Source organism: Microcebus murinus, chromosome 24 (genome assembly GCF_040939455.1).
Source record: "Microcebus murinus isolate Inina chromosome 24, M.murinus_Inina_mat1.0, whole genome shotgun sequence".
NCBI lineage: Eukaryota > Metazoa > Chordata > Mammalia > Primates > Cheirogaleidae > Microcebus > Microcebus murinus.
The window spans coordinates 5895229-6997500 of record NC_134127.1 but is presented as its reverse complement, the minus strand read 5'-3'; the positions used below and the strand labels follow the sequence as shown (position 1 = coordinate 6997500).

The window sequence follows — 1102272 nt, the reverse complement described above, 5'->3', positions numbered from 1 at the left end:
GAAGATATTAAAGTTTAAACAATGTGAAGTGGGCCAAGGAACAGAAGATGAGGACCATTCAATTATACTTTCTGAAGGTCTCCATTTTTTTAATCACTTCTCACTTCTAAAGGTACCATTTTTCTTTTACTTTTTCTATCTCTCTAAATGGGAATATATGTATATTCACTTTTTAATTCTATGATTTTTTAAGTTTATTTAAAACATGTTGAACTTATTTTTTTTTTCTCTAATTATCAATGGCAAAGCTGGCCATGGTGTTTATCTAGCTTTTCCTGTTTCCTCTACTGTGGTCCCTTCTTTTTCACTTTTGTTGTTATGAACTGGAACTGTAGATTCAGATTTTTATGAAGAATAGTGTATTTTTCACCATATATCTTCAATTTGCTATATTTTATAAACATTTTAATAACCATGAACTCTGATGTTATGCCCTCCTGCACGCTCACCCCTTAGCCAAATAAGCAGTTAGGAATGGAGGTGACCCAGTAATTTACGTTCTCATATAAGGACTCACAGCTGTGACCCTCAGGAAACATGACATTCCACAGAAACTCCATCACAATGCCCAAATACAGAAGCCAAAGAGCACAAGTTTTAATAGTGGAATTTGAGGCAACAGAAGAGATTGGAGGAGCATTTGGGAACACGAAGAGATTTTCAAGTGCTCTGAAATCAGGCCACAGGTGTAGCTGCCAGCTCTGCCTCCTGTTGTGGGTGGCTCTTGAGTGGCTGGTTTTACTTCCACCCCTGTGTTAGCATTCTGGGCACCATTAACGGTAGTGTTTCTCCAAGGAGCTCTTCTTGCCTAACCTGGGTAACTAAAGGGCACTTTTATATTTAGTTTGATTTTTATCTTCTCCTCTGTGGTCCCCTACCCTGCAAATTATTTGGAAGATGTTTAAGGGCAGTGCTATGGGGAAAGGGACACGTTCAAACACAGTTGTTTCTCAGTATCCAAAGGGAATTTGCTCCAGAACCTTTTGCAGATACCAAAATGCAGGGATGCTCAAGTCCCTGATATAAAAACAATGTAGCATTTGCAAACTGCACATAGCCTCTGCATACTTTAAGTCATTTCTAGATTACTTATAATACCTAATGGAATGTAAATACTATTTAAGTAGTTGTTATACTGCATTGGTTTTTTTTATTTGTGTTGTTTTTATTGCTGTATTATTTCTTATTGCTTTCTGTTTTTCAAATATTTTTAATCCATGATTGGTTGACCCTAAGGATGCAGAACCCACAGACACGTAAGGCCGACTGTAATTCCTTTTTCATTTATGTTACTTTATTGAAACATTTTTGAACTTTGGCAATTTTTCTTGTCTTTGTCTAAAAGAGTGCTAAAAATGCTTAAAATTTCAGACAAGACATTTACGAAGACTTAGAAATGTCAACAGAAAAGAAGCCAAACTCTGCAAAATAATTTAAAGAGGTTTATTCTGAACCAAATTTGAGGACCATGGCCTGGAGCCATGCCCAAGAAGCCTTGAGCAAGTGGACTCACTGTGGCTGGGTAACAGTTTGGTTTTATACATTTCAGGGAGACAAAAATTACAGGTAAAGTCATAAATTAGTACATGGAAGGCATACATTGGTTTGGCCCAAAAGGTGGGAGTGCTCAAAATGGGGTCTTACAAGTCATAGGTGGGTTTAGGGAATCTTTAGTTGACAATTGGCTGAAAGAATTAGGCTTTGTCTAAAAGACCAGGAGTCAGAGGAAAGAAGTTAGGATAAGGGTCTTCTATCTTTCATGTGATGCTATGCCAGAATCAGGTTGGGAAGTAAATCACATTATATTGGATTAACAGAACCTTTTTAGTGAGATTTTTATCATTTGTAGGCTTGACTCACCAGGCCCCCCCTTAGAAAGGAACTTGGGCAAAAGAAAAAGATCTGAGTTTAGTTCTCAGAAAAATAAGAAAAATAAAACCAGAGAAAGCATGCTTTTGTTGGGAGAAGGGAAAACTTCTTCTTTGCCCCTGGAAGGTTTGCCGAATAATCAACTCACAACAAGACTGATTAATGAGAGAAAGAAATTACAAATGTTTTTACCCTGTGCTTAAGGAGAATCACAGAGTGGTTACCCAATATCCCAAAGGGGTCCAGAAGTTTATATTCCCTCATTTTACAGGGAGGAGGAGATGCAGAACGTAGGTAATTCTGTTGAGAGGCACTGAATGGTTTCTAGGAACGATGAGTAGATACTTGGGAGAATGAATTGGATGGGGGGGGGACAGATTGACTTTAAAATGATGCTCTTTGGAAATTAAGTCAACGTGAGAGACAGATATTATCTTCCAAAAATGGGTTGGGCCAGGTCTAGTTGCATTCTTGATCTTCTTTCCTGTAATATACTGAGATGACAGAGATGGGAAGGAAAGGCGATTGTGCTCTCTGATGGGTCTGATTTTATGCACATATAGGGAAAGCCCCTCCCAAGGCCTGTTGATCTCTAAGGGCCTTTAATTCAAAATACTCTTTATACCAAGGAGTCATATTTTGGGGTGAAATTTCCTGAGCTCCTTCACTTTGTTAGAAGATTACCAGTATTCTTCTGGAAACTTCTCTTAGTAACTAGAGGAAGAAGGACAAAAAGCTATACTTCCGACCTAACTCAGCACCAGTCTATAGCATCTAGAGGTTTGTGGAAATGAAACCAACGAGGATAACACCTCTCAGTGAGCATCAGCCAAAAAAGGAAGTTCTGCTTCCGGGGGAGCTGAAAAAAATGAAAGTGGACTCTAACTAAGGCTTCGGGAGACCCTTCCAGGGCCCTACCATTTATCGTGGATATTGTACTCGAAATCCAATAATTAGGGCTGTATCAGTGCATGCCCTTGTGCTTAATCATCAAAGCATTCTTTGGGAGACAACCATGCTTTCCCCCCTGCTAAGCTGCCGCTGTTTAACCAAACTAAACATTTAATCTTTAGCCATTTGGGGTCTACCCTAGCAATCTTTTGCATCCGCCTGGGCCCAGTTCTCTCTCTTCCACATGCAGTGGAAACGAATGGTTATAGTCCTGTTCTGGGTTTCCATGCCATTTACTCTGGTTTTTCGGGTTAAATAATGTATCTTTTTTTGCTCCCTGTATCCTCTTTGTCATTTTGTTTTTCCAGGCGGCTCATCACAAACTTCCTTAAGAATTGCACTTCTGGCCGGGCGTGGTGGCTCACACCTGTAATCCCGGCACTCTGGGAAGCCCAGGCGGGCAGATTGCTCGAGGTCAGGAGTTCGAAACCAGCTCTGAGCAAGAGCGAGACCCCGTCTCTACTATAAATAGAAAGAAATTATTTGGTCAACTAATATATACAGAAAAATGAGCCGGACTGTGGTGGTGCATGCCTGTAGTCCCAGCTACTCTGGAGGCTGAGGCAGGAGGATCGCTTGAGCCCAGTTTGAGTTTGAGGTTGCTGTGAGCTAGGCTGACACCTTGGCACTCACTGTAGCCTGTGCAACAAAGTGAGACTGTCTCAAAAAAAAGAAAAAAGGAATTGCACTTCTAACTCAAGGTTATATATATCTAAACTATGCATTCACCCCTACCCCCTAGTGCCGACCATGGGGACAAGCTTGCACCCAAGGGGCGCGCAGTCTGGGATGGCATCTCCGCACCTCTGGCATGCACAAGCTAAGGGTCCCCCACGCCCCCGCAGCCTGTCCCCCTCTCGTCTGCACGCATCTCCTCCCGGATTGGCAACGTTCGGTTTGCCTCCAAAAGAACTTATTTGTGTGTGTGTGTGTGTGTGTGTGTGTGTGTGTGTGTGTGTGTGTGTGTATTTCCTGTGCCCCTTTGCAGCTTTTCGGGGAGGCGCAAGTGTCAGCTGTCCAGGCAGTGTTTGATTAATTATTGACTCATCAAGCTTGGCCTTGGAGGGTTGGGGGTGGTGGAAAGGGACTCTGCTTTCCCGCATTTGTGCCACCCAGGGCAAGGTCTAAGCAATGATAAGTAAGCCACAGCGCTCGAGGGGCGGCTGACCCTCTGTGGGCCACCAGAGAAGACGGCTGTCAGAGGCAGCTATGTGTCTTCGTCCTTTTTGGCAAGGCCCTGTCGTGGAGCGATGAGCAGGTGCTCACAGCACCCTTTTTGTCCCACGCTTGAAAAAAAGAGGGTGGCAGCCCTAATAAATCCTAAGTCGTGGGGCTTGTCTCTTTCCATCCTTCCGCTGGCCTGCTTTAAAGGAAGGAGAACAGAAGTGAGATTTTCTCTCTCTCTGCAGACCTAGATGCATGACCTTGCTTCATCATTGGGGGACTCTCAGCAATGCACCGTCTCTCAGTGGTTCAGTTTCCTTTCAGGTATGAAATAGAGAGATGACTTCTCCCTGCCTATACTGCACCATTGCTTCCAGGCCCTGGTGAAATCACATGCATAAAAAAATATTAAAACATACAGGTTTATTACATCATTATTAGCTGGTGTTTTCTCTTTCCCTCGTTCTTTCATTTGACTTTTTTTTTTTTTTTGAAAGCTTTATGAAACCTGGGGCTTTGTTTTTTCTCTCTGCTGTACCTGTGGCACCTAAAACAGTGCCTAGCACATGGTGAGCACTCATTAAATATTTGAGAAATAAATGAAGGAAGGAATGAAGAAATGAATTAAGCATCTACTGTGCAGGTACTCTGTCTGCTACCGGGTGCTACAAAGGTGAATAAAATAGTCGTAACTTTTGCCTCTGTGAGATTTATAGTTTCAAAGGAAATATAGAAAGAGTCCAAGTTTCCCTTAGATTAGAAAGGACTGGAAGAAATAAGGAAAAAAAGAAAAAAAACACACAACAAAATCTAAGTCTAAAATTAAGTGAAATTTTGAAGCTGGCAATTTTATCTTTTAAGTTCTACACACTCCTTATTTATTGCCTTTCCTCTTGCTCAACTCCTCCAGTGCTGTTTTCACCTATTTGCAAACTCTTCTTATGACAATATATCAGTTATTTTCATAATATTAATGCATATCTCTTTGGTATTTTCTATGTAGATGGTCATGTCATCTGAGAATAAAGAAAAGTTATTTCCTCCTTTTTAATAAATATGCCTTTTCCCCCCTAGCTTGCCTTATTCCATTGGCTCAAAAGCCAGTGTGAGGGCTTCCTTCTACTCCTAGTGTTGCTGAGAGTTTTTACTGGAATAAGTGTTGGAGTTGTGCCAACTGCTACTCTGCATCTAATAAGATGACTACATGATTTTTCTTTGTTCTGTTAATATGTCAAATCATATCGATTGTCTTTTGAATGTTAAACCAACTTTGCTTTTCTGAAATAAGCCCCACTTACTCATAATGTATTATCATCTTTTTACATATATATATATATATATATATATATATATATATATGGATTCAATTTGCAATTAAAAAAATTTTGGTATCTATGTTCATGAGGGATATTTGTGTGTAATATATTTATTTGGGGAAGATCTTTGTCAGGCTTTGATGTCAGTATTTTAGATGGCCCAATAATACAGCTTGTTAAGAGTTTCCTACTCTATTTTCTCAAAGTATTTGTGTAAGGTAGTATTACTTTCTTAAATGTTTGGTAAAATCCATCACTGAAGCAATCTGGATGTGGAATTTTCTTTGGGGAAGCATTTTTGATAACTAATAGAATTATTTTAATGGATATATGAATCTTAAGATTCGAGTTAATCATTTGTCGATTTTTGTAAGTTTCAAATGTCAAGGAATTTATCCATTTTGTCTGAGTTGTCAAATGTAGTGGCATGTAATTGTTCATAGTGTTTCCTTAGTACCTTTTAATATCTCTACATCTATTCTAATATAACATACTTCAAGAAGATTCAGTATTGGTAATTTATGTATTCTCTCTCTCTCTCTCTCTCTCTCTCTCTCTCTCTCTCACACACACACACACACACACACACACATACACACACACATCTAGCTAGAGGTATACCAATTCTGTTAATACTTTCAAAAACATAACTTTTAGCACTGTGATTTTCTCTATTATTTTTTGTTTTCCATTTCATGGCTATTTGCTCTAATCTTTATTACTTCCTTATTTCTAATTAGTTTGTATCTACTTTGCTCTTTTTCTAGCTTCTTAAAATGTACCTACGCATCATCGATATTAGGCCTTTTCTGTTTTCAAATATAAATATTTAATGCCATGACGTTTCCTCTAAGTTTCATTCCATTCATTTTGATTTTTACCTTTTCATTATAATTTAGTAAATCTAATTTTAAATATCCCTTGCGATTTATTCTTCAGCCCACTGGGGACTTACGGATATCTTATTGTTACTAATTTGTAATTTAATTCTATTGTGATTGGTGGACATGATCTATACAATTTCAATCTTTTAGCATATTGAGACATTAAACCTTTTTGCCATGTTGAATCTTCTTTTATAGTCCACAATATGGTTTATTCTGGTAAACATTCTAAGTGCACTTGAATAGAACATGTACTGATTGTCTGTCCGGTTCTATCAATTGCTGAGAGATGGGTGTTAAAATTTCCAACTACATATATGGCCATTTCTATTTCTCCTTTTAGTTTCATCGATATTCACAGAAGGTATTTTGAAGCTCTGTTATTAGCCATCTACATATTTATGATTGATACATCTTCCTGAAGAATTGGCATGGTCATCATTGTTAAATGTCCTTTTCATCTCTTATAATACTCTTTATCTTACATCTGCCTCATCTGATGTTAATATAGCTTTCTTATGGTTATTGCTAACGCTGCACGTGTCTTCCATTCTTTTTTTTAACCTCTCATTCTCCTCACATTTAAGAGTATTGTGTGTCACTTGGAGATTATGAAATGAGTCATGATTATTTTTCAACTTTGACATCATTGTCCTGTAACTGGAATGTTTAGGCCATCTCCATAAAGCATAATTACTGGTATTATTGAGATATGTCTACCATTTTCTATTTTTTAATCTGTTTTTTTTTTTCCATTTTTGGTTTCTTTTTTTTTTTTTACCTCCAAGGTTCTGCTTGATATTTTTGGTTTCTTTATTCCTATTTCCTGTCTTTTCTGGATAATTCAATATATTTTTGAATTCTACTTATCTAATGACTTTTAATCTATACTTTTTCTACTATATTTTAGTAATAATGATGTAGAGATTACAATCCAAATCATGAATTTTTCACACTACTTGGTGTTGCAATTGTACTTCATATAAAATAAAAGAATCTTGCAATTGTACTCCTGTGCTTTATAATTTTCATATGAATTATCTCTGTGTATTATAGACGCCCAAATAAAACTTACAAATTTGCTTTAAGTAGTCATTTAAATTATATAAAATAATGTAGAGAAAAAATGTTATATAATTTTACATAAAAAATAGAGAGAAAAACTAAGCTCTTATTTACACACATATTTATCATTGCCATATGTTTCATTTTGTTCTTAAGTTCCCACCTAGAATTACTTCCCTCAGTTGAAAAAATTGCTTTTACATTTCTTATAGTGCAGGTCAGTTTAGAAACAAGCCTCTTCATTTTTCTTTATCTTAAAATATCTTTTTTAATCTACATTCTTGACATATACTTTCAAAATATAGAATTCAGAATTTACATATCTGGATTTTCTTCTTTCAGCACTTTAAAGATCTTGTCCCACTAGCTTCTGGATTCCATTGTTTCTGATGAGAAGTTGGTATCATTCTTATCACAGAAGGTGCCATTTTTCTCTGACTGCTTTCAAAATTTTTCTTTGTCTTTGATCCACAGCACTTTTACTATGCTGTATTTAGGTGTGATTTCCTTTGTATTTATTCTGTGTGGAGCTCATTATGCTTCTTAAATCTATAAAATTATGTCTTTCATGTACTTATGGATTTTTTTTAGACATCATTTTTGCAAATGTCTTTTCCGCATGATCTTTTCCTTCTCTCCTTTTAGAATTATTATTTTTTAATTAATTTAAAGATTATTACATTTTTAAAATACACTTTTGTAGATCACTTAGTATTGCCTAATATGTTTCTGTCTTCATTGTTTTTTTCTTCCTCATCTTCACATTAGATATTTATATTAATCAATTTTAAATTTCCTTGGATATTTTTTTCTCTCATCTCTAGTCTTTTTTTTTTTAGTTCATTCAATGAAATATTCTTTATTTCAGACATTGCATTTTTCAGTTTTAAGATATCCATTTGGTTCTTCTTTACAGTATTTATTTTTCTGTGGATATTTTTCCACCTGTCTATGTATTACAAGCACATATTTCTTTAATACTTTAATGCAGTTATAGCAGCTGCTTTAAAATAACTTGTATGCTAATCCCAATATCCAGATCACCTTGAGGTGGTTTTTTATTGATTGTTTTTTCTCTTGACTATGGTTCAAATATACCAGTTTCTTAACATGCCTAAATTTTTTATTGCATACTTGACTTTGTTAATAATACATTGTAGAGAATCTGAATTCAGTTATCCTCCTTTAAAAGTAGTGATTTTTAGTCTAGTAGCCAGAAAAATTCCTGTTGACCATTCACCTTTGCCATCTTGCTTTATACTTTAAGTAAGCAGTTCATTTCAGCTTTGCCTTTTATCTTGGGTATATCCTTAGCCCTGGGATGTAGTGTTTACTCTTAAGGCAAGACCTGGTGGGTTTCCCTAAAGCCAAAAGGTCTTTAACATGACCCTCTGACTTGGCAGGATTCAAACTTCAAACTCTCTCTGTCAAGCAGAGGATATCAGCTGAACCCTCTCTTTAGCCTTCCAGCCATTGCTCATTGCTGGGCTATTTGGAGCCTCACACATTCATTCAGAGTTGGTGGGTCAAGAAAATACTTGGGTAGAGTTTAGATACAAATTTGGGGATTTGTCTCCCTGTAGATCCATTTCTTCCAGAATCTCCACCCCCAATTTTCAGTTGCTTTGACAGCTTTAAATTCGGTCCTTTCACAACTCAAGGCAATAATATTGCAGCTTCCCAGCTTTTGTCTAGTTGTCCTACACTACTCCTTCTGCAGAATGATAAGTACCTCAGGTTAGAAATAATATGAACGTAGCTATCACCCACTGTGTTTCTCCCCTTTCAAGGGTTGAATCTCCTCCTGTTCTGCTGGCTTTTGATCATTCTCCAGTATGATCAAATAACTGTGTGTCATGGTGTGAGCATACATGCATATGTGTGTATGAGTGTGTGTAGATATACCTACATATGCATACATATATATATATGTATAGTTACTTGTAATTTCATAATTGTTATAAACTATTCCACTATTTCTAAAACTGGAATCGGAAGATCTTTCTTGCAGTTTCTATCTACTGCTTTAAAATACTTGTATGTTATTTTCAATATCTAGGTCACCTCAAGGTAATTTTCTATTGATTATTTTTCCCTTGACTATGGTTCAAATGCATCAGTTTCTTAATATGTCTAAATTTTTATTGCATACTTGGCTTCATTAATAATACATTGTAGAGACTCTGAATTCCGTTATTCCCCTCTGAAAAGTTGGGATTTTTATTCTATCACTAAGTTTTTCTTCATCTCTTCAGAAATCACCTCATCCTCATATCACAACCTGCAGCCCTCTTTCACTTGACTTTGAAACTGGACCTTTTTGTATAAATGAGGAGAAATATATTAAGATAATAAATTCAGCAAATGTAAACTATAAGTCTGATTGCATATGACTTTGTATCTCATTGTTTTCAAAGACTGAGCATAATAGTAAAATAGACATGCTTTCAAAGTACAGATAATTGTATCCTCCTTAACTTTTAGGAATACACAGGGGTTTTGGATATATTAATCAAATATTAATATCAATGCAAATATTAAAACAATCTCCTCTCTGTATTGTTTCAAATTTTTCTCCCTTCTGTGAATTAATTCAGTCAACAAAGTTTTACTGAACACATATATTTAGGTACTGGAGACGAAGCAATTTTTATAAAAATCGTGTTAGAGGTCATAATATAGCAGAACGGAAATATCATTCTTTTTCTAGTTGTGTTTTGCCTTCTAACATCCATTTAATTTTTGTCTTGTCTAATGAAGTGTTTCAGAATGGTTTTGGGGCCAGCTGGAGTAATTTACAAATAGCCTATTTAATTCTGGTAGAGCACAAGTACATGATTCAGCCCAATTAAGTACTCTTAACACAAGACACTTAAGAAATAAGTTAAAGGGAGGGAAAAAAAAAAAAACACCTTATTGGGGACATTAGAATAAAGGAACAGTTGAAAGTAATGCTAATTATCCCCTAATTTCTCACTCTTGTATCAAGTGTAGAATGATCTCATGGTGTGGACATTCTGCTCTTGGGAATTATGTATCTTATAGCAGATGTGATACTTTTTGAAAGCTCCTTCTGAATTTTGCATGGTTTGGCCACGTGCAGAGTTTGGTCTTCAGAGAAGCTTTTGAACAGGATGGAATTAATGATAATACACAAACTCTAGTGTGTAGCTTCGGCTTCACTGTTGTATACGCCCCTTGGCAGCCCCCACATATATACACACATAAAGGGCTTGTTTGTTAAAACAGGGTCAGCTTTTTCCTCCCCTCTAAGTAAGAACTTATCTTCTCACTGGCTTAAGTCCTCTCAAATAAAGACCTAATTTCACTGGAGATTAAACAAGTTTAATAAATCAAATTATTTTTCCTGGATAAGTCTAGTTAGCTGGTAGCAATTTACTCTCAGAGCAATCAACACGCCATTTTGACTTTGCCTTGTATTCCCACGGAAAATTCCATGTTAGATATTTTGCCATGATTATTATAAGTTGCCCCTGTTTTTATCTTTTGCACCTCAAGACTTGAGGTCAAAAAATCAAATAGGACTTTAAATTTTTACCTGATATTTCTTAATTACTATGTCATTGTTTACCAGATCTTAATAAAGCTGTGAATTGCTTATAGACATTTTGGGGGGGGTTCACCCCGAAGCCTAATCAAATTTTAACATCTAATAAATGCTTAATAAGTATTTGCTGTTTAATTAATCTCAGAACAAATTACTACAATAAAATTTTATGGCTAACTAAAGGTAAAACATTCACCATTTTTCTCTATTTCTCTTCCTAAAAGGCCACAGCACCTTGCAGGGAGTTTTTTGTACAAGTGAGGTGCCCAGTTCATGATGGAGCTGATCTCAGGCCTCATTCTTTGAGATGAATTTGAGAAAGAACCTTTTTGGCTTCGAGACAAGGAGAAACCAATGAATTGGGGCAGGAGGGGAGGGATCAGTTACATCTCAGTGTGAGTCTGAACATGACATGTTGAGGAAGAAATAAGGCATTTAGGTGGAAACAGGGCCACTGCACTTTGAAAGGAGCCCAGAGTCCCTGTTCTGCCTGGATCTTTGAAAACAGACTGGCTCTATTTGCTGAGTGTCACTTTAGAAATGAAAACAAACCAAGCCTGCCCGCCCTTTCTGATTCCAGCTCCTCAGCCAGGAGTGGGCCTTCCTTGGCCTCTGCCTCAAGACCAGGATGTCACTGGTCCACTTTCTCATCAGAAGTCAACAGTCCTCTAAACGGCATCCCGCTTAATCTAGTTCATTAAGCATTCAAGGCAATCAGAAGGTTAAATTACACAGAACAAACACCAGTGACTGGTGTACATGTATTAGGAGGAGGAGGTGTCCCTAGCGGGTAGAGAATGGCAGGACTGGTAATTTTGTGAATTGTATCATTAATAAAATATATTTTATTCTATTTGATGCTGACTTTAGGAAGATTCCTGTGTGATGATTACATTTTTAAGCAGGCAGGTTTTTTTTATGGCTTTACCCAAGGCTAAAGGGAAATCTAATACAAAATTCAAAAAGACTTAGCTGAAATACCCATTAAATTTTTAGTTGTGTCCTTTTAGGAGTTTTTAAGAGCTATAAATTCAAAGCTACCCAAGACAGGAAAAAAAAAAGAAAGAAAAGGTAACTTTAACTATTGTGTAACTCATAATGGGAAACCTCCCTTTAAAAAATAGGATGGTTCTATACTTTTAATTCAAAAACATTTTAGAAATTTTTATTTACCTGATTAGTAATATTTAAAGAAAGCTTGTGTTTAGAGAAAACCATCTTACTATTGACAACTGGAATTTTTTCAAGTTAATTAAAAGACAAGCTAATATCATCTTTTTATATCAAACAGACTTAGAGTGCTTTGCCATAAATTAATTAATTATGAAGTTCTTAATCTGCATAATTATAGCTTTGTTGATACCAGTACCTGCTATTTTTTTAAAGTGATGCAGAAAACCGTCTACTAAACAACATTTGGAAGAGGAGGAACTTGGCATTGTTCTGGGAAAGTATTGCCTCTAACTCCAAGCATGCAATAGATTCTCAGGATGAATTGAAAGGAACAGGATGGAAATTGGACAGCTTCCCTGCTTTTCTAGAATTAAAGCTCTAATATGCAAAATTACTATTTTAATTCCAATCAATTATCAAATCGTCACACATTTGTCTTTGTCCTTCTCTGGGACACTGATGTATATTTAAAGACAACTACAGTGGGGCGTCTCTCTCAGAGAGTTGGTCATCCGTAGGGGCGATAAATTGCATTTGTTCAAAAATATATATTATCATTCAAGGAATGGAATGTGGCACAGACAGGTGGCGAATTCAGGAGTTGTTCCTGGTAGAAAGACAGATCTATGTCAAATGTTAGTGTTATGGCTAAGAGTGGAAGCTCTGGAGTCAAAATGCCTGGGTTCAAATACTCACTCTGCCAACATGTCGTTTGACTTTGGGAATATTATTTATCCTCTCTGTTTCCTCACCCATAAAATTTGGAAAGAATAGTTTTACTTCAATCCATTGTTGTGAAGATTAAAAGAGATGGTGCATATAGAATTCTCCATGTAGAGAGCCTGGCATGTTCTAAACCCTCAATAAATAATGGCTATTTTAATTATTAAACATCTAAAATTGTCTTATTGCTCACACTTCAGATCCATCTTCCATTAGTTGGAAAAATTAATATGCGGCCATAATATATAGATTCCTTCTAAATGTGGGGACAGAACAAGCAAAAATCTCTCCACAAATGAAACTTAGTGAAGGGAGACAGAAAATAGCTAGAGAGATTAGACAGCGCTCTACGGTGGGAACAAGCTCCTCCAAGGGTCCTGAGTGTGTCTAAAATGTTGAAAAACAGCAAGAAGGCAAGTGAGGCCAGGGCATAATTAGTTTGGAGGAAGGTAGTAGGAGATGAGATTGGAGGTGGTCTCAAGGCCACAGGTGGCCCTCCAGATCCCCAGGTGTGTCCCCTTGACCAAATCCAAACTTCGCAGAAAAAAATCCCTTCATTAAAAGGATTCGTTCTGTAAAATTTGGACTCAGTCAAAAATGTACACTCAAGAATCCGGAAGGCCACATGTTTCCCATTCCTTTGATTTTGCTTTGAATTTGATGGAAGCCACTAGAAAGTTTGGAGAGAGAATTGACAGGATCAGACTTACTGATATAATGGGACCACTCTGGTTGCATGTTGAGAATCAATTCAGGTTTTGCAAAGACAGAAAGAGAGATACAAGTTATGAGAAAATAGCTCCTTGAGCAGAGAGTTTATGGTGAAGACTGTGATAATGGAGGATTCTGAATATATTTTGTAGCAGAAGCAACAGACTTAGTGCTAAAAGATTTCCTGACAGATTTTCCTAAGCCACTGGATGCATGCAATTGTCACTAACCAAGATGGAGAAGACCATGAGTGGAGCATGTTGAGGGGAGGAAAAATCATGCTTTGGGCTTGGGGCACATTAAATCTGAAATGTCTACTTCCAAACAGAGATGCTGGGTACAGTGGAATTGCAGGGGAAGTCAGAATTCATAGGAGAGTACCAGTCTTGACACACCAATCTGGGAGACATCCGCAGATAGATGCTGTTTAAGTCAGGTTACTAGACAATATCGTCAAATGATAAGAGTAAATACAAAAGATTACAGTTCCAAAGCTGAGTCCTAGACTGTCCAGAGGGCAAAGAGATGAGGAAGGACCAGATGAGGAAACTGACAAGACACAAAAGAGAGTGATACTTTGGAAGTCAGAAAAGGAAACATTTCGAAGAGAAAGAGGTGATTGATTATGTTAAATATTATTGTTATTTCAAGCAAGATAATTAAGAATTGATCTTTAGCAACACGTAGGTCTTCTGTGAATTTGGTAAGAGCAATTTCAATTAAGCATTATAGGAAAAGGAGCGGATCTAAGGAAAAACGGAAGGGACCTCACCGAAGGCAGAGTATAAGCCTCTTCAAGAAATTTTCTTATAAACGGGAACAGAGAATTGATTGATAGCTGAAAGCGATGTTGAGTTAAGAGAATGAGAGCATGTGTATATACGTGTGGGAATTGTGCATTGAAAAGAAAATTATTAATGACTTGTGGTGGAGTCAATTACTTCGGTGATGTCTTGGGGGAGATGTGGTGAATTCTAATCCCAGGAGCACAGTGGGTAGTAAATGAGGTGGAAGGACACTGTGGAAGTTTTATTCCGATTGTGTCTATTTTCTTAATGCCATAAACCGAGAGTATTTAAGAAAGCAGAAATGTTTTGAAACATTCTCTAGGAGGGTGCTACTTTTACCTAATCCTTTAGCAATGACAATGAGCTGTCTGGTGTGTAAGGGCCATCTGCCAAGCAAGCTCGTTGTCTGGTGAACTCAAGTTGACATTTCTTCTCTGTCGCTCAGATGACTCAGAGACTCAGTCGCCACTGCGCTTCATGTCGAGAAGATCGTGTCTTCACACCCCTGCCACCTAGCTCGGTGTCTAATACACAACGGACGTTTAATCAATGTTTACCAAATCAATAAATATTTTAGGACCATATTGTATTTGTATATGTACATTTTTATGATTTTTTAGGATATATATGTTTTAGGGGTATGTGTATCGTGTTAGTCCCTGAACCCTCCCCAGCCCCGATTATCCAACGATAGCCAGAATACTCAGTCTTTCTCCTGAAATTGCAAAAGAAGTACGTTGCCTTTTGAAGAGTGTTTTAACAGTCCACACCTTGTGGATATTCAGATTGAGAGATGTTCTTCTCACTGACTCGTCCCCAAGGGCAAAGATTCCAACTGCTTCCAGGGCGCTCTCAGTATGAAGGATCCCGACACGGAGAAAGACCGTATTGTTGGAAGACAGAGAGACTGTAATTGTCTTATTTGCAAAGTTACTTTACCCCTCATGAGGCCTGTGTCTATAGATGGGATTATGTATTCAATGAGATATTATGGTCCAGATTAAGGTGAGCACATAGTGGGCATTCAATACATTGCTGCTAAGTGACCTAGTGCTTGGACGTGATATTTCTATTCTGAAGACAAATTGTCATTGAAAGTTGTGTAATTGGAGACGACCACGAGTTACTCTGAACTATATTTTTATCAAGGAAGGATCACAGGAGTGGAACACCATTGTTACAGAAATGTAAGACTCATAGGCATCCAAGGACCGAGGGGAGAAAGACTGTGTTAGAACTTTTATACATGGGCAGGGCAACCACATTCAGTGGATGAGTTTCAGACATGGAGGCAAACTAAAGAACAATGAATGAGGAAATGGTCTTCACCATGCGAAATCCACAGAGGCTTCTGCAAGTGTTTGGCACAGAAAGAGCATCACATCGGTGAATGAGATAGCTTTCGACTGGTTGGACCAGCATGTTATTGATTGACAAGACCACGAGAAGCAAGCAGCAGAAGCAGCCCTCTAGTGCCATCATCCCATTCTCAGTTCCCTTGCCACCGTGGCACTTGGTCAGAGACAAGCCTTCCTTGTTTCATAGACAATTTTGCTAAATTGTCAAGTGGAGATTCAAGTCAGTTTTAGTTTAAAATTTTTTAAATGATGTAAAACTATTTGATATTATGTAGTGAATTAGGTCATAATATTTACCTTTCTGTTGCTAATATTATAATGGTTATAATATTAGATGGTCAAAATATTAGATAATATTAGGTTTTTCCCTGCACAAAAGAATGCCAATGGAAAAACAGAACGGCTCGTCATTTCTCACTTGCCTGATTCCCTTGAGTGCCAAATGTTCCTCTGAAGTTCTTTTATCCCAGGCAGCCAACTAGGACTCCAGTTCTAGTCAACTTAGATTCAGCTTCTAAACCCAGGTTCTCATTCTCACCAATTCTCAGTTCACACTTCTACCTTCCTTATTTTCCAGCATACTCTATGGACCACACACAAAAAAAAAAACCAAGCCAGGTACTTTTACTCTCTCTTTGGAGAAAATGCCAGCATAGCTTGCCTTCCTAAAAAAGCCGTAAGATTTTAGTACGTATTAATAAGTACTATCTTATGCTTGATTTTTGGTTCTCTGTGACACTCAACACAGGAAGTAAATTTCTTTTTTTTTTTATTAGAACATGATTTTTATTTCATCATATTATGGAGGTACAAAGGAAGTAAATTTCTAATTGATGTATCCGTTAGTTGTGAAAACACTTTTTGTAGCGGGTAGTGAACCCAGAAATGAAGAAAGTTCTCTGCTACAGATGCAATTTCCAATATCCCTGCAGTACTAATCATGACTTTTTGCTGTACTTATTTGATGTATCTATTTCTCATCAGTCTTCACCAAGTGCTATTGTTGATGTTTCATTGTTCTTTATATTGACACATTGACTTTCTTTTGCCCTCCACCCATACACTCTGGAGATAATATTTGTGTTGCTTTTTGGTGGAAAATGCCAAGTCTGTGAAAATTTAAAGTTTATAAAAAGACCAAAAAAAAAAAAAAAGCAGTTGGTATAAAAACTTAAAAACTTTGACATCTCCTTTCCCCCACCACCTCTTTTGAGCCTTTTCCTCTTGCTTTTGTTATTCTGTTCTCTGACAGCAACTATATTTAGTACATCGGGCTATCTCCGAAAAGCAAAGAAAATGGTATTTAATAATTGTGCCAAAGGCTAAGCGTCATTTAATTACACTTTTTGAAGAACATTAAAGGCATTGAAAATATTTAACCACCAGGTGAACTCAGTAAAGTAGCAAGATTAGGCAGTACAGTGGTCCCATTCAGTGAGCAGCAGCCTGGATTTAAAGAATATAAGTGAATGGAAGAGAAAATGTGATTAAAATGTCAGTCCTGCCAATGGTCAATTACTTTTCCCAAAAATACACTAATAGACTTCCTCAAGCAGTTTATTGTGTCTCTTATCTCCACAATCACCTTTCCTTTTAGGCTGGTAAGGTCTGTAATATGGTTTCCCAAATAGTTTCTCATTATGGAAGCAGAAGTAAGCCTTCCAAAATTATGTAATTATTCTTTGACAACCAAGAACTTAAACTTGCCACTCCGGTTTATCTTCCTAATAGGAACCTCAGCCCTAAGACTCACGGCCGTGCTATTCTCTGCCTCAGACTCTTAACAGACTAAAAATATTGGTGCGGCGATGGGTTAAATGGAGCAGAAGTAAGTCAAAAGTGTTGGGAACATGGCTGGGTAAGGTAGAAATTGAGACATTGATTAAGGCCAAGCTCCCAAGAGCAGGCGCCCCCTACTCACTGTGTCCTTTACTCTGGAGAAGCTCGCTGACGACAAGCTCCCTGGCATCACCCACCACCTTCATCTGCTCTGTTCCAATTCACTGTCTACAAGTTAGCATTTTCAAGGCTTTATTTTGTTGTCTATTCAGTTCAACCGTCAAAAGTATACATACTTATTACCCCCTCTGAGCCAGTCATCATGTCACGGAAAAGAGACAGAAAATGAAATAGCATATGGTGCTTTTTCTAAAAGGACCACACAGTCTTCCTGGGGCACATTCATAGAAACAGACAAAAGCCTGCACCAAGTGAAAGAGAGTGTAGGAGAAAGAATATTCAAACTCCACCTGGGGAAAGCAGCAAAAGCATCACAGAGGCATAGCACGTGAGATTTGACATGAAAAAGTGATTGGTAGGGAAGACGTCCCGTTAGAGAAAACAGCAGGGACAAGAGCACAGTGGCATTAAAAAAAAAAAAAAAAAAAAAAGATAGTATGTCCAAGGAAATGCATTTGTGGGAATGGCAGCCACACAGGGTGCATAGGGAAAGGGAAGGGCTTACAGTAATTGAAGCCAAAAAATGTGGGCTGGGCACAATCTGTGACAGCAGTGATGGGAAGCCTGGAGAACAATTTTGTGAAGAAAATGATGCGATCGTTTATCCTTATGGGCAAGCGAGCTAAGCCTAGAGTCAAGGAGACTAGTTAGAAGGCCATCAGTATTTCCAAAAAGAGGTCATACGGGCCTTTGTGATGGCGACAGCAATGGTGATGGAGAAAAGGAACGAGATTGAAGACATATTTAGTAGTTTAAATTCACAGAGTTGGAGATAAAAATAAAAAAAGGAGACTAGAGGAGCTCCCTGTTTTCTGGCTCAGATTTCTGGTTGGTTTAGAAAGCCTTTAATAAAATTGAGAACATAGGAGGAAGAGCAAGCTTGAGTAAAAAGATATTGTTCAGACTTGAGCATGTTTGCTTTATTTGTGAAATCTCTCAGGCATCGATGCCTCACAAGCACTTAAATACGTACACCTGTAATTGAGGAACGCTTCGGTCTGGAACCTTGGCTGTGGGGGTCAACACCACACAGGTGCTCATAGATGCTGTGTCTTTATATGAGAATACATCCAAGATCCTTATCAATACCCATTCAACTTACAGTTCTAGCACTGCCTATGATTATTTTTCCAATCAATTTCTTTCCTGCAGAGACCATGTCCTTTTTACTATCTCAACGCAACCTCATGCACTGTTATCCCCAGGCCTTTGTTCATGCTACTGCCACCTCCTGAAAAGTCCTCTTCCTCCATTTTGACTCTAAACATGCTATCCTTTCTTTAAAATAAATCTGTGTCCCTCTTAGTTTGGGAACCCTTTCATGGCTAGTTCCATCACGCTAATACTCAGAGATCATACAGTATGTTTTTCATTGACATAAAAATTCTAGAAAAAGAAAACTAATCTAGAGAGACAGAAAGCAAACCAGGTGTTGTTTAAGACCAGGAGAAGGGAGGAGGAGTAGGAAGAGGAAGAAAGGGTTTATGAAGAGGCAGAAGACAATTTTAGAAGGTGACAGATATGTTCATTATCTTGATTACAATGTGTACACAGAGGTCAAAACTCATCACAGTGTACCCTTTAAATAACAGGCATTTTGTCATCAAGTATACCTCCATAAAACTATAAAAAATGTACTAAAGGCTAAATATCCACCTCCAACAAAAGACACAAATGCCTATTTGTATACATTCTTGAGAAAGTCACCAGAAGAACTTCTGCTATGTTTACCAAATTGCCCATTTTGCTTCATCTTCGTATTTTCTCTTATTGAGCCTCCCAAGATTAACACTTTCATGTTCCATAATGTGTTGGGTCGGCGGTGGAGGAAAGCCAATAATATAGCTAGAGACCAGGCAGAACATGAATCTGTGTCTCCAGCCTCGTGCCCTGCTCACCAGGGCCCAGTAGGGCACTGTTTGGGTGAGGACCCAAGAATGTTGCTAAGTCAATAAAGCAAAAAGCATTTTTACCAGTATCGATCATGTGATTTCACTTATAAACTCCTTTTGTTTGGCACCATACTTTTACTGTTATGTTTCAGAAGTCACATGGGACCACAGGGCTTGTATGAGACGCTTTCGGCACCCCCTTTGCAAAGTGAATCATGAACCTTTCCCTGCCATCTGCAAGTTCATTTCCCGATATGTGTTGTATTTCCAGGTGCATCAAAAGATTATAGAGATGTACCATATAGACCACAATAAAAGTCACAGCAGTAAGTTACAAAGATAATCTGGGATGTCTAAGAAATAAGCATTATCAGTTGAATTCAGTTGAAGATAGAATTCTTATCCAAGAATAAGTAAACTCAGTTGTTTGTGGAGGAAAAGGAGTTTACCAAATGGGAGTGAGCACTGGCCCCTTGCCTTCACCGTGTACTGAGAAAGCTTCCCTTGCAGTCTCAGCTATGAGTCAGTCCTGACCAGGAGTAGCAGTAGAACAGGAGAAACCAACCCACCAGCAAGCATCAGTGACTGGAATTTGTCTTTCGACATTAAAGTTGGTGTTAACTTGGAGCGCCTGTGTAGCCACTGAGTTTTTGAGTACTGAGATTTGACTTTGGATGACCTTATTATATTTCAACTGACTTCAGTGACTATTCATTAAGCTTTACTCTATACCTCAACTTAAACGACTGCAAGGATAAGTACTGACCAAAATTTTACCAGTTCATAATAATACAAATCTAGGAGATACATGGACCTTGACCTCAGTGAACTCATAACTAAAATGGGAGACCAATCACCATCCATCCCACTAATGCTGGTCACATGTCTAGCTATGGTTTTCTTCCAGGCATCTCCTCTTGGGGCCAGTGTCTGCTACCACACCAGAGACCTTCTTGGACTTCCCTGGGTACTGATCCACAATGTACATGTTTTCCAAAAGTTTGGACGCTGTAGTATGGATGATTGGTGGCCCATCCTGGGGCCATCCCTTCAGTTAATTATTAGCCCTCCCTATTCCTGCTTTCTTTATCTTATCCTATCAGTTTGCTATAAATGTTCAATACATTTTTACACCCAATCATCTACAGGTTTTGAAACTCTAGTCAATATTAGCTCTGAAAATCATTATGGCTCATTTGATAGTCAAATATTATCCTTGACTTACTACAAATTCAGGGAGGGCATCCAAAGTAAGTATAAATATCAAGGATCAAGAGGCTGAATGCCAGGCAGAGGTTAAAAAAAGAGAGATATAATTTTGAATATAATTTTATTCAAAAGTTAAAATAGAAAGAAATGATGTGGTCATTGTAGGAAGAGAATAACCAAGAAAAAATTCATTTCTCTAGAATTGTAGAATATGGATTTGCTGGTTGATACAGGGAAAGGGAGATTATAGTTAGGGAGATGTTAAAAATGTTGAAGGACAGTGTTAGTCTATGGGAGATGTCCCTAAAGAAAGAGGAGGGGTTATATTCAGGTGCCTGGGAAAAAAACACTGGCAAAGATGAGGGATGCAATTTTATGTGATGCCAGAGTGGGCACAGAGGAGGACAGAAAGACCTGACATATTTCAAGATGTGGAAGAAAGTAAAGAAACTGAAGTCCAAAGTTCTTCATTATGCCAGTATAATAGGTGTGCTTAGGACCTTCAGATGACACACGTAGGAGTGGGGACATGAGGAAGTTAATAAGGTGGAATAACGTGGCATAGTTGCTATGGGGAAGGCTTTCTTGCATCCCCCATAGATACACAAATAGATGAATCAAAGGACTGCCGAGCAGCAGGGAAGATCTAAGTGTGTTTACTTAGCATGAAATTGCAGTGGACCCAATTATCTTAGTTTTCTGACTCTCTTTGCCCACTGCTAACAGTCCAGCAGAAAGAGTAGGGGCATTGCTTGATGGGGTTATCCAGGGTTAGGAATCTATAAAGTAGACTTGGCAGAAGGTTGGGAGTGTCAGTGGAGGATTGTGAGATGTTAATGAGATGTCACTGAATTATCTGGCCAGGGTTCCAGGCTTTGTAGTAAGGCAAGTGGATTCAGACAGAGTTGGTGGGGTATAAGAACTGGGAGAGTCTCAGGGAATTAGAGGTTCACCGAAGACAATGAAAGATATGTCAGCAAGCATAAGGGATTAGGATAAGGACTTCATAAAAAAGTGATTAACAAAAAATCAAATAAAAAGCATCACAGATGCCAAACTGAATGATAATAAGGTCTCTTGGCCATCCTCACTACTACATGGCTGAAGTGGAAAGTACGGAAAGGTCACAGCAATGGCAGAAACAGAATAGAAAGCAAATTTGTAAGCAAGGTACTATATTCATTGAGGAAGATGGAGAAATGCATTGGGTACAGATAGGTGAATGTGGCGAATGTGGTTACCTAAAGGATGCTAAAATGAATACCATCAACTGCAAAGGTAAACAAGGTATTGAGTGAAACCACAGTGTAGAAGCAGCCATGGCATGAGAGAGGTTAATTTTTTATTCTTTTCATTCATTAATTCACTTATTTTTTTTTGGTATCCATTATTTCTTTTTTATTATTATTTTAGCATATTATGGGGGTACAAGTGTTAAGGTTACATATATTGCCCATGTCCCCCTCCCCCTCGAGTAAGAGCTTCAAGTGTGTCCATCCCCCAAACGTTGCACATCTTACTCATTGTGGTTGTATATACCCATCCCCGCCTCCCCCCACCCACCCTCCCAACACCTGATAAATGTTACTCCACTTAGGTGTTGATCCGTTAAGACCAATTTGCTGGTGAGTACATGTGGTGCTTGTTTTTCCATTCTTGCGATACTTCACTTAGTAGAATGGGTTCCAGCTCTATCCAGGAATATACAAGAGGTACTATATCACCATTGTTTCTCAAAGCTTAATAGTACTCCATGGTATACATATACCACATTTTATTATTCCACTCATGAATTGATGGGCACTTGGGTTGTTTCCATAGCTTTGCAAATGTGAATTGTGCTGCTATAAACATTCGAGTGTAGGTGTCTTTTTCATAAAGTGACTTTTGATCTTTTGGGTAGATGCCCAGTAGTGGAATTGCTGGATCAAATGGTAGATCTACTTGTATCGCTTTGAGGTATCTCCGTATTGCTTTCCACAGAGGTTGAACTAGTTTGCAGTAATTAAAATTATGACTTCATCAGCTTGCCTCAAGAGTTGTCAAGGAAAGGTAATAGAGAAGGCTTTATTGGTAAGGAATTCAGGGAAAGGAATGCCATTGGGCAAAGCCAGCGTTTAAGTAAAGCCAGAAGATGGAAGGAATATCCATGGAATCATTTCAAACCATGAGGAAATTTCCTTGCTTAAAGTATTGGAAGTTTCCATATAGAACAATGGGAAGAGCTCGCAGAAGGAATGGAAAATATGGACAGCTGCTAAGGCACAGAGTCTAAAGTGAAAAGAGTGGTAGTGAAGAAGTCAGGAAGGAAAGGCTTTGCTCCTGAAAGAGTAAGTATTGACAAATTCCACGAAGGAAGTAAGCAAAAAGTACCCTGGAAAATGTGTACTAAAGATGTTTAAACATTATATAACCTAGCTCCACTCAACTCTTCTTTGCTGAATTCTTACACTTTCACATTACTACTTACAAATAATGAGATTTTACTGTTGAAAAATCAAAGAAATCATTAAGGGTTGGTTGAGGGAAAAAGTAGTTAAAAGTAGAGTGAGAAAGAAATTTAGAATTCAATCAATTCTTACAATAAGGATACAGAATCTAATAAAGTTAAATAACTTGTCCAATCTTCCTCAGTTTGGGAATAGAATTCATGTCTTTGAACCACATTGCCCCTAATAGCTGTCAATCAAAAGACTCCTATTTTAGCCACATCTCTGCTATTCTCAATCACCGTTTGCTTCTTTTCTTTTATTAATATTTTTTTGTATAAGTCACACCAAAAGGCAAAAAGCTTGAATCTCCCTGTGTACCTTGGTGGTAGGATAAACCCAATCTGGGATTATGTGCTAGCAATACTGAATTTAGGATTCTCACATTTCCACTGGCAATTTTGATCAAACTCTTATTTTATTAAAATTGCAAATGGCTATGGGGTTTTCTTTCTACCCTGCTCTTTTCCCTGTATTTCTGATATTCTGTCCCTATGGGATAGTATATAAAACATTAATTAACAGACTTTGCAACTGACAAAATGTTTGAACTTGATCAAGTCAGTTGCTCTTTCTGGGTCGCTAATTCAGACGTTCGTGAATGGTGTCATGCCACACTATTCCTCAAGTCATAGAAGAAGGTATGAGAGTTTGCTATGAAATTCGTCATCTCTCCTAATCTGTCTTCCTCTTTCTCCATAAAAGTTCAAAGCGTCAGAATTTCCCTAACCTCCATGGATTCAGAAGTTTATTTATTCCTGAAATGTGTGGCAGACAAAATCTACTCTAAGGACATGCTGCAGTAACAAACAATCTGAAAATTGCGATTTATACCCAATAAAAGTGACTTATTCATGCAAAGCCCACTGTGAGTCTGAATGAATCTCAGGGTGCTTTATTCCATGTGAAAGCTCAGCATTCCAGGCTGCTGTGATCTCATGATGCCTCCGTATTAGCAGATTTTACCAAGATCTCTGGGTAGGCTAGAGAGTCAAAAACTGAAAATAAAACGCCCTGCAAAAAAGTGACATACAGGACTGTTTGCCCACATTATATAAGCTTGAACAATTCCTACAGCCCCACAGAATTTCATGGAGTAGATAAGTGAAAGAAACCCTCCTATATTTCCTGATGAAAGAACTGGTTAATAAGAAACTGTTAAAATACTCGATATGGATGGAAACATAGCATTTAAATTCCATTTTTCCTACTTTAAGTGCTTATAATCACCAGTAATAATTCAATCATCTAGGCATTCTTGTATTAACATGATATTAAAATGTTTACAATAATACACAGTTGCTCTTATTTGGGCTTAAGGAGAATCTGTAGCTTTTTAAGTAATTGTGAAGACTAATGATTCATGAACCTTAAGATTCATGAACTCTAATGAATATCAACAGGTTTAATTCTCTCTATATGCTTTCAAATTCTGGGGGTTTTATTCTTTGTGGAGTTGAGTTTTTCTCTTGTTTTTTGTATGTTTTGTTCGTTTCTCTCTTTCTCTGGTCTGAAAACATATGTAAAGTCTAAAAGTCACTTATCCAACATGGAAATCTATTATATTAAATTATATATTACAATAATATAAAAATATAATGCTCATCCAATCTGTTGCTCCGTGCTATATTTAGGAAAAGGCTCCTAGCAGTGTTATTTTAAAAAGCGAACTAGGAAAGAACTGCAAGAATAAAAATCAGACGCAAAAAGTTTGAATTTCTCATCACCTATGTGAAAAAATTACCCCCAATTTACTCAAAACTAGTAAAGCTGAGATAGAATGTTTGGATCTCTGCTTTAAGATTTTCCTAAAGATGCATCTTACCATTTGCCACTTCTTTTTCCTTCTTTGCATTTTATCTATGGGTAAATAAAGACACATACCGGTGGGCTGCCAAGGTATAATGGGAATTTTCCCAACATGCTTCATGCCAAGGTTAGTAAACAAAATAATGAATCTATATTTCTTCTGCAGGCCTTTTCTCATCTTTCTCATACACTATGATCCCACCCACAATAGTTATGAAGTTAACATATGGGATCCATGATTCTGGACTTTGGGCCATAGTTGATTGGACCAGGTGCAAGGAACTATGTGACCCCACCCCCCACCCCAAAGAAAGTAAGAGACAGAGTATCTGCCTTGAAAACCCTCAGGACTATCCAAATTCTGGAAATTTTAGGGATACCCTGAAAAACAGCTGCACCTCCCTTCCTGGGTTCTATAAGATACTGTTTTAACTTTGAAAAAAAGGATAATTTTTCACTTGTTTGTTTTGCTTATGGTATTTCCCGTGACTTTATATCCCTTTATAGCCAAATATCCCTGAAGAAGTCACTAGAAAGATCCTTGGATGATAATAATTACAATGGTAAGAAACAATGTTGAGCACTTAACTATGTTTCAGGCACTATTTCAAACGCTCTCTCTCTCTCTCTCTCTATATATATATATATATATATATATTTTTTTTTTCAATTATCACAACTGTTTAAGATATTATTGCTAATTTACAAATAAATAAACCAAGGTACGCAAAGGTTAGAATCGTTTGCCAAAAATCACAGAGCTAGTAAATAGCAGAGCCAGGTGACAAACCTGTGAAGTCTGACTCTAGAGCAAGTGCTTTAGCCGCGGTGGTCCACAAAGCCCAGATAGGCAACGGTAGGGTCTCTCTGTCTGGATTCATATTCAAGAACATGATACGTCTGAGAAGTTCCAAAGTAGATGACAGCCAGGGTAAGAAGTCTGAGAAAGCGCTGGGATTATGAAAGAGCAACAAAGTCTGGAAATACCAGAGACTAGAACATAGAAATCAGAATTCTCCATTTATTGCCTAAGAAGTTTGATGAAATCTATGCTTGGAGCCATGGCATGCACAAGGAGTGTGGAAGATAAGTACAGCAGAGGTAAGAGAAGTACTTTTGATTTTGCCTTTTGGCCCCTTAAGTAAGAGTTTATAAATTAAGGCAGCAGTTTATAGGCATTGATCATTTGCTGAGCGACTAGGTTTAGCAAGTTTCTATTTTCCTTGAAAGATAATAGATTTAAACTTTTTGAACTATATCCTTTCTATTCTTAATAAACTGTGAGTGCTATAGTGACTGGCAAAGATTAAATAATAAATAAATGGATGGGTTATTATCATTTTATAATCCGCTAACTCCAACAATTGAATTAGGCACTATCCCTTCATGACCAGAAACGGCGCAGGTTAAGCGTTCCGCTACCTGAACAGATTTCTGCAAAGATATCACCGCAAGTCATGCCTCTAATTTCCTCCCCCTTGACAAGAGACATCGGATATGTTGTGAAGTGTGGCTGATTTTTATCCACCACATTAAACAAAGCACTTTTTGTTACCTCCATCCTACTTTGTTCCTTTGCGGGAGACACTTAGCATGACTCATGGTACCTGCTGGTACTTATTACCTTGGGCTGTGTAACTGGTAAAATAAAAATGATAAGATTTAAAGAGCCAGAAGTAATAAGGATGTAGGAAAAAAAATCATCTGGAATAAATAGCTACATGAGGATATGGCAAGTGCCCAGTAGCTCCGTGTCGAGGCTTGGCAGTGCTTTCCAGAGCCCGTTCGACATAAAGGTGAGACGAAACGTCCTACCGTTCTAGGATGCAGGAAACCGATCAGTGACCCTGCAGGCAGAAATGATTGCAATTGCTCTTGTACTTAGGTCTAGCAGTGATAGGTAGATGAGTCTAAATCATTGCAGATGTGGAGTGCACCTTACTATTAACAGGCGAACGTAAAGTCTGGCCTCAGGTTGAGCTGCAGGGAACAAGTTAAAGAATATGTCTGTACAAAATCTTCACAGATGGAGGCGACAAAGAAATGCTATTCGTTCTCCCTTTTACCAGCGAAGCCAATGTGATTATGGGCAAGCTACTTGTGCAACAATACCGTCACTCTCTTTGTACCGCGGAGGCCCTGCTCCAGGACTCCATACACCTTGTGCTCTAAATCTGGGGACTTTCCAAGTGCCGTGGCCCCTGTTGTGAGGCTTTAACAACTGCAGTAATGGCCCCTATTCATCACCTTGACATTTTTTTTTTTTTCCTGGCGATTTTAGAAAATTGTCGATTTCACGGGAAGGGGAGCAGGTATATTATACCAAGTAATTTCATAATTTACAATTTCCTTATCTACTAGGCACTTCTGTCATTGACTTGGGTAAGGCATTCCCAAATATTAGTGAATAAAGAATAGAACTTGCATATAAATTCCCAGGATTGTTCCAGTAGTTCTGGGTGGGGTCTGGAAATATAATTTTTTTTTTAACAATGACTCAGCTGTAGGTGTTCCAAGGACCACACTTTGGGAAACCCTCCCTAAGAGTCATTAGTCTCCAGGGCCCTTTGCTTAGGAATAACCCCAGCCTGGGCTCGGCTTTGTAGCAATTCGGATTTAGGTTCAGAGAAGAGCTGGAGAGAAAAGGATGGATCAGTAGGTTTGTGGTGGATCATCACAGACCCATGAGGCGGGCATCACGCATGGCCAGCTGTCCCTACAATGAGAGGCAAGTCTCATTTCAATGACTAGAGAGAAAGTTAAGAACAAGTTCCTAGAAAAATGGAGTTTCCTAACACCTTAGATATATCCGTTCTAGCGGTCGGAATATCAGTCATTTCCAATTAGAAAATGAATATTATTTAGGAAGGTAAGGTGATTAATAACCTGATTGAGATCTGTAGTCTCAAAACAGAAACCTTGATCTTCTCTCTGTGTTATGGCCTATAACTCCCAGAGAAGAGGGTCTTTCACTGCTGCTATTCTTTATTTAAGGTTGCTAGGCACAGCAACACATTTTGATATAGTTTTGTTGTTGTTCCTATTAAGTCTCCTACAGTTCCACTTTTGAGGAGCACATAGTCCAAGTCCCAAGAGGAAACCTGTGACAGTTCAACCAATTCCCAAACAACTGTGTATCATATGGCTGAATTTGCCCTCATCCCTCTTACCCTATTTGAGATCGGAATTTGCACCTCAGCGCATTTGAAAAAAAATAGACATACTGCAAAAAAATCAAACACAAATGAGTATTTTATGTTTCACAGTAAAATGGATGAGAAGAACTATTACATTATGTACAGCATTTCAGTTAGGAGAACTTCTCTATCTTCCAAAAGAGTTCAATAAGACCCTCACTTTACATAACCCACTAAATGAAGCCCCCTAATATTGACAATTTAGGGAAGCCAAACCATGTATGAAACTCACAACTACCCTAGTCAAGTAAGAATGATTTCTTTTAAAAAGTGGACCTTGTATTTTGTTAAGCTTTCAAATCCTGACCACCTCTGTGAATTAAGAGAGATTTTTTTTTCCCCTCTTCATTAACCATTAGCTCCTATATGTTTTTTCCTTTGGAATCTTGAATAAATCACATGGGGAACTATTTTTGGCTCTTGAGTTGATTAACTGTTCAGCCAACATTTACAGAAGGTATTTGTTATGACCTATGGGAGCAATTTCTTAAAATAAGTACTTACAAGTTGCCTTCTATTTGCCTAAAGTGATCCTTCACCTTAAAGCATAGTGGGGTGACTGAATGTCAGTGCTATTTCTTTGATGGCCAACAATGATCCCTTCTCTAAGGGCAGTAGCTTCATCCATTTCAGATGACATTTGCTAGTGATATATCATGTCTGACATTTAACCCCTTTAAAGCTCGATGGAAATACCGGCCCCTGTTGGTTTAATGCCTATAGGAGATCCAAGCATGTTCAGGGATGCAATTGCTCCTTGGTGAGGGAGGTCTTAGCCTTCAAACAGCCTGATTTTTAATGTCTTTCAAAAGTTCACAGATCAGAGTGGATAAGCCTGTCAGTCAATCACCCCTATTAAAGTTTAACTGTGTTATTTTTGCAGAATAGCGGGCTACCTCATGCAATTGACTTTCCTTTATACCAAATGTGGAATATTAGAAAACAGAAGTCAAAGGAGACAGCAACAGAATTTTGGAATATGAAAGCATAATAGTTGATATAGATGAATAGCACAATTTAGAGATGATGTCTAATCTCATTTTACAGATGAGGAAATTGGGACCAGGGAGGAGTTTCACTGCTCTCCAGATATATATCGTACCTTTTAATCACTGTGCTTCCTATCTCTACATGAAACTTTCAGCTCTCTTTGTTTCACTTGAGTAGCTTCTGTACACACTAAAGCACCAACCCACATGCTGAAAATCTGTAGCACTTTGTTCTGATGACATCATTCTATAGAAGACTAATGATGTTTTATTAAATAATTGGTTGCATATTCATCTCTTTAGGAATAAAGGAAAATCATTCTAAGTGACTTGCCCAACAACACACAAGTAGCCAAGAGAACCATTGACTTTTTCAACTCTCTAGAGCTGGTACTATTTATAGTTCATTGGTGTTTACTCAGAGATTGTTGAAGAATTGACTTTGTCTTGTTTCTCTTCTCTTTTTAACAGAATATATTGGGGAAAGGTATAATCTGCTGAAATTATTTAGCCAGATACATACTTTTTTTTTTTTTAATGACAATGAATCTCATCTTTATGTAAAAGATAACAAGGCCTTCAGATTTAAATAGCATAGTGTTAAAATGCTGGTTCTGCCACTGTCTGCTTGGGAAATAATTCAGCTAATCTGAACTGTCTACTTAAGAAATTACTCAGGTTACCTGAATCTCCTTTCCTAAAAGGGTTACAATAAAATTAAATAAGATTATGTTTGTAAAGCATGGGCAAACAGTAGGTGTTCTATAGGGGTTACTTCCCTCTTGTCTTCTCCTGTAATTTGACACTTTATAAGTTCCAAGTTTTTTTTTTTTTAACACACATTATCTCATTGGAGTCTTATTACAGCTCTGTGAGGTGGGCAGGAGCGATATTATCCTCTAATTATAGACAAAGGAAATGACAGGCTTGAGATATGGTTCAGAGAAAACAAAATCAGACATTCCGTGCATTATCAACACAGTATCTATCCAGTGCCAAGAACCAAAGCTAGTTCTTTCCATGTTCTAAAGTATAAATTAAACACAAGCTCACCCTTCCACGGATGCCCTAGCAAATTCCAAGGGAATCCAAGGTGCACTGTGGCAGGAGTCTCAGAGATAACCACCATCCTGTCTGAAAGGATCAGTTTGAGTCAAGTGTACCATCAATGCGATAAGGTTATAAAGAAATGCAACTGATTCATGTAAATCAAGCAGGGAGGTTGTTGTTCTTAATTTGCAAATGAAATATACAAGCAGATCTTTCCACATGCCACTGAGACACCTCAGTTCACAGATGGTCAATATTTTCTCTGGGTGGTCAATCTATTTATTTATACCCTTCATCTTACCAATGATCCCAAGCACATTTGGTTAGTTGATGTAGCCATGGAGCTCTAGTCATCCCTCATGCAATAGAAAAAATGGAAGTCACACTGCTGAGATGCAATGTTACTATGATTCTTTTAAACTAGGGTGGTTGGAGGGAAGAAATTACATTCCCCTTTAAACAAGACACGAAGTTAGTAAGTGGCTGTGGGTGTTTAACTGAATGGGGGTGGAAAATGTATGTGAATAAATACATGCATGGCAAACGCTGAGATAGGACAGTGACAGCAATTCTATAACCCAATTGTGATGCCTTTATACCATACTCACATAGAAGAGGTGAGTGAACCCCTTTGTCCACACCTGTCACTGTGTGTAGCTCCAGTTTCCAGGCACTCTGTGTTTCACCCAGGTGTGGTCAGTAAACCCATGAAGGTGACTCCAGAGTTGACCAATAATGGTGGCACTCTGTCAGCCAACCAGGGTATCATTCGATGCCTCTGAATCCTCATTTTCTCTGTTGATGTGCTAACTCTGACTTTCCCTGGGAACTGCCAAAAGGAAAAGTGGCCTAGTAGAATCCCTCTTCTCTTTTAAGGACATAAGCATGGTTTTTCTCATATCTCCTTGTTATCATTTCTCCTCCTCACCTTCACCTGGCTTTGGACAATGTCCTATGATTCTCCTTTCCAAGTCCTGGAACAAAATACACTTGACATTGAAGAATATATTTAGACTTAGAGTTGGGAAGATGTGGTAACATTCCACAGGATCCTGGAAACCTAAGGTCTTCGCAATATTCTAAGTTTCATGGGAGCCTCCTCCATACCATTGTTCTCTCATTGCTGCTCTCCCACTTATTTCCTGCATACAGGCATTTCAGATACCTGGAGTCAAGAAGAAAGGCCATGGCCAAAGTAGGAGGATCACTTGAGGCCAGGGGTTCGAGACCAGCCTGAGCAATGTAGTGAGACCACATCTCTACAACATTTTTTTGAATTACCCAGGCATGGTATAGTGATTAGTGTGTTATGTTTTCCATAATTAATGCACCAATATTGATACAGTACTATTAAATAGACATTCATAGAAATGCATTAAATAAATAAAAATTTATATGAATATTAAATGAATATTCTTATTAAAGTCCAAGCTTTAGTCAAATCTCCTGAGTTTTTCCCTAATATCTTTTTTCTCTTCCAGTATTCCATCTACAATACCACGTTTCATTTAGTAGTCATGTCTCTTTAGACTTTTTTTTGGCTGGCAAAAATTTTTCAGATTTTTCTCTTGTTTTTGGTGACCTTGATCATTTTGAGGAGTATTGGTCAGGTATTTTGCAGAATGTCCTTCAGTTGGGATTTGTCTCATGCTTTTCTTATGAAGTTATGGGTTTGGGGGAAAAAAGACCAGTGAGGTAAATAGACATTTTCATCACATTCAATCAAGGATAATACTATATCAGTAGGACTTATCATTATTGATTGTGCCTCTGATCACCTGGCTGTAGTAGTGTTTGTCAGGTTTTCTGCTGTAAAATTACTCTTTTCACCCTTTCCATACTATGCTTTTTGGAAGGAAGTCATTTGTGCAGCCCACACTTAAGGAAGGGGAGTTACACTCCACTTCCTGAGAAAGTATATACATAATTTATTTGAAGCTTTGCATGGGATATTTTGTCTATTCTTTCCCTTTCATTTATTTTTTAATTGTTTCTTTATAGTAGTATGGAATTCCATGAATATTTTATGGGCCTCTGTGATATAATCTAATATTGCTTTATTTATTTTGTTGACCAAATTGTTCCAGCCTTAGACATTCTTCATATTTTTATCACTCCTTGGCCTTTTGGCTAAGATCAAGTGTAGACATTCCTCATATTTTTAAGATAAAGTTTTATGTAAATATTTATTAAACATCTTCTATGAATAAAAATTATGTTAGGACTAAGGATATATAAATTGAAGTATTAATATCATCTTCAAGGAACCCCCTGAGTCAAGGAATTACCATCTGTGGGAGACAGAATCTCATATAAATAACCTTCCTGCCAGCAAGATAGAAGTCGTCCCAGACTTGGATCCAGATCTACAAATTGATAGCTTTGTGATACTGGGCGGGTCACTCAACCTTTCCGAGATTAAAAATTCTGAAAACACAAAACCTTTACTTCATATGGTTATTTACAAGATCAAATTAAAATCAATTTAAATTGAAAAGGGAGCAGTAGATCACTGTGGTTAAGAACCCATTCTTGAGACTTCATCGGTTCACACCTTTCCCACTACTACCTCTGTGACAAGTTAGAGAACTGCTCTAATGGGGTGAGTTAATTACCCTCTCAAGACTTAGTTCTCATTGCCTATAAAATAAAAAAATTAAAAAAAATGGGAAAATCAGAAGATGGGACAGGCTTGTGGGATTATCAAGAGCTCTGATTTGTTTACTCCTTCTAAGTTTATTATTAGAGTCTTAAAAGGCATGCGGGCTATTCCAGTGAGCATGTGCAGCTAGAAATATAGAGAGAGGAGTCACTGTCCTGTGAGTGACATTCAAAGTCACCATTAGAGATAAAGCAAAGGTCTGACAAAGAAGATGGAACTTAAAAGGAGAATATATTTGTAAGACTCTATAACAATTTCCAACTGTCTAGTAATTATCTGAGCCTGCGAAGTGTAGATTCTGCTTGTAGCATGAAAACTTTCATTGAGACTCCAGATGTGAAAGCACAAAAAAAGAAAACAGGTTGTAGGAAACTGTTCTGTCTCAGCTACCAGAGCGTACAGAGCTAGCACGACATGGCTATTGATTTAAATGTCCATCTCTCCATTAGAATCTAGGCTCTTGAGGGCAGGGTCTGAATGATCATGGCCATAACTCCTAGCACCGAGCAAAGTAGACACTAAATAAATGTGTGCTTAAAAAGAATGATACATAACAGATTTCTTAGTGTTTGCTGGAATTTAACTTCCAATGCATAACATTCTTAACAATGAAATGATCACCGTTGACATCAAATGATTTTCATTCATTATTGAAGAGTCGGAGGTGCAACATGGAATAGTTAAAAAGCAAGTTGGCTTACAAAGGAGACATCATGCCTGTTTCTCTGGATTCCAGTTTCATCAGCTTCTTGTCTTGCCATAGTTAAAGCTATTTGATCCTTAATCAAGGATAGTCCTATCTGAGGCACTGGATGAGACCAATGAGGTCCTTTACTGAAGGGAATTTAAGACACCAGGAGTTACTCTTTCACCTGACTGTTAGACCTTCTCTGAACTTGAAGCCTAATGTTAACAATAGAATTTCTGCCTTGTTCTGGAAGCCCAAACCAAGTCTTCTTCTCTATTTTGGACGCCGGGCCCCTGCTTTGTTGGCTACCTCCTTACCCAGTAGTATAGTTACTGTCAGACCAGGACTGCTTCAAGCCTGTCAACCTTTAGAATAGAATGTCACTCTTGAAATGTAGACCTGAGTCTGAGACACCCATTTCACACTCTTTGATAATGACCAATAACAATCTATCAGCCTACAGCCACTCATACAAACTACCTCACAATTCCTGGACACCAATTTTGACTCTCAGTCCACAAGTGCTACCTGCCCATTGTCTCTGATTATAGTGTCCCACCTGGATGGGCTTCCTTAGACCTCTTGCAGCCAGAGAAGCTAATATGCATGCCCCATTATGGAACTGCATGTACTTTTCTGTCCCTCTACCTGCAAATCCGCTGTAGTCTTCAGTGGTCTCCACTTCTACACAGCACCATAGTGCAAACTCCAGGACCCCACGATCCTGCATCTGATACTACCTGGTTTTGAGACCTTGGACCTATTCTCTCTCTCCCCTTTCTAGGCCTCCTTTTACTCATCTCTAAAATTAGGCGATATCCTTGTTTATCTTGAGTTTATCAGTCTGTAACCTTCTTGGACATGTTGGTTGCACGGCACTAAAACTGTATTGATTCAATTGGTCATATTGATCTTAATCTAAGCTTTTCTTGTGCTGTAAAACTACTTCCTATGCATATCAGAGGATCCAGAAAGACCCTAAGTAGTTCAATTGGAAAAAAACCAAAACTCTTTCCTTTCAAAAAGTCATTGTTTACGAGGCACTCTGGTATCAAATAGGAATGTCTCCTCAAAATAGAAATTTGGCTGCCAAAGTGGCTTCCTTTCACTTCTCATCTCCATTTAAAAGTGATAACTTCTCTACTTCTTCACTAGGGAAAAATATTCTTTCCTATTTAAATGTAATTTGTGTCCTACTACTAACTTCAAACAAGTTCTTTGTATCCACTAGGAGCCAAATGTAGAGACTCTTTCCATTTCAGAGATTTCCCTTCTTTGCAATAGGCTTACTTTATTTAACTGAAGTCATCCAAAGGCCTAATGGGAAGTTAAAGTAGTAGTAGATACCATTCAATTTGGAGAATATTAATGATCAATCTTGACCAAATAAATCGCTTTAAAATGCTAAAAAATGAACTCAGAAATTTGTTACTGAAAACCCTCTGTTCAAAATTTGGACACCATTCACATGGACTTCTAGATCAATTCTCTTTTGGACTGTGTGGTTTCTGCTTTTCTATTAAGATTTACATATATAAATTATTAGGAAGCCCAGGTAGAGGATATATCAAAAGGAAACGGAACTTGGTAACCTCACAACCAGGCCCTGGTTTCTCAGAGGTTGAGTGCACGTGGCAATTGTGCCAGTGGGGAACGATAAGACATGGTGATTTCCTTTGTTGTTTTTTTATAAACCTCCTTTTCTTTTTCTCTTCCTCTTCCTTCCTTTTATTTATTTCTCCTGTAGAAATAAATATACATTAAACAAATGAGAAAAGCAAAGGCTATTTATCCAGAGTCTGCTCTACCAAGGGAGTCAGCTGCCATCACGTGCGCTTGGGCAGAGACTCAAAGGAGGCAGAGGGGTGGGAAGGGTTTATAGGAGGGCAGAAAGGGAGGGCAGCAGGTGTGCCCCGGTTGGAGGCTATCAGTGTGGGGGAGTGTGAGTGGGCTGGCTGGAAGCAGGGCATCCTTTGTCATTGGTTCAGGGTGCATACTTGGTCTGAGGTTGGAGACAGAGACAGGAATTAAGGAAGCTGTCAGTCATCAATCAGCCCCTGGCTAACGGGGGTGGATTGCTACGGGAGTTATTGTCTAACTTCCCGGATTGTTACGAGAGATAGCAACCTGGCTTCCCACAAGTCTGACCAGCAGGCTGGCTTTCTGGGCTGTTCATTAGCGATGAGGAAGTTGGCTTCCTGAGCAGGTTGCTACATGTTGTAGGTCAGAATTATATTTTTATATATGATCTGATCATTGTCCATTTATATATTCAGTCTCTTTCTCTCCTCATCAATTTTTCATCTCCTCTTCTCAAAATCGTTTTCTCATTTTTTTCTATATCTCTTCTTTATATTTATGTATTTTCTCAGAGCCCAATAGATTAGGAAAGGAAAATATGAAATGTGGCCAAGATTCAATAAGTAAGAAAACAGATTTTGTTCATTCCCATCAAACTCTGAAAAGCTCTTGTCTTAAAGGATAGAGATTAGGGCCATTTTAGTGATCCAAAATATGCAATAACATTTATTTTTATGGATGAGTATTAAAGGTTATGTTGTTATTTGGCTGTATTCAAACATAACATTGAAATGCTTTTCTGTATACATTTCCCAGAAAATAGAAACTTAATGGTTCAGTATCTTCTGGAGGTTTGCTTGAACTAAACACATTTCAGATTCTCTTCTCTGGACTTGCCAAGACTTGGAACTATTTTTGGATGAGACAACATAAAAAATTAACATAGCTTCTGATATGTACTTCTAAGATATTAATCTTTTTCATTCTAAGGACTATGAATGTAGCTTAAATGTGGCCATTTGACCTAGTAACGCTTCTTGTTTAAAGATGCATTCAGATCCAAAAATTAGGCTTTAAAGAAAGTGGATGTTTTCTGTCTTCTTGAAATGTTAGCAATCGGATCAGTCAACCTAAGTGACTCAGTGAAGGAGCTCTGGAAATTTCACCCTAAAATATGACTCTTTGGTATAAAGAGTATTTTGAATTAAAGGTCCTTAGAGATCAGCAGGATTTGGAACGGGCTTTCCCTCTTTCTTCATAAAAAACCAGGCCCATGAAAAAGAGCAATTGACTTCCCTTCCCCTCCCTGTTATCTCAATACAGTACAGGAAAGAAATCAAGAATGCAACCAGACCTGGCCCAAATCATTTTAAATATAACACCTGTCTCGCAGGTTAACTTAATTTTCAAACAGAATCATTTACAAAGTCAATCTGTTTCCCCCTTCCATTCCTTCTCCCAAGGATCTATTCATCCTCTCTAGTAGTATTTATTGCCCTCAACAGGATTACTTGCATTCCTCATCTCTTCCTCCCCTCTAAAGGAGGTTATATAAACTTCTGGACCCCATTGGAATATTAAGTAACCACTGTGTGATTCCCCCATGCTCATGGTAGATAGATCTCTTTCTCTTATTAATTTGTCTTCCTGTGAGTTGATCTTTCAGTGAAACTTCTGGGGCAAAGGGGAAGTTTTCCCTCCCCCCCCCCACATTAGCAAGCACCAAGAAAGAGAAACATTTCAATTAACAGCAAGAACCAATATATTGTTATATGACACCTGATCCTGTGTGCCGGAGATATGTAATAAAAGTGCTAGAAATATAGCAATATTTCATATGCATTGTAGGTTTACTAAGTTTGTGGACCATGCTTTATTAGGTAAAATTTATTTTTAAAGGGATTCTTTCTCTCTTTTAGAATCTTTAAAGCCGATTAGGCATTGATACCTTTAGTTGCGAACACCTGCAGCATCTTTTTGATCCACCCTTTACCCAGCCTAACACAGGGATTTTTCTAACGTAAGTGAATGTTGTTGTGGGTCTCCAAACCCACGGATAAGGAGATTGGTCAGGCCCCAGATCACAACCACCTGCTACTGAACAAATGTGCTCTCAGAAACAGAACTTTTGAAGGTGATCCAGCTGTGCAAGCTGAATCATTGTTCCCTGTAATTTTACTAATGCTTTCCATCCTGAATTTTAAAAGCCTGATGAGTCACCCCAAATGGCCAACTGCTTACATTATCAAGCAGAACAGAACACAAGCCATGGTTAGCTCAACCAAATTAACTCCTACTTTTATGACCCTTCAAACTTCACAGGGACAAAATAAATGGTCATGCAACTGATTAGAATGTGCTGGTTAATATAAAATTAAAATGTTGATTGTTTTATACCATCTCATATTTTGTCTCTCTGTTGTTCTTCCATGAAAGTAGTTAACCAATAATCAATACTCATGAATCTGAAAATGAACAAAAGACTAGGTTAAGTTGCCTAATGTGCACACATATACCCATGTAAGGATATGAGACATTTTCCTGGAATGTGGCTTACCAAGAAAGTATCCCTCCATTAATTTAGGACAGGCAGGGAGTGGACTAAATTCCCTCTGGATAATGCAATGACTCTAGACATTTTTCAATGTCATGAAAACCAGATGTAGATGAGGCCACTTAAAGCCCTGTATAAGAGATAACAACGTACTATGTGGCGAACAAGATGTTATAGGTGCTTGAAAGGAAGAAGAATCTTTTTCCAGGTAACAATAGTGTCTCTGTTCCTGTGGCCAATCTATGCCGTCATGATCATCACTCATCATTTACGGTACATGGTACTTTTTATCTTCAGAACATTTGGTGCGTTTTATCAAATTTTCCACACATCACTAGGAGGCACAGTGGCCTATAACATCTTGTTTGTCACATAGTGCTTTTGAAAAGTGCCTTGGGTTTTTATTTATTGGGTCATCAATGAAAGGAACAGAACATCTATATTTATCACCTCTTAAAAGAACAGGGTTATTTGACCAAGACTTGAAAGTATTTGCTTCCAATCTTCTCCAAGGAAAAGATGTGAGTGTCTCCCATATTCTACTTTTTTTTTTTTAGCATGCAATGCTTCCTCCCTGTGCTTTTTATGTGTTCGTCTGAACCCACGTCATGTTATGTACTGTGTCATCAGACAGTTAGGGCGGTGTCTGAACACCTCACACTCAGTGTTCATGAGATAATGAGACCGTCGCATAAATAGCACAAATGAAATGAAATGTTAGATAATACCCTTGCAGTATAAGATAATTTTAGAATTGGAGGGACCTTGAAGAATCACATATTCTAATGGTATATTCCTTTCACAGATGCTTGAACAAATCCAGCAGTAGGTAGCTCACCACTTTGCGTAGCTTGAGGAGTTCTCACTTTCTGAAGCGGTTCAGGAACTAGAATATTAACATACATTAGAGGGAAAGAGACAAGGCTTGGCCCTTTCAAGATAGAGATGTGAAGCTTAAATCGCCACATAAAATGAGAACCTCTGAACGCTCATACACTGAGGGTGGGAAGGTAAATTCTCAAGTACTCTGTGGAAAACAGTATGGAGATTTCTCAAAGAACTAAAAGTAGATCTACCATTCAGCCCAGGAATCCTACTACTTGGTATCTACCCAAAGGAAAAGAAGCCATTATATCCAAAAGATACCTGAACTCATATGTTTGCCACAGCACAACTCACAATAGCAGAGATACAGAATCAACCTAAATGTTCATCACCCAATGAGTGGATAAAGAAAATGCTACACACACACACACACACACATATATACACTCACAGAGAGACATATATACACCATGGAATACTACTCAGTCACAAACATGAATGAAACAATGTTTTCTGCAGCAACTTGGGTGGAACTGGAGGCCATAATCCTAAGTGAAGTAACTCAGGAATGCAAAATCAAACAGTGCATGTTCTCATGTATAAGTGGGAGCTAAGCTATGGGTACACATGATTGCACAGAGTGTAAAAATAGACATAGGAGACTCAAAAGACAGAAGAGTGGAATGGGGGTGAGGGAGGGAACATTACCTATTGGGTACAACATACACTATTTGGGTGATGTGTATGCTGGGCACCCAGGCTTCAGCAGTATACAATATATCCACGTAACAAAACTGCACTTGTAACCCCTAAATCCATAAAAATTTTAAAAAGGAAAAAAATGAGAATCCCTGTAGAACTACAGGCTTAGAAAATGGGTATATTCGAAAACAAGATACTAGAATAGGAAAAAAATCACAGAAGTTTGCTTATTTGGGGGTATAATTGTTTGTGGTCTTCTATGGTTTGTTTATTTTGGTTTAGTTTCTGTGTTTGGAAAAAAAGCACCACCATGCCTGGCTAATGTTTTTAAGTTTTTGTAGAGATGAGGTCTCACTATGTTGCCCAGGCTGGCCTCAAATTCCTGGCCTCAAGCAAAACTCCCTCCTCAGCCTCCCAAATTGCTGGCATTACAGACGTGAGCCATCTCACCTGCCCTCTTTATAATTTTTAGAGAATATTTATGCACACATATATTATATTTAAATAACATAGTCTACTAATGTTGATATTTTGCTAGTTTGAGTAGAGTGTAGAAATCATATGTCAATCTACCTTTCCCCTTTTATAATTGTCAAATATTTCCTCTATGTCCATTTAGATCCACATCAGATAGTGCTGAATTGTTTACTTCAGTCATCAAACATAATTTAGGATACTCAACATGACAAGGGAAACTTACCATGTAAAAATACTTATTTTTGGCCGGGCGCGGTGGCTCACGCCTGTAATCCTAGCTCTCTGGGAGGCCGAGGCGGGCGGATTGCTCCAGGTCAGGAGTTCGAAACCAACCTGAGCAAGAGCGAGACCCCGCCTCTACTAAAAATAGAAAGAAATTAATTGGCCAACTAATATATATAGAAAAACATAGCCGGGTGTGGTGGTGCATGCCTGTAGTCCCAGCTACTCGGGAGGCTGAGGCAGAAGGATTGCTTGAGCCCAGGAGTTTGAGGTTGCTGTGAGCTACGCTGACGCCACGGCACTCACTCTAGCCTGGGCAGCAAAGCGAGACTCTGTCTCAAAAAAAAAAAAAAATACTTATTTTTAACACATTTTTACTTTTTATTGTTCTTTCTTCTAGTTGTCAATGTCTTTCTTTTGTCATTTCCTTTCTGTTGAGAAGACTCCCTTTAGTATTTTTTTAAGAGTAAGTGTGCTGGCAAAGAGTTCTCTTGATTTTTCCTCATCTGAGAATGTCTTGATTCCTAATTCATTCCTCAAAAATACGTGTAGTGACCGTAGAAGTTTGGGTTAAAATTTCTTTTCACACTTGAAAATGTCGTGCCACTTCCTTCTGACACAACATGTCATTGACCACTCCCCCACCTCCCTGGGCAGCAGATGTATTTGGGGTTTTTTTGGTCTTCTGGTTCCTAATACAATTTTAAATACATGTACTTATCGTTGTTAGCATTTTTAGCAGCTTTGTGTATTTCTGAATCCTACCTGGTGCTATTTTTAATTTTTAAAAATAATTTAAAATTGTACAGTATCGTTTACTTAGTGTCCATTTATGTCTTACCGGGTGAAGTGTTTTTACCAAATCACTATACCATTATGAATTTAAAATGATGCGAACACGTGTTTTGGAGTTATTTATTCATTAAAGATTTGTTCATAAAATATAGTGACTACACAGAAAGCAAAACAAACCTGGGTGGCCTTCTTGGATTTTGCAGTCTAGTAGGAGAGAGAGATGATACACAAATAAGCAAAGAAAAATAATCTGTGGTTGCATATGTGGGTGACTGGTATGAATGACTTAAACACAGTGTAGTGGAGAATTGTACGGTGAATCCAACTGGGAGATTATCAAGGAAGGCTGCACTGAAGGGACATTTGAGCTAAGACCTCAAAGAGCAAATACAAAGTCAGCCTTACAAAGTGTAAATTAAAGAGTGTTCTGGGCAATGAAAAGCCAGAGAAAAAGTAGAACCCATCATAAACTGACACAGAGGGGCAGTGAGAAGCTCCACAACATCCCGAAACTCCCTTCCAGGGTCCATTTCCATCTGGCTTTCTTCGGTTTTCTAAGACATGGCCTCATGTTCACCATCCGCTCAAGCAGAAGGTCGCCACACTTCCAGGACTTGGCAATGCCAGTTTCTCGGCTTCTATAGAAGCCTCTGGTCACTAGATGACTACCCATGCCTTCGGAATTCAAAAATCTGAAAACAGTCACATTTTCAGTTTGTCCAGTCTCCAAAACACAAGGCACAAGGTAAGAAACTAAATGAAAAGATGTGTTTCGATGGGACAGTCACATACAGTTCCCATCCTAATTCCACCACACCTAAACTTTTTACATGTATAGGCTATTGTCTTTACTTGAGAAATCTTTACCCCTCCCCCACCTTTTGGGAAGATAAAAATCTTAGGAAGTAGGGAAAAAAAAACAACAACATAAAGAGTCAGTAGTGCAGTTCTCTTGGGATAACCAGGTATACACCAATTTCCAGCTTCCGTGCTCGGTAAGTTGCTGAACCTCACAGCTGTTACATATAATACCTGCCTGGTTTTAGCTCCCAAGAATTTAAACCAGAATAAATACTAAGTAATCAGTCTGTGTGTGTGTGTGTGTGCGTGCTTGTGTATGTGTGGTATTTGTAAACATAATCTCCATGCACTTTTTAAAAATACAAGTATAGAATAGTGGTACAAGTGCTTTGCTATCCTCAGAACAGCTACACATACCCAAGCACCCTAACCCTAAGATGAACCCATGTAGTTACAGTTTTCCTATCTCAACGTAATTCCCTCCTTGCTAAAGGCAGGCAGTTAAGCAGTGATTGCCTCAGGAAAATGAGACACATCGGACTTTTTCTTTTTTCAGATAATGCTACTCACCCTTCCAGAAAAGCGTAAGACTGGACAAGAGGGACAAACACCAACCGTCAGCCCGAAAGAAAAATAATATGCAAGACCAAAATAAAAGTAAATGGAGACTTCATCGGGACATTATTAGAAAGGTCGCTGAGAATTTTAATTATACCACTTATCATTATTTCTTCTTCTTTCCAAAATCAAGGCATAATCTATGGCCAAATATGTGAATCTAGCAAAATTCCTGATAGAACTCATGTGTCTGAGATTTTTTTTTTAATTCTTCTACTTTGAGCAGAAATAATTTAAATAAACATAACTTGACTTAAAAGTGACTTAACTCCAGTGACATAGCCCATCTCAGTTGCCTAAAGAGCTCATTTGACACCTCTCTCCCCTCGCTAACTCAACCAACATATTTCAAAGCATGTTGTGAGTTCCATTAAAAGGTAGATGTCTCAGATTCCACGTTAAGTTAAATTTGAGAAATTTTGAGTGAAACAAAGCTACGTGTATACCTTTCTTCTGAGCTTTTCTAACAAAATGAGCTGCATTCCCCATCCCACACCCTCACACCCCCAGACCCCCACACACTTGACACCTTTAGGCATCAAGAGGGACACTAGTGTTCTTGGATCAACACAACTCAAGAACCAAAGCTGCAATATTAAGTCATAATTCATGGAACTCCTTGTGTGAAATAAAAATATATATTAATTTCATTTCTCCTTTCATATTGCAAAGTTGCCCACAGGATGTGAGTCTGATATCATCTACCAGCTACAGTGCACAGCCTTGTGCTCTTGCAACTTTCAGAAGCAAGGATCACCTTTCCTTTCCCTCTTTATCTGCCTCAAAGCTTGTATCCTATGATTATCTAAGCTAGCTTTTGCATAGCTTGGAGTAGACACTAGGGACCTCATCCTCAATATCCTTCCCCTTAATTTTCTTCTTTTTTTTTTTTTTAAATAAAAAAGGTATCTTTCCCTAGTTGTAAGTAACAAAGTCATGTCTATTGTGGAAAATTCACCAGAATATAAAATGAAAATTAAAATCTTCTAACTTGGTATTATATGAAATTATCTTAAAGTTTATATTAAGTAATAAATGCTTAGTAATAGTCAAGAAAATTATACCAGTGTCATTAGAGGTTATTTGCCACTGAGGGATGTTCTGGAAAATCGCTTGAACATGAGATTTTCCACAATCGTTCATACAAGGAAGGACTGGGCTGCCATGGGTCGAAGGGACGAGAAGGCTGAGAAAACCCCACACTTGCAGCTCAGGCAGGGGACTGAGGCTGCACCAGGGCCACCACCACCAGCTTGGCGAAGAACTGAGTAATAAAGCACAATAGTTGCCGTGCAGGAGAGGAAAGAACTGGAAGACTGACACCCTCTGTGCGTGCACGTGTGCACGGGCATGAAGGCTAGAAGGTAAGAGAGGCGCACAGACACTAGGAAAGCCCTCTGGCACTGCTGCTCCTCCCTGAGCACAAGGCAACAACAGATTAGCACTGGAGGATTTTGTGGCTGCAGCTCGATTGAGTTATGGCTCACACAACACGTAATTCACCAATTCAAAGTACGCTATCCAGCGATCTTTAATACATTTACAGAGTTGCGCAACCATCACCACAACCAATTTTATTAGTGATCTTTTTATCACCCCCGAAAGAACCTCTGCACCATTTAGATATCACCTTCACTCTTTTCACTCCCTCCCCCCACCAGCTCTTGACAATCATTAATCTACTTCCTGTCTCTCTAGCCTTGCCTATACTATATATTTCATATAAATTGAATTATATACTATATGGCCTTATGTAACTGACTTCTTTCACTTAGCATATTGTTTTCAAGGTTCATACCTATCATAGTATGTATCAGTATTTTATTGCCATTTAGGGCTGAATAATGGACCAGTTTAGTTTATCTACCTATTCGTTAGCAGACATGGAAGTTGATTCCACTTCGAGGCTATTATGAATAATGGCGCTATGAATATTGATGTACAGTCTCTGTGTGGACATACATTTTATTTTGTGGGGGAGATATACTTAGGCTTGAAATTGCTAGATCAAGTGATAACTTGATGTTTAACTTTTTGAAGAACTGCCAAATGGTTTTCCAAAGTGGCTGCATCATTTCCACTCCCACCAGCATCGAACGATGGTTCTAATTTATCCACAACCTGGCCAACACTTGGATCTTTTGGACCACAGCCATCCCAGTGAATGAGAAATGGTATCTCACTGAGGTTTTCATTTGCATTTCTCAAATGACTAATGATGTTGACATCTTTTCATATGCTTATTGCCCATTTTGTGTATCTTCATTGGAAAAATGTCTGTGGAGGTACTTTGACCAATGTTAATTTGGCTGTCCTTTTCTTATTGAGTTGTAAGAGTATTTTATACTTGTATATACTTGCATGTAGAGTATTTGATATGTTCTATGTACAAGTCCCTTACCAGATATGCAATTTGCATATATTTTCTCCCATTCTGTGGGTCATCTTTTCATTTTCCCAATGTTGCCCTTTGGAGCACAAAGTCTTTAATTTTGATGAAGTCCAATGTATCTATTTTTTTTCTTTCATTGATTGTGCTTTGGGTGTCATCTCTAAGGAGGCAATGTCCAATGTTATGATATATCCACAATGATATCTGTGAAATATCCAATGTCATGAAGATTTGCTCAAATGTTTTCTTCTGCATCTTATAGTATTAGCTTTTACATTTAGGTCTTTGATGCATTTGAGTTAACTTTTGTGCATGGTATGAAAAAGGGATCTACCTGTGTTTTTGGTGCTTGGATATCTGGCTTTCTCAGCACTATTTGCTGAAAAAACAAAAATGTTTTCCCCATTGAATTGTTTACCACACTTGTTGAAAATCAATTGACCGTCAATGAGAGGGTTTGTTTCTGGACTCTCAATGTAATTTCATTGATCATATTCTCTTCATAGGCAAGTATTACATTGTCTAGATACATGTAATTTTCTAGTGAGTTTTAAAATTGAGAAGTTTGAGTCCTTATATTAGGTAGATAGGTAGGATCTCTGGCTCTTCTATAAGGGTTGCCTGCTTTGATGCTGTTTTGAGCAATTACTCCACCTGAAGAAGAAAAAGGACAGGCACTCCATTTGGGGGTTGACCCACCCTTAATCCTATCCCAAGTAACTGCTACACCTGGGGAAAGAGGGAATATTTTATCAATCTAGGAATTCTCCAGCTAACCATACTAACATTTAGAAAGTGACCTAGAGTAACCTACGGTAATTAAGATGCCATTAGCTTGAATCTCCATTATGGTTCACCACCCCCAGGTGGGCTTTCTGAGAAGGAGCTTGTATATGTGGATGGAATTTTAAGGACACCTGTTGATCATTTGATAACATCCTACACCTTCCAATAGCCCTTCTCCAGACTGGGCTCATTAAAGGAAACAATCCCAGAATTCCGAGAGAGGGAGAGGAGAGGGTAGGTCTATCTGTTTCTCTCTTTCCCTCCCTCTCTTCTCTTTTCCTGCCTCTCTTCTCTTTCCCTGTCTCCCTCACAGAAACAGACCCATTTTATTCTACAGTAATGAGCTGCTCTCATGAAACTACTGCCTGCCGGAGGTTATTCCACCAAATTGGCCTCGCTGGTGATTTTTCCAAGAAAGGAGTCGGAGGACTGACCAGGATTATACTCTGGACGCTTTTTCGTGTATCTGGTCATTCTTCGGCCAAGAGAACCCAAGAACTGAGGGCAGACTCCCACCCTGACACCTTTGGTGCCGTGACTCAGATTCTGACACTGAACTTTGTTCTTTTTTCAAAATTGTTTCGGCTATTCTGAATCCTTGAATTTCCATCTGGAATTCTCAAAGGTATTGTGTTAAATCTATAAATCACTTTGGGTAGTCTTGCCATCTTAACAATACTAAGTCTCTGAATTTATGAACATAGGGTTTTTTAAAAATTTATTTAGATCTTCTTTAATTTCTTTCAACAATGTTGTTCAGAGTTGATCTTTTGCATTTATTTTATGAAGCTTATTCTTGAATATTTTTATTGTTTTATGCTACTATAAATAGAATTATTTTCTTAACTTTATTTTCGTATTGTTCATTGCAAGTGCAAAAATTGAGAATTTGTTTTGTATATTGATTTTATATTCTGCAGGCTTGCTGATATTGTTTATTAGTTTCCTCATTTGGATACTTTTCTACAGTTGTAAAAAATGCTGACATTGGGGAAACCTGGGTGAAGGATACACAGGACTGTACTATTTCTACTATTTCCTCTGGGTCTATAATTACAGGGGGGATTAGAAATGACAAGGTATTCCTTATCTAAAGTGGCAAAAAAGAAAAAGAAATTAAAATACACAAAATATGCAATGATATAACAGAAATAACAGATTCAGGAAAAAATCTCACATTTGAAAGTGGTTTTCTCAATCACAGCAAAGTGATTTTTGGATGAGATTGGTAATTGGATCTGGGGTATAACTGACTGATTCACATCTCAAATTTGGGCATTTCCTTTCCATCAGAAGCAGCTACCATCATACATGGCACCATCATTTCTCATCTGTACCTTGCAATAGCCTTCCAACTCATCCCTGATTCCATCTTGTGCTCCTCAATCATTCTTCACACAATAGCCAGAGTAACCTTTTTAAAATGTCAATCCTATCTCATCACTTAAAAAACTCCCTTTCCTATATTAAAACATACAAAATAATTCTCTTGGATTATCTTCTATTTTTTTTTAGCTTTTTTCTCATGTAATTCTTCTCTAAAGTTCATTTCGATGTAAGTTATGTAGTTTATTTTTTCCCAAACTGTTAATTATTTAACCTAAATTCAGTTATTAAAATAAGACTTTCTCAACATACTTATTTGGGATGCCAGTTTCATTATACAAGACTTTCAATATACCATCATCTATTTCCGAATTACTTACTCTGTTAAATTGGTCTCTCTGTTAATTTGTGGGCCATTGTCACATTATTTTATTTTATTATTTTTATTATAATTTATATATTACAATACCTGATCATATAAACCCTCCTTTATAACTTCTAATATATAAAATTTTTGAATATTTGTTTTTTAATATTGAAATCAAAATTTTTTTTCAAATAATACAACATTATTAGTCTACATTATTTGCAGAACAGTATACTAGGAACATGAGGGATTTTGATTTCTTTTAATTAATAAACTACAATCTATACCAGCAAAGAGCCCATAATCTGGCAAGAAAGAGATGAAACAAAGATAAATACCTTAAAACAGAGAATCCTGAGTGCTCTGATAAATATATCCTTTCAGTTGGAATAAGAGGCTATGAAACTTGAATAGGAAAATTGTTCTACATTTAGAGATAGGTAACACAGATGAAAGGTCAGGGAGGAGTAACAGTACCGAACAGGTTTGGGGAAATATGCAAGTTGTCCAACGAAGTACAAGAGGACTTTTTGCAAGATTCTTAGTCATTTTATTTTCACAGAAAAATCATTTATTCATGCTTGCAAGTTCCAAAAAAAAAAAAAAAAAAAAACCTCTTGAAACTTTCAGCATGTTTGCATTTAAGCATGTAAAGTAAGTTAGCATCCTGAAAATATTCAGTCATCTTACCCTAGAATGAAATGAACCTGCTGGATTAATTCCTAATCATTTCAGCATCTATATAGCTGGTACTTCCAATACAGCGGCTCTCAGTCCCTTGACCTTTTCTGTTCCGATGACTGTATCTTCCTCCCTCCCTCCCTCAGTCACTCTCCCTCATCGTCATATCCTGGGCTTCATAGACCAATAATTACATTTCTTGTATATCCTCAGCTTCAAGCACTACCTCTTATCTTTCCTGTTCACTGCCTTGAGTACCCCAACTCCAAAGTTCTTAGATCCTTAGTCCTATCATCTTTTATTTTCCTCTCACCCTCCTTCCATCGTTGCTGTTTTCCTTACACAGGTTAGGTACTGTGTCCCATTATATTTAATTCTCCTGTGTGGATACACTCAACTCAGTTGCTGCTGCTCTCTGCATTCACCCTCTTCGCCTGATTAGTTTCAATTCTCTATTCACACCTGCACCCACGCAGCAGAATGTATTTGGAAGAAAATCATTATCCTCCCTTTACATTCATGATCATCATCCTCAAAGGACCCTGAGTGCCACCCAGCAATCCTACACCTTTTCCTAGCCCATTCGATCGCCAAATCACCTAGTGATTGTTTCATACATTCCTTGCAGTCAGCGATACATCTTTCTCTTCCTCCTTACTTTCAAATGATGATCTTGCTTTTGCCGTCAGTAAGGAATCAGAAACAAGTAGCAAAGGACTTCCGCATGCTCCTGTGAGTACAACATCCAGCCGCCCTGCATTTGTGCCCATGTGGTTCATCTTCTATTCTGTTGCTAGAGTTGAATGGTTTGTGCAGAATCTAAGACCTGCCCTTCTAACTGTAAACCGAGTTCCATTCCCTCTTGCCTACCCAAGGACATTGACCCAGCAATTAATTGTTCCCTGTCTTTCCTGCATCCTAAAATTTCCCATCTCTAGGTTCATTCTAATAAGTACAAAAACTTTTCTCCATGTTAAAAAAAATATAGATGTTATGTTGATCTCATATCCTCTTTCACCAAACACCTCATTTATCTGATCCTCTGTATGACAAAAATTTTTATAATAAAAGGGTTGTTCATATGGGTGATCTTCAATACTCCTCCCACCATATTGTTTGGAATTACTACAATTATGGTTTAACTGCCAAATTTCACTGGAAAAAAATCTTATCAAGGTCATGAATGATCTCCATATTGTTAGATTTAACAATCGCTCTTCATTTAACAATCACTCTTCACAATCTATCACAGCATCTGACTCAAGAATTACATCCTCCACTTTGATTCATTTTTTAACAGTTGGCTTCTTAGGCAACACGCATTTTCTTCCTCAATCTGTCCTCCAATATCCTCATGAAGGGCTGTCTCCGGTCCCATCCTTGGTACTTTTGTCTGTCTAACTCCCAACCTTGGTAACCTGTTCCAGTTCCAAAGCTTTTCATAAGATTGAATCCTACGAAATTGTTGTGATTGGCAGTCAAAAATCATCAAGTGTTGCCAATTGTATATTATTTAACCTATATTCTATCTACATGGTGCCAACTCCCAGCTCAGAAGTATCTTCTGAATCCCAACCTGTGTAGTCACGTGCCCACTCTGCACCTCCCTTGGCTATCTGACAGATAATCTCTACTGCTGCTGCCCATAACTGAGCTCCTGCTCATTTCCACTGAGCCAGTCCTCCTTCAGCCTCACCCAAATGAATTGCTGGCAGTTCTGTCCTACCAGTTGCCCAAACCAAAAATCCTTGTGTCATCCCTGACTCTTCTTTTTCTCTTGCACCCCATATCTAGGCTGCCAAAACTTCCTATTGGTTCTACCTTCAAACTGTACCCAGGCTCCAGCCAGATTCTCTCCTCCTCCCTGCCTCACCTTCCACAGTCTGTTCACAACACAGCAGCCGGAGTCATCTTTTTAGAACATGAGTCAGATTATCTCACTTTCCTTCTCCAACACACTGATGGCTCCTCATGTCACTCAGAGTAAAAGTCAGATTCATCACATCAATCTTTAGGACTTTCCTTGCTTGGCTTCCTCTGACTTCGTCTACTCACACTATCCCCCCTTCTTTTTGGGCTTCATCCTTGATGTTCCTTCTGCCTGGAGGAACAACCCAGTTAATCAGGTCATGAACTCCAGCACCTGTATTAAATCCTTTATCAAATAACACTTTATCCATGAAGCCTAGATGAGCAACCAACCCTTCCCTCGCAACCCTATCAAAGCACACCCGACCTCTGCAATCCTACTGAATTTTCCATTATTCCATAGTGCGAATCACCTTCTGGTACATGATATAATTTATTTCTTTCTTTATATTTATGGCTCATTTTTTTATCCACTCCTACACAAATGCAGGCTCCAATATTTTCTTCTTTGTTGATTATATTCTAAGTACTTGAGATAGTGTCTGGTATGTAGTAGGTAATGTCGGGTTAATATTATAAATGTATTTATTCTTTTATTTTAAAATATTAGACAGAAATTATTGCAGATTGTTCAATTAATGATACTCAGGATATTCCTGCCTTAAACTACAGACAATCCTCACTTCAATCCATCACTTTCCATTCGTGTTTCCTTGGTGTTTTCTTTGGACTCCAAAATGGCTGTCCAAAATCTGATCCTCCAAGGATGCTGCCATCCAAATTTAAACTGAAATATCACCCTACTTACAGACTTTAAAAGCTCTATGACAATTTATAATACAAAGACTCTTTACTAACCATAGGTCCCCTAAACTCAGTTTTACCAGAGATAAAATTTCTTTAACTGATATTTTTCCCCTCTCCTTAAACTTTTTTAGCTGACACGCTAAATGGATGCGAGTCATACGTGCACTGGAATATGAATCCACTATCCATCTTGATACATCCCGGTTCAGTGTGTCAGCTGAATTCATTTTCACAAGCCCTGCAGCGCCACAGAAATGCAGCTTTTTGAAAGTCACATAAAAATAATAAAAGATTGCAGGTTGGATGTTGACTTCCTAAAACACCACAAGTGATGAAAGGGACTCCCCAACCGGAAGTGCTCCATCCCCGTCCCTCGGGATAGCACACATCGCTCTACAGTGATACTCAGAATACGACTTACCCCTCCTGGGTCTCTTCCGGGTTTGGTTTCTGCAGCAACCAAAATGACATGTATTGTAAAGTGATCTCATGTAGTCAGCAATGACGCACAGAGACCTCAAGGCTGCCGTTCGAGTATAACAGGAAACTGTTGTTCTCTCCAACTTTGAGCAACAATATTCTCTCTAGATCCCCAAAGTGAGAGGTGTGTAACTGACAGATGTACTTTTCTACGTGTAATAGAAATAAATTGTAGAGTCAGATATTGCTTCTTACATGTTCATCTACTGGCTCTGGATTTAGGAGGTCAGTGTCTCCTTGCAAAATATATACATATATTATATTTATATATATATTTTATATTTATATTTTATATATATATATTTTTTTGCAAAATATATACATATATTATATTTATATATATATTTTATATTTATATTTTATATATATATATATATATTTTTTTTTTTTTGCAAGGAGACACTGACCTAAATCCAGAGTGTCAACTTGGCTAGGCCATGGTACTCAGATATTCAGTCAAGCACTAGATGTTGCAGGAAGATATTTTTTAGATATTAACATTTAAATCAGCAGATTTTGAGTACACAGATTACTCTCCATAATATAAGTGGGCCTCATCCAATTCGTTGAAGACCTTAAAAAAGAATGACTGAAGTCCCCAAGAAGGAATTCTACCTTTGGACTCAAACTGCAACAGCAACCCTTCCCTGGGTCTCCAGCCTGCTAGCCTATTCTTGCAGATTTGGGATTTTACAAGCCTGCCAGTTTCTGCAATCATATGCGCCAATCCTAAACTCAATCAATCTCTCTCTCTTTTTCTCTCTCACTCCGCTCCCTCCCCTCAAGATATATATCTTATCTATTCTGTTTCTTTGGAGAACCCTTACTAATGTACATGGTATTTAATACCACTAAGAAAAAAGCTTCAAATTAATATGAAGGAAAGTTACATTTTATTATTATTTTCAATTCTCTTCTTTTCTTAGAATGAAATAAATTAGGTATCACTGAACCAAAAAAACCTATTTATTTGGTTAGTTTTAATAATCACTGCTTCTAAGAAGGAAAATAGCTCCTAATTTTGAACCTACAAAAGAACAGAATATAACACTTCCCACCTAATTATATTTCATAGATTTAAAAATTCCTCTTTGCTAATGTAGGTTATTAAGTATCCTTTTCAGAATAGAGAGAGCACAACCTGTGGTTGACATTTGAAAATTGTTTTCTTAATCAAAATATTTGAAATGTTAGGCTTAAGGTTTATTCTCAAAAGGGATTTGTTTCGTTTTTCAAAATAACAAAAGTAGGAAAAAACAAAGTCTTATTTCAGAACATGTTTCCTCTGCCTGGTCCTTAGGAATGGGGGAGAAATACATTACATATTTGGGTGAATTATAGTCTCTTTTATCATGAGGGGCTAAAATTTTGTCATCTCCTGCTTTGCTCTTAGCAAAACTATAAGAAAAATACGTATTAAAATGCTTTAAATTTCTTTTTGAACCATAGTTGAATGCAAATCTACAAGCCATCAGTACAGCATTGTGGTTATGAGTGTGGCTGAGTTGGAATCCTAATTCTACCACCTAATCATTGCAAAAATGTGTGGTGGCTTTTAATCTCTCTGAGCCTGTTTCTTATTCATACAGAGGGAAAAATAATCATACCTTTTCTCATGTTATTGTGCTGCTTAAATTAGTTTAATGCTTCTAAAATCCTTAGAATGTGAACACTTAATTCATTTGATGTGCATAATTATTAGAGAGGTTCTAGTTTGTCTTTCTGATTGTGTCTATACATAAAACCGGTTAAGTAAAACATGAAGAGGTACACCTTCCTATTTTATTATAGATAGGAACAAGTTCCTAAGTATTTGGTTTCAAAAGTTTTGTTAGTTCCATATACTTGAACATTTGGGCCCATTGATCAGACTGAAGCTGGTTTTCAGCCAAGAACACATTCCTGAAATATGATCTCTGCACATCCATGTAACAAAGTTATCCATGGTACTACCTTATTTATGAGAGCTCGGATTTCTGATGATGGTGGTGAATGATCAGTTCTGCTAGAAATGCTCCACTTTAGTTCCCTTTTCTGCCATTTTTAGCAGCAAATTGTAGGCAAGTAACTTATCATTTCTCCAAATTCATTTTGTAGAACTTTATCACAGAACACTTGGCTACTTTTCTTTGTTCTTCCACCTTCCAATTCCTTCCACCGTGCCACATTCTTCATGGGTTCCATTCTTTCCTTGCTTTTAGATTGCATCTCTCTTTTTGTCCATGCTTCTATATAATTTCCTTTCTTTGAAGAATGGGCATTGAATGCTTTACTCTCATTTTACTTTGGATTCTCTTTAATTTTCCATTTTGCTGTGCTGTTTTCTTGTTTTTCCTTTTGCCCGATCAGAGAAGGTAAAACTAAAATCCACATTCAGGTACTGTAATAAAAACATTACAAAACATAAAACATCTATTAAACAATTTCCTTCTAAATAAATTCACTGAATCTCAGTTTTTCAGCCTATATTTTCTCTATTGTCTCCTCAATGCATAAAATTAAAGAATACACAAAATTTTATCCTCCCCCAACTACAAGGGAGAAATAAATCTTTACCTTTTCCCCCCACTGTTTCATTTTTATGTAAGGTAGTTGCCATATGGACATGTTAAAAATCACATCCAAAATTATATGCATGCAGATGTTCTGAAAATACTGGTTTTAGAGAAAAATATTTTTTTTTCTGAAAATCTGGAACATCAGACATGTTCCATCTTTATTTAATGGAACAGTCTAAACCTTGCTAAAATTATAACTTTCATGATTGATTACATCATTGATCAAACCAAAGCTATTCTGGCATTAACATCTGTTAATCAACCAGATGTTCTCTGTAGTCTCACTGACTGAAGAAGACTCTTTCCCTGCTGGTTACAGACTAACGGAGAAGGGTTTTGGTTTTGATTGTTTTTATTTTTGCAAGTGACTCTTCTCAGTACTGAAGGAAGGGGAGCAACATAAATGCTAATAAAAAAGCAAAAAAAAAAAATGTATGATAACTCTTTAGACTTGAACTCTGCTCTACTGGAGTTGAACACACACAATCTGCGTCCTTCTTTGGGTTAATAAGTCTGAGTCACTTTGTGACATCAATTCCAGTCTTATTTTAAGGGAGCACATTTTGACTTTCTTTCAGCGACACATCTGCAATCCATAAAAAAATATACTGCTTATAAATCACAGCTCTTTACCTATTTTGCAACTCAATTTCTTACTAACCCTTGGTTGGTCCAAGTAAAATGACAATTTATTTACCTACTAGCAATAATGCCAAACTCTTGGTGAATGATTCACAATTAAAATCTCTTTAGTTACCTCCAAGCAGAATTTTTTTTTTAATACTCCAACAAACTTAGCCTTATGCACTTGATATAAAAGAGAAAAAAGGGAGGGGGAGAAGAAAGGAAAGAGGGGAAGGGAGGGAGGGAGGAGGAAGGGAGGGAGGGAGGAGAGAGAAAGATCACAGTCTTTGGTTTCTCACTATCTCCAAGGATGTCTTAAATTAATGTGGACCTGAAGTTACCCCTAGAAAGTATGAAATCAGATTAAAATTTTAATTTTTGCAATCTTCCCTCACACCTCATTCCATCCCTAATATTTACATATGTTCTGCCTTAAATAAAGCTAAAAGAGCATTAGATGTTATAAATAGAAGTTACAAAGCATTTTAGCCTTAGCCATTCAAAGGGAAAAGGGTAATGGCCAATGTCAAGCTTGGCCTTGGGGTCATGAGGCAGCTGAGGAGACACCTGGACATCGCAGGGCCTGGTCTCGGGTTAGCAGCAGTTAGCAGGCCAGCCTCTACTCACCCAGCTCCCTCCGTCCCTAGCTCACCTCCTGCATCTGCATCCCCGTCTAGGTAAAAGGCCAAGGCAAGAGACAAGCACAGCACTGCTCGTGCCTCCCTGAAGACAGTGCTGTCGCCACCACACTGGAGCTGCACTGTGCACTTTATGACAGTGTCGTTCCCGTCCCTACGTCATCTCATCCTCATCCTCCCAACAAACCTGTAAGGTAAGCATTATATTATTACCACTGATTTCGTAGCCAAGGTCACTAAGGCTCAGCATTGTCAAGTGCCCACCTAGGGAACACAGGTTGCATGGTAGACTATAATTCTAACCTAGGTCTGACCACCTAGGGAACACAGGTTGCATGGTGGACTGTAATTCTCACCTAGGTCTTTCAGATCTCACGATAGAAGAGCTTTTTCCCCCTATTCTCCAGAGTAAAGGAGGAGGTTCACAGTGAAAGGTCAGAAAACATCAGGGCTGAGAACGCTGACATTTCTTCTTTGTCCGTATCACACACTCTCAGAATAACATACACAGACTCACAAACATCCATTACACTCACAAATCCGAGATACTGGATTCATAATTTGGGGTTGGGGGAGGGGCAGGAGGGTGGATGTCTCTAGAGACGGTAGCCTGGCCATGTGACAGTTGTTTGTCTCTTGTATCCATGGAGAACGAAGGAACAGTGATGAATTTTTGCTCACAAACAACCGTTAAAAAAAAAACAAAGAGCCAAAACAATTTATATTTCTGAGTGATCTCTGCCAGGTGGGACAATCACTGACCTTTTCTAAAGCCACTTGCAGTGCTGAGCTGTGCGCGTTTGTATTTCACCGTAGGGAATCACAATGAGAATTAATAACAGATTTTTTGACGGTGGGAGGGCTGGAAGGACTTTGATTTTGCCGCAGGGATCTGGCAGGCTGTTCCCAAGATTCTGAGCTTCTCATGCCTTGTGCAAATGACACAATATTTTGAGGTCAGGAAAAGATGGACTTTCAGGTGGAGTTCCCCCAGGGAAAATTCATTCTTTTCCCAACTAAGTTAGTGTCCAGCTGCAGCCAAACCTGGCCACATCTCTCTTTTTCTTTTTACACGAGTTGACTCTAGACTCAGTCAGAAGGGAGAAAGACACCTAGCTCATCAAGTCACCTGTCTCAGTCCCTCCAAGATTAATAATTTTTTGGCCTTTTTTAAAAATATGCTAATATGTGGTCACTGGTTTGTTGTGTAGCCTTGTAATTATAAAGCATCTTGGCTCAGGATATGAGAGTTTCCGTTCAAATACAAGCTCTACCACTTATTAACCACACTTTCTTCATCTGTTTGATGGGGACGACAATAACTAGCTTTTAAGGTGATTGCGAAGATTACAAGAGCAGTGTATGTAAAGCACCTAACACATTGGCTAGCACATAAAAAAGTATTTGATAGCTAGTAACTCTACAGATAGCATAGGAATGTATGTATGTCACAAAGAAAATTAAGGAATAAATCTCACATACCAAAAAAAACAAAGAAAGAAAGGAAAACCCTACTAAAAAAAAGAATGTTACAACTCAACTCTAATTCTTCTTTTAAAGTCCTTCTGAAAAACTGTAATCATGTTAGAAATACTAAATATAGCCCCAATATTATATTCCTAGTCCTAATTACATCTCTTCGATCTGCTAAACCACCATCCCTGGACTGATGTTAGCTCTTGTAATTTAGCTTGTTAATGCCATTGGCTGGAAGGAATAAGGTAGAAGCCAATCAGGACATGGAAGGCAAAGTTCCCTTCACACTACCCTTTGCAATGTAAAGAACTTGAATGTTTTGTACACTCCATGGGCAATTCAGAGCAATGTCAAGTTGATCTCCCAAGCGGTGGAACTCAATGTTACAAGCCTCACATATATGGAATACAGACTTGGGTACTTGAAGAAGACAGCACAGCTAGAATGTATTCCTTGTTTGAAGTCAATTAAAGTTGTAGTGAAACGGCACATAAAACACTATCTGCAGCCAACTAATTCTTCTACAGCAAGGATGTTGATTTATCTTGCTTCTGGTGCATATATATTTCAAGGGTATTTTTTTTTCCCTTGGGTTAAGAGAGAAAACAGTTCTGCTACTCAAACAACAGTGACTTTTTTGTATGTGTGAAAACTTAGCAGGGATACTTAAAATTGAAAGTTGCAAGTGTTCACTGCTGGCCTTTTACAGGGTGCTTGCTTCAGGCTACAGATAAAGGAAACAGAACGTTTTCCCCTGTTTCATTTGCCCTCTGATTTTTAATAAATCTTTGGCCATTAAACACTCCCTGCATCGAGAACAGAGTCCGGATGGCGATAAGTCCTCATGAATGTTTGTTGAATAAATACATAAAGTTCCATTTTTGTTTTCTAAACTGTTTATGCCCAGATATGTTCTCTTGGTATAATCAGTAAGAATCAAGCAACAGTTGGATGATCTAAGCTGACTTATATATATATATATATAAAATATATACACACATACATTATATGTGTGTTATATATCACATATATAACATGTACATATACATGTATGACACATATATGATATATATATATGTATGTATGGGTAAAGTCATTGCTCCAGTTGAAATTCTCTAGTATGGCATTCAAGGTTCTTTGACAATTTTCTTCTCTATACATTTGCTGCTCCCAAAACATTAGCATTTTACTCAATATATTTATTTACTTTGCTTCTTCCATTGCCTTATTTATTCTATTTACAAGTATATAATTATAATTATGGAGAATTATGGATTTTTTTCTCTGCTGTCAAAAGTCTACCTATTTTTCAAGCCCCAAAGTGATATATTCCTGTATGGTACTTTTCCTAATTCTAAGTTCAGAATTGATTATTATACTCATTGGGTACCTATTTATTAGGTCATATTGTTAACCTTAGCTCTGAATATACTCCTCTTCCCATTGTTTTGAAAGATCCTTGAAACCAAGTGTCAATGTCTTTTTCCAATGTTTATTCCCTAGCTCTTGAGCCTAGGCTTTGTACTTAAAGGAAGTACCCAACAGGTACTTGGCAAATGATCCAGGCAATGAATGCATGTGCAAAAGCAGTGTCAAACGTGTTTCATATGTGAAGCATGTTGCCAGGCACCGGTGTTTATAAAAATGGCTCATCATCTAGTCTCTGTTTCAAAACAAAGCCTAATGGTTTCTCTCTGTGTAGTCCACCTCATCAAAGGTTTGTTATTTCCTTTACAGTTGTTCATTTATCTCAACTCTTTGAAGAGGTTGGAGTTCAAAGCTGTCTTTTACCTTTTCTTCATATTTTATAACATATTTTAGGCTCTCTTGAATTAAGATGCATAAAACCACTTACCCTAGAAAAAGCATAAGAGATCAAAGTAAGATACCTCTGCAGAGTACACTTAAGAATTAGGGAAGAGTAGCAATATTACCAATATAATCAGTTCAATTGTAACTACCTTTCAAAGCAGAAAAGTCTTTCTTTGCTTTACCAAACCATCGATGTCCACTTCTTCTTATAAATTCATAGAACATGGTGTTCTACTCGTTTGCTAATCACTGCCTTGTATAATGTTCTGTCTTACTGCCTACTACTATTACTTATTCTTCTGTTATTTAATTTCACTATGCACAGAGCTTTATCTCCCTACCACATTTTAAACTCTTCAAGCATAAAATCTCCTTTAGAAAAAAACAGCAGTCTTCCCTATATATTATTCAAATAATTAACTCAATTTTTTTGTTTAGTTTTAATCTTCAGAAAACACAATGAAATATTCATGCTCGTTGGTTTTATTTGGAAACCAATTTTATTTATTCTTTTGCTTAGTTTGGTTAATTTCACTCTAGGTTACATGTGTGGCCTTTGCCATCCTTTACTTCTGCAATAGTGATCAGGTCATTTAATGCCAGCAAGCTTCACGTGATCTATTTTCATTGAGCAAGAAAGCTCTGGTCGAATGATGTTAAAGGGAAATCATTTTGTGATTTATTATGTTGCTCAGGACCTGAATGATGGTTCTAGAATTGGTTCTGAGAAGCAACAGGAGGGAAAAGAAAAGATTCACTCTGCGTTAATAATGATGGCGTTTAAGTGCCAAGTCTGATTTCAGCTCACAACTTTCGCCACTCTGTACCCTGAGGTAGTCTGCTATTATTTTACCCTTCTCACTGTTTCAGTTACTATATATGCTACAAGGAAGGATTGGCTTCCTTCATGTCTCTCTGCTTGCCTCATACTTTTAGCTTCATATATGATTGCAATGAGAAGGAACTGAAAGCAAATGAGGGGTTCCTGTGGGATTTTTGAGACTATTTAGCTATGAATAAATAAACGATTATGAGAGTCATGTTTAAATTAGTAGCATTAAACCAGCCCCAATCTGAACAGTGAAAACATGTAAACAAAAAGCAAAACTAGCCTCCCTGCAACTCACCACCACCCCTGACTGCATCCGACTTGGAACGCCAAAATGACCCATCCGTATTCCTTCCCCACTCAGTTTGAATTTGGGGGGAAGTGGTCGGTCAGAAGCAGCAGGTAGAATTAAAGCTACCCCTAAGAAAATTAGAACACCCATGGTGCTAAGGATCTCTCTTTCTCTTCACCACAAAAGGATCGCATACAATTCCAATTGCATTTGGAATGAAATGTTAAGGAAATGCCGTTGTTCCATGTTTTTATTGTCCTGAATTTTCTGCAAAGCAGCTCTATTTTAACATCAACAATGCCATAATGCCTTGCCAAGCATCCACTAAAGAAACCATCTATCCAATTGGCATCACCCTGCCTAAGACGTGGTGGGTGGACAGTTTTGTATTTTGGAATGTCAGCGTGCAACCTGCTCAGCAAAGGCCTCTGAAATCCCGAAGCCAGAAAGCCTGCTTGCAGAATAGAACTCCTCAATGGAAGGCTCAGAGCCTATCACCTTTAAGGAGGTCCGAACTTCCCTTCCCCACACCCACCTGACAGATGGAAAAACGAGAAGGGTACTCATGGCAGGGCTTCAAAGGGATGAAAACCTTTGTTAATATTTCTTGGTACCATGACTCCGGGAATCCTCAGACTGCATTTCACCTGCAAACTCATTTAACCTGCAAAAAATCCTCTCCCTGTCGTTTGGTGTGTAACCGAGTTAATTCCCTGAGCCAGCACGAAACTAACACGATGACAACTTCTCCCTCAGCTCGGCTTGGGGAAGATGCAGTGTCAAGTTCAAAGTGACGACCCGCATGTCCCAAAGCCTTCTAGCAGTGAGGAACAATACACCAAACTTCTGAAATCTGCCTTGAAGCCCATTTGCATGGGTCCGGCCCCTGCCGCTTGGTACCGATAGGTGGCGCTGCTGCAAAGCAGATCGATACACGCGCAGCGCCTGCCCGGCTGTGTTCGACAGCCCGGGGAAACAGGTGCGCACCTTGACTCCTATCACAGGGGCCAGCCCCAGTTCTGCCACCAAAACATTTATTCACGAAGCAGGGGATTTATCCACAAATTAAAACACCATATTTGCACAGGAACTAAATGTTGACCTATATTTAAATAAATTTAGGCTTTTGTTTGATCATTTGGGGATTTTTTTTTTCCTTAAATGAGCTTGACTATAGTTACCTTCATTAAAATATTTTTAAAATACTCACTACATTAGGATTTCTTCAGCAAGTCCTACCTTTAGAGCACTGTTGTTGTCCGTTTGAATAAATGAGAAACCAGATTTTTTTTTTTTCCTCTTACCTGGCATTGCGCTTCTTGACTTTAAGAACAAAACTATCTAACAGTACCACAGGCCAGGAGCAAGAACAGGTGTTCTGACTTCAGTAGTCTGTCCAACAGAGAGAAAAAAAAAATCAAAACTAGATCAAAGTGTGTGTGTGTGTATACCCACACATATACATATGCATACATATATATACACATATATATACACACATACATATATACATACATATATAATGTATGTGTATATTTGTGATATATACATATATATGTATGTACTTATCTTCCATACAAAATCCACCCCTATGTTATTCATGTATTCCTTTGTATCTTGATAGGGGAAATGTAGTCATTTTATTGAAATTATGTTCATAAAGTGAGGTTAAAATAGCAACAAGTTGAAAATCACTCCCATTCATCTGAATTGAGTTGTTGATCAGCTCAAAAGAAGCTGTGTGAAAGGAAATGCTAAATAAAGCCAATTGTCCTGCCCTACCTATGGCTGCCTATTTTTCTTCTACAATTGTGGGGATTATTAGCCAGTAGCAATATTGGAGCTAATTAATTCCTGGAATTAAGATTCCCCAGAGAAAATAATATGGGCTTGTACAAACTTCCAAACTCACAAGACATCTCTGAATTTTTTTTCCTTCATAGAAAAATGACTCAAAGCCTTCCAAAATTGGTCCTGCATATTTTTTTCATAATTCCAATGGCAGCCATTTCCAATGACACCCAACATAACTTTCACCAAAATCATCCCTTTCCCCCAAAAAGCTACTAAACTGAACTATCTCCAGAAGCTATCTGTATACTTTCTACAAGATTAAGTGGGATCAGGAAAATGTTAGTTTTATAAGCTTGGAAGAATCAGAAAGAACAATAATAACCATAGTGCATAGCAGATATCAGTAGCAATACTGCATATTAATGGTATGGGACCTCAGTTGGTCTCAACTCTAGTTTCATCACCAGTGCAGTTTGTTTAGTCCTGCCAAGCCCAGTCTTTCTAAGGACCATCTCCACAGAAGCAGGTTTAACACATTCAGCTCAGTGTTTACTGTGTCTAAAACCCAAACTGAGCATCATCATAGGTTTCTGGGCATTCTTAAGGTATCCCATTAACCAAGGTTCCATGATAATATTTTTAAATATCTAGTTTTAGGAAGTCTGCCTTTTAATATGTTAAGTAAATAATACATTTCCACATAAGAGAAATGTGATAGCATCAGAGAAACGGTTCTGAACTCATGACCTTCATCCCAACTGAAAATTATTGAACCATAAATTCAATATTGTAAAAATCAATTGCTACACCTCCTAAAGCTAAACTTTAAGTTCCATCCTGTCTCATGCATGCTACTTTATGTCTTTCCAAATAATGTCTTTTCAACTAATTCATAGTTTTCTTTTTTTTAGAAAAAAAATTGTTTTCCATTTCTAAAGACAGAGAATACTTGAAACCCCACCAAATTATTTTTTCTTAAGGGTACAAACATTTTTTAAAGTAACCTTTCAGTCAATGCAGGGTCTACCTTAGATAGGTGTAGAGAAATTCGGTCTATTTCTTATCTCTCTCTTTTTTTTCCTCTCCTCTTTTGCTTCCCACCTCTTCATTCTCCACATTAAATTTAAAAACAAAAACAAAGAAACAGATGCTTGAGCCCACCCCAAGAGATTCTTGTTCACTTGCTGTGCAGGCAAGAGATTTTAGAACCAGATATCCACTGAAAGGGTACAGTTTATTGAATTTTTTTTTAACAACACATTTCCAAATCATCATTTCAGAAAACCCATGACACATTCATTGGTCTCATGAATTTTTATTAAGTTCTTAGTCAGTGGGGCAAATTAAATTTTAAGGTAGTGGTTATCAAAGCTATAATTCTTCCAAGTGCTTCATCTCAATCATAGAAGAATATTCTTAATAGTACTCAACACTCTCTAAAATGATCTAATTATTTGTATCATGTTTATTCTCTGTCTCCAATTGAATGGAATCTTCATTGAAAAAAATACTAGACTAGTGCTTGGTACATAGTAGGGACTCAAAATTAATTATGATGAATAAATTAATTAAACAATATCCCACACATTCTCGTATCACAGATAGATATCATATAAAAACGTAATCCTCATGCATTGTTTGTGAGAATGAACAGTGTGGTATACCTACTTTTGAAACCAGTTTTCCAGTTTCTTATGAAGTTAAAAGTACACTCACTATGTGACCCAGCATAGTGGGACCCAGCAATCCCACTTTCTAATATTTACCAAGTGAACTGAAAGCTTATGCATACAAAAATATCTACACGAACGTTTATCGCAGCTTTATTCATGATTACCACGTGCTGGAAACAACCAATACGTCCTTCAATAGGTGAATGAATGAGCAACCTGTGGTACACTGCTACAATGGAATATTACTCAGTAATAAAAAGGAATGAGCTATTGATGAAACTTAAACTCATTTTGCTAAATAAAAGAAACTGGACCCGAAAGATTACATATGGTATACTCTATTTAAGGAAAAGTCTTGAGGAGGCAAAACATTGGGAGTAAGAAACAAATAAGCATTTGCTTGACAGATTTAAGGAGGGGGAGAAGTTGACTACAAGGAGGCTATCAGGGAATATTTAGGGTGATAGACAGTTCCATATGGTTCTGTGGAGGTATATACACGACTCTATGCATTTGTCAAAAACCATAGAACTGTACACACGTAGAGTGAGCTGTACTACATGCTAATTAAAACAAATAAACAAAAACATCGGGTTAATGCCAGGTGGAATGCAGATTCTGACACGTGAATTTAACCATATTACAAATATGTAAGAAAACCATATTGATGAGAGTGGGGCAACTAAGAAAATGAATTGTAAACCATGGGAGCCGAGTTTCTCACTGTCAGAGAAAGGAGTTTCAAATAATCAAATGGAAGGTGGATTATAGCAGGAGATGTAGTATGAACTCATGTTCATTTAGATAGACAGAGGTGTGTATACATGGGGTAGTATTCCTATAAATATATTTCCTAGTTCTGTGCACTAACAAAGCCTAAATGCAGTGACAGTCTAGTAGCAACAAGCACAATTAGCACACAGAACTTTGGAACTCTAAATGCCATTCTTTAGTAATAGGAACCAGGGATCCTTGCAGAAATAGCTGACTTTAGAGTAGGGTCCAGGAAAATACAAGATGATTCTAGAACATCTCTAAGTGCCAGAAATTAAAGAAATGCTAATAAAAAGAGAAGAGTCTATCAAAACAGACATAAGAGCTCCCAACAGACATTGGAATAAAATAAAGTATTGGATTATAACAAATAATAAAATACATGTCCGTGACATATTGACATAAAAAAGTGATTGAGTAAATAAATGGGAAAATATTACCTAACCGAAGAATCCTTATTTAGAATTAATAAGGTGAGCACAGAGGAAATTAAAGAGATTTAAAAAACACCATTAGACCCCACAGTAATAATTTATTTCTTACAAAATCTACTGACAGATGCTAAAATTAATGAGCAAACCATTGACAGACTGTATGTTTGAGTAGCCTCAAAGTAGTCTCTTCTGTAACACACACTAATTGCCACCACGGTTTTTAATAAATGCTCACAAATTCTTTGGTACTCCTTTCTGCAGACAGTGGACTTTAATTCCCCTCCCCTGAAATGTGAGCTGGATTTAGGAACTCACTTCTAATGAACAGGACATAAAAAGGGAAATGCAATAATTTAGTGGTGAAACCCGGCAGACGCTGGCTTAATGAAGTATTTAAGGTCAACATCACCAGTAATAAGTCGCAATGATGTCATGTACTGTCTGCTATGATGTGGTGACCAGGGCATTTTCTCTCTCCAATATTTTTCCCCAAAATCTCTAAGCTCCACCTAATCATGAAAAAAAATCTAAGACAAATTGACGCTGAGGGACATTCTGCAGAAAATCTGTCCAGTACTCTTAAATGTGTCAAGGCCACACATATACACACAAAAAAAGATAAAACTTGAAAAACTATCAGAGATTGGTGGAGACTAAGATGACAAGAGGACTAAATGCAAAGTCATATCTTGGAAAAAGATCATGTTTGAAAAACCAGGAGGAAAAAAAAAAAAAAACAAACCTGTTGTCTAGCTAATAGTATTGTACCAATTCTAATTGCTTAGTTTGGATAAATAAACAATATATGATGTTAACATTAGGGAAAACTGGATGAAAGGAACATAGGGACTCTCTGTACTATCTTTACGATGCTTCTGAAAATCTAAAATCATGTCCAAATAAAAACTTTTTTTTTTTTTTTGAGACAGAGTCTCGCTTTGTTGTCCAGGCTAGAGTGAGTGCCGTGGCGTCAGCCTAGCTCACAGCAACCTCAAACTCCTGGGCTCAAGCGATCCTCCTGCCTCAGCCTCCAGAGTAGATAGGACTACAGGCATGTGCCACCATGCCTGGCTAATTTTATATATATATATATCAGTTGGCCAATTAATTTCTTTCTATTTATAGTAGAGACGGGGTCTCGCTCTTGCTCAGGCTGGTTTTGAACTCCTGACCTTGAGCAATCTGCCTGCCTCGGCCTCCCAGAGAGCTAGGATTACAGGTGTGAGCCACCGCGCCCGGCCCAAATAAAAACTTTTAAAAGAAAAACAAGTTAATAATCCACGCCAAATGGGTAGGGAAGACCAAAGCTATGTGAGGATACCACTGTGAGCCTGTTATCAACAAGCGAGAAAATTTGAAACTGAGTATTGACAGGTGGTTAGGATTTGGAGATCTCAGAACCAAGAGAAAGGTGCGACAGGAACAAGTTATAGCAGCAGAAGTGCACAAACTGGGTTAAGAGAGCAGTGAGTGACTCTTGGGCTAGGGACTAATAGGAGGCAGGGTTAATAGGAGTTTTTTATGGTATATGTAATGGTATTTCGATGTAGGCATTTGATTTAATTACTTGCAACGTTTATTTTTCTAAATAAAAAATATCTTTACCCTTATTCTGAGATGAAAGGCTGAGTCCCTTACTATACTGCAGACACTACATCATCAAACTGTGTAACTGGTAAAGATACAGGGTTGGGTTTGGTTTGGGGTGTATTTTTCAGCTATCAATGAATCCATTAGTGGCCAAAATGGTTGATAAAACATGTACTGAAGCCAATGTATTAGCAAGTGGTTAGGTAAAGAAGTGAAGGTCATTGAGTATGATTGGACTCTTTTTAATGGGTTAGAACACCAAGAAATGATGCAAGATTCCATGTATCAGTATATTGGGTTTTTTGTTTGTTTGTTTTTTAAATAATTGTCCATCAAAGATATTCCCAAGCACTCTAGAGTCACTGTCTTCAGATATTGGCTATATCTCCTCACAAGATGTTTCCTACCCGAGGGTCTCTCTTTTCTCTTGTCGCCTTCGTGCATGAAGGATTTGAGCCATCTTGACTGGAGCTTTTGCTAGTCATTTCTGTGTGGCTTAGCGTTCATTTTGGTGAAGGAGTCTGCCTGGAATGACCGTGGCAAGGTGCATTTTCGCGTCCCCTTTTATCCCCGTCTAGAAAACTTCCTAGGGCACTCCAGAGCCCTCCGTGGTGTTCTTTACTGTGCAACATTTTTTCCACTTCAACATTTTATGGGAGAAACACAAAGCTAGTCCCCTGGTGGCTCACATGCGACTGAGTTGAAGTTAGACTATTGATAGGAACTGCAGGCGAAGCATGGAAGCGAATTCCCCTTCACCATCTTTGCTTCATTGGCAATCATTAAATGCTCCTGGCAGGGTGTTTCCAAGTATCGATCCCTCCAATGAAAGGCAAACACACATTTCACCCTCTTCATCACCACCATCATCACACACACACACACACACACACACACACACAATTACACTTCGCCTTCATTACTGGAGAAACAGTTGTCTGCTTTTGGAAAGGGAAATGATTTCTTTCCTGCTGGTAATGAAATGTGTAAAAAAATATGCCCAGGAAACCTGCGTCTCCTAGGAATTCACTGCTGCTCAAGCTAAGATTTCTCTGGTGACAAATTCCTGGGTAAACAGGGGTGGTGGGTACGTCCCGAAGATTCAGGTGGGCCCCAAAGGTGTCCCCATCAAGCTCCATGCTACCATCTGGACGGTGGGGTGGGGTGACAAAGTAACCCTGGAAAGCTTTTATTTTGTCCCCTCACTCCCACAGTGTGATCAGACGTGGATAATCTTCATAATTCTATTTTTGTTCTTAAAATTAATTATGGGCTAGTCCAGAGAGCACTGAAGATCAGCTCCTCCCTGACAAGAGTGTCTTGTTGTAGAGGTTAGCAGGGAAACGTTTCCTAGAATATGGACTTCATTAAACTGAAAATGCTAGAATGTTAAGGTTCAGACCTTAGACTCACGGTGTGGTTTGATCCAAGGGGGGGGGGGGAATGCATTTTCGTCCATGCAGAAGTGAATGGCATATTAAGAATGTGAATCTGGTGCCAATGAAAGATCCCACCAGCCAGAGTCCCGGGGTTACTGCAAAGCCAAGGTCATTGTCCACCAAGAACTCCCCCCCATCTCCTCTGACCCCCTGCCTGGTACCAGGGCGCCGTCCCAGAGGTGCCCACTCTCTCTACTGAGTAGCACCAAGCTTCACTCAGACCTTGGCATTCTGTAGAAACTCAAACAGAGGCTTGTTTATTATGGAAGTGGTTTTCCTCCTGTGGAAAACCACTCAGACTCCGAGGGAGAAAGGACTGTGGGTCCGGATTTTTCCTCGCTTTGGTGTGCTGATCAGTTTGCCCCTAGGAATCCTCTTAGCTTTGCCCATGCCCCCAAAGCCTTTCTCCACGGTGCGCATGTGCACGCATACACACACTAGAAATTCGTTGGAACTGAGTCCCTAAGGAAGAAGAAGAAAAAAAAAACTGAGACACGGGCCTCTTTCTCATGTGCAGTGCCAAGCAGGAGCAAAAACTGTCTGCTCCTGTTCATAAATTCCGTTTCATTTCAACAAGAAAGCATGCTCTTTCTCTGCCTCCCTCTTTCTCTCGCACGCACTTAACGCACCTCCACTCCCAAAAATGTTCTTAACTCTCAGCACATGATCAATGGAAAGCTGCACTCCTTAGCAGAGCTGCAGAAGCGGGCCTCCTGGATCTCGCAGGCAATGGGAACTCGGGCAGAGATTTTGCTGGAAGAACTGGCAAGACGATCAGCATGGAGCCTGGTCAGAGATGCCGAGAGAGAGAGAGAGAGAGAGAGAGAGAGAGAGAGAGAGAGAGAGAGAGAGAGAGAGAGAGAGGCATGGCCAGTGGATGCAGGGACACGCACCAGCACCTTGCCAGCTGCACCTGTCACAGGGCGCCCTGACACGGTGGCTTGTTGGCGTTAGACAAATAGATAACCAGGACGCAAAATTGCTGGGGAAAATAATCGCGCCTGACAAGAGAGGGATAGTTTGACATTTCTGGCTTCCCCTACCCACCCACCGCCCCCACCAACTTCCTTTCCTAAGAAATCACTCTTTGCCATCAAAAGAGTCTCAGAGTTTTAAAAAAAAAAAAAAGTCCGATAAGGTTAAGGGGTTTTATTCCTTTCCTGAAGAAAAAGAGACACAATAGTCAAACAGAAATGTTTAATAGGAAAACAATACCTCGGCTTCTTTCACACCTCAGATGAGAAACTCAAAATTCAATTTACAAAGAAAATCTTGCCATTCTTGTGAATTAGGAGCTGTGCAGATGAAAAAAATTCCCTTCTTTGACTTCAATTTCTGCTGTAAATCTGAGAAACAGCTGGGCGGATGTTCTTGAAAGCTCCACCTGTTGAACATGTATGATGGCCAATTTTTTTTTTTTGATAAAATTATTTTTTTTTCCTTTCTTATGTGTACCCCTTCCATTTTATCCTTTTATATGCCCCAGCAAATATAAACAATACTCTGCATTCAAGCAGACTTTGTCACCCCCTAGCTCTTCTTAGACATCATGGGCAGGTCTAAGCTGAACAATTTTGTATACTACTTAATGAAATAATTTTCTTCACTTAAAAAAAAGAGGAATATCAAGCTTTGAAACGTGATCATTCAATATCTATTCATTGCAATCACCTTTAAAATAATCATTAGTTATCCTCTTTTAACCTTTAGTTCTTTCTTGGACTGTAGCTAAAGGATTCACCAAAGTCAGAAGAATGGGTATACTCTGGGTGGGTTTTTTTTTGGGGGGAGGGAGGGGCTGGTTTTGTTGGATTTTTTGTTCGTTTGGTTGGTTGGTTTTCAAGACAGGATCTTGCTCTGTCACCAAGGCTAGAGTGCCATGGCATCATCATAGCTCACTGTAACCTCAAACTCCTGGACTCAAGCAATCCTCCTGCTTCAGCCTCCCAAGTAGCTGGAACTACAGGCATGTGCCACCATGCCCGGATAATTTTTGTATTTTTTTTTTTTTTTTTGTAGAGATGTGAGGGGGGCGGTGGGCAGGACTCACTCTTGCTCAGACTGGTCTTGAACTGGCCTCAAGCGATCCTTCCCCCCAACCCCACCGCCCCCCCCCCAGCACTAGGATTCCAGGTGTGAGCCTCCACACCCGACTGCAATCTGTTTTAAAGGTTTCTTCTGACATGAACCCCGCATCCTTTCCACTTTGTGTTCTTTACTTGGGTGGCTGTCTCTTCACTAGTGCTCTTGTGTTTAAAGAGTGGTGTTTGGCCAAAAATGAAAAAGTGATTTCCAGAATCAGGAAGACATTACCTCTTAAAAGGAAGAGAAGAGACAGGCACTGCATTTGCACTCTGTAATACAGTATTTGAGTTTTGCTCATAATAAGGATACGCCAGGCCTCATGGATCTCAGGTCACAAGGAAGGAAATTGGAGAACACAGAGTTTGTGCAGCTTATGCACAGCTGAGCCAGGAGGGGGGATCCCAATTTAAGCCTCTGTTACCACTGAGCCTGCCTTCCATCTGTAGCCCTGCGCCAGCTCCCAAGCTCACTAAATGGGTGGGTAAGATCTAAGAAATCTGAAACTGGGGATGTTTTTTATTTACTTCCCTTTTAAATGAAATATTAAATCCTTAAAAGCAACATTTGTATACTTTAAGCTTCAGTATTTCATATTGGCATTGTAAGATTATTCAATGACCACTAGTGGAAATCAGTTCATGTAAAATAATCTTTCAACACTATTAATAATAAATGTACATTTTTAATTCCAAGAAAAATAGAATGAACTTTACTACTCTTTAAGCATCATCTGAATCTTTTTTTATTAAATGCCAAGAAAAGAAAAATGGCAGTACTGAAAGCCAGAAATTTACTAAAACGAAACATGAATCTGATCCTTTAATTACCCAAGCTGAATGGAATTTTAAAAGCACATCATGAATGATGAAAAATCTTCCTTTTCCTGTTGGGAAAAGAAATCTGTTATATATTAATAAGAAGAGCAAAAAAAACCAGTTCTGGAGTCTTAATGCTACCTTTGTGTAAGGCATCTACAAATATACATAGATTAGAAGGCAAAGAATCATTTACCACCTACACATGTAAGTATGATCTCAGCATCTTACCTTTAAAAATTCAACTCATCTCAGCCATCTTACCCTTAAAACATAATCTCAGTATCTTACCCTTAAAAATCCAACTCGTGCAACTCAATTTATTCATAGTGTGAATTAAATTTATGTCTGTGGAGGAGGAAACTTAGGAATCATATATGATAAAATCTATATAGTAATCAATACATAACATTAAACAAAATTATGTGTTATTTTTTCATTTTAACATTTTTCATAGATAAATATCAGAGTACTATTACAACAACCAGCTGAACATCATACCGATATTATAAATAAACTATATAAAAAGTAGAAAGGAAATAGCTATATATTACATATACATGATTTTGAAGTATAATGTGTATGTGTGTTTGTGTTTGTGTACTGCTTCTTCTCCAGGGATTGGCCAAGTACTCATAAGGTCAAAATCCTGTGCACTGCCTATTTTTGTAAATAAAGTTTTATTGGAACACAGCCATAGTCATTTGTTTATATATTGTCTATAATTGCTTTCATGCACACACAATGGCAAAGTTGAGTAATTGCAACAGAGACTATCTGGCCTGCAAAGCCTAAAATACTTATTATCTGGCCTTTTATAGGAAATGTTTGCAAACCCCTGATATATATGCTATATATATATATATATATATATATATATATATATATATATATATATATCACACATAACTACCAGTTTTTGTAGGACTCAGTGTCATTAAGAATCTTTCCTAAATTTATTGCAGCAACAAATTCTGTAGTTAATTCTGTAGGTTGACAGGTAGGTAAATTCATATACTTGAATAAACTCTGTGACTATTTCTGTTCAACATGACACAACTGAGAAATTAGTATATTCCTCTATATAAATCCTGTGAGTTTATACCTGTGTCCATCTCTGAGAGAAGGTCCAATGCTCTTTTAAATAGGGAAACCTAAAATCAATTTTAAAATATTAGCTTTGCCACTTAGACAACCAGTATGTACAGCAAATGGATGTTGCCTTATCAATGTGCCAATAATCTGAACTGCAGATTCTTGTCAGAGCTTGGTCTAGATGATCGCTTCTTCAACGCATATGAAAAAGAAAAAAAAAAACAACAAAAAACTCAGATTAGAATCTGCCACAGGTAGTATAAGTCACATGCTAATCATCCATTCTTACGGGCTTTCTCCAATTTATTTTGCATCAAGTTTGTTCACAAAGAGAACAAAAAATCTAGGTTGTATTTCCTTTGCTTCCCATCAATTTGACAGGTGACAGGGAACACTTTTAGGGCATCATGAACACTAGCCTGGCCTTGTAGAATATTGCTGCAGATTGGAGGTATTGTTCATCCAGTGACACTTAGGGTCTACTTCTTCCTCATACCTCTTTCTCTCTCCATCTCAACCTGGTTTTCAAGTTACTGATCCCGGGTGATGGTTTCTTGGCTCTCACTCTGGTTTCTCTTATACAGCTTTTGTCTTCTTCTATATAATTCATTATCTCAGCACTCAACTCTTTTTTTTTTTACCTCACCACAGGGACTGAATAAGATTAATTCTCTATGCTTCTCCAGAAAAGCAGCTCACCACCGCTCCCGCTGAGCAAAACCCCTCTGCCAGTACCGTACCAGACATAGTAAAATACTTTTGCTGAATTAAAATTTAACATTATGTCCTTAGTTTTACTTAGGATCACTATAAGAAATGTCCTCATGAAGCAAGTTTTTGAATCTTCTTGCAAAGTTGCTTTTGAAGGAATTGTTCATTATGAATCGGCATGCTTAATGAAAGAATGTATGTTAGATTGTGTTCACAAAATTGAGTGCCAGAAATTTTGTCTCTTCCAAATGACTGATACATATCTTTTTCAGACTAGAAAGTGAATATAACCTTTCTTATTTATTTCTTTGTTTTTGCTTTAGCATATGGAAGCGTAAGACTAAATATAACATTTAAGTGCAATTACTGCCTAGGCCAAATTTCTATGAGAATTTTCCTTCTGATTTCCTGTGAAATCACAGAGCTCTCTTTGGGACCCAAGAGAAATATGAAAACAACCAAATAATACCTATTTTTTATTATAAAATTTTCTGATATCTTTTGTTCTTATGATTTATAAACAAATTGGACATAGTATTGATATACCATATGCTCTCAATAAATAATCACTATTTTTATAAGTATATGAGTATACCTCTATACATGTTTGCAGAAAGAGAACCTATTTGTGAAAATGCATGGAGAGAAAATCAAGTGCTTTGAGATCCATGTGTTTTTGCAGAGATTTCCTGATGTAGTATATTGGTATTTTAGTTTAATAAAGATATAAAAGTGACAAAGCAGTCAGTCTACCTGTTAACAGTGATTGCTGCAGAAGGTAGGAAGCTAGATCTTGGGAAATACAAAACATGCAATGAGTAACACTTGCTTAAAGGAAATAGCAAAGTCTTCTGCACACAACAATGCGTTTGTATCCCTCATGGCTGTGGGAGTTGAGTGGGCCCCCCTAGTTGGTTTTGCCTGGGGTCTCTCAAGTGATTGCAGTCACCTGGTGATTGGGCTGGAGTTGTCTGGGGCCTTTTTCCCTCTGAGGTGGTGCCCAGGCTGGGGTGGCTGGAATACCTGGGGCTGTTTGGGGGTGTCTTTTTGCTTTCACTGTCTCCCCACATCCTTTCCTTCACAGCTTGGCAGTCTCAGAGTAGTTGAACTTCTCACATGGCAACTGGCTTCCCCCAAGCAAATGTGAAATAAGAGCTTAAAAATCACTTCCAAGCAATAAAAGAAGTAGTAACAGTTTAATGAGCACCTATTTCCCTGACAGGTAATATGAATATGCATTATTTCATTCTCATACTAACCCTGCAAAATGCATTATTTCATTCTCATACTAACCCTGCACCATTCCTAGTTTAAAGGGGGAGAAACCAAGGCTTAGAATCGGTACCTAATCGCACCAACACACATAGCTATAAGATGGGCAATCCAGGTTCTTCTCTCAATAAAATCCATATCCTTTCTCCTATGCTGAGCCACGTCTCATAAAATCATGAAAAGTTAAATGGCAATACAATGGAATGGACATATAATAGCTCAATACATAATGCAAGGGATGTTATGAATCCTGTGTGATTAATAGCCAAATTAAAATACAGACAAAAATTACTCTAGGAGTAGAGAGAAAATTCTCTATGAACTAGTATTTCTGAGGAGCCTTCTTAGAAGAGGATAAGTGATCTAAATTTTGTTCACAAAAATTGAAAATAATCCAGTAAGGCACAGATTTCATTATTTGTTCATCAGAAATTTTTGCTTACCTCAAAATTCTGTGAGTATGTAGTCTCTTATACAGCTATTAAAATCCCAGATCTGTGAAAGGCAGAGCAGATAAAATTTTCTTTAAGTGGCTCGGATAATAATTCTTGGCCATGTAGATATTTTTGCTGATTTCCTTTTATTGTATTAGATTATATGACCATTATTATCTAATCCTCAAAGAGAGTCCAATCAGCTGATTAAAGCAGGGAGAAATGACTATTTCATTAGGAGAGGCAGTCGTACGTTCCCTTATGGGGAGAAAGATGAGCACGATGCTGAATTAACTGAGTATTTTCTCTGCTGGTTACAGACAGAGAGAGATGGGACTTGTGCAACCCTAAAATGCACTTCAAACTTTTCCTTATGCCTGCCAGACGTGCAACTACCAAGTTGAGAGCCTGGCGTTTGTGTCAACTCCTGTCTCGTACTGCACCCTGTCCCTGGTGAGAGTTCCGATGAGGCGTGGGGCATGCAGAGATCGTCTCCATGCTGGTTAAATTGCACAGATCAAGCCAAGTAGTTCCATGACAAATTAGGCAGTGGAGGCATGTGGCGGGTTTGCAAGCTGGAGTTTCACTGAACACTCCATTGTTTCGAAAACGAGAGCTGGCATCATTCGCTAGAGCTCAGGGGAATACAGTTGCCTGGGTACAGTGTACATCCAAAGATTGCCCAGATCATGACTTTGTTTCATTATGCTTTCTATTCCTAGGACTTCAATTTTCTTAAGATGTCTGTGAAACCAACCAAAGTCTTTCGGCTTGGTACAAAGAGTAATTCAATGTTACCATCAGGCACCAAAGTTCTAAGCTCCTGGGGGCAGGGATGTAGTCAAGACAACAGCATCCTTCCAGACTTCTAGGCTAGTGCTTGCCCACACTGGATTTGCTTCATAAATAATACATTTTGCATGCCCTCCTGCTGCACACTGTACTCTCTAGTAATATCAAACTCATGCAGCTGGCTGCACACCCAAGCCATGCTCTGTAACTTGCTTATGTTTTTTTTGTTTTTTTTTGCTATCTTTCTTCACTTGCCCTACTCCTAGCCGGCTTCACGTTTCAGCTCAGGTATTTTCTCCTCCAGGAAACTTTCCTAAATCCCTCTTCCACCCCATGTACACTTCTATCATGTCACTGAAATAGTCTTTTGAAGACATCTGTATATTATACCTGGCTCCATACGCTCATGGAGAATAAAGACTATTTCTTACTTATCTTTGGATTTCAGTGCTTCACTCAGTGTCTGTGACTGGTAGTTTCAGCTCAGTAGTATTTGTTGAATTGAACTGCAGGATATGGGTGGAGACGGGAAACTCATGAGGAACATAAGGGACCTGGATGTCCCAGGAGACAGTAGTGTCTTTTGCACCCCATACAAGGATTCCTTGTATGGGGATTTTGTTCAGATTACCTTCATGTTGCCTCAAAGAACCATCACTGCATTTATTTTAACTTTTCAAGGTCCAATAAGCTATAGAAAAGACAATTGGTGGATTCTAATAAATAATTGGATCTGTTCCACTTCCTTTAGGAGTTGTGGGAAGAGCAAGAGGAAAGAGGTCGAAGCTAATGCAGCCAGAGGGCTTCCACAGGTCTCAGGGCTGAAGTGGGAGTTTCTTCTTTTCTTTTCTTTTCTTTTCTTTTCTTTTCTTTTCTTTTCTTTTCTTTTCTTTTCTTTTCTTTTCTTTTCTTTTCTTTTCTTTTCTTTTCTTTTCTTTTCTTTTCTTTTCTTTCTTCTTTTTTCTTTCTTGTTTTTTGAGGCAGAGTCTCACTCTGTTGCCCGTGCTAGAGTGCCATGGCATCAGCCTAGTTCACTGCAACCTCAAACTCCTAGACTCAAGCGATCCTCCTGCCTCAGCCTCCCGAGTAGCTGGGACTACAGCCATGCATCACCATGCCTGGCTAATTTTTTCTATATATTTTTAGTTGCCCAGCTAATTTCTTTCTATTTTTAGTAGAGTCGGGGTCTCACTCTTGCTCAGGCTGGTCTCGAACTCCTGGCCTTGAGTGATCCTCCTGCCTCGGCCTCCCAGAGTGCTAGGATTACAGGCGTGAGCCACCGCGCCCAGCCAGGTTGTTTCTTCTTAACAGCAGAGAAGCACGAACTCCAGGAACGGAGACATAATGGAGTGATATCCAACTAGAGGAGTGTGTTATCCTGCCACAGGATAAAAGAAAGCAAGCCAAAGAAGTTAAACATAAATGGAGATGAATCCAAGTTAATTTCCTAGAAGAGCAGACAGTATTTGAGATTTGCTCAGATGTGCCAGTCTTGAAACACCCACAGGCTGAGCAGGTAGCAATGGTAGGTGCCTTGGAGAGCTTTCTTAGGATGGGCGGCATAACCAGGCCTGCTCCATGGCAGGTCAGAAAGGAGGAAGCCCAAGATGCCAGCTGCTCCTGTGAATAATCCCAGCACCGATCAGCACATCACAAATTTATTTAAGGCCAGCAGGAAACGAAGTGAGTATCAAAGCCCCCCTAAGGTTGCCTGATCAGCTCAGAAGGCAGGGAGGCAACAGGGTGCAGGAGACAGTCCTCCAAAATCAGTGAACCGTTATTTGCATCTCCTTGGGGAAGGCGAGATGGTGCCAACATGAAAGGGCAGGCAGGCATTTCCTTCACCATCACGCTGTGAAGCTGCTGGGAGCTCCCACCCAGCCTCGCTGCTCCAATGCTATTAGAATCAGATCTTCTGCAAATCGCTGCTTCTGCAAATGATGGGACTAATGCTTCCCATTGAGCTTAAAGAAAAAATAGTCAGAGAATTGCATCATCTTCCTTAGCTTTGACAGCAGTGAATAGGAGTCACAACCCTGGACTAAGTGAGGTTTTGGTTTCTTCGGGTTAAATACTGTCCATGAGAGGCACGTGAGTTGCTTGCCCTGAGCTATATTGAGGGATGCTCCTGAACAGAGAAGAACAATGAATTGCAGTTCCCAACTGCATAGTGAATGTCTCCTATTAGCTCACCATCCTTTGCAGTAAATCAACGTACTCTCCATTACAATAGATGGCAATAGTGCATTACGTGTCAGCAACATGCAGAAATAATAAGACTCTTTCAGACAACCCCTCAAATACAGATAGTGATGTCTGTGGAGGAATAGAAGTGCTTTTAAAAAGAGTATGAGCAGTAGCACCATAATAAGGCCAGATCCAGGTTTTTTTTTGTTGTTGTTTTTTTTTTACAGGAGGTTTCCTAAATTGTCTTGACAAGAAATGTATTGCAAACAGCATGATGAGAATTTATTATTTAATTGAAAACTCTTTAAGAAATTGAGGTCCTATTAATTCAGCAACAGAAATATAGCCTCGAAAATGTTTGAAGCCTACAGAAACTACAAATTGTTTGATGGATTCTGGAATCAGCTAAAATGCCTGAATTAAAGCAGGTGTCTGCAGATCACTAGCAGTGTGACCATAGGTGGGTAACTTAACCCTCACTCCCTCCCAGTGCCTTGTATGTGTAATGGAAGTAATAAAAAAATTCCTTCCATACAGGATTGTAGGTTAAATGAGACAAAATCTATAATTTTCTTACAACCATGCCTATAGCACAAGTGTCTGATAAATGTTATTTATCACATTATTTACTATTATCTTATGCCCATTGTTTAAAGTTTCGAACATTGTAGGGCCAGAAGCTTCATTTAATTCAGGGGGCCCATGGGAATGCCCGTTCCTTATCGCTTGCCCTTCCCATAATGCCGACATAGATTTCAATTCTCAGAAAACATTTCAAGGGGATTGAATGTTGAGCTTCCCAAAGGAAGAAATAAAGAGACCAAAGTTAGCTTGTCCCCACCGGGTTGGCATATGACAAAGATCTGAAGTGGCTCTGAGGCATCACAGAGAACAGCTGAAAATCACATTGTCAGCCTGAAATGCATCAAAGCTATTTGCTGGTTGGAGCCACTCTAGGGAGAATCCCCATTCAGCTCAATCCGTGCACAATCATGCTTTGGCCCTGGCAGGATGGGAGCTAACTTACCATCCCATATGGCACCTAGTTTGTAGTTAGTCCTGATGAGTATGAAACAATGACAGCAATAGCCCCTCTTCACCCACAAATAATACTCAGTAAGGGACATCTGTCACTATGTTGCCACTGAGACAAATTCTGATATTATTTTGTGCCGTGGAAAACCTGAAAAAGCTCCTCACTTTGTAGCTAATAGGAGGATATCTTGCCTAAGCTGTGAACACTAAGGAAGTCCACTAACATTAACAAGCACCCCGTCCCTGGTCTCTGTGGGCGTGTTGCTAAGCACAGAGAAAGAACCGATATATCCTCTTCAAGTTATTTTTCTTGTGTTTAATTCTACTTGATCAGCCAGAATTTTCCCTGTACCTTGCTACAATCTAGATTCAGTGACACCTTTATTTTTTTTCTCTGGATGGCTGATGAATGTGTCCCTTCTACCGAAAAAGGACTCTGCAACCATCAGGAGGAAGTTCCAACTGCAAGAACTACGCCTGGCCTCTCCTTGTTCAAAGACTGCTTCAAGCCACCCTCGCCCCGCACATCACATGAACCTTGAATAATTCAAGTCTTGGTACCCAGGCTGTACAGTGTTCTGGTGACAGTGAGTTGTGAAAGGTGGCCTTACTAACAACCTGTCTAACAGAGAAAAATAAACTATCAAACAGAAAGTCAGGGAAATAACACTCACAGCACCACTATGCACTTTGTTTTGTTTAATTGAAACCCCTGTGGTCCAACTCGTTCTAAGACTTCATTTTCATGGCCTTGAAGAGCCCCAAGTGGGCGGTAGGGGTGCAAACTCACCACTCGAACTCTCCAATTCAACTCTTGCAGGACAGATTCCAAGGACTCAGAGAAGCTGGCTTCACAGAGAAAAGGGAAAAAAAAAATACAAAAAGCAAACGCCACTCTGCAGCTGTTCTTGTTTCAGCCTGCTAAAGTAGGGAGAAAAAATTTTTTTTTTACCCTTTAAAAACACCAAGCAGCTTTCCTCAGCTATCCGGCACTTTCTTCCTTCTTCTGTGTGCTGTGGTCATTCCCTCCTTCTCTCTGTCTTTTTCTATTTAGCTCTTTCTTTCTTTCTGGAGAAAGAAAAATAAGCTTTCTTTCCTAAAGCTATCCTACTCCTGATGTGAGAATTCTTTCTCCAACCCGCCATGAGTCCCTAGTAAGTTTCTGCCCTTTTAAGTTGTAGGAAATATGAAATCGCTTACAGTTTCCTCATAGATTTAAGGCTGTGTTCCAATGCAGGCTATTTCTACACAAAAGAAAGCAGGTTAATGACAGAAGGAGGCAGGTTTTCAAATTTGACCTTCAGAATTTGACAAAGGTCAAGCCAAAATGGAACCTTTTTTTTTTTTTTTTTTTTTGTTCGTGATTTCTTAGCGGGTCTCAACATTCTGGCTACCTAGGAGGAAATAAATTTCCATGCCTGATTTCTTCAAAGCAAAACTAGTAAGTCAAAGTCAACTGAAATTTCTTCCATCAAGGCAAATGCAACCCACAATGCAATTGATAAGTGCCAGCCCCCTGCCTCTAGTTACTGTCATATTTATGTCTGTCGGCGTGAATTGATGACTGCCACTCATTCGACATTCATATACTTTTCCTAATGAAAAGATTGGGCTCGTGGTAAAATGTTCTGAATCACAAAACCCAGGCAGAACATTTTCAAATTAGATTTTTCTGTTTGTCACTTAAAATTGTCAAAACGTGTGAACCCAATTCCCTAATAATCTGCCTAATGTGCGGATAATGTATTATGTATTACATATGTTCTAAAGAGGTCTAAAAGTAGATGTTCTGAAGGCCTGAAAATAATAACTGAGACTCAGATGAGTAAGTCATGCTGCTAACTAGCGAGACTGAGTCCTGTGCTCTGTGCTCTGCCTGCCTGCTCTGCCAAGTCCCTGCCCCCTCCCCTCAAATGACCTGTCCTCTCTAGGTCTCTGTGTTTCCTCTTAAATGAGAATTATACTACTCCCATCTCGTGGGGTTTCCATATGACTAAATGAGATTGTCCACAAATGACATTTACCCCAGTGCCTACAACATAGTAAGCCCTTAGTGAGAATTTCCCATGATGATGATGAGGGTTCCTATCTTACTTTGCATTTTACTGAACATTCCCATATATGTGAGTACATGGGATTTTATTTCCCATTTCACTCCTCCTATTCCTCATCTTTAAAAGGAGGAGGGTGCTTGAGAGTTGGGCATATCAGCAAGGGCAAGTTTCCACCCCTTTCTAAGTGCCCCACTTTACAGAGGGTGGGTATCCAGGGCAAGAGATGTGATTTCTCCCAGAGCAGATTTTAAAAAGGGATGAAATGAGAACCTTGTGCAAAGGAAGGTACAGTCTCAACTGGGAGCAAGAGCAGGTGCACAGAGTAGACTTTGTGTGGGAGGCGGACTTGTCGTTGAATTGAATGGAGATTCAAGGGAACTGGTAACTGATAAAGATATTTACACAATTTCCTGGGCACAGAGTCTATTCCTAATTGGCTGCCAGGAAGAACAGATTCTTTGGGTAATGAAACAATGCAATACTTTTTGGATCTTAAGAACACAAAGGCAGAGTTAAACTGTCTCAGCTGATCACCATCATCACCTTTTGGGGTTGGTAACATTATCCACATTTAATAGGTGAGGTGGTGGTTTGTTCATTACTTTTTGGGTTCACATTCACTTTTGAGACTGGAATGAAAGCTCTGGTCTCTTCCCTGTGAAAGTGCTCATGCATGTGAAATGTTGCAAACAATTTCTAGGAGTCCATCCATCACATGAGGCCCATTCATAAAATTCTTTTAGGATTCATGCAAGATAAGATCACACAGCTTAAAAACTATAAACTCAGAATTTGAACTCAGGTCTGTGTGCTCACTCCTTGTCTTAGTCGGCTCAGATTGCCATAGCAAAAGACCACAGACTGTGTCTTAAACAACAAAAATGTATTTCCCACAGTTCTGGAGACTGGAAAGTCCAAATTCAAAACGCTGATTGATTCAGCTCCTGGCGAGGACTCTCTTCCTGGCTTTCAAAGAGCGTGCTTACATGATGGAGAGAGAGCAAACTCTGGTGTCTCTCTCTCTACTTATAAGAGAACTGGCCCTATTGGATCGGGGTCCCTCCCTTAGGATCTCATTTAACCTTTAGCACCTCCTCTCAGGCCCTCTCTCTCCAAACACAGTCGTATTGGGGACTTCAACATACGAATTTTGAACTTTCAGTCCATAACGTGTACCTTTCTGCATCTAGAATGAGGTAATGAGGTGGAAACACTTGGTCTCTCGTTGCACCAAAATATCAAAGGCTGTACATTTTTTATGCTGTTCGACTGCTGAGAGGCATTTTTGTCTGAGTAACTTTTGCAAGCTTAAATGGTTGATTTCCCATGGAAAGGAACCCCATGCGAAGTCAGTGGCATGCTCTGGACCTGGAAGAGTGATTCGCATGCGTCAAGTCAGCATGTGGTTTCCATAGGATGGGGCTCCTCACATACCGCTAATCTTATGTCAACATCAACATCCCATTGGAGGTTCAATGTCTGGATCTGATAAGATAAGCGAAGTCTCGCATTTCTGTTCCAACTGGGCCGACTAGATCACCGGCTGCTGGTTGAAAGTCTATGCTCACAGGACTTTAAAGTAACTTTTGATTGTAATAAGAACAAACTGAATCAGAGGTAGAGTCAGCTGGACCCAAACCTGTTTTATATCCACCCTCCCACCTTCATTCCTCCAACGAGGCTTCAGTTGACTAAAGAAAAGAAGCGATTTTTCCCTTTCTCTTTTCATTTAATGTCTCCTGACTTGTGTTCTCAGCCGTCACAAATGCTTCAAAAGATTCTCTTTAGAAGTTCAAAGAGCCACTTTCATGAGAACCAACGGGCCTCCTGTTCAACAGCCCAACTCCCAGGTTTGCTTTACTGTAAGGGGCCCCCGAATCACCTCTGCTTCACAAATTTTTTTAAAAAAAATATAGAACATGTAAATGAACATATATTTTTATTTATGTTGCTAACATTTTTATTATTTATTCCCAGGTGGAGGTACAAATTGTTAAGATATTCCAGGATTTAAGTGATTTTGAAACAATGAGCTTTGAGCTGATTCACCCCATGCATGACAGCTTATTCCACAAAAATATTTTGTTAATAACCTAATAATGATGATGGCTAACATTTATTGTGTCCTTACTATTTGTCAGTATTATGCTAAGTACTTAACATGGCTTATGACGTTTAATCCTGATAACAGCTGGGTAAGGTAGATGCTATAGTTATCTCCGTAATGTAGATGAGGAAGTTAAGGTAAAGAAAGTTTTAATGACTTTCCTGGCAACAGACAGCAAGAGGTGATAAAATCAGGATTTGAACCTCGGTGGGTCCAAACTCCAGAGTCTACACTGGCAACCACCATGTTCAGATGATAGGCTGATCTAACATGTCCTTTGTCGCACTTCTCTTTTTCCACTTGCTTTTTTCATCTTCTTTCTTTACATTGTAGTAGTGCGAGTGGTTGTGATTAATTGTGGTACTATGGCATTCATTTATTGGACAAATATTTATTATGGTTTATGTACGTGCACAAGCCATTTTAAATGGAGAGAACAAAGAAGAAAGTGGATACATGAGTAATTATTTTCTAAACTATCCCAGATTATTTCTTTCTGCACATCTTATGTGTTACGTATAATTTCTCTACCTTGCTTTCTCCTATAGAGATTCTGTAGCCTTTTGTACTTAACAACTCCTATTTTAAACTATGCGGTGCTGTGCAAAATAGTGTATAAGATGTTTTAAAGACTACCTTGGGTAACTTTCCTGTAATGTTTGAATCTGAAATATTTCCCCCTAAACCCACAATTTCCCATATAGTCAAGCTGCTAAATTGCCTCTCTGAGAGGCAGAAATTACTCTGTTGATTTGATTTCCTTTGTTTTCTTAAGCAAGTATAAAATATTACTGATTTCTTTTTAATCCTACCACTATTGCCACATCTCCCTCTTTACTTCTAAAACTCTAGACAATTTTTAATAATAAATGCTTGCAGAAAGATTAACTTTTAAAGAATGGAAAAAATGTATTTGCTCCAATATTGAAATCAGCATTCTTTACCTTCTTTAAGAGTTTTCTAGCCAGGGTTTAAAACAAAACAGCAGCAACAAACATGCAATTGCAACAGCCAGGAGTCAGCATTTTGTCTTCTTTCTGTGCTTATAAGTCTATTATTTGTTAAGCAGCTATTATTATAAGGTTGCCTTAAATGTCTCCCTTAAAAACCAGAGGATGGTTTTGAAAACTTTTCTATGCATTAATACGTTAATATGAGAAGAGGCAGAACTTTATGTTATGAAAATTTGTCATAGAAGTGACACTCATTTGGGAAAAGATGGATTCAAACTCTTGCTTTCCATATGTCAGAGCTACTTAAAATTAGAAGTGAGCAAGTAGTTAATGACTAGAGTTTCTTCCCCTGAACCTGGATCACGACACAATTAAGTCAAGGGAATCTCAAGTAGGGATAATTTCTCTAAGTTACAGACAAGTTAAGTATTACAAGGATTTATGCCACTTTTAAAAATACCTGACTCTGATGATCCAACACCTTCAATTTGATCAGATCCTATGACCAGAATCCCAGCTTTTTACCTACCAAAAGTGCGGCACCTTCTAATATTTTCTGCTTTGGTTAGAAGTTTCTCTGTGGAATTTGGTATGTTTTGAATGACTGTTCAGCTTTGTGTTTGAATATTCTGCTCATTCACTCTGAGAGTTGGTTTGTGATTTAGGCATATGTTGGCATAGCTTTGTTCTAATTTGGGTTATTTTAGGACTGCAAAGCTAAAGATTTCATCACAGTTTACATAAGATATACATTACTGAATGAAAGCTTGTGCACTTCTGTGAATGAGGAAAAAAGTCTACTTAGAAAATTCTGATATAAACACACATGCACGTTCACATAAAACTCACACATTCACAACACAACCTAAACTCAAAATATAAGCAAAATTTACTGACACAAGAAAACTTTGGCTTTATTCGATTAAATGACATTAATTTACTTAAAATAGAAAGGACTAGAATGCACTTTTCAAATGAAGTGATTCTTTTGATACAAAATGTTTTGACTATGGCCGGGCGCTGTGGCTCACGCCTGTAATCCTAGCTCTTGGGAGGCCGAGGCGGGCGGATTGCTCAAGGTCAGGAGTTCAAAACCAGCCTGAGCAAGAGCGAGACCCCGTCTCTACTATAAATAGAAAGAAATTAATTGGCCAACTGATATATATATAAAAAAATTAGCCAGGCATGGTGGCGCATGCCTGTAGTCCCAGCTACTCGGGAGGCTGAGGCAGAAGGATCACTCAAGCCCAGGAGATTGAGGTTGCTGTGAGCTAGGCTGACGCCACGGCACTCACTCTAGCCTGGACAACAAAGTGAGACTCTGTCTCAAAAAAAAAAAAAACAAACAAAAAAAAAAAATGTTTTGACTAGGTTTTATTATATACCTGAAAATATATTTTTTCCTTTTTTTGATTTAAGCATATTATGGGGGTACAAATATTCAGGTTACATGTGTTGCCTTTCTCCCACTTCCCCCCCAGATTCAGAGCTTCAAGCGTGTACATTCCCCAGATGGTGTGCATCACACTCATTATGTATGTATACACCCATCCCCTCTGCCCCCCTCCCACCTGCCCGACACCCGATAAATGTTATTCCTATATGCCCACTTAGGTGTTGATCAGTGAAACCAATTTGCTGGTGAGTACATGTGGTGCTTATTTTTCCATTCTTGGGATACTTCATTAGTAGAATGGGTTCCAGCTCTATTCAAGAAAATACAAGAGGTGCTATATCACCATTGTTTCTTATAGATGAATAGTACTCCATGGTATACATATACCACATTTTATTAATCCACTCATGTATTGATAAGCACTTGGGTTGTTTCTACGTCTCTGCAATTATGAATTGTGCTGCTATAAACATTCAAGTGCAAGTATCTTTTTTATAGAATGAGTTTTGTTCTTTTGAGTAGATGCCCAGTAATGGGATTGCTGGATCAAATGGTAGATCTACTTGTATCTCTTTAAGGCATCTCCATATTGCTTTCCACAGAGGTTGCACTAGTTTGTAGTCCCACCAGTAGTGTATGAGTGTTCCTATCTCTCCACATCCGTGCCAACATTTATTGTTTCGGGACATTTTGATAAAGGCCATTCTTACTGGAGATAAGTGATATCTCATTTTGGTTTTGATTTGCATTTCTCTGATGATTAGAGATGTTGAGCATATATACCTGAAATTATTTTTATATTGAGATATATCAGAGCACTTGACTAAGTAATAAATTGAATATTGTTGTTAGGTCTGGAGGAGGGCAAACAGGTAGCAAGGCAGGCAAGGAAGTGGCTAAGGGCAGACAGTGGGAACAGAATTGTAGCTAGGAACCAAATTGCAGCTAGGAACTGTTACCCCAGTGGGAACATACACAGTAAGGGGTTCCCTGGTAACTTTTAACTGACTTGGGGCTCATTACCATCTAATTAGCATAACACAGGTGCAGTTTTCATGAAGGATTCTGGGGAAGACACATAAGCAGAAAGGGAAACTGTTACATAACCCACCTGTTATGTAATCTGTTATATAACCCCAAACTGTCAATCACCCCAAAAGGTGGGAAAAAACAACCAATCCTGCCAGGAGAAAGGCGGGACAAACTAGTGAGCTTATAAAAGGCTGCGTGTGCTCAGACTTCAGAGTCTTTCTCTGCTCTTGAAGACTGACCCGTTCCAGTCTTTCTGGAACGTATTTTCACTTTGTGTAGCTTTCTTCTTTACTTTCATTCTCTCCTTTATGGGATAAACTGTATAAAATTGCTCTGTGTCTGTGATCACTCTATCATCAGCTCAACTCGGTGTCAGTACCCATTCTTGACACTGGGAACTGGGGGACCAATGAGCATCCACCCAGATGAACCTAACATTGTGGTCCATGATATTTGATGAAGAATTTTATACTTTAGATAATATATTTATGTGGATGCTTATAACTATGAAAACTAGCCAGACAAGTCCACTTGTTCTTACACTTGATGAAGCCTTGTTCTTTATAATTCTGTAGGTGTGGTTGAACAGAATCGTGAATGCCCTGTGGTTGATGGAGAGTGATTTAGGTTAAAGCTGAAGTTCTAAGACCATCGCAGACCTCACAGTTACCATTTCAGCATGAGCTCCTTAAGCATTGTAGAATCTCTCCTCACCCCATGAACTCCTGGAATTCCCATTATACCAGTATTAATCCTGACCCTTTCATCCTTTTTTTCCCCCAGATTTGTTAACTCCCAGCTGCTGAGTATGAAGAGAAAACTCAGGAAAACTTGTGTCTTGTTATCTCCTAAATCATCTATGTAAGCTCAATTAAACTGCCCAGAGAAACATTTATTTATCATTTGTTAACTCCTTCTTTAATACCCTACAGCAAGTGATTCTGGATTCATCTTTTAACAACCAGCATTACTTCCATATGCCTAACTCTCAAGGAGTGATTTTTTTTTTTTTACCTTGTAGAGAAATTCCAGTTCATCTTGCATTAATTCCTAATCTCATTTCCTCTTCACCTGAAAACAAATATTTCCCATCATCTTAGTACATCTTGCATGTTAACCTAGTCTTTCTTCCCACCTGTCTTGGAATGTGTGTGTTATTAACACTACAGTCTTTTGCATCTCTCAAGAACTTGATCCTTTATTTTTTCCCATCTTTATTGAAGCATAATTCACCCCCCAAAATGTATATATTTATTGTGTATAGCCTAATATTTTGATATACATGTAATTGTGAAATGATTATCATAATCAAGCTGAATAACATGACCATCACCTCCCATAGTTCTTTTTCATTGTGTGTATAGTGAGAATATGTAAGATCCATTTTCTTAGCAAATTTCAAGTATGTAATAACAGTATTATCAATTATAGTCACTATGCTGTACATTAGGCTTCCAGAACTTACTCATCCTGCATAACTGAAACTTTGTACCCTTTGACCAACATCCCTTCATTACCCTCATCTCCCATCCTACCATTCTACTCTCTGCTTCTATGAGTTCGACTGTTTTAGATTTCACATATTAGTGAGATCATGCACTGTTTGTCTTTTTGTGTCTGGCTTATTTCACTTAGCATAATATCATCCAGGTTCATCCATTGTTGTTGCAAATGACAAGATTTCCTTCTTTTTTAAAGGCTAAAAGATATCCCATTGTGTGTGTGTGTGTGGGGGGGGGTGTATATGGCATTTTCTTTATCAATCACCTGCCAATGGATATTTGGGTTGATTCCATGTATTGGTAATTATGAATAATGCTGTAATGAACATAAGAGTGCAAATATTTCTTCAAGGTATTGGTTGAATTTCTTTTACATATATACCCAGTAGTGGGAATGCTGCCTCATATGGTAGTTCTATTTCAAATTTTTGAGGAAATTTCATACTGTTTTCCATAATGGCTGTACCAATTTACATTCCCACCCACAGTGTACAAGGGCTTCCTTTGTTCCACATCCTTGCCAACACTTGTTATCTTTTGTCTTTATGATAATAGCCATTTTAAGGAGAATGTGGTGATTCTCATCGTGGTTTCAATTTGCATTTCCCCAATGACTAGTGGTGTTGAGCATCTTTTCATGTACCTGTTGGCATTTGTATATTTTATTTGTGGAAATATCTATTCACATGGCCATTTCTTTAGTCAGGCTATTTGTTTGTATTATAATTATATTATACTAGTATATTTTAATCAGGCTATTAACCATTTATAAGATTATGATTTGCAACATTTTGTCCCATTCTATAGATTGTCTCCTCATCCTGTTAATAATTTCCTTTGCTATGCAGAAGCATTTAGTTTTATGTAATTCTAGTTGTACATTTTTGCTTTTATTGTCTGAGCTTTGGGGATCTAGAAAATCATTGTCCAGACCAATGTCAAGAAGATTTGTCCCTATGTTTTCTTCTAGTAGTTTTACAGGTTCAGGTCTTACATTAAAGTCTTTAATCCATTTTTAAGTTAATTTTTGTATGTGGTGTGTCATAAAGATTCAATTTCATTCCTCTGCATGTGGATATCCAGTTTTTTCAAAACCATTTATTGAAGAGATTTCTTTTCTCCATCTTATATTTCTGGCACCTTTGTCAAAGAATAAATTGACCATAAATGGATGTATTTATTTCTAGACTCTGCTCTACTCCATATGTCTGTTTTTATGTCAGTACCATGCTGTTTTGACTACTTTGTGATATATTCTGAAATCAGATAACATGATGCCTCAGCTTTATTCTTTTTGCTCAAGATTGCTCTGGTAGGCCGGGCGCTGTGGCTCACGCCTGTAATCCTAGCTGTTGGGAGGCCGAGGCGGGCGGATTGCTCAAGGTCAGGAGTTCAAAACCAGCCTGAGCAAGAGCGAGACCCCGTCTCTACTATAAATAGAAAGAAATTAATTGGCCAACTGATATATATATAAAAAATGAGCCGGGCATGGTGGTGCATGCCTGTAGTCCCAGCTACTTGGGAGGCTGAGGCAGGAGGATCACTGGAGCCCAGGAGATTGAGGTTGCTGTGAGCTAGGATGACGCCACGGCACTCACTCTAGCCTGGACAACAAAGCGAGACTCTGTCTCAAAAAAAAAAAAAAAGATTGCTCTGGTGATTTTGAGTCTTTTGTGGCTCCATATGAATATTAGGACTTTTTTTCTATTTCTGTGGAAAATATTAGAATTTTTAATAGAGATTACATTGGATCTATAGATTGCTTTGGTAGTATGGATATTTTAACAATATTCTTTCAATCCATGAACATGGGATATCTTACCATTTATTTGCATCATTTTCAATTTTTTTATGTTTTATAGTTTTCACTGCGAAGATCTTTCACCTCATTGATTAAATTTATTCCTAAGAATTTTACTTTTTTTATGCCATTGTAAGTGGAATTGTTTTATTAATTTCTTTTTTCTTTTTCTTTGGGGGACAGTTTATTATTATCATATAGAAATGCAATTATTTTTGTATGTTGATTTTGCATCCTACAACTTTACTGAATTTGTTCACTATAGAGTTCTAATGGCTTTTTGTTGGAGACTTCACAGTTTTCTGTATATAAAATGATGTCATCTGCAAGCAGAGACAATTTTACTTCTTTCTTTCAATTTGAATTTCTTTTATTTCTTTCTCTTACTTAATTGCTCTAGCTAAGACTTCCAGTTCTATGTTGAATAAAAGTGGGTAGAGTGGGCACCTTTGTCTTACTCCTGACCTTGGAGGAAAAGACATTGAATAAGATGTCACCTGTGTGCTTGTCCTATATGGTTTTTATTATGTTGAGGTTCATTCCTTCTATACCTAATTTGTTGGGAGTTTTTAATCACACAAGGATGTTGAATTTTGTCCAATGCTTTTTCTGCATTTATTGAGAAGATTATATAATTTTCCTTCATTTTGTTAATATGCTATATCACATTTATTGGTTTATGACTGTTGAGCCATAACTGTATTTCCAGGGATAAATTCCACTTGATAATGGTGTGTTTTTAATGTGCTGTTGAATTCAGTTTGCTGGTATTTTATTGAGGATTTTTTCATTTATGTAAATCAGGGATATTCGCCTATAATTTCCTTTTCTTGTAGTATCCTTGTCTGGCTTTACTATTAGAGTAATGCTGGCCTCATAAAAAATAATGCTGGAAGCGTTTCCTCCTCTTTGGCTTTTTAAAGATATTGAGAAGGATTGGTGTTAATTCTTCTTTAAATATTTGGTAAAATTTATCAGTGAAGCCATTAGGTCTGGGACTTTCCTTTGATGGGAGACTTTTTGTACTGTTCAATCTCATTATTGTTATTAGTCTGTTCAGATTTTATATTTCTTCCTGACTCAGTCATGGTAGGGTATATGTTTCTAGGAATTCATACAGTTTTCTATTTTATCCAATGTGTTGGCGTATAGTTATTATAAAAATTTTTTTCTTTATATTTCCTTATCACAATTTTGGTTTCTGGCATTCCATTCTATTTTTGCCTTTGATTTTTTTTTTTTTACTGTATTCAATTATCACTTTTAAAAATAACAACAATCTAACAAAAAAGGTACTAGTATGTAATGGCAAGACTTTAAACCAGAATATCCCCTTTTCCTCTAGGAAGACTTAGAAAGAAATAATTGGGGGACTGCACACAAAAAGGCACAAACACGCCATTTAAAGTGAAACAAGAAGACATAGAGCTTCCGGGACTAGGGAAGAGCTGTAAAGGCCTCAGTCAGAGTAGCAGTGAGCAGTAGACAAATTCTAAGGCATCTTAGTGTAGGACACTCCAGGTAGCACTGACACAAATATATTTTCTAAAGATAAAAGTCATATCCTAAAGTAAAAAAAAACAAAAAACAAAAATGGGAGCTACAGATAACAGATCTGGGATTATCTGGAAGAAGCAGTGAATAAAGATGCCGTGAAAAGCAACAAGAGGGATTGGGGACTGTGGCTAATGTGAAAAAGCATTTTGTGAAATATCCATGAAATAAGTTCGATGGAAATAGCCACCCACGAGCCCAGAGCTGGTATGCAGAAACCCTCCTGGACCAGGTTAATTTTGGAAGAAGGAGGAGGCCTATTGAGAAGCCATGGGGAGAAGTATGACATGGAAGTGTCATACTTGGAATAAATCATCTATTTCTCTGGCAGCAGAAGATAGAGCCCTTGAGTTGCAAGACCTTTGCCCCACCCCCATACAACCTGAGCCCCAACCATGGAAACCTCCTGCAAATACCTGGTCTAGAAAAATCTAATCCATTTAATCTTGAGTTATAAAAGAATAGTGGCACAGAATATATACAAAAGTACCCCTGAGAATGTATTTTTAAAAAACTGTAAAACTTTCTAATAGGAGAAAAGCACCAGAAAAATCTTTCCAAGTTTCAGCTGAAGATTTAGCTAAAGGTCCCATCATTACAATGAGTTATGAAGGAATCACTACAAGAAGGAAGACCACAAAGCAAAACACTAAGAGTTCTGGGGGGAAATGGCCACACATTATAGAGAAGGGAAGCACTAGCTGATAAAAACCAGAGAAAGAAAAGGAGGAAGGCAAAAGGATTCCAGAAATGTAGATGATGGGAAAGAGTACAAGGAGAATAGCTGCTGTGGCTATCGGTAACCACATGAAGGAACAAAGTAGATAGAAATGAGAAAAACAAATAACTAAAATAGAAATAAAGAGTTAGAAGACGTGTAGAGAAGATAGTAAAGAGTAGTCAACATATTCATTATTCATAATCCAGTATTATTATTATTATATTTTTTTAGAGATGAGGTCTCTCTATGTTGCCCAGGCTAGAGTGCAGTGGCTATTCACAGGCATGATCATTGCACTCCATAGCTTGGAACTTCTGGGCTCATGCAATCCTCCCAGCTCAGCCTCCCTAGTAGCTGAGACTACAGGTATGTGCCACCACATCCGGCTCATATTTGGAAATCTTAAAAGCCAGCAACAAACACAAAGGCTTTAAATGTAATTCAAGAAATTTTTCTGAATATAGCAAGGCTATGAACCTATGTTTTGTCCCTGGGAAAACTGACCAGAACATTCAACTCCATAGTATATACTAATAAAGTGATTGATGTTAAAGATAATGAAAGATGACTCCAGATATCATATAGAAAGTGAAGTTACTTCTATAGAAAAAGATCTCCATGTGATCAGGCTAACATCAGACTTCTTCCTGTGTCATGGTACCAATGCCAGAGGACAGTGAAGCAACGCCTAAGAAACACTAAAGGTAGGCAGAGTCCACAAGATTATTTTAGCCAAAGATGGGATTATGGTATTAATCAGAACCTTTAAAAGCTTTGTACTTCTGCTCAGAGGCAGGACATTGGTACTTTGAGATGGGAGTTTACCAACCTCCTCATTTGCTGGCAAATTAATAAACTCTCTTTCCTTCTCCTCAGAAAAAGAAAAGAAAAGAAAGAAATACTAAAGGCAAAGAGAATGTAAGTCAAGGATCTTATATCTAGCCCAGCTATCCTTTAAGCATATAAAATATAAACAGCTGTATACAAAAGCTACAAATGGTTTTAAATATTCATAGAAAAACTCAGAGAATACTTTTTCTATAAATTCTGCTTGAAGGAATGGTTATGTAATTTTGCCCAAGCAAGAAATAACTGGAGAAAGTTTGGTAAAACACTGGTGGTGAGCAATGAATGTATTTTGCTGCAACTAAAATTAAAAAAAAAAAAACAAAAAAGTGGGGATAAGGGTTCCAAAATAGTGTGTAAATACAAGATGGCTTGATAAAATTGAAATAAGACACCTAACAAAAGGAAGAGTGGGAGAGGGTGTGAGAAATTGTATGTAAGGTAAATTTGCTGATATCTCTTCCTTAGCAGCTAAGAGTCAAAAGAGCCTTTAAAGCTGGCAAATTAAATAGGAGAAATATAAGCATATTTTAAGAGAACAGTGATAAACACTAAGGAAAAATACCATTGAGTAAATTTGGGGGGCTATAGAAAAAGGAAGATGGATAAAGAACATGAGAATATATAAGTTAATTTTCCAATGCTCATAATGGAGAAGTAATAAACACTAGATTACGACTATAGTAGTATTATAGTAGTAGTATTATACTATAGTATACTATATATAATATACTATTATACTATAGTATATACTAGTAATAACATATAGTAGTATATTATACTATATATGTATATATAGTATTACAGTAGTATAACTACTATAGCAGTAATCTGAAAATGCAAAATATCAGGCATATACAATTTTTCAAAAGTAAATAATAAACACAGATGATATATAGTCATATATTATGCATATATTTACTTAAAAGTCAGGAAAAATATATAAAAAATGAATAAACATGGTTGCCTGCTTACAACCAACAGGCAAAAACTAGAGGAAATGGGACTTGCTTTAGAGGGAAACATTCCAATTTTATCTTGTTTTGTTTTGTTACAGAAATGAATATGTTATCTGTAAAAATTTGTTTTTATTATTAAAAATTTAAATACTTAGAAATAAAATAAATTACATTCTACTTAAAAAACTTTCACCAGAAAATTGTCCTTTGATCTTGTTGTATTCTCGCATTGCCATTCTACTTCATTTCCACATACACCTAGACTTCTTAAAAGAGTAATAAATATTATTTTATAACAAAGGTGTGAGTAAACTACATCAGTTTTCTCCACTTCCTCACCATCTTCTACTTACTACATAAATATTTGCAATTGATTTCTCAAAGTCACCGATAGTCTCACGTGCACAAATCTATAAAAATTATCATCATTAAAATACCTACTTTTACTTAACAGCTATGTATAAAGCTGTAGCTAAATCAAATGTTAAACTGACTTAATGTTTGACAATGTTAGGGAAGTTTGTTACAGGCATGTGCCAAATAACATTTTGGCCAACGATAGACTAAGGATACAATGGTGGTCCCGTAAGATCACAGTGGAGCTGAAAAATTCCTATCATCTGTGTCATAGCTGTAGTAGCGCAATGCATTACCTTTTGTTTGTTAGATGTGTTTAGATACACAAATTCTTACCATTGTGTTACAGTTGCATGCCATATTCAGTAGAGTAACACGCTGTACAGGTTTGTAGCCTTGGAGCAGTGGGCTGTGCCATTTAGCCTAGGTATGTACTAAGTAGGCAATACCATCTAGGTTTGTAGAAGTACACTCTGTGATGTTCACGTGACAAAAGGACACATTTCTCAGACCATATCAGCATCAAGTGACCCATGACTGTATTTAAAGGAAGCCAGAAATAAATCTATTTTTAGTAAATGATATTTGCCTCCTAATTTTTTTGTTTCTCAGTTTCAATTTTTTGGTAGTTTGTTAATGTTAAATGATTTTGAGTTTTGAAACAAGATTTCAGCAAGAATATTACTTTTTTTATTCTATTATATTTAAAAGATTTAAGTATATAATTAGGTGTGTGCTTGCACAGGCTTCATAAAGTATCTAGGCTCCAATTCAAGTGGGGCGATTCACACACGGCAATTCAGCCGCCTGACTTCCACACCACATAGTGTCCACTCATGGAAGTTCCCTTAATCCTCCAAACCAGGTTCTCTTCTTATATCCTTGCCACCCAAACACCCACCAGTTTGAAAACATCCATTGTTGGATCAACACGTAAAATTCATTGGTGCGTGCAAGCTTCCTCCGGTTAAAGCCAGCTCCATTTCCCAGACCTTAGTGTGATCAAAAGGAACCTGAAATTCTATTTTGTTTGAAGCAATAAGGGAGCACTAATTTTCATGATAGAATTGAAACATAATGTGTTTTAAAAATTAAAAAAAAAAACACAACATTTAACCTAGAAAATGGCCTTTGTTTTCCTTTCAGTGCCAGATCTTTCTTCATTATGTTAATTCCAGAGCACAGGCAACAGAAAACTGACTTAAATTGGACAGTAATCCATAGTGAAATTGACTAATCCAGTTTTACTTATTACTGACTCTGCTAAATGCAAAAGGCAGTACATTAAATTGAAAATAACAAAAGAAGAAACTGTGCTTCTAAATTGCTAATACATTGGAAAGCCAAAGTCTTCTCACACCAGGTGGCCATGTAGCACAAGGGCTGTGTATGCAAATGGAAACTGTTCAGGCTGCTCTTATAACAACCTGTATGAAACTCTATCAGAATTCAAGAGGAATCTTTAACCTGGGCAAATCAAAGAACCATTTTTATCTAGCAAGACCAGCCACAAACAAAAAAAGCAAGTAAATAGCAATTAAGAATTTCATTTTAAAAAGCCATAAAACAACATAAATGTTCACTACACTATGTAATGAACTTCAGCTTTGTATTTACCAGATGTATCACATCCATACGTCCCAGATTCTTATTTTACAGTAGTTTCTGGCATGACAGGTTGTCTCCTAAGATTCTGTGCCAATGTCAATGAGAAAAAGCATTCTCAAAAGTACTATCACTTATTTAAGGAGAAGGGGAATACAAATACGTGTGTGTGACTGTATATGGATGTATGCACATATTTGCATGTGTATGTGTATTTGTGTGTGTATATACATATATATACACATACATACATATATATGTATGTGTACATACATATATGTACACATACATATATATACATACATATATACACACACACACACACATTGTTAAGGTTGCCTGGGTGGGACCAAGGTAAAAAGAACAATAATTCAAGCTGAACTTCTTTGAATATACCTTGTTTTATAAATTAGATTTTGTATTTAGGTGCATATATAATTATAAAATAATATTAAATTTTACAAAATGATCCTAGAAACAAGAATAAAACAAAATAAATAATAACAATGTTTGACATAACCACTCAGACCGGAAATATTTCAAAGAACTTTAAAACCCAGTCATTTGGTTGCACATTCAGAGTGGAAAAGATCCTAAGGGGGACAAACTGTAAAACAAAAACTGTAGCTGTTTTAGTAACCACATCATTGATGGCAATGTGGTACTATCATCATGAGGTTGTTGTGTGAGATGGTTGCGTGAGGCAGAGTGAATGAGTAATTACGCTGGTGTTATTAAGAGCTAAGATTAGGGGCATAGGAAAAAAGAAATACGTCAGATCAATGCTGTTAAATAAAATTTCTGTAGTCCTGATTTCCAAGTAGAAGTGTCAGTATAAACTCATAATGCTATTATTTTTAAAAAACTGTATATTGTTTAGCTCTGTCCATTGGAAAGACCTAAAAACAAAGGGAGATCAAGTAACGAATAATCACCCTAGAGCCCAGTTGTGGTCCTCATGTGCCAACACAAGTGGAAAAGAAGCAGGACTCCTTGAAAAAGTAGTTGTTATTAGGCTAAAAACCATGTCTTAGATGATTTTCAGAACAACCAGGGAGAGGGAACCTGGGAAAGTTGGTGGGTTCATAAAGGAAACAAGATGAGCATTTCTACACCAGAAATCTAGGAAGCTCCCTGAGATGAGAACACTGTGTCCAAAGGACTTGGGTGCCAACTGGAGCAGGTACCTGGCGATTGAAAAATGACACAATGGGAGTATCAGTAAAGATCATAGCTACAGTGGATTGAAAAATATTAAACTATTTCAATCCAGGAGTTCATAATGATACCAAAAAAGTCATCACTTTTAGAAGATATTAAAAGTAACTTATTATTTTGAATATTCACAGATAAAGATAAAAGAATATAATCAAACAATCAAACTCTAAGAACTATACCTTAGAGGAATACTTGATGAAGACAAGTTTCTTTTCATGGAAGTATTCCTAGTAACAATTGAAGAAAGAATGACAAAGTCAGACAATTACCCTTCTGTATCTGCTAATGAATTAATGTATCTGATTAGTAATCCATAATCACGATTACTGTAACAGAGGTAAAAGCCTGAAAAGGGGCAGAATGTTTTAGGAGTTGTCTCTTTACAACACTCCCCACTCTTTTTGGGAATCAAAACCTGAATCTCTGCCTGAGACTAGTAATCAGAGGGGCAGAGGAGTGTTCTTTGTCTTCCAGTATCTCAAACCACAGAAGATGGCTCGAAGGAACAAAGGTCATGAGATAAGGTTGACCAAAACCACCAACCATAGTTAAATGGCAATAGCCCCAAACTGGAAAACCCCCTTGAAAAACCCCATATTTCTGCTTAGGACAATGGTTCTTTAAGATGAGAATCTGACATCCTCCTCATTTGCCAGCAAATTAATAAACTACTCTTTCCTTTTACTCAAACCCTTGTTCTTGTTCTTTGGCCTCGGGGACAAATACTAAACTTCCAGTAACAGCACTGTCACAACAAGAGAGGAAACTGGAAATTATGTGCTTCCTAATGGAAGAAGATACCACCACCTATAAAGTCATCTAGCAAAAAAAAAAAAAAAGAAAAAAAATTAATTTAAATGTAATAATTACCAGTATATATGAAATATAGAGACCAACAAAAAATGTTAAGCAGCATTACGGAGATGAACTCTGCAATACGGTTTGTGACAAATTCTACAGAAAAAAGGACTTGATTTTAGAACAACAATATTTTTAGAAATGCACTTAAAAGACATACTAACCAATCATAATTCGTGGACCTTGTGTGAATCCCAGTTCAATAAACAAAGAGAGAAAATCATAACAGACTATGTGGAAAGTGAGTGGTATGTCAGATGCTGACGGTACCCCAAGAATATCCCCTCAGCCTATGCCAGAGGTCAGAGGCAGACAGTTCTTGGACCTGCCAGTCTCCTGCATCTTTCTGTCTGAGGACGCTTGCTGGCCCTGGGAACAGACTATATGTCCCGGGGAGCTAGCTCCCAACCCATGAGGAGCAATAGTCTGAGGACATGCTCCGGTTCCTTGACCTTAAGATATGTCCAGGGAGCCCCAGTGGCATTAAGTCTCACTTTCCCACAACAAAACCTCTCCCTTAGCACACTCTGTTGACTTTTATTTCTTTACCTAAAGTGCTTCCTGGTGTCACCTCCCAAGGTAGAAGATAATGGCATCCTCTAATTCCGACTCTTTGTCAAAGAGTCTGCTTTATGGGGAGTCCAGAATAAATCACTGGGAATTTTATGACAATAAACTTTTATTTTCTGGAGTGTGATTATGGTGCTGATGTTATATCTAAAAAGGGGCTCCCTTGAGAGATGCCTTTTAAGTTTACAGATAAAATATATGGTGTCTCAGATTTATTTCCAGGTAATTTATGAGAGGGTTGCTGAAAAGGTGAGTGGAGTGATAGAAGTACAAGATTGGCTCTGATCTGGTTATTGGCGAAGTTATGTGACGGGCACATGGAGGTTCATTATACTGTTATTGTTACTTTTATATATGTTAATAAAATTTTTTTATGTTAATAAAGTAAAGTCCACAAAAAGGTATCTCTAGAAGGATGCTAAGACAGTGGTAATATTGGCTTCGTTCAGGAAGGGGCAGTAAGGGCTTGGAGATTACGGTGGAAGGGAAATTTTTCACTGTACAATATTTTAAAATTCTTTTAAAGTTTGACTAAGAGAAAGTGTTACATTTCCAAAAAATAGAAAAAAAAATTATGTAATAATAAAATTACAGAGTTTAGAAGACAAAGTGAAAAGCAGGGCAATTGATCACGTCAGTTTCCTGCTTAAAATGATTTAAATATAACCTGTTGGTCTATGGATAAAGATCAAAATCTTTAACATAGTCCAAAAGTCCCCATGGGATTTGATCCACATCCATCTCTCGAGCCTAAATTCTATAACTTGGCTCAATATACTCCGAACACAGTGAATTTTTTGTTTGTGTTTATTTTTGTTTATTTGTTTATGTTTTCATTTTTGTCGATCTCTTTCTCCCTTCCAAAGCCTTTGCACAAGAAATTCCCTCTTCCTTGGAGAAGTATTCTCTAATCTCAGACTAAGTTCTCATTTCGCATACATTCACAGGATCCTATAACACTGATTATCACAATTGTGATTTCATTATTTTCATAGAAAAATATGTACAGCAGCTATAATTGTAGTCTACAAATGTAAGTGCATAAAAAATATATCTTGATGTAATGCCTCTTTCCACTCTACTAGGACTGCATCTTCATAAGAACAAGTATAGGATCTACCATGTTCGCTTTGGAAATGCCAGTACATGGTAGGCACTCATTCAATGTCTATTAGATGGAGAACAGTGCATGGATGGATGGATGGATGGACGGACGGACGGACGGACGGACGGACGGACGGACGGATGGATGGATGGATGGATGGATGGATAAATTAAAGAATAAACAAACCAATGAATGGATGAGCAGAATCTTTCAAATTCTGGCCATTGTCTTTGTTGCCCAAAGATTTCAATCAACATGTAGCAGCTCTTTACATTTCAGTGCTTATGAAATGGAATGAAAGCCTTGGTTTTATAGTATTAAAAAGGAGAAAGGGGAACACTCTTAATACTCAGCTAAACTGAGGACACCACTTTAATGTGTCTTAGTAAAAAATGGTTTGCACTCCCTGTGAACATTTCGATACAGCAGTCAGTGTTGAGGAAACTATCTCCTCCATCACAACAGAGGAATGTTAAAACTTCTTTGCCACATTATTATGAGTGCTGATAAGAAATCACATTTGTATAAATGGTTTGTAAATGTCAAGGGTATTTAAAATCTAAGTTAGTTTGTACTTTAAATGAGATTAAAATTAAAATAAATATGGAGAACATTCTTGGGCGGGAAAATGTGTCCAGGCTATGGAAGATACAGAGGAGGATCGTGTCAATTGTGGTCTTCCAGTGGACATCATTTAGCCAATCAGTTCTTCTAGCTCATTCTAACTTATCTGTTCAGGGCCAGGCTCAGTGCCTCACACCTGTAATCCTAGCACTCTGGGAGGCCGAGGTGGGAGGATCGCTTTAGCCCAGGAGTTTGACGCCAGCCTGAGCAAGAGCCAGACTCCGTCTCTATTTTAAAATAAAATAATTCAAAATTTTTAAAAAGTTCAAAATAATAATAAAAAAAAATCTTATCTCTTCAGGATCAGTCTATGCACTGGGCATGTAGCCTTCTCTGAGTTTAAGACGAGATCGTCATTGAATTGCCCTCCTGTCTCATGTTTGCAGTGCGTTTGCGCTGTAGTCATTCAACATCATGTCACAGTGCCAGGAAGCTACTGGGCCATCCCAGTAGCTTCTTCTCACCAGTCCAGCTTTCAGAGGGAATCTGTGTGCCTACGAGGAAGAGACTCTGCTTATACCTGGAAGGAAGCAATTTTAGAACAAATAAAAATAGGTACCTATAGGCATCAGATCTGTGGTTTTTTTGTGATCACACACACCCACATTGCATATGTGCATCATTTCTTTTTCAAACTGTCCCTCAAGATCTGGCCCATCTCACCAGACAGGGGTAATTAAGAGAAGAAAGGTGGCACGGGCTGCTCAGCCTCATTATGCCACAATCAAGCTTTGTGGGCACAGACGCTCACTGTGGGTTGGTGTCCCTGAAGAGCGTCTCCCTCCTCTGCCACGTCCCTCTTTACAGAAAAAGCAACGTTATTAGTGAGACAACACACAAACATCTCGGACCCCGGGCAGTTTAGATCTGGGTTGCAAAAGTATATAAGAATTTCCTGGAAATGCCTGCTGCCCAGAACCTGGGACTCTTGTAAAGTTGCAGTGTGCCAGAATCCTTGGATGCAGCCCCTTGAGCCTGGAGCAGGACTCCCCATTGCAACCTGGGTCCAGGCTGGGTCCTTGTCCAGACCACCTGGAGGAGACCCCCAGGGTCATTTTAAAATAATCTTCTCATATCACACAAAGCAACACTTAATACATCTGCTCAAATCCACTCTGAGCCAGCAGGGACATTGGGCATAAAACCCAAAGCGGGCCCACCTATACCAACCAACCGAAAAATAGAAATGGACTGAAAAATACACTTTTATACAGTCAGACTCTCTCCAGGCTCTTCCTGCCTTCAGGTTCAGTTAAAGAAACACCTTGAAATTCTCAGGTTTTTCTCATGCTTATGTAACCCAAGGCCATCTTTTCTCAATTCAAAAACAGTCATATTTGTCTGGCTATGAAATATCCCCTCATTTCTATATAGAAAAGAGGAACAGCGTGCTGAGAAATCAAGGAAGATCTTGAAATAAAGAACGCCAGAGTGCAAGAATAAAGAGAAACTGTTATATTTGCTGCAAGCAGGAGGGCCTCAGTCTGCAAATGAGACTGTCCTACCTCCAGATAGTTTGCAGGAGTTTTATATGATACAGACAGGCCAGGTAAAAGGTGGAACTTGGAACAAGCATGTGATTTGTGAAACACGATAAATGTGTCATTATTAATTTGAAATAGATGGCATAAGGACTTGCAGTTTAGGGTCAGCAAGGTAAACAAGTGCTCTACCTTGGGAGGTCGCCATGCTTTGTCCTCTTGGTGTTGCAAAAAGAGCAGTTCTTGGTCATGTAGGAGTTTGAGACAAAAATGTTAAGTCTTTACAGAAGCAAACTTGTCACAGGAATCACAGAAGAAGCATGAGCATTTTGAGTATTACCTATAATACTATTTATACTGAAGGGAGGGTTGGCATGTCTTTTAACTTCTGGACAAAAGTATTCGTGGAAAGTTCTTGATGGTATAAGATATAATACATGCTCGTGAAAGCTATTTTCTTGTAATAGGCACTTAATATAATTTTTTTTTACTAGTACAGCAGGTGCAAATTGATTCTCATATACCAGCTGTATTTTAAGTCTATTTAAAAAAAGAAAAAAAAACTTTTCTGATGATACTGAATATGTTAATTCCCTTCTTAGCTAGTTGCAATGATTCACAGAATCATTCTTTCTCCTTTTCGTGTGGCACTAAACCATATACCTGACTCAGCTACCAAAATCAGTTGATTCATCAAGCTGAACTCCACTTTAAGAGATGATCTGTAAGGGCTATAAGCAGTTATTCATTTTATAATGTATCTTTGGAGTACCTAACCCCATACTCTGTGTTTATGGATTTACTAATATTTTAACTCTTATAGTCAACTACTTTTACTTATTTATTCAAATGAGAATCTTAATCTTGTAGTAAAATGAATCTTTTAAAAAATCATAAAAACTTCAAGTTATCCAATGCTTAATTATTCAAGTTTCTGCTAAGATTAAAACATACCTTCTTTGATAGAAGGATGTCAGATTATGTGTGGTTTAACGCCTTGACATTTATTCAATTGTTCAGAAAGCACAAGTAGCGTGAGGTTGGTGTTTGAAAATTAAGAGTTGCACAATGTCTGTTGTTATTCCATGCTATTCACCTCCATTAGGTAATGGAGTAAGCGTAGTTGTTACTGTATTTGAGAGTCTTCAACATGACACCACCCAAACATATAGGAAATATTTTTATGGGTCTAACCCATAACCAAAGTATTAACAAGGAGCTGTTAACTAAATTCAAACAAGGCTCAGTCAGTCCCATATAAACACCAGCTGGAGGAAAAAAAAAAAAAAAAAAAAAAATCCACAGTAGCCAAACAGCAGATCTTTTCAGCAGTGATACTACCATTCAGCTGGCTTCAACTCTACATGGATCTTTTATCATTTTGATGAGTTTTGCACCAGCGATTGTGACTGTTCACCAGAGAGTCATGCATGCTCAAAAATTACAGTATTTTGTCAGAGCTTTGCCCTCTTGTCTTATTTGGGTCATGATAGTGAGATCATGAAGGGAAATATAGCAAACATATCAGTTGATGCCAATGCAGAAAGGCCATGCTAAACAATGGTATGGCTCAGTGTGGGTGGACATCTTATACCCGTTGTTACTCTGAGGTCCTAACTCAAGATTTCACACCAGGATGGCAAAGCTTGTCCCTTTTCTGTATGTCTAAAAGGTGAGGATAAAAGAAAGAGTCTAGATACAATTTTCTGTCTATATCTCTCATATATAAATATATATATATATCATATATAAGAGTATATATAAATGCCTACAAATATGCACATATATTCTTTCAAATGTGTGTGTGTGTATATATATATATATCATGAATTTCAGACAGCCAAAACCAATAGACTTGCATTTTTATTGGATTGTTTAATTCCATAACTGAGCACCTTGGAGTGTTTTGCATCATTTAATTACATGTTGGTAATTAAATAACTACGTTCAGAGAGAGAAAAAAACAAAAACAGCACCAAGCAGATGTCATATACTCAGGGAATGTCATATTTGTTCTATAGATAAAAACAACTGTATTAATTTACAGTAGAAGATGTATGTTTTGCATAATCTTTCCCATGCTTTTTCTCATACACTATGCCAGAAGCGTTTTTCTATTCCAATCCTAAAAGCCTCTTCCAAGTTGTCAATAAGTAATCGTCTTCTCCTCAGAGGTAGCATGGTAACCAAAGACTTGAAACGAGCAGGTCACTTCGTCACCCTTCCCTCTTGTTTTGCGATTTGCAGTTCACACTTCTCAAAAACCAGAATCCTCTTACACAAATACTCATACATAATAGAATTCATTTACATTATTTTTAGCAAGTGGCTTTGCTCTGACTTGTTTCTCTGTATTTGAAATTCTGCCTTGTTTATATTTATTTTTGTGAGTATGTCTGATTCGTGCCATGGTTATCATGAGAACCCCGAGATGATGGAGGCGCCACCTGCCTTGTATTAAAAAAAAAAATCAGTTAGATTTTCAAAAGCGTTTTTCCATACTATAGCAACAGTAATGTTGGTACCAAGGAGAGGCTGTGGCCAAGCAAGGGCTGTGATGGCCAATTGTGTTTATTCTTTGAAGAATACTCGAGCAATTAACAATCCAGTCGCTTTAAGTTGTGAGGTTGATAACCACACTGACCTAACATAGGAAGCAAGATCATATAAGTAGTTCATTGTGAAAGTAAAATTAAGTATACCATTGTATTGATATATCGTGTTTTGGTACAAACCTACTTGTACTTTACTTGATGTACATAACCGATGCAGGGATATTTTTATATACAGTAATGGAGTGGCCTTAACGCTGTATAAAAGCAATCCATGTCCCCACTTGGGAATTTAGTTGCAAAGTTGAAAACTATTCTATCCTAACATTTTATCACAAAAGAGTCCACATGTATTTTTATTAGCCATTATAAGAGATCTTTAACAAGGAAGTAGTTCCAACTGTGGTTGAGGAGATTTGGGGCATCTTCAAAATCATTTTATATGTACTTTGTTTGGTAGTGTCGTAACGCTAGAATTTTTGATGAATCAGACAACAGCAAAGAAAAGAAATCTATGAATTAAAGGATTTACCAATATGTTTTCATGTCCCAAAATATACAGGGTAGAGGATGATCCTGATGATTAACCCTGATTATGTGGAGGAAACATCCTGGAATGAGGAGTGAACATCATTTATGATGTTAGGATAATGTGTTAGATGTGTCCCCCAAGTCTCCCTCACCTTCAATTCTCTGCCTTCAAAACAACCACTGCCTACAGAATGGGGCCTAATAATCAGAACTCTAATACACACACCACAATCTCACAGTACCAGGCAAGATTATTTATTTAGCTATCCCTATTCTTTCCTTGTAATAATTGAGTATTCTTGTCTGTCAGTTGCATATGGGCTTAGTATTACAAAGCAGCCAATTCATTCAGCCAAACTGCTGAGAATAAATTCTTTAACACACCAAGGTAAGACAAGACTTTGATTAGCAGTGACAAAAATAAAAAGTACAGATTATCCTTGTAGCCAAGACTTAAATTGAATGGCAACTTCTTTCTGTTTAACTTAGAAAAATTATCTTTTGTCAAATGTGAGTCACTAAGAAGCTAATAGAAATGCTTATACATAACATTGTTTCTACAAAAGCAAAACAGATTTTAGTTTCTCTATCCTTAATTCATTTGTTCTACACTTCAGTCAATATTCAGAAATTTCTCTAACACCATATATTGCATTATGATCATAATCATTGTCAAAATAATCATCATCCCATTTGTACAGAAAACAGGGCCAACATGATTACATAGGCAAAGAGAAGGGCCAAATCATGATTACATAGGCAAAGAGAAGACATCTCTGCAAAAGAGTAAATCCCTTTACAGGAATGGAATCAGGGCATTGTTTCATCACTGATAGAATAACTATAGATCTAATGACTAGGATAATTTGCCCAATGATACAGCCTCAAACTTTATTTTATTTTATTTTCTGATAGCAACAGAATGTTACTTGTATTAAAAAATCATTTTGCAAATAGTTTTAGCCAAAGCATAAATTATTCATTGGATATATTTTTTATTATTTTGCTCAAGAGGGATGACCTCCACAGTTCAAGATTCCTTGCCATGTAACTATTGTCATGTGACATGTTCTGTGAATATTCATAGTTTTAAAATTTCTCGATAATTGGCTACACCAAAGCATGAAGGACCTTTCTGTCTTGTTAGGAAAGATATAGTTGTTTCTTAGGCCTTGTGAGGAATATACTAGCTGTTATATTAAAGATTTAAAAAACTAGACAAGGCCCACTGGCTCATGCCTGTAATCCTAGTACTTTGGGATACCGAAGTGGGTGGATCTCTTAAGGTCATCAATTCGAGACCAGCCTGTGTAAGAGGGAGACCCTGTCCCTACAAAAAACAAAAAAATTATCTGGGCATGGCAACATGCACCTGTAGTCCAAGCTATTTGGAATCACTTGAGCTCAGGAGTTTGAAGTTGCAGTGAGTTAAGATCACACCACTTCACTAGTGCCCAGGGTGATAGAGCGAGACCCTGTCTCAAATAAATAAATAAGGTTTCACCTCAATGTATTGATCCATGGGAAAGAAATTTAGACAGGTGGCCTTTAAAAGAAAAAGGAAATGTGTCTATTATTCAAATTTATTAAGTCATAGGTTTGGGGAGCTAGAATTTAGTAAATCTTTTCTATTATTTGATATATAGTAATATCTTATCGTTTATCTTTGAGAACCTGGAACATTGCACATGTTATTAAAATAAAAACCTGAATTATTTTCACTGGAAAAGATGCAAGAAGCCATTGTATATTCAGAGACCAGAAAGTAAGATCGTAATTGAGACTTAAGAAAGATTTATTAGCCAAAGAGTAGGATACAAGAGAGCAGGGAGAGACTGTGGGAAAATCATTAGAGTTCTCTGTGAAAACAAGAATAAAGGATATATCCACACCCTCTTTTATTTAAAATTAAAAAGGAAATCTTTATTCATGGCATAAAATACAGAAAATTTAGAGATGAATAAAATTAAAGCATATGCAAGATAATTATTAAGTATTTGAGCTCTGAAGTGAAAGAAATCACTATTTAAACTGTAATTGGGTTTTTAATTTTTAGTACTAAGTTTAAATTTCTAGAAATTTAATTTAGTCCTTTTTAATTTATAATTTACATGACACAATATACACTTATTTTAAGTATACAATTTGGTGATTTTGAGAAAATGTGTGGGGTGATGCAACCATCATCACAATCCAGTTCTAGAACAATTCTATGACCCCAAGGTGTGACTGCATGCAGGGCTACAGGCAATCCTCACTCCTACCCCTAGAAAGAAAACACTGAGAAATATCTTGGAAGGTAGTATGTTAAGCATATGCTAAACTTTTGAGAAAACTGCCACACTGTTTTTCAAAATTGCTGTATTCCCTGCTGTGTATGAGGGTTCCAGTTCCTCCACACGGTCACCAACATTTCGACAGTATCAGTCTTCTTTTTTATTTTATGTTAGCCATGCTAACGGTTAAGTAATGGTATCTCATTGTGATTTTAACTTGTGTTAACCTAATAATTAGTAACATTTGATACATTTCCACATGCTTATTCGTTTTTTGTTGTTGTTGTTGTGGGGGTTTTTTGGTGAAAGACTGAACATAAAAATGGACAATGGAGCTGACCATAAACGACAATGCACTCTGACTCACAACCTCCATGGTAATGAGTCCAGGAAGCCAAACTTTTGCAAGACTTCTGCAACAATGGGCCAAGAAAGGCCAGGAATTGGTCAGTAATTATCAGCTTTCCTCATTCATGCCTCTGCTCTCAACTCAGAATCAGAGAAAGCCCAAAATGTCCCTAAACCAATCACATTGGATGTTTTGTATCTAGTTAGCCTACCTACATCCAGGTTCTGCAGGCCAATAAGCTCTCTTCAAGGCACACCTGAAACCTTTTCCTTTTTTCATTATAAGGATTTCCTGCTACTCTGCCTGTCAATGAGTCTCTGCCAAACTAACATGATGGTGGTTCCCTCTTTGCTACAGATAGCTCTGAATAAATAATCTCCATCTGTTCTATTTTAGGTTGTCTTCATTTATTTTTGAGTTGGTAAAGTGACTATTCAAATTTTTGTAGGGTTTGTTTTTTTTTTTTGCCTTATTATTTGTTCTTTATTTTGGATATCAGTCTATAATCAAATACGTAATTTGGAAATATTTTATCATAGTCTGTAAATTGTTATTTTAATTCTCTAATGGTATCTTTTGAAAAATGAAAGTTTTAAATGTTGATGAAAATTAACTTGGCAGTTTATTCATTTATGAATCATGCTTTTGGTGTCATATTATATAAATAATTGCCTAACCCAAGGTCACAAAATTTTTCTCTATTTTAGACATTTTAGATTATCAGCTTTTATATTTTGAGTTAATTTTTATGTATGTTGTAAGGTGATGAACCAAGTTGTGGAGGTTTTTGTGTGGGAAGGCATATGGATCTTCAATTATTATAGCAATATTTGTTGAATTATCTTTTGCCTATTGAAATTCCTTAGCATTTTTTGTCAAAATAAAATTGACCATAAATGTGTGGGTCTATTTCTAGTCTCTCTTTTCTGTCCCACTGGTCTACAAATGTGCACTTATGTGAATACCATTTGGTTTTGATTATTGTAACTTTATAGTATGCTCTGAAATCTGGTAGGATAAATTCTCCAAATTTGTTCTTTTTTTCAAAATTGATTGGTTTTGATAGGTCCTTTAACTTGCCATATACATTCCCTAGTACATTGTAGGATTAGTGTGTTAATTTTTTACATTTTTTTTTTTGCATACAGGATCATTACATCTGAATGATCCATCCATTCTAATCAGTGTACTTTCAATTATTTTCTTTTTATTTTACTGACTATTGTAAACTTAATTACAATGTTGACTAGAAGTGGTGGGAGTGGATATCCTTGCATTTTTCCTTATGTTAAGGGAAAACACTTTGGTCTTTCACTGTTGAGTGTGATATATATATATATATGTTTTTTTCTAGCTGTCCTCTAACAGGTTGAGAAAGTTTCCTTCTATTCCTAAAATGTTCAGATGTTTCATCATGAATAGATGTTGGACTTTGGGAAATGCTTTCTTTTTATTGAGGTAAAAGACACAAAACATAAAATTTACCATTCCAGCCATTTTCACGGGTACACTTTAGTGACATTGAGTACATTCATGTTGTTGGGCAACCATCACCACCATTAATCTCCAGACCTGTTTTCATCTTCCCAAAATGAAACTCTGTGCTAATTTAAAAATAGCTCCCAATTTATTCCTTGTTTCAGCCCGTGACAACTGGCATTCTGTTTTCTGCTTCTATGAATTTGACCGTTGTAGGTATCTCATATAAATGGAATTAAGCAATATTTGTGTCTCTTGTGTCTGGCTGGTTTTCACTTAGCAAAATGTCTTCAAGGTTCATCCATGTTGTAGCATCTGTCAGAATTTCTTTCCTATTTAATACCAAATAATATTTCATTTTATGTACGTACCACATTTTGTTTACCCCTTTATCTGTCAACAGACATTTGGATTGCTTCCACTTTTTGGCTTCTATGAATAATCTTGATATGAGCATGGGTATACACATGTATCTGTCTCAGTCTCTATTTTTAATTCTTTGGTATATACTCAGAAATAGAATTTCTGGATCATATGAGAGTTCTGTTTTGCATATTTTGAAGAATCACTATATTGATTTTCATAGCAGCTGCACCATGTCACATTTCCACTAGTAATGCACAAGGGTTCCAGTCACTCTGTGTCCTCACCAACAATTGTTACTTTCTGGTTTATGCATGTATTTGTTGTTGTTGTCTTGTAGACTTTTTTAATAATTGCCACCCTAATGTGTGTGAAGTGGTATCATCCCATTATGGTTTTGATTTGCATTTCTCTGATAACTAGTGATATTCATCATTTTTTCATGTACTTATTAGCCATCTGTAATGGGTAATAAGACCTTCTTTGGAGAAATGTCTCTTCAAGTCATTTGTCCTTTTAAAATTGAGTTATTCATTTTTTTATTTGTCAGCTGTAAGAACTCTTTACATATTGCAAATATTTATCCCTTATGAGATGTATAATTTGGAAATCTTTTCTCCCATTCTGTGGGTTGCCTTTTCATTTTGTTGATAGTATCCTTTGATGAATGAAAGTATTTAATTTTGATTAAGTCCAGTTTTTCTATTTTTTTTTTTTGTTATTGCCTGTACTTGTGATATAATATAAAATGAATCATTGACACACTGAGTGCCTTGAAGCTTTCCTCTTATGTTTTCTAGTTGTACAGTTTTGGTTCGTGTTTAGGTATTTGATCCTTTTTGAGTTGATTTTGGCATGTGGTATGAGATAAGGTCCAATTTCATTCTGTTGCACGTATCCAGTTTTCCTAGAACCATTTGTTAATAACTGTCCTTTCCCCACTGAATGGTCTTAACAATTTTTTTTTTTTAAAGAAATAGAGTCTTGCCTATAATCCTAGCACTCTGGGAGGCCGAGGTGGGAGGATGGCTTGAGATCAGGAGTTTGAGACCAGCCTAACAAGAGCAAGACCTCGTCTCTACTGCAAATAGAAAATATTAGCCAAGGATAGTGTGCCTGTAGTCCCAGCTACTGGGGAGGCTGAGGCAGGAGGATCACTCTAGCCCTGGCAACAGAGTGAGACTCTGTCAAAAAAAAAAAAAAAAAAAAAAAGAACCCAGAAATAACCCTCCCTCCCCTTTTTTTTTTGACAGAGTCTCACTCTGTTGCCGTGGTGTCAGCCTAGCTCACAGCAACCTCAAACTCCTGGGCTCAAGCAATCCTCCTGCCTCAGCCTCCTGAGTACCTGGGACTACAGGCATGTGCCACCATACCTAGCTATTTTTTTATATATATTTTTAGTTGGCCAATTAATTTCTTTCTATTATTAGTAGAGATAGGGTCTCACTCTTGCTCAGGCTGGTTTCAAACTCCTGACCTTGAGTGATCCTCCCACCTCAGCCTACCAGAGTGCTAGGATTACAGGCCGTGAGTCACCATGCCAGGCCATATATCTGGGTTATTTATTCTACTTCCTTGCTCTATATTCTTTGTCCTTGTGCCAGTACCACACTTTATTAATTAATGTAACTTTGTAGTAATTTTTGCAATCAGCAAGTACGAGTGTTTCTTTTATTAAAATCATTTTCATTCTTTAGGGGTCTCTTGGGAGTACATATGAATTTTAGGATGGATTTTTCTACTTTTGCCAAAAATGTCAATGTGGATTTGTGTAGAGATTACATTGATTCTGTAGATCACTTTGAGTAGTATTGACATATTAACAATATTAAGTCTCCAAATACATGAACATGAGATGTCTTTCCATTTATCTGTGTATTCTTTGATATTTTTCAGTAATGTTTTATAATTTCAACTGTATAAATCTTTCACCTTTTTAGTTCACTATATTCCTAAGTATTTTATTCTTTTTGATGCTATTCTAAATTGAATTGTTTCATTAATTTCCCTTTCTGATTTTTCATTTCTATTGTATAGAGAAACACAACTGATTTTATGTGATTTTTCTTCTCTTGCAACTTTGCAGGATTATTAGTTTTATCAGGATTTTGTAGAATATTTAGGATTTTCCACATATAAGATCATGTCATGTATGCAGTGATAATTTTATTTCTTCCTTTCCAATGTGGCTATATTTTTCCCTTTTCTTGCCTAGTTGCCCTAGGTAGAAATTCTAACACTGTGTTATTGGTAAGAGTTAACATCGTCATCTCATTCCTGATCTTAGAGGGAAAGCTGTTAGTCTCTCACTACTGCATGTGTTGTTAGCTGTGAGTTTTCCATTTATGGGCTTTATTATAGTGAGGCCTTTATTATATTCTCTCTATCATTAGTTTCAGTTTCAGTGTTCTTATCATGAAAAGGTGTTGAATTTTGTTAGATGATTTTTATGCATCAATTGAGATGATCATGTGTCTTTCCCCCCGACTTGATTCTGTTAATGCAGTATATAACATTAATTTTTTAAAAAAATAATGAACCATCCTTGCATGCCAGGAATAAATACCACTTGGTAAAGCTGTATAATCTATTTGAAACACTGTTGAATTCAAGTTGGTAGTATTTTGTTGAGGATTTTGGCATCAATATTCCTAAGGGACAATGATCTGTAATTTTCTTTTCTTGTAGTGTCTTTGTGTAGCTTTGATATCAGGTTAATGTTGGCCTCAGAGAATGAGTTAGGAAGTATTCCCTCCTTTTCAAATTCTTGAATGTGTTGGAAAAGATTAGAGATGATTCTTTAAATATTTGATAGAATGTACCAGCGAAGCTATATTGTCCTGGAGTTTCCTTTGTTGGGAGGTTTTAGATTACTGATTCAATCTCCTTGCTAGTTATAGGTCTATTCAGATTTTCTATTTCCTTATAATTCATAAGAGGTCATGTGTTTCTAGGAATTTTTCCTTTTCACCTAGATTATTTAATTTGTTGGCATCCAATCATTCATAGCACTTTCATAATATTTTTTTTTTATTTCTGTAAAATCAATAATAATGTCTTCATATTCACTTCTAAGTTTAGTTCAGTCTTCTTACTTTTTTTCATTTGTCAATCCAGGTACAGATTTGTCAATTTTGTTGATCTTTGGAAAGAACTAATTCTTGGTTTCACTGATTTTTTTTTTCCTATTCTTTATAATTTATTTTGGTTATCTCTAATCTAATCTTTATTAATGTTACAACTATAAATTTCCCTTTTAGCACTGTTTTTGCTTTTCCCCTTAAGTTTTGGTATATTGTGTCTTTAATTATCTCAGGATACTTTCTAAATTTGCTTATAATTTCTTATTTGGCATATTAACGTGTTCTATTATTGTAAAGCTGTCTATTTCTCCCTTCAATTTTGTCAATGTTGGCTTCACATATTTTTTAACTCTGATATTTAATACATATATGCTTATAATTATCACATATTCTTAGCAAGTTGACCCTTTTATCAACATATAGTGTTCTTTGTTTCTGGTGATAATTTTGGACATCAATGTCTATTTGGTGTAGTATAAGTATAGCCACTCCTGCTCTTTTTTGGTTGATATTTGCATGAAATATCTTCTATTTTTGCACTTTCAAGATATATATGTCCTTGTATCTAAAGTGAGTCTCCATAGACCATGTAAAATTGGATTCTGTTTTTCTATCCATTCTGCCAATCTATGTCTTTTGACTGAGGAATTTAATCCATTTACATTTAAAGTGATTACCAACTGGGGACTGACATTTGCCAATTTTTTTAGTATCTTACATGTTTATTGTCTCAACTATATTTCCAGTGGGTTCTTTTTTTTAATATAGTGTCTAATTCTCTTTTAGCACTCAATTTTCTCTTTATTGAGTCAATTATCATATTTTCATTAAATTTTTAAACATGCCTTTATTTCTTTTAATAAATTTATAAAATGGTTTGAAAGCTTAATCTGCTAAATCCAACCTCTGGGCCAATCAGAGTCAGTTTCTATTGCCTATCATTTTTCTGAGTATAGTTCATACTTTTTTGTATGCTGTTTCATAATTCATAATGCTGTTTCTGAGTATAGTTCATACCTTTCTATTATGCTGTTTCATAATTCTTGGCTAAAAATTGGACATTTAAAATAATATAGTAGCAACATCCCTGGATTTTCTTCTATTTTTGTGGAGGTTTTTAAATTTTGTTTTGTTTTAAATATCTTGCCTTGAATTAGGGTATGAAATATGTCTTCCGCTCTTTACAAGTCATATTTCTGCTCAGTTTATTTTTCATTCTGGTTCTCTAGGGTTTGCCCTTGTGCCTGCATAGCTGAGTTATTATTAGTCAGTGATCTGAAAAGAGGCTATAATCAAACACGGGAAGCCCACAAGGCCTTTATCCTATGCAATTTGCTCTGCTTGTGGTTTGGGGAGCACATTCAGATTTGGAGGCAGTTTGTACATTTCCCTTGGCTTTTACTTTTTACTGGGTTCTTGCAAGTCTCTTTTGCTCCTGTATGTAGATTCCCAGTCACCCAGTTATACGTAAAAAACTTATCTCAACACTTCTATGGTTCTCACCTCTCCAGGAATTCCCATTAATTTCTGTCTGGTTGTCTGCCACGACTGGGACCTCAGTCTCAGGACACCATAGTTTGCAAGAGTGTACCACTTAAAGCTGACAAAGCTGTAAGATTTCACCCCTGCCCAAACACTGCCAGGACCTTTGGGCAGTTCTGTGATGGTAAAGCTACCAGTCCAGCATTCCCAGGCAAGGCAACCACAACTCCTACTGCTCTTACCTTCAAAATTTTCATTTTGTCGTCTTGCTTTGCCTCATTTTCCCCCATTTTCAGAGCCCTGAAATTGCTCTTTTTATCTAATTTCAACTTTTCTTTCTTTTTTTTTTTTGGATAGGATTCATAGAGACTTAATGCTTCTGTGGGCAGAGGTTTGTCTTTTATGTATATCAACTGTTGAATACTATGAAATTCTCGTTGGATTTTATAGCCCACTAAAGTAAGTTAGATAAAACAATATTTCTATGGATTATATTGTCTGGTTTCTTAATTTTATTTTCAGAAATTTTGCCATACAAGCTTCTATTCACATCTGTTTTGGGGAAGCTATGTCAACTACAAACACTTACCAAATAACCTCTATGTACTAATTTTGTCCTGAGTTATGATCATATGGAAAAGAAAATGACACATTTCTGGAAACAGAATACCCCTCAACCTTCCAGAGGAAAATGATCTATTCTGTCTTTTTTTATATCCATTTAGTCTCTTTTTTTTGTATAATATCTTGTTTCTTCTTCTGTATTTTTAATTATTTCATTTTTTAAAAGATTATAAAATAGGCTTATTTAAATTGTATAAACAAAAATTGCAATATCTGAAGTTCTCAGTAATGTCATTCTTTAGCTTACTGATATTGTGGCTATTTGCTGGTATTTGTTATACTAGATTATAAGCTCATGTTTGTCTGAGTTTTATGTAGAAAATCCCAGAATTCAAGTGTTACCACTCCAGCGAGGACATCATTTTCCTTCTGCTATATATCTGGGGACACTACCCATCTAGCACAAGTTATTAAGCATTTCATTGCTTGGATTTTTTGTAACCAAATAAGTAATAAAATTTCGACCCCTTCCCAATCTATATTTAGAAATTCCTGTTTTAAAATTCTTAGAAGTTATTATTATTTTTTTTCACATCTAGATCTCAGGCTAAGAAAGATGAGCCTTTGTGTGGTGCTTTTCTATCAATAAGCAAAAATTTGGGGTCCACATTTTCAGTCACATAGTAGTACTTCATGGGTCCCAGGTTTATATGTAGATCTGAAGACGACCAATTTATCTTTTTCTAAAGACCCAAAAAATTTGTCTTAGGTCCCCAGATTAGCATGAAAATGCAAGTCTGTAGGTTTTACAATTTATTAAATTCCTTAGGACAACCACAGCTTCAAAGTAAGCTTATCGTTCTAATTTCCACATTTTTATTTTTGGCCTCAGCATTTTCCCCTTAATTTGAAGGTGCTATAGTTTTTGAAGGTGCTAAAGTTCATATGTTGGAAATTTAATTGCCATTCTAACAGTATTTAGAGGTGTGGCCTTTAAGAGGTAACTGGGTTTTGAGGGCTCTACCTCATCGACAGATGAATGCCTTTATCTTGGGAGTGAGTTAGTGACCATGGCAGTGGCCTCCTGACAAAAGGAAAAGTTCAGCCCCTATTTCCTCTATATCTCGCATGCTCACCTGATCACCTGCTCTTCTGCCACGGGATGACTGTCACCAAATGCCAGCTCCACGCACTTGGATTTCCAGCCTCCAGAACCATAAGCCAAATAAACTTGTGTTCTTTAAAAATTACCCAGTCTGTGGTATTCTGCTATAGCAGCAGAAAACAGACTAAGACAGATGGGAACTTGACTATCCACTAAAAACAAGTTGGCAATATATTATCTGGCATTTATAATGTTTCTTCTTTAGGTGCTATTAAATGAAGTCTTCATATTGGATTTAATAACTTTTGGAGTTCAGTATTAGGATTTTCTAAGTAGAACATTATACATGTACAAACAATGTTTGTTCACTGATTTCCTTTCTGATGAGTATAATTTTTTAAAATAATATATTGCCATGGCTGAATCACGGAATATCATTAAATAATTAGAGTGATAACATTCTGCCTTATTCACAGTTTTAATGAGGATGACGTGCATTTTGCATTATAACTTTGGCTCTGGATTTGGAATAGTTATTAATCACAAGAATGTCCTACTTTTTATAGTTTAGTAATTTTTAGTCACAAATGAATGCCTGATGTGCAACTAACTGTCTTTTTAGCACCTATTGATATGACTGCAAGATTTCAGCTCTCTCAGTGCAATGATATTTTTGTTAAACAAGTGACACCTGTTTAACAATGCTAATCTGCCACTGCTGCATGGGAGCAGACCATTCCTCCAGAAGCAGCAGTCCCAGAGTGTCAACAAACTCTCTGGTTCGGGGTCACCCAAACCTCACCCATCACTCACACAGACATTGGATGGAACAAGGCTTTCCTCGTGTAGAGAAGAAACTGAGCAAGATTACCTTCACTAGTGAGCATACAGTCCTAATAGCCTGCAAAGGCTTGTCCTGCAGCTGACATAGGAAGATGGTCTGTGTGCATCCCTCTCCCATTGTTAGCAAAGGAGCCTGACCCTCCACTCTGGGGTGTAAAATACAGAAACCTGGGGGTGTGCCTGAGGGCAATATAATGAACACCTTTAAGCAGAACAAAGAAGCATGCATCAAGCCTGTAACAGGGAAAGACACCCCAAACAAGGCAATATGCCTATCACAGGTGTGAGGGCTCCTTATTTCCTGCTTCTCACCAGGAAGTGTTCTAGGATAAAGGCCATGCAGGGGTCAAAATACTGCATGCACAAATCTGCATTTCCCAACCATTTTCTAGTATTGAGCCCATTTGCTCTCCTGAAGAATTCTAACTTGGTCATGATATATACTGATTACGTATTTTGGACTGGATGCATGTGTCTTCATCAACCCCCAATTTCATGTATTGAAATTCTACTCCCCCAATAGGATAATATTAGGAAATGGGGTGTCTGAAAGGTAATTAGGTTAGATGAGATAATGAGGGTGGACCTTTTATGAATGAAATTAGCATCCTTAAAAGATTCCTGAGACAGTTTTCTTCCCGTCCTACCATGTAAGTGCACAACAAGAAGATAACATCTATGAACCAGAAAATGGGCCTTTATCAGACACTAAATCTTCCAGGCCCTTGATCTTGGACTTCTCAGCCTTTAGAACTCTGAGAAATAAATTTCTATTGTTTATAAGCTGTCCAGTCTGTGGTATTTTGTTATAGTAGACTGAACAGAATAACACACACCCTATATATGCATATATACACACATACATATACATATACAATGCATTTGTTTTAATTTAGAGCTGTGTATCTATATTCATATAGGATATATTTGGTATGTATAGTGTACATTTAAGTGTCTGAATTATGCTAGTTTTATAATTGACAACAGTATTTTTGTTAAATTTTCTTTATGGATTTTGAAGTTAAGAAATACATACTTATTTTGTCTACTAGAATAATGTAAAGATGCATAAAATTAAGTTGGTAATCTCTTTCACCCAAAAACTTCATTTAGAAGAGTATTTTTACAGTGTGTAGAATTTAAGCTGGAATTTCTTTGATTTTTTTTTTTATGATAGTGTTCCATTGCCTCATAACATCCATCATTTTCTTAGCTTGTCAGCAGTTATTATTAATCTTTCATTCCTTTGTTTTACTGCTTCCTTAAATTTTTTTCTGTTCTTTTTTGTTTCGGTGATTTTACTTGATGAACTAAGTGTGGTTTTCTTTTATATTCTGCTGCATCTTTGTAGCAGTTTTTGAATCTTTGTCTTAATGAGTTTCAGTGATTTTAAACATTTTCAGACATTTTCTCTTCACATATTGAACTTGCCCTTTCTTCTTTTTCTTCGATGTTGAAATTCCAAATTCAGACCTTTCCAACCTATAATACATCTCTTGTGCTCTTTTCTCTATTTATTTCTTTTTGTTGGCTTGTTTATGAATGCTTCATTCTGGATATTTTTTCTAACCTACCATTAATATCATCAATTATCTCTTCATCTGTCTGTTATCATTTTCAACCATAATTTCTATTGTTGTATTATGTTTTAAATATAGATCTAGGATTATTTTGATTTTTTCAGTTAATTGCTGAAATTTTCATGTAATTCCTTAAAATATTATTTACATTAAGAACATATCTATCTGTGCTTAGAAAGCATCTCAGTTTTTGATGTGTGAGAAATAATTTAAAAATTTTAACTATATATTTAATTAACTATGTTTTACATTGATGCTATTTCACTTGAATATGCTGATGATATTATGCCATAATTTTTCACTATCTACAATGACTTGTAAAACTTGTTATGTTTCTTTCTCAGTAATATGTTCTTTTAAAATAGCTAATCATTTTTAATAGTATTTTAATCCTTGATATTCTGTCATATTGCTATGATGTGTCACTATGTGGCTTTATTTTTATGTACCGTACTTAGAAATTTGAGTATACTATCAGATGACTCTTGGAAATTTTTCATCTTCTATTCATTAAGAAGTTATTTCTCCACTGTTCCCATTATGATACTTCCCTTTAACTCTTATTAGAGGTTTATCTGAGTATCTTAATATAACCTCAATGTTTCTAAACTTCTCTTACATGTTTGAAGTTGTACTAGCATTATTTTTGTATTTTGATGTCTTCCTCACTATTGTTTTCAAATTAATTCTTTCTTCACCTTTTCCAACTTTGAGCCTTGTGTTTATTACTTTTCAATGACCATAATGTCCACTTCTAAGATTTCTACTTGTTTCTTATTGACAAATACTTGTTTCATTTCAGTTTGTTTGTCTTCAATTTTTATTTACTTTTTATAATTATGCAATAACATACTTCTTCTGTTTATACTTAGAACATTGCAATCAGATTTAAAATTTAAATAAATGTATTTTAAAATTTGCGATCTTTTTTGTGAAGAGTGAATTGACACTCAAATTTTGATTTTGATTTTTCTGTGTTTTTTAACATTATATTCTATTCAAATGTTTTAGGATACTGATTACTATGGTCACTTTAAGGCATAGAATTGTTTTCCTGTTCTCCTCCCCATCCCCCATCATCTCTTTCCTTTTTGTGATCATCTTTTTATGAACTGCAGATGTGTGGCTGTCTCCTCCTAAACCCAAGGCTCCAAATCTAAAACTAGGTATTATAAAAGTCATTTGCAAGTTCTGGGTTGTAGTAGTATTATGAGATATCTCACTCCTTGAACCAGCGAATTATTAGTTTCAGTTCCCAGTAAGGAAGTTGTGTCTTTGTATTTTCTGAATCCCTAAATAGCAGTTATAGACTGGCTGAATTTGTTTCAGGCTGCCCTCTTGAGTTGGGTAATTGCCCCCCAGTCTCTACTTCAAGCTGTGCAATTGGCTGGGGTATCTCATCTGGTATGGAGCAATTTGTTCCCTACTGCACTGCATTATTCAGACCCCCAAATACCACCACCTGCTTCAAAAGCCAAATCCCAGAAAGCCCCTGGATTTAGCTCTAGTCTCCATTTAGCAGCTCCGTTCAACTGATATCCATCCAGATATTTATCTTGGTTCTGAACCAGGCTATGTGTGTTCATTTTTTTTCACATGTTAACTATTGTTCCTATAGGCATAAAGCATAAAATGATTAAAGTGTAAACTCTTAGGCCATTTTGGTCAGAAGTTATCTCCTTATTTTCAGAATCTTAAAGAATACCTTCAAAAATCTCACTTCTCTTGTTTCTGTTTTTCTCTCTCTCTCCCTCCTTCCCTCCTTCCCTTCCCTCCTCTCTCTCTTTTTTTGGGTAGATGTGCCAGTTTATTCATACACATATGCATGATATTCTATATATATATTAATATATGAATGAACTGATGCATTTACCCAGAGAGTGTGTGTATTTGTGTGTGCCTGTGTGTGTGTGTGTGTGTGTGTGTGTGTGTGTGTGTATTTCCTTTCTATTCTCAGTCTAGAGATATTTTGTCAGTAGTTTGAGTACAGAAGAATCAAAGGATTCTACCAGTATTTTATGTTTTGATTAGTTTCTTAGCAAAGCACTACTAATGATCATGGTCTTCTAAGTGATCCCCACTGTCTACTCTAGAACTAAATTGTTGGTCTCTAGGGAAGCAAGTGCTTGAGTTCAGATGAAGTCATCCTTATACCTGACAAGATGAGTGGAATATGTGGTTGAATTAAATTGCAAATGGTACTCTTAAATTTTATTTTCAGTAAAATACTACTTAACATGTAAAGCAGATCTTTTCTCCTTCAAAATGCATGATAGCCATTTACTAATGAATGCTTTTAAATCTGCTTCCTGAGCCTCGAGATATAACAAATTATAATCTTTTTTCTGCTCTAAAGATAGGTAAAAGGACACAGGTATAAGATTTGGGGCAGGGAAGTCACAGGCTCATTTGAAAACTGGAACAGATTCTGTTAAGCTCGCACCTTCTCTTTGCACATCTTCAATTGGAATCATTTACTAGCTACTTAAGTCTGCTTTAAAGGATCTACTAAAGGTGTCATCCTTCTCTGAGTCACAGGGATTAATTTACAATATCTTAATCCAGAAGAAAAGTCAACTGAAGAAAAGAAAAAAGGGAAAAGAAAGAAGAAAATAAAATCTAAGTGGAAAGACATCTTATATTGCTTACTGCTTTTGTTTTACCTTCCAGAGAAACCAATCTTTCCTTTGCTTAGTGATTTCTGGATGATGCTTGTACAAGTGGCTTTTTAGAGTTAAAGTCTGTTAGATAAATTCTCATAACTATATAGGCTACTTCCTACATGTGTATACTACTATTCTATTTGTCACATTTTGTTCCCCGAGACCAGATATTTTGTTTTTCTTTTAGTTCTATTACTCCACACAAGCAGTATATTCCTTTCTGGTCTTCTGTTGTGACATTCAGATATTCTTCAAATGCACCCATGCAACCCTTAGCCCTTGGTCTCATGTAAGAATGTGTAGCTTTAGTGTAAAAAAATATTTGCTGGCCACATTCCCATCTGCATATATAGCAAACTCTCCATCCAACTCTACTTTTCCCCCCAACAATTAATTTGCTCCGGGTGCATTTGCCAGTTCCAGAGAAATCATACCCTATGCCAGAAGTGTTTTTGTATTCCAATCCTAAAAGCCTCTTTCAAGTTGTCAATAAATAATAAATAAATGGATCTCATAATATTCATGAGGGGATGGGGTCATTGGAAATTGAGTTTGTTCCACTTGTCACATTTTGGACCCTTTATTCTATTCCTGAACCTGCAGGGCAATCATCTCTTCAGGCCTTCAGCCTTCTTCTAATTGCAGAGAGAGCTGTGTGTTATATCTTGTGAATGGCTACCTGGCATTCGTATGATATTGAACCCTTCAAGAGCTACAAATTCATTATCTTTGGATGTCTCTTCTCTTTCCTTACCAGCAGGCACAGAGCCTGCCAGAGTAGATAAAGATTGGGCAAATGAATGAATGAATGAATGAATGATATTCTAAGGTGGGATGTGGAAGAAGCAAATACAGACAAAGCTTTGCAATAAAAACATGACACAAATACACACTCCACAAAGCTTGGGCAGCATCTTCCATTTGACAATAGGAATTGTACTATTTTCTCCCAATATGGAAAGATATCAAGCTTTTCCTGAGCTCCTGCAAGCACTAAGTGCTGGGATGTGTGGACTGTCAATTGTCACATTTGTGATGCTAAATGCCAAGGTCAGGTAACTCAGGGGTCACGTGTTATGCTGTCATCAGAGGCTACATCTTTTACGAGTTAACATATCTCATCTTTTCTCATCCCAGTTTATTATTTTTTAAAGCACCAGCACATTAATTTTACTGCCAAAGAATTGTGTTCCTTGTTATTATTTTTAAGTTCTTTCATTCGTCTGTGTCAGCAGCTGCAGCTGAAACTCCAAGATGCCCGATTCTAGGAAGAATTCCCAGGGTACGAAATGGGCAAGGTACATTTGCGGTGTCAGGAAAACCTGTTTAGTGAGAGTCTTATCTTGGTGCCCTGCTGCCCTTTTTAAACAAATGTATTGGATTTTTGCACTTTATTGCTGCTTCATAGCCCCATCTCTAAAATAGACTTCTCTAATTTTGTGTGCGCCAGAGAGTTTACTTAACAAACGATCCCGCATTGCCTTTAACAGGGAAGGTTGTTAACCCGGATTATTGTACACAGATAGAACATCACATGTGAAGCACTTGCAGCTTTCTAGCTTTCAACATGCTTTTTCCCCCCCTATTTCCAACAGGTTCATGAATCTTGAGCTGGGCTGTGAGCCGAGTGGTGAATAAAATTCAGCATGCTCTCTGGAAGCCTCATGCACTTCTGAAATGGGCCACTCTTGAACAAGATGGTCCTGGGAAAATGACTGACACAGAGTATTCCCAATGCAAATATCACTCATAGAATATCTCTTTTAATTGTATTGCCAAGTTCACCAATTGACGTTGCCAGCTGTTGTCCTATTGTCCAGTTGATTTTTTTTTTTTTTTTTTTTTGAGACAGAGTCTCACTTTGTCGCCCAGGCTAGAGTGAGTGCCGTGGCGTCAGCCTGGCTCACAGCAACCTCTATCTCCGGGACTCAGAGATCCTACTGCCTCAGCCTCCGAGTAGTTGGGACTACAGGCATGCGCCACCATGCCCGGCTAATTTTTTTTTTTTTTTTTTGGTATATATATTTTTAGTTGGTCAATTAATTTATTTCTATTTTTGGTAGAGATGGGGTCTCGCTCAGGCTGGTTTCGAACTCCTGACCTTGAGCAATCCACCCGCCTCGGCCTCCCAAAGTGCTAGGATTACAGGCATGAGCCACCACGCCCGGCCTGTCCAGTTGAATTTTGATTTTTCTCCTATTATCATGATTGTATGATTCATAGAGACAGTAAGCTTCCATCAGAATCACTGGGCAGTCACAGAACCACAAATAGTTAGTTGGGTCTTCAAAAATAGTTCTCAGTTTCAAGGAAGAAGAAAGTTACAATGTTAGCATTTCGAATACAGGAAGATTGCCTCTATGTTACCCATGCCCAAGAGAGGAATCATATGCAACTTTAAAAATCCCTAGAAACATTAAGAAAGATTCTTACAGCAGTTGTAACTATAACTGCCCATTCAGTTGAGAACGTGAGGTAAATTATGATGCAGAAATGAATTGTGGCATTAATTAATAATATTTTCAGCTCTTCTTCCCCTATGTCTTTCTTCAATGTTTTTATGTCCATCTCTTCTCCCTTTGGCTATGTTCTATTCCCAAGGGTCTTGATGTCACTGAATTCTGACCTTTTGCTTTGGTTCGTATTTTAAAGGAGGCACTTCCCCAAATTTTAAATGAGGTACTTCCTGCTCCTAAAAGAACCCAGTGTATGGTTTAGGGAAGTCAAAAGATTTCTCCGTACTTTTTGAATGCTTCCATATCTATGGTCTTTTTCTTTGAGTGTCTGTTTTATCTTCAATAATCTAGATTCGAAATGCAGGGATACCTCAAATATATTTCAGGTTCAATTCCAGACCACTGTGATAAAGCAAATATTGCAATAGAGTGAGCCACACAAAATTTTTGGTTTCCCAGTGCATAAGAAGTTATGTTTACACTATACTATGGACTAGTAAATGTGTAGTAGCATTATGTCTATAAATACGATGTAAACACCTTAATTATAAAATACTTTATTATGAAAATATGCTAATGATCATTTGAGCCTTCACTGAGTCCTAATCTTTTTTGCTGGTGGAGGGTCTTGCCTTGATTTTGGTGGCTGCTTACTGATCAGGGTGGTGGTTCCTGAAGATTGGGGTGACCGCGGCAATTTCTTTAAATACTTTAAATTTATTTAAATGCCATGTTGATTGGCTCCTTTTTCCATGAAAGATTTCTCTGTAGCATGCATTGCTATTGGATAGCATTTTACCCACAGAACTTCTTTCAGAATTGGAGTTAATCTTCTCAAGCCCTACCACTGCTTTCTCAGCTAAGATTATGGAATATTCTAAATCTTTCATGGTCATTTCCATAAGGTCCACAGCATCTTCACCAAGAATAGATTCCATCTCCAGAAACCACTTTCTTTGCTCATTTAGAGGAAGCAGCTCCTAATCCGTTCAAATTGTGTCATGAAATTGCAGCAATTCAGTCCTACCTTTGGGCTCCAGTTCTAATTCTACTCTAGTTTTCTCACTATTTCCACCACATCTGCAGTTACTTTCTCCACTGACTTCTTGAACCCCTTAATATCATCCCTGAGGATTGGAATCAACTTCTTCCAAACTCCTGTTAATGATGATGTTTTACCCTCCTCCCATGAATCGTGAATTTTCTTAATGGCACCTAGAATAGTGAATCCCTTCTAGAAGGTTTTCAATATACTTTGCCCAGATCCCTCAGTAGAACCACTATCTATGGCAGTGACAGCCATACAAAATGTATTTCTTAAATAAGAAGATTGAAAATCAAAATTACCTCTTGATCCGTGGGCTGCAGAATGGATGTTGTGTTAGCAAGCGTGAAAATAACTTTGTTCTCCTTGCACATGTCCATCAGAGCTCTTGGGTGATCAGGTGCATTCCATGAGCAGTAATATTTTGAAAGCAATCTTTTATCTGAGCAGTAGTTCTCAACAGTGAGCTTAAGATATTCAGTAAACCACACTGTAAACACATGTGTTGCCATCCAGGCTTTGTAGTGCCATTGATAAAGCACAGGCAGAATAGACTTAGCATCATTCTTAAGGGCCCTAGGATGATTTTTAGAATGGTAAATGAGCATTGGTTTCAACTTAAAGTCACCAGCTGTGTTAGCCCCTAATAAGAGAATCAGCTTTTCCTTTGAAGTTTTGAAATCAGGCATTGGCGGCATCTTCTTCTAGCATAAAGCTGTTTCATCTACATCGAAAAATCTGTTGTTTAGTGTGGCCATTTTTATCAATGCTCTTAGCTAGATCCTCTGGATAACTTGCACTTTCTACATGAGCACTTGCTGCTTCAACTTCCATTTTTAAATTAGGGAGATGGCTTTTTTCCTAAAACATCATGAATCAACCTCTGCTAGCTTCCACTTTTTCTTCTGCAGCTTCAACTTTCTCGGCCTTCATAGAATTGAAGAGAGTCAAGGCCTTTATCCATAGAAGGCTTTGATTTAAGGGAATATTGTAGCTGGTTTGATTTCCTACCCAGACCACTCAAACTTTCTCCATATCAGCAATAAGGCTGCTTTGCTTTCTTATTATTAGTGTGTTCACTGTAGTAGCACTTTTAACTTTCTTAAAGGACTTTTCCTTTGCATTCACAACTTGGCTAACTGTTTGGCATAAGAAGCCTCATTTTGGGCTTTTCAACTTGCCTTCCTCATTAAGCTTAATCACTCCTAGTTTTTGAATTAAAGTGAGAGATGTGCAACTCCTCCTTTCACTTAAACACTTGGAGGCCATTGTAGGGTTATTCATTGGCCTAACTTCACATTTTGGTGTCTCAGAGAGCAGAGAAGCTGGAGGAGAGGGAGGGAAGTGGGAGAATGGCTGGTCAAGTGAGAACACGCACAACATGGATCAAGTTCACACGGGTCACATATGGGTGTGATTTGTGGTGCTCCAACACAATTACAACAGTAACTTTAAAGGTCACTGATCGCAAATCATCACGACAGATATCATAATAAAAGTTTGAAATACCTTGAGAATTACCAAAATGTGACACAGAAGCACTAAGTGAGCCTAAGCCTATGTTGCTGGAAAAATGGTACCCATAGACTTGTTCAATGCAAAATTGTCACAAACCTTCAATTTGTAAACAAACAAACAAAAAAAAAGCAATGAAAAAGAAAAAAGCACCAATCTGTGAAGTGCATTGAAGTGAAGCGTAATAAAATGAGGTATGCCTGTACAATCCCTTGGCCATTTCTTGTAAATAACTCACTGCCCTCCATAACCTCAGTGATGATCTGCAACTCCAAGGGAAAAGGCCACTTCTTTGCAGGGTTGTCTTCTCACTAACTCCTTATCGCCCTTCTTCTTCTTCCATCTCCTAGAACTACAAATTCTTTCCTTTTCTACCATGTTTAACTTCCCTTGGAGTTTTACTGCTTACACTAAGCAGGTTGGCTAAAGAATTTTTTTTTTCCAGACAAATACAGAGCTCTTCCTTAGGAATGATAGCAAACCACTTTTTCACACACACACAAAAAAATACTCATTATATATGAAAGAGCTTCTCTCTCCACTCTCAATCTCTATGTCCCCTCCTCCAAGTTTGATTCAAACGTTTTCTATTTTTCAAGACTAGGTGGGTTAGAGATGATCAAAAGGCAACGCAAGTAGAAACTGTCTACCTCTTTACCTTTATGGATAAAGTGTTAGAAAATGGGCATAGTCGATCCATACAACAAAGTATTGAGAAAAACACTTTATCAAGTCTGTTCATTGAATTAATATCACCTGGTGCCGTGTGTTCCCTACCAAAATTCATAGGTTGAAATCTAATCACCGGTGTGATGATCTTAGGAAGGTGGGGCCTTTGGAAGGTGATGAGGTTATGAGGGCAGAGTCCTTATGAGTTGAATATGTGTAGTATTCAAAATCACAACATCTAGCGTTAAAAATGATGGCTCTTAAATAGGATTGATCCTAAAATCACCTAGTAGAACACTGTAATTTTACAGATGAGGAACTAGAAGACTTGACTTGCCTCAGGTCATCTTGCCATTCTCTGACAGTGCCAGGGTCTACTCCTGTGTGTCCTCACTCTCAGGCTAGTTCTTCTTTTCTCTGCTGTTGTTCCTTGGCTAGAGGTAGTGAGCCCAGGTAGCAATTACTCAATTTATGTCTCCAAATGGATATGGATCTCTCTCTAGATGGAATAGAGTGCAATTCATAGATGTTTAAAAATAGCCAAATAGCCAGAATTAGAGTAATAGAGGGTGTGTTAATATGTGGAACATAATTAATATGTCACATGTATTTAATACAGTATGTATAACATGTGGGGTGATAATTAAGATCCAACTTCTGCCATCCTAATAGCTAAATAGTTCGGAGGAGGATGAGGTGGAAAATCTATCTCTGGAAAAACCTGATGGAATGGACACCACCTCAGTCTTCATCTTGGGTTTAGAATTACACAAATTGGTGTATCATTCTTGATGTTCAGCCACTTACTTATGTCACCTTGGGCAACATTACTGCTAAACTCAATCTGACTGTTCTCACCTGCTAAATATTTCATAGGAATAATAGTGCCTGTCTTGTAGGGTTTGGTTCTGATTTTTTTAAAAAAATAGTATATATGAAAGACCCATTTCTTGAGCACCGTATGCACTCAAAGGATACTAGTTTCTCATTTGTCATTGCAATTTCACTTGCATTATTAAAATTAAATACCTAAAATTAGTTCATCTAAGTCTCAGATCCCATTTCAAAATAAAACTGATTTTACTTTTACTCCCTGTGGGTCCGTAGTAAGACTTAAATACTATCTTGGACACGTAGTAATTTTTTTCTCTCTCTCTTTTTTAGAAAATACTCATTTGTGACAGAACTGCCACATAGTCTTGAAGAATAAGGAAAGTCGGGCGATGAATGACTATTTTCCAGAAGACAGGTAAAGCATATTTGGTAGATTAATTCTCAATTCACCTTCTCAGAGGGAAAAGGACAAAACCCTCATTTACCAAGATTCTAAAGAGATTTCCAGGCAAGTCCCAGGCCAGCCCGGCATCAGTCTTCCGCTTTGAAGCATTCGTTCCCCAGAGCTTGGCTTTCTCGACTGGGTTCCAGACCTTTGATTGAGCTGCACCGAAGGAGAGGCTGGAGGAAGCAGTCCCCTCCTCGTGCTGACATTCACCTGTCTGGTGGCACTCAAGAGAGGGATGGTGCCTGTGCTTATCAGGAAATCAATCTTTCCAGCATCCTCTTTTTCCGTCAGAAGAAAGCGAGTTAGCACAATTACCTCATCCAGAACAATTACCTCACCTTACACTTTCTATTTTCCAGAGAAAGCTGTTTGGGAGCAGGTAGCACTTTGGCAAGAGAGATGGATTTTTAAAAAGTACCGTGTCCATATTGAGCATGAGCAACTGGGAGCTGTTGGGAAGGTTGTCTTTCAAATGGAGGCTTCCTTTTCTAATGGGGTTCACCAGGCGACATGCATTCTGACCAGCTGAGTTCTGGCGCCCTTTTTGAGGGCCCCACCCTTCCAGAGATATTGGGGTGGCTGCCTCAGGGGCCTGGGCCTCAGAGCGGCTCCCCTGGGCCTGTTCTTTGCTCCGAAACTGAGTGGCCTGGGAAAATGTCTCTAAAGCTACTCTTTCAGCAGACGGAAGTTATGAGGCAGCTGAGAGGCACTTTCAAAAGCCCTCAAGTAATGATTTGACAATTTATTAAAAACAAATTACAGAGAGACCCTGTCTCAAAACAAACAAAATAAAACAAACCACACTATTTTTAAAAAGTCTTATTTCCTTCCGGTTATAAAGGCCCAGCACGTCTCTCCTTTCCCTAAAATTTACCTGAAAGACAACTTCCTGGGCACAGATCAAAACTAGCAAAATTAGGAGCCATCAGAAATGAGGGAGCTTCTGAAAAGTTTGGGGCCCCCGGAAGCGGCGCAGCGGCTCAGGCCTGTGGGCCTAGCACTTTGGGAGGCCGAGGCAGGAGGATAGCTTGTGGCCAGGAGTTCAAGGTTGCAGGGAGCCACGACTGTGCCACTCACTGCACTCCAGCCTGGGCGACAGAGTGAGACCCTGCCTCCAAACAAAACAAAAAGCCACAAGCAACAACGAGAAGATGAAAAGTTGAAAAGTCGGGAGATTCCGGAGTCATGAGGACAAGGGAAAAGGGAATCAGAGAGGGAGAGAAAAAAAAAAAAAAGTAAAATAAAAATCGATCACATACTCCTTAATGAATCCTTAATTGTAATTTCCCATCTCTTCATTTACATGCATGCGCAGTTAGCATAGTTGCAATCATGGATTTATTTCATGACTTTTTTTCCCCCCCCCTCTGTTCTGCATTGAATTTAAGTCTCTCTTGTTCTTAGGAGTGATGTCTGATCGGATGCTAAAAAGTGGAAGCAGGAGAGGCAGGACTTTGAAAGTTGATGAGCAAGACCGAGGTCTCCTGGAAGCAGCCCACAGCGAGTGAGAAAGCAAGCTAGAAGCCCACGGATCCTCCTGCGCTGCGTTCGCCTCCCACAGGCCCGCCGGCCGCGCCCCGCATCCCGGGGCATGGGCCTGTCCCCCGCCGCCGCCGCCGCCGCAGCGCTCCGGTCCCCGCGAACAGGGGCTGCGGGCGCGGCCGGGAGCACCGGGAGCACGGGGAGCCGCCGCGCGCACCTGCGCCCCCGCCCGCCGGCGCCGCCCCGCCCCGCGCGCCGCCCGCCCCGCCCCGCCGCGCCTCATTGGCTGCCGCGCGGAGGGGCGGGGCGCGCGGCCGCGGGCCTCATTAGCGATGCGCACTCGCTCCTCCGCTCCGTAGTCCGCGGCCCGGCGGCGGCGCGGCGGGGACGGCGGGGACGGCTCCGGCGGTCGCCGCGCCGAGGGAGCCTATGGGGGCGCGCGCTTTCTCGGGGTGCCCCTCCAGCGGCGGCTCGGAGCGCCCTGCCCCGCTGCCGTAGGGAGCGGCGGTGCGGCAGAGTCACTCGCAGAAGACCCCCGGGACCCTCTTGCCGCGGGCCCCCCGCGTCGCCGAGCCTCTCTCCCGGGATCCGGAGCGTGGACGAGGAGCCGAGCCCCGGCGCGGGGCGAGGACCATGGGGACAGCGGCGGCCGCGGGAGGCGGCGGCGGCGGAGGGGCGCGCCGGTGGCTGCGGTGGCTGGGGCTGTGCCTCTGGGCGGCGGGGGCTGCGGCTGCCCGAGGTAAGTGCCGGGCGGCGCGGGCGCGGGCAGCGGGGCGCCGGCCACACCGCGCGGGACCCGCACCTTTGGCGTCGGCTCCCAAGTTGCGCCCCGCACCTCTCCGCGCGCCGGGTCCGACTGGGTGGGAGTCGGGCGGAGGACTCCGCGGGGACCACCGCCTTCCCAGCCAAGTTTGCAATCTGCGGCAATCCTACAGGTTGCTGTGACCCGGGCCCTTACCCTTTAGTCGCATCACCTGCTCCATTTTCCAAGCCCTCCCTGATTGTTGCAGATTGGGGTAACCGGGTCTTCGCCCCGGTCCCGCTTCTCCCCGGTCCTCTCCACTTCCTCGGAAGGCGCGATCAGTCGTGGGTGGGTGGGCGCCCTTAGCGGTGTCCGAGAGTTTCTGGGGAGAGGGGCGGGGGATGGCAGTATCGGTAGGGTGGTCTTGAACCGAGCGGGCGCCTTTTCCCTTCTGGGAGCACTGTCACCCCAGCTGGAGACCCCAGCTCTGCGCCGAGCTTGGCACCCCTCGGGCTGCCCCGGCCGGGGGTCCCAGCTGGAACCGGCTTGCCCTGGCGGAGGCCCGGGTGCGCCGCGCGGGGGTGACCGCGCCTGCAGCGCCGAGCCCGGCGGGCGCTTGGCCGGAGGCTGCTCGCCAGGCGCCCCCTCTCCCCGCCGCCGCTACCCGGGCCCCGCGCGCAGCAGGGAAACCTCTGCCTCGTCCCTCCCCGCAAGCTTGGCCCCTATTGGCTTGCTTCCTCCGGACTCCAGCAGGGTGAAATTTTGCAACTGGTTTCAGCTCCACCTTGAGCGAGGACAGGAAGCATCAACTTAAAGATAAATCCCAAGGACTTGTTTTGAAGATGATCAGAGGCAAATTCAGACATAGCTGGAGTACCGTGGCTTTACCTTTGGAAAAAAAAAAATCGGAAGCTTCTCCTTCCTGCCCGTCTTTACCTTTCTCCTTCCCTGCGTGCCGTGCATTAGGTTTAGAATATGCGGTTGCATTAAATGATCTACCTACCGCTTGTCTGGCGAGAGGTGTAACTGAGCTGACCGCCTCGTCACCTTGCGCCCTGCTCACTCTCCTGTCGTATTTTGGCCAGCCGGGAGACGGAAAGGGTTGAGCATGGTGACAAGAGAACTAATCTCATTTTTACGAAAGCTTACGGTGTGTTAAAACCAGTCGTGCTGCCTGGAAAAAAAATTAAAAAAAAAAAAAAGGTGGCTGGAGGCTTTCTGTTTTATGATCTTGTTCTGTGACTATTTGCGTTTTATTTCCTGAAAAGTTTTTTGTGTTTTGTTTTGTTTTTTTTTTTTTATCAGAGCAGGCTTTTTCAGAAAGGAAAGGTTTAAAAATGAGCCTCAGCGATTGCACGCTGGCGATGGTGAAGCATAGTTCCTTTCTCGTGCTGGAGAAAGCACAAGCTTCAGCCATTTAATTTACAACCGCGAATGCCTCGTTGCAAAGTCAGCCGAGTTGTTTTTTAATGCACTCTTGCGGGGGGAGACGTGAACCTCTTGTTTTCTGCGCGTTGATCTGAATGTCCGAGTTTCCAGTTGCCCTTTGGTGTGGAATACCTAACAGCGGCTGACTCCAGGTGCTGACCCTTGGAATTTGGTCGGTGAAGTTGTCTTGCAGCCGGCTCCACACACGAGGTGGGGACATGCCCAAAGCCTCTTGGATGGAGTTTTGATGGCTGTGAAACTAAGGCTAGCACCTCTTGTCTGCAAGCTGTTCGTTAGAGGTCTCTTGGAAAACATACTGTACACTGCACAGGCTTATTTACAGCAAATGTCTTGCACAGATCATAGTAATATGCAAGACACATGGAGTGGAGTGGTAAATCTGACTGCTAGTTTCCCATGTATTTCACTTTCACTTTCTGGGGCAGGAAGCCCATTCTTCTTAGCGTCTGTCAAGAGATTCCTCAAGAAATGAGCGCTAATCAGGCAATTGAAGGCTGCGAAGCCATGTGCACCTGGCTCTGGATTGGCTCTGGACAGGTGGCCACAATTAGAGTTTTCAGAACAAAGGGTGTGTTTCAATGTTAAGGTCTCCCATCCCAGACAGGTGCCCCCCATTCATTAACATCAAGATGAGGCGCTCTCCCGTGGCGTCTTGCCTGAGCAGTAGTTAGTTAACCATACTGTAAGACCTGGGTTGGTCTTATTTATCCAAGTACTAGTATTTGTTCTGCAAGACTTTTCTTGTCGACTTGAACCAAGACATTTCTACCTTTCTTAACCAACGGGAGATACAGAACTATGCCGTCTGCTTTGGTGTCCTGAGCATATTTAACCATTCAGTAGCGTTTTCTTTGCAATATAAATGATTACACCGAATTCTTTTTCTTTCCCTCTGTACTTTACGTAAGACCCTCTGAAAATCAGAGGGAGATTTCAGATTGGCTTTGGATATGCTCAAAGAGGAAGAAGCTTGGGCCAAGAGACTGCTTGCAAAAACTACTAGTAGCCCGAGGAGGAGCAATGTTTTTCTCTTCTGTAAGCAAGAACTTAGCTCTTCAGATTTCTATTTCTGCCTGTCAGAGTACTGTAAGGAAGGCACTCTGTTGCCATGATTACTGTATGTTTTAACACTTTCCAACTTAAAAGAAGGTTGTTTAAAAGTTATTCATGACCTGCCAAGTGCTAATTGAATCCACATCATGTTGTCATACTGATTTGTTTTTGTTCTTTGGGGGGAAAAAAGAGTACTGCTGCTGTTCTGGTTGTGATTCCTGTATTAGATACTGTACATGAGGCATTCTACTCATTAAAGGCAGAGAGGAAGATAATCTTAGAATGAGCTTTCACACAAGTCTTTGCTTTGAAAAAATTCCCGGGCAATGGAATCTTTCTTACAATTACTGGTGTAGTGCATTAATGGCAAGAGCAACACACATTTGTTTTATAGGCATAATAGAGTCATGTGATTTACGTGTACTTAAATCCACTTATCTGTCTAGTTTATACAGTTTTAAATCTATAGTTTAAATCTATAGTTTATACAGTTTTAAATCTATAGTTTCCTCCTTAATATTATAAGGCCACCTTCTTTCCTCCTCTTCTCATTCTGTTCCTTTTCCTCGAAAGTCTGTCCTTTCCCAGGACTGTGAGAAAAGAGCCTCTCTCCCCATTTCCTGCCACACTTGTCTCTTCTGATTCTTGGGTTGTGTTTTTATTAAATAGTTTGAGCAACCTGGTGGCGCCTTCTTTCCTACCCGACGAAGTGTTCCGCTCAAGAGGTCTCTTAAGCATGTTAGGTTTTTTAGAAGAGACAAATTGTTTTGACCTGGTCCTGCAGTGACAGCACTTGTCACCCTCTACATACTTCTTCACTCTTGAAATGGTCCCTCTGTGGGTCTGGAGGTCTTTAAGTGGTACCCCATGGGGTAGGAAAACCTCTGGAGCCCTGTGGATGTCAATGAGCTCTCCCAGGACTGGATGCCTGCACCTGCCAGGTAGTTCTAGACCCATGCAGTCTTCCTGATTTAGGGAAGCACTTTTCTGTTTATAGCCTCAGTCATTTGGAAACTTGTTTTTTATTGTCCTCTTCCTACCAAATATGGTACCCAACTTAAAACATTGCCAACGTTAAAGGTTTATCGAGGAATTGGTTTTTCAGGAGATAACGAGTATTTGAGACTCTTCTCTTGTTTTGTCCTTTTTTTTTTTTTTTGAAATATGTAGGCTGGAGACCCCAGACCACAGGTATTGAAATCTAATTTCAAGGACAGGTGTATGAGGAATGGTTTGTTCTCTGGCATTCTCTTAAGGTGGCAGTGATGGTGGGTTGTCCTCTTAGTGGACGGGTACATGTGTTCACAGGGGGCCCGGAGGTGCCTGCCTTCTTGATTACACCTTTGCGGTCAATCCTGATTGTCCGTTGCTCCAGGAAGTGGCACTTGGTCAGGAATGTCATTGTCATCTCTTCCTTCTGATGCCTTCATGAACAGCACCACGGAATAACCAATGGAAATATTTCCTGTTTTATTCTAAGCTACATATTCTATGTAAAGCCACTTATCTGCTCTCCCCTTCATTTCTAAGTGGCCACCGTTGACATGAGACATACCATCATGTTAGCACTCTTTTTATACAGGGTGTCTCAAAAGTCGCCCTACACAAATTTTATAATGAATATTTTGTAAATGTACATTTAGCTACAATTTCCCGTTTTCCCTGTTTGGCAACTTTTGGGACACCCTGTATCAATCATATTATGCCTATTCCTTAAAAGAAGATACTTCTACAGCTTTGTTCGAAAATGAAATAATAATCATAATTGTATTTAATGTGTGCCATTACTCTAAGTGCTCTACGCACATTAACTCATTTAATTTTTAAAATAACTCTATTAGGCAAGTACTATTATACATCTGATTTGTAAGATAGGAAAAGAGGGGACATAGAAAGGTTAAAAACTTGCCCAAGGCCCATGGAGTTAGTATGTGGTAGGGGCTGGATTTGAACCTACTTCCTCTGATTCCAGAGCCCACAAAAAGACAATTTTCCGAACTATGCCCAAAACAGAATGACCCTTGTGTTTTGGTGGCAAAAGTACTAAAATGGTATCTCTATGACTGTCAAGAGTTGTGGAGGAATCTAGAGTGGCTTAAATAAACCTATAAATACATTCCGATAAATCTAAGAGGTTTATGTTGTATGAAAATAACCACCCTCTCACTATTCAGCTTAATATACTTTGGGATTGGAACTTAAAATTCACACTTAAAATTCCAAATAACAGTTTCCAATACGATAGCTTGCCTCTTTTTTTTTTCCTTTTCAATTTTAAACTTCAACAGAAAATATTACTCTGATGGAATACACCATCCTTGGAATGGCAGATCCTAAGAGACTATTTGTTGCATGTCTTGTATTTTTAGCCTTGTTTGCCAGGGAAATGTGGAGCATGAGATTTGAGAATAGATTGTTAACACCAGAGGCTGCTGTTTCTGCTGTTTTGGGTCCTCCTGCTGCTGCTCTTGCAAGGCAGATGGCTAGATTCATTTATAGAAAATAGATATTCGTTCTATTTTGCATTTCCACTTTGAAAAGAACTTTTAATTGTTTGTGCCACATTGCATCGTATGGGCTTATTGTGTGCATACACATGCTGTGCAGAGATAATTTTCAGAATTAGGCGGATGTTAATGGATTCAGTTTGGACTGACTGTGCTCTCTGCAATCCACTGCAAACTCCGTTGTGCTTTTGGAATTTTCTTCTGAACGTGGTTATGTTTGCAGTATGGCGCCTACCAAGTATTTTGTGCTCAGCTCACTGCCACTCCCCCGACCCCATTTCACTAGGATTCGGTGATAGGGATATTAGGGTTGTGTTTTTGGTGCTAAAGCAGAAACAACAGGCAAGACTTATACTTTTCAGACATTGGGCCCCGGCAGGACATGAAATATTTCCTAATATTATTTCTAACAGGATGAGAATAAGGTGAGACCTTTATTCTTCTTATATGACTGGTTCGTTCCTTTTTTTTTTTTTTTTCTTCTCCAGACTTAAGAGTAGCTTTTATTTTTTTAAAAAATTTTAACAATTTTTTATTGATGGATGATGTATGTACATAGTTTCCGGGTACAAATGATAACTTAATACATTCATATAATTTGTAAAGATCAAATCAGTATACTTGGAATATCCATCACCTTAAATATTTGGATTTTTTTTTTCCCATTTATACTAGACATACTCAAATTATTCTCTTCCCGCTGTTTTGGAATGTACAACAGATTATCGTAAACTATGGTCACCCTATTGATCTACCAAACACCACGCCTTGTTTCTTCTATCTAATTGTAGATTCATACTCATTTATTAGCTTCCCTTCTTCTGATAGTTTCTTTCATAAACAACAGCACTGGGAAACCAAAAGCTCTCTTCCAAGTAAGGTCAATAATGGATTTATTAAATTCAGATATTGACTCTGTACCCCCAAATTTCTGGTTTGTACAGTGCAAAAAGTTCTTATTCCCAGAAAGTTTGGCACGTGTACTCCCCCCCACTCCTACCCACATTGTAAGGGAAATACCACTGTGACTGTGTGGAAATTGGAATAAGGAGAGACTTTATAGATGCTTTGTTGTTACCTAAATCGAATGCTATAATTTCTCAGGTAAGTCAGAGGGAAAATGACATCACGGACATTCTAGAAGGTGGGTGATCGGCAGGCAGACAGAGGAAACAGGAGCTGCAAAATGCCCAAGTGAAGAAAAAATGGTCTTGACTGCTTTGGGGTGCCCGCCACCACTGGGATGACTGTTCTGCGTGATATCATTCACAGATTTTGGCAACATGCTGTGAAAAGCATCTTTACTTCCTAAATATTGCATGAGAAGATTTGCCTCTAAATACATTTGTGGTAGTTATTTAGAGTTGCTTGGAAGTCACTGGTGGCTTCTGCTAGCAACAGTACTTATTTAGTAGTTACCACCTTGATTTGAATTTAATTTAATAAACCTACTCTCGGGGAGGAAGGGAAGCCAAATGATCATGGGTTAGGGAAGCTAAGCTGGTAATATTTGAAACTCACAATCAGTGCTTTTCAAATGTTAATGTGCTTTTGAATCACTGTAGATCTTGTTAAAATGCACATTCTGATTTAGTAAATGGGGGGGGGGAGAGCTGAGGATCTGCATTTCTGATGAGCTCAAAGATGACGCTATCCATGGGCCATAGATGACAGTCATTCATGGTTTTTTGTTTTAGAGATGGAGTCTTACTCTGTCACCCAGGCTGGAGTGCAGTGGTGCCATCCTGGTCTCCAGCCATGCTTTTATGTCACCTCTGGAGTAGCTGGGACTTAAAGGCACACACCACCACCCCTAGCTATTTTTTTTTTTTTTCCTTCCTAGAGAAGGGAGGTCTCTCTCTCTCTGTTACCCAGGCTGCTCTCAAACTCCTGGCCTCACGCAATCCTCCTGCCTCAGCCTCCTGAAGTTGCTGGGGTTACAGGCGTGACCTACTGCACCCGGCCAGTAATTTCAAGTTTTTGATTTCCAATATTGTATTTTCACATGCAAGCCAATATGAAGTAGAATTCAATGTAAGACTATTTAAAAAATGCCAGTAGAAGAATAGGCAAACACAATGTCAATTTTAACTCAAACAAAAAGCTGCTTATAAAACTAATATTCGGGGGCACTGTTCTGATGCAATATAAAACATTTATAGAGATGGATGCAGTATTCGCTCCAGTTTAACAATATTTTAAAAGTCTTGAATTTTCTTATGAGATAATTGGCGTCTTATGCCTGCATCTAGTTAATTTCTTGTATTGCAGAAGCAACTGACTCCCCCAGAATTTTAAGGGTTTGCTCAAAGTTAGCTTTTTGTTATTATAAATAAGAGGCTTTCTAATACTCCTGAGTGCTCCTTCACTTTATTGTACTTTTTCCACCTGAGCTGTATATGCTCAAGAATGATCCAGAGTTTGGAATAATGAGAGAATGAGGGTATGATTAAGTAAGAGGGTAGAACAAACTCAGTTGGCTTTACAAAAAATTACAAAAAATAGCATGGCTGGGCATGGTGCCTCGCATGTATAGTCCCGGCACTTTGGGGGGCCAAGGCAAGAGGATTAGAGAGTTGAGGCTAGGAGTTCGAGACCAGCCTGGACAATATAACAAGACCCCATCTCTAAATTAAAAAATTAGCCAGGTGTGGTGCCTTGCATCTGTAGTCCCAGCTACTTGGGAGCCTGAGGCAGGAGGATCACTTGAGTCTAGGAGTCCAGAGCTGCTGCAGTGAGCTATGATCATGCCACTGCATTCCAGCCTGGGTGACAAAGTGAGACCCTGTCTCTCAAATCAACAAAAACTAGAGCACTGTCTGTATGGGGTATAGACGCTCCTCAAGCAGTTGGATTATTGCTGTCGCAACACGATATGGAAGCTAGTGTCTGGGTCTGTTTGCCTCTGCCACAAGCCTCTTCTTGTTCACTATGGCTTACCCTCTACCTGGTAGCTCTTGTCCAGTAGCACATGCCTAAGAATAATAAAATTGTCCTTCTAATTTACATTAAGGTATACATGATAGTTAGACTAAAAATTCTAAAAAACTACTCAAATAGTATGATAAAACTCTCAGGAAAATTTAGTTTCCCAGAGAAAAATGAAATAACTGTAAGAGGATTTTACATTTCTTTTCCCCTCAACAGATTGTAAAGCCTACCTTCCTAGACAGACTCTTCAAGGATGATGATGAAGGGACGCCTATCATGTGACCCTATCCTGAATGGCTGTTTTGAATAATAATTCATTTGCATGCAACTTGACATTTTCAGGGGACTTTCACAGTTTTGATCACTTTGCATCTTCACATTCACCCAGATACTGAATGGACGATGAAATCAAGGTTGAGAGATTTTTTTTCAAACAAAGCCAGGCAGGTGGCAACGAACAGCAGTGGGACTGGAAGCCAAGTCCGCGCGTGGTTTCAGGACGTTTTTGACGACATTGTCATGTCATTCTGTTGTATTACCACATTGATGATCCTAAAGTCGGATGATGTGGCACTTCGGCTCATATTCCATTTCACCAGGAGGTGTGGATATGTGAGCATGTGAGAGAAAAGGAGAAATAAATGAATAAAAATTCATTCCAACGCCCCTCTTGCCTTCTCGGTCTGCGTAGTGTTGTGTTTCTCCGGGTTGCAAACAGAAATGGCCCTGTCTGGGACAAGGGGCAGTAAGAAATGTGTCAGGAGTGATTGCAAAGGAAGCAAAACTGTGAATATATTTTAAAAATTAATATACTGTAGTATGGAATAAGTGGTGTGTAAAATATTTTGGGGAACTTGCTAAGCCAGAACATTTTCTTAAAAAACAAGGGCATTAACGTAGCTCGTTAAGTAATATCACAAATGACAGTATTTCTGTGATTGTATTTTTAAGGATGCCATTACAGATACCATAGTTTTTTTTTTTTTAGAAATATAACACTAGCCCCTCAATCTGCATGGCTTTGTGAATACCTCGTCACTATTGATTTTGAATATATATGCTTTATGTTTACTTTCTGGGTCTAGGTGTAAAACAAGAGTAAAGTCTTCTAATTTGTGTTTGAAAGTAGTCTAGTGACACAATGCAATTGGACCTATAATAACAATTTTCATCAATTTTCACCGCAAAGACCGAGAAGGCAAGACAGGTGCTGGAATGAGTTTTTTTTTTTTTTTTTTCATTTATTTCTCCCTCTCTCACATCCTTACAAATCCACACCTCCCAGTCAAATGGAATATGGGCAGAAGTGCTGCATTATCCGACTTTAGGATAACCAATGTGATAATAAAACAGAATTACATGACAGATGTCATTAAAAAAGTCCTGAAACTGGCCGGGTGTAGTGGCTCACGCCTGTGATCCTAGCACTCTGGGAGGCCGAGGCGGGCGGATGGCTCAAGGTCAGGTGTTCGAAACCAGCCTGAGCAAGAGCGAGACCCCGTCTCTACTAAAAATAGAAAGAAATTAATTGGCCAACTAAAAATACACAGAAAAAATTAGCCGGGCATGGTGGCGCATGCCTGTAGTTCCAACTACATGGGGAGGCTGAGGCAGGAGGATCGCTTGAGCCCAGGAGTTTGAGGTTGCTGTGAGCTAGGCTGACGCCACAGCACTCTAAGCTGGGCAACAGAGTGAGACTCTGTCTCAAAAAAAAAAAAGTCCTGAAACCATGTGCAGACTTGGTTTCCAGTCCCACTGCTGTTTGTTGCACCTGCCTGGCTTTAGTTGAAAAATCTCTCAACCTTAATTTTATCATTGGTTCAGTATTTGGGTGAATGTGAAGATGCAAAGTGGTCAATAATAATTAAGCTTTAATAATTGAGCTATTTTTTTTTAAAAAAAGGGAAAAAATAGACAGCAAAAAAAAAATTCTTTTCCAGAAAAATGTAAATGTGTTATAAGGAGCTATGAAAAGTATCTGCCTTTCATCTGAACAGACAACCCTTCTGTCTCCTTCAGTGTTGGGACCCGAAGCTACTGCAGTTACTATCAGGTTACATCATGAGATTTCCAAAATTGTTTCTCTTAAAAAAAAAAAAAAGCAACAAGCGATCAGAAGGTTCACAGCTTTTGTTGGTATGAGGTGTGTGGGTGGGCTGTAATGTTTGGGGGTTTGCTTTAAAAGGAACAAAGTTGAATAAATTTTTTTTTTTTTTGCCTTAGAGGGAAAACAAAACAAAAAAATCCATCTGATGTTTTCTGAAGTTTAGCAGCTAGCTTTCAATAAACATCAGTGTTTGAGATATCCTTGTGAAAAGGGCTCTAACATCATGTGAAGTAGAGAAGACGGTTGTGGAGCCAATTATTAATAATTGTCAGGTGATAAGTGCCGCAATGCGTGGATATCTGTGTGTCTTATATATTACTATGTGATATATCATCGTCATATCAAACTTATTAAAGTTCTATGCCATTAATTTAAATGGCATTAGTAACACTTAAACTTGAGATGCAGTCACAGTTTTGACTTGAAAGTCAGCTGCCTGATTATGGTATTCCAATTTCTCTCTCCATGGTATCTCCTGTGTAACCCCGTCCCGTAGTCTTCTCTTGTTCTCTTTCTTCTCCCCAAGTCCAAACTTCCTTTCCATGCAGGCAACGTGAAGGGCTGGAAGGTTCAAGACTGTGTGTCTTCCAAAAGCATCACTTTTTTTTTCTGGTTCTTTTCATTTGTAGAATGAGAAGAAGTGACTCAGTTACCTTTAAAGCTTCCTCTTGCTTTAAGTCTGATGCTACCCTTTGTTTTTGGAACTGTTTATTCTCAGTTTTTTTTTTATTATTATTTCAGGGAGCTGTTATTTGGAATTTCAAATATGTGTCAAACCTTCAATAAAGGGATAATACTCTGGAAGTAGCATTTGTAAGCCCCTAAGTTACTGGGGCTTCGGAATGATGCCTGTAATCCTTGGCTTAAAGCATTTTCAAGAATGTACCAGCAATAAATTTCGTTTCATGTTTTGATTTCTTTTGAATCAGTGGATGTAAACTAACTCGCGAGTGTCACTCTGGCATGGAAGTGGGGTGACCGGACAATAGCTGAAGGACTCAGGCACCCCCTGCCCTCAGCCATAGCTTAGTTGGGTATGGGGACCCATTCTTGCTAGATTGGATTTTTCTGCCTTTTTTTTTATTTGACTTTTTCTTTTTTAATAGAAACAAGATCTGTGAAACTTCATGTTAAATTTCCAGATGTGAGGTCTTCGCAAATTATTTTAGTAAGACACCTTGGCTCAACAAAACAAGATACAGCCCTCAGCCTTCTAATTCGTCCCACATCAATGACTTTGTCACATTTTGTTAGGAGATTTCAAGGATCAGGAAGCTAGTCGGTCCTGATTTTCAGTAATTGTCTTTGAGCTGTGGGCATGTGAGCTCTTTCTAGGTTTGTAGAATAGTGTTACCTAGTAGAAGAAGATCTGAACTACTGAAGTGGCCTTTTATCGAACAATTGATACACACTAGTTCGATTAGAGTTTCTATGCACCTGTATTTCCCATTTGCAAAGCAAAATCATAAAATTATATTGCCGAAAAGGATCCTGAAATCTCTAGGCCAGAGCTGAAATCTATAAGGCGAGAAAACAAGATGTAGAGAACTGAAGTAGCTTGCTTGGCTGTTAGAAGTCATTTTTGTCAGCACTAGCCTGTGGATCCAGATCTTCATTTTCTCACTGTTACCCTTGCTGCTTTTTCTTTCCAGGCTTAGAATAACAAAAGTAATCAATAGAAGCACAAAGGAATCCAAAAGAATGATACTGGAAGACTAAAGACTATTGATCATCTTACCCTTCTGCTAAAGGATGTTTTCCTGTTCTTTAAAATGTTTATATTTTTCTAAAATATTCTTTGAGATAAGATAGATTTTTCTTCTTTGGCCGAATACTGGGGCTATGATTTGAGAGGCTCAAGCTAGTTCAGTGTAGCAGAGTTAATTAATATGGCAAAAGGGGTTTTCGTTATAGATTTGGGCGAAATTGACGGTGAGTCCTAAGTTTTTGTTCCAGTTACTTAATTTTCTGCATCCTTGATGATAAATTTGTTCAGTGTGAATCTACTTGGGGATCCTAAATACCTTCTAAATAATTTTTTAAAAATCTGCTCACAGGAAAGAGTATATTCACTTCCTTTCTACCAATACTGTGTGATGGTAGTGCCATGAGTTACAATAGGGAACCTTATAGTTTACCCAAAGGAAATAATTTTACAATGGTATGTGCCACACAGTTTCTTAGCAGAATAAGTAAATTGCTTCCAACGTCCATTTTAGCCTGTGTAAATCTGGGTTTTCATTTGTGATGAGAACTAAGACTTCCTGGTTTGAATGGCTTAGCTGAGCCTGTTGTTATATAAGAGATGATATTCAAATGGATACAGCGGTTGGTCATTCTGAGGTGGCGCAGATTTTTTTTTTTTCACGTGCAGCCAGATTTGTGCTTCTTTGAAGAAAGCTTTTGATATTGGCAGTGTTCTGCCAGTGACATCCTCAAGAAAACATAAATCTGCATCCAAAGAGTGATTGGATATGATTTTTAAAAGCTTTAATCGCTGCTTCTCATGCAGTTCCTATATTGTTTTACTTTCAAGTGTTTTCTGCATCCCTGACAGCCATGATAACTTGCAAGAGGCAGTCCCTGCCAGTGAGGTGGAGCTTACAAACTCTGATGTCTCTATCATGATTATTCATGTCGGAGCCACCTTGTTGGGAAGGTGTTAGACACACGGGGTTGTTGAAAACTTCTGATTCTTGAAGATCAGGTGTCAAAATATTCAGGGTTGGGTTTATTTTTAGCAATTTATCGGGGCAGCATCTTCCTGCTGAAAATGGTGTTCAGGCTTTAAAGCTACACATCCCTGCTCATGACCCAAGGCCATTTTTTTTCAAACTCGTAAAACAGAAAACATCTGTGGTATTGTTACCCAGGGTTAGATGAGAAAATCATAGACAGGTGCTTTGAATGTGTGTGGGCATTAACTTTGTTTCTAAGCTTAAAAATAATAATATTTAATAGTTTGAACAGCTTTATTAAAGCATATTAGATTGCAAGATGAGCACCAAATGTTTAATGTAACCGTTGTTTATATAATAGAAATAAATGTGTGTCATTTAAATTCTGAATCGAAGGAGTTTAATTGTGAAGTTCTCAGTTGGGTGATGTCATGGCCTTGCTCTCTGAGCAAATACATCAGAATCTCAGTGGAAAGGACCCAGCAGTATTTTTTTTTCTTTTTTTTTTTTTTAAGTTTTTCAGTTGATTCTCAGTTTGGGATCTCAAGATGGAGGGTCACTGTCTTCATGGGTGCATTGATTATGTATAAATGTTGAAACTGATCTTTTTGGGGGATTTCAGGAAGATAATTGAAGATCCCTGTCACAGCAAAAATGTAATGCATGGGGGTGTCTGCTCATAATTCACCTCCTCTTCCCCGTTAGGCCTTATCTGTGGACGTAGCATCTTGGATGGCTCAGATGAGTGAAATTGGATGCTGGCATGAAACAGCCTTTGGGAACTAGACTACTCTTGCTAGGATAAAAGAATCGATGTATCAGGAAAAAGGATGAGATTATATGAGAGATACTGTATATAAGGGAGATTTTTAAGAACAGAAACATAGGGTTGGAGATGGTCTCTTAATTTCCTTTCTAGTCAAGAGCATAGGGCTCACAAACAAAGATTGCTTATTTCCTTTAACCCTCATCTGGTGTGTCTTAGACAACTACATCTCACGATGCATATGGTTAAGTGACCACATTTGAGTGGATTAATATGTTTGTACTGGTCTAAGTGTCTGAAGGATATAGGCACTGTAGTTCTTCCTACCATGTTAGGGCAGGTCCTAGTCATCAGCCATCATGGACCCAAGGAAGTAGGAGGGGGAGCCTTGGCATGCACTTTGCCATTGATGGAAACATAACATAGCAGTTCACCCTAAAGCAAGCTTTTCCAATATTTACTGCCCCTGCTCACAACTTCCAGAGGTTCCTTAGTTATGAAATCAGATACAAACTCTGTATAACCTTTTATGATCTATTAATGTTTGCATATGAATAGTTTTTTTGAAAGTATCAAATTAAAATGCACATCTGTGAACTTATCACCATACTTTAAAAGTAGACCATCATCAAGACCTTTGACTCATCTGCGTTTCTCCTTTAACCCATCCCTCTGGTTCTCCTTAGAAGTTAATCACTCTTGAATTTTGTGCTCATTCCCTTGTTCTAAAAAACAGTGCAAATATGTATGTACTCCTAAACGTAGTTAACTTTTGCTGCTTTTTGAGATCTGTTGAAATTATGATGTAGTCCTGTGATTTCCAACCACCAGGCTGCAGAACTCCCCAACTCCCATCCATAGACAAATTGTCTTTCATTAAGCTTAGGAACCAGGAGCTCCACAGCAGGAAGTGAGGTATTTAGAGCCACTCCCCATCACTGGCATCACCACCTGAGATCCACACACCCTCCGCCCCCACCTCCACCCTGCTCTGTCCATCCATGGAAAAATCATCTTCCATGAAACCGGTCTCTGGTGCCAAAAAGGTTGGGCACTGCTGATGTAGTCTACATGTTCTTTAGCAGTTAGTTTTTCACCCAGTGTTATATTTCAACTGTGTCATTGCGTGTATGAGGCATAGTTGATTCACTTCCCTGCAGTTCAGTCTTCAATTGTGTGACTTTACCCTAATTTACTTACTCATTTTGCTGTCAGTGAAATTTGAGTGGTTATCAGATTTTTTCTATTGTTAAAAAAAAAAAATGCAACTGGGAACATTTATATATGTAACTAATGGCATACATTTTCAAGTGTTTCTTATATATCTGAAAGTAGATTACTTGGACCTAGAGGATGAACATGTTAACAGATAACGTCAATGATTTTTTGACAATGTATGAGTTTTATCGTTTCTCGTCGGCTGACATTTGATATCTCCAGGCTTAGATATTTCTGTTAATGTACTGAGCATAATATGATTATCTCTGTATGGACTTAATTTCCATCTCTGCGATTACGAATAAAGCTAAAATTCATTTCATATATTTTATTGCCATTTATTTCTTCTGTAAAGTATACCCACTCAAGATTTTGGCTCATATTTTCTGTTTGTCTTCATCGAATTGTAGAAGTTTTAACTGTGTGTCTGTCTGCTTAACGTGTTTCATGTGATTGGAATTTCTAGTCCAAGTTGAGTCTTCCTTTCCCTTCCCCCCTTTGTTTTAGGTATCTTCTAATGAAGTGGAATTATTTATGGTATCTTCTCATGAACTAAGATTTTTAATTTCAAAGTAATCAGTGTTGTTAATCATTTTATGTTCCACTCTTCCGCGTCATGCTTAGGAAATCATTCCTACATTTCATTAAATACGCTATCCTGTGTTTTCTTCCAAAATCTTACATTTGGTCTTTCATATTCGTGCCTTTAAAAGGGTTTTTTTTTTTCTCTGTAGAGTTCGAGTTCAAGATTTAATTATTATTTCCTGTGAATGAGTGATTGTCCCAGAACCATGTATTGAGGAGTCAGTCCGCTTCTTTCTCTAGTGATCTGCAATGTCATCTTTGTAATTTAGGAAGGTTTCATGTGTGCATGGGAATGTTGTAAGCTGGCATTAAATGTTCTCAAAGTAGGTCCAACGAACCCTTTTGGTTTCATTTTCTGGTGCCCCCTTCATGGTCCCTGTACTGAACTGTACTCTGTGATGTGCCTCAAAACTGTCCCACAATTTCCTTTGTCATATGCATTTTGCACTTTCATGTCCTTCTCATGTTCTGTCTTGTGCTCTTGTTTTAGGTATATCTGTTTCTCTCTTGCTCCCCATTATATTGTAAATTTTTGAAAGCAAGAACGGTGTTTTGTTTTTCTTTGATACCATCAAACAGAATATAGAGTCTTTTACTCAATAGATATTTGGGAAATCATTGAACTAAATTGAAATTTGGAATTGAAGGTCTTAGGAATCATCCAACCAAAATCTTACTACATCTCCCCCCCCCATGGTGGCTGAGATTTATGGAGATTAAATGCAATGCTCAGTTTCACACAAGTTGGTGGGTTCTTGACTTTTTTCTTTTTTTCTTTTTGAGCTTATTCCAGAACACCTCTCATTATCTGTTCCATGGGCCAATGGCTAATTGTTAAAACACTGTCCAGAAGTAAGAACCAATATGAAGACACTGGAAAATGGGTGAAGAACATATGTGGCAGGTCCAAGGCCCTTAGACTTACTGAGTCCATTACTAAAAAATGATGCTCAGTTAACATCCAGACACTTGATGTTTCCATTTCCCAAGCACAACCTATGGACTCACAACTCTGTCCCTTAGTTCGTGACTTTTGTTCAACATAACGATTGTCATGTACCACTGTCTCTGGGTCTTCTCTGTTCTTACAGATTAATGTCTTCCTGTTGAATGTTGTGTTTATACCCTGACATCACTTCTGTTACTGAGCCACTCAGACCATATTTTAGTTCTTTTTAATGGTCTCTCTGTCTTGATTCCTACCTCCTGTCAAAGACAGGAAGTCAAAGACAATTTTCTATTCTGTGTCTATTCAATTTCTGTTCAATTTTCTATTCTGTGTCTCCTCGACACCCAGTGCAGGGCTGTGTTTGCTGTAAGTTAGGCTTCCAAGATGTTCTAAAAACCAAACAAGCAAAAGATTGCAAACTTCAAATGAGCTTGTAAGTAAGTTCTGTCATGCACTTATTGTAAAAAGTTTGAAAATATAGGAAAGTATTTAAAAGAACAGAAATCTCCAATGGATAATCCAAAAATAATCATCTTCAGGTAGATGCCACACCCTTCTTGGTGGCTCTTTTGGTCTGCAGATCTCTTACTCCGAATTTTGGAAAGAGGAACATTTAATTACCCAAGTTCTGAACCAAATACTGTACTTTAGTATTACTGGTTTTCTCAGAATGTTCACTCCTTGTTAACAGGTGCTAAGTATTTTGTATGTCCTGTTATATATCTTCAGTGCTTTGGATGATGTGAAAATATCGCATACTTGTTATTTTCCGTCACTGGCCAGACTGAGTGACATGCCCATTGTGCTTCAGGACCCTGGCTGCAAGCTCTTCTGACCAGTTGTAGAGAAGTGCTTTGTGTTAAGTGAGCTAATACAACAAGAAACACAAACCAAAATCATTTCTTGTCTCTCAGGATGAGGATAAGTGATTGGATTACTACTATCGTATCCAGAACAAGTTTTTTTTTTTTTCCTTTTTCAATTATATATTTACTCTCTCAGAACAACTTTGAAGGATGATTTTCCTGTTCCTGGGATGTTAGTGCATACTACTTTTGTATCAGCATCAGAACAAATCACACCTTGTCTAATATGAGCTCTTCTGACTATTGTAGATTAAGATAAATTGGGAAATGTTTGTTTAGAACATTTATTGTTCTTATGTGTGTGGAGGCTGTCTCAGTTATGGTCAAGCCTCACCTCTGGCTGGCCAAGAGCAATGACATCAGTACATACATTCAAATTATATTCTGCATTTTTTTCCCTGGATTTGGATAGAGGTGAACAATTATATAGAATTGCAATAGGCAAAGTTAATTAAGATTAGAGCAATCAGTCTTTGCCTAGTCTTGTTCCCGCCTTCTTCTTAAACTGATTTATTAAAAAATGCATCTAAAGTAATTAAGATATAGAAAATAAAAATCTCAAGACCATATTTCTTGGCAAACCATGACTTAATATCAAGGTCTCAATTCCCAGCCAAAGTACTCTCCTCTAAATTGACAATTTCTGTAGTTCCTAATCTACAAACGTGTTTTCCTCTCTGTTTGTGCACATATATACACAATGGTGCTAGAGTTTTGCATCCGACAGTCATTTTTGTAACAAGGTGAATGTGTGTTTGCTTCCTCATAAAGCACCTTGACGACAGGGGTTTGTTGCCTTCTGAATCTTTGGGTACTTGTTTGGGACACTTGAGTCATCCAAGGCATGAATGGATAGATGAGTGGATGAATAGGTACCAACTACAATGAATATTTGTCTGTTAACTGAGCTCTGATTTGCTAGTTATATGTGATAAATGTGAGTGTCTGCTATGTGCTGCTCATTGTGCTAGATGCTTAACATAAAAATGGTTTAATTCTTAGAGTAACCTTATGAAGTGGACAATATGTATTTTATGAAAAGGGAAATTAAAACTCAAATATACTTTCCCAAGTCCATACTTTAATAAGTGGAGGGAGTAGGGTTTTGAACACAGGGCAGCCTAACTCCAATACCTGGGTTCTTCCCTGGTACCATATTTTCTTCTACATCTCCTAACTCTATAAAGGAGAAGATAAACAAAAAGCCTAGGATTCCTTTAGAGCCAGCTATAGTTACTTTTCCAAAGGAGCTTTTCCCAGCTACTTCTTAGCCACTAGGTATGATAGAGAGTTCTCAGAGCAGATATGTGTTGACATCCATCTTTTTGGTTCTGTCTTTGGCAGTTTATAGATTATACCTATTTCTAATATATAATTATCCATGAGCACAGGTTCTGTTTTCTGCTTTGGTGTTTAGATGACACAGAAATGATAGTGTCTGGGGCGCTGGTCTGTTGGCAGACCCCCTGTTGGTCTTAGGCTGGCTGGTGACCAGACCCTGTCTCTCACAGTCCTTGCTGTTTCAGGGCCTGCTGCTTCCTGCACATCCAGATGACTAAGTTTAAAATTGCAGTAGTAAGCCCTCTTGCACGAAGTCAGAGTTATGTATGACATGACCTTGCTTTGGGCAAAGATTGTGCGTGTGTTGATACACTAATAATAGTTGGTAGGATGAATTATAGGCCAAATAATCACCTCAGGTAAAATTAGTAACCTGCATTTCTAACTGGCTTTTTTTCACTGCCTAAGACTCGCTAAGAGTATTAAATAACGTTGTTGGGTATTAGAGCAGGAGAATTAATGTGTATGTAACACACTTGTGCGCCATGGTAGGTGGGTTGCAGACCCCATTTTACTTAGAACTCAAGTGGAGGAAACTGAAATTCAGAGAAGAAAATAAAATTGTAAGACATTAACTGTCTTTCTCCTGAGTCATAACAGATCGTAAGTGATGGATCTAAATTTACTTTTAATTCACCCAAAAAACATTTATTGAGTACATTTATTGTGCATGTTATCTTAGTTCAGGCTGCTATAATAATATGCCTTAGACTGGGTCATTTGTACGTAGTAGAGATTTATTTCTCAGAGTTTTGGAGTCTAGAAGTCCAAGTTCAAGGTTCTGGCAGATTGGGGGTGTAGGGGGGGCTGCTCTCTGCTTCCTAGGTGCCTTCTTGCTGCATCCTCACGTGGAGGAAGGGTTGAACACTGTGTCCCCACATGGCCGAAGGGCAAACCAAAGGACTGACTCGTTCCCTCAAGCCATTTTAGAAGGGCACTAATCCCATTCCTGAGAGGAGAGCCCTCATGGCCTAATGACCTCCTAAAGGCTGCTGTACTTCTTCATACTGTTGCACTGGGGACTAAATTTTAATGTGAATTTTAGAGGGACACAAACATTTAAATCATAGCAATATGTTATTTTTGAAAGAGACAGTGAAAGTGGTAGTCAGGCCCACAGTGTGGGGGAATCAGCCTACTTGAGTTAAAATTCAGTTTTTAGTACTTATTTTTTTTTATATGTCTTTGTTTTTTATTTTAGCGTATTATGGGGGTAAAAGTGTTTAGGTTACATATTTTGCCCATGCCCCCCCCTCCCCTCGAGTAAGAGCTTCAAGAGTGTGTCTTTAGCACCTCTTGTATATTCCTGGATAGAGCTGGAACCCATTCTACTAAGTGAAGTATCTCAGGAATGGAAAAACAAGCACCACATGTACTCACCAGCAAATTGGTATTAATGGATCAACACCTAAGTGAACATAGAGGAGTAACATCTATCGGGTGTCGGGAGGGGGGAGGAAGGAATGGGTATATACAACCACAACGAGTAAGATGTGCAACATTTGGGAGATGGACACTCTTGAAGTTTTCAGTACTTATATTAGCTGTGTGGCCATAGGAGATTTACTTAACCTCTCTGTTTCAGTCTCCTGTAAAATGGGGATAAATAATAGCACCTACGACATCAGCGTATTGCGAAGATTAAGCAAATTGATATGTGCTAGGTATTTAAAGCAACTCTCAGACACAGTCTTTTATCTGTATTTATTAATACTGTTTGAAGACGTGTGCTAGAATCTGGGATCTAGGGAAAAGAGCTACTGTAACTGCCATCAGAGAACCTTTCCAGTGAGGGAGCTGCCAGAATAAACTTCACAGGACATTGCTGGAAATGGAGGGAGTAGTGAAACATCTCAGGGTGCCACGGCCGGACAGCCAGGAGCCCCCCAAAGTCATGGAAGTGGGAGTTGATTTTACCCGGAAGAAGTGATGACTGAGCTTGGTGATGAACTTTGAGCAGGAATGGTGCAGGGGAGGTTTGGGAGACAGAGGACATTCAAGGCAGCAGAAAGAAGGGCAGGGCCCTCTTATCCCAAGAAGCTCCCTCCCCTGCATGGCCAATTGGATCTGGGGGTGTGCATTTGTTACGAGACAAAGCCTTCTATCCCACCGAGAAGAGAAAAACATAAATGTCCTTGGGAGAGGTGACTGTCTGTCCGCTCTCAAGTGCTAAGGTCTGAAATCCAGTCCTTCTTGAAGAACTAATTCCTAATAGTGGGGTGCACGTGGCAGAGGGAAGAAAAGCCAATGGTGGGTTAAAGGAATGGCTGTGGGCTTCTGGAAGGAAAGGAATGCATACCGAGATGAAATCTTCAGGGAGGGGAGGCTGGCTGTGGCTTGGGTGGGGGGAGGTCAGGGTGGGAGGGGAGCCAGAGGTGGGCGCAGATTCTACTACCCGCATTGCAACGCTGTCTGGGGTGGAAGTGTATGCTGTCTTCATTGTCATTATCACGATGGTCATTTGAAAGAGAGTTTGGTTCCATCCAAAGCAGACAACTGCGCAGGTTTGAGCTGAGGCTGGTGCCTGGCCTGTCACGTGCCGGCCGTGGACTCCAGGGTGCTGTGTATAAATAAATAGGCGCAGTAACTACTTCCCATCACGTCGGTAGTTCATTTTTACCTTTTCCGACTGAACACTTTAGGCAGCCTGATTTACTTTCTCCCTCCTCTCTGAAACAGAGGAGTGCTCTTTAGCACTTTTACCCTTTGAAAATATAAAATCACTCAAGGGCTTTCATATTTTCAAAGGGCAGAAGCAACTTTAGCGAGAGAGAGGAGTGCAAAAAGCTGACTGATCTATCTTTCTTTTTTTTTTTTCTTAAGTGCTGTAATGAAAACATGTATAAGACGTATCCTCTGGGCTTGTGTGTGTGGACGCTAGTAAAAAAAAAAGGCAGATGAAGGAGGGAGAGGTGAGAGGGCAGGGAGAAGGGTACACGTTCAAAAATCGAGACAGTTCCTCTGTTGTCCAGATTTTATATTTTTTCCTTTTTTTTTTTTTTAAGTCGCTGGAGGAGAAACAGTCCTTATCCTTTTTCCCCAGGCCCGTGCTAGGATACAAATAAAAGGGCGTGTCCCTCCAGATTTTAATTGAGAAAAGGAGTGCTCCCTTCTTTGGCATTCGTTTGCCAAATCTCTGAGCCCTGAGCGTGAAATCCTCACCACTGGGAACTTGCCAGTGTTATTCTGGAGTGAATTTTGCCTTGGGAGTGACAGGGATAGTTATGTCTCCTGGAAAATGCAGGGAGAGTGGCTCACCTGTCAGGTGCGAAACAAATAACTGAGCCACCACCCAGGCCCATTATCCTAGCCCTGCACCACGGCTGCCAAACAGCAGACACTTCTGGAGTGGTCCATCATTCCAGAGGACCGTATTTTACCCAATGAGGTGCTTACTACAAGCAGCCATAGAGATGATCTACTAACTCAGGCTTCACTGACAGCTCTAGAGGGTGGCATTCCGGGGTGGATGGGCTGTCTGCTGCCTCTGCAAAGCACATGCACCAAAGCGTTATCTGCAGGAAGGGTTTTACTGATTTATGTTTATTAAATATAAACTTGAGCAGTGGCGTATGGAGTTTGTGGCAGCTGCAATTCTTAAATGCCATTTGCCAGAAACATTTTTTTTTTTTGTAGGGGTGGGGGGTAAGGGAGGGGTGGAAAGATCCCAGTGGATACAGCATTAATTAATCTGTAGGCTGAGGAGTAGCCCCAGACTCTTGTTCTAGGGAGATACCCACTTCTGGCTGTTTCCAGAAAGAGTTGGGTTGAAGTTTGCTTAGAGTCTAATCTGTTAAATAACATGCTTTGCCATTTCATTGACTCAAGGGTACCATAGTCTATATAATCTCTCTCTCTCCTCTTCTCTCTCTGTTTTTGTCTCTTTTATGAAAGCAGCCTGCACTGCTACGGTCAGGAACCAGGCAGAATCTTTTGAGCGGTGGAGTTGCACTCTTCCTTGGGTTTACTGCAGAGAAGCGATTAATTGTGAAACTGTTTCTGGGGCTGCTTCAGACGGGCTTGCCCATCAGACGGCCGCTTAAAATTCATGCACTGTAGCAACCGTGAAGGCATACCTAAGACTCATAAATAAGGCAAACCTATCTTAATTTATTGCCAGTACCTCCTATACCCATTGAGCTGTTCAGAACCCTGCACAATTGATGTTTCTATCCCCCAGTTATTTCAGTAAAAAATGAACTCTATTTTATGCCACACAAGCATACTAATAAACCAGTGTTTTGGTGCTTATAAAGGCAAACTGTCACCTGTTAAAATATGTAACTGTCATAGAAAGATAAAAAAGGATCATTTAATAATGATGAACAATGTGCATGTGGCATAAATAGAATCTAAAAGGTAAACAGCAGTTTATTATGCTAGAGCCAGCCAGGGCCGCTGCTCAGTGGAAGGCTCTTGGTGCTCATCTTCGTGCTCAGTACAACCTGGCTTAGAAATGATTCCTGTGTGTGTGTGTGTGTGTGTGTGTGTGTGTTTGCGTGTTTTCACAGAGGCTCATTACGGGTTCAGACTATGGACTGTTGCTCGTTGCTCTTATAATGGAAGGAAAAAATGGTTTTCAGGCATATGTTCTTGACTCTGAATCAGAGAACAGTCCTAAGTGCTCTGTGCTATTGTTTTTCTGCAGTCTTATAATAGGGAGCGTTTAGAAGTTTCATTGTGCTGGTAGGTTTGGGGAGGAGGTTGTTTTTAATTAAGCTCTTCAGCTGCTTTTTCCACCGTTTGAAGCCAGATATATATCTGCAGCAAGACTCTGTCTGATGCTGCTAAATACAGCCAGTGCTAGCAAAGAAAATAAAAGTGGGTTATTGTAGTTGTCTGGCTTTCTTGTTCTCTTTTTTATTGACTTGTGCAAATAATACTTCTAAGGTACAGCATTGAAAACCGTCCGGATTTAAAGGGGCAATTCTAGGCAGTGGGACCAGTGTATCTGCACACTGAATTTTAACAGTCACGTGTGGGATTCCTTGCTTCTGGTACAATTAGGAGATTCAAATGAAACTTTTTTATTCTTAAGTACATTAGTTGTAGTATATTAAACTTCAGGGAGTTAAAAACCGGGACAGTTCCCACGATAAGAGCTTCTTCTCTTCTAGAGTCATTTCTCCCCCTGTTTGCAGTTAGTGTGTGTTTACATTGACTAATGTACTGGAAACTCCAGTTTTGGTCGGCTGAATAAATATTGAACGTTTTAGAGACTGTGTAAATATTTGCCTAGTAGACAGGCCTGGCTTCTTAAATATTTGGGCTTTGATAGCAGGTTCCGTTTGAAGTGATTTAAAAGCTTGCTTAACTATTGGACACACACTAAATTAAACAAACAAACACACAAAAAGCCTTTCCAAGCATAGGTACATTGACAGCATTGTACTCAGTAGGAAGCAGACCTTCACCCAAAGCAGAGGAACTAAGATCAAATGGAGAGAATTAAGAAGGGCTTTACTGGGAAGCCAGTGTGAGTTAGTTTTGGGGACTGGGAATGATAATAGGTTGGATACCAGCCCCATTCCACACCAAGATGCCCTCTCCCAGCGACCTCTCTTCATCTGGATACTTCATTTCTCAGCAAGATGCTGAAACTAATTGTATTGTTTGTTACAGTGATTTTTATAGACAAAAAGACATTCACTTCATAAAACTCAAGATGGAATCTTGTAACACTAAGTACTAGGGTAAGATTTGGATACCTTCCCATATCAGTTCATCTTCAGTACCAGAAATCTGTTTCTAAAACCCTCATGTTATATTTTATTATTCCCCACAAATCAGCAGTAATTCCCCGTTACCTCTAAGACAGAGCACAAACTCTTTTTGATGATGTGAGTTGGCCTCAGTCTACCATTCCAGTTTCATCCCTCACCTGTACTTCACACCAACCACAAAAACCTATCATGAACTTTTTTCACAGCTCTGCACCTTGGCATAGGTTCGGACTGATGAACTCCTACTTAACCCTCTAAGCCCATTTCAAAGGTGAGCACCACTGTAAATTCCTCTAAAAATTTCACTGAGCAGAATGAATCACCCCCCCCCCTTTATAAAGCCAGTTCTTACATTTTGACATTTATTGTATTAAGTTACAACAGATAAAGGGCCCATTTCTATAGACTTGTGTTAAATTTTAAGGGACAGTGTTTTATTCATCCATGTATATAGCACATCCTACTTAATAAATGGTTATTTTTGTTTTTAACTAATAACAGACTTTTCCCTACCACCTAGTGGTCATGAAGCTCTACAATTTGTAGCTTTGTATCCAAGCATTAAGATGTTAGGCTTTTAAAAGAATATTGGAATTTTAAGCCTTGGATAATGATAGAGTAGATGTAAGAGTACAAACTGAATGAGTGACCTGACTTTAGGAATTAGGTGGTTGATTTTTTATTAATTTTTTATTTTTTTTGGTCGGTTCTTAAAATCCCCCTAGATATGATCCTCATTTGACCACTGACTTGCCTTGTAGTTATAGGCAAATTTCCTACCCTGTAACTGTCTCATTTGACAATAAGAGTAAATAGTATCATCTTCTCATCCTGTACTGGATCTAACTGCAACAAATTTATCAGAAAATAATGTTCGCATGATTTTTTTTTGATGTAATTAATATTCATTTTAATAAACTTCCCAGGGGGAAAAAAAGCACTTTTATGCTTTGAGACTAAGCTTACATGGGCCACCTTTTGTTTAATCCAGGCCGAAACATAATCGAGCAAAGTCATGTGACTTATAAAATACAGTAGCATTTTGAGGGGTGAAAACATGGGATGGTTTATATCTAGCCATGGAATGTAAAGACCAAATTTACAGCACATACTGTAGCTTAACACTTCATTGATCCATTTGCTCAGGCACTGCAGATGTTGTCCGTGCAAACAAATAGAGAGGTAAAATTCCTCCACCAGCCTTCAAAGTGGGGTTTGCAGCACAATCTCTCTGAGTGCAGGAGCAAAATGCCTTTTTTACGTGAATTGTTTCAAGTATATATAGAAAGGCATAGAATACTTTATAATGAACATCTGTGTTCCTGCACGAAGCTTGGTCAAATATCTAATTTTAATCTAGAAAGTAGTCAAAGGTATTAAGCTTTTTAAAAAATGTATATAAAATACAAATGGGCCCTCGTGCCCACTCAGGCTTGTTGGCAGGACTGTTCTTTGGTACTCGAGATGTGTTGAGAGTAGGGAGGGGTTGGTACCACTCAGAGGGCTTGCAGGAGACAGCCGAATGATGCTCTCATCTTCACTGATATGGGAAAACCGGGCAGATGGTTCATAAATATTCTTGCAAACAAATAGTACGCTGAAAACCCGTTCTAATAAGGCAAACACAGATGAAACCAGAAGAAAATGGAAGTGTTGTGCTTCTCCAGGTCTTTTTCTTCCGTATTGTGAGCAAAAACAACAAAGCAGGTTTGATAAGCAGTCGGCCAAATTGTTTTAGTGTCTGTAATTAACAGTACATTCTACCCTTAGTTTATATTAAGACTATTACCTAATCATAGTCTGAAGCTAATTATGTTCTCCAATCTAAGTATCAAGCTATATAACTGTGTCTTCCAACCTAAGTGTAGACCTATAATGATTAGTAAGGTGTGTTATGATGCTTTTTTGCCCCCCTAAAGAGTCTTTATCTTCATAGCAGGGATTGGCAAGCTTTTTCTGTAATAGTATGGATAGATAGTAAAAATATTAGGCTTTGTAGTAAGTTCTCTGTTACCAGCTACTCAGTTCTGCTAGAGAAGGCAGCTATAGACAAGCCATTAATGAATGAGTGTCAGTGTGTTGCAATAAAACTTTATTTATAAAAGCAGGCAGCAAGGCTGGATTTGACCTGCAGGCTGTAGTTTACTGACCCCTGTGTTAGACAGACATGCAGAAATGCTTATGGAAATGACATGATACCATCAAAATACCCCGGGAGTATTTGGCAGGGAGCAGGGGTGATGTTGGGGAAAGATTTAGGTGAGAAAAAATGGGCCATGTGTTGATCATTGCTGAAGTTAGGTGATATGTATAAGGCTAATTATATATATAATTATATTTTTCTAATTATATATGTTTAAATTTTCCATAATGAAAAGAATACTCCCGAACATTAGGACAAATCTGATTTTTTTCTTTTTCCCAGAATGTTTAAAATCAGCATTTACTTCAGTAGTTTACAAAATTTTGCTAAATTTGATAGTACATGCTTAGAAGATTATTTTAGGGTTCCTTATGTCAAAAGATAACTGCATACCATTGGAAGAAACGTTTGTTCCTCTTTCTTTGGTAAAAATGGCTGAAATAATATGCGGCAACCATTATGGTATTCGATTGAAATATGTTCCTTTGCTGACAAATACTATCGGACAATATATGGTAAATATTAGAACCCAACTGCATTGCATGGGAAGTTTGTGGAATGGTTAGATAAAAGTATAAAAGTTTGAACATTTCAGAGCTTATGCAGTTTGTTAGATCCTATTCTAGTAGTGAAATACATACTAACGGTCTATTCCAATTTCTATTGTATAAAACCATCCCGAATTTAATGGTATAAGATATCTATTTCATTATGCTCTTGGATTCTATGGGTCAGGAATTCAGCAGGATGCAATGGGCATGGTTTGTCTGTGCCCCATAATGTCTCAGCACGGAGGACATGAATTGCCTGGAAGCAACTAGAATAGTTGGGGCTCAAATTGGCTGGAAGTGTCTTCTCTTGCATATCTGGTTTCTCAGTGAGGCCTCGGCTCAGCCAGGGCAGTCATAAGAACACCTTCAGGTGAGCTGTTGGTGTAGTTTGAGCTTCTTATAGCATGGCAGCTAGGTTCCAAGATGTAGCATCCTGAAATGGAACCTGTGGAGAGCAGGTGTTCCAAGAGAACCAGACAGAAGACAGCATTTAGGACTCAGCCTCAGAAGTCACTTCTGCCAGACTGTATAGATTGAAGTTACCCTAAGCCCACGCAGATCGAAATGGAGGAGAGAGAGAATTCACCTCTATCCAGGAAGAATGTCAGTGTATTGAGGGCTATGTATAAAAACTACCACAAGGACTAAATTTCTCTTTCTTTCTTGTTTTGTTTGTTTTGTTTTGAGACAAGGTTTTGCTTTGTTGCCCAGCCTGGAGTATGATGGTGTCATTATAGCTCATGGCAACCTGAAATTTCTAGGCTCAAGTGATCTTCCTGCCCCAGCCTCCTGAGTAGCTGGGACTACAGATGCACACCACCATGCCTGGCTAACTTTTTATTTTTTGTAGAATTGGGGTCTCACTGCTGCTCAGGCTGGTCTTGAACTCCCTGCCTCGAGCGATCCTCCCGCCTAGGCCTCCCAAAGTGCTAGAATTACCAGCATGAGCCACCATATCCAGCTTTAATTTTTCTTTTGATGAGCCATTAAGGGAAAATTATGTCAAAGAAGATGTATACCAAACCATAAATAAATCTTTGCAAGTGCGATCACTGATGGAGTAGCCATTTTGATGGAGATAAAAATAATTTTTCCAGGGTAAGGTTAATGAGAAACCACCCACATGAAGTTTATTTTTCCATCATTCATGATCAAGCTCTTTTAAAGGTTAAGAAGCTTAAACCAGGAAGGCACAAAGGGTAGAGTGTTGCATCGTTGTAGCTAATTTTAGGAAAGAACAAGACTTTTGAATTGTAGAATCTTGACAGTATTTTGTGTGGCATTGGGAAATGACCATGAACATTTTTGAACCACATATCGGTTCTTTGGTTGTCTTAGGCAAAATAATGTAAAGAATTATCCATCTTCAAGATGAATAACATGTATTTCTTCCCCCAAGGAAAATTGTTCTTTTGTTAACCTTTTTTGGGGGTGACAAGCGAGTATTAATACTGTATTTCCTACTAGGAAAGTTTTTGAAAAATTACATTTGATTGTTTATCATTATAAAAATGAGTGAAAGCATAAGTGTCTTAAAAATAAACTTCTACAATATAGAGAACGTTTAACAATGAGAGATTGGAAATGACTATGTTAATTTGTGGTTTTGTTGCCAGAAACTATTTGTGTTTCCTATAAATTCTCATACCTATTCACTTAGAAAACTTAGAATTTTATAAACCTGCTTGACTATCTTCCAAATAATAGAATTTTCTGTGGCTTTCAACCTATTTACAAACTGTAAAACTTCAGTATCTTCTGATTACTTTTAAGAAAAACTGAATGACATCAGTGAAAATGAAAATTTACTAGATGAAACTAACAAAAATTTCTGAAAAACGTAGCTAGAACTGAACACCGATTAAACTGCTTGATGTGTCTCCAGAAATGTAATTCTTTTTGGTCTTGTATTTTCCTGGGGTATCTTTTGCAGCTTTAATAGCTTTTATAACTTAGTACTATAGTGATAAACAAAACTTAGAAACAGAATCTTGAAATCTTTCATTAAGTAAACCAAGATTATAAAAATACTAATACACATTCAGTCACATTTCTTATGCTAAAGTTACTTTTTAAAAAATATTTTGAGCAAACAGTATGCTTCCTGCCCAACTAAAGTTATTAATAACGTTTTAGTGATATCAAAACTTTTTGTGCCCTTGATAAAATAAAACATTTTAAAGATATTCATGTTTTGTCACTTATTAAAATTTTCTGTTTTGGGATATATTTTATAATATAATAAACAGGGGACTTTTATTTAGAGTTTGTTAGACTCTGGGCACTGTTTTAAATTTATTTTCATTTAATTTTCATAACATGATGCTGTTATCCTATATCTTATGGATGAGGAATATAGGAATAGAGAAGTATTCTAAGTGAGGTCCCACAACTAAACTGTGCAAATAATATATTAGTAAAACGTCACTGCATATATTTAATATTGATGATCCAATAAAAAATGATAACTGAGCAAAATGTGCAGTGATAAAAGTTTGGCTACCGGCTGGGTGCGGTGGCTCACGCCTGTAATCCTAGCACTCTGGGAGGCTGAGGTGGGCGGATTGCTCAAGGTCAGGTGTTGGAAACCAGCCTGAGCAAGAGCCAGACCCCGTCTCTACTAAAAATAGAAGATTAATTGGCCAACTAAAAATATATAGAAAAAAATTAGCCAGGTATGGTGGTGCATACCTGTAGTCCCAGCTACCCGGGAGGCTGAGGCAGGAGGATCGCTTGAGCCCAGGAGTTTGAGGTTGCTGTGAGCTAGGCTGACACCATGGCACTCTAGCCCAGGCTACAAAGTGAGACTGTCTCAAAAAAAAAAAAAAAAAAAAAAAAAAAAGTTTGGCTACCACTAACATAGAGGATGAAGCACAAACTCACAAAACAATTATCTGGGGGTGACTATAGTTTATCTAGTCTATACTTCAAAATAGCTGGAAGAGAATAATTTGAATGTTGCTAGCATAAAGAAAAGACACAGTTAAGGCAATGAATATATTACACTGATTTGATCTTTACAAATTATATGACTGTATTAAATGATCACAAGCACTCTGAAAGCATGTACATCTATTTTTTTTTTATCAAAGGATAAAAAATAAAACAAAAAACTTAACAAAATGATATTTGGGCCCTTCACCGCCTGGCCCCAGTCCACAAGGGTCCCATCTCCCACCTCCCTCTGGGGGATCCTCTCCCTGAACACCTGTCGTCTTTCCTGTCTCTGTCTCTGAGGTGTGCGTCGTCCTCTCCTCTGCTGGCCGTGCCAGCCTCCTCTGTCTTGCAAGTGCCCCCTCATTCTTTGAGGTGCAGCTCATGTGCCCCCTCCTCCAAGCTGCCCTCCCTGAGTTACCGCTGAAGAATTGACAGCCCCCACTGCTCCCCTTTTTCCCCTTCTTTTACGGTCAGCGTCCATGTTTCCCTGTATTCATTCATTATTTCATTTTCTTATTTATCTTTCTCAGTAGAGCGTAAGCTTGCACAGGCCACGAGCCACGCCTGTTTCATCTCTTTTAATCTCCGCCGGCTGGCACAATGCCAGGCTCACCCTATTACTATTTCTGCTTCTGCTGTGCTACATTTCCTCCTCCTGTTGCTGGTTTTATGTATGAGGGCTGTACTTTAGTAGGTTGTTTCATTTAATCCGAACAGTGACCCAGTGAGGCAGGTCCTGTAGGACTGTGGCCCCTAAACCCCAGGATGCAGGCTGGGACCGGCCTCTTAGGAACCGGGCTGCACAGCAGGAGGTGAGCGGCGGGCCAGCCAGGGGGAAGCTTCCTCTGAATGTACAGCCACTCTCTGTCCCTCGCATCACTGCCTGGGCTCCGCCTCCTGTCAGATCAGTGGTGGCGTCAGATGCTCCTAGGAGCATGAACCCTACTGTAAACTGCGCTTGCGAGGTAATGCCTGGTGACTTGGGTCGGAGATGAGATGGTGATAGTAGCGCTGGGGAGCGGCTGCCAATACAGATCGTCACTAGCAGACAGGTTTGAGTGCACAATAAATGTAATGCACTTGAATCATCCCCAAACCAGCACCCTCACTGCCACCCCAGTCCATGGAAAAAAACGGTCTCTCCCGGTGGTCCCTTGTGCCAAAAAGGTTAAGGACCGCTGCTTGTAGGAGACATGAGTTTGCAGGGGCTAGGCAATGAGTCCAAGGTCACATAGGTGGGGGGAGGACATTCAAGCTGAGGTCATGACCCTGAAGGGCAGGCCAAGTAAAATCCCATGGTCATTACAGCTCAGACGGCACCTCCCAACTGCTAATGCTTGGGAGGTCGTTAGTGGCCTGGAATAATAGGATTTTAAAGTTTGGAGTAAGTTGAGAAGAGAGATTTATTCTGCTGCTTGACTTTGAACAGTTTCTCCTGTGGATAAAACAGAAGAAAATTGCGGGGGGACGGGCAAGAAATAAAACTGAGGCAACTCGAGACGTGAACTTTTCTTTCCACCAGCCCTGGGATTTAGCCTGGTATCGACCCATAAGAAATGCTTATTTTTTCCTCCTGTACTTTTCCTGTTTCATTTTAAGCAGATACCCAGTGGATGCTTGAGTGTGGCCAGGTGAACTCATTACGCGGTGAACAGTCCATTTCTCAGGCTTTCCATGTAAGATTGCATGTGCTTGGTAGCCAGTGGTTGTAGAATTCGGTGCAAGATAATGTCGCACCCAGACTCAAATCACTGATTTAATTCAAGCTGTGGCCATCCACCTTTAAATCGAATCATTCCCTACTGCTTGTCCCAAGAGATGAGCTTCATGAGAAACTGTTTTCTGACTCTGATTATATTGAGTTAATTTTTAAGCCTATCCACCCAGCTTTTGCCTTTTTCTTCGAATAACCCTGAGAACAACAGTAGTAATACTACAAGCTGTCTCTTTTCATTAGTGATGATTATGACAAATGGATAGACTGTGTGTAATTATCTTTATAGTCGTGGCTGGCACAGTTTAGTATATTCTTCACATTAAAACCTTGTGCCCTGTCAGATCTTAAATTATAAGAGCTAAGACAGTGTTGCTGTGTGTTTATATTTTTATGAACCTCTTAGTTCTGCACAAGTATCTAACAGATACCTGCTTCATGGCCATTTAAAACAGTGGCTTGTAGCATACAGCAAATTTATAGGCAGTCATTTCTTCCAGTTGCCAACGTGTGGCACTGTACTTGTGGCTGCAGTAAAAAAAAAAAAAAAAAAATTACTATTTATTTCTTTAACTTTTAACATTGAAATGTACCCCTAAGGAACATTATGGACGTATTACTGCATTACTGAGGTTGGTCTTCTGACATTTCTCATCAGCAGAACACATCTGTTTTGGGTGAGCCATGTTTTTTAAAATATATACATCACAATAATCACAACTGATGTTTTAAGAGAGACTGATGACTTTGTCCTGTAGTTGCATGGCAGGAAAATGGCCATCCTTAAAGACGATACAAAAACTGGATTTAGGAGAGAGTTTTTAGATTTAACAAATATATATACACAGTGCCAACAATTTGCTGGGCGTTGCTTATTGTCGGCACTCAGGAAAGATGGAACGGGATTTCTCCCCTCATTGGACTTCCACTTGAATAGATATGCTCGAAATAAATTGTGACTGCAAGATTAGCTTTCTGGAAGCCTCCATGTCACCTCTGTGGATGAGAATATCATGTCAAACACAGGAAGGGTGGGAGCTCTTTTAACCCACACGTGCAGTGCAGCCTTGGTTAGGTGTAACATATGGTCAGTCTACCCACCACCAAAACAAAACTCCGGGAGAATGCAGCAGCAGCTGTGGAATGGAATTAATGCTATGCTGTTTCTGAAACTGTTGGATTTTCATGGAAAAAAAAAACAAAAAAACAAAAAATGTAAAGTTGAATTGCTGAGTTTATGCAGCCCCAAACAAAACTGCAAAAATGATGTTTAAAAAAATAAATATTAAAGTATATTCTCAGCAGACTAGCTGGAGAAATGGAGTGTTTTCTTCCATTTTTTTTTTTTTTCAACTTTCCAATTTAAGTGACCATCCTTGGTTGGGTTGCCTGGGATGTGGGCTCCAAGATGCCAGCCAGCACGTGGGAAGGTCTCTGGGCATGCCCTGGGCGGCTCCAGCTCTGTGTGTCTGGGGTTCCTCAGTGGATCAGGGCTGCCGCAGGACTCTGCAGGAACGACTAGCTCAAATTGTAGTTCATGGTTTCCACACTGGATCGCTATTTTCCATCCCAGCAGTCACTGTAGTAAACGATAATCAAGTACCGTGTGAAACTCAATGTGAAACAGAAAATGAGGGAGGTGATGTCCAGTCTTCCAGGGTTTGAGAAGTTGTGTAGTGGCCTATGGGTGCTACATTGTTAGGACTTGAGGTAGGTGCCATTTTTAATGTAAGGAAAGCTGTAAATGGCTCCCAGAACTGATAAAGTTTAAGAAACTCTGGCCTAGAGTGATTGTGGGGGAGGGAGGACTCATGACTTGGGAGGGAGGATAGTCGAAACTGCCATCTGCCAGGACTCTAGGTGGGGGAGCGAGTGCTTCTCTCCTAAAGACTAAGGGTGGAATCTGGACTTCAGTTGTCTAACTATGGAGTATCTCTTCCTGCTAGACGTGAGTTTCACTAGTCCCCAGCCACAAAACCAGACAAAATATTAATAGCACTTCCTAAGTTAACCAACTATAGCCAGTTAAAAATGGTTGTGAGTGTGGCAGGTGCATGTCTTACGGTCATTCTGTTGCTCTCTGTCATGTTGTTAACACACACATGCATAATAGTGAGGACATTGTGGATGTTTCCAGATGGAAATCAGATGGTGTAATTTTAAGTACTGAAGCTTCTTGCCCCAAAGTGATCCAATTTCACTTTGGATCTTCCCATTGGATCTTGTTAGGATGAAAAACCTTCTAAGAAGCTCTCTTTTGGGTTAATGTAATCAAACATCCCTCCGTGTACATCCGTCTGAATTCTACCAGGAAACACAGCGTTAAAGAGGTTCCTATATGTTTTGAAAGCGCCCCAGAAGGTTGATTTCGGAAATATTTCCCCCCAAGGAAGTTAGAGAAAATTAATAGCAGAGACTCAGCAAAAACGTACTTATTTTAATTTCACTGTTTTACTTTCATATCATAACCTCTGCAGGATGATAATATTTGAAAAATTCTTGCCACTTCACTGATGGGTGTTTATTGGCTTACATAAATCCAATTGCTTTTCCATTGTAAGCTTGGGTCAGAAAACTCTTAAGTGTCCACAGAGTCTGGAAAAGTTTGTTAAATGTAAATTTAACATCCTCCCCCATAAATTTTATTTATAACCCTGGGAGAAATACAGGCTTAACAACCCAAAACATTTCATTTTCTCATAGACTTCCCTAGTACCATTTTTATGCCTTTTTATGGAATTTTTATATTAATATCAATTCATCGTTGTTTTTTTTTTTTCTTTAAACTTTCTCAGGAATGAAGACTCATTTGTCTACTTCAACTGACTGAGCATAATTATGGTTTGAATGGAGCTCATTTTAACCTTTGAGAATCTCAGATCTCGTCTCTGTAAAGTTCAAAAGAGCTTACTGGTACCAGGTGGCATTTAGAGAGTAAGATCTTTTCTTAGTCATCGGAATATATAGGTTCCCTCCTACTTCGGTGTGAATGGGAGTTTTTAAAGATGCCACGGTGCAGAAGGACTGCCAGGGTGAAAAGCCAAGAGCAAAATGGTTTCTTCAGATGATTTAGCAAATCACCAGAGAAGGATTTGTGTTAAGAACCTGTTGCATAAGTTTAGCATAGCGGCAATCACATCCCAAGACACTAAACTGTCTCAAAAGGGGGAGAGAGTGATTCTCTATAGCCGGACTGCATCTGTAACCTGTGTTCCCAGCAGAGACCGGAGAAGGTTCGGCACCTCTGGTTTGCAGCGTGGGAGCTTGTTTGTGTGCACACGTCTGTATACACACGTGCCTGTGTCCCGTTTAGAAAATAATGACCTGTAGATTCATGATGAGTGTTTGTACCAGCCTGAAGAGAGACCTCCAAATCTCACTGCTGTTGATACACTGCATTTTGTGCTTCGGTGGTAGAGTGAATGAATTTAATAGCAACGTTAATTCATTACTTCATTAGTCCCCTAGCTCAGGTGGGCTGCACAGCTTTTACCAGTTATTTTGTATTTGTATCTGAAACATTGTTTGAAAATGTATTTAAATCACAGGCAGTTGCAGCCAAAGGGCATTTTAGTAGGCAGAGTGATTTAATATGCTTTTAAAAGTATTCTAAAATTTTATTAATTCGGAAAAGTCTATTTTTGATTAAAATATAATGAAATAGGAAGACGAAGCTATGCTGGTCCGTTTTCACGGTGCTGTCTCATTTTTGTCCTTCCTATTTTGACTATATTTCTCTTCATCCTGCTCCTGTTTCTTTCTACTACCCCTCTTCCCAAAGACCTATGGTAGAAGAAATCTAATATTTTGGATCAAAAGTTCGTAACAAGTGTCACCATCTGTTATAAATACATTAGTGTGTCCTAATTTCAGGCAAAGTGTGTTGGAAGAAATAATTTCATAAATGCAGATCAATATCATTGTGACAAATCAATGTGGCAAAACGTGTCTTTCATACAGAGGAACGTGACCTGCTTTGCTTTTCCTGGGGGCAGTATAACTGGAAATTGGTATTTGTTTTCTTAGATATGTTTTTTTTTTCCTTTGTGTGCATTTCAGCTCCATGAAATTATGCTTATTTGATTTGTTTTCATTATTTGTGGAAGCCAAGGTGGTATTTTGACAAGAAGCGTTGGGGGCTTTCCAGTCTGGCAAATGTGGACTCTAATCTTGTTTTCACCATTTACTTTCTGTGCGACCTGGAGGAAGTCACTGTGCCATTATTTTCCCATCTGTAAAATGGGTATCTTAAGGCTTGATCTATGTTATGTAAAGTGCTACTGGTTTGTCTCTAATTGCAGTTTTGTTTGTATGCCTAACTTCTATGTATCTATATTCTAAGTAGTTTTCATTTCTAGTTTTTAGTTGTTTTTTTTTTTTTCCTCATCACATCAAGCCCTTTTGGAAACAAAATGGTTTGAAATTTCTAAGGGAATAAGGGGGTATGGCCAGAGAAATGGGGTATGTCCCATGTTCTGATTTCATTTTCTTCAAGATGAAGGTGGATTGAGATATAAGATGATTTCCTTTGTGGTTTAATATATGATTGATTTTTTAAAAATTAATGATTCATGGAAATTGAAGGTAAAAATGTGTTTTTCTTTTTTATTGGCAGGTTATAAAGGTTTCAGTGTACATCTGTGTAATCATTCCTCTTAAAAAAAAGTTCAGGCCGGGCGAGGTGGCTCACGCCTGTAATCCTAGCACTCTGGGAGGCTGAGGAGGGCGGATTGCTCGAGGTTGGGAGTTCGAAACCAGCCTGAGCGAGACCCCGTCTCTACTAAAAATAGAAAGAAATTAATTGACCAACTAAAATATATATATACAAAAAATTAGCCGGGCATGGTGGTGCATGCCTGTAGTCCCAGCTACTTGGGAGGCTGAGGCAGGAGGATCGCTTGAGTCCAGGAGTTTGAGGTTGCTGTGAGCTAGGCTGACACCACGGCACTCACTCTAGCCAGGGCAACAAAAGTGAGACTCTGTCTCAAAAAAAAAAAAAAAAAAAAAATTTCAGACCCTCTGAATGAGTTGTCAGCACAGGAGGGTTTTACTGCTTTGCCCCCAAATAGCACAATAACAGTAGTAAGCTTGTTCTCTGCGTTTAAATTGAATATTGACACATAATAGATCAAAGCTGAGATGTGGATATTTTCTTTTTCTTTTTTTTTTTTTTTCTGAAGTCAGTATTGCTTCTGGGCCAACAAGAGTTGACCGGAAGCTGACTGATTGAATGAGGATAGCTAATAAATAACGCATCAGAGGATCAGTTAGATGGACTAGACAGTGGGTGTCAAGAAGTCCCATCTGTGCTTTGCAAATTAGGGTCAGCTTTTTTTCCAGCAGACTTAAGGCATTTTTGAGTCGTTAGTGTGGCTATATGCATTTTGAGATGGCTGTATCCGGCTACCTTAAGCTGATACCATTAAAGTTTTCACTTGTCCATCTCTTTCCACTTATTTTGATTCCACATTGACTAAACAATTTTCTGAGATGTGATACAGTTTTCTACGTAGGTCTGGGTACAAAGAGAGGTCAGGTGAATCTTGTGTGAGACTGTGCTTGGGACAGTTTTCTAGTGCTGTAAATTAATTAGCATTGGAACCATTAGTTTGTCAGTTAACGGGACTATATCCTTAGGACAATTTTTAAAGACAGGTAAATGGATTGTGTATTTCCAGAGGTTTTGCTTTTAGTTAAGGAGAATTTTTGATTCACATTTCCTTGATAATTCTTTTTCCATGTCATTATCTGTACAATGCTCCTGAAATGCACATTGCTTGTCCCGTAACTTTAATGTTCACTCTTTTTTTTTTTTTTTTAAAATGAGATTTATTCTGAGCCAAATTTGAGTGCCATGACCTGGAGCCACACGGAAGAAGCCTTGAGCAAGTGGACTCGCTGTGGCTGGGTTACAGTTTGATATTTTTCTCTTTATGTAATCTTCACCTCTTTATCCTTCTTGAGTCTTGGGAGAGTCTTCTTGAGTTTTTACTTAACTGATTTGATTTTTTTCCCCAAATCCTGAGACTGCCCCTCCCTGCCTTCCTTGCGGTCTGTGATTACATGGGCTGGGCTTGTTGTGTCTTTCCTTTGCTCTAGACTGCTTTACATGACACACTGCTCTCCCTTTAGAGATGCAGTGATCCATTTGAGTTACTTAAAAGAGTAAGTTTACAGTAAGTTCTTCCATCTCTTGTCTGTCTTCTGTGGTTTGCTTCTTCAAAATCTTGCTTTTCAAGGAGTGGCAATTGCAGCATGTTCGTTCAGAGATGGTATTGGATGTGCTTCACATTGCTTGGTCTTTAATGAAGAAGGGGAGGGGAAATTCGAGGGTCAGAAGCTTGTTACAGGGGTGACCCGGACCAGAGGAAGTCCCCAAGGCTGCTTGACCCATTTGCCAGTTTCCTGCAGTATTTAGTGTGGTGCACAGGAGTTAGTCTAATCTTTGCTCCCCTGCCTGATCTGGTTCTCCTGGTCAGCACCCAGCCGGGACTGTGTTCCATCTCTCATGCCCGGTGAAAGCCGGGCTGAATCTAGTCGTGATTCTGATGTCCGTGCCTGCCCGCTCGTGGGCCCTCCAGCTCCTCTTGTGCCCCCAAAGGCACCAGAAAAGCCACATGTGCTGCTGGCTGTCCCCAGGCCACGCTTGTCCCATGCCCTGCCGCTGTTACCTAATGGCCAATAGCAAAACAAATCTTCTAGGATCATTTCCACAACCTTCCTAGGTAGACAGGCCCTTCTTATTTACGGTGTCTTCATTAGGATGTGCTTTCCTTGGTCTGATCCCATCTGCATTGTATGAAGCAAAAAAATCCTTTTTTGGTCTGAAACATATACGCAGATTATTCCTTATTAAAAAAATTAGTTCACGCCTGTAATCCTGGCACTCTGGGAGGCTGAGGCGGGCGGATTGCTCAAGGTCAGGAGTTCAAAACCAGCATGAGCGAGACCCCATCTCTACTAAAAATAGAAATTAATTGACCAACTAAAAATATACATACAAAAAATTAGCCGGGCATGGTGGCACATGCCTGTAGTCCCAGCTACTCGGGAGGCTGAGGCAGGAGGATCGCTTGAACCCAGAAGATTGAGGTTGCTGTGAGCTAGGCTGACTCCCGGGCAACAAAGTGAGACTCTGTCTTCAAAAAAAAAAAAAAAAAAAAAAAAAATTAGTTATTGGTCATTTCAGTGGATATCTGAATTCAGGGGATGGAATTTCATATGTTTATGAGCCTAGAGAAGCAGATATCTTTTTGTTGTTGGGGGAATCTAAATTTATTTGTTAATTATCATTTTTAAAAATGTATATATTTAAGGTGTATACCATGTTTTGGTGTAAATATACACAGTGAAATGATTACTGCAGTTAAGCAAATTAGCATATCCATCTTCTCACAGTTAACTTTTTTTGTGTGTGTGTGTGTGGTGTTAAAACCTGAAGTCCAGCCAGGCGCGGTGGCTCACGCCTGTAATCCTAGCACTTTGGGAGGCCGAGGCGGGCGGATTGCTCAAGGTCAGGAGTTCGAAACCAGCCTGAGCGAGACCCCGTCTCTACCAAAAATAGAAATAAATTAATTGACCAACTAAAAATATATATATACAAAAAAAATTAGCCGGGCATGGTGGCACATGCCTGTAGTCCCAGCTACTCGGGAGGCTGAGGCAGAAGGATCGCTGAGCCCCGGAGATTGAGGTTGCTGTGAGCCAGGCTGACGCCACGGCACTCACTCTAGCCTGGGCAACAAAGTGAGACTCTGTCTCAAAAACAAAACAAACAAACAAAAAAAAACCTGAAGTCCACTCTCTTAGCAGATTTCTGGTATACAACACAGTATTATCATCTGTAGTTACCATGCTATACATTAGATTTCTAGACTTACGCATCCTGTATTCATTCTATAAAACTTGGGACCCTTTGACAAACATCTCCCCATTTCCCCAAGCTCTTTGCCCATGGTAACCACGTTTTAAAAATAATCCACTGAATGTTAAGTTTTGTTTATTATGGTGGGTGCCAGTTATTGTCACCATCAGTGAGTGATTATCCGCCCTATGAAAGATCCAGGACTTACAGCCTCTGAGAAATCTGATTTTTGCCCTGTCCCAGGCTCCCTGCTCAATCGCCAGCCCAGGAGACTCTGCAGAGCGCTAGCAGGATCTCTCTGGCCCTGCTGAGATACTCCGAGGATGCCAAGGAGCGTTATACCCTGAATTCTAATGATGCCGGGTGGACTTGGCGCCTTGTGTACTCAGTCGTTTTGTAAATAGTGTCTGATGCTTACAGAGTTGAGTTAAGACATCATTCCCCGGTGTTTCTGAAAGGAGAAGGTAAATAAAACAAGCACTCACAAGGAATATTTGGGGCTTCCCTCAGTCGTCCTCCTGTAACTTGCTGTATTTGTATTGACGATGGGGAGATAGAACGTTGGGAGTAAGAGGCAGCTGCTTCTGAGATGTAGTGATGAACTTGTACAATATTCGGAGGGTACAAAAATAATATCATATAAATTCTGTGTGGGTGGCAAATGGCTCCCAAGCCGACTGACCCTTAGCAATGGAGAGAAAACTTGTCAGCATTGTGGTTATGTTGTAGGTCACAGCGGTAATTAATGAACACAGATTCCAAAAGTAAACCGCGGAGGAATCACTTCCCCGGGGCCAGTTAATAACCAGATCTATTGTCACAGTAAATCTCAGGGGACGATGGTGGCTCTTCCCTTTCATCTTTGTCCCAAATACCTCCAACACGTGTGTAATGCTGTGGTGATGAACGGATGTGGAATGACCTAGCTTTGCTTCAGAGAGTCATTGGGGTACAGAAAGGTTCAGGCAAAAAAAAAAAAAAAAAGGATTGTCACCTTCCAATTGGCTAGGGCAAATTCGAACCAAAACAGAAAATGGAATCTGGAGACTTGGCCTTGTACGATCAAGAAGAATTGAGAACTCTGGGTACCGTTATGGTGGAAATAGAACATGATCTCTTCAACTGTGGTGCTAATACGTATAACAAAATGCTACCTTTTCTTTGTAGAGGTTGATCTCTAACGTCTCCACTCTGCAAAATACCTGTGATATCAGGGGGGAGGACCTTTTCAAGAAGACAGTAGGGAAGTCCTGGTATTTAATTACTTGATGTTTAGTGGCAGAGTCCATCGTGGCCTGTGTTATGCATTAGATCCAGAGATGAGCTTGCTAATGTTTTTCCTGAGTTTGCATTGATGTGTAAAATTCTCTGTGGGGGTGCTCGAGTGCCATTGTTTGTGTGTGTTTGTTGTAATTGTTGGTGGGTTTTTTTTTTCATTTCCGCATATTATAGGGGTACAAATTTTAAGGTTTCAAAAAATGCCCTTTCTCCTCCTCCCCCCACAAGTCTGAGTTTCCAGCGTGACCATCCCCCAGATGGTGCACATCTCACTCATCATGTAAGTATCCACCCGCCCCCCTCCCCCCTGCCCAATACCCTATTACTGTAGTTCCTATGTGTCCACTTAGGTGCTGCTCAGTTAATACCAGTTTGCTGGTGAGTGCATGTGGTGCTTGTTTTTCCATTCTTGGGATACTTCACTTTGTTAATGGGAGGATGCAGGGCAGAGTGATGGGGGGGGTACTACATCCTCTGTTTGGTGACTCTCTTAACCCACTGTCACCTGGAGTGGAGTTTATATAGGCGTGGCAATCCTGGGAACACACTCTGATACCTCTTATAACAGATTATGTCTTTAGAAAAATGCAAATTCGAATTTAGTACTGCCTCCTCTTTTCATTCCTATTGCCACCAGTTTATCCCTCGTTTTCTCTTGCCCGAAAGACGACACTTAAGCGGACTTCTGTGTCACACCGGTGCCTTTCCCTGTGGATTCATTCCATCCTTAGTTGCCAGATTTTTCTGATGCTCAACCCTAATGTCTCTCCCCTTTCCAAATCCCCTCTGCGTCTCCCCGTTGCCTAACAAATAGAGTTCCAAAATGATATTTATTTAAAGCACATCGTGTGCCTGTCTCCCAGCTCATTACATCTCTCAGCTTGATTCCGTCTCCCCGTCACTCCGGGCACGGAGCTGTCTCTCTCTGCCTCCCTTGCCAGGTCCCAGCCAGTCCTTTGACACTTCGCCAGGCCATCTCGGTGACTCAGATCTTCCTTCTGCGATCGCGGTTCTGTGTATCCTTCTCCCTGTGGGCAAACTCCTCTTTAGACTGAAGCCCCCCACTTTTTGTTTTTTTGAATCTTATAACTTTGCACTGTTGAAAAGTCACCTCTTTCCTTGCAATGCTACGTTTTTCTCTTTGCTGTCACGTCTCTGTCCTAAGGGGAGGAGAGGCATGTTGGTGGCCGTCCCCATAAGCTATGTGGGCTGCAGGAGGCGACCGTTTATCGAAGATCCATGCCCATGTCACTGAGTATGAATGCTTCCTGCACCAAATGAGGAGGAATTGCAACTCTTTCTGACACATTTTGGCCAAACCCCTCTTTTTAAAAGGCTAACCACTGCTCTTCCATCTTCCCTGAAGAGACTCCTAAGGGCCGTGTAAAGGATTCTTGTAGAATATTCCCCTGGGAGCATGCCTTATAGCTGAGGCCCAGGACAGCCTCATTCCACTGTCCCTTGCGGCTTGTGTCTTCATCCCAATGGGAAACCAGTCCTGCCGTGCCTTTTGACACGTCTTGGTGTGGGTCTAATTCTCTCATTCCTGGCCTACTTCCCATATTGAGTTTGGCGAATGGTGTTCTGATAGTATCCTAAATCTAGGGAGCCTTCTCCCTTTTACACTCTCTGTTTTATGAATTACTTTTATAACACTTTCCGAATATCCACATTTGACGACCTGTTCCTTCACATGTACTCAGTTATTCTTTTAGGTACTAAAATATTGTATTATTTTCTATCACTTAATATCCATCTAAGCTGGATTCCGTTGTCAGGAGTAGTTCTAAATCTCCAAAGGCTCAGAGCAATTTGCAGAGGCAGGAATGGGTTTCAAAAAATTCTTTTTCTTGAAAAGTACAAGAAAAACCCTACTCATAGTTAGTGTCTTTTTAAAATGTGTCTCTAAACAGCAGCCACTGTCTGAATTCTTCTGTTGACGGTATGGCAGTATCTGTGACTACAGGTCAAGTACGCTTTTGGCTTGCTGCTGGCTACCAGCCCTCGTGAACTACTTACTTCTTTACATGGTTTTCCTTTCTTTATACCTGTTTACTAGTAAATTTGATTGCAGATTGTGTAAATGTAATATAGTAGCCTGCACTTCTCTTACAGGGAGCAGCACACCAAACTTACACTAAAGCACCCCATGATTTTCCTTAATACCAATTGTAATCACTTCTGTTATTGGATTATCAGAAATTTTTGTCCCATGTGAAGTCACTTCAACAGGGAGGGAGGGGCTCGTCAGGGAAGAGTGTAAGATTTCTGTATTTTTGTCCCATGTATATGACTTTGCATAAACAACTCTGTTGTTGAAGTTGATATAGAAGAGAGTTTATGAAACTTGGCACCATAATCTCTTAAATATTATAAAAATGCTCACCATGCTCTTTAAAATGTATTATTTCTGAACCGAACTTTATTTTGATTCTCTAACAAGTCTTTAAAAAGCAATGCAAACTCTGGCCAGGAGTGGTGGCTCACGCCTGTAAACCCAGCACTTTGGGAGTCTGAGGTGGGAGGATTGCTTGATACCAGAAGTTCGAAATCAACCTGAGCAACATAATGAGACCCTGTCTCTACAAAAAAAAAAAAAAAAAATTAAAAAATAAAAGTTAACATACCTTTCTTTTGTCCTATCCTGGAATAACAAGCTAACACAAAGCCAACTACTTGAAAAAATACTAATGGAATTTTATAAATATACTGATTAGGGCTTTTTATTTTTTTTTAATTTATAGTGAAGCGCCTTATACATATTCCTTCTTTTTTTTTTTTTTTTTTTTTTTTTTTGGCAAATGATTTACTATATGGAAGCATCAGTGTATCCTAATGGACTTTTGGCCTTGACTAATGCTTTTTCAATGTTGTATGAACTCCCAGGTTGGCTAAAACTAATAATACCATTTGACCTGTGATCCACAAGGACACTATTTATTTGATGATTTAATACTCTTGGGAGGTTTTTTGGGATAGTTCTCATTCTTGAGGTTGTCAGTGGTAGAGAAGAAAAGCAATTTTTAATTGGAGATTTTGTTTTCTTTTTAATAGGACATTGTCTATTGTGATATTTTGGGCTCATTTAGTCCCCAATATATAAATATGTTGATTTATACTATTCATAGTCGAGTCAGTGACTGCAGCATCAGTGCTTAGCAGTCCCCTTCTTTGTAATGATGTCTGTGATGGAAGGTGACGCTAAAAGTCTGTTAGTCATGACATGCGTCATGTCTGAGGTCCTTAAATGTGGGTTGGAGTCACCTGTGGAGTTTGAAAAATGCTCATGCCCAGGTCCTGACTGCAGAGATCCTGATTTAATTGTACTAGAATTGGGCCAAGCCATCAGTATTTGTTAGAAGTCCCCCTACGTAATTCTAAATAGCCAAGGTCAAGGTCTACTTACATCAAGACTCATTCAAGTACCTAGACTCTTAAACTAAATCTCAGAAACTTTAACAGGAGTAATTTGTATAGGGAGTCTTTTTGGGGATGAATTCATTTTAAATTGAGAAAAGATTTAGTGAGACTACCAATAGAAAATCTTGGTCTTGGCCAGTTCCGTGAATAAATAGAGAAAGATAAGGGCTGCATGAGACTATATTAAACTGTGTGTGCTAGTGTGCATTTGTAGCTGAAATAATCATACTGACTTTAGAAATTATGCATGTAAAATAATTACAGACTCAGAGAGGGCATTTTTATTAAACTAATAGGAAGTGTTTATTTCTTTAACACAACAGGTTACAAAACCTTCCTTTAGTTAAATGTTTAAACAATTTACTTCTGGCGACAGATTTTATTTGCACAAGAATGGCAAAAAAAAAAAAATCACCTTCCTGCCCTACCTGAAGCACTGTCCATCTGAATCCCAAGGTTAATGCAATGAATTGAAGGTATATTACCTCCTGACAGTCTCACAGTTATCCATATCAGTTATCACTGGCAAATAAACCACATCTATTTTCTGATTTAGCAATAGGAAAAATCTGGGAAAAATTATTTAAAAATACATATTTTCTAGAAGTCAAATGTTTCTTTGAGATACATACTATATAGTAAAATTAATCAATACACACTTAATATCATTAGAAACAAATATTAGAATTAATATAAGTCAATTTAGTGAATGTCATTTTTAAGGGGAAAAAAATAATACTGATTTATGGGGACCCAAAGTTTTATATAAAAGTGAAAAAGCTTTTTAGGAGTTATGAATTACTGTAGCCTTCTGTTAAATCAGTTTTGACAACTGTTAAAAGACATTATCATCACAAATAGGGCTGCATTTCACTCTGTCTGTCAAATGTAATCAACATATATGATTTTAAGAAAGTGTGACCATTTTCCCAGAGTTGATGGCAGAAAGGTGGCCCAGTAGGAGTTCTCTGGCTTTAGTCCCTTCACAGAAATCCAGCAGCTCCTAGCCACAGGCAAGAATACCTCCTGCATGGTCCAGAACTTGAGAGTGAGGCTGAGACACCCACTTGGACCACAGAACTGAGAAGAGCCACAATTGAACTGTAAGAGGAATGATTCTTTCACCGCTCTTCCCTTAAACCAGCACTGCGACACACACAGAGAATTCCCTTGGAACCATGGTTTCTACAGTGGGAAAAGTGAGTTGGAGGTGGGCATTCAGCTTCCCCACCGTTCTAAGACCCTTTGCAGGAGCCCCACTCCTGTCTCATTCCATGGTAAACGTTGGGAATACCAGCAGGACTAGACCTCCTAGAATCAATGAGAAACAAAGGTTGGGGGGTGGCACTCACAGTGACCAGTGCACAGATCTGGGTGGTTGCCCTGCAGTTTGTCCAGTAGACACGCCACACCAGAGAAACTAGCCAACAACGTTACTCTGCAGGAAACATAGTCCATGAGTCTCCCAAGTTGGATTTTTAGCAAGCTTCCCCATGCAGCTCAGGTGTTCTCATTGTCTTCCCCAGGTCAAGACACAGTTGTAGGGCAGTGATTATCTGTGAGGGGTGGCATCTGGACCCACCGAACGCTAGTCGTGGAGCGGTGATCTAAATAAGCCCTGGTGCTCTCTTTCAGTCTTCCCCAGACTGAGGGGAAGCAACAGCAGGACAGTGATTACCTGTGGAGGGAACATTTGGCTCTGGCCAACCAGATAGAGAAGTGATCCAGTTAAGCTCTGTTTCTCCTCTTAAGTCTTCCCCAAGCCAAGAGGCAGCTGCAGGTCAGCCATGACCCATGGAAGAAGCATCTGGCCCCACCCAACCCCAGCTGCAGGGCAGTGAGTCCACTAAATCTCAGAACTCTGCTTAAGCCCCATCATGGACTGGGAGGCAAACCCAGTCCACACATCGTTGTAGCCTCTGCCACTGCCCACCCTGTATGGCTGAGCAGCAACCCTGGAGATCTCACCTAGCTTCGGAGCCCATGACAGGGCCTGGCCCAGCTTACAGATTCCAGACAACAGTACCACTCAGCTAGGGAAGACAACCAGCAGCTCTGCCTGATAAGAGATGATTACGTAGCCCAGCCAGTAGCCCCAACTGATGGCAGAATCCACTTTAGGAGTCTCACTGGACTATGGAGCGCAGCCAGCAATACCATTCAACCTCAGAACACAAGATACAACCCAGCCCAATTTTAGAACTAAACACCAAGCTGGGTCTGCTTGTCCAGTTTTGCTGCCAGCCACCCATCCACAATCTCAGTCTAGATTAAATAGTAATGGTCTGTAACCACCGAAGAACACCTGGAAAGGCAGGAAGAGGTGGCTGTCTTCTCACATGCATAGGCATTGATGTAAGGACGCAGAGATCATGACAAGTTAGGGAAATATGACACCACCAAAAGAAACTAATAAAGCTCCAGCAATGGACCCAGAAGAAATGGAGATCTAGGAAATAACTGAGAAAGAATTCAGAATCATTCTCTTAAAGAAGTTAGAGAACTACCAGAAAGCATGGATAGGAAATGAAACAAAATTTGGAAAACAATTTAGGAACAAAATGAGAAGTTTGTCAAAGAAATAGAAACAATAAAAAAACCCAAACAAGAAATCCTATAATATCATAACTGAATGGAAAAATTCAATAGAAAACTTCAAAGCAGACATAAGCAAGAAGGAAGAATCAGTGAGTTCAAAGGCTATTTGAAATTATCCAATCAGTGGAGCAAAAAGAAAAAATGAAAAAGAATGAAGGCCTATGAAAATTATGGGACACCTTCAAGAAAACTAACCTTTGCGTAATAAGAATTTTTGAGGGAAAAATTGAAAAGAGAATAAAAGAAAAGAGCAAAAAAGAAAACCTAGAAATCATAATCAATGAAATAGTAGCTGAAAAATTCCCCAATCTTGGGAGAGAGGAGATTGGTCAGATACAGGAAGCTCAGTGGTCACCAACTAAATTCAACCCAAAGAGGAGTTTACTAAGACGCCTCATAATCAAATTATCAAAAATCAAAGAAGAAAGAATACTGAAAGTGACAAGGGAAAAGAAACAGATCACATTCAAGGGAGCTTAATTATGGCTTTCAGTGGATTTCTTAGCAGAAACCCTGCAAGTCATGAGACAGTGGGATGATATAGTCAAAGGGCCTGGGGGTGGGGGGGAGGCTGTTAATCAAGAATACTTTACCTGGCAGAACTGTAATTCAGAAAAGGGGGAGAGAGAAAAACTGTTCCATACAAACAAAAGCTAAGGAAGTTCATCACTACTGGGCATGTTTTATAGGAATTATTATAGAGTTCTTTAAGCTGAGAGAAAAGGCTGTTAATTAATAACATAAAACGTATGAAAGTAAACAATCTCAATGGCATAAGTAACATACTGAGAATTCTGTAATGTAAGGGCAGTGTATAAAAATTTTATCTCCAGTAGGAGGATTAATATACAAAAAACTATTAAGAACAACTATAATAAATAGTTCAGATATCCAAATTATAAACACATGTTAATTTTTAATATCAAGAACATAAAAGGTTGGGGGAGACAGTGAAAGTGTATCGTTTTTGTGTGTGATTAAAGCAAAGTTGTTGCCAGCTTCAAATAGCCTCTTAAGAGCCTAAAATATTTTATGTAAACCTGACCATAATCACAAAGCAAAACCTGTAGTAGTTGTACAAAACATAAAAAGAAAGGATTCAAAGCATTGCCACCACAGACAACCATTAAACCACAATGGAAGACAGCGAGAGAGAGGGAGAAGGAAAGAAGGGAACCGCAAAACAATCAGAAAACAAATTATGAAATGGCAGTAGCCAGTCTTTACCTATTGAAAGTGAAGGGAGAGCAAAAGGTATTCCTTGCAAATGGAAACTGAAAGAGAACAGGGGTAGCTGTACTCACATCGGACAAAATAGACTTTAAGTCAAAACTATACAAAGAGATAAAGAAGGTTATTATGTAATGATAAAAGGGGTTAATTCAACAAGAACACATAGCAATTGTAAATACGTATGTACCCAACACAGAGCACCTGCACACATAAAGCAATTAAGTGATTTGAAGGGAGAGACAGACTGCAAGACTTTAATAATAGTGGGCTTAAACACCCAACAATGGACAGATAATGCAAACAGACAATAAATGAATTTGAATTACACTTTAGACCAAATGGACCTAACAGACTCGTACGCAGAACATTGTATCCAGTAGCAGCAGAACACACATTCTTCTCAAATGTACATGGATCATTCTCTAGGATAGATCATATGTTAAGCCACAAAACAAATCTTAACAAATTTAAAAGGATTGAAATTAAATATCTGATAAGAGATTAATATCCAAAATATATAAAGAATTCAATGGCAAGAAAACAACGCAATTAAAAAATTGGAAAGCGCCTGAATAGTCGTTTCTCTAAAGAAGACATATAAATGGCCAATCAGTACATGAGAAAATGCTCAGCATCGCTGATCATTACAGAAATGCAGACACCCTGAGTGTCCAGTAGATGGATGAAGAAAATGTGGTGTATATACACAATAGAAATTCAACCTAACAAACAGGGAAAATCCTGTCATTTGTGACACCATAGTTGAATCCGGAGGACGTTATGCAAAGTGAATTAAGCCAGGCACGGAAAGACAAATACTATGCGATCTTATATATATGTGAATTCTAATAAAGTTGAACTCAAAGTAGAGCGGTGGTTATCAGAGGTGAGGGGTGGGGTAGTATGGAAAAGGATGGAGCGGGAAGTTGTTGATCAAAGGATACAAAGTTTCTAATAAGGGGGAGTAGTAGGTTTTGAGAGCTGTAGCACAGCATGGCGACTCATGTCAGTAATACTGTCTTATATATTTCAAAATCATAGTAAATTTCTAACCACAAAAAATGATAGGTAAGTGAGATGGTATGTTAATTGGCTTGATTTTATGCTACATTGTATATCAAAACATCACATTATGCCCCATAAGTATTTGCAATTATGATTTGTCAAAAATAATAGTAATATAGTGTTAAACATTTAAAAAGTGTGATTAGAAAGTATGTAAGAGCAATTGGTAGAGATAACAAAATTCAGCTATTTCTAGCCACCTTGGAAAAGGGGGAGGGCTTTAGAATAAAACCCAAAACCAATGCCCAATACCCCAAATGAAAACTGAGCTGCTCCAGAATTACCATTCACAAACTGGGAGCAAATAGAGCGGAGGAATTTGAAATCATTTCTTTATTGTTGTACAAGTCAACCACCAAACAGTTCTAAGTACCAGAAAGGAAACCTCTCCACCAAATTCACACAACAGCCTTGCTAGTCTGAGGATCTTTTACAGGGTAATTCAGCATATTTAGGAACCTTTGGAGCTGCTTATGGGAAAACAGGCCTGATTTTGCAGTGGAAGAAATATTGATCTTGGAAACTGAAGCTTTGGTTCTGGACCCAACTTGACCTGCACATAATGATTGGCTCATAGACATGGGGGTTACTTCTTGGGGCTCTTGTTTCTTTATGCCTCCATAGAATTGGGTGGTGGATTGTGGGACCTTGAAGGACATTCTACCTCTGATAGTCCTTGATCCTAAACTCCATGGCTTCCATTCCATTCTTTCATTTCTAGCTCTTGTTGTTGAATTTCAGCTAACTAGTTACAGAGGTAGCTCAGAATGACATATTTGCTATCAAGATGAGGTTCAGTTTGAAGTCTCACTGGGTACTTATTGTGATATAAAACCAAGTGTATTCTTCATATACTGATGATAAATGCATACTGCTTTGAAATGATTGCTGTTATGAAAAGAGATTTGTGCATTTATGTCAGAAACGATGCATTCTCCATAAAACATTCATTCCTTGGTTTTCTTTTAGTTGTCTCCCCCCACCCCCACCCCTTTGGCAACCTAACTGAATTTAGACTATTTCTAAATGGAGACAGTCACTAATTGTAAGTTGGCCAGTTTCTTGGGAGATTTTGGAAAGTCAAAATAGCTAGAAAGAATCCTAACAACTCTCAAGCCCAGAATCCCTCTGTGATTGACACAGTTTGATTTTCCCCTATTCTTCCCTTGTTTGTTTCATTTCTTCCCTTCACCAGTTTCCCATTTCTGAAGAAGGAACTGAAGTGTCCAAATTGCATGCAGGGCATTTAAACATTTGATCTGCATCTCTAATTACCTTTATCTATTATGTGAGGATTTTACTCACTTTGCCAAATTGTGTTGCTACAAAGCCCATTAGGGATTTTTAAAGCCAGGATTAGTGTGTGCTGCATATTCAGAACTTCAGTTATTAATTCATTTCTAGCAGAAAAATTTTGCTCTAATTATTGTGGCATTGCAATCTGGGATGTTGGTCAGAGCTTTTGAAGATGGTGATAAAGCAACTTGAATTTACACTTGACCCTTGAACAACGTGGGGGTTAGGGGTCCTGACCTCCAGTGCTCTGAAAACATGCATGTAATTTTTGATTCCCCCAAAGCTTAACTAATAGCCTACTGCTCACCAGAAGCCTTGTTGATAACATAAATAGTTGATTTACACATATTTTGAATGTTATAAGAGTATATATATACACACAGTAAGGTAGAGAAGAGAAAATGTTATTAAGAAAAACATAAGGAAGAGAAAATGTTTATTAAGTGGAAGTGGATCATCATTCTAAAGGCTTTTATCCTCATCTTCACATTGAGTTAGGGGGAGGAAGAGGAAGGGTTGGTCTTGCTGTCTCAGGGGCTGCAGAGGTGGAGGAGAGGCAGGTGCACTCAGTGTAACTTCATGGAAGTACATCACAATTCCTGTCTGAATTTTTTGCTTTTTAATTTCCCTAAAAATGTTTGTATATGGTAACGATGCTTCTTCCACCACATGGTTTTAGTTTTAGTGCCCCATCATAGAAGGGTTGACATCATGAAAGAAGTCAAAAGCAGTCTTGAATAATTGGAACCCTTTTGCCAGATTATCTAGTGTCAGTTTGTTTCCTCCTGCAGTTGCTTCTGCATCTTCTTCCTCATCTTCTTCCTCATCTTCCGGGTGCTGGTTTGGAAACATTAGTCTCCACCAAGTTAACTCTGTTAATTCCCCTAAGGTGGTGTCTGTTAGCTATTGAATTTCTTGAAGGTCCACTCGTGAGTAGTGATGTTAAGTATCTTTTCACGTACCTGTTAGCCATTTCTATATCTTCTTTGAATTTATTTAAAAATATGTCACTTGATATATTTTAAAATAGTCTAGTGGCAAAACTAAATATACCACTCCATTCCCTTATATGCCACACATTATACTGTAATACCCATATTTGTATCATGTATTCTAAAGGCATTCAACAAAAAATGTCATGCCAATTTGTGATATTCAAAGTGAACCATATAATAATATTGATATTAATAGATCCCTTAGATTCGAAACTCCTAATATAAAATCAGTTTGGTTTTGAACACTTACACTAAAACAGTTTTATAAGTCATGGGAGAAATAGATATCTAGATAATGGTCCTCAGTGGGAAACTTAGGTTTGTCTCCATTCAGTTGAATAAACAGCGTTTACTGAGCCAAAGTGGTGAATTGTAATCACAACCACTTCTGTTTGAGGAATTTTTTTCTGATCCCTGACCTCACTGTTTTAGATCTCACTTTCCTTTTCTCCTTAGGAAAAAATCCTTATAAGCTAGTCATATAACTACTTCCTGGTCATTGGATTAATGTTCAAAGAAAACACTTTATTCTGAATTGTAGCCTCACACAACTTTCTGTTTTCCAATAAATTATAGTCATCTAGATATCAGAAAATATTTGAGTAGGCAGTGGAGAGGTCTCTGAAGTGATGTGTCCAATTACTGGGACCTTTATTTCTGATTATTTGAAAATCAGAGGATAGAAGTATTTAAATGATGGAATCACATTCTTTTAGGAGAATTTTTTTTCCTTTTATAGTTTGGCAGAGGCAGTTCAAGAGCCAGAGGAAAGTAGAATTGACTTCAGTAGGTCTCTGGTCTTCTTTAGGACACGGGCCTAGCCTGCCCTCAAGTACCCCAAATCTGAAATCCCTTCTTAACTACATTAGAGGACTTACTGGTGAGGGTGCATAGATAAAGTTCAATCCTTCTTGCTTTGGCATTTTAATAGATTATAACTGTGACAGGTGTGAGTTGTATTCACTAATACTTGGCTGTGTAAGACGTCATGATTTAAAAAAACTGGCAAGTTCACAATATCTGCACTCAGCAGGATGTCATGGTGGATAACAGACTTAAGGCATGAAAATATAAGAATTCTAGAAGAAAATGTAGGAAAAACTCTTACATTGGCCTAGGGAAAGAATTTATGAAGAAGACCTCAAAGGCAATCTTGGCAACAACAAAAATAAATTAATGGGATCTGATAAAATTAAAAAAGCTCCTGCACAGCCAAGGAAACTATCATAGGAGCAAACAGACAACCTACAGAATGGGAGAAAATATTCACATGTTATACATCTGATAAAGGGCTGATAACTAGAATCTATACAAAACTCAGGAAAATCAGCAAGAAAAAAATCAAACAACCCTATCAATAAATGGGCAAAGCATATGAAGAGAAACTTTTCAAAAGAAGATAGAGTAATGATTGAAAAACATGTGAAAAAATGCTCAACATCTCTAATCATCAGGGAAATGCAAATCAAAACCACAATGAGATATCACTTATCTCCAATGAGAGTGGTCTTTATCAAAAAGTCCTAAAATAATAAATGTTGACATGGATGGGGAGAGATAGGAACACTCATACGCTGCTGGTGGGACTGCAAACTAGTACAACCTCTGTAGAAAGCAATATGGAGACACCTCAAAGAGATGCAAGTATAATTACCATTTGATCCAGCAATCCCATTACTGGGCATCCACCCGAAAGAACAAAAGACATTCTATAAAAAAGACATCTGCACTTGAATGTTTATAGCAGGACAATTCACAATTGCAGAGATGTGGAAACAACCCAAGTGCCCATCAAAACATGAGTGGATTAATAAAATGTGGTATGTGTATACCGTGGAGTTCTACTCAACCACCAAAAACAATGGTGATCTAGCACCTCTTGTATTATCCTGGATAGAGCTGGAACCCCTTCTACTAAGTGAAGTATCAAAATAAGCACCACATGTACTCACCAGCAAATTGGTTTTAACTGATCAACACTTACGTGCCCATATAGTAATAACATTAATTGGATGTCAGGCAGGTGGGAGGGGGAGGAGGGGATGGGTATATTCTCACGATTAATGGGTGCAGTGAGCATCCTCTGGGGGGTGGACATACTTGAAGCTATGACTTGGGTGGGGCAAAGGCAATATACGTAACCTAAACATTTGTACCCCCATAATATGCTAAAATAAAAAAATCCAAAGATCTCAGACTCATTCAAATTTGGCATGATCCCACAACTTCCACTGGATGTGGTCACAAGTTGGGAGGCTGCTTTGGTGTCTGGAACAGAGAACAGGAGCCTGGACTCTAATCAGTGGGGTTCCCCTTGTCCTCACAGGCAGTGCTGGGGTCTTTCTGGTCAGTCTCAGAGATGCTCGCAGGGCTTCTGGACATGGGAGTTCTTTCTGCAGACTATGAGCTCAGCCACAGTAACCTCCTCTGCTGCTCAGAACAGTGCAGCTCTTGGGAGCAGCATCTGCTGACTGTCTTAGAGCCCTTTTTCCATGATCTGGCTCTGCATACCAGCAGGATGCAGGACTCTTGTTACTCGGAGAAACACTCCCACATTCCCAGGCTCCTTCGTAGTCACAGGTAGAGGCCAGCCTCTTCTCCACAGTTGACCCACTCTGGTCTCCTCCCACCTTGGACATTCCCTACCCACTCATCCCTAAATGTTGGCTCTGGGCCTCTTTGTATGTTTATACACAGCTGTCTGTTACTTCTACTTGGGAAAAGCAAATGTCCATTTCTTTTAAATTCAAATGCTTGAGTACTCTCTTGAATGTGTGTGTTAGAGACAGAGGGAGGGGCAGGGCTCCTTTGGCACGAGAACACAAACACAAACACTAATATATCAGTAGATGATCCTATCCTCTCTTTGTCAGAATAAAGATTGATTAGACTTTTACTGCTTTTGATTGTCCTAGTTTCTTTGGATATTACAAAGAGGAGAGGCGTGCTGACTTACGGATGTGTATGTACAGTAGGGCTCAGTCACGTGTGTTCAGTAGCAGCAAGGAGGGTATAATATCCTAAGAAAGTACAGCAAAAAAAAAAAAAATAGAACAAAGTTCCACATAATGTCAAGAGCCAAGGTGTTGGAGGGATATATATTTGGCAGTACTAGATATAAGTATTGACGTCTGCTCTCTCAAAATGTGTTTATTAGAAGTGGTACTTGAACATCAAAAAACCCTTGGACTAGAAGAAATATGAGAAAGAGAAGTAAACTTTTGAATAAAGGGCAATGTTATTTTCATGTAGTTTTTGTTTTTTATCTATTTGAAAACTAGTACTCCTGCAGTACTGGAGCTTCAAAGTTGAGCAAGATAATGTCTCTATTGTCAAGGACTCTGAACACTTGTGCAAAGGAACCAGATCTGCCTAGAGCGAACAGTCCCTGTAGTGAGCTCAGTGCAGTCAAGGTGGTGTGATTGGAGAACTTCTAGAGTGCTGAGGAGTGCTTAAAATGTAAGCTTGTTCTGAGGAAGTAGGGTTGACATTTGAGTTTGAGGGACCAATGAGACTAAGGTATATCAAGTAAGTAATGATGGGCGGGGGTGTGGGATTGCAAGCGAAAGGAAGAGTGGGAGCAAAGCAGTAATGGGAACTGACCATGTGATGTTTGGGAAATGACAAGCCCCCCTGATAAAAGCAATGTCAGAAGAAAAATGCTAAACATGAGGCTATTCTCAAAGCTACCTGGAAAGAGCCTTGCAGGAACTGTCAAAGGCATAAGAGCTCAATTTCACAAGCAGTAAGGAATTATCCGTTATACGTAAGATGGATGGTGATGTGTTCAGACAACTGGGTCAATTTCTTCCTTCTTCCAAAATTTCTTTCTTTCTTTCCTTCCTTTCCTTCCTTCCTTCCTTCCTTTCTTCCTTCTAGATGATTTATTTCTGTGTTTTGTGGATGATGAGTTGGAACAAAACTTAAAAAAATAGCCCCTGGCACTGTCCCCCCTTGCTGCTGGGAGTACAAACTGGTACAGCCCTTCTGGAGGAAAAGTTGGCCATGCGTAGCAAAACTACCTTTCAGCTCTTATCCCCTTCCAGAAATTTATGCAAAAGATCCACCTCTAACAACATGAAAATACATGTGAATAAGATGATTTACTGCAGTATTGTTGGTAATTGCCAAATATTGGAAACAATCTAAATATTCATGCATAGGAGAGTAGTTTTATAAATGATAGTACATCCATGCAATGGAGAACTCTACAGCTATATAAAAAAAAAAAAAGAGTGAAGAAGATTACTGTGAATTGATTACTGTTGAATAATTCCCAGGATATATACTGTTTAATGTAAAAGCAGAGAGTAATAGAGTATCTATGGGTTGCTTTTTATATAATAAAAGAAAAAAGATATATGTAAACAAGCATGCATTTGCAAATTGTTGTATAAAAGAAATACAGGAAGGATAAATCAGAAACTAATGAGATAAATTACTTGTGGGAAATGGTTGAAGAAGGAGGAGAGAGAAGGAAGAGGGGAACAGGACTGAAGTAGGAGAGGTTGAGATCAGAACGGCACTTACTGTACCTTTAGTTTAGCTTGGCTCTTTAAATAAATGCAATTAACCAGAAGGTAGGTGGAACCCAAAGGGAATATAAGCAGTAATAAATGAACCTGACTGTATCATAAATGACTTAAATAACCTCCCAAAGGAAGAAAAGAACTAACCTAAGTAACTTAGAACAGTATTTTTGACTGGATACTGTGAGACTAAAGGCAAAAAGAAGTGTAAACAAATATCCAATACTGTACTCAAGTTGGTAACTCTGTTTCCCACACAGGTATGGGTTAGGAATTGTGAAGCTGCTTTGAGTGATCCAGGATTGAACAACTGCTAAATATTTTCCAGATAATGAGAGATGGATTTTTCACTTTGGGAAAAAGAAGTTACAAGTAAGGAAAGAGAGAAACACAGAATAAAACCCTGTGGTATTGGATTAAAATTGGAGTTGTCACTATGAATTTATGGTTCTTAATGTACATACAGATGCCAGTAGAACTATAGATGTGTATGTTTGTGTTGGCGTGTGCACATACATGTATTTCCTAGCACTGTCAAGAGGTGCTAGAAGTGATAACTCTTCTAGCAGCAAGCACACCTTGCACCTAGATAGTGGTTTCTAAATACCATATTCCAATAAAAGAAACTCTGTTTTTAGAAAAATTGCTAATTCCAGACATGGAACAGGAAAAATATAAGATCAGCTTTAGATGTCATACAGGTGCCAGAAAGTAAGTTTTGCAAAATGGTAAGGATTTGTTGAAAGAACAGAGGAGCCAACTGAAAACAGCTCCTAGTAGCAAAAGGTGGAACAATTTGAGCAAATAAATGAATAAATAATGACAGTATTACATTATAACCCATATGATAAATATTTATGAGTCCATACTGATATAAATGTTAAAAGAAAAACTTTAGGCAAATTTAACAGTTTGTTTGTGCAAGAATGATTTATGAATTGGGCAGCATCATAAACAGAAGAGGTTCATAGAGCTCCACCCAGCATCTTGAGCAATCACGTTTTATAGGCTGATCTTAGAAGCAAACTAGAGAAGCCATTGGATTAGCAACAACTCAGTGTTTGTCTTATCTGTGCATGGTATGATGAAACATTTCCCTTATTTAGCAGGTTTGGTGACTTGGCTGCCTGTGATTGGCTGAAACATGGCTGTTTGTTATAGGAAAAAAAAAAAACAACTCTACCAAATTAGGTTTTGGTTTGTTTACATTCTAAGTTAGGTTCGAGTTTGTTGCATAAGAACTCAGCACAGAGAGCCTCAGGCCAATGGCCTTCTGCTTATTTAATTTAACATAAATAAATACTTGAGTAAATAAATGGAGAGAAGGGACTGTCTTTAGATAATTCCATTTAATAAATGGAGAAAGAAGGAGGGTAATAGAAAATCACTAGCGGTTAAACAATACAGTTTGCCCAATTGATGCAGGCAGGATGGATGCTAACATGAATATTTGAGTAGAAACAGGATATTTGCAAAGTCTTAAAGTAGCTCCTCCTAAGTATTTATTACAGAGGGGAAAACAGAAAACGTTCAGGGGAAAAAGTCCTGCAGATTCCAGTTTCAGAGAGTGACCAAAGTTGACATCAGCCATAGCAGGACACAGTGGCATTGTGTGCCTCCTAATAGGATACACTGAGAACAGCCCGGCATCACTTTTGTGATATTCTTGCCTAAAACTAATAACCTCAACTCTGATCTTCAGAAAACATCAGAGGAAACCAAGTTGAGGGACGTTCTATAAAAACACTGAGCAGTTTTTTTTTTTTTTTTGTAAAGTGTCAAGGTCATGAAATACAAGGAAAGATGCAGGAATTGACATAGGCTGGGGGGGGAGGGCAGGGAAATATGATCACTCAGTGCAGAGCGGGACTCTGGATTGGATCTTAGATCAGAAAAGAAATACAGATGTGGAAACTGTGATATTCAAATAAGATCTAATTCTAATAAGGTTAAGCATTAGTCTCGCTGGCAGATGAACATAGGGCCAATGTTGACTTCCTGGTTTTCATAATTATATAATGGTTTTAAAAATATTAATATTAGGGGAAGATGGATCAAGGATGTACAGAAACTCTTGGTACCACGTAAGCCTGAAATTATTAGGGGGCGGGGAGCTCGCGTAAGTGCTTACATGGGAGGAGAGTTGGGAGATTCAGCGATGGTGACAAGGATGGGTTTGAGAGACATATAATTTCGTGCCCAATAAAATGGAGTGAGAGGCACCAGGGGACGGCGTGAGGGAGAAAGGGAAGCATTTGACTCTTGTTAATCCACTTTGGATAAGTTCAACAGCTTACTCTTCTGTTTGAAATCTTTGTTTAGCATATTACATGGTTCAGTGCAGCCAGTGGGTTTCCAAGAAAGAGAAGAGCTCTGAATCTCTCAGAATGAAGATGAGCTAAGAGCCAAGTCTTGGAAGATCTTTTCCCAGGAGAAATTCGGTCTCTCCACTATTTCCTTTTCTTAGGATTCAGGACGTTCCCTTTGTCATATGAGGGGAAGGCTAAATCAAATGCACCTGGAAAGTGATGTAACAAAATGACCTTGTTACCAGTTGAGTGCATTGCTGGGCACTCCACACATATCCTGTCTCTCAGATGCTGGGCTCCATCAGGGCTTTTAGAGGATTTTTCCAAAGCTGCTTTAAAGAACCCCTTTTTTCTTTTTTTTTTTTTTTCCGTAATCAGATACAATAATAGTAGGTGTGTAAGTGCATAGAAGAGCACGTGGCAGAACAGAGAGTAGAGTTTTGACAGAATGCTATCTGAAGGCAGGATGCAGGGTGAGTTAATTTATAAAAAATTACTACTTTGGTGACTGCATATAAATCATGAAATCTTATGTTGCAGAGTATTAAGGAGAAAAGAAAAACTAATGGTCTAGGAGATGTGGATAGTTTATTAGGATTTTAAGGTATTAAATGTTTCTGTGGATAAGCAAGCCATCTTTGCATTATATAATACACTATTAATAAATGTGACCACATATGCTTTGTATCTGTTCATTTTGATTTTTACAAAACCCTGCAGGATGTAGTTATTGTCGTTCTGCTTTGCAGATAAGGAATCTTAGATTCGTAACAATAGCATTTTAGCATTCTCTGATAGAAACATGCAAGCCTCGAATGCAAGCTATGTATATAATTTTAAATTTTCTAGTAACATAAAAAAAGATGAAAGAAACAGGTGAAAATAATTAAAAATATATATATTAACTCACTTTATTCAAAATCATGTCAACATAATCAATATAAAGCAGTTTTAACAAGGTATTTTACATTTTTTTAAATTGTAGGTCTTTGAAATCAATACCTATTTCTACATAGAGCACATCTCAATTTAGATGCTAAATTTTCATTGGAAATACTTATTTGATCTGTATTTAGATTTCATAAAATGTTTAGTCGAAACAGATTTACAAACCCAATTTGTTCCAACATGCTTCAGTTTTTCCAATAATTGAATAGAAGATCTACTTTTAAATTTAAATTTTAGTTCATTAAAATGGAATAAAATTTAAAATTCAGCTCCCTGGTCCCACTCCCCACATCTCCGGCGCTCCGGTAGCCATCCATGAGTAATGTTGGACAGTGTGAATTTAGAGAATTAGAATTAATCACCCAAGGCCTCAGAGCCCATTAGTGCTGGAATTGACATTTAAATCTGAGTTAACACAACTCATAATTTCATGATCTTAATCTCTAGCTTCTAGTATAAAAATTCTGTTGCTTAGCAGAAGTTGAGCAGTAATGAGAGTTTACTGAGTTGTATGTGTTCTTTCTTTCCTCTGCTTTTTGATAATTGTGCTTGATTTGATGGGCTTGAATGCTTTAAAATCAGTTGTCCACTGTGGGGCAGCTTGTTTAGGCCTTCAGAGAGCTGCAGGCAGGCACACTTCACAGGCAAAAATGCTAATGTAGTTCTTAGTTAATCTTAGTCATTACCACAGTGAAATGAGAACAAAAATGCAAATGGTCAGCTAAAACCATCTCACTCTGGAGGCTTGTTCTGTTTTATCAGGGCTCTCTAGTTGTGCTTTATTAACAGTCTGAGTTGTTCATCCTTGTCGTGGTGCTTTTAATTTTGTTTTGTACTTTTTGGGGCTCTTTCATGTTAAAAAAAAAAAAAAGCAAAGGCTATTAGACTGCATTTCTCAAGAGACTCAAATTGATCTCTCTATGTAGAGATTTGACTTCTAAAACAAGAGAAGTCTAGACAGAAGCCTTTGATTGGCAGGCGAAGGTGCCATGGACTTGACTTTTTTTTTTTTTTTCCTTTACCATAATTTAGAGAATCATTTTGATGTTTCGTATTTTTCACTAATAATAATAATAATTTAAGAACCACAAATACACCGGTTTCATTTCCTAATAGTGGCCTCTCTGATACAGACATAGTTCCTAGGGAAGATACTTACTTATTATGAATTGATTTGCATTTTTGACAGCAAGCTTTTCTGTACTTAGGGAAAAAAATGTGCTTTGCAGTATCTGCTGATGAAAGCAGAGAACCCTGTTTGTTGACTTTGACCATCTTTCAGATGGTGGAAAATTGTTTTCGTACTTGGGGGGGGAGAGATTGGAAAACAGAAAAAGAAGAAAAATTGAATGACACGCCAGCAATTTTAGTTAATTTCATAATAACTTAATCTGTGTCAGACAAAGTGAAATGAATCACAACGTAAAAGGAAATGACTTTTTAATGAAAATCGTTCAGGCATGTCATGTACATTGTGAGCATGCACGTGTGTGTGTGTGTGTGTGTGTGTGTGTGTGTGTGTGTGTGCACTTTCCTGTTTCAGACAGAAAAGCTGCTAAACGGGGAAAAAAGTGAATATTAAAAGGCTGTAGTAATTTCATAAGCCAGTGTTATGCTTTTCTCTTTAGTTTTCTATATGAAATGCTGGATGCAAATTATATGGGATAAAATAATTGTTCTCTCCCTGAACTATAGTCACAGTGTGACCTATTGGGTTTGCTCTATTTACTGTGTCTGCAGCATAATTATTAAGACTTAGCTGCGCTCCCAAATAGTTACAGATGTGGGAGAAAAATAAATTACTTTTGCATGCTAGCTCTGGAAGTCGTGCTGTTGTAATATAATGTAATCGGCCGTGAACAAAAGGAAGTTATTATATTCATTTATATTAGTTTGAAAGCCACAGAAATGTATTATATTATTTTAGGCTGGAGAATTGAAGCAGCATCCATTGGCGAGTCTTTTTTTCCGTGATCATCTGGCTTTACTCTGAAGGTCATCGTCATGAAATGGGCATAATTTCAGCCTTTTCATTTTACTTGAGATGTAAGCAAATATGATGGCTGTCATCAAATATTTGAAGACATGTGGCAGAGAGGTTAGATGCGTTCTGTATGACTCCAGGTGAGAAGAAATAGAATGGACGGGTGTAAGCGACAGGACATATTTTAATTGAATATAATGAAGAAATGATTATTGTCAGAACTGTCTACAGATGGCATGGAATTCCTTGAGAGCTGGTGAGTTCTCAGTGACTTATGTCCTGCCTGAAGGTCCCTTTAGGTCCAGACATTCTCCAAAATTAGATGTACGAGTTAAAAAAAAAAAAAAAAAGCATCGAAAGTCCTTTCTCTTCCAACCTAGAAACCTATGAAATCAACCCTCTGGAGGGAGCCTGGGTTTTTAGCAAAATATAATAGAATTGTGAGCGAGCCACTTAGATATCGTGACTTTGGGAAAATTCCTCCTGCCACTGTTTTCCAGTTTACATAAATGTATAAATGTATATAATTTATATATAAGATATAGATTATGTGTAACTATATATATAAAATTATATAAAATATATATCATATATTTATACATTTATGCACCATAAAAATTCATGTATAAATATATATGTACACTTATATAAGTTATTTATATAAATTGGGAAGTAGTGGCAAGAGGAAAATATATTTTAAAAGAGGATAATGATACTCTTTCCTTTTAATATGCAGAAATACGATTAAGGTAATATGGGTTTCTGTGAGATGTCAATCCATTTGCTAAACCTTATATAAGTAAACAATACTTCAGTATAAAGGTAGTGTTAAGTATTTTGTTCTTCTCCTAAAATGTGAAAAAAATAGGATGGTGATTTAAGCTACACAGAGGAGCAACTAAATGATTTAAGATCGATGAAAAATGTAAAATTGTGAACTTTTTGTGTAATAGGTGACCAGTTTTTGTTGGCATTTGTGTCCCCTAGCTTAAATATGTTCTCACCTAATGGAAATTGTTTAAAAATTTTCACTGAATTTTTTCACAGTTTCTCAGGGTTACCAATTATATTTTCAGGTTTAAAATACAACTTTATAAGCATAATTTTAGTCATTTTCAAAGGGGAGAGATGCTATTAATATAAATCCTAACATGTTAAAATGTTCTATGGGTTTGCTTGAACACTATGAAAAATATTCATTGAGAGAAAAAGAATGAAGGAGAAGAGAGCAAGCTATATTTTCTAAACGTGAGTGTTTTGAGTAGACTTTCCTAATTATTGAGGTTTTTAGGTCTTTTGTGAAATTCTCACAACTGTTGGGTTCTAACCAGTTTTAGTAGCTCTTCCTAACTAGACATTTTTCTAAGTCTAAATTTCCATTTTATGTTTGAAACAGTTCAAAACTGGAACTCTGAAACAACATTAATAGATCAGATTCATGCTGCTCTGTTATTCTTGTTGTATTTAAAAGTTTGTCCTTCGAGATTTCCATTTGAAAGACAATTTGGCAAACCTCAAAATTTTTTAGTATGAATGTGTAGTCGCAGTTGGGAAAATAAAAATGATAGTCTATCCCATAAGATAGCTTGGAATTCAAGCACAGGTCTTACATTGAGGCAAATAGCGTCCTTTGCGGTGACTTGGTACTACTTTTAAGTGACTGTAGGTCATCTGGACAAAAGGGTCTGTATCTGCCTGATTTTCTCTGACCTAGATTTTGTGCATTCCCAAGGGGCTCAGGTGAGGATGCATCGTTCATCTAAGCAGCCGGTATTCTTCAGCATTCCTTGAAATGCTCGTGACACCACCATTGGACTGGTACTAGTTACAAATGGGGCAACGAGGAGACCTAAAATGTATTCTTTGGTTAATTGAGGAAAGGGACAAGTAGGGGAAAGGGAAGCCTGTGTTAGGGTAAAATCATTTAAATTGCCTTAGATTTAAATGATAGAGTTTGAAATAGAAAGGAAAGGCAAGCAATGCATCATCATTCGCAGTGAACCTGGTTTAATTAACCTTGCATTTCCACTTGTGTAGTGTTTTTGGGCAGGTGAGGAGAAAGTGCTGTGGGATAGAATTGACCTTGCCTTCCTACCTACCCATGCATATGGAAATGCCACGCAGGGACTTTGCAATTAATATTGATTCAATGTCAGAAGCACAACATTGATTGCAATGGAAAAGACTGTGGGTCGTGGTGGGGGGGAGGGGACCTCCTGAAATTTTCATTTGGAGTATGTGAAAGTGCAAGTCGTAATTATTGACTTCCTTGGAGATACTGAGGGGTCTGTTCTTGGGGCCTGGGGTAGTTGACTTCTCATTGCTATAAAGACAGCTTTTTCATGCCACTTTGATTATGCCTAATGTATTTCTTGCTTACAAAGAAGGGTTTGTGACGTAAGCGACAGGTAACCTATTTTAAGTCTTATCCCCATAACGGTGTACGTGCATCTATAAATATAAGCTTATTTTATTTTAGCACATGATTTTTTATGTATCACAGGTCTCTGTCAAAAGTGGGTTCTGTCAGCATGTAATTAATAGAGCCTTCCACCTGGTAGGTGCGACCAGATTCTTGTTGGTTAATACAATACCGCGTCTCGCCTGCGATGCCATTTGGTGACATGAATCCAAGGACACTCTCACAGTGGAACTGTAGACATGCGAACATGTTTTATGACCAGACAGTCCTGGGCTAACAACCACCACAGGGAAGTGCAATTAACAAACCCATTCATTCGGGCCCTATTTATACTTCTGCTGTCAACTCTAATTACTTATTTTTGAAATAAAAACTTTGGCCGTCACAGTTGTCTCCAGTTGCCTGTCGGTGAATGATAATCTGTTTGAATCTCTTCAGCTGTGTTAGAATTTCTCAGGTCTGCCATCTGGTCGTGGGAACCGAAGCTCAATCAATATTTATACGTACAGAACGATAGTTCCTGAGAAGGGATGGTTCATGGTTTTACTAGAATCGCAAACACAGCCATGATTTGTGTGTGGTTCAGAAACATTTATACCATGCCATGGGTGTTTTGCTCTTTAACGGGAAAAGAGTTATTATGCTCCAAAACCTACTGGACGTGAAACCTGTGTTTCCACCGGTGAAAGGGAGGAGTGGACCAGGTTGGGCAGATAGGGGTGTAGCAATGCAAAGACCACTGCTTACCCCTTGCTCACTTGTACCTGGTGTCTTCTAGAAAGACAGTTTTCCACGAAAACACTGGCTTAGAGCTTGATACCCTGCCTGAAAACAGGTCCTCCCTCCGCCACATGAGCAGTTCTGGGACTTTCAAATGCTTATGAAATTCCCCCATGTTTTTTTGTGGCATCAACAAGCAATAATGTTGGTGATGAACAGAGCTCCTCTTCAACCTATAGATTAAGAGAGCGAAGCGCGACTCAAATTAATGACAGTGTCTTCAATTTGCAGAGGGGAAGGAGCTGCAGTGATTGCTAGCCCTGCACCTCGTATTGCAGATGCAGCGCTGCAGAGCAGAGGCGTGAAGCGTGGTGTGAGTTGACATGGTCAGGGCATCATTTATTTGCTCAGGGACAGTGTCCGGAATCGTTGCATATTTCTTCTCTCTGTCATAGCTCTTGCAGGTGGTTCTTACTTAGCTTTTGTGGGTCTTGGACTATGTTAATGGGGAAATATGTGTCTCGAAAAATAACTCTTCTTGCTCAATATGAATGTTGACTATGTGTGAATCTCATTCAAAACAAACCAAGAACACTAGCAATAAATATCCAAAAGGTTAACTGTGGGCTGGGTGTGGTGGCTCACATCTGTTATCCCGGCACTTTCGGAGGCCAGGGAGGGAGGATCGTTTGAGGCCAAGAGTTCGAGACCAGCCTGGGCAGCACAGTGATACCCTGTCTCTACAAAAGAAAAAACATTAGCCAGGCATGGTGGTGGTGATGGGCGCCTATAGTATCAGCTACTAGGGAAGCTGAGGCAGGGGGAATTGCTTGAGCCTGGGAGTTTGAGGTTGCTGTGAGCTATGATGACAACATTGTACTCTAGCCTGGGTGACAACAAGACCCTGTCTCAAAAAAAAAAAAAGGTTAATTGTCATTGGTTATTATTAGTTTTCAAAAATTATTTGTTCTAGACCAAAATACCAGAATTCCTATGAATCATTTCTTTCACATTTTTGTCATTACACATTACTAGTTTTTACGTAGTAACTTAGAATGTTCTCAAATTTTCAAAGACATAAACTTCTCCTAGGGAGCTTATTTAAGGTGCAGATTCCAAGGTTCTATCTCCCAGGGTTTGCTATTCAGTTGTTCTGGGCTGGGGCCCAAGAAATTGAATGTTAAACGAGCACTCCGGGAGGTTCCGTTATAGGTAATCAAAAGTTATTTTGAGGATCTTCAACCTAGTGTGCTGATTTTGAATTTTGATTAATTTTAAATTTTAGTCGTCGTTTTCACTGAGAAATGAATTATAATACTGTCTTTGAATGAAATATGCATTAGTGCTTCTATGGTTTGTTTTGGTGCTATTCTTCATGTCTGAGCCTATAGTCTGATAACCTGATTTTTATATTAATACTTAGATTCTTTATTGAAACAGTCCTTGAAAGTTACTAGTGTCTGTTTTAGAAAGACCACAATGTCAAAGAAATTAATACTTTATTATTTTGCATATGTGTTTGTGTATAATCCATTGTGGAAGTGAGGTTCTGTCTGATTTTGTATCTGTTTAAAGAAATCTCCCAATAAATAAATAAATGAAAGAGGGTGATCAAGGAAGGAGCTAGGCAGAAATTAGTAGGCTTTCAGAAATTTACAGGTAATTTATGAAGCTCAAGGCAAAAAACATTGTGTACCTAGTGCCTCTTCCTCTTCCTATTAGGACACTAATCCTATTGGGTTAGGACCCCACCCTTATGCTTCTGTTTAACTTCAGTTATCTCCTTAAAGGCTATATCTCTGAATATAGTCATACCTGAGGGTTAGGTATTCAACATATGAATTTTGGGGAGAGAATATTGAGCCTATGAGGATGAATAAACAGGTAAGACACAGTTATTCTTCTTCAAATACACAATTGATGGGCAAGCAGAACTAAAGACAGTGTCTACTCTAATACAGCAAATAATATCATGAATATAAACAGGGCCCAGGAGAGCCCAGACAAGGACACAGTTGTCACAGGACCCAATGGGGAAAGCCTCATGGAGTAGACTGTATTTGAAGCAGGTCTTGGAACTGAGTATTTCGGAAAAGGAGGGGGATTGAGACGGGGTGCGTGGCATAGGGCTTACATGTTTGGGTGTGTACAAAGAGATGCGGTAGAAGTGGGAACATGTATAGGGAGAATAGTGGGTCGTGAAGCTAAAAAGATTATTTCGGGGAGTATTAGAATGGTGTTGGACGCTGTGTCAAGGAGTTTGGACCACGGAGGATGGCAGCCCTTTTGTGCACAGGAGTGATGCGGTCTCTGAATTGTACACTATGAAGTAACAGAAGTTCAGACTCATAGACGCTGGACAGGCCTGGGTTTTTATATGATCTTGATTGAACAAATTGCTTAACCTCTGAAACCCTTTGATTCTTCATCTCTGGTTAAGGATCATGATATTCCCTCCTCCTTAGGTCTGTTGTGAGGACTAAATGAGATAATGCATGGACAGTGCTCGCCACAGAGCAAACTCTCAATGTATGCTCAGTGGAGATCACTGGTTTCACACGTAATGCTCAGCAAATACATATGCCGGGCATGGTGCTCGAGCTCTGGTTCGACGATATTAAAAGGACTAAAAACTGTGCAGAATTGGAAATGCATAAAGTCGCATCCTCGGTACCAACCTGTAAGGCAAATAGTATGAGAAGTCTAGTTGGAGGAAGGGGTAGAGGGAAGAACCTAGCGACAAAGATCATAGATCAAAGCTGTTTTAAATAATAAGTATAAGAAGATAGCCTTATGTCAGGATCTCCAGGAGAATTGGTGAGATGTGTTTTAACCCGTCATGTCTGGAGTCCTTGTATCAACACCCCTGGACTCCACATTGGCATAATATATTTCCATCTGTTTCGTAGAGTAATGGAAAATAAAAATAAAAAATTCCAACTTTTTTTTAAATACCTTCATTCTTTTTAACTCTGGCCTTTTATGCTAGTGCTATACTCCACTCAATCAGTATTTCATCCTCGGAGGTAAAGTCATGTTTCCCAAACTAACATTGTTTTTCTGTTAATTAACATCAGTTGAGAACAATTAATTGAATGCTGTCACAAGCACCATAAATCATCATGATGCCTGGCTGTCATCGCCCAGCTTCTGAAAACACCTCTTGTGGCAGGATCCGACACAGCTTATAGTAACATCCAAAAATGTCTAACCAGGGTGACATAATTGTCAAATACGTAATTGTGCTTTTACCGCCTGTAGCATTCACTACCATTTGAAAATGTCAGAAATTACTGTAGTCAGGTCAAACATTTAAATACACGTGCAGAATATATCCTCTGCCGAGATTATAAAGCAGGGGTCCTCAAACTACGGCCCGCTGAGGACATTTATCCGGCCTGCCAGGTGTTTTTGCCGCTGCTGCCTGTCCTGCTTAGCAGAGCCGACTTGTCCCGGGCCCACAGTGCGCATGTGTGGAATGTGCACCGCACTCTCCAACGGTCTGAGGGACAGTGAACCGGCCCCCTGTTTAAAAAGTTTGAGGATCCCTGTTATAAAGCATCACTTCTCCTTGGTGAGTCTACAGTTTAATACCCTGTGTATCAGTGTCTTCTGTATGTTCATACTGCCTTTCACGATTGGGAAGAATGTGAGGTAGTCGTGGCCCTGTCTATGTGACTAAGAATTATTAGGGGTGGAAATTGAATACAAGGATCTTTTTGAAGAGAATAAGGATGGGTTTGTCACGCTGGGTAATATTTTTAAATGAATGTTGACATGTTCAATAGGCTTCATAACAACTGATTAGCATCTCAGAATACTTATGAACCCTGGTTGACACCGGCTGTCTTATAAGGGGTGTCAGATCATAGCACAGATTCACTGTAGTCAAAGGAAGTGTTGCATTTGTGTTGAATTTCCACCTCTATTTTAGCACTTAGTGTTTCAACATAGGATAGTATTCCACAATATAAACTCTCGCTGAAATGTCACTGTTGCATAACATTTATTTACTCTTTTGCTTTTATAACCTAAATTGTCGAATTAGTCTGTCTTTGCCAACTTCCTCTCCCAGTGGTAGAATACCTGGCTGTGTCAATATGTGCTCCTTTGATAGTTTTCTATCAGATGGCAGGATAGTTTTGTCAAACAGCTGGGTAACCACATTACAATAATTCAACAGGTTGTTTGAAAGGAACAATCAGTTAAAATTCAATGAACATTTCTACTTACTGGGAGCTAAAGTAGGTATTAGTCTACATTTATTTTCTTAGGTCATTAGTATGGAGTGTGCTTTCCTTAAAATGCAAGGAGTGCAAGGGTATGTAAATTGCAAATACAATGCATCCATCCAAATATTTGTCTTGAAGGATATAGTTCATGGAAATCTTTTGTCATTTAGTGTAGCATGTAATAATGTTCTTTAATATCATGGTGCTTTGTTCTTTTGATGCTGCATTTGACCATTCAACTGCAGTATGCAAAGCATTTGGACATACCGTAGGCTACTCATCAAATTTTCTCTTCCTTGAAATGAAATAGAACCATATTCCAAGTAATGGAAAATTACTGTAATTATCTCATTCCACATGCAAGTTTGTGATTACTTGGGAAAAGAAAACCAACCACCTTGCAACCCAGAGATAGGCAGATTCTCAATGGTCACCCACGGACAATTCTTCTAAATGGGATGACACAGATGGGAGGCCTGATTGATTTCACTGGTTATGTGAGAGTTATTAGAGTTGTTTCTTTGTTGCTCCCAGAGTAGTTAAGACAATAGATGCAGGATAGGTTGGTCCAAGTTCAAATCCTGGCTCTACCACTTAGGAGTTTTGTGACTTTGATGAGTTACAGCCTGTTTCTACCCTAGTGTCTTCATCTGTTACAGGGACATAATGGTACAATCCTCGGGATTATTCTGAAGATCGAATGAGTTTATTTACCTAATAAGCTGAAAGCAGTGTCTGACACATAGTAAGAACTCCATACATTTAGCCCATCATTATTATTTTAACTTAGTTAATACGAATTGATGTGCTGAAGTTAAGTACTGTTAAATTTTCTGATGCTTCATTGAGCACAAGAAAGGTATCAGGAGAATGGAAGTGTTGTTCTAATTTTCTAAATTGATAGAACATTTGGATTCTGAAAATAATGGATTGTTACAATTTCTCTTTCAAAAAACTCTAGTCAAAATTACTGAACAGATGGCTTTTGAGCTTTCAGAAAAAAATGTGGTGGTCACTAACCGTCTTAATGTGTTAATTAAAAACAAGTCGTTTCAAACTAGCCTAATCTCCTTTTTGGAAGGCGTTATTAGATTTTTGGAATGAGAGACGCCCTCCTTGAGTGTATGGGTTCTTTCATGTCACATTTTGATTGAAATGAGGAAACATGAGCTTGACCAAATGGAGTTCTTGTGTCATGGGGGGCATCCCACAGAATGACTATTATTCTCAAGGACAGACTTTCATACTCTAAAAATGTATAGTTAGTTTGTCCACTTCCATCCAACATTTGTATTACTGATTTCTGCACTAGGACCTAGAAAACATGCGTAGCTTGGGAGTTACACACATTTTAGAGTGAGAGCTGATAACAGATGTGTATTTTCAAAAAAGCAATTAGTAGGAACAGTGGTTGGAGCAACGGAAGTAACATTGAATAGGAACAAACACAAAGTTGTCTTACTGTTATGTTTAAAGTCTCACAAGAGTGAAGTAGTCTAGGCTTAGCAGAAGTTTAAGCCATTTTGAACCTGGAAACATAATTTTCTTTTGGATGGTCAAGTCTGGTTGGTTCCATAAGGTTGACGTTAACATCCCAATAAAGAGGAGCTGAAAGTAAAACAGCAACTGATACCCAAGAGTGGCATAGTCTCTACCCTTAAGGAGCTTGTAAAATGGAGTCAGTAGCAAACCTACAGACTTCATAACCGTACAGTATGGAAATACTACAATGGGGTAAGCGTGGAGTTCTCAGGAATTCACAGAAGGGGCATTTCATACCACATCATGGTGTTAGGAAATGAGCACGCCATAGATTCTAGGATTGTTACGTACCAGCGCTCAAAGTTAAAACAGGATGTGATGTAGAGACTACTGAGTTTTATAATAGCTTATGTTCATAGATGCCTGGTACTTCTAAAAGTGATTTACCTATTTTAACGTATTTGTGTTGTATCTTTTGGCTTTTCCTGAATAACAAATAAACTGATAACTTAGTGACTTGATACAATCATTTACCGTTGCTCGAGTGGAGGAATCAGCAGGGTGATTTCTTCTTGTGTGGCCTGCGTTTGTTCATTCATCTAGAATGAATGAGCTATCAACAGGATGGCCCCACTACGTGTCTGGTAATTGTTTTGCTGCTGGCTGGGACGGGGGACATGATTAGGCTGTGTGTCTGTGGTCCTATGGCAGGTGAGCCCAGGCCTGTTCACAGGACAGTCAAGGGTTCCAAGATTAACACCAGGACAAATCTCAGTGCTCAGGCACGTTCCAAGCCTCTGCCGGTGTCTCTCTGACCAGGCCAAGTCCCATGGCCAACCCGGATCGAAGGACATGAGAAATGACTCCCATCTGGAGGATAGCAGATATAGGGATGGCCAGCTTTGGAATCTGTTACAACTTTAGCAATCTCAGTGAGGTAGGTGGTATTGTTGTGAATCCCCGTTAACCTCTGAGGAACAGGGAGATTTGATAACTTGTTCAAGGTCATGTAGCTAGGAAGTCGCATGGCCTGGAATTTTATGACTCTGGAGTCTGATTCTTGCCCTCCGTGGTTTGTGGGCTTCTCAGGGGAGAGGTAAAAACAGGTACAGACTATGAAGAACAGTGTATACTGTTATAAGAAGATAGGATTTTATTAATAGGATTTTTAAAGTTAATATTTTATTAATATCAATTATATTTTATTAATGTCATTGGTTCTCCAATGTCCTCAAGATGTTAATTTCGGGAGGGGAGGATTAGAAATAGGCTACCTAACCAACTGGTCGGTATATTAACCTAGCAGTATTGAAGGAAGCCTGACCCTAAGGTAGTGGCGGTCGAATAGCTGTATAGTTTTATTTAGAATAAGGAAATCTCATGTTAAAAACTTTCCTATAAATGTGACAGCATTGGCTGGGTGTAAGTTGCTTGGGAAAACTAGAATCGTGTGTATTTAACACATGTAGGGAAGCACAGTCACCTTATCATTTGCTAGTCAATAATGAGTTAGGAAGGCAGAAGATTTTAGTTGGTATAAATAAATTATTGGAGTTGACAATGGAGGTGTGAAAGGGGCTTTAATGAATCTATTTGCTAATTGGTCCTGTAAAGATGCCAGTCCTCATTCTGTCTCTGTAAGAGAAATGTATAGATGGGACTTGTTTGGTGAACACAAAACTCCTGTGTGATCGTCCATCTGCCAAACGAACTCAGCAAGGTGTGAAAATATATTCTTACAGAATACTGAGTTTGTAAAGCATCCTAGGAGAATCAGATCCATTGCCCTAACTATCCAAAATGGAAAGGGAGATTTTGTTATCTTATTTTGACTTAGCAATTCCTAAGACTCTTGATTTCTGGGATGGTTCATGTGAGCCTGAATGAAAATGATTACAGATTTAATCAGGAGTATAATTATTTAGGCTAAATTTTTATCGAGCCTGCATTTCTGTGTGATGAGCGAGTTAAGGTCACGGGAAATGCAGAAACTGTGGAGATCGGTTTTCTTCATTGCTTCTGTTACTTTGCATTTTCAGGAAATAGACTGTCGGAAGGGTTGGCGATATTAGAGACCACCAGAGGACATTCATTTAATCACTGAGAGCAACCATGACAGCAGAGAGCCAATATTCGAAAGAAATGAAATCATTTCAGCACAAAATAAATGTTCTGACTTTTAGAGATAAGCTAACATCTCAACTTAAAGTGAGAGAATGTTAGCACTTTGGAAGGGCCTCAGCGTATATTTCAATTTCTCCATTTTATGCATAACGATGTTGAAGCTCAAAACAGTTAAATGATTTTTTTTTTCAAGGTTAGGCAGCTGCCATGTTTCCCCGAAAATAAGACCTACCCATACAATAAGCCCTAGCAGGATTTCTAAGCATTTGTGCAATAGAAGCCCTACCCCGAAAATAAGACCTAGTGATGGGCGTGGCTAAGGAGCATTTCTGCACAACCCTTGCATTTCATGGCGGAGTGGTAAAGAAGATGAGCAGCCCTTCTCATCTGCCCCATGAGAGCTCTGTTGCTTGACATGAGAGATTGGGGCCAATGGTTCTAAAGGAAATAGAGTCGCAAGACATTCAGAATGGAATTCGGGGTTTGGAGAGTTATGATGATGTTCCAGAAGAAGATGACTTAACTATATTTCAATAAATGTAGATTGTTGTACTGTACTTAAAAAAAGAATAACATATCTCCGGGAAATAAGCCCTAGGGTGTCTTCTTGAGGAAAAAATAAATACAAGACTGTCTTATTTTCGGGGAAACATGGTAATTAGCAGTAGAGTTATGGAAATAACACAACTTTCTAGATCCTGTCCACTGCACCTTTCATCATCTTGTGGTATTTTGGTGGCCCAAACAGTTATTAATTTAGCCCTAAATAGTGTAGGTCATAAGGAGATTGGTAAAATAAAGAAATCTGTCCATTTGCCGATAGGTAACATCTCCTCTCGAAGAGTTAAAGTGGATTTTGTAAACGTTTAGAAGAAGGCAGTTTGGGTCATTTGGATCACCAGCGACTAATGAACTGACTTGACTGGCCACAAAGGCTATTATGACAATATCTTGGTAAATTTGTCATGGATAAAGTTATAATTTTTAGCTTACCAGTCTAAAAACTAAATTATAATAATTTATCAGGATATATTCAATGTTAGGTTTGCTCTGGTGGAACCTGAAAAGTATGTATAGGACAGAATGCAGTTAATGGAAACTTAGACTTATAAAACAATAGCTACAGTAGTCTGGAGAGTTGGGGGTTTATAAATCTTAATAGACAGCTGCAGTGGCATTCCTATGCCCCCTGGTAAGGATGAAGCCACCCCCGTCCCCTTATCTCTGCAGGTGTTGCTCACTCCCCCCTGGAAAAACCCTCTAGAAAACCTCTGGCTGTCCCCTCCCTTGGGGTGGACACTCTTTGGTCTCCACCCATCTGCACCGAGATGCTCAAAATAAAACAGCGTTTTGGTACACATGAGGCTTCCCGTGTCCCTCTCTTGGCTCTGGACCTTAATACTCAACTAAGGATGCTGAATCACTTCAAGCTTGAAGGAAACTGACAGAAAGCAGAATGCTCATCATTTTCCAGTCAGAAATGTAACCGTCAGTCAAAGCAGACATTGCTATCCACCTGTTGGGGATCCTCCCTCCCACCTCTGCTGACCTGGGAAGCTGGGTTGGTTGCTTGGTGGACTGCAACTGAGGGTAGATATTGACAGTTGTCACGTATTTTATAATTCCGGGCTTATATTGACCATTATGCCCATTTTCACTGTGGGACTACCTTCTGCTGGAACAAGGCGGCTTACGTCCTTGGTTGTGTGTGATATCCCTTTCGGGTCAGTATGAGGACAGGCACTGCCAACCCTTATTCTTGTGACTGTTTTTTTTCTTACACTCTAGTTCTGTCCTTTCTTCTGGTTGACACCCTTCCACCCCCTTCACCTATGCCAGGTGTTAATACTTTCTAAAGTCTCGTTGGGTATAAGAGATGCTTTCTCTCTGAAAGGGAATGTACATATCTCTGTCCTGATTTTACTATTTAACTCTCAGCAGGCAACCTGATACCCTTTACTTCCCAGTTCTTGGGAGAGACTGCGTCACCTCACTGTCATGTCCGTATGTTGCCTCCAGCCCTACCTGGATTGAACTCCAAATTCTATGTAAATGTCATTTAGATGGACTAATACAGAAAGCACCGTTGTCTTCTTGGTGCACAGTTAAGCTCTGCAATGCTATTGCTCATTCACCTACCCTTAGTATTCAAACTGGCAGATTCTGTCTTATGTGAGCAGCATAGAAAGTAAGTGTATGATAACGACATCAATTCCTATGACAAAAAAGTATAAGCTTGGAGGTCAGACACAGCTGGGTTTGAAGTAGACCCCTCTTCTTGCCATCTGTATGACCCGGGACAGGCATCTTTGCATTTGGTCCTGTTTCATGATCCATAACATTGTTAACAATACATGCCTTTTTAGGGTTGCTTTGGGATTAAAAACAGTTCTATATATGTGCTACCTATCAATGCAACCTACACATAGTAGGTTTTTGTTTTTTCTCTTCTGCAAGAGAACTGGAGATCGATGACATTTAAGCATGGAGAAATAACCTCCCATCGGAAAAGACTTTCTTTGCTATCTGAAACGCAGTCAAAACAGCCCGAACGCATATTGGGCCATGTCCCAGGGTAGCACGTGCTCGGTGAGAATACGGATTTTGACCAGGGAGACCTTTGGAGAGTGAAGCTACAAATATGTGGTTTCTGGAATTAGCTGTGATCTATTCATTTAGAGTGTATCTGAGTATGTATCTTTATAATATGGAGAAATTAAGACTAAAGAGTTTCATATAACTGAAGATCTGCCCAACTGCATGGAACCTTAGAGAAGGACCTTACCCATGTTCCCTAAACAGTCCTCTATTTTTCCCTCGGGTCTTGAGAAAAAGAAAGGACTCTGTCGTAGAATCCCTCGTGGTAGCCTTTCACAAGGTCACAAGGCATCTTTGAGCTCAGCTGAGTATGGTGATGAAGTCTGGGTTTTTGCCTTTCGTAAGAAATGTACAACCATGTTGTAATTTCATGTTAAAATGCACCCTTCAGGCTAACTTAATCTCATTTATGGAAGCCCGAGCCTATCTTCCTTCCACCGCTCACAGGCCTCGACCTTGTTGACTTGCTACAGTCTCGAGACTGCATTTTTAATTTGTGCCTCCACTTCTTAGTAATAGCTCACGTTTTGTTTTTGTTGTCGCCTGAGCAGCTGCCAAGAACCTTTAAGGGCTGCACGTGAGGCTTTCTGAATCTTCGATCCAGCATGCACTTGGGTAAAGGTCAGATTAATCTGTGTTCCTTAATGAGATCGTCTGTTTTCCTACAATATAATAGGCTCTCGTCTCCCCGGGTATATATTTCAGGTAAGACTACTCCTTTATCACTTACTTTCTGTGATTCTTTTCCTCTTAAAATGGTGGTTAGGTAAGAGGATCGCTAAACTGAGATAAATGTATTTCAATTTATGCATCAAGCAAGCCAGAAAGGAGCAAGACTATGTTAGTTTGGACATTGGCTTCGGATATGGTTGAAACTTTGGAAAATGGCCAATTACGATATGGTCCTTCACAATTGTCATGTTGTTTTTGGAAATATCGGTAGCATCTGGGGACCAAAAGGGAGTTGGGGGTTGAGAAAAGAAAAAAAAAAACAACAAAAACCCCCCAAACCAACCCTTTTATTTGAGGAATGTGAGCCCTTTAAATTATCAGGTCCAGGGAGGCATTTAAAGTGTAATAGCCATCCTGGCTCACTCCTCCTTGAACCTAGAAAGTTACCACTTGAAGACACTTGCTATGTGGGATCCAGACTAAGGCCAAGTAGCAACAATTGACAATGTGTAGCCAATCACCACCCAATGTTTTTTCTGTAAACCAATGAGAGTCCCTGGTGAACAGCTTTTGTAATCTCCCTCTCTCCTGATTTGTCCTTTTTTGCTTTAAAAACCCGAGCCTCTCCCTTGTTTCCTGGAGCACTCCCCAAGGCAAGTTGGAAGTCTGTTCCAGGCAGCAGTCTTCCAGTTTGGCCCAAATAAACTCAATGTGAATTTTTCCCCCAGCTCTTTTTTTTTTTTTTCTTTAGGTCTATAGAACTATATATCCCTTGCACCACAACTTGCTTTTTAGGCCATGGGGCTGTAATGATAGTAGATCTTCCACAGAATTCTATCAAGCGCACACACATTGTTTGTTAGCAAGCAGTCCCAAACTATTAATACCATATTCTGTAAGTGCACTTAGGACCAGATTGTGTCCTCACGACTGTAGCAAACACTGGGCGTGGGACATTAACTGTAGCAGATTCAGTGATGTGTTGGAAACAAGACCAGCAAACTATATAGGCTGATTAGGGGGCCAGTCTTTCTTGAGAGCCCTGGGCCCCCAGGGCTGCCTATTCCCAGATTGCCTACAAGGCATGAAGAGACTCCTGGCTTTCTTCTAAGTCTTGCTCACCTCTCATTTCACCATCCTTATGCTGATTAACAAACGCTATGGTGCAAATTTTAAGAAGCTCTTTGAAACACATAGGTGGATATCTATGTCCCCATTTTTGTAGGCAGGAAACTAAAACCTAAGGTTTGTGAAACAGGAGTACTCCTGTTTCACAGGTTTGCTCTGAGGAATGCATTTTGAATTTGTATGTGAAATGTTCAGCCTTGTGCTTTGAACATAGTAGATGTTCGCTTTTATTTCTACCTACATAATCAAGAATTGGTCCTAGGAGGGGAAAATATTTTTAATAGCTACTGTGAAAGAAGTATGCAATATTATGTAAGCAGATTCTGCTGTTAAGAGTTAGTCTTGTTTACTTGGTCAAGGATTTCTTTCTTTCTTTTTTTTTTTTTTAAAGGTGCCCATATTTATTACGTGCATTTCTTGGATATGCTAAATTCTAAATATTTAATGATTCTTATTCCTTAAACAAAGAATTGAAACCAAATTAGGGGATTTTCTTTCCTCGTTTTTTTTGTCCTTTGATGTAGTAAATAGTGTTTCTTCTGCAAGAGGATTTTCTAAGCTGACAAAGACAAAACACAGGTACATCTTAATTTTACAGACTCACCTTTTTAGCTTTTCCTGTGATTAACATCTGCTTTGGGTGCATCCCTTTTACTTGTGGTCTCACATTCGCTGTGTCAGTCTCTTGCTTTCATATAATGCATTTTTTGATTCCCTGAAAGGGCTAAAGGAAACAGTGTGCTTTAAAATCCCCTCTTTGACCCTGCCTTCTCAAGAGGACTTGGTGTTGTGACTAGGGAATAAATGTATGTGAATGTCCCTCATTTGCAATGCATGTTGTGTCTGCCTCTTTAAATAAAGTAAAGGTTAATATGTTGATTTCCTATTTATAGGTAACTTAATGCTTCTAATTTTTTCTAATCATTGCACAAGGTTTTGGCTCAGTACCTACGATTTCTTAAATGATCTTTCTAAATCGTTATAATGATTTGATGAGTTTACTACTTTCCGAAGAGGTTGGATTGACAGGTTTAAAGAGACAAATCATACAGTACTTTTTTTTTTTTTTTTTTTGCCACATAATGTCTAGTTACAGCAGCAAGCCCTTCCATTAAGCAAGCTGTATTTCTAGATGATATATCTGCAGGCTTTTTTATTTTAGCCCAGGCATTTGTGTTCCATCAATCTAGTCTTAACGATAGGGCTAATACAACCTTCACCTATATCAGAATGGAATCAGACAGTTTTTAGAATATTTAGGTTAAAAAGGTGAACTTAGTACTACCTATCAGAGAAGATAGATATTCATTTATTATGTCATTTCCATTTCTGAAATAGGAAAAAAAGACCCTTGATATTTTGCTGTTTTTTTCTTCCTACTTTCTTTTTTTCATGTGAATTAAACTTGAAAAAAAGCCTTTCTTCAACCATTAGGAGACCTGGGACCATCTTGAAATATCAGGACACTAAGCCTTGTCTCTGGAGACCGTATGTTTTCTGAAAAGGAGTGGGGACCTAACTGGTCTGGCATCTTATGTTTTTGCTGTGTTTACTTGGCACACCCTTTCCTGAGTCACTTGCCTTCTAAGGAAATGCAGTGTACCATCTTTAATGAGTTGTAAAATTGCCCGTTGGCCCACCTTATTTATGGGCTGCCCTTTACTATTTTTGAGCAGTTCTAGAGAATATAAACTATGAAAAATGTACCTTTCTTCCAAGTAGAAACAAGTCTGAAGGTCCGTTCATTTATTCATTAAATATCATGTTAGCAGCTCTTAGTGCCAAATATTGTGTTAGGCAGTGGAAATATTACCACTGCTAACTCCATACATAAATGGTACTTACAGGGTATGGATTAATAGTTTCACATATGTTAATCCAGTCTTCCTTAGAACAACCACATGAGGCAGATACACTTACTATGTCCATTTTAGTGATAAATTATTGAATAGAAAGTTACTTTTCCAAGGTGTTGCTAAATGGTAGAATGGAATCTGCACCCAAGCAGTATTTTCCATAATTTTTTCTGTTATGACGAATAGCAAAGTCATTGCCTTCATCGGGCTTGCAGGTTATCCATTTTTTAGGAAATGCCTGGTCAGTGCTCTTGAGAGCGTGGCATACGTACAGTTTCTTGCAAACATAACAATGATGAGTCATTCCATATTTAGTCATTAAATGGGCATTTGAGTGCTTCCTGTGTGCTATCCTGCAAGACACTCGGAGACCAAAAAAAGGAATATTAAAAATCCTTTCTCATTTCATTTGCAATTTGTTATTCTGTCATTTCCATCTTTTGTTTTTATGCTGTTATGAATTATTGGAAGTAGGTTAATGTAGGCATTAAAAACATTTTATGAATTCTAAAATGCCGTGCAAACATTTGGTTTTGTTGTTGTTTACTGCTTATTTTATTGAACAGTTTCTATGTGCATTTCCAATAGATAACTGTAGCCATTTGTGAATTTCATTTATCTTACACCTTAATGATTAAACTTAGTGTTTGTGGTTAGTGAGTAAAAGCCATATAGTCAATTAAAATTTCAAAACTAATAGTCAGCATGAGATGACCATGTTGCTAAAGGAAAAATGAAGATTACATGATGAAGGAAAGCTGCAAATTTACTTGGATTTTTTTTTTTTTATCAAATTAGCAACTTGCTTGTTACAGAAAATGAATGCTCATTAGTTTTCTGTGCTGAAAAAGACTTTTCCTGCACCTGTCCTAGGACAGGATTTGTGGAGCAGGATCATTTCTCTAAGGGATATTCTTGGCCCCTTTTTTTCTGGCAGTGACATGGAAAAAGGAGGGAGGGAGGACTGGCACCATTTGGCTTGTGCCAGGAGCTGTGCTGAATGATATTATGCCACTCAACACTGATTTGTCAGTATAGCTGAATCTGAGATAGGCATAGTGCTCAAAGTAGAAGCAAACCTTGGAAAGCCTGAAGGTTCCAAATTAGAAATGGGTTGTTCTCAGCCAACGAAAACCTGGAATTTCGTTAATGGCCTCAGAGGTGGGAGACCCTTGGAATCAGGGCTAAGCAGGTGAGTAGAATCCAGTGGAGAAATGGCCAAGCAGTCTTTATCCATAAATTAAGAATTTAAGGCTTTGGGGTTAATGGTTAACCAGTAAGTTTCAAAACTTATTCTTAAAGCACCATATATTAAGAGACTAAGGGTTAGGGCTAAAAAATTTTTTTCGGATGATATTTTTGAAATGACTTAACTTGATAATGCTCCTTAAGTGCTTCTGGTTGACGATCATGAGACCATCTGGATTTACGAGGATCATTAATGGTTTCAAAATAGCAGTGCATAGATATAAGCTTCAAGGACAAGGAATACAGGCAGAAAAGTAACATTGAGAAACCTAAAGAATAACGTGGCAGGGTGTGAGAAGCCAGAGGGAGGTGGGCAGGAGTCTGTGTTAATTGGGCGGGTATTGGCAGTGTGTGTGTCAGCAACGGGAATGTGGAGTGTGTTATTAGAAATACAGTATTAGTGTCAGCAGAAGTAATAGTTCCACTGTACAGTGACCTGAACACACGTGAGGCAGTACATTCCTGGGTGCCATGTTAACCCTTTGCACTCAGATGTCAAGTGTGACTCGACACGGTTGGCATCGGCAGCAGCTCACACCATGAAAAATTAAAGAGATTAAAACAACTCTTTGAATGTATCAGTAATTTGAAATATAAAAAAATCCAAATAAGTTCGTGTGCAAAGAAACTCCAGTTTTTGTAAAATCTGGGGTATTTAAAAAATCAAATCCCGAGTAGAATAAAGGAATCGAGAAAAAAGCAAGCGAGTGCAAAGGGTTAAGAATAGAAGCAACTAGAATATCTTCTAGGGAGAGTCACCAGTGCCTTTAAGGAATTTGAAACGAAGACACTTTAAGGAAGGCTTGCTGACTCCTCACACATCTACTGCTGGTCCTCATGTGGAAGAAGGGGAAAACAGAAAAGGAGGGAACATGTACTCAATACTCAATGTCCCATGTGTTCTAGGTCCTGTACTGGGTACTCAAATACCACAATCTTTACCAAAAAAAAAAAAAAAAAAAATTCATATCGTGGTACTTAGTTATATAGTTGAGAAAATGAGACATGTAGTGGCTTGATCTCATGCACAAGGTTCCATAACTAATATCATGGTGTTGTTATGATGCTAACTGGGGTCTCTTGGTCTTCAAAGTCCATATTCCTTAAATTCTTGACTTTGTTCTGTCCTAAAGTGTCAGAAAAGTGGGTAGAAACTTAAACGATGAGTTACACTCAATGTAAAGAATATTTTCTGCTATGGAATTCTCCTACCGTAGAATACTAGGCTTTTGTATGAGGAAGGGAACATCTCATTATGCAGTTACCCAGGGCTAAGCAGGATGTAAGATGTCCCCTCGACTGGAACATTTAAGGGCAGTTGCAGATGACCTTCAAGTTTCCTTTCAACCCCGAAGGTGTGCGTCTCCCTGACTTTGTGAATAAGCCTAGAGTGAGATCACAGCTCAGTAGCACGTCAGAAGCTGAACAGGGGTATTGAAAACAGGCAGAGAAGAGAGAGAGGTCAAAGCAGGTGGTCAGAAACCACAGGACGTATTCTAAAAGGGAAGGTAGGGGGAGGCCTAGCTGGTAGTGAAGAAGCACAAGATCCCCAGGGGCTCTAAGAGTTGGGCTTTTCAGTGGAAAGGGGATACAAAATCCAAGGCATCAGCACCGTGAGAGCACTGACCAGAGGCACAATCCTTCGGTGATGAGTCCCCAGCAGGGTAGGGACCACGCTAAGGTATGTGCAGTATGGAGCCTTCAGATGATGGCAAACACATATGTGCACGTGTTGGATTCCAAAGGAAAAGGGAAGGGTAAACCCCAGAAGTAGCATCATCATTAATTTGTTTTTCTAAGGTTCTGCTGCGATGGAGTTGTAATGAACATTGCCCCCAACTGGATTGACTTGTTGGGGAGAAATTTGTCTGAATTAGTGGAAATGGCCAGGTAAGTCTTTCTAAGAAAAGCAAAGCACCAAGGATGCATCACCTTAGCGTCTCGGCAGAAAGATGAACAGCAGGAATCCCCTGTTCAAATCAGATGCCCACTGAGTTCTGCAGCGTATAGCTGTAATGGTATTTTCTTTTTTTTTTTTTTTTTTTTTTTTTAATTATTTTTTTTATTTTGGTATATTATGGGGGTACAGATTTTAAGGTTTCAATAAATGCCCATTTCCCCCCCTCCCCCCAAAAGTCTGAGTCTCCATCATGACCATCCCCCAGATGGTGCACATCTCACTCACTATGTATGTATATACCCGCCCCCCTCCCCCCTCCCACCTGCCCAATACCCTATTACTGTAGCACCTATGTGTCCACTTAGGTGCTACTCAGTTAATACCAGTTTGCTGGAGAATATATCTGGTGCTTGTTTTTCCATTCTTGTGATACTTCACTTAGTAGTATGGGTTCCAGCTCTAACCAGGACAATATAAGGTGTGCTATATCACCATTGTTTCTTAGAGCTGAATAGTACTCCATGGTATACATATACCACATTTTATTAATCCATTCTTTGATTGATGGGCACTTGGGCTGTTTCCACAGCCTTGCAATTATGAATTGTGCTGCTATAAACATTCGAGTGCAGGTGTCTTTTTTGTAGAGTGTCACTGGATCATTTGGGTAGATGCCCAGCAATGGGATTGCTGGATCAAATGGTAGATTCACTTGTATCGCTTTAAGGTATCTCCATATTGCTTTCCACAGAGGTTGAACTAGTTTGCAGTCCCACCAGCAGTGTAGGAGTGTTCCTCTCTCTCCGCAACCACGCCAGCATTTATTGTTTGGAGATTTTTTGATAAAGGCCATTCTCACTGGGGTTAAGTGATATCTCATTGTGGTTTTGATTTGCATTTCCCTGATGATTAGAGATGTTGAGCATTTCTTCATATGTTTGTTGGCCATTCTTCTGTCTTCTTTAGAAAAATTTCTGTTTAAGTCCTTTGCCCACTTTTTAATGGGGTTATTTGATTTTTTCTTCCTAATTTTCGTGAGTTCTAAGTATATTCTAGTTATCAGTCCCTTATCGGATGCATAGGATGCAATAATTTTCTCCCATTCTGTAGGTTGTCTGTTTACTTTCATGACTATTTCTTTGGCTGTGCAGAAGCTTTGTAGTTTGATCATGTCCCATTTATTTATTTTTGTTGCTGCTGTGATTGCCTTTGGGGACTTCTTCATAAACTCTTTGCCCAGGCCGATGTCTAGGAGAGTGTTTCCAACTTTTTCCTCTAGAGTTCTAATAGTTTCATATCTTAGGTTTAAGTCTGTTATCCAGCGTGAGTTGGTTTTTGTGAGAGGTGAAAGGTGTGGGTCCTGTTTTAGCCTTCTACAGGTGGCTATCCAGTTTTCCCAGCACCATTTATTGAAGAGGGATTCTTTTCCCCAGCGTATGTTTTTGTCTGCTTTGTCAAAGATGAGATGGCTATATGAGGATGGTTTTATATCAGGATTCTCACATCTGTTCCACTGGTCAATATTCCTGTTTTTGTGCCAGTACCATATTGTTTTAATTACTACAGCTTTGTAGTATAGTTTGATATCTGGCATATTAATGCCTCCCATTTTGTTTTTGTTGCCTAGAATTGCTCTTGATATTCGGGGTCTTCTTTGGTTCCATACGAAGCGTAAAATTATTTTTTCTATATCTGTGAAGAATGCTGATGGGATTTTAATAGGTATTGCATTGAATCTGTAGATCAGTTTGGGTAGTATAGACATTTTGATGATATTGAGTCTGCCGATCCACGAGCATGGTATGGATTTCCATCTGTTTACATCCTCTGCTATTTCCTTCCTCAGTGTTTCATAGTTCTCCCTGTAGAGGTCTTTTACCTCTTTGGTTAAATATATTCCTAGGTACTTTAATTTCTTTGTTGCTATTGTGAAGGGAATTGAGTCTTTGATTTGATTCTCAATTAGATTGTTGTTGGCGTATATGAATGCCTCTGATTTCTGTGTATTAATTTTGTATCCTGAGACTTTACTAAATTCATTGATCAGTTCCAGGAGTTTCTTGGTTGAATCCTTGGGGTTTTCTAGATACAATATCATATCATCAGCAAACAGTGAAAGTTTGATCTCTTCTGCCCCTATTTGGATACCTTTGATTCCATTTTCCTGTCTGATTGCTGTAGCCAAGACTTCCAGCACTATGTTGAACAGAAGTGGAGATAGTGGGCAGCCTTGTCTGGTTCCAGTTCTAAGTGGGAATGATTTCAATCTTTCCCCATTCAGTATGATGTTGGCTATGGGTCTGTCATATATGGCTTGTATCATTTTTAGGTATGTCCCTTCTATGCCTATTTTCTTAAGTGTTCGTATCATGAAAGGGTGTTGAATTTTGTCAAAAGCTTTTTCTGCATCTATTGAAAGAATCATGTGGTCTTTGTTTTTGCTTCTGTTGATGTGGTGAATTGCATTTATAGATTTACGTATGTTGAACCATCCCTGCATCCCTGGGATGAAGCCCACTTGGTCGTGGTGGATTATTTTTTTGATAAGTGTCTGGATTCGGTTAGCTAAGATTTTATTGAAAATTTTTGCATCTATATTCATTAGGGATATTGGTCTGTAGTTTTCTTTTTTTGTTGCATCCTTTCCTGGTTTTGGTATCAGAGTAATATTCGCTTCATAAAAGGTGTCGGGGAGGTTTCCGTTCTTCTCGATGTTGTGGAATAGTTTCTGCAAGATAGGTACTAGTTCTTCTTTATAGGTATGGTAAAATTCAGGTGTGAAGCCATCTGGACCGGGACTTTTCTTTTTAGGGAGATTTTTAATTGCTGTTTCTATTTCAGCTGTTGAGATTGGTCTGTTCAGGGAATCTATTTCTTCCTGGTTGAGCCTAGGGAGGCTGTGTGTTTCTAGAAATTTGTCCATTTCCTCCACATTTTCCAGTTTGTGTGCATAAAGATTTTTGTAGTATTCATAAATTATATCTTGTATCTCTTTGGGATCAGTTGTGATATCTCCTTTTTTATTCCTGATGGAGCTTATTAGAGATTTCTCTTTTCTGCTTTTCGTTAGCTTAGACAATGGCGTGTCAATCTTGTTTATTTTTTCAAAGAACCAACTTTTTGTTTTATTAATCTCCTGAATAGCTTTCCTGTTTTCAATTTCATTTAGTTCTGATTTGATCTTGTTGATTTCACTTCTTCTGCTGGGTTTGGGGTTGGTCTGTTCTTCTTTTTCCAGCTCTTTGAGTCGTTTCATTAGATTGTCTATTTGTGATCTTCTTGCCTTTTGGTTGTAGGCATTTATGGAGATAAACTTTCCTCTTAGAACTGCTTTAGCTGTGTCCCAGAGGAGTTGATAACTTGTCTCTCCATTGTCGTTTTCTTCATAGAAGTTTTTTATTTCCGTCTTGATTTCTTCATTTACAAAGTAATCATTTAGTAGGAGGTTGTTTAATTTCCACGTTTTTGTGTAGAAATGTGAGTTTCTGCTAGGGTTGATTTCTAGTTTTATTCCACTGTGATCTGAGAAGGTACATGGTATGATTTCTATTTTTTTAAATTTCTTGAGATTTTCTTTGTGTCCTAGGATATGGTCAATCTTAGAGAATGTCCCGTGAGCTGATGAGAAGAACGTATATTCAGTGGATTTTGGGTAGAATGTTCTGTAGATGTCTGTCAGACCCAACTGTTCTAGAGTTTTGTTTAAGTCCATTATTTCTTTATTAATTTTCTGTTTGGAGGATCTGTCTCGTGCCGTCAGTGGGGTGTTGAAATCCCCGGCTATTATGGAGTTGCTATTAATCCATTTGCTTAGCTCCAGTAAGGTTTGCTTTATGAATCTGGGTGCACCTAAGTTGGGTGCATATATATTTAAAATTGTTATCTCTTCTTGTTGGACTGTGCCCTTCACCATTATATAATGACCCTCTTTGTCTTTTACTACTTTTGTTGGTTTAAAAACTAAATCGTCTGAAATTAGAACTGCCACACCAGCCTTCTTTTGGCTTCTATTTGCTTGGAATATTGATCTCCACCCTTTTATTTTTAGTCTATGTGCATCCTTGCAGGTTAAATGTGTTTCCTGAAGACAGCATATACTTGGCCTGTATTTTCTTATCCATTCACCCAGCCTATGTCTCTTGAGTGGAGAGTTTAAGCCATTCACATTTATTGAGAGAACTGATAGGTAAGGTAGATTACTGATCATTCTGTTGGGTTGGATGGTGTTGCTATGATTTCTGTCTTGAGCCATTGTAATATCTGGCCTTTAATATCTTTGGGTTTTGGTTGTTTTTATATCCGTGGGTTATTATTATGATGTTCCGTGCATAACGCTGTTTTAAGTACTTCTTGTAGGGCTGGTCTTGTCTTGGTGAATTCTCTGAGCCTTTGTTTGTCTGAGAATGTTTTTATTTCTCCTTCATATATGAAGCTTAGTTTTGCAGGGAATAATATTCTAGGCTGGGCATTGTTTTGTTTCAAAAGAGTGAGAATGGGGCCCCAGTCTCTCCTTGCTTGTAAAGTCTCATTAGAGAAGTCTGATGTTATTCGAATTGGCTTTCCCTTGTATGTCACTTGCTTCTTTTGTCTTACAGCTCTTAGAAGGGCCTCTTTAGTTGATACTTTGGTCAGTCTAATGACTGCATGACGTGACGTCTTCCTGTTTGCATTGAATCTCCCAGGGGTCCTCTGGGCTTCTTGAACTTGTATATCGAGCTTTTGAGCAAGGCCTGGGAAATTTTCCTCTACTATATCTTCAAACAGCTTGTCCAACCCTTGAGTGTTGTCTTCTTCCCCTTCTTGTAACCCTATGACCCTCACATTAGGTTTCTTCACATAATCCCACAGCTCTTGTAAGCTTTGCTCTTTTCTCTTGTTTTTCTGCTCTATTTCTGTGACTGATTTATTTAATTGGAGGGTGTTATCTTCAAGCTCTGAGATTCTTTCTTCCGCTTCATCTACCCTGTTCTTGAGACTTTCCACTGTATTTTGTAGTTCCTTGAATTGATTCTTCATTTCCAGGAGTTCAGCTACACTTTTCTTCAATGTGTCTATTTCTTTTCTCATATCCTGGAGATTTTTTGTGGTTTCTTGGTGTTGGTTATTGAGTTGTTGTTGCAGCTGGGTGAGTGTTCTTATGTTCCACATACGAAATTCCTCTTCTGTCATATTGGTTGCCTGATTTTGGTCGGTGTCCGTTTCTAGGGGGCTGGTGCTCCTCTTTGGGGGTGTGTTTTCCATTTGGTTCTTCATATTTCCTGAGTTCTTTCTCTGATTTCTTCCCATGTCGATCAGTTGTTGTTTCTTTCCTTAGGTTATTGTTTGGGTATTCACACACCTTGTTTAGTTTCTAAGACGTTAGGTGGTGCCTGTGGGTGAAATTGGACCACTCCCTGTATATTGAGTCAGTGGGTGCCGTGGAAAGGCTGTGCAAGATGCCGTCCCTGTCAGTAGGTGGCGTTTGCTTGGAGGAACAGGCTATGGTGTCGATTTTGAGTCCTGTTATCAGCTCTTGTTCTGGGCGGAGCTGGGTTGGGTAAGCCTGCCCTCAGGCCGTTAGCAGGGGTCAAAGTTCTGTTCTCTGCTTCCAGGGAGAGCTGTCAGGGCAGGGCTGGAATGATCCTGCTCAGCCAGAAAGTCTGGGTGTGGGGGTGGGGCTGTCTGAGACCCGCAGTCTGCAGCAGGCCTCGCTTCTTTCCACCCTCCCCAACTCCGCAGCTACTCCTGGGCCTCTGCCAGCAGGCCAGACCACAAGCCACCAGGCCTCCCCGGACTGTGATGCCGGCGGGGAGATTCCCTGCACAGGAACGCCACCTGGGTAGGGCGCACGGCCTCCTCCTGGGAGGAGGGTTGCCCTCTAGGACCTGATCCGCCCCTGGAGGCACACAGACCTCAGTAGGCTGTTCACGTATAACCCTTCTGTGCCCTGGGCAATGCTAGCCCTCGGTGCAGGGGATCTGGTCTGCAGGTCTGACCTCTGGGTCCCAGAGTTCAAACTGTATTCCCACCAGGGAGAGGATTTCCGGTCCTAATTCACCCACAGGGAGCCCAAGCTTGGTCTATGTCTCTCAGCCTCTGAGTCGGCACCGTTTTCCTGGGAACACGGTGCCAGCAGCACCTGGGAGGGCGGGCGGGGTCCCAAACGGGAAGGTCCCGTTCCCCAGAGGTGCCTCTGGCTGGTGGCTGTATTGTCTCTCTGGGCAGCCGCGGGTAGGGTCGGCGGAGGGGAGGAGAAGGCAATATGGCGCCTGCCGCGCGGCTCGGGTCCGTGCACACGGAGGTGCCCGGAGGAAGTTGGGAACCTGGTGCCACGTCTGCTACAGGCTCACCGTTGGCAGGCGGCGGCAGTCTCTGGGCTGATGTCCGCAGGTCTCTCCACCCGCTGGGGAGCCCACCAGCAGTCCCGAATGCAGGGGAGGGGAACAGCAGATCCACCTACCCTTGCCGCTGGTCTCCGGGCTGCTCCGGTGGTCTCAGCCTCCAGTTCTCCTCCGCAGCCTCCTCCCGTGGAGTCTCCCGGGGTCTCAGGTACCCCTCCTTCCGGCCCTTGTCCGCTGTATGCTCGTCTTCTTGCTTCTTTCCTCTAGTTTGTGCTAGAATCGGTCTTTTCTGCAGAGACCCTCTGTCTGGCGGTGTTATTCGTCCGCCATCTTGCTCCGCCCCCCTCCTGTAATGGTATTTTCTAAACCGTGTTTCCCAAAGGATATTTCAACGATGAGCATACATACAGCTCACTCACTTGCAACTATGTAAATCTTTTTTTTTTCTTCCCCATTTTTCATTGCTTTTATTTCCTATCTTTTTTTTTATTTCAGCATATTATGGGGGTACAAATTTTAAGGTTTCAATAAATGCCCTTCCCCCCTTCCCCCACAAGTCTGAGTTTCCAGCATGACCATCCCCCAGATGGTGCACATCTCACTCATTATGTATGTATATACCTGCCCCCCTCCCCCTCCCACCTGCCCAATACCCTATTACTGTAGTACCTATGTTAATTTTTTTACACCGGGCTAAATGGCCTTTCCAAACGATTATAGCGGTGCTGTTTTTTCTGGAATGCTTTTCCTGCCTGTCTGCTTCCCACATTATGTGTTTGTCGATCCATCTCCTCCTCCTGGATTGTATGAATTCTGCATACGGCTGGTGTCCGTTCACCCCAACACCCTAAAGTGGAACCGAGAATCCTCGACTGACGGAACAGGTCACCTAGTATTTGGCGGGAAAGCCATTTCCCTTAGTCCAGACCTCTGTGACCACCCAGGAGGCTTGGGAGGGCTCCCTCTGCCCGGACAAGTGTGTGACCTCTCTCTTTTGCATTTACTGCATAAATATCCCCTTTCAGCAAGATGCTTATCTGTTGTTGGGAGAACCTAGAAAGCTGATCCCTAAACTGTTTAATTGATTGCAAGTGCTCTTTCTGCTGGCCCTGGTACAGCCTGCAGTTGCAGAGCTATGACCCTCTTCCGATCTGCAGTGATGGATTGAAGGCGACAGGCTGAGTTAAAGTTCTGAGCTCCCAGCTGGTCAGTTGATTTCACAAGTACAGTGTTGCAAGAGTCATTTATCAGAAGTGTGAACCCAGAGATTTGGATGTTCGAGGGTGATAGCTCTTGGATACACTGCTTAGAGAAATAACTCACAGAAGATTAGGATAAGAAGATTCTTGATAGATGGCAGTTGGTGGGATCATTTGTGTGACTGGGAAATTGGGGCAAGGGAAGGTCTCCTTGTACATTTCTATTATGTGAATGCCACCATGATTTCTTCGATTTGACTGGAATAATACCAGCAAAGATTGGGTGAGCCTTGCACCTCCAAAACTCAGCTGATGCAACCCTTATGCAAAGTAGATGTATGTATTTGTAAACAATTTAAAACCCTCAAGAAAAGATATTCTAGAAATGTCTTTAACAGAAATTTACTTTTTTTTTGACTAAATGCTCTATTAGTGGCGTTCGGTAATCCCTTTGAAAACTCACAGATGGTATTGGGTTAAATCCTTTTAATCACAGACTATAAAGTCAGTGACAGTTGTGCCCTTTAGACAATAAACACTTCTCTCCTCCACAGGGAAGTGAAATTAAGTCATTATTTGCAGTTCTATTTCTGTTTTTATGAAGTCTAAACATTGGCATTGAAGGAAGACTTTTGACATTCGTTTCCTGGCAGGGACTCGGGCTCAGTTTATGCTTCATGGACTAATAACTCCTCTCTCAGCACAGGCTCCCACTCTTTTCTTTCTTCTTCCCTCCGTAATAATTACCCAGATGACATTTCACAAATGTTTCTGTGGATCTCCTTTCTTACCCAGTTGAGCAGGTCTTGGGTCTCCTGGTGGAACATAGCTGTCCCCAACACAGGTATGGCTTGGGCGTGGGAGAAAATTTTAATACACCAGCTCAGACGTCACGTAGGATCTTAATAAAGTTAGACTGGCCCACTGTGTAGACTCCTACTTGGAAGCCTGTCATCCTGTATCAGGAGCTGCATTTACTCTTGGAGGCCACGGGAGTATCGTTCCTCGGATTGCCGTTGAGGTGAACTGTTTCTTTCATAACCCATTTTGGAAGCATTCTATTTTTGTTTCTTCCCCAATCTCTCACACACATTCATTGCTCTTTCAGTGTGTCTTTCTCGCATCTACTCACCTCGATTCCCTGCTTTTAAAACACACACACTCCCGGGAGACTTTTCTATGGCGATTGCATTTTCTGAGATACTGATGGGGGGGGGGAGTCTTGTAGAATTCCTTTACTCTTAAAAATTGTCCTCTTCAGTTAGAAAAAAAAAATTTTTTTTTTTTAGTCTGTTTCATCTTTTACAAGTCTGACTTCCTCTCATCTGCATTGGCACCCATGAAATGGATGTTGATTCTCTCTCGTGCGGGAAATTATTCTCTGAGAGGTTAAATAACTTGCTCGAAGTCAGAGCCAAAATTTTATTTTGGGGTTGTCCACTTTCCAAGTCGTCTTTTTGGCCTGCCAGACTATTGTCTCCAGAGCTTCTGTTCTTTTTCTGTCATAGAAGAAAAGATTACATGTTTCTGATTTAAATAAAAATGTATCTTTCAGCATATAAAAATAATGTAGGGAGAGAATATTCCCATTTTTCTAGTTTTTATTGGGCTTAACTTATATCTGGGGTGGGGGGAAGATAGGAAAATTACACATCCTGAAAATTTCAATCCTGAAAGCAGGATATTGGACTGGATTATTCTAATGTGATCAGAGGCTAGACAGGTGGCAGAGAAATGCTTAGTGCTGCCATTCACTTCGTTCCTAGGGTCTCACTCATCATCTTGGTTGTGTGTATTTACTTTGTCCTCTCTGACTCTTTTCCATGTGTTACTGGGCCATGACTGGGTTTGCTAGAAAGCTAAACCAGTAAGAAAAAAAAAAAAAGAAAAAATTAAGCCTGTATAACTGGGGGCCCAGTCCAGTTGACCCTAGGATGTCTCCACTGTAACTAGAACCTTCCTCTGCTCCCCCAGCGCTTTGCACTTGCCTCTTTCTTATACTGGACCAATTCCATCGTTATTCATTGCTTCTCTGCTTGTGTCTGCACATGGATCTTCTAGCCCTTGAGCAGGCATGGGCAGTGCTTTTACTCAACTTGTGATGATAATACTCGTGAAATTTAACACATCCTCGATAAACCTACTCCACTACATTACAGCAGAACGGTAAACCCTCCGAAATATTCTCAGACTGAACACATTCACTGAAAGCTAAGCCTATATCAAACATTATTAATTTTATAAAACTCCTAGGTGAGTATACTCCTAACATCATGTTCACACTTACAAAGGGGAAAACTAAATGATATTTGGAAATACAGTAACTTTTTTCAGGTTTCACGGCAGCGAAGTAGTCTGTCCAAAGTCATGGAGAATAGTAAGTCATAAAGCTGAATTCAAACTCTCTATTTCTCTGACTTCCTAGCCCAAGTCCTTAATCCTAGTTCATGCTATATTTCTATTATCCAGTGCAGTGTTTGTCATTTATTAATTGCCCAACAAGTACCTCCTACATTGAAAATAAGAACGAGACTGTATCCTTTTAAAACAGACACTAGACTCATAATTAGAAGACAAAGCTTTGATTTAAATTCATGCCACGTTTTAATCACCCCTAATTCACATCACCCTCTGGACTCCATTTTCTTGGCCTGTAACATGAGGGAAATGAGCAGGAAGGGGTTAAACGAGCTCCCGGCTCTCTTCTCAACTCTGGAGAATAAAGTCAGAAGTGGTGACTAGAAAAATAATTCAAAACTGCTAGCTGATACACCACAGTTATTGGGCAAATAGCTATTGCATTATTCCAGCTGATCTTCGATGGAGCCGTGGTGGTATAATTCCATTTAGATCCAATCTAGATACGTTTTCGCAGGGCCTCTATCATTTTTCAGAATGTTTGAAAAACAAAATACATTTAGGCTTCTAACCCTGAGTCTGGAAGTCTGAAATATACATAAGATGATATGAACGAGCCTGGCTTTGATTACCATATAGTGGCGTCGCTGGGGGCTGCAATAAAAAAAATATATATAAAATTGAACTCGATATGAACCATGACAGGCCTCCTTAATGTGCGGATGCTTTGGCTTTCAAGAGTATTTTTTTTGACTGTATTATACAAAATGTGGATAAAAGTGATAAGTGAGTTTAGAAATGATTGTATAAGTGAAGTGCACTGTCGCACGGTAAAGCATCTTGCCCCGGGGAAAAGCAAAGATGTGATGCGGCCTCATTTGCTTTGAGTGCTTTCTGGGGCTGCTTAGAGGTTGCCATTGATGGGTGGGTTGGTTTGTCGTTTGCTAAATTCAGATAATCGTCGTCTTGATATTTTCTGGGAGAAATCGTTAGCCAAAAGAGGGAACTTCTTGAGACACAGGAATAAAAGGTAGAGAGGTTGAGAAAGAGAAGGGAGAGGGGGGGAAAAAAAAAAGGAAGGGACAGATAGAGGAAGATGAGAGAGAGAGAGAGAGAGACAGACAGAGAGGAGAGATGATGAATTCATAAGCCTCTGTAGATATTTGAAAAGGCTCAAAGTCACAGGACAGTGTGGGGTCCATTTGGGCTTGCTTTAAATCCAGTGATCCAATAAAAATTAAAACGCAGGGAGCCGATGACGGTGGCAGCTGCCTTCTCTAGTAGTTTTTAGATCCCTGAGCACTGATGTTCTTCCTCTATGCTCAGTGAGATGAGTATCTGGCACAGGTTCCTTTGCTCCCTGAATGTCGTGGACTGCTCAAACCATGCAGGCGTGATGCCCCAGAGCCATCAAGAGGGACCCCTGAAGACCGAGGGTGGAGACCCGGCTGTGTCCACTTGTACCTTCATCGCCTCTGTCATTTGCCTTGCTTGCCTGCTGGCTTGATGCTTAATCAGAGAGGAGCAACTTCAGCTTACGGGACCCGTCAGTCAGTCTAGCCAGTCTGAATATGGGCCAGCTTTGCAGGGCTGCTCTAACTCTTAAACATGAAATCTTTTCACTGTTTCCTCTTCACTGTGAACCAGTTTTCCCGAAGAAGAATAGAAGTGGAACAGTCGAACGACCTGACACTACAATAAGAATGGAATTTGGAGCCAGCCTTGCAATCCTGCCTCTGTCACTACTAACTGGGAGGGCATTTGCCAGAATCTTCTCCCTCTCCCCGGTGTTGCATCTGCAAAGAGGGAAAACGACGTGTTCTTTGCCCAGATCTTGGGGGAGAGGCGGCAGCAATACCTATAAGGCATAGTTCCGAGCGCATAGCACCTGTTCGGTATTTGGTAGTCGTCATTATGATTTTCGTTGCACTTGTTTTCTCTTTTGCCTGAAGGTAGTAAACTTGTCTAATGTGTAACGATGCCTTATATCGAATTGTTTAATATGGGGTCAGGCTTCAGGATGGCTTGCCCCAGAGGATCTGTTGAGGGATAAAACCGTAAACGTTCTGGTTCAGGCCTAAAACATGCTAAAATCAAGGTTGACATGATGCTAGGAGTATACTCACTTAGAAGTTTTTTTTGTTGTTGTTTTTTGAGACAGAGTCTTGCTTTGTTGCCCAGGCTAGAGTGAGTGCCGTGGCGTCAGCCTAGCTCACAGCAACCTCAAACTCCTGTGCTCGAGCGATCCTCCTGCCTCAGCCTCCCGAGTAGCTGGGACTACAGGCATGCACCACCATGCCCGGCTAATTTTTTCTGTATATATTAGTTGGCCAATTAATTTCTTTCTATTTTTAGTAGAGACGGGGTCTTGCTCTTTCTCAGGCTGGTTTCCAACTCCTGACCTTGAACGATCCACCCACCTCGGCCTCCCAGATGCTAGGATTACAGGTGTGAGCCACCGTGCCTGACTCACTTAGCAGTTTTTTTTAAAAAAACTAATCATGTTTGATAGAGGTTTAGCTTTCAGTTAGCGTGTTCAGTCTGCTAACAGTTTTGGAGGCTTTTACTATTCCACTGTAATGCAGTCGCGTAGGTTTCTTAAAAGCTCACTTTCAAAGTTCTTGGCCTAATATTCTCAAATACAAATCTTCCAGGCTCCAGGGAGCATAGTGGCAATAATAGCAATCACAGCTGCAGCTGCAACAAGCAAATATCTTTCCTTTATGTTTTAGTAATATCTTGTGAGGTATTGTTCGAAATGAAAAGGTTTCATCTGAACTCTTGCCGAATTCAGACGGCTCTTTTGTTTCTATTCTGGTGGTCAGAGAATTATTATTAAGGGTTGCATTTGGTTTTAAGACATAAAATATTGGCAATTGAACAATTTGATTATGTGCAACCCACTGTCAATTATGGGGGGGGGGATAGACCAGTCGTGGTTAAGACAGAGCAGAGTTCTAGACACTTCTTTTTTGGGCCAAGCAACTTGGTAATTAGGCCACAGATGATTAGTGTTAATGCTCACCTCTCCTTGTCACACATGAACGAAAGGGACCATGGGTCTACTTTGACCATGGGTCTGGGAAGCTGGGTGCTGGGGACAAGGAAGAGAAAGCCTAAGTCCTCAGCCCAGCTTTAACTGTAGGCATACGTGCCTCTCAGTATGCACCCCAAGTCTTGATTACTCTTCTAAGTGGGGTGAACATGCAGCTCTAATAGAATACTTTATAATTTTTCAGCCAACTTGGGGAGAAGAGCATGCCTCGGACCTCTCACACTCTTACGAACAGGCTGCTCTGACATCAGAGGTACACCTAAGTGGACACACAGGAATAACATTTGTTGGGTGTTGTGCTGGTGGGAGGGGGGAAGGAGGGTTGGGTACATACAAACATAATAAGTGACATGTGCAACGTTTGGGGGATGGTCACGCTTGCAGCTCTGACTTGAGGGTGGAGGGGGGCCATGGGCAATATACATAACCGTAACATTTGTACCCCCATAATATGCTGAAATAATAAAAAAAATGGAAAAAAAAGATACTTAAGATTTAAACCCCTTAGTTAACATGGACCTCTTCCAAATTCTGATTTAATTTTGCATTTGTTATTTTGTAGTCTTTTTCTTATCATGTGCCCCAACCCAAATTGTACAACCTGTAGGTTTTTCAGAAGTTGGAAAATCAGTCTTTGTTTTAACCATGATTTGTGGGGTCAGTCTGTTGCTACAGATTAAGTTTACAATGTAGAGTGCTTTACTATATTTTAAAAATGTTAAATTACTACTGTAACTCCTATCAGTATGTTAACTATTACCCAATGTTTTAGATATTGGAGTTTTAAGAGAGCTTCAGATTCAGCCTAAAGTGAAGTGAGTTAAACATCAATATCAATAAAAATGATTCCGGCAAGAGCATTTTACTCTGTAGGAAATATGGCAGAAAGCCTCCTTTGGTGCAGAACCTTTTTGATAATTTTTTTTTTTTTAACTGAACTTCATATGCAGTATATGCTTATCATTTTTATATAACTTCACAACCCAATGGATTGAGAGAGCAGATAGTAAAGAAAACAGATTAAAAGACTAGTTAGGAAACAGACCTACCTGGACAGGCAAAAAGTAATTACAGTGATCAGCAGAGAAAGGGAAGAAGTAGCTTCAGGGAGAACAGTGCAGCAGTTTGGGGCTGTTCAGTTCGGGGGCAAACTGATTAAAGCTAAAATCATCCATAACGATTTCACTTGTACAGAGGTAACAAAATCCCTAATTAGAACAATGTCAATTGGCCCTTTAAATCTTACAAAATAACATAAATGATCTTGCACTAATAACATTATGTGTCAATATGCTGCTTTTTCTTTTCTTTTTTTTTTTGAGACAGAGTCTCGCTTTGTTGCCCAGGCTAGAGTGAGTGCTGTGGCGTCAGCCTAGCTCACAGCAACCTCAAACTCCTGGGCTCAAGCCATCCTCCTGCCTCAGCCTCCCGAGTAGCTGGGACGACAGGCATGCACCACCATGCCTGGCTAATTTTTGCTATATATATTAGTTGGCCAATTAATTTCTTTCTATTTATAGTAGAGACGGGGGTCTCGATCTTGCTCAGGCTGGTTTCGAACTCCTGACCTCGAGCAGTCTGCCCACCTTGGCCTCCCAGAGTGCTGGGATTACAGGCGTGAGCCACCGCGCCCGGCCTAATATGCTGCTTTTTCTAAGTAAGACTTTTTGTAATATCTGAGACCATTGACTCTGGTGGTTAAGGGCCCAAGTTTTGGAGTTGGATTGCTTAGATATTTAAATTTAGGTATAATTAATGTACAATGAACTGGATAATTTAAAGGGCCTGGTTTGATGAATTTTGACCAATATACTCACTTGCGAAGCCAGCAGCATAATTAAGATAATGAACATATCCATCATTCCAGCAGTTTCCCCAATCCATCCCTCCCTCCTCTGTAATCCTTTCCTGGCAATCAGTGATATGGTTTGTATTACTATAGATCAGTTTACATATTCTAGAAATTCAAATAAGTGGAATCATACTATATGTGCCTTTTTTTTTTTTTTTTGGGTCAAAATTCTTTCACTTAAGTTTTATGGGTTTTTTGTTTGTTTTTTTGAGACTCGCTGCTGTTGTCTGAGCCAGAGTGCCGTGGCGTCAGCGTAACTCACAGCAACCTCAAACTCCTGGGCTCCAAGCAATCCTCCTGCCTCAGCCTCCCAAGTAGCTGGGACTATAGCCACATGTTGACCATGCCTGGCTAATTTTTCTATTTATTGTAGAGATGTGTAGGGCTCACTCTTGCTCGAGCTGGTCTGAAACTCCTGACCTCAGGCGAATCCCCCTGCCTCAGCCTCCCAGCGTGCTAGGATTACAGGCATGAGCCACGAAGCCTGGCCTCCCTTTGTTTTCAGATGCATCCATGTATCAGTAATTTGCTGGTTTTTATTGCTGAGTAGTATTCCATTGTATGTATGTGTGATAGCCTTTGTCCATTCACTAACTGATGGGCATTTGGATTGTTTTCACTTTTTTGGCTATTGCAGATAAAACTGCTGTGAACCTTCATGTGCAGATCTGTTTGGGTGGGATATGCTTTCAGTCTCTTGGGCATGTACATAGGAGTGGGATATCTGGGCCGTGTGCTAGGTGCATGTTGACTGCCTGAGTGTAAATCTCTGTTGTAGTAAATATTACCTACTATAATAGTTTATGACATTGCATTATTTCCTTAACCTGTTAGGTAATATTTAAAGCACAGATAATTTTAGAAGGATTATATGATATGATTCATATAAAAAAAACACTTAACACTATGCCTAGCTCATAGTAAGCATTCAAAATCTTAACACTTTTTGAACAAGTTTAACCATTTTAAAAGCTCAAAAATTTGAGTGTTCCAGTTTCTAAGCTTTGCTTAAATCTCAGGAAAATCCATTCATGTAAAAAAAAATTATCTCATTGTGCTGCTTAAGAGTGGTCCTAATAAATACTCTGTATTTATAAGATATGTTTTCTTGTAACATGAGATATATGCATGATGATTAAGCTAATGGAAAACACAGAATGCTAAGCAGTCAGATTTGGAAGGATAGATTGAAGTGAGATTTCAATTTCTAAAAAAACTCTTCAAATACTAAAATGCACAGGATATGTAATCAATTGAATAAGGTTAGTAATAAATATCTGCGTATATATGTATGTTGAAGGTCAGTGATAGAAGAGATAGGAAAATGTGATCCTGCAATTCTTTAGATCAGTGGTCTCCAACCTTTTGGCACCAGGGACCAGTTTCATGGAAGACAGTTTTTCCATGGACTGGGTCAGGGAGGTGGGGGAGATGGTTTTGGGATGGTTCAAGCACATTACGTTGATTGTGCACTTTATTCCTATTGTTATTACATTGTAATATAGAATGAAATAATTATGCAACTCACCATAATGCGGAAGCAGTGGGAGCCCTGAGCTGTTTTCCTGCAACTAATGGCACCGTTGATCTGGCAGGAGGCGGAGGTATGGGGAGCGGCTGTAAACAGAGGTGAAGCATCTCATCCTGGCCACTCACCTCCTGCCGTGTGACCTGATTCCTAGCAGGCCATATGACCCATACTGGTCCTCAGCCCTGGGACTGGGCATGGTAGCTTTAGATGATGGGTGGTAATTAATGAGTGATCTCTAGATTGAAAGCTAAAACCACTTTCCTTATTGGCTTTGTTGCTTTGGGGGCATCACTTAACCTCTCTGCCACTTGGAGCATTTGGCCTCCAGCTCAAAAGTTCTATGATTCTGTGACAAATTACGTGACAAGACACTCCCTTACCACTCCGGCACTCCCTAAAATCTAAACATTGAGTTGAAATCATCGTTCATTGTGCCCATGCAGAATTGTATGGTTGCTCACGGAGAGGTGTAGATTTTTTTTTTTTTTTTTTTTTGAGTCAGAGTCTCACTCTGTTACCCAGACACTAGAGTGCCCGTGGCATTAGCCTAGCTCACAGCAATATCAAACTCCTGGGCTTAAGCGATCCTACTGCCTCAGCCTCCCGAGTAGCTAGGACTACAGGCATGCATCACCATGCCCGGCTAATTTTTTCTATATATATTTTTAGTTGGTCAATTAATTTCTTTCTATTTTTAGTAGAGATGGGGTCTCACTCTTGCTCAGGCTGGTCTCGAAATCCTGACCTTGAGCGATCCACCCGCCTCGGCCTCCCAGAATGCTAAGATTACAGGCGTGAGCCACTGTACCTGGCCGAGGTGTAGTTTTTTATTGCATTTGTGCAGGTATCTCGCTGGGTGTCTAGATTCGATGCTGCTACCTTCTGGGACTGAATCCTAAAAAACAGCCTGGTGTTGTACTATAGGAGAAACAGCTGAGCTCTCAGGCCGTCACCAGTGACAGGGTCAGGGCTGAGCCGCCACCTTCCCCTGTGTCTGTCGAAACTGGTCTGGACACGGATAGTGAGCAGATGTATTTTTATGTCCCAACTGTGGAATAGCACCTGGACAAAGGACTCTCTCTCTGGAAGAGATGGTTTTCCAAACACAAAGCCCAGATAGACACAGGAAGTGATTTGTTTTTCTACTTGAGTTTTACTGTTTTAGATTTTCTTTTTTGTCTCAGCACTGCTTTACACAAAGTTAACTATAATGCTGCACTTAAGCTGTCACTTGCTCTCTGTCCTTTCAACTAGCAGCTGGATGAACAGATGTGGGTGAGCCATTGCTACCCAGTCACCCCCGAACTGTGTTGTCAGGTCCGTCTTTTGCATTTTCCGTATTTATTTATTTATATGTTTAGCTGCCTCTCCCTGAGTAATACTCAAAATGCTTTGACCCCGTCATAGGAGAGCGGTGATTTAGAAATACTGCAGTGGTTATAAATTCAGATATAATACATCATAGACTTCCACTGCGGAGTGATCTTAATTTTGTCTTTTTCTGATGTACACTTGAAGAGACATTAGTGTCTTCAATAAATTTGTGACCCCTCCTATCACTACCTACTAGTGTGCAGGGGATTATTTTTGATAGGAGTTTCCAAGGGTGTTACTCATATCTTTTGAATTAAAAATTGGTTGTTTTCTTTGAGGGTTCTCAGAGCAAACTTGTTTGGGTAGTGCCTTATTTAGATCTTGCTTTTGAACAAAACGTTTTCATTCTGACATAAGAAAGTCACGTTGGGTCAGTACTGACATTTTTAGTATTTTAGGCTATTCAGTGGGTCTGCCGAGATGGTGCGTGGGTTATTGACTTCAGTTTGCGGTCATCATGAAAGCAGTCAATTTTCTCTACTGGGTGAAGAGAATATGGTCCAAAGCGTGGGTAGTTCTCCTTAGTGTTTTCCTGTGGGACACGGCAGAGGTTGAATTTTGCTTTCTTTCAGTAAGTTGCTATTAGTAGAATGTTTTCTCTCAAACTCAACTTCTGATCATTTTTGTCGGAAAAACTATTAAATCCTCATTCTGTGCAAATATAGAAACTGTTATTTTTCCTTTTCTCAAAAAAACAAAACCCCAAATTAGAGAGCCAAGAAGAAAGTCAATTGTTGGTTTAATCTCAACATTTCTGAAGTGGTAATCGTATTTCTAGTTATTAATGTCACAGTTATAAATTATTAAGGTTTGTGTTTGGGATATTATTTCATTTCTGCATTATCCGAATTGATTGGCATACAGTAAAAATTTAATTTGCCTTTTGTTTTTTCATTGCTTTAAAGTGTTTGCAGAATGCAAATGATTATATTAAAATTATTGTACAGTGTTCATAATGAGAGTGCTATTTCAAGGTTGAAAAGGAAATGCAAAATGAAGCCTCCCAATTTTCATTCCTTTGGTCTGCTTGAATGTCTGTCTTTTTTTCTACCTAATATCTGGAGAGGTAAGTGACCATTTAACAGAAAAGTAATAAATTCTCCCTTGGGATGTAGAAATTTCACTAGAGATTTCTCACATGATAGGGTATTAAATGCCAGTCTCCCTGAAGGGAAATTTATTGAGATTGTCAAATTTGCTATTCTTTAGGGAGTTTTTTGGTTCTTTCCTTTTATGCTGAACAACTAATAAATAATAGACAAGTATGATTGTGTATTTAAAATTCAGTGACACCTTCAGCAATGTTCGTTTAAACCAATTTTTGTGTGTGTGCATATGTTAAACAAAAGAGACCCAAGAGATCATTTGCCTTAAAAACAGTGTTTGATTCCCTAGGAGAGATTCGAAAACCAGATCATCAGATCATATTGAGATTTTCCAGTGCCCCTAGAGATTTTCTGCTGGAGACCAGAGTACTGAAGACCCATTGCGGGGCTGGCACTGGGCCTGTGGGCAGAGGGAGGGAGGCTTCTGAAGGGGAAGTGATCCAGCTCCCAACTTTCACTCCTAGTATGCTTTTCCTCCCAGCTCACGTTTTAACACATTCCAGTGTGTTCACAGCTTTCCTCTCTGCTGGTTTCCTTCCTCCTGGCCTTCTGGCTTGTGGCTGAGTCCGTTTTTCCCTTGCACCTGCCCTGCTGGGCCTTGCTTAAGGGCACCTGTCCTCCTTCGGCCCTCAGTCCCATTGTCCTCCTTTCAAGGGGTCAGGCCCTTGAAAACTGCCAGGTAGTTGATCCCACTCCCTGTTCCCTCAGTGTGCATCTGTCTGTACCTTGGGCTGCTGCTTTCTCTCTTTGGGGCATTTTACCGAGTACCACTTTGTACGAGATATCTGAACAGTAACTTTTTCTATACCTTTCTTTTATGCCTAAAATGGCTTTCTGATAGCTTAGCTGGAAGAGGAAAAGAAAGAGAGCTTAGAAAAGAGATGAGATCCATCTAATAGTTTGACGTAGCAAAAAGTATATTGCCTTGGGGCCCTAACTCTACCTTTGAACTAGTAATACAAGGTGCTATGAAAATATATAAGGGGATCCATCCATTTCTCCCCTTCCCTCCTTCCTTCCCCCTTCCTTCCCTCTTTCCCTTCCTTCTATTCCCTTTTTCCTTCACTTCTTTCTTCCTTTCCCTTCCCTTGTTCCTTCCCTCCCTTTTTTCCTAGCCTCCTTCCTTCCCTCCCTCCCTCCTTCCCCCCTCCCTCCCTTCCCCTCCCCCCTCCCTCCCTTCCCCTCCCCCTCCCTCCCTTCCCCTCCCGCCTCCATACTTACTGAGAGTCAACTTTCTGCTTAATGGTTGTCTTGATCAAAGAGTAAAGAGAAGACACTTTCTCAATACTCACCACCTCTGTGAGTTCATAAAATAGTAGAAAAGATAGAGAAATAAGCAAATAATTACGGTATGATGTGCCCAATTTTAATATTACGAGGCTGGGCACATGGTAGTCCTTCGAATAACACAGTGTGGGTGGGGCTCCTTAATTCCTCTGCTGTTTTTTTTTATCCATGCTTATAGCAAAGCCTTTGCAGACAAACTGATGTTTGATTTGATGTGTGAAGGATGACTAGGAGTTCTCCTGGGCATCCAGAGGTGAAAGGGAATTCCAGGCAGAAGGAGCAGACCACGCTGGGAGCATGGAAATGTGGGGAGAGGTGTGGAGTGTTTAGGAGCAGTTGTGTGCTGCTGCGTGGACAGCGTATCAGAGTAGAAGAATGTGCCTATACTGGAAGACAAGGAAGAGGGGGCAGACGATGGGAAGAGGATTTTTCCAAAGAACCCTAGCCTGGTGCCATTCCCACAAAAATAGACAAAGTCACTTTGTCACAGTAGTTGAGAAAACTTCTGAGTCTGATTGTAAATAGAAATGTATTTGAGAATGCCTTGGTACTGGACTCCCTGTGCAGAATCATGGACCGAGACTGTAGACTGTTGAGTACCAGATGAGCTGCATAGCAAATGGTTGTGTGTGGAACAGACTTGTTCTTACTCTGGGTTTTTGTTTAGCAATTCTTGCCTTGCTTGCGATGTGGTCACTAGTTTGGTATGTCTGAGGGTTCACATTGGAAGTTATAAAGTGTGGATGGAAACAATAAGGTCGCAGATGAGGTTAGAGAAAGTATCTCTCTGGTTTAAAGGGATCATTTGGAATCTTCCATTTGCAACTTACAGAGAATTTGTCTCTTCTTTGTCTCTGGTCCCCAGGTCCAGAATTCCATGGCCACCTCTTTGCAATGTGTGTTTGGTCATTTGGGACATAAAATTGGCAGAAAAAAGTGATAATGTCTCCATTAGTGTTCAGAGAATGGAGAACTACGAGGTCTCTGATTTGATAACCTTTGAGTTGAGATTCATATAATAGCTGCAGAAAGGGCATAAAGATTTGTTGATTTATTAGCAGCTTTGAAGATCAGAGGCCAAAACTTTCAAATCTACTGTTAGGTGGGTGAAAAGTATTTTGGTCTAAGATCTAGTCTTTTAACATCCACCTACCTGAGAGTGAAAGATATTTTCAGAAACCTAATTCGGATCGAATCTTCCATACTTTAAAAGTGGCTGATTTCAGAACCTAGGAATATACCCTGGCCTACTACCAGTTGTCTGTGATAGTCGTCACCTACTATATTCTATGTTTATATGACTACATCACGAACATATCTTTCAGTTTTCAGGAACTATAACACTCAGCAAAATCTCTGAATTTTTCTATTCATATTGTTATAATTTAGAGTTTATCCATTATAATCTAGAAATAAATTTTATATATTCTCAAAACTATGTCAAATTTAAGACAGCCAATACCCAATTTTTGATATATATTATTATAGCTGCAGGAAAAAAAAAAGTCAGGAGTTACTTAAATAAAAATTGTCTGAGTAGAGTTGCATGTTACATGGATTTTAATTCTTACCTGTCACTCAAGATATCTTTCAGGTAGCAAGGTAATGAACAGAACAGCCAAAACCAGAAAGAGGGATTTTTGTTTTTAGTGGGGACAAATTTAAAGTTGATTGAACTGATGATTGGATATGCTATCAGCTTTTGACTCTACTTCTTCCTGTCTTATTTTGCTATTTTAAAACAATTTTTAGCCTGTTACCTTGATAAAACCTATACACAAGTACTCAGAAGAAAGTGGAGATGCTTAATAATCATGTAAATTAGGCAAAAAAGACACATCTTTGATAGGAGAAATAACTAATAGCAAGACATCTTATTAACAAGTGGCTAGAGATGTGACACATTTTGTGTAAATGGAATTAATAGTGAGACATGCAGCAGCTGGCTAATATTTTTAAAATGAGACAATCATAATTAATTCAGCTTTATGAGACCAAAGAAAGTTTAAAGAAAAAAAAAAGAATGTTGCATAGATGGTTTATGAAATAACCATGTGTTTTTCCTTTTTTTCAACGTTACTATATTTGGGAAGAATAGGGCAAAATGTCAGATATTACAATTTAGCAGTAGTCTAAATGGCATGTTTTGCAGTATCAATTCTGTAGAATGTAGGTTTTCTATTTTACCCCCTTTGTTTAGGGCTCTTTGCTATCAATCTTGTAATCTTCTGAAAAAGGTAACTTGCCATTAATGCAATGAAGTGATTCTCAACCCCACCCCTCAGATTATTGGCTGTCTGAACAAAGCCCTTCATGGAATTTTTAGGGCCCGGTAGAGCTCAAAGATAGGAATCTTGCAAATAATATAAAATTCAGCGATCCAGGTCTGTTGAGTTCTGACCTTTCTCTCCCTGTGACCTCAGCGACCCAGGTAGGTCAGAACTTGCCTTGTGGACAGACAGACAGAAGGAGAGACAGATGCTTTCGGCACTTAAATGCTCCCTCTCATTCATTGCGTGGGGCTTGATCCTCTATGGGGCGACCACATAATAATTTTGTAAAAATCGCTTGCCTCGTTGCTTTCTGATTTCAAAGGTGTTGGGTACGGTCTTCTGTGATACGTATAGAAAAACAGGGGTCATTAGGCACGCTCTTGGGAATCCATTGTCCACGGAGACTGGGAGAGACCCCAGGGTTGGTCTGGCGAATCTAATCAGCTGCATACACTTTTTGGGTTAGCGATCCTCCTGCCTCAGCCTCCTGAGTAGCTGGGACTACAGGTGTGTGCCAACAATGTCTGGCTAATTTTTTCTATTTTTAGTAGTGACAGTGTCTAGCCCTTGCTCAGGCTGGTCTAGAATTCCTGAGCTCAAGGGATCCTCCTGCCACGGCGTCCCAGAGTACTAGGATTATGTAGACATGAGCCACCGCACCTGGCTAGATTTCAGAAGCATTTTTAACAGGTACCTCTGGCCGCATTTTATACAAGCTACAGTGTGAAACGTTGTGGTCTTCTGAGCAGCGGTTCCAAACTTTGGTGTGCGTAAGAGTCACCTAAAAGTCTTGTTTGAACACAGATTCTGGTCCCCATCCCTAGCGTTTCTGATTCAGTATGCCTGGAGTGAGCCCTAAAAATTTGTGGTTCTGACCAGCCTGTAGGTGACATTGATGCTGCCAGTCTGGAAGAATCACTGTTGTAGTGTATTAAGATGACAATTGTTTTTAGTGAGGAGTCAAAAAATACTGTTTCTCCTTTGGTCTGTCAAGTTTCCCTCTTTTTCTTTCCTGCCTCAAATCTCTGATAAATGAAAAAGAGAGTCCTCCTCTAATTTACACCCATCTGTGTTTTTATTTCCATCACGTGTTCTTTTTCTTGTTGCTTAGCAAGAAGCGTTAGAGGTTGTCATTTCACTTTGATGCTTGTTAACCTGATAGATAAATAATAAATACCCTGGGAAACATCTGATCTCATCAATCTCTGTTAATATTGGATACTTTGTATGATGCAGTTTTTTCTTTTAATTTGGTGAATTACTGATAGCTTGTTGTTTTGTTTTTTGTGTTTTTTTTTTTTCATTGAGGTTTTTAGTCTTGATGTTTTGTAAGAGAGCTGAATGGGTGGAAGAAGTTATCCATTTACCTGGGAAATATTTCCAAGTTTGGCATTTTATTTTTAATGCACTTAGCTTTTCTATTTGCTATTTGAAGGATTGCAGTTGTAACAAACAAATTAAAAATCTTTGCTAAGTGATTCCCTTTTACCTTGTGGCTGCCACACAGTGCTTGTGGTGTCATCTCCTCTGTAGTGGCCGTCGCTTGTTTTTCAGAGCCTCAAAAACAAGGAGACGCAGTATACAACACTCTGGAGCACTGTGGTTTTGAACATAAATTAATTTGATTTCAAATTCCATTTACAGAGTACTTTTATCATCCTCACAGCTTAAAGCTACGAACCTATGCAAGGATTTCATGAAGGATTCATCCTAAGGTTACATAACCGTTGCCTATCAAAATTGATGCCTCCCGTACTGAGCAAGGCCGGAGAATTTCAGAGAAGGCTGTGACCGGTGTCAGATGGAGCAGTCCCTTCTTGTGGGAGGCAGAGACTCGAAAGGGCTCTGTTGGGATTCCAATAGGAAGGGAGATAGGAAAAAATGATTGTTAGGTTCTGTTTTCTTAAAAGCAGGAAGGGCCTCTTCCAACACAAAAGCAAATCAGAATAAACGACAGTGCCAGGACATGGGCCACCTGCTCATCCCAAATTGAGTTTCCTAGTAGCAAGATGCTGCTGCACACATCTGGCCCAGCTGACCTTCTGGGCGACTCTCCACACACGAACACGATGGCCTTGGGGTCCTGGGTCACACATGACAGTGAAATTCCATGGTCTCCCTGATCCTGCCTGGGGAGAATGTGGCCTTCCCCTGTGTCTTCATTTCAGGCCCTCCTGCTCTGGCGCAGGTGATCCTACTGTGTCACTGTAGACGACTGTCAATGATCACCCCTGAGATGCTGCAGGGCTGTGCCGGAATCTAAATGATATTTATGAGGAAGTTGGGAGTGCTTTAAATATTGTGAAAATGCTGACTTTGACACATCGAGGATAATGATGCAGAGACACTAGGCTCTTTGTAAACTGTTTAATGGCAACGATTTTCTAAATCAAAGCAATCTACACTTCCCCATTTACAATTTCATCTCCAACCACCACAGTCTCGTAAAGAGGTTCACTGCACTGAATCTTTTGCTTTTCTGAGTGGTTATCTAGTACTTTGATGCTTCAAATCACTTACAGTTTATCAAGGTGAAAGGGGTATGTCATTTTGGCCAAAAAATGGTAGCATTAACAGATACAGAATTTATTTAAGAAGCACAAGCTTTAAAAGTCTGAAATGATGTCCTTGTGATGTTACTGTTTAATGCCCTACAAAAGTACTAATACTTACATAAGTGTGTTTATGTGCTCATATATAGAAATGATATATTGGTAACCTACACAAACCTGTAGCCTATTGGGTAATGGGTTTGCTGTAAGTAAATGCCAAAAGGATTATACAGTGCAAGTCAAATACATTTAATGTTTCAACTATGGCAAAGTTTAATCTATGTATTAACTTTTTTGTGTTTGCTAAAATCATAGGCGTTTACCTAAACATGTACGTTTTTCTCCCTGTGTGAGCTGAAAAGAATACTTGTAGTTATATTACTATTTGACTGCGGTTCTGTTTATATTTTATAATGCCTGCGTTTATTCCTGACCCGCTGTGTCTTCCTTTAATGAGCTTCTTCTAGAATTTTCCATGATCCCCCTTTGCTTGCATCAGAAGAGAAAATAAGCTAACACCAAATAGCGGAAGTATGAGGGAAGAAGTACCTGCTAGAAAATACTGCACCCTTCCAAGGGAACCTGTAAAGGCAAGTTTCCTACTGTGTGGTTCTAGGAATAAAAATTCTTCTCTCTGTTCTGAATACATTTGAATAACGGGTCTTAGTCTTAGTAAATTCCCTCTGATTCCGCTTTCATTTTAATTTAAAGAGAGGGATTCTTTTATTCGGGGAAAGTAATTTTCATCATCTGTGACAGCGTAAGGCTTTGAGAGAAGAGTAAACCTTGCTGTGTGCTCAGAAACACAATATGCCAACTTTATATCTCTGGGACTTTGCTATAAACTTTTATTTTAAATGTTCTGTGTGCTCACAAAAATTTAGAGGATATGAAACACATATTAGATTTTTTTTTTTTTTTTACCTCAAACACTGAATAAAAAAACTCATGCATGAAAGTGCCTAATAAAATGGATAATGTCCAAAGTAAGGAACCAGGGATTTTATGATTCTAATACAGACCTGACAGGAAAAAAATTAAGTGAAAAAGCAGAGTCATCTCTTTGGGAAGAGCATCACCAGCCAGCAGAGAGAGAAGGAAGATTTGCATGTTTTATTTCTGGAGTGGCCTTTCGTGTTTGCAAAGAGGCCATCCTGACCTCTCAGGTCGTGGCACCTGCGTTGTCTGGAGGAATCTCAAGTGATTTTTTTTTTTTTTAACATGCTGAAATTCTTAAAAGAGGAACAAAAAAAAAATTCTCCGACTTCAAAAACCCTTTGCTTTCTCTGCTGCTGTGTTTCCAGTCTATGTATTCCCCTGGGGAAAGGTAAGAGAACGTTAGCTTTTGGGGTAACAGGCAAAGACTGTGAGTCTAGTAGAATCTAACAGAGGAACTCTGTGGAAATAATCATTTTTCTTCCTGTAGGATTGCATATCAGGTGAGAGACTATTTAAATGATAATGGCTAATTAAATATATATTTATGTAGGAAGTAATGAAAACCGATAGGACTGCAGAGGTTTGTGTTTTGTTTTTTTTCCCCCCCTCCCATGAATATGTTTGAAAAGTCAATGTGAAAACACTGGTGTGATTTATGGGATTTCAAGGTTTATTTTCATCTTCGAGTGGATAGGCTGTTTCTCTTCCCTTTTCTAGTGCGTGATTTCTTAGTTTGTATGTGGACTTCAGTTGGAGCAGGCTTAATTGTCAAAAGAAAATGAAGCGATAATATTGCAGAGGAATATTCAATGAACAACTTACCTTCAAGAAAAATAGAAAGCCATGACACTGAATTATTTCTATGCTAATATGTTTTATTATAACATATATTAAATATTACAGCTCTATATAATCCAGAACTTTAAAGCTCAAATGTATGGTATTTGATACAACTAAAAGTTAGATAGAAAAATCTGTATCCGTGGCCTTGAATATTAAATGGAATCAGTTACTCATTTTGGCTGTAGAAAATAGTGTCACTATTCCAAATATTAATCTTTTCACTAGAATTAATACTGTGACCATTCTGATAGGACATTAAGCCTTCACTACTCTTTAATATATACATCTTAGTTATTTTTCATTCTAATGTCTGCGTGTGCCAGATATTGGCGTTCACCATGGTGTGATACTCTCCTTTCGTTTGTGTCTGTTTCTTTTTCTTTCTTTCTTTTTTTTTTTTTTAAATATGGAATGCTTCACGAATTTGCGTGTCATCCTTGCGCAGGGCCCATTCTAATCTTCTCTGTATTGTTCCAATTTTAGTATATGTGCTGCTCTGAGAAGCCACATAGGAGCTGTTCAGAGTTACACAGTACATCAGCCCAGACAAGACAGTTTACACATTTAGGGGCACGGTAACCACTGTTCTTTAGGTTAATTGAAGCCTGGCAGAGGTTGAACTAAAATTAAATATAAAAGAGAGGTGCTCACCGCCATTAGAAGGAGAATGAAGAACAACTTAATGCTTTGGAAAATTGCCTTTGAGTCTTGTAATGCGAATGTGGCCAACAGATCACATCGATCGGCAAGTTAAAACAATTGGTTCATTTGGAGCAGAATTAGGTTCTTGGTGGCAGAGAGCCAGAGCAGAGGCTGGTCCTGTGAGTAGCAGCCACGCGTGATAGCTTTTGTGAGCCAGCAGTCTACACGTGCAGTGGTTTTTGTAGGGGTGTGTTGTGTGTGTGTAGACATTCTCTTTTTTAGAGGCTTTGTAACCAGGCTCGGCCTTTGTCATATTTTGAAAAGCATGTTGCCTAGACGAGTGACGGACACACGGCATTCACCCTCATCTTCAATCCATGCTCAGTCTGCGAGACATGTATGTCTTTGATTTCATCGCAGCTGACGTGTGTTCTCTGGGATGAAGTGAGGTGTCTTCCGAATATCAATGTGAAGTTTTTGTTAAAATTGTCATAATCCGTTTCATCCTCCCCCTCCCCCCCAGTATACTTCGAGCACATTCTCTTGTACTTGTGATGAGATTCTTTTAGGATTTGGGTGGAGGATATTTGAGTGACATCAGATGTTATTGCTCGAACTCAAACGTGTCCCCTCTTGCTAAGCCCCACTCCTAGGAGTCTTTGGTGTGCTCGCAGGTGGCAAAGAGAGAAAGTGACCAGGTCTCAAGATTGTTGCTCCTTGACACTTGATGGCTGCATTTGTCATTTGTGATTTTTGCGCGAGGAGTTTAACGCTGTTGAACTCTCTAGGATTCCGTTGGGATTCCAGTTGAAACTTACGCTCCGTAGCCCAAGAGGTCACGTTGGAGAAGTTTACTAAAGAGCAGTGGAAGTCTAACAGAAGCAGAGTTGAGAATAACCTGTGATGGGGAACTAAGTGCAAAGGGAAACGTGTTCAGTTTTATTTCATATTTCTTTGTTTGGAGTCCTTCAGATTCTTTGTTTTATCGAGTGAGACAAGGCAACACCAAGGTGTATGAAGGCTGATCTCAGCCCTGGCTCTCCAACTGGTTGCAGACAGTATGGACAGCTTGGTGTCCATCTTCCCACATTTTTTTATTGCTTATACAAATATATTAAAGTATATATTTAAATCCTCATGTCATTGGGGGTGGTGGTGTACCAAAATAAAATCAGTTTATACACACCAGTCTGTAATTTGTTCTTTTCACTTAAAAGCATATCATGGATTGTGAGTTCAAGACATGGAACCAAGGGAGCAGGAGTGGAGGAGGGTGGCTGGGGTGTTGTCAGGCACAAGTGGGAAAGAATTTTTTATTCAATGATTATTGGGTAGCACAGGATAAGATGGATGATGCCAAATGTTAATCTTTACATACCAGTTTGCTTCCTTACTTCCTAGTAATCAAAGATGTAGAAATACTGTTTGGAGACTTAGATCAACCTGGGAATATCAGTGTAGACTACACTGACAGCCGTTAAAAACTCTGATAATTCCAAAATTAGAGAGGATGTAGAGAAGAGAAGTGTTTTCACCTACTTCTACAAGGAAATTGGAAAACATTTTTCCATTATCTAATACATTTGAAATTGCGTATTTGCTGAACCACTTTCATACTATTAAGGTACCTTGGGAAGCAAGTTCTCAAATTGTATTATCTGAGGACCCCTTTAGAGTTTTGAAAATTGAGAACCCTAAAGACATTTTGCTTATGTAGATTTTTAGCTAGTGAGATTTACCAGGATAAAACATTAAATTTTAAATAATTTTAAGGTATTATTACATTTAGAAACAATAAAAATGATCCAATTGCATATTAACATAAGCAATATATTCTTATGAAAAATAGGTATTTTTTTTCAAAACAAAAATTTGCTAAAAAACATTACTTTAAACTTTTGTTAATCTCTTTAATGTCTGGCTTAATAGAAAGACTGCTGATTGTCAGGTCTGCTTCTGCCTTCAGTTGGTTTGACACTTGTTTTGATTCCAGTGTATGAAGACAATCTAACCCCCCACTGATGTGTAGTTCATGGAGGAAGGAGTATTTTCATAGCCTTTTCAGCTATTTATGGCATTCTTTTCGGCGCTATTCCGAAACTTCACAAGTAGTGATTTCTTAAAAGTTCAGCACCAATGTGTGGAATCTTAAACCATATCAAAGAACGTCTACACTCTTTTTATTCTGTTCTTCTGCATTTTGAATGGATCTTTACTCTCATGTGTTATTTTGTCACATCAAGCAATGATAAATTAGAAAATACTGGTTCACTGAGTTATTCATATCTTGCAAATGTTAAAACGTTTTCATGGCATAATATAAAAATCACTTTCATTAATATTACTACTGATTTCTTCTGAAAAAATTTTGCATTTGAGGAAGCTGTAAGGTTCATGGTGGCAGATAAAAGTTTTCTAGAATTCTAGTTTTCAATGGAAAGCACAAACTTTGTTATCGGCAATGAAGACTGTCAGTTTTTGAAAAATATTTCATTAAGAATTTTTGCATCTGTGTTCATGAAGGATATTGGGCTGTAGCTCTCTTTTTTTGTTGTTGTTGAATCCTTTCCTGGCTTTGGTATTAAAGTGATGTTGGCTTCTTAGAATGAGTTGGGAAGGATACCTTCCTTCTCAGTGGTGTGGAATAGTTTCTGTAAAAGTGATCGTCTCGTTGTTTATCTTTGACAAAGTTCCTGCTAAATACTAATGTCCGAATACTTATTTTTTTCAGCCATTCTTTCAGGTAAAACATGATGTCCCACGAAAAGAAAAGCTAGTTTAGATTATAACTCAGTGACACATGAGATTTGTCTTAAGATTACCATTTTAGTATGTAGTAGAACAGCATTATGCATAAGTTTTGCTATTAAAATGACATGTCCTCCAGGGTAAAGACCTAATAAAATTAATGATTTTTAATGTCATCAATTAATGATTGAAACTGGTACTTTCTTTCCTGCTGCACCTGTGTGACAGGCAAGGACATAGGGATTAGTAGAGTTGGTCCCACTGTTCCCTTCCTGGCAAAGTGCCAGCAGTTTTACCTACCATTGATTTGTGCACGAGCAGTGCAGGTCACTGCAGTGGAAACAGTATTATTAATCAATTAGTTTTTTTACTGCTTGGACCCCCCCCCAACGTCTTGGGAACCCCAGGGTTCCGGAAACTGTATTTTTTTTCTTTGAGAACAATTGCCTTAGAAAAACTTGTGCTTTTCCAACAAATTATATGTATGAGAATGTTTACAGTATAATTGTGTGTCACAGAAAAATATTTGAAAATAACTCAAATGTCCATTAACTTGAGGATGGATAAATAAATCGTAGCGTAGTCCTATAATGGAGTTCTATCTCAAGAACATAATGTTAAGTAAAAATAGACAAGTGCAGACAATAACAGCATTCTGATGCCTCTATTGGAGTGAGTCTCTGTCTAGGAGGGTGGGTGTCTTTGTCTATTTTATTTATGTTTGTATCCTAAATAAAAGTGTCTTGCATGTAGCAGGCACTCAGTACAATTTGTTTTATGAGTAAATAATTTCCATTAATAACATTTAAAAATATGCAAAACCCAATGATATGTTGAGAGATCACAGAAGGAATAATAAACTCCTTTTAACTCTTACTACTTTTGATGTCAAAACTTTTAGTTTTGAAATTGACATCAAAAGTGAGTTCATACTTGTCCAAATGATTATTTTGGGCATAATTGTTTAGAAACAGTTAAATTTCCTATTCTGTCCTTTGTGTAAGTCTCAGTCGAAGTAATGTTTACAGTTTTCATTTAATAAACTGGGGGAATGGGAAGCATTATGTTTAGAGAAATGTGTAAGAACATGCTGTCTTAATGTTTTTGGAATTGTTTTGATTTCCAATCTGTGCACACTCTTCTTTCATGACCATCAAATGCTTGCAGATTGTTGCAGTTTTTATTTTCAGCACAACCCCTTATGGTCATTAAGTAGACAGTGTTTATATTAATATTCATTTAGCAAGAAAGGAAAGATTCTGAAAAATCAATCTAAAAAGTTGTTTCAGAAAGACTTATGTTTTGAGACTCTGTGCTGTTCTAGTGAGGATATTTCTTCTGACTTTAAACAGGGGTGTGTGTGTGTGTGTGTGTGTTTGTAATTAAACTTTATAAGCAGCCAAGTTGAAAACAGTAGCATAAACCTACTTAAGCCTTTGGTGGCTGACAGTTACTTGCCGGAATCCACATGCTTGCAAGTACTTTTAGTAGAGGCCCCATTTCCAGAGCCTTGAGACTCTTTATTTCCAAAATACCATTGAAAATCCTTTTTCCTGTCTACCTGGTCCCCCATGTGACTCATGAACCTTTAAGACACAGTTTTTTAAAGCTAGGGGTGATCTTACACAGGGATTTCTGTTAATATTCCTGACAGTGGTATTTAAAACAACTGAATTCAAAATATGAAATGTATCTATGCATTTTGATAGCATTTACAAAGCAGACAGGTTAAACAGTGCAGTGTAAATATTTTTAAGTCTCCAATGTTGTGGAAAGTGACACTGTCAGGGTAGTATATTCATTGCTACTAAATTACAGCCGGTGCCATCCTACTCATGGTGTTCTTGAAGATTATAGAGCCAAAACAGCGGTTCTTGCACACATACAGACTGAAGATTTCATCCTCCAGGAAGGAAAGGTTTCGTAGCATTAAACAATTCCCACCTAACAAAAAATAAATGTATTGATTTTACTGTGCACAGCCTTAGGGATAGTTATTAGGCCATTGACTACTGTAAGAAATGATTTGTATTAGTGGAATTATAAATGATAAAGGCTTACTTTTGTTTTTAAAATTATTGATAATAAAACAAGCTAAAATATGGAAGTACTATTTTTTTTTCCACTTTTAAGATTAACAAAGCATTTGAAGGTTTGAGCATACCTAGTGCTGGTATTGGCATGAATGTAGAAGGTAGAAAGATACACACATTGATAAAGTGATATGAATTTTCCTAGAGGGCAGTTTATCATTGTGCATCAAAATCCTTCCAAAGTGACTCACATATTTTAATTTTCTAAATTTCTCTAAGAAATAGAAGAGGATAAATGGAAGATATAAGGACACATACAAATACATATTTTTGTTTTTACGAAAACTAAAACAGCAGCCTAAGTATCCAGCATTAGGAGATTAGAAAAACATCTAAGCATAGAAGATGTTATCTAACTGTTAAAATAAAGGTGTAGCTCTATAGTTATTGACACAGATGGCTGTTACTGATATAATGTCAACATGAACCAATCAGGTTGAATTTTTTTTATGAAAAGTTACATATACGTGTGCATTTAGACAAAACAGGAAAGATACACATAAGTAATAGTTGAGATCCTGTATGGAGGAATTTCCAGTAATTTTGACTTGATTGATCCTTATTCTCTTTTCATGCTGTTCCTGACACTTGATTGCATGTGTGATTTTAAAAGTAAGGAAAAAGCTACCAACATCAAAAATTATAAGTCAAATTACATTGTATAGTGAAAAGCATGAAATTGTCTTCTCTTCTTTTATTGCACTGTAAGTATATTGATCCAAATGATACTGGAAATAAATTATTCATTAATAAGGTCTTAGAAGACATTTTTAATTCTATAAAGATTTTCTCAATGATGGTGTTTTCATAATAATGACACTTGACTAATATTTTTTGCTCTTTTTTTGGCAGCACACATTAAAACAAAATAAATCCAAAGTAATCTTCACAATTATAATCCTAAATGTAGGAGAAAAGTTTGATAAATTCAGCTACACTTAAAAAACTCTCCTTGGCAAAAGCCACCGTAAGTAAATTCAAAAGAACAATTTGGGAAAATAATTTTTTAAACTTTTATTATAGACAAAGAACTAAATCTTTAAAAATCATTTCTAGAAATCAATAGGGAAGAGACCAACAACTCAGTAGAAAAGTGGACAAAGAATATGAACCAACCAGTCACAGAATAGAAAGCACAAATGGCTCTTAAACAACATCTAAAGAGAATTACAAAATCACTGAACTACCAATTTCTCGCCTATGAATTGGCAGAAGTCTAAACACTGGATAATACTGTTGTCATGTCTATGGATAAAATTAACCATTGTCTTTGGGATTGTAACATTATGGAGTCTCTATATAGGCAATACTGACAGTGATTTTTTTAGATTATGAATACATATAACTTTTGACCCCAAACTTTCACATTTTGGAAATGCTAGATATATCACAAACTAGCCAACAATGTATGTGAGAAATAATTCATCACAGCATTGTTGGTAAGGAACAAAGACTGTAGGCACGCTAATTTCCATCCATAGGGTTCTGGTTACATATGGAGTAATATACTATGTATTATTATTCTACAAAAGAATAAGATGCCTCTATATGTATTAATTTGGGAAAATATCCAAAAATATTGGGGGGGGGGAAGTTCTGGGCATTGTGTAATGTTTGTTTAGAGAAGGGGGACATTTACACACATAGAAATTTATAAAGTATGTATACATATTTAAATATCATTATATAAAAGCATATGTGCTTTTATTAAACAAAATATTCCTAGAAATCCAGGATACTGATAATATTTGTTTCCTTCGGGGAAGAATATTGAGTGGCCAGAGACAGGGTTAAGTTTGAATAAAGTAAACAAATTACTTAGCCTGAAAAGTTTATGAAATTTATATTTAAGATACAATATGAAAAGCATATGACTGCCCACAGTAGTTTAGTTTGGGTATATTCAGTAATATTTTTGCAAGGAAGGTGGTATTGAACACAGGATAATTTATTGGAATCCCAGAGAATTACTATTTTTTTTTCCCCTCTTTCCCTCAAGTCCTCATCTAGTGTTATGTTGGAAATAAGATAAACAGGTCTCTTTGCTTTTGTGTTCTTTTTTCTTTTCCCTTCTCTTTATTCTTCTGATACATCAGGCAAAGCGGAGACAAATATGAATGACAGGCTGTCATTGAAAAAGTTCATGTGAGAATTTTTATGAGTTTACGACATCTTTGTTAATAAGCACTTAAAATTTTAACGTCTCGCAAGATGTTAACAGACATGTTGTGAACTTCGGCGCAACTTGAGCTATTTCATATACATGTTTTCAAGGTAACTGAGTTTTCCCTTTTCATTATGCATAATGTATTTTATTTTGCTTAGTCTACATAGTACCTACTGTCACGGATCTGGTTAAGAAAGAGGTTCTTTAATACAAAAAAAAAATAGCAGTTCTTAGGACTCTAAAAACATGGCCTTGTTTTCTTAGTTCACTTAGAATTTCATCCTGATTGTGTTTTGCTACATAATAGACCATCTCAATATTTAGTGGCTCAAAACAACGATTTTACATAGCTCCCAATTTTCTGGGCGAGGATGTTGGGAAGGCCTTGGCTGGGGGGTTTGTTTTTAGTCTGTACCTGGGGCTGGAAGATCCACTTCTAAGATGGCTTCTTCACTCCCACGTGCGGCACCTCAATTCTCTGTGGCCTGTCTCTCCAGGTCGCATATTGTCCTACCTGGCCTTTCCAGGTGGCTTGGGTTGTCACAGCATGGTGGCATCAGGGTAATCACACTTCTTCTGTGTCAGCTGATTAAGAGCGAGTGTCACGGAGACAGGAAGTGAGTGCTGCCGGTGGCTCTATGACCAGAGTGGGAAACTGGCATGGAGTCACTGCTGCCATATCCTCTGGTAGGTTCAGTGACATTCACTGCTCAGGTTCAAAGAGAGAGGGCTGTAGACCTCATCTCTCGATGGGAGGTGTGCCAAATAATTTGTAGCCAATTTTAATCCTCTACAACTCCTTTCTTTTGAACAACTTGAAAAAGATCATAAAGACTGGATTGGGAAGGTTTTGAAAGCCATCATTCAGGTCAAACCCCAACATGTACCTTTCATCCTTGTTAGCAATTAACCTGTGCTTCTGTACCAAGGCCAAGCAACTTAATTTTCCTTGCCTTGTTAGGAAATACTTGCCCAGGAGGGAATTCCCTGAATATTGGGTACAGCTTCCGTCCACCCTGTTCATCCTAGCCAGCTATAACCAGACCTTCAGTCCCAGAGCTCTTACTCTTTCTTCTATAAAGTTTTTTAAAAGTAGCTCTCCATCTTAGTATGTCAAGCAGGTTGAAGTATGCCCCTAGAACCTTGTTATACCACTGTTAACAAGACACTGTGACTTATTTCCAATTCCTTAGCCCTCTTTCTACTATGGTCAGGATGTATCCCTAAAAATTCATATGCTGGGCCTGGGCCTGATAGTTCATGCCTGTAATTACCAGCACTTTGGAAGGCTGAGACAGAGGAGGATTGCTTGAGGCCAGGAGTTCAAGACTAGCCTAGGTGACATGTGGAGACCTCGTCTCTGCAGAATCAAAAAAGTTGGCCAGGTACGGTGGTGTGCGCCTGTAGTCCCCGGGTATTTGGGAGGTTGAGGCAGGGAGAATTGCTTCAGCTCAGGAATTCATGGTTCGAGTGAGGTGTGATCTCACTGCTACACTCCAGCCTGGGTGACACAGCAAGACCCTGTCTCAAAAAAAATTTATAAAATAAAAAAATCATATGTTGAAATATAATTGCCGATGTGCTGGTATTAACAAGTAGGGCTTTTAGGAGGCGACGCAGTCCTAAAGACAGACTGATAAAGGGCTGGAGGGAAGTAGGCAGGCCCCTTTGCCCTTGGGTCCCCTACACCGTGTGGGGACACCTACACCGTGTGGGGACACCCTGTGTGTCCCTTCTAGAACATGCAGCTTTCAAGGTGGAAGCTAAGGTTTGAACCCTCATCAGGTGCCAACTCTTTGGCATCTTGATCTTGGACTTCCCAGCCTTCAGAACTATGAGAAATAAATTTTTTTTAATGTATGCATTTCATTAGAGAATTAGGTAAACCTCAGATTACAAAGCCAAGGCCAAAATAATTTTGCATTCAAATGTGTTCAACAAATCAGTCACAATTTAACTGAGTGAGACGTCAACTCGGACATGATATGTTCTTCCAAATAACCTTCACTTAGGAAGACTGCATTCCTCCAACATGTGGAAAGATGATAAATACAATTTCTTTTCCCTGTCACTGAGGGAGAAATTTTCTTTCTCGATGAGTCAATATTATTTCTTTTTTGCTGCTCTTTTCCCTTCTCCTTTCCTTGGTTTCCCCTTTCCACGAAGCTTCTTTAGACGAGTTTGCTCATCCCTAAAATCCTGATGCTCATCTCTATAGAGGCCAAGAAATCTGAGCGTTCCCATGAGTGCAAAATAAGTGTTGTGATTTGGATACCAGTCGTAAGTCTCCTTTCTCTTGGCCAAAGGCTGTTCACTAAACAGTTTCACCACTTTCATGGGCTTGGAATCAGTGGGCCTGCCAACTTCACCAAATAGCCGGGCACTCAGACGAGACATGCCCAAGGCATATTCTGAAAGCGAAGACATTTCTTGAACAGCAAGGAGAAAGAGTCCTGGACCTGACCTTCCGCACCCCTGTTTTTTTATAAGATATCCAGTCTCATGTATTTTGTTATAGCAGCACAAATAAACTAAGACACTTGCCATTGAATCAATTAGTGAGAGCAGGCCAAGAAGCTGTAGGAATACGATCCAGTGCTCCAGTGTATTTGCTATGCAAATGAATGACGACAAAAAATTTTCTCTTTAAACTCTTAAGAACTGATCCACTTTTTAAATTCTATTCCCTACGGTATTATTGCTACGGTATTCTCCCCTTATCTGTGGGGGTTGTGTTCCACGGCCCCCAGTGGATGCCTGAAACCGGGGATAGTACTGAACCCCATAGTCATCGGTTGAACCATGTTTCTGTTTACGTCTTTCACCCACAGATTGAATGCCTTTTCCATCTTAACTAAGCACTTATTATGCTCTGTGACCACAAGCTTTGCAGTTTGAGGTGTGACAGCAAAGTGAACGAGAATTTATTTTTCCTTTTTTGTGATTTCATGGGTAGAAGATTTACTCTTAGATCTTACTGTAGCAATCTCAACATACAATTTTTTTTCTTACATCGAGAACTTTGACCTTTTCACTTAAAGGAAGCAACTTAAAGACTTCTCTTTGGCAGGTCCGAATTACTGGCATCTGGCAACTCTTGCACTTTGGGGCCATTATTAAGTTAAATAAGGGTGACTTGAACATAAGCACTGTGATACGGCCATAGTCAATCTGACAACTGAGGTGGCTGCTAAAGTGACTTAAGTGTAGACAGTGTAGACCCACTGGACAAAGGGGAGATTCACGTCCCAGACAGGATGGACCAGGGTGGTGTGAGATTTAATCAAGCTACTCAGAGCATCATGCAATTCAAAACTTACGAGTTTATTTCTGGAATTCTTACTCCTGGAATTTTCCATTTAATATTTTCAGATCGCGGATGACCGTGGTAAGTGAAACTGCAGAAAATGAAACCTCACATAAGGGGAGACCACTTTACCTCTGTTTTTGCTGCTGTCATCTCTTGTTCATCCAAAATCTCCTAATTGATTTCCCTGTTACCGGTTTCATGTCCCTTCTCTCTACATTGCAGCCGAAGTGAGCATCCTAAAAGTGAAAATCTCATGATGTGATTTCTCGGCTTAAATTTTTTTAATTTGACTCTGTTGCCACCAGAATAAAGTCAAATAACTGACCAGCCTCTGAATGATTGGCCGCTGCCTTCCTCTGGCCTTATTCTCCCCTGCTGTAGCCTCTTCCTACTTGATGTTCCAACTGTTGAGACCACTTTTGTTCCCCTGAGAATAAGCGACCTCAGGCCACTGTGCATGAGGGACGCTCTGCTGAGTCACTGTCCCCTGCACCTGTCTAACCCCTCCCTGTCCCTTCCTAGCTCTCGGGTTGGAGGAAATTCCTTCGAGGGGCCTCCCTGACCCACCAAAGCCAGGTTATTCTACTTTTATGTGCTCCTGTTTCACCCTTTCGTTTCCCCTGTGATAGATGTTATTAAATGTTCCTGCGTTGGCTTTGCTTATTTGCTGGTCATCTCTTCTTGGATTGGAAGCTTGAGGGAATACAAACTGGAGTTGAGGGCTCTGTTGTCAAAGCCTAGATTAGTGCCTGGTACATCCCAGGCCCCCAGCTCTCTTGCCAAAAGGGTCAGTTGCATGAATAAGTAGAGCTGATAGTAGATAGGCTTTGGCTAAAACACTTTCACCTATTTCCATTGGTAACATGCTTTTTGGTAACATGCTCACCAGAAGTTACCTATTTAATCTCTCACTCCCTCCATTTTAACCTTGAGATTTCCATATGAATGACTTCCAGCTCAATGGGAAGTTACTATAATTTAAACAATAGCTTCCATATTTTTTCTTTTTTGAGACAGGGTTTTGCTCTGTTGCCTGGGCTAGAGTGCAGTGGTGTCATCCTAGCTCACTGTGACCCCCAATTCCTGGGCTCAGGTGGTCCTCCTGCCTCAGCCCCCTGAGTAGCTGGGACTACAGGTGCACACCACCATGCCTGGCTAAAATTTTTTTTTGGTAGAGATGAGGTCTGTGTCTCTCTTGCCCAGGCTCCATATTTATATCAAATTTGGAGCGCTGGGATTTTTTTCTCCTGCTCCCAGATTTTTGCTTACTACCCAGATTTTAAAGAATAAGTTCCCTGTTCCTCTCTGGTGTTTCATGAATTTAAATCAGAGTCCAGTATCCATCTTTCCCTTCAAGAAGTGCTCTAGCCTTTGAGCCATTCTATTCTTTGTCTTGTGAAACATTCTTAGATTTTGTGATACACGTGATTGTGTCCGTTGACTGCCATTTTTGCTTTTGTCTTTATAAGATTTTAGAAACTGGCACTCTATCTTTTGGTATTCCTATGGAACCGATATCACAGTAGGTTTTTATTGGGTTAAATGGAACACTGGGTTTTTTATACGAGTAAGTTAAGAATTAGTCTATTTAAAATCATGATTGCTATGAATATGTAAGACACAGGTGGAAAATGGCCATAGAGATTATAAGCCTTTTTAAGAAGCAATTGTATTTGTTTTTGAAGGCACCTGTTCTTACTGTGTTTTGCATTCTTGTTTTATCATTTAGCAAAGGTCTGACTTCTGTGCTCTTGTGGTTTCTTTTTCTCCTTGAACATAGATAATCAACTCTTGGAAATCAGATATTCTTTATATAGCTACCAACTTCCATGTGATTGCCAAACCATGGGGTGAGATGACTTCATTACTCCTTTAGAATACAAATCTCTGTGCTTGTTATCTTTGTGGACATTCACAACATCACGGAAGTCTCTGTGTGAAGAGATCTTGGGTCTTGTGCCAGTTGTGTATGTGAGCACTAATATTCTTTGGCATGGGACATTCTGGTTGGTTGAATATCCTGATTATGGAAGTTACTATTTATACTGTACATGGATTACCTACTTCTGAAAGACACAGTGCAGCATTGTTAAATTTCTTTGTTTATTAATGACCCTTATATTTTCTGTGCAACCCTTAGCATGATGTATAGTAGTTTATTCAAACTATATTTTACATCACATTCTTTACATGGATGTATTTCTGAATCCCATCATTACACGAGGATTCAAAGCATGGTACAGCTTCCAAAATTATGCATACCTGTTATCATTATTCCCTAAAAGCTTGGAAGTGAGGGTTAATGGAGAGTTTCTGTACATTGGCTCACTCTATTTCCTTTCTTTTTTCTGAATTAAAGTTATTGTAGTTAGTATACAAGCTCAAATAATAATGCACTGGAAATCTAGGTGATTCTAGAGGTTTTTTTCATGTCCCTGTGCCACTCAGTTTCTTTTCCTATTCGTGGAGGCTCTGTCTGCAGCCCATGTTATCAAACTCGGGTCAGAGGCTGTGCTTGTCTGATCATCTCCAGATAATAGTGTTGCCTTTGGTCTCCTTTTATGTGCATTTGTGAATAGCCTCTCCAGAAGGTTGTAGCTTATTGAATTCCTATAATTCATACCAGAAGCTTTCAATTCTGCAGGGAGTGCTTTAATTAGAGGATCTCCGTACCCTAAATTTTGTCAAATGCTTCCTTCCTTAAAGCAGCTCTTGTGAACTTTATTAGATCGGAGATATGGAAGATGTGATTTCTGATCTTGGGCTTTGCTGAGATGCTCATTGGTTTGATGTGCAGCGTGGCATGTTCTCTGGAATGCTGAGTGTGATCCGGAATTCTCTAATCTGTCTTGTTTAGTGCATTGTCTATAGGTTAGCAGTCACTACCTGGAAAGAGAATTTTCCTCCTTGTACCAAGTGTCTGAATTTCAACTGCAGCTGTGTTATAAGTCAAGCATGTGCATCTTTGAATTCATTCTATTAATTTCTGCACCGTGAGTACATTATTTTAGGAGTATGGAAGACATGTATGGGCATGGTGGTGTAGATACAAACTGCGACTATATCCACATTAATATATGTTCCAAGAACTGATATGAAATCAGCAATATATATTTTTTAAAACTCAAATTACAGCTACTGACAATATGTAGTTTAAAACTCCTACTGTGTTTCCTGCTTGGTTTCCCAAGATGGAAGAACTGTGATTGCAACACTATTGGAAAATTGCTGCTGCTTTAGATACCTTTATTCCCATTCAAGTTGTTTTTTTTTAAAAAGACTTTTTAAAAATATATACCCTCAAACATCAAAAGCACATTTGGGCTCATTTTATAAGAAGGGAAATAAATTTAATGGATGCCAAAATATCTGAAAACTAGCATGCCTGCCGGGATTGTGATAATGGTTTATGGGGGCATGAGGGAGTTTCACGGTGGTTGCAAATATTAAACAAGATTCCATCCTCTGCATAATGAAATGGAAGGAGTTCTGGGTTCTGGTCTGCTCCAGTTTTCCTTCCTTCCTTAATGCAGATATTCTCCCCGCTCTTTGTCTCGAGAAAAGGATGGAAAGGCTACTAGCTAAGATCTAACTATAGAATCTCATGACTGTCTTTGATTTTTAACATGGACAATAAATAAGTAAATAAATGGGGCAGTGTGACCTTACCTTAACTGTGTGCAACCTCTACAGAACAGCAGACATGGCAAAAGTCACAAAAAATTAGCCACGTTTCTCAATGTCTTATCTCAGACACCTTCAGGATGTCAAGTCCTTAGAAATCCCTCACTAATGGACCGATTTCTTTCAAGTGGGGTATTGACTGTCATTGATACCAGCAGCAGAGCGCTGAAGGAGATGCAGAGATGTGTGAGGGGTCGTTAGCATGTAGCCAGCAAAGTTGGTGCAGGACGCAGTTTGGGTACCTAGAATCCTTGTGCATCTTCTTTTTCATTCCTCAGAGCTCAAGTTTTCCAGTCTTGACCAGTATTTCCAAGTGCGAGCCAGAGCAACAGCTTTAATTGGCCATCTGCTTCAGTGTTTGTGTTAAGTCAGTCCCAGAATTTCATTCTACCTAGAACAATCCAAATTAGTAAAATGTCCTTCCAGGTGGGGTGTGGTGGCTCACACCTGTAATCCTAGCACTCTGGGAGTCCGAGGCCAGGAGGATCAGTTGATGTCAGGTGTTCAAGACCAGCCTGGGCAATATAGCAAGACCCCTATCTCCAAAACAACAAATAAAAATTAGCTGGGTGTGGTGGTGCACACCTGTGGTCCCAGCTACTTGGGAGGCTGAGGCAGGAGGATCACTTGCACCCAGGAGTTTGAGGTTATAGTGATCAATGGTCAAGCCACTGCACTCCAGCCTGGGGGATAGGGTGAGACCCTGTCTCAAAAAAGAAAAACAAAACCAAAACCAAAAAACGTCTCGTCCATATTTTGAGTATGTGTTATATAATGCACTTCTTTCAAAGGTGTACTGTTTTGTGTTTTCATATTTCTGAATCTGGAAGTATTTTAATTAATGACATTTTCCAATGAAAACTGGCAAACTTCCCCCTCTTGGAGGCACATAAAATACTGCATCTTACATCCTGCAAAATCTTCAATTTTGATAGGTTTTATTTTATTTATTTATTTATTTTAGCCTATTATGGGGGTACAAGTGTTAAGGTTACATATATTGCCCATGCCCCTTCCCCAGCCCCCCTCGAGTAAGAGCTTTAAGCGTGTCCATCCCCCAAACGTTGCACCTCTTACTCGTTGTGGTTTTATTAATAGCATTAACCCATATCATCAGACATAATCTATGTTCCTGTTTTGGGCAATATTTATCATAGAGACAGAAAACCTGCGTTAACATGGTTGGGATGTTGGACATGGAGGAATTTGCAAAAAAAATAAGTCTTTTACAAGTCGCGGTGCCCAGTTGAGGTGACCATCCCATACCGCTCTTCTGTAGCTCCTGCTTGCTCACTTTACTAGCTAGTAAAAAGTATTTTTATGGAATTAGGACTCTTTAAGTAAATGGATTTTCCTTTTCTACAAATGCACTTCCTTGCAAGAAAATAGGTGTAAAGCACTTAGCCCAGAGCCTGACACAGAATAAATGGTGACCATAAAGAGCCTTCTAGGTAGAGCACATTATCTAGCTAAGTGCATGGATTTTGCATTTCCGTATTTAGTTTTCTGTGAGGGTGGCTGTCTCTCACCAGGGGCATGAAGAGACAGACTTCAATGTAGTAAGCAAGATTACTGGACCATTCCGACGATGGAAGTAATTATGCTCTAAGGTATAGATGATTCTAAAATTTTTCATTTTGAAGTATTTTCAGACCTAAAAAACAGTTGCACAAATAGGATTCCTGTAAATCCTTCTCTTAGATTCCCCAAACTAACAATTTCAAGAACCACAGTGCAATTATCCAAATCATGAAATTCCCCTTGATGCAAAACTACTTTCTAGTTCTGAGAATACTAGTCCACTTTTTTTCTGTAAAGGGCCAGAGAATAAATATTTTTGGCTTTGTTGACTGTAAGGTCTTGGTGGCTACTACTCACCTCTGTCGTCATAGCAGCTCTAGAAGATGTTTAGAAGGATGGTAATGGCAGTACTCCAGGAACCTGAGTCATAAAAGCAGGTGACCGACCAGTCTTAGTTGCCAGTTGAAATCTACAAACATTATCATTTGACAGTTTTCCCACTAATGTCCTTTCTCTTGTCGAGAGTCCATTCTCAGACCATGTGCTGCATGGAGTTGTCATGGCATCTTAGTCTCTAATTTGGAGCAGTTTTTCAGTCTATTTTGATATTTAATGACTTCAAAACTTTTGAAGCATTTTGGCTGGATACTTTATAGGCTGTGTGTCAATTTGGGCTCTTCTGAAAATTCTTCATAGGTATATTTAGATTGTGCATTTTCATATGCACAACACAGAGATGTTGTGGCCTGCTGTGTGCCTTATATCAGGAGGGACAGTAACAGTTTGTCCCATGACTTGTGATGCTATTAGGAGTATCGTTTGGTTATTGTGTTACCTGCCAGGTTTCGCCACTGTAAGGTTATTCTTTTTTTAATCTGTAATTCCAAATTTCCAATTTTTTCCTTTGTGATTATTACATGGTGAGATACTTTGAGAATACATAAATATTGTTTCTCTTCCTACTTTTGCCTATTAATTTTAGAGTCCAGTGATGATTTTTTTTTCCTTGAACAGTTAATACTGTGTTGTTTGCCAAATAGTAGTTTTTTATTTCATTATGTTTTCTATGTTCATTAGTTGGAATTCTATGAGGATATACTTTATCTTTTGTTTGCATCAGTATGAGTTCATGGATTACTGTTTTATACTTTTGGTTAGGTTTCCATTGCTGTCATTATGTATTTTGTTTCTCAAAAAAAAAAAAAAAAACAAAAAACCAAAAACAACTATATTTGGCTGGTGAGAGGCCTGTACAGATAGCTGATGTATCCTTTTGACTGTTCCCATCATGATTTAAAACACTTTGCCTATTTTTCTTGCTACCGCAAGATATTCTAGACTGACTTTGTGCTTTGCTTGACCTAACCCTGGAATCAGGGTATTTTACAAAGGATTCCTGGTTCCTTTTTATTACAGATTAGTATTTAGAGACCATGATCAGGGGAGTTAGGCATTTTATTTTTACTGGGTGTACCACTGGTTCCAGGCCCTCTTAGTGAACAGAGCTAGAAAATACATGTACATACATGTTCATACACACACATATATATGTCTATTATATGTATTGCTATTAATATATATACATACCAGTGTATATATGAAAATCCACAAGTTCATACTAATGCCTCTAATTTTAGTTCAGCATAACAGGAATCTCCCCTTTCCCTCTTCCTTTATTTCTAAGTCTTTTCCTTTAAGAAATTGAGCTTCCATTATCCATGATATGCTTACTTATTTATCCAGTCAATGAAATAAAAAATGGTAGTGTGGAAATTTCTAGCCCATACTTCTGTGAAAGGAGACTTACTATTTGTGAGCATTTCTTCTTGGCCTTAGATCATGTCAGTGTACTATTTCCAAGGTCAAATAGGTTACCTCCCCACTTCAGTGTGGTCATGCTATTCATTTATGATAGAGTTAGTTTCATTCTCTAGTGGTTGTGTGTCATCCTTCCATCTTTATTTTAACTGTTTATTATCTAATATGTGAAACAGAACCGTAGTTCCAAAGTCAGAAAATCTTCCTGTGTTTCATTTTGCACAAGTGAGCAGATACATGGATATTTTCTCTGGACTCTTCTGTCTCCACCAGTAGGAAATGATTATGCTTGAAGTTTCTTATCGCGGCATTGTTTGCAATTGTGAGATATTAGAAGCAACCTTAAATGCTCACACTTAGGAGACAGGTTAAGTATTGTACATCCATGCAGTAGAGTGCTATGTAGCTGTAACAAAGAATGAGGATCTCTGTAAAATGATATGGACATAATTCCAGGCTCTATTCTTATCCAAATAAAAAAGTATGTATGGAATAGTTTTAAGGAAAGGTCCCACCTAAAAGCCCTTATGACACGTGCCTCCCTGCTACTTTTTAACCCCAAATTCTCTTACCTTCTTAGGCTTGCAGTTTTTATACCTTCACCTCTGCCCCAGCCTAAAAAAATACATATGTGAGCGATAACATAGTTACCAGTTAGTTACTTTACAGTCAGGGGAGATGAAGGGTCTGAGGACTTCCTTGCTTAAAGAATAATTCCTGCAGACACCAGGCACTGGGAGAAAAGGAGTGGGGCATCTCTGAATGGGAGTGGAATCTTGAAACTAAGTTAGATTCATAGTTTTTCTTTCTAGAAGCCAAGCTAGGTTTAGGTCTAATAAATGCTTTGAGTGTACTGTACTGGGACAAAAATGAGACGTTCACAAGTAACAGTGCAGGAGAAGCTCTGACTTGAAACTTGAAAAGTTTCCACTGCAGTTCATATTAATCAGGCAATAAAAGAAGTGCCCATGTCTTTTGGGGGAAAGAAACAGAAGAGTCAATCAGACATAACAAATAAGAATTAAATCTCTAGCTATAGTAAGCCACTGAAGCAAAAAATTTTAAGATATTTCCACGCTCTACTCCCTACCCCCCCAAAATGTTGTAAATTTGGGTAGAATGGGGAGCCGCAAGAAGGAAAGAAGAGGTGATGTCCAGTGCTCTCCCGAGGCACTTGGCCAGAATCTGGGCATGCTTGGAATTAAATCTAATACTGTTTAAATGAATTGATTGTATAGTTTCTCCCCCTAAATCAGACATCTTGGAGAGTCTGAAGACACGTGGGTTCATGTTCTTTTTCTCACTCTTTTTCCTTTGTTCTTCCTCCAGGAGAGATATTCATGACCTTCTTCCATTTGTCCTGCTGTTCCAGCCACGTGTTCTCGTGCCTGTGCTGTACTTGGGTACCAGCTCCCCCCGCCCAATATAACCCCCCCCCCTTATGTGGCTAATTACACTTAGGTTTTAGCTTTGATGTAACTTCTCAGGCAGTTTTTCCTTGACCCTCCAGAATTGGCGAGAATTTTGTTTTGTATTTATTTTGTCCGTGCCCCTAATAAACTGTCCTGTATTTGCTTATGTCATTGTCCGCTTACTCTTCCTCTAAAGTCTTCTAGAGCAACTAGTGCAAAGGCTGTGCCTGTCGTATACATTATTATATTCACCTGGACAGTGTTCACCACCTACAACCTGTTCCTAAGTGAGTGAATTCACCAACTGCCCGGCGATTTAGGGTGCTAGATAATGCAAATCCTGGGTATTCCTCCCCTGAGTAATTTAGAGGCCATGGATATAATTGGAAACATATTGGAAAAAAGTAAAAGAAAACAGGGCATAATTACCATCGTTTAAGATATTTTACGTATTCTTTGTCACATGGTAGACAGCTTGATAAAAAGGCTAATCACCTAAGATTAATGGAAATTATTTTCTTAGCTCATGTCATAATACAGATCAGCGGTCTAGTGCAATCTTCGTTTCTACAACTCCAAGTGGAATAAGATTAATAAAATAATTTGAAATGTGTAGCTATTTGACGTGCCTGCAGTGGTTATAATTTAGTTAACGGAAGTAACAACAGGCTGCAGATCTCTTGACTTAAAATGCTACTGGTAATTTTTACTGCAGGCAGAACTTTCTAGAATCTGTCATATGCTGCTCTTCATTGTGGCTCTCTCAGAGGATAGAGGGGGTACAGCATTTCCAAAATGATTGTGGGGGGCTCTTTTCCTTCTCCCCACAACTGAGATGCTTCTAGAACTAGTGCTTAGTACTATCTATCTGCCTGCATGTCTACTACTCTGCCTGCCTATCTATTGAGAGAATGCTTCGTAAGTTTTTCCCTCCTTTTCCCCTTTCTCTTGCTTTCATGCCTTTCTATAATTCCTGCCACTAAACTTTCTTCTTTTTTTTATTTTTTATTTTTTTTCAATTTCTTATTTCCTCCCTACAGAAAGGAAGAAAGAAGGATTTCAGATATACTTTGTTTTTATAGCAGGAACCTTGATCCTGCTCAGATCAATGCCATAACAAACCGTGATTCCTGATCACAAAGGAATCATGTTGGGGACCCGTGTGCTAGTGGCGGATGTGGGACTGTGCCCTCACAATTTCCCGGAAGGGAGAAAACATTTCGATTATTGGGAACATAATAGAACTACTGAGCGTATGTATCTCAACTAAGTAAAATCTAACGTGCTTCAGTTCTGTTTCAGTAATACAAAATAGCAAATGCAAAAAGAGAAAAGTTAAAAAATTAAAACGTGGCTGGCATTTGTCACAGACATCCATAAAACAAAAGAGACAGGCAGAGTGACTTTATAATGACAGTCTGGGAGCTCTGGAGTTGGCTGCTTCTAGCTCTGCGTGGTCTCCTTTAGCTTGTTTTGCCCAGTGAGCCAACCTGGTTAATCATTCTGTCCTGGGACAGAACAGAGGGGCTACCCATACATAAGTCACTTACAGTGCCCTTTGCTCCTCTCCTTCTCTCCGACTCATTTGTGTCTTCCCTTTCTCGCCCCACTCCTCTGTACTTGCCTCTATTTTGAATTTATTAGCAAACAGGTTTCTTGTAAAGTACGCCCGTGCACGCAGGCATGGAAACCTTTGTTTTTATACCACAAGTAGTGGTTTAATAATGTAGTAGAGCTCAGAGCAGAACAGATCAGTTTTGTGCATTAAGTGACATATTTCCAAATGCTTCTGAAAGAAAGAGACTTTGAAGTTGGGGCAACAAAAACAAGAGTATTATTTAGATTAAAAACATCATTTTGGTTAATTTGCTGTTTTTCCCGGGTTTTGTTTTGAAAAATTTCAAACAATAGAGAAATTGAAAGAATAGAACAGACACTTGTATTAGAGCTTCTCATCTGGATTCACTGATTACTAACATTTTGCAATATTTGCTATTTTTCTCTCTCATCCATGTGCACGTGCATCTCTCTCTCTCTCTCTCTCTCTCTCTCTCTCTCTCCCCTGTCTCTCTCTCCTGTCTCTCTCTCTCTCTACTGTCTCTCTCTCTCCTGTCTCTCTCTCTCCTGTCTCTCTCTCTCTCTCTCTCCTGTCTCTCTCTCTCACCTATCTCTCTCTCTCCTGTCTCTCTCTCTCCTGTCTCTCTCTCTCTCTCCTGTCTCTCTCTCTCTCCTGTCTCTCTCTCTCTCCTGTCTCTCTCTCTCTCCTGTCTCTCTGTCTCTCGTCTCTCTCTCTCCTGTCTCTTTCTCTCCTGTCTCTCTCTCTCCTGTCTCTCTCTCTCCTGTCTCTCTCTCCTGTCTCTCTCTGTCTCTCTCTCTCTCTCTCCTGTCTGTCTCTCTCTCTCTCCTGTCTCTCTCTCTCTCTCTCCTGTCTCTCTCTCTCTCTCCTGTCTCTCTCTCCTGTCTTTCTCTCTCTCTCTCCTCTCTCTCTCTCTCCTGTCTCTCTCTCTCCTGTCTCTCTCTCTCCTGTCTCTCTCTCTCTCTCTCCTGTCTCTCTCTCTCCTGTCTTTCTCTCTCTCTCCTGTCTCTCTCTCTCTCTCTCTCCTGTCTCTCTCTCTCTCTCTCTCTCTCTCTCTCTCTCTCTCTCTCTCTCTCTCCTGTCTCTCTCTCTCTCTCTCCTGTCTCTCTCTCTCTCCTGTCTCTCCCCTGTCTCTCTCTATCATACTCTTGATTGTTTCAAACTATAGAAACCTAAAGTGGAGATAATTATTTTAGAGAAAGTTGAGGATCAGCTAATTTTTACTACCACCGGATGCTTCAGTCTATGTTCCCTGCTAAAAACAAGGGCATTCTATTGTAAAACCCGTCATATCACATCACACTGAAGAAATTTAATATAAATAAATATATGTAATACACATTAAAAATTATATAAATTTTAAATTATACAGGCAACATATTTATAATTATATAATATATAATGTACACATAATTGTTACATATGTAGTATATTTCTTGTGGACTGAATGTTTGTGTCTCCCCAGCATGCATCTATTGAAGCCCTAATAACCCTCAATGCGGTGGTGTTTGGAGATGGTGCCTTTTGGGAAGTAATTCGGGTTAGATGAGGTCATGTGGGTGAGGCCCTCGTGGTACTCCTGCCCTTACATAAAGAGACACCACAGAGCTTGCACTCACTCTCTCATGCTTCCTCCGAGGAAGGTCATGCAGTGAGAGGGTGGCCATTTGCAAGCTAGAAAGAGAGCCCTCACCAGCCCCAGACCCTGCTGGGCACTCTAATCTTGGACTTTAGCTTTCTGAGCTGTGGGAAAATACATTTTTGTTGTCTAAGACACCCACGCTATCATATTTTGTTATGGAATTTGTGCTAAGACACTATTACGTAATGTAATTATGCAATACATAATATAATATATCTCTATCTTTCTTTTGGTCATTAGAATACTGTAATGAAATGACCTGTCTCTCAGATTGTCTCTCTCCTTAGAGGGTAAGCTCCTTGGTATCAAGAATCCCATGGAAGTCAGGGTTCCTAGGCTGTCTGTATTCTCTCTCAACATCTGGGTGATGCTGAGAGGATTGAAGAAAAAAACGATAAGTTGATTTAATTTTTTTTTTTTGCAACGAACAGGTAGGATGATACTCTTTTAAACAATCTGATTTTAGGGCTTGCGCCTAAAATAGGAATAGTACTTTTATGATTAAGCAACAAACTTTAATGGAGACTATTTATGAAGAGGGGTTGGACAGGTGCTCTTATTTCCTGGGATGTTCTTGCTTCTGTCAAGAGAGGCCTTAATCCACATGAGGTATATGAATCTTGTGTCTCAGCAATTTCTCCCTCTTGACTTGGTCCAGTAGCACTGAGAGTTTGCCTTGGCCATGTCTATCCATAGATGTATCCTGTGAGGTTGTTTTTTTTTTTTTTTTTTTTTTCCTCTTTCAGTTTATTTTCTTTGTCTACAACTTCCCTAGCGATAGGCATGATGGTGGTGGTTGTGAATGGATCTATAGACAACGCTAGTTTGTCTCTTTATTTTTGTCTTATTTTCCCTTAGAATAGATTATAATGAGCAGATCTCTGTCTCCTGAGCTTCTGTTTGGCAGGGATTTCAGTAGATGTTTTTCTGTCCTGCTTTCCCTGTATGTTCGATATTATCTGTGGCATAGGGAATGGAGAATTAAACCCGTGTACTTGTTTTCCAGGTTGCAATTTTATCTTTTTGCTGTACCTACATGTTTTTCTTTCCCACTCTTGGGGGTATTATATATGAGTGTCCACTTCTTCTTTTCTTCATATTTCTTACAACTTGAGGACACTTTGGGGGAAGACTTTTTCTACAGAATTTCTAAGGAGCTAATTAGACCTTTGGTGGGGGAAGGTTTCTCCAATTAAATTATATCTGTGGTCTACTCTAACTTGAATCTAGTGAAATATAGTTCTGTGATCTGTAGTGTGGAATAAATGCCATGTGTTAACCACGGCTATTCATTTTGAAAGGAGGGTTTTCAAATGGAAAACCGGAAGGAGCTTGGGTGCTCTGCCATGGCATATCATGAGGCTAAGACAAAGAAAAAATAGAGTTTCTAATAACAGATGGGTTTGAACCACACTTGGATCCGTTGAATGCTCTTTAATATTTAATTTACAATGAATCTTTAATATAACATTTAACTAAGTGTTCTGTCATATTCTTTTGAAATGTATAAAGCCTTGTCAATGTAATTGCTTCTAGGAGATTTCACGTGAATATTAAGTGTTTAGAATTAAAACCGTTGTTGGCAAAAAAAAAAAATGGTAATTCTTCTTGAGATTTTATGGTTCACTTGTATTTGTGCTGTTTAGAATGTTGTATTTTTTTTAACAGGCTGTCAGCTCCTTTATTTCCTGTTAGCTGGGGGTGGCAGGGAGAAAGGAACCAACTCAGACTTGTGGGGGGAGGGAGGAAAGGGCATATATTGAAACCTTAAAATCTGTACCCCCATCATATGCCGCAATAAAAAAAATAAATAAATAAAAAAATAAAAAAACACAAAACTTCCTGCAATTTTACCATGAACAAATCAGTATTTTAATAAAACCATTTTTCTAACATAAAAAAAAAAAAAATGAAAGTAACTTTTTTTAGCCAGGGAAATGAAGCTCACATGGAAGTCGTACGGAGAGGATTGAATCCGTTTTGTTTGTTGGTGTGGAGCTAAGTGCTGCAATAGTTTTCTAACAATGTAAGAAATTATGGTTGTGGCGTCATCATAGTTACCATCTTTCATGAAAATGGGCTGAATTTTCCTTCATGAAAATGGGCTGAAGTCACTTAAGTCAGTAGTAAAAACGGCCAACTCAGTCACATCTGAAGAAAAACCCATGGATGATTTGTATCGAATTACCTGCAATGTACTTGTTAAAATATTTCACATGAAAGTTATTTTTAAATTTTTAAATTTATTTTAGAGACAGAGTCTCATTCTGTTGCTATGATTATAGTGGAGTGGCGTGATCGTAGCTCACTGCAGCCCCGAACACCTGGCCTCAAGCAGTCTACCCACCTCAGCCTCTCTGGTAAAGGTGGGGTTACAGGTGTGTGCTACCACACCTGGCTCATTTTTTTTGTAGAGAGGAAGTCTTGCTATGTTCCCCAGTCTGATCTCAAACTCCTGGCATCAAGTGATCCTCCTGCCTCAGCCTCCCAAGGTGCTGGGATTACAGGTGTGAGCCAAAATGCCTGGCCCCATTTCTAATGTCTTAAAAAATGCATGAGATAGTAAAGTCGGAGAACATAGCCATTAAGATGTGTCCTGATTTATACCTTGTGCTGCTCTGCCATTGGCTTGCTACATCTTAATCACGACTGTAACACCTGGTTCCATTAATGTGGAAGAGAAAAATGTAAAACAAGGTTTCTACTTCCAGGCCAAGACTTATGATAACAGTTCCTTGCATTTGATGATATTGTATATTTTGGCACATGCTGGGCTGACATTATAATTTTTAAAAAATATAGGGAGTTGAGCGGGTGTTAAAGACATGCAAAAACTCTGCTAGAATTATGGCTGAAAATCAAGCTTTTGTCCAGTGAACACCTGCTATAGGAGGGGATAACATTAACATTGACTGAACATCTATTTTTTCTTGGTTTGGTAAGAGGAGCTTGAACCAAGTTATGGTTTATCATGAATGCATAGCTGTCAACACTTCTCAGTAGACTTTCTGGGGAAAACAAATAGGTCCAGGTCATAATTCTTATAGTTTGTATCTCTGGCCATTTCTTTTGCATCCATTTATAATAATTCTGGGTCCTAGAGGTTTTTTGTTTGATTGTGTCTGGTTTTATTTTGCCTCATGCGTATTATGGTATTTCCACATGGTGTCCCATTAGGGAGTAGAAGTTTAGAGTTAGAGACAGTTCTGTACTCCTCCTACTTAGTTAGGACCTGTGAGTATATGGCCCTTTTGCACAAAACCAAACAAACAAGTGTCTACAGTGAACAGTTGCCTAATTGGATGGGTTATGGTGGAACTGTGGTGCATCTACGTTTGAATCTTTGATCTTAGCCTCTGATCTGAGTCTAGCCACTCTTTTAGTGGCCATATGGTCATGACATGGGAAGATGTATTATTTGATTCATCTCATCACTAATTTTTTTCTCTTTGATACTGGCTTGACTTTGTACATTTTTAGGGGTGGTTATACCTTCACAGAGAAGCAGGTGGACTTTTCCTCCCATAGCCATTGTTTGATATTTGAAACTGAAGCTTCAGAATGAAAACAAATCAGCACCCACTTTCATCTTGGGTCAAACTGTCTGAATATTTCAGCTCACCCAGTGCTCTCATAGTTCCTTAGAGTGGATAGCGTGTTTGCCCAACCCAATGATTGCCAAAAGACTCTTGAGTCTCGGAGCTAATGGTTTGCTTTGTTTTGGGGGTGGTGTAAATAGAATCTCAGTCCCCTCTGCCTGGTCTAGTCTGTTCTCATGCAACGACTAACTTAGACATCCTCTCCCGAACGATGTCTTTTCCTCGTGTGTTTCTTCTCTGGCTTCCTTTGTAGAAGTGAATAACTTCACCGGTGCTCAGCCTGTCCCGATTCTGAAGGACAACAAACGGTAGTGTCGCGTCTCAGAATACTTTTGCTTTTTCGACAAATAAGAGTGCAAAGGGAAACGAATCGGGAGTTATTTGTGCCCCACCGTTCGGTGACATTACCATGCCATATGGTGCTCACTGAATGATTTCAAACACGCTGGGAAACGCTACCTACTCCACAGTACGATGGACATTTTTTTTTTAAAAAACACATGTGGCGATAAAGCATGGTCTTATTTAGCCTTCTCCTCTCCCGACAGGCATATTCTTTTAACACAGCTTTTATTTTCTACTTAATAAGCTTCACGTCGTATGAGGCTGCGTGCTCGTTCTCCTTGCACAGGGACATAAGTGTGAGCTGGTAAAGGTTTAATTACTATCTCTGGTGCAATAAAGCTGACAATTTGTGCAGCTGAGGGGCCCCCTGATAAGGTAGATGATGTTGTTATTTTGAATTGACCCTGTCTCGAGAACATATCAGCAATGCATTTAGGATTGTTTACACTGGAAGGAGAGAGAGAGAGAGATGAGAATCAGAGCCATCTCTCTGCCCATTGTACACAATTTGAAAGTTTAAACCCCAGAGTTAACTCAAAATCCATGTGTCCAAACTCATCTTCACTTTTTATCATCATAGAAAAATAATGTTGATGAATATACCTCGGTACAGACATTTCCTTATCTCATTTGAGCACCAGGGTTCCAAAGATGAAACTGATCTTTCTTTCTCTGGCATGCTTTATTTTCCAAAATAGGTTGGGAATTATTTTGTCTTAAGAGCAGGGATAAGCAAGGGAGTGAATAATGTAGATCTAAATGGATCTACATTGGAGATGTATTTGCTTCAAAATACATGTATGTATTTGCTTCACGATGGATTTGCTTCAAAAAATACTATCAACTTTGCAGAGAAATCATGTGGGGTTTTTTTTGGTTGACATACTAGTAGTTTAATGTTTGTCCTAAATGTGTATAGATGATATTACATTTCAGTTGGAGAAATAACCACCGTGTGTTTGCTTTGTTTTGACCAGAAACTGTTCCTTTGCCATTTAGTGCAGGAAGTAACTCACTTAAATGATGACAGGAAGTGCGTGTTTTAAATAGGCTTTGTCTGGTGCTCCCAGCCAGGTGTCTAAAGATGATGATAGGATGTTAGGGGTTTAAAGTTGTACTGGTCAAAAGAAGTTGGAGGAAAGGAATGTTAGTAAGAATGATTTTTCAAAGAGTATTCAGCTGTTTCTGGTGAGGATGAAAAGTTACTGTGAAAACAGTCTCCTGACAGGGTTCCAAGAAGGAAATGTACAGTTTAGAAGATGCACAAAGCTTTTTTTTTGAATAAAAAATGGACTAAGTATGGTAGAGCCAGGTTGGGCAGATAAAGAGAGGAGATCAAAGGGAGGTTATTAGAAATTAGCATCTTTCCCCCCATCCACATTCCTATCCCACATCATGTATGTATCCTTGAGCTCCCAAATGCTTATTTGTTATGGTCTAAACTCCCATTTCATTTGTACTTAATCCTCCTCTGCCTTTTTCTTTCTTTTTTTTTGGTGACAGAGTCTCCTTCTGTCACCCAGGCTAGAATAACAGTGGCATCAGCCTGGCTCACAGCAACCTCAAACTCTTGGGCTCAAGTGATCCTCCTGCCTCAGCCTCCTGAATAACTGGGACTACAGGCACACACCACCATACCCGGCTAATTTTTCTAGTTCTTGGTAGAGATGGGGTCTTGCTATGTTGCCCAGGCTGGTCTTCAACTCCTGGCCTCAAGCGATCCTCCTGCCTCAGCCTCCTGGAGTGCCAGGGTTACAGGTGTGACCAACAGCGCCCAGCCCTCCTCTGCCTTCTAACAGAGATGGTGAACATTCATCCAAGATCTTCCTTGATTCAGGCCCTTTGTGAGGGAAGTGGAACTGGTGCCAATTTGGGATTATAGAATTTTTAAATAATGAAACACATTTTATGATACGTTGAGAATTCTCACGGTTTTCCCTGAGATTCTTTGAGGCTCTGCTTTAATTTGGAGGTAAGACTAGTTTTAATTAGCAGATCAAATTTTCATACATAAATGAATCTTCCATGAAGAATGAGAAAATTAGTTTTATTAATATTATAAGGCACTAAATGTTCTTTTTACAACCTTTTCTGTATTATTAATTTGCATAGTTGATTTTTTTTTTCCAATCATGTATAGTGTAAAGGTGGACTCCAGCTAAGGCTTGTATCCACATTATTAAAGCCTGGGATGAACAGATGAAATCAGTGAGGTTGTCTTAGAAGGGAAAAATCTTTTATTTACATGTAGATTTATTCCATCTCTCCCCCATTGAAAGGTGAAGGAATAAAACTCTGAGTTTGCTATCAGTGTAAGCATGTCCACAGTGTAGACCAAGGTAATCTGCATGGATCGCTGTGCCTTCCTAATGTTCCACACTTTGCTAATTACCACACTTGGTTCTGCTGGGCAAGGAGCTAGAGGAAACAGAAAGTGTGTGTAATGCATTTCACATACGGAAATCAGAGATGGTTAAGAGACCTTCGTCTCACGGTGGAGCTTTTTATCTAATACAAAAAGACAACGTGCACACACGAAAGAAACGTGAATTCCAGTTCCAACCATGCTCAGTGATGGCAAACCAATCCTCATACAATAACAATGGTAGTGAATAAGATTAATGGTGTTGGCTTTACAATCTATATTTAATTTTACCAGTGGAATTCCATTTGTTACAAATCGTGAACGTTTTAGAGAAAGCAATAGAATAAATAAAGGTCATTGAGAATTTTCTTCTCTAATCCAAACTATTGATTCAGCTGAATTTCATGGAGTCTGCAGTTCCTAAAGCTATAGAGGAATTGCTGGGCGATTGAATTTGTCCCATTAGTCCAATTGCATTTTTGAAAAGAGGAATTATGTGTTTAATCCCTTTAGAGTCGGGAGCCCAGGGCGGTATTTGGAATCCTAAATGCTGATCATTTTTATGTTTTCAAAATAATATGATTTTCAATATGAAAATTCCAGGTACAACCGCCTCTTTGTACTCTCCCACCTCCTGAATCTCGGAAGAAATCTGAGACATTCCGAGAAGTTTCTTTGGGCCAACTACAGTCTGTAATTCATGGTGTTGAAAAAGTTCTTGTATTGTTCCTTTTTTGATCACACACACCGGAAGTTGTACCATTTTTCTATTAGGTAAAATAGAAGTTATAAAAATGAATTAAAGTGTGCTTTGGTGGAGATCTGTACAGCATAAGCTGAGTATACTGGATATCACCTTCTTGGGAGAGCCCTTTGATTTGGTGCAATGGTTTGTATCATGAACTTTCTCTTTGCACTCGTAGGCACATAGACACCGGCGACAGAAGTGGAGGACCCTGTGTGACTTCTCAGCCTGTCTTTGAAAGACTTTTACCTAAGAGGAGGGGTTATCACAACTTGTGACACAGGTCAGAGAGAGCTGGTATAGAAAGAAGTATTTGGTGAAGGAATATGGTGTTGGCTTGTGTGTTGTGGGGCAGTATGTAGAGCCCAGTGGTGGGTGAGTAGAACCACTTGGATGGTGGCTGGCTAGCTTGGTTGGGAGGAACTCTGTGCTGAAAAGCTCAGATTATATGTATGTGAGTAAGCGTGACTCATTGGAGGGAGTAGCAGGGAGCAGGTGGCTTTTGGCAAGTTAATGCTATTGATGAAAAGACAGAGTGGATGGGAATTTGTGGGAAGGCATGTCCTACAAACCCACGATGCCTTTGATGCTCTTTGGAAGTCATTCCCAACTCCAGCATTCTCAGTAGCTCCTCTTGCCTGCAGTATTGGAGTCTATTCAAGCCGTCTACACTTGGTGCTAGCCTTCCTCTGCAACACCACTTGGGGTCCACGGTGATGTACCTGTGCTCTAGCCAGCAGCCCTCTTCTTCGCACCCCCGTTCATGCTGTCCTGTCGGCCAAGAACAATCATGTCCATGCCCCCATCAGTCCACGTGCTTACCATTCTCTACAGACCAGCAAAAGTCGTATCTTTTTGATTAAAAGATGTCCTTGGGCCGGGTGCGCTGGCTCACGCTTATAATCCTAGCTCTCTGGGAGGCCGAGGCGGGCGGATTGCTCGAGGTCAGGAGTTCGAAACCAGCCTGAGCAAGAGCAAGACCCTGTCTCTACTATAAATAGAAAGAAATTAATTGGCCAACTAATATATATAGAAGAAAAAAATTAGCCGGGCATGGTGGCGCATGCCTGTAGTCCCAGCTACTCGGGAGGCTGAGGCAGGAGGATGGCTTGAGCCCCAGGAGTTTGAGGTTGCTGTGAGCTAGGTTGATGCCACGGCACTCACTCTAGCCTGGGCAACAAAGCGAGACTCTGTCTCAAAAAAAAAAAAAAAAAATTAAAAAAAAAATGTCCTTGACCAACTCATCTCATTTTCTACTTGCCCATGGTAGACTTGGATTGTCATTGAGTGCTAACCTCTCCTTGTGCATTTATCTTGTGTAAGTTTTGCCTTCTTCAGTGGGAGATGAGGCTTTTGCAGAAAAACACCAGGTGGTATATCGCTGTCTCCTCTTAGGTCATGCTCTGCATAGTGCCTTGTCACCAAGCCAATGCTCCCTGTGTGACTGCAGCGATCACTGTAGTCCTTCAGGACAATGCTATTTTTGGACAGCTCAACCCAATCTGGGGCATAGTAGTCCTCCCACCTGTGTACCAGCGTTAGGCTATCTGGTAGGAGCTTATCCTGGCTTGGGTTTGGAGTGACAGTTGTCCTGTGCTATGGCACCATGGGTGTCCAATCTGCATTTTAAATCTTCAGGGAGCCTCTGAACCAGCCCCTGCAGAGCACGGCCTCCTGCAGAGCACGGCAGGCAGCGCTGGGGCTGAGAGCTCATTGCCTGGTGTGTCTCAGCAGGTACCGGGCTTGGGTGATTAAAGGGGAGTGTTTCTGTAATCGCAGCTCAGTGGGGAAACTCGCCTTGCCACCTTCCAGTCTGCTGACCCCAGCTTCCAGCTGAGCAGCTTGGGCATGTATTCATACACCTAGACAGGACAGCGGGGACAGCCCGCGCGCTCCTTTGATGCATCGGCCCTTGTTCCCTGGCTTATCTGTGTTGACATAGAAAGGCGAAGGTCTGAATCAGAGGCATCCCCAGGTGGGGCGAGAGGATGACATTCACATACATGGATACTGCTGGCCCCTGTGACATCTTGGGTCACTTTTCTGAAGGATTAAACAAAACAGACATAGCTGATTTTTTTTTTTTTTTTTTTTTAATGAGACAAGTCTGGCTCTGTTGCCTGGCCTAGAGTTACAGTGGCATCATCATAGCTCACTGCAACCTCCAACTCCGGGGCTCAACCAATCCTCCTGTTGTAGCCTCCCAGGTAGCTGGGACTACAGGCCCATGCTACCATGCCTGGCTTTTTTTTTTTTGGAGGGGGGAGAGGATAGAGATGGGGTCTCACTGTTGCACACGCTGGTCTCAGAATCCTGGCCTCAAGTGATCCTCCCATCTCAGCCTCCCAAATTGCTAGGATTACAGGTGTGAGCAATTGTACCTGGCCTGAACTTTTTTTTTTTAAATGTACTCATTTAAGTGCTTACAGTTGGTTTGCTTCCTGAGATGAGTTGTCCATTTGTATCATGTGTGCTTTATTTCTGTTTTCCCTTTTGAGGAGGTCCATCCTTTATTGTCTCCCCATAGTGCAAGAATTCCAGTGTCAGCCAGGGCTTCTGATACCTTCGTGCTAACCGTCCTCATAACTCTTTGCATAGCGTTTGGCTCCCAGTGATTGGGCAATGGCGAGTCACTCTGGCTGCTGCTATCTGGTCACTCCCGACCTGTCCGTCCATGCCACCTACCTTTAGTGTTTTTAAAGATGAGTCTAAGAGGAGATAAGCACTCCGACTTCCTAACCCCTGGGCCCCATCTCTTTGCCTGTGATGCCTGCGACAGCCCTTGCTAGCAAGCGTTATGTACACGTGGCCCTAAAATACTGCTCCTTTCAGACACAGACACCAGTATGAGTGTCATTTTCTGCCCAAACAGGGAATTTTCCCTTGTGCGTCCTTTTTTTTTTTTTTTATTATTTGGTCTCAAACACCCTTTGTTGTGTCTCATAGTATTTCTCTGGGGCATCTAGTTTCCTGTGTGGGCCCCAGGCAGGGCAAAAGGACACGAAGAGCCCACTTTTGGAGGGTGAGGTGAGCCTGCCTTGTCATCTCCCAGCTCAGAAAGTTTCCTTCAAGCATCCTGGTAAGACTGCAAGACTAGGTTGGTGTCCAGAGGTTTGTCCCCTCCAGTCTGGGTACGAGACCCCTGTCCTACTCTGTGGGTTTGCCACATCCAAATGTCTCCTGCTAGAAGTGCCACTCATCTCTCCCGCAGCAGCCAGCCTTCGTAGTTTTGGCCACCTCTGCCTGATCCCGGCCCCGGCTCTGTTTCTCATCCCTCCTGGAAAGGCCATATGGCCACCCAGCACACAGTGCCCACGCCATCCGTCCCTTAGTTTTCGAGTTCATTTTACCATGTTGGCCCGAGGAAGTTCTGGAGAGAGCTGGAAAATCGGAGCGTTTGTGTCGAGCGCCTGGATTGTAAAGGCGGCGTGGGGGAGCAGGTTGCTCTGCAGGAAGGGTGAGTGATGGAACAGGGGTAGCCTGGAATTAGGACAATGGCCTGGGGAATTAGAACGGTGGCCTGGTCCCAGTCTTAGCTGCCTTCTCGTGTCTCATCTCTGTTACTAACGAGTGAACGGCTGAGACGCTGTTGGTGTCGTGTGCAGGTGTGGCGGTGATTCAGCAGGGGTTCTTGACAACTGGGAGCCCTAGAAAGGAGGATAGCAGAAAATTATCTAGTTGTATATTTGGAAATATTATATATTTCCAGGTTGGGAAGAATAGAATCTTCTCTGGATTTCCTATCCCGCTGCTTGGGGAAATGGGAGTAGTGGGCTCTAGAAGTGAAGAAAGAGTCAAAGTCATCTCCTTCAACCCACTCATCTGGCAGGAGGTAACAGAAGCCCAGAGTGGTCTATGCGTCCTGCCGAGGTCACCCAGCTGCTCAGCGAGGACGCCTGACTCCCACACTAGTGTTCTGTGGCATCGTGCACATTGCTGTGTTACATGTTAGCCCATTTCCCTGCAACGCCACGAAACAGTCCACCTTTGTCTTTTCCCTCTTGGTGTCAGGGACGTAGCACCTGCTCCTCAGTCCCCCACATTGGAGATATATATATATATTTTTGGAGACAGAGTCTCGCTTTGTTGTCCAGGCTAGAGTGAGTGCCGTGGCGTCAGCCTAGCTCAGAGCAACCTCCAACTCCTGGGCTCAAGCGATCCTCCTGCCTCAGCCTCCCAAGTAGCTGGGACTACAGGCATGCGCCACCATGCCCAGCTAATTTTTGCTATATGTATTAGTTAGCCAATTAATTTCTTTCTATTTATAGTAGAGACGGGGGTCTCACTCTTGCTCAGGCTGGTTTCGAACTCCTAACCTGGAGCAATCCACCCGCCTCGGCCTCCGAGAGTGCTAGGATTACAGGCATGAGCCACCACACCCGGCCCACATTGGAGATCTTAACATCATCTTTGGCCTTCTCTTCCTGCCCTGGGAGACCAGGTCACCAAGCCAACTTGATTCCACCATATTTAGAACTGTTGTCCGTTGCCTCTCTTCCGACATCTTTGTGTCCTTTGTACTTGGCACGTATGTCTGTGTGACACTTCCCTAGAACAACTGCAGTCACATTCCCAGGAGCAAGAGTCCTGCCCTGGAATCCCACTGCCAGATCCCACCCGCCCAGTGCAGCTCTGTGTTCTTACGCTCCTGTCTCCCAAGTCTCCCAGGACTCTCTCTTGCCTTAGAATATCCACCTGAGAACCCAGGTTAGGAAGACTGGTGATGCAGTGACGGGGAAGCGAAAACCACAGATCATAGTTACACAAAAGCATATTTGAGGAGAGACCAAAGGAGTAGTGAGACATCATGAAGTTGAGCTTTCTCTTGGCTTGTAGCCTGAGCAAAGTGTGCTTTGTAAGGCTGCCATCTTTATGTAAATTTATATTATATACATCTTTATGTATTAGTCTGCTCAGGCTTCCATAATGAAATAACAAAGACTAGGTGGCTTAAACAGTAGAAGTATGTATGTGTAGACAGCAAACTCGCGTGCAAATGCTCTCTGGTCTCTTCTTATTAGGGTGCTAATCCCATTGTGACCGCACAGAGATCAAGAACCTCTGGCCTTCTGATTTCAGTATTTTTCTTTTCTAAGCATCCAATGTGGCAAGGAAAGCTTCATCTTTCTCTACTGCGCTCCTTTTAATAAAAGGATCTGTTCTGTGAAATTTGGATTCAGTCAAAAGGCTACACTTAAGGACCCAGAAGGCCACAGGTTCCCCAGCCCTGCTTAGGGGTTAGGGCTTCCACATATGAATTTTGGTGAGGGGACACAAACATTAAGTCCATTTTATTTATGTACACACATACAGATATATATATATATATAAATGTGCATGCAGTAATATATGAATATATTATTATATGGGGCACATGAACTTTTCATCATGTTTTGAAAGAATCATGTACCTTCTAAGGCATGATCTTTTATTTAGGGAAGTGTTGAAATCTTTTCATAAGAGAAACCTTTTAGGGAAGGATTTTTATTAATGTTGATTATTCTTTTTATTATAACTTCATGCTGTGTTAAGATTCTGGCTTCCAGATTAGAAAAGTGAAAGTAACTAAAGCTTATTTGAAACTGATCTCTTTGAGCAGATGAAACAAAAGGTTTCCTCTGGAACCACAAATCAGAGGAAGGTGATGGATCTTATGCAATTAGGAATGGCATTCACTGACAATTAAAGGAATGTGTCAGAGACACTGGGTGAATTGTGCGCAAACTGAAACTTTGTGCATTGGGGGCATAGCTCTTAAGCCTACAGCAGTTTTTACTCCCACTTTGGAGAGAAATAAAGAAGGCCTGAAGAAAAAAGTGGTTTGTCTGACGTCACATCTCCCAGGGCCCTGCTTGCTGTCCTCTTGCTCAAGACTCTAAATGTTGTCTTCTAATCAACCAGAAAGTCGACTGAGTAGTGAGTAGTAGTAGGAAGGTATTTTGTTAAACACCATGGATGGATGCAAAGGAGCAAGAGGGAGAGCACGTGCCTGTGTGTGTGAAATATATTCTTGAATTATTGATCGAGTTAAATATACAAGGCGGTCAAATGGGTATGATAGCCAGCATTAAAAACCAGCTTCTTCAAACATTCCAAATGAGTGGAAGAGACAGCGCCCGGGAATTTGAATGAGATCTGTGTGGATCGACTGGGGTGGTCATGAAAGATTTTACGGAGCAAGTGACACTTAAATTTTGCCTTTAGAGTCCAAATAATTTATCTTGTTCTTTTTACCTCTGCCTCTTCCAGGGCCTCGAATCCTGGGTGATTTATAACCACAGCCTCTCTCACGTTGGAAAGGAGCCAGGCCGGCCACGCTGGCTGTGTTAACAGATCCCTTCCAGCGGTGGCCTCACACATGTCCCCAACTCAGTGACTCAGCTTTCGTGAGAGCCCGGCATAATAGCCAGCCCCAATGCAGAACCTTCCACAAGATCCAGCCATGGGCTGTGATGATGTGTCCTAACTATCCTTACTTTAGCGTGAGTCATTTAATTCAAGGGAAGGTGATTTATATTCTTTAAAGTTTTATTAAGTAGTCATGAGATTGCTTAATCTCATGCATCTCCCCCCCCCCCCCAGTCTGAAGCACTGCCATTAGTTTGGATAGCACTTATTAAATTTTTAGCCCTGCCAAGCCGCCATGGTAACATATGAAATATTGAAGCATCGCCCCTTTGCTTCGAAGTATAAAGTCTTCATCAGAAATCATGCAGTCACCCTGCTTTTTGCACACGTGCATGGGCTGGGCTTAGCAGAGCTGGCGTTTGTTGCCGCCTCCTGCTTTCTTGTCACAGATTTCTGTTGCTTTTGTTTTGTGCCAGAGTTTTCATTTCCTATTAAATCTCCATTAACTTAAAAGGTGAGCACGTGTAGTGCAGCAACAACGGCAGGGAGAAACCCGTTTGAAGGTTGGATGTAGTATCACAAGCGAGTGTTGCAGCATTTTGAAAGCACTCATTTTTTGCCTGTTGGGATTTTAAAATAACTTTGTAATTGCGGATCATTTCAGTGCAGACGCATTTTTAAGTTAACAAGGGGCCTGAAAATCTTGACACAGGTAGACTCGGTACAAAGCAGTCTCAAATGACCTTGAGGAGTTCACAGTTTTGCACAGATGAAGATAAAATTTGTCAAGGTGAATTGAAAGGCATGTGGAAGGCTGGTTCTATGCGGTTCTGTGCGGTTCTATGCGGTTCTATGCTGGTTCTATGCTGGTTCTGCAGTTCTATGTTGTCCCCTATGGCAGTTGATGCCATTGTTTGATCTGTAACTCAGGCCAGACAGCTGTATTTCTTATCCTGCTTTAGGTGTTGTAATGTCCTTTAACCAAAACCAGAAAAGAACGTTTGCAGAAACGCCTCCAGTCCCTTCCTCTAAGAGAAAACTGAACTCACTCAGGGTCCTTAACTTACACATTTGTGAACAGAGATGCCCCTTCTTTTCTTTTCTTTTCTTTTCTTTTATTTTTTGATTTAAAAAATGTAATGCTTGCTTTTGCTGATTTGGGGCTTTCAGGATGTATTATTTATAAAAAATACAATTTCTCATTCACCTTAAAGTTTACTGGCTAAAGTGCTTTATCTTTCGCATTGTCTTGAGACCGAGCTTTAATATTTCATTGGTAATAAATTCCAGAAGATGAGTAAGAATTGCAAAGGAGGTTTTTGCTTTGTAGATTGATGGTGGCTCTGCCTAGTCTTGGCTCCTGCTGTCACATCCAGGGAGGGCGTTGACACTGGCCGGCTTACACACCGCGTGTTTGTGGAGCCTGGCGGGCTGGCGGAGTTCCGGCTGCCTCTGGACTTGTGACCCTGGCTTTGATGTTTCTGTGAAAGTTTGTGTTTCACTTTGACGCCCTTGATCATAATTACTTCTCCGGTTTATAGACATGACTGACATTTTGTTAACACTGTCGCCAGTTACTTTTAAGTGAAAGTCCGAGGAATTCCGTGCCGTGAGACGGCAAGGGCTCAGTCAGCTTCAAGTGTGGGGTGAAACCTCGCTTAAAACACTCCCTAATGTGAAATATCAGAGAAGGATGTGCATTTACTGATGGTTTGACAGCCCTTTACAGTTTAACCCTATGCGCTTGGATGTCGAGTGTGACTCGACACGGTTAGCATTGGCTGCAGCTCACACCATGAAAACTTTATAGAGATTAAAATGACTCTTTGAATGTCTCAATAACTTGAAATATAAAAAAAAATCCAAATAAATAAGTTTGTATGAAAAGAAACATCCAGTATTTATTATTCTGGGGTATTTAAAAAATTAAATACCGAGTAGAATAGAGGAATGGAGAAAAAAGCAAGCTGGTGCAAAGGGTTAAAGGACATTGTCATATCAATGATCACATGTAAGCAATTAATAAGAGGGTAATTTACTATCGTCCTGATTTTGTAGACAAGGAAACTTCATCACAATGGCATTCAAGGGTCCCCCCCCCACACACACACACACAGCTGAGCACAGGTGAAACCAGAGGTCGGGCTAGAACTCGCATCTTTTTATCTCAGGCCAGAGTTGCTTTCACCAAGCGGTGCCATTTCCTACCTGCCTGTCACAGACGGGTGTTCCAGATACAAATCCTCGTTAAGAGTTAGGAAAATCTGTATGCGTAACATGGTACTTGGATCATGACCTTGAGGATCCGACAGTCATATGGAGGGAATGAAAATTACCAGGTGACTTGAGAAGTGTTGTTACAATTATGTAATTATGTACCCAATCCTTTGATTTTCATAGAGGGAGAACTGACCGAAGTTACATGAGAGGTTTCCAGATGGAACCCTCCAGGTAAAGACCCTCTAAGTAGGAGAGAGAGGATGGGTACTGCAAGAAGTGGGAGAAAATGAGGCAGAGCAAGCGGGCTTTACAATAAGTTGCAGGCAAAAGCTTAGCTCCCAGTGGATGCCATTGTTTTGTAGTTGGAATATCCTTAATTTTTTTTTTTTTCTCTTTGAGAAGACTGAAGTGCAGTGGTGTCATGATAACTCACTGCAACCATCAGCCCCTGGGCTCAAGAGATCCTCCCACGTCAGCCCCCTCAGTAGCTGGGACTACAGGCATGCACTACCATGCCTGGCTAATTTTTCAAGTTCTTTTGTAGAGGCAGGGTCTCATTATGTTGTCCAAACTAGTCACAAACTCCTGGGCTCAAGCGATTCTCTTCCCTCAGCCTCCCAAAGTACTGGGTTTACAGGTGTGAGCCACCATTGCCTGTCTGTCCTTATTTCTTTCTTAATAAAGCCAATTCCGTCTCATACATATATATGTGTGATAGTGGTAAAAAAAATGCAATAAGGTCTCGGGAAATTATGGGCATAGGTATTAATTAACCGTTTCCCACAGTGTTTAGAACAGGTTGTGCACATAAAATAGGGGTCAGTGAATACATGATTTGACACATGATCTGCACTGTAAATGTGTGCATTCACATTTGTGCATTCAAATGGGCCTTGTCATGTGCCACAGTTTCTCTCCCCTCCTTCCCCATTTAAACTGCGAGTAGTTTGTATCTTTGCAGTTCATGTGGAACCTTCTAGAAGGGCCTTTTGCCTGGGTATGTGGGGAGCTTTGCTGCTTGCTCCCCTAAGCACTTCTGGCTGCCTTAATGAAATGCAGGACGTTTAATCAAAGTTACAGATGGTGGCAGTTGCACAAACCCAAACTGGGACACAGAAAAAAAAAAAAAGGTAAAGAGGTGAGCCAGTTACCCACATTTATAGATTGTGCTGATTAATTAGCAGGTAAAAGTTTCAGTTTCTTCCTTTCTCATTTTTTTTAGCTTGACAGGCTGAGTGAAGATTCTTACTCTCCAAAAGGAAGGTTTATCTTCCTACCATAAATGTATCTCCCTGGCCTTTGGCGTGATTAAAGGTTTATATTCTTAGGTCTGTGAGTTGCCAGCTGTCTGGCAACAGTGTGGGAGGGTCTGGGGGACCCCGGGGGACATGGGACTGAACTATGGAATCAAAAGGGCAGGCAACTACGTGGGAGCCCTTTGGGACAGGATCTCAAACTGAAGGGGTGAACCAAGTCTAGATCCCCCATGGCACGTGTTGGAAACTCACTCCACGTAGTATTCTGAGGATGCCTGTGGGAAGTCCAAGGAGCCCTTGGGAGGAAGCTACTGCGACAGCACACTGTTCCCTTAGCAAAATTGTCTCTTGGCTTTGCTAGTGCCGTGTAATCATAGAAATTGAAGATGGGCAAAGATCTATTGGATCTGAGGCTCTCACCCAACCCTTCCTTCTCTGGCAGACGTGGGAATTGCTTCTTACGTTGAGTCTCTAGTTCTTGGTCCAGTCTACTTTTTAATGATGCGCGTGATAAGGTATCGATCTTCCCCAGGGTCGGATTTCTTTTGATTTGTTCGAGCTGTCCTTCTGCACACAAACTCTGGTAGCACCTTGTTAAGATTCTTGTACCAGCTAAATCCTACATGCCACCACTCTCTCTGTGGGGATGGTCACTGTATTAGACAGGGTCACACCTGTTGCTGTGTCCTCACATCCCTCTGCCAACCTCTTCTCAACGATGACAGTAGGTACCGTCTTCAGGACATTTAGCTAATATAAAGAGGGGCAGGTTCTTTCTAGCTGAAGTCAGTTCTCGTGGTTCACAGTCATTTCAGACATCTCTAATCCTATCCAGCCAACAATTTTATATTTGGTTATACTATAATAAGTTTTCTCCATTCCACTTCTGACTGTGAGTCCATACTATCTATGATTGGCTTATTGCATTAATTCACATCTCCAGCGTGTCCCCATAGCAGAGAGTAATTGTTGTATGTACTCAAAATTTAAGGGAGACCATTTTCCATTGGAAAGGTCAATATGCATGCCTAATTGAATTTTTTTTACTTTTTCTCCAATTTCTTGTTTTCAATAAAATTTCTAGGTATCACTGATTTTTTTTTTTGAGACATTTAACCCAAACTCTGTGAGAGCATCATGTGCTGAAATTTTTTTTTTTTTTTAAGACAGAGTCTTGCTCTGTCACCCTGGCTAGAGTACAGTGGTGTTGTCATAGCTCACTACAACCCAAAACTCCTGGGCTCAAGTGATCCTCCTGCCTCAGCCTCTCCAGTAGCTGGGACGACAGGCACACACCGCCATGCCTGGCTAATTTTTCTATTTTTTGTAGAGTGAGGGGTCTCACTCTTGCTCAGGCTGGTCTCAAACTCCTGACTGTTAGGCCCAGAGCCGAGAGAGAGAGACATGCAGGAAGAAGCCTCATGTGTAGCAAAATGCTGTTTATTTTGAGCATCTGAGTACAGATGGGTGGAGGCCAAAGAGTGTCCACCCCCGGGGAAGGGAAAACCTTGGGTTTTATATAGGGTTTCTCCGTGGGGAGTGAGTACCTGGGCTAGAACAACTACTGTAGTAAAAATTTTTTAAATGACCAATTTCTAGGACCCCTGTGTCAGTTTCATCCTGCAAAGTTAAGGAAGGGAGGTTGCTTTGTTCTTATCTGGGAGGGTAGGAATGCCAAATGCAGCTGTCTGTTAGATTTACAATGTCTGGGGACTCTCCGTACATGTGTGGCTATTGTTTTGCAAGCCTCAGTTTTCCATTGGCTGCATTCTGTCCTACACATACTTTTCAGTTCCCACCTGGAGCAAACCTAACGCTGACCTCAAGCGATCCTCCTGCCTCGGCCTCCCAGAGTGCTGGGACTACAGGTGTGAGCCACAGCGCCCAGCCTATGTGCTCAAATTTAAAGATGACCTTTCTGATAAGGAATAATTAAAATTGTTAGTTAAGTGTGTCAATACCATATATTTTTCTATAGGGCCAGACACCCCCCTCCCCAATTTAAATAAGGAAGTCACTCAGCTCTGAGAGCCTGTAGATCAATCGCTTGCCTTTCTAACAACAGTTACCTCATTGTTTTTCTAACTGGAAGATTGAATGATTTCTTCTGTTAATTATTTTTTTTTTGTAAAGGGAGGCTCAGTGCTGTGAAAGGGAAATCGACTAAAAAGCCTGAGGAGAGGAGGAAAAAAAAAAAAAAACTGTCTAGGTTGTAATTTTGGAAGAGCTATCGCTGTTATTGTTAACCAAACTCTGCCTGCGCCAGGTGCCCTGAATCTCTGACCTATGAAAAATTGTTTGGATTCTCCTCATTTATCTTGTTTGAGCAGTAAAGAAAATATAATTGAAGAAATGGCATTGAAGAGTATCCTGAGTTATTTGTTATCAAAAGTCGCACGCGGGAGGCTTTGCACATTAAATTTAAACATAAGAAATGGCTAAATCTGTGACTACAGGAAAAGGCCTATTGGAGCTTACCTTTCCCTTGAAAGCTATGGTAGAAAATGGTATAGATGGGACTGACTTTGCTCTCTTCTCTCCTTTTTTTCCCACTCTATTTTCTGAGGGTGATAGGGGAGAGTTGAAGACGGAAAATGAGAAGTGACTTACGTGCATTGAGTAATGAAATGTGATTATTGCAATTTGCACACGATGGATGATAAGGCATTCCCCCTCTACCATAATAATGTCAGCATCCGATCCCCTATGTACTTGTAAGAAATGCAAATTCTTGGACCCTCTAGATCCATCTGATGAGCACTGGAGTATGAGAAGCCCTGGGCTATATAGTTTCCATGGATAAGTCCTTCCTTTCCTAATCTCTAAAGTATTTACACCTGTTCAAAATGCTTTCTCTCTTCCTGCTAATCTAATGTGAGAAAGTTCTTTAACATTGAACAAATACTTTCAGGAAAATAGGATAATAGAGAGACATACAGTTGGGAATCATGATGAAGACCCTTGAGTTCACCACTTGGTGGCTGTGCAACATTGAAGAAGTTCCTTAACCTCTCTGATCTTTTGTTCTTCACTGTAGGGTAGGGATGGTGCAGTGATTATCATAGTATCCATCTCAGTAGGTTTTGTGAGTACATGTGTCTAGAGACAGTGCCTGGGACCCAGTGAGTCTGCAATAAGAATTAGGTATTGTCATTATGACTAACAAAATAATTTTGGAAGAGTTGATCTACGTATTTAGTATTATAATAGTGTGTCCATGAATGCTATTTGCTGCTTTTTCTTAAAGAAGACTTTGATAGGCTAAGCAGTTAAGAAGGGAAATAGTACCAGTTTCCCCAAAGATCAGAACACAAAAGTGTGAGGAGAAAAGGCCACCGATATAGGTAAGAAATAATACTGAAGAGGAATTTCCTTAAGTCCCATTCAGGAATCAGTTTTTCAATCAGGAAGGAAGACTTGAGAATGACTCCTTTTCCCTAAATTGCTGAGTGCTGTATCTTTAGTCCACCATACTTTGAGCATGTTTAACACGTGGTTAGTTATATAAAGGCAGCGTGTTTCCTTGTTTGCACAGATTCAGGGGTTTAGATTAAAATGTTCAACCATCTTGCAACAGTGGCTAGATAAACAGGCTGCAAAATCAAGTAGATCATGGGCAAGTGAGTGGCGTGACTGTAGATTTTTATGGAGTTTGGTGCTAATACCCACCTATAGACACATGTTCAGTCAATTCAGTTAAATTTAAACTTTTTTTTTCTATGTGTAATCTCTATGTGCATTGCTTTGGCTATGCAATAAGAATTAGGTATTATTGTCATTATGACTGAGAACAAAAATAATTTTGGAAGAGTTGATCTACGTATCAACTACATCAAGATACATGAAAGGTAGTCCATGCTATAAAGATTCTAACATGTTATTTTCCTAAATAGTTATTATCTTTTGCTTATTTGTCTGATTTATGGAATTGAGAGGGGCTGATTTTTTTTTCCAGAATGCATTTGAACAAACTATATTTTGAAATAAAATTTGGACATTGATAAGGGAGTTATTTTTTTTTTAGAAGTAAAGAAGTATAGCTCTCATATTGAAAGCCTAAGGCTTCCTGTCTTGATAAAAATGAATAAGGCTTTTTTTTTTCTTTTTTATTTTTTCCAAGGGACTTCAGAGTCTCTTTAGAGTGGATGGAGTGGTTCTTCCCCCTGAATCCATTCCGAGTTCACTGTGGTTCCTTTTTATGTTTCTTTCATGAACTTCAGAGTTGACAGGTGAACTCAGGAATCATTCCAGGTGTGTGTGTGCATAGTTATTTCTTAACTGAGTGGATACAAGATTCTTCACACTTTTACCTATGGTTTTCTTCACTGACAACACATCAGAACCACTTGTGGAATTTCAAAAAAAAAAAAACAGAGGTTTGGGGTTCATTTTTGGAGATTATGACTTTGCAGTTTATGTTCTGCCTTGGTATCTAATGAGCATCTAGGATTGAGAAGCCCTGTGTTATTGTCGATTCCTGCTACTTACGGCCTTCTAAAACTGTAAGAGAAAAAACTAGGTCATGACTCTCAAATCGTGACGTGCATGTGCATTGCCTGAGCAGCCTGTTAACATGGGCCTGGGGCTCTGCATTTCTAAGACATTTGTAATGATATGCATGCTGCAGATTCTCTAGAGCCTAGATCATGATTTGTCTTTTGTTTGGAAAGCAATACCATACCGGGCCTTTAATTAGGAAAATCCCGGTGCTTGCTGTTTAACCTGTTTCTCCCACATTTTTCTCTCCTATTTTATAACCAGCAGAAAAGAATATTATGACTTGCTAAATAACTTGCTCTTTCTTTCTTTGCATGATTAAATATATATTACCAAGGCCGAAAACTACTTTGCAGTATAGAAAGGATTTTGCAACCATGGTTCACCTCCTTAATGGAATTCTAGAAGTTAATGTTCTGACTGATATAAAAAAAGTCAGTCTTGTGGGACAATGTGTAGAAGCAATGAGAAGTTAAAAAAGGAATGAGGAAGAATGTGTGTGTAACTATCCAGGTACAATTATTAATATATCTATATAATCATCATCATCATTACCTATTAATAGAAGATACCTGTTATATCTACCTGTTAAGAGAATTAATTAAAATAGGTTTGAAAAACTCTGTATACATAGTAGGTTATCAGTAAATAATACTTATTATCATCCTTATTATTGTCAGCATTACATAAATGATGTCAATGTTCATTTTTTTCTAAGATCCTTTTAAAGAGATTTCTCAATATTGATTATACTATGAGAAAAAAAATTCTGGAGATAAATTTCCAAGAGAAAGCAAAATCTGTTAGGAATACAATGGAATGAAATATCCTTAAGACTTATTTTTTTTTTTTTTAACAAAAGCAAAATTGCTCTTTTTGTTAAGTAAACACGTCCAAAAGACTTTTCGTATTTATTGATAATTCTCTGGCATTTCATTAATCCTAGCAAAGTCTCTCTAAATTTACTGATGCATATATTCCATTTTCAAATATCTCATTAGTTCCTCTTTATGGATTAAATGCTCATGTTCACTGGTAAAAACCCAGTTCCGACTGACATGTAATTTGGATGTAATGGATTATAACTCTTCTTCCTTGTCTTCCGAACTTGTTAAACGCATGCATCAGTGTACTCTCTGATTCTTCGGGGAGAGTTAAAAAACAATAAAAACAAGAACAAATGCAGAAAGGCAATTGGCTTTTAGTGGCAGTGTCCAAATGCTTTAAGGCAGGCATTCCACGAGCCTTTGTTTTGTGTGATTTGGTGCTTGCCTTGGGTGGAGTTTCTGTCCTTTGAGGCTGTAACCAGGCAATTTTGGAGGGAATACAGTCTGGGGGAGAGGGATACAAAGGATGTTGTATGCTTACGTATAGGTGGAACAGTCTTGACAAAGGCATTGGTGGAGAGACTGGACCTGGTCCTTTGCCTGGCGAGATTCACAGGCCGCTACTTCTCTGTTCCTCAGCTCCAGACTGAGTCCTTCACCTTTGTGTAGCTTAAGCAGATCACATTATTTTTTGGAATTAGCTTTATCCCAGCATCACAAAGCAAATACCTCTAAAAATTCTGGGTGTACAATTTTGTTTTTAAGAAAGAAACAAGCACAATGGAAAACCATATGGTGTTAATGTGCATTTTTATTTCTATGATTCCATTGTTATATTTTCTCGCTTTAGAGTCTAGAGCAGGCGTCCTCAAACTACGGCCCCTGGGCCACATGCGGCCCTCCGAGGACATTTATCCGGCCCGCGGGGTGTTTTTGCCGCCGCTGCCTGTCCTGCTTAGCAGCTGACTGGTCCTGGGCCCACAGTGCACATGTGTGGAATGTGCACTGCACTCTCCAACGGTCTGAGGGACAGTGAACTGGCCCCCTGTTTAAAAAGTTTGAGGACCCCTGGTCTAGAGTATGCTCTAGGTCCATGTTCCTTGGCCTTTACAGCTATATGAAGAAATTTCCACTTATGCCAATGGAAGAAATGCCTCTCGTTGTATGTAACCTCCCTTGAAATAGGAAAAACTATTGATCAAGCAAAGCTGAGTTGATTAGACTCACTGTACTATGGGAGAACACCAACTTGGGCAGACTTAGGAGCCTCTCAAAAGGAGAAAAAAATGAAGGAGGATATTTATAAAGTGAAAAGTGTGAGGTGAGTGATTTTGGGGGGCAGGTCTTGCAAAGTGAGGGAGCTGGTTAGGATTGGGATTTTTTGGTGTAAAAACTTTGGCCTGGGAGGGGGCAGAGTGAGGCACAGGTATGGATGTGAGCACTGGTGAACGAGCTATTAGTTTGGCTGCTATGTGACCTATTATACTTGATTTATAGTCTCATCTTCCAGAAATTAAAAAAAAAAAAAAGGAAAACCAATTAAATATTTCCTTTTTGCCTGGTCCCAGTATTCTTTAGCACAGGGACTGGAGAGTGTGATGGTTTCAATTCTCAAACTTAATGATGGGAAAATGATATGTATCAGTGTCCTATTGCTGCCATAACAAATTACCAGAATCTTAGTGGCTTAAAGCGACAGATTTCCTTTATAGTGCTGTAGGGAAGACGTGCAACATGGGTTACACCTAGATTATATTGTCCCCCCTAGAAAATCTAAGATATTCTTCCTGTTACAAGGTCACATCTGCAGTTTCCTTTCTGCCATGTGGAGCGAACCATTTACAGGTTCTAGGGATTGGCATAAAGACATCTTGGGGCCATGGAGGAAAGGTGGTATTATTTCACCTACCACATAGAAGATGGATTCCACAGAAATCGGGAAAACATCCTTTGGCTATCAAATAACCTCATGGTGTACATGATTCTCGGTATCAGTTAGCATTTATTGATAGTCATAAAAAACAAGAATTGTAGAGTTTCTCTTTCTTGGAATAAGGATGGTTCTCAGTGGGATATTTTTGATAACATTCATATATTTTGTTCTTTTTTTAAACAGTCTCTTCTACGGTGGGATTTAGGGAGCCACTATTCTATTCATGGTATGCTAGTTAGCCCCAGAGGACATGGGAATCCTACTTTAGATGATTATGCAAATGTAGCTAAATATCTGAATACCTGCTTCAACTTTTTATCCTCTGTAATCGAATGCCTCCCTTGTCACAATACTATTTCAAATGATCTTCAGTGAGCAATGCCTGGCATTCAGCTTTTAATATCTCACTGTCATATAGATCATTGTGGGCAATGTTTTACGTAAATTAGGGATCCTCTAGCTCATCCAATTAAAGAAGTCAGCAGTGAACTCCGTCTTGCGTCCTTTGAAAAGCCCCAATGACAAGCATAGATAGATGAGTGTCTTGCTGCAGTTACTGGGAATGAAAAGCACTTGTGATGCAGGGGGACAGTCCTTCTCCCCGTCACAATCGTAAGGTCTTTCGGTCATGGAAGATGCTCTCACTAAGCCACAAGCCACCTCGTCACTACTTTCTGGCTCCTTGGTGGAGGCATGTTTTAAGGACAGGGGAAAGCACTTGCTTTGTAACTGTCAAAAGAGGTGTTTTTCTATGGTATTTTTGAATTAGATTTGAATAACCCACCGCAGATCTTAAAGATTGTATTAGTTTTAAACTTCTGTGCGGCAGAAAGGAAAAGAAAAAGAATCAATATATCCCGGGTGTAGGAATCTCTTTCCCTTCAGTTTTTTTTTTTTTCTTTCCCTGTCTTCTCCTCCTTTCTGTCCCCTCCTCTTTTTCCTCTGCCTCATCCTCCTCCTCTTCTTCTCCCTCCTCTTTTTCTCCCCCTCTTTCTTTCTCCTCTTGGCCCTAGGAGGTTACATGACATGTATTTCAAACAAACCACCTAACTACTCCATGATGGAATCAGTAAGGTTCCAGACTTAGCAGTAGTTCTTCCAAAGCATAAGAAAATTACATGTGCGAGGATATTTGTCGTACAATTCTTTATGTGATGAAAAATTGGAAATTACCTAAATGCCAGTCAATAGGGTTAAGCTAAATAATTTACGAGAGCATTGCAATGCTGGCGAATATATGCTGACGTGGGAAGTTGCAGAGTGGGTAAAATTCAATGCCTGGTCTATTTGTAATGTTTCTTGACCTAGGAACTGGTTACAAAGGTATGAAAATATAAAGAGTTGTACACTAATGATGTGCACTTTTGTGTATAGATATTTTAAATAATGTTCAAAAAATTATGTCTCTGTATTTATGCTGAGAAGAAGAATGTAGAAAGATACATTAAACAAAAAAAATAATGCCAGGATTGGATTAGTGCTGGGGCTTTTGCTTCCTACTTTATATACAACTAAATAATTTGAAATTTATGATCAGCCTTTTTTATCTAAAGAAAGAAAAATTAGAAAGCCTGCTGAATTTATGGCATATAAAATAGACCTCAGTAAAGCTGTTTAAAGCACACACAAAAGCAAAAACTGCAATGAGATACCACTACAAAAAAAAATGGGTTAAACTAATTCTAGCTACAGTGTCATCCAGATAGCATGAACATTAAGGAAATCAGAGAAAAGTTTCTATGTAAATATGGAGAGGTGTAATAATATTTCTCCTACTGCCAGAAATCTTGTCATGATAATGTCAGGTCGTGTTACTAAGGGGAAAAAAGCACAAGGGACAATATTTAGAGCAAGGGTAATGTAAATTGTATTTCATACTCTTGGTATCGCCAGAATCTAGCGGAGCAGCTGAGCGTGTCACCTAATATGTTTTTTTGAATAAAGAGACACGCGGAACAGTGGGCATATCTCAGCTTTCTTTGGCAAATATTTGTTTTCCCTTTATAAGTGTTGTAGATAGTTATGTTTGTAAAAATAAGAAATGTAGGGCTATTTTATTTTATTTTTTAATCAGTGAACTAGTGGGAAATTACATGGAAAATGTATGTTGAATGCTTTGGGAATCTCAGGTCTGAAGCAGTGTTTATTTATTTTTAGCTTAAATCTTGAAGGATAAGGACTGTTTCTAATTTTAGTGCTTTTAGCTAATATCTAGCAAATATCTTGAATATTTGGACAGTTAATGATGCAATGTGATCATTAAAATGAAGGTGAGATTAAGTATTGGTTTCCACCGAAGATGTAGCTCTCAGAAAAGAGGATTTAACCAAATAAGGTATTTGCAAATCTGATAGCATAAAACACAGTACCATTTGAACAACTTTTTCAACAACATATATATATACATATATGTATATATATATATATACACACACGTGTATGTGTGTGTGTGTGTGTGTGTGTGTGTGTATAAAACCCTAACCAGGAGATAGTGGGGTAGAGTCAGTGTTAAAATTATCGTAAAGCTGGTTTGAATTTCCTTTTGCCTATATTGCTAGAGATGTTTCCTAGTCAAAGAAGGTCTTCTCTGAAGAACTTATTTTTAGCTTTAGTCCTAGAGATCTAATCATTTGAAATGCTGGAGAGATCATGAGGCGTCAACATGCCATCACCCCACACTGCTCACATTTCCCCTCTCTGTGTTTACTGCCAGCTCAGTCGTATGCAGAAGTAGACAGTGGCCATAACACTGCATTTATCACAAGATAACAAAAGCACCTTTTGTGCAGCAAAAAAAATCGGCACGCATTGGCTCAGCCTCTGACATTCTTCTCCTCAGATGTCAGCAAGTCCTCATGTCCTGTTCGTTCTCTCCCGGTCCCCAGGTGTTCTGGGTGTCACGCGATTGCCAGATTCACGCTTGATTCTTTGGTGCGGTGTGGAGCCGGGTCACTGGAACGCGGGGGGAATCTGACCTCGGTGTCAAGAAACTACTTTTGTCAGTAATTTATTTTCCTGGTATGGTGACTTTAATCTCCGTGGGGAAAGGAAGTTGAAAAGCCCTAGTGTATAAGCCAGCTAGATATCCATTTGGAGACGATTTAATAATATTTCTTGGACCAAGTAGCCCCTTAAGGCATAAGCCAGGTTTTAGCCCCGAAAATCTACATGTTGGAATTGGATCGTTGTTTCAGGGGTCCCCACGAGCAGCACCCTTGGGTTCGATGAGCCACCAGCAGGATCACAGGACCCAGCGGATGGTTGTGTTCAGTGCACGAGAGCAGAGGGTCACAGAGCAAAACCAGCAAAGGGCAAAGGCACAGTCAGTCAAAGGTCCTCTCCCAGTGGGGCCACGGGACACACTTAATCCTTCCAGCAACAAACCGTGACAGCACATGTGACGTGATGCCAACAAGGGGAGCTTGTTAGAGACTCAGACACCCTCTGCCTGGCACCTGCCAAAATTCCAGGCTCCCATAGGGAAGGCAGGTGTTCGACACAAACAGTAGTGGTTATGCAAACAGGTTGGGCACAGTGAACCGCTCCTAGCAGTTCCTGGAATGGTGGAAACACTCACTAAGTATTAATACGAGTTGACACTAGACAAGGGCCAGCCTTGGAAACAGTCCTTTTGAAGCACATCAGTCTGGGCTAGCCTAACCTCATGCACAATCATAGATTATTAATTAACAACCTTCTCGGCTTGTTCATCAGATACGTTGTAATTACAACTATAGTAAGACACGTCTCAGAAACTCTACTTGTACCTAACGGCCTGTGGAGCACTTAGTAGGTGCTCTTCATTGCTTTTTCTCCCTGCTTCCTCATCTCAATATAATCCTGTGCCAAGTTCTACTTCATCTATATCTAAAGTAAGTTCTGAGTCTGTCCAGTTTTTTTTTTTTGTTTTTTTTTTTCTCTCTCCTGCCACCTCCTAATTCAAGCCACTGTCATTTCTGGTCTGGTTTGCCATAGCAGTGTCTTAACAGGTTTCTCTGTTCAACGTTGCCTTCCTCTAATCCATACTGCACAAAGCAGCCTGAGACTTTTCTCTTAAGATTTAAAATCTTTCTTAAGGTTAAAACTTAAAATTCTTCCATGATTTCACATTGCTCTTCGGATGAACTCCAAAGTCCTTAATATGACATTAGGTGGTCCTGACCCATCATTTCTGGCCAGAACGATCCATTCTCTTTGCTCCTGTGCAGCTCTGCTGTTCTTCTGTTGTCTCTCCAAATTCACCAGGCTCTGTCTACCCTTGGGCTTTGAACACCTCCGTACAACAGGTGTGCTGTTGTCTCTTTCTGATTGCTAAGCTAATGTTTATTAATTCTTCAGAGTTTGCTTTAAAGGTAGGGGATCACATAATTTACCATCCAAACCAGGACACTATTGAGAGGCAAAGGGGATGTTATTTATAATTAATCTAGGTCAACAGGTGTAACCTGGGATTAGTAAAATGCGGTCATTTTACTAATAGGTTACTTTTCTTTGCATGTCAATACTCTCTGCTTAGTGTAGTGCCAAGTATATGGTAGGCATTCAGGGAGTATTTTTTTTTTTGAATGAATGAATAAATGAAAACTGCAAATCTAGTGACTAATGACATTGTTAATAACCAATCAGTGGGAGTGGTTTTTCGTTACTGCTATTGTTTTGGTGTTATTTTGTGTTGAGGGTTTTTAGAAATAGATTACAAATATCTCCACCTTGCAGAGGCTTTCTTTTTGACCCTTTGCTTTTAAATTGAGTCTCTCTCTTTGCTCGCTCTCTGTATGAAAGCTATCCTTTTCCTTCACACTATATATCTCATAATTTTTAATTATATATAGTAAGTTGGGTGATTATTTGTTTAACATCTTTTACCCCCACTATGCCGTGAAGCTTCACAACTTCACAGGCTATATAGCCAGCACCCAACAGTGCTAGTTGGTATTTTACAAATGTTCCTCAATTCATAATTGGATAATAGTGGTACTTCCAAACAGACGTTCTTTTTGATGTGTTCCTTCTTTATCCCACTTGCTTTATTCTGCCCCTCACTAAAGTTGTTTTTGAGAATCTCTTCATTAAATCCCTGGGCTTATCTTTCAGTTATCTTACTGAATACGTAGGAACTAATTTGGTTTTCTGTTGAAAATTTAGTGGTGAAATGTTTCCCCTCTACAAAAAGTCTTAGGCATATTGTTTTGCTAGTAATTTGGATGCATTTTAGGTAAAATGAGCATGCTCTACATTTCATTTCATTCTTTTGTTTTTTAAATAGTAGTTTAAATTGTTTTTAAACTATTCAGTAAAAAAAAAAAAGTTCTTCGGCTATCAACTTACCATCTCACCATTGTAGGTATGAATTTGCTCTGACCTCCCGGAAGTGGTCAAATGCAAAATAGATTTCTAGCAGCAAACCAGTGGACTCGGAAATGCTAGGAAGGGCCTCTGGCATTTCCCTTTCCTTTGGGTGATGATCGAGACATTGTTTCCCCCTCCTTCAAAGGCCTAAGCAAGTCAACAAGTAATGGGTAGAGCTAAAATTTGCCGCGTCTTCTGTCCTCCTGCTGTTCTGATATGACATTCTGTGCAGATAAAGAGCTTTTATTTTGTTCTAGACTCAACTCCAAGTGAAGAGTCTGCATGTCAACTTTCAAGCCACATATTTTCTGCTGTCTTTAGCAACTTGTTTATAAGCCAATTTGTACATCTGGGCATCACAAATTTACATACGTGCATATGTCAAAAGTTAGTACACTTAACATCTGTGTCTCTTTAAAGGATAAGGAAAAAACTGAGAATTGGAATTGAGACTGTTTTAATTACAGAATAAAAGCTTTTCATTGCTCTTCGTTCAGTATAACGATTTAAATTTTAATCGTGAAAGCTGGGGCTGGACATAGCCGATCGCCCACCTACTAGGTCCCTCTTTGCCAGTGGAGTCAGCAGCAGCTACAACACCCACTTTCTCTGAAGCCTCTGCAGCTGGGGATTAGGCACATGATGACACAGTGAGACCCGAAGGGAAGTCTGAGAATGTGGTCTGAGTGCAGTTAGCCTGGGGACTTCTGGAGATGTTTTCCCTCGAGATTGAAAAAAAAAAAAAAAAAACAGCTGTGTAGCAGAAACTACTATATTTTTCTGCCTTTCGGGAAGATTAATAAGGATGCGATGCCTGGAGCAATGGGAGCCCTATTTTGATGCAGAAAAGACAAGCCTGGTGATGGCTGAGTGCAAAGACAGAAAGAACTGGGTCTTTCATGACATCACTGGGCAGTTGCACCAGCTTTGGAAGAACCTGCCCCCTGGCGCTTGTGTGAGATAATATAAGTCCTCAGAATTTAAGCCACTTTTGGTTGAGACCCTGTTTTTTTTTTTTTTTTTTTTTTTTTTTAACAGAAAAAATGCTGATACACTGGGAAAACTAATTTAAAAATCTAAATACATTTTTAATTTATCTTTTTAAAGATGCCCATTGTGAATGTGTATGTGTGTGTGCGCTGCATGTTCAGGTGATATAGTATTGAGTCAGTATCTGAAAGTGGAAAGCAGATATTTCCCCCCATCCTTAGCCATCAAGCTCTTCCTTATCCTAGATTATACTAAACAAAGATTAGGGATAATTTTGTCAGCCAAGAACACTTCCTCCTCCTTTGGCCTTTTCTCTTCCTTGTAGGCTTAACCACAGATAGAGATTTCATTTTTTGGCTAATAAAACAAAATCCTGCACTCACCCCTGTAGCTGTGTTTTGCCTTTGAGCCGATAGAGAAACACGGATACCAGCATGTTGCGTTGGTTTTTATCAGACTGACGCAGAGGCATCGTCTGAGTAGTTGATTAAATAAATTTTTGCAGAGTTTCGTAGATACTCGACTGCCACCCCCATCTCCTCGGCACTCAAAATTGACCGCTTACAATCATTTACAGCCCCTCTCATTTGGTTCCACTGGTGGGGAAAAGTGGGATGAGAAAGTCCCCAGTTGCTCCTATTTGCCTCTTAACAGAGTCCAGTGTGCATGTGCAGGGGAGGGGACTCATGGATAGCCGATGTGATGCCTTCATGTGCACTTCAAGTGTCCCCAGGGAGCAGCCAGTCCCAGTGACACATTGGCACCAATAATACAACGTACATGCACACTATTCCCTAAAACTACCAGAAGTAATCACCAGGATTATATAATTTTAGGAATGTGCCAGTGTAGGCCAGCAACAGCCCTTTTAGAAGATAAAATACACATAATGAAAATGGAAACAGAGTCTACTTAACCATGGCAGGTGAAGATATTGCTAACAAAGTCAGGGAAAGAAGCTGGGGGAGAAGTATTTGACAGGTGAGCTAGGTGAGTCTGGGATGGGAAGGACACCTCATTTCTCCTTGCATGTGTCTCCCATTTAAGCCTTGCTCATATCATCTGTTTTGAAGAAAAAAACTTGGAAGAGGAGAGTGGACACTCCTTGTCCCAACCTTATTCTTCTCTTCACCTAAACTGAAAGTTTGTACAGTAGACATTGGGCTGGAAGAAAGAGATGTCTTAGTAAATCCGGGCAAAAGCCAAGATCACGAGGGTCCATATTCTAGGACAAATTAAAGAGAAAGCATGTCTAATGTTTGGGAGTTTTCTAGAGTACTGTCTTCAATGAAGATATATAGCAAAGACCCCTTTAGAAGCCATCAGAAGAAACTAGCAAAGTTGGCGTTATGCTGTGCACCTACTGCCATCCTTCATGCTTGCTTCCACTCCTGGACTGTGCTCGTAGTGAAATGCGAGAAATATTGATCTTAATTTTGCCTCGTAAATAACGGGTGCAACCTGGGAAGCTTTCACTCACCTGCGTGGCGATGAACTCTGTGATCAGTCATCATGTGATTGCTTTTCTGCGCCATCATTCTTGCTCCTGGTGGGTCATGGAAAGGCCTCCAACTTCTGAATGTTAAAACCTAAACTGCCAGGAGTTTGGTCTGTTTATGCTATGTTGAGTGGCTTATAGAAAATTTAATATTTATCTATTGTTATCCCTTTTCCACCTAAGTCAGAATTTGAAATCTATAGAAAGTCTGTGTGCTCATGAGACACTAGAAGATTGGTTTTCTTGGGCTGTCCACCAACTCGCGGACCAGTTTAGCTATAGGATGATGGCATCTCATCTTGACCTCCAAGTGCTGGGGCATTAGGATTCTGCAGTAGGAGCTGTACTTTCTTGCTACTATTTAACTCTTCTGGTCATCCTTGCTAACACCTTACCCCTTCTTCCTTATCTTCCTCAAAATAATTGTGAGAGGTTCTGTGGCCCTCACAGGATTGGGGACGGGTTGATGTGCCTCAAATCATTCCATCCTGTATCTAGTTCACCAGTTTGCCTATATTTATGGCCCCCTTGGATTCTGATGGGCCAGTTTTCATTCCTAGTGCTGCACTAGCCTTATAAAGCCACGTCTGCATAAACAAATCATTTTGCCTTACTGACCTGTTCTTTCTTTCCCATGTCATAGTCAGATTCTTTTAGGTCATCGCAAGACAGCGCACTGTCTGGTTCTGGGAGTCAGGGAATAATACATGAGCTAACACTGACTTGTTTTTGCTCCTTGTCACCTGTATGTATTAATCAGGCCAGGCCATTACATTACACTGTACAAATCAGTGAAATGAAAGCATACAGTGTTTATGATGTTCTTGCCTTTCGCTGCAGCTTGTTGGGCCAGCAATCCCATGTCACAGTGTCACCGTTTTAGAAGCTGCATTCAGGGTACCTCCTCTGCACAGTTGCTTTGTGTTAAAACCTCTGTGTTGCTGCCTTCTCTGGGCAGTCAGGACAGCTAGAGGAAGGTGCTTCTGGGTCAGCCCAGTGTCTGCTCCTTAGAGACCTGGTCACCATCTACTATGATGAGTAGCATCTACTATGTGTAGGACACTGGGGATATAGAGAGTCTTCCGAAGTATCTCAAGTAGAAAAAGGTGCAAACACAGGTTGAGTGTCCCATATCTACAATACTTGAGGCCAGAAGTATTTCGGCTCTTGGATTTTTTTCAGATTTTGGAATGTTTGCAGAATACCTGTCAGCCAAGCATCCTAACCCTAAAATCTAAGCTCCAAAATGCTCCAGTGACCATTTCCTTTGAATGTCATGTTGGTGCTTGGAAAGATTCTGATTTGGGAACCATTTTTGGATTTTTGGATTATGGATGCACAACCTGGACATCAGTGCTCTTATGTCATCTACGATAAGAAAATTTTGCGGGAGGTGGATAATTTTCAAAAGAAGGAGAAATCATCATTATCTTCTCCAACTGGCCTCTGAACAATTAGACCAGAGTTAAATCTAGATAGTCTCTCTGTGGGGAGGCATGGTGCGGAATCTCCTGTCCCCTGGACTGTATTCCCTCTGTTTCCCCTCTGTCCCTTCCACTGCAGACTCTGTTCCTCCCAATGGATGTTATCTCATGCCAGCTCTCTGGCTTGCCTGTGTCGAGATTACAGTGTGGGTGTTGACATGTACTGCCTACACTTGTTGTTCTAGGCTGAGGTCCTGCAGATGGTGTTCCCTGCTTCAGCCATAATTCCCTAGTGTCCTGACACAGCCTGTTAGAGGACATGAAGTCCCTATAGCCCACTTTGTGTTGAGAACAAAAGACAGATCATACTGATAAATGGTAACTTCTGGTAGGTCTGTTAGAAAAGACGTGAGTATGTGGATGTGGGCTGGAAAGAAAGGATTTGCCCAGTGTGGTTAGAAATTTCTAGAGGATTGGGCCTTTTAATGGTTTGGCAGGCGACCAAGAAAGCTCATGGAGATTGAGGCCCGTATGTGAGATGCACACTCCCATCCTGACACCCAGCTGGTGGGTGGGGGGGCGTTGGGAAGGAAGAGAAGAAATAGATACTTACAAAGCAAGCTGGATTTTGTGGTGCAAGGACTTTGGAAGAAGACTTGGGTTCAAATGTTTTCTATGCTTCTACTACTCAGAATTTCACCTCGGGCCAGTAGAACTGATGTCACCCAGGAGATTATTAGAAATGCATATTTTCAGGCCCTACCCCACAACTATACTAAAGTAGAGCCTGCATTTTAATAAGATTTCCCATGTAAAGTGTATGCACATTCAAGTTTGATAATGTGGGTCTGTATTAATAGTGACCAAAGTGACTTTATAAGTTAGGCTCTTTGTGCTTGATAATCCTTATCTTAAAAAAATGGGATTTTTTGTAGCTACTTTGCTCTTGTTGCACATATTTAAAAAATAATGATGTATTTGGAAGCACTTAAGAAAACATAAAGGATTTTAAAAAGCAGTATGTGAATGAAGAGTTCAGAGACTTCCTACAAGGAATCTCATTTTCATCCCCAGCAGTAACCCTAGCCCAAGTAATAGTAGCTGCATTCACGCAGACAATAGGGAAAGGGGGAACAACCAGAGAGCTTCAACTTTGTTAGTGGGGGGAGGACAGTGATGGGGTGTATCATAGGAATCAGGTAGTATATAATAAGAGCATACTGGGTCCCAGTGAGAATGACCCCTAATCCTTAGTTAACATGTTGCGTTGGTCTGAAACTCCATAGATCCAATAGATAATAAAATCTCAGAGATACTTGTGGATCCTGAATCTGTAGTTTACACATTAACCTTGTGTCAGATTTGACCAAAATGGCTTTAAATTACACAGAACTCTGACCTGGTGATGGCGATATAGATTTGATTATAATTGGAAGTATTTAACCAAATGGTAAATGTAAGAGACGTGCAAGGAAAAAATTGCCCTCCCGTTTTTTATTTCCATCAAAATGGGTGTTTCTTTGATAATGAAGTTTCCACTAATGTTAAACTGTTTTCAGGAGTTGACATTCTCTATTCACAACTTTTTTTTTTTTTACAAGCTCTGAAATCACATTATCACAGTAGATTCATTTTCTAATTTTCATCTTCATTTCTAGTTACAACTCTGACCAGCTTTTAGCACTTCCTTCCTGCAGGAAAATATTATTACATGCAACTATGTATTTCCTTTTGGTGTGCTGAACTGTAGTATGTAAAAATAATATTGATATGAATGTAATCCGCTGAATTTAGAATCCTGACATATGCAACTCAAAGATTTAGCTGTATTCTAGTTTTGCAGCTTTAGATGGAAAAAGGAAGGGAAATGCAAAATTAAATGTTTTTGAGAATTCTAAATTTACTAATGTAGCATTAATTTAAATTAATTAGAGTACCAATAATTCAATATGTGTAATGAGATTATATCACTTCTTCCATTTTATCATATTTCAGGCTTAATGGTAAAATAGTGCCTCAAACAGGATACACTAGAAATAATAAACTTTGATCTTCCAGATTATAATTATTTAAAAAATAAAAAAAAAAATAACTGTCTTTAATGATATATGTTGAATGCTGAACCAAAACATGGCAATAATTGGTAAATCTTAATTGTTTTCATGATTTGCATGCTGATGTATTGACAAAATACATATATTCTTAGGAATTATAAGTAGTTTATTACTTTGTAAGGAGCCCTTTTTCTAGAAGGTCTTTTTGATGAAAATGAATTTTTCCATGACTTACCAGGTTTCTTAGCGGTAGGAAATATTGCCACTTTCTTCAGACAGTGATAAATCCTAGCTACTTTAATTTTCCAAGACTTATATTATTCTATTCATACTGTGCTGGTCCTGAAAGATTGGTATAGAGTTATTCTAAAGAAGTCTCTGGGAATGAAAGCTAGTACTAGCCTCAGCTCCAGGAAGTACATTCCCCAGAGAGACTCCGGCACTGAGTAACACGTGGGAGTGGGAGGGGCGGGAAGGGTTAAGAAGCAGGAAGTGCTTAGGTTCCTTTTAAGGGCTTCCTCCGGACGTTGATGCAATTTTAGAACTCGAAATGACATTCTAGATTTAGCAAACTGAAAATTAAAGAATGCAAAAGCCTCATCCTAGGTCCCGTAGCTAGTTGGTGGCAGAGTTAGGGTTATAATCTCTCAGTTTATTAATTTTATGTTATAATATTTTCATTACGTCACAAACTTGCGCATATAGAATTACATATATATGGCGCATGCATATATGCACATATGTGTATATGTATGTATACATACGAATTACCATGTACATACACCATGTAATGATGCTTCGGTCACCAGTGGAGCACATAGACAATTATCCCGTAAGATTATAATACTGCATTTTACTTACCATTGTGTTATAGTTGCCTACAGTATTGAATACATTAATGTGCTGTCCAGGTTTGTAGCCTAGGATCAGTAGGCTTTACTGTATGACGTAGGTATGGAATTACAATTTATGATGTTCGCACAAGGACAAAATCACCTAAGGGTGCATTTCTCAAAGTATCACCATTGTTAAGACTCAAATGACTGTATATATACATATATTAATATAAATAAAAAACAGTAATGTTTTTAAGCATATAAACTAATAAACTATTTTTGATCAGTAATACACTTTCAGACAGACACACCATTCAATAATCACTTTCTCAGAAGAGTCCCAGAGCCACACCTGTGGAACTACATGATTAGTGTCACTAAAGTTGATATTCAAGCCCCCACCGCTAAAATTTGACTGGCTTAAAAAAAATGTTTTAAAATGGAAGGCTAACCTGTAATTATTCCACTTCTAGATCAGTTAGAAGCAGCTCTCTCTCTAGGAAAATTAGTGATCATTCACATCATTTTCAGATAAGTACTTTTTGTAAAAATATTAAAAAATTAATGTTGGAAAAAAGCCAATAGGGTCTGTTTTAAACATGTTCATGTGTAATGATTTGTTTTTTATGTTTATTTTTAGTTCACTCATCAGTAAAACATTAAAGAGCTATTGTATTCTCCTCATTTGTAATCACTGTGCTCCTGAAAATTCTTGCCTTTTTTTTTTTTTTTTTTTTGAGATAGGGTTGTGTTCTGTTTCCTGGGCTAGAATGCAGTGATGTCATCATATCTCAATGCAACCTCAGCCTCCTGGGCTCAAGTGATCCTCCTGCTTCAGCCTCCCTAGTAGCTGTGATTACAGGTGTGTGCCACCGCACCCAGCTAAATTTTTCTATTTTTCATAGAAATGGGGTCTCGCTCTTGCTCAGGGTGGTCTCGAACTCCTGACCTCAAGTAATCCTCCTGCTTTGGCTTCTGAAAGTACTAGGATTACAGGCGTGAGCCACCACGCCCAGCCTTGGCTTAATATTGTGACGTAGAAATGACAACCCAGGAATAAACATGCTTATTTAACAATGATAGTCTTACATCGGACAAGATGCAAAGAATAGAATGTGAAAGCCCATTAGAGGACCCACCTCTGTGTGTGTGTGTGTGTGTGTGTGTGTGTGTGTGTGTACAGCATTTTGTCACATTTTGTCAAGTTACAGGCAGAACCATATCGTGGGACAGTTGGCCTCTCCAATAATGCTTTCTGCTGATGTTTGGCTGATTTTTTTACAAGACTGTCAAAGCATGGCTAAAATGTTCTATTTAGCAGGATATAGAGATGGTGGTGAAAACCAGGAGGAGTATTTCCTTTATTAAATTGTAGTGTGTGGTTAATTGTCGAATCCTTTAATGCTGTCACCATTGAAAACCCACATTCACCCATGAAACTTTAGAAAAACCACACAGTGTAAGCAAAGCTAGGTAAGTAGACAGGGATTAAAAAATTACCTGTTACAACAAGTCCATGGATTTAAGTTTTTTGAAATACATTTTAATTTAAAAACAGTAAAGGGTACAGTTATGAATTTTGGCAGATGCATAGAGTTGTATTATCACCATCATATTTAAGATACAAAGAAGTTCTAACACTCCCCCCCAAATCTCTCTCATGCCACTATTTTGTGGTAAAGTACTTCCTCCTCCTGCTCTTAGACACTGGCAACCGCTGATCCCTATAGTTTTTAATTTTCCAAAATTTCTTGTAAATAGAATCATGTAGTGTGTAGCCTTAAGTTTAGCGTCTTTCACTTAATATCGTTGTGTTTCATCCATGTTGTTGCTTATGTCAATAATTTGTTCGTTTTTATCTGAGTAGTAGTCCATTGTATGGACGGTTCTACAGTTTAATCACCAGCTGAAAGATATTTGATTTCTTTCCAGTTTGGGGCAGTTGTGTATTTATTATGACTAGTTTTAACATTCTCACTGAGGTTTCCTCGTGGACGTAACTTTTCATTTTTTTCTTGGATTAATGTCTTGGGGGTGTAAATGCTGGTTCACGTGGTAAGTTTCCGTTCACTTTTTAAAACATTTAGAAACTGTTTTCCGGAGTGGTGGTGGCCTATTTCATTTTGCATTTCCATCACCAGTGTAGGCAAGTTCCAGAGCTCCATATGCTCGGTGGTGTCAGCTTTTGCTGCTGCTGCTGCTGTTTTAATTTTAGCTTTCTGATTGGTGGATACTGGTGTCCCATTGTGGTTTTTATCTTATGTTTCCCAGTAACTCATGATGTTGACGATCTTTTAATGCGCTTGTTTGATGTTATATACCGTCTGTGGTAGTGTATCTGTTCAAATATTTTGCCCATTTATAAACTGAGATTTTTTTGCTTTCTTATAGTTGAGTTTTAGAAGTTCTTTTTATATTCTGAGTACAAGTTCTTTTAAAATTGAACACATGGTTTGGAAACATTTTCTCCCAGTCTGTGGCTTGCCCTCTCATTCTCTTAGCATCGTGTTTTGCTGAGCAAACATTCTTAATTTGGGTTTATCAAGTTTTCTTCTTATGATCATGCTTTTGATGTCACACCTAAACCCATCATCACCAACCCAGTATCACACAGGTTTTCTCCTTTTTTTCCCCCCAAAAATGTTGTAGTTTTACATTTAAGTCTATAATCCATTTTGAGTTAACTTTTGTATAAAGTATAATTTATGGATCTAGGTTCTTTTTTTTTTTTTAACATAGAATACCCAGTTGTTAAAGCACCATTTGTTGAAAAACTGTCCTTTCTCCATTGAATTGCCTTTGCACGTTATTAAAAATCTGTTGGTTGTATATGTGTGGTTCTATTTCTTGGTTCTCTTTTGTGTTCCATTGGTCTATTCCTCTTTCATTTCACATTCTTTTGATTATTGTTTAATAGTAAGTCCTGAAACTGTGTTGTGTGTATGTCCTCCAACTTTGTTCTTCTTCAGAGAATTGTTGGCTACCTAACACCTTTTGCTTTCCATATACATTTTGGAACCAGCTTGTCAATATCTATAAAAATGTTGCTGGGATTGTGTTTGGATTTTCGTTGAATCTATAAATAAAATTGGGGAGAATTGACATTTTAGCAACAACAAATCTTCCAATCCTTGAGCAGGATAACTCTCCATTTGTTTAGGTCTTGGATTTTTACTGTGTATTATTCTCTAACATGAGAAAAATCTAGTAACTACTATGAGCAACTATTATCTCGTATGTAGTAAGCATTCAATAAATATTGTTTGGATAAAGTAGCAGCTTAGCAAAGAGACTATTGATTTTTGCCTTTTCTCCTTATATACGTTCAGCTAGGGAAACATTCAGAAGGAAAGGAATCTGCACATTTCTTTTTAAAAAGACAAAAGAAGCCTTTATGGGATTCCGTGCAATAGTTATTCAGGTCAGTTGTCACAATGAAGTTGTAGGAGTGCCAGGAAGGGTTTCTTTCTCCTTTAAATAGGGGGAGGTAGCAAGTGGTTATGTGAGGCTGGATACAGAGTTTATCTGTCAAAAAGGTCCCCTCATTCCTGTCTTCACCGGCTCCCCTTCCACCATTTGAGTCTGAGAGTTTCTTATTCTTATTAGGAATCTTGGTATATTGTGGAGTAGCAAGAGGATTCAGAGAACATCTCTTCCAGTGATGATTATATATTTTTCCCCACCATTAGGGTACTTATTTTTCAAATGTAATCTTACCTAGAAACAGTTGGAACAGATGAATCTAGAGCTGCTCAGGTTGAACTGAGCTTTGCAGAGACGTTTGAAAGCCTCATATCATTATTGGAATGATGAGAAAACGCAGCCTCAGTGAGCTCGTGTAACTTGCCCACGGTTGCACAACAAGCTGGTGTAGAAACCTCATGTCCCCATCTTCTGATTCTTGGGACAAAGCTCCAAGTGACCGTCCTTGTAGATTTTCCTCCAGCTGGATTATGTGTTTCTATGGGAACTGTTTTTTTTTTTTTAATTGACTTTATACATTATGGTGAGAAATGTAAGGGATGTACCTGGACGTGATCTCAGCTTCAGTATTTGACGTGAGGGGAGGGTATTTTGAAGCCCCTTCCTTGTAAGAAGCTCTCATTGATGCTAAGTCTCCACTTTCCAGTATTTTATTTTATGTTATTGCTGTCATCCAGGTAGGAAGTCCTCCTTGGGAGACTTGAGAGACAGAAAATCACCGGAAACTAGACAGCAGGTTAGTTTTACGAAGGCCCCTGGTATCGGATGGTGCTATTCCCCTTAGTGGGCATCACAGAGGTGCTTCTGAGCTTCAAAAGTTTGTTTTTATCTCTGAGTAAAATGTCTCCTGACGTCTCAGAGTGGTTGGATGACATCCTGAGATTGACGGGTCAAGTTGTTTACAATTGTTACTTTTGCAATTCTTTAAATGTATCGATTAAACATGCAAAGAAATAAGAAAACCGCAAACATGAATTGGGTGAGTCCTCATATAAGACTACAATCACCATTCTTAATTTCGGAGTAGCAGTGTTATCTCTTTCCTGCTTCTAAATATGTTTTCATGGAGCAGGGACTTTGTGAAGGTCATTTACTAATGTTTGCTGCGTGCCCAGAACAGTGCCAGACACATAGTAGACACTGATCAGATTTTTTGTGAATTGAGTGAATGAATGAAGGAAATCATTCTTACTGAGATTTCAGCCTGACTGTCACCTATTTAGAGATGTTTACCTTGGCCATCCTACCTGTAAACACAGTCTCATCTGTCCTGATCCCTTTAGCCTACTTTATTATTTTTTTAATGTCATCACTAGGTCTGCATTACCTATAAATACTTATTTTCTCTCTTCCCCTCTAGAATATAATCTCCAGGAAGGCAAGGAGTTTTTTTTTTGTTGTGCATCAACATATATTTGCAGTACCTAGAGTTGTCCTTGGCAGATTATATCATATTAAATATATATAAAATATTTTATATATATAAAAAAATTATATTAAAAAGATTATATTAAATATCTATTGAATATATTCAATAGATATTCCTTGAATGAATGGAATAATTTGTATTTTGCCTGGAATGATTGTATTCACAATGAAAGAAAGGAAGGCTATGTCACCTTATGTGTTCTATCTCAGTGACACAGGGAAATTATTAGGGGAGGAGATGGTCTTTCACAGTGAGCAGAAGGTCTTATCTGAAAAAAGTTTATGCGCTGTTGTTCACCTCCTTGTTTTTCCAGACTTTTTTTTTTTTATCACGCTGTTACTTTATTGGTGTCTAAGCTGCCTCTGGTAAGTGTCTGGTGTTCTATTTTACATTTCCTTCAGTGTAAATTCTCCAGGTATATCTTGAATGAGGTATTGGCTGTTATGTTTGTTCCCTGAGCTCCCTCTACTTGTCCTATTTTTGGAACCCTCTATTGGGTACCAGTTAAGAATATACTTAAATTGTCCACACTGACAGTACTGGGAAGAAAATGTTCTGCTTAGATGGGTGATATGGCTCTTCTGATCTGATCTTATGCTAAAAATATAAGCACTATTGCATTGAGCAAAAACAAATGATTTGACAGAGGTTTCAGAGATATTCTCTTGGGCCATTGGATGCTCACTGTTTTTGTTGCCCGGGCCCTTGGCTTTTTGTATGTAACGATGACAGAAGACACGCTGGTCACAAAGAGCTCACTTCTCTTCCTAAATATCACAAGTTCTTCATGACCTCAGGCAGAATATTTAACTTCCCCCTGCCATAGATTTATCATCTTGAACAAGACTCAAATGTTGTCTTCCTTTTAGGGATGGATATCTTGATAAAATGAATCAACATGTAAATAAAGCGCTGTGAACCTTTTTAGACAAGAAGTTCTCTCAGTGAGATAATACATTGGTAGTCTTGCCATTCTGCTGCCTGTTCTAATGAGTATTTTCTAGGGAGTAGACTGCTTATTATCAGGTATGGGAACATGCTCTGGCAATCTTCTATTTATTATGCACAACAGATGTTTGTTCTAACTCCCAAGTCTAGCAATCTAGAAGCTGAACCAAACTCTGATTCCACGGAGGGCTGCAGAAAACTCTTTTGAGAGGAAGGCAGGTCTGCAGTCTACTGAGAGAGAGAGCTTCTTAACACACCGGTGGGTCTACCTGGATTCCTTTTTCAGCAAATAAAATGACCTGGTTCTATCGAATTTCGCTGCTGAGGTAGTTTCTTATTTACAATGAGTGGCCACGAATTCACCATGTAGTGGGTTAATGCTAGGAGCTGCATACAAAGTTTGCCAGGGCTGGTTTGTTTACTTCAAGGTGCAACTGTGAATTTCACTGTCCAGTCAGTGCAAAATGATCTACATTAGTTATCTTCTGTGCTCCTGCATCTTACCTTTCTGAAGACTCCCCCTCTCAGATTTTCTGATTAGATTGTGTGTGTGCGTCCATGTGTACGTGTGTGTGTGTGTGTGCACGTGAGTGTCTGTGTGTTCCTTCTTCTTCTTTGCAGTCTTGGGCAAATTGGAGAAGGGCATCTGGAAACCAGGGTTTTAACAGACTTTGCGACAACAAAAAAGCCATGCAGCTGTTCTCTCCTCTCTTAAACTCATTAAGAATATAACCAGAAGCCTGATGCTGCTGAGAGCCTTCTTACTGCACAGATCTGCATGTAAAAATAGCACTTACTACTGTGCTGCTCACAGACCCTTGTTAAATGGGCCGATGATGATGGTGGTGGTGGTGATAATGGTGACAATGATTGCGCTTTGGCTTTCTGCGACCATCTAAGTCACACGACAATATGTAAAAGTAGGCAGCTTGATCTTGATGAAAGGATCTCTCTGTCCAGGGATCTTGTACTAGTGTATAAAGCCCAAAATACCCCCAATTTTTTTATATCATCCATTTAACTAAAAAGATGATTATGATCTTTATGAATGCCATGTGATAGTAGTCAGACTGGCTTTAGAAATTACAAAAAGTAGAGCAAAGGGGAGCTACTTTAATCCATCTCTTAAGTTGGCAGCAGAAAGGGTTATTGTTATTTTTTGCCTAGTACAATAGGTCTACAAATTTTCTGTACTGCAGAATTTTGCAGAGACTCTCCATCAGTGGATCTTAATGCTGGCTACACATTTAGGATCATCTTGAGAGATTCTAAAAAATACTTCCATCCTAGAGCCACTGGCGCCATCCTCAAGATTCTTGATTAGAAAGGGGATCCTGCTGTCAGCATGTTTGTGGTTTTTTTGTAAGGCTCTTCAGGTTGTTTTAAAGTGCTGCTAGGGTTTGAGAACCACCTGTTGTAGCATGGGTTGATCCTACTCGATCCGTTTCTCCCTGACTCAGTTAATCTTACTGGAGTCTGCAGTCAGGGTGGGTCCCAGTGATGTCCAAAGTAGATCGAGGAGCCTTCGATGACATCGTGATTGTAAGTGACTCAAAAGCAGACACTATGTCTTACGTCGTCTTTGTGTCCTCTTGAATATTTTTGTCGTGCCTTAGTTAGCAGGCCTTTTAGTTGTCATGAAGTTTAAAATTTATGGTGTTTGTTTTGTTGTCATGTAGTTATAACAGGGTATCTTATTGGTCTAGTATAGGTTTTATAGCTCCTTATTTACTAACCTAAAACTCTAGAAGGAAAACCAAAACATAAGATCTTCTATAATTATTTGCTTTTTAAAGAGAGATATTTCAGAACCAAAACATTTTAAAAGGCCATCATTTCAGAGGAATTTGAGGAAAATTTCTGAGGAAATTGAGCTTCCTGAAAAATAATACATTATTTTTTTTTTTCATCTTATTTTACCATGGAATGATGCAAACTCTGATGGACTCAGGTTTCAGAACTTTGGAAAGAAATTCTCTTGCCTATCACACTGGTTGCCTTATTTATTACTATTTTGCCTTCAACTCTTTAAGGGTTAGTTTTCCAAATCATAATAAACTTGGTCTTTTTTTCCAATCCCAGTAGTGAACATGGAAATATGCACGGGGTCCTGAACATGAAAACTCATTTTTTTTTCTCTATTTCTTATAATTTAATAGAAAATAGTCTCCAGTAACTGTTTCAGTGCTTAAGGGAACACAACTAGGAGTGTGACATCAAATTATCCAGGGAACTTCCTCAAGGTACCTGTGCCTAGGTCTCATCTAAGACCCACTAAATCAGAATTTTGTTTGGAGGAAGGGACATTGAGTTCTGACGCGAATGTATTAAACCAGAATGAGCTAGAAATTCTGCTTGGAAAATTTTACCTCTTCCTAGATTATTACAAAAATTATTACAGGTTTCCTTTCAATATTTTGTAGCTTGTTTCTAAAACTTCTATCGTTCAAGACATAATTATGTGTTTATGGTCTAACAAACATCAGGATGTAGCTTTATTTTTGTCTATATGGATAGTCAAGTAACTTCCTGAATAGGTGATTTTGATGTGACGTTGGGGTTGAAAATTAAATTTCTAGACCCTCTTTGATGATAGATTCCATTTGGCTTATTTTCACTTTAGAATTTTATTTATATATTGAATAAACAATAAATACATATCATGTGTTTTCTAAAATCTGTTCAAGGTTAGACGGGGAAGAGAAAGTCTCCCTCTCTCTCTGTTCCGTGGTTATTTGGTCTTGCCGTACTTCCTAAAGCCACCACTCTTTGGTTTCTTTTTTTTTTTTTTTTGAGACACAGTCTCACTTTGTTGCCCAGGCTAGAGTGAGTGACGTGGCGTCAGCCTAGCTCACAGCAACCTCAAACTCCTGGGCTCAAGCAATCCTCCTGCCTCAGCCTCCCGAGTAGCTGGGACTACAGGCATGCGCCACCATGCCCGGCTAATTTTTTGTATATATATTAGTTGGCCAATTAATTTCTTTCTATTTATAGTAGAGACGGGGTCTCGCTCTTGCTCAGGCTGGTTTTGAACTCCTGACCTCGAACAATCCGCCCGCCTTGGCCTCCCAGAGTGCTAGGATTACAGGCGTGAGCCACCTCGCCTGGCCTTTTGGTTTCTTGAATATTGTCTACCTGGCTCCTTTTCATTAAGGTGGGTGTGTCTCTCTCTTCCACACTGACCATGGAGGGTGCAAGCAATGCCACCTGACTTGCTAGTGGGGAATTATCCAAGTAACTATTTCCAATTTTCAGTCATCTGTTTTTGCTACTTCCTTGATTTTTTGTGTCCATTTTTAGTTACACCGTTTTGAACACTAAATTATTTCCGAAGATACAGCACTTAGAAAGGTCGTGATATTTTCCCTTCTATTCTTCCTGTTTTGTTATTCTCAACAATGTAAGCCACATAAAACTTGGAATCATTTTAGGGATCATAAAAGTGAACTGCATCCGGGCACAGTGGCATACACCTGTAGTCCCAGCTACCTGGGAGGCTCAGGTGGGAGGATCGCACGAGCCCAGGAGTTTTAAGTCCAGCCTAGGCAACATAGCGAGACCCTGTCTCTAAAACAAAATAATAAAAAAAGTGAACTGCAGCAGAGTATGAAGATAACTGAGCTTGTATCCAAAAGACTTGAGTTGGATTTTGTTCTGGAAGTGCACCTTGCAAACTGTAAAGAGCTGTGCAAAATAAAGTTTTGTTAGTGATGATGCTGTTTGTGTAACCCTTATAGGATACAAGATTCCCAGGTGTTAAGAAGGGTCAGGCATAACCATAGGAATGCTGACTAGGTCTTGTGATTGCACCTGCTGGCTATATTGTTGGATTAATTACTAACTAGAAAAGGAAACTGTATTTCAGGCATAGAAAGATGTAAGGAACAAGGTAAAGAGAAGCAGAGAGCCCAGCAAAATAAGATAAGTTAGAGTCATATGGTCATGCACTAATTTTTTTTTTTACACTTAAAAGTGACTAATTGAGAACACATTTAAATATGGTGTGTGTTTTACTTAGTATTTTAAAAACAAGTGATCTGTAAATACCTGGAGAGTGTAAATATCAAAAGTGGTTGTTCAATTATAAGAGATAAAGTTGAGATTGACCCTAAAAATATCTGACTGGTTAAATGTGTGAAGAAAATGCAGGTGGCCTCATTGACTTTACCTTTTTGTGTTTTAGCAACTATTTCACTTTATGACATTTCTTTTCTCATAATAAGAGTAGAGTCAGGAAGAACCGTTGAGAATTTTCCAACTGGAAAAGAAGAAACTGCTGCATGACCTTTGTTTACTAACGATCAGGATCACATTTCACGTACAGTTTTGTGTCAGTTGCAGACAAACTTAATCTGAAAGGCACCGGATAAATATATGATGATGATGGTGTAGTTTTTAACACCTGTGATTCAACAGCAAGCTCAGTTATCCTTGAGGGTGGTGTATGGCGATTTGAGAGTTCTTTAAAATGGGCCTTTTGGATGTGGGATCTGCAGTTACAAGGTCACATCCAGGATTATTCGTGGTCGAGGAAGGATGTGTGGAGTGATTTTCACATCAGATTCCATAGGGCAAGATGAGTTGGGGTACTTGGATTAGGTTTGGATATGCATTTTAAATAGGATTGATGTAGCTAAGGAGTAAGCCGTACTGATGATTTATTTTCTGCAGCAGAGCCATTTGAAAAAAGTTAGTGTGCAGAAAAGCAATATAACATGCAATAAATCAGCCAGTGCCACGTTCCATTCTTACTTTCTTTGAACTAACAGGTCAAGTGTATAGATTTTTAAAAAAAAACACAAACAAACAACAACAACATGAGTCTAGGTGTTATGCCAACAAATTTTATCTTTTAAACATGCTCATGTCTTTTCATTTGCTTATTTACTGTGACATGTATTGTTCACCTTCCAGTTATTAAATTTCCCTGTTGAAATGGAAACTGTCTCTTCATTTTTAAAGTGATTGCCAGAGAGACACCCTGGGCATGTTCTATTTCTGCGTCCATATTTCTAATCAAATCAACAAAAAGATCATTATCTCAGACTCACAGATGCTAAGGTATCAAAGGCACAACCTTTGTGTCACACGGTAAAATCGGTAGAGTGAAGACCATAGGACTTTTGTCTCCATTTTCCGCATTTTAACTGTGTGCATTTTCACCTGTGCCGAGCAGTGCTTAGGGGAGCTAGTTTAAATCAGATGAGTTCATTCATTCTGAGTTGAAAGCCAGGAGCTAACCTCTCTCTAGACCCCAAGCCGGCTGCAGAGTGAGTAAGCTTTGAAAATAGAGCTGGAGGATGGACCCCCTTGGAGCTAATTGGTTTTAAATATTGTTTTTATTTAATTAAAAGCAAATCCCGTCCTGTTCCTTTTTGCCTCTTACTGCCCAGGGCTCCTGTCAGTCGTGTTCGGAAATAATCTCGGTGGTTTGTTACTACTGTCGCCCCTGCCTCCCTTGGTTTGCAAACAACAGTCTCCCTCCCGGCCTCTGGGGAGCCGTTGGTATCAGAGACTCAACCTGTTCCCTCGCGGGTCTATACTGTGGAGTTGCAGCCAGCATTTCATTTCGTTTCAGTTCCATCTGCAGGTGCCCGAAGCCTGCTTCCTACCTGACACTCGTAAAGGCATTTTGAGCATATTGTTGCAATACAAATGGACGTTAATGGTGATTTGAAAGCCCCTGTTGCAGCCCCTCATTTGCATATAATTTAGACCCCTGTTACAGGCTGATAGAACAAGGAAGTGTGTCCGTTGAACTGGACTTTAGCATTTTGCTTTCCAGTCTTCAACATATATGTCAGAATGCCATTTAAGGTCTAGTGTGGGTTCCCGGTGGTGATACAAAAGCAAGAAAAGGTGGAAATGCATTGGGCAGGAGCTCAGCCAGGAAAGAAAGCCCTTGTCCTGTGTCTACTCTATATCTCATCAGCAGTAGCAGCTTCTACACCAAACTAACGTGGTGGAATGGCATTGCTCTCACCTATGGTGTCTTTGAAGAGTTGTGTCAAAAACCGTTTAGCACAAATTCCTAGAACCTTTATTGTGGAGTCAGGGAAGGGTGTTGAAGGTTGGAAGGAAGCAGTGCAGAGGTGGGCGTTATAATAGTATTTGAACGCTTGCTTTATATAAGTGTGGGGACAACCTAGTAGCCCATAGGATGGTCACTCACTTCTGCTAGGCGTTGGAGTGCTGAGAACCTGAACAGACTGCTAGGGTCCAATAATGGAGCCAGAATTCTTCAAGAATCACTTATTAGAAGAATTCACAGCTCTATAGGGTTTCTGAAATACAGTATGGAGTATCACAACAAACTGGCTCATTAGTACCCACTTTTAAACCACTGCACTTGTTAGGTTGTCTCAATGCCTTACCGTAAGTACGATGCCAATTGCATGTGAGTTTCCATGTAGTACAAAGGCTCTAGTGTCACAAGTCCTACCATCTAGACAGCTGAATAGACACCCCCTAGGAGGAACTTTTTGCATCTTTGTGGCCAGCTAATGAAGAATAATCATGTGAGTGACTATTTTTCCTCTTCGTTTTTTTTTTTTTTTAAAGAATGTGGAATTAAAGAAGCTCCTTCTTGAAGCTGCAGAGGTTTTATTAATATGTATGTAATTTAACAGCATTCACAAACCTGGAGAATAATTCATAGACACTCTCTTGATGAGAGACTTAAGAACAAAAACTGACGACCTAGGAAAGTTCTCATTAGAATCAACTCACACAGCGTTTCCTCTTTCTATTTCTCTCCCCTCCACGGATGCCTTTCTGGCTGTTCCTAAAGGTAGTTGCCCATGTGCTGTGTATTGTGAGCTGTCTTATGTGTGTCTTGTAGTAAGATCTGAAAATGGAACTCAGGATATAAAGTGCCTGTTACCTCCATTCATTTGAATACAATTAGCCTGATGTCTGGGAAGTCAGGACTCAAGAACTTGGGAGCAGATGCATTTGCAGAGATACCAGTTCCCTCTTAGGAGCCAGATGTACCTCCTGTCCTTCCCTTCCTCCCTTTAATAGCCTACGGTTTAGGATGTAAATGAGTGGAAAAATCATACTGATGCCTTATTAATTAAATGGCATTAATACCGTGTTTTTTTTTCTTTCTTCCCCACAGGGAGACCACTATATTGGTATGTTGGAAGGGAGTGTGTATGTTCCTCTCATGCCTTAGTATAGAAAAGGTAGACACAGGAGGCCTACAAAAAAAAGTCATCATTATATAAAGGATCTGACAAGTCAGGTAGGATACAGGTCGGAAGTGATGTGTGACTGTTTTGTTCTGGCATGACCGGAGACTTAGACTTAAGTTACAGGTTGGTTGTTGCTATCTTTCTTTGCAAGGCTGGCCCCAGCTACGTCGCGAAGGTAGAAAGTTTCCCTTTTTCCTACTCTCTTCTGTATCCCTCTCTACCCTCCCCCCACACCCCTATTTAGGGACTCTTGCCACAAAGTGGTTAATTAAAGCATAATTAATTATCTATTTTACCTATCCAGGTTTGCACTCAGGGAAGGTTATGACATTAATCTTAATCTGAACGTGCTTCAATGGTTTATTCTCTCAAGAGCACAGTTAGGAGTAAGTGACAGCGCTGTGCCCCTTGGGGGCCAAACGTGGCTTCTCTGAACATCTGAGATGGCACAGGCTGAGGTGCAGTCTCTGTGCTTGCAGGAGGGACAGCCTTGCCTGGAGGTCCAGCCGGGGGTGTTGGCCTCAAGACCACACCTAATGGCTGTATCTGGGAAGGGGGAGGAGAATTCTTAGTGTCGGAGAATAAACACAATTGACACGAACACAATAAGGAAGGGCCTTATGTTATTGGCAACTGTATCTCAGATCCCTGCTGAAGAGATTCAGGGGAGGAGTTCAGCTCCCGTTTTTAGAGAATTTTAAATTATGCTTTAATAATGGGAATTGTTTGCAATACATCCAGTTTTGTGTAAAGGCTAGTTTCATGATGCATAGAATTGAGTATTGGTTGCATTCTTTTCTTACCATGAGCATGCATTTTTGTAGCCATAAAATATTTACATTTCATATACACACATGATATGTGTATATATCAAATATAAACATATGTGTGCATGTATGTCCATACATCCCTATATAAAATTTATATAAATGAAATTATAAAATAAAATAACATTATAAAATTTATAAAATAAAATTTTATAAATATAAAATTTTATATAAATATGAAATAGTATATAAATTTTATATAAAATTTTATATAAATATAAAATTTCCAAGAAAACAGAAATGGTAAGCTCAAATAACCCACCCTTCAGGTTTAGATTACTCTTGACTAGTCTAAATGTAAACTCAGCCTATACACGTTATGCCGCAGGCCTTTGTGAATAAATACACATTTTTCGTTGATCTACCTCTGAAAAACCACAAGATAAAAACCAAACTTGGGACAGGATTGATCGATCGTATGGCGTCTTCTTTTTTCATGTTCATTAAGAAAACATGCTTTTCAGCAACTACTTTTTGGCTTTTTAAACTCTGAAATGATATTTTTGTTTAATGGATGGTGGACCGAATGCACAGGTGCACTGGGCTCGCTGCAGCTGTTTGCAGTGCAGAGGTGCTCGCAGCCCGCGAGCTCTCTAAGTTGCTGCCTGTGGCAGCAGGTTGCAACGTGGCCCCTTTCCTGTGACTTACGGTGACACAGCGATGGCAGCAGTCGGACCGCTGTTAACGGAACTCCGTGGAAACAGCGGAACAGAAGAATGTGCTAATAAAAATGTGTCGTGCTTAGGAAGAGGTTGGAGAGGACCGGGTTTTGTTGGGGAGACCGTTTTCTCAGTTACTCTTTGTTTTGCTGAGTCAGGGATGTTTGAATCCAGCCTGGCGTGAGGGAGGGGGAGGGTTTGGCTGTTCTCTAAAGGAATCATATTCTTCCACGTCAGTGAAGATCTAGAAACTTAGTTTTCATGCCCAGTAGGAGACACTCATTGGATTCAATCACTAATAAGCTAAGAATTGGCCTCCACAATATGAAATGACAGAAAATGGCATGTCTTCCCATGAATGCTAAAGTTCCATTTCTCTAACAATTTCAGTATCTATGTGCATAGAGAATTATTTTTTTCATGCTTAACCAAAATCAATGTTGATTTTTGTTTGCATGAAAATTTGCATGTGGTTTGATATCACTTGAAATAATAATGGCGAAAGGGCCCTGTTAATTATTGAAAACCTACTATGTGCCAGGTGCTTTATAGGAAGAAAAAAAAAACATTTAATTTTCATAACAACCATATGGGGGTATATAGTATTTTCTCGTCTACAACTTGGAAACTGGGATAGAAAAAAATATTAATTTAATAGCCTATCTCCAAAGTCCGTGTTCCTTCTAGTCTGCCATTCGTGGTCATAGTAATTAAAGTGACAACGTGGGCACATGCTGTACTTGACACTGTCCGATATCCCACAGCGGAGGAATGTTTTAGTGACTTGCTCGGGTCCTGTAGTTCCTACATGGGGAGCTGGCACTGGAATCCAGGTTGTGTACTTGTCCTCCAGGACTGACCGCCACCGAGCGACAATGACCCGTTTGGTTTTGAGAAGCAGCTCAGCTGTGATGCAGCTTGGCCCGTGGGCTAGTGGTCAGCTACGTGTCGCATGCGTGGAGAACGGTGCTCAGAGTCCAGTCGAGAATGCGGAAGGTGGTTGTATGGCAATAGCACCTGCTTGTGGGTAAGACACACATGCACAGCCCCTGTCACTACACGCGTGTCCTTGAGCACCGTCACAGAGTGGCCGGCCTGTGCCCCGCAGAGCCACGCTTGCCGCCCCTAAAGCTTCACTCCCCTGCTACTTCCCCTCTGAACTGTATCCTCTTTCTTGTCCCAAGTCAGCTGCTGCTGCCCCAGATGATAGTAAATTGTCTCTCTCACACACATAAGCTATCATCTTTTTCCCCGAGGAAACTAACTTCCTTCAGATTATAAACCATATAACTTTATTTTTCACCATAGCGTAGCTTCATCGACACCTGGACGTAGACATTTACCCAGATTTTCGGTCATTGAGTGAAATAAACAGGAAAGTGGCAACTGCTGTTCAGGCAGGTACCACTCGATTGTTAAATTTGTCGTCATTATGATTATAATTTTTAGCAGGTACCATGTTTGGAAGATAAAGTAAATGGAACGCACCTCCCCTGTAGAACAGAAAAGTTGAGGTGGCATTTCTACAGAAGTATGGCGGGTGACTGCTCTCGACTTAAATGGAAACTAAAGAGTTTAAAATGAAGTTGGAATGAGTTAAGATGTAAGAAACAGAAAGGGGCTCATAAGCTGTGGAGTATTAATGAGAAGAACTTAATTCTCAGGGAGCTTTGAGGGATTTCCTTCTGAGATTTTTATATGGATAAGGAGAGGATGTATGGAAAACCATACATTTCAAAGATATAAAATTCCATAGGAATGGAAGTGGCACTTAATACAATATCTGTGGGCCACATATGTAATTTTTAATTTCCTTATTACCACATTAACACAAAGAAGAGAAGTTAATTTTAAGGGTGCATTTATTCAATATGGTATATCCAAAATATCATTTTGAGGTGCCAATAATTTACATTTTTTTAGTACTAGTCTTGGAAATGGAGTGTGTATTTTAACACCTGTAGCACATGTCAGCTTGGACTAGATGCATTTCAGGTGCTCAGTAGCCCCAGGGACTGGTGGCTCCCATAGGGGACAAGGCAGATCCAGGCTGTTCATGTAGCAATGAACTACTAAGTATGCAAGTCCTGTGTGAGCTGCAGAATCATCTAGAAAGCTTTAGGAAGTAAAGTTTCCTAGACCCCCTTTCTAGAGGTTTTGACTTGGTAAGTCTGGGTCAAGGCCTGAGTATCTGTGTTTATGAAATTCTCTTGGTGATTTTGAGGTGACTGTGAGATTCCCCTCCTCCCACTGGGATGGGCTTAGGATTATGTCCCTAGAAGCTGGGACAGAGCACCGGGACCCCTGGAGGCCACCTCTGATCCTAACCGACTGCCGTGGAAAATGCCCTGCTTTTCAGGTGGGACCTCAGCGCATAACCAATTTATATAATCAAGGAATTGGCCCGTTAGAAGCTGACGCTTGAGTGGTTCTACAGTCCTACTCGCTGGTTGTCTCTGTTCAGCCTGTCATCGCGGGAGAGCGGTGGGGGTCCTTGTCACGGTGCTGGTGGCCAGGAAATCCTGCCCCTCCTAGCAAAGGTGGGTGCCGGGGAGGTTGTCTTCACTCTGTTTTTTTTGCCTCCCTCAAATACCCATTACTTGCTAACTCCCTGGGTGTCGAAAGAGCCAGCAAGAAAGGCAGGAATCCGGGAAGGTTCTGTTTCAGCCCCTGGCTAAATGTGCTCTTCTCTCCACTGTCCTTTTAGCGTCTTAGTGCTTCTGTTTATCCAGCCACAAAATGTGGTAAATGCTGATGTCCATGCCTTCTGGGACCCCCAGGTGAAAGCTCGGCTGTGCTCAGCGTTCTGTGTCGCTTTAGGATTGTGGTGAGCTCCCAGCACGCCTGTAAGTTAAGCATGTGTTCACAGAAATGAGAACAAAGCTGTACTTTAGAAGGTCACATTGACTTGCTCAAGGACAATGTGTTTCTCAAGGGCTGGGATTCTCTCCCTCAGAACCAATTGACTTTCTCCCGTTCACTCTTTAGTCTTCCAGCTCCTTCTAGCCCTGCCCTGCCCTGCCCTTTGGTGGGAACATATTGGCAGCCTTTGAACTAGAAAAGATTTATTTTTTGGTTAAGTAACAGTGACCTTTTTTATAACCCTCTTAGAGTTAGAAGAAACCTGAAAACCAACTAGCTTAAGCCCTAATGTGAACATCCTTTTAAATAGTCTGACATGTAACTCTACAGAGTTTAGTCTTTTTGGTTTGGGGGTTTTTTGCCTTTTTTTTTTTTTTTTTTTTTTTAAGAAGAGTCTTGCTTTGTCAACTGGCCTAGAGTGCAGGGGTGTCATCATAGCTCACTGGAACCTCTAACTACTGAGCTAAAGCAGTCATTCTGCTTAGCCTCCCAAGCCCCAAGTCGTTGGGACTATAGTACCAAGCCACCACACCCAGCTATTTTTCCGTTTTTTGTAAAGATGAGGTCTTGCTGTTACTCAGGCTCATCTCGAATTCCTGGCCTCAAGCCATTCACCTGCCTCAGCCTCCCAGTTGCCTCAGCCTCCCAGAGTGCTGGGATTAAACTGCACCCTGCCCCCCAAAATTTTTTTTTTTTAGTTTTTAATGCTGCTAATGACAGGAATTACACTAACTTTTAAGGCAGTCCATTTTACTTTTAAACAGCTTGGTTTTCCTTTTAGTTTAACCGACATGTGTACTCTTGTGACTCCTACTCTCTGCTGCTGTGCAGGACTTCTAAACATAACAACCCTTCAAATATTTGAAAATAGGAATCTCAGTTACAATTCATCTCACCTCCATTAATATATTGCGTCTAACTTTTGTTCAGGCTTAGTTCTTCCAACTGTTCCTTATAAGACATGGTGTAAGTTTTCTTACTGTCCATTGAATGGAATTCATAGATGATTTATTACATGGACTACTTTAAATATAATCTGATCAGCATAAATTCATTAAAAATGAAAGAAGTGGGGAAAATTAAAGGTGTAAAAGAAACTTCTGTAAAGATTTTCTTCAGTCTGCTGAATAATTGTGGCATTGATGATTTAGAATAATTTAGAAAAGAATCACCATGACACCTTTTTGGGTTACTAGGGTAAAACCAAGTAAGAGGAAAGTGGGTATCTTCCCTTTGCTAAATATTACCTTTCTATTATTACACTGGAAGAGTTACTTTTAGGCTAACTTAATATGACCAGGAAGATATCTTAATGGTTGTTGCATGGAGACATCTTTATACTTGTGATTCTTAACTTGAAGGCATGTATCTCTTATTTATATAATTAGCAGGATGCAACTGTTAAAAAGGTGATATTTTTAACTTCAGATTATCGTTGCCCCCCATGTGTCCCTTTTTACTATTTGAAATTAAACAGCAGGGAGATTTAGGCTGAACGGTCCAGGGCCATTATAGTCAACTAGACCTCTGAGATGCATTCGGCTTTGCAGAGCTAACAGGGTACTTAATCCACGTCATTGCCTGGACTCCAGGGTGGGCGCCCAGTGGAAGGCATTTATTTACAAAATTAAAAGCACAGCAAGCAGAAGCCAACGTATTACTTAAGCCCATTTATTGACTCCTATTCTGTTACTATTTGCTAAATTTCTCAGTGATGGAAGATGATGAACGAGTTGATTCTTGCAATCATTCAGCTCCACTAAAGGTAAAAATACATCTTCCTTGATTTATTCCTTGTGCATTGACCAAACAGCTTTTGGTATCTGATGCTAGCTGGATTCAGTATGCAGAATTCATTTCCCCCTCCCCTTTTGAATTAGCCTGTCAAGCCTGATGGGTGAAATTGCCTAGTAAAGAGATGCTGGCGTGTTTGGGATTCAGGCCGGTTTTCACGTCTGCTCACCTAATTCCCTTCTTTCTCTTTCTCTCGCCTGTGCAGAGGTGAGTGCTGGTCCTCCAACCCCTGCCTCTGGCTGCCTTGAGCAGCATCACCCCAGATAGGAAAACAGAATTACAGATCCAGGGATTCTACTCACTGAACTGCTTTCATTATCAAAGAATTCCCCGTGTGTTTTAGCAGGATGGATGCCAAACATCTTTGTGCACCATCAGCCCTGAGATACAGAGGAGTTGATGCTGTCTTTTGAAGAATGAGCAGGGATTTTAGATATAGTGATGACGAAATGTGGGTGTACAGTAGGAAGAAATTGTTTATCAAAGGCTGTTTCAGTTAGGTTCTTTCCTGCTCTGTGATCCAGAGAAGAGTCTTCTAAAATCCCTGCCTGTTTTTTGTGCACTGACCAGGTTGAAGTAATGTATCCTTGGTTTCCTGTAACATTTTTGGCCTCACTGATAATCTTCAGTGTGAAGTCAAATGTAGTCAAACCTAAGTTTACAAGCTTCTGCTTCGTATTTGTCTTTTCCTGCTGATACACAGCATAGCATAATTTTGCAGTTTTATCAGAGCACCTTGGAGTAGTCACTAAAACTCACTGATGCAGTAGGTCTCGTGAGTCTATCATAGGATGGTGGTTTATGAACACTTTTCAGTAATATTCTTTTTGCAGTCAGTTTTTTTGGAAGCCAAATATTTGACATAGATAAAGGAAGTGCCTCTCAAATTGAACGGCAGGTGGATAGTCTTAAAATCCTAAGGTGTTGGTAGGCTAAGAACTTTACTCCTTAAGAACCTGGCTTTTTCCCCATTCACTGACACCAGTCTAAGGGATTCAAACGTACATCAGATCATATTTTTAACCCTGTTTTCTTGCAGAATAAATGGCTCCTTCTTGGCTCTCCTCTGCCTTACTTAGGATGCATTTTCTCTTGTGCAACGTAAGGACCCTATGCTGGTGTTTGGAGACTGTAATGCATGTGCACACCCACCACCTATAAACTGTTGATGGCTATCCATGTGTCTGAATGAGTACCTGTGATTAATGAACAAGTTAGTGTTGAACCCTTGACCAGCAAGGACTTACCTATCAGGCTTTTTAGAAGTGAAAACCACCAGGTAACCCACACTGGGGAGATGATGGCTACTCTCCTGATGTTTACACTGTCTGTGAAAGGCTTTACTGCTTTCAAATAAACAGTAAATGATCAATGGAAAAGAAGTAGGCAGCTTACAAAGAAACTTAACACATTAACTGATTAATAAATGAGAAAATGGGAGGTGTTGCTAGGCTGGGGCAAATCCATCTCTTAAAAAGCCTTTGCCCCAGTCTGCTGTTTAAATGGAAAATGTGGTAGCAATGAAAGTGAGGCCTGTTGGCTATTTTATGCTTCATTTGCATTGTGTAAAACACACATCGTAGTTGATTGACAGCTTGAAAATGGACTGTTTTCCCAAAGCTGCATTAATCCCCTGTTTGTCCCTTTCTTCTTTGATGAGGAAGAACTGTGGGCGGTGGGGGTTAGTGTCTTTAAGAGGTCAGGTGGTGTCACACCTGCTATTCTGAGCTATAGGTTTTTTTCATACGGATATCAATGGACTGAGATTATAAATGAATCAGTTAGGTTTTTCTCCATGAAACCTGTTTTTTTTTTTTTTAATATGGATATTTCAGTAAATAGAGCAGCACTGACTTAGTGTTTTCTCTGTCTAGTTGAGATCAACGTGGGTTTGTTCAATGCTGATTGTTACTGACAATGTCAGCCTCTACATTTTAGATACTTACGCCAGAACATTTCTAATGTCTTAAATCCAGATTCATCTTGAATTGATTATATCATCGTTAATTTTATTTTTTAGCCTTTGAGGTTGAAAATATTCCTTGGTGAAATGAGTTTAATAAGCTTTTTCTACAAGGCATAAAATAACACCCTTTCCCCCCCCCCCCCCATTTTATCAATCTTAGCACAGTGTAATTTATTGGTAATCTACATGCAATTATTTTCGTCACTTCCAAAAGTTTCTCAGAATCCCTTGTATCTCTTCCTGCCCCAGCACCCAGCCTATGACGACCACTGATCATTCATTGTTTTGTCACTGTAGACTCTAATATTTTGTTTTCATTTGCCGTAAAAACATTTTCCCCCCAAATTGCAAGACTCAGTGTTTTTGCCTTTGACAAACGATGATATTTCCTCTCTGTATCCTTAGTGGTTCTTTAGATTTTGATGAATGTGATAACTGTGAGGTATATATTTGGTCTTTGTCCCCATTTCCTGAAATATAACTCCTAAAATCCTTGGCATCTCCGAACAGATGTATTTTTGCATGCCAGTGAGTCGACTGGGGGCTGGCAGCCCCTCAGTAGCTTCAAGAAGGGGGCCAGTCACAAGAAAGATGAAGGCAAGATTGGAGGGTTGGAACTTCAGTGCCCCCAAAAAAAACTTTCAAGGAGGGGAGAGAAGCTGAGGGTTAAGTCGATCATCAGCGGGCAATGATTTAATCAGTCATGCCTGTGCAATGAAATTGCTCTGAAAATCCAAAAGGACTGGATTCAGAGAAATTCCAGATAGAGAACATGTGGAGGTTTCTAGAGAGTGGTGTACCCTGAGAATGCATGGGAGCTCCATGCCCCTTCCCCCCACCTTGCCCTATGCATCTCTTCATCTGTAGCCTTTCAAATAAACCAATAAACATGTTTCCCTGAGTTGTGTGAACTGATCTAGTATGCTAATTGATCCCATGGAGGGGGTCATGGTACCCCCAGTTTATAGCCATTTGATTGGAAGCACAGGCAAAATAACCCTGGGGCTTGTGATTGGCATCTGAAGTGGGGGACAGTCTTGTGGGACTGAGTCCTTTACATTGTCGGATCAAGTAGGTAGCGTTGGGATTGAATAGAATTAGAGGACACCTAGCTGGTGTCTGCCACAGAATTCATTGCTTGCTTGTTGGGTCGGTGGGGACAACATCCACACATTGGGTCTTGGAAGTATTCTTTGTTGTGTGAGAACACAGGAAAAAAAGTTTGGTTTTTCTAAATGGATCAAATAATCTCAGAGATTTAAGATCTACTTCAAAACCTAGTATAAGCAGAGTGACAGATGATGGAAGTAGAACATGGGCACAAATATTAAATTATGTAGGCATGTATTTAAAAACCACTTCAGTGCTCTCATAGAACGTTGAATATTGTGATGGGCTCATGGTATGGAAAAGCTTGAGAAAGTGTGTTATTGTTATTAATTACTTCTGTGATTTTGGACCTGCCATATAACCTCTTTAGGCAACTATATCTCTGTACATAAAATGAAAGATTTACAATAAATAATTATCTGCTAGCCAATTGCTTATAAACTGTTGTCTAATAAGATAAATCAGGAATGTGTATTGACATCTGCTTCAGTTTCTGTTTTCAGAAATCAATAAGTAAAATAGTTATTTAAATATTTCTTTGTGAAAGCAAGGCTATGAGTGTAAAAAGAGCAGTTATCCGTGATGGTTAGTAAAGTGCATTTGAGGATGCCCATGACTTAGTTATTCAGTCAGTTTATTACTCATCTGAACACCACCACCTGCCTTGGTGGTTTTGAATAATGCATAATTATATATTGAATGTTATGCTTCGTCATTTGTTATTTAATTTTTGTCCATTGTGTGCCTAGAATAAGAAATTAGGAACATAACAGAGATCATAATTCTAAAAATGTATCTCAAGATTATCTTTACCATATTTCAAAGGCCATTAAGTAAACACAATAAAAAATGTTTCTAGGACTTCAAAAAAATGCAAGAAAGAAAAGTATAGTAAAAACTCTATTTGGCTCTTCATTGGGGAAGGTATAAGGATTCTGTAAATACAGTGGATTATTCATGAGGAAGAGCTTGAAAATATCATCCTAACACCTCTCTTCTGTCATCCAGAAATAAAATACATAAATATATACCAAAAGATATTTTTTATGGAAAAAGTACAATAATTTAACCATCAGATAGTGAAAACAGTGTTGTGGGTTGTTTGTTTTTGATGCAGAGAGTCTTTCTGTCACTCCTGGTAGAGTGCAGTGGTACGATCATAGCTCACAGCAACCTCAAACTCCTGGGCTCAAGCGATCCTCCTGCCTTAGCCTCCCAAGCAGCTGGGACTACAGGGGAGGCCTGGCTAATTTTTCTATTTTTTGTAGAGAATGGGGTCTTACTCTTGGTTAGGCTGGTCTCGAACTCCAGTTTTGTATTATGTTTGACACATCATTAAGTTTTAGCCTGTATTTTGATTGTGTTTGGTTTCTAAATCTGTTACAATGTTAATATTTAATTTAAACATGATTTATAAATGGTGCTTTACCTCAAATAATAATAGTGATAATTTATTATTCTTGAAATAAATTAAGCAGCAGGGGCCATTTGTTAAATGGAAGAAAGTAAACAGTTTTCTTTGTAAATTACAATTAACTTTAAACAGAGCATTAAAATGAATTTTATGACACAGTCCTTAAGAGCATATTGATTTTAATTTAAACTTCCTTCTTTGTAAAGCCACAGAGAGAGGGCCCTGCTGTTCCGTATACCTGGCCTGGAATTCTGGCTGTGTAATAAACCAGCCGTGTGACCATAGGCAAGTTACTGGATCTCAGTTTACTTATCTATAAAAGAGGGAAAGTAATGCCACCTGCATCATAGTAATACTGTGACTACTAAACAACTTTAATCGTGGAAGATATTTCAAATAGCATCAAGCACGATCTCAATTATTATTCCCCCACTGTGAAATGTTCTTTTTTTTTTAATTTTCCCAGTTTTGATGAGATGATACATTATTATGACAGAGTTTTATAAACCAGAAAGTGTAGGGAAGTGTCCAGCTGAAGATCTCTAATTTTCATCCTTTAGTTTTGTGAAATGCCTGTCTTTTCCCTGCCAGGCTCCATGGCGCTGTCCAGCGTGCTGAAAATGCCCAGACCTACTTCACTGTACTATTACTCTTTATACAAAATGTTTTAATTCTTAACTAGAATTGCTTGGGCTAGGGCATCTTAGGGTTAGTTCTTAATTATATGAAATTAATTTCTGCTTGGTGGGGGAAAGGGAGCAGGAAAGTGTTGTTGGAAAGATCTTAAAAAGCGGGTCACTCATTGGTTAAATAACGAGCCACCCCTTACCTCGCTTGCATGGAAATTACATTTTGTGTATTTTTCATATTTGCTTGAGAATGAAGGATCCAATCTCTCAATTCAGTTCGTCAAATACTTGGCCGTCCTGCCTGAGCACTCTGATCTGCAGTCACTTTCAAGGCCAAGGCAGCTTTGTCTAGTGCCAGGAACAATTAGTTCCTTAAGACTCTAATAAAGAATGTTTCACTTTGTTAGACAGGTAAAGAGCGAGTTGGTGGTTCAATGAACAAACAAATAATCACAGAGCATTTTCACACATTATCTGTGAGATTTTTGGAGGTCAGGGACCGTGTCTTAAACATCATTATATCCTTGATAACTAATAAAGTATTGGCATGAAATAGGCACATACATTCTTACGTAATTGAATTGAATACTCACCCGATTTTTGATGCTCAGTGTGAAAGCCAGCACATTTGTCTTCATTGGTTATCTACTTTGCATGAAAACTTAGATGATGAATTTCTATTTGTTTGCCAGATTTCTGTAAAAAGAACGAGATATTGAATTATAACTTGGGTACTCTAATGCAATGATGAGGGCCTAAGATGAAACGAATCCACCTGGTCAGTAACACTTACCCAACTACCTTGGGATCTCTTCTTTCATCTCAAAATATTTATGTTCTTGATCCATTTGTTAAGGATGTAATATTGAGCCCCAAATCATGAAAAGTATTCCATTTCTGATTTTTTAAAAATTTCTTTCTTTATGATCAGAATCATGTATGAGAAGAAGAACCCAATAATGAACTCCTAAAGAAATAAATGATAATTTATGCAAGTTTAAGGGGACTAATTTCTATCAACCTACCCCAACAAAAACATAATCTTAAAAGTTTACTCAATTCTGTTGTGAAACGACTATTAAAAATAGTTGCATACTTTATTAGTGCAGACTGTGAACATAAATGGAATATTCATGAACATGAAATTTATATTTAATTCTTATATCTTTTTAATTGGTTTATAAGCCATCAGTACTCACAAGCCATATGAATAAAGAAAACATTATTGTAAAGTACGGTAATATAAAATAATTCTTGGCTTCATGTTAATGAAGTGGCAGATTTTCCCTGGCAGTAAACCCATGTTCTAATTTATGTCAGTGATACTTTGTCATTCAAATGATGATCTTTGTTAATTTTTTTTCTGATTTCTAGTCTACTTTGTGACATAGGCTTGCAGTGTTTTTACTCTCATCTTATTTAAAACATAATTTACTTTTAAAAACAGCATTTTTAAAGATACTAAATAGTTAGAATATATAACATAATGATGAGTCTTGGCATAAAAAACTAAAATTTATTTTATTATTTGACTTGTGAAAGTAGGAATTTTGATCTTTATTGGAAAACCTGATGAAATTTAGGAAGTCTTAGCGCAGAATTGATGGCAAATTAAATCTAAACAATTTCACATGGATTTTATATACTAGGTGATCCATAAGACTAAAATATGAAAATAAATTTGATAACATTTTAGTGAAAAATATATCAAGTTCCATTAAAAATCAAACTTCAATTTTAGATTTTCATAAACATCAGTTATTTGTTAGAATTGCTCCCAAATGAAAATATTTTTACTAGAAATTAAAGGAAATAATTTAAAATTTTAAAAAAATTTTAAGTAGTAAGTAAATACCAACAGAAGTAATCTCCTTTTTAATTTCTGACCTGGAAAAGTAGAAGGCTTGCTTTTAACTTTTAAATACAGTGTTGGCTTCTTTTGGTAAGGAACTGTTTCCCAGAATAAGTTATTTTTTGTTCTTCAACTTCCCTTCCTCTTCCTCCTTATGTATTTGTGAATTCTCTTATTGTAAGTGAAGATATAAACCTTGCACTAATACAGTGCCACAGATTAATTTAGTCGTGGCTCATATACCATTCATTAGGAGGCATGTATTTTTAATTATATACAAAAACAACAGTATCAAACATTCTCTGCCTTCTAAATCCTGGCCATTTCTTTCATATGTTTCTTGGGGAAACTAGAAAAAGAAATACGCTGATTAAAATGTGATAAACTCGATAATACAGAAGTACTCCAATTTCTAAGATACAGAGATTATAAGTAGAATGACAGTGGCAATTGTATCCAGGTAGTACAACAGAGCTATGTATTTGAAAGACATAATCCAATTGGATATATCATTATATGTTTAAGCATATGAAACAATGTCAGAATTCATATAAGAAAAAAAATTTTAAGTAACCTTTTATTGGAAGTGAAAATATAAGGGCCAGAGAAATTTGAAATCAAATCAATTGATATATGTAAATTCGTTGTGGGTGGGGAGAATTAGGTGTAAAACATGTATTTCAAGTGTTGGACACCACTTTCTTTGGGTTATAGTCATTGACATGGAAACTATAAATAGTGTTCAGAGTTTCCTCTAAGGGTATCTGTCAAGAATGCAGTCAGCCTGTTAGCTTGAGTTCTGGCCATTTTGTGAGCTGTAGAACACTGAAAAATCAACACTAAAATTATATTGAAAAGTTACATTGTGGGACCTGAAATAATGATTTTTCTGGGAGTCAGCCTCTTAGAGAGTTTTAGCATCAAGTTTAAAAGGCATTGATTCTGTTGTATTAATATTTACATAAAAGAGGATTCTTAAGTGCTTGTACTTGAAATGTTTAAGAATATTTGGAGTAGTAGAAAAATAGATTATTCTGTGACTCTCATTTGAAATTTGTAATTTGAATAATTCAGTTAGAACTGCGATGATAGTAAGTTGAATCTTTGTGGGCTTGTAAACATTATTGGAGCACTTAATTTATAAATTTATTTCTTCATGTTATAGTCTAAATGTATTTGATTGCAACAGAATTTGATTATTCACTAAGATCTAACACTGAGACCATGGAAGTCTTCAAAAATATTAAATATAAGCCGGGCGCGGTGGCTCACGCCTGTAATCCTAGCTCTCTGGGAGGCTGAGGCGGGTGATTGCTCAAGGTCAGGAGTTCAAAACCAGGCTGAGCAAGACCCCGTCTCTACTATAAATAGAAAGAAATTAATTGGTCAACTGATTTATATATGTAAAAAATTAGCCGGGCATGGTGGCACATGCCTGTAGTCCCAGCTACTCGGGAGGCTGAGGCAGTAGGATCGCTTGAGCCCAGGAGTTTGAGGTTGCTGTGAGCTAGGCTGATGCCACGGCACTCACTCTAGCCTGGGCAACAAAGTGAGACTCTGTCTCAAAAAAAAAAAAAAAAAATTAAATATAAAAATGCTGTTTTAAGTGTTGGAAGATATTTAAATTTCTAATGAAAAGTCAAAGCACCCTTCAAATAAGTTTATTAGATTTATAAATAGGATAATAAGATTCATTTAGCTGCTTAAGAATTTAAGAAAGAGATGTATTTTAGGGCTTATACATTTTTTTTAAAAAAAATGAATATTATTATAGAGACTAAAGGAAAGCTCTGAATAGCCTTCTCTGCATTGAAAAAAATTACTCTTCAGGGCACCAAAACTGTATAATTAGCAGAGAAAGTTCCTGGTTTTTTTAACAATTGGCATTCGATTGGGTTGACTGATGGTGTTATTCAGAAGCCTTTAGTATTAAGGTTATATCTCTGTGTAAATACTAATCAAAAATTCTGTATTCAGTCACAATAGGAGAGAATCAGAATACGTGGATTGGAAGGCAGAAGTTCCTTATAACCTTCAAACTCTTAAGGAAAGTAATGACTACTGAGATTTAGAACCCCTACTGTGTTTCAGTTAAGAGACAAAACAAACAGCAAAGCACACTTGGAAACACAAAGCCTAGAGCTTCTTTCTCCATGAAATATGTAGTGCCAATTTGGTCTATGAGTCTACATCGGAGGAAAAAAAAAAAAAAAAGGAAAGTACCTAGAAACTATTTTAAATGTATGTGTAATAGCAATACTTGAATGTCATTCAATTTATTACTGTCATTTAGCAGAACTTCATTAAAAACATCTCATTTTCATACCTAGGTATTCTAAGAGATGGATAGTGTATATATTATTCTTACTATAAAAATCTAAACATATGCCATAACTGTAGGTGTTCTGAAAATCATCATATTTTGGCCATATCATTGACTTCTTGATTTATCAATATTACATTTCCCCTCCACCATGACATGCATAGATGGTACATCTATAACATAAAGATACAACAAGGAAAAAAATAAAGTAATCCTTTTCATTTATGTGGAATAGACAGCAAAGTTCTTTTCTGGGAGTAGAGAGACAGTTCTTCCCAGTGTCTATCAGTGTTCGGCTGGATGGAACAACATCTGTGGATGGTTGCCTAACAAATACCCGTTAAGTACTCTAAACCAGGGGTCCTCAAACTTTTTAAACAAGGGGCCAGTTCACTGTTCCTCAGACCATTGGAGGGCCGGACTATAGTTTTAAAAAAAAAACTATGAATAAATTCCTATGCACACTGCACATATCTTATTTTGAAGTGAAAAAGAAACAGACAAAAACACCTGCATGTGGCCCACGGGCCATAGTTTGAGGACGCCTGCTCTAGACCATTAAATGTGCTAATATCTATCCCAGGATTAAGCCCAACCAATATTCATACACCTGAATGGTATTTTATTGGCATCCTGTAAGCTCAGTCGCTCTTCCTGTCCCAACCCTCACCAGCTCCGTGTTCTGTGTTACTGTTGGAATGATGCCATTCACCGATGTCTAAGGATGCTGTGCGAAGGAAACATGAAACAGTTTTTGGATCTTCTGTTAACATGCTGTTGTGATCTTTACTCATCTGATTACAGTGTCCCTTTTGTGAATGCCTTTAAGGGAGAAGTGGTTTGCTGCTTTCTGAACTTACCATTGGGAGCAATTGGGTTCAGTTTGAGCAGTTGATTTTTTTTCCGTCTTAGTGATAATTGGTTTGTAAACTGATTAGTTTTCTCTCATAGGAAGTCAGAATATTGAATCGTACGGTAAATAATGTGATAATACTGTTGCATCTGGCTCAGTTTTGACTTTGTTTTATTTTTCTGTATCTTTATTCTCCTTTAAAATCTAATTGGAATCCACCTTACATCTATGTTGACAAAGGCCAAAGGTGAAAAAATGCATTAATTGTTGGACAGGCAGATGTCCAGGGAAGCTTGAGAAAACCTTGTGGAAGGTGCAATGGTAGAGGAAGAAGGTGCATGGGGCCTGGCTCTAGGATGACCCGACTTTGAATTTTGTCTGCATCAAGCACGCATGGGGCTTTGAATCAACTATTTTGACTTCTCCGAGCCTTTCTTTAACTCGCTTGCATAATGGGAATATGGTTAGCTACATTTTCAAACTGCTATGAAAATGTTAAAAAGATGAAGGGAAGTATGTAGAGTGTCTTCACGGTACTTAGGGAGTACACAGGATTAGGGTAACCTTAAAATTGATCCTTCAAACTCAGACAGTTCTGAGAGTTTAACGGGGCACTATTAATAATTATGCTAGGACAATTGGCTTAAAATGAGATCTGTTCTAAGAAGTGTGGTCACCTTGTCTATAGAAAACTATAAATGCCTTTACATTCACATAATGTTATCAAGAATCACCCTGTGTGTGTATTTTTTTCCTCCATAGAGAATAGTATGGGACAAACTACCTTTAGTGAGAGGTTTATGTTGATTTTTGCTTTTGCATAAATTTGCTTTGACAGAGTCTGCAGCAGGAAGCCAGGGGTCAAGTATAAGGTTGCAGTTGAGGTTAAAACTCCAGTTAATGGCTGGCACGGTGGCTCACACCTGTAACTGTAGCACTCTGGGAGGCCAAGGTGGGAGGATTGCTCGAGGTCAGGAGTTCGAAACCAGCCTGAGCAAGAGCGAGACCCCGTCTCTACTATAAATAATTAAAAAAAAAGAAATTGGCCAACTGATATATTCAGAAAAAATCAGCCGGGCATGGTGGCGCATGCCTGTAATCCCAGCTATTCGGGAGGCTGAGGCAGCAGGATTGCTTGAGCCCAGAAGTTTGAGGTTGCTGTGAGCTAGGCTGACGCCACGGCACTCACTCTAGCCTGGGCAACAAAGCGAGACTCTGTCTCTCAAAAAACAAACAAACAACAACAAAAAACTCTAGTTAATGATGAAGAACATGCAGGGCAGAGACCCAGAGATAGAGAATTTGGGACATCAGCTTATCCAAGAGCAGAGAACATTTATCAGAAGCCCATTTAAGGGAATTAGGGCAGGAGGGCATTGTCCAATGTCAGATAATTCTGTGGTCAAGTCTGGCTTTAGAGACAGAAATTTTAAACTTACAAGTAGAGAGGAGAGGACCCCTGTCCTTGGAGACATAGGTGCTTAGGCTGAAAATCCAGCTTGATAAATTGTACAGTTCTGGCCCAAATATTTATTTTGCCAAGCTGAGTGATCCTAGGCAAATCACTTAAACTGAGTCATTCTTTCTTGATCTCATAATGCAGATAACATAATCATACCTACCTCACAGATTGCATTAACGATTTGAAAAGTACTTTAAAATAGTGCCTGGTGTCCAGTATAGGCAGATAGTGACACTCTTTGAGTTCCAGCATACCCTCTCTGCATTCTGCAAGCTGGTCCAGTGTGGGCCACTGCTAAGAAAATCACGTTGATAGTGGCCTCTTCCTAATTTGCAGGAAACCTAAATTTGGCTGGATAGTCGCAATTGAGAGTTTCTCTGAGATCATCGACGTTTCCCTGTTGGTATTTTCTGCTCTGTGTCTGCCAGTGGGCCAGTGGGCAGCAACAGATGATAACGCAAATGAATGAACACTATTGATATTTCCTGCCCTCCTTCCCAAATCAACACATTCTGAGTTTTTAACTACTGGGGCAAGTTTAAGAACCAGCGTCTGGTTTAGAACGCTTTGTGATCCAATGAATTCTTATGTTAGCAGAAGTCTCTTGAGGCCATGGGAAAGCCAAGTCCTCATTCCTCAGGCTATATTATTCTCTCTACCTGCCAAAGGAGTGAGTAGACAGAAGAGTGTCTGAGTTCCCAGGAAGGGTGTCATTTCTAGATATGGAAAGTATCTTTTCCTAAGACGCTTGGGTACATCTTTACTGAATTTGTGACTGAACCGAAGTATCCAAAACATCTCTCGGGGCCGGACGCATGGTGGCTCACGCCTGTAATCCTAGAACTCTGGGAGGCCGAGGTGGGAGGATTGCTTGAGCTCAGGAGTTCAAGACTCTGCTCTTGAGCGTTTGGTTTTCTCGTAGCAGTAGTCCTCCATCTAAAATTCTGTAAAGCCTGATTCAAGGCGTATTGTATTTGCTTTTCACTATTGTGGTTTCAAATGTAGCCACAAAGCAGAGAAACTCAGAACACAGTGAGAGTTCACAACCCCCCATTATCCAGGGTTTCACTTTAGCTAGTTTCAGTTACCAGCATTCAACTGCAGTCCGAAAATAGGTGAGTATACTGCAGTAAGATTTTGAGAAAGAAAGACTGTACTCATGTAACCTCTATTATAGTATATCATTATAATTATTATATAATTATTGGTTATCATTAGCCTCTTACTGTGCCTAATTTATAAATTAGCCCGAGGAAAGGCGAGACCCTGTCTCTACTATAAGTAGAAATAAATTAGCCAAACAACTAAAAATAGAAAAAAAAAATTAGCCTGGCATGGTGGCACATGCCTATAGTCAGGAGGCTGAGGCAGGAGGATCGTTTGAGCCCAGCAGTTTGAGGTTGCTGTGAGCTGGGCTGGCACCACTGTACTCTAGCCCGGCAACAGAGTGAGACTTTGTCTCATAAAAGAAAAAAAAAACAAAAAAACAAATCTCTCAGGCTGGTGTAATTCACTTTTAAAGGCAAACAAAAAGAGCTAGGGAAATTATTTTCAGTTGTAAGAAGGTATTATATATCCAGTGACACTATATAGAGATCTAAAGGTCATACTCGAGTGTTTTCAGATTTAGAACACCCCGTCCCCGCCCCCAGCCCACTCTCTGATCCTCAGTGCTTTCTTACCACAGCTGTCCGAGAGTTCAACTCTCACTCTGGTGACCTGTATTGCTAAGCAGTAGCGATAGGCCTCCGGGGACCCTAACTAACTGCATCCTTTCGCTGTGGAGAAATGTTTCTTCATAGGCAAGAAACTAAGCATCTCCACCCGAGCTTATCTGAGATCCTAAAAGCCCTGTGAGTGCTTGCTGATGGTCTCATTTTAAAGTCCCCAGTGTGTCATTGTAGGACGTGACAGGCCCACAGATCACTGTCAGTGAGTGCATTCTTCCAGACTCGGTCAGCCCGCGTCTCTCGGAAAATTCATCCCCTTTTGGCAGCTTTGCATGAAGCCCACTTTAGGAGTGGGGAAAAAAAAAATTAAACATGAACTTGAAGTTTTTTGTGTTCTCTGTTGTGAGTTCTTTGAAACTTTGAGCTTCTGTCCAGCCAGACGAATAGTCCGGTGCCTGCTTCTTCTGATGGTGCCTTGCTGATGTCTTTGGTTCCTTCGTTAAACCAGCACCACTCCTAATTTAGAACAAGCCCTTTGCATCTCCCCTCCTCCCCAAAACCTTCATTGTTTACCATTGCTCTTGCTCTTGTAGATGGAATTGATATTAATGCATGTGGAAATGCAATGCAAATGTTCATTGCTCTCGTTAATTTTTAACTTCCCCATTTAACTCTGCCACATAAAACATTTTGCCACAAGTTCATTTGTATATGTTCATTAATTACTGAGTGCAATTTTTGTCTTCCTAATATTGTTCCAGATTCATATGTTTTCTTGTGTGTGTGTGTGTGTGTGTGTATGACTATATCAGTAATTCATACACTGTGATCTTACCGTCATGACGAGACTATGAATGTTCTGAGTTAGGGGTAGGGACCAGATTGTATCTACTCCCTTGAGAAATGTTTAATAAGTGTCAGCTTTTTATATGTTTTCTAAAACTTTGGCTGGTGGAAAATTTTGCAGGTCTTAGGGGCCTCTACAGTCTCTTGTTGGTGTGACCCTTCCGTTCTTGGTCATGAGCTTTTGGTTTTCTTGTAGCAGTAGTCCTCCATCTAAAATTCTGTAAAGCCTGATCCAAGGCGTATTGTATTTGCTTTTCACTATTGTGGTTTCAAATGTAGCCACAAAGCAGAGAAACTCAGAACACAGTGAGAGTTCACAACCTCCCATTATCCAGGGTTTCACTTTAGCTAGTTTCAGTTACCAGCATTCAACTGCAGTCAGAAAATAGGTGAGTATAGTAAGATTTTGAGAGAGAAAGACTGTACTCATGTAACTTTTATTATAGTGTATCATTATAATTATTTTATTATTGGTTATCATTAGCCTCTTACTGTGCCTAATTTATAAATGATACTTTATTCATAAGTGTATCTATGTAAAAACATATTTAGGGTTTGGTACTATCCATGGTTTCAGGCATTCATTGAGGTCTTCGACTGTATCCTCTGTAGATAAGGGGAGAATACAGTACTTTAGTCTTTCCTCCCACCCCCACCCCTTCCATGTAGTGCCTTGAATTGTGAACTTTGTGATATCCTAGAGCAGAAGTAGGTCAGGATGTTAGTTGAGAAACTGAGCATGTTGGACATGGATCAATGGCTTTCCAAGGCAGTTCCTAGCAATGGACATCTCTTTGATTTTTGGCTTAATGAAACTGAGATATGAGATAAGGTGCCCATTTGGGCCATCTTTAGACATGAGACAGGAAGTGGGTTAATGAGAAGAATCTGAAGCGTCTATACTAGATCTTAGTAGGGATGAACACAGGAGAATCAGTGCCTTATGCAGTGGAATCCATCATCTATTCATTATTCATCTAACAAGGAGAAGGAGTAAACAGCAATGGGCAGAAATTCTTCAAAGGGTTTGGTCAGGGACCCTGTCATGTGCCAGTGAAGCTCTGATTCCAGGACCTGTTTGATTTACATAATGATAGACTAATGTGTTAGTATCATCCATGCACCAGGAAATCCTATATATCCTGTATGTCCTATATATCTTTGCAAAATATAAAGTTACTTTTAATTTTATTTTTCTTCCTATTGATTGCAAACTGACTTCACAAACTTTGGCTATTCATGGCAATTAGTTTTTTGGTGGTGCCTTTTGTTCTATTTTTTAATAAGGGTCTGGGATTATTGGCAGTAGGTTATCTGTGTCTTCCTTCATAACTTGCTGCCATTTACAGAAGTATATTTTTGGACCAAATCTTGGAACAGATGCAAATATTTATTAGAAGAAAAGTATGAAATTAGTCACATGCTAGCTAAACAATTCCATCCAGCACTCTGTTCTTTAAGGTTTCTGCCCACAACTTGTTTGACAGATTGTAGCACACGCAATAGTTGTTCTAAAGACAAGAGTAACTTAATTTTGTAATCAGCATTGGTAACCAAAGTCTTCTGGATTCAAGATTCCTTAAAAACCAAAGCTCAAGTCCCATTTCAGAGGTACAGCCTTTATGTATAACTTGTTCATGCAAGAGTATGTACAGTAGTGTGAATATTTCTAGCCAATTCAAGGCATTTGAGCATGACAGAATTCACCAATGAAAATCCATTTCAAAAATCTGCTTTGTCAATAATTTTTTTTTTTTTTTTGCTGATCAGGGACAAAAATAGCCAAAGTGTTTGCTGCACCTTCTATATCCTTTAGGTTATATGAGAACTCACTTAATTCAGGCAGGTAACTACTTTGGGTTGTAAATTAAAACTACTTCTCATACATCCTGCATATACACACTTGCACACATACCTGAGTATGCTTAAGTATTTGAAAGTAAATTATAGACATCATAATACCACTTTATAGATGAGGACCATTAATTAAGCTCAGGGAGGTTAAGTAGTTGCCTGAGTTTAACAACTAGTAATTGGGAGATTAGAGAATTAATCTCATGGCTTTAGACTCCATCGGTACATATCTGTACCTGTTGTGTATACTAAACTGTGCATCTTCAGTATATCTCTGGGTGTTGAAACCCAAGTAATCCTGTTTATTAAGACAATGTACCCCTTTTTACCAAGAAGGTTATTTGAGGAACACCTGTAAAATACGTGCCTACTGTGTTTGCTGTCTTGGGGCACGTAGAGTCTGTGATAGCCAGTTTGCTTTGGACGGCAGTGTGAGGTACAGTATCTAGGGGAGGAGCATAGAGATAATTCAGCAGGAATCATAATCCCAATTGATTGCTAAATCACTGCACGCAGGGGGAAGCCAGCCACCGAAGCTGGCATGCTCAGACTGGAAAAAAATGGGAAACGGTACAACAAGATGAGCACACCCAGCTAGATGTTGTTGAACTTACTGTATCTTGATGCAGCTTGGTGTAAATGATGTTGGTGGGGCTAGTTCTTTGGTGATTCTCAAAAGATAGATTATGGATTCCAGTGGGGAATCTGGTAAATATTTAGTTCTAGTCTGGAAGGAGGAGGGCATTGTGCTATTTCTGCTTCACATCTTTGCCTACCGATGGCGATAGCTTTGCACTTAAAATAATTCCCTTTTTTAAAACAATTGTGGTTACAAGTATGAGATGATTTTTTTTTTAATGAACTGTGAAATAAAATAAAATCTTAAGACCCCCCTCCCACCAGCAGACTGAATGGGACCCCATCTTGGCCAAAGAGATACCCTAAAACTGAGTTGCTTGCCATGAGAAGGGAGGTCAGACATGCCTCATCATGCCCCCTCCCTTCTTGGAGATGTCTCCTGTAACTCATTAAGAGGCCTAAGGCCATGTAAGACAAAGCTTTAAACCACAGTGCCTGGTCCTCAATTTATATAACAAATCATTTGAGTCTAGGTATATGGCCGGTGGCTTGTCTCTGACTAACAGACTCCCTTATCTTAACTCAAGGGATCCTCTCGTCTTATCCTACCTGAGTGGTCCAGACCCTTACTTTAACTCAAGCATTCCTTTCCACTGCCTGGGATCTTTTAACTCTTTCAGCCAGTTGTCAACTAAAGAATCCCTAAATCCTGGCTTCGAGATGTCGTGCCTTTTGGGGCCAAACCAATGTATGCCTTCCATGTATTGATTCATGACTTTCCATGTAATTCCTGTCTCTCTGAAATATATAAGGCCAAACTGTAACCCAACCACAGCTAGCCCACTTGTCTAAGGCTTCTTGGATGTGGCTCCTGGCCGTGGTCTTCAAACTAGGCTCAGAATAAACCTCTTTAAATTATTTTTCAGAGTGTGGTGTGGCTTCTTTCCCATTGACAGAATTCCCTAACTTATTCCCTTGAGGTCTGCTTGTTGTCATAAATTAGATGCCTAGGATGTAATATAGAATTAGATTTGCATATACAACTCTATAGGTAAACATATCAGAAGGTCATCTATTAGAAGTAGCTGATCATCTTTTGTAATGAGAATAGCATCAGGAAATCGTGTGCTATAATGTAAATGCTCTTAGAGGAGATTAATAAGAAAGGGTCAATTTCTTCACTGCTTCTAACATAGAAATTGGTGATATTGTTGTATGTATTTTCCTCACTCATTCTTTAAACATATATTTTTGTTGAAAAATAGCTTATTGGATATAGCATAATAAAATAATTTGATTTTGTATTATTTATTATCTAATGTTCAAAGGCATTTGAGGAGGCCTTGGCTTCACTCATCTCTGAATGTTCACCCTCCAGACAGAAAGTGACTGAGTTTGCAAGTGACTGCTGGAAGAAACATCAATTTCCCTATTCTCTTTTTTGCCCTACTGAAGTGTTGGATGTATTGCAATCCTTGGTTTCATACCCTTTGTACATTCCGTTAGCTCTTCCTGCTGAACTGAGTGATAAGCTCTTTGGAAGACTTGGCTAATTTCAGTTTGGAAGCACATCCAATCTAAAATTACTCTACACGTTTAGAGAATGTCTACCTCCTAGAAAGTCATCAGTGTGTTGCAGGTATTTTTTTTTTTCCTGGTCTTTATGGAAGGGCCTGATTGATTTTTTTTTTTTTTTTCCTTCTTTCAAGTGACACAGAATGAGTGTCCAGGTCTGTATGACTGCATACACTGTACACGTATGGCCACACACACATGTTCTTTTCTCAGATTCATTCATCTTCTGAAATCAAATCAAAAGAAGAGAAGCTCTTGGATTAAGTCATTTTAGGATTAGGAAGATCAGTGGCAATAGAAGTTAGCGGGTATGTGGATACAGGATGGGAATTTCTGGCCTGGTCCACTGGCCTGTCCACCCTACACTGGGGACCCTTTGACTCAAGGGTTTCTAATCTTTCAACTGTACTGACGCTTCTTCCTTGAGACTTTCAGAATCTTAAGGCCCCATAGTAACACATTCCTCATAAGAATTATCCACGTTGACTACAGGAGGAGCAAGAGCATAAGAAATTTTTACTTGGTAATTTTGACATTAAAAAGGAGTAGCTAGAGATAGACAAAACAGTGTTATTTATGCTTTTTGACCCACTGTAATTATTAATAGCACCTCCCTCCATTCACTTTTAAAGTGTCTCGGTTTGGATGATAGATTACAGCATCACTCTAGTTATGGATCTTGACATTTTTCATCCTAGCATCAAATTTTACCATTTGAATATGAATTCTCTGACTTGACCAAGTGGTGTACGTCACCCTCCTGCATTTCTTCTCCTGGCTTCAGAGTGTGGTCCCTCGACTCTGTGCCTTCTGCCAGCCCCACTACTTGTCCCGCGCTGGCCTTTCCTCCCACTCTGTCAGCTTCTTGTCCCTCGGTAAATGTAGAATGTTTTGGAGGGTTCTGAAAGACTCCATGGCAAGTAATTACCAAAGAATTGCAAAAGGCGTTAACAAATTAACAAATGTGACTCCAGTTTCAAAATGTGGTAGAAATCTTAAAACTGTTGCTTTCTTTTTTTTTTTTTTTTTTTTTTTTTTGACATCTTTAGGAAAATAGGAACCATGCTAGATTTTCATTCTTACTAAAATGGCACATACAGCCTTTACTATAGTAGTAAGTGCTGTTCTGAGTTACTTGTAAATGTTAATTCATTTAAATCACTAATAGTATTAGGGGTAGGTAATGTTATGCACCCTTATTATTTTTCATTTTATAGATGAAGAAACTAAAGGTTAGAGATTAATTTACACATTTTTTAAATTTTTTTTTTATTTTTTGAGACAGAGTCTCACTTTGTTGCCCAGGCTAGAGTGAGTGCAATGGCGTCAGCCTAACTCACAGCAACCTCCAACTCCTGGGCTCAAGCAATCCTTCTGTCTCAGCCTCCCGAGTAGCTGGGACTATAGGCATGTGCCACCATGCCCGGCTAATTTTTTTTTTTCTATATATATTAGTTGGCCAATTAATTTGTTTCTATTTATAGTAGAGACGGGGTCTTGCTCTTGCTCAGGCTGGTTTCGAACTCCTGACCTTGAGCGATCCTCCCGCTTCGGCCTCCAGAGTGCTAGGATTCCAGGCGTGAACCACCATGTGTCCGGCCTACACATTTTAAGTAAGTGTCAAAGCTGGGGTTTAACCCAGATTATTTGGCTCAGCAGTCGAGGATCCTATTTATGACCCAGTAAAGTGTGATACCTGGCTATTAGGTTACACCTGTGACCCCACTGCTTTGGAAGGCCAAGATGGGAGGTTCTTGAGGTCAGGAGTTGGAGACCAAAGTAGGCAACGTAATGAGAACCTGTCTCTATGCAAAAAAAAAAAAAAATAGGCAGGCGTGGTGCACACCTGTAATCCCAGTTACTTGGGAGGATCGCTTGAGCCCGGGAGTTGGAGGCTGCAGTGAGCTATGATTGCTCTCCTGCACTCCAGCCTAGGCGATAGAGCAAGGCCTTGTCCCCGAAAAATAAATAAGTAAAGACAGTGTGATCACCCCAATATGGAAACATCAGTGTCACCTGCAAACCTGTTGAGTCAGACCCGGCAGCAAACTCTGCAGGTGATCTGATGCTCACTCATGTGTGAGAACCACACCCTGCCTCCTTGTAGGTTTTTTCAGTAATTCATCTTTTATTTCTTTTTATCTTTAGTCTTTAAAAAGTGTTTTATACATATGCAGCATTTATTTGCTAATAATCAAGAGTTTAGAAAATTTGGAAAATTCATAAAAGTGTAAAAACCAAAATCTAATTGGTAACAATTATGATGATTGCCATTTTCTAATTTGTATTTACTTAACATATTTTAAGCATTTTTTCAGCCATTGACAATTTAAAAATATTATTTCAAGTGACTCCTTACATTTCCAATATGCAAAAGTTTTTATTTGTATGTGGAGTTTATTTTTTAAAGATCTTAAGTTTTTGAGATTTTATTGAGATGTAACTCACACATCATATTACATGTCTCTACACTAAAAGGAATCTGCAACTGAAGATGAGCTAAAAATTCACTTCTTATAGGTACTTTGTGAATGTGATCTTTGCATTGAATTCTTTAGCCTCTATAGAACTGGTTTTGATATTAGATGTCTACCTAATTTTTCCAAACTAAAAATAAATAGCCCAGTAATTATATTCACCCAAGGTCATTAATTGACTAAATCTTTCATTCCTTTAAATTTTTTAAAAGAGCCTAGCAAAGTAACTGGATGTGGTTCAATAAATATTTGTTAAATGAATGAGTGAATGAATCAGTCTAATTAGATGTCTCTAAAACTCAGAAATTTCTGGTCTTTTTTATGAAGGTTTCTATTTTTATCTCCTTTCCTTTTCCTTCTCCTTCTTTTCCTTTTCTTTCCTTTTTTTATTTCTTTTCCTTTTCTTTTCCCTTCCCTTCCCTCCCCCCTTCCCCCTTCCCCCTTTCCTTCTTTTTTTGTTTTTTGTTTTTTGGGGGGACACAGAGTCTCACTTTGTTGCCCAGGTTAGAGTGAGTGCCGTGGCGTCAGCCTAGCTCACAGCAACCTCAATCTCCTGGGCTCAAGCAATCCTCCTGCCTCAGCCTCCCGAGTAGCTGGGACTACAGGCATGTGCCACCATGCCCGGCTAATTTTTTGTATATATATTTTTTAGTTGGTCAATTAATTTCTTTCTATTTTTAGTAGAGACGGGGGTCTCGCTCAGGGTGGTTTCAAACTCCTGACCTTGAGTAATCTGCCCGCCTTGGCCTCCCAGAGTGCTAGGATTATAGGCATGAGCCACGCCCAGTTTCTTTCAACAGAGTCTCACTGTCACCCCAGCTAGAGTGCAGTAGCATCAGCCTAGCTCACAGCAACCTCAAACTCCTGGGCTCAGATGATCCTCCTGCCTCAGCCTCCTGAGTAGCTGGGACTACAGGTACAAGTCACTGTGCCTGGCTAATTTTTCTATTTTTTGTAGTGCTGGCGTCTTGCTCAGGCTGGTCTCAAACTCCTGACCCCAAGAGATCCTCCTGCCTCAGCGTGAGCCACCGCCCCCAGCTGGTTTCTATTTCTTGACTGGTTTCCTAACTTTGTAAATTCTCAAGTGGGGTGTTTGTTGCCATTGGGTTCTGTAAACCCATTACCTTGTAGGGGAAACCCAGTTTGTTCTCCATAGCTCTCGCCTTCTGGCCTAAGACAGTGGCACAGTGACATTCATCATCACCATCTTCATCATTGCCATTATCCTCAGACCTGAGGGTGAATGTTAAGGTGCGATTACTTAGCGCCACATGCTCCTATGTGTTCTCTGGTTCATCCTTTTAGTGATCTGTGTACCACAGTATTATAACTCAAAGCTTCCTTCTTTCCAGCGTGGTGCTTACTGAGTTGAGCTGCTCACCATTCCTCCCCCAAACCCTGTGTTTCTCCTCCTTTGTTTTGTTCCCCCGCCATTGAAACTTTCCCTGGCATGGTCTGTCCACTGTGTTCTGCCACTGAACTCCTGCCCGTTGTCCCCGACTCAGCTCATTCAGGACACATCTCTTGAGTCTCAAACTCCCCCTCCCCCCTAGTGGCCTCTCGTCCACCACACATCTAGAATCTTCCATATCGCTTTGGGGGTTCATTCATTAAATATTTATTGAGTCCCTACTTTGCCAAAACCATAAGCAAAACAGCCTTGGTTCCTGCCCTTGTGCAGCTTATATTTTATGTGCTTGGGAACTGGAATTTCTTATGTAGCTTAACTTGTAATATGTCCTCATGTTGTCATCATTCTTGTTTCGTGTTCCCTACTGTATCGGAAGTGCCACGAGATCATCATACCCTCTCCTTCAGCCTGCCATCTCTGGTAGCTGTTTTTTGTGTTTGTTGGTGTTTGTCCCTGGTAGTTGTATAATATGTTTTGGTCCCATCAGGAGCCTCTCGCATTATAACTAAAGTGATCTAATTCGCTGTTAATACTACACATTACATTCTGGTCTTTGATCTGTTCCCTCCAACGTTGATCTATTTAGCATGACCTACCCTTTCTTTGCAACCAATCTAGGCATTCCTGTCCTTTAAGAATCCATGTCTGATTATCATCCTCGTATTTCAAAGCCTTTGCTGACCATTTTGACCCACACCGATCTCCAGCGTCTTGCTCTCGTTCCGTTCTGTGACTCTTGTTCCGTTCTGTGACTACGCTGCATAGCAGGCAGCCGTGCTGTCCAGTGATCCCCAAAACAACCGACCCCCAGTGTACCCTGGAGCTGGTCAACCCGCAGAGCTTCACAGGGCCTTGGTGTTGGTCTTCTGAGGACATTCCATGCTGGACATTACTTTGTCCTATTTTGGAACCTTTTAGTGACACATTTTTGTTACGTTTATATTACACTAGTCGTGGTGCCTCTGCTAAATTGTCATCTCCTTAAGGACAGAAAATGCAAATGGGACTTGTTTAGCTCTTAGTAAGGTGTCTCATCTGAAAGTGCTGAGTTAATCTGGATTGAGGAAATGCACAGTAACGCACACGCTGACTCACTGTAATCCTGTCTTTGTCACTTCTGGAGACCATGATTCATCTGTCTTGGGGCTTGCGCAGTACCAAGTTAGTTCTATCTTCTACCAGTGCAGAGAATCGTCCTCAGTAGGATAGACAGTCATAGGCTTATGTGGGTTTTCCTATTCTGGGCACCACGGCTTTTATCTGTTCAAATTATTGATATCTATTTACAATAATATTTAGATTAGCTGTTTTAGCTTACAACTTTAGGAAGCCAAAATGCTTTTGAGTTTGTTTTGAATATAACTAACAATAAAATAATTTCTGTGTACCTTAGGGCGTAGGTGCTATTATTCTCCACTTTCTCTAGAGGGAGCTGTATGTTGTTTATAAGAATACACTTACAAACAATGAAGGTGAACTACAGTAGCTTCTCAGAGTAATCTGTATTTTCTTCAGTGAGAAACTACAAATGGTCCCCAATTTATGATGGTTCAACAAAGGCTTTTTCAACTTGACCATGGTGAGAAAGCCATACCCATGCAGCTGAAACCGTGCTTGGAGCACCCATGCGACCATTCTGTGTTTTGCTTTCAGTACAGTATTCAATAGATTACATGTGATCATCAACACTTTATTATAAAATAGGCTTTTTGCTAGATGATTTAGCCCAACTGCAGGTTAACGTAAGTGTTCTGAGCGTATTTAAGCTAGGCTGGGCTAAGGTGTGATGTTTGATAGGATAGGTGCATTAAGTGCGTTTTCAGCTTACGATATTCTCAGTTTAGGAAGGGTTTATCAGGATGCAACTCCGTCATAAACCGAAGAGCATCTGTAGTGATACCCTTTTATAAAGACTGACTAGATGCCTAAGTGAATACTCAATTTACTAGCAAATCCTTATACTATGTACCAGGCATGATTTTAAACTCATTATACGTATGAAGACATTTAGTCTGTACAGTGGTTCAGTGTGTTGGGCACTATTATCTCAGTTGTATAGATGAAGAAACAGGCACAGAGAGGTTAGGTATGTTGCCTAAAGTCACCCAGAAAGGAGGTGATCAAACTAAGATTCTAAACTTACAAGAATTGCTTTGGAGTTTTAATCTCTTTACACTCTTAGCAGCACACTGTGTTGTAGCTCTGGTCTTTTGTATTCTTTTCTGCGTGCCCTAAAGGGTCTGAGCCCTGCTGCAATGTATCTTTCCTGTAATTACTGAATGTAGATACTTCTGATTGTGTTGCTAAAATCTCTGTCTCTATCACATTAGGGTTTTGTGCCATTGGTCTTTCTTGTCATTGAGTTTTCTCCTCCCAATTCATGTTGTTCTGCGCGTGGAACATTGGAGAACAAATTTGAAGTTCAAATTTGATGGGAAAGCCTCATTCTGCTTGGAGGCAAACTTATAGTAGATTTTTCTTTTGTGAAGCCCCTAACCTGTGAACCTTCCTCCCCTCGTTCCTACTCCTAGGCAATGAGCGGTAGTTTAGTTCAGTAAAAGGTGATACGCATTACTTTTCCCAGTATGCAAAGTTATTTATGGGTAAGGTAGTACTTATCCAGTTCTCAGTTCCTGGCGCATAGTAACCACTTAATAAATATTTGACGAATTAATATGTGAATTAATATTGTGAGTCACAAATGACCCATGCACATTTGTTAATTGCTTAGCGTTTCAGTGAGCTCGTATGTATGTGTGTGCAGGAAAGAAAATTCTTATTTTTATCATTAACAAACTCTTATCAAATGCCTAATCACACATGTTGCTTTCCTAGTTAACCACCCAAAGGTAGGTAAAAAGACATAGCATAATAGTAGCTTTCCATGAGTTCCGCAAGATCGAGAGCACAAAAACAGTGTTGCTGATGAATTTGCACAAGACACGCAGAGAAAGAAGGGCATTGCATGGAAAAATAAATGGGTATTACTGACTACTGTTCTGTGAGCCACAGGTATTTATTGTCCAAATGGACTTATGTGAAAGGTTTCTAATGGAAAGATAACAGACTTACAGCCTCTTCAGATGGAGGCATTAGTATTCTGATCCAAGAGCTTCAGGAGGCATTAGTTTACTTAGAATATTTTCATATCTTTTTACTACTGGGGCCTTTAGTATTGGAACAAATTGATGTCTAGAGTCCAAAAAAGCTGTTTAGTGTGTGATAGTGGAAAATTAACTAATGCATTTGTCCTGCAGGCTTCTGGCTCTTACACTTATGCAAAATCAGTAGAATACCCACAGCCTCTATCTTTTTTTTTTTTTTTTTTCAATGCCCAATATCTTCATGGGAAGGTGAGGAAATCTATGGAATTACTGACCTCAAATGAATGGCATAAGGATGCATTTACATTTTTGCATGTGAATTTCTGTTCCTGTCTCCAGTAGCATTTTCTAGCCCTGCGAATAGTGAAATATCATCCCAGAATTCCAGACTTCTTTTTTAGTTCCGACCAACGTGCCCATCTGTGCGCCAACTCCCATCAAAATGGAGAGTTAAGATTTATGAAGCCAGTGTATTTTGAGGGCCTTGGAAAAATGGGTGCGCTAAAAAGGAAATCCAAGGCGGCGTTAACTTGCGAGTCTGTGGCGTCGCCTATGAGAGCTCAAATTTCTGGCAGTCCCTGGTCACACCAATCTAAAGGATTATATTTTCAGACACGCACTGGGGGCCGGCCACCTTGACCACAAGCTCTTAAAGTAGATGGGAGAGGAGCACATCAGATAATAGAATAATTTTGTTCCTTTAACATTTAGTTTTAAATCTGTATCAAGGGAACAGGGGAAAGAGAAGATAAAGTCCTCTGGCATTTTCTCAGTTAATTTCTTCTCCTAATTGCTGTTTGGCCTAGTTCTTTTTTCGTCTGCGTTCGCTCCTCTCTTGTAGGCCTCTTTGCTGCTTTGCATCTCAAGGGGGTAGTTTATTCAGGTCTCCACTTCCAAATGTGTGTTTCTAAAAGGCAGAGTGAGACATCTGCCAGCCTCCCACTCTCCTGCCCACCAGGACATTCCTTATCTTCCTTTAGCTGGAGTGTAAAATTAACCTCCTGCCCACGCTCAGTAGAAGGGGTGGCTTTGTTTTTTCTAAGCTGTCTTTTTCTTTCCTTTTTCTTTCTTTCTTTTTTTTTTTTTTCTCCCTCCCAACTTCTCCGAATGGGAGAAAAAATACAGAATCAGAAAGAGAGAGAGAGAGAGAGATGATGGTATAAAAGAAAAATATTAACATGGGGCCTGTTTTCTTTTACTTGCATAGCACATTTAATTGCATGTCAGACTAGGTTCTTGGAGTCCTGGTTTTGTTGATCGCCCAAGTGATGTTCAAACCTAACTCACCTTCCCTCTTTTGCCTCAGTTACTTCATGTTGTGTGGAATAGGAGTGGAGCACGGGGTAAGATAACCTGTGGCCATGGTGGCTCCAGTAGCGATTCTCGAACCTCTCTACTTAGGGGGAGGGGGGCATCAAGATCTGAGAAGAGGGTCACACACAGGGACCCCAGCAAAGGGAACCACCAGATGGAGGCTTTATGTTCACCTCGCTCAGAGACGCAGGAGTTACTGGGGAAGTGGATCAGAATATGCCACCCCCAAATATGCCACTTTGGCATAAGGATTATTTTGAGCTGAAGGCAATCGAGAACAAGCAAACACAGGTAGGGCTCTCTGCCGTTTTCCTACATGCCTAAAAACAGGGCGTAAGTCTCCCTTTGTGAAGCTGTCTATCCTCCTCTCATATCAGCAGGAAGAAGACAACCCTCATCACCAGAGACAAAGAGTAGGCACTAAGATGAGTCTGCGCAAACCTTTTTAAAAATAATTCTTATTTCCCGTTTTCCCCTATATATTTTTCTTCCCATATTTTACTGTCCCTAGAAGCCCAAACCTCTTTTCCTTTCTTCTACTCAATTTATCGCCTGTTGTTAAAGTGGTATATAAGTTCTCAAACATAACCACCCATGTGGGCTTTCGCTCCTTTTCTGTGAAGCTCCTGTGCCTATAAAAGTTTAAGACATTGGTAAAATTTGCGTGCCTTTCTCCGGGTAATTTTTGTCAATTTTATTCCTAGACCTCATTCACAGAACCTGAGAATAGAGGAAAAAATGTTCTTACCTGTCCTGTGCAGGTGAGGAATTTTGTTTGTCGTTTGGCAACTTCCCTTTCCTGAGTCAGGCAGAATTCTCTAGAAATCATTTATAAACCTTTATCTCAGATGAAATTTACTCCTTGCCACGGGTTTTATTCTTTTATCTATCAAATATTTGTTGGGTTTCCTCATGAATAAGCATTACTTCTTGTACTTATTCAGTTGACAGTCTAGTAGAAGCAAATTTTTAAGCTCCATAGAGATTTTAAATTTGTTCTAGTAAAAATTACTATAGGTGTCATGCTTATGTATCAACCTATCATCTGTCTATCTGCTTATGTAATGCTTTCAGATATAAAGTGATCATTATTTTATGAAATATTAATGACCTTTCTGACTTAATATTCTTCTATAAAATAAAATTTCTAAAATAGAAATGGATATTCTAATATCATATAAAAAGTAGAGTGTGGCAGCTATGAGACCAATACACAAAGCAAGCAAGAGACTGTACTTCCTAGCAGTTAAGCTAGACCTAATTGGTCTTCCTAATTCAGACACCTTTTATTTTAAGGGAAAAATCCATTTATCAAAAGAGGCAAACGTATTTCTGATTGACTGGAGAGAGTTTCATTAGAACATCCTATAGCATAATGATTCAGTGGAGTTTTCTGCTTCTTCCCATTATATTTACAATCTACTTTACTAGACTATTGTTCTTTTGGGGCCAATGGTTGTCCAACTTGAATGTTTCTGAAAATCACCTGGAGGGTTTGTTAGAACACAGGTTTCTGGGTCCCATCCCCCCAGAATTTTTGGTTCTGTAGGCCGGGCATGGATCAACAGTTTGCATTTCTGGGTGTCACTGAGGCTGCTGGTTAAGGGAACACCCTTTGAGATCCACAGCTCAAGGACAAAAAGAAGCCTTCACAGTTGGATAACTTTGGGTAGAGTTTGTTCCTGTTTATGGATGGCCAAGCAGTTCAGTCTTTATTTGCAGATCTTCACTTCTGTCCAAGCTTTGGTATTGCGTCCTTAAAGCACTGTGAACATTTAGGGGTATGGCTCTCCCAGAAGGATTTTATTTCAGCGTGCCTTGCCCCAGCATTGCTTTGCCTAAAAGTCCAAACGTGTTAGGTGAGGAAGGCCCTGCCTGACCGCAGTGGGCTGTGGGAGAAGTTATTGATGTAATTGGCCTCGTCTGTCAGACTATTTGTGAAAAGTCAAGAGTTGTGAAATGAGGTAGTGGCTCACTGCATCGCAGGGGCGGTCTGGGCCTTCATGCTCCACTCCCTAGTGACATTTTCTGGCTGTTAGTAAAGGACAATGGGAAACATGCTGTGTGGAGCAAGCATTGGAACACTTTTGGAGGAGCTGCAAGACCACACCCACTAAACATGTATCTCTCCTTTAATTATTAGGAGAGCTATAACCTATATAATGCATGAAATACCGCTCCATGTGTTACTTTTAGTGCATTTACATGAGGTTTTGGGTCTCGGCTCAGGAATGTATTCATGTATGTCCTTGAGCAGGTTTCCTGTTGGACTCTGACAGGGTCCCATTTTCCTCATCTCTGGAGGGGAAAATAATACCTACTGCTAATTAGGGTTGATTTGCAATTTAAATTAGATAACCCTGTAAAATGACTGGTATATAATAGATACTTAATTCTTCCCTTTCTCTTTTTATGATATTTGCTTAACATTTACAGAATTAAAAATTAATTGACATTTCCCGATTCTAAACATATAATTGGAAAGATTTCTTTTTTTTTTTTTTTTTTTAATTTTTTTTTTTTTTGAGACAGAGTCTCACTTTGCTGCCTGGGCTAGAGTGCCGTGGCATCAGCCTAGCTCACAGAGCAACCTCAGACTCCCAGGCTCAAGCGATCCTCCTGCCTCAGCCTCCCGAGTAGCTGGGACTACAGGCATGCGCCACCATGCCCGGCCAATTTTTTCTATATTTGTTAGTTGGCCAATTAATTTCTTTCTATTTATAGGAGAGATGGTGTCTTGCTCTTGCTCAGGCTGGTTTCGAACTCCTGACCTTGAGCGATCCTCCACCTTGGCCTCCCAGAGTGCTAGGATTACAGGCATGAGCCACCACACCCAGCCTGGAAAGATTTCTTGGTGTCATGATCTTTCAGAGTTTTCTTTGAGGGTCAGAGTTTAAAGATGGAGGCTGTCCCAGTTTAAAGATGGCAAACTTCAGATTCTGACCACTTACCCTCTGTGTCATCCTTCACCCTCCATCTCAATGGGGTAGGAAGGTTCTGGGTCTGACTCTCTGCAGCTACCATGGGTTCATATGACAGCACTTACCATTCCCCAGGTCGCAAGTTTGAATATGAATTTGCAATTCTGATAGGCACTGGTAACTTAACAAATTCCATTGTGATAGAACCAAGTGTTTCCTTTTGCCACACGTCATTCAAGCTGTCTGGAATATGTCCATCCTTTTGGTTTGGCTACTCCCTGGGGCCAGGGATGTGGAGTCTGATCCTAAGTGGGTGAGTTGGAGAAGGATTGGAATAGTGCCCGAGTGTTCCAAATCTGTAGCAAAAGGACACGATGGAGGCCACTTCTCTGCTGTTTTTATGTTCCCAGGGCACTTACTCTGTGAGTCCCTTCGGACCCATTTCCCCTCCATTTCCGGTGGTTAGCCCAACGTCCACACAGTGAGGCCTCAGTGGTTATTTTTGAATGAAAGTGCAAATAGCACAGTGTTCTTGGATTTCTACACAATCCCAAATGGTCCAAGAACTTTGCGAAAGGTTGGCAAGCAGTTTTTCTGAAGACCTCCTTGAATTGGTGGTGTAAAGCATGGGACATCCTCTGAAGACCAAGACCTTGTGGAACTCTGCTAGAGTTCCACAGAGCGAGAAACTCACTTCCCTCCTTGGCAGAAATGTGTCTTCTGGCCCAGAAATGCCTCTCAGTAACCTTTCCCTGCCTTGTAATGAACCCAGCAACCAGTTCTGTAATTTAGCACAAATGACCGCTAGGATATGCTCCACAGAGGGGCACTGCTAATGGTGATTCTTGACCCTGTCAGTTGCTTGCTGCTGACAGTTCCCCCCGATTGGTGGTTGGAATCGTGCTGCCGTCATTTCCTGAGGCCACCAGCCACTGACCTGTTGGCCATGGTACCCAGTCCCTTTTCCCTCCACGGCGCAATCTTTAATTAATAGCATCTAAAGGAAAACGAGAGAGCAAGGCTGGCGTGGAAAACTCTCACTCGTGCCATTAAGGGAAACCAAGAAGCCCATCTTAAATAACGAGATCCTTCTATTTGGATGGAAACAGGTGCACCAAGAGCAGAGCCCGGGGACGCTGAAAATGGTTGGGACACATCCAGGGTCAGAGAGGTGCGCCAGAGGAAAGCAGCGAAATAAAACAGTGCAAGTCATTTTTTTTTTAAGGCCAAGGAGGTGCCTTATGCAAGCTTCAGATATTATAGTTTCCTGTTGTTTCTTAAGTGGCATTTTTATCATCAAAACTTAAAAACTACTTCTCTTCTTTCTTCTTTTTTGTGCCCTCTTGGGTTCTACTTCTGTACGCATGTGGGGAAAACATTTCAGAAGGTCCATGAGCTGGAAGATTATCTCAGTTGAAGTCATTGATTAATGTATGAATCACTCATTTTTGCACCCGTTTCTTAGGGTGTGTGGCTTGAGGAGAGGGGGAGGGTGGTTTGGGTAGGCTAATTCATCTCATTTCACAAGGAATTTGGGGTTACCTAGGGATGGCGACCTTTGGTTCCTTGGTGCAGACAGGGGACTGTTGCCCTCGTTCATCTGGGGTGTCTTGATCATTTAGATGAGAACTGGGGGATTTTAAGCAGCGATCCTAAGCCTCTAGACAGAAATGATAGTGTTACCAGTGACAAGGAAAAGCAGGCTGATACCATTTCAATTTTTAAATTCTTGGCCCCATTTTTCTTTCATGTTGAAATGTTATTGAAGTATAGCTGCTTGTTGAACGCACATTAATTCTGGAATTTGTGGTGAATCCAATCACACACAGCTGAATTGGCTGGGCTGACTGCACAGGCCTTTTGACATTTGAGGCCGAATGTTCAAATCACAAAGCTGAAGGTCGTGGCGTGTATTAGACAGGGAAGAATTAAGAAGATGCATAGCCCCCGCAATTTCTAGAACCGTCTTTACAAATCCGTCACCATCACCAATGCATTATTCATCAGATTAGGTGAAGGAAATGTTTGTTTGTTTTTGAAAAGGGGGGCTTAGTTTTAGGGGGTGGCGGAGTCAATGTGTGCTGTCAAATGGGAAAGCATCTTATTTGAAATCTAGGTCCTTCCTGTTGCACTAATGAGCCTTGTGTTTTGATTTCTACCATGTTGTTGCGTACATTTTTAGCTTGAATTTTATGCCATTGGACGGTCCTTGTATAACGGAAAAACATTTGCATGAACATGGCTCATTAGGTATTTTTAGATCTGCCGTGGCCTTTAAGACGAGCGTAACTAAACCGGAGGGTTCTGTCCTACAGGATTCAGCTCCATGATTCGTCATCTTTGGAAGTGACTAGAGACTCAGCCAGCTCATCTAAGCTAAAGAGCTAAGTCTCTAAATGATGTGGAAGTTTGGCATGAAGGGACGGGAAAACTAACCTCACTTTTTACATGCATAAACCCCAAACATACTCACTTGGACTATTGCCTTTTATTTACTCTCAGAAAAATTAAGACTCTCGATTGGGCGGTGAGATGCTACATACTGGCTCTGCTGCTTGCTTGCTGGGCAGTGGGGGTAGTGAGGGGGGAGTTGCATTTTTCAAAACATTGCTGAGGCTTGCTTTCCCTAGAAGAGGTTTTAAACTCCCTGGGGACACTCTCTCCACAGCTGGGGAGAGATCAGAGCTGAGGCACTCAGGATTCCTCATGGAAATGTAGGTTAAAACAATCTGCACATCAGGAAATATTCCAGATGCTGCAACAAGACATGCAAAACCTGAACTTGTTAACTCGAAATGACACCGGGACCACAAAAGCCCCGAAATACACAATGGCTTCATCAAATGACTCAAAATCCCCTGGGTCGGTAAAGTTTAAAACCCAGGAAATGGCAGTGGCTACGGTGCTGAACCGCAATGCCAATTAATTTTTATTCATTGATTTTTGAGGGTATGTTTTATTTATCACTCCTGCGTCTTTTCCCCCCCGTTTTGTTTAGAGCATGATGCCAAGTTCTCTAAAGATTTGCAAGCCGCTTCAAGCCTTTGCACGCCTATTGGAGACAATTTTCCTTATCTGCTGGCTGTTTCTCTGTTTTTCTTGCTCTGTTCTGGGCATATGCCTTCCAGGCTAATTTGAATCACCCTGCCCTTTACTTCGATGCATTTAGAAGGCTCATTTGTCCTCCCCACCGGCTACAGTGAATCACTCTGTTTATATTTTTCTAACTTTCTCCGTCCAGAGGTGTGTTTATTTGGAAAGCAAAAGAGGAAATTTGGGCCGGGCGCGGTGGCTCACGCCTGTAATCCTAGCTCTCTGGGAGGCCGAGGCGGGCGGATTGCTCGAGGTCGGGAGTTCAAAACCAGCCTGAGCAAGAGCGAGACCCCGTCTCTACTATAAATAGAAAGAAACTAATTGGCCAACTAATATATATAGAAAAAATTAGCCGGGCATGGTGGCGCATGCCTGTAGTCCCAGCTACTCGGGAGGCTGAGGCAGGAGGATCGCTTGAGCCCAGGAGTTTGAGGTTGCTGTGAGCTAGGCTGACGCCACGGCACTCACTCTAGCCTAGGCAACAAAGTGAGACTCTGTCTCAAAAAAAAAAAAAAAAAAAAAGAGGAAATTTGGTCCGCATGCTTTTCCTCATTGGCTCATGAACAGATCTTTGTGTCATTTCGCGTTTGCATTTAGTCAAATGGAGAAGATGAGTTTGTTCTAGGGATTGATTGCTGTGCCTGACACTGTGGGCATGAGATTTTTGTGGTTCTTAGAACACAGAGCCCTAAATGAAGTCAGCAGTATTACCAATGTGGTGAGTTCACTTACCTGGGCAGGTAGCGGAAAGTTAGAGCGGGTTATAATCTTTGCCACGAGTGGTGATGGTTGAGTTTCTCAGAAAGTGGTGGACCCTTTTAAAAAAATCTCATACCAATTGTTTCTGTAGATGAGCCTTTTTATTCCAAAGTTCCCCGTCTGGATTTATATCTCACACTTTCACATTGCTTATGTTTGGAATCTCGTGCTTCTCTGCTGTACTTGGGTGAAAGCAGTAATGCTCAGGGTTGCACCTGGAAAGGTCCCTTGATCAGAAGCAAAGCTGGGGAGCTCTGTGCAGCGGTAGACAGAGCTCATTCATCACCTGGCAGAGGTGAAAGCATCCAATTATTACAGGACCCGTGAATGGATCGTAACACATAACAAATGCAATTCCATTCCAGCTAGAGAGGAGGTCCCTCTTTCCCATCCTTTGAACATTGCTCACACATAGCTTTTAGCACCGGAGGAGCTCACAGGAGAACACAAGTTGGTACGAGCACATCTTGCGGATATGCAGTTTACAAACACTGCGTCATCAGTGCTTCCAGCACCCCAGCGAGCCACGGCTGGGGAGTTGCTTATCTGGGGGAGGGCAGATGACAGCACTCAGGACAAACTTGCTTAGAGTCATAGCCTTGGAGAAGACTGAAGACATGACTAGCAATGCAGAAACTAATGAACCACTTCTTAGCAGGCAATATGCAGCCTTCGATGTTTAGAGCTGGAAGGGTTTTTTTTTTTTTTTTTTTTTTTTTGAGACAGAGTCTCGCTTTGTTGCCCAGGCTAGAGTGAGTGCCGTGGCGTCAGCCTAGCTCACAGCAACCTCAAACTCCTGGGCTCAAGTAATCCTTCTGCCTCAGCCTCCCGGGTAGCTGGGACTACAGGCATGTGCCACCATGCCCGGCTAATTTTTTATATATATATCAGTTGGCCAATTAATTTCTTTCTATTTTATAGTAGAGACGGGGTCTCGCTCTTGCTCAGGCTGGTTTCGAACCCCTGACCTTGAGCAATCCGCCCGCCTCGGCCTCCCAAGAGCTAGGATTACAGGCGTGAGCCACAGCGCCCGGCCTGGAAGGGGTTTTAAAGGTTCTTTAATCCAGGCCTGTCTTAATAGATGAAGAAACAGATGTCCTGGGTAGTTGCATGAAATCTGGGTGAGCTTTTGGGTGTCCTTAAAAGTGGCTTTACTGCTTAGCAAAGATTATTTAAGGGCTATTTTCGGTTTGAATATTAATATTCGATTTATTAAAATTGCAAATTCAAAAACCCAGTTTTTTTCTTAAGCCTTTAAATTCAATTTACAAATCCAATTATTCTTTTACTAAACCCAGCAAATTTAGAATCCCTTTTAAAGGGCTTTTTTTTTACAACCTAGTTAATTAAATCGCTTAAATATTTTAAACTGCACTTATAAATTTAATATAGTCTATTTTCTTTTTAACTACTTAAATTGTCTAACAAATAGACTTACCCATGTGCTTAAATAATACTTGTAAATCTCGTAAATTAAAGTTATAAATACGGTAGATCTTAATTCTTATGCATGTTATAATATTATTTACAAATTTGGGAAAAAATTTCCCACAGCTAGCAACTTGAAATTATAATGTTAAAAGTTACTCAATTATGCATCGTTTTAAACTTGAATCATAATGGTTATGTTTTAGATATTCTATGTTGAGCTCTCTTAATACAATACATTTAAAATACCAATTATAATTAGAATATTCTTAAATCTATTAATAACAAAAATAATAATGTGCTCGGGCTGGTTTATTTCATTATTTCTGTACGTTATTCTGAATTACCCTGGGATTAAATGACATTTTCACCCAATAAGAGAAAGGAAATGCCATGCCAAGGGAAATAGGGTCCCTTTCCTAGCATAGATAAAGACCCAAAAGAGTTAGGATGGAACAAATGGCTTGATTCCCGCCAAAGACATCACCTTCATGTTGAGTACAATAAAGTAGAGACTCTAGAATTTAGAAAGGGATTTGGTCTCCTATCTCCAGCCCCAGATTTGAGTAATGCAGAAACTTAGTTTGTTGGTCTCTCATTACAAAGTTGTAACCATCTCTAGGCATGTGGCTAATTCAAGTGAATTTTCTTAAGACATATGATCTTCCCTTCGGGAACACTGCACTCTTCTATAATACTTCTTATACCTCTTGGGATTGGCCAGAGGTTGGATCTGTCCTTTGGCCAAATGCTTCCTTTCTGGCAAGACCTGAGCTTGCACGCTTATTAAAAGCATTTCCGGTTGCATTTGGGTCTGCCACAGCATTGCCCGCATGGGGTCCCACACCCTGAAACTGTGTCCCATTTCTGCCACCCAGAACGAGCCCTGTCCTGTCTCTGCCGCTGCTTGCTGAATCCCAAGATGTGCTTCCTTTGTTTGGTACAACTGTCAGACTTTTGAAAAATCAGTTACAAGTGAAAAAGTAAGAAGGCGAGTAGCATTTACACAAATCCAAAGTCTCTAAGGCTAATATGGGAATAAGACTGTCTAAAAGAGTGTGTTGTGTGTCACTTCTTCAAACTGGGCAGTGATCATCTGGCGAGAGGCAGGACCTGCAGTAGTTACTTGGAAGCCAGACTACCTGGCTTTGCCACCTGCCCCACCTCTCAGGGCTGTGTGACCTTACGGACATCAGTAATACCAGCTTCGTCTGCAAATTAATACTGATAAGATCTGCTTTATAGCACTGTTGTCTGCATTAAGTGGACTAGAATGGAAACATCGTAAAGACAGTAATTTTGTCTGCTTGGTTATTGCTGTATCCACAGCTCCTAGAATAGGGCCTCGATATTGCATATGCTCTGAAAACGTTTGCTGATTTAACTAAATGTACAGTATTCAAACAGTGACTGGATGGTAGAAAATGTCCAGTAAAAGTTGTTTATTATTATGCTTTGGTGACAACTTGTCCACAGTCTCTTACAGATTCCTAATCTTAAACAGGTGCTAATTCATTAGAAAATAATTGAGTAATGACTCCTATGGCAATAGTTTCATACCTGTATACTTGGCTGTCATACGTCATATTACTGCCACTTAGACAACAACCTTGGTAGAGCCAAATTGTGCCAGCACTTGGGTGCCCAGGTGATGCACAGTTTTCTGGGATTGTAGGTCATCTTTCTTATCCTTCTCCTACCTGCAGATTTCATTTTTCCTATTTTTTTTCTTTTTTTCCCCTTCCTTTCTTTAAGCCATCTTGTTTCTGCTTTTCTTTCATTCTCTCTTAGTCTTTTTCCTTAATGTCCTTCCTTTGCCAAATGTTTAAATAGAGGCAGTCTAAGGAGGTCAGTCCTTGACTGTTTATGTTCATTTTTCATCTAACCTTCCAGCAGATAGCACTGGCCCTTGGAGCTTTAAGTTCACCTACCTTGATTCCTGACCATCTCCCAAGTCATGGGCCTTGCATGGGTATAGTGTCTACTGTGTTCCCAAACTCTGAGGATAGCAGTGTGTGTTGCTCACACATTGGAAATCGAGTGATCCTAAAATCCTCTCCTCCCACCTCCGGAACCCTGATGGTAGTCAGAGTCCTGCCTGTTCTGCTTTTACAGTGTTTCTTGTATCTGACTTTTCCTTCACACAGTGACCATGCGAGTTCAGACACTTACCACTAACCACCTGGATGCAGATGGTCTTCTGCTTGGTCTCTCAGCTTGAGTAGACACTGCCTCCAGTCTACCATACATAATGCTGCCAGGGTTATGCTCTTCCTAACAAGATGAAATGATGATTCTTCATGCTCAGAAGCCACAGAGGATCCTCAGTTCTCTTGTTTCCCATTGAATCTCTCCTTACATCTCTCCCATGTGCCTTTGTTTCTGGGTGTGAAATCCAGTGGGTTCATCATTCTCTTAGTGGGGCTTTCTCCATGGCCTCCCCAAAATGTCTTAATCCCTGGAACCTGTAAATATGTTAGGTCCCATGGAAAAGAGTGAATGAAGTTTGCAGATGGAAATTGAAGATGGTACTCAGCTGATCTTAAATGAGTGTATCCTGGACTACGTAGTTGAGCCCAATGGAATCACAGGGATGTTTAAGAGTGGAAGAGAAAGGCAGAGGAAAGGAGTTAGAGGTGGATGTTACTTTGGAGACAGTCATTGTGACACAACATAAGAAGGACTTGATCTGCTGTTGCTCATTTTGAAGATAGAGGAAGGAACCATGAGCTGAGGAGTATTAGCTAATGGAAACTGGGAAAGGCAAGGAAACATTTTTCTCTAGAGCCTCTAGAAAGGAACACAGCTTGTTGACACCTTGATTTAGCCCAGCGATACCCATGTGAGATTTCTACAGAACTATAAGATAATGAACTTGTGTTTTAAGAGACCAAGCTTGTAGTAGGTGATTTGTTACAGCAGCAATAAGAAACTAATACACCCACCTTTATGCTTTTCCTAAAACTGATCATGATGTTAGGAATTATCTTGCACTTCACACTGACTTACTGTGGTCTGATAAAGACTTCAAGGTTCAGCATTAATCTCACCTGCTCCAAGATTTTCCAGATTCTTGTAGATAGAATTCATCCTGCTCACACACTCCCAGGCTTAACTAAAACCTTATATTCTATATCACCACTCACTCTCTCTTTTATTAGATACCTATTTATGTATCTGTGTGTCTAACCTTGGATTTGAGTGCCTAGGAGATAGAATTTATATATAATTTATCTTTGAATTCCACAACAATATCTAACACAAAAGCTTTGCATTCAAGCCAATGCTTTTTGAATCAAATTGTAAAAATGCAACACATTGGAAATGGTACTAAACTTAAGAGTCCTAAATGCCCACAAGATGGAGATATTTCCTTTAAAAAATAAGTTCTATTGTCCCGTAAGATTATTTCTTATTGACCCCCTTTCAAAAATGGAAACTCGGTTTTTAATTAGAAATGAGAAAGAATTTGGTTTTCAACAACCCTGTATTTGCAATCATAATTTAAATTTTTTAAATATTTTATATAATGAAAATTTCATTGATCATTTAAAAATAAAGGTTGATATGCACATATATTAGAATGAAAACAATACCTTTGCCTTTTGGGACTTCTGTAGACAGTACAACTGCACGTTCCCAAGTGCAGTATAGACTGCATTGTGTTTTGTTGATCAGGGTTGTGTTCTGTAGTAAATTTTCTGAATTCCTTCGTGCAAGAGGTCAGGAGAAAGTAGGGGAAATTATCCAGCTAGCTGCAACTTAATTTCAGCTTTCCTATTGGAATAAAAAATTAAAGTCGAGAGTGCTCTCTCCTTGTCTCTCTTTGACAAGGGGTGAAATTCCAGGTCACGTGAACATGCACAGACATAAAATTAGCTTGCGAAGACATTTATGATGTCTTGGGAAGCTTCCTCATACCAAGCAGGTTTTGAGTATGGAAGTTTAGAAATCCATATTTCCTCATTAACCCTTTTTTAAGATGAGCTACTTAAAAATCGCCTGCAACGCAAGTGCCAGTTGTCTTTACATCAAACACTGGATGGCTAGTTTGCAATTTCTAATGTCCTTTCCTAAGAACTCAGCTGAAATTACCTGTTCTCTTCTCTATACTGAATTAGTCATGGCACCATGTTCTGGGAAGATGAGGGTGTGGGAAGTGTGTGGACACATCCAGTTCATTTCAAAGTGGGTGGATTGACAGTTTGAAAGCACAAATTAAGCTATGAAGACAGGGTGGAAGATAATTTAAATTCAGCTGAAATACATGAGGTTGTTGGAGTCCTCCTCTTAGGCAGGCGGCATTTACATTCGGAGCCATCCAGGACCGTTATTATTTTATATCTGAAAGCATCTGTGCCGTCATGAAACTGTGACAGACAAAAAGATCAAACTTGTTTGAGTAACCCATCAGTAACTGTCTGCAAATATTTAAAGAACTTTCAGAGAAAGAAGAAAATGCTCTCATGTCGTGTGTGCATTGTAGGGCAAAACTAGAACCTTTAGGCAGATGGTGGGGTTAGCTGGGGGTGTGTGGATTTCATTCAAGATCGCAAAGCATTGTCTCACTACAAGAGCTCTGTACTCACGGAGTGTGCTTCTGAGAACCACAAGCTTTCACCAAAAGGCTGGGTGATCACTTTTTAGGAAAAGGTTGGTTGAGAAGTAGTATTGGATAACCACTGTAATTTTTCTTTTCCTACCAAATCTAAAATTCTGTGATGTTATCAAAAGGATATACAGACGCTCTCTTTGTAAATTCTTTAAGTTTCTTTAGAAGAAATCCAGAAATGCGTCGACTTTTTCCTTAAGTTTAACAAGCCAAGTTTAAGTCATTATTAGAGCATGTGTTTACCTGCTATTAACTTTAAATCAGATAAATTCTTCAGAATCAAAACCAGGGTGGCACTCAGAATGCAATAGTTGATGAAACTCTGAACCTGGAAGTGTTGCTTGTGAGGTAAAGATTGCCCAACATTGGAGTGATGAAGAATTAATTATTGAGACATGTGACAGTGAAGACTCACGTGGAGTCTTTGTGGAGATAGAAAAGTGCTCCTGACCAGTCCCAAGACAAAGGCCACCAACTCTATTGACTGGTATCCTTCTTTTTGTTTTGCCTGCACTCTTCAGGGAAATCAAAATCATCTTTCATGTTGGCTCAAATGATTCATGTTGTAAAAGTGGCATTTCAGTAGTCTGTTTTTTTTTTTTTCTTCCTATGAAGAAGAAATGAGTTGTGAGATTTGGATATTGAGTCTCCAGCTATCCCTGGACAGCTGTGATCCTCATGTTGGTCTTGCCATCGCCCTGTGTCCTCCGTCTCCTTGAGTTCTGACATTCATGTGCGAATATTGGAGGTCAAGGTGTGCTCTATTTTTTAAAGTTATGTTACAACTCGAAATGGTGTTCAGCACTAACAGCTTCTTACCTAGCCAGCGGCAGCAAATTGCTCTGGGACTTTTAATCTTGCAAAGTGATTGGAGTCACATTTAGCTGTCATTCCTGACTAGCAACCCATGGTGTCACTGAATACACCTCCTGGCAAAGGAGGTGTGATTTCCCTGGGACAATACTGACGACTTTTTAATTAGGATTCTTCTCTTCAGCAGTGTGCATTAACAGGTGGGTCAGAGGAAAACTGAGAGTAGGGGGGAGTGCTTGGGAGGCAGGCGAGCCCTTGATAATTGGAGTTAGAAATAGGAGAAAAGGGGGCCAGCGAAGGCTCACGATGGAAATAAAGGAAATATCCGTGCCGTATGGAAGGTGGGAGTTGGAGAGGGTGGTAGCTGATAATGTGCAGTAATCTATTATTGCACCTTCCTCTGCAAGCTAACAGTGCTCTCTTGATATGATAGGAGTGATTAACCTATTGCGATCAGAGAGGAAGCAAGTTTCAGGAGCAATATACATATATCAGACCAGCATAGATAAAAGCTAGAACTTTCAGGAGGATGCATACTTACACTGGTTAATATTTGGTGTCAGATATATTGATTTAAGCTCAGCCAATTTGTTCAGGTTCCACGAGTCTCATTTTCTTTATCTTTAAAGAGGGAATAGTAATACCTGCCTAATGGTATTGCCTTCAAGTTAAAGTAAATGGACTAATGCATAGAAAGCACTTAGCCTCGTATCCATCACATTTGGAAAGCTCAATAAATAGAGGTAAATAGGTAAATAGTATCTGCAGAGGCAAAGCTAAGGAGCCTATAGATTACCCAAAACTCTGTCACCCCTTAGCGGAGCAGCCCATATTGAGTGCCTACATTAAGGGGGAAAGGAAGTGTGCAGTCTTGATTTAATAACTTGCTTTGCTTTGGAATGCCTACTTAATACACTGTCTGTGCCTTAAGTTCTCTACCCTCCTGGAACCTGGTAACATTAACTGCTCATTTACCTTGCAGAGAAGCAAGAAAGGCAGATATTAGGAATCTATGGAATATTTCCATTTGACCAAAGAAGGGCACTTCAAGGAAACTACCATGCATTTCCCCAAGAAGACCCGAATGCTCAGTATGAGGTTTTAAGTTCAAAAATCAGATCTCCTGACCCCATTATGACATTTATGCCTAAATATATCACAGTTTTTGCATCTTAAGAGAGGAAGAAATACCAAAGTATGACAGGCGAGCTTTAGGATTATGGGAGAAGCCTTTTCTTGGTTGTTTGGAAATGAAGGAAAGGACACTGGGACTTCTGGCCCTTCTTGGAAATGTGTTACATGATTCAGCAATCCTCTCCTTGTCTTTTGGGCACGATTGATGAAGGATATTGTAACGTAGCACTCAGCAAATCATTTGTCCCGGTATATACCTGTAAATCTTGATTTGTGAATGTCTCTCCAGCAGAATATTAAATAGAATCAGGAACAAAAAGCCAGGGGCTGAGGACAAAAAAAAGTAAATAAATAACAGGTAAGTATTGAGAAGACTATTTAATTATTACATAGCTCACTGAGGCATGTACCAATGTGGGTCTGTGTAAAATGGCTTGGAGGCATATCACAAGATACCGTTGGGGATTTTAGAGAAAGACTCTTCCTTTGCAAGCAGGGTTTTATGGCCAGAAGATGATAAAATTCTGTGCAATTTATTTATTAATATAACAAACATTTCCCGATCATCTTTTCTTCTGGTCATGGCACTTCAATGCCCTGTGGGAAGTTGACGGTGGGTCCCGGTGTTAAGGAGGTCGTGGTCTAGCTCAGGATGGAAGACGTACATGCATCTACGTAGTATAAAGAATTAGCACGGAGTTGGTAAGGCGCTGACTGGCAGAGAACAACTTGACCGCGCCGGGTGGGGACGTTCTTTCTTAGAGATTATTGTCACTCAAGCTCTGCAACAACGGCTTGAGGTTGAGTTCCTATTTCGTAAATTTGAAAACTAACAGAGATTTAAAGGTTAGTCTTAGATTCACGCAGCGTCTTATTAGGGATTATGGCATTTGGAGCCTGATTTCCCGATTCTAGCAGCAAGGGGCCGATTCCTTGATCGCTGCATTTATTTAACTCCTCACCTGCATACTGAGCACCTGTCTGGGAGGTGACATGCTGTGACCTTGCTCTGCAGCTACAGGTGATAGATAACGTCTAAGCACTAACAGCCTTGTCATCTCACATTCAATTCGAACCCCCAGTATCCAAGGAATGACCATTCCAAGAAACTTTGTAGGGAAATAAGTATCTGTGTTGATTTAGTTATGTCACAGAAGGCCTTTTGAAAAGATGTCACAGGAATAGGAAACTGAGGAATTAAAGTATCTCCCCATCCTCTGCATTTGGAAGGCACTGCGGAAAGCTCATAATATTTTAGCTACAAAAGCATTCAGTAAAGTCTCTTATAATTAAAATGAATTACAGCAACATTGTAAACCAACATATATAACCTTGGGTACAAAGCATTAAATAATTTTTACTGTATTAACTCAAGTTCCCCAGTGGACCCTAAAGAAATTAATGCCATTACATCTTTCTCTTGTTAGTGTCTTCCATGGGTTTCTTTCTTCCCTCCTTCATGGGTAAGAAAATTAATATTCCAAGATCTAGCAATGTTATTGTGGTGCAGTGGACCACAACCACTTTTTTATGTTTCTCTTAATGAATTACACAGACGCATACCGGTAGAGACATGTTTTGCCTGATGGCCATTGTAGAGTGTGGTGTTTGGTGAGTATTTAAAGATCCACTGAGTTCTTAGAAGAGGAAGCTGCCATGACCATGAAATATATTAATGCCTCATTGTGGGTTACTGCCAACCCTTTAACGACTATGTAAATGAAAACAAAACAAGCAAACATCTCAGTGTTTTCTTTGGGATTCAGTACTGGACAGGTAAAGCTGTTGAATTTTCTTAGCCCCTACCTTTAAGGAGTTAAGACAACAAGAATAAAATGCAAGATGGTAAGACAGCCCTCAAGGATGTAGTATTTGAATGAAGTCTCTACTGGTGCAGAAACTAGAGATTGAATCTGTCATGAGAAGGCAAAAAGAGTCTTGAGTGTTGTGAATTTAGACAAGATTTTCTTAAAAGAATGCTTCTTATTCCCATAGGTCAGGGGAACTGTCAGAGTGAAGGAAGAGCGTATGTGTGGGCTTGTGGACAAACTCAGGGAGCCCTCACTGCAGGGAGGGGAGAGGGTCCAGGCAATATCAGTGTAGGAGGGCAGCCCACAAACGGGTGTGCGGAGTGATTCCCATAGACACGAGTGAGTTGGCTGGAAGAGCAAGAAATTGATTTAAGTAGTTTGAACCAGAGATGAATGGTGGAGTGGGAATAAGTTAGAAAAAGGTCTGTTCAGAAAGACACTTAGGAAAAGTGCAAAGCGTTTGATTCTTAATGGAGAATGCCTTGGTAAAGCAACCAGGTACACTATAACCTAGCATTTCTAGAGGGAATTAGACACAGTGTGAAAAGAATGATAGCATGTTCATGGGAAGAAATGTAGGAAACAGAGACCCTTCTGAGGACAAAAAGTAGGCATACAGTCTCTATCACCATGAAGTCCCTTGATAAATGAAAGAGGGCGAAAAAATGCCCTTTGCTCAGAAACCCTGAACAAAGAATGCATTTTTTTTTTTTGATGCACAAAAGAGGAAAAATGACTTGCTTAAAGTCACAGAAATATTTAGTTGCCAGGAAGAGTTTAGAACCCAGGCCGCTCACTGCAGAACTTTTCATGATGTTATTGTCCTGACATGAGGAATTGTGAGCAGAGCGTGAGGATGAATGCAAGATGGAAAATAAAGACACTGGGTGAAAGCCGTTGCATAAAGGCAAAGTGTTGGGAGCCGACTTTTCTACAGATGGCACTGGGTGGAAGTAACGAGAGCACATCCCAGGGGCAGACCAGAATTGTGGTCTTACCAGCCTGACCAGGCAGTGAACCGAGTAAAACAGGATGTGAAAGTCATACCCAGGTTGTCAACGGTAGAACGTGGTGTTTCTTTAGATGTGATTGCCCTGACATTGGGTGACAGGACTTCCAAGAAATCAACAAGCTGATGACCTCGATTACAGGGAAGGTGTGAACCTCAGTTGACAATGTGAGAGGAATGAGAGATGGTGTAGTATTTGGAAACAGGCCTATCAAGGTCATCTGGGGGTGACCCAGAGAGAGAAAAAATAAAGTAGGACTAAAGAAAAGAACTGACTAGAAAAGTATATTATAAACCAGGGAACCCAGATTCATTCTGTAAGGTAAGTTCCATAAGGACAGGGATTTTTGTAAGCTTAACTAACTTCTGTATCAACAACATTCAGAATAGAGGCTGGTGTGTGGGAGGAGGCATTCAATAAATATTGGGTGGGTAGGTGGATGGGTGGGTGATGAGCAAATCACTCATGCGCTTGCTTTTTCCCCAACCATTGCATGTTAATTGTTACTCACCCAGAATTCAAAGACACGTCTTAAAAATACTTTTAAGGTGAAAGAATTCCGTTTGCAAGCTAAGGAGCCCGCTTGTAGGTCCAAGAGTGATATGAAGCACATCTAATCTTTCACCATATTAAGTCAGCATTCTCAGCTGAGCGCACTGGTGGAAGGTTGAAACCACCAGGGTGATGATTAGATTCCATTTGTTTTGGAGCATTAAGTAAGAACCTGTCATGTGTGCCAACAGTTGACACTGTAGCAGTAATATTTTGGGAGTACATGTATGTATGTACATGTGTCTTAGTCTGTTGTACACATGTACAACATTATGTACACATGCACATGTGTCTTAGTCTGTTTGTGTTGCTATAACAGAATACCTGAGACTGGGTCATTTATTATGAACAGAAACGTATTGGCTCTCGGTTCTGGAGGCTGGGAAGTCCAAGATCGAGGAGCTGATGTCTGGTGAGGGCTCTCACTGTGTCATCTCATGGCGGAAGGGCAAAAAGAGGGCAAAAGAGAACAAGAGGGGCTGATCTCATTCTTTTCAAAGGAACTCACTCCTTCAGTTAACAATGTTAACACCTTCCTGAAGGCAGTGCCCCCACGACCCAGACCCCTGCCATTACTCTTTGCCTCCCAACACCACTGCATTGGAGATCAAGTTCCAACACATGACCTTTGGGGGACACATCGAAACCATAGCAGTGTGTGTATAAGAACTGTAGGTTGTTTGCATCAGGATGCTTAGCTGTGCAGTGTTTTCATCAGAGATATCACCAACTGTAACTTTTTCCTCTTACATTCTTCTACTCACCCCTATCCTCCTGGTTGTTTAGCACAGTTCGTTCTTAACCCTGTCTGCTTTCTGATCCTTAGTATACGCAAAGGCAAAAGAAGAATTGCTCTTCTTTGTTTGACATTTTGTTTGTTTTTAATGACTTTCAATGTATTCTCAGCGGAACACCAGAAGAGAATATTCCCTCTCACCCAAAATAGGGATAACAACCGTTGAGAAGTGAACTGTAGAAATATGAGAAAAAGGCCCTTCCAGACATCATATGCATGCTAATTATTATATGTAATAATTGCTGCTACCATGGCAGAGTTTGTGCACATTGAATATTCCATGAGCCTCTTTCCCCATTTTTCTAGGTGATCTCTGCTTATGAAGGGTGAGAAGCTGTGGGACGGGTTCTGGCCATTTGCAAGAGTGTGATAGGTTACTTCTGGGCAGAGGTCATTAAAAGCCAGTGTGATGCCTCACGTTCCTATCCCTGTCTTAGCAACCTTGAAGGCTACATGTTGAGATGGTGGTATAACAGGGTGGCAGGATTATGGGTCCCTGAGTCCTGGACAGAGGACGGCCCCCTTTGACCCATTAGGACTTTATGTGAGCAGGGAACGAGGCCACTGAGATTTCGTTGCTTGTTGGAGTAGCTGAGATAAATTCCCCTGACTAATAACTTTTTATGTAAGTCTTTGGCGAACAAAGTACTTACAGTGGTGGAAAGAGAAGCCCATCAGAGGAGCGAATCATAAAATTCCCTTTATGTGGGGGAGTCGATAACCTGAGTCTCGTAGGTGAGGTCATTCATTGTGTGAATCACTTAAGGTGCAGAAGATGAAGTTGTAAGGAGGAAATTTGGACTGGACTCAGTCAGTGGTCCTCCCCAGGGATCTAGAAGGCTTAACCTGGGTCGTTAGTATTGGGGGGAAATAGAAAAGACTACCCAGGAATAAAGTCAAGAGCATTTTGGGGATTTTGGTTTCGCTTTGTGTGCTTTCCTTTTTCCCTAAACTTAAAAAAAAAAAAAAAGTGTTAAATAAACAAATAGAGACTTAATTTAGCAGTCCAGACTTGGTGTTATCAGTGTCATTCAAACTGAGAGGACCCCACTGAGACAGAAGCAGGAGGGCCAAGTCTGGATTTCGTGCACGTCTGCTCTTCTCCCAGCCTGCCATGCAGTCATGCAGGCCCAAGGGTGATGTAAAAGCAGTCACCGCCGCCACCCAGGGCCTTGCCACCCCCTTGCCTTTGCCAGCTTTGTTCTGAAACTCGAACTTGAGGTTTCTCTGTCCTTCTGTTCTCGGGGTGTGCATGAACACCAGCCTTCTAACCTACTCATCTTGTGCCTCCAGCCCTTTCCATTGTGACCCTCCCCGAGGGACCCCAACCACGGCATGGCTGCTTCTGCCAGCCCTGGCCCCTCTGAATGGGTGTGGACAGGAGAAAAAGGGGGTGGAAGGCAGACGTGGACACCCTCTTCCAGGGCCCGAAAACCTGTTTTGCATTTTGTTTTAACAAGGGGATGAGGACAAGTTGCTATGGATCCAATTTTTCTTTCTTTACTTTCAGTTTTCAAAAATCGCAGCATAAATACACGCTGTTGACACTGACCCTAATGACCCACCCCCATACCTATTCTGTGCATGTCAAGGGAGTTTGCAACCCATATTATACTCGGGTGTCATTTTTTTCCTACTGTTGAACATCTGTGAGGCACGGCTGGTGGCAGAGGCTAGCTCTGTCCTTTGCAGCTGTCTCCTGAGTGCCCACTGGGTGCTTGGCCCGAAATAAGCAATGGAGCTACCAGATTGAAAGTTCTTTGAGGACAGTGTTTCTGCCATCATTGGCCTCCCCATCATTTGGTGGGATTTTGCACACAGAAAAACACCTCAAAAAAACATCTCTTGCTTGGGATTTAAGGCAGTTGTGCTGTGTATAAGCTGGAATACTTCTTTCTGGCTCGAGCCTGCTTGCCGTCTTCTGCTATTGGGTTAGGGCAGTTGTTTCTGAAATTGCCTTTTAGCAAGTCTCCAAGCGAGTGTGCCGTAAACAGAAGTTTGAGAACCACTGGGTTGGGCCCTGGACCTTAGTAAGCGTACTGGAATAGGCAAAATCCCAGCCATGACACCTGAGTCCTCGTCCTGGATGAGCTGTGAAATCAACTCAACATTTCCCTTCTCTGGGGATCGGTTTATTCATGCTATAAAGATGTCCTACTAGATGCTTGCTGAGTTCTCTTCTCACTCTAAAATTTGATGACTCTCTACCTTTCCCTTCATCTCGGTATTTTCCCAGGAGAGTGTTTTGTGATCTTGTGCAGGGGTCCTCAAACTTTTTAAACAGGGGGCCAGTTCACTGTCCCTCAGACCGTTGGAGAGTGCGGTGCACATTCCACATACGTGCACCGTGGGCCCGGGACCAGCCGGCTGCTAAGCAGGACAGGCAGCGGTGGCAAAAACACCCGGTGGGCCGGATAAATGTCCTCGGCGGGCCCCATGTGGCTGGCTGGCTCGCGGGGTGTAGTTTGAGGATGCCTCATCTAGAGTTTGAAGGCCAACAAGGAGAAAGAAGATGTGTGCTTTCTGTGATACAGAACATAAACACTCCTTAGCCTTGACCCTGAACCTCCCCACCAGGGTCAGAGCAGTTAGCGTCCATCCTTAACTCTGCCAGTGATGAGTGTCTCCCCGTCATTTATCCCCAAGCCCATTTCCCTTCTCTGTTATCTCCCACCCTGCCTTCTGCAAGGCCAGTGTCCTAGATTAGCCCCGTGTGACATTCACACCTCTCCTGAAAATTAAGGCAGCCACCGTTTTACAGCAGTTCAGTCCTTTTTAATTTTCCTGCAAAGCTCAAGCTGGAAAATAAATGAAGGGTTTTGCATATGTATCTTTTCATTTCTTTCGAGCTTTGTAGCTCGGAGTCTGGACATTAAGTTGGGATGCTTTGATCACCCATTCTGGCATTAATATTGATTTTCATTCTGTTCCCTGTTTTTTTTTTTTTTCCTCTTCCCTTGCTCTTGGATTCTGGCCCCTCTCTGCAATGCTTGCATTTCTGTGCTTCTGTGATCATTACAGCAGGGCATTCATTTGGGTGTTCAGCGAGTCTGTCCACTACACTCATCCAGGCAGCCCCTTTGTGGGTCCTTCTTATTTATCTGATGTGCTGCACTCGAAAAGACACTCCTCATCCTCTTAGCTAATTTTTCTTTGTTCTTTAAAAGGCATTGCTTGCTTTTGTGATTCATTTCACTTAAATTTGAAATGATTCCAAGGTCTAATATATATTTTTTTATTTTAGCATATTATGGGGATACAAGTGTTAAGGTTACTTATATTGCCCATGTCCCTCTCCCCCCTCGAGTAAGAGCTTCAAGCATGTCCATCCCCCAAATGTGGCACATCTTACTCTTTGTGGTTGTATACATCCATCCCCTCCTCCCCCCTCCCACCCTCCCGACACCCGATAAATGTTACTCCTATATGTCCACTTAGGTGTTGATCCGTTAATACCAATTTGCTGGTGAGTACATGTGGTGCTGTTTTTTCCGTTCTTGAGATACTTCACTTAGTAGAATGGGTTCCAGCTGTATCCAGGAATATACAAGAGGTGCTATATCACCATTGTTTCTTAAAGCTGAGTAGTACTCAGTGGTATACATATACCACATTTTTTTTTTTTTTTTTTTTTGAGACAGAGTCTCACTTTGTTGTCCAGGCTAGAGTGAGTGCCGTGGCGTCAGCCTAGCTCACAGCAACCTCAAACTCCTGGGCTCGAGTGATCCTTCTGCCTCAGCCTCCCGAGTAGCTGGGACTACAGGCATGCGCCACTATGCCCGGCTAATTTTTTTTTTATATATATATCAGTTGGCCAATTAATTTCTTTCTGTTTATAGTAGAGACGGGGTCTCGCTCTTGCTCAGGCTGGTTTTGAACTCCTGACCTTGAGCAATCCGCCCGCCTCGGCCTCCCAAGAGCTAGGATTACAGGCGTGAGCCACAGCGCCTGGCCATATACCACATTTTATTAATCCACTCATGAATTGATGGGCACTTGGGTTGTTTCCACAGCTTTGCAATTGTGAATTGTGCTGCTATAAACATTCAAGTGCAGGTGTCTTTTTCATAAAGTGACTTTTGATCTTTTGGGTAGATGCCCAGTAATGGAATTGCTAGATCTAATGGTAGATCCACTTGTATTGCTTTGAGGTATCTCCATATTGCTTTCCACAGAGGTTGAACTAGTTTGCAGTCCCACCAGCAGTGTAGGAGTGTTCCTCTCTCTCCGCATCCACGCCAGCATTTGTTGTTTGGGGACTTTTTGATAGAGGCCATTCTCACTGGAGTTAAGTGATATCTCATTGTGGTTTTGATTTGCATTTCCCTGATGATTAGAGATGTTGAACATTTTTTCGAAAAGACACTCCTCATCCTCTTAGCTAATTTTTCTTTGTGCTTTAAAAGGCATTTGCTTGCTTTTGTGATTCATTTCACTTAATTTTGAAATGATTCCAAGATCTAATATTAATGCATTCAAACCATAGAATGTAGCTTTTTTTCTCTCTCTTGGATTAGTTGAAGAATTTCCTTTTCATTTTTCATAATAATTATTTTTAGTGTACATTATTGCCTGCATAAGGCTGATGACACTCAGTATTTTATCTTTTGTCTTTTATTTATTTGTTTTTTGGTCTTTTCTTTCTCATCCATTACATACCATTCGGATATTTACCTGCATAATTTCAAAGTGTGTATCCTACCATTGAAAATCAACCTCTTTTCTTTTCCTTCACAGAATGATTCTTATGATGCTTGTTGTGTAAAGATACTACTGCTAATGTTATTTTTGGGGGACAGAAAGAATTATTTTTGAGTTTGTGTGTGGAAAAAGTTTGAATAGCATTTCGTATGGACTATTGTGACACCCAATGACAGACAATCACGTGTGGCTTTTAAGCAACATGGAGAGAGAAAAAAATAATAAAAACTAAAAACCCATCTAGAGTCTCGTGGCCCAAAACTTAACATTGCATTTTTATTCTGTAATTTTTACCAAATATTCATTGATTAACACTCCATGGTTATATTTAGATATACAGTGAAACTTTGAAAGATTATGTATTAGTAATTCTATAATATCTTGAATGCTTGCTGGTGATCAGAACATTCACAAGCAATTGCCACTTTTATTCAGTTTCTGTATATATTTTTATTCCCAAAGCTACTGGTTTAAATAGAAAGATAATCTTTGACCATGATTATTGGTGAATAAAAGTAAATACTCAAAGGGATTTTGAATTCCACTAGGGAGCTGACATCACTAATGAAGATGGATGAAAGGCCTTGTATCAACGAACAATTTCATTTTAAGCAAGGAATTGTATGCAAATTCATAATTTACGAGCTTACCAATTATTTTCCTTGCCCTTGCCATTAGATATTAACAGATCTTAGGTGGATATGTAGAATCTCTATTATAAAATTAGATAAAAATCCAAACTAATCATAGATGGGTTACTTCTTTAAAAATTATTGCATTTCTGTTTAGCTTGTTTCTCAATGTGAAAAAACATAGGAGCCCCATGAGGAAAGCACAGTGGCTTTTAGTTTTAATGTTGATATTGTGATTTTGCTTTTTCAGGTTTCTTTCTTTTAGCTTGGTGACTAAGCGATCTATAACTTGATATCAAAAGTTCGTAGGTTAGAAGCACACATATGAAAATCCTTTTTCCTCCAACATCTTATACAAAAAGTGACTTGTCATAAAAAAGTTGTAACATTGTATATGTTAATATTACAGATGAAAGCAGACAAGCAAATGTATCTTCTGATAACTATTCTCACTAGGATTCTTATTTCAAAATCCTATGCTCCCCCCAGTCCTATTGAGTTAGTGCTAAATTTATTTATTCCTATGGGAACCAAATTTCAAATAGAAGACCATGCTTTACTTACAGGAGTATATCTGTCTCTTAAAGGAGAAATCGGCATTGAGTTCTGATCCTTAATTTGGGTTGCTTTTGAATATCAGATCTGATGGTATTGAAATGTGTTAGCAACATTAAACAGCCTCTGCTTTTTGATCAAGTGTGAGGGTATCTGAGGCTGCAAAAAGTCAAGTACAGCATTCTTTAACCTGCTTTTAATTAGATCATTAGGGATTTTAGGCTCTATTGGTTGAATCACACTGCAGCTCCTTACTCTTAGCTGTTGAGTTTATTTGGATTACATTTTAAACCAGGCATCGTAGAAGAGGGTTTCAGAAAAATTTTGAGTGAAAAAAAGGAGCAGATCTCCGGAGAACATGACATCTTTTTAGAATGAAAAACTTCGAGAAATTTTATTTGTCTTTGGAGCTCAGAAATACAACTGTAGTTTATGGAAACATCTTCAGCACTGGATTGCTGCATTTTCCCTGTCCGACCGAGACTATTCGCTCACAGAGGCTTTGGAGAGCTTTATTTCCCTGCCTTTTCGGTGTTGTGGATATACACATAACCTCTAGTGAGCCTGCTTTGCCTTAAACCTGAAGCTGTAAGTCGTTGGAATTTCTAATAAATTGTTAGCCTTTAGGAGGCTTTGACTCTGTATGAAGGCAATTTTCTTTTCCTAGAAAAGGAAGGAATGCAGAGGGATCCGAAATCAGCACGGCTGTTCTCCATATCTGATTACTAGGGTGAAAGTCGATTCTGTGATCGTGGAGCCCTCCATTAACAAAAGGTATTTGAGGATGCGGTGATCCATCACCCTGTCCTTGGGAAGGCACTATTAAGTGACTGTCCTCCGGCGTGTGTTTCTAATGGTGACCCTTAACAGACCAGAATGTTCTCTTCTGAGTTACCAATTTTAGTGTCAGTAATATATTCAAGCTGCTTTTAGTCTCTAGTATTTTATTGTGCTGCATTTTAGTAATAAATGAGTGATGTAGATGTAGAATATTGAACATGTTATCTATAGAGATAATCAATTCCCCTGTGTTTGCTCTTAACGGTATGTGGCTCTGCCACCATAACACTGTTCTTGTGAAGAAAAGTTAACATCATAAACAGCAGTACGTGTATCACCACTTAAATAAATAAATAACTCATCCAAGTTAAAAATAAAGTCTAAACTAAGCAAGAGAACCCCAGGACATAATGGAATATGTAGAAGAAGAAAGACTTCATTGTGTTAGAAGAGTTGTCGCTAAGAATAAGAACTTCTGCTGGATTTGGGGGATTATTTTGTTTTAGTGTTACAGAGATGGGATCGTTTTTCCCTGGTGACATTCCTGAGGTGTTTTTAAGAGGTTTACTGGCAGAACGAGAAAGACAAAATATTTGTCATTGCTCATTCCTAGTTGATGTGATAAAACGGAAATTGTTATTAAACAGTATTTATTGAGGGATCCTCCTGTATGTGAGGGTCTGTTCTAGGTTCCTGGGATACATCAGTGATAAGAATAGACAAAGATCTCTGTTCCTGTAGTGCTTACCTTCTAGCAGGGGTGGGTAGAAAACATATACCGAACCTCATAACTAAGTGGATTATAGAGAAGGTGGTAAGTGCTATGGAACAACAAGTAGAGCAGGATAGAGGCGATCAGGAAAGGTTGCCATTGACATGGAATAAATAGGGTAGGCCTTGTTGAGAAAGTAACCTTTGAAACTAGAAAGAGGAATTGGCAATGTGAATATTGGGTAACAACATTGCAGGCAGAGGGACAAGCCATGGCAGAATCTTGTCCCTGGGAAAGGGGTTGTGTAAGAGCATTCACAGTTGAGAAGGACAGCGCAGGAATAAAGAGTCTTTGGAGGGTTTTGCACAAAGCATGATATGATGTGATTTATCTTTTAAAACCATTACTCAGGCTCCTGTGTCCAGGACAGACTCTCAGAGCCCAAGGGAGACAGCAGGGGGGCTAGTTCTGAGGCTGTTTCGATTACTTGTCCCAGCAAGAAACTTTGATGGCTTGGGTCAGGGTAGTCTCTGTGGGCAGGTAAGTAACCAGTCCAATTTGCATCTGCTTTGAAGGGACAGCCAATGGGATTTCCTGATAAATTGGGTTTGGGATGTGAGAAAAAGAAAGTCCCACCATGACTCCAAACCATCTTGGCCAGGCCACCTGCTAGGGTGACATTTCTCTTCCCTGAGATGAGGAAGAGTTTGGTGGAATTAAGCTTGGGTAGAGATGCAGCATATTGAGTTCAGTTTTGGATCTGTGTGGTTTCAGGTGACGATTAGACTTCCAAGTGGAGATGTGGTGTGTGTCTAAACACCTGCAATTTGTGAACCAAGCGAGCCCCTGAGACGTGGATAGATTCTTGCAAAACATCTCTGCAGCAAAGTCTTTTTTAGTTGATTCTCTGGGTCCAATAATCTCAGTTGAAACCACCTTATTTTATTTGCTTTTTAACAAGTAAATCTCTGCACATATTTTGTTGGGCAAACATATCCTACCCAAAGAGGGGATTGGCCTTTAACACGAAATAAAGTGCTTACAGCTCATCATACGAGACAGAGGATTAGAGAGTAGAAGGCAGAGGGGTAATAATATTCCTGCTCTTACCGGAGCTGAGTTCATGTGTATTGGTGCAATGGAAAATGACCACAAAATGATTCAAATTAAAACAAGAAAGCCCAGTATATACAGGGAGTTTGTGCTAGCCGTCCAACCCCCGCATACTTAACACTTGACATGGCCATTTGCTCCCTGTGTTGAGTAGTATTGAACTTGAGAATAAATACTCTAAAGTCTTTGCTAGCTCTACATCTTTCTTGGTCTTTGAATTTAGGTATAAAGTAGGGATTAGTCTTTTAGAAAGTATAATACTGAAAAAGTAAAAACATGGTTAAGGCTAAAATTCCTCACAATCCCATCATCTCATTCAATCAGTGGTTTCATTAACAAATGTCACCTTCTGATTGTCCATGTGTATATTTTTAATAGTGAGATTTTGCAAATGCTAGTATAGATAGAATTTTATGTTCTATATTTTTATTTAAGTTTATAATATGCTGGAGTTTCTTGCTTGGGCTTTGCTTTTTTTGTTTTGTTTTTAAATATTCCCACTCCAATGTTCTCCTGTTTTCCAAGATAACTAGTGTTAATAGCCTGATGATTTAGCCCTCCAGACATTTATGTATGGTACTGGGTATATATTAAAGGGAGTCAAAAGGATTGCCTGAAAAATTGGATGCGTAGTGTGAGAGAAATACATGGATGATAAATAGTGTGTACCTGTATATGTAATTTGTGGGTTTTTTTTTTTTTTAACTTTCATGAAATGTAGGATCAAGCTATATAAATTTCTCTGTGACTAAGCTGAGTAGTGAACATCTCTTCGGGTCTATAGGTATGGACGTAAGCATTGCTCTTAATACCCACACAATATTTCTTGTTATTAATTAACCATGATATCTTAAGTGTTCCCTTATGGATAGAAAATCCAGATGAATTTTTCCCTCTACTAACTGCATTGCTCTACGGGACACAGTGTCTAGCATGGAGTAAGTGCACAATAAATGCTACCTGTTGTAACTGACAAGCATGGCAAAGTTAGTAAGAGCTAGAGCTAAACTTTGAGCCCATTTCTGTCTCCCAAGTCTGTGCTCTGATACTCATGTTGTAACTCTCCTCCTTCTGTTCTCCCTGCTCCCTCTTCTCTTCCCCCTCCTCCTCTGCCTCCTCCTCCTCCTCTTCTTCTTCCTCCTCTTCCTCCTCCTCTTCCTCCTCCTCTTCCTCCTCCTCTTCCTCCTCCTCTTCCTCCTATTCTTCCTCTTCCTCTTCCTCCTCCTCCTCTTCCTCCTCCTCCTCTTCTTCCTCCTCCTCCTCTTCCTCTTCTTCCTCCTCCTCCTCTTCCTCCTATTCTTCCTCTTCCTCCTCTTCTTCCTCCTCTTCCTCCTCCTCTTCTTCCTCTTCCTCTTCTTCCTCCTCCTCTTCCTCCTCCTCCTCCTCCTCTTCCTCTTCCTCCTCCTCTTCCTCCTCCTCCTTTTCTAACAGTTATAACACTTAAGGAGTCCTAAGCTCACCCTTGAATTTGAGACCAATGGCTCACCCTATGATGAATATTTCCATACACATTATTAATATTTCACACCACACTTTTGATTTTAAAATCAGACTTGAGCTTTTTCCTATAAAGCTGGTCTCTTCCATTTTAAAAAATTCTATCACTGTTACCAACATTCCCTTACTCGTTTGTGCCTGGCATGTGGTTACCGTCCAGTACCTTTTTAACGCCTTCACTCCCACAGCCGGTTAATCAGGAGACTGTATGAATTGGATTATTCCTCCCGTGTCCCTCAAATTCTTTCTTTCTTAGTTATACTCTATTTTATCATCCTCATTAAAATATTTATGACTTTAAACCTAATTACATGCTTTCTGTCTTTATCCCATCAAATATATCCTACCATATGCCAAGTTAAGCTGTTAGAAACATGCTTTGTATATGTCATTCTGTAAAACAAACAAGCCAAAATATATGTTTTTATTCCATAGAATAAAGTCATGGTATTCTGGGAGGAAAGGACCTTAGTCTAGTGCAGGGTGTCCTGTCTCTAGCATTTCAGGGGGCCGTGGATACTGAATTGTCCTTTAGGTATGTCTGTTAGTGGAATCTGTACTTCTTCCCAAAGTAGATGTTTTAATTTTTAGATAATTCAAATTATGAGCATGTTCTTCCTAACCTTGAGTTGAAATGTGTCTTTGCTTTCCATACGTTTTTCGTAATTTTGCCTTTTGAGGATCCAGAATAAGTCTAATTTCTCTAAAACGTAACATTCAAATCCATGAAGAATGTCGCCATATCCTTATACCATGCCTGGACTCAACTGTGGACTTTCACGTTGCTAATATAATCAGACTTTCTGGTCACTTTGCCACCTTAGCCAGTCAGTTCTGGACACACTGAACATCCTCTTCTAATGTGGACCTGAGAATTGAAATCAGTTTCCTCAGTGAGGCCTTGCAAAGACTTACTTATTAATGTGACCAATATTTTTTTAAGTGCCTACTTTACTGTAGATGCACTAGTAGGTGCTAGGAAACAGACACAGAAACCGACATCATGAAACTTAGGAGAGACCACTAATGCAAATATTAACAAATCTAAAACTATAATTTGCAGGGTTACTACAATTATTTCAGTGGGTCATTAAAGAGAGCCTTCCCTTGTATGCCTCTTAGCAGTAGATTAAAAAAAAATTAAAAAAAAAAAAACACACACAGCCTTCCTGTTTTTCAGTGATGCTGTTCAATCTCACGTGAATTGCAAGAGACACGTGATCACAGGAGTTTGGAATCTTGGGGACTGGTCTCCATATCTCACGTGCATGTGTTGACAGCACAAGGCAGTACCGGATCTCCTCTAAGCATTGTGAACAAGTTAGGTTCTGAAAGTCTCTTCCTTCCTAAGCTCAGGGTGACATTAAGACCAACTGCTAGTGCTATTTACTGATCGTGGCCAGATTTTATGAGTGTGTGTATCTGCCTAACTTACCCTGCCACGAAGGATTCCGGACGTTCGATATTTTCACCTCCCCAGTCACCAGCGGGGACGTATGTGTGTATATTTCATACGGTGCTAGCAGGCCGGTCTTCCTGAAGAACGTTCTAGATCGGATCCTTCCCTAGGGTGACTTTTGTTGAGAGAACTTAGCTAGAAAGGTGGGAACTAATCTTAGATCACAGAGCATTTTAATTTGTCTCACTTTTTCTAAACAGCAGTATGGTTCTTCCTACTAATAGAGGGCCCGAGGATTTATATCTTCACATTTATTCTAACAGAGAAATATCAAGGTACAAAGGAAACTAAGGGTTTCTCTCTACCCACTCCCAATCTCCATGAGACCTGGGAGGCATTGACTGCAAACTAGGAGCAGTGGTAGAATCAATGTATCAGCTTAGGATGAGTCTCTAGAACAGATGAAAACATTTTAATTGTTTTTCTTTTCCGTTAGGCAGTCACTTAGACTGCTGTTCTGACACCGGAAGTTCATATGTGGTTAACACGGGGCTGCTGGAATCGAGATTCTAAGCCGGAAATTTGTGCTGCATCCCAGCGTGGGGGACCCAGAGGAAGAGATGCTTGTGCCCTGCCAGATCGAGAGCTGCCTCCAGAGACGGGGCTGCCATTGACGGTGTAATCATATCTGGATGATGACCCTTAAGGGGAGGCTGAGTTCCTCTATCTCTGTAATGAATTAAGCATATTTGTATTCAATCAGCAAGACATCAGTGCCAATCTCCTTGTCAAAAGCCTGTGAAGGCGGCGGGGGTATGGGGGAGGAGGCAAAGAGAGAAAGAAAAGGGAAAATAACAACAGCTGCTGCAACCCCACATAACCTCTCTATTGTATTTTTGCTGGAACCTTCTTCAGGAGCCAAAGCCTGGCGTTGGCTCTGCTCACTGCCCGGGCTTCCCTAGCTCTAGCCAGAATTCCCAGTTTCTTCCGTTTTTCTCTCTGTTTCTCACCCAACAGCCATCTTTTGGGTTGTTTTATTACTTATCTTGCAGTATATCTTTATTCCCTTTTCTCCATTCCCTCATGAGTTCCTTGTGCAAAGCACCAGCCTGTGGGCCCGTTACAGTCGCAGCTGTGTAGCTGACGTCCCTGCCCTCACACCGCACCAGGGAAGGCCGTCTCTCTCCCTCATGTAAAAGAGGTCACCTTAGAAGGTCAGGCAGGTCACACCCCTTCCCCTGCGTGACTCCTCAGTGCCTTTCCACTGGCCTCACCGTGGTGAACATTGTAGGTGGCAGGAGGAAATCACTTTGGTCACACCCAGACAGAACATGGCCGGGAAGGCATAGAGGACGGGGGGAGGCTCATGCTTACCTGTTGGAGGCAAAAACTGTTTCCAGAACTTTCTAGAAGCCCCAACAAGAGGCCCTTTCGTGTTCTACAGGAACTGACTGCTTCGACAGGGTTTCTCAGTAGAGATGCTGCAGGATTGCAGTAATTCAGATGAGATGCTCACAATGGAACCCCTGCCCAGGGAGGGCGTGTCTACTGATGAACTCGCAACAACTCCAGCTCTGAGCCTCTGGAGCCAGTGGACTCTGTTTCTAAGCAGATTCTGTGAACCTTTCCCTTTTTGCTGATAAAAGCTTCCCTTTTTTTCCTTCCCTCACTGGACACACTGGATGGACTGGATTCATTGCCGTTCCATGCATTCTGGATTATAATCCTCATTTTACTTCCTGAGTAAATGCAACGTATTTTGAGATGATTTTCTCTAGTGTCTTTTTTTTTTTTTTTTTTCAGTTGGATGCAGTGAAATATATACCATATCTTTTAAGGCCCCGAGAGACTTAGCTCCAGCCATACTGATGTGACTCTTGTTAAGTCATTCTTCATTGCTGACACTGTAGATTTTCAGTGCCTTGAACACACCCATTTCTCCTGCCCCAGGACCACAGCAAATGCCCTTTCTTATTCGCTAAATTTTCCAATTTTGACTGGTTGTAACTATCTCCTTGTCATCTTTCAGGTCTCGATTGAAATGCCACCTTTTCAGAATGGCGGCCCTGACCCCCCCCCAATTTAAAATAAGCTCCCACCAATCATTCTTTACCTTGTTTGTATCATTATGTTTGTTTCCTTCACATCACTCATTGCAAACTATTTTTTATCTACTTTACTTTTGCTGGTTCTCCCACACTAGAACATATTTGTCATGAGCTCAGGGACCATGTCGGTCTTGTTGGTCATTGTTGTTTTCTCAAGCACCTCACTTAGTGCTGCAGCACTGTTGGTGCTCCATAAATACTTATTGACTGCCTAGTTCAGTGGTAAGAGACTTTCTATGTATTTATCTGCGGGTGGAGCCAGAGAGAAGAATGGATGTAATGGCACGTTATGTTTCCTGCCTCCTCATGGTTGTAGAATCCAAGTACAGCTGTCAGTGCCGATGCACACGTTCTCTGTGTTTGACCATGACCTGTCTTATGGGACAGTATGGTGTGATTTGGGCAAAGGATCTTCCCAGTGCTCTTAAGGACTCTCTTTGACTTAGTGTCACGGATCTTAGCATTCCAGCAATAAGAGCTGAAATGCATTGAGTGCCTACTATGTGCTGCCACTGTACCAAGCGCTTTGCACCCCTCATTTAATGCTTTCAACAACCCTTGGGGATGGCACTGTGACCATCACCATCTTCAATGGGGGGAGCTTAGGTTGGCCGAGATCAGACAACTTTGCTTACTGGTGACTTTGTAAGAAGGCCCTGTACTCTAGCCCAGGCTGTCTGACTGTAGTTCTCAATATCTTAACAGCACACACATAGTTGCCTTAAATAAAGAGCTTCCTCTTATAAGTTGTTTTATTTTTACTGAGATGAGGATGTTGATAGCAACACTCTAAGTCACCAGTGTGATACTTTATGTCATTTCCTTGAGTCACTCTCCTCTACAACAGAAGAAATCCATAAGCCCATGAGAGGCAAACCCCTTAGAAGCAAAACACATAGGAAGCAAGAGAGGGAGAAGGTTAAGTTGGTGCCATCGGGCTTAAAGAGTGATCCCATCTACTTCGTTATTTGGCTTCAAGTTCATTCGGGTGCTGATGAACATGATAATAATTGGTCCTACCTCTGCAGGACTAATCCAGGATTTGCTTTTAGAATACAAGTCCGGGATTTGTTTTCTCCAGCATGCCTTACTGAGAGGTGGACAAAATGACCAGTCTACATTTCTCATAAATATATTCGTATTTTCAGCATTGGAAATGTTAGGAAGAAACCTGGTTTATCCTATCCTGAGTGCTGCATGCTGTGAGTTTCTATACGGAGTATCTCATTTAATCTCCATAACATGAGTAGGTAGGCAGTTTTTATTCTGTTAAATGGTGGTGCAGATTGACCACGGAAAGCTTTACGTAATGTTAGATTATCAGAGCCCATGTGATTATCCAGTGCGTTAACACACATACACACTGCTGCTTGGTGGTGGTACCCACCAAGATACCTCCAGCAGCAGGCGCTGTATGAAGCAGCGAGAATAACATAGGCTTGGACGTCAGACAGACTTTTCCTGTTATTCCCGGCTCCCCCTTTTGCTAGCAGGAAGGCCCCTGGATATGCTGTTAATTTCACCGGGGATTAGTTTCCTGATCTGTAGAATGGGCATGATCAGAAGCCAAGAGTCGTTATAAGAATCAAATGCAGCGACTTGTGTAAAACAGTGGTGTAGACCCAGGGGAGATGACGGAAGAATGCTTCCTCCCGACGGTCCTGGATGTCAAAGTCATGCGTAGCACGTGACCTCTGGACCCTGTCCCTTCATGTGTCTTCGCCTTTGCTTTTCTGCGGCGTGAAGCTTACAGGGAGGACAAGCTGGCTACTTCCCAATGCTTTAAATGTCACACTGCTGTTTTTTTGCTTTTTTTTTTTTTTTTGTATCTAGGCAGCAATTTACCTTTGACAGTGATGGATGATTATTCGGCTTTGATTCATACCAGGATTTCTATATAAGGAGAGAGTGGCATATCATTGAGGAGTGCTGCTGTTTTAACTATGGGAAATATTTTCAGTAATTTCCTAATTAGCATGAGTAGTTATAAAAGCTGTTTCCTGGGCTCTGTGAGGAGCACGTTCTAATTCCTGTTATGCGTACGTGTGGCTGTGTTCCCTCTGCAGTAATCATCCACCCAGCACAGGCCGATAGGACCCCTAAGCCTGTACTCAAGGGGCCAGAGTGCTCACATTGGGCTAAGAGAAGTTCAACGCCAGTCTGATGCTAATTCACAGGGAGCCCGGGGAAACATCTGTTTTCTCAGCCTGGGCTTTACCTTTAGATAAATGCAGAAATGATCTCTGATTTTATTTTTCTACTCCATAGAAAACTTATGATGACTTGAATCTGAAAAAAAAAATCAAACTTGAAGTATAATCTTAAAAGTATTTTTATTGTCATTAAGTAGATTTTATTTAAACCTCACATCTGACTGGATTGCTCCAGGTCACAGTCAGAATGTCTATGATTTGTCACAAGGGAACCAGGTGAGGAAATATGATGAAACAATATGTCTATCTTGAAAACTAGAAAAAATGCAAATGAGCATAGCAGTGAATTAAGTGTCCTTATTGTCCATATGAAAGAATCACACACTTCTAACCTTCAACATAAGGAAGATTCCCTGAGTTATTCGGGCAGGCAGCTCTGAGTTTTAGTGTTGTAGAACTAGAAGAAGACTCATCTCCCAATATGCCCTCTGAGTGGTTAAGGGAACCCAAGCCAAGAGACATGGAGTGACCTTCTTGGGGTCATACAAGTAACTGCTCATGAGGTCAGACCCTCAGTCTTAAGGCTCCCAGGTAGGACCGGACTCAGAACTAGAGAGTGACAGAATCCCAGCCCATACTATTCAACCACAGGTCATAATTTGCATCTGATATTTAGTAGGTGGCTTTTTACTGTGCTCAAAGCCTAAGCAGTGTTAGTCTAGCTACTTCTCTTCTTAGAATGTGAAGGCCCCCAGTCTTTGCAAACTCCCCATGGCTGCTGACTTGAGTGGATCATAGCACTCTGCCCGATGCATGTGCCTTATGAAATGGAGATGATCCTTGGCGTGATGATGAATCTTAAGTGTCAATGTGGCTGGGCCGCAGTGCCCTGGTAGTTGGTCAGACGTTATTCTGGATGTTTCTGTGAAGGTGTGTTTTGGATGAGGTTAACACATAAATCAGTGGTCTTTGATTAAGGCTTACCTTTCATAATATGAGTGTACCTCATCCAATCAGTTGGAACAAAAACTGACCCCATCTGAGCAAGAAGGATTTCTGCCAACAGACTGTCTTTGGGCTCAGACTGCAGCTCTTCCCTGGCTCCTGGCCTGCCTGTCTTCTCTACAGTTTTTGGATTTAACAAGCCTCCACAATTGTAGGAGCCAGATCCTTAAAATCAGTCAATCAATCACTCTTTTTCTTTCTTCTTTCCTCTCTTTGTGCACACACACACACACACGTATATAATACACATATACATACACCTACATGCCCACACACCCCACACACATACACAGCCTGTTAGTTTTGCTTCTCTGGAGAACCCCAACTCCTATAGGTTTTGGTGCCAGAAGTGGGAGTTGTAACAGATACCTAAAAATGTGGAAGTGGCTTTGTAACTGAGTGATGAATAGAAGCTGAGTTTTTAGGGACTTGCTAGATAAATCCTAGATTATGTTAGAGAGACTGTTGGTAGAAATGTGGGTGTGAAAGGTGCTTCTGGTCACAACTTAGATGAAATTAAGAACGTTGTGTTATTAGACACTGGAGGAAAGGTGATCCTTGCTATAAAATAGCAAAGATCTTGGCTGAGTGTTGTTCTTGTGCTTTATGGAAGGTAGAATTTGGAAGTGATAACATATTTACTTGAAGAAATTTGTTTAAATTTGCAAAGCGTTTAAGGTGTGGCGTGGTTTCTTCTTGCTGCTTATGGTAAAGTGTTAAAGGAGAGAGAAACTAAAGGAGGAATTTTTTAAGCAAAAAGAAGAATCAGAATTTGAAGATTTGGAAACTTCTTAGCCTATCTGTATTGCAGAAGTTGAGAAAGTGTGTAATGGGGAGCACACCAGGCATGTGGCTGAGCAGTCATTCGATAAAGAGATTATGGGTGTGACTCATGGATACAATCAGCCATTTCAGCAGAGGGCAGGATAGAGATGGGGTCCCACCAGAACAGACTCTGTGAGGACTAAAGATTACAGAGATGGGAGGAAGGCAGGCTGTTAGGGTTCTGGGATTCTGCAGGATGCCACAGTAGGGCTCTCCAGCTGGGAACGTGGTTATCTTTCCAGAAAACGGAAGAATGACCCTGAAGATGATTCACACCAGTAGGGCTGCCACTGCCTCCATGGGCCAGAGTCTGGGGCAGGGGTGAGGCTGTGTCCTCCTTGGTTTCACAAGGCAGGGCCACCTCCCCAGTGTTAGTGGGCCAAGGTTACCGCTCAGGGCCTGGAAGGCGGGGCTGCCACCCTGGTGGGCCCAGAGGACAGAATTAAACCAAGAAGGCTTATTCCTGAGCCTTAATATCGAATGGAATCTTCTCTTCTAGGGTTCAGACTTGCTTTATGTGATCATGTTCTTCTTTCCTGTTTCTCCCTCTTGAGACAGGAATGTCTGTCTTATGCCTGTCCCACCACTGTATCTGGAAAGCAGATAACTTATCTTGTTTCACAGATTGATAGCTGGAGAAGGATTTTGCCTCATTGTGGTTGAGAAATGAATCCTATCTCATTTCTCCACCACACTTTGATAATTAGGTGATGTATGAGATTTAGAATTGGTGCTGGAATGGGGGTTAAGACTTTGGGCTGTTGGGCTGGAGATGCATGTATTTTGCATGCGAGAGAAGAACATGAATTTGGGCGTGGGGCAGGGGCTGGAATGTCATGGGCTGAAGTTTCTCCCCCAAATTTGTATGTTGAAGTTCTAACAACCAGTGTCTTCAGAATGTGACTGTATTTTGAAATAGTGTCTTTAAAAAGGCGATTAAGTCAACATGAGGCCGTCAGGGTGGGCCCTAATCTAATCTGACAGATGTCTTTATAAGAAGTAGAAATTTGGACACACACAGAAATGCTTGGGATGGGCACACACGGAGGAAAGGCCATGTGAGGACAAAACAAGTAGGTGGCCATCTGTAAGCCACAGAGCTTCAGGAACATCCAAACTTGCCAACATCTTATCTTGGACTTCCAGCCTCCAGTACTGTGAGAAAATAAATTTTTGTTTAAGCTCTCCTGTCTGTGGTGTCTTCTTAAGGTAGCTCTAACAAACTAATACACTTGGCAAAATTTTCCAATTATGTCATTCCGAGTTGTTGACTTATGAGTCAGCTGTGTTGGTTACATCCACTTCTACAAACATGCTGCTTTGGTCTTTTGCAAAAATTTAAACATTGCAGCGTTGGATATTTCACCTAATCTGAAATAATGAGATGTGTTCCAAGACATGTCCATCAAAGATTTATGTTCAGTTACAATAATGTTCGTGTTTGATAGTTTATTTTTCAGAGATGATTTCTTTTTTGTTTTCACATTTAATAAACATTATGCGCTAAAAAGAGAAAGAGGACACTATTCATATGCAAACCTTTACTTCACTTAAATATAATCCATTGGAAAGAATAAGTTATACAGATGTTATAGTATGTTTATGATGTTTCCTTCTTAAAACTGTGAGTTGGTTTTTTGTAACCAGGGATTTCTGTATTTAGCAATTCTATTTTCTCTCATCTGGTAATCACCAGAAACATAAGCACAGAAATGTCTTATTTGTTTTGGTTTATTAAGAATTTTGGAGGCTCATGGAAGAGAAATTTCTATATAACCAAAGTTTCCTTTTTATGTACCAAAACCAAAACAAACACCTGAGTAGTCTTTGATGGAAATATCTTTAAGCACAATATGTGATGGTTTAGCTTGGCATATCAGGTACAGGGATATGTATTAAATGTTTTCAGTGATTCAGGCCCTTCATCATGAACATTTTTGTTCTGTTGGCCTCTGGAAGAGGGAGACTTTGAGATGCTATCAGAGGGTGTAGCATTGATTATCATCTCACCAAATGGCTTCAGGTTGTGTTCTAACTGGAGTTCTCAAAAATAGTTTTATAATATTGATTGATTGATTGAGACAGAGTCTTGCTTTGTTGCCCAGGCTAGAGTGAATGCCATGGCAGCCTAGCTGACAGCAACCTCAAACTCCTGGGCTCAAGCCATCCTCCTGCCTCAGCCTTCTGAGTAGCTGGGGCTACAGGCATGCACCACCATGCCCGGCTAACTTTTTCTATATATATTAGTTGGCCAATTAATTTCTTTCTATTTATAGTAGAGACGAGGTCTCGCTCTTGCTCAGGCTGGTTTCGAACTCCTGACCTCAAGCAATCCGTCCGCCTTGGCCTCCCAGAGTGCTAGGACTACAGGTATGAGCCACCAAGCCCGGCCAATTTTTTTTTTTTTTTTTTTACCAAAATTTTCCTGCACTACTTCTTGCTATTTTTTTTCCTTTTCATCTGCTCACCTATTTTGCATTTTCCTTTACCCCTTCACTATGTGCTTAAATAATTGGCAACAGTTGTTTGCAAAGTAAGCACAAGTTGACTGGGGTTCTACACATGATTTTTAGTATCTGATGCAGTGTTAGTTAGGAAGGAACAACCAGTACTTTACATGTGCTTGTTTGCATTCAGATAATAGAGGCTGCTGAGTGAATTGTAGATAAAGTATTTCTGGAATAGGTATCCTCAAGCAGGACGTTTACCCAGGAGGTGTCTCTTCATGATCTCTGAAGACTTTGCAAATCTGAGATATCAATGCTCTGTTTTAGAGACATTCAAGCATTTATTTGCCATGTATAATTTTTCAAAATAAGCAGTAACTGAATTAGGGAGATATTGACAATTTACGTGACTATTAACATAATGGACTTAGCTTTAAACAATAGGTCTATGTTTGATAAATTAGATGATACTTGACTTACACAGGGGATACCATTATTTAAAGGAACCCCAATACTAGATTATTAATTACATCGCTACTTCCTTCCATTTTAACTAATCATTAAAACCTATATTTTTATATGTCCATTTATGTAAGACTAGGGTCTGCAGCATCATTATCCTTGGTAGCTAGTAGTATATCATACTGAAAAATACAGTCCAGGGAGTAGGAGAGACTTTAGAGATTTTGACATGTGGGAAGAGATCCACAACTCAAAATACTCATTACTGGTTTGTAGCCTCTAGGAGTGCTCTTTAGGGATGAACAAAATGGGATTTGGTGACACACATGTATCCTTTGGTTTGATTTTCTTTTCCCTACCCTGACATGTGTGTCTAGCATTTTAAACTGCATTTTCTCATTTCTTCTCCACTCAGACCTTTATTTGCCGAAAACTGATCATCTGTCATCTATGTATGTTTACTGTCATTAGTTTATATGGCAATTCTTATTCATTGGTCTCTTCCTCATTAGCTTTTCTTTTTACCCATTCTTATGTCATCACCATTGTAACACCATAAAAGGACAAGAGTGGGGTTTGACTCCTTTTTTGGTAGCTGGCTTTGCATGGAGCAAGTACTGGATAAAAAATAAATTCTCCCAAATATTTCACTTGCTGATTTTTTTTTCTTTTTAATCTTTCTTGTTTCTGGAGCACTGCGTTTTTCTTTTCTTTCTTTTTTTTTTTTTTTTTTTTTGGCACCTTTCTTAGGGTCTAAGTGTAAGTCTATATTTTATTGCCATTATTTCCTTAAGCACAGAATGGGCTCCAAGTCTAGGTCAAATGAAACAGATAAGCTATGGTATTACTCTGTCCTCAGAGCTCAGACATTTATCTTTCGTCTGTTTTCTTTTTGTTTTAACGGTGACAAGAGGCAAGTCAGAAGAAATGACTGTCAGTGGGATGTGCTACTTCTGTCAGAGCACTCTGAGAAGGGAAATCTATAAGGAGGGAAATACAAAGTTACTACTAGCATTTTCATTCTTAATCAAGGAAAAGCTGGAGTTGGCCATCAGTGATTGAGAACTTGGGGTCTCCCAAGCTGCTTTGTGCTTAAAGACCCTGTAGGGCCAAAGAGAATTTTCTCTACCCCACTGCGAAGCTTGGAGTCTGCTGAAATGAACTGGTAGTAGACAGATGAACAGGAGAACAGGCATATAAGTTTATGAACATGCATAAGCATGGGAGCCATATGAAATATGACACTCAAGGAAAGGCCAGATGGTTGAGGCTTAAACAGCTCCTTCCCAGTGGAGAGGAGATGGGGGCGATTGTGAGAGGGGTAGCAAATGATTTTCAAGGGAAACAAATGGGCCCAAGAAGCAGACAACAGTTTGTAAATGATTCTGTTAGGAAACCGAACAGGACTGGCAAGTTATGGGAAGGTGAGGGGCGGAACTGCACTATGAACAGAGGTTATCTTCTTATGCAGATAAAGTCTTTTAGGTAATCTCTAGGGGTTTCCCTTAGAAGAATAGATAAAAAGTCTGGGTGTGGTGATGACTTTTATTCTCTTCTCTGGTTAACTCTGGTCACTTGAGATTCCTAGGGAAGGGGGTCTGTCTTCACTTCTATTTCTTTTGGAAGGACTTTTCCTCAGATAAAGGAACTTCTAGAGAGCGCCCCTCCTGTGTTTTGGGGGAGAAAGGAGAGAGTTAGAAAGTTCTTGGTTCTGAGGCTGCTCCCAAGACCTTCAACTTTTTTTAATCCAAAAGTGCTCAGTGTGACAAAGACCATGCTATGGGGTAGCATTCTCTGTACGGCAAACACACTTTAAATTTGCTCTTATCTAGACTTTAATTTCATTAGCAATTAAGATTTGCTTCAGTGAAGCCTGTGACAAAAAGCCAGTATGCTTTGGAGTTAAGCATCTGTTCCTAGTCTTGAAAATAGGAAAGGCGTTAACCATCTCTCTGGGAGGAAGGGCCTAGCTCGTGCATGTTACGAATTCTTGTGTCAAAGTGGGTCTGAAGCTAGTTGCTTTAAAACTTGGTGGCATATCCTTATGTTGTTCATCCTGTATTTATAATTAATAAATTTGCCTTTCTAGTTGGCAAATAATTTAAAGGCGTCTTTAGGTTGTTTGTATCACAAAACAACAACAAAAAGGTAAACCACAAAAACTGATATTTACAAATAGAATTAAATCCAAAAGAGGTGTTGGTGTTAAAAACATGAAATAAAATATCTAATATTGAATATTTGGGCTTTTTTAATTAAACAGACTATTGAGGTTTTTAATACTAAGTTTGGTTTTTAGAATGCTTCATAATGATTTTCAATGGATAGTCTGTTTTCTTTCATTAATTGATACACCATTCTCCATATTTCTTGAACAAAAGACCCTGCATTTCTAGGTTTTACGAGAGCATATCAAAGAAGAAGTCACTGAACTTGATAGGTGAATTTTTCTTTTAAGCAAAGGGAACAAACATGAAAACGTTTAGAAGTTAATTTGGTTTTTAGTTTGTTTCAAGTAACTAACATTTGGATACATCAAGAGACGATTTTTAAGTAACCTTTTAGTGTTAGATGGTTCCATGTAATAAAATAGATGCCAATTATGAAGAGTTATGTTCTCAAAGTTACCTTTCTTATCTTTCCCTATCTCTTTTGTCTCTTCTTCTTCTTTTTTTTTTTTTTGAAGGAGGGGAAAGGAAGGAGGGAACTTTTGTCTATTCTAAGTTTTTGTAGTTTTACTTTAGCTGGATTTTTTTTTCTCCCTTGAACTCTAAACACATATACAAGCTACCTTTTCTGTGAGGTTATTGATACTTAGTCTCATAGTTAAGTATAAAATGATGCTGTTTCTCATAATACAGTACCTAATTAAATCTTTGGTCTCTCTGTTGGGTTGGCAGTCCATTCTTGGTTCTTGGTGTGCTCTTGGCAGAAGAATGGCCAGATCCACTGGTCAGCAAGGCCAGCACCAAAGGAAGTTCATTGGGGAAGAGCAAGATAAGAGTTATACAGCAACAGCAGGATACATCCCCTACAGACAATGAACAACCCCCTGTAGTAACAAGAGGCTCTGCTTATTGTCTGGGGTCCTGTTTTATATTGTATGGATTGGGCCCTCCTGTGGTTTAAACATCACTATTGAACCTTACTTGGATGGATGGTTAGTGACATAATTGACCTTGGGTTAGTCTGGGGTATTTTCTAGATCCTTTTGTGCCTGGGCTCTTTGGCTCCAGGGCTCGGGAATTTCCTGCATTCTTTTGCAGATTGGCAGGACAATCGTCCTTCCCCTGGGTGTGATGGTTGCTCAGGGCAGGATCAAGGTGGGGCTCCTACTTTTGTCCCTAGGGTAGATTTCCATCCCACCACTCTGGAAATGGTCAGAGAACAGAAAGTGCATATCCTTTAGCTCTTTTCTCAGCATCTTATCTTTAGTACCCAGACTGGTGTTATCTATCTAACATCTCCTGAGAACAATTCCTAAGAGTTTCTAAAGGAAATATATTAAACACACTCTTCTCTAATAATAATTTGCATGATAATGAATTTTTATTAGTATTATTTACTTTGACAAATAGAGGTGTGATATTACACCTTGAACACCTTGAATCTTACAGGACAATATTTTTGTTACTCTTCAAAAAAATCCTATGAGATTGCCAAGCAGTATTATATTCATTTTACAGATAGAAGATCAATAAGCTCTAGAAAGAATTGATTTCCTAAGAATTACAAATAGTGACCATGATGAAAAGCAGTACTCTCCATCAGCTACTTGCTATTCAAATCACTTGTACACACTGGCGGAATTCTAATTACGAAAACTGTGCCTTGTATAAGTTGAGTCAAGTGTTCAGAATATTTATTCAGATACAGTTATGAGAATAATTCTGACGGTCCTCATCTATAACATTAAAATTTGTCAGTTATCTTTTTTATAGGAGTGATTTTAGTTTTTTTTGTCTTTCCAAGTGTATTTTAATTTCTATGATTTTAGTTTTTTTTGTCTTTCCAAGTGTATTTTTATTTCTACAAATTTCTAATTTGTACAATGGGACTTTCTTTTGCCCTGTTTTAATTGTGCTTTTGTTCTTTATTTTATTTTAGGAGTCTCTGATAGAAGACTCTTAGGACATGGCTTTAGCACTTTTTCTACCTAATATTTTAGATTTTTTTTTTCTCTCCACTGTGTAGTGTCTAAAGGCTCTGGATTTTGGGTTAGGTAATGGTACCCAGGGGATGGACAGGCTTTCTCCCAGGACTGACCCAGTGAGGCTCAGGGTTCTGCCCAGGGCATGAAAAGGAATGACTGAATTGGGACTGAGAACTTGACAGCTAATCTTGTTGCCAAGGGATGGTTAGAAGCGTATTTTTAATCACAGGGAAAAGAGAGAGACTGCGGACTCTGGACTTGGCCATGGTGCTGTCATACCTCAGAGCTGGAAGTTGTTAGTCTGTGTGGAGATGGGGAGACAATGTCAAAATACCTTTTCCCTGGCAGGATTATGGAGGAGGGGAACATCATTTCTATTTGGCTGGCAAAGTTTCTTTCTATTAACTGGGAAAAGAGTCATGATTTGCAGACAAGCCTTAAGGTAATTTCTGTCTGATTTACAAGAAGGTGGAGCTTCACTGTATTTCTATCCTGGTGCCCCTCTCAGAGACTAGTCCTCAGTTTACCTGGGTTCAATAGGGATAACGAAACTAAAATTATTTCACAGGGGCATGCGCGTGCGCATGTGTGTGAAAATCCCATTGAAATACTAAATAATAGTAGCCAATGCCCTACTTTTTGACCCATCGGGGAAGGAATTTCTTATTAATAAAAGGTGTTGGTATTTAACTACTGCTAGCAGAAAAGTTATAATGTAAACAAGCATTTAAGGTCAAGCACCAGTCTTGCTAAAGATGTGATGTTGAGCAGAAAGGCTAAAGGATATGAACTCCCTGTTCTCAGGCCATTTCCGTGGTGGTGGGATGGGGAGATACTAACCCAAGTCATCACAGTGGGTAATATTTAATTGCAAACTGGAAATCAGTTTCTAGAAGGCAGAAAATCGTGGTTCTCTGAAAGCAAGATCGAACAGGGCTGACTTAGACTGAGAAGCCAGGGTAATTCTTACCCCAAGGTAGTTCCTGTGTCCTTACCTGAAGGGGGCACGGGTGGGAATTGAGCAGGTGAAGCTGGCATGGAAGAGTGCTGCCCAGACAGTTATCCGAGGGGAGAGAAGGGGATGGGAGAGATTGGGGCAATAGTGGCTGGAGTTGTGCTGAGTCTTGGAGGTCAGTTTAAGGAATGTGATCTCCATCTAAGGACTTTTGGAAGCCAATAAAGGGTTTTTTTTAAGCATAAGGAGTCTCTCTGGCTGTCGTGGAGAGAACAGTTTGCTGTGGGTGTCAGGCCTGATGGGACAGACCGTGGAAAAAGCTCTTGCAGTAGTCCGGGAAAAGATGGTGCTGATTTGCATTAAAGTGGAGCAAGATGGAGAGCAATGAGTAATTCCAGAAAGTTGGGGAGTCTACTTGGTGGAACTTAGGGTGAGTTGAAAACTGAGGGTGAGAAGAGAAGGCGGGAGTCAAACTTGACTCCTACCTGTGTCATTTTTAAGAATGGTTTTGTTAAGATACAATTTACATGGCATAAAATCCCCCATTTTTAAGTGTACAACTTAATAAATTTTAGTATATTTTTAGACTTGCACTGCCATCCCCAGAGTCTAATTTTAAAACATTTCCAACACCCTAAAAAGAAACCTCGTGCTCATTCGCCATCACTCCCCCTCCCCATTCCTGGCCCTGGGAAGCAGCTATTCTACAGATTTGCCTTTTCTGGACGTTTCATATAAATGGCATCATGTAATATATGTCCCTTCTGGTCTGGCTTCTTTCAGACTCAGCGTGATGTTTGAGGTGCATTTGTCAGGGAGGAAAAATGTCTTTTCTTTCATCCATCCTACATTCAGGACCGAAGCACCTAAAACAAAAGGCGGATTAACAAGAGGAAAGCATGTGCATTTATTGAATATAAGTTTTACATGATATAGGCGCCTTCATAGGGAAATAAAGACCCAAAGACATGGTTAAACTTGTGTATTTTTATGCTGTAATAGATTTGATGAAGAAGTAGACGGTCATGGAGAAATGGAATGGGCAAGAGTGTGATCTGATGGTGACACACTAGGGGACATTTAGCAAGGCCAATTTGTACAGATTCCTTTATGGGACCATTTGTCTTCAGAGATTAGAATTTTCTTTTCCTCTGGGTATAGGGAGAGTACCTCTTGAATGATGGTCTTATGACCTGTTTCAAGGGAAGTTGAAAAAAATCCATCCTAGGTTTTTTATTGCCTGCTTCAGGGAAGAAGAGTGGGGGAAGTGGAGAGTGACCTTCCTGCTTCTGCTAATTTCTCAATCACCAGGGTGCCATATTTTGGGACAGCGTGTCCTGACCCCCATCACATCCATGCTGCAGCCCACCTGTGCTCTTTGAAACAAGGGGGTTCCTTTATTTTAAAGAGGTAGAACCAGAAAAAGCAGTGTTGGCAATACCAAGGGACAGACAATGAGTTAGATTTTGGGGCACACCAAGTGTGAGGTACCTTTTTTGACATCCAGTGGCAATATCTCATTTACAGATGTTAATGAAAGCTCTGAGCATGGATAAAAAGAAGTGATATAAAAGGGTGGCCTAGGGCCAGACCTTGCAGGACTCCAACATTTTAATGGTTAAGGGTGGATTTGAAGGAAACTAAAAGAAAAGATCCATTGAGATAAAAGGAAAGACAGGAACAAAGTGAAGAGAATATTTCAAGAAAAAGAAAATTGTCATATGCATCAAGTGATACAAATAAGTCTATTCAGTTGGGGGCTGAATTGGGGTTGTTGTCATGGAAGCCATTGGTAACTTTTGTGGGATCCGGGTTGGCTGAATGAGTCTAGATTGAAATAGGTTAAAGATTGGGGGACAAAAGAAACAGGAATTATGAATGCAAGCCGCCCTTCTGCAAAGAAGAAACTGATAATGGAATGTAGATCTGAATGTGGTTTTTCAAAACATGGGATCAATTTGAGCAAAGCTTAAATATTGACCCAAAGAGTCAGTGCAGGAAAACAGGAGAAAGGTATGCATTGGAAAGGGGGTGCAAACTAGGCAGGGTGGGCATCCCGGAGGAGCAGAGGGTCGAAGGCAGGAGCTGAGGAGGAGCATGGATGGATTCTTCTCCAGTGCACTGGGAAGGAAAATGCAGGGCTGCGTGGAGATGTGGGTGGATTCACGTTCAGTTTTGGGACTTGGTTGTGGCCACATTGGTACGTTTGCATTGACATGGCCGGCCTGCTTCTCTAGAGGAGGTTGGCTGGATTTAGCTATCAGACAGCAGCACGAGCAATGGTGAGCTCGCTCAGAGGACGTGCCAGCCGGGCTCCATGAGCTCGAAACTCATGTTCACTAAAGGAAATGTGTAGATCACACCTTGGCTAGCAGAGATTTCACTTTTCGCAAATGAGCCTGTGTATTTTTATAACTTTTGTTCCTGTGCTCTTCTTTCCCCTCAGTAGGTCCACTCACTTCCAAGCATTCAGCAATATCTTGGAACTTTCTTGCTTGCAGCCAGGAACTCCTCCACCAGCTTAGTCTAACTCAGGATGTGAATAACACTGCAGTAAGCACCTCCACCCCTTTGAATCAGCAGTTGGCTCCTTCACATCTTTTAACTTTAATCATGACAATTGATCTGCAAATCAAGTTGAGCAAAGAGCTTGGGGATTGGTGCAGACAAGATAGCTTCAGTAAATGAAACGTTTCTCTAGCTGAGAATAAACACCACACCACAGGTGCAATTATGACCCGGGCAGGATTCAGTTTCATTTTTTACTGTCCTCCTGCCAGTTTGCAAGTCCACGCATTAGCAAACATTTCCGACCTCAGGCCCGGGAAGAGCCTACATTAATTCAGTAATTGCACTTAGGAGGAAAGTTGATTTTACTCATCCTTTGTGGAAGATTGAGTATTAACCTTGCTACCAGTTAGTTCTCCCTCTTGGATATTTATCTTTTTGATTCATCAGAACTTAACTGCCTGAATGGCAGATATTTTTCCCACCCAACAAACCACGTGTGATTCAGTGACTGCGCTGAATTCAGTTGTTGGGGAAACTTGGTTCTCTAGGGTGATGACTTTTAAACAAATGTTGCAGATATATTTTAATTATGTCTGTTGTGGCATCATTTAACCGGAGGAAACTTTTTTTTTTTTTTTTTTGAGGAGCCCATTTAATTTCCCTTTGAAAGTTTTGGTTTGAATGTTGAAAAGCTTTTGAGAAGATTAGCTTAGGGGGATGAATGGGGCGACGAGAGAGAAGCTTCGGGAACACCACAAGCTGTTTATAAGCAGCTCGGAGAAGGCCTTGTCTTCATTCTCAAGCAGGGCATTAATAATATGTAACAGTTAATACCCTATATTGCTTCTCGGCTATTGCTCATTAGTGGAAGCAGTGAATGATACTGAAAAACATCCGTGAATCATGCAGACTCAAACGTTTCATTTTCTCATCCCCCCTCCCCCACAATGTTTTATTAATGCTCACTCTGGAAATGCAAAACATCTGATATTCTAATTGGATTCAGTGCAAGCGAAAATATCAAATTGGGAATAGAAAAACATCTTGCACCGCTCAAACCCTAAACAGTACTGAACAACAATAAAAACAAATGATCACCATCCCCTTTCATTTTAAATAATTTCACTTTTGAATGACGTGAAGCCGTGTATTCTGTTGGTATTAATTACTTTCCAAGGAACTATGTCTCTTACCTGTTGTGTTCGTCTGTTTTATGTTGCTGTAACAGACTAGCATAGACTGGTAGTTTATACAGAAGAGAAATTTGTTTTTTTATAGTTCTGGAGGCTGGAAATCCAAGAGCGTGGCGCCAGCATCTGGTGAGGGCCTTCCTGCTACATCATAATGTTACAGCGAGTGGTCCGGAGGACAAACCACGTGGCACACGGAGAGTCAGAGAATCACAGTTTATTTCGCTGGTGGGCTCAGAGGGGCCTCGCCATCAAATTCTGAGCACCATCTACCCGATTTTTCCCACTTTTATTAAGGTGGGATGGTCCAAGGGCTGGGGTAGCAGGTGTCGGTTAGTTGATGTGTCCTACAATAGGTTAATAGTATGTTGATATGCCAGGCAATAGATTTATTGTTATGTTGATGCCAGGCAATAGACTAGTTGATGGGCCAGCTAGTGGGTTGGTATTATGCTGATGAGGGTCTTCCCTGAGGGGTGGGTCTCTCAGGTGCCTGATGGGCCAAGTAATAGATGGGGGGGTTTCCCTTATCAGTAACACAGTGGAGGGAATCTCATGGCAAGAGGACAAGAACAGGAGAGCCAGAGAGAGCTTGCTTTTATACCAAAGCCAATACCTGCGATAAGGAACCCAGTTTCCTGATAAGGACATCAGTCCATTCATGAAGGCAGAAGGATTAAGTTTTCAACACATTGACTTTTGGAGGATACATTCTACCATCGTGCCTTTTATTGACTATGTTAGGCTGATAAGATAAAGATGTTAAATACTTTTATCAAGTCCCTTACGTTCTTAATCAGGCTTTGTATATGTGTCCCGATGACTTCAATATTTCCTCCTTTGTGCAAGTGTCATCTCTGGCATCTTTTCTGAGCTCCCTGTAGCACTTTGTGAAGACCCTATTTGTGCAAGTCATCATATTTTAACCCTCTGAGGGGTTTTGACCTTGCCCTCCAGGCTCTGAGCATCTTGAAGCCAGTTGTTATACTTAGCTCAGAGCCTTGCATACCGTGCCCGCCCAGTAAATGACTGGCGATCAATTGAATGCATGTGTATGACTTAAAGCAAAAGATCAGGCTGAATTCACTGTGAAATTCACTTGATATATCCCCCTTTTGGAGGGGAGAGAGGATGACAAGTGTGATATTTTAAGAATGGGTTAGTAATAAAACCCCAAACCTCTCTAATAGAGGTTCAGAAAATCTTAAAAAATTATAAAGTAAAAATGGGGGAAAGGCAGTATTTAGAGTCCCCCAAGTCTCAGCAGTGTGCCTCTGGGTGCTTTACCATGAGCTCAGTGACGTCACAGAACATGTCTGACTTGCTTACTCGTGTTTACCGCAGCACTTGGTATATAGTAGTTGCTCAGTAAACATGTGATGTCTGCCTGACCAAAGATTGTCTGCTTAGACCAGGGGTCCTCAAACTTTTTAAACAGGGGGTCAGTCAGTTCACTGTCCCCCAGACCGTTGGAGGGCCGTTGGGGAGTGCGGCATGCATTCCACACATGCGCACTGTGGGCCCGGGACGAGTCGGCCGCTAAGCAGGACGGGCAGCGGTGGCAAAAACACCTGGCGGGCCGGATAAATGTCCTCGTCGGGCCTCATGTGGCCCGTGGACCATAGTTTGAGGACGCCTGGCTTAGACAGACAGCAGAGACATGAAACTGCCCTGTGGAAAACTTTACGCCGTGCAGAAAACGTGATTACCGAGGCAGTGGCAATAAGCCCATCCACACAGAGAGGCTTAGTGTCAGAAATAAATCCTCCTAAGAACTCTGTCACTTGCAGGTGCTGCCTGAGCAAGGTGAAAAGCAAATAGATCCCTGGCTGGCTAGCCTGCAGTTGTGTGTTTGTCCCCTAGGTGTAGCTTTTTTGCTTATGGTGGTTTCCCTTTTATGTCTCTATGCTTGGGAGCTTAAGGGAGGGGAAGACAGCTTCAAATGCAGGTGACAGTGGGCAGGGTCCCCAGTGCAGGAGTGGGCTCTGGGAAGGTCCTTTAGATCCAAAGCTTACCTGGGGCTGTCTTGGTTCTGGATGTCTCTCTGCAAGGGCAGAAGCATAGATGAAAAACCAGTAGGTCAGAAAGCCTCCCTAGTCCTGAATAGTTTGCATCTTTAAAAAAAAAAAAATGAGAAAGGAAGGAATAAACAAAAAATTGTAAATCATGTCTTATCATTCAGAATGGAAATAAATTATTTGGGTTCAATTATCCCATTCTTACCATCATAGAAAGCATTTAAAAAATATAGAATTCTCATGAGACTTAGAGAGTCATTGCTCTGGCATTTTATCTGTGTGCTGTACTTGATGTGTTCGCAAATACAACTTTGTGTGTTGGAGGGGCTGGTTTATGTGGATGAAATGTGCTTTTTCCTTTCTTAACCCCTTGCACTCGGACGTCGAGTCCGTGGGTAATGTCAAGTGGGTAATGAGAAAAAAAGCAAGCGACTGCAAAGGGTTCACTTCAGCATTAAACAGAGGTAGGAGAGATGCTTATTTGTGACAACTCGCACTCGACTTAATATTTAAAATTTGAGTATTTTGTAAATGTATATAAATAAAATATGAATTTGCAATGCAAGAGACTACAAAGGGATGATGCATTCTTTTCGGCTGGCAGGAGAGACTGCTACTAGTGTTTTATGAGCATATTAATCCTCGTTGGTAGATATAAATGTGTTGGTTTCCCATAGCCAATTATGAACATGTTTTATGGGAAGCCATCCCTCCTTAATTTCTGCAGAGCCTCACTGAGGTAAGCATTGCATGGCATAGCCTGCCTAAAGCACTCGGGGGACTGGATAAATAGTCCTAGGGTAGGGGTGGACTTAGCAATGAAAGCTGCCCATACCTTTTATCCTTCCAACAAGCCAAAGTCCTTTTTTATATAAAGAACAGATCTTCCCATAATATGCTGGGGGAAAAAAAAAAAAAGAACAGATCCTATTTAGATCTAAGCAGAATTGTCACACATGTGAGCTCGATCACATTTCAGGACTGCCACTAACCTCCACTCTGCGCTCTCCCTGAGCTTATGGGCCTCCTAATATTTCATAACGAACGTTCTTTTACATAGAGTACCTCCAATGGCAACTGAGTTCTTTCTAAAGCCGTGGACTAAGTGTTTCATAGGGACTGTGTCATTTTTATTCTCCAAAAAAAGGATGACACTGTTGTTTTCATTTTTTTATTTTTTTAACAGACATAGAAGCTGTGCTCAAGCTCCTTGCTACTCTGACTGTGGCCCGTAGGCCATGATCATCAATATCACTTTGGAATTTGTTAGAAATGTCAAATCAGTTGTAGAAATAGGAAATCAGTTGTCCCCAGGATGGCTAATTCGTTTTGACAAGATCCACAGGTGCCTTGAAGCATTGCCTAAATTCCCACGGCCAATAACATGGCAAAGTGGGGAACTCAGACATGTAGCTGGAACCCAGCCCCCCACGTGGGACAGTGAGTTCCCCAAGATCACATAGTTAGCAAGTGTCAGAGACAGGGTTTGACCCTCCTGTGCTCAGGACTATGAATATTTCACTTTGTTTTAATATTTGCATTCAATCATGGAGAAATGAAGAATAATTAGTAGCCTACCATTTTTTGTTAATTAGGATGGTAAAACTCTGTGCTATAAGTTTTTTCTTCCCAGGAAAGGAGTTGGAATTTTGATTCCCACACCTTGTGTTGCTCTCTCTGAATCGTCGTCATTGAGTAGCGGACACTGAAAGTGGCTCCTTGTGTTGTGGCAGTGTGTTACAGGTAGCGTTCAGCTTGTGTTTGTTTGACCAGGGAATCACAGAACAGCCTTTTATTCTTCCACAGCAGGCTCAGCACAGCCAGTGTTACAGCTCTCTTCATGTCTTCCAATCTTCTTACCCTTCCGCCCCTTCTGCTCCTGCTTTTTATACCCTTGGTAGGGCTCCAAAAACATCCAATCAACAACAAGCTTTAACATCCAATCAACAACAAGCTTTAACATCCAATCAACAACAAGCTTTAACATCCAATCAACAATAAGCTTTAACATCCAATCAAAAACAATGGCATTCAAAAATTACCCAATCAGGATCATGCAAGCAGCGTGTTCTCCAACTGGCCACGCCCAGCGCTGGCCCGAGGAGATGTGGAGCTACGGGGAGGCGATCAGTGGCCATGACCCGGCACCTGACATTTTCTGCACCACTTGTGTCTGATACTATCTTAATATCTAAAGGAAGGGCTGCAACAGTAAAAAGAACATTAAATACAGCCACATGCTGTACATGCTAGCTGAGTGCCCTGCTCAGTGCTTATTGCCATTTTATATATATATATGATTTCATATATATATGGTTTCATATATATATGACATATATATGATTTCATATATATATGAAATATATATATATATAAGATTTCAATTTCAGGAAATATTGTCTCCCTTGCTTTATCCTTTGCAATGGTGGCCAGGTTTGGCTGACCTTCCTTAGCTATGCCTCTTGAAAGATAACATAAGAAGCAAAAGAATTGCAAAGATACAGGGGGTATTCCAGGCAGGAAAAGGTATGAGAAAGAGTTCAGAGGGGGAGAGACTGCCACATAATCACAGGGCTTTCTGTCTGGACTCAAACAAAAGCTACTGGTGACTTCTCACTTAGTCTGGCATGACAGCACTGTCGTTTAAAAGAACACCAACTTTGGAACCAGATGATACCTGCTTCCAATCCTGGATCAGCGCTGAGCCCCTGGGTGACCTTGGGCAAGCTATTTGAGCTCTCTGTTTTGATCCAGGGAACAGGGGAGAGTATAACAACAGCACCATCGCTATGTGTGAGGCTCATTAAATGAGTTAATATCTCTAAGTGCGTTGTCATTGCCTTGGACAGGTGCTCCAGTAAGTGTCAGTGCTTAGTTTTCAAGTCGCTTTGGGAATATCGAGAAGTATTAGATGTAGACTCTATAAAACGATGAAGCTAATAACCTGCTTGAGAATGAGGTCCTGAAATAGCATGTGATAAAAGCATTGTGAGAGAGCAGAGGGAGAGAAGATAGGCAAGGAGGCTTCACCACCAGGCTCAAGGTACCATAGGAAGGTGCTTAGACTCCATGTAGCCCTTCTACTCTGTTGGCTCCTTTGTTCTTTCCAGTCGTTATGGTAGCCCCAGATTTTAATGTGCATCAAAATTATTTGTGCAACAGTTTACAATACATATCCCTGGTCTTTTCCTTAAAATTTTAATGCAAGTCTTGGTTCAGGACTAAGGCATCTGAATTCTAGTAAGTCCTTCATCTGCTAATGATGGTGCTATGATGGTTTTCTTCCCTCCCAGCACTGGGCTCTTTGTTTCCACCTTCAAATTCCCTGTGTAGGTGTAGGAACAACCAGGTCAGACACCACGTGTACACAGAAGAAGAAAAAAGAGTAATTGTTCTAGACTGGGTGAAGATATGTGATCATGCAAACTAACTCAGGTTGATGTGGATCAAACTACTTGCAAACAATGGTAAAGACGTCTGAAAATTATGGGAATATTTTGGAGATAAGAAAAAGAAAATGGGCCTGGGCACAGTGGCTCACACCTAGAATCCCTTTGGGAGGCTGGGGTGGGAAGACTGCTTGAGGCTAGGGGTTCGAGTCCAGCCTGGGCAATGTAGGGAGACCCTATCTGTACAAAAATTTTAAAAAATAAGCCAGCCATGGCGGTTCACACCTGTAGCCCCAGCTACTCAAGAGGCTGAGGTAGGAGGATAGTTTGAGGCTGCAGTGAGCTGTGATGATGCTATGGTACTCCATCCTGAGTGACAGAGTGAGACCCTTTCTCCAAAACAAGAAAAAGAAAGAAAATGGATCCCAGTATAATTAAATGGCAAGAAGATGCTCTGCTAGGCTGGCTTGATGAAACTAAATCCCTTCTTCGGAAAATGACTTCAGGATCTGAGGACTGGCGTTGAAGCATCGGAAACTAGCCTTGAGAATCGGGTGTAGGTGGGATTAATTTAGAGACCAGGTCTGTGGTAGGGGTGTCGGGGGTCAAGGCGCCATTGGGAAGTTGGCAGTGAGGGTTAGTGTGAATAATAAACTCAGGGATGTAGACGCTGAGAGGGTGAGCAGAAGCAATTCGAGGGAGTGAGAAGATCCCTGGCACATAGGAAGCAGATGGAAAACATTTCGTTATTGCAAAATTACCAGCATGTTTGAATTCTTCCAGCTTTTCATTAGGGCCTCTCTAGATGGCTTTATTTTTTTTTATTTTTTTTTTTTTGAGACAGAGTCTCACTTAGTTGTCCAGGCTAGAATGAGTGCCGTGGCGTCAGCCTAGCTCACAGCAACCTCAAACTCCTGGGCTCGAGTGATCCTTCTGCCTCAGCCTCCCGAGTAGCTGGGACTACAGGCATGCGCCACCATGCCCGGCTAATTTTTTTATATATATATCAGTTGGCCAATTAATTTCTTTCTATTTATAGTAGAGACGGGGTCTCGCTCTTGCTCAGGCTGGTTTCGAACTCCTGACCTTGAGCAATCCGCCCGCCTCGGCCTCCCAAGAGCTAGGATTATAGGCGTGAGCCACAGCACCCGGCCGATGGCTTTATTTTTTAAACCAAAGCCTCTTACCCTCCCGTGAGATAGTGTATGTAAGTAAGGAAAGTGACTATCCACCGTGGTTGGCTCTGGGTACAGACTGCCTTTGATCAAACTCTGGCTTTACTGCTCCTTACTGGATGAATTGAGCAGGTTGCTTAACCTCTCTGTGCTATTTCCTAACAGCCTTTAAAAAAGATGGTTCTGATATATGGATAGTACTTGACATTGAGAAATTTCCTTGGTACCTGTTAGTTATTGTCATTATTTTTCTTTTGGCTTCAACTGGTAGGAAAAAAAGTCCTCAGATAGCCTAAATGATAAGAATATTCATTAGTTGATGGAACATAGATGATTAATTCAGCAGTTCAGTCAGGATATCAGGAACCCAGGTACTTTTGATCTTTATATATCTGTGATCCTCGGTGTGTTGAGTATATGCTCAAGCTGGCTCCACTCATCGTAGCAAGATAGCTGCAGTGGTTCCTGCCATCACATTCAGATGCAACATTGTCCAGCAGAAGAGAAGAAAGGCCTTTTTCCTTGGGTGTATCTTTTTAGGTCCCCAAGGCCCCCCAGCATACTGTCATTCACATCTCAATGGTCAAAATTGTTTCCTCTTCCTTTTACCTGTATGACAAATGCAACTGGAATTATCCTGATTGGCACATGATGTTGCAGAGCCTCGGAAAGGAATGGACTAGACAGGGGCTCCCTTCGAAAGAAGGAAGAAGTTAGCAAACAGTAGTGTCCGCTAGAGATCCAGGTATAACTGTTCCATGTCAGAGACAAGCAACTTGAGGTTCAAGTATTTAAGCAGTTAGCTAAGGCCACGCAGAAAATGAAGAGCCAGTTTTTGAACGGAAGCATTTGTGACTCTAAGGCTTTAATTTAAAGCCTGCACCTTGCATCATGACTCACAGGCTTATTCGATTTGGGTCAGGACACGCATCTACATGGAAGTCTGGGAGCGCTGGTTGCATTATTTTAGGGAATGTGACGGAAAGAGGGATTCAGAGCAGGGCAGCTGTGTCCTGTATAGGCCAGGTGACACTGTAGGCGCCTTAATGACCGTGCTTGGAAAGGCCCTGTCATCCCGAGTGGACAGCCACGACTTTCTGGGTCATCACTGTCAGCCCCCAGGAGTGGGTGATTGTGGGCCATATTGCTTTCGCTGGTGACTGCTGTCCTGGCTTTCAAAAATGCTATTTGACCGACAAATCTATCCCCTTTGAAGACGTTTGCATAGGGGTGAGTCTTTGGGGCGTTTCTCCATCGGCCTTCCCTCCTTACCAGTTCCTCTCGTCCCAGAGTGTGGGTGAAGTGCCGTGGCTGTTGCTGCCATCGGGGGCAGTCCGTGTTGACTCCGTGAGAAAGAATGGCTTCATGCCAAAGGTCCTAGAATAGGGTGACAGTACAGTCTCTCCGCTGGAGAAATTTTCATGGGTTTTAGTTATTGATAAAAAAAAAAAAAAGAGTCAAGAGTTAAAAAAAAAACAAAACAAAACAAAAACACAGCACGAAACCTTGCTTTTGGAACTGAATAGGTTGCAAGAACTGTGACTCAGTGGAACCGTTTTGGATCTGGTGTCAAGAAGCCCTCGTACTGTCACTCGCTGGTCCTGCGATGGTAGTCGGGGCACTTACATTTTCTTCCTCGGTGAAATGAATTTAATAATGTCAATCCCAAGGCTGTTTTAAGAAGATGGTATAATACACGTGAGAATGCTTTTGAAAGTATAAAAGTCCCATCTAGGAACTTTCTGGCATTCAGATAATCTCCTATCTCGCTGTTTGAGCTACAGTACATTCTGAATACAGTGACCTTGGTTGGGGGTGTGTGTCTTCCTTTTTTCTTAAAGTTAATGATTATTTTTCAGATATAGCTGGGAAGAAAGGTTAAAACTCTCACCTGGGTCTCGATCATTTTAATTTGTTTAATTATCCTCATCTGCTTGAAGGCCTGACCATTTTTTTTGACTTTATCAAGGAGCACCAGGAGTTTGCTGATGAGAAAGATTGTGCATCTCTTCAGAGACTCGTAGGGGACAATGGCAGGAATCACCTGCACCAGGCTACTGCCCCTGAGTGTTCTCTTGTCATTGCTAAACAAGAATGTCAAGAGCAAGCCCTGTGGAAAGACACACTGTACATTTTTTTAAAGTTCCACCGGGAGAAAAACAAAAAAAACTGGCCTCATATCTCTTCCAACTTCCTCTTCACAGAAAGGATGACAGAGAATGGCGGAGGACAAATTCCGATGCATTGCCAGGTGGCACCAGGGCCAGACTCTCCCTCTGGGGCGTGCCACCTAAGCACTAGCCCCTTAATTACACACCCTGGTAATAAGCTTGGCAGGGCTGAGAGAGAGAGAGAATCAGAAATACAGATGTAGAGCTTCATTTGCAGTCCAGAAATGAACGGGAGTTATTGGGGAGACTTCTAGCATCTTCCGAAAATAGCATTGAGCAGCGTGGACACCTCAGGTTTAATTTAGTGAGCATTATGTTCAAAACTTAAATAGTTTGAATGTATTCTTAATAGCAAATGTCTAATAAAAATACAAAATCACTTATTTGATTCTTGCTACAACTCTTCAAGGTTAATGTTATTATAGAAACCCCATCTTAATATATAAGGAGGACCAGAAGGCTCTGGAAGGTTAAGGAACTTAAATTGTGCACATTCAGGTGTGCCTGGCTACTGAGTGTTCCCTTTCCCCCACTGGTTTCAACTGTGTCACAGGATAAAGGTCTATAACTGAGAATCTGTGCCGACACAGGGGAAATAGCGTATGGCAGGGCACGGGGCCAGAGAGGCTGTCAGAATTGAAAAAGGAGCACAAATTCTTCATTTCCTGTGCATTAATCGAGGAAAATAGATTTATTGTTGCATCGGAGTAGTAGAGAGAAGGGCAGGTGGCCTGGCCTCAGCCTTTCATGGGATACAGTACAAAGCCGCAGCTCCAAGAAATAGGAAGGGAAGTCTAAGAAAGGGTACAGCTGATTGCTAGAGTCCTGCAGTCGGGAAGAGAACATAGGGCCAATAGAGATCCCATGTCAAGATTTTAGCTTGTCTGTCTTGCTAGGACAACAAGATTTTATTTTTCTTTCTCTTTTTTTTTTTTTTTTTTTTTTTTGAGACCCTTGAATATACTACATGCCAGACTTCTTCCTTTGCATTCTTTCCCTGTGCGGAGTACCTTGCCCATCCTTTCTCACTGTGGACATAGGAAAAAAACTGTGAGTTTTTTCCCTATTACTTACCATAACACAAGATACTTTTGTGATCCCAGGCGCATGTTTTTTTTTTTTTTTTTCCTGACACCAAGCAATTCTCCACACACCAGCTGGGCGTCCTCTAATTCAATCCTGATGCTAGATAGAGTCCGATCCCACAAGACCACCCCCCTGCAGATGCCAGCTGAAAGTCTGGACTTGTGTCTCTGGCCAACTGGCCACAACGACAATTCCTATGACCCCCTCCTTGGGTTTGATTAACTTGCTGGCTCGCAGAACTCGGGGAAAACCTTACTTATGTTTACTGGTTTATTAGAAAGGATATTGCAAAGGAAGCAGGTGAATACCAGATGGTCAGGTTATTGGGGTGGGAGGGTAGAGCTTTCATGCCCTCTCTGGGTACCACATTCTTCTAGCACCTCCATGTGTCCAGCAACCAGGAAGCTCCCAGAACCCAGTCCTTTGGGTTTTTATGGAAACTTCATTACGTAGGCATGATTGATTACTTGGTTGGCCATTGGTGATCGACTCAGTCTTTAGCCCCTCTCCCCCCTTGGAGGTTGGTGGGGGGGAGGTGGTTCTGAAAAGCACCAACCATCTAGTCATGCCTTCGTCTTTCCTGTGACCAGCCCCCATTCTGGAACTCTCTGGGGGCTGGGAGCCTCTAGCCCCGCTCCTTAGCACACAAAAAGCACTCTCATCAATCGGTAGGTTCCAAGGATATTAGCAGTTGCATGCCAGGAAGAGGGGACAACCCAATATATATTTCACAAGATCATACTTGTCATTTTCTGTGTTGAAATAAGTATGATCAGTTGTGTGCATGTGTATTTTCACACCTGTGACCGCTTATCACCTGCTGGCTCTGACTTTTTTTTTTTTTTTTTTTTTATAGCAAAAATAAGGCTTCATTGCTGGGGTTGTGAAAAATAGCCTCGTATAACCTCTGCCACATGAGGCTGCCCTGAGCCCGAGAAACTTAGCATTCACCATCACTGTGTCCTGACCAGTTAGCTCACGATCCACTGAGAAGTGTAGTGGAAACAGTCACCCTCAGCCTTGCCATTGGCCAGATGAGTTCAGGCTCCCTGTCTAGAAGTGGAGGTCAGTCCACTTGTTTTTCTAACTTTTCACATTTTTTTTCCCTGCGTGGTTCACACTGCTAAAGCGAAACTTCCTCCCCATCGTCCTGCCTACTGTGTTCTCGTGCCACTGTCAAGAACTTCACAGGAAAATTGATGTCACTAAAGATGACACATATAAATCAATGTCTGGTATTTACTTAATGTCACAGCTAAATTATTAATTCATTCTTGACAAGAACAAATGTACAGTGGAATTTACTAATTTGCACTAATTGAGGGAAAGGCCAATTATATATAGCCAGACCTCCATTAACTAGAATCCAACTAACAGGACCCCCCAATTCATCAATTTTTTTAGTCTTCCTTCAAGTGTAAGAGATTTGAGACTCTTGGGAAAATCAAGCTTTCAGAGACTTGCCCTTTCAAAAATGATTTATAGACTGTACCTTATGATCATAGGGACCAGGGCTCTTGGCCTCCTAAAAGTTTGCTGAAAAATATCCCTGACATGAGGCAGGTGGATTAGTAGGAGAAAAGTCGTGCAAATTTATTTTGCGTGTATACGTGGGGGCCTGCAGAATGGAGACCCACAGATACAGAGGAAATTGTGTCCGTTTTTAGTCTCGGGTTCAACAAAGTATGGGCAGCCGTGTAGAGATGTGATTGGACAGAAGGGCATGATCTGGTGCTGACAGACTGAGTGGGGAAATCCAGCCAGGCCTGTCTGTCTAGATTGTTCTTGGCCTCTCTGAGCAGCATCCTTCCTTCTGGGTGTGGGGCAGGACCCTCTCTGGAATGGGGGTCTCATGGCCCACAGTCAAACAAGGCAGGTCAGATAATTTCTTTATGGCCAGTGTTTATATAGGATATTTTTAGGTTTTATGGCTGGCTTTGGGGAAAAGGGATTCTGGTGTCTATGACCCACTCTCTGCTTTCTATGACTGGTCTTGGGGAGGGAGGATTCCAGTTTCTGTGGCCAGCCTTGGGGGAGCGTGGTACTGGGAGACAGGGAAAGCTTTTGCTTCTGAGACCTTCATCTTGGGGGGTTGTTTTCTGAGCCCCAACAGGGTCAGTACAAGTTCAGCTTCTCTTTCACTGCTCTTTCCCATACCTAGCAATAGGATGTGCTGCAAAATCCTGAGACTGCAAGAAAAGCCCCATAACAAATTCTTGTGTAAGTACATGAACGTGATTTAGGACAACCCTGAGTGGCTTAGGGCCAGTGTGTGGAACAGTGTTAACCCTTTGCACTTGATGTCAAGTGTGACTCGACACAGTTAGCATTGGTAGCAGCTCACACTATGACAAATTATAGAGATTAAAATGACTCTTTGAATGTATCAATAATTTGATATATAAAAAATTCCAAATAAATAAGTTTGTATGCAAAGAAACTCCAGTTTTTGTAAAATCTGGGGTATTTAAAGAATTAAATCCCGAGTAGAATAAAGGAATCGAGAAAAAAGCAAGCGAATGCAAGGGGTTAATATAATAATAATAATCCTGTGTGTACAGGGTTCTAAAATAAGCATTTTATGTGATTTTTTTTTTTTTGAGACAGAGTCTCACTTTGTTGCCCAGGCTAGAGCGAGTGCCATGGTGTCAGCCTAGCTCACAGCAACCTCAAACTCCTGGGCTCAAGCAATTCTCCTGCCTCAGCCTCCCCGATAGCTGGGACTACAGGCATGTGCCACCATGCCCGGCTAATTTTTTCTATATATATTAGTTGGCCAATTAATTTCTTTCTATTTATAATAGAGACGGCGTCTCGTTCTTGCTCAGGCTGGTTTCGAACTCCTGACCTCGAGCAATCCGCCCGCCTCGGCCTGCCAGAGTGCTAGGATTACAGGCGTGAGCCACCACGCCCGGCCAGCATTTTATGTGATTTAAGTCTTAATTTTTTGCTGCTATCCTAGAAAGCAAGTGGTATGTTTATTCCTCTTTTGCATGTAAGAAAACAGAGGATGCATGTAAGTAAACTGCTGAAGATGCCACACTAGTAGGTGGTAGAAGGAGGGATCTAAACACAAGTTTTCTGGCTCTGAAGCTCGTTCACTTAACCACTCCCAGAGTCCAGGTATTCGGAGGATGAGGAGATAGTATATGTTGAGAGGCAGTGAGTCCTTCAAAATCAGATGCAATCTTGCAGAAGATGGGTGATAGGTTGGTAGGATGCAAACATCTAAAGGATGTTCAGACATTTCAATTTTATTCCAAATCCGAGATGCTGTGATTCTAACCAGAAAGTGCACCTGACCAAAACACTCCTTCCCTCTTTAGACTATCAACAGAGGCTATACTACTGTAGAACACATTAGAAATATAAAGTGTAAATTCAAGAGTTTACTTTCCCGTTTCATGTATTCATGCAAATAAGGTAAAAAGTTATCTGAGTCGATTACTAAATGGAGATTGGTGGATACCATGTAAAATGGAGGTTTCTGATGTCCTTGAAAAACAGGAGTCATTTAACTAGTTTCAACATTCTGCTCTTCCCCGCAGTCTTGTGTACATTTTTAATTGGCTTGGCTAACTCCCCTTTTTAAGAAAATATAAAGGTATATTAGTCTAAGGTATTATAATGTCTAATTAAGGTATAAATGAAGGAGCTTTTGCCATAAAAATGCATATGTCTGTTAAGTTATCGAGACCAGGTTGCAAATGCTTGTGGGGTTCTGTACTGCAATTTCCCATGAATGCTGAGGACCATTACCCAAAGACACATATTCACATAATAACAATGAATAAGGAAAGAAGGTCTGTCTCTCTACATATTGGACATTAAAAGAGTAATCAGGCCTGTAGTCACTTCATTAGTTACCTGACTGCATTTTTTGTTGGTTCTTAGAAAAATTTAACCATTATCCATAAGAGACTTAATTCGATTTACTAAGAAGCATTTAGATTACATTCCTTCCCTTGGAATTATTAGGTAGGATTCCTTATAATCTGACCAAGAGCAATTTCTTAAACTTTAGACAAGGTTGAAATCTTAAAGAGGGACACTGGCAAATCAATTTTAGTTATGTTCTTGCAGTGGTTCAAGGTGTGGACTTTCAGCCTCACTCACCTTTTGTCTTCTCCTTTCTCGCAAACCTGGACGATAAAGAACTTTGTTTTTGGTACCCACTTCCTCAAAACTTCCCTGTATCATTCATAACACAGAAGCTTTCTGGAACTGTTTTGATATGGCTCTCAGCATTTGTAAGATCTGTTCTAGCGACTCAGTAAGAGCAACTTACAAGGCCCAGAGTCTTCCTGAGCATCTGCTAAGTGCTGGGGACTTGTCTGCAAGCTTGTGATTTGTCAGTGAGGGAGCTGGATGAAAGCCCTGCCTTTGTATACCTAGCACCCCGGTAGAGGGGGGCAGGAAATAAACAGTATATATTAGAAGGATGTACACAGCCTAGACTGTTAGAATGTGAAAAGTGCTAGAAAGAAAAAGTAAATAGATGAGACTGTGAGGAATGGAGAGAGAGGGATACAGATTGCCTTATTGCAAAAGGTTTGTTAGGGGAAGCCTCAATGAAAACGTAACATCTGAGCAGATGGGAAGAAGCTGAGGTCATGAACTCCTCTGTCTGGAGCCCCCAGGGGTTCATGATCTCACTCAGACTCAAAGTCCAAGTCCTGCAAGGCCCTTCTTTAGTCTCACCTGTTCCTCCTCTCTAACCTTCCCACCTTCCCTTGGACCCCACCACACACTCCCCGTGTGAACCCTGCTGCACACTGGCTTCCTTTGGTTTCTCCAGTATTCCAGGTGGGCCCCCACCTCTGGGCTTTTGCACTTGCTATTTCCTGTGCGTGGCATGTTCTTCCCTAAATATCCGTATGCTTTGCTTCCTCATGTTCATGGACCCTTCTTAACCAAACTACCCTAAGGTGGAATTCTTCCTTACCCAACATTGCTACTCCTGTTCCCTTGCTTTATTTTTCCCCACAGCACTTACTTATCCTCTAACATGCTATATACTTGTGAAAAATGTGTGTGCTCACATCTGTTATCTCAGCACTTTTGAGAGGCCGGGGCAGAAGGATCACTTGAGGCCAGGAGTTTGAGACCAGCCTAGAGAAGTAAAACCCCATCAGTACAAAAAGTTTTTAAAAATTAGCTGAGCGTGGTCATGCGTTGTCTATAGTCCTAGCTACTTGGAAGGCTGAGCCCGGGAATTTGAGGGTATAGTAGTGAGCTGTGGGTACAGAGGGAGACCCCATTTCTATTTTTTAAAAATGTGTGTATTGTCTGTCTCCTTCCAAGCGTGTCAGCTACTTGAGCACAGATTTTGTCTCTTTTGATTGCTGATTACTCCCAACATCTATCAAAGTGCCTGACACAGAGGAGGCACCAAAGAAATTATTGAATGTGAGTGGTGTATGTGTGTAATGTACATGTGAATAATGATTGTTTACTTGTTAAACAGGTTCTTGTAAATGTCATGAAGAGTTTGTTTTTTAAAAGCAAATAATGTATTATACTGGTAATTTTGTTTACATCATTTCCGTGTTCAACATTTTTAAGCTATTGCAAACATGCACTTCACTGATTGGGTTTGTAAAATTCCAGCTAAACAAGTTGGAATCAATTGGTTATCATTACACACACATGCCACACAAGGAAACTGTTGGTGAAAAGGAGGGAAAAAAAATCCCCCAAATGTTTGATGTGGTATTTCAAGAGTAGAACCCTCATTCCCTGCCTGTCCCTCCCTCAACTGGATCACACATCTCCATAGTCACGTGAGCGCTGACACGCAGAACCCCCACATGGGAAAGAATGTTTGAGCAGTGCATGTGCAAGATTGCAGACCCAGACTGCTGGTGTGTGATCTTCTCTCATTAACTTGCTGCAAAACCCTTTTAGTCTCCCATGCTGTCAAAGACCCATCTGCCAGACGTTCACAGTTTGGGAGTGAGCGAATGAGGGCTTTTGAGAGAAACCTTTAAAAGAACTATTATCTATCAGGAATGCCAGAGTGATCCATCTCTGCATCAGAGAGCAGATGGAAGTCACTGCAACCAACCAAGAAGAGTCAAAGCCCAACTGCACATTTCCTGGCTGGCTTGTGTATACAGCATTTTAATCGAAGGGTGTAATCTTGCAGTTACTAGGAACGAGCTAATGGTAGAAAATGGTTTGGTCCTTGCAACTTGACCCAAGAGATGCTACCAAAAAAAAAAAAAATACAACTTTTAACCTTGCTTTACTTTGTTTGAATGTAGCATTTCCCTGGCATTTTATGTCCGAAAATATTTTCTCTTTCCTTAGTGGCAATTCAAACACAAAGAGAAATCAACATTTTAAAATTCAGATAAGCAGGAGTTAGTTTACAGTTGGAGATTTTGAGCACACTGCCTTTGTGTGATAATATTTGAAATTTATTTCCACAAGTTATTGCACATTCATTTCTGGAATTTTCATTGCAGAAAATTGCCAGAAGGAATGGATTTTGTCTTCTTCAGCTGGCAGAACAATTTTCCACCTGTCGCCCAAATATTTGATGAGAAGGATTATGTTGCCGGCTCTGAAAGTTTATGCTGTGGATCCTTCGAAAGTGAAAGGGTCTAATGAAACGACTACCCTGATATCAGACTCCAGCTTGCTAAAGTGTCTATGAAGCTGTGGATGGATTTCCGGTCGTTAGGGCAATTTCTGAAAGACTAGCTTCAATGACACAAACACACACACACACATGCACACAGTTCTGAACCCGCGGCAAGGCAAATGATGTTTTTCATCTTTTACGTTGCGACTGTATCCTTGTATTCAGCAAAACTCTTGTGGCCTTGCCAAAGATCTGAATTAATTGCCTGAAATTATTGTTGTTCATCTTCTCAGTAAATGGAACTAAAAAAAAAAAAACAAAAAAACAGGCACTAGTGTATGGGTATAGATGAAATTGTCATTTGATTTCAGGTTCAAGTAATTTATTGTCTCTGTTGAGTTTTATATTTCTCTGTAGTATGTTAGGTACACAGCCAGCAATAGTCAGTATAGTCAACAAAAAAAAGATTTTAAAAATCCATGCATAATGGCAGCAACCTTTTAAACTGTCAAAATAAATATAAAACTGTTTTTTTTTTCTATTTTTCCCTTGTTTCTTTGAATGCTTTGTGGACATCATAAGTAATAATAATATTGCTGCTGTCAAAAGAATTTTTCTGAAGCATAGATTTTACCATGCCACATCCAGATGCATTAGGTGGCTCAGAGAAAGGACTAAAATTCCTGGGCTGGCCGTCATGTCCCTGGATAATGAGACCCTGACTTAGCTTTTCTATCTTATTTTCCACCACCCTGTGACTCCAGCAAGCTGGTAAAACTGAACTACTGTCTCCTGCAGATTCCTTGCAAATTACCTAATTTCCATACTTCTGTTCATGCCATTTCTTCATCCTACTTGTTTATCGAATTTAAATTTTGCCTACCGATCATGACCTAGCTCAAATTCTACTTTGTTGAAAAAGCCTTCTACGTCTTACTTTCTGGACTTGGACTACTTCATAGACATTGTTTATGGACTTTTTCATTTTATGTTTTTTATTCGCATCAGTTGCATACAAATCCGGAATGAGACAGATTCGATCATCACGAAGAGCATTTTGTTGTTAGTGTGGACATAATAGCCTTGCTCCAAACTGAATTGCCTATTTTTCTCCTGAAAATCTGCTCCAGACTTTTGTACTCTCACAGCTCATAAGTGTCACCTGGCTTGTCAATGGCGGTGAGCCACCAGTGGCAGGCAGAGCCATTCCCATATGTTGAGGGCTTCAACAGTCTGGTAGGAGCCACTGGGTGGATCATAATCTTTCCTATGTCATGCCGCCAACGGATGGAAGCAAAAAGCATTTACACAGGTGTGTCCAAGATCTAGAAGGGAAAAGCTGATACAGTAAATCCTTCAACTTTCCTCCTAACTTTCTCTGCTGCCCCTACTAAATGACCCTGCCCAGACCTTCCCCTTCAGGCTCAACCTCTGGGATGGTTCTCCTGCCCTGTGTCCCAGCACAAGCCCTATACGGCTACCTTCATTTGCTTATTTTGTGCTTTCCAAGAAGCTGTACTGTCGTGGGTAAGTGGCATTGGCAGTAGGAGTGGCGGTAAGTAAGTGGCAGTATAGGAGAAATCCCCAGTTTGAGCATGTCATATCTTGTTAATTTTATGTGAGTATTAATATTACTTGCAAATATGGGGCCTTTGTTGTTTTTGTGAACCATATATATATATACCATAAAGCAAAATTCTAAATTTGTTTGAGTTTTAAGATGAAATAGATGATACCAAACAAATATCCTAGTTGTGATCATGCTGTTCTCCTCATTGCCATATTTAAGATACCTGCAATTATTCTTCTTTGCTGTTAGGATTATTTCAGTACAAAAATTTTTTAAATCTAAGATTTTGACATTATTTAGCCTTTTGTAGTTAATAGGTTGGGTTTCCTCTTTTGTCTTCCTTTCAAAGATCTTCCCTTTACTCCTCCCCAAAACCAAATATACTGCCCCATTTTCATGAATGTGCCTCTCTTTGACTTCTCTAAGGCAGCAGGAAGGTTTATATAGTATCTATCTAGACTGTCCTGTAATCCTGTTGAAAGAAATTTGAGAACCAATCATGTGGATGGAAAAGAATAGAAAAGATAAAGTCAATTCTCCTTACTGGTGGGAATGTAATTCTAAAACAAAATGAATCTTAATATGGGGAACAATTGAGAATGGTTAATAGGGGAACAATAGTTTTGTCATTGTTTCTTTTTGCTTTTGAAGGGTGGGAACCAAGTCTGAGAGTGGACGTATAATTAGGAGGTGTCATTTACTTGTTGGTATGTAGACCCATGCTGTTCTAGAGCTAAAAGAGATTTAAGAGAGAGGTTACTATCTCCTTGATTTTAACCTTGGCTGCTCCTAGGAATCCATGGATTTGCAGAGCAGGTAGGGGCATATCCATAATTTTCTGAATTTCGCAAAGCATAGTACAAAAAGTATGCATTCACTCAGGGTGCATTTGCATTTCTTTGATTTTGGCTGGAACTTTTGAAATCCAGCGGGGTTATATTGGTAATGATGAATGCCTTGGTCTGTTTGGACTGCTATAACAAAATATCGTAGACTGGGTATGGTACAGACAACAGGGATTTATTTCTTACAGTTCTGGAGGCTGGGAAGTCTAAGATCAAAGCACCAGCAGGTTCAGTGTCTGGGGAAGGCCCACTTCCTCATGGAGGTGTTCTCACTGTAACCTCAACGTGGTGGAAGGGACAAGTAGCTTTCAGATACCCCTTTGCTAAGAGCACGAATCTCAGTTAAGAGGGGTCTGCCCTCAGGACCTAATTATCTCCCAGAGACCCTACCTCCTAACACCATGACCTTGGGGATTAGGATTCCATCGTATGAACTTCGGGGGGGACAGAAATATCTATTACATTGCAGTAAATTAATCAGAGATTCTGATAATTTGTTGTCAGAATTTTTTAGAGTACGGAAAAAACGAACGCCATGTATCTATCTTTAATCCTGATGATGATTATTTATTAAGTAGCATTATTTTCCATATCTGCTTGATGTATTTTCAACAGGAGAAATAAGCGTTACAGATAACATTAAAGTGCTTTTTCTTCCATACTTCTTCCTGCCTTCTTTCCCTTCCCCATATTCTCAAAATCAGCTCTTTGCAGTAATTTTAATATCTCCCATTTTATTTTCATATTTTAGCATACATTTATGTACTTGTGAGTAATATATATTACATTGCTTTATGACTATGATTTATAAAAATTTACAAAAATAGAACCCTACAGAATATATACTTCTGCAACATTTTTTTTTGAACAACATAAATTGAAATTTATACATGTTGGTGACTAGATTGATGGTGCCTTCTTACTGCAGTATAGTATTCTCTTCTATGAATATATCTTATTTGACTTGTTATTTCTATTAGACAGGTATATTGATTTTAATTTTTCACTGGAAAATATCTAGAACATATTTAAGCATGTTTTCTTTGGCTTGTGTTCTAGTAGAAATTCCTTTATGCCTCCATTTATTAAAAGCACTGGAGAGAGTATTATTTCACAAGTGCTGTTTGGTAGGTAGGATCCTTTCAAACATGGACTCCCCAGGAAGACCTGGTCAAAGGGATCCGATGTCATTGATGTAGTGCACCTGCCTGCCTGTGAACAGGGCTAAATTTAACTCATCTTAGAAATTTTCTCTCTACTCCACCTTTTGAAGAAACCAGAGTAGGAGTCCACAAATCCCTTTGGTTACATATCAGTGTCTCAGAACACTGGAGGTAGGAAATTTTTAACAACATTTGACCTAAAATCCTACTTCTATAATTGAAGCCCCATTCTTTCCCGTTCTCTCCGGGAGTGCTGAAGAACAGCTACTTACTTAACTTCTCTTAAAGTAACCCTTTCTAATCCACTATGCTGATTTGGAGTTCTTTTTTTCCTTTAGGCTTTATGAGAGTAGTCTCTTTAGCCTTTCTTCTAGGGTTTATTCCCTTAGGTCATTTGTGTAGTTCCAATCAAGGCTGTTTTTAGATTTATCCATTTCTTGTTTACGTTTTAGGGCTTAAAGCTAAAAAATATGATCTTATCATGGCCTTGCTTATACAGGGCTGACACAATTACCTCCCAGTTTTTATATATGACTCTGTGTATCTATGCTTGTGCATACATATGTATATATCTCTCCCTTTTCTCAGGAAATATATATTGCATCCCTTCTGTTTTGCAGGCCTCATGCATTTATAGCATGCCCACATGCACGCACAACAGTATTGGGTAGTTGGATTATATTTAGCATGTGGCCTGGTTGTACCTCTTGATATGTTGTACAAAGGTCATTTTTTGCTGTTTAGGTAATCAGCTTAGTTGATAAAAAGAGGCAATTATGATTTCAAGTATACTAGAGGGTATGTAAAGGATGTTCATAGCAGAAATATTCCTAATAGCAAAATAAAACAAAGAGCCTAAATGTCCATTGACAGATTGGATAAGTAAATCATGACATTCACACAGTAGAATACTACAATGAAAATATAATAACTCCAACCAAATGCATCAGCAAGGGTGATTTTTAAAAACAATGTTGCATTCAAAAAAGCAATTGGAAGAATATGAATTGCCAATAAACATATGAAAAGATGTTCAACATCTTTAGCCATTAGGGAAATACAAATCAAAACCATAAGAGATACTATGTCATAACCCACTAGGATGGCTATAATAAAAAAGACATAATAACAAGTGTTTGCAAGGATGTGGAAAAAATTCGAATGCTCATACATTGCTGGTGGGAATGTGGAATGTTGCAGTCACCTTGGAAAAGAGTTTGGCTCTTCTTCAAATTAAACATAGAGCTACCATATGACTGACCAATTTTAGACCCATGCTATACCATATCCAAGAGAGATGAAAACACATGTTCACACAAAATCTTGTTCATGAGTAGTTGTAGCAGCATTGGTCATAATAGTGAAAATGTCCCAAATGTCCATCAACTGATGAATGGAACAAAAACAAAAACAAAACTATGGTGTAGCCACACAACAGAGTATTACTTGGCAATGAAAAGGAATGAAACACCAAGATAGGTTACCACATGCACAAACCTTCAAAATACTATACTAAGTGAAGGAAGCCAGATACAAATGATCACATTTTTTATGATTCCATTTATATAAGATATCCAGGGTAGGCAAATCCATCGAGACAGAACATAATCCATGGCTGGATGAGGGGGAGAGGTGAACGGCTGCTACTGGGCTCAAGGATTATTGCGGGTAGAGAAGAAAACGTTTAAAACTCACATTGTAATAATAGTTGCACAACTTGGTGAATATACTGAAGCCATTGAGTTGTACCCTTTAAATTGGTGAATTTTGAAGTCATTTGAGGTTTTTTTTTTTTTTTTTTTTTTTTTTGAGACAGAGTCTCACTTTGTTGTCCAGGCTAGAGTGAGTGCCGTGGCGTCAGCCTAGCTCACAGCAACCTCAAACTCCTGGGCTTGAGTGATCCTTCTGCCTCAGCCTCCCGAGTAGCTGGGACTACAGGCATGCGCCACCATGCCCGGCTAATTTTTTTATATATATATCAGTTGGCCAATTAATTTCTTTCTATTTATAGTAGAGACGGGGTCTCGCTCTTGCTCAGGCTGGTTTTGAACTCCTGACCTTGAGCAATCCGCCCGCCTCGGCCTCCCAAGAGCTAGGATTACAGGCGTGAGCCACAGCGCCCGGCCATTTTTTTTTTTTTTTGAGACAGAGTCTCACTGTGTTGCCCAGGCTAGAGTGAGTGCCGTGGCGTCAGCCTAGCTCACAGCAACCTCAAACTCCTGGGCTCAAGCGATCGTCCTGCCTCAGCCTCCCAGGTAGCTGGGACTACAGGCATGCACCACCATGCCCGGCTAATTTTTTTTTATATATATATCAGTTGGCCAATTAATTTCTTTCTATTTATAGTAGAGACGGGGTCTCGCTCTTGCTCAGGCTGGTTTTGAACTCCTGACCTTGAGCAATCCGCCCGCCTCGGCCTCCCAAGAGCTAGGATTACAGGCGTGAGCCACAGCGCCCGGCCAAATTGGTGAATTTTGGAATGTGAGTTATATATAAGATTTTTTTTAAGAAGTAATCCAAACAATGTATATATTCTAGTGCAGTTTTTTATAAAATTCGGAACTAATCAACTAAGCAGTATGTTGTATAGGGTTATAGGTACATATCGTAAAGCCATAAACATAAAGGAGGAATGATCTGAAAAAGGGAAGAAGAGAAATCTCGCCTACAGCGGTGGTGGTTACCATTGAGTTTTTCAGTGTAGGATCACACCAGAGTATATTATAGAGTCATAGTGCTGGGAATGTTCCAGTTTCTTAGGCTAAGCAGTGGGTTCCTTTTCTAATGTTTACAATTCATATATTTTTTATCAATGCTTATTACTAAAAGTTCTGTATGCATCAAATGCTCATAATAAAAATCTTGATGCAGTTTTTAAAGGAGGTGGTGCCTTTTGTATTACTGGAACAATGTATGTTTAGGGCATACACAGAGACTGCTAGAGAGAGACAAAGGGTGACCTCACTAAGAGATGGCCCATCACTGAGCCGGTACGGTAACGAGTCTTTGATTGTACAAACACGAATTGTTTTGTATTAGAAAATTGAGGAAATGCAGTTTTTTTTCCATAAATTTTTGGGTTTTTTTAATCTTTTGAGAAGGAATGAGCAGAGGGAGGAATAGACGAAGCTAAGAAGTGAGAGAAAAGACAAAACTTCAGGGTGGAGAGTGGGCGTATTACTTTTATGAAAATGAATACCTGATACCCAATTTAAATTGTTTTCCTACAATTTATTTTTTATTTTATTTTTTTTATTTCAGCATATTATGGGGGAACAAATGTTAAGGTTACATATATTGCCCATGATCCCCCACCCCCCTCGGGTCAGAGCTTTGAGTGTGACCATCCCCCAAACGTTGCACATCTCACTCATTCTGTTTGTATATACCCATCCCCTCCTCCCCCCTCCCACCTGTTGGGCACCCTATACATGTTATTCCTATATGTCCACTTAGGTATTGATCCCTTAATGCCAATTTGCTGGTGTGAGTACATGTGGTGCTTGTTTTTCCATTCTTGAGATATTTCACTTATTGGATTTCAACCAATTCCTGAAATGCCTTTGGATATTTTTTACCCTGTGAGCGGTTTATGCAAAGAGAAGAAGTTTCATCTAGAAGGAAAAGAAATAGTTTAAGGCAACTTTGGGTTTAAATGTCAGGTGTTTTCACCTGAATGTCAGTAGTGTATGGTAGAAAGGACTCTTATTAAATAGAGTCTGTTTCCTGTCTCCTAACCTCCTCTCTGCTATTAACTACTTCCAGCTCTATCCAGGAAGCTATGAGGACGTTAAATTAATTCTGCTGTCCAACAAAGACTTTGTGTAATGAGTGTATCGGAGCATTTTTATTTTTGTTAGGATATCCTGGAAAAAAAATAACAACATGTTTTAGGAGAGATTAATGTGTGACATAAGAAGAATGGCACAAATGGCAGAAAAAGATAATTGAATTTTATTTTTATGATTTAAGCAAATGCTTGATCTTCCAGTTTTCCACCACATACGTGCCCTGTTGAAGTTCTGGGCAGTCAGTGGATCTGAATGCCAGGGTTTCCAGGTTTCCGGTCCCATACTGGTTTGGTTAGTGGGAATTCCATTGAAATCATAGCTGAATCTTCAAAGTTGGTATGCCCTTGGTTACATCCATCCGAAGTGTCCCTGGTGACCTCTTTTATTTGTCTTTTTTGTTTTCATGTTCACTTTCCAAAATGGCATTTACTGAACAAACTCTTTATAAACCAGCCTTCGTCACCACGTTTTCAAAAATTCGAGCAGTGCTCAGCTATCGGGCTTTGTGTGCTTCCCGAAGAAACTCAAGTTGAGACCCCTTGAGGGACAGCCGTGTAATTGAGCATGCGAAGTCTTAGATTTTGTGATACCACGCTCCCCGCACAAGCACCGTGCACAACACCCCCTACTCATCCTATCACCGTCCTATAATATCTGCTAATTCCAAAATTAACCTTTTAAACATGTTTATTTTGCTCGAGCGTTATTCTTGGAATAAATTCCATGGCAAGGCTTTTAGATAACGGGTGTCACACTGGGCTGCCCAAAATCTGATTTTAGGAATCGCTTTTCTAATCAGTCGTGCACCCACTTGGCAGTAATCCGTCTCCAACTCGATTCTCATAGTCTTTGATGAGCTCTCATGTGGAGCCAAATCTAAATTCCCTCAAAGATAGATGCTTCACTTGCCCTTTCTCTGATCACAGGAGCCCCCACAGAACTCCAAGAGCTTGTGAAGATGATTACAATGAGCTGGTGATTTCAACCAATTCCTGAAATGCCTTGGGATATTTTTTTACCCTGTGAGCGGTTTATGCAAAGAAGAGGAAGTTTCATCCAGAAGGAAAAGAAATAGTTTAAGGCAACTTTGGGTTTAAATGTCAGATTTTTTTCACTTGAATGTCAGTAGTATATGGTAGAAAGGACTCTATTATAGAGAGTCTATTTCCTGTCTCCTAACCTCGACTCTGCTATTAACTACTTGAATAAGCCTACACAAGTTACTTAGAGTCTGTGATTGACATTTTCCTTGTCTGTGAAATATGAGCAAAATTGGATGATCTGTGTGGCCTTTTCTAGCCTTAGTGTGCAGTGATTCCAAAGGTAGATTTGGTTCACTCGGCTCCTCTTTGCTTTTTCCATGACAAAGACACCTCAAATATCCACCTAAAATCTTTTTCTTACGCATATGTTTTTTTTTATTCAAAGCACAGCATAATATAGAGTTATATTCTTGTTCTGAAAACTTGCTTAAATAAACCTGATCAACAATAATTACCAATTAACGATTACCTTTGATATCTAACAACTTCACATAATAAAGTATATTAAGTAGTTCTATAGGTGTTTAACTGCTTTCATGATTTAAAACCTATTTTTGTTCATAATGACAATAGTGCTGTTGTGTTGGCTTATCTGGAAAATTAATACACAATCAAAAAGGGCAGCTATGAAAAGATACTTGTTGTATAAGGAGAGGATTTTCGAGAAATGACAGATCTGATTATTCACTGATAGGTCACAAGGATAAAATCTAGTTGGGGGTTTCAGACAAACTTAAAACTTCTTTTGGAACCTCTGAAATTAGGAATGTGCTCTTTTGACTAACCTTTTCGTTTCAGTTGGGCGGAAGAGCAACGTGTGACTTCAAAGGTATTTAGTCATAGTAAAATCCAGTTCAGCCATTAAAAACGAAAATCTTTTCTCTCCCTGCCCTGGAGTGTTCATAAAGAGTCTACAAATACGGTCTGTTATTTTGTGTGTGTCGCAGATAAAACTGGCATAATTATCTTCATATCGGGCTCATTAAACATCACATTCTTCTGTGAATCACTGGCGTGTGACAATGGCCCAGCAGAGAAATAGTTCCCTGTGAAACAAAGGGGAAGGAAAAAAAAAAAAAAAAAGCAAGCTTCTGTTCTAGTAGTTTTACCTGTAAGTCTATTGTTGTCAATTGGGAGCATCGCTTTGATGTGTAATTAATCTAACTGAAAAGTCTAGTGTTTTCCAGTTTCTAATAGAAAACTAGTAATCTGCATTTGCGACAGAACTAGACCTTCAGCCAAACCCGGGGTCCGTGTTCATCTTGAAGGTTTGTGTTGTTCCCTGCAGTCACAGGGAGAGCAGCACATTCTTCAGGAAGTGGCTTCTTGAGACCTTGGACACTGCAGCTGTAACAAGACTGGGAGCTGGGCTCATCCATCTCCCCTGGTTCTGCGCGGGGACACTGCCCCCAAAGCATTGAGTGCCTTGGATGTCACGTGGATCCCCACATCGGTGCCCTTTTCTGCCTGAGTTGTCGGCGTGGTCGTTGTATTTGTTTTATCTGGGATTAATGTGGGGCGCGGGAGGGGAATACATTCGTAAAGTAAGAAGGAAGACCAGTGGATTTTGTTTTTTCACAATGTTAACATTTTAATCTCTGCAGAATTATTTCCAAAAACTTTGAATATTGCGGCATGAAAGATAGTTTTTTCCCCAATAAGAAGAAAATCTCATTTTCTGCCATTTAAGAAAAGGGGGTTAACCAAGAGGGATAAATGCTTATCTTATCTGTAATTTTTCTCTGAGTATTCAGATGCCCACCACATTGTTTTTAAAAGGCACATAAAATGTCCAGTTTGCATCAGGAATTGTTGTATACTGAGACATCTGACCATTCAGTACCTTCCGTGACCCCCTCTGCTCCAGGCACACTGGCTGTCTCCCTGACCCTGTCTATAAATGGGTGCGTAAATGACTGTATTCATCATGGGTCAAAACTCTGTGAGCCTTTGCTTCTATTTTCGTAACATTTTATAATGGGAGTTGTCTCTTTTATAAAGTGTCACCTAGAAAAAAATAATTTTAAAGAAATTAAAAACACCTATACGTTGCATTCTGATATATTCAGTAGTAAACATTGTAGGCTGCTCTTTGATTACATTTTTCCTTTTGCCAAATTAAGATTTTTTTTTTTTCAGGATTTTTTTTCCCCCAATCTCTTTATCACAAGACCCTTCAGAGCTGTTCGCTTATTTTTTCCAGTGCTGTGTGTAGCAGATGAACACGTAGGGATTGTTTTGATTTGAGTCCCTTGTATCTGATGATAATCAGTGTATTCCTGAGGCTCCTTCCCAAAAGGTGGGAAACTCCTGTCTTAGTGAGTTCAGGTTTCTATAAGAAAAATACTACAGACTTGGAGGCTTAAACAACAGGAATTGATTGCTCACGGTTCTGGAGGCCGGGAGACCCAAGAGCAGGGTGCTTAGAAGATCGGGTGTCTGGTAAGGGCCGGCTTCCTGGTTTGCAGATGGCTGTCTTCTCCTTGTGTCCTGACTAGGCAGAAAGCAGAGGGAAAGGAGGCTCTCTGTCCCTTCTGGTGAGGACATGTTCATCCCATTCATAAGGCCGCTACTATCGTGACCCCATTAGCTTCCAAAGGCCCCACCTCCTAAGACCTTCACACCGGCCATTAGACTTCCAACAAATTTATTTGGGGGTGGGGGACACAATATTCAGTTCATAACGATGCCCAGTCAGTTTCCCTGTGACTTCTGGAAGCAACTGGTGATGACATAATATATTACCATCTATCAGTGGGAAAAATAATTTCTAAGCCTCAATTTTCGTTTTTCAGTTTCCATTCTAAGAATAGTACTATAGGGATGAAATGACAATGTATATAGCTAGGTGTTTTGTTCTGTTTTTTTTTTTTTTTCCCCAGTAAGCAACTCGTAATAATGTTCTTTTTGTCAGCTTTGTCCGATACTTGTTCCATTGTCTGTGTCACACTGTCACCTTTAAATACTGTCTAAACGCAGATGCTAGTGTCTTTTAATGACATTATGTTGTCTTCATAGATAGTGGTGTGTTTTATTTCCAATTTGCTGCTGCAGTGTTAATCCAAATCCTAATGTGACGTCAACAATAAGCACCTTTACTGGTCTCCTGCCTGAGAGACCTTGGGTTGATAGTTCTAGATTTACTTAAAGACCAATTAAAAATAAGTATGTTTAATTATTTTTAGATAAAACCATATCTGAAAACTGTGCAGTCCCATTTTAAAGTAAAAGTATCACAGAATATGTCTTTCCTGGGATTTTGCAGTGTCATCATTTCTGTAACTTAATATTTGGGATGGCCACAGAAATTGTATTTGACCAGAAGAGCACGGTAGTCAGACTTGTTTTAAGGTATATTTGGGCTGGACAGAAAAGATTCTAAGAGGAGAAAAAAATAATAGTGTAATGAGACCAATGATACCCATATCTATTCTTTTCTTATGCTCACTTAACCTAACAAGAAAATTTGGGTAGTCTGTGGATTCTCAACGTATTTGTTCTGGAAGTTTCCGCAAAGTGTTAGGGAATGTCTCATTCCTCCTAGGGCACACTGACCATTTGATTGATGGTTTAATATCTTTCCCCAAAGTACCAACTCGTGTTGGTTGTTGCTTTTAATTTCACAACCTTTTCAGTAGTAATACAGGTTATTACCCATGGTCCTGACCCGAGACCCTGGGTGCCAGCAAAATTAAGTGCACGCTGTAAGCCATCGATACCTGCAAGCTCTCAACCTATTGATGATAAATAGCAAACTGTAATGGCCTAGCAACATGCACATGATTGTTCGATTCATATGCACTTGTACATGGAGATAGGGTGCTGAGATAGCTAAATAATTAAATCACATAATGCAATTAAACTTCCTCTATTAGAGTGTTCTTTTCCTCCCCATTCTTCTTGCTGACAATATGCACACCACGCTTCACCCCACTGCAGTTAAGCTGATTAGGTGATACTAAGCCGCTCAAGTATGTTGTAGGCTTTTTTTTTTTTTTTAATTGTTGTTGCTTTCCTTTTTCTTTCTTTTTTTTTTTTTTTTTAAGCTCTATAAGTCAAATGGTAAATTCTCGAGGTACAACTACAGGTCTTCAAAGGACGTGCATAAAGCTCTTTAAAAACACATTGCAGCAGATAAAAGTGGCCTTCAAGAACGTTGGGTCCTCAGAATTGGTCCCTGGGTTAGCTTCATAAATATTATTTCATAAGGGAAAAAAATATGTAAAATTTTCAGGCATTTCCTGGAGTGCTGCTGAGTAAACTGGACTCTTGTTCTAGCAGTTTCTCCCTCACAAACAAACAAACAACTCTGTAGGATCCAGCTCTCTTGAGTTTCATCCTTTACCATCCATCCCTTAATTTTTCCTTAATTAATAATAATGTGCTAACAGTAATTGCTATTATAGGTTGAGTACCTGTTATAAGCCACGTAATGTTGTAGTTCACTCATATTTAGCTATTAGAATGTGTCTAGCAGCCTTGTAGTGCTATATTATTCTCTTTCTACAAGGAATAATATGGAGGCTAAGGTAGGTGAGATACCTTGCCTAAGACCATACAGCTAATTAATAAGAGAGCCTGGATTTGAGTCCAGCTCTGTCTTAACTGCAAAGCCCACATTTGTCCCCCTGTACCAGGATGCCCCTTGCTAAAAGATATCAGAAGGAACAGTACTTTGTGCTTCAAACACAACTTGCTATAAATCTGTTTCTGACACTGTCTCGCGTCTTCTCTTAGGAGGATAAGGAAATTAAGCCCCTTCTATTGTACAAGTCCCACATCCCAATCAGATAACTGTCAGATCGAATCAGGACGCAGCTTCTATTGCTGGACACTGGTGCCATGTGGTGTATTGTCAGCCTTTACTAAATACCACATCCCAGCAGGCTCGACTAAATCTGTGTATTAGGAAAAATAACAAAGGAATTAAAGGATTTCATATGAGCATCAAAACTTTATCCTCATATCAACGTCTTAGGTGATTTCCAGAAGAAGGACTTTGTTGTACAGAGAAGGTCACCTCATTAAGAAATGGAAAACAAATCCTGTTTCCTTTGCCTTTTCTGTATGAATCTTCCACAGAAAACATTGATTTTTTTTTTTTTTAATATGTATGTTCTTCCCTGCGTAAGACTTTCTTTAGTCTACAGCTAACTGTTCTCATCCAAATTCTGTTGCATCTGGGGTAGGGAGTGAAACTGATCTCTTGATTGCTGTAACCCAGAATTCTTTTTAAAAATGTGGTAATGAAGGAATTAATGAATTAGAAAAAATAGCATAAAATGCAAGTTACTATTAATATCATTGAAGCACTTGATGCTAAAACAGTAGAATGTATACATTCAAATTAATGTTTTTCTTATTTTTAGATATTATACAGCTGCAATCTCCTGAAAACTCTTTAAAACACAAAATTTAAATGGTCAAAAATGAATAAGCAATTCAGAAGAAGGTAAATGAAAATATTTGATAAGTATATTTTAATATTTCATTTTAGTAGTTAATAAATGTGTATTAAGCAACTAATATCCCTTTTACCTGTTAATTAACAAAGATCTCCAAAAAGATCATGTTTAAAGCTGGTGAGGATGGGGAAAACTGATAAAAATCTTATAATGGTGGTATCCACATCAATTTGCTTAGTCCTTTTGAAACTAAATTTAGCAGTGCATCATTTGCGCTCAGTACATTTTATTGCAGAGGGCAACAGTCACAAAGTTTTTTCACAGCTTCATTTATTTCTGATTTAAAGAGGATGATTCAACAAGCTCGTGTTGAATCTCAGAGCTATCTAGCCATCTCTATCTACAAGCAATGAACAAGAGTGTCACATCCTTTGCTTTCCTGGAACCTGCAGTCTAGAGCAAGGTGTGCACTGATATACATGAATAACTGTATAGTAGTGCAAGGTTTACAGGGTTGATGGAAGAGGAATGTAAGCAACCTAGAGTTTGGGAGGTTCAGGGAGAGCTTTCACAGGAGATGTGTCAACTAAGCTGAACTTAAAGGTTGAGAAGGGACTATAAGCACAAGGTGGGGTTGGGCAGGAAATCTGCATTATGGGCAGAAGGAAAAGCACTTTGTGTAGGGTCCAGATGGAAAGCACTTACATCCCTCTGGCTTCCAGGAGGTGAAGTGATTACCATGTTTCCCCGAAAATAAAACAGGGTCTTATATTTATTTTTCCTCAAGAAGACACCTTAGGGCTTATTTTCAGGGGATGTGTTATTTTTTAAGTACAGTACAACAATCTACATTTATTCAAATATAGTTAAGTCATCTTCTTCTGGAACATCATCATAACTCTCCAAACCCCAAATTCCATCCTGAATTTCTTGTGACTCTATTTCCTTTATAACCATTGGCCCCAGTCTCTCATGTGGAGCAATGGAGCGCTCATGGGGCAGATGAGAAGGGCTGCTTGTCGTGTTTTACCGCTCCGAGACAAAATGCAAGGGTTGTGCAGATGCGCTGTGTAGCCACGCCCATCACTAGGTCTTATTTTCGGGGTAGGGCTTGTTTTCAGGGAAACACGGTAGGTTTGAAGCTAGAGATATAAGCAGAAACCAGATCATGAAAGGCCTGGTCAGTCATATTAAAAAAAAAAAAAATTAGGAATTTTATCCAAAGGAGTAACGAATTTTAAGACAAAATGGCATGTTTGAGTTTCCAGTTTTGGAAAGCTCCTTCTGCTTTGCAATATATAAGAAGATGGAAGGAGAGCCAGCAAGAATGATAGCAGAAGGCCATTAGGACCAATTGTGAAAATTTAGGGGAATGATGGTGGTGACCAGGACAAGCTTAATAGGAATGGGGTTGAAGAGCGGTTGCTGAACTTGAAGGATATTTAGGAAACAGAGTCAGTAGGGTTTAGTGATGAATTAGACGTAGGAGCTGAACACGCAGGCTCTGGCTTGGGGAACTCAGTGAATGCTGGAGCCATTCTTTGATTTATGGAACCTTCACCAAAACACAGTCTGAGGGGCTGAGCAGTCAGTCTGTTTCAGGCATATGAAGTTTGAAGGGTCTTTGGGGCATTTAGGTGAATATATCTAGAGGCAATTTAATGTACAGATACGAAGCTCCAGAGAAAGAACTGGACTGAAGATATGAATTTTAGTCTAATCAAGATATAGAAGATAAGTAGAGAATTATAATATCAACCTACAGCTAAAATTTGGATATAACTAAATGCTAAATAGCATGGAAATAGCTATATCAGCACTGACATACCTACTCTTATACAATCATTAATAATCAGTTTTAGGGTAAGTAAACAATAACCACCACAAAATGAGATAACATATTACAAGTATATGGGTAGCCTGTATACACAAAGCCAAAGTATGGAGTACATGTCTGAAAAAGGTACGATTAATAGAATGAAACATACTGAATTATTAACAGTATTAACCTTCAGGAATTTTAAAAATACATATTATTGTAATTTTCTATAATTTAGTGTCTTATAATAAGCCCTAATTTTCACCACAAAGTATGTCATAAAATGTTAAAGACTGTATTTTTAGTTGTACTTGATTTTAAAGGAATGTTTGCAAGTTCCAAGGTCATCTGAAAAGAGACTTTACCAGATAGTTTTCTGGGTAAAATTTCTCAATAGATAATAACACAACATTTAGTTGAAAATTTAATGTTTTGTGTCCCACTAAAACAAAAGCAGCATTATGCTAATGAAGGAAAATACTGTTCTAGGTGTCATTAGAGAGAGGTTTTTATCCTAGGCTGTTCCTTATAGAAAGGAACTTAGAAAGACTGTTCTTGACAAGTTGTTTAACCCAAGAACCTGGATGACTGCTAAGATATAAGAGTTGGCCCAGGGTTTATCTAAGGTGATCTCCCAGTCTATTTTGTCTGTGTGTATGTCACATACAAAAAAAGTCTTATCAAGGCGTGTTCCAGTCGAATCAGTCCATATTTAAATTTTAATAGATGCGGCTAAGTGGTCACAGTCTGAGTTTTTAAAATATGACCCGGCATCTAATAGAAGTGTATCTATTTCAAAGGGAATTTAGTGTTTGTTCCTTATACTTCTGCTTTCCCCCTTTGGTTTCTTCTTTTTGTCATGAAAAGATTGAAAGTCCCTGCTGTATTCGTGTGCAGAACATAAAACACAAAGCTCTTCCTGAGAGGTAATTTTCCCGAAATGAAAAATACGAGAATGGTGTTTGATTGTTTGGTTTTCTGTCATTCAGTGTTGCATTAAAACAACCATTTTTCCATAACTATGAATGGCCTCAGTCTTGAAAACTGTCAGTTACAAATGAAAAGCAATAACACTTTGCAAGCAAAACCTTTCCCAAATCCCACTAGGTTTTCAGATGAATTTGAAAATTAGTCAGTGGTACATATTCATATACAAATGTTGGGGGAAAGATTAAACAACTTATAAACTTTATCTCATTCAGTATTCTCAGCAAAATGGTACTCTTTCCTACATTTTAAAGTGAATAATTTTTATAAATTTTATAATCTAGTTCTTTTCCATTTTTTTCTAATGACTTATTTGGTTTTTTTGTTTGTTTTTTATCCTCCAACTCATAGATTTTAATACACTAAAGTTAGACACCTAAATGAAACCTAGGCATTGTCATAATTTTATAGAGCTTTTTATTATATTCTTTCAACAGAACAAAGAAGTGTGGGTGGATGTGTATGTCAATGCACTTTCTAGTTATGTGTTTATTCTAAAAAAAAAAAAAACTAAAAGAAAAAGCAAAAAAAACTTAATACATATTTAAGTTACCAATATCCCTCCATAAAGAGAAAACCATTTGGCTAGATTTGACATCTTATTTCATAGACCTTTTGCGGGAACTGCTATTATAAGAACAGGTGGCTCATGTGAAGTCCTTGTTTGTTTCCATGAAGGGACAAAGTCTATACCTGCCATCATCACTGGTGTAGAATCTCTGCTTCAGACCTAATTTTAGAGACCAATTTTAGAGAAGACCGAAGTGAGAACTTAAAATGGCGGTTACAATTTAAAAATCAAACCAAAACAGAAAACTTTTCCTTGTGGCCACCTTGGGAAATAATTCATCTATGTTAGTTGTGGCTGAGAGAATAACCCTGTCCTGTGTATTGGAACCACCGTGGTTCCTCCCACATTCCAAGAGGAATGCACACAGAGTTCCATGAAACTGGCCTTAGGGTGCATGCTGCAAACCAAGACAGCTTGCTTTATGTGATTTGGTGATGATTACTCTGTGTGTCCACGTCTCTGAAAGTCCCTAGCGCCAGGCACGCGGAAATGAGAGATGTTAGAGCCAAACAGGACGGTGGCTGTAGTGAAATCTCAAGCTCTTTAAAAATGTGCATTCTGATGAAGATGGTATTTAGCTCCACTTAGCCTTTCAGCTTCCTTTCCATTTGCTCAGAGCACCTTGCATTAATATTTCAGCCACCCCACATTCCCTACAATTGCCTCTCTTCTCTCTGCACGTGCCTTGCCTGCCCTTGGAACGTCTTCTCTCACTTGCCCACTTGGTCAACTCACATATCCAGACTGGGCTGAGATGTAATCTTCCCTGTGCTGCCTGCCGCAGGGATCCTCCCAACGAGAGTTGGATCCTCTCTCCTCTGAGTCCCTGTGACACTTTGTGTATATTTTCTAATGTACTGGAAACTTGCTTGTCATTGTTCTGTTATTATTTGTCTCTAGTTTTAGCCTGTGAGCTCCTTAAGGAAAGTGTGTGTTAATCGTCTTTGAATCCCCAATACTTAGAACATTGTCTAATCTTATGCATCCACGTCTGTTCAAAAAAATTGAATTAATTGAATGCATGAAGGTAAATTGTGATAAATTAGGAAATAATGAATGCACTTTAGTAAGCTCTACTGAAAGCTGAAATTCCTCGTTCAAGGAACTAAGAATGGTTCTTTCGATTTCCTTGAATGTGTAGTAAGCATTGTTTACCATCTTTCATTCTGCAGAATTTAAGATCTGCTGAATGAAATAATACCTTTGGCTGGCAGTATATAAGACCGGCACAGGTGAGTTGAACTATGCAAATGCAGTGATATAAAACATTTCCATTTTTATTAGAGGTTAGGAAGAAGGCAGAATAGTATTTGACTTAAAAAAAAAAAAAACACAAAAAAAACTTTTATGGGGGCCTAGGGGGAGGGTCTGTGTTTTATAAATTGCATTAAATATTTGGTATGTAAAATTCTGGCTGCTGTTCCGCATTAAACGGGTACAATGCATCCCCTATCTAATTAAGTAACCATATGGAGACAAGTCACATTTACATAAACGAAAGCAGAGAGCCCGGCTCTATTGTGTTCTCTTTTAGATTATGCAACTGGGTTTCCTTGCTGTGGCTTTCTGCTCTGACTCACATACTGCCATGGACCAATATGCTCGAAAGCAAGTGGTGCCTTGCCTCATTTCAATATTGCAGTGAGAGGGGCTCTGGAATATTATGAAATCTCTTATGTTTAATAACTACATGCCTATTAGAGCCAGTAGTTTTGGGATCTGTCCAACAGGAAACTCTTTGTGTTTTATTACACTGCTTTGCAAGATAGCCATGTGCCTGCTGTAGAGTGTAACCATTTCACTACATTTATTGAGGAAATGCCTCATAGCATGTTTTCAGAATTTTCGACTTCACAAATTTTACTAACATACATATGGGTAGCAAAGAGTAAAAGAAGTGTTATAAGCAGCAGTTCATATCACGAGGGCTCTGAGATAAAAATGGTAATAGTAATCTCAAAATTGAAATATAAATGTTTGGATAAGAAGTTTGGGAATCTGGAAGGCCGAGGCGGGTGGATCGCTCAAGGTCAGGAGTTCAAAACCAGCCTGAGCAAGAGCGAGACCCCGTCTCTACTAAAAATAGAAAGAAATAAATTGGCCAACTAAAAATATATAGAAAAAGTTAGCCAGGCATGGTGGCGCATGCCTGTAGTCCCAGCTACTTAGGAGGCTGGGTCACGAGGATGGCTTGACAAGCCCAGGAGTTTGAGGTCGCTGTGAGCTGGGCTGATGCCACGACACTCTAGCCCGGGCAACAGAGTGAGACGCTGTCTCAAAAAAAAAAAAAAAAAGATGTTTCGGAATGGAAATCATAGGGATCATAATTATAATTCTCTTTTGTTGGTTTTTATTCACACGATGATACATACATACGACATTTATCCATTTACTATATTTTTACATATAGTATTTTAATATCACAAAACATGAAATAGATTTTAATCGTCCATTTTTATGGATGGGAAAATGGAACCTCAGCGTTAAGTTACTCACCTAAGGTCACAGAGTTAACCCAGGCATCACCAGGTTATTTGATTCTAATCTAAAATTCTTTTGTTGCACCGGATTTAGCTTTTGCTTTGTGCCAGGATCGCTGTTTGTACTTTGAAATAAATACCAAGCTAGTGAAAAGACAAGCATACTTTGGAGACAGAAAAAAAAAATGAAATAAATTTGAAATGTATTGAAATCTATTTCTTTCAAGGAGAAAAACACAAAAATAATTTAGAATTTCTCAAAACCTCTTGAAGCTCGACTTCAATTATGCTCGACCCCCGTGGATAATTTGGGATAATTTGAGCACACTGGGCTCCAGTGTGCTCAATTCCATTACAAATTTAACACATCCAATGGTCAAATCTTGGGAGTTTTGTATAGTTAAACCTCATAGAATGGCAATGCCTTTTTCTCAGTCATTTTTCTTGCCGAGGTTTACGATCTCCTTATATTTAAATTGGAATTTTAACTGTTAACTATTTCTGCTTAGAAAGGAATATTTGTTTCCAAATGAAATGTTGAAAAATCCTTCTCATTATTTTATTTCTCAAGGAATTATTCTTTGGCTTCCTTATTTCTGTCCATGGTGAGGATGCCTAGTCAGTTAGATTAGAGTTGGTTGAGTACTTACTTGCTGTTCTCTCAAAAATATTTATTTTTTTGGTCTCAACACCATGTCTGGGTGTGTCCATAATACCCTCATCCCTACCTGGAATCCCAGGCCAGCTGATTAGGTAACACTGGATGATCTTTACCATAAATGTCATATTTCTTGCAAGTGGTGAGGTGCAACACACATAATGTGTCATTTTCTGTCACAGTTTTATGAGCTGGCCCTAGGGCAGGCACTCACTAAATCACAGTACCAGACTTCTCAGGGTCCACCCATGGGAAACTGAGATGGAACAGGGAGGTAGTTGGAGTCAGAGATCTGTGTTCAGATCCTGAGTCCACTAGCCCTGTGACCCCAGACAAGACACATGAATGACTGAAGCATTTCCAAAGATGCAAAATGAGGATCTTCGTCGCAGCCACCTTGGAGAGCTGTCGTGATGCTCAGATGACCGACTCTATATAGAAGGCGTTATTGCCATAACCTGTCATTACTCGGGAGATGGCAGCTCTTCAGTTTTCACATGGGCTAGCGTCGTTCCCACGTTTCTTAGCTTACCAAAACTCTTAACTTAGCAGCTGATGGCATTAGTATTTAATTAAGCGAAGCCAGGAGCTCTGGCTTTAAGAAGGAAGGTGCAGCTGTATTGATGAGGAATGTTTTCTGCCACAAGTAACAGAAAATCTATCACTGGCTTTAAATAAGCTGAGATTGTTAAACAGCCATACCACGTTATCTGGGGGGGCAGATGTCTGAGGCTCTCAGCGATGTCACTGCTTGGGGCCTCTGTATTCTTATTGCACTTGTCCTCACGGTCTCCCCCCAGCTAAAGCAGGAACAAATGGTACCAAGCACACCTGTCCCTTTTATCAGGAAAATAAAAGCTAGCTTGGAAGCTTCTGTTTGTGACTCATGTGCTAGATCCGTGTCCCCTGACTGTGGCGACCTGCACGGAGTTCTGTCGAATGCGTGACTGTCTCAGCATCTGCTTGGGGCAGTGGCGCGGGGGAAGGCAGTCGGCAAGGTCTGTCACCAGCATTTGTGCCACCCGATCTTAAAATTTTCCCCTGGATTCTAAAGTGGAGTGGTGGCAAATGTATTGAGATTATAAGGAAATTTACCTTGAGGCAAGAAAGCATTCATGCGCTCTCTCATGAAGCTGTTTGTTGAAGTAAGTGACCCCCTTCCACCCAATTCTAAAGAACTGAGTCTGTCAGCAACTTAACAACCCCTTGGAAATTTATACTTGGGTTCCTGTTCCTCTTTCTTCCCTTCCTTTTTATTTGAGGAATTGAGAATTTCCTAAAGAATTCAATCCCAAAGCACCAGGCAGAGCTGAGCACGATAGCATCCCTGGGGGGAGGAAGGTGACACGTGGTCCTATGAGATACGGAAGGGGTGTCCTCCTGTGGTTGGAGGGGGGAGGAGCCCACTGCTGGGCAGAGCTTTGCTGCACCTGGAATTAGGGTGTGGGCCCAGTGGTGTTTGGGATCGGCAGAGCAGGACATGGATATATGGATAAACACCACTCCCAACACTTTGCTACACCTACAGAGCCCCCCCCAAATTTAAGAAGAGGTGTTCCCATTGGTAAGGAGCAATTTTACACTTACCTCATTTGTTGGAAGGATGCAAATAAGCAGTTACACATATATAATTATATACCTGCAATCTGTCACCTTCCCACGCCACCCTAATAAATCAGTTGTTTTCCTTTGTTTCTTGTTCTCTTGGATCCCTTCTCCAAGTGCACACCTGATTGTGATTGTTGCTTCAATAATGGTTAAGACATAACGTCACATTCTACCTTTTTATCTTCTAATCATTACAACCGATTCTTGGCTGGGCGCAGTGGCTCGTGTCTGTAATCCCCCTACATTGGGAGGCTGAGGCAGGAGGATGGATTGCTTGAGGCCAGGAGTTCAAAACCAGCCTGGGCAATATATGAGACCCTGTGTCTATGAAAAATAGAAAAATTAGCCAGGTGTTACGGTGCACGCCTGTAGTCCCAGCTACTCATGAGGCTGAGCCGGGAGAATCGCTTGAGGCCAGGAGTTCGAGGCTGCAGTGAGCTATGATGATGCCACTGCACTCCAGCCTGGGTGACAGGCAAGACCCTGTCTCTATTAAAACAAACTGAGATTTTTAAGGGAGGTCCCTGGATAGCCAGGACACTTAGTCTCAGACATTTCCATTCCTCTCTCCTGCTCTGTTTCAGATGTAGGCTGAACTTGTTACTTTCTCTAAAGAACATTCATTGAAATGGCAGGAGGGGCAATCTAATTGCTTTTTGATCTGTTTTGTGAGTTGGATGGTTAAAACTTGATTTATCTTACCTCGTGCTTTTATTCTTTTATTTGGCATTTTATTTATGCTGGGTAGATGTGGTTTCATTCTTAGAGATCATTATTTACAGCCCCTTCCCCATCCCCTCGCCCACGCAGATAGTTACTGCAAACACATTCACGCATTCTTACTAGTTAAGCAAAAATGCATCATTCAGAATGTGGGTCTGTGCCTGTCTACTCAGGCTGCCACTAGAGGTTTGGGGATATATTTTTTGCCAGGTGACCCTTTTATGCAAAACTGGACAGTACTAAAACCCCTGATGGGAGTGTGAGTGTCCGATACCTGTATAAAATCTTTTAATACCTTTGTCATTTTCTGTAATGCATGGGCTTACAAAAGCCTACAGGAACTTGGTGTTTGTTGAAGACAGAAATTGGCATGAGCAGTCAGGAACAAAATAAATTGATATGTGATATATTTTATGAACTCCATTGCACATACAATTTAAAACATTAACCGCCCCCCCCAAGATTCTATCTGCAAACCCCTCTTACTCCTTGTAATATATACACATTTTATTTTCCAAGTGACTTTATTGTACTTTCATGACATAAACTGTTTGCTCTTACTGTTTTAGAGTATTTGCTTTATAATTTTTGATACTTCCTATTACTTACATATGAGTTAACCTTTTCATTGCAAATACATTTCAGGGTTTATAGGTATTTTAAATTATTTGTTATATGAGGCTGTTTTTTTTTTTTAAGTTGATGTATTCGATGGGAAAAACATCTTATTTGGGAGAATCAAGCTATTGCTATGTTGAATCATGCATGGGTGTTTCTAGTGGTAAAGACCATTTTTACAGTTCAATGTCTCTTATTTTCTTTGTTATATAAAATAACTCTTAATGTCCAGGTTCCCAACCTTCTTTTATATATTTGAGAATTCTCCTTTAGGTTCTTAGAACATTAGCCCCACTCTTAATGAATTAGGTTTACCTTTGACAGTGCTTATTGATTTGGGTTGTTGACTTATGAGTGAGTAGTAAGAGGCACTGGTCAACATTGCACTGATAGCATACGAAAGCCAGATTAGGGCTCAGGCTGCACCCCCGTACCCCCAGACTCTCTCCGGAGATTTGGATCTGATAGGTGAGATTGTTCTTCCAGGAGTTCACTAGGTTGCTTTCATCAGCTTAGTCCCAGAGACTGGTTTGGTCTTCGTGGGAACAACCGTCTCCAGGGGATAGTTGGTCTGGGTATTGAAATTTTTGCCACCTTTGTTCTTTCTGTGGAATGGCCTTTGGAAGGAACAAGATACCACTCCTCCTGGGCATCTATCTCCACTGTGCTTGGCAGTCAGACTCCTCTGCCCTGGATTTTGTGGTCATTTCCTAACACTTGAGTTTTTTTCCTAACTGTACTGAAAAGGCAAGAAAGCAAAGACTTGGCTCCAGCTTTTTCCTTGTTCTATTATTTTATCAGTTCCCTACGGCTATGGGAGAACCATATCCATTCCTCTCCCACCTTTTTTTTTTTTTTTTTTTTTTTTATGAGACATGGTCTTGCTCTAATTCCCAGACTGGAGTGCAATGGTGTGATCATGGTTTACTACAGGTTAAAACTCTTGAGCTGAAGTGATCCTCCTGCCTCAGCCTCCCAAGTAGCTGGAGCTACAGGTGCACATCACCATGCCTGGCTAATTTTTTATTCTTTTGTAGAGACGAGGTCTCACTATGTTGCCCAGCCAGGTTTTGAACTCCTGGCTTTAAGTGATCCCCTGGTCTAAGCCTCTCAGAATGCTAGGATTACAGGCGTGAGCCACTATTCCCAGCCTGTACCTTTCCTTTGAACAGCTATGATTAAAGCTTCAAGCTCAAAGCCATTTTAACAATTAGCTTTAGTTCTCACCCTTGTGGTGCAACCCATAGTATATGGTGAAGGAGCATGGGTCTCAGGCAAACAGAATGTACTCACATTCCTTTTGAAGGGCAGTAAGTTGTTGCTAAGTTATCCAAGGCAGAATGTCATTACTAACTCCAGAGTTTCATAGCTAAAGAAAGTGGACAATTTAGAATGTTTTCGATGTATCTTATGACTGAGAATCCTCAACCATCATTACTATGATTCACACATATTTGTGAGAGAACAACATCTATTCTCACCATTTTTTTTCAAAGTGTTGAGGCAGCTTACGGTCTTCATTGAACTCTTTGTGACTCACTAGAGTGAATCTTGAGTTTCAGCCTCTTACCCCACAGATATTTATCTCATTTTTTCTGCAGAGAAGCTCAGGTTCAAAACTTAAGTTTGAGGAGTCCCCCACTTATTATTATAATTTGTCCAGTAACACTGAAGGTACATCTAGCTGGAGGCTCCCCTATCCTGTTAGTTCAGCGTCTAGATCATTTAACTACTCAAGTCTTACAAGCATGCTGTGTTAAAATGATACGGTTTTCCAGCACAGATTCTTAGCGCTGGTGTGGGGTTAGCATTGTGTTGTGATTTATGTGCTGTCTGTAGAGACTGTGTTCTGATGTCCTCTTCAATTTTGCAGGAACTGACAACGGTGAAGCCCTTCCAGAGTCCATCCCTTCAGCTCCTGGGACACTGCCTCATTTCATAGAGGAGCCGGATGATGCTTACATTATCAAGAGCAACCCTATTGCACTCAGGTGCAAAGCGAGGCCGGCCATGCAGATTTTCTTCAAGTGCAATGGCGAGTGGGTCCATCAGAATGAGCACGTCTCTGAGGAGAGTCTGGACGAGAGCTCAGGTGAGCGTGTGGAGCTGCCGGAAGCTGTGGTAGCTCTTGAGATTCATGTTCTACATATGGGAAAGACTGTGGGACCCCTCCCCCCGCCATATTTGAATGAGGTCATATTTATATCACTCCAGACTTAGAAAACAAATCCTATCTTTAAGTGACCCTGTACCATGTTTCCCCGAAAATAAGACAGGGTCTTATATTTATTTTTCCTCAAGAAGACACCCTAGGTCTTATTTTCAGGGGAAGTGTTATTTTTTTTTTTTTAAATATGGTACAACAATCTACATTTATTCAAATATAGTGAAGTCGTCATCTTCTGGAACATCATCATAACTCTCCAAACCCTGAATTCCATCCTGAATTTCTTGCGACTCTATTTCCTTTAGAACCATTGGCCCCAATCTCTCATGTGGAGGAACAGAGCTCTCATGGGGCAGATGAGAAGGGCTGCTCGTCGTCTTTACAGCTCTGCGATGAAATGCATGGGTTGTGCAGATGCGCTGCGTAGCCACGCCCATCACTAGGTCTTATTTTCAGGGTAGGGCTTCTATTGTTCAAATGTTTAGAAATCCTGCTAGGGCTTATTTTATAGGTAGGTCTAATTTCTGGGAAACACGGTAGCTGCCTTGGTAGCCTATTCCAATATGGTACTGAGATTTTTTTTCTTGCTCTATATAACTTTAAAAACCTTACTCTGTATGGAAGTTAATATTCTCATTGGAAATAAAATCAGGCAGTCACTGTTTTCGTTTGCTGATTTCTAAACATTTTTGAAGACAAATATGAAATCTTTCATCAAACCCTTTTTTAAAGCAGTATATTTTCAGTTTCTTTAATCTTCCCTCCTAGATATTATTCTTGTGTACTTTATTCTCCAAAGTTGCTCATTTCTGAGTCTCGTGTAAGTTGTTTTTTTTTTTTTTTCTGCTGTGTAGTGGCAGATCCCAAATTAGATTACCATATTCTAGCAGGATCTTCAATATGAAAGAATTTGGGGACCATCTTTACATTATTAGTAAAGAAAAATATTAGTAAAAAACAAAAATTATTACTAATTGGGCTGAGAAGCGGTGTTGATGAAAACAATGACCATACCATTAATAGCTGATGTTTGTGGAGCACTAATTATAAACAAGGCCTCATTTCAGCATTTGACAGGCATTATCTTGGTCTGTACAATAGCCCTACAGGGTAGTTAATGCTATTATTACCTTCATATGAGGAAACTGAGGCTCAAAGAGATACAGTGAACTAAATGCTTGTGCTGGATTTATATGGAAAATAATTGGACTCCAAACTTTCAAAATGTATAACATTTTATATTTCAGTATATAAAAGAACAGTATATGCTTTTGAATTTTGGTGGCTCAGACTAGATCCAATCTGGTCACACTCTAGATTATTGATTTTATTAGTCCTGACCTGGCAGGACCACTAGATGTTGGATTTTGAGTAAATCAGAAAACCTTAATATAATCAGGAATTTTCAACTGTAGGCATTTACTAACCATATGAACCAATGTTTTTCAGTATAATAGGGTAGGCCTTTAAGAGTATTCAAAGATAGGGAAGACACAGCCCATATAGGTGGGCTTTACACTGACTTACAGGAATAAGACAGATACACCCGTGCAGTACAAATGACATTAGGATAAATGTCTAAAGAGAGGTATAAGGTGTTATGGGGAATTTTAGAAAAGAAGATCACATCTACCTAGGTCTGTCTGAAAAGGTTTTATGGAATCGATAGCATTTGAAAGGGACATTGATGAATATGTAAATCAAATAGGCATAATCAGTGCTACATTATATGAGGGAAAGACGAGTTTCAGTGATCTGAAGGCCACAAACATTAGCAAATGAAGAAAAGTTAGTATATATGTTCAGCAAGAAGTTTAGTTTGGTCGAAATATAAAATTAGGAGCTGGACACGGTGGCACATGGCACACGCCAATTGTGCCAGCTACTCAGAAGGGTGAGGCAGGAGGGATCGCTTGAGCCCAGGAGTTCAAGACCAGCCTGGGCAACATAATGAGAGACCCCTGTCTCTTAACAAAAAAAAAAAATAAAATGTGAAAGTAATGTAAGATATTAGCAGATGATAGCTAGAAAGCTTAGTTTCATCAATGGCATGGAGGGCCCTAAATGCCAGTGTGTGGAGTTCTTTACTTAATTTTGTGCATATTTTGGTGGTGGTGGCGATTGTTTACATTGATGTTTGGGAGGGCAGTGGCTGGAGCTCTGCTTCAAAGGGTGTAGCAGTGTTGATTAAGGAGAAACAAGAATGAGAGAGCTGGCCGGGCGCGGTGGCTCAGGCCTGTAATCCTAGCACTCTGGGAGGCCGAGGCGGGCGGATTGCTCGAGGTCGGGAGTTCGAAACCAGCCTGAGCAAGAGCGAGACCCCGTCTCTACTATAAATAGAAAGAAACTAATTGGCCAACTAATATATATATAGAAAAAATTAGCCGGGCATTGTGGCACATGCCTGTAGTCCCAGCTACTTGGGAGGCTGAGACAGAAGGATCGCTCGAGCCCAGGAGTTTGAGGTTGCTGTGAGCTAGGCTGACGCCACGGCACTCACTCTAGCCTAGGCAACAAAGCGAGACTCTGTCTCAAAAAAAAAAAAAAAAAAAAAAAAGAATGAGAGAGCTGGGAGATTTGCTTGGGTAATTCAGGTGACAAGAATGTAAAGATCTGGTCCTAGCATGGAGGGGCCACAGAAATAAGAACTAGAATACAAATAATTGTGTTAACAAGTAGAAAAATCTGAGATCATAGTTTGGACAAGCTGAAGTTAAGGTGCTTATGAGATATGATGAACAGATACAGAGATCGGGAACTTGGTAGAATTCAAAGATAGAAGAGTACATTTGGTAATCATTAGTAAGGAGTGAAGCCATGGAGATGGAGAAGTTGAAAAGAGAGAAGAGGTACTATGAAAAGCAAATGGATCTAGAGACATAACCTCTTCCAGAGCCAGGAAGAGAGGAATATCAGTGTCTGATAAAAAAAAAAAAAAAAAAAAGACTATTATGTGTTCCAAATCAAAAGGAGAAAAGTTTTCAAAAAGATCTTTGGGTAATGCTCTATCTCTGCCTAAAAATCAAAAAAGGGCAAAGAACTAAACATTTTATTTATGTATGTATGAGCAGTGCTAATTATTATTCATTTCTGAACCAATTTAGGATTACAGTATAAATACAAAACTTCAAAATGTAGAGAAACACTTAACACAATTTGCTGTTCATTCCAGATTGGAACTACTAGGAGAGAGAAAGATAAAGTACCTGTTTTATAGATGTTGTTCTTCAGACCAAATCTATGCTTAGAATCCTGGAACCCCCTAGGCATGAGGACTAGGAGAGAGCTTAGTGAAAATCTAACAGCCTTATTGTGTACGTTAAAAATCTTAAGATCCAAGAGATACAATTAGTTCATTCAATTAGCTGTTTTCAGAACCCAGATTTCTACTTCAGGTCAATTTCTTCAGCACTACAAGCCACCTTATCCGACAGATTTCTACGCTTTCCTTCCAAATCAAAATATGCACAAGTTCTCTTGCTGACGTAAGGATGGACTATAGCACACAGCTCATCATTTTCCATCATGAATCTGTTTAGGGTGTCACTCGCCCACGTGTATAATCGTACACAAGTCCCATTAGAGTTTCTTTATTCCTGACCGTTTCTGCCATGTCTATAAAGGACAATCCATATTCATGTCATGTTTCTGACACTGTCAGACAAAAAGTTTATCACAATCAAAGATAGACATTTTCAGGATTGCAGGTACGGTTTCCTTTTTGACAGAAGGATTTGGCCTAATCAAGGGAAAAGAAGACACCAGAATTGAATCTTGGTGTCAGAAAAGTTTCTGATTTCATGTCCCCAAGATTGGGACCTAGGACAGACGCAGGTGGATAGATACGGTGTTGCGGAGAGACTGAGTCAGGGACATCAGCAGACTCATGTACCCTGGCATGAAAGACTCAAAGGAAGACTCTAAAACCAGGGAGAGGGCAACGAAGGAACATCTACCGTATAAGCAACAGCCTACAAAACAATGGCAGTCCGTGAAAGGCTTTTATGTATCTTATACTCAATTAGTCCCACTAAAAAGGCCTCAAATACCAGTGGCTCGGTGAGGCTGTATGTGTTATCCTCAGATGCCTGTGTCCTAGATTTTGCCTTAGCAATGGACTCAAAATAGCAGAATCCCATTGGGTAAACTGTTCCAAATGAAATATAAAGAACAGCGAAAGAAGAGGGAGAAATGGCCAGCCAGTTTTTGTACCACTGCTAGGAAAATCTTAATTCCACTCTCATTTAAAGACCTCTTGATAAGTATTGCAAGGCAGTTTAAAAAAGTGCACCCTCTTGTAATTTTTCTCTCTCTCTCTCTGTTTTCTTATTGCTTCTCCTTTTTAATTCCCGTAGCATTGCTAGGCAACTCCGTGGCATGCGGATAGCTTTGTTGATTACTTTCTCCTACCTCCATGTAAAAAATCTTCTCCTTCCACTTCCTTTTTAAGAATAGGCCCTCTCCCCCCCCCCAAAGTCACATATTTCAAAGGAACTGGGCAGAACCAACATCCATAAGTGACAAAATCTGAAGAGATTATATACTAATTTTTTTTAAAAAGCTGTTGAGAAAGAATTTAAATTTTAACAGTTACCTTCTGAAAAGAATTTAATAAGCGCAACCTTTTCTTCCAAGTCATTTTGATTGAATCAATAAGAAAGAAATGTCTCTCCCTAAACAGTTTTCTTCTGTGTAGTTAATGAAAATCGCTGTCTACCACACACTACAATTATGTTTCTCAAGCTCTGGATTAATAGTGGAATAGTGGCAACAAGAGCAAGATGAGTGGGGATATTATACCCCAAACCAATACATAAGTGCAATTAAGGTTGGAAGCGAAATGGCCTCAGGTATTGAAAAATGGATGCATTACCTCCCTTGGGTGCTCCAAGACAGAGCTGGAGAACAGGGCTTGACTACCTTTACAGACTTAATGGCTTTTGATTGGATCTGTAAAATAATTCCTGCCAGTCCAGTAGGGAGTGAATGACACCTGGAAGCCAAGGACAGTGGGACCACATTTAACCAGAGGGAGAGAGAGAGAGAACTGTCCATGTTATTTGAAGTCCTGTTGGAAGTAACTCCTTATATGTCTTTGGAAAATGCGCTCTCCATTTCTGAAATTCCAGAAGATTTTGATATCCTTTCCATTCCCAGGCTTGCTTTCTTCGCAGAACTAATGGGAAATGCACAGGACCTGGGAGAGCTCGCAGTAGACACAGAATCTTGTGTGTCCTAAATTGGAAGCAATAAGTCCTTTCAGTTGTTAAAGACTGCAAACTGCCTTTGGTCTTTCTGGTAATTTGGCCCTGTCATCTAACAGTTCAAATAAGAAGAAAAAGGATTCTATGTTTTCGTGCAATTTAGCTTGGAAAACCCAGAGCCAGAGTCCTTTCCTGCAAAAAGTACAATTTATTTGACATGAGTTACTGTGCTCACACAGACGTGGCCATACCTCTTCGTAATGTACACTTGCAGTTCTCTGCGCAAGCTAAGGGATCCTCTTCCATTTGTTCTGCCTCATTTCATTCGGAAATATGGGAACTCTTTCCTCTGTTAACATCTGGACGCTTAGAGTTGAGAAGTAATCTCAGCCCAGGAATCATGCCCCCGTGAGAAGGATGGGGGAGTGTTCAGTAATGCAGAAATGACGAGCTTTAGTAAAATAGGCCGACAAACACACACACACACACATACACACAACAACAAAACAACAACAAGCCAAACGCATCTAGGCAATTAGGCTTATGTTGCCTGTGGGAAGCTTAAATTATCAATAGGCTAAACCACTTCTTTATGGTTCAATAAAAACGGGAGTTCCCTTAACAAGGCTCTGTGGCTCTTACCTTATTCTACCTCAGAGATATCGAACTTTAATGAGTGAAATAATGTATCTTCCAATGTGTTATGGGAAAAGTCTCAACTCTGGTAAACTAATATTTTTCTTTTTAAAGAATATCTTTTCAGGGACTTCACTTGTGTGCTGGTTTCCTTTTTAAACAACTGGGGTCACTCTCTGGGGAATAAAAGGTTAATGGGTTGTTTTGGGAAAAAGGAGAAGACTTAGACATAAAAAAATGTATTACCTTTTAAAAGTTTGTATCTCAGAACTTTGCTGTGCTGGGGGTGGGGATTTGAATATGGTATCTTCCAGAAAACCATTAATGCGATGTTGCTCTCAGTGATTCACAAATCACCGAGGTGCATTTGGGAAGCATGCATCGTAGACCACAAAACCCAGAAATAATCATTCTCTCAAGTGTCCCATTGACAGTTTGTGGGTTTAAAGCTGACTTTCATAGAAGGACTCTCCTTCCTTCCCATCCTAGATTTCATTTTGTGAATTTCTTATTGTGTTTCTCGGACAGAAAACCAACATACTCTTAAAACAATTTTCAGGAAAATATTACCAATTCTGTCTGTAACCTGTGGCAGAGTATGAAGGTCTCGTCTCTTGTGTCTGATTTAACCTTTACCTACCGAAAATAACAAAAACCAAAAAAAAATTGGAGACCATTTACTCTCATTCTGTCCTTAGCAATGATACAAAGTAGTGAATCACTTTATATAATTTAGTAACAATTCCTGATACTGACCAGAGAGTTGTTCCCAACCCGTAATTTCTTGAGCAGCATCTTTGGACTTTTATGGTCTTTTCTGTTTATACAGCATTAAGAAGTATGTTTATTTATTAGAAGTGGGAATTAAAAGGTCTGGGGAAAAAAAAAACGGAAACACGCACACACAAATCTGATGATAGCATAGCGGTTAAAACACCATGGGTGTTCATGGTAGGTGGCACCACGTTTGAAATCTGGCTCCTCATTTACAAACTGTTCTAGGTACATGTGTTACTTACCTTCCTTACACCTCATTTTCCCCATGTGTAAAATAGCAGTAATAAATGTATCCACCTTCATTGTTGTGAGACTTTTAGCACCTAACATGCATGACACATTAGCCCAGGGGCTCATGCATAGCAAATACTCAAAGTTAGCCCTCAGCTGGGCGCAGTGGCTCACGCCTGTAATCCTAGCACTCTGGGAGGCTGAGATGGGAGGATTGCTTGAGGTCAGGAGTTTGGGACCTGCCAGAGCATGAGCAAGACCCTGTCTCTACAAAAAATAGAAAAATTAGCTGGGTGTGGTTGTGCATGCCTGTAGTCCCAGCTACTTGGGAGGCTGAGACAGGAGGATCACTTGAGCCCAGGAGTTTGAGGTTGCAGCGAGCTATGACGACTCCACTGCACTCTAGCTAGAGCAACAGGGCGAGACTCTGTCTCAAGAACAAACGAAGAAAAAGAAAGCTAGCCACCAAAATGGTGAATATAAAATCGGTACCTTATTACTTTTTTGAATGAGGCAAGTGGCTTGTAATTATGATGCAGACAACTAATACGTAATTATGTGCTTTTACAATTCCAAGAAGATACAATGGCTAATATATCATTAACAGGTGAATATTAAATCTTTGTCCTTCATAGAATAATACCGCGTTACTTGCACGTGAGGCATTCATGCCGGTCTCAGTGTGTCTCCGTGCTGCTGGGTCAGAGCCCATGGCAGTGGCAGTGTGGCCGATACAAGCTCTGACCACAGGTCACAAGCTGCGAGCAGGAGGTGATTTCAGAGGCTGCATGAATGAAAAGTCACTGATGAGCGCAACAGAGTTGGAGATCAGGACTGTGTTCCCCAAAGTGTTGTGCATAGGACGTGGGGGGCTGTCGTTCATGGGGACTGTCCTCTAACCAACCCTGCCGTATCTATTTCTGCCTCGTAAGTTTCCCATCTTGCTATTAGGAGGCAAAGCTATCAAGTTAATTTGCTTTCCTCTGGCAGACACCTCGGAGCTGATTAATTGTAATCTCTGGTGTGGAAGGAACTGGAGAGTCTGGGTGTGTTCTTCGGTTCTGTACTTAAGACTGAACCCGGGGTGCTTCTGAGGAAATTGCGGAGTGCTTATTATCCCGGGGATGCTAACGAGTATTCATTAGGCATGGTGTACATGCACATTCAAAGGGAGACTTTTTTTTTTGTCAAAATACATTTTTATCTTGTTGCTAGGATGAGGTGGTAAAAGATACTTAGCCCTAATTAATCATCTGCCAGCCAAATGAAATATCATTCTGCCTTTTAATTATCTATATTTAATTTACTATTTTTGGTAGCATATCGGCCTGAAGATATCTCAGCTCCTGCAAGATACAGAGACACAGTTCCCTGATATTTCTTCCCTATATCTCAGTTTGGAGACTTCAAGTATTTGTGAGATGCATGTGTTCATACCAGAATCCTAGAGCTGTGTTTTGTAATGAAAACCAAGCTGTATATTGGATGGGCTCAGAGCTTCCATCTTGGGTAGGATGGTAACCACCCCCACAGGCTTTTCCTGATCCTCTGGAGAGATTAGAAGTCCCTCTTGTGTGATCTGGTAGCAGTCTGTGTTTCTGGTGTCTTGGCAGTTGTCAGTCAGCCTTCTTGGGGCAGGTTCAAAAGTCTCCCCCTCCAGCCTGGAAGCTCTTTGAGGGCAGGGGTCTTGGTCACCTGCTCGTCACAATATCCTCAGCACCCAGCACAGTGGCAGGTACATATGGGGCACTCAGCAATTATTTTTTTTCAAATGAATATGTGTTGCAGACCTTATGACATCTTTGATCTGTTTCTTATGGTGTAAGACCTGGGACAAAATAGTAATACCAAAAGTAGAAATAATAGTAACATAGTGTTAAGATGAAATAAGATAATGCATGTGATGGCATTGATAACTATAATATGTAAATATCAATGAATAATAACAGCGATATTCAAAATATGAAGGAGCTTCCCATTGTTGAAGCATGTTTTCTGGGCTCTAGCCCTGAACCAGTAAAAGACAAGTGGAAAACATTGCTTTATATAAAGTGATGGACTTTCTGCTCACTGAATGGGCTATTTTCTGTCTGCTCAGGAATTATAGTAGGAAGGGAAAACTTTGGAGCCAGGGCCAGGTATGAGAGACACTGAAATACTTAGGGAGATGTGTGGTCCATTAGAGAAAGATCTAGAATGCAAGAGATAGTTGGTTTTCATGGGAAGTTAATTTTTTTTTTTCTTTCCCAAGACCCTATGCTACTGAGGAAGTTGCACTGAAATAGTTTTTTTTGAGCTTTGTTTACAAAATGGTGAACGATCCTTCTCTCAGTCATTCTCCCAAATGATCGTGAATCATTACAATGTAGAAAACGGGGGACAGAGCAGGCATGGGGTGCGGTATGGAAAAAAAGGGCCCAAGAAAACAGAGCACAGAGACTGGGATGAGAAAACAGTTCAACTGAGAAATCTAGTTGGGTAGTCATTGACTGCTCCATGTGGTCGGGACAAGAAGAACATCTTAAAGGAGAAGAGGGTTCTCACTTCCTTGTTGGATCTAGGAATTCAGTTTAGCAAGCCCAACGTCCTATTACAAAAGAACGTGAGGTTGAGGGGACAGGTAAGCATCTGAGAACTGTGTCACACTCCTTCCAAGTCCTTCCAAAAGTTGCCAGGCTTATTTGGTAGCTGTTTGGCAACAGTAAGCAGGGCAGCATGCTGTGACAGGCTTTGTGTCACTATGGTAATAAGCAGGTGATAACAGGCTAGGGGCCAGGTGTTAATAATAGTACCAGGTTGGAGCTGGCCTGGTCCTGAATGTTAAATACTGGTCCAGAAGCGTTTATTTTCTCCAGAACAAATTCAGATCTTAGACTAAGACTGTGTAGCCCTTTTATTAAAAGTCAACCAGAAGTAAATTATTTTAACTCTCTTTCTCTCTTTATTTCTTTCCTGCCCTCTTTTATACATTTCCCTTCCTTGAACAGTGAAGTATATACCTTCAATTAGTTTGGAAATTCTCTAACTTCTAGTCTCCCAATAGGATTAGACCTGCTAAGAGTAACTAGTGTTTCCTATCTGATAAATAAGAGGATTATAGCAATAACTGCTGTCAGCATTTTTCTCATTTAAACAAATAAAGCTGACAAATGATGAAGTTCTCTGCTGCTGTGTTATGTTTAGTACATGCAGAGCAATTATTCATCTGCTGCCAACGTTAGTCTGTCTACAGCTAAACCGTCCAACAGTGTAGAAAGCTTATTAGCATATCAGTACCAGAGTCATATTTTTATATTCTCTAAGACTCTACTCTGTAACAAAGGCTGATGGTTATAATTCTCACAGTAATTTAAAGGGCTGGACTTTTCTTTGCTTATTAGAGTTATGCAAGTTATCGGGGACAATGCTGCTTTTATTTATGAGATGCTGTTTTTTTCATTTTGCCTGGAATGTTTGCTGCCCTGTAGTATTTCCTATGAACACATTGGCTGCCATCTCTGGGGATGCAGCAGTAGATGGCTGGGTGCTGTCTCTGCATGCAACACGGTGGGCTGAACTTCAGTGGAGGAGGAGATGGGAGCTGGGGTTTCCTTAAGGAGAGCTGCTCTCCTAGGAGATTTGTCATGTGTGGATATATGTCATATATGTGTACATGTATACGTACACATATACACATACATGTATATGTACACATATGTCATATATGTGTACATGTATATGTACACACACATATTATGTCTATACATATATATTACATATGTAAATGTGTGCATATATGTGTGCATATTTCACTACCGAAGTGAATATTTGAAAAAGAATGTACTATTTTTAAAAAAATATTTCTTATTCATTAGTTATTTCTTACTATGGAAGGGAAAAGCATGATGGATACAAAGTATTCAGTGTCCCAAGATGATTCTGGGGAGGATGGTTTGATAAAACTGAGGACCTCCTGTTAGAAGACAAAGGGCCTAATCCAGAGAGATGATGAACTATCTGTGGGATGGTAATGCCACCTTTGGCCTCTTAAGGAATCCGGCCACCTCGATACAACTGGTAGGGAAAATTACACTGTGTTTGGGAGCAGTTGGTTTATACTCACTTTGCTTCGTTGATCCCGTGAGAAGCCTCTCCTAGGAATTTGAGGCATCCTAATCTTGAAATCTTGATATTTTTCTCCCAACTGGTTAGTTTGAATGATGGGTTGTAAAACCTCCCGACAAGAACAGGGTAAGATCAGTTACGGTCTTCATAGTCAGGCACCCTGGCTTACTTGTTTATGCTTTGCGAAGCACAACATGCAGCTCTTTGTCTATGGGATCATGATTTCTAGCTGGGGTCTTGCTGACCCTACAGGGACTGCCTGCCCTGGGCTGGCTGATTCTTAAGAGATACCAAACTAAAGCCTGCGAGCTTTTCATATCCAGACAAACCAGTCCAGACCCCATAGCCCTAAAAACCTGCTCTGTGAACCTCTCACACTCCAGACTCCCCTTCCCCAGGACCAGATACCAGACAACTAGGGACAGCCACCGTGTCCCAGAGCCCACTGACATTATTGGGTTGTCCCTTCACTTTCTTGATTGTTTCCTTTGCTGTGCAGAAGCTTTTTACCTTGATGTCATCCCATTTGTCCATTATTGTTTTGGTTGCCTGTGCTTTTAAGGTCTTACTCAAAAATCTTTGACCAGACCAATGTCCTGGAGTTTCCCCAATGTTTTCTTCTAGTAGTTTCATAGTTTCAGGTCTTAGGTTTAAGTCTTTAATCCGTTTTTGACTTGATTTTTGTGTATGGTGAGAGATAAGGATCTAGTTTCATTCTGCATATGCATATCCAGTTTTCCCAGCACCATTTACTATCTTTCCCCCAATTTTGTTCTTGGCACCTTTGTCGAAAAAGATCTGGCTGTAAATGCATGGATTTATTTCTGAGTCCTCGATTCTGTTCCATTGGTCTAGGGGTCTGTTTTTATCCCAGTGCCATGCTGTTTTGGTTTTTATGGCTTTGTCGTGTGTTTTGAAGTTGGGTAGTGTGATGCCTCCAGTTTTGTTCTTTTGGCTCAGGATGGCTTTGGCTCTTTGGGGTCTTTTATGGTTCCTTACAAATTTGAGGATTGTGTTTTCTTTTTCTGTGTATGTCATGGGTATTTTGATAGGGGTTGTATTGAATCTGTAAAGTACTTTGAGTAGTGTTGTGTATATTCTGCAGTGGCCAGGTGAAATGCTTGAACTCATTTGTGACCTTTCAAGGTTATTGAATGTTTGTTTGGTGAGACCAAGAAGAGAGGTAGGTGGATTCTGCCTTAGTAGGTCTCTCTGGCTTGCAGCAGGGCAGCTGTGGCCTGTTATAGTTGCCCTACATCCTACCTGTGTGCTTTGCTTTGGTGGTCTCTCTCTTCTCTTTCACTCTTAAAGTATATCATCCACCATTTGCCTCAAATCAAAGAGAAAAATATAAATCAAGCCCTCTTCTCCAGAGCCTACCTCCTTAGTTTTACCTATTCAACTTTACTTTCTAACATGCATGTTTTCTGCCCTAACAAACTTTAAAAAAAATCTTACTATTTCCTCTTTCTGTGATATTTCCCCTTCCTCTCTTTGCCTGCCAACCCTTCCTTCTCCTTGCTTGTGTCCTTCCACTCATATTTCTTGTTTTATTTAAGAAACAAGCAAAAAAAGTAGCAGCAACATCATCATCATCATCATCTCCTCTCAGGTGTCTTTCTTCCTATTCAGTATAGCTTTTAGGACCCTTACGTCTCTGACAGGGAAAACACAGTATTTTTGTACTTTCCACTAACAGGGGAAGTGTGAATTATCAACTGTCATCAAGGTGATTTTCTGTATGTGGGTTCCTCCTATAAATTTAAAAAGTATACCTCGAACTGTGCATGGTGATTTATATGCCATAACTGTCTGTCATCACACACTGCACACATTATTGATTGGGTAGAAGGGAACGTTTCCCCAGCCTGAGTAATCTAACACCCCCTTTCTTGTCCCTTAAATCCTGCCCCATGATGTCATCATGTTTCGCCAACTTCACCAAGACTCCTGGGCTCGTTTTGATTCTACTGATGCTTCTGTCCCCTGTTTGCTTTTGAACTTAAAGTAAAAGGCCTAGTTAGGCACTTATTTTTTTTTTCTTTAAATGTTCCATGTGTTAATCTTATTCCTATAAAGATAAGTGCCTAAAAATACAGGCAGAGAATTGAATTCTTGAGAAGCACCTTTATGCCGTGCTGGTTTTGGTGTAAGGTGGCCAGGTTCAAACTCCAGACTCTCCATTTACAAACTCTGTGGACAGACGACTTAGCTTCTCTGTCGTGGCCCGATTACAGGACGGAGGATGGACACAGCACATAAAATAACGACACAGATGCACACGGACACATGAAATGACTCGAGTGTCCAGTGCACCAGTGGCTTTACTTTTATACACTCCAGACCCAAGGTTAGTTCCTTGTACGTGAGCATCTGGGCATAGCAGCGATTACCGTCAGTTCCGGAGTTGTTTCACAGGGGAACAGCTTCCCATGGTCTCAGACCTTGAAACGGTTACTTGAGGCACCAGCACCAGACATGACTCAAAAGCCAAGGCCGAGATAAGCAACATAGAGCAGTGCAGCCATCAGAAGAACTTCTTGTTCTCCTCCCCAGCCAGCTTGTGGCCCCATGGTTGTGCCCGTCTTAGGTCGCCCCTCCCATGGGGAGTCTTACCCATCATTGACTACCAACCATCCAACGGGGGCCAGTCCTTGGGAATGTTCTTCTTGTCTTTATGGCCTCCAGACTCCCACCATGGGGGCCCTCTGTGTGGGAGCTGGGCAACATTTGCTTCCGTGCAGAAACTCAGGCCTCTTATCATGTCACAAGGCAGCAACCGTGTCTGAAGAAAATGCTGACTACCGCTGAATCATGCAGCACACATACGTTACAGGCTATAGTGAATGATTAGTACAAGGCATAACACCAGAATCGGCCCCCAACAATCCTCTAAATCATAGTTCTCATGCCTGCAAGCTGGGGCTGCAATAGCACGCCCTGCCTCAGTGTGTGCGGAAATGTAACGGGTGAATACATTCAAGGCTCATCATAATGGAGGCACTTTCGTGGAGTTCACTAATAAGCATCTCCTCTTCCCCCCCACCCCCCAACACTGCCTAGCCTAGAGCAAGGCACAGCCGCAGAGAAGGTGACAGGTGGAGAGGACACGCTGGCTATAAAGGCTGCTGCCCTGTTTGTGACGCGTTAACTGGCATGGCTGGTGAGGAGAGGGTCCCCTTTCATCCTTGGCACTCCGTGCAAAGTGACTGTTCTTCCCCAAAACAGACAGGCTTTTAATAGTCCTTGGTCAAAGGTGTAGAAGAAGCTCACACTCTCCAGTTATGGGTGCCAAAGTCATTTTCAAACAATTAGAAGGAGAATGCAAAGTAATAATAAAAAAAAAAAAATTAAAAGGTTAAGGCCTTAATAGCTCTATCCCAATTCACCAGCTTAGCCTTAGCCCTTCTTTCTATATATATATAAAAAAAAAAAAAAAAAAAATCTTTCTTCAATTCCTCGTACCATTGCTCTGGGGACCCTCCTGGTTGTCCTGTGAGGGCTCTAAGATTAACTTAATGCATGGGTACAACTATGTTATATCAAAAAAGAAATATAAAAAAAAAATGTTTGAGGTGATGGTTATCCTAATTACCCTGATTTGATCATTACACGCTTTGTGCACTTATCAAAATATCACATGCACGCCAAAACTATGTACAAGTATGATGTAGCCATTTAAAAAAAAAATACCAAAAAGTACAAAAAGAGAGACTAATTTAGCTCAGCCTGTCTGCTTCCCACTTGTGTTCGTCTTTCCTTTGGGTCTCATTGGCTTTGCTGTCCTGGACCTTTGAAGTCGATGCTTTGGCCCTTCCTTAGCCTGGTCACCCGTGTGCCCATGTCCACCATCCCTTCTTTCTCCTCGACCACATTGTTATACTCCAGTGACCCTCCCTGTCTCCCAAACCCAGGGGTGGGGGCACATGGAACAGCCTGGGACTGTGTCTCTGCGGTTGGTGTCCTGAGGCCTCCTCCAGCATCTGCAGTCCCAGCAGTGAACTTAGGTGCTACGTTCCTCATCGTGGATTTTGCCCAAAGAAAGACACAGAAAAAGCATCCAGTCATGTTACTGTGCAAACTGTGATATTACAGGGGAGGCACAATGGCTTGCTAATACTTTACACTTGCGCTTGCCAGCCTACTCAGCTGTTGGAATTTAATTAGCGGTAATATGTTATTGTCAAAGTAATTAAAACCTTGCCTTGATTAAAAACAGAATTGTTTAATTAAAAAGAAAAGGTTTGGCTAACCTTAACTTTCTCTTCGAGGACAGCCTCAGCTGATTCTCCGTATCTTCTCCCATCAGGTCTGAAGGTCCGTGAGGTGTTCATTAATGTCACCAGGCAGCAGGTGGAGGACTTCCACGGGCCAGAGGACTACTGGTGCCAGTGTGTGGCGTGGAGCCACCTGGGGACCTCCAAGAGCAGGAAGGCCTCTGTGCGCATAGCCTGTAAGTACACTCCAGGTGACCTTGTCCCGCGGGACACCATTCTGGGTGACCTTGTCCCCCGGGGTAACACAGACAGGCATTGCATAGAGTTGCAGAGGGGCTCTGTAGGCATCAGATGCTTCTGCATAATATAGATGACAACAGGAACAGCAAGAAACCATCAGAACTCTCCCTGTACTGAATCTGTATTATACTCTTTTTAAATGGTATCTGAAATGTTTGATAATTTCCTCCGGAGTACAATCAGCAAATCAGTTTGGCTGAGAGATTCTGCCTAGATCGGCAGAGTGCAGGTGTCTCAACAATGCCGGGAAAAGAATGTTCCTGAGCGAGAGGAACCCACGCAAATGGATTCTGGTGCTCGCCGTCAATGACAGAGTTCAGGGGGCCATTGACGGGAAAAGTTGAGCAATGACTGTTTACTGTACTTTCCAGCAAATCTGCAAAAATAAGACGTTAAAGACATGAAGTGATGTTTATAGCCTCCTGGTAAATCTCTTCTCTCTGAATCTTAAAACATGGAAATGGGTTTTTAAACTGCATTTGTTTGACCCAGGTAGGATTCGTGTACAGCATGCTTCATCCTTCCAAATGCTTTAAAAAAAAAAAAAAAAAAAGATACACACTCAGAAAATAATAAGAAGGAAAGAAGATTGCTTTTCAGGAGAGTCTAAGATTTCTTTATCATATGTCAGTATCAGTGCTTTTATAATCTAAAAAAAAAAAAAATGTGTAAATACCCAGACTTCTTTTCTCCTCCTTGAAAATGTCATCAGCCCACCCACTCCCATTACCCCACCTCCGTGGAGCCCCATAAAACCTCCTTGGTTGTGCCCAGGAGCATACAAACCTCCCCCCCAGAATGAAATTGGGAGATGGAGGCAGAGATGGTTATTGTTGTTTTATTCAAATACTGTCTTTTGAGAGTGTCATAAAGAATAGGGGACAAGGGAGATTTATTTGAGGACTCAAGTAATTCTTCATAGCAGATGTTGATGGTTTAGGGATTGAGAATAGGAGTGAATTGCTATTTGCAGAGACATTTATGCTTCTTGGGAAATTAAATCTTCCTCTTAAAGTATGCATTTCACCTTCACTCCACCGGCGATTTAGGAAGCCTTCTCCTGGGTGGAGCTTGGGCCCTAGTAGGCCGGGGAGAAGAGGGGTCACATCAAGAGGTCACCTCGTAAGCTGTGCTCTTGACGTGAGAGCCGTAGGAAATATTAGCAATTTTCCTATGGCTATTTAGTCAATTAATTTTAGCCAACAAGTATCTTATGAGTCTGTAATAGCAGGTCAGCTGAGAGGGGGAATATGTTTGCCTTTACTCTTCCCTTAATAAGCTCACGTCTGTGTTCCCAGGATGGCCTTGGCCTTGACCTTGACCTTGACCTTGCCATTCTGGGCATTTGACCCAAGTCAAGACAAAGCCCAGGGCTCTTTCTGCACAAAGAGCAGAAGCAATAGAACACGAGGGGTTTCAACACAGGTTCCCTCTATTTCTTTATTTTCAACCCCTCTTTTTTCCATCCTCTCCTTCCTTCCCTCCCCAAAGGCCCACATGACCTGTTCTATGCACTACTATAAATTCCATCTCCCTGACCTGTCCACGTCCCACCTCTCCCACTTCCACCCTTGCTCACTTAATTTCTGATTGCCACTTGCCTGCTAGAAACCTCCAGGGATTTTTTTTTTTGCAGGGAAAAGTTTTGTTTTTGCTCCCAAAGTTTGGCAACAAATGGCTCATACCCACCTTCATTAATTTCTGGTAAGCTTGGGTCACGTACAGTGTATGTGACCCTTCCAAACACATCACCGTCACCTCTCTGGCGTAGCACCAGCATCTTGCACTCGTAAGTGTGTTAAACCTTATCAGAACTAAATGAATTAAAATTTTGTGCTTCAGTAATTTTTCTGTAGATTATGGATGTATGGACTCCTTATAGAATTTTATTTTAGGTCAGCCTTAAGTGTGCAACTCTCCCAGGTATGATAGAATCAAAGAATGTTAAAAATGGAAAATGCTTTTCTAGTCTATCACTTCCCACCTTTTTAGAGTCACAGAATAATTTCCCCATGATAATCTCTCAAATCTCTTTAGAGATTAAAAACATATGTTGTCATTCTTGTATATGATGTGCACATGTATATGAGATAAAGATATCATATTTAAATTAAAAAATATCTGAACATCATTAATGCCTATATTATGAAACTCAATATAATCTCTAGTAATGTTTGCAACATATTTTTAATTTCTTCCCATGTAGCAAGTGAGAGGTGGTTTAATTTATCTAAAATTATTTATGCAAGCCAAGGCATGATTTGTTATTAAATATTGCATTTGACTTGAGGACCAGTGTACATTAAAATGTAAATTGGAATTTAACTAGTCTAATAGCATCAAGAGTGGGAAGGGGATTGCCTTTAGGACCTTGCTTGGAATTCTTTTGATATGCTTGCAGAAAAAAAAAAAAAGCTTTAAAAAAAAATAGCTTTCATCTTATACTGGGATAAGAAGGAAGATTTCTGACAGCTGTTGGTAAGCACTTCCTAGCAAATAACATTTTGCCTGTGATGAGGGTATCTTTATTCCCAGTAAATGAAAAGCCCAATTGGATATAATTGTCACTACATATCTTCTTGTTAAGATTGGCTTTTGAGGTATAGAGACATCTCAATGTGCCAAGAAAGGATTTAATAGGTCAACGTAGCTTATGAATCCGATGACAGTCATCTTGCGGGGAACTTCACAAAATTAGCATCACTTTTACATCATTCATTAAACTGCTGTAGTTCAACATCGAGAGTCCCTTATGTTTCCTACATTTAACCAATTATCCATTAAGAATTTAATAATTGTATAACTGCTGTGGGCAAAACCGCTATGGCAGCTGGGACGTTGGGCTGAGAGATGCATCAACCAGAATGTCTTGACGTGATCACGTTAGCCAGGAACACCAGGAAGCTTGCCCGTGACTCTCCTAGAGATCATCCGGTGTTAAAGGGAGGCAGTACAGAAAGTGCTTATTTATTTATATGGCTCATGTATTTGTGGAATACAGACTCACACGGGGTATTAGTTAAGTATGCAGAGTCCTGGCTTCCACCTCAAAACTTCTGGATCAAACTCTGGGGGAAGGGCCTGGAACGTGTGTTTGTATCCAGTTATCCAGGTGATTCTGTGATCAGGTAATTTTGGGATATATTGCCCAGGAAAAGTGTTTCTCCAACTTGCATGCCCGTCAACTGGGATTTTATTAAAATGCCAGCGATTCAGTTAAAAATGATTTTGTAAATCTGGTGTAAGGCCTGCAGTTTTATATTCCTAATGAGCTCCCTGGGTGCAGACACTGCCGATTGGTCTGTGGACCACACTTCCAGTAAGGAGGCTCTAGCATGCCTTTATGAAACACTATTTGTGAAATGCCGATTTAATCCATTCCCCCAGCTCCTTCACTTAACAGCTGGGAAAGTGATGTTCCGAAAGCTTAGGTGAGCCGAGCACGGTGGCACACACCTGTCGTCCCAGCTACTCAGGAGGCTGAGGCAGGGGGATCGCTTGAGCCCGGGAGTTCGAGGCTGCAGTAAGCTGTGATTATGCCACTGCACTCCAGCCTGGGGGACAGAATGAGACCTTGTCTCTTAAAAAAAAAAAAAAAGTTAGATGACCAACCAATGGTCACCTGGCTGATGGCAGACAGGCAGACATGGACCCAAATCTTTCACTACCCCCTCACCCCCCTGAATCTTCCTGCTGCTAAGCTATGTTGATTCTTTTCTGTTAAATAGGTGTTTAAAATCCACACTAGAAAAGTTCACATGCATTTGAGCGTTTCCTTAAGAAAAGCAGCGATTGCTTTCTTTCCTTACTCCCTTTATGAGCAAATTGCATTCCTCCTCACGGTCAAGTGAGAGTGTGTGCTGTGTATGTGTTTCAGGAGCCAGAGTGCCTGTCATCTGAAACTGTTGTTTTTTATCGTAACGATTGCACGCTGTGTCAGGAAGACGTTGGGTGCCCGTCCAAATGCCCGGGGCTGGAAATAGGCCCAGTTTAAAAAGTGATTTTTACACAGGTTAAAAATAAATAAATAAAGCCAACCTACACTCCCCTCCCCCCGGCAGAGTTGGCAGAAGTCCCCCTCCAGGAAGGGACTCTCTCTGGCCCCTCTCGTGTGTCTGGTTGAGCTCAGCGGGAGGTAGACGGGGACGCCATGGCCGTGGCACCTGTCACTTGTGCTCCTGCACAGCTGTCAGAACGGGGAATATTCAGTTATTCGTAGTTGTTTGTTTTCACATGTTGGAACATTTGGCTCCTTAGCCCTTTCTTTTCTTCCTTGTTTTTCTCCTCCTTTGCTGATAAAATGTTGTACCTGCATCCTTAACCCTTGACTGTGCAAACCTTCTTTGACACCTGGGCCTTTTCTCCAACATGGTAGAGGGGATCAGGTAATAGAGAAAGCTCGGTCACCTGGTGTCACCGAGCCTCTGATAGCAAGTTGGCCAAGGAAGGAAATACACCAGGAAACCACTGTTTTGCATTTTTTTTTCCTAAAGTGTATAAAACGTGATACATCCTGAATACAATTTAAATACGCTGCTTATCTGAGGCACCCCGGCCAAAAGTATCTATGCAATTGTGCCAAGAATAAGTGAAAGAATTAGAGGAGATCTTTACTTAAAGCTGTGAAACTCCCATAGTACAAACAGCATAATTTTTATTTGCTTTTTGATGGATAGTGTATTTTCTGAAAATTATGGAAGAGAGACATGCAAGTAAACCTTAATTATGGATCTGGGCTTCATGGCTTTGATAATTTCACCCTCTAAAAACCGTCAATGGCCCCTTTTCTACCTGCAGAATATGTAAATAAATACAGGCACAACTGCCTGGCCTCCACTTTCATTTCCATTCTTACCTCCCATGATATCCTTACGAGCATGCTATGTTCCCCCCGAGTGGCACAGCTTACATGCTTAAATTGTGGGCCATGGGACTTGCTTTTCCTCCACCTTGATTTGCCTGTGTAATTTTTTTTCCCTCTCCGGAGCTTATTCTCAGCCACATCTCAAACTCTTACGTCTTCCTGATTTCTACATCCACAACCCATTTTTGCATACTCTTTCCTTCACAAAACCTGGTTTAGCAAGTCCCTGATCACTGACCGATCTCGGCAGCCAACTTTTGATCTCTCATACCAGCTTCGCCATTGAAATTGGTACTCTTACATCCCCAGCTTCAAAATTCCACATGCCCATCTCTGAGTTCTCGAGGCCTTTATTTAGTACTGCTACCATGCTACCGAATATAATTTACCCCAAATCACAGTTACTTTTGAAGTTATTTCTGGATTTATTTCCCTTGTTAGGTTAGGAACTAAGATTTCAACCTGCATTACTTGTTTTCTTGCCCATAAGCCTAATACAGAGCTTTCTGTATTACTACCTGTGTATTATAAATGTAGTTTGGCTGGGAATGAAACCCCTTAAGTGCAGGGGATGGCTCCATGAAAGGGCATTTGTTGGTTGCATGTCATGATTGTGCCATGATTTTAACATGGAACCTGGCTTCTTAGTGAATCCATAGTTCACGAGGACATGCAGGGATCATCTTTGCCCTCCCTTGCTTGTACGCTATTCCTGGCAATCAGTACTGCAGTGAAGAAGGGCTCAGAAAGGAAGTAATGAAGCATTACACCCCTTCCCTTTGTGATGTACAGTATACAGCTATGAGAACATTCTGGGCTGCCAACCGCCCCCTGTCTGCTCCCTTCCTCTTTGCAGAACATGGAATATGTTCCCAGGTTATGGGAAAATGATGTTAAGACTAATCCTCAGCGCTTGGTATAGACCACACAAAAGCATGCAACCCTCCTCTCCCTCCCCCGTAGACAAAGTGGCCAAAGTCAAGAGACAGTATTATTCTGCTCTACCAAAGGTCATTCCTTTCCTTTAGACTTGAAATTAATTAGTAGTAATATTGTTGTAGGACGGGAGAGCTGGGCCTCCAGATAAAGTTGTGCATTTCCTAAGAGCATTTAGCCAAGCAGAGGAGTGAGTGTGCAAATGTAGCTCGCAATCTACCAAGATGCACACCCAGAAAAAATGGGATTGCCTCCACCAGAGGAAGTGGCTAGTTTTTGTAGGCACATACGTGCTGTCTTCTCACCAGCCCTTACGGTCACTCAGTTCACACAAAGGTGCCACGTGAGCTTTTGGCAGCAGGACTGGGGTGATAATCTGTGGGACCCAGTGCGAGATTAAAATATGGGGCCCCTTGTGGAAAGATGAGGAAGTGGTTCAAGCCATCAGCAGCAGAGCATGAAATGAAGCGTGTAGCTCTGTGCGGCTCTGTGACGATGCTCTGAGTGGCAGGGGTGGCGATGGTTCAGGAAATCACTGCATGTGTGTAATAGTTACATGAAAAGGAAATAATTGGCCCAGAAAAGGTTAAGGACACATATGAAGTGTCTCATGTAGAATCGGGACAGGATTATTCTGTTTTGCTCCAAAAGCAGAGGCAGCAGCCCAGGAGATAAGTGTTAAGGTGGTATATTTGGGGCTGAGCTAACAGCTAGAAATGCCCAGTGATGGAATGTTCTTCCTGTGGCCGCAACTCCCTGTAGATAGCACATGGGCAAGAGAAGGCATGAGTGTCGAAGGCAACACTGGAGAAAGAATTACTGTAGTAGGTGAGTAAGGGAGGTATGAACTAATAGGGCTTTAACATTTTTTAACTGATATAAAATGTAACCAAAATGTTTGTACCCTCATGATACCCTGAAATTAAAAAAAATTAAAAAGTAACATATTTTCAGACTTCGGAAAAGTTGCAACACAGTATAAAAAACTCCCTTAAGCCCTTAACTGAGAATCTTCGAATGTTCACATTTTACTACGTTTGTCTTGAGCATTATCTCTCTGTTTATCTATGCATTTATATATAGACGATTAAGTTGTTTTTTTTTTTTTTTCCTGAACTGCTTAAGATAAAGTGCAGACATGATGCCCCATTTTTTCCTAAATACTTCATTGTATATGTTTTTTAAATCAAGGATATTTTCAGGTATAACTGTAGTATTAATATAACTGTCAAGAAATTAACATTAATACAATACCATTGCCTAATCTAGAGACCTTATTTATAGTTCATCAGTAGCCCAGTAATGTCCTTTAATAACAAAATTCTAGATCATATGTTATATTCATCTGTGAGGTCACTTTAGCCTTCTGTAATGTAGACTGTTTCTCAGTGGTCTTTCATGACATTGACTTTTTGAAGAGCAAAGGCCAATTATTTTATCTAATGTTTCTCATTTTGAACATGTAAAAAGAATGCAGCAGCTTCCTAGAAGGGGCTCCCACTAGCCAAATCTGAGGCAGCTTGAGCATCAACATGAAAGTAAAGGATTATAACTCATTAAATAAGAATTCATGAATCCATACTGACACTTAAAAAAATGAATAGATAGATAGTGGGGTAAAGGAAGAGCTCTTCCTTTTTATGGAATAAACACATCTATGATTAATTGATGCAGACAAGCATCATCATAGAGGCTAAAACTACTGGGTGAAAGTCTCAAGAGTAGCAGGATATTTACATAATCGTGAAGTATCTCTTCACAAGATATTTATTAATTGTAAAGGGAGAATTCTGTAATTTTTCCCTGGAAAATCCTATCAGTCCTATCTGATCAAGTAATCAGAGTTGGCTAGCACAGTGACTCACACCTATAATTTTAACACTTTGGGAGGCTGAGGTGGGAGGATCATTTGAGGCCAGGAGTTCAAGACCAACCTGAGCAAGAGCAAGACCCCATCTCTACTAAAAATAGAAAATTAGCCAGGTGTGGCAGCTCCCACCTGTAGCCTCAGGTACTTGGGAGGCTGAGGCAGGAGGATCGCTTGAGCCCAGGAGTTTGAGGTTGCAGCGAGCTGTGATGACACCACTGCATTCTAGCCGGGGTGACGGAGCTGAGACCATGTCTCAAAAATAAATAAATAATCAAACAATCAGCGTGTGCACTACTAGCAATGCAGCAAGTCAACGGTGTGGGACTTTCGATGTGATGGCTGAGAAAACTGTCACTTCAGCCATTGTTTTTGTAAAAATACACGATCTGTGTTTAACCATAGAAAGACACTGGACAAACCTACCCTGGGAAACTTTTTACATAATAGGTCATTTTTAACAACATGTTTCTCAGATTGCTGTCTGCATGTGGGAAGCTTCTGGGGTGTTCTGGGGATATAAAAAGCCACAAGCTAGACATGACACATCTTTTTGAAGCATCAGTTATATTCCCCCTTAGGTCAGTAAAAAATAAACGCAAATACAGTACGGAGTAGGATGGAAAATATGCATGCATTTTGAAGATTTAACTTGGAACTTCAAAGTCACTCTGTGCATGCCACATCTGTTTCCTTTCCACCCATAGATGGCTTGGGGATATGATTTTTTTTCTCCTGTGCCAGTAGGGATACTTCACTAGAAAGTGTGAGAAACACGGAACTATACGAGATTGTGGTTCTATGAATTGACATAAATTGTGCTACTTTTGCTTAATTACCATGTACGCAGTTGACAGTACCAACCTTAAAGACGAGAACTACTGAGGCAGAAACACATTTCATTACAATATATCTTACTGTGGATGGTGAGAGAAAAAAAAAATTTCCCCAGAAGATATTCCTTTGTGCTATTTATTGCCAACCACAATTTTACCAAGAAGAATTTGCAGAAATACAACCTTTCTCATTTGGAGGAAATCATGGTCTAATTCAATCTGCCATTTTCGTGGTAAAATTTGCCTTAAAAGATCCTGGTAAATGGCCATTTCTATAAAAACCTCAGTAAAACGTTATCAGGGGAAAGGATGTGGATTTTATTACAATTTAGCTCTCCTTTTCTCCACTGAAGGAACCTTCTAATGGATAATACAAAGAGCTGAGAAGCAAAACACACACAAAAATTTACCTTTGTTAATCTTCCAGGACTTTTTGAGCCTAATGATGTTCTTAGATTAGTTTCATGTCCTTCCATCAGCATAAATGACAAGGGAGAGCAATGCAGAACTTTGCTAAGTAACAAAAGAATGCTAACTAATGTGTAAAAATATCAGGCATGCAAAAATAATCATCTAGCATGTTCTAGACAGCACAATAAATAAATACCGTTCCTTTCCTTGAAGAGTTTATAGTCTAATGTGGTAGATCTACTTATAAACAAGTATTTACAATGGGGCGTGGTTAGTGGTAAGCATCATGTGTTTTGGGAGTCTACAAGAGACAATTTTGCTGGTCCCTGAGGCCTGGCATACACTTCCTGAGTTAATGTCTGAGCTGATTCCAGAGGAAGGAGGAGGATTGACAATTCAGAGAACACGCAGTCCAGGTTAAGGTGAGAGTTTGAGTAAAAGCAGATGTGGGAAATAAGCAACACGGAACTCTCGGTGAATAAATTGCTAGGAGGCAGGAGAAGGAGCTACCAGGGAGAAGTAGATAGGTCAGAGCTTGGAGGGTGTTTGAATTCTCTGCTAAGAGTTTACATTCACCCTGGATGCAGTTTGGGGCTGTTGAGGTGTTAGACATGGGACAACAATGCCCATACTTTGAAAACCCACAGCCCTCCCATTCTCTGCAGCCAGAGAGATTTAAGAGGACAAAGGGCCAAGGCATGGAAGCTTTGCAACAACCTATGAGGCTGTTGACAGGACTTGAACTTTGGCAGGGGCAGTGTAGGTTAAAGAAGAAGGTGCTAACTTGCAGATTTAGGAAGGTAAAATCAGAGTTTGTGGCTGCTTAGACATCGAGCTAAGAGGAATTAAGATGGGAGTTTAGGGACTTCTACAAAATGTTGTGTTTTCTAGGTTTCTGGACTAAGTGACTGAATTGATGGTGATCCCATTAAGTGGATTGTGAATAGAGTAGGAAAAGACACTTTGGAGAGCACGATAGTGAGTTGAGTTCCATATGGTTCACACCATATTATGTAGAAACTACCTTTAGAACATTCAGTGGATGGCTTCCATATGTGGTTATATTTATGAGCCTGAAGCTCAGGCATGTAAGATCAGGATAAAAACTACAAAACGGGGAGTCCATGGCAAGGATGTGGTAGTTAGGAAAGTAGATCTCTCTTATCAGGAAGGTAGGAGGAACAAGGTTTCATCGGAAACACCATGATGTGTCTTCCATACTACACAATCTCCACCACGGTCCCCAGCTCTCTCACTGCCCGTGAGGAGGGAAAGAACAGCAGGCCCTGAGCGACATTCTGTAGGTGGCCAAGAGGTGACCAGGCGACAGGGAGCCCATGAACAAGAGGGAGAATAGTAAGTGGAGGAGATGCTAAGGGATCCAAGAGAGAGCGAAGATATTTAGGAAGGAATAAATGTCCGTAGTGTCAGTGTGATCTAAAGAGTAGGGTAAGAGTTGAGCAGTGCCCATTAGGCTTGACACCATGAAGGCTTCCATTGACTCAGGCCAAGCAGTGTCGTGAGAGAGGGCGATACCACATCATAGTGGATAAGGAATCTATAGGAGATGAGGAAGTGGAGAAGGTAGAGGTAACTCTTTCCAGAAATTGGACTGAAGAGGAATCGGGAGCTGGAGCAGTAGCTGGGGTTTATCTTTTGAGAAGGAGATGGAGATTTCATACCAGCATGAAGATTAGATAGGCTTATATTTTAAACATTTATAAAGAAGAAATAGGAGCCGGGCGTGGTGGCTCACGCCTGTAATCCTAGCACTCTGGGAGGCTGAGGCGGGTGGATTGCTCGAGGTCAGGAGTTTGAAACCAGCCTGAGCAAGAGCGAGACCCCGTCTCTATTATAAATAGAAAGAAATTAATTGGCCAACTAATATATAGAAAAAATCAGCCGGGCATGGTGGCGCATGCCTGTAGTCCCAGCTACTCGGGAGGCTGAGGCAGGAGGATCGCTTGAGCCCAGGAGATTGAGGTTGCTGTGAGCTAGGCTGACACCACGGCACTCACTCTAGCCTGGGCAACAAAGTGAGACTCTGTCTCAAAAAAAAAAAAAAAAAAGAAATAGGAGTGACAGAGTGAAGTCGGAAAGGCTAGAAAAGCTGAGTTTCAGTTCTGGGCTCAACTACTCAGCTTTGTGTTCTGTTATGGAGTAATTCCTAGCACCTGCCACGCGTGAGCATCACATGGGAAATTCTTAAAAATGAAGTTTACAGGGCCTCACTCGAGACCTCTGGAATCTTCATCTCTGGGAGGGCCCAGGAACGCCTTAGGGATTTTGTTGTCTTTGGGTTTTCTTGCTTCCCACTGAGCACAATTGAGTTTTCTGTGCGGATTCCTCCTCTTCCTCCCTGTAAATACCACAGTATTCTGGAGTTTTGTCTAGAAGCCTCTTCCCTTCTTAATCCCCTGTCCCTCCCTCGGAGAGATCTTTCACTCCGTGGCTTTCTGTGCCATCTGTGGGCAGATTACACTCACATTCCCATAGCACCTCATCTCCCACCCTGATGTATCCACTTGGATATCTAGTAGGCATCTCAGGTTTAAATGCCCCAAGGAGAACTGTCTTGGTTTTCACCCATCAGCCCCGCTGCAAACCTGTGTTTATTTCCCTGTGTTTCCTGCCCTCACCTGTGACACCTGACAAGAGCTGGGAAACATCTGGATTCTTCTCTTTCCTTCAGTGGTCTCCCGTCCACCAGCGAGTCCAGCCACCCCTGCCTCCAGACTATGTCCTGACTCTGCCCTCTTCTCTACACGTGGCCCAAACGGGGATCATTTCTCTACTGTGAGAATCTCTTTGCTATTGCCACTCTTGCTGCCGTAAAATCCACTGTCCACGCAGCTGCCAGAAGGATTATTGTTTTCAAAAATGCAAATTAGATGGGAGGCCAAGGCGGGCAGATTGCTCAAGGTCAGGAGTTCGGAACCAGCCTGAGCAAGAGCGAGACCCCGTCTCTACTATCAATAGAAAGAAATTAATGGGCCAACTAATATATATATAGAAAGAATTAGCCGGGCATGGTGGCGCATGCCTGTAGTCCCAGCTACTCGGGAGGCTAAGGCAGGAGGATTGCCTGAGCCCAGGAGTCTGAGGTTGCTGTGAGCGAGGCTGACACCACGGCACTCACTCTATCCTGGGCAACAGAGTGAGACACTGTCTCCAAAAAAAAAAAAAAAAAATGCAAATTAGAGTGTGCTGTTCATACGGCTTCTGAACGTCTTCCAGTGACTTTCCAGACCCCCAACTCCTGACCCCACGGGAATTAACCCTCTGCCCCCTTCCGTTCCCCCACGCCACTGTGCTTCCCGTCACCTGGCAGCCATGGGGACGTGTGTCTTCCTCAGGTACCTACAACTGCTCCTATTTCAGAACTTTTTATCATTCTCTTGTCTTGGAAAGCATGCCCCCCCCGCCCCCAGTCTGAGTGGTTGGCTCTTTCTTGGTTCTAGTTTTATCTGTGTTTGTTTTTAGGTCTCCTTATAAGACTTACTTAAAATATGGATTTTGCTACCTAGAAAGGTGAACAACTTCTAGCCAAGGTGATCTCTTGGATCCTTCCAGTTCTGGCAAGATTGGCTTCAGGAAAAGCAAACTGCAACCTGCCATCCCTCCACTCGGTTGCTGTGAGGGGCTGAGCGGGAGGCAGGAGGTGTCAGGTAAGATGGTGGCATGTTCCAGTGTCTACGTGCTCATGACACTGGCCACATCTTGTCCTCATTTGACCTTCCTGGCCCCCGGGAGATGTCGGGTGAGGGAAAGACCAGCACAGTAACAGCACAGTTAAAATATATTTCTTCTTGCTGCTGGGTTGGCTTTTTCCTTTTGACTTTTCCCTCCCTTCTTTTTTTCCTTTCATCCCTTACTAAGACTCGTACTGAATTATAACGAGGTAGTGGAAAAAAAGGTGATTTTGATTTTTTTTTTTTTTTTTTTTAGTTCATTTCTTTAAACTCACTGCTACTTTTGCAAGTTCACTTCTCTCTAATTTCCTGTGAAAGGCTCTGAGGACAGGAAAGTCAGGGATGATTCTTCACGTGTGTATTGTTCTTAAGACTTTGTGCCGTCAACTATGGGGTTGGTTTTGCGTTTGAGTGTTCATCAGGATGCTGAGCTGGAAGGAGCTCTGGTGCTTGCCTGTAGGAGTTTTGGGACTTAGGATAGGAAATCCCGACGATACAAAGATGAACAGCGTCACCTTTCCGTGTACTGCTTGGAAACTGACCAGCCTGATGCAGATGGTGCTTCCTGGCACTGAACTTTTTGTTTTTGTTTTTTGTTTGTTTTTTTTTTCTTAAATTCAAAAGCACTTCAATTTAGTGGCTATGTCTGCATTTACCTGGGACTCAATTTTCCCATTAGCACGGTGCACAGAACAACAGTGCTCTGGAATGTACATGATATTGAACTTGTGGATATTTTGTCCCTGTGGCTTTTGGTGGAAGGCGATGACGCCACAAGGTGCAAAAGGTGAGTTATCAGCTTTATTTTCACTTGATGTAAATGCCCTAAAAGCAAAGGGAGCAGGGAACTTCTGTGTTTTCAATGAACAACTTTTCCTACAAGATTGTCAGGACCTGCTCTCCAGGTCAAACTTCAGCTGGCCTTTACGTGTTGACACAGCAAAATCAATACAGTCGATACCCAGGTAGCGCCTTCTGTGGAACTTGCAGACGGCAAACCTCAGACGTCCCTTGCACAGGCTTGGCATCCCTCCGTGGGGTTCCTGCCCGTTGTTCCCTTGCTGGGGGACGTAGTGCTGAGTGGCTTTGTAGGCGTGAGTGCCATGCTGTGTTCCACCTGCGCCCACTGCCACGTCCATGGGACGAAGAATGTACCCCAGGCAGGTGAGGTGCAGGAGCTGACTCAGCATGAGAGACTCACTCAAGAAGGATTAAAGGTGGTTATGGCCTTGTAGATTCTTTTCTCGGTACAACCTGATTGTGAAACAGAATCAGCAGTTGGTAGTGACAACCGAAGGTGCAAGGCACAAAAAGAAAAGGAGGCAGCAGTGGCCTTGGGTTACAGGATCCAAGAGCAAACACTGGCAGTGGAGAAGTCGAGGCCGTGAAGACAGAGTAGCAAGAGGGGATTAGGTAGGAGGGGCGGAAGTGACAGAAGCCACCTGTGTGCTGAGAGGAGCATGAAATAGCCCAGTGACGAAGAGAATGACCCTCATCTCTTTATCCTCTGGTTTCACCACGTCACGGTCTCTTTAACAGGGGTCCTCAAACTTTTTAAACAGGGGGCCAAGTTCACTGTCCCTCAGACCGTTGGAGGGCAGGACTATAGTTTAAAAAAAAAAAAAAAACTACGAACAAATTCCTATGCACACTGCGCATATCTTATTTTGAAGTAAAAAAACAAACGGACAAAAACCACCCACGTGTGGTCCGCGGGCCGTAGCTTGAGGACGCCTGATCTAGAACATGCTGTGTTGTGCTTATTCTTTCATGCCAGCCTAATCTAGTCATCTTTCTTGGACTCCAGTCAGTCCTAGCCTCATAATTAAGAATTTTGCCCAGGAAGGCAAATTAGGAAATTTTTCACTAAAGCCTCAATTTCTTGATGGAATCGGAATGCATTTTTTTTTTCCCTTATAAACAAGAGGCCAAACACAATGGAGTTTATTGAGCTGAGAGTAGCTCAACAGAGAAAAGGTGAAATTAGTTCTCAAAGCATTTTGCAAAACTGCAACTATCTCCACCCGGTATGACATGTCCCCCACTGCTGCCGGCGTGCTACTCCATACAGCCCTAGCTACTCCCTTGGTGACGCCCCTGTTACCTGACAAACTCTGCTACCTGTGAGCGCAGGGTAGTGACACACAGTGCTGGTTATAAAATGCTCGATTGATAATAGCAACTTGCCGGCAGAGGGATTGCAGAGCACGGGGGGTCGCACAGAGCCTCAGAGTGGTGGTGCGGTCCTGGAAACAGACTTGGGGAATGGTGAGGCCCAGCATGGTGAGACCCTGGCATCTGCCAGTCACCTTGCTGTCCCAGTAAGCAGCGTCTGCTCATTGCCCGGCCCCGGGAGAGAGCATGGAGTCCCAGGGTGATCCTACTCCAGCCCAGGGTGGCCCCCTTCGGTATTGCTGCAGGACTGACTCAGTAGGAGCTATGGTTGCATGCTTCAGGGACTTGAGAAAAGTGTCACCTATACATGTCCCTGACCTATAGGAATCTGTATGTGGAATTGTGCTTTCTTGCCAGTTGTCACTCAAAGAGTCGTGGCTGAAATCAGAACGGGAAGAGCCAAAACAAAGGCATGAAAGGTAGGAACAGCCTGGTATCAAGATTGATCCACTAGTCAAGAACTGTGCAGCATCTACAGAGGGTTTAAGCCAGGCTGGCAAGAGAAGCACCTAAAAGGTGCCAGATACAAGAGACAATGAGCGAAAACTCGACCCGACAGGAAGCCTTTTATATGCTTTTCCTTGGGAGCCGGAGTCAGTGGCTGACGTCTGAGGCCACTGTTCAGGGCTGGGGGAGAGAAGCAGAACCGAACAGAGACACCAGGCCTTGCCTCTGCATTGCTGGCCTGCGTCCGCTCTGCATGCGAACCAGCCCTTGGACGACCACAGATGATCTGTGTTTGGCTGAGTTGCAAATGCCTTTTATATAGGACAACTGTGGTCTGTTGTTCCTTCAGAACAATATGGGTGGGGAAGATTCAGTGCTGGTCTGAATCCCAGTGTTGTCAGGCAACTAATGGGACATTGCAGCCCCTCCTGCAGTCTTAACAAATGGCTCTGACTATGACCATTAAAAAAAAAAATGAGTACAATTTTTCACCGGCTGATTTGGTTTGAATGAGTAAATTATTTTTATTTCATTGCATTAACTGCCAGAACATCGAATGAGCCGATAACTCCCTGGTGTGGCCGAGCTGCAAAGAACTATTATTCAGAATTGAATTTTTATTGATTTTTCTTGTGCTACAATGACTTTTCTAACATAGTAGCATGAAAGGAAAATGAGGAAAAGGCCAAGTAGGGCATAGGGTGAGGAAGGAGGAGGCTGTTGCTTCCCACGGCCTGGCCCCGGATGTACTGCTTGTTGGCATGTACTGCTGACTGTGCATAATCCCTTTAATGACTGTATGATGTACAGGTGAGTCAGGTACCTCGTGGCTTCACCACCTCTCCCTCCTCTTCCCCTCTGCTGTCTTTGATTGTGGTCATTTGGGACCTTGTTGGCATTCTGCTAAGGAACTCAACAGGGTGACGGGGTGAAGAAGGAACAGAACTAGGTAAGAGTAAAGCTGTAGGTTCGTCTGTGAGGATGGTTGTTGATATCGTTCAAACACACATGGACACACACACAGTGTGTGTCTGAACGTCATTGTAGTGCCCGCTGCAGTTATCTGTGCTTTTGCTTTTCTGCCATCTTAACTATCAGACACTTGGTTGCATATTTGTGCGTAAGAATCATTCAGATGAGTTGAAGCGGGAACTCGCATTTCGTCATTCATTCAACACATACTGATCAAGTCACTACCTTTCGGGTACCAGACATAAAGCAGTAAACAAAACTGATGAAAAGTTTTGTCCACCTGAGCAGACTTCCATAACTGAAATAAAACTAGATAAGGATATTGTAGAATTCACAATTTACTTAAAGGATATGGTCCTCCCTGCTTCCTTCTTTGATAGGCGTTGTAAGAGTGGAACTTGGTACAATAAAATGAAAGAAACAAGATGTAGTTGTCACTTGTGATTCAGTTTGCTCTAGGACACGCTTGACAAACTCATAGCAAAGACTGAAGGGTTTTGTTTTTTGGGGGGGGGACATTATTTTTGGTGGCTCTAAAAGTAATTCATATTCATTTTACAGAAATTTTGGAAAATACAGAAACAAATAAAGAAGATAATTAATATATCCAGAATTATCCAGTGGCAAATCCTTGAAATATTTAATAATTTCTTTTTAAAGTATTTCTTACAACTATAACAACACATATACTAATCCCACACCAGTTGTTATTTTCAGATAAGATTTTATATTTTTAAACCACACCTTAAAATATTCAATCTTTATGCATGTATATGCAGTTTGCTTCAGCTCTCTTTTACAGAATAAATGTGAGAGCTATTGTTTTTCTTCTTCTCATAGTCCATGTGCACATGATTGTGAGTGAGATCAGAGGGTGGGAATCTATTTATGCTGTATCCTTTCAATGTATACGAATCGCAGACAAGTCTAATAAAAGAGTGTCCTTATGTGATACGATAACTTAAGAGAGAGTTAGCTAGACAAGCATTTTACAGAGACTTGCAAGGAACAAATGCGAAATCATATATATGTAAAAGAGGGGGGATGGGCATGATGCTCTAAGCCGGTAGAAGTTGGATGCAAACTGTAAATGCGGTCTAGTGTGTATTAGGTAGGCTCTGAGACGCCCTGTCGCCGCTTAGATACAACTTTTGCTGAGAAACTTTGCAGTCACTAGATGAAGTCACTGTGCTGCATGCATTTAGAACTCCCTACTTCTCTGTCCAGTCACTGAGCCACATACCTCTTAATTGCTTGGTTAATGTCTGTTCTCCCTGCAGAAGCATGTGCTGTAGGAGGGCCCGGATGGTCTGTGTCATGTTCAGTAATGTGTCCCCACTGCCTGGCACAGTGTCCAGCCCGTGACCAACGTGGGAGTGTATAAAGGAGGCTGTTGCATGTTTACTCAATACCTAAAGGCAAATTATGGCAAGCATTCCCTACCAAAACAAGTGTTCCATGCACATGTACCTACTTTTATTTGGAAGTATGAGATGTTTTTTCCGATACAGTTACTACAGTTGGGAGTGAATGATTTTTACTGTACTAAAAATATGTATGAAAAAGATCATTCACTCCACACCATTTTATTTAGCAATCTTTATGAACATTTATCTGCAATCTTAAAATACTTTGAGCTTGTGATTTTTCACGTCTGCATAGTATTCCGCAGCATGAATATACGAAAAGATACTAACCCTGCCTACTTTTTTTTTTTTTTTTTTGAGACAGGGTCTTGCTCTGTTGCCCATCTCCGTTGCCCACTCATGCTAAAGTGCAGTGATGTCATCTTAGCTCACTGCAACCCCAAACTCCTGGGCTCAAGTGATCCTCCTGCCTCAATTTCCCAAGTAGTAGCTAGGACTATGGCCACACACCACCACGCCTAGCTGATTTTTCTAATTGTTTTGTAGAGATGGGTCTGGCTATGTTGTTGAAGCTGATCTAGAACTCCTAAGCTTAAGTGATCCTCCTGCCTCAGCCTCCCAAAGTGCTAGGATTGTAGGTGTGAGCCACCACACCTGGCCCATTCCTATAGTATTAAATATTTAGGTTGTTAGTAAGTGTTCAGCATCATAAATGATGAATTGAGCAATATCACCATGCACACATTTTTCAGTGTAGTTCTCTAATAATTTTCCTAGAAAACTAAAAGTAGAATTATTGAACCATATGAATGAACTCTTTTTAATAATAGCTTTGTTGAGATATAATCCACATCACATGCAATTCACCTATTTAAAGTATACAATTTTAGTAGTCGCAGAGTTGGGCAACCATCACACCAAAATCAATTTTAAAATATTTCCATCATATACACGCACACACACACACATAAAAACAAACAAAAAAATTACCAAAAAACATTACTATTAGCAGTCCTCCTACCCATCCTTAAATGCATCCCTACACAACCACTAATCTATTTTCTGGCTAAATGGATTTACTTATTATAGATATTTCTTCAATACTTAATTCCTTTTTATTGCTAAATAATATTCCATGGATATACCACATATTGTTCATTCATACAGATGAACTTTTAAAGTAACTTGATGCACATTATAGCTTGTTCTTCATGTATACCTACTTTCACTTCTAGCAATGTTTAAGACTAATTTTTCATACTCATTCTAATTTTAGGAATTATCATATAAAAACAGAAACAAAACAGCCTATTTGGAAGGGGAAAGAGATATATTGATGGCTTTTAAATTAACATTTTTAATAACTAGTGATATTGGCCTCATTAGATATTTTTATAAGCCTTTTGTGTCTTATATAAATTATGTTTCATGCCCCTTTCTCATTTTATTTGAGGGTAATTACTGTTCTCATTTTGTTTCATAAGAGCTCTTTTGTATTAAGGCTGTAAACCCTCTGCCCATAATCTTGCTCTTAATGTTTCCAACATAAATTTTAATTTTGACAAAACAATATCTACCAATCATTTCCTTAAGGGTTCATTCTTCCATTTTCAGTTTAAAAAGGCCTTCTCCTTCCTAAGATCCAATAAATATTTTATTACTGCTGTGGTTTCATGTAAAAAAAATATTTCTTATTAGTATGGAATTTATTTTGGTATAAAGCAAGACACAGATCTGTTTTTATTTTTTTCCCCAAAAGGGCAATTAGTAATCCTAATACCTTTTCCGACTTAATTTATGTATCACTTTTATCATATACTAAATTATTTTTATTCGAGTGTCTCTGAAAAATACTCTAGTTCATAATTAACTTGTGTCTGATTTATGACAAAACCACCCCATTCTAATCACGATGGCTTTATATTAGGATCTAGTAATATATAAGACCTCTATGAAGTCCTGTTATGTACCTAGTGCTCTTAAATTAAGAACTTTACATTAGCAATTAATCCTCACCAAAAAAAAAAAAAACCTGTATGTAGTGGAAATTACTATCCTTGTGCTACAGATGGGGAAACTGAGGAAAAGAGCGATTCAAGATACTTACTGAGTCTAGGTGCCAGTAAGTGGCATTTCCAAATACTCAGGATCCAGGTACCCCCATCCTCACCAGCATGTACTGCTGCCCAGTGGGGTTCTGGAATGTACGATCCAGCAGTTTACGTCCTGCCATCAATTATTATGCATGTTTGTGATACGTTATACACATCTCTTCCCAGATCTTACTTTAGATATTTACGTGCATGTTTCAGTTATAATATAAAAATATGTAGGCTTAAAACTTTTACGTGGTTTGATTGCTCACTGCCAGGTTTTCTAAAACTGCAACTTTCAAATATTCAGTTCGTTACTTTGAGTCATTTTCCATCAGTTTATTTTAAAAGATAATGTTTTCAGGAAGGGGGAGTTATGTGGCTGATGACAGTCTCCTTCCCCTGTCATGCCTGAGACCATGTTGTTGTTCGTTTACTCATGAACAGTAGCTTATTTGGATATAGAAAATTAGCACTCAGGCTTTTTTTCTTTTAAAGTCAAAAACAGAATTTTACAGAATTTAATTAATTATACTCTGTTATATGAGATAATATAGGAAAAAGTTCTAGGCATAGCCTAACTTTTGTTCTATTATTAATTTTTGCTTATTTTCTGCAAAGATACCTGTAAAATTGTTTTCATATTTTTACTAATTGTGTTAAAAATTGAAATTTCAACTAGTATATATCTAGGGTTTTTTCCTTTCATGTTTGATAAGCTCTCTGGCAAAAACAAATCTTTTTCTTCTTAGCTCAGAGTGCTGTCATTATTATTATAATAATACCGTTTCTTTTCTTCCAGCTTGTTGTGTCGTTCCAAAATCCTATCATAGTTAATATTGCGTTTCTCTATCTGCACATTTATCTTCGTTATTTATTTCGTCCTTTTTCTGGCAATGTCATTATCACTTGATCATTTCCTCCTTATCTCATTTAGTCAACATGTATTTATTAAGGATCTGCCCTGGATCAGATACTGCAACAGGCGCTGGGAACATTAGGTGAATGTCTCGGGCATAGGGCTGCCTTCGCAGAACTGATCGAATAAGGCACAGAGACGTGGACCAGGCAGTCATGAGAGCCCTGCTGGAGGACATTTCTTAAACTGGGTTGTGTTGGTTGCCAACACAATGGTCTCCCACGTCTAAACCCACTGGTCTGTCTGTAGTTTGTGCAGCTGGGCCCGGGCTCCTTTCCAGAACTGCCTCCCTGCAAGGGTCTTGCAAGCCCCCCTGCCAATTCCTTGTGTTCATGTTTCCTGTTACAGCAGCTGGTGTGCTCTCTGTTTTTTCTGATTGGATCCTGAAATACGCCTGTCTTCTGTTGCACTGGTTCAGTTTTCTGCACTATTCAATATGCTGTTTACTGTCGTCTCTGTGTATGTGTGTGTGTGTGTGTGTATATATATATATATATATTTCTCATTCAGCAGTTATAATTTTTTTTTCCTTCATGGTGGCAGTTTCTTGATTTCAGATGTTATCCTATTTATAATTCCCTACTCTAGATTCTCAGTTGCTATTTCCTTTTGACTTTAAAGAACTTAAATTAGAAATTATCCAAAAAAAAAAAAAAATGCCTCTTGCTTCTTGTCTTTTTAGAGGAAGAAACAAATCTATTTTCAGTTCTATAGTTTGCTCCCTTATTTTTGTAGTATCATTCTTTTTTTATGCCTGGGGGATGTTTTTTTTTTTTCCCTACTAATAGAAGTTGGATCAGTTCCTGTCTGAGTCTTTCAAGCCTGAGAACTGACATAGTTCCAAATGGTCAATTCATTAGTTCGAGTCATTTTCCATTAGTTTGGAAAATGGACATCAGGAAATCATACTTTTGGATTGCGAGTTCAGAAAATAATCGGTTTGGGTGGGCTGTGGGGAGAATCATAGGTAGAGCTGGAAGTATTTAAAACTCAGTGTTTAAGAAGTTTATTTCCATAACTTTTAGTATATTCAGTAGCTAACTGGAATTCGTCTTGTATGTTTATGCTCCTTGGGACTCGGGAGTTTGCCCCCGTTAGAAGTCCGTGTTCTGGCACGAGTATCAGACACAGGCCAGGACTCGGTGACACATGGGTTTCTCACATGCTGTAATATCTGGTGCCCAGCCGGCTGCTTGTTACCACTGTTGGATCCAGATAGGTGACACTCCAGTTGTTCTCTGCCCCCCATTTGTCTGTAATCTTTTTATTTCCACATGGGGGGAGTGAAATGAGCTTCCTGCCGGGACTCTCCCAGTAACTGCACGTTTCAGTTGGGAAAAGAGACGGGTTGGGTCGCTCCTTTCTCCAGTCTGATCCTACCTGTGTGAGATGTACCTGCAGATTTCCTGATGTATCTTGCTTATAGACAACACCTTTTCCTCGGTCCCAGTGCCGATACAGGGTTTCCTGTGTATGTGCAGAGAGAACAAGCAAAGGAAATGGGAGCAGATGATAAACAGAAATATATGTACATATACACACACAAATATATATATATACACACACACTTACCTGTTTTACTGAGAAGCTGGGAAAATGCCTTCACTCTCATCTTTTATCTTGCTAAGTAGTTAATGTAGTAAATCCTGGAAATAACTATAAACTAAGCATTTTTTGTGTGTGGTAGGAAATTTGACTTTTATTATTTATTTTTTTATTTTTTTTTTATTTTTTATTTATTTATTTTTTATTTCGGCATATTATGGGGGTACAGATTTTAAGGTTTCAATAAATGCCCATTCCCCCCTCCCCCCACAGGTCTGAGTCTCCATCATGACCATCCCCCAGATGGTGCACATCTCACTCATTATGCATGTATATACCCGCCCCCCTCCCCCCTCCCACCTGCCCAATACCCTATTACTGTAGTACCTATGTGTCCACTTAGGTGCTACTCAGTTAATACCAGTTTGCTGGTGAGTATATGTGGTGCTTGTTTTTCCATTCTTGGGAAACTTCACTTAATAGTATGGGTTCCAGCTCTAACCAGGAAAATATAAGACGTGCTATGTCACCATTGTTTCTTAGAGCTGAATAGTACTCCATGGTATACATATACCACATTTTATTAATCCATTCTTGGATTGATGGGCACTTGGGCTGTTTCCACAGCCTTGCAATTATGAATTGTGCTGCTATAAACATTCGAGTGCAGGTGTCTTTTTTGTAGAGTGTCACTGGATCATTTGGGTAGATGCCCAGCACTGGGATTGCTGGATCAAATGGTAGATTCACTTGTATCGCTTTAAGGTATCTCCATATTGCTTTCCACAGAGGTGGAACTAGTTTGCAGTCCCACCAGCAGAGTAGGTAAACTAAGCATTTGTTACCTTTCCATTTCTGTAGAGCAAAGAAAGGAAATAGAAGATAAACAGAAATTTTCCCTCTTGGTTTTTCTAGTTCGATACAGATTATTTGGTGTTGTCCAAATGGCAATCTTCATTTAGCAGCATGGAGCCGAGAGTTCTTTTAAAAAATGAAGCAATCAAGGCAAATTAAAAAAAAAAAAAATGAAATAAGCCACAAAACCCAACTCCTTCCATTAGCAAACTGGTATCTCCCATGGTGGAGTCACTGTCACTCTACGGTAGACTAATTTTAATATAGTTGTGATGAATAACAGAGTCACGAAGTCCTGAATCTTTGGGATTGACCCAAAGACCCCTTGTGAGACAGCAGAGAAGAATTGGTGGCTGAATTATGCAGGAAACGTGAGATGTTTTTCCTTCTGGGTTTACTCACGGTACCTTGGTCACAATTTTGTTGTCAGTTATGCGACCTTCATGCCACTTGGTGTTAGAAGTCCTGAATCATAAGGGCTGTGGCAATTTAGGGATCCCGGATAGAAGGAAGCTGGGTTTGCATCTTGGGGGACGGCAGAGAAATGAGAGAATGGATCTTGTCTCCCACCTGCAGTTCAAATCCGTTTAAGATCTTTTGCTTCATACATACTCACGAAGACCTGCAGATATATAGCACCGCTACTGACAAAAGACATCGGTCGGTCGCCCCTGGGAGGGAAGAGCATTAAAAGTAAAATTCAGAGGAAAGTAAATACTTGGATTGCTGTGCTTGTTATTCATTGAGTGTTTTTGACTTGCTAAAAGCAACTTTAATGTATTTATACAATTTATAAAGACGTAACTGATTCTGGAGCTCTGCTCTTTACGGGGGACATATTTCATGTGATTGTAAGCACTGAGGAAAATTAAATCAATAAATTCCCAGCCTGTAATTTGAGATACTCAATTTGAAGAAAAATACATTGTCAGGGAGGGCGGGAGAAATCTCTTACGTTGAGGAAGACTTGTAAACAACCTGTCTTTGCTCTGATGTCCTGTGCTTTCAAGTGACATTAAGAATTACCCTCCTGCTGCAAGATTATCAGAGTGTTATGACACCTCCAAAGTAGCAAAGGGCAACTCCCTACTTTATTATTATTATTTTTTTTTAATGCAGCATATGCACGAGTAGAAAGTAATGCAAGTGAGGTTCTCTCTCTCATTTTCTGAACCGTCCCTGGGTGTCCTTTTCCCTGACGATGGCCTGTGTGTCTGAAAGCTTAGTGGATTTTTCCCCATCCACTGGCACTGATGCTCTCTGACCCCTGGCAAGCCAATTAACCTCTCCAAGCGCCACCCTTCCATGTGCAAAAGGTTAATAGTGCAGCTTGTCCGCTTGACTGGAGGGTGTTTTGTTTTTTAATTATATGTGTGGTTGGGTAGGTTATAGATTTTGTTGTGGACGAATGTTGCCCTTTCTCCCTGGTTACAAATAAAAAGACTAATAGATAATCTAACTCTATTACCATCTTCTAGAGCCCCCTAGAGGGTTAAGGGAATGGCAGAGGTTACAGATTAATAATACATTCTTTAGTTAATAAAAAAAAAATCGTGTGCATCTCAACTGCATAGTAGCTGTAGATGGCAATTTATTAGCCAACGTGTTTCATGAGATGCACAGCAGATAACAATGCAAAGACTTGTGAAATAATGAGATGTTCTTTTTTTTTTTTTCCTGCTTTCCCAGTTAATTCTTTCATCTTCATGTCAATATAGAACGTTAGGAACTGTTCTGTCAAGGTTATTTCAAATGCGTTTATGGATATTTGGGGGAAAAAATGATTCTCGTATTCTGGAACTCCTGAAACCAGCCACTTATTTGTGTGTATCTAGGCTGTGACATTGAGCTCACTTAATTATTGTCAAACTTGCACCAGATGTGATTAACCCTGGCCCCCGGGAGCAATGCCAGCACGTCACCTATCTCGTACTTGTTTTGCAGATTTGCGGAAAAACTTTGAACAGGACCCACAAGGAAGAGAGGTCCCCATCGAAGGCATGATCGTGTTGCATTGCCGCCCTCCCGAGGGAGTCCCTGCAGCAGAGGTAAGAGACAGGCAGACCCTTGGCGCTGGTCGCAGTGAGGAACCAGCCCCGTTCCTAAGAGGGAGGGCGTGGTCCAGCATGGCCATTAGGAAAGGAAAAGAGACTGTGTCTAGGATGCGTGCTGCCTGGACCCAGTTGCTAAAGATCATGAAGAAATTGTGCAGGAAATGAGCTGGAAGAGGAACTAGTCTCCCGTCTACTTCCTTGGTGACACAGAGCCCTAGCTAGGCAGCCTGGGTAGGGATGGATCTGCGCTTGTACTGCTAGTGACATCAGATCACGAAGGTGTCATTCTCTCTCTGTCTTCGGTCAGGGCGCTCCGATGTGCACACTGGCTTATGGATCGCACCTGAACTTTGAAAGCAGGCTCAGGTGCATAGGAAAGCATGCAGAGAAAGGTGGTCACAAGCCCGTAGTCCCGAGTTTCACTGGCGTTTGCTCCTCCTCCACTTGTTCCTGGAGCAAATATTCACTGAGTGTGTGTCGTGTTTTAGGCACAGTGCTGGCATGAGGGATGTGAAATGAGATGAAGCCACAAGTAAGTCTCTGATCTGTTACCCTTCCTTCGCAGTGGGGCGTCCAGAATCCAGAGTCTCTACGTTGTTCGGTTCTTGAACGTGGTCTGGAACTTCTAACTCGCTAATAGAATAAAATCGTCACTGATAACGTACAATGGTAGTAAGCAAGGCTTTCTAAATCATATAATCACAATAAAAAGATGATCTGATAGGCTAGAGATATGGTTATTATTGGAGGAAAAACACTAAGTATTTTTAAGAATGGTACTAAATATCATTCTTAGTAGAGTGATAAATTATAAGTTTATCAACGTAGACCTGAGTTTAGCGGTAGATGGTCCAGTTCTGGCTCTTCTATGGGAAGCTAGAAAACTGGCCTTGGAGCTACTATTTATTCACTGAGAAGGAGAGATACTAAACAAAAAAACAAACAAAAAAATGAAAACAAAACAAACAGGAGCCTGTGCCTCACATTTTAGCAAAATGCAGGTTTTATAATTGGAAGGACAGAGGAGGAGAGGAAATGAAGGGGAATGGAAAAACGAACACACTTGCACATTCGGGCAGAAAGCATGCTGGGTGGGCACTATTCAAAGCTCAGATGGTTCATAGAAGTGAAGTAAACGGACTTGAAAATTAAAGTGAACGCTCCATGCATGGTATGAAACGATTAGAAAGGAAAATGCTTATTTTTAAATTTGTATTTAATGTGGAACAAAAAGATATTGATCTTCCTTCGCTGCCTTCTGGTTGCCTACCAAGCGCGTGGCCTTGTTTTCTAAGCAGGACATTCAGTGCATGATGGAACGTGTTAATCTCATTCAGGACGTCCCACTTGCTCCTGAAGCCTCACTTGGTATCTGCAAGTTCTTTTGCTAGGTGGTGGTTTATTTTGTTCTTTTAGGGGCAGAGTCTTGCTCTGTTGCCGCAGCTGGAGTACAGTGGCCTGAGCATAGCTTACTGCAGCCTCGAACTCCTGGGCCCAAGCGATCCTCCCACCTCAGCCTCCTAAGTAGCTGGGATCACAGGCGTGCACCATCACACCTGGATGACATTTAAGGGTTTTTTTGTAGAAGTGGGGTCTTGCTATGTTGTCCAGGCTGGTCTTGAACTCCTGACCTCAAGCAATCCTCCCTCCCCTGCCTCCCAGTATCTATGGTTATTTACGTTCATTGCGCATCTCTCAAAAATCCCAATTTACAAATGTTTCATGCATAAAAAAATGTCTAGCCTCTGCCATACGACTGTGTGAGACAGTCCCCTGGTGTTCCCATGTTCCCTTCTAATTCCGTGCTGGGTCCACCACGGTCAACTTCAGCAGCAGTAGAGAGGGGTGGAGTGGGAAGGAAGTTAATGTTTTTATTAGTGATCTACCCGTGGAAACCTAGATTTTGTCTAGTAATCAATTTTTACAGATGGAAGAGAACTTAGATATTTGCCAGGTACAGCCTTTGCATTTTAGAGGCAGGAAAACTGATACTCAGACCAATGACCTGTCAAAGGTCTTGCAGCCATTTAAGGGTTCAGAATCTTCCAAAGCACTCAGGGTAGAAATCCGTGTTCATTTAGTGCCTTTAAGACCCAACACAATATGGGCTGCTGTTCCAACATCTCTTCCACGACGCTACACCTGACCTAGCTATAGCCACACTGCCCTTCTCACTTTTCCTCATATGCACCAGCCATCCTCCTACCTCAGGGCCTTTGCACGTGCTGGCCTCCCTGCTGGGACCCCCTCCTTCAGCTGTTACAATGCTTTGTCTCTTTTTTCCTTCAGGTCTTGCTCACATATCACCTGCTCAGAGACACCTGCTCTGGACACTCTGTTGAAAATGTTGCCTACCCCCCCCCTCCACAACTCTGCCCTGATTTATATTTCCTTCTTATCTGCTATCACAAGCGTTCTGTATTTACTTTGCTTATTTTCTCTCTACCCTACCAGAATTGAAGTTTCACGAGGGGAGTTTTTGTTTGCTCTTTTTCCTCGCTGTATCCCCAGAACATAAAACAGGGTTTCTCGTGAGTACGATCAGAAAGATGAAGGATAACAAGTGTTGGTGAGGACGTGGAAGAAAGAAAACCCTTGTGCACCATTGGTGGGAATGTAAATGAATACGGCCATTATGGAGAACAGCACGGAGGTTCCTCAAAAAACTAAAAATAGAACCACCACGTGGTTCCATATTCCCGGCAGTTCTACTCCTGGGTATGTGGTCAAAGGAAATGAAATCGGTGTGTCGGAGAGAGACCTGCATTCCCATGTTCACTGCGGCGTTACTCGCAATAGCCAAGATAAATGAACTTAGCCTAAGTGTTCATCGTGGGGTGAGCAGATAAGGAAAATGTGATGTGCACACACAGAGTGGGATACTATTCAGCAAACCCTGTCATTTGGGACAACGTGGGTAAGTCTTGAGGACATTATGTCAAGTGAAATGAGCCAGGCACAGAAAGACAAATGTGACACAGCCCCACTTACATGCAGGATCTAAAAACGTTGGGCTCTTAGACGTAAAGGATAGAGTTGGGGTTACCAGGTGTTGAGTGGGGCAGATGGGACCAGATTGGGAGGATGTTGATCTTCAAAGGATACAAATTTTCAGTAAGGCAGGAGGAATACGTTTCTGTCACATAACATGGTGGCTGTACTTAATAACAATGTATTATAGTCTTGAAATTTACTAAGAAGAATAGTTGACTTTTAAGTGTTCTTACCACCAAAAGAATCATAAGTATGTATGTGAGGCAAACCATATGTTAATTAGCTCGATGTAGCCATTTGAATGTGTACACATTTGAAAACAACATGTTGTTTGTTGATAGATATATATAATTTTTGTCAATTAAAAAAAAATAATTGACAAAAAAAACTATGTTACTCACACCCAGGCACTCTATAAGTATTTGTTGAATATGAATGAAAACTAGTTTCTAGACTATCTTAATGCATATTTGAGGTTATGCCAGGATTAGCCCCAGTGCAAAATCCATTGGAGTTTTTTTTTTTTTTTTTTCCCTCCCATTACTGGGTGTGAGCAAGTGAGGTAAACATTCCCCAAGTGCTTCTTCAAAGATGTAAATTTAAAAAGGAAAGAACAACAGAGAGTGGAATAAAGGATGTACCGACTGGTGAGTTAATAGCCAAAAGCAAAAATCTACTTTGGAGCGTGCGCATGTATGCGTGCAAACTCACCCTCACCCCCTACACACACAGATTGAAGCATCCTGCAAGAGAATGCATGGAATTTATAGATTCGGGGGACTCTGAGGCTGCAGAGGACTGTGCTTGGTGTGGAGGGTATTCCCGTGGGAAAATGGGCTGCCTTCTGGGAAGAGAGTAGCACCCCTCTCTGTCGAGTTCCTTGGAAAGGCTGAACTTGGCACATCCCTGCGTCTTTCTCGCCCCAGCGTTGTGTTCTTGAAGGTAAATGAGTTCTGCTTATTGGCTCAGTTCCTTTCCGTTCTTCATTTGCTTCTTGATGGTGCCTTTCAGCGGAAACCACAAAGAGCAGAGCAGGGTGTGAAAAACCTTCCGCAGATCCGGTGTCGGTGAGAAAATACCCGGGAGAGCTGCTGAACAGGGAAGGTGGGAACACGGTGTAGACGTATCAGAAAGTCAGTTTTCTTTTCTAGTACCTGCCATCCCCGACGTGTTTCCAAACTGTAGCTGTTCTCTGTCTTCATCAGCTTCCCAGGACTGCCTTAACAAATTGCCACCAACCTAGAAGGGTTAAAACCTTATAGTTCTAGAGGCTGGAGGCCTGAAATCAAGGTGTCAGTGGGGTGACATCCTCCTAGGGGTTCTGCAGGAGCCTCTGTGCCCTGCCTGTCTCCAGCTCCTGCTCATCCTTGGTGTCATTGGCTCGTGGACACATCAGTTGAATCTCTGCGACCATCCCATCTTCACGTGGCATTGTCTTCTCTGTGTCTCCGTGTGTCTGAATGTCCCTCTTGTTGGAAGGGCAGCAGCCAGTGGATTATGGCCAACTCTAGTCGAGTGTGGGCTCATCTTAACATTCTGGGTCGGGTCCCAGCACATCTGCAGAGACCCAGTGTCCAAATAAGGTCACGATCACAGGTTCCAGGTGAACTTGAGTTTTGAGGGCTGCTAGGCAGCTCCGCACAATTCCTGTTCTACCTTTGCCGTCATACCACATTGCACATCTTAATACTGTCTGTGTTTTTAGGAATACTTTTCAGAGCAGGGCGGCTGAAATGGAATAGAGTTTTATTCCAGGGAGCAGCCGGGGACTGTAGGATGGTTTAAGACAGAAACTCCAAGTTGAGAAGGGGCAAATGCTTTTATACATTTTTTTTTTTTTTTTTTTTGAGACAGAGTCTCGCTTTGTTGCCCAGGCTAGAGTAGTGAGTGCCATGGTGTCAGCCTAGCTCATAGCAACCTCAAACTCTTGGGCTGAAGTGATCCTCCGGCCTCATCCTCCCAAGTAGCTAGGACTACAGGCACGTGCCACCATGCCCAGCTAATTTTTTTTTTCTATATATATTTTTTTCTATATATATTAGTTGGCCAATTAATTTCTTTCCTATTTATAGTAGAGATGGGGTCTCGCTCTTGCTCAGGCTGGTTTTGAACTCCTGACCTCGAGCAATCTGCCCACCTCGGCCCCCCGGAGTGCTAGGAGAAATTTTTAATTTAAAAAGTTTTTTAAATGTTGGATTGTAGGTGATGAAGGATGTTTCAGAGACATTGTGGGTTGAACGGGCTATTGTGAGGCCCCAACATTCATATCATCCTCTTAACCTGCGACAGCTTCCCCAGGAATTTCACTTCGTCACGGGATGGGTACTACTGATATCTCTACACCCACCCTTACGACACTTTTCCTTTTAGCAGTAGCTCACACAGTAAGTCGTGACCACCAACGTCTGTGCTTTTGTTGAAGGGAAGGCAGGAATGGGAGAAGAAAGCGGAGAGAGGACAGAGATGGAGAATGAAAGTGAAAGTGTTCAAACCCTTCCCCGGTTGGGGTCTCCCTCACCGTGGGGCGTCTGCCAGTGCCTGTCCCGTGGTCCGGGTCACTGAGAGTGTGCGGTTGTGCCTGTTGACTTCACAGCGATGCAAGGATCCTAGTAGTTAATGACAATAATTGGGAAGTGCGCTTGGAAATTGGTCGGTCATGTAATTGTCACTGAGGTAGTGTCAGAGTTATCGTCCCTGAGCAGGCCACCATGCCACCACTTGCTTCCCGTCCTGCCTACCTCCTGTGGGGCCCATGGGGTCATGACTGGAGGGGATATGGCTGGCAGGGCCCCTGGCACATCCACTGGCTTTGTCCCTCAGCGGAATAAGTGATCTCCGCTTGACACATTGAAAGGCGCGTTGGGGACGTGCTCAAGTCTCGTCTGCATAGACACATGCACAGGCATGTTTCATGTGCACACATGCACAGGCATGTTTCATGTGCACACATGCACGGTCATGTTTCATGTGCACACATGCACGGTCATGTTTCATGTGCACACGTGCACGGTCATGTTTCATATACATACGTGCACAGGCATGTTTCATATGCACACATGCACAGGCATGTTTCGTGTGCACACATACACAGTCATGTTTCATGTGCACACATGCACAGACACATGCAAGAGCTTTCTCTCTGCAAGATGGAACTTTCTTGGTAACTCATCTGTATGACCAAAGAAAGTGGTTTGCGTAAGAGTGGAAAGAGTCTCTGTTTATGAAATGTCCCCGTGTGCCAGGAATGATGTCAGGTGGTGTCTCTGTGACTTCGTTTGCAGAGGAACGCCACGAGATGCTGGAAGGCTAGCCGTGCTTTCACTTCTGTCCTAAGGCAGCTTGTCTGAGCTTAGATCACTCGGAAGCAAGAGAACTGGGACTCTGGGTGTCGGCCCAACCTAACTCTACAGCTCACATCTTTCCTTTCCTTTAGCATTTTTGTTGGTGTTTATTTGTTGGTTTTAACGAGACTGTGGGTTTTAGTTATTTTCCCCAAGGCTGTTTGAGGCTTAGAAATGGCCAGGCCAGTGATAGCATATCTGCCCATACATTGCACAAATACAGATTTTTGGATTAATTTCTCTTTTAGCTAATATTCTGATCCTAATTTTGCTATGTATTCTGTGTCTCCTTGTTTGAAAGAGATGATCTGATAGCAGAACTAAGAACAGAGCACCGAGAGGAAGGATGCTCTGGGAGTCGGGGACAAGAGGCCTGGGGTGGGACATCTTGGGAGCCTTCTCTCCCTCCAGGGGCAGGGAGCCTGGATGGATGCTATATATATCCTAGGAGGCAGGAGGGTACTGGATGCCTAAATTTGCACGGAAGAGGCCACATAGGGAAAGAAAGAGGGCAGTGCGAGAATCACGGGTAATGTCTACCCTCCTTACAGCAAGTCCTCTCTGTGTTTGGCCATGGCCCTGACAGATCATGTTGCCAGGAAGGGCCCCGGATGTCCTCTGCTAGGTGCGTCCTGGCATCTGTGTCTCGGGATTATTTCTCCCAGTCCACCTTGCTGGGAAATGCGAACGGTAGAACCAGAACCAAGGACTGTTGGTGCGGCCCACTGGGGACAAGTGTGACCTTTGGGGTGAAAAAGACCCAAATCAGACCCTGACTTCCTTCCAACCACCGTGAACCTCGGTCTCCTCCTCTGAAAATGGGAAAAATACTTGTAGGATTGCTGTGAGGCAAAGAGGAACGAAACCCAAAAACATGCGAAATAATTGGCTTACGTTCTAATGCTAGATGAATGGTAGAGACTATTGTGACTTCCATCATTCCTCTTCCTCTTTGTTTTTTGAAGCTTCCAGAAGCTTTGATTCTCAGAGAAAGAGGTAAGGCCCCATTGTGGTTGGGGAACCAAGACTCAAACTGAAAACTCTGGCAAGATCTAACACGCTTTCAGCCCTGCGAAGACCACCTTTTGCCCCTGGCCACCCGTGTCCTCTGTCTGTCCCAGCCAGTTCCCTCTGTGCTTGTCCTTCGTGCTCATCAAGTGACAAAGACGCTTGCCCAAAAGCTTCCTGCCACCCTGTCTTGTGATCTGTCACGTGGAGGAATTAAACAGTCTTTGGTGGAGGCTGGTGACTGTTAATGCTTGTTCCATCTCGCCTCCCGCCATGGAAGTGTCTTACGAATAGCATCGTTGTCACTAAAACACTCTATGAAAAATGCTGCATGAACCTGGAGGTCCTCACTTACTTACACCCTGGTTTGGATGAAATAACAGGGCACACACGTGCTGCTCTACAAACTACCCGAGATGCAGATGGATGGTGACGCGAGCTTTTCCAAGCTCCATGAGCTCATCGTAGCAGCTGCATCTGTTAGAACATACTTTGTCACTGCAGTTATTTTTAACCTTAACTTTGGGTCAGTTCTAACTAAAGATAGCAACTTCAGTGCTTGACACTTGTTGTTTAGCTAAAACCAATTTGCTCTTTTCAAAACAATTCATTATCCCACACTGCACTTTTTTACACTCTCTAATTAAATGGAAAATCTATCTTTCATAAAAGTTAGAAATTACGTCCAATGAAAATCCGACATCTTAATGGTTTCCCACAGATTAAAATTGTAGAGTTCTCAATAAACCCTGATTTACTGATGTCGGCTGTAAAATGGTTATTGCCGTTAATAAAGCCTGTAAATCTTAACAGGTTATATTTGCCTTGGACAATAAAACTCGCCATAAAGGCTTAGTGTCTAAGGCTAATTCTGCTCGCATCAAGGTAAACAGCCTACTCAAAATAATTCAACGTCTTTGAGAATGAAAGCCCTAAAGCTGAGCAAGGGACAGGTTCCAGCCTTGAGGCATTGCATGCCCAGGGGCGATTGTTGTTTTTAATCTCACCAAGGAGTCAGGATGATGCTGGAATTAAAAAACTCAAAGAAGAAGGTCAAGGGGGTTAGTCCATGCAGGGGAGATAAGGAAAAGGCTCTCTTCTTTCTGCCCGCCACCGAATCAGTTTTGTCATTGGCTGATCTCTTGGGGCAGAGTGAAAGAATATGGTAATATTTTCTGCTCCATAAAGTGTTGCCTGGGTCATATAAGTGTTAGAAGCCAAATCACAGAGTGACAGGGTGGGGCGCAGTGGTGTGGGCAGTTGGGGAGAGGAGATCATTTCCCCTCGTTTTCCTTCTAGATGCCCACTGGGAAATCAAGGATGTTTTGAGAAGTCGTCTGTTAATCCTTTGACATTGGTCGTGATTTCTCCTGTTCGGGGAATTTCTTTTTTAAGTCTCACTTACCTAAGATGAAAGGCAAAAAACTGACTTTTCTAGTGATCTTTGCACTTAAGTTTCTCCTGGTGGAGAAGTGAGCGGTGTGGGTGGTGTTTGGGGTGGGAGAGGGGCCAGCTCTGCAGAAGAACTAGAAGAACCAGCATCTCCCCCAACTGTCCCGGCTGGGAGACTGTGTCATGTCTTTTGCGCTGCGGAGTGCTCCTCTCCCTGTGGTACGTTTGGACATTGTTTCTGGCTGCTTAGTGTCCCACCCTGGCTTTGTGGACCTCTCGGAGGTTCTGGGCACTAGTAATATTATGTAATATTAAAGTTCTTTCCTTTGCCAGAGCAGAGTCTGTTGCTTGCAACTAAGAACTCCGTTCATTTCAGTGTACACGCCATGTCCTTCTATTAATTCTTTAAGGATGTCTTTGATAAATACCTGGAAGTGGTCATCAGAACAAAGGAAGTGACTGTGAGCCAAAGAGTATTTGTGGGGTGTTAATCTCTCTCTGTAGAAATAAGAAGGGGGTGGGGGGGACCTAGAAGTCCCTTAAGGCCCCTTTTCTATTGCTAATTATCCCTGATGTGTAAATAATAGAGTCCGCACACTGTCTGTGACTCGCCCTGTTGTTCTAATAATTCTGCCTAGACTGGTGCCAGACAGTTTTCAAGTCAGAAGCCTTCTGCCCCACTCCCCTGCGAGGGTGTTCTTAATGAAAGGTTCGTTTGTTTCCAATGTGCTCATTGGCGTAAAACCCAGGAGAGAATCTTATGACATTGGGCTGTTTAATCCAGGAATCGCTAGACTATTGTGTTTAACCTCAATCAAATAGACTATGAAATGAGGATTTTATTTAAAAAAAAAATAAGACTCTTAATAATTCACTAGAGAAATGTTAAGTGGGGTGCCCAAGTTCTGAAGCAGTGGGGCCTTAGGTATAAATAATTAATCTAATTTGGTGCCGCCAAAGCAGAGAGAATGTGTAATAGTCCAGATAAACTTTGCTTTGAGGAGACCAGCGATGAGAACCTTTGCAGAAAACCACATTTGATTAGAATGTGTAATATTGTAATAGCAACCTAATGCACTCTGAAGAAAAGGGAAATGTTGAATTGGTTAAATACTAGTAATTAAGTGCCAGTAAATGACTTCTCTGGAACCATTCCTGCAAAAAAAAAAATGCTATTATAAAAGAGTTGGGAAAATGAGGCTAATATAAGTTATTTTAAAAAGTGCATGTCTATAGCCCAAATACCCTCATCATTAATACTGGGCCTTAAGTAAGTTCTATTTAATGAACTGATTTTTTGCCACTTCCTTAGCTAGGAAGCTCTAGTTCCTTCTGAAGCTCCTGATTGTTATTTATTTTTCTTTTTCCCTCTTGTTCTGCATTCCTGGAGCATGGAAGTTAGAATTACATTTTTCAAAGCCAGAGGCAGAAACCAAAGATGAGATTGCAAAGCTTGTTTAGGTGCTTGTTGCTGCCTCTTCTTTCTTTCCAAGGCTTGTTCTTTTTTAATTTTAGCATATTATGGTGGTACAAATGCTGTTTAGATTATGTATATTGCCCTTGCCTCACCCAAGTCAGAGCTTTTAGATGTGTATATTATATTAGATGCCCCAACTGCCCGACACACAATGAATGCTACTACTGTATGTGCACGTAAGTGTTAATCATTTAAATCCAATTTGATGGTGAGTACATGTGGTGCTTGTTTGTTCATTCTTGGGATACTTCACTTAGTAGAACTGGCTCCAGCTCTATCCAAGATAATACGAGAGGTGCCAGATCAATGTGTTTTTTTTGTGGTTCGGTAGAACTCCATGGTATACATATATCACATTTTATTAATCCACTCATATATTGATGGGTGCTTAGGTTGTTTCCACATCTTTGCAATTGCTCCCTGAGGAGGTTATTTCTAGGCCTATGCCTGTGTCCTTGTCATTTCTCCAAGTCCAAGTCTTGCTTGGACTGTCCTTGTCCTCCTTCCTCAGTTGTGTGGTTTGAACAGTCTTGGAGGATCTGCTCGAACCAGCCAGTCTCCGAGTCTGTCCCTGCCCATCCCAGCTGACCCTGCTCTCTCTCTCTCTTATAAATACCTCATTTGGCTGGTGTGGCTGTCCAAGTAACAGCATTTCTCCTTCCCTCTGAAGGCTTTTTCCTAGCATATCATGTTGAATATTTTTTTAATTTTCTTTTTTTTTTCCTGACTCGTGTATTTAATTTTTCATGCATTTGTGACATATCTCCTAATTCCCTCCAGGAAAGGAAATGCAAAGTATACTCTTCCATGCCGTGTCCCATCCCCTGCAGTAGATAACACCAAATGCACCTGGAAATATAGTAGATATCTTAGAAGCATACATGACGGAGTGGATGAATATTTGCACAGCCTCTGCGTGGTGCACATAGTAATAAACTCTTCAATTTGAATATCACTGTACTATTTATCAAGATTTCCACATACATTGACTCATTTGATCCTTAAAGCTACCATTTGTAAGTAGGCAAATACAGCAATATCTCTATCTGATGGAATCATTCATTGAGAAACTACTGTCTAGCTCACATTTATTGGGTGTGTGCTCTGTGCCAGGCACTGTTCACAGAATCTTCCCAGCAACTCCCTGAGGTAGGTAGATGCCAGTTATATAAGTGGGGAAACCGAGGCACAGAGAGGTCAAGTGGCTTACTTGAGGGTGCAGTGACTGAGCGATGGAGCCGGTATTTGAACTAGACAGCCTGGCTTCCGAGCCTCTGCCCTTAAACTTTACCTGGTGAAGCTTCTCGATGTTTCAGACATTGCATCCTGCATGCCAACTGCTTAAGATAGCGGGTCTGTCTGTAACGAGTTCGCTGTCTTGTTTCATATGCACACAGGTAAGCAGAAGGCGGTGAGATAATGGCATATATGAGCATGTATGTGTGCACACACATGCACACCTACTGCTTTCCCTTTTTTTTCCCCCCTTGTGTCTGTGATTCTAGGTCTAAGCTTTATAGCTCCCCAATTGCAATTAACCCTCCTCATTTGACGGCATTGGAACGTGCACTGCATCCAACAACTAGAGAAGGTCTGGCAGAGTCACTTAGTGCCTGTGACAACTTTGAGCAGGTTTTGATGGGATGGAGAAATACTATTGACAAACTGTCCCTTTATTTCTTCTCTGCCTCCTCCAAATTTCTACCCCCAGCAGAAAAATTGCATCTTTTATCCTGCACCAGCTTATGGCTTTTCAAAAATATAATATTTGCACATTGTGCGTAAGGTTTCTCAAGGTGTGGGAGAAGCAGTAAATGGATCACAGGGAAGGCAGTTGGGAGGAAAAATCAGAAGGCCAGCTATTAATCAATCTATAGTAAGCATTTTTTTTTCCCCCAGAAACCTCACATGAGTAAAAGGAATGCATGATTTCTAAATTAACATAATGAAGGCGTGGAGCTGTTTCTCTGTCCTATGCCTCCTTACACAGTTTAGCGGCAATAAACAGTCCTTATATCTTGAATTATGCAGAAGTAAAAGCAGCCAGGGATGCCCCCACGTACGGAGCTGCGGATCTGTAATTCAGCAGCAATGTTCCATGGGCATGAATCAAGAACTCCGTCCCAGTCCTGCTGAGGCAGCATGGATTTTAATGTTTCTGTGAAGCATGCCACACGCCATCCTGATTCACTTAGCAAAACGCAGACTGCCTTTGTCTTTCAGGCAGAGCTTATTAAAACAGAAATAAACACCGACCACAATCACTCCAACAGCAGCTTCTCTTGGTAATTCTCTGCCGCGATCCCTACATCCTAACTGCTCCCCATCCACTCTGTTTAGGAAGAAATGCCACCCTGTGTAATGCCTTTTTGTTTCAGTTAATTGTGGGCAACTAGAAGATGCACTAGCCCCGTGGACAGTTTTCTCTGTAACTGCTAGTGAAATAGAGCAAGCCCATTTTTCCTTCATGGGTAGTTTAGAATAAGCACCTGCCTACAGGTACTATTAAGATACAACCAGCTGATCGCACTGCAGTTGAGCTTCGGATTCGGAATCCGTGCCTGTTGAAAGAATCCTAGATGGTCTCTTTCATTGCACCGCACGGAGCTCAAGCTTCTCCACTCTGCAAAACCTTAAGGAGCTCTGATCTTCCCTGGGAACTCCCTTAGATTCAGCACAGTAAGTCAAAGAGTGACTTATTGAAACTCCCAGAGCTTTGCTTCGTGCGAATTTCGGTGGCTTCCACGCTGCAGAGTACAAGCACAGCACCCCAGCTTAGCAGCTGCACCGTTCTCGTTGCACATAACTCAGATTCACTTGGTTATATCAGTTAAGCTTCCAAGGAAAACATCCAACGTTCAGAACTGAACAGCTGATAATCCCCTGCTGTGGTGAATTTTGATTTAAATATAACCGAGCCTCTCTTGGCTCTGGCTTAACTGAATTGGAACTGTTCTTTTAATTGTTGATTCAGTCTTGGCTTACAGACCTGGCTGCCAGTCCTCCCTGCAGACTCTCTCCCTGTGGATGTATTTATTAATCATGTGCAGTATTCCTCATCCTCCACGGACTGCCAGCACTGGCCCCTCGCTAGTTACAAGTGATGGCTTAAACTTTGATTTCCACGTGCAGAAAGTGCCAGGCTGATGATTCCGGTGCTGGCCGACACTGTCATTTGGAGATCACCTTCTAGAGGTGGCCCTGGCACGGCGCTGCAGGCAAACAGAAAGCCAGACCTTGCGTGATGCCACCAGAATTTGACGGGAGCAGTTACTCTGGTGTGGCAGTTGCAAATGGGCCCAGGTGATCAGTTTAATCTTTTCTTTCAACATTGTCATTTCGGTACCGCTTGAAATGCCTTCGTTACACACTCTGGGTACATTTAGGAGGAGCGTTCAGTGGCAGTGGACATCGTCCATTTGTCTGGAGAGGTTTACCCACGTTCTCGTTTTTCATTAACTCATTTGGCCGATGGCAACGTGAGTTGGTGCCGTAGAGGGGTGGCGGGAATGAGAGAGAGAGAAAAACAATAAGAAAGCTAATGGGAGAAAAAGACTTCGGAGTAGAAATGGGAACGGACAGACACTGCCTTCTGTTTACATGTCATTTTATTCGATTTTGTGATCTGCCAGAATGATAGAGTCCTCATTACTGATCATCGCCGTCAGTTACCATATACAGAGGACCACGTGCCAGGCCCTCTCCTAGCCCCGTAAAATATGTCACCCTGTTTTGTTTTCTCCAGTGAGTTGGGTACTACTATTATCTTTCATTGCAGTGATGCGTAACTGAGGCTTAGGTTAAATAATTTCCCCAGGGTCCCTCAGATGGTAGGGGCTTCTCTTTGGTTCCAAAGTCCAGATCTTGGCACGACCTGACACCGTCTGTTGTTATTTACTAAGTGCCACGAAGCTGGGGAGTGAGGGAATGGAGGAAACATCTGATTCCAATGTCAGGTCCTGACTGTTGAGTCACACGGCTCCCTGCTCTTCGACCCCTGGTTGGTGCCGGGTCAACTTGGTTATTGCTAGAATCAGAGGTCGGTTCAAAGACAGTTCATGAACAGTCTCATGCTTGATCTACTACAGCTCTAATCTCTGACTATAGATTTCAATTTATTTAGTAAATGACTCCTTCGCCTCTCTCTTCCTGACAAGCTCAAGCATCCAATAAATGAAATAAGTATGTAAAGAAGTATCTAAAATAAAGTGTGCTGCATGTAATAACAACTATGGCAATAACATAAGATACGATGATGTGTGTTGGCCAGTGTGGTCAACCAAGACATAGCAGAATAGAATTCACATACAAGTCTTTGAAGGATGAATGAGATTGTGGTGTTGAGAGGTTCTAAAGAACATTCCGGAACGAGATCAGTGTGATTGAAAGCGTGAGGGTCTGAAATAGCACGGTTGGCCAGGAAGTGCAGCGAGCAGATAGGAGAATCGCTGAACTAGACACTCTGGGAAGGAGACAGGGGTGAGATCACAGGGAGTCTTGTCTGCCACCCCGAAAAACCTTGATATTTTCTGCTCATAGTTGGGAGTGACAGGAAGATTTATGTATCTGCCTGTCTGTTTTCATGTCCCTATTTTTTTTTTTTTATTTCAAGGACCTGGTAGTTAGAGTGCAGCTGGGAAGCTGGTAGGAGGTTTTAAATAGGTGTATGTGTCTCTACGTCATTGTCGGAACTAGCCTTTTACAAACTACTTACTTGTAAATAATTTCAAACTTTGCGTAAAGTCTCAGGAATGAGGGGAAGAAATCCTTAGCAGGAACGCCTCCTTTCGATAGAGCCCTGCCGGGTGCTGTGACCACTGTCCCTGCTCCGTCGAACCCTCTTGCCATTTCTGCCGCACCTGCCACGTGCAGCTGACGGGCAGGCAGTGTGGACAGCATGGCCCGACCCCAGCCTTGTCGCCACCGCCACCTCTGAGTGTGTCTGCCTCAGCCTCACTCCTTGCACTCTGCATGGCTCATAGAACAGGCATCCTCACCCTTCCCGGATTCAGAATAAAAGTAGCAGCTGAAGCCAGGGGTCAGGGATGTTCGCGCCACCAGATGTCCCCGCACGATCCCTTCACCCGCGTATTTCGTGTGGATGCCCAGAGCTACCCGGCAGCACCTTTGAGGGTGTCCACTGCCTCCTTTGTGCTTGATCCGAGTGCTCCTTGAAGCATGCCACGATCCCTCCACCGTCCTGGTGACTTTGATGCCACGGGAGGCTTGTGGGTGGGGAACTCTGGCTTCTCGGGATTTTTAAAAGCCCACGTTCAGGGCAGACAAAGAGGAGTGGAGTGTTGTCATCCCGGTTTCCACGAGGCAGGGTCTTTTCATCCACGTGAGCCAGCTGTCCCCTCAAAGGATGTTCGGCACTGCGGTCACGGAAGGAGCGCCTGCATTCCCTCGGGTCACCTCTGCGACTCCTCGTGCGGCCTGAGCTTCTCGTCACATCACGCCCGCGCCCCCACTGTCACAGTCACCCTTTGTGTTTGCGTTTACCCCCGTGTGCGTTTGTGCAGGCGGGCTTAGTCGGCCAAGCCTCACTCAGTCTGCCATGGTTGACTTTATGTCCTGCATCTAAAGTGCTGGGACCAGGCCGGGCGCGGTGGCTCACGCCTGTAGTCCTAGCACTCTGGGAGGCCGAGGCGGGCGGATTGCTCGAGGTCAGGAGTTCGAAACCAGCCTGAGCAAGAGCGAGACCCCGTCTCTACTATAAATAGAAAGAAATTAATTGGCCAACTAATATATATATATATATTAATTAAAGAAAATAGCCGGGCATGGAGCTGCATGCCTGTAGTCCCAGCTACTTGGGAGGCTGAGGCAGGAGGATCGCTTGAGCCCCAGGAGTTTGAGGTTGCTGTGAGCTAGGCTGACGCCACAGCACTCACTTTAGCCTGGGCAACAAAGCGAGACTCTGTCTCAAAAATAAATAAATAAAGTGCTGGGACCCTTATCTCTTTCATTTGCCTGCTTTAAAAATCTGCTATTTAGCTTTAATTCACTCCTGCCCTTGTGCCTAATCATGCTCTTGTTATTGGGCTGCCATACCTGAGTTTCCTGTTGTCCTCCTGGCTCCCAAAAGCGATTATGGATTCCTAAGGCAATAAGGACAGCCTCGATCAGAGACAGTAGTCCCCTTCTCCTTACCGGTCAGTCAACCCTGAATGTTTACTCGAAGTCGAAGGAGAACAAGGTAGAGCAGGGTTCTCAGGCTCAACGCTGTTGATCTTTTGGGTTGGAGCTTGCATTATGGTGTAGGACGCATAGCAGCATCCTCAGCCTCTACCCATTAGATGCTAATAGAGCCTCCGCCCTCTCCCCACGTCCAGCTGTGACCACCAAACACTGTGTCCGCACACTACCAAATGTCATTCCTGGTTGAGAATCCCCGAGACAGTGTCTTTGTCCCCGGGGATTGGAACCTCGTTAGGATGGTTTATGCAGCGCCTAATACATTGGCTGCCATGTCGCAGGTGCTCTGTGATTTTCTTTGTGTTGAATTCAGCCCAGCGTCAGCAGGTAGTCGTGAGCATGTGCCCGCTGGCCTGTGGTCACATTGTGGGGACTCAGTATCATGCCACGTTCATCTCTTTGTAGCCAGCCCTTAGCAGAGGACCTGGCATGAAATAGGCATTGGGGAAATGTATGTTGAGGGAATGAGCGTAATTGACGAGACCAGGCAAAAAGCTCAGACGAAAATAATTACGTTAGGTTTGCTGATGAATCTAGGAGTTATGAGTATTGGGTGAGCATGAGTTGGAAGGCAAAGGGTGAGTTGGATCCACACGGAAGAGATGAAGAAAGAAGAAATCAGTGAGGGAAACATAGTGAGCTGGGAAGGCACAAGTTCTGTTCCCCCAAACTGTGGTCATTGTATATATTCAGCTTCTATTCCCTAGATGGCCCAATTGGCTTCACATTAAAAAAAAAAAGAAGAAGAAGAAGGCAGGCGCAGTGGCTCACACCTGTAATCCCAGCACTCTGGGTTGCCAAGGCAGGAGGATTGCTTGAGCCCAGGAGATGGAGACTAACCTGAGCAAGAGCGAGACCCCACCTTTACAAAAAATAGAAAAATTAGCAAGGCATGGTGTGTGCACCTATAGTCCCAGCTACTGGGTAGGCTGAGGCAGGAGGATCACTGGGATCCAGGAGTTTGAGGCTACAGTGAGCTCCAATGATGATGTCATTGCAGTAGCCTGGGCAACAGAGTGAGACCCTGTCTCCAAAAGAAAAAAATAAAAAAATAAAAGCTACATTGCACAGCTGTGGACTATATCCTTGGCCTTAAACTGGAGCGTCACAAGTACACAGCATGGGTGAATCACATCAGGTGACTACTCTATGGAGCAAGCCACCTCCAAGTAGAGAGCCACTGAGCCACATCAGAACCCTAACAAGTGCACCATGGTGAGGACGGAGTATTCCTGGACCGTGTGCCTCAGCCTCCACTAGAGTGACTTCCAAACCCAAGATGAACACATCTATCCCAGGGCCCCACTGCATGTGACCATAGAGGAATTGCACACGGCAAAGGCAGGAGACCTGGGTTTCAGATCCCTTCCTCGGCCTCAGAACTAGGAACGTTAAAATCCCTTGGGCTTTTCTTAAATGGAGAGATGACCTTTCCCTCTTGAAAAGCAAGGGAGGCTGCAAAAGGCGGTCATGGGAAGGGGGGGGTTCCCTCAACATCCTTGGGGAGGCATTATTTATTATAAGCGTGTGGTTTAAGAGCACAGATCTCGAAACCACGAGTCAGAGGGGTGGCGGCTGCTATCTAAAGCTCTTTCTTTTATCAGCTGTGTGATCTTGGGCTGATCTGTAACCTCTCTGAACATAAGGATCCTCATCTGCAAAATGGGATAATAATGCCTTGTAAGGGTGTTGTGAAGATTAATTTAAATAGGTAATGAGCTTTGTAACATTTGCCTTAGTTCTTGGCACATTAAATGTGTATTGTTAGTCATAGCAGTAGAAGATAAATAGTACAATTCAGCAAGACTTTATTTAAAATTTACCGTTTGTCCAGACTGCAGGGGTCCTCAGACTTTTTAAACAGGGGGGAGGGGGGACAGTTCACTGTCCCTCAGACCATTGGAGGGCCACTGGAGAGGGCAGTGCACATTCCACACATGCGCACTGTGGGCCTGGGGCCAGTGGCTGCTAAGCAGGACAGGCAGCGGCAGCAAGAAACACCCAGCTGGGCCGGATGAATGTCCTCGGTGGGCCGCAGTTTGAGGACACCTGGTCCAGAGCATTCCATGGTCATGTTTGAGGACATAATTCTGCCTCTGTGTTACTCTCACCTCGTGATAGTTGAAGTGAGGTCATGTGGAAGTTTCCAGCCATTATTCTCCTTTCCTAAAATAATGGGGTCCAAGTTCACACCCATCTCACGCGACCTGTGATAGCTCATCAGATCCCAGTCGGGGGTAATGCCGTCTCTCCCAGCGATCTCGACCTCTCTCAGTTTTAGGGACCGTGAATGTCACGTTTTCTCAGTGACAAAGCCATTTACTTCCCCAGTAAAACAATGAAGAATGTGAACAACTTGATTCTGTCATTGCAAGTGCTCTGTCGCAGTCAAGGTGGGAAGATCTGGAATCAATATGACTGATGGATCCCAGCTCCGAGTGATAGAGCCAGCAAAAAGGATAAATTATCACCTCCCCTGTGCCTCTCGGATGGTAATTTCTTCTCGCCGTCTGGTCTGATATAGCCGTCGTGGCGGCCGTCAGACCAATCACAAGCCGGGCCCGGGGAGGACATGGTCAATACATCCGGTGTGTCAAGCTTTGAGTCATTTTTATGTGTGCTTGTTCCCCTTATGACTTTCTTTGGCTGAGTAAAATCTCTATTACTTTGGGCTCGGGAACAGAGAATGTGCTGTGAACACCCGAGGCGTACATTTTATTTTATTTTTATTATTTTTTTGTGATGACTTCATTATTCCCTGATGCCAAAGTTTTTGCCAAAATTGTTTTTCTCCCTTCTTCTTCTTCTTTTATTTATTTATTTTTTTCTTAGCATCCTCTTCTTTGGCCTCTGCATTTATGTATTGCAGCTGCACAGAAGTAAGCCCGTGCCGTTGCATGGATTCTCCCCTTCTGAGCAGAGAATGGCCCTTAGATGCCTGGATTTCACAAATCAGCAACATTGCTCCTCCGTACCGTCCATACGAGAAGGTGTTAGCCAGGTGTTGCCAACTTCTAATTTTTTTTTTTTTTTTCAGAGAAGGACATTAGGGCATGATAATAGCCAGTTTTCATAACCATTATTTCATGCACAAGCCATTTAACAACATGCCATCTCAGAATTACAAATTTTAAATGAATTTAGCCTTATGAGAAATTCATCATATTATCTCATGTCTCTGAAAGCTAAAAAAAAAAAAAAGTCATCACAGGTCATGCATATTGTGAATGAATAACATAGGGCATCAATTTCAAAGATCAGCCTTTGTCACTCAAGTTACCCTGGTGGATTGGAGATCAGAAGAATGCTCTATGGCATCTATAGCAGAAGCTGCAATCTCTCTAGTTCTTTAATCACTTCCTATGCGTTCTAATTTTTAGGTATACCATTCCTCACGCTTCGTGTGCAGTGAAATCAGTACTGCCTGGAAGAGAAATTATTTTACATTTCCATTAAAAGCTATCGTAGTAAATAAACCATCAGAGCTGATGTTGATATCCCTACTAGAACATATTTTACATTTCTATTAAAAGCTCTAGTAGTAAATAAACCATCAGCATTTATGCATTTATGTAGATCTCGACTGCAACATCCAGGGAAGCCCATTAAAGCCCTAAACCCTGTGTTAAACACTAGCGTTGCACAGTTGAAGGTGGTTGGTCTTTAAAGGCAATGCCGTTTATTATCTGTTCATACCAGGCGTGACCTCTGATTGTTTTAGTTTTGCACATTCCTGCACTAAAGGCCTGAGCTTTGTTGTCAAAGATGAGACTCCAAACCCTGCTTCTCACAGTCGTTAGCTGGGTGATCTTGGACACATTCTTCCTTCTGAGCTGATTTGCTCATTTATAGTAATTAAAGTGATATAATGCCCACCTCTCTGGATTGCTCTGAGATTTAAAGGAAAGTGCACCATATAAGAACAACTGGTACGCTGCTCGGCTTGTGGTCTCAAGAGATACAAAGACTTTTTCCTCATTGTCGTTTAACTACAACCGCATTTTTTTTTTATTTTGGCATATTATGGGGGTACAGATTTTAAGGTTTCAATAAATGCCCATTTCCCCCCTCCCCCCAAAAGTCTGAGTCTCCATCATGACCATCCCCCAGATGGTGCACATCTCACTCATTATGTATGTATATACCCACCCCCCTCCCCCCTCCCTCCTCCCCCCTCCCACCTGCCCAATACCCTATTGCACATCTTATATTTTCCTGGTTAGAGCTGGAACCCATACTACTAAGTGAAGTATCCCAAGAATGGAAAAACAAGCACCAGATATATTCTCCAGAAAACTGGTATTAACTGACTAGTACAACCGCATTTTTAAGCAAAAAACCTAAACGGGGCGTCTCAAAACCATTCTCTGCATCTTTCTAAATTAACAAATTGCTGTGATTCCTCCCTCTGCACAGCCAGCCAGCTGTACTGAGTCACTTTCCATATGTGTATTTGACGACATAAACCTCCTCGTTAATTGATTCTTTAAAATAGAGCCTTTTTCAATTACAGGAATGTTAATTATTATTTATCACCCCTTAATTATCGTCATCCACTGCATGCCACTTTTGGATGTGGGTGTGTTCGTGCGTGCGTGTGTGCTTGCGTGCGTGCGTGTGTGTGTGTGTGTGTGTGTGTGTGTGTGTGTGTCGTAGCCCAGCAGTCTGTGAACTTCAGACGCCTCTGGTGGCCTTTTCATCTGTTTTCCATTATCACTGTTTCATCTTCTGCCCTGACAGGGCATTCTGTTGTGATGGGCTGTTCCTGTGCTTTACTGACAAACATAAACTTCCCTTGATTTTTGAGTGTTCTGCAGAGGTTGGTACAGTATTATAAAATATCTTTAAAACTCTATCACTTGAAAAAAAAAATGTTAGAAATTTGCCTTATAGGTCCTCTTTTATCAAATGTTTAACACAGGGTTTGGCACTTTAATAGGCTCGCCTCGATGTTGTCGTGGATATCTACATAAACTCTGATGGTTTATTTACTGCTGTAGCTTTTAATGGAAATGTAAAATAATTTCTCTTCTGGGCAGTACCGATTTCATTGCAAACACATCAACAAAATGTGAAATTCCCATAAAACGCAAAGTTGCAAATATCAGTGAAGCTGGGGGAGCCGTCGCTGCCTATTTTAGATGGGCTAGTGTATTTATGGTTCTTGTACACATACAGTAAAATGTAATGTGGCAGGATTGCTATATTGTAATAAAACAATGTGCTGCTTGCTGAAGGAAAAAAGGGGCTGGTGAATTATTGCAGTCATTGTACCTTGTTTCCCGTTATTGAAAATGGAGTGTGATTATTAAATGCGTGCAGTGTGCATTTTACACACTTCGTTATAGATCTTGGTTTTTATGTGTGCCTGGAATATCAATATTTGCTTTACTTTTAAGGAACATTAGTAACAAATACAATCAGCGTGCTTCATTTTTCATGGAAGACATGCCAGCTTCAGCTCTTAAGTCAGAGTGTGTGATATATGTCTCCACGATTATTGATCTAAAAGCCCCGTTGATAGTAAGCAAGACTGGTTTTGCAAGAAGCAAACACGGGTGCTGCTGCTGCTGCTGCTGCTCTCTGAAACCCATGAAACTGGAGTGAGTAGCAATAAATAAGAGTTTAATTAAATTGCTCCTTGGCAGATAGCAGGGCTGTCTTTCAGCTTTGGTTTAGAACCCGTGGGGTCTTTTTTCCCTCTTGATGTATGTGTAGCATTCTCATTAATGCTAATGGGAGCAGTATGTTGCAAAGGGGCAGCTGACCCTGTGTTCCATTGTGTCTGCAAAATACCACATGGATTTCTCTCCCTGGGGCTACACAGGTTTTTTTTTTTTTTTTTTAATGCAAGGAATGGAAATCTCAGTATCTAAGGAAGTCCCAATATATAAACTCTATACACTATTCGTAGTATTCTACAAATGCTAAAATAATAATCTTAATATCTTAGAAACCCATAAATGTATCCATATGTGTTTTGTGTAGGACTAAGTTTCAAATTGTAATTATAACCATAAGATTAAAATATAGCCTCCCTTTGGAATTTCACTCTCTGATTAGCTCGATGCATATATGTGATTATGGTGCTTGGTAAACCATGGAAACCATGCTCCTAGGCTAGAAATGAATGAAAATGATTAATTAGATTCTGTAAGGTGTTGCGTTTATAGCAGGGCACACGTAGCCTTCAGCTCATTTGGGTTCAAAGCCGTCTGCAAGATAGGAGTGCTTGAAAATGATTAAAGCAGAGCCAGCAAGGTACAATTTCCACTTGCTACGTTGCTATTACTTTCCCTAGAGCACAGGCCGGGAATATGTATCATCCAGGCATCCTCGGTACTCTCGCAAAAGAGATGTTTCATTATTCCTTTGTATGAGTTCAAACATTTTCTGGATAATGCTCTCAGGCAAACCTTCCTATACGTGTAGGGCCCAGTCTATACCTGAAACCACCTTGCTGATTTGTAATTGCATGTGCTTTTCCCCAGACATCCGACTTGTTGGTACTAGAGATATATTCACTTAGTAAAAACCCGCAGACTAGCTCTGATGCTGCTATCAAGGTGAGAAGTAGCTACTGCCCCAAAGAGGAAATGTTTGTCTATGTTGTCACACTTTGGCGAATACTCAGTACTCATAACCTAGTTTGTACTAATTAACTCTACATCTCTACATCAACTCTACATCTGTAGAGACTGATGCCACCAACACCCAGCTACTAAGAAATGGTTAAAATTTAGGCAACAACTTCGTTTATCTTGCAAAATTAAGCACAGGTGTGAACAAAACCCATTCAGGGATTTTTAAACTTAAAACAGGAAAAAGTGAGAAAAAGCTGTCCTAAGGTCCATCGTATTAGCCTCATGTTTCCTAATTCTTCTTCTTATCAGCTTGATCCACACCCTCTAGAGTAAAATCCAATGACCTTTAAGATGGAGTTACGAGAGCCGAACAAAAACGCTCAGACATAATCACCTGGCTTAATTAATCTAGTAATTTCTGCCCTAATTTGTTTGATTCATCATCTTGCAGTGACAGAGGAGCAAGGGAGCTGCAGATTCTTAGCACACTCAGGGCATCTTTATTGTATTAATTTGTCACCATTGCCTTCCTCCCAGTCATGCAGTCTTTTGCCCTGGTGAATAATTTATAGTGTGTGGGTCTTCTGTCTGAGGATGCAGCCATCTTTACTTAGCAAAACTCAGCCCTTTTGTTTCTATGGAAAATGACCCAAGATTTTTAAATATTCATCATTGCAGAAAATTCCAAATGCCATTCTCCAGTTGAGAGTGCCTTATCAAAAAAGGGAAGGGAAGGGAAGGGAAGGGAGAGGGAGAGGGGGAGGGGGAGGGGGAGGGGGAGGGAGGGAAAGAAAAGACACTCTTCTTTCATATTTACTTGTCCATTGAGTTTTTATTTTTTGGGGGGTGGAGAAAAGTGTTCATTGGTCTGTAGGTGATGGGTAATACTATATTTCATAGACTTTAAGATGGCAAAGATTATAAGAAGAACCGTTATTTTATATACCACTTTAAGAAAGCCACGATTTAATGTTAAGATGTCATCAGCTAAAATAAAGACATACTGGTTTCGAAGACGTGACAAGTGTGCATGTATTGTGTAGAATCAGAGAAATCAGTACTGTTTCTGTTCTTCTCCACTGACTTTTCTTTCTTTCCTTTGCCTTAGCATTGAACTTTAAAACTTCAACAAACAGTTGTCTTATATAAAAAAAACAAACTCTGAAATTCATGTTTTCAGAAATGAATTAGATATTCAATTACCAGGTACCATATAACCTTAGATAAGTTTTATAGGTTCAAAAAAAAAAAAGAGGTATGTTTATGAAGTGGATAAAGAAAAGCTTGTTATTATAGACACTTTGAGGAGGTAGCTTAATGCCTATCAAGGAATTATTGATGATACAATAATTAGAGATTTCCAACAGTGTGTTCCCTTCTCACAAATTTCTGGGTATCCCGTAGAATTAACAATTGTCAAATGTGGATAAAATCATAATAATTATGTAGACTTATCCAACCCCCTGATTATGCAGATGAGGAAATCAGTCTCAAGATGAAAACAGTCAAAATCCTGTCTTGCCACTCTTTCCTCTGTGTGGCTACCTTTGGTGTCTTTGGTATAGAAAGGGAGGAGGGACCCATGGACCAGTTACATATTCAGAGTTTCTAACTCCTGCCTTTTTTTATTTTTCTCGTGAACTCCTGGTGGTGGTGTTTCCATAGCAAACATTTTTGCCCCCCCCCCCCAAATAATGGTGGCAATGTTTTGTGGCGTTTTAAGTGGAAGAGTAGAAAGCTGCTTGAACATAGACATTTTACCACATTTAAATTGTTTAGTCATCCTATAATTAGAAAAAGGTATGCTCTAGTTTAGCAAAAGTGAACACAAATTCCAATACACATCTGCAACCTCTATATTCTAATATATTGTCTATTTATCACAATCTTAAGTTCCTTCCACGCCGAAGTTATAGAAGTATTGCGATCATTATAGACGAGGTGATAGTAAGAGGCCTAGACCCAGGTTGTATTAGAATTTGGGGGTGACCATAAGATTGTGTATCTCCTGCTTTTTCATTTCCCATTTTTATTGAATTATCTGTTCAGAATCTTTTATTACCCGACTTCTTTTTTTATGTATATATTTTTTACCTTGGAAAAAATAATTTCGTGGGTATTTACATGTGGAAAAGACTTTGTTTTGGTCTTTTATGTTCTGGGCTGAAATTGATTAATCCAGTGAAATAACTTCAATAAATCGCTTCCCCCACAACAGATGAACTCCGGACTTTTTATATTGAATTTTATCTACTTCTTACAGGAGATGTTATTGTGATAGTGGAATTAGTTGGCAAAGGTTATATTTCAGCAACTTGGACCATATACAAACTCTCTTCTATTCATTGACCTACAACTTTTTTTTTTTTTCTTGCTTGCAATTGCTTTTGTATGATCAGGTATATTTAGGCACTCACTTGAATTCTAAGCAGCCCCGATCTCAGAATATAAGGCTTACTTCAGGGATAGTTACTGTTCTTTGACACTGACAGAGTCCCAGTTAGCCACAACCATGGTGTCCTTTTTTGTTCCCACGTGATATCAAGCCAGCCATACGGTGGCTGTGAAATGCGTTCAGGCTTTGTTTAGGGGCCACCTTGCAAATTCTTGTCTTGGGTGATTTCTTAGAATTTTCTCAAGAGTTTTAGGACTGTACCATCTGACCAAATTTCCCTCTCTCATCTAGCAATTGCAGTGGGGAAAAAAAAAAAATTGGCTAGTTAAATCTTTCCCCATCTTACTTAGTTAACTAATTAAAGTGCTACCAAAGCTATCAATTCAGAGCTAGAGCAATTTACGAGGGGAAGGAATTCTGCCAAAAGTTTGCAAACTTCATTCCTATTTTAAGCCAAGCTTCTCCCAAAGGCATAATTTTGAGCCCCAAGGGTTTGGGACAGCACTTAGATGTCTCTGGGCACAGTAATCATCATTTGAGAATGAAGCAGTGTGTCTAGACAGTGGGACCATGGCTTCCCCTTTGCAGAAACAGAGAATGTTTGAGCTGGAAGGAGTCTTAAAAATCATTTGACCCGACTGCTCCACTTTATAGAAGGTGAAATGAGATCCAGAAAGGCTTGACGATTTACCCAAAGCCACACAGCTCGACACAACTCTTCTGAGTCCTGCTCCGATGTTCTTTCAACATCCTGCACCATGCATGGGTGGGCAGCTCCAAGCGTCCATTGCTAGAGAGTTGTTGCGCCAATTCTCTGAGTTCATTAGGTGTCAAGCCTTGTTTGTCTTTGTCACCGCAGCACATGTACAGACAAGGGGAATTAGAGTTTATTTGAAACCAAAAAAAAAAAAAGTGCCTAAGATACTCCTCTAGCAGGTAGTCAGCGTAGGTGAATAAAGAACTTATTCGGAGGAGCCTGTTTAGAGCTCTTACACAATGTATTTCCCTCTCTCATCTAGCAATTGCAATGGGGAAAAAAAAATTGGCTAGTTAAATCCTTCCCCATCTTACTTGGTTAACTAATTAAAGTGCTACCAAAGCTATCAATTCAGAGCTAGAGTAATTTACGAGGGGGAGGGATTCTGCCAAAAGTTTGCAAACTTCATTCCTATTTTAAGCCAAGCTTTTCCCAAAGGCATAATTTTGAGCCCCAAGGATTCATGACAGTTTCTTCACCTGCATTGGGAGGATAATGGACCATGGCAATCCTTAGACCCACCTTATATGATTATGTATAGGGATTATTGACAGTCATTAGAATGAGCTTTGGAATCTGCAGAAATTCCCTCTTGCCCTTTTCTTCAAAGCCTATTTGAACATGACTTTGACTTGGTTATTTTCTCACTTAGCATGGTTGTGTATTAGCCAGAACAATAAGTGCTGTGCATCATGTACCCTAAATACCCCAGTGACTAGATAGATTGGCAGCAAGGGCATATGTAGGCATTTGTACTCTGCATGTCTCAGGTATGGCTCACCATCCATCAAGCTTAACATAACGCCCTGCCTTTCTGCCCAGCTCAAGCACAGAAATCTATCACATCCCCACGTGGCAATCAGCCTTCTTGCACTTAAGACCAAGAAGCAGCTCTCACCAAACCACTGATATCTGCGCATGTGAGGTGGAACTGGTGTCCAATCTATAATTCCGCTGTCACTGGATCTGCATTCATTTTGGACAAAAAAAGTTCCCCTTTTTCCTATTTCAGGTGAAATCCAGGCATCTTTTTCACTCATGCTTCTTTGTTAAGATACGAGTAAGGAAACCCTGCATTATTTAGAAAATGCACATCATCCGTTCCCCTCGTCACCTGGAACTCAAAGTCTAGCTGCTTTTATTTTACCTGTTACATGGGATGAAATAGAAATCTCCATGATCACGGTGATCGTCGTGGTTAGAAAGGCTGGGGAAGGAGGCCTGGGAATTTCTGAAGCTGGAGTGTCATTTAAGACCTCAGACACATCTGATTGTCCCCTGGTACAGGTCACCGCTTTTCCAAAGGAACAAAAGAACATTCGACCAGCCAGGGCATCATCCGTCTGCTGCTGGTGCTGCATTCGTGGCTTCCCCCTCTTTTCTCTGTCGTGTCCACTGCAGGACAGTTCACGTGGTCAATCCTAGGGTGTGCCATGGCTGGCTCTAGTGTACCCAGACTCTCACGGGGCTTTGTGCTCTTCTCAGCTGTTACCACCCTGCACTCCATAGGGGGTCAGGCAGGGAGGGAGGTCTAGGCTGGCCCACGAGGGCACATGTGGTGTAGCCGGCTCCAGCCATCTTCTCTGGGTCTCAGCTGCTGACTAGGGTTTCTTTGGAGCCCCTTTCTTAGTCCCAAACTACCTATGACACTCCATATTTGTGCAAACAGCCCATCTGTGGGTTGTACCTCTGGGCTCTAGCTTTGACAATCAGCTCCCTCCTTCCAGAAGAGAAGTCGGTTGTTAGATACCAGCTTGCACTTACAACAGTCTGGGTCCCAGGTGATGCTCTCCAAGTCCGTGTGTTTGGAGACCCCTCTGTAAGACCCCATTCCAGTAGCGACAGTGACAGTAGCACCTGTAGCCATGCCACTTGGAATATCTCAGTCCTCCCTGGCGTTCTGTGCTCCCTCAGTGCACGCCTTTGTGTGTAAAAAGTTGGGATTAGAGCTCAAAAATGTTTAAGTCAGTAGCATATCTTTACATGCTTATTCACCTGCTACCAGGTTAAAAACTTAAATACTTGGCCGGGCGCGGTGGCTCACGCCTGTCATCCTAGCACTCTGGGAGGCCGAGGCGGGAGGATTGCTCAAGGTCAGGAGTTCAAAACCAGCCTGGGCAAGAGCGAGACCCCCATCTCTACTAAAAATAGAAAGAAATTAATTATCCAACTAAAAATATATAGAAAAAAATTAGCCGGGCATGGTGGCGCATGCCTGTAGTCCCAGCTACTGAGGAGGCTGAGGCAGAAGGATCACTAGAGCCAAGGAGTTTGAGGTTGCTGTGAGCTAGACTGACACCACGGCACTCTAGCCCAGGCAACAGATCTCATTAAAAAAAAAACAAAAATAAAAAACTTAAGTACTTCCTTGGAGGTGTCCCCTCGCGTCTCATCTTTTTCTGATTTACAAAGACCTTTCTAAACCACAGATAATAATTACCACATAATTATAAATAATAATATAATAATACAACCACAGATAATAAATAAATAATAAAAATAAATAATAAAAAACACAGATAATAAAAAACAAAAGCCACAGATAATAAAAAACCACATATACCTTCTAGTCTAATAATCAATGATATCACTTAGCCTCTTTTTGTCCGTGAGATTAAAGAAAAATTATTTTCTGCTTGGAACCCAGATGCAGCCTATGATAGATCTAGTCAGCATGGCTACATCCGCAGTTTCTAGGGTCCAGCACAAACCCCCAGTCACGTGGAGGCTGAGAGCAGTGGGCCCAGGCAGGGACGCCGTGGTGTCACGGAGCCTCAGCTGGGCATGCGGTGGACGGTCACTTGTGGGTGAGTTCCGGGCTGCACAGCTGAGACGGGTAATGCGAAAGGTAGAATCGCGGCAAGACACTGAATCACAGCCCAGTAGTCAGTTCAAGCTACTTACTAGTCATCCGTTAGAACAGGGGTCCTCAAACTTTTTAAACAGGGGGCCAGTTTACTGTCCCCCAGACCGTTGGAGGGCCGTGGGAAAGTGCGGGACACATTCCACACATGCGCACTGTGGGCCCGGGACGAGTCGGCTGCTAAGCAGGACAGGCAGCGGCAGGAAAAAACACCCGGCGGGCCAGATAAATGTCCTCGGTGGGCCGCATGTGGCCCGCGGGCTGTAGTTTGAGGACCCCTGCTAGAATTTACAAAGAACATGAGCTCCCTCCTCAAAAAACAAAACCCTGGCATTTGATTTTAACTCTACCATGATCACCTGTGTGATTATCCAGTTTCTACATTTCATGCCAAATAATATCTGTCTCCTGGGGAGGGGGAGCGGGGAGTAGCACAGGGATGTTAAAATTTTAAATCAGGATTATTTGGAAAACAGTTTGAAACTCCTAAGTGAGGTGAGCTCATTAGCCATTTTGTCCGTGTTGTACTCTTAAACATTTTCCCAGAATCACACAGAATTTCCATTCAGTCAGGGCAAGTGAGCGTGGCAGGCATTTTCCCTGAGAACCGGGAAGCGTGCACGTTTTTACTTCTGCGTTAAACTGTAAACTAAACAAGGCAGAACACAAAGGAGTAGCAAAGGTTACAGAGCAGAAACCCTGGAACAAAACAGGGACCCCGCTAATGGGAGCTAACACAAGAAAGATCTGCATCCCAAGGTTTTTGGTGCTCACGAGACAGCACCTGTTAAGAGCTTTTGCAAACTCATTTCCTGGGCCCACGGTCACCTAATGGGTCTAGTTGGCAGAATTAAGAGCATTTAGAAGTATACTGAGTTTCACGTATAGAGAGGCAAGTTGTTCAGTTTCGAAAGGTCACAAATACTGATGTGGAGGGGGTGTAAAGATGACGCACGCATTGGCACGGCTGATTTTAAATTGTTTTTTTGTGCAATTATAAGGTATATAAGGGAAGAGCTTTTTTGGTGGTTTTTCTCCCTCTAGATTTTTCTACAGAGTAGTTACACAAATCAGATACTGACTCCTTAGAAGAGTCCACTATTTTTTTCTCTCCCTATTCTTTGGCATCATGATATACATCATGTTTTGGGGAGACTCTGTCCCCACCCCCTGTTCTCTTGTAGCCTCTGGCTCTCTTGTCCCTCCTCACTCTCAGGGGCCTCATTTTGAGTACTGGCACCAAGGTGTTTCCTTTGGGGTCCAATGATCCTTCAGTAGAATGGTACTTCTGTTGCTGTCACTCAGCAAGTCTGTAGACGACAGAATCTCTTGGCTTTGAAAGGGATACACTTTGTATCTCAACCCATTGTGTGTTTGTCTTCTACTTCTCCTGTCACTTGTCCAAGCTTTACTCACCTGCCCAGGAAACCAGCTTCTGATTTGAGACGGTTCAGCTCTTAATAAGAAGTTGAGCAGAAGTTATAATAACTCATTGCCTTGCCTGCTTGGAAACCATGATAATGCTCCTTAGTTGTAAGAAATCATCTTAACAACACTGGCTGGTGGCAGCTCATTGACGAGGGCTGTGTGAAACCTGCTATAAATAGCGCATGATGCATGTAGTGTAGGGTTCTTCTGTGTGGCATTTATTTATTTGTAATTTATACCCTGCCTGCTTCCACAAAAGGATTTGAGCTGGCTAACAATAAAAGACACATCGACAATAAGGTGGTTATGTATGTAGAAACTGGAGATCAAAAATCAGATGGAAAGGAGAAGGGAAAAGAGTTATGTCTGTAGTTTTTTTCTCCCTCAACAAGGCGATAGGAGGAGATTATGTTTTCAGCCTCCCCTCTCTGGGACTCACTAAGGTGTGCTCAAGAGGGAACAAGCAATTCATCCCTCCCAGAAATCAAATCAGTAAAAACATGGTAGACACAGGGGAGGAACCTATATTGAGAAGGAACAAAGTAGAAGTCTTGGAGGATCTTACTTTTGACCGAGAGGCCGTATGGCAGGAAGGCCGTAGACTAAGCACAACTACAGACTGACCATATTTTTTTCCCTAATCATTCAGAATTCTGGTTACCTACTTCCCAGGTCTGTATTGCACCTGCTTGAGATTATGTGGACCATTGATTTGTGCTACATTCATTTGTGTAAATCAGTTTCATTGGGGGCAGGGAGAAAGCAAACGGGGTCTAACAATGGATTTTATACCTACCAGTAATAGTTTTTAGTAATTAAGCATTTGTTGCAAAGATATGGCAAATGGCCTAAAATTAAACAAAGATTCTTTCTTTTAATTAGGTCTGGTTTTCTCAACCTCAGCATTCGTGACGTTTGGGGCCTGGTAGTTCTTTGTCGTGGTGGCTATTCTGTGACTTGTAGGATGTCTAGTAGCGCCCCTGGGTCCCACCCTCTTGATGCCAGTAGAACTCTCCCAACCACCACCACCTCAGTTGTGCCCATCAGAAGTTTCTCCAGACATTGACAGATGTTCTCACCTTGGGGGGAGGGAACAGTGCTCTGAATATAACCATTGATTTGGGTAAAGAGCGTGAGAACTTGCCTGTATGCAGATGACGTCACAGAGCAGGGGACTCCATGGATCCTCCCAGTGAGGGATCCATCAGCCCAGGAAAATTCCAGAAGGTGTGGGGACTCTCATCAGGGCCCTAGTAGCATGTCCTTCCCTCCTGTTCTCATGAGGTCTTTGTGGACCTTGCCGCTCCAGACATATTTGGGGAATCTGGCTGTATTCCTGCTGACTCAACAGATACAAGTAACCCCAACCCCAGTATCATTCAAAATAACCCCAGCAACTTCCCTGTGTGTTTTCTCTGACAGTGACCAAATCAAAAGTCAGTTTTACAGGCTGTTACCTGGTGAGACAAATCCTTCAAGTCTGTCTGAAGCCTGTTCCTACAGTCATCTGACTCCCCATCAAATAACTCGGATAAACCTTTTCTTCTTCATCCAATAAGGAAGAAATATTTGAAACACAGAAACCGTATTTCATTGTGGCATGCCCAAGCACATGGTACAGTTAATTGCTATTAGTTTTCCATGTAGGGTTCCAATCGCTAGTTTCCTAAAGTGGTTATTAGCACTTGTTGCACATGTTGTTTACATGTCAAGTCCTTAAAGAGATTTGTACTCTGAAGGCATTTATGTCTTTTGTCCTTTTATTTTATTTTTTTTTATAGTCACACCTTTGCTTTGTAATTGGGTTACAGAGATACTCTAGCTCAAGTAGGATCAATTGTCATACCAATCAAAAATAATATTTTTTTTTTATTTAGGTGTCATGTGGAAGCTAAGTTTCTCAGTGCATAGAATAAATTAGTTCATATGTGAATCTGCTGCACCTTCCTTCTAGAATCCCCAAAGTACTTATGAAGTGGCCCTTTTATCTTTGTAATTCATCTGTAAAATCGAGAGGAAGCCCGTGATAATGAGCCGGTTTTAGGGATGGAGGTGAGAGATGGAACTCAAGTTCACGTCTTCACGAGACCTCTCTAATTGGCACGGAGGCGGCCTAGGATTGGTCAGTCTCAGTGTATTAAATCCCGATGATGAAATAAACACAGGGTGGCCGTAGCTTAACAGAAGAATTCAGCCTACTCTGTTGGCATTGGCATCTCTTGGCGCTAATTGGAATTTTTCATGTTTAAATCAAAAGGGAAAAAAAAAAATGGTGTGCTGCATTTCCAAGGAGAGAGAGGCCTTCTTCATTCTTTCCTGGTAATGAGGGTGCTCTCAAGAGACACTTGGCCTCTGATATTATTCAAGAGCCGTTTTTTGCACTGTGAGTTTTGCTGACCCGGCTCTTTAGTCCTTACGCGCCAGCCAGTCTACAACATGAGAGACCAAGTCAGTCTGTTACGTTTTTGATTCTGGACTGGCTGTCACTCTTCGTCCTTTGTATCTTGAGAAGGATGGAAATGAAAAAAAAAATGGAGGAGGAAAAACAAAAAGCCTGTAGCGTCGTCTTTTATGGAATCTTTTCTTCATATGTTTTTATTCTAAGAGTTATGTATGTACCAATTAAAGTTTTTCATACTTTTTTTTTTGTCTTCAAGAAAAAGCAATTATTTGCTTTTTTATTAATAATTCATAATAGTGAGAGAAGACTTTTCACCTACATTTCCTGCACATATTTTTTGAGAACAAATACCTGTCTTGTAGATTAAATCATAATACATAGTAGCTTAAACGCTGCGCTTTTGAGTAAGATAATGGGAATCAACCGAAATTGGTGTAGTGGATACAGAAATAATTTCCTGAACAAGAATGAAATGCCTGCAACACTATCTGGCACTTAATAGATATTCAGTTTGACTAAATGAATGACAACTAGAAGAATGGACTAGATCCATCTATGTCTTTTATTTTCATTATTTTTTTGGTTTTTTGCACGTGGTTGTTTGTCCTCTAATAAGTAAAGATTAAAATTTAACCCAGTTCATCCTGAGACTGGCCTCCGTCCCAGTATCAAGAGTACATAAAAAGAAAAATAAAAAGGAGTAGATGAAAAGAACTGAAGTAAATATTCTTAATTCATATTGAAAGTTAGTTAGAACTCTGCAAAAGCAATCAAAGGCAGGTGAGTTACACCTACTTGGGTTCATTTCATTTTTCCAGCTAATATTTGTTAAGTCCCTTGTGGGCCAGATTCAGGACAGGTGCCAGAGATACCATGATAAATACATCTTTCCCACTCTGAATCTTGTCCCCAAAGCAAACCTGAAGGATAGGGGAACATTAACATTTTTCAAACCTGCAGCAGGTCCCAGTGGCAGAGAGAAGTAAAGAGAATTCCAAGAATGACAGGAATGAGATCCCAGGACCCTGGCTGAACCAAGAGGGCAGGTAGTCCTGCTTAGAACAAGGGGTAGGGAGATCAAGAAGGGATGTCCCAGAGAAGAGAGTGAAACTGATGGATTGATTACCTCTTTTATTTGCTGGTACTAAGAGGTTTACAGTTCTTTTTGGAGATTTGGGAGAAAAAAATTGCCTTCACTAAAAATTAATGCAATTATTAACTACAGAGGGAAAAAGTTGTCAAGAAAGAAGAGTAATCATAGCAAACTAAGTAATTTAAAAGCAAGCAGTGATAAATAGAAATAACAATGCAAACCTTGACTATCAATTTAATCACATGTATAATAGTGGTAGGATGGTTCTAGGGAAATGTGTTACTGAAGGGTGATCTAAATCTTCATCCTCATTATGGGAAACAAACAGATAATTACAGATATCTAAAAGCCAGTTGATAGGCATAAAAGCATATTACCTATATTTAAAAATACCAGTATAGGCCAGGCGCGGTGGCTCACGCCTGTAATCCCAGCACTCTGGGAGGCCGAGGCGGGCGGATTGCTCGAGGTCAGGAGTTCGAAACCAGCCTGAGCAAGAGCGAGACCCCGTCTCTACTATAAATAGAAAGAAATTAATTGGCCAACTAATATATATAGAAAAAAAAAACTAGCCGGGGATGGTGGTGCATGCCTGTCATCCCAGCTACTCGGGAGGCTGAGGCAGGAGGATTGCTTGAGCCCAGGAGTCTGAGGTTGCTGTGAGCTAGGCTGACGCCACAGCACTCACTCTAGCCGGGGCAACAAAGTGAGATTCTGTCTCAAAAAAAAAAAAAAACAGTATAAATTCTGGAAGATACAGAGCAGGGGAAAGCGGGAGAAAGGAACTATTCCTTTTCATTATAAGTTGTATAAAATCTTTTTACTTTTTAGATTACGTACATGTACATGGTTCATCTGAAAAATATTTAAGATGTCTCCCACAGAGCTTCACAACATTTTTAAAGAAAGGGAAAAGAGTGATTTCTACCAATCGTAATAGCCCAGTTTCTGCTGACATTTTAATTCCTACTTGGGGTGTAACAAGGTTAAACCCAAACTGGGCCAAGTATCTTCCTGCTCTCAAAATTTTGGCGTCACACAGGATGGATGGATGGAGGGCTCTTTCACTCCCTGGCCTTGAACTTGCCTTATGCTGCTTAAAGGATCATCTATGTGCTCAGGATTATAGAACAAAAACCACACAGCCCTTCAAAAGTTCATGGACCCAAAGGAAGGTAACTCAGAAATCGCATGTGGTCAGAAGAACTTTCTGCTTTCTTCATATGATGTCCTGTGAACTGGGAGGCTTAATTTCAGACCCTGCACTCGGAGCTTCAGGGGCGATGCAAAGGTGTCAGGATTGCCGAGCAAGAAGCTCTGGAGTTGGGAATCAAAGGCATCTTCCATTACCCCAGACCCGCCTTGAGAAAAAGGCAGTCTAGAAGGATACTGCAGTGGAAAGTTGAAGTCCACATTCTGCTTTGCTTCCAAGTCATTACTTCTTCTAAAATCTAAACGTCCTGAACACTCAGAGACGTTTCTCCCTGTTGTAATCTTAACTAGCATGTCTTCTGAATTTTGATCAATTTAACAGCCTCTATTTAATAGATAATAATTGTGAAAATATATAATTATATAAATATAAAGAAATATATAAATAAAATAATATATTTATAAATATGTAAATAATATAAATATTATATTTATAAATATATTTATAAGTGTAAATATATTTATAAATATTATATTTACAAGTGTAAACATATTTATAAATATTATATTTATAAATATAAACATATTTATAAACATGTAAATAAAATAAATATATAATAATAATTGTGAAAATATGGCCAAGTTCATCTATACAAAGAAAAGGAATATTTTCTGTGAAGTAGATTTTTTTTAGAAAACTCTTATTTTTTGTAGTCCTTTAAATGTATCTCTCTGTCCCCCTCTCTCTCATAGTTTTCTGAAGTGCAACTTTAACCTGTTAGAACACATCTTTTCTCTTGGTTCCTACTTATAGCTTTTTTTCCCCCGATATGAAATTGAATTAGATCTGGGCCCAATCCAAGCCTAGAACTGTGTATTCTTTGATAGATAAGAGACATTCACAGAACATAGATTAGGGTTGCAAAAGTTTCTCCAAAACACAAGCATCTCAGTTTCTAGAAGTTGTGTATATATGAACATGAGTAATGAGCAGAATTTGTTCTGTGTTCATCTTCATCTCCTCATTTGATACAAAAGCAAAGATCTCCTAAGCAGTATTTTATAGCTGCCAAAAAGCTTCTCATCATTTAATCTCTTTCCAGTTTTAGGCCAGCAGGACTGTTGACTGTGTAACAGATCTCACTGCCAAACAGGGCAAAAAAAAGTGGGGGGTACAACATTTGAGAAGTCACAGGTCACTAGGATGAAGGGCCTGATCAGATCTTTGCCAACTGTTTTAAGTTGATGTCCTGCAGAGGCATAATTATCTTTTTCTTGGTGAGGACACATACAGCCTTCATTTGAAAAAAGCATGTCAGCCGTCATTAGAGATTTGAGTCATCTTCTCCAAATTTGCAGTACTGTATGGCAGTCATCAGCGATGGGCTGTGATGCCCATAGTCAACGAGATATGAAATGATACCCATTCTGTATCATTTGAGCCGTAACTCACATTCTCGGGCCCTGTTCACAGAGCCGGTGCAAAAATACTGCTATTTTAAGATGGGAAAATAGGAGTGCAGGACCTCTAAATGGATAGAACTTGAGGACAATATATTTATTTCAAACCCCGGGCTCACAGATACCAATTCCAAGTGCTGTCTTAAGATTTTTTTTTATAATCAAAAAGGCTGGCACAATTTCATGTGGACCTTATTTCTCCAGGTCTTTGCCCGGGACAGTATGGTGACACCATCTCATTATTGAATACCCTGAACATTCTCTCCACCACTCCGTGATATGTGGTTAAATATGAGGAACCAGAATCTCTCTTAAAGCCTGTTGCTGTGGGTTTGCATTTTTAGTCTAAAACACTCCCCTACCTCCCAGTGACCTCAGGAATAACTGTTCCTCTAGGTGAGACTCTAGCCCTACTCCTGAAGTGTATTTTATACTTTGCTGATCTGTTGAGATGGCAAATCTTAACCCGGCATTCTCTCATTCATATGATGAAGAATTAGCAGGAGTGCTTCTGCCTCTCACCTCGTGGTGTAGCTGTGAAACCAAGCCACATTAGCTGTAGGATCTAGGTGTTAATGAAAGTGGCTCACCCCCAAGTCTTGGGATCAAGAGCTTTTTCTTTTACTATGCCATTTCTCTTTGCCCATATCTTGCTAACAGTGTATTTGGTTTCATATTCTTGAGTTTTCAGGCCTCTTATTACAAAAGCAATAGAAAAACATGAAATCATTTTTTTTTTTTTTTAGAGGGTTTTTCTGTCTTCTCTCTTCCTGAGTCTGGACACTTGGGCAAACCATAGTTGTACATGTAGGTTTACACTCAGGCTTTACCTAGTGGCTTTGTTCTTCCCCTAATAAACCAAGTGGCACCGGCTAACCCTGCTCCTCTGAACCCTGCTAAGTCCAAATCAGTCTGGAAGCAGGAGGCATATCAACAGATTGCTTTCCTAGCTGGGTTCCTGGCTAATCTTAAGGCATTTGCTAAATTTAATTAGCACGTACTCCAAAGATTACTAGAAAATATTGGTTCTTGGCAGGTACAGATTTAATTTTGATGAGACATTAAGCACCTATAAGACATTTTAATGATACATTTTTTGGAATAATTACAAAATACGTTTTGTCCTCTATTTTTAGGTACAGGAATTGTTCCTCCCTTCTCCTCGCCCCACCCCGAGTCTGGTAAAGTACACGTGCCCTTCACTGAGCCGTGATAACACCTACTGAGCAGTTAAATGCCTCAGGCTTAGAAACATGCGAGGAAGACTAAACAAAAGAGACAGGCTAGCCTTCTGGTCATCTGCTATTTCTTGTCTGGGAAAAGGGGTAGTTAATAGTCTTCATTTCAGGGTTTCTCAGCCTTGGCACTATTGACATTTGAGTCAGATGAATGTGTGTCGTACGTGGCTGTCCTGTACACAGTGGATGTTTAGTAGGATCCCATGGGATCTACCCAAGCCGCTAGTACCACCTTCCGATTGTGACAGCCAAAAATGTCCCCAGACATTGCCAGATGTCCCCTGGGGAGGCACAGTCATCCTCAGCTGAGAACCACTGCCCCGATTCTATCCTCATCTACTGTCCTTTATTATTATTATTATTTTTTTATCAGCCCCTCTCTGTTTTGAAAGCTCTACAATTGAGATTTAAGAATCAGCCCAGTCCTCCCTCGCATGACTTCAAAATCAATTAGTGGCCTCTGAACATCTAAAGATGTTTTAGGATGCTAATGGTTCGGGAAGGAGAATGGAGCAGAGAATGAAATCTGGAGAGGTTGTTTTTAACCATTTTAATTTAGCTCTATCAGCAAAACTGGAAATATGATAAAGAACAAACCTCAGATCTTCCTCAACCTAATAGCCTGAGACCTTCATCTTTCCCCAAACTCAGATGAAGCCCTTCATTTCCCTCATAATCCCCGCAGGAAACAAGCAGAGAACAATAAAACTGCTGGAGGTATTGAGCTGTCCGCTAAGTTTCTCACCAGGTTGATGGTTCCCTCCTGCCTGCCCACGGCTTTGCTGTGCGCGTTTCATTTTTGTCCCTCCATAAAATTATAAATTAGAGTGTATCGTGGACATTTGTAATTGCCAACAAATAGTCAAAAATCCAGGCTCTGTGGGGTTGAAATTGAGACAGGCCTAGAGTTTTGATCTCCTGATCCTTTTCATTAAGAGTGGCAAGGGGCGGGGTGCGCAGTGGCTCATGCCTGTAATCCTAGCACTCTGGGAGGTGGAGGTGGATGGATCACTTGAATCCAAGAATTCAAGACCAGCCTAGGCAACATAGCAAAAACCCCATCTCTACAAAAACTAAAAAGAAAAAAATAAAATAAAATTAGCCAGATGGAGTAACATGTCCCTGTAGTCCCAGCTACTAGGGCAGTTGAGTCAGGGGTATCCCTTGAGCCCAAGAGTTTGAGGTTGCAGTGAGCTATGACGATGTCAGTACACTCTAACTCAGGTGACAGAGCGAGACCCTGTCACACCAAAGGAAAAAAAAAAAAGAGTGGGAAGAAAAGATGGGAATACAGTGGTTAAAAGAGAAATAGGAAACAGGAATTCCCATAGGACGATTGCAGACGTGTTTATGGTCATGCTGTGAGCATTTAAAGAAAGTCCTTATTTTTTATTAGCACAGTTGATGTGGCTAATCTACCAACGGAGAACCAAGAAGTTTGTCTTCACTGTAGCTGTGTTGATTTGTGTGGATTCAGCATCTTTCCACTTCCTCTATCACCCTAGGTATTTATAAGAATTAAAGTTCATTATAGTCCTCAGAAGGGAAAGTTCTCAATCACACTTGGTGCTGGGGGCTACAATACAGCACCATTTTGATCAGCTTTAAAGCTCTCTGGGCTAATTACATCCGACTGAAAATGTAACCCTCATGTGGTTGTCTGCCTCTTACAAGCCTATTTCTGCCCTCATTGGGGAAGAACATCTCAGACTGTGTTTTTAGAATGCATAGCATTTTCTCCCTTCCTGTGAAAGTTTTGCTCTGATCATCTTGAAGGGTTGTAGCTCCTCAATATTTGTGCCCAGCCAGTAGAGAGACCACATGACATCACTACAAGAGTCAGATGTTTTATGTCTGGAATTTTCATTGACATAGACACACATCAAATAGTGCAACTTGGAGCATTCAATCACTAGGGGAATTCCAATATTGATTATTTTCAGTATAACTGATATAAATATGTCTGGGGCCTGTAAGTAAAGGTCTCTGTCTCTCCATACCACCAATCTGGTTTGAGCAATCTAAGAATCCAGACGACCAGAATGACTTTTGGGCAGGGTACGTGTAATATCTTCTAGCTGTGTTTGATGCCTTCTTCTCCTGGCACTTTAAGAGTTCACACACATGCATTGCAACCCAGGCACCTGCCCGCCTGTAATTTCTGCACAGGTCTGATTTTTCTGTGTTAATCTAAGTGTCTCTTTCAGGTACCTTGGAACCCCAGAACAAGCTTCCCTGAACTAGATGCACAGGGGAATTTCCTCTGTGTGGGTGACAGAGCCCTGATTTGGGCATTTATTTACTGTTTTTGAGGAAGCTGAAGCAGCAGCCTGGTCTCTCTAATTAATTTATTATTGAATCCATTGGGCGTGCATTGTGTTCTGTTAGAAAGATGCAGGCATGCTGCCTGGTTTGCAATTTTAGCCTCTGGATAATCCTTTCACACAGAGTACTGAAAGAAACTAGAGAAAAAATTCACGCAACCCCTAAGATCTCTTGAACCCACTTGCGACATTTCTCCTTCAAGAGAAAAACCAAACTTATTTTCAAGTGAATTCTCCCTTGTTTCTAGTACTTCCACTCTTCTTTTCAGAGTATGTAATCTAAGTGTGAAATGTTTTTCCTGGGTGGAAAATTTGGAGTCTCACCTCTTTGCCAGTAGCATTGCGTGAGGGTCTTTGAACTAGGCCATTTTCAAGCAGATATGGGTGTTCTTCAGAAAAATGCAAAATGCTAGTGTAAAGGAATTACATTATTATGTTGGAGGGTTTGTTCTCTTTTCTGCCCTTCTAGACATTCACTGGTCAAGGTCAAGATGGATGAGACATATATGTCAAAGAAGAATAAGACCAAGACGCAGCTACTGTTGTTTTTCAGCCCACTGAGTTTTGATGAGAGTGAGGTCTGTGTTCTTTTAGGAGATTATACACACCCGTCTACTAAAAAGATTATGCTAAGGATTCCCAAATTAAATAAATCTCTGTCAAGTTCAGCAGAAACTGTCAATCCAGGAAGTAATGTAAATGGCATGCGAACAACTGGAAAAACAGTGAGATAAGAGCAATATTAATCAAGTAATCTTTTTATATAATGCAAGGCATTGGCATGCACTTCAGTAAATTGAACACTTTCTGAGCATTTAAACTTCGTGTCATTATGCTAGGCTTGGGAAAGGCAGATAAAACATAATCTCTGCTTTAAACTTACAGATTACTAGGAGAAAAGTGAAGTTGAGAACCAGAAGTCACCTATTTAGGGAAGGAGGAATCCGAGGGAAACATACTACTTTTTTTTTTTTTTCCCTACAGGGTAAAAAACATTCTTCAAAAAAGTAGTGAGATGTCAGAAATAGTTGGACGCAGGAAAGACGTTTATGGAGTAAAGCACAGGAAGAACATTGGAAGGCAGTCATGAGCCAGTTAAAATCAGCTCACTGTTGTTGCCTGTCCCTGTCTTTTTTTTTTTCTTGATTTCACCTTTACTTTGGATATGATTGCCACTACTCTACTTCAGTCTAGTCATGAAATACCCAGGATTATAAAAACACGGGCTCCTATGTCTTGGTTGATATTTGTCAGTAATACTCTAGGGAAAAAACAATATTTTTTTATATTTATATAAATTTATGTAAGAGTAATTATATTACAAGCATGGTTTGCATACTGGTGAACTCAGGGATTTTAGGGTATCCATCACCTGAATGATGTTCACTGATTGTACACATTGCATAATTTCTTATCATCCACATACCTCTCACCCTTCTGAGTCTGTATAGTCTATCATTCCACACTCTCCATCCATGTGCAGTTCTTAAAGACTAATATTTCTGTATGTGTATATTCCTCTTCCTGCTCCAAATATGGGCGTGTGTATACATATGAGTGTGTATCTCTAATAAAAGATTAGATACCCAAATTATAGCAATTATTATCTTTAAATGACAGGCTCATTGATTATTCTTTATTTTCCATTTTTTTAACACTAAACATGATATTATCAGTGAGACAAAGAACAGTTGTAATTTTAAAAGAATGACTCTGACTTGATAAATATGTTTACTGTGTATTTGCTTAGGTGAAAATGAAAGGTTGCCATACATGTACTGTATTTTTCTAGCATAAGAGAACCAATGCTAGCTTGTAGTTAGTATTCATCCAGCCATACCACCTAAATGTAGCACATTTGTTATCCAATAATTGCATTTCTTCAAACAGATACAGCATTGAGTTCAAACACTTACTCCCAGTGCAAATAGCAGGATGATTCATTAGCAGATCTTAATGATGTTTCTATCTGTTTGACTTCACCTGCATCTTATAAACAAACCAAAAATGTATTCTTTGAAAGAAACTGTTTATCAAGAGAAAATGTCTTGTATCTGAGCCTTCGTGGTTAGCTGTAACTCTGAACATAATCCCATGTAGGCGCCATTACTTCTACACATGGTGCGAGGATATTCAGGTTGCTTCTATAATCAAGAATAAGGACCACACAAGCCAAGAGTGGAAAACAATTTATTTCTTCAGAACATGGTACATTGATCAAGATGCTTCTCTTTATTTTTAATTTCAGAATACTATGAGGATACAAACCTTTTGATTACATATATTGCCTTTGTATCACCCAAGCCAGAGCTACAAGTGTGCCCATCCCCCAGACAGTGTGCTCTGAACCCATTAGTTGTAAATTTACCCATCCCTTGCACCCCCTCACCTGCCTGACACCCGATGAATGTTACTTCCATGTTAGCGCCTAAGTGTTGATTAGTTAGTACCAATTTTATAATGGGTACATGTGGTGCTTGTTTTTCCATTCTTGTGATACTTCACTCCAAAGAATGGGCTGTAGCTCCAACCAGGATAATACAAGAGGTACTAATTCGCCATTGCCTTATATGATTAAGTAGTGCTCCGTGGTATACATATACCACATTTTATTAATCCACTCATGGTATGGATGGGCACTTGGGTTGTCTCCGCATCTTGGCAACTGTGAATTTGGTGTCATAAACATTCGAGTGCAGTGGTATCATTCGAGTGCAGATGTCTTTATTATAAAAATGACTTTTTTTTTTTCCTTTGGGTAGATGCCTAGTAATGGGATTGCTGGATCAAATGGTAGTTCTGTTTTTAGTTCTTAGAGATATCTCCATATTTTCTTTCCATGGAGGTTGTACTAATTTGCAGTCCCACCAGTGGTGTAAGGTGCTTTGTTATCATTAAAAATACTGGTTTTGAGCTCCTGTGTGTTTCTGTACGTGTGTGTAAGTGTGCTTGTGTACACAGTGTCTTTAGGAACCAACCCCCAATGTTATATAAATATTACATTCATTTCTTAAATTTCTTCAGTCTTTTTAATGCTTAATCTCCATGTTACAGAATAGGAACTATGTGAGGAAGAGTTTACCAGTTTACAGCATTAATTTTCTATGATGACTGTCCAGATTCTAATCTTTGAAATGAGTGTTACATAGACAAATGCTCTCTTAGTAGATTATACAGAGACACAATCACCTGTCCACTTATCTGCAGTTGTTCTCTGCATAGTTTATCTATTGGCAGTGTGCAGGCACTTCCTGGTTAATTATAAATGAAGACAAACTAGAAATAAGTAGAGACAAAGGTTTTGGACTTCTTCTATCTTCTAATTTAGATTCAAGAAATCTGCATACATAAGCACGATAAAAAGCAAGCCGGGATGTTTCTGTATATCCTTGCTTTTGGAGTTAGCAAGATGAAGTGGTATTCCAAAGACAATGCAGATACTAATAATTTGCTGTTCTCATTCTCATGAACTATAGTCAAGGGATCCAGAGTTTCAGCAATAGTCAGATCATTTTTTTTTCCTTACCGGAAAATAATTGAAGTCAACTGATTGCTGTGTTGTAACACATCTACCTAACTGAACGATCTGGAGTCCTTCTGCAAACAGCGAATCACAGGATAGCATCTGCAGGAAGGGGAGAATGAGTGCGTGTTCCAATTAAAACGGGGGGGAAAAAAAGCCAAACACGTAGCTCTTCTTTCCAGAATGTGGTCTTCCATTTCTCATTTTACTCATCTTGTCTCTAAAAGTACAAAGTTACTGTGTAATCACATGGCCTAAATCAAGAAACAACCCTGTACTTTGCAATAATGTTCATTTTATGACTGTTAATGTCATTAGCAAGTGGGACAGAAGTAGCTACTCCCACAAAATCCTCACAGGCCTGAATGCTCAGAGAGATTAAAGACCTCCAGCTCCTGCTAGGGTCAGTAGTGAGAGAGGCTGCAGGTAGCAAGATTAACTCTTAGCAAGGGTGGTAACCCTTGGCAGTATTCAAGCTGGGTTCTGATGACGCAGTCATTTCGTTGACACATGGAGTTCATTCTACTTCGGCGTGATACTATTCTGCAGAAGTCTCCTGGACAAGGTATTAAATACTGACTCTGTAGCGGAGAGACTATAATCTGAAATATCTAACAGTAATTTAGGCATCTGTAAAAACCACAAGCAACCGTTACAGGGTCTGGTAAGACAACCCAATGTCAAAACAAACAAACAAAAAAAAATAATCACAAGATGATTCTGCGTTTTTGTCACATGCTAAGATTCAGCCTGCCTTTGAGATTATGTTCTTAGAGAAAGAAGAAAGTAAAAGAATCCTGTCACATTTCCATAATCACATTTGTCAATCATATCTCTAGAATCCTCGGAGGAGAATATTTCTGGAAGGGGGTGGGGGAACTTCTCAAAATAACACAGGGGAAATATGCTGAATTGGGCGAGGGAAGTTGCACTCCTTGGGCTCAGGGCCTGAAAGCTGAGATTATGAAAAGCCAACCGACTTTTAATGTATCTCTGAAAAATAATTCCGTAGCACCAGGAATTCAGAATAGAGTGTGGCTCAGGACGGGGGCTGTGACTTGGGCTCTGTCACTGACTTGGTGTGAGCCCGTGGGCACCTCCCCCCTCCCATTCATATTTCTTCCTCTCTGCAGTAATATTAACTTACCACGGGTGTCAGGAGCCTCCATTAGCCCTGATAAAGCAGTTTCTGATATGCTACATTGTACTGAGCAGGCGTATTTTATTCTTTAATGATTACTACCCTGGATTACAAAGTGGAAACACAGTGGAAAAGAACTGCTATCTTTCTAATGCAGTGCTGGGCCTGGAGTTCCAGCAAAGAAGCCAGGGAGAGGAATTTGCATTGCTAATACTCAGGAGCACCTTTGCAAATCCTGATAATTTTCTTTCTGTTCTTTTTTTTTTTTTTCTTGAGACAGAGTCTCACTTTGTTGCCCAGCCTAGAGTGAGTGCCATGGCATTAGCCGAGCTCACAGCAACTTCCAACTCCTGGGCTCAAGCGATCCTCCTGCCTCAGCCTCCCAAGTAGCTGGGACTACAGGCATGCACCACCATGCCCGGCTCATTTTTAAATGTAACCAAAATGTTTGTACCCTCATAATATCGAAGGAAGGAAAGAAGGGAGGGAGGGAGGGAGGGAGGGAGCGAGGAACTCAACAATTTAAGAAATAAAATTCTATTGTACAACTCTTTGCCTTACAACTCCTCTCTTACCCCGGAGAGATCGCCTCCATTTTAAAATTTACCTAATCATGCCTTCACTTCTCTGTAGGTTTTCTTAAAACCATTTTTACCATATACAATATATCTCTAGTTTTGTCTGGTTTTGAATTTTGTAGAAACAAAATTGCACTCCACTGTGTCTTATTTCATGCGATTTTGTATGTCTGGGAGTCCTTCAAGTTGCCGTGTACAATCCTGGTTCATTCGTGCTCGCTGCTGTGTACCTTTTTGCTGTGTGGCCAGACCACAGTGCGGGTGGTCATCCTCCTACTGAAGAACCTTTGGTTTGTATGTGCCAGTTGGAGGGCGCGCTGCTGGGGTCGGGCGGAGGCAGAGAGCCGCTGGGGGGTCCAAGCCTGCGGGAATGCCCCCAGGCCCGCGTGTGGCCACCTGCTTCCGGCCGCGCTGCTTGCGTGATCCTGATTGGGTAATTTTTGAATCTCACTGTTTTTGATTGGATGTTAAAGCTTGTTGCTGATTGGATGTTAACGCTTGTAGTTGATTGGATGCTTTTGGAGTCCTACCAAGGGTATAAAAGCAGGAGGAGAACAAGGAAGGGGGTGGACAGAAGATCAGAAGACAGGAAGAGAGCTGTAACACTAGGTGTGCTGAGCCTGCCAGAGGAATAAAGGCTGTTCTCCGACTCTTCATGTGCCATTGGGTTCTTTCCCTGGTCAAGAGCTGTAACACTACCTGTACACGTTGCTGCAACAGTATGTAGGCCTTAGGCACACACAAACAGTGCGGCACTTCCTGTTCTTGTACACGTGTCCTCATGCACATGTACAGGAATTTCTCTAAGATATACACAGAAGAATAAGACAGATCTCAGTTTGGGCAGACTTATCTTTGCCATGCCAAGCAAATCGTTTTTTAAAAATGGTTGTTATCTAAACTAAACTCTCACCGGCTATAGTGGATCCTCATAGCCTCACAAACCCAACACTACTTTACATTTTCAAACTTTCAACTTTTTGCCATTGAGCAGGGAGGTAACATGATATTTTGTGAAGCTTAAACATGCTTGAATTAAGGAGCCAATCCAAGAAAGCTGGCTAAAAAAATAAAAACATCTGTCACTCTTCAGAGTCAACTACTTAGAATACTTTAGCCATTTTTTTTATATTCCCATCCAAACTTCAATTGCTATGCCTTGATTTCTCAAACTGAGACATTATTTACTATAATATATTACAGAAAGTGAGTAATATATTTCTCTTCCCTCTGACCCTCATTTCATCCGTGTGTACCTCCCAGCTCCCCATCTTCCCAGTACAGTTATGTTAAACTTCCGTTAGACCATTGCATGAGATTTATATTCATATGACTATTTAAAAGCTATTCACAGATACAGATGAGCGACACATAGCATGAGTCCTTTCATTACACAATATTTTGTTTTCCCTGAAGAGCAATTATTATATATTTTTTTATTTCCTGAGTTGTATGTGTGGTTGTCGTTTATTCAACCCCTAAAATTTTTGCCAGGTATTAAAATCCTCTCTTTATATATTCCAGTGTATTAGATATTAACGGTTCAGTGCATGTTGTCATTTTGAGGCAGTCTTTTGTCTAGCCTTCTCCTCTGCTTTTATATGGATTGATCTCTCTCTAGGCTGTGCTGTATTCTCACTCTCTGTTACGCCTCCAACCCGAAGGTCTTCTCTGACTGCTTTAGGATCATCTTGTTGTCTTTGGTGTTCTTTATTTTCACTACAGGTGAGGATTTCTTTTCAGGTGAATCTGATTGGGATCCATTGAACTTCTTTAGTCTGAAGAGTGCGATCACTCATTAATTGTAAATTTTCAAGTATTAGTTTTTCAATGGTACTACTCTAATATTTTATATGTCCTGTTTTAGTACTCAGATTAGAGATATAGTAGAACAATGTTTCCCACACCCTAGTCTACAAAAAAGCTATCTGGAGAGCTTGCTATATAGCACAATTTCCTATGCCATGGTAGGTCTACATTACATCCTGAGATAATGCTGATGCCAACGCTATTTATTTTTAGACCACCATACTGTCTTGACCTTGTCACTCTATGTCCTCATGCCTCTTAACCACTCACTCTTGTACACCATCTTTTTTCTCTGTCTCAGTGCTATTTTGCATGTAATTTCTTGATATTTATGTGTCAGTTTACAAATTCTTCAATGTCAAATTGCATATTTTGAGTTGCATTCATTTGAGTTTTATATTTGAATGCTTTTCATTTCTATAAGTTCTATTCCAGTCTTTCCTGGTCAGTTTTAATAGACTAATGTGTTATACTTTTATATAGTCCTTTATTTAAATACATGAAAACTTTTATATTTCGTACTTATTAATTATAATAGCATCAGTATTTGCAAATCTGATATTTTGGTTTTTCTGCAAACTCAATCATAGGACTTATTTCCTCTTGTGCTTAGTTATATTTTTTATAGTGAGCTCATGTTTGTTGAAATTTGTTGTTTCTGCTGAGTACTTATGCATGCTACTTATTTGATACCACTTTAAATTTTTCCCAGAGATTTTTCCTATCATATGAATTCTGACCTCACTTTTTTGGAAAGTAGACATTGGGTGACGAACTCTTGAGAGACTTTTGAGTTCCCCTGCTCCACTTAATATCAGTTCCAAGAAACAGTAAATTTTCTGTAGACTGTGTTTTATTCCAGGTCACCCCTCTGTGAGTTATTGCCTTTTGTTAGCACCTGCTTTGTGCAGGGCTCCCTGATCTTATCTCCCACTATGCTTGGGTGTCAGGCTTTCTTCATTGTCCCACGTGCATGACTCAACTATCCCTGGGTTTGGAAAGCATAGCAGTGGAAAACACCTTTTCTTCAGCTCTGCTGCCCAGATCACTCTTTGAGATGCCTGGCACCTAATTGTTTGTCTTATTTTATCACCATCCTAGCCATGATTTTTTTTTTTAACATGTTTTATCTAGCATTTTTTTTTGTTACTTTGTACTAGTAAGATTGCTTTGCACAACTACTCTACCATATTTGCAAAACTCACATTCCCAGCCTTTTTTTTTTATTACCATTAAAGTTTGGTGTACCTTTCCATGATGTGAGTGGTTAACTTCAATTAATATAATGGGCCAGAAATGATAAATTAGTTGTGTGATTTTGAGTATCTCATACCGCTCACTCTCTTGCCCCCAGTTTTCTCAGATCCAAAGCAAGAGAAGTGAGCTAAGTGGGGTCCCTTCCATATCTGAAGTCTCGTGACTTGAAGATAGTAAAAAGGATGCACAAAACTTGCTTTCCCAGGTGGAAGGCAGATTAAATTGGACATACTAGAACATTCCACAGAAATAAGCAGCCTTGTATGATGCATGTGATCATGAAATCCAACCATTCTGTTTTTCTTTTTTCTACTGCAAAAAATAGCAGTAATATTATAGGAACTTTCTTCCAACCTGCTTTATAGAGAAGATATTTGAGGGTGTTTTGTATTGTTTCACATAGATCCTAAAAGCACAGAAGCTATCATTTTCTCTATAATTAAGTTTTTCTTAGTTTTAGCCAATTATCACATGGGTATTAATAAGCCAAAAATATTGTCTACTTTTTTCTTATTGAGATGAAAGTCTCCCAGTTATAACAAGGATTTGTATACGTTGTTTTATCAGTTGGTGACACTGGGTGAATGCCCATTGCTTCCGGGTATTTAATTGGTATCTAAGGAGTCAGATGCAGAGATAATGGGCTTTGTAACAAGTTCTCTACTCCCTTTTGTATTTCTGCTGCTCTGTTAGAATAACATTGATCATTTCTGCATTTATTCATAAGGAAAAGCAATTTGGTCATCATTTTCATAAGTATCTTATAATAAACATAGCTATCAGACTTCCCCAAAGATAGATTTCATTCCTTCAACAAAGTTGCAATTTAATTGAAGAGACAGAATGTATGAAAATGTAGTTAATAAGATAGATAGTGCTAAGTCCCAAATGTAGGGGATAGACAATAAGTGTTTTAGAAATTTTGAGGAGGAAGGTAAAATAGTCAGAAAGATAAATAAATCATTATTAGAAGGACAGTCCATCCAGACATTAAGATACTCACAAGAGAAGGAAAGATGCCAATAGCCTAGTTATAATAAACAGCTACAATGTGTAGGCTTTTGTCTACTGTTGACCAATTTTGCTAGATGTAACTTTATATTCTCAATTTGAGGAGTGCAAACCTGGGCCAAATAGTCATAAGTATTTATATAAAAAGTGATCTGAATTTGCATGTAAATAATATTCAACTTGGGTGCAGTTGATACTAAACTTTTCTTTGTTCAGCAGAAAGAACATGTTCGTTTTCAAGTATGCTTATGTGATCCAAGCCTTAGGCTCTCTCCCTCAAGCATCACCTCTATCTTTATTTCGGAGAGAAAGGACCTGCCTCCCATCCACTCCTGAGTCCTCTGCCTCTCCACTGGTGGGCAGGTGTCCTGGTTTCTTTCCATTCCCTCCTTCCGCACAGACCACCGCCTGCTCTGCCCCAGTACGGTGGACTTTGAGGGGTGTGTGTTCAGCAGGACACACTTCCCTTCATTGTCTCTGCCTTTGTTCCACCCAGTGCATATGGCATCGAGTTTTTCTGAGAAGTTGACAATTAAATGAAAAGAGAATTCTAGCAGAGAAAGGAAAACCTTGAAGACTGTAGATTCAGCATGATTTCCCCCATCATTCAATGGAAAAGCATCGGGAGGTAAATATTTCAAAGGGTCTCCATTCTCGAATATACCCCACTTGTTATTTTCCTTGTTCTCCTTCCTTCTATCCTCAGTTCAGATCTTGAAGTCCCTTCCACCATGGTGCAAAGCTTAACCCTCTCTGGAGAGCTGCACCTCTCACCATAGGGTGTGATCGTAATCCAGAATCTACCTCCTTCCCCTTACTTTTTTTTATTTTAGCGTATTATGGGGGTACAAGTGTTAAGGCTACGTATATTGCCCATGCCCCACTCCCCCCTTGAGTCAGAGCCTCAAGTGTGACCATCCCCCAAACGTTGCACATCTCACTCATCGTGTATATACCCATCCCCTCCTCCCCCATCCCACCTGCTCAACACCCAATAAATGTTATTCCTGTATGTTCACTGAGGTGTTGATCCGTTAATACCAATTTGCTGGTGAGTACATGTGGTGCTTGTTTTTCCATTCTTGAGGTACTTCACTTAGTAGTATGGGTTCCAGCTCTATCCAGGAAAATACAAGAGGTGCTATATCACCATTGTTTCTTAAAGCTGAATAGTAATCTATAGTATCCATATACCACATTTTATTAATCCACTCATGAATTGATGAACACTTGGGTTGTTTCCACAACTTTGCAATTGTGAATTGTGCTGCTATAAACATTCGAGTGCAGGTGTCTTTTTCATAAAGTGACTTTTGATCTTTTGGGTAGATGCCCAGCAATGGGATTGCTGGATCAAATGGTAGATCCACTTGTATCGCTTTAAGGTATCTCCATATTGCTCTCCACAGAGGTTGAACTAGTTTGCATTCCCACCAGCAGTGTAGGAGTGTTCCTCTCTCTCCACATCCACGCCAGCATTTATTGTTTGGGGACTTTTTGATAAAGGCTATTCTCACTGGAGATAAGTGATTATCTCATTGTGGTTTTGATTTGCATTTCCCTGATGATTAGAGATGTTGAGCGTTTTTTTCACATGTTTGTTGGCCATTATTCTGCTGTCTTTTGAGAAGGTTCTGTTCATGTCCTTTGCCCATTTTTTGATAGGGTTGTTTGATTTTTTTCTGGCTCATTTTCCTGAGTTCTAAATAGATTCTAGTTATCAGCCATTTATTGGATGTGTAGCTTGCGAAAATTTTCTCCCATTCTGTAGGTTGTCTGTTAAGCAGGGCATTTGTTAAAGGCTGAAGTCTTCACTCCAGACCACACATAGGGGACCTTAGTAGCACTGTTCAGAGTGGGGCAGGATGCTAAAGTTTGTCAGTCTTTATAAAAGTGTAAAGTGCACATATGCCTTCTCAATCTTCCTATCTTCCAACAGGTTTTTAATAATGTACATGTACATTATTTAAAAAACAAGTATTCTCAGATACAGTAGTCTAGAACCATATTCAGTACTTTACCATGATAATTTATGTGTGTGTATTTAAATTTTGATGACCACTCTCTGTCTACACAAAGACCTGGCTGAAAGCTTGAAATTGCTGGGAATTTTGTTACTGTTGGTATTTGTTGATTTAGCACCTTGGTCCAGATCAGATTCCTGGGTACATTGTATATTTACACTAATTTTCATTTGCAAAGAGGGAAGTATGAAACTTTATGGTCTTCAGGGCCAAGCAATCTGAAGGGCTAAGTTCCAGTTATAAATTGTAATTCTAGAGAATTACAAGTATTTTGCCTGATACAATATTGTGATTGTTTTTATAGTAATTTAATATTAGCAGATCACATACAAATTGGAAATCTAGAGAAGAGAGTTTTTAATCTTTCAAGGATTATTGGACTAACCGGGCACACTATTAAAACTTCCTAAGTAAAATGAAAATTGAAGTGAAGCTTGGAAAAGTCAGTCAGCAAGAAGAGAAAGATTTTAAAGAAAATGCTTTACAGCCTGTTACCACCAAAGACAAATGACTATGTAGGTGTTACATAAGAAGGCATCATAATATTATATGTGAGCTAACAAATGCATTTTTAGTATCTTTCTAGTCTTTAATATAATCCATTTTTTCTTAGGTTGATTTTGTTCTTTTTCAGAATTGAAACATTTATCATATGGCCTCAGTAGACTGATGATCCTTTAAGGGTCCAAATGTTATAAAACAGAGATGTTTCTTTCGTCTGTGTAAGAAATTTATAGTTTTGATACTTAAAAAAAAATAAGTAGAAGTATAACGTGTCAGCAAATAGGTGTTTTATGAGGGATGTCTATTCATTTTAGATATGTCAGCGTGTACATAAAAATGTTTAGGAAAACCTCTTTAGTTGAGATTAAAATTATGGTCTTTTTCGCCAAATGTATGGCATTATTTTTAAAGCCAGGGAATATGTCTGCTACTCTTTTCCATCTCATTTAACGCTGGACAAACTATAGGGCATGTTGTAGGTGCTCTGTAAATAGAGATGTGTTAGTGGTCTTATCACTCAGATGCTGCGTGACGATAAATGGTCACTATTGCATGATGATTGTTTTAAAAGTAGCTGATCTCATTAGATGGAGAAAAGTTAGGACGTGACCTTTTGGAGTCATCCCCTTCCATTTAATTCCAAACATTTTGAAAATGTCTGGTTGCATAGAAGACTCAGCAGGATAGACCATGTTGCAGAGGTATTAGAGTCAGTCATCAATGAGAATAAGAAGTAGAGTGGCAAGGTGGCTTTTCTGAATGGCTGAAATAATGTTATATTATGCATTTTTGTCACACTTTGCGGCTATTTTTTTTTTTTCCTTCTTGGGCCGTCGGAATAGAAGTAGAAGCTGATTTATGAGTAGAGAGTCAGTGCAGAGTGTCAGATTTCTATAATGAGATTACATATTAAATCTAATGAAAGGAAAATATGCTTACCCAAACCAAATGACAGCACCGTGATGGAACGACTCAAGATTCCTCTATGGATTTGTTTAGACAATGCAGCAGGTAAAGTGACCTCCTCTTCTCTTAGGTTTGCGATCAATTTCATGAAATGAAGATGTATGTCTTTTATTATTCCGATGACATAACAATGTGATCACAGGAGCAAACATGAACAAGATGGAACTAGTAAACCGAGTGATGCCTTGTGGGTGTTGTGGAGGTCCGCTTAGATTAATCACCTACGTTACATTTTATAATGACTGCTGACTTCCTTGCAGCAATTCAGGCATACGCCTCAATTTATTCTTTAACTTGAATCTTCAGGGTGCATTTGTGCAAGCGTGTGCTGTGTGCGTGTACACGCATACCCACATGCACACATTATATGTGGAGGTATGAGCTCACGCTCCATCTTGAAGGTGACAGCGATTTAAATGCGTCTTGCCCATTTAAGAAGCACGTGCATGGCTTCTTAGTGGCACCTGCAGAATTCGGATGTCATTACTGGAACAGTGGCGAGAGTGTTATGAAGGACGTAGGTAGAAGCTAGACTTTTACAGGGTCAACCTTTGAAAAGCTCGATGTCCCCAAGCTATAAGCAACCCCTCTTTCTCTAGCCACCACCGCCCATTCTTAGAAAGGACGAGAAGAATTGGAGTTAGAGCAGCTGTCAGCCCTAAGGAAAAGAACTGGCTTGTTGGAGGAAACCATTTAAGGGGTGTGATTTATGGACGATTTCATTTTCCAAAACTTCCATCCATTTCTACCTGGTGTTCGTTTTCCTATTTTTGCCTGAAGTCCCGCTATTGGAGTGTCATTCCTTGGATTAAACCTTTTGTCCCAATTAAAATGCAGATACCCTAGGGGTTACGTCATTTATGTCCTCTCCAAATAATCATTTTCAGGTTCTACCTCTGCTGGCAGAACATGATAGAATGGAACGATTAGGAAGCACGGGGCGCAGGGAGAAAGGGTGAAACATGAATCTAGAAGAAAAGGTTTTATCTATTACGGTTTTGCCTAGAGCTGGCCGTATACAAGGAAGCAAACTGGATGAATGTGGTTCTCTCTCAGTAGCTTCTTCCACTCCCTCTTAGTTGCTCCACTGCCGTTTTCTTTTTTTTTAATATTCATGCATTTGGGGTCTGTGATCTGTAACCGAGATTTCGTGGGTATTTAGTGTTGCCACATGCAGATACTTTTAAGAACAACTCCATTAAGGATCATTTTCTGCGGGAGCATTCGGTGCTCGCTGGCGGTGTTTATCGCCCGGCGTTTAGTTTTGATCCCTGTAATGTATGCAGAACCAAAGACACCCCTTCATTACTCTGATTCTGCTGGGAGTTAGCTGACATTGTAAAACAGGGGAGACGGGAAAGGAGGGAACTCTCGGGAAGCAAGGTTGCGTGCACATGGTAATCCATCCAGGTGAAATAGCACCGTGGGACTAGTCGCCCAGGGAGGAGGTGTGGGAATAGATGGTTCCCTCCCCTGGGGGCTTGCTCTTTACAGCAGACTCCGGCTGACAACCACCAACTGCCTGGTGCCCAACCTCGCTGGGAACTAATTGCTCTGACTCCATGAAACGAGCTCAGAGCAACCCACCATGCCCCCTCTCCCCGCAGAGCTCCAGGCCTAAGATGCACATTTAGGAGTTCTTGTCACCAGGTGAGGGTCCCAGGTAAATAGAGGGACCATTTATAAATGTCATGTACATTCCTCTGGCACTCGTTTCAGGTTAAATATTGCAAGGCACAGTGCTATTTGCACGGAGTTGCCTCAAACAAGAAGCATGATGAGATTCATGCACTTAAGGCTTTGGCGTGTTGGATGCGGTGCTCACTTGCCATGGTTGAAATAATGAGACCTTCTTTGCTGAGAGGAGAGAAAGCTCAGGATGGTCTTGAATCCGCAGCTTGGAGGAGGCAAGTCCGTAATGCCTGCCTCATGTCTGGTTGCATTTCCTGTTGGTGTTCTCTAGAGGGATTTTGTGGGGAATGGGCCTTGTCTTAGGATTTGATGGAAAGAAACCATGGAAAAAGAGAAAGCTACTTTACCATTTCCATCTGCAATGTTTAGCCTGCCTTGCTGCCCTGTCCTATTTTAGACTCTCTCTCTTTTTCTCTCCCCTCCCCTCCCCTCTTCTTCCCTCCCCTCCCCTCTTCTTCCCTCCCCTCCCCTCCCCTCTTCTTCCCTCCCTTCTTCTCTCCTCCCATCTTCTTCCCTCCCCTCCCCTCTTCTTCCTTCCCTTCTTCTCCCCTCCCCTCTTCTTCCCTCCCCTCCCCTCTTCTCCCCTCCCCTCCCCTTTCCTCTCCTCTCTTCTTTTTTTTGGTGGTGGTAGTGGATTGTTTTGTTTTGGAGACAGGGTGTCACTCTGTCGCCCGGGCTAGAGTGCAGTGGAGTGATCATAGCTCACCGTAACCTTGAACCTCCTGGGCTCAAGCCATCCTCCTGCCTCAGCCTCCTGGGTAGCCGGGACTACAGGCATGCACCACCACACCGGGCTAATTTTTTTTTATTTTATTTTTAATAGATTCAGGGTCTTGCTGTGTTGCCCAGGCTGGTCTCAAACTCCTGGCCCCAAGTGATCCTCCCGCCCCAGCCTCCCAAAGTGCTAGAGTTTACAGGCATGAGCCACCACACCTGGCCACCTGCTTCCAGACGTGATGCTGGTTTCCTTAGCCTCCTCTTCTAGCTTGATCCTTATGTTGGATTCTAGAACCAGCCTCCCTCGGGACTGCAGAACTGAAGAGCCCTGGACCCATCCGTGTCACGCACGGCGTATTGACCTCTGGTCAGTCCAGAGTAAGGCTGCTATCCTGGGAATTTGTCCTTGCAACATTTTACCACTTTCCCGTAAGCACCTTCAGCCACAGGTGAAGTACTAATATTTATTGGTTTGATTATTTATTAGATGATATCTGGCTAGTTAGTATATGATTTTTCTCACTCGACGAGCTTCTTGTCTAGGAATCCGATAGATTCCCTCAGTGAAATCCGAGAGGGGCATCACCTCGTCCGGTCGCTGGTGCTTTCATCTCGCCGCTGCAGAGCTGGTGGCCGAGGACCCAGCATCTTTTTGCCATTACTTCCTCATAGGAAAAAGGACAATGGGTTGTAAAAGACGTTTTCTGATGCCATAATTGATCACTCTCATAGATGCATGTCACTTCCAGCACTTTCTCTATGAAATTCGTAGGAAAGATGCCCCTTCGTGTCTCTTGTGTTCAGTAGAGTCAAAAGGGAACTAAACTTAGCAAGCTCTTTGAGGAAAGAACTGTGCACAGTCGTTTAGACTGATTGAAGTGAAATCTGGCTCTGTGATAAGATGTGGGCTGGCAGCCACTCTGTAGTTAGGCTTACAGGCTAGGTGCGGGCAGTCAAGCTGGGCCTGGGCTCTATTGAAGTTGCAGTAGTTCATAAAGCGTTTGATGCCCTCCGGTGATACCGCGTCATTGCCAAGGCCGATAGAGACTGCGGGTGTGTGGATGAGAAGGTGAACAACTGCACTCAGTCTGTGATTTGTGTAAAAAAGATATGAGCTTTACGAGAGGAGTCTTGGCTTACAGCAAAATAAACGCTTGCAGGGGAGAGAAAGGGTCGTATAGCTCGATGGTCATGGCTGGGAGGGAAAGATGCAGAAGCCAGAGCAGGTAACACCAAGCCTGCCCTACTCAATCTGTCACACCCCGTTAGCATTTGCACACAAGCAAATCCAGGCTAACTATTCCAGCTCTAAAACGGAAAAGGTGTCATAAATGGTCGATCTGCAGTCACAAGTTTGCTGGAAAGGTAAGGCGCTTCCCCATGCATTTCTTTTAGGGTGTCGTGAAGGGGTTTGCCCATTACCCACCAATAGGTACAGATACACCGATGAACGCATGGGCTCGAGGAGCCTCCGATGTGTGCCAGGTGCATTGCTCAGAGCTGGGGGACAATAGTGGATGCATACCCAGTCTTTAGGGGGCCTAGCGCCTGGTGGAAAATGGTTACCTGATCTTTCTAGCACTTCCTAACCAAGCATCCTTCCTGTCCTTGTTACCATTCGTTGTTCTCTAAAACCAGATCCCATCAGCTCATGTTTCTGCCGCTCTTAAACACTGGACAGAGTGATGCCATTGATCGCAGGGACAGCGGGGGCATTTGATGGTTTGTACCTTTTGGCTTAAAGGTAACATGAGTGTTCATGTTGAGCTAAAAATCTGCAGGCACATAAGGAAAGTAAGGTTTTGGGGGTTTTTTCCCCATTGATCTTGTCTGTAAGTCTGTCTGGCACACTCTGGTGGTGGTGAGGGTGGTGTGTAATAGGTAGGGTAGGGTGAGCATGTATAAATTGTTAGGGAGAGAGAAAGAAGGAGAGAAAATGTTTTTAAATTAAGGGAAAGATTTTGGTCATAATTATTCCCAAATACGATGCCTTCGTTTCTGTCCTAGGTCCTGTGCTCTTTATAAAATGATTAAAAGAAGTACTGAATGGCTGTTTATGTTGATGTGCCCTATTTATAGCAGAAAATGTGGACAAGAGGTGGCTGGTTTGGAAATACTGGGTAAAGACCCTCCCGCTATTATTTTTTTGGCAAGATCGTGGTTTATAAACTGAAAAGAGCGGGCTGTAAGCAAATGAGTTGTGACCCCCAGCCGGATGTTGACCCGTTTGATATTAAACTGGCTACAGTGTTTCTTGCATCTGGTAGACCACTGATGGTCCGTTTCAAGGAGGGCTGGCATTATAAATGTGGTACGTCTAATATGTGGGCTCTCCGTTTACCGACCACAGTTGAAAGCCAGATATATTGAAAGGGCAGAATAGTCTCGATTTTAACTCAAGAGCTGCAAAGTTATCTTGTGGTTTGACCTACAAAATCATCACTGCCAACCTGAGGCCCACAAACAAACACTGTTTTCAGTGATCACGCTACACATCCTGGTGTACAATATGCTTCATTCTCAAACCAGATGTGCTGTTTGCAGCATGTTGCTTGGATGTCTGTTTTAGTTGGGTTGAGTCCAGTTGCCTAAGTCAATGATGAGTTCTTGAAGTGCCCCATAGTATCTCAGTGATGACATGTACAAAAAAAGGCATTTGACCTAGAAAATCTGGACCCCCTTACTGTAAATTGCTGGGGACTTTTGAGTCATGCATGTTTCCTAGGGTTATTTCATTCATCCTTTCTCTCATTTTTAATTATTGCCAGTTATCAATTCGTCTATTATGCACCTGTCTCCTCCATACTACCCACACCGCACTGCTCGGGCCCTCATCAGTTCTCTCCCTTACCGGAGTAGTGGTTTTTTTGTCTGGCTTCTCTAATCCCTGGTGTCACCTGGCACAGTGTGCATTGCTGCCAGAACGATTTTCTCAAGCAGAGCCCCCAGGGTTACTCCTCTGGTTAGAGTCCTTCCATGGCTCCTCTGCGCCTTCAGGGTTGAGTTTCAACTCCTTGAGTGGCAGGCAGGACCCCTTACAAATTGCTGTTGTTTTGGCCTCACCTCTCTGCACTATTGATGTCCCACCCAGAGGGAAGCCACATGAGACCAGGGGTTGCTGGGATCTGCTACCACATTACGTAAGTTAATGTATTGCTTTACACTTTTTTCCAAAAAGCCTTTCATCCAGCTTCATTTTCAACCTCCCAAGAGCCCCAGGAGTTTGGGGAGAGAAGGTGCTATTTTTCTCATTTCACAGAGGAAAAACAGGGAGGTGGTTTCATACCAATTCAATAGGCAAGTGCTATAGAGAGTGAACTCTCAGGACTTTCTATGTAAATTACAAAATTGTGGATTATCCGTGGGGAATGTACAACATATGCCTTTATGCTCTAGGTACTATTGTCTTTCTCGTACCCTATATTCCATTCATCCGTTACGAACTGTGTGTCCATTTAATATATGCATATGTAGATTTATTTTTCCCAAGATTATCAAATATTTAATTCCAAAGTTGATTATGCTTTTCTTTTTTGACAATTTCGATCATGGTTTTCCCTCATGGAATAAGAAGTTAGGGACTGACTCTCCAAGAGCCCTGAGATAAATCTCTAAGCCACCCCCTCTTCTAAATGACAGTTTATGGTCATTGCAAGGAATGGTGGTTGTATGGGAATTTTATTTATTTTGTAAATATGTGAAATAAGTAAAATGGAAAGGTGGACTTTTTAAGGCAAAATAAACTGCTAAATATATATATATATATATATAATGTGATATATATGTGGTATATATAATATATATAGCAGTTTATTTTATGTGATATATATAATTATATATATGATATATATATGTATGTATGCCGCTATAAAGTCAAGTAACAGTGAAGGATAAAAGTGGAGAGAATTGTAGACTAATCTGTACATTGCATCAAAAACAGGTATCTCCCCAAGTGATATTAATGGAATATTGTAAACTCATTTTAGTACCAAAATTTAAATTAAAAAGGAAGGGAGGGGGTTGTGAAGTGGAGGCCGTTGGAAAAAAATCTCATTTTCAGCGAGTTTAAAAAAAAAAAAAAAAAAGTCACGAAGGCAATTTAGTTTATTTTTTAAACATTCCCTGTAGTGCTGTGAAGCCCAAACCATAGCTCTGAGCTAGTTCATAAAATCCGGAATGCAAAGAGGAGGAGGATAAACTGGTTAGAAACATACTGGAAACTACCCAGTGTAATTGACCGGGCTGGTTAAAATGAGAAACGTAAACACCCTCCCCAAATGAGAAAATGTTGGATATGCAAAGTGGCTTCTTTTTAAATTCCTCTTGGAATGTCTGTAACCCATGAAACTACCTGTGTTATTTAGAAAAAATAACAAAAACAGAAATAAAAGTCAATTTTGTTAGTGAAATTGTGTGGTCAGCTGAAGTGTATGTGACATATAAAAGCAATGTAATTTCATTTAAATTTCCCTTCTTGGATTTAGAGCCACAGTGGCTCTTTATCCGTCACACAATCTGCACTGCGTAAGATTATGCAGAAACCAAGAGGTTGTCTGAAAGAACCTGGTAAGGGTAGCTGTGAAGATAAAATGCAATGTGGGGTACTCACTTACCCCGCTAGCTATCTAGAAATGGATTGTTTTCTAGTTAATGTATTAGTTTATGGAACCAAAGCGTTTGCAATTTAAGAGAATTTGTTTACTTCTTGGAGACCAGGAGCATTAGAAAATTTTGTTTTTCAAACTTGGGAACATAAATTTGTTTGTTTAATGAAAATAGCTTTTTTTTCCCCCCTGCTTATAAGCCTAATACAGATTGTAGAAAATAGGATAGGGGAGATTTTGATAAAGTAACAACCTAGAAATCTCAGCGGCTTAAAACAACAAAGATTTATTTATCTCGGATGCTACATAGCCGTTACATGTCAGCTAAGTGCCCTGTTTCATGACACACTTACTAGAGTTCCAAGGCCGATGGAATAGCCATCTTCCAAAAAATTGTGAGCCAGTTGCTATGGTAGAGAGAGAATGAGAGAAACCTGGAAAATCTCAGTGTAGGAAATAGAGCACTCTGTCCTGGAACTAACGAGTTACTTCTACTGACAAGTCATTGGCCAACACCAGTTGCAGGACCCAGCCAAGATCTTATACTAGGAGGCCAGGAAGCACAATCATACCTGTAAAGCAGAGAGCGAGAAATATTGGGTGGGTAGAAAATTTCAGCAATCTGGAAACCTATAAGAAGAAAATTTTGATCAACAAAAATTCCAAACATTGTGTGTTTGAATGCGAACAGAATAAAAACACAGGCTTATGATCTGTTTTTTTTACTCAATAACATCTCATGGAGATTTTTCCCGTTCTATCAAAGTGGAAGCACATCATTCTTTTTGATGGCTGCATAGTATTTCATTGGTTAAATGTGCCATTATCAAACATTTAGGTCATTTCTGATTTCTTCATTAGTATAAACAAAGTTGTGAGTAACATCTTAGCAAATATATCTGGATTTTGTACTAAGGCTTATTCTAGCGGAATTTTACTTTGAGTTATATAAACATTTTCAGTTCTGATAAAAATTGTGAAATTCTCTTACATAAGGGATGTACTAATTTAGACTCTTACCAAAAGTGAATGAAAACTTCTATTTCTTGACACCTTTGCCATCCTTAAATAGATTCAGTATTTGCTGCAGTAATTGGCTAACAGTAATATCTCATTTTTTTCCTTTTTTTTAAAAAAATTTCAGCATATTATGGGGATACAAATGTTAAAGTTATCTCATTTTAATATTCATTATTGGCGAGGTTGAACAACTTTTCTTAGATTAGTTCTCTATTTGTATTTTTCTCCCTTAAATAATTTTTTCAAGTATTTAGGTCAAATTTTTTTCTTTAGAGACAGGATCTTGCTTTGTTGCCCAAGTATATTAGTGCAGTTGTAGCTCACTGCAGCTTCAAACTCCTGGGCTCGAACAATCCTCCCATTTCAGCCTCCTGAGTAGCTGTGACTACAGGCACATGCCATCATGCCCAGCTCTTAGATCATTTTTCTGTTGGAATTTTTATTTTCTATTGATTTTTAGGTGCTCGTTATATATTAGGGACCAGGCTGATATTCGATCAGTACATACTGTTAAAACATACTGATGAGCATCTCTTTTTATTAAATGCAAAATATATTTAATATCTTACTTGATTTTGGCATAACAACAGTTTGTCATGTTGCAAACACTTTTAAAACTTTTTTTTTGTATTGTTGCTGGCATCTTTTTACTATATAAAACCTCTAAATTTTAACAATCAATCTTTATGGCTTTTGGCTTTCATACCATGCAAAAATCCTTTCTCATTCTAATATTATAAAATTTTTCACCCGTGCTTCCTTATGATATTTTTGCAGTTTCACTTTATATTTTAATACTTTTTATGCCTGGGGTATATTTTGCTGTTAGGACTAAGATAAAGATGCCACTTTATTTTTCAAGAGGCCAGTTGGCTCTGGGGAAGTTTTAGTAAATAATGAGGCAAGGTAGCAGAGGGGGAAAGTATAGTTTATTTTTATGATTCACATTACAAATGTGTCCATCAATGGATGGATGGATAAAGAAAATGTAGTATATATACACAATGGAATACTGTTAGCCATAAAAAAGAATGAAGTAATCTCATTTGCAACAACGTGGATGGAATTAGAGGTCATTATCTTAAGTGAAATAAACCAGGCACAAAAAGACAAATATCACATGTTCTCACTTATATGTGGGAGCTAAAAATTATTTGAACATATGGAGGTAAATAATGGAAAAAAAATAAATAACAGAATTGGGAGGGGTCTGGGAGAAGGTGAAGAGAAGTAGATTAAGAGCACAAACACACAGTAACGTGGAATAAATTTGAGAATGGGATCACTGTAATTAGCAGAAAAGTCTTATACTTGAGTGATGGACACCCTTAATACACTGGCTTGATCACCATGCATTATATACATATAACAAAATTGCTCATGTACCCTGTAAATTTATACAAATAAAAAAATAACAAAGATAAGAGTGCAATCCTTTAAACTAATTTTAGTGAGCGTACTGTAGAAGGAGCTCAATGTTGAAATGGAGCCTGAGACTTTGCCTATACTCACATATTTCTTTAGTGGTGATTTTCAGTACTTAAAATGTTTCCCCCCCCTCCCCTTGGTTTCCACAATACATGCATTTCTGACTTATTTGTGATCAGCAGCATATTTCTGCATCTTCCGCTTCCCTTTCCTTATCTTAAAAATGTTGCTTTTCTCAGAGTTGTGCCCTAACCCTTTTTTGCCCCCATCTCACACTTTTTGCATAATTTCATGTATGCCTGTGGCTTTGGATACATCATTTATGCCGAAGACCTTGAGTAAATATGTTCAAAAAAGTAGTTGGCTATTTAGGTCTGGAACTCATGAGATATCATTGTTTAAGATATTTATTTCAATGCCTTGTGTGCATTTTAAACTTAACTATATGCATCACTGAATTAATTATCCATGTACTTAGCCCATGTTTAGTTCGTTCTTTGGCTCTTTCTCTATTTCATTCTATTTATTTCAGGGTGCTCTTTGTATATGAGGGACCAAGCTGATAATCAGCCAGTACATACTGGTATAGCATGCACAGATGACCGTTTCACCTTGTTATTTGTATCACTTTTCTAAGTTAGAAATGGGGGTGCTACATTTTTATTCCCTTCTTCTTAAATGCTATATGAAGTCATTCACAAATTTCTCTTCATTCTGTCTTACTCCCTAACTCCTTGTCAGTTTTCTTTATACACATCATAAACCTTCTAGTTCAGGCCACCGTAATTTGTCCCTTGAAATATTATTACGGTGTCTTAATTATCTCTTTGCTGCCAGCTTTGCCTGCCCTTCCCCATCCCATATGTTTGCTTGTTTGTTTGTGTTTTGTTTTTCTTTTTTTTTTGAGACAGAGTCTTGCTCTGTCGCCAGGGGTAGAGTGCAGGGGCATCATCGTAGCTCACAGCAACCTCAGACTCCTGGGCTCAAGTCATGCTCCTGCCTCAGCCTCCCGAATAGCTGGGTGTATAGGCATGTGTCACCATACCTGGCTAATTTTTCTACTTTTAATAGAGACGGGGTCTCGCACTTGCTCAGGCTGGTCTCGAACTCCTGAGCTCAAGTGATCCTCCCACCTCGGCCTCCCAGAGTGCTAGGATTAAAGGCGTGAGCCACCCTGCCCAACCTGTTCAGTTATTTTCTTAGACTATAAAAACAGGGTTAACAATGTCCACCTCACCAAGAGGTTCAAGATGAGAAAGAACTTAGCCTGTTACCCTACCCATTGGTGACCATCAATAAAAATAAAACGTTAAGTCTCCTTTCTGCCCCTTTCTTCCCCTCCCCTTTTCCCTGCTAACTTCCACTGATTCCACCATCCCTTGTAATAGTAAACCCTTTGTATTTAGTTACAGTGGAAGCATATTTTTGTCTTATTAATCTGTGATCTCATGAGCATCTTCCTTATATTGCTTCCTTCATTGCTGGGCATATTGTAATATAAATGTATATAATCTTAGCTCATTAAATGGAATTGCATTTCCAAATCTACAGTTTGGAGACCAAAATCTGTTAGATTCGAGTCTGCTCTTTCCAGGTTAGCAATGGTTAACAGGGCAACATGTTCCATTTGTAATGGGAAGGCACAATGCAAACAAACAATATGAACAGCAATGGCTCTGCTCTTGCAAAACAGCACCGTATTTCTGCACGGAGAACTTTTGTTTGGAGCAGGTGATGACAGGCTTAGTCACAGTTTTATTCCTAATCAATATTTTGGAGAGAACACAAGAGGCGATGTGAATTCCTGTCTAAAATTTAAAAGCACTATCTGAACCGCTGCTCTAGATAAATTATCCATAGAAGACTTGAGAATTTGAATTGGGTTGTTTTGTTATTAAGCATGATTACAGCGTGTGTGTCTTTCTTTTTTCATGGTGGCTTTGTGTCTGTCAGCTGAAAGGGAACTTGTATGGAGTGTGCAGTAATCAAAGAGATGGAAGATGAATGAGTGTAGAGCATTTTTTTTTTTTTTTATAAGCACCATTAACTCAATGGCATTTACCTGGAATGTAGATGCACTTTGCTGATTTCATTTTGATAATGCTGTAAGCTGGGCTCTGATAATTGCCTTCTGTAATTGGAGCAAATTTATAATTATGCTAATTCATTCTTAGCTACCCAGTATATGGAATCCGAGCTAATCCATATCTGTCCTGCATTTCCTTTGTAGATCATTACATGACTAGCCTTTTACTTTGGCTGATGGAAACATTTTTTGTTCTTAGTCGATTTGATTTCTCAAATGGCGTGTGTATGTGTAAGTTATATGTGTTTGTGTGTCGTTTATCTAATTGTATGTAATTTGGATAATGGCTTTTAAAACCAGTTTGTGGAAGAAAATTTAGAATTAGAATCTCCAGTGCTTTAATTTTTAGTAAGATGGCTATATTCTAAGCGCTTGAGCATATATCACATAATGACAAGGAACAGAAGAATGGAACTATTAATTAATAACCCCCCACCAACAGCTTAAAACTTTGTTTAAATACTTAGATTATGGAGGGGGAAATGTCCAGAAAAACAGTTTTGAGTCTCTCTGAAAGCCAACTCTCTGTAATCTTGTTAAGAGGGGTCTCCCCACCCTAAAATAATTTTTTAAGATGAAACAGCAGCCATCACACTCTGTTTTAGGGCACTTAGGTGTTTCTTCATCAGAGATTCGAAAGCAGATTTTGTTTTCCTCTTGCAGATGGGAATGAGCAAAGGCATAATCAGCAAAGATCGAGATGTGTTAACACTTTCAGAAACACAGCTAGAAAGCAAATGGCAGCATGCAACCCTCCCTTACAAATCATCTTCTGATGGTGCAGCTCGCCCCATTCTTACATTTCATCTGTTTGAAGTTCTCTTCTCCTCTGGTCATCATTCTTGTAAACTCTTTACATTAAACATGTTTCATTCTTCACTCGTGACAATGTTACAGTTTCAGTAACCAGTGGATGAGATTGTTTACTTTCCCAGAGACCATTTACCTGTCAAAATGAATTTAAAAAAAAAAATAGCATGAGGCTGCACCTAACTGTCATAACTGAAACCAGGAAGTTAAAGGACAACACTGACAAGAAACACACAACGTCAGGACATGAAGTTCCATAATCGGAATTCAGGCTCCTACAGAGGTACTCGCACAAGTACCTCTCATCTCTGAGGCACGAGAAGTACCTGGTGTCTGTCATTTCATTCGGCATCCGTGAGTGTGATTCTGCCTGTCATCAGGTTTTTGTCATTCGCTTGGTTTTCCTGAGGTGGCTTCACAATTAAGCTGAATTTCTGCTCCCTTTTGTGATGCACAGTCAGATAAGTGGAGCTACGCTGAAGAAACTGCCATGTAGGTGGCTTCACAATCAATCTATATAGTCTGGAGAGAAAAGCAGGACAAAAGGGGAAACGCGATATTGCTGTTATAAATAACTTGAAAGAAATATTATCAAGGAGAGAGGAGAGGGCAGGCGCCACCTAATCTGAAAGTGGCAAAAAACATGTAACAGCCCAAGTGACATCCACATGTTCTCTGTTGTCACTCTGCACCAGGGTTAAGTCCCAGTGAAGACTTATTCGACAGTGCCGGGGCAAATTAGGGAAAATGTTAAGGAGCCGCACTTCATGTGGTCAGTAAGAGGCCTAAGAAAATGGCCAACGCCTTGTGGTAGAAAAATTACTTGAAGGCTACTAATTCTAGTTTTACTGTTTCCCAAGCATGGAGCCTTAGCCAAATCATGTCATCTAAAACGAGGATTAGATTTTATTTGCCTACCTTGGGGTAGTCATGAGGGTCAAATAAGATAATATATGAGACAGCAATGTGTTCACGTGCAGAGTGTAAAAGCAACGGCCAATATTTCTGTGGTTTCCTTTGCCTTTTCCTCATGGCCACAAAATGGCTGCCATATCTTCAGGATCACTCTCATGTCCAATACAGGCAAAAAAAAAACACCCAGAAATGCCAAGAAGTTAGGCTGTGTCTCCGCAGTAAGAGTTCATGGACCACTTGTTCCATTCATTTCTGCTCATTGCCAAGAAGCAAAATAAAACTCCAGATAGTTTTGAGAGGGCTAGCATAACTCGTCATAGTCTGTACATGGACAGATACTAAATGTGAGTCATTTTTGGATGTCAAAACAATTCAGCACACATTCTGAACATCCTGAGGTATTAGTATAGTCTAACCAGAAGATATGCATGTAATCGAGAGCTGTCCTTTGAATCTGGGACCGGGACACAGAGCTGCCCCCACGCCCAGTCCGTGGAATGATTGTCCTCATGAAAGTTGGGGGTGAGGGGGGCCACACACAGCAGGAGGTGAGCGGGGAGCGAAGCTTCATCTGTATTTACAGCCGTTCCCCATTGCTCGTATCATGGCCTGAGCCCCCCAACCCAAACCCCCACCACCACCACCACCTGTGGAAAAATCATCTTCCATGAAACCCATCCCTGATGCCAGAAAGCCTAGGCACCACTGCTTTAAATCATCCCCCGGGAGACGATATGCTTATTCTAACAGTGCTGCCAGTGCCAAGAACATTTTTTTTCAATTCTTCCTTTGGAAGGATCATAAAGGCCCAAAGTATGGTGTTTTTTTTTTTTTTTTCTTTCTTTTATGCTTTCCTCCTCTTTGTTTATTTTTATTTTAGCGTATTATGGGGGTACAAGTGTTAAGGTTACTTATATTGCCCGTGCCCCCCTCCCCCCTCGAGTAAGAGCTTCGAGCGTGTCCATCCCCCAAACGTTGCACCTCTTACTCGTTGTGGTTGTATATACCCATCTCCTCCACCCCCCTCCCATCCCACCCCCCACACCCGATAAATGTTACTCCTCTATGCCCACTTAGGTGTTGATCCATTAATACCAATTTGCTGGTGAGTACATGTGGTGCTTGTTTTTCCATTCTTGAGATACTGCACTTAGTAGAATGGGTTCCAGCTGTATCCAGGAATATACAGGAGGTGCTATATCGCCATTGTTTCTTAAAGCTGAGTAGTACTCCATGGTATACATATACCACATTTTATTAATCCAAAGTATGGCTTTAAAATTATCTTTAATAATGACAAACCCCTGTATTTCAGTGTAATTTTGCAAAGAGCCCGTGGCCGGTCCACCCGAATCTGGCCGGCAATGGGATGAGTGAGTCTGCCTACTGGTTACAAGTGAGACTTAAACTCAGACTTGGAATCGAATTCTGGCTCCACCATTACCTCTCTCTTTGTGGTTTGGGGCCAGGTACTTAACATCTGTCTCTTTGTCTGTAAAATGGAAGTGATAAAAGTGGCATCTACTCCATGGAGGTGAATTAAGGATTACATTAAATAACACATGAGTAGTGCTTAAAAGAGTATTTGGCACATATAGTCAGTGCTAAAGAAATGCTAGATGCCATTGTTATTAGGCTAGGAAATAATCAGTTTGATCAAAACTCACAAGGGTGCTCAAAGTGAATGAGAAATTTTAGTGTTGTGGGGACACTAAAGCTTCCTTTCCAGAAGCTTCCTTGTGGTTCTCATGGAGGAATCTCATCTCCATGTCCGTCTGGTCCACCCTGTATCCTTTGCCATCTCTGTTTAGTTGCCCACCAGCTGGAATGGGGACCTCATCCTTGTCTCTGTTCTCCCACAGAAATCCAACCTGTCTTGTTTTCTTGTAAGACGGTAAAGTACAAAAGGTTATGTACGCAGTGATCTCACTTGACCTGCATGGCCTTCCCGAATTTCTCTTGCTCTGCTCCTCACACACCTAGCGTGGCCCTGTCTCTCTCCCCTGTCCCACCGGACAAGGTTGCCTTCCCCAGCCACTCTCGATCAATGGGTGAAAAAAACATTTATTACTCTTCTATGACTTAGGTACCTGGAGCGATTCCATGAAATTCAACATGAAACCACATGTAGCCATTACGAAATATCAGTGGCTCCCAGAATACATTTAAGGACAACTAGACCAGCACTGTTATCTTTCTAGATCATATCTGTGTTCAACTGGGCTCGGACATTTATTCCGTAGGTGGCATTAAAGCATCCTTAGACGTGAGATATATTTTAAAATAGTGTTCAATTTCTTAAGGAGCTTGCCAACAAGTAGGTCAGAAGGAAAACGATCACAAGCAATGAACAGATGAATCAAGAAGCTTCAGAAGTCACAAGGCTGAGATTGCATCTATAATATATAATATATATGCGCAACTCCATTTGATACTGAGTCTAGCAAATCCCAAGAGGTGGGACTGGGATTGAGGTATAGGAACACATGGTAGATGATATCAATGAAAGGTCCTCATTTGCACTTTCTATGGTATAGGAAGGAAGATTTCCAGGTTGATACTGTCTAGCATTCAGAGTTCAAGGGTCACACACAGACTATTTAAAATGGCTTTCCCCTCTTCTTGCTGGACTAGGTTTTGTTTTTGTTTTTCTTAATTTCCAAAATGTTTATAATGCCACTTGCCTTCTCATTCTCTTATGGAACATTAAGAATAAGAACAGGAGCATGAGAATTCTTACATACTAAAGAAACATTTAGGTGCAAGGTTTATGCATGTACACACATAGATGTCTTTGAGGGAAAGGTCAGAGAAAGTGAAATATCATGACTCATGCAGACATATTCACATGTAACCCCGGTCTCAGGTAAAACAATCTCGCACAAAGCATCAGTCCATTCCCCTTCCAAAGGAGACTGGCCCCTCATCCAAGTTCCTCATGCTGCCTATCGGTGAGAGAAATCTACAGGCTCATCAGTTGCATACCTTCTGTCCCCAGGTAACCAGAACGACTGATCAGGAACCTACCTGCTGTTTGGCTTGAAATCTAATTGTCTTTGATGTTCTGCTTTTCCAGATTTGTTGATAAACTGGAAAAATCTACAAATTGCAGACCATCTGTACATAACACTGTGCTAACGAACGTCAGCATCCTGCAAATCCATAAGCTCATTACCTCCCAGTAACTAGTTTCTTCACATGTTCCTAACTGGAATCATCCATTGGAACCACATAAGTACAAAGCAGATAAAGAATTGTTTCTCTGAGCGATCAATGGCTCCAAGCTCCTTCAGGAATGTAAAGCCTCCTGTCAATGAGGTGACCTGTTGGCATGAGGTCATTTGAGTCGGTGACACAAATGTCCGTTAGCCTCAGGGTGGTCAATGGATCGATCTCATAATGCTAACGTGAAAATTTGTATTGCTTTGGTTAAGAGCTTAATTAGGGATTCCCAGTGTTGGCAAGCGCTTGGTAAATAGTTGCTAAACTCAGCACACATGCCTACCCTTATAATAATTGCAGAGTAATGTATATAGGTTCGAAAGTTCTTGGCTTGCCAGTCATTTCCGTGAGAAGGCCGTGAGCCTGGGCAGTAACACGTGTGGGCAGTAACACTCTTGGAAGATGGGGGAAGCCGATTTCACGAAAAGGAATTAACTTTGGTGAAGGGCATTGTGTGTCTCTTCGTGATCAAATCGCTGGGAGGCAGAGAGCTGGGGTGTTGTCATTTTTTGTGGAGAAGAGGGGGCCCACTATATCTAGCTCATGTATATGTTTCCTTTGGCCCTCATATTTTGTAATTTCTGAGCCATCCTGTAAGAGTCAAAAAAAAATGTTACATTAAAATATATATCCCTGGCTTCCCCTGGGAAAAAAAAATAGAAGATTTGGCCACACAATGGGCCTGTGTTCTCTCATGGTAATAACAGTCCGACCCTGAGTAGTGGCTACCCATCTGTGGTCTGTGTTTTGCCACAATTATCACTTTCCTCTATAATTCCTGATGCCGAGGCTAAATACTTTATAAACTAAAGACCACTGTGACACATTAAAAGCAAAAAAGATTATTGGGCAAAAATGAGTTCCTTGTCATTTTTCATTGCACTATCATTTTTTTTTTTTTTAGATACCCTGGTGTCTATCTAAAATGAGATAACAAAAAAAAAGACAGAAAATGCCACAATTTTTAAGAAAAATGCACAAGAGCTCATTCCTTTGTGGAAATGTCTTTACATGCAAGCAGCACACATGGTGGGTGTCTCGCACCCAGCTCTGCTCCGCTGATTAATGTCCCCTCCCTGCCCCAGGAACATGTGACTTCGCAACTGCTGGTGCGGAGTTGTTTTTTTTTTTCCCCCTCTTATTTATTAAACTGTTCTACATCAGGAGCACTTAGCTCATCAAAAATGTTTTAAAGTTCCTCTAAGTGACAAAAGCATAAATCCAAACGCAATTTGTCACTTTTATAAGCCCAGAAAATACCAAACCAATTTCCTCATAAAGATCCTGCCATCCGTTAAATGGATAAACTATTATTATTAGGTTACGAATAAAAAAAAAAAGAAAAGAAAAAAAACCAGCTCCGCAGTTAAGAGTCTACTAATGTGCTGATTGTTGATGGACATAATTGGATCGATGGACCACAGTGAAGGGTCCATAAACATCCACATCCATCAAGTGTACCAGCATATGTGTGCGTGTATAGACACACACACGCGTGCACGCGCGCACACACACACACCTATAACACCTCACTTATCCTGTGTCAGTGTTTTTCCAGCTATGATCTGGGAGGCGCAGGAGCAGATCGTAGTGAATTTCCGCAGTCCCTGTGGGTGATTAGGGGTGGGTTGTAGAGCAGGGCCAGCTTGTACGGTAGCACAGATTGTGCGGTGAACATCTCTGCAGGGCAGCCCTGACGTAGGGCGGGTCATGAATACTCCCCTCTGGGTCTGTGCCAGTGGTGGCTTTGGGGGTGACCAAGCTGATGCAGCTTGGGGCCTTCACATCCACGGCTCAGAAACCCTCACTCCTGCCTCAGTCACAAAATCTGTCCCTGTCGATCCATTTTTCATCTCGGGCTCTCAGATAAGCTTTGAATTGAAGAAACATCCTATAGCCCAGTATACATTTGAAATTCTCTGTGCTACATGCTAAGTGAAAGAGATGTTTGAAGCTAAAGTGATTTTTTTTTTTTTTTAAGATTACTAAGGCTTTTTCTTGAATATGCCACGAATAACTACTGGGGAAAAAAAGAAGTTACCCCTAGTTAAAACCTCTGTAAATACTGCCTTCTCTTGCAATCTTTTTTTTTTTTCTTAAAGCGTATATATGTGATTTTTTTTTGTTTTGCAAATTTATGATACTAAACACATAATATTTTGACTCGTACATTAGCATTTTTGTGTGTTTTCACTAGTTGAAATCATAACTTTTAATGCTATATATAATAAGACTAAATCAATCGTTGGATCATGATTTATTGAAACTGAGCTCCATTATTTGGCATGTAGCTTTGGCATGCTTTTTCTTTATTTTTTTTTTCTACCAAAAATAATTTATTGTGGTTAAATCTACACTTGCATCCCTAATACTTTCTTTTGGGTATGTTCCTGGGATCATAATGACAAGGACAAATGGTATTATTGTCTTTAAATCTATCAGGTGGAGGTAAGTATTAGGAAAAAAAAATTAAAGCAGGGAGAGGGGAGAGGCTTGCTTTTTTTGTGTGTGTACATGAGGTCTCTCCCTGTTGTCCAGACTGGAGTACAGTGGTGTCATCACAGCTGAGTGCAACCTCCAAGTCCTGACCTCAAGCAATCCTCCAGCCTCAGCCTCCCAGGTAGCTGAGATTATAGATGCGCACTACAGTTTAGCTCCAGTTCACTGCTTTAGAAAGGGTAGTTAGGCAAGTCTTCTCTGAGAAGATAATATGCAACCTGAGACTTGAATGCAAAGTGGGATTGAGGGATGGGGCCGCCTGTGGGAAAGTTCTTTAGGGCAGAGGACTCGGCAGGTGTGCAAGCCCTGAGGTTAGGACTTGCTTTGAACTTTCTAGGGCAAGATGCAAGGAGGAGTCCATCCCAGCTGGAGCTGAATGCACTGGGGATCCCTTGGAGGAAGATGTGAGGTAGCCAACTGAAAGAGGGCTGGACCACAGACGGACTTTTATAGCCTAGGGAGGATTTGGGATTTTGTTCTAAGTAAGATTCAAGGCCATTGAAGGATTTCAAGCTAGAAAATGACGTGATCTTGATCTCTCTGTGGGGAGTTACCCAGTAGAGGCCAGAGTGGAAGCAGCAGAGGAACCAGTGAGTTAAGAGGCTAAAGCGAAAGTCCCTCCCACCCCCACCCCCACCCCCAGACAGGGGAAAAGGTAGAGCGATGTCTCAGCTAGTTTCCTGTTCTTGCAACAGAGTTCTTGAAACTGGGTAGTTTATAAAGAAAGGAACTTACTTCTTTACAGTTCTGGAGACTAAGTCCAACGTCCAGGGCCACATGTGGTGAGAGCCTTTTTGTTCATGGGGCCTCTGCAAAGTCCCTAGCTGGTGTAGGATGTCACACGTCGAGGGGGCCGAGTGTGCTAAAGTGCTCGCTCAGGGCTCCTCTTCCTCTTACAAAGCTGCCTGTTCCCCTCCCACGATAACCCATTAATCCATGGGGCTCTGTCCTCCTCATTGTTATTATTAACCACTTATCTGTCAGATGTATATCAAGCATTTTCTTAGTTCGTTGGCATTTTCTTATTTTGTTGGCATTTTCTTATTTTGTTGGCATTTTCTTAGTTTGTTGGCATTTTCTTAGTTTGCCCGGCCTAGTTCGTTCTGTGTATGGCTTGCTTTTCTGTACGTTTTCAACTTGAAACCAAACCTCTGCTCCATGATCGTGGCTTTAATTTCCTCGGGGCCGAGGTTCCCTCAGGAAAGCGTTCCCTAATTTCCAGGTGCTGGGACTCATTTTTAGGAGCACTTCCCACAGAGCACTCCGGCTGTCCTCTTGCTACTCGATTTACCAGCCAGGGCCAGGCTTCCCTGCTCCCTGACCCAGCTGTTTGGGGAGAAGTATGGAAGGAGAGGAAACCATGGGACAAAAGCTTGCTAGATGCTACGAATAGCAAGACTATAGAATTAACCAGAAAACAGGGGATTTACACCTGAATTTCTGGCCCAGGAGGACAAGGAGCAAAAGCTCTCAGACCTGCTAAAAGCAGACCAGTTCGTTCTTCCCAGTAACACAGGAGCGATAAATATCTAGTCCCATCGAGTTCTCCATTTAAGTGTTTCATCCCAGATGCTGGTGAAAGTGTTACTCGCAACTCTTAATTTTTGGTAAAAATATGGATTTTCTTGTTTATTTCTGTTTGACCCATGCAGAGGAGCCATCTCTGTTTTGTTCACCCAGCTCTTCATGCAACTTCTGAAATTCAGTAAATGTTTGAATAATTTTCAAATGAATAAAGGGAGGGCTCTGTGAAATATGCAATGTTTTTTTAAATGTTTTTCTTTTTAATTATTATGAGTACATAGTAGTTCTATAGATTATGTTTCCCCCAAAATAAGACCTACCCATAAAATAAGCCCTAGCAGGATTTCTAAGCATTTGTGCAATATAAGCCCTACCCCGAAAATAAGACCTAGTGACGGGCGTGGCTACGCAGTGCATCTGCACAACCCATGCATTTCGTGGTAGAGCGGTAAAGAAGACGAGCAGCCCTTCTCATCTGCCCCATGAGAGCTCTATTGCTTGACATGAGAGATTGGGGCCAATGGTTCTAAAGGAAATAGAGTTGCCAGACATTCAGGGTGGAATTCAGGGTTTGGAGAGTTATGATGTTCCAGAAGAAGACAACTTAACTATATTTGAGTGAGTACATGTAGATTGTTGTACCGTACTTAAAAAAAAAAAAAATAACACATCCCCTGAAAATAAGCCCTAAGGTGTCTTCTTGAGGAAAAAATAAATATAAGACCCTGTGTTATTTTCAGGAAAACACGGTATCTATAGGGTGCATGTGATGTTTTGATACAGGCATGCAATGTGCGTCACTCAAATCTTGGTAATTGGGGCATCCATCACCTCAGGCATTTGTTATTTCTTTGTGTTGGGAACATTCTAATTTTCTAATTCCAAAGTATACCCTACCTTACTGCTGACTATAGTCACTTTGTTAGGCTTTCAAATGTTATTCCTTCTGTCTGGCTGGCTATATTTTTGCACCCTTCACCTGTCCCCACTTGATCCCCGCTCCCTGCTACCCTTCCCAGCCTCTGGTAACCGTCAGTCCACCCTGTGTCTCCATGAGATCCGTTGTTTTTAATTTTAGCTCCCACATAGGAGCGAGAACACGCGAGGTTCCTCTTGCTGTGCTCGGCTTGAAATGTGCAGTGTTGGCGGTGCAGAGGACGTTGTGTCGCAGACTGACAGTCAGATGTGTTAGACATTCGGTGCCACTTTCCCGCTCTGTTAATCGGAGCCGTGCTCTTTTGCTCTGGGCGGTTATTAGCACCTGTGCTTTCAGGCTGTGACAGGCTCACGCTCTCAGGAGTCACAGGGCTTGGTCGTGAGATTGCATCTTCACTTCATGGTCCTCCCCCGAGGGGCCTACAGCTCCTCTTCCTGTTTTGCTGTAGTTCTTAGATCTCCCCTTTGGGCTGCTTGGATCATTTTCTGCTCTCAAGTTGACCACTTCTAGGGGTAAATTTTGGAGGCTGATGAATTTTGCTATTTAAGCTCTGGTTCATGGGGTGGTACTCAGGGTAAGTATTGAAGGATCATTATAGGTTTTCTTCTAATAAATAAATCCCATTTTATAGAGACCGACCAAGTCAACATTGAACCAAATTGTTATATAACAGACCATACTTTTTATTGGCGATGCATTAGAATTCTTTTAGATGTGAACACACAATGAAAACGGGGTGTCTTGTTTTAAAAACAGCTTTCAGGGAGCTCTACGAACGGTGGGCAGGGTGTGACGACACAGCCCCTGACGTGTGTGCTTCTATAGGGTGTCTCTGGTGTAGTCCCTGCCGTTGCTTTCTGTAATAAGTTTCAATTTTTAATGAGTCTGTTTAAATTACTGTGTTTCGCATATGCTACTCACTAGAGCTAAACGGTTATTGTCAATTCAGAGATGTGTCTGTCGCTGCCAGGGTGGCACTGGGGAGTGGAGATGCTGTTCAGATGCAGACGCCCAGGACAAATAGGGAAGGGACGCGGTCACAGCAGGGGGACTGTCGTGCTCGATGAAGCAGAGGAACTTAGGAGGTGTATCTCCACTTGGGGAAGGAGGGGAGGACACAGGAGGCAGGAGGCTTCCATCTGTGTCTTCCTTATGTGTTCGAGGAAAGGGAAGTTTGGACCCAAGGATAGGATTAGAGTGAGTGGATCTGGAAAGAGGGAAATAGGTTTCCCAGCAGCCAAGCTAGGAGAAAACAGATCAGAGATGGGGAAAGCCTGTTTCCAGAGGCTGGTAGGAGGTGTGGGGCCTTGCCAGCGGCCTAACCCAGAGCCTCAATGTCAGATGAACCACTGGAGGAAAACATAAATGAGCACCAAAGAAACTTACCGCCAGATCTAGAGAACACCGAGCTTTGAATTTAATGTACGTGCCTATGATCGCTCAAGTCTGTCTTGTTTTGGCCCTCACACATACTTACACCTTTATTGATACTTGTTTAAATGCAAACATATTGACTTAAAACCTCATGTAGTAATGTAATGTACTCTCAGCACAACAAAGTACAAGTTCTGCTGTGTATGTATGTGTTGATTCTCTGAGCTTCATGTTGGACCAGTCATTGAAATATCGCCGTCGTCACCATCACAGCCGTAATGAGATGACCTAATTGCAGTCACCCCTTTTCTCTCTTCCATTGCATTTTTAGAAAATAGGTCAAAGTGAGTAGGATATCTGTGCTCTTTTCCTGCTTCCAGTCTACTAACTTGAGTATCTGTTTCCTAAGTTAACGACATTTGCTAAAATAAAAGATACGGCATAGAGAAGCAAATCATTGCTGTCACTTTATATTTTAGGTAGGTACATCTCTCTCCCGCACTCCTGAACTGCTCACCTACCAATTCCAGAAAAGAGTTCTTGGGGTTTTTTTGTTTGTTTGTTTGTTTTAATGGCTTGTAAATATCCCTTTCTTCCTGTAGGTGGAATGGCTGAAAAATGAGGAGCCCATTGACTCCGACCAAGACGAGAACATTGACACTAGGGCTGACCACAACCTGATTATCAGGCAGGCGCGGCTCTCGGACTCGGGGAATTACACCTGCATGGCGGCCAACATAGTGGCCAAGAGGAGGAGCCTGTCCGCCACCGTGGTCGTCTACGGTAAGACCAGCCCAAAGGCCAGGAACCGATAGGGAGGGCAGAAAGCAGACAGGTAGAGGGATGTGCGCTTTATTAAAAATCCTCACCATTTGGAGTTGAGGCCACCTTGGGGGCCATCCTCTGCAGTGCTCTGTGCCGCCTCCCCCATTTGGTAGGCGAGAAAACAGCCCTGTTCCTATTAATGTGTTTGCTTTAATATTGCGAGATAGTGACATTTCAAATCTCTCTCTTAAAAATAATAAAAAGTTGTTTATTCTCTTCCTGTGTGCTTATATTTGAAAAGAATCGAGATGGGCAACTCCTTCTTCCCACCCCTTCCAAACCCCACACCCTCCCTGATCTGGCCCAGACCCGCTGCCGCGGGGGTAGTTTTTTCCTCTCCTGGTACGTAAAATCCACCCCAAAACAAACATGACTATTTGCTCAACGTCTCAGGCACCCTGTAAAAGAAGTTCCCAGCTATTTAAGTAAAGGCATTTCCTTCCACAATAGAAGAGCCCTGGGATTTATTTTTGAAGCGCTTAAAGTAGTAGACATTCAAATGCTGGTGTATTTTCTTCTTATACTGTGGATTTCCGAGTGCTTTAGCGATCTCTTGATGAGTCCATCCTGTTTTTCCTAATTTCCCTGCGAAGCAAATCCTCGGTGTCCCTCCTGTTTCACAGCACCTGGCACAGTGGCACATAGTAGGCAATCAGTAAAAACCTGTCTCCTTTTCTTCTCCCCTCCCCATTTTTGTCTCTCAGTGAATGGAGGCTGGTCTTCCTGGACAGAGTGGTCAGCCTGCAATGTTCGCTGTGGTAGAGGATGGCAGAAACGTTCCCGGACCTGCACCAACCCAGCTCCTCTCAATGGTGGGGCGTTTTGTGAGGGGATGTCAGTGCAGAAAATAACCTGCACTTCTCTCTGTCCTGGTGAGATATATGCAGATTCCCTTCCTCCTTCCGGCCCACCAACTCTATTAAGCTGGTGGGAAGCAATCCGCATCACCTCCTCTTCCAAAGCCACCCTCTCCCAGATTCTCAAGACTAGAGCCTTTATCCAAAGCGCTAGCTTAGAACTCATCGTAATGGCAAGAAGATGAATGAAATAGCTCTGCGCAGTGTTTCGGGGCATATATATATATATATATATATATATATATATTTTTTTTTTTTTCATAAGCAGATGACACCAAACACTCACCATCGATAAGCCAAATGCTATAAAGTATTGTCACATGATCTGTGTTTGGTCGGGCTAAGCCATCGCTTTCTCTCCTTGGGTTCTCCCATCTTGTGGCATGTACTTACATAGTAGTTATGAAGGATTGGGTGTGTTGCCTTCAAACACAAAAGAGCAGCTAACAAAAATCTGGCTCTCTGTCATGAGACACCAAACGACTAACCTTACGAGTTTTCGCCTTTTATTTATTGGCAAGATAATCAGCAGAGATTGTATGCTGTCCCGGCAGGTGGATATTTTACATTTAGTCTATACTTGCCTTCCTTTCTGAGTAGAGAGATACCTCGTTTAGCAAACGTGGCTTTTGTAAGTTCTTTCGTTCCTCTCTTCCTGGCCGTGACCCAGTTTATCCGACGAGAAATAGGTGAGATGGAAGATGACTTCCTTTATGGAAAGCGTATCCTCCCACTGAGAAATAGATCCTGGGTCTCACATGTACTGCAGAACACCAATTCCAAGGACTCTGGACTAGAGCCTCATGTCTTTAAATTTTCAGATTTAATTCCATTTAAAGTGAAGGTGAGGGGGTCTCCCCAGCACCATATTCTCGGAATTTCATTTTGAACTCATATTCAATAAAACATTTATTGAGTGCTTACTATGTGCCAGGTACTGTACAGGGGACTTTTATACGCATAATGTCATTTCATTCTATGTTGTGAGTTTTATTACCTTCTGTTGACAGACATATGGGGAAGTGAGGCTGAGTGACCTGCCCAGGGTTGCTCACAGCCCATAAGTTGACAGACCCAAGACAAAGACTCAGACGTTTCGCTTCAAGTTCAGTATTTTCTGTGTTACCCTACTCTTGACTAATTGCTTTGGATTAAAAACTTCACTGTCTTAAATAACCCACATAAGCATGGCAGAACTATTCCTAGGAGGTTATGGGGCAATTGCCTCAAACATCTGCCATGATCTCTAGGGTTGCCTTTTAGTGGAATTAAATTCAGTTTGCTCATGTCTACATACAGCAATAATCCATGACCCAAGAAATTCTATTTATGTAAGTCCCTGGTGCCTTGGGGTTTGACTGACCTGTTTTAGTTTAATGCTATCAATATATTTGGGTTTAACTTTTTACTGTTTAGGGGTTTTTAGGGCTTAAAGGTAGTTCATTCTACCCTCTGTTCTAAACTGTCAACCCACAAGGAAATGGGTGAGTTAGTTACTGCATGTGGTTTCAACGTCCATCTAAGATGCACTTGGGCATGAAAGACAGGGAAAGAACGGGATTAAGGACATTATTAGCCAACCCAAAGGTACCGGCAATTCAAGTGCTTGCATCCATTCGGTAATTGGTCTCATCCTGAAATAGCAAGAGGATGATAGCGCTGCTTCTGTTAGCCTATCTCTTTAGGAAGGAAACCAATGGAGAGAAGATAAACTGATATTTTGCTTTTGTCACGGTGGTCATGTCTCTAAACTCCAGCTCTAAGAACAACAGCAGTCCGGGGGGGGGGGGGGTGAGTCTCCCGACAGCTGCTCCATTCGGCTCTAACGGTGCTTTCCTCTGTTTCCCTTTGCAGTGGACGGGAGCTGGGAAGTGTGGAGCGAATGGTCAGTCTGCAGCCCCGAGTGTGAGCACCTGCGGGTCCGGGAGTGCACAGCGCCGCCCCCCAGAAACGGGGGCAGATTCTGCGAAGGTCTGAGCCAGGAATCCGAAAACTGCACAGATGGCCTCTGCATCCTAGGTAAGGCCTCCCGTTTAACCTTCTTCCCTGCTTGTCCGCGATGCCCACAGCTTCACGCGTCTCCAGAAAGAACGCCCCAGCCGTTAATGCGGTTAAATAAGTTAGCAGGAAAGATTGGCAAGAGCAAAAAATTGAAAATAGGAACAAAGTGTAGAAAAGGAGACAAATAACGTGTTTCATAGAGATGGTGTACATTTTAAATAGTCTGTCACCGTGTTTTATAAATGTGTATACTTCCCAATCCAGCATTTTAATGTTTTAAAAATAAATAATCGAAGGAGATACTTTAGACTTTCCTTTTAGGAGCTACTAGTTTTAGGTTTGGCGAAATTCTGATGCTAGTCGCTGTGTGCTTAACGTCTCTCCCAAGAAATTCTGCAGCATGATTAGGCACTTAGTTAAATCTTTGGGGGCCCTAGTTCTGGGTCAAGGAACCTGTGTTGTGACTGTCACCTTACAAACGGTGAGGAGAGGAAGGGTGATGGCCTGTGGGTGGCTTGTATCACATCGGTCTGGCAAAGTAGGATAGAGAGTATTCATTTCAAAACTCCCATGTCCTTGCTTTGCTTCTGAGATTAGGCTATTATCATCTCCAAGTGACTGTCCGCCTGGGTTAGAAGGTACGGGAGGACCAAATGGAGTCAGAGAGAGACAGGTTATAATTTGGTGCCGTCCCTTGTTTGCATTGTGACTCTCGGACAAGTCGCTTAACCTCTTAACTTCTCTGACTATAGGTACCAAATGCGGTACCCACTGTAGGTTATTGTCAAGACTCTTGGACAAGTCACTTAACCTCTTAACTTCTCTGACTATAGGTACCAGATGCGATACCCACTGTAGGTTATTGTCAAGGCTGAACGATAAAGAACAGACTTGAATGGTTCATGGCACAAAATAGGTGCTCAGTAAGGACCAGTTCCTTTTCCACTCACCCACTCACATGAGCTAAGGCGTATTGATTTTGCTGCGGTCTTTAAAAAAACATGAAACCGAAAATAGACGTATTCTTTAGAACTAGGTTGCCTTCTTGGAAAATTCCTGGGGAAATATCCAGCAAAAAAAATACCATAGCTCAATAGCGTGTGATGTATTCAGGGGTATGTGTCCCTTTTTATTTGGGAAGATGACAGTATGGAGGAAATATCTAAGTTGGGTGTATTCTTCCGCGTCGCAAATGACTGGGTACCCTTGAAGGGCGAGCACAGCTAGCTGTCGTGTTTTCAAACTAAATCTCTGTGGTTAATACATTGGTTAAAATGGTTAATTGATTGAAAAGAGTACTTACTAATAGCCCACAGTGTCTTTATCTGCTAGTACACGTGCTGAGTTACGCTGCATGTGTCAGACACAGTGCCAGGGGCTGTGCTGGCAGACAACATAGCCACCCTTGTGAACTTGACTCTGCTCTCCAGCAAACACAGACCAACCATTTGCCTTCTTCAAAACGCCTTCCCTTCCCCCTTCCTAAACATAAGGAAACCAGACACAAACTCAATAGCAAGACATTTAAGAAAATGTGTTCCTGACCATCTTTCAGTGCCACCGGATTTATCTGCAACATACCTTTGAGATGCCACTATTTTTTTTTTTTTGCACGTTTTTGACATGGTACACAAACAGAATACTCACGAAACTACTCGTCTCTGACTAAAACCACACACGGCCAGTGTCCATAAAAGGGTTCATTCAGTAAACCCATGAATTGCTTACAGCAGCTGCACGGATCATGAAAGAATTTGAATTTCCCAAGTACCCATGTATCTGTGATGGTTAATTTTACGTGTCAACTTGGCTGAGCATGGGGTACCTAGATTTTTAAATTAATACAGTTTTTTTTTTTTAATTCAGACCATATTTTTAAATTAAAACAGTTGGGATTGTGAATGCCATATGTCTTCTAAAGAACCATGATGATATAACCGCTGGATTACTGGTTGAATTTTAGATCATCATGGTAATATCCTTCATTGCCAACCACAGGTTGGACTTGGATTTGCGGAAAATCTATGGCTATCAGGTATCAATCTGAATTGGCAAAGACTTAGTATAAGAGTTACTGATTGAAGACAGACAATGGTTGTTAGCTCTTAATGTAGGAAATAATTATTATCAAATATGTGCATATTATTTATTTGCACTTACATTATCTAGCTGTTTATCAGTCGAGTAAAAGTTCTCTTTAGGGCTGGAAGAATTTATCAGCATGGAGCATGTAGTGGCAAGCCTGGCTCCCAAGTATAAAATCTGAGCTACTGTATTAATTGGGATTCTCCAGAGAAACAGAAGCAGTAGAGAATGCACAAACATAGAGAAAGAGTGCAATGGGGAGATTCTTGGAGATGTTTATTGTAAAAATTGGCTCATGGGATTATGAAGCCTGACAAGTCCAAAATCTACAGAGCCAATGTCCCAGTTCAGGTCCACAGGATGGCAGGCTGCTGAAGAACCAGGAAGACTTTATGGCCCACTTTGAAGGCTGTTAGGAAGGAAAATTCTTAGTTATTCAGGCAGGTCAGCCTTTTGTTTTATTTAGGCCTTCAACTGATTGAATGAGGCTCACCCACATGTTGGCTAGATCAGCTTTATTCAGTCTGCCAATTCTTTTTTTTTTTTTTTTTTTTTTTTTGAGATAAGGTCTTGCTCTGTGTCGTGGGCTAGAGTGCAGTGGCATCATCATAGCTCACAGCAACCTCAAACTCCTGGGCTCCAGCAATCCTTCTGCCTCAGCCTCCTGAGTAGCTGGGACTACAGGTGCCCACCACCATGCCTGGCTAATTTTCCTTTTTTTTTTTTTTTTAGTAGACAAAGGGTCTTGCTTTTGTTCAGGCTGGTCTTGAACTCCTGGCCTCAAGCAATCCTCCCACATCGGCTTCCCAAAGTGCTAGGATTACAGGCGTGAGCCACACCCAGTCTAGCCTACGAATCTAAATATTAATCTTATCCAAAAACACCCTCACAGAAATACCTAGGATAATGTGTGACCAAATATCTGGTCACCCATGGGCCAGTCAAGTTGACACACAAAATTAACCATCACAGAAGTGTATGTACTTGTGAAATTCAGAAAGCTCAGTTCTTTCTGTTTGTATTTTCCTATACTGGAAATAAAATAGCTAGAAAGATAGTGAGGCCTGGAATGTGTTCAACATAGGAGATAAGATCTCTGTTAAATCCCTCCATGAGTTGAAAATGCTATGGGAGCCTTTTCTTTCTATTCAAGCTATTCATTTCTTTCCTTTTCCACTTCCTTGTTTTGGCTTTCATAGTATGCATATTAGTATATCTATCAAATGTGATAGAAAACCTTTGATAGCTACAGTGACTAAGCTGTTTGAGGCAAAAAGGGTCTATGAAGTCTATGAAATCTCAGCAGTGATTGGGATATATTTGCAGGTCAGTGGGAAAGGGGTGTGTTTGTAAGAGCCAACGCCAGGATGCATTCTGTCTTTAGCACAGAGAGTGGCTACCACTGTCAACAAAAATGAATAACATTTTACTATCTCTGCAGGAAGCAATGAACAGCAGTCCAGTTAAACAATGCCAGCGTCACTCTGTGCTTCTCACTGGTACTCTGTCGGAGTGCTCTTGGTGCAAATAGCTGTGCTCTCAGGATAGAGATCCAGTGAAGGCTGTCTTTGACTAAAATTGCATTTGGCAACAGCTTTATGGAGCAGTAGCTTTGTTGAAGGATTTAGGTCATGTTACAATTGGGGAATTTGCTTCATCCTAATTTTTTTTTTCCTTTATGCCAAACATGACCCTAAAGCAATTCCTCAATTCCCACCTTCCCCTAGAGGTTTAGCGATGACATTGCGTGGCTCTTGGATGACCTACAGTTCTTTGATTTTATTAGCCTTCAACAAAGCATCTGGATTTTCTTTGTTGTCCCTGAGGGTTGCATTTCTCCCAAAGATGGAGCTGCCAGCCCTGAATGATCACTTTAATATTTGGGTGTGATTGCTGCTTGGTCAGTTGTGACTGGAGCAGAGAACCTTAGTGTTGTGCTATCACAGATGGCCACACCTAAGTGCTCTCAACAAGAAAATAAATGTCTCGAGACCGGTGAGAGTGAGATTAGGCAATTTTTGCCTATAGCAGGGAGTCCAAGGGTCCAAATTGCAAGCAGAAACCAAACATCCAGTGTCTTTATACTAGAGCATTGCTTTTCCAGAGGAAAAAAAGGTAGTTATTTGGCATGACTGTTAAGAAGTAAGAACTGTGGATCTATGTTTTCTGGACTTGAACACTAGGATCAGGTAGTTCTCTGATGATTGTTTTTTCTACTTGCTTCTATGCTGTAAGAATCATAGCCCTCAATGACCTGCATGTTTGGCAGGGTGTTTAGTTTGATCCTAAGGAATAAGGAGCCAGCTCCCTCTCTTGACTCCAGCAGACGTAACACTAAGGGCATTGGCTTGAGGAGATTAAATGGATCTGCTTCAGAGGGGATTAGTGCCTACCTGTGTGGTGAGAATGAAGCCAGAGAAATGCCACAGGGGCCTGCAAGAAGAAATCTTCAAGGCTGAGGCACCCGGATAGCTAATCTGTTTCTCTTGTCACAGTCTAACACAGGTCAGTTCAACATTGACTGTTCAAAACCTGAAATATCAGTTAAATGATGGTTTGTTTTCATGTCTGGTGGGTCCGTTGATGAGAAAAGTTTGAATTACCAGTTTGGAAACCGCATCAAGGATAAAGACATCTGCACAATAGCAAGATCAAATAAACACCCCCAAGCTACATCTAATAATCCAACCACATTGTCTGTTGAATGATCTACTTAAATGACCTAGAGGAAGCACCTGAAAAGGTGAACCTGCAATCACAGGGAAGCAATGGTTGCTTTGCTAAGCATTTTCTCTGGGACGATTCTCTCAGCCCTGTGGTTATCCATTACAGTAATTACTTGGGCCCCTTCCCTGCCTTTCCTAGGGTGCTGAATAAGAGAAATCTCATCCTGGAGGTAGCTCAGTGCATCTAAAACACCTCTTTTGCTTTCTTGATAGTGGCTTTATGGAATACCTATTTTGCATATAAGATTATAACAGATGGATGTCCTTTTACCAAAACGGAACCTGTCAATTCCTTTCTTTGGGCAAAGAGTCAGGGATCATACTTGACTCATTCTTAAGCTTTGCGTTGGATAAGTTCATATTGCAGAACCAGATGCAGTGCACAATTACTTAATTGCGGCATAAACTCTCCATAGCCAAGAAATGAAAATGGCATCGGCAAGGTGACATACTAGCACAATGCTCTCGCATGCTGTCACGAAGCATCCTTACTGCTTGGTGATTCTACCAAGTGGTTTCGATGTATAGTACATAGTAGACGCCGCTTTTTATACAAAGATTTTTTCCTAGGAAGGCCCAGTAGCTGCCTTTCTGCATGACGGACAATTGATTAATTCAGAGCAGCCTTCGTGTACACAACACAGCAAATGCGGATATGATATCGCAGACCCACAGGAGTAATAAGAATGTAGATTTGGGCACATATGGTGTCATTAGCAGCTTAGCAGCAATCTCTCCCCTATGCCCCAGTAAGCACTTTGCCATTATGGAACCCAATAAGACGACCAGCGAGTAACAAGCTTTAGCGAGACAGACTGGAGTGGCTCAAGACTAAAGTGTCCATCGTGCTTAATTAAAAAAGAAAATAAAGGAGAAGAAGGCTCAATATTCATGGATCTTAGTGAAGGCATTTTTTTTTTAATTCTACAAAGCTAAAACTGTCATTTTTGGTTCTCATAGTAAGACGGCTTGCACTCGAGCACCATATCTCGAGTGGAATTGACTGCAGAAAGCAGCAAGAATAAACCGCATGCAACAAATCACCATAACATTTTTCCCTTTGTTAGATGTTGTTAGACGTCCACTGTAGACGTCTTTATTTTTATGCCTTGCTAATAAATAGGTAAAGACATCTGATTGTGTTTTGAAAATAATCTTCCTTATAATTGGGGATTGGTCTTGATCCATGGGTCCATGATTGAAAACGTATTTCATAAACTATTAAAAAAACCTTTAGTCCTTCCTATTAACCAGCTCTGAAACACTTAGTATGTCTTTTGTGACCCTGGAAATTTCCCTTTCATTGCCAGCTTCTCTTTTATTTGCTTAGGGACCTGTGCCATATGCACACAGTCATGGCAGAGCCACCGAGTTAGGGATTGCTTTCCCAGCTAACAGAAATCGAGGCAGTCATTCCACGTGTGTCTCTCTCCCTCTCCTTATATCCACTTTTCTCCTGTTCCTATCCACTTTCCCCCCCACAACAAGTTTCAATATGCACTTTTCTGCACTGCTTACGTTCTTTTGGTGAAATTAGACAGGAAGTGCGTGCTGCACTCTAAAAAATTAATCTCTGGGAGGTTGTTTATCTCAGGCATATCTTGTTAACTTGGTTCACTTTATGAGAGGAATGGAAATAAAACACCAACCCTGTGAGTAGGAAGGGCTCTGAAACTAAATTTGAGCAGCTGGAGGGCAGGATGCACGTACTTCCAGATCACATTACTTAGGAAAAAAGACAAAAACAAAGCAAAGTGAAACATATAAAAATCCAGGAAAACTCAACCAACAAAAGGAACAGGTCCTTGTGTCAAATGTAAATGGGAGCCAGAAACCCATTAGAAAACTTAAAAACCTTCCTTAAGGATGTCAAATTTTAGTCATAGAACTGGATGGCGGGTGAGAATGCAAATCTATTTCAAAAAAAGGTTTTTATAGATGGCATCCCAAGAGCGCCAGGCAGGGCAGAGCCTCGGAAGGCACACAGAGGCTGAGCTTCTGTGAGGCTGGACCGGGGTGGGCCTGGGTGGGTTTGGCATCCAGGGCAGAGGCTGAATGGCCTTCACAGGTCTCTGTGATGCTGGGTCGGAACCCGCCATTCTGTGTTTTGAAGTATTAGAAATGGACGTGAACCTAGAAGTGGAAGAAATGAGTGGACTGAGCCTACTGGGCTTGGATCTTCATCCCAGAGATAAAGGACAGGTTGAAGAATCGTGGCTCTGTAGTCAGAGTGTGTGAGTCTGAATTGTAATTGCAAGACTATGAGCAGGAACACCTTGAACAGGGTTCCTAATTTCTCTAAGCCCAAAGTGATTCATCTATAAAGTTATAATGTGTCTACTATAAAGGGTTCTCTTTGAGAAGATGAGCTAATCCATGTAAAGCATTTAGTATCCGTTGTAAGCACACCATGTATACAAATAGTAATATATAATAACTAGTAATAGTAGTATAATGACTATAGTATGTATGTCTTCTAGTAAGGGAATTCTTGTGACAGGAAATATATGTTTTCCATGTTCTGCAAAAGTAGCAACTATGTGACACTTTAGATATTTTGTTAAAACATTTCCTAATATATTTGGTTAATATAGTGGTATGTTTGTTTCATTTTTGCTTTTGCTTTTTTGTTGTTGTTGTTGTTGTTTTTTTTTTTTTTTTTTTTTTTGAGACAGGGTCTTGCTCTGTTGTCCAAGCTGGAGTGCAGTAGTTCAGTTATACCTTACTATAGCCTCAAACCCCTGGGCTCCAGCAATCCTCCTGCCTTGGCCTCCTGAGTAGCTGGTACTATAGGCATGCACACCACCATGCTTGGCTAACTTTTTATTTTTATTTCTGTAGACATAAGGGCCTCATTTTGTTGCCTAAGCTGGCTTCAAACTGGCTTCAAACAATTCTCCCCCTCTGAAAGTGCTGGGATTACAGGCATGAGCCACCACACCCAACCAATATGGAATCTCATTAAAAACATTATGGGCCGGGCGCGGTGGCTCACGCCTGTAATCCTAGCTCTTGGGAGGCCGAGGGGGGCGGATTGCTCAAGGTCAGGAGTTCAAAACCAGCCTGAGCAAGAGCGAGACCCCGTCTCTACTATAAATAGAAAGAAATTAATTGGCCAACTGATATATATATAAAAAAATTAGCCGGGCATGGTGGCGCATGCCTGTAGTCCCAGCTACCCGGGAGGCTGAGGCAGAAGGATCACTCGAGCCCAGGAGTTTGAGGTTGCTGTGAGCTAGGCTGACACCACGGCACTCACTCTAGCCTGGGCAACAAAGCGAGACTCTGTCTCAAAAAAAAAAAAAAAAAAACATTATGGTTTTTTAATGTACCTATTATGAGAGTCTACAAAAGACATAAATTACAGTCTTTATATAAACTAATTCTAAGCAGTATTCTGAGAAATACCGTCAGTTGCAGGAAAGGAGTTTAGGAGAACCCCAACAGTCCATGAGAATTCTTATACTTCCTGTCTGACAAAAATTTCAATATTCTTCCCTAGTACTTGGAATAAGTAGCTGAACCAACTGCTGTCCATTTTCCCACCTTCCTGTGCCCAGCTGGGGAGGATTTGGCCCCAAGAAGGGGACAGACCAGGTGACCTGTAAGGTCCAAACCAAGACCAAACCAGGGTCTAAAATTTTATAATTCCATCCAGTAGTTAAAAATAACTCCAGCAAAAGTCTCGGGAGAGAGAAGCAGGAGTTTCAGAGGGACTGGGTGATACGCAAGGGAAAAAATCACGCTGAGAACAGGCTGTACAGGCTTCCCTCGTTGAGAGAAGTGCATGTGTTCCAACAACCTGGGCGGAAAATAATTTTTATAAAGCAAATCCTAATCTGTCAACACAAATCCAAAAATCCTCTCTCATGAGAAGGGAAGAAACAAAACCCAACAGCATTCACACTCCCAGACTGTGTGTGTCCTGCAGGTCCCGGGACTCCCTTTCTTTTGCTAACCTTTTGGAACAGTGAGGTGCTGCATGCTTGATACTTCTAGAACTTTCTCCAGATTCCCAGATCCCAAAAATGGCACACTTGCTGTATTTTTTTTTTCAATATATTTTTTTAATGGTTAATAGATATGGCTCTTAGTAATTACTGATAGCCAAAATGGTCGGGAAGATTTCAAAATTTAGGATTTCTGTCATCTAAAGCAAACTCTCCCAGTTTCATTTGTTCTGTGAATCACGAATTTTGCATTTTCAGTGTAATCAATCAGGATTCCACAGTACAACACCCCGGGTAAGAAATATTAGTCTGGACTAGAGAGAGATTTAATGTCTGAGATCATAGAGTGGTTGGGCTATAAAAGAAGTGGCAAGAACCCAATCAGGGTAGTGATTTAAAACTGAGTCATCTTACTCTTGTAAAAAAAAAAAAAGAAAAAAAAATCTGTGGCCTCTGGGGTGTGCTGAACAAAGCAAATGAATAGAGATAAAGGGAAACCTCTTTGTTTTGATTCTACCTTTTCTCTTTAAATTACAAATTAAATACATGTCTCTTCAAGATCATTGCGAAGTGATGCATAAAGTGAAGATGATAGTAACATCATCAGTAGACACTGTCATTAACTCCATTAACCCCAGCCTGCCCCTCTCTCCAGAGTGTCAGTATGATGATGATAAGAAAAGACATGGCCTTGCTTCCAAATGTGTTTGGTACAGGATACTGTCAGTGTTCGGTGGAATGGAAAATACCCATGATCACCTAGAAAGATACCATGGGGTGGTAAAAAGCACTCTCCAACTAGGAGTGAGGAGACTTAGGTCCCACTTCAGATGTTTCATTAACATGTGACCTTGGGCAAATCTCATACTCTTGTGCCTTGTGTCCGTATCTCATAAAATAAGGACGTTTAGCAAAGTTTCATCACAGCTTAAAAATTTGAAACCATTATAATTTATTGTCTTCAATGTGTCTTACATATATGTATATACACACACACATATTAATATATAGACACATACATGATATGATATGAAAATAATACTACTGACATTTCAGTGCTTTCAGATTATGTGTTTTTTAACCAGTTTTTTGGGGGGGAAAAAAGCTTATTTTAATTCAATCACACTTAAAATTAACCATTTGAGTGATTGGGGCAACTTTCAGATATGGAACAAATTGCCCTCTCCTAACAGAAGAAGTCGCTGGCCTCATCTAGTGACAGATTTATCCAATCCAGCCTCTTTGGCGTTTAGCCACAATGTCCTAGGAATGCATGTGGAACCCTGGAGATTTGTGGAACTTGACATTTTAATGCTTGTGATTGAAATTCCAAACACGGTACAAGGCTTAGCAGCAGTGATTCCTTCGACAGATTTTTATTGAGTACGAACCATATTCTATTTCCTGTTCTAGGGACTGGGAATAGGTGAGCAAGACAGGCGTAGACCTTGAGTAGTTTGGTCTGTCATGGTATGTGAATGGTGTGGCGAGCAAGTAGTCATCCTAGCAGACACCCTCCCAGATCTCACCCCCACCATCCACCCTTTGCCCAGACTTCCGTATGACCCAGCAGCTAAAGGGCCAATCCTTGACACAGAAGGACACTGCTGTGACTCTTGTGTCAAGACTGGGACTCACAGGATAGAATTTCTTTCTTCCAATTTCACTGAGATGTAATAGAGAGTTAAAAGAAGTTGTATATGCTTAAGTTACCCAGCTTGATGATTTGATGTATGTACACAGGTGAAATATTCACCACAACCAAGCTAATTAGCCAATCCATCATCTCATATAGCACCTGTTTTTTGGTTTTTTTTTTTTTTTTGAGTGTATGTATGGTAAGAACACTTAAGATCTGCCTTCTTAGCAAACTTCAAGTGTGCAATACAATATTGTTCACTGCAGCCACGTTGTTGCTCATTAGATCTTCAGAATTTCTTTATCCAACATAATTAACCTCTAGACCAACATCTCCTCTTACCCCAGTCCCAGCCTCAGCCTCTGGTAATCACCATTCCGCTCTCTGTTTCTATGAATTCAACATTTTTAGATTCCACTTAAGAGTGAGACCAGGCGGTATTTGTCTTCCTGCCTCTGGCGTGCTTTACTTAGCATAATGTCCTCCAGGTTCATACAAGTTGTCACAAATAGCAAGATTTCCTTCTCTTTCAAGGCCAAATAGTATCTCATTGTGTACGTACACTACATTTTCTTTACTCATTTTTCCATCAACAGGCCATTTCCATATCTTTGCTATTGTGGATAATGCTGAATTGAATTCGAGAGTGAAACATCTCTTTGGTATACTGATTTCCTTTTGATAAGATGTGTGAAAATAATTTTTAAACATTTTGAATATCACTTCTGCCCCTTAAAGTAAGTGATCGTCATGATGTTAACCAGTGATTCCCTTAAGCTTGAATTGTAGAGTCTGGGCATTTTTGTTCAGTCTTGAATGTGTACAGTATATGTTTCTATAGCGCATAGAAGCTAGGGAATCAAAGCAAAAGAATTCGTTGGGCAGAAAAAGGATTTTAAAATGTATCTTCCCTTGGAGCAGAGTTGGAAACATTGCATTTTATCACTTTGATGCTAATTTCTGATAAGAATGTGTTGTAGACACTTGCTTAAAAGTGTTTGTGGCAGCCTAAGAACACATTCTACTCTGTATCTTCATCACAAAAACAAACACACATGGAATCAGTAGGAATGGATAGAATATCATAAAAAAAAAAATTGGTATCAAATCTAGAAATTTAAATCATCGGCTGGGCACAATGGCTCACACATGTACTCTGAGAACCTTGGGAGGCTGAGGCTGGAGGATCTGTTTAGGCCAGGAATTTGAGACCAGCCCGGGCAACATAGTGAGACCTGTCTCTACAAAAAAATTTTATTAAAAATTAGCCAGGCATGGTGGCAGGCACCTGTAGTCCCAGCTACTTGGGAGGCTGAGGCAGGAGGATCGCTTAAGCCCAGGAGTTTGAGGTTGCTGTGAGCTAGGCTGACACCAGGGCACTCACTCTAGCCTGGGCAACAAAGTGAGACTCTGTCTCAAAAAAAAAAAAAAAAAGAAAGAAATTTAAATGATTGAACTCAAATAAAATATGCAAATGCCACTTGTGAGCATGCTCATTATGGACTTTTATTTATCTGAGACCCTGAATTTAAAAAAAAAAAAAGTGGGGGAAGAGACTATATATCCTAAACACACACTGATCGTGTGCTTTGGCTAAATGGAATTCTGGAAGCTGACTGTCGTTAGAAGTGACATCCATGAGCCATTCATTTGTTGTGGTACCCTCTTGATTTTACCTGATTAACATGATGGGATCTTGAACAGTTCTTGGATAGACGATATCAATAGAAATGATTTTCACTTACTAATGTGCATCTCCACTCTTAGGAGTTTTTATTTATATTGGTTGTTGGTGTTTTTGCCATCCAGCCCTGGGATTCCACCGATGACCCAGATGACTCTGGGGAAACCAGTGATTTTCCTACCAGACATCACCAACTGGAAATTCCTGGGAAGATTCTCTAAAAACTCCATGTCCTCTGTGCTTGGGCTCCATGGGCATGCTCAGTTTCCATTCTAAAAGGAGTGATACGTCTAGTCACGTCTACACAGGCTGGGAAGCCGAGGGAGTAGGGTGGGGCATGACAAAGCAATAACCGAACTAACTTGTAACAGGTGGGATAAATACGGTCTCTGAAGAGTCGTTTCTGAGCAAGATCTTTAAAAATGAACTGAAAAGTGCAGTGAGGAAATCAAAAAGCATGAACTTGAATGAACTTGAGAGGTTGGTTGTGTTTTATGCTGTTTGGGTAATTTGTGCGTTTTTGATCATAGAAACAGTTTTTAGGATATGCACGAGAGCTGGGTTGTGTTTTTGCATGTTCTTCTACCTAAGTGAACTTTAGACGCCCGGAGGAGAATAGAATCCCCGCTTGTCATTTTCGGCGTCTGCTGACATGCACAGCCGCAGTGGTGTTGCCAATGCAAAGCAGGCCTCGTGCTTGTCTTAATGACCCTCCAGCGCTCACACAAGGCGGATCTGCCAGGTCCTGGGATTTCCTGCAGCCTTGGATGGCATTTAGAGGGCGTAACGGTGGCTCTTAATTATTTCCAGTTACGGGGGGAGAGAGAAAGCATGAATAAATGAAATACACTAATAATCAATAACCTCAATCTCTTTTGTGCGAATAATCAAGCAAATATCTTTTAATTCTGTTTTTCCTGCTGGAATGCTATCGTTGCAGTGTCACATGAACTAATCATTTAAATATCATTTACACGTTAGGGCCCCCCCTTGACTGACAGCGATTACGAACTTATAAAATATATCAAATGGGCCGGGCGCAGTGGCTCACGCCTGTGATCCTAGCACTGTGGGAGGCTGAGGCGGGAGGATCACTTGAGGTCAGGAGTTCAAGACCAGCCTCAGCAAGAGCAAGACTCCGTCTCTACTAAAAAATAGAAAGCAATTAGCCAAACAACTAAAAATAAAAAAAGTTAGCCGGACATGGTGGTGTGCACCTCTAGTCCCAGCTACTCGGGAGGCTGAGGCAGGAGGATCAGCTTGAGCCCAGGAATCTGAGGTTGCTGTGAGCTAGGCTGACGCCACGGCACTCTAGCCCGGGCAACAGAGCAAGACTTTGTCTTTAAATAAATAAATAAAAAATATCAAATGAACATTTATGAAGTAATTTTTGAAAAAAGAAATTCTACGCGGTGTTTTGGTGACTACAAAGTAAGACAAACTGTCCAGAGAGCGGAGTGATCTAGTGAATGGAGTAACCACAAAAGATGTCGTGAAGGAGTCAGAGACTGATTTGTGCCCTGGAGGCAGGACACCTGTACGTAGGAGGTTTGGAAGGAGAAGGGCATCCCAGCGAGAGGCAGTGGCATTGGGCAAGCACTTCGAGATGACACTGGAGTGTCAGTAGATTTATCAGAGGGCTGCGTGGATTTGTGCCGGTCTCGTGTGGCGGGACCAGTCAATACAAGACCACGAAGGCCGGCAGAGCAGGTGTTGTGACTTGGAGCCTGGAATCATGGGAGATACCTGCATGCCGATGCTAGACAGTTGCTACAGCAGATAAGGAGCGAGCCAGAGTACAGAGAAAAGACTATTCCACAGGCTTCACAGTCAATTCCTAAATGATTTAAGACTAGAAACTAATGGGTAGGGACAAAATTAAAACAGTTAACACGTATCTTTCTTTGGGTGGAAAAGGGTTCAAAGCATATGATCTATTATTAATAATATGAAGTAAGAAATAATAAAAATGGGCTTTGGAGATTAAAATATGGGAAATGGCTTGTCTAGTGAAATAGAAGCATGGTAAACATTGGCTGTAATGACATCTGGAATTGCCGCCCGGGGAGAGAGTCCCTGTCCCAGTGGGTATTTAGTCTACATTTAGCAGCCCTACGCCTGGATCTTAAAAATGACATGGGCTTTGGTATCAAACGTATCTGTGCAGTGTTGAAAATCAACAGGAGCAGATTTCAAATAATCACAAGCCACAGCTTCTGAGGCATGGCCCCTTCTTTAGAGCCCCCGCTTTTGTGGGTGGAGGCCGAACCCCCCTTGTCCACGTGTGCTGCTCCCCACAGGCCTGCTCTCTGGGGTCCTGGGGTGGGGGCTGCATGCAGCCGGCCATGTTTGTCCTCTGTAGAGGCCAGACACAGGTAGGCAGGCAGGGGTGCAGTTATGAATAGCTCCTAAGAACAACGGATACCATGGAAATGCTTCAGGAGCAACGAATATAAAAAAAAAGGAAGCCAGAAATTAAAGGTGAAAAAAAATGGATAAAAAGTACATTGTTCTCTCTCTCTCTCTCTCTCTCTCTCTCTCTCTCTCCCCCTCTCTCCCCTATAAATCTATACCTCCCCTTCCCCCGCACCCAGGCAGACACAAAGCAGTATTTGCATTACAGTACTAAGTGACAAAAGCAGATCACAGAACAACACCTAAAAGACAATCCCGTGCTTTTATTGATAAAAATGACAAATTACTGGTGGTTTCATGTAGTTTCATGCTAATACATATGTTAATTATATGTGAGTATGTAATATTGTGTGTGTGTATATATATATATATATACACACACACATATATAAAATCATAGGGGGAAAAACCTAGACTTGTCTATACAACTTAACATTAACAGTGGTTATCATTTAGTGGTGGAATTACATTGTGTTTTGTTTTTCTTTTTTTTGTTTCCTTTGTGCTTGACTGTATTTTTTTTTTTTTTTGGAAGCAGTAACTACCTAGTAACCATAAATAGTAAAAATAATTTTCAAAGAAAACATGACAATTTAAAACACTATTAAGATTTAAAAAAAAAAAACACTTTTGCATCTTTAACTTGTAAATACACAAAAAGGTGATAAGACTGAATTATAATTACTTATCGCCAATTTCCATTTACCCAGAAGGTACTTCTCAGTATGTTAGACCCTGGGAAAACTGTTGTGATTTTCTGAACTGCAGCTCAAAATTGCAGTATTTCCCTGCCTGCAGGATATAGAAGGGACCCTTCTGGGCTTGTCTATATACCATAGCTACCCCGGGGCCTCTTAGGGAGGTAGAGACTAACTAAAGTTGACCACACAGAGTCCCAGATTTGTTGCCAGGAAGTGATCATAATCACAAAAACACAAACCCCAATTAATCAGACTCTCTTGGAGAGGGGCCCAGGCATGGGTATTTGTTTAAAAAGCTCCCCAGGCAATTGTGATATGCAGCCAGCATTAAGAACCATGGCCCTAATGGATTAATCTACTAAGGGGTCATTTGAACTTGGCCTTTGGAGAGAGGTAAAATTAAAGCAGAGAGGGTTTGGTCGACCAAGGCCAAGTTGTTGCATGGCCTTGAGCTTTGTGAGAAAATGATTATGCAAACAGAATAGAAGAACATTGACCGTGGAGTGGGCAGTTCTTGCAAAGTGAGTGAGGTCAGTGGGTAGCCCTTTCTTGCATTCATAGTGGAACAATCTCACATCAGAGATTTCTAGGTGGGAAAATGCTCTCTGGTAGCAGCTTGCTGTCAGGGTACTGTTATTTCACAAAATACAGCAGAACCCAGTTTTAATGCAGATGTCAGGGGACCAGAGGCTTCCAGCCTTTTCCATACACGGATGCACACTGATACACGAGATGTGCTGGACCTTAGCATGACAAATCCCGTGGTAGGACAGCGACCCTTTGATAATTTTTACTCTGCTTTAGGAAATCATTTTGAATGAATTTCTCCGGAACGTCTCTGGTGGCTATTCTGCAGATTTGCAGTGGCCGAAAGCAAGGAGGGAGCCCTGCCTTTCTTAAGTTTTTGTCTTGCCTTGGTCTCAAAATAGCAGAGGCCAAAAGTAGACAAAAGTTTAACTTCCATTCAAATAGCCCCGAAATGCACTAGAATTTCTATTGGGAGTGGGGCAGGCGACTTGTCTTCAAGTAGTGGCACAAATAGGCATTTTTTTTTTTTTTTTACTCTGAATGATAACCATGGCCATCATGATCGAAATATTTTGGAATTATATCATTAGCTACCACTTATTGCATTTTTTGTGGCCAAACCCGTGCCAGCTCTGTGCTGCATGGCTTTATTACATTTACCATGCTTAGTCCTCAGGAGCAACCTTCATGGGTGCTTTTATTTATTCCCCATTTTACTATAGAGAACACTGAGGTCACCCAGACGGGATGCAGGCAATTCAGGATTTAAATCCACGTCTGACCCCGAGAGTCTGCACTAACTCCACCTGGCCAGCGACAGTGGCTGGAGAGCTGGGCAGAGTGGCAGTGCTGCACCCCTGCCCCGTGTGCCCTTGTCACCTGATTCTCTGTCTCGGGACCATGGTGCTGGGCTTCTCAGCCTCATCCACTCTCTTCCTTCAGACCTGTCCCCGATAGAGCTCCACCACTGCGATTTTTTTCACGGCCTGGCTGTATTAGATTTATTTTTCTGGGGAGTAGTTATAGATCTCACCTGTTTTTAATGGAGTTTCATTTTGCTACCCAGCATACTCTTCATTCCTGTGGTTTGGAGGGAAGAAAATACTGTTAGGCGCAGTGAGAGTTCTAAACAGATGTTCCACCCGTCTCCTCGTGTAGTTACAGCAATGCATCACTTTCAGACGCCTCAGCCTCGGCCTGCCAGCGTCCTGTGCCCATGCCAAACGCCCTCAGATACCATGCAATAAGCGAAACCTGAAGTTAGGTTAAAGCCGCCAAAGTCATTTTATTCTAATTCTCAAATGCATTAGCATCTGGACTTTGGGAGCGGTGCCACCTGCTCTCAGGAAAACCAGTGGTGTTGAATTTGTGCAGCAGGGCGGAATGCAAGCGTCCCCTGTTTTAAGAAAGCCGACTTGTAAAAAATCTCAGTATGATCACACCAACGTGAACAAATTAATTGTCTTTTATGAGGACTTCTCGTTTGCAAGAAAGATTTGCAGAAATGACACTTTGCCATCTCACTTTTCACTTCCATTTGAAGACAATGGTGGCCCGTTCGCAAGCGCATGATTTACACGCGACTTTTGAAAGCGACTTCCGTAAGGAATCAGGTGGCAAAGCACACGAAAGCTGTATTTATTAAGAAAACACACCGCATTTATATACTGCAGAGGCCTTCTGTGAAAATCACTGTTAAATGCGGGAGTGGGTTAGGGTATGAAGGATTCCGTGGGGAGCTTGGGATATAGCTGCATTTATCTGCCTGGGAGGGGTTAGGGTGCAGCCAGTCAGATAATATTTATGAAATTCTCAAATATGTACTGAGCTAGATTTGCTTCAGTTGAAAACATAATCCGAAATGACAGTCTCGCCCAGCGAGGCTCACCTTCAGGCAAACAGAGAAGGGGACTGCGGGAGGTACCCCCACCATTGTGTGATTCTGTGAGTGATTAGCTACAGCCTTGTAGTGTGACAGTGTGTTGCCTAAACCCTAAGGAGGGACTGAGGAAGAGGGACAGAACACCATGGAAGCTTCCAGAATCTTGGTGTGGCATTGGAGGGGCAGCCTTCCCAGGTCTCTGCACCATGGTGGAGTTACGTTGGCCTGAGATGGAACCAGGGCAGAGGGACAAGGAGCAGGGGATTGTGGCGAGAACACTTAAGCAAGCCACAGATGCCAAGTCTGCAGTGACCAGAAAGATTGGATTATTTGGTGATGGGGAGTTGGGACAGGAGCAAGTAGGTGGAGGGTATTGATGAAAAATGCCCCAGCTAAGCTCTGCCATCTGCTGCCCTGCTGAATGTCTTTTCCTTTTATCTATCTCATCTGCCCAGCGCCCTGCTAAATACTGTGGTTATAAAATGACACCTTTTCCATTGAGAGAGAGGGCCCAGATTTTAGCAGATAATGGAGATGTGAAACAAAAAAAGTATTGGTTCTTTTTTTTTTTTTTTAAAGACAAAATTCTTATGTGCCCACAATCCCGCACCCACACCCGACGAGAATGGATAAACAGGCAGACTTTGGAACTTTTTCATCCAAGCCATCATGACTGCAGAGCAAGGCAGGATCCCTTTAAATATTTATTCATGGGTTCATTTTTCTATCATCATATATAGTGAAATGGCATTCCTTACCTGAGCAGGCTTCTGGCTGTGTATAAAAGAAGGGCAGGCTGCAAGCTCGCCGCTCTCATCATGCTGATAAAAATCTAGCAAGTGCAACAGAGAGAAATACTAGCAAACCAGAGGGGAAATAAATTTTTTAAAAAATGAAATAACCATCCTAGCCAAACATTTCAAAAGAGCAAACTAAAAAATTAGAATGAGAAAGCAAACCACGGAAAACATCATCCACAAAAATGGAGGAAATGTTTTATTTATAGAGGTGGATGTAAAGTGATGCAGGAAATTTATCTGCTCCATGTAAATTTATTAAATGCAACTTTCTTTTTCTCTCTCTTTCTTTTAGATAAAAAACCTCTTCATGAAATAAAACCCCAAAGTAAGTTATTTTTCCTCTTGTGCATATAATTTATTCTCATATTTTGCTGCCTTGCTGTTGTATTTGTTTAGGAGCCAAGCAGAATTGAAGTTCCCAGGAAAGATCCAGGGCTTTCGGGCCTATCTGCTCATTGAGTTTGGAGTCACATCTCAGAGGTTTAAATCGAAAAGAAATATGCACACCCCTCCCCTCCCGCACAGTAAAAGTAAATCTCTCCTCTTGATTCTTTCTGCCTATAAGTCCATTTCTCTGCAAATGTCATCTAAGATTCTTATTTCTGAAGAGATTTGTAGCATTAAAATTAATAAATATTTGTCATTACATGCTTTCATGAGAGCAGCCTTGGGCACAAGCCTCTCTACCTAGGAGGAGGAGGGGGGGGTGCCTGGGAGTGCAAACCCATAATCTGACCGCCTGTGGAATCCATGGCAACTCGGTAGATTAGGTTGCAGAATCCACAGTGAAATAATTATGAACTGAGGATTTTGGCGCTGGGGCTGGCGTAAGCTCCCTGTACTCCTGGAAGAGGCCTTGGCATAGTCTCTGTTTTGTGCACCCTGTAGATTTGGAGAAAGGAGCTTGAATGTTCAACCCCTCGGCCTTTGGACCCTGTGGTTCTTAGCCTGGACCACACCTTTAGAATCACCTGGAGGCTTTTTAAAAATCCCAGTTCCTGCACTATACCAATGAAATCAGAATTTGGGGTAGGGGTTTTTTTTAGAACTCAGGAATCTCTATTTTTTTTTTCCCCAAAGCTCCTCAGGTGATTCCCATGTGCAGCTAAGGCAGAGAACCATGGGCTTAGAAAAATATCTCACAGAATGTGGATCAGAATCCAGATGCATCAGCATCTTGGGGTGAGCAGGAGCTTGTTAAATGTGCAGCATCTCAGAGCAGAACAAATCAGCTAGAATTCCTGGGGTGGAGGAACCCCTAAGAATCTACATGTTAATATGTTCCCCAAGTCATTCTCGCACATTAAATATACTAGGGCAACCCCAAGATATAAGGGCAACAGCAATACACCTCTTCCCAATAGGATATTAGACAACTCCCTGGCTGATTTGGTTTGGAAAGCTTGTTTAAGATGTGTCTGCCCTGTATCTCTCATTCTAATGTAAAATGAGTGACGTTTGCTCTTTTAAATCCTAGGGTATTAAAATTCAGAGAGCTTGAGAGAGTTAATAGCCTTGATGAGCTAACTTCTTTGGAAGGATTAAAACCCCGAAGGGATAGGCAGAAATAGGTGCCATGGGACAGAGGTCAGGAGGCATGAGAGAAAGATGGGGTACAGCCATTCCGTTCTGTCTTCCTTACGTGGCTTCAGGCAGGGCTGGAGATACAAAGATGTCCTTGCTCGTGGAGTCTGAGAGTTTTGCAAAATAACAAAAACAAGCTGCTTGGTGACCATCAAGGAAGCATTGGTGCTTAGGTAGCTGGACTCTGACATCATGCATGCATGTTTGACTTTGAACTCACGGGAAGATTGAGGTTGGGGAACTGGCTCTGTGTGTGTGTGTGTGTGTGTATGTATGTGCATTTGGATATTGAGGGAGCGAGAAACAGGTCACTGAGTAATTTGTCCTGTGCCTTTGTCAAGAGCCTCAGGGTGACACTGGAGTAGTGGACCCTTGACCCCCTCCTGGTCACGTGGTGGACACCATCCGCCCGTTCTGATGTGTAGCCTAAGCAGAATCATAGCTATCCGTGTGGTGGCCAGTGTGAGGGTTGCTTAGAAATGCATGTGTGTGTTTTTAAAATTAATTTCACGCTCAGTTTGTGAGTCCTGTGCCATTCTAATTTGGTTACATCTGTACTTCCAGCCATAAACCCCACAGAAGCTATTTCTGGTCCTTAGGGACTCCTGAATTAGTTTTTGCTTGGGGTTCTCGCTCCTGAGCACCATGCTTAATTGCTGGATACTGCAACGGAATCGCTTAAACTGTTCTAATTTGTGATTTCCCTAAAAATAAAACCTTAACAGAATCAATGTGATTGCAGAAGGCTCTCGGAGGAATTCGTTCGGGGGGGAGTTCTGTAAGCTGCACGGTCAGGAGTGCGTTATACAAACTCAGGCTGCAGTTGGTCGGTGAGAGAGAGGGGCTTAGTTTAAGGCTACATGAATCATCACTGATGCAAAATCAAAGTCAATTATGAAGATAATTGAGAAACCTGTTCCTATATATAGCTGTGCACATGATCCTCCAAGAGGCCTGGCGGATGGAAAACATCACTCAGAGCCTTGCACACGCTCCTCCGTGAGCAGGCAGGCAGGCAGAGGGAGCCGGCTTTGAGTTGCAGGGAGGTGTAAAAAGAAAGTGAAGTCTTAAGATATCTGTTGGCAAATCATAATGACAAACTGGGGGGAAATATGTGCACTGCATAGCTCATGAAAGCACTTATTGTAAATGAGATAATTTAATCAATTACGTTTCCTAATGTACTAAACCGAATGTTTCATTTTCTACTTCTGCACATCTTAAATTATCTTCAGGTGCTTTATGAGATTTAATCATAGTTAATAGAAACTTCATTACCATCAAATGTGCTTTCAATAAATGTTGTGTAACAATGTCAGGAGGTGCAGTAAAATATAGTAGGTTCTGAATGGCAAACACGCACCCCCAGAGTCAGACTGAAAAATGGTTGCGTTCAGACAATGAGACTCCTCGCAGGCTTGGAGAATTGTGGTTTTCTGAAAAGCTGTGAGCTTCTAAGCAGTGGCGGGTTCCGCAAGTTCACTTGAAGGGTGGAAAGCATTTAGCTTTTCCCTAGAAAATAACACTACGTATTCTGTCTTCACCTCCTGCCCACGTAGTTGCTTTGTACCTAGCAGAGATGAATGGTCAGCATAACTCCAATTCATAGTTCCAGAGTCGGCTGCTTTCAGGACATGTCCAGGTGAATATCTCCCAGTCTCCTTAATCTCCACTTCTTCAGGATTGAAATTATCTTTCCGCATCTCTATCCTGAATCCATTCTTCTTCCCATCTTCTCTTTTGTAGTTAAAAGTATACCATAAACTCATTTGTCTAGGGCAGAAACTTGGACAGCTTTCTAGATCCTTCTATTTTCTCTCCTGCTCAAGACTCAATAAATCATCACAGTCTGACTGTTCTGCCACCCAGATAGGTCTCAGGTTCACCACCTGCTGTCCATCCCTCTCTACTCAAACCCCTACCGCCATTCACTCAACAGCTACTCATTGAGTGCTGACCACATGGCAGATGTTCTAGGTGGTGAGAGTCGGTGCTGAGCGAAACAGGTAGAGTTCTGCTTCCCTGAAGCTCACAGTTTTAGTGACGGGGGATGGGAACAAACACACTACAAAAGAGATAGTGCTATGTGCTCCTCGGACGGTGCTAAGTGTTACGAAGAGAAACCAAGCCGGGCAAGAGGCTGAGGCAGGGCTGCAGGGAGTATTGCTTTTTGATGGAAGGTGTTCAAAGGTCTCTGGGATAAAATTACATTTGAGAAGAGACCTAAAAAAAAAAATAAAAAGGCAAGGAAACAAACATTCTGGGTAGTTAGGGGGACTAGCGTTCAAGGCTAAGGGAATAGCAAAGGCTGGGAGGTGGGAGCCGCTTGAAGTCTCAGAGGGACAGCCGGGAGACCAGGGTGTCTCGAGCAGAGGCTAGGGAAAGAATGGTAGTGGCTAAGGCCAGAGAAGTGGGGTGAGGGAGGAGAACTCTGAAGTATGTTATAGGTCATCATAAAGACCTTTGATCTTGAGATTGATGGGAAGCTGTTGGGGGTTTTTATTTAGAGTGACATGACCTAATATTGTCAAGGATAAATCCTAACCACTGTGTTGAGCGTAAACCTATAGTAAACCAGAGCACAGAAGCAAGATCTGTGACAATATATTGTAACAATAATCTGTTAAAATACATAGGCTTGGCCGGGCGCAGTGACTCACGCCTGTAATCCTAGCTCTCTGGGAGGCCGAGGCAGGCGGGATTGCTCAAGGTCAGGAGTTCGAAACTAGCCTGAACAAGAGCGAGACCCCCGTCTCTACTATAAATAGAAAGCAATTAATTGGCCAACTAATATATATATAGAAAAAATTAGCCGGGCATGGTGGCGCATGCCTGTAGTCCCAGCTACTCGGGAGGCTGAGGCAGGAGGATCACTTGAGCCCAAGAGATTGAGGTTGCTGTGAGCTAGGCTGACGCCACAGCACTCACTCTAGCCTGGGCAGCAAAGCGAGACTCTGTCTCAAAAAAAAAAAAAAAAAAAATAGGCCGTTCGGATAATCTAGGTTCAAGATGCTTGTGGCTTGGGCCAGATATATAGCAATAGGCATTGTAAAAACTGATCACGTTCTGGATGGCTTTTGAAGGTCATGGAATCAAAAGGGTTGACTGATGGACTGGGTATAGAGTTTGGGAGGAAGAAAAATGTTAGGGATGATCCCAGATTTTGGCTATGCAAGTGGAAGAATGGAGTCGCCATTACCCCGATATGGGGTAAAGCTTGGCGTAGCAAACGCGGAGGGAGGGTCAGGAGACCAGTCTTACAGAAGCTAAGTTTGAGATGCCTGTTAAACGTGTAAAGGGAGAGTTCGAGTAGACAGCTGAGTTTGGCCAGAGAGTCTACAAGTCAGAGCACTGCCCTGGCTGGTAACATAAATTCAGGGCTTGTCAGTGTCCAGATATGACATTTAAAACCATTAAGGGTGAATGAGATCATCAGATAATGAGTGTGAATTTGAGAAGAGAAAAGATCGGAGGACTGAACCCTGAAGGACATTAACATTTAGATGTGGAGGAGGTCAGAGGTCACTGCAGAGAAGCAAGAAAAGTGACAATGTGGTAAGAGAAAAACCTAACGAAAAGTTTAGACATTCAGGCCATTTTTTATTCCTACAGTTGCCTCCCTGTATTCATTTGTACCGTACATCAGTTTATCTGAGCTTTCTAAGACATAAATTCTAATCACATCACCTCCTGTTTAAACCGTTCCAATTGCTCAGCATTGCTCTAACATGAAGTCCAAAGCACTTAATATGGATATGATCTGGTCCCAGCTTCCTTCTCTTAATCACATCAGCTTCTCTTAGCAGCTTACTCATGAGGTGTTTTCCTTCCAACCCTCTCACCGTTGCTGTATTCTTCAGCCAAACAAAGCTTTTCAATTCCCGAAATACCCCCCATGCCCATTTGGCATATAGTGGCTTATAGGTTCTGAAACACTATAGTGGCTTATAGGTTTATAGGTTCTGAAAACACTATAGTGGCTTATAGGTTCTGTTACTTCTGCCTGAAAACTCTTTCCCTCCCCCTAATAGTTACCCTGTTTAATTTATTCCTCCTTCACTTTTCAGCTTAGGGCCCACTTCTGCAAAGCCTTCACTGCCGTCCCCCAGATCTGGGTTAGTTGTCCCTATAATTTGCCTCTGTGTCAAACTGTTCCCCTATTTCCATCCTGTATTTTCATTTCCTTAATAATGGTCTGGGTTTCCCCATCTGAAGGACAGTCCCCGCCATCAAATGCACATTGCAGAGTTGTCTTCATCACGATACCTGTTGCACCTACAAAGCCTGGTATGTAGATGTTCCATAAATATTTGTTAGGTTACTGCAGGTGCCCTCAAACTATGGCCCGAGGGCCATATGCGGCCCACCGAGGACCTTTATCCGGCCCGCTGGGTGTTTTTGCCACCGCTGCCTGTCCTGCTTAGCAGCCGACTGGTCCCAGGCCCACGGTATGCATGTGTGGAATGTGCACCGCACTCTCCAACGGCCCTCCAGCGGTCTGGGGGACAGTGAACTGGCCCCCTGTTTAAAAAGTTTGAGGACCCCTAGGTTACAGTTTTAAGTCTTCCTGCTAAGTCCTCACCAAGCCTTTTACTGGTAAGGTGAAAGGTCAAGGATTTTGCTTCTAAATAGATAATTTTATTCATTCATGTAGAAGATATTTATTATACAATTGTCCTGTACAAATCGTCTTTACTCAGTGAAATGTGAAGAAAAAAATAAGAAATGGGTCTTCCCCACAATTTGAATACAACATAGGATGGATGAGTGATTAGAGAAAAGAAGCACAGAAACAATTTTTAATGATCTAACTCTGTGCTAGGCATTAGGTCAATGCCCAAAGTATCACTTCTGGGTGATACTTGAAGATTTTGATGCATCCTGAAATCATTTCCACCCAAGAATAGCCTGAATGTGTCCTTAAAGTCTGAAAACTAGGTATGCTCTTCTCACCGAAGAAAATTCCATCCTGTGTCTTTCCCCAAAATACGCTGGCTTCATCCATGGGGGAGTAATGTTGATTACTATCCTTTGTGGTCTTCACTGGGTAGGGAACTCAGAGGATGCAGGGTCTGCAGTAGCAACTTGAGCTTCTCTTTTTAGGCTGTGTGGACTTGAATAGGGTCTTGAACCCATAGAAGGTCTGTGTCTTTGGGCCATACCTTAAATTCTCAACAGACTTCTCCGCTCTTCTGAGCTAACATTAGGCTAATAGCATTGGTACTGATTTTCCAGCCACTCTCTTAAACACTTTTTTCCCCCTATTTTGTCCATCATTTTTCCTCATCTCCTGCTGATTATTTTCAATTACATAAATACAGCACTTTCCCCAAATTGCGCAACTTGCTTCGTCCTTCAGAATCCACTCCTGCTGTGAATCAGTTCAGCCCATGTGTATGTGCAACGTTTTTCATTTTCTTACCCCTTTCTGTTTTTTTTTTTTTTATGATCTGATTTTTATCCCTTCCTAAGCGAATGCCTTTTCTTGCTACCATTTTCGGTGATTTCACTGACTCCGCCCTTACTGGACATGATGGGATTTTGTTCATTAAATGCCCCAGAACCAAGCACAGACACAGAGACTAGCATGTTCCTCAGCATCAGAGCAACCCAGGGTGCTTGTTAAACATGTCCATTTACAAGCCGCATCTCTCTACTTCTTAATAATTAAAACCTTATACCGTTTATATCTTCAGTTTTCAGAATAGGCAATTAAATAAAGTGACCCTGTTTTCTCAGGGGCTGAAGTTCAAATCCTGCCTTTTTACAACTTTTGTCTCTATGTGGCAGACAAAGGCAAGAACTGTGCTTTTTTTGTCTGCCAGAATTGGCCAGATAAAATACAGGACCCTTAGTTAAATATGAATTTCAGATAAAAAAAAAGTAAAGTTTTTTTAGGCCGGGCGCAGTGGCTCACGTCTATAATCCTAGCACTCTGGGAGGCCAAGGCAGGCAGATTGCTCGAGGTCAGGAGTTCGAAACCAGCCTGCGCAAGAGCGAGATCCCGTCTCTACTATAGATAGAAAGAAATTAATTGGCCAACTAATATATATAGAAAAAATTAGCCAGGCATGGTGGCACATGCCTATAGTCTCAGCTACTCTGGAGGCTGAGGCAGGAGGATTGCTCGAGCCCAGGAGTTTGAGGTTGCTGTGAGCTAGGCTGACGCCACGGCACTCACTCTAGCCTGGGCAACAAAGCGAGACTCTGTCTCAAAATTAATTAACTAATTAATTAATTTTTATTATAAATGTGTTCTGAATGTTGCATGGAAAACACTCATGTGAAAATTATTCATTGTGGATCTGAAATCTAGATTTAACTGTGTGTCTTATATTTTTATTGCTCGATCCGGGCAACCTTACTAAAAGGAAGACTAAAACACATCTGAATGGGCACTATCAAGGAGTATTTTATAAAACAGCTGACCTTTGTTGCCTACCTTGTAAGAATGGTTAGAATTGAAGCAGGTTATTGGAGGGAGAGAGCCTCTCAGTAAGAGTGAAAATCTGAGCCAGAAATAAAAGTCTGCGGAAGTACAGGGTCTGCGTGAAAAAATAGGTCGTCAGGATTGGCCAGGGAGTAGGGTCTATGGAGAGAAGCCGGTGAGAGGCATTGAAATGTAGCGTGGAGCAGAGCGTGAAGTGTCTTGAGCAATAAGAGAAGTCACCTGGGAGTGGACGCAGTACGTACGTCCTGGGAAGTCACTGGCAGGTGCCTGGTGGCATTGCCACATCAGGGTTTGGGAGGAGCCACCCACGTGTGAAATGGTTCCGAGTGATCCAAGAATGGGGGTGTGGGTAGAGGGGACTCCCCTCCCTGTGTGGGTGCCAGAATGGGGTGTGTCTCCCTTTGAAATTGAGATGGGAGACGCACTAGAGATGCCATCTGTGGGGTGTGGGAGCAGTTTGGGGAAGGGATCAGCAGGTCTCAAGCCATACCCCTGGTGGTGTCGTTGCCAGAGAAAGAGAATTGAGGGGAAGAAGACACTGGAAGACGTAAGAATGACGAATCTGTACATCGGAAGACAGACGTGAGACGTTAGCGCCAGCTGCAGGTGGTTTGGTCCAGCATATGCAGGAAGGAAATACGGGTTCGGGTCTTCAGCAGTAAGATGAGGCAGGAGATGCCAATCTGAGGCTGCTCAGGATGGAGGGAATGGTTGGGGCTGCCTGATGTGAGTGATCGTCCAATTAGATGAGAACAGGGAAAGGAAAAAGGGCCAAGGACTGAACTTGAAAGCCTATATTTAGAAATCAGAGAATGAAGGGTAGTTCCTTAACAATAAGTAAAGAGCAAGTCACAGAATCGGATGTAAGGGACAGTTTTTTTTTTTTTTTTTCTATAAGGAAGGTTGGCTATTCTTGTCTGTTGCTACAGAGCAAGGCTAAAGGATAAGACAGAGAGGTTATTGGTGATGCAGTTGCAAATGACTTTCAAGAGAAAACAGTGGTTTGTGCAAAGACAGACTTTACAGGGTAAGGGAACAATAAAATACTATAACTGTAGGGGACTAGTTAAATTATCACGCAGACTGACTATGGGCTAGGCAAATTTAAAAAGGAATGAATGTAGGCATGTAGGTTCTGATAAGGAACAATTGACAAGATATCATATGTTAACAAAAAAGAAGGGATGGTAGAGGAAGCATAATATGGAGCCTTCAGGGTAAAGCAAGGAAAAGGAAAACAAATGGCAGATACGTTCATATTTTTTCTGAAAGGACTCAAGATACTATCGAGAGTGATTACTTTTGGAGAAGAGGTAGTTGGAAGAAAATCTTTCTCTTTGCATAGTCTATATGACTTTCTATACTTCCTAAAACATTTTCTAATCTTGTACATGCATTACTTCTATTTATTTGTATGTTATTTTAGCAGAGACAGGGGTTAAGTGGTTAGGGAGATTATGGAGCAAGTATTAAGAGATGTTTAATGTTTAAAAAGGCTTAAAAATCCTTTTAAACAAAAAGCCAAGAATTCAGTAGGTGTAAAGAAGACTGAATCTTTGAGACATTCATCAGAGAGCAAGTCGAGGGAAGGATTTGGGGAGCGGTGATTAGAGAGACTAGACTGTGTTTGTGAGCAGAGGGCAAGGCTTAGGTGTGGGGGAAACTCGAAGATGCAAGACCAAAAGAGAATAATGAATGAGGCCAGGTCGCCTGGAGGAACAGGCCTCAGGGAACAGAGAAAAAGATAGATAAAACGTGTGCAGGAAAGAGGAATTTTGAGTTGTAGGAGAGTGAGTTCACATGGGATGGCCTCCATTTTTGGAAACAAGAAAAAGAGGGCAGGCCAGGTACTGTGGTTCATGCCTGTAATCCTAGCCCTTTGGGAAGCCCAGATGGGAGGATGGCTTAAGGCCAGGAGTTCAAGACTAGCCTGGGCAAAACAGCAAGACCCTCTCTCTACAAAAAATACAAAAATTAGCCAGGCATGGTGTTCCTGCCTGTAGTCCCAACTGCTGGGAAGGCCAAGGCAGGAGGATCACTTGAGCCCAGGAGTTCGAGGTTGCAGTGAGCTATGATGATGTCACTGCACTCCAGCTGGGGCTACTGAGCGAAGATCCTGTTTCAAAAAAGAAAAATGCAGGTGAGAAGTAGGAGTCTTGAGCAAAGGGAATAAATTTGAGGGTATCTGTTGTGATGAACATCATTGTTTGGTCATAGAACAGAAATAAAATAATTATTGAGCTGCAAGGAAGGTCCAAGGTGAAGCCACGTAGCATCAGTTTTTTGAGGATACCACCGGTATAGTGTGTGACTTCTTCCTACAGCGGGGCAGGTTAGCCCGGGCGCAAGTGTGGAGAGAGCAGAAAGGCAGTGGAATGAAGGGACACAGCGTAGGGGTTAAGCAGCTCGGGATAAAGATGGACGTGTGTTCAAACCCTGACTTTGCCGTTTTCTAAGCTGCTCTCTCACCAAACCTATAAAAATCTTTAAAATAAGAAATATAATGCTTACCCCATAGATTTTGTTTATGAGCATAATAATGAGATCATATCTCTGGTGCTCAGAGAACCAAGCAGAAAGTTAGTGCTCGGTTACTGAGTTCCTCCTGTTACTGAGAGGGAGTCAGGCAGCACGATCAGGAAGACAGAGGCTAACAGCCACATAGGCGGTGATCTGCAGCGGTGGTCCCCAGACTTTCGGCACCAGGGACTGGTTTCACGGAAGACAATTTGCCCGTAGACTGAGCGGGGCACGGCAGAGGGTTCGGGATGATTCAGACACATCACATTTATTGTGAGCTCTATTTCATTGTTGTTATTACATTGTAATATAGAAGGAAATAATTAGACAACTCACCGTAATGCAGCATCAGTGAGGGCCCTGGGCTTGTTTTTCCTGCAGCTGGACGGGTCCCATCTGGAGGTGATGGGAGACAGTGACTGGTCTGATGGGAGGCGGGGCTTAGGCGGTGATGCCGCCAATGAGGAGCGGCTGTAAACACAGATGAAGCGTTGCTGGCTTTGCCGGCCACAGAGCAGGTTCCTAACGAGCTACGGGTCAGGACCAGTCTGCAGCCTGGGGGCTTAGGGACCGTAGATCTACAGCACTGATTCTAGAGCCAGATTGCTAGGGACGGATTCCCAACTCTGCCGCTTCCAAGGCAAGTAATTCTCTTGCCTCAGTTTACACATCTCAATGGGGAAATCTTTACAAGGTCGTTGGGAAGATTAAAGTGAATTAATACGTGTCAGAGTACTAGAACGGTGCTTGGTAAGTGCTAGTTAAGGCTTCACCACTATCATTGTCAATTACAATAATAAAACAACAACTACAGTAGCAGCAATGAAGTTTTCGAGGAAGGGAAATTGGAAAGGCAGAGATGTTACGAGATTCCAAGGATTGCAAATATAATTGAAATCGCTTACCACGGTTGACCGTGGCTGACCATTTAGAAGCTATTTTCTGATGCGTTAAATTAAAGGAAAAAAAAGTCTTGCTTCTTGATGACAGCAAGAATAAATAGCTCTAACAATAACTTCTGTTACATCATATTTCAGCGTGCAATGAAATATGTTGGCAGGTCACTTCGTATCCACAGCCCTGCCTTTGCTGAGGGGGCTCGCTGGGCCGGCTGCAGCCCGGCCTTCTAGAGGATTCCAGCTCAGCAGCTGGCTGCTTAGTCTTCCGTTTGCTTTGGCTCTCTCAGGACTCCCTCGGTGAATATTTACCATGTGTATTGCTTAGTAATTCCCTGCCTCTTAGATACACCAATTCAAGTTTGTTTGTTTTTCTGAAATGGAAGCGATGACCATTCTGCGATGTGTAGTAGAAGATAAAATAGAATATCATGTGTTGTGAAAGGTACTTGCATGCCCCTTTGTTAATTCTCTGTAAGTTATCTGAGTACTCCAAAATAGATTCTAATCTGATATATGGTTAAGTTCATAACACGAGAATTGAGTTATATTTCCATTAGTAAGTGGCATTAATATGTCTTTCAGATGGGAGTCGTGCAAGGAGAAAGAGAGAAACCAAGCTCACAGCCTTGCTATCGAGTCCTTTGGGGACATCGGTTACTATAAATGACTACATGTGACTCTAATTCATGAAACCATCCAACTTGTTAATACTTCCTCCTAGAGCTATGCAGTTCAAAGGGGCTTCGAAAGGTCGTGTAGTCCCTCTCTCCAGCTTTGACCAAAAAACTAAAATAAAATAACTGCAGACTATTGTATAGTCATGCTGTTTTTTTTAGAGACTTTCTGAAAGGAGATTTCACAATCTCCCTCAGAAATACAATTCGGTTTTTAACAACCCTCTTTGTAGAAAAGGTCATTTTAATATCTAACCAGAGTCCCAATTGCTGTAATAAAAGGTCACGTCCTCCTTTTCAGTTCTTGTTAAAGATGGGGGAGACTTGGTTACTAGCTTCCTCATAAACGAACAGGCACTGAGCACCTACCCTGGGCCTATTCTCTTCTTACAACAACCCTTTATGTATTCAAGATCACCAGGAAGTCACTTTACAGCTCTCTTTTCTCCAGGCCAAATGAACCCATAAACATTTCCTCTCCAGGGTCCTCCGTTCCAGCTCCCTATTAATCTCTGCAGCCTTTCCCTGCAGAACTTCTGCGCCCCTTCCAGCAAGGCGCACATTCCTAAGTAGTTTCTGACTAATTTGGAACACGAGATTTCTCAGTCCATTCTGGGAGTTGGCTTTTGTTTTCCTTTTGGGGTTTTTGTGTTTTTTGGTTTTTTGGTTTTTTTTCCCCTCTCTCTCTCTCTCTTTATGCCTGTAGATTATACACAACAGTTTTTTCTGCCACCTGGTGAGTTCTTCCGAGCTTTGCCTAAAGCTTTTGTGACCCTGGGAGAGAAGACAATAGGGATGAAGAAATCAGGAAAAACATCAGTAACACATGGATACGTAAAGCTTCGTTTATGAAACAGAAAGTCAGATAAAAGTATCCCATGCCCACGAGAAAGCAGAATAGCCCGTTCCCTCGATGCTTTTGTTCACAGGCACTTTGAGCAAACAAACCAGAACGTTATACGTGAGAGACTGGGTAGGAATTAATATAAACGTGTATATGTGTAAATGTAAATGAAAAGAGTCCTCGCACCAGGGGTTCCAAAATCAACCTAAGACTGCGGTTTCTTTCATCCTCCTTTTCTCACAGTTGGAAGCCAGGCAAGCAATCAATAAATAGTTGTTCACAGTGATTGGCATGTTTCCCTGGGACATTATAAGATATTACTGCTTTTGAAGAGTTTAAGGCAGTTAGGGAGAACAAAACAACTCACTGGCATTCGGAAAATGAATAATAGAAAGTACGATCTACAGTGAGTTCTAGGAACCACAAGTGATGTGAGGTAGGTCAGGAGACCATAGGTTGGCAGCATGGCTGGGCTGGCCAGGACGGGGTCACCTTTCAAGGGGAGGAGGACCTTGGACTGGCACCTGATGGCAGATGGGTACCTAGAGATGGGAGGGGTCCAGATGTCTAGCAGGGTGGCAGTATATTACACGGACCACTTCAGAGGGCATTTTGTTCACAAGTGTCCGCCTAGCAGGGAAGTTATTCATCATTGCATTTGGGGTGAACAGCAGCGCAGCAAAGAGACTGAAAGTGTGAGCACAGGAGTGGACGTGGCCAAAGCCATTAGGTCCTACGCAGTGACTGCCACGCAGTCCTGTTGTTGGAACGAGTCTCCCGGGAGAGAGTGGCAGAGGCTTCCAGCGTTCCCCTGCAAGAGTTGAGTGTATGTGTGTGTGTGCGTGCACACGTGTGCATGCGATGATTCAGCAGGGCGCACTCCAAGTGCATGCGTGCCCACAGACATGTGCACACACACCTCTCTCCCTCCCCCCATGAAGCCAGAGCAGAAAGCATGGATTGGAACCTCCGGGACCAGCCCTGAACACACAGGAACGAGAATCGCTATCAATATTATAAACACACAGACATCTTTATAGGGAAAACCACTCTACCTTCTTTGAAAGAAAGATTAGAGAATGGTGGGGCAGAAGGGGGAAAAAAATGTGAGAAAGAACGAGGTGGGGTCCAAGCAGGTAGATGGAGAAGAGACAAAAAAAAAAAAAAAAAAAGAGAAAGAAGAAAGAAGCACAGTGACCCAACCTCAGAAGGATTTGAGCTGTGGGTAAGGATGATGCCTGATTAAATCCCTGGAGGTGTAGAACATTTCTTGAGTACTTGTATACACCTCCGTAGCTGCTCTGGGAACACTGGCATCTCATTGTCACAGCCTTGTCTTTTGCCATCTTTAGATAAGAAACCATTGAGAATATTGGCCATATATGAAGGCATCCATGTGGGCTCATGGTTGACCCTCAACAAGTGTGTGTTGAATGAATGAAATTATATTGTGAACTTTGTCACTCCCAGGACAGATGGTTCGTGTGAGATAGTCACCACTCTGCTCATTTCTATAGGATCCGTCTCTGCTAGTGCTTTGCTTTTTGTCACTGGGTGTCCCTCCCAGTGTCAGGGGGGGCCCTCTTCTGAGCCAGCACCCACTGTACAGGTCTCTCTCCTTCCTTCCCCACCCTATCTCCAAAGTCCCAAAAAGCCCCGCTGCTTGTTTTGTTGTTTTTTTTTTTTTTTACTGTGTGATACAGTATTTCATTATTTTGACTTAAGTCAAATTGACCCTGCGAAAAGGAACACCTTGAACCACAGCTAACATTTATAATTGGGTCTAAAGGCATGCGTAGGGTCGTTTCCTCAAAACAGGATGCTGCTATCGGAGGGAAAATGAGAATTCTGGTCACCTGGGTATCGCAGAAATGGGAACATAAAGGACAAGACGGGACTCTAGGGGAACAAAGACAGCTTGTTCCTGCTGCTCAGTTTGGTCTCAGGCTGTTCATGCCCAGCGATGTCCATTTCCAGCCCAAGCGCTTCGCCCTGGTCCTCCTCCTGGCTTCTGGTGCTTTCTACTTTAGTACCAGGGAAGCTAAGGATGCCTTTGTGTCTCTCTACTTTGTCAACTCAGCAACAGAGCAGCTGCCTTCAGTGCCCCGCCAGGCTGCTTCTCTGTGTGTGCTCGTTTGCCGAGCAGGTGTGTCCTCCCCAGATACACCTTTTAAGGTGATGGTGTCATCAGTCAGCGGTGCCCAAGGAACTGGAGGGAAGGGAGGGAAAAGGCCAATTGGTTTCCATCCAAAGTTCCCTCGCTGTTTCTGACACCCCGGTGTGAGGCATCTGTTGTGCTCTGTGTCCTCCCTCTGCGTTGGGGACAGTGACTCCCTCCAAGAACTTAAGCTCCCACCTCCCTCTACCCCATTAAGTCGAATGATAGTTGCCCTCTTTCTTCCCCCGTACGACAAAGGCAGATGTGGAAACCCTGATGTTGACATCAATCATGGCACTCGTGGTGCCTATTTGTCCCGTCTCGAAGTTGTCGGAACCAATATCTAAATCACACCCTGATTCCCAACACCCACCCTGCTGTTCTGGTTATTAAATGTGTTTGATGAACCCCTAACCTTTCGGATACCGTTCTTTCCGATGGTTTCCTCCCCTGCGAATTATTTTTATGTGTTTATTGCCCTATTACTGAGCTGGTTCTGCTTGATTTCCTCGTTCACGCTTTAATTTGGTGGCACCTTATTTTACAGTCCACTAACTTCGTTAAAAATAAATTCGCTTTACCCGTGTGGTTGGTGTTGCTCATTTGATAACATAAGCACCGTATTAGGGTGCGGTGAATGCATAGTAAAGTGCAGGGCAATTACAAAGGTAAATATATGATGGGTTTATTTTATCCTCTAAGCCCAACACAGGGTGACAGAGTAATTGCTTTCGGACCCATTAAGTGTACTTAACCACATAATCTGTAGGAAGATTAATCATATAGTTAGCACCTGCCACCTTCCATTTCCGCACACTTTCCGAGATTACATGCCTTCTTCAGGATTACGTTGCCTCGGATAAATCTCTTATGCTGGCTTACAGGAACCATTGTGGGTCTGCTTCAGGAATAAGCCACACCCCAGTGTACATGTAGCAAAAGAGTCGAAAAAGCAGCAACCACACATCTTGGGGGATTGGGGAGAACACCCCACATTCTAAATTCAAACTAACGCTCTTATTTTTGCTTTGCTCATGCATTCACTAGGATGGAGTAGGCGAGGTATGGGAGAAACAGCATGTACCCCTTAGAAACCAGTCCTCTATCCACGATAAAGCATTAGTGTCTAGCGTATAATTGGTGTCGGAAAACGTTGGCCATGGACATGACGGTACCTGGGACCAAGACCTTCATATCTCACGATGAAAATTCGCTCATGATGACTGTATGCGTTAAACGGATGTCGTCAGTGTTCTCTTAATCTGAATGATTTGTGCCAAAGCTAAAGCTCATGTTTGTGAACCCTGGTCTCCTCTCTCTCGACTCATAGACCGTGTGTTCTCTCTCCTCTCCCCAGACTGCTCTCTGGGAATGCATGTGCCCCAGGTCATACAGAAGCAGAGCAGTTCACCCATACTTTGTCATCGTGTGTGGGTCTGTCCTCCCTCCAGTAAAGATAAAAATGTAAAAAGTACTTTGCCAGGGAATCATGACTTCCTAAAACAAGGAAGTGAAGGAGTTGTCTGCTTTTACTAGAAAAAAAAAAAATGTTACTTTTCTTGGCAAAATCGATTCTCTTGTTCAGGAGTCTGTTACATGGTAAGCTACCTTAATGCGGTTAAGATATTTGACCAGCATCCTTTGATTTATACACCAAGGCATTTTAGAGAGTATGGCGAAATGTGTGGCTAGCTACACGTGTCATTTTCTCAGAGCAGTGACCTCCCCCAAAAATCCAATAATAGCATTTCATTCCGCGTCCCCGGGGTGGTTGTTTGGCTTTGTGCCTGTGTTGGTCACTCAGGATTCCCTCTTGTGTCTTTCAGGCATTGAAAATGCCAGCGACATTGCTCTGTACTCAGGCTTGGGCGCTGCCGTCGTGGCCGTTGCCGTCCTGGTCATCGGCGTCACCCTGTACAGGCGGAGCCAGAGCGACTATGGCGTGGACGTCATCGACTCGTCTGCATTGACAGGTGGCTTCCAGACCTTCAACTTCAAAACAGTCCGTCAAGGTCAGCGGCGGCGCAGGCCCCCCGACACCTCGTGCTCAGGACCACCGGCTCCACTCACACGGAGACCCCCCGATTTCTCCGGGGTCCTGTGTGAAGGTAGCTCTTGGCCCTGGGAGCCGCCACCAAGTCGTCTTCACGCGTCATGGGACCGGGCTCCATGACAGGGTCTGCTTGGGTCCTTGGTTACCAGGAGGACAAATGGATCTCAGTTTTCATCGGCAACATTTTTTAAATTTAGGCATTTCCATCCTTAACGTGGAGTGAGCTTAATGAGTTATTTTATCTCAAATTGTCCAACTTTCTATTTTAAGAAGCCCACTTTGGGGGCCGTATAATGAATTTAGTTAACTAAAATGCCGATTATTCGAGGCCGAGGACCAACCGGTGTACCACAGTCTCCCAGGTGTATTTATTACACTGTTTATTTCTATTTTAAATAAGTAAAAGGAGTTCAGAGGCTATATGATGGGGTCAGTTAGCCGAGGGGAAAAAAAAATGAAATGGCAGCCGAAATAACTCTCCGCTGTTGCCGGGACCAAGCAATCTTTTATTGTGGGAGAAGAAAAAAATCTGTCATGTCAAACTATAGCAATACTCATTTTCAAAACAGAGTCATTTAATTCTCTTTTACGAACCAAATCTATTCCTGTTTGCGAGGTGAGGATGAGACAGACACGGCTCTCATTTTAGAAAAAAAATGAAACTGCCTCTGTCTTCAGAGGGTGACATTTTCTACCTTGACCCTCACTGTCAATATTGTGACTTTGATCTCGGTTTATCGTGCGTCGGTAGTGCCTGCGGCATGGGACAAGAAGAAGTCTCAGTTCGTGGCAGGATCGAGTAGACAGGGTTCTGAACTGGAAGTCCAAATGAGGAACTGGTTTTTATGCGACACAAAAACTAGAAATACGTTTCCATCAGATAATAAGATATCAATATCTCAGACCATACCTCTTGAAAATAGAGGAAACGTATTAGGGCGAGAGGCAGTTTCGTGTCTGAGTCCCACAGGCCTTGAAGCCTGTTAGATGTGAGACTAAATCAGCCGTACGACCTCATCAACCAGTTATCCTCTCTGAGCCTCAGTTTTTACATCTATAAAATGGGGATACTTAACATCCACCTCAGAGTGCTCTCAGGAGGATGGAATTACCTACAATAACACGGGTAAGCCCTGTATGTATATGGAAAGCACCCGTAAACGTAGTGAATACGGTTCTAGAAGCTTGTTCTTTCCTCTTACCCAAGCATGGGATGCCAGCATAGAGCCCCAGGCAGCGGGTGAGAGGGATAGTTTCCTGGTCTAAACCGTGTTTGGGGATTGCTGACTTGCCCAAGCTTGAGCACCTTGTTACTGAGGGGTTTCTCAGAACTCACGAGTACCTTGAATCTCAAAGAGGGTATGTACATGAGTCTCTAAGAAAATACGTAGCCTTGCCAAGCTTCTTTGACCGTTGTGCTTTTTATTTTTGGCCAAGAATCTCGCAAACTAATGATAAAGGGAAAAGCCCTTTGGTAAATGCTGCTGTCCTTGCATTCGTTGCAATGATCTGCCTCACAATGGAAGCCATGTGGTTTTCACCTCCTCTGTCTCGGAGATGACCACACCTTGAGCACGACATCTGGTGCCCCGGGAAGGGGAACAGCGAAACTTTTTAAATAGAACGCCAGGCTCGAAAAAGGATTTCCAAAGAGAAGATTAGGGTGACCAGGGGTGGGTGACCGGCCCTGGTCAGACTTCAATCACACTGGCAGCCAATTTCCTCCAGCGGGGGACTCTGTCACATGTACATACTTCTGTAATCAGGCATCTTGCACTCCTGCGCCGTCCAACTCCGGGAGAGATTTTTGCTTCTTTGCCTCACATGAGCTGGGAGGGTCTTTTGAAGAGGAGCCAAAAATTAAACTTCAGAAGGTTGAAGGCTTGAGATAAAACAGCCAAGTGACTTAAGGGACATATAACTTTGGAGGTCTCCATGGAAACACCTGTTGCAAACTCTTTTCAGGTGTGAGGTAGTCCTTCAGTCCCGCTTCTTGCCTGGGAAGACCGTAAACAAAAGCAAGGTTTTCACCGACAGAACTCAACGCAGTCGTTTGAAAAAGCACAGTTCCCCGATGGTGACTGTGTCGCAGCCCCAAGCATGAGCAAGATGCAGTCAGAGTTAGATCCTGGAAGTTATTTCATCGCCTTTGTGTGATTTTCCTCTGTGATTCGGGATTCTTAGAGCATCAGCACAAGAGGTGGGGAAAAGTCAGAGATGATAGATTTCCTGCTGGCGTTTGCTACAAATTATGAAAATGGAAAAACAATAGAGGCTAATACGATATGGCCTAGAATTGCAACGTTTTCCAAAATATCATACTTTAAACATTTTTGTCAGGCCCCAAAGGAAAATTGTTTGGCTTTCAATTTGAGATGTCACATTGACGGACTGATAACGGGTGGGAGGCCTGGGACTGAGGGTTATTTTGTTACTTACTAATAAATGAGATTTACTTCATCACGAGAAAAATAAGACCGCATTTCTTCTTAATGTTTGGCTCGGAAAGAAATTGGTGCACCATGACAGATGACAAAGCCTCATTTCTCATGTTTTTGTAGAGATGATTTTTTTTTTTTTTCATTTGTTTTGAGACAGAAAGGAAAAGCCTTTCTAAGCTGCTCCCCACGTTAGAATCTGAGTCCCCGGACTGTCCCACGTGCTGCGTTCTTTCGCTCTCAGAGTGACTCGTGCCATGTTAGAGCAGATCGGCCACTCCGACGCGGTGCCATTCGTGAGGTCCGCTGACCCTTCTGCTCTGAGGACACACCGTGTCCTCCCCCAGCTCCAGGAACTGCCCACAAATCCCTGGTGGAACGTGCTGGAACCGAAGCAGCTCCGGTTATAAACAGCACTACCTAGTCACCACGCTGTGTCATCTCTTGCCATTTAAAAGGAACAGATGTTATTTTTTGCTCTCCAAACTGGATTGCAAAACATCTTTTTTTTTTTTTTCGTTGTTGGCTCTTTGAGCTTCTCTTGGCCAGTTAAAAGAATGACATAAACAATAGTACCCGAGTTGGTTGCCTGACAAGAGTGCCAGAGATACTTGCTTTGAAAAGGTAGCACACGGGAGGGTCTCTGGAAAGTGGAGGGAGGTGGGTCAGCAGCGTTCAGAGGATGCACTTGCGGAAGCCCGAGCTCCTGATCCAAGGGCTGTGGTCACTCGTGCACAAGCTGGCAGCGTGGGCTGCTCGGGTAGGAGCAGCTGGCAGCCACGCACGTCGTTGTCGTGCAGTTAGTGGAGGCAGATGCAAAGGGGTAACCGAGGTCCCTTTTAGTTTCTGAGTGACAGATTGGTTTCCTTTTACCAGGTAACTCCCTGCTCCTGAATTCCGCCATGCAGCCGGACCTGACGGTGAGCCGAACGTACAGCGGGCCCATCTGCCTGCAGGACCCTCTGGACAAGGAACTCATGACCGAGTCCTCACTCTTTAACCCTCTGTCGGACATCAAAGTCAAAGTGCAGAGCTCCTTCATGGTTTCCCTGGGAGTGTCCGAGAGAGCCGAGTACCACGGCAAGAACCATTCCGGGACCTTTCCTCATGGCAACAACCGAACCTTTAGCACCATGCATCCCAGAAACAAGACACCCTACATCCAAAATCTGTCATCCCTCCCCACCAGGACGGAACTGAGGACCACAGGTGTCTTTGGCCATTTAGGCGGGCGCTTGGTGATGCCCAATACAGGTGGGTGGTAAGTGTGTGTTTGTGTATCTCCCAGCATTTGTTCAAACACTTTATACTTAGCGCACTTTGTCCCATCCGATCCGCCTTCTGATTGGTGACCATTCCCTTCATCAGAGCTGCGGCCGCTGCAGCTCCGCCAGTCCAGTCATTAACACACAACCCAGAGCCAACGCTGAGGTTAGGTTTTGCAGTCTTCATCTCCGCAGGGACCGAAAGTTCCACGTGGCATCCTGTTAGGGTTGATAGCCATATTTGCCCAGAAGGCTTGGGTAATCCTCAGGGCCAAGCCCCTTTGAAATATATCTCCTAGAACATGATGAAGCAGCACTAGAAACGTTCTTTGGCATGACAAGTTCCTTCCATGTACATACCCAAGCATGTGTGCACTCGTGGATAATTGCATGAAATGGCACTCAGAGTCTAATAAGTTCATTGGGAACTGACCTAATAATGGACACTCTGTGTCCATAGATTTTGCTATGACGTTAGTTTAGGATGAGCACTGATGAGGGTCATTGTGGAGATGCTCTTTTGAATTCAGTTCCAGGGCTATGTCATCAGTGTAATGAATTCTCATTCATTATTTTTTTCTCCCTCTTTTTGGTTGGAAGAGAGGAGATTTATTTGCTCGACGTGTTGACAGCATACTTAAGGTGTCCAGCCCAGGTCACTTTTAAAATGACATGCCATCTATGGATTAGCCTTCAGAGTTGCCACCCAAGACCTAAGTGGGTGGCAGAGGGAGGTCGGTTTCTCCTCTGATTTCTAGGCAACAAGAAGTAGGTGGTCTGCACTGAGTTAGGGCCATCACAGCCGTGACAGATTTCTCTCTGGGATGGCACTGACCAACCTCTCAAATCAAACATTTTATCTCATAAAGTGAAATCTGTAATAGGGCTAGTCTGAGAACTACTCTTCTAGCTAAATGACTCCTCTGGTAGCTTAGCGACTTCAGACTGAAATTCGTTTCACGTTGACAAATGTTGTCTTGTTCTCTCCTAGAGCAGTCACTTGCTTAAAAACTTCATTTCCAAATGTATTTTATTTTATAAAAATAGCCCTCAGCTGCAGCCCTAATTGGAAGGTTTTTTGGTTTGTTTTGTTTTTTGTTGTTTTTTTTTTTTACCTTCTAGTTCTGTAAACCTTCCTTGGTCAGAATTTTAGGACAAGGGAAGCATTTTGGTTCAAATAGGTACATGTGTCAATGTATGAGTATCTGTGTGTGTTGTGATTCTTGCTGTTGATAACTGGCAGATAAGAGACTCAACAAGGAATGAATCACTCAGCCATAATTTACCAATTACCCCCACCCCCCATAAGAATCCATGAATTAACTGGGCGCGGTGGCTCACGCCTGTAATCCTAGCTCTCTGGGAGGCCGAGGCGGGTGGATTGCTCGAGGTCAGGAGTTCGAAACCAGCCTGAGCAAGAGCGAGACCCCCGTCTCTACTATAAATAGAAAGAAATTAATTGGCCAACTAATATATATATATAGAAAAAATTAGCCGGGCATGGTGGCGCGTGCCTGTAGTCCCAGCTCCTCGGGAGGCTGAGGCAGGAGGATCGCTTGAGCCCAGGAATTTGAGGTTGCTGTGAGCTAGGCAGACGCCACGGCACGCACTCCAGCTTGGGCAACAAAGCAAGACTCTATCTCAAAAAAAAAAAAAAAAAAAAGAATCCATGAATTAGAAGTGTGTGTCCAGAGGAGTGAAAAAAAACACAACCCTGTCCACTCAAAGAGAATAGGATAGGCACATCAGTTGCACATTGAGTTATGGGTCATTTATTCCATCTCCTTGTTCTAGCTCATGCTTGGCACTTAAGAGACTCTCAATAGCAATTGGTTGAACAAACTGGCCAATACTCCTTCCTCTCCTCCTTTGCTACTTTGTGTTTGTGTGTACACATATTTACACATATGTGTACACATGTTTACACACATGTGCCCAAACCAACCCATTCATTGGCTATGTTTGTTTGATGTTCATCAAAGAAAGTGAGAAGATAAAATCATGGACAACTAGAGATTTTTTTCTTCCCCTCTGAATTGAGAAGCACTCATGTTGCAAACTAAAAGTTCCAATATCATGGTCAGAGATTCCCAGTTTCTCTATGAAAGTCACATGTTCAAAGCCCCTGGTGAGGGTTGCTGAGCAAGCCTGAAGCTTCTCACTGGGAATAAGTTCGAGGGAAAATAAATGTGGGGAATTGAAACACATTTATTGTTATTTGCAGGACATAAATGCAAAATATGCCCTGGGGAGCTATTGTGTAAAGAAAGCGAGGCACAGAAGTTAGATTGCTCTAATACCGTCCACCCCAGATTGGCGTAGGGTGCCTGGCAAGGATTTCTCCAAAAGGTCAGGTGGTCTCCACCCTCCGGCCATCATTTATTATCCCAGATATGAAACAGGAAACTCAGACAGGTGGTTTTGTTGTCATTTCAAATAAAAGGCTGTCAGGGTCGCAGGTGGAGTTTGGGGAGAGTATATTTTTCTTTAATTAGAGATTACCTGGTGAATGACATATGGAAATGGATCCTAGGCATAAGGGGCCTCTCATTCTTCGTGATCTATAACTTGCTACCCCCCCCCCATGTGCCTCTGGGTTTGACTGTCTCCAGTCCCCACGTGTAACTTGCATGTTTGGGCAGGAGGAGGAGGAAGTATATTTGGAAGATAATAAATATCGTAATAGTTTCTGATTGAAGAAGAGAGAAAAAACAGTTGAAAGGTCCAACGATCCTGTCGATTCAGGTTGAATTTGGGAATATCACGAATGATGTTTCAATCTAAACACAAGAATCAAGTTGATTTGAAAGGACAGATGTGATCTGCACCATGGACAGCCCTTTCTCAAACGTCTTCACACACATTACTTCTGTTTTTTTTTTTGTTTTTTTGAGACAGAGTCTCACTTTGTTGCCCAGGCTAGAGTGAGTGCCATGGCGTCAGCCTAGCTCACAGCAACCTCAAACTCCTGGGCTCAAGCGGTCCTCCTGCCTCAGCCTCCCGAGTAGCTGGGACTACAGGCACGCGCCACCATGCCCGGCTAATTTTTTCTATATATATTAGTTGGCCAATTAATTTCTTTCTATTTATAGTAGAGACGGGGTCTGGCTCTTGCTCAGGCTGGTTTCGAACTCCTGACCTGGAGCAATCCGCCCGCCTCGGCCTCCCAGAGTGCTAGGATTACAGGCGTGAGCCACCGCGCCCGGCCACATTTCTTCTGTTTTGATCTGGGAGTCAACCATCAGGCCGTGATGATCTGTAGAAGATAACGTATCTCAGAGCCTGGCTTTTTTTTTTTTTTTTTTTCCTAAGAATTTTGAAGCCTATTCTTTCACTCATATATTCAAGATATGTTTATGGGGTTCCTATTTTGTGCCAGATGCTGTGCTAAGTGTTACTGATGCAATATGACATCATTGCTTGATATGACAGTCTCCTGTACTCCTTGAAGAACAGGGACTGCACGTCTCTGTCATCGCAGTGACCTAGAGAGCAAGTTCTATGTTAAGCTAAAAAACATAGTGTTGGCCAGACGCCGCGGTTCATGCCTGTAGTTCTAGCACTCTGAGAGGCTGAGGCTCGAGGATGGCTTGAGGTCAGGAGTTCAAGACCAGCCTGAGCAAGAGCAAGACCCCACCTCTACTAAAAATAGAAAAAATTAGCCAGGTGTGGTGGCACACACATGTAGTCCCAGCTACGCAGGAGGCTGAGTTAGGAGGATCGCTTGAGCCCGGGAGTTTGAGGTTGCTCTGAGCGAGGCTGATGCCATTGCACTGTAGCCCGGGCAGCAGAGCAAGACTCTGTCTCTAAAAAGAAGAAAAGGAAAGGAAAGACAATGTCTAAGGCCTGCATCCCGGCTGACAGCCAAACACGCTGAATAGCCTGTGTGCTGCAGCTTGTGTTTGCCAGCAGGGAGGGAGATCATAAAGGCTGCTTCATTTGGCAACTGCATTTAAGGAAGAATAGGAAATGGAAGAGGAGCCTGATTGGCGATCTCTAAGTGTGGCAATTACCGTTCTCCTGCTATTGACATTAAGGTCCAGAATATAAATGGATCTCCTTGCTGAAAAGCTGTAAGCACAAGATTTAAATGTGCCTTCTTCTTAGTGCTGGTGAAAGATACTGATGATAACTAGCATGTTACTGAATAATGCTCATAAATGCGAATCACAAATAACTTGTTTTGCAATGAGTCTTGCATTCCTTGACTCGATAGCTGCTAACAGGCACACAGAGGAATAGCAGGAAAGCCTGCCCTGCCATCTCCAGATTTAAATTGTCCTCAGCAACCTGAAAGCTTTCTGAGCGATTACATTAGCTCTAATGAAAGGGAAAAAAGGTGAGAGCTCCATCATTCAAAGAATGGGAGGCTGCCTTGAGATTTTATTTTGTAAAGATCTCACTGTTTCTCTATTTCATTTATTTTTATAAACAAGAAGCTACATTAAAGAGAATCTCTGCCCTCCCTAGACTCTTCTCTCCTGGACAAAGTGAAATGTTTTCTTTACAGCATTCGAGAGAAAAGAGGGAATGTTTAAAATGCATTTAAAGCGATATGGCTTTCTGTGCCTTCCCTCTCTGCATTGCAGGATTTTTACTGAAGGAAGGCTGTTAGGTTTTATCAGTTTGATATTGATGTAGATGTAGTTAAGTCCCCTTTAATTTTAACCCTTGCTACCCTCTGTTTGCAAATTTTAGGCCCTATTAGTTAGGCAATAACCTAAAAGTTTCCTGAGCATATCAGATGCTTTTACTTCTCTAGTTTTACTGATGAAATACAGCACAACCTTGAACTCCACCCTCAACTTCCTTCCAGATACAGAATTTGTAAGACAATTTCATACCGTTTTCTAGCAAAGTATTAAATAGCTCACCCACCACCATCCCAGGTACCTTTTTAGGAAATCAGTGGAGAGAAAGACAAGATAAAGAAATACATCTTTAAACTTCAGAGCAAATTAACTGATACGTTGATAAACTCTTACATTTCCAGATATGTTTACTACCACCTGATCTTAGAACACCCAACCTATTAAAAGAGTTAAATAATGCTGGGAAGACTTAAAATCTATTTTTTTAAAAAAAAATTGGAGTAGGCCAGGCGTGGTGGCTCACGCCTGTAATCCTAGCACTCTGGGAGGCCAAGGTGTGCGGATTGCTCAAAGTCAGGAGTTCAAAACCAGCCTGAGCAAGACCTCGTCTCTACTATAAATAGAAATAAATTAATTGGCCAACTAATATATATAGAAAAAATTTGCCAGGCATGGTGGCACATGGCTGTAGTCCCAGCTACTCGGGAGGCTGAGGCAGTAGGATTGCTTGAGCCCAGGAGTTTGAGGTTGCTGTGAGCTAGGCTGACACCAGGGCACTCACTCTAGCCTGGGCAACAAAGTGATACTCTGCCTCAAAAAAAAAAAAAAAAATTGGAGTAGTCAGTTGAACAACGTGCCCCCTTCTTTATGTCACTGTGATAAAGTGATCTTTTCCCCCTTATTGTCTTGGATGTTTTAAACTTTCCAAGGATTGCGATTTCATACATTGCCACGAAAAAGTCTCTTTTTGTGGGAATCTGTAAAGGTGCTCAAGTAGGGTACTTCAAGTTCATTGGAAAATCTATGAGTAACCTGTTGGGTTTTTCTGTTGTAGGGGTGAGTTTACTCATACCGCATGGTGCCATTCCAGAGGAGAATTCCTGGGAGATTTACATGTCCGTCAACCAAGGTGAACCCAGGTAAGCGACAGAGAAGAATGAATGGCACATTAATGACATTTTAAGTATGGAATGGAACGCCTATAGAGAATCTGAAGTTACTAAGATAATGAGATGTGGAGGTGAGATAGTGAGTAACTTGACTCTATAGAGGGAAAACCCAGTTGCAAAACTATCAGCTGGAATGAAAACATGTGAGATTCTGCATTTTATGGTCACTGGCTTCTTAACAAGGAAACAACCAATGGAAAACAGTAAATTGGCAAGCGGGTCATAAGCAGGCTTCTTTATGGCACTGACTGCCTCACAGAGTCTTCTGGAAAGAAAAGAAAATAGTATCCCTGGAGTTACTCTTGGGTGCTGGGTATTAGTAGGCAGGTAACATACAGTGATGGACTCATGATCCTTCTAAGGTCAGTGGAAGACCTGGTATGTATAGGCTGGGAGACGATTTCTTAGGCAGTTTTCCTCGTGCAGAAATATGATCTCAACTTCAATAGCTTTCAGGACTGACAAATTCCGGCAGCATTAAATTCAATTACATGAACAAACACAAATCTTGTAGTAGCATCCTCTTTTAATGAAAGTAGTTGGTTATTTTCTTAGCGCAACTATAATATTTGTGGAAATGTTGCCTTCCTCCACACAAGATAAACCTAGCTCCTCTTTAGAAAGCAATTTCTCTCATAAACTGGATCTATACCTCTGGCATTTTTTTAGTCCTAACATCTTGGTTATTTTAGAATAGACTTTTTTTTGTTATTGTTGTTAGCCAAGAACACATGAAAGAGAAACACTGGAAGGAAAAACAGCCAGAGAAACAGATGGTTTAAACAGATTTTGGTATCTGTTTCTATAGAAGGATTTGTTGGTGCCCAGTGGTGCACAGGGCTTGGGAAGGATGGAAGAGAAGGTTCTGGCAGTCGGTCGGGCTCTCAGAGGCTGTGCGTGCAGTCTGTGCTATGTTGGACTTACATGTTATTTCTTCAGTCGTGATGAACTAGATTCTTTACACCTGAAAAGGTGCTAGTGCCTACATATCTCTACTTTTCCAACGGGGGAAACTGAGGCTCGGAAAGGTTTGAAGACTTCACTCGAAATCTTAGGGAAGTCGGTCATGCAAACCTAAAAATGGAGCTCCTTGCGTGTGAGTTACCTCTTTGTTATCCCTTTGGTTGATTTACTTAAGAACCAACCAGTGTTCGATGTCAAGGTCATGATCATTTTCACAGATGCGTTAAAACACATCACGATGCCAACGTCAAGTGTGAGAATCTAGTCCCTGCATCACGGCCTGCTGCACACCCCCACCCCGTGGTTGTAATCGATCCGGGCAGTATAGGCTCAGCTCCTTCCCCTCAAACCCACCCCAGCGTCTCCCACCTCACTACGTGAGAACCAACCTTAGAGCTATTTCACGTTTTCCAAGGCACCTAATTTACAACCCATGCCAATCCCTGTCTCTTACGAGAAGCTGCCTCTTCTTAAGCGGTCAGCTAGAATGTGCCAAAAGGCATCAAGCATACATACAAGGACTGAAACAACATGGCTCAAAAATATCAGACAGGAATGATGATCACTTGGAACATCCTGCAGTTTTAAAGCCAAGAGGAAGAAATACCTAAGAACTTGCCAGAGCTCAAAGACCTCGAAAGACAGGTTGGCTACATGGGGCCACACCTTGACGTCCTGTAGCTTTGTAAGTTCCATGTCAACCAATTTGGTTCATCCTTCTTTTGTCTAAGGCATCAATCAGTTCATTGCTGCCCTCTAGGGCGGGTGGATAGAAACAGAACCAGATTATCCAAAACCTCCGTTCTGCGACGTGTACGGTTTTTCTATTAAACTATAGAAAGCCTCACCTTCCTTTTCAGGTTGCTGAAACCTTCCCAGATGTTCCCATCTCCCAAGGAAATGACCCGGTCTCTGGGCTCCCGGCCATTTAGCCTCCCTGGCAATCCTCATTGCCTTCTGATGGCCCCAAACAACTTAGAGAAACACTAAAAATAGCAAATGCCTTTCTGCTGGTTTTTTTTTTTTTAAAGCTGGGTGAAATTTTTCCTGTCTCTGCCAGGAGGCTGCCTGGGTCTGAGTTCTTTAGCTTTTCATCTTGTGATTAATAGGAACAGGCCACCGTGTCATCTTTTCATCGTAATATCACTTGAAAACCCATTTTCATTTCATGCCGTGCGTCTGTCATCCTGAACTTGCGCTGAGGATAAGGCCCGTCTCCCTCAAAGGAGAGCCGAACGCACTGCTCTGTTTCTTTCATCTTTGCCCATCCAGCCACCGCAGGTCTTTCTCTTTTAGTTCATTGGTGTGAGAATCGGGATTTGCTGACGCTCTGTCACCTCCACACACGCAGGACCCACTAGGATCTTCCAAACAACAGCTTCGTGCTGTATTTTAATTAAAGTCTGCTCCATTTTACTGTTGGCGATACATTTCCGTTGGCCTTTTCTAAGTTATATCCTTGAGGTGGCGGGGTGACGATTTAGTGGGACTGGAACCGATATAATTAATCCAAATTCTTACCAGAGTCCCAGGAACACAGCTGTGTGCAATGAATCAAAGACGTAAAGCCACCTCCTATATTCAAATAGTCTCAGATGGTTCTAGTTTGATATGTTGTCGTCACTGAGGTTGCTCATCGTCTGGGTGACAACACACCCTGTCTGTCTGTCTCTCTTGCAGACCCCACCTGAGCTCCTGGTAAGCTCCCAAAAAGGACACTGGGCTGTCTGTTAAGAGGAGGAGTGATGTCACTTTCCCTCTTCAACATCTCTCTGTCCACGTTTATTCTCAGACTTGAATAACCATCTTTTTTTGTTGTTTGTTTGTTTGAGACAGAGTATCGCTTTGTTGCCCAGGCTAGAGTAAGTGCCATGGCATCAGCCTAGCTCACAGCAACCTCAAACTCCTGGGCTCAAGCCATCCTCCCGAAAAGCTGGGACTACAAGCATGCACCACCATGCCCGGCTAATTTTTTCTCTCTATATATATATATTAGTTGGCCAATTAATTTCTTTCTATTTATAGTAGAGACGAGGTCTCACTCTTGCTCAGGCTGGTTTCGAACTCCTGACCTTGAGCAATCCACCCGCCTTGGCCTCCCAGAGAGCTAGGATTACAGGCGTGAGCCACCTCTCCCGGCCTTGAATAACCATCTTGATGAATCTTTTGCAACCTCTTCCAGAAGTCTAGACTTTTGGTTAGTTATAATGCGTAGAAAATTATCTCTGCTGACTTTTTTTGTACCTACCTGCGCATTCGGTGGTTTGCTGAAAGGGGGATTTGCAACTTTGGCAAAGTAGTGATTACTTACCTCTGTTTCAGTGTGATTTGCAAAGTACTCTCACATGCGTGAGCTCATTTCCTCTCCACAGTCATTTTTCAAGGAAGGGGATTTTTGTACCAATTTTAGAGATGAGGGGAAAAAAAAATCTGAAAAATGAAGGCTTCGAGAAGCTAAGCTGCTTTTCCAAGGGCATGCTACTCAGTGGCTGAGCCGGGGGTCTGAACTCAGAATATCTGACTCCAAATCCGCTCTTGTGGACTAAACGATTCTGTGTCTCCTGCATGCGGGAGAGTATCTGGAAACAGATTTTGGATGTTGCACTCCAAATCGTGGTCCCTGTAAAGAGGCGTCCTCTGGGACAGCTCTGTGAGACCACTGGAAGTTAGGCAAGGCAGGCCCAGATCGAGTATTTCTTAGAAGCCCGCGTGGGTTAATGGCTGTTGTTACAGCATGAAGTTGGGAGAAGAAAGGCTGGGAAGAGGTCTCCCTCCAGCGCTGAACCTTGGTAGACACCTAGTGACAGGACACATCTGGACTCAGTGGCTGAGCGTGTTGTGCACTCGGGCATCAGAGACCCTGGATTTTCAGTTCTAACCTTCATAACTGTTATCCATGTGACCTCAGGGAAGTCAGCGAAACTCTGTGTGTGCTACTGCCTCTGGAAAATAATAGTAGGTGCCCTCCCAATAGACACATGGTGGGATTGCACGAGACACAATAGCACAGTGATGCCACAGTCTCGAAGATGATGGAAATGAGAAAAGTAAGCCCAGCTGGTACACTTACACATTGCTAAAGCATTTTAATCTTCATATCAACCTTATACATAAAAATATAAGCATCCTGACTGTATAGATTTGCAAATTGAGACCAAATACTGTTTGCGCGTTTGCCTTAGGTTTTGACGGGATCCGGCACAAAAGTGAGATTTTTCTAAGAATGTATTCTTTGGACTGACTACATCACACACCTTAGGGCCTACTTAGGTATAGTATTATAGTGCTTGATGAGAGACAGAGGCAGGGCTCCTTTCATGCTTAATAATGGAAATGTGAAATACACCATGAAATAGACTTGGGGGGGGGGGACAACGGTAGCAATGGAATTCAGTGTGCTTCCCACTACCTACAGGATTTCACAGAGAGTAATGGAAAAACAGAGCAGTGCCCCGAATCTGTTCTAAGGATAGGCTTAAAGAGAGGGGGACAGTGAAGGTGGCTCCCTTGAGATGTCACTGAGCTGAGTCTTAAAAGAAGGATAGGAATTAGCCAAAGAAAGGCACAAGGGCCTCAATGATTTCCATCTGCCAGGATGCATTTTGCTATGGAGGAGGGCTCGGAGGTGGAAGGTCTTTAAGAGTGTCCACATCTGCAGACCCTTCCCTGCTCTAAAGTCACCCTGGTGCCAGAACATTGTCAAAAGTAGCTTCCAGCTCTAGCCCAGGCTTAGCCACAGACAGAAACGGTCGAGTTTCATGCACTGCCCCATTTGCAAAATAGAAGAGGACACTGAGTGACATTGTTGGGACAGAGGCTGGCTGGCCTTGTGCAAAGACAATGGCATGAAATTGGAGCTGCCGGAAGTTCTTGCCGGTGAGAAACCCTTGGGCTCCTCCTGGGTCTAGGGCATGAGAGTGGCTCCCTCAAAGTTAGATATGGCCCCCCCTCTCCAAGGCCCCTGTGCCGGGCAGGACACCAGCAGTGATCATTCTCAAAAGCCTGTCTCATTTCCCAAACTTTAATTAGAAAGATTTGGGAGCTTGTGGGGTTTTTTTTTTGTTGTTGTTGTTGTTTTGCATTTCCTCGGGAATGCTTTTTAGGGGGAGATTCTATCCTCTCTATTTTAGCCATGTTTCAATGATTTTTTTTATAAATTATGTCTTCAAACAAAGGGATTAAAAAAAATCAGCTATCTCATTTCAGAGATTCTTCCCACAGATACGATAATAAAAAAATAATCCAGAGGTGGCACAATTTTCCCACCTCTCTTTCTGCGGCCCTCCCCGTCCCATGGTTGGAGAGAGAACTGGACCAGAAAATTATGATACGGAGCTTTCTTCTGAAAAGCAATAAAATGAAACCGAAGGCAAACATTCATTTCTTTTTCCAATTACACTGGCGTGTGGTTCTCCCTGACCAAGTGCTTAGACTAGGATCGGAAATGTTGTAAGTAATATTACTGAAGAATTTACGAAAGGACACATATTTTGGAATTTGGGCTCAGCCCAGATAGGATATTTCAACCACTTTTTTCTTCTGGATTTTTTTTGGGGGAGAGGGGGATTGTTTTGTTTGCTGTCAAATAGTGTGGTCTGCCCATATTTTGTGATAAGGATTGGGAAGGTAGAGATGGTGGTGATATGAAACAATATATTTTGTTAGGGTGCTCACATGGTACAGTGGTTTTAATAGCAAAGCATGAAATAAAACCAAAGACTAGTCTAGGAAGGCTGGAAAAGGAGCTCTGGAAAAATGGAGGAAGAGAATGGACTTCGTTTCCCAGTAATGGGCTCACAAACACTGCAGTGTAGGCTAGTCCTGTGGAATAGCTTCAGGTGGATTTTATGCCCCTGTAGCGAGAACCAAACACACTCCACTTCGCATATATCCTGCCTGAAAGAGGCACCCAGAAATGTCATGAGACTATTTGGGAAGACCTCATTTCTAGCAGAGTAAAGAAACACACATATGTTCATTTTTTTTTTTTTATCAATGAGAGTAAAAGACTGGCCAGTTGGCCATTCTGTTTGTAGTAAACTATTCAGACATTTGAGGTCATTCTAAAACTGCCCATCCCATAAAATATGGAACTGTATGTATACACTTTTCCTGGGGACTCTACAGGCCTCGATTTCTCAGAAGGTAAGAAGCCACTGTGGCCACGCTAGCGCAATCAGTACATTGGTCCCAGCCCAAACTTTGCCCCTGAGCTCCACGTAAGAGCACCTGCCTTTGATTCTACTGTGACACCAAGTGACTGGTCGGGGCACTGCTGCCAGGGAGAGAACCTGGCCAAGCTCTTCTGTGCTGATTGGCGTCTCTGCCTTCTCAAGCTTGGAGGATTTCTCCAGCCATCCCCAAGCTCAGGCAAAAAACATTGCACCTTCCTCATTGCAAAAAAGTGGTGGGCTTCTGGAATAGTGTAGGTGATTTTTATTATGAGCTTCATTCAGTCAATAATGATGTATTAAGCGCCAAATATATTCCGTACTGTGGACCAAAGTAAATAGGACACCTTCTATAGGAGGTGGAGTAGAGAGGTTGTATACATGGTGCTTGGGACCCAGTGGACTTTTGCTGTATTCCTGGAATTGAGAAAGCTCAGAGCTGATACAAAAAAAAAGCATCATATTACCCCAACATTCTAGTTTCAGAGACTTGCCAGCTGAAAGATAGGCCAGTTTCTTTCCTCCCTATAGAACCTGCTGAGAAGTATCATTTCTTCATAATGGACACTGTGACCCCCACAACCACCCACTCACACACCAGGACTTCTCCTTCCCTATAAAGGTGGGACTTGAGGAGAGAAAAAGAGAAGTCACTTTTTTTTCTCTGCCCTTTCCAAAGCCAAAGGAGAGGAGTCCCAAGAGAATGACTCATGAAGTTTGGGTCCTCAGTAGGAAGTAGGCATGGACACCTGATTTTCTCATTGCTTATAAGTTGATCGACTTGCTCCAGGGACTAGGGGGAGGAAAAAATGCTTTGAGAAAAGAGCAGGATGGTAACACCGAGGAGAGAGCAGCCAGGGAGCACTCCCACAATTTCTAGGCACCCAGATCCCCAAGAAGTCAAGAAGAATGGTGATCATGAGTTGGGGGCCAGAGAGGGGACATGAGATGGAAAACCACAGACTTTCAGGGTCCACTGAGATGTGAAGTGAAGCAAAGAGGCTCACGCAGGAGGGTCAATCCAGTTGGGGCTACTGCCAGCTGGGGCCAGGCAGCAGGTGGAACTGAAACTCAAGGGACTGCAGATGCACTCGGGTGATTGTCGGTGATGCAGTCACCTGCCACTTCTGTCCGTGAGGCCCTTTGGTGTCACCACCCATCTGTACTCAGCCCATGAAGGAGTATCTTACTGTTAAAAACTTTAGTCATCCAGAAATGATAAAGGCTTAAGGTGATACTTATTCCAGGTACTCTGATTCGATTATTACAAACTGTATTCTTGCATCAAAATAGCACATGTACCCCATAAATACGGACAACTATCATGTACCGCAAATAATTAGAAAATGTGGTATATGTACACAATGGAATACTATTTAGTCATAAAAAAGAGTGAAGCCCTGTCGTTCACGGTGATATGGATGGGACTGGAGGATACAATGTTAAATGAAATAAGCCAGGCACAGAAAAATCACCACCACAGCTTCTCACTTACATGTGGAAGCTTAAAAAAAGAAAGTGACCTATTAGAATTAAAAAGTAAAAAGAGAACACTAGAGGCTGGGAAAGTGTAGGATGAGTGAGGGATAGAGAGAGATTTTTTAAAGGAAACAGAATTATAGATAGGAGGAATAAGTTCTAGTGTTCTGCAGCACTGTAGGATGACCATAGTTAATAATATGAGTGTCCCCAACACAAAGAAATTTTAACTGTTTATGATGATGGACGTGCTGATTACTGTGATCTGATTGCTATGCATGATCTATATCGCAACATCCCTATGCACCCCGTGAATATGGACAATTATTTGTCAATTGAAAAAATAAACTTTTCCGTCATCCCAGATAAAGATCGTCACCTTGCCACAGGTAAACTAAGGAGACAACGTGTGTGTTCCTTCTCCCTCCTTTCCGCCGTAAGGATGAGAGCATGGAAGAAGGAACACACAAGGAGACAGACGATCACTCCATCTTCTCCAGGGCCCCGTGTACAGATGTACGTGTGCGTGCTGCACACGTGTTCCCAGGTACTGTAGTTTTCAATCAAACGTAAGATTAAAGTTTCAAAGTGAGTCTTAAAAACCAAATTAGTTTGCAGTCCCACCAGCAGTGTAGGAGTGTTCCTATCTCTCCACATCCACGCCAACATTTATTGTTTTGGGACTTTTTGATAAAGGCCATTCTCACTGGATTTAAGTGATATCTCATTGTGGTTTCGATTTGCATTTCCCTGATGATTAGAGATATTGAGCATTTTTTTATATGTCTGTTGGCTCCTAGTCTGTCTTCTTTTGAAAAGTTTCTGTTCATGTCCTTTGCCCACTTTTTGATAGGGTGATTTCATTTTTTCTTGCTGATTTTCCTGAATTCTATATAGAGTCTAGTTATCACCCCTTTATCGGATGTATAGCATGCGAATATTTTCTCCCATTCTGTAGGTTGTCTGTTTGCTCTCATGGTAGTTTCCTTGGCTGTGCAGAAGCTTTTTGACTTGATCAGGTCCCATTTATTTATTTTTTGTTGCTGCTGTGATTGCCTTTGGGGGTCTCCTTCATAAATTCTTTGCCTAGGCCAATGTCTAGAAGAGTTTTTCCAACATTGTCCTCTGGAATTCTTATAGTTTCACGCTTTCGGTTTAAGTCTGTTATCCACTGTGAGTTGATTTTGGTGAGAGGTGCAGATTGTGGTTGAATTTAATTTCTAATTTTTTGTTTCATTCTTTTTCAATGAACATTGTGAGGCTTAAAATAAAGAATACATAACAAAAAACCACCAACTATTTTAATAACTAGTCGTTACTGAGAAGTTACAGAGTCAGAACGAAATGTCTTCAAGAGACCCCTGATGGTTCCACTAAGCACAGTCGTCATTGATCACTAGGAAACTGAGACCCTTTCACACCATCATCGATTCAGCCCCATAAGCAAACCCCAGTTCCTTAATGAATGAGGGTGTTACAGTGTGGTACATGCGGTAACTGGAGTGGACCCTGTGTAGGGGCTCAGGGGAGGCTTCAGAGAGAAAGTGACAATTGCTTTATAAACTGAAAGACAGTAAAAGGCACTCCAATCAAAGGCAGTTGTACATGTGAAAGGTGCAGAGATATTTATAAATAGCATCCCATATTTTGGAAACTAAGCAAAGCAGAAGAAAATATGAAGGGAAGAGTAATAAGGAATGGGGCTAAAAAAAAAATAATAAGGACTAGGTCATGTAATGTTTGCTACCCAGGAGAAACTGGAATGTGGTGGGTAGGAGTTGAGGAGGCTTAAGATGTCGGAGACGTGGTCATATTTACATTTTAGATCTATTATTTTCTGTTTCATCTCCACTGCCACTGCCTGAGTTCAGATCTTCATCACACAAGCACCCTCCTTGGGAGCACAGTGGAAATATATGCTTTATTTTACTTGGCATGCTTAGTAAGAGTCTTCCTCTTCTCCCTCAGACATATCTCAATTTGGACCATAATTTATAGCCTTCTCTGCTTTTGAGTGTCCTTGTCTCTCGGTTCTGAACATTTTTAATCCAATCTCTAATCCCCGCATTGCTCTCGGCGGGGAGTTTGGGAGGAAACTTGGCAGGGTCTAGGGTGTGTGTGTGTTTTGACATGGGGTGAAGGAGATGAGGGCGTGGAAGATAATTCCCAGAATTCTGGCTTGGGAACTGATGGTTAATTAGGAGAGAGAGATTTGCCGGCTGAAGGTCACTTGAGAGTTTGTGAGATGATCGCTACTCTGGGAGCAACTTTGGATTTCTTTCCAGGGAATGAACACAGCTGTTTGACTTAGAAGAAAAAGGGGCAGGAAAAAAAAATTGATTAAAGAATAAATAAGTAAAAGGGAAAAATAATGCTCATAGCCCAGGACAACAACAACAACAAACGACTGCTGAATCAATAATCCCGCACCAAGCTTTTGCCCAGAGCTTGTGACCACGTCCACATACTATTAAGATGTCATGACATTGGGCATATAGCGTATGCTTACCTGCTGCAGCCCAAGGCCAAATCCTCTGCCTTTCATTGTGTTCTTTGCCTTCTGAAATAAGAATCTGCTGATCCTGGAAGCTCATTGAAATGAACCAATAACATGCACAACTCGTCAGGAAAATAGCGCAGACTTCAGCATCGCAGTTGCAACAGAGGTAAAGAATTGTCAGAAAGGAGATGCCACGGGAGGGTGAGCCGAGCGCAGGGATTCAGGAGGTTTGGGTTCCAGTTCTGTTCGCCAGCAGCCTGTATGACCCTGAGCGAATCTTTCTCTAGGCCTCACTTGTGGCATCTACACATTTTATATGTTGCTGTGTGTTGCAGGATTTTGGTGAGGACGGTAACATGACTTCGTATCCCAGAAGTCCAGTGCACACTGTGAAACGCCATTTAAATGTGACACTGTGTTATCGTTTTCTCGTATCCTTATTTTTTTAAATCACGCAGATGACAGAGGTTCTCTGAAATGCGTGGAATTTGCTTTAACTCTGCCCCGATGATGCAGGGGTCTTCCCTTGTTATTGCTTGCCACGGTCCTAGACTCAGAGGGAAAGATTAATTCAGTTGCAGCAAACATAAGACAGTTCACTTTAAAATCGGGAGTCTTGGGAAGACACAGAGAACTCCCTGCTTCAGTCCTCTGAGCCTGCCTCTCTGTCTCATAACACTCCAGCCCACGGTTTCTACTGGAGAGATGTGTTATCTGAGTCCACACGGTGGCCTCCGGGTGGGCTGGTGTTTAGGAGGAGATCAGTGACAGGTCAAGCAGGGCAGGTGGCTTTTGCCCCCTTGAACAGGCTTTGTCCCTGTCTACTTCTCCAGACTTTCCTTGCTACATAGTAATGGATGGAGATGAGTGTATTGTCCTTGTCCCCATTTCTGTTCAGTGGCCAGTCACGGATTTGAACCCAGTTTGTTGCTTTAAGCAAGTTTCAGAGATTTGTGTTGGGAGAATGAAATTGATGGCCTATACCTATTTCTTCCAAGAGCCTTGGCATTAATTAACTCTATAACATGCACAGGGAACTGCCAAAGAAAGGTGCTTTCTGAGTAACCAACGGGGGGGGGGGGGTGCTCTTTTTGCAAGTTCAAGGGGAGTAAATTGCTGCCATTTGAGAAATGCATTAATTCTTTCAGGCCGGTGCCATGCAGCGTGATAAAAAGGGCAATTTATCAAATGGTATCCTAATGGCCTAGAAGGGTTAATGCACCTTGAGCTGAAGATTGTACTCTTTTCCCCAGTAAAATCACGATGGTTTCTTCACAAAGTCATTTAGGTTAGAATATAATGCCATTATCCAACCCCCCAACCACCAAAAAAAAAAAAAAAGAAAAAGAAAGAAAAAAAAATGAGGAGAGTAAAAGGGAGAGGAAGAGAAATTCTCACATTGTCATGGTAAGACCTGCTCTTTACCTTCTGTTCCAGCCCCCCCACACACACACACACACGTAAATTAAAATTGCTACCATCTTCATCAGACCACACTTGAAGTCCATGCAAGCTCACAATTCAAAGTGATTAAAGTGGTCCAGAGGAGTCTTTAATTAAAGATGCCATTGACAAGATAACAATGGCGTGCGAAGGCTGTTAATGGCTCCGAATGGAAGGTGCTCCTTAATTCAATAAGGGGAAAGTCACCGGTTCACGAGTTTGATTGCACATTGTAAAGGAGCCCCACATACTGTAATTATTTTTATTTGTATGTGCCATCTCTTTTATTGCCCATGCTGGAAGTAGAAATAACCTGTCCTATTAAGATATTTAATATATATCATCCTTTCCACTTGGCTTAGTTACAGCCTAATAAAAATGCCAGAAGACGCCAGCCCACACGGAGGCTGCCTCCATGCTTTTGAAGACAACCCACACAGCCCTCGGAGAACCTGGGCAATCAGCCTCCTACCTCCTTTGGTTATGATCTCTGAGATACACCGTAACAACTTCTCACGACTCCGTAAAGTCATGCACAAATCTGGAGCTTCAGTCTGGAGATGATGGTGGAAGGTTCTAGAAAGTGAAATAGTGAAAATGGCCCAGGGTGCACTGACTCCTTGGCCGGATTGTGTGGGGTCTGAGGGACCCCATCAGCGGACCCGGAGGCAGCCCTAGAGGCCTCTCCAGGCATGAAGATCCTGGCAGGAGGCAGGAGACTGTCTTCCCAAAGAGATCCACCCCCTAATCCCAGGCACCCATGAATATATTACCTTGCGTGGGAAAAGAGGCTTTGTAAATATAATTAAGCTTAAAGACATTGGGGAGGAGAGATTATCTCCAGCCCAAAGTGTAAGGGTCCTTATCAGAGGAAGATGGGAAGTATCAGAGACAGAGGTTTGCAGATTTTGTGCTGCCAAGGAATGCAGGCTCCTCCAGAAAAGCTGGAAAAGGTAAGGAAATGGATTCTGCCCTGGAACCTTCGGGAAGGGACACAGTCCTGCTGCCACCTTCACGTTAGCTCAGTGAGACTTCGGACCTGCAGAACTGTAAGATAAAAAAATGTATGTGCTTTTACGTCAGTAAGTCTGCACTACGGCAGTAATAGGAAGCTGATACAAGCCTCTGTTTTGATCAGGCCTTGCTTTCTGAAGGCTTTCCTTAGTGTCTGCGAATACAGTCTTAGCAACTCTCATGCCATGTTTTACCTTAAATTCCAGGTTTGGAGAATATGTCCCAGGGAACATGCTCCTTCTTCCCTCCACTGCCTGCCTACCCCACCTTCAACACACACACACACACACCCACCACCACCACCAGCAATAGGGCAGCAGACTCTAGTCCCAGCTGTGCCTAAAGTTGAGTGCCTAAAGTTTGGCCAGATCACCCACCCCATGCCATGCATCTGAACAACAAAGGAGTGCCAGGCCCAGTAATAGCTCCTGGGTCCCTCCCCAGTCTAAAATGAAGTGACTATGAAATAGGATTCAGATTTCCTCCAGGGAAGGCTGTTTCTCCATTCAGAATGGAAATGAATCAACAACTGGGTGGATATAAAAAAAAAAAAGTCCCAGCAGCACGATGCATAGACCCACTCTTCTCTGCTCCTCTCCTCTCTTGTTCATTGTAAAGAGCCATGGTGTCACTTCCCCTAAAAAAAAGAAACAAGATAAATGCAAGCCCGACACTGCATGAAAGATGAAGCTTAAATTGTGTCTCAGAACTAGTTATTTACACATGATTTGTGATTCCTTTAGTATATTAATTGGTAAACACCCTATGAATGTGTGTGTAAACTAAAGCCGTTTAACATATGCAAACAGTGGCATCTCTCAGCGTGGTGTCACTGAAATTTCAGCAAATTCAGATACTCCAGTGTGTATATAATTCCTCTCCCACCCCAACCCCCCCTTCCACCGGCTCCCTTCCTTTGATCCTATTTCAGATAAAACCGGATGGGTGACCCAGATCTTTAAACCCTTTAATAGTAGAGCAGTATGCTTCTATCCTCAGTGCACCGTGCTTGTTGTTTGTTAAAATCTACTGCTCCCTTTCCCTGCCCAGTGAGTGGAATGGAATGGCTTGATAACACTGTTTCCAGCCACTGCTAATCAGCCCCCCAATCCTGACATCCTTGCTTATTAATACACATGCCACTTAGAGAAAAGGGATGTGGGAACAGTCCTGGTGTGGTCGAATAGCAACTGCACCATAGTAGCCTCAGCCAAGGCCTCAGTATTGAGCATTTGAACTTGACCCGGCATCCAGATTCCATTTCGGAAGCCCACCCTTTATGTGACAGAGCACCACGCCCCCGGTGCCAGAGGTGTCCCTCTGGGTATTTTCTTAAGAACTATACAGCTTTTCTCAACTGTTATTGCGACTGGCACCTTGCACCTAGAAAATGCAAGTTCCTGGGCCCTGTCCCAGAAATACTGAATCAGAAATTGTCATTGGTGGTATCCAGGAATATAATTTTAAACAAGCTGCCCAAGAAATTCTGAACCACATTACAATTTTAGAACCACTTAAAGATGAGGAGTCTCTGTTATAATAAAGAGAAGATTTTGTTCAATGTCACTCTTTTTCTTGTATCCTGCTCCTCATCTCCTATTCTCTCTTTTCAGGAGTCTTTTTTTTTTTTACTTTTGGTAACTGCTATGTATGAGTTAAGTCCTCAGGCCATGTCACCACACCATTGGGGTTGACCAATGGGAAAAGCTGGCTTTAAAAGGCCCATCTTTCCAGAAGATTCTACGATATCATTTTCCTGGGGTTGATCTGAAATCTCTGGTCAGAGCTGGCAAATGAGACAGGTGTCTGACTCAAAAAAAAAAGGAAGAAAGAAATAATAAACCTTAAATCTTAATTTTTATCCACAGCCGTTTTAGCACCCTAGGTCAAAATCTGAGCGTTTTCATGAAAAGAGAGTAATGATGGTTAAAACTATGTGTCTTCTTAGTTAGAAAACCGTAGGAGACTGGAGCTACTTTGCTCTCTGAGCTCGAATTTTAAGACCAAGTACAGCTCCCATCTATCTGCCTTGATGTCTGTTCCATTCAAATATGATTTAATTATGTATCGACCCAGGGTCTGACAGAGTAAAACTATCATCACTCTCCTGCCTGGATTCCTGAGTGATCCTCTGGGTTGAAGGTGATCAAACCCCCATTAATCTATAACATAGACCACAAGGAGGAAAGGACGGAACGATAATTGCCAAGCACAGCGTGGCAGATGACAACAACAGTAAAAACCTCCTCTGGAAACCTGGGACGGGTTGTTCGGCTCAAAGAGAGCGACATGTCACAAGTCTAGCATCAGGTCAAGTTATATTGACCGCAAATGCAAAATGTACGGGATACACCTGCAGCCCGGCCACAGTCCGCAGTTGCTCCCTTGCAGCGTGCCCCCCCCCCCCCCCCCGTTGGCCTGGGTTTGCAGGTCACATGTAGAACGTCAGGTACTACGTCACCTGGGCCGGACCACCACCAGCCGCAGCACCTCCGTCACCTGCCATGTGCATTTCATGTATCAGTCAGTGGCCCTGCTGACTTCACTGTAAAAATTCTCCCTCGGCCTTCTGTCTTCATTCATCCATCCATTCATTCAAAAATTTTATTTATTTTTTTTAAATTTTGACAAAATTTCAAACTCAAGGGAAAGGTGCAAGAAAGAATACTTATGTATTCTATACTCAGATTGTCAAATGTTAGTATTTTACTGCATCTGCTGTATTCTCCTCTCTTCTCTGCATGTGTATACACACAAATGAAATACATATATATGTACACATACACATATATTTGTCTTTTTAACCGTTGTGAACAAGATGTCCCTTTACCCCTCAAACTTGAGTGTATAATGTCCCCAAAACAAGAAACTCTCTTACGTAAGTAACTACAGCATGATCATCAAAATCGAAATTAACATTGATAAAATACTATTTCCTACTCCACAGACCTTATTCATGCCTCACGTGTTATCTGAATAGTGTCGCTTATACAGCAGATGAAAATCCAGGTCCGTTTGTTGCATTCTGCTTTTATGTGTCTTTCAGTCCCCTTTAATCTGGAACCATTCCCGAGTTCATCTTTTTATTTCGTGACATTGATAGCTTTTAAAAAGTGCAGATCGGTCATGTTGTAGGATGTCCCCACGTCTGCTTCTCTGATGTTCCTTACGAGGAGATTCGGGTTGTGTGTGTTGTTTTTAGGTTGTGCGCTCTTGGCAGGAGTGTCACAGGGCGACGCTGAGTTCTCTTCCCTGCGTCCTGTCTGGGGGTGTGTTCTCTGATTCGTCCCATTCCTGGCGACGTTAGCTTGGGTAGCTTGGGTTAGGTCGTGTCTGCCAAGGTGAATTTCCACTGTGGAGGAATACTTTGCCCTTGGTGATTAGTTGAGTGCCTTGTGGAAAGAGACCATGAAACCGTGTAAATAGTTCTTCATCATTACTCGAACGTTCCCCCTGTAGCCCGGCATCCTTTTATGATTCACGTCCGAATCGAGTATCGATGTGGTTCCTTCTGACTGATGGCTTCCTACATTTATTGGTTGGTTTTCCCTTGTATGGAAGAGTTGCCCCTTCTCCTTCATTCATTATATTCATTCGCCCATTCATGTCAGTATATTTTGGGGATTTTCAGAGTATTGCTCAATGGGTTGTAATTCTTTACTATCGTTATTTACTTGGATGCTCAGAATGTTCCAGATTTGATTGGTGAGGACCACTTCAACCTGGCTCCTGTGTCCTTTTCAACGAATACGTTTGAGCCCTTACATTGGCATGTGTCCGGCAATGGGCACACAGTGATGAACTAAGCAGGGAAAAAAAAATCCCTGGCCTCATGGAGCTTATGTTCTAGTTTGTGGGAGACAAAAATCATAACAATAATAACAGTAAGCAAATGGTATAGTGCATTAGAATGCATTAAGCGTCGAGAAGAAAAAGCAAAGCGGAGATCAGCCTGTGGTGCAGACGACGCTTGAACTGCCAAGTCCTGGTCGGGGAGAGCCCCGGCTATAAGTGTCCTTTGAGCAAAGACCTGAAGGGCGTGCGGGAGCAAAGTCGTGTGGGTGTCTGGAGGAAAACTCTGCCAGGCAGCGCCCAGCACTCCAAAGCTGCGGGAACAGTAGCGATTCCGTGAGGTGCAAACACGCTGGCATTTTTAGTAGGATGACTCAGGTGGGGAGGACAGACTGTGGGAGGCAATGAGAAAAGCAGGGGACCAGGATCATTGCCAAGGAGCCTTAGATGCCCACAGCACGCATTCCCGAGGCACTGAACATTTTAGTCAAGTGTGTATTGATACAATGACAATTTGTTGAATCAGCCATCTCAGAAAGCAGAGTTCCTCTGGAAATAAGAGCTAGCTCTTAAATTATTGGATTTCTTCTATGCATAGAAACTATTTGAACTATATGTATTTGCCTGTGCATATGTATTTAATATATGCATGTGTATGTATAGGTAGAGAGCAATGAAAAAGATAAATAGCAAAAGTTCTAGCCCCAAAGATTTCTCTATCTAGAGACCACTCCAGGGTGTGCAATCCACTGAGGTGGTTTATATTTTGGTCTTGAAATCACTGCTGTTATTAGTTCACAGTTGTTATTATTAGCTCTCAGCAATTTTAGAAAAACGTGTTGCCTGTTCTTTTTTTTAATTCCCAGCAGGGACATCATGCACGCTGCCTGTCATGGATTATACAATGTGGCAGGATTTAAATACCACCTATGCTTTCCTTAGGAGGCTTCATTTGTGTCCATTCCCAATTAAAGTCCTCTCTGCCCAGCCTTCTGTCCTCAGATGTCCTGAATCTGCACCCATGATTACACGTGGACAGCACCTCCCCCCGCCACCCCGTTCTCCTAATCTTTCTTTGGGATGTCACAAGACCCAGCAATTTGCCTGGAAATCTCCCAATAAAGAAAAGTCCAATCTGGTCACAGAGAACAGGAACATGTGAGTTGGAAACTTAGGATTATTTTTTTCCCATCACCTTGATTGACACCTCCTGTGACCTTATGCCATTAACACCTGCCTCCACAGGTGTGTGAAGAGCGTTAATTAATATTTGTAAATCTCCCTGACTGCCTCAGATAGAAGATGGCTGAAAAGGGCAAATTATTATTAATCATGGGGGGGGGGGTGGGGGGGAAGTGGAGAAATGAAGTTTTATTCCTTCACCAGAGAGAGACCCACACCCACGGACACTATTTTCACAGTAGGAAGGTTAAATAGAAATCTTGATTTACTTGCTTTGCACTTACGCAAATGCCCAGTGCCTATTTAATGCAAAAACTCCTATTCTGCGCTCTGCCTCTTACACGACACGCACCGCCTCTGAGTCCTAGCGCTGTTTCAGTTATTACCGAGAGGAGTCTTGCTATTCGCGACAAGTGTGAGAGTTCATCTAATTAGCTGATTTTAGTTCATTTGGCACTAAATAATTCCCCCAATTCCCATATGTTTCAACAATATGTTCAACAAGGGGGACAATTCTCCGAAAGCAATTAAGTGGTTCCTTTTAGGAGAGCTTGTCACCGGTCACTCATAAGCATGCCTGCTATTCCTGTGCGTGATGAATGCGGGCGACCATTACACAAAGTGTTTGCAGCTGCTAATACACTGCTTTCCAGTCTTCCTCTCCTCACCTGCCCTTCTTAAAGGCAAATGCAGGCTTGTGCTCAGCCTAACCTATGTTTTGCTTGTATTGGAGAAACAGTCAGCTCTGGACTGGCGATTTTACCTTTCTGGAAGATTGAACTTTTTGAAGGCATCTCCCGGGCTGTTTGGGGAGGGAAGGAGCTCACGTAATAATGTTACATCTACCGCTTTGGAAGATGCCTCTGCTCACTTACATGGCCTGACTTTATTGCAGCAGCAAATTACAGATAATGAGCTCAAGTGTGACCATTACCGACTCGAAAGCGAACCGGAGATGTCAACAAAGGCAATTCAGAAATTAATAACATGTTAGATGTACATCGTTTTTAAAAGCTGTGTCTTTATACAAAATCATGGAAAAGGTAGTATCTGTTAGCACGAAATTTCATCTCGATGTTGCCCAAGGGGTTGATTTTTTGATTAGCGGATAGTTTATTTAAATGTCCTTCCTAGGTAGTATGAGTGAATGGCTTGGTAATAATACTGTGCATGTTTCCCCGAAAATAAGACAGGGTCTTCTATTTATTTTTCCTCAAGAAGACACCCTAGGGCTTATTTTCAGGGGCTGTGTTATTTTCCCCTTAAAGCCTCAGCTTGCAGCACGCACAGGATGGCCGGGACCTGGCAGGGGGAGCCAACCTTGTTGGTGGGGCTGCCCGCCCCTTTCCAGTCACCTCTGGGATAGTAGCTGTCACGATGGGGCAGATGAGAAGGGCTGCTCGTCTTCTTTACCACTCCGTAAAGAAATGCATGGGTTGTGCAGATGCGCTGCTGCGTAGCCACGCCCATCACTAGGTCTCATTTTCAGGGTAGGGCTTCTATTGTGCAAATGCTTAGAAATCCTGCTAGGGCTTATTTTACAGGTAGGTCTTATTTTCGGGGAAACACGATACCAATCCTAGCCCTCATGTGGCATTATTCATCTATGAGTCCTGAATTGCTTTATTGACTATATTTGATGTCATTATATTTCTTACAAGTGAAAATCTAACAAAAAGATGAAGTAGCTTACTGAAGAACTCATATGCAGCTGGGGGAAAAATAAGTGGATTTCTGGGTTCTTGTAGACTATCCTTCCATACTCTTTGGGGGCAGAGATTAAAAACAAAAGCTAAGAAAATAGGGAGATATTCAATGAAGTGTTATTCCCCTTTAGTTAAATTTCACTTTCTTTTATCTGTTTCATGACTCTGCATTCCCACTGTAAATAATTCACAATATGGAAAAATCTGAATACCAGGTTTGGGCAGAATTATTTTAAATTTAGATCTAAAACAAGAAACAGTTGAAAGATACATGTTTATGTATTTTATTCACATTTATAGCTGTCTACTGTGCTGTCACGAAATAACCTATGTATTTGTGCATCGGCAAAGAATAAATATTTTCAAAGCCAGAATAGATGTAACTCAATCCATGTATGTTTAAGTGCTGTTTTGTTTCATAATAACCTGTTTTATCATTTACCAGCATTGAAAATATTGTAGAATGTGTTGTTGGGAGAAAGGAATCTGACGGTAATAAGATGACTAGATCAATCATTTCTATAAAGTTTTTGCTTGCTCATTGATAATGTTATCACCAAGAACAAGGATGTGGCTGCTGGCTTGTGGACCCACCAGCCAGGTCTCTGAGTTTTTTCTATTTCCACCCTGTTTTTCCAAAGATGCATTTGTCATTTTGTCGGTTGGTTTGTTGAACCCTAGATTTGAAATCTAGGCTGAAACTCACCCTGTTGCCTGAGAAGGTCGTGACACCTGCTCCTTGTCCAGACCAGGACTCTGTCACATGCTGCTGTCCAGAAGGAACTTTGACAAACCTGGAGGAAACCCCAGCCGGTAACTGAATCCTCATTCACGTATGCCTCTCATTGACACTTCTGTCTTTTATCCCTTTCCCAACCGTGAAGCCTCCAGTCTGATGGGTCCGAGGTGCTTCTGAGTCCTGAAGTCACCTGTGGTCCCCCAGACATGATCGTCACCACTCCCTTTGCGCTGACCATCCCACACTGTGCAGACGTGAGCTCCGAGCACTGGAACATCCATCTGAAGAAGAGGACGCAGCAGGGCAAATGGGAGGTGAGACCCACGCCTTCCTTTTTTAAACAATGGGATGCGCATTCTACCTATGGGATGGATTTAGCCGTAACCTCTCTTAATCCAACGAACCAGCATTTTCTTGTTTTGCAAAGGGCTGGGGGGCACATGTTTTATAACATCCTCAAGGTCCTGACTAGTATTTTTTTGTCCCGTGATAATGGAAAAGAGAGGCAAGGGATAATGCGGAGATTTGCTGTTTGGTTTAAGAATAAATACAGTTGTAAGAACCCACACAGACACGTCCCCTTATGGACCAGGTCCCTATCTCCCCTCACTTCCTCCTAGGCCATGTCCCTGCCTCAACTGCCATTACTCTGTGGCCTCTGTGAAGTTAGGAAGGGGAGGCAGGCTGTGTTCATAAAAGAAATCATAATATCTGTTTTTTTTTCCCTGTCCTGGGGATGATAACATGTCTATGGTTAAGTAGCCAGGAAACACAATAGGTGCTTAATATATATTTAGGGAGCTAATGAATGCATTGAGAATTATTACCGGTGTCTGTTTCCTTGTGTCTGTGGTACATGTGGAAGAGATGCAGTACAAGGAGAGAACAAAGAGAGAGACAAGAAAAGAGAAAGAGGATCTGTAGTGGGAGGTGCACGACAAGGGAGACTGTCACGGCAAAGAACGATTGCCACTGAATTACTATTTTAAGTGAAAGCCCTGATTTATCTGTGTGATAGGGCTTCCTTTATGTCCGTCTGAAGCCAGTTTGCATGAAAGCAGGTGAATTATCTTGTTGGAACACAATGACCTGTTCCAGCTAGCCCTGGGATCTTGCCTCCCAGGAGGTGCTGCAGGCAAAAGAAGTAAAAGGAAAATCATGTTTCTTTAGAAGAAGGAAATTCCCATTTGCTGCCATGGATTACATTTACGCTCCCCAGCTATGTCTTGAAACTAGTCTATTTCTTTGTTCCCGCATGCATCCTGCTATTTATTCAGTCCTAGTGCAACCACAGGCAGATTTCCTGGGGCATGAAGTTCCATGGGTTTCATGAAGCACCGTGTCGTGGTCCCCCTTTGCATTATGTTTGGTTTTGCCTTGATTTTTAACATTTTCTTCTGCCCTGCGCTTCCTCACAACCTTTTACACCCACGTGGTGTTATCTCTCTGTTCTCCCAAACCAGTCTCACATGCCAAAGTTCTTATCAGGGAGGGTGAAATATTCTAGCACGTCTTATCCAAATCATTCATCTAGAGGTTTGCCTTGTGAACAATTTTGGTGGGTTGAAAGGAGATAAAATGTTGGAGAGAATATAAACATTACCTAAAGGGTAGCTAAAGAGTTTTCAGAAATAGGCCTTTGTAAAAGAAAGAAAAAGAAAATGTTTGCTTATGCACATTAATAGGCAAGAGTTTTTTAAACTCGACATTGAACAAATTATCCAGAAATACAACTCTTAAAGTGATTTTTATTATTATAACCCATGAAGTAGAAACTCTGATAACATGCTGATAACCATTTCTTGAACTCTTGATGTAAGCGGCTATTTTGATAGAAGAGGAACATTTAACATCAAGGTAATTAGGACAGTAAAAACATGCTGGAAAAATGTATTTGTATCTGTTTATTTATGTCCTAGCAAGGTAATGCTTAAATCACGTCTAATTTTCCGAGCTGAGGGAATTTACCGTGTGTTTCCCCAACAGGAAGTGATGTCAGTGGAGGACGAATCCACATCCTGTTACTGCCTTCTGGACCCCTTTGCATGTCACGTGCTCCTGGACAGCTTTGGAACCTATGCGCTCACTGGGGAGCCAATCACAGACTGTGCCGTGAAGCAACTCAAGGTGGCGGTGTTTGGCTGCATGTCCTGTAACTCCCTGGATTACAACTTGAGAGTTTACTGTGTGGACAACACCCCTTGTGCATTTCAGGTAAGCCTTTTTTTTTTTTTTTTTTTTTTTTTTTTTTTTTTTTTTGCATAATTCTCCTCCGCATGTGATGAAAGTATGGCGTTTCCTAAAAATCAGTATCGATAGAAAATTCTATCACTGAGAGTCTGGAAAATGACCCTACGCCACTGGTTTGGCTGAGAAACCTATCTCGAAGCAAGAGCCGTGTTCCTGTGTGTCCAACAGTGCAAGAGGGGTTGAGGAACTCGGCAATCAAGAACAGAGAAAGGGTTCAATGAACACATATGGAAAACATTGTATAATAAATAATGAGACTGACTCTAAGTGTAGTTGGAATTCAGAAAACAAAAGCAAATGCAATAGAGGAGCTGGGCAAGAGTTTTTGAGAATTGTTTGCAAACTCTTAATAAATGGATATGATTTAGGAGCAAACAGACATGGATACCTTATCAAGAAGGAAAATGTCATGGGGGCACAGGAACAAAAAGAGCTATTTGCTGTGCAGAGGGCAGTGAGAAAATTGCTTGAAATCAACTGAAGGTTGTAGTTAGGAAACAATTATAAATCATACCTATCACCAGGTAGTTATTTTATATCCTGGACACACAGTCTATTAATTATCAGGGCTGCTGGGGCAGAGATGGTTCAAGGTTCCTTTCCATTTTTGGTAGTTTTAATCATGTAAGATTCATTTTAAATTAGCTGCTCACGAAGAGAGCAAGTTTATTAATAGCAGCAAGGATGATGCAAAACTGCCTGTGTTAGCTCTGCCCATATATAAATAGCACAGCTCTCCTGACATACCTCATTCCAGATCTCTGCTATTCCAGTTTTGGATCATTAAGTCCATTATGCAGAGCATTTCCTCAGTAACTAGATTTTAAGACACTGAGCTGGAAAACTCATGTTTACCAATAGAAAAGCTACAATGACCTGAATCCTGAACATGAGCCAGTCAAGGTGACACAGTGCCAGCCCGTGTTCCCAAACCTCCCCTGACTGTCTCTTAAGCAGCGCAGGTCATTATGAAGGGCACACTTAGAATGGGGCTTTTTTGAGAGCAATGCCATTTCGTAGAGGAAGGAGCTTCAGCGTAAGTAGTTAAAACCTCGTCCTGTGATTGCCATTTTGTACTCTTCATCTGCTCTCCCCACAACCAGGAAGAGGATTTCTCCAAGAGAAAATACATAACACACATTCAGGAAGCAAAAGGCAAGAATGAACGTCTAAATAGAGGGGTCCCTCTTGGGGTCAGCTGCTCCCACTAAACAGTTGTAGAATGCACCGTGGCTCAAGGTGGGTGTTTAGTAACTCAGCTAGATTTTAAAGGCTGAGTAAACTGGAGTCATCATGGAGGATGCTGGAAGATTTCCAATCTCCTGGCTCGTGTAGATAACCCACTGCCAACTACTGTGAGTTGTTCACACAGCTTGGAAGTCAGCCCTCCTAACCAGTGGAGAATTTTCTTTGAATAATGGTCTCGCTGCTGATGTATATGGCAGCAAGACAGGCATTTACCTAAAGACCTGATTCTGCGTGCCTTTCAGATAATCTGTTTTCATTCCTGCTCATTGCTGCCACATTTTACTCAGCTGTTCACAGATGAGTAGAAATTGCTGCGAAAGTCATGAAAACACGGCCCTAAACACAGCTTTTCAAACCACTATCCACGCCTGTTGTTAATCACCCCTTGCCTAGCCACTGCTAGGGAAAATGTAATTCCCCCTTTCATTGAATCCAAGTATCTTTATTTCATCATTTAGAGGCATTTTGAAAATTAGTAGAACTCTTTAATTTTGCTTGAGAGATGTTTTCCACTGGAAATACCTTTGCCTCCACTTGTCCTAATCTCTTTACCTCCAGTGATTCTGTCTCTCTCTCTCTGTCCCCTATTATGGCAAATGGAGCTGATTTTAAAGTTGGGTTTGGTTGTTCTTGTGACAGGTGTCATGAGCAGAAAGCCTGTGCTCCCCCGTTGGGGGTTCTGAGAGATCATCAACCTTGGGTGAATAACTTTTCTGATCCACACGTGCATTAAACAAAAATTTGTAGCTTTTCTGAACTGAGACTTTCTACGTCAGGAGACAACCATTTACTCCTTAGACTTAGTTTCTGGGTTTTGTCTCTGAAAGGATTCCGCCTTCCGAATTTTTACTTTGCTCAGAGAACGTGTTCAGGACCTTCTGCAGGGATTCATTTTGACCCCTTTAATGGCCCAAGTCATCGGTGTCATATTTTTATGGCTTTAACATGCAATGTTTAATTAGAAGGGAAATTAGTTACTAGCCCACTAAAACAGATCCACTTTCTGAACCTTTAAATTAGCATTTAGTGCCCCCCAACTTGTTTGGTGTAAGCTGAAACCATAGACTGGTGATATTTGCTGCAACCCTCCTAGAACCCTGACTTATCAATCAAAATTAGTAAGTAGTTTTTTCGTGGAGTATTTCTGCAGAAATTGCCCCTCCTAGAATTTGCTTCGACTGTCATTATAAGGAAATTGGTACAAGCCCAGTTGAGACGGCTGCTGTGTATATATTGCAGTGCCTCTCAAGGAAATGATAACAAGTGTGTGCCCAGCTAGAACTGTGATTTCAACCAAGAAGGATTTAAGAGCACAGTTGCATTTTTCACTTCATTCATATCTTACTAGGAAATTACATCCCATAAAACACTTAAAAGCCCACCCTCTCACTGGAAAACCTTGCTGGAAGGAAAGCACCCAGACCTCATGCCACCTGTCCTCTCAGAACTGGGTGGGAGCCAGGCAGTGTGGCCCCACCAAAGAAAATTCCTTTAGAAGCTTTTTGGTGACAAAACAGAAACATTTTCTGTCTTCAATCCTGAGCCTCCTGCAGGGCTACTCTCCTTCTCATTTGTTCTGGGGGTAGCTCATCTGAATAATAGTAGCATTTTCTTTGCATGACAAAAACAAAATACTTCCATGTCCCCAGCCTGAGACATAATTAATTTAGTTTCGGATTTCCAAAGATCTGCTCTGATAAATACATCTAAAACCATCTCTGTGGCAAATTAAATCAGCTCAGATATGTTTATAAAAAAATAAAAATGTCATCTGCCTGCAGGTGAGGGAAGAAAAGACCAAAGGACTTCTTGTCCTTCCTGCCTCTGTGATAATTAGAGCTGCCACTTTGTGTGTGTGTGTGTGTGTTTGACATCGCCTCCTTTGATAAATTCAAACCAAAGGTTGAGGCCTGGTGATATATTTTCGAAGCAGTAACATTTTAAGACCTGGTTTCTGGTTATTGTGTTTTATTACACGTTGACACACACATGCAGCTCCAAGAAACCTTGACATAGGGAAAGCGAGGAATTAAGCACTTGCCCTATCTTATCTTAGAAAGAAAAAAACAACTATTTCTTCCCCCCCCCCCGCCCCCCCATTGCTCCTGGCACTCCTGCTCTGTACCTCTCAGTACTCATTACTTACTTGGCATTAACGTGGATTTAGAATCTAATTTCAAAGGATTTCCTCCAGATGTAGTTCTTGTGTTTATCAATAATGCAACGTTGGGAAATATCGTGCACGTAAAGCATTTAAAAGGAAACACCACAGCGACATAATTTGTGTGCATGTATGTGTGTGTGTATATAGGTTCAAAGAGTTTAATCTCATAAATATGTGAAGTCAGCGTGCCTGTTTTAACATCCCTGAAGCACACCTGGATATTGCTGCCTGTCTCATTACATCAACATAAAGAGCTCAGTGGGGCACACAGCACACGTTTCTTCTGGCCACAGGTTCCAGAACTGGATGACTCGCAAGCCCAGTGTGAAATGATAAAGTGTAGAACACCTAGGAAAACCACCATCCGGAGCCTTCAGGTGCATTTGATATACAAAAAAAAAAATGGCCAGACCTTGTTTTCTAGTTTCATTATCTCAGATACCCATTTAACAACAGAACCGGGGATTTAACCAGGAGGCCCTTGTCATAGAGGAAAGGGAAGGGGGAAAAAAAAAAAAAAGCAAAGGAGTATCAGGCCTCCCTCTTGGGGTGACATATCCACCACGTGAGTGATTCGGAACTAGCACAGCAGAGTTGTTGATATCACCGATTTCCAAAGCTGCCTGGGAAGCACAATCATCCGAGAAACACTTAGAAATGCGGGTGTCCAGGCCCAGCCCCTGAGAGTAATATGGTGGCCTGAGGCATGACTAGCACATCTGTGTTAAGTGCAGGTCATTCTCTTTGGAGAACGTTTTAAAGCTTGTACTCAAGAGTCTATTTCTTTAACCCTGTAGCCAGTTGTGCCTCTACATATGTATATAAAAACAATGATTAGTTTGTTACTGGGCTTCTTCATTTTAATAACTGTTTTGTTACAGAATAACTTTAATTGCTTCATATTTTGTGCAAGATTAGGAGACACTGTTCGCTGCATATAGTTGGTTCGATATGTGCAGGTTAAAGTATTAAGCTCAAAAAGCAAAAAAATTAGTCATGTTGTATTTAAATTGGGGGCCCTAAAGCAGAACTTTTAAAAAGGTACTCGTTTCCTTTGTGATAATTATAAGCAGATATCCATTTAAAAAATAACCCTAATATTCTCTATTCTTCATTTCCAGGACTGTTTTCAACAATGCACATAACACTGGGGCAAATATAGACTGACTTATGTCACTTTATACATAAATCTTGCACCAACGAAAAATTATTTATGGGACAGATTTAACAGTCTGACCTTCACATGACCAAAAAAAAATCAACCCTAGTTTAAGAAAAGGCAGGGAAACTTAATAGGAAAACACTGAACCACGATCATGTCGCCTAGTTATATAGTCTTAGCTGTGCCATTCACCATGTAGCTTTAGGCAAAGCACTTTTGGGGAGGCCTTTATAATTTCATCTGTAAACAAGGCACTTAGTGGTCTAAATTTTCATTCTAATATGACCATTCTGTGTCGTTTCAAAATATTGAAATAACCTGCTTATGATCTTGAATGAGTCACTTCATCTGCTACTGTCAGGTATTTCCTAGTTCACAAAGGCAAGTTAAATTTAAAGAAAAGGGATATGGCCGGGCGCGGTGGCTCACTCCTGTAATCCTAGCACTCTGGGAGGCCAAGGTGGGTGGATTGCTCAAGGTCAGGAGTTCAAAACCAGCCTGAGCAAGAGCGAGATGCCGCCTCTACTATAAATAGAAAGAAACTAATTGGCCAACTAATATATATAGAAAAAATGAGCCGGGCATGGTGGCACATGCCTGTAGTCCCAGCTACTCGAGAGGCTGGGGCAGGAGGATCGCTTGAGCCCAGGAGTTTGAGGTTGCTGTGAGCTAGGCTGATGCCACGGCACTCACTCTAGCCTGTGCAACAAAACAAGACTCTGTCTCCAAAAAAAAAAAAAAAAGGGATAGACTTTAGAGAGCCTAGTTCAAATGTTCAAATATATTTAGAAGAGTCAACATGGTTATTATACTGTGGCTTTAATAAAGTTTTAGTAAGCACATTTCTTACTTTTCTCTGTTTCTAACCTTGCCCCAGAATTGCAAAAAGAGATTAATATATTATCATACTAATTATTTTGCTTGGTTATAAATAAACCCAGGTAAGCAACTGAGGCCTAAAGAAAATAAGTTCAATTCCTCAAGATCACATAGAAATGTGATTAGAATCCTGTGCTTCCCTCTTTGGCTTATCAGATTAGAACTCTTTTGAGTATGTCAAGATCCCAGAAGAGTCTTATGCACCTCAAAACCTGAGCAACCTCACTCTAAGGTAAAATACAAAGTCCTCAGCAAGGCAAGCAAGAATTCATGATCGGTTTTCTGCCTTCAACTTCCATTAGCTCCAGGCACACACTTCCCACCCTGACCTTCTGTGCAGCTCTGTCTGGCCACCAGGCCCCTGCACCCGCCCTGCCCAGTGCCTGCAATGTCTTCTCCCTCCTTGTTAAGTGGCTGACTCCTATACTGACTTCGAGGTTCAGCTCGAATATCACCTCCTCCAGTAATCCCGACTCCTTTCCTGGCCTGGCCTTCCTCCTGGGTTAGGCAGCCTCTGTCTTCTCTAACCTCCCGTGTGTGTGTGTGTGTATGTCAATGCTTAGAGATTATAGTATTAATATAATCATATGCCTACTGGTCCGACCCTCTCCCTGGACTCTGAGCTCCTTGCTGGCAGAGACTGTTTCATTTCTGTACACCCAGTGTCCAGCTCAACTACAGCCCTGGTGGACCTTTATTAAATCTCAACAAAAGAAACCAGTGACCGGCGTCCATAAAAGGACTAATGTCTCACCAAAGTAGGCATTTAGAATTAATTCCCTTTCCTCCCGACACGGCCTTTCCCTTCCATTCCTTGCAGTCCCCCCCCCCACCAGACACTGGCCAGCACGATACTATACCCAACTCCGAAATCCACAGTATAATGAGTTGCCAGGCACTGTGCTGTCGCATGTGGCCGTTGATAGTCACGTGTGGCTATTGAATCTAATGAAAATGTAGAATTTAGGTCCTTTTAGTCATTTGGCACATTTCAAGTAGTTAATAGCCCCTGTGGCTGGTGGATACTGTAATGGGGACAACACAGATGTTGTAGAACCAACCTTCATCACAGCAACTTTAGCACTGACCCAAAGGCCCCAAAGAAACACCCCCCCCCAGCCCCAAGAACAATACCAAAGAGGAGGTGACGGTGACATTGGAACTAAATCATTTAGTCCTTAAAAAAGATACGAGCAACTTATTAACAGTTTACGTGTACATGCAGGGTAAAAGTTGAGGATGGCTTCCTCCTGGTCAGAAATGTTTTTGTTGATGTCATTCTACTTACAGACAAGAGTTGGATAAGATGATCCGTTGAGCTGTTTTTACTCATTGATAATTGAAATGTAAGGTTTATCGTATTTATAAGCCTGTTTGCCTTACTTCATACAATCTTTTCTAGAATCTGGGAAGATTATAGAACATAAAGGATTTCGGCTTTTGTATTTCTTCTAACTCTGCAAGGAAATTATAGGTCAATTAATGGTGATTTTTAAGCGTGGGTTTAAGGGAGGTCTCTAATCTTCAGTAACACCAAAAGCCTCACCTCCACAGTACTGTAGCATTTTACGGAATATGTATTTGTCCTGTTATTTCATTTGTACTGTCCTCTCTCCAGTACGATTCTAAACACCACAGATTTGGAACCAGTTAAATGGCTTACTCAATAGAATGTATGTGGATTGAGTTTGTATTCGATTGTATTGTGTAGAGATTTTTCAGTGAAAGATACTGGAGTGTTAACCTCAGGAATGTGCTCGCTGTTTTCCTGAGCTACAGCTAACCTGATCCATGACTTATTTTTTCTTGGCCTTTGGTGTAACAACTTTTATGAGCAGTACTACAAACAAACATGATGCATGCACTCTGGAACATTTATTTTAGCCCAGAAGAATAAATATCGGATGATGCCTGTGTTAGTGAAGAATAACTGAACCAGAGTGGGAGAAGTCTGTTTCTCCGATTATTGTGAAATAAGATTGTGTGTCAGGTTGAGTACAAATACATCCCTTGATTACGGTCATATCAGAATGGAATTCACGCGATTGTGGAAACTCAGCCGTATTACAATTTGCATGGGGGCAGGGGAGGTCTTTTAAAGAAAGGCACAATGTGTTTGAAAACGTAAGCAACGCAGATAATAAAGAACAATTATTTCCTTTCTGACCCAATCCTTATTAACTCAGCACCTTTTAGTAATTAGGCCTGAATCTTGCGAGGATATGGCGTTGTACTGTTTCTAGAAGACACGGTGGTGGGCATACATATGCAGAGAGAGAAATGTATAAGAAACTGGACATTTCACTGTTGTTCCTGTTTTCTTTCTCCTCTCCCACAGGAAGTGGTTTCAGATGAAAGACATCAAGGTGGACAGCTATTGGAAGAACCAAAGTTGCTGCATTTCAAAGGGAATACCTTTAGTCTCCAGATCTCTGTTCTCGATATTCCCCCATTCCTCTGGAGAATCAAACCGTTCACTGCCTGCCAGGTACTAGCCAAGTGGGTTTCTAACAGAACAGCTTTGCTCTACCCAGCAAGCGTGTCCCCAAATCCTGGTGAGCACACCTGCGTGATTTTCCCTCCTCCTCTAAAGGATGGATTTCATCTCAGAACCGTCAAGGAGATGGAACAGTTTGGGCTACACACAGGCAATGAAAGCTATTATCGTAGATTCACAAGATTCTAACAGGTGGGGGGAAAAGTTGGTGCTTACAGGTAAGGTAAGGTGACACTTTCTCCTGTCTTCTGTTCTAACTGTTGCTCAGCGTAAGTTGAAGATGCCAGTTTAACAGTGTAGAGCAAGGTTTGGGTGTTGGTTTGTTTTCTATTAAAACTGGTTCATTGCAAGACACTGTTTTAAATGAATGGTTGGTGAGAAACTTTTTAAGGATGGTGACTTTGAGTCAGAGAGAGCTGTGGCTGGCCAGGTGAGAACAAGAGAGTTTGTTCTTCATAGATGAAATACTTGCTGCCGAATGAATTGGGCAAGATGAGAAGGAGGAATTATTAGGTTATTAAGTATGAAATGTCCGATTTTCCTTAAGTACTTAGTTTGTCGGTTGATAGCTCTGGCGTTTCACTTTGACACGTCTTGTTTTATTGTGAAGGTGCATCCTCAGTCTTCCAAACATGTGGTTTGGCTTGTGATCATCTTTCATTTGTTTTTAGAGCAATTTTTGTGAAACCACGGATAAGTCAAAAAATGTGGGTTATTTCCGAAAATGAGTTCTGTGGTGCAATCAATGCAGTGCAGACAGCTCGAAATATTAATACAAATTGAAAAGCAAAGGAAAATAATACCCTTTTTAGAGTCCTTTTATAAATATCTATTTACATATTATCCACATGTCTCTTATTAGAGTTTTTTTTGTTTTTTTTTTTTTTAACATGGCAGGAAACTCTTTGGATCATTTTTAGGGATTTTGACTACATGCTTAGCATGAATAAATCTCTTATCAGCCAGTGACAAGTATTGTCATCCTAAGCAGCCAGCATCATCTGTGCTGCAAGTGACAGAATGTTTCCCCAACTCTGGAAAAGCTTTGGGTAGACTCACATTGATCTGGAATCACAGGCTGATTTCAGGCTTCTTTGTTCTGCCCCTGAGCATAACATGCAGAGTCCTGTGGGGGTTTTTTTAACCTTTCCATCCTTGCAGCATTCATTTAAAAAATAAAAACTGTGCACAGGTATACCAGCTTGTCAGAATGGGAACAAGCCTAGTCACAAAGAAAACTAAAACCTTGAGTGCCCCATCATAGTTAGAAAAACGTTGAACCACCAACCCTTCTAACTGCTAAAAATCAGAATTTTCAAATTGAACAAGGGCTACATTTTTCTGTTTATTTTTCAGCCTTCTTATTACCCTGGGATCCGCCCATTTCTGTATAGTTTTAGCATATTCAAGGCAGCATGAACATCTGTTATGGGATGTTCTGAACAATTTTGGGGGGAGGTGGGGTTGGGGCACATTCAGCACCTTCCCTGATGGGGAGGGGTTTTCTAAGAATGAATGTATTGTTTATGACGCGCAAGACGTTGGTCTCTTTGTTTTCCAGTAAGCAGTATGCAAAGTTTCTAGTCCAGATTGAACTTGAGAGTACTGTTAAAACAAGTCCTGATAGGCATGCAAATTCCTCTGTATTAATCTTTATAGGTTATAGGGGCCTCGTTTCACTGGGTCTAATGCAAGTGACTCAGTCCAAAGTGAACTATTAAGTTTAATGCTTGGAGATAAAAAAAAAAAAAAATCAGATGAAAGAACCATTACTTGCATCAGCACTTAAACAGTAATTCTTACACCAGGGATGGCAGAAGAGACTCAGGGGGTTAAGTGTCTATGGACCCCAGAGGATGCAACAGAACCAGCCAAAACTGGAGGGCATTGGCTTGCAATGAGACCCAACAAGCTTTCCTGCTGGGATGGGTTGGGTTGGATAGAGATTGTAAATATGTATAAATATTTGCCTATTGTAATTGAGCATAGTTTGAAAGAGTCTTGGAAGGCTGAGAAACAAGTTAATTTTCTCTGCATCAGGAGGCTTGCCCACTGAGTTTTCTTTTCCACTTCATTTTCTTACCCCAAATGGCTTTTGTGCTCTGTTCCTTTTTTCTCTCCACCACCTTACCACCAACTTCCTTGCCCCTCTCATTAGAGAAATCCCCCAACTTGTGTAACCTCGTGTAGTGTTTGGCTGAATGTCTGTGCTGCATTTTCTCTGGACATTCAATGTAGGCACTTTGGGGAGAGTTTGTGTTCGGCCTGCTTGAGCATCATGTAGAACATCATGTGCACTGACAGATTTGGCCTGGATGATAGTGAATAGATTTTCATTAGAGCTTAGTGGTTAGGAACTAACAGGTTCTCTTTCTTGTTATCCCAGAGAGCTAGAAAATCGCACAGTTCTTGACGTCAATTTCTAGATCTCTCCTTTAATGGGTGAATCTCCATGACATCTCCCAACTTAATCCACGGAAGACCTCTGGTAGCACTGTCTTCCTGTTCCCCCCTCTCTTTCTCTAACATCAAATCAGAGATCTGGGAGTCGACGTACTGACCACTGGCACCCAAACCCTACTCTGCCGGGAAGCCTTCCTGTTTTCTCCTGGGAGAGCTGCAATTTCCCAGGAAGCCACCCAGCGTACAGAATGTTTGCCCTATCAGACACCAACACACTGCACGAGGAATGGTGTGAGTTCAAGGTTGGATCCAGAGCTATGTCATGAGAACCTATATGTAGAAGGACCAACTAGATTTTACAATCTTGTTGGTTTGGGTTCTGGAGGGTTACACCTTATGGAGTGTCGTTCTACATCCCGCCCTTATTGCTCGTGAAGTCAGCTGTGATGGGCGAGAGGTAATTAAAGGCTGTGTCAGCTTTTCAGAGAACTTCGGTAGCACCCATATTGGCCTTGGTTCAAAGAGAAACTGAGGCCCACCCTGCTAGTACCCCCAAATAAACAATTCCTTATTCCCCATTTTCTTCTAAGACTGCAATTAGGGAGATGCTACTGTCTGCCCTGGTGAATTAGCAACGCTACTCTGGGAGGTAAATAACTCTGCTCTCAGTAGGTTCCGGGGACCTGAGAGCTACTAAATCACAGTTTCCTTCCTTGCTGGATGTGAGGAAGCTGCAATAACACAATAAATTATTATATATATTCTTTTAAATCCAACAAAACACAAAGTCAAGTTGTCACCTCCCTAGAATAAAAGCATCTGTCTTTTCAGCATGCTGTGTATCTTGGAGAACCCAGTGTCTGTCTCCCGCTACGATGTGATTTACATCCTCTCCATCTGCTAGGAACCTAATTATAATGGGAATCAAAATGAAAACATTTCCGGAATCCTTTAAACACCCATAACTTTGCCACACTTTGCCGTCTCCTTTCACTTTCTACACAGTGCCTTTCGGCTCAGTGAGGCTGTTGGTGTGTTTTTGTTTTGGTTTTTTGAATAAATGAAAGCAGAGATGATTACCCTGAAAACACACTAATCACAGTGCTTCTAATTCTATTATTTTTAAATGTTTTGTTGAACTCTATTGGCAGCTGCTACTCAAGTCAACAATAAAAAAAAAATATTCCTTTGATACTGTCTTAAAATTAGGCTTTTAAAATGTTTTGATTGTGTGCACTGGAATGGAAAGAGAAAAAAGAGGATTTTTTTTGTGTGTGTGCTGAGTCTCACTTCTTTCTGCAAGGAAAAATTATCTCTGCCGTGGGCATTACTCTCTTAACTTCTCCTCCAGTATTTTTAGGAGAAAATACAGGAAATCTAGCAACTGAGACCAGAGAAGACACTTTTAAAAAAATGGTCAGTGCCATTTTCTTAGGAAGGTAAATATTACCAAGAATTCAAATCCACTGCAAAAAAATGCAGGTTTGCTTAAGAGCCAGGCCTTGACTTCGCCTTCTTTCTAGCCCTGAAGTCCAAGTACTCACGTTGTACTAGAATGACTCAAATTTCCATCTTAGAAAACAAAAAAACCTCCTTAGCCAAAAGCACCTGTTAACCACGGCGCCCTAGGTTATAGTTACTTTTCTTGAAAGGCACAGTGCAAAGTAATTCTACAAAAATGTACTGGTTTGAAAAAAGATAGTTCATTTGAGGGCTGTAAAAATAAGAATGGAGAGAATGAGTACAGGACAACAGATAGTGAAGCCCTTGCACCCAGGCAGGAGGGTAGAGTTAACATGGCGGTCGCCATTGGGACCACCCGCCTCCCCCCAGGCAAAGAAATCATGTGATAAATGCAGAGTTCCTAGGTGGCCTGGTCACACCCATGATCAGAGGTAAAAGAGAGGCCATGGTGCTGTGCCCTGAAGAATACCAATGAATTGCTTTTGTTTCCCTCTTCCATGAAGCTCAGCATCCTCACTAGCTCTGTCTTGTAGAGAAGGAAGGCAGAGAGACTGGTGTAGTAGTTGACTGCAGATAGCCATAGCCATGTGTGATGGGCATTGGAAAACCGGAGAAGAGCGGCAATGGCAGAGAGATGGTTTCCAAAAGGTAAAGTTGCCAGGGAAGTAAAGGCCAAATAAAATGATGTGTCGTGCTTAGGAGCATCATGCCAGGGACTGGGGAGCATGAGCTATTAATAGACACCAGAGATGTCGTTATCGGAGCCCTCCTGCGGGGAGATGGGAGCTGGGCAGCTGGGATCTTGTGGAGTACAGTAGGCTGATGAGTGTAGGAGGCCGAGATGTGGCCTGGTTTGCACAGTGGAAGAAGGCTCAGGAGGAAAAAAAGGGAAAGAGTAGGATTAGACAACAAGGAGAAATGGCAGAACTTGTAAGCGCGTATTATGGCACAGGCGAAAAGCCATTTTGGAGTGTTTTAGGGAAAATGACTTCCTCTAAGAGTGGCCAGGAGTCCCCAGTCGATCAGAAGTGCTCTCTGCTGTGCAGAGTCTACTACAGGAGGGAAGGAGAGGAGATCATAAGTAAAACTGTTTGTATTAGAAGAAAGTGGGAAAGAGACACTGTTAAAGGTACTGTTAAAACTTAGAGCTGCCTCCAGCATGTTCCCTAGGTGACAGCCTCCCTGTGGATCTCACTGGTGGCACCTTTCAATGTGGCCCAGCTGCTCTCAGTTTCTAAGAGAAGTTCTCCAAATCAAAGAGTATGATTTGGTCAAGAAGACAGAAAGCACTCAAGGTATTGCAACCAAGGGGAAATTCAATCAAAGGATTTATGTGCTTACAAAACCTCTGGTGAAACTGGGGAAGCCAATTTCAGAGAAAGCCACTGGTGATATTAGGAAACCAGCAAGTTGAGGAATTTCAGGAAACTGCACCAGCACTGAAGCAGTTGGTTCTCAGGGGAATGACCAAAAGACCCTGCAAACCTTGCTTGTGCTATCAGCCAAAGTCTTTGAGCCTGCAGATGTTAGGGGAGCCGTGATGGTTTCTGCACCTTATCTCCCTTCCAAATCTAGCCTGAGTGGAAATACGAGCTCCCTGCTGGCAAGGGAGTCTGTAAGATGCAGTCTGTAGGCTTCCAGGCCTGCCACATGGGGAAGAACAGAGAGTGGCAAAGACATCGTTGCATGCTAACACGGGAATAAAGCCAGTGAAATACTAGATAGAGAAGCTCTATAGGTGAGACACTGAGTCCTTTCTGTGCTTCTTGAGATGATAGTCCATTGCCTTTCCTTTATCTCAGGATTAACAGAGAAACAAAACCACCCACAAAATCATTATATCAGTTGCCGAGATGCATGATAGGAGTGAATGTTTGGTTTTGTTCTCTTCCCTCTAAAGCTGCCTCTCCTCTCTTCAACTATGCAGTAGTCTAAAATAGATCCCTCCTGGCTGGGCCCCCAGGAATTATCCAAGATCAAGATCTGTGAGACTCGCCATAGAGAAAATTAGGAAATAAGATATACAAACAAACAGTGTGCCTCAGAGCTCAGGAATAGCTAGATAGTTCTTCAGCATGAAAAGACTCAATCTCAGTCAAGGTCATTGGTCTCATGACACATGGCTGGCTTCGTCTCCAGCCCCATGTCAGGGTCCCAAACTTCCACACTTGCTACGTGTTTTGCTACCTTTCAGTTTTAGTATTGCAGAAAATCATATTTTGAGCAACAGGTGAAAAGAGCAACTTAATGATGTGAGAAACAGAGGAAAACGTGAGGATGAGGGTTGCTAGAGGCTGGGCGTGCATGGTCATTGCCAAGGCCCCTAGCCACATTTGAGTAGGAGGGAGAGACTTCTTAGTACCTGGAAAGATTGCAACGGCTGACTTCTCCTTTACATTATTGTAAAGTCAAATTCACAAGCACAGTCCAGTTGGTGGCCGGTACTGGGTAGTGTTGAGAAAAATGAGTAATCTGTATGGATTTGATAATTTCCCTCATTTAGTAAAAAATATTTTTGCCAATTTGTCTATAAGTCCCTTGAAAATGAGGACCGAACCTAATTTGCTATTGTTTCTTACTGTTTACCTAGTACAGCGTCTGGCCATTAGCAGGCCCCTCACATGTAATTGTGGAATGGACAAATAGAACTAGAGGAGCTGGCAAGCTAGCTCACGCCACGGTGCCCAGTGCGTCTGTCTCTCTCTGGGATGTGTGTGTATGCTTCTGCAGCAGATATTAATTTTTATGCTTGATACATTAGCAATGCTGTGTTCTCGCACCACTCTGCATCAGTCCGTGGCATGGGGATAACTTCTCGCCATTTCCTTAACAACCCTACCTTAGGCTGAGGTAGAAGGATGGAACCTAGGAGTCTTCTCAAGGATAATTTTTTTTTTTTAGTGGGGGGGAAAAATGATGATTAATTTTGGATGGTATTCTTTCTAATTGCGAGTGTCACCGAGTGAAATCTGGGCTCTTGCAGTGCGGTTTTGGAATTCAAATGTTATCGATTGGAATTGACATTGATTACTTTTGTGCTGCTTGGCACATGCTGGGACATCATTTCTGCAACAGGTCCACCAAAGTCGCTCGGGCAGTTGTCTCTGCTGCGCTCGTCGTCGCCATCATAATTACTGCTATTAAGTCTCTCCTGTTCTTGGTTCATCTCAGCCAGGCTCTGCACACCCTACCCCTCTCTCCTGTCCTCCGTCTCCCCTGCAGGAAGTCCCGTTCTCCCGCGTGTGGTGCAGTAACCGGCAGCCCTTGCACTGTGCCTTCTCCCTAGAGCGCTACACGCCCACCACCACCCAGCTGTCCTGCAAAATCTGCATCCGGCAGCTCAAAGGCCATGAACAGATCCTCCAAGTACAGACGTCGATCCTAGAGGTGAGTCCTTGATCTGCATACGGGCCATTTGACACCCCCCCCCCCCGTTTAAAGTATCTCAAGAATGGAAAACCAAGCACCACATATACTCACCAGCAAACTGGTATTAACTGAGCAGCACCTAAGTGGACACATAGGTACTACAGTAATAGGGTATAGGGCAGGGGGGAGGGGGGCGGGTATATACATATATAATGAGTGAGATGTGCACCATCTGGGGGATGGTCATGCTGGAGACTCAGACTTGTGGGGAGAGGGGGGAAAGGGCATTTATTGAAACCTTAAAATCTGTACCCCCATAATATGCCGAAAAAAAAAATCACCAGAATGGAACTCCTCAAAAAACAAAACAAAACAGAACAATGAAGCCGTACCTATCTCAGCCATGCTATTCAAAGTATACCAACTCTTATTCTTCATTACTAATAAGGGAAAGTAAACCTTTTCTCGGGCTGAGGATTGAACTGAGCCTCCCACTCGACAGGGACAATCTCAAGGCATCAGAGAGCTCAGACTATGGAGAGACATTTGGGGGAAGGAACCGGTCTGGGGCTTTTTATGCACAAAACCGCAAGAAATTTCATAGCCCATAGTAGACTTGGGATATCAGCTGGGATTCATCCTGGGCTGGAGCCAGCTGGTGCAGTTGGGACATCATATACCACAGAGGAGGGGCCCAAGGTCCCCATCATGCCATTTTTCTGCCGATTCTGACTAGTGTCTCCAGAAGTCAGTTGCCCTGTATGTGCTATTTCACCTTCGGGGCCAGGGCTCCTCGTCCTACATTGTCTCACGCTGTCCAGACTCTGCACATCCACAATTCCACTCAACCTAGACTCATCAATAATGACGATATGAGGAGGACAGGGTAGATATCAATCTCATTCTAGAAGGTTAAGGAAATGCAGGTACAAAGAGGTAAAAAGATTTTGTCCAGGTCGTACCACTATTGAAAGACAGAGTTAAAGCAGGACTCAAAGGAGGATTTACTTGGGAGGTTCTACGAAAAGACATCTGATGGTATACTGTGGCTCAAATTTGCCCCAAACCACTGAGTGACTACATGGCTTTGGACGTGAGCTTGGAAAGTAAACAATAGCAATCCCTCCTGAATGTTTCTGTGGGGGTAGAAGGTGAGAGCAGTGAGGGTTATCATGCTTTTGTTTAGCAGTTTTAAGGGCATTCCTGGCTAGTGTAGGAAAATACGCATATTTTTATCATTCATTTGTAAAAATATATGTACATATACACATTAATATATAAATGATGTATGTTTACTAATTTAGGCTTGGCAGAAGGTTTAACACTTTTATATACATACGACTCAATTGCAGGGTGTTTTTTTTTTCTTTAAAAATTTGCAGTTGTATATAGCATGATCACGTCTTCCCATTCTCCTTTTAATTCATTGTTTATGCAAAATGGGTATTGCTAATTTCCCAAACAGTTTTTATGAAGAGTAGATGGCTTTCCAAAGGATTGTGCCTTAAATTGATAGCTGTCTTAACTGACATGTTTATGCAGTATTTGCATTCATTATTGCCAATTAGCATTATGTGCTAAAGTAGTTTTGATGGAGAAGGTAGATCGAGAAACCTGGGGTAGGATATTTTTAGAGCCTCTTTTTCGAACAGTCATGGCATATTTAACACAATACATTTCAAAGTAAAATACAAATCGTAGGGAGGTTTTAAAATAGAAACAAAGACAATCCTAGAAGAGCTGACATTCAGAAGCAAGCATGAAAAGGCAGAATCTAAACACGCCTCTGATCCAAAGTGCGCTAAATATCTGTTAACATCCAACAAAAGAATTCTAGATTTGAAAATTTTTGTTTAAGGCACCCAGATATTGGTGATCAACTTCTGCCATCACAGGATATTTGCGTAAGAGGAATATGGTAGGGTTGGTACGTGCTGGTATTTTTGCTCCTTAAATTCTTAAAATGCATGGAAGGAAAATTAGCTAATAAACTCAACCTCATCCTTTACCCTCCAGTTTCTTTTCTAATGCTTCAGAAGTTCACAGTCACTTTGAAATGCCTTGAAGAAGATAACATCACAGTATCTCTGCATCCTGGGAGGCAAATATCAGATGGATATTTAGATACTCATTGTTAGGCTACAGTCTCGATTTGAGGGCTGCCTCATTCTAGAAGCTTTATTAACCCTTTGATCCTGTCCAGGATCACTTTAATTAATTGCTTCAAGCATTCCTGCAGGATTTGGCCCGGTCCCAAGTGTGTTTCTGTCACTTTGTAATAAACTGTATTTCTTAGACAAGTCTAATTTGTTCACATTTTCTACATCAGAAGACTAATAACTTTGGAAAGCTACTGTATTTCAGGTACTGTTTCATTTGCTTGCTCTCCAAATGTGTCACATAACACCACAACTCTGTGGATTAAGTATTATAGCTGTCACAATTTTACATGGTATAAAAGTCTCTGAGAGGTCAACCTTCTTATCTAAGATCATGGAGCTAATTAAGGTGGGGAGCCAGAGTACCCAAGTCTGATGACCATACGACATGACATCCGGGTCCCAGTCAAGGCAGTGTAGTTTATTAGCCTTAACTGTGCACCTTGTCGATAAAATAAGCCTTCTCTTTGGGGGCTCAGGCACTAGGGGCAAACATCACAGCACCAGAAATCAATAGCTAAGACATATATTTAAAATAGATAAGATCAATAAGATGTATATAAAATCAATATTGGAGATACATATCATTAATTTTAAATATCTCAATGCAACGATGACCCTCATTGAAAGACATTTGGTTCTTTATGTTCAGTATTTATCAAAAATTATTTCAGTGGCCAAGATAATGTATCTTTCTTTACTCTTTCAAGTGCCCATTATTGTGTCGCTCTTTAGAAGTCGGTTGGTTCTTCTTAAATTTAACCCTATCGAATTACCCAGTGATCACTGCCCATTGATATTCTATACAGCATCAGAATCACCGGTCTAAAATGACAAACTGGAGTAAAATGATTTTGCAGATATTGAAGAGAAGGGAAGAATCCCTAAGTAATTTATTTCATCATTCCTTATTAATGTAATGTTATTAAAGAACCTTTCTTTTTTTTCCAGTAGGAAAAAAAACTTAAATGGGAATCTTGCATGTTCCAATTTTCCCTTCAAGCAAAACCCTCTTATCTTTCTTCCAAAAGTGGTGGAAGTTGGGGGATAATTTGTCTGTTACAAAATGGAATACCTGGAATTTCTCCTTGATTTACAACTCCCTAAGCTAACCAGGTAGCAGCCGCTTATCTCAGATGTGCAGCGCATAAAAATCTACTGTTCCTTTGCATATTTAATTTAAACAATCAGAAAATGTGATGTATCTACAGGATTCTTATTACTTGGCCCAGATGTCTTTTAGAATGCATCATAAATGTTACATAAAGTGTCATCCTTATGCATAGAAAATATTTAAATTTGGAAACCTTAAGAAGGAAATGGGGGCTTACTTATTAAAGCGTAGTAAATTGAAAAATTACTTATTTTTAGACTCAGTCTCATGTGATGTTTTATTCACCTTCAAATAAGACCACTTTGTCCAGCTTTTTCTGAAGACATCATGCGTCAAAGTGGTTCTTCTGCTGACAGTAGAGACAGCGCTTAGTGCACGATTTGCAGGTGCCATGAGGGCTTCCAGAAGCCAAGCCTATCTCTTGCAGTCCTTTGGCAAGCCACCTCTTCTGGGGCTAATGCCCTTTGGTGTCATTTTATAATGACAGATACCCTGTTACATTGCAGAGAATTACTTTTTTAATTTTTCCTCTAGTTTACACCATACTCTTCAGTCAGAAAATATGCAAGGGAGCTACTCCTATTTGATTTGCATTTTTAGAAGCTAGAAGAAATTTTACAAACCATGATAAAAATGATGTATGTTGTAACCTATTTTAAGCAGTAAGGGACAGAGTTGGTTTATTTTATAACCATTTGGTATATCAGAACAGAATTGTCCACCCTGCCTAGAATAGCCACCTACCCACCCAAATTCTATTCAATGGATGCTTATCTATCCTTCAAGGCCAACTCAGATGTTTCCTCCAGGAAATCTTAACGATTGTAAATTCCTGGAGCATAATGCTAATAATGTCACTCAGAGAACATTCTGGGGAATTCCTGACACTTGTCTTAAAGTAGGCCAGTGTAGGGAAGTACTGGTATAGTTATTAGGACATTGGAATTCTCGTTTCAGCCATGTCACAAACTATCTGGGTGCATTTTTCCAACTGTCATAACCTCTGTGGGGTCTATAGCAATGAAACATGACAATGACAATGCAACATGACTGATTAGGAAATCGAGGCTGGGACAGACAATGTAGCACCCAAGATCACTGAGCTAAGAAGTATTGAGTCTTAATCCAAAGTGAGCTCTTTCTGGTTCTACAACCCTGCTTTCCTGTTAGACCATGCCAACCTCAAACACTGGAAGAGTTTTGATGAGAATTGTTCTGTGATATTTCAGGAATAGAAATAAAAGCAGTAAGCAGAATCTGTTTAATAATGTAAGATGTACTTTGAGTGTTTCCAAGAGGAGGATATAACATGCAGCATGTCTCAAATGTGTTAGACCATGAGACTGCTCTGTCTTAGACTCATTTCTGAGATACCCTTCTGGACATGCTGCCATTGCGTTTCCAAGGCACAGACCTCAAGATGTAACTGTGTTAAATGCTTACGGAAAGTCAAAATGCATTATCAATCATGAGTAAAATCTCTGCACCAACCGGTTTCCTCAATTCTGTTTTGAACTTGTCAAGTCTGATGGTCCACAGTTGTGGGAGCCCAGCCACTAGCTGAGAAGCACTGCCAACACTTGTGGGGCCCACATTAGGATGACGTGTAAAGACCTGGAGAAGTAGCAGGGCATGGGTTGCCTTAGAAAACACAACAGGCAAGTTCCCAATGCAAAGGATAACTTCTTGGAGTTTAAGCAGTCCTAACTAGCCCCTTCCTTAACCCACTCTCAGATATGCTTTTAATGACCCCTTGCATTTGTTTTCTTTTGATGCATCACAAATTACCAGCACAAAACAACATCACAGATGTTGGAGGTCAGAAGTCCAGGCATGGCACAACTGGGCTTTCTGATCAGGGATCTCAGGAAGCTGAAATCAAGGCGTTGGCAAGACACGTTCTCATCTGAAACTCAGAGTCATTTTCCATGTTTACCCAGGTGGTTGGCACCATTTGGTTCCCTACAGCTATAGGATTCAAGTCCCCATTTTCCTGCTGGCTATTGGCCAGGGGTCACTCTCAGCCCCTAGAAGCCACCCACAGACCCCCACAGCCTCCGTTAGAGCAGTTTACAGCATCGTGGTTTGCTGTCTTCCAGGACAGCAGGAAAGATGCCTCAGACAAGAGCCATCTCGTCTCTGGTTGTACGGCCACCTGATTAGGTCAGGTACACCCAGCAAAATTTCTCTTTGAATTAATTCAGAGTCAACTGATTAGGGAACTTAATTACATCAGTAGAATGCCTTTTGTCTCAGAATCCTGGGAGTGATTCTGTCGCCTATTTTTCAGTCCTTTAAAGTTCTGTTAATCTATCGAAACGTACTAGCAACCAGCACAATCTGGCACATTTCTGTGTGATTTCGTGTCGGATGTGACAGTCAAATCGCCGTGACATAGTGAGGCAGCAGATCCTCGCTGGACAGCTCTAAGTCAGAAGCCGGGTGGGTGCTTAGGAGCCTTCTAAGAGGCTGTTGCACTGCCAGGCTGGTCTGGGTGTCGCCTCTACTCATGGTGGGCTCTGTTTTACCAAAGCGACTTAATTTTGAAACCAGACCAAAATATTGACTATAAAAGTACACCATAGGGCCGGGGGGGGGGGGGGGAGGATGCAACCTTCATGATAATTGACAAGCATACTCTTGTAGATTTCCTGACAAAGTGCTTTCCAGCCAGCTCCTTTGGTCAGCCCCAGCATCACGGGGTCAGTCGTGACAGTCCTCGGAGGGTCATTCCTTACTCTGAACTGAAATCTGTCACTTGGTGTAGCTTCTTCCCGCTGATTCTAGATCTGTCCCTGAAAGCCAAAAAAACTAAATTTTGCTGTCACCCGGCAGATCTTTGGATGTCGGAAGCTGATGATCATGACTCCCCTGAGTGGAACATGCTGTTGTAAATCTCCAGTACACAATTTATTAGGCTACTAGAGGCGGTCTTTACTATCTTTGAAGAAAGGGGAACTTATCAATATATTTTATAGAGTCCAACACAACAGGCAAGCGTTTTGCGCATGTGTCTTGACACAGGATGTCTTAAAAAAACAAAAGTGTTGATCGAGAATGCTTCCGGTTGGATCCGATCATGCTTTCCTTATTGTGTTTACAGAGTGAAAGAGAAACCATCACTTTCATCGCACAGGAGGACAGCACTTTCCCTGCACAGACTGGCCCCAAAGCCTTCAAAATTCCCTACTCCATCAGACAGCGGATCTGTGCTACGTTTGATACCCCCAATGCCAAAGGCAAGGACTGGCAGATGTTGGCACAGAAAAACAGCATCAACAGGTAAGTTGGGGGCACCTTTCAGAAGAAAGACGATTTTGCTAAGAGAACTTTGAAAAGGACAGTGGGCTGAGTGTAACCATGTGGTTGGTTCCTAGTCCCTGGCATCTTTATGGATTCCTCTGGCTGTATTTCACATGGGGTCCCCCTAGGTGGGAAAAGAACTAGAATGTGACGCCGTGTGTGGCATTTCCTGCCACCCCACTCTGCTTTTGGGGGACATTATAGAGAAGCCTTACTGTGGTTCTGATGCCATCTCCAGTTTGCTCATCGAGTCACCCGTCTTGCCCACGAGCCACTAGAGCACTGTGTCAAGCCAGTGACGCAGAAACAAAGAGGCAGACTTCTCAGGCCTCCTCCCCACTGTCCCGTAACCTTAAAGCATTATGTATCCCTTAATGAGGACGTGCTCGACCTGCAAAAGCAGGTGAGCATGGTTCATATTTATTTATATTCAGATATTAAAAAAAGAGGAAGTAGGAAGATGATAACTCAAGTCCAAAGGGCATGAAATAAGCAAATGTTTACTTGGGCACTGTGACTAGGAAGCTGCCAAATCATACTACTCGTCACGGCACTGACCTTGCCGTTGAGAGTAGAATAGAGATATTGACAATGGGCTTGAGACTCGGATGAGTGCAGCAGGGGTGATGCTCTTCCGAGCAATACTGAGGGGACAGGCAGGTTCCAGCTCAGCTTGGGGACATCGAACGGAAAGGCATTGACAAATCTCCAAATCTCCACTCTAACTGCCACCTCCCATCCCCCCAATGCCCCAAAATGAAAGAGAACGTGTTTTGCCAAAACCATTGTATTTCCCTCTCCTTTGGTGCCATTTTGTTTTGTTTTTTTTTTCTTCTGAAGCAAAGCCTTATTTTCTTACTGTTTGGCTTGCTCTGTCTTTTCCATTTTTTTGTGCTTTGTTTTCACAGACATCCTACCTGACTCTTTCTTCTCGGAAAGGGAGGGTAAGGTGTCTGCCAAGAAAAGAGGGAGCCCCGGCTCCTTGTTTCAAAGGGCTCCAGAATCCGAGAAGGGAGACGCAGTTGGGCTGAGAGAGGAATGTCAGTCAAGGCAGGAGGCGCTGCCACAAGTAAGAACTGAATTTACAGAGACAGGCAAGCCCGGAAAGAATAGATTGAAAATGAAAGAATACAAAAATGTATGCGTGTACAGGGAAAAAAATTAGGTTGACTATTTCCCAGCAACTTTGACAAAAGATGTCTCGTATGTAACCAGTGAACACCACGGCTGTGTCAGCCTCACTCTCTGATCAACATGGGGACAAAAATGATAAAACTCACCCAGAAAACATAAATTGGCTTAAAAAGAAGAAAAGGAAAGAGCATTGAGCAGGGACTCAGAAGATCTATGTGGCAGCGCTGGTTCTGCTACCCATCCCAGTCTACCTAAATGAATTACTTCCCATCCCTACGTTTCTTTTTCTAGAAAGCAATTCATAGAATCTGAATTATGTTAATTCTCTGATCAATTCTGGCTACAAACGTTCATGATTTTTAAGGCACCATTTAGAAAAAAATAATTGCCACGAGATACCCATGTGCCCGTGGATATTTTCATGAGTTTGTAGAAGGAGCACGTGCATGTCCCTGCCTGGTTTCCTTTCGTTCTCCATTTAGAGTGTTACGTAAGAGAACTACAGTGAGCACCTCAGAAGTCTTCAGTTTCTGACCTTGCACGGCAGGGAAAACGCATCTCAAACTGGGAGACTAAGCTTGACAATCTCTTGCGTCTGGGCACTGATGAACAGTCAGTGGCTCTGCTAGAGCACAAGGCCCCATCCCATGTCTGGGGTCATACAACTCAGGGGGTGCCTATTGGTTTGCTTGTTTCTGTTTTTACCTAAGACACACCCCCCCATTCTCCAGGAAGAAGATCCAACATTTTTTGACATACACGATCCATATAACCTATTTTATGGGAAGTTTCTAACACAGCGCCCAGGGTACGTGGATTCTCGATAAATATTAGTTGTTCCTCATGACGTTTTCACGATTAATAGTGAATTAGAACAGCAGAAATTGATGTCATCTCCCTCTGTCTTTAAATCTTGTGCAGTTACCATATTGAGTCTGGCATTTCCTACCTTCTTTTACATTCTCTAGCTTTATTCTCCAAAAGTAGAAAATGATTTACACTAGGGGGTCGGCAAAATTTGTTTCTGTAAAGGGCCAGGTCAGCGAAGAGTTTAGGCCACGTGGGATCAGTTATAGCTGTTCATCTCTGATGCTATTGCAGGAAAACAGCCAGAGAAGAACACTTAAAACGAGTGGGCAGGGCTGGGTTCCGGTAGACTTGGCTTACAAAAGTAGACAACAACTCGTATTGGACCTGGAGTCCACAGTTTGCTGACTCCTGATTTCAGTGTGCCTTGCCTCATTCAGTAAAATGCCTTAGGATCTCATATCTTCCATCAGGACATCTGGAGCTGAGGCTTCTCCTCCAGCTCTGTGTCCAGCCTCTTACGAGTAGGAACAGGACAGGGTCCTCCTCCTTCAGGCCAGTGTGGGTACAGTAGAGAGGGCTACTCAAAACCACCTGGCACTCTTGTCAGCTCATTCTCCATAAATAGTCAAGTTCCTTTTATGGACCCCCTCAAAGATAAAGATTTTCAGACATAGCCCATCACAACTTCCTATTGTGCAATACCAAATTGCTATTTTTATACTATCTTATGGTTCTAAATAATATACAATAATGTGTATTAAAAACATAGACATCTAAAACTGTCTGCATGTCCATAGCACTGGGTGGTAAGAAAGCCAATACAGAGCCTGGGATTTCATCAGCTCTGGGATCACAACAGAAAGATGATCACAAAGTACATTCTATTCAGAGAATTTACCTACCACCACCTATTGACAATGCTTTTGCCCGACTCTTTTCCCTGCCTTTCAATTTCCAAAAGTGTTAAAAAGCAAATAAAGCAACAGCTCTCAAATCATGAAGGAAGAGTTTTCAAAGAGAGTAGAGAAAAACATTTGCTTTAATTTTATTGCCAGTGAAAATGTTTCTTACTCTCCTTTTGGTAAATGCAAATGTCCCTGATGATGATCTGCCTTTTTGCCAATCAAGTTTCTACTTAGACCTGAATAGGAAGGGGAGAAGACAGGGAATATAAAAAGTTAAAGGCTTAGCAGTCATGAGAATGCATGAGAAATGTCAGGGGTGTGTGCTGGAAGGCTGGCAGCACAGGTGGCCTTGCCACTTGCCTGGCATATGGATCACGCTAAATAAGCTCCACCACCCAGCAAAGAGTGCCATAGATAACAGTTGCAATTGCAGATTCTGTGAGCAAACTTTGACTATTACTCAGAGTCCATACTCCCTGCATTTCAAAGCTGAGATTGCACATTTATTCTGTAAGTTCAGCTGCAGTGACTCTCCCCTTCGATGCCATTTGCCATATGTGATTGGTAGGTAGAGCTGAGAAAGACGACATCGGCCACGTAGAGGTAGGTGGTGGGGAGCATTGCGGAGGACTTAGCAAATGAAATTTTGGAAACTAACTGCTCCAGGTGGAAGTGTTCCTCCACATCTAAACTTCCATAGCACCTTGCATTTTTAGGATACTTTTTTTTTTTTAAATTACAGTTAATTACATACCAAGATAGGACCATCTATCTACTTAGGGGAAATTCAGTAAATAGGTCTTGAATAAATGACACGAACTCTTTCATAGGATTCTATTCTTGATCCTAAAAGCTTGCTTTCCTAATAAATAGCATTGATATGAACAACCATCAAGGGATTTTGAAAGTTAGTCTTAAAACAGGCTACATGGCTGATGTTATAAAGGATTCTCATCTTTCCCTGCTGGTGGTCTTAGACCTGAGGTGGCACCTGTCTTAAAACCTGAGGTTCTTCTATTAGAGCATTCTTCAGTATGGCCTCAAGATTTTCATGTTCCAGAAACCCTTGTAAACAACACAGCCCGTTTGACCAGTTGCCATGGAAACGGATGCCTGAGCTATGGGCGATGGGTAGAGGGGAAGCAGCCAAAGTGGAAGAAAGGATTCCAAAATGCAAAGTAGCAGATAAATGACATCTTATTCACAGTTTTTCCCAAGGCCCTTCCCTAATCATATACTTGTTTGAAAATTTGCGAGCACTGCCAGGGAAACTTTTTTTTTTTTTTTATATTTCAAAATATTAAAGGGAACCTATTTCTTTTTTTTTTTTTTTTTTTTTTTTTTTTTTTAATTATTTTTTTTTATTTTGGCATATTATGGGGGTACAGATTTTAAGGTTTCAATAAATGCCCATTTCCCCCCCTCCCCCCAAAAGTCTGAGTCTCCATCATGACCATCCCCCAGATGGTGCACATCTCACTCACTATGTATGTATATACCCGCCCCCCTCCCCCCTCCCACCTGCCCAATACCCTATTACTGTAGCACCTATGTGTCCACTTAGGTGCTACTCAGTTAATACCAGTTTGCTGGAGAATATATCTGGTGCTTGTTTTTCCATTCTTGGGATACTTCACTTAGTAGTATGGGTTCCAGCTCTAACCAGGAAAATATAAGGTGTGCTATATCACCATTGTTTCTTAGAGCTGAATAGTACTCCATGGTGTACATATACCACATTTTATTAATCCATTCTTTGATTGATGGGCACTTGGGCTGTTTCCACAGCCTTGCAATTATGAATTGTGCTGCTATAAACATTCGAGTGCAGGTGTCTTTTTTGTAGAGTGTCACTGGATCATTTGGGTAGATGCCCAGCAATGGGATTGCTGGATCAAATGGTAGATTCACTTGTATCGCTTTAAGGTATCTCCATATTGCTTTCCACAGAGGTTGAACTAGTTTGCAGTCCCACCAGCAGTGTAGGAGTGTTCCTCTCTCTCCGCAACCACGCCAGCATTTATTGTTTGGAGACTTTTTGATAAAGGCCATTCTCACTGGGGTTAAGTGATATCTCATTGTGGTTTTGATTTGCATTTCCCTGATGATTAGAGATGTTGAGCATTTCTTCATATGTTTGTTGGCCATTCTTCTGTCTTCTTTAGAAAAATTTCTGTTCAAGTCCTTTGCCCACTTTTTAATGGGGTTATTTGATTTTTTCTTCCTAATTTTCGTGAGTTCTAAGTATATTCTAGTTATCAGTCCCTTATCGGATGCATAGGATGCAAAAATTTTCTCCCATTCTGTAGGTTGTCTGTTTACTTTCGTGACTATTTCTTTGGCTGTGCAGAAGCTTTGTAGTTTGATCATGTCCCATTTATTTATTTTTGTTGCTGCTGTGATTGCCTTTGGGGACTTCTTCATAAACTCTTTGCCTAGGCCGATGTCTAGGAGAGTGTTTCCAACTTTTTCCTCTAGAGTTCTAATAGTTTCATATCTTAGGTTTAAGTCTGTTATCCAGCGTGAGTTGGTTTTTGTGAGAGGTGAAAGGTGTGGGTCCTGTTTTAGCCTTCTACAGGTGGCTATCCAGTTTTCCCAGCACCATTTATTGAAGAGGGATTCTTTTCCCCAGCGTATGTTTTTGTCTGCTTTGTCAAAGATGAGACGGCTATATGAGCATGGTTTTATATCAGGATTCTCACATCTGTTCCACTGGTCAATATTCCTGTTTTTGTGCCAATACCATATTGTTTTAATTACTACAGCTTTGTAGTATAGTTTAATATCTGGCATATTAATGCCTCCCATTTTGTTTTTGTTGCCTAGAATTGCTCTTGATATTCGGGGTCTTCTTTGGTTCCATACGAAGCGTAAAATTATTTTTTCTATATCTGTGAAGAATGCTGATGGGATTTTAATAGGTATTGCATTGAATCTGTAGATCAGTTTGGGTAGTATAGACATTTTGACGATATTGAGTCTGCCGATCCACGAGCATGGTATGGATTTCCATCTGTTTACATCCTCTGCTATTTCCTTCCTCAGTGTTTCATAGTTCTCCCTGTAGAGGTCTTTTACCTCTTTGGTTAAATATATTCCTAGGTACTTTAATTTCTTTGTTGCTATTGTGAAGGGAATTGAGTCTTTGATTTGGTTCTCAATTAGATTGTTGTTGGCGTATATGAATGCCTCTGATTTCTGTGTATTAATTTTGTATCCTGAGACTTTACTAAATTCATTGATCAGTTCCAGGAGTTTCTTGGTTGAATCCTTGGGGTTTTCTAGATACAATATCATATCATCAGCAAACAGTGAAAGTTTGATCTCTTCTGCCCCTATTTGGATACCTTTGATTCCATTTTCCTGTCTGATTGCTGTAGCCAAGACTTCCAGCACTATGTTGAATAGAAGTGGAGATAGTGGGCAGCCTTGTCTGGTTCCAGTTCTAAGTGGGAATGATTTCAGTCTTTCCCCATTCAGTATGATGTTGGCTACGGGTCTGTCATATATGGCTTGTATCATTTTTAGGTATGTCCCTTCTATGCCTATTTTCTTAAGTGTTCGTATCATGAAAGGGTGTTGAATTTTGTCAAAAGCTTTTTCTGCATCTATTGAAAGAATCATGTGGTCTTTGTTTTTGCTTCTGTTGATGTGGTGAATTGCATTTATAGATTTACGTATGTTGAACCATCCCTGCATCCCTGGGATGAAGCCCACTTGGTCGTGGTGGATTATTTTTTTGATAAGTGTCTGGATTCGGTTAGCTAAAATTTTGTTGAAAATTTTTGCATCTATATTCATTAGGGATATTGGTCTGTAGTTTTCTTTTTTTGTTGCATCCTTTCCTGGTTTTGGTATCAGAGTAATATTCGCTTCATAAAAGGTGTCGGGGAGGTTTCCGTTCTTCTCGATGTTGTGGAATAGTTTCTGCAAGATAGGTACTAGTTCTTCTTTGTAAGTATGGTAAAATTCAGGTGTGAAGCCATCTGGACCGGGACTTTTCTTTTTAGGGAGATTTTTAATTGCTGTTTCTATTTCAGCTGTTGAGATTGGTCTGTTCAGGGAATCTATTTCTTCCTGGTTGAGCCTAGGGAGGCTGTGTGTTTCTAGAAATTTGTCCATTTCCTCCACATTTTCCAGTTTGTGTGCATAAAGATTTTTGTAGTATTCATAAATTGTATCTTGTATCTCTTTGGGATCAGTTGTGATATCTCCTTTTTCATTCCTGATGGAGCTTATTAGAGATTTCTCTTTTCTGCTTTTCGTTAGCTTAGCCAATGGCGTGTCAATTTTGTTTATTTTTTCAAAGAACCAACTTTTTGTTTTATTAATCTCCTGAATAGCTTTCCTGTTTTCAATTTCGTTTAGTTCTGATTTGATCTTGTTGATTTCACTTCTTCTGCTGGGTTTGGGGTTGGTCTGTTCTTCTTTTTCCAGCTCTTTGAGTCGTTTCATTAGATTGTCTATTTGTGATCTTCTTGCCTTTTGGTTATAGGCATTTATGGAGATAAACTTTCCTCTCAGAACTGCTTTAGCTGTGTCCCAGAGGAGTTGATAACTTGTCTCTCCATTGTCGTTTTCTTCATAGAAGTTTTTTATTTCCGTCTTGATTTCTTCATTTACGAAGTAATCATTTAGTAGGAGGTTGTTTAATTTCCACGTTTTTGTGTAGAAATGTGAGTTTCTGTTAGGGTTGATTTCTAGTTTTATTCCACTGTGATCTGAGAAAGTACATGGTATGATTTCTATTTTTTTAAATTTCTTGAGATTTTCTTTGTGTCCTAGGATATGGTCAATCTTAGAGAATGTCCCGTGAGCTGATGAGAAGAACGTATATTCAGTGGATTTTGGGTAGAATGTTCTGTAGATGTCTGTCAGACCCAATTGTTCTAGAGTTTTGTTTAAGTCCATTATTTCTTTATTAATTTTCTGTTTGGAGGATCTGTCTCGTGCCGTCAGTGGGGTGTTGAAATCTCCGGCGATTATGGAGTTGCTATTAATCCATTTGCTTAGCTCCAGTAAGGTTTGCTTTATGAATCTGGGTGCACCTAAGTTGGGTGCATATATATTTAAAATTGTTATCTCCTCTTGTTGGACTGTGCCCTTCACCATTATATAATGACCCTCTTTGTCTTTTACTACTTTTGTTGGTTTAAAAACTAAATCGTCTGAAAGTAGAACTGCCACACCAGCCTTCTTTTGGTTTCTATTTGCTTGGAATATTGATCTCCACCCTTTTATTTTTAGTCTATGTGCATCCTTGCAGGTTAAATGTGTTTCCTGAAGACAGCATATACTTGGCCTGTATTTTCTTATCCATTCAGCCAGCCTATGTCTCTTGAGTGGAGAGTTTAAGCCATTCACATTTATTGAGAGAACTGATAGGTAAGGTAGATTACTGATCATTCTGTTGGGTTGGATGTTGTTGCTATGATTTCTGTCTTGAGCCATTGTAATATCTGGCCTTTAATATCTTTGGGTTTTGGTTGTTTTTATATCCGTGGATTATTATTATGATGTTCCGTGCGTAACGCTGTTTTAAGTACTTCTTGTAGGGCTGGTCTTGTCTTGGTGAATTCTCTGAGCCTTTGCTTGTCTGAGAATGTTTTTATTTCTCCTTCATATATGAAGCTTAGTTTTGCAGGGAATAATATTCTAGGCTGGGCATTGTTTTGTTTCAAAAGAGTGAGAATGGGGCCCCAGTCTCTCCTTGCTTGTAAAGTCTCATTAGAGAAGTCTGATGTTATTCGAATTGGCTTTCCCTTGTATGTCACTTGCTTCTTTTGTCTTACAGCTCTTAGAAGGGCCTCTTTAGTTGATACTTTGGTCAGTCTGATGACTGCATGACGTGACGTCTTCCTGTTTGCATTGAATCTCCCAGGGGTCCTCTGGGCTTCTTGAACTTGTATATCGAGATTTTGAGCAAGGCCTGGGAAATTTTCCTCTATTATATCTTCAAAAAGCTTGTCCAGCCCTTGAGTGTTGTCTTCCTCCCCTTCGGCTAAACCTATGACCCTCACGTTAGGTTTTTTCACATAATCCCACAGCTCTTGTAGGCTTTGGTCTTTTCTCTTGTTTCTCTGCTGTATTTCTGTGACTGATTTATTTAATTGGAAGGTGTTATCTTCAAGCTCTGAGATTCTTTCTTCTGCTTGATCTACCCTGTTCTTGAGACTTTCCACAGTATTTTGTAGTTCTCTGAGTTGATTCTTCATCTCCAGGACTTCGGTTAAAGTTTTCTTCACTGTGTCAATCTCTTTGTTGAACCTTTGTTCCATTTCTTGGAGGTTTTTTGTGTTTTCTTGGTGTTGGTTATTGAGTTGTTGTTGCAGCTGGGTGAGTGTTCTTATGATCCACATACGAAATTCCTTTTCTGTCATATTGGTTGCCTGATTTTGGTCGGTGTCCGTTTCTAGGGGGCTGGTGCTCCTCCTTGGGGGTGTGTTTTCCGTTTGGTTCTTCATATTTCCTGAGTTCTTTCGCTGACTTCTTCCCATGTCGATCAGTTGTTGTTTCTTTCCTTAGGTTATTGTTTGGGTATTCACACACCTTGTTTAGTTTCTGAGGCGTTAGGTGGTGCCTGTGGGTGAAATTGGACCACTCCCTGTATATTGAGTCAGTGGATGCCGTGGAAAGGCTGTGCAAGATGCCGCCCCTGTCAGTAGGTGGCGTTTGCTTGGAGGAACAGGCTATGGTGTTGATTTTGAGTCCTGTTATCAGCTCTCGTTCTGGGCGGAGCTGGGTTGGGTAAGCCTGCCCTCAGGCCGTTAGCAGGGGTCAAAGTTCTGTTCTCAGCTTACAGGGAAAGCTGTCAGGGCAGGGCTGGAATGGTCCCGCTCAGCCAGAAAGTCTGGAGGTGGGGGTGGGGCTGTCTGAGACCCGCAGTCTGCAGCAGGCCTCGCTTCTTTCCACCCTCCCCAACTCTGCAGCTACTCCTGGGCCTCTGCCAGCAGGCCAGACCACAAGCCACCAGGCCTCCCCGGACTGTGGTGCCGGCGGGGAGGTTCCCTGCACAGGAACGCCACCTGGGTTGGGCGCACGGCCTCCTCCTGGGAGGAGGGTTGCCCTCTAGGACGCCGATCCGCCCCTGGAGGCACACAGCCCTCAGTAGGCTGTTCGCGTATAATCCTTCTGTGCCCGGGGCAATGCTAGCCCTCGGTGCAGGGGATCTGGTCTGCAGGTCCGACCTCTGGGTCCCAGAGTTCAAACTGTATTCCCACCAGGGAGAGGATTTCCGGTCCTAATTCACCCACAGGGAGCCCAAGCTGGATCTATGTCTCTCAGCCTCTGAGTCGGCAACGTTTTCCTGGGAACACGGTGCCAGCAGCACCTGGGAGGGCGGGCGGGGTCCCAAACGGGAAGGTCCCGTTCCCTGGAGGTGCCTCCGGCTGGTGGCTGTATTGTCTCTCTGGGCAGCCGCGGGTAGGGTCGGCGGAGGGGAGGAGGAGGCAATATGGCGCCTGCCTCGCGGCTCGGGTCTGTGCACACGGAGGTGCCCGGAGGAAGTTGGGAACCTGGTGCCACGTCTGCTACAGGCTCACCGTTGGCAAGCGGCGGCAGTCTCTGGGCTGATGTCCGCAGGTCTCTCCACCCACTGGGGAGCCCGCCAGCAGTCCCGAATGCAGGGGAGGGGAAACAGCAATTCCACCTACCCTTGCCGCTGGTCTCCAGGCTGCTCCGGTGGTCTCAGCCTCCAGTTCTCCTCCGCAGCCTCCTCCCGTGGAGTCTCCCGGGGTCTCAGGTACCCCTCCTTCCGGCCCTTGTCCGCTGTATGCTCGTCTTCTTGCTTCTTTCCTCTAGTTTCTGCTAGAATTGGTCTTTTCTGTAGAGACCCTCTGTCTGGCGGTGTTATTCGTCCGCCATCTTGCTCCGCCCCTCGGGAACCTATTTCTTATTGGTCAGCTAGTTAAAACACTTCACACCTATTTCAGGGGTGAGGACTACTGGGTGATAGTGGAAAAACTGTGAACAAATGAAATTCCTCAAATAAGCAGGGCTGTAAAATAACTGGTTAGGTGCAAAACAATGTATTCTTGCCTTGAGGCGCCATGTTTTCATTCCCTCTGTCCATCCTCTTAGTTGAGTGCCAAGGAACAGTGAATGGCCAGAGAACAGTGGGAAAGGACAGAGGGAGGTCCCAGGGTGGCTTATCACTCTGTCTCTGAGTAACTGTTGAGAATTCACTGGAGGCGGAACAGCCAGGGTTCTTTGGGGGCGAACGAAGAAGAGAGGGAAAGACAAGAGAGAAGAAAATGAGTGTAAAATACACACATTCCTGTGTTTTGAATAGACTATGGTTTCCCCCAATCTAAGCTTTCTTGGTTCTGCTGGCTGGAGGCTAGAAAACACATCCTACCTTTTAAACGATAAAAAATGGGTAGGAGGCTGCCACTTCCAAAAAGCAATCTTCGTGACCCTTCTAAAGAGAATGAATGCACAGGGCGATAACATTACTTAGGTCCTTGGAGGCAGGATACAATACGATATGATGGAGCTCCAGTCAGATTTTCTGGTTCTGGCCCGGTGGAATTATGCAGGGTCTGAAATTTTAAGATGCTTTCTAGTGAAGCCAGAGGGACGCAGCACAGCAAAATGGTGGGTGTTTGGGCTTCATTTTGCCAAAGTCATTGACTCATGAAACTGCTCGCTAATAGGAAGCTGCAGACAGCCAGCCCTGGGACACGCTTAGCCATGAACACGCTGTGTTTGGTGTCCATCCTACAGGCAATATGGAAAAGAAGCTTTTTCCATTCCTCCGAGAGAACTAACATTACGCTCTCACTATAAGCTCCAGGGAATGGTGGCAAGGGGTGTTGTATTTCTTCCAGGCAGTAGGTGAATGTGTGCTGCTCTTTGAAGGAATGTTTCTCTCATTCGAGCTAATATAGTTTTCAGAAAAAGTGGGCATGCCACAGCCCCTGTATGGCCTAAAGAACCCCCTTCACAAGTGCGGGTTCAAACAACACTGGGAAAGCTGACAAAGGGCAGTGTGTCTTGAAGAATAAGGATGTTTTCATAATTTGAGAAAGTAAAATTCTAGGAACGATTTTATCTAATTTCTTACAGTGCCCCTTACGTAAATAACTAGTTCCTTGAAATTATTTGTGAGGTTTTATTGTCTTTTTTTCATTTCCCAAATTGAGAAACTGTCATAGGCTCATTGTGGCAGGAATGAAACTGGAGACATTGAAAACAGGAACAACTGGCTTTACTCTCTCATTTGGCAACTCACAGTCTCCAAGGCTTCGGGGCTTTAACATGTTTTCCAAAGAAGAAAGAGTCCTTGCTATTCCCTTTCAAGAACGAGATGATGGAACAGGCAAAAGGATCACTAGAAGGAACATGTTACGCCGAATTTATTGGCCTAAAAGAATGAATGTGCTGCTCTTAGGCAAGACAGACTGGAACTCAGCACATTTTTAATTGCTTGTGTCCTTTTTTGGGGGGTTCTGCCTGCCGGCTTCCTTTCACTGGAAAATACTGGGGGGAATAGGGAAACTATAGTATCACGTTCATCTTCTGCTTATTCTTTAGAAAATTAAACACTGACTTGCCTTATCCTGGAGGCTGCTTTGCTAGTCGTTGACTGCCCAGTGAGGTTGAAGTTTGGGGGTAAAAGCTTGATGGATGGGCCAAATGCTTACGGCGTGTCCAATTATTGCTGTTGAGGACAAATGGCTTTTCTCCTCAATTGGCATTTAAAGAATTCTATGGAGGGCTGTCTCTGGTCACATAAGAAGCTTTCATTAAACAAGACGATTAGCATGATGGCCGGAGATGTTACTATTTTTTTCATTATGACTATGTTTCAATTCCCTATTTGGCACTATGCAGTAGGACTATGCACTGTTCTTGTAGTGATGTTTCCCAATTTATTATAGCAACTTAGTTTTCACTTTTGATACTGATGAGCTACTCATAAAGGAGTCTTTTTTTTGAGACAGGGTCTCACTTTGTTGCCCAGGCTAGAGTGAGTGCCCTGGCGTCAGCCTAGCTCACAGCAACCTCAAACTCCTGGGCTCAAGCGATCCTCCTGCCTCAGCCTCCCGAGTAGCTGGGACTACAGCCATGCGCCACCATGCCCGGCTAATTTTTTCTATTTATAGTAGAGACGGGGGTCTCACTCTTGCTCAGGCTGGTTTCGAACTCCTGACCTCTCGGCCTCCCAGAGTGCTAGGATTACAGGTGTGAGCCACCGCGCCCGGCCTAATAAAGGAGTCTTTTTAAAGTATGCTTTTTAGTAGCTAATGAGTTTGCTGTAAACAGCAACAGTTTCTAGATTGTAAACAAACTCGTTGCCCTCACGGACTGGTGCAAGTGCTCCCTTCTGTTTGAAAGTGCTGAGTGGAAGCCCAAATTCTGAATGAATGAGGTATATCTTCGTCTGCTAAGGGTGTCAGGGCTGCAGCTCACAGTGAGGTCCCCTGCTATATTTTAGGAGGAAATTCATTCTCGCAAGTAGGCACGGAAACAGCTTACAGCTTTCAAACAGGTAGATCGTCCCCCTGGTACTGTGGTTCTGAGTGACTGAAATGAAAGCTTTGTTAGCTGGAATTTAGAATGAAAGGGCGTCCCTTAAAGGCCACGTGCACTCAGACAGACTAAGAACACTGAGCTAGGCAGACTCCGCTGTAAGTTCAAGGTGCCTTTGGTAGCTCTCCAGAGTCCGTCCCCGGGCTAAGGCAGAGCCTCAGCCCAGCGCCTTCCTCCCCATTACTGTTATCTAATCTCTCTGTTAACTGATGAAGGATTTAGATGTACTAGCCCCAGAGACATTTGAATTCTGCAGGAATTCCGGAGGACCTGAAAGCTTCCATAGTGCTAAAGAAAGGGCGATGTCTCTAGCTACATTTCCTTTGCATAACATGTGCGATGCACACCGCCAGGGGATGGGACATTTCGGGGGGAGGGAGGAAGCAGGAGCAATATTTGTAACCCTAACAATATTTGTACCTCCATAATATGATGAAATAAAAGGAAAAAAAAATTAGCGCTATGTGGCAATAGATTGTAAAGATCCTATATAAAGCAGAATTTATCATCGCCCCTCAATTCTCTCCCCTCTTTATACCCCAAAAAGAAAACAGAAGGCACAATAAACTATTTCCGAAAATCCTCACCTCTTCACTTAAATTCCACTGTTAGTTTTAACAAGGTTATTAGAATTGAAAGATATATTTTGAAATTAAGAGTCTATATGAAAATTCAGTGTTAGGCCAATTTACAATGATGTATATGGGTCAGTGTCTAGCTAGTGAAATTGGTAAAGTAGATTCATGTTTCCTATTCTGCCCTGGCTTCCACATAAAGCATGGGAATTTAATTGGGGCCAGGGGATGAGGATATGGAAGTCTCTGAAAGATGAAATTAATCATAGTAATAAAATAAACTCCTGGGAACTCAGGTGTACAGAAAGCATTTAGGCTCAACAAAACAAAATTAAATTTAATAAACCATTAGCACTCAATGAACTTAAATGGATAAAAGTATCCAACTGTCTTAGGATAAACTTTTATCTGCTTGTCTGTACTTAGTAGTTTTCCTTTGGAAACCGGAGTACAGATAAAGTCATTGGGGCCATAGAACTCAGGGCAAATAAATGGAACTGAAGACATAGAGTGATTCTAAAATAAATTCCTAAAATTTAGAGATCAGATCATTTTATCTGCACAGTATGTAACATCTTGATGACACCACAAAAACTAAATCTTAGTTTTCAAGATTAACCTCGGTTGATCAGAATTTGAAAATGACAAGAAGTTTCCCTAAAATTCAGTGCCTAGAAAAGTAACAATTTGAAGCATCTAAGATGAGCATAATAAACGTTTGTTTCTTTAAAAATTTTTCAAAGAGACAAAAAAAAAGTAGTCTCATTTTCAGGCATCTACCTGAATATTTAGAATTACTGTTTTTGTTTATAATCTGATTTCCAAAAAAAAAATTAAAGACATTCAGGAAATTGCTTAAAATCAGCTATTGCTGTGCATTCTGTTTTGTAGTACTATGTTAACAATGCTCCCTGAATTATATCTGCATTTTCCTGCTGATACCCAAATGCACCATCATTATTATGAAAAGAAGTGGGTCACACGGATTGGAATCAGAATAATTTCACAAAGGAGGTGCAGAGATGACCAAATGGATATATGGCACGCTCATTTTCAAAAAAAAAAAAAAATCACAATGCATTTGCACACACATAAGCAGTAAAATAATTCCACTATCTTTAGGGAACAGCGTATTGCATTAGAATTTTAGGGATTTTTACATATTATTCTGTTACGGACAGGTGAGTATGGTTGAATAGTATATATCTATTAATCTCAAAGTTGATTGTATTATTTTTAATAAGGCTGATATGCTTCCTCAATGTGTGTACTAAAATTAAGTGGGATTTGAGATTTGTTTATGTTCTGCTGAATGTGCATATGCACATTCCAAGAATGAATCTCAAACTGGCTTTGGGGAGCACGTTTCACTTGCTGCAATGTGTTCCAAGACCTGTGCCAAGTGAGACCTATATTTCTGCCTCTCTTGATCACTGAGCTTCCTTTAGCCCTGGGTGCTCATTCCTCAAATCAGGACATTTGCAGGACTTTCCAGAACCACGTGGCTGGCAGGAGTCATTCTCCAGCCCTCCGCTTCCTCTGGGCAGGTGTACCCACAAATATTTTTAATATTGTGTTGGGACAGTGATTCATCAGAACCTCCTCCTGTTTCTGCCTCTCGAGAAGTTTTATTACTGCATCTTTACGCCCAGGTCTTCCTGTCGTGCCTTGAAATGTCAAAGATCCCAAACATTTACAGAGGATAAAACTCTCAGAGTCCTTGAGGCAGGATGTACAGCTTGGATTCAGCAGTTTGGGCCATCTAGGTGCTTATTGTCAAGTGTAGCACAAAGTAGGAACTGCAGCCTAATCTTCTTTTAAATAGCCCTTAGCTGTGGAAACTTAGTTTGAATCACAACACAGCATGAGACAGGGCTAGAACACAATGGTCTGTAGATTGGCCAAATCTGCCCCCCCCCCTGCTTTTTCTGTAACCCACAAATTAAGGATGGTTTTTGCATTTTTAAATGGCCAGACAAAAAGTGTCAAAAGAAGAGTAATATTGTGTGACACGTGAAAACCGTGTGACAGTCAACTATCCCGTGTGCTACATAAAGTTTTACTGGAATACAGCCACGCTCATTCACGTACGTGCTGTCCGTGGCTGCTCTTGCACCACCGTGGCAGCGTGGAGTAGCAGGTACAACAGAGAGCAGATGTGGCCCCCAAACCATTTTCTGTCTGGCCCTTTACAGAACAAGTGTGTCAACCCTTGGTATAGAATAGAGGGACTAACTTTCAGGTCACCAGGATGCCAGTCATTCGCACAAGGTGTAAGTCCATTGTAGTTCAATAGCAAATATAAAATATAAATCCTCAATAAAACTGGGGAGAAATCTAGTTCTGCTTTACATTGTTGTGGTGGTGGTTTTTCAAACAACCATGGAGACCATAAAGATTTTTCCAGGCCAGGCACAAAAGAACGTCCATGTCATCATTCTCATAATGGTATGAAAAGACATAGTCACTCAAAGCCCTGTCTCCCCGTCTGATCCGACTCTGTCCCAGCTGTTCCTTCAGTGTGTCACGCCAGAATGCTGGGTGGGGGATTAGAGGGAGAGACTTACCTACAAACACATCCACAATATTCACAACCAAGTTCTGTAACAAGAGGAACTAAGATCCCTTCCTCTACTCAAGCAAGGTTTGCTTTGTTATCTGTTAGTGTAGAAACGAATAACTATTAAAAAAAAAAAGGGAAGGAATGAAAGAAAAAAGAATTTAGAATGGTTTTAAAAGTTGGCCTTGTCCCTTTCTCAATTACAGATTCCTACGTAGTGGGAAATATAGGTGATACTCTGATTTTTATGCTATTTGGCAACCAGCTGGCTAGGAGCCCTATCTTAAGGCCTTTGAACAAAATAGGACTTTATTCACTCAGAATTGCAGTGCATGCACGTGTGTGTGTGTGTAGGTAGTGCTTGTAAATGATCATGTACCCTTAGAATGTGCCCTGTGTCTCCACTCTCTTTGACTATATGCTGGATATGGTGATGGAAGTTAATGCCATCCTCAAAGAGGCAATGTACTTGGTTGACTCTGGAAAATCTTTTCAACTCATCAGAATTTTACCAGAGATGACATTTCTATCCTTTGTGTTGTCTTAGTCTTCATCATAGCAAAGTTATTGACCAAAAGGTTAGCATTTTTCACAGAAGATTCCGTATCATCTGAAAAAGGGCTTGTAGGAACCAGTCACTCAGCTGATGGATGTTGAATAAACAGCTGTCATAGTATTATGATAAGTGCTGTAGCCGATTTAGAAAATTATTAGATGTGATCCTTGCCTTTCAGGTATTTGTGGTCAAATAGGGAAGGCAGAGCTCACATACACACAAGACATAAGCATTTCGTTCACATGAAAGTTTAAGCATAAGCGTAAAAAGAGTTCAGAGAAGACATAAATCATTTTGAGAAAAAAGGAGATGAGAATTGAGCCGCGCATTGTAGGAATGCATGCTCTTGATAAACAGGGTAAAGGGAGGAATTGGATGTTTCAAGTGAACAGAATAAATTAAATGAAAGCAAGAAGCAAAGTATTACCTAAGTCAGGGTCAATGGCTCAAAGAGCAAAAGAAGACTGAGTGGGGAAAAAAAAATTTATATATATATATATATAAAATATAAATCTCCATAGCTACTTTCAGGCCACACCAAGGAAGGCATTGAAAACAACTAGAAACCAGGCACAGTGACTCACACCTGTAATCCTAGCACTTTGGGAGGCCAAGGCAGGAGGGCTGCTTGAGGCCAGGAGTTTCAGACAAGCCTAAGCAAGAGAGAGAACCCCCCACCTCTGCTGTGAGAGACCCCACAAAAATTAGAAAAATTAGCCGGGTATGGTGGTGCATGCCCGTAGTCCCAGCTACTTCAAAGGCTGAGGCAGGAGAATGGCTTTAGCCCAGGAGTTTGAGGTTGCAGTGAGCTGTGATGATGCCACTGCACTCTAGCCCAGGAGGCAGACTCTGTCTTCCCAAAAAAAAAAAAAAAAAAAGAAACCACTAGACTAGGTATTTTATGATTGAGTTGAGGAAATAGAATGCAGGCTACATTAGAGATTTGGAGGTGCCCTAAGGCTTTTGCAGTGATTCGGGCCATATAGCAATAGAATATAAATAAATTAGTATAAGTAATAAAAATAGAAAGGAAGGTGAAGCTGATGAGTGTGTCAGAAAGGAAGAAACAACATAAAAGCAAGGGTCGACAACTGATGTCCTAGTGAGAGAGATTGGATAGTTGCAAATACTGGGGTACTCATTCTAGTTCGAAGCAGGCGCTTTGGAGGCATGGAGATAACCAGTTTCTGCAGCATTGGGTCTGAGGAGGGGCAGGGAGATCTAACTGGGGCAACCCCACGGTCACGTGGACACCGGTAACTAGCCCAGTTACCCTGTATAGTTGGGGGTGCAGACGTAGACACTGTCCCCCTGGAGCTGATAACTACTCCATGTAGTTATCATGAGCCCACCGAGGAAGGAAAGAAGAACAAGAAATCAAGGATAAAACCTTGAAAGCTCTTATGTTTCCCAAGGGAGAAGAAGGGTCAGATATTTTGGGGGGGAAAAAAAAAGGAATGAATTACACCATTGCACAAACTAACCAGATAGAGTATTTCAAGCGGAAGATCAAGGAGGAAACAAACACACAGTCATGCAAACAAATCAGGAAGGTGAGCACTAAGACGGGGATGAGAAGGTCATTAGTAACATTCCAAAGGACAGTTTGCGTTGAGTGCTGGGATACAAACTAGACCACCCCAGAATAATGTCTATTAAAATTCATTTTAAAGTCCCCCATTGTTATCTGTATTCCTTCATTTTCACATCTGTTTTGGCCCTCTCTTTGTCCGACTCTCCCTAGGAATTTATCTTACTTTGCTACCCAGAGCAGCCCGTCTGCCGTCATTCTGAACCTGTGGGAAGCTCGTCATCAGCATGACGGTGACCTTGACTCCCTGGCCTGTGCCCTTGAAGAGATCGGGAGGACACACACGAAACTCTCGAACATTACGGAGTCCCAGCTGGACGAAGCCGACTTCAACTACAGCAGGCAAAACGGACTCTAGTCCCTGGAGGCAGAGTGATCGTCGTCAGCGTGGGGGACATTTCTTTAAATGGCAAAGAAAGAGGCAGCTTTTCTGCCCAGTGGCATTTGGGGGGGATTCAGCCTTCGTTCTCAATCAGCGAGATTCCCTTGGTGGAAGAAACTGAATTTTGTGTACGTGAAACGTGTTGATAGGGAAGAGAACAAGCTCTCTTAGGCGTAAGAGGGCGCGAACCCACGCTTGGGGTAACACTGGTTGCACTCCTCGGATTTGGAGTGGCAGGAATAAAAGTGAGGGGCATATCTAAAAGTAGCTGTGGGAGAAAATGAGCTACAATAAAGCCAGGAAGGCAGATATTGATCAAGTGCATGTTTTAAAACAGGTTTTTAATCATGTGCCCCCCCCTCCCCAAAAGCCAGCTGATTCTGGTACCAAATTGTCAAAGAGTTTTCTACCAACTGGCATCTGGGATATCAGGAATCATTTCAGAAGTGAAACAGGGTTGCTAACCCATTTGTATAATTTCAGCAATGTCAAGGAGGGCATTTAGAATGTAGGATCTGAGTAGGTCACACCAGCACCAATTCCCTGTCTCTCCTAGCCACTTAATGGAGACAAGATGAAGAGGCAAGATAGACCACAAACTAGCTCTTGTAGTGCACCCCAGCTTCATTTTTCTCCCCCAGAGACAAATCTACCCGTATTCTTTCTTCTTCTTCCTTACCCATTACAGTACAGAGGTTTCAAGGAACCAGACTTGTCAATATGGAAATGTCTTTCCTTTAACTCAACGAAGTAGGACCACCTCTGTTCCCACCTAAGCCACTCAAATGGCAGAATGTTATTAGAACACAGCTTGTTGCATGGATTTGCAGACAGGAGAGGTCAGATTAGGTCTAAGGAGGCATACAAAGTACAGATGTCACAGGCCTCCAATATGCTTGTAATGCTGGGAGGCAGGTGTTGATCTAGTTCTCCCAACGTTGTTAGAAGGGAATGAGGACTTCTGTACTTTTCAATCCAGATTCTTGAAATTTTCTAGCCTTTTGGTACTATGTCATTACAGAATCTCTCAGTAGGGGGGGGGGTATAGGTCATCCTCCTCTGCCTCTTGAGAAATTAGCAGGTAGTCTTTGCTCTCAAATGGTATCCAAGTAAATGGACTCGAGGAATACCTCTGCCACAATGTCCCAGAAATCACATGCGTCATTCAGGGAGCCTTCAAGCTCCGCCTACTCAGCCTCACTGAGTATGCTTTCTCTATAGATAGAACCAGTCCCATCTGGTTATTGCTTTATGATTCTTTTTAAAATTAGGAGGCAGTGCTCTTGTGGAGCATCGAAATCCACAGACAATTCATGACCCTCATCATCTTAACACTTCATCTTTTTTTCTTATCCTACTAAGTCATTTTTGACAAGATGTCCTGGAAGGCTAAGAGATGAACGGATACACTCCTGGCTCATTTTGCGGTGGATGTTTTAATTAGCTGCCCACAATCAGGACGACCAAAGTCAAGGACTAGATTAACCACAAGGCAGCTAATCAGCTACTTAGAGTTCGGGTACGTTGGAATAAAATAAAAGTAGTCAGGGAATGAGGGAAGTGGGGACTACGTGGCAGTCGAGATAGGATCATTTTTAAAAACATTTTTATATACCCTTGTTTAAAAAAAAAAAAAGAAAGAAAAAAGAATGTTGTGAATCTCCACCCAAGTGAAAGAGAGCTAGAGACAGGTTGAATGAACGATACCATGGATAAGGCATTGAAGAACTCTTGAATGTGTTGGCCATTTTCTCTAACTAATGTGTGGTATATATAGTCCCCTGTATCAGACAGAAGGCTTTGCTACATGTAATTCAAGAGCATCTCACTTTTCTCAGGAACCAAAGGCTTATTATATAGAACAAACCAACCATCTTAGAACTGTCAAGCGTATTTTCAAAGTACCATATTCAAGATGAGAAAATCACCCTTCCACTAGTGTGTTCAACTTGTTTATTCCTTTTAGGGAATAATAGAGGGACAGCATAAAAATGTAAGTCATTTGACATCACTGGTATAATTTCTGAAAGAGAAAGAGGTGGAAGTAGATGGTCAGTGACACTGAACTAGAGGTTGCTTGGCGCAGGGAGCCATCCAGAAAGAATCTGCATTAACTGTTGAGTAGTGACTTGTAGAAAACACATTATGGAGTTTACGATAGCATCCATCTTGGAGGGTTTTTGTTTTAAACCATCCTACACACTTTTCCCCTTTCCTCCTAATTGGCCATAGAATTATTTCATCTATTCTGTGAATCCCATACAGGTCTGTTTTAGATGTTTGATGCATTTTTTTTATATTTTAAAACAGATGAAAAACATAAACGATTTTCCCCGGAATCTACCTAGATTATTTTAAAATGAGATTATTGTCAATCCTGAATGTCTGGAATTTCCTCCCATGGGTTTTGTTTTGTTTTTGGCCTGGATTTTTATAAATGCACTTGAACATCATAGCCTGTAGAGCAACAAAGGAAGAAGTTAGCATGATTCATCTCAGATTTCAGCCGAAGGTTTAATCAAATCCGTGTGTCAGTGTAATGGTTTCCTCTTTTACATTTCTCTCTTACTTATGTCTGCTAAGATTCTACATGGGATTTCTATAGGAGCGTAGGAAATTCTGTGGCCATTGCATGTCAGAATTGTGCAGTATCTCACAATAGAATTTCAAAGAGAACCCCTGTTTGTGAGATTTACAGACCAAGACATGTGAGGGGGTAGAATTGCAGATCAGATGAAGACTTAGGTCACACTTGAACTTTGTGGTTATTCACTGTAACCTAAACTTTGTTCTATTATAATATATTCCTATCACAATACAAATACCCCTCTTGAAAGAGACAGACTCACATGTCCAGGCACTTAATGTGGAAGTCTTATAGTCCTAGTGCAAAATGAAGCAAAAATTAAAAGTAGCCTTAAGTAACTTAAAATTTTTACGAAATATCCCACTTAATGCCGGATCTTTCCGTCTTCAAAGGCATTTAAGTCTGATAGTCATGCTTTAAACATGACTTAAAATTATGCCACCAAAATGGCGCACTTCACAGCTGCACCCGACTGCGGTATCGTAAAGTTAATTTACAGTTTTTACAACATTGCTTGTGCAGTCTTACTGGTTTACATTACAATCCTTTAAGCCACAAGGAAGCTTGCTCTATGGATTTAAATCCAAACTTCATTTACCAGTGCACGAAGTCTCATAAAACACAGATGTACTCCCACAAAAATTTTATTGGCCTTTTTGTTAAGAGATGAAAAGGAATTCCCTTTAAAAAGGGGAACTTTTCTCTTTTTGAAAAAAATTATTTTTATCTCCAATTACAGGTGTCGTCCTTTGCCATACGTGGCGTGTGTATTTTTTGAGAAGGGATATAAAGTCAAGTCACTGAAACGGGGTTCTCTTTGGATTAAAAGTTCCAGATTTCAATGCTTGACAAAAATCCTCAACTTCAGGATTGATAAGCAAAGGTAGAAGATTCAAATGGTATAATTGGTTTTTAGATAGTAGTCTCCACTTGCCAAACTTCTGGCAAATTTACCTGTGAATTTCAAAATGTTCTAAAATCTTTGGATATGCTTTTGTTTTCCATTTTAGCCCTTTCCTCTTCGATTTCTTAAGTCCTTCTGCCCTCTGTAAATGTGTTTAATGATACAGCTGTCAGATTTGTTGAAGGTAAAGTTCTCGCTGGGGTTCTCTGTTCCAGCTCTGTAAAAGATCACAGGAATCCCCAAGGAGCTGAGAAACGTCCCTCTCCGGCTCATTGTCATTGTTTCCTCATGAAACATTGCAGAGTGGAATCCTTAGTGACTCCCACTGACTGGACTAGATAGAGGCCGCAGCCATGGCAAATGGGGGAGCAAAAATGTCGGCCTACAGAGAGTGACAAAATTTTATTAGCCCTTTGGTGTTAGCTGCCATCGTGCTGTATTTGAAAATCGATGCTTTAGCCAAAAGCCAAGTGGCCACCCTTTCTGTAGTTTCCACTGTTTCGTCCGCATAGAATTTTCCTGGACTATGAGCAACAATGTATTTTGTCAAATGTCACAAAAGTGAAAGATGTTACTAATCTTAGACGTGTTGCATATTTTGTGTTTTTACTTTCCAAACTCTTTCGAAAGCTGCAGTTACAAAGCTGTTTGGCTGTATTGAACAGCATGTGGTGTTTTCGCAAAAGCAATTCTAGGAGAGCCAGTGTCTCCTGTGGACTCGTCACATCCCTAACTCCAGGATAATTGACAACATCGAAACGGCAGCTTGTGTGCTGTGATTTTGCAAAAGGGGATGAAAAATCAGACCTGGCCGTTAGTCACTAGTGTGTAGTGCCGTGATCTGAAGTAGGAAATTTAACTCACATAGAATAATTGTGGTTTTTGAAGCAGCTACTCATTGCTTTTTCCTTTTGCTGTGAAGATCATGGATTCAGAACGTCCTTAACGAGGTGAGCCTAAGGCAGTGGCATTTAAACTTCATGTCTTGGAACCCACCCTCCATCCTAACCCAAAGATTAACAAGGCAGTCAGCTTCATTCAAGGTGAGGCCTAAGCTTAAAATTTTCCTTCCTTCTCACCCCCAATACTGAGCTCAGCAGGGATATTTCTCCCCCCTCCAAAAAAAAGTTATAGCTTTGAATTATAGAATATATCACTAAATTTGGCAATATCGTTCTTTGCATGAATGGAAATGTATGTCAAAATGCCTTTTACAAAAGGCATGAATGATTACAATGAAAAATGCCCTTTTGCCTCCAATTTTGCTAACCCTAAAAAAGCATTTCACTCATTTCAAGCATTGTTCATACACAAATTCCAAAACTGGCCAAATTATACTATTTTCTTAAAATGTAATATCTACGTTAGGTAGAGATTTAAGTATGGTTCTGGTGCATCGTAAAAAGGAGAGACGATGTTTGAGGAGGGTTCAAAGCAAAGTATCATACCTTATGATCCTATTACCGAACACATACCTGGACAATCAGAAATAGACCTAATAATTCTAATATCCCTCCATTAGCCAGCTCTGATGATGCTGAGAGGTACCAAGAGGCAGCACTCTAAGCCTCATCAGAAACACCTGCCAGGGTGCAGCCTAGAGTAGGAAGGTCACTCCATTCCAAACTTGTCTACAAGAAGGTGGGAAAACACCCAGCCCGTGGGAATTTTCTGGTCAGGAAAACAATGTTCTCCTTTTCAAAACTGGAATAAAGACTCAGAATTTCCCATTCTTCCTCATCACATCCGATGGGCCCATGCACCCCTCCAATTAAACCTCAACCTAGAGATATTGCAAACAAAAGCATTTAGAGGAAAACTGGCTTCCTTTCCTGACCCAATCTCAAAAAAAAAAAAAAATATGAGTAGTTGTGTTTAACCTTTATTTCTGTATGGAAGAATTTTAAAACAAGACTTCATTGTGTTCTGTTTTGGGGGAAGGTAGGTGGGGGGGATTCCTTCAAGTGATTCGTATCTCAAACCCATTACCACTCTCAACTTTTATTTGATGTGTTCAAAGCCAAAAAAAAAAGAAAAGAAAAAAAAAAAAAGCAGGGCTGAACACTTAATTTGACATGAAGCTGAAGGGAGTGAGCACGCCAGAGAGTGTGAATACAGCATGGCCTTGGCTTCATACCACACTTTTTGTGCCTTGTATTATCAATGTAAATTCTGAATGTTGTACAGTAAATACTTGGATGGACTTCTTAGAAAAGGTTGCACTGGCTTCTTTTTCAGCACATGTACATATCTATAAATATATATACATATATATTTGGTAATGCCAAACAGCTGTGTTATATTGTATTGAACAAAATGGACGGTTTGGATGTTTTATGTAGAGTTTGCAAAAAAAAAAAACAAAACAAAAAAACCCTGGATGGTGACAGACTTTTCAAGATAAATGTACAGGCGTAAATTACTGCATATCAGTTATTTATGAATAAAGAGTCTTTTATTGACATTTTAGGATACTACGTGAGTGGAACGTTGAAATCTCAATGAAGAACTTCCTTGTACCCCTCCTGCCACCTCCAAGCAGGAGTTGGAACACTCTTAAGGGCAATTTCCAAATACCAGTTAACACAGTAAACCTGATTTCTCACTCTGGCCTCAGGAGAGAGAGAGTATTATGGGCTACTGGAAGCAAAGAGGAGATTATCTTCTCACATCCCTACCCCATACACACATACACATATGTACGCTTTCCTTGGGACTTAGTTTTATGTACTCTGAGGTTGTCACAGCCACATGGTAATGGAGAGACCATTCATCTCATTCCTCAAAATGCTCAGGTTATTTTTACAGACTGGATTGAACATTCCCTGCCTCTCCACAGGGAAACTATTAAGAAAATAGGTACAATGTTGTATATTCCAAATACATCTGACTGACTGAATCTGTTTTACATGGTTTTAAAATGCTATGAGGGTGGGGCACAGCGGCTCACGCCTGTAATTTTAGCACTCTGGGAGGCCGAAGTGGGCGGATTGCTCAAGGTCAGGAGTTCAAAACGAGCCTGAGCAAGACCCCGTCTCTACTATAAATACAAAGAAATTAATTGGCCAACTAATATATAGAGAAAAAATTAGCCGGGCATGGTGGCACATGCCTGTAGTCCCAGCTACTTGGGAGGCTGAGGCAGTAGGATCGCTTGAGCCCAGGAGTTCAAGGTTGCTGTGAGCTAGGCTGACACCACGGCACTCACTCTAGCCTGGGCAACAAAGCAAGACTCTGTCTCAAAAAAAAAAAAAAAAAATGCTATGAGTGCCCAAGAATTTAATCATATCTACTTAAAGAGCTGCTCAAAGCCAGCTGAAAGTATGATTGACCCAAAGATCGCATCTGATCTATTTAAACTAATTAGTGACATTTTTTTTTAAAAGGCCCAAAGTTGATTTAAGCCAGTAATTTCCAAAGCTTTAAAAAAAAAAAAAATACAAATTACTGGTTCCATAGAAAGATAATTTTTTTTTTCAAATTAAATTTGGAAAGCTATGAAGTAAAATGAAACAGCATTCTCTACACTCTAGCTTTCTGAAAACTTTTATGTGCATGGTAGATCTAAGGTATATGGTTGGTTTCTAGGAGAGGAATACATGAAGCATTCCTTACACATTTTTGACGATACACTCCTTTTCCTTTGATCATCTTATGGGACTGCTAGGGACAGATAAGAATGGCCACAAAGTGGCTGTGAATTGTTCCAAATGTTCTTTCTGGTCACTGTAAGTTTGGCAGAGCTTATTAAATAAGCTTATTAAATAAATTAATTAAATTAAAGCTAATTAAAATACATTTAAGCTACTGGCAGAATGAGAATTTGTTTTTAATTCAACTAGGTAAATCAGTCCAACTAGCCCCAAAGTTTCAGAATTATTTGGATAGTTAGAGCAAATCAATTCAATTTGAGTTGATCAAAACAGATTTTTAACTTAGCAGAATATGCTGTGACTAGTGCAAAGATCTGGATATAACGAGCTCATCTAGACGAAAACTTAATAGCTTGGCTGGAGCCTGTAATAAACTATTCAAAATAATTTTAAAAAAAATCTTTAAAAACTGCTTTATTTAGTGAGAAACTAATTCTGAATGGATTAAGTCAGTTTGGGCTAATTTATGCTTGTCCTATATAGCCAACATTTGTTAGAATTAGATTTTTATTCTGTTAGGTGTTTACTCATTCAGAAAGTATTTGTTTAGCATTTGCTACATTTTAGCAGAATCTGAGTTCAAATCCTGATTCTATCATTTGATATCAGGCAAGACACTTAACATTTCTGCTTCATTTATAAAATAGGGTTGATAATAGAATTTTAGATTCTGCCCAAAGTCTAAAGATTAAATGAAAAAGTTTACGTGAAGCCCTTAGCACACTACATGGTACTTCCAGTAAGCAAGCAGTGAGTGTGAGAGAGGCGGTATGCATAGTACTTAGGAGGAGTTTGAGAGCAGACAGGCTTGGATAGTAATCCTGAGTCTGCCACTCTCCGGATATGTGTGACCTTGGCCAAGAGACTCCATCTTTAAAAAGGATAATCACATCAAGTTCACTGCACATATAGTAAATGTTGAAGCACTATTGTAATGACCGAACACATTTCTAGCTGTCTCTGGCTAGCTCTGCTTCTGAGCATCCATTATATAAACATAGGGAGGTTACAGCAACTTTAGTATCTTTCTGATACCTGAAAGTTATTTAAGGAAAAAGAAAAATCTTACTGCCCCTACAATAAGTAAAATTCAACTTATTTTCAAATATAAAGATTAATGCTTCATACAGTGAGTTAAAAAAAAATAGTAAGATCCCATATATACAAACCATGTAGGATGATTTTAGGAAAGAAAGAAGGCAGAGGATGAGATAAATACATATTTAAGGCATGGCTATCACTAAGACAAATGGGATTTTACTTAAAGTGATAGTGTTCTCGCAGCTAGTAGGTGGCTCCATCAATGCGACATGCCATTGTCTGGTTTCCAGATGACACAAGGGTCTTAAAACCTGAGCATGTGCACAAATTAAACATTAAAGAGTGACCTAAGCACAGTCGCCTGGTGTGGGCCAGACTTCTCTCTGCTACAGGTCAGCCATTCACAAATAAAAGACATCTGCTCAACCTTCAAGAACCTCCCTGTCTTGGGGCCAAGAGATCATCATGCTGTCAAACAATACGTGTTAGGAAAGAGGTGAATGCAGATTGTTAAGAGAAAGCAAAGGAGAAGCACTGAAACCAGGTTGTGTTTGGGCGAGGGAAAGATATGTGAAGTTGCCATTGAGCTAAGATTTAAGGATGGTGTATTAATAAAGCTATTTTTATAATAATACTGTAACAAACCATATTCCGTGGCTTAAAATAACAGCCACTTATTATTCTCAGAAATGTACAGGTAGGTCGTATCTGAGCCTGGCTTGGCCGACCTCAGCGGGGCTCGTTAATGTGTCACAGGCAGCAGAAGGGTCCTCCTGTGTCTGGGGCCTTGGTGAGGACAACAGGACTGAACTCGGCCACATATGCGTCCTGGTCCAGTAGCTTAGGCTGGGTATGTTCTCATACTAAAGGCAGAAAAAGAGAAATGGGCAGAGTCTTTTGAAACCTAGGCATGCAACCCCATCATTTCTGCAATATCCCAATGGCCAATGTCGCTCCCAAGACCTGCCCGTCCAAGGGATAGAGAATAGAATGTACCTCTTGATGGCAATTGCTACAAAATCACACTGCAAAGGGTGCAGATACAGGAAGGGTTGGAGAATTGGAGCCGTGGTTTCAATTTCTCCATAAGAGACGAGTAAGAATTATTTGTCGGACGATAATAAAGGAGGAGGAGCATTCAAATGGGAAGACTGGCACTGATAAATATATTACTAAGCATTACTCGGCAGAGGTTGCTGTACTGTTTTTCATGCCTCTCAGCCTTATGACCCCTGGATCTTCCACAACTGCCCCTGCCATACTTCTGTGCTGTGTTATTAGGTGCTGATCCTGTGGTTAGCCGTGTTTGGAAAAAGATGAGTTAATCACATTTACAGAGCTTGCTTTGTTGTGAGGTCTTGCAAAGGCTTTAACACAATAATAGTAGTTATTTTGAATACTACTGATATGCTAGACGCTTTACACAGATTCACTCATTTAACCCCCCAATAATCATATGACATCAGTACTATTATGATGGACGTTTTGTAAATAGAGAAACTGAGGAAAAGAGAAGTTATACTAATGTGCATTTTTAATCACTCAGCCAAGGCTATCGTAGTTGCTTTCTTCCTTGACTGATTTTGGGTCTTTGCGTGTCACCCAGGATGGAGTGCGGTGGCACAATGATAGCTCACAGCAACCTCAAACTCCTGGTCTCAAGCCATCCTCCTGCCTCAGCCTCCCAAGTAGCTGGGACTATAGGTGTGCACCACCACACCTGAGTAACATTTTTAGTTTTTGTAGACACAGGGTCTCACTATGTTGCCCAGGCTGGTCTCAAACTTCTGGCCTCAAGGCAATCCCCTCCTGCCTCAGCCTCCCAAAGTGTTAGGATTACAGGCGTGAGCCACTGTTCCTGGTCCCCATTTCTAAATATTTATCATCTAGCTCTTATTTAAGGAGCTATAGTAACATCTCAAAGTTCACATTGTGATATTTTTCCTAAAGATATAAGATAAATTGTGTCCTCTGTCCTAAATTAACATAGTGCAGATTTCCTTCAATTTCTTTTTTCTCATCTATCCACCCATTTCTTTGAACTTTGCAAAATTTTATCTCTAAATATATAAGCCCACAGCAACCTTAACATTTTAATTCTTGCCTGTGAATGTTTGGTTTAACCATGTTTCTCTATAACTCGTTAGAAATGCATCCTTAAAACTGATAGTAGTCATAAATACTTTGCTAAATCTTCTAAGGACTCTTTTACAAGCAATTAAATAATTTGTGTCATGTAACCTTATTCTCTTTAAGCTCAGGGCAAAATTCCATGTGTCTTTTCTTTCAAAGAAGTGTTGGGCATCCAGCCAGCAGTGAAATGGAAAAAGAGCCCAGACTGTGATAAGGCGGCACATGTTTTAATCTCAGCTCTCATGCCTACTGGTGAAGTCTCAGACAATTCATTTTATTTTTTGAATCTCAGTTTCCACATCTACAAAATCAGCACCGTGAATCTCCTGCCCCACTTTCCATATTGGCTGCAGCAGGGATCAAAGGAAATGTTGTATGTAGGGGGGGAAAAAACTTTGTATTTTAGGAAGTGCTAAAGTAGGTACATATTTTGCCAGAATGGGCACTGCACATTCAATGGGTAAAGAAATGGTCAAAAATCAATTCTTTTAGACCAAATTGTTAGAAATGCACATAAAAATGTTCAAGTGACCATGACGTATTCCTTCATCTCTTCTGATCCCCAGTTTGAATAATGAGGCTAGAATAGCCAGAGAAACAGAGATCCTCTCTTCTCCCAGCAGTGACATCTCTAAAAACACAAACACTTTGAGAAAGATCATCAACGTGTGTGTGTTGTTGCCGACATTAAAGTGAAATATTACGCAAAATCCTAAAGTCAGCTATATATTTTTTTATCACTGAAAGTAATAAAAATTAACACTTTTATTCTAGGCTTTTACGAGCTCAAACTCTCATTTCTTTTTCAACATCCTTCATAATGTAGGCAAACAAGGAAACATAATTCACCACTTAATTGTGCCTTCTATTGTCTTAATGCTGTACCTGGTGTTGACTTTTTTTTATTAAAATACATAGGTACTACAGTAATAGGGTATTGGGCAGGTGGGGGGGAGGGGGGTGGGTATATACATACATAATGAGTGAGATGTGCACCATCTGGGGGATGGTCATGCCAGAGACTCAGACTTGTGGGGGGAGGGGGGGGGAAGGGCATTTATGGAAACCTTAAAATCTGTACCCCCATAATATGCCAAAATAAGAAAATAAGAAAAATAATAAATTAAAAAATTCACTGAATGTCTACTATATGGAAAGCATGTAGTTGACAGCAGGAATAGAGACGCGAACAGAAACTAATATCCCAGTCTCACCGAGATTTCATTCCTATGGGGAAAGACAGTAAAGCCTAAATAAGTGAAATGCAGAGTAAGTTGGATATAGGAAGGAGGGGGAGACGGTTTCTGGAGTGTGAATCGGGTTGTATATTTAAGTAGGGTTGTTGGTCCAGACCTCACTGAGAAGGTGAGTTTTGACTAAATACCTGAAGGAGGTGAGACAGTGAATGAAGATGATCCTTGGAAGAAGGGGCTTCAAGACAGAGGAACCAGCAGCTGCAAAGGCTTTGAGAGGGAAGGATGCTGGGCCTATTCAAGGAACAAGGAGGGCAGTGTGGTTGCAGTAGTGTGAGTAGGAGAGTAGCAGGGAACGAGCTCAGATCACATATGATCCTACAAGGCTTTGGCCCATAATCTATGTGAAATGGGAAGACACTGGAGGAAGCTCAGCTGTGTCAGCAGGATCACATTGGCTGGAGAATACGTTGCTGTGGAGGAAATATAGAAGGGGGGAGATTACTATGATAAGAGAAGATGAACCTGGGCTGGTTCAGGGTGGTTACCAGCAGAGGTGATCAGAGGCGTTCGCATAGTGGATATATCCCAAAGATAGAGCAAGCAAAATTTGCTTACGCAATGGATAGATGCTGTGAAGAGGAGGAAAGAAATTGATGACTCCAAGGTTTTAGTCTGAGCAACCAAAACTAAGGAGATGCCACCATCTTGGATGGAGTTTTGGGGCTTCAGGTTTTGAGGAAGGTGAAGAACCCAGAGCTCCGTTTTGTGCATTTTAGGTACAAAGCAAAGTGAAAGACATCCAGGTGAAAATTTGGATCACACAGCTGGATGTATCAATCCAAGGATAGGTATCAGTTCAAGGGAGAGGTGTACATTTGGTAGTTGCAAAACTAAATATAAATAATGTTTAAAATCATGAGCCTGCATCAAGCCCTGGGGCATTCAAAAACTAAGACGTTCAAGAGATGAGAAGAAATCTGAGAAAACTGGGAGAGTGTGGCTGGTGAGATGGAAGGAAAATCAGGAGAGAGGTGTCCAAGCAGGTAAAGAATGAACGTGTGACCAAGAAGTGGGCACGATCAACTGTGTCGAATGCTGCTGATAGATCAGGTGTGATGAGGATTAATAAGTGACCTTTGGATTATTTAATAGTACTGTGGACATTCTTTATGATCCTGACAAGATCAGTTCATTGTGTTGGAAAGCCTATTTAAAGTAGATTCAGGAAAAAGATGGGAGGAGAAAACGGAGATAGTAGTATAGTCCATTCTTTTGAGGAGCTCTGCTCTAATGGGAAGAGATTCTTTTTTTCTTTTCTGGTAAAGTAGGTCAGAAAGTGAGGTGATTGAAACTGAGATTGTGGAGAAATGTATTTTTTCTAAACAAAGTCTACAAGGGAGGATTTTCAATCTCGGTCCCGTTGGCATTTGGGGCTGGACAGTTCTGTATTGTGAGGGACTGTTCTGTGCTTTGTGGAATGTTTAACTGAAGCTTCCCTGGCCTGTACCCACTAAATGCCAGGAGCACTTAGCAGCTGTGACAACCAAAAACAACATCTCCAGACAGTCCCAAATGTCCTCTGGAAAGCAACATTTTTTTGCAGTTGAGAACCACTGGTCTGTAAAATATGGTGACAATAAATGGCTGAGAAAGGGTGAAAGATAAAGTCATTGGAGAGTCAAAATCCAAGTGATTGAGAGAACTGGGAGGTAGAAGGATCGTCTATATCTGTACTGAGATCTTCAAAAATTAAAACGGGTATGTTGAGTGGAATCAAGATGAGCCAGAAGCTGACTTTTCAGGGAACAAGGGGAACTGACTTAGGCATCAGATGACTGCAAGCAGGAGAGATAGTGGGTGGTGTTACCTCAAAATAGGAGCTTCAGAGATGGAAAATATTAGGGCGAAGTGAGGGAGAATGGTCTGGAAATGGCACTGAGAAGGAAAAATACCTCCCACCCCACCTCCAGTGGTAAAGAAAATATAGGAGAGAAAATAGCAACCACCTAAAAGGGCCACAGAAGCAGCAGGTTTTTTTTAAAGGAAGAACTGGGCTTTGGTAAGAGCAAAAAGGTGGAAACATTCAGAGAAATGATTGAGGATATAAAGCTGAAGGCACCAAAGAGGGACTTTGCAAACTGGGGTGAGTGGGAGATGATTTGGGTGTACGGACCCGTATGAGGATCGTAATCTAGGGGCTGGAGTGGCCTGGGACAGAGGGACAGCCCTGGTGATTGACCTCAGCAGAGATAAAGGACATAATAGCAGTCACTAAAAATGGAATAAATTAATTAAGGAATTGATTGAATAAATGTCCATTAGGTTTATGCACTTATTCATACATTTCAACATTTACCTGATTCATGTCTAGAAACTTTCTTGGAAGTCCTGTCTTGTAGGTAGTAATATGCTTATTTAGCAAAAAAAGAAGTGAAACAGAGAAATGAATGGCTGAGTCAAAGATTGCCAAGCTAATTGGTGGCAGAGTTTAAGCCAAGTCTACTTATTCCTCTTTAAAAAAAAAAAAAAAATTGCCTTGATGTTTTTTTCAATTGTAATGTATGGAGAACAGAAAGTCTTCTCAATTCAAGAGCAGAATTTAGGATTTCTAACAGGATGGACTACCAAGGTGTATAGTTAGGGAGCTTCAACCAGCTGCAGCTTCTTGGAGCTATGCATGGCTGTAGGAAACCATCAGAAGATACTATAATTAGTGAGGACCTGTGAGCATCTAGAAAAGACTTCCTTCCTGATACAATCAGATGAAATAAGTGCATTAAAAAAGAGCATTTTGGAAAAATTCTATTCTTATGTCTAAAAGAATTTTATAGTAAATACATTGATACAATTCTTTGTATCATTTAAAACAACATTTTCACAGTATTGAAAGCATGACTCACATGCAAATACAAAATGGACCTATGTCAAAGATTTTATTAAATAAACTCAATCATTAATGAAGAAGTTGATAAGATGTTAAGATCAGTTCAAAGAATTTGAAAAACATAGAAACACATGAATGCAAATGTACATACATATATGTATGTGGAATTGAGAATTCTGAAGTCAATTTGCTAATAGAAGCAAAACTGGTTAACACACTACAAGGCAATAATAGATACAAAATGGGTCAATAGCCTACAGGGTAATACTGACCTACATATGAATATTTCATAGGGCAATAAATATGTAATATTTGAAGTTATCTTTCCTACAGAGTAGGAATCAATTATATCTGGACAAAATTCCTTTGCATTGCTATGGAAAAGAATTATTTGCATTACTTCTAGTTTCTACAGTTTAACTTCTACCCCTGAAGAGCTGTAACAAAGTCAATAAATGTCAAAAGAGTACGCCCCCACGGAATCAGATAACCCCAAAAGGACAGCTAGACAGACCAACACTTCACTTCCTCTGCGCATGATCAAGTCTTTGACAACTTTTTCTTGACAATGCTCAGCGTGTCTTGGAAATCTACTGGGAGCCTTTTACTTGTGTATCATCTCTCTAAAGATTTCCAGGTCACTTCTGTGCTTTTATTTCCTTCTGTTACCTCAAGAATCAGGAGGCCTATTTTCCTTTCTTGCTACCAATGTCAGTAACTCAACATCCAAAGCTACTAAGGGAAGGTGGAAGTTGTATGGCCCCTCCTACTATCTCCATCCTTGTCTGTAAACCTGAGCCATTGCTAGTCCTGAACTTGTTCGAGAATTGTTTTTCATAGTTACCGCAACGTAGTTGGCCTGTGGGAGGTGAAAAAGAAGCCTGTTTCGTTATGTGAAGTCTCATCCATCACTGACATGTACCAATTCCCCGACTTTTATTTCTTCCCGATATTTTTTCCCTTTTCAATATAATTAGACTCAGGGGGACTTGATATCTGTCTTCAAATATTTGAAAGTCTGTCACATGGAAGATAAATTAGACCTATTCTGTCTGGTGCCAAGTAGTAGAGCTAAGACCAATGCTATAGAAACTACAGGGAAACTTGTGTTTTTTTCCTTTATAGTGAGCACAGTTTTCACAGAGCTGTCCAAACCTGGGATGAGCTTTTAAGGAATCTTAAAAGCTTCTAGTAGTTTTGATCTGTGGCTTTCATCGAAATGCAATAGTGCCAATCTCTCCTTGTTGACAGTTTTTTTCAGTTTTTGATAAATCCTTCCCTCCAAAACACCCATCAGATTTTTTTTCTCTCTCTTTTCCTTCAGATTGAGACTCTTGGTTCCTCCTCCCACTTAACAGGTTTCCATTCCCTAGCTCAGGGCTGAGCAAACTGTTTTGGTAAAGTCCAGATAGCAAACATATTAGACTTTATGGGCCACAAGGTCACTGATGAAATTACTCAACTTGGCTACTGTAACAAGAAAACAGTCAGAGACTGTATGTAAACAGACAAGTATGGCTATGTTGCAGTAAAACTTTATGGACATGGAAATTTGATTTTCATATAATTTTATGAATTTATAATATCACTCTTCTTTTCATTTTATCCAACCATTTAAAAACATAAAAATCACTCTTTGTTCATGAGCCACCCATAAACAGGTAACAGCCTGGATTTGGTACAAGGGCCATAGTTTTCCAACCTCAGTCCTGGCCATTCATTATAGACTCTAAGGAGGGACAACTTGTCCAAACCACACTGTAAGATCCATTGACACCTCTGACATTTCAAAGAAAACTCTGCAGACTGAGAATCTGTTGTGATTTGGGGGGAAAAAAACTGCTCAATCAGAAGTCTTCATACCTAAACATTTTTATCTAAGTGGGCTGTTTTAAAAAGATCTTTGGTTAAAGATATGATGATAGGGATGTAGGGTTTGAACATGATACCTGGAGTAAAAGTTGGTCAAAAACTCAAATAAGGAAGAAGGAAGCAGAACTATTTTTGTGAACAAAAGGTTTTCTGACTCTGATCACACGTCTTGAGTGGTAGCAGCTCGGCAATAATCAGAGGAGCTTCCTGGGGACAAACTCCACTGCATTCTGCCTCTCAGTAAAGTTTGACTGCTCAGACAGCACCTTCCTGCCTTGTAAAACCAGAGCATCCCCTTCTATGATGATCCATTTCAGGCTGAAAGTCTAGCAGATTACAATAAATACTCTTTATAAGAAATGTTTAAAGATTATTTCCCGGTCCATTTGGTAGCACTTATGTTAATACCATCAAGGCAGGTCCCCAAAAGGTAGTAACAAAAAATTTCTATTCTGGTGACAGCTTCTCATTTTGGAGGAACTGGCAGAAAAGGAAGTTCTAAGGTACTTATCTCTGCTTTTACCTATTTGTTTCAATATGTGAGGCTTCATCGATCACTGACATGTACCAATTCCCTTCCTCTTTCATTTCTTTTTTTTTTCCGTTTCCATTTTCAATATAATTAGACTCAGGGGGACTTGATATTTGTCTTCAAATATTTGAGAATCTGTCATATGGAAGAAGGATTAGGCTTGTTCTGCCTGGTCTCACATGATAGAACTAGGACCAATTTTGCAGAAACTACAGGGAGACATTTTTTTTCCCTTATAGTAAGCATAATTTTCACAGAGCTGTCCCAAAATGGATGACTCTCTTAGAATTTCAAGTCACTGAAGGTGTTCAGATAGAAGCCAGACTACTATTTGGAGGGGATTTTTCAAAGAGAATTCAAACATCCTAAAATAGTTGAACTACCAGTTCTAAGATTCTGTGGGTCATTCACTTGTGTGCTATTATATAACAACAACAGAAGCTCCATTGTTTGGCTATTTACCATTAACAAATACTGCCCTTAAGTCTATATACTTATCTCATTTAACCCCACAACACCAATAAAACATAAACAATTAGCATATAAATTTTATAAATGATCATACCAAGGCCCCTGAGAAGTTAAGTGGCTTCCCTAAATTACACAGCTAGTAAATGAAAGATTATAGATTTGAAACCAGTTCTACTTGACACTAGGATCCAGGCTCTTACAAATATGCTGCTTCTTTGTGGTGGTGACATGTAAAGACTTCAGGGACCTGATTTGTGTTCCATGATAGCTTTTAATTTAAGATAGACATAAATACGTAATGGACATAGAATATATGCATTGAATGCCTTATAGCTCTTACAGTGAATGCATCAACATGTATATGTGAGAAAAACATCCTGATTGAAAAAAAGCTGCAGAGCAATATGCATAATAGAATACTATCTACAGAGACTTTCAAAAATAAAAAACAAAATCACAAATTATTTAGGTCTGTGTACATGTATGTTAAGATATAAACAGAGATGAATATAACACATACCAAATAAAATTATCATAATTGCCTCTAAGGAGTGTAAGTTAAAAGAGGCTTTAGCTATACATCTGTGATATTTTCGTTCTTTAAAAATGAAATAATTAGCAAAAATAATCCTCGGCAATAAAAACAAAATAAGAGGTATCAATTTACCAGACTTAAAACTGTACTATAAGGCTATAGTAATTAAAACATCTGGGTACTAGCACATGAACAGGGACATTGACCAGTGGAACAGAACAGAGAACCCAGATATAAAACCATCCTCATATAGCCATCTAATCTTTGACAAAGCAGACAAAATCGTACACTGGGGAAACGAATCCTTATTCAATAAATGGTGCTGGGAAAACTGGATAGCCACATGTAGAAAACTGAAACAGGACTTCACACCTTTCATCTCTCACAAAAATCAACTCATGCTGGGTAAGAAACTTAAACCTAAGGTGTGAAACTATTAGAATTCTAGAGGAAAACATTGGAAATACTCTTCTAGACATTGACCTAGGCAAAGAATTTATGAAGAAGACACAAAAGGCAATCACAGCATCAACAAAAATAAATAGATGGGACCTGATAAAATTAAAAAGCTTCTACACAGCCAAAGAAACTGTCATGAGAGCAAACAGACAACCTACGAATGGGAGAAAATTTTCGCAAGCTACACATTCGATAAATGGCTGATAAATAGAATCTATTTAGAACTCAGGAAAATCAGCAAGAAAAAAATCAAACAACCCTATCAAAAAGTGGGCAAAGGACATGAACAGAAACTTTCCAAAAGAAGACAGAATAATGGCAAACAAACATATGAAAAAAATGCTCAACATCTCTAATCATCAGGGAAATGCATATCAAAACCACGATGAGATATCACTTATCTCCAGTGAGAATGGCCTTTATTAACTAGTCACAAAACAATAAATGTTGGCATGGATATGGAGAGATAGGAATACTCTTACACTGCTGGTGGGATTGCAAACTAGTTCAACCTCTGTGGAAAGCAATATGGAAATACCTTAAAGCGATACAAGTGGATCTACCATTTGATCCAGCAATCCCATTATTGGGCATATACACAAAAGAACAAAAGATATTCTATAAAAAAGACACCTGCACTCAAATGTTTATAGCAGCACAATTCACAATTGCAAAGATGTGGAAACAACCAAAGTGCCCATCAATACATGAGTGGATTAATAAAATGTGGTATATATATTATATATATATATGTATATATACATATATGTATATGTATATATACATATATATATATATATCATGCAGTACAATTCAGCTATAAGAAACAATGGTGATATAGCACCTCTTATATTTTTCTGGATAAAGTTGGAACCCATTCTACAAAGTGAAGTATCCCAAGAATGGAAAAACAAGCACCACATGTACTCACCAGCAAGTTGATTTCATTTATCAACATCTAAGTGAACATATAGGAATAACATTTATCAGGTGTCAGGCAGGTGGGATGGGGGAGGAGGGGATGGGAATATACATATATAACGAGTGCAATGCACATGGTCTGGGGAATGGACACACTTGAAGCTCTGACTTAAGGGGGGAGGGGGGCAAGGGAAATATATATATAACCTTAACATTTGTACCCCCATAATATACTGGGGGAAAAAGACTACAATATAAGTACTTTTGAATCTTGGACCTGAATCTTGTACCTATAGGGTAGGCATCTAGAGCAAAATAAAAGAGGAGCCAGATATGGTGGCTCTCCTGGAAAAGGATACCAAAATTGAGAAAAAGAATAAAAGGAATGGAGGGGGGAAAAGACAATATAAAGAGAAGAAGAAAATTAAGATTAAAATTTTTTCTATGTTTTAGCAAAAAAAAACACAACTTAATATCATCTATAATGTTCTTAGATAAGAAATGCATCTATAAAACATGAAAAATATTATATATAAAAGTATCAGAATAAAAAAAGCTCTGAGAAACTAAAAATGATATCATAATTTTAAATAATTCCATAGATATTTTCACAACAAACTTAATAGTTGAGAAATACTCCCCAAAAAGTAGAACCAATGATATGAAAATTGGTGAGAAAATATAAAAAAATAAAGGAATGAAACTTGGAAATGTCTATTTCTAGAGAGAACAGATAAAGTGGGGGAGGGGGGAGAAGAAATTGCCAAAGGAATAGTGAAAAATACCTCAAATGTCAGGACATGACAAAATGAAGAGAACACTTCTGAAATATGGAATGAAAAACAATAAGAGATCCACAATTATACCTATTACTTTGAAATTTCATAATTTCAAGCATCTATAATACAAGTTCCTAAATGTTTCCAGAGTAAAAAGACAAAAGAATATGAGAAAGGATATCACCGGACTTCTGTTTTCTAAGGAAAATGATTTACAACCTGGAATTCTATACCTAGCCAAGCTATCACTGAATTAGGACAGAATAAAGATATTTCAGACAGGAAAATGTTTCTTTTCCTATGGAATTCTAGGAGGACATGCTCATGAAAACAACAGAGAAAACTAGAAAACAAAAAACCTAGAATCCAAAAATCAAGAATTCAAAACAGAAGAGAAGCGAAAGGGATTTCCAGAATGATGGGGAAAGATAGTTCCAGGATGTGCTTCAGCCATGGAGAGTAACCAATTCCAATTGGAGCTGCAAGTCTGTGGGTTCCAGAAGCAATATTTTCACTTAGAAAACAGATCAAGTACTTGATATGTTTGAATATATTCAGGGGACATGTCCAAATCTGTTAGACAATCTGGAGATAAATTTGTGATCGACACAAAGATAATAAAATGAAAACGAGGTAGTGCTAGACCTCAGAAGGGACTTAATATTGTCCTAGAAAGAAAATGTCATTGTGATGTACTCCCTGGCTCCACCATGAATGATTGTTTCAATGTCTTAGGATTATAAACACATAATATTGATCTAATAAAAATATAATACACTATATTGAAAGGAAGGAATAACTATATTGAGGTAATAGGATATTTATAAGTGGATGTGTTTGTGTTATGTGTGCATGTTTTTATGTGTGGGTGTGTTAAGTATTCAAAAAAAAACCTAAATGCTTATTCTCTTTAGTAGGCATTCAATGGAGAATATACAAAGCTAAAAAAATTTTAAGAAAGAGTATAGCAATAGTATTCACAACCACATATATACATACAAAAGGATACTAAAAATGTTGAAAGGGGTTTCCTCAGGGGAGCAGGAATTGGGAGTGAATAGGATGGCAAAGAAAATTGATCTTTTTCGATATAAGTTTGGAAGTACAATGTAACTAGCTAAAAGGTATATTTTACCATGATAAAGAGAAGGGGGAAAGAATAAAGGCACTACTATATGAATAGACAATGAGACAATTGTATAAAAAGAAAGAGGTTTTCTTGGCACAATTGATTCACGGTAGAGGAAAGAATAAGTGCCTAATTGAAGTGGAATGCCCCCACCATTTATTTGTTCACTTGGAACTGGAAAACAGAAAGAAAAAAAATAGGAGAAGAAACTTCAACATTCATAAATGTCAATACCTTTAACAATCCTGCCTGAGTGAAGCAGAAACCAGCATGAGGCCAAAGGTTAACTGCATGATCATCTTTGCTCTGAGGTTTTATGTGGTTCTCCCACCACGATCAGTGCCAACTGTGCTTTTATAGATGCAATTAAAATTATAGTTATCTTCAACCCACATGACGTATTTAGGGATTGTTACGGATAGTAAGCCTGATTGAAAACAAACTACGGGGAGATGCCTTTTTCTAACACAGAGAGATTCAATCCAAGTCAGATCAATGATGTAGGCTGTGGGGGCTGAGACAGGTCAGAGACAGAGCTGCAGTGAGAAAGATAAATTGCCTAAAATCACATGGAGCTGCAAAGTAGAACCACAGACAACCAAGTATCTCATCATACATCAAACACCTCTTTATTTTGAATTAGAAAAAAAAAAAGTGTTTCAAGCCCCAGAAGGTGAATGTTCAGGGTAGTCTGATGAAGCAACATGAGCTATGCAAGGAATGCGATCATCCGGCAGAATCGCCTGTGTTCTTTGCACTGTGCTAGGTTCTTCGTGAGACACAGAGGGGACATAATATATGGCCCCTGATTCAAGAAGCATGCAATCTTGTTGGGGACACATAACCAACAAATATGAAATGTATAGAAAGGATCTGAACACTTGTATAAGGAATAATGGGCATCCAAAGTTCAAAGCAAACCTATGAGACACAGACCTCAGAGAGAAGGAATCTTCAAGAAAAAGATGATTCACACAGAAAGTGGACTTATTGAGGCCCTGAGGAGTGGTTAGGATGTGGGCAGGTGACCGGAAAAGATATAAACTATTTGTAATTTAGAAACTTGAGTTGAGAGATTATTGTGTTTGGGGGACAGAGTGGGAAAGACAAGGAAGTGGGCAGAACTGAGTGAGTCATCTTTCCTTTTCACTCATTTATTCTAGATGCTGGGTGTATTTCCCCTCCTTTGTCTTTTTGTATGGGAGGCTATGCCCACATCAACTACCTAATACCTAGCAGCTGTCATGCAGTAAAAGCATTTATCAATATCGTCTTACTTTTGAATTTATTTTATTGCAAGAATGACTTTTTCAGTATCAAAGTCATCTGCCTAGTAAAATTATTGCTCACGGTAAATACAGTCTTGAACACACCTTTCAATGATTCATCTAGTAGAACATTGGGGGTTGAGAAATGAATAACAAAGTTGAAAGTGACTGACCTTGAATTGTAAACATCAACATCAAGGAAAGACCCTCCACCAGCAAAAAAACATTATGGCTTGCTAAAAGTTCAGATGATCGTTAGCATTATTTAGGTGTAAATTATTTTTAAATTAAGGTATGTACATTGTTTTTTAAAACAGTGCTAATGCTCACTTAGTAGACTAAAGTATAGTCTAAACATAACTTTCATATGTATCAGGAAACTGAAAAATTTGTGTGACTCACTTTCTTGTGATTATTTGCTTTTTGGTGGTGCTCTGAAACTTCTGAGGCATGATTGGAAATGAATTCACAGTAAAGTTGCAAGATTAGAATAAATAAATCAGTAAAATTTTAGGACACAAAATCAACATAAAAAATTAGTTGCATTTCTATACACTAATAATGAACTCTGAAAAAGAAATGTTTTTAAATCCCATTTATAATTGCTACAAAAAATAAAAATACTTAGGAATAAATTTAACCAAGGAGATGAAAGATCTGCACACTGAAAACCATAAAACACCAATAAAAGAAATTGAAGACGACACAAATACATGAAAAGGTATCCTGTGTGTTCATGGATTGAAAGAATTAATGTGTTCAAAATGTACTACCCAAAACAATCTATAGATTCAATGCAACCCTTATCAAAATTCCAATGACATTTTTCACAAAGGAAAAAAAATCCTAAAATTTTTATAGAAATACAAAGACCCCAAATCACCAAAGCAATCTTGATAAAAAGAACAAAAGTAAGAGTATCACACTACATGACTTCAAATATACTACAAATATTTAGTAATCAAAACAGCATGGTATTGTCATTAAAACAGACACATAGACCAATGGAACAAAATAGAGATCCCAGAAATAAACCCACACATTTACAGTCCATTGATTTTTGACAAAGATGCCAAGAATACACAATGGGGAAAAGGACAATCTCTTCAATAAACTGTTGAGAAAACTGCATATCCATATGCAGAAGAATTAAATTGATTCCCCATCTCACCCCATATGCAAAAATAAACTCAACATGGATTAAAGATTTACACATTAAGAATTGACACTCTAGCACTACTAGAAGAAAACATAAATGAAAAGCTCCATGACATTGGTCTGGGAAATATTTTTTTATATGTTCCCAAAAACACAAACAAAAACAAAAATAGACAAATGGGATTATATGAAACTAAAAAGCTTCTGAACAAAAATGAAACCAACCAACAGAGTGAAGAGAGAAACTATGGACTGGGAAAAAAACTACAAACCATATTATTTGACAAAAGATTAATATCCAAAATATATAAGAAATGCAAACAACTCAATAGCAATAAAACAACCTGATTAGAAATGGGATGAGAACTTGAATAGACATTTTTCAAAAGAACACATACAAATGGCTATACATATATGAAAAAATGCTCATTATCACTAATCAGGGAAGGCAAATTAAAACCACAGTGAGATATCACTCACAACTCTTAGAATTGCTACTACAAGAAAAAAAAATACAAAAAGATAACAAATGTTGGTGCAAGTATGGACAAAGGGAACACTTGTACACTGTTGGTGGTAATGCAAATTGGTGCAGCTATTATGGAAAACAGTATGGTGTTTCCTCAAAATATTAAAAATAGAACTACCATATGATCCAGCAATCCCACTACTGGATATACATCCAAATGAAATGAAAGCACTACGTGTAAGAGAAATCTGCACTCCTATGTTCATTGCAGCATTATTGACAATAGCCAAGATACACAATCAACCTAAGTGTCTATCAACAGATGAATAAAGGTGTGTAGGGTGTGTGTGTGTGTGTGTATGCAAAATGGAATCCTATTCTGCCTTAAAAAGAAGAAAATCCTTTCATTTTTGACCACACGGATGAACCTGGAGGACATTATGTTAAATGAAATAAGTCAGGCACAGAAAAACAAATACTTACATGATCACGCTTATAAGTGTAATCTAAAAGAACATGAACTCATAGAAGCAGAGAGTAGAATGGTGGTTAACAGAGTCTAGGAGGAAGGGGAAATTGGAGAGATTGGGGTGATGTTGGTCAAAGGATACAACATTTTAGTTAGGAGGAATAAGTTCAAGAGATCTATTGTACTATATGGTGACTATAGTTCATAGCGATGTATTATATTCTTGAAAATTACCAAGAGACTAGATTTCAAGTGTTCTTACCACAAATCAAAAAATGGTAAGTATATGAGGTAAAGTATATGTTAATGAGCTTGATTTATCCATTCCACAATGTGTTTATATATATATATATATTAAAACACAATGTTATATACAACATATAAAATTTCATTTGTCAATTTAAAAATAAAAATAGATATTGAGGCCAGGCGCTGTGGCTCATGCCTGTAATCCTAGCTCTTGGGAGGCCGAGGCGGGCGGATTGCTCAAGGTCAGGAGTTCAAAACCAGCCTGAGCAAGAGCGAGACCCCGTCTCTACTATAAATAGAAAGAAATTAATTGGCCAACTAATATATATATATAAAATTAGCCGGGCATGGTGGCGCATGCCTGTAGTCCCAGCTACCCGGGAGGCTGAGGCAGGAGGATCACTCGAGCCCAAGAGTTTGAGGTTGCTGTGAGCTAGGCTGACGCCACGGCACTCACTCTAGCCTGGGCAACAAAGCGAGACTCTGTCTCAAAAAAAAAAAAAAAAAAAAAAAAATAGATATTGAGATTCTAGAGCAGGGTGTGGAGGTGGACAGCCACCTGAGCACACCTAAACTGTGCTTTCATTAGGTTCTGAGGAGCAAAGTCTAATAAGCAGGCCCATGATTATACAAGGGAATTAACAAAGTGGGGAATTCAAGACTAAGCTCAGAAAGTCTCGCAGAGACTTTTAAACAGCAATTTAAGTAAGGAAGGTCATTTATGGAAATGGATAGGGAAAAGTAGCATTCACTGTCACAAGACCCTTGGTTTGGAATGGAGCAAGGTGGGTCTGAGTTCCATTCCATCCCATTTACTAGATGCATGGCCTTGAGCAAGTTACTTTAACCTTTCTAAAAATTATATTTCTCTTCTGTAATTTTGGGAAAATAACAGAACATACCCTCATTGAAGGTTTGTTTAAAGACTAAAGAGAATACATAAAAAGTGCCGGCACAGTGACAGGCATACAGCAAATGCTCAATAAGCGCTGTTGTTGTTATTATTGGGCCTAGGAAGTACCCGGGAATTACACCATAGCTATCTTTCCTCTGCTTAATAGCTTCCTAAGTACAATTCAAAGACATTTTTATTACTGTGATGTAAAAGCAGAGCTTTCTAACAGATTATGGTTCTAATGATGTAGACAAAAACATCATTTTGCGGTGATGTTAGGGGTAAGACTGGGAAAATTTTTGTCCTATGACTTCTATTATACGTAGAGCTCACAGTTTTCCCAAGCACAACCTTGTGGCTAAAAGGACAAAGAACCTGGATTCTTGTCACACTCATGTGCCCACCATCTGTATAATCTTATGAAATCTACTTACCCTCCTAATATTTCAACTTTTCCATCAGCATAATAGCAGTATGAAGAATTCCACCTTGCCCATTGACTGTGTGAAGAATTTGATAGTAACAATATATTAAAGATGACCTGAGAACAGCAGGTGCTGTGATGGCGTATAAAAAAATTAACCTTTAATGCCCGCTATATATTACCATTAGACACTGTTAAAACATGTAGATAGATCATCTCTATGACGATCATTATTGTGGAACAGAAAACTAAGATTGTTCGAAAAAGGACTGAAGCAGTTAAGAGCCCCAATGTAGATTTAAAAGCATGAACCCTGGAGCCAGACCTCATGGAATTACAACCCTGCTTACTAGCTCTGGGGCCTTGGACTTGTTACTTAACTCCCTGTGTGCCTTGATTTTTTTTTTTTTCATATTTTAAGTAGGTACAGTAATAATCTAACTTAGGCTTTCTGGGGTTCGGTTAGTAATTGTGAAGTGCTTCAAACACAGCCTCTGACATATTTACATGCTAGCAAAGTATGGTAATTACTGTTGTACTACATCCGTTCCCTTTCAAAAAATAAGAATTTAATGGCAAAATTCGAACAGTTACCACTGTTGAGGTACAGAAGAAGATGGATATAGTAATTAGGTTACATGTATATGGAACACCTAGGCTCAGCGCCTGGCACACAAGACGTCAATATTAGTGTCACTAATATTGTTATTACTATCCCTATTGTTGTTGTCCTTGAGGCAGAGCTAGGGACTGAGCTTATTATCAATCATTTCCAGTAGAACATAATTGACAACATAAGGGGGCCAGTGTTTTAAGGAAAGCCTGCGATTTTGTCCTGGATGTGGCATTCACTTAATGTTTACAGACTCAATAAATGAATTTGTACTCAGACCATCTTTCTGGATAAGCCTGTGGAATTTGCAGATGCTATTTCTATCAGAGGTAGAAGCCGGGCCTCTTGACTGCTCTCCCACCATCTCTGCATTCTACCAAACATAAGACAGAAAGCCCAAATACTTTTCTTGCTCCATCAACTATTTCAGTTCCTGTCTATACTTGTTCTCCAGACATTTTCTTAGTTTGAATTTTCCAGGCAATGTTTATTATCCTTGCTCCCTATTATGACACTGGGCTTAACCTCTTAGTTCTGTATCTTATTGGGGCATTTGGAGAATAGGTTGTTTTATTAAGAAACAATTGTTATTATTAAAGTATTTGAGGCTCTATATTTTTCCCATCAATTTTCCTGGAATTTGGGCTGATGAAATTTTACCATGAAGGGTGTAAGTCCAAACCAAATGAAGAATTCGTCGATTCTCTTACAAAACATTATTTTATATGTAATTAAATGTTAAAATGGCAAAATTTAGTCTGAGTATGAGTGATAATATTACCAACCTATCACATCATGGTCTATTCCTTCAACAGGGAGTTATCTAGACCATATTTAGCATAAAAAGAACCCTCTCCATTGGGTACCAATGAGAATCTTTATAACGGGCCTTAGAATCCTTTTCAATACAATGCCTTGGGTAGTCATACCCACTTACTATGATTCAGTTCTTGGGATAAAACCTAGTTAGCATTTCTGGACAAAGAAAAAGATGAAAATGTTTAAAAAGGGACTTACATACAAGGCCATGTAATATATGTACATACACAAAGAAGTTAATTCTTGTTTATTAAAAGGAATGCATGCTCCAGGCCAGCCCTCATGGCCCCAGGCTCTAGCAGACCCACGGTCTGGGTCCATCCCAGTAGACTCTAGTGCAAGGCCAGTCCCTGTGGACCCAGGCTCCAGGCCAACATTTATAGCCCCAGGTCTGCCCCCATGGACCCAGACTCCAAGCCCACTCCTGAGCCAATCTGTCCCATTGCAACATTGGCAGACTCAATTGTGCAGGCCTTGGCTGAATTTTACCGATAAGCACCATCTACTGGCCTTAACAAAATACTGGAAAACCAAATTCAACGGCACATTAAAAGCATCATTCTCCATAAGCAGGTGGGATTTATCCCAGGGGTGTAAAACTTGTGCAGCATATGCAAATCAATAAATGGGACATACCACTTAAAAGAATGAAGAAAAAGCCATATGGTCATTTCAACAGATTCAGAAAATGCATTAGAGAAACGTTAACATCCTTTCATGATTAAAAAACAAAAGCTCTCAACAGATTAGGTATTGAAGGATGTATCTCTACATAATAAAGGCCATATATGACAAGCCCACAGCTAACGTTATAATCATGGGGAAAAGCTGAAAGCTTTTCTTCTAAGATTAGAACCAAGACACAGACACACACTCTTGCCACATGTATACAACATAGTGCTGGAAGTCCTACCCAGAGCATTTAGGTAAGAGAAAGGAAGAAAGGAAGAAAGAAAGAGAGAGAGAGAGAGAGAGAGAGAGAGAGAGAGAGAGAGAGAGAAGGCATCTAAGTCAGAAAGCAAGAAATTGTTACTGTTTGCAGATGACATGATCTTATCTGATATATAGAAAACCTTAAAGACTCCACCAAAACCTATCAGAACTAATTAACAGATTCAGTAAAGTTGTAGGATTCAAAATCAACATACAAAAATAAGTAGCATTTCTATACACTAACAACAAACTCTCACAAAGAGAAATCAAGAACACAATTTCATTTTTTAATAGCTACAAAAAATATTCAAGAATAAATTTAACCAAGGAGGTGAGAGATCTATACACTGAAAACTATAAAACATTGATAAAAGAAATTGAAGAAAACAAGCACCTGGAAAGGTATCCTGTGTTCATGGATTGGAAGAATTCATATTATTAAAATGTTTATACTATCCCCCCAAATCTGCAGATTAAATGCAATCCCTATCAAAATTTCAAAATTCTAATGACATTTTTTCACAGACATAGGAAAATATGATCCTAAAATTAGTATGGAACCACAGAAGACCCCAAATTGCTAAAGAAAACTTGAGCAAAAAACAAAAAACAAACAAACAAACAAAACACAAGGGTAAAGGTGTTACCTGATTCCAGAATATACTATAAAGCAATGGTAATCAAAACAGCATGGTACTGATATTAGCACAAGACAGAAACATGACCAATGGAACAGAACAGAGATCCCAGAAATAAATTGATGCATTTACAGCTGATTGATTTTTGAAAAAGTTGCCAAGAACACACAATGGAAGAAGGGCAATCTTTTAATAACTGGTTCTGGGAAAATGATATCTACATCCAGAAGAATGAAACTGGACTTTTGCCTCACACCACATACAAAAATCAATTTAAAATATATTAAAGACTTAAACGCAAGACCTGATACTGTAACACTACTAGAAGAAAACATAGGGGGAAAAGCTCCATGATATTGGTTTGGGCAATGATTTTTTTGGGTGTGAGTCCAGAAGTATAGGCAACAAAAGGAAAAATTGACAAATTAGATTACATCACACTAAAAAGCTTCTGCATAGCAAGGAAAACAACAAAGTAGAGAAACAACTTACAAAAGGAGAGAAAATATATGCAAACTATATATCTGATAAGGGCTTAATGAGAAACTCAACAGCAACAAAGCTAACAACCCAATTTAAAAAATGGGCAAAAGACTCTAATAGACATTGCTTAAAAGAAGATATACAAATGTCCAAAGGGTATATGAAAAGATACTCAACACCACTAATCCAGGCAATGCAAATTATAATAACAGTGAGGCATCACCTCATACCTGTCAGAATGGCTATTATCAAGAAGAGGAAAGATAACAAGTGCTAGAGAGGATGTGGAGGAAGCGGAACTCTTATACACTGCTGGTGGGAATGTTAATTGATCCAACTATTATGAAAAAATAGTATGGGGGTTCCTTGAGAAATTAAAAATAGAGCTACCATATGATCCAGCAATCCCATTACTGGGTATGTATCCAGATGAAATGAAAGCATTATGTGGAAAAGATATCAGCACTCCCATGATTATTGCAGCACTATTCGCAATAGCCAAGGAATGGAATCAACCTAAGTGTCCATCAACGGATGAATGAATACATAAAATGTGGTATGTATAAGGAAATCCTGTCATTTGCAACAACATGGATGACCCTGGAGGATGTTAAGTAAGCAAGGCACAGAATGACAAATATTATATGATCTCATTCACACGTGGAATCTAAAAGAGTCAAACTCACAGAAGCAGATAGTAGGATGGGGGAGAGATTGGGGGATGGATTTGGGGAGAGTCAGGGCTTTTACTTTTTAGTTTATACCCTTTCTTATGATTTGATGTGTTTACTATAAATGGTGCCCTATACTACTTTTCCAGTTTGAAAGATACATTAAAAGAGTTTGATGGGCGAATAAATGTAACCTAAACATTTTAACTGATAGTACAGTAAACATCTTATTCTGAATACACAGTTACAAAATTATGTTCTTACATTTTTACTCCCAGGCAACCATGAATGTTTCAGTTCATTCTCAAAAAAACCTGCAAATTGTGCCTCTAAGAACTTAGTAGTGAAATTTCACATCTTCCAAATGAGTCGCACTTGAAATTGAGGCAAAACCTACTAGTAATCGTAGGGGCTGTGCAAATCCAAGGTGTTGTTTTTATTCAATAAGGGGCACTAAAATCATTTAGCTCACATGATTCTCATAATAATGGTGCAAAGGAGGTAGACGAGTTGATTTTCAGGTTTTTCAAGTCAGTTGGGTTTCAGAATGCAATTCCTTAGCAATGACACCCTGCACAGCTCTTTGGAGTCTAATGATCTAACTCTGTAGTGTTTCAAACCTCAGCAAACTGCCCAGATACTTTTTATATCATTACTGTTCTGTAAGAAATTAAAACTTCTTTATCTAAATAAGAAACTGTTAACACCCAAAAGTAGAGTCCCTAACAGATTAAAGAAAGAAGAATGCAGTGTATGTAATAACTGATAATGGAAAGAGCCACCCTAATGACCTCTTAAAACAGACTCATTTACACAACATATTGTTTTTAGAGTTTCTTTGGATTCCTCTCTGCTCAGAAAAATGTTATTCTCCTGTCATAGATGGTTGATGTTGCCTGAAATCTGACTTCCTAAATAGGGCATTATCCAGATTATTTTTGTTAATATTGATAGTAAATGAAGTGGGGTACAATGAGCGGAATTTCTTGGTTCTCCTCCACTTAAAGTTTCTTTTTTTAATTTCAGAATATTATAGGGGTACAATAGTTTTGGTTACATGAATTACTTTTGTACAGTTTGAGTCAAAGTTATGAGTGTATCCATCACCCATATAATGAGCATTGTACCTGTTAGGTGTGAAGTTACCCATCCCCTCCTACCCCCGCCAACATGCTTGATTTCCATTGAATTTTACTACATGTGTGCACGTGAGTGTTGATCATTTAGTTCCAATTTAATAGTGAGCACATGTGGTGTTTGCTTTTCCATTCTTGCCATACTTCACTTAGGAGAATGGTCTCTAGTCCCATCTAGGATGTTACAAAAGGTATTATGACTAATACTCCATGGTGTACATATACCACATTTTGTTAATCCACTCATGTATGGATGGACACTTGGGTGTTTCACTTAAAGTTTTATATTTGAGGACAATTCAGCCTATCATGCTGTCTCTTGTAAAACTGAAATCCATAACTGTGCCCAGGGTAGCAGACTCGACAGCAAGGGCCCTCTTCTCCATTCTAAGAGGCAAGTGATTAAAAACAGACATCAAAGCCTCCTGTGAAAGAGATGATAGCACATTTTATTAATCCATTCTTGGATTGATGGGCACTTGGACTGTTTCCACAGCCTTGCAATTATGAATTGTGCTGCTATAAACATTCGAGTGCAGGTGGGGGGAGGAGGGGGGAAAGGGCATTTATGGAAACCTTAAAATCTGTACTCCCATAATATGCCGAAATTAAAAAAATAGAAAGAGATGATAGCAATATGTAGCCCAAGAAACATGTGCATAAGGAGTAGGGGCAGATCACACACTTGGCTCCTGAGAAGATGGATGGGGCATTATTAGCAGCTATAACAACATTTCGCAGTTACTTAATGTACCTATGTGTGGCCACTGGATTGCCCACCTCCAGATAGCACCATTTACATCCTATCAATTGCCAATGAAACTCTCCAGGACATTTCTACAATGACCCTGCTACTCCTTTTCAGGTGGTATGTTGCACACTGTGCATGCATGCATTACTTCACATTAATCCTGAAAGCAACACTTAGTTAAGAATAATATAATAAATGGTAAACATTTATTGAATAATTAGGTGCTAGGGATTGTGATACAAATGTTACGTTAATTGTACAATTTGATCCTCACGACCGTTCTATACATTTTGGATGATTAATATTTCTTCCCTCATTTTACAAATGAGAAGACAGGGTTTTAGAGTATCTAAATTACTCATTCAGCAGCTATTGAGTGATGCGGCCAAGATACAGAGATATGTATTGATCTCTCAAGATTGGAGCTACCCAACCTTGAACCTGTTGTCAACATTCTACCTTGCATCAGTTAGCTGTAAGACATGTCTTCAAGTCGGCATTCACTATGTTCGAGTCTCTAAAAGACAGCCTTCACATGGGCTGCCAAGCATAGCTGCACAGGTTGTATACTGCATAGACTAGGCAGTGTATGATGCCCCAAAGCCATGCAATGCGCTACATGCACAATCACCCTGGGCAGGCCCAGTCTTTTAGAAAGTGTGTTTTCTGGCAGAGCATTATAAGGAAGTGTGTGGTTTCTTAGAGTCAAGAACCTCTCTTGGTATATATCATACATGTGTAGTTCACACGTTCCTTGAACATCTCAAGCAGTTGGCAAACCAACATTAATTGTCAGAACCACAGGACTGTTTAACTTATAGTGACAACCAATACATAACTGAAAATAGAGCAGATGACCTATGTAAAAACTAAATACAAGTGAATAACACACAATTAAGTGTAAGACACTTTCTACATCAGGAGTATGGGCCTAAGGCCTGTAAGCACTGGACCCTAATATGCTCAGAATCATGAGGTCCCAAGTGTGTTGTACTTTTACAGCCTCCCAGCATTCCTCCACTGGATGAAAGCAAATAGGCAATAAAGGGTCGGTTTTATAAAAACTGTTTCGAAGTATCCCAAGAATGGAAAACCAAGCACCACATATACTCACCAGCAAACTGGTATTAACTGAGCAGCACCTACCTAAGTGGACACATAGGTACTACAGTAATAGGGTATAGGGCAGGGGGGAGGGGGGCAGGTATATACATACATAATGAGTGAGATGTGCACCATCTGGGGGATGGTCATGCTGGAAACTCAGACTTGTGGGGGGAGGGGGGGAAAGGGCATTTATTGAAACCTTAAAATCTGTACCCCCATAATATGCCGAAATAAAATATATTTTAATAAAAAAAAACTGTCTCATACAGCAAGAGATGCTTTTGATTGACCTCTCAACTGGTTCTGTTCTGTTTTCCTATTTCTGTTGTGTGTGGGTATTTTTTCCTCTGTCTCCCATATGACTCAGGGTCAAATTATGATTAGTCTAAGTTAACCACAGTATCCCACTTTCTTGCCAACAATTGGTAAAATTCTTCCAGACGTTGTGGTATGAGAGGAGACCTGCTGGGGACCTTCTAGGAGAAGGTTCTTTATTCTAAAGAGGGAAAAGAGTCCCTTTCCTTCCACTGGTCTGGATTCCTAGAACTACGGCGTATCTTGCAAACCTGAGAGCTTCTGCTTTCCTTGTCTTGATGCTTTTAGAAAACATTTTAATTTCATTTTTATTTTTATCAAAATACACGTACATACTGTGAAGATGTCTATGAGATCAGGTGGTCTGGGAGACTTATTCTAATGACGAACAGCTGCTCCCTGCCTCACCCCTTCCAGCTCATTCAGCAGGGGGAGCTGCTTTGAGCTCTTTTAGTTTTCTCCTATTTACCTCCAAGCTTCCAAATAACCTTCCCTCTTTCTCAAAGTTTCAGTGTTAGACATTTTTTAAAAAACTTTTGATGAAAGATGAGTATTCAACTCTTACACTACAACTTCCATGTGACTTCTACCGCCACCTCTCTGCTCCCAATATATGTATTAATTAAATATTCAGTGTTTACAGCTGAGCCAAGTGGGGCAGACTATCACATCGTATTCTTGTCCCCGTTTTTGTCTTCCCTGGAGCTAAGAATGGCCTCAACATTTTCCTTTGCGTCGTTTTAAGAGGTATGTCACTGATTTATCCCTAAGCGCTCTGCCAACACTGGATGACATCTCTCAATATAGTCCAACTCACAGCTCCATTTTCTCCGTGTAGCATCTTAATGCTGACAAAGGAAACTCCAGCCTTCCTAGTGGAATTTGGAGGAACGGCAACGTGTCTCCCTCTGCTCCTCTTTAAACATCTAGCCCATTGTCTCTATTGATATTTCGGGTTTTACTTTCAACCCTTTATTCCCTATTAGCCATTAGGTTCTCCTGATGGCCTTCTGTAGAAATAAGTGCTCACTTAGCAGAAGGAACATGATGAGTCTCTGATCTGGTTGTGTGGGTGGGTCTTGCACAACTCTTCCTCTCTGGCTGAGGGAGGGAGCAGAGTGCAGCTGGCTTTGCTTGTTTCACAGATTCACCCTCCCCAGCTCTACCCCAGCGTCCTCTGTACCCTTGCTGAAGCACCAAGCAAAGGGCAGAGCATTCATCAGGTTCCAGACAGTAACACTGATGGCCTCTCGCCCCCTGGAATGCACCATGAATGGGTCTTATCTTTAAGGCCACTACTAATAGTCCAGTTTCTCTTTGAAGATGTTTTTTTCCCCCAACATGTGGAGAGCAATGAGGATACTCGTACACACTCCCATGCACACACACGAACACAGAGAGGCACCAAGAGGAGAGCTGAAATAGGCCAAGAAGGGGCCTGAATTTGGCCCACTGAGTAAGTACCCAGTAAGATAGCATTCCACTGAGTAAGTACTTATTCAGTACTTATAAGTACTCAGTGTACTAAGTGTACTAAGTACTAAGTACACAGTGTACTAAGTACTTACTTAGCACTGAGTAAGTACCCAGAAAGATAGCATTCCATCTTTCTCCTGTTATACACGGTAGTGGGTGAGTAGAATAGAAAAGCTGGAAGAGACCAACATGAAAACAGTCTTGCTTTCCTAGCATTCACATAGGCGCCTTCAGACACACAAGACAAAGTCTGAACTACAAGCGATACATAGAATAGACAACCGGATTTCCCTTGGTCTTATCTGCTGGTTAAATGTCTAACAAATTTGAGGAATGCTACATCTCCATGGTCAATATTGACATGATCTCAAGGCTAATGTTTATAACATTTCCCCTTATTTAGCTTGGGTCTTAACCTATTATGTAGTGAATGTCCAGAGAAATCAGTTAATCTCAGGGCTGGCTAGTTCCTGCCTCACTTGCTCTCTTTCATTTGCTTTTCCTCTAATCCTTCCACCCATCTGGTCATAGTTCCAGGTGGATACGGCTTCATCTAGGATATGCAAGAATAGGCATTTAAAAAATCTATTTTTTTTTTAAAAAAAAACTCCCACCATTAAGACTAGCCACATTCCACGATTTGCCTGGAACCAAGGAACCAAAGGGTATGCAAGGATGCAAACGCTGACTACAACTGGGATTTAGAGAAGTACAGATATTTATGAGAAATTGAAGAGACCCTGATAGAAACCACATTGCAGGGAAGGACTATGGGGCTTTGATGAAAAACATCACCATAGAGGAGGAGGAAGCCTAGCTCAATAATGAAGGCTAAGGCAGAAGGAAGAGTATGTCTAAGCATGCTGAGCCTATGTTTGAACGCATCTCAATTCAACCCCCGGAGGGTGACTGATCTTTCCGGAGAGGAGAGTTCTGTGTATTAAACTTCCAATAACTGTATTCTTCGGAGTGCTAGCAAGCACCAGTGCTGGAAGATGCCCTTCTGTTATAAGCAGTTCCCTCTCCTTAGTAAAAATCCTGATGCCAGGGAAGAGATGAACATCACACATCGGGAGAGAAGAGTTGAGAATTCCAAACAGTGAAGAGGTAAGAGTAGAGGTCTGTGAATAGGGTGTGTGTGTGTAGGGTGGAGGGTTAAAGAGGCTTGGCGCCACTCATTCTGAGCAGGTGTAAGTGGCAATATCTGGGACAAGCACTAAAGCCTAGTAGGTTGGAAGGTAAAGCACTGGTATAGTCCTGGGTCCCAAGGCAAATGTAAAACAAATTCCATCTCTCTTGGAGGAGGAGGTTATCCATACTATCAATGTAGGGTCTGACAACTACAGGAATCTGACTTAGCACCCATAAGTTGGTGAGCTTTGGGGGCATTAAGGAGTTTTACACATTTACATATACATTTACATATGCATATGCATTGATATGCAAATATGCATCACGTATATGTCACACATAATAAGAATGACATACCATTCTATGAACCTCATTGGAAACAAGAGCTAACATTTGCTCTACAAATAAAATGCATAGAAATTTGAGAAATGGTAATTAATGTACGCAGCTAAATACCGAACATATTCTCTTTTTGTTTTACAAACAAATCATATCCCAGAGGAAAGAAAATGCATGTGTTTCTTGAATGGAAAATGGTAGTGATATTTAGTCTCTGGAGGCTTTACTCTCATGCGGGTTTCGTAGTTACTATTAAATAACAATACTGAGATGAAGGATGGTGGTTTGGCACCCTCCCCAGCTACCTCGCCCCAGGTGATATGGCTTTAGGACTCTCTGTCAAATACCTCCCACCATATGGTGCTAGCAAAACAGCGTTATTTCCATGCACAAAACCGACAAGCACACCAAAAGCCTAAATCGCTGACAATTCATTAGCTTTGATTGTATTGGGTCAGAAGCACGAACTCCTGGGTTCCCTTCCCAGCTCAGGCTTGCAGATCTGAGGGTGGCAAACTGTTCCCATGGGGCTGCCGCTTTCTGGCCAGGCCACTGCCCACTGCCATGCACCGGGCAGAGCCAGGAGCCTGTTCCCTGCTACATACACCTGCTCTCCCCTTTGTAATTGGGCACATCCTGAGAAAAGTTGGGCCACCCCGGCGATAGCTTCTCCCTTCCCTTTGGGGGAGATAACCAGCTCATTAAATCTAAACGTGAAGGGCATTTTATAATGAAGAGTCAAACCCAAAGATTTACTCGCCCATTTTTCACCTGCTTCCCTCTCCTGCTTATTCCTTTGTATTCGCTAATGGCCTTTCTCTAAGTTATATAATCCTGTCACGGGTATAAAAATATCACTCCGAGGCTGCTCGTTTGGCCTAAATCATTCAGCCGTTAGCAGTGGCAGGGCGGGCGTAGGAACCACACTGCAGGCAGGAGGACAGCTGTCCCACTCCGCATCCGTTGTCACCGGGCTAGGAAATGCTGAGATTTTAATAAGATCATAAAGTAGAGTGACATGCACTGGTATGAAAGGTGGTTTTCATTAGCATTCAGGATGCCTGGGATAATAAATTAGAGCAATTGAGCAGAAATGGGCAATTTGATTATTCAACATTTTTCAATAGCTGGCCAAGCAGCTGGCCCCGGAGCTGTTCTGCTGACGTCCCCCCCCCCCCACGCAATCAGGCCAGCGGGGCACAGGTGAGCACGCTGCAATCATTTCCTCCTACCCCCACTCCGGAGTGAGCACCTTGGACAGAGACTTCCACGCTTGGAGGCTGTGAATTGATGATCCGGAGGAGGAAGTCTTCATATATCTTTGTCGCGAAGGTGGCAGAATTTGACGGGCTGAATTTCTTTTATTGCAACAGGCGTGTACGCACGCTGGCGAGAACACTAGTGCAAAGCATTGGGGGGGGGGGCACTCCACGTGTGGCCATTTATTATCCATTCCTAGCAGAGGGGCCATCAGTCAACTTGGTTTTCCTTGGAAACTCGAACATAGTGTGAGACTAGCCTTTCGTTTATTCACCCTGGCTAAGGGGCAGGGGTCCAGCTTTTCTAGAACTGTCATTAAACTTTTCCAAACTGCTATATATAACAAGTGTATACATCAAATATATATTAATATATATGATAGTATCATAATATGTTATGAAACCTTTTAGCTAGGAAAGCATAACCAATCATAGAATTTTTTATTTGACATGGGATCATCTGAACCACTAGAAAATTCACTTTTAGGGGGACTTTTTGCTTGTTTTTGTTGCTATTCTATTTAAAATTACTTTTTGCTAATAAGAGGGTGAATGATGAAGTTCATCAGAACTGATGAGTGTGGAATGACTTTCTTAGATGTTTTCGCAGGTATCTTTGAGGAAGTTTGAAGTTATAATCAGAGCAACATCACGGCTTTATGAGTAGCTCATTCACAGAGTTGTGTTTTAACATCTTGTTTTCTTCGATTTTGCCATAAAAATAGGCAGTGGACATAGGTGGTTCTACTGCTTTTGAACAGAAAACCTTTTGGTTTTCTTGATTTGTCTTTTTATTGATGCTAAACACTTAGCTCCACCCTCTGGTGTCATGAGAAGTTTTACACTTCTAAATAGTGGAAACACTCCAAAGGATTCAGCGCTGAGATCGATTCTAAGTCACACCTTTAAAAACTGGCTGATTCAGTCACAGACTCTACATATTGATGTATAATAGATTATCATTCTACTTCAGTGCCTTTTGGGGTGTAGTTTCAGTGTATGTGTGTGTGTGTGTGAGTGTGTGTGTGTAGACACACGTATATAGGCATATACACTGCAGTTAATTAAGCCTTTGAGATAGTTCAATTTCAAGACCACCCACTCACCCAATGCTCATGCTAACACGTTTTGAAACTAATCTTCACAGGTGTTTTAAGAATATCATAAACATTAGCTTTATGATAAGTTAGATCGCATCCTATATTAACCAAATACTCGTATCCTATTTTTTTTTCTCCTCTCCTTATTTCTTTTAGCTAATTCTGCTTCCTTTCAGTTCTTAAGCGGATAGTCTCCCAGGAGGTGTGTACTGGAGCAGAACAGAGGACAAGTGACCTAGAGGAACCTTGGGGAGAGGGCTTGGGGGTGACGGCTCAGAGTCCTGCCTGAGGCCACGACACAGGGACAGGCTTACAGGGCAGGAGCATGGACGGCTCACCTTGGACTATCAGAGATGTACTCTGAAGGTCAGAGTCCAGCTCCAATCCTGATTTGAGTGCTCAGTGGTTGACTCTTGACTAAGTTGACTTTTGAGCACTGGTTCTTTTCCATCTATAAAGTAGGGAATATTACTTTAGTCACGTGAGGGGATTATTGTGAAGATTAATTATGTGTGAACCACCTAAAGTGGCCCAGGGTGCAGAATTTACTCTTTTTCTCTCTGTTCATACCCATTCCCTTGGTGGCCTCATTCAGTCTCAGGATTTCAAATGCCATCTGTACGCTGATGACTTCCCAATTTATATTTCCAATCAAGCCTCTCCCCTGAACTCCAGACCTTTCATCAAACTGTCTACTAGACTTCTCCTCTGCAATGTCTGATAAACATGGAAAGTTGGACACATCCCAGACTGAGTGCTGTGTCTCCACCCTGTCATCAGCCTCCCCCTCTCGTAGTCATCCTCCTTTGAGGAAAGCCAAAATCCTCAAACGCATCCTTGACGCTTCTCTTTCTCTCAAACCCAAATCCGACTCATTTATAATCCTTTGAGGTCTAACTTCAAAATAATTCCAGCATCCAGTTACTGCTCACTATCTCCCCTGCTCACAGTCAGCTTGACATAGTGGACAGTTAGAGAAAGCATCGCTCAACAGAAGAGCACACGTGAATTTCAATCACTCCTGGAACATTTACTGAGGTAGACCTTATACTGAGACATAACACACACCCAACCCTCATGGCCCCATCCCCAGGGTGAGAGATGGCTGCTCTTTGGCCATCCTCATATGCCCACTGTCCGCCATATTTTTTATCTTATGTCCTGGAAAGCACACTGGTGTGAGGCACATTGCAAACGCTACGTAAAGAGCTAGAATGATAGTAAATATTTAAGGCTTTGATGGTCAAATGGTCTCCGTTGTAGCTACTTAACTCTGTCACGTGATGCAAAAGCAGCTGTAGGTGATGAGAGAATGAATGAGCAAGGGTGCATTCCAATGAAACTTTCCTTACAGAAGAAATAGGCAGCAGGCCAAGTGCCAATACTTGGACTATAGCAAGTATTTGCCTTGCATTCCATGGGTGTTCTGCTGGGTTTGGTCGATAGGGAATGTTAGCAAGAAAGGAAGAAGAGAAAGGTGGAGTGTGTATTCCACAGGTATCTGCCGGGCCTCTGTAGCCTGGCTGCAGCCCTCAACCAAAGTGTCAGCTCTGTCAAGGGGGGGGGGCACTCCACACAGTGCTGGCTGTCCCCGGGTCCTTGTGACAACTTTCCAACTTCCTCCCACAGCTCTTCAGGGTGGCAATAAATAGTACGTGCTCTTTTTCCTTGTGGTTTCCTGACATCCTGCCCATAGTTTCCTAATGGTCCCTTGACTAAACTGTTCTTCAAATTACCCAATAGTGTGCCACTATGTCCTCCGGGAGCCTGACATGCAGTGACCCTGTGCCTACCCTCCCTCTCCCCTAATCTGTTTTTTAATTATCATAGTTGTACAAATTTTGGGGGGGGGGTTACACGGTGGCATTCTGATACATGTATACAAAATGTAATAATCAAATCTGGGTGATTGGGATATCCATCCCCTCAAATATTTATCTTTTCTTTGTCCTGGGAACCAGTCTACTTTCAACCCAGCAGCTAGAATGATCCTGCTAAAAAACTGGTGACCCAGGTCCTGCCACTCACCTGCTCCTAACCCCAATGGCTCCGCTCTCCTTTTGGAGCAAACAGCAAAGGTGACAATGGCCTGCACGACCCATCGTGTCTCCACTCCTCACTGTCAGCCAAACACCACGGGCTTGCTCCTACCTCAGGGTCCTGGCACTGGCTGTTCCTCCAGCTGGACGTGGTTCTGCCAGATGTCCACAGGGCCACCTGCCTCACTTCTCCCCAGAGTCAGTGGGTCCTCCTCTGGCTGCCCCATTTACATTTTTATATGCCCCCCTCCTTCATTTCCAAGCCAGCTTTCCCAGCTCTATTTTATTTTATATAATGCATACCATATGCTAACAGGCTACACAATTGACTTCCTGTTTATTGCCTCTCTCCCCATGACTCTGTGGGCTCCACGGGGTCAGGGATTTTTGTCTCTTTTGTACATTGATGTATTTCCAGCGTCTGGTCCCTGCAACACCACAGGTGCCTGGTATGTGCTAATTGAATGAATATTAGTTACTTCTGAAAAGTATTTTGGACTTTTTAAGGTGAGAAACCTGTTCTGGAATCAAAGTGTTTTTGTTTTTGTTTTTGAGACAGAGTCTCACTTTGTCACCCTGGGTATAGTGCTGTCATCATAGCTCACTGCAACCTCAGACTCCTGGGCTCAAGGAATCCTCCTGCCTCAGCCTCTCAAGTAGCTGGGACTACAGGTACATGCCACGACACCCAGCTAATTTTTCTATTTTTAGTAGAGATGGGGTCTCGCTCTTGCTCAGGATGGTCTCGAACGCCTGATCTCAAGCGACCCTCCCCCCTTGGCCTCCCAGATTGTTGGGATTACAGGCGTGAGCCACCATAGACACCATGGAATCAAGGTTTTGCTTCATTTTTTTCATCATCCCTCTCCTTTCTCTCTCGAATTATTGCTCCCTTTTTTCCTCGGAAATCCCCTGAAATAAGTATTTTTATAATCACAGCGGGAAAATGAACAGAAATCTACATTTTAAACAATAATCAAACATGATTCTCACCTTTTCAACCTTCCAAACTGATTTCAATATTCAATATTCCTTTCCAACCCTTGTTCATTTGCAGATACAATCTTAAATTCATAAATATAACACAGGTACTATTTTTGTATTTTTTACCTTTGGCTTAATTTTCCCACAATGAAAAAATGGCTTTTCCCCCTGATTATACATACAAGCTTATTGAGAAGCAGATGACCAGTGCATAGCATATGAAAAAGAAAATGAGAAATATTAAAACCTCACCACCTGACATACAACCACCCGCATTTTGATGGCTGTCCTTATTTGCTTCTCTTTGATGCCGGTATCCATATGTATGTCTTTATATCCATTTTTAAAGAAAATGGTCTGCATGATAAATTCTATTTTTATCATTGGATCTATTTAAAAATAAATAACAGTGCTGCTTCTCTAACCAGGGTATTAAATCTTGAATGTATATAATACTTCATCCACAACCTTCTCTGAGTTTGCTTCATTTTCAGGTTGAAATTCCAATATTTGTTTTTTCTAAAGGAAGCCATGTGTTAAAGTGCAGTCTCCCTCAAACTTGAGTATTTGTGGACCATTTTGAAGTAAAAATAAACTTATTCTACGCCCCGAGTACTGATTTTAGTTATTTTGTTAAAATGTTACTTAATACATATTAACACATAACTCAATATATTTCGCATGCTTATAGCTCTCATGTAAACCCAAAGCAAGTTTATAAATATAAAAGCAACACTGAAAAAATCAATAAAATCCGAATTAATAACATTAATTTCATATGATACACGATGCCTATTTTGATGAAACTAAATTTGTAATGTCTGGTTTAATGATTAAATAAAATAGCCTCTGCTTTGGGCCTGTGCTTAACCTCTCTCAGTATGTTTGCTTCGAAAATACAGAAGATGTTAATTTGTAACTGTGTCTTACAAATTAGAATTAATACCTTTAAGGCATCGTCGGCTAGTTCAAGTTAATCAGATAACATACTTAATCAAAACTGCCACCAATCAATTCATGACTGCAAATTTTATGAATCTGCAGAATCTTTCATTCTGTAAAGTCATCTTACTGAGTGCAAGATACTGGCAATCTTAGCATTGGCGCATTATTGAAGTCTACTTCAAATGGTCAATTTTTGCCATTAGGAATAGAAGTAGTTGCCATTTCATTTTTACTGCTACCTTATGCTCACTGCACCACCACAGAGATGGACATCTTTGCCGGGTACAGGCTGGCGATGTTCCTATGGTCCGATAGCTCTGGTGCCACCGCAGTTGTGTGAGGTTCTGGCCATGGGATGTCTTCCCTTGGTACTTCTTTTCCCTGTTTAAATCAGAGCAAAACAGGTGTCCTGTGACATAATTTGATTACAAAAGGAAATACTCATAAACACCAACGCAGGCTTTCAAGCTACACGATTATTATTCTACATGGTCACATTGGCTTATAAGATGGCCCAAGTAATGACGAAGGTGCTTCTATTTTTCCATGCAGATTGTCACTATAACCAAATGCAAAATTATCAGATTTTGTTAGAGACCTCACTGATTGAAGGAATAAGAGTCCTGTGCCCCATATTGAAAAAAACACAGATACAATGGGTTTTAGAATCTAGAACAGTCTTGGGCTCAAATGATAGCTTCACAACTTTACAGGCTATGCAAACTTGGGTAATTTACTTAACCTTTCAGAACCTCATTGTGTGTATTTGTAAAGCGATTATTATGCCCCGTGTTCACATGAGAAGATCAACATGGCAGAGTTGTGGGGAGAACTTTCCGGATCGACCCGTGCCGAGTGCCTGGCCAGATCTCGGTGTTACCAAACCTATGGTTGCCTTTACAAACAGCACAGCTGGTAAAACCTCTGGCCCCGGGGAAGAAGCCTGGGCGGCATCAACAGTGCGTTTACCGAGTTCCTAAATCACTCCACAGAGTGGGTGATTATAGACTTAATCACCAGCTAGATATTAAGACCGAATTTTACAGCCGCAACATTACATAACTTTCCAACAAGCAAGGGGATAATCTTTTTGCCTATGAGCAGTCCCTGATCTAATAGAAGCGTTTTTCTTTTCTAAGGTTAAGACCCAAACTCAGTCCAGAGACAGCAGGCCGGTTTAATATGCACTCGAATTAGGTGCAACACTCTCAAGGAGCCGTGTGCGGGGCAGAGGGGATAGAAGGCAATTAACAAACTTTTGTGGATGATTAAGTGTTCAAACACAGCTGTGAACGGCTTCCTGCATCCGATGGCAGGGAAACAAAGAACTAGGGTTGACTGTGGTGGCTTCCCTCTAAAGAGTAACTTTCAATGCATTCAGTAGATAGGTACTCAGACCAATTTTTTTCCCCCCTGGGCACTTGGGACCCTTTCAAGGAGAGACTCATATATGGCCACCTACTGGGGAAAAACATGCACCTACACAAGAACTCAACGATATGAGAAGTGCTGTACTACTGATCTCTACTAAATGCTGTGGAGGGGTTGAAAGTTCTAGCCGTGGAGTTAAAAAGGGTCTTTGCAAATAAAGCAAGCTTTCTTTTCTTTTTTCAGCTGTACACGTTTTTGAAGCACGGTGCACTTACTACACACTTCCTTAGTCCACTTGCGTTTGCTGTAGAGTCAAAAATCAGATGGATAATTAGCTGAAGGTGGAGCCCACGCTGCGCCCAGTAATATTCACACGTGAACGAGCAAAGCAAAGATAAATCCAAGAATGTCTGCGGTACCCCGTACCTAACATGGAGCTAGGAGAGAACCCCACTGTCCTAGCATGACAATTGAAAGCTTGCTTTTGTCTTAGAATGAGCATTTCCTGAGCCAGTGTAGGAGATGAGCTGGCTTTTTTTAAAAAAAAAATAGTGTCTATTTGGTGCTTTATAAAAAAAAAAACAAAACACAGAGGGAGGGTGAGGGAGCTGCGTTTATAAATTGCCAGGGGAGGCTGGAAATGCAGAGGTGACACTAACTGTGTTATCCGTGTAGTGACAGGGGCCAGCACGCCTGGCACCTACTGACAATGCGCTGTAAGCCGGGATTAGACCCAGAGCCAGAGCGAAGAAATATTCCTTTCTCTCCCCACCGGAGCCCGGGCCACCTACCGTCATTATTTCCATTATCTCTTCTTCCACCAGGCCACCTGGCCACTGCCGGGCCTTTCTCGGCAGACACTGTTGATTGTGTTTATTCAAAGTCCTCTGCGTGCCTCGCTCTGCCTCTGCGTCCCCCACCGGGCCGCGTGGGGCTGCGGGGCTTTATACCTTTCCTTTCAACAGCTGGCAGCCACAAATTAACTTTTTGACTTCATTAGGCTAATACGCCGAATTATCCCTAATTTGGAGCACCTGAAGCGCTCGCCGCCACCCCCCTCTCCCCTCCAACCGCCTCCTGTCATCAATCAGGAGCTGAGTAGCAGCCAGGCAGCATATGGAGCCTCAGGCAGGCTTGGTTTGTTTTTCCATCCCTGCTGAACCACCAAAAGGCTCGGACCCTTGCAATCAGCACATCCCAGCTCTGCGGCCCGGGGGCTGGTGTGAACGACAAGATGCCGCTGCAGCTGCAAGGGTGGAAATGACCAGCGAGACCAGTCGGTCCTCTGCTTTGGGGGCATGTACCTCGCCTCCACGGGCGATTTCAGTCCCAGGGAGTCTAATTCAGAGTCGCCTTTGGCACTGCAAACTCTGATTTCTTCCAGCATCCTCAGGAAGTTGGAGGAAGTGGGATAGCATTCCTTTTCAACCTTCCCCATCTTCCCAGGAAGCAGATGGTCGGGAACTTTCACTGCAATCACACAGTCAGTAAGGAATTAAAAAAAAAAAAAAAAAAAAAAAAACTGAGTTTTCTCTTCCTTCTTGGAATCACACCTGCATCTACTGATCGGGGCTCCTCCTGGCCTGCTCCCTTCCAGCTGGATTTCCTTAAACCCCCAAAATAGTTCAACACAGTCTATAAAGTTGAACAAAGATCTTCCTACTATCCTGTTAGGCTCAAGTGCCAATTTTCTTCCCGGAGAGTTTTCCCTAGAGGGCACTGAAGGAAAACCAGCACACACACAACTCTTAAAATCTCTTGCACATCCACGATGCACGCTCCCTGCAGTTTTAGCGGCTAAAGCTCTTTTCATCACATGGCTCTCCTGGAACCTCCCCTCCCTAAAAGCTTGGCCTGGAGAAGGAGGCTGGGGAGACGAGAAAGGCAGATAAACAAGATTTGCTGGAACAAAAAAAGCCCAAACATCCCTGACTTAAATCTTATAAGGGGAGTTACACTTTATGGAAGCAATTCAGATGTACTCTGTACATGGAAATAGTTTCTTAGAGATAGAATTGGAGCACAGAAAGTGAACCCCGGTGCCAAACCCTTAGATTGGATATTGCTTGATTTTGTTCTCCCCTAGGTTGTGTTTTCTGAAAACTCTTCCTTTTATGGTTTTTGGCTTAGGCAATCACATGCCCTGATTTTTCTAGGACAACCCTTGTTTATGCCTGTTGTCGTGACATAATTTTAGGTAGAGTCTTCCTCCACTTTCAGAAATATTCCCATTAGGATTGTACGTTACAAGGTCAGCCTGTTTGCTATTAACTATCAAATCACCATTCGTACAATCTCTCAACCTATAAAGATGATAGCCAGATTGGATTAGCTGCTTTTTGAGACTTTACATTATATTGTTAGAGGGAAAAAATAGCATTTAAGTCTGATTTCTTCTCTGTTACTTTTTTCCCACTCATTTGGGGCAAAAAATGACTAAGAGGCAGAGTGTTGGAAAGTGTACAACTTGGAGTACCTCTGGCTTGGGTTTTTTTTTTTTTTTTTTTTTTTTTTTTTTTTTTTTTGAGACAGAGTCTTGCTTTGTTGCCCAGGCTACAGTGAGTGCCGTGGCGTCAGCCTAGCTCACAGCAACCTCAAACTCCTGGGCTCAAGCGATCCTCCTGCCTCAGCCTCCCAAGTAGCCGGGACTACAGGCATGCACCACAATGCTCGGCTGATTTTTCTATATATATTAGTTGGCCAATTAATTCTATTTTTAGTAGAGATGGGGCCTCGCTCTTGCTCATGCTGATTTTGAACTCCTGACCTTGAGCACTCCGCCCGCCTCAGCCTCCCAGAGTGCTAGGATTACAGGTGTGAGCCATGGGTTGGGTTTTAATCCCCCTGCAGACAAGCTGACCCTAACCTTGGTCAAGTTCTTTAAGCTCTTCCTGTTCCTCATTGCCTTCATCTAAAAAATGAGGCTAATTATACCTATTTTCAAAAGACAATTGAGAGGGTCACATCAGGATAATACAGGCGTGGAATCCAGCATGGTGGCTTCAAGTGGCAGCTGGAACAGGCAGCAAGAGCAGTAGCAGTAGATGCAGCCACCTGGGGAGAAATAGTCACAGGGGGTCAGTGTCAGCAGGAGCAGAGAAAAAGGCACAGAATTTGGGTCAGAAGATCTCTGGTTCGTCTTTTTCTCTGTAACAAAATACACAGGACGGACAAGCCACCTTCCCTTCCTGAGCTTCATGTAGGTCTTGCCAAAATTACAATTATAGTTGATCCTGGAACAACATAGGTTTGAACGGTACAGGTCCACTTTATATGAGGATTGTTTCAACTGGATGTAGATAAAAAATACAGTATGCACAAGATTTGAAACCTGGGTATCCAGAGGGCCAGAGTTTCATATAGTCCCAGATCCTCAGGGCTGACTATGGGCTTGAATATGCCTGATTTGAGTATGGAGAGGGACAATCTTGGAACCAATCTCTGGAGTGTACCAAGGGATGACTGTAATTTCTTTTAATGGCAAAATAAAATAACGCTTATGAAAAACTTTATAAACAATAAAGTGTTTGTGGACACAAGGCATTCTCCGGGTGTTCTATCGGTGCTGTTTTGGGGATTTTTCCTGCATGTTGGGACAAGGTGGTTGATGTTCGCTCTAAACCCTGGAAAGTGTGCTAAATTCGGACAAGTGGGTCCTGGTTTCTAAAGTCCCCAAGTCTGGGGAGAGTGACCCCCTGAGCCTAAGTTAATGGGTACAGACACACAGAGGCAGGCTGGTTGTCAATGGAAGAAGAAACTCCCAACTATCCAAGCAGTGGGAGGCACCGTGTCTACTCTGTGTGGCTGCCATGACTAATTGCTGACCCAATTAGCCACCTTCTCTTATTTTCTGAAAACAGACCCCGATTTTTTAGCTAGAAAGGGATTCTCCATCTCAGTGGAAGTCTACTGTGTTTCCAGACCAAGGGGATGAATGAATGATGCATGGTTCAAGGCAAACATGGTGATCCTGTTTCCCTGTGCCGGCGATCATTCAAAGAGTGGGCTCGTGCTCCACTTCCAGCCAATGAGACAGAAATGGAGCTGTGGGAGATGGGGGTGGGGTGGGGTCCAAGTTACAAATACAGACTCGATCTGTTACTCTCTCTCCTTCCATTCCTACTTGCTCCAGTTTCTACTTCCCACTGTGATTTCATTGTGGAAGGAGTTTGGCAGCCATATGTCATCAAGAGACCACAAGCATGAGACCGCCAGCCAGAATGGTGACTGCAGTCCCATAACACTTTAGAACTTTTGATCAGCCCAAGAGTGTCAACTGCTGGTCCACTTAAAGGACACAGTACATGTATATGTATTGTTTGTTCCACTCTTAGACATATAGCCTATTACTTACAGCCAGAAGCATTCCTAAGTGACATGTCCCCATAAACTAGAATAGTCTTTTTTTTTTTTTTTTTTTTTTTTTTCAGTGTCCCCTTTCAACTGTCTTGGACAATTCGCAGTTTGGTGGGATATCATGCTTGGGTCACACAAAGAAGAAAAATCATCAGCTGCAGATAGGAATCTGTCGTATTTTAAAAAAAACACATATCCCCACCTATTTGCAAAGGTAAATATCAAAATTCGAAGTAGCCAAAGACGCTGTTCTCTAAAAGGATGGAATTTTTACATTCTCAATCAGTGGATGCATAAAATACTGCTGTGATGAAACCATAGAATGCAACTCACTCAACGGGTCTGAACATTTCGAATCTGTGCTTTTGGAGACAGCTGGCATCCTTTATGTCTCCGGAACACCTCCTATGCACATAAAAACTAAGACTTAAAAATAATAAAAATAAGATCTGAAAAACCACACTGGGCTTTCCTGCCAGCAGTGGTTCCATTTTTATGTGTCAGGATTAATATTTCACACATACCAGCTCATTAAAAAAAGTAACCTTGGAACACAGTGTCAGGTGGAGATTTTTTTTTTTTTAAGATGTGTTGGAAATTATGCAGCCATAAAGAGCATTCCCACTAATTATCTTGGCACTCACGTTAGGCTGACCGGTTTGTCACCAAGTTGGAGGTGGCAGAGCAGAGAACCTCCTCCATGCTGTCTCAGGCATTGCTTTGCTCCATTTTTCTCTCCAACTCATTTACTTGGTGCTTGTATTTATGCAAAGGAGGGTAATGAGGTAACCAAAGGTTATGGGGGCCAAAGGGCTTTTGGATGATGAGAGCACTGGTAACTAGGGAGGCTAGCCTCAGGCTGTCTGAAATTAAAATTTGGGGCTAAATTAATAACTGAACCCGAGCACATGCAATTTTACAGTAAGACTCCTCTAGGCTGGAAATGATGTAGTCTGACATAAAAGAATCTCTGGAAATGAGAGAAAAAAACAAAGTTCCAGACTATTCCATTGCAAGTAGCACCTTTTTGGGTGAGGCAAACAGAAAAGGGGTATAGTGAGGGACCCATTATTCAAATTTTCCCCAAGATGTGCTTTCACATTTCAGTCTATAGCATGTGTGTGTCTGTGCGTAATCTTAGAGATCAATAATGATCTTGCACATAATTCTATGTGCAGACGGACAGACCCACTGTCCTCATGATTCCTACGGAGTCACTGTCAGCTAGAATCTGGGTAAAACTCAGGAGCAGAGTGAGGTGCTGGTTGGGATCCCATGCCTGTGTTTTCCTTTGTTTCTTTGCATTTTAGGGACAGGAACATAGAAATAATTCCCCAAAGTCCAGTTAAAGGTATGGTGGGATATTTATTTGGATTTTTAGGGTGGGCATGTTCAAGGGAGGGCTCCCAGAGTGGGGGGAATGTCAAAGAATGGCAGCAAATAAGCCAGAAAGAGGTACCTGGGAGACATCACAGGTTGGTCCCTGAAGACACTAACCTACAGCTGCTGTGTAGACTAAGCAGGATTACAACCCTCGGCACTGGAGGTGGATGAGAATGAAAAGTAGAAAGTACAATCCTACCTTTCTCTTAAACCCTGTTTGCCCTCCCAGTATTGGACACTGCACTTGATTATGTTTGAAAGTAGTTATAACCTCTTGATACGATCAAAAGAAGGACATGAAATTGATTAGGGTCAAGAGGTTGACGTAAGGTGGCCAACTAAAATTCTTTGGCCTATGCAGTATGAAAAGTCATGGTTAAAATATGATTGATTAGGCGCTACACTGGGATGGAAGTAATGATCTAGCCATATTTGCAATTTACAATACTCAAACATGGGACAAATCAAAGGATTCCCTTGTACAAATGGAAGCAGACAGGATTTAAGTCATCTTTTGGTTGTCAGAAGGAAGCTGAGCCGGAGCCCTGGGCTTGTCATGCAGGTGGCAGAGGTTTCTCACTTCCCAGCGGTGCTCTTGTGAGCTGTGTGCTGAGGTGGATGGATAAAACGATCTCCAAGTTCTGTTCCAGCTATCTGTTGTGACAGTGCGCCCGTGCCATCTGATCATCTGTGACGGGCCACAGAGCAGGGCCAGTGCTGTCTATTGATAACACAGAGATTGTGAGGTGCTCTATGTCCTTGTTAAGACACAGGTGCACTGTGATTTCCTTTCTTCCAAGAATTTATTCTCTCATCAGTCCAGAAACAGCACAAAGAGTGAAAAGACCTTTTACTCTCTGCTAGCACAACCAAGAAGAATAAAGGAGTTAAAAAAAAAAAAAAAGTCTCTTCTATTTAAATTGAAAAAAAAGTAGCTTTTAGCTACAGGTTTCTTTTCCCCCTTTCTCCAATAAGTCATCCAGGAGCTCAAGGGCTGGTATGCTGAGCTTTATAACCAAGGCTGCCTATAATTTGGCCCCAATTTCCACTCCCGACCTAACTTTGAACAACTCAAACCCTAAGTCAAACTCGGCTGCATTTTTCTTTTCACAAGTGGCCATTTTCATTCTCTTCAACCTCTGACAGCATTTCCTTTAACCTTTTTTTTTTTTTTTCTTTTTACCATGAGGAATTTATCTGGCCTATAATTTCTCAAAGAAATGGGACCACAGGTACAACCTCTATTTACCACTTCCAAATCAAAACTCCTTATACTTAGGCCTATCTTATTTTGCTTCTCCAGCTTTTTATCTAAGGTCATGTTCTCCGGAAACCATCCCTTCTGCCTTTTATGAAACATGATCCTGTTAGTTATTTGCTCTTTCATTTCTATATTAACCTTATTTTCTAGAGCCCTGCTATCACAATTAGAACATGTTCAAATTTCACCCATTATAAAAATATGCTCCCTCAATCCCATTCTCCTGTTAAGTATGCCCTTCTTCTTACCCATAGTTAATATCATAGCTTTACAATGATGGGGAGATAATAATTATATGTTTTTCTTTCTTTCCTTTCACTAAAAGTGTTATGGAGCAAGAACTAAGTTTATTTAACTCAGTACTGAATATCTAGTGCCCAGTGTCTGACCCATAGGAGGAAGGTGGTGAATACATTTTTGATGACTGATTAATAAGTGAATGAATGCATATATGAATAATGTTTTTTCTTTGGATCTTTTCTCATTCTGTAATCAGAATGCCCTTCCCTGGTCCTTCTTTTTCTTAGGCAAATCATTCATCTGTTGATATTCAAATGAAGTGTACTATGTTGTCTACCTTCCCCCACACCAGAACAATCCCCTGATGTCTCCAACTAAAAATAGCTGCTCCTTCCTCAGAATGCTCATTATCAGAATCTTGTACACTCCAGTAATTTGTGTGCATGACTCTTCTCAGTGAAGATAGGTTCTAGTACAGTGACATCGTGTCTTGAGCACCCACCAAGCCCAGGCTAGGAAGAAAATGGTATATAAAGCATAGTCTCTGTATTTATAGAAGTTATAGTAGGTGATACAGAAAAATTAACAGGCAATCATGTTAGTGTGTAAGTATTATGGTAAGAGTAATGGCAGAACAAGAAGCACCTAGGTTGGTCTTTTGGGGTCTAGAGAAAGCTTCCCAGAGGAAGGGATGCTTGAGTTGCATTCTAAAAGCTGAGTAGAAATTAGCCTAGATTAAGGAAGTAGAAGGAAAGCATGTGAAAAGCCCCAAAGGTGAGTCAGACCACTGCAAATTCAGGTAGCAGAAAAAGGGTCAGGAATGATGGAGACAAAATGAACAAGGTGGAAGAGAAACTAGAGCTAGATCTTCAAGGGCTTTACTCAAAGGCAAACAGGAATCAAGGAAGGGGAGAATTTTATGACTGGGTTGGCGTTTTGGAAAGTTCCTCACTGGAAAAATGAAAATACACACACACACACACACACACACACACACACAAAATAGCCAAAAAAGAAAAAAAAAAAAAAGATAGGAGAATGTGAAAGTTAAAGTCCCTCATCTGGTATTTCTCACTCTGGGTATATGTTTTCTGGAATTAGCGTTCACCCCTGAGGTAACGTGTATTGTGCATTTTGTCTTCTGGTCATTTTTTTTTTTCTGTGAGACTTTAATAGTCTTCACAGGTTGTTTAGAATTAATGAGGCAAATGTCCTCAATCAAGAAGCAATTTAAGAACACGCTGCTAATTTCAATGAGTTCTGTAAATGAACTAATTTAATACCAGTTGACCTTTTTATTTGAGGAGAATGATTTGTAGCTATATTTTCTTGATTTGTGCCTTGAAGACTTGGCAGTTGGAATGGGCATTTTGAGCCCAGGGGTAAACATTAATCACGGTACAAGGATGGTGTGCTTCTAAGTGGGGCATGAAACATTCACCTCACTAAGTAAGTGGAGGGTATCTTTTTAACAGGAAGGTCTTGACCATGTTTATTAAAACTGAAAGCCATAAAGAATACTATACTCCTTTAGTGATAAAGACCAGGCAGAAAGATACTTAATGCTAGTATGAGATTTTTACCATGTCCTAGAGATTTTGCTACCCCATCCTTTTTTTATTTTTATTTTTTTACCTTAGAGCTGAGATGGTACCAATTGTTTTTTTACTTTCTTTATTGCATAAAAGAAAATCTCACTTCCTGAATAAAAGTGATGCATGCTTAATGATACTTTAATGATCTTGCCATTCCCCCCTGTCTTTTCACATCTAGTGAAGAACCAATATTTCTGTAGCATTTTTTTCTAAAATCAAGCCATCAGTAGGAATGTATCTTTTACTGATGATTTTCTACGAAGGGTTTTGCTTTAAACCAGCAAATCTTTAGGTCTACAAGCAATGAGAACATTTTACAATGCCATCGTACCAATAAAAGGATAAAATATTATTTCTGCCACTGAAGCAGTTTCCATTTAATGGGAAAGTATTGTTCTAAGTATGGTTTAGCATTGTTGAATCAAGGCTGAATCAGCAGCTTTCACGTGCCTGGTAAACTCAATCTTCTTTCAAAACAGAGGGGAAGGAGAATTGAACTGATAAAATCAGGGTAGGGTAGAATTTCTTTTAAAAGAGGCCAAGAGCATTAACCACCATGGAAATGATTAATAAAACGACTGCATTAAAATTAAGAACTCCTACTCATATAAAAGACACTTCATAAACAGAACAAAAAGACAAGCCACAGAGTAGAAAAAGACATTTTGCCACACACATAACTGCTAAAGGGCTTGTATCAAGAATAAAAACAGAATTCCTACGCTCCTGTAGAAAAATGTCCAAAAGACTTAAAAAAGCACTTTGGGAAACAGGAAATACAACGGTCGATGAATATTTGAAAAGGAGCTCAAATCCTTTAATAACCAAGAAAATGCAAATTAAACTATTAGCTACAAACCATTATATACCCACCAAATGGGCAAAAATTAACAAATCCAACAATGTCTTCCCAGTTGGCCTAGACCAAGGAAAACAGGAACTCTCCTACACTGCTGCTAAGGGTAGAAATTGTCAAAATCCTGTCAAGAAACAATTTGGCATTAACTAGAAAAGTTGAAGATACATATACTCTATGACTCAGTATTTCCCCTGAAAAGTGAGAAAGTCGTGCAAGTAAGTTTATTCACATGTTTCAGTCTAAAGAATCTGACGGAGAGTTTTTATTTTATTTTGTTATTTTATTTTTAAGACCCTGGAACAACTGCAGGGTGACAATTAGGGAGTGAATAGGAGAAAGAGAAAGGACACAGCGAGTTTATTCTTGACAAAGATATTGAGAAATGTTTGGATTTTGCTGCTCTACAAATCAGACAATTCCCTTTATTTTCATGAGATACTAAGTGAGGTGAAGAAACTATTTCTTAAATTAGTTGCCGTGGCATGATAAGCCAATGTTGCCCAAAATGTGGAAAAGAACAGATGGAGCCATGCTCATTCATCTTGGATTCTAAGAGAGAAAAACCGCCAACATTTATTTAGTAGTTATTATGTTCTATGCATGGTACAAAGTCCTCTCTCTACATATAGAATTCTTATGTAATCATCACATTAGATAACCTCAAATATAAGACTAAAACCTAATTTATAAAGTATTATCCCAATTTTACAAAAACTGACACTTAGGAAAATTAAAGTTGCCTAGAATTACAAAATTTCTAGGTGATAGAGCTGGAATTCAAATCTACATCTATGGTTCCTAAATAAAATATACAGATGTTTACAACCTCTCCTCCTTTGAGCTATAGGCCAAGGCCATATATTAAGGAGAAACTTAGAGCACTTTAAAACTGAACCACCCCTCCCCACCCCAAAAGTAAAAAAAAAAAATATCTCTGTTACTTGCCAAAGTAATAGTTCTTAGGCATTACCACACCATCCTCCTCTAAGGCATGACTTTTGTCTGTAGAGAATGAGGAAAATAAAGGAGCAACTGGTTCAGTCCCAAATCCCCTTTCTCCGATCCTGGCTTTCATTCCATCACTTTCTGTGCTTCTAGAGGTAGAGCAGAACACAGGAAGAATTCATCATGGGCAAGCTGAGGAGCTTATCTTCAGAAAGCAGGAATATTTGCTGAGAGGTAGACAAGTTGGTCCACATAGAATTTCCTGACCTTAAAGATAGGTACATATAAAGATACGTCCATATACATATATGCGTATATGTTTATATGCTTTTTTTCACTTACACCTGTGTCTTTGACTTCTGGGTTAGTTTCTACCAGGTCTGTTACTTCTTCTATGACCTATATTGTGCTTTAGATGCTGTGTGGCCACAGCCAAGCCTTGGTACTCTGATGTCAGGCCAGAATCCATGATGCCTGTTTCTGTCAATTGGTGAAATCTTATCTACAACCGTGTCAAATACCCAGAAGAAAAACTATGTATGCTTGTGGTTTTTTTTTTCTTAGTTTGATGTAAAAAGTCAACAAGTTTATTTACCACCAGATTTTCTCATTCACTCATATTTGAACCAAACTGGTTCAAAACACTGTGCTAGGTCCTTTGGGAGATGCAGATGCAGGAAAGATCTGGTCCTGGTCCATCAGAAGCCCGTGCACGAGGGGGTAACTGCGGCATTTGTGGCACTACGTTAAGCAGCAGATAACAGGAAGTGATGATCTTTGTAAGCTGAAAGCCAGCTTCAGTGAAGATGCAAAATTCACACATTGAACACAAATTTAATGCTATCAGGTTCTGTTGTTTTTTTTTTTTTTTCCTCCTTTTGGGCAATTCATCCATTTTTAAAGTAACACACGGCACCCAAACTAAAAGCAATAACTGTTGTCAGTGACAGAAAGCTGTTAGCGACATTTTAACGGCTTGATTCAACATCAGAGAACTGGGGAAGTCTAACACATCCCCTTTTAACAAGGAGTGTGTGCTGATGGGTTATTTGAGGATGCTTTTGACTTCTTTGGTAACATAAATGGAAACTTCAAGGGAAATTCCTCTAGCTCTGTCTTAATATTCTCTGATTATTCATGTTGAGTCTGAGCGACACGGCTACAGAAATATCTGTCATTGCGCTCGCCAACTCTCGAGCAAAGTATCACAAGTGCATATTCTCTGGAGTTAGTAACTTCTAAAGAGCAAAAAGCAAAGGGAGGGCATAGGAGTATAAGAATAAAAAGTATACGGTATATTTATTCGCGGATCTTAACATATTTTGCTTGGGGCATGAGATAGATCTTTCTTTGAGAGGTGGATTTCACAAAGAAGATAGGAAATGATATATTGGTGACTTTATTATTTCACATTTTATCCAATTTTTACTTAGGTTTCCAAGGTCCAAGTGATTCCTATTCTTCCAAATTCTTTTTTCTTTCTTTTACTGACATTTTCTAGCCACGAAATTAATTTTTATATCCCTCATTGATCTCCATTAGTCAAGTAGAAAGGGTAATATTCATTTTCCTATTTCTAAGGGAAATTGTTCTGAATATCAATGGTATAATAGAATCACATCAATAAACTAATATGCTGAATTCTTTAGAAAAAATTTGCATGGGTAGTCTCTGCTATTCTATAGTTTTATATGTGGCTAATGTTCTCATCTAAAAATGCTTACAACACACTTATATTTAGTATTTTTTGCAACATTCTGAATATTCATCACTGTTTTTTAATGTGGGGGAAAACACGAACTGAACACTTGGCTATGGAAGGCCATCTGGTGTCGGTAGAGAGTAACTACGTGTTTATGTGGAAGTTTAGGAAGTGTGTTTCCCCCTCATCCTGCTGTCTAGTGTGTGTTTCGAAACACACACTAGACCCATCCAGACAGGCTGCACAGCCAGCTCTTCTTTATTTCTGTAAACTGAGACCAGACATAGTACCTTTCAGTATTTTTTATTATGTGATGATATAATTTTTTATAGGATTTATACTTGACTTCATAATATGTTTCAACTACCATTTGACTGTGGAGATGTCTGATAATTTGAGATTTGATAATATATTTCGGCAATACCATACAAAGTTCTGGCTCAGAAGACTCTAGCAAGCGGTTGCAGTTCCCTACTGAGTCCTCTTCTCTTCTGCTCCATTTCATACCAAACAGAAATACCATGACCTTTGAGATTAATATAAAGTCCTCCTCCTAACCCATTCTTACCTGTGGACCGTGCCCTTCTTAAGTTCATGGAGCCATAATTGTGTCTGGGCTATAGGCCCCTTCCAATTCCTGTTGACCAAAGGAGAAAAAGGAAGGCGTATATGCTTTTTAAAAATTTGTATCTAATTTTCTAGTGATAGAAACATGCAATTAAGGATCTAAATGCAGTAATTTTAGGAGGTAAATTACAGGCAACAATATGATGATTATTTTACATATTTTAACATGTTCCATTTAGTAAGCATGGAATTGATAAATAAAAGTCTTCCTTTACCCTTAGTGAAAATTTTTAAACACAAAAATTCCGTAAATAACTGCAGAAGTTATCATATTCAATTGTTTAAAGTGGGAACAAATGGACTCATACTGTTGCTCTCATCTCATCTCATTTGTTTGTTTATAAACCCAAAAGGACTCATTCAGGGTAGATTTCTACAAAGAAGCGACTTGGAATTTAAATGGACCTGGAATTAACATTGTTCTCTTTGGCAATTGCTTGCTCTCTCACAGTATAATGGATGATGTTGTCAATGATTCACTCAGTTTTGGGAAATAAACGTGTGCCACCTAACCTGTTGTTTTCAATGCTTTATGTTCCCGGCTCCTGAATACTGAAAAGATAATGGAGACGTCTAGTGAGAGAGACTGATTTGGGGGGGCATCTGTCTTTTGTTCTTTGTTCTCCCACCGAGAGTTTTGGACACTCTGGGCGGATCAATTTCCTGTGGATAATTTCAGATGTAGGACAGGCAAAATTAGTGGGGATTGAAGATCTGAAGACTCCCATTTTGCATGATCTCATTAAACCTCTTAATGCTTCAGATTTACCTATGAAACAGGAGCTAAAATGGGAAGTGAAAAAAAAAATGACAAAATATATTTTTTTTAAAACTCGTGGCTACTCTCTAATGGCTTGTGCTGCTGGAAGTAAAGCATTTTGCTATGAAAATGGATGGGAGGTTTTCTGCCTTGCTGGAATGTCAGGAAGTGTAATTCATTAGTGGTTTGAAAAGTGCTTTGAGCTAATGGAATAAAAGGCACTGGAGAAATTTGAACTAATATTATTAAAAATGAAAAATTGCAACAGAGAAACTTATTTCCCTTAGAACATAGACATCAATTTTGAGTGTAATATTGCTTAAACAACCAGTTTGAGCAGGAAAAACGCCAGTCACTCATGTGGACATTTCTTCCACACATTTTCAAATTACCAATTTGAGTGATTTTGTCCTCCCACTGAATTGTATAAATTTAGTTCTTCTCTGAGAGCTTAGATTCTTGTTCACATTTCGGGTACGACAGATTTAAATCTATACTATGTGGTGTAAATTCTGCAATTGCATTACCTTGTAACTCTATCTTGACCTGCAAGATCAGATGTATTCTTCGCAACCTCTCCTCATGCAACTCTTGAAAATCGTATTTCAAATCAATGCATTTCCCCATCATCTTCAGAGGCTGTTGCATTCATTATATTGCCACAGTAATTAAGATGGGATGTTGCAAAGTTAAGGTAATGGATAGCATTTGTGCAGGTTGTGGAGACTATGAGGTAGATTATTGCTTTGTTCACGTTTAGTTTTCCCACAATAATGTTGGGCTTGGAATTAATGAACACAATTAGGGCTTTTTGATATGGTAAGGATTTGAAACTATTCATTATTCTGTTAACAGAACCTTGCTAATTTTCTTCTAAATTAATGTACTCCTGTTGTGATGTAGATTATGTTTTATAATGCAACTCAGTCGGCTTTCTCTTCCCTGCCTTTGTTCACTGATTTCGGTTTCTTTGTTCATTGTGTCATTCAGGTGAGTAATAAAGTACAATAACTTTCAATAATCATTTAGTGGGAAGAAACATACGTTATCTTAATAATTGTTTATCACTGTATCTTTCTTTTCTTGCATCATCCAAATACAAAGACCAAAAATATTAATATATAAAATTAATTAATATATATTTAAATGCACTAAGGCCTTTTTGAAATAGTTAAGAAGTTCCTAACTCCTTTTTTTCCTTTGAAAATTAGCAACGTTTGGGAGATGGTCACGCTTGAAGCTCTGACTCGAGGGGATAAGGGGAGCATGGGCAATATACCTAACCTTAACATTTGTACCCCCATAATAAGCTGAAATAAAAAAAAATAAAAGATATAATAAAAAGTTCAGAAAAGTGGTAGAATACACAATGAATATATAAACATGTATTATATTTCTATACCTTAGTAATAAACAACCAAAAAAAAAAAAGAAAGAAAGAAAATTATACTTCATGCCCTCTGTCAAGGCTTTTAACACAACTGCTATTTTGTCATCATTTTGTCATGCAATGTAAAATGCCAACAGCAACAACACAATGTGAACATCAGAAAGTCCAGACATACATTTCTGGCCTGACTACCAAGCAACTTCACATGGGGAATGGCAGGGAGCAGAGGTTGGGTGTTTGCCTTTCAATAAATTTTATTAAACATGAACAAGCAGAGTTGGCTCATGCTAGTTCACAAATATATGTGTTAACATTATGTCATTATTATTTTATTATTATTTCTCAGTTGTGGAGAGAGAACCTTTTTCTCATTCTTAGAACGGAAAGTCAGAATTGGAGTGAACTCAGGAAATGAATGACTACTTAAGCCATCCTTTTTGTGTGAGATGGAAGGGGGTGGTTTTACAGTTGACCCTTCAGAGAGAGATTTTCTTTACTCTCATATCACCTCTTCTGAGGTTTTGTTTATATCATTTACTTGTCACAATCTTGTCCACGGCTGAACTTTGAAATGTTGCCTCAATTCTTGAGCTCCAGTCTTGGGAGAATCACAAGCCTTGGCCCATGCGACAGAGAGAGATGACACTCAGCAAGCATGCATGAGGAATTTATTGAGAGGAAAGTTTAAAGATGCAAAGCTAAAGCACGTTTCCTAAGGGGAAAGGGGTCTGTCTCTGCAAGTGGAGAAGACACCATCTACTTCTATGTTTTTCCTTTTACATGCCAGTAATTTAGGTAAAAGCTAATTTTAATTATTCATAACTGTACGTCACCGTTTTGGGGACTGGATTCTTTCCAGGTATGGACGTGACTTAAAGGTTATGTTCTACATACTGTGGGGAAAGTTCCATTTCCGTTCTCTGACTGGTGGTCAGGGTTCCATGGCCAAATTGCCCCATTCTTTAAGTCTGAGATAACTGTTTCCCTGGTTATTTCTCTGTAGCTATTTCCTCCTTATTGTTTTTCTATAAGCGTTGTCTCCTTTCTGTTTTTCTGATTTCTGTTGCCTGTCACTTGTTTTTCTGTCCCTAACATCCTCACTGGCCATTTTCTTTCTTTCCTTATTTCTCATCTCATTTGGTCTTCTTTCTTCCCTTCCTCCCTCTCTTTCTTCCCTTTCTTCCATCTTTTCTTCATGGGTGGGAAAAAAAATCAAAACTTCCTGCCACGAGAATCCGCATAAATGCAGGAGGTGAGAACTGCAAACCTCAAACCTTGAGAAACCTTTGCCAGAATTCTATCTAAAGGTTTTCGAACAGCTAGATTGTGTGTGTGTGTGTCCATCCATTTTAGACAGCTATAATGTCTTAGGATCTCCTACGCCTAATCAAATTGGAGTTTGCTCTAATAGAAAAGTCCACAGAGGATTAAGTTTAATGCACTATAATAGGTAACTGAGCTTTTACTAGCCCACAATTTATACATGTGACTCTTAGTAAGGACCCAGAAAATTAGGCTTACAAGCATCTTGGAATGTTTCCTTATGGCCTTTTGCATCCTCTGTTTTATGTGGTGATCTCTAAAGAGACCACACGAATGTTGGAAATACCAAGTGAAGAGTCAGAGAAGGCAGGGGGGAGTTGAGGGGAAAGAGACTTTGAAGCCTGGTGTTTTGAAACTGCTGTTTCAAGAGGCTGATGGTGAGATTAAATTGAATTGATTTACACAAAAATTGGATACAGAGTACCAAGTAAAATGTCAAATGCAAGAGAAGAATTACAAAACCTGTAAGTGCAATAATTATACAAAAGAATGATAATGGTTTTCACAGCAAGGAGCTGAGTGTGTCTGACTTTAGCTTATTTACCTCTGTAGCAGAACCCAAATTAAGGGCCAATGAAGGAAATGTGTCATCCATGTTCCATTTGATGACCTGAACAACCTGGTATACAAGAGGTTTGCTGCAAAGCAGCCAACAGAAGTAATTATAATGAGAACTTGCATGCGTCACAGAATTTTACACTTTTCAGAGCATTTTCACCTTCATATTTTTAATTAATATTTCCAATTATTTCGAAATGCGGGTAATGGGAGGGGGGGGGTCTCTCATTTCAACAGAGGAGAAAATTAACATAGAGAAAAATCACAGGAACAAGTGCAATCTTTTTTTGTCTGCTTTACTAATATAACCGAGTAACTGTAACTCAGCCTGTGTTCGCTTACTGTTCAGGAATTTGAACTTTATACCTCAGGCAATGGGAAATACAGAAGATTTGTCAATAGGGAAATATCTAGACCAGAATTGTGTTTGGGGGTGGTGGGGGGTGGGAAGGGCAGGAGACTCCACTAGTGGAGTACTGATGGAAGAAAAGGATGAGATGCTTTCGGAAGGATTCCAGATGAGAACTCTTGAATGTACTAGAGATGAAAGTGCTTGGGAGAATGTGAGGAGACTCATTCTAGGTTGGCAGAAACATCATTGGCTTTGTAGATCCCCCCCCCACGTGTTGTTAAACTCATTTTTCACGAATTCAGAAGTTAACTATCAGTTATCTTGATGGCATTTGAACTCTAATTCTCCAGAAACAAATCATCTTAGAGATGGAATGAATAATATCATAGATTCTAGTTTCACTAATTTGAAAGCTGTGATCACTTGAATGGGGTCTATTAGTTGGAAATTCTGTACCATGTGTAGAAAATAATTATTCCTTAGGCAGATTACTAATAAAGGCAGACCAAACACTGCCCTCAAAATCTCAAGGAAATTAATTGTAACCATGTATTCTGAAACCACTTGAACAGTCACAGGCATATGATTAATGTTAAAAAATATAAAGATTTCATTAATATTACAAATAGAGTGTTTCACAGTCTCCTGCTGAAAATAGTTTAATTATATAACACATTATATATGCGCTTCAAATAATGTTAACATCTCTATATTCAGGACATTTCGCCTCTGCCTATTTATTCTAAATTAATGTGAGTTTACTGACACTGCAAATCTATATATCAAGTCCATAAAATATTTTTATTTTTCCTAACTCAAGGAGTCATGCATTTAAACAGAATTCAACAAGTTCAGAATACCTCCGGAAAGTTTTGAATGACTCCAAGTTATCTAAATATGTTCTTTTCTTAGAATTTGACTCTTTAAAAATTACAAATATATTTTTGACACCTAATTGTATGTATGTATAAGGTATAGTGTAATATACACAATATGTAGTGATCAAATTGGGGTAATTAGGATATCCATCACCTCAAATATTTATCATTCCTTTGTGTTGGGACAGTCAAAATTTCCTCTTCTAGTTATTTGAAAATGTATAAATTGTTAATTATAATTGCCCTCTAGTGCTACAGAACACTAGAAGTTATTTTTCCTATTTAGCTGAAATTTTGTGTTCGTTAACCAACCTCTGGCTCTCTCCCCTGAACTTACCTGTGCTAACCTGTAGTATGTGCTATTCTACTCTCTACTTCTATGAGATCAACTTTTTTAGTTTCCACAGGTGAATAAGGGACATGCAGCATTTGTCTTTCTGTGGTTGGCTTATCTTACTTAACATAATGTCTTCCATCTCATCCATGTTGCCGCAAATGACAGGATTTTATTCTTTTTTTTTTTTTGAGACAGAGTCTCGCTTTGTTGCCCAGGCTAGAGTGAGTGCCATGGTGTCAGCCTAGCTCACAGCAGCAACCTCAAACTCCTGGGCTCAAGGAATCCTTCTGCCTCAGCCTCCCGAGTAGCTGGGACTACAGGCATGCGCCACCATGCCCGGCTAATGTTTTCTATATATATTAGTTGGCCAATTAATTTCTTTCTATTGATAGTACAGACGGGGTCTCGCTCTTGCTCAGGCTAGTTTTGAACTCCTGATCTCGAGTAATCCACCCGCCTCGGCCTCCCAGAGTGCTAGGATTACAGGCGTGAGCCACCACGCCCGGCCAAGATTTTATTCTTTCTTAATGGCTGGATAATATTCCATTATGTATATATAACACATTTTATCCATTCATTTGTTTACACTTAGCTTGCTTTCCTATCTTGGCTATTATGAATAGTGCTGGGAGTGCATGTACCTCCTTAACATATTGATTTCCTTTCCATTGGGAATATACCCAATAGTGGGATTACTGGATCAACCACATGTTAGTTCTATTTTTAGTTCTTTGGGGAACTCCATACTGTTTTACATAATGGCTGTGCTAATTTACCTTCCCACCCACAGCATCTGAGACCTCCCCTTTCTCTGCATCCTTGCCAGCATTTGTTACTGTCTTTTTGATAATAGCTATTCTAAGAGGTGTGAGATGATATCTCATTGTGGTTTTGATTTGCATTTCCCTGATGATTAGTGACGTTGGGCAGTTTTTCATGTACCTCTTGGCCATCTGTACATCTTCTTTTGAGAGATGGTCTATTCAGCTCATTTGCCCATTTTTAAATAGGACTATTTGTTTTTTGTTTTTTTTGCTGTTGAGTTCTTTGTATATTCTGGGTCTTAATCCCTTGTTGGATGAATAATTCACAAATATTTTATCCTATTCTGCTGGTTGTCTTTTCACTCTGTTGTTTCCTTTGCTGCACAGAAGCTTTTTAGTTTTTTAATCCTAATCGTTTATTTTCCCTTTTGTTGCCTGCCTTTTGAGGTCTTTTCCATAAAGTCTTTTCCCCAGACCAATGTCCTGAAGCATTTCCCCTATATTTTTTTCAAGTAGTTTCATAGTTTTGAGTCTTCCATTTAAGTCTTGAATCCATTATGAGTTTATTTTTGTAGATGGTAAGAGGTAAGGGTCCAATTTTCCCAGCAACATTTATTGAAGTCTTAGACATGCTTTACATTACGGACGATATGGAAAGAATGTAAACCGAGCTGCCAACTTTTCAGATTGTTTAATTCATTTCACCATCTCTACCCCCTAAATTGCAGTTCCCACTGAAGATCAAGACCTTGTTGATTTGACTCCTGTGGGGGGGATGTAGAGGTGTGGGCTGTTTGGGGTCAGCGGCAAATTTCATAGGTGGCGAGCCCACCTATTTATGGATGGCTTCCTCTTGGATTCCTGTTCGTATGCATGTGAAATTAGGTTAAAATGAACATCAAAAGCTAGATGAAGGCTTCATGGAAAATAAGCCTTTTTGTTTGGCAGTGCTGCCAGAGCACAAGGGCCAATCTTACACATTTGTTGTAGAAAAGAACTTGAAAGGCAGCTCTTTCTTCCAGTGACCTCAAGATGGTGACGCTAATTCACTGCCCATCATGTGTACTTCCTTAACCATCTATGATTTCTGCTACAGTTGTATGTATTAACATGATACAGTTGGTTTCTGTTGTATCAGTTTAGTTGCAAGAAGGGCAGAAAGTTCTATATTTAAAAATAATGTTGACTTGATTCTTCACGTGTATAACTAGTTTTTTTAGTAAATAACATTCTTGCACTATAGAAACTCCCAAGCATATGCTTGGTAAGACATTGAAGAATAGTTTTATTTTCTTTTATGTATGTTTATTTCAACCTTTATTCTTGGCTGCCTCTTTTGATCTGAACTTGAGAACTTGTTGCATATATAATTGTATGTACATTCTCATTGGATATCTGTTATTCCTTGGAGAGTTTCAAATGGAATGATCCATTTCCTCTGGCTTAGCTTTTGCCTTATTCTAATTGTATCCAGAAATTTTTATGAAACCATGTCATGTTGTCAAAAATGGCCTTCGTATTGAACTTTGCCTTGTCAAAATAATTTTATCATTCATAAATATTTCAGTGAAAACCAAAGACTGCTTATAAATGATTGATTCTGTAGAGTTCACTGACCTTTCCTGTGAAGCTTTTTATTAAAATTAGAGTATCCCATCCTAAATCTGACCATTAATTGTTAATAATGTGCAGATTGAAACCGAGGTGTCTCTAAAACATGAAAAATTAAATTGGTAGTTATAATGATACATTGAAGTTAAGGAGGATCATCACAGTTCAAAGCAGCTCATTTTCAGGCTTAGCACTACACTAAAGTGTATTTTAGTTTCTAAATTAAATCAGGCAAGCTTTGTACTTGGAAATATTCTATATGATCTAGAAAGGTACAGAAGGAACAGGTGAAGAACTTTTGGGAGGCTGGAAACTATATAAAACAGTTGATTTATGTCACCTGTTTCATCTTACCTACCTTTGGTGAAATATGATACAGTTATTTTAGGTAGTTAGATAAAAGTAATAATTTTCACTTGAGTAAACAATCACCAAGTCGTCTGAAAGTTGAAACTGCTGATATTATATAGATCTAGTCCCGAGTACAGGGCTGAATTTGATGTTCAGAAGTAGCCTGTTTCCTTGCTTTTAGAAACTGCTTCAACTGGCCCATCAGCTCCCAAGTATTTCTGGTTGAAATACTCATTGTTTCATTGAAAATTTCATTGTTAGAAAAGTAGATTTATAAAAAAAATTACTTTTTATACTTTCCAAATTCTCTACAAGAGCACACATTGCTTTCATGAAAAAAAAAAAAGTTAAAAATAAAAGAAAGCGAAAGAAAAATGTAAAAACAGAAAACAATTCCATTGGCCATAGATACCATTTTTAAAAGCATATTCCTTTTTAGTATTTGCTATCCTTAATTTGCACAGTTGATTCAAAGCAACAAGTATTTGTGGGACATTGCTGTGTGCCAGACACCAAGAAGGGGATAGAACAGCGCAACACAGGCTTTGTTCTGCGGAAACACACAGTATGGTTAGGAGGAGAAGTCATCCATTACCTTGTAGAGCCAAAAAAAGATGCTGTAAGTGCTGAGTGAGTGGTAGAGGCAAAACTGGCATGGGAAGAGTCAATAGAAGATGAAGAAGCTTGGCTGTGCTGATTACCAGGCAGTAGGCTAGAGTTGGTTTTGAAATGTTCAGGTTTGCCCCCACCCCTCCATAGTCTCTCTAGGTTACTGTAGCAATCTACACCTTGTGTGCATAACATTGTCACAAGGCCCTCAAATCTTCTGTGGATACCCTAGGGGCTTAAGAAATTGACTGCCTGCAGAGAAGATGCTCTTGGTGCCCTATTCATTCCCTTGTCCTCACCATTTCTATGCAAGCTGGCTGAATTTCAACACCAAGCACTGAGACTCTTTACCTGAGGATGTTCTCTGGCCACCCAAGCCTGCTCTGCACACCAATGGCATCAGCCAGAGATATTTGGGAGTTGATGCCCCAGTTGAAGCAGTTTCTAAAAAAAACAACTATTAATAATTGGAGTTGGGAGAAAAGACCTCAATCCCCTTCACTCTCATAGAGTTATCTCCAGGGCATAATCTACACAACTTTTCAGAATTGCCCAGTGGGACTGAGGGCTAGTTTACAAATGTGGTCACAGATTTCTAAAGCTTTCTGTAGAAAATTCTAAAGATGAAGTGTAAGATCATTCAGCATCATCCCTGTCTGCTAAATAAGCTTTTGGGGATTGAAGGCATGTTACAAGGCATCTAAACCATTACCTTTTAGCAGATTCTGTCTGTACCCTGCCTACATCCGCTTGGCCCCACCAGAGACAGTTCTATGCTCCGATGGTTTCCTGAAGCTCTCTGCCTGTGGGTGAGCTCTAGCTATGGAAGCAAGTGTGGTCCACAGGGTACAGGTCCAGGTGTTCCAGGAACAACTGGCAAGCAATGAGGGATAAATCCTGATAGACAAAAACCAAGGTGGAAAATTCAGAGAAGTGATCACCTTAGAGGGTCTCCAGTAGGATTGCAGTTTTTCATAGTTAACTTATTTTTTTTTCCATTTTTAACTTTTTCCAGCATATTAAGGGGATACAAATGTTAAGGTTATATATATTTCCCTTGCCCTCCTCCCCCCCGCAAGTCAAAGCTTCAAGAGTGTCCATCCCCCAGTTGGTGCACATCACCCTCATTATGTACGTAAATACCCATTCCCTCCCCACCACCTGCCAGACACCCGATAGATGTTATTCCTATATGTCCACTTATGTGTTGATCAGTTAATACCAATTTGCTGGTGAGTACATGTGGTGCTTATTTTTCCATTCTTGAGATACTTGACTTAGTATGGGTTCCAGCTCTAACCAGGAGAATACAAGAGGTACTATTATCACCGTTGTTTCATATAGCTGAATAGTATTCCATGGTATACATATACCACATTTTATTAATCCACTAATGTATTGATGGGCACTTTGGTTGTTTCCACATCTTTGCAATTGTGAATTGTGCTGCTATAAACAGTCGAGTGCAGGTGTCTTTTTCATAGAACTTATTAATATCTTTTTCTCTACCTCACTTCCTCCCTCTTCACTTTGCTTTCTAAACTCTTTGCCCTAATAAACGAAGGACTGATACTCAAAGCTTTGATCAGGATGTATTCTGCAGGAACTCAGAGACACGTGCCATTATGAGGAGAAGAAATTGACCCTAGCAGAGTGGAATTCACTTGCCAGTAGGTCTGTGTAGTTTTGTTAGATCATAGAGATTGCGACACACACAGAGTTTGGATCATGCTTTTGCCACTTAAATATTTTTCAAATCACTTGAATTTAGGTGAACGTTCTAAAATAATAATCCATCACATAAAAGAACGATAATTTGCTTAACCAGTCCTTAATGTTGGGCATTTGGGTTGATTCATCTACCAAATGAATTATGGAAACTCACGGAGGGAAAAACAGTTTCATGAGAGAAGCTTCTGACCCCACCTGAACTGAAGATATTCTTTTGTTGCCTTTATAACTGTCCAAGTCCACCATCCCCTGCACGTATTTCTGAATGCCAGATGGGCTTTCTTTGAATGACAGCACAGTGAAATAATGGCAACCCATTAAGGTCATTAAGGGAAGACCGTGGGATGGATGATGAGTGGGCTGCCAAACATGCCCCCAACTAGGACCCATCAGCTGGCAAGACAGTCTGACGTTGATTTGATTTCTGATCTGAGCGGATGTACACAAACCTCTACATCTGTGGGAACGAGGCATTTTCCAAGCCCTTTTTTTCTATATTGTCCACTTTTGTCCCATCGATTCTCATTTCCACTGCATTGTTCAGGGATAAAATTAATTGCTAACTGCAAGGTTTCCCGAGCGCAGTCAGTTAATACATAAGCCTGTTTACTGCACGCCAGATGGTCCCACAGTTACTTGGGAAGGGACGAATATCAGCAAAACAGTGTCTTCTGGACCAAACTGTGCCTCCAAACAGTTCTAGGCAATAGATGCCTGACGGGAGGGAGGGAGGGAGGAAGGGAGGGAAGGAGGGAGGGAAAGAGGGGGGGAGAGAGAGAGAGACAGAGAGAGAGAGGGGAGAGGAGAGAGAGGGAGAGAGAAAGGCAGAGAGAGAGGGAGAGAGAGAGGCAGAGAGAGAGGGAGAGAGAGAGGGGGAGGGGAAGAGAGAGAGGGGGAGGGGGAGAGAGAGGGGGAGGGGGGAGAAGGGAGGGGGGGAGAGAGAGAGAGAGAGAGAAACATCTTCCCAGCTAGTTGCAGATTATTTCTCTGAGAAACAATTAGGCCTGCGAATGCCTTATTCTTTAGCCCCAAGCTCTGCATGACAAGATAATTTTCTTAGATATCTTTAAAATGAGTCCTACTCTTGCATTGCTGTTTAGAGCATAGGGAACGAGGGGTGAAAGGAAGGGTGCCAGTTTGCCAAGTAGGGAGGGGCCAGGGTAGAAACAAATGGAGCCACGGAGATATTTCTATCCCTAGAAACCTATGGTTGCAGTGGTCCCCAACCTTTTGGCACCAGGGACCATTTTCATGGAAGACAATTTTTCCACGGACTGGGGAGTTGGGAGATAGTTTGGGGATGATTCAAACACACTACATATAGTGTGCACTTTATATCTATTATTGATACATTGTAATACATAATGAAATAATTATGCAACTCACCATACCTTGGGGACTCCTGATTTAGGGCACTTAGAGGGTATATGCTTTTCTGAGTCCTTCTCCCCTGGAATCGATAACTACTGAAGGTGCTTTTCCGTGTTTGGACTAAGGTGATTGTACCTTTCATGGGGACACTCACATGGCAGTGCCATCAGAGTGACAAATACATCTCCACTTCTGCCAACTGTGCTCCCAGGGGCTGACGTGATTGTCCAGAAGCTGTCACCAGAACAGCATGCTTCCGCTGCTCAGGGTGGACGCACCATTGCAGAATCATTTCGAGAAGTTGGTTATTGATTTTTCATCTTTCAGGAAAAAAGGAGGTGGGCTGAAGTTGTTTTTCCTGCAGGCAGCTGGACATCAGACAGTCTGTGCATTAGCCCTGGGCTCTATTAAAATTGGCAACTACCCATCTTGAAAATGTTAGGTTTCTCCTCTAGATTAAAGCCCTGGAAGCTCAAGCAAAACATACAAGTATGTAAGCATGTTGCCTAGGAGGGAGAACACATTAAACTCTTATAAACCATTAACAGGTGCATGCAAATTAGATTATTACAATCAGTTTAGCATTGTAGCAAGATGTTTTGGGAATAGACTAGAGGAAGGGAAGCCGGAACACATCAGGAATTATAGCTGGCTTTGGGTAGCAGTGGGCAGGAGGAAAACACTGCTCACTTGGGGGAAGACACTACTCAGGGTAAGGGTGGGGCAGGAACAGAGGGTCCCTAAAGGCACCCTTTACTTCCTTCATAATACTGCCCTTCCAGGGAGTTTTATTTTTTTCTGCACAACCAACAAGGCTCTGTTCGTATCTTGAAAATTATAGATGTGTCCATGAATATTGATGAATGATGATAAGGCAGGTATAAAACGTTACAGGGTCTCTGGAGAGATTCAGAGAGCCCTTTCTTGATCGGATTAGGAAATAGAATGCCCATTAACATTACCACTTTGGAATTACCTTGTAGATAAAACATGAGCATTTAGTTAAAAATCTAAGTTCCGTGTTTGCATTTTTAACTTGAAAAATTCTTTCGATGCAGGAAATAAGAGAAAAAAAATTGTCATCTTTCAGCTACTAATTAAAGAAATGCTGATAGTGTAGGTTGTAACACCCTTTCTTCTTAATGATTCTGCTGAACTTGGCACTAGAAATCCATGTACATTCGAAGGATTGATTGCAAAGCATTAGTTTCATCAATACAAGCCCAACAGTTTAAGAGGAAGGTTGACTTAAATGTGGCACAGGGCTTGTCAGTTATGACATTTGAAAACCTAGTGGAATGCAAACAGGATGAAATAATTCTATTCTAAACTATTCTAGTCTATTCTATATTCTATTCTTCTCTCTCTCTCTCTCTCTTTCCTGCTCCCCACCTTAGTTCTAATGACAAGTTATAGTTTTTGACAACACACCAAGCCTTCCTTTCAGGTAAGTGATTTTTATGCCTGTTTCTCCTGCATCAAACTTCTTTTTAAAGAAAGAATTGCATGATGATCAGAAATGGCTACTTAAAAATAATTGACTATTGTTTTGATTTTAGTCACAAATACTGTACCTACTTTGAAATTGTTTGGATGCTATCCTTAAAAAAATCTAATTTTAGGAAAAAATAATTCACTGAGAAAAATCAATCTGTTGGGCCCATCGATTTGACTGAAAAAAAAAATCAACCTTCACTCTCCAGATGTGGGGTGACATTTTCAAAGTTTGACAAATGAGAATTTAGCCAAGTAAAGAGTGGATATTACTTTGTGATTTTTATTGCTGTTCAGGATCCCCCCCCACAAAAAAAAATCAACCAGTTCTACCCATCATGGCTAATGGCTGCAGAGAGGAAGGCCAATTGGTGGTACCAGCTAGAAATGGTATCCTGGGGTCCCTTCTTCATGTTCTATTGCAGAAGCCCATTATTCAAAAGAGGAAGTTTCTCCAATCACTACCCAAAAGAAATGTCTGAGTTTTAAATTTCATATGACCTCACTCATTTAAGCATGGGGCAAAATGTGGTGGAATGTGAGAATAATTTGAGAAGTACCAAATCAGTAGTTCTCATCACATATGAGAGCTGCAGTTTCATTTTTTTTAACTCAGCGAAGAGCTGTTGCTCTGAGGGTCCTTAATTGGTCTTCGGCACCATACTTACTTCAACGGAATAAATGTCAAAGATGTGTTCGTGGGTAGCGTTGAGGGTCATTAACTCTGACAGTTGCACCATGTCCTCATGATTATGTTTATCTTGATTAGCTCTGTATGTATAAATGTGGCCACACAGATATTCAGAGAAAAGTTCTGGCCTTGAGATTCAATAGTGAAAAACATGTCAGCCCATAATTGGTCAAATCCTGAGAATAAATATGCTAATGAAAAGCTCAATGTTTGAGTTATAAGGGTATAAAGAATTATCTACAGTTTTTTTTTTTTTTTTTTTTTTTTGGTGACAGTCTCGCTTTGTTGCCCAGGCTAGAGTGAGTGGCATGGCGTCAGCCTAGTTCACAGCAACCTCAAACTCCTGGGCTCAAGTGATCCTCCTGCCTCAGCCTCCCGAGTAGCTGGGACTACAGGCATGCATGCCCGGCACCACCATGCCCGGCTAATTTTTTCTATATATAAATTAGTTGGCCAATTAATTTCTATTTATAGTAGAGACGGGTCTCGATCTTGCTCAGGCTGGTTTCGAACTCCTGACCTCGAGTAATCCGCCCGCCTGGGCCTCCCAGAGTGCTAAGATTACAGGCGGGAGTCACCGCGCCCGGCCATATCTACAGTTTTAATAAAGCATTCATATCTACAAGTATTTTGATTTCCAACACCAATGGCGTAAAATGCAAAATGTGGTTTCTAAAGGTTTCTGTTATTCTGATCAGTATTCTCCTAGATAGAGGAAAAACAGGTTTAGCAACGTTGAGAAGCTTGAACCAGGGAACAGGGATGGGCAATGAACAGAGATAACGTCTCCAGCAGTTAGTTGCTCTTTCTGGGAAACTTAGAGAGAAAAAAGGGAAATGAATTTTTTTCTTAAAATAATTTTTAAAACTTTTCATTATTAGGGATACATAATAGTTGTATATATTTATAAGGCACATGAGATGTTTTGATACAGGCACATAGTGTGCAATTATCAAATCAGGGTAATCAGAGTATTCATCAGCACCGGCATTTATCATTTCTTTGTGTTAGGAGCATTCTAATTCCACTTTTTCAGTTATTTTAAAGTATACCTTAACTAACTGTTGAGTACAGTCACTTTGTTGTGCTATCAAATGCTGTTCATTCTATCTATCTAGCTAGCTATCTAAGTATATTTTTGTTCCCATTAACCATTCCCATTTTATCTTCCCTCCCTGCTAACCTTCCCAGCCTCTGGTAACCACTGCTCTACTCTCTGTCTCCATGAGGTCGATTGTTTAGGATTTAGCTCCCTCATGTGAGTTAGAACATGCAAGATTTGACTTTCTGTGCTTGACTTATTTCACATAACATAATGTTCTCCAGTTTCATCTATGTTGTTGCAAATGACAGGATTTCATTCTTCTCCTGTCTTTTTTTCTTTTTACTTATAACTGATTTTAATGAAGAACTGAAATAAAATTTAAGGGTGAGTATAGTAGCATTAATGTTATACATTTTAAAATAGCTAGAAGAAAATAATTTAAATGTTACCAGCACAAAGGAAAGACAAATATTTAAGGCTATGAACATTCCCATTATCTTGATCTGATTATGAATGTATAAAACAATCATATACACCCCCAAAATATGTACCTCTACCATGTATCAATTAAAAATTAAAAAAGAAGTTTTAATAAATTTCAAAGGTATGTTCATTGGTAATTCCTTCTCTGTGTTGTCTTGAAGTTCATCGAGCTTCTTCAGAACAGCTATTTTGAGTTCTCTGTTTGAAGGGTCACATATCTTCATCACTCCTAGATTGGTCATTGGTGCCTTACCTAGTTCCTTTGGCGAAGTCATGTTTTTCTGGATTTTTTTGATGCTGTGGATGTTTGTCAATGTCTGGGCATTGAAGAGTTAGGTATTTGTTCTCATCTTTGCATTCTGGGCTTGTTTGTACCCATACTTCTTGATAAAGCTTTCCAGATATTCAAAAGGATTTGGGTGTTGTGAGCTAAGCTTTTGGTCACTGCAGCTGTGATCAGCAATAGGGGTGCCCCAAGCCCAGTAGCACTGTGACTCTTGCAGACTTCTGGTGGTCCTACCTTGGTGGATATGGATAAGATATGTGAGAATTCCCCGGATTACCAGGCAGAGTGTCTTCCCCTACCCTCTGTACCAGGCTGCTGGAGTTGGGGGAGGCATCTCATGAGCATTCCCTCATGGCCACCAGAGCTGGGACTGCATCAGGTCACACCTGAAGCCAGCCCAGTCCCTGGCGTACCTGGCTACTGCAGATCTTTATTCCAGACCCAAGGGCTCTTTAGCCAGCAGGTGGTGAATCCTGTCAGGACCAGGTTCTTCCCTTCAGGGCAGCAGGTTCCCTTTTGGCCCAGGGTGGGTCTAGAAATGCCCTCCAGAAGCTAAAGCCTGGAATCAGAGGCTTCAGGAATCTTCTAGGTACTTTTCACTAAGGCTGAGCTAGTATCCAAGTTGTAAAACAAAGCCCTTTGTACTCTTCCCTTTCCTTTCCCCACAGGGAAGAAGACTCTTCCTGGGCCCTGGAGTTGGGGGAGGATGATACAGGTCATTGGCTTGGCCACCACCAGTGGTGTCTCACTGGGTCATGTGCACCCCAAGTCCACTGGCTCTGAGCCAGCACAGCTGCAGGGATTGCACAAGGACTGCAGTCTTTGTGATCTGACTGCCTTACAAATTTATACGAGGTCCCAAGCTGCTTTTGCCAGCTGGTGGTGGAGGTAGCTTGAAGTTAGGTTTCTACTGCGGGGGCAGAGGAGTCCCTTCTGGCCTGGGCTGGTCTAAATGCTCCCTCCATGGGTGCTGGCAGAATTCTGCCCCATGCTGTGTTTCCTGTGACAGGGTCGCCCTCAGTTCCAATACAAAGTCCCACAATCTCTTCACTCTCTCTGCCAGGCACATAAATTCTCTCTCTACCTGGCACTGGTGTGGCACTGCTAGGAAATGAGAGGGGTTACAGAGGCAATGCAAGACTCTTTTCTACCCTCTTTGATGTCTTTTTCCTTGATCCACACACACAAAAAAAATCAGATGCTGTGATCATCCTGACTTTGTGTTCTTATGAAGATGCATGGACAGTTTTTCAATTTGGTGTTCCTGCTGGAGAATCATCACTGGAGGGTTGTCTTTGGCCATCTCACTCTGCCTTCTTCTTCTGGAAATGAATTCTTTTCTTAAGAACTATATTGTTAAAAAAAGATACTGTACCACTATAAGAAGTTTAGTCTTACGCCATTGTTAGTTTCCTTGAGATCCGGGATTCCATTACGATACTGAATCTTAAATATGTTTACTAATGATCTGAGTTGAAAGAGGACAAAACAAGAAAGAATTAATATTTACTGCATATGCTGCCTGAAACCTTTAAAATAACAAACAGACTCTTACTGCTTTACCTTAGAATTGGCATGATCAGTATCTGACAGGTAAGGAGAAAGTAAGGCTTAGATGGGGGCTCCTGTAGCTTCCCCGTGGCAGAGCTAAGATGTGACACTGAGATGTCATTCCATGACACTGCAGTGAGCCAGTGGCTGATCATCGCCCACACCTGTGGTGAGACCATCTCAAGACCTTCGCTATCGTAACTGTGTGTGGAGTGAAAAATGAGAACATATTCTGCAGCAAATACGGGGGGAGGGAGGAATGTGTCCAGAGGAGAGGCATTCCTTAGCAGACTATGAAACTACCCAAGTTACAGTACGTAGGTCTAGGATTCTCCCAGACAGACAAACAGATGGTTAAATAATCCAATGGTCGTCTTTTGAAGCAAAAGTTTGCTACTGGACTGATTGTGGGCACAGTAGAAGGCTTCAAACCCTCCCAATATGGTTCTACTGTTATTCTTTTTAGTCTTTTAGTTCTGTAAGGCTCTGGGGCCAGCAAGAAATTAAAACTATCCCGGGGGTAATTTGTTCAGAAGAAAGCAAGGAACTAGAGTTAAGGCGCCAAATATCTTCAGTATGCATTAAAGCAGAAGAGCCGAGGAGGGAAGTGGAAATAAAAGGATTTCAAATACAAGCTAACTTCACAATTTTGTCCTTGTTAAAATGGACTACCTGATCATGTCAGAGAAGAAAACAAACATATTTGAATGTTATTGTCTTTCCCAGGTGATTTAATGTGTGTTCTGGACAGACTTTTCCAGACCTCTCGTCTGATAGCAGTGAATAAATAAATACCATCTTATCATTATGTTAAAATTCTCTGAGCAAGAGAAATTATTTCAAAACTGATAAAATCCTGAGGTCCATCAATGTCTTCTAGCTGAATTGCAAAAGTAGATGAAAGATCCAAGTATTAGTGATAGGTGACAGAATCTTTCTTTTCAGCCTTAGAAAAATGAGAAGAGAAGGAAAGGAGATAGTGCGGTTATCATGTTACCAATCGTGTCTCATGTAGAGAACACAGTCCTGCAACATGGATGTTAAGCGCCAGGATCAGAGGCAAGATTCATATATTCTGCAAAATGGCTTAGTTCAGTCATTCAGTGAATCAACACATTCCCTTAAGACACAGAACAGTTGGCAGATGAAGCAAGTTCTTTGTTGCTGTCTTTGCCTGTAGCACTCGTGGTAATCTTGTCAACAATGTGAGTGTAACAAATTGCATCTGCTTATTTTTGCTGTTTTCTAAAGGTGAGAGAAGATATTCAACTGGAGGTCCATCCTTTCTTCCTTGCTCAACCTAACAAATCTTTTTCTGTGTGGTTTTCAGATCAAAGCACTTATGGAAGGTCTTAGGCAATTGCAAAATGCGCTGGGCAAAGAAATTGGGTTTCTCAGAAGAAAGCATTGGTGAAAAACAAATAAATGAGCAGACAAAATAGGAATTTAGATTCCTTCAGATGGGCAAAGGGATTTGTTTTAGAATTTCTGCCTTTATATCACCTTTCCCTTTAAGCATGTGGACATAGTATGTATTTCAATTGAATGTTACATTAGGAATTCACTCCCACCTTACCCATGGCTGCTGAGGTCTCTGGCCAATTTTAAAAGACATACCACGTCTCTCAAAGCACAGCTTGCTTTTGGCCTCTAAATGTTGCAATAGGCATTAAGGGAAGCAAAGCAGGGTGGGGAAGAAGACAGGAGGTAAGAACATTTTAATCTGTCAGCAGGAAGTTTTTAATGATGTCTAGAGGTAAATGTAAAAGGTGAAAAATGTTGGGAAAAAGACATAAACACAGTAAAAGTAGGAATCAGTATGTCCAACAGGAGGCATCTCCAAAAAGTAGAGGGTGTGAATTTAGTAGTGCTAAGATGCCTTTTCGATCAAAAAGATGGCTCTTGGCCTTTGCCAGTAATTACAATGTGAGTTATTCCAGCAGGGTGGGGTGGTTTCTTCCACTCTTGCTAGACCATAGCATTTTTGGATCTGTCTGGAGGTTTTGAATGGTTTTGAGTATTCCTGGACACCCGAGAGACTCCCTGAGTAACGGTGGCTCACTGTGTCAGCAATTGCAATGTGCATGTGTGTGTGTGTGTGTGTGTGCACATCTGAGAGAGAAAATGCAAGGCCTAAAAGGGGCATTTCAGAATGCTATGCTTTGGAGATATGCAATTTGAAAATATTCCCCCAGGAATGTACTGATGCAGTACCCGGGCATTTTTCTCACAACCTCTTAAGAAATAGTGATCCATAGTTTTTAAATCTAGCATGCAGCGGAATCCTGAAGAGGGCTTGCTATAAAACACAGGTTGCTGGCCTCCATTCCCAGAGTTTCTGATTCCATAGTGTCAATGGAAAAGAAGCCAAATCATTTTAAAGAGATTTATTCTGAGCCAAATTGGAGGACCATGACCCGGAGCCACTCCCAAGAAGCCTTGAGCAAGTGGACTCACTGTGGCTGGGTTACAGTTTGGTTTTATACATTTCAGGGGGTAGAGGTAAAGTCATAAATCAATGATCAATAATCAATATGTGGGAGGCATACATTGGTTTGGCCCAAAAAGGTGGGCCATCATGAAGCAAGGGGACCTTATAGGTTATAGGTATGGGTAAAGATTCTTTGACTTGTAATGGGTTAAAGACAGGAAGCTTTGTTTAAAAGCTTGGAATGTTTTAAGATGAGCTGTTTATCAGAGATAAGCCACTGGACATATATTTGTTGTGTAAATTGAGGACCTGCAGGTTTGTCTTACATGCCCTGAGGCCTGTTAATGAGTTGCAAAGGATGTCCCCAAGCAGGGAGGGGGCATGATGAGGCATGTCTGACCTCCCTCCTCTGGTAGGCAATTTAGTTTTAGGATATCCCCTTGGCCAAGAGGGGGTCCATTCAGTCAGCTGGGGTGGGGGTGGGGGCCGAGCCTTAAGATTTTATTTCATTTCACAGTAGGTTTCAGGTGGCACCTAAGAACCCACATTTCTGTCAAGTTCACATAAGGTACCGATTCCACAGGGCTGAGAACCACACTGACCTAGGTCAATTGGATCATTACACTCTATTTTCTCTCTACATTTTATAGACGAGGAAACTGAAGTCTCAACACAGGAAGTGGCTCCAGGTGTTTAATTCTAGTTCCAGGCTCCCGGATGCACATTAAAGTGCTGTTTAGAAAGGAGATTGGTCCTACCAGGCATGTCCATCAGCCACAGCCAACCAGAGCGAGGGTCAAATGCACTCCAGTCCCAAGACACTGCCATGCCAGGACTTGATAAATAGTTCTTTCATACTGATGTTTTTCACCACAAATAGCTCTCTTTGGCATGCTAAAAAGTTTGTTATGTGTCCAGTTTTTTTTTTCCTCCATCTCATTTAAAATAAAGGTTTAATTTTTTTCATTTTCAAAATAGTATTTGTGCATGTTGAAAACACAGCAGCAGTATAAGGGAGACAGTAATAATCTTTATTTGACCACCCAGAAGTAATTATGATTGATAACTTAACCTCCAGATCTTTAAAGTTTTGTTTACTAGAGTTGTATAACATTGTTATTTTTTTCTCAATATTTTTTAAAAAGGTTTATTGATTCATATATTCATATGAATATATCAATATAACTCATATACCATATAATTCATCCATCTACAGTATATAATTCAACAGTTTTTCATGTATTCACAGAGTTGTGGAGGTATTACCACAACCAATTATTAATAAAATATTTTCATTAACCAAAAGAAACCTCATATGCTTAACAGTCACTCCCCTTCATTCCTCCAAACATTCTCCCAGCCCTGGGACACTAATAATCCACTACTTTCTGTCTCTATAGGTTTGCCTATTCTGGATGTTTTATGTAAGCAGAATCATACACTATGTTCCTTTGTGACTGGCTTCTTTCACTTACCATGACTTTCAAGATTCATCCATTTTAGCATATATCAGTACTTCACTACTTTTTTACTATTAAATAATAGTCCATTGCCTGGATATGCCACATTTTTATTTCTTCAGTTGATAGACATTTATATAGCTTTTATTTCTTGACTATTTGAATAATACTGCTTTAAACATTTATGTACAAGTTTTTGTAAGAATGTGTTTTCTATCCTCAAGTATATACCTAAGAGTGGAATTTCTGCAGCATAGTTACTCTATGCTTCACTGTTTGAGGAACTACCAATTTTCCAAAGTAGCTGCACCAGTGTATATTCCCACCAGCAATGAACGAGAGTTCTAATTTCTCCACATCCTTGCCAACACTTGTTATGATCTGGCTTTTGATAATAGGCATCGTAGTGGTTGTGAAGTAGTATGTCACTGAGGTTTGGATTTGCATTTCCTTAATGGCAAATGATGAGGCATCATTTCACCTGCATATTGACCCTTTCTATGTCACCTTTGGAGAAATTTCCATTCAGATTTTTTGCCCCTTTTCAAATTGGTTTATTTATCCTTTTATTATCGAGTTGTAGGAGTTCTTTACATATTCTGGATAGAATTCCCTTATCAGATACATGATTTGCAAACATCTTGTCCCATTCCATGGGTTGTCTTTTTACTTTGATAGGGGTCTACACTTTCTTTGAAGTGTACATTTTTTTTATTTTGATGGAGTCCCAGTTATCGTTCTCATCTGGTGTTTATAGTCCCACCTGAGAAATATAGACACATGAATGTCACCTCTCTGGGGAAAAATAACAAGGAGGGAAGAGGCAAGAACTATTACTCTAGTGCAGTGATTCTCAGACTTTAGCATGCATCAGAATCAACTGGAAGGATTGCTCCAGGCATTTATAACTTTTTATTTTGAAATAATTCTAAATTTATAGAAAAGTTGCAAAAATAGTTCCCATGGATTCTCCATCCAGCTTTCCCTACTCACAGTGCAGTTACCAATACCAGAAAACTAACATTGATTCAATGTATTAGTCATCTCAGACTGCCATTAACAAATACTTGGACTGGATGGCTTAAGTAACAGACATTTGTTTCTCACAGTTCTGGAGCCTGGAAATTTAAAGATCAAGGTTCTGGCAGGTTTGGCTCCTGGCAAGGGCTCACGTTCTGTCTTGCACATGCAACCTTGTTACTGTGTCCTTACATGGCAGAGACTGTGGGAGAAAGCTCTGATCTCATCTTTTGAGGCCACTGATCCTATCAAAGGAGGACCTCACTCTTATGACATCATTTAATATAACTTCCTAAAAGCCCTATCTCCAAATATTAATACAGTCATCCTGGGGGTTAGGGCTTCAACATATGAATTTGTTGGAACACAGTTCAGTCCATAGCATTCTGCCCCTTCCTCCCTCCTCCAAATTTATGATCTTATATACACTATATTTTCATTTCATTCTAACAGCCATAAATGTGTGAACTCATTCTAGCATCAACTCTAAAGTCCAAAATCTCATCTCTTCTAAATCAGATATGAGTGAGACTAGAGAGGTCTCTCCAGCTGTGAACTTGTGACACCAGACAAGTCACGTGCTTCTAAAAATACAACAATGAGCGGGCGCAGGATGAATGTTCCTCTTCTAAAAGGGAGAAATAGGAAAGAAGAGAAGGTGACAGGTCCTAAGCAACTCCAGGACTCAGTAAGGCAAATTCCATTAGATTTTAAGGCTTGGGAATAATCCTCTTTGGCTTGGGCTCTGTCCTCCAGGCCCACTGGAGTGGCAGCATGCCCCCCAACCCCCTAGGTCAGGGTCATTCTGACTCTAATGGGTTCAAATTTGGCAATCTCCATTTTCCTAAGAAAGTATCTATTTCATCTACGTCTTCAAGTTTTTTTGCATAGATGTCTGCAAAGTAGCATTTTATTTTTAATTAAAAAAATTTGTGTTCCCATTTATTATACATATTGTGATTTCTCCATCCCCCCCCCCCCCAGTTGACTAGTGGCTTGTCTATTCTTTTATTTTTTAAAGCAAATATTTGACTTGATTAACTCTATGGTTTTGCTATTTTCTATCTCATTGATTTCTACCTTTATTTCCTCCCTTGTTCTTTCTTTTGGTTTATTTAATCTTTTTTCTAGTTTATCTGGTACTTTATTCTTTCACTTCTACTAGTAAAAATGGTTAGTGCTATGAAGTTTATTCTGATTACTGCTTTAAATGTATTCTATAGATTTTGGTATGTTGTATTTTCATTTTTTAAAAAATCTGTAATGTTAGTATTATGGAAATGATGTAATCATTTAAAAAAATTTCCAGATATAAAGGCTATTTTATTTTATATTAATTTCTAATTTTTTGTACTGTAATCAGAGTGGTTTGAAATAGTTGTATGAAACTGATGTCTCAAAAAATCTAACATGTGGTTAATTCTTGTGAATGTTCCATGAGCATTTCAAAAGTTATACCCTCTATTACCACGATGTAGAGACCAACATAAATCCATAAGCTCTACCTGTTGATCATGTTGTTTATGTCTGTTTCTTTGATCACTTGGTCTGACTTGTACTGTGAATGATATGTTTGAGTCTATTTTTAATTGGTTCCTATCCATGTCTCCTTGCATCTATTGTAATTTTTGCTTCATAAAGATGGCTGTGTTAGCTGATGCTTAATTATTCATAAATTTTATATCTTTGTGAATTGTCAATTTACCATGAATAATGCCCTTGTCATTTGATTTGAATTCTACTTTAGTATCAGGATCATTTTCTTCATTTCTTTTCTTTCTGTTTGTCTAGTATATGTATTTTTAATCACTTATTTTTAAGCTTAATTTCTTTGTTTTAGGTATGGTTCTTATATCTAAAATATAGTTAGGATTTGTGAGTTAAATCAGAAACCTTTGAAAATTAATATGTGGGTTAAACTGTTATACTTTTATTGATAAGACTATTATGTTTGGTCTTAGATTTTGTAACTGCTCTATTATATTTCTAATGTTTTCTCCTCTATAATATTTGCCCTTCATCTTTAATTTTTTTTAAAAAAATTGGTATTTAGAATTTTTTTCATTTTTTTCTAGTGTTTACTTATATTTTAATACCCTTGGTCCATTGTTTTACCATTTAATATTTTGTTATATTTTTATTGATATACTTTACCTCTAACCTACCACCTAAACAGCAATTTTTTTATTCCTCTTTCTCTTATTTTCTACTTCGTCATAATATATAATATTGTAGGTTGGTCATCTACCTTCATCTCTACCTTCAAGTCTTAGGTGTCCATCAGTGGTTCTCAACAGGGGACAATCTGGCTTTCCAGTGGATATTTGGCAATATCTGGAGACATTTTTGGTGGGCAGTGGGGTGGGGTGGGGTGGGGGAGATAACACTGCAACTGCCAACTAGTGAATAAAGTCTAGGATGTTGCTAAACATCTTGTAATTTATAGGACAGCTCCCATAACAAAACAATTATTCTGCTTAAAATGGCAATGGCCCCAAAGTTGAAACCCTGATACACATCCTATTTTTTAAAGTGCTTACCATCAGACCTCTTACTGAAGTTTTCTTAGTCATCTCCTGGTTGACTAAAGCTCATCCTTTGTAGATGGTATGTGTGCAAGAGTCCCTACGTGTTGTATGATTCATGCCCTCAAATGCTTGAGTCTATTTAATTCCATTTGGAGTGTTGTATTATAGTTTTCTTCTGTTGCATGTTTGCTTTTTTCTGGGGAGGAAGGGGAATTCCACTTAATTGATGTGCGTTGAAATTGATTGTCTGACTTTTTATAATGCCTCTGTATGGATCTGTTAATTTTAATTAATTTTTCTGATATTGAGAGTGTATTACCAGAGTCCTAGTTCAATAGTTCCTCTCTTGTCAAATACTTTGGTGGATTTTTATTTGGTGGTTGAAGAAGGGTTGTGAAGTGTATGTTGGTTTCTTTTTGAGTTAAAAAACTTTCAAGTTTTTCTTCTTTGTTTTTTTCCCCCTATAATCAAAGGATACTTTTTTTTCTCTCTCCCAGAATCTATACATTTGAAGATTTAACCTTCAAACCGCACATACTTTTAAGTCCTTCCCATGTATCTGTGCTCTGATCTACCTGGATACTTCAGTAATTTTAAACTTAATGTAGACTTAGTCTCTTTAGATTGATCCAAGGCTCCTTCACTGACTTCCCTTTTCTCTCCTTCCTGAAGTTTTCCTTAGTTTTTCTTTGAATGCCAAAAACCCTGCTGTGGAGCAGGCTTGGGTAGGAACTTGAGAAACAGTGAATGGAGATTTGGTCATTTTTCTTTTTTTAATACAGTTATTTTGAAGTTTGGGCATTCTCTGTCTCTAAGTTATGCTGAAGGCATGGTTTGTGCAGACTTATCTTTCCCTTTTTATTATTCCATATTGTTTTCTGTGGGGTGGTGGTGGATATTTCTAGCAGGGAAATGGAAGATAGACAGCCACCACTGTGTTCATGCACCTGAGATTCCTAGAAGATTTATCGTAATATGCATTGAAATACTGATTCTTAAAACACTCCTAGAGTTTTTAATTCAGTAGGTCTGAAGTGGAGCCTGAGGATTCTGCATTTCTAACAAGTTCCCAGGTGATGTTTGATGCCACTAGTCTGGGGACCACACACTGAAAACCACTTTTCTGGTGTAAAACCAGCCTCTTAGAAAACTAAAACAAGAAAAATTATTATTTCCCATTACACCAATGGGTCCTAGGGAGAGATGATACTTAAGCTGGTTGCTTCCATCTGACATCGCTTCAGAAAAATAAAAGTATGGCCTGTCAAATTATCTTAGGAATTTCAGCTATGACATTACGGCAGTAAGAGATGAAGCCAAAGCTAAAACGGTAAGGAGAGGAGGAGTCATGGTTATGAGACCGTGGGGGTGATGAGGAGCTATCACAGCTCAAAGTTCCAGGGAAAAGACACACAGAGACAAGGGAAAGAAGTGGTAGCTGAGACAAGTACATATATTTCAAAACAATATGACAATTATGAAGAAAATAAAAGAGGGTTACATGATTAAACATGAAGTGGTAGAGATATAGGGTTGGGCAGTATAGTAGAGAGCTTGAGATTTGCATAAATAAAAAGGCTTCTCTGAGGAGGTGATATAAAGGCTTCTCTGAGGAGGCAATATTTGAGCCAAGTACCCAGTGCTGAGCAGAAGTCAGCCACGAAAAAAATCAAGGGATTAACAAAATATGGTATATTTATACCATGGAATTCAGCTATAAAGGATGATTTAATGCCTTTTGCAACAATTTGGATGGAACTGGAGACCACACTCCTAAGTGAAGTATCTCAAGAATGGAAAAACAAACACCACATGAGCTCACTATTAAATTGGAACAAACTAATAAGAATGCATGTGCACAGAGGGCAGTAAATCTCAAAGGAAATCAAGCAGAGAGGAGGGGGGGCAGAGGGGATGGGCAAAAACCTAACAGGTACAATGAACATTATCTGGGTGATGGGCACACTTTTAACCCCAACTCAAGCATTACAAAAGCAATCCATATAACCAAAAACATTTGTGCCCCCTTCATAGTTTGAAGTTAAAAAAACAATCAAGGGAAGAGATTTCCAGAGGAAATATCAAGTGTAGATGTACTCAAGTGGGAATGCAAATAACAAGAAAGGCAGCTTTGAATCTACACTTTTGTAGATCTTTTGACTAAAGGCCCAGACACCTCTTTTTCACCAGTTTGTTGACTGAAAAACACTGGTGTAGGACACCTAATGGACTGGCTTGGTTCATGTGCTCATCGTTAAATTAATTATTATGGCCAGGAGGCAGGGTCTGTAATCTAAAGAAGAGAGAAGGCATGAAAATGGCCCCTGGGGATGTGTTGGGAGCCAGGTGGCCACCCGTGTGTATTCCTTATGATTTTGTAGCCTTCATGCCACAATTGCAACCACCTTTAATAGTCCCAATTTACAAGGTATTTAAAAAAGCAGAACCAGCACATTAAGAATTCCAGGGTGGAAAGGGGGAGCATGGAAAGCAATCTGTAGTATCATATCCCATGTCTTAGTCTGTTTGTGCTGCTATAACCAAATACCTGAGACCGGGTAACTTATAAAAACAAATTTGTTTCCTCACAGTTCTGGAGGCTGGGAAGCTTGGTTGTCTGGTGAAGGCTGCATCCTCCAGAGGGAAGGAAGGCTTCGTCCTCACAAGGTGGAAGAGCTGTGCAGCATTAACTCTCTTTTATAAGGGCTTTAATCCCGTTCACAAGGGAGGAGCCCTCATGAAGAGGCCTATCACCTGTTGAAGGCCTCGCCTCTTAATACCATCATATTGGCAACACCTGTTTTCTAGGAAAAGCACAGATTCCTTGATGAGGTAACCTGGCCACCATCAATTTGTTCTTTGGAAGAATTTCTCTTGTCCATTATCTCTTATGGCTAATAAGGAGTGTTGAAGAGGGCTTTTCTATTAGGGGCCATCCCTCTTTATTGTTGGCAAAACTATAGAAACCCAGAGGTTGCTAGAAAAGAGGTAAAAGTTATAGACTGTAAAATGTGGTCCCAGCTGAGCCAATGGTTAGCCTAAGGGCTGAGAGAGGATATCGGCTATGCCTAGTTTACCTCTGATGTGGGGCCCAGTCCTATTAAATCAAACCTTGGTTTACCTAGGCAAAAGATATGACTGTAATAGTCTGTGGGAGATCATAGCAGTTGAAATCTGTGATACATAAAGAAGAGAATAGAAATATTTCTTAAATATTACTTTGCCACTATGGATTTACTATTCATGAATATTTTCTCTTTTCAGTCTGGTAATAGATTATGCCTGGTGACCAAAAACAAAAACAAAAACAAAAACAAAACTGTGTAAAGGGAATTTTTTTTTTCTAACCAAGTTTAATTGATCCTTCACTTACCATTCTATGGAGAAAAAAATGACCATCCCAGGATTTTATAAAAAGGAAGAGAGAAAATAATCTATAGAATTTGATTCTAATATGGATCTAATAGAGATATATATTTCTGGATGTTCTGTAAATAATATATAATGTGAAATTTATATATTTATATGTTTATATATAAAGTTAATCTAGTAATCCATACTAAGAAATAAGTAAATGTCAGTACTATGCTTCAGATGCCTAAAAATGTTTTCTTTCCAGGTGGTTATTTTATTCAGATGGTGGCCAGCAACTCTTAACACACTTCTATTATCTTTCTCTAGTCCAGTGATTTTCAAAAGTTTTAGATATTTTGTAATGAAATGCTACATGAACTCCAAATAAAGCCAACAAAGACATATTTTATTAGTATATTTCATATTTACAAATACTATTTAAGTTGAAATTTATAATGTAAAGCTAGTCAGTAAGCAGTCAATGTATTGGTCATCTCCAATGTGTGTTCATATAACACATTTGAGTGTGCCTATTTTCTTTTTGATTAAAGTTTTAAAATAGTTTGAAATAAAGTAAAAGAAGAGGTTAGAATACTTCATGGAATTTGAAAGCCACTGTCTAAGTTTCTGTCAAGCAGAGGCTATCCTGGTTTGAGCTTCCTCTCCATAAGAAAAATTGTCTTCCTATAGTTCCTTTAAGTGCCAAGTACTGCCAGAGCTATTAACTCACTCGCAGAAATTATCCTGGTTAGGTAAGTGACTCCAGAAGCCATCCATGGTTACGTGTCTAACAGATGCCCAGGAAACAATGATTGTAGGTTCTACCATGTTTCCCTCTGAGACACACGTCTTGGAAATTTGTCAGAATGGGGATTGCTGTTGTCCATTTCCCATCCCTGTAATCCTGTTAAATGTTAATTTATAAGGGAGTATATTCCATAACCTGTGTGAACAAACCCACATACCAATATTTATATGGGAAACTAGAACTCTGGGTGGTAGGTGGCGTAAGGAGATGGTTGAACAACCATTGAGAGAACGAAAAAACAAAACGCGAATAGCCTCCTAATCCCAAAAGACTTGGCCACTGCCTGGGCAAACATATTAGACAACTAAACACTTGAAATGTTTTTACTGTGTGATTTTTTTTTCCCCGAAAGTGGGTGATTGTAAAACTTGATTAATAAAATACAATAAAATACATGTTTTAAGACTGGCTTAAGTATTAGAACACCAGGATTAAGTCCAAAGTAGCTCTGTGACCATGGTAAACCATGTAATGTCTAAAAGCACTTCTCTTCACTCACATAACAAAAGGAATCATTTGAGACGTTTTTTAAAGATGCTAATTCGTGGGCTCCATCCCACACCAAACAAATAAGAATTTCTGAAGCCGAAGCCAGAGTTTGGTGTTTGATCTTTTTTTTTTTTTTCTACATGATTTGATGTTCACACTGGGCTGGAAATCTTTGCTCTGGATAGAATCTAGTTGGCCTCTAAAGCCCTCTTCATTAAGTCTCTTCTAATACTCTAGCTCAGTCTTTCTCAAACTCTAGTGTCCATTGGAATCACACATGGGGGCTTGTTATTAATGAAATACAGGCGTTGGGCCCCGTGCCCCACAATTTGCATACCTGACAAGTTTCCAGGTGATCCTGATGCTAGTGGTCTGGGACCAAACATTATGAATCACCGTTCTGGCCCTGAGCTCACTCAGGCCTATTCCATTAGATGTAAGTGGGCACACGCACATCCTACTTAGAAGTTCTTTGGCTTGTAAGCAACCTTTGGGATTATCTCCTAGATTCTTCATTTCACAGCTGAAATGAACTGAGACACAGAGAATTGGAACAATTGACAAGGTCGTGGTTAAACATTGTGTGGTTTGCAGAGTCACATTCCCTGATTACCAGCTCTGTATCGTTTCCAATGCCCAGGAGAAGGGAAAGAAAGAGGTTTTGCTCCTTAAAGAATTCAGGGATGACTATCTTACTGATAACTAATAAGTTAATGGTAGCTGCCATTTAATGAGTACCTAGTAGGTGTCAGACACTGTGCTCTAGATACATCCTCATAGTCGACACGAAAACATCCGGAGGCCTTGTATTAATGTATTGAATCTCCCCAACTTCTCCAGCGTGAGTAATATTGACATCCCTATCCAAGAGAAGAAAAGCCGAAGTGGAGGAAGTTAAATAACTTGTCCAAAGTCGCAGATTCAAACTCAGGCACTCCACCCAATGCTCCTCCTCTCTCTCATTTGATCCTCGTAACAACCTCACAAGATCATTATTATTATCCCTCCGTTTGCAGATTATTTGCAGATTATTACAGGGTCACAGAGTGCACGAGCCACTGCTAATAACGTACTTGCTCATAAAGTAGTGAAGATGGTGGCTGCAGCCGGGGCTAATCTCTGAATCCTGGCTTTTCCCACTAGGCCAACTCCTCAATCTGCGCACACACCCTTCAGGGTTACCGCCAGGCAGATTATGCCAAGCACGTGGAATCGGGCCAGCTAGACCTGTCGGCTTATCTTTGAGCAGAAGAGCCAGTATCTGGCCTTTCCATTTTCCAGTAGTCATTACGCTAGAAAGTGGTGTGAACAGAGCATTGTGGATAGATTCTTTTCCTCCTCCTGTTCATTAGCTTTGCTCATGGCCGCTTCCCGAGACACGTCTCCTCCTGTTCAGCTTCCGTTGACGCAGCTGGAGGGCGAGCCACGTTGACCCGATGACTTTGCTTCACAGGTTTTTGTCCTTGCTTAACTACAACTGGGCCTCTGCTAGTCACCAGCAGTGCGTGTTAGCTAAGTGGCAGCTGTATTCCTGGCACCGTGCTCAACATTACTGAGATGCAAAATGCTAAGACCGTGCCCATACCATCTTCACAGTCTTGTTTCCTGGTTGGGAAACAAAGAGAAATTAATAAACACAACTAGATGGGACAATAAAAATGAGGGAGTGAGATAATCTGTTAAAAAGTATCAGGTTTCCAGCATAGAACATGGGTGCAAAGGAGTCTGAAAACTGAAAGATGACACAGTTGGAGTTATCTTAAAAGCCTTCATGAATTTTCGTGAAATTGATGAAATAGCTGAAATAGATGATGTCAGTCATTATAACCTTTGAAAAAGAAAGCATATGAGGAGGGCAGGGGAAGAGGTCATTTGGGAAGAGAAAACAGGAGCATGGAGGGTAGACGTGGGCTAAGGCAGACACTACTGTGTGGGCACTAAGTAGGAGAAACTTACAAGATAAAAAGCATCAACATAGGCCAGTTGGGGGTGGCTCAGCCTGTAATCCTAGCACTCTGGGAGGCCGAGGCGGGTGACTCGCTCAAGGTCATGAGTTCGAAACCAGCCTGAGCAAGATAGAGACCCCTGTCTCTACTAAAAAATAGAAAGAAATTAATTGGCCAAGTAAAAATATATAGAAAAAATTAGCCGGGCATGGTGGTGCATGCCTGTAGTCCCAGCTACTCAGGAGATTGAGGCAGGAGGATCGCTTGAGCCCAGGAATTGGAGGTTGCTGTGAGCTAGGCTGACACCACAGCACTCTAGTCCGGGCTACAGAGTGAGACTCTGTCTCAAAAAAAAAGTATCAACACAGTAGGATGGGTGGCCCCACATCTTACTGCCATTCTGTGGAGAGGCATGTTTCATGTTTTTACAATAGGAGTTTGAGAAGGGTTTCACAAGCCCGAGAAAAACAGTCTGAACTCGGGCTGTCACTGCTTGTCAGGAGACGATGTTTTCTGTGTCTCTTGCATTTGTGCACATCTTGTAAAGTGGCATATCGACTGGCTTTTGTTCCAACTATCTTTTTAAGGATGTTTATGTAGCAAACAGCCTTGGAAAATATAGTGTGTCTCATTGGAACAAAAGGTGGATTTGATTAAAGCCTTGGAAGGTAAAGAGAGTATTTCCCCCCAGAGCAGAGGATAAACAAACTTATTCCCATTATAAAAGATTGGGTTCCCAAAGCTCTGGGTATCTCCCTTGGAATGCAATCCACTGCAGGTGAAGACAGCATCTGTCTCTTTTCACATCACCACGTAGGAATTAAGTCTATGGAAGCTATCAAGGGAACCAGAGCAAATGCTGTTACCCTGGCTAGTGCTATTGCTGTAACAAACTGTCCTTTGTCTCTGATTTCATGGCCCCATGTTTTCTGCCAGCATCCAGGAAAATGCAGCAAGCTCACTTGTTAGCTTGTAAGTGAAGCAAAATTTCAGACCCTTCACAGTTACAGAGGTCTGCGTCTATACAATCATGGAAGCAGTGACATTCACAGCCACTATGGTCACAGTCTAGGCAAGTTGTTAGAACATTGGCAGATTACTTGGGAGAAAGGGGGCAGGGCACATGATGCTGTGAAGGAAGAAGGGTAGCAGCTGGGCCATCTATGGCTCAGCCCTTCCTGCAGCCTTATGCAAACCTCAGATCCATTTGAGGATGGCAATAAAATGTCTCGGAGTCTTTGGCTGTAGGATTTGGCAGCTATAAGGGAGTTTAGCCCCTTTGGGATGATTTCCCTGAGAAAGACAGAATCCCACAGGAAAGCATAGGTAAGGCAGTGAATATGAAGAATGGGTTTCAGTGCTGGTGAAAGTGATCCATTGGAGAATGAGAGACTGTCTCAAAGAAATTTATATAAATTCCTGGAATCAGCCCCATTGTCCCAGAAAACTCTCTTATTCCTTATGTTGGAAGAAGGCAAGAATATTTGATATTTTTACCATGACAATGAGGCAGCAAAGTTCAGGGTTAAGTTGGACTCCTTAAAAAAAAAAAAATGGTGCTACTGGGCATAAGAATAGACATGGAGATGAATGGAATGGGTGACAATTCTAGAAATAAACCTTTATACTCATGGTCAGCTGATTTTCAACACAGATACCAAGACAAGTCAATAAAGGAAAGAACAGACTTTTCAACAAGTGCTGGGACAACAGGTATCTACCTGGAAAAGAATGGAGCTGGGCCCTTTCCTTATCCATAAACAAAAATTAACCCAAGATGGGTTAATATAGATTGAAATGTAAGAGCTAGAATTTTGAAACTCAAATGAAATCACAGAAGTAAATTTCTGTGACCTTGGGTTTGGCAAACACTTCTTAGATATGATATCAAAATCAAAAGCAGGGGAAAAAAAGATGAATTGGGTTTCATCAAAATTAAAATCATTTGTGCTTCAAAGGGCAGCATCAAGAAAATGAAAAGACAGCCTATATAAAGGGATAAAATATCTGCAAATCATGTATCAGATAAGGGAATTGCATCTAGAATATATAAGGAATGTCTACAACTTAATAATAAAAGATCAGTACTCTGATTAAAAATTGGGCAAAGGATATGAATAGATATATCTCTAAAGAAGATATGTAAGCACATAAATAAGCATGTGAAATGATGCTCAATATCATTACTTGGAAAATGCAAAACAAAACCACAATGAGATACCACTTTGCACCCTCTAGGATGTCTATAATCAAAATGACAGGTGATAACAAGGGTTGGTGAGGACATGGAGAAATTATAACCTTCATACATTGCTGATGGGGTCATAAAATGATGCAGCTTCAAAACAGTCTGGGAGCTCCTGTAAAAGTTAAACATTAAGTCACCATATGATCTAGCAACTCCATAGCTGGCTGTATGGCTGTCATAGTCTGTTCATGCTGCTGTAACAAAATACCACAGACTGGGTCATTTATAAAGCAGAGAAGTTTGTTTCTTACAGTTCTGGAGGCTGGGAAATCCAAGGTTACCGCACTGGCGTGTGTTGTCTGGTGAAGGTTATTTTCTCTGTGAAGATGGAGCCTGTCGTTGTGTTCTCACATGACGGAAGTGAGTGGGACAAAGGTGACCTCACATGGTGAAGAAAACAAAAGGACTAAAGGGCACAAATTCTGTGTCCTAACATGGCAGAAGGAACAAGGGGCAAAAAAGGGGCTGAATGCTGTGTGAAGGCCTTTGTCCCTTTCACAAGGCATCACCTAAATGGCTTTCTAAAGGCCCCACCTCTTAACACTGTCACAAGGGGGATTAAGTTTCAGCACCTGAACATTAGGAGACACTCAGACCTTAGCAATGCCCAGGAGAATTGAAGACACATGTCCACACAAAAACTTACACATCAATGTTCACAGTGGCCCTCTTCATAGTAGCTAAGAAGTAGAAATGACTGAAATGTCCACCACTTGATGAATGGATCAACAAAATGTGGTATTCATGTAATGGAACATTTGGCCATAAAAAGGAATGAAGCACTGAAACGTGATTTAACATCGATGAATCTTGCCAGGAGATTGGGGAGGGGGGGTGGTGGAACTGGGAGTCACTGATAACAAGCACATGGTTTCCTTTTGTGGCGATGGAAATGTCCTGGAATTAGATGGTAGTGATGGATGTACAACATTGTGAACATACTAAAAACCACTGAATCGTACACTTTAAAATGGGGAATTTTATGTTGTGTGAATTATATCTTGATAATAAAAAATTGCAAAAAAATATACATGGATAAACCTTGAAATCATTATGCTATGAGAAAGAAACCAGACTCAAAATGCCACATATTGTGTAATTCTGTTTATGTGAAATGTCCAGAATAGGCAAATCTGTAGAGACAGAAAGGAGATGAGTGGTTGCCAAGGGCTGGGCGTTGGGTGGCTATGGCAGTGAGTGGGTAGTGACTGCTGGTGTGTGTGTTTACGTTCTTTTTGAGGATGAAAAAAATGTTTCAAAGCTGATTGTGGTGATGATTGTACAACTCTGTGAATATATGAGAAACCATTGAATGTATACTTTAAAAAGGTGAGTTTTATGGCATGTTAATTATATCTCAGTGTAATTGTTACAAAAAGGACAACAGTTATATCTATGTAAGAAATAGAAAGTTATGTAGGACCCATAAATAATGAAATTGTTTAATAAATCTGTATATCTTATTATTTACCAAAGAAAAGAAAAGTTGCTGAAGTGCAAGTCGAACCCAAGTTCACCAAAACGTGCAAACCCTGTGGTTCTAGTTAGAAAGTAAAGTGGCTATGGCTATTAAGTCAAAGGGTTCCCCAAACTGAAATAGATGGTCTCTGATGGGTTAGAGAAATTGAAGTTTCGTTTGGTTGAAATCTAAGTCACCATCTTTTTCAACCCTGTGGAGGGAGGGGGAACCTGAATTCAACTCAGGGGTTTTGAGCAAGGTTGGTGGGCAAAAAAACAGAAAAACAAAAAACTAACATGACCTTATTGGTGGAGCCCTTCGGGCCAATTCAGTATACTGTTATTATTGTTTCTACACCTGAATGTGCAGGAGGAATTGATGTGTAATGTGATTTTATTTATATAAATGCCAGAAGGGATTATTCCAATCAGGAAGATTTGTGTGTACAGGAGTACCTGTACTTTTGGGGGTTCCTTAATTCTAGATTCCACTTTGAACTATTAATATAAGTCTCTATGACTTTTGACTTTTACCAACTGGACTCTCTGGCAGAGGGAGCCAGCCTCAGTCTGGAGGTGCCTCTGTTGAGTTTGGACTCCTTGCCTTCCTACTGAGAAGCTTGTGTTTGGGCTCTTGCAGAAACTGAACCCTTAATTCATAGAGGTTTTAATATTCTACAGACTGACATTTATATTTGGGAAGGATCAATTCGTACTTACTGCCTGACAAGGTGAGAGGGGCCCAACAAGATTTTCTTTTCCATTGAAAATGGTATATTCAAGAATGTAGATGGCCCCAGCAGTATCTCAGTTTTGCACAGAAAAATGACAGCTATTTCCTTTGGAGGGAACTCCACCCCTTACTCCATTGCCTGTAGCAAAGCTGCTGGATCAATGGGACCTCAACTCACAGAGATTGTCCTAAATGCTTGGGCCTGGTTAACTGATGATTTAGCGATGCTAACACCTGGTGGTGCCCACAGTCTGTCCACACTGTGGGCAGAAAACAAGGGTGTTCTCACAGCTCTGGCCAATGCCCACCTTTAGGAACTTAGTTAAATAATTTGTACTGATTCTTGAGCTGTTCCCAGTGGTCTAGCTGTTTGGCCTGCTACTTGGAACACCAGAGACTGGCAGATTAAAGATACTCTTTGCAGCAGACTGAAAGCAGTGTTTGTTTGGGACTGCTGCTGATGGAACCAAATGTGTCACTGACGCAGGTGCCCGTGGTGAGAGCCTGTTCTCTGGTGAGACCTGTTTTAAGCAGGCGGCTCCTGGAGCTCATACTGCACAAACTCACACATGGATGCCTGGGTCCTCGTCAGGCTGGATGTGGCCAGACATCGACCACCACAGACTGGGCACAGAGCACTCCATGTTGCTGGCGCTGGCCACACCGCTGTGGCCTTGGAAACCGATTGTGTTTTCAGATCATTTTCAGACTCAAAATGTGGGGCAGTGGTATGTATACTGCAACAACCACTCAACAACAGGCCGATCGTGGAGACATTTGACAGTCCTTCCACATTCCTTATCTTCTACAGGCACCTGGTATTACTGAGCCTGGAGTGGCCTCCTCAAAAGTCAACTCAAAACGATTTCTGACTCTACCTCTCTTAACTGCTCCACACCCGAGTGTGGCAGTTTGGTCACTGAATGCAGCTCTCTCCAAGGAGTGGTCATCTTCTCTCAGCCGCTGCCTAGGCAATGATCAGGACAAAAGGAGTAGGAAGTTATAGAGACCTATTTTGGAAATTTGATATTCCCTCCCTCATCATTCTTGGGAGGGATGCTTTTCTCTTTTCCCTAAGGACAGCCCCAGGCCAGTCCCACTGACGCATCCTCTGAGTGATGGAGCATCCAATGGGGGTCCTAGGAGACTCAAACTTAATTCTGGTTCAGGCTCTTGAATTATGGGTCCAAGACCATAACCATAATAACTCGTGGTTGGATGTACTGCTTGCAGAGTCTCCCCGTGAAGGCCCATGTTGACCAAAGTTGGGAGCCAAAATGAGTATCTGTAAAATTTACGAAAAGTCCTTTTCCTCTCTTGTACTAGGCTCTCTTAGAAGTTCTGAGTGTGTGTAAGAGATGGGCTCCATTTTGAGGCATTGGGATGAAAACATCTCAGCACATGGGGAGCGAAGACTTAGGCCCTGGGAGGGATGGCACGGGTGAGTGGTGGTGGATATTAATGATCTGTATCTCTCAGGGTTGCCCCCAGATCCTTCCTCATAAGGCCAAACACCCTGCTGTGGCTGTCCCAAACTATTACAAATCTTCTACATTTAACTGAGGGCTGGGCCTGCCATTCCTGACCAGACAGCTTTGACCATGATTTGGTCACCTTTCTCCATAACCTTACTGACAAGTCCATAAGCAACAGTAGGAGGTAGCCCCAGCTTCTATCTGCCATCACCTCCTGACATTGTCCCCACCCTGATCTTAGTCATCCCATGGGGCAGACGAATGCCACCGAGTGTGTGGTATGGATAAACAAGACAGATCAGACTGACCACCCTCTGGAAGTCTCTCCAAAAACAATTACTCAAACCGAGCTGGAAAATTTAAGTAAGGAACTGCCATGTGACTAGGGGGCCATGCTGGGGGTGCTGTTGAGTCTTGGCCACCAGACTGATGTAGGTTCCACTCGGCAGGCCATGAAATTGTAAACTTTTTCTAGTAGGACCCTGTGTGCTCTCAGGGTTACTACTTGGGAGAAAGCCAGATGGTTATCAACTTGCCTCCCTCCAAAAACCAGGGTGTCATGCACGTCATAGGTGATCATAAGAGACTGTCAAGTGTTTTAAGAAAATGCCTACACATATTTTGTAGCCCTCAGATGAACAGATGACTGACTGCAAGATCTCTCCAAATAAGGCAACCCTTGGATATTTGGAGGAACTTCCTGGAGAGATACCTGATTCATTATTTACACTCACCCTGTAGATAGTTATCCATAAGATGAACAGTTATCCATACGATAAGTGTCATCTAATTTAAAAAGTTGGTATAAAATTTGTCTCTGACATTAGCTGAAGTCATTCAGGACACAAGCTTTACCCTGGAAAGCATTCTGTTTATCCCCAATGCATTGGAAAAGGGCTGTTGTAGATGAAAAAATGCCCAGGTTTCCTCCTTATTGGCAAAGACAGAGCCTACACGAATGCTAATGCATCCTGCTGTGCCTGAGGAATTAACTCTCAGGTCAAGTGGAAAAGTCAACACAGAACTTGACTTTCTAAAGTCAAGTTCAACTGGCTGGGTGGGGGGAACCTGGGAGGCATGGCTGAGGTCACTGCTGTAGGTTGGCCTCATGCTGACGCTTGGAGTTCTGCAGATGGCCACTTTTATCACACACCACAAAAGACCAATTGAAGGGATGTGGTCCTAGCCTCTGCTGGTCAGATTAATCAAAGCAAGCACTGGAGTGGCATTCTCATAGGAGACTTTGCCAGAAGCAGGATGACCTAGAGATGAGAGGTGGATATTGTCAGGGGCCAATTCTCCATGGTCTCTAGCATTTCTGTACAACTTGTGAACCAAGACATTGACTTCCCTTTGTTCTAGACTTGCACAGCAAATATTCTTGGAAGGTTGAGAGAGTGTTTCCCTCTACAGCAAAGGATGGGTTTACTTACAGCCCGGAAAGGTAAGGTTACTGTCTCTCTCTGGAGCAAAGGGCAGGCATGCTTTCTGAACACTGTAAGAGATTCCAGTTCCCTAACCTCAGGGTTCCTCTCTTGGAATGGAAGTTCTTGCATGTGATGGTTTCATATGGCCCTCTTTGCATTACTGTGTTGAGGAACCAGGGTAAATGCTAATACTCTGGCACATGCTGTCACTGTGAGTAATAAATATCTTTTGTCTCTGACCCAGGAGTCTTGTGTTTTCCATTAGCATCCGTGCAACTGTGGCAGGCCAACTTGTTAGCTTGCAAGTAGAGAAAATTTCACAGTTCTCGATACTGTTCAGAGCAGTTACATACCAATATTAGAAATAACACTACTCATGCTAAAGACCATGTAAGATGCCGAGGCCTTAGCAGGTATCTCTCTTGCTGAGGGTAAGGGGAGGAAAAGGAAATTTGGGAGCAATGTACAGTGAATACATAGGGAAAACAGAATTCCACTGTCTATGTTAAGCTATCTCTAAAAGAGACTGACAAGAGGGAACTCATGAAGATTCTTATGTCAGAAAAAATATGATGAAAGCAGTCTGTTAGGTACATTAATCTGATAGTATCTTGTAAAATGGATTGTGAGTCAATAAAATAAATTCAAGCCAGCTGACATAATGAACACCTACTAGGTACCAAGCCACCATACCAGGTTCTACAAACAATGTGGTGATGAACAAGATGAGAAAAAAGAAATAGCTAATAATTTGATATAAAAAAATTCGCAAGAAATCATGATATGTGTTTGAACAAAGTAAGTGAAACAAGTTGTATAAATGCTATATAAATGAAGAGGTGATCGGAAATTTTGGAGAAAGAAAGTCAGGTGTGTTCGCTTTGTTTTCAGCGTGGCTTGCCACGTGTGAGGTCCACAGCTCTGGCTAGTCTGCAAGTTCAAATGGAAAGTTAGTGGGAGAGCTTCTCCTTTGAGAAGATCAAAGCAGAGACCCGAGAGAATATTCATTACAGGATCCACTAAACATCTCGAAGCCTTCATGGCACTGATCTGGATTCACCCACCTTAGCTTTTAGAGTTGGGATCACTCACCATCTGTTGAGGAAAACTATTGGACACAAAGAAAGAGCAGAAGATGATGGATTTAAAGGAAAAGAGGAGATATATAAAGAAAAGCATCCTTCATCTTATTACGCTTGGATCTACTTCTGTGCTTAAAGTTACAGACATAGACTCAGACACTAGATTCCTGCTTACGTCTCGGAAATTGTTCACAGCACACAAAGGTATCTCAGAATAATTCCTTTGCTAGCATTTGTCATGTTGGTTTTTCTTCTCAAGAACTTGTACATGTGGGATGTGTAAAGTAAGCCTATGATAAAGTGATTTTTTAAAAAAAGTTTATACTTTTGAATAAAGCACTTGATGAGGTGGCTTTATCTGCTAGAAACTCTTAAACTCACAATTTATAGTTTTATTCTAGCAATAAAGTCCTTTGGGACCACTTACAGGGTTGTTGTGAGGATAAACTGGAGTCAATATATATGAAAATCACTTGGTCAACAGTGAAATAGTAGACAAATTTAAGAACTTATTTACTTATTCATTCCAAGTCTTGCTCTAGAAAGAAGTGAAGGCCTATTATTTATATCTCTATTAGTAGGTGGTCATCTACATTTTGGCTGGGAGCAAAGCAACTCAGATACCATCTTTAAACATTTATTCTAACTATTCTCTCTCTTCCCAGAGTTCCCATGCTGGAAAAATCCTGTCAGATTCAGAGTATAGGTGTGCCTTAGGAAAGACTAAAAAAATATGTACTATACACACACACACATATATGTGTATAACATACATATATTGCTACTTTTTTCAGATACTATATTTATGTCTCACCATATTTAGAAAGGTAAAGCCACTAGAAAAATTAAAACAACCTTCAGAAATAATCATTGTTGACATTATTGTACATTCTTCATTTTTTCTAAGGATCATATACATTGAGAGCCTGCTTTTTAAAAATTTTTACTTGACTATTATGAGCATTTTGTCATGTTGACAAAATTCCTCTGAATCATACTTTTAAAATTATAAATTAATAGATAGTGGTTCCATTAGTGATAACCCCTTTGATTTACTTAATTATCATTATTTGTTTAGGTAGTTTAACATTTTTCACTTAATGAGTTAAATATACACCTACCACTTGATTCTACTGCTGAGATGTTTACCAAATACAAAGGAAACATGTGCCCATACAAAATCTTGTAGATGAATATTTATAGAAGCTTTATTTATAATACCCCAAACTGAAAATGACCTACATGTCTATCAGCAGATGAATGAATAAACAAATTGTGGCATATCTTTACAATGCAATACTACTTACAAAGGGACAAACTATAGGTACATATGCATGAATGAATCTCAAAGTCACAGACTGACAGAATCCAGAAATGAAATAACATGTGCTATATGATTTAATTTACATAAAATTATACAGAATACCAGTTGCCTATGGACCAAGGTTGAGGGAGGGATGATTCCAATGGGCTATGAGAAAACTCAAGGAGGTGATGGAAATGTTTGGCATCTTGATATTTCTGATTGTTTCATGGGTGGAAACATAAATTAAAATTCATTCAATTTGGTATGAAACAATGTGTTGTTATGTGATGATGATTAACTAAATTCATTAATCTATTTTTATAACACTCTGCTTCTTTGAATATGTTCCTAGAGGCAATACTCCTAGGGAAAATGGCATGAACTTTGTAGGACTTTGGGCACGTATTATAAAACTGCCCTTCAAATACATTTTACTATTTAGAGTCCCATGGGCAGTATAAGTGTACACTTGTTTTCTGGAAATAGGGAATCATTTTATACCAGGATGAGTTAAACTCACTTTGTAAACCTTATAATTCCTTCCTGGATAAATTAGTGGGCAAAGCAGAATCAATTCATTCCTAAATTGGACAGTGTCTGGTTCTAGGAATTAGTATTACCGAGATCAAAGACAAGAGAAATAATTCACATGCAGGACTATCTGTTATTTAACATTGGTCAGAACCAACCAAATAGAATCTTCTTTGAATTATCTAAATTGTTACCTAGCTCAAACTGCCGAATCTCTTGGGTAGAACAGGGACTCGAACACATCCTATAGCCCGGGAAGCTGGCCATGGAGATCAAGGTGGGAATTTCATTTGCACGGGGTCATAGCACGAGGCTGAGAATCAGAATCCGGGCTCATGGCCCAGCAGATCCCCGCAGGCTGTGAAATCCTAACTGCCCCCTCCATTGCTGACCTCACTTAATGTCACCAAAGTATTTGGGGCACTCAACCCACACCTCTGGGCTCTGCAGCAGCAATCTGATCTTTTGTTCCTGCAGAAGACACTGTACTGAAACTGCAAGGGGCTCTTGGCCTAGGTCCAGTTGCTTGCTGCACCAAGATCCAATTATTTAGACAATGAGGATTGCCAAGGAAGAAAGTAATTTTTCATTACGGAAGACATCTGTCGGGAGAACAGGAATTGGGTCTCAAATCTGTCTCCCTGACTAACAGAGATCATGGGCATTTTAAGGAGGGGCTGCGTGCATTGGGGCAGGTTGTGGTGTAGCTAACAAGGGGCTGGGGGCAGGTTGTGGGGCAAGGTGAGTGCTGGCGCCAGAAAGTCTGCCCAGGGGCCTTCAGCATCTCAGCCCCTTTGTCTTCCAGAAATTCTGTCATTTCTGGGAAACAACTCAGAAAGGTCATCAAACCCTACTGGCCTGAGAATCGAAAACATGAGAGGGAGAGGATTGTAAAAAACATATAGGGGTCTTTGAAATCTGATTACAACCCTTGTTCCAAATAATTTACTGTGTGATTTAGTGGAAGGAGCACAGGTGTTGGGGCTGGCTTCGAATATGTGACTTTGTACAAATTACTTCATTTCTGTGAGGCTGATTTGGGCAGTAAAATTTATCATGCAAGGTTTTTGTGAGGATTAAATGAAATCATACATGTAAAAATTTGCCACAATGCCTGGTACAATGCTAGGAAAATATTAGCTCCCTTCCCAATTAAAAAAATAAATAAAATAAAAAGGGAACATGTATAAGTCTTGTCTCCCAAAATAGATTGTTACTGTATTTTATGCTAATCTAATCTGTAGTCGGAAGGAAAATACGACATCTATGGAGATTTTTTGTAAAATATACAGTGCAGTCCATATCTAAAATGCCATTGTTACCTTCCCTTTCACCCCCTAGAACACCTCGATCAAAGCTATCTCCCCAGAAACAAACAGAAAGCCTGTAGTGGTTGATCGATAAAGAGCGAAATGAGCAAGTTCTCGAACACTTCCACTGATGCCAGGATGCCAAGCTACTTTATTTTACAAAAAAGAAAAGCCCTGGGCTAACTATGTCCACTGGATAATTACTGTGTTTGCTGGTTCCTGCTGTTGGCTGTGGTTTGGAGCCACTGTGAAAATCCTGGAATGGAGCCAGGCAGTTTTATTCAAGGAAGGAAGGTTGTTGGAGGAAATATATTCACAAAAGCAGTAATGGCCATGGTTCCTAACAAAGGGGAGACTTCAAGAAAACCAGGCTCACAAGAAAGAATTTTCTTACCCTTGATAACAAGGTCCATGTTGATAGCAACTGTGAATTTGGAGCAGCTGACGTGCTGTTAACAAAATGCTTACATGGACTGCAAAAGCTGGGAAGAAAACCAGATCGCCTTGTTTCCTAAGGAGCAATGAACATGCCGACACGCTCGCTCCCAACCTTATGACAGCTTGGGAAATCTCTGAAGTTACCTTGTACGTTTGGAAAGTGGGAAGCCAAAAAAAAAAAAAACAAAAAAAAACAAAAAAAAAAAAAAGAAAGAAAAGAAAAGAAAAGAAAAAAAGACAAAAAAGCAAAAAAGTCTTGGGAAACCATCCAAGTTTTAAAAACATCTCTCTTCATAGCCCTCCCGCTGTGATTTCAACTCTCTGCAAAGAAGGACAATCAATAGTTATTTTTAGATATTTAACACACCACGAGATTGGTAATTAACCAAGGCAATGTTTCTGAGACTAGTTGGTTTCTATAGAATATGACAGAACATTTGCATGAGGATTCTTCCCGCCCCAAAGCGAATGTTTGTTAGATCACTGTGTGCCTCTTAATCCCTGGTAGCCATGCACAAACGTCGTGTTTATCTGTCTTGCTCTAAATTGTTTCTGTACATTGTGCCCATCTCAGTATGACAGAAGGAGAGGGACAGGACCAGAAAACCTGGACAAGTGGAGTGGCTATGAGAAGGCAGCACAAGATCATTGCCTTCTTTTGGAATAAAAGGATAAAAGATGAAGTCAAATATAAAAGACTAAGAAATACACGGAGGAAAAAAAATAGATAATAATTGGTAAGCTGTTTGGATAGAAGGTGAAAGAAATATAAGATCATGTTATAGGCCATTACATTTAGGGACAGAAATACAAAAAAAGGGAGCCCTCAAGCAAGTCAGTCATGCTCATTTTATTCTAAACAAGCATATAGGAACTAGCAAAGATGATCATCCCGTGTTTAATAAGCAGCAAGCTGATTTCTAGTTCCCATCCTTTTTGAAGATGCAGTATTTTAGAGTAGTTTTTCTCTTCCCCACTGAGAGTGGGAGGTAGACTCTCCCAGCTCTGTGTTCTCTGCCGGAGCGACCCCATTTTCTTGTGATTGCAACATCCGTTTCAGAGGCGTGAGATCCATGGGAGAGGGATGCCAGGATATTAGCACATTGCGAACATCTGACCCCTGATTTGGGGAAATGATGAAAAATTAATGGGTGCAGATGTGCCCATCCTGCGGTGGACAGATGTTCACTTTACACACCATTTAGAATTCCCTGGTGTGTCTGACTACAGGATGATGAATACAACAGCTAAATGATACGGGGATCAGCAAAAGTGCTAGAAAAATAAAAGTTTATGCTAGAGCATGGCAATGCTGTTCTCCGTCATTTGGTCCAGGGATAATGGGGCACTTTGGAATGGAGACGGGCTTATCTTGGGCAGAGGAACGCTCAGACTGACTGGGAATATCCTCACTCATACAATGGTCTCATCAGAGGAATCACTTTGAAATGTCTGGCCAGAGTGTGGGGCAGGTAAAAGTCACGCGTTTAATTTGGTGACCGGTAGCTGCCTTCCACTGACGTTTATCAAATAATGTTATAGTCAGATTAGGCTGTGCTTTTTGGTATCTCACTTCCTGGATTTTTTCAGATATCATGGAATATCCTTTCCAGTAAACAGGTAATCAAATGTGTTTTTTCTTATATAAACTTACTGATTAATTTGTAATTTCCAATCAGGTAAAGCAATCTTCTGTGAAAGCATTTGTATCTGCTTTGTTTAAACCCAACCCAATAAAGGTTTGAAAATAAGGTATAACAATGAAGACCTCTGTCATTCAGTACCTATTTGGCAAATCCCTACGCTATGCCAAGGAATGTATTTTTTTTTCTTTTTATTTTTTTTTACAAATCGAAGATTCTTTAAACCCAGTCAAGGAATGTATTGAGGAGAACATAGTAATACGTAATATGCAACATACACTGTATTATGCATAACATAATATATATAATTATATAATATTATCCAAACTTTGTATTTTGGTGCATTTCATACTTTTAGCTACCGAGATTCTGTATGGATAGTGTTTGTACATTGCCTGGGTCTTCAACCCCCAGTTATTTAGCAGAATTTATGTAGCTATATGTGAAACGTGCTGAAAGAGAAATTAGAACAATAATCACAACGGTATTTTAGGGGGGAAAAGGAGACCAATATGCTCTGAAACATACAGAAATGGCTTTGTGGAAGAGGAATGGCAGAGGGAGAGAGAATGGGAGTGAAGGAAACTAGCAGTCTATGCGGACACAGCCTGAAAAAACCTCTGTAATTAAGAATAGCTGTTTGGGTATCTCAGGCAATGAGAGGCCATTGGGCTGTGAAGTAAAATAATAAAGCCAGTTTTAAGGAATCACTTCTCCAACTCAAACATAAATCTGTTGTTGTCATATTGAAGAAGGTACGCAGACTAAAGGAAGCATTCCATCACAGGCAGTCTGGGACATGACTGTGTCCCTGGACAAGACGATCATTTGAGTCTATCTCTAGTTTCCTGAGCTTTGCGTGCTGAGTTTGGATCATGAACTACATGTTCTACTTCACCCAAATAGGGCTCTTTTATATAGCAAGGTGGAATATTTGAGATGTCCCAAAAGGTCACTTTAGAAAAACCAAAGCATGGAAAATAGTATCTATGTTTAAAGGTTAAATAAAGAAAACATATTTGTCTGAAGAAAAGAAGCCTTGTTGGTGATATAATAATAGTTTTTAGGTCTTCTACTAAAACTAGAAAAGGATATATGTTTAAATCAAGTAATGCAGGGAGATGGATCAAAGTATAATAGAAATGTCATGGCTAAAGTTCAGAATCCTAGAATGTTATAAAAACAATATCTGGAATCTGTTAATTGGCATCCCTCTAACTGGGATCATTTATGAGCCATGCTGTCTAAAAACAGAGAAGAAGAATGAATTAAAGACTGTTTGGAGATTCCTTCCAGAAATGGATCTTATAAGGCTAAGGAGCAAGGGCATTCAGTGAAGCCTACATTATGGTTACTTCTTAAATGATCTCTTCTCACATCACATAATCTAAAGTTTTATCCCCTTTTATTCCTTTTTGCTAATATATCATAATGCCCTCATTTACTTTTCATAGTTATCATGGGTAATCTGTAATTATCCTATTTTATTTTGTTACTAAGCTAGTGCCTCTTCTCCCATAAGAAGGTATGATCCTGAAGGCAGGGACATGGGCCATTCCCTTCCCAGTGTATAATACATTGTTTAGTATGTAGTAGCTGCTCACTAAATATTTGTGGGGAATAACACTATACATGCTAATGCTAAAGTGTTGGGAGAAATGAAAGAGGATGGGATGAGAAAGCAGGATCCTCTCTTTTGCTTAGATTCTAAACTATTTACTTTGGAGAAGTCTTTTGGGAATTACTCCAATTTTCTGTGATGAGATGGGAGCAGGGTGGCAGCCAGTATGCTTCTGATTGAAAACTCAGGGGCCGTACCGGCTAGCCCTGAGTTTCTAGGCTTCTTGAAGATCATTAGGCATCTCCTGGGCTGATCCTTTTTGCTTGAGGAGTTGGCCGCCTTTCCTGAAATTATTATTTTTTTCCTCTTCTATTATGCTTGTCCGATGTGGCACTTATACTTTAATGCCTGATAGATAAAATGGTCTCTGCCAGTCTGCACTTCTCATGCCTGGAGAAAGTTTTACTGCTTCATAAAATCCTGTAATGCCCCAGTGTTTAAAAAAGATCTATCACTCCATCAGTTGGTCTTTATGGGCTCTGTGTACATTTTTTTTGCAATGCAAGGTTGGTTCCTGAAGCAAAAAAGGGACAGAGATAAATGGACGTGTGTGTGCTAACGAATGTCGGGAATCCAGCTCAATTTATACCGAGGTGGTATTAAATAGCTAAAGCAAATTGTAGAATATCTTACAGGCAATTACCATTAAGCACCGCGAAGAAACTGCAAATATAAGATTTCCTTTATATAAGTGGTTACAGGAAGGTAACTATTTTATTTGCTGGTTTGGGCTGCAGGATCTTGACGGTCACTGTGTTCCACTTTTCTCCCTCCCAGCGGACATTCAGAGACCTGATGCCTGTTGAGTTTAGTCAGTGGACAAGGGACGTTGGGCATGACCTTCTTCCTGCCACCTGTTCTATGCCCCACAGCGCTGGGTGGCCTATAGAAGCTTTTAAAAGCATCTTTTTAAGGTGTTCTTTTCTTTTCTTTTTTATTTCAGGATATTATGGGGGTACAAACGTTTTGGTTACATTTTGTGACTTTGCCACATCCAAACCATGATTTAAGCTGAAGGGAGACAGGCTGAATTTCAGGCATGAAATGTATTTCTCTAATCTGTCGTCTTTGCAGTGTGTTAGCCACAAGCTGAAGATTTCTGTCAAGGGTATGTTCATGCACATGTGCTCTGTGTGTGTGTGTGACCATGCACATAGACGTGTGTGCACCGGGGCTGTGTCTGTACGTGTGCAGGTGAGCCCGAGTGGCCCAGCGTGAAGGTGTGCTATCCGCAGTGTGGGCGGTCTCAAGTTGCTTCTTCTCTCAGAGGTGTGGCTGAGTGAGTCACCGCCCGTGGGCGTGGGGAGTCAGTCACTCTCCCATTATCCCAGGCACCTGCAGGGAGAATAAGGAAACATCACCCGTCCCGTGGCCAGGGAGGTGGGGACGACCTGATTACCTGGTGGTGGGCGCCTGGACCGAACAGGCAGGTAGCTGCTGCCTGCTCCCTACCTCTCTACGACTTTGCACCCGAACCTTATTTTCAGAAGCTTTCAGCAGAGTAAATGAGCATCTGTTTCCGCACTGCTGAACAATTTGTTGTGTTATGTTCAGAAAGTATTTACTAAGTAGTTTATTTATGCTCTGTGTGCTTTGTTAACAACTATGATGGATGCACATATAGCAACAGTCACCCAAAATGGGAGCTGATGCAAGGACACTTGGGTAATTCAAGCCAAGTAATGCAGACAAATAACACAGAAAGCTGGCAGGCGGGATCGCAGGGGCTCCTCCAAGGATGTACCCTTTGAAATCTGAGCCATGGCATGAACTTCTGCATCTCTAAAGCTCGCCAGTGTAGACTGGGCCAATGCATAAGGAAAACCCACTGCTTGGGGGGATCAAAAAACAAAGCAGAAAATGCAAACACCTGCCACCATAAGAGTTTATTTTTTAAATTATTTGAAATTATATTTGAAATTATTTTTGAAAACATTTTTATTTTAAAGTCAGAGATCTGATTTTAAAAAGGAAAGAAGTCATGGTCTGTTGGTATGAGAAAGAGTGTGTGTAGCGGGGAGAAAGTATAAAAAAATGCTGCTTTATGTATTTCTCAGGGTTATTGCATCAAGAAATATAATATGCGTCCATGGACTTTGTAAAGTGTGTTGTGCTTTTCATCATGCGTTAGGCATTAGGAGTTCAGACTCGAGTGACAGATGGGAAGTCGACTCAGGTATCAGTGACGCGTCCCTTCCCGGGAGCATGCGTGGCAACTGCTTGGCCCCGATGCTTTTCACCCCATGCTCTTCCTACTCCCAGGCACTGACCAGTAAAAATTAGAGATCCAATAACAGATGACTTTTATTATTATTTTTTCCACATTATTGGCATTGAAATTCTAATCAATACCTAATCAAACCTAATTCCAATCAAAGCAGTATCACACCCCCAGCTGAGCTCATGCTAAAATGTTACAGAATCAATGGCATTGAAATAAAAGCATTAATTCACAGGCATATAGGAACAATCTAGCAATGATGATGAAAAGCAAGAAGCACGTGCTGTAATCTTTACACCCAACTATTGGGGTGTGGGGAGGGCTTTTCCTCACCTGTGTGGAATGAGTTCCATTAATGAGCTCCATTCTGGTTGCTATATGTCAAGGAAGATATGACACAGCTGGAGTGTCAGTCCTTGCCTGAGGACCAGCTGTCAGAGAGCAGGATCAGAAATCTGCTGTCTAGAGTCAGTAAGTGCTGAGACTGCCATCCTTTTACAATGGAGTCTGATTAATCTGTCGCCTGGGCAGAGCCCAGGTATACCTCCTCTATTCCCCATGGAGGGAGAGCAATCTCTGTGCCTGCCTATCTGTCCTGGCTCCTGGCTTGTACGATGGCTCCCTTGAGTGGCGAAAGCCTAGCTCAGCCCCTTGACTTGAGTCTTCTCTTCCCTCTCTGCAAGGGATAGCTCTTGCTCACAGCACCTTGAGCCCAACTCGGGGCACAGCTTTATTTTAAAATATTTTCTACGTAACAAGATGGTCCTTTTCTGCATTCCAATTTTTTTTCCCTTGAATTCATGATGGGTAGACACTGAACAATTTGTTGTTTAAAAGCTGCAAGAGAATGCTCTGCTTCGTCAAATGTGGAGGCTTGAATTTTTATTTTCTGCATTATTAAAAGGCTCATTTATTATAGAGGTCCCCTAAACAGAGACTCTGCTAAAACCGTGATGTTTAAGAATTCTGATCCTAAAGGAAAGACAGAAAATTGGTTATCTGGGGGAGATGATGTTCTTTTGGGAGAGGCTTATTAATGCAAACTGGAGGGTGAGGGGGAAATGGACGCCTCACTCCTGTTCTCTTTCTGGTCCATTCAACTGGGTTGGGAGCTCTATGATTAAGTGACAAGGTCTGTTGATTGTAAAGCTATGAGGAAATTTGCGGGTTTCTATTCTTAAGCGAAGCTTCTTTGGCAGGCAACCAAATGTGACTCAGAGTTAGAAGGCTGCTCCCTCTGCTTCTGCACAGAGCTCAGCTCTGCTTTGGTTCCCTGAGAAATGGCCACTTTGGGAAGTGACACAGCGAGTGTTACAGCGACTGAGTGGGGAAAGAACCCAGCGGCACGCTGCAGCCGGAGAATCCGCCTTTATTTTGCTGGGGGGCTCAGAAAGGCATGCCACCAAATTCTGAGCACTGTTTCCTTGTCCTTCTCCAGTTTTATACATTTCTTGGGGTTACACACAACCAATCAGCTATGAGCTCCAGGGGTTATCCAATCAGCGGTGGGATTCAAAAGCGACCAATCAGTAGCAGGATTGAGAGAGCACCCAACCAGCAGTGAGCGTACGTATATCCAATCGGCAGCGGGCTATGCATACAGTTGCACCTGCTCTGGGGCCCCGGGGACTTTCCCCGGCAGAAGGATCACCAGACTGTACCACTGCCTCACGCGTTGCGGTTCTCATGGTCATCCCTCTGGGAAGTGGAGAAGGGGAGAACTCACGGGATGTGACAAGCGAGAACCAAAGGAGAAGAGGGCCTGTGTCATGTGGTGCTGGTAGCTAAATGATTGGTCTTTGGGCACATGTGAGGTTCCATTTTGGGACCTACTGGGGGAAAAAACTGACACTTATTGGAGAGGATAAATGTCATACTATTTGAATGCTTCTGGGCCAAGAGAACTTGAGTTGCACCCAGAGACACAATTCTGTCACCTAGTTGATAAAGAACGATTGCAGCTGTTTGGTGGATCCTGCTGCTCCTTAGATAGGACACTTAGGTTATCAGCACTGAGCTTTATCTTCCTGGAGCCTGCTTTGGGCACTAGTTGGGTCTGCTAATAAGCACTTCTATGGGATTAATTGCTGAAACCACAGGGCAAACATAGTCCCTTCTCTGGGGTCAAAGCCTATAGATTTATTATATACAAAATTGGTGAGAAAATCTGAAATACTCGAGAGATTATAGCTTTGGGATATGCCATGTAATGGGAGATAAAGGGTGAAGAGCCTTAAGTATAAAAGGCAAGGCAAACGGCAATATAATAACTTATCTGTGAAAAAGAAAAGTGTGTAGATAAGATGGGCATGTTTACCAAAGCATAGGCTAAAAGAATCAGAGGGCTTCGTTAAAAGGTTTTGAAAAAGCCATGTAACAGAAAACAGCCAATGAACATTTTATTAGCATCTCAACATTGAAAGTAATATATAACTTGTTAAACTTTTTATAGAGCTTTTAGCCATTATTATTTTTGCAGTTTTGAAAATATATTTTGAATTTTTTGAGATGGTGAGTTAGTGCAGAAGGGTATAGTCTGGGGATATCCATAACTTCTGAAATTGATGCCACAGACAATGAGCACTTTCCCTCCACGTCGTGCCTGGTGCCATTGTCCCAGACACAATCTTGGTTGCATAAACCATAAGACGAACTAGAGTTAGGGTGCACAATTGTTTTAGTTTTTTTCAGCAACATTTTAATAATTCATGAACTTGACCATGGTCTTTCAAATAGCAAAAGTATTAACTTTTTTATGAGTCAAGGGTGTCGCAACAAACTAAAGCCCCGTAGAGTTGACCCAAAACATACTGGCTGTAGTAATTCAACGGGTTAATTTCTCAAATATGCTTCTAAATGTCCTAGAAATACACATGATTAGTTTATTAAAATTTCTGAATTTCGATCCAACACACATCTATGGAGTCCCCCAGTATTTTCCAGGCCTATGCTAGGTACTTAAATTTAGAGTCGAATAGGATGGGGCCCTGCTTATAGTCTCTGAATCTAGAGAAAATGTTCAGAACTGTCTTTGTTTCCCCTTTGAGCAAGCTTTCTCATCTTCTCTCAAGAGACCTAGGAGTATAAAGTTGACATTACAGATTCCTGAGACAATCTTATTAAATGCCTCGCCTCCAGTGCCCAGTCTACTCTTCAAGAAACGTTTCTGCCATTGCTTCACGAGGCCTTTCCAGCTCTAGGGCCTAAGTTGCTATCAGTGCTGCCTAAAGTATATCAGCTGGGCTGTGTCCCTGTCTGGAGTAGGGCAGAGCAGGGGGAGTTTGAGATACGGGGAAGAGGACAGAGTAAGGGAAATTGTTCCCTTTCAAAATAGAACGGAAGGAAGGACAGAGGAGGGGAGGGAAGAAAGAGACAAACAAGAAAAAGGCAAACAAGCTCTATCTTCTGTACACTGTACATATCTTGGGTATTTGCAAGTCATATTTAATGGGAATAACCTTGAGGTCTTTCTATGTTTTTAAGCAAAAGTCAATTTAGATGATGACCCTAAAACTGAGTATGTCTAAATTAGAAAAGTAATCTAATGTCATGACTAGGAAATACTGACAATGTTGGTACAGTTAAATTGGTATTTAAATTGTTATGAAGGTATTTTCTAGTTTAACACAGTAACTGCCATGTGAGTTGTATTTAACTCATGCTAGTTTTGAGCCTGGCGCCTCGTGAAGCATATGTAACTCACACATCTCTTCACCTTGCGAACCATGTGAACTATTTTTCAAGTTGCATGTAACTCATGCACAGAAAACAATAAAAAATAACAAATTTTTCATGAAATTAGAAAGGATTGTTTTTCAAAGTTTTTATTCAATTTTCATAATAAAACACTGTGGCCCCAAGGAAAAAACATTTTTTCCTCCTAACGTGGCAGTCAATGTATTAAAATATACTAGCAGGAAATGTATATTTACAGCTGAGACTAGAATACATAAAAGGAAGTTCTGCCAAGATTCTGGTAAAAACTAGTTAGCATCCTGAATCTCGATTAAGACCCAAAAGGTATCAGGAATTTAATAACATTGAACCATCTATATTTTTAAAATCAGATACTCTTGTGTTATAAATGGAAAAATTATTATTAACACAAGAGGAGACTGGTGAACTTGGAAAGTGGTCATAGAGGTGACAGCTGATTAACCATTCCTGAGATCTTGGTACTAGTTCTAATATGTAAATTATTGAGACAATAGCAGAAAGTCCCCATTGGCTCTCAGGGTGTAATAACTTGTCTAACAAAGGAAGAAGGTGAATTTCTGTAGTTAATATGGTATTCAAGCCTTGGAAGGAAATGGGACAGCCCTAGAGAGTATTTTCTAGATAGATTGAATGGAGAGTTCACAATGTTATCTCTGAGTAATTCCTAGAGCCCCTACCAGCTCTAAGCTCTGGGTGGTAGTATGTGATACTCCCTATTTTAACACTGAAGAAATGTGCACCCTTAGAACAGCTGTCCGTGAAAGAGCTCCTAGCACCAGTTCAGGGCCTTTTGAACTCAACTTTGTTGCCTTCTCACGCCCAGTCTGGGTGCACAAGACTCACCCACACATGATGAAAATTATTTTTTTTGAGAATCAGCTTAAAATTCCATTATAGTTGGATGAAGAAGGCAACTGGGGGCCAAGTACGTCTCAGTAAAAGGAATTTTTGACATATTACACATATACCCATTTCCTCTGTTTCGGAAGAAGTGTGGAGATGGATTCTGTGCAAGCCAAGAGACTCAAGGTGTCCTATTTGGATGTAAAGTCACAATCTCTCACTCCTTCTTCCATGGCCACTTTAGAAGAAAAGTCATGGCAGCCCAGGCATATGTGTGAATGCCTAGGTTTTTGATTGAGATAAACCTTCTTGAGTTCCTACTCCAAACTTAGTGAATCTGAGTGATTTGCTTAACTTACTAAGGCTCAGCTTGCCTGTCTCTAAAACAAGATTCATACTACCTCCCTTACAGAAATGTTGTGAAGATTAAATAGCATATGTGAAACCCTGGAATAAATGACTGACATATTGTATAAAAATTCAATAAATGATAGCTCCTGTCCCTCCTTGCCTAATGTGAAACAAATATTAATTGCCTGGAGGATATTTTTTTTAAAAAACAAATTGATCCTTTATCACAGGAGAAGCCAGTTTTCACACAAATGTTCTTACACACAATTGTTGGTACCACAGGCTAATTTAGGAAAAAAACGAGGATCCATGGGACCCATAAGGATATGTTCATGAGCTTTGTCACTAAATACAGTGAGGGCACAACCATGCCTTGCCCAGCAGGGGCCCAGGACTCAGGCCAGAAACCACTCAAAGCATGCCAGTGCTGGCGTATTTTGCTAAAAGGGCTCAATCAACATTAATCCTTGAATATCACTTATAGAGTTTATGGGGAAGAAAATGTGATTAATCCATACAAAAAAGAAAAAAAAAAATAACCCCATTTCTGAACTGAGGAAAAAAATTCCTTTGAGCATAAACAGATTGCACTATTTATACATGAAATATTTTCTGCATCTATAAACTTACCATGCTCAAGTATTCTAATTAATTGTGGTGGTTGCCAGGGAAACCAAACTAACTCAATTATAGGTCTGCGGGAAGGTGCAGTGTATTTATGACTATAAGCAGGTAGTTTTCTGTGCAAAAACTAAAACGGAGCAGATGCTTAAAGACTTTAAATGTTCTACAGAACACAGTGTTATCTAGATAGATTTCCTTAAAAAAAGCTCTTGGTTTTCTTTCTTCATAACAAGTTGGTTTGGGAACATGGACAGTGAATGTGATAGATTATGAAGAGATAACACGGTCTACAATAAAATTATAGGAAATGACTGAATTAGGAGCTTATGAGTTCCACGGAGAGAGAGTCATAATTCTATATACCATTTCTGTTTGGCTACCTTCTTCTCTAAATACATAAAATCTAAAAAATTACAAGAAATAAGATGGAAACAGCTGTCAGGGGAAAAAATAATGAAAAAACATAAAACCAGTAAGGTTAGCCAGAGTAACTGTTAGAGGAAATTATAGGAAATTGATGACATTTGGCTAGAGGTTACAGGATGTCCACATCTGCTTTTATAACAACCCCTCTTCCCATGAAAATCCTAAAAAAGTATATATAAAGAACTAGCAGCAAATGAGATCAATGGAGGATGAAGGGGAAAGTTTGATCAAGTTTGAGAATGTTTCTAACACGTCATTTTCATTAAGTAATTTTAATTACTAACATTAAGTAATTATAATCACTAAACCCTATTGTTTTATTTTTATAACTCAGATGACCCTGGTATTTCCTTGCTACATTATTACACTATTAAAATCTATTACTGGAGTTGTTAAGAACTACAAACAATGTAAAATTGTTTTCCAGAAACATTATAATCATATATATCATATAAAAAAATACTGCTTTTCTGAAGTCCAGACCTACCATCTGCTCATCCATCCATCCAACCCATTTATTTAATTAAAAATTATTTATTGAGGTCCTTCTCTGGGCTTATTCCTGTGCTAGATCTTGGCTATACAATAATGAATAGAATTTCTACCCTTAGTGAATTTATAATATGACTAGGGAGACAAATCATAAACTCATAATCACAGGAACAAATGTTTAATAAATTCCTACTTTGGGATTAGGTCTTGGAACAGCTTGACAGGAACTCAAAGCTTAGTCTATTTTTCTCCATAAAAAATCCATCCTCTGGGTGAATCGTCATCATTAATTTCATAGTCTATAGTAATGTTCCTTGCTTTCAACTCTACTTTTTTTATATTATTGATCTGCTCTAGTTATCTTTCGGTTAATGTTACAATCTTTCTGTTTCATTTTTTTAAAATTTAAGGTATATCTCTTATAAGTAGAACGTAACTGAATATATTCTAAAGTCCATTCTGGTAATCTAGTTTCTAATAGGAATACTTAATTTAACTTAATTACTATGTATTAATACTTGGTTTTAATTATACTGTCTGCTATTTATTTTCTTTTTATCTCACCTATTGTATATTTCTTTTTATTTTTTATATTTTTTGAGACAGAGTCTCACTCTGTGGCCTGGGCTAGAGTGCTGTGGCATCAACCTAGCTCACAACAACCTCAAAGTCCTGGCTCAAGTGATCCTTCTGCCTCAGTCTCCTGAGTAGCTGGGACTATAGGCATGCACCACCATGCCCGGGAGAATTTTTCTATATTTGGTAGAGACGGGGTCTCGCTCTTGCTTAGTCTGATCTAGAACTCCTGAGCTTAAACGATCCCCCGGCCTTGGCCTCCCAGAGTTCTAGGATTACAGGTGTGAGCCACTGCTCCTGGCCTACCTATTGTATTTCTTTTCCTCTCTTTCTCACATCTTTTTTGGATCAATTAGTATTTTTATTATTATTGAATTTTCCCAGTCTATATTAGTTTGCAAGTTATACCTTTTTAATTCTTCATTTTGTGTTATTCTAGAGATGACAGAATGAAACCATAGCTTATTCAAGTTTGGTATAAATTGAAATATTTGCCACTTTCCACACAATACAAGACGTAATAACACAATTCCCTTTATTCTTCTTACCTCTTGTGCAATTTTGTCATTTTGTATTCCAACTATATTCTAACCCAAAAGACTGACTTCATATGATCAGTATTTCTGTATATTTATTCTTCCAGTTCTTCACTTTTCCTGAATTTCCTGGGAGCGTTTTCCTCTAGTGTGAATTACTCATTTTAATAGTTATTTCAGTGCAAGTCCGCTAGTGAAAAAAAGCCCTTGGTTTGGTTTTGGGTTGTTTGAAAACACTTTTTTTTCCCCCTTTCTTTTTTTCGTATTCATGAGCGATGTTTTTCCTGGACATAGAATTCTATGTTGGCAGTTACTCTCCCCCTATGCCATCCTCCTCAATACTCCTTTTCATTGCTTCTGTCTCCCATTATATTGTTGCTTCTCTAAAGAATATATGTAATTTTTTTCCCTTTGGCTCTTTATGAGATTTTTTTCTTTTGTCTTTGGTCTTCAGAAATTCTACTATGATACAGCTAGATTTGGTTTGTTTGTAATTGACTTGCTTGAGCATATAGAGCATTTTTTGCTTTGGTGGTCTGATTTTTTAAAAAATAAATTTTGTAAAAATCTTGGTCAATATATTGTTTTTCTCTCTTCTTTCCTCTGCAATTATATATATATCATAGCTTTTCACTGTGTCCTATACGTCTCTTATATTCTTTCCTTTTTTTCTAGTGTTTTTATTCTGAGTTTACTCTTTGATTCTTCTGTTGTGTCCAATCTTTTTAAACCCATTTATTAAGTTATAAATTATTGTTTTTTTCAGATCTAGGAGTTTCATTTGGCTTCCTATAGATTTCCAGTTTTCTGGTGAAATTCTCCATCTTGTCTTCTATTATCTTGAACATATTAATAACAGTTATTTTATATCTTGCACCTGGTAACTGTAATTCCTGGATCACCTAAGAATCTGCTTGTACTGGATATTTTCTGACCTTCTTTCCCATTATTAGGTACTTCCTCTTGGCACACCTTATACTTTTTGATTAAATATCAGTATTATCATAGAAAAGCATGTAGATATTTTGAGGATCTTATTCAGGTTGTCATTTTCAAGAGAAGATTTACTTTTTTGGGGGGGACAGGCAATTAGAGGTTAGGTCTCAACTGTTTCTAGTTTGGATTTTAGAATTTTGTGACACTAAATAAGTCTAGTTTTGGTGGTTCTTATCCCTAAACTATTGCCCTCCTGGGTCTTATATAGTAGTCTGAGGTATTTAATAGGGACCCTCCAACTTGGTGGGCCCTGAAGTATATTCTTGTTATTTCATTCCCATGAGATTGCCAAAAGTTCTGCTAAATTTCCTAATCTCTTAGCCACTGATTTCTCCTGGGGTTCTCTTTTGTCCTGGATTATTGACAAATGCCTTGAAGGGGAAAAAAAAATATCACTTGTCTCAATAGTCTTCTCTCTGGAACCCCAAGCCTTCAGTTCCTGGCTGCTACAGTAATGTCACAAATGCCTTCAGAGACAGCTTTTAAAAATTGTCCAGCTTTTCTGGTTTTTGTCAGATGGACTGTTGGTTTGCAACAAGCTTCTCCATTACCAGAAGGAAAAAAAAAATTTCTTCATTATTTTTATTGCCCTAAAATCTCCACATTTATTTAAGCTTCAATAACAGGTCAGAACCACATGCAATTTTTCCTACCTCTTTGTTTTTCCCCTACTATGTGTTGTTTTCTTCAAGGGGAGCCGTAATTTCTACTGTGTTTTTTGTTTCATCAGAATTTCTTATTCATTGCTGGGTGCGGTGGCTCACGCCTTTCTTTAATCCTAGCACTCTGGGAGGCTGAGGCCAGAGGATTACTTGAGGTCAGGAGTTTGAGACCAGCCTGAGCAAGAGTGAGATCCCATCTCTAATAAAAATAAAAAAAAAATTAGCTGGATGTCTGTGGTGGGTGCCTGTAGTCCCAGCACGCAGGAGGCTGAGGCAGGAGGACCGCTTGAGTCCAGGACTTTGAGGTTGCAGTGAACTATGATGACGCCACTGCACTCTACCTGCAGTGACAGAGCAAGACTTTGTCTCAAAAATAAATAAATTAATTAAATAAATAAATAAAAATAAAAAAGAATTTATCATTCATTAATCTGTTGGCCAAAATATTTTTGTCAGTTTTTATTTAGCCCCTCAGTAGGAGGCTTTTTGATGATCTCCATAGTGAGACAGTTTATTGAACGGAACAATAATTTTGCTTCTAGCTTTTATGTGGATGAATCTTTTATACAAAGTCATTCGATAACTATTTCTGTTGCTCTTCCCTGTAAGGTACCATTAGCCTGGAACACCTTAGCTATACATCTGCTGCACCCAGACAGACTGTTGTGGACCGTGCAAGACTATCTTTGAAAAATGCCTGAATCTACCCACTTGCAGGAAAGTTTTCCATTGTGCAGCGGAAGCACCTGAAAAACAAATAAATTGCTCAAGAAGGAAAATAAAAAAATGAGTGTTAGCCACTTCTGTGTTGGCTGCCTCTCTAGGTCCTCCAGGGGGTTTCTCTGGTGACTTGGAGAGAGACAAAATGAATCCTAGACGTTGCTGGTGTGCTGTGAGACAAGAGAGTGGTTATGAGATACTCCCTGTTCTAAGAATAGCATTTGGAGAGGACTGTATTCTACGCAGTTGGACCGACCTGGCTTGACAGCACATTACATAGTGCCTCTGACAGCTCCAAGGATTGGAAAATGGAATTGCAACTATCAGGCATCAAGTTATGTTTTAACATTTAGTTATAAAGGCCATGTCATGCCCTCAGAGATGCAGCAGGAGTATTAGGCCTGACATTTTGAATTTCAAATGCAAATTGGAAAGTCCAATCCAAACTAGGAAAGGACAGTGTGTGTAGAGTGACTAAGTTCAGTATTCAGAAATGGCTCCTGGGTTAGGCTAATCAAGTCTCCCAAAGGCTCTTGTTTTACTCTATCACCCACGTAAATGAAGAAAAATTTCAATTAATGCATCTGATTAATATCTGAAGAGTGCCACTTGGATATCTTAATTGCCAAAGAGGTTATTGATAAGATCTATCCACATGGCATAAGCTAATTAGGCCACACTAATATAGTTTGTTTCTCAAATAGATTATTTCACAGATTTTTTTCTTTTTTTTTTTTTTTTTTTACTAATGGTATTCCAAACCTCCCAGCAATGCTGCCCATATTAAATAGATTTATATTTTTCAAAGCCCTTAACCTGTTATCACCATTTTTCAGAGTAGTTAAGTGATTTGCACTAAATCACATTTTGAGGAATTAATAGAGCTGAGACTAGCACTTGGTCGTCTGATTTCCATTTCGTTGCTGCTGTTCCTACTTCAGCACGCCACATGACTGCATGCCACACACAAAATAGTTACGATGAGAAATGGAGAAGACATACAGGTTAGTTGAAACATGAGTCTCTTTTTTTTTTTTTGTTTAATAGCACAGGTGTAAGAGTGGGAGGTAAGGATTGGCCAAGAGGTGCAGGCTTTAACAGTAGGCCAAAGCCCTTAGACAGCTGTTATGCCCTCAATGATATTTCTAAAACACAAATGTGATACAATTCCTTTTCCACTTAAAATCCTTTAATAGCTCCTCCCTGCCTAGCACGAAGTCCAACTTGTCTAGCAAGCTCACCATCGCTTGTCCACCTCTCTTTTGCTTCTTATGCTTCGCTGAATGTTTCGTGCCTTCTCTACATCTGGGTCAGCAACTTTGCTGGCCACTCTACTTATAAAACTCTCTGTCCCTCTTGCCCTTTGCCTGAATTCCTTCTCATTCATCGGGTTTCCGATGTTGCCGCCTCCTCTAAGAAATATTTCCTGTGTCCAGATCTAAAGTATATTCACCTCCTGTGTTTTCAGGCACCCAGAACTTGTCTTATCAGAAGCATTACAACAGGCATGGTGATTGTCTAACCGGTGGTCTTTATTATCCATCATTCTCTACGCACCATGTGTGCAGGATCCCCGTCTATCTTGTTCTTCATTTTATTTCTGGCATTCAGCACCTTGCCTGGCACATAATAGGTACTTTATCTGAAGAATGAATGAATAGAAACATCCTAAGACTTTGAAAAAGCCTTTCAATGGGCAAAGGCCTTCACAAGGACAAATGTCATGTTGATTTATTATTTTACCAGCCATTTTGTATTCATTATCTCTCACCTAGTGCTATTTTTATGGCAAAAAGCCACACAAGCTCTTACGATAGATTGTCCTAACATTTCGCCAATGTTCTGTGTCCCTCCCTGAGTGTACCCACCTGCTCTGTTGAAGTCAGGTATGGTCACGTGGCTTCCTTTACCAGTGAAATGAGAACAGACATGGTAAGTGTGACTTTGCACAGCCACTTCTTGAACAGCTCACGTTGGTTTGCCATTAACTGATGATTGATACGTTTCAAAAACTGTTCTTTTAACTGAGGTACGGTAAAACAGAGCCCTGGGTCACTTGAGCTGGTCACGTAGCATGAGAGATAAATAGAAATGTGTGTGATGGTAAAGCACTGAGATTCTTGTGTGTGTCTTACCATACTGTACTCTAGTCTGTCCTTACTGGTAGAAACCCATCAACCTAGTTCAAAGGAAGGAGAGTTTCGTGAACGAATTCAACAGGGAATTTTAGGCGCATCCCAGATTGGAAAGGAGAACACTTAGGTTTCAAAAGTCAGGAACTAAGGCCACTGTATTCATATCCTAGGAGCCGCATAGTCTCTCCATCTCTGCTTCTTTCTACTTACCTGACACTTTTTCTTCCCCCTATAATAAATTTTATAGACTTACTAATCATAAATGTGGCCCAATGGGGATCATCTATAGCCTTTATCTCTGTATGATCTTCCAGCTCAGAACCCTACCAACTGCCACCTCTTACTGAGCCTCTTGATTTATATATATATATATATATTTTATTTCAGCATATAATGGGGGTACGAATGTTAAGGTTACGTATATTGCCCTTGCCCCCCCGTCCCCCTTGAGTCAGCGCTTCGAGCATGACCATCCCCCAGATGGTGTGCCTGGCATTCATTATGTATGTATATACCTATTCCCTACTCCCCCCTCCCATCTGCCCAACACCCGATGAGTGTTATTCCTATATGTCCACTTACATGTTGATCAGTGAAACCAATCTGCTAGTGAGTACAAATGGTGCTTGTTTTTCCATTCTTGAGATATTTCACTTTGTAGAATGGGTTCCAGCTCTATCCAGGAAAATATAAGAGGTGCTACATCACCATTGTTTCTTATGGCTGAATAGTACTCCACGGTATACATATATCATATTTTATTAATCCACTCTTGTATTGATGGGCACTTGGGTTGTTTCCACATCTTTGCAATTGTGAATTGTGCTGCTATATACATTCGAGTGCAGGTGTCTTTTTTACAGAGTGTCTTTTGTTCTTTTGGGTAGATGCCCAGTAGTGGGATTGCTGGATCAAATAGTAGGTAGATCTACTTGTGTCACTTTAATGTATCTCCATATTGTTGTCCACAGAGGTTGCACTAGTTTGCAGACCCACCAGCAGTGTAGGAGTGTTCCTATCTCTCCACATCCATGCCAGCGTTTATTGTTTGGGGACTTTTTGATAGGCCATTCTTACTGGAGATAAGTGATATCTCATTGCAATTTTGATTTGCATTTCCCTGATGATTAGAGATATTGAGCATTTTTTCATATGTTTGTTGGCCATTATTCTGTCTTCTTTTGGAAAGTTTCTGTTCATGTTCTTTGCCCACTTTTTGATAGGGTTGTTTGATTTTTCTTGCTGATATTCCTGAGTTCTAAATAGATTCTAGTTATCAGCCACTTAGATGTGTAGCATATGAAAATTTTTTCCCATTCTGTAGGTTGTCTGTTTGCTCTCTTGACAGTTTCTTTAGCTGTGTAGAAGCTTTTTGATCAGGTCCCATTTATTTATTTTTGTTGATGCTGTGATTGCCTTTCGGGTCTTCTTCATAAATTTTTTGCCTAGGCCAATGTCTAGAAGAGTATTTCCAATGTTTTCCTCTAGAATTCTAATAGTTTCATACCTTAGGTTTAAGTCTGTTACCCAGTGTGAGTTGATTTTGTGAGAGGTGAAAGTTGTGGATTGTTTCAGCCTTCTACCTGTGGCTATCCAGTTTTCCCAGCGCCATTTATTGAATAAGGATTTGTTTCCCCAGTGTATGTTTTTGTCTGCTCTGTCGAAGATGAGATGGCTATTTGAGGATGGTTTTATATATGGGTTCTCGGTTCTGTTCCACTGGTCACTGTCCCTATTCTTGTGCCAATACTAAGCTGATTTAATTAATACAGCTTTATAGTACAGTTTGAAGTATGGCAAATTGATACTTCCATTTTGTTTTTATTGCCTAGGATTGCTTTTGCTATACGCGAGGTCTTCTCTGGTTCTACATGAAGCGTAAAATTATTTTTTCTATATCTATGTGAGGTGAACGTGATAACCTCTACACTATGGAAACTTGTATTTTTTTCTGTCTGCGAAAAATGATGTTGGTATTTGAATAGGAGTTGCATTGAATCTGTAGATCACTTTGGGTAGCATAGACATTTTAACAATGTTGATTCTGCTGACCCACAAGCATAGTATGGATTTCCATCTGTTTATGTCCTCTGTTATTTCCTTCCTCAATGTTTCATAGTTCTCCCTGTAGAGGTCTCTCACCTCCTTAGGTAAATATATTCCTAGGTACTTGATTTTCCTTGTTGCCATTATTGAGAGATATATTGATAATTCTAGTGCTTCTTTCAAACCAGATCACAAACTAGATGTCACTGGCTAGTCAGTGTTACTGGTTACTGGCCTCAGATTTGTCAAATCAGTTATGCCTCTATGCCAGTATGTTGGGGAGGGTGGTAGTAGTTGAGTCACAAGCCATGTGGCACAAAACATAGCTGTTTGAGACAGAAAAGACTAAGCAGTAGGATTTAGTGTCTTTAAAAACTATATAGACACAACAAGTATCTTAAAATAAGTCAGTTTGCCACCAGTGGTTTTATGAAGCAAGTTTTATCAGTAGTATCTCATCAGCATTATTACCAAACTAAAAATTATGAAACTAAGACCAGCAGAGTAATTTGGTTAAAATTACATACTAATAAGTGAAGAATAGAAGGAATTTAAAATTTAAACCTTGATATGTTTAGCTGACCCCAAATTTCATGCTCTGCAATATACCAAATCATCTCAAAGATCTGAACTGTCCCTGTCCCCATCAGTAAAGTAAGAATAACCCCATAGCACAAATAAAATGAGATAAAATAAAAATTATTTGAAGGTGTGACAGATGGGTTGTTTATTATAAAGGACAACAGTGCATACTGAAGAGGAAGAAGGATTTTAGAGCCTCAAAAAGGTTTTCTCCCTGACCCATTTTTTTCCAATATTTTGTTGTTTACAAAAATTTAAATTTGTATAGAATTTTAGAGTGAACAGCACATATCTACCATACAGATTCTATAATTTATATTTTGCTATATTACTTATCACATAGCTATGTATCTATCCATCAATCCATCTTATTTTTACAAATTAATTTAAAATTTTACATTGACAAATAATAATTGTCCATATTCGTGGGGTACACAGTGATGTTTTGATACATGTAATGTACAGTGATCAGATCAGGGTAATTAGCATATCCAACATCTCACACATTTATCATTTCTTTGTGTTGGGCACATTCAGTATCCTCATTCTAGCTATTCCAAAAGATATTATATATATTGACGCTAGACATCCTACAGTGGTATAGAACACTAGAACTTATTCCTTATCTAGCTGTATTTTGTATCCTTTAACAATTCTCTTCCTTCTCCCATTCCGTGGACCCTTGCCAGCCTCTAGTATTCTCTGTGCTACTCTTTACCCATCTTATTTTTGATGCATTTTTAAGTGAATTGCAGGTATTAATATGCTTCTTTCAGCAAACCTTCCCCTTAAGTATGAATTACAGCTCAATATTTTTGTTTCATTTAGAAAAAAATTATATACAGCGAAATGCATAAATTTAAATGTACTACTGGGTAAGTTTTCACTAATGCATAAATCTTTGTCACCCATCTCCTTCACAAGATCATCATCATTGGTCAGAAAGTTCCCTCATGCCCTTCCACAGATAGTCATCACTCTCACATCCCCTACGGTCAACCACTATTTTGGCGTTTCCTTCCAGAAATGGAGTTGGCCAGTTGTACAACTTCATGCAAATGGAATACCACAGTACCCACTCTGCTCTGTGAGTCTTCTTACACTCAGATGACGTTTCTGAAATGCAGCCATGTTGGTGTTTGTATCAGCAATTTATTCCTTTTTTACTGAGCAAGAAGTCTGGAAGCTCTGAATTAGACAATACCTTCATTTTATGTTTCTTCTACTTATCTGTGGTGTGATCTTGAACAATAACTTGCTTGAATCTTACGTGCTTTATCAGTGGTCTGGGGAGAATGCTATCTGCAGAGTGGTTATCTGATATCTACTTGCAAAGTTGTAATATTCCATTGAATCAATATATCACAGTTTACCCATTCTCCTACTGATAGACACCTAGGCTTTTCCCATTTGGGGTTATTATGAATTCGCCTCTTATTAACACTCTTGTTCAAGTCTTTTTATGAATATTTGTTTTCATTTTTCTTGAGTAAACACCTAAGGAGTGAAATTATTGAGTCATAGGGTGGGTGGATGTTTAGTTTTATAAGAAATTGCCAGATCTTTTTCCAAAGTAATTTTGCCATTTTAGACTCTCACCAATGATGTATGAAAGTTTTCGTTTTTCTGGATTCTTACTAACATTTGGTGTTTTCAGCCTCTTTAATTTTAGCTCTTTTGGTGGGTGTATAATGCTGTCTCATTGTGGTTTCAATTTGCATTTCTCTGATGACTAATGATGTCGAGGACTTCTTTCATGTGCTTCTTGGCTATTTGTATATCTTTCTTTGTGAAGTATTTATTCCAATCTTTTGCCCATTTTTTTTTAACTGAGTGGTTTGTCTTTTGGCTATTGAGTTGTAAGAGTTTTTTTTTTTTTTAAATATGTCCTAGATATTAAATGTTTGTCAGATATATGTTTTGCTAACATCTTCTCCTAGTTTGCTTATTCATTATCTAAATGATGTATTTCAATGAAGAATCTTACATTTCGATGAGCTCTAACTTATCATTTTTGCTTTTATAGTTATTGCTTTCTGTGTTCTAAGAAGCCTTTGACTTCCCCAAGTTGTAAAACTATTCTCCTACATTTTCTTAAAGAAACTTTGCAGTTTTAGCTTGCATGTTTAGATCTGGGATCTATCTCAAATTGATTATAGTCTATGGTATGAAGTAGTGAGTCACTTTTTTCCACGCAAACATTCAGTTTTTGCAGCATCATTTGTTGAAAAGACTTCCATTCTGTCTTAGATTGCTTCAGCTCCTCTGTGAAAAATCAAATAGTCCTTCAAATATGGGTCTATTGCTGGGCTCTATTCTCTTCCACTGGTTAATTTGTCAATCCTTCAGCCAGTACAACACCGTCTTGACCACTACAGTTTTATGGTAAGTCTTGAAGTCAAGTTGTGTATGTCTTGTGACTTTGTTCTTTTCAAGATTGCTTGAGATATTGTAAATCCCTTTTTATCCTTTGTAGGCCAAATATTACCCCCCAAAGATATCTACATCCTAGTCCCTGGAGCGTGTAAGTTTTACCTTATTTGGAAAATAGGTCTTTGTGAATGTGATTCAGTTAAGGATCTTGAGATGGGAAGATTTTTCCAGATTCTCCATGTGGGCTCTAGTGCCATAACATGCATTCTTTATAAGGAGGAGGCAGGGGAAGATTTGACATATAGAGGAAAGGGCCATTTGAAGACACACTCAGAGATAGGAATGGCACAGCCACCAACTGAGGAATGCTGGCATGTGTCAGAAGCTGGAAAGGCAAGGAACAGATGCTCTTCTGCCTATTATGGGGAATATGGCCCTGTCAAACCTTGGTTTCAGCCCAGTGATCCTGATTTTGGACCTCTGCCCTCTGGGACTGAGAGAGAATGTTTCTGTGGTTTTAAGCACCTACTTTATGGTAATTTGTCATATTAACTACAGGAAACTAAGACACATTCCCCTCCTATAACTTTTAACTATGTGATACATTTGCAAATAGCATGTAAAGTATTACACAGACAGGTAGACTCCAGGAAAATAAATTCTTATTGCAAGGCATTATTGAATAGAGGAATATATAAAAACTTTGGCGTTTGACCAGTAGTTTTTGATCATGTCTATGCATCAGAGTCTCTTGGCAGCAATTAACAAACACCTGAGCCTGCCCCCCCCCCCATCGTCAATGACTTAAAACAGTTTAGTGGGGTCTGGTGCAAAGGTCTTTGCTGCTCAAAGTCTGTCCTGTGACCACCACCAGCACTGGCGTCACCTGGGACATGGTTAGAAATGCAGAATCTTGGGTCCTGCCCTAGATCATAAATTTGCATTTCTCCAAGATCCCCAGGTGATGTGTGTGTGCAGCAAACACCGAGAAATATTGGCATGGTTATCTCGATGAGCAGTAAGGGTTGGGAAATACTAACTTAGACAAATAGCTTCGTTTTTATGGTTCTTCCACTTATCAACAGTATGATTAGGACAATAACTCATGTAAATCTTAGGGGTTTTATCTGGGGTATGGGGAGGACAACGCCTACTTTGTAGAGTTATTATGAGAGTCAGATGTGATAATTAGTGGAGCTGGGCCTTGGCATAAATGCGTGTTTCCATAGGCAAGTGCGTGTCTATATGGGCACACGTGCAGTGACACCCAAATTAATAGCTCCCCAAACTAAGTGGTTCTAGAGCTGTCTTGTATCATTACCCAATTCTGTAGAGAATGTAGAGAAAATAACCTGTTACGGTCTAAAGAGAATAGATGGAACAGTTAGATGAGGTAAGGGGTGTGGCGGGCTGCATGCAGAGGGGGGAAATGGGGTTTTGAGTCAGTCTTGAGGTTCAAGAGAAGTGAGAAAGGTATATTTCTTTGTTGTTTACAGTCAAGATTCACTGAGATGGAGAAGGACAATACAATAGTGTCACCGATTCAGAGATTCCAGGAGTTCATAGAAAGGATAAAAAATGACCAAGTAACCTGGCAGGGGATTTACTGGGAATCAGCGAACATCCATGGGGTGAATAGTGACTACAACACTGAGAGCTCTCTGCTGATAAAGACTGGCAGAGTGGGAATCCCAGATCCCAGGGTAGCAGGCGAAAGGTAGCGTGTGTGAGTTGTGAGAAGGAAATGGAAGGAAGCAGAAATATATCACAGACCCCAAGAGCTCAGGGTTTAAAGAAGAGAGAGATACACTGCACAGCCATGAAACTCAGAGGAAAACAAAACAACACTCCCAGCATGCCCATAGCAAATGCACGGTCATCAGGGAACAAGAGCAGAACCTCCACATTCAAAATCAACATAGATTTCTCTGGAATTCTCCTCTAGTCCTGTATTATGCAGTTGCCCTCCAGATCTGCAGAACTCACAGTTGATCCTCCAGAATTGGGCCTTAGTCCTTCCAGTGACTGGTTCCTCTTACCTAGCCTCCTTGTTCCATCACCAATTACACTTTCTTTATAGATACGGGTATTCTTTTCTTTCTTTTTCTTTTTTAAAGCTCCTTTAAAATAAAGGCTCAGTGATGGCAAAAGAAACCTCTTTCACAAGTAGAAAATCCAAGTTTTAGAAGACAGAAAGCTGAGACCATTTGCACTATACTCTAAACCAGGTGTCCTCAAACTACGTGCAGGCCACCTAGCACATTTATTCGGCCCTCGGGGTGCTTTTGCCGCCGCCGCTGCCTGTCCTGCTTAGCAGCCGACTCATCCCGGGCCCACAGTGCGCACTCTCCAACCGTCTGAGGGACAGTGAGCTGGTCCCCTGTTTAAAAAGTTTGAGGACCCGCTCTAAACATTCTGAGTGATGTCCTTTGTGTGTTTTCTACTTCGTCTTCTTCGGGGTAGCGACACATTGGTGTGGTTACGAGTTCCTATGTGCTGTAGGCACCTTCCCCAAAGTGCCACCTGATAAAGGCATTCTTCCCCCAGATGTGCCTTTTTCTCATCAGCAGTCACGATGCTATTCTTAGCCAGGGCTGGCTTTTATCTTTCCGCAGCATGGCTGTTGCTTCAGTTCCATTCATTTGGCTTTGCTTCCATTTGTTTTTCTTTTAAAAAAGACTCATCTCAAAAAATTTCCAAAGAGGCCTCTAGTACATTTCAATGCTATTTCTTCCAGTCACCTAAATAGAACAGGCCAAAGAATATAGCCTTTAGACATTCTCTTAAAGGTTAGTATTTGATTTGGGGAAATCAGTCTGAACTGTAGTGGTTTAAGGTAAAAAAAAAAAAAAAGAAAAGAAAAAAATCCAGACCTTCTAAGGATTGAACATTTTTATTTTAAAAAGGAGTCAGTGATACATAGGCAATGGGAACATAGAGTTATTGATCACAAAATTTCTAGCATAAATAAAATTTATCTTCTGCAGCAAATGTATGCTAATGTCAAAATAATGTTTTTTGTTCTAGCCTATCCCTTAAGAAACTGCAGGTGACAGAGAGTAAAAGCAGATGTAGAGGACGTTTCCATCTTCCTTTCTGGACTTACTCTCTAATCTGGACTTCCCTGCTTTGCGCTTGAGCCCTGACTGTGGGGACTCTTTGGGGAGGCTTCCTTGTCCTCTGACTTGCGCTGGGTTTGGCCAACGGCAGGCATCAGCAGGAGATATAAAAGCAAGAGGAGGCTGGGGGCTGGGTATTTATTCTCCAGCTGTTTTTCCTACTGGTCACCTCTGGTTGTCCGCGTTCCACTACTGAAGGCCACGATCTCTGCGGGGCAGCTTTGTCCTACAGCTGCTCCTCTCATATTCTGCCATCTGATTGCCTCCCTTGCTCCTTTAGGTGCAGGGATAACACCTGCTGTTCCTGGCCCCTGGGTTTTGCACCATCCTTACTGGCCACCTTCAACCCTGCTGTATTTATTTTATAAATAGCCCCTGGTTTAAACCTACCTAAGTTTCTCTATTTCATTTTTCCATCTGTTTCTTACTGGGGCCTGTCTGACTGATTCAGAAGAGTTTAGCTTCATGAATTCATTAGCTCATTCATTCATTCATTCATTCATTCATTCATTCCTTCCTTTACTCAGCAAGTATTGAATATCTACTACATGTGATGTGCTAGCCTGGGCCTCAGGAATAAAAACATTGCAAAAAACAGCAAGGAAATCTCTGTCCTCAAGGATCTTCAGTCTAGTTAGGGAAGACTGACAACACATAAAACAAGTAGGTAAACTACAGCATGTTAGAGGGTGGAAAGTGCTCTGAAGATGAGATAAAAGGGGGAACAGGGACAGGAAGGAAGCCTGCCTGGAGGAAAGAGCAGGATTGCTCAGAGAAGGTCTTACTCAGGAGGTGATGCAGTTAATAATCTATAGGAGAGGAGAGCAAAAACAAAGCAGATATGCAGGAGGGAGCATTTCAGGCTGAGGAAATTGCAACTGCAAAGGCCTTAAGGCAGGGAAGTGCGCGTCCGCTTCAGGACAGCATGGCTGGAATGAACAGAGGGGAGGAGAGTTCTGGGGGATGACTCAGAGAGCTGAGGGGATGGCGGGATGTACAGGGCAGAGCGGCCATTAGAAGACTTTGACTTCTGCCCTGAGTCGGTCAGGGAGCCACTGGAAGGTTCCAAGCAGATGAAAACAGGATGAAACTTGTGTTTTGGGAGGATTACTCTGGATGCTGTATTGAGAACAGGGTGTAAGGACGTGAAAATTTAGGGTCAGGGAGAACAATTAGGAGGCTACCAAATAAGCAAGTGGAGAGAAGTGGGGGCTTGGAGCAGGGAGGCGGCAGAGGAGAAGATGAGACGTGGTCAGCCTCTAAATAGGCTCTGAAAAGAGCACTCAGTAGACTCAATGAGAGACCGGATGTCGTAAGTGAATGAGTACATTCTAGGGCTTTTAGACTGAGAAAATGGAAAGATGGAGTAACCACTCATGGAGTTGGGAAGGACTGTAGGAGGAGGAGGTTTGGGACTGAAGGACTGGACTTTAGGTTTGAGCAGATTAAGTTTAAGATGCCTACTAGACATTCAAGAGTAGATGTTGCAATGAATACATGAGTCTGGAGTTCAGAGGAAAGTTGTGCACAAAAAATACAAATATGGTAGTCATTAGCCTTTGTATTATATTGGGGGACCACCAGGCAGCATGAATTTATCAAGAGAGGGAAGCCTTAGTCCCAGGACTGAGTCCTGGGGTGCTCCACCAAGAAGACAGTATAAGGATGAGGAAACAAAGAAAGAGCATCCAATGAGGTGGCAGAGCCTCCAGGACAGTATGAAATCCTGCAAGCCAAGGGAATACAGTGTTTGAAAAAAGAGAGGGAGATTGTATCAAATGCTCCTGAGCTACAACATAAGGATTCAGAATTGTCTGCTGGACTCAGTAACATGGTGGTCATAGGTAACCTTCAGAAGAGTAGTTTCCATAGGGTGGGGAAGGTAAGAGTCTTATGGGAGTAGGCTCAAGAGGGAATATGAAGGGATGAATGGAGGAAAGAATGTAGACAACTCTTTTGAGGATCTTTGCTTAAAAGAAGAGCAGGAAATGGGGCAGAGTCTGGATGATAAAATGGTACCAGGAGGGAAGAACAGCATCACGTTTGTGTGCAGGAGGAGGATATCTAATAGAGAGGTAGGCGGCACAGTATTGTGCATGGGAGTGAAGAAAGAATTTCTGGAGCAATGTCCTTGAGGAAAGAGGGGCTGGAATAAATTCTTACTTGTGTAGGAAGCAGCGCTTGCCAGGAAACGAATGGGATGCAGAATAATAGGCGTAGTGCAGGCAGGTGAGTAGATGAGGTGGGTGGTGGGAGTACATGGAAGTTCTATTCTTACTGCTTGTACTTTCTCATTAAAAGTAAAGAGAAGGGTTGTCATCTGGAAATGGGAATGGAGAGGAGGTGTTGGAGACATGAGAAGAGAAGGGAAGTTATGTCTAAAAGAGTGAGATGAACACACGCGCAAAGTCAATACAGTAAGATTTCTGGGCAGCATTAAGGGCCCATTTGAGGTTAGTGATCACGAGTCTAAAGTGAGAGCAGGAAGCATTGCTGTGTATGTTTCTCCAGCCTTCAACAACGGCATGGATATTAACATGGAATGAGAATGGAACACTAATCAGGGGTGGTTTAGCAGTGTCATAGGTTATATGCCCTGGGACATAGACATTTGCATGCATGCGGTTTTGTGGGGAAGACTCTTGTGAGAAACTTCTAAGAGAGGAGGGAAATGGATTTCAGAGAAGGAGGAATGGAACTGATCCTTGGTATGGCTTTTCAGAGAAGAACCCTAGGACTCTGGAACTGGAATGACCCTGGAAAGATGGCCTAGCTGAGGAAAGGGGCAGAGAGCCTCTGCACTGGATCTAAACCAGCCATGAGGTATGGGCTTCCTCTAGGGATGAGGGAAGCTTTGGGTAAGGTGGGTCCCTTGGGCTGAGGGCAGTGCTGGGAAGGGTGTCAGCTGTGAGTCATCAGCTGTCGCATTCTGGTAGCTGGGAAGATGATCACTTCAGTGCTAGAAAGATAAGCTGGGAGGAGCACCACAGCTTTCATACAGTCCTCCCCTCATGCCACTCAAACCTGTTGGCCTGGTATAATAAGGTCTTGCCATCTGAGAGCTCTCCTCTGGGATTCCAGATGGTCTTTTTTTCTGGGGAAACCAATAAGAGGATGATGGGCAGGATGGACTACAGTCTCTGTTGCTACAGCTGGTCTTGGGGCCACAACTGATACACATGGTCATTTCTCTATTACCCATTTTAGACTAACTGTCCTTGACCAGCACCTCTGTTAGTCCAGATGGCTAATCTAGGAGGTATTCAAACCCTAGTCCACTGGGAATCTGAGCTCCTGGTCACCATGTCCCTCATGGACCATGGCCACTGCACTTGTTCACTTCCTGTGAAGAGTTGTCAAGACAATACCGAGGCAGAAACACCCCAAGGGGATCCCCAATGGTTCCTATGTTCATGCTCTTGTGTAATCTCCTCCCTAAGAACATGAGTGGGACTATGATGTGCTTTTAACCAGTAAAATATGGCAGAGGTGATGGCTGTTACTAGTGTGACTACATTACAACATGTAAAACTCTGAATCACTGGTGGACTCTTCTTGGTCTCCTGCTAGCCTTGGCAATCCAAACTTCTGCATCCTGAGCCATCCATGGGCATACGGTGGAGAACTATGTGGATGGCTTCTAGTAGCTGAGTGAAGGTTCTGGCTGATAAGCAAAAAACAAACCAAAATAAAAACAAACTCAAGCTCTCAGTACCACATGTACAACACAATAAATTCTGCCAACAACCTTAGCGATCTTGGAAGCTCATTCTTCTCCAGTCAAACAAGGGGAGAACACAGCCTTTAACAGAAAGAAGTGGTCCACATCTGTAGCCCAGAATATTCAGGAAATCTGGACATTCGATATTTTCAAATGCCTCTGTGTTGCCATTGCAAGCCTCAGAGTCACATTTCTTCACACTCAAGGGCCTAGGCTCGGTGCAGCCAACTGCCAGGTTGAGTTCTGCCAGGTTTCAGAATTTGACCTTATACGGCAGCTGCAGAAGATGAAGACTTTTTGCATGTTGCCAAGGAAGCTCTCACTGGTGATTAACTGCTGTTGGCCTTTCCTTGTCTTTTCACAATGCTTTAATAACTCCTGGCAACAGCCATCCAATTCTATAGTTCTTGTAAATTAGTTATTAGTAAATTTTCCTAAACCTCTCAAATCCCCGAGACATGGTACCTTCCTCCATGGGTGTCCCATTGCAGTTTACAACAGATGGCAATTTTAACAATCACACCACTGCAACATGCCAGGAGTTGTCACAACTCCACCTCTCACTAGTGTTCTTGTCCTCATAGCCAGCTTAGAGACAGATGATCCAATTCTACAATCTGACTTCAGAATTTGCTCTTTAGCACCACTCTTCATGCTAACTAAGTCTCATTCCCTGCCGAACAGACTCTGAGATGGATATTTGTATGCAGGTGTTTTCTAGGGCGGCAGTGTGGGGAGTACCTGCAAAGGAGTAAGGCGGTAGGTAGGACCAGGCAGAGGGAGATGCCAAAATGCCCTATGGTTGCCACAGAGCATGGCCCTTAGCTAATCCCACTGGGAGAACAGAGTTAAAATAGCCCTGAAGAAATGTCCTTAATGGAGGCAAAAAAACCAAAGCTGGGTCTTTGTCCCTCAGCATCAGCCACTTAAGATGTAAGTTGTCCCTGAAGAGGAGGTGCAATCTTGGGCAAGTCAGCTTTGCTTGGTGGAGGGCAATTCCTAGGGAGGAGACTCAATTGTGGGCCAACCAATAGTCTTAGCATTGGGGCAACTGAATGCACTACAGCAAAAAGGTGATGCTAGAGAGGGTAAGATAGCTAAGAAAGACCATGGAATTTTAGATGGGCGAGGAGGAAAAAGAGGATATAAAGAGTGAAGAGGGTCAATGGACTGTAGGTCTGAAAGATTTCAACTGATTGTTGGAGTTGGAGAACCAGAGGCAATAAGCTAAAAAAATAAAAGACAGTATTTGGAGAGTAGGATGATTATAATTGAGATTTTGCAAAGCTTCATTCTCAGATCCTTACTTATGACCATTTATTCTAAAGATTGAATCACTCCATCACAAAGCCTCGACATATATCAAATTACTTGCCAAATGAAAGCTTTTCTACATATGCCAGCGTATAATTATATTAGAATTGTATATTTTGAAACACACCCACATATACAGTTGCAACAGTGTGAAGGCTAACAGTCATTTTTGCTCGAGGGCTGGTGACAAATTACATTGAAAAGTTTGGTGATAACTAGTTCAGCAGTTTTCAAATTATCTCAGTAGAAATAAATGGTGTTTTTGCATCAGAAGCAGCTATCACCATTTTCCCCCCAAATCTAGTTAAAAAGTGGATATTAAAACACAAGTAATCAAATATTCTACTTTGTCTATACTTCAAAAGCCAATTTTCTTACCTTCTAACCTCTGAAATCCTTTTAATCACAATTGAAATGCAGGGCTCCTTGACAAGGAAAGCTTTGGAAAAGAAACTGAAGTTTGTAAACTTCAAATGCCAAATAAAAGTTGGCAGGTTTTTAAACTCCAGCTAGAATACCCTTCACTAGGAACTTCCAATTTTTCACTCGTTTCCAGAAGAAACTTTCCATCCTTCAGTAAATTTTGAAGGCCGCCACAATAATTCAGGATGAAATGGCTACTTGCACAGAGATAGGAGGCAATGATTCGAGCTTTCATCAAAATGAGAGACTAAAAAGAATATTTGAACTATTCCTTCCCTAGGGAAACATGTTTCCTATAGTTTAATAAATTTTTATTTGAAAAAATTCTGCCTCTAATTCCTCAGCTGTACAATCATACATTGCATAACGACATCTTGGTCAACTACAGCCCACATGTACGGCGGTGGTCCTATAAGAATTATAATGAAGTATTTTTACTGTGCCTTTTCTATGTTTAGATACACAGATACTTAGCATTGTGTTATAACTGCCTACAGAATTCAGTACAGTAACACGTTGTACAGATATGTAGCCTGGGAGCAATAGGCATATAGTCTAAGTGTGTGGTGGGCTCTGCCATCTAAGTGTGCATAAGTTCACTCGAATGGATGTCCACACAATGACAAAAATCACCTAAGGATACATTTCTCAGATTGTATCCCTATTATTAAGCAATGGCTATGCTTGTATAAACACACACTTGTGGGCCGGGCGCTGTGGCTCACGCCTGTAATCCTAGCTCTTGGGAGGCCGAGGCGGGCGGATTGCTCAAGGTCAGGAGTTCAAAACCAGCCTGAGCAAGAGCGAGACCCCGTCTCTACTATAAATAGAAAAGAAATTAATTGGCCAACTGATATATATATAAAAAAAAAAAATCAGCCGGGCATGGTGGCGCATGCCTGTAGTCCCAGCTACTCGGGAGGCTGAGGCAGAAGGATCACTCAAGCCCAGGAGTTTGAGGTTGCTGTGAGCTAGGCTGACGCCACGGCACTCACTCTAGCCTGGGCAACAGAGTGAGACTCTGTCTCAAAAAAAAAAAAAAAAAAAAAAAAAAAAACCACACACTTGTGTATATGAGCAGCTGTGTTCTAAATACAATCAGTTAAACCCCAATTGCTTGACTTTTTTTCAGAGCCCGGTGAATATTTTTTCTTAATATTCATAGTTGATTTTTCTCTTAGTGCAGTGCAGAGATTGTGTACTTCATAGATTCGGGCCCACGTGCCATGACCAGAAAGGACAGCCAATCTTACAAACGTATTTGAGTACTGAGTAGGTAAGAGGAATTAAAAAAAAAAAAAAGAAGAATGAATCTGTACAAACAGACATCCTATAATTGAAAAACCATTCAAATAAGCAGGTTAATTATTCTAGATCAATTGTTTCATCTTATCTGAAGATGGCATTCTCATTCTACTGTTTCTCTCATTCTCATCTGCTTTCACAGAGTTTTAAGACAATTTGCCAAAAGATGGTTGAGTGGCTTGCGTCAGTGTGAGTAGCCAATTGGAGGACCCTTGAGAGGCCTTCAAAAGTGCTTTTGCACCTTCTCCCACTGTGTATGATAGAATGTTCGAAGACTATTCCGATTTTTTAATGGAATCTGATTAAACCAACATATGGAAGATATTTTTCATGAAAAATTGAGTGGCATACAAGATAAAAAAGAAACTACACATTGATTTTGTTTTCATAGAAGAAAGACAAACTTGTATCCAGTCAGGGAGCACTAAAATCTATAAAGAACATTTTCTACAACTCCCCAGATGAGATCATAATTGAGGAAAGGGTACACATGGGCTTCTACTGTATTGTTCTAATTATTTAAAATATATTAAAAAGAAATATATTACATTATTAATGTAGTATTTCACAGAGCTTGGTGGGGGCTACATAAATGTTCATTATAACGTTTCCATTTCTGTATGTTTGCAATATTTCATAATAAAATATTACAAGAAGACGCTTATGTAAAGAATTATAATATTAGGTTGAATTGTATGGAATTGTTTGCAACTGTGTTTGACCCATGAAACATGGCAATTTCATATGTTTCAACCTAATAACATAGATATTTGAAATATTCCTTCTCTACTACTGCTCTTGGAATGCATTTTTCCTGGGACCCAATCTTTTGGTTAGTGTGATCCAAAAAAGGGAAATGTGTTTACAAGGTTACTATTATTATTTACAAGGTTATTATTCCAGAAATACAGGTTGTCTAGTATCATATTTATTTTTTAACCTGTAATATATATCTATATTACTTGAAATAGGAAATCGCATAAGTACACGTTAACCCTGCTCCTTAATATCAATGTGGAATACTAAGGGTGTAGGTTCCAATATGGACTTAAGCATTTTAGGCTAGGCTATCCACCAAAAAGTTCAAATGGAAAGCATGTGTAGCATATGGCAGGCTGAAAAATGTCCCTCTAAAAGATGTCCCGGTCCTAATCTCCAAGCCCTGTGAACATGGCACCTTACAGGGCAAAAGGGACTTTGCGGATGTGGTTCAGTTAAGGTCGGGAGATTGTCCTGAGTTATCTGGGTGGGGCCAAGAGAATCTCATAAGACGGAGACAGGAGGGCCCAAATCAGAGAAGGTTGTGTGACAATGGACGTGGTGGGAGACAAGGAGATGTGACAAAGGAAGTGGAGGGCAGAGTGGCATGGGGCCTCGGGCCAAGGAGCACAAGCAACATCCAGACACCCCAGAGAAGGCACAGAGACGCGCTCTGCCCTGGGCCCCCAGAAGTAGCGCAGTCCTGGCCACCCGCTCTAGACTTCTGACCTCCCCAACTGTAATAAAATAAATTTGTGATCTTTTAAGTCACTAAGTTTGTGGCAGTTTGTGTAGCAGGAACAGGAAATTAATACAAAGTATTAAACTAAAGGATAGCATTTCTATTCCCCATTTCCATTGCCTATTTAGACTTCATGAGCCCAGTGGTATATAATACATGTTGAAAAGTCTATTTATGTTTTTATTAGACCCATTTCTAGAAGTATAGAGTTTAAAGGTATCTTAAAGTTCTTTCAAATCAATATACCTCCTAATGCTTGATTTTCTCCATCCTGGTACATGGATGATGACAAAAAAATCCAAAAATGCCTGAGTAACTCTATGAAAAATAGCTTTTTCTCTGTGAGTTTCCCACTGATTTTAGTTCTACATTCTAAGACTATGCTGAACAAGGCTCATTCACATTTCACAGTTTATTTCAGGAAAATGTTGGAAGACCACTAGCTACTGGAATCTTCCTTTTTGTGATAGAGAAGTTCCTCTCCTCTATAGTGCCACAGAGAACACTGTGGTTTTCTGGCTCAACACCATTCTTCATTTTCCCCCAGTTTTGTTTACATATAGAGCCGCAGCATATTTGAGAATTCCCCAGTCCCTGGAAATGAGTCATGATTGTCCCAAGCTGGTCATGGTAGCTCTCTATTCCCTGGTATCACAGATTATTCTAGGATAGGTATGTGGTCTGTTCTGACAATGGCACATGTTGGGTATTCTGCTATTTTATCCCTATTATAAAAAATAAAGGCCCACAAAGAGAAAGTTTTGTCCTGATTTGGACTTGGCTGTGTGAAATGACAATACAGCAGCCATCTTGCAACCGTGAGGGAGCAGCCCACAGCACCAAAGGCAAAAAGCTGAGGATAATGAAGCACAATGACAGAATGGGTTCTTGGTGACATCACTGAACAACCAAACCCTTTCTTGAACTATCAACTTCTTGTCTTTGAAGACAATAAAATACCATTATTGTCTTAGCTTGGGCTGCTATAACAAAATACTATAGACCGGGTGGCTTAAACAATAGAAACTTATTTTCTCATAGTTTTGGAGGCTGAAAGCTTAAGATCAGGGTGCCGGCATGCTCAGGTTCTGATGTGGACCCTCTTCCTGGCTTGCAGCCTTCTAGCTGGGTCCTCATAAGGTAAAGACAGAGAGCTCCAGTTTCTTCCTCTTCTCATGAGGACATTAATCGCATCATGAGGACTCTACCCTCATGACCTAATCTATACCTAATTACCTCTCAAAGTCCCCCAACTGCAAATACCAATACATTGAGGGGTTAGGGCTTCAACATATGAATTTTGGGGGAACACAAACATTCAGTCCTTACAATTCTTCAAGCCACTTTTAACTGAGTGTTTTCTTACCAAAAGAATCCCCTTAACTCTTAGATTTCTACCCCAGTTCCTTCAATATTCTTAATAAAATTGTGTGCAAAACTTTACACAGCCTTGGTTAATTTCATTTTTCTTCTTACATTTTATCTATATCTCTTTTAAGAGTGAGGGCATGAATGGAAGTCCTTGGTCCAGGGTAAGTCTGACAACACAATAGAATCACATTATGCCATCGTTCACTTTAGATTCACAGTTCTATTCAGATTATGTTTTCACTTTTTTTTTTTTTTTTCAATAGCCTCAGCTCTTAGTTAACTCCAAATAAGTTCACCATTGGTTCTCCAGAATTTGCTAAGATACAACTTATCTGTTCCACAATTATACAGTTGACTTTTAGGACCCAAATGTATTAGTCCTGTTGATCTTGGGACTATTTGATGTCTTTTTTAGATTCATCCTACATTATAGTATATTTGAATATGCTTAAATTTTGATTGAAATTTTTCTAAATATGCAATTTCCTCATCAGCCTCTGATGATCCACAGATGTGATGAATGAGAACTGTTTGGTTTTTTAAAATAAAGCCATTGTAGAAGACAGATCTTTGTGTTATTCCTTGAGAATTCTTCCTTCAAGTTCATATGGTCCAATCATTCAACTGGTTACAAATTTAAATAACAGAAGAAGAATTTCCATTAGACTAATTACTTTTAAAGCAGAGATCAGAATTTATTCACCTTTGCCAGGGGTGGGGAATTAGAGGACCTGGGTTCTGATAAGGACCATCAGTTTGTTTAATGCATTGGTCCTCAACCCTGCCTGTGTATCAGCACACCCAATGAAGTCTTTATAAAATACCAGTGTATCACCCAGTCCAGCTGAATCAGAAACTTTATTAGGTCCAGACCCTGATATATTCAAAAAGCTCTTCAGTTAATTTTAATGTACTGCTTTAGTTTCAAACCATGGATTTATTGAATAAATATTGCATGAATCTGGCTCAAAGTCTTTTATCATTTCCATAAGGTAACCATGCACTAGATATATTTTGCCATTTTTCCTTCATTGTATATTGTTTTTATTTATAATACATGTAAATGTCTGCTTCTCATGTTACATGCTAAGTTATTTAGGAACTTACCATAGTTTGTTTTATGTAATGAAGAGTACAGATTCTTCCATATAGTGGCCACTCAACACAGGCTTATATAGAACTAAAGAATGATATGTATGAGCAAGGATTAGAAGTGATTTGCCCGTTCTTGGAAAGGATCACCTGAATGCTATACTTTTTAACTATAGATTTTCATAATAATATGCTATTTTTAGAATTTATTTCCTTATTGGTTTTTTGGATGCCTCCCCTCCTGGTTTTTTTTTTTTTTTTTTTTTTTTTTTTGCTTAGTTGTTTGCTAGCTTTTCCAGAGAGATCAGAGAGATTAGTCAGTATTTGGCAGAGGGACTTTTGAAGATAGAGAATTTCACCATGTGTTTGCCATATGTATGCCTGGTGTTTATATAGTGTATATTCTGTTTAAGAGTAAAGATTATACACTTATATGAATGCTTCTTGGCCACAGCAATTGTGCATATCAGTCAGTGTATTTGAAGGGGCACAGGCAGGTAAGAAATGCTATAGGAAAATATCAGAATGCTACAGTGACTTACAGTAGGAGAAGTATAGAATGAATGTTTTTTCCAGCAATTGAGTTGTAATAGTTGATGACCTGCTTGTTTTCTGTATTTTGTTGTTACTGACCAGAACATCTTCTGATTACAATGCTTAGATGTTCTTGAATAGATAACCTGACCAGAAAATGTGGAGTAAAGAAACTTCCGTATAATCATGACAACTGACAATTGTCCTTATGTCAGTACCAAATAAGTTCTCGACTTAGAGGGCTTATTTTGGCACCTGTTAAGGAATGTGATGCCATTGAGTTTGATTTATTGGATTTATATACTGAGAGATTTTTATTTTACCAAAAAATCCCAGAATAATAATGTTGGAAGATACCTTTTAACTTCTCTGATCCTCATTTTCCTCAACAAAATGAAGGAATTCAACCAGATGAGGGAACTTTGTCATACACTTGCTTAAAAGCAGTGTCACAATTAAATCTGGGTTTTTAGATTTTCTTTCCATCTACATTATCTGGCTTGCTTCAGGGAAAGAGAACAGATCTTACTTACAAGGACACATATAAGGCTCTGTTTGGTTTATAAAACCCTCTTATGATGCCATATTAAGATATCTCTCTTTTCCTACTTTAACTCAGTTTGACACTTAACTTATAAGATTCTTGAATATATCTTTCTCCCCAACACCACAATTCATGTTTTACAAATCAATTCACTCCCACTGACAGGGCTTTGCTTCTTCTATTGCCAGGTTTACTATGCACATCAACACTAAAATTTTAGTGGTTTCTTGAATGACATGTTTTGGGATCATCGGTTGGAGCTAAAACCATCACAATCTTCATTCATAAGTTTCACTAGACACAATAAACAGCCAAGCAACTTAAAAAAAAAAAAAAAGTCACTATCAAGATGATTTCTGAGCTTTCAACAAGCTTAGTAAGAAAAGTTACAATTATTCAGTACAAAACATATGTATTAAATAAAATTTTCATGCCTTTTTCAAATGATGTTATATTAAACAGAAGTAAAGTGCTGACGCATCTGATTTGAGTGGAGGGCATATTCTTCTTGAAGGCAGCATCACACAGCGGAGAGACCAAGGAATTTGAGGTCAGACAGGACTTTAGGAATTAAACCCTGATACCGCCACTCTCCAGCTACATGACATTGAGATCATCGTTGCCTGACTTTTCTAAACTTCACTTTCCTCATCTGTGAATTGAGGATAATAATACCAGGATTAGTTTTTAAAGTTAAAAGACTATGGGAAAAGGTACTATGCATATAAAAGTCACACAATTAATGTTTCTTGAGAAAGCTGATCGATTCATACTGACCATAACCAACATCCAGGATCTCAGCTAACACCAAGTTCTGGTAAGATTGCATGTGGCTTCTATGAATGCCATTATTTTGCTGGGAACATCAATCCTGGGGATGTTCTTGGCAAAATAATGGCTTTTTTTTTTTTTTTTGCCCATTGAAAAGTTCAAAGAAGAAGTTGTTCTGATTTCAACTTACACATTTCTCAGAAACAATGTCTTCTCTTAAGCCGCGAAGAATGACGTTGTGACTCCACCACAGCCACTCAAAGAATTATGTGTAAATCTTCTAAAATGGTTACAACTATTGACTCCTTTTGGGAGTAAAATAAGAAAAAGGCCATTGGTAATTAATGGCAAAATGAGGATTAAGTGAAGGAGAGCATGCATCAAGTACCTCTTTCATATTTGCTGCCCACATTTAACTTTCCATAAATCAGCTTTATTCTTTGGGTCCCACAGTCAATGGAGAACGAATAATGCAATATTACTAACATGTTGAATGGTTCATGATCTATAATCATGGCAGCGATCTTGGATTCCCATGTTTGCTTTAAATCAAGGACAGTTCCCTATGTGGTCCACCTACTTCTGGAACTATTCCCTGTCTGCTCTTCTGTCAGCGTCTCAGCGGATAGAAATTGAAGAACTGCTAACTCCATAGAATTCACATGTAGGATTCCTGCCAGATCAACCTTCTGTGACAGAGAAGAGGCAGAGGAAGGATTAGCAAGTGCTCTCCAAGGCCTAGTCCTCTTTCCATGAAACTAGGCTGAGTACAGATGTATTCTGTGTTTAAGAAAGGAGAAAAGAACGCATCTACTTAAGAATTATATGACATTCTCACAATGATAGCCAACTCAGCCAATATGTTCAGTAACTGTTTATGATGGGGTTACTTGAAGATTGGCAGAGGGAGACAGCCTACATTTCCCCAATTGTTGGCTTAGTATACAAGAGGATATACATCAGCCCCAGGGCTTTTCTATGCTGGTTAAGAGTTAGAATTCTAGGCAAGTCCAAGCCATGGACAAGAATTTCAGTTACTGTACAGAGGAGGAAATCCTTAGCTCTCTCTTCTGCTCTCACTTTTTTTGGAGGGGCTATGAAGAATAAAATAAATATATATTACTGAAAGAGTCACATGCCAAAGATTTATGTTTCTAGCCAAGGACTGGTGACGAGGACCAGGTTTACCCTCCTGCCTGAAACAACCCAAAAAATGAACATAATATATGACATAACAGCTTCCCACTGGAAAAGTTTCCAGGCCAAGGTACTAGAGGGGGAAATCCAGGTAGTGCTTGGGAGAATCCTGAATTGCAGAGCTGCAAGTCTGGCACAACCAAAGAAACTAGAGTCCACAAGACAGGAGATAATTACATAGAAAAATAACCCCAGAGAGCTGCAGAGAGGTTCTCCAAATATTTAGTAGAGTACTAATAAAAACATGTGTTTCAGAAAACTACTCAAGTCTGGGGAAAGAAGTACCTGATATGATTAGAAATAACAGTACCTGGCACTCATGCAGAGCCAGAAATGGTGCCTATTTCAATATCCAGATTGGAAAGCTCCTAATTCACAAGGCATTGAGGGGTCCACCCTCAGTAATGGTGCATAATTAGCCCTATATTGAATACCACTCTGGTTCAGTCTTATAAATCTTAAAATCAAAACAGAAAGGATCACAGTGATTCCAAGAAAATTAGATACATTTTAGAGCAAAGCATAATCATTTTGTAGGAATAAAAAAAATATCTAGGATATAAAAATATGCAGGTAAAATGTGCGGCATCTGGATTCCAATAAAAAATTGCCAGGCATGCAAAGAAGCGGAAGATAAAAAAAGATATAAAATATCAAGAGAGAAACCAATCAATCAAAACCAACCTAGAACACACACATGTGCTCAACTTAGCAGAAAAGAATATTAAAACAGTTATTATAATTGTATTCCATATGTTCAAAAAGTTGAGTAGATACAACAAATACCCGTATCAAATTTCTAGATTGAAAATTTCAATATGTGAGATGAAAAATAAACAAGATAGAACTAATGGTTTCTCGGGCATTGCATAAGAAATATTAGAAAACTTAAAGACACAGTAACAGAAATTATTGAAACTAAAACACACAGGGAAAAGAGAAAAAAAAATGATAAGAAGGCATCAGTTAGCTGTTGACAACTTCAAACAGCCTATATATGTAAAGTCCCCCAAGGAGAGAATAGGGAGTGAATGGGCAAGCAAAAAAAAAAAAAAAAGAAATAATTAAAGGAAGAATGGCTAATGTTTTTAAATTTTTATGAGAACTCTAGACTAACATATCTAAGAAGGCCAGGCATAGTGGCTCACACCTATAACCCTAGCACTCTGGGAAGCTAAGGTGGGAGGATCCCTTGAGCTCAGGAGTTCAAGACCATCTTGAACAAGAATGAAACCCTGTCTCTACTAAAAATAGAAAAATTAGCCAGGCGTGGTAGCGCGTGCCTCTAGTCCCAGCTACTCAGGAGGCTGAGGCAAGAGGATTGCTTGAGCCCAGGATTTTGAGGTTGCTGTGAGCTATAATGATACCACTGTACTCTACCCTGGGCAAAATAGCAGGACTCTGTCTCAAAAAAAAAGAGAAAAATCCAAATCCAAGAAGCTTAATGAATAGGAAGTACAAGAAATATACATAAAAGAATACCAAGACAGATCATAACCTATTAGCATAAAACCAGTGACAAAGAGAAATAGCTTAAAAGGATCCAGAGAGGGGGAAAGAAGTTACATATAGAGTAACAGACATAAGCATGACAGCAGATTTCTCACTGGAAACAGTGTCTGTGAGATGACAGTGAAGCAATGTCTGGAAGGAAGGCAGGAAGGCAGGAAGGAAAGAAGGAAGGAAGGCAGGAAGGCAGGAAAGCAGGCAGGAAGGAAGGCAGGCAGGAAGGAAACAAGGGGCAGGTAGAGAGATAGAAGAAAGAAAAGAAAGAAAGAAAAGAAAGAAAGAAAAGAAAGAAAGAAATCCTCCAACCTAGAATTGTACACCAGCACAATTTTCATTAAAAAATAATGGCAAAACAAACATTTTTTAGCCATACAAAAGATGAAAGGATTTACCACAAGCAGACTACTCCTGTAAGATATTTTAAAGGAAGTACTTTAGGCAGAAGGAAAATGATAGGCAATAGAAATACGGGATTTACATAAAGAAATGAAGAACACTGGAAATGGTAATTACATGGGTTAATAGAAAATATTATTATTTAAATATATTTAAAAGAATTTTAAACTGTTTAAAGGAAATAACATACAATAACATATAATGTATAATATATAGTTTATAATTTATGTAAACTTAAAATATATAACCACAATAGTGCAATAGTAAAAGAGGAGAAATGGAAGTATGTAGTTGTGAGGTTCTTATACTATGGGTGAAGTGCTGCAATATCACTTGATGGTAGACTGTGATACATTAACAATGTATACTAGAAACCTCATAAAGCCACTAAAGTAAAAAAAAAAAGTTATAGCTAAGAAGCCAACAACAGAGATAAAATAATTTTTAAATATTCAAAAGGAGACAGATGAAAGGGGGGAAATGGAACAAAGAACAGATGGGATGAACAAGAAGCAAATAGCAAGATGTTATATTTAACTCATCCATATAATCAAACACAATCAATATAAATGGTCTAAATACCCAAATTAAAAGGTAACTATTGTTGGTCTAGATAAAAGAGGCAAGACTCAATTCTTTGCTGCCTAAAAAGAAATACAACTCAAATATAAAAACACAAATAGTGTAAAAGTAAAGGATAGATCCTAACACTAATAAAATAAGGAGGAGTGGTTATATTAATATCAAGCAAAGCAAATATCAGAGCCAATAATATTATCAGGGACAAAAAAGTTTATTTCATAAAGATAAAGGAGTTAATTCATCAATATGACATAATTTTTAAATAGCTGAAGTCATACAAAGTATGCTTTCTGGCCAAAATGGAATTAAATTATAAATCAATCATAGAAGTAGTGTCTCCATTCTAAAAATCATATGGAACTGCAGAGTATTGAGAACTGCTAAGACAACTTTGTGAAAGAAAAGCAAAGATTGAGAACTAACACTACCTGGTTTTAAGGGTTTTTATATACCTATAGTAATCAAAACAAAGTGGTATTGTAAAAATAGACACCTACGTCAACAAAATGGAATAGAGAGTTGAGAGATAGATCCATGCATATATGCATAACTAATTTTCAACCCAGGTACAAAAGTGATTCAGTGGAAAAAGGAATGTCTTTTCAACACACAATGCTGAAACAACTGGATATCCAGATGCAAATAAATAAAGAAAATAAAAAGAAAGAAAAAAGATAAAAAACAAAAAGAACATTCATTCATATTTCACACTATATATAAAAAACTTAACTAAAAATGGATCCTAAACCAAGATATAAGACCAAAACCTCTAAAATTCTAGAAGAAAGCATGGAAGAAAATTTTTATACCTTGTGTTAGCAAAGATTTTTTTATACATTACACCAAACACATGATCCATAAAATGAAAAGTTTACATATTAGATTTCATAAAAAGTAAAAACCTCTGCTTTGTCAAAGACATCATTAATAGAATGAAAAAAAAAATAAACAAGGCACACAGTGGAAAAATGTTTGATGAATATTTGCAAAACATATATTTGATGGGCTTGTATCTGAAATACATAAAGAATTTTTAAAACGTAATAAGGAAACAAAAGCCCAATTACAAGAGAGGCAAAAGATGTGAACGGATATATCCCCAAGGAAGACAGAGAACTGGCAAATAATCACAGGAAACATCATTAGTCTTTTGGGAAATGTAAATTAAAATCACAATGAGATAGCGTCAGATGTCTATCAGAATGTCTAACATTATAGACTGATCATATTAAACGTTAGCAACAGTGTGAAAGAACTAGAACCCTTACACACTGCTGGTGGAAATGTAAAACAGTATAATCACTTTGGGAAGTTAGGCATTTTCTTTAAAAAATTAAGTATATACTATAATATTACCAGCCATTTCTAGGTATTTCCCTAAGAAAAATAAAAGCATATGTTCATAGCAGCTTGATTTGTAATAGACAAAAACTAGAAACAACCCAATGTCCATTAACATGTGAATTTTAGATAAATGATGGTATCTACATACAACAGAATACTACTCAATAACAAGAAATGAATTGCAAATACATGCAACATGGATGAATTTTAAAATAATTACACTAAATGAATGAAGCTGGGCAAAAAGAGTGTACATATACATGTAGATAGATACAGTATCAATCCACTTACATAAAATTCTAGAAAATAAACACCATGGTGTGTGGTGTTGGATATACATTCATATGTCTGGATATATATTCATTATATGGTGGTAGTTTCATGAGTATATACATATGTCAAAATTTATCAAATTATACATTTTAAATATAAGCACTTAATTTGTGTTAATTAGGAAAAAAACCTTAAAACTAAAAAAACCCACAAACACGTTTAGGCATTTATCCTTTTTATCCCAAAGGATAAATACCTAAACACTATAACAATATTATCAAGTTATATTTCTACAGTGCTTTTCATCATATAACGCACACAGAGACTCACAAAATTTTCATATAATCTTCATAATAAATCAATGAGACTATGTGCATCGTTTCCAACTCCTTCTCCCATTTTAAATCTCATAGATACACACAAACTTAGAAATAAGATATCCCCTGAGACGTATCTTTGAAGTAAATATGTGACAGACCGTGCATGGTAGCTCATACTATATAATCCCAGCACTCTGGGAGGCTGAGGTAGGAGGATCACTTGAGGCCAGGAGTTTGAGACTAGTGTGGGCAACATAGCAAGGCCCCGTCTGTACAAAAGCATAAGAAAAATTAGCCAGGCCTGGTGGTACATGCCTCTAGTCCCAGCTACTTGGAAGACTGAGACAGGAAGATCGCTTGAGGCCAGGAGCTCGAAGTTACAGTGAACTACAATTGCACCACTACACTCCTGCCTGGGTGACAGAGTGACATCCTATCATTAAAAAAATTAAAATGATGGAAAAAAAACAAAAAACATACTAGATCAAAGAAAGGTATGTATAATGCCCATTCAGAGTCTAAAATGTTTCCAGATAGCAACACCTGGTTTCAATTTAAAATGATCAACTTGATTGAATTTATTAAGGAAAGAATATGCCAAACCCTTTATGAAGGGATTTGGCCACCAACAGAAGCCTAGACAAATGAGCACCATCGAGTCACCTTTGTCGGTGACCACTAAGGGCTATCCAGAAGAGAAAGTGCCCCCGAACGTGACCCAGCCAATCTTTGTGGATATGTATCCCTGCTATGAGACTGGGCTCTTAGGTCTGAGTGTGTTGTACCCAAATGTCTAAAATCAGATAATTAAATGTTCCGCATACATTTATACAGAAAGTACCCTTCTAATAGTAGGGTCCAGTTTCCCCTGGACCCTGCCTTTAGGGGCAGTGTGCTGGTCGGAGGATTCCAACGCCCATTGATAGCTATAATTTTCATTTAAGATCAAGTCTAGGCCTTCAGGAGGTACACCTTAGTCTCTGTGTGCACGGCTAACACGTGGCCTCCCTGGAAAGAACGAGGCGTTCTCTTTGAGCTGAGAGATCACATAGCTGAGCCTGCACGATGGTGACTGAGAGCAAGACTTTGTCACACTTGTAACATTACAACTCAGTGGGGACCTTGCTGTGGCCTTGCTGTGGCTGTCAGCCTTTTCTATAAAAAAAATGTTTTTGGTTGGCCGGGCGTGGTGGCTCATGCCTGTAATCCTAGCACTCTGGAAGGCCGAAGCGGGTGGATTGCTCGAGGTCAGGAGTTCGAAACCAGCCTGAGTGAGACCCCATCTCTACTAAAAATAGAAAGAAATTAATTGACCAACTAAAATATACATATACAAAAAATTAGCCGGGCATGGTGGCGCATGCCTGTAGTCCCGGCTACTTGGGAGGCTGAGGCAGGAGGATCGCTTGAGCCCAGGAGTGTGTGGTTGCTGTGAGCTAGGCTGACGCCATGGCACTCACTCTAGCCTGGGCAACAAAGTGAGACTCTGTCTCAAAAAGAAAAAAAAAATGTTTTTGCATATTTTCCTCTTCTTTTACTACTTCTACAATTAGGAATGTTATAACCAGTTTCCCAGATGACAAAACTGAAGCTCAGTGATGTCGTATTAATCTTTCCTGCTCAAGGCTACCAAACCGGTAAACAACAAAGCTTAGAATCCTGGCCAGGACTTCTGACTCCAAGTCCAAATCTCTGTTTCTTCCTGGAAATAAAATGTGGTCAATATAAAGAGACTTAACTTGGTGATACGGGCAAGGTCTCTGTAGGTGCCACTAGAAGGCCTGAGGGTGGTCACGGGGTGAGGAAGATGCAGTAGGGAGAAATAGTTCTTAAAACGCAGCTACTACATAACATGAAGATACTAATATTTGAGCCTTAAGGTGTCAGCCTAAATCCTGCTTTTCTAACTCACAGTAAACACCCATTGCCAAGATCTTCATGGCATTTATTGATCTATTTGGAGTCAATAGATCTCTGCTTTGACCTGGGAATAACATCTGTGCACGTGTGTGTTCTGTCTGTCCCATGTAGGGTGTGATGAGGTGAGCAGACGTGATTCTCTTTAGACGTTGTTGGTAATTTGAAACGATTTTATTCCAGCAGCAAATGCTGGGAATGACTCTGTGTCTCACCAGCATGGTTAAGTCTCAGGGCTGGGAGTCTCAGGCTTAGTTCAGCAGCTAGTTCCATTATAGGGCACCACACGTGACTGGCTGTCTTGGAAGGCCTGCAGAGCCCAGCTCAGGTATTCAGGAGATTTCAGCCAGGATGGCTCATATGGGAAAATGGGGGAGGCATTTTTTTTTTTTTTCATGATGTGATAGCTGAAGGAATTAAAAATGACAGAGCTAATCTGTTGTTGGGATCAGTATGGCCGTTGGTTATTTCTACACATTTGAGGATGACAGCCCCCCCCCCCCACTGTCTTCTTCCCAAGCAAAGAGTCAGCGTTCGCCTCTCTTGCTAAATAAAAAGCTCTCTACAGATCTATAGTCAACCCACTGTCCATGGGGGGTGTGGGGCTTGTACTTTGTAAGGAAGTGAGAACTAGAATTTCAAAGTCTTTAGGATAAGTGAAGAATCAACCTTCAAAATGATTGGCATCTACAGTTGGATTAAGGGGGTAAATTCCTCAAGGGCAAGAACTATATGCTTTTCATTTTGTATCATAAAACAGTACCTTGCTCATAGTAGGTGCTCAGTAAAGATTCTTAGTATTTCACCGAAGCATGATTTCAAAAGGGAAGCCAAAGCAGAATTCAGGGTTGTAATAATTTTGTTTCATGAATTTGTTGCAACACTCAGTCTCACATCCCTGCTATTCAGTGTCTATGGGGCTGTTGAATTTACAATGGTAAGCTTGCTCTTGGTGGTTATATTTATTTATTTATTTATTTTAAATTTTCATTAAGATATATATTTTTATTTTATTATTATTATTTTTAAAATTTATTTCATCATATTATGGAGGTACAAATATTGTTAGGGTTACAAATATTGCCCCTGCCCCCCCACCCTCCCCCCATGTGTCCAATCCCCCGGTGGTGTGCACCACACACGTTATGGAAGCACACACCCCTTTCCTCCTCCCCCTACCACTGTCCACCACCCAATAAAAAGTTTTGTTTTGATTTTTTTTTTGACATTTTGGTTACATTGTATACCTTTGCCTCTCCCTAAGAAGGGTTAGAGTTATGCCCTTCCCTTCCAAAATACTCGATTGGTGGCTATATTTATGCATATTTATTTGTATTATATTTTATTTATATATTTAAAATATTTTTATTGATATAAATACATTCATATATTAATGTATACACATTGATTTATATAATATTTATAAAGCAATAAGGGAAGAAGCACAAATGAAAGAAGAAATCTGTCGTGGGAGGATTGTTTATGGTCAAAATTAATTTCTGACTTATCAATAGGCCTGGAAGATTATGCAACAATTCCTAACTACCTGAATTGGCTTTGTCTTTAAGAACATACAAGTGGGTCTCTAGACATTGGCTTTATTTCAAAATTTTGTAAAATATACAAACAAAACTTAAATCCTTAGGCTTCTTAACCATTTGGCTTAGATACTGCATATATTATCTGACTATTATTTTTATCAGAGACTTGTCCTTATATTTGTATCATTTTTCATAATATTTTAGCATTGTGGTTAAACTGATACCTTTTTAATAATAAAGATTATCAGAAAAGTTGAACATTATCTGAACACTCATGTTCTCATGTTTTTGTGTTCTTAAACTGATTATTACTGTTAGTTATAATAATATATGAGCTATGATCAGTGGTCCCCAACCTTTTTGGCACGAGGGACTGGCTTCGTGGAAGACAATTTTTCCACAGACTGCGGTGGGGGGAAGCAGAGCTCAGCCCTCCAGTTCCTAAGTTTCACGGAAAACAATTTGTCCACAGACAGGCAGATATGGGTGGTTCGGTGGTAGGGCTCTGCAGCTCAGTCCCTAACAGGCGACGAACTGGAACTGATCCATGGCCTGGGGGTTGGGCACCACAGTACTATGTGATTAAATTACACATGGGTGTACATGACCCTAACATTTTGTTATATTCCAAAGTGCTTATAAATTGTTAAGTCACTTGTGATGCTTTAAATAATGATCATATTAAAATATACATGAATGGTACACATATTTGCACAGGTGCATATAATAGGTCTATATGCATATATTTGATATTTACTTTGAAAAAGTTAATCTGTAAGAATTAATGATTTGAGAATTGCTATGAAATTTTGAATATGGGATTCCATGGACATAGAATAATTTATAAAGAATAAAGTAGCTTACGAAGCAGCAACTTATTTTTCTAGGGCTTCAGGGACAGACAGAGAAGGCAAACTTATTATATAATATTTTTGATTCTGTGCTTGGTGTTAGCTAATAGCAATGAATATTCAAGTTTGCTGAAAAGTGAAGGACATGTATCAGGTGTTTTTGTACATATACTGTCACTTGGAAACACAAATAATCTCTGAAAATAATGTGCTGAAGGCTTTTAGTTAATAATTTTTCTCTGCATTAATCCATCAATCAATACATTTATCAAACACCAGCTATGTGGAAACTATTATGTGAATCAAAACACAAAGAAATAAAAGGCACATTATCTGTCCTTACAGAGATTATGGTTTATTTGGGGAAACATGTTTATGAAGCACTTTTTTGTTTTGCACTTCCCTATAGAAGGTATGGTGGTGGGTGTTATGATAGCTATAAAAAAGATTAAAACCCAAGCCTCAACAAGAGGTGCACTGTTTAGTAGAGGGGAAAAAACAAGCATATAAACACATTGAATGACAGAGCAAAGTATGAAATATATTATAAAAGAGGCTAAATAAAGTGTTTCAGAATTTGAAAGGCAAAGAGTGCAGGTGTGATGCCAGGGGCTTCATTGAGCAGGTAGCCTTTCGAATAAAATTTGACAGACATAAAATAGCAATTGCTTTCTAGTCACCTTCGATATTTCTAAGACACCAGAGAGAGTTTGACACCTTCTCCATTTCTCTTAGCAGTTATAATTCCAGATGGCTCAGTAGAGAAGCATGATAGAATGTGATGTGTACATGTGTGTGCGTGCGTGGAGAAATGTGGCCTTATAGGATATCTACGGATGACACCTACTTCTGCGATCTCTTCTGTGTCCATCACTTTAAATAACCACCCATATATTATATTAATGACCACCTGACCTGCCCCGTTTCTTGAGCCCAGATCTCTTCTCTGAGCTCCTTGCCCTACAAAGTCAACTGCCTATGCCGATTTAATACATTCCTTTGGATATTTTTAAAGGCATCTCGGATTCAATATGTCTATAACTAAACTCCTACTCTCCGCCCCACCCATCACCCCAATCCTGGTGGCAGGAGTCATTAGTGCTGGTTCTGGATCTCTTCTTTCTGGTAAGATTCTACTTCTCCATGTGCTTGAAGTTCAGGGTGGTGATATGACTTGCTATGGTCAAGGAGATATGAGTAAAAGTGATAATGTATTACTCCCAAGTATAATCTTTTAAGAGTTGCTATGAAATTTGTCATATTCTATTCACAATCCCCCTCCCATCCTCAGATCAGTTTCTGATTTTGTAAAGTGTTCCACAAAAACATCTTCTTCTTTTTGCACGTCCTCTGTTAAAGTGTTTACATTGAACTGTAGCCCACGGCAAATATTAAAATACTAGAAAACACCTGTGAATAATTTGTTGGAAAGTATTTGAATAACATCACTTCAGATCTCCTAGAAAGCTCAATAATGCTACTCAGAATTATGTGTCAAAACTGCCCATTTAAGGACCTTGTATCCAAAAAAAAATTTTTTTTGAGCATCATTCATAAGATTTGTATAAAGTATGCTATGTGCATACATTTATTAATCATTTTTATTTGTAAGAACAACTCGTCCTTGTCAGCAGACAGGGCAACAGATACAAACTTAGGATGTGACAAGAACCACAGTGAGCCTGACTGGTTGGGTTGTGACCACTTCTCTCCTGGTGCTCCTGTCCTGTTCCTAAAAGTATTGACCTTAACCTTCCACTCTGCATGTGTCAGCATTTCCTGCTCTGACTTGTCACTTGGCAGATTCCATCAAACCAGCAGTCTCTATGTTGGTCGTTGAGCTTTAATTTTGTTTTGCTATTTTTTCCTGTTTTTTTCTGAGCTTTTGGCTGATTTTTCTTATGACAGAGAAATACAGAAAGGAAATCCTACATGGAAATACTAATTCTTGCAAAAGTCTCCTTCGATCCAGTCTGACTCTCCTTCAACTCTGAATCATATCATACTCAGAGTTATTGTCTAAAAATGCAAGCTGATGAGCGCTTTCCCTTCTTTAAATGTCTTTAATGGTTTTACCATTGCTCTTAGGATAAGACTAAATTCTTAAAATGGAGAAGGCACCTGCAAACCTCTCTGCTCTCTTAGCTCTCAGCTTCTGCATTCCACTTGAGATACTTGGGTCCCCTTAAAGTTCCATGGTCTTTCTCCCCCAGGGCTTTTGCACATACTATTTCCTACATCTGAAAATCTTCAGCACAACTCATCCTTCTCATGTCAGCTCAAATGACATTTCTTTAATTGGCTTGCCTACCTCAAGTCTATGTTAGGTTTCTTTAACTACTCTCTAGAGCTGTCTTCTTCCTTGTAAAACACTTAGCTCAATTCATAATTATACAACAATATGTGTGGGCTTATCTGATTAATGTCTGTCTCTGTATTTTATAAGTTCCATGGAAGCAAAACTATGTCTCTTTTTGCCCTCCAATGTATCTCAGATGTCTAATGGTATGCATAGTATGCAGCAGGCATTTAAATACATATGTTGACTCTTACATAAAAAAAATCATGGATAACAGGAAGAAGCAGGATATGATATATGTAAAATTTATAGTCCCTGTCAATCATGGTTTTAAAAAAAGGATATTCTGTAATCAATATTTAACAATATAATCATGTACCAGGTCCTATGATATTTCCTGGCATATAAGAATAAAAACCCAACAACAAAATCCCTATCCCACTGGGGCTTATATATCCTCATGGGAGAAGGCATCAGTGTTCAAAATTAGTAAGTATATATAATCTTCTAGATGGTGATAAGTGCTATGGAGAAAAATAAATCAGGCAGGAAGGATAGCAAGGTTTTTGCAGGTGGAAATCACACTTTTATAAAGGTTGCCAAGGAAGCCTCACTACAGTTGACAAACGTCAAGACGTCTTGGAGAGGAGCATCCAGGCAGGAGCTAGAGGTAGGAGAATGCCTGGGGTGTTTAAGGAACAACAAGAAAAGCACCATAGCTGGAGGGGACAGAATGAAAAAGACAGTAGGAGAAGATGGGTTTAGCGGTGATAAGGGGTGAAGACTGTGTAGGACTTGTGGCTTCTACTCTAAGTAAGATATGAAACCAGTGAATTGTTTTGAAAGAGTTTTTGACACGACCCAACTTGTAATTTTACATGATAATATTGACTGCTTTGTTGAGAGCAGGTGGTAATGGGTTAGGGATGTGAGCAGGAAGATTAGGAGGCTATTACAATAATCTCAGTAATAGTTCATGATTAATGGTACGAGGATCAGAGTGGTGGCAGAGGAGGTGAGAAGTAGTTAGATTCTGGAGATATTTTGAAGTTAAACCAATAGGATTTGCTTCTGGATGGGATGTGAACTGTGAGAAAAAGGGAAGAATCAAGAATGACTCCACAGTTGTAAGTCTAACTCAATGGATGGAGGAAGGTGCCATTATCTGGAGTGTGTGTAGGGAGGGATGTTGTGAAACTGTGGGTTTGGACTCGGGGAGATCAGGACTCTAGGACAGGACTTGTTAAATCTGAGATGGCTGGGATGAATTTAAGCGAAAGTGTTGAGTAGGATAATAGGATAAGTCTTAAGCTTGGGGAGCAGAATGGGCCCAGACATACTAATTTGGGAGTTACCAGTGTAAAGACTGTCTCCATAGCCATGATATGAGATGATGTTTCCAAGAGAGTGACTCACATTAAAAGAAAAAAAATGTCTAAGGACTGAGAATTGAGTATTTTAATAACAGGGATTGTGTAGAAGAGAAAACCAGCAAGGAGGACTGAGTGGTGGCCTAAGAAATGGGAGAGGAATCTGGAAAGTGACTGCAGGTCTTGACAACACAGTGGTCTAACTTTGTGTTGATCCTAGTTAGCTGGAAAAGAAGCAGTCTCTGATCAAGTGCACAGGCCACTTGTTGATTTCTGCTGATGGAAGCTTCCATGCTGACAGAGGAGTGGTAGTACTTGAGTACGTGAAATTCCCACTTGACTCCTAACAATGGGAAGAAAAGCTGCCTTTTGAGTTCTGTTAGTTTACCTTTTAGTTTGGGGAATGAAGAAAGCAGTTAGGATACTGAGTCTTGAACAAAAAACTCTTATCATTGGCACTGGCTGGGGACATCATGCTACCACAGTGGTACAGGTTTAAATTTTCATTCTAGTTACCCTCTCTTAAACTACTTTGTGTGATCACCATATGTGTTAGCATATTTAATAATTTTCTATCACTTTCAGATATTATTTTTCAGATGATTTTTGATAGACTATGATCATCTATTTGATCCCATCTTAAAGTGAGAATGAGGTATAGTAATTATCTCTCCTTTGGTTAAGGATAAAATTTTAGATTATTCCAGAGGCATGATGATATTAGCCTCTAGCTGTTAAAAATAGGGCCAAAGATGGTTTAACACGTGGCTCTGCACCATGGTAAACCATCAACCTCAGCCAAACTCACTAGTCTTCCTTAGGACTCTGCAGAAACTAGCGGTAAGCTAGGTTCAAATCGTGATCCTGACACTTATATTTGAGCAACCTTGGGAAAGTCACTTAATATCTCTCTGCCTTGGTCATACTTTTAAAAAATACAACAGCACCTCTTTCGTAGATTTATTTGCAGATTATATGTGAAATCACCCAGCACAAAGCATGTACTCAACAAGGTTGGATATATGTAGGGGTGAGGTCAGTCTGACCATGCTTGTGTTAAAGAAGAAATAATAAAGAGAATCAGGTTGAAATTTAGAAGAGCTAAAAAGTAAAGAGACAGACAGAAAAAGTGAAGAGTATTTAATTCTGTGCTTTCAGAGCCGGTCACTTCCTGCACGCTACCGCATTCAGGCAGTCAGCAAGGTAGGAAAACTGGATGGAGGATGGGCATGAAGGGTGCCATCCCAAAGGAAATATTTCTAATTGGAAATAAGAAAAATAGTCATGACAACTAAGCCTACCTTCATTTCATAATTTCTCCATTTTGCATATGCTATTGTCCTCATTTTACACATGACAAAAGTAAAAGTGTTTGACTTAATCAAGGTCACACAGGGAAAAATCAGTGGAAGTGGCTGTAGAATCTAGGAAGGGCTTACAATGTTTCTTTCAGAGCTGGTTTTTTTTTTTTTTTAAAGAATGTCATTACAAGGAGAAGAATGCAAAGTTGAGTCATGACAACTGAAGAAGCACAACCGTTTAGGAATATATAAACATTTCTTGTAGAACAGTCACTGAAAATATGTTAAGATCACAAGGCCATCTTTAGCTGGCAGCAAAACAACAGCAAAAATCATTTAGAGAAAGGGTACAGTAACCATCAAGGACTGCATTATGATTAACACCTATTTGCCTCTGCCCGAAGAATGTAGCTGTGAGAAGAAAGAGCTCAGAGTAAACGAAAATGTATCTTAGTCACAATCAAATGAAATGTTTTGGGCCTGGAGCCAAAAAAAAAAATTCTGTGATTTGAATTATTTTCAGGTTCCTAAAATTAACTTGCTCATTTTTAATTTTTTCCTCCTGTATCCATAGACATCTATAAAATGAAGGCTTTTGACCAAATAATCTCTATATCCCTTTCTAATTCTTAAACTTTAGGATTCTATTCAGTATTTTAGTTAAAGGAGGAAGAGAGACTTGAACTTTTAGTAGGAAATTTCTATCTCATTAGAAAGATAAAATAACATGTCTTTGACTTATAATTCTCCATATAACATAGTTTTCTCTGTGTATTTTATGGTTAGCATCTCAGTAAGAAAAGATTTCAAAAAATTCATTTCAGGCCGGATGGATGTAGAAGGATTGTAAACATAGAAAACATAACATGTACTCTCAGAATCCTAATCCTAGGTTGGAAATATTCTTAAGCATGTTGTAAAATTCGGAACTAATGAGTGTTTCTACATCATCAGAATCGCCAAAACTCATCATCTTGAATGGTCTGTTTAATTTGGCTATTCTAATGGTTGGTTTGGGGTGAGAAGCAGCTGACTGTGTTGTAGAATTAATCAATCCACTGACTACATCAAACGTATAAATGTAAATACACTTTGAATACATCTTGGATGGAGGCTTAAAGTCATCTAATTATTTAACACCAATATGTGCTATTCTCTAGATATAAAAATAGTCAAGGACAAATTCATCCTGTGAAATGCTAGGCCTTGGGTCTTCTCAATTTCGTGCCACCCTGGCAAAATATCTTATCCTTTATAGCAGGCATCCTCAAACTATGGCCCGCAGACCACATGCGGGTGTTTTTGCCAGTTTGTTTTTTCACTTCAAAATAAGATATGTGCAGTGTGCATAGGAATTTGTTCATAGTTTTTTTTTAAACTATAGTCTGGCCCTCCAATGGTCTGAAGGACAGGGAACTGGCCCCCTGTTTAAAAATTTTGAGAACCCCTGCTTTATAGACTATACTATAACCCTATCAAGCTACAGGAAATTGAGGAAAATAAAATATGTTCATAGGATTCCCATTACTAAGGCAAGAGTGAAGTGTGTTGTTGATAATGTCACCAGGTTAATTAAGAATTGAAAGTAATAAGAAAATAGAAACTTTAAATATTCTGACACCACTGAAAACAGATTTATCAGATGCTGGTTCAACAATACAGAATAATCTTAATGTGACAAGTTTTCTAATTTAATGCCAAGATATTACTACTTTGTATAAATCATTTAAGTTCTCTGGGACTCAATTTCTCATCTGTAAAAGAAGTTTGGATTGAATTAATCATCCTCAGACAATAGGGAACATAGTAATTGTGAATAGTTATTGGACACTATGTGTCGGGAATTATTCTGAGTGCTTTTGCATTTGCAAAATTCATTGAGTCTTTAAAAGAACCATATGAGTTAGCTACTCATAATACCATTCCTAGTTTTGGAGATTATAAAATGGAGGTGGCTTGGATGGGGCAAGATGGCTGACTGGAGACATCGCTTGCCAGACTGTCCTACAGAGGAGGGAGGACTTGGGATAGGGGACGCAGTGCAGGTGAATTTCAGTGAAAGAAGAGCCAGAGCCTGCTGGGGACCTCATGGAGGAAAATTAAAGCAGAGAAGGAACAGGATAATGGGAAAAAAGATATTGGTGAGGACCAAACCCAGGGAGGCTCAGAGCCCTGCAAAGGGGTGAGGGTGGGGGAAATCCTTTTCACCCTCTCACAATCCTATAGTGCTCAGTGGTCTACCAAGTTACTGGGAAGCTTTCCCACCCCCACAAACCCAAGCATTGTGGCAACCACAGAACTCCGGGGAGGACTTGCGTGACCTCGGAGCTTGGACACTCCATGTGGGGTTCCCTCCAAGGACAGTGACCAGAGAGGCTGGGGAGCAGGCTTCCTTCCATTCAGACTCTTCCCTCTCCTGCCTTCTCCCGCCCACTGCAACACGGACAGTAGTTTGAGCCAAAAATTTGGCAAGCGGCCCCCTCTCCCCAGCTGGCATGTCCTGCACTCTGAAGTTTCCACAGAGACCGGGGCCCATGCCTCTCCCCTTGGGGACTTGCAGGGGACCCAGGGTGCCCCATCTGGGAGCTCCCTACCTGCTGGCATTTGTGGAGACAGACGACAATGGGTGTGTCCATGCAGGTTGGATCCCATGTCCCTAGGACTGGAGTGGGTCACTGGGGTAGGGAGAGTTTAGGAACTGGATTTGAGAGGTGACGGAGCCCACGTGGGTGGAACTGAGGGGGAAACCTGTGGGGGTGCAAGACCTGGCAAACCGAGGAAGTGTCCATACCCCCACAGGAAAGCCCCACCGTCTGACTAGGGGCCAGTGGGGAAGACCCCAGCCCGTGGCACCAGGGCACCTGAGTGGAGCACACTCAGGGCCTGAGGGCACAGGCAACACAAGAGGGCAGGACCTCACTCCCCAGTGAGCAGTTCCATGGCAAAAACAAAAATTAATACATGGGAATTAATTAATCTAAAGAGCTTCTGCGCAGCTAAGGAAACAATCAACAGAGCAAATAGACAACTTACAGAATGGGAGAAAATATTCACAAGCTTCACATCCAAAAAAGGGATATTAACCAGAATTTACAAGGAACTGAAGCAAATAAGCAAGAACAAAACAGACATCCCCATTAAAAAGTATGCAAAAGACATGAACAGAAGCTTCTCAAAAGAAGAAAGACAAATGGCAAATAAACATATGAAAAAATGCTCAACATCACTAATCATCAGGCAAATACAAATTAAAACCACGATGAGATATCATCTTACCCCAGTTAGAATGGTATGTATGAAAAATTCCAAAAACAGCAGCGGGTGGCATGGATGCAGAGAGAAAGAAATGCTTACACACTGCTGGTGGGACTGCAAATTATTACAACCTCTATGGAAAACTATATGAAGATTCCTCAAAGAACTAAAAGTAGACCAACCATTTGATCCAGCAATCCCGCTACTGGGTATTTACCCAAAGGAAAAAAAAAAAAAAGGACTTTTCATCAAAAAGATACCTTCACTTGAATGTTTATGACAGCACAATTCACAATTGCAAAGATATGGAATTAACTCAAGTGCCCATCAATTCATGAGTAGATTAATAAAATATGGCATATTTTACTCAGCCATAAAAAAGATGGATTAATACCTTTTACAATAATATGGATGGAAGTAGAGACCATTCTCCTAAGTGAAGCTTCTCAAGAATGGAAAAACAAACACCATGTGTACTCACTATTAAATTGGAACTAACTGCTGGGCACATATGTGTACAGTGAGAAGTAAAACTCAGTGCAAATCTACCAGGAAGGAGTGGTGAGGAGGGGAAGAGCAGAAACCTACCTAACAGCTACTACGAACTCTATTTTGGTGGCAGTCACGCCTTTAGCTGTGACTCAAGCATTACAAAAGTGATCCATGTAACCCAAAACATTTGTATGCCCTTAATATTTTGAAATAAAAAAATAAAATAAAACCTACTTATAGAGAGTTTTAGTAATTTGCTTAAGACTACGTAGTTATTGAGTAGTAAAACTGGGATTTGAAGTCGGATCATCTGGTATCAGAGTCCATGGTCTTAAGCACATTGCAATACTGCTTATTTTTTAATTGACATTTATACTATATTCTCTTCCCTCACTTGACAACATTACCTATGGTAGCGAAAGAATAACCACCCCTCTCACCCAAAGATATCCATGTCCTATTCCATGAAACTTGTAAATATGTTACCTTACGTTGTAAAAGAGACTTCGCAAATGTGTTTAAATCAAGGATCTTAAAATGGGCAGATTATCGTGGACCATCCATGTTGGCCCAATGTAAGTATAAAGGTTCTTATGTAACAGGGGAGGCAGGAGTGTCAGATTCTAAAAAGGAGAGTTCCAAGCATGACTGCTGGAAGGAAGGCACAAACCAAGAAACGCAGGTGGACAGCCTCTGGAAGCTAGAGAAGGCAAGGACAGATTTTTCCCTAAAGTATCCAGAAGAATGCAATAAGGCTAATACCCTGATATTAGCTCCACGAGACTCATTTCAGATTGACGGATAGAACTGTAAAATAATAGGTTTATGTTGTTTTAAGCCACTAAATTTATGATAACTTGTTACAGCAGCAATAGGAAACTAATACACTACCAGGGTGAGTTTCTGTTAATGACTGGTATGTTACTCAGTTATGCTGGGGTGAAAAGAAAAGTCATAAATCCATAGATTTGACAATCTCTGAGGTCCTTTTAGCTCTCAGATCATATACATATACATGATATGTATTCTGTGGCTCCATGTGATAAATTCCTATTATAACAGGTAGCCTTTAAGATGTCATTTTATTAATGATTCTGATAAAAACAAGAGCAACAGATTCTAATTATATCTGTGAAATAATACAGTAAAATCACAGTAAAATTAAGTGACATTGATTTATAAGGTGACTATTTTTTATATTATTGTATATATTCTGCAAAATTATTTAAAACATTTAATTAACAAAGAGTTCAACATAGAGAAAGAGTTTACTGCGTTTTGTGAGCAAAAATAAGCAGCATCTATTTGAGTTTATTTATGAATGAAAGAAACTCTGGACTAGAGTCAGATGCTATTAGATGACAGTCTTAATACAACATGTGAATGTATTTGAGAATACCTTTTTTTTTTTTATTTCGGCATATTATGGGGGTACAGATTTTAAAGTTTCAATAAATGCCCTTCCCCCCCTCCCCCCACAAGTCTGAGTCTCCAGCGTGACCATCCCTCAGATGGTGCGCCTATCACTCGTTATGTATGTATATACCCGCCCCCCCCACCCCCCCTCCCTAATACCCTATTACTGTAGTACCTATGTGTCCACTTAGGTGCTACTCAGTTAATACCAGTTTGCTGGAGAATATATCTGGTGCTTGTTTTTCCATTCTTGGGATACTTCACTTAGTAATATGGGTTCCAGCTCTAACCAGGAAAATATAAGATGTGCTATATCACCATTGTTTCTTAGAGCTGAATAGTACTCCATGGTATACATATACCACATTTTATTAATCCATTCTTGAATTGATGGGCACTTGGGCTGTTTTCACTGCAAACTAGTTCAACCTCTGTGGAAAGCAATATGGAGATACCTTAAAGCGATACAAGTGAATCTACCATTTGATCCAGCAATCCCATTGCTGGGCATCTACCCAAATGATCCAATGACACTCTACAAAAAAGACACCTGCACTCGAATGTTCATAGCAGTACAATTCATAATCGCAAGGCTGTGGAGAATACCTTTTTTAAAAATATTTCCTTGCTCCAAGAAGACTCAGTCACCAGCCCTATTATTCTTGATTCAGTAGTTAGGATTTATGTGCACAGATACGTCTTTAACAACCTAAGAAAGTTGACTGGAACCAAACAGATGTGCATGGTATCAAAGGTGAGGTAAGGGAGAGACAGAGAAGCTGATTGAGCCATTTCAATCTATATCGTCCCTAAGCAAAATCTGAGTCATGATATAATAAGGAGATTAATTTAGAAAAAAGTAGAACATTATGTTAAATTCACAGAAGCAAAATATATCTATGTGCATAATTCTTTGTATAATCATTTGATGAGCTTCTCTAACATTCCAAAATATCAGAAAATTTAGAGCTATTCTTATGACAGTATTTAGCTGACATAACTGATTTTGATATCATCTTATACTTAGGTTGAGTATGAAGGGATTTTTCTTACCTTCAGGGATATCAGAAGCAGGTTCAGAAATGAACTAATTGGCAGACACTTTGAGAGGTACTTGCTCAGGAGCATATAAATTACAGTGTTTTATAATGCCTTATACAACACTGAAATAATTTAGAGAGTATCATGGCAAGAAGCTAAATCTCAGTGGAGCTTTTACAATTTTTTTAATATCTTAGGATTCCAGTCTATGTGGAAAAGTGGATTCCATTTCCCAAAGAGAATATAATAACTGTGTGAGTATTAGAACAGAGTTGCTTGTGTAGCTCAGCTGGTTTTTCCTGGAACTTATTACTATACAAATCAAAAATGATTGTATGCATTTTATAAAAACATCGTGTTTTCCTGAAGTAGCATCTTCCATCAGATGTGTGGGGTTAGGAAGTTCATTTCAGTGGGCTAACAGTTGTTTACGAAACATGAATTTATAAAGTGCATGTTACATAACTGCAAAGGAGCAAAAGAGTGGTCCAAAAAAAAAAAAAAAAAAACGGAAGTGAATTTATTTTTTTAAGGATCTGTTTAGACAAGGAAGGCATGAATATATGAACACGATGGAGAAAAATGGAGCACACAAACAAGTATATAGTAATGCAACCTGGGCTGTGGCCATGAGTGTTGAGGAAAGTTAAAGCAAGAAGCTCGAATGGAAGTCTCAGTCAGTGAGGACAGGCTCCTGAAGGAGGAAGGTCTCCAGTGGCTAGGCTATGGGGTTCATTCAGGATTTGGATGATCTGAGGAGAGAAAGATGAGCATCCCAGGCAAATGAGGATGAAAAAAACCAATGGACAGACATGTACTGAATGATGCCTATGGCTCAAAAATAGTGCTAGGTGCTAACAATGCATCAGTGAGTAAAACAATAAAAAAATCCCTCCCCAGAGTTTACATTCTGTAAAAGTAGCAAAATGATGATAAACGCTATGGAGAAAATAAAGCAGAAAAGATGACTTGGCACTGTTTGGGGAGCAGCTTTAAATAAGGCAATTAGGGTAGGTCTCACTTAGAACACGATGTGGGCGAGAGACTGGAAGAAAGTGGGGGAGCAAACACGTGGGCATCTAAGAGTGGAGCATTCTGGCTGGAGGGTCAGGCCCTGCCGTGGAATCATGCCTGGTGTGTTTGAACAAGCACGGCAGGGAAATGAGCTGCAGCAGGGTGAGCAAGAGAATTGTAGGAGACGGGGTCCGAGGAGGGACAAAAGCCAGACAGTGTAGCGCCCCCTGGGTCACCTCAGGGACTCAGGCTTTTACTCCGAGTGAAATCAGGAGACACTGGAGAACTGAAACAGAGGAATGGCATGAAGTGGCTTGTGTTTAACAGGATCGCCCTGGATCACGTGCTGAGAGCAGGCCGTGTGGGGCAAGAGAGGAAGAGGGACCAGGGGTGGGCAATGAGGAAGCCGCTGCACTCACCCAGGAGACAGGAAGTGGTGTGTGCGCCACAGTGGCGGGTGTGGAGCTTCCGAAAAGTGGTCCATGGATTCGTTTTGCAGGTATAACCAACAGATTTTTCTGGCAGATTGAAAGTGTGAGGAGAGAGGAAGGGAGAGAGAAAGAAAGAAAGGGGGAATAAAATAGAGAGGGAGAGAGATGAGCGAGAATGAATCCCAAACAACTGGAAAGAGGGAGCTGCCATGAGCTGGAGTGGGGAGAACTGTGTGTGGGAAGAGCGAGTGTGAGGTACAGATCAAATGGGGGGCTCAGGGATCTACTCATTACAGATCAACTGCTGATCCCTGTTAGACACTGGCGTGGAGATGTGGTTGGCGATGAGTCTCTAGTTGAGGGAAGAGTTACACGAGGGAGATATAAATGCACATTGTACTTAAAGCCTTGGGGTTGTGTAAGGTCACCAAGGGACTGAGTATGACAAAAAAGGGGCTCAAGCCTCCAACTCTAGGACACTCTAATGTGTTGGGGTTAGAGAGATGAGGAGAAGATGTACATGAGCTTGAAAGCAAGCAGCTAGTTAGGGGCAGAAGAAAAGCAGGGAGAATGTGGTGTTCTGGAAGCCAAAGGAATAAACTGTTTCAAGAAGAAAAAGACATCAAATGTGTCCAATGTGACCGACAGGTTAAGTAAGAAGAGCACTGAGAATTTTTCATCAGATTTAGCTTATGCAGAACTTATTGGTAGCTGAAAGACTTGGCAAATTCTCATTATACAAATGCAGCCATCGCTGTCCTATGCCATATCTCCCTGGGGGTATAATTGGGTTTTAATATCATTAAGAAAAGTTTCCGGCTTCTGGTGGTTTAAACATATGACCACCAATGTTTTATATACTCACCTTCAGAAGGTGGGGCTTTATACTCTTTCTCTTGAATGGGGGTTGGGTTTAATAACTTTCTCCTAACTTATGTGACTAGAGTGAAAACCGTGATGTCAGCTAGGACACAAATAAGCTGTGGCTTCCTCTTGGACTTAACTGCAACCTCATGCCATACTGTGAGCCAGAACCACCCAGGTAAGCCACTGCCAAAGTTCTGACCCACAGAAACTGTGAGAGAACAAATGTTTAATGCTTTAAGACACCAAATTTTGACATAACTTGGAAACAGATAACTAATACAGATGTTGGTTCCTGGAAGTGAGGTACTGTAGAAAATACCTAAAAAGTGGAATAGCTTTGGGACTAAGTAATATGCAGAAATTAGAGAGAATTTGAGGAGAGTGAAAGTTAACATACCTTGAAACCGTTAGTAGAAGTCAGGACTTTTGAGAAGACTGTCAGTGAGGCTCAAAGGAAAGTGAGAAATATCTTATTGGAAACTGGAGGAAAGGGATCCTTGTTTCGCGGTTGCAAGTAGATTAGCAACATCGTCACCTGTAATAATATGGAAAGTGGAAAATGTGCGTAATAAACTGAGTGGACGAGCTAAGGTAATTTCTAGGCAGAATGCTGATTTTGCTGCTAAGTTTCTTCTTTCTGTTGATATCAATATCTTGAGAGGTGAGAGATAATGGGAGGTCTGCTAAATAAAAAGGTGCTAGCATTTCTGGTTTTAAAGATTCTCAGCCTCTTCAAGAGGCAAAAGATGCTAAAATTAAGAAATGGTTTCTGGGCAAATATCAAATCAAGGGCTCTGCCAGATCTAATGATGAAGAGTAAGGTGTAGTCATACAACCTCATTACATTAAGACATCAGAAAGACCAATGGTAGTGCCTGAGAATATACTTTGTCAGATAAAAGGCCTTTAAAAGATCTGTATGTCTAAAATATCCCCTCAAGCAAGCATTATGGCTCCTAGGAAGCTTAAGGATAGGTATTGTCCCTTAGAAGAAGTCCTAGAGAAGAGCTTATCCTGATTTGTAGGTGTAGATTTGTCTAATGAATTAGATCCTAATAGTATTCACAGGAGACCCACAAAGTTTTTAAAAGAATTGTATCAGCAGAAATACTTCCAGCCTGGACCAAAGAGGACAGAGACAGTACTAAATAAATAGAGGTCTTTAGACGCCCCCAAAATTCTACTGACTCAGAAGACTATTCAGCTACAAACATAAGACATCTTTCATGAAAAAGGAAGGATGGCTCAGAAAGCAGAAACAAAACCAGGACCAAGAGCCATGAAGAATTATTTTCATACCTTTTGAGTCCCAATCAAGAAGCAACCCATGCCAGAGTAGACTTGAGAGTGGATATAAACCAGTGATTCTTACGTATCTTCCATATGCACTTATTTGAACAGGAGTGCCTGTAGTGTTATCTTGTGCCTATCCCATCATTAAATATAGGGTATGGGGAGGGAGCAAGAACTTGCCTTTAGTTCACAGGTCTTCACATCAAGAGAAAATACATCTGAGAAGCTTCATTCACATCTCAATCACATTTATATGATTTCATGTTAAAACTGCATTGGGCTTCTTGGGAGGGGGTGAATGTATTTTGCATGTGGGGGAAATATAAATAAGCTGTGGCCGCAGTATGAATTGTGGTGATTTTACAATGTGTCTATGGACTTTTTGATACCTCTTTGCCCGGGATGTAAAGCTCATGCCCTTGAGTATGAGCTGAACTTAGTGAGTCATACCTAATGAACAGAGCATGGTGGAAGTGACAGAGTGTGACTTCTGAGATGAGGACACAAAAGGCATGTGGCTTCCTCCAAGCGACCGCCCTATTGGATCGCTTACCTGGGGAAACCCAATTGCCATATCTTAAAAACACTCAAGCATCTCTACGTAGTGAGGGATCACGGCCTCCAGCCAAACTCTGAGTTTGGAAGCAGATCGTCCAGTTCTAGCCAAGACTTTCGATGGCTGAAGCCTCAATCGACACTTTATTGCCACCTCATGGAAACAGTGAGCCAGAACCGCTGAAATTCATCATCTGCAGAAACTACGGGATAACAAACGTTTTTGTTTTATGCCACAGAGGAGTTTTAGGGCAAATTGCTATATAGCAAGAGAGAAGCAATACAAGGCTCATCACCCTGCAGCAGAATCCTTGGGACCCCAGCCCCCAAATTCTCCTTTCTGGTTCTCGAGATTAGCGGTAGGGGTGTGTGTGCGCATGCATGGGAGGGGGTGGAGCAAAAGCCGGGGGCTCACGAATGACACTGTCCCCCATGCCTCCACCTGCCTTTCCTCTTCTGGTCACGGGAGGCCTTACCTTCTGCAGCACCCTGCTCGCTACTGCCACAGTGACAGTCTTTTATCTTGTGCCAACTCTCAGCATGCTGTGCGGGAGAAGGGTTCCTCCTCCTCACCTGTGCTACGGTCTGTCAGTAAAGCCACAAAAGAGAACTTTTTCTTTAAAACGTATTTAGTGTCTAGCCAGGCCTCTAAGATTGTCTCCCTTTCATTTGCCTGCTTTGGGTTTCAGCCTCTGTTTTTCTAGGAAGCTGACGCTGGTTTATGAAGGGCCAGCCTGGAGGATGATCTAAGAGACAACACAGAGCGATGTGCTCAGCACCTCCTCTGCCTCTGACTGCCACGCGCTGCCTGAATCTGGGGCCTGTGTACCCTCCTTCTGAGTCTGCCGGCTCATCTTCAAGCTCAATGCCTGTACGTTAGGATCATGATGGTAAAGATAGATCTTTAAACTTTAAGAACTTAATAAATAGATTTTATTTGATTGATGTGACCTAAAATATCTTACTAGATGATTTCTTCATAAGATAAAGCTTAGCATTGTCATAATGTCATTTATAATGATATAAAATGTTGTTCCTCAATAGAAACTGCCCGAAAGGAACCGTAGTAGACCTTTTGGAGTTCAGAGTTTCATGTGATATGATCTCCAAGCAATATGAGCAAAATGACAACCCTTTAATTCTCCTGGTCCAAATGACCACAAGTGGCTCCTTATACACATTTGGCTGAGCTTAGGGTTACTTGGCTTGGCCATCGTGACCACCAAGGATTATGCTATGGGTTGAAATTCAGCCACAGTCACCCATAGAGACTTCCCAGAAGTCTGTGAAGTGGCTTGGCATGAAAAGCCTACTCAGTGTGGATGGTCTACACTGCACTATGACTAAATTTTCCAAGACAGGATTTAGTTTTATCTGTTAATTCTGAAACACGCAGAGAGACGACAGAGTGCCAAAGGACAGCAAAGATTCAGGAAGAAAGTCAAAAGCAGAACAGTGGATTGTGGAGAAGAACATTTGGAAACTACACAGTAGAATGAGAGCAGAGAGCAGGGTCAGGGGAAAGATGGACTGTGAGAGCTCTGTGGGGCTCTGTGGTGTCCGCAAGTTCTAGTTGTCTATGAGGCTTTATGGTGCTACAGATGAGCCCAGACTCCCTTCTTATTTCCCACATGGCTTTATACGAAAACCTATCACCAGAGATAATCTGACCATTGGGTTATTTTAGATGACACGGATCAAGCACAGCAATCTCAGTTCTTTCTTAGGGATGGCCATTAGTCCCATTATGTCCACTCATCATCCCACAAGATCTCTTGGAACTCATAAGAATGACCCATGGCTGGTCAACCCTCGACCTCTGGGGTTATTAGTTATTACTTTGAAATTCTGAGTTTTGTAGGCACGACACCTAAGAAGAAATCTTGGAAACAGTGAATTTTCAGGTAGGGTGTGGAGCCAGGGATTTGAGTCCATCAGCCTGGGGTGGAAGGCAGGTGGAGGAAGGAGGGAGCTGAGTGGTACAAGCGCAAACGTTTGTCAGAGGCCAGCAATGGCCGACATCTGCTTTGACTTACCACGGGAGGTGATGGAGAGTTATTTCATTCCAACTAGGAAGGAGGAAATAGGCAATTAAAGCACATGGCTGGTCTGGGAAGAGAAATAACAACTGCCAAATTAATTCATTTGCTTAGGGAATAAGGGACACTGGTGAGTCACTGGCTTCGAGGAGGGCTTGCTTTGTTGTAAGGAGGCAATTTCAAGACCCAGGGTTGAAGACACGAGCCTGGGAGAATAACTGCACTCCTCCTTTGCTGTTGCTTCCTAAACTTCCTGGGTCTCCAGCTTTCCCTGAGCAGTCTGCTATCATAGAAGTGCTCCTGGCCTGTTCTAAGTGTCACCTGTCTTTGAGGTACAATGCTGGCATGCTCAAATTAGGCCAGTGCCATGGAAAGAATATTCTTAAACTCAGATACTAAAAAAGAGGCTGCATTTCTCATTGTTTTCTTTTCCTTCAGCCATGACTCCAGAGTGCATGTTGAATAATAACTATGCAAGAAATTACCAGCATGAGTCAGCCTTATTACAGAAGAACAGTTCATTGCTAATGTATTTAACTCAAGTTCGTCTTGTTCTAATGAATTAACTGCACTTAAGTGGCCTGCAGCTGAGGACTTGTTTGGGGAAAATGGCTTGGATACAAATCCCATTTGTAATCACCCCTTTAAAACATTTAATACTTGTACCAATATTTAAATCAAGGATTCTTTCCAATTCCATTGTCAGAACATCTTAAACGAATATAAACAACTTGTGATTTTTTTTTTTTTTTTTTGCGATGGCAATATGCAATGCATTAAGATGACCATTAGGGATAAGAAAAATAAATGCAAAAGGCCTCTGTAATTGGGATCTTTTTTTCCCTTTAGGCTGTGACTGCTGTGTTTCTGTGCAGCTTAATTACTTTGCCTGAGAAAATTCCAGCTGATGACTATATCTACAAGGCATGAAATCACATTGTAGATCAGCTCTAAATCCTGTGAAGTCAAACAACCGTTATTTGATTTATCCGCAGTTTGGAGAAAGGAGATACACATGTCGAAAGTGATTCTTTGGAGTTAATATCGGAAATGCCAGAAGATCATCTAATATGCAGTTCATCATGTAGTGATTTGAGCAGCATTTGGGAGCCTCATGTCACTTCATTGAAGGAACACCAATAAATAAACTCTGCTTAAAGTGCTTTGCCTATGAGCTAACAATGTCGGTGGCGTCTAGAGAGAGCTAAAGTCACTCTAAGAACCAACCTGCAGTAACTTCCTTTGGTCAGGGAGCACGGACAGTTCTTGATTGCAATATCCTGGTTTTCAGAGGGCTCAGCCCGGGCTACACTGACCTTGAGCATGAAAGGACTCACTTGCCATGACTCTGAAGTTTTAATAAGACATAGAATCATAGATGCTGTTCAAAATTGGCCAAGACTTTAACGGAACATTGTACCAATTTTAACTTCAGTGTGTTAAAAGAGAGTCTGGAAATTGGATAGAGTCCAGGGAGCAAAACAAGAGAGATGAGTAAATGGTAGGAAAATAATTGTTCCTAGAAAAGTCTAAAGGGATGAAGACTTTTTATTTCTGAGGAATATGGGTGCTGGAGAGTTCTTTAAAAATCATCTTCCTTTCCATGGAAAAGTACTATAAAGTTAGATTGAAAAGCTATACACATAGTATATAATATATACAATGAGATGTGTACTTGGCTGCTGTCCTGATATACATTTTATATATATAACTGTTTATATATCTGTATATATATATTTCAATAGAGCACAAGGAAGACATCTCTGGTCTGAAGTTTTTCAAATGCAGGAAAAGGCCACTGAGAGTGATAAAGATTTCTTTTCCACCCCTATTCTTTAAAAATCACTGTTCTCAGAAGCAATCACTGGGACATTGCCACCCTTAACTTTTGTTCTTATTTCAGTGTTGGTGCAATTTCCCCCAGACATGTATTCCTGTCCCCTATCAAAGGCTTATTAACTGTGATAATTTTTTTCCTAATCCTATCTGGGGAACTTTTTTTTTTTTTCCTACTGATTTTTCATCCACTTATTAAGTTTAAAACATCTGATGTAGTTTTATTAAGTATGACACCCTGATATTCTGCATAACTACTCTTAGTCCAGAATCATGCATTTCTGAACAACAATATCCTTCATTTTACACACTGAAAACTAGCTAAAGAAGTATCTTTAACGTGTTGGTTCAACTAACTTTCATTTCTGACTGCTCTTGCCATGGAGATGGATACACAGGCTGTAAAAGTATTAGTGGTTAATTCTGCCTACCTCACATAATTGAATTCTCACGTAGGTAAAGGTCTTTTGACAAGACCATTATATAATGTAATTAGTCAAATAGCTTTTATAAATGGAGAAGGGAAGGAATTAATTTATCTCTTTGAATGAAAGATATGTCAAGATCTCTCTGAATAAAGGGCATTTATCTGCCTGTCTCTATAAATGACATTTATTAAATGAATGAATGAGTGGGCTGTGTTTTAGATATACAAATTGACTTCAAATTATATACAATGGTGAAAGTTCATAGTGGCTATTGTCCAAATTTCTACCTTTTCTCAGTGGGTCACCAGGGTGTTTTGAGTTCAATAAAGACATTTTTTTTCCATCTTGAATTGGTAATCAACTTCACCTTCCCTCTCCCCATAACTGTGAGCCCCAGCAGTCAAGGATATATGCCTACCATCGAAAAATCACTCTATAGCAGTCACTCAAGTATGATTCAATAAATAATGAATCAAGACTCCCACTGTATCTCCTGTGCCTTATTGAATCACTGCACACTTTAAATTGCTCTGCGGTGTGTTTAACAAATCTTTAACCATGTCCCAAAGTATTACTCATAATTTAGTCTGAAACACTTGGCAATTTCATAAAGTTTTGCATTCTGGTTCCAAAGAGAACCTTTAGAACAAAACTGAAATGTAAGAAGTGTTTTATGTAAGTAGAAGTGATGTGAATTCATACATTACTAAACGTTTTTCCACTTCTTTCCATTTAACTGTTAATGCTTTCTTCCTTCATGGCCATTAATTTTTGTTGTAGCCAGCAGATATTAAGCCCCTCCCTGCTCATTGATAATGAAGCCTATAGATCTGATAGAATAAAAGAAAATAGAAGATGCTTTTAGACAGACCTAGTAGGTGTCCTGGAATGTTCGAATGTTGCTGTTAATAACCTTGCGGGGGTAGAATTCAGAAAGGGAAGTGAATTATGCTGCCATTGCTGGCTCGCTATGTAAGCTTTCCCATCCTGGTGGGAAAGATAAATTATTCTGGGGAAGAGGGTAAATGCCAGAAGCCATTATGAAATCATGTTTGTCCATCAAAGCAGCCACTGAGTTGACTCTGTCCTCCCCTTCCTTGTCCCTGTTTTTCTTTCTACCACCTTCTTTTCCATTCTCAGCCCTGACTCTTCAACAAACTTCACATCTCTCGCCTCCCTCCTAGCCCAGCTTCCTTTCCCGAGGTGTTGGCGGTCAGCATTCCCGGCCCCTTCACTGGACGCACCTGTTTCTTTTGTTTCTGCTCCAAGCAAACGGGTTGACTAAAGAGGAGTAGGAGTAATGAGAATTAAGGCTGAGATCCGTCCCATTGTTCTATATCCATCTACTGCACAGCTTGCTTCTCGTGCTCTAATCTACAATCTTAATTTAGAAACCATCTCATGTTTGTCTCTGTGAATAAAAGTTTAAGGCAGAAAGTAATATTTGAAAACTTTTCAAAATAGAATTTTACATGCAACTTATAAAAACACTTTAGTCTCTTAACATAAGGTGGTATATTTAACGTAGTCTATTAGTGCTTGATTGTTACATAACAACTTCCATTTATTATCTTACACTTTCCATTTCCAGGGGTCAGGAGTCTGGGCATGGCTTAGGTGGGTCTTCTGCTCAGGATCTCAGAAGGCTGCAGCCAAGGTGTCCGCCAGGCCTGGGGTCTCACTGAGGCTTGGTGTCCTCTTCCAAGCTCCTGTGGTTGTAGGAGCAGAGCCCTCAGCTCCTAGAGGCCACACCCCTCTTGGAAATTTGCAAGAAGGCTCTTGGTTCTTAAAGGCCAGCAGGACAGCATTTCTCTGATCTTTCCCATCTCTGACCTTAAGACCTTCTTTTAACGGCTCACCTGACAAGGTCAGGCCCACTGAGAATAATCTCCTTATTGATTAACTCAAAGTTAACTGATTAGGGGCTTTAAATAGATCTGCAAACTCCCTCATCTATGGCATTCAACATAAGCATGGGAAATTACATCCTATACTGTTGTATAGGTCTATTGGTCAGGAGCAAGTTACTGGTTCTACCTACCCTCAAGGGAGTGGGGAATTCTACTAGGGTGTGGATCACAGGGTGGGGATAGGGGTCATTTGAGAATTCTGCTAATCACAAGTAGAAATATCAATTTAGCCATCCTTGCAGTAATTACCCCTTCCTAAAAAAGGCATACCAAATTTTTCTAGCATCAACATCATCCCAATTGACTTCAATGTCTATGTCCACAACTACTGTGTTTCCCTGAAAATAAGACCTACCCATAAAAGAAGCCCTAGCAGGATTTCTAAGTGTTTGCACAATAGAAGCCCTACCTGGAAAATAAGACCTAGTGATGGGCATGACTACGCAGCGTATCTGCACAACGCATGCATTTCGTGGTGGAGCGGTAAGAAAACAAGCAGCCCTTCTCATCTGCCCTATGAGAGCTCCATTGCTTGACATGAGAGATTGAGGCCAATGGTTCTACAGGAAATAGAGTCGTAAAAAATTCAGGATGGAATTCGGGGTTTGGAGAGTTATGATGATGTTCCAGAAGACGACGACTTAACTATATTTGAATAAATGTAGATTGTTGTACCGTACTTAAAAAAAAAAAAAACACATCCCCTGAAAATAAGCCCTAGGGTGTCTTTTTGAGGAAAAATGCATATAAGACCCTGTCTTATTTTCAGGGAAACACGGTACTCCAACATACTATCTTCACATTTCTGTCATTTATTCAACTCTAAAGACTTCCCGTGAGTACCACTCAAGCTGTACGCTTTCCTTGTCCTACTCCTCATCATCAACCAGAAATCAGAACTCTACCAAATCAGAAAACTTAAGTGAAACTACCCTACTCCCAAACCTCAAACTCTTGTCCATCATGTTCTTCATGTCCCGGCTCCACCTGCATCTACTGGTTCAATAAATACACAGGGGCAAGGGCCCCATGAGCGCTCTGTTGTCTGTCAGATTGTCAGCCACCTCCTTGCTTGTTCATTTCCCTAACCGGCCTAGACTACCCAGTTTACTACCTCAACCACTCTCTCACCAACCTTCTCAATTATCTGAACCCCATGGTATTTCCACGGCACCTCTAGGCTGCATAGCACTGGTGGAGAAATCAGCCAACTGTGCCATTTGGAGTCATTGCAACTCATAGTAGGCAACACTCTTAATTACCTTAAGGCATTAACTTTTATTTGTTCTCTTCCTTACTACCCTCAGAGACTCCACGTCTTTGGCATTTCGTTCAAGTCTCCAACCCAACTCCCGTATCCTTTATTCCATAGAAAGTTGAAGCATTCACAGCCTGATCTTTCCACCATTTACAAAGTCTATCCTTACCTGTGTACACTTATTGACCTGCACGTCCTCTAAGATTGTTAATCATCCTCTTTCTCCTCAATACAGTCAACCTTCCTTCCATTTTTAATCTTTATCTTCTTCCTATGAATATTTTATCTACTAAATGAGAATACAACACTTCCCCCCCCTCCCAATCTGGACCTTCTACCATAGCTTCAGTTCATCCCTCATCACCACTCATTGAGTCTATGTGAAATAACCTCTTAACTGGTCTCCCTGTATTTGCCATTGCCAGAATACAGAATATAAACTGAAAATATCATGTCACTATGCCACTGCTTAAAAGACCTTTGATAATTCTACTTTGTTTATAAAATAGAAGTACATGATCTTAGAGCAGAATACAGGGCTTTCCAAATAAATATCTCACCTAATACTCAACCAGTCCTGTACTGTCCCTGTCTATTCTACTGCTGCTGAGCCTCACCCTTCAGGTTCAATTTTGTGGGAGATTGTGATATTTGTGCAAAATATTTATTGCTCTTATTTGTTAAAGGATAATACTTTGCTAGTCTTTTATGTTAGGCTTGGTCATATGACTTTCTTTAGCCAATAAAATGTGGATGAAAAGTGTCAATTGCCACTTCAATTCTTGCCACTTCAAGAATTAAGTGTCACTGAATCATTTAACTATTCCTTTCTTTTCCCCTCCCTGTGAGGCTGACACAGCCCAAATATGGGCTGCTCTTTCAGTAAAGAGAATGTGGATCACAGCTGCAGCTAATGAACAAAAAACATTAGCAAAAGTGAGAAATACACCTTTGTTGTAAGTCATTAAAATATGGTAATTGTTACTGTAGCACAATCCAGCAAAATCTGACTAATATGAAAGTTGATGCTTCCATAAGGAAATCTATTAATAAATTATGTGGCTTTGGCTTCTAGGTCAGGTATGGAGGTTGATGAAATTGAGGAAACATGTTTTGTCACTATTCTCCCAGATTCCATTCTGTGAAACTGTCACGTATAGTAACTCAGAAGTCAAGTAATGTATCTAATGAACTTGTGGCATTAGGAAAATAAAGAGGGAAAAAGAACATTGGTAACATGGTTGCTATCGGCCACATTTGACAAAGTACTCTAGAAAAAAGATGAGCTCAGAAAAGAAACCTCTGATTTGCATAGAATTGAAAGGAAAACAGAAAATCCAGAAATTCTGCTATGAGCAGAGTTTGAAGATATGTCTGATTGTCATTTGCAACTAGTAAGGTATAAATCTAGGTCTATGGATGCCAAGAACCAATTAAAACTCAGCCAGATGAGATGATCTGAATTAAGGGTGTGGCTAACAAACTTCCGGTTAACATTTCTGAATTGATAAGGAGAACAGAGTTAATCCTGGGCTCCAAAGATGTTGCAGATAGGAAGCGGGAGTAGAAAGCCATTGAGCCTCTGAAGGGCACATGCTCCAGTGTCATCCTCAGATGCAGCCAATCACAATAAAATAAAGAGAAATGGCCTCCCAAAGAGTAGAGCCTAGGATCATACAGGGTGATGAACTCGAGATCTACTCTCAGGTGGTAGATCTCTTGGGCCCCATCAAGAGACACTTCAGATCTCCAGCGTGGGGACCTACAATCATGTCTGCTCCATGAAATTATTGGATTGCTACTGACAGTTACTGTTGAATGCTTCCTTTCTTCGCCTTTCTAAATGAGAGAGTCTGTTTCAGTTATAATCTTCCTGTTCCACTCTTACATATTGGCTATATGAGCAAATATAATTTATCTTTTTAGTACACCGGTCACTGTGTCAAGAAGAGCCACATGCAAATTTGATACAGAAACTATGTAGAGATGCTAGATTTTGAGGTTGAATGGGATTTCTGAGTTGTCTCCCTAGGCAAAAGGAAGAGGGAATGAACTTAGTGTACAGAAGGGAAGAATATTTGTCACCAAGATGCTGGTACTTTATTTGTTTGAAATATTTGCTATTACTCCTTGTAGGATGACTATACTTTCATGCTTCATTGAAATCAGTCTCGGCCATATGGACTTTCTTTGGCCAGTGAAATATGAAAGGAAATGACTTCTGTAATTTTCCCAGGCAGCTTTAAGAGCCACTGTGTCATTTGGCTATTTTCTTCTTCCCACTCCCTGGAGGCAGATACATCTTAGGTGGGTTCTGCTTTTCTAGCCTGGGGCTTGGAATGAAAACAATTGGAAGGCAAGACATAGTCAAATGCAATAGACATTAATGTGAGCAAAGCAAACACATGGAAAACAAACCTATGTTGAGATTTCAGAATTTGTTACAGGAGAATTAGTGAAAGCTGACTTCTATATCCTGTCTTCACTTTGGTGCTTTCTCTGTCTGCAACTATTATCGTTCTATTATTCTTTGTCTGTTTATTTCACATATATTGTTTAAGACTTAACTCATTTATAAAGCTATCTTTGAACTCCCAGACAAGGAGAAAAGCCCCTGTAGGCTACTATAGCACCTATGTATACCTTAAATTTTAAACCTACCAAATGATATGAAGATCATCAATTATGCAAAATCAGAAAAAATGGTCTTAATCTTCATAGAACTACTGTAAAATAGCACGGGGGCTGTGATGGTTTTGTGATGAATCAAGGTAGTTAGGCTAAGCTGCATTTTGCAGAATTTTCTTTCTTGCATGTTTCCTGCCAGGGTGGGCAAGATCCTTGGAGAGTGTGGAAGGCAGAAGGGAAGCGGCAGCCACCTGCAGCCCTTGCATGTGCTGAACCGCTGGCTTGCCTTACTGGCATAAGCAGCAGCTGGATCTGGAATTTTCTACTTTCCCCTGGATTTTCCTTCAACTTCTTTGACTCCTGGACCAGGTGTGTGTGCATGTATGGGTGGGAGGTGTTTAGCTCTGTGAGAGAAAGTCTTGGCTTCTGTAAGATAACTGTATCACCAAAATCAGAGGCAACAAGGACAGACGGGGTTTCATTTGGTCTTATGGGTTCCAGCCTGTTTGCAATCTTCCCTTCCTGCATGTCTGTCCCTTGGACTTCGAACTCTGGCATCAGACTCAGAGATAACATTCTTCTAGAGACTTGACTACTTACCCTGCTCCCCAGATTTTGAAAGCCAATTTGCTATAACAAATATATGCACATCTATAATCATACATATGTATATGTGTGCATATGTTTATAAATATATATTTACACACACACACACACACACACACACACACACACGCACATATAATGGCCTGGGTTGGTTTGGGAAGTATTAAATACTCAAGGAACTAAAAAAAAGGTTGGGGGGCAGAGAATAAAGCAAAACGAAGATGCATTTATGTAGAGCTCTGTAAGAGGCAGCCCATGAAGAGGTTTGTAAAATGTGTTAAGGATTTTGGTCTTTCTTTTAAGACCAATAGGAAAACATAAAAGTGTTTTAACCAGGAGGTCAATGTGATCATAGTTATTTTTTAAAAAGTCACTATGTTGCAAGATGGAGAACTGACTGGACAGCACAAGGCATGCAGGTAGAAGAATTAGGTGGCTTTTGAGGTTACCCACTGAAGTGGTAGGAGTAGGCTAGCCAAGTTCCTGGTAGTGGAGATGAAGGATGTTGGATATTTCAAAGATAATTAAGAGGTGTGGTTGACAGAATTCAGTGGTGGTTTTCCTGTGGAGGACAGAGGAAAAGGAGGTGAGAAGAAAGGATTCTGGTTTTTCAGCTATGTAACAGGATGAATGGTGGTGCCACTGATTGAGATGACTATGAGTGAACAATAAATATTTATACACGATGATGAGTTTGAGCTGCCCTTAAGTCATCCAAATGAAGTTAACAAATAAGCAGCTACGTTCCAGGCACTGTATCAGTTAGTCAGGGTTCAACCAGAGCAGCAGAACCAGTAGAAAATATATCTAGATTATACAAGTTATGTCATCTGTCTATAATGTACCTCGTCCATCCCCCACAACCTAGTTAACCTCTGTTCTTTCTTTGAAAATCAGGCCAATTACTACTTTTGATTGTTAGACAGGTAACATATCAAACTTTGAAAAAAGTGAGAAATTCACATTACTGTCCCCTTCCAATGTAGAATGACATCGCAAAATTATTCTTTATGAAATTTTTCATAAAGTTCCTTAAAGAGTTAATGCTTTATTTAGATTTAAATTCAGATTTGCATGTAACTCCCTTAAAATTTGGCCAGTGTTTATTATGACACATTCATGTAGAAACTTTTTATGGAAGGAAATTTAAGGAATTGAGGTTAGAGATTAAAAACCACATAATTAATGATATGCATAATACTTTAACATGAACAAAAGGATTGATGATTTGTGTTTTCCTACATTTGTATAAGCTACTTGAAGGGAAGAACTTTATTTTGTTACTTACCTCTGTGTTCTGAAAGTAACTAGTACCTTGTTTTGCACATAATAGATGTTCAATAAGTGTTTGTTTCAATTACAATGTGTATCACAATCTATATTTGCCTTTATTTATTTGCTTGTGGGTTCATTTGTGGCCTCCTACGCATAGAAGGTAATTTTCATGAAGGAAGCTTGTCTGCCTTGTTTACTGCTATAGCATCAGTTATTTTGAACAGTGTCTGACACTTAACAGATATTGGAATAAATAACATATATAAAAATATCTGACATATAAAAAATGCTCAACAAATTGAAAAATAAATTTTGGGATATATGCAAGTTCAAAGTGAGGAAGAACTCAGTTAATTTCCTTTCAAATTAGCTTTGTAGGGACCAAGGGAAAACTTAGCCTTCAACCTTCGAAGGTTCACTGAAAATCAACTCACAAAAGGTAGATTCATAGGAGAAAAGACATACACATTTACTTGGTCATAGTTTATGCAATATGGGAACCTTTGGAATGAAGATCCAAAGATATAGGTGAAACTGTCCATTTTTGTGCTTAGATTCAACAAAGTACAGACAGCTGTGGAGAAATATAATTAGACAATAAGGACATGATCTGATGTTAACAGACTGAGTGGGGAATCCCAGCCAGGCCTGTCTGTCTAGATTCTTCTTGGCCTTTCTGAGCAGCATCCTTCCTTCTGGGTGTGGGGCAGGACCCTCTCTGGAGTGAGAGTCTTATGACCTACAATCAAACAAGGTAGGTCAGAGAATTTCTTTATGGACAGATTTTACAAAGTAAGGCTGTGGGGGTTGGAAGTTAGAGTATTATTTTTAGATTTTATGGCTGGCTTTAGGGAAAAGGGGTTCTGGTTTCTCTGATCTTATCTGGGGAAAAAGGATTCTAGTTTCTATAGCATTGGGGGAGTAGCATTGGGGGAGAATGAGGGGCCAGAGGTAGAAGGGCAGGACAGAGTCATAGAGAAACTTTTACTTCTGAGGCTTCACTTTGGGGTATCATTTCCTAAGCTCCAACAGCTTTTCCTCCCATTTATGGAGAAGAAAATTCCATACGAGAAGAGCATATTTGAAAACTCGAGACACATCTATCAGCAAAGTTCCATAGACATCCCTATTTTTCTCTCTGGCTTTTTTTTTTTTTTTTTTGAAATCTAATGCAGCATAAAAAAATATGTCTTGTGGAATGACACAAAGCATTATCCAAAGCACAGGGGGTGTCTTAGAAGGTAGGTTTAGTCATATTGTAATATGATTACACTGTTTTGAAGTTTCATTACTTTTTCATCTGAATGAATATGAAACCTAGAATATTAATACAATGAAGATTGGCAGTTGATGACCCTACAGAGGCTGCTCCAAGTTGCTGATAAAACACAGACTGTGATACCCCCAAATCTCAGAGTCATTTGTAGGTGTCTTCTCTGTAATCAGGATTTGCAAGTGAGGCTGTCTAAGCTGCTCTTTGGCTATTGTTATTCAACACCATCACCTACCATTGTCTGTGATCTTAAATGGGCTGTCTCATCAATCAAACTTCCCCATCCTATACTGGAAGTACCTGAGGATCAACAAGGCATATAAAATTCTCACTTTTCTCAGTCCTTGAGACGGTGTTGCTTCAGACATGATGAGAGTCCCTCCCTTCCCCACTACCCCCCATGACAATCTATAGCCCATTCTGCATCTGACTTTTGCAAATATCTCCCCTCAGATATAATGAGGCCCCCTGGGGTTGAAAGGTGAAAAGGGGTTCTGAGGAATGGCATTTCTTTTTTTTTTTTTTTTTTTTTTTTGATGCCTTGGTGCCTGAGTGCCATGTGGAAGATTTAATACCAACTCTATTCCTCTGACGCGTATGACAATATAATATCCTCTAATTGCATCTGTTATGTCTTTGTACAAGGAGGAAAAATATTCTTTACAGCAGGACTACAAAATTACACACATTACAACTGAATATTGAGGTATTAAAATAGGCTTTCCTTGCTTGTTAGGGAAAAGAAGAAATGGAAAATGGTTTTTGTTTTTATTAGGTGTTTCATATACCACGGGACTGAAGGAGGTGAATTTGGTAATTTTACAGGTGCTTTAAAATATGTGGCCCGTGGATATTTGATAGGCATACCTCAGCATGCTGATACAAAAGTGCCTTCAAGTAAACAATGGATAAATCCATGTTTTGTCATTTTTAGTGATATTAAGGAGAAAGTTAAAGGATGATTGAGTTGCTTTTTTAATTAAAAACCAACATCTGTTTGGCTTTTTACCACTTTTAGCCATCCAAAGTTGACCAGAGTTGTGAGTGATCCATGTAGTATTGACTTCATGGCATTTTGTAAGAACATGAGACTCTCTGGCTTCACGTCTGCCCAAATGTGATCATTTTCATCACAAAGATCAGAGCTGTGCCAGGCGCCCATGGCCACTAAGGAAACAAAAGCCAAATGCAACTGAAGGTGGCTCCCAGTCACCAAAAAATAAAGCCACATGTTAAGCATCCCCCTGTCTTCCCACCATGGTATGACTCATTTTCTTTATCCCTGCATTTAAAGAATTCATCATTTTCAGTAACCAAAAATGGCACAGATCAACTGATAAATAGCAAATGCTTGCTTTTTTCTTTTATGCAAATACAAATGGCTGCCATGTTCATGAGACATGTCCTTCGTTCCTGCTGGAATAGCGTGTAATAACCCAATAACTCATTCTTGCCCAGTTTTCTATGTGGAAAGGCAGGTGACAGCACTCCACTTGTATCTAGATGCCCAAAGTAGAATTTTATCGCCCTAATTAACAAACCCAGTTAGGGCAGTACTTCCACATCCCATTTTCTTTCCCCAACAAGGCACCTAACATTGTGTGCCTTATATAAAAATCTACTTAGTGGTATCTTTGAATAAAGAATAAATTGCACAGCACACAACACACACATGCTGCACACACGCAATATAAATAATAACTTAGCAGAAACAGCTGCTTCTCACTTTGTCATTAAGTTCATTACCAGCCTTAGAATTACACACAAATGCACAACATAGAAGGAGGAAATACAGTTCTGTTTATTTATAGTCTCTTGGTCCCAGCAGAATTTATTGGGAATAGTATATGCAGAGCTCTGTACATATTTCTCTTGAGCTTAATAGGAAGCATCAGGAGGGACAAAGTGACAGAAATGTAAAATGTAACAAGTTCTACACGTTATAATGAAAACCATGGTTCTGAGTCTGTGATGGGTGAGAACACCAATTAATACTCAGAGAAACAGAGGACAATGACTTCACCCATCCTCAGTCCTTTCATTCATCTTTCTTGGCCATAACTAAAAAAATGATTAAATAGAGCAAATTAAGAGCTTTCACACTCAGAACCCATAACTCACCCTGTTACATAGTCCATTGTAAATCACTGGAAAAATAATTGTTCTCTTTCTATTCACAACTGTATCTATGATGTCTAAAAGGAAACTCGGTGTCATTGTGTAAAACCCTTTCGTGTTTTCCCTTGGCCTCAAAACTAAAAGTACGTCTTTTGTATGGTGTACAAGGCCTTTCTAATACACGTTCCTAGCTGAATCCACCTCTCTGCTGTTGACTTTGCTGCAGTATAAAATAAGCCCAAAGAATGAAGTTCAGGCTTCAAGTGTCTCCTGCTATGACAAGGCCCAGACAAAACAATGAAGTAAACTCATTATGTCGACCTAAGTACGTCCCTGGTGTCTTCTCTCCTTCCAGAATCCCACTTTAGATATTTTTCGTATCACTGTGTTCACTTGCTCAAAGTCCTCACTCTCAGCTGTCAATTTATTACAATGACAAGGGAATAAAAGAATCAGACACTTTTTAGAGCCAGAGAAATTAGAGACTATGGGGACCCTCATTTTCAGATGAAGTTACTGACGTTGAGCCAATGACAGCTCGTCACACAGTAAACAGGAGAAAACGATGTCGCCTGACCCCACCACCAATGCGGTGTCTGTTAAACCACAGTCACATGCGGCCCCGTGTGACAGCAGGGACAAATGTTCCTACCAATTTTGCTAAGTCAAAAGGATTTAGCATTTAGTTTTGTTCTTTTCTGGACCTTTGGTCTGACTGAGAACATCTGTATTAGTCTTCGGAATGTTAAAGTGTCCCAATCTCTGCTAATAAAGTCTTCTACTGCCCATCAGCGGTGCCATTTAATCAACCAATATATAACAAAGCCTACTGGAAGGTGTGCTAGGTACTGAAAATAAACAAGGAAATTGTACCCGTTGTACTCTGAGATAGAAGGATAAGAAATGTCTTAGATAAGTTTGGGGCTAAGGGGTAGGGAACTGAAAGAATCCATATCTGACGGAATCTGTTGTATTGGTATTTTTTCAATAGGAAATACGTGGTCTTATGTTGAGCATAAGATACAGTGGCAGGTTTGAGTGAAGAGGAGAGTCTGTTTTGAAGAATGAGGAAGAGTACCTTAGGTATTAAGGGTGAATTAAAGGATTACCAAGCAGAGCCAAGATTCTATCTCTGCTCTCAACCTTGAAACAATAAGAGGAAAAGAACTTTGTCATTAAGGTCTATTACACTGACATTGTAAGTCCAAGTACATTGCTAAAGTGAGTCCAATGTATAGTCGTGTAACAAAGGAATTTTTTAAGAGCTTCGGAAAGTACATTGAAATGTTTAGTCATGAGTTAGTCATTCAAGTCATAAGCATATGAGAACGGAAATAAAATTCAGAGGGTTTATCATGAAGTAGAAGAAAAAGGATTCAAGGGTCTATAAATCAATAAGTGCTTCAAGAAAAGATTCAGAAGAAATTAAGAAAGGAGTGTGATAGAAGGATAGGTAATTGTGGTCTAAGAGAGGTGGATTTTTCAAGTTCAAGATGATGACAAATTATGGCTTTGAGAATGGCTCACTGAAGTGGAGTAATGGTGAAATACATTTAAAGAGAAGAATTCAAAAATTGTACAACAGGGTACTGAATAGGCTATTAATGTGAACTGGGTATACATTCAGAGCATTAGGAACACAATGAGTGGCTTGGAAGTTGGTGGATGTCAGCTAGGAGGATAAGAAGAAAGTACATTTATTATTTATTTATAAATTTATATATATAATATTTATTATCAGGTACCTAGTCCTAATGACTAGGATATCAGATGAAAGAGAGCTTACTTTGCAGTAATAAACAAGTGAATACATGAACACCATATTTTAAGGTAGTGACAACTGCTATAAAAAATAAAGCAAGGTCATAAAATAAAGAATGATTAGATGAGAGACACGCTGGAAAAGTAAGACCTCCTTAAGGAGGTGACATTTGAGCAGAGGCATGAGAAGAAGTTAGTTATGCTAAGATCTAGGGGAAAACATTCTAGGCCAACGTAAAATGTGTTCGAGATGCCAGAGACAGGAAAGGGTTTGATGTGTTTAAGAGGGAAGACAGCAGGGTGGCTAAAATGTGAGGACAGGGTGGCTAAAATGATGCAGAGACAGACAGGAGGTAAGGTCAGAGAAGGAGTTAGGGTCAGACCTCTGGGTCATTGCTGTCCATGAGAAGGAATTTAAATGCCATTCTAGGAACAATCATAAGCCATTAGCGGCTTCCAGTAGATGCAATTAACATCAAAGTGGCAAGGATTATTAAACAGAAGTGAAAAGCCACAGTCTTGCAATGACAGAGGAGAGCCCAGAGAATCCTGTGCCCTCGTCAGTCCATGACATCATCAGGGAGGGAAAAATGGGAAGAAATGCAGACACACAGGTGGATTAAGAGGCCATATCACTTCCTTGCAGCATTCTTTGATGGAGGGTGTGTTGAACAATCAGTCAGGTGTGAGGTGGTAAATTAGGACAATGAACCAAACTAGATGCAACAACCCAGCCTTTGTTCACTGACTGCAATGGCACCAGCGGAGCAGGAGGCACCAGCTCCTGAGCTCTCCCTTTTTCCCTGAGAGCAGCACCGGGCAAGAGTTGGGTGCACGCAGCACAGATGAAGAACGTATCTCACTACTCAGGAGCCTCAACAAAAGGTTCAGCCTCATTATAGACCCAGGGGCTGCAAGGAGGAAAATGAGGAAGGTCTGGGAACGGAAAGGTACTGAGTCAAAGTGGAGAGTAGCACCTTAGGAATGTAGATACTGTACATGGGCACGGCTAGGCTGAGGCACGGGTGGGTGTGGGTAGCTGCATCCTTGTCTGTAAATCTCTCCAAAACACTACGATTGCACCAAGTCTGAACTAGGAGGGCAGCTTCTCCCCACCAGGCCTGAGAAACAAAGCCTGGTTGGGCCTGAAAGATCACAAAGGATTTTGTCCTGGAGCAGGAATCCTTGGAGATAAACCTATTGTTAAGGTGGGAAGGTAGGAGGAATATTCTGGGAAAAACCTGAGATGTGAGAGTGTGAAGAGAGGAAGGAGACATCTAATGATATATTGATGTGATGATAGCTCTGAAATGTACCCTTTTTGGGAAGAAAAGAAGAGCTGTTTATATCAAACTGGTCTACTGGGAATACTTATTTATACTCTCTGTGATAACCTCAATACATTTCTAGCTTTCGAGAAAGGGACTTCATCTTTGATTCTCTGGCATTAGCCCAATTCATGAAAAATGCTCAATTCACAATCAATGAATAAATTAAATCAATGAATGAATCAAGGAACTTTGGTCTCAGTAACACTGCTCAACAGAGCAGCCTTTGAAGTGGTATTAGCAAGGTTACAAAGTCAAATGTCTTTAAGAACCAGGCAGGCAGGTAAGGAAAATGTGTAGGACGTGAGGATGGGAATAGTGGTGAACATTAGGAATCCATGACCTGCCTAATGTCATTAAGATACAACAAAAACAACAATAAAAGCAATACTGTACTAACGAAAAAAGACAGTTTTACTGACCTTGTCTTTCTGGAGGCTGCCACTGTGGAACTCATGAACCTAAAGCTCTCTATTGTTCTAAGAACAGTAGAGAAATAAGGACTACTAACATCCCAAGGCACACCAAGCTTTTTGTTTACTCATCAATTTCTCATTCATTCATTCAACTAATATTTGTTGAGTGTCTACTGCAGGTCAAGTACTATTTAAAATGCTGGAGAGATCAAACACCAAATAGAAAGAAATCCCCACCCTAACAGAGGGTTACATTCTAGACATGCAAGACAGAAAACTAACAAAACAAATACCACAGTGTGCTAGGTGTTGATGAGAGAATGGAGAAAAATAAAGCTCAGAAGGACAGAGAGGGAAAATGGGGAAGGGAAGGTAGAAGAGTTTTCCATCTTAAATACAGTGGTCAGAGAAGAGCTCGTGGAGCAGGTGCCCCTGGAGAAAGGGGCTGGGTAGGAGAGTGCACCAGCACAGGGATGGACGGTGTGTGGCATTTGAAGGTGGAAGAGCGAGTGGAGTGTTTGAGCAGCAGACGGCAGGCCAGTGTGACGGGAGCCAATGAGGGCTGGAGAAGCAGCAGAGGACCTTAGAGAGCCAGGAGGAGGTCAGGCCTCGTGTGGCTTCGGGGGGCTGTCGTGAGCCCTTTGGCTTTTGACCTAAGAGGGATGGGAAGGTACTGGAGGCTTTCTGAGCAGAGATGATGAGGTCTGATCCGTGTTTGAGACAGGGTTATTCTGGCTCGAAGTAACAGACTGATGGGGACAAAAGTGGTAGCAGAGATACTGGTGATGGAGCTATTAGAATAATCCAAACAAGAGATGACTGTTTTGGATTGTGGTCGAGGCACTAAGACATGTTCAAGGAGGGAAAAGCCTGAGAGGCATCTGGCTTTATAACAACCCACTCTTGTGGGAATGAATCCATTCCTAAGAGAACTAACCCAGTCGCTGGAGAGTGAGAATGGCACCAAGCCACTCATGGGGACTCCGCACCCATCGTATGCACGGCTCCTGCCAGGGCCCGCCTCCCAATACCGCCACATTGTGGACCCAATTTCAACATGAGTTTCGGTCACACCACATCCAAGCGTAGCAGTAAGGTAAGAGTATTAATAATATGTACTGAGCATAGAAGAGAAGGTATGGCAGCTTTTGTCTCTTACCCCAAACCTCCCACTCCCCAGATGAACAGCGATATAAAATGACATATGCTATATTCAAAGACATAGGCGATGCTTTGCTATTTGTAGGCACGGGAACACTCGCTTCAAGGTGAAGGGTAAAGGACACTGTTTTTATCCTTGCTTTTCAGAATATTATGGATCACTGGATAGAACAAAGTGTGCCGAGATAAGAATTCTGGAAAAGAAGTCAAGAGATCTGGATTCTGGTGCTGACTGTCTGACATTGCACAAATTATTTCTCATCTTGGGCCACATACAAAAAATTAAAAAAAAAAGAGAGAACTAGATAACTTCCAAGATCCTTCAGCTTTAAAAATATGAAACTAAGCTAGAGTTTGGCCACTCGCAAAGGTAACTCACACATTTCAACAGGAGACTCGTGAACCCGTGTGTGTTTGATAAACCACTGGCTACTGTGTTGGTGCCAGCAACGGAAACATTTTAGAAGACAGGCGGATGTTTGCTTTGCTCAAATTTAACCACAGAGGTTTTCCCTTAGTCTACCCACACTGCTGGGGCCGGCTCCACTCCTGTTCCTCTTGGATGCTTGCTCTCGGTAAAGATCAGGTGGTGAGAGAATTTGTCCTCGTATTCCAGAGTCCCGGCAGCAGCCACAGACTTACCAAAGGAGGTGACTCTGCCAACTCTCACCCTTGGGAAAACAGGCTCAGAAACGTTTACTGGTCAACATCGGTGCTTTCATAATCTATAGGGACTAATCTGCCTTCTCTCCTTCTCCTCCTCAAAAAACAAAATCAAACAAAACAAAACCCTGCTGTCAGGAATTGGTGACTAAGTGTCACCATGTTTACCAAAAAGACCAGGCAGAGTCCTACCTGCTAGCTGTGCTTAGGAATCAACTGCTCTTGCTGCCAAGAGGAGGTCTGGGCTGTGGCTGAGGCTCACTGGGATTGCAAATGGGACAGTAAAATGTTTGGATATTAGCAGATTATGCTAAGATGAATCAAACATCAAAACAACAGTGCTTCATGTCACACCTTTTTGGCAGCTGTCCTCGACCTTTCTGGCACCAGGGATGGGGTTCACGGAAAACAGTTTTCTCACGGAGGTGGTAGGAGGGGGCAGAGCTTATGCAGTGATGCGGGCCATGAGGAGCGGCTGTAAATACAGATGAAGTTTCGCTCGCTCACCCACTGCTCACCTCCTGCTATGCAGCCCGGTTTCATGATGGAAGATGTTTTTTCCATGGATCTGGGGGAGAAGTGGAAGCAGAGCTCAGGCAGTGAGGTACAGCCCGGTTCCCGACAGGCCATGGACCACTACTGGTCCACAGTCAGGGCTTGGGGACCGCAGATATTTTGCATTCTTCCAAACTTTGATTATTTATATTCTATCATTTAATAGCTCCCAAAACTATGCTCAAGAGAAGCACAGGCAGATAGTAGCCCATTTTACAGATGAAAAAAACCTATGCTTTGAGATCCGACCTAAGAGCACCCAGATTGGCTAGGTTATAAAAGGCAAGCTGTTCTAACAAGCCCTTAAGTCCAAGTAGCTTAACAAATAAAAAAATTCACTTTGTGCAGAGCCCAATGTACCTATGTTTGCAATCAGGGAGAAGCATTCTGTGTGGTCATTCAGGGACCCAGCACCTTTCCATCTTGTAGCTGTCCCCTTCTCCAAGTGATCTCTACAATCCCTTCTTATTCAGCCAGTAGATACAAAAAAAAAGTCACTTTTATGGGTCAGGCATAGTGGTGGCAAATGTCACCTTCACCCAAGCTTCCTTGGCTAGCACTCTGCAGCACAGTCACACTGAGCAGCAAAGGAGGCAGCCACCTGTAGGCTACCTTGTGCCCAGAAGGAAAATGAGACCAGTTTTGGCAAGCACATAGCAATCTCTGCCACGCCAGTGACAGATCGCAGGTGAAGCCACCGTTCAGGCACTCTGTACATTACACTACTTTGCCTTAGCTAGCAGTTACTCCTCATCCTAATTTTAGATTTATTTTGTTCAATTTCTCAGCATAGGGAACATCCCTAGAAGAGAAGGCATATTCATAAGTTCCATTTATTTCACCATCCACCAAGTCATTCTAAAAGTCACTGCTTCTCTCAAGAGGATTTAAGAAACAGCCAGATAACGGAGAAGCAAAATGAGTTTTGACCATATCTGGGAATTCGAATGCTGACAGGGACACCTCAATGCCATGAGTTTGTCATTACTCTATTAAGCTTTGTGATGATGATTTAACACGAATTCTCGCAAGGTATTTTGCCCACTTCTGTGATTTGTAGATAGGAGGTCTAGTAGGCGAGAGGAATAAAAGCCCCCCTTGGCCATTTCAACCCCCGAACCACTTTCTGCCAGGGATGCACAAATGCAGTCCCAGAGCACCTGTTCCCCCCCTTTCTCACCTTTCCTGGTTTGCACGCTCCCTGCAGGCCTCCAGAACCGGAGTGCTTCCTCCCTGGGCTGCTCATCAGGGTTCCAGTTTCTGGTCTCATACAGGTGTGTGTGATTCTGCCCAAGACTTTCTCTAAAAAGAACTTTCTCCTCATTTGTGACTTGGCCAACTTCTTGCTTCCTTTTCTCTGGCTTTTAAAGAGCCCTGGGACTCAAAGCATGAAAGTAGGGCATGCAGATGAGAAAAGGGAGAGCAAGCCAGAGGGGAGACGTTCACACATACATCATATGTAATTTTTAGGAGGAAACATCATCTTGTCTCTACCATAGGGTGTGACCATTTTAATTTTCACTAGCCTTGGGCACCTGGCAAGTGATTCCCTGCAAAGTCAGATAAGATTTAAGGATTTTGGCCTTTTCCTTTTCGCTTCAGAGCCCCGAGTCTTGCCCTGGCATTTAGTCTGTTATTAGGTAAAGGGGGACAGAACATGTCCCCCTGTCACTCTGTGCAAAGCAAAGCAAAGTGCGTCTCTGCTCTTGGGACTCTGCTTTTTATGGGTCTGTCAGGCTGTTTCGGTTTTGATGGAATTAAATGACAACATTGTTCCTAAGTTACTACTTTTTGAAACAACAGTCTCAAATCCTTTTCATTATTTTTTTCATAAGTTCTAGGATTTAGTTCTCTTGTTGCTGCAGCCTCTTACATTCAAATAACATTTACTGTAAAACTTCCATCAAATTTTCAGAACATATTTATTATTTTTAACCTGCTAGGTTGCCATGCAGGGGCTGGATCAAGAAAAGTATCAGTACTCCCAGGTGGGCTGCAATTTTACCATTTACTCTCTCACCCCAAATTAGCTTCACACCAGCCTTCTGAACACCGAGAGGTTAAACAATCCATTCGTTTTCATCTTGGCACTTAAAGGGAAGCCTGTTGCTTCCTTCCTGCTGTCTTTTCCTAACTGGCTAGAGACAGATTGGTGAAGCAGGCAAAATTTGTCATTGGTCTTCTTCTTAGAGCTACTTCCTCCGCTGTGGTAAAGGCCAACAGGTGTCTTTGAGTTGTTCAGACTTCTTGCCACAACTTATTTCTCAATTCCCTCGAACTCCACCTGCCTTCTTCCTAAAATGCCAATTTTCTTGCATGTACAGGCAGTGACTGAGCCCTGCTCTATGCCAGGCATCTTGCTTTGTGCTAGATGTATAGAGATGATTAAGTATCATTCCTTACTGTGAAGACCTGAAAGTCGAGGAAGAGGAAGGGCAGACTCCAGAACAATTATGTGCCAGGAATCAGGAGCAGATGTCAGTCAAGGTGCTGTGGTAGCCAGGACACCCAACTCCGCTGGGGGGCCTGGAGCAGGTATTCTAGAAGAAAGACAGCTAAGCTGGGCACTTAGAGATGAGGAGGAGAAGCCGAAAAGGACGTGCGTGATGAGGGAACAGCATGTGGAAGGTTATATACAAAGAGGATAAAGTACTCGAGGGAGAAATGTAAAACCCTATCTTCTAACAAAGCCCACTCAATGGAATACATTTTCTTTCCTACAGACTGGTGGCTCTCAATATTATTTCACAGCCCAGGCACATCTGAGAGATACATGTGCTATCCTTGGTAACAGTAACTCTGTGATTTGCAGCAACTCAGAGGGTATCTGCATCTCTGCAGGAAGAAATATCATGGGGTAGAGTCTAGAAAAATCCTCAGGGGTGATTTTGACAACTGTGATTAAGAATCACAGGCACAGATGCTCCCAGGGACTGGTGACCACTGTGTCTTATTTTCCCTGATAAATTTATAATTAAAAGACCCCCAATATTATAAAATAGAAATAAAAGTTTTCAAAACAATAAAAAGTATTTTTCAAGAAGTAGAGGAATAAGTAGTTTTCTCATACTGTTTAACATACACCCTTACAAATAAACAATGTCTCTATTATTCGCTGTTGCTATGCAGAATGTTTTTTAAAAAAGATTTACCTCCAAAATTCATTCTTTTTGATAGCACTGTAGCTAAAACTGTAGCATGAATGATGAGAATTAGAAATCTTTTAAAACAAGTTATTATATTTCTAATGAAGTAATAGATAAAGGAGAAACAATGTTCTACAGGATTTAGCTTGATATCATTCTCCATTGAAATGAGGATTTTCTCTCATTTGCTTTAACTCTGAATTAAAAAAAAAATGCACCTTTCCCAGGAGATTCATTACCATATGGAAGAGTCAGGGCATAGGGAATAGTCGGAGTAGGACAGATAAAGATGTTCCAAAACATGAAGGTCTCTGGAACAGTCCTTTTTTATGTTGTCTCATGGCAAGATGAGTGTAGGAGCTACAAAGTGATCAGACGGTAAATTTAGAGCCAATAAAAAGGAGACACTTCACAGAGCATGTAGTTTGCTTCTGGGAATCTGACACAGAAGGTCAAGGAATTAAATACTGGAGTAGGATTTATACTAGAGCTGACTGTTTTTATGGCCAATACAACATTTATTGGTATGCTAAGATAAAGTTAATCAAGTCTTGTGCTGCGTGGTGGAGAGGCAAAGATTACCTCTCAAGAGTTAGGAAGAGATCTCTGGCAAACACCGCAGCATATACACTTGCATGATCATTTAGTTTTCCCTCTTCTCTGAAGGTTATTAGAAGTTCAGACAATATTTGATGAACATCTGGGCTTTTAAGAAAAATTGAAATCCACCCTGAAGTTGTCACATTTTGAGGGGGTTGCATTGGTCTCAGGCATTTTTTATTTCGAAGCAATTTTTCACAAGGTAAAGCTTAAGTCCAAATTCTGTATCTAATTCTTTGTGTAAGGGAAAGGCAATATCCCAACTTATCTTCTTGATTTCTTTTTTATCTTTAAAATTGGGTGCCATACATTTTAGGAGTAGATGGATGGTTAGATTAAGCTAAGATTTATAATCTATGGCCCTTAAACTGTCATCGTCTGTCTAGTTCTCAATTACCAATAACCGTCTTAGAGTGTAAAGTGTGATGTCAGGCTGACCATCTGCAATAGCCTTAGGTCAGTGTTTGAGCAAGGCACTATCAATTTATGGTTTGGATTTTCACAAGGAGAGAAAATAAAGTATCACCACATGGTTAATTAGTAATTATTTTCAGGCCAACATTTCAAAGTTTGGTTTAACCGGGTTAGACACCATGGTGAAGGTGGAAGGGGTGTAGGACAGCCACTAATGAGCAGCTTAATGTCACAGGAAAAATAATCAGGGTTCAAATCCTGGCTCTGACACTTAATTTCTGAGTGACCTTGGCCAGTCTTTCAACCTCTCTTAATCTCAGTCTCTTCCTCTATAAAGTGGGGATGTTAAAATTTATCTTAAAAAATAAAAATAGATAGAAAGTTAAAAAAAAAAAGCTGCCTTGCAATATTAAAGATTAGACTTAATCAATTGTTCTCAACTGGGACAGTTCCACCCCCTGGGGCCATCTGACAATGTCTAGGAACATTCTGGTTGTCACAAATGCTATTAATATCTGAACAAATGCTATTAAACTCTGATAGGCGGAGGCCAGGGATGACACTAAACATACTGCCATGCGCAGAACAGGCTCCCGCCCCCACCCCAACAAGGAATCATCTGGACCAAAATGTCAATAGTGTTCTGAGTTTGAAAAACCCTGAACTTGACTTATACCAAGTTATTAGAATCATACGTGCCAGAAATAAAGAATGGTAGCTGTTATCGGCTCAATGGCGTCCCCTGAAATTCATACGTTGAATCCCTAGTTCCCAGCACCTCAGAATGGAATCATATATAGAGACAAGGTCTTTAAAGAGGTAATTAAGTTAAAATGAGGCCTTTAGGGTGGGCTGTAATCCAAGATGACGGATGCCCTTAGAAGGAGAGATGATTAGCACACAGACAGAGACATCGGAGTGCTTAAGCACAAAGACCACGTGTGTGGACACAGCAAGCCATGGAGAGAGGCCTCAGGAGAAAATAAAAACAAACAAAAAAAACCTGCTCATGCCTTGATCTCGAACTTCCAGCCTCCAGAAATGGGAGGAAATAGATTTCTGTTATTTACGCCACCCAGTCTGTGGTTTTATTGTAGCAGCCCTGGCAAAGTAATATAGTAACTGCTATTATTATCATTAAAAAGTATTTGATTTTGAAAAAGATCACCACAAAACACAGAACAAATATACCAACTCTTTATTGGTATTCTAACGGCCTAAAGCTCTGTTCAAAAAAGAGTAACTTGAGATGGTAAAAGCAAATTTAAAAAAAAGAGAGAGAGAGAAAGAAATGCTTAGCCCACAGATACGGCAACATTCAGTATTAGTAGAGACCAGAGTAGTAGGAATTCATCCAAACAGAATTTATACAGGTAGTGCTGTTTGAGCATTTATTTATATTACTTGAGCCCAAGCTGATCAGAATCTGATGCTAAGAACCTTCTAGGTATCTGCTGAAGTTGCAGATCCTGGGCGAGATCTGCATAGAGCAGAAAGCCAGCAAAGGAATATTTTTACTAAAAGCTGATTTTTTGGCCCCAAGCACTGGGTGGAACCCAGTCCTGACACCCGGCTGGACATCTGGGCAGGAGTCCTCCTGTGCGTTGCTGTTCTACGGCACCCCACCAACATTAGACGTCTTTGAGTTCTTCCTCTCTAACACACACCTTCATCTGGAAGGCCAAGGTCATGATCCGCTCAGGAAGACAAGCAGCAAGAAAAGACACAGCAAGGGAAACAGCATTGCTCCTGAAGCCCAGAGTGGAGCTTGTCTGATCAGTGTTTCCCTAAACAGCCCCCGCCCCTCCCTCCAGGTCATTCCTCAACTTGTTCTCTCCTAGAGGAACTTAATCTCTCAGGTATAAGGGGGGGAGAATGTCACTAACGATTAGTGAACATTAGGTGATGTTTTTATGAGGATGAGGCATTGCTGCTGTCACCATGCGCTTGTACTTAATTAGAGGGAAGTGATAATTATGTTAATCCACAGTTCAAGAAGAGAACATAAAACTCTGGCAGGTCTCACTCCCATTTTACTGGAGACAAAGACTAGAGACCACTAAGGATAATTCCAAGGCTAACTGCATGGCAATTGAAGAGAATGTTAGCAAGGCAACCCCTTCGGTAAGTGCATGCAATGTTCATATTCTTATTAAAAACTGACTCTTTGAAAACTGGAAGAGGTAGCCTTTGGTTCTAGCAGGCAGAGGCCAGCACAGCAGGCTGGCTGACTTTCAGCCCTGTGAGCCCCCTCCTCCAGATGTCCCTGTGCAGTGAATCAGAATGTTGGATTATTTTATATCCAAGGGTACTTACAAGTTTAACACTCCCAGTTTCTAAGTGCCGAAATTGAGGTCTAGAAAAGTGATGTACCAACAGCAAACAACTATTAGTCATGCAAGGGGCCTCAGGATGCAAAGCAGTTACCTTGGAGGATCGTCCTCCAGTTACCTTAGAGGATCCTCCTTCTCAGGGGAGAATCAAGATACAGGGAACCATTAAAATCACACATCTATTCTAGAACATTCCTTGCCTCTTTATTCACATCTTCTTAATTATATCTACCTGTCCCCAGTCTCTAGTATATTGATGATTAGATTTAGAAATGTTTTCACTATGTCATAAATCTATAGTATAGATTACTATTTGGGTTTTACTTAAGAAGGCTAAAATGTTCAGTTTTAGTCTTGACAAAATCCAGGAACTCTCAACTGTTCTTTTAATTAGAGAAAACTGGAATAAATTAAACTGATGCAGTAATAAAGTCTAATAAGATTTTGAACAGAGAGGAAGAAAGCTGTTAGAATTTGATAACAGAATTCAACAAAATTGAAACTATGAAAATAGAGAAATATATGAAATAAGAGTAAAAAATATAAAGATTTTGGGTCACACAAATCCTGGTTCAAGACAGACCTTGTCTGCTTATTATTTATGATCTTAGACAAGTTATTTAGTTTCTCTGTTTCTTCAACTCTAAAAGGGAAACTTTCTGGATTCTTATAAAAATTGGTGAAAACCCGAAAGTTACCTAGCACATAGTATGTACCATTGAGTAGTGAGGTGGATTGTGAAAATGGCCCTTTTTGTAGTCACATCCTTCACAAGGTCACTTGGCACTTGTCACTCCCTTCCATCAAACCCGAGAGTGTTTTCCTACAGGGCGAATTGAGCCAAGGCTTGTTACTTGCTTGGGGCTGATAGATATTACATTGGTTTCAAGTCAAGGCCACTGCTTCCTTTCTTGGACTTTTGTGACCACATGTAAGCATACTTGGGCTAGTCTGTTGGAAGATGAGAGCAATGTGGCCCAGTGTCACCAGCCCCCCACCTGGCAGACACACAGCCCCTAGTAGACCTGCCTACTTACACATCAATGCATTGACTGCAAATGGTGCCAGGCCAAGGCCAGAAGAACTACACGATGAAACCAGCTTAAACTGCCAACCCACAGATGGATGAACTAAATAAATGGATGTTGTTTTAACCACCAAGTTTTGGGATCATCACTGATATAGCAATAAGTAGTAATTGTGTTGTGCCATTTAAACTGTCATGGACATTACCTTAAGTTTAAGCAACCCTGGGCTTCATAATTTCCCCAAATACACCAGAGGCATCAATTTTCTTTTCCAGAGTCCAGAAACACCCTCACTCAAAATTCTTAATTTGGCTCTGAAAGCACTGGTTTTGTCCAGATGTCAGGAAGTACCTTCAATAAACTACTGCAGCAAAGAGCAGGTACAGATGACAACAAAATAGACTGGAAGTCTAGCTTGTTTCTTGAAAAAAAAATAGCACTTTTAGAAAAGACATTAAGAAGGATCTGAAGGAGTAGGTGAATTACTGTAGAATGATCTGGTAACACCCTATAGCTTTTAGTTATTAATAACATACTCATTTTCTCTCCCTCCCTCTCCCTCTGGCCCTCCACCCCCCAAAAAAACTCTTCCTCCCTACGACAGCTTCTCCAAGGGCAGTCAATAGACAACTGTACTCTTTGTCCTTCTTCTCCAGAAAACAGCATCAGCCTCAGGCCACCCGCTGTCCCCAGAACGCTTGCTGTTTAATCCTAGTGTCGGAAACAAATCTGTTTACCCCACTCAACACTGACCTCTGCGTCTTCAGATGAGTTCTGACAGAGCACAGCTCGGCCCCCGTCCCAGAATGAGGCTCCACGAGGAAGGCGTGCCGTGGTCCCCACGCCAGATGTCTGCTGATGGGCAGACCAGGCTTGGTTTGCAAACAGATGGAGATGGAGTCTCCCAGAAGCGGTTCGCTTTGGCTCTCCCTGGGAGACAAGGGTCCGGACATCACAGCGGATTAGAAAACCGGGTCACATGTGACGGGGACTTGAACAGAGGAACTGTAGCTTTTTATATCTGCGTTTATCGATTTTTTTTTTTCCTGCAGAAATAGCTTTCAAGACAGCAGGCATAAGGAAGTTTGGCAAAATAAAGTTTCTTATTTCTTTTCAGCAAATTGCTCCTGGATATATCTTTGGCTGGATGCCAGGCCGAAGACACCTGCCAGTTTCACCTTAGGTTTTGATAAAGAAATTGAATTATGAAAGACAGTCTGGTATTGTATAGCAGCATCTCAAACTCAAATCTGAGTAATTCACAGAAGGAGGGCCAAAGAGAGCTTTTTTCCCCTCCAATTATTCTATGTAGTTATGAAGATTTCATTAAAAATTAAATTATATTTACTTCGAGGGGGAAAAATATAAAATAACCAGAGAATTAAAGCATTTAAGATATTGAACAGACCTTAAAGATCCTAGAATTTTACAGATTAAGAGACTAAGGTCCAAATAGTTCAATATGCAGAGCAAGTACATTTCTCCCCCAAAGCAGGTAAATTTAGAGATCTGGGGTTGGCCAAAGTTCAACATGCAACTATTTTCTAAGAGAAACTGGCAAATGCATTTCCAATTTAGCATCTAAATTTTCTCCCCTGACCAGCTTTTCATTTCTAGCAACAACACCTGAATAGTCTTTACGATCTGAATACCTTATTCTAAATTAACTAATAATATATTCACTGCAGGCACCAACCCTCTGCCCCATGAAATCAATTTTACACATAAATGTTTGTATGTGTCTCTCTAATGCCTCCCGTCACAAAGTTGAAATTCTTCAATTAATAGAATAACTTCTCTAGGATTTCTGATATTGTCATTTCCTTAAACTCTATGTAATGTTATTATATATGATAGTTTTCTTCCAAATGCATAGACTGAGCACAGAATGGTTGTAGGATTAGGATTTTTTCCTGAACGGATCCTCAAGTTCCTTTCTATGAGGCCTTGTGTGATATGGCCTGTGCCTGCATCATTGACCTACCTTGTCATTATATTCTAGCAACTCTGGCCGTATTTCAATGTCCAGAGTCTGCCAAGCTCAAGACTCAGGGCCTTTGCACCTGCTACGGTATTTCTGCAGCCTACAGACAAAGTTCTTCCCCATCCACATTAGTAGACTGGCTTCTGATCGTTCCTCCGCTATCAGCTCACATGTCCCTGCCTTAGAGTGGCCTTCTCGGACAGCCCCCGTAAATCTCCCTTGTTCAGTCCCTTCTATGATGGCAACCTGTTGTTTTGCTTTTTTGTCCATAAAATGGTGGTTCCAAACCTGGAGCGATTTTGCACCCTAGAATACATTTGGCAACATCTGGAGATATTTTTGGTTGTCACAATAGTGGGGAGGGGAGAGCTTGCTGTTGACATCTTGGTGCTGCTGCTAAACATCCTGCAATGCACAGGACAGACCCCACGGCAAAGCATTAACATCATCTGTCCCCAAATATCAGTAGTGCTGAGGTTGGGAAACTGACTTAAAACAATGTTAAATTATTTGATTCCTTTGCTAATTCTCTTATTTATATTATCCTGCTAAATTTCAAGCTGAAAGAGGGCAAAAGCAATGCCTTTCTTTTTTACTTTTTACATTTTTAATGATATATCATAGTTGTACATATTTTGAGGATGCATGTGATATTTTGATACATTTTTTTTTGTATGCAACATGTCATGCTCAAATCAGGGTAACTGGGATATCCATCACCTCAAATATTTATCCTTTCTTTGTATTGGGAATATTACAATTCTTATAGCTATTTTGAAATATACAATAAATTAGTTAGCTATTAATTTTCCTGTTAGAATGTATTCCTTCCATTGAACTGTATTTTTGTGTCCCGTAACCAACTTCTCTTCATCTCCTTTTCCCTTTTTCCCGTTCCAGCCTGTGGTAACCACCATTCTACTTTCTACCTCCATGAGAGCCACTTTTTAGCTCCCACAAGAGTAAGAACATGTGATATTTGGTGCCTGGCTTATTTCACTTGACATAATGATCTCGAGTGACTATTTGCCATTGTATACTTCACACCTCATCCAGCACATGGAATGTAGCAGGCAGTTAATGAGTACTTGTTGAAGGAAAGCATGATCCTGCCACATTCAAAGACAAAGCTACTGCTGACAGCCTTTAGAACTGAAAAAACAGGAAAAGGCCATAGAGAAAAGGTATATTTCAAATTTAGTAGAAGGCAGTATCCTATGAGGCATTAATGAAATAATTTTTTCTCATTAAAATTAAGAAGTTTTCCTATGGGTTGGATACATAATTTGTTCTGGTCAGAGTAGGCAAGCGGATGAAATGGTAAGTAGATCTGACCCATGTCCTTAAATGGTTTTTGAACATGTACCCCAATAAGTGCACAGATATTTATTCACAAGTTACATGCACATAATACTGGCATTAGCCTACATCCTAAGGAACAATATTCAATTAGGTTGGAGTTTATAGAGAGCACACCCAAGGGGCATTCATTGACAGTGGATGTAAATCCACATTCCAAAAGATTTTCCTGATACTTTCTAAAAATGCTGCTAACTTCTTGTGAGTGCCCATACATTGCCATTGTTTTCCCCTTGTAAAACTTACAAATAGAATATGCAAGAAAGGTAGAGTATCTCGATCACGTTTTTTTGTTGTTGTTTTCCTTTGCCCTTTGCATTATTATCTTTAATCAGTGGCATTTTTTTTTTTTTTGTCAAGAATATATTAAGCCAGCTCTACATTTTGGAGGGTCAGTTTTAGTTAAATCTAGACAATCTAATTTATAAATCCACTTACCTGGGCACGTGTGAACTGTACGATATCCCAGCAGCCTAAAAGCAAACGAGGACACCACCACTAGTCTGTGTGGCAAAGCCAGTGTTCCTTCTTCTAGGCCTCTTGCACACACTGTGTGTGACATGTGACACCCTGAAAGGAGGAAAAAATGAAAGTGTGCCAATGTGATTTCACATATAATGTAATTTCAACCCTGGATAAAAAAAAAAAAAAACATTAAAGGAAGTTCTGATATTTCTTTCCTATCCTCCAGAGAATCATCTTCTGTAATCCGGGATGTGTATACACCTTGCCTTGGGCATCGCTGACTCAGAGGACAGGCATGGTGACCAGTGTGCTCCTGGACCCAGGACTGAGTTCCTTAGGGAGCAGAGTTCAAAGACAGCACGGCCCTGGGGTTCATGTGGGTACTTCACAACATGAAGTTCATGTCTTTTGAGCTGGTTGAGGGTAAGGAGAACGACCTGTTACTTTCTGAGGCTGTGGAATCTGGCCCCTGAGGACCTCAATTAACACTTCTTAAATGAATAAACACAAGGCCACACAGAGAACAAAGGTGTCCTGAAACAGCCCCATCCATGATAGAAAAAGGAGCAAAGCTGTCTCAAGTAAGGGTAGTAAAACACAGTGGGATGATCATCAGACTTGAGATGCGAGCAGGAGGAGCTGGATACTATCCATGGCCAGCAACTTTGAGGCCTGTTAAGTACGTACTCAAATAACAAAAAACACAAATCAGTAGAGGAGGAGACCAGAGAGAAGCCCCATAGCTTTTTTCTGCTTCTGCCTCTTTCTATCTACCTATCTCTGCCTGTATACGTGATTTCTATAAGTCTAACTGATACCAACTCACATAGGAAAGGAGGGAAATATTTTAAAAGCACTAACTTCTTTAGGAAGTGCCAGAACTATGATTTAACAAAATAACACACAAAAGAAATCGTAAAATCATAAGTAGAAGCCTTGTAATTTCCACTAAATCCTGGCCTCTAAATACTTTCACTTCTTGAATTACTTCTGTCTTCTTAATTAAAATAATGAACCAATAATTAAGTTCTTGCTATCTTAAGAGTAAATAAACCAATGAACATCTGACTCCTGGTTCAGAGTTTAAGTCTTGGGGAAGATGGGCCCGTGAGGCCAGAGCTGCTTTGGATCCACCAGAGCAGGGCCAGGGACAATAAGAGAGCCCAGACTAAGTCATAAGACGGGAAGACTATGGGTGGCAACATCACATTCTTCTTTCTGACGTGGTCCCTTGAGATTCTGACTTTTTGTGGCTGTTGTTGTGAGAAGTCTCATCAAAAATCCAGCACAATCATGTTACAGTTGAGAACATGACTGGTCCACCAGCCATGGCCATCCTAAAGGGAGCATGTGATCTCGTAAACAACCTGTTCTAGGGTCAGCATGGGAGAAGTGGGATCAGGCAGCCGCTGCCACTTCACCTTTGCAACTGGTACCTCCACATGAGCCTGGTGTAACGAGGGCTCGGCGTGACAGGCCAGTATTGATGAGACTGGGAAGGATGGGACAAGACGCTCTCACTATCCAAGGCCATTCAGGAACTTACACAAACCATTAAATATATTAGCATTTTAAGTACCCTACAATACTGCTTTTTTCCTCTTTGTTCGTAAATATTTCCTATTTTCTCTTTGCTCAAGTTTCAAGAATAAAGAGCTCCTTTTATAATATATTTTAAGCCAGAATCTCTTTGACCTTGAGGACATAACCCAGCCTGTGAAGGTGCTATGGTGGTGCCCTTCCAGGTGCTCGACTGTAATTGTGACAGAGTGACTACCCTTTAGTACCAGAACAGATCCGTCACGGCACTGGTTATGCCCCTTGGTGCTGCACACACATACAGGCATTGTTCTCAATGATCTGATGGGAAATGATGAGTCCAGTTGGTAACACCTGTGCTATGTGCAAAAGACTTAGTCTTGATCAATGAAGTATCCACAGATGTTCTGAAATTCAGTACTCAGCAGGTGATTCCCATTATCTGCCACAAATAGAAATGGTCATGCACAAGAGAGATCATTAAAATATATAAAAGATATAATTCAGTGAACTACCCCTTGGAGGAATCAGAATGTGTGTGTTGAAGGAGGGAAGGGAGAAAGGAGAGTATAAGGTAGAAATTCTTAAATATAAGGAAATGACAGCAATTTCTGTCTTAACCTCCTCAGCTCCGGTTGCTAAGTTACCATGACATACCACTGTGTGTGCTTCTCAGTTTTTGGTCTTGGACCTGACAGTTTGATTAATTCTCTAGAGTGCAAAATGTGCACACTGAATATTTAAAAATTACACATGCATGCACACACACACACACACACACACACCCACTCACCCGGCACCCCATTATTGCTTCTGATTTATAAAATCTGTTTTATAATTAAATTGACATATGTAGGTGGAAACCTAAAATGACACTTCATTTTGAGGAGAGAAAATCCTCTACTATGTGATATTTCTTGAAATTTTTCTTTACTATTCTACAATTCATTCTTCCCTAATAGCAGGCATTTCTTCCCCTTAATGTGTTCATTTAACCCTTGACTTCATGCCTAAGAAATATGAAAAAATAAGGCAAGTGTCATTTAATAGTTGTCCTTGCTTTTCTTTCTTCTGTATGTCTTATTTGCTGTGTGACTGAGTTCAGAGGTGTCCATAAATATTACTCTAAGCTGGTAACTGGTGGGCTCTGGGTTGTCAGAGGTATCTATAAGGGAATTTGTCAGTGTCTGCTAGCAAAACCAGCCAGGCTCAACATCCCAGGCACTGCATTAAAGATAATATAAAAAAATATTTAAAAATGTATACCAAAGAGTGGTTTCCAAGCCATGCTGTTGTCTTGTTCTTTAGCATTTTGGTGCAGTGTTTCTATATTCAAAAGACATATTGCATTCCTCTCCCAGTCTGTGTGTGGATTTTGCAAACAAAAGTGACAACTTCAAATTCTTGTCACTAAAACAAAATGATGGTTTTTCTTTCTTTTTTTTTTTTTTTAAATTGTGTATAAATTTAAGGGAGACGTGTGCAGTTCTGCTACATGGATATATTTCTCGGTGGTGAAGTCTGGACTTTAAGTGTAACCATTACCTGAATAATGTACATTGTACCCATTAAGTAATTTCTCATCCCTCACCCCCCTCCCACCTTCCCACCTTTCTGAGTCTCTAATGTGTATTATCCCACATTCTATGTCCATGTGCATACACAAACTTGAGTTTTTATAACATCAATAAGAAAGGATTCATAGCAACAGGTATACAACACATGAGTAAATCAGACAAAGCTATTACAGATGCTGAATGGAACTTAGCTTTGCCACTGTGTCTGCATTGCTATCCAAGGTCTGGCAGATGACCTCCAGAAAGCAGCTAGAGAAGTTAGAATCCACAGTTCTTCGATTCAGGTAACAAAGAGAAATCTGGCTGGTTTAGTCTTTGTTTGACTATGCTGGTTCAGATTTATGCATAGTCGGGATATGGTCGCCCTTCTGATGGCTGCTCTGAGCATGTGACGCAGTCTTTACTCCAACTGCTAACAGATAGGGAGGGGTTGGCAAACTCTGATATGGTTTTTAAGACTATATATTTGCCTGCATCCATTGTTTTTCCTCATTCCTCCTACTGCAATAACTAAAAAGTTCCTTCCAGTTATCAGAATCCAATTTCTTGTTTGTGTGCTAGAGCCTGTTCCTTCTCAACCTCCCAGGAATATCACTCTTAACAGACAGACTCTCTCTGGGTTGCACCATTAGTCTCTTTCACTCTTCCTGCATCACTATGATCAGTAGACAAACACAGGCTAGAATCTCCCATATTTTAAAAACTTCCTTTAATTGCTTGTCTTCTTTAAGATATGGTCCCATTCCTGTGCCCCCTTGAAAGCCAGAACTCTTGAAATATTGTCGGAACTCTTGCATAATTGTCAATACATGCTCTATCCTACCTGCTCAATTGCCATTCATGATTTTATCTTGCTTCATTTAAAATTAATTTTTACTTTGACCTTTTTATCAACTTTCTTTCATCCTCCTCCAACTCCCACCCCCATTCCAAAGAAATTGCACTTGTCAAGATCACTAATGACTTTTGTGATTATGACGTCTGAAGACATAACATCTTCTTCAACTCTCAGCAGCTCCAACACAAAGGCTGCTCCCTTCCTCTTGGCTTTTGCATGACTACACTGCACCAGTTTTCCTTTCACCATATTGTTTTCTCCTCTTTAGTAGCACTTGCAGGCCATGCCTCTTCCACCAAACTTCTAAATGTTGGTTCCTTACCATCTCTTTTTGGATGATATGTTTTACTCATATGTCTTTCTCTCTCTCTCTTTCTCTATCTATCTATCTCTATATATGTTTTATATATGTTTTATGTAAAACATATATATATGTTTTACAGTCATATTCTATGACTGTAAAAGTTTTATCTCTAGTAGTCCAGACATCTGGAATGAACTCTAGGCACATACTCAACTACATGTTGGACCCATTGACTTCCCCAAAGCATCATGTTCAAACATAAACTCTTGCTTTCTCTTTCCCCTATAAAACCTTCTTTAACTGGACATGCTCCTGTAGTCCCAGGTACTTGGGAGGCTGAAGCAGGAGGACTGCCTGAGTCTAGGTGTTTGAGGCTTTAGTGCTCCATGATTGCATCTGTGAATAGCCACTGTGCTCCAGCCTGGGCAACATAGCAAGACCCCGTCTCAAAGAACAAAACTAGACAAAACATCCTCTTCCTCTCACAGTCTTCCACATCTTAGCAAAAGATATTGTTGTCCACTCAGGTGCTCAAGCAAGAATGCTAAAGGTATCCCTGATTGCTTTTTGTACTTTATATCCTACATCCAAACTCGTGAAAGCCCTCTTAATCCTACCTCCAGAATAGATTTCAAATGTGTCCACTTCTGGTGTGGATATAGTAATAACCTAAAAGGTCTTCCTGCTTCCACTCTTGCTCCATATCCCCAGTCCATTCCCTACTCCAGAATCACATTTTTGAAATAGATCACATTATGTAAAATGTCATGTTATTCCCTATTTAAAATTCTTCAATGGCTTTACACAGTACTTAGAATTTATTCCATGTTCCTTACTTTCAAAATCTGCATGTTTTGGTCTATGCTGAAGGAAATCAAAATATTTTCCACCAAAATATATTTCTCTGACATATTTTGAGAGGACTGCTCAGAGAGCCAGCACACAGAAGTAACCCTGCAAAGCTGTCGTCTGGGGGGTGGGTGGAATTTGTATCTGCAGAGAATCCGCATGGATGCAGCCAGACCTTCCCCTGTCTGGATCTAGGAAAGATTAACTGACAGTCTGACACTTTCGAGTCTGCAAGAAACATTTACTATCTATTCTCTCTGGAGGCTGCTACCTGTGAGGTTTCACCTGTGTAACAAGACCACCTTTGCTAGTCAGGCCTCACCTTCCCCTTTGCCATAACCTGTTTTGCCAAGATCCAAGCCCATTCTTTCTGTAACCTCGAGATGGTACATAAGCTTCTACGTTAGAGGGTTGGATAGTCACTCTGTGATTCTCCCCATGTACACGTTGATGAATTGTGTATGCCTTTTCTCCAATGAATCTGCCTTTTTATGAGCTGATTTTTTAGCGAACCTTTGGAAGGTGAAGGGGAAGTTTCCCTTGGCCCCCCGCAATGCCTACCTCTCCAAACCTCATTATTTGACTACATTCCCACCATCCTCCAATCACTCACTTGGTTTCTACTTTAGAGCCTTTCACCTTGCAATTCTGCATGAGACACAGATTCTCTTCCTCACACCATGTCATAAAAGTGGTCGTGCCTCACTTTTCTCAATTTAAACAGAGGAATTTCTAGCCACCTTATTTACATTAATAACCTCTGCATTCTCTACTATAACTCACAGTTTACTCTCTTCGTAGTGAGGAACACAACTTTTATAAATATTGCTTTCTTTGCTCATCAACCTGTTCACTGGCTTTCCTGTCATTCGACTATGTGTTATGAAGGCAATGACTATGTGTCTCTTATTAGTATACCTCCAGTGCCTAACACAGAGCCTGGTAAAATATTTGCTGACCAAATGAATGAATAAATTATTGCTGTCACAAACAGACACGGGGAATACTGAAGGCATATGGAGTGACATGAATCAGCTAGGGAAAATGAGCTTTTGTTAAACAGTGAGCCCCTCTTGGAGTCCCTGAGAGTTGCTAAGGCAACACTCAGTTATCACTTATGATCGTGAATATGGGCCCACTTTCCTTTGAAGGGAGAGGTGCATCACTAGGGCAAAGAGCATCTGTACCAACACATGCATTTGCTTAACCAGACTTGGACCACTATGCGTGGCAACGTGAAAGATGTCTAATTTGCCTCCTACTCAACCTCATCTTATCATTGAGAAAATGCAGCAAAGTAAGCAAATTTTCAAATGTACAAAAGAATGTTCTAAATCCTTGACTCTAGGGCAGGGGTCCTCAAACTTTTTAAACAGGGGACCAGTTCACTGTCCCTCAGACCCTTGGAGGGCCGTTGGAGAGTGCAGCGCACATTCCACACATGCGCACTGTGGGCCCCGGACCAGTTGGCTGCTAAGCGGGACAGGCAGCGGTAGCAAAAACACCCGGGGGCCAGATAAATGTCCTCGGCGGGCCGCATGTGGCCCGAGGGCCGTAGTTTGAGGGTGCCTCTTCTACAGCATGCCAAATTTAATGAGGAATTCCCACGTACCATAGGTTACATGAAGTGGTGAGGCAGAATGACAAGGCCACACAGAGAAAAGTTGGTAGGGTGTTCAATTCATCAAATCCTTATATACTCATAGCTCAGAGAAGAGAGGTCTTAAAATTTTCAAAGGGAAGAAACCAAACTTCTATTGAGCAGGGCTGATTCAACACTCCTCTTATCCCTTCTTTTGACATGATTCTACCAAATATTTTTAACTATGAAATATAATTGACAGCTATAATGGAGAGTGGGTAGTGCTTTATAAGTCAGATCTCAAGTTTTTATTTTATTTATTCATTTATTTATTTTTCACCCCCACAATGTTCCTCACAACCCTAAGATGTGAATCTCCCCCTCCCCCAAACCCTGGTGGGCACTACCACCATCTGAGCACCATAGTTTTAATCAGTCAGCACCAATTTGATGGCGAGTAGATGTGGAGCCCGTTTTCTTGATCTTGTGTCACCTCACTTTGGATAACAAGCTTAAGCTTAATCCAAACCTCAAGTTTTTAAACAGAAAGGGCTGAAATTTGCAGGGGTTGCACTTAGGGAGCTATAATTTTTCACTTGTCAATCCTGATAAGTGGAGAACCACAGATGCGTCAAATTGTACAGATTAAAGTCTGCTCCTAATAGGAAGATAACCAAGTAAAACAGAAAAGATTGTTCAGGCCAGCCATTCTAAATAAAAGGCTATAATGCACTGGAAATTGGGTTTGGGTCTGTGTACCTTATAGCACTCCTTCTTGTGATCTAGAAGGAGGAGTCAGAAAGCAATCAATAAGCAGAACCAATCAGTATCCCCCCCCCCTTTGGTGAATGGATCTGCCTTCCCTAAAGAAGGAAGGAAGCAATGGGGGAAGGAAGGAAAAGCAAACAAGATAGAGTCCATGCAAATATTCTGTAATGTAAATGAGAACTTTAGCTGCAGAAGATAAAAGCATTTCCAAATAGAATTCATAAGTGGATACAGAGGTAAATTTCACAGAGTATACTCCCAAGAAAATTCATAAAATTAGACTTCAAAATAAGGGATGAGAGTTGACAAAAAATAACAGAACACTGAAATTTAAAAAGTGCTGGCTGAAAGACAGGCAGAAATAAAAAGAGAACTGAAAGAGATAGAGCAAGACTGCACCACAAGTGACAGCACAATAGGATAATTAAATTGGTATTAATTGCAACAAGGAGCCAAATCAGCACTGGGTTGTATTGAATTGTGGGTGACATATTGTAGACATTCTTCTAGAATGTGGAGAGAACAGAAATTGTAAGAGTGAGCATTGTTATGGAATACAGAGATTGGAGATTTAAGATGCAGATAACTGATGTTCAATAAGAAGATAACAGAACATATGAAAGAGAAGAAATAAAATAAAGGCATAATCAAAGTAAATTTTTTCAAGCTCAAAAGAGATTTAAAACTGAACATCAAAATAGTAAAGGAAACCAAAAATATAATATTTCACTCCAAAATGTACTTCTTTGACATATTTTGAGATGACTATTCAAAGGGCCTGCAAAAACACAAATAGTTCTGCAAAGCTGTCTTTTGTGGGGGAGATTTGCATCTGTAGAGAAAATACAATGAAGTAAACAACAGGTGCAAACAGGCTTTCTCAGAGCCCTCTCTTGTCCAGATCTAGGAAAGATTAACTGAGAGTATAACACCTTTAAATGTCTGACAGAGAGACATTTACCAGCTACCATTTATTCCTTTTGAGGGCTTCTACCTGTGAGGTTTCATCTGCATAACTGCCTTTGCTCCAAGTCTTTCCTGCTCTTCTCTCCCTCCCATAACTTGTCTCTCCAAGCTCCAAGCCCCTACCTGTAATCCTAGCACTCTGGGAGGCTGAGGCGGATTGCTCAAGGTCAGGAGTTCAAAACCAGCCCGACCAAGAGGGAGACCCGTCTCTACTATAAATAGAAAGAAATTAATTGGCCAACTAATATATATAGAAAAAAAATGAGCCGGGCATGGTGCTGCATGTGCCTGTAGTCCCAGCTACTCAGGAGGCTGAGGCAGCAGGATTGCTTGAGGCCAGGAGTGTGAGGTTGCTGTGAGCTAGGCTGATGCCACGGCACTCACTCTAGCCTGGGCAACAAAGCGAGACTCTGTCTCAAAAATAAAATAAAATAAAAAAGAAGGTATAAAAGTGTCATCCATCTGGCCATTTCTTTGAGTTTTTCATATTTGTATGACTCCTGTGCACGTATGCATATTAATAAACTCTGTATGCCTTGTCCTGTTAATCTATTATCAATTTGTTTTATAGAATCCTACAATCAAAGCTTCAAAGTAAAAGGTTAAATTTCCCTTCAATAGCTACCAAATAAAATTAACAAAATGAGATGTACAGGTAAATACATGCTTGCAAAAGTATCAAACTTAGAGGAGAAAAGCAACCAGCACACCCCCTCCCCACATACCGTGTTTCCTTAAAAATAAGACCTACCCATAAAATAAGCCCTAGCAGGATTTCTAAGCATTTGCGCAATATAAGCCCTACCCTGAAAATAAGACCTAGTGATGGGCGTGGCTACGCAGCGTATCTGCACAACCCTTGCATTTTGTCGCGGAGTGGTAAAGAAGATGAGCAGCCCTTCTCATCTGCCCCATCGTGACAGCTACTATCTCAGAGGTCACCGGAGAGGTGTGGGCAGCCCCACCAACAAGGTCGGCTCCCCGTCAGGTCCGGGCCATCCTGTGCGTGCTGCGAGCTGAGGCTTTGAGGGGCAAGTCTCCTCAGTGAAGTGAGGAGCGGGATGCTCTGCTTTAGGTATTGTGTGTCCCCGGGGGGCAGAAGGAAAGCTGTGGCTGCCATTTTCGTCAGCACTGTGGGCCTCTCTCACCCCCCACAGACACCAGGGGACAGAGGAAAAGCTTCAGCAAGCAGTCTCCCACTGAGCCCAGAGAGATCATCTCTGCTCCACTGTGCAGACTGGACCCAGTGCTCGCTGGATCTCTGACAAATAAGCCAGCCCTGCTCATTTAATGAGAGCTCTATTGCTCCACATGAGAGATTGGGGCCAATGGTTCTAAAGGAAATAGAGTCGCAAGACATTCAGGATGGAATTTGGGGTTTGGAGAGTGATGATGATGTTCCGGAAGACGACGACTTCACTATATTTGAATAAATGTAGATTGTTGTACCGTACTTAAAAAAAAAAAAAAAATTCCCTGAAAATAAGCCCTAGGGTTTCTTCTTGAGGAAAAATAAATATGAGACCCTGTCTTATTTTCGGGGAAACACGGTACACACTAGTTTTTCCTTTCCCAGACAAACTTACCTGCTATCACGATCAGCTTCTCTCATTTGCATTCTCTTTTCATCCACTAACGTGATCTTTGAACTCTAGTTTTCATCAGGAAATGAGGGGGGAGGGAGGAAAAGGGAGGTGGAAAGCAGGAGGAGGCTAGATAGGCGGAAAAGGAGGGGAAGAGACACTTGGAAAGACTTTCTGAAGTGAGAAATCCCTCCCTGCTGCCGGCCTCCATCTTGGTTTGCCAACCAGTCAGCAGAGCCCATGGGGGCCCTGGCGTGATGACGTCATCACACGGCGCCCAGCTGGGTCGCGCTGCAGGTGGGAGGAGGGCGCACCTGCCCCAGGAGGTGTAGCAGGCTCTTCCCTGGATCCAGTACTTGCCTTATGAACCAGGAACCAGAGAGGCTGAAAGTTTTAGGCACAGAGAGTTTAAGGACCTATATACCCTCTTACTGTCCCCAGCCTCAAAGAGTGGAAAGGTAACTGACAAATTTGAGTTTCTAAGTAAGCAAGAAGTAGAATGTAGGGAAGGTCATCTTATGGTGGAGACCATAAGATGGTCTCCAAAAAAAAAACAGAATTTTTTTTTTTTTTGAGATAAGGTCTCGCTCTGTCACCTCTGCTACAGTGCAGTGGCATCATCATAGATCACTAGAACCTCAAATTCCTCAAACTCAAGCTATCCTTCTGCCTCAGCCTCCCAAGTAGCTGGGACTACAGGCAGGAGCCACCACAGCCAGCTAATTTTTCTTTTCTTTTTTTTTTTTTGTAGAGATAAGGTCTGGCTCTTGCTCAGACTAATCTTGAATCTCTAGCCTCAAGTAATCCTTCCGCCTCAGCCTCCCAAAGTGCTAGGATTACAGGAGTGAGCCACCGTCCCCGGCCCAGAAACCAGAATTCTGATAGAACAAAGCCTGGAGTGCCCATGAGGCCACAGACAACTTTGATCCTCCCACCTTGCAGGCATGGTGACAGCTTCACAGGCAGGCACTGCGGTGCTCTTTGCAAACCAGAGTCCAAGGTCGGGATGGCCCCTGAGGGATTGTATTACAGATCAAGGCATTAGCTCCAGCTGGCTGCGATGAGCAGGAACTGAAAGGATCTTCAGATCAACACAGGCCTTGCTACAGGAGCACCTGGTAGGTGCAATTAAGGCAGGGACTGTAGAGGCAAAGGAAGAGCAGAACCAGAGATGGAAAGGTCTGTCATGGAAGGCATAAGACTTCCTCCGTATGAATGTAGACTTGCTATAAAGACCCCCCACCCTCACTCCTGACCCAGAGTGGCTCTGATGCCTGGAATGCATCTTAAGGGATAGTTTCCTGTACTTTCTAGTGTCACCCAGTCCAGCTGAGCCACCTCTATTTTGATTAACCTGTCTTGAGGCTGTGGGGGAAAGTGCCAAGTGCCGGTTTGGCTGCTAAGGCACTGGGAGCATAAACCTGGCTACTAAAAGAAAGAAGAGGCCGGGCGTGGTGGCTCATGCCTGTCATCCTAGCACTCTGGGAGGACGAGGCAGGTGGATTGCTCGAGGTCAGGAGTTCGAAACCAGCCTGAGCAAGAGCGAGACCCCATGTCTATTATAAATAGAAAGAAATTAATTGGCCAACTAATATATATAGAAAAACTTAGCCGGGCATGGTGGCGCATGCCTGTAGTCCCAGCTACTTGGGAGGCTGAGGCAGAAGGATTGCCTGAGCCCAGGAGTTTGAGGTTGCTGTGAGCTAGGCTGACGCCAGGGCACTCACTCTAGCCTGGGCAACAAAGTAAGACTGTCTCAAAAAAAAAAAAAAGAGAAAAGGCAACATCTGCTGGAGTAGCCAAAATCGGGAAGATGGGGAGACACTCAAGCCAACAGAGCAAAAAGCTCAGGAACCTGAACAGTCAAGGACTGGGTGTGAGCTGTGGTGTTTGTCAAAATTGACATTTAATTTTTCAAATCACTGTTGGTGCCTAATCACTTAAATTATTAATTTATTCTGTTTTCTTTTTTTAAAAAAAGATTGTAACATATTTATCTTGTTGGTAGGTCTAGGGGTGGGGTGGGAATATGTTCAAGGGGGTGATATTTTTGCTGTGGTGACACATGGCACAGGCCTGGAGTTTGCAGGTCTCTTTTGACTGTGGTGTTGGAGCAGGACAATAATAAAGTCCATTAGAAACGCAAAAAAAAAAAAAAAAAAAAAAAAAAAAAAAAAAAAAAAAAAAAAAAAGCTTCTTCAGAAAGAATGGAAACACCAAGCAGGGAGCGTGAGAAGACCTTAGGAAATAAATCAATGAACCATCCTATAAAGAGGAAAACTCCTTTTATATCTAAGCCTGACAAATGCAATTGATCTCATCTTTAAGAAATTGACAATCCCTTCATTAGATAGAACTCTAGGGTGAAGCAAAACTCTAGTACTTTACTTTTACAGTACTCTCGTGCACCAGTCAAATATGGTGGTGAAAAAATAGCTCCAGTCCTATGCTCTGAGGAAGAGGAAGCTGGGAAAGAGGAGAAGGAAGAAGAAAGAGTGAAGCCAAAGTGACAGTTCCATTGGTAATCCAAGGGGACAGAGCAATTTAGACCACCCAAGAAATCTGAAAGGAAAAATAACCAAAAGCAAGAAGATTTCAGATCTGTACTCCCAGCCAAGAGAAACGGAGGAAAATCCAATTCCTTCAAGCAGGGGAGAGTTGATTGGGAAAGTTAAAAACAAGGTGAGAGAGTGCATGAAACAGAACTCCATTTCTCTCTCATTGTCCTAGAACATTCTAGAGCTGTCCTATCCAGTAAGGTAACTCACATGTAGTTATTTAACTTTGAATCAATTAATTAATTAAAAGTAAAATTAATTTGTAGTAGCCACTTTTTAAGTATTCGGTAGGTACATGTGGTGGATCACTACTGAAGCTAATGTATGGGACAGCACAGATAGAGGACCTTTCTATCTTCATAGAAAATTGTTTTGAACAGCCCTGTTCTAGAGCAAATCACACCTATCTCTAGACAAGAAAAATTAAAATACTGCATAAATACAGGCAAGGGGAAAATAAAGTAAGTGTGAAGGAACAATGATTACCCTGACCTCAGTCTTCTCACACAAAAACCTGAGCATCAGAAGATAAGAAAGTTTACCTGAAATCTGGAAGAATAATTGTCCCATGAACATGATCAGAAAGTATACTGCTCACATGCATGTATTTTACTGTGGAGAAAAATCTTTAAACATGTCTTCTGGATAACTTAGAGATAAATAAAAACAAAAACTCAAGAATGGAAAAATTGTGGTATAAAAGCTGTGGTAAGCTTTGAAACTAGTTAAATATAGCATTATGAATAAACACTTATTGTAAATATGGATCACATAAAAATTAAAATATTAGAAATAATTCTTGACAAAGAAGATATATAATGTAAACAAAATTAGTGCCTATGCTCTGGTTCTGCAGTCTCAGATTTTTAAAAAAGTGTTTGTTGGGAATTGGTGGCAAGGGTGCAGGGAGAGTAAAACTGTGCTTTTCTCCCTAATTTCATATAAGTGGGAACCAGTAAATTATTTCCTTTGTTACACTTATGTATTGAGAAAGTTTGTGATTCTAAATATCTAAGATTATGTCTCACTAAGACACAATATATATTTTCTATCTTATTAGGGAAATAGAACAAAGAAAGTAAAGGACTTTCATAAAATATCATATAATGAAAGAAACAGAAGAAAACATACAAACAAAAAACATGAGAAATATATATGGCATGTCTCCATTTAGAGGCTACAGGTTCATATTAGGTAAAACAACCAAAATGCAAAATGTATAGTTTTTACTAGAAATAGTTTTTACTAGAATTTCAATAAAAGGTTAAAAATTGGGCAAAACTATGCTAGGTAATACCAACAGAAAGAACATCTTGGGCACTGCCACATGAATCAAAATAGAAATCAATTCCAAAAAGCAATAAGTGGACAATGATGGTAATTTTATTTTAAATGAAAAATCCACAATTCTGATATAACAGTTATGAACCTTGATGCACCAAATAATATATAATGTAAATATATTCAATGAATATTTTTAAATATGCAAGGAAAATTTGACAAAACAATAGCAGTCAAGGATTTTCTAAGACATCTTTTAGTTTTTAACAGCTCATTTAAGGGAAAAGAATAAATGAAAGAATGACTAATTCATTCATGTGCAAGTATTTCTTGAGTATGTCTGGCATCCTGCCAGGATCTAATGATACAATAGTGAAAAGGGCAGATATAGTACTTGTACTTTCAAGGTTAGTGTATATGGGAGAGCTTATTCATAAAAATGCATCTTTTCACTTATATATCAGGGCATATCTTCTTATATATTACTTAGAAATAAATTTGACAATTCACATACATTATGTGAATAAAACTACAAAAAATTCATAAACCATGATATGTATAAATGACTAGATATATTTCTGTAAGAGAAGACTCAATATTGGAAAGATATCAGTTCTTACTACATTATTCTGTACTTTTAAGAAAGTGAAAAGTATCAATAGCATTTGGGGGGTTTGGGAGATATTGGCAGGTTTATTTTAAAGTTCACCTAAGAACAAATTGATGAGAAGAGTGAATGAAAACAGCATTTAAATCTTGTTGTGATAACAGGCATCAATGCCCCCAGGCAAAGACCCCAGTGAAGCACCTATAGTTGAACAAGTTGAGTTTATTACACATCATATCATGGGTGATTGTACACCCTGGGGAATGATGGGGCACCTTGCTAAGTATAAATATTTGTTCGACACCTATTTATTGAAAGGTCATTATTTGCCAGGCAGTATTCAGGCAGTATTAATCTACATACTTCCGATAACACATTAACAAATGCTCCGTGTATAAAATATGTTATATAAAACAGGTTAGCAAAAGAGACTTTTCCTGCTATCTGGGGGTTTGGCCTTAAGAAGCTGTGAAAAAATACTTGCTATATATCTGCACAGGATGTACAAAGATTTTGGAAGACGGGTTTCATGACACCTAGCTTATCAATTGTCTCCAGTTTTCATAAAATAAGGCTAAGAATTTATTAAAAAGTTCAATATTGGCAAAGAGTATATCCTTAGAGAGTTGTCTGAGTTCTTAAGGTGGGAGGGGTAGTGGCTCAGGGAAAGCTTTCAAAGCAATTGACGTGTCCACTGGAATTTGGGGCATTCAGTGAGTAATGACTGACACCCATAAAAATTTAAAAGTTAGCAATAAGCCAGTGTGAACTCTTATTACACAGTGAGAAGACAGAGGCTCTACTAGGAGCAAGCTGAACTTTCGCTGATAGCTGGGGCAAGGGCATGTGGTATCTGTGGGACAGATGGGGAGTCTGCAGAAGGAAACCATACTTTACTCTTCGAGTCCAATTTTCTCCCTTTCTTCTGTCTTGACTAGTTTAGTGAAGGTCTAATGACTTGGTACTAGGTCCCAAGCAGTTCCCACATCCTACTGCCCATCTTCGAAATAATATGGAACTCCCACTTCTGGCCCAAATGGAATAACAGTGCTTGGATTTGCCTTCTTGCCTGAAACAACCAAACACCAGGCAAAATAAATAAAATCATAGTTTTTAAAGCATTAGATGTCAATTAATAAAGGGCAATGATCCACGAGAGATAGGGAAATAGATGAGGTGAGCTTTATAATTGCCCCTGCTTACTGCCTAGAGATTTTCCAGGCCAAGATGAACAGTGGGGGAACCCAGCTAGAACCTGCCAATTTTCCTGAGCAAAAGCCACAGAGCTAGGCGTCCAAGGAAGCCAAGTAGTTGGGGTTCATAGGGCAGAGTAACAGAGAGAGAGAGATTCAGGGAAAGGAAGCTTTATAAATCGTTAGAAGATCCCTCTCTAGTATTCAGCTGAGATCTGATCAGCTTATGTATGTGAAACTGATTAAGTTCAATGAAACAAGTTCTCCCCCTGCACTACCCCCCCCCCCAAATTAGAGGCAATATTATCCATACATCAGCCAGGGCCAACAATCATTTCTTTTCCCAGCAAGCTTCCTAAAAGGGTCTTTCCTAAGTAGTGGAGCAAAATTAGCCCTAGACTCAAAAAGATCATCTCAGAACAAAGTTCAACATATTTATAGAAATACAAAAATATCCAGCACCCAATAAGGCAACAATTACAAACTCTGGCATTGAATAAGAAATTACCAGGCATGGAAAGTACCAGAACAATATGATGGATAATGAAGATAAAAGTCATTCAATCGGAACTGATCCAGAAATCACACTAATGATAGAATTAGTAGAAAGGGACATTAAACCAATCATTGTCATGTTCTTCTGTATGTTCAAGAAGCTAGAAGAAAGATTGGGCATGGTAAGTAGAGTCTTGTTAGATGTAAAACATACAAACACAAAACCCCCAAAACAAACAAACAAACAAACAAACAAACCAAATGAAAATTCTAGAGGTGAAAATTATAATGCACAGAAAGAAAAATAAATACACTAGATGATCAACAGAATGAGAATACAAATCCCAGACTAGGAGAAAATATTTGCAAAAGACATATCTAATAAACAGCTGTAATCCAAAAGATGCAAAGAATGCTTAAAACTCAATAGTTAGAAAACAATCCAATTTAAAAATCTGCAAAAGATCTGCATAGATATACCTCACCAAAGGAGACATGCATCATATATCATTAGGGAATTGCACATTTAAAATATAAGATTACACTACAACACTGATTAGAATGGCCAAAATCTAAGACACTGAACAAAATTCTGATGAGAATCTGAGCAACAGGAACTCTCATGCAGTGTTTTTGGGAATGTAAATGGTACAATTACTTTGGATGCCAGTTTTACAGTTTCTTACGAAACTAAGCATCCTCTTACCTTATGATCCAGCAATCATGCCTCTTTGGATTTACCCAAATGAATTGAGAACTTATGTCTGCACAAAATCCTGCATACAGAAGTTTATAGCTACTTTATTCATAATTGTCAAAACCTGGAAGCAGCTAACATGTCCTTCAGTAAGTGAACCTATAAACTGCGGTATATCCATACGGTGGAATATTAATCGGAGCTAAAAAAAAAAAAAAAAGCCATGGCAGAGATGGAGAAACCATAAATGTATAATGCTAAGTAAAAGAGGTCAGTCTGAAAAAGTTAAATACTGCTTGATTCCAAAATATATGACATTCTGGAAAGGCAAAACCATGGAGACAGGAAAAAGATCAGTGGTTTCCACAGGCTTTGGGGAGGCGGACAGATGGGGACAAACAGGTGGAGCACAGGGGGTCTTAGAGCCTGTATGACACTATCATGGTGGATACATGTCATCATACATTTGTCAAAACACATATTGGTAGAATGTACAACACAAAGAGTGAACCCTAAGGCAAACTGTGGACTATGGTTGATAATGAAGTGCCCGTGTTGGTTTATCAGCTGTAACAACTGCCCCACACGGAGGGGGGTGAGGATATTGATGGTGGAGAAAGCTGTATGGGAGGGGAGGGAACATGTTGGAACCCTCTGCACTTTTCACTCAATTTTGCTGTGAACTTAAAACTGCTTTTAAAAAAATAAAGTCTGTTCATTTAAAAAACATACTGCATGAGATTAACCACTTACTAGACATTGCAGAAGAAACAGGAAACTTGAAGACATAGCAATATAAACTATTAAAAATGGACCACAGATAGGAAAAAAAAAAGACTGAAACAATATATGCAGAACTTCAGTGAACCTATGATCAATATTATCGACTAACTTGACCTATTTTATATTTATAGAATAAACAACTGAAAGTGTATGTCCTTTTTAAGTATACCTAAAACATTTACCCAGATAGACCATATTCATATCCATGAAATAATTCTAAATAAATTAAAAAAGGATTCAAGATAGACAAAGTATCTTGTGTAGCCATGATGGAATTAAACTAAAAATGAATAGCAGAAAATCACTAGCTGTATCTCCAAAGATTTGGAAGGTAAATAATATATTTCTAAATATCCCACAAATCGAAGAAGAAATTGAACAGGAAATTTAAAAGTATTTTTGAACCGAATGAAAATAAAAACACAGCATATCAAACTTTATAGGATTCACCTAAAGCAGTACTTAGAGGGAAATTTATAGACCTAAAGATTGATGTTAGTACAGAAGAAAGATCTAAAATCAATGGCCTCAGCTTCCACCTTAAAAAACTGGAAAACAAAGGGCAAATAAAACCCGAAGTAAGAAGAAGAAGAAGAAAGGAAATAATAAAGATAAGAGAAGAGATAAATGAAATAAAAACCAGAAAAGCAGCAAAGAAAATCAAAGTAACCAAAAGATGGTTGAGAAAAATCAATAAACTTGTAGTCAGATGAGTCAGGAAAACAAAAAAGAAGACAAAAATTACCAATATCTGGAATGAGAAACATAACATTACTGTAGTTGGTACTGACATTAGAAAGATAATAATAGGCTATCATGAGAAACCAAAAGAACAACTTAAATGTAAAGACATCAGCTAACAACGCTCACTCAAGAAGAGATAGATAGCCCGAATAACTTTATGTCTACTATAGTAATGGATTTGTCTTAAATGCCCTCTACAAAAAACCAAACAAACGAGCAAATCTATAGGCCCAGGTGGCTTCCCTGGGAAATTCACAATGGAATGTGATTCACTCATAAAAAGAAATGAAGTACTGACGCACATTAAAGCACGGATGGCCACAAAAACATCATGCTATGTGGAAGAAGCCAGATTAAAAAGATCACATATTAATGGCGACCATATAAAAAGTCACGTACCAATTACATAAAGTATCCAGAATAGGTAAATCCTTAGAGACAGAAGGCAGACTGGTGGTTACCACGGGTTGGAGGATGAGGAGGGATGGGAGCAACTGCTTACCTGGTACGGGGTTTTCTTTTGGAGTAAAGGAGACACCTGCACTCGAATGTTTATAGCAGCACAATTCACAATTGCAGAGTTGTGGAAACAACTCAAGGGCCTGTCAATCCATGAGTGGATTAATAAAATGTGGTATATGTACACCATGGAGTACTACTCAGCTTTAAGAAACAACGGTGATATAGCACCTCTGGTATTTTCCTGGCTAGAGCTGGAACCCACTCTACCAGGTGAAGTATCCCAAGAATGGAAAAATAGGCACCACATGTACTCACCAGCAAATTGGTTTCACTGATCAACACCTAAGTGGACATATAGGAATAACATTTATCGGGCATCAGGCAGATGGGAGGGAGGAGGGGGTGGATATATACACACATAATGAGTGTGATGTGCACCATCTGGGGGATGGACATGCTTGAAGCTCTGACTCAAGGTGGGGGGCAAGGGCAACATACCTAACCTAAACATTTGTACCCCCATAATATGCTGAAATAAAAAAAAAAGAAAAGAAAGATCGAGTGAACAAAAGTGATGAAATATAAAAGATGTACATAAAATCAATGTGGTAGATTTAAAAACAAAAAAAAAAGATGTTTAGGAACCAGGTAGAAGTAGTGGTTATTCACATTGTGAATATACTAAATGCCACCAAATTTTCTTCTTAAAATGGCTAATTTTATGTTATATGAACTTTGCCTAAAAATAAAAGGCTGGCAGGGGGACTTACAGAATTTAAATAATAGAAAAAAGTGGTACCATTTATAATACCATCATAATATGAAATAATAATAAATCTGACAAAATATGCACAAGGCCTAAGCACTGAAAACTATAAGCATTGCTGAGAGAAATTAAAGAGCTAAATGTTCATGTTCCATGGATTAGGAGTCTCAATAATTTCAAGATGTCAAATATTTTCCAAGTTGATCTGTAAATTCAATGCAATGCCAATGACAGCCTTATTTTCTTTGTAGAAATTGAGAAGCTGATTCTAAAATTCAGAGGCAAAATCTAGAATAGCCAAATAATACAGAAAAAAAAAAGTTGGAAAGCTTATAGTACTAGACTTCAAACTTATAAAGCTAGTCGGTGTGACACTGCCTTCAAGATTGACAAATTGACCCACGGAACAGAATAAAGAACTCAGAAATAGACCAAGATATATTTGGTCAATTGATTTTTTGACAAAGTTGCCAAGGCAATTCAGTGGAGAAAAGATAGTATTTTCTATTAAATGGCACTGGAATAATTAGATGTCTATATCCAAAAATAAATTAATTAAAAGGCAACTTTAATCCATATTTCACATTATATATTTATATATATATATATATATTTATAAAACTTCATATGGACTATAGACCTAAATATAAAACTTAAATCTATACTGATAGATAAAACCATAGAAGAATATTTTTTTGTGACCCTGGGTTTGGCAGAGATTTCTTAGCTATAACAGCAAAAGGAGAATCTGGAAGGAAAAAAAAAATGATAAATTGGACACCACAAAAATTAAGAACTTTTTCTCTTTAAATGAAAGTGTTGAGATAATAATAAAATGAGTTACAGATTGGAGAAAATATTTGTAAATCACACATCTAAGAAACAACTTGAATCCAGAAAATGTAAAAAACTCTCAAACTTCAATAAGGGGGAAAAAAAACCCAATAAACAATGAGAAAAATTTGAACAGACACTTCATCAAGGAATGTTTAAAGATGGTAAAAAGGCAAATGAAAATATACTCAGCATTGTTAATCATAAGGGGAGAACAAATGTAAACCACATGAGGTATTACCACACATCCATTAGAGTGCCCCAAATTAAAAAGGTTGATTATATCAAGTGTTTGTAAGGATGTGAAGCAACTAGAACTTTCTTACACTGTTTTCGGGAATGTAACAGTTTGGCATTTTCTTAAAATAGTAAACATATGTACTATGTTTTCCAGCCATTTCACTATTGGGTATGAAATAAAACATAAATACATCCAAAATCTTGTACATAAACAAGCAGCTTATTTGTAATAACCTGAAATTGGAAACAACCTGAATGTCCATCAACAATGAATTCATAAACAAATGGTGCATATCCATTTATGTATATACCACGTATAGATGTATTCACACACAAACATATTCATGATAAAATAAAGAATAAACACTCATGATACTCATAACAGTTGCAGTCCATTTCTGTAACTGATCACATTGTCCCAGCTTGTATTTATAACTAATTTCTTTCACTACCATTCTGTGTTGCCTTTGCCCTCAGAAAGCACCTCAGCTGGTTGTGGTTCTTTTGACAGGGTGACCCTCACCTTCATTCCTGCAGGGTCTGGGCCATTTGTGCTATTACCTAAACTGGATTGCTGTAGTTTTTTCTATTGACTTTACTCACAAGACATGATAATACTAAGAGACACCCTAAGGAATCTCCTGTATTCCAGACATACTCTTCCTTACCTCCATTTGTCAATTGATTCAGAGGCATGAGGAAGTCCAAGTAGCTGGGTGGCAGTCATAACTTCCAGTTTAATGGAATCATTGTTGTGTCCCTTGGCAGAAACATTCCTCCCCTTGGAACCAAGATCTATAGGTCAGCAGAGCTACAGTTGCGGGGGCAAAAAGCAAAGATGTAATTGATGGCTCAATAGGGGTAATAGTGAGCGGTGTCAATTCTATTTCTATCTCTTAATTCCTGGACTCATGAGTCCTGGCTATGGGACAAACAGCACCACATAATGAATGCTGATTCAGAGCGTATGCAGCATCCTGGAAAAACTCGTCCTAGCCCTGCAATATATTGCTACCTAGCTGGTGCTCTACCTGAGTCTCCAAAAGCATATTCCATTATTATATCAAACCAGCTGTTTCAGGATGATGGGCAACATGGTAAGATCAATGAATTTCATGAGCACGGACCCATTTTTATTTACCACGAAGTGTGTTTCTTGATCAGAAGCGGTGCTATGTGCGATAACAAGATGGTAAATAAGGTATTTTCTAATTCCAGAAATGGTATTTTTGGCAGAAGAATTGCATTCCAGGGAGGCAAATCCGTTTCTAGAGTTAAGTATTCATTCTAATAAGAATGAAACACTTCCCCTTCCATGGTGGAAACAATCCCATGTAATCGACCTGCCATTCAGGTAGCCGGCTGATCAACCCAGGGAATAAAGCCATATCAGGGACTATTTCGGCTTCCAGTTGATTATACTTTCAGCAATGGCTGCAGCCAGTTCAGCCTTGGTGGAGCGGAAGCCCGTGTTGCCGAGCCCATGCACAGCCTCTGTCCCTGCCACCATGGCTGCTTTGCCCATGAGCCCTCTAGACAACCTCAGGGGTGGTGGCGGGAAGAAACTGGTATCCACAGAACAGTTCATCCTATCTGCTTGATTATTAAAATATTCTTCTGTTGAAGTCATTGTTTGGTGTGCATCACTTGGAACATAAATATCTTCGCACTTTTTGTCCATTAGGGAGGTCTATCCACATACCTCTTCCACAAATTCCCTTATCATCAATTTTCCAGTCATGTTCATTCCAAGTCCCTGACCGTGTCCAGCCAAACCATGGCCACAGCCCATGCATCAGTATATAGCTGCATGTCTGCCCATCTCTCCTTCTAAGCAAAGGACACGACCAGATGAACTGCCTGAAGTCCTGCCCACTGGGAGGATTTTCCTTCACTACTGTCCTTCAGGGATGTCCCAGGTAAGGGCTGTAGTGCTGCAGCTGTTGGCTGCAGCTGGTGCCTGCCTGTTGTACAAAACCATCTGTAAACCAGGCCTGAGTTTTCTTCCTCTGTCAACTGGTTGTAGGGAACTCATGAGACCACAGGTGCATGCTGGGAGCGAGAAGGTAGTGTGGCAAGAGCAAGGACCATAAGCATTTGGGCCACTTCTTTCTGTACTTTACCTATGCCTTCAGGCCTGATTGAGGCTGATCTCATACATACAACTTCCATTTGATGATAGAGTGCTACTGTGCATACCCAAACTCCATGGCTCGGTGGATCAGATAACACGCAGTTCGTGAGGCTCAGGTTGCACAGTGACTTGGGGGCCCATGGTTAGGCAGTTAGTCTCTACTGAGGCCCAGGAGCAGGATAAAGCTGTTTCTCAAATGGAGAGTAGTTCTCCACAGAGGACAGCAAGACTTTGCTTCAAAAACCCTAAGGGCTTGTTCTGTGACTCATTTTTAGGAGCCTGTAAAAGGCTCCAAATAGCAATCCTTCCTGCGATTAACAATTCCAGCCCATTGACTCTGCTGGATTATACGATCCAAGTGGAAAAGCTGCCAGCATGGCAGCCCAAACCTGTCACAGAACCTCCTCTTGTTCTAAGCCCCACATAAAACTAGCGCAATTTCAAGCCACTCAGTCAATGGGTTGGAGTAGCACACTCAAATGAGAAATAGATTGTCTCCAAAATCCAAAGAGGCCCCACTAGGCTTGTGGCTCTTTATTAGTTACAGGAGGGGCAAAATGCAACAACTTGTTCTTCACTTTAGAAAGGGTCTCTCCACATGCCCCACACCACTGGACCCTTAAAAATTTCACTGAAGCAGAAGGCCCCTGAATTTTTTCAGATTTGTTTTCTACCCTTAATGCAGATGTTTTACCAATAGGTCTAGAGTAGTTGCTACTTCTTGCTTACTAAGTCCAATTGGCATAATGTCAGCAATGTAATGGACCAGTATGATGCCTGGTGGAAAACAAAGGTGGTCAAGTTACCTGTGCCTGGTTAATGACATAGATCTGGAGAATTGATACACCCTTGTGGAAGGAAATTAAAGGTATATCGTTGGCCTTGCCAGTTGGAAGCAAATTGCTTCTAGTGGTCTTTACTAACAGGTATGGGGAAAAAATGCATTTGTTAGATTAATAGCCACATACCAGGTACCAGGGGATGTGGTACATTGCTCAAGCAATGACACCAATTCTAGTACAGCAGCTGCTGCAATGGAGTCACCACATGGTTAAGCACCTGGTCAAGTTTACAATAATCCACTATCATTTTCCAAGATCCATCTGTCTTCCACACAGGCTAAATAGGTGAGTTGAATAGGAATGTCATGGGAGTCACTTATCCCTGCATTCTTCTAGTTTTGATGGTGGCACTAATTTTCCGTGATCCTTCTGGGGATGTGATATTGCTTCTGGTTTATTTTTTTTTCTAGATAGAGGAAATTCTAGTGGCTTCCAGTTGGCCTTTCCCACTGTAATAGCTCTCACCCCACAGGTCAGGGGAGCCAATGTGAAAATTCTGCAAGTTGTTGAGTATCTCTATTCAATTACACATTCCACGTCTGGGGAAATAGCCGCAGGATGGGTTCAGGGGCCCACTGGGCCCACTGTGAGATGGACATGAACCAAAACTTCATTGATCATCTTAGCTCCTTAAGCTTCTACTCTGGCTGGTAGACCACAGAGATGTTTTGGGTTTCTTGGAACTAGTGTGAGTTCAGGGCCAATGTTCAGTGGTCCCTGAAAGGTATGGTTTTTAATAGAATCTTTTAAGTGATTTACACAGCACTTGGGCTGGGAATTCAAATCCTGAGCTCACCCTTTTCTTTTCCCACTTTTTTTCCAATTAAATTAGGAGCAATCAGCCAGTGTCACTATACTCATGAGTTTGACAAAAATGTTCAAAGGTATCCCATATGTAGACATCTGGAGCCTTGTTTATAAGTATTTGATTAGGAGTAACCGATGGTGATATTCCATGTATCTCTATTGCCACATCATGCCACAAACTGTCAGTACCATCTTGGTGTCTTTAAATCCAATCTAACCTATTTATTTTGGGATTCCAGCAATTTCAGAACCAATTCATAAAACTCATCCTTAAGATTCTCTTCTTTTATAACCACTCTTGGCCAAAATATGTATTCATCAGGGTTCTGCAAAGAAATAGAACCAATAGGATGGGTGGTGTGTGTGTATGTGTGTGTGTGTGTGTGTTGTGTGTGTGTGTGTGTGTGTGTATGTGTGTGTGAAGAGAGAGAGTGAGAAAGAGAGAGAGAGAGTGAGAAAGAGAGAGAGAGTGAGAAAGAGAGAGAGAGAGACTGAGATTTTAAGGAATTGACTCACACAATTGTGGAGGCTGAGAATTCTAAAATCTGCAGGGTAGGCCAACAGGTTTGAGTCACAGGGAAAAATTGATATTACTTGAGTCCATAGGTAGTCTGCTGGCAGAATTCCCCCTTCCATGGGAGAGGTGAATCTTTTTCTATTTAGGACTTCAACGGATTTGTTGAGTCCCACCCACATTATGAAGCATAATCTGCTTTAGTCAAAGTCTACTGATTTAAATATTATTCTCACATAAAAATACCTTCACCGAAACAAGTAGAATAATGTACGATCAAATATCTGGGTACCATGGCCTAGCCAAGTTGACACATAAAATTAATCTTCATAGAGGTCTCTGTGAGAACCTAATATTTTGCTTATCGTGTTGGAGGTAGTAAATGCAAAGGCATGTTGCTCAAATAAGCTGATTTTCTAGATGTATAGTGCATGTTTACAGGGAAGCACTTTATGTGTATTTTGAAGCAAATTACTTTTCTTCTTAAAAAAATGAAACCAATGTGCATTTCTTAGTTGCTTTTGTTTCTTTTTAAGTGGAGGTTTCTATCACAAATCTAAATACATACTCGAGAAATCCAAATTCATGCTCCAGAAATCCAAAATAGAAACTTGTTTTTTGTTTCATTTTCCAAGGAAGGTTTAGAAAAACAGTTATAATTATGCCGGCCTTTATTTCTCTCACTGTTATCCATACCACATGCTGAATCTTGTGATTTTTTTAGTAAGATACGTTATTAAATTTTTCCACTTACAGAGAAGGGATGGTGGTAGATGTTTTTAACTGTGCCAAATCTCATTTTCCCAAATCTCAGTGACAAGTTAAATTAAAAAAAGTTTTTTTCCCCACTTAACTTTTGATTTGCTGAGTATGTGAATATACCAATGACTTTTGTGGAAGAAAACCCGCCATACTGATTTGAAATGACCATTTGATATCTTTACTGCTTTGGCTAATTCAGTGTACCTCTTGGTCTACACTTTCTGGGGTTGTCTCGGGTTTATCTTTGCTTTCTTAGCTGCTACTATTTGTCTTTCTGACTCCAAGACCTAAGGCAGTGATTTGTGATCTCTCTTAACCACGAATATTTGGTTGTTCCTCATATCTAGAAGGTAACACAGAGTATGGATAACAATGATTTTTTATAGTAATTTTGTATTAAATTTACTATATTGAGATAATTACAGATTTGCATCCAGTTGTAAAAAAATAAATACAGAGAGTTCCCAGGTATCCTTTACTCAGTTTCCACTCTAATAATAATATATTGAAAAACCACAGTACAACATTATAACCAAGATACAGGCATGGATTCAGTTAAGACGTGGAACATTCTTATCACTAATAACCTCCTTAGCCACTGGCAGCCACTGGTCTGATCTCCATTTCTATAATTTTGGCATTTTAAGAATATTGTATAATGGAATTGTACAGTATATAGCCTTTGAGATTGGCTTGTTTTGGTCAGCACAATTCTCTAGAGATTTAATTATTATGTGTAACAATTTGTTCTTTTATTTCTGAGTTCTATTTCTTGGCATGGATATATCAATCACAATGTGTTTAAATATTCACTCATTGAAGGACATTATCATTGTTTCCAGTTTGAGACTAAAGCTGCTTCAACTTTGTGTATAAGTTTTTGCATGATGATACACTTTCATTTCTCTGAGATCAATTCCCAGAAGTGAAAGTGCTGGTTTGTATGGTAGTTGGAAATTTAGTTTTTTAAAGAAATTGCCAAATTATTCTTCAGAGTGGTCATACCATTTTACATATATTGCCATCAGCAATATATGAGTGACATAGTTCCTCCACATCTTCACCAGCATTTGGCCAGGGTGACAGAGCAAGACTCTGTCTCTAATAAATAAATAAAATTGTCTAACATATATAACATAATCAAGTGGAATTATCCCTGGCATGCAAGAATTATTCAACATATGCAAATAAATAAATGTGATACATCACATTAATAGAATGAAGGTTAAAAGCATTATAATCTCAATACAGAAAAATAATTTGACAAAATTAAAAATTCTACATACTTTCATTATAAAAATCTTTCAACCAAATAGGTGTAGAAGGAATGCACCTCAATATAATAAAGGGCATATATGATAAGCTCACACCTAACATCATACTCCAGTGTGACAAGTTGAAAGCTTTTTCTCTGAGAAGAGTGACAATACAAGGATGCCAACGTTTACCACTTCTATTTAACATACTGTTGGAAGTACTAGCCAGGGCAATTAGATAAGTAAAATAAATAAAAGACATCCAACTGGAAAGGAAGAAGTTAAATTATCTGTTTGCAAGTGGCATGATATTATATATAGAACACCATAAAGACTCCACACACACACAAAATAAAACCTGTTAGAATTAATAAATGAATTTAGTAAATTTGCAGAATACAAAATCAATATACAAAAAAATTCAGTCGTTTTTATATACTAACAATAAACTATCTGAAAAGGAAATTAAGAAGATGATGCTATTTACAAGAACATTAATAAGAATAAAATAATTAGGAATAAATGTTTTTGTGACAAGGTCTCACTCTTTTGCCCTGGTTAGAGTGCAGTGGTGTCATCATAGCCTACTGCAACCTCAAATTCCTGGGCTCTAGTGATCTTTCTACCTCAGCCTCCCCAACAGCTTAGATTGCAGGCATGTAGACCACATCTGGTCAATTTTTCTATTTTTTGTAGAGAAGGAGTCTTGATCAGGGTGGTCTCAAACTTCTGACCTCAAGCAATTCTCCTTTATCAGCTTCCCAAAGTGCTAGGATTACAGGCGTGAGCCACCATGACTGGTCAGGAATAAATTTAACCCAGGAGGTAAAAGATATGTATGCTAAAAACTATAAAACATTGATGAAATAAATTGAAGAAAATAAAAATAAATGAAAAGGTGTCCTGTGTGCATAGATCAGAATAGTTAACATTTTTAAAGTGGCCATACTATCCAGAGCAATCACAGATTCAATGTAACATCTATTGAAATTTCAATGACATGCTTTTCAGAAATAGAAAAGAAAATCCTAAAATTCATGTGGAATCACAAAAGGCCCTAAATAATAAAGGCTATTTTAGGCAAGAACAAAACTGGAGGCCTCAAAGCCTGTGATTTCAAAATATATCACAAAGCTACTGTAATCAAAACAGATGGTGACAGCATAAAAACAGACATATAAATCAATGAACAGAATAGAGAACCCAGAACTCAATCCATGCTTTTCTGGTCAACTGACCTTCAATATGGATGTCAAGAACATACAACAGGGAAAGGACATCTCTTCAATAAATGGAGTTGGAAAAATTGGATATCTACATGAAGATGAATGAAACTGGACCTTTATCTCATACCATATACCAACATCAACTCAAAATGGATTAAAGACTTAAACATAAACTAACCTGAAATCATAAAACTACTAGAAGAAAATATGACATTGGTTGACAATGATTTTTTGGATACAACACCAAAAGTACAGGCAACAAAAGCAAAACTAGACAAATGGCATCACATCAAACTAAAAAGCTTTTGAAAAGAAAAGGAAAGAATTAACAGAGTGAAGAGACAACCCACAGAATGAGAGAGAATTTTTGCAAACCATATATCTGATCAGTGATTAATATCTAAAATACCTAAGGTACTCAAACAGCTCAATAGCAAGAAAACAAATAACCTGACTAGAAAATGGGCAAAGAATCTGCACAGATATTTCTCAAGATATACAAATAGCCAACAGGTACATAGAAAAATGTTCAAAATGACTAATTATCAGAGAAAAGCAAATTAAAACCACAATTAGATATTTCCTCACACCTGTTAGAATAGCTATTACTAAAAAGGCAAAAGATATAACAAACATTGGTTAAAATGTGGAGGAAAGGGAACCATGGTACAGTGTTGGTGGGGATGTAAATTAGTATAGTTATTATGGAAAACAGCATAGAGGCTCCTAAAAAATTGGATAAAGAATATGTGATGTGTGTGTGTATACATGCATACAATGGAATATTGTTGAGCATTAAAAAAGAAGAAAATCTTGCCATTTGTGATAATATGGATGAACCTAGGGATATTATGCTAAGTGAAATACACTAAATACAAAAAGACAAATAGTGTATGGTATTTCTATGTAGAATCTAAACAAGTCAAACTCATGAGAGCAGGGAGTAAAAGGGTAGTTTCCATGTGCTGGAAGATGAGGGAAATGGAGTGATGTTGGTCAAAGGATACAAAGTTTCTGTTATGTAAAATGAATGAGTTCTGAAACTCTAATATACAACATGGGGGAGCCAATCAAAATTTCAAAAGCAATCCCCACCACCATAATCCCAAATGTTGATCACAAGAAATTTAAAAAATCCCTAAAGTTTAAGATCCCCCAAATCCCAATTCTGAAACATCAAAATCCTGAAAATTGATTCCGGAAAAAATAATTTAAAGAAATTCTTTAGATGATATTTGCTTACATTCTAAAAAGTGGATTTATTTGAGAAGCACATAAAAACATGACAGAACACTTCATAGGCCCCTTTACACAAGAAAATAGGCAATAATAACATACATATTTTTGTAAGCATAAACAATCAGGAATACTAAGGAAAGTTGGATGGGTTTAATACTTATAAGCACACCTATTTCATAAAAAAGGTCAAAAGCAAAATACATAAATGCGTATCATTATAGTGGGTAATTGTGTGCTCCCAACTTTACGATTGTAGTCATGGAATACTGTGATGATGAACAACTTGTCTTTTGACAACATTGATCAAAAATCATGAGGAGTTATGACTACATCATCACTGCACCAGGCACCCAAGGAGCCAAGATCTCAAGAAATTCTATCTTTCACAAATGGCAGATGTACAAAAAGGGTATCTCTCCATTTACTGAGAAAGTTTCAATGTTTTTACCTGCATGCACCATGCTTGCATACAAAGTCAACATTGCAATAATACACTTTCATAGAGTCACATTTGCAAAAAAATGCATAAAACAAATTAGAGCTCTTTTAAAGTCTTTATACAATTAATACCTTCAGCATTAAAAATAACCAAAAGATAAATACGCAGTGTAACGAATTGTAAAAAATAATGCTGACAATTTAAAATAGATGAAAAATTAAGGAAAAAACTAAAAAGAAAATCTGACTTATGAAAAAGTGTATTACAAGGATAGGTTATGGGGAATTGCACGGAAAATAGTTCATAAGAGCTGGCCTACTTTTACAATCATTAACTATATTTTGAAGTCTTGTATCACAATGAATAGCTGCTTTTTTTTTCTCTTAGGACGTGGCTCTCCTCAGAGACTCTGTTCACATTCATTTTCTATGGGGTGCTAATTCTTTTGAAATTCTTCTATGATTCACTATACAGCAAGATAAGCGTTCCCTGTTAAATTTTCCCGTCTTCTGTGCCATGCTTCTGTATTGTTTTGGGTACATAAGAATCCATTGCTCATGCACTCATATATAGAGCACAGATTTTGTGGAAACAATACTTGTGATTGAACAGCAACACCATTGCCTAAGTGTCTTCTTATTCTACCGTGCACATAATTATTTTTGAACCAGTCAGTAGCTTTGTTGGCTTCTTTAGGCAAATGTGGCTTTAATTCATAAAGATTGAAAGCTCCTGGACTGTCATCATTTGGCAGGAATGCCAATGCAGGCAAATGATGCATTTTTAAACTGAGGTTTTCAATAATGTTGCCATATTATGTGGCCAATTCACTCATCTCAACGTTCTGCCAAAGGCATTGGGCTGAATAGTAAAGAAACAAAATTTATTGATAACACATTAAAATTGACTTTTATTAATAGACGCCTTGATCTTGCCTAATTTTAAATCTTTCATTATGGTTTGGGGATTCTGAAATCCATTTTCTTCTGCATAAAGACAATAACAAGGTTAATAGTTCTACCTAACATGATGTAATTAACCTTTGTGAGTTTTGGGATTTTAGTTGTTAGGAATTTCAGACTTTTGGGAAAGAGACTTCAAGGATTTCGATCTTTTGGGGATTTGAACATTCAGGATTATGGCATCTGGGTTGTGTCTTTCAGTATTATGATCCAAACCCATAACATGGTGACTACACTTACTAATACTGTCTTATACACTTGAAATTTGCTAAAAAGAGATCTGAAGTAGTCTCACCACAAAGAGCAGTATTTCTGTGCGGTGATGGGTATGTTAACTAGATTGCTTGTGGTAATTTTTACAACATATCTATACATCAAAGCATCACGTTGTACACCTTGAATAGAAACAAATTTTGTCAATTATAACTTAATAAAGCTGGAGAAAGCATTTTCTCCACATACATTTAGACCCATATCACACATTGTTATAATTTTGCTTCAATGGTGAAGTGTAACTTAGGAAACTCAAAAAAGAAGAAAAACATGGTATTTAGGTGCGGATTTACTTTTTCCATTGTTTCTCTTACTGATATTCCAAGATATGAGTCTTTGACTCTCTCTCTAAGATTAGACAACCTGTATCTGAAGCCTCCAAAGTAGAGAAGTCTTCATGCCAGATTTTCCAGCTAGGAATAGAATCTTTTTTGTTCGTTTTTGCATTTTCTCTGTTTATGACTAGAAATCTCTCATCTTCACCAAATGTGTTTCTGCACCTTTGCCTAAGTAGAGTTTCAAATATTTGGTGAAGACGAAATTGTAAGCAAATTCCTGATGCTATCTGGATTGTCTATGAGAGGTGGAAATGGAGACTTTGTGTAACTGTTTTTCTCCATTGTTCAGGAGAGAATCCAAGTTTTAATGTACTTAGAGCTTATATAATTTGAGGAACACCCTGTCAGAAAATAAATTAAAAAATAGATATTAAAGTTTATATTTATTTAGAATTAGGAAAGATATAACAAACTTAATCACAATAATCATTGTCTTTATCAATAATTGTTTTTTTAATCTACCAGAGTTGATAAACATCTGTTTTCTATGAATAAGAGTTTGAAAAAGTTTCTCTCTCTCTCTTTTTTTTTTTTTGCTTCACAATTTATTATTATTAATATCATATAAACTTTTTGGTAGTATAGACACATTTTTTAAAACTTCCATCAAGTTTCTTTCATTTATGAGCTATTACAGATATACTTGTTGCTATTTGTAGTATTTCTATAGTTTTGTAGTTTACAATAATAGGAATTCAGGTAAATTCTATTTTGCATGAGAGCATGCAAAACCAAAAATATATGGTGCTTTTTATAATTTTATATGTTGCATTATTGAGTACATTTCTGATTTGACTAGACATTGATAGAAACTAAGTTTTCTGCTTGTAACTTTACTTTTCTAAGTGACTAAAAGGACTTTCATGCAGATGAGCTTCTGGCTATGTATTTGCAAACCTTGTTTTTCCTCTGCTACTCACAGATTTCCTGTGCCAGGTATTGTAGAACACATTTATATTGTGATACAGCCTCTATTTCTGCACTGTAGGTGCCACTGTGGTGCTTGAGTGAGCAAAGTGGCTAGAGATAGAATTCCCGAAGCCATTTTTTTTTTTATGGAATAGCTAACAGTAAGTTAACTTTACTTAGAAATGATTATAAACCACATAAATATATCCCGATATGCCCAAAATAAATAAATGCCCAATCCAACATTCTTTGAGCCACATCCCACAAAATAGTCACAGCCACTTTGATTCTACTCATTCTAAGAGAAAATGTGATAGAGGGAAAGTCACAAAGAGCCATTTGTCAGAGTTTCTTGAATTTACAAACACACATGACCTTGTGCACACATTTCTTGGGCTCCAATCAGAACCCTGGAAGGAGCTTCTACAGACGAGAGGTGCTGCAGCTTAAGTTGCATGAATTTATAGTAAATTCATCTTTGCCACCATCAAAATTTACCATTGTAATCTTTTTAAATGTTCCATTCTGTGGCATTAAGTACACTCATATTGTTGTGCAACCATCACCATGACAGATGAATGAATAAACAAAATGTTGTGTGTGTGTGTGTGTACACAATGGAATATTTTTCAGTGTTGTGTGTGTGTGTGTATACACAATGGAATATTTTTCAGTGTTGTGTGTGTGTGTATACACAATGGAATACACACATATATATACAATGGAATATTTTTCAGTCTTCATGAGGAATGACATTTTGACACATGCCATAACATGGATAAACCTTGATGACATTATACTAAGTGACATAAGCCAGTCACCAAAGGACAAATACTGTATGCTTCTTCTTATATGAGCTTCCTAGAGTAGAAAGGGGCAGAATTTGAATCTGGGAAGATAAAAACTTTTGGAGGTGGACGGTGGTGATGATAGTTGCACAACAATATAAATGTACTTGATGCCACAGTACTGTATGCTTAAAAATGGTTAAAATGGTAAGTTACATATATTTTACTACAAAAAAGTACCAACAAATTTATAAAAGCCTAGTCAAATTGAGAGCAGTTATTATTAATGTTGTTAATAATTTCTAAATAGATGAAAATGTCAAGCCACAGAGAGGTTGGATATCTTGTACAATATTATATAATTAATGAGTAGAGGGACTAAGCCTCAAATTCATGTTTTCTGATAAAAAAAAATCAGTGTTTTTCCCCCTAGAAATACAAATCATTTTATAAATCTACCCCTGGGCCCAGAATAATCCCAGGTTTATCATCTCTGAGGTCGCTGCATAAGGCAGCGGATGGTTAGATGAAGAAAATCAAATCTGTTTCCATGAATAAGTAATGTGTTTGTAAAGAACTTGCTAATTGGTAAAATCCATAATCCTCAAAGGTAACTGTTAATGATTTGATGCATAGTATTTGTTTCTAATTAAACTGTATTGTTAGTTTCCTGGTATGAGTGTGATCGTGTTTGTTCTCAGTGTTGAGATCTGCAATTCTGGGTGTCTCTTCCATCATTGCCAAAAGTGCAGAAACAGAGGAATGAATTGCCCTTGCATTTTTGCTGCCTTTTAACTTTAATTATGTGTAAGAGAGAACACATTTATCCCAATGCGTGTGTTTGTGTATGTGTGTGTGTGTAAAGAGAGAGAGAAATGAGAGAGGGGTGAGTACATGGGCCTTGGACTGCATCTGGCTCGAAGAAAGTTGACAAATGATCACAGCAAGAAAGAAACATAAGGAAACAGATTACGTTTTTCTTTCACTTATGAAGGAATATATTTTCTGAGTTTAATTGTAAATTTGTGTGCTGTTGATCGGTACCAGGGCTATAAGGCGTTGGCTGGGTTGCTGGGTGGGTCTCCACCAGCCAATTACCCGTGGGAAAACCTCATGCTTTCCTTTGACAAAAGACATGACACAACCTAAGGCAAAATATTCTAATTGTAATAAAACTGTCCTTGTTAGGGATTGATTTACACATCTATTGTTAAAATCGCTAAATGTTTTTCCTTCGTGCAGATATAACCTTGAGTATGAACTTCAGCTCTGATACCGAGCAACTTAATCAGGCAAAATAGTTAGACAAGAAGGAGACCAGGTCAAGTCAAATCAGTTAGCAATATGGACACCACTTGGGAGAACTTGTCAATGAATACTTAGGCAAATCAACTTTGAGTAACGTATTTAGTGACTTGGTGTCTTTTAAGGATCTCAGCCTCAGTTCCTTAGGCCAGACAGGCATGGACTAGGGTCTAGAGATCAGACAGATTTCAGGGTTAAGCAGGACTGAGTCCTCATTTTATTCAAATGTTGATACCCACAGTTACTCTTAAGGTCAGGGACTTTATTATTTTTTCTCTCTAGTCTCAGATCCAAATGGACACTCAATATACATTTGGAAGCAAAGAGTAGGAACTTAACTTTAAAGCTGAGATATGTGTTAATGTTGGGATGGAAAATCTATGCAGGTCAAGTCATGCCAAGCAATAGACAGATACAAATAAATAGGCAGGTGGCATATCTGAAGGCTTAGAATGAATACTGAGGAAATTAAAGTTCAGGGACAAAATCAAGTTGCTGGTCTACAGGAGTTCAAGGTGCCAACTTAATCATCATAACTGGGGAGCATGTGAAGAATCCAGATCCAGTTATTGGGAACCTCATCACCAAGATCAAAAAGACTCAATATTAAGACTGACCTTGAGGTTGAACTATTGAGTCACTGCCAACTTAAGCATTCTCCTATGCCCCTCATTTGGGGTAAAGATTGGTCCCAGAGTCTGAATAGAAGCTTGTTCTCTTGGCGAGATTTATGTAATCACTTTGAGGTTATAATCGCAGGTGTAGAGAGCTGGATGAAAGTGACATAGGCCAGAGAAGGAAAATGAAGACATACGTTCTAAGGTGATTTAAGTTTGTTGCAATTTTTAAATTTCCAGGTTTTTAAGCATGATGCGCTGCCTTTCCAGGTTGCTTGTTTTCAGATGTTAAATGAGATGGGGGAGGGAGTTTTCAGCTTTAGGGAGCCTACTTTAGAGACTTAGGGACCACATTTATCTAGAAAAAAATCTTCCAATAATAATTTGAAAAATTGAGAATGTCTGGATGCCTATTTTCTTGAGTGGACTCTTAATTTTCCCTGCCTTCCCTGGAGTGCTTACTTAGCTCTGCCCCAAATGCCTATTCTCATGTCTTCCAGCTTGCCTTTGCAAGTTTCAGCAGTGAACATAAGCCACTGAACTGGTGGGTATTTATCCAGATTTGGAATGTGAACATGTGGAGGTTTGCTCCCAAGTCCCTTTCCCTGAAATCTTTTCTGGGCACTGATTTGGGTTGAACACACAAAGTACAGATTGGCTCTTGGGGCAGAGACGCCAGGCTGAGGCTGCTAAAAGATTTAGTGTCGAGTATTTCAGAATCCCTGAGATTTGTTGCAGAATTGTTCTAGCCCTTTCCACTGGGATGCTATGATTTATAATTGCCCGATAGACAAAAGTGTTTAACTCTGTTCAATTAATTGATTGAACAATTTTCTTTCTGCTTTGTGCTCACACCTGCTCTTGATCAAAGCTGGTTCACATTCTGCTCTTGGCTATTGCATGACGCCATATTAATGGTTTATTGGTTCCACTGTGCCTATAATGCAGCAGAGTTTATGATGTTTAATAAAATGACATGTCTAAATACTCTCTTGGCTTCAGATTGTCTTTTTATCAAATTAATATCACGACGTGGGTTTTCCTTGTACTTCAGAATTGCAGATTTCTGTGAAAGTCTGCCACACAAGACTTTAAATGCTCTGATGGTATTCTTGCAATATATGAGAGGGGAAAAAATACTTTCTTGCTAATTGGTGTTCTTGGCCCATATGCTCCAGGCAGCTAGAGAGCTCCAGTAGAATTCCCTTGGGAGGGAGGACCTAGATGAATGAAGAAACTTTTAGGCATGTTCCGTGTTTCCTCTACCTTGAAATCAGGTACTTCTAGGGGAAAATGCAGAATGCTTCACCCTAAGGAGTACTGAGGAAGGTGAAGACTTATTTTCAAAACCAAGGAGGGCAGTTTCTGTGATTGGGATATGGTTTGTTTGGCCCTGTCAAGTCTTAGGTTGAAATTTGATCCTTAGGGTTGGAGGTGGGGCCAATTGGGAGGTGTTTTGGTCATGGGTGGATCCTTTGCCAATAGCCTGGTGCAATCTTTGCAGTGATGAATGGGTTTTCACTCTATCAGTTCCTGTGAGACTTCCCTAGAGAGCTGGTTGTTAACAAGAGCCCAGCACCTTCTCCCCATCCCTTTCTCTCTCACTTCCTCTCTCACCTGTGATCTGCACACACCAGCTCCCCTTCGCCTTCTGCCATGAGAGGAAGTGGCCTGAGGCCCTCCTGGAAGCAGATGCTGGCACCGTGCTTCTTGTACAGCCTGCAGAACTGTGAGCCAAATAATCTTCTTTTCTTTATAAACAACCCATCCCTCAGGTGTTCCTTTATAGCAACACAAATAGACTAAGACACCAGTAATAAACCAATGAAAGTACAAAGCAAAAAGAAGTCCCATGGTAGCTGAGTTAGGTTGGAATATCTTCTCTTAGGGTTTTTACTAGAAGTCACTCAAGAGGTGGGAATCTCCACTTATCAAGTTTATACTCTTTAACACTATTCTGTTCTGCATCTAGTAATACCAACTCTTATTGAAGTCTTTCTCTAGACCCTATATCATGTTAAGAGTTAAAAACGTGGGTTCTGGAACCAGGCTACTTGAGTTAAAGTTCAAATAACAGATCTCAGGTAAGCGAAGCCACAGATTCCTCTGCAAATTGGGTACAATATCTAGTCTAGGTTGTTGTGAGGTTTAAATGAGCTAAAGTTAGTAAAGCTCTTAGCATAGTACTTCACCTTTAAAAATACTCTGCACCTGAGAGCCAATCAAGCTTAGCTAGATTGGAGAGATTGCTGTGGTTGTTTGTTTGCTTGCTAGATTAATTAATTGATTCATGTATTTACTTGTGATGCTAAAAATAGAAGTGTGCATTGAACCCAGCAATGGAGGGTGACAGTTGACAATTAAGTGATGGTAATGAAAGCCCAACTGGAAAGGAAACTGGGAGATTTAGGATGGTTCCAGAGAAAGCAGAACATGTGATCAAGGGTCTTAGCAACTAAGTGGAGAAGAGAAATAGGGTCTTCATTGCGGAGCAATATAAACTGAAGTATAGGCATTTGCCTTTTAGTCTTAAGGTGGGGCATATTTAGGTATGTGTCATACTGATGAGAACGATCTAGACCAATGCATTTCCTCCAAACACTACCTGACAATAGCGGTTCATGATACAAACATTTTGCAGTGTCTTCTCTCGTGCTGAGTATTCAAATGAAAAATGAAATTTATTTAACGAGTGAAAAATGGTATACTAATGACTCTTACATTGTAATCATTTCCTTATCTGTGAGGCTCAATTTATTTTTGTATTTGTTAGACATGTATCACTGTATCGAAAATTGTGCACGTTCTTTGCTTTTGTATGGTGGCTATTGAGTTTTTTTATTCCTTTTTTTAATGCACTCTTTAAGGATTTGGAGGGGGTTTTTTTTGCCACTTTTGGCATTTTTTGTTTAGTTCATTTATGTAAGTATCAATGTATTTGAGAGGAATGCATTAACAATATACATCTTGTGTAGCCAATCCATCTATAGGTCATATATCGCATTCCACTAATTGCATTATAAATATAAAGTTCTTCTGCATGATTTGGCTAAATAAATTGTCTTCTATACATACAAAAATATACTCTGCAAATATTAGCAGTTATTATCATAATAAGATTAAGATGTAGATATCTTAACCCTGTTTTATAGATAAAAGGTACGGTAACTAGTAAATAGAAGGGAGGGAGGAATTAATATATAGCAGCGGAAGTTTCCTTGGTGACTGATTAGGTCACATTAATTGTTCAGCACATGTTGCCAACTAGGTTATGTGGCCAAAGATTACATTCCTAACCTTAGCAAAAAGCCATGAAAATCTGTGCTTGAGGGAGAAGGGAGATTAGGTCATCATCAGTGGAAAAACAAACTATGCAAAGCAAAGACTGTGCTAATGAGAATTATGTTCATCTACAAAGAACTTCATGCTTTTAAACTGTAAGAATATAATGGCAAAACAAACAACCAAAAGAAGAGCGCGGATAATGTCAAGCACTCGCTTTTCCTTCTTTCTGGAGTATTCTTACCCTTGCTCTCCAAATGACCGATTCTTATTTATGTGTAGCTTAAATGTCACCTCATCAAACTGGTCTTATCTGACTTTCTTTTTAAAGTTTACCTCCCCTTTTCAGTGACTCCATTAGTCCACACGGTGCCTTTGGGCAAATAGAAAAAACAAGCAACACTTTCTCAAAATTTCTTACATCTGTCAGAAAATGATCTTAATATACCAATTTGTTTGAACGAGACACTTTACTGCCATCTGCCGGAAAATTTTTGCAATAAATATATACAAATCTGCAATGTAGATGACATAAATGGCGCCTCCATGCGTGACTGCACCCAATACTCCTACAACATTAACCCTTTTGCACGGTGCCCGGTTCATTTCATTCACAGGATTTATTGCATGCTGAAATTATTCATTGATTATTTATGTCTTGCTTATGTCTTTTCCTATATCACTTCAGAAGATCTAGGTGGGCAGAGACCATGTCTATCTTATTCACTGCTATATCCTCGCTACCCCAAACTGTGCTATTCCATCGAGGGTACTCAAAATATATTTGTTAAATGAATGAATAAATGATAATATAAATGCTTATACTGTTTAATCTTTTGGTCCGACTTATCCATTCATGTAGCCGAATGTGGTGTAGAGTAGGAAATATGATTTAAAGCCCAGTTGGTCGTAACAGTATAAACCATGGTGTCTTCTATGGAGAAGAAAATTGATAACTCTGTGTTGATGGAAATGGAAAGCATTTTTCCAGGATCTGCAAGGATTATGTATCAAACAAAACATGAGTCTTGCCATCATACAATTAAGATCTAGCATGAATGGTCAAAATAACTACTTAATTATTTTCTGTTCTCAGGATAAGAATGGGGATATTGGAAAACTGTAATTATAAGAGTAGTTTTAAATTCTTGCTTTCATGGGAATTTGGTTTTGGAAGACAAGACTCACAGCATTTTGAGCTTACCCTTTGGCCTTGAATAGGGCTTCTCACATTTTTGGAGTTTCAGTGTATTCATTTATAAAATAAGATATTTGGATGAGAACTCTCAACATTTTTTTAAATTAAATACCAACATGGCCTCCACACACACCCTGAGTTGAGAACCCTGCTCGAGAATGTCTCTATAAGACCTCTTTAGACCATAATCCATAATAGTCTCTGATCATTTTGCATCTGTTAAAAGGGAAGTGATGTTGCATGTTTTTCTCCATCTTGTTATGAACTTGGTAGATATTATGGGATGATATGGTGGTGTATGCTAAGCAATCTTGGGCTTCTATGGCTAATTTAACTAACACAGTAATTTCCAGTCCAGATCTGTCGATTACGTCAAATAAGAGTATTGGCCTCCTTTTCCGTGTGACATTAATGAAACGATCAACTCATGCCTAGATGAGTAAAAGATGATTGTAAATTTATAATTTGAAGCCTGGAGAGCTACATTAGTCAGGATGTACTGAGAAAACCGTATTTAGAGAATTCAGAACAAAAAGACGTAAACGCAGGGAATTGGTTGTATAGATGATAGAATAGAGGACTTGAGAGTGGCAGTAAGGCCAGCCAGAAGGAAGTTAGGAAGAAAAGAGGCAGGGGGAGGGGTGTTACTAGAGCCAAGGATTCGTAGGTCCCAGCAGAAGCTTCAAAACCATGATGGATTTGTTAGGTGGAAGTTGGAATCACTGCTTCATTGCATTTGCTTCTAAAGATGCTGCCTGAGGGAGAAAGGGAAGGGGAGACATAACCTAGATATTTATTCTCTTCTTCCTCCCCTTCAGTCTTCTGCCAGGCTCTCCCCTTGACTGAACACACCTGGAAACAAGCCTTCTGCATTCTTTGGAGTCTAGAGCAGAGCAGGAGAGACACAACCAATGTATCTGAGGGCAAACAGGGCTGGGGCTGGCACAAATGTCTCATAGCCACTGTCTGATAAAGCAGCACCCAGCATACAAGAAATTCATAGAGAATAGACTTTGTCTACCTAGAGCAAAGTGTGCTTCCCTAAGTTATCATTGTTTTGTGATTAAATCTGGCATGAGAGCTAGATAATCAAACATATAAACCTTGATATATGACCCATTTTGACTATTACAGTGATTAAAATGGCCGAATCCTTGTACATTCAGCTCAATCAATTGCTGCAGGGCCAATCACTTCAGAGGGTTAAAAATGTGAAATTGACCGTGCCATAGTCAATTCATACCATCATATAGACCTGATGTATATTTGGATGAGTGGTAACCATCTGAAAGATAAAAAAAAATATTCAAAATGACCTTGAAAATGCTTCGGTGGATAGATGGAGTTCAATAGTGACAAACATAACATTGAACTGTGCACAGAAAGAAAAAAAATGAAGCCCAAACAGGAAGTGTTATAAATAAAACATCTTATTATAACAGTGGAAAGGAAGTGGCATTTGCTTAACCTAACAAGAAATTAACATACAAGGCACTATAGTAATTTATGAACTATCATTTCTTTGAACAAAAATTGAAATATGAGAATTGGACCAAATAGGCCTGGAATACTACTTTGCCTTGGCTTCATGTTCAGCTGGTGAAATTTTACCTAGCTTTTGGGGTATATTTCAGTACCATACTCCCATGGCTTTCTTTCTCCCCACCCTCAATTGGAAGTTATCCTACGGCAATTTATTTGTATTTAATCTTAGGACATTTATTATATCAGAACTTTAATGCTATTATGGGCTTGTGATCTCTTATATTCTGTTAACTTCTTGAGTAAAGAAATTGGGGTAATTCACTTTGGCATCTATCACACTGTTAGTGCAGTGAGTTCTCCATAAATTTTTGCTTAATTCCCTATAGGATTTTATGTTCATCATTCATTCATTCCATAGGTATTTAAACATTTACGGTTGTCCTCACACTAGACACTCCTACATGGAGTGTTGGGATGACTTTTAGCTTGGAGTTGTTTAATCATTTAGGCTGTTTTAGATTTATTTATTCACATTTTATTTATTTAAGTTTTTATTAAAATATACATAAAGAGAAGGGCTCATGTTATAAGCATTCAGCTTTCTGCTTGATGATTTTTCACAAACTGAGCACAGTTATAAGACCGGCACTCAGATAGGAAAACACAATGTTACTAACACCAGAGAAGCATGTTCTCTCTCTTTTCCAGAAACTACCTGCTTGTCCCTGCCAAGGATAATTACCATCCTGACTCCTATAGTGCAGATTAGTTTTAAAATAATGGATAAAAGGCTATACATTAATTTTTTATATTTTTCTGTATGAAGTCTTTGAATATGGTTCTCTTTCTCCCTCCTTCCTTTCTAGGATTCCAAGACTGTATAGCCAAGTTTCTTAGCATATGTTTCAATCTCTTATGCTCATTTCTTTTGTTCTAGTCTTTTTTTGTCTCTTTCTTTCAATTTGCATAGCTATATTGACCTGTTCACTGAGTACCAACTGGTTCACTAATACTTTGTTCTACTTCTAAACGCATCCATTGAATCCCAGATATTGTATTTCCAGTTTCATACTACCCATTTGTCTTTGTGTTATAGATTCCATTTTCTATTAAAATTCTCTAATCTTCATCAAATCTGCCCATATTGTCCTCTACTTTTTTCGACATATTAATCATTGCTGTTTTAAAATCCCTAACCTCTAATTTCAGTATCTAGATCATCTGTGAGTTTCCCTTTTCTCCTTATTATTTGTTAATTTTTTAGCCCCTTTAGCTGTACAGTAATTTTAAAATATATGCTAACCATTATGTATAATGGAATTATAGATGCTACAAATGGTATTATATTCCATTCTCTTGTTTCTTTCCCGGAAGACAATGTGGGGAGTTAACCATCTCAACCCAGTCAGAATAAGATCTGAGTCAGGATTCTTCTGGAGTTTTAATCAGATCAGGTTACCATCGGTTCACCCCTTAACATGTGGCTATCCTAGGTTTTATTTTAGGTCATTGGCTATTCATATTTTAGCTCTGGAAGACTTTGGAGATCAAATTTTTCCCTTAACAGTTTCCAGCCCAGCTTCTCCCAACCTCTCATTTTATATAGCTTCAGCCTTTGGCAAATATTTCAGGGAAAGATGTGTTCGAGGCAGTCTCTATCCTTGGAAGATTCTTTGTTCCTAAGCACCATGAAGCTATAGGAAGTTTTACTTTGCCTTTTGCTGTACTTTGCCTGGTTTCCTAGCTGTCTACTCAGTACCAGAATTTAGCAAGTTTCTCATAGAGAAAATGGCCTCACATGTTTATTCCTTCAAATTTCCAAATTGTTAGTCCATCACCACAAAATCTTTACAGAATTTTACCGGTTTCTCATTTCTCTAAAAGAGGTTCTCAGGGAGTGATTTGCTTAGCCTGTGCTCAGAATTGGCCAATGCCCCTCGATGAAGAATAAAGGCTGGATGTGGTCAGACCACCTTGGAAATATTCTCCTCTTCTGGAATTTTAGGTCATAATTGCCTTCATAGCTCTTGATGCCTAAAAAATATGTGGTGTTTTTTGGTAATATATCTGGCTTTTTTGGGTTGTTATTGCAAAAGCACTACCTTGCCATTACCTACTGCATTCTATCTATGTGCAGAAGTCTAGTTTGCGTTAGTTTTTCAAACAGATGGTAGTCTTTAACCTGTCTAGAGTCAGGATTCTGAAAGGCTCAAAAGTGTTTTTTTTATTTTTTATTTTTTTGTCTTTTTTATGGATATGAATGTCAACTATTCACTGATTCTTTTTTTATTCAGAAAATAGTGCCTGCTGACTGTAGGTGTATGTTAGTCATTGTGCTTTTATAAATTCCCAAGCTGGGTTGGATTAAGAATTGCCTTTTTTTTTTTTTTAATACAGCTTAAAGAGGGTCAAGCTTGGAGCTCCTTCTGAATGAGCGTGGCCTGGGAATCTGTAATTTTAATGTACTCCCCAGGCAATTCTGACACAGCCCATTCACAGGAAGACATTTGGAAACCACTGAACTAGGCATGCAGTGATTAAAAAGTAATGTTCTGAGTCACTATTTTTATGATGAAATGCAGGAAATTTCATGGGCTGTAAATAGGGGGAAGATCAATTTTCAGTTCCCACTCCTAGGAGGTACAGAAATATAGATCTCTGAAAGAAAGTTTAAAGCCGCTTCACAACATTACAGTACATAAAAGGAAGTAGAGTTGACAGAAAGAACATAATGGCCAGAGATAAAGAATTCTGATCCTACAGGTAGAGCACTGTCTCTCACGGAGGCCGTGGTAAGTTCTCCTGTGGGCTGGAAAGCCATTACTAGGAGTATTTAGAAAAGACCAAGAACTCTGTGTGATTACTTAATAAGGGCTCTGACATAAAAAAAAAAAAAAAAAAAAAAACCCAAATACTTCCAAGCAGACCAGATTTGTGGGACAAGAGCAATGCACTAGACTAAACCTGCTTTCGTAGTCCTACTATCGGATACTATCAGAACCAGTCTTTTAGTCAAAAGGCACTACTAGCATCTGATGTCAAAACCATAACTCTTTTCTGTAAGTAATTATATAGAGAGAAGGCTGTTTTATAAGAGACCTTATTTTAGAATGTAGGTTTGGTTATTTTCCATACATCATTCTATTATTTTCATAGTTTCAAATTCTAAAAAAATCCTTGTAAATAATCTTTTTTAAAAATACACCTATACTTGGTGGTGCTTCCCTCCTTACTGAAATTAAGCGTTTGACACTCAGAAATGGCAAAAAAGGTAAGTCAAGGCAATGTTTACCAAATTCTTTCTAAATGGAGCTTATTCTATTAATATGTGTGTACCGCATAATAGGTGACATGCTGTGGATGTCATCACTGATCCCCTGGGTGCAGGGTGAAAACAAGCACACTTATTACAATGTAACAATTCAAGACTGAGTTGAGCTTATTCCAGGTCTTCTAAACATAACTATAACAGAGGTGACCCCACTTCTTTGGGGAAGGAAGAGTGGCAGGAGTCTTTCCATACTTCTTTCTTGTGAGGAAGAGAGTAGAAATCCCTTCTTACTGCAAGTATCATTCTTCTCCCTTTACAATGTCCAATGCCCAGGTATTGTCCTAAGTAGCATGGGGACTGTCACAAGATCCCCATATCCAGTACTGTCTTTGGTTAAAATGTCCCAGGGTCTCTCTCTTTCTCTCTCTTATTTTCCATTTTCTTATAGCTCTGCTCCATGGGATACCTACAGAAACCGTTGATCTTTATTTTGGGCAGCGTGTTCCACCCTTCACAAACAAGGTATTATATGGCACTCTTACAGAAAGCTCAGCACTTGTCCTCAAGGCTGCATCAGAGGAAGAAGGACAAATGGTTTGAAGAGAAGAAAAGAGTTTATTACTTTGTCGGCAAAGGAGGGAAAATGGTAGACCTTCTCATCTCAAAATCCAAATTTCCTGAACGTAAGCAGAAATACAGAGCTTTTAGAGGGAGGTCCCTTAGTTCTTGGCTCCTGTGGTTAACTATTCTAATCATCCCATCTCTGCCAAAGACAAAGCCTATGATCTTGAGGGCCACCCGGGGGCCTGGGGTGGCTGAGCCATCTCCTGTAATACAAAGAACAAAAAACCATTACCTTGCCCCTCCCAACCATAGGCTTAAGGGGCAGGGATGCAGGTTTTAGTTCTCAAAAAGGAGTGGAGGATGTTTTAAAGAGACAGAAAACATTTTTTGCCATTTTTATTTTCCAGGTCATTCCCTCTGGTACAGTACCTCTGAAGACCTTCCAAGACTTTATGAGAAACTACTGGGGAAGGAAGGAAGCAAGTCATAGTAAATTCCCTTGGCTCATACACTGAGGCAGCAGATCACTTGGAAATCAGCCCAGCTGGCAAGCTTCTCTGTTGGTGACACATCTAGTCTTGATAAAATGCATTTATTAAGAACACACTCTTTTCAAGGAGGTGTGGTTTTTTTTTTTGGTTTTTTTTTTTTTTTTTTTTTTGTCCAAATGAAGAATATTTAGTTTGGGGATACAAGTTCCTACAACTCATTTATACCATTGATGTCTTATTGATGACACTTGAGTTCCTTCGTGTCACTTGCTTCATATCACTAAGAATCTCTAAATCACCCGCCACAAACGCAAATTTCTACACAAGCCAAATAAGCAGTGTAAATGAGCAAAACATAAAGGTGGAATTTATGAGCAAATAATGGAAAGTATGGCAAACAGAAAGTAGTCACCCCATGTAAAGAGGCAGCTGCTACATCATTTTACGGTCTGTCATGATTTTACGTGGTAAACCAGCTGTCTTTCTATCTCCCAATGCTTACAAAGAAGCTGAAAAACTCAGACTTTTATGTTAGATACTCAGAATATGAAATATTTAAAATTAAAAAAAAAAACCAAATTACTCCCACCACACTAGTATAAAACAGATAAAAAGGAAATAAACTAAAGCACCAAACTAAGACACACATACTGTATCTGGCCCATAAGCTACACATTTTTTGTATTAATTTATTTGACTCTTAACCAGTCTGTGCGTCTTTTCCCCAGATAGGGTCCAAATATGCCCCTTCCCAGCCCCTCACGTCTCCTCTGCCATGCACCCATGTTGTAGCTGCTGCCCCATAACTGTGGATTGTGTTTGCAGAGCCAAGCGCTCTTCTTGCTCATTCTCAGAGTTCCAGAATCAGCAAAGGCAATTTTGAAAGGAGAATGCATGAAGGAGAACATGCACTTTCCTCGTATGAGCCATGGAATGCCAATGTCAAATCTGTTCAATTTTCAGATTGGTACAGTGGACCAGGGACAGTCAGAGTAGAAAGGATCCGGGTGATCTTTGCGAGGGTGACATAGCGAGCAATTCTTTGATGAAGAATCCGGCACACGTAGCATCTAATCTTGTCTGTGACACTTCTTAGCAGCATGAAATTGTTCAAGTCCCTTAGATCCCTTTTGTTTTTATTTTCTCATATGCAGAATGGAGATGCTAATAAAGGATATTTATAGGGATTAGATGGGACAGTATGTAAGGAAGTACCATGAAAAACATTACGTGCTATTGAAACGTAGGGCTTTATCATGGCTGGTGCTTCCAATATTTAAATTTAAACTTGCCTTGAAATTGCTTTTGTTTTGTTGAAATTCCTTATCTTTTGTAATCTCATAGAATGGAATTAACAAAAGACCATGTAAAAAGGGGACAACTAAATTGCAAAACAGGGTCATATTTTAATTAAATATATTGATCGGATATAATATCTTCCTCAATATTTCATTCTTAAAGTAGATATTTATCGAGTGTGTACGATAGACCAGACCTTGTTCCAGGTACTGAGTATACAGGGATGAACAAGAGGGCAAGGAGCCTGCCCTCATGGCGCGTAGATTTCTAGTTAGGGAACCATTATAAACACGCAAGCAAATAGATACATAATTTACTGCGGTTTACCTGCTCCAGGGTAAAATGAAGCATGGAAATAGAAAGTGACAGTAGGAGAGACAGATGCTTTTTGAATAGCACAGTCATGCAAAGGTTCTCAGAGCAAATGACATCGGAGCAGGCATACGACTAAACTGAAGGAATAAACCTTGCAGGTACAAGGAGGAAATGTCCCAGGCAGAAGGAGCAACAAGTGCAAATTATCAAAACCAGGAATAAAGGAACAAACAAAACCCTCACTGTTACTAGATCAAAGTGAGAGAAGGGAAAGATGTAGGAGATAAGGTTTGAGAGTTGGGAAGCGCCAGATCGTGAAATACCTTAGATTTCACCCACTCCAGTGATTCAAAAGATTCTTTGATATTGCTTTATAGCTGTTGGAATTATGTGACCTTTTCTTTTAAGGCAGCCGTTATGGCCCTCAGCTTCTCCCTACCCCCACCCCAGCCCAAGGTGTATGTCTTACGGAGATATATCATTTAGCTTAGGGATGTGATAGTGCTGCCTTATGGATTCCCTACTTAATTTTATCAGTAAGGTCGTACCCCACATATTTTCATACTTAACGTGTAGTGCCAGCTTTCCTCCCCAGAACCCTAAAGCACTAGTGAAAGCCATGCCAGGAGGGTCGGGGGAGGGGGCAGAGCATAGCGTGGGAGTCAAGGGTGTTGGAGGGGAAAAGGGCATTAGAGATCTTGCAAATGAGAAATTGAAGGCACTGAGGGAAAGATGAAAATGGTTGCCTAAAGTCACTCAGTTCATTAACCAATTAAGTCAAGGGATATTTATCGTGGCTGGTGGTAAAGCTAGAACCAGAACCCATTTCTCTTGGCTCTGGACTGAGGCACTTCCTGTTGCACTGTACTATTCTTCACCTACCACCTGTGCCCAGAGAGGAAGCTAGTTTTCTTTGGTTCTATTTATACCTACAAGTTTCTGATGTATACTCTGTTAATACCTGAGAGTCCAAGCCACAGGAGAGGTGTCAGGGTATGAGGTTGCTTCTAAATCTCTTATCAAGTCTGTCTTAGTCCGTATGTGTTGCTGAATAACTGAGGCTGGGTAATTTAGAGAAAAAATAGGTTTATTTGGCTCACAGTTCTGCAGGCTGTACAAGAAGCATGGTGCCAACACCTGCTTCTGGTAAGGGCCTCAGGCTGCTTCCACTCACGGCGGAAGGGGAAGGGGGGGCTGGTGTGTGCAGAGATCACACGGCGAGAGAGGACGCAGGAGAGAGCGGGAGATGCCAGGCTCTTTTTAACAACCAGCTCTCGTGGAACTAACAGAGCAAGAACTCACTCATTACCATGAAGAGGGGACCATGCCATTCATGGGGGATCCACCCCCATGACCCAAACAACTCCTGGTAGGCCCCATGTCACACTGGGGCCTAAATTTCAACGTGGAATTTGGAGGGGCCAAACAAACCCTCTCCAAACTATCACCAAGTCTCTTACCAAAAGAAAGGTATCTCAATCCTTGCTGCAAAGAGGCACAAGAAGGGTTGTCACCAGCTGCCATGTACTGAGTTCCGAGGAGTTCTCTGAGCCAGCTGGAGCACTCCCAGGGCTGGGAGGAAGGGGCTACGGCAGATGGGAGGTAGTAGGGTGGGGGGTGGTAGACAGTGAACAGAGCACATTTATGGAGCTGTGTAGACAGAATGTGAGAGTCCTGTCGTACGTGCCCACAGTGAGTTTTTCTGCCTTTAGATTAAGACTCGAATTATAAACCGATGACCTAGTATATTTAATTTTATTATGTAGTCACTTGAACTTGTTTTCTTTGAACTGTGTCTTCTTTCCAGTTGGTCTCTTTGCAGCTTGCCTTTTAATTAAACTCCTAATATATCTATTTAAGACCTCCCCAGACTGATTAATCAAGTGCCACCAGGAAACTGAAATTCCATCATAAAACAGTTACTAATGTGTGAGGGGGGATTATTAAATTGCTGTTTTATTACCAGAATTGACAAAGATCAGTGACGAAGACTGAGCATACTGGAGTCTCGTGGCAACACGCTCATCTAATTAATGAAGTGACAGTTTTATGCTGTGAAGTACCAAAAGGACTTGACAAGACTCATGGCTTTTCTCATTGACTCTAACAGCTGGAATGATGTTTCTTAACACTCTCAGAAGGCTTGGCAGTAATATATTACCCTTGTCACACTTAAGGAAGGAGGGAGGGGCGACTGGGTTTTTTTCCCCCACTGTGAATGAATCCCAATAAGAAAACGTTGCTGAGAACTGAAGACTCCCCTAGACCCCAACCTTATCTAAATACCAGCACCCACTCCTCCCCCAAACACACTACAATCAAATACCTCTATTGTGAAGCTTCTCGCTTTCTTCGGTACCTAGTTGGGCAAAGATGTAGAAATCAACAGGAACTGACTTCAATTTTCCCAGGGAGAAAAGAAAATAGAAGCGTAAGGCATTAACACACAGTTTGTTAACGATTCCGAATTCATAAACCAACGGGATCTAAACCAGGAGATAGGGACCTATTCTGAATTCATCAGACATTTAGAACATCGATGAATATTTTCTGTGACAATGGTTAAGACTGTGCCTTTATTAGAAGAGGCAGGCGACTTCATCTGTCTTTTTCAGTTTATTTTATTTTATTTTTTTTCTTTTTGAAATATCTGTTGCCTGGCTACTTTTGTTATTTGTCCAAATATTTGGGTCTCTGTGTTTTGATTCTGCTCAGATAGGCAAAGGGGACCAGATGGATTTGAGAACTGCGTCTCTCTTGAGTCTATGAGAGTCCTCTAGAGATCAGATGAAAAACAGTCTGCTCATTTCTGGGATTACAAAGTTCCAGAAACACAGGCTACGTGTTGCTAACAAAGGCAGTGTTGCTTCTGATATTTCAGCTGTTCTGTTCTTTCATTATTTCTCCTCTAAATATCCCCTATTATATTAAAGAGGAAAAAAAAAAAAAAAAAAAGGCTGCCTTTCCCTTACTTCGTTGATATTGGTATGTCCAGCCGCAAGTCTAAATCAGACCTAACCCCAAGGTTATGTGTGTGAAGCTTGATTCTGAAAATTAACTTTTTTGAAGGGAAATGATTATAAATGTAAATTTCAACTCCCCGTGGGGCTGCTTGGCTGAGAAGGATTTCTGGACTTGGCACAGCTCAGTGGTAATTATCTAGACTTGAACACAGTTTTTGTTTCAAGGGGAAAGACATTTGGCAGCAGCTCTTGCAGGCTCTAAAAGGCCACATCATTTTTTTTTTTCCGAGGGATGCCAAAACCTGTAATTTCCAGACGTAAAATGTTAATGCTACTCTCTCACCCATATCCTGAGCCCCACCGGCTTTGAGGAACAGGTATGGCTTTTTTTTTTTTTTTTCCTGAAACAGTCTCATCCCAGGAAACCACAGAGCTTACAACCTGGCAGGATTTCTCTGCGTGCCAGCGCACCATTTAGGCCTGTCCACGGGCCGATGGCTTTCAGCCTTCCACAGCCAAACACGTGTTTCCCTCGAAGGGAGAAATCAGAGCTACTCAAGCAAATGACACCTAAGCTTTCTGTGCAATCCACTGAAAAGGTTCACTTCTTTTTCTTCTTGAGGCAGGAAGAGGAGTCATAAAAATAGCATTTTTAAGCAAACCAGTATGTGTCAAGCGTCGTGCTAATCAGTGTGGAGAGATCCAAACCCAGAAGATGCAGTTCTTGACCTTTTGAATGCCCGAGGTGCGTTTGGGTAATGATACACGCACCAAACCAGCAAAGTATGATTCTAAATCCCTACATGAGCAATGAAAAATGAATGTGTGTGTGTGTGTGTGTGTGAGTTAAGAGAGAGAGATGGAGAGAATATGTGATACATTCACTTATTCATTCAACAAACTCTGGGCTAGTATCTCAAGATGCAAAGGGGACTAATAAACTCATCCTTAATGAGCACGCAGATGACGAAGAACACATTGGACAAATAGACTATTTATTCAGCCAGCAAATACTTGAGTTCCTCCTATAAACCAGGCCCTGTGCTGTAAGAGGGGAACATAATGCTAAGTAGCTAGATACGGTCCCTTCCCTTACGGGCTTTATTATCATGAACTCATTCCTGAGAACAGTTCACAGCGCTAAGTGAAAAACTAGACATAGGCTGGGCGCGGTGGCTCCTGCCTGTAATCCTAGCACTCTGGGAGGCTGAGGCGGGAGGATTGCTTGAGGTCAGGAGTTCGAAACCAGCCTGAGCAAGAGTGAGACCCCGTCTCTACTATAAATAGAAAGAAATTAATTGGCCAACTAATATATATAGAATAAATTAGCTGGGCATGGTGGCGCATGCCTGAAGTCCCAGCTACTCGGGAGGCTGAGGCAGGAGGATCGCTTGAGCCCAGGAGTTTGAGGTTGCTGTGAGCGAGGCTGATGCCAGGGCACTCACTCTAGCCTGGGCAACAAAGTGAGACCCTGTTTCAAAAAAAACAAAACAAAAACAAAACTAGACATAGGCTTTGGAGTAAAGTCAACCTATATTCAGACCTTAGCTGTACTATGTACGACCCACATGGCTAAACAAATTATTAAACCTTTCTAAGTCTTTCTTTTCTCTTCTGGAAAATAGGCATAACAGTAAATACCACCCAGGTGTTGTAGTGATCAAAATAAATAATATAAGCACAACACCTATTGTAGTGTCTTGTATGTCATAAGTACTCAATAAATATGTTGTAATTTATAGTTCTAAGTGGGTATTTTAAAGGCGAGCAATGGTAGTATATAGGTGGGACATTCAAAAGAAACTGGGACTCAGGTGACCTAAGATGGGCTTGAAGGGTGGGAAGAGTGAAGGGGAGGAGGTGCAGCCTGTGCAAAGGCCCAGAGGTCTGAGAAAGCCACATGCCACTCTAAAGCTGGAAAACAGAGTGCCAGGGGTGATGGAAAGTAATGATGAGCAATGAAGTTGGTCATGCAGTTGGGGCCTTTACCATGAAGGGCCTGGTGTGTCACGTTAGGGAGTTTGGATTTCTATCTGGAAGAGAATGAGAAGCCACTGGCCAGCAATGACAGGAACATTCCTTGACATCTACGATGCTTGAACGAAGCCCTTATTGATGAACAGGATTCAGACCCACAGAGTCCCGTGATGGAGGGCAGGGAGCAGGTATACAGTTCTCAGAGGTGGAACAGAGACCAGCACTTACAGGACCTCCTTGGCCGAAAGAGACTTTGGTTGCTGTTTCTCTTAGAACAATCTTAGGAGGCCACTGTTTCTATCGATGGTCCCAGAAGAATTTTAGGGTTAGGGAACTGGTAAGAGTGTGGCTGGGATCAATCCCAGCGTATTTCCTTCTTTAAATTGTTTGTAATCACACGGAGCAGCAGTCTTTGGGTATTATTTGTATATTTTTTTGGGAGGGGGAATAGGGATGATTCATTTGCTCATTAGTATCATAACAATGACAATTCGTATTTGCCTCTTGTATTTTAGATGCATCTTTCTGTTACAGTAAGCATGCCTACCTAGTCCTGGATTTTAGATACGAAGATCATGCTTGCTAACCTCAAAATCAATCAGATGGTTTGACAGATCCAGCAGTCTCGTGGGAAGAACCCCAGGGTCACATATTTGAGGCCAGGATGTGTGGTCAGATGGAGATTTCCGTGCCTACAGAGGCGTGGGCATTTCACAAAGATGGTGGCATTGCCTGGGTGTAGGCAGCACTCGGGCCCCAGCTGGAGGAGCAGCAGGAAGCAAGCTACTCCTTCATTCGGTACTTCAAAGCCATTGTCTCTGCAACGGAAAGAGTTTTCCTTCCAATTTAATCCAAACGTAGGTCAGTCCTGTAAGAACTTTTTTTTTTTTAAAAAAAAGATATATACCTTTTTGTGTGTGTGTTTCAGGAGTGCAAAATCTTCTCTCACCTTTCTAAAGATCATCTATACCTTAAAGACATGAATCTGCTCTCCACATTGGCCCTGCTTTGTCTGACTGTCCCTTTCCCGTTTGACGTGGTCTCTGTCTTTCATGATAGCGGTGCTAATTAAAGGTTGTGCTGCGAGATCTTAAATATGGATTGACAGCGTGGAGTCGGAAAGGCTGTCTGCAAGTCGAACCTCACACTATACAACTTTCAATTAATCCTGTTTGCATGTCACTTCCCACCACGGCCAGCAGAGGTATGTGGGACTTCCAGCTCCTGCGTTTTCTCTGTGTTCTCTGCATGGATCAGTCTGCCACTGTCGTCTTATTTCTCTGCAGGCACTCAGGGTCCGGCTTCCTCTGCTGTGCCGAGGCTGTTGTCACTCAGATATGGTTTTCCATCTTCCAGAACAGCGTTCATCTCCCTTTTCTGTTGCTGATTCTTTCCCACAGGCTTTGTCTTTGTAGATTTTATGACTTAGAGGATGCCAGGAAGGAGAGGAAATAAATGCATGTGCGCAATTTACTTTAGTCCAGTAGGAGAGTATTATTTTTAAAACATCTATAAATAATTTAGATTTAAAATTATTAACATAATGTGATCATAGGGAAAGATATCCTGAGGCGGGGGCTCAATGTTTAAACCTTTAAAACCTGGAAATAGCAATGGCTCACGCCTGTAATCCTAGCACTCTGTTAGCCAGACAACTAAAAATATATATAAAAAAAAAATTAGCCGGGCATGGTGGCGCACACCTGTAGTCCCCACTACTCAGGAGGCTGAGCCAGGAGGATCGCTTGAGCCCAGGAGTTTGAGGTTGCTGTGAGCTAGGCTGATGCCACGGCACTCTAGCCCAGGCAACAGAGTGAGACTCTGTCTCAAAAATAAAAAAAAAAAAAAGAAAGAAAGAAAAAGAAAAGAAAAAACCTGGAAATAGGGTAAATGGGATTATTTGAAAAGTGTCAGAAATTTGCTCTGTGTGCTTCAAAAGGTATAATGGGAAATTTATCTTTAGGATTTAGTACAGTTTCCTTCTTTATTCTGGGATGGAATAATTTTGATTGGGCTTCTTGATCATGCAGTGTTTTATTCCATTGTATTTAGGATTGCTAAATGTTTCCGAAGCAAACCAAATGCAAATGCTTTCACTCACTCATTCAGAATTGTACCATTCATTCATTCATTCATTCATCTGTTTATTGACTTATATGACAAATATTTATTGAATCCCCACTCTGTGTCCTGCCCTGTGCTAAGCTCAGCTCACAACACAGGAAGGAGGTGGGCGTGGTCACTGCCTGTGTGTTATTCACATGTTATTCACAATCTAAAACGTCGTGTTAAGAGGCTGGAGGATGGGTGTGGCCCTAAATCAGCTGTTCTTCCCCAAGTTTGGTGTCTTCACCAGTAACATCTGCAATACTTGAGAATTTGTTAGGAATGCAAATTCTCAGGACCTGACCCAGACATACTAGGTCAGAAGCTGGGCAGTTGGGCCCAGCAGTTTGTTTTTAAAAATCCCTTAAGGCAATTCCAGTGCGCCCTCAAGTTTAAAGTTTAAGAACTGCCCTAAAAAATGCTTTACAATTAAAAATAAATAAATAAATAAACTGACTTCCTATGTGTGAACCAGGAAATAGGGAGTGTTCTGGGTTTGCAAAAAGGAGAGAGTCTATGAGAACAAAGGGCTCTGAAATAATGGAATTTCCAGAGGCCCATTTTTTTAAGAGTATTTTGTCCTATATTTGGACTTTATTTTCTGAGAACAAGGACATGCGTGCTACCATATGTGTCATTGAAGACTGTCCGTGATTTTCTTTCAGCTTATTTTATGTGCTTTAAAAATCCATTTGCTGGTCGGATATGAGAATAAGTTCCTTATATTATGGCATTTATGTTGGAACTGTTGCCTGGATCGTGACAGCAGCCACAAATCAGCTGAGAATGTGGCCCTCGCGTGATTAGCTCCTCAATGCCAGTGCTCTTGTTACCTTTGCCAGCCCCATGCCCAGGGCCAATGCTGCTCTCATTGTCACACTGACGCTTCATTGACATTTGTCTTGTGGCTCTTACTTTTCCTGGGGCGTGGGCGTCAGAAAAGGAGAAGCAGACCGGATGTAGTATAAGCGATGACCTAATATGTTCACATTTACCTAAGTCCTTTCGATGATGGTTTAACCCTTTGCACTCACTCGCTTGCTTTTTTTCTCGATTCCTTTATTCTACTCGGGATTTAATTTTTTAAATACCCTAGATTTTACAAAGCGTGGCAGTAGAATAAAAAAAACTGGCGTTTCTTTTCATACAAACTTATTTATTTGGATTTTTTTAAATATTTCAAATTATTGATACATTCAAAGACTCATTTTAATCTCTGTAATTTTTGCTGACCGTATCGAGTCACACTCGACATCCGAGTGCAAAGGGTTAGTAAGTATGAGCTGATTTCCCCATACCTCCACTCCTCTTCCTTTTGGTGACATTATTTCCTACGATGATTCTTCTTCCTCACTCCTTTAAATAGATACCTGGGGAATTTGTCCCCAGTTCTTCATTCATGTCCAGACATGCCTTTATGTTTAGATTAAAGCTGTCATCCTGCTGTAGAGATCACTCATTTGGGTTTGTTAATTATGTGCAATGACAGCAGCAGCGGCTAACGCTTTTCGTTTCTTTTATACCTGGGGAGGCGTTGTGGCACAATGGAAAGGACACGGGATTGACTCTCCCAGGTGGATCTAAAGTCTCTCATTCTCAGTTAAGCCACATGACAAAAAAAAAAAAAAAAAAACCACAGAACTTTCATTTCTCATTGCCTTACTCGCACAATTTTGTTACCATCTGAACTCTAAGGATCGTACATTTCTAACAGCTTGTGATTCTATCGTACGGAGATCACATTCTATACATAAACATTATTCTTGGGATTTCAGCCATGAGTATCATACCTATTTGGGAAAAGTATGAGTGGGTTTGGAGTATTGGGAGGACATTAGAAGAGGGAGACTTAAGGTCGGTTCTTTACCTCCCAAATCTCAGGTTTATTTATTTTTTTTATTTTTTATTTTATTTTATTTTTTGAGCCAGAGTCTCACTCTGTTGCCCAGGCTAGAGTGAGTGCCGTGGCGTCAGCCTAGCTCACAGCAACCTCAAACTCCGGGGCTCAAGAGATCCTCCTGCCTCAGCCTCCCGAGTAGCTGGGACTACAGGCATGCACCACCATGCCCGGCTAGTTTTTTCTCTATATATTAGTTGGCCGATTAATTTCTTTCTATTTATAGTAGAGACGGGGTCTTGCTCTTGCTCAGGCTGGTTTCAAACTCCTGACCTCGAGCAATCCGCCCGCCTCGGCCTCCCAGAGTGCTAGGATTACAGGTGTGAACCACCATGCCCGGCCCCAAATCGCAGGTTTTACATAAATCTATTTCTTGAAAAAATGAGCTGGATGGGATGCCTACTGCTCACCACTAAGCTCATTGTTATGCGGGAGAGTTTGGGTTTCCATGTTGCTGCTCTATGACAAATTCAGATGTATCTTCAACCATTAAGATCTTCCTTATTGGTACAACTCTTTAGTCCTAGTCCTCTTATTCTTCAGAGGCAAATAATTTCTCACCGTGTATATCTATACACGTTGTTTGGAAAGTATTGATTATGTGTATACTTATCCTCTCTCACGTACTATACTAGAGGTTCTGTCTTGGAAATTGAGCCTTGTTCATTTGGGGGGGATCCTGTTTTTAGCAAAGTGCCTTATGTATGCTAAATACTTACTGAATAAATGGAAGATTCCCTTTATTAATAAAAGATAAGTGTCATTTGGGTAGTATTCTATAGACCTGTGCCAGTAACTTCTTGTTGCCAGCCCATGACAAAAGATGTACAAAAATTGAGAATAAGTATTGGATACTGTTACAACAATTTGACATTGCTGCAGCATTAAACTGTGTGATCAATAGACTTATCTCAGGGCATAGTATATACAATACCTTTGGATACAGCACTGACCTCGTGTCCTGCAAAGGCACTAAATTCACTTATCATTTCCTAGTTGTATTTTGATAGATTTCTTGGGGTTCTAAGTACTCAATTGGGTTATTGGCAATGAATGTTTTATTTCCTCCTTTCCAACATGCATGGTTTTTGTTTCTTTCTTTTTTCATAGTCTAAAAACTTCCCAATAATGTTGACTAGAAATGATAAGAATAGTATCTATGCCTCATTCTCAACCTAGAGAAAGAGCATTCTGGTTTTTTGCCATTAATTATGATGTTATCCATAAGTTTTATCATAGATGTTATTTATCAGATTGTGAAAGTTTCCTTCTATTCCAAGTTTTCTGAGAATTATTATTGTGAATGCATGTCGAATTTTGTCAAATGTTTTTTCTTGAAATCATGATATAGTTCTAATTTTGATTGTCTACATAGTGAATCACATTGATTGATTTTTGAAGGTTAAACCAACTTTGCATTCCTAGGATGAGCCAAATGGTTATGATGCATATATTGCTGAATTTTATTTGCTAAAAGTGTGTTAGGAATTTTTGCATTTATGTTCATGAGGGATACTAGTCTGTAGCTTCTTTTATTGCAGTATCTTTATCTGGTATTGGACTCAGTAATACAAGCCTCATAAAATCATTTGGGAAGGGATAACCTTCTTCTATGTTCTGGAAGAATTTTCGTGTATTGGTGTGCTTTCTTAAATGTTAAATAAAATCAATGAATGAAGCTATTTGGGTCTGAAGTTGTATTTGTGGAATTTTTTAAACATTGATTTCAATTTTTACAATTAAATATAAAACTATTCATTTACTTCTTCTTTAGGGAGCTTTAATAGTTTGTGTTTTTTACTCATCATCAATGATGGCTACTTCTTTCCATAAAGTTATTCATAATGGTACCTTTTTATATTTTTAATATTTGTAGGATCTGTAGTGATGGCCTCTTTTATATTCCTAATTTTTGTTATTTTTGTTTTCTCTATTTTCTTGGTCAGTTGGCTAGAGTGTTTTCAATTTTGCTCATCTTCTCAAAGAAAGAACAAGTAGTTTGATATTCTCTATTGTTTTATTTGATGTAACTCTTTTATTAGTGGTTGCTCTAATGTATACAATATACATCTTTTATCTTGTCATAGCCTACTTTCAAATAAAATTATGCCACTTCATTTATAATTGAGAAATTTAAAATATATGTTCTGACTACATTTTAATATAAATATGTTATAAATCTCATGATATAGTAAGCTGTCAGTTACCTTTTAAGAAAATTAAAAATTTGAGAAACATATTTATACTTACTCACTCTTTTAATAGTTCATCCCTTTGGGTAGATTCAAATTTATATTTGTTATTATTTTCCTTTTGTCTGAGAAATTTTCTTTATCATTTCTTATAGGTAGGTGTGCTGTAGATAAATTTTCTCAGCTTTTGTTTGTCTGAAAAATCTTTATTTCAATCTCATTTTATAAAGCTATTTTTTGCTGGTATAGAATTATGGGTAGACAAATTTTTTTCTGTTAACATTTAAAGATGTTGCTATATTGTTTTCTAACTTGTGTGGTTTCTCATTGGATGTATGGGAAAAATTTTGCTTTGTTTCTTTGTATTTACTGTTTCTTTTAAAAAAGATTTTCCATTTATCATAAATTTTCAGCAATTTATTTATGTGTATTTATGTAGTCTTAATTTTGTTTACTCTGGGGTTTATTGAGAGTCTTGGTTCAGTGCATTCTAAGTGTTAATCAAATTTGAAAAAAGGGCCATTCTTTTATAAAATTTTTTTCCTCATTACCTTGTCTCCTGCTGAGACTATAAACATGTATTTCTTAGGTCACTTTATATCATGCCTCATGTCACTGATCTTCTGTTCATTTTGTTCTTTCATTATTTTATTCCCCTGTATTTTATTTTGGATAATTTTTATTTCTGTCTTAGAATTCACTATTTTTTTTTTTGCAGGATACAACCTGCTGTTAATCCCAGACAATGCATGTTTTTCATTTTAGATATTAATATTTCATTTATAACCTCTAGATGTTTCACTAGGGTTACTTTTATAGATTCCTTTTTTTTTCTACATCACATTCATGTTTTCCTCTACATTATTATTCATACAGTGCTTATTTCTGACAGTTGTTTAGGAATCTTTGGTAACTTTAGTAGCTATGCCTAATTTGGTGGTCAGTTTTAATTGATTGATTTTTTTATGATTTTTGAGCTCATTTATTTCATGCTTCTTGGCATACCTGGTGATTTTTTTTAATTAACAAAGAAATTATATATATTTGTCACTTATATTGTTTTGAAGTATGTATACATTGTTGAATGGCTAAATCAAGCTAATTAACATATACATTACCTCACAACCATCATTTTTTATGGTAAGAATACTTGAATTCTACTCTTTTAGAAATTTTCAAGAATATAATATACTGTTACTAACTATAGTCACCATTTTGTACAACAGATCTCTTGAGCTTATTCTTCCTCTCTAACTGACATTTTGTATCCTTTGAACGATATCTTACTAGCCCTTGGTAACCACCACTCTAGTCTCTACTTCTATGAGTTCAGCTTTTTAGATTCACATATAAATGAAATCATGTGGTATTTGTCTTCCTGGGCTTGGCTTATTTCACTTAACATAATGTCCTTCATGTTCACTCATGTTTGTTGCAAATGACAGGATTTCCTTCTTTTTAATGCTGTATTCTGTATTGTGTATCTATCTCACGTTTACATTATCCATTCATCCACTGATGGACACTTAGGTTGGTCCCATATCTTGGCTGTTAACATACCTGGTGATTTTTGATTAGATACCAGGTATTGTGAATTTTATGTTTTGGGGAGCCAGATTCTCTTGTATTTCTTTAAAAAGTGTTGTATGTTGTCCTGGCACACAGCTAAGTTACTTAGAGGCAGGTAGATCCTTTTAAGGGTTGTTTTGAAGCTTGGTTAGCGTGGAGTCAGTGCATCCTTTAGCCTCAGGCTAATTTATATTCATAACAAGGGTGATGCCCATCTGAGGCCTAAACTTGATGTGAAATGTGTGGCTTTTTTTTCTCCCCACTCTGGATAGCAGGAACAAAAACTATTCACAACCCTCTTTGGGAATTGTTGTGTGGCCTATTTTTTGCCAGTGATTCTGTCTCCAGTCTTTAGTAGTTTCCCGTCATGCATGTGGAGATCAGTAATCAGCAAAAGACAGAAAGAGAACTGTCTGCATGCATCTCAAGTCCTCTCTCATTATGAATTCACTTTTGCTGGAACTCCGCTCCACACGCTCTAGCATTGCTGACCTCATTTTACTCTAATATCTGCCCCTTCTATAGACACTCACGTGTTTTTCTCTAGAAAATGCTCGTCATTAACATACAGTAAGTCAGACCGTAGATGTCAGTTACAGGATTGAAAGAGAACATCAGGGATTCCGGAGTATATCCGAGTAGGTCACAAGGATAATGAAGGTAGGATGAAATGCAGCAATAAATTCATTCACAAGAGGAGCACATGAAAGCAGCGACTGGGAAGACAGGCTTGGCAGAAGCCTGTGATAGCTGGTGCTATCACAAGCACTGCGGCTGGAAGGTGGTAAACAGAGGCTTGCCTGAGTCCCGTGGGAGGCACAGGGCCACTGCCCAGAGCTTGAGTGTAGACATACGGTCAACTCCTAGATCTGATTCCTGGCTTAAGTTACAAGTTCTATGACCTTGGGCTGACATCAGAAAGATCAAATCAATACTTCCTACCTTTAACAATTTTGTAATATCAAGTGTTTTAGAATTTGTATAAAACACAGGCCTGTACATTCAGATTAGTGTTCAGATCTCTCTGGTGGGGGAGTCCTGCCACGGGGCTTTGTGTGCAAAGACAGAAGAGCTTCAGGAGGGGTGGGGGGCGGGGAGGGGGGTAACTCATCCTAATGCAACGGAGAAGCCTAGTGGACACTTTTGTTTAAGGACAAGAGCAAAGTGTCGGAGTGGACACGTGATTGCGATCTCAAGACCACACATGGTCTTGCGGAGCCCATATGGACCTATTCTGAGTCTTAGAGCATGGGCTGGAATCAGCAAAGAAAAGGCGAAAAGAGTAGCTTCGCTAGCTGAATACCGAAAGAATGAGTCCTGCTTTGTCTGTAGCTCTGTGTTGTGCAGTGCCAAGAAGCAGTATTTTTCTGTCTTTGGATTCCTCCTGGAGCTCACGGAGGTGCAGAAAGACACAGCGGCGCGGATTAGTGAGGCAGAACAGTGCATAGACAGAAACACGAGAAAGATGCCGTGGTGTGATGGCTTCACAGACTGCACCCACTGCATCAGCTGAGTTAATGGTGATAAAAGATAATTTTAAATAACTGCAGTAAGAGAATGACAGACCCCAGCCAGCAGCCATGAAGATGTTCATTAGCAGATGCGAGACAACCCTGTGGGATGTCCAGAATTGATTTATGAGGAGGGATTTTGAGGATAGCTGGGTTTCCCATTATGGTGGGAGGGTCCCTTATTCTCTCCAGTTCTTAGATCCAGACTAGTGAAGCCTGGAAAATGTGAGGCCACTGAAGGACATGGCAGCATGGTGCCAGCTACACAGTAAGGACTCAATAATTATCGCTTTTCTCTTCCTCCTGGAGACAGGCTCTTACACACTAGTAGTGCCAAAGACATTTTTCCTTTAATTCCCACACTGATGTGTAAGCTACCTGCCCCCAAGATCTCCCTCCAGGGAACTTTAAGCGGTCACTCTTTTCTAGGAAGTTGCCAAATTGGGACAAAGCCGCAAGCCAAGGCAGCTAAGCACGCCAGGTCAGCTCACGGTGGTGAGGGTGCAGTTGGGAGTCTGGGGTCTTTATTTTCCTTCTGCCATCGCCTGTTTGTATGACCTTGAGCAAGGTATCGAATCTTTCGGTATTCAGTTTTCCTGTTTGTGAAAGACCTACAGGGTCCTTGCCCATCCTGGCATTCTGTGACTTCCTCTAAGTTCTCAATTCTCTGGTTCTGCCCAGGGTTCCCCTACAAGTGCCAATGGGAAGGCAGTCCACAGTGACGGCTGCCGTGGTTGCAGAAGGCTTCTTAGACTGGGGGGAGATGACGAGGTGCAGGGTGCTCAGTGGATACTAAGGAAACCATTTGGACTAGGATGGAATGTTCTTTGGGGGAATCAGCAAGATACAAGTCTAAACATGTGAGCTGGGGTCCAAAGGTGATCTAGACCTGCTAAAGACCCTTCCCCACCTCAATTTCTTTCAGGTTAATTGGATCTGAGTTGAAACGTGGGCTCATCACTAGAAGTCTGCTTATCACTTTAGGGCAAAGTAAGCAACGATTGTATGCATTTTACTTTGGTGTATAGTACATGGCTAGCATTTCTAAAGAATAATAATGATAGTGATAATTACCATTTATTGAGTGCTTGCCTGAAATGGCTGCACATCCAAAATGCTTCACATTCTCGTTTAATTCTCATAATGCTCTAGGAAGTAGGAGTCGTTGCAGTACTCATTTACAAGTGATGAAACCATAGCTCAGAGATGGTTATTATCTAAATTCACACAATTGGTAAGTAACAGAGGCAGGATTTGAATCTAAATCTCCTTTGATCCCCAATACCAAGTTTTATGTGGACTTTTCTAAGGAGGCTTATGTAGCTAGCACCCCGGTGTGCCCAGGCAGTACAGAGCACGTTGAAATCTCTGGGCAGTTTAGTGGTAAATGAATTAATAAAAAATAATTAAACATCTAAAGTACATTAAACACAAAATAATGAGCACATGGTTGGATCTCCACATGCATTCCTTCTGATGAAGCATGTTCTGCTGTGACAGAAATAAAGTCAAGTCTCTCGGTGATTTGAAGCATTCATTCTACATTTATGTAGTCTTTTTTTTTTAGAACTGTATTTTAATTTTTTAAAGCACCATTTTAATATCTGTGCTGCAGCTGATCATTATTTTGGGAAGGAGCAAGAGGATTTTGATAGCAGCACGAACAATGTTTAATGCAACAGCTGCTCGGCTCCAGTCGACCATGTGCCAAGAGCCCCATCACCCGTCAGAAGAAAGATGGTCTATACTCGGTGCCTCCCACGTCAAGGTCACGGGTTTCAGTCCAGCTCAAGTTGATTGTGGCTTAAGGTCACCTCCACTCCATGGCTCCTTGGTGGCCTCAGTAAATGAGATAAGAGACATATCCAATTTCCTCCTGGGCAACCACCCAGGGCTAATTCTGAAGACTTTTAGTGCAAATGGGAGAACCAACCCTGGCATAGGCACTCATCATCGTGCCCCCTCATGATCTGGGGCTTGACTGATTCTTCTTCTTCTTATTATTATTATTACTATTAGATATTCTCTGTGAAGCATTGGGAAGAATACCAATTTGCAAAAAACCAAGCTCTTTAATTTCAGCTGTTGTTGGTCAAGATAAGCACAGAGGACAAGGATGCAGTTCATTCTCCACGTTCTACCCATCTCCTAACCACACTTGAAGGTGCAACTCAGGTCCCAGCCCACCACAAAGCCGTTCAGGGCCAGTAAGCCCATGGTGTCCCCTGAATGCCAGTCGCCTCTGCTGTCTCTAGGTCCCCGTATGTATGGTTCATTATCAGTCACGACTGCAAATTGTCTAGCACTCATGTTGGATGCTCAAGTGGAAAATGGCGAGCAGGACATTAATATCTTCCATTGGTTTGTTGACCCATGAACCTTGGCTTACCACGAGCCTTCAGAAATCCCCATTTGAACAACCATGGTTTCCTCCAAGGAGTCCTCTGAGGCCCTTCCTAGTAAATCACGTCTAAAAGTTACCTACCACAGCCACCCACTACCTGCATCCTTGCCCTGAGCATAAACAAAGCTCTTTATAAGAAGGGGGTATGCATTCTCTCAGGCTACCTCCTTAATTACCCTATCCTACTTACATCTTTGCATTCTTTTGTTCTTGGAAAAAAAGAGGTAGAATACTAATTAATTAGCTAATTAACTTATTATTTAAATCTATAATTTTCCTGGTACATTTCTATTATAGTTCTATTTTAATCTTTTAATAATTCCAAATAGATATTTGCTTTTTGTTATGACTGGTTCTTCCTGTATTTCAGCCTCTCTGTTGCAGAGATGAATCCATAGACCCACATGGATGGGGGTTACCTGTGACCCCAAACCTCTCCTGTGAAGGCATTGCTCCCAAGGTGACTCTTCAATCTGAGACAATATGTACTTGTTGGGAGGACCTGGGTATAACTTCTGAATTCATGAGCAAGAGATGCCATTGCAGCCATGGAAGAGTTAATGGTGCTTAGTAAGTATTTGTGGAATGTATCAAATAAATTAGTCACCCTGTATGTTTTTGCAAGCTGTTCCCTCCATTCTTTCACACTTTGGCTTACCAGACACCAAAGGAATCCTAGGCCACTAGGACCCCTGACTTCCATGCTGGCTGAAGTGTACAAGGACTTTTGATTCAACCACCTGGTCCTGGACTCAACCACACCACCTTCCTACCAATTACTTTAGTCTTTCAGACAGAAGCTTCTAGCTATTTGTACAGTACTTATGATTTTCTGTCCCTTCATCTATCGGGGTGTAACAAATCTGATGTTGTTTAATTTTTCTAAATCAAATTAGTTCTGACTTCATGCCCACACTGCTCATGGTTGGGAGAAATTCAAGCTCAGTAATATTTCTGGAGACAGGTGGCTGATGTGAGTATCCAGAGACTGAGAAAATGTTCTCTAGTATCCAGTCTACCGTGATTGTTTGACATGTATGTTGTAAGATTTCACGTGGTCCGTGTGCTATATGCAGATCTGTTACTGCTCAAGCTTGAGTGCCAGGGTCTTCATGCAGTCCGGGTCCTTAATACCTGCCATCGCTCCTCAGTAGACACACCAGGCAGCCCAGGCTGCTGTTTCCTCACAAAACTCCGCTTCTATTCCAGTCTTTATGATTCTCTTCCGTCTTCAGGACCAACCAGCCATTCTGCTTTGCCTCTTCACATATTTCTCTCTATTCCTTTCCTTTGGGGAAGATCTCACCAGGCAGGGTAACCATATAATATGCATCCCAAATAGAATAGGCTGAAAGGGAGTATTAGTAATAACTCTATCACGAAAACAGGTCTAAACCAGGACTGTGATTATCCTATGTATAGGTGTGATCCTGTGATATATATATATATATATATATATATATATATATATATATATATATATATATATTTGGTCTCTGCCCCTGGTTCCTGACATGTGACTCTTAAAACCCTTGGAATCTTCCAAGTGATAAGAATGTGTGTTGTATTCTAACAAGAGGACTGGTGGCCCCTAGATGGCTTCAGGATGGGGGCTGGTCACCCAGAAGGCAGAGCCAAAGATGAGAGGATTCAGACTTTCAGCCCTATCCTCTGATGTCCAGGGAGGGAAGAGGGGCTGGAGGTTGAGTTGATCACTAATGGCTAATAATTTAATCAATCATGCCTACATAATGAAGCCTCAGTAACATTTCTGGAGAAGTGGGATCAGAGAGCTTCTAGACTGGTGAACACATGGAGGTTCTTGAGGTGGCGCACCCAGAAAGAGCATAGAAACTCTGTCCTGCCCCCGCCCCCAGATCTACTTCTGTGCATTGCTTTGCCTAGATGTTCCTCTGCATCCTTTGTAATATCCTCTATAGGAAGTAGGTAAACATAAGTCAACTGTTTCCCTGAGTTCTGCGAGCTGTCCTAGCAAAGTAACAGGACCTGAGGATGGGTTGTGGAATCCTGATTCATAGCCAGTTGGTCAGAAGCACAGATCACAACCTGGGGCATCTGAAGTGGGGACACTCTTGTGGGACTGAGCCCTTAACCTGTAGGAGCCAACCAACGCTAACTTCAGGTAGATAGTGTGAGCATTGAATTGAATTGTAGCATATCTAGCTGGTGCCGGCTAGAGAACTGATTGCTTAGTGTGTGGAGAGAAAAAACCCAAACATCTGGCCCCAGAAGTGTTCTGTGTTGTATTGAGTGTGAACTTTCCTAAACAGGCCTTTAGAAACACAATGTTGATTTCATTCTTCTGACGTGGCAATAGGGAAAGAAGATACTGCCATTGGTTATCCTTAACCATCAACTCATCCTATTACATATGTATACAACAGCTCGAAAAGCAAGTCTCTTTCTGGGAAGGTTATTCTTCCAGACAAAGCAGGTATGAGCAGAGAAGAAGAATGCTGACACTCTCCTGACCATCAAGATTGACCACAACAACCTTAGAGGACATTAGGATAAAGTGTCTGAGAACAGATCACCCAGGAACAAATGGATATGTCAATGGAAAATTACTCAAACTCTGTAAAATAATTTAAAGAGGTTTATTCTGAGCCGAATATGTGTGACCATGGCCCAGAGAGTCAGGCCCAAGAAGCCACAAGCAAGTGGTCTCACCATGGTGGGGTCACAGTTTGGTTTTGTGCATTTCAGGGAGACAGGAATTACGTGTAAAGTCATAAATCAATACATGAGAGGTGCACATTGGTTTGGTCCCCAAAGGCAAGCTAAGGCATTTCAAAATGGGGCATTACAGGTTATAGGTGGCTTTAAAGATTCTTTGATTTGTAATTGGTTAAAGAAATGAAGCTTTGTCTAAAGGCTTGGAATGTTTTAAGCTAAGATAAGGAAGCCTGTGAATCAGAGACAAGCCCCTGGACACATACTGGGCATATACCCAGACTTAAATGATCTGTTAAATAAACTGATGACCTGCAGGCGTGGTTTAAGCTTTGTCTCGTATGGCCTTAGGCCTGTTAATAAATTACAAAGGATTATCTCCAAAAAGGGAGGGAACCTGACTAGGCATGTCTAACCTCCCTTCTCATGGCCAGCCGCTCAGCTTTAGGGTATTTCCGGGGTCCCCTTAGCCAGGAGGGGTCCCACTCAGTCAGATGGGGTGGGGCTTAAGATTTTATTTTAGTTCACAGGTATAATCCTAAAATGTCAATTTAGCATGCCACAGGGCTACCATTTCCCTTTGTTTTGTCCCATAAATAGAGAATTAGAATTAGGGATTGTTGCATTCTGCAGTGACACTGCTACTAAATGCTAGTCTAGACAACAGGTCAGCTCGAGCTTTCAGAGGCAGGAAATGTGAACGTCCTCCACTTCCAACAGCCATTAGGGGAGACTTGCCGCATTCAGGCTTTCACTTTCACAGCAAAAAGCCTCCATCTCAGGAGCTTTAATCTGTCTCCAAGGTGAACCGAGGAAGGTGGCAGAAGTGTAGCTATTATTATAGCAATTTGTTTCCTACAAACAGCAGCCCCCAGGTGGGAGAAATGTGAGTAGTTAACTTGCTTTTTTTTTTCTCCTAGATTATTATTATTATTATTTTTTTTTTTCTGAGTCCCGGAGGCGCCACCTCAGAGAGGGGAAGAGAGGCCCCTTTCTTGCTCTTTCTCGTCTCTCCCCGGTGGACAATTAGACATTTTAAGAGCAGAGAATGTCAATCCTAGATCAAAAGACACAGAGAAACCCAATTATCCTACAAAGAGAGCAGGAGAAAAAGTCATCACCCATCCCTCCCACTTCCACAGGTTAGAGAGGGACGATTTCTGATTCATCCTGGTGACACTTTGGAGGTGAAGAGTTGGTTCTGTTGCTTTTTGCGATTCTAGGCTTTTTATCTTCTAGGGCTCTGAAAAATATGGGTGTACTTCTTTTGTTTCCCAGATGAAAAAAAATCATATATCCTTTCATTCATAATGCCTGAGAGATTTAAAAAAAAAATGTTGTTTTGGCTTTTAATAACCAGGCTTCCGAAAACATCATATTTTCTCAGATTTATTTGGGATCTGAGGGGGGGAGGGAGGGGCTCATTTCTAGCAGAGGAGAAAAGGTAAGGCGCATTAGAAGGAAAAATTTCACTCCCTTGTAATTAAATGTATTCAAGAAGAATTTTCCATATTTCAAGGAAAGGATGTTAAATATGAGCCAGGGGGCTGGGCTTTATTTCCCCAGCCTGTAACAAGGAGTATGAAAAATATTGATTTGCTCCTGAGAGATGCTGGAGCAACTTAATTAAAGTTGTTTAAGTGCTTTGGAATCCTTCAATGGAAGGGAACGTATAAAAGTGTAATGTGTTTTAATTTAGTGTGAAGTTTTCAGAAAGCAGAAGGAAGCCTTTCCACGTCCATTCCATTTCCAGCCATGTGCTCACAGAGATATCTTTTCAATATCCATGTATATTTGATTGTGATAAATATAGTTTCTGACCTTTCACAGATGTAGAAGTGAAAACACAAAGAAAATGGACATGCTTTGATGGCTGTGGCCTATTTCACAGAACCTTTCAGCATATTGATTGGCTGCGAGACACTTCTGAGAGCGAGTGTATATGACTCTTAATAAACCACTCCATCGGGGGAGGAGTGTGTGGACTTCTGAGACCCTTCCCAGGATAAGTCACTTGAAACAAAGACTGAAATAGTCGATAAAGCTGACCTTGTGAGAAGAGGCCAGCAAGGAGGTCAACATGACAATTGTCAGGGGGTAGCCGGTCTCCCACTCTTGGTACTCTATACAGTAGACATTGCATATACTCCCTGATGACAAGATCTGAAGGCGTATTCTCTGCTAACACCTCCAGGACCAAGTTGGTCTCCATCATTCTGCCAAAGACCTGGCTAATTTATTTTTACCTCTTATAGCCTCCCAGAGTGTCTCTCTGTGGCATGTGTCTACTTAACAAAGTTGTCTAAGTTGTGTCCCTCAGCCTTTACCCATGGGAGACCTGTACACATTCTCTTAGGCATTAAAGGCTTCCTTTCCTGCAGGCCGGGTTGTGGTTATGACTTCTCCATGGGGTTACAGTAGAAAGCTGTGTTTGGACTGTCAGCAAAGGAACCTGCTTCTGAGGAGATATCCTGTTTCATCACTGTTTGAAATTTTGTGCTCTTAGAGAAAAATGGAGTGGGGAGTTTGTCAGGGAGAAGAAGTTGACCTTGGGTACCTCAGTGATCTTCAGTTGGCTTGGGAAGAGCTATAATGAGTGTTTTCACACATTGGGCCAAAGATAGACTAAAGGAAGTGAAGTTCATTACACTTGTGAGTTCTTTCCTTCCTTGGTCTCTCTCCTAACGAACAGAAACTTCAACTATGGGCTCAACTGCCCCATTGTTTTTAAGCCAATGTCATCAGGGTCTGGTTTGACATGTGATGATATTTGCTCAGTCCATGGCATATTAAACTGGCCCCAGCCACCTCATGAATTAGTAGGTCCATGCAACTATAACCTGCTGGCTGTATCACTCTCCCTTCAGTTTGGGCCTCTACTATCATTCTGAAATTTGAACTTGGCTTTTTTGTACTTGAATCTTGGCTTTCACTGATGAATGAGATTTGGCTCTTCCTCTAGCCCTGGTGCCCTTGGTTATATCCCAGGAGTATCTTGTTCTAGTTTTAATGCATGGAATCTAAAACTGACCTCACACCCTGGACTAACCTCCCCAGGTGGGATGTCCATGGAAATCCACTATTGAAAGAGACTAACATGAGTGGGTGGGATTTGGAACTGTCGTTGCAATAGGCCCTCGGGTTCTTTAATGCTCATTCAATATGTCTCCTCTTGCTTAATAATTTCTGCCACTGCTGTTCGGACCATACAACTGTGAGTGTTTCAGGTTCCCAGGTAAGAGTGGAATCTTTCCTGAAAACTAGGCAACTAGAATACAGAGATTCTACTGGCCTATCTTCTATAGTCTTGAGTCCTATTAATTGTTTTTCATTCATAAGCTGGGTAGTTTCTAATTCAAGTTGGTGATCTTAGACCTTTGTACCGCTGACTAGAACTCTATGCTATAGATGTATAGTAATAATTGTTTTTCTATTGATATTAAGTTGTTTCTTATTTTTCTCTGATATAAAAAATTCGATCATGAATATCCTTACTTGTGTTTTGGTGCACTATTTCAGTAGGAGACATACCTGGAATTTAAACTGCTGGGTCATGGAGTGTGACTATTTTGACAGATGCCAGATGGCCTTCCTGAAAGATCGTATCAGTCCAGCTGTCTAAGAAACTATTGGAAGAATCCTGAGCTTTGCACTTGCTGCCCCACTAGTTGTGATGTTTTTTTCCCCTATATGTTACTAGGCTTATCATTCAGATCTCAATTGAAATGTGACCCTTCCTAGAAAACATTGCCTGACCACTACAGCTAAAGCTACCTCTCCCCATTGCTCTGTCTCTCTCATTTCAACATGTTTTGCCTTCTCCAGAGCACTTATCAGTACCCGGAATTATCTAACTAAATCATTTCCTTTTATGTATGTAATTTTCCCTGTCTCCCTCTCCATTAGAATACATGCTCCCTGAGGGCAGTGTTCTGCCTTCTCAGTGCCTGCTACAGTGGCAGGCACAGAGGACGCACTCAGGGAATAACTGGTGAGTGACTCGTTTCTCCATGTCCTTGCTAAAGCTAGTTTCATTTACCAAATGTGTTAAGAGCACTTACTATTGACTAGGTACTGCTCTAAGCACTTTACACATGGGAACTAATTTTGATGGTCATGACAACGCCAGGAGGCAGGCACTCTTACTATTCTCATTTACACGTGGGAAACCAGAGCTGGATAGGTTAAGTAATTTGTCCAGGATTTGACAGCTAATCAATGATGGAGCCGGGATTTAAACTCAGACAGAATCATTCTAGGGTCTGTGAAGTTGACCATTATACGATTCTTGTGTGTTTGATGAGAAGAACATGATATGTAATTGTTATTTCACTTTTCTTTCCTCTGATTACTAAAGATGTTGGGGCTCATTCTGTGTGTCTGTTGACCATGGTAAGTCCCTTTATGTGAATTGGCTGTTTGGGAATGGCTGTGTGTGTTTTATTAACCTTCTTCTTCTCTTTCTTTTCATTCTTCCTTCCTTCCATTTGTTATTATGGTTGTGTAGAACAGAAACCCTTTGAATAATTCTCTGTCTACCACTCTACAGGCTGGGTTTGCACAAACAAAGGGTGTGTCTCAGTTTATTTAGTGTTGCTATAAAGGAATACCTGAGGCTGGGTAACTCAGGAAGAAAAGAGGTTTATTTGGCTCACAGTTCTGCTGGCTGTACAAGAACACGGTTCCAACATCTGCTTTGGGAGGGCCTCAGGGTACTTCTACTCATGGCTGAAGATGAAGGAAGCCAGCCTGTGCAGAGATTGCATGGTGAGAGAGGCAGCAGGAGAGAGAGGGGAGGTGCCAGGCTCTTTTTAACAGCCAGATCTTGCATGAATCCATAGAGCAAGAGGAAGAAAATTTTCTTCCTCACCTCTGAGGGAGAAAATTAATCTATTCATGGGGGATCTGCCCCATGACCCTAACACCTCCCATATGTCCCACCTCCCAACATTGAGGATCAAATTTCAATATGAGATTTGGGAGGGACAAACATTTAAACCAGTGGTCCCCAAGCTATGGTGAGTCGTATAATTGTTTCATTGTATATTACAATGTAATAATAACAAAAAAAAAGTGCACAATAAATGTAGTGCACTTGAATCATCCCAAAACCATCTTCCCCAGTCTGTGGAAAAATTGTCTTCCATAAAAATGGTCCCCGGTGCCACAAAGGTTGGGGACCACTGATCTAAACTATAGCAGGGTATGCTAGTTAGGAGGAGCCTGAGTCAGAGAGCAAGAGAGTCAGCAAAGAGTTACTGGGAGTGATTTTAGTTCTGATATTGCCCAGATGCTGAGTTCAGAGGCAGATGGCTTTTCCACTGGGTCTGCTGGGGATGCTGAGAGATGGTGGCCTCATCCAGGAGCCAAAGGAGGACAGGACGGGGCTCAAAGAGAGCTGCCAGAGCACAGACTGAGTGTGGAGAGGTCACCAAGCTCTGACAGAGCCAAAGAAAAAAGACTGCAGTTCTTTGAGCCATGGAAGTTAATGCAGACACTGGCAGAGTGTACAGACCTGAGATGGCAGACACTGCCCACCCAGGGGCTTGTGAGAAGCCAGAGGGTCACCTTCCCTCCAGTGTCACATGGTTATTAGGGCCTCCTCATACCTCAGATGTCACCAAACCAGCTGAGAAGGCAAGAAACTGGATGATAGTAAATATCTCATAGGATAATGAATTGCACCCAGAGAAACTGTTAAAAATCATTAGGTTGCATTTTTGTTTAAATTAAATTGGCCTGAATTAAGTACCTCAGTTCCTGCTGCTTAGGAGATGGGGGCTAAAAGAGTGGTCAAAGGAATTTTGGAGAAATGAAGAGAACATGAGGAAATTTGCTATCCTGATACCATGGGAATTTTTCTCAGTTTATAATATGAAGAAAAATGCTTACTATAGATTTCTGGAGAATACTTTTAAACAAATTTGGACTGATTCTTTCTATTCCTGGCTTGTTATAAATTCTTATAGAGAATAGGAATTGAATTTTTTAAAAGAATATTTTTTAGCTTCTATTGTGTTTCTCTTTGTATGTTTTTGCAGTGAGATGCATAAATAGATTACCTAATGTCAATCACCCTTACATTCCTGGGATAAATCATTTTTCTAAATTTTAATGTACTTTATTTCTTAATGTGTTGATCCAAAGCCATCTGCTTTTTTTCTTCTAGGAAGTCCCTCAAAATTACCCCTGGAACACTTGATTTCCAACGCTGGTTGAAATGTATGCTTATTGTTCATATGTTTCTGGCCATTTCTAGAGATTCTCAATAAGAATAAATTATGTTTATAGAATCTACCACCTTGACTAATATCTTGTTTTAACATGTAAATGACATTTTCCCTTTCAAGTATAGAGTAATATTGACATTCCAAGAGGCTGCACCATGGTTATCTTCTAAGCAACTGACTATTATTGGTGCATTTTCTTTCCTGATAATTTCTTCTTAGAGAATGTTGTCCTTCCCCACAAACAGAGCAGAAGTGAGAGACTCCTGGTGCTATGATTCACCATCCCCAGACTTTGCTGGATAATTAGACTAGGAGTAAACATCTTTCTTTCTTTTTCCAATTCCCCAGACACTGTGCATTGTATGTGTTAGGTGTGAATTTACCCATCCCCTCCCCACTCACCTACTTGTAACATTTCCGATGAATGTTGCTTCCATATGTGCACATGAGTGTTGATCCATTAGTTCCAATTTAATGGTGGGTACATGTGGTGTTTGTTTTTCCTTCTTCAGATATTTCATTTAGAAGAATGGTCTCCAATTCTAACCAGGTTAATACAAGAGGGATTAGTTCACCATTTTTGTTTTATGAACCTGCCAGATTCTTTAGACAACTTTTTTCTTTTTTTCGATTTTCTTTTCTTCTTTCTTTCTTTCTTTCTTTCTTTCTTTCTTTCTTTCTTTCTTTCTTTCTTTCTTTCTTTCTTTCTTTCTTTCTTTCTTCTTTCTCTTCTTCTTTCTTTCTTTTTCTTTCTCTCTTTCTTTCTTTTTCTTTCTTTCTCTCTCTTTCTTTCTTTGTTTCTTTCTTGACAGAGCCTCACTCTGTTGCTCAGGCTAGAATGCTGTGGCATCATCATAGCTCACTGCAACTCCTGGGGTCAAACAATCCTCCTGCCTCAGCCTCCTGAGTAGTTAGGACTATAGGTGCATATCACCATGCCTAGCTAATGTTATTTTTTTTAAGTAGAGATAGGGTCTCACTAATTTGTTTTTTATTTTAAGACAGGTACAACTGTAATTTCAGTAATAGCTATGTAGGAATTAGGGTAAACAAAATAAGGCTTTATATGCAGGTTCTAGTTCTCTTGTTCAGCATTTAGCATAATGAGGTTGCAATCGCTGTTGAAGAGGTGTGTTTTCATTGAAAAATACCTGGCCCTGACTGCCAATATCAGATAATACAAGAGAGGGTAACCCCAGCTGCACTCCACTTTGAGGCTTCCAGATGTTTTCAGTGCACAGGAATGAATAAATAGGTCGGCTTTGGTATGACATTGGTGGGTTAATAAACAAACACAAATCTGGGGGCTGATTATGTCAGCAAATGTGCTCAATTCTGATGTAAATTTATGTAAACCATTAATAAAAATTTTATGTTACACATCTGATAAAAGGGTAATAACTGGAATCTATAGAGAACTCAGGAAAATTAGCAAGAAAAAAAGTCAAACAACCCTATTATAAAGTAGTCAAAGGACGTGAACAGAACCTTTTCAAAAGAAGATAGACTAATGGCCTATAAGCATATGAAAAAATGCTCAACATCTCTAATCATCAGGAATATAACCAGGATCAAAACCACAAATCACATAATTTCAGTGAGAACGGCTTTTATAAAAAAGTTGCAAAACAATAAATGTTGGTGTGGATGTGGAGAGATAAGAACACTCACACACTGCTAGTAGGATTGCAAATACAACCGCTATGGAAAGTAATATGGAGATACATCAAAGAGCTACAAGTAGAACCACGATTTGATCTAGCAATCCCACTACTGGGCATCTATCCAAAGGAAAAAAAGACATTCTATAAAAAAGACATCTGTATTCGAATGTTTGTAGCAGCACAGTTCAGAATTGAAAAGATGTGGAAACATCCCAAATGCCCATAAATACATGAGTGGATTAATAAAATGTGGTATACATATACCATGGAGTTCTACTCAGCCACAAGAAACAATGGTGATCTAGCACCTCTTATATTATCCTGGATAGAGCTGGAGCCCATTCTACTAAATGAAGTACCCCAAGAATGGAAAAACAAGCACCACATGTACTCACCATCAAATTGGTATTAATTGATCAAGTCTTATGCGCACATATAGTAGTAGCATGCGTCGGGTGTCGAGCAGGTGGGAGGGGGGAGAAGGGGTTGGCTGTATTCACACCTAATGGGTGTGGTGTGCACCGTCTGGGGGATGGACACACTTGAAGTTCTGACTTGGGTGGGGCAAAGACAATATATGTAACTTAAACTTCTGTACTTCCATAATGTGTTGAAATAAAAAATATTAAATGTGGCAAGGAAAACAAGTGATTACCTGATTTCTTTTAGAACTGGATATTTGTTGTTGTTAAATCCATAATTAAATTTTGTTTTTGCAAAATAGCTACATTTTCCTACTGGTTAATGCGGTAAGTAAATGGAACAATTGTTCTCTCTTAGGATTTAGATTCTGTGAACAATATCAGACTTATCTTGAATTTAAAAAAGAAAATGAAAACCAAAAATAAAACAAAGTTCAGGAACTGTCAGATGAGCAAACAGAATTTTATTTGTACCAGGTCTGGTAATTTAATTTTTAAAACTAAGAAATCGGATATTTGGAGAAAAAAGTAACTAATTATCAGTAGTGGAAAAGCAGACAATTCTGTTATTACATACTATGGGGCAATTGTTTTGTAGATTGGATTTATCTTTAACTCATTTACTAGCATTTATGAGTCCCTATTTATTGAGTGCAGACTGCTTAGCACATGCTGTGTTATATGCCCCAGGATACAAAAGTGTATAACATGTTTTGAGTGTAAGGTATGAATTTCAGTACACAAATCCAGGTGGCTAACAAATAAAGCATTTTTAAATTTTTTTCTAAATCAATTTAATTTCTCCCCTGAGTTCTATTTCTGCTGTGTTGGCAAGAAGCTCAAGCTCACTGTGTCTGAGGTTTTGCCCTGTCTCTGTCCTATAAGTCAGCAGTCCCCAGCCTTTTTGGCACCAGGGACCCATTTCCAGGGACTGGGGTGTGGGGGGGTGGGGATGGTTTGGGGATGATTCAAGCACATTACATTTATTGTACAATCAAACCTCTCTGCTGATGATAATAGGTGTTTGCAGCCATTCCCCAGCGCTAGCATCACCACCTTAGCTCCACCTCAGATCATCAGGCATTAGATTCTCATAAGGAGCATGCAACCTATATCCCTTGCATGCGCAGTTTACAGTAGGGTTCTAGCTCCTTTGAGAATCTAATGCTGTCACTCATCTGACAGGAGGCGGGGCTTATGTGGTGACGCGAGTGATGGGGAGCAGCTGTAAACACAGGTGAAGCTTCACTCACTTGCTGGCCATTCACCTCCAGCTGTGCGGCCGGGTTCCTATCAGGCCACAGACTGGTACCGGTCTGTGACCCAAGGGTTGGGGACCTCAGCCATTAAGTCTTGCCATATGAAATGCCAAGGCATCCACAATGAGGGGTGGTACAGGGAACTGCAAACTGTTAGATATCCAGATTATGTGACATATCTCTGTTTGCATGGTGCATTTAGGTCCTTCACAGCTATGCATGGGGGGAAAGAATCTTATGAAGCTGAGGACTCTGGTGCCTACACACTTGTCCTGAACCTTGTATGTAGGCCTCCCTGGAGCTCTGGTCTTACAACTCTGCAAACCAGTGACCTCTGTCTTACAGTCCAGGGGAATGTCTTTTATAGTCTGGACGAGTATCTCTTGTCCTTTTGCTTCTTCTTGCACACTCTACTTCCTTATCCCATTTACTTCCTGAAAACTTTATAAGGTATTCTATGGAGTTAGACCTTTGGAAACAAAAGGCAAGATTTGTAGGCTACCTCTGCTCTTCGGCCCAGCCATACTTCCTTTGAGGCAATGACAATGAGTCTCCTCTTTTCCATACCCGTGGTCCTACTTCAGGGCAGCATAGTGTTTCAGGAAGTGCTATAATTGTGGTCTAATTCTACTTCTTTCTCATTTTTCACTCCAAAGCATTCGATACATAACTACCAAATTATTCTTCCCTAAGAGTAGCTCTGATCTCATCTCTAGTGCAAAAATTTTCCTGGGTTCCCACTACCAATAAAATTAAGTCCTAACACCTTAGGTATTTTAAATCTGCTAGGTTCATGTAACTGTTAAGATTTTCTCTCCTATGTTTCTCTTTCATGCCTTTGTGATATATAGCCTAAGTGCAAAACTACTAACACGCTTTCCATGTTTTCCCCATGTCTGTCTTGGTTTATGATGTTTCTTCTGCAATAAAGTCTCTCCCCCCCCTTCACACCAATTTCTACATGCCCAAATTCTGTCCATCCTTCAAGGGACAGATGTTGTGCCCCTTCCTTCAGGAAGCCTTCCCTATCCTCAGTGAATGCTAGCTTCAGGAAAAGGAATAATGAAACCAAAAACTGAGATGAGTTTATAGCTGGTGCCAAAAGAGCAGAATGGAAAGTTATCCTGGTAATAAAAGTGAACATATGGAATGAAGCCCTAATCCCATAACAGGTATCAGGATGTGAGTGAATGGGACCTGGGCATGGGGTGACCTGAGACTGAGTGGTGGCTGTGCCCATCAGGGCTTGGGGTGGAAATATTCCACCTGGCTGCAGGCTGGACATTGAGAAAGGGATGTGTCTTGCCCATTCTTCGGTACTGGCTGACATCAGGGGTCTTTCCAACTCCAACCTTAGCCAGTGCTGTTGTTTGACTTAGTGGAAATACCTCCTGGTGACTTGTTTGAGCTCCCATTGTACTTTTGTTGTCTCTCTTTTATGACACTAACACCAATAATAAAACAATGAGGACATTATTCATCTGTCCCATTTCCACTGACGGATGATAGCATCCTCAAAGGCAAGGCTCTCCCCTCCTTCACTTTCTTGCCCTCTGAAACACCTGGCACAGCACCCTGTACATAACTCTCAGACCACCCACTGTAAACATGGAGACATCAAAACACTGGCATCCAAGATGGTGATGATCCCAATAAACATGATCACAATAGTGAGTTCAAAGACTGGTGATCTGGTGCCATGAATATGCTTGTCCTTTTACTTGGCAGTCCCCATGTGAAAGGGTGATGTTCTGAAGCTATCAGATCTTATTTATCAATAAAGCATATGCCAATTAGACAGTAAATTCAATATTTCTTTTTTTTTTTCAGTTCTGAGTGTACCTTGACACTGCAGACAATTAAATAAAGTTTGAGGGGTACAACCATTGACATACCACACCAATGTCTGCAGGCTTGAGTGGCATGAAACCTGAAGTTTCCATGAGATCCAAATCATCCCAAAATGGGGGATGAGTATGGTTGTTATACTAACCTTAGTAAAAGAAGAACATGATGAAAAAAAAAAAAAACAATATTGCTGTAAAATATGGAAGCTACTTTAAGAGTCTATCACATCCACTTTAATGAAGTGGAGAAAACTTCCTGAGCAGCTAGTCTGTGAGCAGTCATGATCTGCTTTGTAAATGAGGCATTGGGGTAGATCTGGACAGAAGCAATATGATGAGGAAATAGCTCTTGTTAGTTTTAAAAATTATTTGTCTTTCTGCTTTTAATTTTGTTCTATCTGTTGGCACTTTCCTTGATCAGGGTTCTGTATCTATTCATAAAAGGAGATCTGGCACCAAATCATTTGGGTACCTGTTATACTACCTTCAATTAGCATTGTTTCTACTAGAGGAAGCTCCTACAGAAAGCTTTGAAAGCATCCTTTTAGAAGTGTTTCTCCCATGGCACCCTCAAAGGCACTGAGATTTGAATTTACTCTCATTCTGTCATCTTTCAGTAAAATGTTTTTCCCTACTTTGGAAAAAAGTGTTCCATTGTTTATGGACATCAGGGATTCTATCAGTCTCCATAAGTCATTAGTACATCTGATTGAATTAAATAAATGTTTTAATGCTTGAATGTTATCTCTTTTACCCCACAACCCTCCTTCCCAGTTGGAAAGAGCTAAAGGAAAAGAGAGACTTGAATGCAAGGGTGGCCTAGTAATACATTCTGTTTGCTCTTCCTGCCTTCTCTTTGGCTAAATGCTACATTGATTGCAGCAGCATTTGAACTGTTGCCACATGCAGCAATACAAGCTTCACATGATTTGATATTTAACTTGCGGGAAAGGAGCCCAGATCTTTCTCTCTCTCTATTCTCTCCCTGTGTGTTTACTGAAATAAGAAGTGTCATAACCAGCTTGTCTGTTTACTTTCAGCCCATTGTTTTGGGGAGAATAAGGGAAAAAACTGACTAGCATTCAGAAGCAGCCTTCAGGAAAAGCACATATCTTTTTTCTTCTTTTATATAAACTTGTTTAATCAGAGCATTTGTACTTTGATGTATTATTATTACTTCTCTCTAGGGGAATTGATTTGTAATGCTACCTAATCAGTGTGGTTCCAATTTTAATCTTGGAGCTGAGCAATAAATATAACACATTAATTTCCATAAACCATATATATTTGAAAGCTTCATTTACATAGTGAACAATTTAGACCTATAAATTCTAATGTGTTTCTATTCCTTTTGGGTTACTGTTTACATAACCTTTTTATAGCTCTGGCGAACCATAATGCTGCCCAATGCTGACAAATTTCTCACTATTGTCCAATGCATAAAAATGTATTTTAAGTAACTCTCCAGGACTCCCTCGGTAATTTTTCTTCTTTTTTTTCTCACTCACTATTGAGGGTAATTCCCTTTTAGGAGTTGAAAAATTCCATTTAGTTTCCCTACCAATTTCAGCATCTCATTTGGCAATTTTTTCTAGCCTAGTCTGGGTTTCTGATATAGTTTGTGCCAATATAGCTCCATTTATCCCGGGCGGGACTACTCAACTTGAAGAAAGTGCAAACTCGGCTGTAAGTAACATCCTCTCTGCCTCTCAGAGGTCAGGAGCATGAGACCGAGCGTGGCTGAGTATGCTCAGCAAATAACCTGAGCATTTTTAAGGTGATGTGAGGATGGATTGAAGATGTTAAAATGGATCATCATATTTTAGAAAAAATATGTGTGTATACATATGTATATGTGTTTATATGCACATATATGTAAATGTGTGTATGTACACACATGCACACACATATATGCACACAGAGAGAGCAAGGGAATGAGAGAGAGAAAGGAGAGAGAGACATTTAACAGAACAAATAAATTCAGCTTCCAACCATTCCCCTTAGTAGTTTCTACGTGCTTAAACTTTTGGTGACCTAGCACCTCTTGTATTTTCCTGGATAGAGCTGGGACCCATTCTACTAAGTGAAGTGTCCCAAGAATGGAAAAACAAGCACCACATGTACTCACCAGCAAATTGGTTTTAGCGGATCAACACTTAAGTGCACATATAGTAATAACATTCATCGGGTGTCGGGCAGGTGGGAAGGGGGGAGGGGGAGGGGGAGGGATATATTCACACCTAATGGGTGTGGTGTGCACTGTCTGGGGATGGGCATGCTTGGAGCTCTGACTTGGGTGGGGCAAAGGCAATATACATAACCTAAACATTTGTACCTCTATTAATATGCTGAAATTAAAAAATAAAATAAAAAATTCCAATCATTTAAATTTTTTTTTTGTTTTTGCTTTGTATAGACAACTTGAGCCTAATCTAATAATGTCCTTAGGGTGTACTGTACTTTATAGTTTTTAATGTACTTTCATGTATATTATCACATTTGATCGTTGCAATATTTTCATAAGGTGTTACTATATTCATGTTAAAGATAAGGAATCTAGGAGTCAGGAATTTTTATTAGTATATTATTGTTGACATGAAGGGAATACTTACTGAGTTTGTCTAGAGTATAATAACTGAAACATACACTTATTCAAACACAAAAAGTCGTTGGGCTATTGACATCTTTTCATAAGACCACAGTACATGTTCCCCTGGCTCCCCAAGCCTTTTGAACCTAGGGGAAGGTGAATCAAAGCCAAGGCTGAGGTGCACTGGCTCATACCCTTGCTGGGCTCCCCTGTGTTTCCACCCAAACAACTTTCCCTGAATCTAGTCCAGGTGGGTAGTGAACCAAAATCATTAGCTGCTGTTTCACAAACAACATGAAATAAATCAGAGGTCTCAGCTCAGTTCCTAAAAACAAGACTCTATTTCACCCTTCTTACCTCTGCTGGGCAGTCTTGGTGGCCAAAGATTAATTGGTACATGAGAAGAGTTGTTCCTTGCTGTCCCTGGGGTCACATAAATGGAAGCTGTAGAGGACGCCGGCTCTATGTTGTAGGTAAGAGGAGAGTTGGAGCAGCTCGGAGGCGGGGAGCAAAGGCTTTCGGTGAGGATGGGGAGCTTCAGGTGTAGCCCTGAGCTGTACTACTGTACTGCTGACTCTGTGCTTCTCTGCAGGAGATACAGGAAGGAAGCAGGGGCTTTGGAGTCAGGCATACCTGGGTTGCCATCCTTGCTGCACCACTTACCGATGCTGGGAACGAGGGCATGTTACCTCTCAGCATGGAGAATGGTTGAGTATGAAGCATGCACTTGTTTCCTACTGCTGTGTAACAGATGACCACCAGCCTAGCAGCTTAACGCAATACCCGTTTATTATTGCATGCTTCTGATGGTCAGAAGCCCAGGTGCAGCATGGCTGGTTTCTCTGCTCAGGGTTTTACAGGACTGAAAACAAGGTGTTGGCTTGAGCTGTGTTTTCTCATCTGGGGCTTAGGATCCTTCAAGTTCACAGACTGTGGGAAGAATTCATTTCCTTGGAGCTGTATTAATAGTAACTAAGGTCCTTGTTTTCCTGCTAGCTTATGGCCAAGAACTGCTCTCAGCTTCTAGAGACTGCCTACAGTTCCTTGCCGTGGGGCCCCCGTTGGCAGATCACAAGATGTGCGTTTGCACTTTTCCAGGAGAGATGAAGCACATCTCTCTGATGTCTTCTGCCACCAGCCAGAAAAAGCGTCTCTGCTTTTAAATGGCTTTTGTGTTTGGGTCAGACCCACCTGGATAATCTCCCTGTGTTGAGGTGAGCTGTGCCATATAACTAAATCTAATCATGAGAGTAAAAATCTATCATAGTCACAAACCCAGGATTATGTAAATCATGTCCATTACTGGCAGGAAATCTTAGGGACACCTTAGAAATCAACCTATTGTGCAGAGATGCAATTTATGCGAAAATAATCCAGCTCTAGACAAATCGTTGGCATGCAATAAGTGGTAATTCCTCTATAAAATGGGGTGAGACAATATATATTTTAAGGGTATGGTAATTCTGATAACTGTTTTACACATCTGTTTCCCATAAGAGAAAAATTCCATGCAAATTACAGTTATTTTATAATATCAATTATAGTGTTTAGCTTACCACTGAGCACATCATAAGTGCTTAGTAAAGACTTTTTAAAATGATATAGGCTCTATAAAGAGGTAAAGTCATCCTTTTATGTTTAGGAATTGTCTTGACACTTTGAAGACTGTGGGGCATGAATCAGGGCTCTCTCAGGGCATTCCTAGTCATTCGCATAGTGTTAACCAGTATTTGCTTATTAATAACTCACACATTTTTATTTACAGATCAAGTGACAGCCAGCACTGGAACCTGCCTCTACAGCTGCAAACTGGTCATTTCCACCTGTCCATTACCTACATATCCCAAACTCAACATGCTGCAAATGGAACTGCACCTCTCTAATAATTTTTTCTTTTATAAATTCTATCTCAATGAATATGTCACATTCTCCCCAGTCTCCAAAGCCAGAAACTAGGTAGCCATTCATCTTACACTCTTCTCCCTCTTCCTTCTGTATCCAATTGGCCAAAGTATGCCAGTTCTAGCTCTTGAATGCCTCTTGTACTTTTTCTCTTTCCTTTATCTGTACTAACCCTGGTCCTGCTCATTCCCTACCTGGCTATGGCAGTAGTGTATTCTTAATCAGGTTCCTGTTCCTGGGATCTCCAATCCATTCTGCACGCTGTAGTCCAACGTAGTTTTCAAAGGTATAAATCTGATCCCCTCTTTTGCCAGTTTTCAATGACTCTCAACTGATTTAAAGAACAAACAACTGACTGCTCAACATCTACTTCCACTATCTGTCCATATGTGAATCTCCATACAGCACAGTTATCTTTTAAAAATATTTTTGAGGCATAATTTACATACAATAAAACACATAGATATTATGTGTGTGTTTTATGCATTTTGAACAATAAATAATTTGTGAAACCATTATCTAATTAGGATATGAAGCATTGAGGTCATCACTGTAAAACATAAGTCATGTTACATTGCTTGTCATACCTCTCAAAACTGTCCAATCGTGGAATGAGATTCAATTCCTGTATCTTGCCCCCACACTATATTCCACAGAAGATTACTACTCAAGGAGGAGGGGAAGTGATCTGAGGGTGTCTCATCTCCGGTCCTGTTTGCTCTTCCTAATTATTTACATGGAAAAGAAAAAGGCAGAAGTTGCAGCTGAGTACCACATAACTCAGACTCAGGCCACATAGCCACATGCCTTTCGGGGCTCAGAATAATTTAAAGTTCTAGTAGCTTTAAGGTTGAATTATTTAATTTCACACTTTCTTCAGGTTTGTCTAAATGCCTCTTCCTCATAGCTGAATAAACTCTTGTTAAATGATGTGTGCTACAGGAAGTTTCTTGATCCCTATTTAAAACATTACAGAGTCCAAGCCCTTCTACATGTCACACGATTTTCAACATTTGTTTAGTGTTTGCTAGAATGTAAGAGGGCTTAGGATGCCCTGTTCACCGTCATCTTCCCAATGTTCAAAATGGCGTTTGAGAATGTAACAGAGAAAATGGCCTGGAAAAGGATAAAATTATTTTCTGTCTCTTCAACCCCCCCACCCCACCCCCACACTTTTGAGAATTTAAAACCTACCTACCTGCTCCAGGCCAGTGGTCAGGAGGGGCAGGAGAGTGTTTTTTGTTCTTTGTGCCACAGGAGATGGGTTGGGGGAGTTGCCCAGGCAGAGGTCACGAGATTGCCTTAGCCGAAGATGGAATTAGGGGGTTAATCAGAACCTATAAAAGCTCTGCATTCCTGCTCAGAGGCAGGACGTTGGCACTTTGGGACTGGATTCTGCCCACCTCTTCATTTGCTAGCAAATTAATAAACTTCTCTTCCTCCTCCTCAAACCACTTGTCCTCATTCTTCTCATGCACCCTCGAGTACAAGTCCTGAACTTTACGTAACAAGAATAGGTTCTCCATTCTTATGTGTTGGATGGAGTAGATGGACTCTAAACTGCGTAGCATGACATAAAAGGCCCTTCGTGATCTGAAGTTGGCCTTATTTTTTACCTATATTTCCTGCTTCTCATAATCCCTACACCTCAGTTAGTTTCAGCTACTTGCTGTTCCTTAAAAATGTGAGGTTTCCCTTCACCTCTGGTCACATATTCTCACTGTTCCTGGAATGGCTTTACTTCCTTTGTCTACCTTCCAAATGCTTGCTCCTCCTCTCAGCTGGAGTTCTTTCCTCTGTGAATATCTTTCTCCTTGACCCCCTTCAACAGACTTCAGTCTCTTTGCTCTGTTTCCTCCTTCCCATACTCTTTTTAGAATAGCTACTAGAATGTTCCGTAAACACTAATATTTCAGCACGGTCTTTTCCCACCAATGCTTGAACTTTCTGAGGATGTTTGATTATGTCTTCTCATCTTTGTATCATCCATACTTAGCCAGCTTAATGTACAATTTGAAGTCAATACATTTTTGTTAAAGGAAGGTAGTAGAAAACAAAAGAGGAAAGAGAGGAAAAAGGGAAGGAAGAAGGGGGAAGGAAAGAAAAAGGCTAGAAAAGAAAAATAAAATAGATAACAAAATATTAAGATTTGACTTTAGTCCCCCAAATACAAAGAGTATCAAGTGTCAGCAAAATAGTTACTTCATGACTACTTTCAGTTATTAAATCTAGGGCTTATTTAGATTTAAGATTTCCAAATTCTTGCTTTGTGTGTGTGTGTATGTGTGCATGCGATTGTGTTTCTGAAAGGAGAGAAGAAGATCATACAGAAGAAAGACATATTTCTAAGTAGTGGTTTGAATAAACTCAGAACAGGTTTAAATATTAACCAATGGTAACACACATAACACATACATACATGCATGCATGCATATGTATCCACGTGATGTTTCTTACACACGTACTCCATTTCCCAATGTTTTATTTAATTGATAGGAAACATGTTCACAAAACATAGCCAGATGTGAACATAAACTTTTTGTGTGATACCTAATAAAACCCCCAGTTTTTCCTCATTTCAGCTTGGTCCCTCCCTTAGCCAATCTTTCCTTTAGAAGCTGAACAGACTGAGAATAGTAGAGAGAAAGCTTAAAAGATAGCTATATTAATGATGCTTCTTATTTTCTATCTATTATTATGCTTTGACATCTTGGGGGCCCTGCTGGCCTAGGAGACACTGTCCCTCCCAGGGTTAGCTAATTCCTAAAGATAGCAAATGACTCCCTGTGAACATGCCTTCCATATGCAAACCATCCAAGCCAAAGCCCATATCTTCAACCTCCACCTTTTTGTAACTATCAGCCACGAAGACAATATTTCCCTTGTCCTAACTCACCCCAGGGTTGGGTACCAAAAAAGAAAAGACCATGCCTGTAGCCTAGAGCCTACTGAAATTATTCCAGCTATCTAATTCTAAACTTGCTCAAATTTGCCTACTCTTTCTCATCCATTCCCTTCCAAGGAAACCACGGTGAAGAATCTGGACCATGGTTTTTGCTTCCATCCTTCCACCTGCTGCCTGCTTCCCTCTGTGGCCCTGCATGGCGTGCCCACCTCTCTTAGGAACTGTGAGCAATAACACTTCTTTGTGTCATCACTCCGTCACTTCTATAAATTAAATCCTGGATGCAACCAAGACAATGGTTCAGTACAGGTAAAACAAAAACTAGTAATGAATCTTTGAATAATTTGATTAATTTTAATTATCAGTACTCTGCATGTCTGTGTCCCTTAAGAATTGCCTATAATAGTAATCAAACCAGAAAAATCAAGAATCGCCTGTAATATTAATCACACTAGAATGCAGGGAGCTATGAGAAAAAGAAATGAAAGAATTCCCTGGGAAACACTGCAATACATATTCACATCATTCTCTGGAAAAATACTTTGGACAAAAATCCATTTAACTTGTTCCCAGCCATCATAGTTGTTTTCCTGAATCATAAAATTCTCATTATGAAATAAACCCTGGCATCAACTTGATTAGTATGATCATAAATCTTAACAGCAGAATGCATGCTTTAAAACTGCAGTTTTTCAGGCCACAATTATAGATTCTATTATTTTCCCTACCTACTGCAGTAATTAGATATTATTTCAATGCACTGCCAAATTGTTGGCAGTATTTTTTAAATTCATGTAAAAGACTCATTGGTTTAAAACCATTGACACAAAGTTCTTGAGAGTTCAGCAGCAATATATTAAATATTAATTTTATTGACTAATTTTTGACTTAATGGAAAAGGAACAAAAATTACCCATAGTTTTTACTTATAAAGTTATATACTCCTATTTATATACAGCTTTCCTTGAGTCCTTACATGTATGGGAACATCTATTGTTGGGGATGACAAATCGATTCCCCAAAATACGGTGCTTTGACTCTGAACTGAAGAAGCAGCTTCGAGGTCTCTCTGAGCTTCCGCCCACCACTCCTGTCTCGCAATCCTCTGTCCCTCCCAAACCACAGGATGACGTTGTTCTCTGAAGTTCACTTACCTTCCTAAAGTCTGGACCCACCAAATAAGAAAACAATGATCTCTGGTCCCTTCCCTGAGTTTTCGTTAACTGAATTCATTATCACAGGAAGAAAAACTAAAGTCTGTCAATAAACTTGGACAGACCTTTGTCACAAACCATTTTCTTCTCTGAGAGCCCAAGAGACTTTGTCCCAGGCCATTGTATGTTCTTCAAGCACTCATTGAGTGCCCCTAAAAATTATTTACCACCCCTTAGAATCATCCTTATGTCCCCATATCCTTTTCCCTTAAGAAGTAGGGTATATAATCATCTGCATCCTATCATGTGCTAGGATAATCGACCTGTGATATCCCCTGTGCACATTCCTAAATTTGTGTGCCTTTTCTCCTATTAATATGCCTTCCGTGAGTTTGATTTTTTGAGCAAAACTTCAGTGGCAAAGGGATAGTTTTCCTCCGGTCCCTACACTGTATACAGATAACTTGTCAGTTGTATTATTTAGATATGTTTTTAAAAGGAAGCTTTTCATTCTAAAGTAAAAGTATTATCATGAGGATTTTTCATTGAATCACATGCATGTAAATTTCATAAAGTAAAAAAAAAATAATATTCATCCATAGATTGCTGTGATGGGCTGCTGATAATGTGGGCATTAGTTCAGAGGAGGAAGTCTGGAATTCAGTCCTTTGTGACTGGCTTGGTCTTATTCTTGAAGATAAGGGAGATTGCTGCCAATGACCATACACAGATGATGTCAGTTCTCAGAATCTCCATTCACAATGAAACCCACTTGCAGTGGGCCAATGCTACCCCTCAGCTTGGATTTTAGTTTTGCCTCTATTTAATTGTGCATTGGCGTGAGTCCATTATTTGACTTGTATAACCCTTAGTTCCGTCATTTGTAATAGGAGCGGTTAAAATTAAAAGTCTAAGGTATTTTCAACTGCTAACCTAACAAAAGTATAGAATTAAGGAATTGCATAACATACGCATCTAGATCATATGGCTAAGTCAGGTAGAGAAGATATCTTTATCACTTGATGTGTTACTCAGACACATTCGTTCACTAGCTCATTCATTCAGTCCCTCATTATTCAATAAACACTTGTCACGTATGTATTAGGGACAAAAAGAAAAATAAGAAGGTTCCTTACATCTGGGATGACCTGTCAACCTCCTCATCAAGAGCTTATCGAAGAAATAGCATTTTAATCTTTGCCATAGCCCAATTAATTGCTCTGAATTCTGGCTCATCAGATAACACACATGAAGAAATTATTGAACAGCCTGTTATCTTGGTGAGATTAGAAAGGTTGTTTATTTGATAATTGATGTCAAAAATAATCTTTCAGTTCTTGTTCAACGTAATCACCTTGAAAAGTACAGCCATGGGAAACTAAAGAGTAAGCATGTCCTAAAATTTGTTTTCATTTGGAATTGCTTTTATGGTGAAGATTGCTGAACGAGTGGATGGGATTCCAAGTTAAATGATCAAATCTTCTGTTGAAATATCAAAACAGATTGGATTGTCAATGGTGTGAAGTGATGTGGGAGAGGAGCTGACTATCACAGAGCCTATTAATATGGATCAGATCATCATGCTTGAAATAATGAGAATACGTACCCTGATCCCACAACAACAGCTACACCGTGATCCAAAATCAGTTCGCGGGTGTAGACATCTAAACAACGAATGGAACTGGGAAAGAAGACTGAAAAAAAAAGTCGGATTTTGTGAACCACAAACACAGAAGCTCAGAAACATCATTCTCATTTTCTGAGATGAGACATCCCTTGGTAATTCTCCTTGATGATTAAAAATCGAAGCTGAAATAATATGACACCAACTCTGCTGATTGTCCATTATTCTGGGACTCATTTCCCTGTCACATTCCTTGGTTATTTATACACACACACACACACACACACACACATACAGACACACACACATACACAGATGCACACATACACACAGAGACTCACACAGTGGCACATGAAATAGAAGATGCATACCAGCCAGAGCGTGACCCACCATTGCTCGTGAAGAGATGACAAAGGCCTGCAAAAGAGTGTCCAGTAGAGAGAAATCTAAGCCACCAGGCTGCCTAAATATTCAACGTGCTTCAAAATCCTGATTATCAGGACACGAGCTAGAATAGCTAATGCATGAGCAGGCTCAATTAACCCTAATTAGTTCAGAGTCAGGCGACAAAAGACTTAATTAGCAGTTATTAGGTGCTGCTCAGAAAAGGAACGTAAACAATGGTTGGTAGCAAGCTGTGTTTAAGAGTCTCCTGGCTGAGCGACACCAAATTTAAAAAAAAAAAAAAAAAGTGAAATCAATGTTCTTCCATTGAGGATTAGATATAAAATAATAATATAGGTCTTGACTTAAATTGCATTTATTCAGAGTGGATTCATTGATTTATTATTTTTTTTCTGGACAACTCAGATGCTTCAGGAGAGGAGTTTGCAAGTTTAATTCTAATGGTGTGACGGTTACAGTCCACCACAAAGAAAGACCATCTGCTCTTGGCCTGGTGAGTGGCAAGCAGGGTTCAGGGGAATTAATGAAAGGTTTTCCTGGAGGATTTCAAGAGGTCTCGGGGTCTCACATTGCAGAGGTCTAGGGAGGAGCATGTGATGCACACAGAGAGCAGAAAAACTGAGTCATGATGAACACCAAGATAATCTACTGACCTTCATCAGCTATGAATGGCCCACACCTGAATGCTAGGTGCACAGCAAATGGGCTTCCTTTAGTCCAGCACAAATCCTTCCTTCTTCCTTGACCCATTTACGCACAAACATCGTTTCTCACAGGAGCCAAAAGCCTAAAGACTCTCCCCTAATTTTACAGTAAAATAACTCGCATAAAAAAGGCGCAATGACTAGATTAATATAAAAAACAGAGGTAAAAATCAATGTGATAGACGGGTTTCCACCAAGTCTCTCTGTCTCTCTCTCTCTCTGAGGCTTTCTCAGAGAGGTAGGTAGACTTTTGTAACATTTCTCTTTAGTTTTGTAATATCCTGCATAAAACATAGGCCTGACATGAGTGAGACTAGGAATTTATTTTAGAACACTACAGTGTTCTTATATTTTAATGCACTTTTATTTAACATGACTATAAACGTTATTGCTCATAAAACTATTCAGTCTTGCCATAAGTTATTTCATAGAGGAACACTGTTTGTAGGTGTAAACACAGAAAATCTGTCTTTTAAGGGTCTACTTTAATCAACCATTAATTTTATATAATAACTGCTGCCTTCCTCTTTTAAAAAAAGATGCCAAGGGACAGTTTAGGAAGTACAGAGGTGTATTAGTTTATATTGCTCTGTGACAAATGACTGCAAATGTAGCTGCTTAAAACAACACCCATTTATTAGCTTGGCATTCTATAGGTCAGAAGCCCAGGTTGATTTTGACTGGGGCTCAGAAGGTCAAAATCAAGGTGTCAGTCAGGCTGGGTTATCTGGAAGCTCTGGGAAGAATCCTTTTCCAAGGTTATTCAGGTTGTTTCCAGAGGCCTCTTCCTTGTGGCTGTAGGTCTGAGGTCCTCTTTTCTTTGCTATTAAAGTGAGGGCTGCTCTGTGCTCCCAGAGGCTGCTCACATGCCTTCTTGCGTGGCCCCGCCTTGCAGCAATGCAGCAGTGGGACGCCAAGTCCTTCTCATCCTTCAATGCCTCTGACTTTTCCTTTTGCTCCCAGCCAGACTTTTGTAGAAGCCCAGGTGATCATCTTGGGCTCGCTTGGATAATCTGCCCTTGGATTACTCAAGGTCAACTGATGAGTAACCTTAATTACCACTCAAAATCCCTTTTGGAAAGTAGCATAACATCATCACAGACAGGATGCCTCACATATTCTTTGTTTCAGGGTTGAGGGCTCAAGCTTCCTTGCATCTCCACATAGGCTCCTGCTGATGGTAGAGGGTGGCAGTGGTCACCAGGCTGGAGTGGAGGCCATCAGGGTACCCAAGTGCCAGGGTGTGGGAGAGCATGTCCCAGAGACACAAAGAGCCATCAGGAGTGGGGCTGCACATGAACACAGGCTCTAAGTCTCCAGAAAAGTCTCTATTGTCCTCTAGGACCTTACTTACAAAACAGAAACTCAAAGACACAATTATTAAGACTTTCAAGATAACAATGACAGAATATTAAACCTCAGAAGGGGTCTCCCTTCTTGGTGTAGGGCTCTGTGGGACTTCACCGATTGAATACCCATGAAGCTGACCCTGGAAATAAGCACTGTGTAAGTGTTTGCTACTATTTTTTTTAACAGTAGTAGTGGTAGTAATATTTTGTAGACATCAGACACTTAGTAGGAAAAATGCTTAGTTGCTTCCAAATACCTGTCCTATTTTTATTTTGTACAAACTGACCTAAAAATCTGTCCTGAGGCATCTTACATTCAACGAGGCTGTTCCAAAGGGCTGTGTATAAAAACTCCAAACCATTGTGTTAAGAGTAAAAGTGGTTTATCATTTTGTTTAGATGAAGTAGGACTCGCTTTATGAATCTGAGTGCACCTGAGTTAGGTGCATAAATATTTAGAATTGTTATGTCTTCTTGTTGAATTGCACCTTTCATCTTTATTTAGTGACCATCTTTGTCTTTCATTACTTTTGTTGATTTGAAGACTAAGTTACCTGAAATCAGAACTGCTATGCCAGCTTTCTTTTGGCTTCCGTTTGTATGGAATATTGTTTTCCATCTCTTCGCCTTGAGTCTGAATGCATTCTTGTGAATTAGGTGCATTTCCTGAAAACAGCAGATAGTTGGCTTGTGTGTATTTATCTATTCAGTAAGTCTGTGTCTCTTTAGTGGGCAGTTCAAGTCATTCACATTTACTGAAAGAATTGATAAGTGGGGCAGATTTCTGTTTATCCTGTTGAGTGGAACTTTGTTGCTTTGTTTTCTCTCTTGAGCCATTGTGGTATCTGGCCTTTGACCTTTAGCTTTTGGATGATTTTACAATGGTGAGTGTTTATTGTGCTGATCTATGTGTAATGCTGTTGTGAGTACTTCCTGGAGGGCAGGTCTTGTTTTGATGAATCCCCTCAGTCTTTGCTTGTCTAAGAAGGCCTTTATTTCTCTTACATATGGGAAACTTAGTTTATCAGGGTACATTATTCTAGGCTGGGGATTATTCTGTTTGAGAAGAGTGAGGATGGGACCCCAGTCTCTTCTTGCTTGTAAGGTGTCAGTTGAGAAGTCTTCTGTTATTCTGATGGGTTTTCCTTTGTAGGTCACCTGCTTCTTTCACCTTACAGTTCATAGAAATACCTATTTCATGTTTACTTTGGTTAGTCTAATGATTATGTGTCATGGTGTCTTCCTGTTTGCAATGAATCTCCCAGGAGTCCTTTGAGCTTCTTGTGCCTGGATATCTAGATTCCTAGCAAGGCCAAAGGAATTTTACTCCATTATATTCTCAAATAGTTTATCCAACCCTTGTGTATTTTCTTATTCATCCTCAGGGATGCCTATAATTATCGTGTAAGGCCTCTTCACATAAGCCCACATTTATTGTAGGCTTTGCTCTTTTCTCTTATTTCTCAGCTCTATTTCTGCAACTCACTTGTTTAATTGAAAGGTATTATCTTCAATTCCTTCTTTTGTTTCATCTACCCTATTCTTGAGGCTTTACACTGTGTTTTGTAATTGCTTGAATAAATTCTTCATTTTCAGAAGTTCTGTTTGATTTTTCTTTACTACTTCAATTTCTTTAGTGAAATTTTCTTCCAAGTCTTGGATTGTGTGTGTGTGTGGCTTCTTTGTGTTGGGTATCCATTTTATCTTGCATATCATTGTGTTTTCTTACAATACATGTTCAAAATTCTTCTTTTGTTATTTTATTGCTCTGAATTTGATTGATGTCCATTGTGAGAGAGCTGATGTTTCCGTTTGGGGGTGAGTTTTCCATTTGATTCTTCATACTTCCAGAGTTCTTTCCCTGATTCCTTTCCATCTGGATCAGCCATTTCTTCTTACCTTTAGATTTTTATTTATATAATGACACGCCCTGTTTTGTCTCTGATCCAGTAGGTGGTGCTTGTGTGTGAGATTTGACCACACCCTGTGTGATGAGTCAGTAAATGCAGTAAAATGGCATGCAAATTGACTTCCCTGTCAGTAGGTGGCACTTGCTGGGAGGAGCAAGCTGCAGTGTTGTTTTTGGGTCCTGTAACCAGCTTTTATCTCCCTGGAGAGGCACTCTAGCACCTTCACAATGAGATATCACTTAACTCCAGTGATAAGGGCTTTTATCAAAAAAATCCCTAAACAGCAAATGTTGGTGTGGATGTGGGGAAATAGGAACACTCATACACTGCTGGTGGGATTGCAAACTAGTACAACCTCTGTGGAAAGCAATATGGAGATACATCAAAGAGATACAAATATATCTGTCATTTGATCCAGCAATCCCATTACTGGGCATCTACCCATGAGAAAAAAGACATTCTATAAAAAAGACATCTGCACTCAAATGTTTATAGCAGCACAATTCACAATTGCAAAGATGTGGAAACAACCCAAGTGCCCATCAATACACGAGTGAATTAATAAAATGTGGCATATGTATGCCATGGAGTTCTACTCAGCCACAGAAAACACTGGTGATCTAACACATCTTGTATTATCCTGGATAGAGCTGGAACCCATTCTACTAAGTGAAGTAGCACAAGAATGGAAAAACAAGCACCACATGTACTCACCATCAAATTGGTATTAACTGACCAATACTTATTTGCACATTTAGTAGTAACATTCATCAGTGGGAGGGTGGAGAAGGGGATGGTTATATTCACAGGTAATGGATATGGTATGCACCATCTGGGGGATGGACATGCTTCAAGCTCTGACTCAGGTGAGGCAAAGGCAATATATGTAACCTAAACATTTGTACTCCCATAATATGCTGAAATAAAAAAAAATAAAAGTGGAAGTGCTATTGACATTTTACATGATATATGTAAAACTCTCTTACATTTTCACCTTTTCTGTTGTTCTGGGTATTGTCCTAACTCCTAAGCTGGAAATCTGGTTCATTTTGCCATCACTGATATTAATTAAAAATGAATTAACTTGAATTTACATTCACTTAATTTTTTTAGCTTACCATACAATTCAATTCAAATTCAATTTTATTACAGAATAAGTTATGAAAATTGCACATAGTTTTCTCTTTTTTTCCCTCCCTTTCTTTGCTGTCAAAGATACTATAGATGGTACAAGCTTAATCCCAAGGAAACTAATAAAGTGAATTGTTCACACAATTACATATTATTTTCCTGTTACTTGCAATTCTCTCTGGGCACCCAGGACTTGATGATTGACTGATCCGTGAAGCCAGAGTCCTGTCTGATTTTGAGCTCTGAGTATTCAACTGTCTCTAAATTTCTAACAAGGCTGTTTAAAGCATAGAATGATTGAATCTTAAGACCACTCAAAATCTGCAACATATGCTTTGTTCTGCGTGGGGGAAAATTTTCATCATCCACAAAGAGTGGAAGAAAAAAATATATACACACACAACAAAATTCTTTAAGAGTGGTGAGCTGCGACAAAGATGATGCATATTGGAGAGAGATGGATCTGGGCTTTTGGCTAACATAAAATGATGACTCAAAGTGCATCAGTGACAACAGACAGTGGGTCTAATTATCTCCAGAGGGGGGCATTAGGATGTTCGGACTCCAGCTGTCAGGCAGCTATAAACTTCTCCAGGCTATCATTTGAGTTTTCAGCGTGCAAGAGAAGACTTGAGTTTCATCAAGAGACCATGGTGTCAATTCAGAGCCAAGCTAATCCTACTCCTCAGGTGCTGGGAGACTCGCTTAAACAAGAAATTCTAGTAGTGATACCTTTGAGACATTGAAACAGTGTGCACAGGTTCTGATTTCAATACTTGTGAGATAGTTGACCAACACCATTGTGTTTAATTCTGCTAACATTTATGGAGTACTTATATGGAAAGCATTATGCCAAAGAGATGGTATGCTGCAGTGGTTAACAGCTAGACTGGGCCAGCTGGGAAATGTGGGCCAGGTAGCACAATCTCCCTAAGCACTGAGTTTCTCATGAGTATCATGGCAAGAATGAGTGGTTGTCTTGTTTTCTGTTTCCATGGAAGCAAGTCCCAAGGTAAGGATTGTCTACAAATAGTTTATTGTGAGATACTCCTGGGAAACACTGGTAAGGGAGCAGGGGAGTGAGGGAAGGGAAACAGCAGTGAAGGATAAGTTAGGAAGCAAGTTATCTTCGTGATACCTGCAGCAATGACATATTCTCAAAGTGTGGCTTGTGGTTCATTGCATCAGCATCACCGCTGCACTGGTTATAGATGCACATTCTCGGGTCCCACTCTAGGCTACTGAATTAGAAACCATGCCTATCAGCCTAGAAATCTGGTCTAACAAGTCCTCCAGGTGATTTTGATGCACACTCAAATTTGAGAGCTAATGAGCTAGGGAACGTGGGAACCAACTCAGAATATCTGCCCAGGAGTTGTCCCACCAGGAGGGGAAAGGCGGATGGGATATTTACACACCAACTCCCATCAGTCCTTATTGAGGGTTGCTGGGGGGACCGTGTTGGAAATAAACATTATTTCTCCACACTTTGGTCTGTGGTGCCCTTGGGCTGAATGGATTCCAAAGTAAGGCCTTGGCAAGGAGACATGAGTCCCGCCGCTGGACGTGCTAAGGGCATTGCAATAGCCAGGTCCACTGGCATACGGGTGGGACGTGGACAGCTGTACTACAGTGCCTCAAGGACAGAGATAATGCACTAAAAAGCATAATGTAGCACCTGGCATAAAAAAAATCTATTGTATATTAAAATCTAAGGATAACACAAAGATCAACTAGCTGTGATCCTTGCCCTCAAAGAGTAGACAGTCTAGGAGGAGAGCCAGGATGCATAGACATGGCTAAAATCTACAGTGAGATGCAATAAATGCCACAGGTGGTGGAGGTGCAGGAGGGTGGGCTCATACCTGATTTTAGGAGGAGGAATTAATGGCATATAGGAACAGAGGGGTAGGCTTCCTGGCAGGCTGCGATGAAACAAGAGGGGTGATTTCACTGTTTGAGAAGGACACGTGTTGCTGTATTACTGCCTCACCATCACCGGAATGCAAGCATCTATCTGAGATGTCAAGTATTCATTAATAAAATGGAAGGAACTTCCGTGGCTAACAAATCTGACATGTAAGGATGCTGCAGATTAGTGTTTCCCTGCCACGTAACATCTCCAACACTCTTTACTCTCCCCGCTTTGTTTTCTGGGACAGAATTCAGGCTCATTGGTTTGAAAAACACAGAAACATGTTTCAAGTAGCTCCATCAACGTGCCGCTTTCCTGGGATTGTGTGGAAATGAGAGAGTGTTGACTTATTACTTTTTCTTTCAGTAGCATTATTACCATTATAAAATATAAAAGTTACATAACGTATAACAGTTATATTATATAACTTTTGTAGTCTTAGACAGAGCTGTCAATATGTCCTTTGAGAATTTTGCTCCTGTTAAGAAATCACTTCTAAAGAGGCCAGTATAGTGGAGAGAGGAAATAAATTGAGTAGCGTGAATACAGGATTCCGCATATTTGAGCCTCTACTCTGGCTATCCTACTTCCTGGTGGAAACAGTCCACAACTAGCCCTACATTGGGGCTCTCCTGCCTTTTTATAAAGAGGTCTTTTTTTCCCCTTGATTTTCTTTTTTCTGAATCTTTGAGAATATTAGTGAGAATAAGGCTAGGGGAGAGAGGAAAGGGGTTAGCAATGCCATGCTCAAGAATTGGGGTATGGAGGAACATTAAAGAAGTTGAAGAGAGCAAGGAAGAAGACATCACTGCCAGCTGGGGTCTCCTCCACACTGTATTTTTCAGCATATTGTGGGAAGTAGTGAGTGTGTGTGTGTATGTGTGTGCATGGGTGTGTGTGCATTTCCACAATGCAAAATCCATTGCTCTAACAATTGGAGACCCCGATAGTTGGTTGTTTCAAAGTTTTAAGTGTTAAGCACTTAGAGGCGGTGAATATCAAGGTGTGCATTGTGATGCATGAGGTATTGCAGAGCATACATCTGCACTGTGCTCTTCCTTTGCCTGTGGTCTTGTCAACACCATATGAACTAAACTCTCCAAACTGTGGACAGATAAAACATTCCTGTGTTATAAGCTAAGAGACGAAGATAGGGGAATAATTTAGAAGACATTGCAAAATATCTTCTCTGTTAGCTCAAAATGAGATGTTGCACTAAAATTCTTTGTACGTATATATAACACATGTAAATGTCAGTTGCTTGGCTCACTGGTCACCTTTCAAGCTGATTTAATATTTTATGATGACTTGAATGCTCACATGTGAAACTGAGGGCTAACCTGATTAGGGCCACCAAACTTAACCTCCCTTGCTTGCTTTTAATCACTTGCTTCTAGTTGACCTTGAAATGGATACAGCTAAATGTCACGTAGCTAAGCAATATATAACTAAACTTCCACTAGCTTTCTTATAGACAGCATCTCTGATGTATGGGTCACCATGATAACAGTCGCTAAGTTGTTTTTCAGGTACCTGCAGTTAGCTCTTGCCCAGTTGATACCACCGACCCTTCAACTAACTGGATCTGCGTGAGTGTCTGATAAGTGACCTTTTGATGTCAGAGGGCCCAAAACTCAACCCTCAGATCAAGCTAATGACACCACTTTATGGACATGTCCTATGAAGAGCCATGAAGCTTGACTCACTTGTGCTGATCACCAACTCACTTTTCCTTACCTCCAATCACCTTTCCCCACACCCTAGGCCACCCTGCTTCTTTATCCCATAAATATCCCCAAACCTCATCTTAGAGGTGGAGGATTTGAGATCTGTTCTCTTGTCTCCTCACTTGGTTGCCTTATGAATAAACTCTTTCCCTGCTGCAAAACTCATCATCTCAGTGATCGGCATAGTGCGTGATGGGCACAGGAGCCTGGTTGGGTAACACAGTGACTTCGCAAATTATTTCCCCAATATTTTCTCTAAGGGAGGACCTTCTTTCTTATAGGTAAAACACTGGGTTGTTAGGAGTATCTGTTATTTAAATGAAGCCTAAGGGTGAACTGAGAGCAATCAGTGTGGCAGTTCCATTTCAGGATTAAAATCAGTGCTCCTTCTTCCATGATGGGGTGCAGGACTTGATGCTACCCCAAAATATGGCATCTGGGAGGTCACATTCTGACCTTTTTCTGCCTTTCTCTGTGAGAACAGGACACAAAAGAATTCTCTGATCTACCTCCCCTGAAAGTAGGTCATCAAACCCTCATGTGAAGGTGCTTTGTCTTATAGCTGAGGAAAGATATGAAAACAGAGAGACACCAAGAGAAGAATCTGAACAAACTGGCCTTGCTTAGTTCCTCCCAGTATATTACCATTAAATGATATACCCTTTTGTCTAATCATACTTTTACATGACTGTCTTTTCTTTGTTGATACTAAGCATAAAAATATATAGTTTTCCCTGGGTCTTTGGGCATTCATTTCTGAAGTCTCCTGTGTCACATAAAACTTTGGTTAAATAAATTTGTTGTGCTTTTCTCTTGTTAATCTGCCTTTTGTAATTGAGGTTGCCATGATACTTACAACAGGAGAGAAAAAGTTATTGCCTATTCTTCTGTCCATTTTCAGATAATCCAGCTCTGTGTATAGATGGAATACAATTTGAGAATGAAGTGTAGAGGATAGCAGGTAAATCGGAGATTAAGTATGAAGCCATTACAATCTATCAGCAATCCTATAAGTATCTGGATTTGGAAAACAGAATGCAGTGTCTTTCAAGCAGACTGTGCATTCATTCCATTCCATCGTTTAACAAGTATTCTTTGAAGAGCTGAGCATGGTAGGAGGTATAAAAGGGAATTAATGACATTTGCCTATAGACTATGAGTTAGTTGTGCAGGATAAAGATAATATGTATACAATAGGATAAATGGTAAGCGATACATAAAAGTGTGCATTGAGCCTACTCCCTGTTGGAGAAGGAGGGAGGTGCGGAAGAAAGAGACAGATAATTTTAGTATAAAAGGTGATATTTATAGAGTCAGGAATTTGAAAAATTTTAATGTGTTTTATGCTAACTAGGTAGGGTTACCAGATTTGACAGAGAAAGCCCCACTGTGGAAGATGCAATGTTCACCTACCTGGCTCTCTGAACAGGCTGTTGTAGGGGGAACTGGATGTTATTTCACACAATAGAAGTCTTCGCGGCTTCATGGAAATAGAGCAAGTCAACATTTTGTCACTTTACTTTGGCTGTATTGGGAAGTGATCTACTTAATGTACAGTATAACTCCAGTTATAAAATTTTAAACAGGATACAAATTTTATTCTTTTTTTCTTTCATGGACACTCATAAAAATATCCCCTGTGCTGTTAATGAAATTTCTAACTCAACTGAAGTATGCAATATACAACACTGCATTGCAAATTTAACTTTTATACTTACAATAAGAGCACTTACAGTCTACATTGAAGCAACACTAATGTGTTGCTAAAGCTAGCAAAAGGATATAAATTGTGTATAGCACTTAAATGTCCCCCTTAACTCACTCTATTATGGTTAGTCATCGTGATGATGATGGCAAAGGGAGCTAGTGTTATCTGAAAGCTCAGTTAGGCTGGACATTCATGATAGCTTCTGAACCCATATGTCTAGTGCCCCACATGGGGTACCTGGGACAGTTGGGGGTTGGCTGGGCATTTCTCTCTATCCGTATTGCCTCTCCACAGGGCTAGCTACTTTGGGCTTCCTTTAAGCATGGAGGTCTCAGGGTGGACTTCTTACATGGCGGCCAGTTTCCTCTGAGTAAGTATTCCAAGAGACCAGTGCAGAGTTTACATGGTATTTTCTGACTTAGTCTTGAAATCAACATGATGTCACTACGTAGGACCTGGGAAGCATGGTTGATGGGAAAGGGGCTGCTCTTTGGAGACAAACGGTCACATTTGTCATGTATACCTTATTGAAATATGTCAATGCTTGGCTTTGGTAGACGTTTTTTTATAACCACATCAAACACAGAGTGAACAAGAGTTAAAAACTCACTTTCAAAAGAGTACCTAGAGTAATTTGAAATCAGCATCAGAGCTTCCCCAGCACTTTCACCAATTATTTAATTAGTGGATATTATTTATCTCCTGTGTGCCAAAGACTGGTGAATTCTGATAGATAAATTGGGTAGATACATGAGGAAGTGGACGCTCAGAGGATTCAGATGGAAGTGGATTGGCTTTTCCAAATGCAGCAGAGTTGGGTGCTCACACAATGCAGTGGTATAGGGAACACTTGATGCTACAGGAAAGAGATAAAAAGAAACAAGATAAAACAAAATCTTGCCCTGCGTTTTTATAAATAAGACTAAAGCTCTATGCTATAATGTGCTTTGTAGTTCAATACTGGAAATTTGAGTGATAGATTTGTTATGTGTAGTAAAAAAATAAATATCCTTTATATTGTCTCAAAATATGCTGCAACTAAAAACACACTTACCAAGTCATCATGCTAAATGGCAGTTGTTCTCAAACTTTAGAGAGCATCAGAATCACTTGGAGCTCTGGTTAAAGACAGATTTCTATGCCCTATTCCCAAACTCTCACATTCAGTGGGTCCGGGATGGGACCCAAGCGTTTACATGTCTATCGACTTCCTAGATCCTGTTGCTGCTGCTGAAAAGGGGTTGCAGTTTGAGAACTACTGCTACACTGTGGTAAAGAAAGCCAGAGCCAGATGGAAGTTAAAGTGGTGAAGAGAGATAGAATGGGAGACTACACTGTAGAACTGAGCTCAATTTCAAATCCAATTGGAACAAGCAGGGATTTATAACCAAGGAGCAAGTTACGGGGTAGGTACTGGTGGAGCATCCAGTCTTGTAGGACACCTGGCTGGACTGACCTAACAGGATTCCTGCTGCAGGCACGACAGGGCAATTAGGTGTTACTTGGGGAAGAGTAGGGATGAGGAGTTTGATCAGATATCAGATATTAAGCATGGGGAATTCTCAACAACCTGACTTTGTAGGATTCTTGCTAAAACTAGACTCTATAAGGAATTACACAGAAGGACCTTTTTGGGAAGAGGATCCAGGAGAGCCTGACTAAAGTTTGACCAAGCAAAGAATCTTTGTCACCGGCTAACCATAACATATAACAGTGGTTGAAAACACAGATATGGAGACATGTAAGATCTCAGGTGAGTTCTCAGTGTGTTACTTAATCTTTGGGGTTTAGTTTCCTGATCTTTACAGTGTGGATAAATAATATTAGCTACCACATTGGATTGTTGTGTGCATAAAATGGTATATAGCAAGAGCCCAATAAATGTTAATCATACTAATGATTAAAATCCTATAAGAAACATAGTCTGAATTTCATGTATGTTATGTGAGGGGTTGCTGCATACTTTGTGTCACCGTGCAACTGTTTGCTCTGCTTGCTTGGGTTGCCTGCAGTCACCTTCCAGACTACATAGCCGACAACTCTGAGCTCTGTGCCTTTCCTTGCCCCCTTCGGAAAGGAAGAAATAATTATGTTTCCTGTTTTGTTTTCTCCTCTGATTATTGTAAAGGAGAAAATCTAGCAAGTAAGTATTTAAAATAATCTACAGACTCAAAAATAAATCTTATTGTTTTCAAATTAAACCCCTCCTGGGACTGGTATTAAAAAGGAATTAGGTTTGCCTTAGCTGAGCTTTGCAGGATGCCCTGCTAATGCCTCAGCAATCAAAATTTAATTATTATATAAAATAGGGGTGTTTAAATTGCAGGATATTTTTCTCCATTCAATGTGAACTCTAATAGTCAAGAATGTGGTTGCATTAAGGTGAAGATAACAAACTAAGTTTCGTGTCACTTATCAAGCTGTGGGGTTAAATGCAGGGCAATAGTTAACAACAAAGAAACACCCAATAATAAACAAATTGCAGCATATTTTCTTGATTATTTATAAATGCCATAACCCTCACTATAAGGATGACTTTCTTCTGTAATAGCATAATCCTTGCTGCGAGGTTGCTGGAAACCTATTCCTTTTGCTTTTTCTTTATTTACTGCTCCATTGCTTCACCCACTGGGTCATCCTCTGTCCCTTCCTGTGCCTCAGTTTACTCATCCATACTAGAGTAACATTTTTGAACATATTGCTTATAGACTACCAGTGACACGAGATGCACAGTGGAAAAAATTCCCTATAGTCCAAAGAGTTCTGGAAACATTGCACACTCCACCTTCTTCTTTGAGTCAAGACATATATTAGCATTTAAAAGACTCTGAGAATCCCTACTGTGAAGAAACTAGTGTTTCTCAGCTTTGCTGGACCATGGATCTTTCATAGCAACTGACTTCCCCAGAATATACATTTTTGGGAAAATTCTGCCCCAACCTCGAATGGCCTCTCAGTAGGTTCTAGAAGTTTGTGAACTGTCCATCAGGGATTCTTTTTCCAGCAAAACTATCCTTTAAAAATGAAGCAAAATAAAGGCCTTCTCAGAAAAACAAAAACTGAGGCTTTTTTTTTGCTAGTACAATTGTTCTGCAAGAAAGTCCTTCAGACTGAAAGGAAACGACAGCAGATGTTTAGCCAAATACACAGGAAGAAATGAAGAGCAGAGAGATGACAAATAGGTGGCAAGTATAAAACACTCTATTTATAGCTTTATCTATTAATTTCTTAAAAATACCCATAAGATTATTTAAAGCATTGACTATAACACTGTGTTACTATGTTCATAGCATATATAGATGTCATATATACATGACAATAAAGCAGAAAGAAGGTGGAGGAATGGAGCTATATTTTTTTAAAGAACCCAGTCAGTATTAATTTGAAGTAGATTGTGATAAATTTGAGATGTATGCTGTAATCCCTAGTGCAAGCCACTCTGAAAGTTATAGAAAAAATTCATAGTTAAAATCTCAACAGAGCAATTAAAATTGTTTACTAAAAGTAGTGGCTTACATAATCCACACCATTCACCATTCATAAAAATCAACTCACTATGGATATCAGACTGAAATATAAGGCCTGAAACCATAAGAATTCCAGAAAAATATGTTGGAAAAACTCTTATAGACATTGGCCTAGGCAAAGAATTTATGAAGAAGACCCCAAAGGCAATCACAGCAGCAACAAAAATAAATAAATGGGATCTGATCAAATCAAAAAGCCTCTGCACAGCCAAGGAAACAATCATTAGAGCAAATAGACAACCTACAGAATGGGAGAAAATATTTGCATGTTATCTATCCAATAAAGGGCTGATAACTAGATCTATAAAGAACTCAAGAAAATCAGCAAGAAAACATCAAACAACCCCATTAAAAAGTGGGCAAAAGACATGAACAGAAACTTTTCAAAAGAGGACAAACTAATGGCCTACAAACATATGAATAAATGCTCAACATCTCTAATCATCAGGGAAATGCAAATCAAAACCACAGTGAGATATCACTTATCTCCAGTGAGAATGGCTTTTATCAAAAAGTCCCAAAACAACAGGCTTCGGCATGGATGCAGAGAGATAGGAACATTCATACACTGCTGGTAGGACTGCAAACTAGTACAACCTCTGTGGAAAGTAGTTTGGAGATATCTCAAAGAACTAAAAGTAGAGGTACCCCAGCAATCCCACTACTGGGTATTTACCCAGTGGAAAAAAAGACATTCTATAAAAAAGACATCTGTACTCAAATGTTTATAGCAGCACAATTCACAATTGCAAACGTGGAAACAACTGAAGCACCCATCAATCTATGAGTGGATTAATAAAATGTGGTTTATGTGCATACCATGGAGTTCTACTCAGCCACAAAAAACACTCAACCATAACAAATGGTTAATTAACACCTCTTATATTAACCTGGGTGGAACTGGAACCCATTCTTCTAAGTGAAGTATCACAAGAATGGAAAAACAAACACCACGTTGTACTCACCATCAAATTGGAACTAATTGATCAACACTTATGTGTACATATGAAAGTAATATTCATTGGGGATTGGGCAGGTAGGCAGGAGGAGAGGATGGGTAAATTCACACCTAACGGGTGTGGTGTGTGCTGGCTTGGGGGAAGGGCACACTTGTAGCTTTCACTTGGGTGCTGCAAAGGCAATTTATGTGACCAAAGCATTTGTACTCCTATAATATTCTGTAATAAAATAAAAATTATGAATTAATTCTTAAAAATGCTGGCTTAGCACACAATAAAAGACAGTAAAGGTGAACAACAACAACAACAAAAAATACAGGAGATATCCAGAAAGCAAATAGCAAAGTGACAGGAATAAATCTAATCATATTAATAATCACATTAAATATGAATGCACTAAAGATTCCAATCAAAAGACACAGATCATCTGACTAGATTTTTGTTTAAACAAAGAAGATGTAATTATATGCTCTGTGCAACTGACATAGCTTAGGTTGAAAGACCCAGGCTGATTGAAAATTAATGGATGGAAAAAGACATGCCATGCAAACTATCACTGGAAGAGAGTGGGAATACCTGTATTAAAAGAATGATAGAGAGTTTTATTTAAAAATCTATATTTATAAAATGCTAGAAAGTATTTCCTTTGAAAATATTTAAACATATTATTGAAAATCTCGACGACTTTTAAAAATGTACAACAGGATACAATATCCTTTAAAAATTCTTTTTAGGAGCTACAGAAGTAAAAATGTTTGAATTCTTCTATACAAATTCTCTCTTTGTACAGAGAGAGAAACTAAGTTTCATAGGGTTCTGACTTATTCAAATTCATAATTTGTGGCAAAGTAAATATTAGAAGCCCTATTATTCTTTTTTTATTTTATTTTGAGACAGAGTGTCCCTTTGTTGCCCAGGCTAGAGTGAGTGCCGTGGCGTCAAGCCTAGCTCACAGCAACCTCAAACTCCTGGGCTCAATCAATCCTCCTGCCTCAGCCTCCTGAATAGCTGGGACTACAGGCATGCGCCACCATGCCCGGCTAATTTTTTTCTCTATATATTAGTTGTCCAGCTAATTTCTTTCTATTTTTAGTAGAGACGGGGTCTCGCTCTTGCTCAGGCTGGTTTCGAACTCCTGATCTCAAGCAATCCACCTGCCTCGGCCTCCCAGAGTGCTAGGATTACAGGCGTGAGCCACCGCGCCCCGCCCTATTCTTTTTAGGTCCTATATTTCTTGCCCATTTCAAAGAGGTATCATGTGATAACGGTTAAGTTCATGGATTTTGGAGCTGCATTTAAAAAAAAAATCCCCACTCTGGCCCTTGTCAGCTGTGTGACCCCAGAGTTTTCTTGCTGTGCTTCAACGACTTCATCTGGAATATGGGGATGATAATGGCATGTACTGTAACAGAGGTAAAGGTCAGAAATAGGGCAAGGATATGTTTTATAAGTTGTCTCTCTAAAGGCCCCACCATTCCTGCCTGAGGCCAGTAATCAAAGGGGCAGAAAGATGTCCTTTTCTTTTTAGTATCTTAAACCGCTCAGGAGATGGCTCACCAGAATTGTCTGGATGAGGGTCACAAGACCATCTGTTATCATCTCCAGAGATAATTATCTGGAGATAATGTCGAACAAAACCACCATTATAGTTTAACAATGATAGTCCAAAGCCAAGACATGTGACACTGGTCAAGTAGGCCTGAGCCCAACTGCCCCCAATCCCCCTTTTATAAAGCCCTGTGTTTCTGCTTAAAGTGAGGATGTCAGTCGTTGAGATTCTAGTCCACTGCCCTCTTCCTTTGCTGGCAGATTAATAAACTTCTCCTTCCTCTTCCTCAAACCACTTGTCCTCATTCTTCCTTGCCACCGATTTGGCCTTGGGGACGAGTACCAAACCTTCGGTAGCAGGACCTCCTAGAAATTTTGTGAGTTGATACCTGTGGTGTGCTCAGAATCATACCTGGTGTACTGCATAATTCCATAGTTGTGAGTTATTTTTATTCAGGGCTTTTGATGCTTGAATGAATATGCCACAGACCCCGATCACATCTGCCGCACGCTTCCGCAAGGCACACGCAGATTTCAGAGCTCCTGACTCAGATGTTGCATCTACATCTGGACATCCAGTCCTTTCAGCAGTCAGCAGTAGAGAGAGTGAGCTGCAAAGAGGCAGCCCTGAAGGGAAAACCTTGCTAACAAGATAATATGTGCTGAACTCAGCAGCTTGGTTCTTGCTGATGAAGGGGGGACTGCGCAGAATGTGAGACGTGGGACCCCCAGAGGAAAGTCGGGCTGATGTGCCTCATTTGTTGCTTGCTGGAAGACCAGAAGTGGAACGCCGGGTCGGCAGGAAGGCCAGATGGCAGCTCACTGACCTCAGAATTTGGAACAGACATTTTTTTCTAGCTCTCGGCTGCCCCCTCCCTCCCTGAACCCCGATCGCCTGGCCAGCAGCGTCCTCTGGCCTCTGTGCCTTTGCTCTCAGGGATCTCTTGTCCTGGAAAGCCCCCACCCTCTTGGTACTTTTTGTCTCCCACATTTTGCAACTTGCTTACAGATGCAGTTCATTCCACTGGAGACTTAATACGTCCTGAGCCCAGGGCTGTGCGCTTAGAATGCAAGGTCACACGATTCTAGACTCACACGTGAGAGAGTGCCCTTATCACGCTTTAAGACTGTCTGCAATAGAGGAGGGCGCAGGTGTTCTGGGAGTGCACACAGGGGTGTCTTGCCCAGCCTTGGGATGATCAACAGCCCCTTCCTGAGTGCTTTAGTGAGCTGTAGTTAATGCTATAAATAAAGAGAAGAAGCAAAAGCAATGGCACATGCAGAAGTCAGAGAGGAGAGTGTGGCATGCTCATCACAGCTGGGAAACAGGGCACCTGGTGGGAAAGTGGATCAAAATGAAGCTGAAAAGGTAGGAACGGGCCAGATCGTGAAGGAGCTTAAAATGATGCATGCCTTGCTAAGGAATTTGAATTTTATTGTGGCCATCAGCAAAGCCACCAAAGGATTTTAAGCGGTGCAATGATCTGATCAGATTTGCATTTCAGAAAGATAGCTTTGACAGCAGTATGAAGAATGGATGGATTGAAAGAGTGGGGCTGTCTTCGGCCATAGAACCCTGAACACACCCAATCTCGTCTGAGAGAGAGGTGTGAGAATGCAGTCACTGATTTATTTAGGGGGCTATTGAAAAACACCAGTAGTGGGAAGATAAGGACTTAAACTAAGGCAGTGATGCTGAGAAAGAGTAAAAAGAATCAATTTGAGAGACAAAAAATTTTTTTTCTGTAAAAAAAACAGTGCTCTTTGAGACTTAGTTGGATACGTATGATGAGGTAGACAGTGAAATGCAGTGTGATGCTCACATTTTTGGCTTTAGGAACTGCATAGGTGGTCGAACCACTCTGACGAGTGGGTATATTACAGGGATAAGATAATAAGAATTGTATCGGGACGTGGTACATATAAGATTCCTTTGTTTATTCATCCAAAAATAGTTGTAGAGAACCTGCCAGCTGCCAGCGACTATTGTAGGCACTGGGCTACAGCAGTGAATAAACAAACAGAAATCCATGCCCTCACAGAGCTTTCTCTAGTAAGGTGTGTGTGGACATCCAAGTAGGTGGCTGAATTGGTTCTGGAGCCTGCATGATAGATTATTCTAGAAACGTGGATTGAAGGAAGAACAGCGTATAAGTAGTAGTTGAAACTATGGCTTAAGAATTTGTTCCTGTACCTAAAAAACAAAACACAACCTACCACACAAAGAAAAAGATGCAGTTTAGCAGAAACATTTAGTTTAGCAGAAGTATGTAGGCTAATGTGGGTAAAAAGATTAATATAATCACCCAAAGAGCTAATGCCTGCATAAATTGCAAAGTTAGTGAAAAAAATATATATATATATGTATATATATAGCAGAGAACTCTACTCTGCACTACGGAAGGCTGTGCACCATGCTTTAAGGGGAATGTGGACAGGCTGGAGGACATTAAGGGAACAGGCACTCTGAGGGTGGAAGAATTCAGAACTATAGCTAATAGGGAATGGTTAGTCCACATGAGGGTGTTTAGCCTGCAAAAAGGTGATCATGGCAATGGTCTTCCCATAGTTTGCTCTGCTGGGGCTGCAAGGAGGCTAACTAGTATAGGTGAAAGGAAGCTACAAGGAGGTTTTCAATAATAAGACCACCACTATCTCATACAGGTTCTCTGGAGAAACAGAACCAACAAGGCATATCCACATGCAAAGAGATGTATTGCAGGGAATTGGTTCACACGACCATAAAGACTGGCAAGCGCCAAGATTTGCCAGCAAACTGGTGAGTCAGCAAACCGGAGGTCCAGAAGAACCCACAGCGTAATTCTAGTCTGAGGGTCAGCGGGCTCTACACTCGGGAGGAGCTAATGTTGCAGTTCACGTCCAAAGACAGAGAAGAAGCCAGTGTTCCAATTCAAAAGCCACCAGGCAGGAAGAATTCTCTCTTACTCAGGGGAGAGTCAGCAGTTTCATTCTATTAGGACTTCAACTGATTGAATTAGGCCTTTCCATCTTAAGAGAAGGCAATGTGCTTTACTCAGACTACCAGTTTAAATGTTAACCTCATCAAAGGTGAAACCGTCTAAGAAACACCTAGAATAATGTCTGACTGAATATCTGGGCATTCTGTGCGCCCATCTAGTTGACACACAAAATCAACCATCGCAAGTGAGAATTTTTTCTACCTAGGGATTGGCTGATTTCAGTGTAGGAGGAGCTAGCATGGTCAGAATTCTTAGTTAAACTAAAAGTTCCACACCTGTGGTGGTTATTCAAAGACTTAGTTCAAACCAGCTCCAGATTTTTAAAAATAAAGAAAAGTCTCAATGTACTCAGAAATCTCTCTTCTCTTCAGAGCATGAAGCCTAGGAAACCATGCCAGAATTGGCCAAGATTAGAAATGGTGCACTGCCTTTCATGATAGTTTTCTAAACCACTTCCCAAACCAAGAATATCAGCAAAAGGCAAGCTCTACTCTCATCAGCTCAATTTTTATTTGCCTTTTTTTTTGCCATTTCTATTGTGTCTTCTCATGGAACATTCCCAGCGAACAGAGAAGAAAATGAAATGTGAGCATTTAAAATGTATTTTTAATTAGATGACTTTTATATGATCCAAGGCACCGTAAAACTCCAAGTTCTGACAGTGCCCCAGTTCCCATTTAATCTTCATTTCTCCATTTCTAGTCAGCTGCGCGTGCAGATGCTGAAATCTTGTTTGTTTATCATGGGGCCAAGAAGATTTATGGCTGGGTGCATGTTCGGCTGCCTTCCCTGCTCTCTTGGCACGGCTCCTGAGCCGCACAGCGTGGGGGACACTCAAACATGCTTAATGGGGAAGTCAGGCCTACATGTTCCCTGTAGTTCTCATCTGGTTATTTTTCAGCTTCTGCTTTGGTTGAAGCGAAGGTAATTGCAAAGTTATTATTTGTCATTTCCATTATCTTTGGGGTCAGAAAGACATCTGTTGAAAGTTAGCATCAGCTGTCATTTCCACCAGCTGGCGGTCAGCACCTGAGTGGACTTAGAAAAAGAGGAAAAGTGTCCATGCAGGCTAGCTCTGTGTGTATGTGCACACGTGTGTGTGTGCGTGTGCATACCCGCACACCCTGCAGTGAAGAAGTCTGTTCCTTCTTGCAGCATCAGCATTGAATGAGCATGAAGAAACCCTGCATGTCGCTGTCCATGATATGCTTAGGGTTTTTTGAGTCACTCATGTGGAGAAAAGTAATGAAGTCAGATGAACTGTTCCTAGTTTCCTTCCTGCTGGGCTATTTATTTTCTTTCCTAACATGCTGCACATAGTTCTCTTTTCAGAGTGAAAATGAGAAAATGGTCTAGGGTTTGAAATGCTACTTTATTCAATGAAGAAATATAAGGGATGCATATGATCAGTCCCGGCTTTTTGAGTCAGCAAAACACCTCCATGTTTGCAAAGTCAAAGTTATCTGTTGTTGATCCTTCAGTTCAGGATCAGCAAATTGTTTCTGCAAAGGGTCAGATAGAAAATATTTTAGGCTCTGTGGGCTCCTTGGTCTCTGTTGTGCTACAACTCTGGTGTTGTAGCCCCGAAGCAGCCATAGGCAAAATGTAAATGAATGTGACTGTGTTTCAATAAAACTTTATTAACCAAAACAGGCAGAGGGCCAGATTTGGTTCACAGGCCATAGTTTGCCAAACTCAGCTTTCATGGATGTTTAACTAAAAGCTTGACCCTGGACAAACAGGTCATGAAATAGAGACTTGGGGTAGCAGAAGAGAGGAGAGCAAGGAGTCCTATATCAAACTGCATGGTTCACACAGTATTGGGCTTCTTGCTGTGCCCCAAATTCTCTCTGTACAACATATTTACCCCATATCCTTTCCTAAAGCTTTTATCTGCTATTGCAGACCAACCTTCCTTTAGGATTATGTTCTACAGTAAAATTTTGTCTTATATTCTTTGAGGAGATATTAATAAAATTTTGGTACAGGTCTTTCTCCTATCACCGTGAAAATATGGGAGACAGGGACCACTGTATGGGGGATGGGCACACTTGTGGCCCTGGCTGGAGTGAGGCAAATGCATGTCATGTAACCAAAATGTTTGTACCCCTATAATATACTGAATTTAAAAAATTGAATTAATTAATTAAAACATTCTCTAATGCTGAGGATACAGACATTCAGAATACAACTGTCATCTGAGTGATAACCATGGATTGTTATTGTTTCCAGGTCACATCACTTACCAAAAAGAAAATGTGCAATTTGGGGTGCATTAATGGCCTGCTCCTTTGTTAGATGGGGAGAATTTCACCTAATCCTCTAAGAGGAAAATGAAATCTTTACAGATCAGTAAAGGTGGTTCAAATGTCAGTTCAGAGAATGATAATATGCCAAACTAAAGACCAGAGCTTAGCCTTCAGTGTGCTGAGTATTCACCAGGATTTAGAAGGTGGGAGCATGATGTTTAGTTCAGTTTCACAAACGTCTTTACCTTTTCTCATAGGTTCATTTCAATTTGATAAGTTCAGGCAATCTTATTCTGTTCTTTTGGATTTAGGGCATCTTACTCTGTCTTACCAAAGAGGATCTTAAAAATGAGTATGAAATAAGGACTCACTTGAACTTTCATAAAGAAATTAAACTAAAACCAAAGAAGTTTACTTAGCCTTTAAAAATGATAAAGTAAGAATGAAGAAATGTATTAAAATTTGCTAAAATGTAAAAATAAAGCTAAGGGCGGTCCATTTTTTAGTAGGCATCTATTTTTTTCCACTAAGAAATTAATTCTGAGAAACTTTCTCTTCCTCTGACATTAGAGAGTGGACAACTTCAGAGACCTATAGTGAGATGCAGAATCCTTTACATAAATATTAATACCACCAACCAATATGGTTATGGCAACTCCACTGGGCTTTTCAGGTATGTGGTTGAAGGTTTATGTGGACCAGCTGGAAAAGTTCCTGCGATGTCTAATGAACATCTGCCACCTTCCAGATTCAGCCTCTCATTAGGAAGGTTGTGGACAGAAGGAAAAGGGTTATTAAAGAAACAATGATTCTTGTCCATTTGGGATTGGGGATAAATTGCTTTAGAAGAGATATAAATGTATTCAATTTATACGAATCAGAAAAAAAAGAAATATATATATATTTTGGGGACTAAAAATCCCTTAAGTTCCTTGAAGATATTGCCTTTAACATCCATTAACTTTATTTAGTGTAAGGCAGTAAGAAATGACCCATTTATAAAAAGTCTTAGCTATAACTTTGACCATATTCCTTCATATAATGTTCTAATAAATTGCATACAGAGATAGATATTGATGAGCCACAGTAAACGTAAGTAGAAAAATGATTATTTTTACTGCTGAGTGAGAGGCTTTGCCCACATTAGATGTTTGGTACTAGATGGCAGTACATTGATTTCTACTGGATCAGTAATTGACATAAACATTATACATTGGCATGAATTTCAATCCCACACAAAAATATTTATTTGTAACAAAACTTAAAAATAATAAAAAGGTGAAAAAACCCTGACATTTTGTAAGTCAAATAACTTAAATAAATTTCAACATTATATCAATGATTTTCTTTCATATACCCAAAGTAGAACAATTTGCAGAAATTGCTTTTAACAATACCTTTGTAAAATATGATCTTCATTTTAGGGAAAAAAAAAAAACTTGAGTCAGTAAGTCTGTCTTCACTACTAGGACTAATTGGGATGACAAACAGCTGTAACCATTCAAGAAAATGTCACCTTAGAGATGTTTGTCACCAGACCACCAGGATGGCTGAATAGTCAAAAGAAGACAATACCAATTTGGTGATACCTATCAATTTGCGAACTGGGAAGAGAGAGTCTCCAGCAAAGACTGAAGTGTTTTATCTTCAAAGAGAGAATGGACATGTTTGGTTTTCATGCCTCTGTCATACATATTCAGCAGGTTTTTTGGGGGAAGCTATATATATTTATGAGGAGAGTCGAGCACATGCATAATGAGCAAACACATATGTAACATACATCCCATATTTTGGGGAGCTGTTTTAGCATTAAAATGGGGTGGAATGCGGCTCTTTATGAAGTGAACTATGGGACACAAAGACAGTTTGTGCACAGTGCCCATAAGCTGGCTGAAACTGACTTGAGTTCTCTAGTTGGTTACCAGGAAAGAATGTTTGTAAGTCCCATCCTCTGTGCAAACAGAGTTGTAGTGGTCAGGGATGTAAAACAGAGTTAGAAAAGGTCTGACAATTTGCCTGACAGTTCCTATTGTTAGGGATTTAGCAAGGGTGTGTTTTTTTCTTGTAGCTGTAGGAGCCTTCCCAGCCAAACTGAACCCTGATCCCTTGGGCCCATAGGTAACATTCATTTCCTCAAACTTAGGGTCCATATTAGTTGACAAAAGGGCAGCTATTTTGGTTTTTCAGATCACATATTTCACCACTTCTCCAGTTGTAACATAAATAAGAGACTTCACACAGTCATGGGCTCAGTTTTAATTTGTAGGGTTTATTATCAAAAGTGCAAAGATATTGGCAGGCATGGAAAAATAATTATTAAAAATCTTTCTAACACAGAATTTGCATTATTGACCAATTACCATGTAAATACCTTAATTGAAACAATTACCAGTGGAAACTATAAAAGCCCAACATTGCATAGATTGACTATTAATTTGTTTAAGCAATGCTTGCTTGCATGTGTTTATTGTGTACACTACAGGGTACTGGGAGCTAAGGAGGTCTACGGTAAATTATAATCTAAGGTACTGTTTTATCAAGATCTGGATGTATTCATTTATGCAACATCCATAATGGGTAGAATAGCCTTAGTAATAACTAACAATAATTATATGCATTACTCAGTAACTATTTATCAACATGTATAGAGTATATTGGGAACATGCCATGAATAGATAAAAAAGAAGTGAACCTAGGGCACTAATACTAGAATAATCTACTGACTTTTAAAATATAAAATGGGGCTGTATCATATGTATAATCAGGTGACATGTGTACTATGCTTTACTTCTGATAACAAAGAATTTTCAGTTTTTGGTAATGTTTGATGTACTACTTAATCAACAAATTATACATAGCTCCAAGATCATAGAAAAATGTACTATGTCTCCCCCCAAAAGGAAGAATATGCGTTTTTTATTATTTTATAATATATTTCAAATTTCTAGCTACAAGGGTCATTTTTTATAGATGTGTGTGCAGGTATCCATGCATGGCTTTAAAGATACACATTTAAAAGGAATGTGACAAACTGATAAAGATCTTGGAAGTGATAAAGTGATGCACAAATAAATTGCACAGCGGGTTTTCTGAGCATAAAAGGACAGAAATGATTTTTTCTGTATAACCTAAACTTTACCCTGCTTGAGGAAATGGCTCTTCATTGTTTTCTTTGTCATTATTAAGATAACTGTATTTCTTTTGCTTTTATCTTCTCTTTCATGGCAGGGCTTCAAAGTCCTGCATAAATACAAATGCACATAACTGCAGGGCACTTGCGATGCCTAGACTGTAGGATCAACGGGCACATTTTCTCACTTACATGCCCATGAAGGCTGCATGCCCCGGGATGTGAGAGGAAAGGCAGGGTGGGATAATGGCAGGATTAGTGACCCAGGCATCAAGATACTTACATTGCAGTGTTAGCTTTGACACTAGTCACTTTTGCACCTAGAGCAAATCCCTTTAAGTTCTTTGAGCTTCAGTTATACAATCTATAAAATGATATGATTACCAGCATTTAAACCTTGGTTGCTAATACCATTCTCCAAGAAAAGGAACTAGGGCAAGCTAGAAAAATGGCAGATTCAAGGACAGATTGAGGTAGATGAGCCTGGAACACCTTGTCATGCCAGAAAGTAAAAAAGAGCTCAAAAAACAATATCACAGGACACAGGAGCCAACTGAAAGAGCTCCATATCACCAAAGCTAGAACTATTTGATATATATATATATATATATATATATATATATATATATAATCAAATATATATAATATATAGACTGTAGTATGGAATTATAACCCAAAGCATAACATAAACTATAAATGCCTGTCCATGAATTCATATTGATATAAATTTATAATTGAATACATAAATAAATGGGGGATAAGAGACAAATCTTCCATGCAAAAGAATTCTCCAAATGATTTATATAGATTCTCCTCCCTCAAGGAGGTGGAGTATAACTATCTACCTCTTAAACGTGGGCTATACTTTGTGACTTGCTTCCAAAATGGACAGTATAAAACATGGAACAAAAGAGTAACTTTAGGAGGGAGGGGCCGAGATGGCAGACTAGGAACAACCCACACACGCTGCTCTCAGGGAGAGGATCAAAAGGGGCAAATGGATTCCTACCTGGAGAGAGCATTGTAAATCATCAGAAAAGTAACAGTAGACACTCAAGGATAAGGAGAGGGAGATGGGCTGATCCACTCAGCAAGATTAGAAGGTACCTGGGGAAGGGGTCCACATGTAGGGAAGGGTCAGAGGAAAGACCCCCCACAGTTCCACGCTCCCCTCATGGACACTGAGACTTGAGCTGTGCACTGCTCCCCGACCCCAACAAGCACAGGTCTCTGTACTGATCAGGGAGCCACTTGGAGACTGTACAGTAACAGTACGGTAACAGGAACATTGCACTGGAAAGTGGGCTCAGCAGTGACCCGCAGGCTTCCGTTCCTGGGTCATTGCAACTGATGTCATTCTGAACTTTGAGGTCCAGAGTGCCTGGTCAACAATGGATGGGCTTTGTTGCAACCATCCCCATATTGCCCCTTCCAGGCCAGGGAGGGAGCACAGAGAGCAGGTGCTCTTATGTTCCCTGTGATTTGTAGCCAAGCACCCCATACTCACACACAAGGATTTCAATAGAGCAGGTACTGCCACCAGAGAAATCTCATGGCAGCAGAATCAACAGGACCTGCATGAGGAGAGAGCCCCAGCCACTTGGAGTCCCAGCATCCAAGGCCTCACACCCTGCCCAGGGGCCCTGCTTCCATGGCCCTGCATGCTGCACAACTCCACACCTGTGGTCCAGAGCTCTGCCACAGACCCACTAGCCAAAAGCTGCCCCCTGCCATGAGTTGCCATTGCACCTGGACCTGGGTAGAGTGAACACCCACAGCCCTGATACCCATGGCCTCCACCTAGATGGCCACACCCAGCTACCACTGCCACTGCCACTGCTACAGGGAGACCTGAGCAGAGCAATTTCTTGCAATGCCCACCTCCATGGAGAGGAACTCACCTAGCCCCCTGGCAAGCTTCCAGCAGTGGCATGGGGACAAAATACCACTCTGCACTAAGATCTCCTGGCACCGACTTGGACTAGGACAACCACAAGAGAATGAGACAATACAGGACAGCTGCACTATGGGCTCTCAGTGCATCCACCCCTTTTGGTGCTGGGTAAATCTTCCAGATCAGGACACAAATGCACTATCTAGGAACCTCTCCTTCTTCTAAGTAGAAGAGTTCCTAGAGAAGGAAAACAGGTACACCACACACCTATCTGCCCTGAGCTGAGAAAAGAGGTTTTAAATGAGAAGAAATCAGCAAAAGAACTCTAGCAACATGAAAAAAATAAGCTAGTTTGACACCCTCAGAGGATCACTAGGATCTACTGCAATGGACCCCAATCAGAAGGAAATTATTGAAATGTCAGAAATGAAATTCAGAATATGGATAACAAATGAGATAAATGGAATTGATGAGAAACTTCCAAATCAACACAAAGAAGCCCCCCAAAACTTTAGAACATGAACAAAAAATATGAAAAAGTTGCTGAAGAGATAGATAACATAAGAAAAGATAGAGCTTAAAGAAATGAGTAATTTAGAGAATTTCAAAATACAACAGAAAGTTTCAACAACAGACTGGACCAAGAAAGACTTTCAGAGCTTGCAGACAAGGCTTCCAACTAACCCAGTCAGTTGAAGATGCAGAAAGAATAAAGAAGAATGAACAATCACTCAGAGAAATAGGGGCCTATATGAAATGAGCCAGTGTATGAATTATAGATATCCCAGATGGAGAAGAAGAAAGAGCAAAAAGCATGACAAACCTATTTGAGGGAATTATTGAGAAAAACTTCCCTGGTATCATCAGAGACTATGACATCCAGATACATCATGGCTATCAAACACCAGGAATGTTCATAGCAAATAAGATATCTCCAAGACATGTAGACATCAACCTGGCCAAAGTGAAAGTGAAGGAGAAAATTCTACAAGCTGCAACATGAAAGCAATAACTAGCCTACAAAAGAAAACCTGTAAGGCTAACTGTAGACTTCTCAGCAGAAACTTTACAAACCAGAAGGGATTGGAGTCACATTTTAGTCTTCATCAACAAAACAACTACCAGTCAAGAATTTTGTATCCTGTAAAAACTTAGTTTCATAAAAGAAGGAGAAATAAAGACATTTCCAGATAAGCAAACACTAAGGGAATTTGTCAATACTGGACCTGCCTTACAGGAAATACCCTAAAGTATACTATACATGGAACAGAACAATAGATACCCACCAAAGTACAAATACCCAAAAGTTAAAACTCACAGCTTTTATAAAACAATAGTCCAAGAAGTAAAACAAAGCATCAAGGTATCATTCAATGTGATGAACACAACAATTTTTCACATATAAATACTGACACGGAATGTGAACAGTCTTAGTGCTCTATTTAAAAGACATATACTGGCTGAATGGATGAAGAAATACAACCCAAGTATACACTGTCTCCACAAAACCCATATTACTTGCAAGGGCTCTCACAGACTCAAGGTAAATAGATGGAAAATAATGCCCACACAAATAGAAAGAAAAAGGAAACAGGTGTAGCCATTCTCATAACAGATAAAATAGACTTTAAATCAACAATAGTAAAAAGGGACAAAGATGATCATCATATAATAATAAAGGGAGAAATTCAACAAGAAAAAAACAATAATGATAAATATATATGCCCTTAACACAGGAGCTCTCAGGTTCATAAAACAAATTCTACTGGATCTAAGCAAAGAAATAAACAGTAGCCTTAAATGCATACATCAAATAGGCAGGCATATTAGAAATCAGCAACCTAATGTCATATCTCAAGGAACTAGGAAAAGAAGAACAAACCAAACCCCAAATCAGCAGAAAAAAAGAAATAACAAAGCTTAGAGCAGAACTAAATGAAATGAAAACAAACAAAAAAAAACAATGCACAGAATCAACAAAGCAAAAAGTTGGTTCTTTAAAAGGATAAAAAAAAAATTAATGGACACCTAGTCAGGTTAACAAGAAATAGAAGAGAAAGAATTCAAATAAGCTCAACCAGGAATGAAAAAAGAGACATTACAACTGATATCACAGAAATAAAAAATATCATCTGTGAATACTATGAAACCTCTATATGCACAAATTAGAAAGCCCTGGGGAAATGGATAAATTCCTGGAAACACACAAACTCCTAAGCCTAAATAGGAAGAAATAGAATCCTGAATATATGGATCATGAGCAGCAAGATTGAAGTGGTAATAAAAGATCTCCCCCAAAAAGAAATCCCTGGACCAGACTAGTTTACTGTTGAATTTTACCAGATGTACAACTAACAACATCTCAGTGTTTACTGACCTAAAGAGGCACATTCTACCCCATTTTAATGCTAAAACAGCTCTCCAAGATATGGGATGTATATTACATGGGATGTATGTTACATATGTGTTTGCTCATTATGCACATGTTCAACTCCCCTCATAAATTTTATAGCTTCCCCAAAGAAGGAGGGAAGTTGGATGGGAGTGAATGATGGAAACTTACCTATCAAGTACAATGAACACTGTTCTGGTGATGGATACACTAAACGCCCCAACTTTGACATTATACAATGTATCCATGTAACAAAAATATTTGTAACTTCATAATATTCTGAAATAAGAAACACATAATTTTGCTGTGGAAAACCCTGGCAAGCACTAGAAGGGATGACCAGGTCAAGGCTAAGATCATCAGTGATATGCCATGTTGGTAGCATGCACCCTTCATATGATATAATGAGATGAGTACTTTACCTTTGTAGCTGTAGGGGAGGAAGATAATTTCTTCCTTCACCTTAACGAGTTCTTGGCTAAGATTTTCTTTAACAAAAGACAGATTAACAAAAGGAAAATAATCATCAGTTTAATAATATGTATACCTGCTGTATACAAGGGGGATATCTAGAGAAATGAGGAGATCTCTGGAGTAGATCCCAAAGAGTTGTCTTAGACTTCAGGTTTACAGATCATCATTCTCTGAAATAAAGAAGGGTGTGTGGAAGGGTCAAGTTAATTGTTAAACAAGGGTAAGATTTGTTATGTAGATTTAAATCCATACCTTCTCCATTGATAAGAGTCTCTAGTCATTTAGTCATCCTTCTCTGTCTGGTGCAGAGAGGTAGAGACTTAGAAATAGAAATGTCCTTTATAGATGTAGATTTCACTTATAAAATGATAACTTCTAAGAGTTTCTCCAGTGTCTGGATGCTCAAAATAACAGCTTTAAATAATCCTTATGCTAAAGAGGCTTATTTAGGGGTGGTATATCCTGGTGTCTGACTGTCATACTTTGGGGTGATGTATTCTCAGCCCCATCTTTTCCTTACTCTCCCAAACTCAAAATCCCAGCCTCACCATAAGAAAAAACATTAGACAAACCCTAACTGAGAAACATACTACAAAATACCTAACCAGTATTCCTCAAATCTGTCAGGGCCATAAAAAATAAGGAAAGTCTGAGAAACTGTCACAGCCAAAAGTAGTCAGGATGAGATTCTGGAACAGAAAAGGAGATTAGGGAAATGATGAAATGCAAATTGAGAAAGAAGTTTAGTGAATAAAAATATGTAAGTATCAGTTTATTACTTGTGACAAATGGACCATAGTCTTGAAAGATGCTAATATCAGAAGAAATTAAGTATGAAGTATATGGAAAATCTCTGTATTATCTTTGCATCTTTTTGATAAATTTAAAATTGTGTAGGATTTTATTGAGAATTTTTGCATCTACATTCATAAGGGTTATTTGTCTGTAGTTTTCTTCTTCTTCTTCTTCTTTTTTTTTTTTTGAGTGCTTTCCTGGCTTTGATATCAATGTGATGTTGGCTTCATACAACACGTTGGGGAGGATTCCTTCCTTCTAAATGTTATTGAATAATTTCTGCAGAATAGGTGCCAGTTCTCCTTTGTAGGTCTGGTAAAATCCAGGCATGAAACCATCTTCTTTGGGACTTTATTTTTTTGTTGAAAGATTTTTCTATTCAGCATAGTGCTGGAAATCTTTGCCAGATCAATCAGATAAGAGAAGTAAATTGAGGGTATTCAAGTGGGAGTATAAGAGGTAAAACTATTGCTCTTGACTGATGATATGATCTTATGTCTGGAAAACTCAAAATATTCTGCCAAGAAACTACTACGATTGATAAACAAATTCATCAAAGTCTCAGGTTACAAAATCAATGTACACAAATCAGTAGCATTTATATACACCAACAACAGTCAAGCTGAGAACAAAATCAAAGACTCAATACCTTTCACAATAGCAACAAAGAAAATAAAATACCTAGGAATGTATTTAACTAAAGAGGTGAACTACAAAACTACATGGAGAACTACAAAACACCAAGGAAGAAAATAACACAGGATATAAACAGATGAAAAAACATACCATGCTCATGGGTCAGCAGAATCAATGTTGTTAAAATGTCTATACTACACAAAGTGATTTATAGATTCAATGCCATCCCTATTAAAATATCAACATCATTTTTCACAGATCTAGAAATTCTATGCTTTGTATGGAACCAGAGAAGAACCCATATAGCAAAAGCAACCTTAAGGAAAAAGAACAAATTGGGAGGCATATTTTTACCAGACTTCAAGCTATACTACAAGGCTGTAGTAACTAAAACAGCATGGAATTGGCACATGAACTGAGACATAGACCAATGGATCAGAACAGAAAGCTCACATATAAAACCATTCTCATATTGCCATCTGATCTTTGAAAAAGCAGACAAAAACATACACTGGGGACAAGAATTTCTATCCAATAAATGGCACTGAAAAAATTGGATAGCCACAGTAGAAGACTGAAACAGGATCCATACCTCTCATCTCTCATAAAAATCAACTCATGATAGATAACAGACTTAAACCTATGGCATGAAACCATAAAAATTCTAGAAGAAACTATTGGAAAACTCTTATAGACATTGGCCCAGGCAGAGAATTTATTAAGAAGACCCCAAAGGCAATCACAGCAACAACACAAATAAATAAATAGGACTTGATTAAATTAAAAATCTTCTTAACAGCCAAGTAGATAATCATTAGAGCAAATAGACAAACAAGCTACAGAATGAGAGAAAGCATTTCATGTTACATATCTGATAAAGGGCTGATAACTAGAATCTATAAAGAACTCAAGCAAATCAGCAAAAAAAAAGTTAAAAAAAAACATTAAAAAGTAGACAAAAGACATGAGCAGCAACTTTTTAAAAGAAGATAGACTAATGACCAACAAACATATGAAAAAATGCTCAATGTCTCTAATGATCAGGGAAATGAAAATCAAACCACAATGACTTATCACTTAATTCAAGTGAGAATGGTTTTTATCAAAAAAGTCCCCAAATTCAACAATGTTGGCATGGATGTGGAGAGACAGAAACACTCATATACTACTGATGGGACCACAAACTAGTACAACCTCTATGGAATGTACTATGGAGGTACCTCAAACAACTAAAAGTATAACCAGCATTTGATCCAGCAATCCCATTACTGAGCATCTATCCAAAAGAACAAAAGGCATTCTATAAAAAAGACGTCTGCATTCAAATGTTTACAGCACCACAATTCACAATTGCAAAGATGAGGAAACAACTGAAGTGCCTCTCAATACATGAGTGGATTAATAAAATGTGCTATATGTGTACCATGGAGTACTCAGCCATAAACAAAATGGTTAACTAATACCTCTTGTATTAACTTGGATGGAACTAGAGACGATTCTTCTAAGTGAAATTATCACATGAATTGAAAAACGCACACCACATGTACTTACCATTAAATTGGAAGTTATCAGTCAACACGTATGTGCACATATGGAAATAACACTCATTGGATATGAAACAGATGGGAAGGGGGAAGTGGGTTTGGGAAAATTCATACCTAATGAGTACAATGCACACTATCTGGGTTATGGGCACACTTATAACTTTGACTCAAATGGTACAAAAGAAGTTTATGTAACCAAAATGTTTGTACCCCTGTAATATTCTGAGATAAAAAATAAATTAAGAAAAAGAAAAAGAAAAAAAACTATGCTAAAATAAAAAGTTTATTTAAATATGAAAAATGATGTGGCTGGGCTAGATTTAACATGCTACCTTTTTATTGTTCTAATGAGTTTAATACCTGGTGTAAAAAGTATTATTTTTTGTGAGTTTGGAACAGAATAAATCTGTTTGATGTAGCATAGTTCATTACAGAGGATACAAAGCAATCTTGTGTCTCCAACTGCTTTTTCCCATAGTCTTCCTAGTCCCAAACACTGAATTTTTTCTATGTATTGATTACATGTAAAAATTGATTATGATTACCTTTTCCCCCAGTAAATAAGTAGAAACAGATCCTAATTCATGAATGAAAACTGGTCTTTTTTTTCCGCCTTAAATAAGTACACTCTTTTAATCCTTCAACCTCCGAAAAACAAACAAGTGCAAAGCTTTTCAATGGATAGCACATACAACCTCAGTAAAAGTCTACTAAAATCTTTGCATTGCAACATTTTATTATTAATACTCTCCGTGTAATACAATCATGCCCTGCATAATGATGTTTTGGTCAATACCATATACAATGGTGGTCCCATAAAATTATAATGGAGCTGAAAAATTCCTATTGCCTGGGTGATGTCATAGCTATTGTAATGTCTTAGCATGAAGCATTACTCACATGTTTGTGGTGATGTTGGTTTAAACAAAGTTACTGAGCTTCCACTCATATAAAAATCAAGTGCATACAAGTATGTATAGGACATAATAATTGATAATGATAGTAAATTATTATATTCCTGGTTTATGCATTTACTATACTATACTTTTTATCATTATTTTATAGTGTACTCCTTCCTCTTACAAAAAAAAATGTTAACTGTAAAACAGTAGTCCTTCTGTAAAGAACTGTAAAACTGAGGCAGGTCCTTCAGGAGGTATCCAGAAGAAGATATTGTTATCATAGGCGATGACAGCTCCATGCATGTTATTGCCCTTGATTACCTTCCAGTGGGACAATATGTGGAGGTGGAAGACAGTGATATTGGTGATCCTGACCCCGTGTCACTGAGGTGAAGCCCATACCAATCATTGCAGGACAGCCAATAAGTCAAGAGGCAAGGTATTGGGGCAGTGAAAGTGACTTTTATTCAGAGGGCCACCAAACTGAGCAGATGGTAGACTAATGTTCCAAAGCATCATCTTAAGTGAGTATGAACTTTAGGCTCCTTTTTATCTTAAGGGAAGGGAGGAGAGTTTGGGTTGCAGGAAGTAACTGAGGACTGCAGACATCTGGGAGTCAGTGAGGTTCTGAGGAGGTTGTACAACTTTGCTCTTGGTCAATTAACTTTGGAGGAAGAAGGTCAGGAAGTTCCTTAAAACCTTTAACATAGCATTGTTTCTTGTGCGTATACTTATCTCCCTGGGAGTTAGTTTCAGAAAAGGCATGGTTGCCACCTTTCCTCTAGCGTAAGTGTAGGGCTAAGCATTAACTTTCAACCTAAAGGGCATTACTGCAGGAGGCCAAGGAAAATGGAGCTAGTTGGGTTAAGTTTCCCTTCCACTGTTACAATTTGCATAGACCTAGGCTAATATATGTGTGTGTGTGTGTCTTAGTTTTTAACAAAAATGTTTAAAAAGTAAAGAAAAAACCTTAAAAATGGACAAAAGCTTATAGAATAAGAAGATCATTTTTTAATATATCTGTAAAAATGCTTTGATATGTTTTAAGCTAAGTATTATTACAAAAGAGTCAAAAATCAAAAGAAAATTTAAAACTTTATAAAGTAAAAAATTCATGGTAAGTTAAAGTTAATTTATCATGGAAAAAAAGAATTTTAAAAAATAAATTTTGTGTAGCCTACGTGTGCAGTGTTTATAAAGTCTAAAGTAGTGTGTAGTAATGTTCTAGACCTTCACATTCACTCACTACTCATTTGCTGTGTAGTGTTCACACAATGATGAAATTGCCTAATGACGTGTTTCTCAGAAGAAATTCCTGCCATTAAGGCACAAATGACTGTAAGTATAACTAATTTGCAGTATCACAGGTAAGCAAATTTATTCACAGTCCTTGTTCTTACTCTGGCACCGGAGCAGCTCACTAAGCAGTAGTGTGTACGGTGCAAACTTTCTGCAAGTGCTGATGCCAGGTTGCTTTAAGGATTAAACATGCTCAGCTCTGCAGTAGCTGGAATGGATATGCCCACTTCCCTTAGAGCCAGAAACTCAAGAAGAGGGAAAGAAGAACGGAACTTCTCAGACACCTTGCAGCAAACCAATCTATCTAATTAAAAGTGGTGTAAAGTGAATCTCCCTTTCCATTCCTATGCGATTATAAGTAGAAAGAGGATTTAGAAGCAGTGAATGTGTTTAGCAGGTACAACATTGACCTTGGCAATGTTTCAATCTTTCTGATTTCTTCTGGTGGCCTTGCCTGGTGACACCTCATCATGCTGCGTTCCCTGCCATCTCCATATTCACATGGATCTCTAATTTCTCTCCTCCAGGGCATGATTAGCCAAACCCTGTCTTCTCAAGGATGAGTATGGGAGGATCTGTCAGGGGCCCTGTGAAATATGATCTATTTAAATGTGAGGATATTATTAAAATTGTCACCACATGGTTGGCAAAAGGCAAAATCTCAGAGCAGCAGCTATATTTGACGATCATTCCAGAGAGATTGGAATAAGCTGCCCGGTGAAGCAGGACACCTGCTTTAACTGAGATGAGAGCAAATTTTTTAAAAAATGTATGGAAAAAGGAAGCATTTCTCAACCAATTTTGAAAGTAATGTCATGATGGAAGATATTGGAGGCACATAATCATTTATTTTTTTACTTTTTACTTGTTTCTAATTCATACTTTTCTTTGCTAAAACTGTTAACTCATACTACACACACTCAAAATTGCTGCCAAATGGAACAAGACTAGCCATCACTTACCTTCATATTACCTCTATGTTTTTCATTTGCTTAAAAATCTATGTGCATCTTTATTACATGATACCAAACGGCCCAAACTATTCAAGAGAATAAACTTTTTGTAAGAAGTACAAAAAGGTTTCGAAACTCCAGTTACTAATCTTAATTTCAGTTTTATTCATTAACAATTTTAAACTTTATTTTAAAGATTTTCATCGGCAACATTTTGTACTAAAGCTTAATAAAATTATAGCAACCAGAAAATATTCTAAAAGTCAATCCTTTTAATGCTTATTTTCTACCTTGTCCCAAAGTCAGTCTCTCTCTCTCTCCCTCTCTCTCTCTCTTTCTCTCTCTCTCTCTCTGTGTGTGTACTGTACTCACATCATTTTGTAGCACTGTATGTGGGTACTGTACTCACATCATTTTGTTTCACCCCATTTGAATTCCTAGGATTTTATGTTATAATGTTTAAGGCGATAGTAGCCAAAAAAAAAAGAGTTTTTTTCAACAGAGACTGTTTCCATAGAGAATTCTGTCTATGAACACAGAACTGGCTCCTGCTGGAGAACCCAGTTTGCATGATACCATCATTTGACCCCTGGTGGAATTGTTTGTGTTAGTCTAAGAAAGGGTGAAAGCAACAACGAGTCTTTATTGGTTTGGAATAATGAAGCTTAGTAGGCACCTGCCTCTTCGTTTTTTTTTTTGTTTTTTTTTCTGGTGATAAAACTGTGGCTCAAAAAGAACAAATGACTTATCTGAGCTCTCCAAACCTGCTGGGTACATCTGACCCAGATTTCCCCAAGACACACCCCGTGTGCGTGGGTGCTTCTGATGAACTCCACCGGGGCCATCTCCCGAGCTCCTCCCTGCCATTCAGACCCATGACATGGTGCCATGATTGAAGAGCTCCCTGGAAAAGTAAGTTACTGTCAGAGAACGATGCCTCTATGAAGCTACTCTCATGGGGCGACTCTAACCTTCGGCAAAATCATTTCATCCTCAGGGGAGAAGCAGAGATCAAAGTCTCCAAGGTACGTGCATATCACACCGTTGTTTTCAGCTGTGCCCTATCCTCATTTTGCTGGGTCCTTCTTAGACATCCCTGTTGTTGACTGAGAAGCATCTCTTTACACCACATTAAGAAGATGAACTTTGAATCTATGAGGTTAGATTTTAAGAGATATTGGCACCTAGAGAAGCCTATTCTTTTTAAAACATAACATCAAATTGACCTAATTTAGATCAAACGAATATGATAATTAAAGTGTATCTTAAAAATAAAGAACCTATAGATCCGGAGGTGCTCTATTATGGCTACATTTATAGGTGTTGGACTGCTCAATTCACCCAGACAGCCACTATTTTCTTCGTGGATTCTCCTTACGTTTCCCTCCCAAAGCTAAGAGTTTGGTCAAAGGTGATGACCTTTTCTTTATGAGTGAGAACTATATGTAGTAAGGAATATAAACATAGTTTTAATTTCCTTCTACAGCCTCCACACCAGAAGCTAAATGTCATTTGTTGAAGTTTCTAGGAAACAAATTAGAGCTGAGTACTTCTGAGATCTATATTAATATACTCATTTACAAACTTTGAGAAACAATGAAAAATAATCCTATGAGACACATACACTCTGTTATTTTGTAATAGTGTGCTATAAATTGCTCAATAGCCTCTTTTTCTTCTTTCCCATAGGGTCATTGCTTGGGTAACTGCAATATGCTAAGTAAACCCTACTCAAACATTCTGCAAGTTCACATCCAGGGTAGCAGCTGCCTTCCCAGCTGATTAGCAATGCAGTGTTTTACAACAGCTCTGAAAATATACCCTGTAGTTCTGTGTGTGTACTAAGTTGGGCTTCCTTGTTACCTTTTAAGTGAAATAAAGATCAGAAAACATTGATTTACATAGCAGGGTGACTCCTAGATAAATAAGCAGCAAAATACAACCATGGATTGATGTGAGAATCGAGCTCATCAACCACCTTGGAAAGGACCAAGAGAGCACAAACATCATCCACATGCTCCACCTTAGTGAGGGCACAGCCACTAAAATCAATAATGTTAGCACAGGATTAAAGAAAAAAACGAGTCTGGAATATCATCATGATGATGAATTTATGCCCAAATATTTCTATAGTGAGGATATAGCATTTTGGAAATTATTTATTGGTTAGCAATTTATATTTTTCTTTCTTCTGTAGTATTTCCACCATTAAAATTAGAACATGAGGATTATGGCCCCAGAGAAAGGAATAAGAATATAAAATGAAAAGTCTACAGGTGGGAAAGATGAAACATAGGGCAGAATTGGAGGTCTGGTTGCTCAGAATGAGGGAGATAAGAGCTGCCAGTGGAGAGAGGGGAAATGAGCAAAGATGGTGCGAGGAGCAAGAGGTCAGACTTGAGTGCTCTGCTTTTCCCTTGGGATCAGAATCCCCTTGAAGTAAAGGGAATAAAAATGTCTAGGTTGTCCTGAGAAAATCCCAGTGGATGATAGTACTTTTCAGAGTGTGTGGAGTTGAGAGCAGGGTTAAATCAATAATGCAAAATAAAGAAAGCGTGATCTTCTTCATGGCTATCACCATCATTTACATTTGAGTCAAAGCGCGTTCATTTTAACCTTGCTGAATTCCTACAATAAGTAAGATAAGGGGAAAAAGAAGTAGCTAATGATTGCAGGCTAATAATTCATTTGGATATTAACAATAACTTCTTTGGTTTATTTCATGGATAATTTTATATATATATATATATATATATATATATATATATTTCCTTTTCCCCCAAAAAACTATTTAAGTATTTTAAAAATTAATGAGGCATGACCAAAACACACACACACACGAAAATTTTAACTTAATGACATGATCTTTGAGTTTCTTCTTTATGTTATTTAATCACTTGTGAAGTACTTGCCATTTCTGAAATCTCTAGCGTGTGAGTGTAAAGCTGGGAGTACATATGAGGCTCTCACACTGATGCACCTGCTGTGAATGGCAGCCAAAGGAGGCATCCACAAGAGACTCTCCTTACAGCCTGAGGCTCAGCCAAAGGGAAGCCTGACATTATTTATGCTGTGACATCTGCTCACCCATGGGCTAGTATGTTACTGCCACACAATGGCCACGGCATAGCCAGGGGGTAACGGGGTTTGAGGGAGAATGGAAACAAGAAATGGATGCTGTGGCAGGTAGAAGCAATTGGGGCTCTAGACTTTCTTGGGACCATTAGAGCTGACGCCATCCTCGCAGGGTTAAAAAGAATTCTGGACGGAAATATAGGTATAATTAAGCATTCATCAGGCTGCATTTTGGCCCACTTCCTTGTGACCAAAAGTCATGTAGCACTAGATACTGGCTATTTGTACTCTCATTTTTCCTGTAGATAGGATTTCTGATGTTAGAATCATAAGGTTTCTGTTTAAGAATTAATTTGCACCCCATTGTTCTTATAGACAGGATCTCTGGTACTCACCGTCAAATTGGTTTCACTGATCAACACCTAAGTGCACATACAGCAATAACATTCATGAGGTGTCAGGCAGATGGGAGGAAGGAGGAGGGGATAGGTACACACACATGCACCATCTGGGGGATGGACACGCTTGAAGCTCTGACTCGGGGGGGCGGGGCAAGGACAATATACGTAACCTAAACATTTGTACCCCCATAATATGCTGGGGAAAAAAAAAAGAAAGAAAAAATAATTGCTTAAGATGTTTTTCAGATCTTGAATTCTAGCAGAACAGCTGACACCAGCCAGTTTGAAGACCCCCATAGAGGAACTGAACCAGCAGTTTCTTCATTTCCCCGCCCCATGGCTTCACCCCACACTCTTTGACTATCATTGACTGCCACACTTTGGCCCACTCCAAAGTCCTTGGAATCCCTATCCTCAAACCCCTCCGGGAGGTGGACTTGAGATTTCCTCCTGTCTCCTTGTTTGGTGGCCCTACAATTAAACCTCTTTCTCTGCTGCACCCTGGTGTCTTAGTGCATCTACTGGCCCCATACAGGGGGCAATGAATCTACAATTCTACAATGAATTACAGTTACGCGCCTTAGGCAAAGGGGATTATTAGGAGAATGCAGTGTGAGGCCACCATCTGGCGTTCACTTGGAAGATGTGGGCACGGATCAGCAAGAATCACCAAGGCCCAAGGGAGCTTCTCAGCAGGGCCCTGGAAGCACCACTCATCCATGCATCGATAAACGGGAACTGTTGGCTCTGATCAACCGAATCGATTCTTTGCTCAACACAAACACACACAACGGAGTCCCGTTTTCTCTATCCCTTCGCCCTGTCCAAATATCTGAGGTGTAAGTGCAGGACAGATGCACGCGTGAGAGTGTGTGAGAGAGATTAGAGAGTGCAGACAGCAGAGATATCGCAGGGAGTCTCTGGAGTGACCAGTTCATCCTCATACTAAAGGGGTGTGGAGGGGCACCTCTTTCAATCCCTTATGATAGTAATTTTTAAAATGAATAAAATTGTTTTAATAACCAAAGGTGCAGGGCACAGTGGCTCACGCCTATAATCCCAGCTACTCGGAAGAATCACCCAAGACTAGGAGCTCGAGACCAGCCTAGGCAACCTATTGAGGCCCCTTTCTCTAAAAACAAAACCAAAAACTAAACAAAGAAAATCCAAATATAATTGAAGATTATGAAATCAGACTTCATTTGCGTTAAGAAAACTTATTCTTCAAGAAAGTGGGTGGAGGTCAGTTGAACAGAATTGGTAGCAGACAGTGGAAAAACAAAAGCTGTTTTTATGCATAGGGCTAAATCTTTGCACGTGAGCCTTTGTTCACAGTGTTAATTTACTAAGAGGAAAGCATACTTTCATAGTAGTATTAATTAAGCTTCAGCTCAACCCATACTTAAAATTTTAGATTACTTTTAGTGGGATCTGAAATTATGAAGATTTACTGTGAAGCAATATCGAGCCCAAACACAAACTCAATCAAAGTCATTCATTATTAAATTCTAGGTGATAGTTTCAACTGCGTGTTTTGTCCATGTAACCGTGTAACAGTCAAGACCTGTAATAATTCTCAAGGCAATGGACATAAAAAAAATTCTATAATTTAATCTCCTTCTGCCTCTCGCCCATTCCTTCACTCAGTGAATAGGTGAATTAAATGTACTACATCCTCATCACAACTTCCTCTGTGCCCCACGAACACAGGTTTGCCTACTCTCAAAAATAATTGCCTTCGCAACTGAGCGACTGTGAACTGACATTGGTTAGAAAAGAGGTAAACTTCAGGTTCAGAGGTTTACATTTTTTTTTTTAAAAGCATCTAAATGCTGCTGCTTATATAAGCTTTAAAGAGACGAACTTGGAGCTGCATACTTGGTGAAATTGTCTTAATAAGAATTGCTTTGCAAACTGGATCTATTATTGCGCATAACAACTGCCCAGTCCAAGGACCATTCAGCTTACTGTTACTCTTTGAGGTCTAAAGGACATTGTTATTAGAGGAGGTAGCCTAAGAGTGACACTTCAGGCGCAGAAAGGAGAGAATCGTTGGTTTATCGGGGCGTTGATCACCAGGGGCTTTTTCTCCGTTTCAGTGCGGGTGCTGCAGAAGCATTCTATTGATTCTAGGGAAAATTCAGCTGCTTTTTGGTTCACATAAATTTGACCTAAGTGTTTTCACTCAGAAGAAATAAAGTATGAAAGCAAGAATTAAAGAAGATCGGCTTATGTCCATCGTGTCCTTGGTAAAACTGAATGAAGGACATTTAAAAAAAAATCCCTCATCCATCTACCTTCTTTGGGTTTAATCAGAGCAGAAACTGGTAGGAGGTGTGTTAGCTGTTGAGCAGAACAACACACAAGCCACATGCAGCACACGGCTTAATTACTGTTCCCATTGAGGTATAAGGCAGAACAAAAGAATTATTAAACAGAAAGTATTGATATTTGAAGATAAATTCTAAAAATGACCTCATAATAGATGTGAACAGGACTGATTTGGAAAGCTGTTGGGATTGGCTCCTGGAATAGGAAAAAATAGCATTCATGGGAAAACTGAAAATTCAAGTAATCTGAGTTTAGTGCATGTATCAGTGTTAGTTCCTTAGTTTTGACAAATGTGCCATAGTAATGATGTAAGATGATAACATTAGGGGAAAGTAAAACTGGCTGAAGGGTACACAGGAACTCCCTGTACTATCTTTGCAACTTCCCTATGAATCCAAATTATTAAAATAAAATATTTTTCTCAGATTATTCCAGATAAAAATTCTGGGAGCTTTTTTTTTTTTCAATGAAGTTTTAATTTGGAATAATTTTGGGAAAATAATTTATTTGCAGTGGGGACAGTAAGAATCTGGGATGTTCGTAATCACCAGAGGCTTCTGTCTTAGGACCTGGATACTGTGACCATAATGTCCCAGTCAATGAAGAAGGGCTGATGGCACCATGGATATTAAATCGCTTGAATATTCCAACAGCAAGGTAGCCTGTCATGTCCTGATAGAGTTAAAACGAATGTGGAGAAAGCTGCTGTGATTCTAGGGAAAGACACAGTGCCTCAGTTTCCCTTGCCACTAAAGAGAGCAGGGTGTGTTGTCCAAAGACGTTTTCAAAATGAGGCTAGTTAAATGACTGCCAAGTATAGTTCTTCCTGTAGTAGAAGTGACATCCTCAATGTCCTCTACTTGCACTCCAGATGTTGTGACATTCCAAGCCTGCCTTGCATGGAATAGTATGATGATGACCCAATAAGGTGATCTGAGAGAAGGAGAAAGGCCAGGTTACCCAGAAAAATGATCCTCTTGAAGCTAAAAAGCACCTGCAATTCTCATTACTCATGCCTTTCAGTTGAGGACAGATCGTAGAAAGCACCCTTTGGGATGTTGCTTTAGTGGAGCAACATGTCAGCAAACAGCCATCCATGTCCCATTAATAGATCAAGATTAAGAAAAAGTGATAATCTCAAACCATTTTTGATGGATGGGGATTGGGACGGGCAAAGCCTAAGGCTAAGGGCATCGATGACTCATCCATCCACCTTTCCGGCATCATGTCCCATTGCTCCCTCAGCCCTTAGCACACGCTCAGCCCTTACTCACCCTGAGCTTGGAATTAAGGGTAGAAATGGTTCCAGGTAAGATCTAGTAGCAGGAAAGTCCTGACAAAAGTCTAAAGGTAGGAAATTTGGAACCGATAAGAGAAGATGGTAGTACCAAATGAAACTTTGTGGTTTGGCCCAGGGTCCTGTATCCCTCTATCTTAGTCCATTCAGGTTGCTTTTACAAAATACTGTAAGCTGGGCAGCTTATAAACAACAGAAACTTATTTCTCACAGTCCTGGAGGCTGGAGGTCCAACATCAGGGTGCCTGTGGATTTGGTGTCTGGGGAGGACCTGCTTCCTGGTTCATGGATGGTGTCTTTTTGCTGTGTCTTCACATGGTGGAAGGAGCAAACAAGCTGACATGGGCCTCTTCTATAAGGGCACTAATCCCATTAGTGGGGGCTCTGCACTCATAAACTAAAAACCTCCCAAAGGCCCCATCTTCTAATATCATCAGCTTGGGAGTTAGTATTTCAACATATGAATTTTGGGGGTGGGGGGAACATAAACATTGAGACCATAGTAGCCTCTTTCCAAAAGGAGACACTATTTTTCTGTGGGTGGTACTTTCACCAACTAACACACAAGAACAGAATGAAATAGTTGAGGACAACCAGATTAGTAGTCTTTTTTGTTAATTTCAGGATATTATGGGGGTACAAAAGTTTTGGTTACATAATTTGCTTTTGTATTGCTTTAGTCAAAGTTATAAGTGTGTCCATTTCCCAGATAGTGTACATTGTACACATTAGGTATAACTTCACACCCCCCCTCCTCTCTGCCACCTGCATGATTTCTGTTGAGTTTTACTTCCATCTGTGCACAGGAGTGCTGATCAGTTAGTTCCATTGTAACAGTGAGTGCATGTGGTATTTGTTTTTCCATTCTTTAGATATTTCACTTAGGAGAATGGCTCCAGTTCCATCAAGATTGTTGCAAAGGCTATTAATTCATTTTTTATGGCTGAGTATACTCCATGGTATACATACACCACATTTTATTAATCTGCTTATGTAATGAAGGGCACTTGGGCTGTTACCACATCTTTGCAATTGCGAATTGTGCTGCTACAAAACATTTGAGTGCAGATGTCTTTTTTATAGAATGTCTTTTTTTCCACTGAGTAAGTACCCAGTAGTGGTATTGCTACAGCAAATGGTAGGTCTATTTTTAATTCTTTGAGAAATCTCCATACTATTTTCCATAGAGGCTACGCTAGTTTGCAGTCCCATCAACAGTGTATGAATGTTCCTATATCTCTGCATCTCTTGTTTTGGGGCTTTTTGACAAAAGACATTCTCACTGAGGTTAGGCGCTATCTCATTGTGGTTTTGATTTGCATTTCTCTGATGATTAGTGACATTGAGCATTTTTATATGTTTATTGGCCATTAGTATTTCTTATTTTGTAAAGTTTCTGTTCATGTCTTTTGCCCACTTTTTAATGGGGTTGTTTGATTTTTTTCTTGCTGATTTGCTTGAATTCTTTGCAGATTCTGGTTAATAGCTCTTTATCAAATGTATAGCATGCAAATATTTTCTCCCATTCTATAGGTTGTCAGTTTTGTTGATTGTATAGGAGCTTTTAAATCTAATCAAATCCTATTTATTTATTTTGCTGTTGCTGTGATTGTCCTTGGTGCCTTCTTCATAAATTCTTTGCCTAAGCTGATATCTAGGAGAGTTTTTCCAACATTTTCTTCTAGAATTCTTATGATTTCATGTCTTAGATTTAAGTCTCATATCTATCATGAGTTGATTTTTATGAGAGGCATGGATTCTGTTTTAGTCTTCTGCATATGGCTATCCAATTTTCCCAGCACCATTTTTTGAATAGGATTCTTTCCCTCAGTATATAATTTTGTCTGCTTTGTCAAAGATCAGATGACAATTTGATGATGGTTTTATATCTGGGTTTTCTGTTCTAATCCATTGGTCTATGTCTCTGGTTTTTTTTTTTTTCTTTTGAATGTGAAAAAATATTTATGTAAAAGGAATACCTTAGAGAACAACAAAAATTGATACTTAAAACTACTTTACAGATATAATAAATTTCAGAACACATTGAATCAAAAATCAAGTCTAAATAGATATCCGAGGATTCACAGTACAATGCACAAAACTCCCTCACCACTGCTCACTTCCAGGTCTGGGGGCTGATCCTTTGGTTGAAGTCCCTGACTACCAAGTTGCCTTCAGGAGATGGGCTTGGGTCTCAGCTTGGATAGCTGATGGGAAGGAAAGAAAAGGAGTCTGGATAGACGAAAGCTAGCACTCTAGTCATGCCTGTCCCTTCCTCTCAGAGGCTGCCTGCTCAGAATATCCAGGCACTGGGGCCACACAGATCACTCAGGACCCACTGGATCCCTGTGGCTTCTGCATTCTGGGCCAGAGTTGGGAAATGCATGTGTGGGGGCATGAGTGGCATGAAACCTGAGGAGTTGAAGCCCCCTGGGGAGGACAAAGGTACACAGTGGGTAGAGAAGCAATAAGGTGGCTGCTGTCCAGGCTTGGGTTTGTGGTGTGAGAAGTAACTCAGGGGGCTGGGAGCCTGGTGCCACAAGAAGCCCCCAGCTCCCTGGTGGCAGCAGCCTCTGGGCTCATATGGGCAGAAGTTTTCTCCCACAGTTCAGGAACTCACCATCCATCAGAGATGGGGTGGGGTGAGAAAGAAACTGCTCCACCTACCCTCTCACTGGACTCCACCTAGCCTCTCAGGTGTTGACGGCTGCTGATACCTTGCTCCTTCCTGTTCTGCTCTGCAACTTCTTCTCATTCAGTCTCTCGAAGGTTCTGGCACATTTCCCTCAGAATTATACCCAATCTCAATCTATATTTGTTTGTTTTTTCTGTTTCATCTAAAACTTTCCTTCTTTCTGAGACAATCTGGCAGCCAGTGTCCCTGGTCCACTGTCTTGACTCCACCCAGGTTTGTAGTCTAACTCAAAAGGGATGTGGTTGCTCCTTTCTTGAGCTGTCTTCATTCTCTGTCAAGGAACAGAAAAGGCCTTCAGCTTCAAGACAAGTCTCAAATAGGTTAATTAGAATACTTGTATGTTTAATTAAAATTTGAGAATGGCTCCTAATTATTTATCTTACCACTATAAATATTTATCTTACCACTATTTATCTTACCACTATTTATCTTACCACTATATACCTTACCACTATCAAGGTATAGAACCTTTTAATCACTCCCCTTGGGTTCTTGGCAGTCAAAATATCTTCCCTCTAGCTCATCACCTTTGAGAATAATTAATATGCTTTCTGTCACTAGATTTTAACTCTTCTAGCATTTCATTAATAGAATCATGATGTGTGTGTGTGTGCGCATATATAGTGCATATATATAAATATATCCTTTCATTTAGAATAATGTTATTTAGATTCATCCATGTTGTTGAATATATCAGTTGTTCATTATTTCTTATGACTAATCAGTATTCCATTGCATGAATTATTGCATTAATTATTAATTGCAATTATTAATTGCATTAATTATTATTTCAAGTGGGTAACCGCAGATTATTAAGCCATAGATTAAGGTATCTTTTTAAGGTCAAACCACAAAGGTATTTTTTTTTTCTTACAAAAAACACAGAAGAGACTCACTATAATGCACTATTCCTATTTAGGGTTCAACATGCTTCCACTGAAAATTATAACTTTCCCCCTGCAGTGAAATAATTTTAAAATTTCAATAGCTTTCCAAGGGCAGAATATTGATATTTACCTCTCTTAGAAAGACATGCGTCACCACAGGAATGCTTACAAATGTTACTTAAATTAGCTATCCTCATAATGAAGCTGACAAAGTCAAAACTGATCATGCTGAACAGGTTCTATAAGTAGCAATACCAATTTTGATTTTCCCACACCGTTTTTCCATAGAGTGACAGCATTTCCTTCTGTCTCAAATTCCAAAACACCAATAAATAATCAATCAGCAATCAAGGGCCTTGAAAAGAGTCTAAGAATGTTCTAATTCTTGATCTGAGTGGTGGTTATGAGGAAATACACACACACACACACACATATATGTGAAAATTCATTTTGTGGTACAAGTAATATTTGGGTAGCTTACTGTATCTATGCTACATTTCACAAGAATAAAGGCAAGAGTAAGAGTACAAGGGAAGCACAGAAATGGTAGAGCATTTGAATTCAAATGCATTCATCTTGCTTACAAAATTTTCAAAATTCTGAAATGAAGATTTCTTTCATTTTATATATGTACTAGTGGAAGATGTAAATTTAATAGGCTGGTGAGATAGGAATGTATGTTTTGCCACCCTCTGCCTCTCCTCTAGTAATTTCCCTTGAATCCTAGGCATACATCAATTATATCACATATCATATGTTGCAATTACTAACTTTGTTAGCTATCTTTACAACTAGACTATAAAAGAAGGGATTGTAGCTTATTTATTATGATATCTATCACAAAGCCTGGAATATAGGAGATGCTTGATACTTAAAAAATAATTTTTATGGAGGCATAGCTTACATATCACAAAAATCATCAATTTTAAGAGTACTGTATTGTGAGTTTGGCACCTATTCAATCACCACTATCAAGGTATAGAACCTTTTAATCATTCCCCTTGGGTTCTTGGTAGTCAAAATATCTTCCCCCCAGCTCATCACCTTTAAGAATAATTAATATGCTTTCTGTCACTAGATTTTAACTCTTCTAGTATTTCATTAATAGAATCATGATGTGTGTGTGTGTGTGTGCATATATAGTGCATATATATAAATATATCCTTTCATTTAGAATAATGTTATTTAGATTCATCCATGTTGTTGAATATATCAGTTGTTCATTATTTCTTATGACTAATCAGTATTCCATTGCATGAATGTGATAGTTTATCCATTCCATAGTTGACATACATTTGGATTGTTAAATTGTTTCTATATTTTTAAAAAGGTATCATGAATCATACAAATTTGTGTGGACAAGTACTTTCATTTCTCTGGGCTAATTTCCCTGGAGTGTCATTGCTGGGTTGAATGGTATGGGTATACTTTAATTTATAAGAAACTGGAAGACTGTGTTCCAAAATGACTCTACCATTTTGCACTCCCATCAGCAACATGAGAGAAGTTGCTCCTTATATCTAACTGGTATTTAGCCATTCTAGACAGTGTGGAGTAGTACCTTATTTTGGTTTCTCTTTCAGTACTTTACATTTTAGGCTTTTATTTCCCTAGGAGAAGAAGTGATGGTGAACATTTTTGGTGCTTTTTGTGATTTGTATATCTTCACTTGTTGTGTGTCTGCTTAAATCTTTGACCCATTTTAAAAAATGTGTTTGTGGGTTCTTTTTGTATTATTATTGAGTTGTAAATGTTCTTTTTGTATTATGGATAAAAGGCCCTTATCAGATATATGTTTTATGACTATTTTCTTCTAGTTTGTGGTTTGCATTTTGACTTTTTAGTTATATCTTTCAAAAATATTTTTTATTTTGATGAAGTCTAATTTATACATTTTTTTATCATTCATGCTTTTTCATAGCTACATATTGCTATTTGTTTTCCATTTGTCCAGTCGTTCTTTGTTTCTTTTTTCCTCTTGTTCCACCTTCTACTGGAATAATTGAGTATTATGTGTGATTCCATTTTATGTCCACTATTGACTTGTTAACTATATTACTTTTTAAAAACTTGTTGCTTCATAATTCGCAATTTACATTTTTGACTTATCACAGCTGAAAGGACTATGTTTGGGATAGAGCAGATGCAAAAGAAGCCTTTTCAGAGCTCCCTTTATCTGACTAAAGGCAAAGCCTTCTGAGAGTGACAGAGCCATAAATTCCCTTTCCAGGAGAGCTTCACAGCCAGAAAGGAGACCCACTACTGGCACTGGGATGAGAAACTGCACAGACAAACATTATCACAAACTATCATATCTGCCATTTGTATTCCCTAAAAGCATACCCTTTTTCCATAAAAGTCGTCTCTCCTCACTCCCTTTTATTCTATGACTTAGTATATAAACCCCTATCTCTAGATGGTGAGTGAGACTCTGCTTCAGAGACTCCTACATGCATGTGTAAATGAACCGTGTCTTTTTTCCTGTTAATCGGTCAGTTAATTTGCCATCCCCTGATAAATGGACCTAAGGTGGAAGAAAAGTTTTCCCCCCAACATAGCCTACTATCAAATTTTATTATAGCACTTCACAGAGTAAGAAGTTTTGAACATTATATTCTTCCCCTTTCTTATACGTTGTGATATTCTTTTCATGTACTTTTCTCCTGTGGTGGTATAATAAACCCACTATATTTTTTATTATGCTTGCTTTAGACAGTCAATTATTTTTAGAGACTAAAAAATTAGTAAACTATATCTTATATTTCTCAGCTAACTTCAATTACCAGTATTTTCCATTGCTTTATGTATGTGATTCTGCTGGGAAAAAAAAAATTAACATTTCATATACAGAAGTCTGGTAGCAATGTTTTTTCTTAGCTTTTATTTTTCTGAAATATTTATTTCACATTCATTTTTAAAGATTTTTCACTGGGTATAGAATTCTAGATTGACAAGTTTTGTTTTTTTTTTTCCTTTGGACACTTTAAAAGATTTTCTCCATTGTCTTTAGCTTTCATTATTTCTTATGAGCAGTATGCCATCATTCTTATCTTTCTAGCTTTGTATATATTATGTCTTTTTTTTCTTTGACTGTTTTTAATATTTATCTTTTTATAATAGATCTTTGACAATTTGATTATGATATGTTTTGGAGTTGTTTCCTTTATGTTAATTCTTCATGGAGTTTGTAGAGCTTCATGGATATATGAGTTTATATGTTTTTAAAAATCAATTTTGGATTTTTTTTAACATTCATATCTGCAAGTATTTTTTTTTTTTTTTTGCTTACTGTCTCTACCCTGACCTTTCTGGAAATCACCTTACAAATATGTTATACTTTTTGGTATCATCCTGCTAGTCTTTGATGCCTTTTTATTATTTAGCACTTTTTAAAATCTGTGCTATGTCTTGTACAACTTATATTGCTATGTTTTTAGGTTTACCTATCTTTTCTTTTTAACTGTCTAACTTTGTTAAATATCAAGTGTATGATCTGCTATCAATCCAAACTAGTGCAGTTTTGAAATTTCAAATGTATTTAACATTTCTAAAAGTTTAATTTGGGTCTTCTTTGTTTCACTTATTTCTCTTTTAATCATATTCACATGTTCCATTCTGGAGCATGTTGAATGTATTTATGATAACCGTTTTAATATCTGTACTTACTAAATATTTATCTTGATTGGTTTTTCTATATATAATATTCTCCAGCTTGTTGGAACATCTGGTAATTTTCTTTTGGATGTCAGCTATTATGAATCATATATTGTTGGGTTGTGAGTTTTGTTTTATTCCTTCGAATGGTGTTGTACTTTTTCCTGGCATGCATTTAAAGTACTGATGTCAGTTTGATTATTTCATATCTTGCTTTTAAGTTTTGTTAGAGTGAGTCCAGTTTAGTCTTTAATCTTAGGCTAATTTAGCTCCACTCCTACGGTGATGTCCTCTCAGAATCTTATCTGGAGCCATGTGTATTCAGAGATCACCTGCTCCGTGTAGTGGGATTGTGAAGGGTCCCTAGTCTTACGCAAGCTTAAGAATTATTTCTGTTACTGCTTTCCATGGTTATTTCCATGGTTTGCACAGTTCCTATAGATGCCAAAGCTTGGAGGGGAACCACCACCTCTGTAGAAATCTGGATCTCTCTCCGTATAGTTCCTCAACTCCACTAATCTGTTTCATAAATGCCAGGTTTTTTGGCCTTTTAGACTCTGATCTCAATGTCCTCAGCTCACAGAGACCATTGCACTGCAACTATGTATCCCCTTCCTATGCTGTCTCCTGAAAATTCAGTCTAGGTAATAAGCTAGGTAATAAGCCTGCCTCCTGTGTTTCCCTTTCAGAAATCACAAACTAGTTGTTTTCCAACATATGACAACCATTTTTTTCATATATTTCCCCTGGTTACATATAAAGCAGTTTACATTGGGAGAATAAATCTGGTCTCTGTTATTCAGTCATGTCCAAAATTATTCTTACTCTTGACAACTTTTTAAGAGAAGTGAAGATGCAAAAAGTCATGGTCATGTAATGCGTAAATGGTGTAAATTTAAGAGAAATAGCTAAGAAGTTCAACAATAGAATTGGGATTAAAAGATATCTTGTCACAGCAAAAAAAAAAAAAAAAAAAAGGAAGCTGAATTTAGACTGGTTAATGTAAATTCCAACACTTAGGCTCAATGCATATGGAAGTAGAAGTGAGGCATAGGAGCTCTAGTTTAGTAGTAGTTTATATAAAAATACCTTAAGACTTTGGTAATTTTACAAAAATTCTGTGCATGATTGCTTTATTTAAGAGATTATTTTTTAAGATGCAGTCTTCACAAAAAGGCATTCACAGAAATATGCGTCTTACTCCATTTTATGCCACTATAACAGGATGCCTGGAAACTGAGTGATTTATAAAGAATAGAGATTTATTCTTACAGTTCTGGAGCTTGGGAAGTCCCAGATCAAAGGACCAGCATCTGGTGAGGGCCTCCATGCTGCAGCATCCTGTGGCAGAAGGTGGAAGGGTAGGAGGGCATGAGCGTAGACAGGCCCAAACTCACTTTTATGACAAACCCACTCTCATGATAAGGAATCTACTCCCATGATAATGACATCAATCCAATCAAAAGGGCAGAGCACTCGCTACCTAATCACCTCTTATAGGTCCAACCTCTCAACACTTTTGCATTGAGTATTAACTTTCCAACACGTGGACTTTGAGGGACACATTCAAACCACGGCAATGTGTGTCCAGATCAAAGGAGTTATGACTATCACTATGCACTTACTATATATCATCTTCTTTAGAGCCGACATTTATACATATGCTCTGTCACCTTTAAGTGGTGCATTGTAATGGGAGCAACGCAGCCAAAGTTGCTGCCTCAGAATTAGAATTAGAATACCACATGCAAATGGCTCAAGTCAGTGGGCAGAAATCAGAACTTAGAGGCATCTTCCCTACCTACCTCCTGACTTTCCTACTACCTCCTCCTAAGTGGACCATTCCGACATTTGCCCACAAACATAGTGACCCACACTCTATTCTCTCCCATATACGGCTATTAACAGTTGCCCCCTTCTCTCCTCTGCCTGACTCTTCGTTCTTGTGTGACATATATATATCATTGTCTCTCTTTCTCTTCCCAAGTTCTCATAATGAGTGATTTCTAGACAAAATTATTTTATGATGAAATGACCCAGGAATGGAGAACTGCCTTCGTGACTCATGATGCCCTCCCTGCCCTGGATCTGGAAGTAATAAATCTTTGCTCTTATTTCCTATTATGGTAGTGTATTGAATTTGCACCTTGCATCTGAAGAACCAGGGGATACCCCAGGCTGGGGTTTTCCCCAGAACACAAGCACAGGCTCCTATTCAATAGCACCAGAGTGATGGGCAGGCAGGCACAGACTGGACACAGGTCAGACTAGAGCCACAAGGGTGTCTGCCAGTATAATCTAGTTTCCTGTGTGAGGAACCCCTGGTCATGAATCAGACAACTAGGCATTAGGCCACCTGCCAGACCAACAAAGTGTCTTGTGAAACGTGCACTGTAAACACCCACGACTGGCTTCCATTCATTTCCATGGTTGCAGCGACCTTGGCATTGACATCCCAATTTATCTGGGGCTCTCACAACAGACACTGATACGCTAAATGTTCCTGGAAGAGAAAAATTCTTGGCCCACAATCACAGGCTGATGTAGAATCACCAAATAGTGATCCTGAAAGCAAAGGTCTGCCACCCACATGTGGTCTGTTCTCCATCTCTTTCTCTGCAACAGTGGTTAGGATTCTGTTTCATTCTCTCCCAATTCTGGCTTTTCTTTACTTCAGGAGCTGTTGTAGAATTTTGATGATTTCTTTGATTGTCAAATAATTTTGTCTAGAAATCACTGGTCAGGAGAACTTTGGAAGAGATAGGGAGATGGTGATGTGTAAGTCAGAAATATTTTAGTTATACTTGACATAAACTCAACTCCAACAAACATAGACACAATGAGAATGGAAATCATGCATTGGATAATTTTATATTATTGAGATGGCAATTTTCACCAGACTGATCTTTTGATTCAATGTAATCTCTATCAAAATCACAATAAAGTGTCTTTTATAGAAATTGTACCTACATGTAACATGTATATACATATATGCTTATCTATACATATAAGAAATAAACTTTGATTTTTAATTCATACCACAAACAAAAATCAATTAAAAAGGATTGTTGACCTAAATATGAATTATAAGCTGTAATATTTTATGAGGAATACAAGAGAGAAAATCTTGATAAATGTGAATTTGGCAAGGATTTCTTGGCTATGACGGCACAAGCACAATCCATAAAAGAAAACACTCAATAAACGGGACTTTATCAAAATAAAAATGTTTTGGTTTTTAAAACACACCATTAAGATAATGGAAAAACAAACCAAAGAATCTGAGAAATTACATATCTTATAAAAGTCTTGTGTCCAGAATATACAATAATTATTACAATTCGATAAGAAGATAAACAACCCAATTAAAATATGGGCAAAATATTTGAATACACAAATCACCAAATAGATATATGAATGGCCGATAAGCACAAGAAAAGAAGCTCAGCTCTATTAGTCACTAGGAGACTGCTGGTTAAAACCACAATGAAATAGCGCCACACATGCACCCAGTAGAATGTCTATAATCAAAAAGTTTGACAACACCAAGCACAGTCTAGGATGTGGAGAAACAGTGTTGCTAGAGTTGTAAAATGGCAGAACCACTTTGAAACATAGTTTGTTTCTTAAAAATTTAAACATAAACTTTTATAGCAGCATTATTCGCATTAGCCCCAAATGAAAACAACCTAATGTTTACGACCTGGCTAAAGAATAAACAAAATGTGGCATATTTATATAATGAAATATTACTCAGCAATTTAAAGGTGTGAATTAGCAGCATATGGCTTAACATGGATGAACCCCAAAAACAGTATGCAAAGTGAAAGAGGCCATACTCAAAGACCTATATAAAATTTCCAGAAAAACAAATCTGCACAGACAGAAGGCAGGTGAGTGGCTGCTCAGACTGTAGGTGGGAATGAGAATTGAATGGACTGTAAGGAAACAAAGCAAGTGATGGAAATAGTCTAAATTGGATTGTGCTGATGGCTGCATAACTCCATAAATTGACTAAGAATCACTGAAGTAATTGTACATTTACAATGGGTGTATTCTGTGATATGCACCTTGTGCCTCAATAGTGAGAATGAAAGGAAGAGCCATTTAACCGAACACAAGTGGGACATGGATATATAATAATAGCTGGTTCTCTGGAAAGCACTATGACCCCAGACTGGAATATCACCATGGATCAATCTCTGCATATCTCAAATATACCTCTGTGTGTGTGTGTGTGTGTGTGTGTGTGTGTGTGTGTGTCACAGATACCTGTAATACCTTTCCTCCTTCTAGTTAATCTTAATTAATTCTCAGGATAATTGTATGAGGTAGATATCAGTGTTTACATTTATCAGTAGGGGAATTGGCACTTACAGACATTCAGATACATCCTGAAGGTCCTGTAGCTAAAGTGTTGGTGTCAGATTTTGAAGTAGGTCTGTCAAGCCACAAAGCCTTTGGTCCTTTCCCTAAACAACACCTCTTCTTTTATCATTTCCCTATCCTCAGAATTAGAGTACTCCATCACTCCGATTTGAGTGTGTTAGCTTGCCTCTGATTTTTCTAGATAAAACATTACTTTCTGGACCCACCCTAAACATATAATCGCCCTGAAATATGGATAAGTGGATATTCTCTCTCCAATCCTGGTCTTTCATTTTCACAGTTTGTGTGTCAGCTCCTTTTCTTGCTCCACACTATTTCTCCGCTTTGCTTCATGCGTCCTAATGTCTGATTTTCAACAGTTCCCCTCCGGATGAAAATCGCTATTGGTATGGTAAGCATTTGGAGTTTTATTATTGATTTTTGCCTTGGGTGAAGAGGTTAATTAAATGTGAATTTTAAGCCGACAACATGATTAGGAGAGTGAAGCAACCGGAATTCATGAATACTTCTAGAGCCATTAAAACTGTTTAAAATGAACAATGACTGAAGGTGGGGGATGGAGGTGGGGTGGGGAGACAGAGCAGCCCTCTGTTATTTGTGGCTGGATTAATGAAATTCTGAAGAATAACAGAATCTTTCCAAAGCATTCAAGTCCAGCTGGGTTTTTATTTTGCATTTATATTGACATTAGCATGGAATATAATACATTCCTAATAAACCACTCTTCTGTATTCTCTTGTATTTTCAGTTTCTTCTCTTTCAAACTGCATCATAGAGTCCTGAGCTTACCAAATCAACAGACCGAACTGGAGGATGAACGGATTCATGAGTTATCAACCCTTAAATGGTTAGCAGGATGACTTTCTAAAAACCTGAGAGAGATACATAAACTCAGCATTCTCATTCTACCTGTTTTTCAGGAAGATCTTTTAGAGGTCATAATTAAAAACTCGAATCAAGGGTGGCTTTTATCTCAAAAAGGTGCCGGAAAAATCATTACCAGCAAATGATTTATTGTACTTTCGTGGTTTTGCAAAAGTGTAAACCAAACATTATAAACACTGTAATACTATCTATTTCATTTTAATTTGTAATGGGCATAGCCCTGTTTACCATGCAATGAGATGCATACATCAGTAACTATAAGGCAGGATGCAGAAACCAAGCAACATGCCAAATGGGGCAGTAACACTTCAGAATCAATCTTAGAGCCCTAAAGAAAGCTGTTGCCATTGTGATTCCACACAGCAAATAGCTATTGTGCAGAGATAACAGAAAATATATAGACATACATACTGAGTTGGAATCAAAGACTCAGCAAAATGGAAGTTGGAAATCAGTCTGGAATCAGATATTTCAGATGAAAAGGATTAAACCCCTGATAAACGCTAATCTGATAGCAAGATAAAGCTGAGGAAGGAAGGACTGCAAGATTTTCCTGTTAGAGATGGTGAACCCATACACCAAAGTATGAAGAAAGTTCCTCATTTCACAGGTGCAGGACAATGACAACAGCTAGGCTCTGGGCAACATGGCACTGGATTTTGCCTTAAAAGCATGAACAGATCAATACTTAGGACAGTAACAGCCAGGTCAAGGCTGCCTGCTTCAGAGTAGGGTAGCATTTGTAGGATCCCAGAATGGTTCTACTGTCTGGAGAGGCTGACTGGTGGAAGCTAAAGTTTCCCAGGGTCACCAGACTGATGGCAGGACCTCAACTCCCTCTTCTCGGTTTCCTTTCTACTCCTGGAGATGCCACTGTGTCCACAGTGAGTCACACATGTGCTTCTTATATGGTCCTGGTCACTGCCTCTGCCTCTCATTTTACTTGACTCCAGGCGGCCAGCCTTGCCTGCACACGTGAGCCTCAGTCTGCACTGATCTGGGCAGCAGCATTAACTTCAGTGAGTCTCTTATAGCCTTGGCCCTGTGGCATTTTGGGGCCAGCAGTTCTTTGTCTTAGGGGGCCATCCTGTGCATTGCAGGATATTTAGCACCATCCCTCGCCTACACCCAGTACAGCCCAGTGGCACCCCCAATTACGACAAAAAAAATGTCCTCAAACACTGACAAATGTCTCATGGAGGGGCAACATTGGCCCTGGTTGAGAATCACTGCTGAGGTTGCTACCTTTAGTAAGCTGGATTTGGAGGCCACATTTAGCTTAATGAAACCCAGATTATATACCTATTAAGACAATATGGAACATTTGAAGATTAAAGAAGATTTTAATGCAGAAAAAAACTTATAATTGATTACTGGATGAGGCTGTTCTCAGGACCCAGATGCCTATACCCTCTGAATCTCCAGCAGAAGCCCTCCCCAGGTGGCTACAGAGCAACCTTCTTGCTTTACTAGAGGGATGCTCTGATGCTGAGCTTCCTACCATCCAGAAATATGCTTAAACTTCTCTATGTTTCTAGCAGACTTGGCTCAATGGAGTCAGGGTTAAGGAAAATAGTTTCCTGATCTTCTGTGCTGTAAATCTTTTTATAGGCTCTCATTCATTTCAGGAGAGTTGACAGATTGAACATCCACTCTTTTCCGAGGAAACTCTACCCTTGCTATATGTTCTTAACAGAAAATTGCTTTAGAACTTAATAGCACCAGAAATACACATAGAGCATTATTAGCTGGGTGGCTTTTTCCTATCTTTTCCTTCTGAATCACAGAAATAAGTGGTAACTTTTTTCATTTGCAACATTCATCAAGATTCTTTTCTTCCTTTAATCTTAAACATCAATATAAGTAGAGTTTCAGCAGTATGTTTTACATTGTTTTTGCCCAGTTCCTAGAAGAGTGTCTGCCATATAAAATATACTCAATAAATAATTAAATTCTTTAATAAATGAAAGCAAGTCCAATTTCCTTTTATGCTTTTTCTTATTGAACGGAAGGGAAATCTTAATGTCAGATTCTTTCTTTTCAAACTCAGCTTCAAATCTTCCATCCAAAAAAATCCCCAAAACCAAAAACCAAAAACCAAAACAAAACAAAACAAAAAACCCCAAAAAACAGATTTTTGTAGTCATGGGACTCAGGTTATTATTCTCCTTTTACAGATGAGGAAGCTAAGTCCTAGAGATATTAAATAACTTGTTATTTAGTCATTTCATAAGTGTCAGAGCTAGCACTCTGAATCCAGGTCTGTCTGACGCACATTCGTGTTCTAATGACCACAGCAAAACGCACGCCTATGTTTCTCTTCACCACCTTGAACCTGATGGTTATTGCCTCTCCGGGCAAGTTCACATCACATCCCAGAGCATTGGGCCCTGCACAAGTTTGCACAAGAGATGAATTCTACCCTCTGCTGCTTCACCAACTGCAGAATTTCTCTTGGTGTGCCTTCAGCAGCAGCCCATTCACTGACTTAAAAAGGTGCATTTACAGGGCAGCCTTTTAATTCTTGATTTCTGGACATTTCAAGGGACTGCTTGCAAGTTTAACGAGGTCACAGCCGGAGAAGAGGCACCAAGGTGGTGAAGAAACTTGAAAGAACCAGGCTGTACAGAGAGTGGAGTTGAAGTAGTGAACTGTGAGTTAAGATGCGTGTGCTCAAAGACTGCCTTCTAGGAATTAAATGATGCAGCAATGAGGAATGATGCAGGTCTGGACGATGGAACTTACAGGAGACAGAATTCACATCAGTAGGAGGAAGGAGATTCTAATATTTGCAGCCACTTACGATAGAATGAGAGGCAGTGAGTTTCAAATCGCTTTGGATACTTTCACCAGCAACCAGAAGATACTATAAAGGAAAATACTGTGTCCACCCTGGGTAGTTGTTCAAGACGATCTGTTGACTATGTAACTCTATGGACACCAGAAGATAATGAGAGCATCCTACAATCCATACGCCAAAAATTCAAGGCGTCCTTATCTTCAGGAAAACGGCCTGCTCTTTTTGATTCCTCTGAATAGCAGGTGCCACTTGAACAATATCCAGATTCATTAACAAGGATTATAAGAGCAATTTCTTTATCTTATTTGTGTGTGTGTTTGTATGTGTGTGTGTGTGGGAGAGAGAGAGAGAGAGAGAGAGAGAGAGAGAATTCAATTCATAAGCAGCAATTAACCACTTTGGAATCATAATCACTTTTTAAAATTTTTATTAAAATAATTAGAGGGAGATTGCAAAGGTCATAAAATTACTACCAATTCATGGCTTTGTAAAAATCAGGATGTGTCTTAGTGTGGAGCATAGTGAAGTACGTAGCTTTCATTGGCTCTCGCTGGTCTGAGAATGCTACTTCCACTGTGTTTTCTATTTCCTTAAATGAATTTTTCATTTTCAGAAGTGCTATTCATTTTTTTGTTTGTTTTTTTTGAATATGTTGATCTGTTTAGTGAATTTTTCATTCATTTTCTGAATTGTGTTTCTGGTTTCTTTCAGCTGGTTTTCCATTTTCTCTTGGATTTCCTTAAGCTCCCTTGTCATTCTTATTTGGAATTATTTATCTGCCATTTCAATATTTTCATTTTGGTTGGTGTCCATGCTAGAGAGCTGGTGTTCCCCTTTGGGGATGTCCTTTTTCTCTGATTTTTCATACTTCCAGAGTTTTTGCACTCATCCCTTCTCATCTGGAGCAGCTGTGGCTTCTTATTTTTGGATTTTCTTTTGTTTAGATGGGGCTTCCCCCCTCATAAGGGTTGTCTGTAGCAAATGCTGGGTAAGAACCTTTGGCTTTGCTTGTGGGTGCTTTGATGTTGGTCTAGGTTCTGGATGGATGCCTTGCGTATAGATTTCCTTAGTGTGGTGGTTTTCCCAGTTGCTAGATGTTTGTAGGTTGTAGCGGTAGTGACTTATGTGTGTGGGCACATTCCGTGTCTCTTGTTGAGGATGGAGATCTTTGGAATCCTTTCTCTTTCCCCAGCCCTATGGCCTTCTTAGCAGTGTGAATTGTATTGGCACACCCAATACAGATATTACCCAGTATAATATCTGAGACAGTAGCTTGTGCCTGTCAGTAAGAATGAACCACACCCTGGATAAATGCCTGGCAAATGCTGTAAAGGGCTGTGCAAATTTACCTCCCTGTCAGTAGGTGGTGCTTGCCAGAAGGAACAAGCTGCAATGTTGTTTTTGCAACCAGGGACTGGCTCTAGCCTCTCAGGAGAAGCACTGGAATGTCCCAGGTGGTGGGTGGGGCCCTGAAACTTCCAGGTGAGTCCTTATTCTCCCCCAGCAGAGGTGGGTGGGACAGTCAGGTTGGGCAGGGCTGGGTTGAGTGAGCCTGCCCTCAGGTTCCCTTAAAAGCTGAAAAAGTAGCTGTCTTGGCAGGGTCAAAAGCTTCCTAGAGGGACTGAAGTGGCCCCATCAAGCCAGAAAAATCTGCTTTAGTGGGAGGGGCCATCTGAGATTCACAATCTGGCTGTCAGGAGCAGGTTTTGCTCTCCTCCCCCATCCCCTGCTCTGGGATCTCCCTCTGGTGTCTGCCAGCAGGCTGGAGCTCAAACTAGCTGAGCTCCCTCATGATGGTGCTGTGGGCTGGGAGCTTCCCTGTCCAGGATCCTGCCCTGGGAGCAAGATGAAAACTGAGGGGCTGAAGCCCCCTGGGGAAGACAAAGGCACACAGTAGGTGCAGAAGCAATATGGCGCCTGCTGTCTGAGCTCGGGGCTGTGTTGACAGGAAGTGACCCCGAGGGGACTGACAACCTGGTGCTTTGTCCCCAAGAAGCTCCCAGTTCACTGGTGGCAGCAGCTGTTGGGCTCGTGATGGTAGAAGGGCTCTCCAGCAGCTCAGGAGGCTGCTGGCTGCCAGAGATGGGAGGGAGGGAGGAAAATCCCCCACCTACCCTTTTCACTGGACTCCAAGCCTCCTGTGGGTTGATCTCTGCCAATCCCTTGCTCCTTCTTGTTCTGCTCTGCAACTTCTTCCCGTGGACTCTCTGGTAGGTTCTGGCACTTTCCCCTCAGAATTACACCCAATCTGTGTTTGTTTGTTCTTTCTTTTTAATCTAAAACTTTTCCTTCTTTCTGAGACAATCTGGTAGCTGATGTCTCCTGTCAGCCATCTTCTTGTTTTAGTTCTTGTTCGAATTAATGTCCAGAGGTGTGGAAATATTTACTATATTCTTTCTCCAACTATTCCTCTTGTCCACAGCTGGTTACCTTCCCTTCAATTCCAGACTGAATGACGCAGTTGGTTTTCTTTTTGGGGGGGGGGGGTTGCTTTTCTTTTCTTTTTTTTTAATTTTAATTAATAAGGCTTTATTGCATATTGATATATGGAAATGGAAGAATAAAAATAAAAGGTCATTTTTTTAAAATGTTTTTTTTTAATGTTTTTTTTTATTTCAGCATATTGTGGGGGTACAAATGTTAAGGTGACATATATTGCCCATGCTTCCCTCCCCCCTTGAGTCAGAGCTTCAAGCGTGACCATCCCCCAAACATTGCACGTCTCGCTCATTGTGTTTGTATATACCCATCCCCTCCTCTCCCCTCCCACCCGCCTGACACCCGATAAATGTTACTCCTCTATGTCCACTTAGGTGTTGATCCATTAATACCAATTTGCCGGTGAGTACATGTGGTGCTTGTTTTTCCATTCTTGAGATACTTCACTTAGTAGAATGGAAACCTTCACAATGATGCACTCCAGAAATCAGCAGTAAAGTGTTCCTCTTTCTCCTGGCCCTGGGCATGGTGTACGTGGGTGGCCCCAAGCATAGAGAGTAGGGGCTGAACTATTTCGTCCCCTAATCTGCTATGGATATGTGTTTCCTGGTCACTGGTGGGGAAAGCAAGTTTTTGGTTTCATTGACTTCCCGGCTTCTAGAATATTTAATTGTCTACGGAGAGGTTAGATTTAGAAAGAGCAAGTCTCCCAGAACACCTGCTTGCCATATAACTGGGAAGAAGCACAGATAGAAACTTCCCACGGCAGATTAATAATCAGAAATTTTAAAGCCCCGAAGGCAAAATGCAGAAGCAATATTGCTTTTTGTGTCCTTCTTTTTATCTACACTACACCTAGGAACTCTTTTCATTTTGCCGTTGATTTACGGCACAAAACAAAAAGAAAATCTGGCTGGACATAACTTATGATAGCCCGACTGAACAGCTCAGGCCACAATATCCACTTCAGTGCCTGAATTATTGAATTGTTTGCAATGCATTTCTGCATCAACCAGTAAGCCAGATAATGACTAAATGTCCCTATTTTCTTTGTCCATAAGCATAGATGCGTTTGTGGAATTGGATTAAGTAAAGCAAGAAAAAAAAATATTTAGCAAACAATCAATTAAAAGGCACCAGTAGGTAATAAAAAGGCTGGTTTTGGAAGATTTCTGAACTAAAGAAGTTTCCCTCTCTTTGTGATCATCAGAAAAGTGAAAGAAGCCCTGAGAGAAGATAATTTTGCCTAATAGAAATAATAAAGTATCATTTGTTTAGCCTCCAATGGCTGGGAGATTTGGGTGACATTCCAGGGTAAGGACTATATTACAAGTGAGTTGTGACAGCAAAGGCGAGTTGTCCTCTTCCTGGGGGTCACCCAGGAAGTCTGGTCATTCACCGGACATCCACAAATTCTGACTCTCTTCTCTTTTCTCAAATTGTCATCAGAGCTTGTGACTAAGTCTAATTATGATAGCTGTGAACAATTTTGTTCATATCAAAAAAATAAAACCTATCCTCTAAAAGATAAAATCTCTATGTAACAGCTAAGGTGGGAGTCCAATCCACTTTTGGATGGGGTAATGAGACCCATTATTTTAGCCAGGACGTAGTAGGTAAAATTTAAGATGATACCCTCATCATGAAATAATGATGCATTAATATAAAATCTAATCTTTTCACTTTTTCAACACATGTGCAATGTCTATTTCATTGTTAGATTGGAAAAAAAGATAAGCTTTTCCCTGATTCTCCCATTTATATTTTGATGTCTATTCTTCCAGAGAGTATATAAAGTGTTCAGTCTGTACACTACTGGAATAAGTTATCAAGGAAAGGAATATTTTAAAAAGCCAAAATTATTCAGCAGGGCAAATTTAATTACAGAGTGGTAGTCAATTCTTTCACACACAGTATGCAGAAAATTGCCCCTCGCAGAGTGTGTGCACTGTTATACTGCCTTGCACTGATGGTAGATGTACAAATATCCCATTTTCCCAACTAGATTTCAAATGACAAGAGAGCAGGAATTGCATCACTGTATTTATTTATACATGTTTACTCACCCCACACCCAACTTAATGGTTGTGACTTGGGAAGCGCTCAATGAATATATCATGAATATTGTTGCATGCATGATGCACAGTTGCTTTCCAGGTAATTCCAAAGAAGAATTCTAAAAATATTTTTAAGATTTTTAAGGATTGGTGGCATTATTAGAATAAGTTCATGACTTTCCAAATTTACTTTTTTTAAAAAATATTTATGTACATTATCCATACATATAAAATGAACTATACAATTTCACTTGTCTGCTAAGCCAGTCTTAATTTTTGGTCATATGTCCTATGAAGTATTTTATTCATGGAAATAAATGTGTTCTTGGGCACAGTCAGTGTATGTCATGGGACCCGACATCTCAAAGGGCCCTGGGTTCAGACTTGCTAATCGTATGAACTTGGAAATTTTACTTATCTTCCCCAAACCTCAGTTTTCTCATCTCTAAGAAGGAGGTATTAAATACCTTTTAGAATTTACATTAAATTAAATGAAAGGAGATAACATATGCAAATTATCTAACACAGGTCTCAGTATTTCAGCATTTAGTAATGACCTGAAGAATGTTAGCTCCTTACTTAAGATCAAAGAGCATTTTTTAAAAACATGCGATTGTATTTCTATGAAAATTGAAGGTTATTGGAACAAATTCATTTTATCTGTTCATTAAAGCAGAGCGAGTTGTCGGTCTAACTGAAAGCACTCTATTTCAAAGTTACTGTATGCAGCTGAAAATAATAAAACTGCATTTGCCTTTTTAAACAGCCATAATTTTGGCTTACTCTTTGTATGCATTTTATTTTAGCCTCTTATGTGTCTGATATTTTCTGTGTCATTTCGTGTGGTTTGTTGCTGCTATAGTTTACCGTGTACTTTCCCCACTACCAATTATTCAGAATTGAGGAGGTTTTCTGAAATTAGAATGCAAACTCTCTGAGGTCTTCTGTTGCTTGGTCAGTATCTTATTCATGAGTCAGTAGATGAATCGAGGCAGGATAGTAATGCTGGCAGAGGTTGTCAATGCAGAAATAGAATGCTGAGCTGAGCTCTGTGGTTTAAGATGTATATCCTGAGTTGTCAAGGTTGTTAGATTTAAAGTGCTTGACTTTGTAAAGGATTTGGACAGAATTTGATAGACAACTACTAACCCAGGCTTGGAACTCAATTCACCTCTGAGATGAGAAAGGTTCCCTATCCTTTCTTCTCCCACCCCCAGATCCTTCTTTCTCAACCTTATTTCTCCAAGTGATCCAAGGACCAATGGCCCAGTAAACAGATCCTGCATTAAGAATGTGCACAGGCTGAGCTGACTCAGGAGAAATGGGCCCCTCTGCAGTGGGGAGGGGGGAAGGGCAGCTTCCATTCCATTTTAAGCTGGACTTGAAATCAATATGTCATTACAAACACATAGGGTGCAGGCAGAGACAGGAAGTGGATGTATACCCCGGATAAAGTAATTTGGAATCATTAGTTACTTTGAAATGTGCTGCACACCAAGGAGACACGAGCTTCTCACTGTGGATTTCTTCGCCTCAATCAATGTCTATTCCTTTGCTCACTTTAAGCAGTTTTATAGGCAAGCATGGCCACATGCTTGGGAAAAGTTCAAATTCCAGGAATATTTTCTTACTGCTTATCCAGCTCCCAACCTCTAATTATTTATTTTTAACTGCAACTCATATCATTTGCCTTGAGGAGAAAATCCCTGGTAAGTTAAGGAAAAAAAAAAAAAAAAAAAAGGAAATATGTACACAATGCATCCTCTAAGTAATGATGTTTCATGTTCAATAGTTTACTAGTAGCATAACTATCATGAAAGTTAACTCTTTGATAATGTTCCCATTCTTATTACCCCCTCAAAAATGCAATAAGCTAGTATGGCAAGTAGGCAGTGAGACATAAAACTGAGAAGGTGGCCAGAGCAGGATTTATAAAATTCTTCTTTAGCTTTTCATGATATTCAGCCTTTAGATCTCTCTAAAGATGTTTTTCTATTTCTACGAAACTACTTTAAACCATCTCATGCCCAATTCTTCAGTGTCCAAACTTCCTTTTTGGACAACAGCTATCTTGCTCCCTGTTCACCTGTAGGAAAGTGTTTTTTCTCTCTCCAGATTTCTTGACTCCTCTATCTTCAAACTCTCCCTCAATTTAGTGAGCTGCATTTTTTTACAAGTTGATAGTTGTTCTGACCCTCTTTACATAAGGGAAGTGTTTTGCTTTACTTTCCAAAAGTGGGTATATTTGTGCCAATCCATCTTCCTTTTCTCATTTGATCGGGGACTGAGGTTTAGGCTTTGGAAATTGAATGGAGTCCAGCTAACTGGTCAATGTGGAATTGAATATATAACCCTGACCTCATTAAAACCATGTTCCAAATAATTGATTGACTTGGTCCTCATCCAGGCTGGCTCCATTCTACTCTCTACTTCTACTCCCAGTTCCAATACGTATTTTTAAGGGATAGGTGAGTGAAAATGTTTAGTTTTCTAATTGATAAATTCCTTACAATTACATTCCTTCCTTACAATTAAGTAAGAAATGCCTCGAATGTTGACACTGCTTTGAAAAGATTTGCATTAAGAATGCTCGTTGGAACATTGCTAACACAAAGTTGTTAATTGGTTTGGTCTGCATATAGAAATAAGCAATTAAAACATAAATTTGAAGAGTAAAGATTAGCTTGACCACAAACAAACTTTCCAATCCTCCTTACTTTTTAGTTGGTACAGTTGCTTGCTGTATCAATTCAGCACAAAGGAAGAGGAGACTTTGGCTATCCAGATGGATCTAATACTAAAAGTAAAATTTAAGACATACAATGTTCCTTTGTATAATTTAGTCAATTTAGAAGCTCACATATCTTGAATAAATTGACTGCTTAGCAAATCTCCACAGACTGTTTTATTGTTGTTGTTGTTGTTTGAGGTCTGGAGTATGGTTGCACAACCACAGCTCACCACAACCTCTAACTTTGGGGCACAAATGATTCCCCTGCCTCAGCCTCTCAGGCAGCTGGGACTACAGGTGTGCATCTCTGCACCCAGCTAACATTCAAAAATATTTCTTATAGGGATGGGGTCTTGCTGTGTTGCCTAGGCTGGTCTCAGAACTCCTGGCTTCAAGTCATTCTCCCGCCTAAGCCTCCTAACACATGGGGACTGCTGCTGTGAGCTGCCACAACGTGTTGTTTTTTTTTTTAATCTTGCATTTTAATCTCTTGCATCTTTTTGGTCACCTATTCATTCATGCATTCATTCAATATTTATTGAGTAATTGCTACGTGGCGGGCACTAGGCTAGAACGCATGCCAAGATCTAGGAGGGGAAATGAGATGTATGAAAGTAGCTATAACACAAGGCAGCACAGGATACATCACACCAGAAAGGCGTGGGGGGCTGTGAACATTCATATAGGAAGAAAGTAAATTCTCATTGGAGAAGACTAAGAGTGACTCCATAGAGTGGATTGCCTTGCCCACAGTATGAAGGAAAAGAAAATTTGGACATACCCACAGGAGAGAAAAAGGAGAGAGAACTGCATAAATAAGAGAGAAAATACCTCGGTAGGAATGGGACTGATTGTTTGATTATTAGCAGAGTATATAGAGAAGTGACCGGAGAAGAAACTGAAAATGAATACCAGATTACTGAGTGTTGAGAATCAGGTTAAGATTTTTGGATGGTAAGAGAGAATGATTTAAAAGAATTTTTCACAATGTCTTTCATTTGCTGTTTAGCAAGAAAATTCTATACAGGCATAAAAAAAAAAATCAAGACACTCTTAACCTCAAAAAGGCTGTTAAATCAATCCAGGTGAAAAGAAAAGCAGTTTTGAATAAGGTAGCACAGTAGAAACAAAAAGGAAGGAACAATTAAGACACAGTATAATTGAAACTGTGAAGACAGAATAGACTGGCTTTTAGAGAGATGAAGGTCAAAAACAAGACAAGCTCTACACTGTCTAAAGATAGAGCAGCACAGAGGAAAAACAGAGAGAAAAATGGAGAGGAAAACGAGTGTAAATGCTCTTTCAATCACATCCTCCTCCAATGGAGGCTACACAATTTCATCTTGGATTATTCAGATGTGTTAAGCTGCCTTCAGGGCAGTTTATGCCAAAAGGGCATTGACTCTGAAGTCCGATTGGTTCAGTGTGAAAACTGGTCACCCTTTGGGGCAAAGGAGGCTCACCTGGTCCCCCCAGCAAGCTTTGGTAAAGGTCACATCAAAGGCACTCAATTTTCGTCTTCATGGCAATGATCCTGTCTTGGCTTTCGGGCTTTGCAGAGCTGGATATTTTGTACATCATGTCTATCCAAGAAATCTGCACACAAGTTCTTCACCTCTGCCTCCAAGAGGGCCCTCGGCCAGTGGGGAAGAAGACCATCTTTCCTGCTTCATGTCCTCACTCCCTACACAGTCCGCAATCCTTTGCAAGCTGATTCTTGCCCCGCTACTCAGCTCAAACACCTATTTCAAGTGAAGGCAATGTAGTCACCACATTGAATAGCTTCTACTTGGTTCTCATTTCATTTGCTCTCTTCTGTGATATTCGAAAATCACGGATCACCTTCCTGGTCTCAGATCTACTTCCTCCCTTACTTGCAGCCCCTCCTCCAATACTTTCAGCACAAGCAGAGGAAACACATGCACACACCCACACACACACACACACACACACACCTTTTCCTTTTTGTTCTCCCATTGATTTTTCTACAATTTTTTTTTTCTGACAACTCTCTTTTACTTTCCTACTCTTTCTCTGGCGTTCCTCCTTTTTTTTTAAAAAAAGAATTCTTTAATTCTCTTAGGAGAGTAATATGCCACACAATAATGTTTCAATCAGTGACACAGGCATTGCATATACAAGGCAGTGTCATAAGGGTATAATAATGTATATTTACTGTATTTTTTCTATGTTTAGATATGTTTAGAAATACTTACCTTTGTGTCACAATTGCCTACAGTATACAGTATGTAACATGCTGCACCGGTGTGTAGCCTGGGAGCAATAGGCTATGCTATCCCTTCTAGCCTAGGTGTGTAGTAGGTTGTGCCATTCAGGCTTTGTGTAAGTATGCCATGATGTTCGCACAACATTGGAATGGCCTCACAACACATTTTTTAGAACATATCCCAGTCCTTAAGCAGTGCACAACTGCATAGTTTCCTGCTAAACTTTTTCTGAGGTCTAAACACTCATTTGTTGTTGAAATCATCTACTCTCATAGGTACAACTCTTAAATACTTTATGGAAACAAAAAGCACATGAAGCCTTCGTAATGGTGAGTAGTTTGTGAAAGCCACAGTGTAGACTGGGAAGAGCTGAGAGGGCTGGGGAAGACTGACCAGATTGGCAAGAGCAGGTCCCAGGGAACTTCTGCGTCAGAAATAAAATCAGGCTATACCCCATAGGAAAAGGGGAATGAACTGGAACATTTTCAACAGTGGTGACAAGATCATACTGTTTTGTTTGTTTTAGAAGGACCACACTGTAGCAGGATGGGTGGAGAATGTTCAAAGCAAAAGTGAAAAGTGGTTTTCACTAGTGTTCAAGCCACATCAATTGACACTGTGTTGAGGAGGATTCTGAGGATATGCTCAGGCTAAGGTGAGAAAAGGCCATAATTATGTACCCAGGGATGGCTATTATTCTAGGGACAGCTTCTAGAAGACCTGTCTTTGCACTACTTCCCCCCTAAAGAAAAAAAAATATACACTTGGCTTCGCCATGCAGCATCTGGGAAATGTGAGGATTTGATGGAAATAGAAGTCAGGGGAAGATTCAGCTTCCAAGAGAAGTAAGATTTTTCTCTATTGTTAAAAATAACTGTGGCTGTCAAGGGCGCAGTAGTGGAGAAATGCGGGTGATATGCCATGTATTTCCATCAAAGGGCTGGTGAGTAAAGCAGGACCCTGGGGACAATGGGAGGAGTAGTTAGGAGGCTATTGCAAAAGTCCAAAATAGAAGTGAAAAAATCAAACAACCCCATCAAAAAGTGGGCAAAAGATGTGAACAGAAGCTTTTCAAAAGAAGGATAATGGCCAAGAAATGTATGAAAAAATGCTCAACATCTCTGATCATCAGAGAAATGCAAATCAAAATCACAATGAGGTATTATTTAACTCCAGTGAGAATGGCTTTTCATCAAAAAGTCCCCAAACAATAAATATTGGAGTGGATGCGGAGAGATAGGAACACTCATACACTGCTAGTGGGACTGCAAACTAGTGCAACCTCTATGGAAAATAGTATGGAGATACCTCCAAGAGCTAAAAGTAGAACTACCATCTGATCCAGCAATCCCATTACTAGATATTTACCAAGCAGGAAAAAAAGACATTTTATAATAAAGACATGCGCACTCAAATGTTCATAGCAGCACAATTCACAATTGCAAAGATGTGGAAACAACCTAAGTGCCCATTGATACATGAGTGGATTAATAAAATGTGGTATATGTATCAAAAATGGTGAACTAATACCTCCTGTATTATCCTGGTTAGAAATGGAGACCATTATTCTAACTGAAGTATCACAAGAATGGCAAAAGAAACACTACATGTACTCACCATTAAACTGGAACTAATTGATCAAAACTTATGATCACATATGGAAATAACACTCACTGGAAACAAAGTAGGTGGGAGGGGGATGAGGCGGTGGGTAAATTCATACCTAACAGGTATACATTGCACACTATCTGGGGGATAGGCATACTTATAACTTTGACTCAAAGGGTCCAAAAGCCATTTATGTAGCCAAAACATTTGTACTGCCATAATATTCTGAAATAACTGAAAGAAATGGAAGTGATGAAGTTCTAAATTAAGTGAATGGCAATGGTGCTGAAGAGAAGAGATGGATCGGGTGATATTAAGGATGTAATTGGCAGAAGCATGGGATCATGATAATTGAATTGGAATATGGAAGATGAAGACCTTGTGAAGAAAACTGAAAGTGAAGGGCTTAGAGACATGAGAAAAACCTCAGAGACAGTGGTGTCACAGGGGGCCAATTCTAGTTCAGGAAGAATGAAAATGTTGCAGAGAGGTGAAGCATCAGTTGACTGAAAGATGCCCATTGAATTTAGCTGCTGGGATAATTGGCCCTGGCAAGAACAATTTCAGTGTTCCAGTGGGAAGGGAAGCCGAGTTAACTACCTTCATTTTCTCACCTCTCATTCACCCCTTTCAAGAAGCTAAGCTATAAAAGCAAGGAAAGGTGAAGGTATGGCAAACGTAAGGTCATTTCCCTTTCTGCTGTTGTTTTGAAGATGGGAAATGTTAGAGCACGTTTATAGATAAAGGAGAGATCTATAAGGGTGGGGGGAGAGATAGAAAATGCAGGAGAGAGGTCCCCGAGCTGCTGGGAGAATAAGTGAGGAAATCATATTAGGAACAGAAAGGAGGACACAGGAAAGTGGGCGTGGCTGCACATCAATTCATAGATGCAGAAGAGGAAGCTGAGGAAATTCAAATATCATACACTCATTTTGTCTAGTCGTCGAAGCTCATTCGCTGACAGAGAGGTGGGATAGTGGACTCCAGAATAACAATGGCATTTGTGCTGAATATTTTCTTAAATTAGAAGCAGGTGAATAGCAACAAGTAAAATATTATTTGGGCAGCTCTAAAGACCAGCTGTAGTTTTCAAAGGACATCAGTAGCTCCTCTCCTTGTTAGTTCTCTTATTGGGATACAATCTGTACTTGGCTTTTTGGAATAGTACTAAAAAGAGAGGCTTGTTTCACCCCCTGATTTTGGGGCCTGGTGCCCCTGGGTGAGCGAGTGAACACTCAGGTGAAGCTGACAGTTTTTCAGTGAGTTCCTGAAGGAAGTCTTGGGAACTTAGTCCACACGGATGAGTCTTCTAACTTTACTTTCTTGTCATTGAATTATCCCATCAGATTCCTGCAGAGCCTACTTCTGGGGTGCTATCCACTAGCTGCACAGCACAAAAGCCTTGTAACCCGCTTGGATCTTCCACCCCATACTGTGAAGCTGTATTTTCTTTAATGCCCCTAGATGAAAAGCTTCACTCTTTGGTTTGGTCCTGTTTTCATTGACTATACACATCTTTCCCCGGTAAAAAATCCATGAGTTTGCTCCTCATCTGATTAATATTAGTGAGCAGCTCCATGAAAGGACAGAAATCCAATAGGCTCTTTCCAATAACTGACTCAGCATGCTGTATTTCGGATGTGATGAGACGGGCTGCTAGAACTACCAGCTGTTGAACCACAACTGGTTTAGCAGGTACTAAAGGTACTGTGCCTTTTATTTGGCAGCTTTGGGAGGTACATACCATGGGGTCTATGACTATTAATTTCTGGTTAATTTATTAAGAGATAGGTCCCAACAGGTTGGCATGTATGCATGCAGTGTGTGTGTGTGTATTAAGACACACAACCAAAAATTCAGCTTTAAGAAAACCTATCAGTTCAGGTGTAATGCTTGCTCTTAGAGGGAAGGGAGGCATATCTGGGCTGTGTTGAGAAGGGTGGAGTCCTACTCACTCTCAGCCTTACAGAGGCCACTGCTGCTGATGGCTATGAATGGAGTGTGTTGTTTTCGATGACTGAGAATTTGACTCACTGTAGGTCCGTATGCCTTCAGCCACAATTATGAAATTCCAAAAGCTCTGAAAACAACAGTGGCTTTACGAAAGTATGAAAACATTTATTCGGTGTCAAAACCTGACTTCGCTTGATGTGAGATTATGTATAGTTTCAATTTCCTCGCTTGGCGTGAATGATTTCTTGCAGAAATATTAATGCAATGTGGTTTCATAATGCTCTACTCTTACACCTGACCAGGGAGTTGCATAAGTATATGCACTGTGTGATGTCTAAACTCTGAGAAAGCCTGAATAGTAAAAGGCATCCATCCCTGAGGACTTCAGATAAGGAATTGGGCATCTGCACTTGGATCCATCTTGTCAAAATGTGAATGCTGTTTGTCTCAATATTGGGTGACATTTTGATGATCTTTTCACCTGCATTTTTTTCTGTGACCCAGTGGTTCTCAAACTTTGCTGCAAGTTGGTGTCACCTGAGGATCTTTAAAAAATCTTGAAGTCTGGCTCCCACCCCCAGGCATGCTGATTTAATTAAGATGCAGTGTGACCTGGACTCAGGATTAAAATAGCCTCAGGTCATTCTAGTGTATAACAAAGTTTGGGGATTACTCTTTTAGCCCCTAGTGGAGTTATTTCTGGGGACATGAGGTTCGACAGAGAGAGCCTGGACACCCTGAGGGATGCTGTATGACAATTGAATTAAATTAGACCGAATAGACACCACCCTGTGTCACAGCACCAAAGGTGTCTGTTTTGTGATAGGTTTTCTTTCTGTGTTTTTTTTTTTTTTTTTGCTAGGAGCTTTCTTTGTAACTAGAGTCACAACATCACAATTGTATGACTACAGCACAAAGACCTTCACTTTTCCGCCCTAATTATATACTTTATACTTGTGTAATTTGGAGAAAGTAGTGTAACAGTTAGATTTAGCTACTCGCAGCCTCCAAAATAACCCTTCAACAACCTATAGTCAATTATATAAAACAGATTTTTCTCCATCGAGTTAAATGATTGTTGTGAAAAGACCACACTTAAAAAAAATGCTCAATTAGTGTTCTAGCTGTTTACAAACAAAGGATTTTATTTTGTGATATAGTGTCAGCTGAACAGTCTCCAATCTAGCTTGTGAGCACTTACAAATAAGAAATGAGAAGCAAATAAATAAAAGGGAGCGTTTCCAGAAAGCCCAGAGGTCAGTTTTATTTCCAATTGGTTTCCCCATTCTTTCTCTTATTTACTCACTTGGAACAACTTAATAATTTCAGAGTTAGCACCTTCCCAGATACCTGTAATTTATGTGAGTTTTGTAAAGATAGAGGCAAGATTTGATTAAATTAAGCACAGAGAACACACTGGATTTCCAGAATGAGAGGAACCACTTTTTCAGGGTTAAAAGTGAAAATATAAATGCACACAGATCCTTACATTGCAAAGGAATTGAGAAAAATTTAAATCTTTTTTCAAATGATGCAGAAGGAAAACTCTCCTAGTTGGTGATTGAGTTATAATGTAGCAAATTCACTCCAGTTTATGGAAAATGTTTTTTATTGTTAAAGGAGGCAAATGAATTAGTGATAAGCTTTGTCAGCAGGGAGCCGGCGGCAGTCATTTTCCCAAGGGAAGAACGACTAAAAAGTATACATTTGGTATTTATCACAAGTTGAAAGAAAATAACTTGCATTCACCACTGACTATGCGCCTGGTTCCGTTACCTAGAGCTTCAAAACCAGAATTTGTTTTCATAAGCAGATGCTGTTTTTCTCAGCATTTTGCATTGCTAGCATCCAAATAGCGATTAAGGCACAGGCGGTTTCATAATTTGTGAGGCAATATCGCGGGTAGCACACCTTTATTAAGCCAGCATTCTTTCTCCAAGAGGTGTGTTGGGTTTGCTTTTATCTGTCTTGCTCACCTAGAAACTGGAATCCTGACTGCAGTCGTTAATTGGTGGCCACCAAGAAGAGAAAAAAAATTTCTAATAACTGGGGTGGATCTTTTATTTGAGATATCGTAACAGGCACGTAAGGATTACCTGAGAATGAGCAGGTCCATAGTGTGGAGGGAACTATTACGTTAACTATAAAGTAAACTAAAGAATAAACATCTAGCCGGGCGCGATGGCTCACGCCTGTAATCCTAGCACTCTGGGAGGCCGAGGCGGGCAGATTGCTCCAGGTCAGGAGTTCGAAACCAGCCTAAGCAAGAGAGAGACCCCGTCTCTACTATAAATAATAATAATAACAAAAAAAGAAATTAATTGGCCAACCAATATATATGGAAAAAAATAGCCCAGCTATTTGGGAGGCTGAGGCAGCAGGATTGCTTGAAGATAAAAAATAAATTAAAAAAAAAAAAGAATAAGCATCTATTTACAACTGCAAATGGTATGCTTGTGGTTCCAGTATTAGCATCCGATGTTGCCTCACTAGGGAGTTGTTAAACTCCCATCAGGGTGTGTGCGAGAGAGGTGGTATTTGTGCTCTAAGCCAGTTGAGGCTGTCTTGTGTCTTAATGGCCCTCGTCTTGGACTTCCTGCTGATCCTTCCCTGTGTCCTGAGCCTGTTTGCCCTGGAATAACGGCTTTCGAGCATTGAGGCTTATGGACCATTTGGAGAGAATTCTTTCTCTGTCTGCATTTGCTCATAATTCACACTTCATCGACTTTCTGTTTCCGCAGCTGCTGCTTTTTCTAATGGCTATTGCACAGATCCAGGCAATGCTGAGAGGTGAAGTTTGAACTGTTTCCCTACTTCCTGGTCTGCTGTCCTGGAAAGGACTTCCTTCCACCCATAGTGTGTGTTGTTCTCAGGGCTTGGACCTTCACTCTCCCAACTCTATCCTGCCCTGAGCTCTGCGGGAGGTGTATGGACAGGGAGAGTGGAATGGGGACCTGCCAGTCTTTGTAGGATTTGTTTGTTTGTTTGTTTGTTTTAAGAAAGGCTCCCCTACTGGTCATAGTAACTCTGCGGCATTCTAAAATATACCCCTTTTGCACAAATACACGACAACTAGAATCAAGTCTTTAAAAATATCCAGGATTTGTGATTTGTTATTTTAAACATTTCACTCTGACATCTAAGTGGGGAAAGAGTGTAGACAATAGACTCTAGGAGTGGGAGAGTCTTAATATCGAAATGAGCCCAATGCATATGTTTTGATTTACTTTATTGCATTTTTTGTCTTCCTCCAGTCCAGTCACTAGCACTCCCACTGTCATGCATTCAGGGAACATTGATGAGGTGTCATGTGGGGCCAGGCATCGTGTCAGTTGCTGGAAATAAAGGGGCCAAAATGCTCTCCCTGCCCCCAGAGAACGTTGCTGGGGTCTACTCTTTTGTGAGATTCCAGACTTAGGATTTCAACATATTTTTGTAGGGGGTGGCGGGGGGGGGAACAATTCAGCCCATAACATCACGTATCTACCACGCCTGGTCCCCATCCTCATGTGATCTGCCTGATTAGGGCATAGGCAGAATATGAATGTGTGAGATCATGAGATCCCGGGAGTTTCTGTGGGATGGAGATCAGCCAGTCAAGGGGCCAGCGGTGCTTCCTTCTTCCCTCGCATCAGGCAGGGCCATCCCTAGAAAATGTGACGCCCAGGACAAAGTTGTATTTGATCTCCTCCTTCATCCATCGTGCTTAAACATGTGGGCTTGTAAAAACCCCTACACGCACACATGCATACGTGACAGGTGTGTGCTAAAATACATATCCAGGGAAAACCCTGAAAAGAGACAGCAAGAAATAGGACCAGGCCCACATGCTCTGCATGAAAGAGAAGCTCCTTGTCAGGAGGGGCTCCTTATGACACAGTCCGTAGCAGAAAGCCTGTGCCTTTTTGCACAGAAGTTGGCAGATTCACCTCCTTCTCCTTCACTGACTATGTGCTCTAATGACTTGGCCTAGGCAGTGTCTTAGAAAACTCTTCAGTCTGTTGGGCCCACAAAGTGGGCTAATACTATGTGACTGGTGTTTTTTTAAAAAGAGAAAATTCGGACACAGAGACATGGACACAGGGAGAAGATTGTGGAAAGATGAGGATGGGGATCGGAGTGATGGATCTGCAAGCCAAGGAATGCCAAAGACGGCCAGCAAACCACCAGCAGCGACTGGTGGTTATAATGGTCTATCTTCGGGACGGCAGTTTTTGGCAAGGCCCCTGCCTACACTTCCGAGTACAGCAATTGGAAACCCGGGAAGGACAGCAAAGCTACTGCTATGTTACTATTGTTAATTTTGTTTCCTTTCAAATGCAAACGCTCCCCAAAAAACCATATTTAAAACTACCAAAATAGGATAACAAGCCACCTGTATACCAAAGGTAATGAATGTAATATGCATGGAAAATTAAGTTGTTTCCCAAAGGTGGGAATTAAATTTTAAAAGAAGAACTGGTAATCTTTGATAAGTAATGACCCATGAGCTGTGTTTCAAAAGGTGTGTTCTTTTAAGTATCTGTGTGCCCACGCTGCGTGCAGGGAAGATAACGTTTGAAGCTGCACTCTGTCTGCTTTGCTCTGGCCTGTAACGAGCCCAGCAGTGCTTTGCAGCAGGTGGGCTTCCTCTGTGTTGTGATGGGGAGGTGGAACCGGCCGCATCCTGATCTTTTTACACAGTGGATGAAAATGGCTGAACCTGAGGAGACACCTGGTGGAGAATGGAAGCATTCTTTTCTCTAAGTAACGTGCACTTATCTCTTCTTTTCCAAGAATGTTTCAGACAACAAGAGAACAACGTAATGTCACAGAATGTGTATTTGCTTTTTTTTTTTAGCCATCTAAAGATGTGAAGCAATTGTACAAGAAGTACAAAAGATGTTGTGCTAATTTAGCCTTCTTACTAGTATAGCTCAGAGTTCATGAGTTTAAATATTTCCTGCATTTATTTATTTAGTCACTCACTCATCTGTTTATTTGTAGGTATAGCAGGGAGGGAGAGGTCTTGGTTCCTGTGTGTAGCTTTCACAGTGAGCTACAGGGGCAGGGCATACCATCATCAAGAGAGGGGAATAAGGGTCTGATTGTGTGGGATTAGACCACGTGGGAATGCCCTGTGCCTGGTGAGTAGAGAATTGGTGAATAGGGGAGTGCTCATAAATGGGTGGGTTAGAGTGGGGTGTAAACGAGTGGAAGATTTGTTTGAGCTGGGGGAGGAAGAAGCGGGCTGCTAGGATGGAGTATGTGGAGAGAGAAAGACGATGTGTATGAATGGCTGGCGGAAAGGACGTTGGCCTCTCTGCAGCAGAGGGGTGTGTTAGGGAATGATGGGGTAAATTGGGGCAGGTAAGGCACAGCTTACTAAAAGAAAGTGTCTTAGCCACTAACTCAAAAGCTGTCTAGTCTTAGACATGTGTAAGACCCAATCCGGCATCATAGAATGTCAATGGTTTTGGAGTCAAAAGGAATGTCTGCGTCTCCACCTCTGTCCCTAACTAGCTATGTAGTTTGGGGCACTGTGTCAGCTAGTTTTACAAACCAAGTCAAAAGTCAGTGACTTAAGGCACCAACCATTTCTTATTCCTCACAGATCTGGCCAGGTGCCCTAGGTTGGGCTTAGCCAGCGTGGCCCTGCTCCAAGGTCCTCCCATGCTTCCCCAGGGACCCACAGGCTGGCCCAGGCATGTCCTTCTCCTGCTGTGGGTGCAGGGTCTAGAGTGTGAATGTAAACATACGAGACCTCTTGTGGGTCTCAGAATCGGCACACATTGCTTTCCTCTTGTTCCGTTGGCCAACGCAAGTCACAAAGCCGAAGTCAGAGTCAAGGGGTTCAATAACATTCTCCACTCCTTTTGTGAAAAGAACTGAACGTCACATGGCAAAGAGAATGGATCCAGGGAGTGGCGAGAAACTTGGCCAATAATGCAATTGATTAATTCTCTTAAATTCCTAGCCATAGTTTCCTCATCTCTAAAATAGGATTACAATATCTTTCCCTTTACCTTAATAATTATGAAGGTGAACATAATAATTAATGCATGCATAAGTTTTTGCTCAGCAGTAAGCCATAATTCAAAGTAAGGGATCATTATTTTGCACCTGCTTATATTCTCTTCTCTTAAAAAAAATGTAAAGTTCTTTTAACGGCCACCTTCACCTAAGCCTCCAATGCCATCCCCTAACCTCTAGCAAGAGACTCTGTGTAGACCATTTTCCCTTATAAATGCTTCCTCCAGCAAGGTAAGATGAAAGTGTCTACACTGAGCTTGGATGGACCCAGATGAATAATTTAAAAAGACAAAGCTCTTGCATGTTGCTAGTGTTTTCTGTGTAAGCATGAAGACAATGCAGGAGAGACACCATCAATCAGAAAAGTCCCCATGAGCACTTCTTTCCCTGCAGGGATGGTGTTTCCACACTGCTCATTCTACACACACTCTCGTCGCTTTCCCTTTTGTGCCCAAAGTATCAGTGGCTAAGGGAGTTGGTTTAGGTTCCAGAGTAGACAAAGGGAAGGATGCTCAGTCAGACTAGTGTGGAATCTTTACCTCTTTGGCACTGTGCTCCAGGTAGACGTGAGTGAACCTTGACTTGCACGTTCAGAGTTATTCAAGTGCATGTTCATAGTTACTAAGGTCTTCACAAACTATTGACTCCCTAGGGTAAATAATATAGAACTCAGCAGCGTTGTTTAGGATATTATGCAACATGTGATTTTTCACATTTGAGTAGCTTGAATTCCAAGGTGTGGAAGACACTTCTTAGGGGGAAAAGGTAGATTTTTCAGCATTTTGTGGTCATCTGGATTAATTTAAGAGAAAAGAGTGAGTTTTTCTAGTTTTATGAAGCAAAGCATAGGTTCATCATTGACTCAGTTTGATCAGAGTTGGCTTTGAAAGAAGTTGGACTCTTCTAGATAACAATGGGCAATTCCAGTGGGGCACAGTTGGTATAGGGAACAGAGAATTACACATCTGTGCTATATATTCCATTTCGGAACTTCACAGTTATTTCCTCAGATTGTTTTTTGGCAGATATTTAAGCTAGGGGGAACTGCGGGTGTTAATATAATCTGAAATTTGAAAGATGAAAGAAGTGACCAGACTGATTAAGGGTTTAAATCTGTTCAAACCCCAAGCCACACAAAGAAGAACATGCACTGAGAGTAGAAGAGGAAACACTAACGAGAGCAAGACACATTTTGCTAATTTTCATGATGCTTTTCTGCTGCTAGTTACTAAATCTAAGGCTTCAAAGCGGTGTGTTTCTGTTGCAAAATGGCAGCAAAGTTCCTTTTCCTTTTAAGGTAGAGACACCATTCAGGTTGCTAAAAATAAATGTTTTGATTGGGTTAAAATAAAAACTTTTGGAAACAAATCTATTTACAAAGTCCATGCAATCCTTCAGATGTGTATGGATTTTTCTCTCCCTAGCTCTTTTTCTTTTCCCTTTGAAAAGCAATGCTTTGCTGCTCTTTTTTCTGAGATAGAAAAAAATAAAATAAAAATCAATGATCAACAAAAGTCCAGCACTCAAGAACAACCCAGAAATAACAAATCAGTCTGTGTGTGTGACAGAAGAGGAGAGTGCATGTGGTAAGAAAAGCAGCTACCGTGTCAAGCTTCCACAGAACAATTATAAGGAACAGTGCAGAAAACACGATTGGAAAAAGGCAAGGGAAAACACCAGTTCCACACAGAGTTATGAAGACTCTGGGATTTGTTTGCAGCTGACCTGCTTCCACCCTCTCTGTGTGGCCAGCTCTGCCATCCTCCCCAGCGGGCTGCCTCTGAGCAGATCTGCGTGTCTCTACAATCTCACAGGGGCACAGCACCAGCCAATTAGGAGCTAGGAGACAGCCACTGTGGATGCCTCAAGTGGGGTCCTTCAAGTATGAGTGACTAGAAGCTATGGCTTTACAGCAAACAGCAAAATGAATCAATCTTCTTGCAGGCAATGGAAGAAGCCTGGACTTGGGAGTCAAAGAGCTGTGGCTTATAATCCAGGCTCACTAGCACTGGTTTTAAACAAGTGCCTAAACTTGTCTGCATCTATTTTCTCATCTAGGGAAAGTAAAGAAATTATACCTGGTGCAAACATATTCTTGCGAGAATTACATCAGGTAATGCATATTAATGACCTAGCGAGGTGGCTTGAACAAAGTAGCCACTACCAGAATAATCTTGGCAGATGTCTCTTGGTGTGTTTATTCCACAGGGGTGTGTCACTGAAGCCTTCCCAAAGGGATGACTTTAAGCTACGCTAAATATCTAGCCATGGGGAGGGCAGAGCAAAAGAAGCATGTATTCCTACAAGATGGATAGTCCACAAAGGCAGAGTCATGAAAATCACAGCATGAAGGTCAAGGGTGTGGACACTTGGAGATTTAGAAGACAATATTTTCTTGAGAAATTGGCTGAAGGTGAGATTGTTGAGGTAGGCAGGCTCTGCACACCACGTTAATCTCTATTAAGGTACTTTATTGACTTGACTTGAGGGACATGGGAGGGAACTAATCCAGCTCATAGCTCCAGGAAATTCCCATTCACATACATTGAAAACAATTTCCTGGACAAATTAAAACTTAAAAACTGATGAGATGCTATTCATTTTTCTGTGCAGCTTCATTCTCTTGCCATGGTCACTGCTACCTCAACAATGGAATAGATCCTAAAGATGGAATAAAATTGTGTGTATTAATAGTTTATTCCTCTGAGAGATTGTTATCATCATGTCCCCCTAGTATAGGCAAAGCAGTAATGGAGAGCATGGATTTCTGGTGAATGGCTTTTGTTCATTTGGTTCCCTTGGTCTGCTATGTCCTTACTTCTTTTCTAATTATTTCCTAGGAAGTCTGTACAAATTTCCCCTAAAAGAATTAAGCACCCTTCCTCTGTGTACCCAGAGAACACTGCTTATATTTTTGTCATGGTCATTATTCTATTTATTCAGAATATTTTTATTTTTTTTTCATTTGTAAATTGCTGGAAAATGTCAGCTTTGTTCTGTAAACTTCTGAAAGACAAGGATAGCACTAACTTATCAGTGTACCTCTCACAATACTCAGCCCTATTCCAAAACATTGAGAAGGAGTGAATCCTCCCTAACTCATTCTATGAAAACTATTTCATAGGGAATACTATGAAAATCTTTAAACTAGAAAACTTAGAGGAAATGAACAAATTCCTGGGAACTCACAACATCCCAAGACTCAATCAGGAAGAAATAGAACCCCTGAATAGTCAATGAGCAGTGAGATCAAAGCACTAATAAAAAACCTTCTACAAAAAAAGGCCCAGACCAGATGGATTCATAGCCAAATTATACCAGACCTACAAAGAAGAGCTGGCACCAGCTACATACTACAGAAATTATTTCATAACATAGAGAAGCAGAGAATTTTCCCCAACTCATTCTATGAAGCCAGTACACCTTGATAGCAAAGCCAGGAAAGGACACAATAGAAAAAGAAAACTACAGACCAATATTCCCTATGAACAGAGGTGCAAAAATTCTCAACAAAATATGAGCAAAATGAATTCAACAGCACATCAAAAAGATAATTCACCATGATCAAGTCAGTTTCATTCCAGGGATACAAGGATGGTTCAATATATGCAAATCAATAAATGTGATTCACCACATAGACAGAAGTAAAAACAAAGACCATACATCATCTCAATAGATGCAGAAAAAGCATGCAACAAAATCCAGTAATGCTTTATGACAAAAACTCTTGACAAACTAGGCATAGAAGGAACATATTTCAAAATTATAAAACCCATATATGAGAAAACCTTAGTCAACATACTGAATGGCGAAAAGTTGAAAGTGTTCTCCCTAAGAACTGGAACAAGACAAGAGTGCCCACTGTCACCACTTCTATTCAACATAGTTCTGCAAGTCCTAGCCAGAGCAATCAGGCAACAGAAAGAAATAAAGGGCATTGAATTAGAAAAGAGGAGGTCAAAATATCCCTGTTTGCTGATGTTATGATCTTGTATTAAATTTTCTCCTCTGGAGTCAGTTCCATTGTGATTGCTGCACATCTTGTGCTTCCACGTTGGCTGCCAGCAGCTCTCATTTGCAGTCAGGAGAAAAGGAGAGCCTCTTCATCAGTGTTCTCAACAAAATTCCAACGTACACACTTACTAGACCAGTTTGGATTCCATGCACACACCACTGTGGCCAAGTGGGTGGACGCTGTGAAACAAGATTACTGTTATTCTTGCTTAACTTTCAGTTCTCCAGAACAGAGTATCAAAAACAAACAAACAAGCAAAAAGACTCCTTTCACCTGTGCTTTTAGAAGTGATAGCTCTGGGCATCCTGTGAAGCCAGGATTCATTGGTATAGAGAGGTATTGGGCAGGTGACTAGATGCTCCTTGCAAATAACCAGGATGGGCAGGAATTGATGCCCAATCATACGTTTTGTTCATCTCCTGTTGCCTTGCCCACTCTGGCAGTAACCACGACTCCCAAGGACTTGAAGCCTGTGTGCTTATTCAGGCTGCATGGTACCCTCAATGACTCCTTCTCCCACTGCCTGCTCCCCACGATGTTTTGTGTGCTGTGAGTCACAGAACTGAATCCTACATCTCAGCTTGGCCCGCGGTTGGGTTTCTACAGTGGTATCCAATTCTCCGTCTAAATACCCTTTCCTTTCCAGCTTGTAGACAAAGGCCAGAGAGAATAACATCAGAAGCAGCAAGGTCCTTGTTTGAATCACCTTCTTGGTCTATGGCTTTTTCTGGATTTTTCATAACTGCTTGGACCTTGCGTCTCGGTGCTTTCTTAGGATTTTGCTCGGAGAGCCACCATGTACTTGGATCTCCCAAACTAGAGCAAATAGGATTTGAAATCACATCCCAAGGGACTGATAGTCAAAATCTTAACTCTTGTGTCCATTCCCAAAGTCTCTTGATTTCTGCTTACTTGGGTGTTTCTCCCTCATCTCAAATTATCTCACAATTCTGCCCAACAGTGTCACCATTGAAGTTCTAAACCTCCTTTGGAAAGTTACTCCTTCGGGGCACATATGTCCTGCATTGCTGTCATGGTCATACACTTAATTGTACATATAAAGATGATGAGGCCCAGGGAAGTTAAGTGACTTTTCTAAGCTCACACAGCTGGTAAATAGCAGAGTTTGACTAAGTGTCTTAATGCTAACTGTCAATTTTACAGAAAAAAATGGAAACTATTATTAAATTACTAAAATCACTTAAAATCCAGCACATGCTAATTACTTTGAGACTAGCAGTACTCAAAATAACTTCCAAATTCATAATTTTGGGCAAAAAGAAGAGGGGGTAAGCATTAGTCACAATGACACTAGTTTTTGAGAGTCGATGGTCTTTTATCCTAAGCATTTGCCTTTCTTAGGAAACTGTCAGGAAGTCAGAAAATTACATAAACATTATGTGAGTATGACTCAAAGTATTTTTCCTTAAGCTTAATAATGAAACAATCCTTTATGCATCTCTGGATTGTCATTTGTTTTCTTGCTTCAAGGTCGAAGTGAGTACTACCTCTCTAGATAAATGTTCCCTGTTAGTAGTGATTGACAAAAATTTCTTGGTCAATTAACTGGCTCCAATGTAAACATGTTCTAATAGAAGGAAATGAATGGCAGTGAAAAATGCACTACAGCATAATGAATCAAGAACCTCATTGTTTGACTATTTTAACTAGATGACTAAGTGTTTTTTTAAAAAATGTGTTTTCTGACCCTGAATTCAGTATTTGGGAGTTCAAACTGTCTTAGTTTGATTTCAAGAAAGATAGTTTCATGTGCACCTGAAAAACATCTTATTGAAAAGATCAAAAAGTGACCTCTTTAAATTGAATTAATTTTATTCAAGTTCAATATTGGGAAAATGGCTCAGATGGAGAAATGGCCTTGGTTAATTATGACATCCCATTCTACTCTGATTCTATCAAAGTTTTCAGATAAGGACTGATATTTGGGAGCTTATCAGAGCTGCTTGAATTTTTTTCCTCTTTGAATAAGCTTTAAATCTTTCTTGGTGAATTGCATAATGCTGTTGATTAGCTGATATTTAGTGATTCTTGAAGTTTTGACTTGAAAGATGGTAATTGCTAGCACAGTACTGCCATGAGTTTAACAGAAGAAATATAAAGTCAAAACACTTTACTTTGGCTTTTTCTGGAACACTATTTTTCCTCTTTGGCAAAGCTTTTCAAATCCTTTGCTTCAAGCTGATTTCAGTAATTAAAAGGATGATTTTTAAAAACTCTCCAAAAGAATTCTGCATATTAAAATTCATTAAAATGCAGTGTTCACAACATAGGATATTTTATTGTAACTATCTATGGAGAGAAAAATGGAAAGGAAATTATTTGCTTTCTCTATATGCACTGCCCATGTGTGTTTGCTGCAATTTAGTTATATAACTGCAAACTTGACATATTAATTAGCTCAATTTCTCTTTAGAGACTTGAGAAAAGGAGAGAAGAGTGAAAGTAGAGAAGAAAGACCCTACTTGTTGAGCTGTACACTAGAACTGCAGCCATTTCATTGTCATGGAAAAATGGTATGTTCATGGCTAATGCAGCTGATTTATTGGTCAACAAAACTAGTTTGTTGGCATGATATGATACACACCTATATACTTTAGAAATTACAAGAGGCCATTGTAGCCAAACAGGTTGGGGAGTCATTCATATAAGTCACTTAGAGACTATGGAAATACAACAACTGGACAATTGATGGAATTTCCACTGGGACTGAGATGTGGTCTTGGAGACACGACCAAAGTGAGCCATGCACTAAGAGCCTGGCTAGGAACAGCACTGCCAAAGCACCAGTCTCACCTGCGTGTAGCCCCACCCCTGGGGAATGGACAGATAGGTAGGAGGTTCTCACTGTGACCAACTTTAGAAATACTTTGGATTCTAAAGTAATCGTGAGAGGAAGGAGGAATTAGGAAGGGTTGTTGCAGGCATATCAAGGTAACCGATTAAAAAAAAATGCTACAAAATACATGGTGGATTGCCCAGTAACAAAACCCAAATCATTTTCATAATCAATTTATTACTACGTCTAGTTATTATTAGTGATAGTGTTAACAGACAAATTAATGGCTCAGTTCGGAAATTCTATTTTGGCTCAAAATCAAACCTATTAATCATGTTCTGGATTGTAACATTTCTTAGCACTTTGCAGTAATAAATGAGATTTTCGTGTTGTTATTTAACATTTTCTGCTATTTATAGCCTGCTTTTCTAAATGGGTTACTATCATTTAAGAGATAAAGAGTCTGTATGAGCCTTTCTTTTATGTCCACTCATTCTATTATTCCTTCTCCATAAAACTCAGTAAATATTTGCTGATTTATTTGGATTTAACTGTACAGGGCATTTTGGACCCATCTGTTCAGCAACTTTTCAAAAAATTATTTATTTATTTATTTTTTTTCTCCGTGGCATGCACTTCTCATTTTCCTATTGTCTCAGTTGCCTTTAGATTAAGGACCTGCCTTATTCTTACTAGTCACCCCTTTATAACTAGAATCTGACCCAGACCCCAAGGTAGTCATTGAAGTTTCTGGTGCTTACTCACAGAATTTGCTGACAATCATCTGAACTGTAAGAATCACTGGCCCCGTGTATATTTTTTTTTTTAGTGTCTTAATCCACCACTCATCTGAAAGGCACTCTTCCCTTTAAGATGGCTGTCTCGACTTGACTTAAGTGCGTGCTATGCAAATCAGGCTCACTCGTGAGGGGTGAATTTGATGCTGCCCCTTGCATGGTGCCAGGGTCTAGTTCAGAGCTTGACTGCTATTCGTCCCTCAATCTCCTGATAATCTTGGGGCCTCGCTTAACCTAGTCCAGACATACAATGTGAATGACCTGTCCACTAGTTTTTGAAAGCAAGATTAAAATCTTTATCAGTAGAGGCATTCCCAGAGTACCTACATTTTGAACACCTGCTGCTACCTAAGTGAGCAGTCACCAGGAGTTTAGTAGATAGAGCAGTCAGAGTTATGTTCAAGTGATGGGGCAGATCTGAGATTGACTCTACCTTTTCACAAACTCTTGTTTGAGCCTTCCCAGGTGTTCTCAGTCCCTATGAAGTGCTGCTCTGCATAATAGAGTGGTATTTAAAAGCAGATTTTAAGATGCTCCATGTTTTAAAAAGTATTAACTACTTGCCTCAAGGCTTGTGATAAAAATCCATCCTGTAAAAATGTCTTTGATAAGAAAGTTCCATATAAAATCCTTCCTCATTAGAATTTGTGTGGGGGCTGGGATTGTACATGTGTAGTGTTTTATAGCCTAGTTCTAAACTTCTTGAGTTGACCTATTTTTTCACTCAAAATCTTATTTTGCTTCATATCCTCCCAGCTTTTGACACCATTATTTAGCTTCCTGTATATGACTTCCAAGTAACCCAGATCAATCTTATTATCCACCATCTGGAATTGTTCACTGCCTTGGCATGACTTCCATATTGTAATCCCTGGGACCCACATTTGAATGAGTCATATACAAGGTTAGTATGATCTTTGACACAGTACCGCGTGGTCTACTTAATTTACTGCCTCTGCCTGACTGGGGGTCTGTTAACAGATCAGATTTCCCAGCTGTATACAAGGTTTCAGTACATTTTTTGTGCCCTACAAGCCCTGTGTTTGGCCATCCTCCACTTAGCTCAGTCTTGTTCATTTCCTGTGGTGACACAAGTGGGTTTTCACTTAGATTCAGAGAATCACCTATCCTTTGGAGAAGTGTGTCTCATGGCAGAAAGAAAAAGGTGACGTAAGCAAAAATGGTGGAGGAGGGAATGCCCAAAGTTCATTGCTCCATAGAAGCAACAACAGATAAAACTGGCAAAACTGTCAGAATCAACTTTTTCAGAACTCGGAGAACTAATAACCAACAACCAGAGAAATGATTCCCCAAGAACAAACAGCTGATTCTGTACGGGACAGCTGTGTGGCATTTTAACTTATCCTGATCCCTAGAATTCCATATTTGGTAAAAGCTATCCTTCAAAAATGAAGAAAACTAAGACATTCTTAGGTGAACAAAAATTGAGAGTTTGTTGCTAGTAGCCCTGCCCTAAAATTGGAGTGAAAATAACATACACTAGAAAAAAAGGGAGAGTCAACAAAACTAAAGTTGGTTCTTTGAGAAGATCAACAAAATTGAAAAAACCTTTATCTGAATGATCAAAGAAAAAAGATAGGAGACTCAAATTACTACAATCAGGAATAAAAGTAAGAATGTTACTATTTACCTGACACAAATAAAAAGGATTCTTAAGAGAATACCATGAACAATTGTATTTTAACAATGTAGAAAATCAAGGAAAAAAATGAACAAATTCCCAGAAGAGAGTATAAACTACCAAAACTGACTCAAGAAGACATAGAAAATGTGAATAAATGTATAAATGTATAAGAAATAAAAAGACAAAATCAAAGAACTATTAAAACCAGGGGGTATAGTGTGAAGGAGTCATCTTATTTTGCAGATTGATATCATTAGCTTCCTAAAGTACCCAAGGTCGTACGCATATGTGGGTAAAGTGATCAAGAGGGGGAGAAGGAACTTTCTTGATACCAGAACCCAGTAAAGTATGATTCCATAACCTTTTGATGAAGTATTAGCATGGGCTACAATTAGATTGGGAAAATATGGAGATGCAATGGTTGATGAGATTAAGGTAAAAATTTGGATGAAAATTGGGATGTTTGAACAGAATTTATGCAAAGCAGGTGTATCTAATTTACCTAAATGTTTTATTGGGATAGATATTTTGTCTTATTGGAGAACACCTCCCACACCTAGTATTATAAAATGAAAGCCATTTCATTTTACAGTATTCATTCATGTAAAGCCAGTATTCATTCATGTAATACTTTGGCCATTATTAATTAGGCATGCTAATTGGAAACCTATAGAATTACCTGAGCCCCGCACAGGTTGTTAATTTGAAATAGTATTGGATAGCTGGTGGTCAAAAAAAAGAGATTGCCACTTTAATCAATAATGACATGTTAGAAGTAGAGCGGTGGTACCAACAAACGTTTTGAATAATACCCCTGTGTGGCCCATAGAAAGGCAGGTCACTCATGGAAACTAACAGTATATTATCAAGGCTTGAATAAAACAGTACTGACCAGAACATTGGCCATTTATAATATGGTTTCAATGGTGCAAAAAATTACAAAAAGCTGAAGGAGACTTGTGCTTAGTGTTTTGTTTTGCAAATGTTATTTCTCAATCCTGATTTCAGAAAATAACGACCTGCAGTTTGTCTTGATGTGGAAAGAATCCCAATTTGCATTTCCTATATTACCACAGGGTTATTTAAATTCACCAGCTTCCATCATAATTTAGTTGGAAGGGATTTGAACTTAATGCGGGTCTCCAGTGTGATAATACACTACATTTTAATAATACCATGGTTATATGAGAAACTGATGAACACGTGAGAACTGGCTTATGTGAAGTGATACCACATATGAGTAACAAAGGTGGCTTGATAAATCTAGCCCAAAACCAAGGCCCACCTAATTGAAATTTTTGGAATAACATGGACAAGACCCAGCAGTCACAGAAATTCTACAAACAACTAAAAATTAACTGTTGTCATTGCCTACCCCTGGAATTAAGCACAGCACCTGAAGGCCATCTTTAAATGGGTAACTGAATAACAGCAAGCTATATCAAAAAATTACAAGAAGTGGTAGCTCAGTCAATTCCTTTAGGCTCTTATGATTCAGACTCCAATTATTTTGGAAGCATCTGCAACTTTCACTTATGCCAATTGGAGCTTACAGGCAAAGGCCCATGAGTGCTGCTCAGTGGTGACCACTGGTATTTTGGACCAGGACATTTTAACATGGTACATACCACTGAAAGTGCCCATATGCCTGAAAGCCATAAAACAATATTGAAACCTAAAATACTCATCATGTCTTGGGTGATGTCAGAGAAATGTCCTAATAAAGAGAACGGTGCCAAGAAGAATTGCATAATAAAATGAAAATGGTTTATACAGGAACATTGTACTAGAAGAATACAAGGTAGTACTCATAGTATAAATGATGAGGAAGCCTAATTTCCTCTAGAGTTGACTTTCGAACCACCTGAGGAGATTCCAGATCCCATTATTATATGCACAAAGTCCTTTTAAAAACTGTTGATTGACCAACAAAGAGCTGCTTGGTTTATGGATGGTAGTTTCCAAGGGAGATAGATGGACAGTATCTCGTTTGAAAGGCCACCACACTACAACTGACTGATGGAAAACTCTGACTGAAGAACATACAAACAGACAATCTCTGGCTAAATTGCAAGCTGTTTTCCTTGCAGTGATGGAGGAATTTAACAACACTAAAAGTTCCCATGTTTTGGCATATGCTGACTCATGGGTGGTGGCCAATGGCCTGGCCATATGCTCAGGTGGATGGGTGATGGAAAACTGAATTATTAAAGGGTTGCCTGCATGGGGCACAGCCCCGATGTTAAGTCACTGTGGCAATTTAAAGGACACATGACAGTAGACCATATTGATGACTATTAGAAGAAGATTCCACCATGATGGGAAGGACAATGGAATCAGTTGAAACCGGGATACTCTTGTATACTCACTTCAGGTGGCCACCTGGATCCATGAAATGAGTGTACCTGGGTTGCTTTGGCAATGCTGAGGTGGGGGATCATTCATATATGCTTCTTGTACTTTCTAGGCCCAAGAGGTAAAAATACCAGTCCAGAGATAGAAACTGTAGATGGCTGTGGGACACATTCCCCAGGGGAAGACCCTGCACATAGCTGGCACACAGACATCATTGGATCACTACCAGTAACCCAGGAGGTTATAAATGGGTCCCCATAGTAAATAGGTATTTGCTCCAGACTGGACTTTGCATACTTACTCATAAATGCAAATTGTATTAGTCTGCTCAAGCTGCTATAACAAAATACCACAGATAGCGTGGCTTAAACTCCAGATGTTTATTCTATCACAGCTCTGGAGGCTGGAAGTCCAAGATCGGGATGTCAGCAAGGTTAGTTTCTGGTAAGGCCTTTCTTCCTGGCTTGAAGATGGCCCCCTTCCTGCTGTGTTTTCATATGGGCTTTCTTCTTTATGAGTGGAGAAAGAGAGAGAGTGAGAGAGAGAGAGAGACATATCTCATGTCTCTTTCTCTTCTTATAAGGACACTAGTTCTATCAGGACTTCACCCTATGGCCTCATTTAATCTTAATTATTTCCTTACAGGCCCTCTCTCCAAATACAGTTCACATTGGGGATTAAGGCTTCAACATATGAATTTTAGGAGAACACAAGTCAGTCCATCACAGAAATGCTCAAAATGCTATAAACCAACTGGAGTAGAAGATACTGAACCAATCCTGATGGCCAAGTTACATTACTTGAAACCAAGGAACCCACCTTATAACCCATAGTGTCCAACAATGGGCAAAGCAAAATAACATATCAAATGAGCACATCATGCTGCATACCTTCTTAGAGTAGTGGTTTAATAGAGAATGGGAGCAGAAAATTGGAACCTTTGTTATCTAAAATGGGAGGAGATCAAGGCATGATGGGCTGGCTGACTCACAGGACTTCATGAGTGTGGACACACTTAACACGAGGAGTGCCAGGGGAAGGTCTCCACTCAACGGACTTCTCCACTTTTCTTGGAGATCTAGGGAAGAGAGATTGGAGGAGGATGCTGGTATGACTATAAAATTCTTTCTCATCACTTCAAATCTTCCACTTCACCTAGTTTCTATTTATCTACCCGATGCAGTGGTCCTGGGAACAGGGTGGCAACTGCAGGTGTCAGAATCAGGGGTGATCTCTAAGCAGGAAACTTTAATTATATTTTTAAAACTTCGTGCCAAAATTCCTGAGGATATTATGGGATGGATTGTGCCTTCAGTCCATCTGGCAAAGTTGAGGTTGGCGGTGACTGTAACTGCATTGCCTAGTTGTGGAGATAGCTAGTTCAGCACACATGTAACCCTGCTCTATGTGAATGGGAATGGACGAGGGGAGGCAGTCGCTAGCCTAGTGGAGCTGCCAGCAACCTGGCCCAGAACAGCGACTGGACATAATGTCCCTTTCAAAGATAGAAAGTTAGGTTTAAATCAGTAACGAAAGGAGAGAAGGAGAAATAGTAGCTGAAGGTGAAAGAATGAATAAATGGGTTATGCAATAAGGGAAATTCAATATAACATCAGTGCCTCAAGAGAGACTCAGAGTAAGAGAATGATATTGTCTCCTAGCACACAGTGCTCAAAAGGGTGAAACCATAGTTTTGAGAAAACGTTTTTTAGAAAACATGGTTTTTTGAAAAACCATATTTTCTATGACATCCCTGCTTCTGGAACCTGACAAGCTGAAACGAAATCCTATAAATCTGAGTGGTGTTGCTCTGGGAGACTTGTTGGTCATACGATATGATGATGAGCTGGACCAATTGTTGATGACTGAATGGATCTCTAGTAATGTATCAGTATCTTTTGACTCTCATTTTTTTAGGTTACAGCTATTATATCATTTGGGAAGGAACTTTGGAGAAGTTCCTACTGCCCACGGGCCATGACTGTGCAGCGTACAACTCCCAGCATGGGAGTGACCACTGATCACTGTGTACATATAAATTTGATGAGCAAATGCTGAGAAAAGTCCCTTGTTAGAATGAAAAAAAAAATATAGCTGCTCTGCATGTCTGACTGTGCTGTGAACAAATACGAAACACCTTGGTTTTTGCAGATGAAATGCTATTAAACAAAAGAGAAAGGAATGATGGGTTCCTAATGAGGATAAAGTAGTAAGCCTCACATGGTGGGTGTGAATTCCCAAGGGGACCCTCCTCACCCCGAGATGAGGAAGGTTATGGAAGGCTAATGCATATGCAGACTGAATTACATCTGCATGTGACTACCACTCATCTCTCCCTAGTATGGGAGTCCCAACATTTTTGGGTCCAGAACACGTATTCTGTCTGTATTAAGACCGTAAGTACCTAATGCCAGTAACATTCATAATGGATTAAACAACATTGGTCCACAAGACAGAAAAGGGCTTTAGGAGACAAAAGTGCTAGTCTAGGCATCATGGAACAAGCTGAATTTGCTTTTAATGAGGAGAGGTATTCATAGGGAAAGATTTATGAACTAGAATAAGTTGACTGACTAGGAGCAGTTCTCTTCTGGGAGGAGGCAAAGGATCAGAATAAGCATTAAAAGATGATGGAGATTTTAGTGCAGTGGGTGATCCAGGATCAACAGATAATGGTATATAATGTTAGCACCCAGTGTCCCTGACCCAATAGGGCCTCTTGAGGATGTTGATAAAGATGGAAAATAAAGTAGTCATGAAACAACGGCTCCCCTTCCTGTCTGCTGTGGCCTAAAGGTTACACCTATGGGAATCTTACAGACCCCCATGCTTATGGAAAACCTCTGGGGCGCTTGCAATTTACATTGATGCACTGTGTCTGTACTCACTCTAATGATACATCAGGATAAGGCATATCCTGTAGTACAGTTAGCAAGAATAGGAACAATTCTGAGTAACACCAATGTCCTTCCTATAGGAGGGAAGTGAGTCATGTTAAATAATAACACATAATTGGCACCAGTCTTGGTACAAGCCTGTGAAGTGAGAAAAGGTGAGTGGCTTTATCCCCAATTATCTTAGAACCCAGAAATAACTGAATTATGGGGTAATTGTAGTAACAATTGCCCATAATAATATCTGGCATATGAGCAAATAATGATTTTGTTGGGAAGGAAAATACCTCTGTAAATTTTACTGATTTGTTCTGTGTTAAAACTGACATGATGCAACACTGGCATTTTGGACAAGATTCAACAACTACCTTGTGTATGTAAGTCATACAATAATACTGATATTGATGATCAAATATATTGGAATATTGAGGTTAAACCCTTCTCAGGATGTAACGCCAATGGAAAATGAATGACCTGGGAAGGAGTAGATTTAGCTAAGCATCCACTAATTACACTCTAAATAGTTATGCACAAGTGCATCACAAGGTACAGAAGTGGTAGCTCAAGAGAGCATCGAGTAATCAAATTAGTACAAAAATACAAAAAATGCATGCAATGGCTTTAGAGGATGGGTTATGTGTTCCCTTAAGTCTATATCTACTCTAAATTCACTCCTACAAATGTTAGACATACTCATGCTGATGTTATTGCTGTATCAGATATATAAATGCTATATCAAATATAGAAGCCCAGAAAAATATGATTATAAGAGAGCCCATGCCAAGAGCGGGAGTGGGAGAAACTGTGTGGGAAAGGGTTAACTTAATCAGCCTGGGGTAGTGAAACCCTGCATATTCCCAGGGAAGACCTACCTGTCTTCAGGACTGGCCCTTGGCTAACAAATGTGATTCATAATGAACACCTGTTTTTGTATACCTGTGGCCTTGGGCCATGCGGTACCAGTTTGATGAGACAGTTTATGCTAACAAATATGATTTAAGGTGAATGCCTGTTTTTCTCTGAGGGCTGGAGCTTGAGTAGCTGAAATTCAGTCATGTAGGTGTCATTTACCTATATAATTGGCACCCCAATAAAAACTTTAGAAACAAAGGCTTGGTTGAGCTTCCGTGGTTGGCACCTCTTTGCACGTGTGGCATACATCATTGCTGAGATGATTAAGCACGTCCATGTGATACAATTGGGAAAGGACAACTGGAAGCTTGCACTTGGTTTCTTCCAGACACTGCCCATGCATTTTCCCCTTGATTAGTTCTAACCTTAGCGTTTTGCTTTAATAAATCGTAATTGTTAGCATAACAGCTTCTGCGTCTTTGACTGTTTCTTGCTGAGCCGGACAGTGGTTTTGGCAATCCCTGATACAAAGAGAAAACTACTCAATCTGGTAAAAAATCTGGGCATCTGTGAAAAACCCAGAGATGACATCATACTCAACAGAAAGACTGGGAGCTTTTCTTCTGGGATCAGACATAAGGCAAGGATGTCTATTCTTGCACCTCTTACCTACATTGTACGGAAAGTTCTAGCCAGGACAATTAGATAAGAAAAAGAAATAAATGCATACAGATTCGAAAAGTAAAAGTAAAACTATTTCTATTTGCAGAGGACATGATCTTATGTGTATAAAATCCTAAAGAACCTGCTTTCCACTTGTAAAACTATTAGAGATAATAAATGAATTCAGCAAAGTTGTAGACTACAAAAGCAATATATAAAAATCAGTTGTATTTACATAGAATAGCAATGGCTTATCTGAAAGGAAGTTAAGAAAACAATTTCATTCCAATAGAATGAAAAAGAATAAAACACCTAGGGGAGATGAAGAAAAGTTGATTAATGGGTACAAATACATAGCTTGATAGAAGAAATAAGACCTAGTGTTAGATCAGTAGGGTGGCTATAGTTTACAATAACCTATTGTATATTTCAAAGTAGCTCAAAAGAGAATAATTTGAATGTTTTTAGCATAAAGAAAAGACATATATTTAAGATGATGAATATCCCAAGTATACCAATTTGATCTTTACAAATTATATGAATGTGTTAAATTATCATATATACTCCAAAACTGTGTACATTTATTATACATCACTAAAAAATAAATTAAAAGAATTCTTTAAACTGTTACAACAAAAGGACAACCCAGTTAAAGAATAGACAAAGGATTGAATAGACATCTCTCTAAAGAATATATATAAATGGTCAATGAGCACATGAAAAGATATTCAACATCACTAATCATTAGGGAAATGCAAATCATAATGGAATACAACTTCATACCCATTAGAATAACAATAATAATAATAATATGTGTTGGCAAGGATGTGGAGAAATTGGAACCTTCTTGCATTGCTTATAGAAATATGAAATGGTGCAGCTGTGGAAAACTGGTGGTTCCTCAAAGTGATAAACATAAAATTAGCATATAATTCAGCAATAACACTCTTAGGTACCTACTCAAAAGAATTAAAAATAGGGACTCAAACAGATGCTTGGACATCAATGTTCATAGCAGCATTATTCACAATAGCCCCAAAGTAGAAATAACCCAAGTGTCCGTCAACAGATAAATGGACAAACAAAATGTAGTATATACATATGATAAAATATTATCCAGCCATGAAAAGTAGTGAAGTACTGATTTAGGCTACAACACGGATGAGCCTTGAAAAACATTGTGTTAAGTGAGAGAAACCAGAACTAAAAGTCACATATTTTCTAATTCCATTCACATAAACCATCCAAAATAGGAAAATCCACAGAGACAGAAAGTGGACGTGTGGTTGCCAGGGCTTGGAGGGAGAGACTGTAGGGAGTGACTGGTTAATGGGTAGAGAGTTTCTTTTTAGGGGTGATTGGAATGTTCTGGAATGAGATGGTGGTGATGGTTTCACAACACTGAGGATATACTAAAAACCAATAAATTGCTGTGATGGTTAATTTTAGGTGTCAATTGGACTGGATTAAAGGATATTTAGCTGGTAAACCATTATTTCTGGATGTGTGTGTGAGTGTGTTTCCAGAGGAGACTGGCGTGTGAGTCGGTGGCCTGAGTGGGGAAGACCTGCCCTCCCTATGGATAGGCACCACCTAATCGACAAGGGGCCTGGATAGAACAAAATGGCAGACGGAAGGCAAATGTGCTCTGTGGATAGGGGCCTGTCCCCTGTGGATAGGGGCCTGGATAGAACAAAATGGCAGACGGAAGGCAAATGTGCTCTCCTGGAGCTGGGACACCCTTGTTCTCCTGCCCTTGGTCATAAGAACTCCAGGTTCTCTGGTCTTTGGACTATGGAATGCTCCCCCCCAACCTCTGCCCCCAGTTCTCAGACCTTTAACCTTGGAGGACCTTCTGCTTCATCATCTTTCCTGGTTCTGAGGCTTTCAGACTTGGACTGAACCAGCATCCCTGGGTCTCCAGCTTGCAGACGGCCTGTCATGGGACTTCTCAGCCTCCATAATCACATGAGCCAATTCTTCTAATAAACCCCTCTCATCTAACTCTCTGCCTGTCTGTCTGTCTATCTATCTATCTATCTATCTATCTATCTATCTATCTATCTATCTATCTATCTATCATCATGATCATCTTATTGGTTCTCCCTGCAGAATTCTTGCTAATACAATTGTATACTTTAAGATGGCTAAAATGGGAAATTTTATGTTACGTGGATTTTATCTCAATGAAAAAAAGAAAGCAAAAATTAAAATAAAACCAACCAACCAGCCAAACAAACAAAACAAACCCTTTGGCCTCCTCTGAGTGAGTGTTCTGGTCAAGGAGAAATAAGAATCCCAGAGTGTCAGGTGGTGTTTTGGAGGCTGTTACAAAATCTGTAATTTATAATTAAGTGACTTGGAAGATGATTTAGGAAACTGACAACATTTCCAGAGGCCATATCAGCAATTCCCATAAAATCGATAACAAAAATGCATGAACATATACCCCAAGAGCAACGACAACAAATGCAGTCAGCTGTTTTTCACCCCTAGAATTGTTCCTTTAGTTATTTTCCCCTGATGTCTTTACAGCCTGTCTTTTTAACCAAATAATTTAGCTTCATGTAGCCCACAAGTAATTTTCTTTTTTTTCTAATATTTCCTTTCCTCTCCAAGTTTTACTGCTCATATCGATCAAAACCTAATAGAAATTCCTCTTCTTTAAAAAGTCTGGCTAACCACTGTCTAAGTCACATGACAAAATTGAATCCACATGTCTAAGGAATCATTCTTATATTCGTTCATAATTCTAGCTAGCCTGTTAATTCTGGAGAGTTTCTGGATTTCTTCAGCAATTTTTCTCTTAACATCATGTGGGTACAGCTAGATCTGCTCTAAACTTTTGATATTTTTAATTTACAATAACGAGGACAATTCTTTTTGTGTGAGCAAAATTGCATAATGATCTATCTAAATGAAAACCTAATCATGTCAGCTAGCAACTCCCTATGACCCATGAGATACCTACACACTCCTTAGTGTAGCCTGGAAGCTGGACTGTCCATCCCTCTGTTGGCTGGCCCCAAAGAGGGTAGTCTCTTTCCTGTCCATTATTCCCTCATGCCCTCTGTGTGCTACCTTGCTGAGCTCCTTGAACTTTTTACTACACCATCTCTTAGCATGTCTGTCCTCACACAGTTGTACTTCTTCTCAGATTTTATTTTTTTCTACCACACATAGGTATTTACCCTAAGACCCAGCCCCCACTAGATCTCCTCTGTGAAGCCTTAACAACTCAAATCAAGTTGGTCAACTAGAGAGCAGGATCCATGTGCTCTGACTGCACTGTGTGTAGCCAGCCGAGCCTCCTAACCTCGCTCCCTCTCCCCCTTCTTCTTAGTGAGATGCCTTTTCAGATCATTCTGAGGACAGTCACAGTGGGTAGACACTAAGATGACGAGGGGCTCAGAAAGACCTCCGAGTCTACAATTTATTGATTATAGGTTTCACCCTTGATCCTTCATTTTTGCATTTAGAACCACTGATTACCACCTGCATCTGTGGGCATTGAGATGCATTTCACTTCTTAAACCAACAAGAGTCTGTCCCATAGTAACCCCTTCCCCAGAAAGGGAACATTCACAAGGCTAGAATGACCATGGACCCCAGAGACTGGAAAAGAAGCTTATGTCTTAAGTCCCTGACCAGGCAGAATAGGAATTTGGCAAGAGCGGAATTGAAAGATGACAGATTTGGAAGCTGCGTGCAGGAGTGCCGAGTGCCTATGAGGAATACACAGGAGCATATTGCCCACATGCCCTTTCTGGAGCAGTTGCTGCCAGCACAGGCAGACAAAGCCTATTTATGGAAGAGCATTGTTCCGGCTTCCCTGCAGCTGCGTCAGGATGCAGTGAGGCTTCTGAGTCCACATAAAGCCGCCGGCTCAGGGAGAATGGTCGACAACCTTCAATACACACTCTTTTCAGAAAGGAAGACAAAATACGAAAGAGTCTTGCAGAATAACCTTTGGTAAAATATGGTTGAATTCTGCATTAAGTAATTGAATGTAGCCTTTCTTGCCACAAGTTGGATGGGTGCTGAGTGTCTGGAAATGAGGGTTAGGGGAGAAGATGTGAGAGGCAACGTTTTTTGATTAGGCAAACCTCTATATTCAGTTCGGCAGTGGTGATTTTAAAAGGGATTGTGAATTTTACAAAGCATGCTGTAATATGTTTTATTAACATTCCCTTTAGCCTTAATGGGAGGTAATAACTGCTGGCAGATAGCAGCATTGTGGTTACCCGCCGGCACAGCTTGTTCCGTGGTGGGCAGAGTAAATGTGAGCGTCTACTCCACTTACGGTGAGTCCCGAGGGAGGATCAGTTAGGGGGGCAGGACCTGAGCTCTGGAAGCGGGGGTCACTCAGTGCCCCATTTTGTTTTGTTTTTTATTAATAACAACCTAGATTTTAATAATTAGATGAAACTTGTTTCAGGGCCTGGGGCCCTTCGGTAGTTGTGACATCCCTGTCATTTCCAGGGGAAAAGTGAAGACACAGACTCCTTGGTTTTCAGCGTCTCCTAAAGCTTATTGGCATCGTGGAACATAAAGGCCTCTTGAGAGCTGGGAAACCGACTGCCTTCGTCCAGCTCCCATGAATATATTCACAAAAAAAAAAAATTGGTATAAGCTACATTCCTTTCCATAGTAAAACATCATTGCTCTCCCAGCTCACTTCCCTTCTCTGCCACCGTAATAACCGACAGCCACAGGAATGGGAACTCCGAGAGAGCAGGGACACTGTCTGCTCTCAGAGTCTCTGGCTCACTGGAGGGATAAGTGAATACGGGTTGGATGAAAGAATACCCTGTAATTAACCGTGCGGCACTCTGCAAATAGACATGGGAAAGCAAGTCTGGAAGGGCGAGCTTCCCTCCCATTTGGAGGTGCTTGCTTGACTTGATCATCCCATCCAGGGATTGGCGTATTTCTCTTCTGGCCTGTAGGTTGATAGGTCTCCATTTCACTAGAGATAATGCTCAAATCCTACATGTTCTCCCCAGTATCTAGTTTTAATATTTCAGAGAAGGTGAACACAAACTTGACAATTTCTGTATTTGTTAATTAGATCCTATTTCCATCTGGGAGGCCGATTTTGAGATATCTATTTCAGAAACACGTCGTTGATCTAGTTCCCAACCTTCACCCGCCTTATAGCCTATCCGAAGTCCGAAGCACTATGTCTTTTTTTTTTTTTTTTTTTTTGAGACACAGTCTCACTTCGTTGCCCAGGCTAGAGTGAGTGCCGTGGCGTCAGCCTAGCTCACAGCAACCTCAAACTCCTGGACTCAAGTGATCCTCCTGCCTCAGCCTCCCGAGTAGCTGGGACTACAGGCATGCGCCACCACGCCCGGCTGATTTTTTCTATATATATTAGTTGGCCAATTAATTGCTTTCTATTTATAGTAAAGAGGGGGTCTCGCTCTTGCTCAGGCTGGTTTTGAACTCCTGAACTCTAGCAATCCGCCTGCCTCGGCCTCCCAGAGTGCTGGGATTATAGGCGTGAGCCACCTCGCCCTGCCAGAAGCACTATGTCTTTTAATTCTCTGAAAAAATAAAAAAAATGAGGCCAAAAGAAAATCAACAACAAAATCCTTTAATTTAAAATGAAAAATATGTATCAGGCAAGATAAAGCTATTGGAATAATGACATATTTGGAAATATAGTAAAATTGGGGAATCCAAATGACTTAGTAAGCAAACATTACTGATTGATAACTAGTACACACCTATTCTTTACCACTGTCATTGTTATGGCAAAGGACAAACGGGAACCTGTTAAAGGCACTGTTGGCCTTTCATGATTTCTCTTCCTCTTTAAAACAGCCTCTAAAAATAAAAAATAAAAAATAAAAAATAAAAAAATAAAAAAATAAAAATAAAAATAAAAAATAAATAAAAAATAAAATAATAAAATAAAAAAATAAAAAAAAATAAAACAAAACAAAACAAAAAACAGCCTCTACTATCCCCATTAATAGGGTTTCGCCAGATACAAATCCAGGATGCAGGCGAGTGGTAGCTGGGGGCTCATGCACATACATGGACCTGCCCCGGCCACGAAGGCCATTTTGTTGCACATGGGAAAGCATAAGATGTGAGACCCTTAGGGACTGTTAACCTCAGGGCCACACGGATTGCCATTGGATCGCCACTCCACAGGAATGACTAGATAAGACAGGCAGGAGATTTTATTATAAAACCATGTTGGATGCAAATAAAACAAAGGCATACTCCCTTGGGAAAGGGATGTAATAGACTGAACAAGCATTGCTGGTTTGTTAAACTGAGCTCTCTCCTTCTATTTGGGGCTCTCTTATCCACTCTCTCTCTTGCTTTCGTTCTCTCTCTCTCTCTCTCTCTCTCTCTCTCTCTCTCTCTCTCTCTCACACACACACACACATACACACATACACACACAGAGCCAGGAATATAAACTTAAACTTCAGAAAGGAGCTAATTTCTGGACTGCCAGCTTCAAGCCAAAATTGATAGTGACACACTGCTTTTTGAAATGGTCTCATTGCAGACTTGGCTTACCGTATGAGTGATGAAGGTCATTGTCCCTGAGCTCAGAAGTAAGCTAGATACAGTATACAATTTAAGAGAAAATATTTTTCCTGCAAGAGTGGGCCCTGCGGTAGAGCCTGTTTAGGGAGCTGCCTGTGACTGACAGGGTGTGCATGTCTCACTGCAGTTCTCCAGGGCGGGGCCTGGGCCAGCCTGGCCGTCAGGAGAAGTCGGTCTCGGCACCAAAGCACAGCTTTGCAATGCCCGGCCTCCTGAGAGCTGCAAAAGGTGGGAGGTACCTTACTTGCAGGCAAGAGAGACGGGCCCTGGGTAACTTAAGCAAAAGAGGGGCAACTATAGAAAGGTATGGGGGGGTATACCGGGTTTGAAAGGGGGTGCTAGATCCAGCTTGAATTCAAAGACACCAAGAAGCTCTACATGGTGTGTAAGATACTGGGCTATAAGGACAATGGACACCTTCCAGCTTCTGTTTACTGCTTGCTTGCTCACCGCAAGGCATTATGAGTACATTATGGGATGCAGAGGAGAAAGACAAAGAACACGGAAACCTGAGTCTCTCAGCTAGGACCCAGAACAGGTTGGAGGCTATCAGGGGCAGGATGAAGTAAGAATCACTGTGGGGGTGGACGCATGACCAGTGTGTAAACAACTGAGCTATAAAAGGGTCACTAGCACACAAAGGGGGGTTCCCTCTCCGAAGAAGAGGCCACTGCGCTGGCACTCTGGGGGCTCGGACCCTAGCTCGAGCTAGACAATAAAACTCCATTTGATAATTACAGCCTCGGTGACTCTGTCTCTCTGTCCTGCGGCCCTGTGAATCTCGAATAGAACAGGTGCTAGTCGCAAGAACAGCTCCTCAATTTCTCCACTAGCTGAAACATGCTCTGGGACTTGTATCGTTTCCCTGAGAAATTGTTAGATCTGGTGGAAGGTAAATGGGTGGCAAAGAAGTGGCTAAGGGTGGAGAGTAGGAACCCAATTGTAGCTAGGAACCAATGCTCCTAGGAACTGTTCCCTGGTGGGAACATAACCGACATGCTATATATATGTACTGTTATATAACCCCAATCTGTAAGTCTACATCTTGTTTTGGGGTAAAACCTTTGAAAATGGAGACCTCCCTCTATCCACATAACTACAAAACTTAACCAAAGCTGTCCGCATTAACCTGAATCCACTCTTGACCAGAAAGATCAGGCTGAAAATCAACAAATAATTTCACTGTTTGCTTCAGGGAATTCCTGCAAGTTAATTTATGGGAACAAACAGTTTGCTCATCTAGGTAAATAGCTCTCCTACCAGGATAAACAAATTGTTCCCCTGGGCAAATATCTCGCTTATCAAACAAAAGATTTCCTTATCAAGATTGGCTTTCAGACCATCACCCCACAGAGTCCAGCAATCTTAAAGTATCACGTAAACATAATTTATCCAAATCCACTCAATTTCTTGCCTTGAAAGATCTGCCTTACACTACCTGAGCCCAGTCTTCAAAATCTTTTACATATCTTCCCCTGACTTCCTCCTTCTGAGATACTACTAAGGCCGTATCAGGCTTGTATCTTCCCTGACTGCAGTGGGCCAGATAAACTTAGGTTTGCTTCATCATTGTGTTTTCTGGCGTTCTTTGGGGAGCCCAGAGTTGACTCTTCCCTGCTCTTCCATGAGCTGACGCCGTTTGGGGAGACTTTGACCCTCTACCGAGACTCTCCAAGCCAGGCAGGAGAAATCAAAGACCAAACAAAACAAACTGATGATGGCATGAGGAGTGGCGTGACCCTATTGTTCTTGTCATCTGTCCTTATGAACGAGTCTGTCTCCAGCCAGGGAGAGTGATCATTGCTCCAGTCTATTTTCATGGCAACTCAGGCAAGAGTCAATTTAAGTAGTGTGAAGATTTTTTTTTTAAAGCAAATAGGAATTCCTATCTTTCTTTTTCTATAATTGGCAGGGAAAAAAAATAAGATTCCTAGATGTTTAGTCATGCTCACTGTGCATTCGGAGAGTCTGAGTGTGTCCTTCCTGTTGAGCTGGCATGTCAGCGAAAGCTGTCAGTGACACTGTGGCCCAGGGAGCAATGTGATCTCTGGGCCTGACATAGAACCCGGAGGAATAGGCATTCATGTCTGGCACAAAGAAGTGAAAGTCAAGCAGCGGAATAACGAAGTTAGCTCATTCTGACATTATTGTTTTCAAGAGCTGTGACCATCGTTGACATTTCCATGGCATTTTGAGGCACTCCACAAATATCTTATAAACACTGCCTAATGCAAAGCCTGACCTTCCGTTTAAAAAACAGCTAGTTATGAGATTTATCTTTTCTGCTCTCCTTTCTCTTGCTTTTGTGCTGTCCGTGTATGGTTATTTATTTATATCACATCTACTTCTACCAAAGTGATTTTGAGGCAGCACACACAGTAGAGGCGAAAAATAAAATGAGGCCAAAATGTGCATTCTGTGAGGAGTGAAACAGGGGCTGCATATACATTGCATAAAATGTTTGGCAGTATGACTCCCCTTCCCCCTTCCAGCCCGATGTGCCCAGCACCTAAGTGAAAATCTTTCCTTTAACCACTTCGGTACGGCGCTCGCCTGCTGCAAAACTTTGCCCACAGCTGGCACTCATAGTCTGCACGACAGTTTGTGCTGTGCATTGACAACGATTCTGTTTTGCTCTTGTGTGATGAGGACAGCTTTAAAGCACTGAAAGCTTGTTTTACTCTACATGCAGCTTAACTTGTAATGTACATCAGAATAGGTAACATATACATCTATGTTTTTATCACGTTATTTTTAAATGTTCACAATTTTATTTTGATAAATGAAAAGTCAGAAAAGTCATATCACGGCTGTCGGCTAAATTCGCTGTGCTCATTCCTCTGTGGCTATAGACTATAGTCGACGCGGGTACTGAAGTGGTTAAAATCATACTGCAGAATAGAAGGAAATCTTGAATCCAAATTTCTAAATCCAGAGAAGCAAAATTTATATCCTTCATTTGTCAATGCTCTGAGAGAACTTCAATTCCATGGAAGGCATCAAACTATTATTGATGACAATCTTGATTCAAAATATGCATCTCTTTGTCTCTCTCACACACACATAGTCAGTAAGTTAACTTATTTAATTCTCTTCCTTCCTAATTCCATGTGGAGTGGATCATCTAATTCAAGGTGTGGTAATTTTTTTTTTTTTCTGGAAAGGACAATATAATAAATATTTTTTGTAGGTCATGTGGTGTCTGTTGCAACTACTCAGCTCTGCCATTATAGTACAAAAACAGCCATATTTAAATATGTAAAGGATAAGTGTGTCTGTGTTCCAATAAAGCTTTATTTAAAAATGAAGGTGAGAACCTGGCCATAGTTTGCTGACTCCTTACTTAATGCTTTCCATTACTCCAGTCTGGGTTCAGATTTAAAGGTCAAGCTGAAGAAATGAAACACACGAGAGTATTCAAAGTACTAGAAATGGTCAATGGCTATATTGCTCTTATCACCCCTTTTTTTTCCAATTGAGATTGTTCGGTTTTGTTATTGTTTTGGTAGATCGTGTTTTCATTATTCCTGTTGTAGTGGGCTGAATGGTAGCTTGAAAGGCATCTCCATGCACTAATCCCTGGAACCTGTAAATGTTACCTTATTTGGAAAAAGTGTCTTTGCAGAGGTGATTGAGAGAAGGATCTTGAGACGAGGAGATGACCCTGGATGACCTGGGCGGGCTCTAAATTCCGTCACAAGCGTCATCCTAAGAGAGAGGGCGATCACACAGACTCACAGGGAGGAGAAGAAGGTGAGTGACAGTGGAGGCAGAAGTTGGAGGGATGTGGCCACAAGTCAAGGCATGCTGGCTGGCGGCCATCAACAGCTGGAAGAGACAAGGAACAGATTGTCACCACAGCATCCAGAGGAAGTATGGCCCTGTGGATCTGACTCAGCCCATGTCGAGCATCTGGGCCTCAGAACTGTGAGAGAATACGTTTCTGCTGTTTTGGTGGTAATTGTTACGGCATCTGCAGAAAAGCATTACACCTGTGTCTCTTCTTTGTGTTGGAAACCGTTCTCTTTCTGTTCTTTTAGCCTTTAAGAATGCATCTTCGACTTAGCAGCGCGTAAATCTAACCAACACGTCTCCATCTTCTATCAGAACTAAGAAGAAAAATCAGAACACTGAATTCCAATCATGTCATTTCGAACTCCATGCAGTTGTTATCCAGTGTTTTTGTTTTCCTTATAGTCAGTTCCCGAAATTCATTGTTAAAGTGTTAGTATTATTATTTAATCTTTTCTCTGTAATTAAGTATTATTTACCTATATGCTTATATTTATCCAGTTTATTTCCTTGTCATTGTTTCTAGCTCATCTTTTCTTTGGGCTTAATTTTCTTCATACCGAAATACATTTTTCTGGGAGATGATTCAGTGAGAGTCTATAGAGGAAAATTCTCTTGCTCTGTTTTACTGGGAAAAAGCAGTTCGAAGTTTGCCTTTAAATGATAGTTGAGGTGGATAGAGAATCCTAGGTGGACGATTATTTCACCCAACACACTGGAGTGGTCATTTCATTACCTTCTCACCTCTACTGTGTTGCAAAGAGGTGTGCTGCCAGTCCAATTTGTCTTTCTCCTGTAGATAATCAGCCTTTCTCTATGGTTGCTTTTATGACCTTTTCTTTATCTTTGCTGTTTTATAGGATTTTAGCCTCGGAGTTCAGAACTTGGTGAGTTTCTTCAATCTGAGAATCCATGGAACTTCCATTCTAGAAAAAAGTTTTTGTTGAAATATTGCACTTCCCTCATTTTTATTCTTCTTTATTTCTAAAACTTAATAATGTATATGTTCAGCCTTCTCATTCTATCTTCCAAGTCTCCTAATCTCACTTTTATAGTTTTTATTTATATTTTTTCCCTCTGGAATGAACTCTCAGTGATTTTAATTTTTTTATTCTTAATTTTTTTTCTTTCTAATTCTCTCTCAAATCTTTTTAACCTATCCAATGAGTCATTACTATTAATGATTGTTCTTTTTTTTATCATGAGTTTGAGTTGTTCCTTTAAAAAAGTCATCCTATTTTTCATAGTATCTTTTCTTTCATTGTGGTTTTTATTTATTTTTTTTGCTCCTGAATACTTTTAAGCAGAGTACAGTCACTTTTATGTCATCCTATTGTGCCTCATGATTTTACTGTGTCATGTCACACATAAGGGAGAATGTTTCCTCAAGGATTTATAATGTCTTATTCTGAGCTCATATTCATTGATTTTTTTCTGTGGGAGATCTGTGCACTGTGGGTTCTGGAAATTTCCAAATGGAATTCTATGCATCAGCTTCCACTTCGGAGCATTGGAGAAATTGCTGCTCTGAGTTCAGTTCATCTTTAAATTCACCGTAAGTCTCACATATGTCTTGAGATTTGTAATGTCTCACTGTGAGCTCATCTTCAGTATAAGGCTTTTTGTTAGTTTGTTTCTGTGTGTGCATGTGTGTGTGTGTGTGTCCATGTGTATACATAATGGATATCTGTGCACCATGGAATTTCCAAAGCATGCATGAGCTTCCATGTAAGGCCCTGGGGCAATTACTACTCTGAGTTTAGTTTACATGTTAGTTTACTATCCTGGGATACTTGTAGCATATGTGGGCTAAATTCAAGGGCCACATGGTGAGATTTCCGAAGTCTCATGTGCTTATCTCACAATGCCCAAGAGTTTGTGGGTGTAGGTGTGTATGTGTGTGGTGTGGATAGGGGGAGATCTGTGTGGGGCCCTCTGGAAATTTACAGATAGAGCAGTACAGCAAGTGCATCTAAAGGGGGCCTTTGGTAATTTGTCATTTGGAATTGGGTTGATATGCTCATTCATCAAATTGGGATACCTATAGCATATGTAGTATAAATCAATGTTTCACATCTGTCCACAATTAAGGCTTGGGGTTTAGATTTTCACCAGAGAATTCTCTTCCCTGTGAAGGATCCTAGAAGACGATATGTCTTCTTCTTGCCATTCATGGCAGTGAGTGCTGGTTTTCAAACCCATTTGCCTGGGAAAAGTGAGTCTTTCAGAGACGGCACTTGGTGCACTCTTCTTACCTCTAACTTTCTATGTCATGCAGTGCCCAAGGGAATAGCTACTCTTCCGGGAAGGATGTTAAGTCACAGCCCCTTGCAGTACCTAGGCCTATATGTAAGTCTTCTGTCCCGTTAGCTTGTGCAATAACTGCCTTGGTTATAATTCTCTGTTTCTGTGAAAGAAAGTAATTTCTTCACCACCTTTCAAACTTATATATTTCTGATTTTTCTTTTTTAAAATCCAGGATTACTACATGCCTGGAGCTAATCAGATGGCAATGAGCCCCAGGTCAGTTAAAGGTCACTAGGAGCTTTTTACCATGTACCTTTCCACCAGAGAACTGTTCCTGGCTACAAATCAGTTCTTGCTTTCTGCCCTTAGCCACTTCCTTGCCTGCATTGCCATCTGTTTGCCCTCCTCCGACCTAACACTCCTGCCTTTTTGTTCTTTCTTTTATAGGAGCTCCATGCTATGTGCAGAATCACCTACATACATCATACATGAAGCCTGTCCATTTTTTCTATGCCATCCTGCATCCTTCAAGATAAAATCCAGAGCCTTAGTTTGGCCTTCAAAGCCCTCAATTAAGTGGCCTGGGGGAGGTTTCTCAGCTTCATGTCATCCCATCTGACATGTAGGTCTTGGAAAATTCCTCACAATTCTCCCACTCCATCGCATCGTGCCTCCCTGTCTTTGCTGGTATCCTCCCCTTTGCACAGAATGGTCTTCCTCCCTCTCTTCACCTGTCTTTGAAGACTCAGCTCAGATAATGTCTCCTTCAGGAGGCTGTCCCTAAACCCTAAGTCACAATGTGCACTTCCTTTATGTTCTCACATCTCCGTATTTTACTTACCTTATTATCCAGCAGTACCATTTCAGATGGTGTTTATTCCCACCAGACTGCAAGTCCTTCAAAGCAGAGGTGGTGTCTTTTTTTTTTTCTCTCTCTCTCCCTTTTTATCCCTGCAGGTAGCACAGGGGCTGGCATAAAACATCTGCTCAGTACATGTTTATCTGTGTGAGTGAAATTCATTTCAGCGGATCCCAAATTCGGTCAACCAGCTCCCTTAAGGGCACCTTACATTGTTCCTTCATTAACTCATTTCGAAAGTCAAATGGTTTGTTCCCTTTTCACCTATGAATCAGAGGGCTGCGCCATCTTTCCCTGAAGGGCAGCGCAGTGGGGCTTGGCTTAGAAGTGATGTATGAAGTTCAAACATTTAACCTTTACTTCGCAGAGGAAACAGCATGCTAATTAGTAACGGTGGTCCCCTGGGGCTCCAGCTGAATGTTCTTTGACTTTAGAGAACGAGGGAGGTGCCATCCAGAATCTTATTCTAATGGAGCCAAAAACACTTGTTTCCCTGCTTTTCGCCTTTCAGCCACAGTTTGAGTCTGTTGTGCCTTTTCAGCTATTGAATTTGGAGCAAGGGCATTTTACAGACAAAACAGGAGAAAACATTGCACAACAAATCTCATATAGTTTGGAGTCTTGGGGCTCAGGGTGGGCTCTGGACTGGGAACCTGGGTCTCCTTTCCAACTCTGACCCCAAACTGGCCTTTGATCAATAGCTCTACCTGTCTAGACCCACGCTGGATGCTTTTTAGGTGGGAGGAATGAATGCATGGTCTCTAAAGCTGACTTCCCGACCTTACATTCTTTGCTAGATGCATATAGTCTCTAAGATATATTTAAGTTAAGGGTCCGGAAAGTCACAGATTGTGAAATCAAATTCTGGTGGCCGAGTTTTCACGTTAAACAAAGAGCAACTGGGAATAAAAGTCATCGAATTGGACCCTAGGGTTTATGAGGTTGCAAGGTAGAGCACACTGAGCTTTATCCAAACAATAACATTCACGCTGGGCTTGATAACATCCTGATCATGCTCTATGGTTGTCTACCAGAATTTCATTTTCTCCCCTGCCTCTGGAGTAATGGCAGGCTGACACCGTTAACTAACCTGCTGCAAACTTTATTGAAAAATAAACTATCTTTTCGATTTTGGCAATTTTACTCATTTGCAGATCCATTTCCAGATGTGCTCAAAGACAATTATCATATTTGTCACCTGCTAAGGGTTCTTAAAAGCAGAAGACAGGCTTCACTGCCAAACAAACTTCCTTCCAAACAATAGTTTGCAGTCTCCTTAAAGGCACACTGGCTTGCTTCACTTGCTGAGCTCCAATCTTGAGATTAACAAAGAGATTAGTTATATTTTTATTTCTCTCTACAAATCTATAAAAGGCTTACTGCAACAACAAAACCTTTCTTAAATTAATATTCATGAAGCCCTACAGATCAGAGGGGGAAAAGAGGTCTTCTTAATTAATGCAGGAGGGAAAAAAAGAAAAAACTTACTTTCAAGAAAATTCCACGGCCATCTAATAAATACTGTTAGGGATGTGGACCAAGGTTATATCTGTCACCTTTGAAAGAGCCAAGGGAAGAGATTAAGCTGACTTGAAGCCTGGAAGGAAACTGAGGGATAAATATCAAGGTGTGGTGGGCTGGAGGGGCTGGGCTTTGTCAGGGCTGCCATTTGATGGCCCTAATAAATTTTTTGGTTCCATTATAACAATTTTTGGAAATGTCCAAGTAGAACCAAATAGACTGTGAGATGGGATAAATCATTTCATGATTATATATTATTTGTTTGTGAGTGCCTTGTATACATATTCTCTCTCTCTGTATGTATTTCCTACACAATTTTGACTTTTAATGTCTTCCCATCCAAACTATTTTTCCTTCTCTTGTTGTTATCTCCTGTTACCTCTTCTCTTCTCCCCATTTTGTCTCTCATTCTTTACTATCCACAGCATAGAATAGAAATGTGTTTTAAAGTATTTGTTTATTACAGCTTTTATTTTGAATTTCCTTTTTTAAAACATGGGCTAATGTTTTAAAATATGTACTTTCATAAAAATGGTAGAAATTAAGTAGCTGATATTGCTTTTCATTCTCTGTTAGTGGCCCTGCCTAAAATAAAGTAGTCCACAAATTTCTAGAACACAAGAATTTTCTATCGTTGCTGGGAAAATATCTTAGACATGTATTACTGAGCCTGGTGTTTCATAGATTACGGAACAGAAAGAAATATAAATAAGTTTTTTTGTTGTTGTTGGGATGTTTTACCATATCGGATGATATTTGTTCTCATAACCTCCTCTAACACTTGAAGCTCTTTCACACACAAAAAAATATGTTATTGAGAATTGAAGAACAGCCCAAGAGATTCTCCAAAAGATCTTGATGACTGAGTTCATGGCACCATGTCATGTTGGAGATGGAAGTAAGTTTAAAACTCGTCTAGTTGCCATAGCCTTTCATCCAGGGTCAGCTTCCTCTCCAGTTTTACATAGAAGGCTACATCCAAAGATGCTGCAGTGTCATATGTCTAGTAACATGGTATTTGAACTAATAGGTAAGGTTGATTTACATTGGCAGAAAGTCTAAAATAGAAAATACTTTTGGCAATATTCATCTACATTAGGTCTATTCAACTTACTTCACATACTTGGACCAGTTTTAAAAATTAGGTGAGAATGTTTTATTTTTACATGTAATTTCACGTGTAATTTCAGTGTAATTAAGGTAGGTGCAGAAAAAGCATTTGATTTGTTAATGATACTAAACATTCTTTTAAAAGATTTCTCTACATTGTTAATCTTTGCGGTGGATTTTTGCTGAGCAAAGGTAAAGCAAGGCTGGTCTTTATCTGAATTGTTGCAAACACTAAATCAAGCTTGTGCTAATGACATAAAAATCTACTTGTATGGTCCTTTTTCTTAGCTCCTGCCATGTCCTGAACATTTGAAACCTGAGATGAAATTCAGAGTTTCTATAGCTGCTTAGGCTCAGAGTTCCTGGGCTGCTATATCTACTAAATGTTTAGAAAACTTTATATAATTTGTATAGATAGGAGAGATAATTAATTCATGTACATTACTATGGGAATGTCAAGGATGAGAGACCCAGTAACTGAGAATGTGGAACTGAATTTTAAGTTGTGATTTCTTTGGAAATTCCCAGGGTAGTACCAGTTAATGTCTAGGAAAGGAACTTACTGAATTCGCTAAGCATTGTGTACCAGATACTACCATAGGTGTCTCACGTATGTTACTTTATAATGATCACACATCTCTGTGATAGTCAATATTGTCAGCTCCACTTAACTGTCGGGCAATTGAGGCACTGGGCATCTGTACTAATAGCTATTTAGTCTTGAATGTAGGATTTGAATTCAGATCTGCCTGATGCCAAAGCCATTTCAACTGTATTATTCTATTTTTATACCATGTCAGTTTCTGTGTCCTCCACAGCTATACCTTTCAAACCTTGTCTCATAACTCCCAACCCCATTGTTAAGGCTGAATGTTTATGTGTCCCCCATCCCCCAAATCATATATTGAATTCCTAACCCCCCAATGTGGTGGTATTTGGGAGCTGGGGTTTTTGGGAGATAAGTAAGTAGATGAAGTCAGGAGGGTAAAACCCCGGTGGTGGGATTAGCCTCATTATAAGAAGAGATCAGAGCACTCTCTCTCTCCCTTTCACTCTTTTTCTCTCCCTGACTCCCTCTTCATCATGTGAGGACTCAGTGAGTTTAAACCATGTAGTTTACAGTATTTTGTTATATTAATAGCAGCCTGAACTGACTCATGTATCCATCCATCTTCCCAGAAATGGTTCCTGTTGCTATCAAATAATAAGTTTTCAAAAAGTTAAAATCATGGCTCTCATATCAATAGACTGAGCACGTATCAAATATTTTATTCGGTTCCTTTATTAATGAGGAAACTGATAGGCTGCTAAAGCTTGTTCAAAGAGCATTTTGAGGAATAAGGTATTTATAGTTCACTAGATAAGGCATTTTGAGATAAGTCTGCTGAGCTAGCGACAAAATTGACTAAGGTCCTACAGTGCAATGAACTGTAAACTTTGGGACTGACATCTCTTTCAGACAGAAACCTACAAGTTCACGTGTGACTTCAGAGTCTGAATCCCCAATAGTGAATAGCGAAGTCGAACACAGCCCCATTCCCACAGATAATTACTGGTTAAACAATGGCCCAGTGGGACATCGAAAAGACAAGCCACCCCCCATTTTGTCCTATTTCCAAGTTTTAAAAAATTTTTTCTTAACACTCCATTGCTATTTGCTCTCATAGTCCCTGCTTATCTTATCATAAGATTGATGACAGGTAATATTCTTACTTTTATCACCGTAGCCTCTTTTAATTACAAGCTATTTTAAGGCAAGAGTAATATCTATCTTTGCTTCCCTGGAGGCCCAGATGCTATTAATAGAGAGTACAGTGCCCTACCATTTGAGAATGTTTGATAAATCATACTTGAATAAATAAATGAATTTGAATTTGAGGTGTTCATGGGTGGGTTGCTCAAAGGCTTCTCTCTCTGATGGGCAGAAATTCTGGTGGCAACACAAGCCCCAGCTGTTTCTGTCAGCAGCAGTGACAGACCCCACAAAGCAATGTCACCCAACATCACTAAGCTTCTGTAGGGAGTTCTCATGGGGTCACCTCATTTCTCAGTTACCAGTCTCCTTACAAAGAAGAAAAAAATCGCTAGGTGCCTTCGTAGCTGGACCGCCCACGTTCATTCTCTGCGTGTCATCTCCATGTGGCTTTTCACAGCAGAGCTCATAAGACCTTCGAGAGCTACCTGCCTCTCTTAGGAAATGTACTCAATAGTTCTTAGGATTAAAGGCACAAGCCTTAATATATAAAAAATTCTAGTTCCCTCCTGCTGTTTCCTCTTGCTGTGGCCCAACACAAGAGTTTTGACCCAAGGTGAAATATTCTATATCTGAGCTATGGATGCTCAACTTTCCTTGCCCCATCCATCACGAGAAATAGACTTTGCTGTTATTACTGGCGATCCCTTGCTCCTGCCCTGACGCTCAATAGGGTGTGTGTGGGGGGGTAAGTGAGCCCCTCAAAGAAGATGCTCTCATCAGAGTCACCAGGAGGACTGGTGACATTTGCAACTTTCTAGGCAAGTGCAGAGCTCCATTTATTGCAGTGGAGAACTTATTGCCTTGCTGTGCTCAAATTCTAGCAACTCGGGAATCCGGCCCCAACCTCATGTTTCTTTCTCTGTAAACTCCACGGGACTTAGAGTTGCTTACAAAGAGAAAGCCTCAGGAAGATTTACAGGGCATCCTCAATGCTTTCTTTTAAAACTCTGCTTTATACTTGAATTTGTTTCACTGGTGTGCATTTTTAATCTTATTCTTCAGGATCTGCGTCCTACAAGCTGTTCAACCTCAGGGTCTTACTTAAATTGTTTACCTGTAAGATGAAGGCACCTCTGTTACAAGGTTGTGATGAATATCAAATGACATAATATATGTAAATTACTACTACTGCAGGGCCAGACACCTAGGGTGATATTATAAAAGTAAGTCTCCCTCCTCTTCTTCCTCACACTCCAAACAAACAAATTTATGATTATATTTGTCTTTTATAATTGTGCTTCCATGATGCCCAGGCATGTCTAAACAGATGTTGTCACACTTGGATATGACATATTTCCTTCTCTGGAGATGAGCTTGGGCCAGCTTAGTCTGGAAAGCTTACCTGAAACCTAGAACAAGGGGAAAGTCCACCTCGGTGGACAAAAACGCTGACACCATTTGGAGCAGCAACCTGGGGACATTCGTGAAGGGGCAGATGAGGACCTGTGACCCACAAAACTGTGAATTACTCGTTATGGCACATCAAGTGCTTGTAAAACACGACACACATTGCTGTGCTAAGCATTTTGTATAATATACTATTTATTTTTAAAATGATCTTGAGAGGAAAGTATTACTGCACCTGTGCTGAGACCAGAGCGTTGAAATTAAAGAGTTTTAGTAAAGTTGGTGGAAAAGCCAGGATGGGAGCCCAGGCTAACCGCATCTAAAGCCTTATAGTCTTAATGTCGGAGCTAGAGTGAGCGCCATTTATTGCTCTTAGATTCGCTGTCACCAGGTTAAGTGCTAACCTGAATTGCCTAGTGCCTTTATGATACTCATTTTTGTCCAGATAAACAAACTTCAAAGCAATGGGTCCAATCTTTTCTGTTGGCTCATTGGCCTGTACGTTTTCTCCCTTTCCTGCTTCCATCAAAGTGGTTTCTACTTCGGGTTCTATTCTTCTTTGGGACTTCATATGTCTATGTGTTGAAATTTCAAAATAACACATTTGTATTTTAATAAGAGTCATTATTTATCTGCTAAATCTTAGCCCAAATGAGTAACTTTAGTGGTGGGAATTTTAGGCACAAAGCCATCTTAGGGTGTTAAAACCTCATCATCCCTACGCCCCTTCAGGTTTATACTCTTCCTACAAGTAGTTTGGCTTTGCCTGCAGAAACCATGTTCGCATTCTAATACTCAGCCCCTGCCCTGGGGACAATGCTTTTAATGTCCTTTAAAAAACACTTGCTGCCTTTGAGACAAACTCTGCTAGGTTATTGCTTTTATAGAAAAGTTGGTGTTAGTATGATAAAATGTATTCTTTAGAAGTCAGTATGATAAATAGCCATAAACATCTAATTTTTTTATGATTTGCAAACTGATATTTTGGGTAATATTTTCTGAGGGCTAAGCTTGGTAAATCTTCCAGGACCTAATTCTGAGAGTTTTATACCCTTCTTGGTTTCCTAAAAAATATACCATAGGTCTTTGTTGCCTTTCTTACAATCAGTCAGATATTTTCTAAGTTTCTTCCAAGTCTCACCTTAATAATTGGAATTTTAAAAAATTGGTCATTATTTAGGTAGGCTTAGCCTCTTGCAGTATTACAGTAAATATCCTTTATACCCCAGCCCTGGTTAAGTGGTCTCGAATATACTGTTATCTTTAGCATCAGCACTTTTTCACTACTTCATCATAAATTAATTTTCTATGGACAACTAAATGGACCAATACTCTGTAAGACATAAAGCATGACACAATATTAATAAAAACTGTTCAGAGTATTTTTATGCCTTCAAGAAATTGATCTTTTTCAAAAAATAGGAAATCAAGTAGACTATTTGTGAAATGTTAAAGTGTTTTTAAAAGTATGTTATTAATATATATGTGTCTGTGACTATCTTGGTACTTCTCTGTTTTAATATATAAAGTATGGACCATGTTGAAGCTCAAAGCATTAAATTTTCTTGTGGTCATTAACATTCACTTCTATAGAAGAACTGCAAAGAGAGAACAGGATGCTAGCCTTGGAGTCAAATAGGGAAGTATTGATTTACATGAAATAAAAATCTCTGTAGTTAGCATCCTACTTAGATACTCTTAAATCATTCTACCTGCTTGGGGCCTCACTTCTCAGGTGTTGTCTGGTGTGCTGATGACAGCTCACATCTGAGACACCTGGCCACTATGCATGAATGAAGACAGAGAAGTCTGGGATAAGTGCCCCCTCCCTATGTCCCCACAGAGGGATGAAAAGCACTTTTCTATGTAACACAGGACACCCGGCCATTATAAGCAAAATATAGACACATTTAGTGTCCATAATACTTTTGGAATAAAGGCAGACATATATTCAGAGTAAACAGAAGAATGGGCATGAACAATTTTCAGCACATTGAGTGGCTAAGATTTAATAATAAAAACAGCCCCTATAATTTTATCAGAGAAAGGCAAACAACCATAGAAAAGTGGAAAAAGAACATGATTAGGCAATTCACAGAAGATAGAATCGAAATGGCTAGCAAATGTATGAAAATATGTTCAGCCTCACGAATAAGCAGAGAAATGCACCCTAAAGAAACCAGTGAAATCCCACTTTGTTTCAACCATCAGATTTGCCGCCATTAAGAAGAGATTTAATGTCCACTTCTGACAAGGATGCATGGTAAAGCATCTTTGAGAATGGATGTTTGAATAATTTTAAAATTTATCAAATAAGTTCCATACTAGCTACTTAAATTAAATGATAAAAGCAAGTTACATCAGTAAACATGAATAGCTATTCAACTTCTTTGTAATTAGGAAAGGCAAATAAATATAATCAGTATCATTTTATGTCTGGCAAATAGAAGCAAATAACTATAACAATAGTAAAATTTGGCAAGAATGGGAGAAAATTAAAGCTCTGCTAGTTAAAAAAAATAAATAAGAAACTGCTTATAAGATTAATTTAGCATTATCTAGCAAACCAATAGATGCCAATACTCTATGGCCCCCAAATTTCCCCTCTGGGAACATACTCTATAAAATATTTGCATATAGCTACAGAAAGGCATGTACAAAAATGTACATGGCTGGTTTGTTGCTAATAGTGAAATCCTCTGGCAATCTAAGTTTCCACCAATAAATGAGTGAATACCTTTTGGTGTGTTCATATAATCAAAAACTATGTAAAGTTATTAAAATAAGTTAAAATGATCGTGTGTGTGTGAATACATCTCAAAAATAAAATGTTGAGTAAAAGTACAATTTAACAAATACTGTGTTATAAAAACCACAAAACAACCCAATAAATTTTTATGAATCTATGTATACAGGAGAGGGGTATGTATGTGTATGCACACAAGTTTGTGCATGTTTTTAAATTAGGTCTTGACATATAGGTAAAGGTGTTTAGGAAGGATTTGCACTGGATTTAGGAAGAATTTAGGAAGGACTTTCACTGGATACATGACTGAAGTTGTCTTGGGTAATAGAACTAGGCCAAGTACAAACTATATCTTTAATATTATTTCTTTAAAACACGAAATAATATGGCAAAATGTTAACATTTTTAAATCATGGGATATGGTGTTTATATGGTGTTTAATTTTACTACTTTGGATTGTTCTGAATGCTTGAAATTTTTCATAATTAAAAATAAAACAAGTTGCATAGTTGTGTGGATAGTAGAAGTCCAAAAAACAAACATCCTTGTGCAAATGATACGTGAATGTCACCATAAAAGAGGCTGTGGAGAAACACACATCAGATCATTAATGTCCTGGGATGTGAGGGGAATGTGTAGATGAGAGGAGAAGAACATTTTTTATGACTTATACGTATTTGCATATACATTATATCATTAGTTGTAAAGAGGATGTCTAGGTTTAGTAATTAAAGAATTTAATCAGGAAAATCTGATAAAAATGAGCAAATAACATGAAGAAATAATTCACAGTAGAAGGAATATAGATAGCCTATAAATATTTGAAAAGAATGCTAATTCTCATAGTTATAAAAATTCAAATTGAAACAAGAATGAATTGCCTTTCCCCTACCTCTAACTGATTGGAGAAATCAAAAAAGGTATGGAGAAAAAGGCACTGCAGATAAGCATGTAAATTGGTCTAACCTTTCTGGAAGGTGATCAGGCATATGCATCAAACGCTTCAGGAAGAGTATTTGGAAAGTCCTGAAAAACTATTTATGAGTATATTCACCACCACATTTTGGTGATAAAGAAAAATGATAACCATCTTAAGACTTATCAAAAGAAAATGAAAAATAAATTATGGTGCATCTAAGCAAAGATGTGATATGTAACTATTAAAAATTGCAATGTAAATAATGTATTTATGAGTATGAATGACAATGTTACATTGTAAGTAAAAAATAAGGTTATAAAGATGTTTGCATGATTCTATTTTGTAAAAAAATAAATCAAATGCCTGAATGTTTACATTAGTACAAATTCCTACCAAACTGTTAACTCTAGAATGTGAGTTACATATTATTAACTCTAGAATATGACTACAGACTTAATTTAAGGTATATATTTTTTATTATGTTTTCTTATTTCTTTGCAATGGGAATGTATTTCTTTTATTATCAGAAGAATTTGATGTGAGTACAGAATTTCAATGGGAAATACAAATATCAATCCATAATTAAATAGACATAATTAAAGGTCAAGTTAGTGAAATATAAATTCAAGAAAATCTTTCAGGGCTAGGGAAAAGATAGAAAATGTGAGAGAAATGTAAACAAATATGCAAGAAACTATGTAACCGAGATATTAAATATCCATCGAATGAGAACTACAGGACAGAATAGGCACCATGGAAATGAGAAAAAAAACAATGAAAATACAGGAACATTTCTCCTCTGAGCTAAAGAATGAAAATTCCCGCTCCCACCACGTGTAATGAAACTTATCTATGTGTAGTCACATATATATATGGGTAAGACATCATAAGCACTGTTGAATAGAAAGTTCTATGCATTTTAGGAGCAAAATTACAAGGTACCATGGTTTACGTCTTCAAGTTAAAAATGGTAAATTAAAAGCAGGTCATTAACTCTACTTCCTCTTGAACACTCTGGAGTGAAAAAACACAGGAGAAGGAGCAGAAGTTAAAATGTTAGAGGCAGAGGAGGAGGAGTAACTGACATAGAAGCAGGATGATGCTGAGACTTCATCTGGCAGTGGGATAATTGAAGCGAACAGAATAAGACGATATTACCATCCCTACTATCAGTTGTAGTGGTAGCAATAGTAAAAAATACAGACAATAACTATCTCGTGAGAGGTTTGAAAAGAAAATGCATCCAGAAAACAAAAAGAGCACATGTTAAAGAGGAAATTAAAAACAAAACAAACTATTAAAATTGAAACTATAATAGAAATAAAAAGTACAATAGAAACATTAGAAAGTGAAGCTATTGAAATTTCTCAAGTATACAAAACAGAACACCCAAAAGAAAATTAGAATTTCAATCCAGGGAGTCCACAGTCAAACCATAAGTGTCCCAGATAGAAAGAAGAGAGAAAATGAAGAGGGAAAATTATCAAAGAAAAAATTCAATTATATATATGAAAATTGAAAGGCTGACAAAATAAAAACTTCCAAATACACATACATATACACACACCCTCAGAAGAAACAGTTCTGTTAAAAAAATAAAAAGCCATCATCTGAATGATAGTGGACTTCTTACTAGCAACGTTGGAAGCTAAAGGGCAGTGAAGAGGTATTTTCAAAATTCTGAGGGTGATGATACCTATGCAAGAAAAGCAATTTAAATGTGATGGGAAAATAAATATGTTCTAAAATATTTAAGTTGTCAAGAAATCTACCTCTCAAATACCCTTTCTTAGGAATTACTAGAAATTTTCCTGCTCTAAAATAGAAAAGTAAACCAAGAAATGAAAATCTGGGATCTAGAAAACAGAAATGCTAATAAAAGTGAGAGAGAAAGGATTTTCTAGAAAACTGGTAAAAGGAGATGCCAGGAGGGCGCAGCTCTGCAGCCATCTGTCTATCCAGGCTGGAGCGGGAGGACTGGGATAACCCCATGAGGGATGAGGGTGTGGATGGGTAGGGGGTGGGTAACAGAATTATTGAATATTCCGGTGTGTTTGCTTAACTTGCCAGAAAAATGACAATTCTTTCAAGGGGGTTGAGCCTGAATTGGTGTCCATAAGCCAAAAGATAAGGGAAGAATGAGAAGGAGTGAGATAGTTATGCAATAAAGGAAAAATAATCATATAACACTGCATATGTTAGCTGTGGATATTAAATAGTCTATATTAATGCAAGCACTAAATTTATAGTTAATAATAATTGGTGACATACCTACATAGAAAGCGTGGAAGCGTTGTGTCTATGTATTTGTACAGTTTGGAGAAATCATAAGAGCAAAATTCTGTATTGTCCCTATGAGGAACTCAATGGATAATATATAGACCTAAACACAGAAAAATGACAGCATAAACATAGTATTTAAAAATATGGAATCATATTCCAGAAAAAGACTTACTGAAAGAAGTGTAATGTGGAGAAGAGCATCTTGGGGTGATTAAAAAGACCACTGTTTTTTATTATAAGCCTCCTATGTTATTTGATTTATTTACTCATGTAAAATTTGTTAGACAGCATAAAAAGTAAATTTATGGTGCAGCCACCATGGAAAACAATATGGTGGATCCTCAAAAAAAATTGACATAGAATTACCAAATGATCCAGCAATTCCACTTCTGAGTATACCCAAAATAATTGAAAGCAGAGACTTCAAGTGATATTTGTACACCAATGTTCATAGCAGCATCATTACGATAGCCAAAAATGTGAAAACAACCCAAATGTCCATGAACAGGTGGATGGATAAACGAAATGGGGTATATACTGACAATGGAATATTATTCAGTATTAAAAAGGAATGGAATTCTTACATACGTTATAAAATGGATGAACTTTGAAGACATTGTGCCGAATGAAATGAGCCAGATACACACAAAAAAATCGTCCGATTTCACTTATGTAAGGTTATACAGGGAATGTGTGAAATGAGCATGGAACATTCTGTGGTGTCAGAAAGTAAGAGAGTGTATAAAAAATAATTGGGACATGTCAATGGAACAAAGCAATCAGCTTGAAGAGACCCTCGCTGGTCAAATGAGAACAGTTCATATCAAAATAAGCCATAATTATAACAGGTAACTGGTTAAAATAGGGAACAATATATTTACAATAAAAAATGAATAAACGTAAGTTTTACAAAGAGGGAAACATTTATAGATTCTCAAAGTACCTCCCCCCGAAACATTTATTATTTACAAACTACACTGGAAAAGTGGGACAGAAAATACCTTAGTCAAGTAATAAAGTTAACATCATTAGTGTTAGGACAAATGCATGATTTTAAACTTGATCCTTTCATTGGCAAAACTTGGATGAGTTCTGAGGATCAGACAGTAGTAATTGCTATACTGACGACAATTTCCTGAGCAGGGAGCAGTGACCTGCATCTGTAATCCCAGCTACTCAGGAGGCTGAGGCAGGAAGATTATTTGATCCCAAGGGTTTGAGACCAGCCTGGGCAACATGGTGAGACCTCATCTCCAATTTTTTTTTAAATGGTAATTTCCTAATTGTGATGGTTATAGTATGATTATATGGGAGAATATCTTTGTAGGAACTATTAAATACTATAGTACTCTGGGGTGATGGAACATCAGGATGAATTGGACTGACTTAGAGATCTACCAATGCCATTTCTATCCATGGTATGATTTTATTATCAAGAAAAACACTGTAGTGAATAACTTGAAATAATTACATTACACTTTCGAGAGGATTCCATTCTTCATTTCCATATTGTTGGTTACCATAATAAACTAACAAGAATTATTCAGTCTTATCATCAACAGGTAGTTCTAGCTTTTCCTTCTCACTTGCCCAAAAGCCCATGCTACAAGTTATAGGTCAGACACTGAATCTCTTGGAAGCAATATCAGAAGAATCATATCCTCTGCAAAGAACTGTGCTAGGTTCTTCTGACTGCATGAAGTAGACTCATGGGTTCAGGCTCCCCAAGTAGCTTCACGATGGGTAGATAGTTCTGAGACAGTACCTGGAGACTGGGCCAGCTTTCCAAAGGTATTGTGAAGCAGATAACTTCATGAAATGAGATATTGGACTTAACATCAGGTCAAACAGTAATTAAGTAAATAGGACTAAATAAAACTGATTAAGAAAATTCATAAGTGATGCATACTTTTATTATATTACAGTTTCAACAATTTCTATAATCTTGACATTGAGAAAAAATTATATTCATCGTGTTAATACAATACAATGAAATTTTCTGAATAGTCAACTTAAATACAAAATTCTCCTTTCCAGATTTTCACCATCCAGTATAAGAATTGCCAATAGAGGAATAAAATATTCCTCTGATCTGCTTGTGCAACCACATCACAAAACTAATTAAGAGCATAAACATTCACAATTAAAACTATTTGAAGAAATGGATACTCCAGGAGAAACAAAAAGTTCATTTACAAGGAAGTTCCTTATAAAAGAAAGAGAATTAGACTGTATTAGACTTTTCACCAGGCACCCAGTGTTAGAAAAGAAAACGGAACAAAATTTTCAAAGTGTTTAAGAAAAAATATTTTGTTGCTAGAATTCTTTGCCCAAATAAAACATGAATCTATTCTGAAAGCAAAACGTTTTCCCCAGAATTTCTCAGAAATGTTTTATTTATAATGGCAAAACTATTGGGAGCAAACTAAAGTCCAAGGAATTCTATCAAACCATGTATTTGTACTCATTAATCAACTTTTCTTCATTCACCCTTGGCCCCTACCCTTCTCTGGCTCTGGTCACCACCAGTCTACCGTCTGTCTTCATGAGATCCATGTTTTAGCTCCCACATATGAATGAGAACATGCAATATTTGTCTTTCTGTGCCTGGCATAATAACTTTCAGTTCTATCCCTGTTTTTTGCTAATGGCAAGTGACTGTGACCCAGAAGCAGTGATTAATCATGACAGCAAACACCTACTGAGACACCTAATTTCGGTAGGTGTTCATTTTATTTCAAAATAAATCAATAAGCTAGATACTGATATTATCCCTGTTTAAGATGCAGAGAGTTTAAGTAACTCTACTAAGTTCTCGGAACCATGGACTCACCAGCTTGAGAGCTATGTTCTTAACCAGTTTGCCATCCTGCCTCTTCCAATATAAATGAATGAACTTTCACAGAAATTCAAAGAGGATCCATTTGGTCCTTAACCCTTGAAAAGTTTTCCTTTGAATGGTAAAGTTGAATGGCAAAGGATTACATGTAATCTGCTGCTTGTTCAATCACATTATTATGTATTTACATTTATAGATATTATTATAATTATTGAATGGATTATGCATTTTAAAAAGCAAATAACCATAATACTAACAAAAAATTGGTGGATCATATAGCAAGAATGTGTGTGTGTGTGTGTGTGTGTGTGTGTGGTGTGTGTGTGTATCTCTACTAAAAACAGTTAAAAGAGAAATTATTGACATTTAATAGCATTTGGAGAGTGGAATTAAGAGTGGGAGGGATAAAAGGATGTATTTACTTCTTATTTTATGGCTCTCATTACTTTTTGCAGTTATTTTCAATGTGCATGCAATCTTTGTAAAATTTTAAAGAAAAGCGATTTTAAAATACAATATGGGGTGCTGAAAACATTGGAACATAATATAGTAGATCTTTTTCTGTGGACCTGGAAGGCTATTTAAAATTTATCGTGGAATGAAAGAAGCAAATTTCGGAGGATTCTTAATGTATTTTTAAAAGCGTCCTCCTGATTGTGTACCTGTGCATGTACATGCTGCCAAACACTTGATGCACGCTAGTTCTCTGTAATGTTGGGAAGGAAGTGAGGTCAAAGTAATCGGGATGAGAGGGTGAAAAAGTAGACAGACAATAGGAATATTTTTATTGATACCTAATATTTTTTTTTTGTATGGGCTACATGTGGTATTTTGTTGCATGCATAGAATGTGTAGTGCCCAATTCAGGGTATTTGGGTTATCCATCAGCTAGAGTATTTATCATTGCTCTGTTGTTAGAACATTTCCAGTTCTGCTTCCAGATGCTTTGAACTATACAACACATTCTTTTTAACTGTAGTCACCCTACTCAGCTAATGAACATTAGAACTTATTTTTTCTATCTAACTGCACGTTTATACCAATTAATCAGCCTCGTTTCATCCCCCTACCCCTTTCCAGTCTTTGATATCTAACATTCTACTCTCCACCTCCACGAGATCAACTTTTTTAGCTCTTTCATATGAGTGACAGCATGTGAAATTTGTCTTTTTTATTTTTGGAGACAGAGTCTCACTCTGTTGCCCAGGCTAGAGTGAGTGCCATGGCATCAGCCTAGCTCACAGCAACCTCAAACTCCTGGGCTCAAGCGATCCTTCTGCCTCAGCCTCCCGAGTAGCTGAGACTACAGGCATGCGCCACCATGCCCAGTAATTTTTTCTATGTATTTTTAGTTGTCCAATTAATTTCTTTCTATTTTTAGTAGGGACAGGGTCTCGCTCTTGCTCAGGCTGATTTTGAACTCCTGACCATGAGCGATCTGCCTGCCTTGGCCTCTCAGTTTGCTAGGATTGCAGGCATGAGCCACCGCACCTGGCCTGAAATTTGTCTTTTGGTGCCTTGGTTATATCACTTAACATAATAACCTTCGGTTTCATCCGTTTTGCTGCAAATAACAGGATTTTATTCTTTTTTATGACCAAATAGTGTTCCATCAGATATATGCACCATATTTTCCTTATCTGTTCGTCCACTGATGGGCACTTAGGTTGATTGTATATCTTTGCTATTGTGAATAATGCTGGGATAAAACTATGAGTGCAAATATTCCTTTGGTACACTGATTTCCTTCCCTTTGGACATGGGAAATACCTAGCAGTGGGATTGCTGGATCATGTGGTGGTTCTCTTTTTAGTTTTCTGAAAAATCTCCATAGGGGGGGCTGTACTGATTTACATTCTCACCAGTAGCATATAAACATTCTCTTTTCTCTACATCCTTACCAGCATCTGTTATTTTTTGTCTTTTTAATAATAGCTATCCTGACCAGGGTAAGAAGAGATCTCATTTTGGTTTTGATTTGCATTTCCCTGATGATTAGTGATATCAAGCATTTTCTCATATACCTATTGTCCATTTGCATGTCTTTTTTTATTAAATATTTCAAAATATTAAGTGGAGTACAGATGTTTTGATGCATAGCTTGACTCAGGGCTATAAGTGTGCCCATCACCCAAATAGTGTTTCATTGTACCTGTTAGGGGAGTTTTTGCCCTCACCCTCATCCTCCTTTCCCCCTGCTTGATTTCCAGTGAATTTTATTTTCCTCTGTGTACTTGTGTGCCCATTGGTTAGTTCCAATTTATTAGAGAGTGCAGGTGGTGTTTGTTTTTCCATTCTTGAGATACTTGGCTTAGGATAATGATCTCCAGGTCTTTCCAAATTCTGCAAAAGGCATTAATTTATTCTTTGGTATGGCTGAGTAGTACTCCATGACACACATACACCACATTTTGTTAGTCCACTCATGAATTGATGGGCACTTGTGTTGATTCCACATCTTTGCTATTGTGAATTGTGCTGCAGTAAACATTCAAGTGTAGGTGTCCTTTTGATAAAATGAGTTCTTTTCCTTTAGGTAAAAACCCAGTAGTGGGATTGCTGGATTGCATGGTAGTTCTACTTTTTGTTCCTTGAGAAATCTCCATTTGTTTTCCATAGAGGTTGTGCTAATTTGCAGTCCCACCAACAGTGTATAAGTGATCCTTTTTCATTGCATCCACACCAGCATGTATTGTTTTTGGACTTCTTAATAAAAGCCATTCCAACAGTAGTGAGGTGAAATCTCATTGTGGCTTTAATTTGCATTTCCCTGATTAGTGACATGCAGCATTTTTTCATGTGTTTGCTGGCCATGCAATCCCTATCAAAATATCAACAACATATTCCACAGATCTAGAAAAAATAATTCTATACTTTGTTTGGAACCAGAAAAGAGCTTGAATAACCAAAGCAATCCTAAGCAAAAAGAAAAAGGCTGGAGGCATCATGTTACCAGACTCCAAACTATACTACAAGGTTGTACTAACCAAAACATCATGGTATTGGTACAAAAATAGAGACAAAGACCAGTAGAACAGAATGAAGAACCCAGATATAAAACCCTCTACATATAGCCGCCTGATCTTTGACAAAGCAGACAATAATACACCCTGAGGAAAGGAAGTCCTAGTCTGTAAATGGTGCTGGGAAAATTGGATAACCACATGCAGAAGAATGAAGCAGGACTCCTATCTCTTGCCACTCACAAAAATTAATTCAAGATGGATAAAAGACTTAAATGTAAGGCATAAAGCAATAAGAATTCTAGAATAAAATGTGGGAACAACTCATCTAGATATTGGTCTAGGCAAATAATTTATGGCTAAGACCCCAACGGCAGTGGGATTACCTACTCAATATTTTGGTTCTGGCGGAGTACCAAATGCATCCAGCCAGCCAACTCGAAGTCCCTCCCCGACAACAGGATTTTTAAAGGTCAGCATGACGCTCCACTCTTCACTCTGGCTTTTTATGCAATAAGAAATTATTGCTCCTCACGGAATAACAGATTCCTACTTTTCCCCCAATGCTTCACCAAATACTTAATCTTTACTTCTGCTGTGCTCAGCTAGCTTTGATCTTCGGAGAAATAGAAAAGCCCATAATGTACATAAATTAGCTCCAGACTTCCCTCCCAGGGAATTTGGGAGCCCAGTTAAGAATGAAATTCCTTAAAATTATAGAACCAAATCAGCTGGTCAGGTTGTTATGCTTGTTTCCATGGGAACTAGCACATCCTTCCTCCGGCCACTTTTTCTCGTTCCTGCTCCCCAGACACGCCTGCTACTCATGAATTTCACATTGGGTACCTCTCTTGAAGGAGGTAATATTTCTCCACAAAAAGAACTGCTGGAGCTTCCCTACTTTTCTCAAATTCAGTGACACCACTGAGTTACAGATCACCTGAACCAAGTAAATGGGGGAAATTCAGCTACCGTTTCCTGATGCATCTGTTTGATAATGAGGAGAATGTGGGGTGAGTGGGAGCTGTTGTTATACACTCAATAGCTGAACAGTCACTCACCTGCCCAGGTGGCAGCCCAGAGTCTTGTACATATCCATATTCAGGGCTGACAGCACTCAGGACAGCCAGCATCCAGACTAGTTAGTAATTAGGGATTTTCTAAGGCCAAATAAATGGCCATTAATGTTACTAGAACTGCACTTCCTCAAGGCTCAGGCAGAACTCAGTGCATCCTCATAGCCTTGGGAGAATGAGAAGGAGGAGGGTGGGCAGGGAGGCTGCAACAGCAGCTGGCATTTGCTGAACATGTTCTGTGAGTCAGGAACCCTTCCAAGAGGATACACAAATTTACATCTCACACCAGCCTATAAGGTAGGAGCTGTGATAATTCCCTTTTGTACATGAGAACAGTTGGACACAGGGAACTCTTTTTCTTAAATCCATCCATCTCTTCTTCCACAATGATCATTTTAGCCTCTTGGTTTTTATGAGAATATTTGCTGAACCTCAAGTCAGAATTGCAAGCTTCCAGACCTAACACCTCTGCGTGGTTGTCTGGTTTTCATTTGATATAATTATATAGAGAAGTTGAAAGGATAGAATGTAAAGCTATTATCAATTCTGAATTTAGGTGTGCAAACCTCACATAGATTCATGCATAGGATGATTTATAGAAAATGGAAATTCCTGCAATATATGTATACACACATCATCATCATCATCACTTTACTGTTTCCTACAGTAGTGTACCCTCCCTGCACTTCACTTCTGACTTGACCTTAGAGCTGTACATTGCCTCTGCTCTTACTTTAGCAAGAGTGGGATTGCCCAAACAATTGTAGGGAGGTGCTAAAATCTCTTTGGAGGGCCACTTTAGCAAAGACCCCTCCACTTTAGCAATTCCTGTATTGTGGGACATAAAGAGAGCTTGGAGGATTGCCCTGGAGGTGTCACAGGAGGAGAAGCTGTGTCACAAATGTACCAGACAAAGATTTGCTAAACTTTCCTATCATCGCTATGGGAATGTGGTGATAAGGATGACTGCTCAGAACGTCGGTCCAAGAGAACTGGAACATTCCTCCATTCACTCTTTAATATGGAGAGACATGTAGTGAGCATCTACGTATCTAGATGTCTAGGACAAATTATACAAAGCTGAATGCACAATCTGGAGCCCATCTAAAGATTGAAACTTCCTTCATATCTTGCAGGTTAGAGGATTCTTAGTATGTCCTAGAATACAGTTGAGTAAACTTTTTTCTCTAAATTGCCAGAAAGTGAATATTAGTAAATATTTTAGGATTTGCAGGCTACATATTCTATGACTTTCTCCTCCTCCTTTTCCATTCTTCCCCTTCCTCTTTCTCTTCCTACTTTTCCTCTTCTTCTTTTTCATCCTTTGAAAATACAAAAGCCATCCTTACATCACTGGTCATACAAAAACAGGCTGCAGGCTGGATTTGCTACATGGGCTATCCAGTATTCCAGCTCCTGTCCCAGAGCCTTGCTACTCAGTGTGGTCCACATATCAGCAGCATTGGCCTCACTTCAGATCTTGTTAGAAATATAGACTATTGGGCTCTATTCTAGACCTACTATATCAGTTAACTATCACTGTTCAACAAATTACCATAAAACACAGTGGCTTAAAACAGCAATCATTCATAATTGTCCATGAGTATACGGGTTGGCTGGGAGGTTCTTCTGGTCTTGGCTAGGTTCTCTCATACACCTATTACAGCCACATGCAGGTGAGCCAGACAGGTCTGCTTCTCGATGGTGTTTGACCATTAGCCAGGGCACCTGTGTTCTCTTCCATGCGGTCTCTCATTCTCCAGCAGGCTAGCCTGGGCTTGTTCTATGGTAGTTGTAGGATTCCAAGAAAAGGAATGGCCTGGATGTGGCATAATGTAACTTTCTCTCATTCTGTAGGTCAAAGCAAGCCACAGGTCAATCCAGATTCGAGGGGATGGCAAAAGAGCTGCAGGGCCACACTGGGAAGGGCACGGAAGTGAGGAGAGAAGGAGAACTGTGGCCATATTCACAATCTGCCTCACTGACTAAATCAGAATCTCTGCGTGGTAACAAGACTCCCAGGTGATTCGCAGGCACATGTCCTAAATAGAGGGAAGTCAGGCAGGTCTCAGAACAGGTGCCGGCTCAAATGCATCAACCAGGATAAAGGGTTTAACCCAAAACAATGCAGCTTCATCTATTCCACCCAGGGGCATGGCACAGAGTGGTTTAATTTTCTTAGCCACTCACTGCTTGAATCCTTCAGTCCTTCAGACAGTTCTTGCTTCCTAGGCCAGGGTAGTATTTTGTGACCTTCATCCTGTGAAGGAGGTGTTTCTGTTGGCAAATTGACATTTACCTTATGGCTACTTAAGGCCAAAATTCTCCATAGGAGCTCTTCAGTGTCATAAACATGAACAGGGCAGCCTTCCCAGATCAAAGCAATAGAGGAATAATGATGAATTTTCTCTGAGTATGATGGAAGGACTCTTATTCTCTGCAAAACTTGGATGGAGTCACAGTATAAATAGAAGACTGTTCATGTTTGACTTGTTGCCTGATAGTTAAAAGCACAGGTTCAGACTCCAGACTGCCTGAGTTCAAATCCCAGCTGTGCCACTCACTGTGTGTGACTTTGAGAAAATTACTGAATCTCTATGTATTTTAACATTTTCACCTGCAAAATGAGGATAATAATAGCCATACAGTTTTTAAGTGATTAAATGACTTGGGATTTAAAAATAATCAGAAAAAATCTCAGCTTGCATTATTATATCATTATCACTACAATTTCTTGAGATAGAAGCAATCTAGTTTATATAAGATGAATACTTTTTTGAGGCCTTAAGTGAATTTTCATTTATTTATTATTATTTTTTTTTTTTACTGAAAATTTCACCCATTTTTCTTGGCCACATTCTTACATTTTGTGCATTAGTCAAGTTTCTGTGATACCATAACATTCGGGATCTATATAGCTGCACATATATCCTGGGTTTAAAGAAATGGCCCCATTTTCCATAGTGAGTAAGAGTTCTAAATTTTAATATGCGTAATTAAGCTGTTTGCAAGTGACGGCTCTAGGTACCAGCACACTGCAATACCATGCTGTCACATTAAAGCTGTAATGGCCATAATCATTCTAATTAGTGCTCTTATTTGTGGTTTGTTGCCTGCACAAACTCCCCCTGGGATAACATTGGTTACTACCCTCGGCACTTGTTCATGTTGACCAAGGGCCTGATTTGTCCCAGACTTGTAATCTATAAGCAAGGTGCAGAGCTTGAGGAAAAAAAAAAAAGGAATAGAATAAAAACGAGAAAACTTGGATGGAAGAAGAAAATGAGAAAGAATGCCAAAGGCTAACACTTATAATCCATAACAGTTTTTCATAAATAATTTACGTAATCCATCTACAATTAGACATTTAAATAGTCACATATAGTAAAATGTTTAATATCAACTGTAAGTGGCCCAACATAATTCTTGCTGTGTCAGAATCCAAGGCTCTTCTAAACAGGTGAGAGGATAATGCATTTCCAATTCTGTAGCAAGAGAGTACTGCACATTAAAGGAAAGGATTATTAGGTACTAGTAAAACGAATGAATTGTACCAACTATACCAAGAGTGTGGATTCTTTACCAAATGCATCAGAATGATGAATCGTTTTCATGAATCTACAAAGATTCTTTGTATAACACTCTGAAGATGGACAAAGATAGTGATCACCGAAAAACTAAGGGGTCTTCCTTAGATTTTGGTGCCACATTTTCTGTTAAAATTCTTTTAGCTATGCAAAGAAAAGGCAGCATCAACAATATGTAATTTTCACCTTGAAAAACAAATTGGTCTCAGCAGCTTCTTACCATCTGTCCACCATATGTGAAGAATTTCTAACAAAAGAAAACCTCTCATCTCACCATGATTCCTTGTTAATTTATTTCCTTTTATGTAAAATTAAATTTGTATGAATACAGAACTAACGCATGTACAAGGTAGAAAATTTAGAAAATACAGAAAGGTATAAAGAAGAAAATGAAAACTACCCACCACTCAAACAACCATTTTAAATGTTTTAGGTAACTTATCCCACTATATTTTTTTAATAAAAATTGTTAGGAAAGATTAATCATGTATTCCCTCAAAATTAATGATAAATGATGATCAAATCATTTATTATTTTTTACTAATATTCATATTATTTATTGAATATTATAAATAATATTCATATTGTCATATTGAATATTCATATTGTTTAGACTAAAAGACAATGGAAATTCTCCATATCCATGTTGTATACTGTGTTTTTTTATTTTTATTTTTTATTTTATTCCTTCATATTATGGGAGTACAAATATTGTTAGGAGATCTCTTATGATTAAATGATGCCCAAAATGATAAAAATGAACACTTGTTCACTCTTTAAATCCTAAAAAATAGATCAATGTAAGTACTTACCCATTTAAAAGATTTTTTTATTGAGGTATAAGAAATACTCAGAAAAAGGCACAAATCATAGCTGCATAGCTTGATGCATCTTCATGAAATGACCATACTTGTGTATCCACCATCCAGATTAAGAAGTTAGACATCACCAGGGACAGAGATGCCTCCTTTTTCTTCCAGTCACTACTCTCTTCCCACTATCCTGACTTCTAACATCAGAGATTACTTTTTCCTGTTTTTTTTTTTTTTTTTTTTTTTTTTTGAGACAGAGTCTCACTTTGTTGCCCAGGCTAGAGTGAGTGCCGTGGCGTCAGCCTAGCTCACAGCAACCTCAAACTCCTGGGCTCGAGTGATCCTTCTGCCTCAGCCTCCCGGGTAGCTGGGACTACAGGCATGCGCCACCATGCCCGGCTAATTTTTTATATATATATCAGTTGGCCAATTAATTTCTTTCTATTTATAGTAGAGACGGGGTCTCACTCTTGCTCAGGCTGGTTTTGAACTCCTGACATTGAGCAATCCGCCCGCCTCGGCCTCCCAAGAGCTAGGATTACAGGCGTGAGCCACAGCGCCCGGCCTTTTTCCTGTTTTTGAACATTATGTAAATGGAATCTTCTTTTTTTGGCTTTATTCTGCCAATATTATCTTTATGAGATATCCATTGATTTTCTAATATGTATTTTTCTGTATGTAAAAATATATATACACATATATAACTCCAATTCCAATATTATTAATGTTTTAAACTCAGATTTTTTTTAAAAAAAGACTACCATTATTTGAGCTGATACACAGGAAATAGTGAGCTGCTAATTCAGGATTTTGCAGTCAATTATCTAGATCTTGGAGGATGTACTTCCCTGATAAAGGCAAATACAATGAACTGAAATATGTGCTTTTTGATCTTCTTGTGCTTTGGTTTTATCATCACAAACTTTGTCTACCTCTTTAAATTGCAGTGGAGAGAAGAATTTTTTTTTTAGAAGAGTTATTTATTTATTTTTATTTCAGCATATTATGGGAGTACAAATGTTTAGGTTGCACGTGTTGACTTCATCCCAGAGTCAGAGCTTCAAGCGTGTCCATCCCCCAGATGGTGCACATCATACTCATTATGTATGTATATGCCCATCCCCTACTCCCCCTTCCCACCTGCCCAACGCCCGATAAATGTTATTCCTATGTGTCCACTTAAGTGTTGATCAGTTCATACCAATTTGCTGGTGAGTACATGTGGTGCTTATTTTTCCATTCTTGGGATACTTCATTTAGTAGAATGGGTTACAGCTCTATCCAGGAAAATACAAGATGTGCTATATCATCATTGTTTCCTAAAGCCGAATAGTAGTACCCTATGGTATGCATATACCACATTTTTTGGGTTGTTTCCACATCTTTGCAATTGTGAATTGTGCTGCTGTAAACATTCTAGTGCAGGTGTCTTTTTTATACAGTGTCTTTTGTTCTTTTGGGTAGATGCCCAGTGATTGTATTGCTGGATCAAATAGTAGATCTACCTGTATTGTTTTAAGGTATCTCCATATTGCTTTCTACAGAGGTTGAACAAGTTTGCAGTCCCACCAGCAATGTAGGAGTGTTCCTATCTCTCTGCATCCACACCAACATTCATCATTTTGGGACTTTTTAATAAGAGGCATTCTCACTGGGGATAAGTGATATCTCATTGTGGTTTTGATTTGCATTTCCCTGATGATTAGAGATGTTGAGCATTTTTTTTCATACATTTGTTGGCCATTATTCTTTCTTCTTTTGTAAAGTTTCTGTTCATGTCCTTTGCCCACTTTTTGATAGGGTTGTTTGATTTTTCCTTTCTGAATTTCCTGAGTTCTAAATAGATTCTAGTCATCAGCTCTTTATGGGATACTACAAGGATATAGTAATTAAATTTATTAAAACAGCTTGGGACTGGCGCAAGAACCGGAACATTGACCAATAGAACAGAACTGAGAACCCAGATACAAAACCATCCTCATATAGCCATCTAATCTTTGACAAAGCAGACAAAAACATACACTGGGGGAAAGAATCCTTATTCAATAAATGGTGCTGGGAAAACTGGATAGCCACATGTAGAAGACTGAAACGAGATCCGCATCTTTCACCTCTCACAAAAATCAACTCACGCTGTGTAACAGACTTGAACCTAACATGTGGAACTATTAGAATTCTAGTGGAAAACATTGGAAATATTCTTCTAGACATTGGCCTGGGCAAAGAATTTATGAAGAAGACCCCAAAGGCAATCACAGCAGCAACAAAAATAAATAAATGGGACCTGATCAAACTAAAAAGCTTCTGCACAACCCAAGAAATTATCATGAGAGCACACAGATAACATACAGAATATTTTTTTTAAATTATTTTTTTAGGAGATGAGGTCTTGCTAATGTTAAGTTACCCAGGCTGGTCTCGAACTCTTGGGCTCAGTGATTCTTCTGCCTCACCCTCCCAGAGTGCTGGGATTACAGGCATGTGCCACTGTGCTCAGCCCTTTTCTTCTTCTTGAGGTGTGTTAGAGTATAATTAAAAAATAAAAAGGTAAAATCATGGTTGTCATGCAAATATTATAAAAAACCACAAATGTCAAGTCATTAGTTAATGCATTAATTAATGAGGAAATAAATAAGATGTTACAACTGATTCAATGGAGAATTTCACAAAGCACACATCAGGAATATTGAAATACATTAACAAATTATCACAAAGCCATTATAGACAAAAGGCAATAATCAGTTGCATTCCACTGGATGTAATTCATTTGCATTTTCTGGACAAGAATAATGTGTTTTATTTCAGTTTTTTACAATTTATAAGATTATAACATAGCTCAAAGACAATGAAAGCTCAGAAATGTGCACAAGATAGAACATGCAGTATTCTTCTTTTGCCCATTTCAAAGTCCAAAAATACTACTGATAGCTGTTGTCATAATGTGAAGTTTTGTGTTCCTGCAGCCATTTTGTGACCGAAAGAGGCGATACTACCTACTGGCTAATGGAGCCAAAGAACGGGATGGGCCAGACTTCCCGCTAAGGAATATATTAAGATTAAAGGTCTGCATTGTTTATTATTAGTTGGTTATTCTGCCACATCAGCTGATGAACAGTAATGTTTTATTCTTAAAGAAACATGTTGACAGAGAGCAAAGAGGAGATGCTCCAGACATCTTTTGGAATACATTGTTGCTTCAGCATTTTGTGGCGTGTAGGTGGCACTTCAAAAGCTTTTGGATTTGTGAGCTGGAGAGACAGCACCGTGAGGGCTGCCATAGCTCTGTCCTGGTGGACAATGAATCCAGTGGGAGTGGCAGGTGCCCTTAAGAGGCAATCAACAAGGGACCACAGAGCAGAGCAAAATTGACACTGTATGTTTTCAGACAGGGCTGTTTAAGAACACGTGATTTATCCTGAAGGACTTCTAGAAAGAATTGAGTGGAGTTTAGAAGAAGGCTGGATCTCCTATGTTGTCAAGGAAAGACTAGAGATACTGAAATACAAGGGTTAAAGAAATCCAGGTTGTACAATTATTTTTGATCGAAATTTATTTCTTATTCCATTAACCAAAGGTAAGATGGGCCACTTGAAAGTTTCGCTTTCTTTTTTGACTCTTGAAGTTTCTTAATAAATGCTTTTCATGATTTTTTGCTTTAAATTCATTATTTTAGAATAAACCCAGACAATAGGATTAGTCAGTCTCTAAATTTCTTCTGTATATAACATTCTCCATTTATGTAGCTCTGCCCAGGTATAAATTGGTTATCCTCACATCTGGGTCACCCACGGGGGTACTGAGACATTCAAAAGAGCAAGAGGGGAAGGTGCGAAGGTTTAGCTTAGATTCATCTTGACTCATCAGCCCCACAATTTGAATACAACTTTAGAACTGAGCTGAGACTTTCTTTTCCCTCCACACTCATTGAAATAGCTAATCAGCAAAATAAACGAGTTTTACCAAATGTTCAGAGATTACAAATTGTATTAAGTACTCATCAACAAATTAAGACATTTCTGTGGGACCTCCCTCCTGGTGCCTTTTCTCCTTTCACCAAAGATATATTCTGGCATCGAGAGTCCCCTGAAACTTGGCATTTGTTATGAATTTTTCATTCAAGACTTAATTTCAGGGGGTTGATGTCAGGGTCATTATTTATAATATGATGCTTTACATTCCAGTAGAGGCATCTGTAAGAAATTTGGCTAAAGGTAGACTAGCACAGGTTAAAACTGTTAAAATCCAGTTTCTTCATTTCAAATCAAAAGAAGCAATTAATTGCTCACCTATATCTGATATAGAAAATATGCTGATATATATATAATGTTGTACAAGTAAGACATATGATCCAATTCATAAATGTAATTGATAAATGTATTGAGAGTTTTATCAAAAAGCAAAATGCTATGATAATCTCTGTAGAGACTACTGAGTCTGAGGTATATACTCTTTAGGTTCCTAAGTATCTCCATAAAATTTTGAAATAAAATTTAAAAAATGAAGAGAGAGAGAGAGAAATTGTTTATTAAATTGAATAAAAAAGAAGTATATAGTGCAAAGGTGGTATGTGTGTGGGAGAGATTTAGAAAAAATAATTACACAAAATTCTATTATTAGATATAGATGCATAAATGTCATCAAGGAAACAGGTTCTCTGGAATTTGCAAAGCAGAGAATTTATAAACAGTTGAGAAATCCAAAAGGCTTCATGGAGTATGTCTTCTTGTAATGGGGTTTTAAACCACTTGTAGGGTTTGAACCATCAGAAATGTTGGAAGAAACCATGCCTGAAATTCTTAATAGTATAAACTAAAGTATAAATACAAGAGTGTGTGGACAAGTTCAGGAAAAACATTCAGATCAATTTGTTTGAACAGCAGCTGAAAAGATAAGTTGAGATCATAATGTTGATTATTATGGTAAGTGATGTGAGATAAATTCAGACTACACATGGGAATCAGTGAGAGTTTTGGTACAATAGGATCCGTACCCAAGAAAGATGATTCTGGCCATGGTGCACTTCTGTTAGATGAGAAAAATACAAGGAAATTACATGAGAAATGTTTTGCATACATATCATTTCATTGGCCCTAGAATTTATCATAGCCCACGTTTCTTTTGTTTCTAAATAATTTTGTATTTTCCTAGACTACTTATAATAAGGAAAATAAATCTATATTAAGTGTTTGCTAAGAAGAAATCAAAACAAATTTAACTATGGCCCATTCTATTACTTGGTTAATTCTTAAAGAATCATAAAATGTAGATGTTTTATGTTCCTAATATGATGGTACTATTAGCATTCAGAAAACACAGTAGTAAAATTGTTGAAGTATATTTGATAGCTCATGAAAAGGCATATATTTATAATTAATGTTCCCCAGTCACTGATCAATAGCCTTGACATCCATTCATCATTTGTCACCATGAACTCTTAAAATAGTCTCAGATATAAGTATGATTTCAAAATGGATCAGGGAAAACATAAAGCAGTTGTCCTCTCATCAGATTTTTTAAATAATGGTAAAAATTTTAAGTGAGTACATACATATTCATGCTCAGAAATAGAAGGGAAAATTTCAGGACAAAAGGAACTGAGGAAGTCCTGGGAGACTCAACAGAGATGGAATTGGGTTGAAGAAGAATTGGCAATTTATAAGATATAAGTTTCTTTAGGGAGTTTAATTCAAAAAGTTGAGAGTAGAATATTCTAATAAAAAGAGAAATGATTCCAAGTGGATAGAGTGGTATACAGAAAGTGACAATAAGAAAACAACTAAGTAGATGTTATAGATTTAATAATGTATTATTTGTTTAAAGAAAGGATTTTTTTCTCACCATCTAGGACAAATATTATAATTGCATCTATATTGGAGATGAGGTGAACACTAGAGATGAAGGTATGCAGATAGTGATTAAAACAAATTTTATTCGGAAAATATTATTTTAGGTATGTGTGTAATAGTACAAAGGCTTGTAAGAATAGAAACAAAACAACTTTTAAACCAGTATAGAAAAAGAATGTAATAAAATAAATTTAATTTATCCAACAAAAGATAGAGAAAGAGACAAAGATAGAGAAAGCACAGTAAATAAAAAGACTAAGAAAATAAAATAAAAATGAGTTTGAAATGTTATCAATCATAATAACTGTAACTAGGCTAAACTAATCTATTAAATTCTCAGACCTATGAAAACAAAGCAAACATGCCATTTTTATTTGTTTACAAACAGACACTGGACAAATAATTAAAAAATAAACCATGTAATACTCATACGGTACTTACCATGTGGCAGCTACAATTCCAATCCTCACAACTATTCCAGGAAGTAGATGTTATTTCCCCCTTACAGACAAAGTAATTGGGGCACAGAGAGGTTAATTACCTTGCTCTAACTCACACAGGTAGTAAGTAGCAGAGCCAGGTTTTGAACCAAGGAAGTCTGGCTTCGGAATCTTGCCTTTAACTTCTTTACCACATATGCTGGTGAAAATAGTAAAAATTAAGTTTGCGTGATACTATGATCAGACAAAATAAAATTTAAGGTGAAAAACTTTCAAAACAGACAAAATATTTCCCAATTATAAACATAATGATTCAACAGAAAAAATGTAAGTAATGAAACAAGTATGAATTTTGCAACATTGCTTTACAATGTATGAAAACACACTAACACAATCACAAGAAGTAGTCCCAAGATCACACTGCAAGAATTTAACGCATTTCAAAAACTGACGTATCAGACAGAAATCGAAAATGACGTATATTGAATGGGATAGACTAGTTTATGTGGCATATGCTAGGGTTTATTACTGTCAAAATGTCCGCTCCCTTCCTTACCACCTCCTGCCTGTGCGGCCCATCCTAATGCCAGTGGAATCCTCTGCTGTACGATGTGCTCTTTGGCCAAAGCGATGGAGTGGAAGTGGCATGTGCTGCTTCTGGGCACAAGCTTTAGCAGTCATTGTGGGCACTACCAGCTCTGTTTTTCCCTCTGCCCCAATGTCAGCAATGGCTCAGAGGGACTGCTCCTTCACCCTGAGTCCTAGGTGAAATTCCAAATCCAGATCCACAGGCTAAATCGTGTCAGCATTCTATCGAACCGTTGTTGCTAAAAGCCACCACAATTTGGGGGTTACTTGTTATAACAGCATACATTGATCCAAGCGGATTGATGATACATTCCACTAGCAAATAATCCTCAAATCTCAGGGATTCAAAAAATGAAGGTGATTTCTCACTCATGCTTTGTGCCCCAGGGTCTCAGCTGGGGGAGCTGTGCTCTACCTGGTAGATACAGGGAATCAGACTGAGAGAGGCTCCACCATCTTTTGATGCTTATTACAGTCTCAAGTTGAAGCCCCAGGGACTGCAGAAACAGAGGAAGACAACACAGAGGATTGAGTACTAGCTGGGGTTTTCTGCCACTAAGGGGAGCACATGTTACCTCCACTCACATTTCATTCTCTCAAGCAAGTGACACGGTCATGGCTGAGTTTAAGTGGGTAAGGAAATAAAACTTTCCAATGTGTCGAGGAGTGGAGACTAAGAAATATTGGTGAGGATGTCAATATCAGTGTATTGTGCCACAAACTTAACAAGCACAGAATATGTATTTTCAACTATACGTGGAGCATTTGAGAAACTTGAGCACATAGAACAAAGAAAGGAATCCCCCCCAAATTCCAAAATATTGGTATAATGTAGACCAAGCGTCAGAGATGTCTAATGAAATATAATTAGAAATCATCCTGCAGAAGATAGCTTAAAAATGCCATATTTTAAACCTTTTAAAACCTTATTTTACATAAATAAGGAATTAAAAAGTAAATAGAAGATGGGAATTAACAAATAATTAGAAAAGTGAACAAGGGATATTATGTACACTAAAATTTGTAGAATGGAAACAAAGCAATACTCAAAGGGAAATGTACCATATTTAATCACTTTAATATAAAATGGAAGAATAAGTTATAATCTTTTTATATAAAATGCATATTAAAATAAACTAAAAGAAAGAAGAAAATTACAAAGAAAATATTAAAAATTAAGCAAATAGATAAAATAACAGTATATCAACAGAAACAACTATTTTTTAAAGACTCATAAACAAATTCTTGGGACACGTGTTCAAGGAAAATAAAAAGAAGAAGAAAAATAAACAATAGAAAGGATGGAAATGTGACTATAAGAAGAGATAGCAGATCTATAAGAATATAAAACTTTTTCTGTTAGTGATCAATATAGTCAATCTTTTAATTCCTCTTGAATCATGTCTTTAAAATGAATTTAAATTACAGTCAAAGATTTACTACTCCAAAGACACCACTCATAATTTATAGATGAATTCTGTATAAGAACATCAAAGAATAGAGGAATAGATAATTCCATTTTTTAATAATTGTTTCAGAAAATATAAAAAGATGGATTACTACCCAACTCATTTAACAAGCTAGCATAACCTTGATACTAAAACAACTATGACAATTAAAATTCCAGCCTAAGTAGTTTAAATATATTTTTCAGAACACAATTATCTCCCTTGAAACTTTAAAAGAATTAACTGACAAAACATTAAAGCTAAGACATGGCTTGATGCATAATCAATATATAAAAGCCAGTAGCTTTGCATATTCCTCCAAGAACTAATTCAAAATTATGGTAAGAAAAAAAGATTCCATTTACTGAAGCTACAAATATGGCCAAAGTATCTTGAAGTTAATAAAAATATATTAGACCTTTATTCCTTATGGAGCAAATATAAAATTTATTGAAGAAATTAAGAGATGTTAATAAAAGGAAGAAAAAGAATCACAGTTCAATATTCAATAGTGAATATTGAAGCAGCTCTTCAAATGAGTGGAGAGATAAATAGTTCGATAAATGTTTCTAGGAAATTTTAAAATATTTTAAAAATTGGATCCCTACATTGCGCTGTTCAAAACAATAAATTTCACAGGATTAAAGACTTAGTCATATAAAGAAAACAAATCTCATAAACATTTTGGAAGAAAAGATTTAAAAAAACTTTATGTCTTTGTAGGGAATACCTTAAATACATCATAGAAAGCAAAACTCATAAAGAATAAAAAATGTAAATATTTGTAAATCAATATAAAGGATATAGTTTAATGATGATGATGTTTACTTTAATAGTGTCTTGATTTATCCTTCTTCAAGGGCCACAGTAGGCCTTAAATGTTCTTCAGTATTTGGATATTTATGTGAAATCTACATTGGCAAGATATTTTCACTTCAATTGGTTACAGTCTGAAATGGGCAAATTCCGTCCACTGTTTTTATAAATAAAGTTTTATTAGAACACACCACATTCATTCCTTACCCTATTGCCTGTAGATGTGTTGCTGCTACAATGACTGAGTCGAATAGCTGTGACAGAGGACTTACGGTCCCTCAAACCTGAAATATTTGCTGTATGATCCTTTACAGAAAATGTTTTCCAATCCCTCATTTATGTCACTCTCTCCTTCTACACAAACCTCCCCTCTGTCATATTTGCTTCCAATACAGCCCCCATGTCGGGGGGGCACTGTATTGGCCAGGGACACTTTTTAGGTTGTAAAGTAGTGTTAAGAGAGGGATATAGTTAGCTGATAGTTGGCATATATTTAGGTGATTTATAGTAACTTTTGCACCCAGGAACAAACCATTCTTGAAATTATAGAGCCAGAGCTAGCTTGTGGGAAATTCTTCTCTATATCAGACACAAAATTTATAGAGGATTTGGGTTTTACTAAAGCCTAGTCAAAATAGAAGTTCTCTTGTGTCAGAAATATTCTTACTAATGCAGTGTATATAAACTCGCCATACTTTTCCCTCCTTGGGAATTGGATTAAAAAATATTATTAGAATTCCTGTGTTTGTAGAGCCCAAATTTATAACACTGCTCCAAACAGTGAGTTTGTAAGAGAAGTCTCTGTTTTTATCTCAATCTTCAGTAACAAAATATAAATTTTATCCAATGAAGCTATAAAAAAGACTGTTACCTTTTATCCTGTCTATATAAAATGTTACAAAATTTTGATATGTAAAGAAATCATCAAAATTTGTGATATTTATCATCTATTTTTATTTGTAGTTGTGATTTTTTTTATTCAAAATTTTAATTTTATATATAAAATTGAGTTCATAATTGTATTATTTTTCCTAAAGAGGGCTCCGGAAATTGCATAAGTTTTATGCTCCATTAATCCTGAATATAATCTTCTAAGTGTGAAAACAATATGTTTCTATAAATTAAGCTAAAAGGCAAATGGTAAACTTTGAAAACATATTTGCACATATACAACAGGGTTAGCACCAATGTATCCAGATGAATTTATAAAAGCAATACAAACACATTTTTAAAAAACCCTCCAAATCAAGAAGAGTTTAAAACATGTTTTATATTTTTTATCACCACAGGAAAAAACAAGCAAATTAAGTAAACCTGACCCCAATTTGCTTGAACAATGAAAAGTTCAACATACATTAAGCTCCAATATAATTTTGTTAGGCTGTAGCTATTATTCTTCTCATTTCCTATAATTTCCAACCCTTAGGTTTGCTTTCTTTATGGGTTCAAATGATTGCCAGGAGTACCGAGGGTTACATGACTCCTTATTCACTGTCTTATCACACAAATGTTCTAAGCTTTGGATGACTGGGACAATTTTGAATCAATTATCTCTGTGCACAGGAAACTGACAGGTGGTCATTGGTTTAAATTTGTGTTACTTGAACTAATTACTATAGCAAGGGGGATGGGATTGCCCTAATTGCTAATCATCTTGAATAGAGTTAATTCTATCCAAACTGCTTTACTGGGTATTGTGGGGACCATAAAAAGAAATTAGGTAATTGACAAAAGATATAAACAGGTAATTCTCCAAAAAGAAGTACAGTCAGTAAGCTTCAACAAAAAGCTGGGAAATGGGTACATAGTGATCATAATACTATCCTATTCAGTTCTGAAAATATTTTAAACTGTCCATAATGAAAATTATTTTTAAAATTTCCCACTATGATTGGATAATATTTTTGTCTGTTTCTCCTTTATCTGTCAATCTTTGTTTTACGCATTTTGAAGCTATAGTATTAAAGACACACAAATTTAGAACTGTAATGTCCTCATGGTGAACTGAACATGTCATTATTATGACTTGTTTTTATCTATAATGGTTTTGGGCTTGAAGTCTATTTTATCAAATATTAATGTAATTTTATTTTATATTATTTTTTTTAGTTAGGATTTGCCTGGTATTTATTTCCCACCATTTGACTTTCAATTGTTCTGTGTCCATGTGTTTTAATTCTCTGACAAACAACACAAGATTATATTAATTTTGACCAGTTTAACAATCTTTGTCTTTTACCTGTCAGATTTAGTCCATTTATAGTTATTGGTATAAAAAGGAGAAAATCAGTCCTTTCTACCCACAAGCTGACATGATGATAAGAGCTAGGCCTTGGGGTTTCTAGGAGCTGGCCTGACACAGCTAGATTGTGTTGTTTTTATGAACATGAACAGTTTCACAGAACATTAACACCAGTCAGGGCATCTCTACGAGCATGACAGAGAAAAACACAAACAAAAACTCTTCATAATCACACGTCTCCGCACAAACCACAAACAGAAACATTGTCCAAACCAAAAAATTACCAAATAATCCCCTTGTTTGATCAGCACTAATAACTGTTGCTTCTGTACTAATTAAGAATCTAGTTCTGCTTTATTTCTCCTGCCTCTTAGATAAAATTTATTAAGGTATCTATTCATAGAACTTCCCATGCCCTAACAATATGCAGTCTAGAGCAAACTAAGTACTTAAACCCTCTCTCATATCACCCAACATGGCTAAATATTATTATAAGTCCCTTCTAGAACCTCCTTTCCGAAATGTCTGCTGGCTCCTCACAGTGTGCAGTCTTCCCTGTGACAAGGAGCCAATAAACCCAACTTCTTTGTCTATAGGTGTGTCCCTGATTGTCTTTAACAGATGGGTATCAACACCACAATCACTGATATGTTTGGATTTGCTTCTACTAATCTTATTAAGAAGTTTCTATTTGTCCTGCTTTTTATATTTCTTTCCTTTTTTTTTTTTTTTTGCTTTTTGGATTTTATTTATTTTTTTTGTCATTCAATTTTCCTATTATCTCTACACTGTATATCAATTATTTAATGGTAGCCCTATATTAATGTTCATATTTAACATACAGGATTTTATTGTCCAGTCTTTTAAGGTTCTTTCCCTCCCCCCCCCCACACACAAAATAGGCATTGCTATTACTATATAGTTCATATTTGTTGAGTTGTGTCTAAACATTTGTCATTACCTTTGCTCATCATTCATTTATTAAATATGGACCTTTCATCTGGGTTCATCTGTTTAAAGTATATACTTTAAGTTGTCTTTGTTAGTAAATTTTCTTTCTTTTTTAAAAAATAATTATTATTTCTGCTTACTCTTAAAAGATGTTTTCCTTGGTACAAAATTCTAGGTTAACTTTCATTTCTCTCAACACATTGAAGATACCCCTTCCACTATTTTCCAGCTCCCTTTCTTGCTAGTGAAAAGTCAGCCTTAAGATTAATTGCCATGCATTTTGTTTGTAGATGATAGGTCTTTTCTCTCTGGCTGTTTTTAGAGGTTTTGTTTTTTTTTTAATTTTCTTTGGTGTTCTACAGTTTCACTTTAATGTGGTAAAGTATGAATTTCTTTTAATTTACCTTGCTTGGCATATACAAGACTTCCTAGATCTAAGTGTTGGTGTCTTTCAAAAGCTCTAGAAATTTTCAGCCATTTTGTCTTTGAATATCGTTTCTTCTCCATTTTGTTATCTTCCTGCAAACTGTGACTGAACATATTTTAGGTGTTCTAATGCTTTCCCCTTGTCTCTCACCCTCCCTTTATAGTGCCAATCTATTGGTTGTATTCTAGATAATTTCTTCAAATCTCTTTTCTAGGATATTTTGCCTTCAGCTGTGTCACATCTGCTGTTTAAACTATTCACTAAGGTTTAAAATTAAATTACATTTTCTGTTGATAGCAGTTTTATTTTTTCACATCTACTTATTCTCTAAATTTCAAGAAGAATTTGTCATTCTGTATCTACTGTCCCTTATTTCTGCTGGTTCCTACTCCTGGTGCCTTTTGTCCTTACCTGTTTTATGATTTGGGGAGCATAAAATACTCTTTTACTTAAAACTTTATCTGTGGAATTCTTTGAAGCCTGAATTAACCTTCAATTCCTTCAGAGAGGCTTTGCTTTTGCTTCTACCAAACGTATAGTTACTACCAACATGAGACCACTTTAAGCTAAATTCTGCATTTTAAGTTTTTCAAACCACAATAGTAACATAAATTTGGACTGCAATCCTGCAGGGGGCCAGCATATAAATATGAATTCTCAGGGCAAATATTTTCTTTCCATATATCCAGCATCAGAGTCCAAAAAGGCAATTTACCTTGCTGTCGCCTTCTGCATGGGGGGTTTATTTTTCTTTTATGTTTAAATTGATGGTAGAGCTCTTTGCTTTCCCAGCTTTAGTCATAGATTTTCTATTGAATTCTTTACCCAAGAAGTCATCAAAAGAAGCTTTAAGATCTCTAGGGTTGTGATAGAAGCATGCATATTAAAAGCCCACGTCGGCACTGGTTTACCTCCCAGGGTTCTATGGATTTCTAATTTTGTGCCAACTCAACAGTATATATTATAAACTTAATTTATCCAGAAGTTTAGTCCCTTTAAGTTAGCAGTTTTTTTTTTTTTTCAAAATACATAATCTGTCATACTGCTAGATTCAGAAACCCAACTTAATGTCTCTAAATGTAAGCATCTTCATTAAATGTCCTTAAAGAACTGAACCATATGATGCCTGTAAAAGACTGCTTGCTGACCATGGTTGAGCTTGCGAGCAGTCTGGGTGGGGTACTGGGAAGGTCTCACCGATGGCTACAGGACGGCACCTCTCAAACTACATTCTCTGGATTTCAGTCCCTTGCACAATGTTGATTTGTATTCTGCGAAAAGAAAGTGTTCTATTGACCAAAAAATGGGGATGTGCTTTTCCCCCTCTTGGAGAAACCTATGCATATCAACATGGGGAATGCTCTGAGAAGTCCTATAATAAGAACACGTGATGAAACTTTTTAAATCAAGTATTTTAACTAAATATTCAACCATACCTTATCAAAGAACCTATTTTTCTTGAAGAGCATTGATGTCCGTAGAACTTAGTTTGGAAAACGCTGATGTCTCAGGCAATATAATTAATCCATCTCCCCTTTGAAAGAACAAAATAAAGTTTTTCCAGATAAAGAGGCATATTGTGTGTTGGAAAATAAACATCATGGGCGATGAAGTGCTGGAATATGTGGGAAAGTTTTGTGGAGCAAGGGAGACATTACTATTGCATGCTATCAACAGTTTAATGCATATATATATATATATATATATATATATATATACTGCTATGATGACTTAAGAAATTGCTCAAAAAATTAAGAAATAAGTCTAGAGGGGAAAAAAACGTATGCAACTAAAAAACTGTCTAAGTGATTTGGACTCATGAACCTGTTTTGCATGACTAAGTGTTTCTTCTCTGTATGATTCAGAGCTTAGGCTATGGATCTAGAAGACCTGGCTTTAGATTCTGGCTGCTTCTCTCACTTGGCCCCCTGTCTGCCTGCCTCATGTCCACATCTATAAAATGGCCAAATACCTCCCTGTTCTATCTGCCTCTCAGAATTTCTGTGATGATTGCACTGGATGTCTGATGATCACATTGCCTGACTGCCGGGCTGCAAGGGTCCTCAACTTAGATTAAGCCACAGAAAGCCACTTTGTCAGGAAACACCTGTGTCTTGTGATATAAAAGCATAGAAGCATGAGTTGGGAGAGGCAAGAAAGAATGTACTTGACGGATATCATCATCTCCTTCTGTGTCATTACTTCTAGGGGGTAGAAGTCAATCCTGAGCTTTTTTGAGTGTACACTGCATAGGAACCACTGAGAGGTAAGGAATTAAAGGGAAGTTGCAGAAAATTAGAAGCCAACAAAAACCAACATGAGAAAATGCATAGGGTCTGAGGCAGCTCCCAAGAGCAGAACAATCACTACTGCTCATACTCACAGCACCAAAAGGCCCTTCAGAGTCAACTGGAAGAAATCCCGTAGGTGGAAAGACAGACACAATAGCCATTGTACTCAGTGTCTTTAAGCAAGTGTTGGGTTAGAGATTGTCCATATTCGTGGTGACCAAGGTAGAATAAAGGCCAGGGCAGCCCCACATAAGATCCTCTTTTCTTCTAGAGTCCTTGGGAGTTGAGAAAGTCCCAATTATGAAAACTGGATGGTAAATTTCTGTAAAATTTTGTTTTTGAAAGTTAACCGTGGCTTCTTATATCCTCATTTGTCATTATGGAGCATAATTCATAACCTCTGCTGCAGTCGTAAACAGATTTTGATCAATTCTAACAACAGGCTGAAAGAGATTTTCTCAACAGCAACAAGAAGGAGCCAGGAGACAATGTAGTTATAACTTGGACAGGTTACCAACCCTGTTTAAAACTGCATTTCTCTCCACCCACGTCTTTTCCTCTTTCTTTTTTAGTTTTGTCCACAGTACATGAGAACTTCTAACAATCTGCACAATTAATAACCTGTTTATTGTTTGGTTCATCTACTAGGAAGTAAGCTACAGAAGGGCACAGATTTTTGTCCATTTTATCCATCCATTTACCCCCAATGCCTACAAGATTGGCTGACATATAGCAGGTGCTCAATAAATACTGGATGAATAAATAAACTATTTCACAACAACAGGACCCCACAGTGAGTGAGACAAGGGCAGCATTTGGCTTTGTTTTACAGATAAATAAAACTGGTTTTAGGCACATGCAGCAGGATTTATGTCCATTTATGTGAATATGATAAAATTCCTCAAGGGTATAAAAACTCAGATAAACAAAACAAAACAAAAACACCCTCCCATTTTTCTCCTTCCTGCTGCTAACACAGTCGATTTTCTGTAGTTCAGATTTCATGCAAAAGTGTGAAAGAAGGGGAAACAAAAAGCAACCAAAACAGGCAATTATAAACAACCAAACAAACTTTTATTTTCATCTTTATGTGTCAAGCTAAATTGGACTCTGTGTATTATTTTAATTAAAAATAATCCTCTTGAGTACAAATGAGAAAGAAAAAATGTAAATCACTGGCCAACCTGCAAATTACTTTAAATAGTGTTTCTGGAACCTTAATGCTGATGGCATATTCTGGCTTTTAATAGTCCCTTATTTCAGAGAAAATTACTCTTTGCCATTTGTTTAATTTGCCACACAGTACACGTTGACTTATTTAGAGCGAATGCTCTTGAGCAGAATATGAACTTTGAACTTATTCCAATTACATTACTAATATTCCTTCTGTGGCAAGTTTTGTCCTTGAGAAAATACAGCTATTTTTCCTTAATATTTTTAGCTATAAGATATACACTATACACTTACATGCACATATCAAGTTGAATAAAATGTCTTCTGTCCAATTTTATATTCACAGGCATTTAAATACTGTGTGATTTCAGTTTACTATTGTTCTCAGACATCTGCTAAAAACAGCTATTTACAAAAAATATATATTGGCATTCTGTTAATTGATCCTATTTTCATGAGAAATTTTAAACGCACAGTTTTGAATCCTAGGATCTCTAAAACTCAAAGATTCAAGTGACTTTATGTTATATGCTTCACTGAGCCCTGGAGGAAGAAGAGGAGGAAGAGGAGGCCATAACTTCATGAAAAAATAATCTAAATCAAGGTTTTTAGAACTTCAAAAGATTGGAAATAAAGTGACTACAGATAACTTCCTAATGTCTGGCATAGCAGCTTAACAAAATTGAATAGTTTTAAAGGTTTCTCCCACAGTCTGAGATTACTGTGCCCAAATATCTATAAAACAATATTGATGCTATGGAATAGCCAAACTCATATTTTCTGCTTAATATTTGGCTGCAAGGTAATTGTTAATTAATCAATAGACAAGAGGAATTTTGGAAGAGGGAAAACAGACTTCATTGAAAAGACAGAGGTGGGAAGAGCAAAATATGTTTACTATAACCTTAAATATACGCATTCTTCCTGAGCTTTTTTCAGCTTGTGTCCATTGCTTTTGATTACTGTCTTTATTTAAAGTCAAATGTCTTGTAATTATAACCCCACAAATTCTGTGTGTACTAAATTCAATCGAGAAGGAGGAGGTCCTTTCCTGTAGATGTAGACTGAGGAACTCAGTGTTTTTCGTCAAATATCACTTAAAGAAATGATTTCCAATTTACGGCTATCAAAATTAGCCGCACTTTAAATGAGAAGTCTGTACAAATACACTAGACTGAGAAATTACCAAATTCTGAGAGCTTAAATTTGACAAATCTGTTTGCAACAGCGACATTATAATAAAATCAATTTACACTGAATAAAACAGGTGAGAGTGATAGAGAGAGCTAGAGGTATAAATTGAGAAGTTGTTATTGTGCAAATTTGCTCCTCTAGGAATTAGAAAGTTTAGTAGATTTAATCATTTTTGAAATCCGAGTTGTGTTCGTCTTGCATTACTATAATGCATGTTGTGTTGTTTTGATAGTGGTGATGGTGTTGGAATTGAGATTACCTGTTTAACATCTTGCCTGGTTCTCCCTGTGGCTAATGCAGCATGTATGTAAGCAGATATGTAGGGGGAAAACAAACTGAAACCTTCATAGGAAGAGCCCAACACTTGACTTTTATTTTCCATCCTTTTACCTTTTCACCAGTGATCTTGTCTCCACTCCTCTCTCATGAGCATCCTTGGCCAACAACTATACCTTCCATAATTTTAGTCTCAGTCATCCACTCTCTGACCACTACTTCCTGTCTTTCCAGCTAACTCGACTCACAATGACTTCGAAGACTCTACCTAACGGTTCTGATCCATCCCTACCTTACAAACACCATCTCCCTCTGCAGGGCTCCCCCTAACTTCATCCTGTTCCAGCTCTGAAATCTTTCTCACTTTGGTCAAACACCCAGGCTCCCTCCATGAGATGTTTAGATTTGGACTTTTTCTTCCCGGATTGCCCTTACTCCAGATATCCTCGTGACTCATAAAATAGTCATTTATTACTCCTGAATTTTAGCAGCTTAAAAAAATGGGAATTTATCATCTCACACAGTCTCTGAAGGTCAAGAATCTGGGAGTAGTGAAAGATTGGGGAAGGGGGCATTCTGCCACGAGGGAAGGTGCCTCATGAGGTTGCAGTCAAGCTGTTGGCCAGAACTGCAGCCTTGATGGACTTGCCCTGAGCTGAGCCATCTGCATCCAGATGTTGTTGGGCAGAGGACCACCCACGTGGGCCACTGGTTAGGACATGCTGCTTTTCATGAATCACTGAGCCCAGTCTACACTGGCAAGAAATTGAGATCCACCTCTTTAAGGAAAGAACTTGTCAGCATATTTTAAAAGCCATCTGAGCTCATCTCTCACAAACTTTGGATCTGATTATTCTAATGCTTTTGGATATCGAAGGCTAAATGTGTGTAGGTGTATATATGTGCGTGTTTGTTTGTGTATATATTGAACATACGCATGTCTAAAATTCCAGTATCTATTTCAAGTTTGGTTAATTTGGTTTACAGGGGATACATATATAGGGCATGGCTAGAGACAGAAGGAGCTGAACATAGTGGTACAAACATCACTCTTTCCATTTTGAAGCTTGTGTCTTAGATATTATCTCATGACGAAAAGAATTGTAAGCATTTCAAGTGAATAAAATCTCACTTTTTTGCTCAACCTAGGAAAGAGAACACAAATGTTGGGGATAAGTTCAGAATAGCACATGTAAACTCTTCCTGGAAGGCTTTATACTAGTGGAATGTTTGAAGGCCCAGAGGCTGAAATGGACCTTTTAAGGACCAATCATATCTCACATCGAAAGTCTCTGCCCACAGGGTAGCCATGTTTTATCCAGTATAACCTTTCACTGCTTGCAAAATGACAAGATGACCTGCTGCTACAAGTTCCCATTTTAGATACAGGGAAATTGGGGTTCCTTGGATTTCTCAGCTTCAAATAGCAAGATAAACCACAGCTTGGCCAGCACACTCCATTGCTCTATTCTTGTAAACTTTTCATGTACAATTCTGCACTAGAAATTGCAGCCAATTGAATGGTTTGAAACATTTCCATATGAATGCGTCTTCTTCCACTCCTCATATGCTCCAAGTAGGTGCTTCAAAATCCACAAAGCTTCAGAAGTCACAAGCTTCAGAACAAGCTGTTATCACTTTGATAGCAGCTGGAGACTCAGTGCATGTCAGCCCTCTCGGAGGAGAAGTGCTTGTCAAGACAGCCTACAGAATACCGAGGCTGTAGGAGCTCACTCCAGAAATAGAGGAGGAGTTCCCAGGATGCTGTCAAAGGAGAACGCACTTTCAAGAGATGCAAGTGAAAATCAGGAGTGGAATCACAGATAGAATATAGCACATTAGAGCTGAAAGAGGCTTAGAGTCTTTGTTGTCCCGTCTCTTCATTTCCCAGATAAAGAACGTAGGACACTGAGTAAAAATAACTTGCCCGAATTAAGAGACAAGTTTGCCTGTTGAATACAGTCCTCAAATGCCTATCTTTTCTATTTGCCACAACACAAAGTCACCACCAAGATGCGGGGAAGAAATAAAACCGTCTTTGTTTACAGATGACATGATTGTCTATGTAGAAAACCCAATAGAGTCCACAAAAATACACCTCAAGTAAGCGATTATAGGAAGGTTGCAGAATACAAGGTTAATATAGAAAAGTCAATTGTTTTCTTGTATACCGGTAACAAACAAGTGGCATTTGAAGTTAACAGTGACACACACACACACACACACACGTCCCCCCAGGTTCTCAGGCCCTTGGCCTTGGACTGAGAATTATGCCATCTGGTTTCCTGGTTCTGAGGCTTTTTGGACTTGAGCTGAGCCACGCTGCTGATATCCCAGGGTCTTCAGCTTGCAGATGGCCTATCCTGGGACTGCTCAGCCTCCATATTTTTGTAAACCAATTCCCCTAATAAATCCCTTCTCATCTGTCTCTATCTATCTATCTATCTATCTATCTATCTATCTATCTATCTATCTATCATCTATCTATCTCACATAGGTGGATAGATAGATATTATTTTTTAAACTTCTCTAAATTACAAAAAGTCTGAAGCTAAGTAATCCAGGACTGTGTAGAAGCAATTGAGCATCATGAGAAACGTCTTTCTTTTCTCTTGGCAGCTGTCCTTAGCTTTCACTTGTTGTTAGATTGTTGTGGTATGGCTAATCAATCCACTACCGGCTTGATGTCCACCTTCCTAGTAAAAAGAAGAGGAAGAAAGGAAGGAAATGAGATTAAGAGAAAAAATAAGAAAGGAAAAAAGGAAGGAAGGAAAGGAAGAAGGAAAGAAAGGAGGGAGGAAGGGAGGGAAGGAGGGAGAGAGGACAAGGAGTTTATTATACTGGCCGAGTCCACCTACATCTCACTAGTCACGACTGTGTTACATGAACACTTCTTGTTTCAAGGGAGACTAATTATTTGTATGTATGTGGTTTTGTCTTTGTGTTTAAGCTGACACATTGCCATCCTAAATAGGAATAAAATTCTATTGACAGGGAACAAGAAGAGAACTGTGAGCATTTGTCATTTCTGCCACAGGGACAAGGTATCCCAAATTCTCACAACAAATGATCTGGTTCTTATTTAAAGAGGGAAAAGGGAAATGTGTGTGTGTGTGTGTGTGTGTGTGTGTGTCTGTGTGTCTGTGTGTGTCTGTGTGTGTGGTGGTGATGGAGGGGCTTGTTTCTCTTTTTTTTTTTTTAATTTTTGGAAAAAGATAAATAATCCAGGCAATTACGTGCCTTTGTGAGTCATTCTAATTTCAGCTTCAGTATTCGGTTGAGTGGCAGGACAATCTACGTTTCTCTTGATTCCCTTCCTCAATAAAACATCTGGCTACATACTAGCATTTTCATTAAAGGATCACAGGGAGCTCCAACATAATTCATCTCTAAGTCTTTTTCTGGCAAGTCCTTGTATAAAACGATCTTCGCTTTCATATGAATCTGATCATCTTTTTCTGGCATGAGAATTGCTTCCGACTGGTATAATGGAGGTTTGTTTTTGAACAGAGGGACCTTTTGTCAACAAGACGAGAGAAAATGTGGGGGAGAATGGATGTTCTATTGTTATAGGATGATATATTATGATTTTCAAAGCTCTGAGGAGAGAGACTCAACCTTGTCAGCCTTGATTTATGTTTGTTCATTCTGTGATTCAATAGGAAGGTCAGGTGAGCCTCACTGAAATCTTTTGTTATATATTTTTCTACAGAGTCTGATGAATTGCATCCTGCACACCTTGCCTCACTTTCCCCAGTTACCACTGTGAAGAACTGAGCTTTTATGGAGAGGATGTTGCATATCATTATGACCACAAAGCCATTCACACATCGATATGCATGTCCCCGAACTCAAAATGGCTTTGAGTAAGCCTAGGGGTCCTTGAGATCAGATTACTAATGGAGAGATTAGGATATATATATTTGGAAAAGTTTCAAAACTCGATTATTGGGCAAATGAATTTTAAGCAGAATCTCAAAATATTTTACTATTTATAAAGATTTTTCTAAACAATGTATAAATCACAAAATGTCCATTTAAAAGTAAATATAGAGGCATATCCTACTTGAAAATATAAAAATAAGACCTGGGCTGGGTGCAGTGGTTCACAGCTGTAATCCCAGCATTTTGGGAAGCCCAGACAGGAAAATCACTTGAGGCCAGAAGTTCAAGACCAGCCTGGGCAACACAGAGAGACCCATCTCTACAAAAAATAAGAAAAATTAGCTGGGCATGATGGCATATGCGTGTAGTCCTAGCTACCCGGGAGGCTAAGGCAGGAGGATCGCTTGAGCTCAGGAGTTTGAGGTTGCTGTGAAGTATTTTTGTGCCATTTTAAGATCTGCTCTGCCTGGGCAACAGAGCAAAACTCTGTCTCAAAAGAAAAGAAAAAAAATAAGACCTTAAATACACCTGAATCACTTCAGTGTAAAGTTGTGGTTTCTTATTTACTTTTGATTTGTTTAATGATTTATGGTTATACGGAAAGTTTAATTTTTATGTCATTAAATTTATCAATTTCATGCTCAATGCTGCTTAGGTTGTATGTCCTGATCATGTACCCTGAACATTATCAAGCAAATGACCCATGTTTATGGAACTAATTTTTATTTAATGAATAAGTTACATATCTAGATTTATTTTTTGTTATTGCTGTTATTCCAACACTATTTTTAAAAATAATTGCATCTTATTTTCCTGTTGTGAAATATGATTGTTATCATATTTCTCTTCCCACATGCACTGAAGACTATGGGCTTTTTTCATTATTAAATCTCTGTTTGCTCCTCCTTCATGATTTTTATGTTATATTTATATTAAAGGTATGGCATGTTTTGTTATATTTATTTCTAGGTAGTTTATTTTTCATATATTCTACTTCAGACTTTTTAAAAAATTCACCAGTAAAGCAGTCTTAGGCTTGACATTTTCTATGTGAGAAATGGCAGTGTTTTTCATAGACTTCAGATATTTTAGATATTCTTTGTTCTTTTGTAATATTTGGTAAGTTTTCATTTCACAGGAATTTTTCCAATATATCTAAATTTTCAAGTTTATCTTCTTGGTATTCATAACATGTCTGATAATTGTGGCACAATGTCTTTGATTTGGGAAATCCTTTGATCACTCTCTCTTTTTATATTGCATTTGTACCATTTCCATTTTCCTCTCCTTCTGGGATTCCATTTATGTTAATGTTGTATGTATGTTTCATATGTCTTTTGGTCTCATTCTATATTTTACATATTTTTTCTCTTTATACTTCAGTCTAGTTATTTTATATTGACCTATGTTTAATTTTACTTTTTTCAAATTTACATTTTTAAAATTGCAATTTAACATGCAGCTATTACATGTTAGTTTTAGATAGATTCCAGTTCTTTTATGAAAGTATCATTTGTGTAAACCATTTTTTCTGAAAATGTATATGACAATTATTTTTAAATAATTTAAAACTTACAATATAGGAATCATTTGTGGGTTTGTTTCTATTATTTATTTTTTTCAGTTATGGCTTATTTACATATTATAAGTAGGTAATGTTATTTATATTTGTTTCAATATGTTAGTGTTTGCTCTAGGTTTTATAAAAAATGTATGTTTAAATACATCACTGTCTACCTTCAAGTAATAATATGTCACTTTATATACAATGTAAAAAGCTTACAAGAATATATTTTCATTCCTTCCTGTCTTTTGTACTACCAGCAAACATTTTATATTTTCATATATTCAAAATCCTATAATATGTTATGAATATTTTTATTTTAATCAACTAATTATCTTTTGATGAAATTTTAAAATGCAAGCAAAAATTGTATTTTACATTTTTTCCTCATAATTACCACTTTTGATCCTCTTCATTAATTTGAGTATTCCAGTGGTTGTCAGTGGCAGGGGAGCTGGGGATTTCGAGTTCCCAGCCCACTTGATAATAACATCTGTTGACATTTTGGGGCTGGGGTGAGGGAGGGATTGCTACTGGCGAGAAATGGGCATAATATCCTCCAATTAATATGCTAGCTTCCTCCAGAAACAATTGTTTGGTTCTGTGTACTCTCTGTGATCTGACATTTATGTCAATAGCCCTAAGTGTGATAAATCCTTATATAAATCCAAGTTTCTGCACTGAATATGGAACATGTGTAGCCTAGGTTACACATGTGGGATAATCTCAGCTCCTACTTGTCTGTAAAAGTCTTAATCTTATCTCCATTTCTGGAGTATATTTCCAATAGGCACAGAGTTCCAGATTGAGAGTATTTTATTTCAGCACTTTAAAGAAATCATCCTGCTGTTTTTTTGTTTTGCATAATTTCTGTCAAGCCTTCTGTCATTATTCCACTATTGGTAATGTTTACTTTTTCTCTGGTTGATTTAAAATTTTTTTCCATTTCTCTTAGTTTCAGCAATTTGAATATGGTATGTGTTGATGGGATTTTGTTTGTGTTTATCCTTCTGAGACTACATTGAGATTTTGAGGTCTGGTAGATATCAAATTTAAAAAAAAAATGTTAGCCATTATTTTTTCTAATTTTTTGTTCTGCTCCCTGCATTTCTAGGACTCCAGCTACATATGTGTTAAATGGCTTTCTACATTCCTACAGTTCACTGAGGCTCTGCTTATTTATTTATTTTTAATTTATTTTTTCTCTCTATGCTTCATATTGCATGACTATTGCTATGTCTTCAAGTTCACTGATATTTTCTCCTGCAGTTTCTAATCTCCTTTAATCCCTATTCAATGCATTTTTTAAAAAAATTCCTAGGAGTCCCATTTGGATCCTTTAAAATCTTCTATTTCTCATTATATTTACATTTTACATTAAATCCTTAAGCATATTTACAATAACTGTCTTAAAGTTCTTGTCTGCTGTTGCAGCCATGAGACTGCCTTAGAGACCTCCTAGCTATATGGAGAATAATTGACCAAGGGCTCAAGCTGTTGCACGTTGATATCTATCACTGTATTTGCCCGAAAACCATGTCTCTCGTGGGCTCTTTCTGTCAACTTCTGAGTACAGTGGAGCTACCAAGCTAGGTCCACTCCAGGGAGACGAAGGACTCCTTTGTTGGGTGGCTTTGATTCAAAGACAGAACAATGATTTTGTCTGTCTTATTTTATTCTTTTTTTTTTCTAAAATTTCAGAATATTAGGGGACTAAAAACACTTTGATTACATAAATTGCCTTTGCACCACCTGAGCCAGAGCTACAACTGTGCCCATCCCCCAGACAGTGTGGACTGCACTGGTTAGGTGTGAATTTACCCATCCCCTCCTCCCCCTGACCTGCCTGACACCCAGTGAATATTACTTCATATGTGCATGTAAATTTTGATTGATTAGAATCAATTTAATGGTGAGGACATGTGGTGTTTGTTTTTCCATTCTTGTGATGCTTCACTTAGAAGAATGGGCTCCAGCTCCATCCAGGTTAATACAAGAGGTATTAGTTCACCATTTTTTATGGCTAAGTAATACTCATGGAATACATACATGTTATTATTAATCCACTCATGGATTGATGGGCACTTGGGTTCTTTCATCAGTCTGTGTTGCTGTTATCATGTCTCTATAAAAATTTGTTATTGTTTTTCCATTTCAAGTTGTTTAAGCCAAGAAAGACTCCCCTTCGGCAATTACCCCTTCATATGTAGAAACAGAAATCTGGTGTTTATAGTTTTATCTTGATTTTTAGACATTAAGTCTTGTTTCCTAACCTTCTTGTTAACTTTTTATCCAATACCAGTTATTGTGTGTAACAATACTGTGGAGGTTCTGTATGATGTTTTCTTCCTCCTGAGAGAATTTGCTTGACTTCTGTTCATTAAGGTCGAGGCACATGACTACCTATATTTCTACTAATAGATTACTGTAAAATCAATTTTATCATATCTATAAAATAGACTAGTATATAATTATCCTAATATAGTATAGATCTGTATATGCTGATCTGTAGAGATATCTATGCTATAGCTCTGTATATGCTGATCTGTAGAGATATCTATGCTATAGCCTATTAGTTTGGTAGTCCTGCCATAACAATCTACCATGGACTGGGTGGCTTAAAGAAGAGAAATTCATTTTTTCAGAGATCTGGAGGCTAGAAGTCTAAGGTGTCGGAGCATTGATTTCTTCTGAGGGCATCTCTCTTTGGCTTGTTCTGTCTTCCCTCTGTGCATGTCTGTATTTTAATCTCCTCTTCTTATAATGACATCAGTTATACTGGAGTAGGTCTCACCCATATGCCCTCATTTTACCTTGATTACCTTGTTAAAGGCCCAATCTCTATATACAATCACATCATGAGGTACTGGGGGTTAGAACTTCAGTATGTGAATTAGGAGTGGAGGGTAGGGGGAGCAATTAAGCTGACAATATATATCATAATGTAAATAAGGCAATGAATGGTATGTGTAATAAGATTTTACTTGATTTTGAGTCATTCACGTATATATTTGTACAAATTTTGAGTAAAACATCAAAGAAAGTATTAATGGCAGTTTTCTTTAAGAAACTATACTGAGTGTTCATAGAGACAGAAGAAAATAAGAGCATAAATACACTTTTTAAATTTTCCTTTACTGTTTGAATCTCTTGCCATACTTTTGCATTATTTTTATATTAATAATAACGAGAAATATAACCGCACGAGTATATCATAACTCAAATTTGCTTGGAGTCACTCAATTATTTCTTGATAAAGTCAGGAGTGTGATACAAGCTTTATGACTGTCATTCCAGTTATCTTTTATGCCTGCCAAATAGCCATCCTACCCCCATGTAGCTATTGGATGCTCAGATCTAACTTCCCATTGCATTACTCGCATAGGTGATTCGAATCACCTGATAATCTCTCAGTGTAAGCATGTTATTGCAAGCACTTAGTGAAGCTATTATGTTTAGATGTTCATCCTCCATCACCTTGTTTATTTAATTTCCAAGTGTAAATTTAATATGGCTTTATCTTAACACACAGAGAGCCTTACTATGTAACTGGTCATTCTGTCCTGAATTTTCTTGTCCTTAAATAACCCATGGCCATTTCTCTCTGCTGTGGATGTTCTGGCAATTCTGGGCCTCCTTGAGCTTTGGCTATGGCTGTAAAACCCTGTGTTCACTCAACTTCCAGCTTAACAGCAGGTCTGGTTCTCAACTTATTTCCTGTATTGCCCGGTGCTATCATAATAGTCGTCCCTAATTGTCTTCAAAGATCAGGAACTGGATTGGCGTACCGTGACAGACCAAACTCAACTCTGTGTCACCTTGTGATTCCCAGAAGCTCGCACAAGGCTTCCAGACCCCTCCCGTGGTGTTCTCTCCCTTGAACAGGGTTGAGAAAATGCAACTGTGAGTACCGTCTTCATGTGAGAGACTCCCTAATTCACTGTGAACAGTCAAATGTCACTTCATTACGGGGCTCTCCACTTTAAACACAGGAGTCCTTTGGCTGGAATTAGAAAGGACCTGATATGGCAGAAGCAGCAGTAGGACTTCAAAGGACTCTACTTTTAGGTGGCTTGGACAATTTGTTCCGAAACTGCACATGGTTTTGAATTTATCCCCTTTTAAGTGGCTCTCTCATCTGGTTCTGTGAAGATGGAAGACTCAATTAAGGAACCACTGTGTGGCAGTCACCACTGGGTCCTTTATCTTGCTCAGTATGGAGGGGGAAAAAAAGACTCTTTGGAACAAAATGTGCTATAGCGGTTTCACTTGACCTTTCTTTACCGACTAGGCTCATTCAAAGTTGTTTCTTTTTTTTTTTTTAAAAGGGAAGAAACATAAAAGGCATCAAATGTTTCCTTTTAGCACCGTGGCTGTAGAGAGAAGAGGTCCCGACGCCTTGGGTGTTCAGAACACTTTTCGTCCTGTCTGTGGTCCCTGAGGAAGCTGCTGAAACTTCCCCTCTCCTTGACCACATTCCCCACCCTCTCTCCCCCACACTCATTAGTCTTACCTGCTTTTACCTGCAGAGTTCAAAAATCAAGAGTTCACATTGACCCAGGTGCTGTCAAGCTAGAGGAGAGCACAGAGAAAGGCATCACGGTTGATTTCGGGAGCCCACGAGGCTTAGTTGACAGCATAAAGCGAGTGGGGATCAGCCCTGGGAAAATCTGTATTTGCTAAACAGGTAAAATGAACCTTCAATTCTGTAAAGATTGGCACAGGGGCTCTTTAGCTAATAAGCTTTCTTATTGGATTTTAATCACTCCCATTGACAGAAGCAGAATGACTTCTACTCTCTACAAACTGGTCTTGTAGAGAGAATTGTGCCCTCTGTTAATTAAAGTCTACGTATAAGGGCCTCTAAAGTGGGGTATGAGAATGCTAGCTGCAAAAGATGATCCTTTCGGGTGCTGAAAGAAAATATCAACACTTCTATTCATGTATTTACTTTACTTAAAAGCAAAAGAGAAATTAATCTCAAGAATGTTTATGAGTAGATAACCACACCCTCCTGTCATGTCTCAAGTAGGGAGGGCCAGGTGTCCTGAGAGATCAGGGGGAGAATGTGATGAGCTTGAAAGTGACAATCTCACTTGTCCCTTGGTTTATTTTTATTTATGTATGTATGTTCTTTTCTGCATAATCCTAAATCTTTTTGTATGTCCATTTGTTTTTGTCTGTCGTAGTTATCACAGTTTATACACACTTGGATTAGTTGATTTATTTATTGCATGATTCAGATTTAATTAAACAAATTGTCACAAGCTGTTTAGTAAAATTTCTGAAAACAATACACAGAAAACATAAAGCAAAATTGCAACATAAGAAAATGTCAATGAAATAGAAGTTAGCACATTTACCCGTAGAATGAGCTTTTCATCATTCATATTAAAAGTTGAAGACTAAGATGATTTAATAAGACCTACCATATCCAGTCAGATTTCTCTCAGTTTAAAATAACAATCCTACACTGCTGGTGGGACTGCAAACTAGTTCAATCTCTGTGGAAA

At 40.0% G+C, this 1102272-nt stretch overlaps 1 protein-coding gene, 1 non-coding gene and 1 pseudogene across 5 annotated transcripts; 1 reads left to right on the top strand and 2 right to left on the bottom strand.

Annotated features, from left to right (window-relative positions):
* Positions 1 to 127793: 127793 nt before the first annotated feature.
* Positions 127794 to 664568, top strand: UNC5D (unc-5 netrin receptor D). Of its 4 annotated transcripts, XM_012762925.3 has the most exons (17): positions 127794 to 128176; positions 430533 to 430751; positions 446088 to 446231; positions 471219 to 471322; positions 547678 to 547858; positions 548605 to 548772; positions 550612 to 550776; positions 569461 to 569493; positions 586125 to 586310; positions 589666 to 590043; positions 595701 to 595785; positions 615950 to 616118; positions 617791 to 618018; positions 625846 to 625995; positions 633094 to 633258; positions 639617 to 639795; positions 658634 to 664568. In XM_012762925.3, exons 1-17 carry the CDS (start codon positions 128071 to 128073, stop codon positions 658836 to 658838), a joined length of 2865 nt encoding a protein of 954 aa, XP_012618379.1. In that variant the 5' UTR covers positions 127794 to 128070; the 3' UTR covers positions 658839 to 664568. The 4 variants fall into 4 exon arrangements, with proteins under 4 accessions (XP_012618379.1, XP_075853479.1, XP_075853478.1 ...); XM_075997364.1 differs by lacking the exon at positions 548605 to 548772; XM_075997363.1 differs by lacking the exon at positions 569461 to 569493.
* Positions 236688 to 236795, bottom strand: LOC142864286 (U6 spliceosomal RNA). The gene has a single exon (XR_012914811.1). It is a non-coding gene; the product is annotated as a U6 spliceosomal RNA (small nuclear RNA).
* LOC142864084 (small ribosomal subunit protein mS33 pseudogene) lies at positions 245926 to 246406 on the bottom strand (annotated as a pseudogene).
* Positions 664569 to 1102272: the final 437704 nt, after the last annotated feature.

What these genes read in the sequence shown, in the direction of transcription:
- UNC5D (XM_012762925.3), top strand. Translation starts at nt 128,071, where the DNA reads ATGGGGACAGCGGCGGCCGCGGGAGGCGGCGGCGGCGGAGGGGCGCGC. An exon ending in AGGGAGTCCCTGCAGCAGAG is followed by an intron (nt 471,323 to 547,677) that starts GTAAGAGACAGG and finishes TTCTTCCTGTAG; the next exon opens with GTGGAATGGCTGAAAAATGA. An exon ending in CTTCAAAACAGTCCGTCAAG is followed by an intron (nt 586,311 to 589,665) that starts GTCAGCGGCGGC and finishes TCCTTTTACCAG; the next exon opens with GTAACTCCCTGCTCCTGAAT.